The 1153433-nt window shown below is 37.7% G+C and overlaps 1 protein-coding gene and 2 long non-coding RNA genes across 12 annotated transcripts; 1 reads left to right on the top strand and 2 right to left on the bottom strand.

The window, feature by feature from the left end:
- Window positions 1–143518: 143518 nt before the first annotated feature.
- Window positions 143519–143997, bottom strand: LOC139593218 (uncharacterized). Its single transcript, XR_011680218.1, has 3 exons — window positions 143864–143997; window positions 143694–143763; window positions 143519–143573 (listed from the first exon to the last, which is right to left on the bottom strand). It is a non-coding gene; the product is annotated as an uncharacterized lncRNA (long non-coding RNA).
- A 163821-nt stretch (window positions 143998–307818) lies between these two features.
- LOC139593071 (uncharacterized) lies at window positions 307819–326205 on the bottom strand. Of its 3 annotated transcripts, XR_011680195.1 has the most exons (6): window positions 324968–326205; window positions 323544–323786; window positions 321794–321865; window positions 319709–319777; window positions 311966–312024; window positions 307819–311855 (listed from the first exon to the last, which is right to left on the bottom strand). It is a non-coding gene; the product is annotated as an uncharacterized lncRNA (long non-coding RNA). The 3 variants fall into 3 exon arrangements; XR_011680194.1 differs by lacking the exons at window positions 307819–311855; window positions 311966–312024 and adding an exon at window positions 317636–317692; XR_011680196.1 differs by lacking the exons at window positions 307819–311855; window positions 311966–312024 and adding an exon at window positions 317636–317692 and having other exon boundaries at window positions 323743–323786.
- Window positions 326206–407358: 81153 nt separating this feature from the next.
- ROBO1 (roundabout guidance receptor 1) lies at window positions 407359–1095276 on the top strand. Of its 8 annotated transcripts, XM_071433703.1 has the most exons (31): window positions 407359–407783; window positions 499576–499717; window positions 739069–739152; window positions 842666–842992; window positions 981735–981892; window positions 1008160–1008280; window positions 1011488–1011626; window positions 1012892–1013019; window positions 1031517–1031641; window positions 1033508–1033679; window positions 1036132–1036337; window positions 1037696–1037777; window positions 1037932–1038100; window positions 1038199–1038365; window positions 1041414–1041535; window positions 1043710–1043941; window positions 1045180–1045301; window positions 1049249–1049420; window positions 1056468–1056665; window positions 1060040–1060066; window positions 1062735–1062777; window positions 1066393–1066547; window positions 1069965–1070300; window positions 1072787–1072894; window positions 1075540–1075684; window positions 1075979–1076230; window positions 1080004–1080413; window positions 1082788–1082940; window positions 1091241–1091549; window positions 1092771–1092973; window positions 1093575–1095276. In XM_071433703.1, exons 2-31 carry the CDS (start codon window positions 499630–499632, stop codon window positions 1093587–1093589), a joined length of 4968 nt encoding a protein of 1655 aa, XP_071289804.1. In that variant the 5' UTR covers window positions 407359–407783; window positions 499576–499629; the 3' UTR covers window positions 1093590–1095276. The 8 variants fall into 8 exon arrangements, with proteins under 8 accessions (XP_071289804.1, XP_071289810.1, XP_071289806.1 ...); XM_071433702.1 differs by lacking the exons at window positions 407359–407783; window positions 499576–499717 and adding an exon at window positions 601392–602072; XM_071433709.1 differs by lacking the exons at window positions 407359–407783; window positions 499576–499717; window positions 1075979–1076230 and adding an exon at window positions 601388–602072.
- The last annotated feature ends 58157 nt before the right edge of the window (window positions 1095277–1153433 follow it).

Below are 1153433 nucleotides of genomic sequence, written 5' to 3'. Positions count from 1 at the left end.
TTTCTTCCAGATCTTTCTATGCTGAATGAAGACAGTCTGCGCCTTGTCTAATATGAGCTAATAACCTCACTGAGACCTTTTTCAGGCCAAGGCCACACAAAACATGTTAGGGTTGCAAATATAACCTATTTAAACTTAACTTCAGTAATTTTAATGGAAATTATATTTTGGAAGCCTCAGTACAAATAACTGAGCAGGAGCTTGGGAGTGGTCGATAGTGTTAAGTAAGAAGATGGTAATACCTGGTAATCATCAAGGACAATGACTTCAGCTGTGAATTCCTTGTTCTGCCATGGAAATCACATAACTTCTTTAGCTGGATGGTCCTGTACCCCCTCAGGATGAGTGTCTCAATGGCCTATTGTCCTTTGTACTTGTAGTTTCTAGAGTGCCTGACTTTTCTTCAAAATTCTACATCTGCTTACATTGAAATGAGCACCCACATTTGAAGAATATTGGATAGGAGGTGCAGAAAAATCGTATCAAACTGCCATTCTACTACCACTAAACAGAACACTTAAAAAAGAAGAAATTCAGTGGCATTTGCTTAATTTGCCAGCTGAAACACAAACACTGGTAAAGCACTGCCACATATATATTTACCCTCCTACAGTATCAGGAGAGTCTTAAACTGTGATTTAACAAGTTGGGTCACTGTTCCACCACTGACTTTTTCCTTTGCCTTAACAATCTACTTCTCCAATAAACATTGTCAGGAATTTTAATTAAAACAAATAACATGGGCCATTGGCTAACAGATCTTGAATTTTTAGTCGATGACCAAACCTTAAGTTTGTAGGGACTTAGGAGACAGTGAAAATATCTCATTACAAGAGGAAATCTCCCAGAAATAGAGTTGGAGTTCAACACATGCATGGTGAATATAATAGCTATAAAACTAGAAGGGAGTTTTACTTTAACAGATATATTTTAAGCCCCAAATAAACCAACTAAAATGTTATTTCTCTTATTAAATACTACACCAAAAAGACCAAAGGAAACAATTTCTTAGGGTGGAAGTAGTATCAGACAACATATCTATATAAAGCTTCACTCAGTGAAAAGAATACATAAATTTCTGACAGAAAAGAAATTATTATTTAAAGAGAAAACCAAGAAACTGCATCCTTGCAAACAAATATTTTTCCTCAAAGATCTATGTCTCTTACACTTGTTCTGTACAGATGTGTCTGTCCATAAGGTTCATCCTTTATTGTAAATCCAATAAGTGGCCTAAAGCCACAATACTGAACTTGTTTTTTTTGGAGCAGGATAACAGGTTGACAGTTAAACAATGACTTAAATAATACTTTAAAACCAATTGTTAAAGTAAAAAAAACATCTGCTTGTTTTCCTTTTTTTGAAGGGAGGAAAAGAATTAAAGGATCATTGCTCATTATAAGTATGTTCAGGAGAAATAATCTCATCTAACTTTGCAGTTATTGTTGTGGGAGCCATAAATTCTTCTCTTTTCACTCTTTTAAGGGCTGATGCATTACCCATGAAAGTCAGTGGAAGGTTATCAGGACTTACAGGAATAATTTACCACAGCTAAACATCTGCTTTGTCTTCAGAGATATGTAAGCAATCAGTCACATTTGAGTTTCATAATATGTTACATACTACTAAGTGTACATTAATAAGAATTATGTGAGTATGTTTTTCTTATTTTTAAAATAATATATTATGTTAAATATTGATATAATAATTTAACATGTAATGTATTGGATTGTACAAAGAAAAGATCATTTGTGTCATTTTTAAATTATGGAATGGAAAAGACTCTGTGAAGTATTATTTTATGATGAAAACAAGAGAAGTGTAATATATTCTATGAAGGTTTCTATGAAAATACCACAGTTACTACTATAAAGTTTTAAATATTTTTTCAGTATTTTCTGATTAAAATTTTCTTCACACCTCTTAAGTAAGAGTTTGTTGATAAGTGAATAAAAAAAATCTGCATTTTGAATCCAGAGCAATGCAGTGATTTCATTACTTCACAGCACCTAAAACACTTTAAGAATGAGACATTTGCAGTTTCATATTTGCAGTGTAAGTTACTGAGAAGAAAAAACAGGGAAGACCATTTTTAAATCTAATCACATTTAAAGACTGAATCTCTTTGATACTAATTTTTTAGAGGTAAAGGTGGCAGCATAAATGCAATCAGACTTTAGCCTGCTATTGCAACTTTTTATCAAAAATTACATATGATGGTGCTTCAGGAAATGTTTGTTCTGAGGCCAACAAAATGGTCCAGATTTCCCTCTCTAATATTCCAGTCCATCTGGTAGAAAAGTATTTCCTCTCATTAAACTTAATGGTATTTTCAGAATAAGTTATTTGATAACAGAGAAAGCCTTTCATAACTCTTTTTCTGGTGGCCTCTTCTACCAAAATGGCACCCAAACAATAAGGCTGGATGCTCAGTAGTTTCTTAATATTAAATTGCTGAAATATACCATACTATTTGTGTCATGGTTAGGCTCAAAAAATAATGTATGGTTTCGTTTTTTCTTTTAATAAATCTAGATTGGGTTGTACACAAGTGCAGTTACAAGACCTGAGCTACATACAGCTCTTTCTGTAAAGAAGAAACAAGAGTGAATCATTGCATTTTTCATCATCTCTGTACAGAAGCACTCTATTTGTTTTCATTTTCCCAGTCAGTCAAAATGGGAGGAAATAACTGAACCGAACAAGTTAGTAGATGATCCAGGAATCTGTTATTTTAGTTGGATACACGTTCGTGCTACATAAATTGGATCTAAAAATAAAAAGCCCAGTAACAACAATAACAACAACAAAATCCTTGTTAAACTAAAATTCTTTGTATCTTTAGGGAAGAAAGAGGCAACAATTGATGTGAGGAACATCAGTCTCTCAAGATCTCTCAAGATGCTGATTTTCCCAGTAGACAGCGACCAGAAGTGGTATTATACAAATAAATTAGATGAAAGGTAAGTTTGTGGATAAAAAGAATTTTCTGTTTTAATATAACTTGAAAATTTTAAGCCAAATTTCTCATAGATTCAGTATACACAAAGCACTGGTTCTTCCCTTTCTCACCTGATTTACAGTTAAAGAAATCAATGAAAAGAGCCTATTTTCCTATAGGCTTTACAGTTTTTTCCAAGCCACATGTAGAAAGATATTTTCCCAGTGGAAAACTGAACTCCTTCCTTAGACACAACAAAAATTCTATTTTGGCCTGTTGGGATTTTATCCCCAAGCCCTTCAGTTACATTCTCCTACACAAGCATTTTTTGTAGAGAAATGTAAAATTTTTCCTCACACTTTTTCAGCAGATGTTAATACCTGCAGTCTGGGAATACTGTTTGTTCTTCTATGCCACCTTTGAACTGACTGGTTCAAAATCCTTTTAAACTTTAAATTGCAGAAAAAGTTTTGAAAGCAGAGAAAAGTGGCACATAACTTCACTTTGAGCCAGTGTTATACAGGAGTTATTCAATTAAGGGGTTGAAATAGAAAACCATATTCAGTTTGAAACTTGGTCGTGTATTTGGATAAACTGCAAGTATGAAGTTTAGAGACACAAGGAGTCTCTGGGCTGAGAACCACATAAAGAAATAAGAGGTTTATTTGCCTCAATTTTGGGATCTCTGGTGTAATTAAAAGTAACTGGCTATTGGAAGATAGACAATTAGAATCCTCTGAAAGAAATCAGGTCCCATTATGGGTCTTCATACAGTATATGGAAATCTAGGGTGTACAGATTGAATAATTACATGTGAGGCTTTGTGTCAGTGTCCTTGCTCTGATGAAAATCCAGATGGCATCAGTAGATGAGTTGGTAGACTTCAGACCCCTTGAAAAGAAATACAGGCATGAGGAAGCTATACAGGGACTTCAAAAACCAAATATTTGAAAATGGAAATCCGTGAACAATTCAATAATTTCACAAATGATATAATCTTAAATACTCTTATAGCTCCTTCAAAAGATGTTGCACTCATAATGCCCCTCAAATCAGTCTAGAAAAAAGCTCAGTGCTAGAACAGGGATATTTATGGTTTCAATGTTCTCTATTATTATGAGGTTTTCCCTTTCAGTACATTCCAGTTTATTTGGTTTGAACGTGTCCTAGAGTGATTCCTCTAGTGACAGGTGGAACAGTCTAGTATTTCAGCTGATAGGTGCTCTCTGGACACAAGCTTGAAGTTACAAAAGTGGCATAATGCATGAGTTAGAAAAGCATTCTTATTACCTATGATTTCCATATATATTATCTAAACAGAACAAACAAATGCATCCCTTCATTCTCAATAAACATCTCTGGTTTAGAGAAGGGTGATCCATTTTGCAGGTCTGTATTTAGGAAATGCATTTGTAAACACATGGCTGGTTATTGAAATTTGCATGAGTAACAAGTTTCAAATGGGATGTTTGTGAGTATGGTTTAGGTGATTTTGTCTGTCTTTCTTTTCAGACGTATTGCCTAAGTATTTGAACTTTAGCTTTGAAAATTGCAAGAAAAAAAAATGGTTTAAAAATCACAGCAATAATACAGACAGTTTTCAAACCATGGAACAAAGGAAATGCTTGCAGATGAAAATTACTTAAACGTGTGAGGAGAGAAACTCTAGTTTATGGAAGTACAATTGAATGGTGTTTACCCAACCCACTCAAACAGAACAAAAAAGAAGCTGCAGCAGACAAAGGCTGTCATTATAATTCACTTAAAGATTGTGTGAAGTGTCATCAGTTTGCTAGTATAGAAATCCTACATTTTTGGTTTGTATTTTAGCCTTGGGGCAGCTTTCCCCCAGCTATGCTAAGCACTGATGCAGGCTCTCCCCTCTTCCATACAAAGACAAGATGTTAGAGGAGACAGAAATGTCTTTTATGGTTAATTCATATACTCCCTGTTTTGTGAAAATTTTCCTTACAAAGGAATATTGTGTGAATATTTCTATAATTTTCGAGGCTAACAATAACATAAATTTAAGCCAAAGAAAGTGTGTGATTTGACTTTAACCAAGCACAGCTAAATTCAGTAAATACCAATTATCTACTTGAATATACCATTTTGATACTGACTTTACACTCTTGTGACAGTCTTGCATAGCAGTATAACAGCTCTGTGCACATGTATAATTTGTGAATATAAAATAAATAAAATTTAGAATAGGATTCCTATGTGTGAATATGCATTTATTTTATTAATGGCTATGTTGTGATATATAGTAGATAGCTGTTTTCTATTTTTACAAAAAGTGCACTTTCAGTTTCTAAATCTTAAATTAAACTGCTGTGGACTAATAAAAAAAGAAATAAAGTCTACTGAAATAAATTACCTCTGAAGTAGATTTAAACCTTGCAAGAATTATCAGCCTCTTGCATCTAGTGGGGAAGGCACTATTAAATTCATATCTCAGCGATTACAAAACCATATTTCTGTATCTATGGTACATGAGATTTCAGCACTCTCAGATGTCTGTAAAACCAAGGAATCTGTAGTGATAACTAAGAGAATTAGTAAACAGATTAAGAGCTAGATTTTTTACCAGAGGGGCTGAAGTGTTCGCAGTGACTCACACCATATATTCCCCCAAGTTCTCCTGTAAGTGAATGCTCCTCATCAGAACTAAGGATGGCTGAAGCTCTTCTTCAGGATATATAACAGATATACTCAGCATATTCCGGGTGTAGTAATGTCTGAAAGTCCATAGAAAGGGACAAGGGAAGGGAGGAAATGAGGAAAATTGAGTAGGCTGATATCTCAAAGTAGGCTGAGCAAACCTTGAAGTGGAAACCAAGACAAAAAAATGACAAAAAAAAAAAAAAATTTTGCTTACCTGTTAACAATTAAAAGGTTTATTTAGAAAATAGAAATTCTACAAGGAAAATAGAACCAAGAGATTTTCTTTTGTGGACAATCTACCAAAGATAAGAATGGCCTTTTACAAGAGAATTACTAAATTACTGCAGGTCCAGGAAATGAACACATAGGCTCCTAGTGAGACGTATGCAGAAAATTCAACATCATGAAAAGAAAATATCAAATTAAGAGACTCTTGGAAGTAGAGCAGCTTGTAATAAATTCAGACTGAATATCATATCCTCAACATAAACATAATCAAGCCTAGTGTGCATGTCCACCTCTTCCTTTATTGCTGATGCTTTGAGCTCAGACAGCAGTTTCTCAGCCCAGTCAATAGTTAAACAGCAAGAATAGTGGAGAAACATTAGATGCTCCTTAATCTAACATTTATGGTATATACTAGACACTTATCTCCACTTCAGAGTCACAGATTTGGGGGGTGGGCTGTTCATTGGACAAGGGATTGGTTGGAGGGACACAGCCAGAGTTGTGGTCAGTGGCTCTCTGCCCACGTAGAGGCTGGTGATGCTCCTCAGGGCTCTGGCTTGGCATCTTATAGCAGCTTTCCTGTACATCAAGGGGGGTTATAAAGAAGGAGAGTGACTTTTTACATGGGCATGTAGTGTTAGGACAAGGGAGAATGGTTTTAAACTAAAAGAGGAGATAGTTAGATTAGATATTAGGAAGAAATTCTTTCCTGTGTGGGTGGTGATGACCTTTCCAACCCAAGCCATTTTATGATTATTTCAGTATGCATGGGTTTTGTTTGCCTGTAATTTCTCAGAATAACAGCGACCTGAGCTACAAATGCAATTTTCAACAACACCACAAAAAAATAGTAGTGTGTCCTAATTTAATGGATTTTATTTTCCCCATTTTTCCTGAAATTTGCTATGGTGAAATGAAGTAGCAAAAATGGGACTTAGAAACAGAGCCTTGCTGCCATAACCAAGTTTTTAACAGGTGAAAGAATTATACAGCAGTCATCTGCTTTGCACTTGTGATTATTATTGCTGAGAAAGAAACCCAGAGCTCTCCTTTTGATCCTAGCCTCTGTTATCTGTTATGTGTTCCTTTCATATAAAGACAATAAAAGAAAAATTCAAATCTCTTTTGAAATCCACACAGTGGAAAGGCAGCAGCATTCCTATTTTTAGTCACAGTTAACAAGGAGAATACAAAATCCTCCTGTAAATTGGGCATGGCAAATAGCATTTGGGAGTGCATTTCCTATCTTCCCTTTATTATCTTTGCTGGAAGTGCAAAGTGTTGCACATAGAGAGTCACCACAATTAATTCCACAGAGTCACATGATATAAATATAAAAGCCTTCATAAATATTATAGGAAGAGTTATCTAATTATGTCTGCTATTTAATGATGTCTAGCAGTATGACCAATATGTATAAATCATTTATAATAATGTAAATATATAAACCAAAGATTTTTACCTTTGTGAAGGTGAATGTGAAACTTTATTAATTCACTTTCCTGCCTCCTTTTTTTACATCACAGTTTTTATGAGTGAGGAACTTTGGTTGGCAAAGGGGCAATTAGTCATTGGTAAAGGTTGCCCCCTGAGGTCCAGTGCATGGCATTCACTCCAACATCTGGGTCAGGAATACTATGAGGCTGGGCCCATTCCAGAAAGTCTAATCATGACCTGAAGTGTTTATGTATTCATTAAACTCCAATGGCTTCTCCCTGTTCACTAATCATTCAGGTAATGTCTGCAGTAGAAACATGAACAGCTGTGTTCTCAGGCATTGCCATCAAGGTGTAAACACTGCTTTTCTCACAAGTGGAAAGGTCTAGAAGGTCAAGTCCTAATACAGCTGGACTTTGGAGTTCCTCTCAGAGTCAAAAGAGGTGAACTTTATGAGGACTTCAGTTAGTCTTCTTATAAACCTATCTCAATTTGCTGTGGGAGCAGAAAAATTTTTAAAAATAGGCTAATCTCTCTTGTTGGCTTTTTCCAGGCTGAGCAGTTAAAGCAGGTAATTCAGGCTGCTTAAAAATTAATTTACATATAATTACCTTGAGCAACTCTGTTCTCAGTGGTACAAGGTTGTTATCTGGCATATGTGAAATGAAATTCAAATCCCTGATCTGTCTAACTTATCATATACCAAAAGACTGTGCTCTAAATTTAAACAGTTTCAACAGAATCATTGCATAATTGAGTTTGTAGGTGGCCACTGGGGGTCATTTTGTCAATCCCCCTCCGCAGAACACGGCCAATTTCAAACTGAAACTTCACACAGAAGTTAGAGAGAGAGGTCCAAGCCTTGTCCAGTTGAGTTGTGAAAATCTCCAAGGGTGGAGAACACACAGAGTCTCTAGCCAACCTGTTCTACTGCTCTGCTGGAGGCCATAAGGAAAATTGTCTTTTTACATTGTGTCAGTGCTGAGTTGGGCCTGCTGCCTCTTTGCTGTGCACCCTTGGGAAGAGTCTGGCTCCATCACCTCTCATTGGGTGGTGAGAGGCTGTTGAGACACTCTGTTGGCTTTTCCTTCCTCACGCTAAGCAAAGTCACTATTTCCAGCGTGTGCCCCAGACCCTGTGGCTGTGGCTGTTGTCTGGGCCCTCCCCAGTTCATTCAGCTTGAAGATGAACATGTTCATGCTGAAAATGCCCCTGCTCATTTTATCAGGGTTGAACTTGATGACCTTTAGAGGTCCCTTCCCGCACAAAGTATCCTACAATTCTACAATCTTTCTGTCCCACTGGCCAGGCTGTTCATCCATAACCAGCATCAACCCTTTCCAGAAGCAGCAGTAATTATTGATGGAGCACTTTATAGCGAATTTGAAAACAAAACAAAGCAAAGCCAAACCCAACCAACATAACAACAAAAAAAAAAACAAGGAAAACCCCAGCCCAGGCTCCTTTGTTTATGATCTGAAAGAAAAAGAGTGTTTGAGAAAAGATCCAAGGCTGTTCATTTCTATGGAATTTTTAAGTAGGCCACCCTTGTCTGGTCCCCCAGAACAGTGCTATCCAGCTCCACACTATTTGAGATTCAAAAGGAGTTTTACAAAGGATATCATTTGTCTGGGCTTTTTCAAACTCCAGAAATCAATTGAACTGAATCTTTGGTGTATTCTGTGCACAGTAGTTCAGAAAAGCATATGCTGCAGAAAGCTTAGTATGCAAGTGGGTTATGAATAAATTTCAAGCAAACAGTCTTGTTTATTTAGGTTTTTAATCATAGGATTATTCATGAGAAATCCTGTCTGTGCTCACCATTTCCCTCATCTACTAAGAATAGAACCATGCCATTTAGGTTTATTAGAAAACATGTAACCTAAAGAAATGCCCTTCAGCTCCTAATTTGAGAGTAAATTGAGAGTAAAGACTACTGTGAACTGAAAGCATGAAATATTGACCCATCCCTGAAAAAATGGAAGATACGACTAAGAGAATATAAGATAAGTAATAATAGTGATCATGTTGTCAAATTAAAATTTTAAAGCACTTACTTTCCTATATTGGCTCTATTACCAGTTATCTGCAGTCAGGGCCAAAGAAAGCATGTCTGCTTCTTTCTTTTCCTTGCCTTGTGACTCCATGGGTTATGCTACACCTGTGGGTAAATTATCTGTATTGCCTATTAGAGAGGAAAATGGGCAAAATCAAACAAACTGTGAAACGTGTCATGTAACACACGTACATTCTGAAGTCTAATCACCACACCATATTTCAGGCTGACAGCTTATGTAGAAATTTTGTTGCTTGTGTATGATGGCAATAAATCCTGTGAATTGAAATAGATTTGAATTAATGTTTTCCAATTGTTTTCACCACAAGTTGGAGGATCACACTGATGCAAACCCATCCAGCTGTAACATGGATAAATATCTATATTACATTGCATGTGTGTGTGTTTATTAGTAGTGAAGGTAGAAGAAAAATGAGAGCAGAGGGCATTGGTCAACACCTAAATTACATTTTAAGAAATCTGCTCTATTTTCTTTTATCCTATTCTTTTCATTTTTTCTGGCAAAATTCTTAATGTTTCCTTTCAAGCAGACAGAGAATAAGACAGATGCTCAGAATATGTGGATGAAGGAACTGGTCTCATAAGAAACAAGAGACCAGGAACACCTCTTGAATTTTCTCTTCCATTCCTACACTTGTGAGTCTGTTTTTCAACACAGCTGTATGTCAAAACTGGAACCTCCAGTCTGTCTACTCCTCAGCTTGGAGGCATTTAGCAGCTTGTTGTTTATAACTATCCAGCTATCAGGAGCTTTTTAGCCAATATGATCTTTAATGCTTGGCATTGGTTTGGGCTTGCCCTTAGAGCTCTATGGAAGAAAAGGTGGAGTCATGAAAGAAAGATATTTCATACATCATTTGTAATCCAGCTACTTGCCATGCCTTCCTTCCCTTTCCCTTTCCCTTTCCTTTTTTTCTTTCCTTTTCCCTTTTCCCTTTTTCTTTTCCTTTTTTGCCTGTGGATCTCTGTATATGTCTTTGTTTGTTTGTTTGTTTGTTTGTTTCTTCCTTTAAAAAACAGTCATTAAATGCTGATATATATATGTAATGAGGAAAAATCACACAGGTCACCAAAAGCACTTTTACAGGTACTTATCTTTGTACTGAGAGACCTCCCCAAGATTAAATGAAACAAAATACATTTTGACAGAGAGACGAGTACCAACATATTTGTCTTCTGGAATGGTCCCTGGGCTTTTTTTTGTATATCAGACCCATCCTGAAAAATGTTCATTATATTTTATGGGCTTAGACTTCTTCAAACTTATTGTGATACAATAGCACAAAACTGAGTAAGAAGATTGGTGGTTAGTTAGAGTTTTGTGAGTTACTGGATAGAATTTGTCAGAAGAGGTCTAAGCTTATGGATGGTCTAAGGATATGTTTAAAGAAAAGAAACATTCATGCTGAGCACAGTTAAAACACAGTCAAATTAGATAGCAGTAGTGTGTTCTATTAGACCAAAAAGTAACAATGGGAAAAAAGCAAACACATAAACCAAAATACATATTTTGAGAGAAATTCAGTTAAGAATGGAAAGACTTGAATGTATTTAGCTCAAGTGTCTCAATTTTTTTACATAAGTGTCAGTTAAAAAAGAAAATCTGTGTTTCATGTCTCAGTGTTTTTCATGTAAGGTGGAGACATGGTCTAGTATACATTTAACCTGAACTCACTAACACCTTGTTTCTAACTCTTTAACCTCTTGCTGTCAATGAATACCTGTTGGAATTCACTGTACCATAGCATAGATTAAAAATTTCCATATATCAAAACCATACATTAATATCAGAGGCTGATACCCTTAATTTTCTGTAATTTTATTTCACTAAAATGTAGGATTTTATGCAGCAAGGAAGGAGAGCTCTGCTTAGCCTGCACTGTGCACCTTGGGATGGGTCCAGATGAAGATTTCTGTGAATTTCCTGTGCAATGGCTGCCAGCAGGGTCTGTCAAGGCTCTTTTTTTCTGGAAACAGTTCCTTGCACCATTTGTACTCATTAGTTGTACATATGTTGCTTTATTAACAAGATGTTATTCCAGACCAAGAATAAGAGCCTTAAATTAAGCTGACCTGATCTTACAGGAAATTGGAGGGAAAAAATAATTTCCACCATCCTGTAAAAAGGTACTCGGAAGCATGCTTAAAAACACATTGAAAAAATTATATTTTAGTAATGTTTCAAAGGAATACCTTTTTTCTTCCTCATTTCTTGGTTAAAATAGTTTATTAAAATGTTAATATAGTAAAGAGCTAAGTTTTTTATTAAACCTAATGCTATCGTCACTTGGCCAATTCAGGAAGTAAATTAATCTTTTGATAAAAATTCAAACACACAAATTGAGTTAGTGCTAAGATTTATCTGAATTCTGTAAAAAGCCTATGTGAGCTTTACACAACCCACAGAAAATGCAAGGGTCAATTTAAGAAGAAATTCTGTTGCTAGGAGACAAGAACTACAAGCAACCCTAATAATGTTTCCTCATTTTAAATAGTAAACAGGTCAAGAAATAGTAACCATGGATTACCAAGAAATAAATCCAGGTAAGTCAGTGGGAGTAGTTGTGTGAATATATGGAAAATTCAACACAAAAACAAAACATTTGGATCAATCTCTCTTTTATCCTCACAGCAAATGCATATCTAAGAAAATAAAGAGTAGATACATAAGTAAATAAAGAGTAGATAGTAGATCCACAGAAGTGAATTGAATCTATATTTTAGTTTACATTATACCTGGTATCAGCATCTGCAAAAATATTATGGAAATTAAAGGGCTTCTGGTACACTAAGTTGACTACAGTTTCATATAAAATATAACAAAAATTAGGAGAAAAAAAAAGTGATATTAACTATTATGAATGGGGAATTGTAGAACTAAATTTGACTGCAAAATTAGAGATCTATCAAAAAGGTTAATCACCTACACAACATCCAACATTTCACAGGAAAACATAAAGACAACTGAAAGGAGAAAACAATAGGTAAATTTATTTGGCATTGTTAAATGCCTCAGAAAAATATTATTATTTCATGCTTGATGCTGTTTTGTTCCCACTTTCCTTCCTTTAAACCCTTTCAAAACTCTTCCAAGAAGCAATTGATTTTTAATACAATTTCTTTTCAAGCCCTTTTTGTTCCCCTGTCACTAAAACTTGTTTCAGGTTTAGAAGTGTATCTCAGATTAACTTCAGTAATTCATCTGTTCCAACCTCTCTTGTCAATACTCGGTGTTAGGTCTCATTCTGCCATTTTTCTTCTAACACTTGGTTTTGCTGCCTTGGTCTCTAAAAGGCAATTAGAGAAAATTCTCATAAATGAAATGCTGGCAAACTATGGGTCCAAAATCTAAAACTTTTGATTCTGTCTACGGAAAACTTTGAACAGTGAAAAAGAAAAAACAAACACCTTACATTTTTACTGTGGCTCTCTGCTGACAGGCATTTGTGCAAATTTTTTCCCAATAAATTATTAGTATATGGGGCTAAAGGAGTTACACAACAGCATGAATATATGGCATGATCCTATCCCTGTGATACCAGGTGCAAATTTTTTAATGTTTTGGTAACTGGTATTTAATTTATTTTTTTAAAATTATCCAGAGTTGTTCCAGTTGTACAGTGTGTCACACTGCTCCAGCTGTAGAGAAGGGAAGTTTCAGTCCCAGAACTGATTCAGGTTACAAAGTTTGGGATGAAGTTCCTGGATCAACAAAGACAGAAGATTTGAACTTGGCTCTTTCACTTCCCTGAAGAATACTTTATCAATCAGATTTTTAGTATTCAGTAGAGGCTCCTTCTGGGGTTTGCTTTTGGGTTTTTTTGATTTATTTTTTTTCTGTGGGGAAACCCCTAAGAGTATCCAACATATCCTTAAACATTTTGATGAGAAGGGGTAGGGAGAAGGTATTTGGTGCAGTTGAGGGAATTTCTCACTCGAAACACAGTTTGAGAAGGCTCCAAATATTTCCCAGGATCCAGAGCTTAGAGAAGGATGTGATGAGAGAAGCTGAAAGGCAATGGAGAGCCACCCAGTAATGCTTCATCTGGTGCAATCTGGGCACACTGCAAGGTGTGTCCTGTGCTAAATTTAAACACACCCTGGCCTTTAGAGTGGAAGTCCTCTCCCACTCCAACAAACTGAACAAAAAGGATTGCTGATTTTTCTGTTTGTTTAAAACTCCATTGTACTTTTTTAAGGGAGGAGGTGGTAAATGGTTGTCCCACACATGCAAAATATACAACCTTTATAAATTATTCCTCTTTGAATTCTGAGATTCTCTTTCTACCTTCATTGTAAATACACAGATTCATCAAGGACCAGGTAGTATCATTTCCCCTTAGGCAAGCACTACTACAGAGCTTGTGGATACTTCTCACTTCTCTGATCTTGCCACTGATTCCTGCAATGATGGCTTTTATTAATATTTATGTCCTGCCCAGTGAGACAACTTGTTTTTTTAGCAAAGACAGCTGTGGTGAATAATCATCGTTCATCGGTGCAGTAATTCACAACCCTGGTCTCTGAAGTTCAAGACAAAAATTGAAGGCTAAGAGAAGAGGAGGTGATAGCCTGAGGGAGTTTATTGACTTAAAAGATAGAGAGAGCTCCCATTTAAAGGGGAACTTATTCCTGTGAAACTTAATTTTACTAATATGTCTGAGGTCAGACCACAGGTGTTTGGTCGGTTTGCATTTACAGCCTTCTTCTGACAACCTCATGTGAATCCCCAGTGAGAAAAGCACAGGCTATAAATGTAAAACCAGCAAAGCTCCAAAGAAATTGATGAATAACTGACATGAGAGTTTATTTTGATTTGGTCTTGCCTCTTCAAACAAGGATCTTGTTTCCCCTGTTGGCTGCTGCACCTGACATTTTTCCTCCATTGTTAAGAGTGAAAAAGGCTCTCAGTAATATCTGTATCATTTGCTTAAGTAATAAAGTTTAGAAGAAATAGATATATTTTTAATTAGCAGAAGAGTGAATGAAGCAAACAGTATTTACTGATTGAGTCATGTGTGTTATGATTATGGGAGCACACTGTTTACACTGAAAGCAAACAAGCAGAAGGATTTGACTGCAAACTGGCATTTTGAGAAACTGTCTGTTTGAAAATGTTGGTGACACAATCCACTATCTTCTTCCTATGGATAGTGATAGTGTCACAGGAGTTAAACCTCCAGGAAGATGCTCATGAGTATGAAACAAAATAAGACAGTCTGCATGTGAGACTTTCTAAATCCATGGTGTGAACAAATTTAATCCATAGGATTTTTAGAATGCAGTTCCTTCTAATTACTGCAGCTGGAGGGTAGGTCAGGCTTTGTATGAAAATAAATTTAAAGGAGTGTGAGATAAAGTAGATAAATCAAATGGTGCTTTATACACCACCAGAACAATCAATGAAACTGAAACAAAAAACAATTCTAATTGTAAAAAAGATCTATTGTGCAAAATGTTTAATTAGCCTGTCAAATTTATTGCTCTGAAAGGTTATTACAGAATTTAAGGAGGTTCTCATAAAGAGAAAATTTGAATGGATATGGAAAAAATATATGCTAGAAATTATTGAAAGAGGGTAATTTCAACTGCTTAAGAAGATAGTGAGGAAATAAAAAATAGAACTAAATTTTCCCCTGCAGTTGTTGTCCCCTACAGAATTTCTGATAAATTTTTTACTCTAACAAAGGGAAAAGAAATCAACTATAATCTACTCTTATCACTTGCTTAATTTAAATAGACTTTTAAAAAAATCTATTTAGCTAAATCAGTTTCTTCATAGCAGAATTATATACACAGCAAGAAGAGGAAAATTTGTACCTAAATTATCAAATTAAATCTCTTAAAATTACTGTATTTTTATAAACTGGCTAAAAATATTGTCTTTTGCCTTAGAGCAACTGAGTACTTGGAACAAGGCATTAATTTTTTCTTGGTAAGTATATATTTAAGTAAAATCCAAAATGCAATTGAAAAGGTTTATAATCTCTTGAATGTGTCAGATCCTTTTATGGTTTGGCTGTCTCCTTTTTTTCTCAGAAAATCAAAAGAGAGTAACAAGAATTTTATGAGGCTCGCAGCAAATTTGAACTGGTCTGCCTTCTGCAATCCCAAGGCTACAGATGATTAAAATCAAGTTTGAATATGAAGCTGCATTCTAACTTGTGCTCTGGCTTGCTGTGGCAGCATAGCAAAGCATTTCTCTAAGTGGTCTGTCTATTCAAAAGTTAAAACTGTGAGTATGTACAGTGCCATATTTTCTATCATCTATCAGTGGTTTGTTTTGGCCCTTTACACAGAATGATAAAGGGGATGTCTGTGTAGTTCTGGTGAATAAATAGAGGTCATGGATCTTCAGACAACACAGTTCAGGTGACACAGTGGGTAGGGCTGGAAATCCTGCAGCACAGCTTTGGTATACATGGTTTGATGAAAGCATTGGCTTGTACTTGAGCTTTGAGTTTTGAGTAATTCCCAAGTATTCATAGAACGCCTGGAAGAAGTGACTGAATAACCTTTTTGATTTGGGGATGTTTTGTGAAACATTCAGGTTTTCTTTCTTTTGAACTACTCTTAAGTTACTGAAAAAAGTCCTAATTCAAAGACTGAAGTCAATGGAGAAATGGTCATCTACAATGTGATAACTCAGATTTGATTTTAATGATGCTATTCCGCAGGCCAGCTGGTCTAGAAATTAAGACCACTCTATATAGCACAGGTAAGGTTCTTTCTGCTAAAATTCCTGTCTCACTTTGTCCAGTGACTTCTTTTTACAGCTGCAAGGTTTGCAAAAACCCTTATTTAAAAAAAAACCAACATAAAACAACCATCTCTATGCATACACAATGTCAGTAATGGAATGGGAAACCATACAGATTCAATTGTACGAAACCTTTTTCTTTCTGAACTCACACATCATGTTTGTAAAACATATTCACCATTCAGCTTTCAAAGGCTATTCCATAAGCAGAGAAATGTGTACTTTATTAGAGTGCCCTTGACTGTAATCCTAAAGCTAAGCAGGTAAACTAATCTTTTCTTTTTTTTTCTCTTTTACATTTTTTAAATTTGTACTTTATTTGCTGAAACCAATTGAATATTCTATTACTGCAAAGGGAGTTTAATTTTTATAGGCTTAATAAGAAGCAGCAGTTTTTCATTTGTCTTAGAGAATGGGATTTTTTTTTTCTTAAATCTGTTTAGATTGTTGTAGGAAGCAGATTTCCTGCTACTGCAGTATTTTGTCAAAGTAGCCAAAGAAAGTTGACTTTAATCTAAAAGAATATTCTAAATAAATAAATAGTAGCCATGGAACTTTTCTTTCCTAACACTTGGGTGCCAATTGAAGCCACAGAGAAACAGCACTGGCAAAGGCATTCGTAGTTTAAGGTCTTATCTGATATATGGTTCTGGAAAAGACAATGGAGGATTTTTCACAACCATTGAAAGCAAAACCATCCTGAGGTTTCTGGGTTCAGATACAGAGCTCACAGTCCTCCCTTAGTTCAAGAAGGGCACATCTGTGTAGCTGACCAAAACAGATCTGTTTGACACATCAGCTTTGCTTAGGTTAGTTGGGCAAGAAATTAACAAAATTACATGGAATGAATGTACTGTGACTAAACTCTACATGCACTCTGAAATAATCTGCTTTTCCTTCTGAATGTCATCCTCAATAAGTGCTAAACTTTATCAATGCTTAAAATAAGCTATTTTCTGTAAACTCTTCTTGAAAGACTATAACGGGGAATGGAAAAGAATGTTCAATGCTGCCTTTTTAGTAATTTTTTACTTTGACTAATGACTGTCTCTCTGATCTGAGAAGAACAGATGTAACTTGTGTTGCACGTTGCAGGCTTTACTGCTTTATTGTGATAACTTTGAAAACTTAACTAAAAAAGGCCATTTCTGTAGGGCAGAGATACCACAAGGTGAAATCAATCTTGCTGCTGATGAAAGGAATTGCATGCCACACGGTTTACACTTTAAATTATTTAGAGTGTTAAGGCTTCCTTGCCAGCAGACGTAATTGATTTGAGAGTTGGTTCACTAAAGACCAGCAACGTGCTATGTAAAATTTGTCATGTATTCTGTTTTGGCAGCTCACTGTGCTCCCAGCCTAAGGAAATTGCTTAGAATTGCTTTAATTCATAAAAGCAAAGTCACTGTGAGAAGAAAAAGCAAAGCAAAGTCATTGTGAGAAGAAGCACTGCAGAAATAAAATGGTCACTAGTTTTCCATGAGGTGCTTGAAATGAGGATTCAGTCTCTTCAGTAGATTTCATGCTCCCAACTCTCCTTCAAACCACTGGGAAGTTGTCTCACAGAGTAACTCCTGGAGCCAGGCAATCATCAAATGAAGCAGCAAATTTCTCTCTGGCTTGTCCCCTCAATCCTGGTGACTGGAACACTCACCGTGCAATAAGTTATAGCCCATTTAAATTATTCCCTGCCTGTAAAATAATTTACCACATTTTCTCTCTCACACTCCAGTAGGCTAGATGGAAAAAACATTGCAGTGCTTGGGAATTTAATTTTGGGGAATGAATTCTTTAGTTAAAAGAATATACTAAAGCCTAGCTCGTCACTCCAGCCTTTTGCTAATGAAAGGTTGCCCATCCTGTATCTGAACCAAATGAAATGGAAACAGAGGCTGAAGATTACTGTTTTGATTACATCTGGAGTACCAACCTCTATCCATCTGGATAGCCAAAAAGTCCATGAACACATATATTCCATGACTTCTCAGTAACCCAAGTATGAACCATTTGTATGCTTCCCTATGCTTGTGGAACTGCTGGCATGCATTTGGCTCATCAAATCCAGGTGGATATATTTTTACCCAAGAATAAATAATTCCAGTGAAAATAATTGAAATCTAGTATAATATCTTCTGACTGTATGCCTACCAGCTGAACCATGCTGTTTGAAGGCCTCAGGTGTCTATGCAGGAAAAAAAATCCCTTTATCATTTTTATAGAGTGCTTTTTCATTAGGTAATTATCTGTTGTGTGTAGGCTGACTCTATCAGTATTGGCCAACACTATGGAAACTATAAATTATTAGTGAAACAACTGTTCATGGTTAGTCTGCAATAAATGTTGTGCATTTAGGAAAGAAGACAGAACAGTGACTACATCCAGTGCAGCAGGTCAGACCTATGCATGAGTTAATGAAAGATAGAGAAGCATGTCATGTCTGAATGGAGACTTCAAATAAATAATTTACTTACTTGTCTATTCTGTCTCATTAAATCTTGCTCCTTGTCTTTCCCTTGTGACAATTTTATTGCTTCCACAATTTATTGTTTTTATCTGTCAGGCTTCACAACTGGCTTTCATTATTTTGGCTGTTCAGATGAAGCAAATGCATTGTGGTTTTTTTCTGTGACAATCAGCTAAACCATGGGGCTGCTGATGTCACCATCAGGACTTTTAGTTCCTGCTTCTCTAACAAAGGAAAATTAACAGAATTAACAGGAAGATAAAACTGTAGCTTTTATTTTTTTTTTTTTTAATCAATTGAAGGTGGGAAGTAGGAGTTGAAAAATGAATGGGTGAGTGATAAGACTTGTGCTTTGCTCAGTTAGGGCTATTTTGGCATACTGAGCTCTTGGAGCTCTGCTGTTGGCACTGAACCTCAGCAGGAAACTTTTCACAGTTCACAGGACAGTGGAAAGTGACTCCATTTCCCCTTTTCCTTCTCATACACACAGATGTTCACATCCACGTGCACACATACTCCAGTCAGAACCAGAAACTGGAAAATGCTGTCTGAATTAATTAAAACAGTCTTTATATTTCTAAGGCTTTTCATTATGCACTGATGTGCTGAAACCTAATTTAGTCATTAATCTCTGGTTATCAGAACTCAACCAAGGCTTTTTATTTGTGTAGTTTATTAATCAACAAGAAAATATTATATGAATGTTGTGTTAATTTTAAGGAGTATAATTTGGGTACATTTCTTGTCTGCATCCATGACTTCAGAAGAGAACTAACTTTAAGATGACTTTTATTGTATACTACACCAGGATCAAACCCTTTACTTTAAGCTCTAGTATTCTCACTGTTAAAATGAAAAAAATTCATGAGCTTTGGACACCTCTACCTCTTTTTCCCACCCTCCCTACCAGCTTCACCTCCTCCAGTGTTTCTGAAACCCCTGGGATCAGTCCAGTAAGAATCAAGTTTCAGGGTAATCAATATTAAAAAGGCCGCAATGATACAAATTAATTTAACCACCCTTGTTTTCATTCTGTTACGTATCCTTTATCAGTGACACTTCTCTTCCCTGCCAAAGAAAAGAATGACTAAGAGGTAACAATTTTCTAAATTTATGATAGATTATTTTTTTAATCCAGGTCTGTTTCTTATTTTGTGGCTGAAAAAGCAGTTTTATTTGTTTAAATGAGAAGATGATGGCAAGGGTACAGGCAAGAACACCAGGGAATGGGATCTGCTGGCATGACTACTGCCATGAGTCAGTGATTGTTTCAGATCAATTAAATGATCTGAATAAAAAAATACTACTCAAGATTGCAGAAAGAAAAATAAAGAAAAGAAAGAAAAATGTGTTTGGGATATAATTCACTGAGATGCAGAGTGACAATTTTCCTATGGAAGGGAGGGTCCTGATTGTGCCACCATTCATCCCAGCTATGGGCAGGTGACAATTACTTTGTACTGGTTCTTATGCCCATGGGACCTCTCCATCAGCTAATTCAATTAGCCCATTGGAAAATCTACTTATTGGCACAACTAGGTGGATTTCTGCTTGGTCAGTGAGTCAGTGAGGAAAGACTTGAGAGTGTCAGAGCTGGAGCAAGGCAGAAGATGTGTTGGTGCTCCTCAGTAATTCTTCTTGGCTGCTGTGGTGAACAGCCTGGATACAGTGCAGATGGAAAGGGACACTGCATAATCCAACTGCACTGCCTAACTCACCACAATTTTGCTGTTCCTCAAAAAAGGGGTCTTACTCCTTCTATGTAGGGAAAGCTACACTGATCTTTCAGGGACAAAAATCTGTAGTTACATTCTAGGGTCCTGGATAAGTGGGGAGAAGGGAAAAGCATTGCACAGAATTTAGCAGACTGTTTTCTGTTCTGTTCTGGTTTGCCTCTGTCCTGAAGCTGAGTAAGTTCCTGTAGATGCAGAAAAAATAAAACATTTGTATGAGTGCTGAATATTTAATAGAGGAGAGGAATTCTGGGAGCAACCTCTGGTACAAGTTGTTGGGTTTGGTTTTTTTTAAATAGAAAAATAGAGAAGAAGAAAAGAAGAAATAGATGGAAAAAGAAACAGAAGGAAATAGATGTACAGTCAGAGAAAAGGAGATAGAGCCAGGGCTAATTATGAGGCACAACACTAATGTTAATTCAGGGAAAGGTGGATTAGGGATGCAAAAGCCTAAATCCTAAATCACTGTGGAAAAAGATATTGAGACAAAGGACAGAGAAATATTTTATTTTTTTGTTTGTTTTCCTTTCTTCTGCATGCTTTGAACGTGCCTTGATTCTTGGCTTTAGTCATTAACACTATGCCTCCTTTCATGAATTGTTCTGTTATTTCAAGGACTGGAACTCCACAATGTTTCCACAGTGAACATCTTAGCTACATTTCTCCCATTTGATTTTTTTGGGAAATAATAGAATCACTAGGCCATGACCTTTCAAATAAGCCTTACAGCAGGTATCAGTTAATTTGCTTTTTTTTTCTGCTTGCCAGGCAATCATTCCTTTGTAGGTAATTTCAGCAGAGTGACTGACCTAGAAAGCCCTCTGCATCTCTTCATTGTAGAAAGAACAAGACCATGGAAATTATCTGAATGAAAGGTATCACTTAAAATGTGCAGAGAAAAAAAAAAAGATTAAAAAAAAAAGAAAGGGAAGGAGAAAAGTAATAATTATTCTTAAATCAAAGCTGTTCATGAGTCCTGTTGACTGCTTGGCTCAGCTTGAGTCATTGTGTCAGGCCTCTTTATTGGGGAAACAACAGATTGTGTCTCAGCATGTAAAACCAGAGAGGATTTGAGCTTCTATGAAAAGATAAAAAAGAATTACAGGGGGAAGCGGAGAGTTTTTTTTCTAAACAATGGTTCAAAGAAACCTTTACCTTCCAGGATGGATGATGGTGTTTGCAAGTTCCTTGAACTTGACTTCCAATATGTATGAAATCAAAACAAAAGTCCCATTAAATTCTTGAGCCGTGTTTTCCTTCTGTGCTGTGTGAGTGCAGTTGCCAGGTAGGTGGAATGGGAGAAGGACAAATCCTAGGGATCCCCCTTCCCTAATGTTGGCTAGAGGTGCCATGGAGCCCATGCAATCCCAACCTCCAGTGGCCTCAGGGAGCCCTGGGGAGGAAATTTCCTCCTCAGTGGATCACATGCCTCAGTGCTGCAGGTTTTTTCATGGTTGTTAATACAGACTTTTCAATGGTGCCCACTTTTCCCCCAGAAAATACCTGTCAGGCCTGTCATTAGGAGTCTCACTCTACCTCAACTATTCAGTTACCTGCAGTCCATATTTTACTTTTTTCTTTCTTTTAAGGCAGGCCTTTTCTAACAAAGTCTATGGCAAGTGTTAAAATGTTCTGAATGTGTAAAGGTATTCAGCTGCATAGTGGCTAAGCACAGAAAAGAACAAGAGGTGACCTGGACTATTTTTCTCTTATTCTTATATGCTTAGGCCATTGAAAATCATCTTTATCTGAAATCCAATAGCATATGTTTTACTAAATCATACATTTCAGGAAGGTCCTGTGTGGTTATGAAACTATTGAAGGATGAAGGCTCCAGATCTTTCACCTGTTAGTTATTAGCACTGTCATTTATTTTAGCACATAATTTATAAATTATGCTTGTTATGGAGGTTTAAAAGGTCATAAACATCCATCAATTTTGTCTCTGTGTGTATATGTGTGCAGACACTTATACAACAATGGTAGATGAATTTTTTGTTAGAAATTATACAGACTGAAGTCTTTCAGCCTCTCACTAAACAGCCTTTTTTCCCCTGGCCCTGAGTTGTTCTCGTGGTTATTACTCAATAGTCACTATTTATGGGGATCAAAGAGTGGTGTGTAGTGTTACAGCATCTGTCTTACTGATGCCACAGACTGAGGGAAAATTATTCCTCCATCCCTCTCATTACTTGGTTTGTATATCCATCCATCTCTGGCCCTTTGTGCAGCCTTATTCCACTGGGAGCTGGTGTTAGCTACTGCCTCCCCTCCCAGCCCTTAAATCCTTCCCAGAGTAATTGCTTCCCAGGACAGCATCTATCTCTGTTTGAAGCCACATCTTATATACCTGTCATATCCTCTCAATTATTTCCAATTTACCTTTGTTACAGACAGCTTTTACTGGTTATTAATCTTGTTCATCCAGATCACCAAAGGAAGAAAAAGATATCAGATCCACAAAGCTCAACTAGAAATGTGGAGTGGGAATGGAGGTTTCTTTGATTTCTTCATTTAAAAGCTTTTTGCATGATCTGTCAGTCAATTCATAAATCTTTTACATGGCCTTTAATGCTATTTTAATCCATTTGGTACTGCTAAGTGGAGCATCATGTGACATTGAGATTATGCTTTTTTTGCCATGCTGGCTTCCACAGAATTGGACTTCCTCTATATATGTGATACAGTTCACAGGGACCTCACAATCAAGTGAAAGAAAAAGGGGTTAAATAAATAGAAAGGAAGCATTCAGTCAGAAGAAGTGGAAAGACAGAAGATATTATAATTCTTCATGTTAACTTTGACAAAAATTGCAAGGTAAAAAATCATCTCAAGTTCATGTCTGTAATTAATCAGATTATTCAAATATCAACGTTTTCTTTTATAGTAAGATAATCAACCTTCTTTTCTCTTTTGAACAACATTAAAGATATTGTTCAAGTTTTCAGAAATATCTCTTAATATGTCAAAGAGATAGGTACCTTAGATAGTATATTTAAATCTTCATAGCTAAAATCTTTTGGCTGATTGTTAATACAAAACCACACTTTTTTTCCCCTTATACATATTATTTAACATTCTCTGAGGTTTAAAATGAATTGGAAATTATAAAATCATTATCAGTGATAAAGAGTACAGAAAATATATATGATTAAAATTCCTGTCATTCTGGTATCCACATTAACAGGTTTTTATTTCTATCTAGTTATGGTTCCATACAACATATAATTGTGAGAATAACTCTTCCTTAAATCCTCCTCACTCTGCCAGTGGTGTATTTTCTGTGCTTTTGACTTTCCTTGGCTTAGCTAGATACTTCATAAGCAAAAATCAATATAAATAAAATGCTTGGAACTACTGCTCTTTTTTTCCCCTTTTTTTTCTGTTACTTTTTATTTATGAGTTCTGTTGTGAAATGGAGATGGAATTTCAGTCTTGGCTATCATATTTTTATTTGAATTGTAGCTTAATGGATATATAATTTGGTCCTTTTAAAGAACTTCAGTCTCATTTATTTTAGGTTTTCAGTCCTACAGTATCTACTATTCAGGAGTATCTCAAGAGCTCTTTAGAGGGAAAATACATATTTCCGTGGATAAATCCCTATCATAACTTGTTTTCAAATGATTTTGTCTCTGGAGTCATAATTTTGCATTGCTAATCTCCAAATTGCAATCACAAAATTTATCATATCTTTGTCATTATTTAATGGCCAAGAATAAATTCCTTGATATTTTAAATGGAAGCTTAATCAGTGTTCAAAGTAAAAGAGATCTCTCTTTTCCTGGATTAAATTCAGTTCCTTTTTGGCTGTATACTGAATTTACAAGATGTAAAATGTTTTTTTTCTTTTCTTTTTAACTTTGAGACTTGCCTATTGTTTCAATTTAGCAACAATTTCATATGAAATAAAAAATTCTTTAAAGCCTATTAATACTTCTAATCAGTAACCTCGGAAAAAACTCAGAATTCCTAAACACCTGAAGGACCTAAGCAGATTTAAAATTGTCATTGATTAGCAATCCCTGAAAGTCAAGTGCTCTGTCTTTGTGATAACTAAAGTCTATTTAAGCTTTCATTCACTTTATATGTTCTGCTAGCCAGGAAAAAATTATCTTTAAAAAAATTAAGATAAAACTCAGCACAAATTCCAACAAAGCATTTTCATTTCAAATTACAGACTTTATTCTGCAAGAGTTTAAGTTACTGAGAATTCTTTGGTTTGTAAGGGAGTAAAAACTCGATTGTTTTGATACATTTTAAATAAAGAATATAGGTGAATTTCTCCATATGATGGAGAGATTCTGAAAGAATTCAGTGGCAGAACCCCTATGCAAGTCACCACAGGGATCAACTGAATGCATAAATGGGCAGGAACTGGGAGAAAGAAAGAAAGAATCATGTGTTCCTTTCTGAAACAGCCCCATCAGCTGTGTATGAGTTAAGGTTTATGTGCTTTAGCGTTCAGGCTTGATGGCTTTCGTGTTATTTGATTCTGGATCAATTTCAAATGTCAACAGCTCTCATCACTTTTTAATTGATAAATAAAAATAGGAGCTGAGCTGGATAACAGACCAACAATTGACAAAGACAGATACATATAACTCTAAAACAGCAATGAATGAAAGGATTTTTGGAGGTCACCTGGTGCCAGCTCCCACTCAGGGCAGAGCTGGCTTTGAATTTAGAAGAAAGTCTCAAGTCATACACAGTTAAAAGCTGATTTTTTTCTCAGGCTGGAGGTTGTATAACCATCCCGGGTGACCTGCCTAGGAGAAAAACAATTTTAAGGAAAAGAGTCATGAAGGACCAGCTGGTCATAAAATGGACAGGAGGAGCTCCTTATCAGAAAGCAGCTGCTACAATTTTATGATAAGTGGCACAGAATACACTAAAAATGATCACAACACCTGGACCCCATAAGGACAGCATTATGGGGTGTCACAGCTTTTATAGGGGTCATACCCCACTGACACTTTAAAATATGAGCTCAGTACCAGAGAGGATGTGAGGGATGTGAGGGAACAAGTTGTGTCTTCCTCATCTAATATTCTGGAGACCACTGTTTTAATCTGTCCTCCACAGGCAGACTACCCTAGAAAATTTTGTTGATGCAAAATGGTTTGGGTATCCTGGATAAAACCCTCCCTGCTTTTAGTACATGGATCTCCCACATTTTCCAAGCACTTCTGCATTTGGAGTAAAGAAGGCTGCTCTGGGGTAGGGACAGAAAAAGAAATCACAGAAGGTGAGGTTCATCCTGCCTTTCCCCAAAAACACTCAAAAAGAACGGACCAGTTTGTTTTGTTTTTTTTTTTTAATTTTTTATTCATGGGTTGGATGGATAGAAATTCCAATGAGGGAGCTGCTTCATCTGCCTTTTTATTCTGAGCTAAAAAAGGAGCCTTGGTAATTAGATTAAACTGAATGTGTAATTTTTAGATGAACATTCTCATAGAGATTAAGGGTCAGAAACATGATGGTATTTAAACTTTCCGCTCCTTTTTTAGGCAACTGTCTCACATTGATTTTACCAACCGCCAGCTGCCTGAGTAATTTCTGAGATTTGGATCTAATTACAGTGTAAAGATCATAAGTGAAGTCTGTGGCTGACCTTACTAAAGTAAATCTTTCAAGAAACCTTCCATCCTCTCTTGGATAATATCAATAATATTTCCATGTCTGCTTCATTACTGAGATATAATAATGGGAAAATGCATTTATAGCTTGTACTTTATGGAAACATTTATAAATAAGTTTTTAAGATATAAATGATAGATTTTAAAACTTTAGGTAGTGTAAATTGTTTTACTTTCTATTTTATTATTGATGGGGATGTTCCTACTCATCTTTCAGTAATATTAAGAGAAAACTATTATCAAATTACTTAAAATTCATAGGTGGATCTGTTACATTAGTTACTAACTCAGGCAAGCACTTACTCACGTGGTTGCAGTTAACTTTCCACTCTTTTAACCAGGTTTGATCATGTTCTTTTACATCCATTTTACCATACTAAGACACTAATAATAATACTGCATGACACTAATAATAATACTGCATGTACTGCTTCCACATGTCCTGACCAATATTAAAATTATTTCTTCTGAATATTAATTTAAACTCACATTTGTTCTATTCACATGGACAGAATAAAATAATTTGCATCAATTATCAAATCATAACAAGCTTCAAAGTCAGTCTTGCTTAAGGAAGTGCTCTCCCCTACTCTCTTTTCCTGTTGTATTTTAGAAAAGCTGAGGAAAGTCCTGGAATTAACGTGAATATGAAATATGAAATACGAGTTAATATGAATATGTGAATGCAGAAATGTTCGAAATTCATTACTGAATTTACATCTTTACAAGAACAATTAATTTTTCTATAGACTAAATAGCATTTTGATACTTCCTAAAAAAGACATTATTTCTTAAATAGTAATAAAAATGTGATAAAAGGATAGTAATCTTTAAAGTCAGAAGAGAGACACATGGCATCCTATGTCAATGCTAGTAAAAAAGCAAAATTTAATTCATAACCATAACTGTTATTTAATAGTGATAAACTTGGCATTTTTCCCTTTTCAATGTCATGCAAATGAAGCTTTGTAAAAAACAACCATTCAGCTTTGGTGATTTTTCTCTACTCAGATATCCAGGGACATTTTGTGTTTGGAATCTGATTTTTCAGTGCTTCTGTACAAGGAATTTAGTGGCTCAGGACAGAAATACATTTATTGGTTATGCTGTAGTGGCAGATGAAGAGAACACTTTAATTCCTACTAAATGATGCTAATTTTTGAGACTTGAAGAAAACAATGCCAGGAGATGCTCAGTTTCTTCCCATCATGCTGACACAGCTCTCCCCAAATGAGACTGCACAGGACTTTTATCCTTTATTTTATTTTATTCCTTTTATTCCTTCCGAAAGCAGCTTCCTCGCCAGTTGGGCTTCAAACAGGAAGGAAAATCCTGTAGTGACAAAGATCAGAGGAGGCCTCTGAGGAGGGATGAAGGAACTCTTGAAACAGTGAATAACACCTTGAGTGCTGCAGAAAAGCAAAAATGCCCAAGGAACTCCAGGTATAACATTTCCAGGGCCTGAAAGATACCAGCAAGTTCCAGAATTGATTTGCAAATTTGCTGACTCAGATGTTAACTTAATTTTTGAACAGCTCAGGAAGAGCAACTTCAATTTAGATGAGCAGAGAAAAATCAAACCCATTTGTTTACTTCCAATCTGAAAATAAATCTCTCTGATTTCATTCCATGTGAAATTTAAATTCTGCCTTTCACAACCCTAATAAGATTGCCATATGCACATGTTTTATTAATCATAAAAGCCTATTTAATTTATATGGCTTTATTTACTTTCTGAATTAATAGTATGTGGATATCCAGAGTACATAGCTGATATTATCATCTCTATTACTGCTTAATGCTTTCAGTGCAACAGAGCCTCAAAGGCTCCAGAAATGACAGATGTCCCTGGTGCTGAGCTCATAATGCACACAGGGAGGAAGGAAAGCAGAAATCTGTACACCAGGACAAAACTCTTCTGCTTTGTGCTTTGATCTTCCCTGTCCTGAAGTAATAATGGCAAAATCAGATTCTGGGCATGCACAGGAAGAGGCAAATAGGCAAAAGGTATTTCTGATTTCTGATTTGGGAGTGTTCTGTAATTCCTCTACATCCATGGTGATACTGAGCTGTTGCATCTTAAATATCCTCACTAAATTGTTAATAAGAGTTCAGTCATATTGTCCAGTCAGAGCCTTCTCTGTGGAACACAGATTCCAATATTTCTTTTTTTAGCTGAGAATATTTTAGTATCAGGTGGTTTTAAATGAGTTGCATTTAATTTTATCCTATGGCATGATTTCTATAACATATATAACATGTAATATATATTACATAATTATATGTTATGTTATATAATAATATGTTCTATAACATATTTATAGGAAGCACAATTAACCTTTAGAATAGTCTGCTTTCTGACATGATTAGTCAAATGGTTAAATTTACAATACCTCAAAAAAAAAAACAAAACCAAAAAAAAAAAACAACTAAAAAACCAAAAACTTGCTTTGCACAGGAATACAATACAGAAGATAGAGCAATACAATATATAAGTCCAGTAACTGAAAACTAGATTGTCTACCTAGCTAATTACTGCTGAACTTTAATAAAATAGATATTAGACCTGGAAGGGACATCCCACTCTAATAAAGGGCAAATATTGTGAGATTATTTCAAGCTGTTTCTGGTTCAGCTGCCTTAATCAATATGGGAAGACTGAAGTCTTGGAAATCCTACCCATTTAACCCAACAAAGTTTCTATGATTCAATAATTAGGGTTGTTGGGCTTTTTTCTCATTTTAGTCATGGAAAAATAATAATAAAAAAAGTTAAAAACCCAAACTTAGCCTCTTGTCATAAACTTATATACTAAAAAGCTAAAAGGTATCTCATAAACTCATCAAACTTTCAGGATACATTATTTAGAATGGAACAGGTTTTGCCCCCTAGAAAAACCCTAGAAATCTGCTTAGCTTTGATTAACATTTTTAAATACTATTAAGTTCAATTAACTAATTGGATTAAACCTGATTAAATACAGCTCCCTTTGGCTTCGCTGTATTTTGAATCAGCTTCTGAGCAAGTTGCAAGACTAATCTAAATTACAGTAAGTCACTGCATGAAATCCTGTCTCTGCTGAAATCAGTGGTAAAACTCCCATGGACTACATTTAGGTCAGATTATTATTGAAATTGTCTCATCAAAGTAGTGCTCAGCTCAAAGGCTCCTTTGCAGCAGTAACCTAAGTCCTGATATCACCTGGGGGTTCAAGCTGCTCGAATGAGTTTTAATTTTGTCCTTGCTACTCAAACAACAAAGTAAGGACTAAGCAGGGCTGGAGGGGCCTTGTGGAAAGAAAACCATAAGTCTAAAAATTTTTTTGGGTTTTTTTTTTTTCCTTTCCAGATTTTCTGTGTACTGTTTGATTCCTCCAAATGCTTTCTTTGCAGTCCTGAGCTTTACAAAATCCAGGTGGTTTGTTAAAAGTCATAACTGTAAGGTCAACAGACCACCAGCATTTTAACCTTGTTATTTGCCTCTCGTTGTTGTGATATTTGTTTTAACATGTCAGCCTGGATTTTGCACTAACCTTAGCATTTATCAGGAGATAACTGGATTCAAATATATAAATTTGGCTAAGTGCAAGGCAACTTTGCTCAAAGCAGCCCATTTTGTTCTTGTATTGTTCCAGATTTTTGGCTGTCACAGTGTTGATAACACACCAAAGTTTTAGTCATTATTAAAAGCACTTACACAGCATTAAGGTATCTCAGATGAGATTTGTCCGTGTCCAAAGCAGTCAGAAAGTTCCATTTCACTTCTGTGGTTTGTGTTCCATAGCTTTTTTGGGTTTTGGGGGTTTGTTTGCATGTTTGTTTTTTTGGGGGGTTTAATTTCTTTGGCTTTTGGTTTGTTGCTGCCGTTGTTGGTTTTTTTTTGTTGTTGTTGTTGTTGTTGTTGTGGGATTCTTTGCTTTTGAGCATTTCTTTGTTGTGTGGGTTTTTGTGAATTTGCTTCAAAATGGACTAAAATTTACAATCTTTTGATAATAATTAACATGACATTACATTGAAGGTTGGTTTCTGAAAATTCCTCTCAGGAAACAAAAACTGTAGGTATCTGGAATATAAATAAATATTTGCATCTATAGGAGAGCTGGTTCACACACAACTGTCACACAGTTAGGCAGCATGTTTTGAATATACTATGACTTACAATTCTGAATTTCTTTTAAAAATACATTTAGAAACCATGTGGGTTCTTTTTCACTGTTAGCAGGTGTATGTTGGTTGAATAAAGTATTGCAGGTATGAATTGAGCAGTATATTGCCAATCTGACAGTGATCAGCAGTATATGTTGAACAACCTATGCAATGAAATTTCATTCTGCCAGTCAGTTTTGGGAAGTGTTCTGCAAAGGGGAGTGTTGCTTTAATTTCATTTCTAATACTGTTTGTCATCCGTGTGTTTTCTTATGTGATATTTTGCAAACTGAAGTTCTCTCATAATTTATAATGCAGAAGTAAGTTTTTGTATCAGAAATCACTGACTTTGTGTAGTGCTCTTTTCCCCATCCCCTTTTTGGAGCAAGGTAACAAAGGGAAGAGGGCAACAGGGATTTGTGTCTAGCTGATGATGCTACTGGCTGAAATTTCCAGCATTAAGAAATGGACAGCTGGGTGGGCTAGACTGGAGTAATTTACAGAAATTTAATCATCAGGTTAGTATACCCCCAGATTTATTAGTGTTGCTGCTCATGGGACTCTTTAATATGGGAAAAGTACATATTGGCCTAAAAGATGCATTGGGATAAGAGGTATTCAAAAAGCTGATATTTTTAGCTGTTAGCCAGAAAAAATCTACAAATTAAAAAATCCATGTGGAACTATTTAAACTGGAAAAAGCATTTTTTTTAATATCTAAATAAATTAATGTAAGCCATTTTTTTTGAAAATGTTTTTGTTACTGTTGCTTTCTTCTTGTACATCAAACTGGTGTAGATTTTCAGATATTTAAATAGATTTTAATAGCATCAAACCAAAACACTTTAATTTTTCATTTTCTCATCATTTGCTTAATTCACCATAAAACTAACAAGTTATTTTTATTGACCACAAACCACATATTTGACAAACCTATTATTCAACTCCCAAACTGTTCAGTCCTAAATTGAATTCCACTGTCAAGCCCTTCCAGCACTATGAGGATTTACCTTTTCTTCATAAGTTCTAATTTATGCCATGTTGAACAATTACACAACCTTAAACACAAGAAATAATAACCTTTTCCCCTTTGTTTTCCTGATTCTCACATCTTTCTCCAGAAGAGTGATGTATGTCTCCTAAGTCCTCATTGCCAGATGTCTAATTTTCATGTCTGAATCAGTTAGAAATTGGTATTGTTTAAAGTCACTTACAGATGGAACTAATTAGACTAATCAAGGGAATCTGATGTGCTGGGGAAATTATCCTTACCCTCTAAAGCTGATTTGAACTTTAGACAGGCGCTGCTGACTCCTGCACAAAAGAAATGGAATTTTCCATCTTGTTAGTGGGCAAGCAAATCAATTCTGTGATGCTTCCTCATATGAAACATTTTCCAAAGTTGTGTCTGTTCAAGGAAAGAATTCAGATTCCTGATTGACTCTGCAGATATCTATGCCACAGATTTGCACAGGTGCAGGAAGGATGCCTTTGCTGTGTTAAATTCTTCCTTTGGTGATTAAATCTAGGTCTGAGTAGCAAAAGTAGTTTATTCAACATTTTCCCTTTCCAGCCAAATAATTAGTTTGCAAATTTACTGTTTTACAAGGACAATATAATGTAAATTGAATCTTTTTTAGTGACACTTGATTTATTTTCTTATGACAGATTGAGGGGGGAAGCCAGCCAACATGTAGTGCAAATCTGACCTCTCAGTGCCTTCCCTTTCACTACAAACAGAAGATTTGATCTTATCTTCTCAGCCCCAGTTTAATGGCTTCTATTTGTGACTGCATGTTAATCTTAGGTTAAGCTCCTTGGGGAGCTTGATCTTGTGTGGAAAGCTTCTGGAGATGATCTTATTTAAGTGGAACCACAAAAACCTTGTAGTAATTACCAGGAAATGCTTCACAATTGCTGCACCGGGGTCTGCATGGTGTTAACCCTCTGCTGGGAGTGGAAAGTTGTGACTGTGCTTACTGGAGGAAAAAACCCACCTGTGATACAGAGTGGACTTTCAGGGTGAGGGAAGGTTTCCTGAGTATCTCAAGAACCTCCAAAAGAGGCATTTGCCTCTTCCTAAAGATTCTGAAAAGCAATAAAATATTGGAATTCCTTTCCTCAACTCATCTCTGTTGAGCACGTTAATAATTTAGGGAAGAATCTCAGTGGAACTGGTGAATTGAACTCTTGGGAAGTAGAGGTTATTTTTTTTTCTCTTATAGTTATGAAATGTGATTTGTACATGGCAGGTTCTGAAATTGTTGTTTTGCAAAATTAAATAAAATTATTAAAGTACAACCCTCTCTCTGCTTAAGCTGAAAATATTAAGTTCCAGCAGCCTTGATACCCTTCCAAATGTGTCCCCAAAAAAGACAAGACTCTTAAATTTAAAAATCAATAGCTTCAGTGCTTCCCAGACACAAAAATGCAAAAGCTATCCTTTCTGACAAGTGTTTGGATTTTAGACTGATGAATTGCATTTCAGCAAGGATGGGGGAAAAAAAAATCCAATGCTTCTCTTCTCCTACAGAGTAACATAACAATAAAAGGTTTTCATGTCTCACTTATTTTGTCTTCTCTGGCTAGAATGTCAGAATTGCACAGCAGAGCAAGGCAGTTATCTCAGACTATTTGTTTTCCTATTGAAGTGTATATATACAAACCCCAGTGATTTTTGGAAAGCAGTTTCGAATTACAGGGGCTTTTAAGGAACTTATTCTATTTTTTCTGCTTCTTCTTTTTGTTAGCATCTAAAACCACTTAGTATGGCTTATAAATTAGAAGCAGGGGAAATTCTGCTAGAGTATCAAAGTTCCAGTGATGCTGGCCAGCTACAGAGACCATTGCAGGTGTTGTTGTAGGGATTGCCTCTGTGGGTCAGCAGGTGAGTTTTGAGCATTAATCCTCTCCTAATGTGCACATGGCAGCAAGGGTAGCCCTTAAAGGCCATTCAAGATCTGTCTCCAAAAGTGAATTGGGGAGTTAACCACATCTGTCTCAAGGAATTCAAACACCAGCCCCTGAGAACAAAAGGCAGAAATAACAGCCCTAAGTGGGGCTCATTTGCAAGGAGATGGGCAAATGCACTTTTGGCATCATTTATTGGACTCCACTGAAATTCAAACTGCTGCCACACAGCACTGCCAGTCCAGTAGCTGCAGGATGGACCCCACAGGCAGGCTTTCCTAGCCATTGCTGATACCATATGAATAGCAATGGTGATCCAAGTGAAAACTCAATTACTGAACTATGCAATACCTTTCTGTTGCCATGTGCAGTACATCAGAGCACTGCAGAGCAAGCAGGAAGATCTGCGTGCATAAACTTGTCTTGTTTACCTCCACATGTTAATGCTACTTATAAAGATGCTGCAGGAGCCAAAGAAAAAGTTGTATAATCCTGTGTACAGTTTAAAAAGGCACCAAAACCCACAACCGAATAAACCAAACCAACAAAAACCATCCCAACAAGGACTGACCTTGAGCTATAAGATCCCACAGTACATATCCAAACTTAACTTTAACTCAAATATGTATTTGACTGAAACACCATGGCCTTCTCCAACCCACTCAATCCATAAATAAAAATTTATTCAAGACCTCCTGTGGGAAATACAGTTCATAGCCTGAATTTTCTTTATCACACTTACTAACAAGAGTGAAAAAAAGGTAAGAAGTTATTCTTGTTAACAGTTTATGAGAGGCATCTCAAGAAAACATTTATTCCAGTATTACACCCCAGTGTCACCAGTGCAGTGTATGGGCAGCTGCACATGGACAGGAGCTTCCTCTGAGCAAGGCATGGTCCCTGCTGGAAGCTTAATGTGAAGCCACAGCCCCTGCCCAACACTTCTCAGGCCCTTTATTTCTACAGAGAAAGTTATGCTGGCTGAACTTCCCAGAATCTGTAACAGACTCTGAAAATCCTAAAATAAATGACTGCATTTACAGCTTTTTAATATGACTATGATTTTCATGCAGATTTTTTCTATTACCTATGGATTATTTACCTTCATCCAAGACCATGCACAATGAGGTTTTTTTGCTCAAATACATCTTTCACTTTAAGCAAAAAATCAGACAGAAATTTTGTCATGTTATAAAGAGACTCTTTTCTGTGTGGGAGATCATCTGGACTGTCCCCTTTGGAAACGAAGAGAAGAAGGGACAGGAAAGGAATTCTTGACTTGTAGCCAACAGAATTGTATGTAACTAATGAACTGGTATGTATCACTGAATTATAGCTTTATCCCTATGACTTATGATCTTGGGAAGATTTAAGAAATTAAGAAATCTAGTTACCTAAAAATTAAGAAATCAATGGTTTTTTTGGTTTGCAGTAGGAGGGTTTCTTTGTTTTCCTTTTTTTTTCTCTAGACATGAATCATATCAGGGGTTAGGGAGGAGAAGAGGTAAATATTCCTGGTAGATTTTTTTTAAAGAACTTCCTGAAAGTAATTTTATTACTGAAGAACAAGGAAATAATTCTGTAGTACTCCCCTGAAACTCCGTTATGGTGCATGCAAGGTGAGAGTCTGTTTCCCTCAGTTTCAAAAAATTTCAGGCTAATTTGAGACCATCACCATAGTCTGTGCTGAGATATTTAGAGGAGATGGAACTAAAAACCACATAGAGACACTGTGCACAAGTGGTAAAGCTTCATTCAAACAAAATTATAGCTTGAACTACAGTTAAAAAAATGCTGAAGTACAGAAAATATAGTCTTGAGAGAGAGGTATAGCTATAAAGAAACCCTAAACTTTTCCCTGAGTAGAAAATTATAGGAAAGGAAAAGACCTTTGGATATTTACTTCTGAAAATGTCTATTTCAAAGTCTAAGTATATGACTACTGTTACATTTTTTAATACAGTTTGCTACGAAAAAGTCCCCCAGACATTAAATCTCACTTATTAAAATTTTAGCAATTTGTTATGGGCTGAATATCAAAGGAATTAGGCATCATTTGATTTAAATCCATGTTTGGAGATTAATATTTGAGAGTGGGAATTCTTTGTTTAATTTGCAAACAAATGTACAGTTTTAGTTTCAGATTTGAAATGTCATGATCTCATGGCTTTCTAATAAGGTCAGGAATTGATTAAACTTGTATGATCTTTAAGAAATTAGAAAACTGATCACAGTCCAACAACAACAAAAAGCTATTTCCCAGTGGAGAATTCAGGTATTTCATTTCTAAGAACCTTTAATATTAAAACTTCATTGTATAAACATAAGCTATTTTCCATTTCAATTGAACATTTGTCTTGCTAATGACTTAAATGATATCCTAATTACAGTTGAATAATCCACTGAGATATGAGCAGATGACTTCTTTTCTATTCAAAACTCTCTACATTTTGTTCTTATAAAAGACTTCCTTCCCTTATGTTGTCCTGACTGTAAAAGGAAGCAAAAAACCTATGAGAAAATGCTGTTCTCAAAACTTACTTTTTTTCTGATTTGGGGTTTATTCACAGGTGATTTGGAAATTTCAAAAATGCTCCTCAAGTTGATCTCTGCAATACCAAGGTACTGAGCAATTTTTCTGATTCTCCAAAATGCACTTTGAGCCCTTATCTCTTAAATTTTCACAAAATCTAGGGAAGATTCTCATTGCTACAAATATTTGACTTATTATGCAATGATTTGTGGAAAAGGAGATTTAATGAAGAAGGGAACTGTGGTCCTCTAAATCTCTCTAACAGGTTGAAGGGTCTCTGAGAAATCCTCCCTTCCTTCTGCTTCTCCATCCTCTGTCGCTTTGATTCCAATGTATCTGGCAAATCTTGCTATTGGAGCCTGCTCATGTGAAAGTGGAATTAGGATGAAAGTAAGGGGGAAAAAAAGTGCAAAGGAAGTTTTGATAATGCAGAGGAGCTTGCCACATGTCCCTTGGGGGACAGAGTCTCATGAGCCTGGCCTTTGGACCGGCCCCCCATTCCAAAAATCCAAAAGAGAGGAGCCACAACAGCACTTCTGCTTTTCTGTGCTCCTTCTCTTCAGCATCCCACATCTCCCTGTGCTTCAAGGGCTGCTGTTCATAACCTGGCCCTTTAATTGTCACACCACTTGACAGCATTTCTTTGGTGGGAATGTTAATGCAAGCTGTTCCTGCTTTTAGTTTCTGCACTGCCTTCACAGCTGTGTTGTACAACTGTTCAAGTGATGCCATTTCCTGACTGGGATGAGGTTTTGGTATGTAAATCTAAGACATCTCTATAGCACCATAGTGATTGCTCAAGACAAAATTTTCAGAGATATTTTCATTAATAAGAGGGTATGAAGTGAATATTCGTGAAGAAAAGAAGACCAGATAGAAAGTTAAGGGATAACTTGCCTGAAAACACAGGGGAAAAAAATTCTAAACAGTTTCATTTTTCATCATATGCTTTTAGCAAAATCCTTGCAAAGAGAAACAAACAGGGTTGCCTATCACACCACAAATTGTGATAGATATAGATAGATATACTACTTGAGAAATTATCAGACGTTATTTTATTTAAAAGCTGAACTTAAATTTCTGCCTTCCTTCAGTGGGTGAGTGGCCATAAGAAAAAAAAACCCAACACATTACTTAGTTGTAACCTTGCTACCAGAACAGCTACCATGGTTTATGAAGTTTACTGAAGTCAAGGACTTCTCAACAACCAGGCTTTACTGTGAGTCAGGACTAGAGTCCAGTTTCCAGTCTTTCCTCCAGGAAAACCACATGGCTTGCATTAGGAACTACCATTGCACCAACTACAATTTTATTATACAACATAATTAACTTTTTTAGACGACATTTTCATTATGCATTCAACTTATAGAAGTCAATATAACAAGTATGTCTTTTTGCAAGTGTACACGTGCATTAAAAATTCATGCATCCATGGTGCTCAGATCACTTGGCAGCACTGCAATTCCTGTGCAGCCACTGGTTTTGGTTTTGAATTTTGTTTCCCTCTGCCCAAGCACATTCTCAAATTATGCTGATTCCACAGGTCAAATCCTGCTCTTTTCTGCAGAGTTTCTAAATTGGAGCCATCAAAAGCAGTTGTCCTATTGTAGCCCCACTTTTCAGCTGAGAATTAAATAGACCTATTCTTATTCACCTAAGTAACCAGCATGGACTTCCAAAAGACTATTGTAATATTTTGTCATATCCATAATAGAGAAATAATTTCATCTGATATTGTAATCTTCAGAATAGAAAACTGCAGCTCTCTAATAGCACACAGAAACATTTTACAACAGTTTTTGTACGGGAAATGAAAAGCAAAGTCTTATCCAGATAGAACTGCAGGGAAAATATAGATAGGCAGAACAAAATTATCACTTGTGATTGAAGTTGGCAAGGACAGGGAGGATAAGTCTACCCTTGTGAAGAGTGCCATGGGATCTTTAATGATCAGTCACAAAGGGGCCTGAGTGGGCTGTATCACCCAATTACTGTACAGATAGGCTCATTAATGGAAGATTACAGCAATCAAATATGCATCTCTTTAATTTTACTAGCATATCTATTCTCCTACCATGGATTCCTGTGCCCACAAATCAAAAGTTTTACTGGGAGGGGTGTGGGGGGGAAAAGCATTCTTTTTCTTGCCTTTCATAAATTAAATTTTGTGAATGCTAATTCTGTGCTTCTGGCAGCAGTGCAAGAGGAAGGACAATTTTTTTTTTGGAGTTTATCACTCAATAGTGACTGTTTTCCCATAGAGCAAAAAAAAAATCAATCTCTGCTCAAAATGCCCCCGAAGACAGGAGAATGCATTGTGTGCCTTGCTGGTTAATATGTCTATCTGATGAAAAAAAAAAATCAATACATTTTTCTTAAAAAGGGTTACTGCAAGAGGAGAAAGTAGTTTATCTCTTTCTGATTGATGAAACTGCATCAAAGTCAGTTATCCACCATTAAGTTCCATATTTATCCTCGTCACCCTTCAGACTGCTGGAGTTCAGTGTTCAGCCAGTACTTCCATTTTAATATTAAGTCTAAGTTGAGAGCATTTGAAAAACTCAGAGAACTGGAAAATTTTATTAAAATAAATGTTTGAAAGGGAAGCATGGGAGATTTAAATAAATATAAAAAATTAAATAAAAAATGAAAGGGTTCTGAGGGCCAGAAAAGAGGTCAGAACTATGGCAGACTGAGGTTATTCTATTTCTCAGGAGATTATACATTCATGGTTTTTTCTGACAGCCTGCAGTCCCAGGGCTGCTGTTCTTTTGAATCTCAAACTCGCCATTGCTCCAGAGAGATTTGGTGTCCTCCATTCCTTTTTTATTGGAGAAAACTATTTGGAATTTTCAAAAATGAAGGTTAAAAAAATTGCTTATGCTACTACCTAAGAGCCATAGTTTTAGCTTTAGGCTTCCTGCTCAAGTAAGCTATCAGACTTGGTATAAAGTATTTCTTGTGTAAAATATGAATATAGAAGAGTTAACAAATGTTGGTGAGACTCTGGAAGGGGCTGCCTGGAGGTACTGTGGATGCCCCATCCCTGGAAGCGTTCAACAGGTGGGATGGGGCTTTGACCAATGTGATCTAATAAAAGGGGTTTGCAACAAGATGATCTTTAAGGTCCATTCCAAGGAAAAACATTCCATGATTCTTGGAATGTATGATGGATAGTCATATTCCCCCTTCAGGGAAAGAGAAGGGACTTATTTCCTCCAGTTTAATTTGAATTTCAAGTAAGGTAAGGGAATTACTGCCCATCCTTACTGACCACTAGCAATATTTATAGAATCATGGAATCTAAGATGTTGTGCCACCCAGTGCAGCCCCATCTCCTGAAAAGGTCTGGGAGTAGGAAAAGATTGAACTGGGTCCAGGTTCATCTTTTATGTGTTACTATTATCTACAATCAGCCAATTTGCCAAGGAAACACAAGCACAGGGCGTGGTCTCTGAGAATTGAGTTTGTACCATTTCAGGCACTACATCATTCCATTTACAATTTTCCATGGTGAAGTTTCTGCCCAGTCTCTGCCCATGATGTTAGCAAAGCTGTCATGAGTGTCACTAAAGAGTTTCCTTCCTCCCTCCTCTGGTGGACTGCAAGCTTTGTGGTCTGAGTCTCAACAGCAGATATCTTTTACCATGAAAGAGAAACAAAAGAGGAGAGGCTAAGCAGGGAAATATACTGTGTGGAAAAGGGTAATGTACCATTTGCTTGTCAGCTGGGAAATACTGCTGAGCTTTTAAAAGTTGATCCAAGCCAATTAAAGTCAATGAAATCTTCCCTAAACATTTTAACATGCTTTGCATCAGTCCTCTATAAGTTATTAATTTTTGCATAGGCTAAACTTATATACAATCAGACCTAGAAAAAATCCATCTGCCTCCATCTCTATGAAGAAAAATCTGGGACTGAAAAATTCCTTGAAGTGTCAGATTTCTTCCCTCCTTGGTATTTCTTTGAGTGTTCAATAGCATTCCCCTTTACCCAGAAGATTTCTCCCTAATCCTTTTCTTTCTTTTTTGCTTCTGACATCATCTACTGAGAAAATATATAGTCTAAGTAGGAATAATATTATTTTAAAAACCACTCCACACTGGCTAGGGTTGCCAATCCCCAGTTTAGTGTCTCTTGATATCTCAGACCTGCAGATCAACCTTTGAATGAGCAGACTGGAGGCTTTTTGGAGGTAGTGTAAATTGCCCAAATTTAGGTGCAGCAAATTGTTAAAGAAGACCTAAGAAGACCTACTCCTACTTTTTTTTTTTTTTTTTTGTGACTTGCTATGCAGCAAAGGATCAGAAAGCAAACCTTTTTTCCTTAGTCTGTAGCTTTAACTTTTTTTTCTTTTTCCTGCTAGTATCCAGCCTAATCCTTCTACTTCTTCAGTGAGATGCAGAAAATGCAGTAATTCACTGTTTTCCTTCCTTCATGCTGTGTAGCTTTGGTATTGTTGAGTGAAATTACATTGTAGAGTAACGTGGGATAGAACATTATACAGCAAAGTGCTTTTTAAAAATAAGTCTTTTTATGGTAAAAAGTAGTGCTACGTGGCAAATAGCTCATGGTAATGATGATGATAGGAATCATAAACATAAAGGAGGAGGAGAGAAAAACAAGGTAATCAAAAATTAGCTCACAGAGATGAAAGCCTGCCTGGTCTAGTATGAGCCACCCAAATGTAAAATTACAACAGAAATTACCATTGCGAAGACTGTTTTTTAATTAGCAACAGTCACATTAATTGTCATGATGTATCTGTTTATCTCTCAACAAAATAGGTAAAACATAAATTCTATTCATCTTTCTCATCCTAACTGATTTTTTTTGATTGCATGAATAAGCCACCTCCTAATTAATTTTAGTTATGTTAATAAATAGCTATTAGACTGCAGTGAAGCTATTTGTTAGCCACAGCAGATATATTATTTAGAGATTGTAATAACCCTTAGCATTCTCATTATTATCAATCTGAATAGACATAGATCTTCAGAGACAAATGCAGCTTCTACAAAACCTTTAAGCCTGTAAATGCTGGAGTTTACAAGGAACAGCCTGAGATGTTGTAGATCCACAACCAACTTCTCTTCCAAGTCAACTGAAAGTTATTTTTGTGATTAAGAAAGGATAACTTCTCACTGCACTCCAGTAAAACTGTCCAACAGAAGAGGAAGGGAAAATTACTGAAAACTGTTTTCAGAGGGGCTGAAAGTCTTACAGCAAGACCTAGGTTCTTGAAAAATGGGGTTCCAAGAAGGGATGCTGTTCTCTGCTGCTGTTTAATTTGTATTTATCAAATACTGTCCTTCCAAGAATTCACTTCACATCTCCTAGTATTCAACAGAGTAACAGTCTGAGATAGGACTTCTTCACTCCTCCCATTCAAATTATGTTACAAAATGATTAATGAGAGATGCAGAAGCAGATTCTTTTATCAAATGACCATATGATAAATGAAGCAGTGGATTTCAGTCCTTCCTTTACTTATTGGTTCAGTCTGTTCTTCTTTTTCCTGCCCCATCTATTTTGAACATGGTTAAAAAATACCACACTGCTGAGAGAGTCGGGAAGAGGTGATTTGGGAGATGGTGACTCAAGCTCAGGAAAGCCAGCAGACAAAGCTTTTGACAGTGATAATGGTTCCAACACCTCCTCCACAACACAGTCAGAAAATTAGTGTGGGGAATCTAACACTCCACAGCTTAAGGCATAGGATAGGTGTGAGACAGAACACATTTCATCTAAAACTGGGATGAGTGGAGACGTTCAATAGGAGGGAGGAAAGGTCAAGAGATCTGAGATGGAAATCTTGGCTAGGGATGCAATGTGTAGGGGGTAGATGAGAGAGGAGAATGGTAGGGTGTGGTGAGAAGAAGAAGTACTCTTCGTGCAGTAAAATAAATGCATGCAAAAATCAGAGGTTGTCCTGTATTTGGAACCATTCTATTTTTAGGGAGCTGCTGTATTTAATAGAAAATGCAATTTGAGGTATAAATTCTCATTCATCCTTTTGAAATCTTCCTCTCTGTAGATATTGAATTCCTCTCGCAATAACTGCCAGGCTTCTGTTCCTGCACAGGGAATTTGTATGAGAGTTTCATCTGTCAGCTGATATATTTGGGGATAAGATAAGGTCAGAGTAGGAAGAGAAAAGGTGGATTTCATATACTGAATAAGAAATGCAAACAAAGATTTAGGAAACACAAAATTACTTCAGAAGTTATTGCAGGCACATTTGGTAATGTATATACATGCAAAGTAAATACTGCATTATATTAGAGTGAGAAAGTTCAGCATGTCATTTGCAATAGCAAGTATTCCAGAGATGATGAAATGAATAAAATAATTAATGCAAATTCTGAAAGTTTTGGTGAATTTCTCAGAGCTACAGTCTCACCAGTGAAATTCTCTTAGCCTAAAAAGTAGAGGTTTAGAGCAGGAAACAGCATTTCCTCTGCAGATACTGACAGAGCTATTGCATTGCTGACTCTTGCATGTTCCTTTCCCATCTTCCCACTTCCTTGCTTCCTCCCTTCCTCCCCTTATCTATATATTTTGACTATGCTATGATTAGGCTATGAGTTTAATATAATATATGCTCACAGAATCTCCAGTACATCAGGATCCTTCTCTAAATACTCTTTTCTCTACTCTTCATTCCTAATAACTCCATGTGACAAGAACCCTGCAGGTGTTTCACTGGGAAGGTGGCGGGGGGGGAGGGAGGGGAGTGGTGTGTGTGTGTCACAGATCACAGCAGAACTCTTTGCTGCAAATGCTTCTCTGCCAGGATCAAGGATGTACCTGCACAGCCTCATGTGACTATTCAGCAGCTGATGAATGCACACTGGGCCTCCTCCAATCACCTTCTAATTGATCTGGAGCAAATGTGCACAAAGATATCCCACTGCTTAACGAACTGAAGCCCCGCTGGTTAGTACAAGTATCACTGTGCTAACCTTCCTCCTTGGCTGATTTTAATCTTCTGGCTCCATCACACAGTTAATTGTTTCTCATTTATCCATATTAGAGGAAGATCATATGAAATCCATGTAAATTAGGCTGTGAGAGCCTCATTTACCACGTTTACAGAAAACTTGCAGAGAGGTTTTGTCAATAGAACAGGTTCTTAGCCAGTGGCCTGGTTCTGGTAATGATCTGCTTGGTGTGGTGGGTTGCATATGGCATGAGGTCTAACAAGGCCAGGTCCTCACTTGGGTCACCACCAGCCACCTAACAAGGCCAGGTCCTCACCTCCAGCCACCCCAGGCAGGGTTACAGCCTGGGGAGAGTAGCTGGAAGACTTCCCAGCTGGAAAGGACCTGGGGGTGCTGGTCAGCAGTGACTGAACATGAGCCAGCTGTGCCCAGGTGGCCAAGAAATCCAATGGCACCTGGCTTGGATCAGCTGTGGTGTGGCAGCAGGACCAGGGCAGTGATTGTGCCCTGTGCTGGGCACTGATGAGGGCACATTTTGCATCCTGTGTTCAGTTTTGGGCTTCTCACCACGAGAAGACACTGAGGGGCTGGAGCTTGTCCCTAGAAGGGCAGCAGAGCTGGGGAAGGGTCTGGAGCACAAGGCTGAGAGAAGTGGCTGAGGAAACTGGGGATGTTCAACCTGGAGAAAAGGAGGCTCAGAGACCTGAAAGGAGTTTGTAGCCAGGTGGGGTTGGCACCTTATACTGGCTAACAAATGGCAGGACAGGAGGACATGGCCTCAGGTTGCACCAGGGGAAGTTTAGATGTGAAATTAGGGAAAATTTCTGCACTGCAGAGGTGGTAAGGCTTTTGGACATGCAGCACAGGGAATGGTGCAACCACTGGCCCTCAAAGTGTTCAAAAAGACAAAGAGATAAGGTTTGGTGGTGGGCCTGGCAGTGCTGAGATGATGACTGGGCTCAGTTCCAAACACTGTGATCCTGTGTGCCCCATGGTACAGGATCAAGGCAGCTGCTGCTCAGCTGCACTAGGAAAATTTCCCTATGATACTTGAGGATATTGACTGTACATTTACCTACTCCTTCCTCTCCTGAATGTGACCATCTTGAAAAACAATATTTTTCATACACTGAATCTGTTATCCTTGCCTGGAAAACCCTTTTGATTGCAAAAAGGACATTGTTCTCTTTGGTAGATTTTATAGCTGAACTTCATTCCATGTATTGCACATGAACCTCTGCTCCTGTGGGGACCTGTGTAATAGCTGCAATTCAAAAAAAAAAAAGCAAAAAACCAAAAAAAAAAACCAAAACAAACACAGACAGAGCATTTGGAGTTAATGTCTTTAATTTTTAAGCCTGATACCAGGCAATTTTGTTGAAATGTACTAGTGTAAAGTTGTAAACAAGGTCAAAATTCAATTTCCCTCTGTGTTTGGGCTTTGGAGGGTAAGTATCTTGGATTTTATTTAGTTTTGTTGTTTTGGCTGGGGGTTTATTGTTTGATTCATTTGGTTTTGTTTTCTTGAATACATTTGATGCTCTGCTGCCCTTTGCCTTGTAATTTTCCTTCTCTGAGTTGCCTTGTAATTTTCTTACTCTGGGTTTGTGCAGCCTACCGGTGAAGCATTATTCCTAGGGTCTGAAGTAATTTATTTTTTCCCACTTTTACCATAAACATATTAAACATTTATACACGGATAGCGAGGAATTGATCCCTTTGATCTTAGATCTTCTAATTTATTTTTTTTTTTATGCGATGAACTTTGTGTGCTATGAAGCTATTTCATTTTTGCAAAGGAAGTGTAATGAAGTATTACATAAAGGATTAACATTTTACACTTGCTTTACAAAGCATGGTGATAAATAATCAGCAGCTCTTTGCCTTGTAGTGTGTGGAATCATGCAGTGCCTATTTCATAGCTGTCTAAAAGTGCCCACTTGGTTTCTGTTTTTCAGGAATGACTAGTTCTGCATAATTTCTGCATTTAGGAAGTCAAGCTATGACTCCCTCTCAAAGAAGCCCAGTGCCTTGTATTAAATATTAAATAGAAATTTATAGTTTTTTCTTGCTTTTGTGATCGTGATCTCTCTGAACTCTGGCTGGGAACTGTAGGAGGAATTAATTCCTGATGTATGGATACCATGCGACGTCAGCATCACCTCCACAGGGAGAATGTTTGTTTTTGGTGAATGGTTTGGTCCAGAGGACTGTGGCAGTTCTCTCAGTCCCCTAGGGTTCTTCAAAAAGGGTAAATCACTGTATTTCCCAGGAGTTTCCAGCTCACACGTGCTCAGATGTGCCTTGTCACTGTGCCCAGTGTGCTCCAGCCACAGGCAGAGGTTGGAAATGTTTAATGGTGGTTCAAAAAGGAGCAGGGTAGTGGGACAGGAATCCTAGTCTGAATCCTGTATTTGTCCTGAGAGAGTGGTACACACTGGGATTCCTCACCCATGGTGCTCTCATCATCTTGCTCTGTAAGACACCTCTGTAGGAAAGCACAAATTTGGCTACATTGGACAAGAACACCTTTTCTTTTTGGTGAACGACTTGACTTCTCAGGAATGTTTTGTCTTTATTGCTTATGATGCAAATGTATCTTTCTAGGTTAGAAATGTACCACCTTTCCCATCATCCTGGTTTGAAAAAGTAAAGCCACTGTAAAAAAAAAGATTAATTTGATCTTGGTGGATTTTAAGGCTGTCAGAAAAATGTGGAAATCTGAGGTATTGATTGTAGGTGGTCTTGGTCTGGTGGGGGCTGTGAGGGGTGGCCATGGCTCATCTGTAACCCCACCGGAGTAGGGAAAAAGTGTGAGGATGAAGGAACTGCAGATAGGGGTTGCCATGGACTGACCACAGCCTTCAAGTCGAGTCTGTTGCAAACACAAGCTTTTCAATCTTAATTTTTCTCCCCCCTTTGAGGAGGGGGAGTAAGAAAGCAGCTGGGTGGTTTGGCAGCCAGTAAAAGTGAGCTCACCTCAAGGGAGATGTCTTGGGAACACCTTTATGCACCTTACTTGTGTGATAATGCAACTGTTCTTTGCTGTTCTATTACTGTGCTTCAGTGGTATCAAATCATCCAAATGACATGGGAATTATTTGCATGTGGTCTTGGTTGTTTGAGGGGAAAAGGAGGGCTTCAGTGTGAAATCTACTTGGGATAATTACTACATATGTGAAAATGTTAATACATAAGTTCTTCCAGACCAAATGAATCACTGTGTAAACTGTTCCTTTTCATGCTATTTTCACTGAGGAAATGTTGCCTGTCTATAGATGATCTCTCTTTGTTCTTCTTCAGTCAATATATGTTTTGTACTGATGCAGAAAGAAAGGACACAATGTACCTAACAAGACAGGAAAAATCCTGGCATTGTCATTGTATAAATTCATGGTATAGGACAAAAATGTTCTAGTTATAGTAGGAAAGCTCTAAACAGTCATCTTGAAAACAACCCAACAAACCCAACCCAAAATCCAGTGATCTGTTTCACAACATAAGGTTTATAAGCACATTCAGTTATTTGCATGTGCCTACAAAAATCTGTACTGACTTATTATATTTTAAAGCATGTATGCACTAATGAATATAGCAAAAGAGACTGATCTTCAGTGCCTTTGTATCAGTAAGAGGCTGGTCTCACACAGAGTGGATATCAGATTCTATATGACCAGTGGCAGGGTACACAGGAATGAAGGTAATAAGCAAAACAGGGATCTTTTACATGTCCAAAGCCCATTATGAGAAAACTAAAAAAGACTACTACAAAAGTAGATGGCAAGCAACCTAATGCTTTTGATCATTATTCTGATTTTAAATGCAGCATTTGACTAACTCAATGCAGCAAATTTTTATTATTTTTTTTTTATGAAGTGTAAGAGAAAGAGTTAAAAAAATTCTGCAGAATTCAGACCCAGCCAGCATGGATTATTGTGACTATTTTTATGTATGTTTTAAAGTAGATATCCTCATATTTTTGCGAACACTTTAATTCTGTTCTTTTTATGTCAGGTATGAGCTACTTTTTGGGCTGTGTCTCCCTCCAGAGGCATTTTTATGAGAATGTGTAATTTTTTGATTTTATGAAGCTGAAGGAAAAATGGAAAATTATGCCTTGTTTACAGTGTAAGAGGTAATTATTATTCCAGCATAATATTCTGTTCAGCTCACTCTCAGGCTGAAACAGGCAATTCTAGAGATCACAGTTACTGTCATGACACCTTGCTGGGACAGCAAAAATCAGTATCAATGATACTGAATATCAGTAATATTGCAGAAATTTGCAGGTAACAAAACTGAAGTTTAGCTTTACATAATTAAAATCAAAGCCACAGTGAGGAGAAGGATTATCCTTTAATGCAAGTCCCTTCCAGTTAAGTACTGCAGTGATTTTTACTCTTATATACATATTGTATGTATGTCTGTATATGTGTCTATATATAGACATATATTTCCATGTACTGAATACAAACCCAACCTAATACATTTTTATAGTTCCTTATTCTGCTGATGAAGGGTAGGAACCTTAGTTTCTTCCTAATCTGAAGGAAAGGAAAAAAAGGAATAAATGAGGGCAGGGACACCAATATATAGCCTGAAGATGTAGAGCTAACCCTGATCTCATCCCTAGGAATTTTCAAGTACATGTACAAAAATGCTTCCTCCAGCTCCCTGAAGGTCATTCCTTATTTTTACACACCTCATTAAAAGCCATATGGTTGACTACCCCTGCCCTTTATAGAGAATCCCCTTTGCTCAGTTTGCCTGTTCACTGGCAAATCTTCCTATATGTTGAGGAAGATCTTTTCCTCTCATGTCTTAAATAGCTTTCTTCGTGTTTCTGTGACAAAATAATCTAAAATATTGCAACTAATTTCATGGCTTTACTTATTCAGACCAAAGGGGGAAAAGCCCAACAAAACCCAACAAATAAAAACAGCCAACCAAAAAGCCCCAAAACAAACCACACACCAACTTTTTGATTGAAGCACCAATCTTTGTCTCACCCAGTGTGATCCACAGGCCTCCAAATCCCCTTCAAGGATAATTTTCCTGTTTTGTGTCTAGGATAGGGCTTCACAAAAGAAATAGCCTGGAAATTCCTCATCTAATTTAAAGAATACAAATAGGAAATACAAATAGGTACATCTGTCTTATATTTATTTACATGTTCACTTTCTAAAAATGTCCACCTCTGATTATGAAAAAAAAGCTGAAACTTTTGAATGCATCTCTTAGACTCAGCAATTTAGATATGTTAGTTTTCTTCAACAAATGGTCAGAAAATCATATTTTTCAGCTGAAATTATCTGTAACAGCTTAGGGCAACATGCACACACTGCTTGGGCATAGAAGAACTGACCAGCTGCATTATGGCCATGTCTTGTTAAATATTTTCTCTCATGGTTGGTGTCAGTAAACTGAAGCGTCAAAGGAAATTTTTGTTTTTCCAAATATTTCTTTAGCTCCTGGCTTAGTGACCTTCTTTTTGTCTTGTTTTTCCTGCTCCTCACCGTCCTCTCTGCAGCAATAGATCACTGCAGAAAACAGCTCATCACAGCTGTCACTTTGAGAACTTTTTGGAATTGTGAAGTTTTGATGTCTCAACAAATCAGACAGTATTTTCAATTTAGTACATGGCAGATTGCTTTTTACAATGGGCTGGGAGACTTGGTAATGGAATTTGGTGCCTTTCAACTACTTAAATCTATTTCAGTTTGATAGTGACAGAAAATTCATTACCACCTGTATTGTGAATAAGTGCAGATATTTGGGCAAAGGGTTTTTCTTCTTTGTTTTTTTTTCCTGCACCATACTCAGAAGTTCAAAAAGATTTCATTAAATTCAGTTATTTTATGATTACCATTACTTGGCTAACTATAAAGGATGTTAAATCAAATGGTATTTTACCTACCCTTTCAGTTCAGGGAGCATCTAAGTGTCGGGGAACTGGGCAATGCCTGTTTAGAGTTGGACTTAAGAAGCACAAATAGTCATAGAATTATAAAGTGGTCTGGATTTGAAGAGACCTAAAAGATCTTCTCATTCCAGACCCCCTGTCATGGCACAGACATATTTCATTATAGGTTGCTCGGAGCACACCAAACCTGCCCCTGGGGTGGGGCATCCACAGCTTCTCAGAGTAACCTGTTACAGACCTTCATCACCCTCACAGTAAAAAATTTCTTCCTAATTTCTCCTCAAAACCTACACTGTTTCAGTTTAAAACCATCCCCCCTTTCCTCTCATTACATGCTCTCATTAAAAGTCCCTTTCTTACTTTCTTGTAGGCCCCCTGTAGGTACTGAAAGGCCTCTGTAAGGTCTCTCCAGAACCTTCTCTTCTCCAGGATGAGCAGCCCCAGGTCTTTTATCCTATCTTCATAGGAGGGGCACTCCATCCCTCTGAGCATCTTTTTGGACTGACTCCAACAGATCCAAGTCTTTCTTGTGCTGGGAGCCCAGAGCTGATGCAGCCCTGCAGGTGGGGTCTCAGCAGAGGGGGCAGAGGGGCAGAATGCCCTCCCTGCCCTGCTGCCCACGGGGCTCTGGATGAGCCCAGGATAGATTTGACTTGCTGGGCTGCAAGTGCACACTGTCAGCTCATGTGGAGCACCCCTTCCACCAGCAGCCCCAAATTCTCCTTAAGGCCTACCCTCAACCAGTTCTTCAGTGGGCCTGTACTTGTGCTCGGGATTGCCCTGACCCTTGTGCAGGACCTTCAAAATATTCCCCTTCACAGCTAAAAGGGGTGAGGTTACAGTTTAGTTTGGGTTCAGGGAGCAAGTGAGAAATCTGTTACTCCATCTTTGTAAGAGCCACTGTCCATCACTACCCTGAGCACTCTCAGGGTTTCTGCATTAATTCCGAGTCCTCTGTTCCATCCAGTTTCTTGAACAACCATGTAGACAGTTTAGTAGTTTTGCTTCCCTTTATTTCCTTCAGCATATTTGATTCAACTTTGGCATTTTGAGCTTCAAAACTTCCTCAAATTCTGAAGAACTTTTGATCAATTTTTTTCAGTAGTGGAGTGCAGAGTTCTCTTCCTTGAATGTCTCCAAAGAGATTCTGGATTTGTCTTCCAGATTTGTGTCTCAAATATTTTTAAGGTGCTCTGAGAATGCACATGGTGTTCCCCAATTTAGTTGATGGAGATTAAAAGTTAATAACACAAATTAGGTCTGATACAACTTCATTTCCCAGTAAGGTTTCTTTGAGTATGTTAACATGTGTAACTATTGTCTTCCCAAGAGTGGATTTTTAAGTCTAGGAGAGACAAATGAGTTCTGGATTGAGTTACCTGATCAGTTTTTCAAAAGGGCTTTGCTGATTGTGAGATTGTGTTGAGACACAAGCTGAAGATAATTCTGGAGATTTGTATGTAGCTGATCCCATTTCTGTATTATTTACTCCTAATTTTGTATTTACTTATGCAAATATAAGAATGAGCAATAGTAGTATAAACTCTGCTATTAGTGTTCCAGACTACCTCCTGTTGTTTTGTTGGATCCCCTCTTCTTATATTTTTACAAATGGTAATTCTCTTTTTGTAATAAAGGTAGTTAGAAGTATTTATTTACTTAATAAACCCACACATCTTTACAGAAGTCATTGGGATTGCATGAAGTCAAGAATCTGTCTTTATGTACAGTGAATCATCAAAAATGGTTTTGTCATACACATTTTAAAAGACTGCATAAAAACATTTGCATAATGCAGTCATAATAGAGCTGCTGCACTGTGATCCATCATGTCAGCTCTCAAACACTCTCTGCAGGGTTTATGCTCTTTTTACTATGAAAAGAGAAAAATTAATTTACTGCACTGATCTTATCTCCCTACATGGTGCTAAAGTGTACCATGTTCATATTTTTTTCCAAAGCTGTGAAGTGGAAAGTATGTTTATCCTTCTTAAATTTCTAGGAAGAATGAAAACTCTTAAAAAGGCAAATCAATAGATTTACCCTTTTCCAGTGGGAAAATCACTACTACCAGTTGCCATTTAAGTTTGGTGTTTTGCCTGGACTGTACACACTGTCAGACAAAGTTAATAGCAAGATGTCGAGAAATAACTCTCTGCATCCTAAATTCTTTTGCATTTAAAACAAAACCCAAATAAATGACAATAACTTTCATTCTTGATCCAATTTAAATGTGCTTTTTTGCTTTAAAAAAGAAAAAACTCTCTTCTCTGTGAAAAGGAGAAAGGAAATGGTGTTATAGGTAAACTGTGCTGTGCATCTCTCTCCATGGTTTCCCAAGCTGTGAGCAGAATGTGCTGCTGGCTCTTTGTCACAGTGTAAATTCTTACCCTATTTGCTGCCACCCTCCTCTCCCACCACATATCAGAATGTAGAGCATGTTTCACTTGTTGTCCACAGCCAGTATCTGCTGGTATAAGTTGCATCCCATTTTAAATTAAGGGACATTCAATTTCATGCCCATACTTACGGACTCTGAATGAAGCTTCGTAGAAAATTTCACTGCAAAATTAGAAGGAAAAAAACCTTGAGCATTATTTCTTTCCTGCTAGTCCTGGGAAAATGAGAGACTAATTCTTGTGTCTCTCAGCCTTTGGCTTAAGAATGATGGATTTGTCTGTGGCCCTGCTTCCTAGCCTGAGAAATACAACCCTTTTTCTATTACTGTGCACTTAAAGCTGATACACTCTGGGAAGCAACAGTGAGGAAAACAGTTTAACCCTACCTTATCACAGGACTAAAAAATATCATTACTAAACTCTCCTGGGATTTGTAAAAATAGTCTGTGTCCCTTGAAGGAAGAAAGCTTAACGAATGACTCTTTTAATGTTATCTCTAAAACTTGCTGCAAAATTCAGGGAGATGTGGACTTTGGGTAAAGGAGAAGTCAGTGTGTCAGTGATGTCTAGTCTTGAAACAGATATAAAGGAAAAGCTGTTAACCAAGACTAGCAAAATATTTCCATTAGTTACCCCTCATTAGTCCTGTGACAGCCTTCTACTATTGTACATTTGACATTCAAATCTGTAGGGTTTTTTTGCATGATAATAATCTGTTAATTGATCATTTATCTAATCAGTTTTATAAATGTGGTTTATTCATGAGTGTAATTTAAAGATGTGATGAACTATATTATTGAGTTTTAAATATCAGTGAGAGTTACAAGCCTGTCTATCAGAAATCTGAAATGCTTAAAATGTTTAAAGATGCCCTGGACTTTGATTTTTTTTTTTTTTCCAGTTATATTTGTGTGTAACTGAATTATATGTGAGATGTAAGAGAGCTTAAGGGACCTGTTTAATTATTCAACATGACTTGATGCAAACCCCAGCCCTTCAAATCGTGCTCATGCAAAGTGACTCTTTCCACAGAACCACAGAATATCCAGAGTTGGAAGGGACCCACAAGGAACACTCAGTGCAGCTCCTGGCCCTGCACAGAACCTCCTCAAGAGTCATACCATGTGCCCAAGAGTGCTTTCCAAACACAAACTCCAGCAGGATTGGTGCTGTGGCCACTGCCCTGGGGCCTCTTTCCCAGTCCCCAGCCATGCTCTGGGTGAAGAACCTTTCCCTGATATCCAACCTAAACCTGCCCTAACATAATTTCAGGCCATTCCCTCCTCTCACTGGGCATCAGAGAGAAGAGATCAGGGTCTGCTCCTCCTCTTCCTCTCCTGAGGAAGTTGTAACAGCAGTGAGGTCTCCCCTCAGTCTCCTCTGCTCCAGACTGAACAGACCACGAAACCTCATCTGCTCCCCATAAATCTTCACCTCTGCTGGGTCTGAATCTCGTGATCAATGAGGACTAAATGCACTTTTCCTACAGGTATTTCATATCCAAAGTCTCTTGTTTTAATGGCAAGTGTCTTGGTATTACTTTTTTTGTGTGTGTATTTGGTTTTTCTTTCAACTGAAAACATTTCTAATCAACCACAAGAAAGGAGCAATATCAACTAATGGAAGACCAGAAACACGAGATTTAAAATATTGTCTTACAGTACAGGTAGAAGTACTACTAAATGCTGAAGATACAGTACGGATAATATCAAACAAAAATAGACCCAGAGGATTCACAAGTCATAACCATGACGTTTCAATTTCAGTCTTTTAAGAAGACCCTAAGTCTTTTCTCAAAGATCTTCTCATCTTCTCCAGCACACTCTCTCCTTGACTTTACAATCTCATTCCAATGGTGTCCTGCAGCTAAGCTCTCAATCATTTCTCAATTTTCCTTTAAACTTGGTGAACGGACTGGACTCTGCAGGATTCTTTTAGCTCCCTTCAACATATATCTCTTTCTTTTTTTTTTTTTTTCCTTTTTTCATTCAAAGTTTAGACTTGATAAGTGGTTAAATTACTGTTGTGGCCAAATTTTATAAGTGCTCCTTTTGTTCTGAATCATGGTTTTATGCCAAAGGCCTTGAGGAAACTGCAACTACAGTAGAAAGATCTGTTCTGTTCAGATAATTTGATAGGCAAGGTTCCATTATATCATGTTGCAGAACTACACTTGCATTTTAGCTTTCAGTTTTGTATTGATGAGTGTCCTGAATCGAATTCCTGTATTTTAAACCTGGCTGAATGTCAGGCTAATTGCTGTAAAAACTACTGTAAAAGTGGATGTACCACTTTTGAAGTACCCTAAATCTTTGGAATATCTGCTTTTGCAGTTTGCTCGGTACTTTTTATTCTTTGAAAGAAGTGGTCTGGAACTTGAAATATTTAAGGTTTGAAATATAGTGTACACAAACAAGAATTTATCATCTCATGTTAAAAACACTGCATTGAAACTTTGTGATCTTTGCCCATTTCCCAAACAGATTTCCTAGAGAACATGAAGTAAATCTCCACAAGTTTCTGCTCTCTGTAGAGATTTCACTTTTTTTTTTCCCCTGCCATATCTCTGAATCTCATCTCTATGAATTGCACAGAGGAAATGCTGTTCATTACATAAAAAGGGTGAGGAAAAGCCCTGTCAGGAAGGGGTGCTAAACTTGACCAAGATTTCTAGGCATACCTCACAAAAACACTTGGTTCTTCACTTAAAGGACAGGCTAAAAGAGGCACAGGGCAGTGTGTGTATTTGTGTTGGGGTTTTTTTTTTTTTTTTTGTTTGGTGGTTTTTGGTTCAGTTTGGAGTGGTTTTATGTTTTTTTAGGAAGGGGTTTAGTTGAATGACCTCTTGGATGAGGCTGTGTTACTGACTGATGCAGCTCCAGAGAGGACAACAGAGCTGGTGAATTGTCTGGAGCATGAGGGACAGCTGAGGGAGATGGGGGGAGAAAAAGAATCTCAGAGGAAACCTTATGGCTCTCTAAAACTGCCTGGGAGGAGGTTGTAGGCAGCTGAGGAATTGTTCTCTTTGCCAGGCAGTTTGTCCCTTGTACAGATGTCTGAATTTATCCCAGTACTTCCATAGTCCTACTGGCATTTCACATTTTAATAATCACCTGATTACCAGATGAATAAGTACTGGACTGGATTTTCAAGCTGCACAAAAGCCCCACCTGCCAGAGGGATCCAGGGACGGTCTGTAAGCATTCTTATAAAAGGAAGAATTGCTCAGAGTTCTGTATAACCTAATTTTTGCTGATGCAATACAACTACTTTAGATACTGGAATATTCTTCCATATTGTCTTCTGCTGGTAGGGGGAAATTGTGAGGGGGGATTATAAAGGATTATAACAATTAGCCAGGATCAGAGATGAGAGAAGATCCTCCAGAGGTTGTCCCAGCAGCTGTCCCTGGGGACACTTCTCATGTAGGCCTCTGGTTCTGGGACATTTCCACAACCTCCATCACAGGCAGTAGAAACATCAAAACACAGTCCTTCCATCAGTCAGAAGCAGATCCCCTGAAGTATAGCACAGCTATTTTCCAAAGTTTATTCCAACAAAAAACTGCCTTGAATAGCCTGTTTGTAACACTAATTACTTCCTCTGTAAGACTTTGCAGCCAAACTACACGGCAAAACATTTCGTGTTTCATTTGGAAAGTAAATGCCTTGGTTTTGCTTTCAAATGAGGGAATTCTAAAAAAGATGATTCCCCAAATAATTATCTACTGATGCAAATGGAGAAATTGCTACTAAGGTGAACAACATCAGTAGCCACCTAACAGAATAAAATATGCTATTTCCCCTTCTTTTGCATTTTAAAACATTGATGAAGCATCAGATGTCTAACACCTTCAAAAGCATGAAATTCAAGCATTAAAATGCAGTCTGAATGCTATATTGCTTTGTCCCGCTCATCCAACTATGACCAGGCTCCTGCAATTTTTCTTTCTTAAAGTAAATTTGCAAATAGGATTCAGAGAACTCCATTAGCTCCAAAATGCTGTTTAGAGCAGTGCACCAAGCATTGTGTCAAGGGTGAGAATGGGCACTCACAGACTTGAAATGTCATTTTTCTTGTTTTGTTTTTCCTCCCGCTACATGGATCAGTGGTCTCTGTGTGATGGCCCCAGCATGCTCTCTTGCCATGTAGTTAACATCATACCCACCCTGGAAAATCACTGGAGCATGCAGCTGGCCCACAGGAGTCAGGCAGGTGGCCTCTTATTAGTGTATTGCATGGCTCTGCAGTTTTTCTAAAGCTTGCTTGTTGAGGCATCAGTCCTGCAAATATCTCTCATATTTACCCCTTTAACCATTAGTCTATTTGGCCCCTCTGAAAATTAACAGAACCAACTGATGTGGCAGCATGCAGAACATGCCATGCTTGGCATTTATTGCAAATAAGAAATGGAGAAAAGAAAAAGCACTTTGAAAGAAAAAAAAATAAGTAGGATGGGGGAAAAAATAAAACCTCTTAGCCTTTTTCTTTTGCTTTCTGAGATGTGTCATATTTAAATTTTATTTAATCGCAATATAATTGGAAGAAGAGAAAAGCTTTAAAAACAATTGAAATTTTACAGTGTTAGTCAGTTGGCATCTCTGATTATTGTTGAATAAAAGAGAGGTAGATCTGGCAGTTATTATTTTATTTTAAAATTAAAATATGACTTTATAAAGAGGAAAATGCTTATATATATATATATATATATATATGCACAATATCTGTCTAAACACATGCATGGTGCAAAGTTGGGGTTTTGTGTTCTCTGGCTTGGTTTAAGTCATTTTTTTTGGACAGGAGGCTCCAAGTCCCAGTCACTGGTTTTGAAACTAGTTAACATAGGTTAGTTTGCTCTAGAAAGTTTATGGCTAGTTTTACCTGTAGGAAATTGGTCTTAAGAGTTAGAGGAGTTTAAAAATATGTGAGAAATTGAGTTAAAAGCAAACAATATGGACAGTCATGAGTATGGTCCTCAGACTTGTCCTTGGGTTCCTTTTTTTTAAACAGTGTAAATTTACTCTAGGTGTCCAAGAGATTTTAAACTGATTATGACATTAAAATCTTAATTTTTATACAAAACTGGCATATGTCTGTGGTAACACCCTATGGAGGCTGAGCTTTGCAGTATTTATTATTATCTGTACATTATTAAATGAAACAAAAGATTGTTTTAAGAATGAGTATTAATGCATTTGATTATTAAGGGAAAGTACAAAATCTGCTGTTCAGAGTTGACTGAAAATTGGTAAATCATCCCTCAGCTGCTATCCATCCTTGAAAGAAGGTGTACATCTGTATTAGCAGCTGTGCCTCTCTTCTAATTCCAGTTTTGGGTTGAGATTTGGTCAGTCATCATCATCACCCTCAATTTTTATCCTCTTGCCTGATTTCTTTGGAGGTGATCCTGTGGTTCCCTTCCAGAAAAACACATTTCAGCAGGTGCCTGTTTGGTGTGAGTGGCACATGAACTCCACACCATTCAGTGCATCCCAGCAGTCAGACTGGTGCAGCCTGACATGACCAGACACAAATGATAAATGAATCCCACAGGAAGAAGTAATAAGTCTCATAATTTCATGAGATTAATTGTTCAGTTTGATGCTGATTATATTCAGTTACTTTCTGGATATCTCACCTCAAAATGTACCTTCTAAAGCTTGAGTTTGCATGATAACTGGCTGTGTACTAAAGCAATAACACATATCTCCAAACTGAATAATACCTAAATGTTTTGTCTTTGGCTTTAAAATCAGCATTTTTTCTGGTGTTCACTCTTGCTTTTTCTTCCTTTCCTTGTTTTCATTCCCAGGGAACTTTGCCATCAGCTAACTAACCCAAGCAAATCAAAACAAGCCCTGTATAGCTTTTCCTGCAACCACTATAAATGACCTATTTCAATTACTTTTCTTGCCCAATTTTAGAAGAGCTTCAGCACAAATTATGAGAAATCATCTGAAATAATAACAATAAAAATATTTGTATTTTAAAACACTTGGCTTTATGTTATATTTCCTGGGCTTAAAACAGATACTAAAATGAAGTCTACTCAAAAATGTATAAAGTTTGCTACTGTGAATAATACCCTCAAGCAGTGACTTGTAATCCTACCAGGTATTTCTCAAAACAAGGAAGAAAACCATCCTTGTTCTCAACTCCCAGCAATTTGAAAGTTTGAGTTGATTATTTGTTACCAGACTTTATGCTAAGAATACATCAGAAAATAAATATTTGCCAGCAATACACAGGTCATTGTTGTTTTTGAAAATACAATGCAAGTATATTAAACTGTAGTTCAGAGTAGTGATGATAGAATTTGCATTTGCCAAAAGGTAAGAGCACATGCAAGGCAGTAAACATGGCACAGACAAGGGGCAGAAGGTTGAGATGCTATGGATAATATCCTTCCCTTTGCACCTTCTCCATAAGTAAACCAAAGACTGTTTGGATTTTAAATTGTAGCATGGTGAAAAAAAAAATCTATCCTGCATTGAGACAAATAGAAATGTTTTATTGTATTTCCTGTGCAGGCAGAATCTCTGTTCTTGTCAAAAACTGGTAAGTTTTTGCATTGTCCAAGAAGATTTCTCCTGGTGCATAGCAAACTGTCATACTCTGTGATTTCATCCCTCTTAAATCATAAGGCATCAGAGAAACAAATTTAGTTTTTGCTCTGAAAAAAGGCATCAGAGCAAAATACATAATGCATTTTGTGTGGTGTGATCATTCAGCTCTATGAGCTGTATAATTGTCCTTCAGATTTAAGACTTCTCCCTTCAAAAACAAAGCAACCATTAATTTCTTTCCTTATTATTTTTATGAGCCTTCTTTCTCACTATGAAATGTAGGTAAATAGAGTTCAGATATTTGAGTCCTTATCTTCAACTAGAAATAAAACCTGCAAGAATACCTTGCCAATACCAACCAGTTAATTTGATATTAGATCTGTTGATCTGAACGTGGTTGACTATTTCTCTATTGATCAATTCAGGAAAAAAATCAATAATTATCACTGATATTGCTAAAAGTGCTTCAGGGTTCTTATGGTTAAAGACTTAAAACAAACTTTGCTCCAGCCTATGATTTAAGAGAGCAAAACTCAACAGCCAAAGAATTTTGAATTTGAGGGGGAATAAAAAGTGAGTATTACTGACCAGTGTTCCTCTGACACTCAAAAGTGACGTATTTTAAATGTGTGTGAGTACATGACAAGAAATAAATATATTTTTACCTTCCCTTTTGCATCCTTCACTCTCTCCCCCTCAGAAAGGTCTCTGTTTCCCCTGGGGAAGAAAAGAGATTATCAAAAGCAGGCAGTGTTGGGTTGGGTTGATCTGGCTGAATGCCCTGGTGCCCACCAAAGCTGCTCTGTCACTGCTCTCCTCAGCTGCACCAGGGAGAGAAAATGCAAGAAAAGACTTGTGAGTGAGTCAGGGTAAGGGCAGGGAGAGATCACTCAGCAATTATTGCCACCAACGAAACAGACTCAGCTCTGGGACAAGAGTTTAATTACCAACCAAATCAGAGTGGAGTAATTAGACATAAAACCAAATCGTAAAAATCCTTCCCCCCACCCTTCCCTTCTTTACAGGCTCTGCTTCACTCCCCTCCTCTCGCTCCTCCTTCCTCAGAGATGCAGGACATCTCTTTAAGATCTATATCCTTCCCCAAAGTCTGCCTAAAAATTCAAAGACTAATTTTTTTCTCACATGAAATCAAGATAACTGCCATTCCAGACTGTAATGATACTGCTAGTGCATATTTTGGAAAAAAAAAAATGCCTTTGCTTTCCATGCAAAGCTGAAATCTCTGGTTGGCCTTGTCATGCACTCTGTGAGGAGCTGCAGCACAGACTCCTGTCCTTAGCATATAGTCATGCATCTTGTTGAGCTGAAGGGATGTTATGAGCTATGAAAAGGAACAGCAAAAGCAAGTGATGGTGTTTGTGCACCTTTCTTGAGTTTTATGATACATATTTTCTATGACTGATGTTTCACTGATAGATTTCTGATAATGGTTTTCTAACTTGTAAAGAAGAGTTTTGGATTTTCAGTAGACAATAACTTCAGTAGACAGTAACTTTACTTTCTTATGTAAGTTTTCAAAGTGATGTAACGTGGGCATAGAATTTTACAAAACAAAAAATCTTTGGAAGTAATTTTTTTTTTTAGTTTTGTACTGATAAAAGTGGAAAGGCAGCTGGAATAGCAATGGTTTTGTTTCAGAGAGCAAACCCCTAAGAAACATTTGTTAAAGTGAGGATTAGGCTGTGAAGGGTTTCAGCCTCCAAACTAGTTGCCAAGGTTGTTATTTTCATGCTCTTGCAAGTCAGATGTGATGTTGTTTTGGGGATAGGATTTTACAAAGGGAAAACTGCATCAGCCAGAGGCAATACAAAAACGAGATGTTTTAGAAACTAAACTTTGAAGAATTAAGAATTGCTTTATATATATTCAACTTACCTGAAAAATATGTTTTCTGTAACATGCGAGCTTGCTCATGACAGTTTCATAACCCATCTTCAGGTCCTTTTTTTGAGTTCCCTTGGTAGAAATTTGCTAGGTGTGTCAGCAATTGCATCCAGTTTTTGTGAAGCTGGATACACAAAAGTCATGGTAGATGCCTAACTCACCCTGGGTTAAGTAAATTAATTTTAATTTTAAAGTAATCACTTTTCCATTGTTTATTTATCAAAACCATTGTTTGGTGGTTGTAATTGCTGACAGAGCAGTGAAGCTTTCCTTTGAAACTACAAAGATGTTTCCTTGACAGTTTTTCCTGTCTTGCAAAAGAATGAGTTTCAGTAGTTTTTTCTTACTAGAACTGGAAAGAAATATTTGGAAAGTATGGGAGGTATCTTTCAGATTGAGTGGGTTTGCTTGTTTGTGGGTTGTTTTTGTTGTTTTTGTTTTTTTTTTTTAATTGAATAACTGACCAGATTTTAATCACTGTATAAATACATTAGGAAAACTATTCTTAAAAAGAATACTGGCAATTAAATTAGACTAACACAATGCACATGAGACCCAGGATGATGAACTAGGCAACTGTAGCTCTGGGAGAGCTATCTTATAGCTTGACACAGGTAGAGGTAACATCAAACTTAGTCAGGGGCACAGCAGGAGGAAAGACAAATGCCTATAATGCCATCGTCAAGAAAGGATTGCACAACTTCTTTGAAGTTGCTAAGATACATTTAGAAAGATGCCAGTTTTATTAAAGGCTTCCAGGCTGTAATGGAGCAGGACAGCTGGCAGTGAGGTACAAGTTGACTGGATGTACAAGTTGACTTGAGGTACAAGTCCCAGCCCCTCATGGTGTTTGTGTCACTCTCACTTAGTACCTGCAGAGCTTTTAGTTCTTGTTCCTCCTGAGAATCAGAGGAACCAACACCTCCTTTGCAGTGCAAGGCACTTCATACAAAAACTGGTGTCACAATTTCCGTGGTAATTTCTTTGCTCTTTATTTACCACTGGCAAGCTAAACAATGACTAAGAAATAATTTAAAATCAATTTAGGTAGGAATAATATAGTCTCCAGACACACAGAGAGACTGAATATGGTATGTGGTTATTGAACTGCTATGAAAATAAATCCTAGAAAAGAGCATTATGTCTGTTTGAACCAAAATCTTGTTTCAAGTAAAAGATTGTGTCCTGAGTTGGGGGAAACAAACACCACGGTCTTTGGCAAGCTCCAGAATGCAAAGAGGTGCTTTTAAAAATGTACTTGAAGAATAGTGGGCATTATTACAAATGTCAGCAGCAGAGCAAACATTATGTGAATACATCTATATGTTCATTAGGAAGAACACATGAAAACCAGGAACTGAGCCTCCATTACAAGTTGTTTGAAGAAATACTATCATTTTAAGTGATACATTGAGTACTTGCACCTTTCTGATACCCAGATTTCCATTAATTGCACTGTACTGGTCTGAAAGCATCATAATTTGTCAAAACACTGCATGATAGAAAAACAATTGAAGCATCACATAGATCGTTTATCAGCTTAGAAATTGTCTGTGCTTCATCTTTTTATTTTTAACCTGAGAATTCTGTATGTATTGCAATAAGAATAGAAACTACTTTCTGAATGCTCTGACAATCAATTATTTCTCCTTCCTGCTTTTCTAGTAATAAGAAGTCAAAACATATCTAACCATAAATTGCTCCAGAATACAGCATATAAAACATTTTGACAAAGCAAGCTGCAGAAAAGAGATATATATTCTAATAAACAGCTTAGGTGATTTTCAGGATCCAAATGTCTGAGTCTTTTCCAAAATAATGAGGTTTGGATCCTATCACTTTGTTTTCACAGTTTTAGTGTAAAAAAGTTTTACTTTGTTTTTTCATCTATATTCAGGTGTATTTCCTTTTCTATTTTGCAATTTGTTATCTACTTCCTATATTCTTTCCTCCTTCCTCATCTTTAAAGAAAAAAGTACACATACAGGATAAAACATATGATCTGTAACATGGAAGCCAAATAGGATTATCCTTTCTTTTCTTATTCTTTTAGTGCTTTTCTCCCATTCTAATCAATATTAACCTTAGTTCACCTTTACATTCAAATGGATTTTAATGTGGCCAAGCTCACAGACTGGGTTTGATGGCTTCATTTGTGTTTACCTGCCAGTTCCAGACAGACAGAACTCAGTGTCTCATGAAGCAGTAGAGAAAATTAGGTGTTTGAGCATCTTCATTGTAGGAGGTGCTCATCAGTTTCCCAAAGTATCAGAAATGGTGCATATCCAACAGGAAGAAAAGAACCAATTTACCAAAATCTTGAGATCTCCTTTCTTAATTATCTTTTTTAGCCTGGGTTTCAGCCATCTGTTGCATAGAATATACATGAAATTCTAACTTTCATTTTTAGGACCAGCCTTTTTGCCTGGTAGTTTTCCTAACACAATAATTATTCTGCCGCTTTAGGACAGTGCCTTCTTTCATTAAACAATTTAACTTTCATATCTATTCAGCATTCCGATGTCCAAACTGGAAATGTTCCTTCTTTAACTGCACATGCTTTGGAAAAAAAAAATTTGTATACTTATAAATTAGTTTTATTGTAATGGAGCATAAATACTTATTTAAGAACATCTAGCTAATTAGAAAAGCATTTATTGCTCAAAGTTTGGACTCAGTGGTCTTGGAAGTTTTTCCCAACTGAAATGATCCTGCCAGAGCCTGAAAATGAAAAATTGAAAAGGCTGAGTACACTGCATGCAATATTTGTATTAAGTCAAATAGGCATACTCATGTGCACAGTTTATCAATATTTGTGCCCACAGGAGAAGAGAGTTACTCAGCTGGGAATGACTTCTGCATCATGTGTGGTGTGACTTGGAGAGCTTTTCTCTTTTGGCTGTACCCACAGCAAAATCTCCCTTTGAGAATGCACAGGAAAAGATGCTCATGACCTAAGGACTGTAAATCACAAGTGCCAGTGGAAGCTTGCTGTATTCATTAAAATACCAATCACAACATTTGCTCTCTGTCTTTTCCTTCCCCCTGAAATCCAAGTTCTTCTCCAATGGCCTGGTGAGATGAATGCCTGTAAAATACAGTCATTGGTTTAACATCACATGCCATTAAGACTAAGTAAATTTCTTACTAGAGGATACTCCCCCAAAACCCCAAAAAACCAAAAAAACAACCAACCAAAAAAAAAAAAAATCCAAAAACCCCCAAAAAACACAACAAAACAACAACACCAAAAAACCACCAAAAAACCATAAAAAAGCCAACCAACCAAGCCAAACCAAACCAAACCAAACCAAAAACAAAACAAAAACAAAAACAAAAACAAAAACAAAACAAAAACAACCAAATAACAAGAAAAAAAACCAAACCAAACCAAATAAAAAATCACCACAATTGGTATAACTAAGTCATGACTCTGTTTGTATAATTAAAGTTAATTTGACAATATTCTCCCAAATCTCATCCTTGGTCTCTGTCAGTAATATATTTGCTGTTTTGAATAGTGGCTCTGTAGGTTTGGTTGCCTTCTTCTTCATCCTTCTTGCAAATGAACACTGCTTTATTTTAGCAACAGAGTCCAGATTTTAGGATCTCCTGGATTACTCTGATGTGTCTTTTCCAAACTTTCATGTCCTTTGTTCTAGGGCTGATACCACTTCAGTCCTTTCCCTGTGCCTCTTTCTCCTCTGCCTTCCCACATTTCACTTTCTAACTACAAACAGGGATGTTTCTGGATGGAAAATCTGTGTGAGAAGATACTTCTGTTATTTTTTTCCCTAATATCTGTAATGGCCTTTGTTCTGCAAACCTCTTGAAAAAAAAAAAAAAAACCCAACAAAACAGCCAATCACTCAGCAATTAGGTGAAAAGTAAGAAAACACCATTGTAACTTTTTTAAAAGTTCAAATTTTGACTAGTCCAAACTTTATTATGGCAAAATAATAAAGTTTGTCTTCCTTTGTCTGCAGAAGGTGTTGTGTATTTTTGTTTTTTATTAATTTATTATTTACTTCAGCAATTGATTTTGTGTAACTGCTGGGACCTGATTCTCCTCTCTCTATTGAAAGACAGGAATTTTGTGAGGGTTGCTTTTGACTTATGGTGGGGCAACTAAGAAGACAATCAAAATGAAATAGTTCAGCAAAATTTATTATTTGTGGCAAATCAGTCTTTTTTTTTAGTAAGACATCTTCTTCTGGAGTGTCTTTTACATTTGTGTCTTCAGCAGAAAGCTCAAGCTAAAAATTGTCAAATTGCCTAAGTTGCACAGTTTCTAAAGTGCCAAACTCAACAATATCTTACACATTTTTAAAACTTTCAGGAGAAGTTTTGACAAGTGATTAAACTGATGCAGACTTCAGAACACTCAAAACCTGAGACATAAAATAACTAAACCTGAAGGCTTGAAAAGAGTGATAAATTTCAAGGTTTTTTCACTTTCTAGTTTAAAGTAGACGTATCATAAAATACTTAAATCCTAGCAGTTTTTCTCAGTGATGTTTGGAGTGGTATGAATAAAAGTGTACCATTTAAAACTCTTTATCCAGAACATCAAAACAACCCCCAAAGTTTTTCCTTCTGAGGGTGTGCTGCTTAATGTTAACTTCTTTCATGGGAAGTGTATTTCACTCAGTAGGAGGGAGATATGGATAATAAAAAAAAAAAAAGAAAAGCCACATGTCTATGTTTTGGGATTCTTTATCTGCACAAATGTGAAGGAACAGCTTTTTGAGAGCAAAAAGTAAAATCATTAATATTGTACAGGAGAATAAACAAGGGCTGTGGTTGATGGTCACTCAGGATGATGAGAAAACAAGCAGCTAAGTGCTTTAATTTGTTTTGTAAAATATGAACATTTTTATAGCTACAGTAAGTGATAAATAGAAAGAAGAAAAAGTCTTAACTAGCTCAAAGCTTTAAAAATATAAAAGAAAAAATAATTGTAATTATTTGTGTTTTCCTGATTTTCATGTGAAAGATTTAATAGCAGTGCATTTCACAGCAGGATAGCTGGAAGTGGCCTCACTACCCAGAGAACCCTTGTGAGCAGTGAAACCAAAAGATTTCACCACTAGCAGTTTATTAGGATTAAATGTTCAGTCACTTGCTTGCAGGTGATTGTCAGATGAACTGGGGTAGGCTATGACACATGCAGGAAATTTTCATTCACCTAATGACAGCAGCAGTTGTGGCAAACCTTAAAAACATTCATTTAAAAAAAGTATATTTAGGTTTGTACTCATTAAGTTATACTAGAATTTAATTTTCTATAAGAAATGAAATCTTAAGGAAGAGGAGGAATTTTAGCTAGAGGGTTTGTTTAGCTGAGCTCTGAAAAATGAAAGAAAAGCTAATTTCTTCTAAAAGAAACCATCTTAGGTATACCACAAGGAGTACAATTACTTTTATATTCCTTCTGAAAGGAAGGTGATTTTTCAGTTCATACCAGGAGTGAGATATTTTTAAATCACCACTGTTAGCTAAAAGCATTTGACAAGGAAACACAGAGTCTGCTGTGCTACCTCTGAGACAGAGACTCCTCTGAAGTTCAGTTTGAGGCTTGTATAAATTAGTGCAATAGCAAGTATCACACTCTTTAAATCTCAGTGGGTATGGCCTTGGATGTTTCACAATATTTGAGCACGGCTGTGTGCTTCAAAAAAGACAAATTTTGTTTGTCATGCAGTACAGTGTGTGCTTCCCACTTGCATCATCATTCCAGCTGAAGAGTGTCAAAGCAAATTTCTCCAAACTGATTTGTAACCACAGCTTTCATGCTGGGTTTACAAAATTTGATCTGTAAATAAGGTCAGGTGTCTGAACTTGATATCTGGCATGTTTTATATTCTTTCTGCTTCAAAATTCACATACAGACATTCTGATCATTGCATTTCTCTCTTTTTTTTTTTTTCTCTAAGCCCATTCAGTAAATTGTAGAAATATCCTGACAGCTTTTTTATTCCTCTGAAGTCTTCATATTACCAGATAAACTTTTTTTATCTTGTGCTAGCTTAAGTTATCACTAGTTATTGCTTAGTTTCCCATCACTGCAGAAAAAGAAATTCTTTATATTAAATTCATGCCAGAAGAGTAATAGGTGAAAATTCCACACAATTACTTTTAAAAAGTTTTTTTTTTCCACACAATTACTTTAAGAAAGTTTTGAAGTTGATTTAAACTTTCTGGAACCAACAAACTAGATGAAATACTACAGCTCCACATCCATTTTATTATCTTGTAGAAGGAGAATTGAAGTTTGTCATAATATGTGAAGCAGCCAGAAACTGAGAAGATTCAAGAAAGAGGATTCAAGACTTATCAAGATGAGGCATTCTGCTACACAAATAAAGTTTAGCATAATAAAACATGGGTCTGGTTGTACCAAACATCATTCAGATTAAATCAGCTTCTTGAAAAGTGCTCCGTGCCTTTTTGTCAGTGGGTTGGTCTCACCTGCTCAACACTTGCAAATCTAAATCTGCAATTCCAGAAACTTTCAGCCATGATCTAGCAAGATCCAACATTTCCACAGGACCTTACCTTTTAGAGATGTTTGCTGTTTTAAATTCAAAAACTATCATTTCATTTTGATGATGCTGAAGGATTGTAATTATGCATATTTGGAACTTCCACAGAGGGGCTGTACCTGGCTGGATAAATCATTCATACATGCTATTCAATGTTGATTGACTAAACATCCACAAAGTTCCAGTGTCCATGTCCTAAAAATCTTTGGCACTAAAAATGATTCTTGAAATATCATTCTTGAAATAAAATTTAGAATGAATTGAAGGATGCAATGGATTTTTTGCTGATCAGAATTACACTTTGTTCTGTTTTATTTTGCTTTTTTTTACATGAGAATAGCAAGACATACAAAATGACTTTTGATCTCTTAAGGGAGATTTATTAACATGTAGATGATCAGAAGTTGCTGGGCATGGAAGGTTGAAATGAAAAGTTTAAAATATTGTTTCTTTCTTATCTATTGCTCCATTGCTTCTTTGTAATTTTTTTTTTTTTTTTTTTTTTTTGTCAGAACTTCTGTTTGTGTTGTGGGATTTTTTCCCAGGTGAGATTTCACAGCTGAGATGAGCTGATCCAACAGGAATGTGTTACCTTCTGGTCTCACCCTCAGACTGATTCTGGTTATTACCTAATCCCTATGAAAGCTGGTACAGCAGAAAATCCACTTTTTCTTTTTTCTTGTTTTTATTTTTTTTTCCTTTGGCTGGTTTAATTTTTCATCATTTTAATGAGCTAGGGGACAAGAATGCAATCCCGGCTTGCAAAAGAAAAGTGCATAATGGTTCTCTGTTTGTAATGATCCAAAATTGACTGACTTCCTTGCTCATTGAAGATCCAACAGGTTGAAATTCTCTTATGTTGTCCCCTGCCCCCTCAAAACACCTACAAAAAAAACCCCCTTCCCCTAAGCCTCCCAGAACTCTAAAATACTCAATTTCTATTCAGAAGAAACATGGTATCTTGATTTTTGTGTTCTGAAAGAAATGATAAACTGTGTGCTGTGTCCTTCAACTGTAGGACTCCTAATGAGATTTCTAGTTCTGGTCATTCACACACCTCTTTTTCTGTCATCACAGCTTGAGTCATGTATTTAACCATGTATTGGGCAGTGAGAGAAGTGTGAGAGCATTTAGGAGAGTGTAGTTACAGATTTTATGATGCAGTAATAAAGGAGTCAATAATTTGCCCAAACCACCAAGCCCCACATCCAATAACTGCAGCTCTCAAGAACAACAACAGTGCAAAGGAATATATTTCAAAATATATTTTGAAAGAACAATGGTTCAGTCCATGTGTCCAATAATGGTTAAGCAGGGTTCTGAATAGGAAATGTGAACTGCATATATAGCCATGGAAGATGTATTTAAGATAAGGATCATTTTGTGAAAAAGGGTGGAAAAACAATGCAGAGAAAAGTGGACAGAGATTTATTAACAGAAAAAAAAGTCTTACATTTCTGATAGAACATGGAATATGGACTAGAGTACTGGATAGGGCATATATATATATATATATATGTCCTATATATATATATGAGAAAGGAAACAGTACACCAGTGAAGGAGTCATCAATGTGTCCTGCAGGTTTATTTGGTCACACTGTTCATAAATTCACAGAACAGGACACAGAATGCTCCTACCCAGTTTACAGAGGAAGTTCATTGTATTGAACTAGGTTTCCCTGAGCCTTTCTTTTAGATGTGATAATGGACCTTACCCTTCTTATTGACCTGGCAGTAAAAAATGAAATGGTCACTCTCATGCTGTGAGTAAGAACCAGCTTTTCTTAGAAAATAGATCACAGAGGCCTTTTCAAAATGGCACCAGGGAAGCTGCCAGTGAGAACTCCCCCAACACTCCTCCATCATTAAGATGCTTTAAGCTTCTGGAGCAGCAAATATCACACCTGAGAAAACATTTTCAGCCAGCCCAACAAGTGTTACAGCCATTTTCAAATGGCTGCCTGTTCTGATGCTGGCAGGAAATCAGATTGAAGCCTCAGGAATGGCAAATCCTGAAGTAAGCAGCAATTTTGGGGTGATTTAAGACCTCACAAAAATGGTGAACACTAAGAAAAGTAGGCAGCTGTGCTCCAGACTAGAATACATAAAACTTTGTGGCTCTTGGTGTGAATACCTAAGCAGCTTTGGCTATTATGCAGGGGGATCTCAGTGGTAATTTTCTGAGGCACCAAAGGTAATACCAATGTGTTGCACAAAAACAACACCTCCTGTCTCTTGAGGATCCATACCAGGGGCATCTGCTTGGCCATTTGTTAAATGTGCCACAGTGCCTGTGCCTCCAGGCAGTAGATTCACAGCTGCTTTGTTATATTAGGAAATTTAAATTAGTTTGGTTAAGACAGGAGGATGGGTTTGTTTAGTTTGTCCTTTATGTCATGGATTTTGAATTCGAGATCCTCGCCTCTTTGTATGGAGACACAAATTACAGGTGTTTGCACTCTGCAGAAAAAATGGGGATTCTGAGGTAAGGTGGTTAAAGTTAGAAGCTTTGTCTATTCAAGACAAGCTCTGTCTATTCATGTCATTTCAAGACATCAAAGTCTATTGCTTTTTAACCATAAATATATTAAAATATAAATGGAATGAAGTATGAAGGATGACAAGAACACTGAATTTAGTTGAGAAGAAGGGCTCTTGTGCAAACATATCTCAGGATAAATATGAACTCGAAAAAGACTTTAAGTGCTATTTTCAAAAGAAATGTATAAAAAATGTTCAGAATTTTAAAAAGTCTATTTCTGGATTTGTTATTCCTTTCATTTACCTCTAGTTATGCAAAAGGTCCAGTTTGTTCTTCTTTGAGACAAATAAAAAATAATTGTCACAAAAAGAGTTGCACATATTCATGACTCAAGAAGTTACTCCTTTTTAATTTTTTTGCCTGTAGACTGTGAATATATTCTGAAAGCCAGAACCCTCAGTGCCTCTGACATGCTGTTCCTGGTCAATGGTCCTTATTTCTAGTTAAACAAAGCATGGAAGAACTCCACCCAGTAAAAAGTAACACAATCTCTCATTTCAATAATACAGTTTTGCATTTCTTAGGGGGGCAATCTCCTCTGTTAATCTCTTCCATTTTTCAAAAATCTCAATTTAATATGCAACTGGGCTAAAACTTAAATCTGCACTCCTGGACTCAGATCATCCTGTTGATTCTCACTCTTCTGCATAATTCTCTTCAAGGGTGGAATTAGCTGTGCTTTCAGGTCTTTAAGAAACTCAGTGCCACAGACAAGCACTGATGTGCTGCTGTGCACATCACCAGGTGACCATGGTGCTCTCATAACAGCAGCAAAACCTTTGTGCCTATTTCTTAAGTCTTCATAACTTGCTGTTAATGGGGCCTGAATATATATTCCTTGACACATCCATCATCATCATGTCTGAGCACCAGGTACAAATCAGCTTTGTGACCAGAGAAAAGCTGGTGCAGAGGTGGCAGCTGTGGCCTGTAGCCACCTCTGCATTTTGATGTGGATGTGGGAGTTCCCTTAAATTCCTTCTTAAGCTGAAGACTACTGGATAAAGCTCCCATTGCCATGCACACCTTTCCTCCCAAGGAGTTACCCAGCACTAGGGCTGCAGTGAGATTTGACAGCTTTTTGGTTTTGTTTTTTTTTACCCATAGATGTGCAAATATACAGGTGGCACACAGCCACCCTAGATTGCAGCACAGGACAGCAGTGGCTTTTGAGGCAGCTGCAAAGGATGCTAAGGTCATCGAAAATGCTTTCGCTGTCTTATTGGGAATGCAGACTGAGAAAGTTTTGAGCAGGATGCCAACTAATTTCTTAAGGCTACAGAGAAACCTCGGGATAAATTATCAAACTCTTTGTCTGGAACAATTTTTTTTTTTTTTTAATATAAAAGCAGCACTTACTGAAAGGGAAAAGAGAAATCCCCTTATTTTTTACATATGCACCATACCTTCCAAGCGTAATTGAGAAACACTAACAGCAGTTTGGAGACAAATTTGAGCGGGACTAGAAACAAAGTGAACCCGTGATAATCGGCAGAGTGACAGCAGAGGGCACCAGTGGCCTGCACTGGAGGAAAATGGCCTTTTCTTTCCCCTTGTAAATTGCCCAATAAATCCTTGTTTGCTCTTACCAGCGTAATGCAACAAAGCCAAAGCAATGTGTCAATTTTAACAGATTCTTAGGGCTGGTTCTTTGGGGTGTTCCAGATCTGTGCTTGTGACGGAAAGGCAGTTTCCACCATCTGATGCCAGACAGAAACAAGAAAAATGTCCAAGCTGTTGTTTATCAAAATCTATTGCTCACACATTTGCTGAAGGTAATCTATTCATAAAAACATGTTGCTTGGGAATTTTTAGCCTTTCACCTCCCAAGAAAAGTATTTATTCCTCATAGAAAATATTCGGTGCCCGATATATCAGTAATTTAAAAGTTTTAAAGACTCGGTAAATTATGATTTATGTGACAGTTATTTTCATCTAAACTAGTAGAAACAGAAAAGAAAATATTAGGCTGTGGAAATCTATGCATAAGTTCCTGAATTTATACTTTATAAGTTTATATCCATAAACTGAAGATGACATGTTTACAAACAGTAAAATCCACACAGATTATTAATTGCATTTATTTTGTATTAATATGCCTGTTTAAACAGACAGTACCTACCACAGGTATTTCAGCTTGCTGTGGAGACCTCGTGCCCCTGAGACTTTCAGCTTCTGTTGGGTACAAGGGGTGAGTGGGATGGGGGTGTGGAAGCCATGTAAGCACGTGAATATTTTGAATTTCACTATGTAAATATTGTATTGTATGCTTTCTTCATATCAGATGTTACTTTTAGGTGTATGCATATGTATTTTAAATACTTTAAAATTATTGTATTGTGTTTATCTGGATGATGGTGATCTGAATATCTCTAATGGGATGAGAGTAGGAGCAAATTCTTTGCAAATATCTGTGATGCAGGTTAGTATTTAGACATGCTCAGAGAATAATGAAATTGTCAGCTCCTGCCAGACCAGGGATTGAGAGAGGAATCAGTAAACCTTGAATGGCTATTCACTTGGCTTAATACTATGCTTATTATTACATTTTCATATTTGTTTATTGGAGATAGCCATGTGAAGATAATGACTTGATGACCAGTCTTCATTTCCTGGCACTCTCAAGCACCTAGTCTCCAAGGATTTTGAAGCTGGCGTGCTCTAAATTTGTAATAAAATACCCCTTTAATTGGTAAGCACAGAAAATATTACTTTTATAAATATTTGATGAATGGAGATGTTTTATCTATTCATTAGACTCCAGAGTAATATATGTTCATTAGCAGAAGATGAATAACAGCATTTAATATTCTTTGTTTACAACTGAAGGTCACATGGAAGAATATATTAATATATAAGTTGTGACCTTCACGTTTTGTCTGTTTTAACAAGAATGGGCTTGTTTGCCTTTATGGTCAGATCTGTGTTTGATTTTCAGCTTTAATTAGCACAATTAAATTCACTCTCTGTGACAGGCAAAATACACTATGATTGGCAAGACTGGTTTGGTGACTTACAGCTCTTGTTCAAAAAAGAGAAAAAAATGATAATTTTTAAGAAGACAAATATTTTTTCATGTGCCAGAGAATAAAATTATTGAATATTATTGTGTAAAAGAGTTACTATTATCAGAAGTAACCAGAAATATGTATCAGAAATAACATCAAAATTAGTTTTCTTTTCTAATATATACTTTAATAGGAATAAACAGTCATACAAAGATAAGGACACAGTTTAGGTCCATTGCTCTGTGTGTCTCAGGAGTCATGGACACACTCCAAGCTCACAAAGCTGTTAGATAGCACAACTCTCTTTAAAATTGTATGACTGGTAAGTGTATTACACTTACAGCTTTCAGGCATGATTTCACAGAACAGACAGCAGGGAGGAACAGAGAAAGACTAGGCTAAGAAAAAATGGTGCTTAGAGCTCCTCAAAAGCTGAGTTTGTCAGATTGGCTTTTGAAGGGAACTGTGATTTCCAGAAAATCATCATTTTCTTGAAAATAATTACTCTGCGGTTTATCTTGGGAACTGGAGTTCAGTCATAGCGCAGCCTAGAAAAGATCCAGGGAATTACTGGGTTCATTTAAAAAAAGAAAATCCTCTATTTTTCTTACTGATTTTAAAACTAAAAGAAAGTGACAATATGAGCGATTCCTCCAGGATGTACACTTAAATGTCTGATCAACAACAACTGGAGAAAAGTCTTTCCAACAAGATGTTTAACTTTGTGGAAGGTAAAGCTGTGGCCTACCTGCTGCATGTATTATTTTGGTAATAATATAAAGATCTCACCAATGTGATGTTCTGATTTTTTTGTTTTGCCTTTTTTTTTTTTCCTACTTAGGCTGTGTTGTTCATTTCCCTGTTTCCATAAACTATGGTCAAAAGAGAATTCCTGTGTCATAAACGGGTCAGACTACATAATGGATTTAAAGGAAGTCTCTCCCCTCCCAAAAAACCCAGAGTTACTTTAGCATGAGAGGACATGGCCTCAAGTTATACCACAGGGAGGTTTAGATTGGTTATTAGGAAAAAACTCTTCCCTGAAAGGGTGCCCAAGGAAGTGGTGGAGTGCCCATCCCTGGAGGCATTTGAAAGATGTGTGGATGTGCTGCTTAGGGACAGGGTTTAGTGGTGGGCTTGGCAGTGCTGGGTTTGCACTTGGACTCGATGACCCCAAAGGTCTTTTCCAACCTGAGTACCTGAATAATTCTGTGATTATCTGGTTGTCACATATCATTTCTAAGTATAAGCTTCTCCCTCCCCGCTCCCCAGCTCTGGTGTCATACTGTCACCCTTCTTGCTCAAAAGCAGAGCATGAAAAACACATCAAATCTTCATCCTGTTGATAAACTGCTTGATTTTCCCCCCTCATTTTAATGTCATACTCTAAATGCAAACACTGAATGTTGAATTCTTTGCACTACTGTAGCCCATCCTCATGTTACAACAATAAGGTGATGCCCCCAGAGAAAATAACAGCAGTAAAGCCTGGGATCATACTGCCATCAGCATTTCTGCAGTGAAACTTGAACTGTGCCTTACCTTTGTGGACTTGATTTGCATTTCATTAAGTCTACTTTCTTCTGTGAAAAAGCACTTTCTGCTTATTTGCATAAACATATACATTGCATAAATAGCATTGACTATGAAGGAGTCATCCTGATGGAGGCAAGCAAGAATTATGCATATTCAAAGCAAGAAATTAATAGATAAGGTGTAGTATATCTCTTGAAGGGGAAGTTTGCCAAAATATTTGCTGAAAACCTTGAGTTTGTAGATTTGTGCTGCTTAGGAAGATCACTGAAAAATGGCACCCAAGATGCTGAGGGAGAACTGTCATTACATGAGGAAAAATATCCCTTTTTTGGGAATAGTGCAGATCCACTAATTAATCTCTTCTTCCCTATTCTGAAGTATTTCCTCACCTGTGGAGAGGAAGCAATGCTTTGTTCCAGGGCTGTGCTCTGCTCCCCTTGGATTTGATGCCTGTCCCAGAAGCACCAGGGCTTGTTGATGTCTCTGTCCCCACCTCCACAAGGAACAGCAAAAGCACTGAAAGCAAACCACCTCTCTCCTTCCCTTCCAGCATCATGGAGTTGTCTGGTGGGTGCTGTCCAAATATGTTTTCATTTTGATTAAGAAAAGTCATTCTACCAAACTACAAAGCCATAGAAACCTTGCCCTGTGGTGACACAGCCAATATGAGAAGCCTTTACTGGAGATGCTTCAGGGGAGCAGGGCTTGACTGAGGTGAGGATGGCAGATGATGGTGAATTTTCTCTTTCTTTTATAGGGCTCAGCTTTCTTTTTTATTCTCAGGACACGTGCCTTCATTAGCACATGTGTGAAAGCCTGTAATTTCTAGAGCGCTCACAACAAATTAGGGATTAAATTCTTTGCATAGGAAGATCCCCCTGCATTATTAGAAGGTGAGGATGGATTCTCCAGTGGGCAGATATTCAGAATATGTCCTGGAACAGCTGTGTCCTAGGAGCATGTCCACGTGTCCCAGGTGTGGGAAAGTTCAGTAGAGGGAACAAGACCACAGAATCCTGGAATGGTTTGACTTGGGAGGGACCATAAAGAGTATCTCCTTCCAACTTCTCCGCTCTTTTGAAATCTGCATTAAGGTCTATTCAAAATTAATTAATATTGCTTAAATTAGTTAATGGACTTCACTAAATTGCTTCGTGGGATATTTAAGAGAAACCTTAACTAATATAAATTAACAAAAATAAATTCTATTATAAACCAGAGGTCAACATTCATTGCCTTTTTTCATTCTTCTCACCATTCCTCTACTCAGAACTGATTTCTTTACCAAAAATAACACCAGATATGTACTTTTAGACTACAGACAGTAATATATGTTGTGATGATAGAGGAGAAGAGAATGGCTGTTGGATTGACTGATTTGTTAGATAGTAAGTGGATTTTCTAAAAAGGGAGAGGACTTTCCCAGTTGTCTTTGGGGAATGTTGGTAAGTCTAATGAGCAATACATAATAGCTTATTCTTGGACTTGGGAGAGTTTACAAGAAGAATGAAAACAAGTTTCTGGGAGAAATAGAAGAACTAAATCAGCAAAGTTGACAAATTGATACCATTTAGTTCACTTTTATTATCTTTAAAAATTATTCTTCAAGCACAAAGCCTTCTACAGATGCCTCTATTAATGAAAAAAAGTACTCTAGAATAATTATTTATTATTGGAAAAGAAATTTCTTTCATGATTTTGTTTTCAAGAAGGACTAAACATTTTTTTTGTGTGAGAATGTGCTAGTTTTTGCATTAGACACATTTGTCAGATTCAGCCAGACAAAGCCTATGAAAGAATTTAATAAAAAAATCCTTTACAGCAATCAAGACTTAAGAGTCATCCTTTAGAAGATACATACATACCTAGCCTTCAGAGGAAAATGATACCATCCTAAAATGGCTAAGAGTTTCAGCTTGTTATGGACAAAGGAGCCAGAAAATCATGGGTTTGCCCACGTAAAATTTTGTATTTTTGTCACTTTTTAAAACAGATATCTGAAATGCCAATCTTTTACCTTACTGACAGCAACCTTTTAACATTCAGTAAAGAGAGAAGATGTTAGACATTTCTTGAGGATCTCTAAGGAAGGAGGTACTATTACTACTGGCAGCAGTTTTAACTGTATAGTCAAAACACAAAAAGAATGAAAGCTTAAATAAATATCAAGTTGAAAAGTTAATTTTCAAAAAAACAACAAAACAGCAACAACAACAGGAAAAAGCCCTCTGGAGATTAGTTTGCATTTGGAGCAAAACAATTCTGTTGCATGAAGGCATTTAGTTCAAAACATTATTTGTTATTTTAAAAGACTTCTCTAAATGTCCTTCCCTTGTATTCATTTATATTCCCATTTAGATTTGTCTTGTGTTTAGACTCTCAATAGAATCCATTTATGCTCAGTGTATTTAAGACACAAAGTATAAAGTAATGATTAAAAAAAAACCAAACAAAACAATTCTTGACATCCTTAGGCCACAAAAAAAAAATATCAGCTGAGACAGAAAACAAAGGAGGATTAAGAAAGAATAAATAAAAGGAAGATATTTACAGTGGTATACAACAGGAACTTCATCTTACAGACTTTTCATCAGAAGCAGTGCCAGTGTGTGCAAAACCTCCATCACCACTCCAGAGCATTTAGAGGATATTATTATTATTATTTTTTTTTTTTTTTTTTTTTTTTTATTATTTTATCTTCCTCATTTCTAATACATACGACAGTCAAGTCTCCCTAACTATGACACTGACCAGACTTAAATTGCTCACTGAATAAATACTTCATTTTTCACAGTGGTGATTAATACCAGATTTGGGATATTGGCTCAGTCTTGAGACACTGTCACTCCATTGGAAAGAAGATAAAAAGGGACAAGTCCTGTTTACAACTATTGCCAAGTTTTCCCAGCGTTGTGCATTTCCATCATGTAGAGAGGGTACATGAAAGAGCAAATGGTTTCTGCTGAGGAAATTTTGGCTGAGCTTCATGGAGGCACAGGAAAGTGTGTCTTGTTTGGCCCCAGTTTTTCAAAAGTTGATCCTTATACAAAGAAACTGTGCATTTTAGTATAAATTTCTGCCCAGAAAGGCAAGTGATTATTCAGCAATACCAGCAGAGCATCTAGTTTTTGTGCCTAGACCTGGCTGTGTATCTGTTCTGCTGTGGCCACTGTCTGAATGGGGCTGGGACAAGGAAAGGTGATGATGGAGGAGCTGTGTAGTGGCTTTAGTAACACTCAGGTACACCAAGGGATAAATGTGCACCATCACCAAGGGCCAAGAAAGCACAATAAATGACGATTTTTTAGGATGTAAAGGAATAAGTAATGAATTAGGACACAGTACGCTATATCAATCAATGCTGTTCTGCATTTTCACCTTGCTGCGTAGCTCAGATTTCCTCCTTCAGAGCTGCTAAAACAGAAAGGGCAAAAGGGAATGTCAAAGACAGGGAGCAGCAGCTTCAGGAGGGCTGACTACTTTGACTAGGATGGTGTTGTCTGGAAAAAAGAAAATTACATAAAATGTGATTAAAAAGTCCATATAAATCCCACGAAGGCAGATATTTGACATCTTGGTTTATAAAAACATGAGAGGGATGGTGAAGGTGTCTTTTTTTTCTTGCCTAGCATGAGGACAGAGAGTGCTTTTTGTTCATATTCTTAGAAATAACAAATAATATGGAAGAAATTTTCTGTGATAATACCAGAATTACTCCCATGACATAGCTCTGTATATGGCTAGTCAGGAAAATAATATAGAACATAAGCTTCCAGTGTGCAAGGAAAGAAAAAGTAGCCCAAACCTAAGATTGTAAAATACTGCTATTTTAGAACATTTCAGGAGTCACCATTCTTGAAAATGTATAAAATTAAACAAGTTTTGAAGGCTTATCAGTCAATAATGAAAACGAACAACAGACTGAAAAAAAAACTAAACAAAATTTTCATTTCATAAACTTTTTAATTTAAAAGTATATGACAAGATTCATTAACAAATCTCTCTGAGAAAAGAGAAATGCTTAAAACAACTAAAGGGTATAAAATTATCCTTGTGTGAAATTTCAGATTAATTTTAAAAGTGTCTGAGGTCTTCTAAGATGCATAAGAATATTCAATAATTATGAGTAAGGCAATTTATCAAAGTCATTTGCTTTGCTGGAATGCAGGTTTTAATATGCAAATGTGAAGTAAAATCACTACTACAGCTGCATATAAATACTATAGCTTGCTTCCCTCAAGTTAATTTCTATGTTGCCAATGGAGAAATAAGGGTGCTTTTTATTTAATACAGCTCATTTCATTATGGATATTATTCAGCTATACATTCTGAAATGACAGTTTGATTTGGTTACACTTGAATATTTTAAAACTGTTTTGAGCTATAAAGCTCTAGTAGGCACCAGAACAATGTTTTAGCTTGGTGTTAATATTCAATGTTATACTCACAAATTGAATTAGCTGAGGAGCTGCTACTCCTGTAGTGAAAACTCTTGGTATGAAATGTACAGCTCAGTGCAGATTTTATGGTCTCAAACAGAAGTGCTGTGGCTTTGTTTAGCAATTCTTCTGTTTACAATATGTTCTTTAAGATGGCATGTCAAAGGCATTTCTGATGGAGCAGCTTTAGTAGAAGAAACTGCTGTATCTCTTTTGAAAGTATGAAAACCATTAGTATTGGAGAAAATGCACTAAGAGAGCCTGAAATTCAGTGTTGAAATGGAACTTCTCACTTCTGAGGAAACGTTCAGTTTGGATCAGATGAACTTAGATTCAGTCTTCAAAATAGTGAATAATAATTCAAAAAAGCTGCTGATGAATGACTGTTGTATAACACAAATAGGGGCTGAGATTTTATTAATTCTAGAGAGCAGCCTGTTTCTGCTGAAATTCCCCTGCAAGGTTAATTCAGTGTAGCCTGTGCTTCCAGAAACCCTTCACAGTGATGCTGTGCTTGCAGTAACAGGAGTGTGCTGGTTTTAATATTTACAGGAAAGTGAAAAAAAAAAATGAAACAAAATAAAACAAAACAAAACAAAACAACAAACACTGGTACAATTATTCAATGAGGAAAAAACTCCACAAGAACTATGTCAGGCATGTTTATTAAGTGAAAGGCAGAAAATGATAAAATTGGGTTTGTTATTTATTTTTTTAATTTGTTTTTCATGGGGTTTTAGGAGAAAAACAGAGGAAGACAAGAGAAAGGTATTTTGGATAGTAAGTCTATATTTGCTTGGAGACAAGTTGTTAAAATGATATAATAAATCCATTTCCTAGTCACTACTTAAGTAGTTTAGAAATCAAATTTTAAGGGAAGAGCAGTGATAGCTCTGTTTTGAGGCTCTTAATGCATTTCTCACAGCAAATGAGGATGTGAGAGGGGACAGAGTGTGACCCACTTCTGAAGCAAGGTTTTAGGTGAAGGTGTCCCGGTGAATCTGGAGCTCCTAAGAACTGCCCCCTTTCTCCATTATTCCTTTCAGCAGTTTTCTGAGGTTTCCAGGCACTCCTAAAAGACTCAAATCCTTCTTAAGGACTTTGCAGAACTAATCCTCACAATCCCCTGTCAGCCTTAGCAATATTCCTTTTTCACCTTTGCAGGTTCTAGACCCTCCCAGAGTCCCTATGTATGGGAGCCTTAATTCAGAGCATCAGTGTTCTGCTAAATGTATCATCAAATTCTCTTCATTCTCTTTCCATGAGCAGCCAATCCCTGTCCTCTGTGCTTTCTGCAGGGATGGCAATGGAAAGCACCTTTTTCTGCCTTTCTCCTCCAAAAGAGTTCCACAAAGACTATAAAACCAAGTCATTCAAGGTAAGAGGTTTTGTGGGGGCTGATTTTGAGCTGTGAACCCACGGCTTCTGAGTTTTCACTCAGCACCCTCAATCTCAGTCGCTCACAGCTCATTAATTCCTCATTTCTGAGGAAGAAGAGGAGCACAGGGTGTGCACAGGGGACTCTGGTTTCAAACCATTGTCTCTTTCTGGTCCTCTGTGGCCAGACCAGGGCATAAATTTGCTCCTCAAATCCATCTGTTCTCATCCATGGTTATCTCCAAGAAGATAAGCAGTTGTACTACATTTAGGGACAGAAAGATGATGAAGATGATCTTTGAGGACCCGATGATTTTTGAGCAGTCCTGAGAATCCAGAGGGGTCCCACCTGAGTGGAAGCTGGTTAAAGTCATCCCAAAGAAAGAGGACCCCAGAAACTATAGGCCTGTCAGTCTCACTTAAGCTTATCTCCCTAAATCAAGATTTAATCATTTAACAGAACAATAAGAAGAAATAAAATCCTCCTAGCAAGTAATAATAACAAAGAAGCTGTAAAGGATACAGGATAACTTTCAGGAAACTTTAGCTAGCACTAATCGTTACTGCAAAGAGCAATTCTAAATTTTTATTTATTTCTATTTATTTATTTCTGGGCTACTTTTAGCTTGCATGCACCAAGACACTTCTGCTGACACAATAAGGGGGGGATAAAAATGTCATGAGAGAAAATAGCAGCAACTAAAAAGTGTCAGGAAGTGTTTTTCTTGGGTTTCAGTCCTCTTGTGTCACATAAAGGAAATTAGCCTTAATAGACCGCTGCTAGTCAGAAAAAATATCTCTCAGAACTGTGTGCTTTATATAAATTCTGTGCTTCATATAAATTATATAAATATCTCTCAGAACTGTGTACTTTGTATATAAATGATCTGGTTTCCCCCGTGACTGTTCTAATATTTAATTTTAGGCAAATGTTTTTAAAACATTTCTATTTCACTAAACTGATGTAAGTACTGAATCAATTACAGAGTTGCTGACCTCTTCATGTCTTATTTTAGGTATCCTTTATATTAAAAGTTTTTAATCTGTAAACTAGTTTATATAGTTATAAATGCTTCCTATTAATTTTCTTTCCCTTGTTTGTGGAATAGGAAGAATGTATAATTTGTGGAGAACTTAGGCAATTTCAAGACCTCAACATTTCCACAGATATTTATTGATTGAAGACTCTTACTAAGCACTTGTTGAGATAATTGCTTATAAAAACACAATGCCATCATGTGCAGTTCAGTGTCAGTGATGCCTCAGTTCCTTTTGCTTGTTTATTTGGATTTGGATTTTTTGTTTTTGTTTTTTTTCTGTGGGAATTCCTGTCTAAGTTGTAGAAGCTGAAGATATAACCAGATTAACATCTACATAACCTCTACAGTTTTCTGTTATGTATCCATACAAATTAGCAAACAGAACTTAATCCTCCAGTTGTGATGGGAATTAGTGAACAGAGTTATTTCTCTCCATGGTAAATAAATCTCTACTGATAAGTGAGATCTAAAGATGATTAAATGGAGGTGTGACATGGAATATTATTGCAGCTTCTAATTCTCGTGGATATATGTAGCATGGGCAACACTGGGAGAGCAAATGATGTTTTGAGCTGTGCAAACACATTAAAGGATAATCAAAATCAACTGACTCCTATGCTTAATTCCCTTCAGCAAGGAGAACTCAAAATATGTAAAAGAGGCAAGAATATCTGTTTTCTGTATACTTGCACACAAGCTCAGACTGTGTATATATTGTCTACAAGTGACATGAAAAGTTATAAAACTGATTAAAATCATTGGTGTCTTCATCTTTCCGATTTTTTAATGCAATTTAATTTTCTTCATTTTTATATGCTAATTATTTGTTAGAAGTGTAATGAAGCAGAACATCCATTGCATTCTCTTTAAATAATATTATTTATTTTGTTGAATTTTGCATGGGTAACTTTGCTTTTACAGAAAGAAATACGAAAAGTAAGTCATAGCCATTTTATCTTTCTGTAGAAAATGCTGGAAGACCAAAACCCTGGAATATAGACTTTGTGAAACAGGGTACACCAAAATAGAAATATAATTACCATGAACTGAGGTAGAATTCAGAAAATTTTGTATGTCAAAAAAAATAAGTTAATTTTCATTTTCATTTCACTTAATTCCAGAAGTACATGGAACTGCTGTCTAAAATTTTTGGTCTTCCCCTGAGATCCTCTTCCATAACACATTTTCATGCATTGCTGATGGCATCACCATTGAAGAAAGCAGGTGTAGCTGACCATTAATGGAAAAAGGAAGATGAGCAGCAATGTGATATTGAGGAAACTTTATTTTCAGGTTTTCTACCATTGCCATTTTAAAGTTCTTCAGTAAATCCCACAGAGATTCAAATGCAGGATGTTCTGTCCTTTCAACCAGAATAATTTATTCATAGTTGGTATATAAAATACTCCTGCATCCAAAGACCTAAGTGGTCTTTAGACCCTCTAAATGTGTGCTTTAACAGTTCTTTTACTTTAATCTGTTGTAGTCCCTTTCAACAGCTGATCACTTTGTCACAGCTATTCTTTAATACTCATTCCTTGCCTTGAATCTATTTAAAAAAAAAATATAATTGAGCTACAAACAAACAAACAAAAAAAAACCCCCAAAAAAACAACAAAAAAAAAACCACCAAAAAACCCCTACAGCCCTACAGAAAACATACCTTAAAGATGGTTTAGAGTTAATGAAACATTTTTACATAAGATTTGAGTGTCCTTTGACACCCACAATATCCATTAGCAATTGAGCATGAAATAAAGTCCATGGAATAATCTGATTTTTTTTCTAATGTTACCTTTTTTGCTTTTTAGACTGTTATTGTTCATTAATCTATGACAACAAGATCAACAACAGTTTAAATGCCTTTTGGTTTTTGGCAAATATTATTTTTTGACAATTTTTGGTAGTGCAAATAAAATTTAGCCTTTATTTTCTTAGGTCAACAGCATTCAATGATTAATTCAAAATTTAGGATAATCTCAGGGGGTAGGTTGTTATGTTGGTAGAATTGGAAGCAAAACGTAATTGAGAAATTTTTGAAAAACCAAAATTGTGGTGTTTGTTTGCTTCAAGGATTTGAAAGTCCCCAAAGAATGATCTTTCCTTTTTGTTTTGTTCAAATGCCCTGAAAGTTTCCACCCTCTTAGATTGTGGTTGTTTTTTTGGTTTTTTTTCAGTGGGACTTGGTGCCAGCTGAGATCTGCTGGGGGCAAAAAGGTGAGGAGGTCTGGAAGGAACACAGAATATATTCCCTGGTCCAATTTCCCAACAATGCACTACCCCAGGTAAGAGAAAATCTCCAAACCTACAGTCAGTAATGAGAAAATCCAAAGTGCTCATAAAATGGTTTGCTGCAAATTCAAGTTACACTGGCAGGATTCACAAAATAAAGTGATTCAAGGTAGCTGGACAAAACACACAGAACCAGGAAGAAATATTTTATTTCCCTAGTGTACCTTTGAAAGATAAGATAAATTTATAATATTATACTGAATATTTCCCAAACAGACCTTAGGTTTCTGTTTGTTTATTTGTTTTTATGCTTTTGATATGCCTGCTTTTTGCCATTTTTCTTCTCTGCATTGGCTTATGGAGGACTTCAGGGCTCTGCTGTGCTAAAGCTAAGACCAGAAGCAGAAAAAGCCCTGTGCTGCACAGGGGTGAATTATCCCTGCCCCAGAGTGCTCCCAGAGGAAGACTGAGGTGTGCAGTAGGGAGAAAAGTTGCAGGAATTACTTTGGTGTGGTCAGGCAAAGTTGAGATGGTGATAAAACTGAGAAAGTGTAGCAAAATTCTTGCTTTTCAATGCTTTTATGCTGAACTCTCTATGTGAATAATTGGCATGACAATGTCCAATCACACCAACAGCACTTCAAGCTCTTTGTCTGAAAATCAGACTCTGAGATGTGCAGCTGGATGAATTCAGTGCAAGGAACTGTATTTTTTCTTTCCTTATAAGCAGATAGCTCTCTGATAAAAATACTCACAACAAGATGTTTAAAACAGACTGAAAATTGCTTGATGAATGTAATAAAGTTTTCTTGGAATTCTTGTGTATAAACTAATTTGCCTGAGTGTTCATGCAAAACAAGAAGGAAACAGCCACAGAATGACTATTTTATTGATATGAAAACTTGTGAAATTTCTTATTGGAACATCACTTTACAGTTTTTATATTTTGCTTGCCTGCAGGCAGTTTCTCTTTAAAAGTGATTTCTGGTGTATTCAGTATTTAATTTTACTTTTTTCTCTCAAAATCCAGTTTTGATTTTTTTTTTTTGCTTTTTATTTTTAATGTGACAACAGATTCAATGTCTCTTATCATCTAGCCCAGGTTTTAAATTTTTCCAATTAAATATAAAGGTGGAAAATATAATTTTCTTGTTATAGTGCAGTTAATATCTTCCTGCCTGATAAATTATTATCTTGTTTTCCCTAAAACAAAAAATGTCTCTGCTGTCTGCAGTACATATGACCTGTCACCAAAAGCATAACCAGAGCACATGCCCTTTTGTGCCTCCATCAGGGGCAATGCTCCAAGAACCATTTTTTTTTCTTTTTTGTTAGTGAGCACTATGAAAATACTGCTAATTATTGCTGACCCAGTCTGTGACACTGTGAATCCAGTCATACAATTTGAAGCAAAATCTGAGCAACAAGCTAATCCCTTGCTACATCATTATACATCCCTCACCCTCCTCCTCAGGACACTGGGGGAGAGGATTAAAGCCATGACACATTTGGAAGAGATTGAAATGACCTATGAACCTTGTAGTTAATCTCTGATGTCTGAGGATCAATGGAAAAGCTCTCATAATTGGGATTTTTTAGCTAATTTCATTTGTGCTAACACATTATACACAATATTTTCTGCTCTTTGACTCGGAAGAAAAAGGTTGATGAGGAAAAAGAGGCAAGAGAAGACAGTATTATAAAACCAAAGGGTCAAACAATTGTGACTTTGGTTGCCCTGGCAAGCAGTGGGTGTCATCAATAGTAAATGCTGCTAATCATTAATTTTCTTTGTCAGAAGACTATATATTGGATTTTTCATTGGTCTTTCCACAGCCATTGTGTAAACAATACAAAGCACTCTTGGTTTTTTACCCCTGGTTTTAAAAGAGATCTGCTAAATAGATAATTTGTGTCATTAGGGCAAGTCTGGGGATTTTTCTTTCCTTAAGGAATAAAAAGCCACAGCTCTTTTGTAATCTCTGGATCCTTGGAGACTGATGAAGTTATTCCTTATCAATTGAGCAGCTTTTCAAATACTTATAGCAGGGTTTGGATTTTTGAAAAAAGCTACCATTCAATTCTAATCTTCTTCTGTCTTCATGCTGTTGCAGAACGACCCGCCATGGCATTGATTAGGAACTCCTGAATGAAAATATAAAGCTTACTTTGTTTTTCTTTGAAAGGAATTTTGAGCCCCTGTGAGCCCTGGCTGATGTGTGGTAGCACTCTTTCTGATCAGAACTTCTTAATTTCACTTGGGGCACTTAAAAGAAATTCCAAACTTATATTTTACTACACACTTTAACATACACAATTTTACTATTCTCATTTTGACTAATTTTGTCCTATGATGGGGGATTAACCTCTTCCTGCTTCCTCTTTACTTCAGCGATTGCCTGCACATTCTTCAACAATTTTCTACTCGTCTAAAAATCTCAGAACTTTGGTAGGAACAAGAAATCTTAATCAAATGCCTAAACAAGAGTGCTTAGCACAATGCCTAGCAAATTCCTCTCAATATTCTGCTTCTTTTGACATGAAATAAGAATAAAGTATAGCAAAGACTTGATGGAACCTTCTGAAGCTACCAGGGCTACTACCACCATGAGCCTTTATTAAAAAACAAAAAGAAACCCCAACCTATGAATTAAAAGACAAAAGACATTGATTATATTTAAAGTAGAGGTTTTTTTCACCAGAAATATTCTCCCCTGCTGTCTCATTCCTCTGCAGCTGTTTGTGTATTATCCAGCATTACTCTTGGCTCAAAACCAGGGCTTATTGACTTTATGGTAACAAATTAAATGACTGGCCTTCTGTGTTATACAGCTACAAAAAGGAAAATCAATTCTCCCTCACACTTCATAATACACCTTCACACTCCTCGGCAGATTTTAGTGTGGACAAGTCTTTTAGCCCCTTGAAATATGTTCTTGGACAGTTGGGTTTGTTCTTCCCTAAGAATATCTATTTCTTTTTCATAGTGATTGTTTCAGATCCCATTATGGCGTTTCTCTTAGGCAAATATATTAAGAGAACATTAAAGCAGTGTCTCATCTCAAGGCTGTTATTGAACCAAAGGTTCTAATAGTCAAACCTCCCCAGTTACAGCAAAAAAAATACATAAAATAGTTCTTCCATTTAATAAATTATTTTCTAAAAAAATAGTTAGACAAAGTGGCATCCACATTCTCTTGTTTTGGATTTTTTTTTACAGCTTCATCACTCACATTGTTTTTTGATTGATTTGCTGTTTATTGGCAGCTGAAGTATCTTTTCAGGTCTTTTGCATAGGTTTAATCATGTGATGGAAATCATATGCTTGAAACTAATAATCATTGCTCTTTCAAGAACAACTTTAACCTTTTTAGCTTTGAATAAGTTTTGTTATTATTTTAATTTACAATAAAATTAAGTGGGTTTTGCATGAAGACACTCCAGAAATTAATGTGTATAATAAGATATTCTTTGGAAGCACAACAATTTAAACATGTTGCATTCAATATATAATACAAGAATGCATGAAAAAATTCCATTACTCTCCTTTACAAATAAAGGCATCAATACAACTATGATGAATATAAATATGCATGATGTTAGAAAAAATTTACTAAAAGAAAAAGCTGATAATGAAGGTAGATTTTCTTCCTAAACCAGATGAAGTTGCAGTTCCTTGATATTACAAATAACTAATAAATAAACAATTGCATTTTAAATTTTCCACATCAGCTACACAATCTGAAAATAATTACCTATTCTTTTCAGGGCTTGGCTGGAATTGGAATACATATTATATTAATTTGTTTTCTTTCATTTTTATTATATTTTCTATAACTCTGATGTTAAGTAAAATTACTATTCAGTTTCTATGGACAGAATAAAGATTTATTTGTTTTCCTCTTACTTATTGATAAATAACCTTCCTTTCTATGCAGCTAGCTCCTCCATGATGGAATCTGAGCACAGGTGTTTATTACCCCAAACACTGAACACCAGTCCTAACACAGAGCTGACAGAAGGAATTTCCTAAATATGTTTTTTTTTTAATAGTGACATGCCTGAGAAGAGAAGAGAAGAGAAGAGAAGAGAAGAGAAGAGAAGAGAAGAGAAGAGAAGAGAACGTTTATTTGGAATATTTCTTTGGAATATTTCTTTGTTCTGTTGTCACAAATTTTGCTGGTAACTTATTCTGTAGCTTGGGAAAATGAAGAGAAATGTTTTATCATAGGCAGCTTTTACAGCATCTTTTAAACCACCTGGTGATTTGAAGACTCTTCAATCCAAATAAAGTGTGGATTTTGCAACTGTGGGACATGTTTGTACTACCTATTTGTAGGGAATTAATGTCTCCTTTCTATTCAACCTCTGTAGAGAGGTGAAATCTAATTATCTCAGTTGCTTTCAAGTGCTCTGTCTCCCTTAACCCCATAAAGCTCCTCTCTACATCCTTTACAAATAACCTGAATATCTTTTGTCACATTTGTCTATTTCTCAGTAGAAAGCAGCCATTTTATAGCCTCTGTTAGATTTTCTCCAAGCCCTTTACAACATATGAACATACACCCACACAAAATTATAATATTAAATTCTATTGTGTTAAGGTTTTCTTGCTTTCCTATCTGTCTCATCCTTAGCATTAAAGTCCTGGGTAACGCCAATATTTGCAGGTTTATCACAAATGTAAAGAAGAGTTGTGCACAAACCCTTTATGCTTTCTCTGCCTTTTTACTGTCTTTCTTTAGTTTGTTTTTCCCTGTGCCCTTTATTAACATTGGCAATAAAAGGAGGCAGAATCTTGTGATTAGTTTTTGCAATCCAACACAGTTCAAAAGTGGGATTTGTTGCATACCTGTGGTAGCCTGGGACTTCAAACAACCAAACAATTCTAAGTTCTTCTTCACTGCTCTTGAACAAGGTGAGATTTTCTTTAATTAGTCAGAAGTGAGCATGGATGGAAAAATATTGTTTGATTTATATAGACTTAATGGATGAGGTGTGCTCAGTGTGTCACTAAATGGTTTTTTATCTGAGTCCAAGGATTTTTCACCTTTAATGCTTAATCCTTATCAGCTCCAGAGGTGAGCACTGGAGAAATGTGATACAGTGAATGAACCAGGGTGAGATACAGGCAAACTTGCAATTTCTATAATACTGTTGGCTGCTAAAACCTGAAAGGTGAACCCTGAGTTTTCCTCCCTCAGATAGTATCCAGGGAGCATCTCAGCACAAATTCTGCCATAACACATGACCAGCTAATGCTGGAACTGATGGGGAAATTTTGCTTCCTTCAACAGGGAACAATTTCCTCAGATAAAGCTTATTCTGAAGAGCTTAGATGCTATTTGAAATTGTTTCATGAATTGTGTTACGATTTGCATGTCTATTTGCCACTTATTTATAATCTTATATTCAAAAATAAATTCAGACTTTAACTTCTTCCCCATTAAAATAAAAGTGTAGTCTTTTTAATATAATACATAATAATTTTATAAATATAGTGTAACATAAATTGTTTTTATAAACATTTTCACCAATTCCTGTTGTTAGAGCTTCAGATAATTTACTATTTGTGAATATTGTTTATAATAATACCTATCCAGGTGACTGAGGACTAAGCTAGGGATTGCTTGTAGAAAATTCTCCTCTACAGGTCCATGTCAACTTTCCAAAATGCACATATTTATTCATTTTTTTCTTCATCCTCTACATCAAAACTAATCTCTGAAATGACAAGTTTCTAACTTACTATTTGGACCTTCTTATGGAGTTATCTCACCAGCTTTGATGGCATAGTTAGGCAGGGGGTTTTTTTTTGGTTTTTTTTTTTTTTTTTAACATAAATGTAAAATAACTAAAATGCAATATCTTTAAATAATGTTTAAACGCTTGGGTTTGGGTTTTTGACACATCACTTCTTTAATTAATTATATATATATATATATGAAAATATAAATATTTATCTTCCAGTTTATAAACTTTCAGCACTTTAGTCTGAAGGAAGGTTCCATCATCCAATCGTGCAACTGAATTTGTAAACCCCACATAACTGAGCTTTGGATTTAGTAGCCAAATCTGATAAATTCTTCAAAAGCATAAAAAAAGTTCAGTTCAATGAAATAACAGCTTAGGTCTTTGATTAAGATTTGGAAACAGGTTCTCAAAAATCAGAATAAAACCCAAACCAATTTATGCTTTTCGAAGCACATGATTTCTAAGGCATCATTTAAAACTATTTAAAAGTCCCAAATGGTCACTGGAGATTGCAAAGTCCACTGGATTCTTCCTACAGGAAAGGCTTTAATGATCAATACTTCCTTTGTTTAGGGAAAGTGTTAACTTCATGGGTAATTTTGTTACTGCTATTAATATTAGAAGAAATACACACCTGATACTTGTATCTTTTAGTGTTTCAATAAATAGGTGCACACATCTCAACAAAAGAGTGAAAAATTAAAGACATTTTCCTCTTCCCACCAAATGACAGTAGAAAGGTTTTTATTCATATTTCAACATTTTTAAGTGAGGTAATATTGCATTGGGACTCTTATGATTCATTTATTAAGAACATATTTGAGATGAGAACTACGGAAGCCAGAATAAATTATTTTTTCTTTTCTTCTCTTTTTACTTTATTTTACCTAAATCACTTGGTTGTCAACTAAATTCATAAATTAAATGAAAAACCAATAAATAATAAGAGGCAACTCTTAAATAGTCCACCAGTTTCTGTGAAGTACTACCTGAAAATATTCCCTTTGTGAGATCTGGGGGAACCTAACAAAGCCTGGATTGCTTTTAAAAATATACAATTACCTTTTGTGCTTTGTTTTAGTTTTTGTGGGGTTTTGTTTGGGGTTTTTTTGGGGGGGTGGGTTGGTGGTTTATTTGTAACATTAAATCCTTTACAGAAACGGAAAAGCCTCTAAACATTCAATATCAGAAGAAAATTAATTTGTATGGATGTAGAGTTAATTGAATATTCTTACCATGCTTTGCTTTAATAAGTATTTTTCTGGTAATACATCAAGGAATATATAATGTACTTTACAGCTCAGCATGGATTTCCAATTTAATGACTTTCCTCTGGTTACGAGACTGTCTACTTCAAAATGATTTGTTTAGAAATACAGTAATTCCTTGGGTTTAGCTCATTTTTGAATTACTATAGGGGTCCAAAGCACTCTGAGATGCTTCAATTAAATATGTAAGATGGGACTGAATGCCCCTCATGCTGATTCCAGGTTATTCAGAGGCATTTACCATGTAAGTCTTTTTATTCAGGCTGTTTTCAGAACAGAAATGCAATAACCGCTTTTCCTGGAACAGCAATGTTCATATTGAGTTGGATAATCTTCTGCAGAAACTCGTGTGGGGTGAGACAGGAGGAGGAAGGAGTCTGCAGAGCACATTTAACTCCTGACCAAACCCAAAAACCCACATAAAAGTGCTGGAGGCTCAGTTCAATGCCAGTGAAAATCTGAATGGCACCCATTTGAAAAAAAACCACAGCACTCCTTGTTCAATCAGATTCTAAGATATAAAGATTCAATGGATGAAGTATCAAATGGATGTTGTCACCTCTTTAAAATGAGAACAGGCATGGAAAGGAGGGTGTGTGCCCCAGCTCTGTGTTCCTCATCTATATCTGAGCATCCACTGGGTGCCCCCAGGAGATCTTGTCTGTTCTTCTGGGGGTGATGAGATGTTAAATGTGCTGCAGAAGTCCCTGGATGATCTCAAAAGAGATTGGGGTTCCCTAAAGTGTGTGTGTTCAAGGAGAAAGCAATTCCACATCCAGCTATCAAATTTGGAAGTTCAAATATCAGATTGTATCAGTACAACTGAACTTTGCTTTCTGCACCTTTATCTTTTAAAAGAAACTTTTAATGTTGTGCTTCCTGGCAGAGAAAGCAGGAGAACTTCCATTGGAATAGAAAGGACAGCATAAACTGTCCCATTAAGCCCAGTTTTAGTGTTAATTCAGATGTGAAACATGCAGCTAAATCTGACTTGATTACTTAAACACCCACTAATAAAGCAGCATCCTCACCTCGACCTCAACCAGGTAGGAAGCATTTGCAGACCCAAACCAGTTCTGCAGCTGGGAGCCACTCCTGCTACCCTGAGGTGAGGGTCTGAAGAGCACAGTGTGTTTTATGGCATTATCCATCTGCAGGAGAAGGCACTGTTAAACACTTGGAGCTTTCTTGATGAAAGTACTAAGTGTGCACAGGGACCATGATGCATCAACTCTATCCATGAGATTTTAGTCAGGACAGTTGTAATTAATACCCAGTTCTTGATACATTTAAGAGCTCTGCTTTTAGAAGTACATACCTAAGAGAAATTTGAGAATTTGTGGTTCAGGTTTTCTTCAGTTTGTCTTTAATCTTTGTCTTTAATCTTGTTTTTATCATCCTTAAAATAGCTATTACTAGTTTCTCATAGTAGTAGCTACAAATTTTCTGTTGCTAGCTTTTTTGCTCCATATTTAAAAAGTGAGATGATTAAAACAGAGGTTCCCTTCCTGTGGATATCAACAGGAGCAATCCTACATCATCATTACATGTAGATTCCCTTTTCATGTGCTTAAAGCTTTCTCTGGCACTGCTGTCATGCATTTCATAGTCTGATCCAGCCTTCCACATTTGCCAAAACGAGGCAATTAAAATGTTCTTGTGAACCAGTGGCATAAGCCTGCAGAGTCTGGAGCATTTGTGGCCTAGAAACCAGGGAGATGAGTTATTAATGAAATGAATCATTAGATAATAGTCTCCCATGAATTTTAAATGGAGTTTTCTAAAGTTCTCATGGGTAATAGGATGTGAAGTGACTTGTATTGACTTATAAAGAAAAATGCAAGGTGCTTTAGCAGAGAATTAGCTTAATAAGAGAATTAATTTTCTAAATATACCTCTCCAGAGTTAGTTTGCAATAACATTCGAGTCTAATTTCTGTTCTCACAGTTGATGTTGCTCTAGAGAGCTGACAGTCCTACCCTCATGACACTCTTATCATCACATGGCAGCCTGAGCAGTGGTGCTGCAATTCACCAAAGTAAATTTTCCCTCAGCTTTTAAGTGGGGACCAAGCATTGTTCATCTTAGTTCAATTACAGCAATTACTGCAACAAGTGGGCTGACTGCTGAGCCTTCCGATTTTACCTTCACATACGAAAAATCTTACATTCTGAAACACAAATAAAAAGAGTCAGGATCTGGCCCAGAGGATCCATCCTCAGGAGAAAAATAAGCAGGATTTAACTCTTGTATAAAACTCACCTTCTCTTCCCTTGTCTGGCAGGTAGCATTACTGTTTGTTGGTGAAATTTATGTTTCATATGATGTAACAATTTCAGAATGCTACAGATAATAAACTTCAACACCTGAGGCAAGTTTATTAGTAACAAGTCAAAATTTAGTTGATAGTGTTAAAGAACTGTACTACAGAGATGTTTTAGAGGAAGCGAGACTAAATGTGCCCTTTATTCTGAAAACCTAGGTGCTTTTTTGGTAGCATAGACTTCTTTCCATTCCACTGAATTTTGACATCATATTGCACAGAATTTCCCAGGAACATTTTTCCTTCTCCCTTCTAAGAGTGTGCCTGTAGCATAGTACTGCATAATGAACAAAGTTTTCTGAAAGAAAATGTCCACGCTTTGATTTTCTTTTTCTGTTCAATTCAATTTCTTCTCACAGGACTCAATCTTTTGAGGTATTGTTCTCCATGGCTGATAGAGCAGTGCATAATAAATGAATAAGTCTGTAAGGTCTTTATCTGGAAAACTGTGTTGTTCTAACCTGTAGATTCTCCTTTCTGTTTCAGTTTCCTAACTCAGCTTTAGTTTGTGCAGTGTCTTTCATAATGGAGATGAGTGATTGACTTAAAAAGGTTAAGTGAATGATTTGTTGATGGAAAATTTATTTTGAGGATTTATGGAATATCACTGGGTTTTACATTTAAGCTGCATCTTAGGCGAATAAATGTAGTTTGTGATCACAGGTAATTACAGAAGCCAGCAGAACACCAGAAACTGCCTTTTGCCCTCTCAGCTCTGAGAATCAAAATTTCCAACTCAAGGCAATGTACAAAAAAATGGTTTTGCTGATGAATTTGAACGGAACTAGAGCAGAGTCCTGCAGCCAGTTAGCTTAATAAGAAAAAATGTTATTACCTTTTTCCCCAAGGATGCCATTAATTTAACACTGGCAAGCTATCATTAGAGCTGTGTGCAATGACTAATTCTCCCTCAGGAGCTGCTCACACACGAGGCAAGGGGTTTCCCATAAGTGTTCACAAGCCTGTGTGAATCATAGGTTAGACTCTCGCTGCAAGTGCTAGGAAAAAGCTGCATGTGGATTGCTGCTTTTGCTTTCAGCCTTGCCACCTTTAAAACACTTCAGAGTTAAACCTTCGAGACTGAGTTGAAAGAAAGAATCAAGCACCTTTACATCTCCAAAAATGCTTGCTCTTTCTTGTTCCTCTTACTTACTTGTCGACCTTTTAGAAGACCCTTTCCACTTTTCCATTTTATTTTTTTTTCCTAGTCCAAAGACTAAGCTTCTGGTTTTTAGCTTTATTATACTGCTGCTTTTCCACATATTATTAATGAAATACATGCATACATGCAAAACTGATGTTTTAAAGATTCATCACAAAAAAACCCTTCAAGTGCTGCAATTAGTAGACTAATGCCACTGGAGAAATCCAGAAACGTTTCAATATATTTATTTGCAGAGGAAGGTCAAAAGAATCCAACACTAATGGCCATACCCGAAATTTCTTTAAAAAAGACAGAAAGAGAGAAAGAGGGAAAGAGAGAAAGAGAGAAAGAGAGAAAGAAAGAGTGAAAGAAAGAGAGAAAGAGAGAAAGAAAGAGTGAAAGAAAGAAAGAAAAAGAAAGAAAGAAAGAAAGAAAGAAAGAAAGAAAGAAAGAAAGAAAGAAAGAAAGACCCCTAAGTTGCATAATTCAGCTTGCATATCAGCAAATAGTTGGAAGAGAAGAAAGAAGAAATGAGCCTATGGTCTAAAAGGAGACCAATTGCCTGAAAAAATGTATGTTTTACTCTTTGCCCATTGAAAACAATCTGGTTTGTTGAAGTTAAGCTGGTAATTATACAGCCATTTACTGGCAAAGTGGTGAGGGAGAAAAAGATATTTGAAAGAACTATTTAATTTTTGGATAGGAGTTGCTTTTTGGTGCAAGGTTCGGTTTGGGATTTTGTTTGTTTGGGGGAGTTTGTTTGGGGTTTTTTTTGTTAGCATTTTGCTCTGTTGAGATGGTTTTGCAGTGTGGTTCTGTCTTATTCTGCGTGCAGGCAGTGCCAAGGATGTGCCATAATCATCTGGGGGCAAGGTGTCAGATGTTAGCAGGAATGACTTTGCCTTCCCTTGCTACTTTTCTATGTCACTTAGCAGTAAAAACAGCCACTATGCTCTCAGTCTCCAAATTATCTGACATTATTTTTTAGACTCTGATTGACAAAAGTACATCACAGTATTTGAAGACTTTCAGTAGCCTTGCTGCTGTGTTCCCAGCTCATAATTCTGCGTTGTGCTCTAGTCCTATTAATGCCTTTTAGATTTTCAGTGTGTGTGGATGACACTGCTAACCAAATATTAAGAATAGTCTAGATTGCATCCAATTCTTCTTGAAAGAAGAGTAATGCTTTCAGTGAAAAACTGCCAACACCAGAACAATTAGGGAAATAAAGCAAAACAAAGTTAGAGGAAGTGGAGCATTGCCAGTGGTTTCTGTAGAGCCAGAACATACCTCTGATCATCATAAAAAGTTTAGGCAATCTTTAACTCCTGAGCATGCTGGAGATTTCAGCAATAATTCCTGAAAAGGCTAGCAAAACAGAAATTATTATTGATTTACCTGACACTAGTTGATTTTGAATGCAACCTTCCAAAATTACCACTAATTAAAAAAAAAAACCAAAATCCACTCTTAAAAGATTCCCTTGAGTTTAGGTTACACTGAAAACTTGTTTTACAAAGCCTTTTAAAACTTCTAAATTTTGATAGCACTTGACATTTTTATTGTATTTCAGTTCTTCTGTCCATACAGTTGTGTTGCTTCTGTGAACATGTAACTTCAAAAAATTTGCATTTTTAAAGTTATTTTTTGTAATTTAAAAAAAAAAAACCAAACCAATGGTAATTACAGGAACAGGATGGTAGAAGTAATTACATTATTAATACAAAGAGATTTTTTCTCACTCCTACTAAGTTCATAAAATTATAAAGTAACCTCCTACTGTTAAAGAGAGTGAGAAAGAAATCATGTGTATATAAATGAACAATTGTAAGTGCATCTTTAATCTACTGAATTATGTCTTCAAAGGGCAGCTTATCAAACAGTGATCTTTAATGTCTGGAGGAGAAATTAAAAAATAAGTCTTTCTCTCTCATTAATCTCTTCCTTTCTCTCTTCACTCTTATACAAAATCCACTGCCATGTGCTTATAAGAGTAGGTCAGAGACTACTATAAAAATTTTCATACCCAATATGCAATTTACTAATAAAACTTTGTGATTTTTTGGTGGACCCTCTTATTTCTTCCATTTCTTTCAACATAAGCATTCATGAATCTGGGATGCTCCCCTCCACCTTAAGGGTGGGATTTCACAAGCAGAAATATTTTTATCTTTATGTGTGAGTATACATGACAGCAAATATGTCATTGTAAGAGCTGTGATCATAATGAAATAATATTTTTAAAAAAAGAAATCTCATATATAACAACAAAATTCTGTCCCTATCTAAATATACTTAAAGTTCATAAAAACAATTGCAAAACTAAGCCAGGACTATTCAATGATGACTTTGAGTAATTAAAATTGTGCAGATTCTGAGCTTCAGGTTTTCAGCACCAAGGGACGGACAGTCATTTCTATTGACAAATTTATCCTACATCTCATGGCAGTGCTGGGCCATTTAAGGTGGATATGCTACTCCCAAGAAAGTGGCAAAATGGAGTTTAATAAAGTTCCAGAAATTCTGGTTATGAGAGCAGGAGTCTGGTAAAATCTTGTGAAAAGCTTCTGGCAAATCTAATGCAATACATAACATGTTTTATTTCTGCAAGTAGGAACTAGGAGCCAAGACTTGAAAAGCAATAATAGGAAGCATCATAAATCCAATCAAGAAAGGAGATAACGCTATAAAAAGCTGCTGAGAGAGCCAAAGAAGAGTTCTGCTTGAACTTTGTGCTAACATTTGGTCATTAATACAGTGAAATCCCCACCTGTAGAAGCCTCCATCTCATATAAACTCCTTCCCCATAGAGGATGCACAGCAAAATACTTGAGGATTTTCATAATCAGTATAATGAAAAGGAAACAAAGGAAGCTGTAGCCATTGCTTAGAGCTTTAGCTTGTTGCATGTGTAGGAAATGTTGATCCTTCCCTGTTGGAAGTGTACAAAAGCAAGCAGCTGGCACACTGAGGCTGTGCGAGATGTGTGGATTTGCCACCTAGCACCCAGCTCAGTACAGATTTGAAATGAATAGCTCAAATCTGTGTGTGGATTGGCTTCTTGCACAGCCCATAATTGGGACAACAAATCCAGGTTGTGCTCTTGCCAATATAACAGAGATAGATTTTTTTTTTTCCTACTGTCAGATACAAACCAAGAAAAGAAAGCACAGGTATTATTTAAACTGATTTATGTTAAGGGGGACCCTTCCTCACCCCTACCCCTCCAACAAAATTTCTCAAAGGAAACAAGTTCCAATTGCAAGTTGCTTTGAATAATTTCACATTATTCAAGTCTTTTGGATATTGTTATTCCAGTCAGTCCTTCTGTTGCTTGCATATCTTTCTGTAGAGAGACAGATGCTTCTTGCAATTGTGTGATTTTTTTTTTTTCCTGAAAAAAATCCAGGATGAAACAGCAAACCTTTTAATTAAAGCTCTGTTTAGCATAGTGAAAGAGAAATGGCACATGTGAGAGCTGATTACCTGGGGGACTGAGAGCTCAAAAAGCTGCAGAAAATATGCCTGAAAAGAGCGTGGAGATCATTTGCTCTTTCTTCTGGAAGATGCAAAAACCTGAGAAAAATGGGAGTTCCCCATTTGAGTGATTTGGGATTTGAAGCGCCCATGCACGAGCGAATTCTGGAGGTGGTTGATCTGTCCTCTCTCATCTCTCTACATTCTGGGCAGCTGGTGCTGCTGCCCTGCTCAAAAGAGGGAGGGGAGATGCTGGAATTGTGCTGCTTCAACCCCTTCTCCCACCTGCAGGCAGTGAAAAGGGGAAATCTGCCTCCTGCCTGCTCCCAGTGCAATTCCAACAGGTGGTCCCAGCTCCCAGCAGTTCCAAAGGATCTCACTGGTGATTGGGTCCTCACAGACCATGCTACTGGGTATCACCACATCAGGACAATATCCATTTGCTTCCACTTACCTGGAAGCAAAAATGTTTTCATGTTTATTTTCATGAATTGGAAATGCATTTTTATGGTAGGCTGGTTTTGGGATGGTTTCAGCTGGCGTGCACTTGATGAAAGCTGAGTGCAGGATTGTGTGGTAGATCATAAATACAAGAGAAAAGGGCAAAGAATACAGAAGTAATAGATCAGATTTTTAAAATCATCTGCTTTTTCCTCTGACAACATTGCTTTCTTTTGTGTCATGATGCTTCCTACATCATTTATTAGGAGATTTCAACCAGCATGAAGGATTTTGTTATGCTGAGCTATTGTTAATAAAGGATCCCCTAATCTATCTCTGTGTGTATTTAAAATAACTCTATAATTATGTTTGATTAGAGAGATTGCTAAACATCTCTGTTCTGTAGAACTTTGGTCATTTGTCTTGAAAATACAAATTGACTCCCAGGCTACAGTATTGAAATGTAAGCACCTCTGGGGAGCAAACTGAAAGGCTTAAGCTTCTTTGTTTAAAACAATTCTTCAGAAAGCAAAAAAACACTTGCCCAGTCAAGTCACAGATCAGTAATGGCATCTCTTTCTGTATTTTCAGCATCATGTATCTGTTGCCTGTAGTAGTTAATGTGATTCATTATCTTGCTACATTCTGAACCTCACAAACTTTGCATCCTAAGATGATACTGGAATTCTAGAAAAGGGATTTTTTGTTGTTTTTTTTTTTTTCCTGAGGGACGATGATGATGTGGGTAACTGTGCATTAAAAAGTTTATCATAAGCAGACTAACTGCCTGTGAAATATTACTGAGAGCATATTAACCAAATTGGGTTTTTTTCTAGGTAACACCTTGTGAAAACCTCATTTCTAATGTGATCTGGTCCATTCCCCGATAGCCTGCCAATTTCCAGTCACAGGCAATGAAAGCGAACTGCTTGGTTCAGAGACAAACCCTGCAGACCCAAAAAATATTTTGTCTTCATTTAAACCTTAATCCATTTAAATGGAATCTGCACTGCAATAGTAGCATTAAATCACACAAACGGGAACAGTGTTAACAACAGGACATTATCTTTTATTGAGGGCAAGCAGCAGGGTTGCTGCTAATGAGGACATCACCAATTTATCAGCTAAAGGTCAATCTAAAAGGATTCCTGCCCTCTGCCTGTCCCCCGCCCCAATGTTTTTTCACTCTGTGCTCTTCTGTCTGCACCCTTGATCATTTTTATCAATCATACTGTGCTAGGACAGGAGACACCTTAAAGTCTGCATAATGTTTACAAGAAATACTGATTTGCTTAACTGGGAAATCCTGTTTTCCTCCTCCTATTTTAATATCCTGTCATTTTCCTTAAAGTTTCTGGTCATTTTTAAATCTTAACACAAAATAAAACTCTGATGGCATGAATTCCTTAGTGACTGGTAGGTTTTACTGGAATAAAACTTGGAAAAGGATTCACTATCCTTCATTTATTAGGTGGCTATCAAAGACGAGCTTCTTAATTCAATATTGAAAATTACAGCTGCATATCTTCAAAAGGCTTCTTTATTGCAAAAATATGAATTAAGATATAATCATAGCTTACAGTGGTATTTTAAAGACTGGATCAATTATATCACAACCTATCCCATAGTAAAATCAAATTTAGATTTTATCATAAGAATTTAATTACTTTTCCCCTTCCCAAGCTTGTGCCATATATTAGCTATAACATGGGACCCAGAAAGATATTTTCTCTTTGTTTAGTGGAGCAGTCAAACTCACAAGGTTCCTTTCCACAGGAGCTGTCTGGTGTGGTGTGGCTTTGCACCTGCCAAGGGATGAGACCTTGAGAATGAACTGAAAGAAACAGCGTGTTTTTCTGCACCTCACTGGGAAGATGCTACTCTGTTTGAAGCTGTGTATCAGCTACTTAGTTATAATTTCATTATCTCTACACATGAGGCATGTTATTGGTGAAATCTGTGCTTTTCCTAATTTTGTAGAATGTTTTAATCCATTAAAAGCTCAAGTCTTCATCTTAATTCTTGTATTGCTTTTTTTTTTTTTTCCTTGTCATCTCACCATACATGGATTAGTACCTTAGGGACAATTTAAAAATAATTTTGACAAGAATAAGCCCCAGCTAAATCTCCCCTTGTGTAGCTTGAGGCTGTTTCCTCTCATCCTATTGCTGATTACCTGGGAGAAGAGACCAATTCTACCTGGCTACAATCTCCTTTCAGGTAGAGAGCAGCAATGCCCCCCAACCTCCTTTTCCCCAGCCAGTCCTTTTACTGCTCCCTTTTGAAAACACTGCTTAGTCTAAATGGACCTTTTTTAATGAAAAACAGAAGCTAGCATTTACACACAGGAAATCCCAAATGCTGGCAATCCATTACTTAGGACTATTAATTGAAAGTAAGGCCACACTTTCATGCAGAGGTGCACTGTTCTAGTGTTAAAATCCCTGTGATTGTACCCAGGAGTGCCTCAATGCCAGCACACCCACTATGCCAGATTGGGTACAAGATCTGAGTTACCACCTTCAAAGGAAACAAGAAAACAATAGTGATCATCATGATAAACACTAGTCTCAGCATGTGTTGTTAAATTATTAGGTTTTTAAACTAATTTACTTAGTGGATACCACTAAACAGGTTAAAAATGGATGCTATATTGATTTTACTAATCTTGTGAGGAATCAATTTTACCTAGGCTGATATTTCAGGTTTAAAACAATTTAAGAGTGTCTACATGGGAGTTTCGCACCACTTTTAACTAAATCAATCTTGAACCAATTTAATTTGGCTTGGTATAATGTTTTGGACAGGAAACACTGAATAAAATGCTTAAATGTAGAAATAAAGTGGTTCTAATCACAAATTAATGATCAGACTCTGCCTTTGGTTACTTGTCATGCTCCATTAAAATTAGTAGGATTCTGCTACATCTGGGAAAGCAACCTTTAGCCAGAGCTTTGCCTTTTTGAAAAGCACAGCTCTTTTTGAGGTGTTACTTCATCCAGATGGCAGGTGATGGGTCAAGGCTTTAATTTTTTTTCATGCAGATAGATCTTCAATTTAATGCTCCCAGATTTCTGATGAGTGTGAGTAAATTCCCCATCATGGTGAGGAAGGGGTGAAAGAGGGAAATAAAATATAATGATGGGCTACATGTTTAAATTCTGATTTGGTCTGATTTATTGACTCTTCCTTTAATAATTAATTAATAATCTATTTGGTTTCTCAAAAGTACTACAGTGATCCTGAATGTCTTTTTTTGCTATGATCTATCCTGAAGAATGCATCCATGTGCAGACAGGTGTTACACAGCCTCCACTTCACTCTGTGCTGTGCCATCACTAAGCACCCTCCTCCCGAGATGAATTCACTGAAGCTTCTTCTCATCTTCTTTAGAAGAGACCTGAGGTCTGAGCCCATCCTGGCTTAGAACAGAGCCCTTCAAATTCTGTTATTTTCTTCTAGCCACAAAAGAGTAGAGGGGGAACCTTACTTGCTTACTCCTGCCTAAGGGTAGGCTACTTCGCGGTAGTCTGGTGTCTACTCTGAACAGATGCATATGCAGAATCCTACAGTCATAGAACTGGTTGTGTTGGAAAGGACATTAAAGGCCATCTAGCCCCAACATCCCAGCTGTGGGCAGGCTGTCCCATCCAACCCAGCCTTGAACGCTGCCAGGGATGGGGCAGCCACAGCTTCTTCCCCATTCCAGTGCCTCGTCACCCTCAAGGTGAGAGGAATAGCAGGTTTGTCTTTACAAACAAGCTGTGGGTCTGCTGGTAGATAAAACTAGCACTGGGAGATAAAAGAAACGATGGGAAGGATTCCACTGATTGATGAATGGGAAAAGATACTTGCTTTTACAAATAAAATAATAAATGAAATTAGACATTGTAAGATGAAAGAAACAATGGGGAAGAAAACCCCCTAAATGCCATAAGGATTAAAAATTAAAAGGGAGGGTTATACATTAGAGGGAAATCTTCGGTATCAGGTGTATCAGGAAGTCTGTACCTCTCAAGTACCTCAGCCAATGGGTAAAGAGAGAGGGAAATGCAATTGGGAAATTAGGATAAAAAGGGAGGCTGCATCCTCCAAAAATTTGAGAGATCCCAGCGGAATGCCCCATGGCCTCTCCCTTTATTTGAATAAAGTCAAAGGACTCCTCTGTCTCCATTTTGGACCCCTGATGTTTGCGGATTAATTTTCCTGACAATGGTAATAATTTTTTCTTAACATCCAATCTAAATCTGCTCTTTGTCAGTTTGAATCCATTCCCCCTTGCTCTGTCACTCCAGGCCCTTGTAAATAATCTCCCCCCATCTTTCTTGTAGGCTCTCTTCAAGCACTACAAGACCACACACTTGTGTGATGGATGAAGGCAGCTTCCAGGGAGCGAGGTAAAAAGCATCCTTTAGGATTTTTGGCACTAGGAAAATGTTCAGTGTGGTACTCACTACTGAATTTGTCCCAGACATACTCCTGCCAATGAACAGAAGCATAGTTGGATATATACCTTGCTAAAAAGCAGGACTCCAACTTCTTAAATATGCTGGTGGTATTTTAGAAACTGCATGTAGGGGGTTCATAGATTTTTTCTTGTTCTTCCTTTTGTGCAAGGCCAGGAGCATAAGAGCTGCTTGATAAATCTTAACGATAATAAAGATCAATAGACATGACTATATTTATTGCTGTTTGTAAACAAAAAATATTATATGCTATCTCAGCTGCTGTAAAAAGTGTTGATGAGGCCCATTTAATTCATAGATATTGCTGATATTTTAATTCAGCAGTAGCACTGGGATGAGAGAAACATATATCTCTCTGAATTTACATCTGCAGCAAAATGAGAGCTACTGGAAATATGGTTTGAGAGTAAGTTTGCTGCTAGTTTACAATAGCAGAATCCTACTTCACTAGATTAATAATGGGAAATATCTCCATTTAAAAATTCAGTCCTGTAGTTTATGGTTTGTCACAAATGCCAGAAAAATAATATTGCAGATAAAACTCTATGCCACTGTCCCTATAGGCACAATGTTACAGAATACATATGAGTGTATCAAGACTGGTTTTAACTTAACAGTTTTAGAAAATTTACTCTGGCAGGTCTAGTTTGGCATATTTCTCCTCTGAACCATCCAAAAATTGAAAAGGGGAAAACTCCTCAGTACTAGGGTGAGAAGAATGTTCCTTTTTTAGACTCCTTTTCAGCTCCCTCCCAAAAAGGCATTTTCTTTGTTAAGAAATAACTGAAAGTACTTGAAATCACATCATTACATCAGCCATAGTTTTTCCGATATGTTTCCATATCTTGAAACCAAGTGTCATGCATTTTCTCAAACTGAAGAAAAGAAGAACTTAAATCTTATCTTTCAAAAATGAAGGTCCAGTGAGAGGGAGAGAAATTTGCTGAAGTTTTAGCAAGTAGTCCAAACTTTTCAAGTTGCTTTGGTGGCACCCAAATGTTAATGCATATGGGCAAATTGCCACTGTCAAAAACACACATGCTGCTTTCTTAAAATTAATTTAAAGTACATATTTTACGGGCCAGACTGTCAAATTGATTCTCTACTGGCTTTTATCCACATTCTAAAATATACTTTGTTCCAGATCTCCACTCTTGCTGCAGATGGTCAAGCCTCAAAAGAGGCTTGGTTTGGCCAACAAGTGGCTTCACAATTTGTTTCCCCTTGCCTGAAGAGGCATGAAAATCAGCTCTGAAATGAATTCCTATCTACCACCATGTTTCATTTAATTGATTGTTTTTTTTGAGTTTTTTTTGTTACCTCACACCTTGAGCTGATGCATCTGGGATAGGCCATGGGGAAAGTTTCTGTAGCTATTGATGCTGATACAAACTGAGTGTAAAATTACTTCTGCAAGTTTGAGGTGCCATAAGCAAGGCCAGGAAGTTCAGCTGAGAATCAGAGTCCTGGTTTGAGGCAGTGGGACTGGGCTGAGTTACCAGGGGTCTGCTTTCACTTTGCCAGCTATGCTGGCTCTTTCATCAATGATAGAAGGCATTTTAAACCCCTTTTCTTGCAGCCAGACAAGCTAAGTTCACAGAAGATGATTTCCAGTACTTAAAGTCCCTAGTGTAAGATTTTTGCAACCAAGCCTATCTTCCTCAGGGACTTTATGCATGCCACATTCAGCAGCAGCAGTAAGAACAGCTTTTTCAGTTTATTGGATTTGATCTCTCTTTATAGTCCTGTTTGTTGTGCTAAGAGCTACAGCTTACAGTTTGTCAGATTTACACCCTTTTTTCATTATTTAGTCAGGTGCATGTTCTATTCTCATCAAGTATCAGTAGCTGTTTTGAAACATTTGTGGCTCAGCCATAAAAGAAGTCAAAACTGCAATATTCCATGCTGCTGATGGAATGATTTCATGTTCAGTTTTCACACAGTTTCTTTAGTCCTAAGTCTAATTGGGTGGCAGCCGAACTCAGATGCTGGAAAAACATTCCAGTATGGTTTAACATAAATAGATTTTATCTCTTCTCCTTCTCCCCCTAAACAAAAAACTAAAGTGTTGTTTTTTGGGCTTTTTTTTCTACATAGAAAAGAGTAATTTTAGACCTTTTCTAAGGAGGGAAATTCCTGATATCTTTATTTTACTTCCCTCCCTCTGGACTCCAAAGCACAAGAGAGACAATAAGGACAATGGCCTCTTCACACCTGCCCTGGAAGTGAAAGTAGCTTCCACCTTCTGCCGGAGAGGTTTTAAACAGGCCTCTTCTCCCACCCCTGCCTGAGGCTGCTCCCTTAGACACTGACATCCCAGCTACTCTCAGCCAGCCTACATAAATTTCTCCAGCTGACACTGGTTTGTTCTGTAGCATAAGTGTTCACAGGAAAATAAACTAGAATCCCCTGCAACTTGTAATTTTAACTCATTTCTCAAGTGAATATCCTGCTCACTGGAGTAAGTGAAGGAGCAAATTACGTAGCACAAAGCAGTTCTGGCTGGGGACTGTGCTGGGTACAAGTTTCAGCCTCCTGTTGAAAAGCAAAGCCCTTTCATTGGGTATAAAAGCCTTCATCCCCTTAGATTAATGCTATCATTCCACTGTCTTTGGGTGGAAAACACTCATTTCAGGCAAGCTTCATCTCTCTGCAGCTCCACATCCTGCACATAATCCATTAGCAAAACCCAATTAAAAAATATAGCAGACTAGATGAAAGGATTGCTCTCTGCCCTCCTATCCAATACAAGACTGCAAGGTAAAGGGGTTTTCCTGGAAACTGAATATATGAGTTTAATCTACTGAGGGAAAAGAAGGAATATAATTGATATTTTCCATATTTTTCTCCTGAGTTCAATGTGCTAATGCATTGTCTGATCCATTCCAAACACATCAGGGTTGTAGCTCATGTGCAAGTCAGCTGTGTGATACACGTGCAATTTGCTCATAGTTTCCCAGATAGATTAAAGCCACTGCACAAGAGCAAAAGCCTGGGGAACAGATCTGCACTTGCACAGCCATATGATCTTTAAATGTTGAGTATTGGACTGAGATTTCTGAAACGAAATCCATCAGGGGTACAGCCTGTATATAAACCCAGAGGAAAAGACAAAGTCTGGAACTCAGATAAAACTCCCAAAGAGAAAATAAATCACGAAGCAAAAAAAACCCCAAAAAACCAACAATATAACAACAAAAAACCAATCCTCAAAACCCAGGAAAAAAAATCAGATCTGCTGACCTTGTTGCTTAAGGAAATCAGTAGACTGACTTCTTTTGAGTCCAATAGCTACATCCTGACCCTCTGCATTTCCTAAATTACTTGTCTCAGGTCTGTGACTCCAGCTAATGAGTGCGGCATGAAAGGCTGTGGAGATGATGGAAAGGAGAAAAAAAATGAAAAAACCTCTATGTATCATTGAAATGGGGTTGATGTTCCATTTGAGGAAAAGTTTGAAAGTATTTTTTTGGATACAGTTTAGCAATGAAGGGGAAAAACACCTCTTTCTTTAGTGAACTAAAATTCTATGGTACTGTAAGAACTCTTATTCATGCCTAGCAAGACTAAATGAAGGGAATCAGAAAAGAATTGGAGAACCAGAACAGTAGGAATATTTAAAAATAATTTAAATTATTTCCAGCAAGTGCAGCCTTCCATGTTTCAAACATACCACACATTTTAGGGTATTTTATTCTTCCATTAGAGAGCAACTGAATTGATATGTTCTGTTCTGTTCATTTCTGGAACTGTAATTATTTGGAACTAACACATTTCAACTATATGACAACCTCTAAATGAGATCAAAAAATAAACTAAATTTTGAAGGGTTGCCTTGGACACCTACAGAGGCTGGATGATTAAGTGAAACTGGGTGAATAACGGGTAGGGGATAATATACTCAAAGAATTTTCATCTTTTTTTATTTTATGGAAACTTCCCTATCCGACCATGAAGGAGCCACTCTGGCAGTCACACCCACTCCACCTGATCTGGGTGACACTAAAAAGGGACCCTGAACCAAGGAACCTCTGAGCTTTTATTGCCTCACAGTCTGAGTGTGCCAAAGTCTGGGGGTAGTCAGCTTCAGCTGTGCTTCTCAGTGTCCCTGTGTCCCCCTGCCCCTGGACCCTTTCCTATGCAAAGGGTTGGCAGTTCACAGCTTCTTTTCTCAGGCTCCCACCCAGAGCCTGACCTGCTGCTATCCCAGCCACCTGCACAGAATATGTTCTTTACAGTTCTCCCTTTATTTTAACTGAGCACACCTGCTAACATACTAAAAGGGAAAACAGAAACTTTTCAAGGCATTTGACCTCTTCCCTTACATAATTACAAATAACTACTCCAGAATGAAGGATAACAAGATTGTCATGGGGTGGAAATTTTCATCATTATTAATGTAACATCACAAAGGATTCTCAAATCAGTAACTATGAATTGATTGAGTATTCACTACTTATACAGGGTCAAGAATTCAACTTCATCCAACACGGTGGCCTTATCTATGTAAGTTCCTGGTAGGTGCCTCCTAAAGAGCCTCTCTGACCATAAAAACTGATACACTTAATCATATTCACTCTAAAATGAGCAGCGCTGTTTGATTCACTTGACTCTGGAATCACATATCTAGGTATAAATTCCTTTAGCAAGGCTTTTACTACTGCTCTTATGTCAGCCCTCCTTGTCAGAAAGGCTTCAGTCAGTCTGACAGCTGCTCTTCTATCACCACTAAGTGTTTGTACCAGCCATAGATGGCACATCTGTAGAGTTTGTGAGCAGCTACTGAAAATGGAAATAGGTCCACAGCCATCCTCCTAACTCTGAGATCAGTCTGATATTTGGGACCTTCTGGCATGTCAGGCAACAGTTTATGATTCCTTTTTTGGTGGCATAAGCTGTTAAGTGCTCTTTGGCAGAATTGGTTTTCCTCCAGTCATTCATATTCCATGACTATGCTGAGTTGCCTCCCACTTTTCCCATTGCCTCTTTACCTCTGCTGAGCAGTCCTTCTCACACAGAGTCTTAGGGTCTGCCAAAGTTGATCTTTCACTATGGCCAACCCTCAGGACCAGAGCAGCCCTCTAATTTGTCAAGGTCTCTCTGACTTCTTCCCCTCTCCCCAGATGTGCTGCACACACCACATACCCATTCTGCTCCTTGTGCACTCACCTTTGCCAAGAGTGCTTGTGCCTCTGCTACCTGTCCTTGGCTCAGCACAGAATTAAATCAGACCAAACCAGTTCAGACCAGCTCTGACTGGTTCAAACTGATTCCAACCAGCTACAACTGGGTCAAAGTGGTTCCAGCCAGCAGATCACCTTGAGCTGGGTGCCTCTGGAGTATAGTAGATATTTTTGCTGCTGACGAAGGAGAGGAATGATGAGGAGGACTCCATCTCATCAGAAGGCTAATTAATTACTTTATTATACTATATTATTCTACATTATATTACACTATGTTACATTACATCTAAACTGAATCTGCCAAGCACTCAACTGCACTCTCACAGAATCTCGTGACTGTCTCCCAACAGTCCCCACACACACACACACATTTGGCCCTGAAAGGCCAAGGAAACAAAACTCCATCACTTTGGGTAAACAATCTCCATATTGCACTCTACTTTTGCACAAACACAGGCAGAGCAAATGAGATAAGAATTCTGTTTTCCTTTCTCTGAGGTTCAGAGAATGTGAATCTCAGAAATATGCTTGGGAAGTTGTGCCTTGCTTTTCTCTGTGAAGAGAAATATGGCTACACTGGAGGGAGACCCAGGACAAAGAAATTATATCCTTTCAACTTCTGCACCTGCCCCTCACACACTCTTCACATGTCTTGCAAGTGTCCCTTGGCACAGTGGTAATTTTCGGCCACAGGTCTCCTAACACTTTACTGGGCTCTTTCTCTGTGTCCATGCAGGCTGGCCATTAATTGTAATTGGTTAATTATCTTGTCAAGTTGAAGCTTCTGCTGACAACTGTATCCTCCTTATATTCTGCTTTGTGGTTGTGGTGCACTTGCCCGCTGGCACAGCACAGGAAACTAAAGGAGCCCTAGACTTAGGATGAGTGTTACCTAGCAACAACAAAAACATCAGTGTGTTATCAATATTCCTCTCATACTAAAGACAAAACACAGCTACTAGAAAAATTACTGAGAAAATTATTCTATCTAAAAACATATCTAGTTCTAAGTTCTCAGCTTGCAGCCTAAGGTTTCAGCAAACATAGCTATTGTATTCTGTATCACACAGTATTATAACAATGTAACTCGATCAACTTAAAACTGATTTATTCTAAACAACTGATTTCTCTCAGCAATATAATGACACAGTCCTTGGGATCCAAATTCTCTGATAAAATCATGCAGTTCCTTAGTTCTCTCTGCATTAAAATTATGAACCTCCATCTTCTGCTATCCCTCTAGTTTTCCTCTAACATATCAGGATATAACTTTTTAAAGAACTAAAGCACAATAGGAGCACGATAAACCAGGCTGCTCCAAAATGCAGCCTGGTTTATTGCACTTCCTTTTATTCCTGCAAGAAAAGCAGGAGAGGTGAAGGAAGGAAGAGATCAGATGGGGTAAAATAAGAAGAATTGTGCAAAAAATTAACCCTTTTTACTAAAATTCCACTCTCTCCGGGGCACATCTGCTGAATATTATGTCTGGAGGTAAGTATGCTTGGGAGCCTAAAAAGATTCCTGCAAAGAGTACATAGAATGTTTCAGAGACCTCAAGGACCTTTACTTAAATCACTTGTCAGAGACACACATCTGTAGATTTGACTGCTGAATTTTCCCTTAGAATGTGGCATTTATTTATGACACATGCTAGGTGGGTGCTGACTCTTACTCTTATAGTTTAATATTTCCCTCCAATGATGTGTTGCTTCTATAATTAGAGCTCTTCTTCTGATGCCTCCTAGCCTAATTTTCTTTTGTATCTTGTGTTTGTTTTCACAGGGTTTCCATGGAAATCCTGGAGTTGTAATTGATTTCTTTGAAGTTCAGCAGCTCTGCAAGTGGATGTGAAGCATTCTAGTTAGGATAGCTTCCACTACTCTATACAATGCTACCCTCTAGTTCTTTTACAGTACAATAGCACCTTCCTTTAAATCTTTATGTAGGTATAACAGACTAAAAACGTCTAATACACCTGGAACAACTATTTTGTGCATGCATATTCTGGCTGTTAGCTCAGAGGAGAAAAAAAAAAATCACCCTACTTCAGTACACTTACTTTTGGAAAAAACGGGGCTTTCCAAGAGAGTTTGTCATCAAAATTAGAACAAGAGTTGTTGAAAATATTTGTTGCTGTGGGAAGATGACATTTGCTGCTTGTCTTTTGCTGCTGTAAGCTGTGTGGGGTAAAACAGTTAAACCTGTTCAAATTCAGCCCTGGTCATTTGGGTGCTGAGCTCAACTGGCTATGTTGCCTTCAGAGAGCCTTCAGCTCCCAGATCTAAATCAGGAACAGCAACAGGAATTAAAACAAGTCACAGACAAAGCCACCTTTTTATCTGGTTACAAAGTGTTTAACTTGAAAATACAGTACACTGTTAACTCCCATGTGGGAGTGAGTTGTTAAGACAGTGATTGCAGCATATCACATAGTTTCTCCTTTTGTACTTCAGATATTGAAAGCTATGATTGAAATCACCCTATACCCTTTGGCCAAGATTCCCTAAAAAAAAGGTTGTCATTGATTCTTTTACCTGTTTGTCTCCCTGGACATACCAACATGGTGCAGATGCTGTGTGACATGTAAGTGCATAACCCCCTTTGTGAGAAAGTGCTTGTTCCTTTCTTGATAAGAAAACAGAATGAGTGGAGAGAATGTCAGAAAAAATAGCTAGGCTTTCAAATTTCAAGAATAACACTGGGTTTAATATGGGATTTCTACAGTTTCTTACATATACCTTCATTCCACAGCCTGGCACCCTCTTTGTTGTCATACAAAACATTTAAAATGCAGTGGTCATCCTTACCACAAGCATTGAAGACATCTCTTCTTCAAATAATTTCATCACAACAGTAGTGAAACACAGTCTTACTACCTTTCACATGACAGAAGTTACCTGGAATATTAATTACTTGCAGAAATGTAGTAAAGTGGAATGAAACAGAAATCTGTTATTTAATTTTTGAGAACATCTGCATAATGTCAATAATCGAGATTTCAAATTTTTTAAGCTTGGGAAAAGTCTAATTCTGTGATCTGAAATGCCATTGTTTGATAGTTGAGTCAGTTTTAAATAGCAATGCTTACTACTTTTTTCTTCCTTATATACTTCCACGTTAATCACAACATTCCCCAAAATCAGAGCATTTTGTGACACTTTTCATTATAAAAGCACAAAAGAATTTAACTGTGTTCTGGAATGCATTAATAATAATGTCACTAAAATCATTAATAATAGCATACAGGAAATCCTCTAAAGATGCAAAATTTGGTTCAAAAGTTTACTTGAAGCTTATGCAATCTATGTAAATCTCCTGGGACATACAGCATTTATAGGAATCTGTTCAGGTGGATCCTATATCCAGATACCCAGAAAGACAAAAAATCCCATTTGCTCAATGGTATTTCAGTGTTCAGGCTCCAGAGACACTGAGTTTAAGCTACAGAACACTGCAAAACTAGCATGAGTGAAATGAATAAGGGGTGAGCATTAAAAGAAAAAAAAAAGCTTTAAATTCAGGTGAGAGTTGGGTGTGCATTGGTCTTCTCAGTTCTAAGTGAGAATTAATCTAGTACTTAGTAATGAATTTTTAGAATTAATGGACTGTCTCAAATGTCCATTTTGATAATTTATCAAAAAAGACAAAGTCTGTTTTTTTCTTCTCATTTTTTTATTCCTAATGTTCAGAAATCTGGCCATGTTGAAGCTAGATCATGAAAAAAAAATGACTGCTTTGGATTCATCCATCCTTGGTTGTCATTTAGGCATGGGAGGATTGTACTGGGGAGCATCCATCAGTTCACAAAGAGAAAAATCTCAAATTACAAATGGCCAAAAAAAAAGCAGAGAAAGATTTGGAATTTGGGTTTTTTCTTTGTTTTGTTCGTTTGGGTTTTTTGTTGTTGTTGTTGTTTTTTACATAGAACGGACATTTGGTAAGCTGAAAACCTTTTTTTATCTGCTGTCTTTATATACCTCTTGTCTTTTGACAGACAGCAGTGCAGGATATGTGCAGAAGTGCCATTGATGGCAGGGCCACCGGCAGGAGCTGCAACGTGTCCTGGGTTTGACTCTCCAACCTTTCCAGGATGACCGAAGATCGCAAATGTGTAGGTAAAAATCTGAAGAGGTTGGTCTGAGAGGCGTGTTGGTGTGATATCAGATTTATCTGATAAGTCATCATTTTGAATGCATGCTGCCTCATTTTTCACAAAGTCAATACAAAACAGCACCTCCTGAAGCAGGAAAAAGAGAAACTGGACTCCCAAGCAAAACTTGTGTCTTTCAGCTACTGATACCTGACTTGGTGACTTCTTCACCAAGAAGACAGATCTTAATGTTTTTTTATAGGGAGATAATTTTCTCTAGTGTACCAAAGAATTAAGTGATATGTTTGTGACAATTTTTAAAATCTAGCTGCCAACCCAAGGGAGAGTAGAAGAGTGAGGAAGATGATGGAGCATGGTCTCTGGACAGCATGGGCAGCCTAATGGCTCCTCCTCCCTGGAAGTGGAGGCTCTCTCACTTCATTTTATATCTTGCTCTCAATTCCATTTTACGTCTTCCTTGAAATTTTTGGTATCAGCCCTGTCCCATTTTTTTCCCTCTGCATCTGATGTTCCCTTCACCATTACTATAAACTGATCTCTTCATTCTGCATTAGTGAATTAAAATAGTCTAATTTTCAAACAATTTTTTGCAATCTTACGTGATACAAATCAGTTTGGGAAAAACTCTGGCAAGGGATGTGGATGAGCAGTAGCCAGAGCAAGGAGAATAAAATAGGAGGGGAGGACTCAGTAGCAGCAGTGAGCCACCAAATGGCTCCCCATGGCCTTGTGTCCTTTATCATTAGGCCAGGAATAATTTTTAGGAAACTCTTTTTGAAATTATTTGTAAGATTCAGACATCAGTGGCTTTTGTAGCACAAGCAGCTCAAGAACCCCTGCGACCTCCAAAAGGAGGCACATTTCTCCTTCCCATTAACTCTCCTCACCAGTAATCCAGCTCCTCAGTTCAGCTTGTAGGGGGCTCCAGAAGTGGAAATGTGTTGAAAACTGCTCATGTCTGAGCTTGGAAATGTCTAAAGCTGGTCCCACAAAAAGTGATTTTACTGAGAGACTTCATCTTGCTGAAAAGATTATCAAAGTGCAGCCTATTTTGATTTTGATCTGTGAAATATTTTGGAGCACTTTCTATTGAGAAATGCTGAGTCCAGCAGCCGGTAGGGTGACACCTCAGGGAAGCTGTGGGGACAGAAAGGCAAAATGCTGTGTGGCAACAAGGGGAAAAGTGTGAGAAACATCCCTGTGGGCCCCAAGAGAAGGAGGGGGAGGTCAGGAGGAGGTGACCAGGTCCCAGAGCAGGGATTCTCTGGCAGCCCCTCCAGAGACCATGGCTGAGCAGGTATCCCCACACAGCCAGGCTGGAGCAGGGTGTGAAGGGGAAGGAGTGGCAGAGAGGAGCTGCCATGGGCTGGCCACAGCCCCCATTCCCCATCCTCCCAACAGCACTCACAGTGAGACAGGCTGAGGGATCAGCGAATGAAGGAGTGAAGGTGAGGCTGGGAGAAAGCAGTGGGGGAGTTTTAATTTTGTCTTTGTTTCTCACCATCCAAACCTATTTTAACCACCAATAAAGTAAATTATTTTTCCTCAATGTCACAGGGATCCAGGGATCTCCTTTGCCTTCACCTTGACCCACGAGCTTGTCAGTTGTATTTCCCCTTGCCTTGTCCTGTTGAGGACTGGGGTGAGAAAGTGACTGGGTGGGCACCTGGCAGCTGGCCAAGGTCAACCCACCACCACCAGGGAAATAATTTGTAAGTCTAATTATATTAAAGAATAGTGCCTAGCTATAGAAAGAGCTAGAAAGAGCAGGTGTGAGGAAGAGCACCAAGCATCAGCATCACAAGCCCCAAAGCCAGCTTGCAGAGCCAAGAGAAAACAGCAATATGAAACAGTGGGTGTAGCCTAGTTCTGCTCTCACAAACCCTCTGAATTTGGATTGCAAATAGATGTCTTTGGTGTTCAGACACTGAGCTTTCCCCCACAGCCTTAAAAAGGGACAAACATTGTCCTGACTGCCCGTGGCAGAGCCTGAGGATGCTTTTCCTTGTCTGAGTGCCCTGCTTTAGGAAACAACAACCACACATAACAATACTTCCAACATTTGTTGGGCAATTGTTTTTTATGTTCTTCCTCATGAGTGCTTTTCATAGCTCTGCTTTCTCGTACACCTAATGGACTCTTACACTGTCTGTTGACCCCGTAACCCTAACAACTTCTGAAAATCATTAGATTTGAAAGGAAAATACATAAAGTGGAAAATAATGGAGCCTTTTGTTACAGGATTGCTTGTGTTTCTAAAAGATGCTGAATGTCCCTTGGAACTAAAGAGCATTGCATCCTCACCTATAGTGTCACACAGTCTAACACACATAGAAAATTACATCTCACAGCAGCAATTCTTCTGTTAAAATATGATTTGTACAGTCAATAGCATTTCCTTCAGTACCTGTTAAAGACTTTTTAAAAAACTCTAATGGTTCTACATTAAAATTTATTGAGAATTGAGGTAGTATATCTTACTACCTCAATTCTTCTCAACTGAAGTAGTGTTTTCAGAGACAAACAAAAATCCACATATTGACTCACAACTATTCTTTAATAGTATGTGTTTGCAAGGCAGTCCACCTTTTGAAAAAGCTTCTTGAATTGGCTTAAATTTTTATTTGGACCAAAAAAAAAATAAGGCAATAATAAAGTACTAATTGATAGTTCAGAGTCTCAGGACAAAATCTAAGTAGTAGATAATTTGCTATGTAAGCTTGTAAGAACAGAAGACCAAGACTAACATCTATGGAAGGAGTTAAATAACTTTACAGAATGTTAAGCCTCTACCAGCAAAGTAGACAGAAGAACGTCCTGGCTGTGCAAACTGGTCAATGAGTGATGATTTCTGCACTCATGGAGCTCTAGTGAAATCAACAATTCAGGAGCTGGTGTCAGTGGATTAAATTTCAGTCACATCCTGAGGAGTGATTGAGAAATTGTCTGGGACTAGTTATTGTACTAAAATATGTTGATGTTGTGTTCTTTGGCAGGAGAGAAACTAATTAGAGAGTTACAAAGCACCAGGATCATCATCTTTCCCAGTCCCATGGCAGAATTTTAATACTCGTGCCAGTGGCAAAAACCTGATTTCCTGCAGACAGATGGAGCTGGGAGTTGCTGAAACCCTTTAAGACCTCCAAAGAAAGAGCAATACAGCCTCTCTCTGGTCTCCTCTTGCTCTCTTTGCTTTCTGTTGTTTACTTTGCTAATTTGCCCGAAGCTGTTTGCTCTGGTTGGTTTGTATTTGCTTTAGAGGATGTTGCTTAACACAGATTGTATCTTGTGTTTGCTTTTTAAATTCAAACACCGTGCTACCTTCATAGTTAAAAGCTGACTGCAGTATCAAAATCTCAGACAATCCACCCTGAGGAAAAAAAAACAAAACAAACAAACAAACAAAAATCCCTTTGATTATGCTTGAAATGAAATGCAACAATTTGCAGAGTTTAACGTTGACATGTGAGCTCTAATGATACTGAGTGTTTGTCTGTGGTCTCTCTAAGCAGTATTAACATGGAGATAAGGTGATGTATAGCAAAGGGAACATGGAATTTCCACTGCTTCAGGAGCTGAGGGGGCAAATCCTGCTCATCATTCAGGGATGGAGCTGCTCCTTGCTCCTGCTTTTAGGAGCACAAAACAGCTTCCAGAGCTTTTAGGCACACAAAATCATCTTATGTGAACTTGAGGCCCTTTTGACTTCTTTAAATTTCCTAAGAGAGCACAAGAGGCAGGCAGGGAGCCTTCCCTCAGTGCTACACGGATAAAACTCCGGGAAGCAAATCGCTTCATTCGGTTTTGCTGCCACAGACACCTATCATGCATAAAAAGCAGAAAAACTGCGGCATCTCTAAAAGCAGAAATATTCCTCAGAGCGGTATTTTAGATGAAATAATTATCCCGAGGGAGAACAACTCGCGGCGGGGAGGGCCTGAGGGGCCGCCAGGTGGCGCTGTGCGCTCGCGCCGGCGGCGCTGCGGGAGCGGGAGGGAAACCCGGGATGGATCCCGGAAGGGATCCCAGGATGGATCCGGGCGAGGATCCCGGGATGGATTCCGGAGGGGATCCCGGGATGGATCCGGGCGGGAATACTGGGATGAATTCCAGTGGAAAACCCGGGATGGATCCGGCGGGAATACAGGGATGGATCCGAGCAGGAATACAGGGATGGATCCGGGCGGGAATCTTGGGGCTGGTCCACGCGGGAACGGGTAGGAATCTCGGGACAGATCCACGCTCTGGAGCCTTTCTTGGATGCTGTTTGTAACGCCCACCTAGTTAGGAAAGTGTGTGGAATTCCTCCTTTAGTTTCCATTGAAGCTGTCCTGTGCTTCCTTCTCTTCACCCTGGGAGGTAAGCCCTTAACTGGCAGATCACTTACTGCTTTCTCTTATAAATTCAGTATATATAGTCAAATGTATATGCGTATATATATATATTTATGTATATACATGTATATCTATATATACATATGGATACGTATATATGTACATATATATATACACGGTTATATATATATATGTATATATATCCATGGTTATACATGTATACATGTGTGTATGTATATGTATATGTATATGTATGTAGATATATATATATACACACACACATGGTTTATATATCTGTCCTTTGATTCATCTCCTTCTGCAGATGTGCCTGTACAAATCAAAGGAATATTGCTATATGTAATTATAAGCACACTCACACTGACTGTGTTTTTTACCATGAAATAAACGGTGAATGAAAGGTGAAACAGCTTTTGGCTTCCAAAGAACGTGGGTAGACTTCATTATTGCTGTGTCTCAGTTCGGGGTTGGAGTAAAGCTGGCTTAGCACAGAGCAGCTGCCCACAATGAAAGGCCTGCTCAGCTGGCATGGGTTGTGGAAGGTGGCTCACACCACCAAAACTGGTAGACAGAATTGAAGCACAGTGGTTGGGTATAGAGTTTTATTGTGTTGAAACTTTCATCTCCCCTTAACCTTCTCCAGCTAAGCAGTACAAGAATTGTATTTCTTGCATATGGAATAATGTCATTTTGAGAGGGTAGTAGAAGTAATAAGAATAATAAATTACGGTTTGATGGTGGTTTCTTTGTTTGTTTAGTGGTGTTTCTTTATTTGGTTAGTTGTTTGGTTTTCACCTCATCATGTAAACATTATTTATCTGATTTCTTTTGATTTAATATTGCTCTTTTTTATTTTTTAGGAGAGAGTTTTGAAGATTCCTTTATGAACTATTTGTACTGGATATTTTTTTAAAGAGATACAGATTAGTCAGATTTGTTATCTAATTTAATACCTCTCAAATGAATTGGGTGGATGTCACAGCAAGTAATGAAGATGGGAAAAGGGATTGTCCCACAAACCAGCTAAAAATAAAAGGTAATGAGAGATTAATTTAACCTGAGGTATTGTATGCGTGGTTGTGGGGATAGAAAACACAGCTCAGAAACACAGCTTGAAAACTGGTGTTCAAAATGGACTCTGTTCCTACTTAAGACAAAGTTTAATCCCTTAACAAGAACACTTGAAAATATTTCTAAGAAATAGATAATCAGATATAAAAACTAAAAATATGTCATGTTTTCAGTGGCAAACAGAATGGGCATTATTCATCAGTGAAAATAAAATTAAGCTTCCCACAAAGGTTAGATGATGCACAGTGCAGGTTTTGTTATGTTTGCTTTTAAATATTAAGATAAAGTTTACTGTGTGTGAGAAACAGTAAAGTTTCTGAAAATACAAATTTTATTCCCTATCTCCCTCATCCCTTGGCTCCTAAAATCCATGTAATGTGAAAAAAAGAAAGAAAATAGTGCACTTTTTCTCATTCTTTTTTTCTCACTTCTACCTCTGTTACGCGCTCAGTTAGAACTTCTTACAGAAATCCCACCCAGAAAGGAGCTCTGAAAGTAAATAATTTATATACTGGAATTTTGATCATTAAAAGTGATCGTCTATAGTAAATAATTTTTATCAAGGAAATTTTAAACTTCAAATTCTTTAAATTCTATGTCATCACACCCCTCTCAAAAGGCAGAAAAGAGGCTTTGAGTTCAGGGAAGTTTCAATGAGTGAACTACTACTACTACTACTACTCCTCCTCCTCCTTCTACTACTACTACTACTACTACTACTACTACTACTACGTGGAAATCAGTTACTGACTGAAATAATATGCTGAAATCACCTGAGTGGCAGTTGCAAAGTTCTGCAGAATACCTGTGGTATTCTTATCATGTTCTGGTATTGAAAAATGCTGGGAAAAAACAACATTGAGTGCATGAAATATGAATTTGAGGTTATTGAATAGTCAGTCATGTCAGCTTTGTGCTGTGGTTTGATCAGCACAAAGCAAGGATGTTTTGCAGAATATCATGAAGATCTGATAAGGACTGTAATTTTAGATTTACATCCTTATTTTTAAAATGGAACTGGATGCATCCCCTATGTGCTCTTATATATGTGTTTTATAGAACATAGTTTGGTGTTTCAACCCTTTCGGCGTGTATCTTTTAGCCATGATGTATTCTTGTATAAAATAATATTTGGCAAATCAGTTTTGCACAGAACAAAATCTGATTGTATGATGAGCAAGCTGTCCTGAGTTCAATCCTGTAAGTGGTTTCAACAGGCTTGCCTAATTTCAGCTCCATCTCAATTTATCTTTTTCATTTTTCTCAGCAAACTTCTTTCAGCCTTTAGTTTGAAGATGTACCTTTGAATGACAAGGAGAGAAGTCTGTCAAACAGTGGGAAATAATGGTGAATATATATTTTTTAACAAGGGCAGAAGACTATTCTGGAAAAAATGGTGTTCAAAGACTGGTTATATTATACCTTTGTATTACTTTTGGAGAGCTCATACTATTGTATGAAATGTCTTGCTGAAAAAAATTTAGCTATTTTCCATCTTCATTCCTTTATTGGGAAAAAAGATAAAGTGAGAAAGTTACATGTCTCTGTTAAACAGAAGGAAGGGTTATCCCAGAACTTTGCATTTATCATCTGATCATGTGAACACCTTGTTTAGTGCAGGAATAAACAGAGTCACGTTAAATTTGTTGTGAGCTTGAGCCTCTGACAGTGCTCATTTTATCAACAAAGACAAATGAAGGAACAGAAATTGTAGCACAGCCTCTCCTATTTCATCATTGTCAACCTTAAATACAATCATTCACTGCTGATAGATTTTTCTCCTTCCTTCTCCCACTCATACTAAGCTGTCAGAATCCCTCTTGATATGGTCCAGAGTCCCAGTAGCAGTGATTAAAAAAGAAGGAATTAAATTAACTTTTTTAATCTCTCTTAATAAATATCATATTTTCAGACAAGGAGCTCTGAAATATCCTCTTTCTTGTTGCCATTTCATTAGAAAGAGGTGAAAGTAAATAGTAGAGTGGTTTGACATTAAGTTTGTTTGGAAACCAGTGATTAGTGGCATCACACATGCTCTTGAAAGACTGAATACTGAAAAGAGAGGAAACTTAGTTATCAGTGGAGGTTGATTTTCTGCAGAGAGGTCCACAAAAAGTACCCTGTAGGACGATAGACACACTTAGATAGGGCCAAAAATTAATTTTATTGATCATAACTGCATTGACATTGATCTAATGACCTCAAGGAACTACCTAAGGTGCAGAACAGCTCCTTACCATAAAGGGTCATAATCTGACCTGACACTCTAATGGTTAATTTTATTTTTTTAAATTTTTCCCATGAAATCACTATTTGGACTTTTTAAATTATTGTTAATTATTTGCTAAAGGGAAAAGTTGATTGAAAATCTTGTGGATAAAATGTTCACAGCTTGCCAGATCAAAATATGTCAGTTCAAAAGTGCATGATCCAAAACCACCACGCAACTAGGGTTTGGGTTTTGCACTCCAAAAACACCCTATGCAACTAAATACCAATATCTAACACCAAAAAGATATTAAATATTGGTATTTAGTTGCATAGGGTCAGGTCACATTCAAGATGAGACAAATTAAATTAGGCAAGGCAGATTTCAAAAATATTTGTTTATCCTACCCTTGCACAACAGGAGATGAGCACCCATCAGACTACTCATGTCTTGTATGAAATAAGGGAGACAGAATCCAAGGATAATGACGTATTTAAACAAAAACATAACTTAGATAAATGTAAAATTTGAAAAGCACAATAAAATGAGTTTGAAAGATTGCAACCTTTGCAGATGGAAAGGAAGGATGAAATGATCATCCACTGGCAAAGACTGAATAAGATACTATGTTTCACAAATTCTGACTAAACAATACAGAAGCGTGATGGTGTACAATCTAATTAGCCATATTAAAAATATTTAGAATATTTTTTTTTCTTTGAAAGCTGAAGAGCATGGTAGTAAAGGAAGAACCCCCAAATGATATTTTATTCATATTCTATTTAACTAAGTTTAAAAATGACCTGTGGCTCTTTTCGGATTTAATTTTTATAAAGCTTTATGTTTATAAAGCTTAAACTGTTGTTTCATGCCAGACTAGAAATATGACCAAGCACAGGCTGGAGCACAAGAGTCCTGCCAAGCCTTGCTGAACCTGTTTCAAGGACAACAACTGAAGTTACTGAAATTTTCCTGAAAGCATTTGCAGAGGGGAAGCAAATTAGCAGTGACATTCACCTGCCAGCCCGGAAGGCTCATGAGGCTGCACACCTCATAAATCCTCTTAAAGCCCCTTTTTGAGAGTTTAGGTGGGACTTAAGTGATGGTAGGCCAAGAGCAGGGATGTGAATTTTGCTTTAATGACTTGCATGTCAGTAGAGTTAGACTGGTATGAGAAGAGTAAAGAATAGCTCAGAAGATCCTGTGTCACTGCAGCTCTGTTATTTAACTGTGTTATTTTGCTGAGCACCTATATTAAAATAAATTGATTTCCTCTCCACAGGATGTAACAGCTACACAAAAATATCTAAAGGGTACTTATAACATCAGAAGACTCTCTAGATTTTGGATTTCATTATTAACTCAGGGCATAAATTGAGTTTGAGTGTGAATAAAATTTCCATTTTCAATAGCCTTTATGGATTTTCATCATTTAAAAATTAGTGTTCTTACATACTTCTTGCCTGTTATTGCAACCTTTTGTTAAACCTCCAGACCAGCAGCAGCCTCACCTCAGAAAGCTGGATCCTCACCTTCTGAAATGACTTAATAACAGAATTTATTGTGCATTTTACTGATTGACATCAGCCTAGGATTTCCAAGGTGCAATAAAAAGCATATATGCTTTTATTATATACTTTTTTTTTGAGTTTATAGAAGAGAAGATTGAGAGTGGATCTCATCAATGCATATGAATGTTTCAAAGGTGGTTGTCAAGAGGATGGTGCCAGATGCTTTTCAGTCATGCCCAAAAACAGGATGAGGGGCAATGGCATGAAATAAAACACAAGAAGTTCCACCACCACAATGAAGGACTTTTTTACATAAAGGGTGGCAGAGCTCTGGAAGAGGCTGCCCAGGGACATCATGGATTCTCCCTCTCTGCAGACATTTAAACCCACCTGGACACATTCCTCTGTCACCTGCTCTGAGTGACCCTGCCTTGGACCAGATGATCTCCAAAGGTGCCTCTCAACCCTATAAATTCCATGATTCATACAAAGCAATGTTGTTAAAGAAGCAGGAGTAGAAGCAGGAGGTACCTTAGGTCACAGAAACAATGGAATGTAAAAGGTGAATTTACTAGACCCCAAGCCCCAGCCTGATATTCCTTTAATTGTGGCTGAGAATTTTGTCTAATGCTATGCTGGTCATTACTACAATGGGAAAGTATTCTCTTAATGTTTCTGAGGCAAGCCTTGGGGAATAAGGGATGAAAGGCTGAGTGTCAAACTGAATAAGGAATCAAAGATATTGCTTCTTCTGAAAAGAATAATGAAGTGTTTCAAGATGCAAGTTTATCAGGTTTTGTTGAAATGTAAAGGGACAGAACTGTCTTTTCTCATCTGGGATGGGCTGCTTAAAGTCAAGGGTCGTTCTTATTCCCCATTTTTATTAATCCAGGGACTTCTCTAAAAATATATTTAATTCTGTTGAATCATTATCCAGATGGAACGACAGGTAGGGTACATGAAACAGTTTAGCTAATTGAAATATTCTGAAAATAAGGATGGATTATTTTATATGCTAACTCTACCTCACAGTTATCTCTGTGGACTTAGTTAGGCATAGCAAGAAAAGGAGAGACACCGCACATTTTGATCCATGTCATGTGAAAAGGGATATTTCTCCAAACCTTTTGTGTTTGATCAGTCTGTCATCACCCCAGGTAAGCCAAGCTCCTTGTGCCCAGCCAGTCTGTCATCATCCCCTTTTGGGGACCCTTCAGTGAGCAGCCCCCTGAATAGGAGAGCAGTTTGACTGACTTATTCAGAGACACACACAGAACATAAGAGACTCCCCTTCCCTGGGTCCCCATGCTTTTATTTGAGTTTGTTCCCTCTGCCAACTCTGTGAGTCCTTGAAGGACTCACACTGATGGCTCATGGAATGCTCGTTATTAATAACACTGTGGTAGTTTGAGGTTTGAGAATTGCTGGTGACAGTATCTGATTGCAAAAATGTATTCCAAGCAATACACAGCTTTGAATAGCTCTACTCCCTGACAAAAGCTCACTCCAGGTAATCATTCAGTGCTCCTAGAGGACGGTTCTTACCCAGCAGGAAACCCTCTGAGGGAGAAGAAAAATTCAGCTTGATCCCAGAAGTTAGGATGGAGTCTAGTCTGACTTCCACCCATTCCTAACTTACTCTTATACTGTTTCTTTATGATCACATGCAGCTTGAGTGACTCTAGCCACACACAATGCTCAGTGAGGTGTGGTTGTATGGTGAAGGCAGGTAACCTTGGGATGGAGGTGTGCATCAGTGTTGCATCCCAGAAGAGGGATTTTGCCACAGTTGCTGGTCTTCTTTTATCTCCCTTGGTTCACAGCTGCTCTGTGGCTTATCAGCTAAAAGGTAGCATGGAGTTTGCTCCTCTGCACGGATTTCAACAGAGCTCGGCCACGATGTCTCCATTCTGCTCCTCCCCTCTGCTTCGTCCCCCCTCAGCATGTGAGGTGTGGGGGAAGTTGGGCATGCTGGCCACTTTCCATCCAGGGAGTAGCAGCCACATTTCCCACTACAATTTCTCTACTCTTATACCTGTATCTGTAACTTCCCATTTTTGTTTAATTTTACCCCCAGCTGTTTTTTTTCCGCAATCCATTTAAAGTATTTGTTTATGATAAAGACAAAAGCGAATGTGTCTGAGGAGTGAAAACTTTTCTGAATGAGTAGGTTTCAAAAGAATTGTTTGAAACTATTGCCTTTGGATCATAAAAATTCACTAGAGATAACTAACACTGATAATTCCTTTTGCATGTTTGTACAGCAGAAAGAAAGAAGGGATCAGTGTTTGGAGTGATCCATTCACTTATGGGGTCATCCCTGGTTAGGAAGGTTGTTGGGATGCAAATTCACGGAGGGTAACTGGAGGAGGAAAGTAGTTGTCAGAATTACAAGATACTCACCCTTCTGTCTGTTGTCAAAGGGGACAAATGAGTTGCTGAACATGTAATAAAATTTATTAGGAGAGAGAAGAAATGAGAAGTTGGAGGTATTACAGCACTTGAGAATAGCCAGGCTGTTTTCCTTCATCGGGAAAAATACACCCTATCACATCTTTATGTGCATTGCACATCATATACAACATCACTGTAAATATGTCCAAGAGAGCCTGATTTCAAAATGTTACACATCAACTGAAAAAATTGCAGAATAAATTGGTTTTCTTTAAATGACTGTTGTGTTTAACAGAGTTTTCCTCTCCACAAATGTGATTTATAAGATTTTTTTTCATATACATTATATCCTGTTACCTGTAAAATTGATGTGTGTCTTATGATGCTATAAATGGCTAAAGAAAGGGAGTTTTGTAGCACAGATACTGTGAGGAGAAAACATGACAGAGAGATGAAGTGTCAGAAAAATCAGATTTTGATTTAGAGAGATCAGTCTGGCTTTATATTGCAGATGGGGAACTAGAAAGCGTCCTGGGAATGTGAGATGTTTCTGAACTACGAATTTACATCCATATTTTATAACCCATAAATTTATAAGGATTTTGACACGTCAATGTTCAATAAGTAAGATAGATAGATTTTCTTTGGATTGTTGGGTGGGGGGGTAGAAAATTTTATCAAAACCGTAACTTTGCACACTAAAAATGGGAATGATGTTGTATTGTGGCAGGAATAAACAAAATCCACTTGGCTGTGAGCTTTCATAAATATTCTGATCTTATTCCTGCCCATTCATATCACATTGCCATTGATTCTGCTTGGGTGATTTTTTTCTTTCCCCCAAGGTTAGGGGGCTGCAATGTTCATGCCTATTGATCTCCTTGCTGGAGAGAGCATTCCAGAGAAATTTTCTACATGTAGCTCTGCTGGATGCTAAGCATCCCTGCCACCCCTAAACACCTACAAAAGGAGGTGCTAGGACACTGAAACCCAACAACACATTAAACAAAAGCCACCAGAATTTGGGCTAAAACAGCCAGAGAATACCTACAGAGTGTAACTGAGTGTCCTACAAAGGCAGTACTGCTCTACAAGCAGGTGAAAACAAGCAGAAATAGAACAGAAAACTACACTTTGCCTTTTAAGAAAAGGCACCTTAAAGTTTGAATGTTTCCACCCCTGCTTAGCCTTTGAAATGTAGGAGACTGTTGATTTTGAGTAGCATGGTTGTTGGAGTTTTTTGGGGTGGTTGTTTGGTTGTTTGGTTGGGGTTTTTTTGGTTTTTTTTTTTTTTTTTTTGCTTGTTTGTTTTTATTCTTTTTTTTTTATTTGAAGGCAGATTTTTGAAAAATCATGTTTTGTCTTAAACTCATCTCCAAGCATACTTAACTTTTTAAAATCTTTCTTTTGCAGTATATTCTGGGTAAAGACATGAAGCCAGCATTTCCTAAGATATTTCAATAGGGTTCTCTCTGATTTCTTGAAATCAATGACAAATAAGTGAAAAAAAGATTATTTCTCATTTCACTGCTGTCTCTGAGTTTGAGTTGTGCATATCACAGGGTTCAAAGATACAAGAAGAAACCTGGCTCAAATCTCTTTTTCTTATCTCTGAAACACTCTTCCCCTGAAACATATGAGCACAACCACTGTAACTTAGATCAGGAAAATTATCCCACAAAAAAAGATTTTCATCCAAGTCATCTATTATTTTCCCTCATGTCCCATCAACACTTTCATTCTGGACGAGAAGATGAACACATTTTCTTCAGTACTGAGTACAAGAAAATTGTCATCATTTGAATGTGACAGAGGTTTTGTTGTATAAGGCTTCACACAAAAGACAAAGCATAAAGCAAAAAAGAACTATACTCATAGTTGCATGTAAAGAGAGTCCAGTTAATAGCTAATGGCAATATTGCACATTTCTCTATTCTTTTTGTGTCAAGTCCTGCAAATCTAATCAATTACAAATGTTGTAATGTTATAGCTTGTGTGCCACTTGTGCCTTATGGCTTTTAAAGGAGTTTGCCAGTGCAAGAGGATTGAACAGCAAATAGATTTTCTTATCAAATGAAAGTAAGTATATTTTCATATATATTTACTTTGTTATATATTTTCATTGTGTCTTTTTTCCTGAAAGAAACTACTTGAGTACATATTAAAAACAACAGTTAAATGAGAGCAATGGAACGTTACCACATTCTGTTGTTGTCTAAGAAGAAAATAATCTATAAAGCATAATTGACTGCTGCTAAAAACTCTGTTTTCCTATGAACAAATGCTTGAAAAGAAGTTATTTGACTTTTCCCCCACACAGGACTCGGGTGGGCTCACAGTTTTTCTTGCATTCCAAGTACTGGAGTAGTCCTCTAAATGGCATAAATCCTCCTGGGTCCCTGGCTGTCAACAGATCCACAACTGTTGATAGCAGCTGACCTAGACAGTGCATTGTGGAAATCAGGGGAATTCACACCTCCTCACTCACTCTCAGTCACTAATAGCTTATTAATCTAGTCATAATTTTCCCACATTATATGTTTAGTTTTTTTTAAACACCCAGCAGGAACATTAAAAGAGTTTAAAGAAGAAAAAGTGTAATGGAAATATAATGGAATCTAATGGAAAAGGGCACTTTTCTCTCCATTGAGATAGGTATTTGGTTTGTAGGAATATGCCTATCTTCTTGGAGAGGATCTTCAGGGATTATTTTCATTAGGTGGTGCAGAGGTTATCTTCACCTCTCAGTCATAAACAGCAAGGAGAAAAGGAAGGGTGGAGGTGGAAAAGAGGGGAAAGCTGACTTAAGAGACAAGGCATGAGAGAAGGGTCATGAAACAGACCTGAGGGATTAGTCAGGGAAGGAGATTTAATGGTGAAGTGGGAAGAGAGGCATCGCTAAAGGAGGCAGGCACAGAATTGTGAGATGTACTAAAGTGTTATGAAGGGGAATGGAAGTAAGAAGTGGCTCTAGAAGGTATGGATGGAGCAAAATCAGAAGGATTTCTGAATAGATGGTAGTAGCTTAAGGGGAGCTTAAAAGAAAATATTTTTTAAAGAACAGAAAGTAAGAAAATATTGCCTTTATTTGCACATTTATGCAAGGGGAGTTATTTGCAATAACCTTTTTAGGTGCCATTTTCCTTTCCATCTGCTTTCTTCCAGTTCCACTGAGAAACATTTGAATTTCATGTCCTTGACATTCTGGTTTCTGTGTTTACAGAAGAAGGAAAGTAACATTGTTCGGACTGCTATTATTTCTTGAACATTACGACAAAGAAAAGTTAACTTCACTGTGAACCTTTTCAAAGTGACACAGTTTAGCACATTTCTTTCTAATATTTGTTATTCCTAATGATTCCTATTATGTGGGGCTATTTGTGCCTGCTTTATTTATTGTACTAGGAAATATTTCAGCTTTAAAGAGACCGGCACTCTATTCAGCTGACTCTGGCTTTTACCTAATGATCCAATAAGTTGGTGAGTGTTTGATGGGTACATATTGTGTTTCAGGTCTCAGTGGGAAGTTGCCAAGACTTTTATTGAGTGGTAATATTTTCCTCTTGCTGGTTTTGGATTTCTCTGAGGATCAGCAGTTAACACAGCCTTTTCTCTTACAATTAGATTAAAGTGCCAGTGATTTGTTTTTCCTTCATTCAATTTTTTTAATTAGGTCATTCCTTAAAAGGTTATCTTAATATAGTAAATGCACTACCTCTATGAATGAGGCAAGCTGAATGATGCATGGGTTTTTGCTGTTAGGGCTCTGTACAAAAGACTTTTATAAAATTCCCATCCTGGCAGAAATAATGCTAAACTGCAAGTTACAGACTTTTCCTCACAAGTGCTAAGCTTGCTTGTAAGCAGTGCCAAAAAATCACAGATATAGAAAGAAAATCCCTAATCTTTTGAGCTCAGAGGCTGATCTCTAGCATCCTTGCTCCTGTTTTGGCGAGCAGTTTTGTGTTGGCTTATATTAGTTAAGGATCTAGCCTAGGAGGCTGTGCAAGTAACCACTTCAGGTTTAGCTTTCATCATTTTCATTCAATCCATGAACCACAGCCATAAGCAGCAAGAAAATTTTGGTTGTTATATTTTTGTACTCTAGTAATGGATTTTGAATTATTTGGGTAGATGGTTGTGCCTCAGTGGGGTTTGTTGAAAAAAAAGTTAGTGAAAACTCGAAAACCTTTTGGGCTTAGCCTAGGTTGCAATTTGTTATTGGTTTGTTTGTTTGCAGATCCTCTTCAATCTCCAAATTTTCTCTCTCTAACAATTTAAAGAAATAGCTGCAGATTGGCAAAATAAACACTCAGCCTTCAATAAGCAGCCTTTAATAAGGAACATGGATTATGTCCTAGCTCACAGAATCGTAGAAGCAGCAGTTTATATATAGTTTATCTTCTAAAAAATTTAATTACTACAGAACTTTAATTATATTGTTACATGAAGTTATGTTTAAAAGAAAAGCTTCATGAAAGATTAATTTTTAAATGCATTTTATATGAGTGTCTATAGTATAAAAAACTATCTAACAGAGAAACTGCAAAACAGACAATATTTAAAATTTTGTCTTGTAATGTGCCTTTAAAAACTGGGCTAGGAATTCACACACTGTTACCTGGGGTCTTTGTTGGCCCAGTCATCCTGAGTAGACCTGAGCAGCAGATTCATGGAGAGCTAAAGCACAGAGAATGAAAAGCTCAGATACAATAAACTACTAATTGATCAAATAGAAAAAAAGATCAAATTTGTGATGGTAAACCCTTTAGTGCATACTAAAGACTTTCATAATTTTTGACTATAACGGATTTACTTTAGAGACTATCATCAAATTCTGGTGGATGTTGACATTTTTAGTGCAATATTCATAAAGCAATATAAATAGTGGGTGACCCTTCAATCTTTTGGGTTAAGAAAACTGAATCATGTTCCAGATTGGCAACACTGAACTTCTTCCCTATAAAATGTCGCTGGAACATTGGCATGGCATGACAAACTAATCCACTGTTTGTTAGTTTTGGCCATTCCTTTTGGATGTGAATTACAGTTGGACTGAGTTTGTTATCTACATTAAGTTGTTCTTGTTTACCTCCATGATAGCAGTGAGGAGTGGAACAAGAGAGAAGACTCTGGAACGTTTTCCCAGAGGAGCAAGGATCACTGCCAGAATTACTCTGGTTTCTTCTGCATCTGTCCCTGGATTTCAAGGCCACACTGCTCTTGAGGGATGTTTCTTTCTTATATTTCATTCTGGTGTGCTTTGACACATGCAGACATGTGCATGGAAACCTTGACAATAGGTGAAAATTTCAGCCTTCTACCAGGTGGAATTTTAAGGGATATTTTAAAGTTTGTCTCTTGTCCTGGATTTTTTTGGTAGGATTTGATTTGCCTTTTTTATTCAAACCATTCAGTATTTGCAATGCTCTGAATAACTTGTATACAGGCACATAGAAACAATGTGATTGCTTACCCAGCAAAATTTTCATTGGTGAGAAAGAATGGTACAGTGAAGAATAAATACATGAAAAAATTATATTTTTTTATAGGTATGTTAGTACAGGAATGCTTTTTACTGTTTTGTTTAATAATTAATTTACTAGATCAGTCTTAAATGCATTTCTTCCCGAAGTACTTTCAGCTCTGAAGACAAGAACAAGTGCTGTCAGTCTTGACAAAGAGGAAACATGTGAAGTAGAGACCTCACTGGCCCATCGTCCATCCAGTGTGACCAATTAAAGCATTCTATCCATCTATTTAGCATACCAAATTCAATCAAGCTATTTAATTAGTTGATGTTGCTATTAATTGCCTAGCAAGCACTGATAGGGCGTTAAATGCTGTAGAAAGATGGAAAGACAGGATTCCTTCCTTGAGAGTCTAAGAGAGTCACAGAGACTTCCCCATTACATACAGGCAGCTCCAAAAGAAGGTTCACCTGAACAACAGCCTGAGAATTTAATTTGTTTTATTTATGTAGTGGGTGTTGTGCTGACTCAGAATTGATGATTGATCCTGTTGGAACCTGGATATGTAACCATACGAGGGAGGATGAGACAGGCTGTAGAGCTGATATGCAAAAGTGTCTGAAGGAAAAAGGGAATCTCATTTGTTTACTGTATGTTTTTACTGCTGTATATCCCAACAGAGTTTTGTCACAAAAGAATACTGTGTAAACAGAAATTTAAAATAATTATGTCTAAATCATAAAATATCTTTTGAAAAATTCTGTAGCTTGATTTTGTTTCTGGTATAATACATGTCACTGTCTTCTTTTTCTAACGCTGAAAATTCTTCTCTGTGGAGAAAAAGGAGGAGGAGGAGGACCAAATCAAACAATTTAATCTTTTTACTTTGCACAGCGTATTGTACTTTATTCAGAAGGATCCACTTGAAATTCAAAGTAGCACTTCACACTTAATCACACTGCACAGGGTGTGCTAACATTTGTGCTTATGTAAGGAGCAGTTATATAGATGGGAATGAAGTATCTGACGTTTGTAAATATAAATTAATACCCACGTGAGTCACACAAGAATACAGCCAAATAAAAACCTTCTGGCATTTAAGGTTATGTTCTGCCCAAAGGGACACCGAATTTCTACCAATACATCAATGCTTCTGGAGACAGGTCTTGGTTTCATATTCCACAGAACTTCTGCTGACTGGCAACATATGAAAATATGGATCTATTGAACTGTGTGCAGCGAGACTGATGTGTTTAAGACAGTCTTAATAGACACTAGGGAGAGGGAAATTAGTCTGAGAACACAATGATGACAGAGTTGTTGCTTAATTTTACCAATTTAGTCGTCATATTGGACCAAATAGGATCAAACAACTCAAAGGGTCAAAGTCCCTCTTCAAAGGGAAGTCCTAATGGATAATATGAATTCCCTGGATGAAAATTAATTTGGACTTGGTTTGTGAAATGTTTTCCAAGTATATAAAAGCACAGGCTCTGATGCCATTATTTGGCATGCTTTTGAAAAAAATGCCCAACCAAACTCTTTCATTCAAAACAATTGTCCTTATCTTTTTTTGCATAATGTTGGATTCTACAAAAAGGAACATATTAATACATCTCTTTGCCAGTGGAAGATCAATTTAAGCCCAATACATAATAACATTTAATCCAAGCTGGATTAGAGCTCCAAGTGATGAAATAATAGGCAATTCTGTCTCTTCAAATATCTGGAAATTGAGCAAAATGCCTAATAGGACTTCATTAAATTCCTTTCAATGTCCAGTTTTCAGTTACTGTAAAAAATGAATTGCATTTTTCTTGTGCTTAGTAGAAGGTTGGAGGAAAGCATCCCTTTTACACTGTGCCTTATTGAAAGGCAAATATTATCTTGGTCTTCTTACAGAAATCATATCTGTAGTCTTTGGGATTATTGGTAACTCATTGCAGATAAGAGTATTAGGGAGTAGTAGACTCCCTATACTTTTAATAGAAAATATAAATGTTCATTCCTTATCAAAAGTGCAATTCATAACATTTATATTTAATTTCTATGCCAATTAATTATGTTATTCAGAAAGATTTAATAGTAGCCATTATAATTTTCAGTCTGGATTGTAATCGTTCTAAGCATAGAGAAAAAAAGACATTTAGCTGGGTTTTTCATCTGTACATCTCTTTCTCCCTCTGTGTGCATGTTGCAGGTCCTGGGTGGATTCAAGGTGATAAGCCCTTGAGAGAACCATAATGTGATTATCTTGCAGAGAGGTGGTAGAATAAATAAGATTATCCATAACAAGCTTAGCTGCTGATGAGTTCAAGCTGTGCTGATACACAAAGTCCTGACACAATTGTAAGGTAATAACAGAAAAAATACACGTTTGCAAAGGAGAGAGTGATGCTTGAACTGAGAAATCTTCCACCGTTAATTCAAATTCACCTACAGCCTTCCACGTGGAAGCTTCACTGCATTTTCCATGCTGCTTTCATAGACTATTCCAGGGTGAGCTTTAAGTCCCTTTATGCATATAAAAATTAGTATTACTTGAAGTAAAATGATTTCTAAATTTACTTTTGTTTTGTTTGTTTGACTTGAAGAACAGCGCAACATTTCTTTGAGTTTCGAGGTATTTGCAATCTATATTTGCAAAATGAATGATTTTGATAAATGATGTTTATATGGTCATGTAGGTCATAAAAATAGACCAGCCTGTTCTCCTAAAACATGAAGACACCAACTAAATGTCATGCACTCATGTTACATAAGGGGTAGAGGACATGATATTGAATTCATTTGCATTTTTAAGTTAATATCTGTTTCTGATTCTTTCTTGCATCATCTGACTTTGACTCCAACAGTTCAGACACCTATTGCTCTTCTTTTCTCTTAATTATCCCAGCTGCACAGAAATAAATGGAAAAATTATTGATGTGAACACTAATCTAATCTGCAGTACTTAATTTAACCTTTTGGATAAAAAGGAACATATGTAATTGTTCTCTCACACATACCATTATTTAGAAGCAAGAAAGTTTATTATGGTTAGTTTTCTAATAGGAGTGTTGTGAAAAAAAACTCCAGCATATAGAAATTAAAAGGTTTTATAAGTAAAAATTGTATCATTTCAATGTAAAAAAAAAGAAAAAAATAAATCTATGCCAATGTTTTCAAGCAGTGACAACAGACCCAGCTTGCAACACCTTGATTTTCAGAAGCACAGATCATAGGTTTATTAAGAACATTGATTATTTTGTCATTTAAAAGTGCAGGAATTCCAAGGCAGGAGGAACTTTTGGCTTAAGAATATAGTTTAAGATATCCAGTTTAGAGCCTGACAAAATGCTTCAGGTCATGATAAAATCTATATTTTCTAAATGATATCTAGGGTGAGAGATATCTTCTGAGATGACAATGCCTTTGGCTATTCACTGCCTTGTGCCAAGGGAAGAAAGTATTTTAATTAAAAGAAAGAGTGTCTTTAAGGCTCAATTAGGAGGAGAAAACCATCACAGATAGATGTATATTATTATGAAACAGGTAAAATGCATACATTTTCTAACTCTGCAGTGGAAGTGTCTGAAATAAATTCCTGGGAAGAAGATAAAGCATGCAGGTAAAAAAAAAAAAAAAAAGACGCATTAAATAAATTGATCAATTATCCTGTAGAATTTATTTTTAAAAAAAGAGAAAGCATAAAGAAGTCAACATCTATCTGGACAGAGAGAAGAACCTAATGGTACTTCATTACAGGTTTTATCTCTTAGAGTTTCTTTCTATTAAGAAACAGCAGAGGAAATTTCTAAACTTTAGAGGTATTTCATCACAGGTTGTTGGATATTGCAAAGCCATTAGATAGCATCTAGAACTTTGTCGCTGATGATGTATAATTGAAATAGGAATCATTTTGATTTCAGGCATCTGGAAGCCAAAATTCTTAAACAACCTTAACAGGGTGGAACAATCATTTTATTGCAGAAGTAAAAAGAAGAGGTTGCTTTATAAATTAGATTTTTTTTTTCTGTAGTGTATGCTTTTATAAGGAAATTTCTAATCTGAATTTATTAAAAAGCACTAATCCTACACAGGTGAACCTTTTGTACAACTAAGGAGTTAAATTTGCAATGTTATGTTTCTTTTTTAAACTAAAGCTAGATTGCTTGGTTTGGTTTCTTTTGGGTTTGGGTTTTTTCCTCAATAAATAAAATATATGAATTCCTCTAGCAGTCAACAGACACGCAGAACTCTGTTGTTATTGCTTTTTTCTGACATTTGAAATTCTCTCTTCTGTTCACTCTTTTTATAGATGATCATTAATAATTAATAACTTTAATAAAAACTTCTTATAGAAGGGAGGGAAGTGTAGAGGAACATTCCTTTTTTTACTATATTGCTGTGTGAACAGGGAACAGGGATGATTCTCTTTGTTTCTAAAGTGGTAAGTAAGCGCCTTTAAACAGTTCACAGCAGAAACAGAACTTAATATATTTGCACATATCTACATTCTTTTTGGTTGTTTTAAAAAAAAAGGTGTGCTGGAAGCTGTATAAAGCTGTGACATCATTGCAGTTCATTTTAGTGTGAGTGAGGTCAGAGCCAGACTCCTTGCTCACAGAACAGGAAACTTGCTGTGGTAGACCACTGCAGAGGCTGTGGACATGTCTGTTCATTACTGTCTGCAGAGAAATGTGTGGCCATGTAGACAATCAGCATCCATGGTGAGGTTACATAGCTGCCACCTGGTATGCTAATGAGATGGAAGGCAATTAAAAATAATTACCACTGCAAACTCATTAAAATTCCGTAGGTTTCTTCAACTCTGGCCCCTTTATAATTGCTGCAGAACATTTTAGTGTGTCTCAAAAATTACTGTGAAATTCAATGATATTTTAAATCGGGGATTGAGAGGGAGTATGAATCTCAAAGGTTAATTCCAGGGAAGATATTTAATGGCTACAAACCACCATGGTATTGTATTGAGAAAGTTATCATTTCAATCTTGTAGGAGTATCAGGAGTCTCCCCATCAAACCAGATCTGAAGGTCTTTCTGTGTAGTGTTCTGAGGTTTAAATTTGTGTAAATAGATGTACATCTCTTTGGACTGAGAGACTTGAGTAGTAAAATTATCAGCAAGTTTTTAAGTTTTCAAGGCAACATCACAGAGTTACAATGAAAATGTTAAAAAAAGAAGAAAAAGCATAGAAGTTGCCACAAAATGGTTTCTGTAGTTAATCACTAGTGATGACAGAAGAGAACTCTCAGAGCTTTGTGGCATCTGTGGGATGTCTCTGATTCCAGTGGCAATGGGAAAAGGATGTTCCTTCCAAGCAGGAACCTGCTTTAAGCAGCTAAGCAGTACATGAAGAAACAAGGCAGGAATTATTTGAGAACAGTGCACCTCCTCTGGGGGATTGGTTTGAAGACCTCGTGCAAATAATGCACTGGAAAAATCATGAGGCTGCTGCTGATAGGACTCTTTATCAAGGCCATTCACACTGAAACAGAAACACATTATGCAGTTCCACTTCTGGTATTCACTGTCCGTGCCATAGCCTCTGTTAAAATAAAGAGATCTCCAAGCCTAGAGGAATGAAGTTGGGTGTCATGAATCAGATCTCAGAAACATGGGAATGAATTATTTGATTTGATTTTTTTTCTGTATTTTTATTCTAAATAGTCTATCTGGACAGGAAATAAAGAGTACATTATGCTTTGCGCAATATATGTGTACCATAGCCTGCGTATGGTCTGAGACAGAAGTGGAAATTTAGCTTCAAGATACAAATTTATAATGTTTGCAGAGATGAAATTTTGAAAATGAGTCATTTATGAAGATTTTAAAGAAGGAACAAATGATTCCTCCCCACAGTTAATAATGAAATGAGCTTTAATAATTGCAACATTTTGGTGCTGCACGGTAATCTGGAGTTTTGTGGTGACTTCTGGGAGTTCTCTCCCTCCTTGGATACCTCTTTCCAGAGAGCTGTCAAGTGTCTGGTATGATAAGGACCATTTGAGCAAGCAAGGAAAAGAACCAAGATCAGAGAGATTAGAGGGGCTGGAATGGGAGTTTTGCCAACATGGAGGAAGGAGGAGGCCTGGGGTTGGATTTTACTGAAATCTAGCTGCACATTTCTTGCATCCCCTCACACAAGATGTTGAACTTCTGGCCTCTGGTTTTCTAAAGATAAAATGCAAATGAAGTAACTAACCAGCTGGAATGTGACATAAACTGAGAAAGCTGCAGTTCACATAATTCACCCTCTATTCTGGTAGAGTTCACTACTCTAAAGTTTCTGGTGGTATGATCAGTTGTGACTGGGGCGGTATGGCATTCTGTAAGTGTCATTTTTTTACGTAAATTCAATCTAGAATTGACATATTTTCACGTCACATTATTTGAGAAATACTTTACGAAAAAAATGCCATATCTTAAACCAGAAGTGTTATAGACTAATATTCAATAGTAATTTTTTTTTTTCAGATTTTAATTCCTCATTGTCTTTGTCATAATTTTCCTTCATATCTGGTTTTTCTTATGAAAGAAGTAAAGGCAAAACATATACTAGAGGATTGATGATTTTTTGTAAATGCTCTGATCTGATTTTCTGCCTATTTCAGACTCAATTATTAGTGATGGCGCTATTATTTTTGCTTTTCTTCTCCTTATAACTGTGTTAGTTTTGGTATCAGCAGAGACAAGCCACCATACTGCAAAAGTGTGCTGTCATTTGTCATTCCAGAGGACAACAGTTCCATACTGTAACAACTGTGTGTTTTGTCATAGTTTTATAGGCATCAGGTATATGATCATATGCTATGTTGTGGCAGCCAGGAAGGCAGTGCAACACATCAGCAGGAGAACTAAATGGCCTTCAGCAATATGTGCAAATTCAAACAGTGAAATGCTGCTTTCTGTGGGCCTTTTGTATTTATATTCAAAATGTTGCAGCACAATAACAATAGTTGAACACAGTCAGAGGTCTAATGAATTAGATTTTTCCTTGGCTCTGCTGAAAACACATTTAGCAGTTTCAGCAATGGCAAGCCCATCTCATTAAATTAAGAGCCTCAGCCACCAGTGCCAGCAACACTTTATAAGGCTCATGTGCTAAAGTTTTTGGGATATTGCTAGTCTGGCACATGTCCCAAAGAGATGATCATCTGCTTTTTAGAGAACCACTATCAGATGCCATAAATATTTGAGGATCACCAAAGGTAGACAGAAGGTTTGTTCTTTGAGGTGAGAGAGGATGAAAAATGTGAAGAGTTTTCTAGATTTGTCCCCAGAATATTTTAAAACTTTTATCCAAGGGAATTTTTCATTTAATATAGGCCACATTTCTTTGGTTTTGTTCATCTTAAGATATAATCACATTGGCTTAAGCTGTATTTATCTTGCAGCAAAGTACTTTTTTCTGTTACTCTAAAGGAATGAATTAATCTCTTTATTGTCTCCAGTACAAATATATTTGGAAATGCAGACCCAAACCTATTTCAAAAGTATTCCCATGCTTTTCAATCAGATGAACTGTTAAGGCAGGACATCACTGGACTGCAGAGTGCTGGATGAAGGTGCCAAGGGTCTGGCTGGGGCTGCTGGGCAGTGTCTGAGAAGTGGCCAGAGCTGACCTGTGCTGAACATAGAGGAGGATGAGGTGCAGGTGCCAGAGTAAGAGCTCCCCTGTGATTCCTGGAGAAGACCATGGCGGAGTTCTGTCAGGCTGCAAATGCAAGATGTGGCCGGGGTCGTGTATTCCATTGCCATCTGTTAGAGGTGGGGCAGTTATATCCTGTTAACTGGGCCAGCTGCTAAAACCAGGTGGGCCAGTTTTCTTTATCTCTCCTGGAGCCAGCCTCCCTCTGGGAAATATCTTCTGTTCATGGGCCATTGAGTGTCACTGCATGACGGATAAAATTCCATCATCCCACTGGGAGATGCTCCACCCAGGGGGAGGAGCCAACCATTCCTACCTGGAGATAATCTGAGATTTGGAGCAAGAGAGACAGCCTTTTCCCACTGGATTCCCAGAGGAAGAGCAGGCTCATCCACATGACCACTGGACCTTCAGAGGAAAACTCCACCCTTCTACAGGATCCCTGCTCCAACAGAACCACACACGGCCCTGCAGGAGGACTGCAGCCACCATTTAATCAGACTGTTATTAACACCCTGACCAGCAGGGTGTCAGGTCATATTCTGACTCTCTGTCAGTGTTGGTTTGTATTACTGCACTTTTATTTTTATATTTTCTTTTATTTTTCTTTATTTTTTCCTAATAAAGGACTGTTATTCCTACTGCCATATCTTTGCCTTAGAGCCCCTTAATTTAAAAATTATAACAATTCAGAGGGAGGGGGTTTACGTTTTCCATTTCAAGGGAGGCTTCTGCCTTCCTTTGCAGACACCTGTCATTTCAAATCAAAACAAGCTGGCATTTCCCTTCAGCCCATGGAGAACCACAGAGGAGCAGATATCCAGACAGCAGCCCATGGAGGATCCCACACCAGAGCAGGGGGATCTGAAGGAAGTGCAGGTGCAATGGAGGAGGCTGCACCCTGAGGGGGAACCCATGGGGAGGACCGCACACAGGTGCAAGTTTTCTGGCAGGAAAAATGGGAGACCCATGCTGGAACAGTGTGCTCCTTAAGGACTGGGGCCCAAGGAAAAAGATTTAGGCAAATAAGTAGGAATTTCCAAAATACAACCTGCAGCAGGTGAAAACGGCCTTCTGGTTTCCGACAGAAAATTTGAAATGGGCAGGTTTACTTAATTTTTCCCTGCTCTGTGGACTTGTAATTAAATTGTAGCAAGACATTTCCCTCTATTCCCAACCCCCAGCCCTGGTGTTGTATTATGTTCCCAACCAGTCCTCACTCAAGTGACAAATAGCTTATTTACTCACATCAGGAGGTGAGGTATCTCAGCCATCATTTCTCCTTGCTTGAGGGTAATCTTTGTATCCAGGAAAGTACTGCAAACATTCATTTATGGATGTTGCAGTTTGAGGGGACTGTCTGCATCCTGCTGAAGCTGTCACACACTGAATGATAAATAGCTGCAGAAAAAGACAGAAAAATGACTGTTTCTCTACAGCCTGGCAGTTATCTTCTCATTCTTGAATAGGATCATCTTTTTTCATAGAACATTTTGTTCTTTCATAGCAAATATTCAGGGTTTTCTAATGAAATAATGTTGTTTTTATACAGGCTAGGAAACTGAAAGGCAGAGAGATTAGAAGTGTGCTATAGGTACAAGTCCTCAATGGTTGAACTGGTTTTATCCACTCCCTGAGCTGGCTGCAGTTGAAATACCTTTGATCCAAGCATAATTTACAGTGTTTGGTGGTACTCAGCAGTAATTTGCCTACCAGCTTTGCAGAAGGTGAGGGGCATTTCTCATGTTCTTAACCTCTCTGTCTCTCTAACCATATCAGCTTTTGGTTCATAGTATTTAAAACCTCCTTTAATTTCTGGTATAATTACACAATATCCTCTGTATACAATGTACATATAGAAGAGACCAACACCTAAGAGTTGCATGTACCTGCTGTATTAGATGAACATTATCAGTTAATTTGAAAATTTGATCCACACCTAAACATTTGAGTACAGTACAGAAAGGAGATGAAAAACATGAGGAGAAAAACTCTTTAACCAAAGGGGTTTTTGCTGAAGTCTCTTTTATTGTCACAGAGTCACAGAACTACCAAATTGTTTGGGTTGGAAGGGACATTAAATAGCTTCTAGTTCCAAGCCCCTCTGCTGTGGGCAAGGACACCTTTCTCTATCCCAGGCTGCTCAGAGCCCCATCCAGCCTGGCCTTGAACACTTCCAGGGATGGGGTATCCACAGCTTCTCTTGGCAACATATTCCAGTGCCTCTTCACCCTCAAACTAAGAATTTTTTTCCTCATAATTAAACTAAATCTGTTCTTTCAGATTAAAGCCATTATCCCTTTTCATATGCCCACCTGCCCTTGGAGTAAGTCCCTCTCCAGCTCTCCTATAGTCCTGCTTTAGTACTGGAAGATGCCACAAGGTCTCTCCAGAACCTTCTCTCCAGGCTGAACAATCCCAACTCTCTCAGCCTGTCCTCACAGGAGAGGGGCTCCAGCCCTCTGAGCCATCTTTGTGGCCTCCTACAGACAAAATTACTTTGCCTCACACATTGTAGAATTTTTCTATAGAATCATCTATCTGATCTGTCCATTAAGAATGTGTTTACATGATGGCAAGAAAGGTGACAACTGCCCTATTTTTACAGTTCAGGAGGCTACAGCTTCAAGAGCATGTTTAAAATGAGTGACTGTGCAGTGCTGAACACACCTCTGCTCCAAGGAAAATCACTGTCACATTTCCATCAATTTCCAGGAAAGAAAAGTTGGTATTTTATACAATTCCATTCATTACACTTATAAATCTATGATTTTACTTAAGCGTCAAAAGTGATGTCTGTGGTTTTGTTTTTGTTTTTCTCATGTTTGCTTGGCAAGGTAAGAACTATTCTGGCTCCAGTTAGAAACCTAACAATTCCCACCACAAAACACTCTTCTCCAAAACTCTTTTCCTTCCCATCTAATATATTTGTTTTAGTATTTCACACTGAAATGTGATGAATGATGACTTCATAGACTACCTGGGTACTTGTGTTCTGCAATACCAGAATTACAAATTTCTATCCTGATTCTTCCCTGATTTCACACCAGTCATACTGACAAAAGAATTGCTTTCATAAATACAGCATCTGATCTACAGCAACTGTCCACTGTGAATTCTTTTAGCCCATGGCAAATGTAAAATAAATTGAGTTTGCCTAGCCCTCATTCATGCTAACTTAAATTACACTGCATTTGCCACAGGCTAAGAACATTCAATAGATATTTATTGTGGATTTTCCAGCAGGTGGTAACTTCTTACCCTGCAGCAATATGGCTGCTTGAGGTCTCAGGCACAGAAGTTTTAATGTTGCAAGTTCTCACATTAGGCAATAAAATTAATAAACAAATAAAATTTCAGCATTATTTTGTGGAAAGTGGATACAGACACTAAGCTGGCCTGAGATCAAATACAAGACCATTTAATTAATGAATAAAGGTAGACAGCCAAAAGTAGATCTTGATTTAGAAATCTTTTAAAGGATGAAGTTGCCTTATTTAGATTGTCAAAATCAATTTTGAATGACTGTCCAAAACTCCTAATGACATGCTTTCAGAAAGTTTGGTTATATTGTCCTTACAGAGAGTACAAGGTCCATTATTGTTTTCTGACTTCACAAAAGTAGTCTGACACCTTACAGAATATCTTTATGCATTATTCTCCTAGAGTAGTAGCTTCTCTAAAACTCTCAGATATTGCTTGACCTTGATGCATTCGAGAAGACAACAGCCTTAATTTTATGCTTTAAAAATCCAGTAGTATAACTGACAACTCTAACAGCAATTTGCTAATCCTAGAAATACTTTTATTAGGAAAAATTTGCAATCAGGAGATTTTATGTAGACTTGTGAAAATCCACCATACCTTTTATGTGAGATAGGATAGGATAGGATAAGATAAGATAGGATAGGATAGGATAGGATAGGATAGGATAGGATAGGATAGGATAGGATAGGACAGGATAGGATAATGTGGCTGAACAAGAACTCAAGTGATGTTCTAATCTAACTGACCAATTCAGGGATGAAGAAAGCAGATATATTTCCCCTTTGCACATTAATGACATTACTTTAGTTTTATATTTAGAGTTTGCAGTTTAATTAGCTTTAAGCATGATCCAGTATCTGGAGATCTGTACTAAAATTCTTGCTTGTTTAACCACTGTTTCAAAACAGCTTTCAGAAATTTGAAGAATTCTAAAGCAACACAGTCAATCTTCAACAATATTGCCATTGTAAAATGCTACCTTTGGCTGGTTGGGAGAGTAGATAAGGAGAAAAAAAAATAAATAAAATCTCAGAGTCTCATCTAAATGCCTGATAAATTGTGTGGTGAAATTCAAGCCAGTTAATATCTTCTTTGCTGCAAGTGCTCACATTTGTTTATTTTGATTTATGACAGACCAAAGACTTATATTCACCCACAGAGAAGTGGAGGCTTTTACACAGTACTTCCTGGGCTATTCCTGGTTTTAGTCAGCAGCATGTCTGATGATGATATGAGCAGTCTACTTGCACAGGGCTTTTCTTAAGAGTAAAATTATGAGACTTAAAGCCTAATCAGTGTGCCTCAAAGATTTCTTCTTTTAATATATAAAATTAAGTGGTGCTTTTACCATACATAATATTAAGTTCCCGTTTTGATAAATCTTCAAGCAGACAGGATTTTTCTATGTTGTTTCATTATGCTTGAATTTGGTATTTAGCACAGCTTATCTGCAATACACAAGACTCATTTCACAGCTAGTTTTACTGGGGAAAATCTGTTAAATTTCTGAATGTTGGGTTCAAAAGAGAGATCACTGTCTTTAACTCTCACAGAAGTCAGCAGTGACTTGGGGTCAGTTAGCTAATTTGCCCATGAGGCTTGTTATCACAGAGAGGTGAATTTGTTTTCCCATAAAACACAAGACTGAAGCTCTCCTTTTTTACCAATACAAGTGACCTGATTAGGACTGAGGTTATAACTCCCTGTATCTTGAGTGCTATAAAATAGCTCAAGAACCATAAAAATATTCTTAATCTATAAGTACTTGCTTTAATTTCTAATGAATTACACAGTGTTCTATACAACTCTTGGTCACTTTTAAGGAACAATCCCCAGCTGCAAGACTAAAGTCTTCACAATTGAAAACATGCATATAAGACAGTCATGATCAGCCATGGAATGGTTCATAAGCAACACATATAGTCCTTTCAGGCTTTACAATTTTGTGGTATCTAGGATTTTGCTTCAAGAAGAAAATTTCTTCATTTACATGTGGCATAGACCAGCACGTGTCAAATAACAGGAGCTGAGCCTGTGCTCATGCTAAGAAATGTGTGTCCTCTCCTGAAAAATCTTGTGCACTTCTGCCACCAGCCAGCCAGTCAGGGGCTCTCCTTGCAGCTGGATCAGATTCTTATTTCACTGGCCAACCAGCAAAAACCCTTTTTTTTTTACTCCAGCTGACCAGCCAGGGCCTCAAATCCCCACTCAGTCCAGTCCAAGAAACGTAAAACCCTGAGGACGACACACACTTCTTGCTGGATTAACTGCAAATTGCTCAAGTTGTGAAAAAACTCCTTTGCAAACCCAAAATATCACACTGTTAAACATGTAATGTTTGTCTTTTAAACAGAACAGTGACACAAGTGGGAAGCTGAGGAGTTTCAGCCATTAAAACCTACACTGACTCCTGTGTTTGGAGATGTGGTTTGCTTATACCTGCTGCCCTTAAAGCCCCTTAACTGAATGATAGATACCTATCAGCTTTTCTTTACAATTAAAAAGCACCTGGCTAGTACAGCAGACATGCAAAACTCACACATTTAAACATTATGGAAATTGAAGGGATAGTCAGGGAATTTGCAGTATTTACTTAGTTTTCACCTTGGAAGCAGGAAGAAAGCCTAACCTCACAATCAATTTTGGAAACTCCTTTTCTGTGACATCCTGTTTGCAAATTCTAGTAGCAATTCCCAAATTTACCTAAGTTTTCTTGCACAGTTTTCAGGCACTTTTTGCTCATCAGATCTCAGTTTTTCCATCAACCTTAAGTTTAGTTGTCTCCAGAAACATCATTTACTGTAATCAGATCTGGATATTCCTGAACTGTGGTGTCTTAACTTTAGCTGTCTGCCAGAGACTCTCTCACCCTCTCATCAGCAAGATGGGGAGGAAATAGGATGGAAAAACTCAAGGATTAAAGTAAGGACAGGGAGATCACTTACCAATTACCATCCCAGGCAAAACAGGTTCCACTTGGGGAAATTAATTCATTGCCAAATTATAAGAGTGCAATAGTGAGAAATAAAACTAAAAACACCTTCTCCCCAGCCCTCCTTCTCAGTCTCAAATTATGACTTGTGACTCTTGTTCCTCCTTCCCCGAAGAGGCACAGAGTTGTGAGGAATAGGGCTGGAGGTCACCTCATGATACTTTGTCTCTGCCACTCCTTCCTACAGCTCCAGTTTGGGGTCCTTCCCATGGCAGACAGTCCTCCCAGGTACCTGAATAGGAAATATAGCTAAAATGCAATTTCTGAGTAGAAGCCCATCTGTTCTGAGGAGCAAAAGTGGTATGGAGTAGTACTTGGATAGCCTGATGCTACCCTAGAAATAAAAACTGGAAATTCTGAAGTTAATTAATAAATTACCAAATATTCCCTTGGAATGCTGCTGCAGAGGAGGTTCAATTCTATGGAAAAAAATGGCAAAGATGATAAGAAGCTTATGTGACTGAGAAAATTATGGATGTATAGTGGCAGGTAGTAGGGAAGTCCCTCACTACCTTTGTAGATGTATCCTAAAGAAATTGCTAACCATGGCAAAATCTCTGCTTTGAACAGATGACAGGGAAAAGACAGATGGACCTGAAATGATCAGTGGAACACAAAAAATAAAGCCAGATATCAGAATTCATTCTCTGTGTGAGTCAGAGGCAAAGCCAGGGTTTCTAGCTCATATTGGAATATGGGTTGTGCTTAAACCTTACTTCTGCCAAGTGTTGCTATACCACTTATTTAAAATCAGTTTATTTTTTTAGTGGAGGGTAAGCAGACACAGTTTCATCCTTTTTCTTGTTCCTTCATGTTCCTCATTTTAATCATATTATTTTCATCCATTTTTCCTTCTGGAATCACTGACCTAAAAGCAACATCCAGTCACATATGTATGTTTTCATATGTTCCTTAAGTTGTCTCAGCAGTGAACATTAAGTTTTTTACTTCTTCACAGAAGTGAAGCACATTGTCACAGCTCTGCTGGTTAACATAACTTTTTCCAGTCACCTATATTGAAGTGAGAGTGGACTTGGATTTCTGTGTTAATATTATCCAGTCTGCACCTGGGCAGTAGATGGAGAGGGAAGGAGAAGGACTTTCCCTAGTAAAGGCTCACTCCACTAGTTTCTCACATTGCTGTGTCTATTCAGATGGACATGTTAAGATCTTGCTTCCTTTTTTCCTTCCAAACTGTGTTCTGAACTTCGTCCCCACCAAATAAGACAAGCATATCTGTATTTTATATTGCAATTCAGCAGACAAGTTAATTTTCTCATTATTGTTAACCATAATCATGTTGAGGGTTTTTTGCTGACAGAAGAACCGAGGTCAATATTTCATTGTGTTAAGCAGGAATTGTACAAATAAAAATTGCAAATATTATCTCTTGAATAACAGATATGGCAACTGCAAAACCAGGAAAAGCAGCCAAAGTATCTGGAGGAAAAAATATTTTATGATTTCTACAGGGATAAATGATTTATTTCTTCTGATTGAGCATTCCCAGTTTGGTCTCTGTTTAGGCCACATCCAATGTGGCTGATAGAAGAGCATCCACTATTTTGATGGAAAGGAAAAAGCTGAATCTCACCACATCACCTGTCCAAACAGTTGGGGATTTGAGTACCGGGACACATAGAGAAGTGTATTTACTGACCTCAGTGCTGCCTTGGAACACAGATTAAGACTTCAGAACAAACTAAAATATAAATGCTGGCATTCTTTCCTTCAGAAGTCTACCTTAATTAGAGGTTAATTTTGTTCATCTTTTCTCTATGCAAATTTCCACGGGAATCCAGCTTAATTTTTAATTCATGCTATAACAAGAGTTACATAAAAATAGATCTGAGTAGCTGATAATTACAAATTAGTTAATCATCATTCCTAACAATGGATAGAATTAATTGCAATAAGCTACCCGGAGCATCAAGGTATTAGTGGATAGATATGTATGTTGCAATAATATTTAAATAAATGTTGTGCACATATCTTTGATCACATGGAAAGCTATGTGTTTCCAGTCTGAGAAATATTATGGTGGAAGTGTCAGAAGAACAATACCCTTGTTTTCTTTCAAAGATAAGGTAAGATTTGCATTCAATTCACAACACCTCCAATACATGGTAAAAAAAAATAAATATATGAAAAGAAACTGTGGCGTGTTAATATAAGTAGATATATGAATGAGAGAAAAAGTTCTAAAATCTGTAGGTGAATATGTGGAAGTTAAGCACTAACAGTGAACTTGAAAGGCATTTTTAACATGTAGATTGATTATGAATTGTGCATGTATAAATACATCTATAAAGACATGGAAATATATATCAGACACTCAGCTGGTGCTTAATGAAAAAGCCTGAGGCACTCACACAAATGCACACTCTTGCACACCCGCTCACACTCATGCACACCCGTGCACACTCATTCACACTCTTGCACATCCGCTCACACTCACGCACACTCTTGCACACCCGCTCACACTCGTGCACACCTCCTCACACTCTTGCACGCCTGCTCACATTCTTGCACACTCGTGCACACCTGCTCACACTCTTGCATACTCATGCACACCTGCGCACACCCACTCACACTCTTGCACACTCTTGCACACCCGCTCACGCTCTTGCACACCCACTCACACTCTTGCACACCTGCTCACACCCTTGCACACTCTTGCACATCTGCTCACAGTCTTGCACACTCTTGCACACCTGCTCACACTCGTGCACACCCGCTCACACTCATGCACACCCGCTCACAGTCTTGCACACCCGCTCACACTCATGCACACCCGCTCACACTCATGCACACTCGTGCACATCTGCTCACACTCTTGCACACTCTTGCACACCCGCTCACACTCGTGCACACCTCCTCACACTCTTGCACACTCTTGCACTCCTGCTCACACTCACCCACACTGCGCACACCCGTGCACACACTTGCACACCTGCGCACACCTGCTCACACTCATGCACACCTTGCACACCTTCTCACACTCTTGCACACTCGTGCACACCCACGCACACCCGCGCACACTCATGCACACTCTTGCACATCTGCGCACACTCGTGCACGCTCATGCACACCCGCTCACACTCATGCACACCCGCTCACACTCATGCACACCTGTGCACCCCCGTGCACACCTGCTCACAGTCTTGCACACTCTTGCACTCCTGCTCACACTCACGCACACCCGCACACACACTTGCACACCTGCGCACACTTGCTCACACTCATGCACACCTGCTCACACTCACGCCCACTCATACACACCGGCTCACAGTCACGCACACCCACTCACACTCTTGCACACACTTGCACTCCTGCTCACACTCATGCCCACCTTGCACACCTTCTCACACTCTTGCACACTCGTGCACACTCGTGCACACCCGCGCACACTCATTCACACCCACTCACACTCATGCACACTCTTGCACATCTGCGCACACTCGTGCACACTCATACACACCTGCTCACACTCATGCACACTCATACACACCTGCTCACACTCTTGCACTACTGCTCACACTCTTGCACATCTGGGCACACTCGTGCACACTCGTACACACCTGTGCACACTCTTTCCTGCATGTGTGATGGGTTTAAGGAGGTAAAATCCAAACCACACCTGTCCCACAATGCCCTGTATTGGTTACACTGTTTTCCGTCACTCTGCTACCTGTGCTCCTCATGGCTCGTGCATCTGGTCAGTGAGAATCTAATTGAGCTCAATATTATGCAGAAAATTGCACTCATGACAGAAATTAATTTCCATCCTTTATCTAATTATTTTGTGTTTTAGATTTGAAGGGTAAGGGAAATAGCATCTGACAGCAGACGTGCCCAAAAGCTTCACCAAAAAGGAAAAGTTCTGTAATGCCTGAGAAATGTTGAAATGCTGAGTGCCTTTATCACCCCAGAAAAGTGATAAGGTAGCAACATTGTGTCACTTGAAAATGGCTTGTCCTCAGATCCCTCTCAACTTAATTTTTCATTTAGTTGCTCGTACTTGACCAAGCCATGTTTTAATTTAAATAGCTCCTTTAAAAATTATTTAGGTTTTTTTTTTAGAATAGGAATTTCACTCATGATATCAAGAAAATTAAAATGTAGTTCCTGCCAGTTGCATTTCTCTTCTCCCTGTCTCTTTTGGCTTAGTTGTCTAAATCATGCTGCTTTTTTTCTTTTTTTTCCTGTTTTGTGCAAGATTAGAGAGCTTTATAGTTAATTGATTGCTACAGATTCCAGTAGCCTGAGAAAATATATATTTTAAATCTATTTTCATATATATGGTTCTGTACACATAACCATACATATACATACAAGTATGGATACATATGAACATGTAGGTGGACGTGGTGTGGGGTTTTTTGGTTGGTTGGTTTGGAGGTTTTGTTTTGGTCTTCACAGATGATTGAGTTACTTCCTAACCACAATTGAAACCCAAGTGAAAAATAATGAAATGTTATGCTAAATTTCAGTAGGTTCCTCACACAAGTCATGCCTGAAGTGATTGATAAAACTGAAGAGCAGACTCATCTTACTCTGCATACAAAGATTCATCTTACTCTGCATACATAACACAATGAATGCCATACTAATCAGGTTACTATAGCTTTCCTCAAGTTCATATATTTTTTGCTTCAAGACCTTGATATTCTTTGCAATCTCCACACAAAATATACTGGAGGAAAGACAAGCTGTAGGCCAGTGCTCCAGAGCATGCTAAGGGCATTGCTAGCACACTAGTCCTTGTTGTGAATTTATACCCTCATGATGGGCCATATTTATTGAGCCTTTGAGTTTGGTTTTTTTTTTTCCTCTTTCAGTCCATTTTCTTCCTTTATTCTTTTGGTCTTGTGAATGCTGATCCCCTTTGGCAGAGCATATATAGTCTGTACAGTGGAAGAGCTGTAAGGACATTTTTGTCCAATATATCAAACTGGCATGATGGTGAACTTTCTGTTTCTCTACCTGGCCACACAAACAGCCCAATCCATGCTGGCAGTACTGAGTAACACCAGCTGCTTTTGATAATCAAAGATGATTGAAGTCTCCCATTCACTTGATTCCATTCAGCCTTCCCAAAGACTTAAGCAAGCATTAGTCCAGACCCTCCTGGGTGTCAAAGAGGAATGCAGGGATGTGGATGTTCTGGCATTGCTCAGGCAGGGAAAATCCAGAGGCAGGAGCCTGGGCAGGCAGCAGGGACAGAGCTGTCATGATCACATTCCCCTAGACAAGGCTGCAGAACCTGTTCCAGCAGAGTGAGCAGCTGCTGCCACAGCAGCATCCACAAGCAGAACACTGAATCATCCAGATGATGCCAGTGATTACAGATGCATCTCCAGCAACTTGAGAGTCCCAGCCCATTTAAGATCATGTCTTAGCAAACTTCAGGATGTAAAGCACACTCTTAGATTTATCTACCTCAAAACCAGTGATTGCTGCCCTTAAGCATCCATATTTTTCAGACCAAAGTCCTTCCAGAGGCTTCTCTGTATTCCTCTTGCAGGGCTTATTCAGATAGGGCATGTTGATGCATTTCGGTGGTGGAAGGAAACTGACTTTGTTTTGGAGGATATAGTGGCATCAGACACAGATAGAAGAACACTTTGAGAATCATGTGTGATCACTGCAAGGTATCACAGTCAAATATGCAAATTGGAGAGACAAGCCGTATTCTTCCAAAGACTCTGGAACTTAGGTGTGTGTATATATATCTACTTTTATAAAAAAACATATGAGTGAAATATTTGGGCACTGTAACAAGCTCCCCAGAGAAGCAGTAAAAGCACCAAGTCTGAAAGAATTCAAGATGAATTTGGACAGTACTCTCAGGTCCTGTGCAGGGCCAGAAGCTGAATTCAGTGGTCCTTGTGGGTGCCTTCCAACTCAGCATATTCTGTGATCCTGTGACTGCCTGTAATAGCTCAGCTGTCTATCCTGCTTAAAATGCTTCATACCTTAACATAGTTATGATTCTTTTCTCCTTAAAATTTTTAATGACCTCTGAATGATTTTTGACACACCTTTAGTACAAGTAAGTAATTCAAGATACACATTAATCCTTTTGATATACTGCAAAAGGGGAAGTTGATTTTAAATGGATAAAATTATGAATTGAACCAGACTGTTTAATTGAAGGCAGCTTTGAGCTATTATTATTATTGTTGTTGTTGTTGTTGTTGTTGTTGTTGTTGTTGTTGTTGTTGTTGTTGTGAGTCTTTGCTCCTAATGGTGATAGAGCCAGATGTGGGACCAAAATGTGTAAATGATCAAGTAATTCAGGAAACTGAAATCCTGTGTGGAAATGTGACACCTACCATTGTGTATAAAGTTACTCTCAGGTTCCATGGGTGCAAACAAGGAACCCATCTGCAAACAATTTGTATGCCCTTGGGCAGGGACGATTAAGAGATGAGTTGTTTTGGCTGCAGTCTAACCTTTCCTTGCAGAAATCATATGCTTTAAACACAATCTGATAATGTTACCTCTAAAAATCAAAATTGATGAAATAATATTTATGTGGACAGTGGGAAAATAAGCATTCAAACTAATGTATTTTTCATGGCCCTATGTATTCAGTGTAGTTGAAGAGAAAAACTCTTCTGTTACTGCAGAGGCAGCAAGAACAATATTTCATTCAGCTCTTGGTGTACTTGAAATATTTCTAGAATCTCTGCTAATTTCTTAACAGTCTGCTCAGCAGGAATTATTTTTGCTGATGCTGTATGCCATTTTGATGGTTTATGGAGTCACTGAACTTAATCCAAAATTCATTTCCACAATTTTTAATTCTTTTTTTTGCAGAACACAAAGTACTGGTCCCACCAACCTTATCTACACCTTCTGTCCCTTTCCTAATGTAAAATGAGAAGAAATCCCTCACAGATACTTTGATTCTATGTGTCATATTGCTGAACATGAAAATAAAACATAATTAAAAACTATTTGAAACTGAAAAGTCAGCATTTACTAGAGCCAACACAGGCATCTATTGCACTGGCACACCTATAGAAAACATTCATCATAACTTAGAATATCTATTAGAGTGTAATCACTGGAGTATTTGTATCTCTGACCAGGTTTACTTCAGTGGACACCTGTTTGACAGCAGGTGAGGCTGCCTGTGGTAGAGAAGCTGTATACTCATCCAGTGCTTTCAGGATTTGGACTCACATGGTGAACAAAATCATTATCTGCCAATGTTTCTATAGCCATCCATCACTGTCCCAGACTATTTCTGCTTGCCATGCTAAGCTTCAACTCCCCGCAGCTGTGAAGTGAAAATCCTCCTCGGGAAAGACCAGAAATTTCCCATTGAATAGTGCAGAGTCCAGTTTAATTCATTAGGAAAGTACTACAAATGTTATTTCTTCACTATTAGTTGCACATTGAAAAGCTTTTTATCCAGCACACATGTACCTTCTAGCAAATATCTCTCTCATCCTATAATATTGTTGGAATGTTTTAGAGGTCACATGGAGACTGCTTGCATAGAGCTCAATTAATGTAGATCTCAGTGGAAAATTTTGCCAATTACTTTAACACTTACTTAGGTGCATGTTTTATTATTCAATATTCAAAGTTATTTTTTGAGACAATGCTGTATTTAGAAAGAAGTGAGTCATTGGTACTCTAAAGATACCAACAGGGTGTTCATTGGAAAAGAGGATGAAAGAATTTGATTAAGATGTAGCAATTTAATTAGAAAATTACTCCAAGAGCACAAATAGAACTGTTTTAAAATCCCCTTCTCATTCACAGTCCATTGGGATTGATAACATCTTCTAAAAAAAGGCATAGAATGCTCTAGAAAGTGTCTCTAGATCTGCCTGTTTACATATAACCTGTATCAGTGAATGACTGCGGGCTGGTTTTCCATGTCTGAGTACATTTTCTCATTGAATTAGTGAAGACATGTCAGTAGATTTACAAAATATGTCTGTTTTACTGTAGTTCAGTGCTCCTGATCTGAATTCTTCTCTCTGCCACTATGCTGTTGCCAATATAGAATAATATGAGAATATTTCATCTTTGAGCATTCAGATCCAAGTACCCTTAGTTAATAAGTATAAATGAATGCAGCTATTACCTTAGCCCATAATCTTTTGGCAATGCAGATCAGTGCCAGGGCTCTGGATGTGCAGTGCTGTCACATTTCAGGATTCCAGTGCTTTCAGTCTTTGAGAAAATGCATTGCCTACACAGTCCCTATTGGTGTCTTTTGTTCAGTTGCAAGATATTTTTTAGCAATAGGGAGGAGGCTGTAGCTTGAATATTCCCTGTGCAAGACTCTCCATGGAATACTGACTATAGGAGGGGAAATTTACTTTGCTAAACTACATTCGTCTTCTGAACACAGCCTTTCTGCCCTCTGTCCTTCATCAGATCACAACACGTGACCCAAACTGAATGAAGTGATTGCAAAATATCATTTTTTTCTTGCACAAGTGATGAATGCTTACCAAGGCACTACTCTCTGTTTTCAGCAGGGTTGTAAGAGTAACAGGCCCCCTAAGAGCCATGAGCTGAAATGTCTCAATCCCTTTAAGACTGTCTTTCCATTTAAGAGCACCTGAGAGTCCCGGTCAAAGTATATTAGCAACTTGATTAAATTCCTCTCCGTTTCTCTCAGACAATGCCCTTAACGGCTCCTGTTGGTTTACTGTATTAAGGGCTCATCAGAGTTATGGCTCCTGGCTCAGTATTAATCACCCCTGGAGGGCTCTCGTGGGGTTTGCCGGCGACGCCAGCGCGCTTTGCTGACGCGGTTTGTGCACAAGGTCACGGTCACCTTCATCGCGTTGGCACTCACAGCACGGCAGCCCCACCCCAAGATTCTTGAAGTGCCAGGGATGTGAGAGGACTGATTTGGTAAGGTCACTGTTACCTTCATTGCATTGGCACTCACAGCACGGCAGCCCCACCCCAAGATTCTTGAAGTGCCAAGGATGTGAGAGGACTGATTTGGTACACGAGAACTGTCTCATTTTAAGACAGGTACATCTCTTTAAGACACCTTCAAAGATCTGTTACACTGTTAAAATAGTGAAATTATTGGATACATTTTATTTTTTTTTATTTCATTAATATTTAAATTGATCATTATATCCACTGATACGTTGCTAAGGAAAAAAAGTGAATGTGCTTACCTGTTTGATATTCACACCAGTGAGAAATTGGTTATCAGTCAGGTTAGATATGCATAAATTCTATTTACTTACATTTAGGCTGGCTGGACCTTTAGCTGCAGCAATACAAAATGAATGTGAAAGCAGACCCATTAGTTATAATCATAAATTAAACAGGTGCACATAAATAAACATACTTGATATACTATCCCTGATGAGAGAGTGGATGTACTTCTACATTTTATGGAACATATATTTCTTTTTGATAAGCATTATTTTCAATTCCTGATTTGGGCTGTAAATGTATCTATATTATTCAAAATATTCTTCCCATGCAAGTCTTCAGAAAATATGTAAGGTGATCAAGTTTATAGTTGCTGTATTTCTTGGAAAATGGTTTGGTCGTGCACTTTTGGTTTTTCAAAACAAGTGTTTTCCCCCTATCTTTTCCAGAGTTTCCTTTGTTGCTTATCTTTTTGCTGTCATATAATTGTATTTAATGCTTAATCGTTTGATATAAGCCAAAGTGATTTTTTAAATGAGCTGTAGCACTATTGCACATTGTTTTGTGCTTTAGGATGGTAGGTCATTTTTTATTTATTATTTGCTTTCATAATAAAAGATTCAGAAGAGATGTTTATCAGGACAATTAGTGACCCTGGGGTTCTTTTGGCTAGGAAAGCAAGCCAAAACAGGATTATAACAGCCCAGCATGGCTTCAATCAGCTGTGGGCTCAGAGAACATGCTCCTTTGCCAGGAACATCTGGCTTTTGAAAAGCTGGTAAAAAGTTTGGGATTGCTGTAACAAAACTCAGAAATTAATTACAAACCCAGGAGTAACTTCAATAGTTTCTTTTGAAGTGGAAGCAGTTTCATTTTCCTTAGGGATGAAGAGAAGCACTTGCCAGTAAAGCTGGCCTAAACAAATTATTCAATAGATACACACTGCTGCAGCTCAGAAAAAATTGATTCCACACCCTTGTCCATTAGTCTACTTCATAATATTAACACAAAAGGCACAAAAAGCCTGGTAAATACAGGTAAACATAGTTCTACAAACACCAGGAGTTTTGGTTTTAATCTCAATTTACTAAATATGTTGGCATCTTTACAGTACAATCATGAAGCAAAGAAAGAGACTTTTTAAAATATTTCTGTTCTAGAAAGAATTGAATCCTGTTCTGTAAGTGCAATAATTACATAAGAGAAGCAGTCATGAAAGGAAGATCTTTTTTTTTTTTTTTAATTCTCTTGGGAGACTCAGCTGGCAGTTTAAATAGATGTCTAATTTCAAAGTTATGATTAGTTTCATAGAGGGTTTATTCATATGGTTTAGTTCTGTATGTACTGAAGAAATTTGCTGAATCAAGGTCAATATCCTGTGCATATAAGAACATCCATACTGATTTTGTCTGTGGCACGGACATTATTACCTGCACATTATAGGGAAGACATCTTTTGAATTACTCCACAGTGCATTATGTCACCACTGAAATTTAATACATTTGTGGTTTACATTCAAATAACCTACATTTTCAGACCATTTTCAAGTGCAGAACAGGCTTCTTGGTAAAAAAAAAAAAAAACACAAACAGACTTAATAAATCATCTGTGCATACAAATGAGTGATTCTGCAGTGCAAAGATGTGTGGGAAGTAGCAGTAAAAGCACCATCAAGTCCTCAGCACAAGGGAAAACTGTTCTTTCCTCTGTGGCTGTGGAGGTTTGTTCCTGCTGGAAGCTCTATCCTTCTCCCATGCACCATGCAGTTATTTGACAACTGTTAGAAAGCTGGCTGGAGTCAGGTCTTCCATGTGCAGCTGGAATGCTACAATTTTGGTTTTCAGAAGGCTGTTAGGTCACAGTGTGTGACCATGGTCACAAGGGTTTTCAGGATGAAGAAGAGATGAGAATGTTGACTCCATGATCAGAAGGCTTGATTTATTATTTTATGATATATGTTACATTAAGACTATACTAAAAAGAAATAGAAAGGAAAAGGTTTCTTGAGAAGCTAGCTAAGCTAAGAATAGAAAAGAATGAATAACAAAGATCTGTGTCTCAGACAGAGCAAGAGCCAGCTCTGCCATGAGTGGTCAGGAAATCCAAACACCCACAGGAGACCAATCACGGGTCTACCTGTTGCATTCCACAGCAGCAGATAACCATTGTTTACTTTGGTTGCTGAAACTGCAGCTTCTCACAAGGAAAAATCCTAAGAAAGGATTTTTCATGAAAGATGTCTGCAACAACAGTGCCAGACCTGGGCATGGGAGGGAGCACAAACAACACGAGGAAGACCAAAGTATAATTAAACACATCATTGCTTGAAAGTTGAGATTCCAACTCCTGCTTGTGCAGGGGTAGGATCTCAAAGACCTGAGTGAAATATATAATCAATTAGCTTGTGTATCAGCAGTAGCTTGTGTGTTTGGATCTGAATTTTGTTTGTCGTGTTTGTGCTTTATAAGCATGTTCACATATTAGGTGTTAGCTGTTTGCAGAAATCAAGTGCATCTTGCAGTTGGGTGAATGTTTAACTCTGTTAGTTTTTTTCTCTAAATAATAAAAGTATTAAGAAGAATTATTTAGTACCCAGAGGTATTTTCCATGCTGGTTTTTTGCTTGTTTCTTTGCTTACCCTCTTTTCCATGTACAACATTATTATTTGAGGTTTTTATTTCCCCACAGACTCACAGAATGAAAGTCAGTAAGCTCCCTCCTTGCTGGAAATCTGTATATCCTTAATTTGCATTACAGTGAAAAGGGTTTGTGGCATTTCAGTAGGAAAAGACTTTATAAAATATTAACATTTGGAGAGATTTGAAGAATTACAAATCAACCTCTAATTAACTCTCATAAGAAATACTATATTCTGTGATGGGCGCAACTCAAAGTTTCTTAATGACACATTCCAAACATAATTGTTATCATTCACTGTTTTCATCCCATTACCTTTTTTCTGGTTTTCATTTCTCCTCTGATCATCCAAGTTGACTGACCAAAGTCTCAGTTCAGCACAGCACTGGATTATCTCTATACCCAGTTGCACTTCAGCTCAAGCTAATAGCCCCAGGTTTAGGACCCTTCAGAAATATGCAATAATTTCCTAATCCCGATGGAATGAATGGCTCAATGTCCTTAACATAACCCTGATCTGACCAGGTTTAGAGTTTGAAGTACTGACCTGGACCATCAAAAGCCCATGGTACAGTAGAATTTTTGAGAGACTTTGATAATAAAACCAGCAATGCAGAAAAAATAATACAAAAAAGCCCAAAGAAGCAAAACCCCCAGTAAAGTATAAAACATGTGGGGATTTTCCAAGACAGCGAAATAGTGAAATAATGATCTTTTTTTAAGGTAATAGTACCCATTTTAATAATTGAGGGACTGTTTGCTATTTCATCTTAGCAGCACTTACCCGTGTCTCAAACATATATTGGAACCTAAGTTACATAATAAGAAGACATGTAGTATATAATAAGAACAATAATAATAATAGTAATAATAATAATAATGATATAGGATTTATACACAATAGAACAATAGAACAGGTAGTGAGATTTAATAGCAATATAACATGGAATAAACCAATGCTTTCCAGGCTTTCTCCCTTGACACTGGCACTCCCCCTGTTCTAGCTCAGATTTTGAATCTCTGGAGAGGAAAGAATTATTCCTCCTAGCCTATACTCTTGATTGTTGGGGGAAATGACTGATGATAGCACTATAGAGTGGAATCATGTATAAATTGAGTAACTGCAGTACAAGCTGCCACACAGAGTACCAGCCTGTGGTTGTGAACTCTCCTGCTGTATTGCAGCCATTTAATGGTGCAATACACACCATTTGAGTGATGAGAACAGTGTGTTATTTGATGCACATGCACTGACACAGGGCCTTTTTCTACTTAAGGCAATATTAGAGGGATGTTCCTGTGGTTAGTGGCAAAGGGCATCTTGAATGGGAGATATATCCAACTCCAAAAATACCCACTGGAAAAAATATCCTACCTCTGAGCATGCAAGCTCTTGGCAGTTTGGTGATGTTGAGTTAAAGTGTTGAAGGTTTTCCATGGGGACACTGCAGGGATCCCAGGAGCAGAGTAAGGAGAGCAGCCTTTGGTGGCTCTTCTCCAAGAGTCCAGGGACATGAGGATCTACAACTAAAAGTCCCATACTGGGCACTCCCAAGGGGTGCTGAACATCCTTGGTTGCACCCTTGGGTTAGCAGATAATCCACAGCACCCAAACAGCCCCTGTTTAAAGAGAGAAACCCTGTCTGACTCAAATTTCTTGACATTTCTTTAAAAAAATATATAAAATTGCTTCTTCAGGTCCTGTGTTGAAAGTGACAGATGTCACAATGGAAGGACTGCTGATCTGAGATTGCAGTGCAGGCCATTTAAATAGGCTGAATTCTATAGTACTTCTACTCTTCCTTGTGAACCCTTTTTTTCTGTGCTTATTCAGGTATGCACTGAATCCTATGGCTGGACTTAAGAGGTCAAGAAGATTTACAGACAATCCAGAATAAGACTGCAAAATTTCACCACCTATTTACACAACTTTCTGCTAAGTTGTATTTTGTCTCAGAGACTGGGGAGTAGGTTACTATTTTGTTTGTTTTCTGTGATACGACAACATTGCAAAGCTCTGCTTCCAGCAGGTGATTGGCCTCCAATTCCAGGAGGTTTCCAGGGGGATATTTTCTATTTGTGTTTACATTTATTGAACCTGTGCTTTCAAAATCATTTTTTCACTGGAGTATTTCCTGCCACTGGTAGCATTTCTTCCTTTGTAATGACATACTTGGACAACGGAGCCCAAAGGGACATGTACAGCTAAAAAGTAATTTTCAGAGAGAGAATAGAAAGCAAACAGTAACTCGCTAAAGCAAATCTTGATTTATATATTACTTGAACTACTACTGAAATCAAAAGGGGAAAAAGCATGTTTTAGGTCTTCCCTCTTCTTATTAAATTACTTGAAGGTCTGTGTATGTGATCAGCCCAGAGTCTTGCTAGCAAATGAAAAAACCACCTTCTATTGAGTATCTTTCTGAAGATAAATTCTTTCTTTCTTTCCTTCTTGAAATGGAGCATTTTGAAAGAGCTGTACTAAACACACAGAAAACACTGGCATGTGATTATGAATCATTTAGTAAGTTGTGTGTGCTGGCTTGTTTTGCCTTCTAACACCCACCATCAATCAGGTGCAGCTTCACTGCAGTAAAAACGAGCCAGAAAAATGAGGGCATGCAACATGCAAATGTGAGGAGATGAACCCACAGCAGCTGAGTATCTAGTGAGTGAAGAAATCCAAGTATGATTTATATGCAGAACAAACAGAAGAAAGCAAGATGGAATAGTTGTACCAATCAAGGGAACTGCAGACCTCTCTCAGAAACTTTTTCAACCCCATTCATTTCTTCAGAGGTAAAAATATTTGCTGCTCTATAGGGCCGGAGTGACAAACTTTATTATGCATGGGCACACTATTCTTTCTGAACTTGGAGATCAGGTAGTACCACACACACTTAATTTCTGCCAAATTAAACCCCATTCTCCTACAGAGATTTAGTCCACATAGTCTAGACATGGTACTTTTCCTAGTATTTTTTGAGTTGGCAGGGAAAAAAGAAAACTGTTAGACCAGATAACTGACTGTAAGCTTATAACTGATATATTAATCTAGAAGTTTTAGTGGTGTGGCCTATATTGTTCTGAATGGTCTGTTGAACTGTAGCTTGAAAACAAGACTGAGGGAGGAAAAAAAAGCCTGAAAAAAGAAACATGGTTTCATAAAGGAAATGATGGTCATACTTAAACACCAAGATAACAATGGAATTTCTATACTAAGAAACTATGGAAATAAATTTAGCAGTTTTTTAATAAGAAATGAGCTGTCATATTTTTCTGTCATGTGTGTATTTTGAATACACACATGATATGAAAAATGCTTTAGCAGCCTTCTCTTATAGAACCTAGGACAGAGCCTCTGAAAAAATAATTTCTTAATTTAGTTAGAAACAATAGGCACATAAACATTGTCTCCATGGATCTGGGACTACAGTTCAAAAAATAGCTCCACCACAGACAATTTAATCTGTGGAACTGCTGGGTCTTTTTATCTTGACCTTTCCTCACCTTCCAAAGCTATCACTGAAGTCTTCTTTTTGTTTTAAGTAACATAAATGTAAATTGCTGGAGTTTTTTCATAAGCACCATTATACATAGAAGCAGGCCCATTGTGTCCCATGTAACCTCGCTATCTGGGTGTGCCACACCTGAAAAATTCACACATTATCGTGGCTGTGTGCTCCAGTGTAGGCACAAAATTTACCTTTCCTCATGAGCTGAAAGCTGATCAAAACATAAAGCTTTCCAAGACAGGGAAATGGAACTGGGAGCTCTGAGCAGTGGGTGATGTATCCATTTACTCAAGACACAAACACCAGTATTTCACTTGAAAGCATTTTAGCAGGAACAGTCAAAACACAAGTGACCCAAGCCAATATTTATCTTTCCAGGTATCAATGAGCTCTTAAGTCATTTTCCCTGGCTACAGTTTTAAAACACTCCAAGTGGTCCTCAGATTTCTTCTTTGGCTTTAATCTTACTGGGCTCTTTTGTTACCCTGGCTGCAAGTTTGGTTTTCTACTCAGACCTCTGCTCAACACTCCGTGCTCTTAATTGTCCATAAAAGTTAAATAAACTCCATGTCTCTCACTTCCACATTAATTTAGCACATTGCTTTTGGATTTTCTTTCAGTTATTCCAAGCTTGACGTATCCTCATAATTAGCACTACTCTGTCAAGGGATAGTAGCAATAAAATATCCACTTGTCTCTAGATGGATGAAGTCCTCAGGATTCTATTTTCAGAGACAGAAAAGAAGAGATGAAAGTGAAAACAGCAAGGCACAGGCAACCCCTGACCTGAGGAGTGGCACAAACCCCCAGTGCCGCGTGACGCAATGGGGGACCGAGCGGTGACAGCTTCCACCCTGCACACCTGGGAAATGCAGCATGGAGAGACATACCAGAACTGTGCAGGGCAAGCAGCCAGCACAAACACAGCAAATCTGACACGTCCTGGTCGTGGATTGACTCTACAAATAATCCTGTGTGGAGCTCAAGGGGCTCCATCACACGCAGAGCAGCTCCGCGCAAGGCGCGCACGGCGGGGTGGGAGCGCTCTGGCACGACATCTCTGTGCACACACTGGGCACTTAAACTCTGCCATCTGTGCAGGACAGAAGGGCCCTGAGCAGCCTGACAGGCTTTCTGAACATCTGGAAATTTTGGACTAAAGGGCTGAAGTGTTATGTTAATAGCTAAGAACTACAGGACTCTCAGTCTTTGCCCAGATCTGCAAAATTCTGTGCCTCCACACAGGCTCAAAATGCTCTTTTTATAAATGATTCCTGAACTGTGAGTTTGATTGGTTTAGTTTTATTGTTTTTATTGTTTGTTTGTTTCTTTTGTTTTCTTTTTTGTTTTTTGGTTTGGTTTTTTTTGCTTGTAAATGACTAGAATTAGGAGAGGTTTTTGACAGCTTAAAAGCATTTCAAAAGTCACGTCACTTCAAAATCCATGCTTGTTTTATAATTTATGAGGCATTACATCTCTTTATTTCCTGATAGGATTCATGAAGAGACCAAATCCTCTGACTAAATAAATTAATTCTTCAGTTGTAGCTAAAAATATTCTTTTTTTTTTTTCAGGGATAACCTGACCTTAGAAATTCCTTGCAAGATTCCTGAGAAAATAAGGATCTGTATTCCTCAGCAGAAACTTTTCAAGGCTATTTGTTCTTTTTACTTAACATCCTCCGAATCTACAGAATTATGGCAGGTTTTGTTGATATTTTCTTGTGTCCTTAGTCCTTATCTAAATACTTTTAAGAAATTCATCCAGTGATTTCAAATCTTATTTTGTATGATGTTGAGGGAGCACCTATTTAGTAATGATAGGCTCAAGTATCTCAGGTCTGTAATGTGCCCTTTGACAGCACAAAATTTTCTGTCTGCATCTTGGGGAACATGGAAAATTTGTGCAATAGAGAAAGAAGCTCAGGATAGAGGGATGAATGCCTCTAAATACCAGGTAGTAATGGGACAGCCTGACCTTGGATGCAATAGCTTCAGCCCACATTTTTTTGACTTCTATGAATTGTTTATAATAAGAATTCACTTGCGTATAAGGAGTCAACAACTCAACAACACCATTCAAATTGCCCATGAAATCTTGAATAAAAAGTGATCTGCAAATTCTAGGTGTTCAATTTATGAGGCTATTCCAGTTTTTAAAAATGAATTTTTTACATTTGCATTATGAAAGTTGTTTATTTTTTATTTCCAAATATGTTTTCTCGGATGATTCTACAGTCAGGAATATAAAGAATGGAATTGAAAGCACCTTTTTGAGCAGCACTTTCTGGAATTTAATAGATCAGTTACAGATCTTAACTTTCTAAAGGTAGTTCATGTCAGGCCTTTCAGAGACTAGAATAAAATCTTCTTTTCTATTGAAAGTTTCTCTGAATTTTGGGGTTTTTTTAAGGATTATAAATATAGAATTTCATTGAAAGTGTATTTATCTCTGTTATCAATTCCAGCTAGATACTTGAATTAAACAGTGCTAGATGAAGATCTGACAGTTTATTTAAATTACATGTTGCAGATTTTTTCCCTAGTGACTCCAAAACTGATATTTTATTCATATCTTACCTGAGAGTAGGCTCAGAAACTGCAATGCTAAACCTAAAGGACAAGGTCTTTTCCATTGGTTTCAGCAATAGTCCACCCTGCATATGGGAATATATGAGTAAAATCTGTCTGTTATCCACTTATTGGCTAAACAGTAATGAAGGAAATTAGTAAAGAAACAAGATTATTTTTTTTCACTTTTTCATTTACATGGAATTATGTATAAGCTGTCACTCTGAGGAAAGTGGAATAACAGAAATTGGTCCATGTGGAGTAGCTGCTCTTTGAGGTTCGTTTCAAATTCTCAGTCCAAAAAACATCCCTAAATTCAGTTAAAATCTGGCAGAACACACTGATTTGCCAGCAGTGCTGTGCAGTCTCTGCTCACTGGTTTCATATCCAGCGATGAGCCACAAAAGTTGCCTGGATTTTCATGTGGAAAAATTGGCTTGAACTTCTCTCCTGAGATCTTGCTGGCAGCCAAGTGGATGCAGCTTCCCTACCTCCAGCCAGCTGGCCCACCTGGCAGTTATGTGCGAAGATGTTCCCAGGGATTTGCTGGAAATGCTTGTTAGAAATTTACCCTCCAAATGAGGAGGGGACGATGGTCGCGTATGTATTTTTTTTTAATAGCACATATTGGATGGTCTCTGCTGGAGAGGATGTTTCCCAAGGTCAGAAATCCAATTTGCCATGTGTATTCAAAAATATAAGAAACTCTGAGACTTGTCAGTGATAAGGAGGTTTTTATAGCACAGAGTACCTGGAGCCTTTAAAGAAATAAGTGCCATTACCAGAAATAGATGTAAGACCAAAACTTATTACCAATGAGCTGGAGGCAAGAGGGATGAATGTCTAACATTTCTCTGGACTTGAATATGACAATAAATATGTTTGATTATGAAGCAGTGGAATAATACTTAAATTTTTGCCTGAAAAATAGAATTCAGTGAAGTTGATTTTTCTGTGGGGAAAAACAGGCTACTCACAGATTGTAAATTACATAATTATCTCTCAGATAATTGGTCTGTTAACAGAGAAACAAAACAAAAGAAAACAGAAAAATAGGCACTTAAAAGATTTCTCTCTATAAACAGATTCATTTAAACTCAGCTGAGACAGATAAAGAGTCACTGAATCCCTGAAATGTATTTAATCAATTTTCTATCTCTTGCTGGCTGTCATAAAGAGACATGACTTGAAGGTAGTTCCTAAAGGTAGTTCATGTCCGGCCTTTCAGAGACTAGAATAAAATCTTTTTTATCCATATATTTCAACATTCTCAGGCACATAGCTATATCATTAAAAGCATTTGATTAATTTGCTTAAGATAAAATTCTTCTTGATTGTTGTAGAAAAGAAAGATCCTGATATACTAATGAGATTTGCATTTATATGCTAGGCACAATTTTTTTTTACCAGGCTCATTTATTTCTTTGCATCTAACTATTTATTTTACATTCTTTCTCATGCACACAGTACTTTGGATTGCAAAACCATGGAAGGTAAAGGATGTGGCAGTATTGTTCCAGTACTGGCAACATGGCTTGTCTTTTATTTATTTGCCTTGTTTTGTTTATAAAAGTTCATATCAGTAAGAACTTTGTCTCTCAGTACAGGAAGAAGGTTAAGGTTAACATCATTTAACATGACTTAAGGTTAACATCATTTACAATTTTGAAATTTCCCACCACAGAACACATCAGATATTTAAAATGGAAATTAAGCAATGTATACTACAAACTATATCTAAATTCAATGCATACTCATAAATACATTAGAAGAAAAAAGTTATTTGGTTCAAATATTTAAATATTTGTGCAAGATCTGAGATCTGGACCTTTTTTTTCCTTCTAAGTGTGCACAAACTAGTCATATAATAGCCTTGAAATTTTGCCATATCTTGAACAGCTTTTTATCATTTCAAAGTTCTCCCTAAAATGACAAGAAGCAGAGCAGTAAAAAATTATTACCAGTATGATGATACTGATTTTCAGTAGAGAGCCTAAACTCTGTTCAAAAGGATAAAATAATATTACATTTAAACAAACATGCTGTATGATATTTCTTGCACATAATGGCAGACAAGAGGAGGGTTTTTTTTTTTTTTTTTTTTTTTGTTCTGTTTGGACTTTTTAGGGTTTTATTGCAATTACTGGTCTCTATTTCCATTTCTTAAAGTATGGGAACGTGAACAGCACTCTTAGTGCTTATAAATAAAATTTGGGTATGTCTTGAGCCTGATTTTCTCTGTTCCACCTGAACTGGTAGGTCTGTAGACCTAACACATCAAGGAGGTGAAATTACTATTGTAATGAGAAAATGGTATGGTAGCAGAGCACATAGTAATTCTACATTTTCCTCAAAATTCTTTGCTTTTCTAGCAAAACACTTTGCCAAATTTGTAGGTGTCCCAATGTTTTTAATGTAAAAAACATTTCAATGTCTTGTGGACCAGGAGCTAATTTATACCGTATTAGAGAAAGTGTAATTAGGATGTTAAACTTCAATGAAAAAACAAAAGTCAAAAACACATTTAAAAAATTACTAAGAAAATTAAATGGATTAACATGTTTTTGAAAAACATGAGTTAACTTTTCACCATGAAGACTTTCCTGAAGTTTTTACTCACCCATTCTTTGGACTCCTCTCAGACTAATGTGAAGGATTTCTACTAAATGATTTTGATCTTTAAGCTGAAGCAAAGGATATCGTGGACATTTTCCATACAACAAACAGAATCTATGGTATGGCCTAAAATGGGAAACCATAAAGATTAAATGTGTAGTTTAATCTATAAGATTATGTTAGCATTCACAAGTAATGTTTGCATGTGATGGAAAATATGAGATAATTAGAACTATCTGTTTAGCAAACATAGTCCCATGGAGCTAAAATCAATAAGCCAGTGAAATTCCCCTCCCTGTTTGTTGCATAGATGTTTGCCTATATGTGCATGAAAACACATGAAAATATTCTTTCTAAACATTTGTGATTAAAATGTGTATTGTTATTAATTATTTTTAATATTGATTTGGTGGGGTTTTTTTTCCAAGTGCTAGCTTTGTAGGTGTGGAAATGATTCAGAATAGTTCTACTCATAAAAGTCATCAAGTTGATTTGGCTTCAGAGCACTTAGATGGATTTGATAAGCAATTGTGTATGACAGTTCTCCTGAAAAGATTTTCAAAATGGAACAAGAATGCATTGACTTAGAATAAAGCAGCTCATAACCCAATTAAAATAAATAGCATTTTGAAATAATAAAGTACTGGTATTAAAAAAAGGAATGTGGGAAAAGACAGGGACCACAATTCACAATTTTGTCTTGGAAAATGGCGTGTTAAACTCTGCCAGACCTAACCTTCCAGGTATAAATTCAGCTAACTCCACAGGCAGTAATGGAACTGTTCCAGTCTGTCACAGCTAAAGAGCTATCTCTAAATCTTTTTAAGCAAATTTTCCTCTTTAAAACTTGTGCTGTCTAAGCACTTTCAAATACAGCTATCTAAGTGAAGAAATTTCTCAAATACAAAAAGTTTTAATCAGGACAGCTCAAATTAATTGCTCAGATAAATTCAAGACTTTGCTTTATTGCAGATGGTTTTCTGACTCAGAACCATTTGTACATTATGTGAAAAACTCTGTGCACAGTGCTTTGGTGACATTTTGGGTTTTGTTTGCCATCAGCAGCCAGTTCTCCAAAACACTGCAGATACTGTCCTCCCCCTTGTTATACACAGGAGCCCAAAGCATAAATCTTGTGCTTTTCACCTAGAACTGGACTCTGACAAATTAATTCCAGGGCATCTTGCTCCAGCAGCTTGGGGAGAACATCCATCAGTCTGCTCCACTAGAGATTACCATGCTGGTGGCAAAACTGGTGGGAGAGACCTTCTGCCCACAGCTCACCTGCTTCTGTGAGTGGGCTGTGAACCTCCTGTAATTTATTGTATAATAATGCCCTGAAACCCAGTATAAGTAAGTTACAATAAATTATGATGCACACAGTGAGCCACTTGTCATAACTGCAAACTACATAAAGGGGGAAAAATGGGGCTAGGAGGATGAAGGACCCTTTAAATCCAGTGTTTGAAGGGACTTAACACAAAATGGAAGGAGACACTGTTTTGTGAATGACTTGAGAGCATAAACAGCAGAGGAAAGGAGGATTTATGAAAATACATAAAATTTAAAGTCAAAGTCTATGGAGGCTGTGGAATAGCCATAAAAAAAAAGGGAAATTATAAAAGTTACTGCATCTGATGTTTTAAAATTAGATTTTAGAAGAAAATAGGGAAGGAAGAAGAGGGAAAGTGCTGAAAGGAGCAGTCTGATTCCTTCATCCTGGGGCTGGCTGAGCTTCATTTATGCATCTTAACAGCAGTCACCTAGGCTGATCTAAATTACATTGGTAGCAACAGCTCCCCAAAGACAAGAGTTATGCTCCCTGTGTTGCAAGGCTGACAAGAGGAGGAACAAAAGGTTTTGAAATGAATGTTAAGTTCACCTAATTTAATTCAAATAGATTGGCCATTTGAGAAATGTTCTGCTCTCTCAAGGAGACTGGAAGTACTGGAACAAATTTCTGCTTTAATGCTGCTGCCCTCGGTAGAGTTGTATCAAGTTTAAATTTAGGCTGCACCAGAGAGAGGGAAAGGCAGAGTTCTTGTATTTTTCTCTGTGGAGCATCAGTGCTGAGTTTATTCAGGGATTTATCTGGAAAAGGTTATTTCATACATTCCTATTTATGTGAAAATATTTTATAATCTCTCTTTTTTTTTAAATCATTTCCAATCTGTTTTCCTGAAGAATTACCTCAGGATGTTTTATCAGAGTCTGGGAAGGGTTACAGTAATCCAAAGCAAAAAAAATGAACAGTTCTGTTTGCATGCCTGTAACTTCTCAGAGAGCCACCCCTGCTCTGCAGCAGCTTTGTAGCATGTGCAGTGTGGGTGTATCTTTCCATTTGCTATAGGTTCAGAGGAAATAGAGGTGAGTTATCATGTTTCACTGCTAGAACAACTTGTAGAAGAAAGAAAATATAAATGTTGTGGGAAGAAAGAGAATACAATTTGGCATATTTAAATATTCAAAATATGCACTACAGACAGCAGGGCAGGGAGGGGATTCTGCCCCTCTGCCCCCTCTGCTGAGACCCCACCTGCAGGGCTGCATCAGGTCTGGGCTCCCAGCACAGCAAGGACAGGGACCTGCTGGAGCCAGGCCAGAGCAGGCACCAAGGGGATCACAGGGATGGAGCAGCTCTCCTATAGAAAAAGGCTGAGAAAAATAAGTTGTTTATCCTGGAAAAGAGATGGCCTTAGGATGACCTAATTGCAAAGTTCCAGTACCTGAAGGGGGCTCACAAGAGAGATGGAGAGAGACTATGAGAGCCTGGAGTGACAGGACAAGGGGGAATGGCTTCAGACTGAGAGTAGGTTTATATCAGACATTGGGAAAAAATTCCTTACTCTGAAGGTGCCAAGGCACTGGCACAGGTTGCCCAGAGAAGTTGAGGATGCCCCACCCCTGGAAGTGTTCAAGGCCAGATTGGATGGGGCTTGGAACAGCCTGGGATAGTGGGAGGTGTCCCTGCCCATGACGGAGGGGTTGGAACTGGATGGGCCTGGCTTTATGGGCCCTTCCAGTCCAGGCCATTCTATGGTTAGAATGAAAAGTTAAGCCAAATATATCAAATATATTTTGATCTTTACTAGACTGAAAACTATTTTACCAAAACTAGAGTGTCTTTTCTTTTGGAGGACAGCTTCTTCAATACCTGTGGGATCAGTAAGTTCATGAAAGGTTACCAGAAGTTTTTTTTAAAATGGGTGGCTTTAAAATGGCTTTTTATCAGAGATAAAAATTTCTCATGGAGAAATGAGAGGATAAGAGAAAGCTGATAAGATGCTCAAAAAAGAGGGTAAATTGATTAATAAAATACTTTCTGGTGGAATTGCAGAACTGGGGAAAAAATTTAGTTTTAAATCATGTCTTATTTTTTTACAAATTTCATGTGGTGCTTGAATTAAAATGATTGAAAATTCTCCACTTAATCTTGGTTAGCAGTAGCAGCCAAAACAGAGGCAGAATATTTTAATCAGATAAGAGGACTGATGTTATTCTTCTTGCTGGAGGTTTAATGAAATATATTAAGACTGTATTAAATGCAGATAAGTGGAGAATACCTTTCCATATCCCTTGGAACTCAAAACAGTTGCTAAGTAACCAAAGATCATATCCAAAATCTAGTTTCAACAGTGATTTATTTTGAAGTAATACTAATAATTGCATTTGTCCAAAAAGTGTGATTTTCCTCATTCATTAAGTCTAAATTTAGAGAACGTTCTGATATTTTAAGTAGCAAAAATTGACATCAAATATTTCCATATGTCCAGCGGCCTTGTTTATTTAAATCAGTAAAATTTATGGATCAAAGTTCTAATCAACAGTTTCATAAACATATTAGTTTTGTCCAGAAAATATGAATAAAAAATTAGATTATCAATCAAGCATGAGTCACACTTCTTCAAGTCATTATGTATCATTCATACAATCAACACCAACAAAAGGGAAAAGGATGAGGTGTGTAAATAGGTAGAAAAAATATAAGTACAATATATTTTGGATATTTCAAAAGATAATATTTAATTTGACAGGTGTAATAGAAATGGTAGATTATCTCAAGCAGTAATATATAAGAGCTCTTAGGAATTCCAAAAGACTGGAAAATTGTGACTGTAGATTGCTGTATTTTAGAGAAAGAAACCAAGATCATGAGAATTAGATTTTCCTCACTTTCCATTTTCAAGAAAACATTGGAAAAAAAATATTCAGGTAAACAAATCACATAGGTGGTACATAGGATATGAATATTTAGGATATATACATAGGATATGAATATTTACCAATACAGATTTATCAAGAGTAAATGATGTTAAATCAATGTATTTTCTGTCTGGAGGAAAGAAGTGCATGCTCTGTACCCTATATACCTTGCTTTCAGAAAGGCTTTTGTTTCTGCTGCAGATTGTATTCTTTAGCAAGATAAGACAATAAACCCAAGCTAAAATTACAAAAATAGACAGCTGGAAAAGAATACTCAAGGGCTACTTAACATTGTGCATTTTTAAACTGGAATAATACATCAATAACTCCTGAAAATTTTGTTCTGAGTCTTGTACTATTTTTTAAATGAATCAACCAACAGAAGAGAGTAGGAATATTCACTTTAGAGATGCCACCCATTCAGGAAAGCTGGCAGTCCTTTAGGAGATGGGTTCAAATGTAAAATGATTCTGGCAGTCTGCAGAAGTCAATTAAAAAAAAAAAAAACAACAAAACAACAACCAGCAAAACATGGTTCAATTTTAAAAGATTTCTCCTTATATTGGCATATAATGAATTTATTCTTATATTGTGAATGGGCATGACCTCAAAATTCCTGGCTGTGCACAAAAGACTTGTAAGAATGGAAAGCGTTGGAAACTCAGTGGGACAATGTCATGTTGTTTTCAGAAAGATTGGCATCCTACTGCAATCTGAAATGTGAGTTTGTCAGTAAAACATGGAGCATAACCTTTCCACCACACATATCATAAATTATCTGCCCAGCTCTGGGAATACACTGGAATAAAAATTTGGACCTGCCAGTCAGTGAGAATAGAAAATCTGATCAGTGATCAGGAGAACATTTCTTAAAATTAAATACTGGAACTTTGGAGTTTTTGGAGAGAAAAAGGAGACCTGAGGGAGGTCTTTATCTCCTTTATATAAATGTTAGTTAGAGGGAAGAAAAAGTTGTTCTGTAGTTCTCTGTACATGTTATTATTGCATGTATGAATTGGTAATAGCCCCAGTGCTGTTAATCCTATTTCTGAAATTTGTCAGAAAGTGGCACTTTTCCCTACAAAGGTCCTAAAAGATGCCTATGTAGAAAAGCTAGTACTCATCATACAAAATAAAGTACTTATCTGTTCCTAAAGATCTTTCAAATTATTAAATTCAAGTCTTCTTCTCTTTAGCACCTACAGTAATGAGGGAAATGTAAAAAGAAATTTAGAATAATAGATCCATCAAATAGTCATAAGGTGTAATTGAATTAATTTCATTGAACTACACAAATTAAGACAACCTAAGAAAATGTTAATTTAGAATTTTCTGCCGGAGTAACCTTATATTAATCAGTGCAAGTGCATGCTTGTTAATCTATTGCATTCTCAGGGATTCATGCCATCAGAACTTGGACAGCAGTTTAGTAAAGTGCCTGCTCACAACATCTGATCATGTGTAAGACCTCCAAACTGGGCTGTGAGATGAGTAATGAAAATGGCACCGAGCAGAAAAAGTGAAGATGTTAATCCTATGAGGAGAAAATACAAATAAGCAGTAAAAATCTAGAAGAAATGCAGAGCAGATGACTGTGGGTGAGGAAGACTAGAAGAAAATCACAGGGCCACAGAATGGGCCACTAAAGTTCCTCTGTTAAGGAAAGAAGCTTGCTCTGCTGAAACCAGTGGTTCTGTAACTCTTTGGAACCTCAGGAAATTGGAGAGATGTGAATTTGGCCCAATTTCTCCCACCCTGAGGAATTACACTGGTCATGAAAAACCCATTTCCTTTCTAGAAAGCACAATTCCTGCTCATGCAAACAGGCAGCTGCTGTTTGCAGAGCTGGAAGAATGTGGCCTGAGAATCCACTGAACCACAAAATTAGCTTTTGTGGGATTATGTGGGACTCAAGATATCTACCCCTGCAAAAGATAGAAGTACACACACACAGGGACAGACAGACAGAGATGCCATTTCTCAAAACAGGTTAAATTATGCTTATTGATGATACACAAGTGAGAATTTCCAGGATGAGTAATTCCAGCACAGAAAACATCAAACCAGCTGAAATGGATTTTTAGTTATTTAAAATGCTCTGACCCTAATTTGCAATTAAGAAAACCTTCATTCTGAACATTTTTAAAATCTTTTGTCTAGTCTAATTTAAGGACTTCTTGAGGAATGATATTTAAAAAGCATTTATATTGTTTACATCTTCCAAAAAAAAAAAAAAAATGAGAGTACATGCTTAATGTTCTCATAAAATTAAATATTTTACTTTATATTTAGAGTACAATTTAAAAATGAAAAATATATGGTAAGGATAACTAGAAGATAATTGGTATTAGAGACATAAACAAAAACCTTGCCAAAAATATTGGAAACAGACTTTGATTACTTCCTTTACAGGAGCATAGATCAGGATCTACTCCACTCAAGTCATTGAGATTAGATTCAAGTGTGAAATCAGGAAAAATTATATTTGATTATGCCTCAAGTTATTAACTATTCTGTAAAATTAGAGCAAATAGGATGGGAAGAGTCGTTTGCACCTGCCGATAGAAGAATTCTGTTATCTCGAGGCCTTCTTGAAAACCATTGATGGTAATTATAATCTTGCCAAGAGCTTTAGTGCACCTGGAATGGTGCTTTCAGGAAGGAGATGCCTGCAAGATTAAGAATATGAACAAAAGTCAGAGTATTCCTACTGTGAGGGGAACGTGGCTCTCGCACATTTTTCCGGACTCTCTTCCCTGCATTTGCATTCTAATGCATGTATTTCATCAATGTGCAATTGCAAACATACCCTTCAGAAAAATGACCTATTGATGGGTTCCCCAAAAAGCCTCTACTGCCTATAATGTGTAATTTAATTTCAATTTCTATCTGAAATTAATTATAAGCACTGTGAGACATCATAAAAAATTGCATTTTCTGTTTTGCTTATTTTTTTTATTAGTGGTAATAAATTCCTGATTATTATTTTTGAATTATGTTTATGGTTTTGCTGATATGAAACTTCAACTGATAACAGTAGTGAGGCAGCAATAAGGATTGTGAAATATACATGAATGCACTTATTCATGGTTTATGATTAACCATAAAAAACAACAGGATTTTGAACAGCTTATCTTTTTCTAACGTCCTTTATAGTGTCTCCAAGGCTTGGTATTTTATATATTACTTAAAATATATGCTGCTCTTACCATGAATAGAAATTAAAACTACAATTTATTTACAAGACACTTTTATAGCCATATATATGTATACTGCTGGTCATAACCCTGTATGAAGCTGAATGAAAAAGATTTGACTATAAAATATGTTACCCCTGATATCATATGTTTTGCTACTGTACTGCATAGAATGCATAAAAAAACATTCACTTCCAATGCCCATGATATTTCTAATATATAGAGCAATATTTTTTTTGTTTGTATAACTTCTTTCATACTGCATCTTTTTCAAGCTTTATGTTAAGAACTTGGCTTTCAGAATATCAAACATAGTATTTTGCCAGGGTGGGCTTTTTTCATGTTTTTTGTTTGTATGTTTGGTTTGGTCTGGAGTTTTTTTAGTTGTTTTTTTTTTTTTGTTGTTTTTTTTTTTTTTTTTGGTTGTTGTTTTTTTCCTTTGTTTTGTTTTGAGTTTTTTTGGGGGTTTTTTGTTGGGTTTCATTTTTTTGTTGGTTTTTTGGGGGTTTTTTTGTTGGTTGGTTTTTTTTAAATGGCTTTTGTTGCAGCTTCACCTACTCTCAGGGCTTTCTTTTCCACCTTCAGACAGCCCTAGGCTGAAAGAAAAATTTAATGTCAGGCTTTTCTCTCATATTGGGTAGCTTGACTTGGCTTCCAATATCTGATATACTTCAACACTAGAGAAGACCCAAACTCCTAAGCTTTGTAGTTCAGTAACACTTGAAAGAGAGCCCTAAGGCAAATACCAGACTCAAAGAAGTTAAATCTGTTCTGGATAGGTGAAGTAATACCCCATAGCTACCAAGGGAGATTTAATAAATAAAAACATGTCAGCTCCCTGTTCTGCACCAGAATATCCTCTCATGATCTTTGTTAAGAAATTCAGTGTTATTAACAGTTCAAATTGAATCCTTTATTCAAGACTTAACTTCTGTTTGGTATACCAGCTTGGGTACTTTTTGAATTTAAAAAAAAGAGTTATCCAATATAGAGAGAAAATAGTTGCAGCTGAGTGCCTTAAAAGCCCCTCAGATGCTTGAAGAAGAGATATAAATCAGAAAAAGAAGGAAGACCATACCTCTCAAAGTGCTCTGTCCTTTACAAAGCATATTGTTACACTGCTTAGCCTCTTCAGGTCAATGATCCATGAAGTCCAATGTAGTTTCCAATTTTTTGCAGAAATTGCTGAGTTTCTGCTTGTCCATGACAGAACACCACTCCTGGGAGAAAATAAATAAATAAATAACATATTAAATTTATCCACATGGATAATGTTGGAATAGAGTCAGCCATCCAAAAAGAAACTTCATCTGAAATACATCCATTAGGCAATACTACATCTTAGTGTTGGAGCAGTTCTGGTTTTGCACACAGATCTACAGAGAAAACCATCAAAATGTGAAAACAGATTTAATTTTTTCTTGTTCTCCAATTTTTTGCTGCCTATAATTTATTCTTCTCCAGATTCTTTTTTCTTCTTCCTTTGTGTCCTCAGTTTGTCAGCTTTAAAATCCATCTAGTTTTGCTTGTTTGTTCTCTTCTCTAAGAAAAGTTTATCAGTCTTTTCTAAGTGTCATGTTAGTAGATTCTTCCAATAACCACATAATCAAATACATTTTATCATGGTGTACCAAGGACTGAAATTTCTGGAATATGATGAACAGTCACCAAGAATATTCATGTAATTATAATAGCATCATTTACTTGGTTTGCTGAAGATATTTTCACATGTAGAAATATAAATTCTAAATATTCTGCCTGCCCCATTCTTTTCTGCAGATAAATACACACGCTTTCAGCTCGTATCAATAACAACTTCAGCACTGGACATTTCTTTGGGGTTTAATGACCCTTTCCAGGGTTCGGGATCATTGGCTCCCAGGAGGTTGTTAATTCTCAGAAAAAGCTCTGTTCCTCTGCTTTTATTGCTCAAAAATATTGTTTGTGGAAATATAATATAAATACTGAAGAGAAAAGCAACTTACCAGCTGAGCAGAAACAGATATGGCTCAAATTGACTTTATTTTATACTTGATGGCTGGATATTAGCAATCACATCCACTGCTTATCCTTAATTTATTAAAATTTCAGGGTAAAAGACTGCCTTTTACTTTTCCTTTATAAACAACTTAAAGATGAAGTATCTTAAGTGCATCAGTTGTACTCTTGCATCATAAACTGAATAAAACCCATGAAAATTCACATTTTTAACAAATGTAATTTTGAAGTAAGGTATGTTTCTGGCCTTTGTTGCAATATCAAAAGACATTAATCCTTTTGATAAATCAAATTATGACATTGGACTCAAAAATTTGGGTTTTTTCACATATAAAAAGGATTTCCAGGAAAGTAGCATTTTTTTTCCAGTCTCTGATAACAACAAAGAAAAACTGTACTCAGCAACAACAAATATTTCTGACCCAAAGACTCTTAACTTTTTCAGTTTATTACAGAGTTAAGGATTTTGCCGGTATTCTTTCCTCAGTAATATTTTTCATTCTTTAAAAAAAAGTAAATCTGATTCCTCTCAGACAAGTTTCCTAATTAAAAGTAATCTTTAGTGCAAACACAAAAAGATTTTCTTTAGCTACCCTTTCTCTTTGTGCAGAGGAGAATAAATGTGATGATGCACATCGTCTATCTACCTCATATGTCTAGTGACAGAAACATTAATTCCAAGCACAATTCTATTTCAGCCACTTATTTGCACCCTGTTAGTGCATGAAGAGCAATATTTTTGTGGAGTTATGGTGACATCAAGTGGCTGGCTATACGATCCCTGCAAATATATGGATAGATGCTCCAGACATTGGAGAAGAAACCAATACAAGGAACTACCATTAAGTAGTTTTACCTCTCTGAAATATGAGTGAACTTCCAGTCAGTTCCAAGTGATGGATGGAAATCTTAATTTTAGGTGCATCATCCAGGTGTGTATCATTAAATGCCACTGATGAAAATCAAACCTTCATATTTCATCCTTGAAATGGAGTTTAAAGGCAAGAGACTGGTGTTGAGATGAAAAGCGGCGCTCAACACCAAATCATCCAACTGTTCTCTTTTGCCTTGTGTTAAAACATTTCTGGGTGACTCAGTCAGTGGCTGTGCACTTGTTAGGAAAATAGAGCAGCACAGAATGATCTTCTGATAGGATTTTTGTGATTGAGTTAACAAGTTAATATGCTTTAATTTCATCTTCTGGTTTAACGAACAGAGCCTCATAAAGGTAACAAATGAAGTTCATTGTTCTACAGCAGGTTGGTTTCTTTAAAATTCTCTCTTGTCAAAATTTCCATTTTCAACCCTTTCCATGCCGTAGCTGGTTCACGAGTAATGAGCATAAAGACATACATTTTAAGAGTCTTCAGTGACTGCATTCTTCACCAGCTTGTTTTTACAATCACTTTCCTAATGGGATGACTTCTCTATATCCTTTCCTAAATCTCTTCCTTCTGTTTGCTATCCTCAGCCTCTCAAAACTAATGCAATCGCTCACCATCCTTTTCCCACATCACATCAGAACTTGTTCCCTGCTTCAAGGCTTGAGTCCACCTGTTTGGATGGCCTCCAACAAAGATTAGCTGGAGAATAGGCTCAATACGAAATCAATAAAAGATTACTGCTGACCAAAGAGTAACTACAGAATTCCAACTCATCACAACATTGCCAAAATGGTAGCTGAGAAGCATAGAGAAAATAGTTAATGGAATTTGTTTGAATTTAAATATATTGATACAAAAATTCCAATTAAATTCACTATTTAATACAAGCGCAGTTTAATGCACTGGCTGCATAATAATGACCTAAGTTGTAGTAAAAGATGTCATCTCCTTCATTCAGTTTAATGAAAGCCTTTAACTTTGACATCTTACTTGACTAGTTCACATTTTCCCATGTATTTTAATGACTTTAGATTTGTGAGTGAAATAGATTTACCTGAAAGGACTATATGTATATATATATATGTGTGTGTGTGTGTGTGTGTGTGTGAGTGTGAGCACCTAACCTATAGACATCTTTTTTGTTGTTGTTGTTCATCTTCTTGTTCTGTGATCCTCAGAAAGCAAATTATTAACTCTGGTACAGCAAACCTTACTTGCAAGATTAAGAGGAAAATTTAATTTTAGTAAGTAGAGAAAAATTCTGACTTGAAGTGCATATTCTTTAGTGGGGACTCATAAAAATATTATGTATGAGAAGCTATTTGGGAGAAAAATCACATGGATTCATTGCTCTGGAAGATATACAAAATAAAATACATTAATCAGTCTGCTCACAGGACTATTTAAAGGAGAAATCCCATTAAGTGCTTAAATTGATTTACTCTTCCCTCCCTCAAAATAATAAAATAAAATTCCTCAAGTGTCTATTAAATTAGACAATAAATAAGGATAGGTAGGTAAAATCCTTGGGGAAAGGAAGGACCTTAAGGCCATCTGATTCATATTTCATACCTCTCCTATTTCTTCATATTTTTTCATCCTTGTTGAAATTCATACATATACAATGTCATAAGGTAGTGTTGGTTTGGATTCAATTTATTTTACAAAAGGAAAAAAATATAGAGAAAAAATCATGTGGACTGATGCCAAAATAGTCTAGTGAAATAATTTTTATTTTCATTTATATTCACTGCCATGTCTCTCCACTGAAGTTAATGCATTTTCCCTGAAAGGTAATTCATTTCAATTTAAATCAATACAGTATCTTTGAACTAATGCCTTCCAGAGATGCCGTGGTTGAACAAACAGTGGTATGTTTGTGTAAATTGCAAATTTTATTAGTAATTGTACCAAAAAAAAGGGTGCTCAGAAAAATACTTTTGCTTCTAAACAATACAGACTGTGAACACAAATAATCTATATTTTGTTTTGCTGTTCTGTTTTGATATTCAGGGTTATTATAAGTTTTGACATAGAGAAGGGAAGGAAAAAGCTATTTATATAGCTACATACAACTGGGTATAGTTTTTGCCAAAGAAATTAATCAGTTCTTTTGTGAAAGGAATGTCTACTTTTGAAAATGTTTTTTTTTTTAATTCCATACCTTTCAACATAGCAGGGAAGACTCTCCCAGGGTGGTACCAGGAACATAAAAATCCACCTTATTTTAAACTTTGCATTTACTTACTTACTTTAAACTTGCATTTTCTAGCCTGCAGAACATAACCTCCCAAATATCACTTAACTGGTGGGGAGGGCACATATGAGAAGAGAGCATTTTTTGTTTAGCACAAACCAGTAATGTGTGGGGTCAAAAAAGAGGCAGATGAGCCCTGATTTATAAAATATTTGACTGTCATTCTCAAGTTCCTCTTGCAAATAATCTGCAAAACTTTTCTTTCAAGCGGTGTTCTTCAGTCTGAAAATTACCATCCCCTCTGAGGGATCAAAGGGATTATAAAAGGCTGGAAAATGTCACATCTGTTGCCAGTTGTTCTGTTCTTTCAAGGGAGCTGAGGAAAGCAGGGACTGTGTTTGCTGGCTGAAAATGCCTTCATGGGTAACAGCCTTGAACTGCTTGCAGTAATTTGGCCTCTTTATGGCAGGAGGTAGAGAGGGTTGGCTTTTCTGGCTGGTTTGGGTTTGTTTTGCTTCCCAGTTTTGGAGGCCACCAAATTGGGTGGTTGGAACCAGTTTAGTCAAGTTTAACATGGCTTGAGCTGAATGGAACTGGTTCGAACCAGTTTTATCTGGTTTGATCCTGTTAAAATTGGTTGGAAGCAATTGAAACCAGAGTAGTCTGCTTTAAATTTGTTCGAAGCAGGCTGATCTGGGTTAAAGCACTTAGAACTGGTTTGAACTGGTTGGAACCAGTGTAGTCCAGTTTAAGATGTTTATGACAGTTTGGATCTGGTTTGAACTGGTTTTATCTGGTTTAAACTGTTTGGAACCTGTTTGATCTGGTTGGAAACAGATTAGTCCAGTTTGAACTGGTTTGAAGTGCTTTAAACCAGTTTGAATTGGTTTTATCTACTTTGATCCAATTTGAACGGGCAGGAACCAGCTGGAACCAGTTTAATCCAGTTTAAGCCTGTTAGGACTGGTCGGAACCTGACCGAACTGGCTTGATCTAGTTGAAACAGGTCGGATTTGGTTTAGACTGATGGAAACTGGTTTGTTCAGTTGGAGTGAGTTTAGTTCAATTTAAACTGGTTTGATCTGGTTTGAACCAGTTTCAAATGGTTTGAACCAGTTTTAATTGGTTCGATCTGTTTTAAATGCGTTTGAACCTGTTGGAACAGAATGGGACCAGTTTGATCTGGTTAAACCGTTTTGAGCCAGTTTGATCTTTTGGAACCAGTTTGATCCTCCTGCAGAGTAGATGGCAGCAGCATTCCCATTTCATGAGATGGCTCCATGAGGCTAAAAGGACCAGGAAAGACACGTGACCTGCCTAATGGTCTGTAGTATTCTACCACCCTTTTGGTGCTGATTGTCAAACAACATTCTTATGCCAGTCATGTTTGAAATGATGGAATGACCCAGCTTTATTTTCCTCAGATGTTTTGAAAGATCACACAGAATAAACTTTAGGAAGATGGTCAGCTCCTCACATAGGGCAGTCACCTAAATTCCCAGGTATGTGCTTCCTCCACCTTTTTTTTTATCCTGTTATCTCCTTTAACCCACACTACAGACATCATCCTTTCTTGAGAGAAACTGCAGGGATGCCAATGGGAGATACATTAAACATTTTACTGTAATTAATTTTTTTCCCAGTACTCTATTTTTTCCTATTACTCTATATTTCTGTGTCCAGTTCATTGTATGAATGGGTATTGATCTTTAAATATAATACCTCTAAATCTTTCTGTATCCTTTTGTCAGCTTCCTTATTTATTAATTTTACTTTTTTTCTTTTAGAAGCCAGGAGCACTTAACACAGTTCTTCCTTGAGATATCATTAAAATATGCTAACTAAGGTAAATGTGTAAGAAAGAATGCAGACATTTCTAAAGGTTATGATCTATGACAACACTTCTTAGCTTTAAAGTTATTTTAATTGAATTAATTGTAGCATTGAAGAAACTGAAGAACAAAGAGATCTCTGACTCTGAATGTATTAAAGAGAAATATCTGACCTTTTCAATATGTTACATTTTGATTGGCAGTCCTTTCTGTTGGAGCTCTCTTAATAATAACTTCCTAATTATTTTCCCCATGAAAAGTAAGGTAGGTGTGTCAAAAAGCTGAAGTACAGCTGAGATAATTTGAAATATCCAAGAGTGGAAGTGTGCAAGTATACGTGTACACTACCTGCCATAATTCAGAGGATGTCAGCAATGGCAGGTTCATTTTGTTGGCAAAGCTTCTGACAGAAGGAAAAAAAGCTAGACCAATTTAAACTTAATTTTTCATATCAGAATCATAGAGTCATAGAGGGGTTTAGTTTGGAAGGGATCTTAAATAAAGAACATCTCATTCCAACCCCCTGCCATGGGCAGGAGCGCCTTCCACCAGACCAGGCTGTCCAAAGCCCAACCCAACCTGGCCTTGAACAGTTCCAGGGATGAAGCAACCACAACCTCCCTGGGCAAGCTGTTCCAGTCCCTCACTAGTCACAGTAAAGAATTTCCTCCTAATATCCAATATAAACCTACACTCCTTCATCTTAAGGCCACATTCCCCTTTGTCCAGTGCCTACATGCCCTTGGAAAAAGTCCCTCTCCACCTTTCTTCAGGTCTTGGAAAGCTGCTTTAATGCTATTTCACAATTATTTTGTTTTGCAGGATCATAAAGAGTCCTTTATTCATAACGTTTTTCTCTGAAAAAGATTGTCCACTGTTTTATACATGAGAAGAAAAACCATTTGCAATGAACTTCAGGTTATTTATTAACAGATCTCTCTGAGAAGCAGAGATGCTTTTCAATTTTATTTTTTTTTAGTACTTTAACTCAGTAAGATTTAATTAATTTTCTTTAAAAAGCAGCAGGAGTTTCACATGTCATGGTATTTACCTGAGGATAAGAGCTTTTCTTCTACCTCCTTGTTTACCTTTGTTACTGAGTATTATAGCTGTTCCTGTTCCTGTTTTACATTTTGCTGAATTCCCTCTCAGTAGCTCCATGATCCTGTGTTACTGGTTCCATGGTGCCCTGATCTTTTTGGGTTTCCTGGCCCCTCATTGTTACATGATTTATGAATCAAAAGTGAATCAAAAGCAAGGTAAAGGGCCCTACCTCTTCCTGAGAGTTAGTCCTTTATTTAAGTTTACATAAAACCTCAAGAATATCTCTGACAGCATGCTACAGATACTAAGGAAAAAAAATCACTTGGTAAACTGTCTTTTCAGCCCCTGCATTGTTTTCCTTATTTAGCTTTTACTGAAAAACTTTACTGCGGAAAAATTTTCAATTTCAATCTTTCAAAGTCAAAACGAACCAAATTCAGGCACTGTGAGAGCTCCTGATGTTTACTGATTTATTGAAATGACCAAATTTCATTTTACATGCAAATCTTCCCTAAATCCTCAGAGGTTAGGATAGGTGTATTTATACACAGGCAATATCTTTTTGTATAGTGCTGTAATTCTATGCAAAACCAAAGCAAAAATTATTTTCCTTGTACAGATTAAAGCATGCTTGAGGCAAAAATCTGGGTTTGTTTTCAGCTAGTGAAGAACTTGTTTGTAGACTACATAAGAACCACATTTCTGGCCTACTGCTGCATCTCTAACCTCCTTGTAAATTGTTTATAACAAATACTCTGATTTTTAGCTTTGATATCTGATTTGTACTTACCCCATGAAAAGTTAAAAGGTCACTAAGTGTTTTGAACTAGCTTAGCTTAATTTACTGATATTTCATTTCACATTGTCAAAACATTCACAAAAAGCCTCAAAACATGCCTTTGACTGTATAGGAAGAGCAAATACATTGTAAATAATTTCCTAACTTCTTTTTAAATTGCTGCTTTCTGGACTTTGGTTCTCTAAGAAGAAAAACACTTCAAATTCAGCACATCACCAGATCACTTTAACCTCTTTGAAAATGCATTTCAGGAGCCTTGATAGATCTCTTGCTCAGCAATTGGCCTTGGGAAAGTATACACTTCATGGTAAGCCAAGTGCCACGTTCTGTAATCTATCAGAAAAGGAGCAGCAAGTGTAATGGGAGGTTGAAACAGATCATTTAGCATTGTGACATTATTTGTGAATTTGGCTCTATGAGAGAGATTTTTGTCATGCATATGGTTGGTATTGATGTGAGGCTATGAATGTGGCTGGCTGTATCCCCAGTTTCTGAGGAGTTATGAAGTATAACTTCACTTGGGTCTCTCTCTCTGCAACCTTTTAAGAGTGGGACTGATAACACATCCTGCATAAGATGCTCCACTGGAGTGAAGATGAACAGTTCTGATGCCTTCCCAATTGCCTACAAAGCAATTTGGGAGGAACCAAGCTTCACTTTTACTAACCCCAGAGGTCTCCCCCTTTCTTTGATTTTCCAGTCTACATCTTTCTTCAGCTGTCCAGCTAAATTGACAAAGCACAGAGTCCTGTTCCGTGTAGCAAGTGTCTTTGTAGGAATCTCTTTAAAAGCTTTAGCACTTAAGAAAAATCAATAGCGCTTATGATGTCTTGCAGGTCTCCCCTCTCCTGCACGCTAAATTCTCATCAGCCTGTTATTAACTGTTGGAAGAAGACAGTAAACATTGCATTTTAAAAGCACTCGTGTGGCATTTCACTTGAATAACGTTGCCTCTCCTTCCTTAATGAATTTAGTGGGACTGTGTTGTTGGTATATTTAGAAAGAGAAATAAGAGCTGTGCAAAATGCATTGCAGGTATGGAAGCCAAGTATATCTATTATATACAAGTCCTCCATGCTCATTGAAATAAAATGAGCCCATAGAAATACTGATGTTTTAAATACCACTTCAGAGTATAAATGGCCATAAAGATAATCAATTATACCTTTGTCCAAATATACTCAAGGAAAAAAATAAAAAATAATTTAAAAAGCCTTGGAAGATCAACCTGTGATTTATCATAGGAAAGAAAATGTAGATGTAAAAAACAATCCAGTGAAAAACTGAAGCAAAAATGATATGAATGTACTACATTAAGAAAGGTATTTAGTGAAGAAACTAGTGAAGACAAAACATGTAAGTTTCAAACCTCTACTTCCCCAGTGTTATCCTCATGGTTTCTAGACATGTAGAGTTACCGTGTCTTGGAAAGGGATATGGAAGAATTGGATTTGGACTGTTCTCCTCATAACAGGAATTAAAAACAAAGGGTTCTACATCAAGATGGTGAGTAGGTTTACCTGCCATTCACAGTTTGTAGTCTCTGCTTGTTTGTCCTGTATGTCCTTCGCATTTCTATATGTATTACAGGCATTTTTCAAAGACAGAGAAAGGATGATTTTTTTTTTCCCCTTACTGTCGTGTCCCGGTGGTTATAACAACAGTAGAGAGTACAAGAATCCTAGCTGCAATCCCCCAATTTGCTTAATAGCTTCAAATGTTCATCACTGCAGAGACTGACTTAATTGCCACGGTACTGGCCACTTCAGTAGTGCTCATGCACCTGTGAAAGGAGTGGACGGCAGGGGGGAGATTTCCCATGCTGCATGTCAGTTGTTTCCTTAAATAAAATGAATTCAAGATTCTTTTACTCTGGAATGAGAGTGAAAATAAATGTATGATTCTATAGACTAGTGATGATGACATTTCATGGAAAGGGACAGGTTTTGGTCATGCAACATTTCTGCATGCTTTTAATCATCCATGATTAAATGATTAAACAGTACTTGGAGATGAGCCTGTAAGCTAAGCCCACATCTTCCAGACCTAGCCTTGCACATCATCCTGGAAACAATCACTTAATTAATCTTGATCTTCTTGATATATTTACTTTTCAGTTTAGTGAGATGGGAGTTGTCCTTCCCAAAACAGTTTGGTGCTCAGCTCATGTTTTGCCAGGATGGGGGAAGGTTAAAACTCACTGGGCATGAATCCAAGACTCCTGCAAGGGGATTGCTCTGGCTTCACCTGGTACTGGAGAGGCCAGTCTGCCTCTATTGAGTTTTAAATAAAACCTTTTTTATGAGGCCCTATTTCAGTAAAAACACCTGTCAGAGGAACATGCATATCCTCAGAGGAGACAAGGAAGGGAAAAGTCCAGTTTTCTGATCCATACTGGTCTTTCACTCGCAGCCCCAGGCCCTGGATGATGCATACTGCTAAAGCACATTGGGAGTCCTGTCTGCTCAATACCTACAGCACCATTGCACCTTAGCACTTCACCAGTCATGCTGCTGCAAGAGATATTCTGTAGTTTAAATCTGGTAAGGACATGGGAAAAAAAAAAAAAAAAGCCCTTTAAAAGAGATTACAAATATTTACATTGGCATAAGTGAGAAATTTGAAGAAATGGCCCTCTATATGATAGAGAAAAGACATATTGAGCAGGCTTCACAACTGAAGAAGCTGTAAAATGGAATGGCATCTTTCAGTTTATTTATAGCTTAAATCCAGCAATTTTTGCTGTCAGATTAAAATATCACGTGAGTCCTTCTGAATCTGCTTCCTGTGGTGTGAACATATCTTTTCTCTGGCTCATATTACTTTTATTATCAACATCAGCAATCTTTTACCCTTTCTTAAGCAGAAAAAATTAGTAGCATTTCACATTTACTCTGGAAAACCAGAGTTTTTTGGCATTGCCTGTACTGAAGAATGTAATATGAAGCAAGTTCAAGAGAATTCTGGGCTTGTAAGTACAAAGGGTTGTGATCTTTCTGTTTCTGGTCACCTTTGCTGCTCTACAAAAATTTTACTTTGATCTCAGTAGCTTGAGGTTCTGTCTCTTGTTCCATCCTATGTCATCTCATTCTTTCCTATTTAATGTGTAAAGTAAATCACCTCACATCAATTTTCATCTATTCCATATTACCTTCCAAAGTATATGTGCCCACACTGTTCCTTTTCATTGCTCCAAGTCACACAAGCCTCTGATATTTCTGACCATCTCAGTTTCAATTTCAGATCATTTTACAAGAGTGCTTTAAAAGAACCCCAAAACATTGACTTGTTCTTCTTTATAGAAGTCATTTAAATTGTAGGTACTCTAGATAAATCTCTTCTGTGTCAGAATATAAATGTTAACAATTCTGAACGTGTAAAAGAAATATAAGCATACAGCCAGTAGGAGAGAACTGGGGACCAGGAAAGGTTTAATTACTGATATTCAACAGCCACAAAGTCTTTCTTGTGACTTAAAAGAAAATAAAAAAACAATTTTTTATTTAATATATAAAGCAGCACTTTGGGGGGAGAATTATTCACTAAAAAAAATTAAAAAATAAAGTGGATTGCAATATCCTAAAGCATAGTTCACTGTGACCAATTAAGAAAATGAAATCTATCCAACAGATTCAAACCAATTTCTTTAGAAATCAAAATCCCAGTATATGCTTAAAATCCATGCCCAGATGTATTGATTTGGATACTTTCTTTTGATATCAAAAAGACTCTGCTTTTCATCCCAACAAGAAACCTTGTGTACATCAAACAAGAAAAGAATAGATACCTCTCAAGTTCTACATTAAAAATTCACTGTTTAGGAACATAGGTTTTTTTAAGCCTAAAAACTCATTTTTCAAAAGGTGCAAAGAAAGTCTGACATGCCTCAGGTCAGAGTAGATAATTGGAAAAAAATAAATCTTGCTTTCTCTGCTTCATCACATCATATTTATGTTGTGTGACCATGTTTATTTTTTATATTTCTTATATTTTTAGTATTTTAGATACTATGATAAGGTAGTAGATTTCATCAAAATTCATATTTTGTACAAGAATCATAATCACTCTGAGCGTGCCATGAAGAGACCTTTTAATGATATACAGATAAATATCCAGAAAATAAACTATTCATCCCCCTTGAAACAGCTTCTAAAAATTACCTGTAAATCAAAAGATGGGATAGATTATTTTTGCTCAGATTCATGCCCAGTATCCACATGAACACACAATTTAACATGAAGGGTAGTCTTTTTTAAAGGAAACTGAAGTACATAGCTGGGGCATTAAAGCAAAGATCTTTGAGGACAATTGGCCCATGTCCACTGATAAAAATATGTATTGCATTGTTTAATGAGGGTAATAGTGAGAAAATAAGTAGTCAGAAAAACAAGAATAGGGTGTTTTCTTCATAGGTAACATTTCTGCATATGTGTTATTTGCATATCTAGGTAAAGGTCAAAGCCAATTAAAATTTTGGGTAAACTTGCAAACTGATTTAAAAAACGAAAGATTACAATAGGACAGGAGGACTTTAAGGTTGCTAATATGTCACTGGGGAGCATCACAAACGGGATAGTTTGAGAGGGTAAGCCATGCATTGTTTCCCTGGGTGTTATGGTATAATATAAACCTTTTACAAAAGTACCTCTCAGTCAGACTGAAACCAGTTGGCCTCCATCTTTTCCAACACAGGAGAAGTGAATTCTCCAAAGAGCTTCTCAGTAGGTTGTTTTATTTGCAATTGTATATTGTACTTCTGGAACTTCAACTTATCTCCCAGTGCTGGACACTTCATTTCCTTTACAAATGCTCAGGTTAAACAGAAGTCATTAACCTTTGGTCATCCACAAATCTTCTAATCAGATCAAGAGCTGATCAAAAAAAAAAAAAAAACCACCCAAAACCAACCAAAACCAAAACAGGAAAAGCTCCAAAAAACCACTCAGTGGACAGAGAAATGAAGCCCATTGGGAAAACCTTGTTTATCATCATCTGCCACTGTTCTGCCCACTCGGATGGGTAATCATTTTGCACAGTTTCTCCAGCTATCTTTTGCCCTGTGGGAGAGATGACAGTGCTTTTCATCCGGTCTCCAAACTAGGAAGAACCGTGGTCAAATATTCACAACTGCCAACTTCAAAGCAATTTTTCCATGGCAACCATACCTCAAAAGCCTGGAGTTGCAGAACTTGCCAATTAGCAACTCCAAAGGGGGCCATTAGCTCCTTCAAAAACATAGAGGACACTGTTTTTAATCACCATTTGTTTCCAGCCTTACAGCAAGCACTTCATGAACACCAACCATGCAAGTGCAAGGCTGACTACTTAAAAAGAAGTTGATGTTGCATGAAAAGAACACACATCAAGCTACATTTTTTTAATAAATAAAGGACAATTATCCTCAGTAAATCATTGCTTCTAATTTATTGTTGTTTAATTAAAGCAAATGGTATTTTCTCATTATTGCCAGTGGTAAACCATGCATAACAGCCACGGAATTCGCAGTCAGTAGGAGTCCTTAGTTATTACTGCTGCTTGGGAGTGAACAAGTACTACAAAACAAGGAACATCTGCATAAATATGGACCTGTAGAATAGCCTGCCTAGCTGTCTGAGGTTTCTATTCATAAAGAGAGGACATACTGTAGAAAATGAAAATATTACCTAAGGAAAGTACAGAAATAAGAATTTGGCTCATTAGCTTGTAAAATCTTTCTGACTCCACTGAAATCTCTGGGAAGTTGTACCATTATCTGTCGTGAAACCTAGATCTATATTGGTTTAAGATTATCCTATACATAAAAAGGAAAACAGACTTTTTAATTAAAAAAACAAAAACCGCCTATATTTTCACTCTTTTGAAGTAATTATTTCTTTATTCACATAAATGACGTGCCATGTCCTTTAGAGGTCATGAATTTCAGCTAGAAAAGAGAAACATGAACTTCACCCATTCATTTGAAAAGGATGTCAGTTGTGAAGCCTTTACTACCATTAAAACTCTATCACAGCCAACTAATTTATCACTTACCATTCTGGGGTCATAAAACCCCAGTTATCCAGCTCATCATGTGTTGCTGGAGGTGTTCATGTCATTTTGACATCTGGTGCATTTGAGAGGGATAGCTGTGCAAATTCTGAACATGTAACCAACTTAGGGACCTCTCCACACAGCAGAAAGACATTTTCTTTGATGCAAAATTGGGATTATTTTGGAAGAAATGAGGCACAGAGGATGTTACGTGAAACCTGCCTGAATGTCTCTCTCACAAGACACGACGTGGTCAGGGCATCGCAGGTTAGGATGCTCTATGCATGTATAGTGTCTGTGCTGGTACTGCCACATGAGCCTGTAAAAAGCAGCCCAGACTCCTTGACAAGAGCAGGAAAGATGGCAGGGCCAGCTGAGCCACCCTCTGTATAAGACCTGGAGTCCTGACAGGTCAGGACACAAACAAGAGACAAGTAAGATGGTGTTTAATTTATAAAAGATGATTTTCACACACACACATGAAACGTGTTCTCGTCTGTCCAGTAAAAGCCTAATGAACTCATAGCTGGTTTTTCAGAAATGGTGCTAATTGAAGTTTCTAGTACTCCTACTTGAATAATTCCAGTCTCTTAAAAAGAGGTTCAGTGGTTCTGAAATACTGAGGACCAAGCCCAAATAAATAATGCTCCTTTTATTATCACCTCTAAGTAAGCCAGGGATTTCCATTATGAGCTCCTCAAAGATTGTATTCTGTTTGCATGTGCTTGTTTAGAGTCCATATTAAAATGAGCTACATGCTTGTTGATCACTTGGAAATGAAGCTAATGAAATGTTGTGGCACTTCAGTTGGATAGATAATGCAAATTTCCTCGTGCATTCCCAATTAGCATTTAGCCTGGCTTCACAGAGGAAGAGATACTATTGCTAGTCCAGGCCACGGGGTTATTTTAAAGTATATTTTGTAGGGGGAAAACCTCATGGTGTGTCCCTTCTCCAAAGCTGACATCTAGCACTGGAGTCAACAGCTATGAGTAGGGAAATGATGGAATCATAGCAACACTCTGGCTGGACATTGAAATCTAGGGATAAAAAAAAAGGAAAGTTTTCTCTACTGAAGGTATAGAAAGTATTTGACTGCTAAATTATTGCTTTTCACAGTGCCCTGTACTTTGTGTTAGTATGTTAATGGGGCCTTGTCCATATAAAAGCAGGATGAAGACTAACTTGAGAGAAAGGTAGAGATTGCCTCACAAAGGCTTCCTCTTAAATGAAGTTCTTAAGTCATGTGAGCTACTGCCTCAGAGAAAAGATTAAAGAAATGCTTAATAAAAGAGAAGAGATAGATCAATAAGCTCTTTTTTGATAGACCAAGTTGAAAAAGACAGCGTAATGAAATTTTTAAACAGGAAAAAAAAATACTATGTCATCTCTTCTTTGACACATACAAGATGTTTTTAAAAGCAGCAGTATGGAAAAAAATCATCAAATCCTTGCAAAACCAACAATGAGAAATAAGTAAAAGATAGGATATTTCTGTTGGTTTGGGGTTTTTTTTCCTTTCCTTAGCATGATGTGAAAATCCCTAGCAAAGTTATTTTTACAAAGGTATGCTGTTGACCTAACCAGTAATGGTAATGAATGCCTTCACAGCCCAGGTCTGTGTTGCCTTTGTAGGTGTGTTTAATATATGATGTTGCTTGCTTTTCCTCTGCTGTGGGAGTCCTTCTTATCCCAAGGAAGCACTGGGAATATGAGTCCTGAGTTAACTGTGCACCATCTACCTCATAGATCAACAATATATTGGTAGAGAAGAAGAAAATTCTATTTACCAGAACACCATCCTCTGCTGAGGTTTCTTCTCCAGCGGTAAATCTATCTTCCCTCACTAGGATACAGCAAAAACAAAAACAAAAAGAGATACAAGTGTATTTTGAGAGCTGTAATTTTGCCATGTGCCCCCTCCTCTCCCCCAAAAAATAGATCAAACTATTAGCAATGGCATGTCAATACAGACAGGCATGGCTTGATGTGGGCCTTCTTCAGCTGTTCCTAGGAAAACAACTCCTGCCTTGAAATTCTGTCAATTCTTCCACTCTGTGGCTGAACCTTGCTTAATGTGCCCTAACAGATTCAAGGGGCTTTCCCATTTAACATTTAAAGATTTTCTGGAACAGGACTAACAGTCAAGTGTGTGAAGTATCTCAAAGGAATGACCTAGCTCCCATCTGATGCATGTCCTCGTGTTTGCTTTCACAATGTCTGTTCGAGACTTTTGAACACACTGGAAGAGTTTCCCCCAGTGAAACAGGGAGCACAGCCCTGCTTGGTGGGTAGGACATGCTTCTATGACCTGGTCCCAGCTGAACCACTTATCTTTTACTCACATTGCCTTAGTAAAGATAATTACAATCCACAGGAAACCTCTCATGAGGTCTTTCTATCACCACACCCACTGCTCTATCCTGAGAGTATCCATTTGATATCTCTGGTATGGTATTACACAGCAGCACTGCTTAACATCTATCACCACTAGTTCTTTGAAAAAGAAACTGAACAGAAACAAGATTAGCACAGTCTTATTCTGTATTTTTACCAAGACAAATGCATCCCAGGGCTCACATCCTGGCCCTCTAGCCCCATCACATATGTAACAATCCCCTAGCTCTACAGCATTCCAGGTATCCCTTGCCTGATCCTAAAAAATGAGTACATATGTGTCATATTTAGCAGTGCACTGTCTTCTTTTCTTACACCTTATTTCTTTTAACATGTGCTTCATTTATAGCGTAACTTTATAGCAGGTAGAACAAGAGCCAAATACTTCCAAACAATTCACATCACTCCTGAATTCCTTTACTATGAATCAATATCAGATTCAATCCCAGGCCATTCTGAGCCCCCTCACATCCTTTTATTTCTTTTCAGACAGAGTGCCAACAATTCTATTAACCTTCTTGCAAGAACTGTGTGAATTCACTATCACAGTCAGTACCCCTTGCACCAAAAATTTGAATTTCAGTGTCACAATGTCATTAATACTCTGTCAGAAATACCCTTGCTAGAGACATTTTTTACACATCAGAATTTAGACAAAAATGCTTCCTGTAGGTGTATCCTTGATGTGTGGTCTCCCAGAACAGTTTTTTGGTTTGTTTTTTTTTTTTTTTTCCCTTGCTTCTTTTTTCATTTGCCATTGTGCTCATTTACCAAGTCATACTGGAAGGTAATACAGTTAAGTCCCTCCATAGTGCTCTTCTATAAGATCCCCAAAGCTGAGGCTTAGAAGCATTTCCAGGTGATAATTCTGTCACTGGAGCTTCAAGGATGAGTGTTCCACGTTCAGGTTCTTGGAGTGGGGAATGATGGTGTGTCTTCAGGCTGTTATGGGCTCACAGGCTCCACCTAACTCACAATGCACAACAAAGCCACGCTTTTCTTCCCTGGCAGTCTGTTTGGGCCTTAAAAGGAGCTTTCAGTCTGAGGATCATAGTTTTAGGATATCCATTTTTTCTTTTAACGCTTCAAACTCAAACTCTTGCCTATCATCTACAAGGATTTAGTTGGGTTCATTCCTGCTTTCAGAATGCTCTGAAATTTCTCCTCAAAGCTTTCTCTCTGTAGTCCTTCCCCTGCTTTACCTCTAACTTCTAGTCTTCAATAACAATTCCATGCCTTGATTCCTTTCATGAAACAAATGGAGATTTCTAGTTTGTAGCTCATCTGTCACTCAATTCCTTCTTCCTTAAAATCCTGCCTTCACAAAGCCCTTCTTCCACTCTCTGTGCTAGTGTAGTCTCTTCAAATTCACTCAATACTGATGTCTTTTCTTAAAATTGATTTTCTATGGATTTTTTTCCTTTTTTTTTATTTGTAATTACATTTTTGTCTTCTCAATGCCACAGAGTTGTGTTTTGTCAATATTCTTAGTCACTGCACACACACTCATAATCCTGTATGGACTGACAGTTCGCTAACCTCCCTTTTTTGGGCTGTTACTTTTGAAAAAGACAGGTATTTAAATTATTTATTTTATTATTTTCCTCTTTTAGCATAGCTATTTTGCACATGGTTACATCTGTATGGAACTGCAAAGGTCTGTACCAAATGTTTTTTTAAGTGAGTAGTGTTTTTATCTCCCTTATCTATCTTATCTGTACTACACATATCTCACTTCTTCCATGTGATGCAGATAAAAATGTGAAAAATGCATGTGGTGTCAGTAATAATAAACTCAGCTCCACAGGGTAAATTGCATCATACATCCTTCACACCTGGATGATACAATAGTAGAACTTGGCCTCAACTATTCATATCATTGATGTTGAAGAATAAGCTGTATTTTCCTAGTTCTCTATTTTTTTTAAACACAATCTCTATTTCTTATAATATCACTGTCATTTGAACATGTATTTTTCAAAGACCATCAGGTGATTCTAAGCTAAAAGTATTTCTCCTTCACCATTTGTCACACATTATCCCAGCACTTGTAATTTCACACACCTTAATCGCACACCTTAAAGCAAAAATTCCATCTTCACTGTGTCAAAGCTCATTATCAACTGTTTTCTGATGGCCTTATACACTGCTACAGTCAATACTTGCTCTTGAAATCATGTCAATTGAACAAGATCAGAAACTCCTACATTGAAATTATTGTGTGCAGCTGTGAAAAAATATACTTGTTTCCAAGTAAATGTTCTAGCACAGATTTCTAAGGGGTCTGCTGTGACTTTTATTTATTAATGACATTTTTTCTCGTCATTATCTGCTGTTAAGAAATATTTAGATAGAAATATAAGAAGAAATATATAAATACAAGAAATATATAAATACATGATACACTATCTAATTCCTTAGAGTGGATTATAAGTATATCAGTGACAGCAGCACCACAATGAGAGTCACAGAATCACAGAATATTGTGAGTTGGGAGGGATCCACAGGGATCATCAAGTCCAACTCTTAAGAGAATGGCCCACATTGGGATTGAACCCCACAGTCTTGGGCTTTTTAGCATCAGGTGCTGACCATCTGAACTAAAGTGACACTTCAGCTCCCTAAATTAAAACTGGAAGAAATATGAATGGAATTTGGATTACCCTAAACATATCCATATTGCCGTATTGTATAGAAAAGCCAAAGGTAGACAACCACAAGAAAATTTGCACATCAATAAAGTCCTATATTTCTACAGGATTATTGCAGCATTTTGTTGCTGGGGTTTTTTTATAGCCATCAGTATAATATCCCAAGCAGCTAAGCATTTCTGGAGTGGAGTTTCCACTGATTTTCTTTATAAAAATGTCACAAAGGATTTTGCAGTAAATGAAAATTTCATCATATACCCTTCACCATCTGTGATAGCAATAGCAGCACTGCATCATTACTATGGGTTACAAGTATAGACAAAGAGAAATGCAACAAATTTGGAGAAAACACAGGCTAAGCTATATTTTTAGATTTATTTTGAGAATGGTACTAAAACTCCAAATGGCCATGCTGATTGTATCACATTTCTCCTCATGGCTTTTCTCCCTCCCCTGGCGAGGATTTCGTGGGCACAAAGCAGAATTACTTTAGTTGCCTTCACTCCGGTATGACTGGATGAATCCAGAAGGAAGAACTGAGTCTATTTTGTAGAATTTCTCTGGAATTCTACAGAACCATAGAATAATTTAGGTTGCAGGGGTCATCTGACCACCTTCTGATCAAACCTTCCCTGATGGTTACAAGGGTAAGGACATGCACATCTTCCAGGCTGTGGGACTGGAATGGAATCAGAGCAGTGAGATGTTCCAGTATTAAACAGCTGTCCATTGGAGCTGAACCGTGAAAATATTACAGTGATAGAAAAGGCCTGCTGGAAACATGGAAAACAGAAATGCTTTTAACCATATTTTTTTTTGGGGAAAAAAAAATAAAAAGGAACATGGCACTATTCATTCAAACGACACCTGGCACATGCTATTGTTCTGCTGGCTTGATTTGCCACTACAGGCTGAAAAATTCATCAGTCATCTTGCAGAGATATCACATCAGTTTTAACTCTGATTGTGACAGCTTAATTTTAGTTTGCAAAGATGATGATGATGTCCTTTTTTGCCTGATTATTTTTTTCAGACTGATTTAGAATCAGTTTCTTTCACTACTTGGAACAGGGAAACAGGGAAAAGTAAAATGACTGGGTCTTTAATTCTTTTTCTTTCAGGTTTGAATTTATCCTTTGTCTAAGAATGCAAAAGATATAGATAGATATATATATATATATATATATGTATAGCCCCATATTCTTTGACTTTAGCAAAACTCTTGGCTACTCAATGAACCTAAAATCCTTACCTACACTTTTTTTTTTTCTCAATTCTAAGTTTTCCTGACCACTGAAGGTTTGCAGTGGATCTGTTGACTGTGAGTAGGACAGGCTGTGTAGAAAATCTTTCCAATTCATCAGATGCCCAAATCCTAAACATTCATGCATATTAATGTCTAGGGGGCAAATGTGAAGTGAGAAAATGAGGGTATGGGAATACCAGTGACCCAGAATCTTCAAGGATTCTTTTTATGACATGGACACAGGATTTGTCTATATTCACCTGCTTCTTCTGATGTGTGATTGACTTTCCTTAGCCTCAGGGACTGGTTGTAAGCATGAGATAGCAATGGTTTTCCTGGGGGAAAAAAAAAAAGAAAAAAAAAAAAAAAAGAAAGAAAAAAAGCCCAATTTAAAGAAATAGACTAGGTGTAATCTCTTACTGTGTGATTTTGTTTGGTTTTCTGAACCTTAATGTAATAATTTAAACTAATTTCAAAAGGAAGAAACAAACAGCTAAAAGGATAGTCTGGAAGACATAGCATCACAAAGAAAGAGAAAAACATCAACCCCCAGAGACATTATCTATCTATTTGAAAAATTATGAACTATAAATTGCATCATATTTGTAAGGAACCAGCTCAGTTAATTCTCTATTTTTCTTTTCCTACACTATTCTCCCTCTCACTGCTGCGCTGAAGCACCAGCTGTCCCTGATTTTCCCACCTCTATGTTATGCCCTTCTAGTGAAACTGCACTGGGTTGAAGCACATTTTTTCCTTCTCTTGCTATTCCTCCTGGAAATCCCTGCACCTGCAGGCAGGGGTACCCACAGGTACAAGGCAGCTCTTTCCCTGACACGTGCTGAACCTGAAGGATGTGTAAGGGAAATGAAAAGCGTTAATATTCCGCTTATGGCAGAGAGTCCCTGGGAGTGACCTTCAGAAGGTGCAAACATGGAACTCCCTGGTATTACACGGCTCCCCCGGGACCAGCTGAGCAGGGAAATTGCAACAGAGCTCACAAAGCTGTTCTGCTTCAAACTGCAGCCTTGCAGGATCTTAGCTCTGCAGAGACGCTGCCCCCTTCCTGGGTAAGCTGATGGTGGCTGTGCAAACCTCATGGCATGTGGCTGAAAAGTGTCACTCTGCACCAAAGGATTGCTGGGGGACTTGCTGCTTCCTTTCTGCCCCCTGAATAACTCTGGATCATCTGAAAATGCTGAGGATCACTGCCATTCCAGCTCTCCGTGCTGTGAGATCTGCTTTTTGTAGGGCTGGCAGGCAGAACCTTTCATGGACCAAAGCTTGACCTGGGGTCTCCTGCTCTGCTGAGGATCTGGCTGCAAACCTGTAAACTGTGCTGTGCTAATGCAAAAAAAAAGTCTCTGGAAAAGTTCACTCCATGTTATATGACCTGTAAATTGTTACAACAGAGATTTTTATCTGCCTTAAAACCATTAAGTCTTTACCTTGTAAAATACACTTAACATTTCCCAGAGATTCTCTGCACTGGTTAGGTCAGGAATGAATTTGATGTGTAACATTCTACTTGTGTAACATCAGGTGTTTTTTGTTTTTTTTTTATTAAAATTGTTTTTTAGACAGAGACATTTATTCACTTTGTGTACTTAAGAGTATTTTTAGCATGGAGTACAAATGCTTTAATCCATTTGCTTTTGGAATGAAAACTTACTGAACATAATTCATTTATTAATGAAGCTACAATTGTGCAGTAAGTATTCTACTGAATTGAAACAGATGGAACCAACAGATTTAATATAATTGGCAATATAAGAGTTTCTGATTCAAAATGAGCTAACACATAAAGGCAAATCCTTCATTTAAGTTTCCAACATTCCACCTTCTGCCTTATGTAATAAAGTCTTTTGGGGGCCAGTGTGATTTTGGGTCAGAAGTACAACGTCCTCACACAACCATGGCTTTTCCACTTTGGAAACCTGAGCAAGCAGCTTCACACACATTTTTCAGTCCTCTATGGGACAAGTGCAGTGCTCCATGCAATAACAGACAGCTTCAGGAGAGAACAGGACAGACAAAGGGCTAATTATAACTTTGAAGGTTGAAATTTGCTTTGGAAATGTTCAGCCACACAGAATAAACTATCATCTATATCTCTATATAACTATAATAGAGCGTGCAATAGCTCCAAGAGAGAGACAGCATGCAGCACAGTACAAAAGCAGTTTTTCATTTAGATGTATGCACTTAAAAGACCCAGAATAAAAAAAGTGAGAGCCAAAATCTGAGTGGAAGAAAATTCTTCCAGGAAGCCCCAGGGTTCAAAATATGACTGTGGAAGACAGCCAGTGAAACCTCATTTCAAATTTGTGTGGATACAGGAAAGGGGTTGGCCGAGGTCTCACTGAAAAATAGAAGAAAGAGAAAGAAAAAATCACAGGAACAGCATTTTCAAATGCAGATTTGGGAGTTTCAGCACTGCCTACATTTTGAAGAACAAAGGAGTCACAAGGAGATTTACAAAAAAGGCCATGATGTCCTCAGGGAAATCTCAGTGAGGGGAAACCATGGCACCTGGTAGTGAAGCTTATTCTGCATATTAAATGAGGTCATGAAAAAGCAATTTTTTTCACTGATCAAAGCCTCTCTGGAGAACTCATGAAAAAGCATCAAAATGAGAGAGCAGAACTACTGTCCAGACCAAGTATGTTAATAAAAATACTCCACTGTTCCACAGCAGAGGTCAAATGTTCTGTAGGTGAAAACTAAAGAAAAGTCCTAGGACAACAGGTGACCAGTAGCAGAATCCTCTTTGTAGAAATGAATAATGACATTAAAAAGTTTTCAACTAACTTCAGCCTTAAAGAGAGAGGATCACAGCAGTGAAAAAAACCCAAACCTAGTGTTCACTGGCACAGAAATTCAGAACTTATATAGTCTGGTAAAAACAATTTAAAAAATCCAACACCTTAGAATCTTCAAATCAGATGATGAGACAAAATATATGTCCTGTGAATGGTACTTTTTGTGTATTGGCCAACTCTTTAAATTGGATATGAGTATGTAAAGGTATATTTCTTTTTATACATATACATATGGGTATAAGTGCATATATACAAATGTATGATATATATACAAAGAATTTCTTGAAAATAAAGTCAAAAATCCTGCTGAACTGATTACATAAAGACAAATATATGTTGCCTCAAGGAGACCTGTTACTTCTAAGCTTTGAAGTATAGTGGACATAATCAATATTGCAGGACAGTGGAGGCACACCACATGTAAAAGGAAAAATCAAAGTATTTAGCATAACAGTGGGAAACCAGAAGGTAATTATAAGAATGGAAGCATGGTCATAGAGTAAAATTGAAATTTTTATCATTATGGAAGCTTTTAAAGAAATTACTGTGACAAAGTCCTAGTTTGTGTATTTAAAGTTCTCAAACATAATTAAAATTTGATAAATATTCAGTGTATCCTTTACAAAGGTGAGGTAGTGACTGTTTTAGTCAACTGATGGGTTATCATTCAGGAAGTCTGAGATCATCCTGCCTATGCTCTTCTCTGTTTCTGTGCCAATTAAAGTGATTTGCAGCTGTGATGAGGTCAGACACGCCTATGATTCTGAGACTAACAGGGAATTTTTGGCATGCTAATCACAGGCTAGGAAGCTCTCTTTATCACCTTTCACCTTAATATAAATAAATAAATAAATAAATATTAATTTTTAAACTTATCTTCATAAGTCTTTGACTGAATACTGAGATCACATCTCATTAGCTGTAAGTTCACCACTCAGGGCAAAACCCCAAAATAATTGTTGCAGCATTACATACAGAAGATGTAAGAGAGGTATTTTTGCATCCTTCCCTCTTTCTCTGGAATTATGCATAATTTCTTTTTTTATTTGTGAAAAAATTGAAATGGAGAATCCACACTGTGTTTCAGAGCACATTTCAGCAGTGAGCCAGAGGAATTCAGCTTTCTCAGGAATTTAACACAGCCCTTCTCTAGCAGTGCTCTGAACGTGCTATTATAACATGATTTCTATTGCTCTGTCAGATGAGAAAATTGAAAGATCCCTCTGAAACAAAGACCAGAAAGAAGAGAAGATAAAAAGGGAATGAAGCCCTAAGGACTAGTCAGGACAGGATCCTGAGTACACAGTGTGATTTGGAGCAATTTGGCTGCCTCCCTTTAAGAGCATCTTCCTGGCAGAGGTCTCCTCCCAGGTAAGCAGAGTGGCCCTGCAGCTGGAGTCACTCCAGGTAGCACAGGAGATGCAGAGAAAAGCAAATATCCAAATCTCTCCAACATTATCCAAATCTCACTGCTTTCAGGTTATAAAATGATATTCAAGATTTTCAAGATAATCTAGTTATTCAAGATGAACCATTAACACTTATCATGATTAAGAAGATAATGTTAATAATGGTAATGCTCCTTAGATGTGCACCAGTCTTGGCACTATCCTGGGAAAAAAGGATTCCAATAGTACTGAACATTCTTAAATTCTGACTGGCACAGGGGGCAGCTACTCCTCTTACAAACAACCAGATATCTCTGCCTGCATCCCACAGAGACAGCCACGGTGGAGGAGCTCTTTTTTGGAGAGTTTTATACTCTCACACTGAGAGGAGGACACCAGCAGGTTTCAAATAAGCCCAGCAACATGCAGCATGTGAGCTCCTTATTAGAACTCCTACAGAAGAAACAGCCTTTTGGCTCCCCAAAGATGTTTTATTTATGAATTGTTTGCACTCATACAGATTGAGAAATGGAAAAAGTTTAAGTGGTGAAAACTACTTATTGGTGAAAATGGTGAAAACTGCTATTTTTTTTAGGAAAATATTACATCCAAAACACTGCAGAATTATTTTTGCTTACTTCTTGCAATTTTTTAGTAAGGTTTGGGGTTTTTTCAATATCTTGGATCACAGTATGACAGAACATCTAAAAAGCTTCGCTCTCTCCAAATTTCATTTAAACAAACATCTAATTGGAGGAATAGAAGATGAGAAGTTTGAACAAATCATGATCATCTTTGGACAGGGTACCATGACTATTTGAATTATGTTTAGCTTGATGATGCTTTCTTTCTGCTAATTTTGTCTTTGACAAAATAGCAATAATGCTAACAATCTAGTGCCCATTAACAGACACAACCCGTGTGCTCCCAGTACTGAGCAGTACTGGCAAGGATGGATGCTATCTCTCACTACCAAAGAAATCTAAAAGAGAATAAAAAAAGAGGATAGCATGTCCTGGAGATATACAGCATTTTAGCCTAGGAAAGTTAGTCTGTTATTGTATTCCTGAGAAATAAAATACATTTATGTCATGCAAATTGCTGAAGAAAGGATGAGAAATTTGATGTCATATTTACATTTTCTAGTCTGAAGATTAAATTAAGCAAGTTTTTCATTACCTTCAAAATTATTTTATCTACATCCTCACTTGTATTCCCCATAGATAAAAGAAGCAAGACTTTAATTCATGTTTTCTGCTTTCACAAAAAAAGCGATCACGTGGGAAAGCTGAAAGTTGTGTTTTACTACATGTGAAAGACTCTTTGCTAATTCCACCTGATGATAACTGAGTAAGTCATTAGCTATGAAATTTTTGCATCTTGCTGAATGTGCCATGACACCATATCTCGAAGTTCAAGTTTTACACTAAATTACATTGTAAAGGTATTAAGCTCTTGGAGCCAGAGTTTTCTATCTGGCTCATTTTGTTCTTTCTTCAGAGTCTAAGTGTAATTACTTGAATGGTTTAATATAATTGCATCCTAAATGTATAATATTAGGCTTCATTCACACTATTGTAGCTCCTGGCATCCTCTTAATTATTGAATAAAAACAAGCAGAGATATAATTCCATAGTAAATAATAGTAAATACCCAACAGAACAGTTTCCTAATAGTGGAGAAATCACAGATTCTTTCTGAATACAATAGTTCCATTACTCCAAGGGACATCAGTTTAGACCTTTGACACACCGTTTACACATTTTGACCGTATATGATTATCCAGTTATTTCACTGCATACAAAAGATAACAAAAAGCACTTATTATGTTTCCCACCATACAAAGAGAGCATAATTTACAAAAAGCAGATAATTCATAGGTTCAAAGTCCTACCAAAGCTGTGAGAGAATAAGTTAAAAGAGGCAGATTAAATAAACCATGCAGCTGTTGCTGTTGGACCAAGAATTCCTTTTTCTCACACGAATGGCTTTGTCACAGACTCTGGAGACATGTAGCTCTCTCTGGCTCTCTGGGAGATTTTCTACTTCACCTGAGCTATTTAAATCATAAGGATATGTCCCACTCAATAAACAAGAGAATAATTTTTTTTTCTCTAAAAATGTTTTCTAGAAAATGGAAAACAAAAACAAAAGGAAAGATAAAGAACGGGATTTTGCAATGCCTAATAGCCTGACCATTAAAAGACTTTGATGAGAGCAGTGGATTCAAGACTCATCAAATAGGGGAAGATATTGAACCACGCTATTCCAGATCCAAGATGAGCAAATTAAATAGACTTCAGAATTCCCTTCACCTGCATTTTATGCCAAAGTAAAATAATATCAAAACACTTAGTCTCAAAACCGAAAACAATCTTTGAATTTAATCTACAGAAAAAACCTTACAATTTTAAGTTAAATTCAACTGGAAGTCAATATCAACAGATTTTTCCTTTGATACTGTTTGGACATCTCTCCCCATTAGATCCATAGATTTCAGTATAATCCTGTAGTGTCACCCTGTGATGTCCTCCATGAAGAATGAATATAACACAGTAAGAGAAATATTTTTACCTTTACTGTGTGAATTCTAGAATTATATTTAACTCTAAAGAATGTTAACTCAAAATTAAATGTAAAATCTAAATTTTAAAGTAATACTTGTTTTATGTTTGTAAATGTACCATTCTGAAGATAGATTGCCCTGCAATTTGGGGTAAAACAGCCACCCTACACCTGTTCTAGAGTTGAATATTCAATTTCTTTACTGCAGCAGCACATTATTATAGAGGTTTTCCTATCATGGCAAGTTAGTATGTATATAATTATGGGCATGAGCCTGTAGATATGTTTTTGTTAACTCTGTTTACAATTTTTATGTCAGGATAACTCACCTTGACAGTCATGGCTACTGGAAGGAGGGCACTAATAGACATGATCACAGTTCAGTCTACATTGTAAATGTTACTTTTTCACAGATACTAGCTTCTGCTTTGGCAAGGAAAATGTCCTTGGTACAGCCCTACTGATGACACCTGGTGTCTTATTAAACAACTACAGTATGAATTAACCCTTCAAGCCTTAATAATGAGTATATGAATATTGTTATTGTGTCCAGTCACCCTTATATAAAAACATACCTAGTCTGTTTATTCTTCAGCCTTAGCTATTGCATTTATGTGTTTCTTCCATGGTTATCAATAAATGCACAAAGTCTTTGGTTTGTATCAAACCATGACATGAGTCTATAGCAGATGAAAAATCAGCAGGTGTGATATCAAGGCAGGAATCAGACTGAGACCTGACATTCACATCTCCAGGAGCAATAGCACCCTTTCAGACACAAAATGTGTTCTGCAGCTACATTATGTCATGTCACTTCAGCTTTCAGGATATTATCCTATCAAGTTTATCATTCTTCTTGCAAACATGTTATCTGCAAGTCAGCGTGGCCTTTTCAACAGCCTGTCTATGGCAGGAAACAAAATTATTTGCCAGTCCACTGACACAGAGGATGCAAATAAAAGGGAATAAAAGGGCATGCAAATTGTGTCTGTTCCCCTATGAGAAAAGGCCTTTGAAGCAGACAGGCAGTGCAATGAATATTACTAAGGAGTATGAATCAACAGGTTGTTGTAAGGACTGCTTGGCCTCCACAGCTGAGTGACAGTGTCCTCTTAATCAGCAAACATTGACCATGGACTTAACACAACCCAGGCCCTGCAGACAGTGTTTGTTTGGCTGTTTCTTCTCAATAATTGTGATTAACAGTTCTAATGCCTGAACAGAAACTGAAATTTTGCTGGGTCTTGCTTACTTTTAGCTCAGAACTCCCTGCACTGATTCCAATTTTTTTTTCTCTTCTTCTTCTTTTTTCTTTTTAGATACTTTTTAGATAAACAACAAATGTTAAGGCCACTGAAGAAAGAATCTTTAAAAAATCACATCATTAAGACTATTCAGGTATTCATGAAGTACTGAAATATGGATAATGACTTGAGCATGTCAGTAAAATGATCATCTGTCCCAATTAATATTGATATATTGCAGTTGTGAAGGCTTTTAATGATCACATTACTAGGAAATTATTGCTGCTCATATAATTTGTCCTTATAATCATGTATTTATCATAGATACAAAAGACAAGTTCCCCAAGAGGACAATTAAAGCCCATATTCTGCTGATTCTTAATTGGTAGAGAAGACAGTCTTTACACTTATGTGGGAACAACTGGCTTTTTGTCAACACAAGTGTCTCTTTTTAATTACAGCCTATATATGCTACACATACCGTATGTTTTATGGGCATGGGATGTAACAGCACTTCTGAAAAATATCTGCATGGGATAGAATAGATAACCAGTTAGAACCAGCCCAAATAACTTTCTGAAATTGTCCTTAGAGAGGGAAAAGTGATGAACTAAAAATATTAATAGTTTTTTTTCTCCGCCTAATTTGGTGACCAGTTCTGTTTGAGGCTATTCTATCGCAGGTTAGCTCTGCAGAACACAGCTGCAGTGACTGCATCCCAAAATAATGCCACAGGTATTTGAATGGTGTGTTCAATAGATTCCAGAGCACTGAATTTTATAGGCCTAAAGATTAAATGAGGAACCACTGCTAATCACTAAATCTCACTCTGCAAAATTAGTTCCCTTGTCTCATATAATTGCCTGCCTGTCTTCATAAATAGATTGCAACTGAGTGTTGTATCTTCCATCTAGTTGTATCTGTAAACTAATCATACACATGGCCATTTGGTATACTTTTTATTATGATTAAAGATTCTGGAGTCCTGGTGTTATAGTTTGTTGGCCATGTAATTTAGAGAGTTATCCAAGGGATCCATTTCCCCTGCAATTACAAAATGTGTCAGACTTGAGGCCCACTAAACATGAAACTCAGTGTGTGTGTTCCTGCACTTCTAGGGCAGGCCTAGCCATGAATCTCAGAGGGTATTTTATTTATAAGGACTACAGTGTCACACACAGCCATAAAGCAAGAACTCTGAATTGTGAATGCATTGTTGCAGCAGTCCTTTTCTTTTGGCTGACTGGTGTAAGAACATTTACTGGTTAAATTCTGCTCAGATAGGCCCAGTGATATTGATACTTGGTCAAATTATTAAATTAACATGAAGAGAGTGCAGCTCTCAATTAAATTTTCTAACTCTGAAACTCCCCTTGGACTCACACTCACCGTGGCACACTGGGATTCTTTTTACAGAGGAGGCAGCAAATTCTTTCAGTGTGAACCTGCAAAGTGGATTAAGGCTGCTGTTTGCAGAGAGACACACACACACACATGAGGGAGATGCAGAGGGGAACCTGGCAGGGCTCAGCAGGGGATGCTCCTCCTTGGCACGTGGCAGTGGGTCAGCATCACAGCTCTGCAGCTTGGAAAGGACAACAAGGCACAGCCCTGGGGTTATTGGCAGGTGCCTGTAGTCAGCAGCTGCCAGAAATTGGCCCCACACGAACCAGCAGAGGCAAGAAGTCTCCAGTTCTGCTTTATTAGCTATGTATGACAAGCCAAATGATGGGTTTGGTGCCTGCCTCTGCCTAGCCCTGATATTAGTGTCCAGGCAGGGCTGGGTAATGAGACTGCACGGACCGCGCTCCTCGAGGTCTCTCGTGAAATCACCAACCTCCCTTAACTCTCATAAAGATCATTTGGAAGATTGACTGGATCTTTTTTGCCTTGGGTTCTGTGCTTTTATTATACAATGCACAACTTTTTTTTTTTAATTTTATTTTTAATATAGTTCTTTATTATAAAAAATACTTTTTTATTATTATGCTTTTCCTTGGGGATGTGTTTTGTGTTTACCTCTAATTGTGTGTCTAGATTCCCTCAGGGAATTTGAGTGGGCTCTCTAATGCAACACTTGTCCAGCTTTATAAACTAAGATTACAGGTCTGTTCTTTATTGCACTTCTACTTAGAATAAGTTACCTGTATGCAACTTTATACAAGCACATGGAATAATTGTCAACTATCACCTTTTCTCTCCCTCAAAAGTTGCCAGGATTATTTTTTTAATTTTGATTTTTGGGTTTGTTTGGTTTTTTTTTTTCATAAAGATAAAATATATATGTCCTGACAGAAATTACAGCCATTCTTTGCAGGAGAAGCAAAATAGCCAATTGCCCAGTAAACCCCAATGAAATCACTTAAAGCTCAGCAGAAACCTAGCCCAATTATCATTCCAAGACAAGTTATAATTTCAAGGTAAAATGCTTACAGGATGCCTGAAGCTGGAGAATAAATTTTACCTTCCAAATGGCAGTATGAAAATATTCTTACATATTTTTAAGTACATTTTGTTGAATAAAATCAGTAACTGGGCTGATATATTTTCCCCCTTTTTTCTCAAAACTAACCAACCAACCAAACATGAATCAACCAAAACTGAACAACCCCTCACCCCCCTGCAAACCAAGCCAAATCTGTATTGAAAACCTATATCTTTTGACTGAAAATTAAACTTTTAGCCCCCAGAAAATTTTCAATAAAATCAATAAAACAAAGAAATAGATTTATGAAACGGAGGAAAAACAACGTGGCATCACCTTACTCTGCAGAGCACGACAATCAGAATGCTTGTTCCACTGGAAGGATTCTAATTTTGAGGATCTGAAACCAAGAGCATCATTCCCAGACTTATCAAAAGCAGGTTCCTACCCTTTAGTCACAGCACAACCCAGGTCATGTGCTCTCAGCCTTTCCTGCTGGCACGATCATCCCACATAAATACTTAAACTCCCAGCTGAGGATCTCAGCTGCAAGGTTAAGGAGTCATGCTAACCTATTTGCTCATGGGCTCAATTAGCACTTGGGGTATTGTGTATTATGACCCATCTCCAGCAGGAAATGCTGCAGCTGTTTGACTTGTAAATACTCTGAAGTCTGCTTCTTATGACAGTTTTCTGGGGGCAAGAGATCTTGGGTCAAATCTTTGATCTGAATTGGGTTTTGCTTGTCTCCCTTTCCATGGGTTTTTTCAGATATTTTGCTTCTGCAAAATATCTCTCAGGGATGAATATCAGTCTGGGATGAAGCTTTCCTGCTGCTTTTTGTTGGTGCTGGAAAATATGCTAAGCAAGCACTGAGTTAGAGGGGAAGCTTGAGGATAACTTGAATCAAAGGCTGGTGCCCTTTCTGTACAGCAAGAATCTGATCTTCTCTCCTGGAAAGGCAAAATCAGAAGAGTAGCAGAGAAAAAGAAATAAGACCCTTTCCCACCCTACCTGATAGTATCTCATTCTTGTGGGAGCTGTAAATTCAGATGACTTTAGGCAGTTGGTGCTCCAGCTGTAAATTTCACACAAATTTTTTTTAATGTGTCAGGAGATGCAGGGCTCTGACAGTCAACACTCACTCAGAACCTGTCTTCTCTACGTGCCTCACCCCTGAATTCTGCACAAATATTTTTTTCCAAGAGGTGAAAGATGGGCTACATAGCCCAGAGGCAGAGTGTTTACAAATACTTTCTGAATTCACCTCTGATATAAGAAACCTGAATTCATCACAGAGAGAAGTGGAGGCAGTGTAAAGATGGGTGTGAGGACACAATCCTCTCCTTGGTGTCCATAAGATCCCGTGGAAGGGGAGCCACGCGGGGAGAGGCTGTGTCAGCTTCAAGTCACCTCAGAACAGTATTTCAAATATACTGAAGTGAGTTCAGTTTTGGGCAGAACCATCTGGAAGGAACAAAGAGGTATTCACACTGAGGTATTCATTGTCAACAATGCCTGTACTTGGGAGTTGTAACATTAATTGCAATTTTCATGTCCTTCTTCCTTTATGGAGGCCTGGAATAAATTGGGTTTATTAGCTACATTTAATGAAAACTGTGTTTCTTCCTATTTTTAATTCCCTTTTTTTCTTTTTTCTTTTATTCCTCCTGCCCTGCTCCTCTCTTGCCATGTGTTGCATCTGTGTTCTCAGACATCTATGGAAAGAATACAGTCGTCTCTTGTTTTCCCTGTGGCACAGCAATGCAAGGATCTAAATTCTACTGATCTGAGCACTAAAGACATCACTATGCTTCTTGAGTCAGGTGGCTCACTAGCTGGATTTCACATCAGAGACAAATAAATGGAAAGAAAAAACAGTAGTGAGAAATGTTTTCTCATCTGTGTGTCTGGAGACACAGCTTGACATCACTTTAACAACTGCAGAGTTGACTTGAGCTGCAAAATTTGAATTCATAGCCTCAGTTTTCCTATGGTCCAGGGTACACTGCATTAAAAGTTTTTCCCTTAAAAGTATTTTCTTTTGTCTTAGAACCTTCTGTTCCCCTGAAGTGTCTGTAGTTACCAGCTAAAGCAGCTTTTAACTGCATTAGAAAGGCAAATGAGTTAAATGATGTAAGGACTTCTTTTCTTTCTTTAATGAAAGAAATGAGAAAATATCTCCTATAGCTGTCCTGACAGGTTGCATGCCAGTCTCAGCCAGATGTGATTTAAGGCAGACAAGTTATAAACCCTGAAAAATGGGGTTTGTAATGGAAACAACTGACCCTGAACCTCAATGTCATGTGCACAATGCTATAATAGCTGCTACTTGGCACTCACTTTCATCTCTCACTTCAGTCAACAGATAAAAAAAAAAATAAATAAAATGCTGCTCATTTATTAGCTTTTAGGTTAGGCTGCCCATGCATAGGCTTTCAATTTCTCCTCTTCCTCTGGCTGCTGCAAAACCTGCCTCTGAGACTCAGATCAGAAAAGTGTTAAGCTTGACTTTGCTTCTTCCAAAGTCAAGGTGGCTGCACGCAAGACAACAAATTTGCACATCAAGTTCTGTGGGCTTGGAAGACTTCCAAAGGTTTGGTCAACATTAAGCAATTTGTTTCCCAGATCTTATCCAACACTGAAATAAGAAAGCGCTGTGTAAAGAAGTATTTTGGCAATATTACTCAATACCCCAGTGGAGGAAGGACCAGGACGCTTCAGTGGGAAACAGCAAACTCCCAGAAGGATTTTCCTAGCTGGAATAACCTGGGAAAAAAAAACCCCTATGATTATCTGTTTCTCCTGCTTTTCCACCTCTTGAATAATAAGTGGCCACCTAATAAGCACCTAATAAGAGAAAATTCTCTTTCTAGCACCTAATAAGAGAAAACTCTCTTTCTATCACATCAGGATACTGAAACAGATGTGGAAAATATGACAAAACAACTTCTTTCCTTTGATTTGGTGAAACAAGTATTTGGAAGTTTTGAGATTTTATCATCTGGAAACAATTTTAAGGTAGTCTAAGTTATAGCAAAGAAGGCATTAATTGGTTCAGAGGAACAAAGAAATTCAAACAGACAACCAAGTAGGTGAGAAATATTTTTATTTGAAGCTGGCTTTAAGACAGTAATTTTTCTGCCAGAGAAATAACGTCTTTGGGACTGAGTATCAAAAAAAAAAAAAAAAAAAAACAAAACCAAAAAAACTCAAAAAAAAAAGGCCCAAGAAAACAAATCACTAAAACATTTTCACTTTCAATGGGACAAATTAGAGCTGGGCTGGAAATGTTAGCTATGTGCCAAGTTGAGCCATGCCAAGAATGTGTAATGCCAGTACCCTATTAGGATTTTACAGAATTTCTGCTGTTTGAGAAGCCAGCAGCTTTCAGATTTCTGAGGAAGTCACATCAGGTCACACCTATTCCCTGGTGCAGCTTCATCTGGTTCAGATGCCAGCACAGCATCAACAGGATCCTATGGGAGCATTTGATGATGATTTGAGGAAACAAACTGCAAATATTCTGATAAACCACATATTTTGATCTTATATTTTTGTTTAAAAAACGTTACTTGGCACAGGAATCTACAAGTATTGATACTAGAGGTACCAAAGAGAAGCCTGTTTCAGAGCAGACAACAAAAATGAAGACTTAACACTGGCTTTTTAAAATTTAAAATATTAATCAGTAGTTCTGGGCATTCAGAGAATGTCTGGTTTTAATCAGAGAGGCAATGTTAATTTCCAAATAATACCTCAGAGCCGTCCTTCTCATTAGGGAGTTGACCTTTTCCCAACTGATATCAGAAAAATCTCTGTTATCTCCATACATTTATATACAAATACTGAAAATTTATTGGCCTTTGTAATTGTAACGTGTATGTGATTTTCTCATGTCTGAAGTCCATCTCTGACCCAAATGACACTGAATAAAAGAAAAAAAAAAAAGAAAAACCCTATATCTCAGCATCAACAACCTAACTTTAAACATTTATCTCTGGTGCACCTTTGAAAAATTAAATGTTCCTTGCTGTAAAGCTGAGGAATTAATAGCAGTTATGTTTAAATGCTGCTTATGTTGTTTAGCAGGCAGGCTTTTCTAATGTCAAGTTAATGAGAATGCCAATCAAGGAGGAATACTGCATGCTAAGACATGCAAATGAGACATTAGCGTGCTGAAATTGCTGTCATCTTTACATCCTGTGATGCTGTGCCAATCTGGGAGAACTTTCTCAGGAAATGGCCAGATTTCAATGGAAAAGACAAACTTAAGTGGTTACTAACTCACAGTGTTTGTTGCTTCCATGACAGCTGAAGGAAAAAAAAAACCAAACCCAGAACATGCTCAAGCATAACTTCATTTTGTTCTAATCCGCAACAAAAGCACAGTTCATGGCATCTTGAACTGAATGTGGTTGTAACCAAGTAATAATTAAATTGGAAAAAAACTACCCAGTGATGCCTGAAAGCCATGAATTACAGAAATAGCTCTGGTGGAGGCCTGGGCTTGATGGACACTGTGCAAACAGTTTTAACTTGAAAATTCTTTTTCCAGGCACAGAGGCCTACATAGTACTGTCATAAAATAATTAAATGCCAAGGAAAGTTTGCCCTGGTGGACGGAAATTGGGATGCCTCACCTGCATCCTGCTGCACTGAGCCTCTATTTTTTTATGTCAAGATCTGTTCTGGTGAGGTTTTTTAGGGGAATGGAAGAAGGCTCCTGACAGGGAGGAATGGGAGGTGTGTGACTACTCTGAAGACTTTATGGCTTTAGGCTTTATAGAAAAATACCTTTTGCTCCAAAGAGCCTGATGTACATCAGTGGCAAATCTGCCTCTTCCCAAAAGTTCAACACTTGTTGAGAGCCTGGTTTACATCTTCACAGCACCAGTATCCACAATAGATCTGTGAAATGCAGAAAATACAGCTACTTTCTACTTGGCCTGACCTAATACCTTTCTGGGGAGAATATTTTACATAGCAGAAAATTCAAATTTACCCAGTTGGTGTGGGGATTTTGTCTGGGTGTTTGTTATGTTCTGGATTGAAAACTCAAAAGTCTTTTTAATTTGCATTTTCACCTTGAAAATCAGTTTCTGTCTCTGCTCTATTAACAATTGTTTAAGGAGAATGATTTCTTTTATTGCCACCTGAGTTCAGTATTATTCATGCTCTAATAATTATTAAAATGTATCCTGATGGCTGTCTTATTACTTTAGAGTTTCATTATTAGAAAAATTATTATTTTAGTATGGTCTCAAACGTAAGATGCCTAAGGCATATGCCATGTACACATTTTATGCACTTAATTTTTTGGCATGAATTTTAATTTAACAGCATTATACCATTCCTTGCCTTGCCCACACACTGTTCTCCTACACTTCCTTTTTAATACAGTGGTAATTTTAGAAGTAATTTCATTTTCCTACAATATTGATGAAGAAAGAATGCTAAATCCCTCAAGAAATTCCTTTCTTTACCTGTGAAAAATAATTTTTAAGTCAGATTATATATTTTATGATTCTGTTTGCATTTCTGGTCTCATCAATGTAGAAAAGGAGGTTTCTTCTGTGCTTTTAAAAACATTTGCATAAATAACATGAAACATGGAAAGAATCAGAATGGTTGCAGGGCCTCTTCTGTAAAGAGAGGGAGAATGTCCTTGGAATTTTCTTTCTCTTAGCGCAGTAAAAATTTAGTTTATTTATAATAATGATGAATATATTTTGGTAACTTGTAATATTTTCTTCAGTACAACCTGAGTTAATGTAAGTTCTTCCCTCTTCATCATATTGACTTTAGCATAGCAGTTTAGTAGGATACTTTTTGGCTTTTGTGGTTTGTTTTTTAGGGTTGTTTTTTCTTTGATTTTTGGGGTTTTTTTAATATTGAAAGCAAGCAAAGCTTGGCTCAAGCTGCAATCCTTCAAAAACCAATAAGGAATGTGCCAAATAAATGTACAATGGAGAGAGAGGCTGAAAGTCTCAGCCTCCCTCCTCGTGCTGCAGCACTGAGAAATTTTACATTCCAGAAAATTCCAGGTAGCCCTTGGCTTCCCTGCTCTGCCCTGTGCCCTTGCCCAAATGGGGACTCTCCCCTTTGTCCCTAGACCCATCCAGCTCCCAGCCCCAGCCCCTATGGAAGTTCAGCTGAGATGTATTTCCCCAACACTGGGAATTCCACTGATTGCCTGCTCTGAAAGACTAAAAGCCAATTATTCCCACTGGGCCAAAGTGGCTGCAGCCAAGCTTCCTCCTCTCCTTTAAAACAGTGGGAGGCCTTGCTGAATTATAGAAAACCAAAGTTTAGCAAAAGCAAAGTTTAGTTCACTTCTCACCATTGAAGTGAACTGTAGGAGCTGGCACAACTCCAGCACATATTAACAGTAAAATTGCAGACCGGTAGAGGTAAAAATCCCACTTTTTTGTTGGACCTTTTGGCTTCCACAGGAATGTCTCCCATTTGATTTCCTGAATTGCCTTGGACTGTATGGATGATGCCTTGCTGTAGATCATTGCCCTTGTGCCTGTAGAAATACCTGTTAAATGAGCAGTGAGTGAGACAGTGGTTTTGTATTATCATTATGTATCAAATTAATACAGTCAGATATTAAAACTCATTCCTGAGGCCAAACCCTGTTTCAAATCCTGTAAGCATCTCACTGCCAGTGGGCTTCCTCCTGATGCTGAAACTGCTCATTTCCATAAATCAGTGGATTTATTTCCATAAATCACAGAGGGCATCACAGAGTTTATTTGCTGCATATATTCTGGCATAAAATATCTATTTTATGCTATCTCTTTGGATGTTTCTCTAACATAGTTGGGTTTGGTTGTTTTTGGGGTTGTTTTTTTTTGGGGGGATGTTTTTGATGTTGTTTTCTGGTTTTAACTGATGTTTCTGAGATTATTTGAAGAGTTATTCTGCTTATGCTGTTTGTATCAGTAATAAGAAATAGATTTTTAATAGCAAAATTTTCTCTGTGCTGAGCTTTGTTAGAGATGTGTGGAGCTTATGGGACACTGTGGCAGTCTGTCAGAGTTTAAATTTTGGTTCAGCCACATCAAAACCCCAGGGACAGATCCCAGGGAAGGACTTTAGGAGCAGGTACTCATTTTGGCATTGCAAAGCTGTTTGGTAAGGGTGCTCTAGACAGAGATAAGCTTTGAGGAGAGAAATTCAACATTAAGAATGCGAAGAAAACTCAGGAAATTATGTGTAAAATAATATTAATTTCGTGAGGAAGGGACTGCATCTGCAGAGGTAAGTTCAGAGAAAATATATATGGGAAGAAAAAAACTGAGTTGAACGGAATCCCCCAAGCCTGACAGTCTTTAAGAGGCATTTGGACAATGTCTTTAATAACATGCTTTAAGTTTTTGTCAGCTTTGAAGTGTCAGGCAGTTGGACTGGATGATCATCAGATGACACTTGTAGGTCACTTTCAGCTGAAATAATCTTCTTTTATGTTCTGTGCTGTTCTACAGCAGTTGGGAGAAAGGAGAAAATACAGTTCTTCTTTCCATCCTGATGAAAGTATTGTAGGCACAATTTTCTTTCCATTACTTCATTTTAGCCAAGAAAACCTCATCCTCCTTGCCTGGGAGCACCTGGGGGCATGACAGAACCCAGTGTCCCAGGCAAGGCTGTGACAGCTCTTTACCAGTGCCTGCTGAGCTGAGGCCAACTGGGATTTACCAGCAGCAGAGCTCCCCACCATCCTGAGTGCTGAAACAACATCTGTGGCTGAAAGTTCACAGGCTTTCCAAAACAGCTGGAATGGTCTGAAATTGCCATTGGCAAGGATGGGGATTGCCATTTATGTCATACAGCAAGAAGATCACTAAAGCATCAATCCATTCATTTCTGTGCTCTGGGAACCAGAGAATAAACATTGGTCATAAGTTAGCAGCTATTTCCATACACTGATCATTTATGTATATCTATATACAGACTGGATTTTCTTAAAATTTTCTGCAGCCTTTTCTCAATTTTTAGTCAAGAGTTTAATACTGTTCTCATCTCATCCAGAAACTGCTTCTTTGATAATTTGTTATCAAATGTTTTGTTGATTTCAATCTGTCCTTGCCTAATGTTTCAGTTTTCAAAATAGTTTCCAGCTGTTTTCAGTGATCTTTGAACTAATCTTATACAGGATAACAATTTTAAAAGTGAAGAATTTCACTGGTAAAAAAACCTAAAAATGATGTCTTTAAAAGACAGAAAGATTATAACATAGACTTTTTTCCCTTTGATTTCCATCACTGTGGGAAAAGAAAAAAGAAAAGAATATTTTTGAGCCCACAGGAATTTAAATATTAAGGTGATGGTGGCCTGCTATGGGAAAGGAAAGCATGCCTAGGGTGTTGCTCTAAATTCCACAGTCTACAGTGGATACACACAGTTTGTGATGCATTAGTAAAGTAAATATATATTCTTTAAATTATACATGATGCTTCAGCAAAATGAAAGAGAATTTCTATAATAAAAGCTGAGGACTTGAATCTGATTCAAGCAAACACAACCACAGCCGAGGGAAGGATGAGAGGCTTCATTCCACTGACAGTTTTTGGAAGCTTTCTGTCCTTGGAGCACATGGGAAGACAGAAAAGCTTTGCAGCATCCCCAGAACAGATGGGTAGTCTCTGATTAAACTTGAACTGGATGAGTGTTAGTTTTCAGGGATTTCAGGGAGTCCCTTTTTAAGTGTTTCTAGTTGTATCTTTGGGTGGAGTGTTGGCCTTTGTTTCACAGAGGAAATAATTGGCATTTTTTCCATAACGTTTTGGAGTTCTACTTCTACCCACATGAATCCACATGAATCAAATATTTTCTTTGGATTTTCTGGATGTAGAATAAGGAACTATGCATGACTGGGAGAGTACAGGACTATTTCATAATTTCCATTTGTGTTTTTTTTAATGTGCATAAATGCAGTTTTGAGATAGTCCTTTTGAAAAACACAAATTAAGAGTGAGACTTTGGCAACTATGCTTTCCCAAAGCTTCTTTCTCAGTTATCTTCTTCATTCTTTCTCCCAGCTATAATCTGGAGGGGTCTAGCAATAAAAAATGAATATAGAATTTAATGGTAAACAACCCTGTCTTTGGAGCAGTTTTTAGTACAAAGACCTTCCACCCTGTGCAGCAATATAGAGAAGTATCAAGAACTTTCACACAAAATGGTCAGATAGGAAGAGTTTATTCTCTTTATGTCCCTTCATCTAATTTGAGCAGTCTGCACACCTTCTCAATGGCAGCTGTGTCCAAATATCTGTAAAAACAGCAGCAAGCTGAAGAAAGGGCAAATAAAATTCAAAATCGAGAAAACACTAGATTTCCAGCTCAAACCCACATTAAGTCATTTTTTGAGCTTTAAGAGGCAGTTTTTAGTCATTATTCCCTGTTTTTCCCCATGTCTGCACACAAGACAAACCTGTGCTGATGACTGGAGGTTCTGCATGGTTGTCCAGGTCCTTGCTGACAGCAGAAGAATGAGTCCAGTTCCTACCCAGTCAGGGGACTTTACGCTCACAGCTGAAAAATTTCAAATATACTTTTTAATTCCTCAGCCCATAAATAGCAGGTCATGACTGTCCCAGTCCTCCTTTCCTGTCCTTCTCTCACCTTCTATTCACAGACCCTACAGCATTTTCCATTCTCACTTCCAGTTAACAGCTATTTTCTTCCTTTCCGTGAACTCTCTTTTGTTCTTTTTAATAATCACTCTCCATCATCCTGCAGTCACTTTCTTGCTTGCCACAAGGAAAGGACCACTCAGAGGACAGAAAATAAAAATGGGAACCTAAACCAGAGTCTTCCATAACTCCCAATGCCCTTGACTGGGCCAGAAAATTACAGTTTGGAAAAATGAATCTCTGTATGAGACAGTGGAGAATATTTGCTCTTCTACATCACCCTTCAGCACTTTTTGTGGCACTGATAACATGGAAAGGAATACTTGGGCAATATTTCTACAGGCAAGGAAAAATGTGAGTGCTGAAATCCTGCTGCACCACACCTGCTGATCCATCCTGCATTTAATTTTCTTTCTATTTATGCTCTCCCTGCCAGCAGGGAAAGCTAAATAATGTCAATGTCTTCTCAGTCATCCTTATCACAAATGATCATTCTGTGTGGCCTATGTTAATCATTCTCACCCGTCTCCCTCTCTCACTATTAGATTAATAGTTGCCAATTATGCATTCTCTCCCCTGCACAGCTATTGTTTACACATTCCCTAATTCTCTTCATTAGACCAGTGAGTGGGCATAATTATGGTTATAAGTTATCCATCCATTTTCTCAAGGACAATGAGAAATGCAGTGCAGCCAGAGTTTGGTTTCATGATAGCATCTAAGGCTAATAAAAAAAGAAACTTGGGCTTCACACATCCACTGGGAACATTCATCTAGTGTTCATGGTGTGTGTTCAGTATGCAAATCCACTGCAGTTTTAGAAATTGTAGACACACAGAAAGAGAAGAGGTGCCTGCTGCTGCCTTGATCCTCACCACTTGCCTTTTTAATGGGGAAAAAATGTGAATGATAATAACTTGGCTTTTGAGCATGTAATAGCTAAGGCAGATAATGAGTGGTGCTCAATATTTCTCCCAGCATTTTTGAGACAATCTGGAGGCTAAAGGTGATAGAAAGGACATCCAAGGGGCACATTGTTTATTTACTGAGATGAGCAATCTGAAAACTCAATTAGAGTTTAGCTAAAATCCATGTGAATTTTAAGGAGCACTTTAAAAAATGACAGAATGACTTCTGTTTTCATTCTGGTCCTTTAAGTAAATCACTATGACTGCCTGCTCCTAAAATGTGACTTTTAAAGGTGCCTAACTTATTCTGCTTTTTTCTCCTGACTTAAGAAAATAGTAATTTTCTTATTCCTAAAAATATGCAAATGGGGCTTGTCAAAGACAGAGAATAAGCAAAGCTCTTCTTACTATAAGTGAAGCTTTCATAAGGGATCTATTCCAATAAAAAAAAGCCAAAAATTTTGTTCAGTATCTCATTTATTAAAAAGACAGTAGCAACAAACATTTGGTTTATATTTCTAATTAACAGATTTTCTCAAATAAAAATAATGTGGCATATTGAACAATTAGTTAGGAGTGCAAATCTCTCCATAATTAAAATCCAAAATTTATTTACAAATAAGATGGCTTGCCCAGTCCAGGAAAAAAGAGTAAATACTTTGTAATTAATTATGTTTCATCTGAAGCTCTCATTTGACCAGCACATACAATCATATTCCACTTGGTAAATGAAACAACATGTAATAATCATTTTCCAAAACAGGCAGAAAATTAACTTTTCATGGTACTAAATTAGTACTTTTTAAAAGCAATGTTTTATATTTCAGAAGAATACTGATCTATTAACCCTACAAGATATCCAGTTTTTATTCCTTGAAGAGTTTCAAGAGTCTGCTCCCATTTCCTATCCAAATAACAGCAGTGGCCCATATGGTTCCCCAGCGAGCCAACTCCAGCATGGAGCATTTGTGTGCTCTGACTCCTGGGAAGCTCTGCAGAACAGACACTAATCCTGGAGGTTTGGGTTACTGGCAATTTTAGCAGCAACTTGTGCATGAAGCACAAGGATGGTGGTGCAGCGGACAAAACACATGGAAAATGTTGTTAGGAAACCACTCTTCCAGAGAAATTATTTTGACAGAATGTAACTACTCCTCCAGACAGGGTCATAGAGAGAGTGGCCAGCTATGTGCTTGAGGCCTGAAATATGCATACCTGACCAATTATTTCTTGAATTTCTGCTGTTCTGGGCCATCTTAGCCTCTTTCATTGGTAATTCACACACATTTTCTTTTCTCCTGTGCCTCATTGCTCTCCATATACAGACCTACAGTCTGTGTTTCTGTGGCACTTTGTCTCTCCATGTGAAGGTTTCCATGTTTTTTCTTCCCTGACTGCAAATGCTGCATTTGGCATTTCTTAGCAAGTGCAAAACCTTGAATGATTTACTGAAGCTGGACTACTTTGAGGATGAGAAAGAAATTCAAACAAAATGACAAAGGAATTAAATGGTTGGGATACCTCCTGTGCCATCTCTAGTGATTAAAATCTGGTTCATTACTTCTCCTGTGATCTGCTGCCTAGACTTTCATTTAGACAAGGTGCATGAGGGTGGATCCCCACCAAATCTCAGCCTGCAGATCACTTCTATTCATGAAAGCAAAGACAGCTGAAGGACAAAGTAAAATGCAGCAACACAAAACAAGTCATTGATCTGAAGCTGTAGACCACTCATGTTTTTTATTGAAATGAAAGCAGAATACACAAACAAATTCACACTTATAGACTGATCTAATGCCTAACATATTTGACAGGCCTGACATAAGAGTGCTTCATTCTGTGATCAAATAGTTTGGATTGAATCTGAGATACGTGCAAAAAGATGTGCTGGAGACAAAGGATTCAAAAAGCATAGTGGCAAAATACCTCAAAAATTACTTTCTAATTCAAGAAGCAATAAGTACTGACCAATTCAAGATCCTGTCTGGGGTAAAATTGGGAATTAATATATCTGATAATATTCTGATAAATATGCTCTTCCTCTTTTCAGTTTTTTTAGGGTTAGAAGAAACTCAACTTGCAGCTGAATAAGGATGGTATTCAAAAAAGAAATGCTGTCTCGACAATTAATCCAGTCCTTCTGTTATGAAATGACAACCTATGTTGTAATTGTCTCAAAAGTATCTTGTGGCCTTTTAGCATTTACCTCTGAAATTATGTATTCCATCCAAGCAATTCCAGTGGAAATCCATATCAAGATATTACTGCTACAGGCTCCCATTCAAATGTTCTTTGGGGCAGCAAGATCCAGAGGGTTAATTAAGAAAACATTATATAGTCCTCCACTAAGGGGTGGCCTAATGACTCCAGGCCGTAGGGGACAGAACCAGTTACACAAATATGGGACCTGAGAGGATGGTTTAATGGGGGCAGCAATAAAAGTGTGAGCAGAAATATTTTCACTACCCACCGATGGTCAATAGCTTTCTTAACACAACATCTGTGACAGCCTGGATGGCTGTGATCATCAGCAGTCACCCTGCATTCAGAATCTGGTTGAGGAAGAGTCCCAGAAATACTTTTACTCTAAAGCAAATAAGTCACTGTGAACTTCTGTCCATGAAAAATTGCCTCTCTTCTGTAAAAATTGTTGAATCAAACAATTCAGTTCAAATTGTTCCTTACAGAGGGAATGGAGTTAATGAAATTGTGCTGATTTAATAATGTATATGATTTATTAATGCAACCCTGGAGTGGAAGCAGGTTTTAAGAACATTCTTAGCACTTGAACAGTAGATGTTGAACTCTAATAAAACCACCTAAGAACTAATTAAAAAAAAAAAAAGTGAAAAGCATGGGCACTCAAAAATGGAAGACTGATGCAAAATGAACAGACAGTGATTTCACAAAAATCCATCTTGGCAATATGAAAATACTAAGCCAGGGAAGCATTAAAAATATGTTTTCATCTGAAATTATTACAAACTGTGGCTTTTTACTCCCATAAGAACTGAAATTTATCAGGATTATATTTCTTACATTCAAGATGTTAGTGGTGTTCTAGTGCTTCTCCTTACCCACTCCCTGCCCCGTCCACTTATTTGTTTCTTATGTACTACCATTAAAATTAAAACTGTTTTGGGGGCTGATTTATTATTTATATTGGCAATACTTTATCAAATTCCAGGCAGAAATCAGATGTCTGCATTATTTTCAATGTCAAACGAGTGGGATTTCCCTCTCCAGTATGAGCCTATTAAAGTTGTGACCCTTGTGATCCCTCTGCAGCTCAGCTTTTGGGATTAGCTCGTGAAGAATGGAAAGGTTAAAGCAAACCTTTGCCTTTTACCTTTCACATCTGCAAAGTTCAGTGAAAAGCAAACAGAACTTGCCAGAAAAAAAAAGTTCAAATTTTACCAGCAGTCCTGGTGAATTCCCAAGACGTGGTAAAGGATGTAAACCTTTTCTCAGCATTAGAAATAACAATGAAGCACTGATATTGTTTTTAAAATGATGGAGTAAAGGGCTTGACAGGCCTAAAAAGGTCGAGATGACATCTAAATTTACCATGATCTTCCATACTGATAACACTTGCTGACTTCCACAGTGACACCAGCACTGGAGCCTCTTACAGAAGTAACTGGAGTCAAAATATCTGAACCTGAGTCAAAAATATCTGAATCAACAACCTGATCTTACACCTACTGAAATCAGAGGGAATATTGTAGTTTATTTTTGGAAGCTGACTATTACTTCTGGTAAAGTCTAAAAACAGTCAAATAAGGTAGACATTCTTTATACCTATCTCCTAACAAGTGAAGCAAAACATGAAAGGTGAAGTTGGAAAGATCAAAATGATCCAATTTCTTTCAGTTAATTCCAGTACAATATTACACTTCCCACAATAGAAGGTTATCTACTTTATGAGAGAGAATTCCCCAATTTTTTTTTTTTTTAATTTTTTTTTTTGGCTTCCATGATCCTCCTGTAATACATATAGGGAAATCTTAAAGATCCCTAAAGTTTCACTGCAAATATAATGGGAAACTTTTATGTGTGTTTAATACATGGAAAATGAATTAAACTATTTGTTTCTTCTGTATAATCACCATGGCCACTGCAGCCAACCCATGGAGCAAATTACTGAAACATGTGATCAAGTCTGTATCACTGTATTTTATATTTTGCTCCATGAATTTTACTAGTAAGGCAAAATTTAAGAGAAGATTCAAAGTCCCAAACCCCAGACATTAAGTGAAGCTCACAGTCAGAAAGCTTAGTAGACATCCCCTTGAAACCAGTGAAAAACCCTTTTAGAGATCACTGGGTGAGACCACTGACCCATTTCCCAGTGGTCCCAAATAACAGACTCATTTAAGGAATTCCTTAGCCAGAGATGTCCCCAGTTGGCTGGGAGCAGCACAGTTTCATTAGTGCAGTGCTGTACTCCAGATAATTACATCTATTTTCCCTGGCCACTTAATTCTGCCTGCTCAGGCAAAGATTCAAGTAATCCTTTCCTGATGCCTTCCAGCCTTTGGGCTGGCTCATTCACAGGTCACTTCAGTAGCCCTGGCTTGCATGAAAACCTTCTACTTTAATGTTTTTTCCTTGGAGCAGCAGCTCAAACATTCTTTCACTGGCTCATTCACAACAATTCAGCATCAAGGAAACAGCAGCAAAACCCAAATGTACATATTTCCTTAGACATCACTTGCAAACTCTGTAGCTGAAAAGTGGGAGGATTTGCTGTATATGTGTTTTGGCCGTCCATGTTCTATCCCAAATGCTAGGAAAGAAATCTCTTGGATGTTTTATAAAGAAAACTGCAATCCCAGGGCACTACAGTGGTGGGAACAATTCATTCCTGACCCTGGCTGCATTTCTTGTCCTTATAACATTTTGGTGGGTGCAGCTGTTGAAGCTCTTGCTCCAGAGGCACATTCTGCATTCTGTACTCATGATTTGTGCTCGTGGCACAGCTGTTGGCAGCCTGGAAGGATGGTACACCCAGGGTTTGCACACAGATGATCCAGACAATATGTAAGGAAGAGAGACAGACAGAAAATATTGCACCAAGAAGAAATAACAAAAACATTCAGTAGCTGTGAGTTTGCCATAACCCTTCTTTGAGTGGAAGAGAGAACATCTATCATTTTTTTTATATTTCTACAGCTCCTAGAAAAATTTGATGCTGTGCCATTTGGCCTCTAGATGGTACCAGAATATAGAGGTTTAATAATACATAATTTTTTGTCTCTAGAGTCAAAGCATTATTTTAAAAATATCTTCAAGTCTCAAATTCTACAAGTCTGTGCCTCTTTTTATTTCTTCAGTGATTGCTATCCCTCATTAATTCCTATTTTTCTATCAGTGTATTTCTTGCTACAATTAAGTTTGTTGGCTTGCTTTTTACATGTGAACATATTTTGGTTGTATAAAAACAGCTCCTGATAGCCACATTTATATGTAAAGGAACTAACTTATCACAGTCAAAATTAATTGAATGTTAACAGTTTGATATTCTTAAACTAAAGCTGCATTCTTTATTTTATAGACTTTCTCACTGTTAGATACTCTCCAAAGCTCACACAGTAAAAACTAAATAAAGCCCTGAATTAGATGTCATGGGATTCTGGGATAAATATTTGCATGGTATCCTTATTCTTGTTTCATTTTAAGTCTTAAAAGATCCTCAGATTTTTATGTTATCATCTCTGTCACACTGAGGCCATTGTAAAATCCTCAGTATCTAGTCCAGCTCATACCACTTCTGGTTTTGTTTCCTTTGCTTTTATGTGGTTCAGGATGAAGCCTTTGTTTCCACCAGTAGCTTTTGGCAGCACTTTTGGATCAGGCATCTTGCACTTTTCATATATTGATAGAAACTGCCTTAAAGTGCATCTCTGAGGCCAGAATTTGCTTTTAGAGTCCACCAGCCCATGTCAGTGTCTAAAGAATGAGAGTGAGACTGAGTAAAAGTGAAGCAGTCAGTTTGATGTGTTAACTTTGTTTCAGTCAGATAATCATCAAATAAAGACGTTGTTTCAACTGCAGTAGTGACTGAGCATCATACAGGATTTTTGTTTTAACAGGACATCATACATGTTAGGTATTTTAATACAGTTCATTTCCTCAAGTGGGTAGTTTGATATTTTTCCTCAGGGACAAAAAGAAACCTGATCATCCTGGTAAATCTGAGCTGACATACTAAGTTATCTACTTTGAGCAAAGTAGGAAATTCACTGGAACTAAAATGAAGTTAAAGGCAAAAATATTAAATGTCCTGAGATTTAAAGGCCGTATATTTGAACAGAAAAAAAAAATAAAAGGGGTTTTTGTGGTGAAATGTTTTTCTCTGTTATTCAGCTGTGAGCCAGGAGGAATGCTGCTGGTTTTAGTGCAATCATTCCATGTTTATACCCTTGTACATATGAATAGCACCAAGGCTTTTTTGTCAAGCTCTAATGACAGGTATGGGTGTCCATCTCCCTCAGTGTTTTCCTGCCCTGAATGGGGCAGCCTGATCAGACTCTCATGTTGAGCAGGCACATCATGGCTCATGCAAGTCTCCCCTACAGCACCCATTCACTACATGAAAGTCAGCACCTTTTCCTTTTCCTCCCTTTCTCTTTGGGGTGGGACATTCATCTCACTGTCAGTCAGAACTCTTTCAAAATTCCCCATTTCAACATATCTCTGCTTATCCTTTAGAAAATCTGAATTGAAAATTCAAGAAATTTAATTTGAAAAGTAGTTTTCCCTTAAAACTCTAGGATATTATATTAATTAGAAGAGAATTATTTTCTGCACAAAAATACTTAGATTTTGATATCAACTGCCTATTTTGAAGTCCAGTAGTGCTTTAAAATAACAATAATTTGAGATAAAATAGTTCTATGTATGTTATCCTGGAAAAAAAAAAAAACCCAAAAACAAAAGGTGTTCAATATTGCAATGAATCAAAGTGCCCATTTCTTTCCCCAGCTGTCAGATCAGTCCACTCCAGCTCACAGATCAGCTGATTCTTAATTGTGGGATGGTAAAGAGGCTGCTGGATGAAAGCTAAAGATGGCAGATATCCTAGTCATCCTAGAGATGCTCTCTGGTTGTCGTGAAACTAAATCCTGGTGGGAAAAAAAGCCAGGAGAGCCTTTATATGGGATGCCACAGCCCAGTTGGAGCTGTGAGCATGGCAGGAGTTGAGCAAGGCAGGATCTGGGGGGAGCTGGCCCTGCACAAACAAATCCAGGCACATCCAGCTGGCTGGGACACTTGGGGACGTGTGTGGCATTGCCACTGCAGGAGCAGTGACCTGCAGGGTGTGCTGTGAGCCAGCCCCTGGCACTGTGGGCGTGTGCCAGCACTCTGTGCAGCACTCACACCAATTTCCCTGCCCAAACCGAAGGAAATGTGGCCACCCTGCAGTGGAGGGCCTCAGGCAAACTGCAAACATTCAACTGCCTGTGAGGAAAGTTTGTAAAAAAGTCTGAACCTACAATCTCATTGAGTAGAGCTCATTTGTTAATTGTTGATTTTACTGCAGATTTACTGTCTCTCTCTCTCTCTCTGAGGCTCTAGGAACATAAAATCAAATTAGTGAAGGAATTCAGGTGCCTCAAATTGCCAATACATAGATAGGTGTAGAATTTTTTATATCTAAATGCTTGAAAAATTATAGTCATAGCACATTGCTGTTATTACAGCCTGCAACAAGTAGAATGATTTAAGGTATTATTAGCTTTGTTCCACTGTGGAAGCAGTTTCACATTGATATTTTTATTAAATTTACCACCAGAACCAAAAAATGATTTTACTAATAACCTTTTTTTTACCTGTTCCTTTTACCTCTACCTTTTTCCCTGTGCAATTAAGCAGATCCCTTGTCACCTTTTCAGATGAAGCACAAAGAGCAAGCTTGCTTAGGATTGCAACACCTAAAACTGAGAAGTCATTGAAAAAAGCTTTCAAAGAAACAAAGGAAGAGCAGAACACTTCTGTCAGGTAGGCACAAGGAAGCATATCTGACAAATGTGGGGAGCGTACAGCACGTGCTTTATCAGTGTCACTCTTTAGCACACGCTGGTGGCTGCAGAAAGCATCTGTAAGGAGTATTTTGCCATGAAAAGGCAGCAATACACAAGCAAAAGCAGATGTAGACATCACTTTGTCGTTATTGTACTCCCCCCCTTTTTTTTTTTCCTTTGTAATTTAAAGTGCTGTCTTTGGTTTCACATGTAAGATATTGATTGCACAAGGATACTGCACTGCTTTTGTCACTTAATAGTCATCCAAACACAGACACTGCAGGTTCATTTCAGCGTCACATTTATGGACTGAGTAAACTCTACAATCCCTGCCACTACCAAAAAGCCCAGGGCATTTCCCCCCTCCCCTCTCTGCTGGGTAGTGTATTATGGATTTCTGAGAAAGGAACAAACAAGCCAGGCAGGAATATAATTGGGCCAAGGAAATACTGTGAGGGTGCAGAAGAGCGATCGCTCGGCAGATACGTGCGTCAGCCCTGATGATTGATTCCGTGTCTAAAATCAGGAACAGGAGACACCAAAAAAGAAAACCTATGGGTACTGACACACCATAAAGAATAGAGATATGTTTTGGATTGATTGTGGATGGTTATCAAAGGTAAGAGGGAGCTATGGCTTGGAAAGTGACAGAGCAGGGAGAGCGATGGGGAACCTGCATAGGTATAACTAGAGGAAAGACAGAAAAATTATTTTAATGTTTTCCCCTTTTTATGATTGACTATATATATGAAGTGCCATATTTAACATTCAGAGGAACAGTTAATATTCACCTACAACAAATTTTAAAAAATCAGCTCTCAGTCGTACATATGATTATATTACTTCATTCAGAACATCATTTAGGTCTCTGTATAATCAGGTTTCCTAATTAGAAAACTAAGGTGTGAAATTAAACATGGGGGAAAAGGGCTGAAGTTGCACATTTATATTTATAGACAACTCTATTATTGAAAGGTAGATGGGTTTGGCTTTTTATTAGGTTACTTAAGACATGTCAATTTATCTGAAGGTTCACTGGTCTCTTCAGGGGAAAAAAGCTCTGAAAAATAAATAACAGAAAGTTTAAGCACACCTCACTCTTTATTTTTCATCTATATAAGTTCATTTGATTTTCTCACTCTCTTGAAACCATGCTGTATTCTTTTCTTCTCTGATCAAACAGCTTCCAAACATAATGAATAACACCTCTCAGCTGCAAGCAACACTTCAACAGCAGATCAATATGGACACACAATAGAAGATAAAAGATTTCATTTAGAAGTTTCTAAAGGATTAGTCATAAAATACATATATTAAACTCCATGAAAAATACTACGGTGCTGTCAATATATCTGGCATAATTTTCACAGCTGTTTTTTGCCTTTGGACTGCTAGTAAAGGCTTTCATTTATCAATTTGCATTTAATATGGCAGTTCTGATCGCTTGGGTCCCAGTCATAACAAGGCAATTGACACAAACTCTCTGCTAAGGGCCAATACTGTCTTTCCACTCAGAATCCCTGTGAAGAATGCCTGAAGTGCAGCCAGGCCCCAGGAGTCATTTTTTCTGAGAAATCTGTGTGGTTTACCTTAATGCTAGAAACAAACCTCTCCTAACTCCTCATTTATACCCATGCAGTTGTTCACATTAATGTCTTTTTTTTGTATGCTACCTTTTAAGACCCTCAAGTTAAAGGGTGAAACAGAAATGCCTCACCCATATGGAAGATTTTTTTCCACTCTGTTGGACAGTAAATGATGGAAAAAATCACACAATATACACCTTTGTACCTTTGTTGTTTTTCATATACAGTGCTGACAGACATAACTTAGTTGAAGTGTCTCATAGACTTCAGCTGCTTTAAAAATGCACATTCACTCTTGAAATAAATCAAAGGAAATTAAACTACAAAACTGATATTGAAAGGTCTGCCAGCATGTTATAGATGACTGTGTGTACTAGGACAAATTTAAAATACACTGAGGGATGCAGTGATAGCACTCCTGGATGGGAAGACACCCAGATGCCACTTTAAGAGAATTAGTATGTTTCCATCAAATTCTTCTTCTGTTCACATTTTGAAAATTCATGTTTAACAGCTTTATTTATGGTAGGTATTAATTGGTTTATTAATTGGTAGGTAATTATTTATGGTAGGTATTAATTGCTCTTGGACAAATGAAACCCTGTCTCATTAAGAGCTCCTCAGGTTACTCACATTAAGTGAGTGAGAATTGTGTGTATAAGAAAGATTTGAGGAGCTCAGGCTCTTAAGTTAAAATTCTGAAAAATATCTTAGCCAATCCTTCCTGGTACTGATCACAGAGCAGGATTACAGCATCTTCACTTCCCAAATGAAAATCCACTTCAGAGACCTAGTTAGGCTGAACAGTTCACTTGTCACAGTAACCTGTACAACCACAAAAACAAAAAAAAATCATGAACAATGAGTGGCGGGAAAGATGTGGCAATTAATAAAAATACACTTTTATTAGGCAACAAAGACATCAATATTTGTGTCCAAAACAATAGGAAAATTACATTCCCATTAGTAAAAACTCAAAAATTACTAGAAATCATTAACAATTTTACTCTTCTATTACTCTCTTTCTGTGTAGTTAGCATGACAGGAGATGGAAAGGGGAGGAAGAAGGGTACTAATATATTTTTTTGTATTACACAATGGCAAACCTCTGAATTCTGGTTTTGGAGGCCTCATTGAGCAGTGGAGTCTCCCTGACCCCTTAACTCCAAGTGAGAATACCTCTGCTTGGATGCTGATGCAGAATGGCAACCCATCATGTACATGGGAAGTAGTTAGAATAAGTCCTACAATATCATTTTTAATTGTTTTTTGCAAAAGAGCATGGAAGTAGAGAGCACATTTTTTCACAGAACCCCTTTTATTGCTAAAAATTGATCTAAGGCATGGTGGATATTAGTACCAGCCTTTACTAAGCACCAGTTTTAGGACTGTGTTCAAGGTAGTAGCAGGCAAATCTCTGTGGGTCTAAGAATTATGGTGCTGAAATACATGTATTGGGCACAATTTTTTATTGGCACAAAGGGAATCCAATTTCCAGGTTCATTACCCAAAACAACACAGAAATTTGAAACAAGAAAACATTTTAGTGCTTGAACTATAGATCAAACTATAATTCATAGTCCACATTCCCTCATGGATTGCGAGGATAAGAAGGGGAAGGAAAAAAGCAATTTTTCTGCCCACTTGATCGATGTTCTATTTGACCTCTGAAATGCCCTCTTGCCATAACCTTTTAAATACCATCTGCTCTTTTTGTGAAGAGTGTGATGGGAAGGAGTCACTTCCAGACAGCAATTGATTATAAAAGCATTAATCAAGCACATGGATTATCTGTAGCATGACATTGTGTGCTGTAGTTAAGCAATTTCACCTTAAATGTGATTGGAAAGGTTAATCCTGTTTCTCAAGACTAATTTAGACTTTGTATCAAACAATTCAGGACATGGTGAAAACAGCTGCAGCAAACAGGAACTGAGGAATTGTCTGCTCCCATTAGGAAGTCTTGTAAACTTTGGCTCTGAGAGCAGACAAACAGTGGGTCTGTAGGCGTGTCCTTCAATTTTTCCAAATTGAGTGAATGGTGGCAGCTTTCCCTCTCAAGTCACTGGAATTGCTCTCCCTTTTTCTGCAAGTCAAGAGAAATTTCTTTTTTACTGTTTGGTATTCTCAGATAACAGCATCCATTGAGTCAATCTCCACCACTGAAGGATTGCAAAGTCTTTTTCTGCCGTGCATTTCCCCTCAGGATGTTTAACACACACTTCTCCCTGGGCCAGGGTGGGCAGGCAGTGTCCAAAGGTGGTGGCATGCAACAACTGGAAACCAAACCCAGATCCCAGGGCAGCCTTGCTTTGATTGCTCTTTCTCATTAACACTCCCCTCCACGTTTTAGGGTAATGTGAGAGAAGCTTGCTCCTGTAGGTATGGCACTTGCTGATAGAGAATGCTGCAATAAATACATGTCAAGTGTATTGTAAGGTTGAGGTAATTTATTTTTATCTGGGGCTCCAAACAGGCTGATTATGCTATGAAAAATTAGGATATTCTGTTCCTTTCTCCATATCTGTTGTCACCATCTTCAGATAGTGCAATTTGCAATTAATAAAGGGATCTGTCATTGCTATTACAGTTGAAGTAATCACTAGAAAGCTTGGTAATGGTCACTTCAAACAGCTTGGGGGGTGGGGGTTGAATGTCTGTGACAAAGGGCTTCAGCCATGTCACACAGATTCAGGAGAGCTAGATACAGGAAAAAAAACATGGAAGCTCAGACTTCCAGTAAATGCTGAATTCATATTTTGCCTGGTTTATTCCCCTTCTGGAGTGCTTAGCCATTTTCTCATATCCATGGAAATGGATGGAAAACCACCTTGGTTCCCCCAAAGTCATTGGGTTTTCAGCCAGCAGTGGCTTTCAGCCTCCTCTGACCAATGGACAATATTGAAAATAAATGTACTGAGGGGAGTGCCTTGTTTTACTCTTCACATCTGCCTCCTGTTTAATTGTTTAATTTCCTGTTTCTGCAGACAACATCGGGGCACCATGCAGCCTGTAAATTATGAGCATGTATCACAGATGAAAGTCCTCACCTCAGAGACATAAATACCACAGATCAGAAGCAATAAAATCCAAAGAATAAATGCCAACACAGCACCAAGAGTGTCAATAACCTTTCTAAACGGAAGCCCTGTATCCCCATTACATTATCCTGTATATAAACAAAAGCAATATAAAACTTCTTGTTGAGCAAGACTAAATGTTAGAATGCTGCTCCCAAAGAGAAATATGGAACGTGGTGCCATTTACTGTTTCTGTTGATTGATTTTTTTCTAAATTGAAAGCACTCTGCTACAATAAAAACTGGAAGCTTTGTGCTCATACACATAAAGCAGATCAGTTACTAGCACTTAAGGTTTCTCAGATGTGACAAGAAATCACGGTCCCAAAACACCCATTGCTGGAATTTCTCTGTTTCTGGTCTCTTTTGCAACTTAAAAATAATCTATGTGCATGTTCAACCAGTACAAATAAAGCTCAATTTGAAGCTCTCATTGCAGTGTCACAGAAATCCTCCTGTGGCAGACAAACCCCCTGGAAGGGGTAGTGGTGGGACTGACAGATATTTTATCATCTGGGCATGTCCTTGAAGTTGCCCTGTAAGACACAGTGCTCATGTCCTTGTCCTGGCACCATCGTGGAGGCAGAGGCTCTGCTCTTCTGCAGTGTCACGGACATCTTTTATGAAAAATCCTTTCCTTAGGAGTTTTTCTCCTGAGAAGCTGAAGAAGAAAAATGTAAACAAGGATTTGCTGCTGCTGTGGAATGCCACAGGTGCATCTGTGATTGGTCTCATGTGGTTGTTTCTAATTAATGGCCAATCACAGTCAGCTGGCTCAGACTCTCTGTCCGAGCCACAAGCCTTTGTTATTCATTCTTTCTTTTTCTATTCTTAGCTGGCCTTCTGATGAAATCCTTTCTTCTATTATTTTAGTAGAGTTTGAATATAATATATACCATAAAATAATAAATCAAGCCTTCTGAAACATGGACTCAGATCCTCATCTCTTCCCTCAACCTGAGACCCCTGTGAACACGGTCACACTGCAGAGCTTCCTTTAGAGCCCCACATTTTGTGTTTGGATGTAAGAGAATGTGAGAGAAGGCAAGGGCTGCTGGACACCCAAGCTGGAAACAGAAAAATTACCTGTACTCATTTGTTCCTTTCTTTCTTACACATTTCGTGCTCTACATAGTAAAACAAAAAACACTTGAAAGATCCAAAATCAGGGAACATCTCTGAAGATTTGAATTAGGCAGGCAGTTTACTCACTTTGTTGTGGTAAAAATCACTGCATAACATTCAGGGTACGATAGCAGGACAACTGGGCTCTCCCACTGAAGTGGGAAGATCCTGAATTAATAAAGCCAAGAAGGTGGGAAGTGAAGTTCAATGCCTTTGTGTCCTGACTAGGCCTGTCTGCTGCCTGAAATGTGCCCTGAATTCATCTGACTGACCTTTAGGCTTTAAATCAAGGGGCCTAAGACAGGAGTGTCACCTTTACAGGAATGTAAAGGTGTCTAACCTTGCGTGCCCCATGAGGTGTGGTACACTGCTCCAGCACCCATTCATTCCACTAAAAAATCCAGCTCAATGCAACCCCCAATGTTTTTTAATCCATGAGCTGTCTGGTATCAGGTACAGTTTGTCAGCTTGACCTTTCTAATTGCTTATAAAGCAGCCTAATGATGATGATTCATGACCATGGGTGGAATAATTTTTTTTTAAGGATATCAAAATGGAAGCATTTACTGCAGATCCAGATACTGTCTTCCCCATACATTCATGTCTTTAAATATAATTAATCAAGACTTTAAATAGAAGTCATACATTTGTTATCACAATCATTATCTTTTAATTTAAATATTTAAAATAATGAATTAAATTCATATATAAAATACCATATGAACCCCTGCCTGTGATCACTGTCTGCTCACAGGTACTGGCAGAGGACAGCAGACAGTCTAAAAGTACATCTGTCAGCAAGTGCTAACAGGGATCTGGCAACTACATGGGAAAGTGTGTGGGGGGGGAGATTTTCTTCTTTTTACTCCTTTTTTAAACCATTTTCATATGTCTTTCAGAACTGACACAAGGAATATCAGAAAACAATGCTTTATAATATTTTTTCCCCTCTTTGAATACACTGTTCCTACAGAAAATATTTTCTTCAAATCCTCAGCACAAGCTAATTATATTGGAAAGATTTGTAATGGGATCTCAGAAAATAGCAGGGAAAGAGAGCCAGCAGATCTGCAGAAATACCTCTACAAAGGAACATAATCAGAAACTTAAACTAAGGAGCAATGAACAGCTGCATGAGATAACTACAGACTCATTCAAACAGTTTTCTACTGTTCATTTAACATCTATTACTGAAAATTGAAATGTGCAGGTCTCCGTCACCGAAATTGCCATTCTTCACTATTTAGGTTGATGACATGAGGAGCTTAAAAATATTCTCTTATTGGCTCAGCCTAGTCTGTGAAAACTGCATATGAGGGGAACACAGCTAAATATCAGAGAATAGCTAACAAAGAGCTCTAAGCAAATTATTGCCTCATATTTCTAGGGATGGGTAATTTTGATCCTTTAAAGTTTGGCTATTAATCCATGGTAAGGTAAAACAAGAGACTGGGAGAATTATGCCAGATTGTGATGAGATGAGGGGGGGGAAAAAGAGCCAACAAATGTTGGTATCCCTTGCAAACATAACTTTAGATCTTATGCCAAAAAAAATGCATTTAAATAAGTGCCTGTCAAGACACCAATGTTTATTCAGCCATTTGAAATAATGACTCTCAGAAGCTTGCCATAAAATATAAAGCTGCTAATATGAAAAAATATATAAAGTAGAGGAAAATGATCCTGCAATAATGTTGTAGATTTACCTAACATGAGGGAGAATTTACCAAGAGAGAAAAATATTAAACCAAGACCCATAAACCCACTTCTTCCTTCATTGTAATGTGTTAATTTCAGGGTTTCTGCCACTTTAATGGACAGGAATCTGTGGAGAATCTTGTGTCTGTGCCAAGTCTGTCGTGTGGCCAAACCGACACTCAGTGAATAACAGGGGTGACTCTTTGGACTGAATTAATTTGGGTCAATATTTAAAACTATTTTATAACCTTACTGTAAATCTTTTGACTGCTGATACAGTGACAATCTGCAATAATTCTCTTTCCTTGTACCATGAGAACTTGTCTAGCCTCCACACTTGGTTAGGACATTTTTGCATCATTTTTTGGCTACTTGTGGTAAGATCTTGACTGAAACATTGCCTGGAAAAACATATTAGTAATTTAGATTAAAAACAAGCTATTGTCTTGTTGCTCATATAACGTGTAGTTGTCACCCAAAAGCCTAATAAGCTTTTTGCTTTCAATTTAAAATATAAAAATGCAAGTAAATACAGTAGTAAATTGAGATGCCAGTTAGCCTCACCTCTGCTGTCCAACACAATCTCATGCAGGACTCCTCCCCTAGATGTGAAGAAACCTATATATACAGTTATCAAATGTGCACCTGTAATTTCTGGGGTTAATTTGCATTCTAACATAGCAATTTCAGCTGACATGACGTGGCAGGATTGGGATGCCACCGAGCCACACTGCTCAGTGATGCATGTGTCAGCTGGAACACCCACTATTTAGGAGGTGAATGACAGCAGGCTTGGGAGGGCAGGGGGTGTTTCACAGGCAATCACAACAGGCCAAACCTCTCCTCCAGCTTTTCAGCAGGGTTCCCATCATACTGCTACTAATATTTCAGTAGAGAAGCCTTTTCTTTTAATTTGCATCTCAACTAAAAAGCAATACAGAGGGAGTTGTTGGGGCTTTTCTTTTTCTTTTTCCTTTTTCTTTCTTTTTTTTTTCCCTAACCAAAGGAGCTTTGAGATTGATACAGTGTAGGAGAAATGAAATGGAGAGCATGCCAGATAAAAATGCCTGAGGCCAAATCAAACAAATGTCTGCACTTGGCACATAGATATTACAGCAATAGAAATATTATAGATTTTTTCCCAGCTCCAGGGACAGCTTATACATTTGCATTAAGTCTTTGGATATGATACATAACAGCACACAGAGCAGAGAGGTGCAGCTTTTCTGCTTGCAGGAGAGGGTCCTGCTGGTTTTCCTCAAGTCCCTGTGATATTTGCAGCCTCTCCCATGCTGAGGTCCCCAAGCTGGCACCAAGGGGAACAGGGTTTTTCCCTGGGGGATGTTGGGAGCACCCCAGGACCCAGCCCTTCCTCACTCACAGGGATGAGATAAAAAGTCAAACCAAGCAGGACTTGCTCTCCTTCCTCCCCACCTCCTAACCCCAACCACTGAACCTCTGTACAGCAGCTGGGCAGCATAACCACTATCACATTTAAAGGGAAAGGATTGGGTTTGTGGGGAATTTTATTGTGTTGGGGCAGGCTAGCCGTGCTTCAGGAGGAGAATTAAAAATGCAACATGCAGGTTGTGAGTCCCCAGACAGTTTTAGACTGCAAGGTATGTCTTTAATGGTGCACACTTTTAGAGAAAAGCAGCTGCCCAAATATATTTTGTGGATCTGAAGCGGATTAACATTTAAGTAAGGTCTTCCTACTGGCATTTTTAAAAGCATCTAGACTTAAAAAGTTTATGCATACTGAGAGACTGTATCCCTTGAGGACAGAGTAGACCTGAGGGTTTGGAAGTTTTAAGCTTAAAATTTCCCATTCTTGTCTGTAGGCACTTATCAGGCTTAATTGCAATTCTGAGCACATTTTTCTTTCACTTACAAATCTATTTCAGCAAATTGCATTCATAGCACCTTATTAAGATTGGTTTAAAAAGCCCCACACATCACACTGAAAATGAATTTCAAACAAGCCCCCACCCCAAGTGCTTTGCTGAAAAAAAAAAAAAAAGGTGGGGGGGGGGGGGGGAAGATTGAGGTCATCAGCCAGAATAAAAATCAGTTGTTGGTGTAGAAAATGATATGCTCTTGTGGCTTAGTGAAACAAAAAGTAGTATATCTGAATATCTGAAAAAGCCAGCTCTGAGCTTTTCCTAATCTGCCTAATATTCAGACTTTCCTTGCTAACAGTACCTTCTTTTTACAGGGACTAAAATGTTATTTAAACAATTATATGCTATTAAGTAAAAGATGAATTACAGAGAAAATTGCACCATTAGTAAAATTTAAGTTCTTAACTTCATGTAATAAAAGATGGTAACCTTTTTGTAATGGCATTTCAATTTACCATTTATTATAAAAGTCTAATTTAGAAGGTAAAATGAATTCTAGTTCCAGACTTATTACTCTAGCTGTTACATTTCTATGCAAGATGCAATTCATAACACAGCTCCAGAAAAAAATAATGAAGAATATTTTAAAATAATGTAAGATCTTGGCTTGAGCACTGAAGTACATTAGAGATGATATCCTTATTTAAAAAGACAAGGAAATATATTTATACATTAAGAAAAAAAGAAAAAACAGATTAATTCAGATATTTAAAATATATCATCTACCAGCCTTGTTTTACTGGAATCCTGGAATGGTTTGGCTCCCCTGGACTTGTTCCAATGGGTCCATGTTTTATGCTGGGGATCCCAGAGCGGGATGCAGCATTCCAGGATGGGTCTCACAAGAGCAGAGTAGAAGGGTGGGATCACCTTCCTTGACCTGCTGCCCATAGAGCTTTGATAAAGATGTTACACAGCTGAAGGCTCAATACTGAGCCCTGAGAAAGCCTCTAATAAGCCTTTCAAACCAGCCTAATGTTTCAGTTAATTGTTATAGTAACTGCTCACAATTTGGTTCCCTCATTCCTTCTACTAAATGCTGTTTCTAGTAAATTAGGTATTGTAAGTAATCTATTTTTTATCTTAAAGCAGAGGAAATAAACTTTAGATTAAATTTTGGAGTTAAAACTTAACAAGGAATTGTTTTTATTTTAAAATTATTGTTATTGCTAACAGTTTAAAAATTACCTATAGCAAGGAGCACACCAGACCTGTCTTGCACACAGTTCTCCATCCCTGGCTCACATTTCATGCTTCCTGCTGTCATTAAGACAGTGCAAAGAGGGAAAAAAAATCTTTAGACTGACCTAAAATAAGTACTTTTTTAGAGTTCTATCAGAACATGTTATTTCTGAACCCAGTGTGCTACTGGATTTCAGTGGATTTTCAGAAATAGAGATATAATTTGTAAATTGACTCATAACTGTCTTTATTTTCATTGTTGCTATCCTGTCTTGATGGTGCCCTTCCTGAATGATTTATAATTGTCATGTCAACAGCACTGCATTAACAAGAAGACGCCCTTCATTTTAAAAATAGCTGAAACTTCCAAGCAAAAAGCCTGAAAATCTTTGTCAGTCCAAGAGAAGGGACAATGCCTGAAACACCTCATTCCAGCAGTCATTTCTCCATGAGGCTGTCACCATTAGAAAGCTAACATGAGCACACAGAGGTACCTGAGACACCCCAGCCTGTTACAGGAGTGCTGGTACTAGAGCAGGAAATGACCTTTGGTATTTCAAAGCTCTTTGATGGAGGGAGAGCACACACCTACATGCTGTACCATCTTAAAAGGCTGAATTCTAAATGCTGACAGGTATTCCACAGTGAGATCTCACAAAACAAGACATGGCATTTTAAAATCCAGCCAAAGAGCATTTTGGAATGAAAGACAAAAATGTGGTTTCTGTCTGCTGGGGAACCCTCTGTTTCTCACATTCTGCTTTGCTTCAGGGTTCATAGGAGCTCAAATTAAAACAGAAATTAAATGTTGCTTATTTCTTTGAAATATTTTGAGCTGACTGGAGTTGAGCTCTCATCTCTATCCTGCCCATTATTGAAGAGAGGTTAGCATCTGCCTTCTCCTCTTTCCAGTTAGGTATTTACAATGCCTAACGAATATAAACTTACAATACTGTAAATACTGTATTACTGCAAACAGTATTGTGTTACCCCAAATTATTTGGGTTGGTTTTTTTTTTTTGGCTGGTTTGGGGGCTGTGAGTTTTTTGGGTTTGGGGCTTTTGTTGATGGTTTCTTTGTTTATTAAACACCTTGGACCAGTGCCTTGGGAATTACAGTGTCTTCTGGACAGGAGAATTCGGTCCTCTGGTTGGACAGGTTATATGGTTAGAGCAAAAAGCTGTACAGGATCTCCTTTAACCATCTCTGAAATTTAAGGGGAAGGTCTTGAGTTTTGCACAATGAAAAGCAATGATCTCTGCAATCATAGGTTATACAATCAGTGGCTATATTTTATAGAATAATTTTCCTTTCCATGAACAGAATGGAATTCCTGATAATGGTGCAGCTATGACATGGGTTTTTTTTTTACAAGATACATATTCATCAGGTGTCACCCTGATATTACTATAATTTGTTTACAAGGGCAAATGAATGGTCCTAGCACCATTTTTCCTTTCTGGACAATCCTCATGGGTGCTGTATTCATGTGCAAGGTGTGATTAGAAACAACAAAATTAACTTTGTCCTCCGAGTTACAGAACACATGTAACAATGTAAAATAGAATTTGTCTCATCAATTATTTGAGGCTTGGTTTTTTTGGAGTGTTTTTCAATCTTTATAGGTCTGTATTTAATGTGGGTAGGGATACTCTGGAATCTTATATGCAGAGAACCTGATAGACTTGCTCATCAGTCCTTCTCACCCTTATAGTAAACAAAAAAATCTCTCTTACACAGATGTTAGTAGAAGAGTCACACTCTAAAGGAAAACATTATTAATGAAAACCTGACTGAAAGATACTGCTAACTTAAACCCTGGCCTATTTGTCATCTTTCAGTGCGTGATAAACTCTTGTGTTTTCAAGCCTTTACTTCTTTACTCCCTTAAAACTGCTGCAAAATTATTATTAACAAGCATTTGACTGCAAAGAGAGAAAGGATATTCACCCTCAAAAGATATTTTAATAATTTTATGGATTTCATATGCTTAATATTAATAGAGCTGGCAACATTAGGAAGAATAAAAGCATGTTTATCTAGTTAGTTATAAGTGAACAAAAAGATTAAAAATTATTGAAATGTTTTGTAACAGCTGTGTGTCTTTACAAAAGAAAGCAAAACCCGATTCTGGCATAGTGGGACATAATCTGATTTCTAGCCAGTTAAGGAATACAGTTTAGGTAAAGTAATTATAGACTGGCTGGAGTATTTTTAGCCAAGAAACAAACACAGGTGTGTATTTGTGTTCTCAGGACAGGTTACAAAATGATAGGTTTGGAAAAGGTGCCAGTTTCTTCCCTGACTGCTGGTACCACTCTGGATTAGGAGTACAAAGTACTGTGCAGTCACACTCCAGTGACCAGATGCTCTGTTGATACCAGACAACTCAGACCACCTGTTTTCACATCCCTGCACACACTTTAGTCTGTCATTCAAAATAGGCTTGTGCTGCACTTTGGCATTGGAAATCACTATTGCTCTGGCACTGAGCCAGACCAAAGCACAGCCCACACTTATCTGTCAGTGAAATCCAAGCAAAACCATGAAAAGTACCTAAACCTACCCTTCCATTGTTATAAGAATATGTTTGGAGACAGAGAGAAAAAGGAAGAAAATGGTGGAAAATGAGTGAAAAGTTTAAATCTCTGCATAATAAAATTGTGTTAGCATTGTAAATTTTCCAGTTCCTAAACATCTCAGCCACTCTATCTCATAATTGTCCAGATGATCCACAGAACACATGCTCATCACAATGCCATGAACATGCAACAAAACTGGGACAATCCCAAATTGCTGGGAGATAGCAGCAATCTCAGTCTTTCCTAACACAATTCCTAGAGACAAGAAAATCCGTTACCACCACCCCCTTCATCTTTTATACCAGGTACATATGAAGGAAAATCTTTGTAATATTCTAACTTCCTGCAATATGGTCAAAGTTTGGGCTTCTGTCTGAAATTTCAGATAATTGGATGGATGGATGGATGGATGGATGGATGGATGGATGGATGGATGGATGGATGGATGGATAGTAAAGAAGGCAGGGCTCTTGTGTCTAGGACTCCTGCATCTCAGCAGAGAAGTTCTATTTACCTGGCAGCTTAGTTACAGTAGGGACATGGGGCACCTAGAAATCCTGGAGAAATTTAGAAATTCTTTTCTATTTCTAAACTACCCAACTCTATACTGCTTCTAATAAAATTTAAAGTCTTAACACTGTCTTAACACTTCCTTCAGGCAGAACAATGTGGTTAGGTTAAGACACTGGCAAATCCAGACATGGCCTAATTGGTCTGGCTTTAAATTCTCTCACGAAGCTATTATATCTATAAATGTCAGAGCTGTGCAGAATGGTTACACTTGCTGAAAATTCACAAGTTACTATAGGCAGACAATTTTTAGCAGACACATCTACACCCAGAAGAGGATATATCACCTTTTACAAAACCTTATTTCTCCTGGCATCTTCTGCCCTCATGTTTTGTGACAATAAGGTCAATAAGGTCACTGCACAGAGCTGTGTCCTCATGTTCCTGGCAATTTCCCTCCCTGGAGCTGTTGCTGGGGACGTGGTCCAGCAGGACAGCAAGAACTCTGCTTGACTTGCCTGAAATTGAGTGGCCTGGCTCTGGCTGCCAGGGAACACCAGAAGGACCTTCCCAGAAGGATCTCCTGAGACAAGAAAGTCAGTGGAAGTGAATCGTAAAAAGATGACCTCCAGCCAGGTAATAATTGCTCTGACTCCAATGATTTCAGAAGGCTGAACAATTGCCTTATTAAGCTATACCATCTTATACTAATACTATACTATATTAAAGAGATGCTATACTAAAGAGATACTAAAAAAAAAAACAAACCCATGACTGTCTCCAGCAGTCACGGCACAGCTTTGACCTAATTGGCCAATCAATCCAAACAACCATCACTGGTGTCCAATAAACAAATCACTCTCGGTAAAACAATCTCCATAACACATTCCACATGTGCCAAACAACAGGAGCAGCAAGTAGAGATAAGAACTCTTTTCTCTTCTTTGAGTTTTCTCACTGCCTTTCCCTAGGAGAAATCCTTGGGAAACTTGTGCCTGCTGCTGTCTGTGAAGAGAGCTGTGGCCACAGAAGTGTGTGCCTGGACAAGCCCACAGAAGCACTGGGCACTGGGAGGGAAGGGGGTGTCCTGTAAGTGATGGGCCCCTTTCACGTCCTGAATGTTCAGTCCTTGCCTTGTGAAAACCCTTTACATGTTTCCTCTGAGAGATGAACGCCTGAGAATTTCTGACTTTAAAGCCAAGCAACTTCCTTAGCCTCGGAGTACTGAAACCACTGCTTGCCCAAAGTACAGAACCATTTTATTTTTCCTTTTATTTATCTTATTCTATTTTTTTTTAACCCTGTAGATTTCTGTCTATCCAGTAGATCAATAAGTGGAAGAAACACTAGAAGAAAAATGAGAATACATTCATATAGGAAATTGCTGCAATAATTGTTTTCCCCTTGTTTCTTTTAATTTGTGTATTTGGTTTACCAACTCTAAACTATAATGGGGCTGTAATCCCCATTCCCATCTCCCTGTGCTGCTGGGGGGAAGGAGGTAGAGCAGGGAAGGAATGAGAGGGGAGTGAGGGGGAAAGTGGTTTTAAGGTCTTATTTTTATCCTGCTCTGATTTTGCTAGCAATAAATTCAATTAATATCTCTAATGAGAGTCTGGTTTGCCCATGACACTATTTGGTGAATGATCTCTCTCTGTCCTTATCTCAACCCATGAACATTTTGTTATAATTTCTGTCCTCTGTCCAGCTGTGGAGGGGAGTGATGGAGAGGCTTTGGTGGATGCCTGGCATCCAGCCAGGGTCAACCCACTGCAATTTGCATTGAACAGGTTTAACTGCAACATTTAATATGCCCTTTGTGGGGTCTGGGAGCTTTCTGCTTCCTCTCTTCACAGAAAAAAGTGTTACCTTCTCTAAGGCATCACGGGTATTTTCCTCAAAAATAATTAATCATTAAAGAATAGGGGAGGAAAAAAAATTGCATAAATAATGTAATTTTAATCAGCAAAGTAAAAACCTCTACTTACTTTTGGCAACAGTTTGCAAAATACATTATGAAGAATATTTTACACAGCTTACTTAAGACAGCCACTAAGGTTATTGTAGAGCTTCTCATATATCCTCAGTTCTCCAGCAGGAACTGGCAGTTCCCTGAGGGAATGTCACTTGGAACACAAGGCTTCAAAGCTTCCTCTGTGACTTCCTGTGAATCCTCTTACTGTGGCTCATACACAGAGATACTGAACATGCTCCTGAAATACTGAACATCGACTCCTTGGTTGTGGTTTTGGGTTTTTTTGGTTTTGATTTTGTTTTTGGTTTTTTTGGGGTTTTTTTTCCCCAAAGGAATCAATTACCATTTTAATAAATATTTTGCTTTACTCTAGCCAATATTCTAGCACCTTTTTAAAACCACCACCCTATATTAAAATTTAAGATATTTTTAAATGGATAATTTAAGATAAATTTAAATGTTATGTATACTGCTCAGGAGCAAAATAGTAATAAAATTTTGGAATATGTTTTTCTCTCTTGGTTTTGTGAGTGAGAAGAAATCTACCCACTGTATCCCCCTGCTCATCAGTTTATCATCAGGATCTAGTATATCAAATTTTGCTCAGAGATGCTCCATTTAAGATTTGCAAGGAGTTCAGTCTTTTGTTGTGTAGAGCTGCCTAAGTGCGTGTGCTGAAACTGTAATGCATTCACAGCTTTATGTTGGAGAAATCTCTATTAAGTCATTTAAGCATCCAATATTTTTTGTTACTTTATATTTTCTTAGATGGCTCATGGCGCTGTTTTCACATCTAAGCCTCAGCAAGCCTCGAAGGTTTGCTTGCAAATCACTCCCCTACCAGGCCACATGGTAAATCTGAAACAAAAGAAAAAGAAAAAGAAAAAAAGACAGTCAAGCTTAGAGCTTCAAGGGACTGCTTTCATTTCCCTCTTCCCTTTCCACCTGGGGGGATGGACTTAGGGCTTCTTGCAGGAGTGATGCCAAGCAGCAGGTGAGTGCTGCCAGTGCTGCTCTGAATCTGCTTCGTTTTGTATGGAACAATTGCTGTTTGCTGGGGGAAGACAGGCTCTGATCTGGTAGCTCTCAGCAGGTAGAAGTGAGAGATTAAGGGATCCCAGCCCCTGCTCTCATCCATCTGTGTTCAGCTCGCATATTGCTGAAGAGACAGATTCACCTTCTGAATGCAAATTCAGGGTTGTATTCTGAATCCAGCCCCTCCCAGACGTTCACATAATGATCAGCCACCATGACACTCAGCTTTAGGGGGCACAATTCCTTATCTCCATGGTTTTCCTTAATTTCTGTCATTCAAATCTTAATTCCAAACAAAAGGGAGGGGGAAGATACCTGTCCTTTTTCTCATATTTTCCTCATCTTGCCAAAAATTGTGGGGAAAAGACTATTTTTATAATATTTCTATACTGCTAAATATTTTGTTTTCATTGCTCTTGCTAATATAATTTTAATTTGGTGATGGTTTATATAAACTTTTTTATATAGTCTTCTGAAAAGATTTTGCTTTAAGTCACTTTTTATTCTTTTTTTTTTCTTACAAACAAAGCTTTTTTAGGATTTTAGAGGTAAATTTGCATCTTTTCTAAGAAGAACTGAGTGTTCCTGCATCCTGGCCAATGTTATTCACATTAATCAAAGCTGCATTCAATAATGATGGAAATAGAAATGCTAAAATTGGTGCCACAGTCCCAAGGTGAGGCAATCACGACATCAAACAGGGAGCTGAGAGTCAGGCTTTTGAAGACTGCATGTTGCTAATACTTAAACAATTACAGTTGCAATCACAAGTAAATAATGTTATTCAATTTCATCTTAACGCTTGTTTTGCAATTTCTCATGTTGTAATTCCCATGAAGCAGTCACAGACCATAAAACTAATAGGTGGGGAAGAAAATGTTGTGGATTTTCTAATAGCACTGGCTATCAAACTAATTATGAGTCGTTAGACAAGCTCTCTCAAGGCTTGTGCACAACATGCTTAACTGTAATCAGGGGGTAATAAACTTCAGAAGCATTTCTATCAAAGAAGATGGCTTTCAAAATAGAGATGTGGGAGATTCTATTGAATACTTTAAATTAGATATAGATTAGTCACAAATCACTGAGAGGGCTTAACAAGAAATCCAGATCAACACCTTGAGTATGGAAGCTGCTTGTCAATACGCAGCTTGCTAATGTGTGTCATGATCAACATTTCAATATATTCCACCCCACTCATCCAACAATTCTTTGGATGAGCTGAGGCAATATGATGACTCTCTTATGCAGCACTCAAACATCACTAACTACTCCAGCAAACATTATGGTACTAGAATTATTTTTTTAATCACTTCTGTCACTCTGGACCACTACCAGTTAAAATATTTGCTGTAGGAGTGTTTACATTTTCTCCTGTCAGAGAAAAACCAATCACAAATGTTGTCTAATCTAAGGTTTATTTTAATCACCATGAGATTTCCAATTCTCTTGAGAGAAGCTTGGATGAAATTATTCCTGCAGCTAAATATATGTTGTCATTTAGATGGCATTGTCATTTAAAATAAATTTTCCTCTCAGTTTACTTTAGCCAACTTTCCTAGATTTCTATTGTTTTCTAGCTGGGTGATAAAATTATTCAGGTCTTCTAAAGATGGAATAATTACCTCCATTCCCTTAAGCTTGCAGGACAAGGTTAATTTGTGGTAGAGTCTTTCTCTGATGAGTTGAACTTATATGGCATCTTAGATTTTTTTTGTGTTTTTTTTTTTCCTTAATTTGGGGTAGAGAAAAAAATATAGAGAAACATCACATCGTATGAAATCTGAATCTCCAATGCCACATTTTTATGTCTTCAGTAGATTCTGCCTTCAAGAAAAGAAAAAAAAAAGAAGCAAACAATATAGGCTGTGTTTCAGCAAAGCATTTGAATACATATTTCACACAAAAGAGCCAAAAGGAACCATTGAACATTGATGGAGTTAAGGTGAGTTTATTGACAAAGGCTTTGCCTTGTGTCATCCTGGGTACTCCGCCTTCTCCTTCTGTGTAACAGATTTTCCAGGGGGTTTTCCAGCAGCTCTGACTGAACCCAGATTCACAGAAAGAGCAAGAGTGCTCAGTAGCAGGGCTGGACACGAGGAAGGGCACTGCTGCATCAATCACATTTGATTACATAATGTCCCACACAGGTTTCTCAGAGCTGATGTCCACTTTTTCCTTGAACATTCACCTAAACTCTTGTGCACTGCACCCTCTACAGGATAAAGTACACAGCATGTCAGAGGGAAGGAGGGGAGGAAAAGAGGAAATCTCAAATGGATATTAGAGATTATTTTCTGCCGTTGGGAATCTAATTGCCGATCCAGGCGGTTAATTTTCAATGATGTGTTTCTTAAAGAATAAAGTAGGTTCATTCCATTAGAATAGGAAATGTCAGATTGAAATATTGTTGAATGAATGGATTTATGCTTTAAAAGCAAGGAGTGCAAAAGCAGGATTCAGGCTGGCTGGATGCTGAAGCAAAAATGAGAGCTCTTCCTCAGTATGTAATCAGTGTGCTGTCAATACATCACCAATCCAAACTGCAAAATGCTAATTAAACTTTTGCCTTACATAGCATACAAGTGACAAGTGTATTTTTAAAAGCCTCACTGTCTTTTTGCTCTTATTCTGACAGTTTTTAAGTGCTTGATGACTGACAGATTTCTGTAAGCCTAAAGTTGTGTATCAAAGGGGAATAGTAAGTAAAAGTAGAATTTCAAAGTGAATAAAATGTTCTTAACTGCCATTAGTTTAGGGAACAGAGTAACACAACCCGAGACGTGAATTTTTAGACCTTTCTTATGCTAAGTATTTATAATCAATAAAAGCAGCCTTAATTTAGAGATGCACACAATTTAAAAGTACTTCAAAATGTGACATAGACCCATATTAAGTCTACTGAAGGACTACTTTGATTATTAACACTGTCTTACACTTCTTTCCCCCTCTGTCCATTCTATTTTTCACTGTTGTTATTAAAATAAGGTAAATAGGAACCAATTGCCTTTCTTCTACTCACCACCAAGTATTTCACCCTGAGTTTAGCTTCTGGCTAACTTTGTACAAGGAATGAAAATCTCTGTTATAACCTGCCCTTTCCAAGATGACGAGCAAACTATCAGAAACATAACTCAAGAGCTGCATCTTTTTGGCAAAAATACTTTTCTTTGAAGTGGGATGATTAGATGACTATCTCAGCTTGCAGTGTTCATCAAACCTGTTAGCATATTACTTGAACAGGAGCAGTAATTTTCCCTCATTGACAGTGACATTTTGAGGAACAGCTATTTCTGAGCACTTCAGCCACACGAGTAACAGAACTGCTGCAGAAACATAGTTTCTATTCAATGAGAGGGAGCACTTTCCTAAACTAATATTTTTGCAAAGTTTTGCTTTCATTCCTTTATCTTACAGTCTCTGAGGGAAAGCTTAGACTTTGTCTCATGAGTCAATTAGAGCAAAATGCTCGGGGCTATATTCCCTTGCATAAGATCTTCTCCATAAATGAAGTAGGTGTCAAATATTCAACTTTATCTTTACAATTCACATTACCTCCTCAGTGACTGAAATATATAAGTACCAGAGCAACAAAGAGGAAAATAACTTTTATGAAAGGCATCCTTCTGTAGAATAATGGATAAATGGAGTGGGACTTTTTTTTTTTTTTTCCTAAGACAGCTCCAATAATGTTGGATGATTTATAGCAGGGATGAATTTGGTTCACTGTCTTCCATGCACTGATGAATTCATTCAATGAGAGTTCCTCTTAGCAACTGTAGCCAGTCTCATGGCAGTGAATTGAATCTATGATAAACTTACTGTAGAATATAGTTGAAATGAAGCATTATACCTCTCCATACTAGTCTGTTATTATGGAGGTGCTTATCTGAAATCATCATGATGAGGCAGAGAGCTTAAAAAAAAAACCAATCTCATTTTTGGATGAGGAGAAGAAATCAATGAGGTGGTAGTGCTTTTCATTTCTATTTCCATTAAGAGGCATCTGACCTTACTTGCCAAGACTTTAAAGGGAGAGGCTTAAAAAGGAAAATATTCACTATACAATATGGAAACACATTATTGCATGATAGTATCAGTTTTTAATAATTAAAAAATGGCAATGGTGTTTCATTCTGAGAACATACCTACAACTTATTTACCAATCTTTTCTTGTAGAAAAATAAAAAAAAAAATCCCCCAATGACATCTTTTGAAGACTACCATTGATCACTGAAATTTGCATAGAAAAAAAAGCTATAGCAATCACATCCTAATCACATCCTGTCTTTGTCCTTGTATCCCATTCAGCTTTGGGATTTTTTTGGGGTTTTTTTTTTGTTCTGGTTTTAGGATCTTTGTTCTTCATCTTTTGTCAATCTTAATATGTTTCCTTAGGAGCTGGGATTTTCCCTCTCAATGCTATAGTCTGTCACAGTGTCTTGACAAAATGTCACTGTGCTGAACAGCTTTGTAACCAAGGAAGGAATGGGATAGCAGGGAAATAAAGTGTGTCTGGAGTAATTAATATTGGGTTCATAAGAGAGCTCAAATATTTAAATATTTGAGGGCATTAATAATGAACAAACTTAGGTACACATGTGTTTGTGTGTGTAACAACATACAATATGAAAAGAACAAAAACATTTGAAAGGTTACTTGACCTTTCAGAGGAATCATTCAGTGGAGGGGATGAAAAATAAGGGGGTAAAATTCCCACCATTATCATCTACCTTTTCAGTTTACCAAATTAATTATTTAATCTCCATAAAATCCTCATCAAGAGAGGGGAAAAAAACCCAAAACCATCACAACATCCTCTGCAGGAGAGTTCAGAGAAGGATTTGACTCTCTTTACTGAGTATAGAAAGCCTGAGGAAAACTGGACACCTATTTCACTTACCTGGTGAAACAAATTAAGCATTCCCTCTGAAATTACAAAAATTCAAAATAGGCTCATAATATAATGGGCATAATATAGAAGCAAACAGTGAATTATTATTAATGCATGTCAACAATTATGAAAAAAAATCAATTGTCAAAAAGCAAAGTTAGTTACAATCATAGTGGCTCTATCTCCACAATAACAATTAGTTGGCACTTAGCTTCATGCCTAAATCATATAAATATATGTGTGTTTTTGTGTGTATAACTAGGTATGTGAATTTGCTGAGGCAGGAAGATTTGATGAAACTGGAAAACAATATTGTAACTTCCTTCAGTTCCAGGCACTCAGCTTTCATGATCCTGTCCCACAATTTCAGGTGTAAAATTCATGTCTCCTGTGATATTTAGTTTATAAAAATGGGCTGTGGAGGTCCAGGATCCCCTCACACATTCTTTTCAACAAAGCAGGACAGGAACACCCCGAGCAGCTCTCGGATATAAATATTACCCAAAGGGTGCATAGATCATTTGTGTATAATGGAGGATGGCTGAATAATGGAGGATGCTACCCCTCTAAGGAGCAGTATTATTATTCCAGAATTTTCTCATGTGTGAAGCTTTGCCAGGGTCATGTGTGTAAATTCTCCATTTAGCAGCTCAAGTAGGTGAGCATTTGCCTGCTCTCTCATTTTTTTCCATATACACTTAACATTTTGAACCATAAGAAAATTAAAACCTCTTTCATATTGCCTAGCATCTTCCTAAAACATGGCCCAGTTAAAACAAAATTTTTTGTAGAAAAATCATCATTACTCACACATTTTTGACTTTTGCCATATCCATCACAACAAATGGGAAAGGATATCCAGATATTCCCAGATACTCTTTAGCATGGCAGATGTAAGGGAAATTATAAGACAACAATGATTGTTTTTTATCCTTTCCTTTCTCCCCATACTGAAGGCTGGTCACTGATGTTTCACATCAGTGCAACATTTTACTGTTTTATAAGAAAGGGACTTAAACCAATGGTTATCAAATTACACTCACTGCCAAGTAATCTGGAATTGATTTGTCTGGATTGTGGCTCCTACAAGAACCAGATTAGGTCTAAGAAAGTCAAGGCTAAGGTAAAGCAAACTAATCCTGCTGAATCTCAGCAGGCTCTGCTTGAAGAATTTGGTGAATGCTCTATCTCTTGGTACAGTGGAGTCCTTTACAATCCATATCTTGCAAAATCCTTTTCCCATGAGCTCAGATGGTCTGTCCAGACAGACAACTTTTCACAGTTTCATCAAGCCAACACACATTAATTTCCCATCCAGCTTCCCATTTGGCAAACTGCTTTTGGTCATTTTTATGCCAATGTTAGCATTCCACAGCCATTGAATGTTTTGATTATTAAAGAAAGAGGAAAGAAGCCCACCAACAACCCTACCAGCACCACCACTGAATGAAAAGTCCAACACTGTGTCATGAATACATTTTCAATAGCAAATGACATTACAAGGCTAAAATGACAGCATATAGATGAAAATGAGCAGCCCTGATGTGATGCTTACAAAGGCTTCTGTGGGGACTCCCAAAAGCTTTGAACAGCCCATGACAATGAGGCATTATTGGGAACCCTCAAAGGGAAATAAAATAACTCTTCCTCACTCTCTCCCTATAACTAAAAATGCTAAATGGCCACTAAGAAAAAGAGCTGCTTTTGTAAACTCACAAGGGTGGCTTTACCTGTTGTGTAAAAACGGCAGCACAAAATGAGGTTATCTGAACTGTGTGCATTTCACACAGGTTTGCTCAGCAGCAGATCTGCTCTCAGGATGTGAGGTGTCAGGCACCTGTACTGTGGGTTATTTATCAAAGTCTGAACAGAATTTCAGAGATATCACTATCATCATATCTGGATTTAGTGATCAGGTTGTTCTAGTATGATTTAAGAATATCAATTTTAACCATTCACCTTCTTCTATAGGTAAGTAGAAAAAAGAAAAAAACCACAAATTTCATAAGGAAAAAAAAATGACTGAAAGTCTTTAAAACAAATAATTTTCTGTGCTTTCAGCCTTTGAAGCAAAGCAGACTGTAAGCTTATTTTGTAAAAAAATACTCCAAAAACCTTTCCCTGTTATCAGCTACAATAATTTAGAATATTTTCCTTTTTTTTGCTTACATGAAAGTTTGTACTTACAAATAAGAAGGAATATTTACTTCAAACCTAGAAGCCTGAAGATAGTGTATCTGAAACCAGAAGGAATTTTTTGTTGTTGTTGTTATTCTGGTTGGTTTTGGGTTTTTTGTTTGTTTGTTTGTTTGAGTAAAAATAATAGGATAAAGGGAGCAGAAAAATGAGAGAATACAATTTATTTTTATACTACATAAGCAAACTTCCTCACTGGTTCTTGTACCCTTTTAAAACCATGCAAGAGGTGATCCTGTTAATAATGCTAATGAGCACCCCCCAAAAAAAATCACAGCAAATTCTAATTCTAATAGAATAGACTCCTCACTATAGAAAAATCTGGTTTGTGTATCCAAGAAAAATAATACTCATCATTTAGAAAGCTGGCGATATTTCTAAATTTCACTAATCTTGCATTATGAGTATTCATTTCAGTCTGTATTAGAGGAAGGGTTTTAAGGAGCACAGATTTTGTAAAGTGAAGATCAAGGATAACATTGAAAAATATTTTTATTAATATATTAAATTAAGAGAATGGATAAAAAAATCTCATTACCTTTGACATAATTTCATAAAATAATTTAAAGACTTTTCCATCAACACTAAAAAAAAAAAGATAAATCAACAGACAAATGGAATTTAAATGACTCCTCGGTCTCAAATACCAGCCTTTCTACTCTTTCACAAAAGCTTAGATTAAAAGAAAGAAATGGCACTAAGAGTCTATTGATTTGAATTATTTTGGGGCTGGGGAGAAAAAGAGATTCCATCCACGAAATTCCCATTCAGTGAAAAGCCAGTAATCTCTTGTCTTCTTTAATGATGAGCTCCAGCTTCAGCTTTTGGGACCAAAGCATTAATGAAGAAGGAAATGAGGCCATCTCTGAGACAAATAAGGCTCAAATCATTTAGGCCCAAAATGTTAAAGAATTAAATGGCACAAGGAAACAAACCTACAGCCAGAGAAAATTTTGCAACTCTGCCATTATAAACTCTGAAAATGCACTGCTAAGGTGTAGTAGTTGTTCAAAATACATTTTGTTTCCAGATGTGATCTTAGATCCACAAAAGAGGGAGGAGGATTTTGGGTATTCACAGTATTACCAGAAACATAAGGGTCAGAAATCAAAACTCACACTCTAACTCTGGGAGCTCTTTCTACCAAAATAAAAATTAAAAAATAAAAATTGCAGCATCTTCTATCTCTACAAACCAAGCTTGTCAGGACAGCTGCACAATTTGCAAAATAAGAAGGTCTTTCCCAGCAGTTTCAAGCATATGGATAAAAAGGAAAATTAAGACTAACTACATTGACAAAATTTATGTAGTTTGTACACTGAAATGTTTGAGCTCTTCTCCAGTCCCCTTCACGTCCCCATTTTTGCAGAGCTGTATTCTAACCTTATACTGTTATTGATCATATTATAGGCTTTTTTCCCCCTAGACAGTTTTAAAATATACACATCTTGATGGCTGAGATGCTAAATTTGGAAATTGGTGCAGGAGACTCTTAGCCCCTCTCCAATTATATCTTGTGAAACAGACTCTCTGGAGATTTTCAATAAAATGTTCTTTCATTATCACTCAAATTACATCTTCACGTTTATTGACAATAATCCTGAAGAGGGTGAATTCCTGCTGTAAATCAGCTTTCACCATCAGGAGCAAGGATTTCAGGAAAATGGGCATTAAAAATGGACTTTTTTTGGGCATTAAAAATGGAAAGTGTAGGATTCTATTTCTGCAGAATGCTGTTGGGTAAATGACTGTTCTATTGCACACTATCACTGTTATATTATGGGGAAAAAAGAGCCTCATTTACTATGAAACAGCATACATGAGCTGAAATGATAAGCTTGTAGATTTAATGATGGGTTATTAGCTGAGCATCTATTTAGAAATTCATTTAGGGAATAAAGAAAACGAGCAAACAAAAAAAAAAACCCTGATTGTGAGACAGATTCCAGCAGGTATTTCTGGTGTTTGCTGTGATGGATGAGCATTCCTGAATTTGCATTGCTTCAGTGATAATATCCTGTTAAATCTGGGCTCTTGGAGAAGGAGATATGTAGAGACACATCCATTTAAGTGCTTTTGTACAATGATTTTCACCACCTACTTCCAAACTCAGAATACTGTTAAGATGTGGTTGACAAGCTTCTGCAATCTGCATAGCTTCAAACAAACTCAGATTAATTTGAGTTTGTGAAGTTAAAAATTAACAACTCAGCTGAAATTTAGAGGATTTTTAGTTCTCACTTGGCATCTATGTAAAAACATCTAGCATAAGTAAGTGGTAATCTAGAAAATAGTTATTGCAAAAAAAACAAGAAGAAGAAAAAATTACTACAGAAAGCAAAATATTTTAGCTATGTAGGAAAAAAGTTGATTTCATATTTTGAAATCAAATGTGGCTAATTTTTGCATAAGAAATCTGAAAAATCCAAAGATTTTATCTAACTCAAAGTGGAAGCCAAAAAATAGATTTTTTTGGTTTTTTTTTTTAACTCAAACTAAGATTTCTTTGTGCTTTAAATCTTTGATCCTAAACCACCTCATTAGAATCCCACTCACATGGTTCTCAATGTAGTGTCATGATTTTAAACAAGCTAATTCCACATTGCTGCAATAATTCAAGTTGGAGAAGAGCTGGTCTTGAATTCAACATATATTTATTCATTACTCATTGTTATATAAAATAACCCTCCCTGTTATTTATCTTGTCTAAGGAACAGATTTTTATAAAAGTGAGAATTACAAAGACGATACATTCAGGTCTGGTCATGCCTAGTGCCAGGTATTTCCTACTGCAAAACATGGATGCTGTAAAGTTTCTCCCCCTCCTCCCAGGGCAGACCCCACATTATCTTTCAGTTTTATTTTTGTTTGTATTGATCAGACCCCAACAGCAATTCCTGGTGCCCAGCAAAACCACCCAGTCCAAATCCAACCCAACCATCTGCCTCCTTTGCCTCCATCCTTTCTATTTTGTTTCTAATTAGTTGTGGCTGTTTCAAATTCCAATTTAAACAACAGCTCCTAGGGTTGTTTCACTTTTCAAAAAATTGTTTTTATGTGGGAGAAGGTGGCAGGGAGCCCCTTTTAAAGGGTGCAGCTCCACAGCCCTGCTGCTGCCCTTTCATCTGGCCCTTCCACGTGGTGAGGAACTGCTGCTGAAGAAGAAGAGATAAGACAGAAGAAACAGATAATATTAAGCACCACCCAAGGAAATAATAACTGGGAATGTCCAAGAATGTATTTCTTACAAAAATGGCGCAATATAAAACATGACAAGCTTATCATTTGTGAAAATTATGATATATCAACCCCACAATTTATCTTTGAGTCTCCTTGTGATTTCAGCAGATGGTGTACATGAATAAAGAAGGAATTATTGCATAGGAAGCTGTGGTAACCTCCAATATACTGATGCATGGCAACTGGTGGCCAGTTTTGTTCTCAAAGGTCCCTTGGGGAGTTTTCATCTCTACTAAGATGACAAATTTTTTGCTCTAAATTTACCTGGTCATCTCTTTGCTTTCATTCTGACTGACATACCTCCCTCTCAACTGTATATAAAGAATGATGAGGAATCTTCTCTGATTTTACTGTGAATCTCACAGTGATTTTTTTATACTATTAATGAAGATTCACAAGTTCAGAGTTTGCATTCAGCAAAACTCTTTGTATTTTGTTTTTTTTTCCTTTTGTAAAAATGAGCTGGACACATGCTAGAAGACCAGGAGTCAGAAAGAAAATGAAGAAGCAACAAAATCCATTTAATTAATAATTTAAATATTCATCAATAAATTTAATAATTTGAGCTTTCAGGGCAGTCCCACTTGGCTATACTGCTCAAGTCCTGAATTCCAGATTCCTGAGACTGGAAAAAGAAGATTAGAAAGCTGCAGCCTCTTTTTATCCTCAGGCCCAGTAATAAGCAGACAATAGCTAGGAACAGGCTGCCTGTCCTTTATGTTAGTTCACAAAGCACCCATGTATCCTAGGCTTTTTATAATTTCCTGAGGTTTCCCTGCATTCAACTGGCTGAAATATTTTTTTTTTAATATACACAAGTGTATTAAAGATGCCCCTCCCTTTTCTCTTAGCTTGATTTGCTCTAACCATATTTTATGCTATTTTCAGCTTGATTTACAGTGAGTTTCCCTCTCTTTTATTCTTGCCACTCACAGCAGCACACAAATCCCTAAATTTATTAGAGAAAGAGAGGAAAGAGGGGGAGAATTTATGTTAATAGGGAGATAGGTGTTCACTTACTGTTATGAAAATTTGTCTTCTCTTTTCACCACTGTTTGGCCAGGCCCTCAAATCCCAGCCCTCCACTCTGCTAGGAAAGAAACTGCAGAAGATCTGAATCCACCTGGACTGGTCATGACAGTGTTCATCAAAACTAAATCCAGAAAAATCTATGGCCTAAACAGGGGATAGTGCAACATCATTTACACCTCTCTGAACACATGAAGATGAACTAGCAGGAGGAGAAGGAATATGGGGTGAGCTCTCTCATCTCATGAACATATGGACTGAAAAGATGGAAATGTCCTTAGGTAACATCTGGCCACTTTTTCATAGTCCAACAAGGGCTATGAGGTTCCAAAGCCAGGGAGAACATCTGGCCCCAGAAGGCAGAGCACTCATAAAAACTAAAACTTTATGTTCCATAAAATAAGTCAATGAATAGGCTGGAGGAAATCTCACCCTTCAGCAGGAAGATGAGGTGAAAGGCTGTTGGGAGGATTTGGAGACAAAGAATCTAGGAGAGGAATCAATCCTCAGGTTTGAAACAGGAACTGCCAGCTCCTTCACACTGCTGCTTGTCATTTGAAGACTTTGAATATTGAGTACTGAACACTGACCGATTCTATTATTTCATCTCCCCTCCTCAAAATATGTGTGTGACCAAGGCCATCAGGTTTCCAGGAGCAGTTGTTCATCTTTTTTTGGGAAGTTCCTGGTGCATGTATTGAAGCATAACTTGGTCTTTCATTGGCTTTCCTTAAAGGAGAATATTGGAGTATCTCAGCAGGTTATGATGTCCGTGATCAAGAGACCACAAAGTCACAAAGAGGCTTCTTTTGATTGGCCTAAACAATCTGGTTTTGCTGCAATCTGCTCTGCACAGAATAATTCTCATCTGTGCCTGGAGCCAAAAAAGATCAGTCCTTAGCATACTGCCTTTAAGTCTCCATTCTCATTCCAAAGTCATTTCTAGCAAAAAAATCAGCTCACGCTGACTAAAACCCAAGATGCGTGCAAGTAAAAAATTGATAATCAATTTATTTCTCTTTAAAAGACTTCTCTGAGGAAAAGAAAATGAGATGGAGGAGGGTAACATTGGAGCAGCAAGATAATAAGCTTCTGACACCTCTTTTTGTTGACATAATGGGGTAATGTGGTAATTACATTAGTTCAAACACATGATACCTGAGTTGGGCTGGAATAATCTGACCTCTCAGGCTGAGCTACACAAATATTGCTGACCCTTCTTCCCACACATTTCTGTGCCCCTGGACATGTGCTAAAAAATCCTATGAGAAACAGAGTTGTTCTGGGGCACAGTTTCTTAATCAGATGTCATCCACACAGAACCAGGCTGAGGAAGACATGCAATTGATAAAATAACTTGGTTTTCAGCACTTTATCCACTAGAGGTTTTAAGTTGGATGCTAAAAGCACTCTGAGCTGATGAATTTATCATGGCTTCATGGTTAGTTTCTTAATTAACTGGGTATTAAAATCCATTTTCCTAAACCTGGAGAGGCAGGGGAGGAAGCAACAAAAAAACCCCAAAACAGACTGCTCCATGTGCAAGAAGCAAAGAAGGGTCCTTGAGGTAAGAGAAAGTGCATTCACATAATCATAAACATTTATTCAATGTGATTCACAAAGTATAAAAAGAATACATCAAAAATAGGTAAAGCCCTGGACTATGGGTCCAATATTATTTCATTGGACTGTGCTAAATGCACCTCTTGAAACATGCCTTTTTATAATTCTTTAAAGTATTTCAATCTATGTTAGAGAATTTCTTCAATAAAACACCTACATGAACCTACACTGGAAAACACCTAAATACTCAGGGTTATAGTGTATGGTTCCTAGGAACTCTAATTTTAAAAGTCTTAGCATCAATTGAGCTGAATGGAGAGATTATTGCACTACTGGGACTGTGACTAAGCAAAGCACCCTTACCTCGTTTTGAGATTTAAACGTGATTTTATTTCATGCCCAATTTTAAGAACATATTACATGCTTTCATATATATATATATATGGACTTATGCTATTGTTCAGCTCCTTTTTCTATAATCTACTTGTTTTGTAACCTTGTGAATTAGGAGACACAAACATTTATTTAGATTAACTCTGGATAGGCTAGATTGGCTATGTGAGGATAGAAATAACACTCAGATTTGCTAAGCCAATCAGAAAGCAACTGATCAATAATGATATATTGATCAATTTTCCTTCGCTTGCAACAACATCAGGTTGAATGATTACATCAACCATTTAGTATTTCAGAAACAAAGTAGAAGTAAAAGGGAATCATTGCAGAATCAATTTTTTCCTACTTTGAGGCCAGTCTCAGAAAATGCTGCACTTTCCTGAAGCAAATTTCAAGATTAACATTCCAGGCTGTTTCACACAAAGTTAAAGTTTTAACAGCATTAAAGTAAAGCTTCCTAAAGGTCTCCCTTAAAATAAATTTTTCATGCACTCTCCACACAAAGAACAGAATTAAATCCTATCACCTTTCAATCAAAGGATGTAAAGAAGTCATATACAAGACCATTCTATAATTGCGGATGCTGAATACTGCTATTATTTTTCATCCTTTCTCACTTTTTGTTGCAGGTATTTCTAAATTGAGATTACATTTTCCTGCTATTCAGAGACCTAAAAAGATTAGAATTTAAAAGAAAACCCCACAAACTTCTTAATGGATTTTTATTATTCATAGTGTCTCCTAAGCCACACTACCTAAAATCCATTGGTGGGTGTTAGGATTTACTACTTGCTCTTCAGTTTGGATATATATTGGGAAATTAGTGACCAGAATTATCAGACACAACTGTTTGCTTCATTGTTCCCACATTTTTCTACAGCTCTTTCTTTCCTATTTTTGTTCTTTTTCTTTTCTTCTCCTCCTGTGTGTATCAATTGAAAGCATCCACATTTTCCTGTCAAGCTCTCAGGCTGCAAAGAAGGGAGTGACTCTGTGCACTGATAGTTATCAGCACAGTCATTAAGAGGTCAGCAGGCAAGTGAACAATTAATCATGCTTTGTTTAATTCATACCATAATTTTCCAATGATATTCTTCAATTAGAGATGATTCCTAGTCTGTTTTTTTATGCATCTACCTAATGCAACATCACTTTAATGGCACAGTTACTCTGCTATTAAACAAAAAAAACAATAGAAAATTATGTTAAATATGGAGAACAAAGTCATCAGTGATTTCTGGAGAATGATCTTTTATCCTTTCTCCTCTTTCTTTGTTGTGCTTTTATAGAATGAAAAGCTCAGTTCAATTTAGTTAAAAATCAGAGGAGGCTACTAAGTCTGGAGATCAGACTCCAGCCACTAAAATCAGTCATGGAGATGGTAAAAGATCTACAAATAGAGAATAAATAGTAATTAGGAATTTAAGTAGGATTAAGCAGAATACAGTCACAAAATTTCCCTAATTTGCCCAAGAGATGAGGTATGTTATTATTTAGTGATGGCTGATAGTTAAGATGCTTTATATTGTCTAGCAAACTGGATTTTTTTTCTTTTTAAAAAACAATAAAGAGCTGTGGTAAGAATCTCTCCTTGCCTTTCAGAAGTGTTCCCCAGGAAAGAGAAAGCAACGTATTTTACAGACAAAAACATTTTTGCAAAGAAAGCAGGACAAAAATCTAGAAAACCATGCAGGGCATGCAGTGCTCTTGTGCCATAGTGTGTTTTGTGTCTTGATCCCAGTCTGTGATGCTGCAGCCAGCAACACTTTGTGGATTTGCCTTTGACAAAAAAAAAAAAAAAAACCAAAACAAAAAAACCCCACAACATATTAACATATTATCATGCTTATTCTCCAATTTAATGTTCTTCCCTTTTGCCCCTGTTTTAGAGTTTGTTCTGATCTGGCTGGCTCCACTGCAGCCTGCATGAATGCAGCAACCCAGACATGTGCAGAGCACTGCAGAGCTGGAGCCAAACAGGGCATGGCACAGCTCAGTGTAAAATAAAATGTGGAAGTGGACGTCTCTATGCATCAGAGCAATTGCTCTCCACATGTAAGGGCTGCAATTCAGCTATACCTGCTGAATACTAACAGATTTTTTTCTTTCCCCTCATGTACCTCTGTTCTCCTAAACATAACAGTTTGCTCTTTGGGGACATTATACTTGTTTAATTTCCTTGGCAGTATATGCAGAACACAATGTACTATCAAGCAAAAAATACAGATTGTACTTGTGAATCATATACATTCCAATTAAAAATTAATTTTGCTACTTTTCATCTAAAAAACCCCAGCATGAGTCTGTGTTCTGCCAAAAGATTTGTAGAGAGAAGTGTTTTTATTCAATGCTGATTTCCACTGATGCCCCTGAACACACCCTCTTCTCTTCCTTTTTATTTAAATCTCTGCCTTTCCCTATGACAAAAAAGCAACACCTTACTCTTTATAGCTAAGGTTATGTTTTTCTTTCTTTCACCATGTACATTATCACTAACCATTTGCAATGTTTTGTGACCTCCCTCAGGTGGTGGGAAAGGTGAATAAAACATCTCTGTCACTGTTGGGTTTGGTTGTGCAGCAGGCCCCAAATCCTTCCCTCAATCCTGGTGCATATAAAGCTGCAATAAATTAGAGAGTTTTTATTCTCAGCAAGGTGACTTTAATGCCAACACACCCTTGCCCGAGTTGTAATGGAGGAATAATCAAATACATCTTTTGTTCTTCAAGCATCTTCTTCCTACTTAAACATGGAGATTAGCTAACACTGCCTTCTGGTACTTTCTTTCTGAGATGAGCAAACAAAAGTCACTGCTGTTGTCACTTCATCCCATGATAGATCAATACTTCTCCCCCAGCCTGTCAGAGGAGGACAGCAGCAATCTGGACTTTTATTATAGAGCTCTCAGGAGAGAGATGTTAAAAAACCCACGCCAAACCAAAACAGAACTGCATAGAACTGTTTGTTGTGCCAGCTTTGATTTGAAAAAAATATCAATCCACTTCACAATGTAAGACCCTAACAATAAGAAATTAAGAACAATATTTTTATGGAGGTAGGTCACAGATTCTGCTCACAAATGTTTCATGCTTTCAAAAAATTATGGTGTACACATGCAGCATTCCTGTTTCTCCCCTCTTTGTTCAAATTGAAATCAAAATCAGCTCAAAAAATTACCTGAAAACTTCCATGGATTATAACTCTCTATTAAGCTACAGATTATGAGAATTTGAGTGTGTCCTGTGACAGAGCTGCACTTTGTTATTTTCCCCCAAGAATCCAAGTCACTTTTAGATTCCTCCCAGAGTCTGGACAGCCTTCTGCACTCATAAAATACCCAAAAGTACCCAGGGCTTCTTGTGGATTCTGGCTACTGAGGAACAGCAGGAAATTTTCCAGCAGCAGGTTAAAGAAACAAAAGATATCTAGAAAGCATAACCTACCCTCAGATTTAATGTCAGCTAAGAAATGAGTACAGCAGATCCACTGAGGTGTCCCTCCTTTAAAACCCAGTGTTCTCACCCACACTCTCAACCTCCACAACAGGATGGTCTGCCTGTCTTGGAAAAGAATCCTTCTTAAATTACAGCCTGAAAATGAGCAGATTACACTCTCTTGTCTGCATGTCCTACCTATGTATTAAAATAACAAAAAATAAAATAATAAATAAATTATTTTCAAACACACATTTTTCCTTTAATTCCTGATGCACTCCATTAATTTCCATATCTAAGTGTCTGGCTTTGAGTTTTTAGGATTTACCAGTTTCAAGTAGTTATAAGTGTTGAACACTTGTGAAAAATCCCCTACCAAAAATATATAGGTTCTCTTGCATTAAATTAAGTATGGCTTTACAAGCTAGGAAATACTCCTGGAAAAAGAAAATTAAGTAAATTCAATCTTCTCCTAGCTATAATTTATTCTTCATCTCAGGACAATGGGTATGAACCATCATAATTTTTATTAATGATATGTTTAAGATTGTCAGGGTCTATGAATAGTCACAGGTATCAAAAGTTCACAGAGTTTCAGATTTTTTCATTTTGTATCTTACAGCTGCATTTGTTATTGTAAAAACTCATTAAAATTCTCTGCACATCTCATGGACTGCATGTAGACAGTGTGAAAAAGAATAAATAAATCTATGAGAATTGAATAAGACCTCGGAAAGGAAAGCGCTGTTATTCTGTAGTTATAGAAAATTTATAAGTACTTCATATACAAATGTTTTCTATATTACTTTAAAAAGAATCTTCAAAAAGCCATAAAGATTGGTGCTCATATTTGCTGGTAAGTCAATCTTTCTTTCAGACATCAAGAGATGACCTCTTAAGACCCAAAGATTTATCAAGTCAGCAGTTTATTCCCTTAGGCCACCATCTTCAGCCTCTTCCTCTTCCAGTCACGTCTATTGAAGGACTTTGCAAAGCCCCATGAGGAAATGGACTAATCTACTGCTTTCTAAAGGACAGGAATGATGCCTATCCTGGCTGCACTTTATGGGATGAGAAAGCTAATAAAGGCAAGGAGACTACATCTATTCGTGAAAGATTCAGTGTGATGTTTGTGTTATAACAGACAGAGTTGGAGTGCTCCAGCTGTCAATCACAAAAGGAGCATTGTTGCCCAGCTTCAGCAGACACTACTCAGAAATCTGCCAGAAAATCCATTCATCATTTTACTTTATGGGCACAAAACATCTCTGCATTGATCTGAAAAATACAGGAAAAATTGACATAAAAAAAAATACAAGCCAAATGAACTTTCTCCTCTTTTTTCTCTCTTTTATCAGTTGATTTGTTAACAGATATATACACATTAAAATTTAAAGAAGTAAAAAAAAAAAAAATAGAAAAAAATAGAACCTTCCAGTATTTCTTAATAAATTAACTCTTCTTCATTTGCATTGCAGAATTTTCAATAAGCTTGCTTTTTTTTTTTTTTTTTTTGCTGTCTGCTTTGAAAAATTCACATATTCAATACACATTGCATTGTTATTTGCAAATGTTTTCACTGCAACAAGGAAATGGCAACACAGGCACTGCAATACCTTCACCAATGTATATACAAAATAATTCCTTGCCTGCTCAGACAATCTGGTTTGGGAATTACATGAAAGGAAAGAAAGAGACTCTTCCTCTTTTAGTCAGTCACCAATTTCCAATAAGCAAATCCAACCAAACTTTCTACCTATTATATAAGTGTAAAGGCCTGTGTTGCTCTTTTCAGGCAATTGAATAGGTAGGTCTGTTGGTGGTGTCCCCTAAGTTCATGCAGATACCTCTCAAACAAGTTCTGAATTCCTTTATCTTCCCTTCTTCCATTTTTTAAAAAATACAAATAAAAATTAACTTCATTCACCTTTCTTCATATTCTTCCAGTCTGGGATTTTTCTTTTTTAGTCATGGCAGAGAGCATCTAATTTTCAGGTTCAGAAGTGCCCCATTATCTACTCTGCTGGCTGCTACTGTGCTGAAAAAGTGTTACCATGGGAAAGGGTAGAGATCAACCTGCATGGCTCTGATAAGCACTCCTTTCTGTTTATTTTTGAAAATTCTATGTACTCTGCCAGTTTAGGAATCTAAAATGTGAAAATACATAAATCAAACCCATTGGAATTTAAGAAAAGAAAAAGAAAGGGTAATAATAATTACCTCACCCTGTTCAGATTAATAAATAGAGGTTCTTGAAATAAATAATAGTAATGATAGAAAATAACCCACCTAATTGTCTGTTGGCAAGTCTAAGAAGAATATATGACTAAGATAGCTTAAATTGAAGACTTTTGTGATGCGTTTTAGGAAAGTTGGAGAGATATCAGATTCCCCACTGCCAAGGCTGGACATCTTGAGTGCAGCAACAAAATAAAGTGTCAATGATAGGCAAAAACATGAAATGTGGCAGCGAAATCCTTTTCTAAGGGTACAGAAATACTTTAGCAACTGAATTATGTTTCATTAATCATAGGGGGATAAACTAGCAATGGTGCTGTGTGAATATCCACATTTTCTTTCAGTTTTGGGATCTTATGCCCTTTAAAGTCACAGGTGCTTGGTAAACTGTGTGGCAGGAAGCAACCCTTCCTGAAGCTTTCCATGAGTCCAGGGTGTTTTGAAAGTCCCAGAACAACCCAGCAGACACTTCATGGAGTGCACAGCAGGCTTTTGCATCCCCCAGAAGTGCTGAGGAAATCCAAAGGCTTCACAAGCAATGGCAGCACCTTAAACACCACTGAGAGAAGTCACCCTCTCTCTCCAACAGCCTCGCTGTGAAATGCTCAAGTTCCTGTTTCTCTGAAATTACAGAGAGCCCTGGGAAACACATTCACAGCTTTGTCAATTAAAGACAAGCAGCTTAAATTAGAATGGTCAGAATGAAGCCTTAACCAGACTGCTAAAAGCAGCATAGTAGCTTGATGAGAAGAATTAAAAATATCTGAGCAATGTGAAAAGCATTCCTATGGGCTGAGTTCCAATTTCCCTACTGAAGTACTAGACATAGCAGAAGATGCTTATAAAAATACAATATGCATATTAAAACCATAAAAACCATCTGTAAGTGATTTTAATTAATTTGCTGGGTACATGGAGAATCTGGAAATCTGCTAGAAGTGCTTGGGTCAGTTGAGTTAAAAGTCAAGATTCTCTCACAGATACCTGAAATAGAATACTTGATAATAGGAATATAAGGTTTGTTTGCAATGTTGCTTTGCATGCTGAGGAGTTTTTCTAAGAAAATTACTGTATATGAAGTTCATTAAGTCATGAATTCTGGTCTTGTTTGCTGTCTCAAACACCAGAACAAAATGCATATTTTAGTTTAAACATCTGACCAAAACAGCTGTTACCTGTTATGTTTTGGACCTTGAAATCTGCCTCTTTTCCAACAGATTCCCATTATGTGTTTTACAGTCTGCAAGTAACTTAAAAGTACAAAGCAGATGCTACTTAGGACTGCAGTGCATGACTTCCCATTGTCCAAGACAGCAAATCTTTTTTTTAATTCATCACAGAACATAAGGATGCTTCCATAATCCAGCCTTTAGCACAACTAAACCTTCTAATGAGACAGTCATGCCTTACAAATTACTTACAAAAATCCTCTTTTCTGTGTTTTGTTCCATGAGAGCAACAGTCAATAAAAGAGCTGTCTCTGCAATCCTCCCACCAAGCCCATTTCTGCATATCCACTATTGACTGTAATGAAATTGGCTGGATTAACATTTTGAATGCATTTTTGTCTTCATCACCTTTGAAAGACATGTGTTTTACTCTGGTTTGCTGTAATGTGTGTCTCAGTACAAGTTAGAATGAGAAGCTGCCATTATAAATAGTAAAATTAATAAAATTCAGCCTCCATATGCTGATTTTGCAAAGGAAACCAAAAATTTATATTCAGGTAACGAAATCCCAGTGTCTCATTAGGAAACCAAGAAAAATATTTGAAGTCTTGCACTTGTCCAGAAAGTTTAAATAAACATTCTCACAATCACTTTCTGGGCTTTCAAAAGACTGACAACCACTAGCTGAGAGGTAGGAGGAATCAGCCTCCTAAACCATATCTTAGCTGTTTCTCCTCATGTTCTGGGGTATTTATGTTAAAATTACTGTTTTTCAGACTAATTTCTACTCTGTATCTACCTACAATACTACCAACATGAAGTCTCTTTTTTTTTTTTTTTTTTTTTATGGTGACAGAGAAACATTTGAGAACATTAAAAAATAAGTGCAATATCCCATAAATGTACTGGAAACATAGAAAAAAACCTCTGGAAACCAGATCCCAAGTCATGCAGGGGAGGATTTGTTCTCACCAATCACTGTTCTCTGAGAAGTCCTTCCCAGTCCCACCAATGCCTCAGTCTTGCCCCAAATTCACACCAAGGTCTCACTCTCTCCATTGACTTCATCATTACCTGAGAGCAGAAATTCTAAATCCAGCTAAGGAGCTCTGTAGAGGGTTCTGCCATTGACTTCAGGAATTCTGTTCCAGAAGGCTAAAGGAAAATAAGACAAGAAACAGAGCTACAATTCTTGTGCTTCATTTGCATTACACTTCCCCCTAAGCATTTGACTTAAGGATTGAGTCTGGAAGGGAATTTTTTTAGTAAAATATACATATTACCCACTTATGAAAGAAAAGATGACAAAAGATGAATAAAAAAGCCTGACAATCAGCCTGAATGCTAGAAATTGCTTTCAACTGCTTTTCTCTTTGTAAATTGTTCATATAATTTAGAATGAAAATTAGGTCTGACTCTTTTAATGTGAATATGTAGACATTCAAAGGCCTATAAGCCTGATGAATTCTCCGAATTTCAGACTTTAAATGCTTGTTGCCACTTTCTTAACAGATTTCTGCAGTGCTTTTCAGCTTAAACAGGCCAAGATAATATATCTGTCTGTCACCAAGCTAAGGAAAGTTGGTTTAGCACCAGAATTTGAAATTGAAGCCCCTGTACTTCCTTCATCCATCTAAATTGTGTCTGACCAGGCGACTCTTCCTCTTCTATTCTGTCCCAGTATAAAATTAAATAAATAGCTTATCCTGCCAACTTAGGCAGAAGATAAAAACACTGAAAAACTGCAATATAGTGGCAATATGAGGGTGTTCCTGTTTCTGATGCAAGACTGGTAACTGCTGACTTTTTCTAATGCTAAGCTGGACTGAGTAGTTTAAACCACTGGTAGTTTGCACAGTAGAGGTCAGAATGATGACTTTTTAAATTTTTTTCATTTTTGGTTGGCTGGTCTGGTTTTGGGTTTTTTTCTTTTTGCTTTTTTTGCATTTTTGCTTTGGTTTGTTGGTTGCTTGGTTGGTTCTTTTGCTTTTACCCCTGTAAATGCAGCAGGTCTTTCCAAATGTCAACCACTGCATCAATCTGGTTTGCATCCACATCTCCCATACACTTCCATTTTCATCTTGCTAACTCTTCCTTTGCAGTTATTTTCAGGGTTGGGCCTGTCCCTGTGTTTCTTCTGGATTACTGATCCTTTCTACCATGGTCTACCTTTCCAATGAAAATATAAGGTCTGTTGTTATTTTTTTGCAACCTTACAAGCAGAAACTCACTTTTTTCCTACATTTAAGTTCACATTGGAAGCAAGATCCTCTGGTTCATTTCTGGCTGCAGTCTCACAGAAGAGTTTTCAGAAAGGTTCTGGAATTCCACACTTGTTGCAAGTCACCTAAAAAGCTCATAGTTAGCAGTCAGAGGTTTGGGGTTTGTGTAAACTGTTTGCATTCCTTAGAGGTATGCACCAGCCTCCCAAAACTTTTCTGTCTTTCAACTGCAGCTTTTCAGACAAATGGCTCAAAGTATCAGCACCAGGGTAAAGAAAAGCTAATTTATATCCTACTTTATACCATTTCCATTTCTTTTTGTGAGGGTTTTCTTTTGGGAGGGATCCTTCCATCACCTCACTCCATCTCCTCCTAAGTACTGTACATTCCAGAGAGTTTGTCTTCTACTCTGCAGACTTTTTCTCTATGATCTCCACTATTTTCATGTGTAAACCCTCTGCTCCTCTAAAAAGCAAGTTATCATTTATTGGTGGGTGGGTGATTTCTATTAGACTCCACCTAGGAAATGGAGTGGCCTCCCTGTCTCGGTTGAGAGCAAGCATTCAAGATGAACTCCTCAGCTTTGGTTGGAGCACAGCTGCACAGAAGCAGCTCTTGTATGATTGGAAACACCCAAGAGATGGTTTAGGAAGTAATTTCTCCCTATTATTTGCTGTCTTTCAAGTGAGATGAATGTCTGTTCCTAAAAGAGTGGATTGACAACATAAGTGAATACACCTATGGTATTCACAAGGCACACTCAGGGCCCTGGCAAGTGCATTTTGAAAGAGATAAGGAGTTAAATGATATTACTGCAAAACACTGTCTTACACAAAGGACAAAAAAACTTTTTGTTAAATTGCAAATTTCCAGATTCTCCATGTACCCAGAAAATTAATTTGCTGGGTACATGGAGAATCTGGAAATCTGCTAGAAGTGCTTGGGTCAGTTGAGTTAAAAGTCAATATTCTCTCACAGACACCTGAAATAGAATACCTATTTATAGGTATAAAAGGTATTTATAGGTATTATAAATATATATATATATATGTATTATAAAAATACTGCAAATTTTTAGCAGGTTATAAATTATTTAGTGTAAAAACCCCATTGTCTTTTCATATGACTTATATTATTTGTGGCTTCACCTTTACAGGCATTCAGGTCCCCAGTCCCAAGTAAAATCAAGAGATCATTTCAAGCTTTCAAAAAGACATGATTTGAAATGCTATGTAAGTACTTATCACTAATTTTAGATGGTTTAATTTTTAATGAATTTGTGTACATTTTCTGCAGAAATAAAGAAGGACATGATAACTTTTTAAGTGAAATATCTCTTTTCATCCAAAATATTGGATTAATACTGATATTGCCAATTAATCAATCAAATACATAGTACAATAAGAATTTCTGAAATACCTTTGTTCTAAAAGTACAGAGGGTGCTGTCATATTTCCCTGCTACCTGAAATTAGATTGTTCTGCTTTGGGAAGGCAGCTTTTCAACATCTAAATCTACATTATATTTAAGTTGAAATTGTTCTGAGTGCTTTTATAAGGAAAGTATTTCTCTCACATCAGTGTGTGTGAGCTTCAGGTTCCAATATCCTATCATGGGATCTTAGCCCTCTGACTAAAATAGCTTTTCATGGAAGCTTTTCCTTTAAATTGTAAACAGGAAGAAAGTTCCTTGTATATCCAACTTTTCATTTCTATTCAGGTGGCTGATTGACTTTTTCTTCTTAAAACTAACAACTTTTACGATTTGCTAAAACCAGTCAGAAATGCGAGGTCTTTAGGCATTTCTGACCATTTGCATTAGTTAACTGACAAAACATTAAGCTTTTCCTCAGGGTTCCAAAATGCCAATAAAGATGTCCTGTACCAGAAGGAGTACTGCTGAAATGGGATACAGCTGCCATTCTGGTCAGAGACACTTTTCCTTGGGGGCCTTTTCATTGCTTTAACACTAATCTGTGACAAAAAGGCCTTGTCAGATTCTTATTGCATTTAAGAAGCTTTTGGTAAGATTTGTATTGATTTGGAATAAGGCAACTGACAACATTGCAATAAATTTTTACTACTTAGTACTGATCAATATGGATTTTTTCAACCTTTCTCAAGAAAATTGCTTTCTATTGCTTCAGATATGGCCAAGCTGCTCCTAACTTAATTATATCTCATGCAACAGGTCATGCACTTTTTCTAGTTCTAGTTTCTGACATGAAACAATTTTTAACAGTCCAGCAACATTTTTGTTTCTACTACTAAAAGACCTGAAAGCCTGCTGCCCTAACAGGAGTTAACAAAGGTAACTAAGGTAAATTGCCTGTGCTGTATCAAAAAGGGAACACTACTACCACTATGCCTTAAAATACCAAGATTTTCAGAACAAACTGAAGACGTTTTGGTCTGGATAGTGGGTGACCTCATCTGTCCATGTTCCAGATGCCTCACACAACTCTCAAATTTAAGCCATCCTTTGTGAAAATTATCTAAATGGATATTTTTTTTTCTTCATGAATTCTACTTTAAATACAATTATGTTTTTTGGGGAAAAAAGGGAGTGTAAAAATATGCAACCAAATTAGAAACCACTAGCAGAAGCCTTTGTAAGAAGTTCATCCAGCACAGCAAAATAAATATGACTTCTTCTCCTCATGTGCAAAGAAAACAGGAAAAGATAATTATAAACTAACTCAGGGCTTTGATATGCTCAGCAGGAATTGCCAACATTGACTCATGAGGGAAGCTTAGGCAGAAGAATATTTGCAGGAAAGCATAGGAAAACCCATTCAGATTCAGCATTTCAGCAAAACTCAAATTTGTTGATTAATGGAAAAATGCATTTTTATTTGTCCTTCTTCAGCCACCTGTTCTTACGTCTGACTAGACTGATTTTGGAGAGTAAATTGAGTTTCTTGCCTTGTCTCAGCATCAGAGAATATCTGATCTGAGAACTCATTCAGTACTGGAGTTAATAAAAACATGCAGCAAGCACTATTTAGTATGTCTTGTGGCTTATGGGCATATATTTATCAATTCCTATTTAGAAAAAAGCCATGAATATTATTCCTTTAGAAAACAGTATTTTGATTGAACACATTCTTAAAATATTTCCCTTGCATGGGAAATTACTGTCAAACGTACCAATTCTAATTATTAAAATTACAATGGCTGTGGTTGTGTCACTGGGTTTTTTATCCTCATGTTTTCTGAAATATCCAGTTGCATCTATTTTAGCTAATAATTTTAACTCAATTTTTAATTGAAATTGTACCCTCCAGACCTACTTTCTCATCAGACAGATGTGGATGTTTGCTTGGATGTAACCTATGGATGTGACCTATCCACTTGTGAAATTAATGTGTTATTTATATTACTTTTGTTAGGTTTAAATAATCACAGTGGCACTTGGAGCAAGTGTAACTCCAGCTACAACTGAGTAACTTTTAAAATGTCACCTGAGGAGAAGAGCATGGCAGAGTTACCTGTCATGAGGACCTCTTCTCTTGTTAACCCAGTAAAATCTATGAAACTGGTTTGAGAAATCAAATAAAAATTAATGCTTGAGATATAGTTTGTACATGCACTCTATTATAGCTCTATTTCAGAGCAACATAAGTCAAATAATTGAATTCTTAAAAGAGGTTTCATTTCAGTGGTAAATGACATTGAAATTAAAATTGACTTTTGGACAGTTCTTGGTGGAAAAGAGAAGCTGTTCCTGAAAACCAGAAAAGACACCCATGTTATTTTCATTTATCTAGGCAAATAAACTCAATTCCTAGAAAAGTTTTAGGATATTTTTCTTCAACTAAAAATACTTTAATACATCTTGTAGGGTTACATGTAACAGCATGCATGTCACAGGTTACATAGTTTTGATAAAAATCAGTATCTATCCAAAACCAAATTCATGTGTGTAATAAAGCACAAAAAAGATTATACCAAGTGAAATGTGCCTCCTGGACTGAAAGCATAAGTGAGAAAAGAGTGAGGATTGAATTTATTATGCTGCTACTGTGTTAGCCATGAATTAAATATGAAAGTTAGAAATAAAGAGAAACAGAAAGAGAAAAAAAAGAAATGGGAAATAGAAGATGGTGAATGAGAGCAGCTGTTTTAATCTCCCCCAGTCTCTGTATATTACTGAATAAAACAGGAAGATAAGCCAAGTTCATCACTGTGAGATGCTGTCCCTGAAATTCAGCCCTTTTGCTATTAAAGGAAAAACCTGACTGCAGTTGCTGTAATTAGGAAAGATGAGGAAGCTGGAACTGCCTCAGCCAACAGAGATTTTTCCATATTATTCTGATTTTTATAAATAACAACCTGGTAGATTCTGATGGCATTTACCAGCTCTAAAGAAGTGTGGATGAAGGGAAAGCAGAAAGACAATTCCAAAACCATAATCACAAGGATATAAGTTCTCAAGCACAACCATTTCTCCCTGTCAGAACAATCTCTGGTTGAATGTCTATTTATAGTATTTCTCTTCAACAAAAAATGCAGAATAATTTAACTTTAAATAATTTTTAAAACTCAGTGAAAATGAAAACTCAGTGACTCAAAAATAGCTTTTTCTTCAATGTTTTGGTTCACTTACAGACTTCTTGGAATTAAGAAAAGGGGGTCTTTCTCTCAGAATTTTACACCAAGAAAGGTATCTTGAGTTACCTTGTGCTGTAGAGCAATGCTTGTCCTGTTTTAGAAGTACAAGCTAGTATAACATAGGTACAATTTTAAAATATTTTCATATAATTTTTCATGGTGATTTGAAAAGATCAAAAACCACCAAGAAAAGGTTCTTTCAAATTTCATAGGAGGTTTTGGTTTTTTTTTTCAATAGAAGTCTCTCAACAGTGGATATGACCTGTGATTGGGAGGTTAAGCAGGATAAACAACACTTGGAGCACTATAATCAGAACCTGGATTTATCAACTCTTTATAATATCATAAATCTGTGCCAAACAAAATGAGATACCATCCCAAAGATATAAATGTAAGCCTATATTTCTTCATATAAGTTGTTAAATAACTCTCTAAGACTCTAATCATAATGAAAAGAAAATATATTAACAGTCTGCCATTTTACCCACAGGCAAACCATAATGATACCCCCGCTAATTAAACCAAGACTTCATTAAAGTGTTTCTCATTATCATTTGCAATATTTTATGATAATTATCTGCCTTTTATATAACAAATTAAATTAATGTTTTTAATAACACCTTTAACCTTAGCTTAGGTAATTTAGAATGACAATGTAAGGAGTACACTTTAATGCATATTTTAATTGCCCATCCCATTAATTATTTTCTAAATGAAATAATTTGGGTAACTTATTATTTGTTCCTTTTGCATTACAATTAAACACTCGATATGCTTCGTGAGCAATGTTAACACAGGCTTAAATTAGCTCAGCTGCATTAGTGTATCAATAAAATGCCAGCACTGAAGGATCTTTCAGTCACACTTAGTATTTCTCTTTCCTCTTGCAGTGTTCTGATTAAATCAGATAATGCTGGTGCAGTAAAACAAAGGTTCAGCCCCATTTTACCATCACAATATAAATTATCACACATCACCACAGATCAATAATGACATGGAAAACCACAAGACTTGAGCAAAAGATGGTGCCAAGCAATGGACAAGACACAAAGGGCAGAAACTGATGCACAGGAAGTTCCACCTGAACATGAAGGATTTCTTTACTACGGAGGCAACAGTGCATTGGAAAAGATTTCCCAGAGAGAATGTGGAGCCTCCCTCTTTGGAGATATTAAAAATCTGTCTGGATTATCCTGAATAATATGCTCTGGGATGGTCCTGCTTGAGCAGGGAGGCTGGACCAGCTGACCCACGGTGGTGTCTTCCGACCTGACCCACTCTGTGATTCTGAGGCCCTTTACTGTACAAATTTACTGTACAAATACCTCTTGGTATCTCCTTGGATCACCCAAGGCTGAATCATCACATTCCAAACCTCAAAAGCTCCTGTGCCAAACTGAGGTTTGATGAGCTCACAGGTCACAAACTGGCAATAATTGGCTGATAAAGTTCCTTTATTTCACCTATCAAATGTCTATTTGCTAATAGACAAATGAGAAATAACGCATTTTGTATAATCACACTTACAACTTCACTTTTTGAAGGATACTTTGAGAATGTAAAAGAAAGAGAGAGTAAAGGAAATCCTTTTCTTCCTGACAGGTAACAGAGTAGCTGTCACTTTGGCAGAAGCAGAACAAGGCTCACAGACAAGCAGCTGGAAACTAATGCACAGAGATGGGGAGTCACACAGTGCAAGGATACCTTATTTGCATATAATAACAATAATAATTAGAATAATAATTCTACTTATCAAAATTGCATTTCATTCTTTGTTTCATGACCCCAGCTGAGATCCTTAGAACTTCCAATCTGATATACTAATACACACATTTTCCAGTTACAAATTGAAACAATCCTCATTTGAACCTGCTTGGAAAAAAAAACACCCAAACCTGATGATTTTACAAATTCATTTAGGTTGAGTGTCAGGTATTTGACTCACTAATTTTAGAAGTGAGAAAATCAGTACTTTTCCATAGGCATATGATACATGCTAAATTTCAAAGGAGCTGGGTGACTGCGATAACAAAAATTCTCATCAGACCCAGCTATTCCACCTTTGTTTTTTAAATTTACACTAAAAGACTTTCCCTTGCTGGGGAAACCCTTTTATTGAATGGTTGTTCCACTAATACAGAAGCAGTGTAGATGAAGTTTGCTTTGACTTTGCCTCTTTAATATGGGTAGGTGACAAATGGCTTCTGCTTGGCAGCATTCAGAATGTGCCTGCTGCATCAAGTGTCACCAAGCTATTTCCTATTTTCTTAGCAGTTTCAAATCCCAAAATATTTGCTTCAGAATGTTCTCTAAGCTGATTTATGACACACATAATGCATAATTTCACATAAAAAGACATTTCAGAAGAGAAGAAGGTGTGCTTGCAAGTCTCTGTGGATATTGCTCAGGTGATCAAAGGACTGCTTGCAGGAGGTATAATAGTTTCTCAATCCTTTAAAATGCATTTTGCAGCATTTCCAGAGGCTTATACCATGGCCAAACATTTGACTGATGTTGGTATCTAAATGTGTCTAGACATAAGCTGTAAATATCTGGATAGACTTGACCATAACATATGCTGATCTTCAACTCACATAAAACTGTCAGCTTTATGGAAAAAACCCATCCTCTTGTTCATAACAAAGAACAGAGACAGAAATAGGAGAGGTCTTGCAGAGAGCACAGATAATATAAGTGTGATCATTGCACAGAAAAGCAAAATGCTTTCCCTTTCCCCCTTCATGGAATCAGACAGAATGGCACCTTGGTAGAGCATTTCCTGGGTGAGGGATTGCTTCACCACGATCTCGACTGAAATGGGATCCTATTTTAGAACCATTAACTGGGATTGTGGATAACTTTACCATTCAGGGCCTGCCACCTGGAAATGGATGCAGCAGAGGTATATAAATACACCTATGAGCACTGAAGTTGGATTTTTCCCTGCAGTCAGAGGCAATCCCACACTGGACAGATTGGGAAATCACTTGGGCAGGATATTATACAAATTGCTAACACACAAAGGAGGAGATTTACCTCACACATCTTCCAGCACCTTTGTAGGGCACCTCCACCTGAGCTCAGGAACAGGATCCCTTTCAAAGGAAATGGAGAAAAGACTTATTTCAGACATGGCTCTTTTGATCCACTTAAGATATTTACTCTAGTGTCAAACATCACAAGCCTTCTGTGATCCCACCATGTCTGTTCACCTCCCATTTTTACCTTCCTCTCTGTATCATTAAAAATGTCAGACTTAAGACTTTGTCTATTCTATTTCCTTTGGCAAAAAAATGGGATGAATTGCTCCCAAAAATACAAGCAGCAGGCAAAACTATCAGTTTCATTTTCTTCTCTCACTTTTTGTAAATGAAACCTGAAGCAAGGTTTTGGAAAGGGATGTAAAAATTCATTCAATGCAATTTAAATTCTTAATATGTAAAAACAACTCACTTGAAATCTTAATATTTTAAAACCCTGAGAATCTTGGTGTTTCTTGAAAGAGAAAATTGTTAAAATCAGCTTCAGAATTAGGTTTCCTTTAGGTTAGAGGTAGCTTTGGTTAGGTATTGCTATAAATCAGTATGATATTGAGTGTGGTTTATGATGCTAAGCATTGCATTGTATTATACAAAGTTGATATTCAGAAAAAAATGTACAATCTTCTGTTTTAAATTTACATTTTCAGCATCTAAATTAAGAAACCAGAAGAGGATGTGACACATAAGGACCTTTCAGAAGCATGCCATATATTAAGGCCTGATGAGGACATCCACAACTTCATTTCAAGTACAGTATTTTGTCCCAAAGAGACACAAAAGTGAGTATATGTATTTTCATCTCTATATGTGTGTCTGTAGACACAGACATATACAGACGTTGCCATAATTTTCAGCATCATAATATTTTACTAAAATCAGCAATAAATTCCATTTCCTTCATGGAGAGAAAATGAAAATATTGACATTCTTGAAGTATGACTGAAAGCATAAACTCCTGATGCTGCTCTATATGGATGAATACATAAATCTAATTGGTATGTGTACATTAATTGCAAAAGAACTTTTCATCAAAGGTAAATGAACTTTCAAAAAAATACAGAAAAATAAAACCATTATATATATTTGAATATGTATAAATATTAAAAAAAAAAAATAAACCAAAAATAGAATAAAACAAAGCATCTTGCCTGAAAACTGAAAACTAATGTAATATTACATAGACAGGTAAAACTTTTATCCTGAAATCACCTTTTACTGTTTGTGTTCAGATATCAACATTTGTCAAATGATGTGTCATAAATAGTTGTACTTCAAGTTGAATAAAGTACAGATTAGGTACAGATTATGTTCCTTTCACTGTTTTCAGGGTGCCTTTGATGCAAGATGGTTGGATATTAACATCAAAGTAATGTATTCACATGCAAGGTGATCTGCTCATAAGTATAAACTGCCTTTTAAACTGTTCAGTGAAATCATTAAATATTTGCAAAGAGTGTGAATCAATGTGCCTAAATCCTGACTCTTAAACTTCAGGAATTGCCCACCACTCATTGATAAAATCTAGAATTATTAATCTGTTTTTAGGCACAGCCAACTCATTATTATTCACTCCAAGGAGTGGAACGTACCGACCACCTAAAGGAGTAAGCCTTCCCCAACCAAAACTATAAAGAAAGCTGAATTTTGGTTACATTTTATTCAGCTTCCTATCACCTTCCTAACACCTTTTAGAAAATTAGTTGGAACTACTTATGAAAAATTATGAAGGAAAATAAAAAAGAAGCTGAAGTAAAAGGTTTTTAAAGCTGACTGATTATACACCTCCAGGAAAATTACAAGCATCAGGGTGCTAAAAGGGCAGGGACAGTTGGAGACCCTGATCACTTGGATCTGAGAATCCATGTATTATTTTCCACAATTCAAATCTCATATCAATGTTTCCAGCACTCTACCAGCAGGTTTCATTGTGAGCTGGTGCATGACAGTCACTTATGGAATGTGCCAAATTCAAACATATTGTAACACCTTGTAACATTTGCTGATAGGCAGCAACTGGTGCTCTTTCAAGTGCATTGAGCAATTTGTTTTAAAATCCTTTCCATATACTCTGTCAGCTGAATCACAAAAAAACCTTTTTGGATAATCTAAGTGGACTCAGTTAAATCTGAGGCATAATTTAAATCCTGTTTTTATGATAGTGTTTGTAATAAACTGCTGATAAACATGATGATTTAAGGAAACCTCATACATAAAATAACTTTCAAATTTAAATTTTATCTGAAATTCTTGAAAAATTATGGTTTTCTATAAGACTAAGATATTGTCTATGTGCTCCACCAAAAGCTATCACTAGGAGAACTGAGTGGAATACAAGTTCCATCTTGTAGATGACAAACCCAAAACAAAACTAATATAAAGACTGAGATCTCCTATGAAAATATTTACTACTCTGAAAATATATTTTAAACTTTTTGTCTTTCTATTGGTGTCATGATGACACATTTTGTTGATATTCATGAACACTAAAGAAAACCAGAAACCTGGAATAAATGATACTATTTAATGGGCTAGCAAAAGGATTTTAAGACTATGAACAGAATGTTGTGCTCCTTATCATAATTAATGTCAATATTATTTACATTATATAATTATCTAATGTATATTATTTATATTATATAATTACTTTATTTGTTTATTTATTTAGTTGTTTTCTATAAATTGCACATTCATTGAAATACTCCCAAAACTCAACCCAGAGGTTATGAGAAATCTCTACATAAAATTATTTGGTGCACTGATGTACAATTCTTGTTTTGCTGTTTTTTAAAATCTCACATGCACATTAAACTCTACTGCCTTTTCTGGCAATTGATCACCTCTAATCCATTGTGACATCTAATAAAAAAAGACTAATGAAGATATTCAACCTGGTAGATGTGGTGGTATCCACAGTGTGGAAAAAAAGTAAATCCAGTACTAGACTCCAGTGGTGGAAAGAGAAAAATGCTGACACAGAAAATAACCAAAGAAGGAAAAGCTTATCTGTGAATATTATATATTATTAGCAAGTATTATGAGAAGACATATTAGTCATTTTCTGTGTAATAAAATCCTTATCTACTTAGCAAGGGCATTTTATGCTGCCCTGTGAGTCTCTCCTTCTGAAGTGAGTGGCAAAATTCCCCTTTAAGGGTTTGAAGTAGGGTGTTAGAAACATCCTACAAGCTGTAAGTTGTACTGCTTCTTGCATTCTGTTCCACAAAAATCTGCTCCACCTTGGTTCATTTCCCCTTGGATCATTACTTCAAAGAACATGAACCAGGTTTACTTTTCTTGCATATACAAGATTTCCCAGGGAAATGATGAAACTTCATTACAAAAGGCAGCTGGATGGAACACTAACAAAACATCTGCAGGGGTGCAGCAGCATCTGAAGCTGAAGACCTCAAGGATCTATTTGTTTTTCCCCTTTTGTAGGAGTCAAGACATCCACATATTTGCTCATCATTCATGCAGAAATTTAGCAATTAAGATATGTATATAACCTCGCTCACAGATTTAATCTAAATAACATTTTCCTTTAATCCTAAATCTCCTTTCTCGTGGAGATCTCATCAAGAGCTATTTTTATGTAGAACAGATTCATTACTTGTACTCTAGTAACATTTTCTTTTCAAGTTTTTATGTTTGAACCATAAACAAAAAGCACAGAGGAATTCTGTCCCTGTGTCTCAAACACTGGGATGTCATATATTCATAGATTCCTATTTTCCTGCTCCAGGTTTTGCTGCAAAATATGCAAAACTAGTATTGGCTATAAGTGTCCCACCTTCAAATTGCATTGATTTTTGACTCCTCCATTTACAAAAAAAAAAAACAAAGCAAACCAAACCAAAACCCCAAAAAGTCATAAACAGATTTTATGTACAATTAACACCATAAATGAATCCTTCCTAAAAGTTCTGAGAGTAGATAATTGTTCATACTTTTGTAGCATTTTCTCTTATAAACCAGCAAATGTTTTATATATTTACATAATTAATGGGGTTTCTTCAGAGGGTCTGTTCCCCAGTGTCCAGATCTCCCTATAGTCTGAATTGTTTCTCTAGTCTATATTTTTTTATTGTCCAATCTTTTTTTAAGTTTTGAAACACTCTCAATAATTCTATTTGATTATCTGTATATAAATAGGATCCATAAAACTCAGGTTTCTCAGTCTGGTGACCTTTCTAATTACATTTAAAATTCTGTGTGAAAATTACTGGGAGTTTTCATTCTTATATTCTTAATTTCTTTAGAAAAATATATTTCCTGTGGGCGAAAAAAAATATTTTACACCAAATATATAAACAAATCTCCCATATTTAAATGTGAAAGCTCATCATTAATTTAAAATTTGGGTTTAAATGCTGGGGGCTCTTACTTTGACAGAGAAGGCTCACAATGTGATTGATGCATGTGTACAAATATTTGATGGGGGAAGTAAAGAAGAGGCAGTCAGGCTCTTGCCAGTGGTGCCCAGTGACAGGAAAACTGGAAATGAGCATGATCTGCAACCTGAGGAACGTGACTTAAACATCTGAAAATAATTTTCTGCTCTGAGAGTGGTTGAACACCGGTACAGAGAGGTTTTTGGGTGTCCATCTCTAAAGATACTCAAAACCCAAGTGGACACAACCCTGAAAAATCTGCTCGGGCTCACCCCCTGACCAGAACACCTTCAGAGGCACCTGCTAAACTCATTTATTTTGTGATTTTGTAAATATTGCAAAATAAGGGAGGGAGGGAGGGAGGGAGGGAGGGAGGGTGAAAAAAAGGTTTTGCCTCTTGAATTTTACCAAAGAAAATAGGAACAGTCACAGCTAGGGTGGGTGACAACTAAGCTTCTCATGAGCTAATATATGTGCTTGAAAACACTGCATTTTGGTCTCAAAATTGTTTACCCTGCAATAATTTCCACAAAATATTTTAATTTACTTTTAAACTGAGGTTCTGCAGCAGGTGCATGTATTCAATTTAGATATCATGAAAATATATTCCACTTAGTCTTAAAAAAAAAAAAATATTCTCTGTTGCTGTTTTCCAGTGTTCACCACACTGAATCCTTTCTACTGAGACAACCTGGTCAGGCTGAGAGATAAGGAAGGAACATCAGTATATTCCAGTTCTGTTCTGTGCATCATTTGCAGATGTTGATTTATTAAAATGTCCCTGTAAAACATGAGCAGTTGTGTGAGGAGGTTTTATTAGAAGCCACAAATTTCCAAAATTCCTCTCTGTGTCCAACATTATTCTGTATTCGAATCACAATAGGAAAAAATTCAAGCTGAGTAGGAAGAAGCAGATGCAGCATCACCTTTGGTAGTTTTACACTTTAAAATTTCCTTAGGCATGCTGCATTTTTCATGAAGCAAATACTTTCATTAATAACAGTAATCTTCTATTACTGTGTGAAGAGACCCAATTTAAAGCACTTGTTATTTCTGACAGCAAGACTTTTCCAGCAGCAGCTCTACCTGCTGAAAATGACTAGCCATGCCACATAGAAGAAGGAATTGTCATTAGAGGTGTCCTTTGGAAAAATAAAAAAATAAAAAAAAAATCAAGCAAGCCTGCCTTTCATTCTCAATAACTAAGTTAAATATAGCAATTAACTTGCTGTCTGGCAGATCTGCAATCATCATCATCTTTTCCAAATAGGTAAACTCACCACCATGCATTTTAAGCCTCAAGATTAATGTATTCCAAGAATGCACTGAAGAATAAAGGTGCTTTGTGGCTGTCTGATTTTAGGCATCTCTCCCATCATCCTAAAGTGTAATCCCCTGGAGTGATTCCGTGTGAATAATTTAGAAAAGTGCACAATGCCTGACGATTATAGGCATAATGTAATCCAATATTTGTTCAGTGGCATGGCCATGGCAGATAGACTGTAATGATCTTGCTGAGGGCATGGCAGGCAGCTCGTGTGTATATGGACCAATTTTTCACCCCAGGGACTTGTTCTTTCTTCATAAGAACAAGCTCTGCCCTGCAATGGCTGTTAAACTTCTTTCCTAACATGCATTAAAAAAAAAAAACCCAAAAAACAAAAAAGCAACAAAACATAATCTAGCTTAAAAATTATTAACTGTAAAAGAGAAACTGAAAGAGCCCCACTAATAAGAAACCAATACAATGTCTGAATTTCAGTGTCTCTAGCTCAGAAGCTTAAATGTCATTGACTTTTAGAAAGAGGGTTCGAGTGCTCAAGAGTCTTTTGAAAATGATCTGTGACCTCCTGTGCCACATAGGTGACATATTATGTATTTATTATTGCTCATTCTGAATCAAACTTTGCACAATGATGTTGTATTATCATTGTGCCACTAAAAATAACTCAATTCTTATCCTCTCTCTCCTAGATCCCTCTTTCTTGGAACATGATCTTTTTTCCATATAAAAGACATTTCTATCAGAAACATCACTGAGAATTTAATCTCTACAGATGCAGGAAACATTAAATTAAATCTGAGTTGTTTATGGATCTTTGGGAAATTAACATTTTATGGGTACAACAAAATCAAAAAGTAAATTTATGTTTGTAAGGTTACAATCCAGAATGTTTGTGAGGATTGATATTTTTCCAGCTCTATTTAATGTCTACATCTAATTTTTTTCATGTGAATTTTAAGGTATTGTTAAAATAAGTCTTCTACCAAGACTTCCTTTTAAAATAAAGCTTTATGTCAAAACACTTTACAGATGTTGTTTTGTTTTGCTTTTCCTGTTGCTTCACTATGCTCACTCTTCACAGCATTCTCATCATTTTGTTGAGATGGAATTATCAATTTTGCTTATAAATCTAAAGAAAAAAAAAGTAATAAAATTAAAATTTTTATACATTTTAATAAATTAAAATTAAATTAATAAAATTAAATTTTTGCAATCGAGGTTAATTCTGAGGAAGGAGGAAGAAAAGTAAATCTCATTTGAAAAGTGTCTATAGTCCTGGTTTACCATACACACAAAAATTACCTTCATAATGGCAAAAGCATCCTTTTGTTGTGGCCAGGCAGTCTGACTTCATCACATGGAAGAAACTCTAATGAAAGCAAGGGAAATAAAGAAGTGTAAGCCAGATGTCACACCCATGGCCTTCATGTGCTGAAGGAAATTTAGATCTGAATCTTGTTCCTAAGTAGCACTGGCAATTTTAGTCATGGTTGGCCATTGTTCATTTGTGTTGGAGGACTCTGAGGTTTAGGATCATGCACTTTCCAGAGTCAGCTTCTATACTCTAAGGTACAGTGATATTCAAAGAAAATTATTATTGATAAGGTTTTACCAGGCTGGTTGGTGTTTGGTTTGCATAATTGTTTTGGAATTTTGTTTATTCGTGAAGCTCCATTGTGACAATGTGCTTAAATTTAAGTTTTCTGTATTGCAGCATACTTTCTGCATTCATCTTAATAAAACTTTAGAAATGTTAAGAGAGACTAATACTTTTATAGATGTTCCCAAGTTGCCATTTACAGGCTAACAATGAGATATTGATTGTGCTGGTTTATTCCCATGCATAGAGTACATATTCATCACAGTAAAATACTTACACTCTATCAAAGACATAATTTGACTTAAAATACTTCCTTTTAGCATGACTGTAGTGACTTATATTACAGCCTGCAGTGAGGTGTATTTTCTACTGTTCTATTTGCCTGCTCTGAATTAGGAAAAGTCTATTTCTTATGGTATTACTGTTGTAATTTATCAAGCCATTATAATTATTATGGCATATTCTTTGTTTTTCATCCAGTGGAAAAAAGAGTAATATCACACACATTGCAAAGAGAAAGCAAACCCATGTTGTTTAGGGAAATACACCACCAAATTTCAAGTAATTATTTCAAAATAAGTAACTTTTACCTTCATAATTTTGTATTTTACATATGTTGTATGTTATGTAAAATAATGTAGTCATGTATATTCTGTATGTATATTAATATGTAATGTTATACATATTTTGTATATTTTACATTTATTCAATTTCTGTAAAATATGAGTGATTAAAAGAAATGAAAAATATATTATTCTTGAAAAATAAAAATTTATTATTATGAAACAGATCTCTAAGTTTTGCAATTCCACTTCACCTATTTTCAAAAATGTTACATACTTTAAATGCAATATTGAAAGACTATCTGTATGACTTTTTTTTTCCTTTTTGCTTTATTTGTCTAAGCAAACAGATGATAACATATTCCCTTTTCTCCTGCACATCAATTTAGTTTTTCCTTCTCTTCCTTTGATGGCCTTAAGCCATACTCTATTGAAAAAATAATTTTTGAACTGTCATCAGCTCATTTCCCTACTCTTCCCTTAAGATTTTAATCAATACATGCAATTCCTTGTGCAACAATGGCACTTGCAGCTATAAAGGGAATCTCATCCTGGATTACCTATTTTTTTTTCTTTTTTTTGCTTTAGAATCTGACCAGGGAGGAACAATTCCAGCCCAACAATGTTGGCTGCTGAATGCTTTATTAACGTGGTGCACTACCACTCTGCTCAGTAGAGTCAGCAAGTTCACTCCGCCACGCAGCTGAGCCTTGTGCAGCACAAAGAGAGACAGAACCACCCCATTCCCCTGCCTTGGCTCAGCTTCCAAACGCACATCAGCTCCCAGCATCTGCCAGCAGCCCCAAGGGACAGATCCCCAAGGTGAGGGGGGATCCACATCCTCCATCCCCAGCTCCTCTCTAGCAAAGAGGATGAGGGAGGGTTCCAAAGGCTGTCCGTGCACCAGCTGCCGGTCAAACTGGCAATTTTCCCTGGCTTTGACATGCCAAGGAAAATTCTGGTTTTCCCCAGAAGCAAAGCACACTTAGAAGAGGACAGAGCTCCAGAGATTTGCCCCAGCCCATTATTTCTCCGTGGTGCTGAATCCAAAGCTCAGATCCCAGTCTGACCTGCTGACTATGGAGATTAGTGAGTTGCAGATGAATGCCAGAGTGCAGTGCTGGTTGGATTTGTAGGGGCTCCTCTAACATCCTACTGTCTTCAAAAGGAAGCTGTGACCCTGAAAACCAGATACAGTAAAATGTCAGTACCTTAAGAAGGAAGTAGATATGAGGTACAAAAATACCTTGGAATATACTCCCAAGCCTTCTGATGAAGTCCACCCTGGAGCAGCTGTAAATGAACTGGATAAGATTTATAAAGACAGGAGCTGTGTACCCCAGTCCTTTTGGATACAGTTCCTAGGAGGGCTCCACAATAATCACTCCTTTTTCAAAGGTATGACTAATACCAGTTTTGAGCACAGATTTATGAAAATATAGGTTGATCCTTCCCCTGAGGAATGTTTGCCTAAGAAAATGTTTTTAAAGATCATGTGGCAACACCGCAATCATTGTCTTATGCAAAGTACCTTGAGTTCAGAAAGCTAATCACCCCCATTGTTTGGCTTACTTTTTAAAGCCCCTGTTATGTTCTAAATACAAAAACTTAGATTCAAGCCAATTTTCAACTTCTGGGCCTTGAATTACAAAACATCAAACTCTAGCTTCCCTCAGAGGTCAGCTTATAACTCTGATTTTCAAGGAATGTTAAAGAACACAGTGCACTTCAGAAAGATGAAATTAAAACAAACAAAAAAAAAAAGACACAAAAAAAGCAACAAAACAGAACACAGGAAAAAAAAACCCACAACAAACAAGTAACACAACCCTGTGATTGATATCAAGCAGAAACAACTTTTTAATGCTCTGCCATCCAACATAATATTTAAAGAACCAGCAGCATATTTTGAATTTTATTTTTCTGTTGTCTCTTCTCTTTAAAGCTGCTTTATCTGTATGTTACAGTAGCAGACAGAGAGCTCTTAAGAGTGTCATCTCATCACTCTCAGGGAAGCGAAACCCTGGAAAAAATTTCCAAAAGTTTTGTTGTCTCAGATGTAAGAAACACAAATCCATTAGCTATAATGTGATTTGAGTAGCACACAGCAGGATGTGTGGTTAAATCTGTGAATGACTGAAATGCATTTCTGTGTCTGCTTGTGTGTATATATGAACAATCTATCTCACAAACATAAGAAATGGAAGGGGAAAGTTATACATGACAAGAGAAATCCTTTTTTATTTTTTTTCCCAGAAGGCTTTCAGCAATATCTCAAATCTGTTTAGATAAAGTAATTAATTAATGACATTTTAAAACTTCAAAGTAAAATTGAGAATTAAATTGGTTTCAAGAGGAGTGCAGTAATTATCATTACAACCACAAGGAGTGCTAAAATGTGCACTTACTATTCCGTGCACCTACACAACTTCTTTCTTTGTACAACAGATTTTATTAAATCCTTGATTCAACCTTCTGATCTTTAGCATTATAAATCTTGCAACAAGCTACAGAAGAAACTCAGGCAGAATTTAATTAACCAAGATGTTTAAGCAAAAGAAACACAGTAGCATAGCTCAGAATGTGTAGCAGCATCAAACTGAAAGGGTAGAGCTCAGCAAAGACCGATTCTCAGTTTTCATTGATTTTGACAGAAAGCTAGCTGGGGTCTTGTTTATTTTATTCAATGGTAACATAATATAATTTCAATTTTTTTTTTTTTTTTTTAAAGAAGGGCATCTGAAATTAACAAAATACAAAGTTGTAACAAAAGAGAATTAAAGGGTATCAGAGTCTGGTTTATGTCTCTGGGTCTGCTAGGTGGCCCAAGCTCTTCCTCCTGACCAAGGCAGTGCTGTGCCAGTCTGGCACTGGGATGCCTGGGGAGGGCAGGATGTCTGTGCTGCAGGTGACATCCTGGGGCTCCAGTGCTGGCAATTCCCACATGGAATCAAATTACTTATTTTTTCCTTTTTCCTTTTTTTTTTTTTTTCAGAGGGGGGATAAAAAAATGAAAGAAAAAAAAATAGAGATCATGACAATAGAAACAGAGGCAGGTATAAAACCAGAATCTTTGACACACACATACTAGACCCCATGGAGCTCTGTAATAGCAATTTTCTCATTTCTGATTGTTCCCCTTTCCCTTGGTACTCAATCTGAAAGTCCAATTTGCCAGAATAATGTATCTGGCGTGAGAGACAATTTCTACGACTGAAATAACTGTTCCTTAGCAACCAGAAATGCTCTAGGAACAGGTTTCATTTTCCCCCATACCCACTGAGATGCAGAATAATTGTTGAGATAATTATATCACATTTGTGAGGATTTACATATCTTCTATATAGTTATTTACAGTACTAGTCAATAAAATGAAAGAGTTAATTGACCACAGCCAGGACCCATACTTAATTTACAGATATCCCCTAGAAATCTGAATCAATTCCAGTTAGCCAGGTTACAGATTTCCATCCCAATAAACAGATTGCTATTTTTCATTTGTATCACTGTAATAGTGAGAGATATCCCTGACTTCTGCCTCTCCCCTGCGTGCCTGAGGTCACAGTGCTGTTGTACCAGGCACTCCAGAAGGACATCACTCCACCTGGCTGTCCAAACACAGAAACCATACAAAGCACAAGGAAAAGGGAGTGTGATCCTTCTCAGCTTTACAGAGGGGGAAACCAAGCAAATAGAGCTGAAATAGCACAGGTTGGACACAGGTTTAAGAGGTAGTTCCAGTTCTGGAGGATGCTGAAAGCATCCCTTGTATACCCTCAGTCCCTTGCTATAGCCAGGGTCGTGCAGGTGAGGCTGTATCTCCAGGACACTGTAAGGTTGTTTTAGCCAGGCTGGAATCCCCTCCTTTGCTCCTGTGGAAGGAATGATTCCTCCCCCCTCCTTTGCAACCCAGTGGCTGCCTGGCAAGCTGGTTTGGAGGCCTGATCATTTAGGAAATTACAGCCAAAGAGAGCAAATGCACTGTCAGACTGCCCAGGGGATCCAGTGCCCTGCATAACTAATGCTGGCACAGAGGTGAGCCTGGAATGCCTCATGGGAAGGGAAGGGGAAGATAGGCACATCCACCCCTTTACATAACATCACAATTGCATCCTTTAGGCAGGTAACGAAGTAGTAACTTTTTAAGGGAGACCTCACATCTCAAGTTCTCCAATGGCTAATATGGAAAATTTCCTGAGCAAAGTCACAAAATTTCCAAGGTGCATCAACAGCCATTAGCAAGAGCCACAGAGAAGCTGCTATTACCAGATGAGAAAAAAAAATACTTTTCTTATGATTGAAACACTGAAGAGATGTGGTCACCAATTGTTGCAGTGTTGTGGGTCCCAGGACGAGGTGAGAGATGAGAATTGACTCTAAGCTCTCAAAAGGCTGGTTTATTATTATGTAATATTATATTACTAAAGAAAGAGAGAGGATACATCCAGAAGGCTAGAAAAGAATGATAATAAAAACCTGTGACAGATCAGAGTCCCGACACAGCTGGACTGGGATTGGAAATTAAGTTAAAACAATTCACATGCTGGGTAAACAATTCTGCAAATCACATTCCAGAGGAGCAAAACATGGAGAAGCTGAGGCTTCCCATCTTGTCAGGAGAAGAAATCCTGGCTAAGGGATTTTTCATAAAATATCACAGTGACAAAGAGATGTTTTGCATTACTAAGAGCAGTGGAGAGTTGCTAAAATCCAGGAGATGCAGCTAAACAAAGCTGTTTCATTGTCAATAGAGTGGGATGTCCTTAGTCTGACAGGAATTGCTCCTGATGCCAATGTTTGCCTTCTTTTTTTAGCCAGTGCAAATCTCCAGGCTTAAACCAACAGAAAGAAAGCTCACCCTCATTGTGCAGGGTATTTGCTTTTTCAGGTGGATGTGACAGCCTCTCATTCCACTGTCTGTGGAGGAGAAAAACCTCTGATGGTGTCATTCCATCGGTGTTATTTACTTAAAATTAGCTGACTTTCACATGTTGACCATTTTTGCCACCTCCTGCCTTCTGAACACCTCTGTTATGATTGGATCCCAAAACACTGCATTACAGCTTCCCACTAGTCTGTGTGCCAAAATGGCCCTAGGCTCTGGTCTCCCAGGTAGCTGTAATATCCTTTTGTAAACCTTCCATGAATGATTATGGTAAATCTTGCTTGCAGCGATTTCTGCTCCCTCTAGCGTTTTTTCCACCCACCTGTCTGTGCTTTTTTTTTTCCTTTTCTTTTCTTTCTGATTTTCAATTCCCTATTTTACCCTCTACCCTACAGCCTAACAGGCTGTCATAATAAACTTCTTTTTCCCCTGCTGTCTCTTTTCTCTGTGTCAGTAAAACACTGTGATTTTCAAACCTCTCAAGATAAGTAATTTTTGTACTAAAAATACCAATACTAAGCATCTACAAAAATCAAAATTGCATGAGTAAAATCATTTTAGAGACACCTTAGGTGTTGCTATTCATCTAAATTGCACTTACAAAATGTAACTATTGTTCTTCCTTTCTTTGAACTGCTACAACAAAGCCAGTGTCTCAAGTGCTGAATTAAATGTTAATACCAAGCTGTAAAGACATCACATTTTGAGGCTTAAAGTACTTCATAAGGCAATTGTGTTAACTTATAATTACTTATTTTAAATTGACAAAATCTAAATTATTTCTCTTAGCATAAATAGATACAAGCCTAATACATTTTTGCCAGCTGAAAGCTGTCATGCAACTTCAGTTTTAAAAGCAAATATCCAAGAGTATGGAAGACCAGGAATAGTGGACTTGTATGTCTTGAGTAGCTGCTAATGAAGTGCAGGATATTTCTGACCTTGGTCAGGCTTTCATATCAGCAGCCAAATCTCCATGCAACAGGGGAGATGTTCTCACTCCTAAGAGAACTGCTGCTAAAATTGGTCCCAGATCCTGAAATACCTCAAACTTTAATATTCAGCTTCAGTAAAGAAATAAAGGACACTGGCTGCTTACTCAATCATTGGCTGAATATTGTCCTCCTCAAAAATTTTACATAAGTCATGCATGCACTGGAATTATTTTAATTACATGTGAAAGACATAATTTCTAGAATAAAATCCAACAACTCTATAACACCAAGCCTGGTGTTGCTCCAAAATATTTTTCATTGCAAAAGTGACACTAAAAAATTATATGGATTTTTTGGGTGAATAGTGGGTAGATTTTAGCTGGGAGTCCCAGATTAAACTTTGTCTTCTAAAACCACACACAGGAAAAGAAGAATGATTCTCAAACTCAAAGTGAGAATTTAAGTAGTAAACAAATAAGGCACTCAGCTATTAGCTATATATCTTAGAAATCCAAATAAATACTGGCAGTGGATTTTTGACTTTTGAAATCGGGACTTAATCTGATTTACCCTCTGTTTCAAAACCTAGTTCTATAATACATATATGAAACTGTAACATGAGTAGCTGGAATTGTTGCTCCTTAGGCTTCTGAGGCCTATTTTAGTTAGTCAAATTGACTGCTGACTTCTCTCAATTTCCTCTGGTGACATGTACTGCATGCTGTTATTATAAGCAAGGGAACCATCATTGAAAGTCTCATCTAAGCAAAACTCCACTTTAAACCAACCATATTTTTGCTTTCTAAAATAATTTTTTCCCTATGGAACAAGTTCTGCCAACTTGCCAATTCTTCCAAAAATTGAATTGCTGAAGGTTTTCTGTGGTCTTTTAAAATGTGAGTGATTCGGTAAGCAGTTAACTAAATTCACTTCACTGGAAATTTCACCTATGTATAGACTTTAGAACTGGGTTTTGCTTCATTCCATTGGGCAAATGTCCATTTGCCTTTCAAGAAAAAGCAATTTGAATATCTGGATTATCTGATATCTGGATTTACCAGTATAAAACTGCATACTTCCCTTTCTTGGGTTTTCTGTGGAAGCAAGAAGAGAATTATTTTGACTACTGTTCCATCAGGGAATAAGATTTGTAAAACCTATTCTTGAACTTTTTGTCCCTGTGCAGCATGTGGATACATTTACTATTCTATCCACTGGATTAGGAGCACACTGCTGAAATACTATCAGGTAAAACTTTTTCTACCAAGTTTTTACTCCAGAGGCTTGAACATATGAATGGAAAGTAGTCTCCATCTCCTGGTTATTATTAGGAAGGTGGTTTGTTTTGGCTGATTTTTCTTCTTGTCCCTAGAAAGAATAGATTCTGTAAGATTTCTCCTGAGCTGCGCTTTTCTTTTTCCTTTTTTTTTTTAAGTTTTCAACCACAATCCATTTTTGTTCTTTAAGAGTGCTGTATGTGGGTCTTTGGGGTTTTTTGGTTGACCTTTGGGAGTTTTTTCACTCCCAAAATAAGAAGCCATTCTCCTGGCTTCTGAAAGTCTCTTCCTGCCTCTGCACCCCTATATCAACAAAATTGCACTGTGAAAAGATTTATTTGCTTGTTCCAGTGTTTATTGCCAGACCACAGAAAAGCTTTATCACATGAATCTAAGTATTATTAAAATATGAGACGCTAGTAGGTTCAGAGTAGAATGAAATATGCCATTCAGCACTGCTGACTCACAGGCATTGACCAGCCAACATAAAGCTACTGACTTTAAATGAAGCAAGACACAAAATGCTAATTTTCTTCTTCTTTCTAATTCTTAAAGCAGTACAAGATCCAGTCTTATGAACATACAAGTTTAACCTCCCCGTAAAAAAATAAAACAAAACAAAAATAACCTCAGGCTTAAAAATACAAACTTAAATGTCTGCAAAATTAGTGCATGAAAATACTCATGGTTCAGCTGGAAATGATAGGTCATAAAAACAAAAATTTAAACACAAGTGCTTGCTTGCTCTCCCTTCTGCTGTAAGCTTCATGGTTTCTAGAGCTAGGAGAAATTACCTTGGTGAGATGATGTTTTGGATTATTGCTGTATTCAAACACAATATTTTGAGAAATGAAGCATGAAACTGAAATCACAATAATCCTAAAGCTGTAGTAAAATTGTATTTTTATGCAGTTTACTTTTATAGTATTAATAAAAAGATTCTTGATCTATAAGGAAGTTTTTTTACTTCATGACTCTACATAAATTCCCATTTCCTTCTGTTAGTGGTTCATGGTGGTAGTAGATGCTCAAAAGGCTCCATACAGAAACCCAGGTCAGTAAAGCTTAAACTAATATAATCCTCTGTGCATTTTAGCTCCTTGAGCAACTCCAAGAAAAAAAAAAAGCTGCAAAATATCCATAGGTATGAAAAAATGAGCAGAAGAATGTTACAGAAATCTATCATAAGATTACTCCTAGTATCAAGAAAAGCAAGAAAAGGCCTATTTCTTAAAAGATCTATTTCTGAACAGGTACCTCAGCTTCCAGAACAGTAGGAATAGAAATATGAGGTTATGAAAGGGTTAGACCTTGTTACTCCAAAGTAGCTGAAAATTTCCAGTCTCTACAGGTCAAACACTACTTGTGAGTATCAGAGATATGAAAAATACCATGAATACATGTTTCAATTTTTTTTTTTTTTTCCTAGTAAGACATATTGCATTTTTCTACCTGGTAGGTAGAAAGGACATGCCTTGAAGGAGCTGTGCCCAGTGAGAGCCCATGCAGGAGCAGGTTTATCCCGCTGGGTTGTTGCCCATGGAAAGTTCAGTCCACATGGGAGCAGGAGAAAACTGGGGAAGAAGGAGCAGTGGACACATGATATTATGGATGGATCACAGCCCCCGTTATCCATCCCCCTCATCCCCCTGTGCCAGTCATGAGGGGGGAGGAGAAAGAGGAACTGCGGATCAAGGAGTGAAGTTGACCCCGGGAAAAAAAGGAAGTGAAACAAGGTGCCGGTTTAATCTTCCTTTGTTTCACACTGCCTAATTCTCTTTTCACTGACAATAAATTGAAGTAATTTTTTCCCAAGTCTGTTTTGCCCATACAATTGGTGAGTGGCCTCCTTGTCTTTATTTTCACCTGAGCTTTTTCTTCTTATTTTCTTCCCCTGCCTGTTCAGGAAGAAGGAGAGTCCAGCTGGAAGAGCAGCTGGCACCCAGACTTGATCAATCCAACATAGCTCCAGAACTGTTTAGGTACTTGTTTTGTGGGCCAACTTTGATTCCATTTTCTAAAGTGGGCTATTTCTGTAAGCTTACTGTCTTTTCCCAAGTTAAATCACTGCCCTGGCTGTGTGTGAGTCAGAGCTTCAAGCCACTGAAGCTCCTCATTTCCTCACTACATACTGTTACCATCAGCAAAATCTGGGACTTTGTGTGCTTCTTAAAAAGCAAGCAGAAGATTGATGTCTAAATGAGAAGAGCAGTTCAACAGAATTATTGAATCATGAGCTAGATTTAATAAAATGACAATTTCATTTAGTTGTAGTATTGGTTTCAAATGTTTCACTTACAAAGGCAGAAGGAAAGCCATCAATTTGTGTGATGGAGACCTAATTTAGCACATCTTCTATAAAGCTCCAGTTTATAAAGTTAGCTACATAAATCATTAGTGCTAGAAATCTGCTGATATATCACATTGAAAATTGTCAGTACCTTAAAAGGTCTGCATCAAATACCAAATTGGATGGGATATAAATTTTTCTTCCATGCAGTCAAACTTAAGCCTGAAAACATCAACTATATATTCTACATGTGCAAGCTGTTCCCAACAGTGTGCATTAAGGAAATAATTAAGGAAATGTCTCAAAAGACTGGGATGCCAAAGCCAGGGGAGCAGAATTTATGAAATGAAGGCTCAGATAACTCAGCAGAGACAAAAAGTAAAATCTCTGAGAATACTTTCCAAGTTACCAAACTTGGCTACTCAGACTATTCCTAAACATTGGCACTTCATAGCTATATGATTTAATGTCTACATTGATTGGTCTAAGTGCATTCTCTCCTGCCAAAGATAAGCCACTTCTCTTTTACACACAGCTTTGATTTTCCTCTGTTGCCACTCTGCCAACAACTATCCATTTTCTATAAACATTCAGGCACTCACCAGGATGCTATGGCAATTTGTACTTTTCACTCAATAATTTCCAGTGACATAAATATTCAGCTGGGGTTTCTTTCATTCAACACAGTGTTTGTACGTGTTTCTTTCATTATTCTTTCAGCCACTAATTAATAGGGGGGAAAAAAGAAAACCCTCACCTCTTATCTATGATAGAATATTTTTTTAAAACATAAAAGACATAATTTAACTTTAATTTTGCCTAATTCAATTATACTGACTACTGATATGCTGCCCTAGTGCTGGTTGACTCGTTCAAAGAGCTGGGACAGCTGTGTGATTCATGGCTTCCCTTTACAGAAGCTGTGTTGACTCAAGCAATATTCCTCACCCTCACTGGCCTCTTCTCAAAGTCTGAGCCAGTACTGTGGAAGCTCTGACTCCTTCCTAACAAGCCCCTCCATAGAGTCTCACTCTCAGCCTGGCTGGTGGCTGTCAGCCCAGCAGGTTCGGTGTGCTCACTCTGGAAATGGTGCCCCTCACTGATCTTCTGGTGAGGCTGCTGCAATCAGAGTGCCACAGGGAGCAGCTCTCAAAGGTTTGGCTTCCCACCCTCTCCAAGCCCGCTGTTTGATCCAGCAGCATTCACTCCGCACAAGTTCCCTGCCCCTCTAGAACTTACCACACAAGAATTCAAGAATCCATCACTACATTCGAAGCAATAGCAGCAATAATTTTTTATATAAAGTAATAACTTTTAGAGACACCATGGGTGAGTGTGAGTGACATGATGTCTCACTCATGGTCGTATATCGGTGATTTGTTAACAATGTATGGATGTAAGCTTGCGTCGCAGAGGGAGGACCCTGGTTACTCATTCCAGCATTAATTCTCCTATTTGAATGTAGGTTAGCCTGTTAATGGGGAGGGAGCCATAAAACTCTTATATTTTTGTAGTGTAGAGCCTTAACGCACTCTTTGGTGATGGCTGCTCAAGGACCTTCAAGCAGGCTTAGAGCTCCGAGTACAAATCCCACTTGGCATTCAGGAAATACTGATTCTTTCTAAAATTCTTTCTAAAATGTTTTAAACCATGTTGGATGTCACTGGATTTCTCCAGTTTACAAAGACCTGCCTGCTACATGAAAAAAGGTGTTCATGCAAATGAAGACATTTAAATAACAAGAAGAAAATCAGGCTTCCTTTTGAAAAAAATCAAAATATTACAGGAAAATTAGTGGTATAGACCAATTCAAGGAAAGCTTTTGAATTATTACAAAAAAAATGCTTAAAATTGAGATCAGTTTTTTTGTCTGCGGGGTTCTCTGGTGTTCTGTCCTTGTTTTCTTTATAAACTAACTTTTATTACATTAATGTGTTTAGTTAGTAAATGCCTCCTAGGAGTTGTGCTTCTTTTTATTCTGAAGTACTCTGGTTGTCTTTTATTCATAAACATGCATAAGGATATGTGCAATTAGCAGAACTATTAGCATTGAATCTATTTTATGCCTCTGTGAATAATGAGTAGAAAATAACATTGATTTTGTTTCATAAGCATGCTTGCATATAATTATCTCTATATTCCTCTTAGAATGCTCATCAATAAATATTGCATATTCCACAATTATACCATTATACGCTTCTGAGAACTGTAGTCTTTGAATTTATGTCAGAACAGAAGATATTAATTGATTCACACCACACCCTGGAAGCAATTTGGAAGTGATGCTCATCAGATTTCAAATGCACTACAGTTTCCAAATGTCATTAGTGGTAAGGAAGAGCTCATGCATGAAAAATGCTCGCAGAAAACTCCACGTGAGACATGAAGCTATAATTATATGTGCTGCATTCTGCAGCAAGCTCCTGTCTATCCATACAGCACATACTGCACTGATATTTTCCAATTTTTCTTGTAATTTTCCTACTACTTGCACACAGGTTTTGCATCAGCCTTGTTGTAGCTAAATGATGATGCATCAAATCTGTTCTTTGTTTCTAAGCAAACTATTTTCTGATTTCAATTCAAGTTTAGTGCTTTTGCAAGAAGTTAGAGACCTAAATTTTGTACTTTTCTTGATGGCCATTACAAGTCTGCTGTGGTTCCTAAAGGTCAGTTGGAGAATGTGGTATAATAAAGAATAAAATTCCTATGCCTGTTGGGTTTTTTTTTTTTCATCTTTCTGATCAACACTTTGCTCAATTCCAGGTAAGTTAACTCAAGTTTCCATAGCAAAAAGGGCTACAGGTGGGCTGGACTGTCAGAGACTGAAAAGGACCCCCAGACATCCTTTAGTTATCCTTAGCCTCAAGAGAAACGTACAGACTTGTCAGCTGCTACTTTGGTTTAGGCAAGACCTAAACCAGGTATCTATTCCAGGCAGAAATAACTGAAAAAATAGGTTAGAAAATAATTAAGCCTTTGGGGTTTGTTTATTTGTTTGAATGCAATTTGAATGCAATTCTGAAGAGGGGAGGATTCCTTCTTTTACCTGTGCATTAATTCTTAAGCACAGTAACTCATACAAGCCAGGGTTTCACATTTCTGAATGTTCCCCAGACCTAGAGCCTTCATCAGAGGTCATTAACACGTAGGTAACTCCAGGATCAGTGTTTTGGTGGATTAGAGTTTTTTCTGTCTCCTTTATTAGCAGCAGTGTTGTTATTCCTCTTCGCTTCCTGCCATCTTTCTGCAGTTATTCACAGATCCCAAGGTTGTAAGGTGGCATATAACAAGGTGCAATTAAATAATTCTAAATTTGCTGCTTTTTTGTCACTGGAGTGGATTGCCCTTTATTCCTTATATTCCAAATTATGTGCTATGGAGCAGATTTCTGGCTGGACCCAAAACTGTAACAGGATTTGACTTTTTCTTTGAGGGTTTTTCTGCTCGACAACTGCATTCACATTAGAAAAATGAGGCAACTTAAATAAATGAGATAATGACAGTCCTTTCCCTTGCCATAGCCAAAACTCCAACAATGCTGATTAAATTAAGACCATGGTTAAAATAGACCACTCTCATTGTATTAAAAGAGATGGCAGCCAGTCAACACATGTCTGGAGTCAACTGCACAGAATTTAGATTCAGCCTGCTGTGGAGTCCCAACACTGTTATCTCAAGGTTTAAGACATCAAGCATTTCCAATACTAGTATTTCCTGATGACTGCTTGTAGGGAAGAGCAACGTTCTGAAACTGACCTTTTTCAGAAATGTGAAGGACAAAATATCTGCTTAATAAATCCCAAAGGTGGAAACCATCATTTTATGAAGACCATCCAGGATAAGATAAAGGCCTAAGGTTGTAACAAAGGCACCTTAATAGCTGTAGATGTGAATCACACAGTCCACTTGCTATGGCCATAAAGACATAATTGAAAGATGTATCACTACCATCATCCTCCTCCAAATCATAAAATGTTGTGAATTTATAATTGTTTTAAATGAGGCAGTTTAAGTATGTATAAAAAAAAAAGCCTAACAATCATTCAGCTGAAGAGATTTTTGGTTTTGTTGTACACCACGGATGTGATGGTGACTGTGTAGGAATCTGAAGAGCTTGTTGCATTTGAGCTTTGTGAAATAGCCACTAATTCAGCAGCAAGCTTTTAAATCACGTGGTTGTACATTTCTTCAATAAATGAAGAATTTTTAATATTTCTGCTCACTTGTTGTGAATCAGATTTAGCAAAGAGCCTGTTGAAAACTTGTTTTTATACTATTTAATGCTGACATAATAACACATCTGCAGTTTATGATTTATAGGAGTTATCAGGTGCTGGGTCATACTGACCTAAGAAAGGCAAAATTGTGCTTCTTTCCACTGATGAAACGACAGCAGAAATAACCTTCAGTGCTACAGGGTAGCTCAAACTCTATTTGTTGACACTGGAGGAATTAGTCATGAATGAGTAACTCTGCTGCTTCTGATGGGATTTTTATTATATCATTGACCACAGCATAGTGTTATTAGTATCAAATAAAAGAAACATTTAGGTGATAAGAGAGGGCCTGATGCATCCCCAGGAACATTCTGCAACGTCTGCTCTTGTCCTCTGAGCTCCCAAGTCAGTGTCAGGAAGAACAGCTGCCATCAGCATCCATTTCCCTCCTGTCATCTCTTTAAGGCAGTTATTTTATTTTTTCCTTTTAACATCTTTGCAAACATAACAGCAATTCTGCTAGTGAGGATGCTAAAGAGTGAAGTATGATTGATAAATCTCACCTTTTGTGCTGCTACCAGCACATTCCCTTATGTTTTATCAATATATTCAGAGAACAAAACACTACAAGGAGAATTTTGAATAGTAAATTAAATCTAAAGAAGGATCACTGTGGAAAAAAAGACTGTACCTGAAAAATGAGTTCTTAAATATGGGGAGGACAGGCAAGGTAGCGAGAAAGTCAGGAGACAAATAACCTCATTCTGCTTCTGCCTCATCTGATAACTAAATTCCCAGCCAAACTGCAATGCCTGGAAACTTGAGGAAAAGCAGTGACAATTTAGTGTGTAGCAGATCAGATGCAAAAGAGAAGTACAAATCAGACACTATCTAAAAGGAGGAGAGAAAAAAGGCAGGGAGAAAAACCCAACCAGCTGGTGTTTCAAACTCTTAGAGAAATTTCCAGGCCAGTGTTTAAGAGATTTTCTGTTAAACGTTGGTTATTCCCCTCGTATTTTATTTTCTTATAGCACAAGGAGGAAGAGAAGCTGGGGGAAGGAGGGGTAATCAGGATATCTGAACAAGTTATCTGTTGCCTCTTTCACTCCTGTTTCTACTACCTACATGTACATGACTTGTTGACTATATTGCATAAACAGGAAATGCTGTAGAAGTATCTTGCTGCATCCTTGATCTATTCTTTAAATTATTTTAGTTGCTGTTTTTTTCTTTTTTACACTGAATATTTCAGAAGCTAGCATGGGGTCCATCAAAACAAGGGGATTAGGATTTGCTACTGCAGGCACAGGGAACTGAGCTAGCCACTTCAGGTCTCCTCAGCAGGTAGAAATTGCTGTTTAAGGTGAGATTTTTTTAATAGGTCTTACCTTGTATCATATAGGTCTATATCTTCCTTGTTATTCTCTTGGTTGTTTTGGAGCTGCAATAATTTATGCCCTCCATTAAGCATAATCTTCATCCATAGGTTACTCCTACAAGCTTTGGAAGGATTACTCTAGAAATACACAGATTTACAGTGTGAGAAAAATTAGCAAGACTAAGTCATAGTTAAGGAATTGATTCTTTATGGACTGCATTCAGATGAACTTAATAGTGCACACATGTATTTTGCAGCTGTCAATATTAATATTCCCACTAATTAAAAATTAGACAAGTAAAGATGTAAAATTTTTAAAATTTTGGATGGCTTCCTTTCTACCTTCACAGGGTTAAGAAAACATTGTACACTGGAATGACCTTCTGAATTCTAAATAAATACACTTAAGAGACTTTCTAAATATGGGGAGATATTTTTTGACCTGGTGCTGTACCACTTTATAATTACCTCCATTAAGAAAAAAATAATTATATCAGGAAAAAGCACAAAAACTGGGAGCCAGAATTTAACTACTAAATAATGAATGCCAACTCTTAATTTATAGTTAACGAACTAAACTGTCCCAATCCACACATTAATTATTCATATAAATTTTGAAGAAATTAAGGAAACATTGAGCATGCATAAAATGAACAGCTAGATAGTAATATCAAAGCTGATTATTTAATGCATAAATAAATCAATCTAGGAGACTGTGTATGAGGCACAGGCATGTTGGGGTTTTTTACATATATTTTGAACATATAATGTGTTTAGTTACTGCTCAGGGACTAATTTAATTTTAAAAATGGAAAGAGCTTTTCCAAGGTGCCAACAAAGCAACAGAACAATTAATTCTTCCAGCCTCTCAGTTTTACACATAAGGTAAGGGAAGCAGGGAGTATGTTTTGTTGAGGCACATGACTAAGTTTGAAATGTCATTTTCCAGCTTTTCTGTCTGCATAGTGCACCCTAACATTTCCAAAATACTTTCAAAATAGAGGTTTGTAGCTGGATGTTAGTGCAGGCTTGGATCATAAAGGGATTTCTGAAGAAGTGGATTTCAAGGTGAATGACAGTAACAGCGATGCATTTCTGGATGGGGATACAAGAAAGAGCAGAAAACCAGCACAAGATCTGGTTATGTGCAAACAGCATGTGTTGGGAACCAACTGGGTGAAAAATGGCCCCACAGGGATCAATTCCCACAGCAAATCTTCCTGCCAAGGGGGCTGTAAGGGTGGAGAGTGCTGCAATTTCTGCCTCTGCTCTGGAGCTGAGGGTGTGGGGTGTGCAAGGCATGGCAAGGAGACAGGACAAAGACAAAGGCACTGCAGAAGGAGTCACAAGCCATTACCTGTCCTGACAGCTGTCCTGGTGGCCTCTGCGTGCAGCTGTAATCAAGAATCCAGATGGTGTGAATATCCAAAGCAAAAGCTCCACTTTCAACACTCTTGCACTGCTCATGCACAGCTTTGAGTATTGACCTAAAATTTGGAGCAAATGAAAGGATTATGCTGATTTTTCCACCCTTAATAAATGAACCTAAAGCCAAAGAGAAAAACAGCTTTGTTTATCCATCTGTCTCCTTAATGGCTTCTGCATTTAATAGATTGGATTTTCACTTTTGTTTCTGCTAATTATCTAAATCTTTCCAAATTGTTTGTTACCCTCCCCAAAAACATGAGCAACCTTTGCCCTACTGAAGCAAACTAATACACTTTGTAACTGAGAAATCTTATTAACCTGCCAGTTTATATGGAGGATGCAATTTGGAGGTTTTTCTCTAAAACACCATAGAAGTTATGTTACACTTCTCTATTCTGTTTTTACTGCATGTCACTAAGTAATCTGAAATGCAAAATCTAAATTTGGTGACTTTAAAAATAAAAGCATAAATTACAGCAATATGCCACTATCAGCTGGGCTGCCAAATCATCTACACAAAGGATGAATGGCTGATATTAGAAAAGGAAATCACTTTTGATTTCTCTTGGGGGATATGGAAGCCTAAAATCCTGAGCTTGGATTTTTAGGTGCCTTGTAAAGAAAACATTGAACCAGTACAATCAGACAGTAACCACAGTTACATTATTAAAACAGAAAGATCTGAAATGCAAACAGCAATATTAGCAAGATGAAAGGAAGAGTAGTCATTACAAGACAGAAAATGTAAGCAGGGCTGAGGGGACCTGCTGCTCACTGCCCCTGACTGCAGATCCAGCTTTCCTCTCTTCCCCCACACAGGAGATAGATGCAAAACAAACCAAGAACCCAGGGAGGTTTCAGATAGCTTTTGTGTCCTTAAACCCCACTCTGAAGTTTCACTGGATAATTTGTGTATCTCCCTGTCAAAGTGATCGACTCTAGAGCTGGCTGGAGTCTCAGCTTTCCTGGTGCTGTTTATACCTGGATAATATCACAGCTTGTAGGACACCTTCCCTCATCTGTTCTAGCATGGTTATAAACTTAGGCAGGCAGCAATCCCCCTAAATTTTTACTAAAATCACCAAACCCTCAATACTTATTGAGTAGAGAGCTTAGGAAAGACAAAATCTGGTGGAAAAAAAAGAATGGCCTACAGGCTTTGAATGAGGAATGGTCTAAGGCCCTGAAAAAGCATCTGAAAAATAAAAGGCAAGGCTTATAATTTAACTCATTAATTAGGGTAACTTTTTCTTCAATATCTTCCGAAAATCATGTAAGCACCATAAACAGAAGGTAACCCAAAAGGCCATGATGATGAATGCATGCTATCCATCAGAAACATTCCCTAGTAGTAGGTAAAACAGTACCTACTGCATAGAACAATTAATTTATAATTTGGCACGATTTCTTAATTTCTGATTCACACACACACACCCATATATATATAGTAATATAGTTATATATATTTTTAAAAATAATGGTTTAGCTTCTAAAAATCTAGTAAAGCCTCACATAAATGCAAGTTTTGCTTTGCCATTTTTATGGAGACTAGGGTCTCCAGCCATGCTAAAAATATATTGGATGCATGCACCTTCTGTTTAAGAAAAACAATTTAAGTACATCCTAAAGCTGTGCCTTCCATTTGAACTTCAGCTTCCTTTTCCTTCACTTCATTTTAATTACTTTCACTTAGCTTTTAGCCACTCACAAGGCTAATAGATTATAATATGTAGATCTGCATTTTGTAATCCCAGTATTACATTTCTCATATTCCACTATGCTTCTCCTTCCCTGGCTGAGTCTCCAGGACTGGACTGGGCTGGATGCCGCCCCAGTTGGTGCAATTGCCTCTACCAAGAGTTCTCAGCATCACAAAGAAACATTTGGATCCAAACAGAAACCCTGTCAGACAAGCCAAACCTAAATATCATCCCCTTAAAGCTCTCTCTCCTGGCTGAAGTGGAGTTTTTAATTCCATGGGAAGAACTCCATGTATGCTGCAGATCCCCCCCTCCTCTAATCACTCAACCTTCTCTTTTTCTGCTCTTTTCAATCCTGTCTTGTGAGGAGCAGAAGTTGTTTGGCTCTCCCAAGAGGCTCTTCTGCCAAATTTAGGGTTTGCATCAAAAGTGTTTCTGTCCATTGCCCAAAATAATTTAGCAATTGTTATTTCCACCCCACACAGTCACAAATACATTCCAGTTGATCAGCCTTATAATAGTTTTTGAAATATTTCACATTAACTCATTTAAATACTGAGCTGAAAAAGTAGCTCCATTAGTAACTGCTCAGAGGAAAGGTCTTTGCAAAAAAAGGTGGGAGGGAAGAACACATCCCACAAAATATTTATGCCATTAATTCAAAATTCTGAATGTCACATTTCAAAGAATAGTTATGGCTGCAGAGGTTGTGAGTTGTGAGATACTCGTGATAATGACATTATAAAGTTAAATTGTCTTGTATATTTGTGTGTGCTCAGAATGAGAATTCCAGTACATTTATTCAGGCTTTAAAAACCTAAAAACAACTCTATTTTGTGTTGTTAAAAGGATGCCAATCACATAAAAGAGAATTTAGAGAACTTTTCCTTATTATGGCTCAAACCACCATAAATAAAAAGAATTCTGTAACAAATATGAATGTCATTATGTGTGAGCTTTTTCATCTTTATTTGTTCCCAAGCCTAAAGTAAGACAATGATTGATAGATATGTGGAAAAAATATTCCCACTACCAGTCTTGCCCTTTAGCAATCTCTCTGTACTCTTGTGCTATTTCAAATAATCACAGGCTCTGGTGAGATACTAATGAAGATGTTTATGGTTGCCTTAAACCAAATGCAATATTTTAATTTAAATCTGATACTGATCCTCAGTGTATCCTACAATAATTTACAGTCAATGCATCTCTCCAGCCTCACTTAATCCACAGAACCAGTTTTGTTGGACTAGGGAAACTTCTAATGTCTCATGTCATCCTTTTATTTTTTTCTTTGCCCTAAGCAGAGGCCGTGATGAGCTTGGAAAAGCACAAAAGTGGAAGCAGGTATTTTCTTTTTTCCAAGAAATATGGTCTAGCATGAATTATGGCTTTTTAGACACTTCCCGTTTCCCTTTACTCACTTCATCTAGAAACAATGCTATACACAGGGAACCTTAATAATAGCAGCAAGGTTAGTTGTATCAATGAGATAACTTGCCCTCAAAAAGGCAGCATCAGGTTTTGATTACCCTGTAAGATCCATTGTAAGGATTTACTGCAAAACAAAATGTCTGCTGAAGGATTTTTTTTTTAATTACCTGAATTTTTATTAAAAAGCCAAATCTTGTATTTCTCATTCAGCCTCGTGTCAAACTGACAGGTGACATAAGTTAAATTGTTAGCAAAAATAATTTTTTTTTTTTTTCAGATGAGAAAAATTTGAATGTACATTGTTATTAACTTTGAAATTACCTGTCTGGTACTTTTAAAATGCAGCCAAAAAGTAAAAAGGGCTACATGTAAGTGCTGATGACTTAAAGCCTATTTTTTCCCCATCATGGTAAAAGTCTTTCATATATTTTAAGTTTTGCTGCCTGCAGCACAGGCAGCAGTTAATGACCCCTCTGTGTTACAAACCATCCTGGATTATAAAATCTTCAAAGGGAAAAGAAAATAAACTAGACAAATGACAAGAAAAAAAATCAATCAATCAATATTTGCAGGTCAACATTCATTTGCATTTCTTGGAATGGCATCAAGCAATTGGAGAGGCAATCAGAGACTGCAGGTAAGAAATATAGAAAGTTTAAAGGGCAAAAGACCAAAGGATTCAATATGTAACAAAGAAACAAATAAGTAGTAAAACATTCTGAAGTGATATACTTGGTTCTTCAAGCATTATGCTTTTGTAATCTGTTCTACATTTTGTGGGCTTTTTCTCACTTATACATTTATAAGGAAAAGACACACTGAAAAAAATACAAACAGAACAAATAAAAATATCCTGAAGGGCAAAATGCACATAGAGATGGAAAGAGGCCAAGCAGATCTGCAATACTGAATGCTTTATATATTTCACCTTGGCTGAGTTCATGGTTTCCAAGTGAATTGATCCAAAGTTTTCTTCCTTAATAGTATTTGAAGAAAAATGTAAAACACGCACAGTAAATAAAACTGCTGGTCTAAAATGACTGGGACAGTTGCAAACAAAGGATGCTGTGCTGTATCTATTACACTCCTGGTTTAGATTCTCTTACCAAATATAATACCCTATCTATTTACAAGAAGTACAGCTTACATTCTCAAGGACAGCGTGTTGGAAATGTAAAGGGTCTTCTTTCTTTCCTGCTACTCTGCTGCCAGGCAATCAGTTGTAGGAGGAGAAATGGAGAATGAGATTCTCCTTGAGTCATCCCAAGATTCACGCTGGCAAGAAGCAATTTCCTACTCCTGAATTATGAACTGATCACACGGCCTTGAAGCTGCCTGAGTGAGGGGGCAGCTGCCATTAGCAGGTGACAAAATGTCATCTTTGTCTCCGAGGGGCCAGATGTGAATGTTCCTTTGCAGCAGCCAGCCAAGCGATCGGAGCTGAGCGTGTCTGACTCTGCCCAGGCCTGCAGATGTTGACAGACACTGCAGATGTGCTGCTCACTCAAAAATGCATCCCCTGCACCTGGGAGAAGCCTTGGACACCTTCTCCCAGCAAACAAAGTTCCCAGTGTCACTGTCCCAGCACACCAAGGTGCAGGGTGAATGCTAACCTACCAAAAAACTTCAGGTCTAATCCTGGCACTAGGCATGTTTGCACAGGTTTTCAAAATCAAGAGTTATATTTGAAAATGAGATTTTGACAGAGAAAAGCACTCAGTGAGCAATATGAGTTATATTAAAAATAAAGGGCCTAATTCCTCAGTTCATCACTCCAGGATTAAATTAATGAATTTCCATGGAGTTATATCCAGTGAAAAACTCTTCAGATTTGAGCCATCATAAACCTAGAGTAATGGAGTTTTTGCCCATTATATGTGGAGAGTGTGTAGTAGGACATTTTCAGAGGTGAAAGGCAAGGTTTGGGTGGGAGCAGAAGAGGGAAGTAAGCCCTTCTTTCTTGCCTTTCCCACTATCCATTTTTGTACACCACAAAAAACATTGATTTTCCTCTTAACACATACATATATTATGAACCCTGTGCAAAATTAATTTGCTGAACAAGTGTCTGATACTAATACAATTTTTCTTAGTCTTTGGTTTAAGTTACCTTCTTCGATGAATATTTTTTCTCAAAATGAAAGAAAGCAGAAACAGATGGAGAGCATATTAATTTCTACACATTATTATCACTGAAATTTGAAACTCTATGACTCAGCTGTTTTAACAAAGAAAGGTTAATGTAAGGAAGTTGGTGGTTTCTTTTGAGGACAAAAAATCCTGCTGGCTTGTAAATAAGTTGTTGTTATTTGGTTTTGTGACTGAATATAATTTTTTTTTTTAATTACAACAGCTTCACTTACTGTACCAGAACACTTCCCTCTGCATCTACAATGTGGAAAGAAACAGCATGTATTTGTTATCTTCAATGGTTTTATTCTTAGCGCTAAAGTCAATATTTAGGAAATTGAGCCATAACACACAATCCTACCACCAAGTCAGAAACAGCAGGGGACAGAGAGGAAAGTTTGCACCAAAGCCCAGCAGTAACTTCTCTGAGCAGTGGCTTTAATGTCCAGATGATGTACTTGTGAGCAGCTCTGCAGACACATCGCTTTTGCTTTTCATTATAGCCACACACCAAATAAAATTAAACTACTCCTGGAGTTGGTCAGACCAGGAAATGAAAAATGTTTCCATTAGATGCAAGAGGAGGAAGGATTGAGTTAAAAGGTTTCATCCATTTTTGGCAGATGAAAGCATGTCAGTGAAAGTACAACTTTTATGTTGCCCTCATATACAGAGACTTCTAAAGGCTGAACCTGGAGCTGTTATTGCATGTTGCTGACAAGACATATGAATATAATGAGGTTAAGGGTAAAGGAAACCCTCAGAAATGCTAGAAGTGCACTCAGGGAATTTCTCAAAAGGATGTAGCTCTTACTGTAAATCTTCTGCAGCAGTCTTTCTCTTGCCTCTTTTCAATCCCTATGCAGCCAGACAGGAGCAGTTTAGGAGCAGTGAATGCCAGCTTGTGTCACTGCTGCTTCTCCTGGAAGCAGCCCCTAAAGGTGCTGAAAAATGTTTTGGCTCCTAATTCCTCTAGAGTTGGCCAAATAACATTCAATGATGTTTTCTTCCAGATGCACAATGATATGAAAATGCAATCCCACACATGGGTGCTAAGGAGATAAAGGATCTGGAAAGGGAAAGGGAAAGAGTCTCCTGGCCTCAGCACACTTATGTAACAGTGACATTTCTCTAAGAGGCAGGGATGGGTTTTCGTTCATCCTTCAGTAATCAAAATTTGATGCCAACTCAAGGAACTCATGAAGGTTTTATCACTTGGGTCACCAATTCCAAAAGCCTAAAAATATATATTTTGAGGATGGTTTACGTACTAGAGGCATGAAAATTGAGGTACCAGGTTTATCTGACACCATATAGAGAAGCAGAGTGACAGATAGAAGAGACAGACATAGAAACTTATATAAAACACATTTATTAGGGAGGTTTAATAGATTTTAGTATTGTCCAGTTTAAATTATCTAATGGAGTCAAATTACTCCTAGTGATGTTTTAGTCTACACTCAATTTTAGCAGGACTTGTGGAATAAAGTAAAGCAGGCTGAAGAAAACCTAATTAAATAAAAATTTAATACAGGGAAAGCATTCTAACCAGAAAATGGTGACAGAGAAACAAGATACTTATTGTGGTTTAACCAGGAGATTAGTATTGCAAGAAACCTTCTTTCTATCAAGTTGCAAGTGCCCTGAACTTTTCAGGCTTGCACCACTGACAAGATGGAAATCAACACGTTGTAGAACCAAACACCAAGAAAAATGTCTTAAAAGACATTTAAATAAAAGGCTTAGTGACTCGACAAAGAAAATTGTATCATGGTTTCATCTGTGCAGACAGCAAAATACCACCAGCTGAAAGGAGAGTCCAGATTATGCTGTCATTGTGGACACGTGTGGATGTTGCTAAACAAACAAAACATTGGAAGTTTAAAAATGTTAAAAACAATGGGCAATCATCACATTGAGCCTGCTACTTAGTAATGAGGAGTATAAACACTTGTTTCAAATTAGTAGATATAGTTAGATCTTAGTATGAGAATTAAAATAAAAAACGTTTCCCGTGAAACCAGGGATGTGGGAGATGTTGAAAAACCCTAATACTACAGGCAAACAGAATCCCAAGAATTTCTCTTTGCTAAAATTTTAGGCAGCTATTAAAAAAAAAAAAAAAGTCAGAGCATGGAATAATTCTGCCTGTTGAAAAGATAATTCATAATGTTTTCTTATTGAGACGTAAGAGCTTAGAGGAACTGCTGGAATACCGCAAGCAAAAGAAAATAATAAGGGTCAGCAAATAATGGAAAAAACCAAGTTATAATTACTTCAAAGCAGCTAAGGTGCTGACTCTGCCTAGGAATACACAGAACATGTTAGTTTGTATCTTCAAAGGAGAACCTGTGACACTCACAGAGCATTTTGTGGACTGCTTGGAAAGCTGAGCCTCGTCAGGACTTAGGGGTGACAAAACCAATCTGAGATAAATGAAGAGTTCTGTTGACTTTGAGGAGCCTTTATCAGAGGTTATCACAAATCATACAGTACGAGAAATGAGAAGGAGAAGAGCAAACTGAAGCAAGGGTGAATATGTGTGTGGCTGTCATCAGGGAACCCAAGGCTGGAAAGGGCACCAGTGGGTGATCCCTAATGGAAATATCCCTGCTTTGCAAAGCAGCTCTGAAAGTCTTTAACAGACAGGGCCAAAAATAACAGAGTGAATAAACACATAGAACATAAGAAAAATTACAAAATAATAAAAGCATCATAAAATGAGAAAATCAGAGCTTCAGAGCAGCATTTTATGCAGCACAGTGTAGTACAGACAATGCAGTGTTGGCTACAGAGAACAAACAATCAGTCAGGTGGATGCATACAGATAACACACAGAGTGTAAAATATGACAAAGCAGAAAGCTCTCATTACTCTAGAAGACACTAGCAAGGGGATAAATATCAAGCCTGTTTTCATTCCAATAAAAGCACCTGAGCTGTATTTTGACTAAAGCTGAGTGATGCAGCCTTTCTGTCTACAGCTTGGAGTAGCATTATCACTCTCATGTGAATGAGGGACATAAACTTTTCCCATTAGAGGAACATTAAAGGGAAATATTTCATTTGTTGTAGTTTACAGGAATAGGATTTACTTGTAACATACAAATCTGTTTCTGGCCATCCATAAAGAATGAGCATGAATCAAAACTGCATCTGTCTCAATATAAATAAATGTTTATTTTTATGCCAATTTTATACCTCTGTTACATAAAGTTAAGGAAAAAAAGTGAAGCAGAAAGGGGAGTTATGTACTGCAATAAGAATTTTTGGATATTTCTCTGGGGTGAAATGAGAATAATCCAAGAATGAGTTTTGCTATTTGGCCACGTGTCAGCAAAACAATTTGTCACAAGCAAACATTTTAAGTGGGTATGCAACATAATTTTGAAGTAATTTCTGGCATTGCTATATGTGACATGGTTCCATTCAGCCTAAGAATTATATCCTGGACTGGAAGGGACCCAGCTGGATCAACATAATCTTTTGATGTGTTTATATCTGTAACAAATAATAAAGATTGCTATAGGAGATGTGGGTGCAAATTCAAACTTTTGTCATTAGTTTTCCTAAGCAATCCCTGGTAAAGCACTTCAAGGCTCTCTCTTCACTCTGTAATCTGAATCTGTGAAACATTTTCCCTGAAGCATGTAAAAATTTGTTTGAAAAACAAAATAATGTAAAATAAAATATGCAAAAGGCATAACTGTATTAAGAATTCCCCCAAATCTCCTTATTTTATAAACAACCAATCAAAACAAAAACCAAGACAAAAATAAGCAGCAGCATTCCACCAGACCTTATCTTAAATATGTGTTTTATTTTCCCAGGGAAAGGAAACAATAATGGAAAAAAAGCAGAAATAGGCAGGCAGGACATTCAAAGCTTATATGAAAACTCGTCTGGAAAATAAATTTAAAAAAAAGATCAAATGTAAAACAAAATAAGATAAATAAGATATAAAATAAAATAAAATATTGGGTTAAAATATAAAAAATAAATAAGAAATGTTACCAGAAGTACTCATAAAAATATATGGTGCCAATACAAACACAAAGAGGTTACTTACCTTTTCTGCTAACATCCACAGGAGGAAAGTAAATTGAGTTAAATCAGAGGGAAGAATTTAAAACAGTTAGAAACTGCCCTGTTGTTCAATATATAATTTGTAATAATATAATTTATAATTATAATTATATATATAGCTTAAAATTTATTTGTAATAATATGATATATAATTTGTAATAATATATAATAATGCTTTCATTCACTGCACCTCCTTCCATCTTCTTCCATAAAAATAATAAATAAATAAATTCAAACATCAGCACAGAAAGGGTCTGAAGCATTACTATCTCTTTTATGAATAACCATGTCTCATTTACTAGAGAAAAAAAAGATTTACATGACTGAAGGGAGTTCCCCACAGGGAAGAATCATCATTGTCCATTTGAGACTTCTGCCATTAACCCTGAAAACCAGGGATGCTGCTCTCTACACATGATAATGTAGACCTGAACTGGTGAGAATTTGCTGGAAAATGTCTCTGTCCTAAATGCAGCCTTGTGAAAAAGAATCTTCCCTCCCAAACCCAATGGAAACATTACCATGGAGTTTGCTTAGAGTTGAACAGGAGTTTAAATATGGATTTTCTTAATGGCCATGAATGTTCACTCTGGAGTTACATGGCTTTCAGAAGCAGGATGAGTCAGTAGAGTTACTTAATTGTTTTAAAGGCCAAAGCCAGGACTGTCTGGAAGCACAACACTGAAATAAGAGTTATTTGAACAGCAATATTAGTGACACTAAAGGTCAAACTGATGAGCTAACAATTTTTTCCTTTTTTAAGTTAAGCTGCCTAGATGCTTAAAATAATATTTTTGCTTAAAATAAAACCATAACCTAATGGCAAGACATGGAGGAGGCAGGGTGCTTGTTATTTAAATCTGCAGAAAAGTTCAAAAACATAAAACCTGCATGGGTCTGTGTGCCTTGAGTTCTGGGAGAGCTGATCCCTGTGCACCTTTTGATGGAGATGTCCTGTGCAGTGCTGTCTAGCACTGGCTTTTGATGCCTTCAAAATACCGAAGTAGTTCTTGGAATACTTGGAAATTTTAAAATCCTCTGCAGCAGTGAGGGAAAAAAGAAAATTTTTAACCATTGTGAGGAGAAAATACCTTTTCTGTAGTAATTGAAAAGACAATTTGAGATGCTGAGAAGTGGGGGAGAAAAAAACTCCTTTTGTTTCTTTTTGTTTTTCTATCTATTTTCAAGCAACTTATAAAGAAGATGGCAAGGCTTTATTTTTTTTTTTTTTTTAAGATTTTATACCTTGAAATACAATTATTCCATGAGATAACACATGGATCTAACTTAGTGGCTATCTTTTGACTACTAAGCCATGTTGACTTTTTATCCTTTATAGTATAATTATGAGCTGGGTTGAAGCTTATGGCTGTAAATGGATCTCTTCACCATGCATACACATATGCATAGGACAAGTAAATACAGAAAATTACTTGCTGGGCAGAGCACAGCATTTAAAAAATATCTGCAGTACTGTATGTACTAGTAGTGCTGTACTTCAAATTCCTGAACTGCTACTGGTGTCAGACAGGAATCAGAACAATCCTGTTTTCAGTGGCACAGTAAACTACCATCTCAAAATCTGATTGGCACATTCTCCCCAAATTCTTCCCTCTAATTTCATTGTCCTTCCTTCATTTTGTCTTCATCTGACCTGCTCTTGGATCCAAAATACAATCTCCACCCCATTTTTCAGCTGTGATATTCTATTTTATTGTTCTCTACTTCCTTTGGGGCTCTTTCTTTTCTAATTATCACACTAAGTAGATCTGGCTTTCTTGCTCACAGCTTGATCACTTTTTTCATGTGTGATACCATCTGCCTAATAGGCTTTCTTCTCTGGCTTGGGGGGAAAGGGGGGGCTGCCATTGTAGATTCTGCTGTGTATCCCCAGAGATTTCAATCCATGTTTTCTTATCATTAAAAAACAAACCCCCCCCCCCAAAAAAAAAAAACAAAAAACAAAAAAAAAAACCCAAAAAACAAAAAACTCCTCAATCTTCTCATTTTATAGCTGATTTCAGCAACAAGTTTTTTAGCCACATGTAACAGAATATGCTTTTTCTGCAGCATTTTCATACAAAGCTCATGGCTAGTTACAATATTTTCCATTCAAATGTTTACATCCAAGTAAAGACAGCCATCATATGCATGCCCTGAAAGAAGCAAATTCCCTTTATTCTGTCCACTGGCAGTGTAAAATCTCACCTAGCACCAATCAGAAGGGATCAGATTGATTTTACAGATATTAATAATGTAATCCTGATTACCAGAGCAGACCTGATCATTTTAGAATGATTGTTTCTGTTAGACAAATTAGTAATAGAAATGCTCCAAGAAATTAAATACTCAGCTCCCAGTGGGGAGTGTGGGTGCCTGGAGCTGAATTGAGATGAGCTCGAACAATTCCATATCCCTTCTGGAAGAAGGATCCTGCTCTTTGTGTGCAAAAAATGCCCCTGGCATGAGTGCCAGAATATCACCATCTAATTTATTTACTGTGTGATTCATTGATTAATCATTTCTTTGCATTCCATGACACAGAACACTACACAGAAACACCTCCCCCCTGTAGGACTGGGTTTGTGGATCAAGAGAGCTGTGTGTAAGATGGAGAGACAATAATAGCAGAACAAATTTGTTCTGCACATTTTAGTTTCACAAGGGATCCTCTCAGTGTTTGACTTCATTGAATGAAGTTACAATTGATATTTGGAGGCAAAGCACAACATAATTCATTCTGTGAGAGAAAACAGGAAAATAATGAAGCGGCATCCTCATTTGCTGAGGCTCACATTAAAAACTGACACTGGGAAAATATTGCCATACTTTTTTTTCATACTTTATGGGATCCTGACCATCTCAAATTTCATGGCAAAGCCCCTTTTGATTTCTAGAGGACTGAAAATTTATTTGTATTAAAGCCATTATTTGACATGTCAAAACCTTTGCATAAATGGCATCATGTTTATATTAAATCTGCATTAAGAGCATGACTGCCCACCTAGCTTCAAACTGAGTCCTCACTTTTTCCACTTGAGTGTTCTATTTATTGTTACACTCTAAACCCTACTAGAAAAACTACCAGATTTATTTGCAACTTGATGAAATGTCAGTGACTTCACAGAGTTTACCTCATCAAGAAGTTAGGCCTGAATTTTTGGGATGTATCAAAACACACCTTCAAGGCAATAGCCCATAGAATAATGCCAATTTATCACATTAATGGACAAGCAGCAAGGGATTTATGGAAACCTTCCCAGCAGGTCTGATAGATGGGATAAGGCACCCATAATTGTTCAAATATCAGCTGTGTGACATCTGCCTCGCAGGCTCTTGCTTTGATTAGGGTCACATCACAGGTTAAGAGTAATTCCTTACCTTTGACTATGTGTGGAGTCATCATTTCCTCTTTCAAGTGGTGAGTCCATGTTGGAAGAAATCCACTTAACCGCACTTGGCACTGAATTTTAGCTGAAGTTACTTTGTTGTCATTGCTATTTTAACCCAAATCAGGCAGGGTGCACACCTAATGACAGACAGGGTGATCTGCAGAGCCCAGGGCTGGTGCAGGGAGCACACCAGGAGCTGGTGAAGTTGTTCCTTCCCCTGGAGTGGGAATGCAGCTGTGTTCCAGCCACCTGAGTGCACTGCCCTTTCAGCTGAAATATGCTTCAGTGCACTGCACCATTATTCTGCCACCTGCACAATGCCAGTCCAGCTCATTCACAGGGAACCTGGGTGCAGACAAAAATACATTAATTGCACTGGTAAACCTTTTTCACAGATCAATGCTCCTCCTATAAACCAACCTGCAATGGAACAGAAGCCAGTAAATCTCAGTTATTCATTAATTCTGTCATCAGAGGTCCCATGCATAGCTCCATTTTCATTACTGTTGCTTTATTTGGTATCTCTGTGGGTATTGAATAGGCTCTCATGAGTATTCTGCCACATTGTTTGACTTTTCACCCATGTTTCTTAAGAGACTACAATCTGACACAATTCAATACCTATTACCTGTGGGGTAGCCTGAGTACCTGTGAAGGACATTCCTTCCTTTAGCTCTGACTTAAAGGAGTTTGATAATTCTGGAACAGCAGAGGGAGTAGGACACATCTGGTAGGATATAGAGCAGGTGTTCAAAGACTGGACACTCAGATTCAGACAAATTTATGGTTAGGTCTACACCATTCTTGAATTTTTCCATCACCAAACAAAAATATTCCAGTCAGTTAAAAAAACACAACAACAAAAAAAAAAAAAAAAAAAAAAAAAACAAAAAAAAAACAAAAAAACAACCAACCAAACAACAACAACAACAAAAAAAAACCAAAAAACCAAAAATGCCACACCAAACCAAAAAAACACCCCAGCACTTTTCTGTCTCATCAGGAAAAGTAGGCAGGGATAAAATAAAGCTATAATGAAAGCATAAGAGAGAAAAAAAGAACACAAGCAGCTTAAAAATAATAATTTTTAAAAATATAGACAATGGAAAAAAGAAATGCAAGAGCCAGATTATCAGCATCTATAAAGACAGTGTGGCTAAAAAAGCACTGAGGTTTTTAACAAGAAAGTGAGAGCATAGCAGCTGCATTAAGTTCTAAAATCTTGAAGGAAAATCAGCAGAAAAGCTAAAATTAGTATCCTTGGAGCCTAAATTTCAAAATATTTTTCTTGGATCCTATTCTAACCCAGAGAAAGGGGGTCAACTTTATGATGCAGACTTAAAGAGGTGAAGTATTTGATACAGCATTATTAACCCCACATCATCCATTAAAACATTTCTAATTGTCTTGATGATGATGAATGGGAAAGAAAAAATAATCAAAGGCATTAAAACATTATGATATCTCTTTAGAACATAGTCAAAAGTGAAAACATGCTTGATCTTTAACACTTGGATTTGGTAGAAAAAATTAGGTGCTTTCTCTTTTTATTTAATTTTTTGTGATTTTAATCTTAATTCATGTAAATTAATGAACTATCCAGTCTAACAGTCCCAGAATCCAATCTCAAACAGCACTAGCAACAAAAAAGAATTATTGACTGCAGAGTGAAACAGAGCCCACAGCTATGAGGTGCACACTCAAGAAATTTTTGGGCAGAATTATAAGAATATTCATATCTGTGCCAGGAACAGGTTGCAGATTTTAAAATCTGTCTTAGAGCCTGGAACGCATACTCTAACTTCTGTTCTGGCACTACTTGTGAGCAGGGTGATGGTTGGACTCCATGATTTTAGAGGTCTTTTCCAAACCTGATAATTCTCTGATAAGGTCACATTCCCCTTTCCAGGGCAGGTATTGCATTTCAAGGTAGACAGGCTTTAGAAAAGATTGCACCAGTAAGCACAGAAGTGCTGTCATCCAAGAACTTTGCTGAGGAAAGAATTGTTATTATTTAAAGTAAAAAGAATGTATATAAAATGTGTTTATTCTGTCCTTTGACCATATTTAAGCAGATTGTTAAAAAGCAAGAAAAAAATGGCTATAAAAATGCTGTTGAAATTGCATTCAATTTATGGAATAAATGGAAGAGTTACTGCTGTTTGGTTTCTTCAAACATTCCATATATTACAGGTATTTTGATCTGCTAAAGGGACCCACCTGCCAGAACGTCCATCACACACAAATGGGTAGAGATGCAGTGTTACCATAGAAATGGGACAGCACCCCAGAAAAAAGACATCTAATCATGTGTGTGTATCCTGAATGGAGGCACACTAACTATGCATGGGAAAGCAGCATGCTGGGATCACTTCCTGGAATGATGATGGGATTGCCTGGAAAATTGCTGCTCATGGTGTCTGCAGGGTTCACAGTGGCTGACTCCAAGGCAGAGTGCAAACACGAAACAAAAGAAAATCTTCGCTAAGACTCCCTGCAGAGCATGCAATAGATAAGGTGGGGAAAAGCAGTCTATGGAAAAGAAGGAAATAGCAAGAGTGGAAGAAGAAAAAAGGAGACTAATTTAGAAAATGAGAAGCTGAAGAAATTGTGAGCGAAGTAGAAGCAAGAACTGAAGGGAGAGTGGAGGATGAGAAACTTAATGACAGAAAATGGAAGAAATCCCAGACTCAAATGGGAAAGAGAAAAATGAGAAGCAGTGCAGGAAAGTGAACAGGGAGAGGAAAAGCAGAGGTGAGGATAGCAAGGAGAAAATCCCTAGGAGAAAATGATTGCAAATGAAGTAGTGAGAAGGAAAACAGAGGAGGAAATGCCCAAATTTAAGAGGACTTGGAGAACCAGCTGACAATGAAGAAGCCACATATCCCATAATTTGAAGTATAAACCCCAGATATATTTTCTTTTTAAAATATTTATAACAAAGCAATATTAAATCTCACAGTATCATTTTTTTTCCAAGTCCACTAATATTAATAACACAGTAATGGGAGCTTGCAAAATTGAACCACATTTTTTATTTCTGGAAAATGATCATCCATTTTTTATGCAGTATTTGCCCATGACTCATACTTTTATTTCATTTGCTCATGGATGTTTCATCATCAAGAAAAAAAAAAGCATGAGCAAAATTTAGGCCTGAGATTAAAACACTGAACCCATGTTGAGATCAAAAGTACCTGGCCAGATTTTCATATATTTAAAGAACCCTAATAGGAAGTGATAGCAGGAGCAGCATTTTTAACATTTTATTTGCTTATTTAAATGTTCAAAAAAAAGCACATGGGCTACTTGGCATGTTTGTTTCCTTTTTTCCTAAATTCAGGTTTAAACCTTATGTGGCTCTGAGTGAGGATAAACGAACACTGATAATTTTTACATGCATAAACAAATATACTTCCTTAGCTGTTGTTTCTCTAATTAAAGCTTAACATCTTTTTGGTTTTTATCTTAGATAATGGCATCTATTCTTACACTTTGGGAAATGAAGTAAAAATGAGAACATGTTTTAGATTTTCTTTTAGAAGTTTCCTATAGTTTACTGGGGGGAAAGAAAGGGTTGCAATGATTTCACTTTTCAGCTTGCAAGACTCAGCTCTTTTGTCAGACTAGGGATTTTATCAGTTCTTTTCAGAACTTTTGTACCTTTCTAAGGTGTTTCACTACCAAATAAAAGGTCATAAGAGGAGTTTCTCTAAAGAATTCAAACAATCTGAAATTGCTGATAGCATAAATTTATAAACACAGTAGCAAGACCAAAATCAGTAATCAATTTACTTGATTTTACTCAATCCAGCTCATTTACTTAGAAAACTAAAAAAATATGTGAGACTAAATAGCCATAGCTGCCCAAATTTTAAAAAAAGACACACTCTCTTCCATTATTTCTGCAAAAAGAGATTTCTGCTCCCAGCAATGATTTATTCTTGTTTTGACACAACACAGTGTGAAAACTAAGTCCAGAATAGCCAACAATGAAAAGTTCAGGATTAAAGTATAGGTACCTGAAGGCCTGACAAATGATAAATTAGGAAGGGAACCAATCTGTTAACTTTTCCCACTCAGGGACTGGTCTCTGAAGCACTTGCAGTGCTGTCAAAGTTTCATTAAGACACAGAATCCTTTGCAGGGCTCTCCAGGTGCCAGTTTGATGGATGTGCACCAAGAGATCTGTTCCTGGCCACTGCAGAGGGCTGCAGTTCCTACTGCACAGCTGTCAGGGGTTGGTTAACTTGAGCCAATAAACAGCAAAGACCACGTAAATACGGCCCAAGAATGCAAAGTAAACAAAGGCATAAAGCTGTGCAAGAAAAACAACACCTGGAGAAGTCCGTAAGTCTGGAGAACTAAGATGACTGTGGGGAAAAATTAATTTTTCTGTTCTACCTGAATTACAAACATAAACTTCCAAAATCAGAGTTTCTGCAATGACTTTTTGCAATTTTTGCACAGTTTTCAGTAAACTGAATTTGTTTGCAGTCCTGACTTAATACTCAAAAGCATGAATTTACTGTTGTTCCATTTTTGTCTTGTTAAAGTCTCAAAAAAAAAAATGTTGGGCCTAAGGAACAAGTAATTTTCCATGGGTATGAAAATAAATTGCCAGAAGAAAAATCAGCCTAAAAATACACAAATCTTTTTGTGCTGTTAATTATCTTACAAGTAACATAACCTCTGTCAAATTCCCAAAGAGAATATGGTGATAATGAAGGTCTGGCCTTCTGCTTGTATGAGCAAATATGCAATAGCAATACTCCTTTTCTCCCATACCTATCACTTCAATGTTTATAATTGAAAATATATTTGCCCATTTAAAGAATGTGGCTACATAATTAAAGGTTGAATGAGAAGTCTTATAGAAAGACAGTGCATTAGTAATATATTTATCATTGCAATTCCCTGTGAACAAAATTAATTGAAAAGCATAAATTAATTTGTAACCACTGTAATCACCAGCATGCTAATGAAATCACAAATATTCTGGGCAGAATTAACAAATTTGGAAGATATAGTTATGTTAGTTATGCTAGTACTCTTGTTATTCAATTAGCTTGTGTGCAGAGAGAGATTCAGTGACTATCTCAAAAGGCAAAAGGCCTTAGTGTTCTGAAATTTTACTATTAATATGAGAATAGAATTTGCTCTAAATTTACATTTGAACAACAGGTTGTTTTGAAGAATAATAATTCTATTTAAAATAAACACCCAGTAAATATCTTGAAAATCTGCTTACCGAACCTGCTTGTGTTCCATGCAAAGAAAATACATTTGTAAGTGTCACATTAACTATGTTTAATGCACTGATCTATTTACATGAAAGCGATTAAAGTCTACACACTTCAACATAAACATGCATTGCAGCTTTTGGGAAGGCAAACACAGACACTTTTGCTGAAAGATGAAACACTGATTTCCAAAGTATTTACCTGAAATACTCTGATACATGCTCAAACTGCAAAGACAATGGGAAACAGGCTGAAATTGATCTTCTCCTGGTTTAAGAAAGTTCATCATACATTTTCTTCTACAGTCCTGTGGCAGAACTGATATTGCAACCAGCTAAATTCCCAGAACCTATCTATTCCCCTTTTTTGGTCTGAGAATTTGAAAGCTGCTTTTAATTTCCCTCATAAATTCATATATGCTGAGGTTATCCCTGTTTGTCTTTTGACAAGTGTTATCTGTTAGCTGAGAGGATTTTTCCCCAGCTCCATGCTTGTCTCTTCTACATTTAAACACTGTTTTTATTTTGCAAGGCCCTTTCTTTGTCCCTATAAGCAAGGCTGCCACTTCCTCAATCACTCCGTTGCACCGTCACTTAATCTTGCAGAACACAAGCAATAAGAATTGCACATGATGTTGCAAGTGATATCTCTTTTGTCTCCTGCACAAAAGAGCAGAAAGGCTCCCTTTATGCTGGAAATAGCTCACTCAGTACAACTTCCATAACATTAATACTGGCAGGGGAAACAACCTCCCCTCGCTGCCAGGGGCTTCAATCCAGAGACTGAAATTTCTGATGAAGGTCTCTGAATGCTGGGCAAAACAATACCTGTGAGCTCAGAAGGTTTTGGGGACAAACCCCTCAATCCTGTGCTGTTTTCTTCCTCTCTGCTTTTTTTTTTTTTTCTTCCTGTCTTCTAAAACTGGATAAAAAACCATTAATCTCATTCTTTTAGGTACAGGGGTTTTTTTCCTATCACTCTGCTGCTGCTGAAGATTCCCTGAACTTGGAAAATGTCTGTGTGCTACCTCTATGCCTTGTTCATGGCATCTGTCTCATATCATGCTAATTCCTATGATTCCATATGATTTCCTATGTACTGTGCTCCCAGGAAATCCAAATTAAAGTTAGTTCTCCAAAAGTTTGCCTTGTTTTCTTATTTCCTATTTATATCTATACTCTGATGCCACTCCACATCTTCCTACTGTAATAGGAAACCAACAAATCTGATGGGACATTAGAATGCATTTTATTTTCTCCTAACCTGGAGTAATTTTTTGCAACATGTCTTCATCTTGAAAGCTTTCTGTTTTAATATCTGAATTTTTTTTTTTCTTAAAGAAGTTGAAAACACCGAAGAACCGCTGTTCCTTCAAATGTCTCCACTGGATGCAGACACTTCAGAATTCTGAGCTGAACACATTGCTCCATGAAATTCATATGAGATAATATAAAATGTTCTGGGCTAAGGATCCATATCTTCCTCAATTTATATATACAGCCACTACAAATTTTCAGTCAGAAGATTTTTGATTTGTTATTTCTTGACAGCAAAATCAGCTAGGGGAGACTTTTCTGTTTGGCACTGAACTTATTTTATAATGTTTATTTATAGCTTGAGAGTTAAAAAGAGTTATGCCATAACTATTAACTATTACTCATAGGATATGAATCCTATGGATTAATATTTGTCTCACACTAGCTAATTAAAAGTAAAACCTCAGGCTTACAGAACTCCTCAGAATACACTATAATCATTCACTAGAAAATATTTATTGTGAGAAATCATATTTCCTCCCAAGGAATCAGTACGCAACACTTGTACTTGAGGTTCTGTCAGACAAAAAGATGTTTCATGATGCAATGGTGGCAGTGGGAAAATTTCATTAATCAGAGCAAAGCAGATGTTTTATAGCCACTGGCTTCCAAAACTCCTTTCCCCCCAAGTTTGCTGTGCACTGGCTGGAAATTGTGTTGGAACTGATAAATCTCTTCCTGCCCCATTCCTCCAGCCTCACTTGTCCCCTGCTTGCTGGAATAATTTGACATGAGAAAAAGAGCAGGGCAATTCTAGAAGGAAGAAAGCTATTCCTTTCCTGAGCAAAGAGTCTAAAAATCATGAAATCTGATAAAGACTACTTTACATCTGTGAACTCTGTGTGTGTACAAACACAGCCACCACATTTTCTTAGCTGTGGTCTCATTTTAAATGGAAATGTGATGAGTGGTTATAGCTCTGAACATCACAGGGAAAAGGCTGGGATCACTTTTGGCTCAGAGAGAGGTTCAACTGCACAATCTTTTTTTAAACATTTGTGTTTTAATTTCTCAGTTTATGGACATTACAGGGCTAGACCTTATATGTAAACCTTTGGCCATGAATGGTGACCCTGGCCAAGGATTTAAACTCCCTAGGATCCTGTTTCCAGCTGTGAGCTGCAGATGTTACTGAAGAGGTCTGCAGATAAACTGATCCATCATGAATCTGCCTGGAATAAACCTCTAAGCTGCTTAATCCTCAACTTCAGACACCTTTAGGGTCAGGTGTTGCAGCACTCAGCCAGGCAGATGTGTGAGGCTTTCAGTGCCCAGCACTGGGGTGTGGTTGTTGGGGGATATCTTACCTTTAACAGGTTTTGACACACAAAAATGATCTATGCTTCATGAAACAGCCTCTTCCTCATGAAAGAAAGAAAGCTGCAGGGCACAACATGTTCTGCTTCTTTGAGAACTTACAAAGAGTGGTTTTCTGCAGGTGATCATTTTTGTCTGAGTTATGGCCACTGTATGAGCAGCAAAAACATTTTCCCAGCCAAAACCCAGGCTTTTTACTGTATGAATCCATCTCTCTTTTGCCTTCTTTATATTTTATTCTAAATACATATTTAAATGTGCTTTATCCATATCTCTAACATTTCCCAGCATTATGATTTTTAGAGAGCCTCATTAGATAGTAGGAAAAAAAGTGCCATACATCCCCCATCATACTTTAGAGAAGACTTAAATTTCCTTTGCAATTTACCCTGAGAGATGAATGGATAACAGCAGTGGTATGAAAATTATGGCTGCTTATTTTTCCTAATGATTAGTCACCACAAAAATTGCTTATAGGCTGAATCATATCTGGCCTTTTCCCCCTCTATTCCCATTGCAGTGTAAGTGGAAGCATAATGGTTCTGATATGCAAAACATCAGTGTCATTCATCCATGCCTCTCCTACTGTTTATTTTCAAGCTTTTATATATTTACTGTAAAATAATAAGATTAAATATCTTAAAAGCTGCTTTGAAGGACTGTTCTCACAGCAGCCTGAATAAATGATATGAATCACATGCAGCATTTCACAATCCAGTAAGAGATGAAAAACAATAAAGCCGATAAGAAAGCCAGGCATCCTAGGAACATTTTGCTCAATTACAGTGCATCATGGTGGAATTTTGCACAGTAATGTTCCTCAGTTTTAAAGAAGAGACATTTTTATTTAGGCAGTAAGCTTCAGTTAATTTATACCAGCAGGTTTTTCTGCCTTCCTAAACAGGGACAAAAGTTTGAATTTAAGCTGTGCCTCAAGTATGTCAAACATGGCACACTGCAGACTGAGTCTGCTGCAGGGCATTAAAATATCTAAATTGTGATAAAATGGGATCAGTTTTTCTGATTATAAAGAAGAAAAGCAACTCTGAAACAAAAATGAGAAGAAAAAAGAGAGAGGAGAAATCACACTGAGAACTACTTCCTTTCTGAAATGATCACTGGAATCTTGGAAAAGACAAGCACCTCCATCCAAAGGATAGTCCATGATGTGTTTGAGTTTCACAGGCACCCCTTCTTCATTTTCTACAATACTATATATGGAAATCAAAGAGAAAGAAAAGAAAATAATGCAATAAAAATACTGCACAGCAGCAAACATCCTTGAAAAAACATTTAGAAAACCATGGTAAGTTGTTCTTACCATGAATCATTGTCATTACTTCTTTCTCCAAGATAAGAACAATTGTATCTTGGAGGGCCCTTTAAAAAGACAATAGTTGATAACATTAGATTTGAAAGAGGATGGAAACATGATGTTCCCTGCATTTCCCTATAGGTGACCCCTTCACCAAGCATCTATAAACTACAGACAATTTGCCTAAAATATGCTGCAAGTGATAAGGAGTGAATGCAATTGATACATTAGGTTAATTTTAGAACATTATTCTGCAAACCAAGAAAGTCAGAAAATTAGTGACAGAAAACTGAATGTTTTGTTTTCTGTTTTGTTTTGTCATTAGGTTTTGCCTCAGTTTTTATCTGAGACCAAAAACTCCTTTTAATATGTATATATTCAATTACAAATTTAGCCCTGGACAATAGAGTATTTAAAACTCACTGAGAAAATATGTGTGTTTTGGAAATGGAAATAGAAAGCTAAACAGACTTATTCTGTGTTTACATTGTTGCAGCTGATGACAAATGTATACATTGAGGACACAAAAAGATTAAGGGCAAAGGGGAATTTCTTTTGCATATAATACATAAATAAACTTGTAATTACTGAAAAAATATAAGTATAGCCAAACATGCAAATACAAAGAAATTTCTGATGCTAAGGCTTAGAGCTATTCTTTCATGTCTGTAAATTCATCACTCTAATAAAGTTTGCTCACAAACTCTTAAGTGTTTGGGGGTAAATGCACAGGAGTGTTCCTGGTGAAAATAAACTTCCAGATCCTTTTCCATACCTCTGCATGCAGATGATATAGAAATTTGTATGTAAAAGAGACAGATATTGCCATGGCACTCAATGGCCTGTTAAAACCAAGTTTGGTTTAAGAGTTATCTCTACAATACTTTCATAATATTCCTGACCCTACTGTTTGAGGTGTGCAACCTGATTTGTACTGTGGCCAGGGAAGGTGTCAGCCACTCTGCACTGCAAGGTTGGTCCAAGCCTCACTTTTTAAGCGGCTGCTGTAACCCATCAAAACATGTTCCTGATGTTTTATAATATTTATTTCCTGTATTATTACTTGTAAAATTCTGGCACATATCAGAGTAAGGTGGTACATGTTAGCACTGAAAAGTCTAATAATTCTATTAACCTGTTCATAAATATGTTAGTAATTCTAAACAAAATAAACATAAATAAAATAGCATAAACAAAAATAACAATTATAATAATGGTAGTCATGCCCATTTAAAAAACATGGTCTGAAATAGATTTCTTAAAAGTATGTTTTGAGGCTAGAAGGTAAAATCTATCAATTGCACGATATAAAAGCATAATCTAAGAAATTGCAAGCAAATTATTGTTTACAGAAAAAAAAATAATCATGACTTCTTGCAATTACCTAATGAATATAATTTAAAAAAAATGTTCTTAAAACATGAAATAATGAAGCATAAATGTTCAACAGATAAAAGAAGCAACCATTAATAGAATGCTGGTATAGGAACCCCAGGAAGCTACAGTAGGTGTCTGAAGGAGTTGATGATTTTCCAAAGAACAAAGAGAATGTGAGGGGCTGTTAATAAGTCTTTCAAGAGAGCTGGACTTGAGCCACATAGTGCTTGGTCTGCAAATACTATGTTTAAAAATCAATCCTCTGCTTCACAGGAAGCCAATGTACTTTTGTCAAAATTAGAGCAACATGAACATCTGTCCTGGAGCCAGTTAACCATCTCACTGCTTGCACACTCCTGATATTCCCTTTCCTCCCATGAGCAGTGGAGAGAAAAATTGTAAACATCCACAGAAACCCAAGGGTTAATGCATTTGCAGCAGTATGAGAGTATCAACACACTTTACGATTAGTGAGAAAATTCAGGCAGTCAGCAGTGCAAGACAGAACTTGAGGACACAGAGTCTCAAAGCAGAAACCAAAGCCTGAAGTTACAAGCATTGAAAACTGTTGAGGATAAACAAGACAAAAGCAACACAGGATGCCATTTCACAGCTTCAAGATTACCTTTCAAAATAATTCAAATATGCTTTTAGGAAGCACTAACTAAAAGGTGTTGATGATACTATTTAACTGGCAATCTCTGCTTTCAGTTAAATTTTGGTTTTTTTCCAGACACATGTTTTGAGAGAAAATGTTTTGTTATTTTTTTTCTAGTCATAGAAATATTAATATTCTAGGGTTGGAAAAAAGGAAACATACCAGGAGGATTATTTCCTTTCAATATCTTTCTGTACAGAGCCATCATTATCCAAAGAATTAAACACCCTCTGCTACAACCATTGTTGAATGGATGACCCTTCTCCCTTTCTGGAGGTGCTCTCGTGTGGATGCAGGTGGCCCAATCAAGTCCATCTCTGCCTTCTGATTTTTTTTCCCTGGAGACCACCTGCCCAGATACTTGCATTTGACTGTAATTCCCTCCAACAGCACTGCTACTTACTTCCCTGGGGCAGGATTTTGCCTTAGCTATTTACAGAACCATTTTGATGCCACCTAAAAAAATCTCATTATCGTGTCACTTGAGAGAGAGAGAGAGAGATATGCAAGTGAAATATTCCTACAGAAAAGCTGAAACACTAGGGACTGGAATAGACAGGAAAGCTGCTCCCTGCCTGAATCTCACCCTGCTAACAGGTCTCAAAATCCTTCAGCAAGCTGCAGATTAAATACCTCAGCCTCAGTGGAGCAGCCCCATCATGAATATTGTGTAATGCTGGGCATCCAAGCAGAAGAAATGAGATTTTTCAACTTGAAAATGCATCAAATTCTTATGCAGCACCACCTGGCACAAACTAAAGCTTGCAACAGGCACTGCCACATCTGCCAAAGGCATGCTTGGTTAGCATTGCCCAAGCCTTTGTAAACCACAACCACTCACGTGCCTGGAATTTCACCTGTTCACAGGGAACTGTCAGTGCAGTGTTATGTGGCAGGTTTCATCTTGGATTAAAGAAAGGATTGAAAGCTCTTAGGAGAAAATAAACACACTGTAAGAATAAAATCCCTGTATGAGAATAAAAAAAGAAACCCACCAAACTAAACCATAAAGCAAATAAGCAAGCTCAAAACAAAAGAAAAGAATAAGCCCTAAAAAATAATACTTATAGCTACTGGCTTACACAACTGCCCCTTGAAGCTAAGAATAGCCAGATGAAAAAAAAAATCATGGAGGTGCAAGCTCAAGAGTTAACTAATGATCATTTTCAATTTCATTTCCTGTTTGCTGATGTTAGGTAGCTGGGCTCTTTTTCCTTTTCAAGAACATGAAGAGCATAATAAAACTGAATGTGGATTTTGGTAGTTTGCACCACACTTTTTTCTAACTGGAAGGATGGAATTGCAATTAGAGCACTGAAAACCATCAAACCCCATTTCCTCCCATACACAGCTGGCCTTTCTCACATGGAATGCAGTTTCTGCTCTCTTTCCTATACACCAACTCTTTCTGAGTAACAAAGGAAGGCCATGAAACAAGGAAGGTGAAAATATAGATCCCTTGACTGCTTTAACATAATTGTGTTTTCTTATGGTAAGACACAGTATTTTCATTTCTTCCCTGGGTGGTAGCTCATTAATCATTTTAGAGTACTCTTCCCAAGCTAAAATTCACCCTTATAACACACCTTGTGGGAGAGTCTCAGAACTCTAAATCTTGGTGCATTAGGGGTCAATAATAAATGATATTAATTTTTCCTCTACACAAAACTAAAGAGCACTTTAATAAGTAAAGAAGGCAATAAACAAGCCTGAAAGGAAATGTGATTATGACAACTTGTCATAGAATATTAAATAATGTAGCATTGATATAATTAAGTATCAGAGATAGGGATGCAACAAAATAACTTATGCTAATCATTTCATTTGAGAGTTAAGAAATATTGCATATGTAGCTAGACCTATATTTGTGTCCTTATTTACATATTTATAGCATTTTAACAATAGTAGGACAATGGCTATTTCCATTTTGCTTCTTACAGAGCCTCCCTGCAGTGCTAATCAAATCTTGACATCTGACTCTAACACTGAGAGTTTTAAGATAATTAAGCACTTTAACCTAATGAACTTGCATTTTAATCCACTGTATTTGTTTAGAGAAAGCCCAGGAGACTAGTAATGAGATATGGAGTTTTACACACATTTATAGTGAACACTCAGATTAAGCTCAGCTCAGGAGCAAGACAGATCTGAAGCTTCATCTTCAGTTGTAGCACAGCACAAGTGATGGCAGAGTTCATCACGGGAGATTAGATTTGTCTTGCTCTAATGAAATGCAGTAGCTGCTCCAATGCAATGGCTGCATGCAGCTCCCCAAAATAAAAACTCTACTGTGGTTGACTTTGCAGCAGGCCAAATGCTGAATGGAAATGGAATTTTATGGCTGTGGCTGCGCCAGAAAAAGGGTAAAACTTTCCAGTTGAAAGGGGAAAAGGAAGCTTACAACTGCCAGGGCTGTGTCTGTGGCCATCAGTCCCAAAGGCTGTTTCAGCAGCACTGCATTCCTCTGCACAAAACAATCCTGCCAAGAGCCAGAGGCAGGCCTCTGGCAAGCTCAAATCCATGTTACTGGGCAGTTACCAGGTAAGGAGCTCCACAGGGAAATGCATTATTTGCCTATTCACAGCAAGCCTCACCGAGGGAAGGGGCTACAAGCTGGCTATGTTTCCTCAGTTTCTTACATATTTACTTCTCCAAAAGGCAAAACAGTTACAGCAAAGAGTTGCCTTGCCATCCATGCCTAGCTTCTCTTTTTTTTTTTTTTCCTATTTTTCTGCATCCCACAAAAAGAAAAAAATTAAGATTGTATATATTCTTCACAATTGAAGCCAAGACTGATGAACAGGAAGGCAAGAAACTACCTGCTTTCCAAACAATTGCTGCTGTGCATATGATTCAGAGAGATGAGCTAAACCTTAATCTTACACTTTGTGAAAGCATCTCCTAGCCAAAAGCATTTATTTATTCCTGCATGGAATATATTCTGGAGATGTCCTGTTTGGAGCTTTTCTTTATCTGTTTTTAAATAACAAAATGCTTTTCATCATCATGACTCTTAACTCAGCAATGCCTCAGAGACTGAGGCTGATGCCCTTGCAGCTCAGGAGGGACAGCCTGCAATTTCTACAATGCTGAACACCCAACAGCCTGACAGCTGGAACACTTCCCTCTCTGCTTTGAGTTTTTCACTCCTCCCTGCACTCCTTCTTTCAGCTTTGTGGCTGCAGATGTACCCCTGATAACATGGAAACAAAGACACCAAGTTACAATGCAGAGCACAGCTCTCAAGCTTTTAAAAATGACAAACTGTTCCAGTCTCTTTAAGCATCACAGCAGTCCTCATGTTATTTCCCCTGGCTTTCTGGTTTCTTTTTTCAGTGGTTACATTTTCAAAATTTTCACCACACCCAAGAAGAGTGAGAGACTTTGGAATTACTGCATTTGCCAGCTAAACCCATCAGGCAATTTCTTGATTTTCTTTGATAGATTAAAAAAACACTAAAAAATACTGTAGAGGCTGTAAAGAAGAAAATTATTCAAATGTGAGCTGTCAACACAGAATGCCAGGTTTTCCCTCCAGTAGCACAACACAACTCAAAGGTAGATGCAGCGGGAAGTAGAAGAGACCTCACCACCAGGCAACCATGCAATAATCACCCAAAATCACCAAGGCTCTGCTTGCTTTCAAATCCAATACGTCGGTGACACAATCTGATTTTCATTTCCCACAATATGTTTTCCTATGAGAATATTGGAGGAAAATATATCTGCATTAGAAATTACTTCAGTGAAATAAAAATCAAAAGAACCCACTTCATTTTGTATGATAGATCAGAGCAAAACCTGTAATGAATCCTTATCCTTGTACCAGTACCAAGTTAAAGTTCTGAAATGAGATTCATAATATCTTTTGCTCTTTATTTTTCAGTGCTCTTTATTTTGCTAAAAGATTCACTACATCCCTTCCATATTATATTTGTGCTCAATGCTTTATATGAGAAGAGTTTGATTTTTTTATCTGTGTGTCTTCCCCAGCTAAGCCTGGGCACAAGTCTGCTGTTGAGCACTCCTTACTTGGATTTTGAAAATAAAGAGCAGAAAGATCTACAAAATTATTCAAAAATTAACCAAAACAAGGGTAAACCAGAAAATTAATTCTTTTATATATAACTTAAAAAGCCAACATTAACTGTGTTTTTTAAGTTGTTAATGTGATCACTGAGGTTTTGGTAGAAGAATTGTATCCTACTGAGATCACTCCACAGAGTTAAAGCCTTCTGATATGAGCACTTATGTGGATTATCCACTTATATTCCAACTCAAACAGGTTATCTGCTAGAAACATAATCAAAGAGCCCTCCAGCCCGAGTTTCTTTCAGATTTAGCTAAGATTATATCCTCCCACTTTTAAGTCCTGTTTTTTCTCGTGTAATCCTGGCATTCTGGTCTCTCCCTGGCTTGCCACCCACCATTACCATTGCCACTATTTTTCAAGGCTACCCCAAGTCTACAACCTGACGTGCATGTGAAAAACTGATGCCAAGAACCACACACCAACACCTGTAAAGCATGCATTCGTTTTAGAAAGAAATGAAATTGCAATTGCTCAATCATATAATCATCCTGTGTTTGCAATAAAAAAAAAATCAGGGAAAAATATGTTGTTTCTTCCTGAGGTTTGTTAATACAAACATAAGATGATTTCAAGCTAAACGTGAAAAATTACATCCAATTTAACTTATGAAAATAAATCTATTTTCTAGAGGAAGTGGTTGTGTTGCCAACATCTGGTATTTATGTACATACATGTGTGTACACACATGCTTTTTTTTTAGGAGTTTTAAAAATGCAAACAATTGAAATGCATTTCCTTATGTCATCTCTAGTCAAAATATACAAATAAACATTGTTTTTCACAAAATTTTGTAACCCTCTTTTTTGCAACAGACCAACCACTTCACTAATGAATCTGTGCTACTGTACATTGAATTTTACATTAAACAATAAATTTTACATTAAACATTGAATTAAGCCAGGGTACACATTATCAGAATAATTTATTACATACTGTAAAGAAGGTTGCATTTAAAATGCAGATGAAGATATTTAATGAACTTCTTATAGATTAATGATGTGGCAAACAGTTGTTTGTTTCTATTTGATGGTGATCCCATGAAACCATTAGAGGTCCAGCTCCAGCTATTAGTCACAATTCAGTGGCAACAGAGCTCCAGAAAAGCCAAATGCAACACATCCTTGTGACATTCTGCACTAAAGAACTGATGAAATATTAATCACTCAGGCTCCACATGCAAAATGCAACAAAAAAAGAAAGTCAGAATAAGAAAAAATAGCACAGCAGGGGTGCTGTATATTAACATCAACAAGCCACTTTGAAAGGCTAAAGCAAAATGCAGCAACCCCAGCCCCACATGTTTGTAATTTTAAAACTCTTGTCATAGCTAAGTAATAGCATGGCCACAGCAGGATACACCAAAATTAAAGGTAAAAGCTCTCCTAAGGGGTGAAGAGAAGATGTAATAGTGCCAAAACAGTCCCTGGAAAAGGCATTTAGGGCTTTTTTTTATTTTTAAGAGAGAGAGAGCAAAGCAAAAGAACCAGATTCATTACAAAGATTCATTTGGCACAATTATGTTCTCCTTTGTGATTTCTGAAAGCCTTTGACTGTCATCTGCTGTTGCAGAAATTTTCTGTGGTCTAGACATTTGGTCACTCATACAAATATCACCTCTTACCAGAGCAGCTCTGTGAGTGACGCTGGTCTTCCCAGCTCAGGTCTCTTTTGTATGAAATCTTTCAGGAGTCTACAATGCCAAAAAAAAAAAACCAAAAAAAACAGTGGTTGTAAAAATGTTTGTGTACAAGAGAAATTTTGCAAGTCTTCAAGTTTCCTGGTGCTTCAAAAGACATTCTCTTGTAGCAAACAAAAATGCAGGATAAGATAATTTGTACTTTGGATCTCTTCCCACAATGTGCTTCTAATACAAATACTTCAAGATCAGGCTAGCACCAATCTCACTTGGATTTCCCTGATTATGTAATACAGTAATTAAACTACCTTGAATTTTCTAGAGCCTTGAATGTCAGGAAAAACCTTAATTTTTACCAGCCTTGCTGACTCATCAGTACTAAGGATACAGTAAGTAAAGATTGCCCCATTGAGGCCATTATCTTATTTCTTGGGATGACTACAATTTACTCCACAGGCCTGTTTCTCATATTGTCTGAATTACATATTTGGATTAGATGCATTAAATTGTTCTCAAATTGTACTTTTAAGATTTCAGCCATTCAACATCATCAGGCTTTCCAGTAACCAATATTACCCATTGTTAAATGAATCTGTTCTCCTAACAAAAGCTATGGTAGATTTTTCTGTATGTGATCATCAACCAGTGAATTAAATGAGCCAGTGTGGTTTTTTTCCAGCTACAAAGTTGTATATGAGAATATTTTTACATTCCTCCCTCACTTAAACATTGATCCCAGCTGTACAAAACACCATTGAGAATTTCAAAACCACACATTGTTGTACTGTGGTCATCAGTTCTCATCTGTGCATCTTTACATAAAGAACCAATAAGTAGAAAGAATTTTAGTCTAAGATTGTTGCTGGTGCTCATTGCTGCTTGGAAGGTCTTATTGTATAATTCCAGCTACAGTGGTCAAGCTCAAAAGAGCAACACAGATACCTTTTCACACAAAACACAGACTCTTAATTGAACTTATGGATTCTAAAAGTTGTTACCAGGCTGCAGATCAAACCTACCGACTGCTCATGAAATTTAAAACATATATACATTATAATTAATGTCAGGGAGGGAAAAAGCAAACATGGGTGGCACCTCTGTCTTTGTTAAATTCTGAATTAATTTAATCAAAACCTAGAAGGCAAAAATATAACTAGAAAGAAATTACACTTAAATCATAAAGTTGCTATTTTTTTCCCATTGTGTGACTTCATATTGGCTGCTAGAGTGTAATATAGGAAGGGTGAGAGAAAAGGGGAACTAGAGCTGGACAAGTAATATTTGAGCATCTTGGAGTTGCCAGTGAAATTGCACACAACAGTGAAATCCCCCTTCTCCTCTGATGCCAGGCTCAATCTGTTTTGTAATAGCTGATTACGAAGCCTTGCTGTGTCTCTACTAGATTGATTTCTGTGCCAAACACAGAAATGAAATGGGAGCTTTTGAGGGAGGGAAAGGCTATAAATTAGGGATCTACAAAAATTCATTACAATTCCCTTTTTCTCTGAACTGAAACTCTTCTAGAAATGGCACATCAAAGCCTCTATCATCTGACCTCCACCCTGTCAATACTTAAAAATGAACTTGAAGGCTTCTTGTAGCCCAGTATTTGCAATGTTTTGCACATCCTAATGAAAGAACCCAGACTTTTTATTGTATTCCTGACAGGACTTGCAAGGGCTCATCCAGATGTGCCAGGCTGCTGTGGCATTTACCAAAACCCCTCATGCCCTGTCTGGCAGAACCTTTGGGGCCAGAAGGGGAGCCCCAGGGTGGTCATAGCAGCAAAAGTAAAAGGTGGAGATTAACAAATTTTTGCATTAAAAATTTAAACTTTGTTATCAAAGAGGTTTTTCTGCATTAATTAGAAAATTTGGCTGCAGGTTTTAGCATGATTGCAAGGGGACTGAAAGTAACTGCTTGTAGTTTTTTTGATCAATCTGTTACAATTTTAATTACATTTACAATGAATTCTTATCTCTGAATATGAAGGGTTCTCTTTTGCCAAAGCAAGGTTCCCAGTTTAATATCCTTTCCCACCTTTCAGCTTTATGTGGTAGGGCTACTTACCATCCTTTATTACAGTACTGCTCTGCAGTCCCTTTTCCTTCTGCAAATCTCAGTTCTTTCCTGCTTAGAAAACTGAAAAAATAGTTTTCAATCAGCTCATACAAGACAATCATACTGGTAGTGCTTGTGAAAATAGCAGTGGCTGGAGGTAACTTGTAAAAATAATTCTAAAAAGAAGCATTATTACATGCCTTCATGACATATCTTTTTTCAAGTTCTTTCATTTTGATTTTACATTTTTAAAAGGAAAAGGTGGGCTCATACTACAAAGCCCATGTCATAAAGAAAAGCATAAAGATTTAGGAGAAATTTACTGAGAGATTCACTGCAATGACATCTATTTTATACACAAAGAAAAAGATAGCAAATGTGCTAATGCTGAAAACTAAGACCTGCAGAAATGAACTTTCTCAATTTATTTCTAATGCTTAATAAGTTCACCAGTGAAAAAATACAAACAATAAATACTATCACAAATAAAAGTAACCCAGTTTTAGAATTGAACCAGATTTTGACTCATTACTTTCGTGGTAAAAATTAGCAGGCAAAATCATAATCCATTATAAATTGATCACTGCCCAGGTCTAGGTGGCAAATGGGAATTTGTGATGCTTTATTCCTACAGGTTATGCAGACTTCTCCATAGTGAGTCTGAGTCCTCTGAAGTGGAGCCAGTTCAGTGAAATTAAAGATTGGCTGGCTTAATTTGGCAAAGATTCTAGATTTTTTCCTCAAAACGTGTAATAAAATTGCATGAGCAACTTGCAAAGTAAAAACCCCAAGTATATAATCAAATATTACCCATAACCTTTTATTTTTCTTAAAAAGCACTAAAATAATTCATTGTGCTCCTCATATTAAAATCACATCCATACCTAAGAATATCTGCAAAGAAATTATATTTTTTATAAAAAGATCTAGAAAGAAAATAACAAATTCTTGCAGGTGCTTCTTTATGCACTGATTTACATCTACATTTAAGTGCAAGTTCCTTACATACAATACTGCATTTCTACCATCTAGAATTGGACATTTCAGTAGATAAAGTACATTTTATTACGTAAACTGACCAAAGGTTATTAATCTAAGTAGTTTTTTACCAATTTATTAACCATCACGTGTTCATATGATTGGTTTTTAGGTACCAATCTTCTAACAAGAGTGAATAATGAACACACCACCTAAATATCCCTCAATTTAAAGAGGGATATAATGGAACCCTCTCCATTAGGGATACGGGAAATTTCACAATCAGGTTAGATTGATCAGGGTTATGCAGCTGGGCAATGGTGCAATTAAACAATAAGACAGATAAGAGAGATTGTCGGGTCCGGCTGTCTGTCTCTGCCCCGACACGGGTAGAGTGGTTCTTTGGTGGGCGCGATGCAAAGGACGAGTCTGGACTCTTCAGCTTTCGGTCTTCAGGTTGTTTATTATTTCTTATCTACAAAATTTTTCTGTCTGCCCAACAGAGGTCTGATCTGCAGGCAGTCACAGGCACTCTCTGACCACCCACGGGGCGGTCATGTCTTTTTATACTAAAACCTACGTATACAATATTTACCTTTATTTCCCAATGCTTTTCACCCATGTTGGCAAGTGCACCTTCACCATAAACCAATCTCTAAGTGCCAACATCACCACAGGAGATGGAGGACAAGAAGAAAGAAGAAGGACAAGACACGCCCCGATCTCTCCATCTTGTCTCCATAACCCCCCTGTACCAAAAACCTTAAAGTCTATATCTCACCCTCTAAATGTGTCTTTTTTACACCTTGTACTCTAAAGTGATTCTCTTGTCCTCAGACTCTTGTTACTTCTGTGGATGGATCAAAATCAAGCCACCAAACACTCTTGGCAACATTCCAGGGTTTTCGAGACCCCCAAGGGTTCTCCTGGCATCTCTGGACATCGGGAACGATGTGCTGAGATCCCACAAGAGATATTACCATGAGATGACAAATGCCTCAGAGGTGTTGGTAAATTCTGAAGCCTGGAATAAACAACAGAATATATCACTATTGCTACATGTCATAAATTCAGGTTTCTCTTCAAAAAAACAGTAACACAGCACTGAATTTTTTCACTTAAAGTAAATACTTAGTGTTTTCATTAGAAGAGTCCTGAAAATGTAGTAAGTGATATTTTTAATAACACTACCAAAATGAGTAATCAAATAAGAATATGCAAAGTATTTTCTTCATTTTAATGTATAAAAGCTTTCAAATATTTGGTTTTGTCTAATATTTATCTGTTAAAATTTAAATTTTCAAGCCTGGGGTAGGTTGCTGGGCTTAAGAGCAACCAAGACAAGATTTTTAGCCAGGATTTGTCACAGTGGGGAAGCATAAGTAATATTTTTAAAGTCAGCAGGTGCTTGTTTTCACCTGATTTCTGCATAAACCAAGAATGCAATATTTTCTCACTTTCAGTTACCCTCTACAATTGGACATTTCAGTAGATGAAGTACATTTTATTGTGTAAACTGAGCAAAGGGACATTCCATAGCACATGGCATCACACTCAGCATACAAAGATGAATGTCAGAAGTACTGTCTGCCCATGGGAACTGGTGAATGAATTCTTGGTTTTGCTTTGCTTTTGTATAGCCTTTGCTTTCCCTATTAAACTGTTTCTAACAGCCCACGGGGTTTTGCACTTTTATCCTCTTGATTTTTTCCCCCAAACCAATGTGGAGCTTGCGGTTGGGGGGTGCTTTGTTGTTGTCTGGGGTTAAACCACAAGCAGAGGGTGTGATGGCAAAGCCACTTATTGGCCACATCAAGGTTGCATGAGTAGAAAACAGCTTAATTTGTCTCTTGGAATTCCTGTCTATACAACAAAGAAAAGTGCCAGCTTGTTCTTTTCTTCTTTTTTTTTTCCTTAATTTGCATTTTCTCCAAAATCAAAGCAGCTTCTCCTTCTCATGTCACAATACAGAAAGGCTGATCATCTTGAGACAATATACATGTGAGACAGAATGTGTGGTTCACAAAGTGTGGTTTTAATAATTCATTCTTAGGTCGTCAAAGGGGAGACAGGCTTTAGAAGTTCCTTTTGTTGTCACTTTAAAACAGGTAACACTACACAGAAGAACAGCAACCACTGGGTGGCCTCTCCTGAGTACTGAGCCCAGGTCTTTTTCTTGTTTTCTTGTTTATATCAGAAACTTACCTGCAGTCCACCCAGTCGAGAACTGTAATTTCTTCAATTGCTGCCCAGGAGGTGGCGGAGTCCTTATCCCTGGAAGTGTTGGAGAAATGACTCAGTGCAGCACTTGGTGCTGTGGTTTAGCTCACGTGTTGGTGCTCAGCCAAAGGTTGGACTTGGTCATCTTGGAGGTTTTTTCCAGCCATAATGATTCTTGGATTCTAACCAGAGCCTGATGAACAGCAGCATGTCTACAAACAGACAGCAGTGGCTGGTGTCCTCCCAGTGTCAAATCACTGCCACGAACCTCTGGAAGGTTCTGTGCCACCAAATGCCCAGTGAGAGCCAACATCTCTCTCTCCTCCCAGTCAATGCAGCAGGACATCTTGGGACTCCTCAGGACCTCTTGGCCCAACAGCAACTCCATAAAAGAAGTGGCAAAAGGGCAGACACCCTCCCACAGGGATGCTGGGCCAGCTGGTGCTGCTGGCACTGGGGGCTGGAGCCAACCCAGAGAGCTTCTGGTCAGGAGAATTAATGAGAGATTACGGCCCACAGTCTTCCTCACAACTGTTGCTGACGTGCCACAAATGCCATAAAAGCTGCTGCTCTTGGGGCAGCAGAGGAAGAATGTGCTAAAACAAAAGAGACTTTTGATGTTGGTTCCCTGGGTGGACAGACCATTGTTGGCTGTGTTTGGGACAGTTAGCAGAAGGCAAAAGGAGAAAGAAAAAAAAGCAGAAACAGCTGCAGGTTTTATTGTGGGTGCTCAGTCCTGCTGCATGTGGTAAATAAGGAATTTTTAAAGACTAATAAGGAGAAAAGCTGGTGAATAAAATAGAACAGTGAACTGGCACAGCTTCCTCTTCTGATCCATGGCTCTATCTTGATAATAAAAAGAAACTGTAAAATAAAGTAAGCATTTTAGTCTAGAACATGTGAAATCACATTCTAAAACATTTATAGAAAATGTTTAATTTTTAAACATGTAGGTCCAAGGTTACTGAAAAAAAAGACAACATTCAAAATGAGCAGATAAAGTATAAAAATGGCTGTTTCAGTGAATAGCTCTCTAGAAAATAATGTACAGTGGTGACTAAGAAGTAGTTTTCCACACCAGTACTTTAACAGCTCATCAGAGAGCTTTATTATCAGTTATAAAAAAAAATAAAAATTTAATTTTTTTATGTAATGATACATTCGCATAAACTTAACAGTCAAATTATTCCCTATAAAAGTCGTGGCTTTTCTTATGAATATCTTACATTGCTGGGACCACTTAAAAGGCAATCAGAAATAAAAATGCTACAGACACAAGGAAATGAATCTAAGTTGCAATGTGTGTGAGAAGGTAAAACAACAATAAAACAGTAAAAAACTCAGCCTAAAACTGTGACATCAGGTTACTCCAGTATATGCAAAAATGTAGGGAAAAACAGCACACAAAAAACCAGAAAGGCTTCCTTAAGAGGTCATTTGTTCCTGTCCTAATAGTGAATATAGTGGGGATCTTAACCCGCATTTATCGTTCCAAACTATTTCACTAAAGTGAGGTTGAGTAAAATCATGAGGCATTATCAAAAAGCAAACATTAATTTAGGGTAAATAAAACTTTTTTGAAACTCACTAACACTTGAGCCATTAAAAACATATAGGCTGAAATGTATTTAATAGTAAAGAGACTAATTAAGTTGGCTGACCTCTTATAGGAAACAGATTGTTCCCAATATCTGCAAGTACAGTTTATTCCATGGGAGTTTTTTGCCAGCTGTGTGAGGAAAAAAATTCCAACTTGGACCAACTAAAGTTATTTAAGTAATTTACTTTTACTGCTTTTACATATCTGTTCCTGATTTTCTAAGAAATCTATGCACACAGTTGGAAGGGATTTTCTGCCTGTTTAAGGGACTGCAAGCTACCAAAAACACAGCTTAAAGTTTTGCAGTGTATACAGATTGCACCTGAAATTGTCTGTAATTTTAAAATTTCCACATTTTATTATTAAAATTCATAGTGGAGAAAAAGCTGGCCATATACACGTGGCTTATTTGCAAGCCACCGAGACTTGATGAATTTTTATCCTGAACAGGGGGAGAAAAAACAGGCATGAACATTTAGCAGGAAGCAAAATCTCCAACCAAGATACACAATCCAAGATCTGTTGTTCCTCAAAAAATGCAGCCTTGTCCTGTCCAGACTGAGGAACTAAAACAGAGAAGTCTCATTCAGTTGTAACAAAATATTGAACTGAAAAGAAAAAAAGTCTGTTATCAATTTTTATTGTTTGGAAAGTTTTCTTTTTAGACACCTAAAAGATTCCTATTCTAATTTCACTGTTAAAATTCAGATCTGAAGGCTTCTCATCAGTCACACCAAACATAAGCTCCTGAAGATCCTGCAGCTGGGAATAAGTGCTTTGAAAGTCAATGTGTTGCATTCAGGTTTCCAAGGATATTGTGATACAAGACTTCAGATCCAAAGTAGATATAAAACTTCAAAGAGTGAGATTAGATTTATATCCAGCACCTAGGGACTTGCTCTCTAGGTAAAAATCCATTGCTCTTAATCAAATATCCTTATGGTACCGCATAATTTAAATAAAGACATAAATAAGTACATCTATTTTTTGGTAATGAAAAGCACTCTAAAATTAATGGTTCTTTTTCCCATTGAAATGTGGAAATGAACAGAGAAATTAACAATGTAAAGGATGGAATTATGTCAGCAGTGTGGAAGTATTTTCCCCTACTAATACCAATTCACAGGACAACAATTTGCCTCTGTAAATTCAACATCAACATCCACAGGGGCTGCAGCATGTACTGCAAGGCCAGACACCTCTCTTGGTACAATTTTCTATCTTTTATAATGAGAATTGTGTTGACTGGAACCCTTAAATTCTGTGTGGCAGAGCATGGCTCATTCATTATAAGCTGTCATAACACCTAAGAAACTAAAATTTTCTTGATCTAGAATACCTATTATGGCCTTAAAATTGTGGTAGGTTGCAATTTTTTTTGTTTTAATAAATAAATAGTTTTAGTGCAAATAGTTTTAGTGCCTTTTTTACGCAAATTGATTTTGTAAAAATACCTTGACCTCTATCTTCTATAGGGAGCTAAAACAAATTCATCATAGCAATTCTAAATTAGCAATAACAAGATAGATAAAAATAGGCTTTGCAAGTTATGCATCATGGCTTTGAGAAAAATGTTGTGGGTTTTTTGTGGCTCCTCAGTCCCGTGCAGATGCTCACTCCCTTCCCCACAGAGGGATGGAGGAGGGAATTGGATGTGTAGAAGTCAGAAGTCAGTCTCATGGGTTGATACAAAGACTGGTTAATAGGTAAAGCAAAAGCTGCAAGTGAGCAAAGCAAAGAAGTCGTTCAGTGCTTCCCACCAGCAAGGAGGGGTTCAGTGATCCCCAGGAAAATGGGGCTCCATCACAGAACAGTGATGTTTGAAAGGCAAATGCCATTATTGCCAGCATCCCCTCTTCCTCCTTCCTCACCAGCTTTTATTGCTGAGCCTGGTATGGGATATTCCTTGGGCCTCTTGGAGTCTGCTGTCCCAACTCTGTCCCTCCAAACTCTTTGTGCATCCCCCACATCCATTCACTGGTGGGTGGCTTCAAAGGCAGAAAAGGCCTTGACTGTACAAGCTCTGCTCAGCAAAAAATAAAACATCCCTGTGTTATCAATACTGCTTCCAGCACAAATTTAAAAACACAGCCAACTGTGAGGAAAAGTAACTCATACCCAGTCAAAACTGGCATAACTTAAGGGGGAAAAAAAAGATAATCATTCTGGCAAATAACATGTGCCTTCTTAATTGTAATGAAATTTATTTTCCCCTGTAACAAGAACAGCAACAAGAAGAAGTTACAGGAAAAGAGACAAGGAAATTAAATTGAAAAGTTATGTTAAACATAATTAATGTTGTGACATAAACTGACAAAAGCCAGGAAATTGAAACCTAAGGCTGACACTCTAGCTATAATGTTCTCTGTTTTTCCATTACATGACTTAAAACCACAGTTATAGCCTTAACTTTGAATTTCCTGTCTGTTGTCAGTTTGTGTCACAACCTTCATATTCCTTAAACATTGGGTGAATTGAATTGTATATTACTCTTTAATTGAAATGAGAATCAACAGTAAAATTAGAACCTTTTGAAAATAGTTTTGGAAAAAACCTGCGTGAGTTTTAAGTTGTCCATGTCTTGCATTTGAACTTTACCACACGTTTTCTCTAAATGAAATTAGCACTAAATCTTAATTTCCCACTAAACTATGAAAATAAACATTTTCTGTTTTCAAACACAGGTATTTAATTTATAAACTACAAAATAGATCTCTAGGAGAAAGCATTAAAATCTATTTTTGTTGGAGAAATAGTTTTTCTTAATCATAATTGTTATTTATTGTATCTGCAAATCCACCTCGTATTATAATTTTACTTTTTGATGCAGGACAAATCGGTGACAGCAAATGTATCTGTGGAGTTTGACATATGACAGTAAATGCTCTGCTTGGGCATCAGTTTCTTTGTATAAATAAGATCATAATTTTCAGGCAAAAATTATTACTGTTGCGACAATTCAAAGCTGCAGAGGCAGAAGAAATGTTTCTAAACAACATCAGCAGTTTCAAGAACTACAAAAACTCAAGAATGTGTTTATAATGTATTCTATTTCCTTCCTTCAGAGAACTAGAAAAAATAAAACCAAATTAATTCCTAACATATATCTTAACATCCTATTTTGTTCCAAAGGCTTGTGGTTTTCCAATCTCTTTGTAGATACTTGGTTAACACACAGAAATGATAATTTAAAAGATAAAGAACATCACTTTGTTGAGCTACACTACAGACTGCATTTACAACTCTTTGGTACAGGTATATATATTTTCTAATAAAATCTCAAAGATTTTAAGCATACTGAGGCAACCTAATCCTTATTTACTGTCAAAATATTTACTTTCCATTCTAAAAGTAGTATAAAGTAACAAAGTAATGATGTTGTCTGTGTAAGAGAAGGAAATCAGCTGAAGGGATGTTATTAGCTTTAATTCAGCCAGTGAAGAGATAGGAAATAGCATATTAGAAATCTCTTTTGCAAGCCAGTGACATTGCATGTGAGGAAGCAAGATTATTTCATATATGATTAAAGGGACACATTTATTTAGTGAATTCATTGGAATTACACCAAGAATCTTTCTTTGGGAATAATTTTACCTGGTGCTGCAGATCATTCTCTGGTATAAATCCCTCAGGCTACTTTGGCTTGATTTATGACTCCTAGCAATGAGGCTCATTGTTCCAAAAGAGCAAAAATTTTGTTCCTCGGGAAGAACTGCCAAGAAAAGCAAAGGAGCCTTAATTGTAGCATTTGATAAATTCATATTTTCTCTAAATTTATTTAGATAGTCAATCCTCTTTAAACAAACATTTTCTGAATGCCTAAAGCATGTTATACATATTTTAAACAGTGTCCTACTACATACGATACGGTGCTATAAATTAATATATTTCCTGAGGAAAAAGTACCTCTTTGACCTCAAGGCAAATTCATTCACATCAAATCTCTGCACATGCAAAGGACTCCTCCACACAAGGTGTGCTTAATAAGCAGGCAAGTTTAACAAGATGGTCCAGGGTTCACCTACCCCGAGCACACCTAGAGCCAAGGATGAGTCTCTCTGTAAATCTCCTCATTACCTAAATGAACACACATGCCATTTGGCCTGGGCCTGGCTCCTGGATGCTGAATTCCAGGACCATTCTCCTCAGAAGAGGATCAGGAGCAGAGTGAATGCAGAAATAAATTAAGAAAACAATGAGGTAGGTGCACTGTCTCTCAGCTTGTTGGAGCTCACAGAATAAACTCCGTACACGGCCATGGGGGAAGGATGATACTGGCCAGTGCAAACTCAACCTGCCCCTTGGGCTGCCTGGAGCATCAGTGGAAAAAGACAAACATTAGCAGCTCTCCTCATGCACAGAAATCATCAAAACAAGTTAGCTGGCTTACTAAAGGTGGCAGCTCATCTCTTTTGTCTTAAAGGCAGGTCAAGGCGCCAGGCTCAGATGCACACGATACAAATCCCACCTTAGGTAACTGAAAATATACTTTTTTTTCCCCCTCCAAATGTAAGTAATTTAAAATCAAATGTGCAGAATTTGTGACTGTTTATCTCTTCCTGGTTTTATCTTTCTAAGTTGTATTCTTTGATACATATCATAAGAAGACTCCAACTCTTTATCTGTTTTAAGTACTGCCCTTGTGGAAACTGATATGGGTACAGACTAAGCAAATGGCTCATTTAAAACAGCAGCTGCAGTGTATGAGAACAGGCTTTCTCCAGTCTGAAACAGAGTTACCTTTGATTTTGCATTAAGGCCATAACTGATTTATATGTAAAACCTATGCTTTTTCTCCCTACAGGCTGCTGGTTGGTTGGATAACCTGCTCTTTCACCATCTTTGCAAATCTTGCATGTGCAGTAAAGATTTTTGGCAATAGTTTAGAGGCTTCCTCCCCCACAACTTCTTATGAACTCCATCTGGCCAGAATGAAGGAATCTAAGTTGAACAGTACATCAAATCCCCAAGTGATATACTCCTAAATCCATTGTTTCTTGTGATGTTTCAAAGAATTATGTTTGAGTAAGGAAATTGAGAGCTTAGTAATATATTGATAATTAACACAGCAGATGTTGTATAAGTGTAGGTTGAAATAGCATTTCTCTCTGAAAAGAAAATAAGTACATTGAGCAATAATAGAAACATTTTAGTGACACTATTTCAGGTATTTTTAAAATAGTTTAGTCATTTATAAATAGCTGATTTCATGTCTGAAAGAAAAATATCCAACAGTCTTCACAGTCTGCTCTTTGGATTTGGTTTGGTTTTTTTTTCCCCCCTGTCTTATTTCATTTAAGTTCAAAATGAATCCATATTTTCTGTGATTTATTGGGTAACATTGTAAGAAAGGCAAGACAGTAACCTCGGGCAAACCATATGCAGTGAACAGGTTCCAGAGACATTTTATTACTTTCTACCAGTGGTAGGTTAGCACTGGCAGGCTTCCTTCTGAATAGGTTACAACTGCTATCAGATACATCTGTTCAGCATTTTACTGCAAAGGGATGTAATGCCAAAACAATGCTGAACTTGGATTGCCCATTTCCTGAGATTACTGCTCTCAAAAAAGTTCACAGAAAGCCTTTGTCTCTGTAATTTTAACATCTGACAAACAAAACCTGAAACAATATTTTAATTTCATGCATTATTCGTAAACTTCTGCAGAAAATATAACTATAATTAGTATAATCACTATCATCTGCCAGCAGAGAAAAGAGGTTCCAGAAATCATTTATGCTGGTTAATTTGCAGGATTTTTGTGGTTGTTATTTTATTTTAATGAGGAAAACCTACTTAACTATGTTCTAACCTTGCCAGTTAGATCTGTCTTGTCCATTTTGTATCCTTTTCTAATGGAAAAATCACTTAGATTTTATACCATAAAGTTTTGTTATTTTCAATAATGTTTTTACAGGAATTTTATTTTGTAACTGGTAGTCTTAATAGAGACTTTCTACTCTGTTTCCAAAATGCAAGCCTGTTCAGACTTATCATGTACACCCCAGACAGTTCACAGGTAATGAGACAACAACAACAACAAAAATTCACAATACAGAAAATTCATCACATTAAAACTCAATCTCACTACTTTTTTTTTTCCTGAATATTAATGTTGTCCAATATCTATACACAACCACAACAAGAAGAGGCTACTCTGGATGAGATGGAGGTGAAGCCTGTAGTTCATCAGCAAGATAAATGTCAGCTCCGGAACACATTCTCCCACTGCCTTTTGCTTGTTTCCTTTCTGCAGATTCAGTGGTGCAACAGAAAAGTGTAGGGTCCTGTATTTGTGTAAATGTGTATTCAGTAATCCATGCTCAGCCTTGTGCCTGGCCATGGTTGGGGACATGGAGCTGTGGAGCTTTGTATCTACCAGAGTTTGGCTACTGGTAATGCCCTATACTAATAATTTAATGGGAAACCATGAAATCCCTTCCTTCTCTAGTGCCAACTGCACTTCTCAGCTTGGGGCCACCTGCAAACCTGCTGGGAATGCACTGGATATCCCTGTGTCACTGATAAGGACATCAAGGAGCCCTGAGGGACACCACTCCTCACCAGCCTCAGCCTGGACAGACACACTGACCACAGCCCCAGCTGCATCCATCCAGCTCGTGTGCAAAATGCTCAGAAAACGGGATGGAAAACAGCTGAAGAATGATCAGAGCAACAATCTTGCTTTCATATTTCTGCCTTAATCCTGTGACCAAACAGAAGTGAACTGATGACTGAAGTAGATGAAAAATTACTTACAGATAAAGCTGAGTCATTTTTCAAGGCACAATACACTTATTTGTTTCAGCAGTGTTTTCAGTGTTAAATTTACCACTGGAGAACAAGCAACTCCACTCACTTTTATAGAGACGACAGAAGATTTTTATATTCCTGTGTCTATCAGAGATTGAATGTGGCATTTACACTTTTTATCTCTTGTTATTCCTCTGTACCAGGTTTTCCTGGAAGGGTGGGAAATATAAGACATGGCCAAAAATATCAAATTTAGATATTATTAGATATGTTTCTTATTAATGTCACTTTTAATAGTTAGGACTATGAGGTTTGATGAAGACAGTTCTTACTGAACTTTCAGAGATATAAGAAGGACTATAATTATTGTTTTTGTAAGTGCAACGTCTTAGATTTTTACAAAAATTTCCAGCTCACTCTGCTTTAAAGGAAATTTTTGTGATCCAAAGATTCAACAGTTCCATAATAACTCCAATTAAGCATCAACTCTTTTCAAAAATATTCTGCTAGCCCACACGTGTGTGATGATGTGTATCTGCTGGAACAGCTGACAGAGTTTCCATCATGCCTGGAAATGAAGCCTCAAGTTTATAACCCCTCAAACTCTCAAAAGCCAGGGACAAGCTATTTTACTTATATCCTGAAACAGCAAAAGGAATTGAACAATCTTCTTTTCCAATTCCACCTATATAACACAAACAGGAAGCCAGGTCAGTTTTATCTGAAATCTACACTGAATGTATAACTTAGCACTTTCCTCTTCTCACTATATAAAATTTCTCAAGATTACACCCAGAACTAATGCATAGAGAAGACCCACTTTTCAATAGATTTGTCTTTGTTCTTTTCAGAGATAATAGCATTTTTGTGCTAAATAATTTTTAATTTCCATAGGCCTCTAGAGAAGCGAAACAGGAAAATGCTGCATGAGGTACTTACTGTGCTGTTCCAATAATAACAATCAGATTAAGCAAGAGACAGGATCCAGAAAGCTACTAAGACTGTAGTGAAAGAGCCATCCAATTGTTTTTCTTTGTGGAAATAAATATGCCTGAAACCAGTATGTATTATCCTAGTCTTATGAAGTAGCTGAGATGATAATTTAATTTATGTCCATCTCTGTTATATGTTTCAAAGGTGTTTTCCTTGACAAATAGAATTCTTAAAACTGATCTAGTTGTCACAGCATTCTGCAGAACCACTGCAGCTGATCCATGTGAGAAAAGGGGTTAGAACACATTTCTTAGAGCAGATTTCTAATGAATTACCATGTGTTGACTGATAGCTGAGCAAACTCAGAGTTACTTGAATTTCTTTACCACCGTGACTATATTAACCCCTGATTCCACTATCCAATGGAGTCAAAGCTGGAACTATATTTTTTCTACCAGGTATATAAATATCACTCTCTGAATCAAAGTCAATACCTATTTAATAACAGCCCCTGAAAAGCTCAAATTCAGTCTGCTTCTACTGCAGCTGAAGAAACATCCAGGAAGGAGATTGTTTTTTGCTTTCCTGTGAGAAAATGTCCACAAATCTTCAACACTATAATTACTGGTAAAATCACAATTAACACCTTCAGCTTCTTTCTAAATCAGTGAAACTCAAAGTTAATATTGAGGGAAACATATTAAGCAGGCATTAAATCATAAAGAAATGACTTGTGCTTGAGCATATACTCCCAATGTTTTTCTGAAGGCTTGATTTCTGCACATCTTGGCCTCAGATTTTCATTAGGTCAGGGCCTGCAATATTTCAGTCAATTTTGCACTGCTCAACTCAGCTCCTAATTGGTAGCACTCACCTGTATTCCAGTCCAGAGCCACTCTTACTCATAAAGTTGGGATGAAAACCAGACCATGCTCCACTCTGAGCTACACAATTGTTCATAAGCGAAGGGACAGTGATAGTCCTGCAGCCTCCAGATGGGAGCAGCAAAACAAAGAGGGTACCCTGAACCACTCAATGCTGCAAGTAGTGACCAAAGCCTAAAAGAAACTAACCCCAAAATGCTCAAAATGCAACAAGAAGTGGTACTGGAATGGCTGAAATTACATTAGTAACTTGTGTTACTGTACATTGATTCATGCTGAAAAATACATAGGTGTTCTACCCTGGCTGCAAATTCTGGAAATATGCCTTTTTGTTTGTTCTGTGGGAAATTTAGAAGTAGTTTTATCTTTTGCATCACAAGCTGAAATGCTTTCCACAGCAGCAAAAGAATATTTGGCAACAGCACACTCTAAATTTTAGGTTTAAATGCCGGATTTGTTGAAAGTTCAATCTTGTGTGTTGAGGAAGGAAGTAATAAATTCTATATATGACCAGACATGGACCTAGTATCCTATAGGGCAGTCTGATTTATTGTATATATTTTTGATTTCTGTCTTTTCATAAACAGTGATTATCTTAATGTTAAGCAGAACACTTTGTGAGTGAAACAGACCAACTGACAGGAGACTGCTCTAATCTCAGCCACTGGACAAGCTGTGAATAGATGCTCAAATCTCAGTGCAGCTACATTTACTTTCCCCTGCTAAGTATAAACCTGTTTGGTATTCACTGCAGCTGGTGTTACTAGAATGATGCTAATGATAGTTTATCTGCTTCCCACTCTTGCATAGCTCAATTCGTATATTTAAATCAATGATGCCAAAAAGAAAATTGTACAATATATCCCTGGTCAAAAGTTAACCTTCAGTTCTGGCATCACCCACTTGAACATAGAAAAATATTCCACCCTTTGGCAGATGAAACTGCTGTCATAAACTCCCATATAGATGCCTTCATTATTTTCTCAGTCATTGACTTTTATTCCACAACAAAACTGTTTTCTGTTCTTTCAAACAAGAGGTTGGTTTTGTTGCTTTTATTTCCCCTCCTCTTTAATAGCAAAACAACCTTGTTGCCTTATAGAGTATATTACTTACAGAGATTCAATTTTCATTATTCATTTCAACAACTCTGAACAGTCTCATGAACTCCAGGACCACTAAGTATTTGTCGAAAATTGCCATCTGTTTCCTCCAGCTCACTTTTCCTACTCTCAGTCTTCTCTCTCTCTCAAGAAACCAGAAGTTTCTCACCCACCTCAATGCCCTGTCACTGACAGGGATCTTCCCACAACAAAATCCCTCTCCAGCATCTCAACCAACTCTACATCATCGAATGACAAATTAAAAAAAAAAAAAGTATTTGTCATTAAACTGGATTTTCATGTTAAGTTTGGTGAGATACAGAATTCTTCCAGTAATGTAGTAATGTCATTATTACTGGATAAAGACACAGAAGGAATGAATAGAGACCTAATTTTCTAGGATTCTTTGTAGTGCCACTCCAGGTCCAGGACATCACAGAGCTGAACCATTCAAGTGCACAAAAGTGCTTGGTGAGGCCTGGGCTTCATAAGCAGAACCTTACTGGACTTTCAGAGATAGAAGAAGGACTCCATTCCTCCATTTCAAATTGTGCTGCCCTCAGCACAGAACCCAAAATCCTCCACAAAACACCACTGCATGGTCCCCCAGCTTGAATCACGAGGCCAATATCCAAACAAGTAAAACAATGGGGAAAGAGATAGGTTAATGTTCTCAATTCAAATTGTTAGACCAGTGAAATTCTTGTCAATCCTCTTCTTGATGAAATCCAGACCCACCTGTTAGTCCCATACCCCCTTGTACAAGCATCCATGGAGAGAGATGAGCAAATCATTAGCACTGCACCACTGATAGGACCTGGAGCTTAAATACAATCATTTAATTCATGAGAAAAATGCTACAAATCTGTTGTTAAAGCACTAAAGATATTGCTCTACAATATAAGCCCAGCAAGTGTTACATGCCCTGTCATGTGGTTAATATTAATTTTATGCCTGTAAGGTTCCTAAAATTAAAAAATAAACAAACAAAAAAAGTTTGTGCCATTTACAACTGTAATTTTACATAACCCTCCTGCATTCTGTTACAATTTCAATGTTGATTACATCCCCAACACACAAGAAAGCTACAGAGTTACAACACACAATTTATTTACAAAAGACAAGTTTATGGAAATATGTATTTATAGTCTAGCAGTTTAGCAAATTTTTGCTCATTCAACTTGCTGAAATGAATAATATTATGCAATACAGTGAAAAAAGAATTATTAATTCACCACCATGATTGATTACTGAGAAAAAGAAGGCAAAGAAATAAATAATTGCATCCACACCAGTAAATTTTCATGATAATTTTGCAAGGCTGTATTATGCAGTAATATTAACACAATTTGTAGTAAATCAATTTCCTACTCTTCCCATTAAATTAAAGTTACTGAAGTCAAATATTTTCTTGACTTACATGTAATGACATACTGGATGACAAGGATTTAATAATTTTTTATATGTATACACCACCAAGTATCTTCACTATTTTTCCACAGTATGTGTTCCACTGTTGTGAAATAAATTTGATTTGTCTCCAACTGTAAAATTAGTGTTTAAAAAAACAATTAGATGTGGATAATAAGCCATAGAGAAAAAAGGAAATTAAAATCTCTTTCAGTTATGTATCTCTACTCAAGTAAACTTGACCAAGATAGCTTTTCTAATACTAATTCCTGTTTCTCCCTTCATTCCCTCAAATGTCCATCTCTCTTCTCAAATATAGTACAGTGGCACATGTTTGATTTCAAATTATTTAGTTTCATCTAACAATTGAGAAAGACTGATTTCCACTTTAAATTTCATGTTCTCTAAGTTCTGGTATTCATTTTTTTGGAAAAAAAAATCTTTTATTTAAAATATCCAATCTTATATAACCCTAATTAAATAACTGAAGTTAAATATGAGAAAGCTCATGGAAAGCATCAATATAAAGAACAAAATACCAAAAAATACAAATTTTTACAAGGATGTAGAGTATCAAATAGTTTACCATGAAAATGTATCCTTTGAATGACATTTGGAATCTGGGATTCCAGCCAAAAGGAAAAGGCTTTTAGGTTATGTTGTTTCAAGATCAAAAGACCAGAAGTTTTCTATAATTTATCAAGTAAGAGCCAACAGATTTACAGTATAGTTTTTCTTGTCCTTTCAACCTTCAAGAAAATATTAAGCCAAAAGACAACAGGAACAGTCTAGAAAAAATGTATAATGTAATAAATATATTAGAGATATTAAACTACTTCATAATATTTATTTTACTGAATTATCTTGTGGATTATCAGAAAATAGGTAGCTCAAGCACACAGTGGTGCCTTGATAATTTATTATATTTCTATTCAGAGAGACACCTTTAGGAGTGCTAATGCAGCTAAGTATTTGGGGATATTTAATTTTACGTTGTACAACATTTTTTTCATCTTGAAAATGGTGACATGAAAAATAAAATTAAAAGTGCAGATGCATAAAACTCAGGTCCACTTTTGTGGCTTCATTGGCCTGGACTTATGTATCCTTTTAATTTTCATACATTAGTTCATGTGGTTATACATTCGTTCAATGCAAATAAACACAAATGGAATTTAGGACCCCTTATTCTTTCATATGCTTCCAAGATAACACAGAAATCCATGCTAGCATAGGTGAATGAGGATTTCATAATTTTTTGGGGGTCTGTTTTCACATATTTTTTTCTTAGTAGACTGAGGAATGCTCTGTTAAAGGTTTATATTCCTCCACCCAAAATTTATATATATGCATCTATGCTAAGTTTAACCTTCTCTCTTGAAGGTTAGACTTTCTTGACAGTGAAGAAATCATCAGCCAGCAAGATCCAACTTCTTTTTAGACATAATAGCAAAGTCATGAGAAGTCTTGGTCTTAAAAAATGTTAGTGTAATACCTTTTTATTAATAACAAGAGCTTTAAAAACAATAACTAGGCAAGAAAGAAAAAACTACAAGTAACTTTTCCATGTCAGCACATGTGCTACAGTAGTTTTAAATACCTTCTTTTGCTAGTTAACATCATTTTTACTCCCTAACACAGCTACAGATGGATTTGTCAGTCAAGAAATATCCTTTGTACCTGATGACAAGGCTCAAGGCTAAAGCTGAGAATCAGCAATAAGAAGTGACACAAGGGCTGGAGCTTGAGCAAAGGGGAACCTGCTGTGGCCACTTTGCCATTCCTGGTGAGCACAGGTGATGGTGTACACTGCACAGAGCAAGAACACACCATTTCCATACAGGATTGGAGTGTTTCAAATGGACAGCTCAAGAACAAGTGGCGTGATCTGACCCCGACTGTCTTGGGGGATGTGCAAATTTGGCACCCGTGGTGAAGCAGCAAGAAACGCAGATTTTCCTATGTGTTAAGGTTTTAAGCTCTCAGGTTTGAAATGTAAATGATGGTCCACAGGAGTGATCAATGAGATTCTGAGTCTTTCACAGACTACTCTGTTCCTACTTTCTCTCTTTCCTGCCCAAACTCCTTTTGGATCTCAGAAGCAGGATGATGGCAACTTCTGTATTTAGAATGGGAATCAAGCACTAATGAGCCATAATAATACATATTTTGCATATTTTGCTTGGATTTATTTTTTGTGCATGCCTGTATTTTTTTAAAATAAAATGCTGATCTGAAAAACAAGTTCATAGTGAAGATAATTATGATAGGTTTTTGAACATTAATCCCATACAGGTAGGTTAGAAAAAGATTTCTCCCTGCAGTACTGTCTTTACCTTGACAGCAGGCTCTAATTCTTCATGTGCAATTGTCATTTATGTTAATGAAACCCCTACCAGTACTTTTCTGCATTAAATATATGTGTGCTGAAGAAAACACCAGCATACCCGGAATTTTAATTTAGAAATACAAATTAGCCCATTTATGCCAGATGATGCCATCAAACCAGCCTACTAAAAGCACAGAATTACTTACCCTAAGTCCAGGATGTCACAAAACATACCTCAGGTATTAAGCTACATTCATTTAAGTCCTAGTTCAGTAATTTTAAAATGGCATGGCTATTTAATCATACCTTAGGCTGGAAAAACCAAGGTTTGCAAAATTCAACTCTGTGTTAAAAGATGTGATAGAGCTATCAGAACTTTGGCCACTGTTCTTACAATTCTGTTGGAGCAAGAGCAGACTTTGCAAAAAAAAAAATCAATAAGGTTTTGGCTGTACATTTATGGAATGGGCATCTGAGAGTAAAGGGAAATGAGCTGCAGTGCTGGAGAGCAGCTGAGGAGTGCTAAAATACTTGGATTTTGCTCAAAGCCTCTCTGCCTTCTTTTATATGTGCATGGGAGACCCCATGTCATGCTGGAATATAGAAAAAAAATACCTGGTCTTGAAACATATCTCCTGCTACATAATAGGGAAAAAAAATCTATAAATATCTATCTATATATAGAGATAGATTTATGTACCATTTATGTATATTTATAATACATTTATGTACCAGCCAATCAGTTTAGCCAAGGAGGAGAATCTTGAAGGAAAAAAAGTTCACTAAAAAGAATTACATCCTGCCTTCTCATGTTTCATTTAAACTTTGTTATCTCACACTTCTATGCTTTACTCAAAAAAAAAACCAACCCAACCAAACAGATGTACTGAAGCCCTTTTAGACCTTGTTAGGACTTTTTAAATGTCATTCTAAAGGGTAAAAGGCAACAGGGCTATTGACTAGTGAATGCAGTGCTCTGTGTCTTTGTTGCATCATTTTTACTCTTTTAGTTACAGTTCCTCTGGTATCTGTATTTGGTATAAACTCAGAATGAGTGATAGATACACTCACCAGACTTTAAAAAAGCCACAGGCTGAATCAGGCAATCATTCTGTGCTCATTCTTTTCATGTACAAGTGGATGAATCAAACCTAGTAGTAAAAGAGACAGCAAAGGAACTATCTATTCTACCTGCAAATGTAGAAAATACCTACTCATCCTAAAATGAAATAGAAAACAATTGCCATATTAAAGAATAGTAAAGTTCCATAGTGCTAAAAATAACACTCTTCTTCCACAGGTCATTCTTTGGCTTTTCTTTTTACACTTATTTTCTAATAATGGAATGTGCATTTTGAGACTGTAGAAGAATTAAAAAAAAAAAAATAAGACCAGTAAGAATAGTTTGAAATTTCCTTTCCATCTAAAAGGCATGAACACACACACAAACAAGCAAAAACAGATCACCACCTGATGTTTGGTATGAGAAGTCTTTTAAAATAGTGAGAAGCCTAGTAGGTCTTCTAACTTTCTCTTTTATTAAGATAATGTTCTACTTCTTACTCCTATGTTTTGCTCCTTTTTTTCCCTCCAAGGTTCAATTCATCCAAAATACTAACAGCGCCTTTGTGTGTCTGAACTTTTCAAAAAGCATCAGAGTTGGATAATGCCTTCTCTGCCATATCTGTGGTATGTTTATGTCTAGATGTAAAATCCCATCAAATAGGTATTAATACTCAGGTATTGAAAATTCTGACAAATATATAGATGATATAGATGGTATAGATATAGATAGATATAGACAGATATAGATAGATATAGATATAGACAGATATAAAGCACCTGTGCAGTGTTTGAGGTTAGCTGGAGACCTAATTTAATTAGAAATTTCTCCTATTACAGCAAATTTTATAGAGAATAAGCAACAAGGAAGGATCTTTCACCAGGTTAGAACCTGACTTCATTTGCCAGGTACTTACCTTTGTGAACAAAGTGATCCATGACAGGGCTCTGAAACATCTGATCTAGCCAAAGAATACTGGCTGGAGAGCAGGGAAACACGTGCCGTGGATTACAGAGGAAGCTCTTGTAGACTTTAGGTCTGGAAATATAGTTTAACCTTAGAAAGTGAAGGTCTGTACAAAAAATACATGAAAGTTATTTTTACTTGTACAGATTCTGGACTTAACCCTGCTGAGCTGGCAGCTTGAGTTATTACATCCTCCCTACCAAAACAGCTGCTAATTTCTTCACTTTTCCCCTTCCTGATGAACTGGGTAGATTTCTTTCCCAAAAGAAGCCCCAGCACTGTGGAGGATGATATGGGTTGATTCTGACAATTCAGCTAGGCTTTGCTCAGTTAGGTAAATGGAGGTAAGTCCTTAACATCCCACCCTAATTTTTGAACCTACTGGATGACCTGTGATTTCTTGTGCCAGTCAGTATTACACGTCAATGGCTTCAACACCTAGGCAACAGTTGGTTTTTCTTTTTATTTTTTAATTTGATTGGTTTTGTTTTGTACAGCTGCTAAACCCTTACCTAAAATCTTAACCTAAGATGATAAAGAGTGAAAAGGACAAGTTTAAAATATACCTAAATAAGATCAGAGAAGATACTTACTTTGAAACATGAATATATCGACTCATAACCATTTACTGAGATTCTTACGGTATTTTTAATCTCTACAGTCTAATAAAATTAAACCTCACATTTCTGCTGGCACAAGATCCAGCAGTAAAAATAACACTATACATTGAAGTGTCCTTCCTCCTTTTTACAGATTATAAGGGGGGAAGGGAGGGAGCCCTAGTTCTTTAAAGGGAATTACAGAGTTTAAAAACCTAACTCAAACAAACCAGATCTCCAGAGCTGCAACTTCCTCTAGCTGTTTGTCAAAAGCCTGAACAGGTATACAAGGTCAAAATAGTGTAGTAGGACAGGATGTACTTTTTTTGTGTATATAGGATTGGATGTTGAAGTTCAAGGTCAGGACTTTTTCATTACATCTGCAGCACCTCTGGCAAAGAAAACAACGTGGCCTTTTTCACAGTTTATATGACCATGTAGATACACTTCAATAAACTAGTGTTTACAAGCAGGCAGTAAAATACTAGGAAAACAATGTTAATAACTGTCCAGATACCAGACTCTGTATTAAACCCTTAGTTATTACAGCTTGCTGTTGAAACACAGCAGTTTAGCTGTTGAGTATTAAACAGTTCGTGGCATGCTATAAATTTCAGAAGCATTCATATTATATAGTGCTGTGCAAATCATTATCTGAAAGTCAGCTTCATTTGTGCAATGTGTGCTTTAGAGGAAGAAAAACAGTTCAAGCAAGTGTGTCTTCTGATTTTATAAGGATTTTAAGGGATTATTTAACTTTAATGAAAAGCAGCTCCTAATGAAATTTGAGCTATAGCATGAAGCAAGGATCACAAGCAACAGCTGAGCTGGCTAAGCACTTTGTAAAACTCTTTCTCAGGTTTATGATCAATTTAAATTTTTTTTTTAACATTCCATTTGGGAGGGCACAATACTAAACTGCCTTATGAAGTACATGGAGCAATACTATTGCATAAATCAGTTAACTTGGTTCTGTGTTAAGGGATTTGAATTCACTCAGTTCTCAACTACTGAAGACTTCAATTCACAAATACTCCAGCCAACCATGTGGCCCTGTTTCCTTTGGCCCTTGGGAAGGAGCACCATCCTTCAGGACAAAAGAGAGTGGATCACTAAAAATCTAGTTTCTATGGGAAGCACAGGGAGGACTAAGCACTGTGCTGATATGGCTGGATGTCACCTTTAAAAACGGTAAGCTCAAAAAAAAAAAAAAGCCATTCAGGAATTGTTCTGCCTGTTGCAGAGATGGACAGCAAAAGGGTACTTTTCCTCTAGTAAGTATAGAGCATTCCTTCTTTTCCTCTGACAAAATCTGACATCCTTCAAGTTCTGGAGCAGGGAAAAGAAAAGTAATATCAAAACCAAAAATTAAGAAAATTATAAGAATAAATAGAGGAAAAAAGAAAAAGCAGGGAGGTAAAGAGGGAGGAAAAATAAGAAAACCCCAAAATAACACGAGAAAAAAGGAAAAACACAAAACAAAATCCACAAGGATTTTTTCTCCTTGAGGTATCAAGAGATCATGAACTACAGATAGGGGAAATTAAAATGCTGCACCAAGATAAGTCAGAAATAAATTGCCAGCTCCACACAAATATATTTAACCTTTTCTGTGACAAGACAGCAACTAAAACTGCTAACTGAAGTAATCAGACAATAATTAATTTATTCACTTAATTTAAACATATTTAGCAAAACATTTGCCAAGACATAAAGGAAACAGACTAACAAGGCTGGAATTTTAGCAGCCATAGAGATCTGAGGGGACAAAAAGATATCTCTACAACTAAGGGTGGCACCAACAAGAGATAAGCTGTTTTTGGGGACTCCAGCAATTGAAAAGTAATTTCTGGAAGGATCTTCTCCCTTCTCCTCCAGTCTGTGCCCCCAGCCCAGCTGGGGCAGTTGTACCTTGCAAGGCTTACATCATTAAAGGAGCACTGACAAAGGATGTGCTTGCTGATGGACAAAGATCCTGAATATTGCCTCAGGTACCAGATATGGCCAAAAGATGATTCTAGATAAAATATGGGGTGGCACAGTTAAGAAGTAGGCTGGTTTGTTTATTTTGAAAGAGTATCCAGGGGTCTTTACAAGAAAGAGTAGTACAGCACTCAGTAAAGAATTCAGCCTGACTTAGATGTGAAACAGACCACAGAAATATTTTTTTTTATCCTGTACAAAGCTTCTGACATTTTGGGATTAACAGATAATTCTAGCAAACTGTGCTGTAGAAATTAGCATCCTCCTACCCTGCCACAGATTACCAGAATTACAAGAGGGTCAGGGAAACTCTAAACCACAGAATATTTGAGGTAAAAAATTGTTCTCTCCTGCTAACGTTGCTGGGAGGCAGAAAGCTCTTGGGACAGAATTCAAACCTGGAGTTAAAAACCTAAACTGCAATAGCAAGGTTTGACAGTGCTTGTGAGAAGCAGTAGATAAACACATGGGTTCAAGAGGCATTTCTCAATAAGGCAGAAGTATTATAAGTGCTGAACGTAAGTGAATATAAAGCATTAATTTAACAAAGGGCTGGTTCCTGTGAGTGGAGAAGAATGCAGCACCTTCGGATGACTTCCCATCCAGCAGCACTTGAGAGGCAACACAAGGGCTGACCCCTGCTTGAACTCACCCGACCAGGTTGTCAAAGAGGAAAGGCACTGAGAAAATGAGAAGGCAAAGGCTTTGAAACTGGTTTGGAAAGGAAATCCTTCTCTGGACCACAAAAATTGCTAAGAAATTCCTTGAGAAGCTGAGCTCAGATAAAGCTCACTGATCACTCCTACAGTTTATAAAAAAACCCAACAAATTCCTGAATTCCACAGCAGGGTGTGGGCAGATCCAAGTTAAATCACAAATGTAGTTATTTTTGTTGTTCAAACGACCCATAGAGGGTTTTGTGTTCCCAACATTAAACAATAGTTTGAGACACCTGTCTGGTCACCATTTTCTCCACCAGGCATGAACTCCAGAAGCAGCAGGAGAATTTTAAACTGATCCAGGAATGTGACATGGCAAATAACTGTAGGAATTACAAGTGGAATTGCACTGTCTGTCAGGATCAGTGACAACCCCACTGAGGTATGATCAAAATAGAAACAAAGATAAGAGTAGCCCCATAGCCAGAAATACAATGCAATAAATACTGTTTAGATAGTGCTTCTGTTTATGAAGGACCACCTTTAATAATATTACAGGTCCTATTAATATATTAGCCCAGCCGATTTGAGGCTCGCTTAATTATGTTATTCAATTTCATCAAGAAAAAATTAGTGTCAGAACTGCTCATACTACTCAGCAAAATTCTTCTTTAGCACCCCTTACCTACTTTATTCATCTTAGTAAGGCATTTTCTCACACATCTGCTTTAGCCTGAAGATTAGAGCTGGTGATGTTCCTCATGCTGAAATTATCATCATTCTGTGTTCTTTGGGCAATACACAAAGCATCACATATTTCTATTGTGCACTTAGCACATAAGTCTCTGAAAAGCACCTACAAAGTGTAAAATGATTCATGTGTTCTCAAGGAGGTTTATCACTCCAGCAATGGTAGATACCACAATAAGTGGTTAAGGAGTCCAGTTTTATTAAGATTAAACATTCTAGTCTGACTTGCTTCATGCTCTTGACAGGCAACCTAAACCTCAAAGCTTTGTTTAAATTCCATGGTTGCAGGCCTTCCATGGCAGTTTCTGGGATTCCCAAGCAGTGTTGTCCCTATAGATCAATAAGAGATCCTACTCTCACGTCCCTTAGAGTCCCTATTTAGCATTCCTTTATTTTAGATTGGTGTTATATAGGTAAAAGGGATTTGAAAGTAGTCCCTCCCTTGCAACATATTTTACTTCTGACTAAATCATGCTTTCACTTGCCTGTTATAGTAGATCACACTTATTTATGGCACCAAGGAAGATGTGTCTAAACTGAGTATTAGATACCACTAATTCTCATATAATTAACATAGGGCTCCATTCTCAGAGCAATTCCTCTACAGGGTAGAGGAATGTCTCCAAGAGAGACCATTTGCCTTTGTTTTAGAGTATTCCTGAGAGCAACATGCTCAGTCAGCCCAGGAAAACCAGGACAAAGTTAGAGGTCAAAAGTTAAACACCCTCCAAAGGCTTGGTGCTTCAAATGGTGAGGCCAGACAGCAAAAAGGCTCCTCACCAGACTACAGAAAAACAAGAACAGACTGTTGGAAACACTTTTGTCTCTGCTCCTCTCCAAGGTCTTTGTTTCCCTGTAACCAGCAGGGAACCTCAAAAACTTCTTTCCTTGGGAAGGGCCTGGTTGAATGCCAATGAAATTCAGTGAAGATTTTCCCACTGACACTTTTAGGCATTCATTTATCATCATTTATAGCTGGGCTTTTTATACCTATGTTGTTATAGCCCTAAATATTTATAGACCTAAACACATTTGGAAAAACACAGGTGTTTATAAGGACTATGTAGACATACCTCATTAAGAGGCAGCTCTGTGATAGAGCTTTCCTTTGCAGGCAAACTCCTGGTTGCCACAAGGCATTTGGTGGGGATGGATCTCTGGAAGTTGCATCTCCATTCTGCAGGAGGCAAGGCAGCACCAGACAGAATGACCTGCTGGCTGACTAATTCTCCTGAATCTACAAAACCCATTTCACAGGAGAAAAGTACAGCTTTAAGCAAGGAAGAAAAAGCTTTAAACAAGGAAGAAAACTCTTTTAGCTCTTTTTCAGGGACAGTATGCCTTGTTAGAAAATGAAGCAGCATCCATAATAAAGCTATAAAATCTCTACAGTTAACACATAGAGGGTAGGCTGCAGTCATCTCTCAGTCCCATCATTATTTTTCCATCTAGTGAGAGTTTCATGTGAAACACAGCAGCGATTAAAAGACAAGGACACAGATATCCTCCTTTTCTGTTTGAATTTCCCTCTTCCTGGGACAGGACACAAAGTCCTGCACTTGACCTGGAGTCATTTCATGGAGAGTAAGTGAAAGGAAATTAATCCTTTGAGAGTGAAGAGAGCACTGAACTTGTCTTCTCCTATGTAAAAGACAGATCACCGTAAGGCAATTTTTCTTTGTTTTGTGAAGAACCCAGTCATAGAGACAGACATTTATTATGCCTTGAGCAGGTCTGCTGGGTAGGTCCTGTTGACAGCCTTCAGAACAGATAAATTTCCTTTCTGAATAATCCCTACACCCAGATCCCTCACCTGATCAGGCTGAACAAAAAGCCCAATGCCACTGAGCAATCTCCTCAGTGTTAAGTGGAAAGGAAGAGAAAAGGTTTGGTACAGGTTGGCAATGGGGCACACAAAGTCCTGGTGCTCTTTTGTCATTCGGTCTAACAGCTGTTAATTTACAAATAAAATATTTAAATTAATAGCAGTTACTCGTAGATATTGACTCTTAGCATTATGTTGATGGCTATGCAGCTTTTATAAAATAAAATCTAGCCTATGGATGTTGTGAGCTTAGGCTTGGACCTCAGCCATATTACTTAAGTCCCACCTGTATATTTTTCCAGGAAATGAAAAAAAATAAATAGAGACTCAGCCATAAATCAAACCTTGCCTTTGGCAGCGGATATATGGGATAAATTTACAGTTCAAATTCTTAAAATTTAAGAAACTCCTCACCTCCTTTCTCTAAAAGTTTTATCAGTTGTTGACTGCTCTGTAAATAAATCTCTGGATCATATTTTTATGAAATCACTTGGAACTGAAGACACTGCTGATGTAGATGTCCCAGGCTCACCCCATATTAAAAACAATACCAAGGGTTCTGGCAGGTCTTTTGTAGCAACTTCCAGTGGGCATTACAACATAAAAGTGAGCAACCGACTAAACACAGAAGCCACTTGCTGACAGATGATAGGAATAATTTCTCAAGCAAATCTTTGAACAGTGAGTCTTGGAATATAAACTGTCGAGCCTGATTTCATTGACTGACAGTTTTTAGTATTTAAGTAGGTAAAGAGCTGTGAAAATTCTTCACTTCATAAGCATTTTCAAAGTGGTTTCTGACATATAAACTTTTGGCAGCAATTTTCAAGGGGGTCATCTGAAATGACTGATATAGTAGTTAGTGTGATGCAGGCATAGCACATTTAACAGTCACTGAGCTTGGAATATGACACAGTGTGATACTAATTGCAGCACTGCCAGCAAGGCATAAAGGAGTTGCTCAGAGTGCTTGACATATACTTTATGACTTTGGAAAAAGAAAGAGGCTTCCACTGGTAAAATCAGGACATGGTACAATACCTCCACTTCATTTTACACATGAGAAAGTGCCATTTACTAGCATGACCAAGACCATTCAAAAAGAAAAATAAGATAAATCCCAACTTATTTTAGCTTTTTGAGATCCCACGTCACATTTATTCTATTCTCAAATGTCACAAAATTATTACAGCATATTGTAGTTTAGGTTTTCTGACACATTATGAAATATGGAAGCTGGAGCAGTAAGACTTGGATTCTGGGACCCAACTCCCATGCCAAAAACTCAGTGGTGTGAAGAATTGCTTCTGTTGTATGTTGTTTTATTATAGCAATGTACATGATTTATACCAGGAGAGACCTTGGCTCTATGGTTTTAATTCAGTTCCACTGACAGATTTTCACTTGAACTGCTCAATGCACATGAACTTAGGGAGCTGGTTTTGTGAAGAGTTTTGCAGCTACAGAAAGGCTAATTGGATTGCACCATGAAATTCTTTCTGGAAATATTCTTTGTAAAGGGGACCTGGCCAACACCTTCCAGTCAGCATTTCTGTACTTTTTAAACCTTGTATTGCATTTTATGAAAAAGAATTTTAAAAAAGAAATCAAATACTTGCCCAGAGCACTTGTTCAGGTTTGGCTTTTTCCTGTCTCACTACTAAGAAATTCAGTATTTTAGCCTTCGAGTTCTATTCTGATTTTATATTTTCTTCAGCTTTTAGAGAAAGCAATACTTCACATTCTAGATTTATAAATCCTTTTGAGGCCTGATGTTGGTTTAGAGTCAAGCTGGCAGACCTGGAGGAAGCCATGGTGGTAGACAAAGACTTTATATCTCTCAGGGGTTTTTTTAATGTTTTTTCTTAACTATTCATGCTTATGTTTACAGTCAGTTGTTTGGGGCTTAATAAAACTGTGAGCATTCATCTTTTCTGTTTATCACTGATTTTTTTTTAAGCTGCCCTTTCTTTCTTTGATAAAATTATTCTTCAGCTGGCACAGTCATTTAATGTATATAAAACATATAATTATCTTCCAAGCAGAAGCACTAATGCTCAAACCTGTGAAGCAGCAGCTCCAGCCCTTGCTCTTCCTTTCACGTGGACACTTCTATTTGCTCTGCTGGAAGTCTCAGGGGTGGTGCCTGGTGCTGGCTGTTGAGTGTGACCTGCATGTTGGTGGCACATGTACAGCCCTGTAGTGCAGCTCCCAGGGTCAGGCAGGCAGGCTCTTCTCACATTGATAAAGTGGCTGCACAACACAGCAGCATTTGAGTGCTGATATGACCTCAGTTTGCTATTAGGGGATTAAAGCCTTGGCCAGAGATAAGCCAAACAGAGCAGAAAATGCAAGGCTGAACAGGGACTGCATCAAGTGGCAAAGAGCAGTGGGGTAGGCAACAAAATTAATTTAAAATACCTGCTGCAGGTGTTAATTTATAGAGAATCTTTAAGGTATTTTGAAGGATGCTAAATTTTCTGCTTGAAATGCATATTTAGCAGTGTCCTAATCATCCACAATGGCATTTTTTCCTGGAATTACCACAACTCTGATGTGGTAAAGTGTTAGCAGATCATATTCTTACCTATCTTCTTCCAGTCAGTCCTCCTCAGAACAAGTCTCTTGGACATTTGACTTAGCCTGGGGACACTTCTTCATTCCCAGGTTTGGACACGTGGCCCTGCTGCATCCCAGTGCTCTGCCAGGCAGAGAGCCAGTTTGGCACCAGTCCCTCTACATACACACCAGTTACTGCAAAATGAAATAGAGACAGAAGCCAAGAAAACATGCACAGACTGAATGGAAGCCTAGACCCTGGGCCAGAGCTGCTTCAGCCCTTGCAGTCCAGGCACAAATGAGCTTTGAGACAATTTCACCTGTCAGACAAAGCAATAATATTAAAATGTGCTGTACAAAGCACAGAAATCTCCGTTTCATTCTTTAATACATTTAGATACCAAGGTTTTGGCATCAATAAACCTGATTAGACTGGAATACTGCATAATAAACCAATTTTTAATGATGTTTCTGATTAAAAACTGAGCCTATTAGTGCAACAAGGAGCACCCAACCATGTGTCAGAGCACTGTGCAAACAACATGCAAAGAAATGGCCCCTCCCACAAGTGAAATCCCAAAGGAAATGTGGACAGAAGAGTAAAACCTGAGCTTCAGGGAATTATAAGTCAAACATAGTATTTCATACTGTTTTTCCACATACACTTTAATAGTTATTTTCCAGTCTGTGGAAGATGCTAAAAAACCACATTTTCTGTTCATTTTAATGTAGAGAAGGATTTATTTTACACTCCAGGGTGATCCATTAGGTTAAGCTGTATTTTAATGATCTGATTTACTCAGAGTATTTGAAACACCACAAAGACTTGCCATCCATCCTATTAAGCCCAGTATCCAACATTAGTAGCAGAAGCACATGGATAAGCAAATCAAATGAAAGCTGTGAAGAAAGTTGCACAGAAGCTGCATAAATGAGATCTGTGTATCTGCAAGGCTCGTGGGAAGGATAAATTATTTCAAGATTGATTTAATGCAAAGACACAAGCTGAACAAGCTGACTGATTTTTCTCATTTATCAGTTCTCCAGAACTGGTACAATGTTGACTCATTAATTTTCCTGAAGTGATAGACACATGGAGAAAAGTAAAAAAATCAGCTAAGATGAATAAAAACCTGGCCATTAATTCAATGCAGAGGAAGGGTAGATGGATAATGTTACTCTTGCTAGCAGTAACCAAAGTTAACAGCCTAGTCATAATATTTGAACTTAAATAATAAGAATGTTTTAGTCATTTGGGTTTATTTTCCTTTTTCAAAAAGGACATAAATTTTATGGAAACCGAGGGAGAGAAAATTAACAGTAGTAATACTGGAGCTGGAAACAATTAAAAAATTATGCCATGGGATACATTGAACAAATATGTCTATCAGCCAGGTTCTCTTACAGACCTAAGTGAAGTTTGCAGTGCAGAGAGCCTGTAGAATTCCTCAGAAGGCAGACTGGGGAGCTGCCATTGTAGATTCATAATAGAAAGACCACAATGGAGTGACACACAATCAAAGCTTGGGACTTACTCAGAAATTAAGCCTGAGCCTGCATGGATCACTGTATCTGCGCCTTCATCTTCACACAGCTCACCAAAAAGCCTCACAGGTGCTGAAGGACAATTCACTGATAAAACCATTAACATTTTCAGCTATTTTCCAATCCATCTTTTGATTCATAACACAGAGCTGGAAGAAATAAATATTGGCCTCTTATAGATTCTGGGAGAAGCAAAGAACTTAATGGCAACAGCAGAATCTAACACAAGTACAACTGAAAAGGAAAATGTTTCCAGGGCAGATTCTATAAGTCGTAATCAATCATTATTTCAGGTACTCAAATGCTACACAGAAACATCTTCAGCTTTTTTTAATACTCAGTAACAAAAAAAATTGTATTATTAGCATCCACTTCAAATATCCAGGAACTTATCCTTAAAATTCAATACATTCATTCCATATATAATTTTGAATGCTTTTAAAATACTATTGCTTGTTATTTCTGCATGAGATTTTTTGTGTTCTTTCTCTTCTGACCTTAATTTTTTTTGAGATACAGTCTTTCCTGACCTTAATTTATCTCAATCTGAGAAAGCATCAGTAAACAACCACCAAGTAATTTTGTTTGTGAAAATATCTTTTTTATTTCTATATTTATGCTTGTTTCCTTTGATAGTTGTAGCATATTACAGAAATTTACACAACTGTGTTTACCCAACTCAGGGTAAGTTATTGATACAAATTTACAGTGTTGATTTACAGAGATTGTAAATTAGTATTTTAGGAATAGTAGGAATTTTAGGAAAATATCTGAATACATAGGTTTCAAAGTCTCACCTACTCTTTTTCTTGCTACAGCATAATCTCTTGCAATTGTATACCTATGGAACAAAGCAAATTCTATTTTAAAATCACAATATCTACCATTTTTTAAGAAATTGATGGTTTAAAATATTTTCCTTAAAAATAAGTGAGTCATTTTCAGTAGGTGGAGACACCACAATTACTGCAAATAATCCCTGGAAACTGAGATTACCAAATCCAAGCTACCAAAGCGAACCAAAATATCTATTCCAAAACTGGTGGCCAGAACTCCTGGCTGGTCTAGGGTTCCTCCTATATCACCAAAGTTGTGAAATTCTTGGGTGCCTGCCCCACCATCAAGCTTTCCATGGGCAGAAAATAAGCATCTGAAGCCAGCCCCAAAGTGTGTTTTACCCTATTAATTTTGGGCTGATGGGAGACGCAGTCTTTGTAGCAAGAACTCTCTCAAAGGTCCTAATATGAAACTATGACCTGAAAAACACCAGCTTCCAGAATGGATGAAATAATAAAGAAAAAAAAAATCAACATTTCTTTTCCCCCCATGCCCTTAGGAATAACATGCTGGCTTTTCCTTTTCAACAGTACGTGCTTAGCAAACCACTATTTATCTTAATTGACCAGCTAAACCTGATCCAGCCAAACTGTTCAAGACACAGAAAAGAAAAAACTGTATAGAAAGGTCTCTGGTAATGGAGCTTTCTTTCAACTATTTACAATAACCAAATAATTTATTTTAAGTACTGAACATTAAGAGTTGGTTTTCTACCAGGTAACATATCAATAAAGCAAAATTCATTTCATTGGTAGCTTCATTTTTTAAAATAAAACTAAAGGTAATGACAAAAAGTACAGCTTCAGATTCAATTGAATTGATAAACAATGAGAAAAAGATGACATCATTAATTTCTCTTTTTTTTTTTTGCTTTGGTTTGAGGGGAGAGAGGGGGCAGCCAGCTTGTTCCCTATCTGATTCTTTTTCTTGTTTACCTGGCAGCAGATCAGTGTAAGGGCTGATGGGACCAACTCTCTCTGCTACTGCCCAAGCTGCCAAAGAAGGAAGCAATGTCACATCACATCAATAGGTCAGTAACAATTTCTTTATGGAAAACCAGGTTTCCAATCCCACAAAATTACCCCAGGAGAATTCACTGACCAGATGTCACATCAGGAGTTGACACAAATGCTGTGCAACAGTCCTTAATCCAAAGTATTTAATCAATTTCAAAATCAGTATTGATTTATTAGATTTCTCTTTTCATAATATAGAAATATTTCATAAAAGCATTTACACTGCCTGGGTAACTAATTTAATGCTATATCAGGAGATGTGTCTCTGGTGACCTGAAGCGTTGTTTTGTTTGATTGGGCTTTTTTTTGAGTGTTTTATTTCTTTTTGAATGCAGGCAAGTAGATACAGGCACGGACACACAATAATTATGTAGCATTTCATTGTGCTATTGATCTCTGCTCAAAACTCCTATTGATATGCAGGATCAGGTACATCTTTGCCAGATGGGATTTTTCCAGACCAACCCCTCCAAATTCCATATTGCTCTGTGATGGCAATGCTTACCACCTTAATTGAAAAGGTAACAGTCAAATGTCATTGTAAGCTCAGATTTGTTGATCAAATCCTCGACAAGACAGTCCAGGAAAGAAAGATGCAAGATTCCTATGTGACATTACACACACAATACCCTCTCCCAGAGCAGTGTCTACCCACATGACATTGGCCTGACTCACCAAAACAAAGGAATATTTTCTTTTCATGCCTATTTACTTTGTCTGCCTGTCAGCCTGTCAAACAGCAACCATCTGTGACTATAAGGAAAACCAATCCCCTGATCAAAGAACTGAAATACAGTGAGCAGAGGAGTAGTAACATCAAAATGATGGCCATGAAGGTCCCCATAATCTAACATGAACCACCTGTGAATTTTCTGGATTGAAATGAGAGTGGGAATAGCTCAGCAGGTGCCTTTAGGCTGAGAGACCAACACAGCTGACAAAAAAGAATTGCTCCCTGTACATTCACATGACTACAATCTTCTATTTAAACAGGGCTGTGTTTTTCAGCACATAGGTACTGAAATTAGTCTTTTTCTAGGTTGTTGTGATACTGGTGTGTTGTGGTGATTACAGTCCTATCTTATCCTCAACAGTATTTTCTACTAAATCTCACAGAAGCCAGGAAATAGGAGATTTTCACCTTCCCATAGGTTTCTGCTGTGTCCAGAATGCAATTTGTACTGAAACAAAGGACATTGGTTCCCATACCAATGTACCAAATTACCTTTCCTGGTGTATTGATATTTTTCATTAGTAACACCAGGTGAGGGAGTTATTCTGTAAATCTGTTTACATTTTCCTTCTGTAGCCTTCCTCTTTGCCTTTCAAAATTGATATCCTTTCCAAATTCTCTTATGATCCTTTGCTTCCCATCACCCAATAATTGGTAATGAAACACCCAACAACTTATTTCAGTGGATTATGATACATTTAAGTATGACCAGCATACCAGTGATAACAAAGGGAAATGTACATGCCAATGATATTCTTCAGTCCAGCAGAGAGAGGAAGAGGCACTCCAGGGTACAGTTCCCTGCCATCCCATCCCTCTTTACTGCAATGCAGTTGTTTGCATTGTCTGCACAGTAGCAGACACAAAAACTGCAGACTCTGAGCTCCTCCCTTTGCCCTGATCTACCTCTAGGGAACAGCCAGGCCACTGAAAAGCCAAACAAATGATGAGAGTCTCGAGGCCAGGAATCACCTTCTAGGCAGGATGAATGACTTTACTTCTGAGGCTCAGTCTCCAGCACCTCAAGTGAACCAATTCCTCCTTCCCATCACTTCCTAAAGCCCCAGCAAGAAAACAGCTTTTCATCCACCAAAGGGATATACTGCATACTGGGCACCACTGCATTAATGCCACATGTTTATGGGACAGTGATTTCTGTGTCCATCTAATAATTGAAATAAAAAAACCATCTCTTTAATCATCATTCCTCAGCAGAAGATCTGAGGCTTCCTCTTCTTAACTACGTTCATACCACTTTGGCAGTGTTAAAGATATTTGGGATCTGTGCAATGGGGGAGTGCAAATAAAGGAGTTACTCATATTGGAGGAGACCTGGCTACATTAAAAACATGCAGTCCAATAAAGACAGAGAACCATGAATTTGGAAATAGAACATCATACAGCACCACAGAATTGCCTACGAATCTCCCAGACTCAGAGTGAAACAGTCCTGCACATTCAGTTTTGAGGATCTCTGCTTGGACACAAAGTCCCTCTCTGCAGAGTAAAACAAATATTCAGTAACAGTGCCTTGGTAATTGCAAAACACTATTTCAAATCCTATTATTTAGCCTTTTTCTCAGCCATAACCAACTGTTCTCAAGTTCACAGGACTAAGCACAACCTCATTGACACCAGCACAATGAGAGCCATTCACAGCCACTAATGGTGGTCGGTTCAACAAACAGGACTTGGCTGAATGGATACCATTATGCCACTTTATATCTTATTTACTTGCACGTGTAAGCACAACAATAACAGTTTTCTGGTAAAGCACAAGCCAACTAGTGCTTTTTTCCAGACAAAATAAACCAAACAAAGCAAACTTCTGCTCACATTTGTGACCAACACTAAATGTCACCCTGAAAAAGAAAATACATGGAGAATAAACATACACAGGGATTTATGTTTTGGTTTTTTTTGTTTGTTTGGTTTTTTTTCTGAGCCAAATAACCTGGAAAATTCCCTAAACTGCAAATTTAGACTCTCCTCTTATCACCCTACCTGCTTCCTAATTTTCACCTGCATAGAGTCAGAAATGTTTTCCTGGTTTTTTTCCTTTGGAACTGAGAACCTGTGTCGTAGAAATCCCTGGGATAACAATTTTTCAGAGATTGAATTGTCTCCCATATTTTAAAAAGTGTTCATTCTGAAGCCAGGATTAAGGTCTCAGGCAGGACAAGATTCAAAGGATTCAGTGGTTTCATATCACTCTAGGGTGGTTTTGTGCTGCTGATCAGATTTTAGTTGCCATTAAGACTGCAGATTTTTACAGCTGAAACTCACAATTGGAAAAGCAGGAAAGTCAATGGGGAAATGGAACTTCTTACATGTGATTGCTAGGTTTAATAGAAAATGGTCGAAAATTGCTGAAAAATGGTTGAAAAGAAAATTGAAAGTTTAAAAGAAAATTTACTTGGTTACCCCCACATGGAATTATGGAGAGTGCAGTTACAGTGAAAGTATATATATATATTATTAACAACATATCTTTACAAATCTTAAAAATCTTCAGTAAGGTTTGGTTTTTTCTTTTTTCTTAAATTACCATATAAATTCTCAAAGTGAAAAACACATTCATGGATACAAGTGAGATACTCTTTCACCCTTGTCTAAAAGCCATTTCCTTTCATCTTTCTGAACACCCCTTTAACCAGCACGGATCACATCTGCACTCGGCAGTGACACGGAAACAGAGGCTAAAAGCTCTGGAATAAGAAACAGCCTGGGTTAGTGAATGGCATGGGAACTTGCATGGCTGGAGAGTGCTCAAAAAACTCGAGCTCCTCCATGAAAATTGTGAGCTGTGCTATGAACAGCCCAGGTCACTGCTGAGTGCAGATGTGGCTCAGCCCTGGCTCAGCTCCAGGTGCAAACCTCGTACAGCAGGGCCAGCAACACCCCAAAGGCCCTGGAACACTGAGAGGTCAGCTGGGAAGCAAAGCCATTAAGGACTTCTACTGCCCTAGGAGCTCACTGAAGGATTTAGGAACAGGATTGTGCATTTTTTCCTCACACCTGTGTTTTAGTGGAACACGACTGCTAATGGAAAGGCAATTGAAGGCTAAAATAATCAAGGGATCACCCTCATATTCCTGAGAGAATATCAGTTTCTGATTCCTCTCCTTGGAGCAAACAGAGGCAGAGGGAGGGGGTTGCTGGTCCAGGGTTTCTTTCCTGTTTATCACAGCCCTCTGGATAAGTACAGCTATGGCAGAAGAATAGATCAGCACATAAAAACTGCAGCCTGAAAAAGGACCAAGCTGACATTCCTGATGAGCTGCCCTGGATGCTCCTCAGCTGAAAGCTGCAATTACAGCCCTGGAGTCTAAATTCCAGTATGTAACAGCACAATCTTTGTTGATTACTACTAATTAAGTTTCTTTATTTTTTCCCCCCACTTGAAAAGCACATTCAGTATATTTACCTTTTCTGAGTTTCTAGATGGTTGTGAAGCACAGGCTTGTGTCCCACTGCAGCTTCTGCAGCCATACAAATACTCATATGTTCTGATTCTTAAACCTTGTTATTCTTCTGTTGCCACATTCCTTCTATCCAGCACATGCAGGTACAGTATTGCTCATCCTCATCTACTTGTGCAGAGCCTCTGAAAACCATTGAAATAGTAGGGGGGCAAAAAACCCAAAAATTATTAAAAATGTACAAAATTTGCTTTTTAATAAAACATTATTTATGCAGGGGGCAACTACAGTATGCAAGACGCTATTAGCTGTGTAAAAAAAAAATAATCTTAATATTTAATGTGTGTCCTCACCCCATTCTAATTTCCAAATTACAAAGCTGAAGACTTCTGCTGCTGGTAATTAATTCTTTGCCTGTTATTAACTCAAACACTGATGCCCCATTCATTAGGTTACACAGGTGCAACTTCAGTAGCAGTTTGTCTGCATAAATAAATAAATTATATGTTTTGACATTACTGTGTATTCGGCCTTGATATCCACAGCTGAATAAAAGGCAGGAAAGGGCCCTGATCTCTCCCTGTCTGGAGAATACAAACAGATTGAGAAGTGCATCACCTGCACATGTTACTGCAGCAGCCTTCCCTTTGTTGTCAAACTCGACTCAGATTCATTTCAAAATATCCAAGTCCAAACCTAATTTCTGGCAGGACCTACAGGATCAAATATGTCTCCTTGGCATTCATTTGCTGCCAGAAAGCCTCAAAAGGACAATGAATGACAGCCAAACTGATTATCAGTTTCAGTGAGTGAAGGTCAGTAAGTGTAACATCTGCCTGGCTGGTACATATTCATGCGCAGCGCTCTGCTCATCCAGAGGTCACAAAAACTCACAGAATGAACAAGATCCCACTGGAGCCCTCTGCTTCCACAGGCATACAGGCACATCATTTTTTTCTCATTTAGTGTGTTTTTTTTAAAACAGAAATGACTGACTGAAGGAGCTACGTAGGTCAAAATTACGCTGGTTTTCGTTATTCTTTTTCAGGTTTTTTTCTTCCCGTTATTTGAAAATGCAAAGACAAAAAGAAAAGGATGGCAAGCATGGTATAGGAATATTTCTTCTATCTATTATAATGCATTCTGATTCACTGAGACAAAAATAATTACTATAATTTTTCAAGTACCTTTCCTAGGGGGTAAAAAAGAGAGGCTACCTTAATTTTTTGGATTATCATGAGACATAAATTAATGCATCTCTGTCAGATTATGATGAATATACCTGTTCCTTGCTTATAAAAAACTAAGCTTAAAAACGACAGTTGCAAGTAATAAAATTTAATAGTTAACTTGTACAAAAAAAAAAATCTCAAATGCATTTGGAAGTGCACTGGTTCCTCTGCCATGATCTAAGAGAATGCCCTAGTCCCACCATGAGGGACTTAAAAAAATATCATATTCCAAAAGCATATTGGAACTGTACTACTTGTAAAATTTAGGTATGGATTCATTCAACTTGAAAAGATCATTTTGAATTCCGAGAAACCAAACACAAATAAGCTTCAAAATACATTTTACAAAAGTCAGACTTTTGGCTCTGGAAAATTGGAAACGTGATATGGTAGGCATGGAATAATTTATAACAAAAAGAAACACTAACAAAACTCAGTATTTCTTCTGCTGACACCCATTGTGGTTATGTTTTGATTATTTTGGTTTCAAAAATAGTTTTCTTAGTTTGGGACAATATTCCTGAAGTTATAGTCTTAATATATTGTTATCCAGTATTATTATTACTATATATTAATATATTAACATTGCTATAAAATAATATCCTGAAAGGATATTCCTTAATAACAACCTTTTTATTAAAGATACAGATTCAGTACATTCAACATAGCCCAAGAAAATTTGTTTTCATGCTCCAAAAGCCCAGATTCCCAGACATAAATCAGGCAGTGGAGCCCCAGTGTCTGAGTAAGAACTGCTCTGTCCAAAGCACATTTTCCACCACAGCCCTGGGAAGTGGCTGTGCAGTTCCACAACCTCCTCAGCACCAACAAGCAGCCCTTCAACACCATGAGAGACAATCCCTGTCATAACCAGGGAAAATCCCAGAGTTCTTATTAAAGCTGTTTTTTCTAATATCCTCTTTCTTATCACCACATGTTCTCATTACATGTCATGCTTTCCCAGTACACATCAAAATTAGGGAAAATTTCATCAACACAGGACGTGAAATGCTTTAGGCTCCTGATAAAGACTCTGAAAGAGGTAAGACAGCATCATATGTTAATTAAACCTGAGTTTTTAAACAGCTAGAAATTTCTCATACTCAATTTTGACACAGTGAAACAATAGGAGGAGAATGCCCAGGTGCAATTAGAGTATTACAAAAACAGACAGGGAAAGACATCAGCAAAAGAAGACAGGAGTATTTGTGTGAAGACATTCCAGGAGATGGGCTGCAGAAATGAGTTTCATAGGCATGGGAGTCACTTAACTCAAGCTGTGCCTGAGGCAATTAAAATTAAAAACCTTTTCTCAGTCCAATTTTCTATTCTTGCAAGAAGCTGATATATTTTATTTTTGTGTTATATTAGGTAAACACAACAGAACTAAGAGACATCAAGGTGAGACATGGAGATAATGTCACAGCTCCATTTGCTGTAGACAAAGCACAAAAACATAAGAAGTATTCTTTCCATGAAGTCAGTGTGCAAAAGAAAACATGTTTTTTTAATTTGCTTAATGCAATTTCACATATACACCATACAGCTTCTGAGTGCTCTGACTGAGAAAGAAATGAGGAAGTTTATTCTTCAAACAGCTGTAGCTTTCCACCCACAAGGTCCTAAATGCAATATGCAAAATTTCATGAAAATTTTAATTCCAAGAAAAGATATTTTGGTTTCCATTTACAGTAAATTACATGAATGGCCTCTTTCTTGAATCCTTATCCTTCAAATAAATTAATGAGCAGCTTTAATTAATTAGTAAATACCAAATATTTGTTGTTAATGGTCATTTCCTTGTCATTGTCCTGGATTATATCAACAGTTTATTAGAGCAGGAAATAATGAAAGTCGTGATTCATAGCTGTGTTTATTATAGTAAATTCTAATTAGTCTATAGATAGTGTGTTCCACTGTTGTAGCTGCTTACATAAACATATCATGGGAGAAAGATGTATAACATAAATAAATTGAGGAATGCAATTGCAGGAGCCATCACAGCTCCACAGTATTTCAGGAGTGCTCTATTTAGCAAGGATTACCCAGCTGGAAGAAGAACAAAAGAAGAAACTGTGACTATATCAGGGGAAGGGAGAGGTGGAAGGAGAGGAAAATGTTCTCAAGTAGAGTGAGGAGCAGTTGGGTGAAGGAGAGGAAGGAGAAAGAGCTGAAAGGAGCAGGAGAATTTCACCCAACAGAGGCACCTACACCTGGTGATTGCTGATGTCTGTATCCCTACAGCTGATTAACTACTCCTCCATCTGAGGAATTCTTCTTGTTCCTAGGCCAAATATTGTGGGGCTTGGGTGCTGGAAGGGAGTTTTCATAAAAATCCCACATGAGATTTAAGCATGGCACATTTTGTTCTTCATTTCTCAGACAGAAAAAAGTGGCTTGATTCCTCTCTACCCACATCATTGTGAGCAAAAGAACATTCTAGGTTGAGAGCTGACCTGTAGGAGCCCAGAACAGGCTTCAGCTTAATCAGAGGCACAGAGAGCATAGCTAGCATGGCTAGGCAGAGAGGTGGCTGAACATTTTTTACTGAAAATTTATTGCACAGAAAATGGTTTCTCTGCCAATTTTACAGTGAAAAATATGGATTTCTACAAGCCTCTGAAAAGATAATAATTTCATATCAGTGATAATCCATTGGAAAAAAGGCCTTTTATCTCTTTTCATCTAAATCTCCATTTTTCAATATTGCTGAAAAAGTTTAACTTCTGAGTAACATGAGTAAAGGCATGGAAGATGTGTTATTGAGCAATGGTCCATTGAAAAATGAAAAAGTAGATGAGTTCACCACTCTGTTAAATAAGAAAGCCCTCTCCTTCTGCCTGAGAGAAATTGAGGAGTCACAGTCATTTGCCAGCTTTCAAAAAACAGTTCTCTACCATTATTTGAAATCAGATTATTAAGCATTTCTTTCCAGAACCATAACTTCAGGGACCAGACTCTATACACACCAGCTTTAAGCCTTTGGGAAAGAGCTGTTTTACTTCAGCAAACTAAAAATATTTATCTGGTCACACGTTTCTAGAGCTGGAAACTGTATTTCAAAATACTTTTTAAAAAAATTATATATAAACTTATTTTTATGCTCCAGGCATTGCCTTCTATCACTGAAATGCTTTGGGAACATAGCTGTAGGCTGCCAGGGAGAAAATTTTTTTGTCTCTCCCAAGACTTTTGGGTCAGATGCTCCTGACCATGCTTGCCAAGCAGAACTCCAAATCTTGTTTGAGTGCAGTTTTTATGCTTAAACTCAAGACTTTTTCTCACATGCTTAACTTTAAGTATTTCCCAGGAGTTGGGGAGATTACTGGCAGCAGGTTCTTACCTGCTAACTCATGACCAGCATAGGAAGGAGGCCATAGATCAGATAAAGTTATGCTGTGTTTGTTTAGGAAATAGGTTTTTATTTCAGTGAGTAACATCTGCAGTCATATGAGCTCTTGCTCTTAAGCTAATGTGTGGCAAAAAACACACTTGAACTTTCAGCTGAAAAATACATAAGGAAAAATGACTCTAAGCTAAGCATTCTGTTAAATCAAAAAGTATTTAGTTGACTCATTTATATGCAGTACATTAGGTCAAACAATTTATTTTTTTATGGTTAATTACAACTTTTGAAGGAAATTGTAAGGCCTTCATATTGTGTGTCTGCTAATAATTACCAGTAATGTGATTAAATTCATGTTTAATGCTTATCTAAATTAGCTCATTAGCTTTATGGATGTTTGAAAACCTCCAAAGACTGAAAAATATTCAGTTTTCATTATGGTGCTGATACTGATCTCACAGACTGTGGCTACCATATTCATTACTCTCTGTATACATAGTTCTGTATGGAATATCACTTGTTTCAAACCAATTATTATGCAAATCCCAAGACCTTGCTTGACACTCCCTGGTGACAATGAAACCTTGTTTGGCTTAAATAATCATTTGGGAGCCATTTATACTATGAATGAATATTACAGATTTTGTATAGCAAGGAACTATATTTTCTTTCATCAGAGAGTAACAGGAAATAGCAAATATCAATCAGAAGAATAATTTTAGTTTGCCTGCAAATAAATTCTGGTGCTTCAATGCCTTTTTGTGGAGTATGTGTTGATAGATGAAAATAACAGATTGCTATAAGTTAGTCTTGCTTATGCTTCCTATTTCTCTTATACTGAAAAAGTTAACATGAACTGATTTCAATTACATTAACTTACCTTAAGTTCGTTGCATTCCACCCCCCTAAAAAGAGTATAAGAAACAATAAGAGAAATATTTTTGGAATCAATAGTTATAAAAAAACAATTCCTAAAACAATTTACATCTTGTAAAATCATAGAAAGTACACAGTTACAAAGCAATATTATAAAACTGTTTTTATGAGGATGTGCAATTAAATAGATATATAACTAAAATTATTAAGGATATGAAAAATCTATTGGTTTTATTTAGTTTCTTTCTATTTTCATTGGTTTTATTTTGTTTTGTAAGGTAACAATTTGGGTTTTATTCTGACTTTTTGAAGGTGATCTGAATTTTTTCGTAATTGACATGTGGCCAAACTTTAATCTGCACGTGAAACTTAATCTTTAGACTACAAACTCCTTAGAGTTTCTTTAGAGCAGTTTTTTAAAGCATAGATTTAGCATCATGCATTATTTTCTAACAAAATCTTTTTTAAAAAATAAATTTAGTATCATGCATGTTGCAACTCAATTTTTTTAGATTATACTGAGTACTGTCTTGCCAAAAAAAAAGGCAATTTCACGGCATTTATTAAAGCTACAAATTAAGATATAATTAAGTAGATTCCTTCTGGCAAAGCACTGTGACAAATTGATAGAGGAAAGCTTTTTCCTCCAACTTCTCCATAGTCAGGAGAACATTAGCTGTATTAATAGTGCTACATTAAAATATCTAGCTGTGTAAAACTGTCATCATTCAGAACTGCTGACACATGAGTTTGTTATTAGAAAAACTCTAAACTTTTATTTGCTCAATCCCTCCTCCAACCAATTCTACTCATTCAATGAAAAAAAGGAGAAATTAGTTCTGAAACCCTTACTGAAGTAGAAAGAACTGCTAAATCTTTTCCCCTTTATTATCATTGTTTTCCATATTTCAATACTTTTTCTTCAGAATAGATGTCTTAGGTGGCATCTATTTAATACCCTGAATCATTTCAGAACCAAAATACCAACCCAAAAAATCCTGTAGTGTGGTAGAAGAAACTCTGTCTAATAACCATCATAATTCCAGCCACTACAATTAAAGTGTGACCCACATAACCATGGGAAAACAAAACAAAAAAAATTTATCAAAATTACTGGTTGATGAAGGCAATTTGTCTTCAACATCTGCAAATTTCAAGCCCAGAACCACATTCCCCCTATGGAAGTTCTCTTTCCCAAGTGAAGATTAAACCCAAGGCTACCTGTTGTTGCTGTGTAGGTCAGTAGCACTTATACCTCAGGATAGCTCACATTTGGCAACCAGGAGCAGCCTCTTAATCTTCTTTAAAACACTTCCATTTAGAAGCAGTGGTTATTTCAAGAATTACTGAAATTCACTTCACTATCTTCTTGTCCCTCCCTGCAACATGGAATTTTATAAAATCTAAAAACTCTGATCTTGTGATGCTTCCCTGGCAAGGATAATTTCTATCTCTAGTAAAATATTCTCAAGCAGTAGAGCATTCATGGGACCCAAACTTCTCCCCAAGGATGAGAGTCCATCTATTTTATTTCCAGGTTCAATTTTTACTGCAAGTGGCTTGGTTTTTGCTATTTGTACAATGTTATCATTTATAAGTTAGAGATGGTGTAGATATGTTATCCTTCAAATAAATTATTCCAAGCCATTCCATTTGTATGGTTATGCAGCCAGGAAAACACATAAATAAAAATAATGTATTCTGCACAGAATGCAAGGTATATTGCTCTCACTCAAGCCTACATTTGTATTTGGATGGAATCACAGAATATTTAAAGGTCACCTCATCCAACACCCTACAAGGAGCAGGGTCATTTCTTCAGAGACATGTCCAGCCTGACCTTGAATTTTTCCAGGAGCAGGGCATCTACGACCTCCTTGAGCAAAGTGTGCCATTTGCCTCACCCCCATTGCAAAAATTTCATCCTTATACCTAGTCTAAACCAACCCTCTATTAGTCTGAAAACATTACAATTTGTCCTATTACAACAGGCCCTGCTCAAACACCCATTCCCATCTTTCTTGTAAATCCCCTTTTAACATTTAAAGGCCACAATGTTTTGGAGGTTGAAGAATAATTTCAGCTACAACAAGGCACCTAATTTTTCATTTATCTACTAGGTTTGGCTTCCTCTTGGCTGAAGCACATATATCATGGTGTGGGGCAAAATTCCTTGGTCTATGTGAGGAGAGGAATAATATATTTCCTAATATATTTCATAAATTGGGAAATCTACTTGGATGAGCATAGCATACGAAGATACTCAATACAAGTTGTGAAATATCAGGAAAGTACATGGAGTTCAATATTACAGTATAGAAAATTAAAGTCTCTCAACTTATTTTACCAAGCTGACATCAAAAAAATTGTGTATCTGTTTATTTTAAATGCTCTACCCCAACGGACAATGCTAATGAAATATTAGGCTCTAATAAATCTTCAGATTTTTATGAGAAATGTGAATCTTAATTTCTTGTCCTCTCTGAAAACAATATACCTTCTGAAAAATTAGTTTCTGGCTAGATTACAATTTCACTATTCAAAAAGCTCAAGGACTTTTGCCTTTAAAGATAAATATTTCTTCCTGATGGATCTTAATAGCATTTTCTGAAAATTACTCATTGTATACACTGGTAATATAAGTTTGGATTGTCTGACTTATTTCCTTATTTATAAAATGCTATACTTCTAATGCCAAAACAGGATTGTAAGGAGATATGTTCTCAAGGCTGACTCCTCTAGTTAGTTTTCAATTCCATCAGCATTCATGACAGGTCCATTTGTACTGAACTGCCAGAGAACACATCAAAGAGCATTTCCTGCTGTTACCAGCAAGAATATTTATCTTTTCACTCTGCTGAACCCCCACTTACCTTTTGAATGGAATATCCTGCTCTCACCTCTAAAGCTCAGTCACCTCCCATACACCTTCACTGAAAAATGACACCACAGGATCACATTTCAGTAATGAGTGTGCAGTAAATCATAGAAATAATTGTTTTCTAACCCTGGACAGTAGGTACCTATATTTTAATAGCAGGGAAAAGTCTAAGTTCTGGTTAATTATGTCTGAAAGTAACCTTTTTAATTTACAATTTTTTTTTTTCCAAATCTTTCAGAACACCAATATATTAAAGATCAAGAAACTTCCCCCCCCCCCTCCAGGAGATAATTACATGCTCTATGCTAATCAGCAGATTTGGGGAGGTAACATGAGCTTTTTATCCAAATCACAGGCAAGTAAATGCTAAGAAAAGGGATGAATCCTATATGGGAGAATATATAGAACATATAAATACATAAAACCCCCTTAATTTTGGATTGCTATACCAGTGTAATTCATGTATTAATACATACATTTTTCTAAACATCATATGAAAACTAGGAAAAACATTTACACCTTTAAATTAAAAGGGTTTCAGTACAAATAAAAAAATCTTTAAGAGGAAATGTTTGATGTGTTAATTGATGTCACTTCTGCAAATATGATTGTAAGAAAACAAGAGAACTCAGAAATGTCACACTCTCTCTGAATAGCTAGTGGCTATTTGGCTCTGAGCTGGTGTGCATTAACAGGTCCCAAAGAAGTGCAACAATTCATTGGAAATTCAAAAAGCCTGCATAATACTATCACTCCCTAAGAAATACAATCTGTTGTAATAAAATATCATTCATCATTTGAAAGTTTAGGAGTGTTGATTAAGAAGCCCTATGTCTAAAATAGTAAATCATATTGTGATAGTTAATAATGTACAGAAATTGTAAAAGTACATGTATATGTGAGTGAATCATTTAGCCCTTCTTTAGCACTAACAGAAATGAGTGCTTTCATTTATTCATCATCAAAGTAGGGCAGATACCAGCAATTCTGATGTCAGTACAATTCATTCCTGTATTTACATGAACAACATCAGCACAGCAAGCATATCAATAATAGATGTGCCAAGCAAAACAGAACCCAGTCTGGTATGGCAACTTCAGAAGTAGCAATTTCATCTGCTCTGACTCTTAGGACCTCACTCTTTTGTCAGTGTGTACACAGGTTTTCTTTTTGATTTTCAGAATAAGTCGTGGGATCTTCAGCTGGGAAAGAGCACCTGCTAGATTGTGCTGTACACTCAAGATTGCTCACAATATATGCAAGGATAAAAGACTGCAGGCAGGCTCTGTCTAGCTCTAGATCTGAAGTACAGACACAAGTACTCTCTTCTCCATCTGTAGAGCAGAAAGCACCACAATCCCACAGTGCACTTTGTGTGTCATCCTGCCACAGAGAGACAACCTGCTGGGATGAATTGGAAATGCACAGGAAAGCTGCCTCAGCCTCCCAGCCCTGCTGAGCCTGTCCTCCTAATGCCAGCAAATAGGGACCTGCTGCTGGCAATCCTCCACATTTAGCAAAAAGAATAAACAAGAAGGAAAAAAAGATACCCTTTTGGATGCTGACACATCATATGTGCTGACATATGAAACAGAATAGCAGAAACAAGCCATACATTTACACCAGTTGATTCAAACTTGTCAAGCTGCTACTTTCTTCACAAGTAATTGTGGTGGTGTTTGCAGGTCCCCAGGATGAGGGAAGAGATGAGAATCTTGACTCCATGTTTCAGAAGGCTGATTATTTTATGATATACATTATATTAAAAGAAAATTATATACTAAAACTACACTAAAGAAAAGAGAAAGGAGCTATCAGAAGGCTAGAAAAGAATGCATAGTAAAATCTTGTGACTGCCCAGAGTTCCTGACACAGCTGGACTTGTGATTGGTCATCAATTAAAAACAACCACCTGAGACCAATCAAAGATGCACTCACCACATTGCACAGCAGCAGATAATTATTGTTTACATTTAGTTTCTGAGGCCTCTCAGCTTCTCAGGAGAAAAATCCCAGTGAAAGGATTTTTCAGAAAATGTCTGTGACAAGTAATATCACTGTACCTAGCAGAAATACAATATATGGGATAAAAAGAAAACAAGAGTATGCTTACTGGGGATTTTCTTAAATTATCTGCATCTTCAAGACATTTGAGAAATTAATATCCTAATGTAAGGGAGAATAACAGCCTCATTTGGAAAAGCTGAATTTTGCAAAATGTCCCACAGCCCTTTGGGTGATAAAGAGAAAAAAGTCATTGTTGTAAACAAAAAGGGGATTTGGGCGGGAGCTATCAGAAGAAAAATAGGATTGGTAGCTGGTGTGAAAAATGGAAGTTTTTCCTAACTCAGGAAAGACCCATGGAGCTGGTAAATACAGAAAATTTCATAAATACAGAGTGGGGGAGAGTAGTAATTGAGAAAGCATAAGATTAGGTTCTTGTCTGAAGTTTGAAACAATAGTTGCACAAGGCCATAGGGCAGGAAAGAGAAGGAAGTGATAAGAAAAATCTTGAACAAGGACTGAGATGAAGAACCTGAAAGAGATGCATACAAACTGAAAAGCACAAAAAAGGCACCTTCTGATGTGCTCCTTGTGAAGCTGGAGCTGCAGAAGCAGAGATACATAAAAGGGAAGAGGAGTATAAAAGTTATGAACACACCAATTTTCTATGCAATATGTTTTGGCTTTATTACAGGATTTGAGATGTGCAGCCACCAGAACATCCACTTAAAATGCTTCAAAGTGATGCTTACTGTAGCATTTGCCTAAAGCTATCAGCAAATATTTATGAAATGCACCAGCTGAGTAAGCCCAGTAACATTTCGTACACAAAAAGGGTAAGCTGCTCCTCTTATTAGTTCCCCGTTAGGTCTGGTGGCAAACATCCATAAAATGGCTTTAGCATGTTCCAGCCATGCAGGTGACCTATGAAATGTCACTTCTTGGTTTTCATTTGCCTTTTTTAATAGACTCATGAAACTTAACCCTCCCCATAAAATACAGTTGTTTTTTGGATTTTTTTTTCCTTAAAAAAAAGGGAAAAGAAAAATGTTGTGGTTTGACCTCAGCCAGCAGCCCAGCTGTTAGCTCACTGCCTCCATGTTGGGATGGGGGAAAGACTTGGAAGAACAAAAGTGAGAACACCCACAGGCTGAGATAGAGACAGCTTAACCAGTCAAAAACAAGCCAGGCATGCAAGCACAGTAAAACAAGGAGTTCATTCACCACTTGCCATGGGCAGGCAGGTGTTCAGCCATCCATAGGAAAGCAGGGCTCCATCACATAAAACTGACTTGGGAGTACAAACATTGTAGAGTTTCCAGGTTCCCCTGCAGCAGAAAGGAAATGATGAATCTGACTCCATGTTCTTAGAAGGCTAATTTAGTATTTTATGATATGAAATTATATTTCAGAATGCTATACTAAAACTATTCTAAAGAATAGAAAAAGGATACAGAAGAAGGCTAGAAGATAACGCTGAAAAATTCCTGACTCCTTCCAGAGTCCTGACACAGCCTGATCAGGATTGGCCATTAAGTAAAAACAATTCACATGTTGGATGAACACTCTCCAACCACATTCCAATGCAACAAAACACAGGAGAAGCAAATGAGATAATATTGTTTTCCTTTTTTTCTCTGAGGCTTGCCAGCTTCCCAGGAGAAGAAGCCCGGGCAAGGGGATTTTTCCAGAAAATTTGACAGTGACAAAACGTCACTCCCAACATCCTTCCCTTCCTCCTTCTGTCCCCTGTTTTACATACTGAGCATGGTATCATAGGGTGTGGAATATCCCTTTGGAAAACACCACATCCTTTCTACACACAAATCCTTGCTCACAAGAACAGTTCTAAGCATGCAATCCACTTTAAGTGTCACATTCCTGTGGGACAGGCCTCATGCAGGAATTTATTCACGTTCATATTTTCAGGATCAGGCACCAAAAACACAGGTGCTTCTGAATAAATTCTCTCTGTAATACCAGAAGAGTTAAAGGTGGCAAACAGAGCTGCTGCAGGAGCAGTCCAGCAAAGTCTCCCTGTAGTTTGGAGAGGGTGACAGTGTAGATAACAAGAGCACTGTCCCCATCAGTCACTCACTGCCAAGCTGCCTTCATACATGTAACTGGCTAGAGACCAGTTCCCTTACCTTCTGTGCAGGCAGAAGTGTAGAGATCAGAACCTGACTTTTGTGCTAATTTGGTTTTTTTCACCACTATTTGTCCTTCAGGCAAGACTGTGTGTCTTTATCAAGGCATAAAAACTCGGCCCCTTGTTCTCTCTGGTTTATTTTTTTTAAGCGAAGAAAGTTCCACTTGAATCTATTTCCTTCATCTTTCTCCACTATTGTGGTTGCAACCAGACTGTTTAAACCCCAATAATTTGACCAGAACACCTTCTTCAGCAATTATTTAAAATATCAATTGTCTATTTTTTCATTGTTATAGTATAGCTCGGGGATTTTTTGACTCAATAGATTATTCCAACTAGTTAGGATCAGTTATAAGCAGAGCACTTGGTGTTGTGCAGAATCCTTAAAAAACATACAAATCCTATCAGAATCTCTCAGATTTAGTTACAGAGATCTATAATCTGAAGAATGACAAAGTTTAATTTAAGCAAAGCAAAAATCAATAACATAAAGAAGGCACAACTGCAATAACTCATCATAAAGGGTGATCTTCCTCATGGCTATCAACAGATACAGTCAGATGTAATAAATTAGAAAAGTAACAGAGAAGGAAAATTTTTTTCAATAATGTTTAAGTATTATGCTTTGGTTGTTGATTCATTTTTTTTTTTAATTTTAAAACCATGATTTAAAGACGATTTACATTAGATATACATGAAATTAGATCATAAGTAGCCCAAGCCTTTGTTTCTCATAATAACACTGTCAATATCAAACACTTCGATATTATTGACACATGGCATGTCAATATAAAAATAACTTTTTTCCTCTTCTCCTCCACTGACTCTTTCATGTCTTCCTGACATTTTACCTGCTTCTAATCCAGATTTAAATATTCTTCCATTCTCATGGTATGTCAAGGGCCTCCGAGAGGTAGAAACATATGCCCAGAATTCTCTCAGATTTCAACTATAACAGAACACACAAAAAAAAAAAACAAACCACAAAAAGCCCCAGTAGTTCACAGGCAAAAAACAAACCTCAATTGTCTATTTTTGGTCAAGTTAAGCCTACTTTCAGCTTTTTAGCTTTTACTGCAAATGGCATACATCAAACAAAAAATTGCATTTAATGGTCACAGTTATTACTCGCAACACTCTAAGGGGAGCAGAACTGAAAAGCCACTGCCTAAAAATTACTTCTATTCCAGTCTTATAGTTTAAAAAGAAAAACAACTTAGAAGATGTTTACAGAGCAAACGTACATGAGAGGTACTGGACACATCCTGTTCCTTTCTCCCTAACTGTGCAGAAAATAAATCATGCCAGAAATCTCATTTCTAGGCTATTGTTTTTTAAAGTATTTCCCATAGGTTTCCATCCAACCAGCTCCACGGAAAAAGGTTCTGAAATGTTTAAGCTCATCTTTTCACATGCTTAGTATTAATGTTTTTCTGGTATAGGTTTCAAGGAATTGAGATTCAGGCAAATGGTAGTTGAGAATGATTTACATCCTAGGGCACATTAAAAAAACCCAAACTGTTCTCCTATGCTAATCAATCTGTCTGCAAATCTTGTCTATAGCATTAATTTTTTGGAAGCAAAAAGGAAGTGTTTCCTACCTAAAAAAGTATTTTGCACAGAGGGACACTCCAATTCCTTTATCTCCCATAAAATACACTTTCAATACTCAGTAGCACAGTCCTTTAGATCAGCAAAAAATTGTTTGCATATGTAGTTCCCTTTATGTCATCAAAGTCCGGGGCTGCATAATTTAATAATATGACAAGAAATAGGAAATATTTCACCAGAAATATAATCAATAAGACTCACTATATTACCCTACCATGAACACTTGTAAATGAAAGTATTCAAACATGCTCATTTAAAAAAGAAAGGTAAATAGGTTGGAGGAGGAAATTGTCAAGTACAAGACAATATCACAGGTCTGTAGAAATACCTCTGCCCCTGAAAATAAAGGAGATAAAGAAAAGAAAATAATTCAATCTCTTTTAACAATGACTCAGGTTATCTATTCCAGTTCCCTCTGGGTATTCCCAATTTCAAACCAGGATTTCTTTCTATTCAAGAAGTGTTGAGGCATGACAAGTTCCAACCTTTTCCTCTTGTTTCATTTTGTATATAGAAGTCAGGTATAAGAAGTCAGAATGGATTCTTAAAGACTCTGATCAATCTATTTGAAAAGCTACACACTTCATCAAGCTGCTAGTAAAGAAAATAACAGCTTTTTCTAATCTGTGAAATTTTACTTAACATTTTTTCCATCTTCTATGAAAAAAAATTTAAATAGATTATTCATTAAATAGGTCTAAGCAAACAATCATTCCATATTTACTTCTTTAACAATTATCAATAAGATTTCTGAGGCTATATTGAAAGGAGATGTTTCCTTATAAGGGTGTTCTGTAAAAGTCAGTGTATACTGGTCAAAAAGGGTGGTCAGAGTACTTAAAAGCAAGAAACTCTCTAAGTGGCCCAAAATATTTGCTTCCCATGTGTTTACAAGAGTATCTTTTCTTTACTGTGAGCAAAATGTGTGTGCATAAGATGACACACCACCAGTCACTATTGTGTTATGACATAAATACATTATCTTTAAAATAATATCCTCATAAATGTAATTTAAAAGCAGTTATCCAAACATTTCTTTTTTAAAAGGTCTCTCAATAGCAAAGGTTTCATTCTCTATTATAACTCTCAGTGTACTTTATTATCCCAAGACAGAGAGGCCATATAATTAAATTAACTGTGACTTTGCAACTAATTTTCAGATTTTAAAAAACCATATGGTACCTTTCATGGGACATTTAATCTGCTCATTCATTAAAAACTTTGACCCCACAAGTATTTTCCTCAGTTCAATTAAAAATCTATTAGAATATTAGTTCATGCATCAGTGTCATGTAATCATCACTACTCAATACAAGACAAATATGAGTGAGAAACGAATAAACCTTCAATGATTATTGAATTAATTTCCATAATAGTGTGAAATCTTTGAAGTGAACATTTTACACTTTCTTTTATTCAGATTTCAAACATTTATCCTTATTTGCATCTTTCTGAGAAGGCACCTGTTCCATACCCTCACCAGTGAGCACCAAAAATTCACAAGCCTGTAGAAAACACAGGTAAATATTTGGAGCTACACATTATGCTGGACTAGAGAGGAACAGTGGAAGGCTCCAAATCACTACTTTGATTTGGCCCCTCTTTTGCTCTTATCTGCCACTTTCAAACTGTCCAGGGGCTGACCACACCAAGTTTGATACTCCCCCCCTTCTGTGTGCCATCTCCCATGTCACTGCTCCACGGCCACCTCTCAAGAACACATAGCTGGTTTCATAACATCTCTTATAATTTGATTATCTTAGAATTAAGTTCTCTTATCATTATCTCTTATTATAAGAGACTAAGAACCCAAAGTCCAAAAAGAGCTAATCCAAAACCAGGAATTTTTGCCAGTTAGGTTTATATTGTGCCTTACAGTGCCAGACTTCTGCAAACACAGGCCAAAGAAGGATGGGGACAGAAAGGATCTCTGTCTGGAGCCTCCAGACCAGGACAAATAAAGGCTGCACTTGCCAACAAACCTGCCATGGACAGAAAGAGAGCAAGGCTAATGGGAGATGCAGTGTGGGAGAGAAGCAAACCTTGACCTTGACTTTCTTGCCTCCTTCACCATCATACTTTGAGTTATCTCCTCTCTCTTGTTGTGGCACATTGTTATCAATCTTCACTGCTAATTTATGATTAGTTTCTTAATAACCTTGCTTCCTCTCCTATTTCTCCTCACTCATCATTACTACTCCTCACTCATCATCACTACATTACTACTTTTTGATACCTCCTTATTCATGCACAGAGGTGGTTTTTTAGGATCATTACCTCCCTGATTCCCTTCAGAGGAAATCCCATTGCCCTGCTGCATGCAAGTTTCAGATTCAGTATTCCCCTTTGTTGCCACTTTTATTTTCACTTTTATTTTCAGGGGCCCAAACAGTCTAACAGCCTTGCAGCTTCTCTTTTCATATGTACAACATTTCAAAACTCATCTAGAGAACCACGGATAAAATCTTATAGAAGGACAATTTAAAACTTGCATCTTTAATGCGTCTCAGACTTAGTAACCTGCAAGTAAAAAAAACTTTTGTAAAAAATTAATCTATTGTAAAACTATTTCCTAGATTTGCATTTTGACAGTGAATGTTGCTCAAAGTACCACACCATGCTTGATATCTGTACTTCCAATCTAGATAACATTTGGAGAACATAAATTATTATACCACACAGAAAGGGATTTGAACACTCTGAGCACTTAATAAAAAATTGCTTGAAGTGTTTCAGAAATAATTAACAGTGATCAGCCACAGAAATTTCCAGAACTAACACTGCATTGATTTTATGATTATTTCTATGGAGTTAATATGAAATTTAAAACATTTTTTTAGAATACAGCTGTGCTACAGCTAGTTTGCACGAGACAATTCTACCATTTTCTGTTCACCTTACTGTAATAAATTTCAGTGGATTTATCTGAAAAAAAAAAGTGTTTCCACTGATTTAAAAGGTTAAAAGAAACATGTTTCAAAGACAAGGTTCAGTACACTGCAGGCATTTGTTAACTCCCCATAATATCTACTGAAAAGTGTCCCTTTTTAAGAGCTCTATAATACAAGAAAGCACAGTGAGATTTTTTTAATAGAAAATACAGTGAGCTTTTTCATAGAAACTGTTTCCTAATTTTCTGTTATTTTCAACTGTAGTTTTATGAGTGCATAGGAAAGAAAATCTGGCCAAGAAACAAAAAACAAAATCAAGCAAATGCCTTCACATAACTTTATGTGAAGCAAAAGGGATGGCAACAGTGTTCTAGAGATGCTCTTCCTAAGGTTTTTCACTCCTGCTGTATACAAGCATTTATGATAATGAAGCAGACTGCAAAAAAAATGTTAATAAGTTGCATTGATAAAAATATGATCAGGTGAAACATCATTTAATACATGGAAAACTTCCACTCAAATTTTCTTTAGATAGTGCGTTGCAAAAACAAAGAAAAAACAATTTGCCAAAATAATAGGCATAATACATTGCATAATTTTACATTTAATATAAAATATAACAGGCATATGAAGTGCAACTGCACTTTTGTGCATTATGAAGAATTTCTATTTAGTACAGCATTATTATTTAAGCTTTTTTAAATTTAAATACTTGGAACAAACCCCAAAAACATGCAAAGTTACTCAATGTTAGTCTATATTAGCTCTCACTTCCCATCAAAAGTTGTAAAATTGTAGTTCCTACCATTAGCCAAACTCCTGGGTTTTTTAACCATAGGGAAAACAAAATAAATCTGGTTTAAATTGTTTTTTTTAAATGTTTTATACTTCTTGCTCTAACTAATGCTAGTAGCACTGTTCAGCATCCTTAAAGATATCATGAGTTCTTTAAATTGAATACATATTATGCCCCTAAGAACTGTCAAGAGATAGATAATATATTCTAAAAATATCATTAAGATAAACAGAATATTAGTTAGAGAAACAGTTGATAAACACTTCAGTAGAAGCTTCATCACAAAACGTACTTTGAATTGAACATAAAGGAAGTGCAAAACTGGGTGTAAAAAATTGAATTTTTATCTTCCAATCTAATTGAGCAATACTTGTTTGGCCCCAGTATCATATGTTATTATACATTAAAGAAAAAGGTCGTGTGTCCTTATAGCTGCCCTACAAAGGGTCACAGGGTAGATGATTCTGAAACACTAGAAACAACGGGAATATTAAAACACAGAACAAAACTGGAAGGCAGGGAGGACAAAACCACATTCAGTTCTGGCAAGTATCTGCAGCCAGCAGGAGCCACTGCCAGCTGGCCATCAGCTGTGGATGGAAATATGTTCTAGCAACTGTTCTGGGTGGTTTCATCCCAAAACAGTGGCTTCTCTCTCCGAAAAGGTGCTTGTCTTGGAAAGAGCCATATGCACCCATCCACCTAAGTCTAATCATTTAGGGAAACTTACATTTTAGGGAACTGGTTTAAATGAAAAGAGAGTCAGGAAATCACAAATTAAAGGCAGTCAGTGAAAACTGCGTGCTTGCAGCAAACTTACCAGCTCTCACTTGAGAGGTTTCCGTGACAATTCCAAGGTTTCCCACAGGTTTTTACCAGAATAGTATTCAACATGACCAGACAGTTTCTAAACCTAAGCAGAGGAATTATTCCTTTGATGATGTGAACAAGGTCAACTGCACTGTTTTCAATGGGATTTTCAACTAGTAGTGTTTTCAAGAAAATAGAAGCTTACTTATTATTTTCAAGTACAGTACATGCCTGAAAAAATCCACTAGAACAAGAGTTTGTAGCTACCGAGGAATACTCAATCAAAAGAAATATATACATCAATAATTATTTAATAGACAGCATCCTAGAATTGTTCATGGAGTTGACCTTAAAATTGCATATCATTTATTTACTTACATGCTGTATACATCTCTTAAGAGTAGTGTTCAGGAGTAGATTTTCAAAAGCATAGAAGTGCCTATAAACATCTAGTTTTCTAGAGTCCTTTGAAATTGTGCTCTTAAATCCTCTAGCAATTTTGATAGCTGTTGTTCACTGCTGGATTTAGGTACCATGAAAAGCATCTGACTGGTTGATAAAGCATTTTCAAGCCATCAGTAGTTGAAGTCATGCATATTCATTTTAACACATGGTTTTCTAAGATATAGAAAAACCAAAACTGAAGATTTTCAGGGCATTCATAATTATTTCCAATTCTCTACTTTTCTCAGACCTATTAATAAGCAACCTCCCTACTATTGTTCTTTATTTCTTTAAGAAACATTGGAATACACCAGGCTGAAGACATCAAGCTCTACTTTCTTTGTAGTATTTGAAGTCTTTGTGCTGCTATTGCATGTAAGAAAATCGTCCTTAATTTTTGTAAGAGTCTGGACTTGACTTTCAAGGAGACTCAACTGGTTTATCTTCAGGGTAAACAGCTGTTTTTAAAGAGAATTTGTACATTGGGTACTGAGCACTTGAGGAATTCTGGCCAATTTGCAGAAGTGGAACACCTTCAAACCCACATGTCAGATTAAAAGAAAAAGTCTAATACAAGAGAAAAATCTACTCCAGTTAAGGAAATCAGTTCTTCATGATTATGAACTAAGTGTTCCCCAGGTCACCCCTCTGCAATCACAGCCTCTGAAGAAGTTCTATTTCTGTCTCTTGCTCAAATCTCTCCTCTTGTCATGTAGTTTCAGAAGCACCTTTGATATGAGCCACAGGACAATCTTAAACAATTGTTGTTTCTTTTCCGTGGCACCTGTTTAAGACTGCCTCAGCTTATTAAATTGAAAGGGAAAACATGAAAGTGAGGAATATTTCCGGCTTCCTTGTCCAGTTATGGAATCCCTCAAAAAGTGGAGCTAGAGTTGAATAAGTTCTCTCTGCACACAAAGGTGTTTGCTGCCCACTATAAAAATGAGATTGATGAAACACAAGACAAAAAGAAAAAGATTTGCAAATGAATGTTCTACTTAGAACTTGCTTATCATTTGTCCCAGAATCTGATTACCCAAATGCTCTATTTTGCAACCATACCTGTAAAGCACAACAGGGGGAAAAAGAGATTGCTGTATTTTTATTCAATTTTTCAACTCAAGTGTTCTCCAGACATTACACAAAATGGAGGTATAAAGTCTTGGATTTTAGAGCTTTATAGTGTGTGGCTCTTCCTTACTGCAGGAAACCTTTGTCTACTTAGTAACATCCAGTTTTTAGAAAAGGTGGAGAGCAGGATATGATGAAGAGAGATATAAAAGTTTGATCTGCTGAAAAAAAATTAAAAAGATTTTGATATTGTAAGATAGCACTCTCTCCTTATAGTGAGAGACTGAGGCAATTTGAAGGTTGAGCTTGCATCACAGAAGACTCCAAAGCTTTAAAAAGTGATAAATGCTTAGCGACAAAGCCGGCCAAAATGGCTTTCTCCTGAATTTATACTTTTAATAACAGTGTACATGCTTGAGAAATCTACAAGACACACTTCATTGGTAGAAATGCCTCTGCAGGACTAATTCTTTCTGTGTGACCTGTAGTTCTGACACACCTCTGCACTGCAATAATCCCTTTTAATTTCATTTTTCCCCACCACACCCCTCAGCTGCTGACTCAGGAAGGCACCACTACTTCAATTACATGCTGGAGATGTTTTCAAGTATCATCTCTTTCCTTTCACATGGGTGAGAATAAGAAACAAAAGTATTTAAAATGAAAGCAATCATATTTTACTCTAAGTCCAGGACATTGGCCCTGGATGTATTTATGTTTTAAGCCCCAGTTTGGACATATCCTTCCCTCCCATAAGATATGTAACTCTTTTGCTATATGCTTCATTTGTGAGCAGGAAAGAAAATGCCAATTCTGCCAATGTAATCCTATCCAAAGCATGCAAGGTATTTATCTTTTTATATAGCATTCATCCAACTTATCTCCACTTCCCAGCCAGTCCAGGACACTATCAGCAACCTTCACAAGTCTTTTTTCTTAAAACAAAACTGTCTTTTTCCTCTAGTTTGTCTGGGTATTTTTTCTACTTCTCCCTTGGACCATTTCCCAGGCTCATGCATTCTCTCTGCATTGCTCCAGTTAATTACTTATATGTGATGGCCACCTCTGCGAGCCCTATTACTTATTGCCACTTGTGAACTGCTGTAATGTGGGGTGTTTGTCACTTCCACCAAGGTCACAGGCAGCCCTGTTATCATGTGGCTGCCCTCCCTATCTGGCAATATTGATGATGGTGGGGTGTGAAGCATTTTCATCTCGCGCTGACCCCGTACGAGCGAGCGCCGTGCACTCACCTTAGGTTTCTTCTGCTGAGTAAGCCTTTAGTTCTCAGCAGCCACTGCTGCAAATGTGAACTGTAAGTCATTGTGGGGAGCTGGAAGCAGCATAAAAATTCAGTTGCTGCAGCTTTTGTGTCTTGAAAGGTGACATTGGTCATTTTTCCCCTCAAGTTTTTGCTGCTTACTGCTTATCTTTTCCATCCACTAGTCCTTGCAAGTGGGAGTAAAAATAATGTGTCTCACTTTTTAGGGACAAATACAACACTACTTTATTTTTAATTATGAAGGGCATTTCTAACTTCCATATCCTAGACATTAACTTCCTTAAATTTTCAGGATCCTGATGACCAGAGTTCCACTTTGGTTTATCAATAATATTTACAGCCATATTAACAGTTTATAGTAAACAGTTCAGAGGATTTAACTCCAGATGGACTTACATACTTGCACCTGCTTTCAACCTATCCTGCTGCTGTATTTTAGCAATCCCTTATTTACCCTTTGGGGTTTTTTTTCCTACATTCACCTGTATTGCACCCTATCACCCTTCCCAAAACTGGCATACTCCAGCTGTCTATAAACCCTCTTGCTTTTATCAAACAGTGTCTCAAGAAGGATGAGTGCAGAAGACTACATATTTTTATTGATATTTGATATTAGCTAGACAGCAGGCTGAATAAGATGAATAATTTCTCTGAACAAACAATGAGAGGAGTCCACTCTCACTGAAGCTGCAGACACCTTTCAGCTCAAAGGCATTCTAGCCAAGCAAATGCCTTGTCTTGAGTACAACACCTCTGTCAGTGCTGTTACCAGTGCCTGACATGACTGGTGGCAGGGGGCCAGTCACCAGGCTTCCTCAAGCTTCCTCAGTCTTCCCATTTGAAAATGGGAAAAAAAATCCCAAGTTTAATTCCTGCTTTGAAATTTTTCCATACCCACTTCGGGTTAAAAAAAAAAAAAAAAAAAAAACAAAAACCCAAAAAACTTAAAAAAGTCCAAAAACCTACAAACCAAAAACAAAAAAACCAAACCAACCAACTAAATCCCCACCAAACCAAATCACCCCCACAAACAGTTTCCATTCAAAGCCATAGCACACAACTTGTGACCTCAGACAACTTCCCTTTTCTCTAAGGTGTGAGAGCCTTTAGTCAGGAAAATACTTGAATTTATTTCAGGAACCATTAGTGCACTAGTAAAAAATAAGGAATCCACACTCCTAGGAAAAAGATTTCAAGCTATACAGAAAGAAAAATGCACCTCTATTTTTAAACAAGGCTACATGAAAAATGTCAGAAAACAAAGACAAATAAGAAACCAGGTTTCTCCAAATTGCCATCTTTTATACACAGGTCAGTGCCTTTTGATCTGTTCTCCAGAAGGGATAGTGGCACAAGATGTACAACATGAACTCAAATCAAGGCTACATATTTTATCTAAAAAGCAATATTGAGAATTTCACCAGTATAAACAGCCTAAAATGTCATTTAATGTGTCTGTGGTCATTCCAAAAATATTAGACAGCTCTTTAGAAGCTCTACTAGAAATACATTATTAAAAACCACTTTAAAATTTAGCTGGTACAATGCTTCCCCAATCATTGTCTAATTTAATACTCCACTTAGTTTGAATAGAAGCTCAAAAGCAAAGCTACCTATATTAAAAGTATCATTTGCTCATTATTCTGATCACTACAGACAGATATTATTGTATCATTTCATCTGCAGTAGTAAAAAGCATCCATTTAATTAAGAAATAAGGGAGAACAAAAAGACTGGAAAAGATCACATACTAGTGAGCAAAAGTTGGTCCAGGAATGAATACTAGTAATAAACTCATCATTTAGACTTAAAGTGATGGCAGGTAGAGAGGATTTGGGATCAAACTCTGAAGGACACAGACTTGGACAGTGTGTATCTACTCAGATAAAAAGATTAGCCACTGAAATACAAATTAACTTTATGATTAACAAACAGAGGATATTGGCAGACACAGGATATAGGCACATCTGTGCCATAGAGAAAATGGTCTTGGAAACCTTGGTCACTTTATTAAGTCAAACCTCAGTCTTTTAAATAATTTAGAAAATGTATTTAATTGTCTGCTATGTTGTTTCCTGCATATATAATCAAGTAGACAAAACGCAAAGTTTAGACTAGTTCAGGCTGATTTACAGCAGCCTGCCTACCCAAAATTGCAGCTCTGGCAGCACAGTGAGCAGTGTACTGAAGAAATACTATTGCACATAAACTAGAATGTCATGTGTGCAAACATGAGAAGAATTTATAATTCACATCTACAAGGAAGAACACTAACCACAAAATAACCAGGCTATAATTCTAAAAATTAGCTAATTTGTGTTTCCCAATAACTACTTCTAATTAAATGTTACTTTTTTTTGTTACAGACACTAGGCAGAGAGGAGGAGTACAATGATGCAACTCAGTCCAAAAAACAGATAGTACTGTATCTTTCTACAAGGTAGAGGAAAAAATATTGTTTACATATTTGCCTATATGAAAGCAACAACACAAAATCTGATAACTTGCTTAAATTTCAACCCTTAATTAATCCTAGTCTTATTCACAAAATCATTTAGATTTACCATCTCAAACACCTCAAATGATCATAAGTATATGTTGGTAAATCTCCAATACCACATTGCTTTCTCATCATCTGTGATTAAAAAAGGCCCATTCCTGTCCACATTACTTTTATAAGATATCAAACAGTCTATCAATATGGACATATTATGAGTGACAAGGGTAACCACATCACCAAAAATCTATAGATGATGTTTTACCTCATTATTTGAAGATTTGTTAATATGAAAAGTTTTTCCTTTGGCTTAGTTGTCTCAATGTACTCCATTTCCTCAAGTGAGGTAAAAAGGAAGGCATTCCTTCCCCCATAACTCCCAACAGTGAGTTTGAGTGAATTCTAACTCATTCTTGAGGTTATGCTGAATTTGCCCTTGTTGTAATTTGTTTTCCTTTCTGGTCACTTATGTATGCATTCTATCTGTATCTTCAACCAGAGACAAGCTGCTTAGCTAAATAGAATTATTACATAATGAACTTTACGTTTGCTGCTTTACTCAATGAGACACAAGGTTATGAAATTTAGCCCTTGTTATTTTCCCCTTACAAGGTGACGTAAGCAGAACATAATTGACCAGACCTGGAACCAGTATAAATTGAATGAAAACCAATTTACATCAGCTACATCAAGGCTCTTAACATGAAAGAAATTTATCTATACAAAGTTGACACATTAATTTGCCATACTATAGTAGAATGTGTATTATCACATCAAATTAGAATTATTGCTCACTCAAGTCAAAGAAAAATTCTAGAAACAGTGTTTTGCAGCATTAGAGTTCATCCTACTCCTGATAAAGCAGTAACTCCAGTTGGTTAATTGGATGCATACACTGCTTCCCAAAGGCATGCATGAGTCATTGTCTGGAACTTGTCCTTCTCAAGAAAATCATTAACACTTGCAGAGAAAATCATCTCTATCAGTGTTTCCTTCCTCAAATTAAAGATAGCCAGCTTGGCAAATGCTTAGAGCTGCTGTCAAAAGGTTTGACAGGCTAAATAGAGTTACAAACTGAGTGCCAAAACAAAAATGGATTGGAAGATTGCAGCAACCTCTCTAATAAGAGTGGGACCAGACCAGGCATATATCCTAGAGATACATACAAATATTTTTAAGGAGGTAATTAGAGGTAAATCTATAAAAAAAATATAAGTCCTTAAAACAAAAATCTTCCTAACTCTTAATTATGCCAGGAAAAAGGAACATGTCTTCCAGTTTTGAACTCAATCATAAAGCAGAAGTGCCCCTCTCAAGAGGTTCTGTTGCAGGTTGGTGGGAAGGTTTGAAGACAAATAAAACACCACACAAGCAGCAGAGGTTATTGTAAATGGCCTAAGATACATGAAAAACAAGACAATTCTCTCTCCTAGTGGATGCCTGTCCTTAACTGCCTGCTCTGCACATTAGTGCCCTTGTGAGCAAAGGAAGACAAACCTTTGTCAAACTCTTGTGTTCCCACCTGTTTAGCAGCTGGAGTAAATCCATTTCCTTTATTTTGTTCTTTTTTTTACTGCTATTTTTTTATCCACTGCCAATAACAGAATGGGACTTCCTCTTTCTGCTGCAAAAAAATATTAGCAGCAATATCTGTAGCTATCTACAGGAAAATTAGTGTTGATGTCTATCTTGGTTTTCTTCAAGTGGTTGTTGTTCCTCCAGATGTCTTGATGTGTGCTTGCAATTACAGTATAAAACTTGGTAATTTTATGTAGGGAAAAGAATTATCAAAATGAATAATTATAGCCCTTGTGGTCCTTATTCTCCTACTCTATTCCCTGGACTTGAGTTGTTGCTCTGAGGGCATGATCACTGCAAAGAGCCTGACCTTACCATAGAGAAAACAACTCACAACCCTTCATTTTCATCATTAAGATATTCATGTAATTGAAAGGGGAGGGCTCTAATTGCAAGCCCACTCTAAAGACTGGTTTATGCACTTCAGCTAATATGTAATCACACAGAAAACATACTACCAACTTCACCTCCATCTCTGCTGCTGCCTGAGAGGCAGATTCCCACTCAATACTTAGAGAAAAAGAGCCTTTATGAGGAAAAGAAAGTAGACTTTCAGGTAAACAAGCTCTTCAGATTTAAACCAGGGGAAATTTCAAAGCTGCACACAAATTGCAAATGATTACTTAACTGTATACATTAGTCAGTCCATCTGAATGATGTTTTCTGACTAGAGGGCAGAAAATGCTGTTATCTTTCAGAGAGGAAAATCCATACTGTCCATAACCATCAAATAGCAATTAAAACAGCAAACAAAAGAAAGGAGATAGTAATCATGAAATGGAAGGAATACATCAATGAGGCTGACAAACAGCTCTGAGAATTATTCACTACAACAAACTTTTTACAAGTGTTATATTTCTATCCCTCTTGTGCACCAGTGGTCCATACTCAAACTTCATTCTAAAGACATGAAAAAACCCTCAGGAGACTGAGGAACCTTGAGCCTGTTTTAGGATTCTTGTCCCCTCCAGATGATGAGATCCAACAGAAAATAGTCAAGAGTTCTCCCAGACTAATTTCTACCTCCAACAATCTTTCCAACCAGATGAAAAAGAATTCAACACAGGTATTGTGAACAAGAATTGTTACTTGTTGATATGATTATTGTCGAAGTAACAGTTGTTCTAATCAGTCATCATATATTTTTTATCTCTATTCTTAAGAATTGATTTAATTAATATGAGACATGCCTTCAAACATGAGCATATCTTCTGAGGAGGACAGATGTGATATCACTTAGTTACCTAAAAATATTTTTAACTTGACTAGAGCAGTATTCTTGAAAACACCTCTAATGGAGTATTCTTATTTACAAAAATAGAGCATTTGAAAGCTTACAGCCTGTGCTAGAAGAATTGTGAATCTTCCAAGGTATTTCCCAGAAACTCCTACCTTTCAAACAGCCCTTTTTATCATTATACTCCCTGAATACATTATATGCATCAAACATGACCTCACACCAAGAGGGGAAAAAAGCACCAACCTAGACACACATGTGAGATGCAACTCACAGTGGAAAAAAAATCACCCCATACCCGGTCCACACCCTTTCCAAAATGCAGGGTACACCATCCAAAGCACCAAAAATGCTCCTCAGTTTGTATGGCTCAGCAGCCTCACAGTGCCCTTGCAAAGACAATGGATGAAGGACACAGACACCCAGGGCAGAGCATTTATCCTGAGTCAGCTCTGACTCCCTTCTCCTTCCCTCCAGGGAGGCTCCCCAAAAGCCTGGGAAAGATGACCTAATTAACATAAAAAGTAGAAACTGGAATCCATAACACTAGAAGATAGCCTAATTGAGAACTTTATAGAAATACTGCCTTTATGGAACACCCCAATTTCCCTCTGTTAACCAACAGCATCCCACAGATGGTAGGGAGACAGTGAATTTCTCTATCTCCCTAAGACAGAAATATAGGCAAAGACATGGTTAACACCTCCTTATAGATCCCAATTACCTATTTTCCCATGGTCTAAGTAACACAGCTAATTAAGTTAGAATAATTGTTTTCAACTGGTATTTGGTTTTAATTTTGGCTGTTTCTCTCTCAGACAGGAAGATCACATATCCCTACAAGCTGCAGATTTCCTTCCAGACTATGTTGGTTGGCCTAAGATGCTACTTCCAGCCAAAATCTTGTAGAGCATAACAGCTACTGTAGTACTGCTACTGCAACCAAATGCAACATAAATTCCAGAAACCTAATTGACCTGAGGATGTTCAACTTCCAAACACACAGCAGTAAAAGAGGCATCTATGCAGGCAATTTTAAACCAAAAGGGAAAGGAAAGTAAATATAAACTGTGAGTCAGCTCCTATGCTGGTGTGCGAACAGACTTGGAAGAATCAGATGGAAATGGATAAGATGGGAAAAGAGAGGAAAAAAACCAGTTTTTTTTTAAGTAAAAAAGACACATCAGCTAAAAGTAAACTGTTCAGGTAAACAGCCTTATCAGAAGTTAGGGGGAGAAAAAGATAGGAGGAAACAGGAGTGAATTAAAAGATAAAAATAGAGGACACAAAAGCCCATGTAACGAAGATTTATTTCACTACACTCCATTTTGTTGCATCTCTGGTACTAAATTAAAATTAAAGTTATTACCTTAACTAAGAAAAATTATTTATTAAGTTCATCTCTTAGGCCAGAGAAATTGAAAGTCCTGGGGTTTGGCAAAAGGAAATTCTGTCTGGTTCCTGAAATTATGCAGGTCCCCTCAAAAAACCCTCATCAGCAATGCTACATTTGCTAAGACTAATTTCCCTGTTGCTGTCTTTGCCCCTTTTCTAACCATTACACGCTGGTAATCTTGTCAGTACCAGTTCTGCAGTACCACAAGAAAAACTCTCAGGACAGCCAATTTCTAAGCAGGACAGATTCAGCCTAAATGAAGACAGTTATATACTCCCTTCACCCAGACCACTACACCCATTAAGATCTCATTAGTCAGCCAATTGCCTCATCCTACTTATGGTATTAAAGAAATGAGTGGGTCATAAAATCCTCATCACCATGCATTTGGATCAGTCTATCTTTGCAATAGGGTAGTTCACACCCTCAGATGAATAACAGCTCAAACTTGACTGTGCCTTTTGAGGAGAACTCCATTAAATCAAGGTCATTTTGGTTCAAAATTATTAGTTTGGGGTCCATCAAATTGGGCTATATAATATTTCTGGACCTTGGAGGTAACTGTATCCATGGAAACAAAAACATGCAATAGAACGACAAGGGCAAAATGTCTCCAAACCCCAGCACTCTACATTTCTGCATAAATAATCATAGAGCAGGTTCAGGACAAATCCCTCTGTGTTACTGACAACAAGAAGCCTTAAATAACTCACCTAAGCCCCCCCAAAGCTCAAAACTGACAACAAATGTAATGCATCTTTTTCACACCTTCTTTCCTTCCTCCCTCTTTTCTTCCTTATTTCAGGAAAATTCTAAGCTATAAAGCCAAAATTTTGAATCTCAAGCAAAGACTGCCCTATATCTTGCACCTTGAGAGCTGATCTGTTTTTTATAAAGGTATATATACACCTAAAAACTCTCACACTAATAGAGCAATGACATACTGAAAAAGGGATGAGATTTATATATTTCTAAGAGAATCACTGATGAAAATTAATTCTCTGCCTGTATTTTAGGCAGAGCAGAAATTCACGCACTTTACCAGCCTGACCTTCACATTAATCTACTCCAGATGCTTCAGAGGAAGGAAACGGGAGTCCTAACACACACAGTGGATTAGCAGCACAGCAAAAAAGGCAAAGTAGAGGCAGGACAAGAAAAAAAAAAAACACCAGTGAGATGAATCACATTGAGAAAAAAGAATTAAAAACAAAAATGGAGAGGCAGCTTTTAAAAGCAAAGATAAGTACACTGATGTCGTGGTTTAGGGCAAATTTGGAGGAGAATTTCCAAATTAAGGCCCCCTCAGTAAGCAAACCCACACCGCCCCTCCCACCAACGGGTTCGGGAAGGATTCCTCAGAGAGGAGTGGAAAGAACCTGTTTATTTAACAAGCACAGCACCACCCAGCACACAAAATGAACAATACCGGATGGCAACACTCTGAAAAAAGGTGACAAATTCAGAAAGTCTCTCTTGGGGGGTGGTCGCTCTGTTCTCAGTCTCTCCGGCGCTGGGGCAGCTGCTGCAGGCCGCAAGGTGCAGACTCTTGGTGTTTCACAGGTCCCAGTCCGGAGCAGGTTCGAAATGGTCAGAAAAAGGAAAGGAGAAACCGTCCAGGGAGAAATTGGACAGTTTAGCTAAACTAGCTAATGAGCAAAAGCAAGCAGAAGTGAAGCAGAAGCAAGAGCAAGGGAGCAAAGCAAAAAGCAAAAGCAGCAAAAGCAAAAGCTGCAGTCCCTGTGTCCCGCCAGGCTGATAAGAAAACCGAAACAAAACTTTCCCTCTTCAGAGCCGGTCTTAAAGGTACAGAACATAATATCCAACATTAACAGAACACATGAATGGGGATGCAAGCATCATAACGTCACCCTAAGACAACTGAAAACCCTCCCTTTGTCAGAACTAAAAGGTCCCTTCTGGGAGCTTCTTTATACCTTTCTACAAGTACTTCAGAAAGCCAATTTAGCATAAAAATGGACACTGCAACCAAAACAATGAAATGTTGAGATTGCTTTTCATACAAACTAAAACTGCACCATTATTAATGTTCTGAAATCATTGAAAGGCATTCAATTCTTACCTAAAAAAACCTGTGCTGATTAAAATGGAAAGAGAAAGCCATAGCTGCTCTAGAGAAAAATTCTATAGCTACCCTCATAGAAACATTCTAGCCATCAAAAACAAAGCATCGTGGGGATTCTTTTTAGTCAACAAGGATGTTAAATATCAGATCTTACAAGATCCCTTGTAAGACTAAGTTATTCTTTGGTTTGTTGTTTTTCTTTTACATGCAACAAGGTCAATATCACAATAACCCTTCAGGAAAAAAAAAATTTAAAGAACTGCTCTTTAACAGTCTGGAAGTGTCACTAACACGTGATGGCTCAGTAGCAAAGGGCATTAACACCTTCCAAAAGTGCCAGCAGCTGCTTCAGAGCATTCTGATCACCTGCTGTTCTTCAGGCCAAGAGGTTCCAGAACAGAAATAAATCCAGTTATCCCACAGAATGTGGAGAAACATTCACCTTCCAGGAAAATCACACACATCACAAATTTTTCCAGATCTTAGCCTTTAAAAAAAAACCACAGAAAGACAAAAAAGCAAAACCAAAAGAGCAACCCACCCAACAGCATATTTCCTAACTTCAGAAATAAATAGTTTTAATTTTAACTTTAAAGCATGCTCTGTTTTCTACTGGGATAGAGTTCATTTTCTCCCTGGTAGAGAGCTGAGTTTTGGAGTCAGTGTGAGAATAATGCTGATCACACACTGATGGTTTGGTTGGTGCTGAGCAGTGCTTGCCCAAAGTCAAGAACTGCTCAGTGTCTCAGGCTCTGCCTGTGAGGAGGGACACAAAGATTTCAGGATAGCTGGCCTGAACTGGCCAATGGAATATTCCATACCAGGGAACATCATGTCCAGTACACAAACTGGGGAAAACTGGCTGTGAGGGGCTAATCACTGCTCAAGGACAGGCTGGGTACCTGTCACAGTGTGGTGAGCAGGTGTATTGTGCACCACTTGTCTTTATTGCACTTCATCTCTCTCCCCCTCTCCTTTTTATTATTATCATTAGTATTTTCATTGATCTGTTCTTATTATCTCAACCCACAAATGCTCCTTTTTAGGGGTTTCTTGTGTGGTTGATTTTCCCCCGATTCTCTTCCTGATCCCTACAACAGGAGGGAGGGAGGAAGCAAGTGGCTGTTTGGTATTTCATTGCGGGCTGGGGTTAAATCACAACAAGGCCTTAGTTCCCTCTTTTGTGATTTTAAAATTTAATTGAATAGGATTCAAAATTATAAATTTACCAATAGTCAGTTTAAAAGTTCAGAGCAGTACAGATTTAACAAAGCCCAATGGCTTTCAGCAAACAGATTTTTCCTTTAAAAGCGTGTTATAGATCTAAATTGTTTACAAAGCCGCAGAAAATAAGTTGGAGTTTATCCTTATTTTTTTTCTGATCAATAGCAATTCAATTCTCATCCTTCCAAGAATAAAAACGCCAATCTTGTTTCTCTATTTATTACATAAGATAACCAATTTTCTGTTTTAATCTGCAAAGAAATCACATCTGTTTTTTCAGATTTTAGAATCACACAAAGAACAGAGAGAAAAAGTACGTGCAAGAGAGAGCAAGAAGAAAATAAGCCATGAATTTAAACTGTAAACCCACTCAAACACAGCAAGAAAAGCCTGACTGGTTTAAAAATACCATTTACAATTTAAAACCATTAAAAAATTACTTTTTAAAATAATTCCACCAGCCAGATAAAGCTCACTATTTTAAGCATTCCCCTAAAAATTATTTTCACTGCTAGTAAAAATGTGATAAAACAGAAAAAAGGACTGCAGCACTTTTAAGCTATACATTAGACAATACCAGATGATCCTAACTAATATCTTATTCCTAGTGTACCTGTAAATGGGAGAGTTTAAAGAAATATTTAAATTAACATTATAATGAGAATCACATCTCAGAATTTAAACATATTTCTGATAGTGCTGTGATCTAGTAAATAAAGGTCAAGGTCTCAAACACAAGTTTATCTCTGCCTTTGATGAGGAAAAAAAAATGATTGAATCATTCTTCCATCTGGATTCCCAGTGGAATAAAATAATACCATTTCTATAAGTTTTTCTGAAACTTCTGGTAAAAGATAGCTAAAATTTTCTAATTAACACTACACACACAGGAATCACAAGAGATTGCATTAAAAAAAATTGAACCAGTGTAAATTTCCACATTTTCACCTTCTTTACACTTAAAAAATTGCTTCTTCTTTCCAATTCGACATAAGGGGTGACTTTTGTTCCTGAGCTTCTTGAAGCAGGCAGGCCACAGCCAGAAGGCAACTCAGATTTTCAGAAATGCCCTAAACCACTGATGATTCCAAAGCAAGGAGAGGTCATGAAGGCTTTTTCAAAGCCTGAGCTCACCACACCCTTATCCTACAGTCCCTGTAGGCCCCTCAAGAAGGCACCAGCCTCCATATCCCCAGGGCTTGTGGTGCCAGGCTTGCCTCAAGCTCGGAGTGAGGGACAAGAAGGTGCCCAAGGCTCACATCAGAGCCTGCTCATAACCGTGCTGCTCATTTAGAATCATGGAATGGCTTGAGTTGGGAGGGGCCTTCAAGATCAGCTAATTCCAACCCCTTGCCATAAGCAGGGACAGCTTCAACTGGGCCAGGTTGCTCAGAGCCCCATCAAACCTGTCCTGGCCTTGAGCACATCAAGCAATGGGACATCCTCCAAGTGCTCAGAGAAATCTGTTGCAGTGTCTGACTGTGTTAACATAAAATGAAAGAGAACTTTGCCTTCTAAGCCATCACCCAGTTTTTTTCACCTTATCCATGACCTTTTTGCATAATTTTTGCATTTCTCTGCCTTGCAGCGACAAGGAGAAGAGATTTGTACCTCACACCTTTCTTCTTCCTACCCTCACCTTCACCTCTCAACTCCTGGCAGCAGCTGATTAAAAAGGGACAGAGACACCCGACACCACCCACAGCACACTTGTCTGGGAGGGTGCTGGACATTCACACTCCTACATGACAATGATGCTTGGCACTTCTGCTCTATTTTGCATCTTCCTCTCAAGCACTTCACAGTGCCTCAGACATGTGAGAGAACAGTTGCCACAGGGTGGAAGGATGGAGGGACTGCAGGAGCAGCAGAGATTCACATCAACAGCCACATCCTCATAACAGGCAGGTAGGAAGCTTTCTTAAAAGCACAAGCTCCTCCAGGAGACAATTGCCATTAGCCGAATCTCACAGGGTAAAACATGCAAATTCTTAAGATCAAATCTTCTGGTTTTGCAGGTGTTTTATGGACAGTTTTGTCACACTGTGCTACAGCTTATTTTGTTTCAGTCTTATGGGCCACATTAAAATAATTTATACACATTAACTAGAAAAATCTAAAGACATTACTGCGTCTGACACAGAAAAAGATGCTTTTGGTGTCTATTAGCTACTCCATTCGAATTTACAAGTCCTAACTTCTAAAGCAGCTTAAGTACTCATAGAATATTTCAGTGTTTCTCCTTTTCAGCCCAAATACATTTGTATTTATTTTGCCTTATAATAAATGTTAAATTAATGGGAAAATATACAATAACTATTATATTCAAAGTACAAGAAAATAATGGTATTAAGCTACAACAAAATGTCTTGAAATTTTCATGTTAAATTTATTTGATATCAACCTATTTTTACTCAAGTCACTAACATATTTTTCTTGCAAAAAGCAATTTAAATGACCAAAATCCAATTTCCTTTTGTGTATTTGCAGTATTTATATATTAAGACTATTACAGTACAATAACACAGTGAAAACAACTCAAATCAATAGTTGCAATCAGTGTCTAACTGATTTGTCTGTTGTCCAAAGGAGGAAACTATTCACTTCAGTACATTTTGGCTCCTACTAGGCCCACAGGTAACATACATAGAGAACAATATTTCCTGAAATATTTTTAACATGCTTCACCAAGAATAATAGCATTTACAAACTTGCACAAAGATATATCTTGATATCAAGAACTGACATTACCAAGGGGTTCTCAATTCAACCTCTATGCAACATAAAAATTTTGCAAGACCTGATTAAAAATTTCTCTAGGAAAAAAAAAACAAACAAAAAAGACCGCAAGCAAAAACCTTTCAAAACGGCATTTTTCCCATATTTAAATGTCACCTCTAAAAAGAAAAGTTTCTATAACCTCCAAGACAGTGCAATGATTTATTGATAATTTTGAGATCTAAATTTTAAGTAGAATAGGGTTAGAATCATTGAAAACATTTGCATGTAGGTAAAAAGGTTATGCAAAAATTCCCTCTAATAAATTTCTAAAATAATCAAATGGACTTTATTATAATTACCTAGTATGTCCTGCACATTCAAAACTCTGGTCTACAAAAGATTTGTTAAGAATGATTTCTGAAGAGAGATTACAGAGGTAACATGATTCAAAGACTCTCCTGACTGAGATAGAACCAAAAAAATAGGCTTGGCTGAGGAAGAAAATTCACCCACTATCCCTGAATTCAAACACTAAGAAATTGAGTTCTAAGTCTTTTTATAATTTCTCCACAAATATAAGAGACAAACCAAATGCCAAATTATTGACAAAGAGAGGGGCCAACACTGAATTTTAAACCTATATTTTTCAGGAACTAGTAGCCTTTATTAGAATTGGTCAAAAGGTTACCACAAAACTAAAGTAATTTCAGCCCATTTCAGACTTTGAAAACAACATGGTGTTTACTAATGCCTTTTGTTGAAAATTTTCTTTTTTGTTATAAGAAAAAAAATCATAGCCAGGGTGAGAGCAGTCCAAATCTGGACCATATTGTAATTTTCATATATAAGTTAACACTTGATATCAGGTGAAATCCAGGAACAGGCTGCAGATGCCCCATCCCTGGATGCCCAAGGTCAGGTTGGATGGGCCTCTGAGCAACCTGATCCAATTCAACAAGTCCCTGCTCATCACAGGGGCAGTTAGACTGAGTTACCTTTAAGTGTCCCTTCCAACCCAAACAAGTCCATGGTTCTGTGTTCCATTATCCTGACAGTATAATCTTAAAGGTAAAATTTAACTGATCAGAGAGGGGATTTTCAAAATGGAATTGATAACACTTCCCTTTTCTTAACTCTAGAAGCTCTACAATTGCTGAGACCATTTCAATCACTCTTCAACATTGTTGTGGCTAAACAGCATATATTGATATCTCAGGTTATATGAAAGCAAAACACAGATTTTCTTAACCTAGAGATGCCAAAACCAACCAACACCTTCTGCACAGATCTACCTTCATTTTACTTTCTCAAAAGAAATATCCTAGGTGATTAGTTCTCCTCTCTCCAATGAATCCAATGGATGCTCCCAGTAACCGTGTTAAGCACAGAAGCTGCAGAGAGGTAGAAAAATGAGGAATCCCTGTTAAGCCTGTCACACACTTCGCAAAAAAATTTGGAGGCCCAACATGCAATACACTTAAAATAAAGGCAGCAAGAAACACTTGTGATTTGTTCCAGCTGACCAAGCACAAGACCACACTGGCTGATTCACTAGAAGGGCAGTTTCTATCAACTCCCTGAGAATCAAACATCTGCTGCCACAACACCTGGAATTCGTTCTACTTCACAAACAGAAAACTGCTGCAGCACAGCCAACACCGTGGCAGTTTTCAAAAGAACTCATCGTGCAACAAAGACAGAAATTCCACACATCTGACAGAAGCAACTAGTTCTTTCCAAGCATGTGATTAGCAAATAGTGGAAATACACCCACAAAAAATATTGATATACTTATAAAAAATTATAAAAAAGACTTACACCCAACAAATGTTGATAGATGTCATGAAAATGCTGATAGTTGTCATAAAATGCTGCTTTTTGGAGTCGTAATAACAACTCCAAATTGTTGCAAAACATGGTTTCCCTTGATTATGATATCTCAAGAGTTACTCATTTCTTGTGAATAGCTTATTTTAATCTCCCCCCCCTCCAAGTTTTCATAGGCACATTGTGATAAGTGAAAATTATTTCATACTAGTGAAGTGGATGCAGCCTTCCACTGTTCTTATTTTTCTATTATTTCTTTCAAACCCATGTTGTTTTTCTCAACAATTTAACCTCTAAGATTGAAAAAAATACCCTCTCTAATAAATCTGGTAGGGTGTTTAAGTATAATTTAAATATTTGTCTCAAAATAGACAGTATGCTATTCATTCTTTTAAATAAGCTTATGTTGGCAATAAAAATCAAGAAAAAACATAGATGGTGGTGCAATGCCTGAGGGAATATTGAGTTGAGTTGTGAAACAATAAAATTTCTTTCCCTTGTGAGTCTGAGATTAAAGGCTTGTGATTTTGGTAAAACAGCCATGAGTAATACATACAAGTGATGTTTTTTACCGCATGAGATTCTCCTCATGCACATCTCTTATTTCTTCAAGATAATTCAGATAATCAGCAAGGCAAAGACAACAGATCACATTGTTCTTGGTGTTAAACAGATAATCAATACTCCAAGGCAATAAAATTAAATGTTTGAGCTTTATTAAACTTGGGAGACTGCTGGTGAGTAGCTGGAAAATAAAACAACATTAAAAGTCAATTAGCATAACCATTATAGCAAAATATTTGCTTTTTGTTCCACTACAATACTGAATTATAAAATAAAATAAGTGAGCCTGTAAGCTCATTGTTACAGCCATGTGAGTATTATATATCTATTTAACACCAACAAGAATAAAAATTTGTAATGCAAATGCAGACTGAGGCAATCTACATGAAAATCCAATAGAAGTTTGGCCATAACAATGAGCTGAATAAAACAAAGCCTAGCTCATTATGTTGCTTTGTTTCAGTTCTTCTTTCAGGTTCTAGAAATTCATAGGTGATTAGAGGCTCGTGTGTGCCATGCACTCCTGAGCCATCCAAGTTATTAAGGAATGCAATACCCCATTAATGTATATTAATTGGACCTACTTAGTGTTCAGAAATAAACTGTGTGATTAAGCATTTTAATGGATTTAAGCAAAACATTTAACACTACAGGCTTGAGTCTAAAAGCCTGCAGATCTCAGATAACTCCCAGATATATTAAGTTTCTTTTTAGAGTTGCTTACTGAAAAAAGGTTTAAATCACTGAAGTGAGCAAGTCTTACTAGGTTTAAGGTGGAAATTATATTTAAATTGAATCAACTGATGTAAAAATTTATAAAAAAATAAAGGCAGCCAAAAAAAGGCTTCACTGTATATATTTAAAGCACACCAAAACACAAATTAAAGCTTTAATAAGTTTCAGTCTTTGCAAGTTGATTTCTGGTGTCTGTAAACTCAGCAACTGAAGCCTGAGCATGACCAAGATGAACCCGTTCTAGGCAAGATTAGATGGGGAGCCCTTGTACCAAATATGCTTCTGTACCTCATGTGTAAATCCAGCATTTCAAAACTTCTGCCTCTCCAAGGGATACTTTTATTCACATCCAGCTATTGTGCAATGCTACATCAATAATAATACATACAATCCACATCAAAAATACCTATGGAGGCCTCCAAGGAGCTCCCATGCAATGGTGGGTGTAGAGATCAGCTGTGATTCAGCTGATCTGACTGCAGCCCCCTTGCAGCATTTCCAGCATGGAAAACTAACCACAGAATGGATCAGGTTGGAAGGGACCACAATGAATTTTCTGGGCCAACCTCCCTGCTCCAGCAGAGTCAGGATGCTGCTTTCTCATCCCAGATGTTATTGCTGGCACATGGGGCAAGATATTAACCTCACCACTCAAAACTAAAGCCATTTCCCTCCCCCCCCCAGATCCATTAAAATTTCGTTTTAAAGGACTAAATGAAGTTTTAGGTTTCAATTAGCAGAAAGAAAACTTACATTTCAAGAACCTGAGAACTGACATAAAACCAGCAAAATATGTTTTAGCCTTGTTTCACCAAGTAAAGGGAGTATCAGAATTGATAACAGTTATCTCCAGTTATACATCAAAATAGGACAGCTTTTCCTGTAAAATTCATTGTAAAACAGTGAAAACCTGACTTTCCAGAAAGGTTTTTCCTCTTCTGCCAAAATTTCTATTCAAATGGAGATTCCAGGCTCTATTGTAGACTTTTGTTTAACAGTTACTTCAAGGATTTCCCAGCTGCTTTATTCATCAATCATTTCATCACCTCCAGCTACATTGACTCTACCTAATCTGTCTATCTGAAGCTTTTAAAATAGGCAGATATGGTCTTCATTAAAACACATTTACCTCACTGCTGAAAGCACCAGTTAAATTCAAATTAGAAAAGTTTTGAAAAAGAAGTTTTGCTAATTAAAATGTAAGAATTTTTCTATTCCTCTCTTGCAATAGTGAATATGTCAATCATTATGTCTAATTTTTCTTTTCCATTTAAATTATTTTAGTTTAGCTGACAAAATTCTTGCATTCAGGTTTAACTTCAGGCATAAGTGCTATAATATCAAGGGTAGCAGTAATTATAAATATGTCCCTTATTTTAGTTGACCTAACTTCACTGGATTTGTGCAGGTGAAGGAGGAAAGTGAGATAACTTTTCCAAGACCACTCACTGAGAAGATTGTAAAAATAAGATTGTTACATACTTATACAGGCAGAAGCCTCACATTCAGCAAGTCCGTAGGAACTATATTTGCATTACTTACAAAATAAATATAAACTTCATTGATCAAAATATTCCTATTAACATTTTTCTCTGAGGAGGCTCTACTAATTGAAGTCTTCAGTCATGGTTCTCCTGCACACAACACAGTTCCTGAATATAACCTACTCATAAGGCACTGCAGTGCTGTGATTATTCCCCATTTACTAACTTGGAGATTTGTCTCAAAACACAGAAAATTGGTATTTTCCCCCTCATATACAAAATACTCACTGCAGAAGCCATCATTAAGATTAGTCTCTTCATCATATGTTGCATCTGTGGTTTTAAAAAGGAAACTTATTTGTGTCTCAGCTATTACCATGGGTATCACATCATGCTGCATTTCCTTCCTTGGTCTGGACATCATCATTCCTTACCTCCTCAGACTCTGGGATTCAGCTTGTCAGTTCTCCTCACTGCTCAGTTTTCCTGCTGAAGCCCAGAGAGATCATGTTTGGCTCTCAGCAGTCATTATTCATCTCCTCAGCCTGAACTCTCTCTCTGCTGCAGTGTGACCGCTGGGAGCAGCCAGTCCAACAGGCTCCCTGCCCACCACAGATCTCTCTCTCCAGACTGATTTTGGACTACAAAGTTTTTCTTCTCTTTTTTCCCCCCCCCCCCTTTTTTTAACCGCCAGCTATCATCCACTGCTTGGGATGCCCTCCATTCCCTTCCTAAAAATCAAGAGCTGCTTTTAGTCACTTTTAAAACCACACTGAAAATCACCTCACATGCAAGCTGGAGTTTCAGTTCTTGATTTCCCAAGAACTCCCTTCACCTTCCCAAGCTGTCAAGTCTCATCAGCAGTACAAATTGCCAGGAGGAAAAGCAGTTTGGTTTTTTGTTTTTCATCAGGGCTTTTATTTAGTGGTGCCAAGGCTCAGGGAATTCTCTTGCAAAGCTTCACTGAAGGGAGAGCTGTGTATTTGTCTGACTCATGAACAGATGGGCATATCCCAGGAAGGTCTGAATTTCATATGCATTTCACAAAAACAGAGAAGGGGAGATACTTCCACAGCTACAAAACCTGCTTGGTTCTCACTTTCAGACAAGTTTACATAATACATTTTTCCAGAAGCCTTTCAAGGCAATATATCTCCCTGCCTCTGGATCTCTGTACTAATCTACATGGTTATTTTTAAATTTAAAAAGTATAAAAACAGCAGTAAATGAAAGACAACAGAAAACCTGTAACTGATTTTTTTACTCAGATTGAGTTGCATCTCATTTTCATGCTATTTGTCTTCCATTCCCACTAGAGGCAAAAACATGAAGTTCAAACTGAGCAAAAAGAAAGCGAAGAAATTTGTATTCATTTTCTAGAGACTACTATGAAAGGAAGGAAGAAGACATCAGAATAAGTGACTATATAGTGGAAAAATATAGTCACTTAACTTGTGACTATATCTTGTGAATATAGTGACTTATCTTGTGGAAAAAGGCATTTATTTCTTTAAAATGTCACTTGTTATTCATCTTCTGCCCAGGCTCAAAATCATCCAAACAATCCTAATCATGGAGAAAAAAATCAATCATCCGTCTTCTACCAAAAAAATCAACGGTTAACAATAGCTTCAAATTTAGGCAAACTGGTGAAATATATCCTCTGGCCTCAATGACCCAATCTCTTCACATGTCTGGGCAACAGGGAGGCTTAACAAGCAGTATTTAATTAGAAAAATAGGAGATAACAGCAGTAGGAAAATAAGCACCATTATGTAGACATATACATACATATTTTTAAAAGTCATCCTAAATCATATTTGCATGCAGAATTTAGGGGTGTGTTTCTGCTTGGTATATCACTGAAATAAATACCTTGGCTCCGTGTTACTAGCCCCCAAAATTTAGTGAAAACACAAGAACTCTTTCTTCTTTTAGACTTATCCCTAAAATTAGACAAAACTTGGAGAACCCACAGCCCTCATATAAATCTAGACTTCTCCATGTAGACCAGATGAAGTCTGGGTTGTCTCTTCAGAAGCATTGTTATCTAATTAATTATTATCTAATACAGCACCCAATAACACCACCTAATGCTTCAGCAACCATTCAGCACCAAGCACAGCCCAAACATTCATACACTTTAGAGAACATCAATGTCAAAAGAGTAGAGAAACAGATGTGGAAAGGAGAACATAACTTCATCTAATCCAATCAGTTGACATAGATTTAGAGACTGTTTGCTGATTTCTGGTGCTTTTCTGATAACCTTAACTGAGGGAAAAAAAAAAAACAATCAGTATTCTTGACTGCTTTAATAAAAAGCTCATTTGTAGAAAAAATAGCCAAAAATACAATTCCAGGTTTTGAAGAAACAGCATGTGACCCTATAACCGCAGCACAGCAAATGCATTCCAGTGAGAGGGGAAAAAAAAAACCCACAAAAGAAAAAATAAAAGAAAACCAAAAATGCCTTTCAGTGGTGTAGTGGAAGATTTTTTGGGATGAAATTTAAGGTCATGGTATAGGACTGGTTTGGCTGATAACCAGACCATACCAATTTGCTTTAAAAGTGCTTCAGTGAGTCCTTCTGAGAGAAAAGTTCTGTTCCCCTGTCACACAGCACCTCAGATCATCTTCAGAAGAACCCCAAATCACAATGTTTTACAAAAGAAAACATTAATACTTGGCTTTCATAGTTGCCCATTGTCTTACTGCAACCTGAATTTAATATTTCCTAAAAAACCATTACTTTCTCCAAGGTACAATCAGGGATGAAAATTGAGGGACCATTACAAAACAAATTGGAAGGCCTCCTCCAAACCATCACTTGTAATAGAATTAAAAATCTGAAAATGAAACTTAAAACCCTAAACCACTGTAAGAGACAGTATTTTAGACAAAACATATCAAGAGCAAAGGGAAAATTGATTAGAATGACATAAGCTATAACATTCAAGCAGTAGCTTTACAAAAATTCCATATAAATATAGAATTGCTCCCTATCAAACACTTCTTAAATGATTTTGCAGAATAACCACAAATATGTCAAATTAAGAAACTCTTTTCAGGTATTTATGGTTTTTTTTTTTTTTTTAAATTCCTATTTCACCATCTAACAAGCCAAGTTCCCAGGAACCCTTCCAGATATGGTATTGCTCATTTTCATCCCTTAAAACATATTCAAAGTCCAGCTGAACATCTTGGTTTCTTCCCTTGTCCTTTTTGTTTCCAGTTTTTATCCTTGCCTCCCACTGTTTGCACAGTATTTTCATGCCTCAGAAATACTTTAGAAAATTAAATCCATTTGCCAGTTTACTCAAACTCTTGACATAAATTAGATTGAACTAGTTTTGCTAAGTTAACTTGACCTCAACCAGAACAACCCTTTTTGCACAAAACAGCAAATTATTCCCTCCACAAAGCTTACAGATTCAACCAACACTTGTACACAAAAATAACATCAATTTTAAAAGGCCCATAAAAAGCCCATATCATCCACATACTTGCCTGCACATGCTCTCAGCCACAACACTCCTTCCACAAGCACTCTCCAACTCTACCCCTTCCCTCCCATGGGTCTCTCAAGGTTTCCAAAAACAAAAAGGAAACACCTGCAGACATCATCAGTGACTTAATCAGCATTTTCCCATCAGTGAATCATCTCAGGAGGTTGGTTAAGAACAGGAAGACCCTTTACTATATTCTAGCTCTGGATTTATTCTTCCTATAAGTCATATGGTGCAGCTAAAAATAAATTCCAGGTTTAGGAAAAAAAGTGTCAATTGAAGGTAGCTATGACAACCTCCCATCCACCCCTGTCTTCCTATTGACTAGAATAAGTTCCTTCTACATGTTAAAGCTCTAATTAAAAAAAAAAAAAAAAACAAAAACTACTAAAATATTTCTCCTTTCTGATGTGTACAGACCCTGGAAATTTATTTTCCCTTCCAAACATTTTTGTTTCTCTACATAAAGAACGTACAGGCCATGATGGAGCATGACTGAGAAACCAAGAATAAAATGATGCAGAAGCATTACTGCTGTACTAGGGAGATACAAAAGTAGTGCTTCTGAATTTAGGGATTCAGTTAACTTTATTAACTTCTCTAGAGTTGGTGTGTTTGATAAGAAATTAGTGTTTCCCTAAAAAAAAAAATCTCCTTTTTGTTAGTTGAATACTCCATTCCCTCCCCAAAATATTGCCTCAAGAAAACATTATTGCCCAACAGTTAAACACATACATTGGTGAATTGAAAGAACTGCTTTCTAAATTTATGATAGAACAGGAAGATTTTCATTAAAACTTTCTCTACTTCTCAGCAACAAGGATCTGAAACAAGATAGGACTTTGTTTTATACGAAGCAGTAAACTTGCTGAGAATTACTTTGTATTCCAGCCCCTTGATACATCCACACACAAACAAAAAACAACAAAGCACTTCACTAACTTTTTCAGTGTTGTTTTGGGCTCTGACAAAACTCTCCCCTGCCATACACACTTCGAGGCTTTTCAAATAGGATCAAGTGTGGCTGGGGTGAGTCATCCTTTACAAATCATTGATTCACAGGGTGCACAGTGCAAACAGCACAACCTGCTTACCCTCAGTCAGCAAAAAGCAAGTGTAAAAATAACAGAGAGAGAGACTATCTAGAGCTGCCACCCTTTTCACATCTCTTAGTGCTTCAGCAAGAGCCCAGGTTTTGCTGAAGGACCACATTTGTTAGTTAGCAGTGGCAGCAGATTTGTGCACTCCTGTAGAGCATGGAGCGATTAGAATCCAGGTATCCACTGCTCCATGTCCTGCAGCCATACACGCTCCTCAGGGGACACTAATCTCAAAATTCAGATGTCTACAACAGCTAAAATCTCATGTACACCTGAAGCTTAGTGCTATCATAGTGGATATTGTATATGCTTTCCATATTTTATTCCAGTTTATATTGAAACCAGCATTATCAACATCACATAGAAAGGAATTGCACTGTTGGAGTTTTCTGTTTCAGTACTTATTCTGGTATCTTTTAAATCAGGGAAAAACTGTCAAGGTTTCCTCCAGTGCTGGAAGACAATGACCAAGGAAGCACTTATCCACGTTCACGTTTCAAACCAAAATCCAAGCTTTCATGTTGCTGAAGCTGACAATGGATGTGAATAAGACAAACTGCCAGCTGCATCAGTGAGTCTAGTTATTGTATCTTTCTAAATTTACTCTCTTAAAATCAAATGTGATATAATCTAGAACTGATATCTTCTACAGATATAATTTCTTTTAGGCATGCTTTTTAAATTTTTGGTAGAAGCTCTGTCAAAATTACTTTCAGAATGACCCTTTGGATTTCATTATCAGAAGGAAAAAGAAAATAGAAAATTAAAGACACCAGTGTCTGAACCAATTTTCTTCAGTCTTTCTTTTCCTCTTCATCTGGCAATAGCAAGAGTTTCTCCCTGACACTTTCCTCTGATAAACACTACTGAAGTCTTTTTTTCCTCTCCTACAGTTTTTGGAATGCCCTAACTAATTTAGCTTTTTCCTGACACTATCTTTTCCCTGCAGCCCTCACTAAAAGTATAAGGTAGCTTCCCTATTTTTCACATTTACTTCAAGCTCACTTGAACCTTCAGACTTGATGCACCACTACAGCTTGTGGGTTTGTCTTTGTTTTTTATATGTTTATTTGGGTTTTATTGTTTTTAAGTTCTGAAAAAAAACTAAATATGTAACATATAAAATGATCTCCCAGCGGTCAGGTATCCAATTTCACAACACACCTCAATAGGTAATGATACAGAACTACAGGTGAAAACACCCAAACTGTTAATTTCTCCTCCACATTAAAAAAAAAGGAACAGAAAGCATTCACTCTCCCAAAATATAGGAGGCACATGGAGTGGTGATCTTCAACCATTCCTTGATGCTGATAACAGATATCGATGAGACTGAAAGTGTTTTGGGCTTTGGAATAAAAGGATTGTGCATGGGGCTACATATGTGACCCTATAAGAGGAGGAGGTGCTGAATGTCCCTCTTCAATTATATCCTTCATGCACTCCAACAACAAATACCAGCTTGAGTCCATTAAATCAGTCCTTAGTCCTTTCCTACATTCTATTATAATAAACATCAATTATTTTTTGTTATTGTCCACTCTTAGCTATAGACCAACATTTCTGCTCAATACAGTATATATGTATTTCTGCATATATGTAGATTTGTCCATGTAGTGATATGATAGGGGGAATAGTTCTAAGCTGAGAGTTGGCTTTCATTTGCTATTAGGGAAAAATTCTTCCCCACGAAGGTGCTGTGGCACTGGCACCATATTATCCAGAGAAGCTGGGGATGCCCCATCCCTGGAAGTGTTCAAGGTCAGGTTAGATGGGCCTTTGAGCAATCTGGAATAGTAGAAGGTGTCTCTATCCATGGCAGAGGGTTGGAAAGAAATAATTTTTATCACCCCTCCCAACCTAAAACATTCTCTGTTTCTCTGATTCTCTAACTCTCTGACGCTATTCAATTCCTTCTTGAAATCTCATTTCAATAACTCAAAATTTGCTTTCACCTTTTCTCTTTCCTTCCTATGTTTTCATCACTAGAGGTACCTGATGTGGGATAATACAGGGTACTTGAAGAAGATTCAGCCCATTATTCTAGGAGAACTTCAACAATTTGAGTGGGAAATTTGACTTTATTCTTCAGAGACCATTCTACTGCTTTCCTCACAAAATTTCTCTGTAATGAATTTCTGCCTTCATCAGACTATCTTTCTGGTAGTCAGAAGGCATCTCCAGCTATTATGAATAGGAAAGTTAAAAGGAATGATTGCCCATTTCCCAAACTGTTTTAGTCAAAAGTGATGAGATGGCAGTCTCAGACTTTTCTCAAAATAAACTAGCAAATACAGATAACCAAGAATAAAAATTAACTGCATGAGTAGAAGTGAAAGGCTCTTATGCAGATGACACATATTTGGGGCAAAAACAGGACACAAGGGATCTGGTGGGGCCCCTTATGGCTTTAGGGACAACACAAATTCTGCTCTTTCATTAGTACACTCCAACAATACCTATGTATTTTCAACATATACACTGCTCACTTGAAAGGTGTCTCCATATGCCTTATATGTTCTCTGGTTATTTGTAGCCTGGGAAAGGCAAAACAAGTTTGCTAAATATATCTAATCTTTTTACATAGGAAAAAGCATTAAAAAGCTAAAAAAACCCAGACATAACTCTCTACAACTGAATCTAGGAACTAATTGCCGTTACCTTGTACCCAAAAACATCTTCTCAAATATTACTCAAATTCTGACACAATCGGTGTTGCTGTTAATCAATAAATATATATATTTTCCCCCACATTAAAATAATCATTACAAAATGTTATTTAAGCTATATTATATTGTTGTCATCTTATTGCAGGGGTTCCATTCTGTTGCTGCCTTATCACAAAAGTTCCATACCTTCTTGATGTTTCTCGTGGGCATCTCCTCAGAGCACTGACTCTTTCTTCTTCCCAAAGCAGCCACTGACTCCAGTTCCCTTCTCACCCAGCCACCCCACTCTTTTATAGCACTCTTCTTCTCACTGGTTACAGCTGTGGCCTGGTAAAGTCAGGCCTGTTCCCAATCTTTGATAATTGGCCCAGCTGCAACTCCTTAAGGCTGAGATCACTCTCTCACTATCTTTATTTTCTTATATTCTATCCCCCTACATTCTATGAATGCTTCTATGAAAAAAAATCGAGTATTATATTTGAGCAGGACTTTGGGTCAAGGGGACAAATCTGGTCACTGCCACTGACTTTGGAGGAGGTTATCACAGCATGCTCCTTCTGTACAAGCTATTTACCTTTATACCCTGGCTTTTATTTCATACACACATAGGTGTTACCGCTTACCTTCCTGTACAGGGATGCACGCTTTGCTGATTACCAGATATAAAAATGTAATGCTGATATATGACAGGCACCCTTTGTTTTACTGCCTCCCCATGTCCACATAAACTCCAGTCATTTTCCAAGGGCAAGCTGGGGACCAACATGTGTCATCACATATGCTGACCTTGGAAACTGTTCCAGAGCAAAATTCTCCCAAATCACCTTTGGCTGGTACATATGTAAAACAAGAAGATTCTTAGAGATCTAGGAAATACTGAAATGTAGCGGTTGTCTAAATGTGTGTTGGATTTTTACCCACCGTGTGCATTATAATGATTATGTATCATTGATGTTTACTCTTAAACTACAAAGGAATAACTAAGCACATTATGTACAGCCTTGCTTGTGTCATGTAATGCACTATACGTGTATTAGGCATAAATTAATGCAAACAAGGAAACATATAAGCACACAAGTATTATTAATATGTTTCAAAGATCTTTGGTTAGCATAATGTTTTATTTATTTGCTTGTCTTCCATCAAGCTATTAGCTGGAGTGATAATTGATCAAGCAATTGCATTTTAATTGTGGTAATAGAGCAGCTTTGTGATTTATTCCTCTTTGTTTTGTTTCACTACAAAGTAATCATCTTTGCTCAGATGTTTAACCACCCACCCAATTTATCTATTGAAACAGTTTCACAGCCATATTCCATTAATCTCTGTAGACTCTACAATGGCCATAGTAATTTCTCTCCTTCACAGGGCAATTTCTTAATTGTGATAGCATTGGTTATTGCCTCCTTCATCTGCACTTATACTAATCCACCCTTTTTTTCAAATTTGCCAATGACTTCACATTGCTTTGTTAAATACAGTAGCCCAGAGCCTGTTATCTTTTAAACTGATGTTAATCAGAAATCTCCTTAAGATGATGATGGCAAGTGTTAACAGAAGTAATAAACTATGAGAGACATATCTGGAACTCTCAGGTAAACAAAATTTGTTCCAAGTAGAGCTAAAGAGAAAGAAAAGCAAAACAGTGAAACAGTATTTGGCCAAAACTGCAAACTAGTACAACATCTTCCTTTACAACTCCTATTTACTAGTGCAATAGGCAGCTGTTCTCAACGTAGCCTAACTGAAGCTTAAATTTCTTCCATTTAACAAGAAAAAAATATGTATGTGTACCTACAGTGATAATGGAAGATGTGTATTCATAGAAGATTGTTTAGATATTCATAGATAGCTTGTTTATTAATTGTTCTAGTATACCTCCTCTGACAACAGAAATGCTACTTGTTTGTAACATTTATCTAAAAGATGAAACATCCAAAACAAAGCAGCAACAGAATTCAAAGAACAGAGAGTTAGAGGCTTCTTGCAACAAGATGCACATACCTAAAGATGCAAGGTGTGAGGTACATCTGAAGAGCTGATTTTGATCCCATACTTGTCAGCATTTTTCTCATCAGAACCTACTGATGCACAAAATGCTGATTTCCTCCTGCCCTCTCTGTTGCTCCAAGGTCTACAGTGTACTTCTTTCAAAGAGTGATCCTGAGAGTCAGTTTAAACCCTTGTTTTACTTTACAAGATAAAACTCCATGTTTTATCTTGTCTCTTTTATGTGTATACCTGGTCAAATACTGGGGTAGTGGCAAATAACCTTTTGCTCTATGTATGACTTTTCAATAATATTTGTAATATCTATTGTATCCTCATTATGTAAGGACCTTGCCATGTAAACAACATCTTACACACTGGACCTTTTGTCCCCTTGTCTCTGATTTCCATTCTTCTGTGTAGGACAAGTGGCATGTTTAGGCTTTCAACAGCATCATGCTTTGCAATATATTGCAGGTTTTATTCCCAGATAATCTTCATACACTATTTAAAAGACTTCATTGCATACGTAGTTTTAAGCCTATTAATGGTTATTATCTAAATGTATGTTTATTATATAAAGTATACTATCTACAGGCAGTAACAGAAGTTTAGCTACGTGTGATACTCTTTCATATATAAAAGTACTTACGTTGCTTTCATTTCTCATTATGTTGACCTATGTTGTCATTATCTCACATTTGCCCTCCATGTAGCAGTTGATACATAAATGCTGCATCTGTTTTTCGGTCCTTTCACTGCCTGGATTTTCAAATGGGGTATTTTCCTTAGTCCAATGATTCCTTGCATCCAAAAATTGACCACAATTTAAATATCATTAATAATATCATTATTAAATATCATGAATTGTGTCTGTCTCTGTAGTCTGTCATGGAGAAAACTTATGCTGGTAACTGTTTTTTTTATTTTTAGTCTCTTTTAATTGGGAATAAGTTGCTTAATGTTAGAGAATGTTTGTTTACTCTTTTTTTCACTGAGGAGCCGATGTGCCCCTGCAAAGCCATAACTTGAGAAAGAAAAAGCATAGGTAAGTGGAATTCAATGAATAATTGATTACTGAAGTAACTACATAATTATTAGGGAACGTGACAGAGAATTGTGACAGCGCAGGAGAAGGGGGAAAAAAAAAAAAAAGCTGAAGACAAATAAACTCCTGTTTTTTAAAATCAGACACATTTCTCATACCACACCGCACAATAACCCTGCAGGAGCAGCGAGGCAAGGCGAGATGGCATGACATCCTTTCGGAACGTGCCTTTCTCCCGCTCGAACATTGCGGCGCGCATCACAATGGGCGAGGTAACGAATCAATTGAGCGGGACTCGCCCCCGCCGCCGTCCCCCAGCCCGTGCCCGCCCCGGAGCCGCCGCCGCCGCCGCTCCTCGGCTTTGTGGCTGTAGGACCCGGGGGGCGCCGCCGCCGCCAATCGCCGCCGCTGCCGGGCTCTATTTGTATGCGATGCCTCCCGCTCCCAGCCCTGAGAGTAACGCGGGGAACGGGGCCGAAAGAATCCCTTTCCGGAGAAGGATTTGATTTTTTTATTTTTTTATTTTTTCCAAGGGTCCTGATACTGGGAAGAATCCGGTTTCATCCCCCTTTTATTCAAAAGTCTGCTGAACAGCTTGTCGACTTCAGCGCGCTTCCCCTCTCTCTCTCTCTCCCTCTCTCTCTCTCTCTCACCCTCGCTCTCCCTCTCCATATAAATACACGGAGCTCTGTCCTCGCCCTATGCAAGGAAAGTTGGGAAGGACTGCCTGGATGATGGAACCGCTAGTTTTCTGAGAGCCGCCTGATCCCGCAGGGTGAGTGCCCCAACTCCCGAAGGAGAGGCCGGTGCCGGGCTCCGGCCGGCAGCCGCAGGGACGGGATGGCCGCTCCCGCTGCCGGGCAGCGGCACCGAGCGAGGGAGGCAACACTTTCCCGGAGGCGCCGGGAGAGGTCACCGCGGGAGAGGGGATGCCAGAGTCGCGAGTGCGAGCGGTCCAACAAGTTTCTGCGCGGGTACCGCCGGCGTGCGCCTGGTCGGGAAAAAGTTGCCGGGGGCTCTGCGGATTGCATCCCCCGCTCCTCTCGCCGCCCGCGGGCTCGGGTGTGATTAACAAAGAAGTTTGGCCGCTGCGCAGCCGGCATCCCTGGCCGGGCGATCTCGGGGCGCCTCTCCGGCGGTCCCGCCGCGGAGCGGAGCGGGGGATCCGCGCCGCAACTTCTGGCGGGGCGCTCCCGGCAGCCGGGGCGAGGAGCGCCGGCTTTGTTTTCACCGCGCTTGCGGTGACCTTTTCCCTTCTGGTGGGGATGCCGCCGCCGAGGAGCAGCGCTGCGGGGGAAGCGCCCTCCTCTACCCGCGACGGGGAGCGAAATTGCGCGGGAGCGGGGGAATGTGCATCTATATTTGTTCGTGCGTATCTACATAGATGTAGGTGCATAAGCGGTTTTAGACACGGAAAGCGCAGCCCCGGAGGGGGATGTGACAGCGTGCCCGCCAGCCGTGGGCGGGGGGAGCGCCTCTCTCCCTGCGCAGGGGCGGAGGGGATGCGCATCCCGCGGCTGTGCGGCCGCCTCCCCGCACAATGGAGCGGCGCGGCGGGGCGGCGGGAGGCGGAGAAGGACGAGAAGGAGGAGAAGGAGGAGGAGAAGGAGGGAGGTCGTCTCCGGCTCCGCTGCAGCAGCTGCTCCTGCTGCTGCAGTGCCGCAGACCCGCGTCGCGCCCGCCCTGGCGGAGGATGCTCGGCGCGGTGCCCGCCCGGCCAGCGCAGGGTACCGCGCCCTCGCCGCCGCTGCCGCAGGGAACCGAGCCCCGGCCCGGCGCGGGGGGAGGCTCTCGGCCGGCTCCTCTCGGTCCCTGCGCGGTTCTGCCACGGGGGGCATGGAGCAAGAGCCGCTCCTTCGGTAGAGGGGTGGCAGCAGGAGTGTTGCCGCACCTGAGTGCGAAAGTATTAAGGAAAAAAAAAAAAAAAGACATAAGGAGAGAGAAGTGCAAAACACACACGCCAAATTCAGGATGCAATTAACTTTACTTATAACAAGATCAGAATCAATTTTTTTCAATTTTTTTTTGGTTGTTGTTTGTTTCCTTCATGTTCATTGGGATGTATGTTAATTAAAGAGTGATGGCTCAAAAATGAATTTAAATGGAATGAAGATGTTTTTCATTTCAATTTCACATTTTAGTTATAAAAATAATTATTTTTAAGTTGCTGGTTGTGCTGAGTGCATTGAAGATCTTTAGAGGCTTTTTTTTTTTGCTTTTGAGGAAAAAACATTTTGTGTCATGCCTATGTTTCACAGATATGTGAGTAGAAGGGACAGCTCTCTAATAGTAGAGCATTATGTGTAAATACATGTTAAGGTTCAACTGATGGGCAAGAAGTGGCATTTGGGAAGGTTTCTTATTAAGCTGAAGTTCATCCTCTTCACTTAAGGAAAAAGCAGCCTTTGTTGTATGCAGTTTGTACACAAAACAGGTAAAGAATCTCCTGTTGTATTATGGAGTAGTAAGGCTAATCTCTAAACATCACATCTGACTTTTACTACGTGCTGATTTTCTTAATTCATTTTGTATTTGTCTCTATGTGTGTCTTCTACTTACATCTTGCACTGCTGTTCATTCCACTGGCATGAAGAGGCTATAGGAGTGTGGAAAGAGAGACAGCTTTTGGTGATTAGGGGCAAGGAAAGGAGGCAGAAAGCTAGTAAAATTATTCTAATGCTTCTCAGAGTAATTTATTGCTTTTCAGTCTTACAGCAAAACCAGCCAAACTTCTGCAAATTGTATAACAATTTTCTACAATAACAGGTTTCTGCAAGCATCTTTGGTGCCATGGCTGATGCTTGTCTAGAAGCTGCACTGATTTCCATAAGAATCCTCATAAAAACAAAGGATGCCATTGTGGAAACTTGAAACAGCTTAGCTTGGTGATTGTTGATTGACTTTTTAGTCAGTGAAACAAAATTTCAATCTTTTCCTCTTGCTTTCCTTGGTAATATTGAATCCTCAGTATTGAGTATTGACTAGTTGAATATTGGAGAAATGAGGAGGACTCAACCAGTTTTACAATGAGGCTTCTGCAAGATGACAAAGACATCCCAACAGGCTTTTAAAAACAGGGAAGGTTATTTGAGTCCTGATGCTTTTCTTTATTTCTTTTGTTTGGGGCTTTTTTTCTTTTCCCCCACTTTGTGGACTTTTTATATTGTCTGTGGTTTGGACCACAATAAGCAACATAATCCACATGGACCTTATACATAAAAAGTATTTCCTTCAAGTAACTTTTCAAGGCATATATGCACAACCAAACTTCAATCTAAGCAATAGAGGCAAATATGTTACTCATAGGAGGCTCAGATTTTTATTGTTTTTCTAGGAAACCATAGGAAATTTCCATGTATACAGATAAGCAGATGCAATATGCTTTACCCATGTGTAAAGTATTAAGCAGGACTGATACTTGACAAGTCTGTCTTCTCTCTGAGATTCCCTGAAAATGTTTTTGCTGGGGCACGATTTAGCAAACTTGTATGAGTCAACAGGTAAGTGTGTAAACCAAGGAGGAAGAAATAAAAAAGAATGATGTGAGAAAGAAAGTGAAAGAAAATATTTTCTAGATCTTTAATTTGAGAGCAATTCCATGGCCTGTGATGCTTCTGTGGCAGAATAAGCTGTCAAGCCAATGAGTCTTTAGGAAAAAAAACATGACAATTATTGTGATTTTTGTTTGCCCAAATTTTGCACCTGCCCTTTTAAGTGTGTTCTGTGTCCTCAGAACTATGTAGCAATATCATGTTGCTTTGCTTTAGAGCCAGATCTGAACTGTCAGGTAGCAGGTGACAGAAGTTTTGTGTGTAACATGTGAATCCATCTGAGGCTGCAAACCTGTGCTTGTGGAAGAAAGAGATGGAAATTTAGATAGTGGGCTTAAACTTCACTTTTTCAAACTGTGTGTCTTTTCCAGATGCCCTTTTCTGTGTCTTAATATGCAAATTATGTTTTTTTAACATATATAGTGCATGCCCTTGTACTAACGTATTTCTGTACAGCCTTGTTACTTCCTTAACTTTGACTTTGTTAACATACAAGATCAGGAACTTTGCATATTTTCATTTCTTCTGTTGAGGAAAATAATGGAATAATTGCATATCACTAGTCAAGTTTCTGGGTAACATTTTTAGTCAACAGTTTATTTTAAGTTGTATTAATCAAGCCCTGTGAAAATAGTTCAGGCCTCAGTTCCAGGTTCAGGAGGAACATATGGCCTAATATTTCTTAAACCTCTTTCCATGATTCATAACATGACAACTAAAGCAATTTGAGTGGATTTGCACACATATTTGTTTGTATTATAGGCAAAAGAATCTCTTCAAGGAAATTTTAGATAATTTCAGAATTCTACATTCACCAAAATGATTCATCACATAACAGAAATGCAAAAAATTATCACATGTTCTCCCCAGCAATTACATTATAGACTTAAAAAAAAAAAAAGCTGTAGAAAGGACAAGGGAAATAAATAACTGTAAAGCCCTTGAAAGAACTGTAAAACAAGGATCTATACTTGAGCATGTAGGTTAAACAGCACATTAGATTTCACAAGACTCAAGTAATCCTCACCTTGCAGGGAGATACAATGAAATGTTTCTTCCAATCTACAAGAGACTTAATAGATATTCTACGTTTCACCTGTACTGCTCTATCTGTCTAAACTGCTCAGTCCATAAATCTTTCATTCCCTATCCTTCTTCTAATCATCAGCCCCATCAGTTCTCTCTCACCATTGCCAGTTTATGGTCTGTCCAAACTCATCAATCCTTTGCTCCAATTAACTCTGTCCTACAAACTCCTCCATTCATTAATCTGTCCTTGCCCATAGTGAGATCCAAGTGTGGACCATCCTCCTTCCTCCCCTGGCCATCTCTGTGTCCATTCCATAAGGGCATTTTTGTTTGCTTCCAATCCTGTATCATCCATCTTTTCTTACCCATTTGCAGATCTGTTCTCCAGGTCTGCCAAGTCATGTTCTTGTAGAGTAAATTTGTTTTCTCTAGCTTTTTCTTTTGTCAGTAGTGGACACATTGACTGTATTTGTCCTCTTTCCATTCCCAGATCATCTCTTGCTCCTCAGTAAGAGGAGTCAGTTGGTTTGATCCTTTTACCAACAATATGAACGTGGCAGGACAAAATGAGTTGGCAGGCAACAGCAGTGTGCATTGGTGACCTACTGGTGAGGGGAAATACTGCTAGTTTTGGTCTGACTTTGTAATATAACTGGTTTCAGACAAATACCTTGTGGTTATAATGTTTAAAATTAATTTAAGCAGAGTAGGAGCCAGAATCCAGAAAGTCTTGTCTTCAGACAGGTCCTTGAGTTTCTGAGCCTCAGACTTTTCTTATGTGCTCTTTGGGCCCACAGTGTCATCTTTTCTTCCTTGCAGCCTGGGACAATAGAGATGGAAGATGTTCCCTGTTCATCTTCCTGAACCATAACACTGAATAGTTTGTTAGGGACAAGGAAGTGTCAGAGACCTAAAAGAGTCTCGAGACCTGGCAAGAGCAGGAACTGATGTCTTTTACTTCCACATAAAGCAATTCCTTCCCAGTATATCATTCCCTCTCTTTCTCCTCAGTCTTTTAAGTAGCTGCCATGGTTTGTATTGCAGTTCAAACAGCCTGGATCTCCACCTGGCTCAGAGCACAGGGCTTCCTTCAGCCAGGGTATGGCACTGAGCTCAAAAGTCCTTTCATCCTCATTCTGTATCGCTGTGAGGTTGATTCAAGCTCCTACCTGAGAAAGTTCTGCCTCATTCCCATCCCTCTGGAGAAATTTTCAGGCTGAGGAAAGAAACACCTTAAGCAGCAATTAGAATGTGGCTTTTTCTACATCACTTTGGTCAGTTTAGGGGAAATCATTCTGCATAAACTCTGGATTTCCCTCTCAGAGCCTCTGTGTGATAGAAGAAGTGGGGAGGCATAAAAAATAAACTTAAGTGTGCATCTTTGTTATTCCCCATAACAATTAAGTCTGTTCTGCTCCTAAAAGTGGCATAAGAAAGACTCATCTGTTAAAACAGGATTCACTTGCCAACAATGGTGACTTTTCACACTAAGTTTGCTATAATTATGACTCCATATTAAAAAAGAACCATATCTGACTATGTCACCTAATGTATCACTCCTTGATGCTTCTGCTATTTTATGTGTCTGTTTGAACGCAGACACAAGTGTCAATTAAACACTTGGTTTGTTTTATTTAATTTTTTTTTGTGCTTCTGGCTCTTTTCTTTCTGAAAGTAACAGTAGAAAAGTAAGGGAAGAAGTTTTGTCATTGTAAGACCCTGTGAGCAAATATCTTGTTGCTAAATCACATTTTTTATTGTCCTCTAGTACATTCTAAAAAAAACCCCAAGGCTTAAGGAACTTTTTAAAGTCTTCATTAACTTCAACATTCAAAATAAACCAGTGATAGAAAGCACCAAAAGCACCCCTAAAGATGAAAGGTAAAGTGATTCTCCAAACCAATATAGGTGTAAGAACAAATTACCTAACTCTACTGGAGGAGATTCACTGCATATGATGCTGCCCTTGGCAAATATGGAAATCTGAACAAATTGCAACAGTGTTTGTAACTTGCTTTTGTTCCAAGAATGCAAATACTTTAGGATTTTACTAAGAACAGCTGGACAAAAGAGTTGTAAAGTAATTTTTATTCCTTATAAAACTCTCCAATTTACTAAACTTCCAACTGCAATTCCTACCACACCCAACATAAGATGTGAAAGTCAAATGCTTTTCTTGCACTCTCTTTTATCGCCAGTGGTAGTTGTGACTCAGAGAAATTACTCTGCAAGTTTATGTCTCAAATCCACCCTAGCTGTGTAAAGAATTTTATTAGTGATAAATGAATTTAAGGATATGTCTTGACTCTTTGAACCCACGCTTGATTTTTTATAGCTGACAACTGAAACAAAAAATCTTTTCTGTGTTAAAAAATCGAGCAGGAAAATTAAACAAATTGTCTGCAGGCGGACAGGCCTGCAGACAATTCTAGCTGAAATATTTGAATGTAATAAAGCCAACTTCAGTCCCCAGATAAGCCCCTGATGCAGCTAAGTATTTTTGGCTAATAACCCTTCTGAATGTTTTTCAAAAGAAGAAAAAAGCTGTTCTTGAGAACATTGCACCCATAAGGTCTAAGGAAATTCAAAAAGTGTCACTGTTTCCCATATCAGGGTATGGTTATCAAGTTTAACTGCCTATGGCTTAAAAATGAAGCGCTGAAGAAACTGTTTCAAACAACTTTCAGATTGGGTGTGCTGTCCATGGATGAAAGCAAGGCACTCTTTTGAACTATCTCCATTCTGTTATGCAAAGATAGGAACACTTCCTCTGGGTGCAATACGAGAGGAATGAGAGAATGGAAAGTATGGCAGGAGGAATTATGAGGTCCAAATATGCTTCATCTTGCATGGAGATTTGACACTGAGAGTTAAATTTATCTCTGTTTGCTGAAGTGTATTCTGGAGTAACCCAGAGCCTGTGTGTTATTAGTGAACCTCATATCAGGAAACAGCCACAGTAAGGAGAGTACCACCAAATAGATAATATATATCTAAATAATGAAAATTACTAGATGGCAAACAAAACCAAGAAGCAGTTTTCTTCTCTTCTAACAGGAAAAGAGTACATTTTCTGTAATTTTAAAGCCAAGGTGCAATGAAGATTATTATATCATTTATGTTCAACACATTATCCAAACAAGAGTTTTAATTTTCTAGTTTCTCAGCAATGTGCAGGATAAGAGGCATCTCTCTATCTTGAAGCATTATCTCAGCTGCAAAAGATCAAAACCATACTTCAATCAAGTGCACAGAGTTCTGTTCATAGCAGTTCAACTTGAGAAATGCAAAGCTTTCAATCTTGAAATGCACATGTAATGTATAAGATACAAAGTTAGCTCTTGGACATGTTTTGAGATAGTGAGGTTTTTTTCATCTTAAAAGTTCTGATAACAAATATTAAAATGTAGTAAGTGTAAATGGCTGAGAGAAGGATGGGCATTTTCATGTCTTGCCATATTGAAACTCGATTGCAGAAGGGTGCTGTGTTTCTATCACCAGCTTGTGTAATTTAAGTGGTGTTGTTTTTATTGGCATGTAAATTGCAATTGCAAATTTCTTTTTCTTCTTTTGTTCTTGTTTCTCACACTATAGACATGAGCAACCCTCCTCACTGTGACCTTTTTTTCTTTAAATAAGAAATAAGTCTCTCCAAATCTCTGCTAGGAGGAATTTGAAGTAGGTGATCTGAATGATTTCATTATCCTCTCTCAATATCATTCCTTTAATGTCATGTATGATAGAGTCAATGTGCAAATATGCAATATCCCATTCACACTGGCAATGCAGCTCACAACTAAATTTCTGTGAAAACACGTACTCTGAATATCTTTTATTTAAATATTGCAGCCTATTTTTCAGGAAAGGTTAACCTAAGTCTTCTAGAATAAATTTCTACTCTCATTAGGGTAAATCTCTAGTTTATTATCTGAGGTCACAGATATTAATTTATATGTAAGGAAAAAAAATGCCTATGGGCTCAAAGTGTCTTCCTGATTTTTTTGCTGATGGTCACCCTCCTTGCTTATTTTAGGACATTTCTTAATGGGTATGTGTTTGCTTCACTTGATAAATAACTTTAAGTGCGAGTACAATAATTCTTTTGTACCTTTTCCCATTGATTGGTGCCAATAAAACAATTCCACTTTATGCAACCCCCAGCAACAGGCAGCACTTTAAAAGATGAAATCAGGTGAAACTGATCTTGATCTATGCCAAGGCACGCAGAATACTGCAAAGCAAAACACATCCGTTTTACTGTGATACTTTTTGTAAGGCCGCAGAGTTCATAATCTGCTGTTTCTAAAGTGCCCTCTGTGCCCAGCATCACCCAGCTCTGACTAATGAGACACAAGTTCTGCTCTAATCAGCAGAGATCAAAAGAGGCAGTGGCCATAACCTTGCATTGATCCAGAGAGAGCCCAGCCATTGGAGGAAGATGTTATTCAGAATGTTTCTGTCTGACAACAGGAACCAAGTGTGAATCCTACAGCTTTTCTGCTCATCTGCTTATCATCACAGATCGAGACAGTCAGAAGGGAAATCTATATACTTTGGGAATAGAAAAATAATGCAAATTTCTGCTCACTGACCTCTATATGACTCTGCAATGCATTTCTAATCTCAGACGACACACATCTTCTTATCCCGCTGTCAGGAGTAACCTATAATAAGACAACCACTAGATATTTCTTGCAGTTTAGTACAAGACAGTTCTGCCCTTTTCTGCTGAGATGATCATGGGTGATTCTAAAGCTCTTTCTGGTTTTATTCTGACTATAATATAACATGCTGCTTGGGAGAATGGTTCAAACCCTCACACATCTCTGGGAAGGCAGGAAAATTTCAGCTGACCTCAGTTACTCAGATTTCATTGATTCTTGGCTGAGCTACAGTAATGAGAAGCATGAGAGACTAAATATTTAGAAAACACTAGGCAATATAAAATCATGCAGCACATTTCCTGCTGGGGCTGCCAGAAGCATGTTGACCCTACTCTTTGCATCCCCTTAAGTTCAAGGCTTCTGTCTTAATATCCAGGGATTTTAATGTTTTTCGTCCAGGATAAACAGAATTTTTCAAGCTCTGTAGATAATGCCTCTTTCTGGCCTGAAGGAATGTAAAATGCATTGAAACCTCTGCAAGACACAAGATCTTCTAGGGGCGTGTGCTAAAGCACTATGAAACCTATTCCCTGGGGACTCTAGGACTCATTTAAGTGCACCCCTCCCTCTGAATACAGCACTCCTCTAGGTTGGAGTCATGTCTAGATTGATTGCATAACACAGAGGGGGTTTGGTTGGTTGTTTGTTTGAAGACTGTCTCTCAGTCATCAGTGAGAGAGTCAAACCTGATAGCTGCTGGTCAAACCCACCCAAAAGACATAAAACCGCTTAGTATTGTGTATTCTGCATGGATGGCATCACAAAGTGCCCTGAAGGAGAAACTGAGCATCACTCTGAGCGCTGTTTCAGAGTGGGAGGAGCAGGAGAGGGATGTGTGGCAGGTTCCCTCTCTTCCATGAGTGTCCTCCTGTCCTGGCTCAGCCATTCTCTGGCAGGTGGGATGGATAGGTTGGACTACAGCCATGTGTCCTTGCAGCCTTGCTTGTCTGCATAAGATACAGCTGCTCCTTTGTCTCCTTGGGCTGCACTAAAGAGTCACGGGACTTGTCCCAGCCAAAGCCACTAAAAATAGTTTCTGTAGTGAGTGACTTTAATCTTTCCATGACAGTGATTTGCCATGTTGTTGTATGCAGGTGAACAGATAGAAGCTCTGACATGGGGGCTTTGCGTTTTTTGAGCTTTTTTTGGAAGAAAATGGAACTTTTGAAATCTCTAGGGCTGTTCTATCTCAACTATATTTCAGGGGAAAAAGCACCAGAATTACAGGTATTAATATCTTCATACTCAAGAGGTATGAGCAATCTCTAAATTCTTAAATATACCACTTTTCAGATGAAGATAATACCTTGCTACCAAATCCTAGCAACAAGAAGCAATGTGACAGAATACAAGAAAATAAACATCTACACGAAGCCCTTTACAGGAAAGGAGAGAAGCTATAAATTGCTTCTCAGCTCCAGGTAGCTTTATCTCTATGTCAAAGAAAAGCATGTTCTAGAAACTTATATTTATTATTAAAGAAATTATTTATGATTAAAACCACATCCCCTTTTCAAGATAAACAGGGACAAAACAAGAAATCCAAATGTACCTCAAATGAGATTCTTCCTCTTTCTTTTTTCTTTTATTTTTCTTGTTGCAAAACTTATTAAAGGCACTTATTCTATTGTGCCTTTTCCACACTTTCTGACGACAGACCATCCTTCACGTAGGAGTAAATCTGTTATTGTAGGTGGCACTGGAATATTAGTTGGAAATTCAGTTCCTGAGCCTGCTCCTCCCTCTAGTGGAACAGATACTCTTCTCATCAGTAATTCTGGAAAAAAAGAATGGAAATACATAACCTTGACAGCATATTTTTCTTCTTCTCTATGACTGGCTCAGAAAACTGGATGGATAAGACCTGTTCAGGCAGCTAAGAGAACTTAAATGCTGCTCCACCTGGAGCACCTGCTGGTGAGAGCCATTGCTGGAGTGCAGGAGGAAGGTGCCTGTTCTGCCCTGCTTTCCTGTTTTTCCTTGGTGCTTGGGAGTACCAGGGGATGTGACAGGTAATTATGTGTCTGTCACAGAGATGGGACACCCCTCTCCAAGAATCTGCTTCAACTGCAGTAGTTTTTTTAATTGGTTGGTACTAATAATTTAAAGTAGAGTGATTGTAGTTCAGAAGCAAAATGCCCACATCAATGCTTTTCAGTGTGCTTCGAAATTAAAAAAAAACCAAAATCAACCAACCAACAGAAAACCAAACAAAAACAATGAAACAAGCAAAAGAAAAACAAACAAAAATTTGAAAACCAAACAGAAGAAAAACAAACAAAATTTTGAAACAAACAAAAGAAAAGCAAACAAAACCCCAAAACAAAAATACAAGCTGTGTAATTGCTTGTATGATGTTGTGTGATTAAAATAAAATTAAAAGGGGCCGTAAATGCAATATCAAATATTGCACAACCCACCTTTCTATTAATGTTATTTTTGTTCAAGTGTAGCATTTCTGTTTCTTTAACAATAAGCTACTGGTGAAGAATAGAGGGGATTTGCTGTGAGAATGGAGATTACACACCTGATTTGGGTTCACATAGGGAATGTAACATGGATTTAAAGATACAAAACAAATCTGGGTGTTCAGCTGCAGTATTACCTGCCAGCAATTTTCAATGGTTTCCATGAAAATTGTTTGAATAATAGAGAAACCATCTGAATAGGTAGATGTGAGGACCTATTACTTGCCTGGCTCAGCAGTGGCTGGCAAACCCTCCTTTGTGACCCCAAAGCCTCTTCCCACTCTCTTCATGACTCATATCCATCTACTGCTTTCCTTAGACATTTAGGAGACTAAAGATTATCACAGCATTAAAGACTTGAAAATGTTTGTGTATGTTAATTATTCAATGATATGCTGTGTTTAATTAATACCTTATGGTTTTGAAGTGTTTTTTTCAGCTGATTACATTCCCAGTTTTTTCAGCTGATTACATTTCCAGTTACAATTTCTTGTTACCTTACATTGTAGCAACACAGTAAATAAACACCAGCATCAGGGTTTCAACCTGTTACTAAAGATCATAATTCTGTTTTCCCTGAGTCAGTAGGAGCACACTGACTAGAAATAGGTCATAAAGAAACACCAATGCTCTAGATTCTCTAGATCATCAAAAATAGTAAAAATGGGAGCAAAATGTTTGAATTTTCCTGAACTTTGTCCATGACTTAATAGTCTGTTGAGAGTTTTTGAAATACAGAACGTTAAGGAATGAATGCACTGAGGACATAAGGACAATAAATAGGAAAGGTACTGCACGTTACATTGTGAATGTTACCTTAAGTATATTTTTCTTAAAGTGGTGTATGATTTATGGAGGCTGCCTGTGTGAATTGTACCTCCCACCAGTAGCTTCTCCGCACAGAGAAAGAACAGCTTATTGCAGCTGTCAGCTAATGAAATGACTCCTGCAGTTCAAGTAGTTGCAGCTTTGGGATGAAAACTGTGGTTCTGACATTTTTGGCAATGTACACTGATGTCCTGTGGCAGAGGGCTTTTGTTTTGCCATGATGTACAACTACTGCACTGAGGAAACCTCATAAAGGCTGGAGTATCAGAAACCACTTTATCATTAATCTGCTGTTATATTTTTTTGCTGAGCAGCAGAAAGTCTGCCAAATTTTGTGCAGAACATAATCTTTGAGGTCAATGTAGTTTCAGTGTGTGTGATTACTTTCTTAAGATGTAAAGCTTAAAAAAAGAATAAAAATAGTAAGGGGCTGAGATTGCCTTTACAGAGGGTAATCACATGTCCATTTTGGAGCTTTGGCTGTCAGGGCACAGGAGGAAATATCTTCCATGGGATATTAGTACTTTGTTTGTAAGGCCTTTAGGGTCAAGAGATGCATCATCTTAAAGCCACACTGCACCTAGATTTTTTTTTTTTTGAATTAGCAAGTCCAAATATCATGCAAATGAATGGATAAAGCAGCTGGAAATAGTCTGATTCATTACTGTACAGTTTATGGCTGTGCATGTAACTCAAAAAGATGTGACGGCAATTCCAGCACTTATACCTTATTTCTCTGAGTGTAAATGCATCCACAGACCTCTTATTACAGTCTAACTGGAGGGCTGGTGAATAATCTCAGCATGGTTGAGCAGCAAATGTTGGAGGATAATTGGATCTGCAGGCTAAGATAGTATGAGCCTGGAAGGTCTGGTAGGGAAGATTGATAGGCAGTTGTTTTACATCACATTTGAAATCCACTTTTTGTTTGTAATTTTATGTGCAAGATAAGTTGCCTTTAAAAGTTTAAAATTAAAAGTTTTGATTCGAATGAAAGATTGGGGTTAATGTTCCCTAAATAATGTCTCTGTAGTCATAAGCTGGTGAGCAGAGCATGCTGAAGAGTTCATTCAATAAAGCTTATAAGCCTTTAATTAAATTGAGAAGCCATTTATACAATGCTTTAAAAGTGGATCTTTGAACGTAAATTTGAGACACTGAGTTGAGGATAATCAAGCATGATATGTCCTTACAGTGTACTGTACTTGCTTATTGGATACTTTTCCATCTCAAGTGTGTCTTCAGTGAATTATTGTATGTTAAAAGACAAAGAAAAAAGTACAGCTGAAGCACTCTGGATAAACTCTGGCCTTTGTCTTCTCTTTACAAAGCTGCTAGTGGTTTGCTGTATTTTTAGCATTTTTTGCTGGGATTTTTTTAGCAAGCCTAACTTGGACAAGTGCTGCTGCATTAAGCCTTTAAATATTTATTATTATTATTATCATCATTATCATTATCATTATTACTATTATCATTATTATTATTGTCCGTTGTTTATCCATTTTGCCTCCTTTTGATAAGAAATCTGTTCTTTCATTGTTGTTTATTTTAGGACACTTAACAGCTCAGGATAGGATACATTCTGCTGGCTTCTTGGCAAAGTTATTCTATTTAAAACATGTTTGATAAGGCCATAGAATTTAAGATAAAACTTGTCTGAAAGGAGGGGACTCATTCACACTGGTTGTCAGGCTGGGTTTCACAGTGGTGTTGGCCAACATAGTTGGGATCTAGTACCTGAAATTGGGATGATTTTACATTGCCCTCTTCTCACATGCTTCAAACAAGACAAAACATGAGCAATCACAATGACAGCCACCCTGTGTTCAGAGCTAATCTTGGAATCTGCTATCTGACTATGCAGCTCAATTTGCTTGAGAGGCAGAGGTCTCAAAGATACCCAAGTTCCTACAAGCGGCAGAGGAGAAGAGAGTGACCCAAATTAAGGTGCACATGACCCCAGTATTTATCTGTTCTGTGAGTCTCACTGAGTGACTGAGCAGTGTGTACTTCTTGGCTGGATAAAGAGAAGCAAGCTGCTCCAGACAAGTCCCAGATCCTTTCCTGTTTTTTCCCTCTGCATGACTTAGGCATGTGCTGGTGGGAAATTGGGGAATGTGGAGCTGACCTGCTCATATGTACAATTTTCCACCGTGGCTGGAAGGAAGGTGGCTGAATTGTAACCAGCAGTGTTGTAAGAGAGGAGGAGAAGGGGTTCAGGACCTGAATTTTTAGGAAGAGACCCTCCACAGCACAGGCTGCTCATTGCAGGCATCTGCAGGGACAGCCTACGGCATTTTCTCACAATCTTAATGACACAGGAAGGCAGGTGAAGACCAGAGAGAAAATAGGTTGTAGTGGCCATCAGCAGTAGTTCCTGAAAATCTGAGAACATCCCCTAGATTTATTGACAGGAAATAAATCCATAAATTGGCTGTTGTTGTGTCCCTCACAATTGCAGTTATTAAATCTCTCCATTCAAATAGGAGAAATCATATGACATAATTTCAGGTCTGGATTTGACCAGCTATATGGGACTGTATAAAATGCAAATTATTTAGTCTTTACCATAGCAAGAAAGGAGAATTAGTATGTCTTTAGCTTTTATCATACATTGTTAGCATCTTAAATGAGTAGTGTAAATTACATAAAGGTGATTTTTTAACTTCAATAGACCTTTTTAATAACTGTCTCTGAATCCTACACTGTAGCTGCAAGTAAACAGCAAAACCTTCAAGTAGTCTAATACTCTATTTATTTTCCTGCTATAAAACATTTTTGTGTTACCAGTGGTTAAAAAAATTGATAAAGTTTGAGATGGAAGTATCTACTTATAATTATGGTCTGTATATTTCAATTCTAACTTTTTATGACAGGAGATGTCAGTAGTCTTGCTTTCAAGCTTCAAAACAAAAAGCTGCTTCAAACTATAGAAATTGTTAATCGTGAATAAGATTTAGAGAATATGAGAGGGAAAATGAGCTTCAGCCTAACTTTGAATTCCTGAAGCAGCAACCTGGGATTCAGTACTTGGTTTCAGTCTCACACATTACACACTAATTGGCAGACAGGACTTTCTCCTTTCTGGGAATTGAATTAACCTTTGGCTGGAGAACTGTTGAAAAATGTATAATCCATAGCTCCACACTGTTGTGCAGCACCGTGGTGGAAAAGGGCCTGAGTTAGATACGCTTTCTCACTGTTTCACTAATCTCTGCCACATTAGTAGTCCAGAGGTAATTTTAAAGGCCTGCAGTAAACTTAGTTGAGTTCACAGAAAATTTCTTTTCCATTTGGATGTTAATTACTATTTTGCTTTCAGGCTTGTCTAGCAGGAGCACCACGCTTGCTGTCTACACTTGTAGTACTCACCAATATTACAGTCTCTGATAAAAGTAACATCTGCAGGGTTATGGTATCTTCAGTCTAACAAAAAGGTGGAAGTTGTGGGTGGTTTTTTCCTATTATTTTGTTTTGTTGTGTTGTGGGTTTTTTTGGTTTTTTTTATTGTTTGTTTTGTTTTGTTTTGTTTTTCCTCCAAGAAAAAGGAGTAATTAGACTGTACTAGAAAATAATCCTGTAGAACTGATGTTTTAGAACCAAATTAAGCAAGAGTTTGGACAAAAATTCATATATATGGAACTTGCAGCTGGATGGTTCAGTTCACTTACAAGGTAAACATGTCAGTGTTGGAAAAATCTGCCAGCACTGGGCAACCCCTTAATAAGCATCCTGCCCACCAATCAGCATGGGTTGTCTTTTTTTTCTTTTCTTTTTTTTTTTTTCTGTATAGCATCTTTCATGTTTTGCCTGCACCCCTCCAAAACCATGGCAAACAATATTTAATGAATCTGCCTGCCATCATCAAACCTGATCCAAATCTGTACATCCATGGCTTCAGTGAACACAAGGACAACAGTTGCAGATCCATTCTTTGTTTGGAGGTTGAATTGAGTACTGTTATGTGGAGTTAATGCCTTTGAGCATGATCAGAAGGAAAACAATGCTGTTACAGATTTGTAAAGAGGCTAAAGTTTTAGGTTTAGATAATTTATGGACAAATTTTGAGAAAGCTCAGTGCCACCAAAGACATAATGATGGTGTCTGGCACCACATTTACCACAAAATAAATTCCCATTCCTTGTGCAAAACAGTTATGAATAACAGTGTGCTGATTTCCATTGATCTCTCTGGAAACAGATGATCAGTAAGGATGAGCAGTTTTGTGAAAAGAGGATGATAAATGCAACATAGGAAGCAATGGTCCTATTTATTTTGTTTTTTAGGCAGTGTGGTCTTGAGAACTGACTGCTGGAGCTCATAAAAATATTGTATAAAATAAAACAACAGCAAAAAGAAAAAAAAATGAAAAGCCACAGCAACCTACATTAAAATAACCTACACTAAAAATTAAATAATAAGTTATATCAGTCAACACTGGGCATATAGAATAAATATATTAGAGGAAATTGAAAACAAAAAAAAAATCAGAAGCATAGCTCTTTCTGTTCTTCTTATGCAATTACTTTGAATATATTTATCTTTGGGAATGAAGAATTTTAAAAGTTACTGTGCCATAAATGGAAAAATCAAATTGAATTCAAGTTTATAACTATTAAAATATGCAATGGCTTTCAATGTGACAAGATGATTAACACTATTTGTAATAACAAAAACATGTAATTTCTAACTTTTCAGTTGGAAGAAGTCACCCCCATTATATGCAAGTTAACAGCTGCTAATCAGAATACTGGTGTTTGCATGAGGGCTGTGGAAAGACATCATAGTTATTATAATTAGTGCTGAAAGAATAGAAAATAAATAAGTAATCTCATTATCTGTATTGACAGAAATGAAAAATCTAAGACCAAATTATTCCTGTTTTCCAAGTTTAAAATGAATAAGTGTGGCAATCGATTACTTCTTTTGCATTGCCTCTGTTGCACCACCAGCCTTATTGATTGGTTTCAATTAATGTATGCCAACAAGTAAATTAACATAGCACCTGAGGCATAATTCTCTGGTGGTTCGTGTACACCGACTTCTCAGCATTCTTGCTGTTTTAATTCCTACTGAGCATATTGCTGGGAGCTACAATATTTTTCAGTCTGGACACGGACATTACCCATGGCTCTAATGACAGGTCATTTACAGCAAACCCATGTTTCACTGCAGAGATGTCTCTTTAAGTGACATCTTATCAATGGCAATTCAATTAGTCAACCCTAAGACTCTGAGATACATCTCACACTGTGTCACACAACGCTGGCTGTTTTGCATTTTAGATGTTAGCTTTTGTCATTGCCCTGCTTCTTTGGTATACATTAAAAAAAATTCATTTTCAGTGCAATTCTTCATTCAGAACTTCATGGAAAACATATTCTATATTGAATGAAACTGCCTTCATTCCCAACAATGCTGTCAGCTGAAGACACTTGTGGACTTGTACTGTGGACAGGAGCCTTTCAAAGCTGATGCTCACCCTATCACCATATTATCCCACATGTCATTGGCTGCTGTAAAAATCAAATGATTCTGAGCATCTGAAATAGCAGAGCATCCAGTTTTATTAAATAGTCAGCTACTGCAATATAAAAGGGATGATACATAAATGCTACTGTGGAGTACACAGCCTGTACATACAGGCAGAAACACCAGCTAATAAAGTAGCAGAGTAGCAGAGAATTTATGGCCAGGTCCTGGTTTTTCTGGGATACTTACTTAATGAAGACATCCTAATAAGATGTGGTCCTGCTCTGCATCAGCCAGCTGAGGTCCTTAGGGATAAACAGAGCTGCTTTCCATAGGGAGTGGTCATGTGCTGAGGAAGGTGCCTTCTGGAGTGCTTACTGTAGCCCAGTGCAATTGCATTGTTCTTTTTTCAGTGTGCAGTCCTGTGTGTACTGAGCATGTACTGTTCAGGATGCACGAAGCAGATGTATTCCCAAGCTGTGCAGTGCAAAACTCTGAGCAACATAGCACACTTAAAAAGAGAACATTTTTTCAATTATAAGTGCTCTAGATGTTTATTGGAAACTGTTGGGAAATGAGAATACAGCCAGGTTTCAATAAAATCCAAATATTTACTGGTTGTAACTGAGTAAAGGGTCTTCTAAACCAACACGGAAATCTGGAACACCGGGCACTTTATATCCTTAAATTCTGTTTTCTTCCTGTGTTGTACTGTGAGTGTGACTGACTAGATACACACAAGCCCTTCTTACATTAGCCTTATAAATAAGAAGTTATGTTTGTCAGTCTTTTCAGTAGTACTTGAATGTTTTGTGGGTCTACACCTTCTTATTTCTAAATAAGTATTTTCATATGTTCATCTTTCAATTTATTGCTGTAGAATCAGACTTAAAGCTATTTTTCCAATTGTTGCCTAGAAATAAAAACCACTTGTTATTTACCAAGAGAAAATTATTGCCAGTGCAACTCAACTGGTGTACCTGGCAAGATTGTAAGCTAAATGTACACAGATAATTTCCCTGATAAGCTGAGTGATACTACAGAACACCAACTTGTTTAGCATGTGTTACAAGTGTGTGCAACATCAAATTCAGTATTCAAAATTCCATGCTAATGAACAATTTTAACTAGTTTCAAACTACTGGATTGCTATTCTGAGATCAAATTTTAATGGAGGAAATAATTGTGTGATAAGGTTCATTAAAAGATTTAAAAATTTAATTAGACTGAAGTTTAAAAAAAATTCTGGGCAAATTAATCCTGATAGAGCTATGGTGCTCTTTAGTAAAGAAAATTAACTCACAAGGAAAACAGTTAATGATATCCACTAATTTATGCTAGAAATGGTTTTGGTTTGTTTTCGTTTTGCTTTGTTTTTAAGCTGGCAATAGATATAGATATAGATATATATATTTATATGCATATGTGTGTGGGCTGAGATATGCATATGTATTTTCAGGGCACATCTTTGTTAGTGTGCTAGTTTGAATCAAGAGCATGCTTTTGAAGTGCATATTTTTCTTTCTTTCTTATTGAGCTTTGGTTCATGTCATGGGGAGCTTTTGCAGTGCCTCCACTTGATTCCTTTCAGATGAAACTAGGGTTCAGATTTGGAAGATTTAGCACACTCCAGGAGTGTAACTAATGCACTCCAGCTGCAAATGGGCATTCAGTCCAGAGAGCCAGACTAGAGTTAATCTGAAATAAAAAGCCTTGAAAGGTGTACATTATGGACACGTGTTGTCAGCATCAACTGTTTCTCTCTACAGGGTTGCCACTATTCATCTATAAACCATCTGCTAACCTAGAAATGGCCTTTGAATTTTTGTATGCTCTTTATTTTATTTTATTTTAGCTTAGTTTTTGTCTTATTTATGATTCTCTGTGAAGGATTAGACATTGCTCATACACAACCATAGCAGGCATTGCTATAGTGCAGCACAAAATAAATATTTACATGCATTCACTCAGATGGCCAGATACAACAGCTTCATTATTATTATTCAAGCTGCTGTACAATTCTACAGAGCTAGTTGGATGTTGTTGCAGTATGTATGAAATAGCAGCCCTAAAATTCACCCACATGGAACTCAATCCCTTGCTCCACAGATTAAATTCCAATATGAATTATATTTTCTATTATTATGGCGAGAAACATTACAGATTTATAAAGTTACTTATAAATGTGAGTTGCTGTCTGTAGACCTTTCTGAGGTGGGGAAAGGTTTTTAAATTTGCACATGCACAAGTTTTAAATCCCAGCTGTACTTCTTCCATATCTCTCTAAAGAACTTGGTTTTGTCACCACGCTGCTCAACAATGCTTCACTTTTATGCATTTGATTAAAACTGAATCACTGGGGAATATTAACCCACATGACAAAATCATCACGTAATTTGGCAGAAGCATGGAACAGTTGACAGACCTTGCCTAGGGAGAGCCCCAGGACAGAGCTAGCTGAGGGAATAAATTCACCTTTGACCAGAAGCAAAAGCAATGCCTTTTGGATTGAGAATTAAAGTCTTGCTATAAAGCATTCCATCTGCTCCAACACCAAGCCTTCAAATGCCTGCCACAGGAGCATTGAAATTTGAGCTTTTAAGAAATGTTTAATAAATTATACTGTTGCTTATATCCTTAAAATGAAATTATTCAGCCTCTCTCATATTCTGAAAAAACCTGATTGCATACTTCACTTGATCTGTGTACAGGGTAACTTAGCAGTAGGAAAGTTACTTCCCTGCAGTAGGAAAAATTATTTCTCATTACTTTTTCTGATTCTCTAATTAAAGTTGTAGGAGTACATATTCCTCTAGTCTTAGATGTCCAGTTCAGGATAAGGTAATAGTTTAAAATGGAAATTACACAATATTTTCCAAAAATAAGATTTTCTAAAAGACACTACTGTTAGCCAACTTTACTTTCTCAAGGCTAATAAATATATTGAACTTCAGTGACTTATATTTGCCATTTTGTCTCATTTGTAATTGGTATTTTGGGGTAGGGGAATAGTGAAAAGTTATGACTTTGTATGTTGAAATTGGTTTTGTTTATTTTCTGAACCAATGAATAGATATACTTATTTAGGGTTTGATTTCCCCTTGGTTTTCTTTTCCTGTTCCTGTTAATAGGGTAAATGAAAACCAGACTAGAAGGATGAAACGTGGTTAAAAAGGAATATGGGGTAAACCAGCTATGTATTGGCAGGCAGAATCAGCAGCCAGAGGCAGCCTAATGAGAATAAACTACTCTGATACAATAGGAGGAAAGAAATTCTTCCTGCTGTATTTTTTTTTTTAAATTTCCCATTCTCTTGTCCAAATCATGGATCTTTGGATGACATGAAACCAGTTCCCTTTGTTACAATTTTCTAGGAGGCATTCTGCTTACAAACTTCAGTTTGTGACTTTGAATGGTTTCAATGGAGCCCCGAAAACTTCTGGCTCAGGTCTATTAAGACCACTTAGAAAAGAAAAGAAAACTTTGGCATGCCAGAATCATAAAGCTGAATATCTGGAGATTTCTACTGAATGAATTAACCTCAGAATAATCCCCACTTAATCTCTATCTAGTCATGACCTAAGTGGGTGAATCTCAGGAGAAAGGTGGTTTATGGAACCAAGACTCAGAACTAGAGTATGTAGATTAAGGACACGTGTGCTGTATTTAATGTTTAATTTAATCAAGATGTTCAGTGGTGGTAACACAAGATAAAAATACACTAGGTTTTCTCAGAGAAGTTTCTGGAAGTGATAGAGGATGTATGTCATTGTGTGTTCCAATAATGTATCACTAAGTTGGCTGTTCAGAGCTCATTGAGAGAAATAAGTTTTCCTTGAAAAATTGTAAATGAAATCTGATCATGATTTGTGAATATATTTTATATCCATCCATCCATCCATCCATCTGCCTCAGAGGCTTGGTTTGCTAGAACTATAGAACCACTGCAAGATTAAGAAACCCAACCACAAAAGAAACAAACAAAAAAACCCAGTTAAGGCAGAAAAGTTAATTTGGCAATTTTTTTTTTTTTAAGTCTACTTGAGGCCATGTATATTACAGGAACTTTTCCATAGTGGGCTTTACTTTCGAAATGTTCAGCATTCCTGTCTTGCATCAGAAACTTACCAGTATGTTTATTTATCTTTGTGACATTCACAAAGATCACAGAACTGTGCTTCTATAAAGTAATCTAAACAAACAAATTGCTGACTAGCTGTAATAAACATTCACTGCAGTTAATCCAATACATCTTCTCATTGAATTTTTGAAACTAACCAGAAAGCATTTTCATTTTAGACAGTAACTTCTATCAGAAAAGCAGTTCAATATTGGATAGTGCTCACTTTGGAAAAGAAAAAACAAAATCACAAACTACATTGAAAGGTATTTAGAAATGGCTTATTTGTAGTAGAACATGAAGACTCATGTTTGCATTCCTGAAAAAGAGAATTTTCATCTAGATAGGAAAACTTCCTAGTAAGTATGTAACCAGGATGAAGTTGGGGAAAAATTCCTTAAAAAATTCCTTCAACTTTGATTTTGCAGGTTTTTAACTAAAAATAATTTTTTTACCTTACCTATAGGATCTAGCCTTCTTTGTTTTACATCAGAATATTTCCCTTTTTTTTTCTCTCTTTTTCTTATTTTTCATATTCAGCTAAATTGATAATTTGCTTAGTAGAGGAGACCATTTGGGACCATGTAGTATTCAGATTCTTCTGCTAACTTATATGTCTCATACCACATTCTTTCTGTTTAAGATGTTCTTCTCTGAACCACAGTGTCTAGACAAAAAGCTTTCTGAATGGAACAAATATTCCCCAGGTAGGGTGTTTAACATATCAAAGATAGAAGAGACTAAATAATTATTCTTCTAAATCGAACTCTGGTTAAGATTTAAAATATAATGATTAATAAAGTATCAACAGCCCCTGAGTTTTTTGTAATTTCAGTTTTGGGAAAGAGGATGAATGACAGACTTTTCCTAGAGCACTGTGCCATGGGCTGGATAACCCACACCTCTATGACATCCAATAGTGCAGATCCTGTTTCTGGCTGGCATAAACCAGACATAATTCAAGAGGAAATGAATTCTCTCTTAATTTGGGCTCCAAGTGACTGCAAGAACATAAACATTGTCAAAGACAATTTGATAGAAACACACTGACAGTTTCACAAGTGTCTTAAAGAGGGAAGCAGGGGGAAAGAGGTGGCAATAAGGGAATAGAAACTAAATACTTTAATTAACATATTTTTATATGCAGAACTTATATATTTGTATAACACTTATGCAAAAAAATGTTTTGTGAGAAGAATGATTATGATCTTTAGTGGCTATAATACATAGAAAAATAATGAGACATTGTTATTGTAATTTTAAAACTTTTTAAAGATGATTTAAGTGCTTGAAGAGGAGTCATCTATGTAAGAAAGAAAAGAAGTCTTAATTTTGAGTCTAGACAAATATCGATTAGTTTTGACCGAGACAACAAATGATAGGAAATGTTCAAAGTAGACGTAAAATTTGTCTATGAAATTAATTTCTTTTACATTCAGAATGTATTTGACCTGGACAATAAGTAGCAAGACTGTGATACTGCTCTTTAAGCTCATGAATGAACTATGAAGAAAGTAAATGAGATGTTCTATAAATTTAAATTTATAGCTAAATGAGATGTTCCATAAATTTAAAAAAAAAAGCAAAAACAAGAGAGCATCTGATAATGGTCTCTAATTCTGATCTATATGTTTGGTAGATAGAACTAATTTTTCTTTATCATCTTGTGTAGCTGAAAACTGTTGCTGTTTAAATGAAGACAAAATAAGGTCTTAGAATGATAGATTTCGACTCTTTTTCATCCTGGAAATGTACAGTCAGTGTCCAGTTCTTTACAGAGAAAGAAACTCTGTGAGAAAAATTTTTAAGATTAAAAAAAAGGTTTCAATATACAGAAATTGAAGCTATTTTGCATTAGCAATCTGAAGTTTCATCCACCTTGTATAGTGGAGTTTACAATCCCTCACAGGGTTTATGAGCGATGTACTTGTTGATGTCATCTTTTGCTGCTCATGTTAGTTCATGTTTCCTGTCCAAGAAGTAAAATCACATGATTTCTGTGACAGAGCATAAATTGTGCATGTATCATGGGAGTCATCCTCTCTACATAACCTCAAAATATATAAAAAAGAATTCTATGTCCAGAATTCCATCCCGTGTCCCACAGACTTTTTGCTAAATGTAGGGAAAAACTTCATCTCTACAGTATTTGAAATATTGTTAGAATCTATGGTCAGAAAGTACACATGGAATATACTGGATTTCAGCTTCTGTGTATAGATTGGGTTGATCTTGCCTTTATTCAGGTGCTGACGTGTCACATTCCATTTTTAAAGAAAACTTGGAGTGTTTTAAACTTGAAAGGTTCTGCAAAAAGCTTCAGTGTGATTTTTCATTTATCTTTCTCAATACCAAGAAACAAAAAGCCCATACAACTCCCCTACTCCCCACCAAAATCTGATACTAGTATGGATAATAGTATCCCTTAAATCAGTTGTCCCCATCTCTAAATCCTTACTGAAGTCAGTTGAAAGGCTTTGTTGTCTTAGTGGGGCATTTGTGTTTTAGTGACCCCTCTCCCAAGATTAAAGGTTGCCATCATTATGGGGCTCCGATTAAGGAATAAACCTGCTGTGTCTCAGTTCAGCTGGTCAGAAATCCATTACTGAATATTTATATGGAGACATTACTTTATGTCCTTATTGTCATTCCTAAAAAATAAAGTAATGTGGAAAAGAGAGCAGCAGAGATGTCTTTTTTGGCTATGAGACTCTGAAATAGTTTTCTGTGAAGTGCCCTGACATTTTCTCTCCAGTGCAGAATATTTACAGTGCTAATATAAATGTCTGAGGCGCGAATAGTTCCTCCTGGGTGTGTCGAATCTAAACCAGCAGAACTCTTGGAGACAAGCCAAAGATTTGAACAGCCTATAGAAGTATTTTTTGTGAGCCATATAGCATTTGGATCTGGAGAGTATAAATAAAGATACAGTGAAACCAGTCTGAATGGCAATTTACCACATATTCAACCATAGTCATCGGAGCCAGCTAGTGCTGAAATTTATTTCCCTAAGAGTTTATTTATGTCAAGTATAGAGTGTTACTGTAATTTTGGAGCAGGCTCTTTCAAAGACATGAAGCTAGTGTGTGCTTCTCAGATGTTTCCAGCAGGTTGGGCTCTTGGTTTCCCATTCTGATGGGATGGCCCCGCCTTCAGGCATTGATTAATTAGGAATTGAGTGACGAAGGTGAAAAATGTTGGTTTATTTATATTTCTAATTAAGCTTTGCTGCTGGAAGTTTTCAACATATATATTCAAAGTTAATGTGTTGGCTGAATTCTGCACTGAGGGAATGGTGGTTCTTCACAATGGGATCCAACACCTTCACCTTCTTCTTTTGCTATGGTTTTATTGGATAACATAGGAACTGGCATAATTGCTCTCAAAAGTTTGTGAAACAAGCTTTTCAGTTTGTTTTCATAATACATCCCCACTGTAAGGCTGATGTGGACTTAATTTTTGTTCTCTCACTTATTTTAGGGTGGAGTACTCAAAGATTGTACTGTATTAAATACTGCATGTTTGACACACCGTATATTTCATAGAGTTCTAGAGATCTGCTGCTCTTTTAAACAAGTTTAGTTAAATATTTTGCTTTTCTTTCCATCCAAACATTTGAACTGTGGAATGCAGTAAACTCCTACAGCTGCACAGCCACAAATTTCAGTGGAGCATGAGTGTCAGGCTCGGAGAGAAAGCGAGGAAGGTGTGTTTCTTTATCTGCAAAGTGACTGTCCATAATTTCAGTTCTCTTAGTTTTATCTGGCACTCCCTATGACAGAAGGGCCATCCCCAAGTTGCTTTGAGACACTTAATAAAATCCACTGCAACAACAGATGCAGTGTCAATACAAGATGTATGAATTTGTGGATGAAATTATATTTCAAATGAGAGTGTCCTTTCTGCTTTGTTCATGAATTTCCTTTATCCCTTACTGCCAGTGATCTGAACGTTGTAGAGTTGCCATTATGACTATTCCACATGTCTCCATGATAAATGAAGGTTTCTGGCTCATGTTAGCTGAAAAAAAAGCCACTTTGAATTTAAAACAATTCCCTTTTTTAGGCTCATTGCATTGTGGATTTAGGCTTTGACTCAAAAGTAGTTAAGAAGTAAAAAATCTAAAACACGTACTGTGACCATGAGGTCATCAAGGCTACAGGTATGTTGACTCTTGGCCTTAACATGAAAATGGGCAGTTTCATCAACATAGGCCTTCTGCTGTTTATTTTAGTGAGATCACTCCTTAATTTCAGTGAAATAAAATGGTAATTTTATGAGTCAGACTCAGCCTTGCTAGAGTGATTTAGAAATTCATGTCTACTGACCTCTATACTTCAGACATCATGGGTTTGAAGTATGATGCTTCTTTTCCTTGATTTCATAAATAATTTAGATTAGCAAAATCCAGATGGTCTAGAGCTCCAAGTAGCTACAAGCTCAAGAATTTTTTAACCTTTGAAAGGAAGATTCTATACTTTTTCTGTTCTTTCAGCATTTAATTCAGAGCTTAACAGTTCAGGGGTTTTATTGTTTAGTTTCTTTCTTAAGAAGTCTATTTTCTTTAAAACATCTGTTAGAGGCATATTTGGAAGTAATGAGTGTGTGCTTAATGAGTGTCTGATAGAATACACAACATGATTGTGCAGTTTTCAATCCTTCAAGAAGAACTTCTGAAGATTTTCTGAAGAAATGTAATCTTCTGAACATCAATTTCATTACTTTCAAGTATTTTAAGGATATATGTTGTCCTTTGAAAAGCAAAGAACATGTATGAACTATTAGGTGGTATTATTATGAATGGATTTCTGTAAGACACATGGCAAATACTCTAGTTTTGCTCCCAAATTCAGACCCTTATCTTTCCTTTTTTTTCTGAAAAGTTCTCCCTTCTGAAAAAAATGAATATTCTGGTTGATTCCTACAAGATATATAGAAAAAATGTGTCAGATGTCTTATGAGTTACTCCTCCCTATTTAGTTGGGGGATGTTGGAGGATGCATAATAGATAAAGAACTGCTAGATACATTTTTATCAAAATCTATGTCAATACTTATCCACAATCTGTATTGTTTTCCTCAATGTTCTTAGTAAAAAAAAAGTGTGACTTTACCATGGATAAATATTATGCTTTGTTCAATTTTAATTGAGTTTATTTTAGGAGTCAATGCTACTGATTTTGTATTTTGATTGGAATAATAGCATTTGCCTAAACCTGAAACAATTTGACAGCTCATCTGTGTTAAGTTCTCATAAGTTTGCTGGAAGTGCCAGGAGTCTAAAGCAGAATAGATTAGCAGAAGCTGATTGCAACATCTGGGTTTTAAATCAGAGCTGAAAACTGGGGTTTTTGGCCTGGTTTTTAACTATTCAGATTTTTTCACTAGTTCTATCTAAGGTGCAAAACGAGTGTTTCTCTAATATAACTTCAAGGCTCAATATGTGATGATGATTTTAATATTTATTAAAATATTATTTCCATAAATAGCAAGAGTGTTATGGCAGAAAAAATCAGTTATGAATGTAGGTGTGGACATCTCTGGAATGCTGTGAACTCAATTTTCTCTCTGTGGCTTTATTTCTTTTATTTCTTGGGCCTCGTTTTAGGCAGGAGTCAGGATGGAGCAGCACTGCTTGCCACAGTGACTGATGAATGATTGCTTAGCTCTAATGGGACAAATAGAAAAAAGAAATGAAAGGGTAGAGAGACATCCCCTCATGCCTAGTTAGAGCAGTACCCTGTACACTAATGTGATATTTTATGGTTATTTATCCCCCGGCACTATTTAACACCACCAATTTTGAAGATAAATGTAGTAAAAGCATTTTTATCCTGCTGCTATGAAAATGTGCTTTTAATAGATTTAGGTTTTCTCGGGTCATAAGAAAGAAATAGAAAGATTTTGCAGCTTTCTAAAGGACTGTATTATATGTGGAGTTTAAAATGTCATAAAGCAGCTTGAAACACTATAGGGAGTCTGTGCAGTAATTGGAAAAATGTTTCATACTAATGTTTGGATTGCATTAGTGTGAGCTGTTGGCATACATTTTGTGACAATAAACATGTCTTTCCTTAATTGTAATTATAGCTTACAAAAAGATTTAAAGAAAGAAAGTGAGAAAGGTACTTTGGTGAGTATGGATAATGACATTTGAATGCACTTAAAGCACAATGCAGCACTCCCAAAGACCAGCTCTGGCTTGCATGCACTGTAGATAGAGCAGCTTTACATATTTACTTAATATTTGGAAAGTGGGGGAGCTTGTTAGGACTTCTCTGTTCTACCCCTTTTCTTCACAAATGAACAACTGCCAGGGTTGTCTGTCTGTATCTCTGATTAAATTCCTGTTAACATCACATGAGCAGATTCTAATCATTATTCAGTATTATACAGGGACCTGTTACCAAATTTTCACTGGTGCTGTTGTCTACTGGTCACTCCTGCCACAGCAGGTTTAGTCAGCATAGAAAAAGATGGAAGAGCCAGAATCATCCACCTTTGAAAAGTCAATTGAGGGAAGAAAAAAAATAAAAATCTGAGTGTAGATCCATATCAGCATTTCCTGCCTCCACAGCAGCCCATTGTGAATGTTTATCTGGGGTTTTGTGTGCAGATTTGGACCTTTTGGAAATCCCCCAAACATCTTCATATATTTATAGTTTTCCATATAGAACCACTGAAAATTGTAAGGTTAAATTCTGGATCATAAATAATTGGGAAATATAAAATTTATTTTCCTGTCTTCACAACAAGGTAGGTCTGCATGACTGGGAAAGATGATTTAAAGAGAAAAATAACAAGGTGAAAAATATTTACATGTAATAGGGGGCATGTTTTTTTGCTTTGTTTGAGTTTCTAAAGAAATTTTAACATGTAACTTCTGTTTTCACCACTGTCTTTAATGACATTTCAAACTACGTTGAGCAGAATAACTGACCTGTAGCCAAAATCCTTGTGATTGTAGCATCTATTTTGTGTGCCAGCTTCCACAAATAATGTGGATCATGGTAGCAATGTGATTGACTGGGCTTCGACATGAGCTACATACCCAGAGCCCTCGTGAGTTTATCCTTGATCTCTAGTGTGCCAAACAGCCACACCTTTCTACAAGCACTTCTGTTGTTAATGCTTCAAGACAAATCAAGCTGGATGCATAAGTAACACATGTTTACCCTATATTTTGATTGCTATATTTTAAATTTTGCTCTGGGCCTGCAGTTCCCCATCCTACCCATCCCTTTCCCTTTTTCATTTATAGAAAAGATGGTTCACAAATACTGTGTTCAAGGTTTCTGCACAAACAACAGTTTCTCATTGGACATGATCTGCTTGAACACATTCCCTGTAGTGGAACCTCCATTGTACAAAGGTCTGTCAACATGGAATCATTAGGATATGAAAAGTAGTGGTTTCATTCTATGTATATAACTTACATATCTACTGCTTATATATCTGAATGCAGTTATCAGCCATATCAGCTTTCAGGAGTTTAAATTACAGCTGACATTCATGATAATAGAATATAATCTTTTAGATAAGAATCCAGAAATATGAAAATACATTGTTAATCTGAGCTATACCAGAAATGCCATAGCACAAGCAATGATTTAGTGGGCAACATTAAGTGATTACCAAACAGAATGTTGTCATCAAGTACCTTATCAGTGTGAGTAACAGGTAGGTCAATCAAGCACAGAGCACAGGCAGCTCACCACAAATATGGTATATCTCACCATGGATATGGTGCAGAGGTTTACACATAAGCCAAACCAACTCTCTCAAGCAGCTTTAGAAGAGTTTATTTTCTCTGAAGCATTAAAATTGTTAGAATAAGACATGAAACTCTTTTTTGCACTGTTTTCTCACAAGCAATTCTGAGTAAATGGTTTTCATAAATTATTTCTTTTTCAACCTAAAACTATGACTGTAGGAATTTAACCAGTTAATCACATGCTATGATAGATGAGAGGATTGACCACACTCCACTAGGTGAAAAACTAAAAGCTTCTGCATTCCTGGTAACAATTTATGGTGGTTATGTTAAGCGCTTTAAAATGTTCTGGTTTTAATTCATTTTTTATGTTCATGGCATAAATACAGGGGTTTTTTTTAAAGATATGGCCCTCAGTGAAATGTAATCAGTCTGACTGGGTGTTTATGGATCTTTGATTTACCTGTCCTCTGTCAAAGCTCTGGAGGTGGTAATGGAGAAGCATCTTTGCCAATGATGTAAGGTATTTCTCAGGGAAAAGCAGCAAAATTGGAGAAAGGAATTGTGTTCCTCTCCATGAACAGTTTTTCAGCTTCTTCTTTGGTGATCATGACACTGCACTTTCTTTTACTATAGCATGCTAAGATTTTTGTTTAAAGAGGCACATTTTTGTAGTATGAAGTGCTTCTAGTCCCAGCCTCAAGTGGAATACCACACACCATGTAAAATCATTTTGACAGCTGTGTTCTCCAGAAAATACCCTGTGGGGGGCCAGGGAGAGGCAGGGAATGGTGGAATACAACATGAATCCTAATCTGAGGCAGGAAGAGTCCTGCAGAACAGATCAATGAAAGATATGGCTCCAGATGGGAATTATATCTAGCAGAAGGCTGCTGTGGATACCAGGAGCCAATCTCCCTTGTCAGGACATGCTAGGAGACAGGAATTCTGGTAAAAAGCTGAAAAGCGCTGGCATACCTTCTTCTTGTCCCATTTGCTGCACCAGAAAGCTTTTTTGATGTAGCCCCAAGGTGGTACTGGTACCCCTGCACTAACAGGACTCTCTTACTCTCCTTGGTTCACACCTGAAGCTCACCTTTAATAACTTTAGAGAATTCAATTACTAAAAAGTAAAGATGAGAGCAGGTATGGTAAAGTGTGGTGCTGTAAACCCCATCAAAAACCATTACGGCTTGTCTTGTGCTACAGCCCTGCATGTATTTTATTCCTGTCTTGAAGCACGTTTTGACCAAAATAAATGTTTTGGAATAACTATTTAATCCACCTATGTGGGTTTTACACCATAAAAGGTGTCACCAATGCTGCCTTCAGAGCTCTTAAGAGAGTTGTTTATGGTTGGAAGGAATAATTTACTACCCAGTTAATCTTAATTTTTTTCCTCACTGAATGTTAGTACTGCTCAAGATGTGTGTGTTTTACTTTTTGTGTGTAATACTTTATGGGTTATATTAGACTGAATTTTCTGGTAATAAGTTAAAGTCAGGTAATTCCACTTTGTGACTGTTCTCCCTCCAACTTCTCTCATGAAGCTGCTGTCAGAAGCTGAACTGTATTTATGTATCCCTTATAAGCCAAAGCATGTTGGCTCTACAGCAAGTAATCACTGTCTGGCTGACTTTATTGAGCATCCATGTCAATTCATACTACAAAATATGCTTTTCATGTACTACAAAGTCTTTTTAAGGCATCTGAGGCTGGAGTATGGTCTCAGTACAACAGCAGTGCTTGAGATAAACCCCTAAGAGATCATCCTCCTGACATCAGGAAATAAACCGCTTGATGCGCTCTGTCTGAAAGTCTCTTGAATCATTGGAAGTGAGTTCCCAGAAGGGAGGAGAGAATCAAGTAGTAAGATCCTGCTAAAAAATCAAAAATACTGCCCTCTCAATGAAATCCTTTGTAACAGTCACATTTACTTGGAAATTGATCACTTTATTTGCCAACATAATAACCCCAAAACCCCCAACTCCCCACTCCAGTAAAATAAAGGGAAATGTTTTACAACTTCCAAGCCTACTTTGATTATCTAGCTCCAGAAAACATTGCCTTGCTAAATTAATTACCTCCAGGATTCATAGCTTGCATGTTTTTTGTTAATGTTCATTAGAAATGAGACACCATTGGAGTGTACATAATACAAAGAGCAGTTGCTCTCCTTTCATAACCCAGGACATCAGTTTGGTGTCATCTGTTCGTGTACCCTACCTCTGTCACAAGAATGTGACAGAAGTGGGTAAAGTGTAAGTAAGAGTAAGTGGGTAAATGACTTTAAGTAAGTGTAGGTGGGTAAATGACTTTATTATCTGTATTAAAGGATGAATGAAAGTCTTCCACAGAAATATGGAGTAAGAACACTGTGCTGACATTTTCCAGTGCCTCCAGCAAACAGACTGGATGGGGTTTAGCTGCATACATTTTCCTTACCCCTGGTTAGGTGAGGGTGAGCAGACTGCACTTGAATATTTAGACCTTGCCTTTCCTGAAAACTTCATTCATAGTGATTGTATGTTCTGCTTCACTGGCAGCTTGTGGTAGGGCAATTCATTAAGACTAATTGAATTCTGAGGGAAGGGAAAAATAACCTTTGGATGTGAATGTGAATTATTAAACTGTAATGTACACACAGTTTTCAGAGTCTATAACAAAGAACATACTGATTTTTAAAACAACAAAGGTAATTTCACATTTGAAATACTGGAGTTAAAAAGCAGTGTGGAATTAAAAATAGTGCCTTTTGCTTCCTCATTAGCAATCATGATTGTTTAATCGATAGCAGTCAGGAGAAGTGACACAGAAACCTGCATCGCTGCTGAAGCAGACAGGATATTGACATTTAAACAAATGCCTTAAACATACTGTGCTTACACTTCTGGTTTTAATATTAAAAGCTAGTGGGGGAGCTTGTCTTGTCTTATTTTATCATTCATAATAATCTTGCAAGCACAGCAAACTTCATGCTGTTTTTTTTTTTTTGTTGGTTATTTTCCACAAGAAAGAGAATCACAAGCCTATCAAATCATCCTTTTCTTTCAAGAGTTTGATTGAAACCTCTGTAAGATTTGGAACTTTTGAGATATTTCCATTGATCTCAGCTGCTATGAGCATGGATAATAGCCAGAATAAAACAAAACAAGCAACCTCTCAGGATTTCTTCATTCTAATAATTCACGTCTGAAACTTTTCAGCAGCACTATTGGTGAACCATGGGTTTGCACTGATTTTTGGGGTATTAGAAGAGTTAAACTCAGTAGGGCTAATGAGATCTGAGACTTATATAATGCATAGTTATGAAGTATTTTCAGGGCACTGAGCTTACAATGTAATTTGGAAATTACCAATGTTGTATTTTATGATTCCCTGTGATCTGTTGAAATATGGAGGATGCATTTTTGCTCTGAGGTTAGCATGTTAGTTCTTTGTCCTTTCTTATTTCATAAGAATTTTGGTTCTGTGACTAATTTTTATGCTATATTAAGATTCTGGAATTTTCAAATGGCCTTCATGAAGGACATACTGACAAGAAATTATGTTCTAACTATTTAATCTCCCCTAAAGGCATTTGAAGAGGTATCATACATTCATTACAGGGAGCTTTTTGGTGCTCTGGAACCATGTGATTCATTGAACATTTTGTGATTTTTTTGAAATGATGGGGATATTTTGGTCTTTGCTTTTAACATGAATTGCATTAAATCTGACTTTGACTAACTTGACAGAACCTCTTAGAACTGAAAGTGCACTTCTTGCTAATTTATGTGAGTAAGCAGAATGGAAATACATTTGAATCCCTATTTATAAAATTGCCACATTCAACAGACCCCAGATTTTAGTTGAGCACTAAAAAAACAGCTAAACAGGAGGAAAACAAAATTAAATACTTCTGGGATTAGTTTTGTCTATCTCATTTAGCCTTTTAAATGTTTCTATGTTATCACACAGGTTTTAGTTCTGCTGTGAGGGTGAATTCCATCATCCCTTCCTGGGAGATGAGCTGAGGGAGGAGATCTGACTGTTCTGAGTCAGGGTGCCCAGTGAATCTGTTGCAAAGTTTGCAGAGCAATATCAGCCCTCAGGCTCTAATTCACTTATCCTTTTATGAATAGGGCCAACAATAACAAGCTGAAGTCTAGAAAAGAGGAGTCCTTTGTGACAAGGCTCCCTCCTTCGGTGCTTAACACCCAACTAGCTATAAAAGTATCTAACATATTGGTGAGGCTAAATGGTCTTAGCCACAGGATAGTTTACTTAATTTCTTGCCAATTAACACAAGCTTCTAATGAGCAATTTGGGTATTGGGGATGAAAAAAAAAGATAAACAACCAGGCCCTGAAGCAAACCCAAGCAATTAAGTCCCTCCCCTCCCCAGGCCAGCCAAAGCTGGAACCAGACCCCTTCATTCCCCAGCCCTTCCTGTCCTGTTGGGATTCAAGCCCACATTCCCTCCCTGCTTCATCCAAGCTTCATCCAAGCAAGCAAGGAGAAAGAACAGCTTTGGAGCCTTCTGGAAACTTTGCTATCAGGGACTCAAGTCCCCCAGCCAAATCCACAAAGTGGTCAAGCCTATCAAGGCACACAGGGCAAAGCAGTCACCATGCACAGTTAATCACAGAAATCTCTGTGGTTGGCACCTAATAAATATTCATGGACAAGTGCTTCTGCTATCATTATATACTTTAAAATAAAGATCTCTGTGTGAAATTGAAAGCTAATGTTTCATCTAACTTGTTTGCAGTGCAGGAAAAAAAAAAGAGATTTTTACCTATTAAAATGATGGATTAGAGCTCCTTAAAGGATGATTATAATTAGTTGAATAAACATCTAGAAAGTAATGATCTGTAAAGATACTTCTATCCCACTTTCACATACTGAAATAATAATAATGAATGCAATAGAAATCATTGGTGTGCTGGTTTACCAACCAAAATGATGCTTGTACATGACATCCTTACTGATACAAAATGTAATGAACTTCTTATGGTTTGAAGATGTTTCTTCGTAAGTTTGTGATAAATCAGTCCAAACCGTTATGAATTTAAAATTAGTTCTTTTTAAGCTCTTTAAACCCTTTTAAGGTGTTGTCTGTGGTTCAATATGAGCACTATGAATATGTTTTTCTGACTGCCTCAAAGTAATAGAATTTGCTCTTGTGAGAGCCCAGCTGGAGCACTGTGCCCAGCCCAGTTGGGCCCATCATAAGAAGGACACAGACCTGTTGAAGCAAGTCCAGAGGAGGGTCACAAAGATGCTCAGAGGGCTGGAGCGCCTTCCTTGTGAAGACAGGATGAGGGAGCTGGGGCTCTTCAGCCTGGAGAGGAAAAGGTTTGAGCGAGAAATTTCAGTATCTGAAGGGATCCTACGAAAGAGCTGGAGAGTGAATGCCCTTTTTACAAGGGCATGTAGTGATGGAACAAAGGGCAATCGATTCAAACTGAAGGAGAGTACATTTAGATTAAATATCAGAAAGAAATTCCTTACTGTGAGTTTGGTGAGGCACTAGAATGGGTTGCTCAGGCTGATGAGGCTGTGAATGCCTCATCCCTGCAGCCAGGTTGGTGGGGCCTTGAGTAACCTGGTCTCACTAAAGGGCCCCTGCTCATGGCAAGGCATGTTGAGGAGCACCTTGGGTGCTGAGGAACACATTCCATGCAGGAAGCTCAGGGTGCAGCTGCAGATGGAGCTGCAGGTTCACCTCTGGGTGGGAGCCTGAGACAAGAGGCCGTGAGCTGCCACCCTCTGCACAGCAAAGGGCACAGGGAGCTGTGGCACAGCTGGGGAGGAAAAGAGAGAATGGTGTGCTTGTGTGGTGGGATAGAATGTAAGAAAACAGTGCAGAAGGCAGTCTCACACCTGAGGAGTTGCAGCTGCACCAATCACCAAAGACGAGGAACAGGCCTGTCCTTAACAGGCCACAGCTGTGTCCAATAAGATCAGTGCTACATAAGAGTGGGTTAGTTGAGGGAGGAGAGAGTTGGAGTTTGTTGGCTGTGCTGTGAAGAGGAAGAAAAAGCCAGTGCTGCAAGGAGATGCCCATGAGAAATCACCAAGAAGGTATGGGAGCTTTGAAATAAGATGAGAACATGCTTGGACTGTGAGGGGATAAAAGCCTGGGGTCCCTCTGCTCAGGGTCCCTCCTTGGAGACACCAGCTCAGGCTGTTTGTGTGTTACTGCTCTGTGGATCAATGGCTTTATGGAATGAGATGTCAGAGCCTCTGCTATGGAAATTCTGGCATTGAGCTGGTGAGCAAACCTGGTCTGACTGTGAGTGGGTGTGCAGGGAGTCAGGCAGGGACCCACTGGGGCACTGGAGCCACCCCCAGTGAAAGAAAGGGTGACAGTCCCAGCAGTGGCAGTCTGTGACATTGGGAGTGTGATTCACAGAGAATGATTGAGGTTGGTTGAGAATGGTCACACTGGGAAGTTTCCTTAACTGTGGGTTGGAACTAGATCATCTTCAAGGTCCCTTCCAATCCAAGTCATTCTATCATTCTATGAAATTCTGTCATTGCAGTGTAATTGAGAAGAAAGGTTTATCTTTAATGGAAATAATTGAAATTTATAGATAAGTGTGCTGTCCCTGGATTTAAGGATAACAATGAGAGAGAATGATTTAGACACTTTCTGTAGGCCTGTGGGGTTTGGTTTTTGTGGTGTAGCTGCTGGTGCAATAATCAGCAGTGTATCCCTCCATATGGTTAATGGATTAGCTGTATGCCATGATGACTGTGACAGTGTATTAGATATGAATGTAAAAATTATTTACACCTTACTATGAATGAATAGGTGTGTTTGTTTTAAGATCTGATTTTTAGGGAAGTAAGACAAGTTTTATACTGTTATTTCTTCCTCTAGTTCTTACCTTGTGGAGGACTTTTCCTTGGGTGTTTGATAGATGGTTTTTTCAGTGGAGTTATTCAGACATTAGAAATGATACTGTTCAGAATTTACTATCTCTGTGTTTCAAAAGAGTTTATAAGTTCACACATGACATATGATATGTTTTTATGCCTTAGGGAGGAATACATAAAACTGTATTGTATAAGAAATGAAAAAATGGGAAGGGAATGAAGAGCAGACAAATGGGTTTCAAGAAAAAATCTGATTTTGGTGTGAATATAGCTATTCCTTGTGCTGCAAATCAGCAAACTAAAAGGTATGAAAAGATACTTTTCACCAATTGACCTAAATTAGGTTTAATTGCCAGTTTAGCTGAATGACTGAGGTATCTAGTTTTGAACAGTTATAGCTTGTGACTGTCAATTTACCAATGCAAGGTAAATCAAAATGACCTTCACCTGAATGAAATTAGGAATATCAACTAGAGGCTTGTATCATTTAGCACTGTGATTGCAGATAAGCCAATTAAATTTATATAGACTTAGACCATTTCTGGTTTGGATCTGTACAGGACTGGCAGCATATTATAAGGAAAAAAAAACTAATTGTTAATTTGGAGTTTACTTTTAAACCATCCAAGAGCCACTTGATTGAATTAGTGTTCATGTGGTTCAGGAGTGACCACACAAAGGTCAGTGGCAATACAAGCTAAAGGGCTCCCACCTACCTGCCCACTCTGTCTCAAACACAGACATTTTTCAGGCTGCTGTGTTACAGACTATGAGGAGAAAGAAAAAGCACTTCTTGTAGATGTTTCAAAGTGTTTTGTTTTTTTTTTTCTTTTAAATGAGAAATACCTTTTAGAACTTTACAGGTAATGCATATCACTAAGTAATCCCAACTTTGGTCATTCTTAAAACCGGATGTTTTTTATTGTGTACCTATCTCTGCCTCTCTCCTGTAACCCAATTCTTATCTCCTCTGGGCCAAGAGGCCACCCAGCTCTGGGATCAATTAGGGTCTTCCCTGAAACACAGCCCTGTACCTCCAGCATAGCACAGAGAGGTCCTTTGGGAAAGGACTCTGCTCCAAAGGGGGAGTTTTCTAGCCCCTGGTTAACCCACTTCCCCTTCAGCATCTGAGTGGACCCTGCCATTGCATTGTGGCTTCCTTTTGAATTATCTGTTTAAATTTTAAACTGCTTTCTGGAGTGGTCCCCCTGGGTGTTGTAGAGAAAACTTTAATCTCATGTCTGTGCTGAGAGGCATGAAGGAGGTCCCGTGGTAGTTCTTTCTGACAGGGAAATGGATGCTGCCTCACAAAACAAGTTTGAATTTTACTCCCAAAGTCTCCAGGCAGTTCTTTCATAGCTTAGCTCACAGGCATGGACAGCACTTTGAGAAAAACTAACTTAAAACAAGCAAACTGAAAATATGGAAAAACCTTAGTAGACATTCAATGTTGTTGCTAGCAACTTTTCAGAATCTTAATTTTAAATCTGACTAATAATTACAGGCACTATTTTGTATGTCTAGGTTGGAACACATTCACAAAATAATTTAAAGCCTTCTCAGTGAAAATTTACTGGGATGCCCAGGCTATCGTGGCTTTCAATCAATAACCTCTCCTTTAATAATGCAGTATCCTGTTGACAAGAAAAATAGTGGGGATGTCTTTCTGTAAATCAGTCAAAGGGGATAAGCCCAGAGAAGGAGTAGCAACTAAATTCTCTAGATCAATAGCTACTGTTGTGTATCTGTCACCTCCACTGTGTGGCAGGAAGTGTGGTTGAAACTGAAATAGTTATTGATGCATTTTCAAATTTCAAACTCTCAGTTACTTGAAGGTACTTAATGAGAGCTTTTAAAGCACCTGATTACTTGTCCTGGTTCTAATGATCTTTGGAAGTCAAAATCGATCTTGCAATTATTTTTTTTTTCCAGCACTTATTGCATGTGTATACCCACAGACTTATTTTTCCAGAGGAACTGAAGTGACTAGCACAAGGTAGAGCAGACAAGCCATGGGTGCTGTGGTTTCTAGAGCTGCAAGCAGGTGCCATGAGCACCAGTCAACCCTTCCTCTCTTCAGAGGGAAGAGCCCTGGCACTATGGAGCAGCTGAGTGCAGGCAGTGTTGTGCTGACTCAGAAACAGGGCAGAGCACGGGCAGTGAGGGTGAAAGAATCAGAATCTTTTGTTATTGCAGCTCCTCTGGTTTAGCTACCTGGGCTGGATTCCTTCTGAGCTGTATCTGTGATCTGTCCTGCTCTTGCATGTCAGTGTACACCCCTCTAACAGGTTTGGAGTGCTAAAACATTTAAACTATTTGAAAGCCAGAGCAGGGTGGAGAGGTAGGAAATAAAATTGGAACCTGTGGAAAACCAACTGTAGGTCTTGTCTGGAGAGTAAGAACCTGTTTCTCATCTAAAGTAAGCAGATGAAATTCACTGTCTTCCATGGAGTTACATGATTAACAGGAACTGATGTCTCTTTGATGTTTGTTGCCTCTCCCCACTCAAAGCAAATGTTGGCAGAGGAAGATAAGCTAAGAAAGCTGGGAGAACAGTGTTAGAGTATACTGGTTACAGAAAGGTGACCTGCAAATCAATTTGAAGGTACACGCTCAGTGCCCCCGGTAATTGCCAAGCTTTCAGCACATTATTATCCAGCCTCACCTGGATCACTGCCCTCTGCTTGTGGGCTGATGTCACATCAGCTCTGCTGGACCATGAAGCAAGCTAATGGTTAAGTGTCTTCCACTGAACTTCAAAGTTTGGTAGAACATTCACTTTTAAATACGTTAAGTACTACTAAGCAGCTTTTTGGACAGAACTATACTTCACAGGAAATAAAAATGAAATATAATCTGATTTCTTTTCTTTTTTTATTCCCTCATCTTGATGAATCTAATTTTGAGGTCTCTCATTTCTATGGCCTGCTTGACAAGGAGAAGATTAGTAAGAGTCTTAATATAGTTACAGAAGTGACAGTCAGGAAGTTCCCTTCTTTGGGGCATGTGTGGTATTGGGTTGCCTTAGAAAGGGAGTTAAGGCTTTACAGCCTTTCCAAGATCGAATTAAACTATTCAGAATGAGCCAGAGAATCTGCTGGGATAGGTACATATGAAAATACATTTCCAAGGAAGTGGAACTATGTGGAGGAAAGCAATCAGATGAACTCAGGAACATGATTTTGAAATAAGGAGGGAGGTAATAGACTGTTAACTCTGGAGGAGGTGAGAAAACTGAGAGTCACCCCATCAGTCTTTGCATATGCAGACAGATGAAAATAAATTCTCCATGACAACATGGAAGACTCCTCTATATGTCTGGCAAGTCTTTTCAATCATAGGGATGGTGAAACTATCAATAATAGGGATGGTGAAATAGATTAGTTGGGAAAACTCTGAATTATCCATGGTACAAAAGCCTCAAGAATAGCTTGAGAACACATCTGTTGGGAATGCCATGAGGTATATTAGGGAGAAATTACCTAGGAAGAAGTTTCTTAAGGGAAAAATGATTTACTGTGAGGGTGGTGAGGCCCTAGCACAGGTTGTCCAAAGAAGCTGTGGCTGCCCCATCCCTGGGTGTGTTCAAGGCTGTGTTGGATGGGGCTCTGAGCAGCCTGGTCTAGTAGAAGGTGTCCCATGGCAGGGGGTTGGAATGAGGTGTTCTTTCAGGTACCTTCCAACACAAACCATTCTGTGATTCTACAATTCTGTGATTGCTGCAGCCTTCGATCAGAGGGTTACACTGAATCATTTCTTGCTGTCTTATCCTCTGATTTTTTTTTTTTTTTTGTGTGTGTGTGAGAAGGCTAAAGGAAGATCAGAGTGAAGTGAGTGCAAAAAAGATATGGGAAGAAGTGCATCAGAGACAAATGATAGCATTTTATATGAAAATGCCAAATTTTATAAAGGTACCACAAAGAACAAAGAAAGGATAAGTTCACAAATATATGTATTGTGACTGCAAAATATCTGTACCTGACCCTAAAACCAGTCTCTTCAAAGTGTAGTTAAATTTGCTCACATGCAAAAATTATTGACTCTAGATGATGAAGTACATAATATGTTAAATCATAGAAACAAGAGTTCTGAGATGCATCTCAAATGATTTTTTTCTTAAATATAGAGTCTTCATGTTTCTCTTCTGCTGTTGCACAATGAAAATATATTGTTCTATATATCTCTGAAAGAGTACATTTACAATTTTTTTTTTAAAGATGGAGTTCAAATTTTACTTACAATTTTGCTGTAACCTTTCCATTATTAAAAATAGTGGTCTTGTGGTTACTTTAGGTAGCTGTCAGAGAAATGAAACTCAATACTGAAGCATGATCAAGTGTGAGCTTGAACTTCTTCCTCTTTCTCCATTTCAATCTCAAATTCACCCTCCACAAACTGCAATTATGTGCAATACAGGATCCTTTTGATTATAAAGTAGCGTTACTTGGAAGTCTAAAACAAATGATTACTTAAAATTCCAGCTTCCTATCTCAGGGATGGGTTCGTTCAATCATTGCAACTGAAAATAGCTGATAAACCAGAACATTAAATTTAGGTAACCCATGAGCTGCCTATGGATAGGTACCTATATCAAAAAGCAAATGGAGAAATTCTGCTTAAGATTTCTGAGACAGCCTAGTACAAGAATCCATATGGCCTTATTACTAATCCTTATCATATATCTGCTTATGCATTAATAGAAAAAGTGTATTGGAATTTGCTGTGCCTCAAGCAAAGATTACTTCCACCTTCTTTGAAGGTGAATTGTCTGTCTCTCTAATCCATCAGAATAGGATGTGCTCTGCATCTGAATTATGAGCAAATGCACTGGCAAAATTGAATTCTTTCTTTTAAACTTAATGCTGGTAAGAACTATAATTTCATACTGTATTGGGTATTTGCATATATACACAAATAATAGCCACACTTTTAAAAAATACACGCTAGTCCCATAAACATTGCTGAGGTGGTCATAGGCAAGAGGACCAGCACTTTCTGGAGAAGAAATGAATTATTCAGTGTTGAAAAATGTTATTATTAATTTGGGATTTTCAATTTGGTTGAAAAGTTGTATTGAAACCCCTCTGTATGGATACTGAGGTAAAGAAATGTCCATTATGTGTTCTTAAATAGCAGTTTGTTACATTTACATGTGCAGGGTATGATGCTTTTGCACAATTTCTGAGTTCCATACATAAAATATGAAACTATTATGAAGATATAGTGGCCAGCTTTGCAAAGTTGAATTGCCTTATAATTTTGAAATACAACAAAATGACCCAGGGCATGCTATAAAAATCTTAAATTAGGAAAATGTCTATGTGAAAGTGATTTGATAGCAAATGGCAATTATTTTCTTCCTTATTGCTATAGCCAAATTGTTAGGAGATGGATTTTGTTTTCATTCTTAATACAAAGTGTTTAAAGAAAAAATCTCTTGTCAGCTGAAACCTTGTCTGCAGCTTCCCAGCCTAAAGCAAGATTTTTACAGTCAAGTTTTAAATCCCTTGATGTATCTGTGTTTGTAATGGAAATGCTAACATAACCCTAGCTGTTACAGGGCAAACAATATTGCCATAATAAATAATGAACAAAGTGGTTTAATAATTTGAAGCAAATCATGTCATGGGCCTGGCAAGATTTTATTACTAAATTATATGGGCAGGAACCTATCAACGGACATGGTGCATAAATACCATAAATAGATGGACTAAGGATGTGTGTTCATGAAGCTGAGACCACAGTTTTCGTGATCTGGGGGATAGAATGCTGCAGGAGACTGTAAGAAATTTTGTGGAAGCTTTGGGAAAGTCAAAAACCTGAACAAATGATCAATGTGTCAGTTTTTAATCAACAGCTATTATCTCTAGTGCTAATGAGCTGTACGATACCTGTAAATCTGTTGGGCTTCTGCATATGGATGTAATGGTTAATGATCCATTATGTGGCCTGTTGGTAAAAATTCTCCCCTTTTAACTGCAAAATATCAATTTCTATTTTCTTCTTTTTCTTTTCAGTACCCTGCATAACCTGAGTGAATGTTTTTGTCTTTGTAGCTTAAGGAACAATGGGAGTTTCCCTGGCACAGTTAGGTTCTGGTTCAGCTAGGCTAGCATTTTCTTTTTGACAGTCACTCATACTCACTGTGTGCTTCTAAAATGATGCAACACCTCCCAAAGCAGGAAAGGGCTGATTAACTTACTCCTGCCTGAGCTCTGGTACTAAGAGAGACTTTCTGGAGTTACAGCTTGGAGCAAATCAGTTTTCCTTCAAACAGTGAAGTGCTTGACCCTCAGTTAACTCTTTTCCCTGGAATTGAGGGGTGAGAACGATGACTACAGGCATGCCTGGAGTTACTTGTGTTTTGGAGGGTCTTATGGCTTCGAGTTAAAGAACAGGCAGCATATGGGAAACAGCCCCTGCTTGGTGCACTGGTGATGCAGCACATTCTGTCCAGAGGAGAGGATCTAAAGAGCCATGAACCCATTGCAGCAGACCTATCTTAGTCAGTAATGGCCTCTTCTTGGGCACTTTTCCCTGAGGAATTGTTAAATGGGCAGGAAAAAAACCTCTTTATGTGGTAATCCAGTACTAGGGACACTTTATGTAAATAAAACTATGTGCATTGTACTAGAGTTGATGTGCAGAAGAGATGGAAGAAGTGAGGCTGAGATTTTGGAAAGATTGTACTCCTTTTAGGTTCCTCCAGACCAGCAAATACTGAGCAAAATCAGTATTTTAGTAGGAGGAGGTTTAAGCAGTCAAAATCTGTGTTTATTTTGGTGAGGGATTTGGTTCTAAGGGTTTGCGTTGCAGCTGGCATTCAGAAGTGCCCTGCTAGTGCAGAGCAGATCTTTGCAATTTCCTGTCATGATTTTGTTCTACTTATACAGGCACAAGCAAGCATTTGTGCTGTTGTTAGTGCATTCATTTTGTAGCTCTCTGACATCTCTGCAGGTCACAGCAGTGGTGAAAGGATTGTCAGGCTGCTGTGCAGTCAGAACTGAGGATGCCAAGAGAACGATCCACCTCTCTAAAGCTAGGGGTGGGCTTAGGGCTCAGTCTACCTCAAGTCCACTTGTGAAACACCTTTCATCTAGGAGCCTGGCAACCAGAGAGATCATTAAATGTGTCCCTAAATCTATGGGTTTGTCTGCTGCTTCAATAACATCTGTCTCCAAGAGGTGCCCTTCAGGTAACAAGGCTCCATGTTAGTTCAGACACTGACACAGGAAATGCCAGCTGGTGATCATCTCAGTACATGCAGTTTTCTGGCCAAATCAGTTTTTAGAGATTCTAGTTTACTCATTTGTGACAAAAAGTGGCTGAGTTGCCTTTATTACATAATAGGAATAATATTATTATTAATAATATTAATATTATTCCTACTTCTTATTAAAAATTACTACTACTACAATTAGTGTTTAATAATAATCCATCTCCATGCTTTGTACGTTCTTTGAGAGATCACCCTTTGTCTGTTTCCCAGGCAGCCAAATTAGGGCACTCTGATTTGATACCATTTAATATTCCCCTCTTAACTCATCTCCTTATGGAAAAGCATGGCAGATGTTCTTTAAACTCTAGGGAAGGCTCTGTGACCCTCTACCAGGAAATTTGTGCTCACACCCTGTCACTTGGAAGGAAAGGAGCATTTTTGCTGTCCTAAAGAAAGCACACACAAGGTTAAGGGTTCTTGATGTGAGGAAATATAGGGAAATAAGGAGTATAAGGAATTAAGACTTTGACAGAATTTCAGGTCTTGATTTTGGGGGAGGGTGGGTATGTACAATGGAATGCTAAAATTTATGTGTATTCAAATTTGTTACTCAGACTTAGGCAGAGCAAAGGCAGAAAATTATCCTCGATCAAAATTCTGTACTTTGCACAGTATACTAACACTGTGGATTCAACTAAAATTTTCTGTCATTATAGTTTAATGAGCTTTAATGATTTGGAATCCTGTTAAATTTGAGCACAGTTTCTCTCCTGTCTCAGGTTTGGGAAGTTTAAATCTGTTAATCCATGTCTGTCATACATTACAAGGAATGCAAGGAAAGTCCATTTGTGAGATAATTTCAATAACAGGCCTTTGCTTTTACAATTTACTGATAAATTTGCAGACATGCACTGCTTAAGCCACACTGGATGACTGCATTGGGCTTTATAATCCTTCGTTATTAATAGGTTGCTGTTTCTGGTACCCATCATCTGTTTGTATTCCAGTTTGAAAGATTCTTATTTATCTTTTGTGAAGGTTTCATGTGGTTTAGAGTGTGATTTTGTTCTGTACTGGAATATTACCTGAGGTTCTGTGTATTTGTTAGAGGTAACTTGTTCTGTGCTTTTCAGTGATGAATTCAGCAAAAGTGATTTTTACCAGGGTCTTTTGCAGGAACTAGAAATGAGATTGCAATTCCTCCATCCCTAAACCTTCCAAAAGCTCAACTCTCCCAAACTATTTTCAGTACATAAGACTGTATTACACAGTATAAAGTCGCTGCAGTTAATATTTTTCAGAGAGAGAAGGAGAGTGATGAGGTTTTTCTAGGAGAGAAAGGAAATGGAAAACAAATGTGGACAAAAAATTGTCTTTTCTTTTCCCCCAAATGCAAAATTCATTCTTCAAGGCTTCTCTAAGGGAAGATTTGAATAGCAAAAGTACCCCAGTCCAAGCTGGCACCTAAAGATGCTGGGTATATCAAACATTTGATGATTAGGATTCTGGAAAAAAAAACATCTTATGTCTTGTTCTAATGCAGGTCAGATGTTTGCACACCCCTATAAAGTTCAATTTCTTGTAAAGCAGACGCTAGCAATCCTCCTACATGAATTAATGAAAGCTATGTTGAATATTTTATGAAATGTGTTCTGAAGAGATTGTATATATGATTTTTATTTAGTTTTTTTAAAATTTTTTATCTCTGGATAATACAACAACACAGGAACACAAAAATCTGTTGTAGTGGTAGAAATCTACCTGATAGCTGAACTTGACCCTTTGAAATGCTGTAATTTTGACAGAAGAACAAAGACAGGTATTGGAAATGAGTGGTTATTTCCCTGGTCAGACAGTTTAAATAAAACTTAAGGAAGGGAAGGTTGTTTGAGTGATACACCTCGCAGAAACAAGCCATAAGAACTATCTTAATACCAAGGTGTTCAACTCTCCTACTGTAACCATGTGCCTGTGCAACATATTTCCATTTCAAGTGGCAGGGTGAGTTTATGTGCTGCATAAACCCCAGTATTATCTCTTTTGCAAACTTTCAGAACAGCTTATCTGTGCTTATTGGCAGCGTTTGCAAACACCTAGAGGTGACAGATATGGATGGGGGGAAGCAGGGCTGGGTAAGAGGTTGAAGGGGGGAAAAGCTAAGTGCGGAAGAGCTGTTTGAATTTGGAAATGTGGTTGTTTCTGAAAGCCTGGTGTCAAGTGATCCATGTTCCTCCTCCGTGCTCCATCTGCTTGTCTTCCAAGTCTGACACCAGAGAGTTCCAGAAGCTTGGCTGAGTGCACTGTCCAGCACCACAATCCCTAACTCTGACAACCCACACCTGCTCATGGTTTGACCTCTCTGAACCGCTGCCCTCTCACTTCCTCCTGTGCCCAGCTGCTTCCAATAGCTTTAATTTGGATCCACACCTGTGAGCTCTGGCTTGTTTGATATCTGCTGGTCCTCAACTGCTGCCTCTCTTTATTTGGCCTTTGCAGCCCTTCCCTTCTCACCTCTTGCAGTTCACAGGAGCCATTGGGGTTTGTGTTATGCTTTTTTTCCATCTTCCTTTGTCTTTGGAGGGGAGGAAGGCTGGAGTAGCAGGTTGGAAGGTAGGTAGTGAAACAAAGGAGGAGGCAATTGAGAAGGAAATTTGAGGGTCTGTCAGTGAAAAATAACGATAATAGCAAAGCCTTAATGCATTTTATTTAATCACTGAAGGATAAATGCAAATTTCCAGATTTTGTTTATCTTAGTAGCACATTTGTTTTACAAATTATTTAGGAGGTAGCTGAAATGAGTATTACTTAATTGCAACCTGTTTGCCATGGGGAAAGGTGAAAACAGAGTTACAACCAGCCAAGCTTTTCTTATAGTGTACTTTTGTGTTGTGGGTTTTGTTTTTTTTTTTAGGATAAGCAGTGCAGTCTTTCTTTTTACCTTGTCAATCACACATAATTAGTACTTTCTGTGCAGAGAGTTTTCACTGTCATGCAGATTGATTGGGAAAAGGCACATTCTCTAAGACCTCAGTTGTTCTGATGAATTAAATAGTCTTGCTATTCAAGTTAGCAAGAGCAGACTGTGACACATATTACATATGTATACTTTCTGCACTGTTTGGAAGGCTACTTTGCCTTTCATGGGATTTGGATCTGACTCGTAATGCCTGCTATCATAAACACAAGCGATCCCTTAGAATAAAACATTTGGCAGTATTTACCATCAGTAATGCCTCTTTGCAGAATCTATGCTATTTTCTGCCTTCTGCAGGCTATCACTCTAAATTTGTATTTAATTGGCACCTACACCCTGCTGGAACTGGTGTCCCACCTTGTCTGTGGGCTAAGTGCCATGCTGACAGATGGACATCAGTGCTGGTATGCTCCAGCCAGTTTTCACATTGCACATGAGTCTGAGTGGCTATGTTTTCCTTTGCAGATAGTGAATTTGAAAATCTTAACAAGACTTTGAGGTTGAGGGAGAAAGGATGCAGCAGTGCTTTCCAGCTCCATGGTGGGAGACTAGGAAAATGTATTGCAGTAGTACGAAGCAGACATTAGCTATGGTTAGCCAGGGCTGCTGTTCAGAGGGAGGATTATCTTCATCTCCACCCTCAATTAGCTCTCCACAGGGCTCACTCTGACTTTTCAGTGACATTATTTCCATGGCTAAGCCAAGTTTCTTGTGGAATACCTCTGCTGAATACAGAAATCCGATCTGTCCTGTGTCCCGTATAGGAGCTTGTCTATTACTTCTGCTCGATAGAAGCTTTATAAAGACAGCTTTGCAAAAGAGCATCATTCAAATGGCTATTTAACTCCTCAGTGAAGAAGGTAAGATGTTCCAGAAAAGAAAAAGAAAAGAAATCAGTAATTATGCTGTCTTATTATTCTTCAGCATTTAATACACATTTCAATACTTCCTGTTCAGCGTTTCTTTTCCTTTCTTCAGGCAATTAGCTGCCAAGACATAAACATAATAAAAGCTAAACTGTACAAGAGAGGGGTTTTCAGCCTTTTGCTAATGCAAGCACAGACTTTAAATCTCAACCTGAATGCTCTTTACAGATTGACAAGGGGCGCGTTATTCCAAGTCATTCGGTATTATGTGTGAAGAGTGCCCCAGCTGTGTCGCTGCTGAGGTTAAAAGGTGTTAGTGCTTGCTTCTTTTAAATGAGCATAGTAAATGAAAGTGAACAATTAAGTAAGAAATTTGGCTTGCTATCTCTGCATGCTGCGTTTTATTGTGGTGTTGCCAGCTTCTCTGAATGAAAATACAAGAGCAAATTAAACAGCTTTATGAACTCGCAGGAGGAGCAGTTGTTCTAGTGGCTTTCATACAAATGTCTAATTAATTCTTGAAGTAACCCAAATTGTTCTTTTGTGATCTGTGAATGGGAATTTGTGAGGAACCTGTGCAGATGAAACTAAGTGAAAGGAGAGCTGGGATTTAATGATTAGCTGGCAGTTTGCACTTGCTGGGTCCAGAAAATTTTAGTTATCTTTCTCATTAATATTGCATTACGAAGTTAATGAAACATTTGGGTGAATATGTTATAAGTAATAAGGCATTAATGTTATTTTTCGATCAGTCACTTATGCTAATGGACATCTGTCATTTTTTTTTACCAGTGTTGATTTGAATTATTTGGCCAAACGTTAAAACAAAGGTATGATGCACTTAAACCCCAAAATTTAATAAAAAGCCGGCATTTGGCTAGTAGTAATGGACTTGAAATATTTTATTAACAGAAAGACTATGTTACTTTAGGAGAAAGAAAACAAGAGTTATAGAGTTGGCAGTCTCTTTTCCAATGTTTTAGAAAGCCTCAACTTAAATTTTTTGTTTCATGTCAATCCCGCATGAAATAAAAAAAATCCTTAAAAAAATATAAAATATTCATTATCTGTAGCCATAATATCATCAGAGCATGCCTTGAAATTATTGAATTATCAGAAATTATTAAAAAACTACTTACTGTAGTATTCCTATTCACTGCACCACTGCAGTGTATGATTCCCCTGGAGACAACTGAATTAATGTGGTGTCAAGCAACAGCACCTTCATAGGTAATATTAATCCAAACTCTTTTTTTGCAAGCATATTTGATATGGATAGCTGTAAGCACTTATGTCACAGAAGTGCTGTGTTGCATACTTAAAAGTCAAAGCTAACTGGTTTTAGGTAGCAGTTGACCAGGTCTCCATGGATTATATGGTACACTTTCTTTAGCAGGTTTTTTTATGGAGCACAGTGAAGTCAGACAATGGGCAGAATGTAAATAGCAGAAAAAAAGCTTGGCCAGGGTGCATCCAAGCCCCCTGCTGCCACCTATGCTGGCAGCCATAGGTGTGAAATATTTCCTGTGAAATATCTCCAGTAGGGATGCTGAAAGGAGCTGTGCTTGGAGCAGGGAGAGCTTGCTTTCTTCATCCCCTGTTAAATATGTAATGTCATGTGGTTTCCCCCCTCCTGTGTTTTCATTTAAACTTGGGAATTCTGTTTTGAGTAAGAACCCAGCCACTGTTTGCGTTTGAGCCAGGTTGTACTGGTTTAGCATAACTTGCATGTTTGAATTTGTTTACTTAGTAGTACTTTCTCTTTTTTCTTGTAGTTGCAATAGCTTTGTTGAAGATTGAATTAAGATCATAGATTTAAAATAGTCTGGTTTAATTTGCTGTTGTCATAGTGGAGATTCAATTTACCTCCATGTTGTGAATCTTTTTGTTAGCTGAGAAATGTGGAACAGGTTTACATTTCCATAGATCTGCAGAACCTTATCCATCTGGCCCATAAAATGGAAGTGATTTCTTTTCAAAGCAAATCTCCCCACTTTTCTGAGGTTTAAAATAAGCCCCTTAATTCCTTGGTTAGTTTAATTAGCTGTAGCAAAGACCTGCTTTGCATTTTCAAAAAAAACCCCGAAAAACAAACAAACCCACCAAAAACAAACAAACAAAAACCCAAACAAACACAACAAAAAACCAAACACAACAAAACCCACTCTGGAATAATGATAGAAAATAGTATTCATCCATGATGAGCATAAACAAAGAGACTTTGTAGAAAGAGAAAAGGTCTTGAAATCTTTGGGACATAAAGACTTCTTGCTCCCACTGCATGTCTTGCTCTGGAAAAGGTCCTGATCTAGAGGAAACACCTAAATATTGCCAGAATACAGTAAAACCCTGAATGGATAAGCTCATGTTGTCCTGTGTGGTGATCTGTAGTAGGAATTATTCATAGATTGATATGGACAGTGTTGATTGCAGGAGTTCTGGCAGATGGGCAATGTCTTGGTTTGATCAGAAGCTTTTTTCTGCTCTACCAGATTGTCCCTGGTCAGCTGAATTCATACCTCATGTGACACTGGATCCAACATGTTAGCTAAAGGTAACCTGTAACCACAGCTGTAATGGTAACTCTAAAATTGATTGTTCTCAGACCTTAATTTATGGTGAGTGTTTTGACACGGTCATATCAAGATCAGGATTTCCTGTGTGTGTCTATGTAAGATGCATATTTACATCCCAGGGGAGCATTTTATTTAGTGAGAGACTTTCAAACTTAGGTGAAAGGAATAGGAAGGCTTAAACTGGAAGGTTACACAAAGTAAGTTATATTTTAGTACAAGAGCAGACTTCTCTCTTTTATCAAGCAACAGCAAGTGGGCTTTTATGGCCACCTGCCTGTTGATAGTGTTCCTCTGAAAAAAATTTGGAGTAGAAAAAACAAGTCTGTGTTTCCTCTCTCATGTAAACCTGTTGATTAAAAGTGTATATGAATAAGCATATTTTATAGATTGACTCCAAGACCTGAAGATGTTGACGGGGCAGGGACACTTGATGGATCATAATGTTGTCTAATTTAGTACATTTGACTGTATGGAAATTTTTATGAGTTATGGAAGAGAGTGTCAGAAATACAAAGTAGTGGAGAGCACTGCTTGGCTTACTTATCTATGCTTATAAGGCATAAATTGTGGTGTAGGGATGTGCATTCACAACTCGTGGGGCAGTGAATAAGGCTGGCATTGTGTAAAGTTTCAAAAGAGTGATTCACTCTCATATAGATAAATTAATAGATATCTGTATATACAAAATAGACATAATGTCTACTATAGATCTATATTTAAAACAGGTAACAACTCTTTGTCAGATCACCATTCTAGCAACACATTTGAGTTTCTGAGAGGCTGGAGCAGAGCTGTGTGCTTTGAAACAGTCAATATTAGTTCAGTCAACCTTTGCCAAGCACGGCCATATGTGGTACACCTAATTCTGCGTAACCCCTTCAGCTTTCTGTCACAGTTATTGCTAATGCACTATATTATTTTCCTGGACCCGTGACTTGCCTCTGTCTCCCACAGGGCTGGAAGTGACAGCTCGGTAAAGACACTTAATGCCTTCCCGAGCCGCGTGTCAGCTGTAATGCACTGTTTTGCACCTTTGTTCAGTAATGGTGCTGGTGCTCCATAGCAACGTCGGCTTCCCAGCTGTGCAGAGGTCTGCCATGGGGAGGCCAACTGGGAACTATTAGAGCCTGTGGAAGATCGCCAGGAAGGATGCGAGGTGCAGAGCACATGTGAAAAATGTGTTATTTTATGATTGGCTTTCTGCGAATATTATAATGAATATTATATGTGATGTGTTAGCAAGTAATGCTGTATTAATTCTCTTAAGTAGTGTGTTAAATATAGCCTTAGGGTTATAACAAAATGTGAAAACAGAAACTATGCTATGTAGGATACTTTTTTCCTAAAGGAAGGACTACAGGACACCTAAATCTTTCAGAGAAAGAGGATTTATTGCTCCATTATCAGCAGAAATGAACTTCTTCCTGCCTCACTTGGGCAGGATGATGCCATTAGGCTTATGAGGAAGAAGTTGATGATGACCAGACAGAATCCTGTATTTTGAATGGATTTTATGCATCATGTAGGAGATGAATGTATGTATGAATATGCAACAGGTTATTGTTTTTAAGGGTTAAGCCTCTGTTAACATGTGTCCTTTTTCAGGCTTATGTTGCCCAGAAAAAGGTACCCAGACGTCCGTAACTCTTTGTTTCTATTGTCTCATATTGTCCTAATTCAAATTGTCCAAATTATTATTACTCTAATTGTATTACTATTTTTATAACCATTTTATTACTATTAAACTTTTAAAATTTGAAAAACAAGTAATTGGTGTTTTTCACAGCATGCAAAGCACACAGGGTGGGAGAAGCTCTGCTGCTGCCTGTGCCTGAGCCCCCTAATCACCACTAAGCCCTCATGAATATGCTTGAGTGTTGCCAACAGCGTGCCTTTTGACAAAATACTCTTTCCTATTGATTGGAAAGCAAGGGCAAATATTAATTTATAATGTAATCAAAGGGACAGCCATGAGTTGCTACTGTGCATGACAACTGCGAGATTTGAGGGAAAGATTTTTCTCATGTAAATGAGAGTGTGTTAATCTGCATACAAAGGGATTTTTGGAGTGAATTTAGACCAACTGCTTCTGCAAATCATTCAGAGGAGGAGAATCCTACTCCCTTTCACTGCCTTTGAAATCTGCCCAGTGTCCCATAGAAATATGCTACTTCTCCAAAGAACAAAAGATGAAAATCTCAAATTGGGGTTCTACCTGATCACCCTGAAATTTCAAGAAATATTTGGGTTCTAATTAAAGAAACTAACTAATTAATCAAGTCTTAAGGTACCATCAGGCTTGTTGTTCATTACTTGCTCTTTGTGAAGCGGAATAAGACTCATTCACAAATCGATGCTTACCATTCCTGACAATCTTTAAGCTACATCTGAAGTGTAATAACATGCTTCATAGTAGTTCAAGACTTCAAATAGACTTCAGTTTAAGTATTAACACTGAAAATAGCCTTTGAGGGGTTTTTTTTCGCTGAAACTGCGTTAGCCCTGATTACATGAAAAATTTCTTTGAGCATTGCAATGTTGTATTTTATGATTGCAAACTCCACAATTTGTTGGGTTGTGCTGTTCATGTGATTTCCTCCTATGCATGACCCTATCAAGATTTGATTTTTTATTAGCCAGCCCAGATGTCTGAAATCATAAAAGCCAAGACAGTGGAAACCCTGACATAGAAATGCCAACCACTTCAGAGTAGTCTGCAGCTAGCTTGTTGGTGATTATTGGAATCTGCAGATGAAGATTTGAGCATGTCTACTTAAGTTGAAATTTACATTTATGGTTTTAATTTCTTTTATTTTCTGTGGTTTTGGGTTGTTTATTTTTTAAGTCCATTTCTATATGCTAACTTTGTTATTTGATACAGAGATGCTTGGGTTTTTTCTTCTCTTATGCTCATCTTAGTACCCCTTGTGAGCTGCAACCTGAGCAGAAATAGAGACTGAAGGCAAAATTGCTTTTTTGTTTTTAATCTCAGTAATAATTCATCTGTCTGGAAGAATATAACTTGTGATAACAGATACAAAGGATTTTTGTCATGCCCAAGAACTTTTTGTGTGTTTTGGATGAAGTTCTTTCCCATGGGATAGCCGAAAGTAACATAATCAATATCAATGCTTTCCTAATTCCTTGTCTGCTGCTGTGGAGACAGAATGGTGCAGGGACACCTGCTTTTGTGTCCCCATTTGTACATGTGAGGTGGCCTCAGTGGGAAGTGCTTCTGCCCTCCCTTTGCATTGAAAGCAGCAGGAGGGAGATAGGACCTGTGGGTAGTTTTTGTCTGACCCAGTGTCCTTGAAACTCACCTGCTAAGGGAATGCACTCAGGTTTGTGTTAGAAGCAGTTGAACAAAGCATTTGAAAAGACACAAAGGTGGAAGTTTCCTGCTTCTCACATAGCTTTACAAAATGCCCCAGAATGGCATTGTGATACCTGTGGGTCCACTGAGCAGCCTGTGCTGGTGTACCCTGCACCATCCATACTGAATTCAGTAACTGAAGGGCTTTTTGTCTGTAAGGAGCACAAAACTAACCAAATATTGGTTTGATTCCTGAAATCTGAAATATCTGTTTAAACAGCATCTTTATGAAATGTAAGGAATTGCTTCTATAGTATGTGGACAATTTGGCAAATGATGCAGTGGCCAAAATGGACTAAAACATCAATTGAATAAGGAAGAAACCATCTATACAAAACATAATGAGTAAAGATAGGGACTTGACCTCAGATTTAGGAACCTCCTCAGCCAGGAACTGCTGCAAGTTGGGCAGTCACACCAGAGAAACAGTTCTGTGTACCTGACCTGTTCTTGTCCTTTCTTTTCCCCATTGACCCATATGCTCAGTACTGAGCTAGAAAAACTTCTGGTTTGATGCATTCTAACTGATTTATCGTGTGTGTGTATATATATGTATTGATTTTTATTTTTTTGTTTCTTCTTCAGCTGTTCCTTCCTTCCTCTTTGGCAGTTATATAGCTGTTGGTTGACTATGTGGGCCAATGTTATTTCAAGTATTGCCGTTAGTTTGCATAGGCATAAAAATGATCCCCTTGAGCTGATAATTTCAGTATCTAGTGGCTTTCTCCACTGCTGTTTATTACCTAGAGCATTTAAAATTTTCATCTGAGTCAAGGGAGTTTGCTGAGTAGGGGTAGTTGTAGGGCACAAGGTTAAATGCTTTGCTGAATCGATAGTTTATTGTCTATATTCACACCTACAATTCTTCCTAGGTTATGAGGGGAATAACTAACAGCTTTTATTATCTAACCCAATTTCAGAATTCCCAAACAACAGTAAATATGCGAGATAATACTTCCTGTTTGTGTAAAAGCTCCTGAACAAGGGTTTCTCCTCACTTGCTTTTAGATATTCATGTTCTCCATTGACCCTGCATTGTAGTGGAAAAGTTTGCAGGACAAGTTCCTTAGTTCAGTGTTTGGCCTGAAGTGGTTAGTGACCTTCTGCACCAGTAGTTTTGTTTTGCAAGGGCTGACATGAATTTTACTCATCTTGACATGTGCAGATTAAGGTGTTCTTTGCTTCATCACCCATGAGAAGTAGCATCCTGAGAGAAGGATATTGTGTCAGCAATTTTAGGAACATTGGATGTCTGAGTAACTACATAAATTTCACCACCCTTTTGCTGGGTGTTCTAGAATGCCAGTGTGAAGAAGGAACATGAGACAGAGAGAAAACCCTTTTGTTGTGAAATAACTTACTTCAGCCACTTAGCAGGTTTCTTTCTTTGTCTGGATGTGGTTGCTATAAAGAATATATGATAGTCTATTATTTCTTTGTACACAAATGTATGATAAAGAGAACTTTTTACATCAGATCTGAAAAATAAACCACCCTAAAGCAATCCAGAGTATTGATGTTTGAGAGCCATGAGCTTAAACACAGGCAGAATTTAAAAGTAACCCTAGTTTTATACTCATGTACTTGTAGAGTGGTTGTTTTCATTTGAGATGGGAGTTAGAGGAATTTTTTAATACTGCTGTGAAATTTTGTCTTGTTTGCCTAAGATGCCACATAGCAGGATTTTTTGGTGTTTTTTTTCCTTTAAATTGTGGATAGGATTTTGATATGACCTTATCACTCAGCATACGGCAATACAGATGGAGAGTGAAGTCACAGATGAGTGACAATGAGGAACTGACTGGGAATGAGCAAAGCCTTCAATGTGCAGAGAATGGAGCAGAAAACCATCTGCCTTAGCAGTTTTCTGATGGACTCCCTTGCCGGCTGTGTGTCAGATGTCTTCTGGAAGTGTTGAGAAGAACAGCTTTATTTCCTTCCAGTTTTAGATCATACTGAAATGTTAGCCAGGTGCCCACAGTGGGAAGCAATCTGCCATCCCAAATCAGTTATCTTCAGGATAGGCTTGCACTGTTACACTCTAGCAGCTTGACCAAAATGTCAGTGGGGAGCAGTGACTGTCCAGAGAGTTGGTTCCTCCTAAAAATTTGTGTTTAAGGTGAGTCATGTACTTGAAGGTGCCTGTATTTTGTGGTGGGATAGAATGTAAGAAAATAAAGACAGTGCAGAAGGTAGCCTCACACCTGAGTAGTTGCAGCTGAACTAATCACCAAAGATGGGGAACAGGCCTGCCCTTAATAGGCCACAGCTGTGTCCAATAAGAAGAGTGCTATAAAAGAGTGGGTTAGCTGGGTGAGGAGAGAGCTGGGGTTTGTTGGTTGTGCTGTGAAGAAGGAGTCAGTGCTGCAGGGAGATGCCCATGAGAAATCATGGAGAAGGTATGGGAGTTTGACAACAGTTGGTGAGCCCAGTGTGATTCTATGGTGATTTGGGTGGAGAACTGTAGAAGATGGCTGCAGACTTAAGAGAAATAAGACAGTGGAGTCAGGCAGACCAAGAGCTGAGAGCCTCAAAATCCAGATGAGTTAGAGCCAAGCAGACCTGAGCACCTAGAGGTCTGGACAATGTATGAGATGCCACCCCCAGGAAGGAGGACACAAGCTGTAAACTGGAGCTCTGAGAGTCAGAGCTGCACAGACAAAATGTAAGAGAAGCCCTCTAAAGCTGTATAGTGGCCATCTCCACAGTAACCTGATGTGATTGGGGATTGGGCTCTAGGGCAAGGTGCAGCTGGAGATGGAGCCCATCTCCAGCACTGAGAGCAGCAGGGGATGTTGCCTGGTCTGGAGCTGACAGATTTTGACACATGGAGCACAGGTGAGCTGCTGGGGACACAATGGGAAATAACATATCTAGTGAAGAACAGGTTGTGTCATACACATGGAAAAGAGAGCAGGGCAAGAGAGGTTTGCAGTGACCAAATAATACAAAAAAAAAACTGTAAAAGGAGGAAGAGAATGATTAAACCAGCAGTGGGAGCTGGGGACAGAGTAGCTCTATCATTCAGTATGGTATATTTGTTTGCTCATGAAACATGTGCATTGTGTTTGTGAATTGCAGCTATTAATATTTGATTAGGCATAAGTGTAAAAGTTTATATTCCATAAGCATAAGTACACTTGACTGATACTGGATTAATGATGTTGAAGTTTTATAGCTATTGATAAAATTATGTAACTTTTGATTTGTTACTAGCCTAATATATAGCCTTTAACTTATTCTTGTGAGTTGCCTTATCAAGTTGCGCAGTATTGATATTGTCAACATTCTAAAAGTGTAAGTGTAAGGGTTTCTGATGATATGTAATGTAAGTTTGAGTAATGAATAAAGGTCAGGGCACAGACATATTCCTAAGTTAAATAGAAATCATACAAAATATGTTTGTACCAGGTTTACTATCTTTTGCAAAGGGCCCTGCAAAAGATACTAAACACAGCACTAGCTTATGAAAAGCCTTAGGTTGATGTTGTAGTCTGTGAAAAGCAAAACTAAATCAGAACTTAGAAATGTATGTTCTTACTGTGATGTGTTGCCTGAACGTTTGTATACTGTTAGTCCTAAGTGAGATATGTGAATATGTTATCATGTCAATTTACTCAAACATATCTTTCCAGAGATGTTGCAGCTTTGTAATTAAAAGAAAAGGGGGAATTTTGAAGGGATAGAATGTAAGAAAATAGTGCAGAAGGTAGTCTCACACCTGAGGAGTTGCAGCTGTACTAATCACCAAAGATTAGGGGCAGGCCTGAACTTAATAGGCTACAGCTGTGTCCAATAAGAAGATGAGTGCCACAAAAGAGTGGGTTAGCTGGGTGAGGAGAGAGCTGGAGTTTGTTGGTTGTGCTGTGAAGGAGTCAGTGCTGCAGGGAGCTGCCCATGAGAAATCACTGAGAAGGTATGGGAGCTTTGCAATGAGATGACAACAGTATTTATTGGTTATAGACACTCAAAGTTAGTTGAAAGCCCCTCTTGCCTGTGCTCAAAGAAAGGCCAGAGATGGAGTTTCAGGAAATGCTGTCTTACTTGAAAATTGTATGTGAGTGAAGTTATTTTTCCAAGATGTGGGTACTGATAAGCATTTGGGTTGCTTTTCTAGTTGTGTGTTTTTGTTGTTGTTTCTTTTCAAGACAAATTACAGCTGTGAAATGAATTAATGTATTTAGCAAACGAAATCTGCTTCAACAGAAGTACTTGCGCAATAAACATGACATTTTATTGAAATTACATGTGTACTGAGGATATGTACAGATTGAACTTGGGTGAGAAATTTATAATATCTCAGCAATCTGAGGAGTTGAGGCTGGAGCTCACAGATTGGGACTGGCATGTGGAAGGTGAAAGAACTTGTACTTTATTTTCCTACATTCAGAGACCATTTTTTGAGGGCTCTTGAGGGTAAGAGGATAAACTTCATCAGAAAGCAGGGTCAATTTATCTGTAACAGGTGTTGGAAGCCCAAGAGCTGTAGCCAAGTGAGATTGGTTTTATGCCCTCATCTTGGTTTACTAGCCAAGATTCTTGACATGAGAGTGCATTCTCAATGATCAATTAGCTACTTTGTATTATTTGTTAATTTTCTCCCAAATGTTAGATCCAAACTGCTTCCTTTGCAGCTGCCACAATATCCTACTTCTCTCTACCACGTTCTGTGATGTATTCAAAGAATTTTGCAGCTTTGAGTACACTAAAATGTAGATGCACTGCCAAATTAATGGCATGGAGTAATACCCAGTGGCACAAGGCAAGGATTAACTACAGATTCTTTTGCTGCAGTTTGTTAGTTAGAAAGAAGATTTCCATTTCAGGCTGAACATTTTCTTGTAGAATAAATGGATACTGGCTGTACCCCATTGTAGAAGAAGACTCTTTTCTTACTATGATTCTGTTCTTTATCAGCAGTTCACATTTAATTTTTTTACTCCCCTGTTCTTTTCCCTGTGTTTCTCTACTTTTTACACCCCTGTATTCCACACCTGAGATCTTTCTGTACATGATGGTTGCCCCATTATTCACCCCAAATAAAAGGCAGTATCTCCAATGCTCCTGGGAAATAAAAACAAAATATAAATGCAGGTAATTTCCTGTTTCTCTTTTTCTTTTCCAAGGGAATTCAAATTCTATACCAGCCTTACTGAGGGAATAGGAATTCTGCAGGCAAGGGCCAGGCCTCCCTCCCTTCTCCTCCCATCTGTGCTGAGGATGGTCCTCAGCTGAGAAGTGACTTTGTAGTGAACCTCACCCTCTGTACTTTGATGTGTGGGCAGGTCAGCCTCTATCACATGGTACAAGATTGCTGAAGAGGTCTATTACAGGTGGTTTCATTGCAATAAAAATCAATTTATTTTTACTGCTTTAGAGCATCTTCAATTTATCCTTAATTGCTAACTTACTTTCTGTATGCTCCGCTTTAATTTTCAGATTGTTTTATTTATTGAAATAAGACAAAGTAGCTGGAATGGTGCCAAGGAGAATTAGCAAGTTCTGAAAGAGAATTGTAAAGCATGATAAAAGAGGAAAGAAGGAAAGAAAGAGCTGAACTTGATCCTTATTATTTCTAATGTCATCAGGCTGACTCTTGAATACAGCAGCCAATAGATTTAGTTCACATTTGGTTCATACAATACATAGAAGACTGTCAATGGGCTTAAAAAAAAATAAAAGCTTCATGGGAAGTGTCACCTTAAATTCAATAGGTCAGATTCTCAGCCGGTGTACAAGGAAGCTTTGTGGATTTCCACCTGTTTAAAGTCAGGCTTAATATATTCACAAATGGTTTGCTTATATTGCCATTTTATACAGCCATGTAACTTTCTACTTGTTTTTTATTTCTTTCTAAATTCATCCTCATTTGGTGCACATATAAAAAGCTATTAAAGATCAGCAGTGGAACAGTGTAAAAATTCAGCTCTGACATTAGGACTCGAAATGAGTTCTTCACATCAAGTTATTAATAATTTTTGAAAAGCCAAAAAAAGTATATCTTTCAGAGCTGTCATTTTACCTTAACTTCATTCATTCAGGGAAATTTTGCATGGGACCTTTGTCTTGTAGTTCTGTCAAGGCAGCCTCAGGTGTGCCATGTGAGCCATAGGTTTTTTGGAGACTGCTCCCCCCTCCCCATGTTAATTTTAAACAAATTTATGAGTCAAGCTGTTAATACTGTAGATATTTAAATTTTTTTCCCCCATGGGACTTGATAAGAATTGAAAAATTGTGGTTTTTTGACTTTCAAGTGCACTTGAAACACAAAACATAAAAGGCAGGTAATGGGCCACATTTCATTAAAAAAATAAAATTGTAAGGTTTTTTTTCACTTGTAGACTGCAGCGCTGTATCTGTCTCCAAGTGATTACATGTGGAAATGAGAGTGCCCCTTATTGTGCTGAATAAACTAAAGGCTATTGTTTAAATGGTCTCTAATGACCTTCTAAATCTTTCCTTTAGTAGCCTTCTGCTATAAATAATGACTCTGACCTTCCTGGCTTTTCTCAGGGTATGAGGTGCTATCCAATATGCCCAGGACCAGCAGGAGTCTGTCCTTAAAGGAGTCCCACTGAGAGGTTTGATTTGCCCTGTTGCCACCGCTTGGGGCGTGGCGTCCCGGGTTGAGGACAGTTGAGTGGCAGCGCCTCTGCCACACGGGCCAAGCACACGCACACGCCAGTGTGGTGGACAGTAACTGGCCTTTGTTAATGGTTAGACAGGGTCATTTATAACAGGGGGGAACGGTCAGTTAACGGCAAAAGGGGAGGGGTTCCGCCTGAGCTTGAGGCCTCGCGAGAGCTTGAGGCCTCGCGAGAGCTTGAGGCCTCGCGAGAGCTTGAGGCCTCGCGAGAGCTTGAGGCCTCGCGAGAGCTTGAGGCCTCGCGAGAGCTTGAGGCCTCGCGAGAGCTATCTCCCCACATTGCCCTCACACCTCTTTCTCTTCCTTCTGCACTTTAAAGTGGTAAAAAGCTCTCTCCTGGAGCATGGACAGTGTAGGATATTCCCCAGCTGGAATACTGAAAATCCTTTTGCAGCAGAGTATCCTAAATTTTGTGACATTTTAAACTGCTCTATAATATAAGGTGCACTTCCATTAAAAAGAATTGTTTAAAAATAGTTTGGATGCTTTACCACATGTAGGTTGCTATTAAATTTTCAGGAATTAGCTCAGTGAGTTCCATCCAGTAATATAGCACTTGATACTATGCATTTATTTGTTAGGGTACATTTATTAAGTTTCATGGCCTCTGAAGCTAAAAACCTCTTGTATTTCATTGTTTTTGAAATGGAATAATGAAGTATTAATTGAGATTTTATATGGGGAGTCTTAGCTGTTGCTCTTTGGTACATGCAGAAAGAGTCTTCACAAGGGCCCCCTCAGAGAAGCATTCTTTAGAAACTATTTAAATGGCGGCTAAATTGTTGGGATTTTCTTGTTTTGGTTTCTTTGTTTTACTTTATACAGGTGATGTTATTTGCATTCACATCAGCCAGTTCTTTGTGGAAGTCTCTGAGACTTGCATTGAAAAGCCAACAGCAGATCTTCCTTTGTGTAATCTGTCTGTAGCAGGGCAGCTACAGGCATATCCTAGGCAAAGAGGTTGTTCAATAATGTCAGATGAGTCCCTGGAGCCCTGCTGTGTCATATTATTTTCTGCAAATGCTGACAAAAATGAAGTGAAGCATTTATTTATATTCATATACCTATTATTATGATAATAGAATGGCTATTGTAGTATAAATAAGAGAATTTAAATATATGGGGTTTAACTTTAAGGCCCTTTTCTATGATTACCTCACAATTTTTATTTCCCAAAATGGAAATGGGAACTCAGATGGAGCTAAAAAATAATGTGTTAGTTAGTAAGTAAAAAAGGTAACAGTTGGAGAGATGAGAATAGTTAGACCTTAGGTGAGGGGCTCTACTTAACTGCTTCCTGCATCTATATAAGTGAAATAGATCCAGTAATATACAATGGGCTCTGTGCCTTCAAAGGGATACCTTAGACTGCCAATGTGTTGTGAAGCAGAAAGAGAAGGCAAGTTTTCTTCATTCCCCAGAGAAAAGTGAGTATCCATTGTGAACTCTGTTTATTGAAGTGCATTATTGCACTCATAAAATGCTTTTTGGTTATGGTTCAGATGGAGGAGAGAGTAATTTATCCCCCAGCTTGCAGAAACACCAACACACTTAGAATCCCTGTTAAAAATAGATGTTGAAACATTTGGCACCTTCACTTGTAAGAGTGTCCAGAATTAATTTTAATTGACTAGTGGACTAAAAAAGATGCCTGGTTTATATGCTTCAGGTCAGACCCTTTGCTGAATGACACAAGTATTTATTTATTTATATATGTAGTTATATATTGGTTGGGAACTTTATTTTATACTTATTTGCAAAATCTGATTATAAAAAATAACCAGTTATTTCACTTGCTTTTGTAAAAAAAAAAATGACAAAAGTGTGCTTTAGAATTTCTAGCCTACTCTTGTGGTGTTGTTCTACTGGAAATCCTATACAGTCTTGCATACCCATGGAATTAACTCTGCCAAGTCTTTTAAATATGTGTAAGTGCCATGAATATAAGTGCCCTTTTAAATATAAGCTCCTTCCCTTTTTGCTATTCCACTTTCCTTCTAGTCTATTATGCCAAGAAGGATGAATGAAAATGTAGTTGTGATTTGGGGCTACTAAATGCCTGTTAGGCTTTCTTAATGATAGTTTATTTTTGTTCTTCTTGCTCCTCTATGTTTGGCTGTCATCCACTCTTCCTTGCTTTGAGGATTAAGTGGTTGCTGCCTATTCCTCTTTTATATTTCTCCTAGTTTTCTGCATCTCTAGTGAATAAATATATAGTCACTTTGACAGTTTTGTGTCTTTTGATAGTGGGGTTGTGGCTTTGTTTCTCTCCAGTATATCTTTCTGTGATTTTTATAGTTGTACAACATCCATTGCCTCAGGGTATGTTCAGAAAATCCTGCAGGAATTTGTTGAGTCTTTAAGAGGTATCAGCTTGTTAATAATGTTACAGGACTTGGAAAGCACAAATGTGTGATATTTCTAGGACAGGTTGTTCATCTACTGTGGCATTTTGGCAGATATATTGATAGATAGCTTCTTTGAACTCAGTGCTTTTCCATCAGTATGAACTATGCTTTTCTTGTTCAGTCTCAGTGCTGACAAATGTGGTGTAGGCAGTGCTAATGTGTGGATATGTACATCTATAAAAAAGTAGCATTATGCTTTACATCCTTGCCTTCATTTTGGATTTTAGTCTTCAAATTATTTACAGCCTATATCTCACCTACGTGGTGCAATGTACATATTCTTTATTTTCTTTTACCCTCTCCATTTTAAGTTTCCAGCCAGTAATTGTTCTGTCCCTGATCACAGATGTCTGAAAGAGATGCACTAGTTGGAGTGATCCTATTGGTTAATCAGGAAAATGCATCTGACTTGGGAAAGGGAAAAAAAAAAAAGGAAGAACTATTCAGTGGAAAGCAAAAGACTCAGGGGCCTTGTTAATGAGAGAATGAACGGTCATAAGAGAGAGAATATTTCACTCCTAGGTCACCAGTTCAAATGCAGACTAGCTTAATAGTATAAGTTGTTACCATCTGACAGCTGTTCCATAATCCATGAGAAATGGGAAAATTGTCACAGTCCAGTTTCTCTGGCTTCTAGCTATCCAAATGTTGACATCCTTCAGACAATCACAATTTGCACAGGGATATTAATCATTTGTTTTACCCTTGCGGACAATGAAGGGGAGTATTTAAATACCAAATGTAAAGAATGCTTGAACTTTGCCATTCTTTACATGTTGTTCTGTGGAAAAGGTTGAAGGATATTTGAAAGCCACAGTGAGAGTTACTTGGTAATTTATTAAGGATAACAAAGAGACAACATCAACCTTTCTGTAACTAAGCTTTACTGGATGCTTTTAATGAGTAAATATGGAGTAAAAAAATCCACATTACTTTTGTAAAGCAGAAGGAAAATTGAAAAAATTTGAAGGGCAAAGAGCTTCAATGTTTTCTTTTGAAATCATAACCTTGAGGTCATGGTGTCAGTTCCAAGTTGTAACTTCCAAAACTCTTAGTTTACATCATTGTGTGGACAAATAACGTTAAGAATAACATGCCTAGAAAGGTGGAGTATTTATATAAATACTGTCATTTTAGCAACAAGGAACTATTTTTTTTACTTTGCAATGTTTCAAATAGTAAATGAAATGTGTGTCTATATTATAAGGACCATCAGCTGACCATAGAAGAACAATTTCATTGGGATTTATAGGCTTAGATTTTCATAGGCAGAAAATTTCATTACTTATTTTAAGGCAGTAAAATTTCTGGTCTTGATTCTGGAAGGTTAAAAAAAAAAAAAACCTTACCAAAGCACCAGGAATATAAGTCTGGGCTGGAAGTGAAAAAACATTAGAATGAGACATAATCTCTATTATTTCATTTTTTCTCTTTATTTCATTTTCAAAAAAAAAAAGAAATCTGCAAAAATACTCAAGACAAATATTACTGAAAGGGAGAAAGCAAACCAAGGAAGTACTTGCACACATGTCATCAATGTTACAGTTGTGGTCTGTTTTCTGGTGTTTTGTTTGGAAATAGAAGATGAAAATTTCTTTGTGAAGGATTATTTTTTAAAACAAAGTGAAAAATACTATGCTCTTTCTGTGTCATTTTTGTTACCTGTCTTGGAGGATTTGGGGACTTGAGTGTCTGTTCCATTCCTCAAACTGTAGAAATATTAAATGGGTTAAAATTTACTTCAAGCCTTCCCATTTGTTTTAAATTAGTTTATTTTATGAGTTTTCTTGCGCTGCCAAGCATCTGTGCATCCTGGTTACTTCAACAGGCCTTGTGTTTAGTGAGGTTCAGACTGGTACTCTAGGAGGAGTAGATCCATGTAGGTTCATTTTGCTCTTTGGTGTGTCTTGTAAAGGCTCTTCAGATTAACACAAGCCCAACCCAGCTGCTAGGAATAGGGAAATGTAATTTTGAAGAGGTTTTGGCTGTCACAAAACATAAATGATGCATAGATATGATATGTTTGTGAGTGAAAATGACATCTCCTGTCTCAAATGGTAGAGCACATCTTAGCAGCTGCTCTTTACGTGTAATTAGAAGCCAGATGTGGTGGAAACCTGGGCATTTAACAGGAGTTACAAGAGACATTAAAAACTTACTTCATCAAAATAAAAAATGCTGCCAATACATCATCAGGACTTGGAAATTAGTGATCACAAACTAGATTTGAATTAGCCACTCTGCCTTTCGTTAATCACATTTAATTGTTTATATAAATGTCAACAGTTGTAGTCTCTTGGCATTTTCTTGAACTACTGTAATGAAGTGTTTATTTTGAAGTAGCATGTTTTTCTGCATATAATGAGAATCTTAGGCTGGTTTTTTGCTCTTCAAACACCTTTTTATGTGGCTTTAATGCTTTTGCCATTTAGTCAATTTTATTTTTTTGGGGACATATGCTTAGAAGGATCTGCCTGTTAATGTCTTTGGATCAAAAGACGAAAGAATTACTTCCATAAAAATGATTTTAGTATTCAAACTGAATATACTAGCACGAGTGTCACTGGAGGCATGTAACAATTATTTTCTTACAATTTGTGACCCAAGGTTTAGTTGCAAACAGAATCCAAAGTGAAAATAGCTGATGATCAATAAATAAGAGTTTGCTATCCACAGACATTTCTACCTAACGATGAGAGACAAAACAAAGAAAGCTCAACAGTAAGTCTGTTTATTTAAAGTGGCTCACTGATTTTACTGTTGATTAAATTTTCAAGATGTAAGCTCAGTTCCTTATGATGTGATCAGTCTGATATACAGGCAGATGGAATTGCTGATTTGTTGTTTACTGTAATTTGAAAGCTGAACAATTCACTACATACAGTATAATTTACCCTTTTGGTTTGTTGCTATTTTCATCAAAATTGCAAATTTGCTTTGTAGTTCAAACTTGTCAAAGAAAATAGCAAAATTCAACTCTTTATGAGCAAAGTAAACATTATTACCAGTTAGGGGTGGAGGGTGTGTTTCAGATGTGCCTTTTTCCAATGTGTCTTGCAGAAGTGGAAATTTTTTGGCAGAGCCTAATGGTTCACGTACTGAAGATTTAAATTATTTCTTCTCTTTATTAGTTGTAAGCATGACTAATTTCATTTTTTCTATTTGCCTAAAAACATTAGTAAGGGATTTTACTAAGTAAAGCTGGTTTAAAAAAATTAAATACCTTTGCCTAGAACTATTAATTCTTTAGCTTTTTTGAGTTTTTTCTTTTTTTGCTGATGTTAAAAGTGAACTAGAAAGTAAGGACAAGTCTCTTCCTCCTTCTCTTTCTGAAATTCCATATCCAAATGGCATGGCTGTAACCATAAATAAGATGTAGGTTTTGTGGGAAGATATAGAGTTCTTTACATTTAATTAATTAAGCAAGGCTTAAAATATGAAGTTGTATTTCTCCATACTTGTTATATAGACAGTAATAAAATGAGCTCTGAAATATGGGAAAAGGAGAAAATATTACTTCAGGCTTAATGGAAGTCAGTGATTTGTAGGTCACATACAACAATAGGGTTCCTAAGTTTTTTTGAAGATGAATAACAGCTTTAAAAAAACACTGAGTCAATGCTATGAAGCAATGTTCTTTTTGAATAATTTGTTTTATTAAACTCAATATCTGACTGCATTGAATAGCTAAGATTTTGTTGTAGAAAAACTTGATTTACTGTAGTGATAGGCACAGATTTTGATGTGTCTCATTGCAGTTTCCTTGCAGAATTAATGATGGTGGGAAAAGTGAATTGTAGTCTGTCACTAGCAAAATAATATTCCTTTGAAACATTGTTAGATTTTCCTTTTTTTTGGCAAGCCTATGATTTAGTCCTTTTGTAGGGAAATCAGGCATGTTCTTCCAGGTTTTTGTTTGTCCTGTCACATCCCAATCCTGACAGCTCCTCCTCTAGTGCGGCCCCATCCTTCCAAAGTTGATGTTGTCTATCAGGTGCCTGGTCCAGCCTTCCCTACCTGCCTGTTTGACAGTGGTGTTTGCCCAGAGCCCAGATGTGCTAATTCACTGGCTGGGCTGGGTAGGGGGTGTTTGGTGAGGAGAGACCCTGCTGCAATTCCATGGGGTGGAGATGGGCACCCGAAGAGAGACATCCATGAGTGCTTTCACTGAAGGGCACCCAGGAGCAGGTTCTCTGAGACCCCCACCTTTCAAACTTGGGTGCAGTTTATGAGCAGATTCAACACCTGCCATGGTCATGGATTTAGAGTATATGGCATATGAGTGCATAAATCTTGTTCTGAAGGATACCAGGAGGGGGAAAAGCAATCAGGTTTATTTATTTTAGTTTAGGCAGCTATTACCAGGAAAAAAAAGTTGCTATTGTATATAGATTATATTCACCTATTCAGGTACATTTTTACTGCCATTTCCATGCCAGTTTGGTGCTTGGTTTAAACAGAAATGAAAACTATTTTCAGATGTATCTGTGTCCATGAGATTTGAGAGTAATTCTGGCTACAAGTGAACCTTCATATACATCTATGGAAAGCAAGCTGCAAATCTAGGATGGAGGGTTCTTTAGGTGAATGCTGTGTGGTATTTTAGAAATATGGAATCCTTTTTTGTTATTTTGCATGTGAAGGTGTCAGCATGCAGATACAGGAAGGCAAGTTTGAAAAGAATGTTTGCCTAGTACTTTGCAGAAGCGAGCAATGCAGGCAGAGTGGGATGGAATGGAAACTCAGTATTGAGTTATGCTTGCTATATAAAGTTCACCCTGCATTTTTTAAAATTCTCTCTTTAAAAATTGCTTAAGACTGTCTGAGAGTGGTAAATGGTGTTGGACACCATGTGTGGTATTAAGGGAGCTCACCACTGCTTCAGCCTGGTGGTCTAGAACAGGAGCTTACAAACACAACACTATGAAAACAGTCAAAGAGCCTGTGGCTTATAAAGGCATAGATGCTATGAATTCTGTTAATAGAGCAGAAAACCTGACAGCTTTCATGCAAAGAGGAAACCATAGTGGTACTTTTGTTTATCAAGGCTCTCTGGATGGCTGGAGTCCCTCTCATCAGCGCTGTGGAGATACCACATTGCAAAAATACTGTGAAAGCTGTGAATAACAAATGCTGGTCAAATATACCTTTATATCTGTTATGTTGCATTCCAATCAAATGGGCAAAGACAGAGATTGCAGTGTACGGTTAACATTACAGGAAATGGAAAAGAATTTTGTACTTTGAATAGCTGAAGCAAAGAATTGTTAAAGAGCAGAAATTGCAAGCTGAAAACAGGGAATAAATTATAGTTTTTCACCTGCCTCAATCAAAGCATACAATGAATCCTGCATTTCCTGATTGAAGTTCAAGCCATTCTTTTTGAGTAGTTTGAGGCTTAATTTAATGGACGCATTGGGTAGTGTAGATTGGATAGTGCTTCTCTCAATCTCTTTTGCTGCATTCAACTTTTCTTTGGTAATTTATGTATTTACAGATAAAACAAAGATGTGAGTTTATAGCTTGCTATTGATTAAACTCCTTTTCCAGTTGATTTAATTAGGTCCTTTGCTCCTTGAAAACCTGATCTGAAGCTTAGATAGGGATACATTGCTTCAGGCACTCAGGCTGAGGTGATGGAAGGAAGCAATGAGCCCATTGTGAGGGACTCGGCATGAGGAGCAGTGGGGGGAGCTGGCAGCAATCAATCAGCTCTGCTTTCCTTAAGAGAAAACTCTCCAGTGCCCAAGTTATTACTAGGAACAGAGATATGCAAATGACAGCACCACGGAGAACTGCATAAATGCAGACTGCTGAATTTGTATTTGTATGTATTTGTGTCCAGTTCATACAGGTTTAGGATTGTGGTGTGGTTTGGGGCTTGCCTTTTTTTTTTTTTTTTTTTGTGGTGATGTTCTGGTTGCTTTCTTGTTAACATGACTAAAAACAGAAATGAGCAGGCAGGAAGACCTGCCCTTTACGAAAGGATGATAAATGAGCTTTATGTACAGTTATTCTAAGTGGATGTAAAGACATTCCTAGGTATGTGTGACCTATTGCCCATCTAGAAACAGTGCAGTGCTATAAAGAGCATCCACTGGTATTGCAGTAAAGATTATTTCTTGTCAGTAGATATTTTTAGGAACTGGGAAGTGATGAGACCTCAGTTATTGTCTCCTCAGTTCTAGCATTTCATACCCTTTGCTGGGGCTGTCTCTCTTCTCTGTTTAAAACGTCTATTTTTCTCATTACTTCAGGAACGAATATGAGACAGTCTTTATTCTCAGGGGCTCTTTTCCCATGACCTAAGTAGCAACTACTCCACATATGCAAGATATAATCCTAGTTCTAGAATAGTAATTACTGTGTATTTAAACCAAATCAAAATAGGAAGACCAAAATAAGATGACTAAATTTCTTAAAGTAATTTTAGCAAGTTCCTTAAGTCAATAGGTTGTATACTTTCAACTTAACCATAACTTATTTCAGATTCCAACTCTTCCTACTGAAATGTTGCAATTTATACCCTTAGATTATAAATCTACCATGCTCAGGTAACAATTGCACTTGCAGTACCAAAACTTTAGGAAGGCTCAGGTAAAGCATTATGAAATTATGTAAGTGGTTTTACATCAGAATTATATGTATTAATGCTATGGTGTAGAATGTCTGTAGAGGAAGATAATCTTTATTTCAGACATCCTAAAGGGAATGCAGATTATCTTTTGTTTCTCAGACAGTACAACTTGAAAACTAAAAGCTGCCAAGTATCTTCTTTTTGGTCAGGTGACAAGCAGAGAATAAGGATTAATGAGCTGCAACCATGAGGAAAAGGGAGATTGTTTTCCCATGTCTTTGTAGTTGGAACATATGCACTTAAGATGATGTTCAAGCTTCAGTACTTGGCAGCCAGTTCAACCACCTGCTCAAGCCAGGACTAACTTCAAAGTTCTTGACACTTTGTTCTATTTCATGGATATTAAAATAAAGGGCTTGCCTTAATCCTAAGCAAAGTTTTTAGAATTAAGTAGGCAGGTGAGAAAGTTTTGCTTCATTCTTCTGCCCAGCACTAGTGAGGCTCTAATTGTTGTGCCAGAATATGCCATGCCCAAGCAATAAACTAGGGGAGGTCACAGAGGAAGGGGGAGAGAGAATCAGTCCACCTGTCTCAAATTCTTCAAGGAAAACATGGGAGGGGTGTGTCCAAGAGTGCAGCTGAGCCAGGCCTTTGTGAGCAGGGAGGTCCAGATGTCTATAACTATTTTATTTGTCTTATTTCCCTCCTGTGCTAAGCACAGTGATGTAAATGCCAAAACAGCCCAGCACAGGGAAGTGGATGGTGCTGCCTGGAAGAGGAAATGCAACCCCCTGGGTCTGGGCATATCTCTGCAAGCAGAGACAACCCTGGCAGCCCCAAAGTGTGGCACAGTTGGGGTTGCATGCTTGCACTTTTCACCCTGAACTATCTCAGCTCCTAACTACCTGGAAATCATATCCCTACATGCATGAAACTCCGCACAAGTAAATAACAATTATGGAGACTATGAATATACAAAGTGTACTTTGGAAGTTTCCCTGCAAATGCATAATAAGTGGCATTACAAAAACAAAAAATAGGTAAGAATTTCCAGTTATTATGTTTATGATATTTATTTTTTTTCCACTGAAATATGGAAAGTTAACATATAAATAGGGCGGTAAATAAGAGGAGCTTTTACCCATACTAGCATCTACAAAATGCTGTTTTGCTTACTATGTGACTAGTGATAGAATCCTATACCATCTCTCAAGATATTTCAACAACTTGATTTTATATTGTCACCCTTTCCACCAGGCAATCACCCAGTCTCAGTAAGGATTAACCATTTCACTAGCTGAGTATATGAACATGGTAAGGAGAAAAAAATTGATTCCTGATGGAATTTGCAAGTAACTTAATATTGTCAGTGTCAACCATACTTGAAAAACAGGCCTACTTTTTCTAGGGATCTTTAAAAAACTTTTTTCCTAGAGTCAGTTGCTGTAGCCTCTCCCCACCTTGGGACTTGAATTATTCCCAGTGCCATATGGAAAGCTTTCAAAAACCTCTAAAATAAATGTTGCAATTAGGTTTTTGTTTTTATTGTGTTTGTTAAAATTCAACTCCTAGATTCCTTTTCAATTTAGAATGTGTAGAACAAGAATGTCTTTTAGAGGTTGATTCAGTATTGGATATGTTTTTTGGAAAACAAATAGGAGTTGTGAGATGGGCCAGCATATCCATCACATTGCATTACTGTACTGTAATTTGCACTATTGTTTCTGTAGTTTGTGTTACACATCTGTCCAGGTCTGACAAATGGATTCAGTACATTCCTAACTACTGCTCCTATTTTTGTGGTTCAGGTGGCATCCCTCCCTCTCTCTTACTCTGGGCACCTGTGGCCTGGATCATCTTCACTCCATGGTGCCACATGTGTGATGGCACGAGCATCCCTAGACAAAATCCAGTGGTGTTGAGCAGTTGAAGATGTGCTTTGTGCAAATGTGCTAAATATGACAATGCCTGAATATCTGTGCTGTAGGGACCAAACCAGAGATTACATGGAGCTCCACGGGGTGTAACTGCACAGAGCTGTATGCCTGTGAGCCACCCTGAGACAAATGGCATAGGAAATAGGGATTAAAGCAGCTCAGTATCCATAGCCCACAAAAAATATGGGAAGAATGCTGCCCTAGCAAATATTCCTGTAATACCAATGCAGGTATCACCAAAAGTAAAGTGTGACTTTGTTGCTAGAAGGTGCTCCTTAGAGCCAGTGTTCTGTAGTATGACTTTGGCATGTAGTTTTCCACTTGAACAAGATTGGCACTTTGCCAGCCCAAACCCCCAGGCAACAGTGTTTTGGTTTTTTTTTAGATGCAGAGATTCTTTGTGTGTCTCCAGGGGTTGAAGTCAGGTTGTTCCCTCCCTCATCCTCTTTTAAATATGCAAGCAACTAATTGGGGTTTTTTTCTCTACTTGTGAGTTTCTTACATTTTCATAAATTTGTTAGCTCGGTATCTCTTTGCAGGCAAGACAATAAATGCTCTTAATTATATTGTTTTTCCTTATCCAGAGATATAGTCTAAAACATTGCTTTTCCCTGGCTTTAACCTATTCTTTCACTTTGATAACATGTTTTAAATCTAGAGCCATGCTTGCATGTTTCCATTTTAATTTTGAGAGCTAGAAGATGATTAAGTTTAACAAAAATGTACGTCCAAGGCTGTCTTGGTTTGAAAAGACAGGTGTCAGCTAAGGAAGGCAGGAGCCTCCCTTGAAATGGAAAATGTAAATCCCCTCCCTCTGAATTCTTATAATTTTGAAATTAAGGGGCTTTCAGGCAATGACATGGGAATAGCAATAACAGGTCTTTCATAGGAAAAATAAAAATGCAATAGGGGAAAAACAAACAAAAAAACCAACAAACCACTGACAGAGTCAGAATACAACCTGGACACCCTGTTGGTCAGGGTGTTAGTAACAGTCTGATTAAATGGTGGCTGCAGTCCTCCTGCAGTGCCATGTGTGGTTCTGTTGGAGCAGGGATCCTGTAGAAGGGTGGAGTTTTCCTGTAAAGGTCCAGTGGTGGTGTAGATGGGCCTGGTCTTCCTCTGGGAATCCAATGGAAAAGAAAGCTGCTCCTCTGGGAATCCAGTGGGAAAAGGCTGCTATGGCATTCCAAATCTCAGATCATATCCGGGTAGGAATGCTTGGCTCCTCCCCCTGGGCAGACCTTCTCCCAGCGGGATGATGTAATGCAGTGGCACTCACTGGCCCATTAATAGAAGATATCTCCTGGAGGGAGGATTGATTGTGAAAGAGATAAAGAAAACTGCCCAATTAACAGGAGATAACTGCCCCACCTCTGACAGATGGCAATAGAATGCACACCCCCAGCCACATCTTGCAACATAGGACAAAGGCTTATGCAGAAAACCCCATAATTTTACTCCCACAGACTTGCAGCTAAAGTTTAGGACCACTGGAAATAAGCTGGTGGAGTTACTGGCACAATTTGTAGTGCTTTTTGTTGTGATACACACCAGGTAACAAAGTTGTGTCTGGGGCTGAGTATCCAGCAGTGTTTGTAGGAACTATATTCACCAGAATATAAGGGGGGAATGTCAAGGAGGTCTCCAAGCTTCTGGACAGATGTAAGAATGTATGAAGTCTAGTATGAGGAATGGCTTTATGAGGGAGTTGTTAATAGTGATACTCCCATGTGGAAAAGTGTCTTGGGCTCATGGTTACTCTTTTCTGTTATGAGACCAAAGAAAAACACATTTTGGTCATGTTCATTCTTGATCTCTTGGTTACAAATGCTCTTTTATAAGAAACTGGGATGTGCCTCTTAGACTGTGGGTCATTTCTGTTTCTCTACCTGTCTGGGTGTCTTGATTACAACTTTTAGCAGAATCAAGGCCTTGACAGTCATGGCCAAGATATACTCAGCAGAGCACCTGGCAAAGCAGTTCTGGTTGTATATCATTATGACCTTAATCCTCATGTCTCTCCTTAGCTCAAATGCCATTTCAGCTAGCAACAATTAAAGAGTAGGAGAGGAGTACGTGCTGTTATACAAAAGATTATATCAGGTGATTAATGCTTATGCTGGCCATTTTATTCCACCACTGAAATGTGCTGAATTAACACTTCTGCCAGAAATTTCTTAGTGCTTCATCCCTAAATGTATCTAATATGAATTGGTTTTGGCTTCAGTATTAGGCCTTTGTTTGTAAAGGATTTTTAATAATACAGATAAAAAAGGGCAATGCATATTTCATTGCTAACCACAGTTTTGGATTCAGTGGTTTGTTTTTCTTTAACTGAGAGCTGTAGGTAATGCATGGTTTAATAAAATTACTTGAGCATTCCCACCTGAGCACTGATCATGATAGAATAATACAAATGATTGATGTTCTCTTACTTTATGGTAAGCCAAAAAACCTGATCATGGTATCATAAAAAAGGAATAGCATTTTATAGCAGCAGTCAAAGTTGAATGAAAACTAATGAATTAAAGGGAGAAGTTTTAGTACCTCTTTGAAGGAAAAATTCCAAGTATTTTATGGGATGAATTTATATAGGCTTTAGGGGTAGAATTCTTTTTATAAAATAGATATGATAGTTTTTGTTGTCACATTTAGTGCTTCTCAAAAGCATTCTAATAGCAACAGCCATAAAAATGCAGTAGGGTTTACTAAATAAAAAGCTCTGATTTTTTGATTAGAATAATTAAGTATTCCTTTTCTATAGCTGTGAAATGAATGCATAAATAGAAGAGCGTATGTGTTTTCTGTTGTGGATAGGAGAGAACTCTACGTTTCTTCTTAGTAACTTAGTTATGTATAAAGTTTGCCCATGAAAGCTGCTAAATGCCTTCTTCATGTTTTAGTTTGTTGCACAGTGCTCATTTGCATATATATGCCTTAAAAATTAGTCCAGAAGGTAAAGGTTTGTAATTAAGAATATCTGACAGGTTAGAGTTGTGATTTGGTCATGGTCTAAAGCCATGGTCTTAGAGTCATTTAGCTTGGCACAAATGTCAGCAGAAGCAATACTTTCCTTCTTCTTCCACAGTCATGGCTGCCTACTTGGATTATGCCCTTCATGCTCCCTGTAGCATTTGTGAAATTAAACCATAGACTGAGTGGAAACCTTATCCAATATAAAGGAGATGGCTGGCTGGATGCATGCAGGAATTATACCATCACCAGAACTGAGCAAACAGCTTGGGGATGGTCTTTCTTTACAGGGATAGAGACTTGGACACATTGAAAACAAAACCTAGCAATAATGCTAGCTCAGGGCAGAGGGAACAGGACAGGCCACCAAACAGGAGAAACTGCTGTTGGAATTTTGATATCATGGGTGGTTTGTATTTATTTGGATTTGAAGGACAAAATTTTTAACAGAACCTCTAAACCACACTACGCCTAGGGAGCCAATACTCTCACAGTTCCAGAATGGAAGTGGATGGATGCAGGCTGAGGGCCATGGCCCACTGATGTCCAGTCCTATCACCACTGTTCACTTCAGCACAACACAGGACCTGGTGTCCTTCACAGCCCAGAAACATCCCTCTGTGGCATTCAGCACATGGACTCAGATCTGGCTGTTGGAACATCAACAGGTTCTGGTTCACTTTGCTCTTTGAGTCAGCTGTGAACCACTGTTGTTAATCTGCTGCTGCCTCAGGGGACACTGCAGTACTCTCATGCATTTCATCTGGCTACCAACATAAAAATGCTTCTCTCTAATTTAACACATTTTTTTAATTTGCTCTCCAAATTTTAGATTTCTAATAGTAAATTTAACAAAAATTTACTGTCATGGATGAGAGAGGGCAAGAAAACCAGGAAAGAATGAAATACTGTTCATTTATACTTCTGCATGGCTGTCTTCAAAATTTTAGTTTGATAATTTTCTATATAGTCTGTGTGCATGAATTACTAGAAACTATAGGTTCAATATATGTATAGATAAAAGATTTATTGTTCCCAGTGGAGGCTCGGTCTCATGATACATGGATTAGACTGTAGGAATGACATGGATTAGAATGTAAAGTAAGCAGGGTGACAATATGCCATCAAATATATGTTGTTTATGTACATATACATTCCTTATATGAATAGTTAATTGCTTTGTTACTATTTTAGCTTTAAGCATCTTAATGAAGTGGCATTAGTGAACTGCTACTTAAAGTAGAGTTAGATGTGCCATTAAAGAGGAAGTATACAGAAGATCCTTTATGCCAAAGACATGACATGAAATGGAATTTTAGATATTTATGGGATGAGGTGGCAAAGCTGTATTTCAAATAGATGGCAACAGAAGTATAATTTAAAATGCCCAAAGAGAAGATGAGGCAAAAAAGGACAAAATTAAGAAATTATACCAACATAAATGGATGTGTGAAATGTAAGAAGATGGCAGAAAGCTTACAAGAATGGATGAGAGTGTAAAATTGTCCAATTTCCAAGATACTTAGGGACTTATGTGCCATTGTCAGGAGGAGAAGCTTTTGTACATGTTCATGTGTCTAATAACAATCTGCATCTTGAGCTGCATGAATGCTTACAAAAATAGCCCATATTCATTTAGAATCCTAAATGGATTTGAGGATCTTTGGGTTTTAGTCTGTTTTATGCTTTTGGAATTTTTACCCATTGTGATGAAACCTAAATGGAGATAAAACTAAAACCTTCATTTAGAATGGGCTGAAAGGGAATGGTTGATACGATGTAATGGGACTTGAGAATAAATGAATCGAAATGAGAACCAAGAGCTTAAGTGAGCATTTAGCCGTGCAGGCAAAAAGGAAGAAAATGATCTTTAATGTGTAGGAGAAGCTGCAGAAAGATTTATTTATGATCTGGATTAGGAAGGCTAGGCAGAGGTGAAACAAAAATGAGGTCTTTACTACAGGCTTGAGTGATGGGAGATGCTGGTGATACAGTGCTTTGGTGGGAAGACAAAGAGGTCAATTTTGGCCATGTTAAGCTGATGGCATGCCAGCTAGGTGAGGTGGAAGACTAGGTATAGGAAAGGTCAGGAGTGGGGAGGGAAATCTTGGATTTGTCAATACAGCTACTTGTGTATTTTGTTTAGTAAATACTTTTATTGAGCCTGTATCAAAATCACAAAACTCCTCCCAAGAAACCCTCAAAAGCCATTGACTGTGACAAGATGTGTTTAATAAAGGGTGCATTTACTGCAGGTTTCATGAGTGGAAGTAGGATCTGCTACCACAAATTGTTCTTGTACCTCCTATGGCTTACAACATGGAGTGTGATTCATGTTTGAAGGGAGACAGTGATCCACTAAAATAAATTGCCAGAATGTTTGCCTAACAGTTCAGATTGACCTTCATATGTGGAATTTAGTGGTTTAGGCTCACAGTTAGACTGACAGGTTGTACTAAATGGAAGTAAAAACAGACTGTCACTCCTGCACTGGTTTTCTACTTCCTTTCTTCTGATGTTGTGTTCTGAGTCCTCTGCATCACACTGAGCATACAGTTCAGTTTTTTCCATTTCCTTATTCAGAGAAGATGTATGTTTTTCTATATGGTATTTTCTATTTTATGGAAAACTAAAACAGATGCCTTGCCTAGTACACAGTAAATAAACTGCTTAAGGAATGTGATGATGCAGTTGGCTTAATTTATATGTAAATGTGAGCAATGCTATTTTAGATTAGAGCAGCAAATTGCTAAATAGGACTCTCATAAATATTGACTTTTGAAGACTGGAGTCTGAATATTTAGAAATGAAAAGTTTTTTGCAGGGAAATTTGATTTTCTGGGAAACAGGTTGTGATGGTCTGAGGTTTTTTTCTTTGTTACCAAGGAGCGTTGATTTTCAAACAACTGTTCCACAGCTCTGGATTTTCTTATTTTTCACTGTAATCAAACCTGCTGTTATTTCTATTCATGCCCTATATTTTTATTTATCTTAGCTTTCCTTGCTTGCAGTAGTAGAGCATCATCTATTGCTTTGAAGAATGTCAACTTGTCAGTCATTAATTATTTTGTGTTTGGTCATGTTTTATCTGTGAGAGTATCTTTTAAGGTGATATTTCTGGAGGAGAGAAGCAGAGGGAGTTGTTTGTAGGTATTAATGAGGGAAACATTTTTCCCAGTGTACTGATGAAAGTGTTTTCCTTCAAAACATACATTAGGGTGTCCCACTGTGTATCTTTGGACCACTGGCAAGCATAACAATGTACTTTAGCATGCTCTTTCTCCCTGGCTTCAATTTAACTTTCTTATTTCATCGAAGGCAATCTTGACAAGAATTTTAAATGCCAGGAGAGATGGTGTTCATTTTGTGAAAATGAGATTTGGTTTGTCATCTGTTGGCCATTTGAGTACTTTGAATAAGCTGAGTTTTTGTGGAGCTGGGAGACATTTGAGGAACTGAGAGAGTTTTTCATGGCAACATTGCCTCAGCTGGGAGAGAAAAATTGAAGTTGTTATTGAGGGAGAGGAACTGTTTATAAACAAAATATATAAACTGTTGTGTGCAAAGACCAGGATAGTTGTAGATTTCATGCTTAGGAGTGGATTATTCCATGGAAATGATGTCAGTAAAAGCTCAGTCAGCAAAGTTTGGCCAAAAGTTGTGATGCTGCTACCTGTGAAAAAGGCACAAGTAAAAGTATGGATGCAGGGTGACATAAAAGAAATGAGAAGAGTACTAGGGAACAGTTAAATTATTTTTTTAGGTACAAAAATTCTTGAATTGCTTTCTGATTAAAAGGAGCTTTACTTGTATGAATTTATTAATGTGATCATATATTGTTAGAGGTTTCAATTTTAGTGCTTGCTGTGTGAGATACAGCTTTCTTCTATAAGCACATACAAGTGTGCTATTGCATACCAATTTCTCTGGGAAAATATTAACTTCTTTCTAGTGATAAAGTTGAGGAAGGCTTTGTACTCTATAGAATGTGCTTTTTGTGGCATTCAACACGTTTGCTTTTGTCTGTCAATACGTACTGGAGATCTCCAAGGTAGGCTGAAAACAAATGAAATATCCATTTATCAGGAGATGAATGGAAATGAATGGTTGTGATACAGGTTGGTGTAGAAGAGAGCAAGGATTTAAAATAAATTTATTTCCCTTTCACTAACAGGAAAATATCTGGAGAAGGGTAGCTCTGAATGAGTTTAATGCTTGCTAGGGATGGGACTTAGAGGCATGTTATGAACCTCTTCATCAATACCAATTATTTCATCTGGCTGTATGATAACTCATGTGCTCAAAATGTGAGCAGATTTACACTGCAGCCATGTGAACATCTAATCCACTGCCTTCTCACTGGCAGCATTAGCAAAGCACCCATCTACCTGCACTTACCTGAAAGGAGAGGAGGGAATGGGTGAGTGTTGGAAAGCCAAGCCAATATTAAGGAATATTAGAACAAAATTCTTATTTTAAATAGGAGTGAATGAGGTAAAAATATCTTGAGTAATTTTTTACAGTGATTTTCTTTGGCTGAATTAAGTTAATGTTGCCTTTTTTTGAGTCCTAGAAAGTATTGTCTTCCAAAAGTACCAGTAGCACATATATAAATTTCTTTAATATCAAACTAACATTCTTTGATTCAGTTTCCAGTTCAGAGATGAAGAATATGATATTGTTCCTATGTTCCACTGGCATCTCCTTTCTAATAGTACAGGGCTTGTTAGAAAATGAATTTCATTTCAGGTATTTTCAAAGAAACAGCCACTTCAGTGAAAGAAAATATAGAATTTTCTGAAGTCAAAGACAGTGATATTCCTCTTGAATCTTAGCCTTTTTAAAATTACAGTCTCACAACACCTACTCCTCTAGTAGTCCCAGATCACAAAAACCATTTAAATAAAAATGCATAAATGCAGCTGATTATTAAGCCATGAAGAGGCAATTCCTGAGGACTCAGTTATTTTTTCTATCCCTAAGTAGTTATTCATCCTTTAAAGGTTAGTGCTATTATTATGGGTTACTGCTAGGAAATCAGTTGTCCACCTCTGTAAGTTTCCAATTGTCTATTTCTGTCAAGCTTGGGAAAACTTGAGCTTCAACTCATTGAGCCTCTGAAGGGTTAGGAGCTGGTGTAGTTTAGTTGCTTGGTTTATGTTTTCAAATTCCTGCTGATGTGACTGAATTCAGCAATTCAAGATGTTGTTGTATTTTTCTGCCCACATGAGACTGATTATACAGCAGTTCCTCTATCAGCAAAGGTCACACCAGTTATGTCAGGCACATCCATAACTTTTAAAATATGTTTATAGCTGGTGTCCCTTGTACTTAGAGGGAGCGTGATACATGTGTGAGCATCTGATGGTGCATCTGACAGATGCAAAATGCCTCAGGACCCAAGCTAGGAACTACAGAACAGTCAAAATGATAGCCAGTTAATCTTAACTTTTAGTATATTATCTGTATTATGATAAAATGCCTTTTCTTGACTGTTTTCTCTCAGAAAACTGCATTGTACTGATAGGAGAAAATAAGTATGAAACTTTGGTTTATTTTGCTATTTGAATAGCTGAAACTCTGGAATTTAGTATTGAGACATGTATGGTTGTTCATTCTTGTATGTGAAGGTTAGTTCAAGTTTTGCACAGAATTGGTAAGTTTGAGTAGCCTTTTTAAGACATAAGTCCTTCATTCTCTCTTCCATATCTGTTGTGCTTTCCTGGTCAGGATATTTTTAGCTTTATCCTTTAAATTTACTTTTCTACAGTTATACTTAGGAACAAAACTTTAAAAGCACTCTGTTGTTTATTGCATTTCATATTCTGATGGACACTAACAGCTTTTGTCTTTCTAACGGACAGAATAAATGATCTGGGAGCATCTTCACAAGGCAAATTGTCCAGGGTCAGAATGCTCTATCTGTTTCATTATTTTTCTACTGTTAACTCTGTAACCAATGACTTCAGCTCTTAAATGATGAACCAGAACTTATGAGTCAATAGACCCTGAGATGACTAAAAATATGCTGTAGAGGACTTTTTTAAAAGGAAAATAACAAAAGAGGAAGAAGGATGGGGGGGGGGTGGGGAAGGAGGGAGACATTGTTTTTAGGAGCCATCTTCATTTTTCAAATTACTGCTTAGACTATCCTGCTCTTCATCAAATTTAGTGCAGCTTTTAAATATATTTTCTCTGCAATTCCACGGACACACTAAAAATGAGTTTTTAGGTCTTGCCTTAGATTTTCTTTCCTCCTACTTCCAAGGGTAGGAAGCCTGCTCCTGGGAGGAGCTTGCTGGTGATACCTCAACCTTTCATAGGTTGATTACAGCACATACACTAAACAAATCCCTTTCATTCAGCATCCTCGAGGGATTATTAGGGTTTGCAGAATAACATTTTATTGCATGTAGTCTGTGGTCTTGCTGTCTCTTGGCTCTTCTTGTAGGAGTTTGAAGCAAAAGTAGCAAGACCACAATGATCTGAAGGGTTCCTGCATCTCTAAACTTTCCCTTTGAAATAATCCCACATCTCTGTTTTCATTCCCTCACATGTACTTCAGGCCCACCACTGCACTGCTCTGCATCTCTTCCCTGGAGATAGTGTGGAAATTTGCCCATTAGCCAGACAGGAGAGGTAAGGGTTACATCCTCCCTGCATTCCTCCTGTGTCTGGGAGTGGTGACATTTAGGATTTTTACCTTTGACCTAAAGATTTACAGTCCCAGGAGCTGTAGAAATGCAATTACTTTAAATATTTTTGTTTCTCTGGACTCCTGGTTTCAGTGGGAACAAAATCAGTGAGATGGCTTTAAGTATAACATATGGGCATATGTTATATGGCAGAGGCATAACAAAAAGCTACCGATTTTATTCCAGGAACAATAGGAGGCATTAGTACTCCTCACTTGCAGGCAAAAGCTCTTTTGTCTGCTAGATATGAACAGGATGAGGCTTTCAGAGACACAGCCCTGCAATGACAGCTCGGCTGCTGCCTCCCCTGAGCTGCCACTGAATGCCAGAGTCTCTTCCAAGGAAGCAGAGGAAGGAGTTGCTATTAACAACCATAACGACCTTATCAGATCAGTCTCAGTTTCAAAGGGATCCTGCCACTCTTCCAGAAGCTTCATGAAAGCTGGCATCTTCTTCCTTTCCCCCAAGGAGTTAGTATTTCACAGAAGGCTCTTTAAGCAAGGAGCAGACAAGGTTGCAAGTCCTTGCATTGTTTCACCTTTCCTGGCGGCTCCAGAAGGATCAGTGTGCTGTAGGGGAGAGCTGAATATTCTTTGAATCCTGATGTACCTTTCTGTCTCTGAGAAGGCTTGTTGGTGAGGCAGGTTGTGGAAATCCTTTCTAATTACTCTTGTTCTTACTAAGGGCAAAAGCCAAGCTATTTTTCTTTCCTTCAGAGTTGAATCTCAAGTGGAAAATAATTCCAGCAAGCCTTTTGCTGCAGAAGCTGCAGCCCACAGTCCCAAAGTGCTTATTGTTTCATAGGTTTGCAGTAGAAAGCAGTCCCTGTTTTGTCTAGAATTCCTTTTTTTTTTTTTTTATTAATTTCACAAAGTTTTTTCTTTCTTTGAGAGGGTCTCTAATGTCCCTGCTTGTCATGATAGATAGAAACCTAAGAAGTTTGGAAACTAGATGAACAAAAATATGTCACCATATACTGAAAAGAAGTCTGGGTGTTTCTTTTCACTGTGTGGTTTGCACTCAGGTCTCTTTCCTCAAATGTAGTTGTGGGGGAGAATTCATCCAGGACTTTTACTTCCATAATTTAAACAGTTTCAGAACAGTGGTTATACCAAAGCTGTGACCTGAGGTCACATCTTAATTTTCAGGCAGGCAAAAGCCCAGGACCTTTTGCTTCGTGCCCCTCTGCATATGCAGGCCTGATTGCTGGAACTCAAATGCTAACAGAGTGTCAGCTCTTCCCAGACAGCTTTACTTCATGTTTATGTGCAAGGTGAATGATGGCATGTGCAGAAATGCTCCAATTTACTAGCTGAGAATCAGAAAGGAGCAGGTTTGAAAACTCTCACGCTGTTTATTGTGAGATAGCAGAGGAAAGGCAAGACAGCTTAAATCTTTGTTGTAGCATTGTGTAATTGTTTAGATTGTAAAAGGCCCCTGAGAATGAGTCCAACTTAACTCAGCACTGTTGAGGTCACCACTAAGCCACATCTCAAAGTGCCACATCAACATATCTTTGAAGTGGTTCCAGGGATAGTAACTCCACTTTCCTGGGCATCCTGATCCCTCACATTAGCCACTGACTCACATCTCCAGTATGTACATGCAAGACTTTTTTTTTGTCCTCACTCTTAAATTCAGTGAGTGAGATTTACAGAATTGCTTAGGTCCATCCTTGTTTCCTTGCATTTGCAGAATCCCAATTGATTTGCTCCCATCTGGGAGCAGAGTTAGGTGAGAAATAGGTACTTCTGATATCACCACCCCAGATCTGTTGCATTTTGCACAAAGTCTGGGGAATATATAACTTGTTCAACTTCATGTTGTGGAAGCATTATCAGTAATCTCCTTCCCATCTGTGATTCTGAACTCAACACCGTTACTTTGATATTTCATGCTCTTCAATCCTTTGACATTTAGGATATGTAATAGGGGCCAACACTTCTTTAAGCACAAGGAATTCAGCAAGATTACAGGATTGGCTTTTACAATGTAGATTTTCAAAAGATTCACTGAAATCTGAGATGCTGCATGAAATACCTGTGGGGTTTTGTAACTGGTGGAGATAACTTAAAAGTGATGAAACTTGGTATGTTCAGAAAGCATTGCTGTATTACCAGTTTGCTCAAGAAGAATGACAGAGTTTTTAAACATTGATGAAAAATTATAAATTCTTATTTTTTTGGCAGCTAGGACTACCTAACAGGCAGGACTATAATTGTTTAATATCAGAATGCTTTTCTAGTTCTCAACAAAACTGCAATATAAATTTACTGTAAAGCAATTTTCCTCTTGCATAGCAATATCAAGAAAAGACAAGGTTAGTCTGAGTACTGTACAAATGCTTTCTGGAAAAAAATCAGTGGTTTTAAGGACTCTAATTACCAGTGTGGATTTTGGAACGTAATTGTTCCGTAGTATGCAATTCTGTGTTATTTGGAAATCTTTTACCTCTCTGGTTAAATATTGGTTCTATTTATTATTTCAACATTTTATGAATTTTTTTTCCCTCTGGGGACTTTCTATGCATTTTATCAGCTGAATAAATGAAGTAATTCACAAACCAAATGCCTCTTGCTCTTGATGGCTTTAGGGGACCTTGTCATTCCCTGTAGCCTTTTCTCAGACCCAGCTGTGTGGCTCTGAAATCACTTGGCTGGTAATTAGGTATTTATCAGATTGTTTCTGAAAAGGGATGAGACAGCTATCTGACACAATTATCTTTGAAAATTGAATCCTTCTTTTCTGGCGCTGCTGAGGACATTCAAAGATACTGTGAAAGCTTAAAGCTTGATGCCTTTGAGAAACCCTTGCTTTTTACATCAGGTATTACAGAGGAGTCAAAATGCAGTCAAAAGGAAGAGTTTGTTTTTGTTGTTTCTTTTTTAACCTTTCAGCATGGGATTTTCTTTCTATCAAATTTTTTTTTTCAGTGTGACTCTACTTGGAGGCACTTTTGACAGCAACCACTCCTTCAAATGTCCACCACTTAATAATGTTTGAAAGCTATCAGTATTTCTTACAAATCAAGAAACTACTAATTACATCAAGGCAGTAATAATGTTTTTTCCTGTTAAAAAACTGATGAGTGTATAGATGTAGAGAACACAGTTCCCAAACACTCCCTTGAAAGTCCTGGTAGCTGAGATATGAGTCTTTTGTTCAATTTGCCAAAGGACAAAAGGAAGATAGTGCACCAGTAATGCAAAGTATGAGAGTTTTTGCTTTATTTAGGTTAATCCTTGGTTGTGCATAAAATTTTTAAACTTTTTGCCAGGTTTTCAAATTTTGGTGGTGGAAAACAAAGGCCTCATTACATTATTAATGATTTTCTTATACGTTTAGATTATTTTCAAAAGATAGCATTTCTTTCAAGAAGTTCAAACCTCCTTGAAGGAAGCTATGTAAGTTTGAACTGGAGGTACTTAATTCTTGCACCACTTATGTGCAAAAGGAATTCATAAAATGGAAAGGTGGAATTATCTAATAGGAGTAAAGCACCACTTTCTTCCTGACATCCAGTAGGAGACTTCTGAATTGAGAAACTCCCATGTTTGAGAAATGATGAGAAATATTTCATATCATACATAGTTCATATTATACATATCATAAATACTTCTGAGTAGGTATAGACAAGTACGTGATTGACGGTCTTGCAATTTGGGTTCAAAATCATGTTAAAGTTTTATTTTCTGGTTGTTCAATCACAGAAAAGGAAAAATAACAAGGCTAAGAATTTTAAATGTAGCAACCTTAGAGAAAATCTATTCATTTTGTTACCATTTTTAGTCTCATGACTATCTGCAATTTCTTCGCAGATACTTTGCCTCAGTTAGTGATCCAGCTACTAACCAAGATTTGTCAGCTTTTACTTTCCCCTCCTTGCTTTATATTTTGAATATGGTACAACATCCAAATCCAAGTCTGAATTCCATTCATTTTCTCATGGGGTTTTCTGTAGTGCTGTTAGTTACCACAGGATTTGTTTCCCATTTGCTTGCTTGTCCTCATTAATAGACAGTGCCTAATTGTACAAAGACGGAGACCCAGGCTGATCACAGGGGGTAAAATTTTGAGAAATATGAAACTGCATTAAAGACCAAACAGCTGCTTCACAAGTCTTGTGTTTTAGAGTTGCATGGAGCAAGCTGCTGTTGATGGTAGTTCTGCTCCTTTGGCAGAGTTATTTTATTAATATAGAGAAATTGTGTTCTCTCAGCATGAATTATGTGAGGCTGCCTGGTTACTATTGGGAAGAACAACCCAAAGCATCTCCTTCCTCTAGGTTTGAAGTAAATTTTGTCAGATTAAAAATCTCTAAAACCAAATCTCCTTTTCCTCTCACTCAGGCACTTGTGTGTGCACACACACAGGCTACCCTGCATTGTAGAACTCTTCGCTAAGACCTTGATGGCTCTCCCTCTCTCTCTTGAATAGCTTATTGAGAGTGATGGCACACACACACACTCCCCTCTCTTCCCTCAGCTTTTAGCTATATCAGCAGTTTCCACAAAAAAAAAAAAAAAGCTAATTAGCAGAATGAAATCACTTTCTGGATTTGAGGAAAGTTTTGTTCAGTGAATTCACTGGTGACTGTTACCAATTACCTTTTGGCCTCTGATTGCTCCCCTGAGAGTGACTGAAGATAAAATAGAGAACAAAATCTGCAGTACTGAAGGTCTGTGCAAAATAATAGTCTGCAAGTTAGAATTGATTTTTGCATTCCAGGGGAATAATCAAGCTGAACACAACTATCACAGTGATGACAGGCCATAGCTTACAATGCTGCATAGCATGTATAAACATTCGTCTATCTGCTTGTTCTCTTTCCCCGTGGGATCATAAGGTTATTCCCCTAAAAATGTCATCACAAACCTCCTCAACTTTCTATTTATTGACCGTGAATTGAGGGCTTTTCGCAGAATAAGTGATTTTTGTATTCATATTATTTAATTTTTTTTCTATTAAGCCCCAAAGAGCATCCCCATCATGCTATCTTCATTCAGTCTGCCCCTGCTCCAGGACCATTTGATGCTGACAGCTGTTCTTGTCACCCTGCACTACAGCTGCTAAGCATTTTGTGACCAATTTTCAGTGAGAGAGCCTTTTTTATTCAGGGCTGGACACTTTGTAATATTCTATTGCCCAAAACAGAATATTGATTGCTGATTTTTATGTATCATTCCTAAGCCTGGAAGCAGGATTATCAAAGATGAGGTAAGGAGAGGGTAATTTAGCTGCTTGGGAATGTCTTATCATGTTTTGCATCTAAAGATGGAGTAACCACATTTATCCAGGCTGCCTATTCTACTGTGCATTCACCTTGTAATAGAGAAGTTTGTTTCTTATATCTAAGTGGAATTTCTGTGTTTCATCTTATTCTTTTAGCCCTGTCAATGCCCACCACTGCCAAGAGGCAGTGGCTCTTTATTGTTCATTCCATCACAGCAAGGATTTACTCACATGGATCTGATTCCTGGATTTTCTGCTGACTGACAGTCCCAGCCTCTTCCCAAATGACAGATTTTTCCTAACTCTTAAACATTTTTGTGCCACTTTGCTGAATTTGCTCCACTCTGTCTTGTACTGGGGTGTGGCCTCACCTCTGAGAGAGGGAGAAGAAGGAACCCTTCCTCCTACCTGCTGTCAGAGCTTTCCCAGACCTGGTCCAAGATACCTTGGCCTTCTTTTCAGCAAGAACACGTTGCTACTCAACTTTTTGTCCAGAAGGAGCACCGAGTCCTTCTTGGCAGGGCTGCTTTCCAGCCAGCTGCCCTTTAGGGTATACTGGTGCCTTAGGTTGTTCCTCACCCAATGCAGGATTTGGGATTACTCTTGGAATTCAATGAGATTTTTCCAACCTGCAGAGGCCCCTCTGGATAGTGGTACAACCATGCTCCTACTCTTCCCAGTTTTATGTCGTCTTCAAACTTGCTGAGGGTCTACTTAGTCTTACTGTCCAGGTAACTGGTAAAGATATTAAACAGTGTTGGACCCAGTAGCAGCCCTTGGGATGTACTTCAAGGGACTGCAAACTGGGCTTTGTGATGCTGCTAACAATCCTTTAAACCTGACAGTTCAGGCAGTTTTTAGTCCACCTCACTCTCTGCTGATCTAGTTTGTACCTCATCAGCTTCTTTACCAGGATCTTATGGAATAAAGCATCAAAGGACTTTTTGTAGTCAAGATAAACCATACCCACTGGTCTCCCCTCAGCTACCCAGCCAGTCATCACAGGAGGCTTTCAGGTTGGTTAAATGCATTTTTTTCTTTATAAAACCATGCTGACTACTGATGACCTTCTGGTCCTTCCAAACATATGGAGATGGTCTCTAGAATGGGTTCATTCCTCACCTTTTTAGGGTTTGAGATGAGGCTAAGAGGCCTGAATCTCTTCCCTGAATTCTTAATCCTGAAGATAGTAAAATAATCCTTACTTTCTTCCAGTTCTCAGGAATATCTCCTGAGCATCTGTCAGGTCCAAGGAACTGGTGGCAGAAAAACTGGGTTCTGTTGTCATATGTCTGTCTCAGACTTAGCTTAACTACAAGGGGATGAGCATGGATGCAGCTTCTTTTTCATTTTAATTATAGTAGATCAACTTGGTATTGCTTAGGCAGTAAAAATACCATACAGAAATCACAAGTCACAATCTAGGTAACACTGCTTTACATGTAAGTTTGTCACCTGCCAGCTTGGCAATGTAAATTGAGCACGTTCAATACATTGCTATTATTAATAACAATAAATATTTTACTCTTGAGTTTCTCACTGTATTAAAAAAGCAAGCAAACAACAGCTTAAAGTGAGCAAAGTGCAAATCTTGCATCATAACTGTTCAAACCAATTGTTAAAGGTTCTAAAAATGCAAATGTTGAGGACTACTAAAGATGAACTAAGATGAGCTTCATGAATGTCTGTTGAAACTGTCACTTGATAGGGTGACAGTCTACATCCCTAGATGAGTTATACTGATAACTACTCTGGTTTAAATAGATTTCTATTTTTCAGCTGCTTTGGTCTTGGTAGAAATAGACTTACTTTATGGCAAAAAAGGAGGTAACCAGACTTTCCCCCCTAGATCATCAACTCAGTCATTTTTGCTCCTAAATGGACACAGTTGAGTCAATATAGGGCAGAACTTCCTTCTGGATCTTTAAATCAATTTAGTTTAACATAGACAGGATGTTTAAAATAGTAAAGGGAAGTTCTTAATTTCAGTGATCTGTAACTGTACTGATGTTAAGGCACAGGAGGAGTAAGTTCAGAAGTAGTGTCAGTCTAAACAGACATGACCAAATAACTGGGTGTCTGACTAATAGGCATGGGGATTGAAAGTAAGGGAAGGTCCAACACTACCAGCAGGTCTAAAAATGCATGACAAGCTTTAAAAAATTCCACTTCCAAAAATAGCTAGTCTTGCTTCAAAAGAAATATTTTCTATTGTTTTTTTCTCTTTTTGGTGAAATTTTGCTAGTCTATTCCTGAATGGTTGGGTACACAGCAAATCAAAATTATGCCTCATTCTGTAGATAAGCAATCCTCTTTAGCATAATATTTACTGAAGTGCATCTATTGTATATAGGGAAGTTATTTTTACAAGTCAGGTAATTAAGATTCTAACTTTTGTGTCCACTCTTTCTACTCAAGGCTCTGTCAAAATCTAGTCTTAGGAAGATGCTTACCTAAGAGAATCATCAATAGTTATCGCATTTTTGGAAAAAAAACCCAACAAAACTCCTAAAGACATGAAAATAAAACCAGCTTTGGTTTGATCTTGTCTGTGTCTTTGCTTCTACACTGGCTGTAGTGATAAATAGCACTAGACTTTGGAAGTGGAGAAAAAAAATTGATTGGACCTTTTCCCTGCATTTACCACGCTACTCCTTTCCCCTCTGGGCTTGTGCAGTTTAATTTGCCATTGATTCTTTAATGATTATAATGTCATAGAGAAGCCAGTGTTTATCTTCATTGTGCACCCTGGACAAAGCATTGGGTTTGAGTCTTTTCTTGCACATTCTGGTGAAGGTCTGTGGCCGTTTGGTGCAGAGTGAGGTGAGGTCTCAGACCAGCTGAAGTGTCTGTGGTGAGTGCATCCTTCTCCTGTCACTGGCAACATCTAATTAGTGCCAGTCACTGTTCTGCAGCATTAGTTTTGTAGGTCAGACACTGAAAAACTAATTGCAGAGAATTGCATCTGTGTCCCTTTGGCTGCAGTATATTTCTGGGTGTTTCTTCTGTTGTTGTGTAGTGCAAGAATTGTGGCACTGTGGCAGTAGATGATGAAAAGAAAGATCTTGTTTCTCTTTGGCTGGGCTCAGCTTCTCTCTGAAAACCATTCTGATGACAACTCTTTCTACTTTATCTTTCCTGTGATCAGGGCTACTCTTTCAGAAGCTCTGTACCCCAAATAATGAGAATTTGCCTCCTATTCAGGATTGTTTTCAAGGAATACCTACAGGATTTGTTTTTAGACTGTAGATTAAAAAATGTTGTTTTCCTATTAAAATTATTTGGCTTCATGGAACCTGTTTTCACTGAATTTTTTTGTAAGAATAATATTTTTAATGATGCTGAGAATTTCCAGCTTTAGAATGAAATATTTTATTTCAAACATGAGCCTACAAGCAGAATAAGAGGGTGGAAAATCTTTTAACTGAACATTCATGGTCAGAGCTCCCTGTGGAGCGGAGCTCTGTCACATAGAGAGATTAAAAAGAAGTCAGAGACTACCAGTTAAGTACATGCAAGAGAGAGGTATGGAAAGACAGTGTTGGATTCATGCATGGCATGCCTTCACAGAGAAGGTGAGTGCCATCAGGTCTGTTCCTGGCATTCATCTCTTCCCTGCAACTTCACTGTTGGGGTCAGCTGAACTTGGCTAAAGATGCAAAATTTATTTTTGATTAAAATAGAGTTGGATGGTGAGAAAAAAAGACAAAAATTAAAACCCTCCCTCTCCCATCTTTGTTGTTGTTCCTAGGCCCAACTCCATCTCTTCATCCTCAACTCTTCTACCTCTGCTGCCACACCTTTCCCTGAGGAGGTGCAGGGGGATTTGGTCAGTCTGTAAGAGCTTCTCTATGCTTCTCCTTCCTCTTCCTCATACTTTCCCTCTGCTCCAGTGTAGTTAGTTCCCATGGGCTGTAATCACTCAGGATGCACCTGCTCCTGCTGCTTTCTCCAGGGAACATTCACCTGAGGCTCTCTGTGGGCTGCTGTGTGGATACCTGCTCTTGAGCATAGTCCTCTCCATGGGATGTAGGGGAGTCTGTTCAGCCACCTTGAACACCTCTTCTCTCTCCTCCTCCTTCACCTCACATTACAATGAGAAAGTAAATCTTGAACTGAAAGTGTTGTTTTTCTGGTTTTGTTTGATGAAGCAAAATCCAAGGGCTGGCTCCTCATCTTTGTGTTAGAACCAACATTCAGTCTTGAGCTCACACAGAGCACAAGTTAAGGTAAAGAAACAATGGGAATCTGAAACCAAAGCAGTAAATAGCTTTACAGAGTAAACCTATATTACTATACAGAGAAAGAGATGGGTATTCTAAGGGCCTGAGCTTGCAAATTTCAGTCTTGGAGTCCTACCATGAACAGCATTTAGAGCAGCATGTAACACCCTGGCCATTAATTGCAGTTAACTCTGCCATTAAGAGCTGTCAAGCTGTTTGCAACAGAAGAGCAGCCATATGAGTGATAGGGGAAATTAAAAGAATGAGAATGGAAGAAACAGGGAGGTTTTGTGTGCAGTGTGGTTGAAAGATGAGAGAAAAAAAAGTAGTAAGCTATGTTGTAAGACACAGGTAATTGTAATAGGAAATGGATTATTATTATTTCTAGTTACTAAGATAGTAGAGGCACACAAAATTTTGTGCAACACAAAAAGAAAATTTAAAATGCAACATGTGTAGGAGATTGAATCTGTTCATATGAAACTTATTTATGCATTTTTGAACATCCAAAAGTGTCAGGTGGTGCTGAGTGCTCCCAGTAGTCATGCAACTCTTCAATCTGTAGTCATTAAATATGTATTAGGTTTACAGATGAAACTCCTCTGTCCCAACAGCACAAACAAGTGAGTGGTGTCACTGTAGTTTTCTTCACTATTGCAATTATGTCTGCTGGCATTTAAATAATGTAGGATTCATCATTCAAACTGGCCATCTCTGAGTGTACATTAACTACAAGGAGAGCGAAATAAGAAGTGTAGTTGTAAAGTTATCAAGGTCTAACATAATTATTTATTGCTGGATTAGATTTTGATGTGTCAATGTACATCAGATTTACAGTTGCTTGGTGGTCTCTAATTGTTGGTTAGGGTCGGGCAATTTGGCACATCTCATAACTTGACAGACACTTAAAACAGTGTCTGTTTTCACCATCAAGATCTTGTCATGAACCCAGATACTCTGGAATATATGGGATGTTACATTCTTATGCATTTGGGTTTGTATTCAGAGAAAGGCCCTTTAAAAAACCCAAAACACTCAAAGAACCTCCCCCAAAATAAATCACCCAAAATGAAACAATCAGATTTCAGATTGTGTGTTTTTAATTATCTAAAAGACATCTTACTGCTTTTAGAAATCTACTGAATTCATCTGAAAAACACCATATATATTTTAGAGAGTTTTAGAGGAAAGGCATTTGGAACAGGCTGAAAACAAGGCCTGAGGTCCAAGGAGGCCATGTGGTCTCTCCCTTTGGGGACATTCCAGTCCCACTTGGATGCACTCCTGTGTAACCTGCTCCAGGTAACCCTCCCTTGGCAGGGGATTGGACTGGATGAACTTCAGGGGTCCCTTCCAACTCCAACAATTCCATGATTTCTGGACAAGTCTATACTAAGCATTAATGTAGGTGAAGAGTAAACAAATAAGTAGGATGAGCAGAGATAACTTTTGAGCACTGGTAGAGCTGTGAATGCTTTTTAATCTACAGATGTGGTCAGAATGATGGATCTAAAAGTCATATTCTGGTTAAAAAGATTTTCTTATTTTTTTACTTCAAAATATTGTCTTCCTTCATAAGATTGCTTTCCTGTCAATTAGATGAAAGTTTTTTGCCCTTAAGAACATAGAAACTCACCAGAAAATTGTCTTAACTGTTAAAGTTATTACTGGGTAAGATTATCCTTAATCCTCCTTCAGCAAAACATAGTTTCATAAGAAGACTCAAGTGAAGTTTTAACCCTGCTTTCATAGTAAGTTGAATAGCCTTGACAGTGGTTCCAACTTAGGCAAGAGTTTAAGTATTTCCAGCGCTGAAATGGATTAAACATGTACCTAATTATCCTGCTGAAGTGAGCAATTTCTTTAATAACTTAACCAAACAACATATGTGCATTTAAAACACATATGTGCACTATGGGGATCCTAGTGTCTCCCTTTAAAACATCTGGTTTGGGGTTGTCTGCTCTGCAAGGATAGCTAATATTGTGGTTGTGGTTTTTAACTGCCTAACTGTTAAATAATTTAACCTTGTTTTAATAGCTAGAGCTGTATTGAAACCAGCATTCTTCATAGAGTTACTCTGGACAAAAATATTTATTAGTACCTCAATTTATCATTAATTCTTCTGTTCTTATTTCTGTGGTGTATTTCAGGTGACATTTGCTGTTAGTGCTGCTGAGCTGGTGTAATGCAAGGAGGGACACATCATGAAATGGAAACATTATCCTTTTCTGGCTGTAGTAGCTGTATTCAGCCTTTCCAGATGCCATCAGTTACTGGGCCAGCTCATTCCAGGTAGGTACCTTTTATTTAAACATAAATGCTCATGGTTTTTTTGCTGTCCATGTGAATATGTGCATGAATATACCTGAAGTTCTCTCTGGGTGTTAAAATGTGTGTATGAGTGGAATTAGTAAAGTTGTGAGCCTATCTGCATGCGTAACACACAGAATTTGGCAATTTAATTGTATTGTCTGTGCTGCAACGTTTGGGGTTTTTTGAATGCCAAGGGAAATATAGGAAAGGAGTGGCATGAAAATATGACAAGGTTAAGGTGGCTATTAAAGCATTTCTTTGATTAGCACAGTTGGTGGGGGGAAGATATAGACAGCAGAAACAGACTTGAATATCAAAGAGAATTGGAAATCTATAGAGAACCTTCCTGAAGAAAAGCAAAATAGCAGCTGGGGAATGCTGAAATGCAATGTTTCAGTGAGGCCCAGAGATCAGGAATTGTCCTGGTGCTTGCATATGGTAATTCTTACCAGTTCAGAGAGGAGTAGTGTGTATACAAATGGCAAGATACTATACAAATTTATAAAGAAGGTGGTGGTAAAATAGGGAACCTGTATCACTTCAGCAAATAGTGGATTTTTGTTCTAGTTACACAAAGGAAACCAAATGTTAGATGGGTTTTTGTTTAAGAGCAAATCTCTCTAAAAGCAGCTTCCAAGTAATTCTGAGGAATTTTCAATATTTGGAAGAAAAATCTAAACATACTTTGAGTTCTGCTAATGATGTACAACCTTTCAGGAAAACACAGCTATATAAAAAAAAAAGTGGCTTGCTGGTTTTTACTGGTTGGTTTTTCTGCTTTCAATATGAATAATTTAGATGACTTTACTGGCTTAATTTCTAATTTGAATACATTGTAAATACGGAATTTTGTGAATATAGAATTCTCTTCCCCATATCTTTGAGCAACTAGCTCAAATACAGAGTTCTGAAGGAAAAGAGAAAGGAATAAAAGATTTCCTCAAGGATTTGTTTGTTCGCTTGTATTGTATGGTGGTGCACAGAAAATAAGGAAATAAATTATTAGGGGATTTTTCCTGGTTTTGTTGGTTTTCAAATGCAGAAAGACTCCAGAATAAAGGAAGATGTAAGTTAAAATTATCATTTTAAAAGTTTGACCTCGGACTTCAAACATAATCTCAAAGCAATTTACCTGTCACAAAGACATCTACTGCTTGTTTTAAAAGGAATGCCTGCAGATCCAAATGTATTTGCTTGATAGCTACCTCCATCCACTTGCATTGGTTTCAATTTAGTCATAGTTTCATAGTCTTTACTAAAAAGACTGTTTTCATTGTATTACTTTTTCCCATCAAATTAGTTTCAGAATAAAATCACAGGTGGCATTTTGATTTTTGCCCCTGCTTTGTAATTTTCATCACAGACCTCAGACTTGAACCAAGAGATTACTGTACTTGGCCAGACATCAGCATGCTGAGCCTTGCTGGCAGGAGGCCAGGAGTGTGATTATCACAAAAGATCAAATAAAGCAGGATTATTTTTTTTCCTTTAAGCAGTTCATCCCATTCATTTTGCTCTTTTCATGTCTATTCCTTACAAAGGCATGTCTCTTTTAATTTTTTTTTCAATGTACAGGAAGAGAGAGAACTGTGAAAAATCTCAAACTATTTCCTATATTTAATGAAAGAAAATTAAATAATGGTTCTTTAGAATTCTGCTGCAGCCATAAAAAAATTTTAAAAATCAATAGAGCAATAGGTAATAGCTTCTCCTGAGGATTGCTAAAAGCACTAGGCAGCTGAAATGTCTGTTATCATAGTACTACTAAATTGTGATATTTTACTAGAATTAAAATCCTGCTCTAAAAATAACAAATTACATGGAAATATTTTTAGATCATGTTATTAGAAACCTTTAAAAAAATGAGATGTTATGGTTTCAAAACACAAAATTCTGTCTTAGCTAAAAATTGAAAATATTCCAGCCTTACTGATGACGTAGCTTTTCATATGAAATTAAATTTATCAGAAATGTGTTAGAGCTTACCCTCAGATCTGGAATACTCAGCTTCAGTAAAATGTGATGAATTTTAATAGTAGCCTTATAACTTGGAAGCATTTGTTGTAGTTTTTGTTGAATCTTTTCATATATTCTTGTTGAGTCTCACTCCTTTGCATATGGGGTCCACAGGGAAGCACTGTCTCCCCCCTTTATTAAAATCATGGCTGAGCCTTTCATCTCATGTCATTACATCTTACCTCTAATTCACATATAAAATACACTCACAATTCCACTATGGCTGTCTCCTGAGGCATAAAGTATCTCTGCCTTGGCACATCTTTATTTAATCAGGGATTGAACATTATCTGGGAAAGATGTGATTTTTTTTTTTCCTTGCCAGTTGCTCTGCATATTTTAAAGCTGGAAAACTTGATAGCTGATTTTAAAGTGCACTGATCTAAGAAAACATGGCATTAACTAATGCCATATTATATTTAGATGCATATGTTGGGTTCTGTGTTTTCAGTTAAGTCTTTCAAGTGTTTTAAAGTTAACAGTTACTAGATTGTTAAAAGAGCCAAAAAACAAAAAAACAAAACTATACATGACATACAGCAAAAAATGTTAATAATTTGAACTGACTTTTCTTTTTGACATCAATAACTGCAAACTTACAAATTTTTGGACTGCTAATGGAGACAACAGGAGCATTTCTGCTGAATTTGGCTGGGTTTGGAACCTGGTTCTTAAACACAGTGACTGTTGTGGAAAGTCTCTCCATCTGAACTGGAGCAGATGCCACTTGCGTTGTTTGTTGTCAATCCTTGAGATTCACAGAAATACCTGCACTAAGAAAGCCTTGTAAAAACATAACAAATTTTTCAGCAATGCTGAAAACAAACAAAAAATTTTGAATGCTTCTGATAGATTATAATAAGATTTTTGCAACAGCATTCTCTATAGGTCTTACAGAGAGGAAGATAAGGAAAATATCTGTTTTGAGCCCAGATTTTTGAGACATTTTTGACAGGAGCTTCTGTACCTTTATGGTTTACAATTACTGTTCGTTGTTTCTCCAGAAAATAGGTTTTCTATAAGAAATGCAAATATATAGCATAGCATAAGATAGATAAAATGTACATAATGAAATATAAAATGGAGAAATTATTCATGGCTGTAAGGGTAAAAAAACCAAAATAAACAACTCTCTTTGGCGGCCACAGAAGCTTACTGAGGAGAATCAGTTCAGGATTTGACTTTTCCTGGGGCAGAAAGTAATATTTCACATTTCCTTTTCCCTAATACTTCCTGGCTTATTACTGAAACACAACAGGAAATAAATTCATCCTCCTACCTTGCTTGCAACAGGAGACAATTGTTCATAATGAATCTCCCAAAAATTCAGATTGCTTACTGTAGCATCTTAGAGGCAGTGAAAAAGAGGGAATTGTTTGAGATCTGAATACTCTTTCATTAGAGCTTTTGTCAAGCCAATCATAATTCAGTAACATAAGTAACTAAATTCTTTCATGTCTATTTTTTCTTTTTTAATTGCTGTTAACTTTTTAGTACTCAAAATACTCAAACTCATCTGGCTAAAGAAAACAAGATTTGTAGTTTTGACCTGTTACATTTCTGAACTTGTTCTCAGAATATGATACTTAGGATTTATATGTCTGTTTGATACATTTTAACAAGAAATTATACATTCTTCTAATTTCTCGGCAACCTGTGAAGGTGTATTGAATAAAAGTTTTGTAGCACTGGAAGATATTAATTTGCTGCTTCATGAAGAAAATCAGGATCTTGTAACATGCATTCAGGCATTTTTCTGTACATTTTGCCTGAATGGTTTTTCAGTCAAATATTCAAAATAAATCTGTCAATGACTGGACAAGGCATTGAATAGATCAGATTAAGAACTGAGCTAGTTTTGTGGTTACACAGGTCTTTTTTTGAGAATAATGTGTAAAAAAGGGAATGTTCAGCCAAACTCAACCAACCCATGCTGTCTTTTGGCATAGGCTGAGAGTCAAAGAGAATTGAATGCTTAAATTTCATGTAAGCCCCTGATCATGAAGATGTGAAGGAAGAGTGAAGCCTCATTGAGCTAAGAAAATTAAGTGATCTTGGCACTTGTTGAAGAGAGAGGTGGATATGGATTTAAATTCCTTCATTGGGAGGTACTTCAGGATAGTTTTCACCTTTTCTGAGCAAGTGATCCAACATAGTAAGAAACAATGGGAGGGATTCGTGGTTTCTTGTTATAAATTTTTGTAGTATTTGAAAGTAAAGTGATGTTGGTAACTGTTGTGAGATGAGCCAGTAAGCCTTCCAAAGCTTGATTTTTAAGTCACAGGGAAAATAAGCTAAGGACAGAAGAAAAAATGCCAAACAAATACTTTGTACCTGAGAATGTGCAACTTTATCTGAGCTATAAATCACTGAATAATCTTAATTCTGAAGAAGGAAGGCTATGATTAAAAAGAGTCAGTTTTTTAAAAATAAGTCCTTAAATTCCATGCAATTTATATTTGTCCTTGAATCTGAGCCTAAACAAAGATAACATATATTTTTATTTAATATATACATATAGATATGAGTTGAAGCAAGTAGCTCAGATGTAGGAACACCCATGGAATCAGGGAAGTCATTAGGTTGGAAGGCACATGGAAATCATTTGGTCTGCACTGGATTCGCTTTCTTATCTTTTCCTTCCGTGTGCACTCATGAAACAACAACAGGAGGGAGTCATTGCCCCTTGCCCTGCTGGCTGTGCTCTCCCTGAAGCATCCCACTATGTTGGTAGACTTCCCTAGGTCAAGGGCACAGTGCCAGCTCAAATCCAGCTCACCAACCAGGCTCCCAAATTCATCCTGACATGCCCTTAACTTTCTATCACATAACTTCTACTGTAGAGAACATAATCATGGAGGGTCTGTTCTGCTGACAGATTGGAGTGGAAAGAAATACTGTGTTTTGGTGCACATTCTCTGCTAATTTTGTTTTCACAGCTTTATGAAGTGTCACTCTTGGCCATAAATTGCATTTTTGTGATCCTAATTTAATATAGCAGTGGCAAATGCATCTGTAAGTGATGCGTAGCAAGGGGTGATGATTTAATGTATTGCTTCCACTTGTAAGTGCCACCAAGTTTGTAGGTTGTGCAAGTCAAGGTCACATTAAGGGAGAATAGAAAGACACTTCAGGCCTTGCTGGGGTCAAGGAAGATGTAGAAAGATGTGCTTCCATCATGCACATCCATTTAGCCTGAAATGGACAGAATATTGTTGTCAGTTCAGAACTGGAAATGTAAACCAAAACCCAATTCAAGCACCCCTCACAGTTTGGCTCCAAAGGAAGGGTTTTATTTAGGCTGAGTAAATAAAAAGAGAGTTAAGGAATTAAGAAAAACTGAGATCTCTGCTCTGGTAAAGATCATGTTTACTTTCACATCTGCCTCTTGCTTCTCTCTTAGCCCTGCAAAGTACATAGGCCATCCTTAAACCTCCTGCAGAAAGAAAGAACTAGCACCTGAGATCATCTCATTTCACCACTGCTTTTTTTTGTGTGCATGTGCCTTTGTAAATATGCATAATGACATACAATTATCAGTTAATAATAACTCTTAAGACTGATAAGTCATCTTGCCTCATGGAGCATTCAGCTTTCTTTGAAGTGCAGAGCAGTATGTCATCCTTCCTTGTAGAATATTTTTAATATTTCCTAATATTCATGGACTAATGCTAGATCCCATTATGTTGTTATATGATGTATCTGTTATCAAGGAAATATTATGGTGTTTCCGTGGTCTGACATTACCATGCATAATTTCCATTATGGCTATACAAATGAGATTACTTAATAACACAAGAGATAGTAATTTCTTGTTATCAGGAAATGAAAAGTGTGTAGTGTATCTTGAATAATATTTTCAGTTAATATACCTACTAACAATCATGTAATTTCTTTAGTCATCCATCCCTGTTGATAGAAGTAAAAGGAAATAGCTATTTTTTAATTAATTTGGAGTATTGTGACCAAATTTTAAATACTTTCTGACTTGATTATATGCTAGCTAATTTTTACAGTTTTGTCATTTATCTGTCTTTTTCGAAGTATTCAGATTTGTGTGCTCATATTTTGCATTTGTGGACTTTTTTTGCATGACCTTAGGTTTTCCCTGTTGGGTGGTAGGTTTAGTTTTGTCTTGTTTTTTAAGTGTTTTGGCCTTTTTGTGATTTTTTTTTTTCTGACTCCTCTCACTGCTGGAGAGGATGACAAAGGTTTCTAATTCCTATTAGGCGAAATGTTGAGCATGCAAAGAGAACATATATTAAAAAGGAGAAAAAAAATCCCAGCACGTGCCTTGCCTTCCAGAGATTGCCACTGTGTACACTGAGGTCTTAATAAATAAAAAGATTGCCAGCTGTACTTCAATTCACAGCTTCTTTATTAGCCTTTAAAAAGAAATAAATAAAGCATGACGCTTTATTTAATTGTCTGAATAGACGGAGACAAATCAAGAGGCACAGTCAGCTGCAAGACACTTAATGAAGAAATCCCTATTTTTAATCTAGCTGTGGAAGACACAACTCTTGTGCTTTGATGATGTGGCCTTTGTGATGAACCTGGCTGGAAAACCACATGTGCTGCACCATCTTCCTAATTAAGTCATCAAAATGCACTGGAGCAACCGGAGTGACTTGTGTAGACCAGGAGAAGTAATTTTAGTTCCTCTATTGCTTGGTTAATAGAAAGTGGCACTGTTCTAGATTATGACTGATAGAGGTGAGGTGCTACAGCTGCTGTCATTGTGCCTGTAGGTAGGTGCCTTTATGAGCTGTTTCTGTGTGTGTAAAGAGGAGTTGGCTTTGTCTTTCTTGTCTCTTAATTTTCAAGGATGTAATTTCAGAGGTATTTCACCCTTTTTTTTTTCCTTGAGAAGCTGATGCCTGTTATTTTCCTCAAAATATATTGATATTCTACTTGTTTTGGATGCTCTCACAGACCATTCACAAAAACTGATCTCAAAATCAGGATTTGGGAAGGCTGCTTGCTAAAATGGAATTTAGGATGAATGATAAGAAAAAAAATGGGGATACCATCATGGGGATAAAAAAAAGTTGGAGTAAATATAATGAGGATGTAATCAGTGTTTCTGTATGGACTTGGTTGGCCACAGCTGAAGATTTTGTAAATGTGTAGACCAGATTCTGAAGTTTTTATTGGTAAATTTTTTGGTAAATTTTTCTCATTCTCTGTATCATGAATAGTTTGACTTGAAGCTCTTAGCCTCTTGGAGACAAAAATATTGTGAAAAGGGTATAATCAGTTTTTGCATACCTTTATAATGCAGATTCATATGCATAATAAACTTAGGTTGCAAAGCTTTCCCTAATTCACTTAGTTCTGTGACACTCCCAATTTGATAAGGTTCCTATACAAGCATTTGCACACCAGAATCTAAGAAAGATACATTGGCTTGAGTTCTTCTGTAAAGATTGTGTTTCACATGGTTAATGGAGAAACTGGCATAAATGCTCTGTCTGTATTTGGAGATAATATAAATAGAATTTTCCTAACAAGTTGTTCTAGCCATCTTAAAATTAACAAGAATAAATGTTTCTTTACATAATTTTTCAATTAGCCTGAGAATAATTTTCAGCTGGAAAAGTAGAGCACAAAATGGCATAGTCTCTCTTGACTCTAATATTTGTTTAGACGATCAATCTGTTAATGCTTCAAAGCAATTTCATGTCTTTAACGTCAATTATAAAACTAATTTCAGTCATATCAGTAAAAGAATGAAACAATTTACAAGGGTGTTTTCACTTATGACTACTCAAGGGGTTACAGTAGACATATCTGCACTTGCTAATTTATTTTCAGTGCAGTGAAATAGAGTGTCTAGAGATGCTTTATTAGATATTTTAATAAGTGTCGAACATATTTGCAGAATTCCTGCCCTGACAAAGGGTGATTTATATGCACCTGTATCTGCATATGCAGAAAAAATATCCTTTTGTCAGTCTGCCTGCCACCTTATTTTTGCATAAATGAAACAGGAAATTACTCCCTTTTGACTAATCTGAATTTTAAATCAAAGTGATATTGGTGAAAGAAACAAGTCTTATTTTAAGCTTATTTCTCAACTTAACTGTTGAGTTAGATTGACAATAAATTTATTCCAAGTGTTTATACTGTGATGGTATTTTCAGTGCAGTATTGTGCAACTAACTATTGCCGCATCTTCTTTATTCCAATAATTTTTAATGCATTTTATAAATGTTCATGAAAATCCTTTACTTCTCTCTAAAAGGAAAGGTTTCATAATTGCCACATAGTATTTTGACTCAGGAGAAAACTTGTATATAGCCCATATTCAGCAGAGTCAATACTTTATATTTGATAAATTTAGTAGTGTAAGGCTGTAGGTGCTGGGTGTTTCAATGACATTCTATTTTTAATACAAATTAAACATTTTTCCTACATTAATTATTGTATATGAATGGTTAAAATAACATGTCAAATATTCTATGTATTAGAATATTATTATTATGTGTTCTGTGTAATAGCTGCTACTAAACCTGTAAGTCCCCTTTCCTCTGCTGCATGAAAACAAAGCACTGCCTATCCTTTACAAATGTGTTTTGCTCAAGGCATTGTTACAGGCTACCACAAAGATAAAAGAACCCCTAAAATTGCTGGGAAGCACATCTGGTTAACCATTTGCTGTTAAGTTCCCATGTTTAGATATTCCTTTAATTACGTTTTGGGTGTGTTTTTTCTTTGTGCTTGGTTTTGGTTTTTTTTTTGTTGGTTTTTTTTTAATTTTTATTTTTCTCCCCAGTATTACCCCAAAGGTGAAATGTAATTATTTTATTTAGAACTTGGTTTTTAAATCAGATCATAAATGACTGAGCTTTTAAGCCTACTTATTTTGACACACAGGTGATCACCAAGGTCACACTTCTAATATATGAAAACAAAAAGGCAGTTTATGGTAAGCAACAAAAGAATGCTTGTGTGGTTTTTTTACCACCCTTTCTCTCTCTTTGCAAAATGGATCAGCTATGCCCTTCAGAATTACATTCACATGCAGTACCCAAAGTATGATTAAACAATTTCCAGTTCTCTTTATGTCCATCTGGCACTTCAAAATAGAGATGAAAATGTAAATGTTCTGTACATGTGTAATACTGCTCCAGAAAATATGCTTTGTTATAGTCTCTTAGATTCATTAAAGGTCATGGCACTGACCTAGTACAGAGCTGATCACTTGTGCTTTTTGAAGGTACTTACTGTGTGAGTGTGTTGTCTTTGAGTGTATGTTACTAAAAATGTCTGCTACAGGTTAACTTTTGAAATTTGATGCACACTTAGACCTCTTTGCTTGTTTGACCTGTAATTCATAAAGAAGCATCATGTTTTTGAAGGATGTGGTGCCCATGACCACTTCTGTTCATGTGTTTCCATCCTCTCTTTTTGCCACCTCTCTTAAGTACGTCTTTGCTCATGAATGGGAGCTCCCTGGATTTCATCTGCCTGTGAAATCAGGAAATCTGGGCATTGTGCTGATTCAGAATTGGAGTTCAAACAAGTTAGAATTCTAGCCTTCAATTATTAGATTTGTTACAATTTACAGTCTGAAATAGCCGTGATTTGCTTTCCTGCAGATGTCGTGTTTACTTCAGCCACCTTGCACAAGGAAGGTAATATCTGTTTTTAAATTTCAACTCTTTGGTGGCCTGTTTCTGAAATAACACCCATGGAGGCCTTCTGGTTTTGAGGTGAAGCTGTTGCAGTAGTAAAAGCTTCTTAGGCAATAACTTTGTTTTAGGACTTGGAATGAAGAAGGTAATTTGGATTGGCCTCATAAACTAATCATGGCAATCTAACATACTGATCACAACTGCTGTGTAAATTTAATTAAAATTTTTCAAAATATACAGACAATTCTGCATTTGAACTAAAATGCATTAATCTTAGAGCTGGAAGAGGAAAATGATTACTGCCTACCAGGTTTATTTCCCATCCCTTTAAAGCATTTTTTAAAATGAAATTTTTCTGTCCTTGAAAGTCTAAAAAAAAAGACAAGACCTCTTCTACATGGAGAGGTCAAAATGTTAACTTAGGTTCAGCTCTTTTCAGCATTCAGACAGCTTTCCCAAATTGAGCTCCCTGCTGTCATGGCTATATTACTTCTGGGACCTGAGTGAGCTTATTTAAAGCTAGCCTGGCACCTTGACTATACATTACAGTCCCTGTTCTTTCGCTGTCTGCTGTCTTTATTTCATAGTGCTGCTTTTCTTTCAGAGCTCTGGTGTTTTGCCCTATTGTAGACATTTTAGAAGTTATAACAGAGCTTGTAAATAAAATTGGCTTCTGATTCCTGATTTTTTTTTCCCTCCCTCCCCATAAATATTCTATTATTAAGGGATTTTGTCTCCCATGGATTTTGTAAAGGTGTGCAGAGGGGTTTTAAATGGTTGAAGTTATGTGTGCTTTAGCAGGAAATCTGCATCCTTGAGTATTTCAAAGAAACTTGATGCAGTGAGAAAAAGGATGCTCTGAGCTCAGTAGTAGCTTAGGAAGGTATTCAGTCAATGTCAAGTCTGACTTTGAGCTGTAGTTCAATAAATTTAACTTTTCTGTTACTGCAGCAATTCCAATCAATCTGCATTGCAGTCACCTCATAGGAAACAACTAAAATCCCTTGATAAGCACTTGCAGAGCAGTCTTTTGGGCTAATTCAGGAAGACTGAGAAAACTAGAAATAAACCAACTATATTTTTTGTAAAAAAAAAGGATTAAAGAATGTATGATGTATATGGCTACAGTAGCAATATGTTTGAAATTGATAAAAGCAGGTTTTCCCCGCGTTTTTTGAATCTGAAGGAAGATCTAGAATAAAACTGCTCCATTCCAGCCAGTTGTGTAAAATCCTTATTCTGATAGTTGATGAGATAGAGTCATGTAAGTAACTAAGCATAAGCAATATTTTAGTACTACACTAACCAAGTAAAAAATTCCTCTAAATGGCCATGGGACACTGACAGTCACCATTAGAATTTATACATGAATTGAGTTCTGCCAAAATGAGGAATTAGGTGGTCTGAGTCATCTTCAGTTGAAGCCTTTGTCTTGCCTCCTATTATAATGGCTCCATTCAGCCTCAGAGAGGTACGTTCTGTTTTATTTCCTAGCTGTAAAAGACTGGTTTGCTGCATTTTCATTGCAGAATTCTTCATTCCTACCTTTTGTTTATTTCCTTATGTTTGCTTTATCTCATTTATCTACAGAAATATTTATTTTTATTTTTTAGCCTGTTTATGTCACTAAAATATGCAGGAGTAGCATGCTATTTTTATCATGTGCAAATATATTTTAAATTATATTTTTCCCATTCAGTTCTAACCATGCAGTAAAGTTCTCCATCACTTGGGAAGTTTATTTCAGTCTTCATTAGTGATAAAGTAATGGACTCCACCATATTGATAGCTCCACTTATTAGGAGCTATCATTTGACTGGCTTAATCATTTAGACTGCCATTTTCTATGTTTCCAGGTACACCAAGTTCATGTTTATTTAAAGTAGAAGTGGCTCAGAGTTGTTGGGTTTTGTGTGGCTTTTAGTTTGTTGATTTGTTTTCCACAAAAAGGTCAGATAAAAGAACTCTTTAATAAATCTTTAATAAATCCTTGAATCTTTGGAGCAAGAACTTAAAACTGGTCATGGGGCTTGCTTGGTGTCTTCTTGTCATTTCTTAGAAAATTTACTTTAAATGTACTCCAATCGTATATGACCAGGAGTAGTGTTCAACAGCTGATGTTGTATTTGATATATTGGTGGAATTTGAAAAAAAGGCTTTGTGTTTTTAGAGTAGAAAATCTTGTCAATCCTATGATCATTGCTGCTGAAGAATGGGAGTTGGACTCTACTAAAGTTATCAGGAAGATTACCCAATCTTCTGTGTTCTTAAGGTGATGTCAAATTTCCCAGAGGGAGGTACTGGGTGGAAGAGCCAGTCTGTTGAAATCCATGTGGAAAAGTCAGAGGATGGTTGTATGAAAGGATTAGGAAAACAGAATATGCTGTGTTAGTTGAGTACATCTGTACTCAAAGCCTGTTTGCTTCATGTCATTATCCCATTTAGTATGACATGAGTTAGCATTTCATGCTATCAGCTCTGTGTCCATACTACCAAAACTCCTGTTGCAGACATGTTACTGTGAACTTTGATTTTTTGTGTGTGCTTTAGCTTATCTGATAGTAATGGATATCTGTAAAATATAAATTTTGCTGCTCTTTCATTTTATTTAATTCTCCTTCCTTTACTAGTCTTCTAATCTGTTCAGCAATTTTTTTGGCTGTAACAGGAAAGGAGAATTTGAAGGGGTGAGGCATTCACATGAGAATTGGGCTGTGTAGAGAAGGTTGTAGACAGAGTGCAGCAGAAATGAGTCACCACTGCAAGGATTTCAGAGGGTATTTCATAAAGAACTGGGAATATCATGTTGGGAGAATGTAAGAGGAGTGAAGGCTGTACTTTGTAGGATTTATGGTTTATGGAACAGTATGTTTTTCTACAATATCCCACCTATATTAGAGTGTACAGTGCTTCTGAACTGCAGTCAGGGTAATATAAAAAGAATTGTAGATTTTAGCATGTCTGTCTTGTTTCCTGTGCAGCCACAGAGAACTGGAGTCCATCCACGCATCTGCCACAGGTTTCCCAAGTGCTGCTGCACCAAAGACCTCAAACAAATTGCCAACTCACAGACATCAATAGTGCACATCTCATTCCTGGCTTATCTAATTTGACTCCATGAGCACATTTTCCAGCAGGTCTAAGCATTTGTATGTAGTTAGAATTACATAAAATCACATTTTCCACCACAAAATAAGCTTGTTAAGGTTGAATATATTGAAGTATTCTTTACAAATGAGGCCTTCTATGTCTCAGTTTATCTGTGCAGTATTGGTGGAAACTCTTGGCATTAAGGGTAGTATTTCCCTATACCTTCCATTTCTGTATAAGGGAAGAAATAATATTTTACATGGAGAAAATAATCAAGTTCACATACTTTGAGACTATAATATACTGTGCAATGTTAAAATAATGCAATAGAAAATCTTCATGCATTGTTTTATATTTTTGCATATTTATTAATATATTTTACAAATTTTAGGAGGAAAAAACAATAGGGGTTTACCAATAATTAAGCTCCAGTACTGCTGTATGCAGAACTCTGAATGCAACTGCTCAAAAACAGTGGCCTAACAGCACTGTAAGTTTTATCTGTAAACTTAACAGATGCCCAAATATTTGCAAAAAAAAAAAAAATTTTAGGACATCTTAACCAAGAAATCTCGCTGTGTTGTGTAGCACAGTGCAAGGTTGCAATAAATTGTTTGAGCCCCTCAAAAATACAGATTTTCCATGTCTGTGCTGATACTTGGTGATTCTCATCCATCTAAGCAGCATCACAGACATGTCTATGCAATGATGTAGGAACTCGCATCTGAACTGATCCCTGAGGCTCTGCGTAATTTTTACCAAATAAAGTGAGGAAATTCAGAGTAGAGTTGAAGCATTCTAGGTGCACTGTTGGGGGTTGCCCTCTCTAGTTGAGTGTTTTCTCCCTCAGCTAAGCTAAAGACTATGGGTTTACCTTTGGTCAGATAAATCCCATCCTCAGTCTGTTTATTCTCTTCTGACAACCTGGCTGCCTCTAGACTAAACAGTGGATATGCTGTTGTGTATCTTACACCTATTTGTCCTATAATTATCCAAATTGAAGCCTCAAGGCAAAGTGTTATATTGCTGTGCTGTAGTCTGCATGTTCCTGTTTTCTTTCCAGGGAAACCCAAGTGTAGGAAAAAGGTCCTTGTTGCCAGCCTGAAGATGGGGTCAGTCTGGGGATGTACTGTTAGACCCACTTATTTTGATGTAGCATGGAAGTCTTTAGATTTTAAATGTGAGACCTGCTTCATTGTCAAGTTGATAAGAGAGCTAAAGATGCTATATTATAAGAAAAGTACTTTTTCTAACCTATTCTGGCAGCAGCTCCAAATTGTGCAGAAAGCTCATAGCACTAGTGCAGAGAGAGGAAATATTAGGGATTCATTAGCATTCCCCAAGGTAAGCAAGGCTGTGGGAACACATGATATATTTCCATGGCATTTTTTGAGTATGATACTCTAAGAAATGAGGAAATTTGAAAGCCTTTGTGAAGTCTTCAGCACCCTTGCATCCTCTTGGAAGGGATGCTGGGGTGACTCTGCTGAAAAGCTTGAATCATGAGTCACGAGCTTCAGCAGCTGGGTGAGAGCATCTCGCATCTCAGAAGAGGAAAGAGAGTTATGCCTGGAGCTTTAACTCTGGGCATGGTGCCTGAAAGTTAACCAGACTCAGGAGACAAAAGTTCAACTGTGTAAAGCTCAAGGAAATAAATTAGGGAATAGTTATGAGGGCCTGAATTCATTCCCGCTTATGTTAAGTGGGGGCATCGGAATTAGGGCACTCTTGCAGCCAAGGTGGAAGTGGGCTGAATTATTGCTTGACTACCTGTGTCTGACCATGGGCTATAGAAGGAGACAGTAATGATATGGGTGAGTGTCTGATTTTTGGAGGAAATTAATTGAACACTTGGTTTTCTTATATAGATACTCATGAGACTTCTTAGGAAATAATCCAGCCACGCTCTCCAGGCTAAAAGCTTCATTCTCATTTTCTATTGAGCCAGGAAATGTGTAATGCTATGTAAGAAACAGTGCCAGCATTGTGAGGGAGCCCTGACATCACTTGCTCTAATATGGGATTCAGCAATTATTTAGGCTCTCCTCAGATCCCTGAGCTTCTCCAGGTGTCAGGCTCTGAGGAAAATCCTGAATTCCCTTATTCTATTTTTGTCCCAGAATATGTGTGTGTAGTGAAAGAATGTTAGATTAAATTGCAAGCTATTTGTTCTTGGGATTACTTTTTTCCCCTCTTCCAGGAACTAAAAAAAAAAAAATTCTTAAGAATGCAGTTTAAGAGAACCAGGAACCATCAGAGAAGGTAATTTATTACCAGACTTTGTCTTAAATAAAACGGGTTCACAGTTTTATAGAAAATAACAAAATGAAGTATTGCTGCTAGGTATCATAACCAATCTTCAACTTGTGCACTGGAAGAGATATTCTATCCCATGAATGCACTTTACGTTTAGAAAAGAATAAAAAGAAATTAATGTTTTGCATAGAATTTGTTTGCTGACTTTTCTTAAATGTTGAATTTCTCTTTATAATTGCTCTTTAAATTTAAAAAAAACCATCAAAACATAAACCCATGTATGATAATGTAGTTTTCTGGAGGGCCAGAAAAAAATGTTGAGGTTGAAATAAACTATTTTGAAAGTTGCTTGGCCCTTTCTGCTACAAAATATCATGACAATAAAATTGTGAGATCCTTGGCCTGGCACAGGGGGCCAAGAGCAGAACTAAGAACCAAGATTTCCTGTTAGGATTGGCCAAGTTAATAATTTGGTTGGATTTTTTTCTGCATGACAGTTAGAAAAGATAATCAGAATATTTCATTTTCAAATGTAATTTTAAATTTTGTTTTATGCTGCAGTTTTTAAAATCACACTACAAAGGTTTGTAGAAGAGTACAAAACAAGAGAACAAAAATAGGTTTGAGCATGCCTGGTCATATCAGACTTGCTCTAGGGAATGACTTCAAAACAGGCATGGAAAAATGGGTTTTATAATAATTAGAACCAACATAACTAACTTAAAACTGTTTAATTGAACTAATTTAAATTGAGAAGGAATACCTAGGAAATAGTTCATTTTACGTGCTGCTTGTAATTCAAATGTCAATCTATTAGTTTCATAAGCATGAAAGTAAACCTTCACATTCCAACTTTACAAGAACATCCCAATTCCCTAATTTATAGCACATGCAGATAGTATTTGCATAGTGTTACATATAGGTATTTTACTCCCACAACAGTGTTTTATTTCTTGATGTCATGCTTTTTTATTCTCTACTATGCTCCAAACCACACTTGAAAATATTTTGATCTTCTCCAAGTTTCTCATGATTTCTTACATCAATTATCAAAGTCCTATCATATTTATCAACCCCAGACTGGCTCACTGAAGTGAAATGGAATGTAGAGATTTCATGTTTTCCATACTTGTCTTTATAAATATTTGATGTTCTTTGAGGTCTAAAAATATTCAGGAACTTAACCCTGCAATTATTGTTGGACCAACAGAGATCACAATCCTTTACAATCAATTGCAACTCATAAATTGAACTTATCATCTGATTAATGACTCAGCATGTTCATGTTAGTGTTTTACTGCTCCTGTATTTTTACATGCTTTGTGAATTAGAGATGTAGTTGTCATCCAATGTTGCAAGCATAGTGAAAATATCCATATTATTATTGCTGTGCTTTTGATACTGTTTATTACTCAGACTTCTGCATGAAAGATTTTATTTCTCTATTATTAAAAGCCTCTTTAATTTGCACATGCAGAAGTCATTGCCCCAGCATGGTTCAGAGGTAATTTCCATGTTAGGGCTATAATTCAGTGTAGTTGTTTGCTGTAGCAGTGAGCATCCTTACCTAAGGATAAGAAATGCCAAATTGCTTACTGATTTCTGAAAATTATATTGCACAAGTGAACCATCAAATTTTTAACTCTCATTCATATGAATAATGGAGCAGTGATCCCAGTTTTCATACTGTTCATGAAAAGGAGAAGGAAGATTTCCACTACAGACAACCTGCCACTTTTTTTATCACTCAAGTGCTATTTTTCTCTGATGCCTTTTGGGTTTTGAGTATTGTTTTTGGGGTATGGAATACTGGTTTTGCTGAACTGTTATTAATAGCTTTGCAAGACTGGAGTTCTTACAGCTGCATAAAATCCATCAAGTAATATCTAATTTTTATTACGAACTGAGTACATTTTGGGAGAGAAGATTTTGCTCTTCCTGAGTCCAAGTCTTTTACATAGCAGGCATTGAAAGGAAGAGCAGATTCCCTTTACTGTGGAGCCCTACTCTCTGAACTCAGAGGGCAATGAGCAGAGAAAATGCATGCATTTGGGAGATTACTTGTTAAGGGTGATGGAAATTGCTAGATAAATAGCTGAGAGGCTTTTACTAAACACATCAGTGAAATTAAAGAAATGCAGTAACAGAGAGAAGAGAGAATAAAGGGCAGAAGTCCTACAAGTTGTATCCTTACAGCAATATTTGAGGCACATGTTCACTATCTGTTGAAACTTAGAGTGAGCAGCCTGGGAAGTGGAGAACTAACATGAGAAATAGAGCTGTAGCCCAAAGGCAAGAGAAAAGGAGAAAGGAGCCCCAGGAATAATACAGTTACTTTCTAAGAGTAAAGCAAAGTAAAAAGAACATTTGACTAAAGGATTTAGCTCTGTGTGGTGACGTGTCTGGTGACATGAATTAACCTCCCGTGTGCCACTCAGGGAGACTTTTCAGCACTCACAGTGCAATTCAAACGTGTCAGACTGACACTGAGTCTTTCTCAGAAGTCACTATAGTCACTCTATCTTTTTAATACTTTTATATCAAAACACATCACTAGCTCAGGCAACTACTGTGTTTTCAGTGAAGTGTGCAAGAAATGTGCTTCTAAATGGATTCCTCAGAAAATTACTTTATTAGTGAGTTTATCTGAATCTATATTCAGAATAATAAATTGTATACTGTCTCAACTACTGTAGTAATAGAGAATATAGAAGTTTTTTTAAAATATTTTTAAAAGCTGGGAATTAATGTTTACTGCTGAAACTATACAGCTGTAGCATAAGGCCAGCTCAAGAAGAAGCAAGATGATGAGTACTTATTACTATATTTTATCATTGCAAAAGAAGACCTATGAGTTTTGTGCCAGGGTCTGGCATAGAGAAATTTATCCCATAATCAAGGGATTATTACTTAGAACACAAAGATTAAACTGATTGCTTGCAAGAAAGTCAGGTATAACTTCAAAATACTTATTTTTTATATGTTGTGATTTTTCTTTCACATGCAGTGATGCTACCTTTATAATCCTCCTTTTGTTTATACTTTTTTTCCTTTGACAAGCTTTTTGAGTAGACTAAATAGTATTTTAAAAAATTAACATAAGTCAATTCATGTTGACTACACTAAAAATTGCCCTTTTCAACCACATAAAAATCATTTTCAACAGAAAGCACACAGAAAAGTACACATCACTTCTTACTGTAAGTCTCATAATTAATGCAAAATTAGTTGATTAAGGGCACTGTTCAGAGATGCAGATTCACTCCTCTGATACTCTGATCCACTCTTCTCAGGGCTCTGAAAGAATCACAGGGTGATAAATGTCTTGTATTTTCAACACTTGGAGATTGAATTATGTTGGATTTAAAGTAATTTCATGCTGAGTTTATCTTCTCAAAATCAACATTGTGGGAAGTAACTGTTGAAAAGTCATAAACAAGCTTTTTAGAGAAATAATATTCTCCTAGCCTTCACCTAGCTTTATTTTCTAAGGAATAGAGTCAGCAATGAGAAAGACTTTGTGGATTAGAAAATTAGTAAAATAAGAATCCAGCATGAGTTCAGCTCTTTGATTACACAGTAATGAATACTGAAATCCACGATCTGAAATTAAGTGTTTCACTAAATGTGAGATTCTCTTTTCCCCAGCCTAGTTTCCATAAGCTTGCACCAAGACTGACTTCCAAGGTAGCTCAGATTTTACAGCATGGCTTCTCAAAAGATTATGTTTGAGAGGTTTCCTCATTTTTTGTACAAACCACAACTTTTTAAGATGAAATTTCCTGATAGGCTCTGAAATCAGGAGGAAACCTCAGTAAGGAGCTCATTCTGAAAGATCCTGTACTGTGGGATGAAGAGTTTTTGTTTTTTATAGAGCACAGGAGAAAACTAAATCAGTTCAGACTGGGGAGTTGCTAGATTGCAATTGTTTTAATGGAGAAAGTGCCTTCTCCTCTTGTAATTGCAGTGAGGGATAAAGACAGATGGGGAAACAATAAAGAAAGGTCTTTTATCTGAGAGGAAACACAATGTAGTGGAAAGGTATAAAAATAAGCATTCAGAGAAGGTAGCAGTGAAGTGCCAGATTGTAACAAAGTAATCTTGATCACTCAAGCCAAAAGCAGGAAAGACTTGGCTATGAAAAAGCAAGCTGTGAAAAATGTAAGGACAGACCATCAGTTACTTTTATATATCTGTTTCTGAAATTGTCACTAGTACATATTCTACATAGTTTAAAAAAATATATTGGCCAATATATCTGCCAATTCTGAATGTGCTTCATCATGATTCCTGTTAATTAATACTACCCTGACACACATTTTTCACAGTCAAGCAACTGATTCCAGCCTGCAGACTAAGCTATCTAATTACTTTGGTTAAGGTTAGAGGAGATTTGGCTTAGTTTAAAATGTTCCATCATACAGCTTAAAATTCTTATCCTCATATTCTTTCGAGCCACCAGATCAGTGTGAAGTCACCATATGATAGGAAATCTCCTGCTGAAATACATTAATCTATTATTCATGTTATCTTAATATTTGAATTTCTCCCCCACTCTAGAAGATATCAAAACACAGTCAAGTGACAAGACATTCATAGGCAATACTTCTGTTCAAGTTAAATCCTAGGTGCTTTAATACATGTACAACATAAATCAGAACATGGTATCCAGTACCACTGGGTTTTTGAGGAATTTCTGGTCCATCAGGCATCATTAAAGCAGAGAGTGTGTGGTGTGATGTGTTGTGTTTGTGTACACACATACACATGTGCCAGTTCTGCTGGGCACCCAGAAGCTGGGTTGATTTTGGGAAGGAATCAAGATCAGGCTCCAGGTGGGAGCCTGACGACATCACCAGCTTGGACAGTCACAGGAATGTGGAATAGTTTGGGTTGGAACAGCCTTGGGAGGTCACTGTTCAAGACAGGGTCAGCCACAAGGTCAGACAAGCCTTCCTGTCACTTCTGGGGAATGTCCAGACTCACTTTGTACAACTTAGCTGAAAAACCATCTCCAAAGTCTGAGTGTCTTCATGGGGGTAAGCTTTTTCTTGTATCCAGTCAAAACCTCTTTCTTTCCAGTTTTGTGTCTTTAATCTTCATTTTCCTATCCCTGCAAAGCACTTCTCTCCTTTTTAATGGATCCTGAGTTTTTTAGTGCGCCAGCATTGTAATGGAGGTTTGCCAGTAATGTCAGAAAAATCTTCTGTAGCTTTTACAGTAACAAGAAGAAGCAACTGAATGCCTTTACTGATAATTCTTTGTAATATTTTTTAACAGGAGATTCTAACATGGTTTATTAACATATACTAAGTGGTCACACATTCTTTCCAGTGTGGGACTGTCATACAGCAGAAAGATAATGATACTTTGTTAGCAATTAACCTATACGTTTAATGAAAGACTTGCACAATATGTTTTGATGCTGGTCATATTGAGAAGTACTGAACTGTGTCAATTCTTGTTATTTTTTCATTAAAATTAAGAGAATGCAGAATTACTACTCAGCTACTATGACCCACTTTCTAATATTCATGCTGTGAAATTAATTGGGTGAAGTACTACCTCTTTCCATTTACCTACTGTGGACTATCTCATGTACGGGGTAGGAAAATGTTGATGGGATAAACTCTTTCATCTGTTCCTTTTAATTCTAGGCTTAAAAGGAGATTTCATGTGAAAGATTAATTGTACTCACTCCCAAGATTGAGGCTGTTCCTGTGATTAGAAAAGCACATTTCTTTTCTGCCATGTTAGGTGTTTGTATGGCATTTTGCAAATTTAATTGTAGTAACTTTAGAAAAAGTTAATCTTTAAGTAATTATTTGAGATTCCATTTGGCGATGTCTAATACATGTTATGTTGCTTCTGGTCCTACTGCCTGTGAGAGTTCATGAGCAGAGAAGAGATTGGAACTCCATATAAATATCCGTGTTTAATACCTGCGTTATCTGTACACAGTGTATGCAGTGATCCAGACTCCAGCTTTATGCCTGTATATTTAGAGAGCAATGAATTTTGAGTGCCAGCAAAATGTATTTAAAAGATTAGCAAGAAAAGATCTGAAAAGCTGTGATGGTTTTACATATTCTTTGGGGATGCATTCATGTGTACAAAATTACTGGTGTGGATAAATCACCCAGGAAAATTCATAAAATTGCTGGGATGCATAATTTGTGTTTTTCTCTACAAATGTGAGATGTGATATAAGATGTCATACTAGATTATTTTAAATGAGCTGTCAAATGCAAGTTAGCTCAGTGCTTTCTGGTTTTAATGAGTTTTGAACACCAAGCAAAGGAGGCTCTAATGGTGGAATAAGGAAAACATTATAGAAAGTCTTTCACAAATGACATTCAAAGCTTCCTTATATGCATACAAAAATGCCTATGATAACTAAAAATCTCAAGCGCTCAATGTAGTGAAAAAATTAATGGATTCAATGCATTCTGGAAGCATCTATTGCATTTCTCAAAAATACAATCAAAATAGTCTTCTCACTTTCAGATGGAAGTGGAGTTTTCAGTTATTTTGTTTGTTTGTTTTAGGTTTTGTTTGGATTTTTGGAGGGTAGGGTTTTGTTTTTGGAAGGTAGGGGTTGTATTTTTTGGTGTGGTGGATTTTTTTTTATAGTCACTGAACAGGGAAGATATGTGCCATCCTAGCCATGGCTTATTTATGTCAGTGTAGGATATGGCGTGTACTAAGATATGTGGGCAGTAGGGTAGATTGTACAGGTCTAGACCTTTACTGTTCTCAGAGGTAAAAAAGGCAATAACACTGCAGAGAAAATGTACTCTTTCTTCTGATTCTTCTTGCAAGAGAGTTGAGAAGGATGGGCAGGCAATACAAGAGAAGCATGAAGATGGGGCTAGCAGTACAGAACTTTACATCTTTACATGAGGCATTTTTTAAATGGACCACTTTGTAACAGAGCAAACCTTCCTTACTAACCCTGCACTTGCTTGAAGGTAGAAATTATTGCCTGTGAAGCTCCAGTACCTTCATTTTGATGTTAGAATCAACCTCAGCAGGGAAATAGGGAAAAAAGATCCATTTTTATCCTAGTATTTACTGTAAATAGATATAATTTGAAAGTCTCATGGCTATCCAAATAAAAGCGAAAGAGAGAGAAATCTATTTTGTGGTAGATTAATATTGTCAATGTGTTATAATGAAAGGGTCAGTCAAAGTATATATAAGTTTTTACATACTCTTGAAAACTGCTGCAGAATGATTCAAACTGGTTTTAATAGCCAGATATTGAAGCTGGAGTTGCTCACATTCCAAAGGGATGCAGATGAAATATGATTCACAGTGAGTGTTTCTCTTCTAAAGAAATTGGCAAAGCGTTAAAAGAGGAAAAGTGTCACAACACGTGGCTCTTCACTGAGGAGCTACCCCAGTTCTTCAACATGGTGCTGTATTGCAGTTTGCAGCAGTCATTTTAGGGTCATTACTTGTGACGTGGAGATTTCATTTGTATGTATCTGATGGTTATAGAATATTTTGGGGATTTATGTGTGGGGTTTTATTTTTGCTTACCCCGATAATAGCAATCAAAAAAATAAACACAAGAAGGGTTAAGTTTGTTACATATCCCTGACTGAGCAGCACCAGCCCTTGTATCCAGAAATGAACAATTTTAGGTGCTGTTTGTTTTGTTGTAGAAGGCACCTGGATGCTAGTGTTGATTATTATAGAATGATGCTGAAGAGATTTTAGCAAAATAATGAAAATAGAGGTAAGGAAAAGAACTGAAAAATAAAGAATTGAAGTAGAACTGTAGTCTCCAGGCAGAGTCAAGTCAGGCAGGAATGAGAAGACAAAAATAAAAGGTTTCTTTTGAGAGAGGAGGGAGGTCACCAGCAGAGTCACACCTGTCTGGGTTATTCAACATTTTCATTAGTACTGAAAAAGTGGGTGTGTGTGAACAGACAGAATTTACTGATGGCACCATGTTTTTCAAGGTAATAGGAACAAAGGCTGACTATGATGAAGGGAAGAAAGATATTACCATGCAAAGTAACTGCAGTAAAACAGCAGATGAAATTCAATCTAGATAAATATGAAGTGATGCACATGGGAAATAAACTATTCCAACTTTACATATGTAATGATGGATTCCTAGCTGAAATTATCGCATGGAAATGAGCAAATGAGATTTTGGAGTTATGATTGATAGTTCTGTGAAAATGTCAGTTCAGAGCTCAGTAACAGTCAAGAAAAAGGCAAATCAAATGTTAGATGTTATTAGGAAAGGAATCTAGTATAAGGCAAATAACTTTGATATGCAGTTATAAAAATTTCCAGTGTGCTAAAATTTTGGGTGCTGTCTGAAGTTGGTTCTAGTCCTGTCATCTCTGCAGTCTGTAGTGGAGCTGGAAAAAAGAGAAAAACAGTGAGTGTGACTGAATAGAAAGACGGACTGATTTGTCAGCTTAGGACTAGTCAGTCCTTGAGAGAGACAGTTAAAGATGGAAAGGATGGAGGTTTAGAAAATATGGGTGTAACAGAGGAACTTGGAGAGATTGCCCACTAGATTTTCTTCAAGAACTGGAAATGTTCTGTATATTTGCTGAAAGGAGAAAAATTTGTGGGAAAAATAACAGTAAAACCTCCATGAAGAAGTCACCTTGTTACTCTTTTATGTTACACTTAGTCAGCTTGGAGGACTCATTACCACAAAATGCCATGTCAAAAACTGACTGGAAGAATTAAGGCAAGAAAATGTGCTCTTCTATACCAAACAATACTTTCAGCAGTGCAAGTCCATGACCAGGTGATTGTTGAATGTATGCAAAGAACATTAAGGAGAGAGCACTATTCCTTTGCCCAAAGATGTGCTTTGGTAAGTATTGATCACTGTCTGCTGTTGGAGGCAGGAATTAAGACCTTGGTGAGCTGTTCTTATATAAAATGAGATTTTAGGCAAGACCTATATGAAACCACCTCCCTATTTATTTATGTTACAGCTATTTCTTCCCCTGGCTCTACAACTAAATGTAAAGTTCTGGGCTTAGACTTTAAAAAGTGTCAGTTTGATGATAACAATTATTTTTACTTCTCTGATGCCAGGAACTAATATGTATAAAATTGTCAGTCTTTGTATTAAAGTGATATTTAAAACAGCAGTTATGCAGATTGCTGAGCTGGTTACCTGCCTTTGCTGGTTACCTGAATTTTTCCCCTGTTGCTCTGAAAAATTTTATGTGAAAAAAAATAAAACCATTATCAGAAGCTCATATGGTAACCAAGGTACCAAAATAATTTTGTTGCTCTTTTGAGGTACAGCATTCTTGAATATTTCAGACTGTTCAGACTTGCTCATGAAGTTACCAAAGTTTTACCTTTCCAGGGCTCATTCAACAGATTTCTTTGAGCTTTCCCTTCCTTCTGTTCATGCAACCTCTTTCTCTACTAGCCCTATTTTGCATTTATATTAACACATGCACTTCCATTTGATCCAGTTCAACTGAAGTCAATGGATATTTCAGTTTTGATTTCAGCTGAAGCAGAAAAGAGCCACAAGCAACAAACACAACAATACTGCTTTTCAGCTTGGGAATCAGCTATTTCCTTCACCTGCTACATAGGCTGTGATTGCTAATGTGGGACCTGCAGCTCTGTGGTTTGCAGCTTAGTAATTGAAGGCATTTTCTGAGCTAGGACAGGCTAAGACCACAATTATAAAGCCAGTACATTTTTTTCAGCGTGTATTTACTCCCTGCTCAAAATTTAAAAACAAAAAAAAAAAAGGAAAATATGTTAGTTAACTGTTTATTCTCTTCTGTTTTTAGTTGTACTTAATATGTTTTAAGGCAGACTTACTGATTAAAAAAAACAAAACCCCATAATGAAAATGAAAAATCTTGTTCTTCTTTCATGAAACATTTAGTCAACTTGAGGGACTTTTTTTCACAATATATGTGAGAAATGAACTGGAAAAATTAATGGATATGAAAAACGCCTTTCATAGTAAATGCTACTTTTTTGTGCTAAAAGTCCATGACCTGGTAATTGCAGAATATAGAGGAAACATATTAGGGAAGGAGCACTGTATCTTTTTTCAATAATTCACTCTTTAACTGGGAAGCAATATGCTTTTAGTGTTTCTGTGCCTTAGTGTTTTTACAGTGTATTTGATAAGTAAATGCATGTGTAAGAGAGTAGTATCATCTTTATGGGCAAACATTAGTGAGGTTGTAAGTAGATTAACAAAAAAATTGTCCAGGAGGTGACAGAAATATCTTTTGTTTTCAGAAATATGTTTTGTTTTCTTCATACTCTGTGCTAAGAGAAGCAGGAAAATATGAGCAATAACATGAACTGGTGTCTTTATACTCCTGTATAGAGTTTCTGACACCTGAAAGACACATAGTAAGAGTTCTTTTCCCTATCCAAGGCATTCATTCTGGTCATGCAGGGCTAAACGGGTTCTGCTGAGGTCCATAGCATGGCCCAGAAGCAACATGAGCCCATTCACTGCAACTGGCCAGGATGTACCTGCAGAGCCCTTTACACAGTGTTAAACATTGTAATATGATCTCTTGTAGCCATTGCCTTCTTACAATGAAAATAATAATGCACATCTTTTAATATTACTCTTTTATTGAACGATATTTATGTGTTGATTCCTCTCTGTGTGGGCTGAAATCACAGCCAATGGTGGTTCTGCTGGTAGCTCCTGCCCTGCTGAGGTTCTTAAGCCAGGCTTAAGGGCTTGTGGGAAAGGTTCTCATACAGGTTGGAGGAGTACTCTGAATAGGAAATATTCTGTCATGAAACAAATCCATGTTGACTTGATCCTGGCTGAGCAGTCTCAGTGTGTTGAACTGGTCTTCACGGGCTTCCTGGTTAGAGTCTGCTCCAGGCATTTTTGGAAGTGTGATTCCAGACTCCAGAGGAACTTCAAAACTGATTGCATAAACAACTTCATTCTTCCCCTCTTGGAGGATAAGAAAAACAAATTTCAGTCACCTCTACTTAGTATATGTTCCTAAATTTTTTTTACTTGGACCTTTGACTGACTTTTGTATCAGAAAGGCAGAGCTGTACAGTACTTCCTGACAGGTGTGTTGTGAAGATAAATGCATAAAACAAAATACAAAAACAGAGGGAGGTACTTTAGGCACGGTGATTATCCTGGACTATGGATGCTCTACATTACCCTGAAGTGGATTTTTGGGGAAAGCCTTGGTAGCATCTTCTCCAAGGCAAAGGAGGAAAAATAAACAAGTTCTCATTGGCTTTCTATGTCAAAATGAGAATGAGTCTATGAACAAGGCAGATTTCTGTGAAGTTGTAAAGGTACCATTTGCCCTCTGGCTTGCTGAGACAGTTGGAATTTATTAAGTGTTTCCCTAATAGATTTCTGTATGTTGCATTTCTGCTTTTCAAAAATGCAACCTAGAATTCAAGTTTAAAATCTTCCTTTCTCTAAAGAAAAGTAGCAAAAACTTCTTGGAGCAACAAGGTAGGCCAGATAAAACTTGAGGTTTGTATTCAAAAGATATATTTCCCTTCAAATCATTAAATATCAATGCATCCCAGATACATTGCTCACCTCTGTCATAAAATCAATGGGCAAGGAACACAAATCAATTTTAGACTCAGAAAAATAAGTTGTCATGACTTCAAGAATTTGTTTATCATTATCTACAGTGTATTTTGGAAAGAAGCGTTTGTGACCCACAATTTTATGTCTTTTTAAAAAGGGATATCATGTCATTCAGAATGACAAACATCATTCAGAAGCAGGTTCTCCACTGGCTTTTCATGAAAGGCAATTTTAAAACATGAGCACATTTTAGGACTTTGTGTGGCTTGTACTTTAATTATTTTTTCACTTTTTAAAAGTTTTCCTAGGTTTTTCATTACAGAAAAAGACAAAATATTACTTAGTTGCACTTCTATCAGATATTAATATAATCTAATAATCACCTGGCAGCTGTCATCCAAAGTCTTCTTAAGTTACTGGAACCTGTTGAGTGTTTAGACTGTTTGTCATATTAAACATATTTTTAAATAGAAATGAGCCTTGTTTACTTAGCGTAAAATTACTGACACTCCCTACCACTCTTAGCTTATTATTAGCATATTGTAGCTTATTGTTAGCTACATAATAGTTTCGAGAATAATATTCAGGGCTGATAAGAGAATTCTGGCTTGAGAAATCATTTAGTAAGTTGCACATAAATGGGAGAATGGGCTGAGTTTCTGAAAGTCAAAGCTCAGTTTAGGGTTTTACCCACTAAATATCCTGAAAAAGAGTCATGACTGAACATTAACATTGCCCAGAGATTGGTCTCTGGAGTTCTCCACCCCTTGGAGACTGAAACAGTTTGTTAACACAGACAGGGCTTGCACCTCAGTGGACTGTTTAATTCACTGTCATAGACACACAAGAATCACAAGTCCTTGAAAGACTTTATAAACACTCTCATAGTTAGCTGTTTCATAAAATAAGAAATCCGAATTGTAGAAATACCTAAAGTTCATGAAGAAACCAGAAGCACCTTTTAGAGATCAGTGTTGATTTTAGCTGTGGAATCTCTTAGAATAAAGTGTTGAAGTGATGTTACTAAAGTGAAGCTGGAAAGGGACCAGAGGATAGTTGGGGTGTTTCTCTGCCCTTTTGTGGCCAGAATTCCCCTTCTGCATAAGATTTGTTTCTGCAGCTCTACACTCAGGAGAAATAGGTTTTCTTAGAATAGTTGAAACAAGACTAAGAAATCTGATTTTTCCTTTTGAATGGACTGAAACCAGAAAATATCTATATCTAAACTTATTTTATTAAGTCATTATTTAAAATTTTTCAAGAGTGGAACTATCGATTAAGGAGTAATAAAATATTTATTTAGGAACACATTTTAAAACTATGCTGTATAGAAGGAATGTTTTCCCTGTTACTGGGAGCTAGTACTGAACCCTCCCTTGATGGATAGATCATGTTTCCCAGAGGAAGTGTCAGTAAATGTTCATGGGTAAAGCCCTGTGTTGAGTATTCTTTCCTTGGCCTTTATGTAGCCTGCTTGTGCAGCCTAAATCAAGTTCATTTAATACTCCTATGTTATTTTCTGTTATTCTGTAAAGTTAGATAGCAATACTCCTGAATTATAGGTACATGTGAAAATAAACATAGAAATAACCAAAAAAGTCTGATATTAAAGTCATTATCTGTTTCTGCATACCTAGACAAGATCTGAAATGTGTAACATGAATACACTGTATTAAACTCAGCAAAATTCCTAGTGGAAGACCAGTTTATATGAATGCAGTGACCAAATTAACTATTCATTGAAGGTTCCTTATTGTGACATTTTAACTTAATTTTTTTAGGGAAGAGAAATGCATCTGTGAATCAGACAAACTCTGATTGATAACTTGGACATATAGGGCAGTACAGAGAGTACAAGGATCAAAAGTTAGCCACATGCTGCTAACTTCCAAGTCTATTACAAGTATTTATCTTTGGTCTGCAAAGAGTAAAAAGGAATTGATTTCACACTTACCAATTCACTGCTTATTTTTCAGCTCAACAGAAAGCTTTTTAATGAGTGAAAGGAAATCAATTTATAGCAGTTGCCTCTCCAGTCTTTTTAGAGATTATCTAGCCACGGAAGTTAATTCAAGAAAATATAGCTGGACCTCTCAAATTAAGGTGGTTTAACTTCATGAATTAGTCTGACATAATAAATTCATTTCAAAATAACTACATATGATCAATCATAGACTAAATTAAGCATGGTCCAAGTGCAAATTCAAACCCTGAAAGATATGCTATTAAAGGAAACCAACAAACCTGTAGACTTCAGGAGCTGCATCAGGATGCTAGAGAAGAAAAGAAATTACTCATTACTGGGACTTGACCAAGCTCTGAAAGGAATGGTTATAATCATAATTTTTAGAGTAAGGAATTGTACAGTCTGTGGTGGCTTCTCAACACTTCAGGATTAATGTGTCATTTTGTCCAAGTATTGCAATTTTCCTGTGCATTAATTTTTCCTTCTATGTAATAGAAGTAAAACAGCCCCATTCATGTGAACTGCTCACAGACATTTGAAATTTTCTTATTTAAGACTAATCAAACTGAGACTAAATATGCTGGGTTTTTTTCAATAACATTGTTTTTAGAAGTTGAGAACTTCACTTTTAGAAACAGTTATTGGGCATGATTATTTTTTGTTTGAAATAATTAGTAAGATTTTTCAGGACTCTTGGATGTTTGGATGATTTTCATTCTCATTATAGAGTTTCTACCATAACCGTGATCCAAATTACTGTTAGTCATCACACATTGTTTCTTCTCTATTTGGGTGACAAGTCTAAATTCTCTCATTATACAAGTCTCTCTAGATGCACATTTGCATTTTTATGAATACATATTATATGTACCATATGCCTGTATGAGTAAATATATTTATGCAAAGAAGGGATTGTCTTGTTAAACACAGACATGAGTATACATCTACTTTAAACTGTGTCCTGTGTTATTTAAGATGCTGAGGGGCCTCATTGAATAAAATGTTCAGGAATATAGTAAAGGAAAGAAAAAGATGCTGGTTTAATCCAATGATAGGTAATAATATGAATTGATGAAGCAGTGTACAAGCAGACTGTGCAGTACCTGTGTCTGAATTATTGAGCTTGAAATCTGATCAAAGATGGGACTTATAGAAAGCTAATGTTTTAGAAGTGGAAATTCTTCTTTGACAAGGCAAGATGAGACTGAAATAACCTTGACTTAGACATGGAATCAGAATGATTAGAGCCAGTGCAAATTTCAGATCCATTCTCTGACAACAAATAAATGGAGATGTCGAGTCTTGTTTCAATCACCTTCAGTAATGACCTTGAATGCATGCAAATGTGGAATTTACTCAATGGGGACTCTGTGGCAACTCTGTGATTCAACTGTGAAATTAGAGTAGCTTGTACTTAAACTGGAATTTCACACCTGCTGAACTAGCAATCTCTGACTTGCAACAGGAAGGAATGAAACCCTTAAAAAGCCATGCTTCCATGTGTTCATTTGACATAATTTTTTTCTCAATTATAACTAAATAGGCTAAAAATTTTAAAATCCAGCTGAGGGAACTTGGGACAAAGTGATTTGTGGATTTTGTTTGGAAGTTATGCTTGCTCTTAAAGAAAAAAAGTTATTGTTGAAAAAGATATAGCAGTGTTTTTAAATGCTCTAGGAGTAAGAATTTGTTGAAACACCAAAAGTATTCTGGTTCTTAAAAAGGAAAATACTTCAACAGAGTGTGTCTGCATTACATTATAGAATTGTTAGACTTCCTAAAGACTAATAGATACTTAATTTCATGGCAAGTTCACCTATTTATTTCTTGGCTTTTTTTTTAGAAAGAATATTCTTTTGGAGTTGAAAGAAATATGCATTAGTTGAAGAGTGGCACCCTAACCCAGACGCTTTCTAAAATAATTTAACATTGTCATTGTAGACAAACAATGCTTTCACAGCCAGCAATCTCAAATAGAATTGCATGCTACGAAGTGGGGCTTTTGTGGGGCAGGATTGGAGTTCCAGATTATATACATCCCCTGGAATTCTATCACAACAGTTTTTTTTTTCCGTCTTGCCACTGATTAAAAAGAGAGAGCTGTTACATCCAAGTTCCACTGAACACATTTCCTGGGTCCTACCTGTGAAGCTTTTTTGCAAGTTGCTGAAATTAATATGCACATAAATTGTGAATTATCAAAAATTTAGCTGAAAAGTGGAATAATTTTTAATAGATGAATGTTCTTTTTAAAAAGGATTTAATTGTTGACTTCTTCAGCTATGTTTGATGAATTAACCAAAGTAATGTGTGCAGTCCTCTTTCATATGGATAATGAGTAACATTTTGTATATTTTCTTTGGAAACATTTTATAGTTCCAAACCTTTTAATTAACTGTAATGCTTCTATATGTTTTCAGTAATGGCTGTTTAAAACCTATACACAATACTCTGCAAAGCAAAAGAATCTCCAGTACATCCTGAAATTAATCCCTGCAATTGCGTGCAAATGTTGTATTAAGTTTGCATGGTGAGGTTTTGGTGGTGGGTGGGTTCCAGAGGTGGCTTCTGTAAGAAGCTGCCAGACTCTTCTCTTGTGTCTGATGGAGCCAATGACAGGAGACTCCAGGATGGACCTGCCAGTGGCCAAACCCATCAGTGACAGTCTAGTGCCTCTGGAGTAATGTATCTGAGAAGGGGAGGACAGAACTGTGCAATATAAACTGTAGCTGGAGAGGGGACTGAGCATAGGGGAGAGGAACAGCCTCAAGGTCAGTGAAGAAGGAGGGGGAGAAAATGGTCCAGGAGCTGAGACTCCCCTGTGAGGCAGCTGTGCTCCTGAAACCCATGTGGAGGTCCACAGATGAGCAGGAGGATGCCCAAAGGAGGCTCTGATCCCAAGGGATCCCTGCACTGGAGTTGGGTCCTGGGCAGGACCTATGGACCCATAGAGAGAGGATCCCATGCTGGAGCAAATTTGCTGGCAGGACTTGTGACCTCATAGGGAACCCGTGTTGGAGCATGGAGGGGCCCATGCTGGAGTGGAAGGACCCCATGTGCAGGGGGAAACTGAGGTGTCCTACCCTGCAGAGGTAATGTGTAATGAACCCCATTCCCATGCAGCACCAGGGAGAAGGAGGTAGAGATCAGGAATAAATAAAGTTAAGACCAGGAGGAAGAGAGGAATAGAAGGAAGGTGTTTTAAAAATGGCTTTATTTCTTACTACCATAATCTAATTTGATTTGGAATCAATTCAGTTAAGTACCTCAAGTCATGTCTGTTTTGTCCATAATGGTAACTGGTGAGTGATCTCTCCTTGTCCTTACCTTGACCCACAAACCTTTGGTTTTATTTTCTCTCCCCTGTCCAGTGAGGAGGGGAGTGATAGAGCCACTGTGGTGGGCACCCAATGTCCAACCAGGGTCAAACCATCACAAATGTCTGTGCTCTGGTGTTCTTGTGACAATATTTGTGTTTCAGAAGACACTTTTTGTCTAATCTTCTGGTTAGGACTTCTTTCCAAATGTTATGCTTTAGCCCTGTTCCTTTTTAAAAGGATTGAATTTGGAAAGCGTCCAGTCCACCATTAGTACTCCATCATTAGTCCTATCATCATTAGTACTTCAAACGTTCAGCACTTGCTGAAATAAGATCTCAGGTGTTGAAACTGTTCAAAGAGAGAAGAAACTGAAACATTTATTGAGATTTTTCTGTACTTGATACTGGATTTTTATAAGATAAGACAAGCAACACCACACTTGACTCATCAGCACTTCATCAACAACATCAGTTTTCTCCTTAGAGAATCAAATCTTGAGACACTAAGGCACTGGAGGAAGTCAATCTTTGTTTGCTTTTACAAATGCCAAAGGGGAAAAAATAATTCAACTGAAATTTCAAGGTAAAATTATATTGTGTTGTCAAGTACTGTTAAAACCCACAAAAATATATTTTAATGTAATCACAATTTCTCAGATTTTATCCATTTTTATGACCTCAGAAAGCAATTTTAAGAAGATTTGCCTGCTTTTGTTCAGCTAGTCCTTCTTTTGCTCATTCTCTGATAGGGGTACCTCTTATCTAGAAAACATTCTCTGTTTTTTCTTCTTTGTCTTCAACACTCCAGGGCAATATCAAAGTTGATCTTTGGGGATTTTTGTTTGCACTTTGTTCTGTATTGAGTTGACTGTGATTAAGTGTTTGTTTACAGGTTCACTTTATATTATTTACCTGTTCTTACAGTAAATCAATATATAATTAATCGAGTTTATTTTTAAACTACCTTGTTCTGTTTGTTTGTTCTTCTTATTTAAGCCATGTCTGAAAATGTGTCAGGATTTCAGGATCTCTTCACCACTGGTGAAGAGATCATCAAATTTCACATGGAGTTAGGCCTACTCCCAAGGGCAGTATTTGTTCCCTAAGCTGTATTTCCGATGTAAAACATAATTACTAATAAGATTTACTCCCTCATTTTCAGCAGACCTCTCTACTGATATCCAGAGCCAATGATAGTGGTCTTATCACTATCCCAAAAGACTTTGCCTTTTGTTTAGATTTCTTTTATCCTAAAAAGCTGAAGCAAATACTAAGTGCTGGCAGAATGGCTATGCTTAAATTCCATTCAGCCATCATAGATTTTTTTTCAATAGTTAAAAGTGCTTCTAAGAGGCATAAACTATAAGGGAAAAAAAACTTGTAAAATCCATCTCTTTCTGTGATTAGAGATCAGAGACCTCTTAGCTTCCTAGAAAATTTTCCAGATCATGCTGCATGTAACAGGGCTAGAAACATAGTCATTTGTGTTTCCCTAAAATGTTTTAGAGTACACTTTGTTTTAACAAGGATAGCATTTTAATTAATAGTCAAATATGTAACTATTGCCTGGCAAGTATGTTTTGTTTTGGTACAGTTGCACAAAGTCCATTGGCCTCAGTTTAAAAAGTGCCCGAGGCAGATGCTTATCTTTAGACTGATGGGGTCTGTTAACTTTGATAAAACTAAACTTAAGCTCTAAGTGGTTTGCTGGACTGGGGCCATAGACAATAATTGAGCTGGATTTTTGTCTTTAATCTTTCACCCATTTGTTAAAAGTTTTGATGAATTTTGTTGTTTTACACAGAATTATCTTTGTTTAATGCTACTGGTTTCCTAATGTAATTATCATCCAGACTTCATTAATCATGTTTAAAGTACTTTCAGATATTCATGCATAATTTCTGCATGTTAATTTAACTTGGTTATTGGAGTTTATTTAATGTCCTTAAGTACCACAGGATACACATTGTATGTGTGTCCTGGTTAATAGACTGGTCTGGTTCTCAAATGTTAAGCACATTTTTATTTGTACAAGGCTTAACTGTAATGACCAGAGAATCACTTTTGGCAGTGTTTTGCATTGTAACTGCAGTGCACACACTTCCTTCACGAGACAGGTCTACTGAACCTGAAGTTCAGAAAGTTTCCAGATTAAACATAGAGGCGGTTCCCTTTTTACTGGGAACATTAGTTTGCATCAGAATCTATTTCAGTAGTGATATTAGTGAGAAACCAGGGAAAATCAGATCAAATAGAAGCTTGCATTTGAAAGCAGAACACATTAAAGGGTAGAGAATATATTATTTATGCATATGGTTGTTTATATACAAGCAAAAAGATTTGTTATTGAACTCTGCGTTCATTTTTTCCTTGTTTGTTTTGTACTTTCAGTGGGAATGTCAAAGTTTTCAGGCAAGGATGACATCAGAGATATGTGTGCTTATGTAGTATCTATCACAATGATTCTAGTTAAAAACTACAATAACTGCCCCTAAACAAATAATTATAATCACATAAGGAGATGAATACAATTAACCAGTCTTAGGAGACAAGAGCATTCTGACAATTACTGCTGCTTCAAACAGATCATATAGTCACTGATCCTCTCCCAATAAGCTAATAAATTATTAAAGGTTTTAATTATTAATTATTACAAATTATTAATAACACTAAATTTATGGTACATGTAAAATCACTAACAATGGAAAATTTATTAACAAGTTTGTGATAATATACTTTGAATATATCTTGAAATATATTTTCCTTATTTCATACTTCGAGTTGAAGATTTCCAGAGTTTTAGAATATTGAAACAATTCAACTGTCAGATTTCACTGCTGTTGGCTTTGATCATATAATGTATTTCTGGTCATTTCTGTGTAACCTTTTCCTTATAAATTTTCATTGGCCCTTTAACTCCTCTGCCAGTGTACTTGGCCATGGTCCATATCCTTGCTGGTTCAAACTACTACAAATGAATGTGATAATTCTACTTAATGATGAGTGATTAAAAACATCTTTTTAGGAACTGCAAATATGCTTCTAAATTGTCCTTTTGATGCCCTTTAAACATTCATTTGTTAGATTCTGCACGTTTTATGTGCTTCAGTGAGAAAGAGAGAAATGAGGAAAAAAGTGGGCAAATTTCCCCCTCACATGTTTCTTCACACCCAAAAGTATGTGAGGAGGTAAACTCATTGGTCCAGTCCTCCATGGGCAGAGAATCTTAAGGGTATTATGAAATTTAATTATACGAATTGTTCATAGGTTTCTTGTAGCTATGAATGCTCCCTGTTTCATTACTAATCTTCAAAAAAACCCTCCTTATTTAAATTACTTATTTTCTTAAGACAGTGGAATGGGAAAACTGTGCAGCATTATGGTAGGCAAGTACTTCTACTCAGATGAGAGTATATTAATTTAATAATATTTTTGATAATATATTTTCAAACATTTTAATTATAAAGGGTAGGATTTGACCTGTGTTATGTCTTTACATTTGGATATAAAATGCTAAAGTGGAAGAGACACTTTATTGTTGCTTATAGTTCTCTTGAGTTATGACTGTGTCTGGGTGAATGGTTCATCCCATCAAATCTGAACCTAAGTAATAAAAACAAGATCGTTTTTGTTCAGCAAATGCTTGTGCCTTGGTATGTATTAGATTCAAGCTTAACTCTGCTGAACTGTTCACCTCCTCTTCATCATTAATCAATTTAGTGACAGCATAAATGGATGAGCAACTTTTTTATGACACTTGTATCATGCCTTTAATAGCAGAGATGAAATGTTTTAGTGGGATGCTTTCTGGGAAATGTGCTGTTCTGTATCTTCTATCTTCATCGTATTTTATGCATTTAAGGGTATATGGTCAAACCCAAATAATAGGATATTTAACTGTCTGTCCCCATAAGTCAACATTAAAGACATTCCATGTCCAGTTTGCTTATGGAAGAAAGCTGTTGCTGGCTACATAGGCAGAAACTACCAGCAAATTGTATATCGTGTATAAAACCTTAGAACTTCTTTTTGTGTCAGTTCCTACTAGTTTAGGGTAAGGATATAAATGGTTGGTCTGGTTCATAGTTAAAGATCAGCATTGCTTTATTAATTTCTGGGTGTATAGTTGTTATTATATGAACTTAGGTTTGATCCAGCTGGTTAAATATATACATAACTTTGCAGAGCTAAAACATAACACATCTTTTCAAAAAAGCCAAATCTTTTTGCTTGCTTGATGCTAGAAGTGTTTTTTATTTTGTGTGTACAGATGTGTGTACCTGGCTGTGTGAAAGGGACAGAGAAACATGGTGGCAAGCAGAGTGTTAATCTTGGGAAAAAGCCAAAGAACTTTTTCAAAAACCAATAGAGGTGTTGCTCCCAAAAAGAAAAGAGGCAGGAGCATTAGATACCACCATCACCTTTGTTACATTTGTATTGAGATTAATATGGCTTCTGTAACTGTAAGATGAAACCAAGGAAGAGGAAATAGGGAAAAATATGGGGCTTTAAGAGGAAAGGAGTAATTGATCATTATTTTAAATAAAGATTATGTGAATTGGATAATATCTTGAATGGTAAAATAGGATCTCAGTTTCCAACAGAGCATACACGGCACTCAGGGTAGTGGTAGTTGGGAAACACTGCAGCCTGGAAGTGTCTCCAAATAAAACATTAATTATATTTAAAAATAAGGACATCTCTTCAGTATTTTAGAGAGAGGAAAAACCCTTTTCACTTAGATCCTTTTCTTCCAGCCAGGCCAAGTCAAGTAGACTCAAGTAAACGTTGTGTGTCTATTGCAAAACTAAATTATAATATGTAGTATATATAGTTTATATATAAAATTGTACGCCATATAGTGAGATGAGTGTAATAGTTAAAATGAAAAGCTACTGAAACCTCTTAGGTCCTTGTCAAATAGCTCATTCAAATAGTGTTCTGTTCACCACAAAGAAAACACCATAACAATGCAACAGAAGCACTTTGTTTGCATTTGTTCAGGCTCATCTATACAATTAATTTTTGACATAGCTACCCATGAGTGACAATCCCAACTGCACACTCATAAAATCTGTGTGCCAGACCATGTCATCAGCTTCTCTTCTGAAATGCTCATATAAACCAGAAGCTATTCTAAAGGACAGAACTGTGGCAAATTTGAAGGGTGATTAAAAGTACTGGTAGAATGCAATATTCATGGTTTTATGGATACAGGCTGAATTCACTGCTTAGTTTTGAAGACAGCAAATAATTTTATAATGGTGTCTCCCAGTTTGCTCATTCCAAAAGCATCTGAGTGATTTAGAAATACCACTGAACTTATATTCAGATGACTCCAACAAGATGAAAGAGGGGCATTATCCTGATTTGTAAATGAGGAACTGAGATGCTGAGAAGATGAGATCAGAAGTGCCTACTTTGTGTCTTCCACTTGGAGCTAATTTTTGTACCTGCTGAACAATTAAGAGCTCTGATCTCCTTGTGTTCAGCTGCAGCTGTGAGTGCAGGTGCTGAGCAGTGGAGAAGAGTATGTGCACCTTTTTGTGCAGATACACAGTGCCTTTGGCCCATCCATTGCTAAAAGGTGTTGTCAGAGCAGCAAAGATGCTGCAGGGTTCTGAAGGTTGTCAATTATCTCAGTGAAGGTACTGACATAAACTGTAAAATCTGAAATATTAGGAAATCATTTTAATATTGATCAAAATACAATATGCATATATGTAGAGTTAAGAATATTTTAAAATTAATAGCATGTCTATAAAAAAGGAAAAAAAAGATATTTTTTATTCTTATCCTCTGAAGGAAACAGTACCTGGTGCTGACAAAGAGCTAAAACACTGCATACCTGAGTTCAGTTCTGAGAGAACAGGTTGTCTTTTTTCTATTACATATATTGTTTTCATGGTTTGCCTATGAAATGATCACTCCTATGGTGGTATTATTATTATTAAAATTTACTTTAATAGGATTTTGGTTAGAAAAAGGTGTGATATATTACTTTCTCCTCCATTTTTAAGTTCATACAAAAGAAGAAGAAAGGCAAAATGAAACACATTAAGCATGGTGTTGCCAAGGCAACAAGTACTTGAGCCTCCAAGGTAAAGTGTGACTGCAATGCCTATGATGCCATTGCATAGGGACATGTGGTCTCCTACACTTAGGGCTAAAATCAACTCCATTTAAAATTAAATTGAATTAAAAGCTCTACTCTTAATACCTGTGAGTATTAAGACAGTTTAGTCTCCAGCCAGCAGACCATGGAAAGAGGAATTGATTTCAGATATGCTAGCAAATATTATGCTCATCTGTGGACAAATGTTTAAACTAAGTTTTAAGGTATTTTGTGAGAGATAGTGCCTCTTGTGTTTTGTTTTGGCTTGGGATACCTATTTATGGAAAAATATTTATAACAGCTAGGAAAAGGAAATTTTCTCTGAACTGAGAATTCAGGAAATGTGTGTAGACCTTTTGTTCAGTAATAATTAGAAACACAGAATCATTTAGGTTGTAAAAGATCTTTAAGGTCATTGAGTCTAACCACAAGCTATGAAAATATCAGCGTTCCCAGGTGAATGTCATCTTTTTTGATTTCTCTCTACAAGGTTGTTTTCTGCAGTCAATGCTGCTTCATAACTGATTTATAGAATGGTTGTTACAGTCATTGTGGGCTGTGTGAGGGTTCTCTGTCTATTCTGAAGCATGGTTGCATCACAGTTGATATTGGGGTTTGGTTTCTTTTTTCCCCCTCTTCGCTTGGGAACTGTAATAACATTTATTATTAAGATAAATAGAGCTGAAAATATCACTCATGTCCAACATTGCCTACCCAAAGCTTTAAAAAACCATAATATAGGCTGAGAAAAAATTACATTTGTTTTCCTTTCCAACTATTTTAACTCTTTGTATTTGAGCTGAAAAATTCTTTTTCAATCTCTTAAGACAAATTATTAAATAAATTGAGAACTTGACAGAATCATGTGACTCCAGAACCTGAGGATTTGAAGCTCTAATGAAATGCTGGGCAGTTTCAGCTAAACTCCTAGTTTCATAGCAGTGGGCCAGTTTTTGTCTTGCCAAAGACAGATCTTGACTGGAACTTATTCCATCACGAGAGGTTCAGGTGTAAGTGTTTCACTAACAGTGAGTAGTGGAATTATTAGATTCCACTCAGAGCAAAGATTGCAAAGATCTAGACTAAATTTAACCCTGTCCAAATCTCAGGAAAAAGCTAATAAGAAAATGCAAAATACCAGCCACTCTAATTTTTTTATAGAGTTTTATCAAATTAAAGGCATGGATAGTTCTACATGTACAGTGAGTTTTTAAACTCTCTTCACACAGATCAAACCTTAGCACATATTTTAGTCAAAGTTCTGATGTGAAAAAGCAGTTACTTTTTAAAGAATTTCTTCTCTAAATTGACTAAACTAAATCTCTAATTGAGTAAAGAAGGAAAAAGGGCAGGAAGATTTCCAGACTAACATTCGTTTGTGAACCATAATTGATAAGTAACAATCAGAACTGGTTTGGGACTGATTTTTTTCATGAAAAGGTTAGTTCATAATTTGCTTTCATCTAGAATATTACTATCTAAACCCTTCAGTATCTGGGAAAGAATCACAGAGTCACGAGGTTGGAGGAGACCTTCAAGATCATCAAGTCCAATCCATGGTGTAACACCACCTCAACTAACCATGGCACTGGACATCTCTGGACATTATCATGTGACAAGGGGAAAACTTGATTTTCACTTTACCAGATATAATAGTCCTGGCAATTTGCGGTATAAATACATAAACCTCAGCAGTAATACTCTTAAATAGGTCTTTTAGTAAGAATTAAAAACCAGAAAGCATTCCTCACCAAATAAATAAAATAAAACATGCACAGGTGGCAGTAAAGCTTCTTTCCACACTGGAGTAATTGACAATTTGTGGGATTTCTTTTTTTCCTGTGTGAAGCCTTCAAGACAGGCAATTCCTTGGCGTATTGCAGGAGCATGCAGTACAGATGTAGGGGAAAGCTAGGTGTCACTCAGTAAGGGATCCTGTTGGTATGATTGACACATAAAGCAAATCTTTTTGCCATTCTAATGTGTGCTTTCTTGTGGAGGGATATCTCTGAGACCCACCACTGGAGTAAACCCTTTCTGTTGTCATTTGGTGGGATTTTATTTTAATGAAAGCAATCGGTCTTGTGTGCAAATACCAGCCTTTGCTGTTTGATATGCACAGAAATCCAATCAGATGCTTAATTAGATCTTAACACGAGTTCCAAACAGCTGGCTAATTCCCTTGTTTCTGATTAAAGAGATTACAAAAATAAAATTTAACATTGCATTTACATACAGCTCTAAAAGGAAACACTTACCCATAAGTTTTAGTCATTTAGGAAATTCATGTCTGCTCAATGCGAGGGATCAAAGATTTTAGCACAATGAATTGCAGGGTGGCAAGAGATTAAAAAAAAAGATCAGGAAAATGGAATTTGTCAAATGTTCTGCTTGTTGATTATGGCAGGATTTAACTTGAAGGTGTGAGTCCACAGATATATGCAGGAAGTATTTGGTTTCATTCTTCTTTGTGAAAACATGGAAATTAAGTTTGTTCACTAAAGCATCACTTCCCATGAGCTCAGAAGATTATTTTTCAAACAGGCCTGTTCTGAGCACATGCACTAATTTGTTTAAAGTTGATTTATTAACTGTCAGAAAATAAGGTAGAATTTCATTTGTTTTCTGTCTAGTTTAATCTTTGAGTGGTTTCTTTTTTAATAATTTTGAATTCCATTTTTAATCAGAAGTATAGTTATTCTAATGTCAGGGAGAGTGACATTTACCTATGTCTTTAGCAGTAATAATATAAAAACTTCTCTGCCACAGTAACAGATAAACTCCTTTTAGGTGGAATTGTTGTATCAGTGTATGAACCAGTGGTGAAGCCAGTTTAGATAACTGCTATAAGATAGTAGAAAATAGATTCCTAATGTTGTCATTTAGGACTAATTGAGGTTCATTTAAGCACATTAAAAGGGCTATTGTTTTACACAGAGAATTCATATGGAAACCTTTCTGTGATGTTTAAGTAAGAAATGTGTTGATTATGTAGAAATGGAAATCATGGGAGCAATACAAAGTGGTAAGTAGCTAAATGAACTGTGTGCATGACTTGCTGACACATGGGTGTGAAGAAATACCTCCCTTTTCTGGCAATAATACCTGAGAATTTGGAGAGCTTCTGGGACTAGTTACACTTCAAAAAAAAAAAATCAAATAGGACAAATTCAAATCTGCTAAAAAAAAAGTGGAGTATAAAATGAACAAAAATATGTGAGTTTTTCTTATTCAGAGGAGTGGTGAGTGACAGATATTGCACCCACATTTTACAGATGTCTTTGTTTGAACCAAAGGGGTGCAGGCCTCCAAACCATGTCAGCCTGGACTGTTAGTGCAAGGGAAAACCTGGGAAACAGCTCCATGGCAATCCTTAGCAAAAAAGGCTGTGTGAAAAAGAGCAACGCTCCCTTCTTGATCTGCTGAATCTTTTCAAACACATTAATAAATAAGAATATTAAGAAGATCATAATTTACATTTTGTTTAGACTCAACTGAGACTTAGAAGAGATCTCTCACAACACTTAACAAAAATATTGAATAGTTGTGGGATTCAAGCTGTAAGTGTTGTGTTGGATAATTACAAAACTAACTTAGATGCAGAAGATGAAAGTTGAGAACAAATAACCAGATTTTGCTGTCGACCCCCTGCACTCCCAATAAACAAGCACATTAAATGAACAGAGAAACATATTTTAGAGCTTCTCAATTATCCCATGCAATGTACCAGATCAGGCCAAAGGGCCAACTTGGGGTTTTTATGACCAGCACCTTAGAGAAGAACTGTTGTAAAATGGTATTTCCCCTCACATGCACATTAGGGACTCTCAGGTGGATGATTGTGACTAATGGTGTTTAATAGTCCTTAAAGGCTTTTACTTACACTAAGTGATCAGACCACACTGGATAGCATTAGCGTCAAGAGTCCATTTCTCTCTGACCAGCTTTTTTCTTTTATATTCCCACGTGAAGGGTTTGATACTCAATATCATATTTACTTATTTGGCATTGCCTGGTGTGGTTTGGGATTTTGATTTAATACAGTGCTGCAGTAGTATTAGTAATCAAATATAAGTAGACTTCACAATTTAAATGCACAGCTAACATAAATCCCAGTAAAATGGCTGGGTGTTCCCAGCAGGCAGGAGAACATGAGCTCACACCATCCCAAGCCCTTTGTTCTCTTATATTTTCTGCTAGCTATTCACTTCTGTAGTCTGTGTTGGGCTCCTTTGTCTACCTGAACCTCATCAGCTGATGTAGCACAAAAGATGCCCCCCAGACCCTTCTGTGTTGAGGGCAGCTCAGCTTTCATTGCATCAGGAGCGGGCAATCCCTTCCCATCACGAGTGCCACCAATGCAAAGTCCATGTTCATCTCCTCAGAACCATCTTCCATTGCAGGAAATTGCAGTCAGAATTTTTGGTTTTGGTGCTCCCAACATTTTGTGGCAAGGAGGGCTGTAATTTAAGCAATGAAATGAGTTTATGAAAAAGAGTTTGTGTTGGTTATTAGGAAATAAAAGTTGAAAGGCATTAAAAGGAAAATGTGCAGGAAATTATTTCAAAATAAATCAACAGCGTCAAATAAATGGTCAAGTCTCAGAATCAAAACCAAATGAAAAGTTCTAGGCTACCTTATTCCTCCTCATGCAAGCTCTGCTGTCTGTCTCCCATCAATTTTGTTGCTCTTTCCTGTATTATTTCTGTTTGTGCTATACACTGCCTTTGATTTGTATGTACTACCCACGATGTGGACTCACTGTGGTTTCCTTCTGTGGCATAATGATGCTAAGCAGTGGATCCAGATGGAGCCCAAGCCACCTGCTGTATTTTGTCCCATTGCCAGTGAGAACTGAGGGAGGAAAGGCCAAGAGGCATCTTCAGCACAATGTTCTGTGCAAAATCCCTCCCTGGCTGATCCACACAGTGCTGGAAAAGCAGCAAAGTGTCCCTGTGCAATTCTCATGGTACCTTGTTCTGCTTTCTGATTCTTATGTGCATCACTTCATAGCCCAGCCAAGACCATAGAGTTTAATTTCCATTTCACTGTACACAATCTTTGCCCTTGCAGCTCAGATTGCTTTTAGCACCCTAGAAAGAAATAATGGAGAGCAGAAAGGGGAGGCTTTATGGCCTTGTAAACAAGCAAACAAACAAGGTGGTACAGAAGCTGACATAACCTGTCTGCAAGAAATTAGAGAAACTTGCTCCAGGTAATCATAAATTTCTGTGTTTGCCACATTGTCATTTATTTTCTTCTTTATAGTGTAAAGAAATCATGGCTAGTGAATTAACTAGTTTTTCCCTGGACAAAACTAGTTAAATACCTTGTCAGTGATCAATGGGAAGAGAGTTTAAGCTATTTAAAGATTTATGCTACCGAGTGGAGGTTTAGCATAATCAGTGAGAGTCCAGGCTGACTGTGAGCTCTCCATTTGGGCTCTGAGCCATGAAATGCTTCTTGAACTCTGCTGCTGGCCACCAGGCATGTTTTTATTTCAGGGTATATCAGGATAGCACAGACTCTCTACTAGAGTAAGAGTAGGAGGGAGATATACATCTCTCCAGAGACAGCTGCAGGGTGTGCAGGCCATGTAGAGTCTGAAAATGCTGACAAAGTCAACAGGTCTGTTGAACTCTGCTAATCATTTGCATTATATAAAATCTTATGATTTCATAGGGTCCTGCTTTTTCTTTGTGTCATATTAGATATACAGCTGCATGCATGCTACAGGAATCAGTTGATTCCTGGCTGAGCCTCAAATTTGCCCTGACTCATTCTGCTTGATTTATTCTCTTGTGACTGATAAATTTTTTTTCATTTCTTTTACCTCTTTGATTTACTCTTGCCCCTTTTCTCCACACATATGATATCTTGGCTACTTTTTTGATGGAACAGCTTGTACAAGATCAGAAAAAGAACGTTTATAATGCATTTGGAAGGTTCACTCTTGAGCTTTGTTTCATTTTAGAATCTCTTGCAAGATGATGAGTAAGATGTATCATCTTTACAAATTAAGTGCAGCATTTTAGGCTAACTGTAAAAATTCAGCAGAAGCATATTAGCTTAATGGAAGTGCAGTGCTTCAATAAAATTTGTGATAATATCTTGATTTGGTCCATTCCATAATAAAACGCTCAAAGCAGATTATGAAGCTTATTATTGGAGTAGATGCCAGCAATTAGTGGAATTTGAGGTAGCAGTTGGACATTCCAGTAGACCAAGAGTATTAGTTGTTCAAACTCTGAAAACAAGAGCTTTTCTTACCTGTATCTGACTTCTGACTGCTACAATGTATCTTAAGTAGGAATGAAAAATTATTTTTGATCCATAGTTGTGGTGCATTTCTTCAGTCTTCATTTAAATTTCTATTTTACTGGTGCTGATCTGTAGCAAAAGTGTTAACTGTTTCAGGACTCCAAGGTCACCATAGAGAATTTGTCTTCATGGTTTGCTGGTTTCTCTCCTAGAATATTATTTCTAGTGTGAATATTGAATAACCAAAAAAGCAGCACACCAGGACTGATATACACTATGGAAGAAAGATTTCCAAATGTCTTTAAAGCTGCATTTTTTGTCTTTCATTGCTGATTTAGATAATGGAGCACTGTTGGTTTGTTCTGCAGTCTTACTCCATCGGTAGGAATATCTTTTAATATGTTACTGTGTACACAAACTACTGTAGTGAACATTAATTGTTAGTAGAATGCAATAACTAATAATAAGGATGTAATTGTCTATTCTGTGGAAAATTATTTGGGGGAAAAAAAATCCCACTAATCACAGAGAGCCCTTAATGGTTAATTAGCATAGTCTTCAACTACCTTCCTTATGATGAAGCATTTCTCTAAATATTTTTTATTTTAATGCTGGCCTGAAATGTGCCATTTAAAGTATCAGATAAAAATCATTAGATTTTTTTTTTTCTGTGAGGAGATGCATCAGATCAAGTTGGGCCATTACTGATGCTGTAGAGTCATTCTGGCTGCTGTAGCATTTCCATTGTGAGTCCATTTTTGCACAATTCTTAAAAGTCAAAAAAGGACATGTTTTAATAGTTATCCTACTGGAAATAGGACAATAATATTGTGCATGTATAGGGCTGTTATTTTCCCATGTTCTATTAAAACTACATATATAAAAATAAATTAAGTTTATAAGAATAGGACAATTTCTTTGCTGCGCTGTCAAATAAATTAATTGCTTACATGTCTGCTCTACTAGAATTATCCTCTTTTAAAATACTTTCTTTTCAGTTTTGGAGACTTGGTTTCTGTAAATGAAACAGCTTTCCAAATTTTAGTGTTTCAGTGGGCTAGCATTGTAGTGTCTGCATGCTATTAAAAAATTCATTATTTTAAGGGAAAAAATATCATAATTTCCTGAAGTATCTGAAAACTGTTTAATAAAACTCATTTTTCTTTCTAATTGAGCAAATACCTTGCAAATCACCCCAAAACCAAGTCCCAATTAAGAAATTAAAGAAAAGCTCAAAAGCATTTCTATAATATCTTTTGATTTTTAACTTCTTTAATGAGATTATATTATTTTGGATGTGACTTTGCAGAGGCATAATCCCAGAATGGGTCAGGCTGGAAGAGTCCATGGTGGATCAGTTGGTCCCATCTCCCTGCTCAGGCACATGGCACAAGGCTGCATCCAGAGGGTTCCTGGAAATCTCCACACCCTCCCTGGACAACCTGTTCCTGGGCTCAGTCACTGCAGAACAAAGCTCTTCCTCATGTTCAGGGTGCTGAATGGGTGAATAAGAAAAAAGGAAATTATATTTGTCAATAATGCTCAGTGTGAATATATGAGCAGAGGTTGTACCTTCATTTTTTTTCCTGGGGAAATTTTACTGCCTTTAGGGAGCACTGTTGTTGGTTCCTTTGTGATCTTCAATATTTAGGAGATTTGAAATGGGCCCTGAATATAGTAAAAAGTAAAAATGGGCAAACTTTCAAAGCTGTTCCACAGCCATGTAATTCTGATAGCATGGTTCAGAATAATTACATTGACTGAATTTTCATTTTAGAATTGCATGCAGCAGTGTACCACAGATGCTGCATCAAGGCAGTGACACAGCCCATTATTTGATGGGCCTACATATTTACTTAGTTTTTAAGATAGCATAAAATTGAAAGGATGAAAACATATGGCACATAATTATACTTAATTATGGAATTCAGCTTGAAATGCAAACTGCTGCGTTCATAATCTGTTTCCTCTGAAGACCATTGTTTAGGCCCCAGTCAGATAAGGGTTATGTGTGGAAGATAGGGAGGCAAATCTCATGCAGCATATCATCACATCAGAGAGTTGATAAGTAGCCAAGAAGGCTGGAATGCTGCCAGCCAGCCTATATTTCATTTCTGTATCATTTTTACTGCTGGCTGTGATGCATGGTACTATATTTTCATCCTGTTTCCTATACTTAAACGAGTTCATTGGGAAGGGGGGGAGAAATCACAAAATCACAGTATTTCTGCTTTAGAGAGTGTGTATTATTATTATTACTATGAAGCATAAATTTGAAAATGGTTTCATGTAGAAAGGACTCTTCCCTCCTTTTGCCCACAAAAGACTCAGAGCAAGCTCACAAAAAGGCCTGGGGAGAGCTGTGAAGTCTTAAGTCAGAATGAAGTCCTCACTCTGCAGTTTTAGCAATTTTTGCTACAGCCTTCACTGTTTACCCAGCCCAACCTATTCTGCCTTCTAGTGCTGACCTTTCTGTCTGGAGGGTCATGTAAACTCTCTCAGGCGATGTCTGTGCTGATCCTTTGTGTGTGTGTGTGAATTTTAATGACATTTTGCATTAAGGCTGGAATAAATACCAACAGGGTGTTTTGCCAAGGGCTTGGTCAGCAGTCTTCAAAACTGACAGAATTAAATTAGAAAGAGCAAGGGAAATGTCTTGATGTACACGAAAGAGAAATATGAAAGATTCAGAAGAGCTGAGAAGTGTCTGTAGTATCACTTGGAGTACAGGTTCTAGAGAGTACAAATCAGGATTGAAAAAAAACTCCACCATTTTGCACAAAACATCTATTTTTGAAATTTTCTGCCCAGAGAAGATGTAAGGGAGACAAGCATTGTTTGTATCAGCATAAAACCAGTAACATATTTGCAAATGGTGAACATTATGAAGCATTTATCAAACTAACATTTTGATTTGATAATATTTCAAAAATAACTAATCTTTTATATTGAGATTATGACATAAGATAACTGCATTTAACACTCTGGAAAGTACTAAATATCTTAGAAATTAAAGCACTGCATTCACTTTAGCAATGTCCTGAAACATGATATATACCAAGAAGTGGAACAGAGTGGTTTCAGGTAGCAAAAAAGGCTGGGAAAAGTAACACTGCAGGCTTTAGCACACATTACTCTTGACTAATGAATCACTTCCCTGGGTTGGGTTTCCAGTCTAGAAGGTGAGGAAAATAAACACCTCCAAGTCTGCTCTGTTAGCTGATGTTTGTGAAGTAGCTGGTGAATGAGAAGATGTAAATGTTAAGTGCCATTACCACAACAAGTCATCTTCTTGTGAAATTTGAATTGCAAGAGAATCTAAATCTTCAGACTTTTGGTGTTAATGGAGTCTCAGTTAAGAATATGATATCTTACTACTGAAATAATTAGGACATTTTTAGGACTTAAGAGTCAGGAGGATTATGGACTCATTGACCCTATAGACAGAGATGAAGTATTTTCTACTCCTTTGCTTGCTAAAGACAGATGCAAAACTCATTATCACAAAGTATGATGTATGTAGCAAGTTATCACCATTTTCATCTCCTAAACATAATCTAGCCCTAAAACCAATCTGGTAAAATTTGTTCCATAGATTTTTAGGATAATGTTGTCATTTTTTTCTCATGTTTTTATAAATGCACCACACCACTCAGATGTTTATAAAAGTCTACAAAGACATCAGAAAGTTTCAAAAGTTGTAACTGAGCAGCTTGCCTGGTGCAATACAGTAAAATAGCAGTGCCTTTCTGCCGTTTGGTTGGGTTTTTTTGCTTGCTGAATGTGCAGGAAGGATGCAAGAAAGATTGCAAATTATCTCCTTTTATCATGAGAAAAATATCTTCCATGAAGCTTTTCCATCATGTTCAGAATTCTCTCCAGTTTTACTTTCCTTCAGGGGCATTCAGTGTCACAAGTAGTTGATGTAGTCATCAGAGTGAAATGGCTTTTTCTTGTCTTGTGGTCTTCTCTTTAAATATTCCAGAAGTCTGACTTGAATAGTTATTATTTCCAGATTGTTAGAAACATGGTTATACTGCTTCCTAGTGGGGAATGAAAGAATATCTTGTTCTCATTTGATGGAACTTTTTTATCATTATGCTTGTGTAGTTTTTTTTATTTGGCTTTATTTTTTAATTCTTTGGTACAATACCCAGAATATTTAGAACCCTACCCTTTTTCTATTGTGTGTTTTTATACCAGTGAAGATTGACTTCACTGAATTTGTCTTAGCTGACAGCAGTGTGTGTTAGAGAATATAAAAGCAGAATGCCTTGCTGTTTTACAAGGGGTCTTTACTGCAGGCTACAGCCTGCTGTTTACAATCCAAGACAATAAATCACCCAGGCTAGTGGCTGTAATCTCCCCTGGAGATGGGCAAGCAAAATATGCTTTTCCCTTTCCTCTGCTGTGACTTATCTCTGTTGGATAGTACCATGCATTTCTAAGAATATGTTTTCTAGGGAGGTAGAGAAAATGTAAGTAACCCAGAATATGTGGAGAGCCATTAAAAACAGTTGGGCAGAGAGAAATATCTGTTAATGAGAGAGATGACTGCTTTTTGATGCATTTGTTGGGAAAGAAGTGCCTCTGTGCACTGACCTGTCCAGGAGAACAAAGCTGGGAGTACCTCCAGAGTATCAGTGGTGTTTGTGTGATGTTGCAGATGCTGGGCTGAGGCTCAGGAGAGCTGCAGACAGCTCTCTCTGCCTCCTGCCATCAATTTCTTGCAAACTCTGGGGAATGCACCACCCAGTCCAGCACTGGCAAAAGGGCAGTGTTATTTTTCCATCTGTCTCTGCTTTTGACTGCCATTATTTGTATTCAACCAGTGCTTGAATAGTCCCACTAAATTTTAGTCAAATTGTGGAAGCAGTGAGGTGCTACTGAGTGTGTGAGTAGTGGGACTGCAGACTCATGCAGTCTGTTTAAAAATCACATGGAGCTGGACCAGGTTGCAGTTTCCAGATCTGGGAACAGGACTCAATAGCTCATCAGTAAAAAATTCTTCCTTGTGTCCTTGCAAGGAGCATACTTTGTTTCTCTCTTCACGTGATTTTTTTCACCTAGAATCCCATCTCTGCTCAGAATCAAACTGAGAAAAATGTTAGCACAGTCCACATTCTTATATCTGGGTTATTTTTAATTTTTTTTTAAGTAGTTCCAATTCTGTAAAACTGGTTTCCACTTTCAGCTGGTCTTCTTCCAAGACTCCATGGCTCATGAACCTACCCACCATTGTAATCTCTCAATTTAGATGGTAAAAAATAGAATTGATACTACCTCAGAATAGCTATGATCCCTTCTTAGACTTGTAATCAGGACTGAATTTGTGATTTTGTGTCATTCACAATCATATTTTTTTGTCAGACATGCTTATTTATTCTTTCATTTTAGTGAGACAGCTGATAAAATACAGTATTCCTAATAAACAAAAATAGAATCTGTTCTTAGTACATGAAAATTTTCCCTATATGTGCTGCTGTTAATAAGGCTTATGTATATGATTCCCCTGTGCAATAAAATTAAAACATATCCCTTTGTGTTTAGACAGCAATATACACAGAAATGCTGTTGCCTAACATTTAGAATTTCATTACTGAAAATTTATTCAACCCAGGGTGCATCTGATTTCACCCATTTGGTTGCTAGGGTCCAAAATAACCGAGTGCATGAGCATTTGTGGGAATTTGTCCTTCAAAAGGGTTGCAGAAGGAGCCATATTCTGGTGCTCCAGGTGTGCCAGCATTCCATGTGAGCTGCTCTTGTCACATTCCCACCTGAGCAATTCATCCCTGCCTGCAAAGATTTGGCTTTTCCCCCATTCTGTTTTGGTGTTTTGTGGCTGCCTGAAGCCCAGCCCTGCTCATGAGTTTAAGCCATTGTTTATACAGATCACAGAAGAGAAATGACCATTTGGATCCCCCTGTCATACTCTAACATACAAGGATCTCCAGGGTGGTTGATTTCTATTGTGTTGATTTGTAGGGACTGTTTTAGAAGTTTAAGTGGGCCTGAATTTTTTTACAAAACTGAAAGCTGTGAGCAACTTTTGTAACTACCGGTGACAAGGTGTTTCTTTTCAAAATAAAGCAGGAAAGCTCCTCTAAATGACTAGTAGGATAATTTCTTTTTTTAAAGTCAGAAATAGCTATCAGCTTTCAATGGTAAATTGCAGCTGAAGTTATTATTTCCATGTTCAGAAAGGCAATATAAAAAATAACCTGAACTAACTCATACACAAACTGATTCTGCTGTGCTTAATCAGCTTAAATATTATTTTACTGTCCAAGAGGTCTTACTTAGTTTAATAAAACTAAAAGCTGTTTCTGTTTATGTTTGCTATTAGTGAGGATGGCATGCTTTTCCCCATGATTAAAGTGATGCTCTCAGCAGTAATTCTATTTACTCAGGAACTTGCCCTAATCTGAATGAAAATACACAAAAATGCAGGAAAGCCAAGAAAAGCTGGTGATTTTACTGCCTGAGTAACCAGGGACAGTATAATGCACTAGCTTTACTGATGAAGTATTTTCTCTAAAATCAACAAGTGTAAAAAAGTGTTTCTTGAACTAAATTCTATAGTAATCATTGAAATAATTTATGTAGGTTAACATTTCACTGATGAAAAGACACTGAAGCTGAACAAGAAGGTAGAAAAGGCTATCACAAGTCCCATCTCTTTTGATGCCTGAAATCCAAAATTGCCAAGAGCAAATGCATGTGCAATATATGCACAAGGAAAGCCCATCTCCCAAGAACACTCCAGGGAATTTCCCAGCCCAAGGTAGTGTCTTTAATAGCTTTTAATAGGGAGTGAGTGTTGTCCATAAATTTGTCTAAATATTTTTGATATGTAAACAATTAGCATCATCTCTGTTTTGTGTCAGAGAGTGCAATGGCTTCTTTGGCTTTTGAGAAGGAAGTCCTCCAGAGGGTGTAAATCTGTCACCTTCTGCCACCTACTTTTGCTGTTCTGTGGCTCCTCTGCTATATCTAGAGAGGAATTTTCCTATGCTTGAATAAACTCTTCATAGCTATTAGTACTTTTAATCCAGTCAACAGGCTAGCAAGCTGCTATTTCTGCCAGTGAAAGAGGATGTTGTGCTCAGTGGGAAGGTTCTTGAACTTAGAAGATATATATATATAAAATATACATATAAATATTATATATACATATATATACTATTTATATATATGTATATATAAATAGTATGCATATATTTATATATATGTATATATATTATATATACCATATATATATATGGTATATATAATATATAAATTGGGGTCATCAATGTGCTCCCAGAAGTTTGTACTAATGATGCATCAGGGTCATAGTTCATCTGTATAATGAACTCACAGACACACTTAAACAGAAAACCTAGTAGCCCTGTTATTTTTCAAATATATACATATATATGTGTGTGTGTATATACATATTTATATATATTTTTATATATATATGTAAATGTGTCTGTGTCTTTGTATATATATAGGTGTTTTTGTGTCTTTGTGTAAGTATAAACATAAATATATGTACTCTTTTTATTTTAATGCCAACTAAGTAATCATGATATAGTAAAAAACCTGGCAACTGCTTCAAAGAGGCTGGAGTCTGAGGTGAAGAATGAATAGGTTTTTTTCTCATGGGGTGAAAAAGAGCCCAAGGTCTGAAACAGATGGGAGCAATGTGAGCTGCTGTGAAATTACCTTCACTGCAGGGTTTGTGCAGTGATCTTGGATGGGAAAGAAAGGGTTGAAAGAGAGCAGTGAGATGGATTTCTGAGTATATGGGTAAGGATGTTTGTGCATGAGATGAGACACAGGAAGGCAGAAAAATGGTACAAAAATTGAGCCATCCAAAACCTGCTTTATTATGAAGATTTTGTGTCTCCTTCTCCTTGTAGTACTTCTATGCTAGCTTGACTGATTTCAGTTGAAAAACAGAGAATTAATCCCAGAGGAAAAAAAAGTAAGAAATTAATATCTATTACTTATTTTTATTTGACATTTTGAGATTTATTACTAGAGAAGGCAAAACAGCTTTTGTTCTACTTTTAGAGTATATATAGGGGAAACTTGCAGTGTCTCATTAACCTGAGCAATACCAAACTCCAGTCATGAAAGCTTGCATAGCTCAGGTGCGTGAACAAAAATTAAAGGAAATTCCTGTTATCTTACCATGGCATACTTTTTGCTGGAATACTTCTGTGCAGTGCCTAGGCATTTGTGAGGACAAGGCAAACAACTATGAATTGTCTGGGATACAGTCATCTGATTTTTCTCTGATTTTCTCTGATTTTTTCTCATCATATTGGAGATTGCTCCCATTTCTAGGTGTTTGGGCTGCGGAGGGGGATCTGGGGAGGGAGGAATGGTAGGAACCCTGGGAAATGGGGGGTGTTGCTGCTGCAGTGCCATGGGCATTGCTGCCCATGGGACAGGGGAGTTGGCAGGCCTGAAATTCCTGCTTAATTCCAGTTAAATGTATCATTTTAAGAATGAGGCAGAAGTGGAACAAAAGAGCCAGTGAGTGGCATACATAGAGTGAGTTTATCTCCTCCCTCACTCTCCCCCTCTCCTCCTTCTCCCTCCTCTTACCTATCTTCAATCTGTGCTTTACATGCTTGTACAGCGATTCTTAGGAGATGATACAATTTCATCCTCCCAAAGCAGCAATCCTCAGCCTATCATCCAGCATGAAGCCTGAAACAGTATATATGTTACAAGCCTGAAATAATGCAGCCTGAAATAATATGAATTACATATTTGATTACAAATGGCTGCTGCCCAAGCCATTCCCCATGCACATCCCAGCTGTGGCAGTGCCAGAGGCAACTCTGAGTGAGACAGGCAGGCTCTGAGCAGCTGCTCTGCCTTCCCTGGAGCAGCAGCTCTGCAGCTCTCCATGATCATTTGTTGCCTTAGTTTGGGACATTTCTAAGTGTCATTTCTAAGGGTACATTCCCCTCTTTTGAGGGGCTGCAGAGCAGAGCTTTTCCAAAAAATGGAAGTTTGAAGATTCTAAAGTATAACTAGGAGTGGGGAGAAAAATAATGTGGAAGGCTGGCAATAGGGATAATGTGTGTACACATGGCTTGTTTTGTGAAGCTGCCCAACATATGTTGGGCTTTAATGGGTGCGTTGTTGCTTGTCTGCAAAATTTTTGGCTGCCACAGCTGACTCCTGGATACAAAAATCAAAGGCAGAGTTGCAGTGCAGCCTCACTGAAATTTGCTGTCCAATCTGCAACCTATTGCCAGTTCTGTCAGCAAAAGTACCACATGGGATGCTGCTCAAGTTCAGCTGGATGCAAATTCTCAGAGAACCAACACAGGTCTTTTTTCCACTTTACTCACCCAAAATGTGAGGTTGCTCCACTGAAGTGATGCAGTGGGATTTGTCATAGACACAGTAGGGTACAGGAGCCTGTACCCCACTTGTGAACAAAATGGTAGCTTAACAGTTTTCAGTGGCAATAGAACTGAATTGCACTTTCCTTTTATGAATTTGTTTAGGTGCATTTGTTTGTCATATTCTTTTAAGCATGAAGGTGAATTAGTCTATGTGTTAATCTCTTAATTTCATGGAATCATAGAATAGTTTGTGTTGACCTTAAAGATCATTGTGTTTCAAACCCCTAATCCACATTATTCAAAACCCCATCCAACCTGGCCTTGAACACTTCCAGGCATGAAGCATCCACAGCTTCTCTGGGCAACCTGTTCCAGTGCTTTGCCACCCTCACAGGAAAGTTTCCTCCTGATATCCAATCTAAATTTACTCTCAGTTTGAAACCAATCCCCCTTGTCTTGTCACTACACTCCCTTGTAAAAAAATCTCTCTCCATCTTTCTTGTCAGCCCCCTTCAGGTCCTGGAAGGCCATTCAAATTTAATTTCTGTTAAACCCTTAATTAATTTTATGTTGTTTATAAAGAACAATTTCAAACTTTAGAAGAAAGAGTGTAGAACAGATGTTTTTTAATCTACCTCTTCATTTCTTTGTTTTATGTCCTTGTATTGTTTTTGTGTTTACTGTTAGATTTCTTGACAAGCCTGGAAAGGTAAATCCCTTTCTCTGATCTGTACTTCAGCCTACATTCTACCTTGAATTCTTGGTCATTTTCAGCTTAGGCATGCAGCTAAAGATTCTAAGAGGGTTTTGCTTCAGATTTGACCTTGTACCTCTGTGGTGCTGCAGAGGTCCCGGGACAGGGAACGCTCCTGGCCATGCGGAAGTGGGCACAGGAAGAAAGTGCCAAGAGGCTGCCCAAGTGACACCCCTGGCTTTTCTTTGTCAGGGAATGTAAACAGTGTGTGTATAAAAATTATTTATGTGTGAATTAAAAATATTATTTATTATATATGGAGACGATTTTTATGTAACCACAGACAACTTTCATAGGAAAAACCGGGTGAAATGTTTCAACTGGTACCTCTGGAAATGCAAAGGAACTTGAAGGCAAGCCTTTTCAGATGCTCAGCTCCAGCCTTGTTCTGCCATCTAGTGTTTAACATAGCCAGTTTCACTTCAACAAAGTGATTTTGATATATTTTAGGGAAAGAAAACACTTTAAAAGAAGGTGAAAAAAACAGCATTTATTAGTGTGGAAAACTGTAGCACAGATGAGAAAAGGCTCAATACAAATGACATCGTTTGCATTCTATATAGAATTGCTCTTGTAGAGAGTAAATTTACTGGTCATCATTTTGGCTAACATTTTTCACTGGCAGAATTGTAAAGGTTTGTATTAGTACCACAATTTTGGATTCTCCTTTGTTTTGATAAGAGCAATTTATTTTTAAGATTGAATCCGGCTGTTTATTACCACATTTCTTATCTGTTGTTATAAGTAGCCACCAGACACTTTGGATAATTACTACTCAGATTTTATTTTTGGATAATTACTACTCAGTCTACTTATTTTTGACTGTTTAAAATCTGAATAATTTTTTTATTATCTAGGCTCTTAAATCTAGAAAATTATTGGTTCTCTTTCAGACCATACAAGACAAATCACTTCTGCCTAGGGATGGTGTGGAAACTTATTTAACTGGGAGTTATAGTACAAAACTGTGTTGATGGGATCCCTGTTAAACTCAGGAACAAAAAACATATCAATTAAGAACATTTTTTATTGAAATGTGTTTAAAGTGGATTTCATCTTCTGGTTGGTACAAGGATTCTTAAAGACATCCTCAAATTTGGCCCAGTCATTATTTTTCACTACTAATTTCTACTTAATTGGCTGATTGTTTGTCTGTGTTGGTTTTTCTCAGGTTTTTTGGGGGGGTAGGGGGATGAAAGGGGGCTATTTGCTTGTTTACAAACCTGTGTCAAATTTTATTAAATACTGTTATGACTGAGGAAAAAAGAAAGCAAATAAACATTTTCAGGACAGTGGAGTATAACACTTGAAGAGAAAGCCTGTATAATTTGATAGATAGCTGAGGAAAGGGGGAGAATGAGAAGAAGAAAGGTGCCCTCACTTTTGCAGTAATAATACATTTGGGCACAGCTATGAGAAGGAAGGGCATTGGCCTTTTTGGGAACCAGAGTGTGAGTTGTCTGGGAAACTGAACTGTGCTGTGCCTTTCTAGGTCTGGAATGGAGGTAATTTTCAGGATGCAAGTAAATCCCATGCAAGGAATCATGGTTGAGCTTTAGACAACAAGACTGGAAGTGGTTTGGAGTATTTGGGAGTAGTATTATCTCAGTGGTGTTGAGAGGCAGAGAAAATGACGGGAGAAAAATGAGATTTTAAAGAGATAGAGAGGGAAATTCCAGGAGAAAAATAAAAGGAATACAAAGTTATAAATACACAATTTCAACATTTTATGCTTAATAAGGATCAGATTCCATACTCCTTTCCATGCTGTAATTTCAGTGGGCTTACATGGATTTACACTACTTTGCAACTGGCAGAAGACCTCTTCAGCCCTAAGCAGACTCATCTCCTATTCCAAAATCTGAAATTCTGTCATCATATGTTGCAATGTTATCAAAATTTGCTGATAAAATAAGAATGCTTAAAATAATTCCATAAAGTGCCTAAAGACTGTGTGGTTTGATATGGATGATGGATGCTCCAAGGTGTCCCTAGTCTTCCTTGTCCAATTTTAACCCTATCTCTGATCAGTCTCTGGGCACTGTCCTCTAAAAGGAGAAGAAAGCTGAAATGTGATAAAGAAAACATAATTATTACTAGAGATCCGTTGATAGCTCTGGCAAACATATGGATTAGAATATCCTGTTGGCATGTTGAGCAGCAAGTATAGCACAAATCTCCATGAGAAGGATGGATCAGGAAATTTTGCATCATATCTCTTCTGTGGTACCAAGTTTTCGCATTTCCTTCAGATCTGGATCCTTTTTATTCTTTGTGGTAACTTGAAGAATTAGGGACAAAAAAAATTTTAATGTCCTTCCCTTTCAAAAGGTGAAAAAATTTCTCAGAACCTTTAAAATGTCAGTAACTGTACTTGATTGTTCTTTCCTATTTTAAAGAGATGCAAGAAAATTATATTTACCTAATTCTCCTTGTATTTTTTACCATTTGGAATGGTATGTTCATGTTTCACACCCCTTCCTTGTCCAAACATACCTCAAGCATTCCATCTTCCTTCTCTTTTTGTTCATGGAGTGTTTATTCTCAAAAAACTTCAGCTACAGCCCCAACCGCATTATAGCACACAAAAACTCTGAAGAAGTTCACCTCTGAATTGTAATCCACAGGCTTTAACTGGTTTGGGGCTTTTTCCTGCTTTCTGGAAGATATAATCCTGCCTTCTGCTATTTATGTGTTGTATAAGTATGAAGTTAAAAAAAAAAAAATAGAGGCTGCTTTGTTTTGTTTTTTGTCAGATGTGGCTGGTAAAATTTACAGCTCATTTTATGTTTGTAGAACACAGTGTTTGCTCCTATTTGCACCTTCAAATGTGACATTTATTTCTGTTATAAAGCCTTCCATGTTCAACCTTTTCCTTTTTATTTTCTGGTATGAAGCAATTTGTGACCAAAAGGAAAAAAATCTACTACATAAAAATCAGGGACAGAATGGTCATGTTTGGTATGTTTGCAAGTTATCTAAGAAAATTGCATTTTGCTGCTGCAGAAGGCCCTTATCCTATAAGCCAGGTCTTTGTGAATGTATTCTTGCAACCAGTCAATGGATTTTATCATGGTTCAGATGTCAAAAAATATCCCATTCAGTCTGAATTTTGTAACACTCAGCATACAGTCTTGTCTTTATTCCTTTCACAATAACTTGTCAGCATCCAGTCATATTCCTGTTCTACACAGATAAACAGTATTATTTGTTTTTTTAAGTCAAAATCACACTCCTATTTGGAACTGTCAAGCATGAATACATTACTTATGCAGTAGTAAAACCTCTGATGGATAAGTTTGTTCAACTGTGTATTGAAATGGCACAACATAGCTTTAATATTTTTCTAGTTGGCCACAGACAATTTTTACATTTAATCTGGAAATTTGCATCTCAAAAAGAGCTGCTTTGTTTGCCATGCAGTAATCTCAAATCCTTTTTGGCTACCAGTATGCACACCCTATTGCTTTGCCATTTTGAATCAAAATTTTCAATGGATATATCTTGATAAGTGTCCACATTCACAAAAAAAAGGCAAAAAAGAAAAATGATTGCATATTTCCAACTAATGGAAAAATGGAAAAAGACCAAAAAAAAAGCAACATTTCCATTTCCATCTTACAAAAGGCTTAAAGATGTTTTAATGTCTGTTTTAATAATGCTAAAATAAGAGACTTTCATGCTCTTGTCCAGAGCAAGGGAGCATTTTCTCTGTGGGAGAGGGCCAGGGCCCTTCAGTGAGAGTGCACTCCTCACCATTCCTTGGCACAAAGAAAACAGATGTGTTTGAGCAAATCTACAGCCTGTAGTCCGCAGAAAACCTTAAGCAAACATGATGTAACTCTAAATGGGTACAAGATAAAAGAAGGGAGGGAATATTCTGCCTTCAGTTCAGGACAACAGAGTCATTTATCATGAAGCAGCAAACAAAAAAAAAAAAGGAGCTATGCCAACAAGCAAAGCTTGTCTGGCTCAGATTTGTTGCTGCCTCCTCGTCCAACACCTGTCTTCAAGTGGCTGCAGATGAGGAAGCTTGTTGACTTTATTTTGCATATTTTCTCTGTCCTCATTGTCACTTCAGTGCATCAAATTATGCTGATAATCCAGTAGGGAGAGAAGAGCAAAATCTTAAACCAGAGGTATCCATTCTTATTGGGCATGGGAGTGAACGTGGAAGGGATGAGGGGGAGAGCAGATAAACACACCAGCAGAGGGTGTGATGGGAAGGAAAATGAAAAAGGGAAAAAAAGAGAAAGTAAGATTTTTTTTTTTCTTTCTTTCTTTTATATATATTGCTTTTTAAGAAGGTAAAAGACAAGGCACCAGAAAAAACTTTTAAAAATTTTATTTCAGTTTCTAGCATGGTCTAGTCCCTAGCAGATAAGGCTTAAAGAGCCTTATTTTTCCTAGCATATTAGTAAAAAAAAATAAATTCAAAGTGCAAATAACTTTACTGTATTTCAGTCCTTGAAAGGACCTCATCATCATATTTCAAATGTATTCCACAATTTTAGCTTCACAAGCTCTTTGGCTAATTCAAAACACTCAAACATATTTAATTCTAGATTACAGTTAGAAGGCTGTAAATAGTAAATAAACATAGCCCTGACTACTTTGGCTGTCAGTAAAAATATATTTTTAAAATCACTTTGCCAGCATTGTCTTCTATTTTGTATTCTCATACATGGGCAAGAAAATTCAGCCAAAGTTTTATCATTATCACAATATCAGTGGAACATTTGTCTGAAACATTTGCAATGTTAATTAAAAAAAAAACCATTTTGACAAAATACACAGCTTACAAACACCATTTTCATTTAAAGAGGTGTTCTTTCTTTTAAAAGCATGAAATTACCTAAATAATAAAAAACCTTGCAACTTGTTTTTCTAGAAATGTTTTTGCCTTCGTCAGTACGTGCATGAAATCAAAATATGGATATCAAAATATCCTCTTGATAGCAACAAGGATGTTCTCCTGTTGTTGACAGAATTTTCTGAAATACTAGCTCAGCAGATACATGGATCAGTCAGTAAAGATAAAAAATACATTTTGCACTACACTAAGTATCTTAGTTAGTTTGCTGGTATTGCTTTTGATATTATTTGTTCTCTGCACCTCTCCCTCTGTCCACAGATCAGTAACCAGACATGAGATTCTTTTGATGTTCAACCCTAACACTGCTGCTAGACATTACCTATTCTGTGTGAAGGTCAGGTGAATGCTGACTCAGAGAGCCTGCTTGGACAGGCAGGATGTTTCTTTTTCTCCTGCTTGGGAGATCTCTGTGCTGCTCTCACCTGGCTGTTGCTGCCTGGAGAACAGGTTTTCTTATTAGTCAATTAAGGTGTAATGGATTTCTTTAAGTATTTAGGCTGTGGTCTAATCAGATGAAAATAAGAAGGTTCTGTAAAGCTGTCTCTGCTCACAGTGCCTTTATGGGTGTGTCCTTGCATGTGGCCTTGGTTCCAGGGCCCTTGGAGGCTCCAGCTGGGAGCCAGCTCCACACAGTCCCCCAAAAGCTGATTCCCCGTGCCCAGAAGGTGCACAGGCAGCTCTGCTGCCTGGTGTAACCACCTGTTCATGAATTATTTGGAATTTCTGTCTTTGAACTGAAATTAGTTCTTCATTAAAGGTAGTGGTCCTATTTTTAGGAAGAAAGAAAAGAGCTAATTCATCCTTGTCCTGTTTATGCTAACACAATCTGTTAATGGCAGACACAGGAATTGGAAATTTCACAAAAGACAGTTTTGGAGCAGTGCATATTCCTTTGGAATCAGCATTCCATTGGCTTTTAGCAACTGCACGTTGCTCAGTAACTACTGAGGGGAGGCCTCAGTGCCATGTACAGCTTCCTCAGGAGGGGAAGCAGAGGGGGAGGTACTGATCTCTTCTCTGTTAACCAGTGATGGGACCCAAGGAAACAGCAGGAAGCCGTGCCAGGGAAAGCTTATGTGGGATATTAGGAAAAGATTCTTCTCCCAGAGGATGGTTGGGCACTGGGACAGTCTTCCCAGGGTCTTCCCAGGTCACAGCACAAAGCCTCACTGATTTGAAGAAGGGCTTGTTTCAAGGAAGGGTTGGGCAACACTCTCAGACACACACTGGGATTCTTGGATCAGGATTTGTGGCTTGTTGTGTGTCCCTTCCAACTCAGGATATTCCATTCTTCTGTGAACGTGTAACTTAGGATAATTGAGATATTTTGGCTACATCCTGGCAATGGCTGGTGCAGTTTTAGAAACTTGAAGGGTTGTCCCAACTCCTACCAGCTGCTGTGCCACCCCAGCAGGCTGCCTGCCAGCCACATCTAGGCAGGCACAGGCAGCAATCTGGCATCCTCTGAGCACAGATGCAGCATTCCTTTGTTCCAAAGGAAAGGGGAGGTGGAGTGTGAACAGGAGTTACTTTTGTGCTACTCATAAACAAGTAATATACATAAAAATGAATAATAATAATATGTAAAAGTGTGTTAGCATCTAGGTCAGTTGTTCTCATTTGCTTGTTGATGTGGCAGAAGCACTCCTGGAGATCACAAAGAGATTTTTATAAACCATTGCAAGGGAAGAGTACAGAGATCAAAATGAGATCCAGAGAAATACCCAGGCAAACCAAAGGAAAATGTTTGTATCTGGTTTTTATGATGCTGTTTCTAAAATACTATGCTGGAGCAAACAAATTTATTTTAAATGTTTCTTTGAGCTGTGTCTTTCTTCTGAGATGGAAAATTTCCTCGTAAATTAAGCCCACAGAATTCTGGACTAAACCCAGTGGTAGTTTTACCCTGACTTTCTTAGTGCTCATTGAGTGTAGCAGCAAGTAGATTGGTTGGCTGACCCTTCCCGTTTCCCTCTTGTACAGATGGCACTGATGGGAAGCTCCATTCTCTCTCCCAGGCTGCTGATTGTCATCAACCCTGATGGGCTGGAGCCCTGTGGTGGGTGGAGAGAATGGTAATTTGCAGGCAGCTGGAAAGAGGGGCAGTACTTGATTTGCTTCCTTTTTTCATAGTCAATTTTTGTGCTTAGCTGGCTGTTTTTAGATGATTGTGCACATTCCAACATCTCTAGATGGTGACAGCATTTCACATCTGACGGTGTTGTCTTGAGTAACTCACTCCTTCCACAAGTTTGCCAGAAGTAGGTGCCTCATCTAAGTGATTAAAGCAACTCTTAAAGAACAATATTGATTCAGGGCATTTAGGGACTTGGCTCACCCTTTAAAATCCATCAGTCACGAAACCAAGGATAGAAGTCTTGAAATAGAGGCACGAGGCTAGATACATTTATTTTCAAAATGATGATGGAGAATGTAAAACAGGAACTGGGGAGGATGCCAAATCCAATTGGGAAAAATGCTGTGGGGAAAAGAGAAGGATATTAAAAGGCAGGGAGCGAAGCAAAGCAAAAGCCATAAATTTTTCATCATGAGGGATCATTCTAGCAGAGCTGACTCAGGGCTTCTCAACAATGTAGGCAAAAATAAATTTTCCTTTCCTAGCTGCTGTGGAGTAGAGCTTTGACTCAAAGTTCTGGCTGAAGAGCAAAGAGAAAATACTTAGCTTTATGCTGGCCATGCTAATAGCCAGCAATAGGTATAAGGGTGCCCCCTCATCCTGTGGGTGAAAATTGAAAATGAGAGATGCAGTCTCCCAGGAGAGCCTGCTACCACCACTGGCCCTAACTTTTCCCTTTGACTAGCACCTGGACTGGTTTCCAGGCCTGTGGCATAGGCTAGCAACTCAGCAGTCCCAATCTGTTCTTTCCAGGGACAGGGAGGGCTGCCCTGGGCAAGATTTTCCCATCCCTTTTAATGCTGTCTTGATATGAGTGAATAAAGTAACTATATTTAATGCAAATAATTTTGTCAATTTAAACTTTACGTTCCAAGGTATGCATAAATAGCTGTCAGGTAGTGGTGAATTCTGCTGTATTTTGGCCAGGATGTTTTCTGCATGATATTGTTCATGTACAATTAATTAATAATCTGACATGATTCCATCAAACTGTGATCATGGGTCCTGTCACCAACTGTGTTCAGTGGATGTGGAAGAGTTAACAGGACAACAGTGAAGAGCAGAAAATACAGGAACTGCAGATATCTGTGGGAAATGGCAGATAATCTATAAATCCCATGATTAAAGAGATGTAACTTTTTGATACTGGGCTTTAGGTTCATTTTAATCCTTAGCTCTTGCTGGAGGTAAAATTCAGAACCTACTGGTTTTAATGACTTTGTGGAGATTTTGGGCCAAATGCTGATGATATTCCTCATCCTTGTTGTATTCCTGATCAGGTTTGCTGGAAAATCATTGTTCTCATGTTCAGTTTTACTATGCTTTAGTATGTTGCAGTTACTCCTTCTTCATATAGACCTTGTATTAAAATAATTAAAATCACATTCAAAAATATATATAACAAAATGTATCAACTATTGCCTTGCCAGGATGAGCTTTGTGTTAACAGACTAACAAATAAAACAATATCTGCAAGTCTTACATTGATTTTGGCTTAAAGTTTCTATATTTGCACATTCACTATGAAGTGCATCCAGCACAAGACTAAAGTATCACATCAATTTTATACTAGCTGGAAAGCAAAAAAGAATGCAGTAGGGATAATCTTGTGGCTCCTCACCCCTTCCTACCTCCCCTGAAGTGTCAAAGATATTTCATTTGAGTTCTGGATATCAAAAATAAAAATTTATCCATGACAGAAGAATATACGTTTTGAACCTTAATAGTTGGGTTCAAATTTTGGGATCTAATAATATTCTATGTTGGGAAGCTAGATTAAAAAACATCTTGGGGGAATAGTCCTGCTTTTAATTCATTCTTTTTAAAGTGCTATAACTCTTGAAGGTAAAATGTTTGAAAGCATATTGATTTCTGGAGTGGAGGAAAAAAAAAAAAAAAAAAGAAAAGCTATTTTAGAAGCTTTTTGAGACCTCCAGCCTATGGAAGGTCTACTGAACAAGCAGCTTCTTTCAGCCACCTTTGTAAAGGAGTACGGCTGCTAATCTCAATTTATCAGGATATGAAACATTGATCATGACCCATGAGATGTTTTATTCAACTGAAAGTACTGTGAATACACAGAATGACTTTTATTTGTTCCTCCAAGGGACTGTTAGCAGAGTTTTCTGATAGTCCTTGGGCTAAGTAATGTATTTGTTAAACAGTCTTGCAAGCAACAGCTTGTGTTTCTGCTGTGAGGAAGCAAAGGAGAAGCCAGGGATGCTCAGACTTAGGATCCTGTACCTACAATGATGGGAGCCTTGGATATTGCCTACATTTTTCCTTAGGGCATTTCACACCAAACATATTCACCCTTCATTTTCTGAAGCTACAATTCTCTAATTCTCCTCTGCAGTAACCTGAAGACAGGGCAGTTCCACTGTGAAGTGCTAATTGCACTAAATTATGAAAGCTTGGACTGAACAAGCTATCAGGCTGGTCAAGACTCTAACTGCTGACATGGATTTGCCTGTATCTGAGTTGCATAGATCCCAAAAACCGTTTTACAATTTTCACTTTGTTTCCTGTGTATATGCAGCTGTGTACATGCTACATGTGAAGGACTCTACTTTTGACTTTTTTTCATATTTCTTTGGAAGTTTTGTTGTTTTTTTTTTAATAAAACCTTTTTTGCACTGATTATTTTTTTCTCATTATGAATAGATTGTCAGAATCAACAGAAATATCAAGTACCTTGTCAGTGCCTTCATGACTCTGTTAATGGTACTTTTCTAAAATGATTTACCAGATAGGTAAGATGAAGGTGTAATTGGCTAGGTAAGGGGGCAGAAAAAAAGCATGTTTTGTTTTTTGAAATGAGAGCAGTTGCTGGCCATTACTAGAGCCACTGCTGCTGTATTTATGTCTGCTTTTTAGCAGGAATGTAAAAGCACTTACCCTAATATATTATTTTCATTTATCCTCAGTTTGGTGTTATGGTAAGCACCACTAAAGTTCCATGATCCATAACTTTCTGGTGTGGAGATGAGTCCTGCTGCAGGATGCTCCTTCATGGATAAAGCCCCAGGAGCTGGTGGGCAGGGGCTGTGTCAGTGCTGCTGCTCTCTGTGAGCACATGAGCCTAATGCTTTGTGATACCTGTAGGTGGTTTGGGGTTTCAAGTCTCGGCCTTACTGACCTCAAACTGCTAAAACCTCAATTTACCCAGGTCATCTAGCTGTGGTGTTGCTTCACATCTCAATCAAGTCCAAGTGAATTGATGCTGCTGGCAGAGGCATTGGTTGTGCTCTCCCCAGTGCTCTCTGCCAGGCGTCCCTTGCGCCTGCCTTGAGCCAGCACTGATGTGTGTGGAGCTGAATGGTCAGCCAGCTCCAAGAACTGATCAGACCAGCACTGATAAATGAACACTAAAGAACAGGAAACTGCTTTTCAGATCAGCATATTTCATATTGACATAAGCCTTATGGAATAGTTTTGTGTCTATATTAATAATGTTGAGATTATATTTTGTTAAGAGTTTGACAATAGATGAGTCATAATCCATTAAAAATTGCAGAAGGTATTTTCCTTTGACACAATTCTGTGAAGCAAGGGTAATTCAAGTAATTTACATCCAATAAGCATGTATTAATATATGTTAGAAGGCAAACAATATCTATTTCTAAACACAAGCCTACACATCCTAATACTGTAAAAGCACAGAACCAGACATAGGGGATGTTTTAGATAAAATTCTGATGTAAAATTCCAAGAAATACAAGGCTCTTTTTAGAAAACTGGATTTGAAGAAATATGGAATAATCATTTGAGGATGTTAACCAGTGGCTAAGGGTCTTATCAGTCAACATAACTTCAGTTTATAGGATGCTCATTAATCATTGTTTTCCTTGAGCAGGCAGAAGTTAGAGCCAAAAACTTCATGTGGGAGAAAAGAGGGAGTTGCTAGAAAAAAATCTTGAAGACTTCCATTCATCCAAATATGTATTAATGACACTGTGGCCCCAAGTCATTTACAGTTTCCATAAATGATCCCATATATTGAAAGAATTCAAACATCCTGCAAATTTACCTTTTCTTTTTTTTTTTTTTTTTTTTTTTTTGTGAGATAATCCAGGGATACTAACCGTTAAACTTTGAAGCCTTCTGCCTCTTGGATAGATTTCAGCCAAGCAAATCAAGTAAAATGTTTAGTTTGTGCCAACACTAGGCAAAGGGTCATGGGACAGGGTGAGCTGAAATGTGTTAGCTAATCACAACCTCCCTTCAGCCCCTTTTTTCTAAACTAAATAAAATGCCAGTGGGTGAAGAATAAAGCAATCACACCAAATCCATCAGATCCTGCAGACATATCAGTGACACTTAGCTGTCAGCAGTATCAGAGACCGCTGATAACATTAACATGGACACCTGACCTTTGTCCACAGCTGATGGAAATCTTTGATCAAGTTTGTACTAAACTGTCTCATCTCTGAAATCAAACTAAAATGGCAAAAAACCTCCCCAAAACCCCAAACAAACAACAAAGGCAACCACTTAGGAGTATCTGAAGTTTCCCTAAATACAATGCTATGTAAGTGTGTCAAATATAACTTATCTTGTGTTAGCAGACTTTCAAAAGGAATCAAAATATTTGTATTTAGCAGAGTATCCCATGGAAAATCCAGGTGCCGTTCAATGTTTAACAGTTAAAATATCCTGATAGTGTGTTAAACTGCCTTTGAAGTTCTTGATTCATCTCTTTAGCTTCATTAAAATCTGTTTTCTAGTTCTCTAATGTTTGTTTAAATTTTTAATTCAGGCTTAATGATTTTCTTCTTAGTTGATAAGGAATATATTTGTATCTTAAATATGTATTGAAAAAATATTAGTAAATGTGTTGTTCTTTGAAAATATTTTAATTTATCTGCATCTAAAGAATGTGAGTGATTTGATAGTGAGATATGAAGCATCCAAGGCATTCTATTTATGTCATATGTAATACAGGTACAAGCATTCATAGAGAGGATGATAGTGAGGAGAGCCTGGGTTTTTCAATAAGAAACAGCTAAAAAAATCTAAAAAGCATTTTGAATGGCTAGAAAAAACTTTAACTTAGACCAGGATCTAAAATTATACATTACATTTATTTTCTTATTTTCCAAATGAGCAAATGAAACACATGTTATGGCCATGCAATTTGCAGTGGATAAGCCTGATTTAGTAGATTTAATTACCCAGGTTTGCTTGTCAGGTGCAGCCATTTACAGAATATACTCAGTGTTTAACATGATAAACTACTCACATCGTGCATTTAATAAATCATTACATTCCAGGCATTAAAATGTCACTGCAAAATCCTAAAAAATTCCAAGGAAGCTGTGCTTTATCACAGCTTCCACAAGAGGGCAACATGTACCAGGCATTTGACTACAAAGGTATTATTAAAATCCCTTCTTTAGACAACAGACTTGGATGAAGCTCATTGATATTGCATTTAGCATTCCCCAGTATGAATTTGTGCTGTTATCTGAACCTTACACATTGATAGGTGTTCATAGAAAAAAAATCCAATTTTATATGGTGCTGAGCATGGGCGCTGCTATGTGTGCTTATAATTAATTACAATTAAGGCTTAATCTGCATTTTATTTATCACTTGGGCTGTCTTAACATGAGCATTCTCATATTGGGGATGCCTTCATGGGGAAGGGAAGTGCGTGGTGTCAGAAGGTCACACATTAGCAGAGCATATGCTAATTTCATGTTGGAGTCGATTATGACAACGTTGGGAGGGTTCTTGGAGGGAAAAAAACACCCAACAACACCATCTTACACAGCTAAAGGATGGAATCTCTGCAGATTATTTTAAAAATCCACACATTTTAAAGGTGGGAATGAAATTTTTGTTTCATTAGGCATTTTTCACTCTCTGTCAGGAGATTTAATTTCTTATACACACTAGATAGGACTTTTGTCTGCAAGTCATCACAGTAAAATCAATTACATCCTTAATAGAATCAGGGTGGTCCAACCTGATCCAAAACAATTAAATCAGTCCTGCAAGACACTGACATCTGATCAATGGTGTTGGCACAGAACTCAGCATTTCATGGGTTTCTTCAGACTCTCAGGGTTCACATCAGAGGAGTGAGCATTTTTTTTTTCTATTTTAATGAATGAGCAAGTCAAACTTCTCAATTTTTAGCATGAACATTTTTACACAGTCTAACTTTTAGAGAAATTGATGCATTGATATTTCAGTGTCAAAATTGGCAGTATGGTCAGACAGTACAATCATAAAAAATGACCAATGCAGTAGGATGCTCAAACTCTGGAATATAATTTCTTTAAAGTAAGTGAAATGCTTCATTTTTTGCAGAGTTTTCTCTTCAGCCTTGATTCTGTGATGAACATTTTCTGGGAAGGTGGAATGTCTGACCCTTTACATCGGCACTCAAACAGGCTTCTTCCTTTTTCATAGTGGTCTGACTGAAAGGGGCAAAAATTTGCTGAAAGAGTTAATGCTACCTATCCAAAGGCCCTAGGAACAGCAGACAAAGAATTCTGCTTTTTATGTTTTATTTCCCTTCAAGTAATGCTTAATAGAACAAAAATAATAAAATATACATCACTCAATACAGGAACTCACAGCTTTAGGTCAACTGTGTGATAAAAGAGTGCGTGGAGAGTGAATAAACTCAGAGTACAGGAGATGCATGCCCAAGTAAGCCCACAGATATTGAAAATACAGTCACAGCCGTTATTTGTGTATGAATTGTTGAGTTCTGTGCTGTCACAACAGTTTGACTACTGAAACCAAGCCAGATAAAGACTGGCAGGTTTATCTCTCAGCCCTGACTACAATGTAGACATGACTAACTCCAGCATACCCAGTTCTCTCTATTTATCATTGTCACCTAGGAGCCTTGATGTTTTGTTTCTTTTTTTGTTATTTTATTTTTCTATTGAAGTGTTACTTTTCCTTTACTTTCTCCTGAAGTAGTGTGGATCAGACAAATTAGGGTTGTCTCAAGCAGCCAATTCCTGCTTTTGCAGCCTTCTGGTTCACTCAGCAGCTGCCTGGGTTTTGAAACTGCATCTTGGGCAAAATAGAGTGTTCTTCTACCCTTAGGTCTTCCTGTTCTTCTACCCTTAGGTCTTCCAGATGCACCTCAGCTGAATAAAAGGCTCTTCTGTTTGCATGTTCTTTCCCATGTGGATAAATTCTTGTTGCTATTACTCATCCCCATGAAATTTATTTTTTAAAAAAATCAATATACATTGTAATTTTACTAAGAATCAGATTATGGTCACAAGAGTTCAAAATAGTCCTCTGAATCCAGCTCCCTTTCCTCAGTATCATAGCTATTTTTAGACTTTTTTTCTGCAATAATTGTCCTTGGTGCAGTGATGGATTAAGCAAAATGAGCTTCATTTGTGTTTTCTCACTAAGATGTTCTTCCAGATTCAAAAGTTGTATTCTGTTTCTAATGATACCAAGCTTTGTTTCCAAGTTCTTACCACTGATACCTTGATCAGCCCTAAAAAAATTTCTAACAGCAGATTTGAAGCTGGATGACATGGAAGAACCTTATTAAGTTTGTTTTGTTCCTACTTAGGAAGTTTTTGAAGTAAGTACTAGTAAAATTTGAAACACTGATAAATTGTTCCTTTTAGTCCCTGTGAGATGAAGTTTCATCTCATTTTTCTGCCAACAGCTCCTTATATTCCAGGTGCCATCTTGAATAAGCATGGACTGAAATTAAAAACCCTCTCCCTTTGTGTGACCTTGCAAAAGCTACACACCCAGGAAGCTGCTGATCTTCCTGGGTAAAGAATGTCTGCTGAGATCACTGATGGCACTGTTTATTCCTCATTGACATGCTGTCATGATAGGTAGCTCATGGAGAAATATCTCATAAGAAGTGCCTGGATGTATTTCATAAGGTGCTGCAGTATTTATTTCATTCTGGGGAGGGGAGGGAGAGCAGAGCTCTGCTCCTGTGTTCTGCAGTATGCATGCAGCTCTCAGTGCATCACTCTAACCCTTTCAAGGTTATGAATAGCCTGCAATATATATTGCTGCACTAGGAAAAAGATATGATCCTTTTCTTTTTCTTATCTGAGAAACCTTTCCTGATGGGAGGTCAAGGGTGTCCCAAGAGTAATGCAATCTCCTCTGGAAATTTCAAAGAAGGCGATGATTATCTGCAATTGACTGAGGACATCTGTGCTGGCACGCTGACACCCTACCTAATTGATTATCCCAGATTTGCACAGCCACAGTCAAGCCCAGGGCCCCAGCTGAACAGATGCCATGGCTAACACCCCCTCACACTGCACCAAAAAGCTCCACAAGTGGTTTGTTTGCTGCTAGAGCAGACTGTGTATGGCTGCTGAGTGTATTTTATAAACTTTCTCTTTCTGTAGTTGGGGAAATCCTTATACAACTTCAGCCAGCATCCTGGAAACATAACTGATTTATTATTACAATACTTGTAGCAAAACTGTCCTTACCCCTGGCTTTGAGGCAGAAATATTAAGATGTGACTTTGTCCTGTAACTCAGAAGGTGTTGCAGGCTCTGAGAAGATCCCTTGGCTCTTCCCCAAGGGGCTTTCTTTCTTCAGTTCTCTGAAAGAAACAAAGAATTTAGTAAAACCTTATACTGCATGATGAGATCAGTATTTTTCAGTGGCTTGGTCTCTTTGACCTTGATCACTGTAGGAGTAATTTTCCTTTCTTGTCTCTGCAGTTGGCCACGTGCTCTGATTTTATATAAACAGTTTAAGCAAAGCCTCATAGCCTCTGGTCAGTCCAGTCCCCCTCTATTGCTGATAGATGTTTATCACCACTTCTGCCAGAAGTGAAAATGCCTTCCGTCCTTAATCTAATGTATGGGATACTTTTCAACATATTTGCCATAGAAATCTACCCAGCAGATGAAAATTAAGTGTGAGAGTGTATTACAGTACATTTCCTAAAGTTTGCCCTTACTTAAGTGGGAAGTCCATCACAATAAATTTTCCCCTTAATTTCAGTAGCAGGTTGAGATTTTATGGAAAGGAATAGTACTTAATCAGTTGTAAGCTTGAGATTCTTGCAGATAAAGTAGTTATGAACTTTACAGAAAATGTCTGCTACAAGGAAATGAAAAACATGAAGTGAAAAACTGCAACTGTTTCCCCCAAATTATGTAACTCACTTTGAATTTTGGTGATTGAAAAAAGGACTGAACTACTTGGAGCTTGACTTAATACCAGTTTTTCCTGACTGTAACATTTTTCATTATACTTTCTGTGAAAACAATTGGGTGGACATCCACAACCCAGCAGTTCTTGCTTTATACTTCACTGCAGGCTAAACTGAGTTCTACAGATGATCTCTGTTTAATGGAGTCTGGCTTTCTGTCCTGATTATCAGAACTGCAATGTTTTTCAGCTGGTACAAAACCTACTGTCTGGGTGAAATCTCTAATTAAAGTGGGGGTTTATAGGTTTATTCTGTATTTCCTATCAGGTTGTTGCAGTGCAGATGTTTGTTCATTGATCACAGCTACTGCGGGAGCCTTCTGTACTTGTTTCCACCTGTAGACTGACTGTGCCATTATTTCCCAAAATCCATTCCAATCTCTCTGTTTTAGTAATGGGTAAGAATTGAAATGAATAGAAGCAGCTTTGGGGTTTTTTTTAATTCCAAGGATGTAAAATGTACTGTGAGAAGAGCTCTGCTCTCTTTGGAGATAACCTTAGGTTGATCTGCTTTAAAATTAGAAATTAGTGCAAAAAAAAATGTCCATAATAGTAAAAGGAGCCTCTTACAACTAGCTTGAGATTTCACTGTAATGGAAATATCTGTTCCATCTAATTTTTCTGCTTTGGAACAAATTAATTTATAATTTGGCAGACATGATCTTGGGTTTGCTCATTGCTAATATCTCAAGTTAATCCCTCTTGCAACATATATTGCAGAGCACTTCCTGTGCTGAGCAATGCTTGGTTAATGGCTTAGTTCCACCCATTTATTTCGGTTTAGACTTTCTCATCGATTAGGAAATTTTTTATTTTCAGTAATTACGTTTGACATTGGTGTGTGCTGATATAAAAGAGCTCAGAGGAACAAGAATGATAGTTGCCTTCAAAAGATGCCCACCCGGGAGCTTCTGACCTTCCCCAGCTGCATTGCAAGAGAACGGGAAGGAAACTCCCGCTTGTAAAACAGAAAATAAAAAAGTTGGAGCATGACTTTGTGCTAAGCTACTTTGAAAAATGCAGAAAATAATCTCCTGATTCTGCTGTGCAGATTCTCCTCCAAAATCTCATCCTACCAGTTACTTTCATAACTAAAATGTTGAAGTATTTTTTGTGCAGAAAAGAAATATTTTTTCTGTGTTTATAGAATTAACTAGTCACAGCATTTCAGAATACAATAAATTTAATTCAGCGTTGAGTTTTTTAATGTAGACCTCTTCTCCTTTAAAGTTCTACATGTTGACCTTGCTATGGAAACACACAGTTTGTTAGCAGCTAATGTCCCTCATCCAAAAATACCTTGGTGTTATCTCTCTGGTGCTCTCATGATTTTTCTGGAAGAGAAGAATAGATAGAATGAATAGTTTCATTTTCTTCCCTGTTTTAATGGATTGAAATGCTTATAGGATTGGCTGAGGACAGGAAAGTTCCTTGTAAAGATGTGAGATTTTTTCCATTATGCTTCCATACTTGAAGTCCAGGTCACTTCAAGGACAATAAAAATATTTCCCTTCTGACAGGTGTGTCCTAGGTATGTTGTAAAAGTGAGGTGGTGCTTAGATACTTTAGTGAAGGGAGTTTTGAAGGTCAGGAAAGTAGGTAAGTCAGATTCTAAGAATTTTAAAGGAAAATGAAAGGAATCGCCCCAAGAATGCTTTCCATCTGCTTTTACCCAGCAGTGATGGAGACGTAGCTTCCCATGCCTGGGTACACAGTGGAGCCCAGGGTGGAGAGAGTCTGCCAGAGAATTCTCATAAATAGGCATTGTCCCCAAGCACAGAAAGCAAAGCTGTGAGTACACATGCAAAATAGTCTCTGAGAGGATGAAAAATATTGTTTTACTTGGCCAAGGCATGTTGAGGACAGAAAAGAGACAAAAGGGACTAAGCAGGCTGTTTCATCAACAATGCTTTAGCTGCCTAGTGCAGGGGCTAGTAGAGAGTTGTCATTATTCAACCTTCCAAAGGAATTCAGTTCAGTGTAAAAGGGACAGAATGGTGTATATACTATACTATACAAATATAATAAGATCTACCAGTAACAATTTTTAATTGTAATCAATTTAAAAAAAGGGAACAATTGCAACATTCATATCAGCTGATGAAATAATGAATTGTTACCTGGGTTTTCTGCCTGTTCTGGGAAGGGTGGAATAGCTGAGTGTGTCTGGTTTGTCCCTCTCTTTAGTAACTGTTTCCCTTAACTGTCAAAATGTAAAACTTAAGATATCCTGCAAATGTTAGCCTTAAACTACAGCATGGATGAAAGGCACTTTAATTGCAGCCAAAATATGTGAGTTGACCCTTGCACTTTCAGAGAAGCTGCCTTGGCTCACCTACTGGGCAGGGAAGAGGAAGAACCACCAGAAAAGGGAGATGCTTTGTAATGTGGGAGTGTGCTGGTCATTCACATTAAAAAGTTTTTGATCTGATGGCGAAGCTGAAAGCTGTTTGACAAAATCACAAAGTGGTTTAGGTTGGAAGGAACCTTAAATGATTTTCACATTCCAACCCACCTGCCATGGGCAGGGACACCTCCACTATCCAGGTTGTTCTGAGCCCCATCCAGCCTGGCCTTGAGCAGGGATGGTGCATCCACAGCTTCTCTGGGCAACCTCTGCCAGTGCCTCACCACTCTCACAGGGAATAATTTCTTCCTGATACCTAATCTAACCCTCCTCTCATTCATTTTGAAGCCATTCCCCATTGTCCTCGCACTCCAGGCCATTGTAAAGTCTCTCTCCATCTTTCTTGTAGCTCCTCTCACATACTGGAAGAACACAGCTAAACCTTCTCTTTTCCAGGCTGAACATTCCCACCTCTCTCAGCCTTTCCTCATAGGAAAAGTGTTCCAGCCCTGTGGTGGTCTCCTCTGAACTCATTAAACAGGTCCATGTCCTTCCCATGCTGGGGACCCCAGGGCTATCAATTCCTCTGATACCAGTACATATCAGAAATAAATATTTACTTTGAAATCATTAAATACAGTTCTTCCATGTACGAAAATGTGCATTCATATTCGACTGAATTTCCTTTGGATGAAGTACTGGGATCTAACTAAATTGATAGTCTGGATAAAATTAATTACTTTAATAAATTAAAAAAAATAATATTCACAGAATAAAATATTTAAAGCCATTTTTCCAGCTGTATGGGCTAAAGTTTTTTTAAAAATATACTGTTTTAATTAATGATTGCTCACTAATAATGTCTTGAGTTTTCTCAAACCACTGGTCAATGAAAAAGCCACTTCAGCAATATTGAACAAGGATTATCCCAGGGTGTACTGTAAATTGCATTAAGATATCAGAAAGAGTTCACCCAAGCAGCAAAGGTTGCTGCATCCTTGACTGTAATCAGTAGAAAGGAAGCAGAAGCTAAGATTATATTTGAGTTTAGTCAGTCTGTGGCAGGAAAAATCCTGTTAGTCATGCATTGATTTGGAATATTCAAGTGCAGCCTGTGTTGGTTTGGTGGGGAAGTAATCCTGATTTAAACGTTAAGCTTCTGAGGGCTAGCTTAATTTAAAGAAGATAAACCTTGGGATTGTATAAGGTATTTACTACAAAGAACATGCACTGTATTTGAGATACTGCTTAGCAGTTTAAAGAGCCTGAGGAATTGGAAGTTCTGAAGGCCATGGAAATGCTGGAGTTCAGTAACACTTTTTTTACATATTCTGCTTGTATATATGTAAAACTGAAGAATGGCTGTTCCACTAGGCTGGTTATTAGTCAGGCTGGCCTCTCTCCAGTACATCCATCTCTGTCTCACACTGGGCAGTCCAGAACAGGGCCCAGCACTGCTGGTGTGGCCTTGCCAGTGCTTTTTCACCTCTGGGCAAAGGGCAGGATCTCTTTGCTCCATCTGCTGCCAACACTCTTCATGCAGCCCAGGATGCCATTGGCCTTCTTTTCAGCAAATTGCTGGCTTGGTTTAGCTTGTCTCCCAGAACACTCAGGTCCATTTCTGCAAAGCTGAATAAAGTATATTTGTAGAAATTTCAAGCAGATCATGAGCTGGTTTTATATATTAATGGAGGACCATGGGATTCATGGTTAATAAATATGTCAGTATATCATGATGAAGTCTGTGATTGGCCTGAAACCACTGTGTCCTTTGATGAGAAGTGAAAATCTTACTTCTTGATGGGATTCACTTAGGTTTAAGTAGAATCACATAGAAATAATAATAAAAAAATTTAAAATCCTGTAATTTAGGAAAAATCTACTAGTTTTGATTCACAGGAAAAAGAGCATGCCATCTGATATTTTCCTGGTGTCATTACCAGGAGAATGGAATAAAAAGGTATTCCTATTTTTCTATATAGAAGGACAATATTCAGTGGACCATAAAAAACTGCTGAAAAATTAAAAGAATATTTAGGAAGTTAGTAACTTTTGAAGGGCCACAAAAACCACTAAATTCGGTAACCTGAATTTTTTATTTTTTCTGTTAATCTGAAATTTTATTTATGTCAATCAAGAACTTTTCTATTTTTAGTTTGGTAGGATTATTATGTTTCTCTCTTACATAAGAGCAAATGGTTGAGCACAGTGATACTGACCTTTTTATTCCTACTGAATTTGAAATGCACACTCCCTTTTCAAAGAAAAAAAGAGATGAAAATGAGGAATTACTTATCTTTTCAAATAGGGAGGATCATCCCTTAGCTGAGGGAGTGCTTCAAATTCCATATTCCAAATTTTGTTACAGATTAAGGATGGAGACAGCTGAATATTTTTTTTTAAATCTTCTTTTGTGTTATACAAGTTGTCCTTGCAATACAGTAAAAATTACTCAATACATACAAAAATACTACTAGATATTACAGATATAATATCTAGATGCTGAGATGGCATCAGTGTGCTCTTTTTTAATAAAAGAAATGGTGAGAAAGGAGTAAGGAATTTTTATTTCTGCTTATATGGTTTCATATTTCATAATCTTGTCCAGCAGACTTAATGAAATTCAGAATGCTGACTACATAACCTAGAGAAACCCTACTGGGACATTAAAAGGAACAATAGCAAACATAAACATAAAGTCTCCTTCAGATTCCAAGTACAACACACCCATCACTTTCCATTTGCTTCTGTTCTCAAGGAACACAGGGAAAATGCTACACAATAATGTAAGATAGTAATTATTAGCAAGCTATCTAATTCTATCACCCACTAAAAATTCATTTATACACAACAGTTTGCATCATTCTACCTTGTCCAGCTAGGCTGTCAAAAAAAAAAAAAAAGAATTAATGAAAAAGATTTAGTATATTTTAAATCCATTATTTCATTTGATGTGTGGGAATTTCTTGGATAGACTCAATATTTTTTGAAGGTAGGAAACTTGAGCAGAGAAAAAAAAATCTATTTTTGATCCAGGGAACATACACACCATTCTTTGACACTCAAAACACCAGAATGTTTATTATGAGATTAGTGGACATCCCAAACATAAAGGCAGTTTTGCCCCTTACATTTATTGTGGAGATCTTTTAAGACTCATTCCTTAATGCATAAAATAATTAAATAAATATTGAAATAATTATTCAAGCTATTGCCTGAGTATTGTAGCCCAAATTTGAAGACAGTGCCTTGAACATAGCATGGTCATCACAATGAAAATTAGATGTAGTATTTAGAAAAATATTTAAAGACTACAAAGTCACAAAGTTCCCACTAGAAAAGTTTGATAAAACATTGTAAATCTTTCTGTGCTATCAAAAATGAGAGAGAGGAGGTAAAAGTCTCTAATTTTTTTATACTTTTCATTCAGCACTCCCTTTAGTCACCTCACTCCTCACCTTGTTTTCTTTGTTCTTATCCTCTGTTCTGCTGTTATTTATTAGCTTCTTTTTTTTAATGCCCTAAATCACCATCTTTTCTTGCCTTTCCTTTTCTTTTCATGTTACTGCTGGGTCTCTGGTTTGATTTATAGGTTACATGCTGAATTTTGGAGTCACCTTTCTTTTTCAAACTCCCAGATGGAAATTATAGCAGTTGCTTTGTGTAAAACCCTGAAGACCTTTACCTGAGATTTCCTTTCTGCTCCCTGGCCAGAGGGGCAGCTCAAGCAGCTGATGATGCTGCATCAGGGTCATGCTGGAGACATTACAGAGCAGGGGGAAAATCTGTCCTGGTGCCAGGGATCACTCAGGTTTCCAAAGTCTCCATTTGAAATTCTCCCTTAAGTAGCCTAAGACCATTATTGACCATCCCATGAAGCTCTTGATTCGGGATTGCACAGAAGGTGGGAAAATCTGAAACACTGCTGTGTAGATGTCTGTGTAGGAGAGAACATTGCTTCCCCTTTTTCCTCCAAAATTCAAGGGCTGGGAAAAATTTTGTCTGTGCTATTTCCTTCCTGTTGATCCTTTATTTTTAAAGATGTGCTATTTATATTCTATTAAAATGTTGGTGAAAGAACCTAGAATTTGAAATAGAGAATAACTTCATTATTTCAGAAAAAGCTGTAGAAGTAAACATGTATTTGTATGCTGAGGCTCATTAGCTATTGCTAATTTGGCTTGAGGCATTGAATGAAGCTGAGTTGTTGCTCCAGAAATAAGAAATTAAGTCTTAGATATTCATTATATGCATTAAATAGTCCAGAAAACTTCCTCACTGCCATTTTGTGTAAAAAAAAAAAAACAAAAACAAAAAAATCCATCCTTTAAGGATATTTAAGGAAAGGAGAACCAATATTTACAGAAATATATGTTTGAAATGTTTATGTAGAAATGTATGCAAGATAAAAATGGTATTCAGATACAGAGTTTCCAAGCTAAGCCTTAGGTCATTCAAATGTTAACTGCACATTGGTCTTCCAAGAAAGAAATTTAACACAGAGCACACTACATGAGAAGTAGAGTTCTAGTTAATTATGAAGACCTTGCTAAGGTGATGCATTCTTGGTGCACTAACTAAAACCTACTTTCAGATGGCAAGCAGGACAAATGTGTTAGAAAATATTAAGCTATCTCTTTTACTTGCATGTTTCATTAACCAGATTAATTTTTAATCTTTTTGTTTGTGACATGCTAATTGCTAAATGGTTTTTACCATTATTTTCTTATCTTTCTCAAACTGAAGGTAATATAGATCTGCAATCCTTGAGATAACTGAGCTTGAACCATTTCATCTCATCCTCCCCCTAAAAGCAAAGCTCAGGTGGAGCTGGTCCTTACCCTGTAAATGTATTTTCTTGCCAAGAGAGGCAGAAGTGAATCAACATATGAAGGGTGAAGATAATGTGGGGATTTGGGCAGCAGGAGAGATTGGAATTCCAAGTTAACATGATGTTACAGATTCAGCTCTGCCTCACTTTCTTTTCTCTCCAAAAAGTGGAGAAAGAAAACTGGGCTCCCTCAGCAGGGAAATGCATAACACCTAAAAGGCAAAGGCTCATTCTGGAAACTCTCTAATGAGAGGGGAATCAATTGTGATCCATAACAGCTTTTTACAAGTAGCTCTTCCGTGCATGAATAATAATATTGAACTCAATGAACACACTGGTGATTGGTTTCTGCAAGACACCTAAGTGCTGTTTTGCTTTTCTTCTTTGCCATTTCTGGTCAAGATAGTGCATCGTGTTGTTAAAGAGCACCATTAAAATATTCTAGAAACAATAGGTAATAATGGGCCAAGCCTCTGAATATAAAATAAATAATTGCTTATATATTTATAATCTACCACAGCTCTTTTTCATCTGCATAAGTCCTGATGTTATTACATTGCTTTCATGCCTTTCCAGCATAAAAACAGTTAACTCTCCGGACCAGTAAATGTGTTACTTCATATTTCTAAGCTGCTTTGGCAATTCCAGTACTTATTTAAGGAGGACTGATTTTTATCTGTGGCTTGGATTGCTTCCTTAAGAAGAACATTCTCTCTCTCTCTAAACCAAAAATTATATGATTGAATAGTGATGCTTCTGCTGTCCCAGTATTCTCTGGGTCCTAAATCAGAGCATGACACGAGTGTGACTGGCAAAGCCACTTATCCTGCAGTTATGAAAGTACATTTTTCAGGAATGTACACTGGCCTTCAATGTGTATTGTCATACTTCTCTATATTAGCATTGATTTTAAGTTACAGTTATTTCTTTTATTGCAACTTTCACAGGGAAATCATGTAGCAGCTGCTAATATGTTATCTGTCTCTGGGATGCTTGGGCAGCTGTACCTAATATTAGTATTTCACTGACCTTATAAATTTTACCTTTCAGTTTATTTGTGTTTTGGAATGGATTCCACCCCCTGCCCCCCCCCCCCCCCCCCCCCCCCCCCGCCCAATATTTAAGCTCTAAATCTTGTTTGATGTGTTAAAGGACAAATAACCTCTAATGAAACTGATGGGACTGTCCCTTTCAATTACAAAGACATAGGAATCAATGAGACTCATTTCACAGGCTGAATAAGGTTGATATTATTTAACATTACAATGAGGAACAATAATTGATGATAAATTATCACCAAAATCCTATTGGATTATGCATTATTTACTCATAGTAGTGCGAAGGATTAATTGAATTGTGTAGGAAGCTGAAAAACATGATGTTTTCTCAACTCTACCTCAACTCTCAAACCATACAATGAGCATGTTAAGCATGCTTTTGCCTCTACTTCTTTGAGCAAAGAAAAATCAAATAATGCATTTTCTATTTTTCTATACATGCATACAGGAGGACCATCAGCAGTATTAAATTGATCAGTTCTGGAATGCAAAGGAAAGGAAACATGCAACTAAGAGACAAGTAATAAGATAAATTTCAGATCTTGAAAAACAAAATCTACCACTTTGTAAGGCAATGAAAAATTATGTATCTTAATTTTAACTATGCACAAAGATATATTAAATTAGTTCACATTTCTCCTCTTGCGCTAGTGCTCTTTTCTGAACTTAACACTGTCAGATCTTTGGTAAGAATGAATTAAAAAATGTCATAATTCACATTAGTCCTGGAAAAAAAAATAAATTCCACAAATGGTGGATCCCAGCAGTACCTCTCAGCAGTAAATGTGTTAATTTCTTAAGGATCCATTTAATGCTCTCCCATTTCATTCCCAGTCTTAGACCCCTTATGTGCCCTACAGCTCCTCCTGGTACTCCTTGCCTTATTAAGTGATCCCACTTTCCAAAGGAGCAAAGAGAGCTCAGTGCCCAGCCTAGCCTCTGGGAAATGCTCGTTTATAGCTTGGTGATCCAGAAGCAGCTGTGCCAAGAGAAGTCTGCAGTGATGCTCAGGTGAGCATTGCTGGATCTTTAGCCAGAGGCAGAAGATACCACTCCAGTATCCTGCTCAGTTCCTGGGGGAAGATTCCCTGTTTCTGCCCCTGAGCTGGCTGTTCTAGTTCCCTGGATATTTTCTTTGACTGTGCAAACTTCAGAGGCTGTAGAGGATCAGCCTCTTTGCTGACTTCCTGTACCAGGAGGACCTCCCATACTCACCATGCAACCTCTGCAGCTATTTTGTGATATTTTAGTTCTTTTACACCAGGAATGGGATAACACTCCACTGATTAAAATCTCTCCTACAATGCAGCACAGGGGGTGTCCTGTTGAAGCTGAGTCAGGCTGACCAGCATAAAGAAAATGCTCTGACCAGTATAGTCCAATTTAAGTATTCATTTGGACAAATTACTAGATAAAATTTTCTGCTATGAAACTCATCCCAGTGAGAGTACCCAAACTTTAAAAATTAAAACTAGGCAACTTTTCACCTGGGCAAATATTTTCAAAGAGGTCTGTTATGTTGAGAGACATTATTTATTTTCTCTTCCCACTAGGACAAAAAATAGAAAGCTAAATGTGAAACCACATGTTTCCAAGGGATAAAATTGTGCCTTTGACTGACATTATGATGTATTTATAATGTTGGGAAATAGTATTTTAAGGTTTTCTGCCACCCGCTTTAAAGACTGCAGTTCCTTTTTTAATATTCCTTGTGTAGTGGTGACAGTAGAGCAAACTGTCAGTCACAATGAGCTCATGCACATCCTCCTGTCAGGATGAGTGTGGAGCACTGTGGAGATCTAATGGAGCAAGGGAATGGAAATCAGAAGGCAAAGTCATCCCTGTGTGACTTTGAAAAGTCACTTAGCCCTTTTAAGCAGGAGCTGTCACAAGTGGACTTGTTCTCTTTTTTTGTGACCAGGAAAAGATGTGTGCATGTTAATCAACACTTCCACCTCTTCCACTTCTGTTTTGAGCTGAAATTCCTATCAGCTCCTAGCCCATTTTAACAACACTGGAGTTTTAAACCCTTATTTTATTCTTATTTTAGAGAAGCATTTTCAACTCTCTTATATAGAGTAAGCTTTCAGAGGAATGCTTAAAATCTTCATGAGAATGCATTTTGAAGTCATCATGAGGATACCAGAAAACAAACTAGCACACAAAATCTGAAATGTATTTTTCTTTATTCAGGAGGCCTTGTTGTTTAGAGCTATTTTTTTGTGGAATAATTATAATCAGTTACATTTCTTTTGAATGGCAAGCAAATGCATAATAGAAAAAAATGTAGAATTGTTTCATAAGAAGCATAGAAAGAGCTTGGCTTCTGCATACTGTAAAATAATTTTTAAAACTCAGAAATCTCTGAAAAGAAAAATCAAATTCCATTATCTCACTTAAATGAGAATAAGCTTGAGAAAGGTTAATTGCACTGTTCAGATTCCAGGCCATCACACTGACAGAACTTTTTATTCAGTAGAGGGAACAATGATAGGGCATAGCAGTGATGATATAAATTGAATAGTCTCTTTTTATGATGATGTGTGCACTTCCAAAAATAATGCATTGGGATTCCCAAGCTGTGATAATGTAGGAAGTTGTGATGAGGAAAAATGGTGAGAAAGGATTTGAAATGTTCAAGTATATTTCATTGATGTGAAATGCAGAACCAATTGTATTTAATAACCACCTTTCAAAATTATTTCTATTTAGTGAGGTATTTTGGCAGGCATGCTTTCCTTTTCATCTTTGAATTTTTACCTTAATTTTTTTGACAGATTAGATTCATAAAGATTGCAAAAGAAAAGGCAAAGCCCCTAGGTCATTGAATCTACAATTAGCTCTGTAAATTTCCTGGAAGAATAAAAAAGATTGATGTGAAATATTACACAGTACCTGCTTCAAGAAAATTATTATTAAATCTAGGATTAGTACTTCAACACATTTATTTTGCTGAAGGTATAACACTTTAAAGCAAAAAGTATTTTCTGATAATATGCTAGCAGGTACAGTAAGGGGAGAAATCAAATCTATTGACGTGCCTTTAACATCTCAAAATTTAGTACATGTGAGTGACATTTATCCTCTAATGATACAACCAAATGTGATCCAAAAAATGAAAAGTGAATTTTTTAATGGGAAATGTTCTTCATTGTTGAAGAAATCCTCTATGATGTGCTTTAACTTCAGTCATTCTGTGTTTGTAGAGTCAGTTCAATGTTGTGGTGGAAGTCATAGGGAGAACGCCCATCCCAAATTCTGGATTACCAACAGAATTTGGAATCCACAATTACAAGTGCAAACCAAACAGCAGAGAAGGAAACCATACCCATGCTAGAGCTAAATGATAGCTCTGCTCTTTCTGAGTGCCAGCTGCCTCTTCTCCCACATCCTTAGAAGGTACAGAGGTAAGGGTGTAGTCAGGGGGCTGTCACATTCATTTCTAATCTGCACTTCTACCAAATTAATGCAAACCAGAAGAGTCCTTCTAATCATGGTAAAACAGCTTCAGGTATTTACCACACAAAGGCATGTTCACATTTAAGCATACTCTTAAATTATTTGAGGCTTTTCTAGTTAAACCAAACACATTGAATTCTAATAGTTTATTCCATGGTCCTGCCAAAAGCACTAACGTAACACCTCCAGGTAGCAATCCACTGAAAGCAAAAGGTCCCAGAAAGCTGCAGTGGCTTAAGTTTACCTTGATTTCAGTGTGACATCCCATCTAACATGGGATTTATGGCAATGTTATACTCAGATATCAAAGCCATGAGTATTTGTGTGGTTAATTTTATGTAGCAGAAAAGTCATGCAGTTTGTCAAAGACAAACAATTAGTAGAGCTGTATTCAAAAGGAAAACATGATTCAACTCTGTTTGCTGTTGAAGCAGCACCAAAAATCCATGCTGCTTTTGGCAAACCAATTAAATTTACACTGAGTGCCTCTGAAAATCCTAATTCAGATGCTCTACCAGAGTTAAGCAGTTTTGTTCAAACACACTGATGTGTTCAAGTGTGTTTGCAGGAGTGTTGTGTTAGACACTGTAACTCAGCTTTGTGCACGTGGGTTATTTATGTGTGTGATGCTGCATCTTTTTGTCTTTCCAATCTTCCTGCTGTCTGTCGGAGGGAGGGAAGGACTCCAGGTTTTCACTGCCATGTCCTCATAAATTCTTTGTGAAAGTAGCATTATGGCGTAACACAGAGAGCTTTGTCAGCCTCCAAGATCCCTTTTAAGTTGCCATCCTGTGGATATGGGAGATTGGATCTTCTAATAGGAACAGCCAAGGCAGGCTGTAAAACCGACCCTTTCCAATTATTTTCTTCATTAACCACAAACACTTTTCTCTCCACCACAATTTTCACAGCCCAGCTCCATTTCTGTTTTTCTAAAATATTACTTTTCTAAACTCATTTTCTTTTACACTATTCATCAATCTATCCCCTTGCAAGCCCAGTAAGAACCAAGCTCACCCAGAAGAAATGAATAGCATCTGTTGCAAGGTATTACCTGTCACTAGGAGGGAAAAAACACCAAACTGCCAACAATTCCTTATGCCATAATTTTGTTGGCTTACAATACAAGGAAACACCTTTACGTGTTTCCTAGCTATGGGCAGATGTTTGGATGATAAGTTGGGGAATGAAAGTAAGATAACTAGAGAAAAAGACACTGTAGATTTGTGTGTATTAATAAATGACAAGCATAAAGCTATAAATAGATAGAAATTGTGTTCATAACTGTATTCTTCCTAGAGCTCCTCTAGATATTTTTCCCGACCAGAATATTGTTTCAAAAAGTGGAAATGTCATATGTTTGTGCAAACATGCATTGCACAGATTGATGCAAATCTGTAGATTATTTTGGCATTTACATTTTTTTTAGTAATTTTTTACATGCTTAGCCAGGGCACAGAAACAGTACCAAGCAAAACCAGTAAATGCTTGAAGATACAGCTGAAATTTGGACACTAAACACCAAAAACTATTTTGTGAATGCAAGGAATTCATAAAGCAAAAAGAGGAGATGGCATGCAAACGTTGAATGAAGGTGCATCTCTACCAGTCTCTCAAATCATCCCAATAATAGTAACAAAATCCTAGCTGAAGCTCAGGTAAAATCTATTTACTTCTGCTTGTTCTTTTTTTTCATTTACTAGGCATTTCTGGATATGGATTATGAATTCTGACCACAAATTTCAACACCCTTTTCTATTTTTCCTCCACCTCCCTGTGACACATTTTTTTTATCAGTACTGGAACATATTCTAGTGAGCTTGAAGTACCCGACAGCTAGCAGGCAGGTTGAATAAATTGTTGCTTTGTGCCTGGGGGTCTGCATTTCCCTGATTCCTTCTCTTTTTTTTATCCCCAGTCCTCATTTCCCTGTCCTGTCAGCTATTGCAGAATTCCATTTTTAATACATCATGTGCAATGTGCACAAGACTCTGCATGGGCAGGGTCGTCTTTGTAATCAGGTTTTACCCTTCTAGTAGCACACATCACAAGAGCAACAGTAATATTTTAATATTCTTAGCAAGGTATTGTACATGTACAAAATTTGGCGGTCATGTGCTGCCTAATATTGTGTTCTTTTAATCTCTCATTCACTTAAATGTATGTGACTTTAGAAAACCAGGCAATTGTGCCTTGGCTTTGTTCTGGAGTGTCCCTTTGATCACATCATGCTTTAAGGAGTCCATTTGCCAACAAGTAGGAGTTGTCCCTCTGACCTTAAAGAAGAATATTTTCCCTTCTCACTGCTGTAATGGCTTCTTTTTCCTACATACCCAGAAGTATGGGGCTTAAAAACTGTATTCCTTGCAGATTATACTGACAGGCAGTAGCTATCTGTTTCATATGTCACAGTTTTGCTGGCTCAAAACTGTATTTTTTTCTCTCTGAGTGAATATAATATTGAGTTTGGGTTTCTATTTGCTGTGGCATTATAGAGTCACAACTTAAAAACATGTGGAAATGGACATTAAAAAAAATTCAGTTTATTCCTATTTATCATGTCAGAATCTTTCAGAATTTGCCTGGTGTGGCATGTACCTGTAACTGAGTAACTCTGGCAAAATCTTGGGCTCTTAATTACTAAGTACTTAATCCTACTCTACTCTAGGGAGAAGGAAGGTGTCCATGGCACTCAAACATTTTCAAGGTCAAAGACTTTTTGTGCAGCATGGCTAAATGCAGAGACTCAGAAGCTTTTGGTCATAAACTTTTATCTGTATTCATTTGCTCTGGCAGCCCATAGCCTGTGCAAGTGGTTTATGAATGTTTAAGTGGGGGTATCTGGTGCTGATCTCCTCCCAGGCTCGATGTAACCAGCCTGGGGGAAGGAGAACACCTTCAAAGATGTGAAGGGAGTGTCATTCCTGATCCTCCAGTGTGTGTATGACCAAGGGGATGGTAGGATGAGCAGAGGTCAGAACTTGGCTGATGGAAGTGACTCACTGAAGCTGAGGGATAGAAGTGAGCTGTGGAGTTTCCCCCTTGTTGACTTAGAAACGAAAGACATGACAATCATACGGCAGTCATATATCTCATGACAATCAAAGTTCCTCCTCTCACCTTGCTGTCCTCATGCAGCTGCCATGACCTGTGTGCAGCACCCTTTCACACTGAAACACTGGGCACTGGGTGTGACATCTGGGAGCTGATGCATTTTCAGTCCAGGCATCAGCCAGAAGAGATGAATGAAGCTGATGGGAAATAAACAGATAAGCTTCCCTGCAGTAACATATCTTCACTCACAAATACAATTCTTGGGCCTTTTCTTGTCCAAGGCTGACTAATGACTCCAAAAAGTCACTTCTGCTTTCTGTGGACAGATATGAACCAGTGCACTACACCCCTGAGCTATGTGTTGTAATGTAATTTCTGAAGACCACAAAGATTTATTTCAGTGCTACTTACATTTCATAATGAACTCTTAGAAAATACAGTTTTGACATCCCTGACTTCTGTGATGTATCAATTCAAAACCTCATTTGTCTTGCCTGAATTTATTGTAAGTTGTAATTTAAGAGAGATCATCTCTCTTTTATCAATTGTGATTTATCAGTTGAATGTTATCTTTACCAATTTATCTTCTGCATTCTGTAAGTTATGTTGAAAACAGAAACCTCCTTCTGCAAGGTAATTATATTTACAGGTTATTTTCAAGACTTTTATTTCATTATCTGTACATTAAACTGTTGTACAGAGGGCACTTTTTGAGGTCTGAGATTTTTTTTCAGGACTGACAGTATCAATTCATATGAAGTTTCTACTTCTAATCCACTGAGGACTGTCTGTGGCATATGTATGTGGCTTATCCTTCATCTTGTTTCTGGAGAGATATTTTTAATTATTGAGTACAGAACATACATAAATAAAACAAATTAACAAATTTTTTTGTGTATCTGCAAGTTTTGCTGTAAGAATTAGTCCCCTTAAGTCTAAGTATCTTCATGGATAAAGATTAAATTTTAAAATCTTAATGAAGGAGAACCTAAACATCAAAGTCAGTATTTAATATGATTAAAATAAGAATGTGTTTTATTAGTATATTGTTCATTGCAAACCTCACTAAATAAGAATTAGGAGTTGCTTTAAGAACAAGGAGGACTGTAACACAATTTCCTGTATTAAATTAGTTGGAGGAGGAGGATATCAGTAACAAGAACCATGGATGAGGTTTCTGTTGAAATAATTAATTTATAAAAAAATAGCAAATCAGATTGAAATTTAAATGAATAATACTGCATTGAAAATTTTCTCGGTAAACAAAGATATCAGATGCATTGTTGTAAATTACTTCAATATTAAGTTGCCTGCAATTGTAGGTGGAACATGTAAAAGATTTCAGAAGGATGAGCTGGAGAGACTTGCCATATAATCATATTCTGAAGATTGCATCTTCTTTCCTTAGCATGCACACTAATGAGAAAAAAGCATTATAGGACTGTCCAACCTAAAGTAAGAGAAAACTACTTCAGCACTTTTCATAATCCTTTTTATAATTTTGCAGTTGTCTAGGATTCTTATAGAATACAGAAAATGAATTAACTCTAGCAAGTATTATATAACATTAAGTTATACATTTCGTCACGCAACCTTTAACTGCTTGTGACTCTTTTTTTAATCTTTCTAAAATGGGTAGATATTACATTAACTGCTCAAAGTCATTTGAGAAATTTGAGAAATTACATTAACCCCTAAAAGAAAGCTGCAACAATCCAAAACATAAAAAAATTCTTATTTCTGTACATAACTAAAGTTTGCCAAAGCACGTTTATGGTCTTTTTCCTTGGGGAAAAACACACTATATTTTAGGATTTTTTATTAATGCTTCAGCATAAGTTGGGATTTTAATTGCTTGTATATTTTCTAGAATTTATAATTTCTAAGCAAAGCAGTGCTTTTCTTCTTCCCCAGTCATCTTATTTATAGGTCTTTTTGAGATGCTGTCACTTTCTCTTGTCAAACTTTTGACTAAATTCTATACGAGACAATGGAAAACTTCCATTGAGGTCCACGAGGCTAAGTCATCTCTAAGAGTGAAGTATTCTTTAAGGATATTTTTGACACTGTCAGCTACATCATTAGTTCATATGTGTGGAGCTTCTCAGCTTAGCAGCATCTTTATTGTAGAGCCTCTGCTTTCAAAATGTTTGTGTAACAGGTTTTAAGCAAGAGAAGATTAGTTGAAGCCAAAGAGAATTTCATTTGACAGAAATGTATCTTGAACCTGGTTCCATAGTATAAGTTTGAAGTATCTTATTTTGAATAATTATCTTGGAAGTCCAGCTTTTAGTACTATATAACTTTCAATTTTCATATACTTAGAGATAATGAGGGAGAGTGAGAAAAACAAATTGGTATAGTATCCATTTTTAAGATGCTTGGATTGGTTTTGGCATTGCGTGAGGTAGAAACAACTTACAATATTCCATGTGAGCGTTTTGTGATATTTAAGTCCTACTTCCTCGTTCTAAAAAAAAATTCATTAGAGTTTTATTTTGTGCCTGAGAGCCACAAGATATCTTCCAATCCCAGCTGCAGATCTCTGACATCTGGTTTTGGTTTTGTGTTTGTGGGGCTGGGAGCAGCCCCCATGGCTAATGGGAGACTTGTTGCTGTGTTCCTGTTCTCCAGGAGGGGGATGGCCCAAACTGCACTCTGTGGCTGGAGCAAAAATGAACAGTCCAGTGTGACATTATTCAGCATATATGGCATTCTAATAAAATTAGAACTGGAGCCTAAACTACTATTAATTGCTGCTAGCTGCAGCAACATACCTTGCTCAATACCTATTGAGAATTAGAACCTAATTCTAATGAGAATACTGATACGTTCAAGCTTTGCAGTTTTATCATTCCTAACTGGTAATTATTCTATCCCATAGTAAAGTTAATATTGGGAAAACAGGAATAAAAATTGATTCAATGTATTGGATTCACTTTAAAAAAAAATGAACACGCAAACTATGTGCACATTTCTCAGTACAAAATGTACACTGAGGTCATAGTCTGAGTGATGAAAAACTTTATTAGACTTCCACTGAAACTTTTGGACTGACACTTTGTGCAACACACAGTAGAAATATTTTAAAGGATGTAACATATTAAATGCAGTCTTGCTCCTGTCTAGTTTGTGGAGTACACATTTGCACATACCTGTGCATTCTGCTTAATCTGCCAGGATTGCAGAATGCACACACAAGTGCATTCTGCTCTTGCCAGGACAAAGCAGTTATGGTATGGTTTCAGTGAATAATATTGCTTTTAGAAACATCTTGGTAAACAAAGCTACAACCATTATACAGATTCTTGTAAATTATTTCTATTTTATATTTGGTTTAATTATAGGTTGCTATAGCCATGCAGATTGTTTCAGAAATAAATTTTGGTATAAAATGTCTAGCAGAATTTTATTTAAGGGAATTCCTGTAAAAAGAGTACTAAATAATAAATTTTTGCCTGTGGATTTCAGGCAAACTAAGTGCACTAAAATGGGAAGGTTTTGAGCAGATAATTCAGGTATTTCAATTGTAAAGACACAAGAATACTGTTGCTGCTTTAAGGTTTTTAACTTCTGTAGATAAAAAGGATTGCTGAGGTGGGAGTGGTGACCACACTGCAACTGATCACTATATTTTAGGCTTCTTTGCTCTCAAACCTCATATTTTCTTATTTTATTGTTGTTGGACTTTTTTGTTTTGGTTTTTGTTTGCGGTTTGTTTTGTATGTTGTTGATGTTGGGGGTTTTGTTTGTTTGTTGGTTTTTCTTTTGTTTGTGTGCTGTAGGGCTTTTTTTTGTCAAGGACCATTTGGAGTAGTTTATCACCTTCACAGCTTGAGAAAAATTCCTGACAAAAATCTGACCAAAAATTAGTCTTCTTTTTTATGCTGATTTTTTTCCCTTTTGATTTTCATTTTGATTTAGAGCATCACAACTTTCTTCGTTTCTTCATTAATCCTTCTTACCCTTGATTTTCAAGTTCTGCCTAATGATTTTCCTGTCTACGGTTCTCATCTTTGTGCTTGACAGAATAGCATGTTCCCATGATCTTCTTTTATGAGGAGTTGGAGAAATTCTCAAGATTCAAAGAATAAAAGAAAATAAGGATGTTCTGCTGCCAGAACCAGAAGTTTTGCATGGAGTACTATTTCAAGGATATAAACTGGGAGGATGGTTTTGAAGGAACCTTATGCTGGCACTGAAACACAGAATAAAAGATTTGGCTCCTGAAACTATTCAGATGTACTCTAGAAAATCTAAGGCTGTTAACTCTCCCTTTCAAGAAGGCTGAAAAATTCTGAAATTACTGGAAAACGTTGGCTATTTCCAAGTTCATATGTTCCTATTTGACAAGCCATACCGCTTGGCTATGTATAAATTAGACTTGTAATGAGTTGTGGTTTGCCAATGAAAATGAAATATGTGCTACAATTGTAAAATGCTGATGCAGAACTTCTCAAGTTAATACAAGGCCAAATATCTAATTCATCTGTGGTAGAGTTTTCAAGTACAAAAGCACATGCTTCTATCCTAGCACACATTTTATCCAGAGGCCTTCTGCAAATACTAACCAATCAATTCTTCTGTGTTGTAGAACTAAAAAATATTCCTGTACACCAAAGGAGTATTTATAGGTCTGCTGAATCCTTACCTTTGGAATTTGAAGTACCAGAACCAACGCAGTATTTGATAACAAAAGATTTAGAAAATATGCCCCAAGCCATTCATATTTCTGTATTGCAGGCTGAAAAAATGTTGATTTTTGAGTAATAATCTTCATAATGTCTACAGTCACTTCTCATAGCCCTCATTTAAACTGGATGCATACTTTGGACCCAAATATTCTTAGATTTGCTTAATTATTTAAAGCCAATACAAATGAAAATTGGTATTTCTTCCTGTTAAAAAACTGTTGTTTAAAATTAATCTGGCTATATTGGTGCCATTTATAATTATTAGTATTGGCTTTAGCAACAGTTGATACAGTGACATCTACAGTTTAAATTAAACACAACATAGAAATGGTTTTAAATCAGTTTTCAAACCCTATTTTTTTTTTCCAAACTTTCTTTGAGGTTAACTTTTAAAATTCAATATGATGGGTTGGAGTTAGTCACAAAATTAAGTTCTGACATCTCCCAGCAGCTGCAAATTTATCAGATTGTTTCATTGCTCGGTTAAGTATTTTGGTTATAACTCCTGTTATAACTCCAGAAATACTGAGTTCCCTCTTCCTACTTCAGCTGGGTGTTTTGTTTGTTTGGGGTCCTCTCTTGTGCCATTTTCTAACCTGTGACACAGCAAGTTACAGTTCCTAATTTCTGTTCTACATCGCCTTGCATTGCATAATGAGCACAGTGAGCATGGTGCTATATAAAAAGTTCCATAAAATCTCAGAATCATGAATTCAAATAGATCTAATTGAAACCAAATCAAGCAGCATTATGGGTTACAAATATCAGGTTACTCTGGGGATTTCTGTGCGCACACAGCCCAGTTTTGCTGTGTGCTTTAGATCCAGTAAATGGACCTCACAGAGTAAAACTGCCAACATATGTTGTGAGCAGAGAATTATGTCATGTAGTGCTAGGGCTGATAGGCCAAATTACAGATAACTGGGAGTGGACCCACAGGTGGCCTTGCAATTTCTGCCACAGAGTGGAGCAGCTAGTTAGAGGAGAAGCTATCACATTACATAACAGTATGTTAGGTATTTGTTTCTTTTTGTTCTCCATCTATTTCCGTGCTATAAACAATTAGTAAAAAAATTCCTAGTATATATTCTATATATTTACATATAAGGAGGTACTACATTCCAAGAAAAAGACATGAACTGCTCCAAAGAGAGGAAGAGAATAAATCGTTGAACAATCCCTGCAAAAATAGAGTGAAGAGGATTTAAATAAGGAGAATTTGTTAATTCAATTGAGGACAAATCTTTCTGTAAATCCTCCAGTTGTGTAGTCTGATGAATCAATGAACTTCATGTTAAAGGAATAACTTATTTAGACAAACTGAAATAGCATATATGAAATTCTGCCATGCGATTTGCTCTAGCTGTCTAGTGAAGTGTGAGCTGTGCGAGGAAATGTAGAGGAAGGAGAGAAGGAGAAAATGAGGACAAAGACGAGGGAATAAAAACAGTGATGAGCAAAGGGAAGAGCTCTGTGCTGTTCTTACAGGGTTTTCTTTCCTTCTTTCCAGATGTCATAGTGATGTGGGATTGAAGTCTGCCCTGAGGTTTGCCCAAATGCTTTTAATATCTGTGGAGCTTGTTTACATTAGAGTTGACTGTGGCTTCTCTTTGACTGATTTTTTCTTTTAAAACTGAAATTCATGAAGTCCCACTGCATAGCAAAAGCTAATGATAGGTCTTGGAATATGGTGGGGAGGAAAATCCACTTTTAGAGGCCGTGGTTCTCTCCAAAACCAATGGGAATGTTGAAGGTGTCTTGGTACAGCAAGGCTGAGATTAATTTATGCAATGAACATTGAGCGTATATAAAATCTGAAAAAAAAAACCCCAAACTTTTGAGCCAGCCCCCTGGGCTTGTGTTAGGCATTTTGAGCCAAACTGCAGCAATCCACAGTGGACAGAAAGAAAGGAGGAGTAGGAGTCAGCCAGGAATGCTCTCACCTACTTCAAGGGCCCCACAGAAAATCATATTCAGGCAGTTATTTCCCAGTATGAGCCTCCATGCCCTGCCAATGTGTCAGGCTGGAGCACAGCCTTCCCAAGGACTGCCACTCACACTTTGCACTCACTCACCTCCTTCGTGGCACTTTTGGTCTTTATTTTTGCTAATGTCAAGCCTTCACCTTGAAAAGACAGGAGTTCCTACTTTGGGAGGCATGGGCAGGCTGTCACACTGCAGACTTTGCAGTCACACTGCAGACTTTACAGGCTTCATTTTTTACAGACTCCTTATTCACTACTGTAAAAATGCACTACATGCAAGCCCAGTAATTTTCAGAGGGTCATTATTACTCTTTGCAAAAACCTTCCATTTTATATCATATCACAGCCAAATATACTTTGATTGTATGCTAATTTTTATTAGCAGTATAGTTTTTATATTCAAAATTAGTCTTTTATCTGAAAAGCTATCAGCATTTCTGTGACTGCTAATATTTTTCAAATCTGAATAATTTTTTATTTTTAAGTGGTTTTCAGTTGTTTTGTTTTGTTCTTTTTTATGGAGGTTTTTACAGGCTCTTTAAAGTTTTAAACTATTGTCTTAGATGACATATTTGAGAAAGTCATGTTAGCAGCTTTCATCTTTAAAATAGCTCTGAATGCACCTAGAGTAGCTGTCAACAGAGCAGAGATCTGTGAAATGGATCAGACAACTGGTCCCCATGTAAGAAGTGAATGTGTTAACTTAGATAACATGGAAAACATAAAAATTGGGGCAAAGAAAAGAGGAAGAGGAATCGACTAGACTTAATAATTAGAGAAAAAAAAGTATGTGGGAAGCAACACCTGAAGTCACTGAAAATCATTTAAAGCATTACAGCTGTAATCATTTGAATAAGCAGGGATTTATACTGATAATTCTGAAAGGTGATAATCATCACTCCATTCTAATGAGAAAGAAAATCACTCTCATCTGACCTTAACAAAGTTGATGTTCTTTTAATTTTTTTATTATTATTACTTATTTTTTGTGTTATACATATATATCCATCCTATATGTAAAAAATTTTGCTATATAGCTCTGCCTCTCAGAAATTTATCTTTTCTTTATCATAATTAGCTATGTTTAATCCTGTTACTAGAAAGGAGAATTTGGTCATTACAGTCATAGTTTTGGTACAATTTTTTTATTCCCATAACAAACTTCTACCAGTAACTGAATGGTACATTTGCATTTTATGGATATTTCAATTTTTTCAAAGGAAAATGATTCAGCATTAGATGTCTCCAAATTTTGATTTTTTAATCTTTAAAATGATCACTTGGCTGTTTGCAGTTGTTCCTTGTTTATTTCACATGTTCATTTTCAATTATTTTCCATAAAAATGCTTCTCTTTATGATAGATAAAAACAATATCAGCAAACCAAATAATAAGCAAGCCTTACAAAAAAAATCAATATTCGAAAAAATTACTAAGAGCTATAAGGATAGTATTGATTTTATTACTGAGGTTATTAATTTCAAGTAACTCATATACTTAGGGATGTTTATTTTCAAGTGTCTAAGTTATTACGAAATTGTTCTAAACACAAATATATTATGATTGTGATTTTTTAGTTTAGAAAGTGTGGAACTCATTAAAAACACACACTTTTGTTTTTCAGCTGATTTCCATTAATACATCTGTGTACAGTAGGACAACATGAAATATAAAGCAAAATGCTGCCCCAAATCAGTTAAGAATGTAATTTTTAGTTTGAAATACAAACAAAAGTCAGGAACGGTGGCCCGTTTCTACTATTGCTGTATCTCAACCCATAGAAAAATGAAGTAATGTGTTTGTGTTTTATTTCACTTGAATGTAGAGTTTGCACGAGGTTTCAGACAGTAATTTTAGCCCCATGCTCATTATGACATATAATGATGACACTTTTATTTATGTGCACCTATTAAAGATACGACATTTTTAATTCCATCAGCTCAGTGTTTAAATTAGAGTTTGAGGTAAATGTTTTCATTTAGCTTATTGATTCTGTTCCAATTTAGGAGATTACCCCATGGCTCTAATTCACCCAAAGAATCTCACTGGGGAGATTTTCAAAGGCACAAATAGAAGTCAAACCACTAACTTGCATTGACTGCTGAAATTGTATTACTGCCTTCTCTCTGGATACAGAGAAACTCAGTTCCCATTGTTCTCTTAATAGGACAGGGCATCCATCTTTCTCAAGTAGGCTTTGAAAATGTTGATCAAAGCAGAGGAGGCCAGATGCTCACAGTTTGATATAGATCCAGTACAGTCAGTGAATTATTTGCACCATTTGGGACACAAGCCATGTCATTGCTAAAGTTATTATAAGTCACTTGGTCTCCTAATAACGAGATTCAACACTGGAGAATTAAGTTTTCCCTGACAAAATGGAAAACTGAAAAAGTTAAAAAAAACTCCAACTGATTCATTAACACCAATGCAACTGCTTGGTAAAATTGTCCTTCAAATGAATTTTTTTCTTATTAGGCTGTGAGACATTGACCTTGATTCTTGTTCTGAAGATCAGTATGGAAACACTGCAGAGGAAATGTCCTCATATGCCTGGATGAAGTTATTGTAAAGCCTTCACTGCATTGCAATTTGGGTTGGCAGGAGCAGAAAAAGTGTAACCAGACTCTTATACCTGCTTTTAGATATTTTGTCATAGTTCCTCTTCTCTGCCCATCTGCCAAGATAGTTTCCCACATTTCTGGTGCCACCCACCCCAGGAAAAATTAGCTGACTTTGTATTCCAACAACATGCCCTGTTCAGCAAGCATGTGTAGAAAGTAATTTCTTTTCTTAAATGAACAGAGTGAATACCAGGAATATCTCCATCTTCTGGGACAAATTTCATGGAGTTTTAGGTACTTGGCAGGCTGGCTTCAACTTCTAGCTTAATAATCACAGGGACAGTTTGCAAAATACATGTTTATCTCATGTTATCTACTCAAAATCACCTGCTGAGATAATGCCACACTCACCTGGGTTTCTCATCATAAGTTATTCACTCATGTTGGCACAGTTCTCAGCTCAACTACCTTTTCCTTTGCACCTCTTCCAGGCAATACCTCACTTCTGAGCAGGGCTTGGTTAACTGGGGACAGAGAGGAAAGAGCTGAGGAATGATGAGCTGGGAAAAATTATATACTGGAAAGAAAAGGGAGTAGTACACACAGGTGGAGTATGGAGAAGTCAGAGATCAGTGGAAAGGAAAACAAAGCAAAAAGGAAATACATTTTTAAAGCAAAAATAAGAAGAAAAAATGCAACAAGCTATGTATTTGATCTTGAATTATAAAATGTCCAGGTCTTCTCTGAATGTTTTCTTGAAACCCACTAAGATGATATTTTCAATGTGTGAGAAAAAGTAAATATAGAAATGCAAATCAGTCCTGACAGATTAGCCTAACAATCACTTTTTTTGAAAAGCAGAAGGCCGACGACAGTTTAGCAGTTTATTTTGAGAGCTGAGTAGGATGGCATATTTTTACATTAAACAATATTCACTTTAGTTTTCTTGTGTTTATTTTTGTCTGAACATATCCTTATAATTCTCCACCACTCAGTAAACAGTCCTACATTTGCCTGAATTAATAGGATAAATATTGCCAATTTGTTAGAACAGAAAATGATAAATGACTTGAATACATTAAATGTGTTTGGGACATATTTAATCCATAAGCTTGATGTTAAAAACGCCAACATTATCTTATAAAATTTTACTATCAACATGATCTGGGAAGCATTCTTGTGGTAGTCTCATACAGCTTCTCATTTATGCTGACATAAAACACTGGCTGTGTTGAAATATCAGCTCACATAGAGCTGTGAAGAGCTGTTAGTTGTGCAGTCACACATAAAAATGCTAAATAATCATTAGAAGAAGGCACGCTCTGGCTGCTGGTGTGGGATCACAGCAGTAAGAGACAGAGAGCCTTTAAAAGCCTGGAGTGCTGTGGTTGAGGATCCTGAGAGCACTTGAGATGCACTCAGGGGTTTTGCTGATTTAGTGCCAGAGCTAAGAAAGCATATTGACAGATGCGATGCCTTCATGAAAGCCGTGCTTCCTTCAGGAGTGGTGTGTTGGGATCCAGAGTCTGCTGGTACTCTTTGCTTTTAAAGAAAAATTAGTTCTCTATTGTGCAAAAGAAATTTGTGGCTGTAGGAGGAGGTGGTGCAAGAGTGAGCTCAACTTGCTAGTTTGTGATAGCACCAGCATCACTCAGGTACCCTGGGTCAGCTGGGGTTGGAGTGCCCTGCTCTTCTGCTCCTTAGCCTTTTGGCTATTTTACTCTATTTTTTTTCCCAATAATGACTTTAAATGCATAAACTCTCCTGGTATGAAGGACAAGGTGCCACCTCCAGCTCAAACAGCAGCCTTTAAGATTTGTTGTCTCATTAGGCTTTAGCCAGTTACAATGTCTAACATGTCTAGGTTGCTTAGGAAGGTTGGTTCCTTTGCCTGAGTGCAAATTTGGAGGTATCTCATAGGAACTCACTTTGCATTTTACCAGCAAGAACAAAATATCTTCTTTATTACATGCTCCTAGATCAGGGTTTGGTTTTTTTTTTTTTTAAATTTACTTCCTGATGGACTTTAAGCATCTTTTATAAACAAAGAGAAAAGAAATATGTTATAAAATAAGAAAAAAAAAGGGCTTAATTCTTGGTTTTCTTATACCAAGAGAAAACTAAAAATGCTTTTCTCATAGCATTACTAGCTAGGCCTGTAATGGGGAATTTCTTGTACAATTCATAGTAGTTCCTAGCTTAACTTTACAGGCTTTGTCTAATGCCGACTCTTCTGCAGTCACATGGAAAAATAAATTGAGGAAAATTGTAGTCTCTGACATAAATCAAAATCAAAATCGGTGTTGCCTTGAGGGCATGAGGATAGATGGCAAATTGATAAGGTACATGGGTGAGGAAAACATACTTTTTGCCTCAAAAACCAGATCTTCTCTTTTCCAATTTCATCAAGCGGAATGTTATTTCTTGTTAATGGTATATAATTAATGAGTATATATGTAAGGCCTGGTTGATCCAAACCAAGATCAGTTTACTTAAATGTTGCTTTAGCCAAGACTAAATAATATGTATCAGAACTTCTTTCTAATTGTGCAAATCCTGCTCTGTTTTTGTGTTTGTGGTTTTTATTAGCAGAAGCATGTATACATAGGTGCTGTACATTTACTTAAAGACTTGTGTGTATCTTTGCACGCATGAAGAACACATTTGTTTTCCTTTACCACCAAAAATGTAAATTGTACTAGCAAAATGTCTAATGTTATGGTTGAGAATGTAAAGGCTTTAACATGAGGAAATTAAGAAACAAATATATGCCCTCAGAGAAGTGATGACTTTTAAGACTCAGTCATGCTGGACCATGAAGTCTTTAGGAGAGAGGTAATGCTAATTTATACGATTATACAGTGCTGAGGGCACTGTTGGTGTTCTATAAGTAAACAGAAAAAAAAAACCAAGTATGTCAGAATAGTGAATTTGGCAGGTTTTTTTTCAAATGTATGCATTTGAATGATTAAAAAACCCTAGTCAGTCTCAGGATCTTTGTTCAGTTGATGTATTAATTAGATCTGTATTACAATCAAAACAGAAAAAACCCAGCCAAGCTGATTTGGGAACTTGAGTGTTTCCCCAAGACTGCAGGGGTACAATGGTGTGTGGGTCTGTTCCACACACACAGTGCTGAATTATGTGTGTGTGCCCTTCACTTCACAGCACTACAATGTTTTCATGGCAAACACTGCTACATCTGAGTTGATCTCCCTGGAGCTTTTAGAGTTATAAGGCTTGTAAAATAAAACTTGGGTAATGTTTAGCTTTAATGAGTTCTGTGACTGTTGTCCTGTCATGCCCCAAAGTCTCTGTACGGCTGCCTCACACAGGCTCCTTGACAGCCACCAGATCCAGTTTTTCTTTTAAAAAGGGAGACTGTTGCAGAAGGGCATCAAAGGCAGTGTAAGAACTGTATTTGGCAGCTATTTAAGTAGAGCTCATACTGCAGAAATAGAAACCTGCTTTGTTTTGCAAATTTGATAAAGATGCCTTAAAATCGAGGACTGGGAAGGGCGGCTCACTGCCCTCCATGATAAGGGAGGTTGAGCCAGCCCTTGTGTGACTTTGAGGAGGGGATGACTCAAGAACCCATGGCATGGTGCCCAGCCAGGCTCTTCCTTGTCAGTCTGTCCTCCTTTGTGCTAAACCAGCACCTGACTTCTGTGCTAAAAAAGCTTTCCTAGGTCATCAGTTTCCAACACAGTCTGTGGCAGGATCTTCAGAAGCGACAGAGATGTCTCTGTGTAAGGAAGTGACTTTGAGGGCTGGAGAAGGACCTCTGTGTACAAAGGGAACTGACTGTTCAAAGGACAGTTGCTCTTCTAGTGGGAGAGGCTGTAGCTTTCATCCTGTCTTTGTGAATGAATGCAGAGAAAATTTATTTCAACCCTTCCTTGGAAGCTCTTGCCTAAATGCTGTAGCGAGCTCTGTTATCAGGTAAAGTCTGTAGTGAAGAGAGAAAAAACTTCAGGAAAAAAGTTCTGCCTATTATGGATAAAAAGCTCTGTGGAAGCTACTTGATCCAAGGAAAGATCTAGGCAGTAAATTGCAAGTGACTTTTATCTATGGTGCACTAAACCAGAAATTAAAAGTTTGGGACATTATGAAAGCTGAGGAGAAAAGAAATTAAATATGTTTGAAGATTTGAGAAAATGAGGTGTATTAAAGCTAGATAGAACTAATGTAACACAGACCATAAATCCATTATGTAATTTTACCTTCAAATCCTTTTGACTGAACTGTAACATATTAGTCAGGAAGGCATCCAGTCTTAGTGTAATATCTTCAAGTAGTCCACTGCATCTCTGAAAAAATTGTCCACAATGGCTAATTCCCAGAATTAATTATATTGCTTTTGAATAAGCTTTCAAATAGCTGAGGAACTCGCATGAGCAGAAATTATACAGCAGAAACTGAAACTAGTTAAATGAGCTATAAAGTACTGAATCACATAGGAGCAGACCACCTTTTATTTGGCTTCACACCTCTGAATGCTTAATTGGTTTGGTTTTGCTTGCTATTACTCCAGTGGGGAAGGCATTGCTCTGATGGCAGTAATTGCCCACTGCCCTGCTAACCAGCAACACTGTCCATGGGGCGCTATGTTAGACAGAGTGATGTAAAAGCTCCTTTGGTGATTAATTTTCAATGTCTAATTTCATTTCTTTGTGTGAATGTCACTTGTGAGACGTTGCTTTGGGCAACTCTTCACACTCCTCAGGATATGGGGTAGCTTTTTTGAAGGCAACAACTCCTTCTGCTGCGATGGGATAAATGGGTGCAACCTGTGCAAAAGTGTCCATGCAGTGGTTTGTGTCTATAAAAGTGGCTTTCCATTAATCTTGTAAGACAAAAGGCTGTCTGGCCTACAGTTCTGAAACTTTTCATTAATTCTGTGTAGGATTCCCTGTTAGACAAAACAGCTGTGGGGCTTGAGAGCTCAGCCAACATCTGCTAAAATACCAATTTGATGTACAAGTTTACGTCTGCACAGCACAAGGCTCAATGCAGTTTGGATCTGGGACCAGATAAAGGATAACAAGTTTTAACTACAAGGCAGGGAATTCTTCTATGAGGCAGCTTGAATTTTTAGCTCAGATTAATTTGTTTCAGTCTGGAATTTCATGCTTTATTTGGCCTTTTTTTTTTTCTTTGAAAATCTTTATCTTCTGTCCTTCAAACAGTTCACTGTCAACTGTGAGACTGCAAAACCTTTTGGTTTCGGTGCTCAAAACTGCAGCTGTCCTTTGAACAGTCAATATTTCTGCATTCACAGTAAACTACACCATTCTACATTACTGCTCATGTGCTCCTAAAGGGCAGACTTATATTAATTGGGTTTTTCTTTTTCCTTTGCTGTATTTTGGTGCAGTGAACAATGTGGTACATTCAGGTGTCTTACATAACCAGCAACACCATGAGTCATCTTTCGAGAGCGACTCCTGACTAAACTGGCATGAGCTCAGATGGTGAAAAATGTGCAGTTAGAAAGTGCTTTAAAAAAGGACAATATGAACCCCCCAACCATTTCTTTTCACACTATATGTTACCATAGGAGTTATTTTTGCTGTAGGGCAAAGGCCCAACAGCATGTGTAGGAGTGATCTCCATTGTTCTTCAGCACATGGATGTGACTCGTGTCAAATAAAAGGATCACAAAAACCCCAAAGCTTTTCATAAAGAAATCCCACTGAGACAAGGACATGATGACTCTCTCCCTGCCCAGATACAGTGTTTATATATGGAATCCCTCCTGGTCACCTCTCCAGAGGGAATAGCCACAAGGAGCTGCTGGGGTCAGAGCAAAACTGAAGGCTGCTTGTAATATGTAAGAAGCAGGAGATTTGAGAGATCACAAGTTCTTTATATCCTATTCCAAAAATACTTTGCTTTTTGTACTGAACAAAGTTCACTCAAATTGAAATAAGAGCACATCTCTCTTCCTAATTTCTCTAACTGGTCCAAAGAAAAAGAACATACCTTTTAAAGGGATAACTACTTTAATGGCTGTTGAAACTTTCTTGTGATCATCTGTGGTCTGCCAGATCTAGGTGAGAAAATTCTTCAGGCTCTCTTTTGGAAAGTTCCTATCGCTGACATGAGAAGGTTTAGAAATTAGTGTCTCCTAACTGGTTCTTGTGCAGTATTTCAATTGCACTAATAATTTTGAGCTCAAATTTCATAAAGAGCTGTGGTTGCGAACATTATAAATTATAGAATAGATAAATTATAAAATAGATGCATTATTAAGATGGAAGTAAATTACTTTGTCTCTCCTTTCTTGGTAATTGAATTTGCATCTAGAAATTTACTTTACTTTATTTAACAAAAAGGCCCTCAGCTCTTTAGCTTGGTTACATCTATCCACAACAGGCAGCATGCAATGTGTGAGGCAGAAGATCAGCTTGGAGAAAGCTATTTCATTGCTATTCTGTGAAAAAAGGAAGTTTTACTGTCATATAAGTAACAATTTTAAGTATTCCAGAGGCTGATGCTTATGGTGCTAAAGGACTAGAAATTTTTGCTCTTACTTTTACTGGATATAAATGTAGACTTTGTGCAGACTAAAGCCCTCTGTCACAATGAACGAATAGCCCTCTGGTCTTATTATAGTGATTTTCAGCTCTCAGGATGAAGCTTTTCTGGGTCTCCACAACTCATGGGGAATGATTTCATAATTATGGTGAAAGGGGTAGGCAGGGGTAGCTGTGTTCCAGCTCTTCCTTCAGACTGTTTTGCTGACTGTGGGGATGTTCATGATCTGGCTGCCCAGTACTGAGGGATCTGGGGTTAAATTTCTTCCAGCAGTGCTGCTGCAAGCACTGGAATCTGCTTGCCCTGGGTGCTGGCTGCCCTGAGGCTGCTGGACTGCAGGGGAAAGGTTTGTTAGGTAACACAGATTCTATAAACAATTTCTCAGAGCTTCTCTTACCACTGATGCGCTGCTCCATTTATGCAGCATCTGCTGACAGAAGCCTGTGTGGGAGGTGGTATTGTTTGTGTTATTTTCCCTAGGAATAGAAGATACTTGTGCTGAATAAGAGGCAGAGTTTCTGCACAGCTTTTAAAAAAAAAAAAAAGTTTCTTTTTTAAGCATTCATTTTTTCATCTTGGATATGTTATTTTTTGCCTTTGCCCCCCCTCTGTGGGTAAGGGGGGGAAAGCTTGAAAAACTGTGTTTTTCTGCCCATTGATAAACGTAATGAGATTTGAGTGTCAACATTAAAATGTTCCGTGTCATCAGCTCTGTGAAACTGCAGTGAAATATGGAAGCGAGGGAGAAAAAACTCAGTTTTCAGCCTGGCTGTGTCCCCTGCTAGGGTGCTGTGGGGAATGTTGATAAACACTAGGAAGGGCTGAGAGGTGGCAGAGGCAGGTGAGGAGCTGGTGGCTTCTGAGGGACCACAGAAAGCTGCCACTGCATCTCCTCCTGCGTCTGAGTGCCAGAGGCTCCTAGTTAGGGGAAGCCTTTACAACTCTTCTGTTTTTGCTTTCCCTGGATCAAGGAAATAAGCAATGCAATGGAAATTTTTAATAAACATTTCTAGCAGGAATAACATTTTACATCTCCCTCTGCCTCTGCTGAGTAAGTGCTGTTAGCTCCAATTGTTCATTACTGAGGAAAGTCTTCTCCAATTCATCTCTAGCAGTACTCCAGGTAGAGGTGATTTATTTTTTTTTGTTACCTGGCATGGCTGTGCTGTCACTGCTGCTGCTGCTTGGGCTAATAGACATAACTGCTGCCGTGGACGTCGCGCCTAGAATAAAAGCGGGGTCAAGGTGGAGAGGTGAAAAGAATCGTGAGTAACCCGGGCTTTTCCTTCTCTTCTTCTTCTTCTTCTCAGCTCTCTGTTTGAAGAAATGCATTAGGCCTCGTTTCACTGTGTAATTCTTCCTCTCTGTGAAGTTGCTGTCTAATAGCAGCCTTAAGGCCGTGTAATTTAAGTATTTAAATATGCATGTGGAAGGCACGGGCCACACCTTCCGTGAGCTCCACACATCTGCAGTACAGTCCTGTGTCTCACTGCACCCTCTCTGAACTGCCTGTGCTGATTAACTCCTCTCTTTCCAGGGACTTGGGAGCAGTCCAGGCTGCACCTTTTCTCTTTGTAGTCTTAGCATTTTGCGTGCTATTTCAGATGTTAGCTTTGATAAAGGCAGCAAATCTCACAGGTCTGCAGTTTGTGTGAAAGAACCTTGTAACCTCAGTGATTATAACAGCTAATTTTGTGGATATAAATGCATAGCTGCACTTTAAAATCTGCAGATTTAGGTAAGGGAATGTAAGGTAGAATTGCAGCTTGTGAAGGATTTAGGAGTGCTGCACTTGTAAAGAGAAAAGAGCATTTACTATTAGAAAAGGAAAGTAGATGAGTCATCATAATATTTGTGAGACTTCCTACTGCATACACAGCTGCTTGACTGAAATAACCAGATGATTATTTCCATTTAAAGGGCAACTCAGTTCTCGCTGACATTATTCCTTTTTCCTGTCCAGCTATTTATAAACAAGAATGCCCATGATGGGCAGCATAATATTAGCATTATGCCTGTAAATATTTGCTGAGGTTTTGTTTTGTTTTTTTTTTTTTTTTTTTTTTTTTAGAAACACTTAGATTACTAAAAGAGAGAAGGAATATTGAAAATAGAATGAAGGTTTTCTGTTGAATTCAGCTAAATGTGATGTGGTTGCTTGGATAACGTATGTGATGGAAGTCCCTAAAATAACCAGAACTTGGAGGGCTGGCTGTTGATATCCTTGGAATAGGTGAAATTTTGTCAGTCCTCTTATCTGGAAGCTCATCTGCAGCTTGAGCAATATTTTTTCCCTAAAGCATGAACACAATATTAATAAATCTGCTGCTTCTCTCAGTTCCCATATCAGTAGCATTAAGGAAAGAGGTGATGGATTCAGTGGAAGTGAGAACTGCCTTGCCCACTCACAGGTACTTTACATCTAAAGCCCACTCTGCAGGGCATGAATGTGTGCATAAGGGATGCACAAAAATAGCAACCCACAGCTTATAAATATTTGAATACATGAACTTGTTATGACTAAAAGAGCCTTTTATTTTACTCATTGTGGAAACTGAGGCACAACTGAAATATGTTGAACGAAATTTTTTCACAGTATGTTTCTTTCTCAGTAAAAAGGCCTTCTAAAATGAGTATCTGTACATGTGTTATGAAAAAAGCCAGATTCAAGGGTAAAACTTCTGTACATTCAGTTTTAATTTATTGACTTGCAGGGGTTTGAAAATTTCTGATTCTGAGTATTCAGCCTGATTTTTTTTCCTGTGAAGAATTGAAATAGATGGTGATATAGACATTACTGTCTCACAAAAGCATGAGTAGAGTTAATCAACTTGCAATCTTCTTTAGCTGTGATAAGTAAATTATGCAAATATTCAGAAGTTTAGGACCACCACCTGTTTGAAAATTGTTTTGCAGCTACAATAGTTCATTTAATGTCACCTGTATTAGCTATTAGACCTTGTAGATTCAAATTACTTGCTTTTTTCTCTCAGGACAGGGTGCTCTTAAGCCAGCACATTAGCATATTGCTATATTTGGTTAAAGGAAAAATAGACTGTAAATCAGTTGTTATAGCACCTTGATATTGTGTTACTTGATTGCTTAGAGACATCAGTTGTTGAATGCATTAAAAGTTAGGGATCTGAATCAGCTCTCCTTGAAAGTACCAGATGCTTGGAGTAGCCTTTAGTGTTTCTTTTATTTAAATTTTAGCAGCAGTCTTACTAAGAACAAGAAGATTTTACAGGAATGCCATTCCTTGTATACTATTTGGCTCTGTTATCCATGATGTCAAAATTTCTCTAGTAGTGGGGATGCAGATTATCATGCAGAGCTGGATACTCTGAGAAGTAGAGAGCTAATTTCTGAGAGAAAAAATGTTCTTTAATCATAATTGATAGAATACTTCTTGATTGCTATTAATGCTGTACATTTGCTTGTCAGTTGACATCACACTTGAAGATGTTCTCTTGCTGGTTCATTTTTGCACATCATAGTTAATATTCTAATGAAAAAAAAATATTCTGAAAACGCTTGTGATTGTGTGGTGTATGTTTCTATTTAACTGGGTTACACTCAAATTGCAAAATTAAAACCAAAAAGTATGACATTACATGAAAGGGGACGTGGCTGGTTTCTGCATCTTTTAACTGAAATTTTCACTAAAGCATTTAGCAATGCATTAAAAGTAATTTATATTTACAATATAAAGAGATTTCAAAATATTTTTGCTCCAAGTGGTCATTTAGAAGACAGAACAACCTTTTTATAGGTTCTCTGTGATATTTCTCCAAAAAAGACAATGGCATATTAAGGGCCATAAGAAGTTGTCCACAAAAGCTGTCATGATCCAATTTTAGTCATTCTTTTCAAGGTCCAGCAAGGACCACAACAAAACTTCAATTCCTATGGCTGGCATTTGCTTTATCTGAGCTTATACCTCATCAGATGAAGTTTTCTTCTTTACTTTTCCATAGGGGATCTTGGAACTGGGAAATCTGTAGCCTGGTTCTGCTCCATTGCAGCTTGAATGAATGAAGTCAGGAGAATGGAGATAAATGTTATTTTCTGAAAAATAGAACTGCAAGAAAAAATAGTATAGAAGGAAAATAAGGGGACTTATTCCTGCAAGAATCTGTAGTTTCTGTAGGGTGGGGAAGGGGCAACAGTGCATAACTTGGAGACAATGTTAAACTATTTAAATATGTTAAAATAACAGTGGTTAATTGCTTATGCAATGATGTCTTCTTCTGGCACATTATTACTTTTATGCATTCACTTCATGTTCAACAAAGCCAACAATTATTGTTTGAATGTCTATACTTTATGATTTACATGCTTATGATCATTGGAAATTATGCAGAGAAATCTCATGGTTTGATACCAAAATGGCAATGTATTTAGGCTGTCTTACTATCTCTCAGAAAACTGCATTATAGAGCAATATCCTGGTTATTATTAACTGCTATACCCTGCATATAATGTTTACACTGAAGACTTTAAAAACATATTTTCTGACATTTATAACTTTACATATTTTTGTTGTACTGTGTGTAATTTTGTTTTTTGAGAAAAACTTAATCAGAATTGCTTAATCAGTGAATAAATTTCTTTTCATTTTAAAGGGAATAAAATCATAATTTCTGGTCAGGTTTTGGATGTAAAGGTCAGAATTTAAAGTTGTCCCACAGTGAATAGCTGCAGCAGATATGTGTCTTTCCTATTTCTGGTAGAAATATGAACATATGAAGTAACAGAATTATGACATTTTAAGATTTTACAAGGCATCAGAACTATACATTCTGTTGTTCAATTCATTCTGTATTTCAGATAAAATGCTTAGGATCAGCATAACAGGCTTATTTACTGTAGTTGGCAATAGAAATAACAAATACCATGGTCTTTGTTAACCTATTATTATTATTATTATTATTATTATTATTAGGAATGCCACTAATATAAAAGTAGTAAAAAAAATTTCTTACCGACTCTTTGTGTGTGGAAATATATCTATCTATCTATCTATATATATTTCGGGGTATGTATACATACATACTTATGTAGGCACTTGTGGGCACATAAAGAGCTACTTTACTCTGTTAAAAGCTTCAACATTTCTCTGTAGTGGTTCTAAAATCCTGTCAGTAACATGTCAGTCATTTCTCAGTCAGTCCCAGCCCTGTATTTTCTCTAGGTAGAGGGAATATGCTGAAATTTTTAAACTTTTTTTGCTAAATATATCATACTGATGTTCATTCATTGGTTCATAGGTTGTGAATTTCTTATGATATTTGGTACTCATAATTTTTACTTGTCCTCTATGGATAAAGAAACAGAGTCTTAATTTTGTTGGAAAGTCACAGCTAGATTTTGCTTTATAAGTTTCCTCAGACTGATCACAATTCAGAAAAGTTGAATTGTGCATTGGGGTTAAATCTTGCAAGTTGTTCCATGGTTTATATTTGACTATCAAATGAATATATCTTTCAAGTAGTTTTGGTAAGAAGGAAAAGGAATCTGATGTGTGGCTTTACCTGTATGGATCCCTAAAGAAGAAACAAACAAACAAAAAAATTTAACAGTAACATTGCTGCCTCAAATAAAGATATGCTTGAAAAGAAAAGGCTCAAACCAGGACTGAAAGAGATTAGGAGGTCTCAGGTGACACAGCCCAGGGACATCAGTGCCTGTGTGCCCATCTCTCCACATGTCAGTGACCACTAGGATTTCCAGCCAAACAGCTGCTGGAAGTGCATCACCAACAGGAGATTAATTCCTCTGCTCAGATGAGATATCTTGATTTGATTAAAAAAAATTGTCAGGTATATAGTTAAAAATTAGTGTTCTTTTAAAGAAACCAGCAGGTTCCTTATCTTTAAGAAGGGAGTAAAACATTTGTCCTTCTTGAAGAGCTACAGAGTGGTCTTTGATGTTCAGATTTCCTCTTTTATTGCAGTATTTAACCCTGACATGTGCCAAATAATTTAACTGCAAGTTTGCATATTAATTTTATCATCTGGCACTAGAGGCTTCCTTGGAAGCTTTAAATAGAACAGCAAATCAAAACCATTTTGTGATCTTTGGTGGTCAAAATGTAACCAGAAAGGTTTAACACAGCCTTTCCTAACCTTGAGGCTGTTTTCCAAGTACTTCCACCCCCTCCCCTTTCAGGTAGTTGTATTTCTCACAAGAAATCTTACTTCACACAACAGAGGAAAGTGTTTTATCACAGACATTCTAACATCAAGTAACTCAGTATATAAAAAGAGCTATGAACAGAAAAGACAGTTGCCCTTAGATGCTGGAGCCCTTTTTTCTCCTGAAGTAGATGTGGCTGATAAGAAACTCAGAGGGATGGTGAAAAGAGACATTAAGGAAAGAAGGAGAGATATTTTTAACGGGAGGAAAAGAAGAGAGAATCGGAAGCAAACAGAAAGGGGGCAGTTAAATAGCTGAAGGCTGAAGGAAAGTAAAGAAAAGGGAAAAGAAAGATAAGGAGAAGAGAATCTGGAAGAGCATAAAACAAACTGCTTCTGCAATTAACATTTAACTAATTTGCAGTTTCTCATGCAAACTACTTAGTCTGTGGGATTAACTTGAGTGTCCCACTTCCATCATACTGTCTGTAGCATCTGGGAAATAATCTCATATGTCAAGAAATAAATTTATTTAGAACTTTTCTAAGTTTTAAGGTTAAAATGAACTATTTTGTTTTAAAATTGCTTCAGTGAGATTTTACAGTCGAATTTAAAGTGGATGACACTGATTCATAAAAACATAGAGATTTTGGAGTAATTAAAATTTGGAACATTTGGTGCCCTAGAACTTATGACCTTTAATAAATTTGAATGGAATTGAATTGAATTTCAGTGTGCAGGGTAGCATATGATAGATAGGCAGTGAAGCTGCTCTGAGATTATATTTCTGTAACACACTCCACAAATTCAAGAGGTCCCTTAAATGATTTTGAAGTACTTACTGTACTTACTTGAAGAGAAGATAGCATAATTTCTTCTATTTAGTCTATTTTTGTGAAAAAAAATATTTTATTAACATTTAGAAACTTTATCTTTCTTTTCTTTTTTCTGAATAACAGAAAAAAAGGTGTTCTTTTAATTACTCAGTTATGTTGAGAGATAATTGCCCATTTCCCTTTGTGGACGTTCCTGTACCATTTTTAAAGTCAGCCTGTGTATATTCTCCTTTAAATATATTCACTGACAGTTTATTTTAAATCACTCTGTAATTGACTGATAAAACTTTATATGTATTTCCTAACAATTGCAAGAGTAACTTTATCCTGTTTTATTCTTAACACTTTATTTTAGCTATGATCTAAGGACCATGGAAGAGTTAACACAATTCTCTACATGAGCTACTAAAATCCTCAGGACTGCATTCCCATATTTATTTTTATCTTAGATAGCCAGGCTCACCAATAATTCATCTCTCTCTGCCTCCTTGCTTGGAGATATATGGAATCTTGAGGCACAAGCATTCAAAGATGAACATGAGGACCACCCAGTACCTAGATAAGCAGATTATGATGCTCTAATTCTTGGCTTTCCTGCCAAAAGCACCATTATTACCTCCAAACATCTAAATCCATGATTAAGAAGTCTCAAGAAATAGAAAAGTGCACTTCCTTCTCATTCCTCTTAGGGTAAACTAAAAGCCTTGTACATATATTTAGCTCCCCATTTTCAGGCTCTTTTCTAACTCAAGCAGGACTGAAACAGTCACTGCTCACCTCCAGGGCTGAGAGCTGTAGCTGGGACACTTTTTGTGTCCCACTGCTGGTGAAAGGCCAGGACATGAGCTGTGATGGGAGTCACAGGTAGGGATGAAAAGTTTCAGAATCACAGCACTTCATCCATGTCCTTTTTCTCAACAAGAGATGCTTCCCTTTTGATTGTCTTTCCTCTCTTCCTGTGACTCTGGAATCCCACTGTCAATATACTTTCTCTCATCAAGCAAAAGGAAAGGAGACTCTTAACTGCTCCCTAGGAATAACAGCTGGAGCTGGGACTAGAGAAATGCTGTATTGCCTGGCCATGTGCTTGGGAGTATCTTGATCCCTTCACCTCATGCATTATTTTCCCTTCTGCCTTTCCCTTGTGACCTCTTCTTTACCACATCATTTCCTGGTGCCCCAGCTGCCATTTTCTAAAGTTTTTTCAAGCTTTTCCAATCTATTGCATCTCTTCCAGTACCTTGTGTGTTGCCAATCCAAATGCCAGAGAGCCCTGGGGCAGCCAGCATTCCCATGAGAACAAGCAACATGCTGAGCTCAAGATTCTAGTCTGTCCTTGGAATTCTACTTCTTGCCTCTTGAAGGACTGGGGTCCTGACTGTAAGATCAGAGTTATTCTATGGGATTCTCAAAAAAACCTGTTAAATTTCAGCAAGATGGAAACTTCTGGTCGGAGTTGGAAGTATCAGAAAATCTGACTGCCTCTGAAAAAAATCCAAGTTAGAACACAGCAGTGGTTTAGGGCTACTTGTATTGGCTGAGAGAGATGTTTTACCCAAAATAAAAATATTTTCTTATAATTTTAGATTTCTTACAAAAGTCTTGATCCCAGTATCATGAGTTGATCATAAATGGGTCATAAGAGGTTATTTTGTTTATGCAGATCCTGTGGATGATGACACCTGTCTCAAAGCTTCAAGAGTAAGCCAGACATCAGAATACATTGATACCTTCTTGAGACAAAGTCTATTTGTTTCCTTATTTATTTATACATGCATATTCTTCCAGAGAACAAGCATAGATTTAGTTGTAATTATTTTTATTTTATAGGTAATAAATATTTTTCTGGTGTGCCATTAGTGCATCCTTAAAATGAACAGTTCATTCATCACTGTCCTACTTCATGTCTGCCCTCCAGTGAAATTATTGCTTTATAATTACATGATGCTGGACTACTGGTTGTTATAAATGTGTCCCTGCTGAAACAGGTGAAAGAAAAAAAATCCTTATAGCAATATAAGAATACTCATACAAATATTTATTTTTTATGTGAGTGATTAATGACAATACCACAATCATGTCTAGACAACCTGAATGTGTTTTTTTAAGAAACAGAATTCAACCAGGAGTTGCACACAGGAAAAATGGTGAAACAAAGAATTAACATGAAGCTTGCTTCATATAGAGCCTCTCCAGGATAACATGTACTTCATGTTTCCTCAGCAGTCTCTGGATGTTTGTGTTAGACTACAAAATCATCAAATCAGACTCTTCCAAAAGTGGAAGTTGTTGATAATGCTGCATTTCTTTCTTTCACTATTCCAAAACTACAGGAGGGCAAGCTCAAGGCAGCCAACTCTTGTTAGAAATGCTGAAGAAGAGTTTGTGACCTCAAGTTTATTTTCTAAATATTTGTTCAGTGTCCCCACCAGTGATGTGACATGCTTGATTTTTTGCAAACACCCATTTAAACTGGCCTTCTCCACAAATATATAAGGAATGGCTGTTCTTTGTATGACTACTCATATTTGCATTCTTGTGAGTAATAAATGCCAAGTATTTCAACTGTTCTCACTATCTTTAAAAGTTTGCAATCCAAATAGGCACCAAAAAGCTAGAGTGTGTTAGCTCAGGGACTAGATGCATGGTACCTAGAGAAACTTGATACAGGTATGAATGAATGTGGATTTTACAGCACATATGCATTCTCCAGAAATGTGTTGTCTGTATTTATAAGCAGTGTCTGTATTTATAAGCAGTATATTTATTAAAATCATGATTGCTTCTTAGATAATAAAGAGTGCATGAGACCATTTATTTGCCATCAGTAGTTTTACTTGGTACTGTGATACAGCATCATATGTCATTTCTGTGATGCAAACTGACTAAGGAAATAAGGAAAAATGCTTTTTATCCTTTGTAACATGTTTTTTGTCCTACAGAGTCTTTGGTGAGTCAGTCTCTTTTTACTCAAGACTGAGTATGATATAAAATAAAAACAAAACTGCATACTTGGGTGGAGATAGGCAGTGAGCAATCACAACATACTAAAAGTCTATATTTGAGTAATAAGTGTGAAAAGTGCATGAATCACAGAAATTAAATTCTGGGTATGCTGTCTAGTAAATCTTAGTGTGAAACATTTGCCTGTGAAGACTTGAGCTGAAGACTGTACTGTTACATTTATTTGTTACTCTTTTACATGTGTACAGAATCAATCAGTTTGCTTCTCTCAATTATATTGGCTCTCATCAAGGACTGAATTGTCAAACTGGGAAATTGGCCCTGTGGAATGTTTCCTCTGATACATTGCAGTCCAGAAAACGGACTTGGTTTTCTTCCCTCCGTTTTTATTAGCACTTTCTCCTTAACAGGCTTTGCTGAAAGGAGCCCGCTTGTGGAGGTCTCACTCTCTTCCCTTCATCCCTACTCTCCCAGAACAAATCTTGACTCCCTCACAGTGCACAGAGAAGTCCCTTCATGTTTTGGGGCTACTTGGGGTAGGTTTGGCTGGTTCAGGTGAGGAGACACGTGAGGATTCTTTAGGGTCAGTGAGAAGGAAATGTCTCCCATCTGCCAACCCTTCTTTTTCTGTGTGAATTAGAGCTGAGGAGGCTTTGAGAATATACCCAAATCCTTAGTTATGGAACCCCTTCATTCTCAGAGAAATTTCAGCAACACAGAAACACAACACACTACAGAAAAAGCAGGGTGTTTAATGAGAAACAGATGGGGCCTGTGTATTGTTAATGGAGAGAGAGACTACTGTTTTGTGTAAAGAGAAACACATAACATTAGGAATTCAAACAGAGTAGGTTACAGGACATTGTAACAAGATGTTAATTTTATGCTTGGTGTTTAAGATATTAGTTAAAATGAGTTTTTAACTTTGTCCGATATACAGTCTCTGTGTAGGTCTTCCTTAAAAAACAAAACCCCAAAAAACAAAGAATCTAATAAATATATATTCCATTCCTTTTTGCTGTTTCTAGTTCTTTCAGTAAAATTTTACAAATATAATATTTTTCTTTCTTAATACCAGTTGTGCCTTTCCAACAGTATCCAAAGACAATATTTTTTTCACAATCAATTGCTGGTTGCTTTAACATATGTTGGTGTGATTTGTTAATGTTCAGGTACCAATAAAGTTGGGCTTTTTTTTGTTTTCCATTTGTGTGTGTGTTCAGCAACATAAGAATTTAACTACTTGTTTCATTGAAAATAAACTCTCACTGACTTTGCTTTTCTTTTTTCTTCAGATCACTGGGAATATAACAGTTTTACATGCCAACTTCTGATGGGTTTATATCCAGTATTTGATTTAAAAATCACATGGCCATGAATAGCAGTGTTTGTTTTTTTGTTTTTTTTTTTTGGCAGAGCCTGCTTAGTTTCATATAACACTATGACATTAATGTCTTCTTTTTAATGACTGTAAACATTTTAGTTTGCATTTTATATGCAGCACCTTTACGCTTTAATTGGACATCTGATAGTCTGTGTACATAAGCACCTCCCAGATAATGTGGAAATTGTAGACTGAGAAGCAATGATGCTATTGTGCTGGGGGATGCAGACTTGAGCCTGTTTTGTCAGATTGTCTCCCAGGGGTGTCTGCTGTATTTCAGAAAACCGCTTCATATGAACTGTTAGAGAAATATGAAAGTGATGTGGCAGGTGCCAGAGAAAATCTTTGACATGCATTTTATCCCACTCAGATTAGAAAGTTCCCACCTCTTCTTTTTTTAATCTTACATATTAAAATCTCAGACTGTGAGTCAGGTAAGGTTAGATCTGTGAATTCTGATGGATATTCAATATATCATCATATTGTGTAAAGTGTTGTCCATCATTCTGTTGCTGTGGATGTCTTGGTCTATACCATATTTACTTTGGAGACATTTATTCTGTATCTAGAGAACAGAAAATGCAATTGATTTGTTTCCTAACACATTCTTTGAGAAGTTCTCCCTCTTTCCCTCTGCAGCTGCAGCACCTTCTGCTCTGTGAAAATGTGTTCCATCAGAATGAGCCAATTTTCCCTTTCTAACTTAGTGTCACTTAACTATAGGAATCATCAGGGGTCAGCTAATAGTATTTCTTCAAAAGGCAATCTGAGGGGTTAGTTTGTCCTGGAACTCAGCCTCCTTTTGTGATAGTATTTTATCAAAAGCATTTTGTTTCTGAAGTAGCTCCAGCCCAAGAAATATAATATAGCAACCTGACAGGAACTGATGTGTCTAAGGACATTAATTGATCAATTTTCTTCATGGCCCTGCCAGGTGCTATAAATAGCTCTGTGTTTGTTGTTTTTACTACATGGATGAATTCAATGATAGACAAAATGTGTGTAAGATTTGCAAAAGCCACACAGGAAATTAGTAGCCTTACTAGATTCTTGTCATGAGATTCTTGCTCATGAGAACATGGTGTTGCTAAAAAAAAAAAGATAAATTGATATGTCAGTCTAGAGTGCAAAGTCTATATATGGGTATCCCTTGTTCGTGTTCCTGGCTCTCCATGTATTTTATGATGATTACTGACAGTGTTGCCATATGTTATGAGCAGCTAGGGAAATAGGGGCAATCCATAAATATCTGGGCATATGTGGGCTTTTGAGGACATTGCAGCGGAGGTAGAAAGCAAATGTAACTCTGCACAAGCATTTCTTTATTGATAAAACTTCTTCAGCACAGTTTCTGGTGATAGTTCTGCATGAATGTGTTTATATATACAGCAGCATGTTGTCTCCTGCTGTGCAAGAATGATTTCCAGTATCCAGTTCTCACAATGATAGCAACTCATGAGGAACAAATAAGCAAGAAAATAAAAATTTAAGTTATGGCTTCAGGACTTAAGCAGCTTTGCAAAACCTACAGCAGCTTTTTCAGCTGGAGGAGAATGTGTTTTATCTGGGCTACAGAACAATCAAATGATTTAACATTTTGTTTAGAGTCCAAGAGACCAGATGTATAAGTCAATTAAGGTAGTAACTAAATAAGGGTGGTGTTTCTGTAATGGCTGGATTTAGCCTCTCTCTCCATAGCCTCTCAGCAGAGAGTTTCTGCTGCAGGAGCCAGTAAGGGGAGCCTAGGGAAATTAAGCTCATTAGAGTAAAGTTTGCCTTTGGACCACTCAATGTGCAACAACATTTATTTACATCATATCTCTGCTATGGGCCTGGGGTCCTCAATGAAACAGAAAATGTCCTAAGAGCCAAGAACGTATCCAGGAGTACATAAATCCAAAGCAGCCAGGAAAAGGTTTCTCAGACATAGGGAAAACATGCAATAAAGTATGTTTCTTAGGGAACAACTGAATGCTTACAGTCAGATCAATCTCATTGACATGTGACCTAGAAGAATGCAGTTACACAATAGTGTACTGAAACCACCTCAGAAAATCAGAGTCTCTGTGCTCTAATAAAAAAAGTCCTGGTTTGCATTTGAGTGATATTATTCACTAAGCAAGAATAAGGTATTTCCAAACAATAAATCAGGCTTAAGATTACACACAGCAGTCTCCATCACTTATATAGAGAAGCAAATATTTTAAAAAGTAGATTCTGATGGTAAGTAGTCTGCCGAGTAGGACCTGCTCAATGGTTGAGTAATGAATTACCAACAGGAATGAATTCTTTTGTGACAGAGCTGGAAAACAAATTTATAGTACTTGTAAAGCATGCACAGAACTGTATATGTCTCTCACATACACCAGAAGCATTTACTCAGTTCTTGGATAATTGTTACTTTCTCCAGAGAAAAAGTGTAAGCTATAAACTCAGTATGACAAAATGAGGCTCTGGAATAAAAAAGCAGCAGAAAGCAGCTTCTCATTAGCTGGTTAGAGGAGATCTGAATATGTAGCTTTCCAAACATGGTATGGTAACAGTTAGGATTAAGCCTCTCTATTTTAGCAAGAGTTAGACAAATATCAATAAAGCAATAATACATCTGCATGAAATTTTGAGATGCGATATCAGATGTGATATGTGCATCTTTTTCTCAGCAGCTTTCCTAGCAGCTTGATTTTTTAAAAATTGTTTTCAACTGAGATGCAGCAGTGTTAGAGCTGCTCTAAGCAATAGCTTGTTAAAACACCTTTGTTTCTCTTTAGCAAAAAAACACCTCCTTAAACTCTCCAGTTTAGCCAGCATGAGCCCAGCTTTGCCTGATGTGACCCTTAATTCTACCATTTACCTCAAGTGAAATGTTATAGGTAGTCACTTGACAGTTTTGATCTTGAAGACAAGTAGAGCCCAAAAGCCCAAATCTCCCCTATGTATGCGCACACAGCACCATCCTGGAAGTGTGTTCCTGATTATTTGTACAGCTCTTGGAAAACATGTTGTATTCTAACAGGTATGGTATTTTACATCCAAATGTCAGTGCCTTGCAGCAGAGTTACACCTATTTCAGAAGGTTAGCATTTGGAGAAAAACTATAAATTACTGAAGAACACACCAAAACTGCCAAGTACATCGAATGCGATTTCACATTCATACAACTCCTTTTCTGCTCTGTGAATATTCATAGAGACGTGTTCAAGCTCTTTGCTTGTGTGTTACTACCATACTTCAGCACAGCAGTTACAGACTCAGGCTGCAGCCCTGAAGAGGGGGAGTATTCATAAAATAAGTTTTAATTAGATTTCTTTTAAAATGTATTCTTTTCTCTATCTCTTTTGTCAGTGCCAATTCCTGAAAAAAATTCAGCCTACGCTATTCCTGTGCTTTTTAAAAGCTTTTTCCAACTTTTTGCACTTCTTCAATTCTTTCTTATCTTGTGCTCCAGCATCTGAAAGAAGCCTACAATAAATCAAGTGTTTTTACCCATTCAGAAAAATGCAAATACCTAACATTAACAATTCACTTGTGCAGTCAAATTATCCCTGCACCCTCACACGGCACATTCTTAGGATACAATTGCCAAGTTCAGAGAAAGAATCACATTTTCATAGAATAATAGAAATATTTAGGTTGGAAAGGACCCTGAAGATCATTGAATCTAACTGTATTTTGTGTATTTAGTGCACAGTTTCCATATTTTCATACAGTAACAGAACCAGTAGCGTCCAGAGCTAGGTGGCCACAAGTACTTGCTGAAATATATGGCTGTGGGAGATTTTATCTTTATCTTTACCTGCTGCAGTTATTCAGAGCAAACACACTTGTGTGCTTATTTACAGAAAAACAGTTCTTTCATTCAAAAGGAATAAGGCCAGTTTTGCTTAATTAACACCTCTCATTTTCATCTGGAATGGCATAATGGAAAAAAATATCAAGATCTCGGTGCTGAAAGTTCTAAAAAAGTTATTAGTTTTTGGGGAAAAAAGGCACTAAAAGTGAACAGTTGTTCGATTTTGCCAAGCTGCAACTTTGGTTGTTATCAATATCATTCATACATATCTGACAATTATCAAATTAATTTGAGAGTTAGACAGTGCAGAGATGAGATTGTAAGGAGAATTATGAGCTCCTTAAAGAATACTTAACAACTAATTTTGGGATAATATGCCATAGAATTTAATGCACTTTTATTTTAATGTGATACTTTGATTACTGTGAGCAATTTTGTATTTATTTTTGTCCTCAGCCTCAGTAATGTAATTTTATAGTAAAATGCATATACAAAAGTCAAAAAAAGTTTTTAATTCTCAAACAGCAAGTAAAAAAACATTTAATCTAGGACCTTAGCCATTCCAGCTAACATAACTGACATAACTGTCAGCTGCAATTGTAATTCTGGTGAGCTGAAAACAACTTACTGGTACTAAGAAATTTTTCTGAATTTGCCAAAAGTACATGCATAGGTTATAAGAAGGTTGATAAAAATGTAGAAAAACTCAACTCCTGCATTAATTCATTATAATGTTGTTATTCGTGTGTAGTATAAAGTTACAGTGTAAATCTGTCTTTGTACAGAATACTTCTCTAGACAGTTGCATTTTAACATTTGAGAGAAAAACCCTCCCAGGTTCCTGCTGCAGGAAACAGCTCACTGTGTTCTCATCTCATGGAAATGCCAGTAGTATATTTAATAGGATGAGCATCAGAAGGTGTTGATCTTAAACCAGAACTTGCCCTTTTTAAATGTGTTGTATATGCAGCAGGAGTCATATGATCATCAAACCAAAAAAGAGAGGTGATGGGGAAAAGAATGGTTCAGGAATTTTCAGACTTTGGGGTAATCAGCTGTCTATGAGGGTTCTGGGTTCTAAATAAGTGGAGGGTTTGTGCACACTTTATGAACGAGAATGAAAGATTGCTGTTAAATTGGCCAAGTGTTTTGATTCACAGCTATGAATTATCTCCAGTCCACCTATGGAGAAAAATGAGTGTAAGAATACCCCCAGTCTGAAGTAATAAACCCCTACTCATCACACTCAAGACTTGAATCTGATTTCAATAACTATAATATAAATCATCGCAGATCTTTAAATTACTTTTACTGTCAAGAATTTGACAGGAAAATGTGTTGTCAGGTGCCTTTTACAGTAAGGAGAGTGGCTGTCTATCAGAAACATAACCATTTCTGGGCTAAGGCTGCTGCAATAAGAGATGACAAATGGCACAGTAGATGAAGTGTACTCCAAGCTACAGAGTAAAAAGAGGCCCCTGCTTCAGCTGGTAGGAATAAATTTAATGATGAGATTGATTTATGCCAGCTGTGGAGCTGTGTCGTTGTGAGAGAAGAGTGGCAGTAGAGACAACAGCTCATCAGTGGACTGGCCTTGCAGAATTAAAGATTTTAGAGTTATGTGGGAGCTGAAGGTAAGTGTTACAGAACTGTTTGGTAAAACAGAGATAAAATATCTTATTTTTATTATGAAAATGCCATGTGTTGGTTTTTGGCTTGGTGGCTTTCACTGTTAATTTAACTTGAGCTTGGTTTATTCTTGAGCAGGTTTTGGGCATTTTTTAAGTACTGTAACTGTAGTGGTGATGATTAATTTGTGGATATTTGTAATCCAGTCTGGAGAGATTCCTGCTGAACTGTGCTGGGAAACAGATGAAACAATCTGAGAAGCAGGAAATCTTAGTGTGTGGCCCCTTGCAGGGACAGGGAGATGAAAACATTGAAGTGGGAACAGGTTGCCCAGGTAGCTTTCTCTGAGGAAATAATAGCATTGTTTTGGCTTTGAGTTGGTAACTGAAATTATCAGGGGTAGACAAAGCAAAACTAACTTATTCTTTTAGTCATTGTTGGTCTTTAATCCTTTTCTCTGTGTTGTTCAAACTTCTGTGGTTAAAGCTTACCTTGTAGTCTGCTTTTAGTTGGTTACTTTGTTATTTTGAGATTTTTTTTTTTTTTTTTTACTGCTCTTTTACTTTTGTTGCAGGTCTCTAGGTGTGGTGAGGCACATGGCATATATCTAGGTCTGATCTTGTTAATCTAGACAAAAAACTTTTGTTGCTACTGAGTCCAGAATATCAGTGAGTCTTTACAAAGCTTTCACCACTGAGCTTCCCAAAAATGGTATCTAACAGACTTTGAGGCTTCTGGATCTCATTGAGGTGATTAAGATTGCTGAAAAGCAAAACAACCCTTTTGATTACAAGACATTGAGGTGGAATTGATGATTATAACATCTAACACATAAAACTGGGGCCCTGACAGCTAAATAAGTTATACATTTCTGTGGGGAACAGTCAAAGTTGTATCTTGCCTTTCATCTTAGGGTGGGTAAATAATAATTGCATTTTACTTCATTGTCTGTAGTTTCTTCCTAATCATTTTACATGCCATATAAATGCTACGAATAGTTGTGCTAAAAGCTCTTAAAGGATAATTCATGGTGTATTAGGTTGCTCATATTGTGAAGCTGTGGGAACAGCAATCCTTGCTGTACTGGAAAATCCTCCATTATCCTTCCTATAAAAACATTTATAAAAGTTCAAGGGAGTGGTTCCACAAAACTGTTGTTTTTCAGGTTTGCTATTTTCCAGCTGAAAGCAGCACATTTGCAGGTAATTGGTTTGGGTGTGAAATTTGACATAAAGATATCTAAGAATCTCTTTAGCAATTACCTCTTCTAACAGCAATTTGGGAATACCTGATGGTGTATTCTATTTTGTATTCTTTGGTTTGTTTTTCATGTCAAGATCTGCTGTCTCAAAAAGCATTTCTAAATAGTCATCAGAGTTCTGTGGAGCATGAGATTGACCCTCCAGCTTCTGAGGGGCACTTGTTCATGACTTAAGCCTTCATCCTTCACCACTTTCTGCTTGTGATGGTACTGAGTCCACTGCAGTCTAAAGTTTGGAATCCAGGTTGTTGTGCAAGCCATGTGGCAGAGTGAGCACCTGGTTTACTGATTTTTCTTTTAGGTTTTGTTTTGTGCTTGGCTTTTTCCTTGTGCTGTAGTAGTCTTTTTGCATGTAATGATGGCTTTGCAGTTCATGTCTTTAGCTAAGGGTTAGAATTCAAAATTTCAGCTCTTAAATAATATTTATTTGCATCTTGCATAGCAGATCACAGTATACCTACAGGGAACAGTAACCTTTAGGTCTGACATATCTTCAACACTATCAGAAACTTCTCCATGTCTATGTCTAAATCTCTACCATTAATGTACCAACATTCTCTGTTGAGTATTTACGCTTTTGAAAAGTCTTTACTGAACCTAAGTATTTGGTGTTCTTGCTCTCTGGAATTAGCTCACCTGTGGAAGCACAGGATCTTTGACTTAAAATAAATAAACTAAGTTAGACTCGCTACCCCTAACACTAGGAAACGGGGCTAGTTTTGCTTCAAGTACAAGGGGCAATGAGTGCTGTTTGCATATTCTGCATCAGGGTGGTTGCTTTAAGGTCATTTCTGAATGTTACTTTGTCTTTTTATCCCATTAGCAATGTAATTAACTCTCTTGAAGACTTTCATCTGGTTCAGGGAAGGAATCTCCTTCCACTGATAAAAGTCAGTAGCATTTACCTTGTTTTCCATTTGAAAGCCTCCTATTGGAAACAGTCTGTGAAAGACCTCTATGCAAATCACCTGTTTAAAGATCTCTTGGCTCAAGCAAACAAACTCTAGGAAGCTGTAAATCAAACATCAAGGCTCAGATCTCCATTGCAACATGAATATTACTAAATTTTTAAGTTAGTTTTGTGGAACCTGAAACTAAAGAGGCCAGGCATTTCTGCAGCAGATAGCATCACTGAGCTATTCAAAGGGGAAACAGAGCTGTGGAGATAGGGCTGTTGTGAAGGTAGATAATGACAGTGAGGACATACCTGGCTTGAATGAGGGAAATTCTGCAATGGAAGTTGCTAGGTGATTGTGGCTTTTAATCCACTTGGAAAAGTAGGCCAGGCTATTCTGAGATGTTACCTGTTTTATGACTAGGGTGAAAGTCGGTGAAATTGTACCTGAAATCCTTGGAAATGCTTTAAGAGGTGCAATGGGGTCCAACTATAACAATACTGAGCTTAATTGTAATTTTATATGAGCAGGATTCACAGTTAAATTCTATCTATAGCTGCTGCAGAAGATGTTAAGAGAAAAAAAGCAGAGCTTTTTAAGGTTCAATGATCTTTTGATGCTGCAGCCTTCTTTCACAAGACATGATTTTTCTTTCCATACTGAATTCTTTGAGTGTTTAAGACCCTTTCTGATGAGCTGTGATGAAGAGTATGATCTGTGCTTGCCTGGTGCTCGTCTTGCACTGTCTGGTTGGTATGAGCAGTGGAAATGAGGGATTAGGGTAAGAATGTGGGTGTGGAGGGTTGTGCTTCATCTTGCACTCTCAGTCACTCTGGCTAAGATTCATAGCTACAGGATAAGTCTGGAGCTGGTCCTTGCTGGAACTCCTTTGGGCAAGGAGCTGGATGTAAGTTTTTGCATTCTGTGAGCATGTGTTGCATCCTTGCAGCTGGAACACAGGGGTAATTTTCAGGGAAATTGAAATAAAAAGCTCATACAATAATCTTTGAAGAGTTAAGTTTTAGCTGTGATATAAACAAATTATTCCCTTCCTTATGCCTGAATTATAACAATAAGAATGTAATGATGATATCTAGACAGCCTCAACTAGGTTATAGGTCTTCTTCCCCAACACATCTCCATGTTCTGCAGCTCACTCTCTCCTCTGTGATTAAACTTGACTTCAAGTGAAACTACAATGCTGGCAAACACTTGAGAGCTGTGGAAGTTGGGCTCCCTGCTCCTTAGTGTTATTGCAGAAAATCAACCGCTGGAACATGAGCTCACCACACGAAATTTCTCAGTTTTTCTTTTGTCTTTTCCAGACGGCTGAGTAATTGCCCGTGCTCTTAGGTACAGAGCCTTGTGAACGATTGTCTTGTTACTTGCCTGACAGATGCTAAACCTGCTATAAATTAAGTTGTCTACTTGTTTTACCAGGCAAGTGGGGCTGCATTAGTCAATATTTGAGCTAACTGAGAAACAGGGGGAATGATATGGAATGTTCACTGGAACACAGCTCAAGAACTTGGTCCTGCAAGTCTTCAGGGACTTGGTTGGTTTTGGTTGTGTTTTATTTGCCCCTGATGATTTTGAGAGAAAGCAGAGGCAGCTCAAGTGGTAAAATCATCCCAGATTTCTATCACTGCTTAGTAGGTAGGAAGCCAAAGAATCACCATGAAGGAGCTGCCTTTTGGCAGGTTCAAGCACTGAACTTTTTGCTGATTCAAAGCAGGTTACAGTGCAGAGCTGCTGGCTAAGTTTGGGGACACTGGGTCGATGTACTGTTCTCTCTTAGCATGGCCACAGCTGGCAAGTGTTTTCTGGCATGTGTGAACCTGTCTCCTTGGCTTTGATAAGATCACTGAGCAGCCATGGGAGTTCCTAATCAGAACAGAGACTGGACGCAGCTGAATTGATGGTTTCCAACTTGCTCTTTGAAGTCTTCAAGTTACAATACTAAAACCGCTGACTAAATACTGTCGAACATTCTTTTACATTAATATCATGGAGTTGAGGGTTTAATAGATTCTAATCACAAATGTAATGTCCTGTTTGTCTACCAAACAGTTGCATTCTCCAGAAGGCATTGGTTAGACTTCATCAGGAAACTATTTTCATACGTTGGCTGTTTCCTCCACGATGCTGATTTTTACCAAGCGTGTCATTATCCTTTCCACAGCAGAATCTTCTGGAAAGGAGCAAAAGCTTCGGGGTGGGGAAAGGGGAGAGCAAGCTTTTGTCATTTTAAATTTCTCACAGATAGCTCAGGGTAGCAAAACAATGAATGTTTCATTATTACCACAATAGATTAAAGCATCTGCAATAAATAATGCTGATGGCTATTTGTGATGGCATGAAGTATTGTTTTTGTTCTCTTTTATAAAATTACAGCTCATTAACTGTCATAAAGCAAAGATACCATAAATAAAACAACTAGTAGTGTTTCATTTCCCAGAAATGTGAAAGCCTGCTGTTTGAGAACTTTGAAAAGTTTGTTTTCACAGCTGGAACAGTCAAGTACTGGAATATATTGGGGTCTGGCAGTTTTGAGGCAAGAGAAGTTGTGAAACTTCGGACAATACTGTTTGTCATCTTCTCAAAATTAATATAGTTCTTGTCTTCCATCTAATCAATAAATGGTTTTTATTTAGGCCACAGGACATCTGTATTGACCAGCAAGTCTCTGTGTGTGTATAAATATGCAATATATTTAAATACAGAAGTAATTATAGAATTCCAAAAACGTAATCAGAAAATGTAGCCTAACTTTCACTGGGCTACAAACCATGGAGTAGTTGCCCAGATATCCTGACACTGAAACCCCATAACTTGTATTTATAGTGGTGTTTTAGGAAAAGGGCTAGCCTCAAGTGGTAGTTGTTTATAATAATCCAATTGGTCCTTCATCAGAGATCACCTCATCTCACCTGAGATCACAGCAGGTTTATGTGCTCTCAGTTTTCAAGCAGTGAGAATAGACTTGCAGAGGCTCGCTTAGCTCACAGGTGTGCAAGGATATAACTTTCAGATTTGTTTCTAATTTATTTGCCACAGCCAGGCTTCTACAGGAAAAAAAAGTCTGTTTGAAAAGTGGAATGATTAGAAACATGCCTCATTGTCTCAAGGTCTGAATGACAGTTCAAATTTCCAGACCCAGATTTTCTCCTGTTCAGCTTGGGATTTGTGACAGATATAATCATGTGGTAGTCACTAGGAATTTTTTGTCACTGGCCAGGACATGAGCCACGTTCCTGCTGGAGCTGAGGACTGCACACATGCTGTGTCTTGTTGTGGGACACTTCAGCCCACAGCTGTGCTCTGCACAATAGAAAAATCCTCCTCTGGATTTAACATTTCTCCGCATTAGGGCTAAATTTGTATTTTGGCTATGGCAGTTGGTGTTTTGAAACACTCTTTGTTCCTGAGGCAATTTAGGATTAGATTAAAAAAACTTGTCTGGTAGTCTGAGCCAAAGTGCTCAGTTTCCTTCACAGTGCAAACCTCCAGTCCAGGGTCCAGAAGAAATTAGGCGAAAATCAGGGCCTGTGTTGGGTTTTTAATTTTGGGATTTTGAAGGGTAGGGCAAGGTGGGAGAGAGGAAGAGATTTTTTAGTTTTCTTATTTATTCATTTTATGAATGAAAGTATATGCTTCTGCTACCGGAAGCAGTGGCACTGTAGAATTCCCTTCCAAAGGAGAGTTTGGAGGCTGGATACGAGCAGGACTCCAAGCAAGTTCTGAAGACAGTATCTTTAGGACTGAACAGAAGGAGGGAAAGAAACAAAGCCCTGAGAATATTTAATAAAAAAATGACACTGAGTAAATACCTCTAAAGCTGATCACCATGTATGGGATACTGATAATTCAAGGGAAGTATCAGTTCTGTATTGAAGCGCTGAAAGTTTTTTGACACCTGTCTGAAAGAGTGTTCTTGACTTTTTGATCTGATTTACTGGTGAATCCTCATTATAATATTTACTGGTCTTTTCTTGAGACCATGCCAATATAATAGGGTTTTCTAAATTAATTTGGAACTAGATCCATCTTGCTGCTTAAGTGCTCAGATGGGATTGGGAGGCTATAGGTATTGTTTTTTCTTGATGAATAATAAGCCCAAAGTGCCCTAAAAAATGAGGATGCCCATTTGATAGATGCAGGCTGTCTGTACTTGCTTCTGCAAATGACGGTGGTAATCCCCAGAAATTACACTATAGGATGTGCTGCAAGAGTATTGACCACCCTTTCTCTTCCTCTGGGGAACTGCTTTGGTTTTTGGAAGTGTAGGAAAACTCCTCTTTGCTCTTTTGAAAGTGAGGTAAAATTCTAGATTCTGCCATCCAAGGCAGAAGGGAGCACGTGGTATTGGTGACATTAAGTTTGGTAGGGTTTTCTTCTGAATTTTTTTTTTTTTAATATAAATCAGTAGTATAGCCTATCCATTCTATGCCTTTTGTTTAAAGTGCATTTCTGGATGAGAAATTCAATGCAGCTTTCAGACAGAAAATATTATAGCATGCTTTGAAATAGGTGATTTGACTAAATATTTCACCTTTAAATTTTAGGGAGTAAAGGCTGGAATAACAGATAATGGTCTATATTTTCAGCAACAGCTATGTTTCCAAAAAATGCAGTCCATTATATGAAGAGATACGTGCAGGGAATCACAAAGTAGGGTGTAATTTTTGGAGGTTTTGTGTGTAGGGATTTTAATTCTCCTTGTTCCTTTGTAATAGTTGACTTTTTTCAGACTTGGGCACAAACTCCAATTGTGCTGACCACATCCACCAGCTGTAGAGACACACAAAGAGACAGTAAAAGCACAATATATGGAAAAAAATCTGAGTGCTGGAAATATAAGATGCTCCAAGTGAATGTTTATGCATCAGTGCTGTGCAGCCCAGCTTTAGACAGCTTCAGTGGCCAGAGCCATGGAAGGAGCCTAATCCCACTGGAACTGGTCTGAGCAGGGACTCCTCAGCTACTTCTGTATCCCCAGTGATTCAGCCGTTCAGCACCAGCCAAGACATTTCTGCACACAGATCAATAAGATATGGTGCAGTGCAGATGTTCTTTGCTGTGTGAAACTTGGCAAGACTGTGTAAAGTAGATTTTAGTGGTCTGAAATGTCTGAACAAAAAGATCATCTCTTGCTTCATCAGTACCACAGACTTGTTAAGAGTTTCCGATTTTACAGATTATAAATCTGTATCCAATTTCTTCCATGCTTCAGCACTGAGCTGTGATCATTACAATTGCTGATTATCACTGATGCATATTGCATGAAACTATTCACCAATTTTTTAAACCTAAAGAGTTCCTTTGCTTTTCACTCCATAAAGGCTGTGAAATATGGAAAAAAAAGTTCCTCCAAGTAATTTATCCTTAAATAGCTTGTCACTGCAGTGCAGAACACGTGAGTCTAAGGACAATTTTTGTGTGTCTGTGCTGGTGTGATACACAGCAATCCCAGTGGACCATAACTTAATTTACACCCTGGAATGTGCTAGACAACCTTCCCAAATCTGGGAGATTCTGACACCGAGACTTCTACCTGTGCCCTGTCTCAACTCTTCTGGAGGGTGATTTTTTTTTTTTTTTTTAAATCTTCTTCTCTCCTAACAGCTAGAAAGGGAGTAATTTCCAAGGGAACACTTGTTCCTACCAAGCAGTCTAAGTGACATCTGTGAGCGTGACATGCAGACACAGCAGTTCCTGTTTCCTGCAGAATCTGAGTGCTCACATCTAATTGCAGCCGAGGTTGACTGAGGACATTCAAAAGAGAGAGAGTATTTTGCATTGTAAGTCTGTTGGATTTTTCTTTTACTTGTGTGGCATCTCTCAAGAACATTCTGTGTGACACTTGGAAGAACCCCACAGGGAAATCATGCAGGATGCAAAAATGTGTTTTCAAAAATATAAATGCACATGCATAAATAATAAAATTACAATTCAGCATAGCAAGGGTAAGTTGGTTAAAGACATGAAGCTGAGGAGATACAAATGACCATTCCTGAGGCTCTAGTTCACACTTTAATAATCCTGGTCTACCCTTAGATCTGAGGCTAACAGACTAACTGTGCATCTTGGGGTTTCTTGGGTGGGGAGTGTTATGTGCCTAGTGATGAACAAGTATCTGGAGTGATTTGAAAATCAGGTCTTTATGATGTGTACAGGATGGGAATGCTTCAGATTGCTATCTACTCAAAAATGCAGAGTAAGGAACAAAGCTATCTAAAATTCCAGGAGGAAAGAATTTTCTCAGTGGCCTACAGATGGCAGACCAATATAAGAGATGAGTGATATGCTTGAAGCCTGTTTCTCTGAATATTAGGAATATAGTGCAACCTATTTATGCAGGTTTTCACAGAGGAAGAAGTTTTAACTGGGTCACTATAAAATGCATCTGCTTTTGCACTACTTCAGAATACGTTCAATGTCTTTTGCTTTGTACTGCAAACTGTGTTCAAAATTCAGTCCAAAAGCTCTTAGCTAGAATTGTTTTATGTGTTATTAGACTTACCTAAAGATTTTGATAATTGACTCCAAATTCTCAAAAATTAGCATGTAGAGGACTACACTTAGCTTTGCTTGTATGTAGTTCATGTCTTCAAATTACTCCACTTTGTTAAGAATGTTGCAATTGTTTTCGCTCACACCTTGTACATTTTTGCATAAATCTAGAATAGCTTTTTTCCTGTAGAAGACACTAACGGACAAAACTTATGGTTGACTTTTTTTGATCATTTAATATGGAACAAAAATTCCTTCAGAAGGTTTTGGTCTGGAAGAGAGGAAGAAGAATAGACACAGTAAAGCTTTTGTTTCTCTTCTTTTTGAGCACTGAGCTTTAGTGGATGATTTGATACTCTTCTGCATCTTTAGCTCATAAAAGCACTAATTCCAGAAGGGGAAACAAAATAGCAGCAAACCTTTTCCTTCACTTGGAGAAAAAAGAGGGTATTGGGAGGGTAAAAAATAAGAAAATGTGGCTTTTACCAGTCATCTTGCTCAATGAATATCTAACCGAAAAGACATCTTAAATGCTGTAATCTTTCAAGTGTTTTGCATTTGTTATATAAAACATTATTAAAAAGGAGTTGGGAAAAAAAAAAGCTGTTGCAGGTCATACCCTTTCCATATTGTTTGTAAAATGGCTAATGGTTAGAAAATCAAACTTGCTGTACTTCACTCTTTTTGTCTTCTTTTTTTTATGACTGTAGATTGAAATGGGCATATTTAAAATATTGTGAGGTATGGAAGTGATTACAACCTGCCGCTTAAGGCACGACTCAGGAAATTGAAGAACAGGGGCTTAAAAGTAGTCCCCAAACAATGGGCTTAACAGACTTTCTCACAAAATGCTTTGACAACTTTTTTTTAAACCAGAAAATGCTCAGTTTCAACTGAGGGACTGGAAAATATGTTGCTATATTCTTGAACTGTTTTCTATTATGGAAATCAAACAAGCTTTCATGACGGATTACTCTTCAGGCGGGGAGAAAGGAATGCTCGTGGAGGCCGCACGCAGGTCTGTGGGCTGTGCTCTGCCCTGCTGCTGAAGCTAAGCCTGTCTGAACTGTCTTCTAATCCACAAGTGTTATTCTGGCTGTTAAAACACCCAGTGAAGCAAAAACTCCTAAATCTAATTCATTCATGCAATATATATTTAATATATGAAGCGGCAAAAGAATTGTGTATGGTGTTTCTGAGCTGAAGTGATTTTCTGAAACCACAGCAGAGTGGAATCATGGTCTGCCCTGGCATTCTCTGCATTATCTGTCATGTGTATGTTGGAGTGGGAAAAGAATACATTCCCCAGTATATTAACTTCAAATGTGATAGGAAAGTGTCTGGTTGCATATCTGCCACAAAGATGAAATGTGGAAGTGGCTGCAAAGTTTGCTGCTTGACTTTGCCATCTAAGAGCCTTGCTATCTCTGTCAAAAGATAGATGTTTTTTGAGGAAAGCTGTTTTGAAGATCTGCCTGTATTGGAAATCCACACAAAGAATGCTGAGGGGGTGTATGAGAACAATGATGCTGCATCCCTAATATCACGGTGACATGTGCCTGGCTGCTGGCTAGGTTGCTTTTTGTTGGTTTCTTTTCTTTTTTTCTTTTTTTTTTCCCTCCCTTTTAAAAACTGGAAATTATATGCAATTGGAAGAAAAGAGGGGGGGGAGAGATAATCTTGCTTTGAAAATGGTTTCTGTCATGACACTAAGCTTTGCTGTCCTCTGAGGTTTCTCAAACACCAAAGCAGCAAATGAGACTAAGTAATTAAATGCGAAAACTGATGAAATAAGTTCTGCGAGTCTCTGCTGGCTCATGGGAAGGGGCTTCTGAATCAATGCTAAGGTGATGAACTGGCATCATTCAAAGTGAACAGCATACTGAAACACTTTGTTTTAATGAGTCTGCAGTCTGTGACTCCCAGCCTCAGAACTGAAAATTCAGGTGGCTAAAATGGGGCTTGTATTTTCTGAGAGTGTGAGAGGAGACAGAGGTTCTGACCCATTTCCTTTCTTCTTCAGACAGCAGAGGCTCTGCTTTGTGTGCCGTATGCCAGCATAGAGTATCCTCATAGCAACAACTGTATAGGCAGGGTTGCTTTGAAAGGTAATCCTTACAATGTGCTTGCTGTATAATATGACCTAGCAGTTACGAAACAGGAGGTTAGTAAAGATTATAGGAACAGCTGTCTGCTTTGTGCCACTCCCACGCATTCCCCGAGCCAGACTTGGAGGACCTGACAAAGCGAGGCACATTGCAGCCAAGATCTTTTCTTTGTGAGGATCCATGTATACATAAAGAAGTCAAAATAGATTCAGCAGTAGTGAATCATACTTCTTTATAGTTTACTCTGACTAGATTACCATTACTCCAATATCCTTGGTTTGCAAGCAAAAATATGTGCTGCTGCCTTTTTCGAGCTACTCTGGGGAGACATTTCCTCAGGCATCTATCCAGAGAGAAAGAGAAATTGAACCAGCATCAGTTCTGTTATTTCTCTCCAGAAATTCATTTATTTAGAGTGCAGGGAAAGTGTAAAGCAGTTTCTTTTTCTTGTTTCTTTGATTTTATTTCTGTTTTATAAGAGTAAGTAAGAGCTCTGAGCCTGCAGTTTACTACATGCATATGACAGCTGCACCTGCATGGCTTCAGTGAGGCACCATGTGGGCACAGCAATCTGCCCACCCGTACGTTGTAAATCTCAGAATGAGGAATTTCACTTGTTTGTGTAGTGTTCTTGAAGGAGTAAGGTATTGGAAAGTGCCTTTAGGGTGTCAGTAGGTGCCACGTGTGTTTTCCCACACAATCTTACCAAGGCACAGCATTCCTGACCTGCAACCACCCTCCTTGTGCATGTGGTGTGCAAGCTGATGGCCATCCACGAGTGTGCTGTTTGCATTGAGATGAGGTCCAAGCAGGACTTGCTTACTCCAGTTTGTAGCTGGTGTTATGCTGCTAAAAGGCAAATGAATGGAAAGCAATTTCCAAATCTCCTTCTGTTTAAAATGAAATACGTTGATATCTCTTGGTGTTCTCTTAGTTGTGTTTTTGTTATTCTTACTGAAGTTCAGATTTTGCCTGGATGCGTGGTTTGGGGGACAAGTTGTTATTTACAGCAGGATAACAACTAAAGGTACTGAGCCATAAAGGCAAAGAGTCACTGCTGGTGCACCTTGCAAGAGAACCCAAGGAACTGCATCCTCCTCTTCTAACTGGGCTCTGCAGACTCATCTGTGTTTTATACATTTTACCTGAGAGTCACAAGTCTGGCTTGCTTGGGTGCCGCCATCAAAGGAGGCTCTACCCAAACAGCAGCTGTTTCTGCCTTCAGTCAGGCCCCACACATCCATTCTGCCCCACCTCTCTCCTCCCAAGTATTAAAACTGCAGGAAAAAGTTTGCAGCATTCCTTATTTTATACAGTTTACCATCATTCTCCCTTCAGGCTACTATCATTCTCTCTTGGCTGCAAGTCAGCTAGCTCTACCTCAAAGTGATTGCTCTTTTGTTCTTGTTATCATTTATTTATTTTTTATTATAAAGATATTAAAACAATGATGTGCAAGTGTAATGTGGGGCCAAAACAATTGTTGCAAGTTTTTCATGTACCTGTAGTTCACTATGTTTTTGTCTCAGACTTGTCTCAGATTTGTTTCATTATTTCAATTGGGATTGGAAACTGCTCTCTGTTAATAATCAAGGGTATCAAAGAGGGCTGTATCAAGTTTCTGTGTTTTGAGAAGACTGCAAATCATTTTCAGGACATGGGTAATTAAATACATAGTCTTTTGTGTCTCTTTCAACTGAAATTTCAGAAGAGTCTGTTTATCTGAAGATGTGAAGGAGATAAAACTATCAGTAGTCTATATTACATAGATTTTTGGGTTTGCAGAGGAAGACTTCTTGTTATGAAAGAGTTAACGACCGTGCAGAAGCCTGTGTTGGACTTTTTTAGTCAAACAACCCTGAGATAACTCAAAAAAACTGGAATGTCCTTGGTGAGACAGAATGAAAACAGCAAGGGTCCAACAGCAGTGTGGTGTCCGTGCAGAATGTGCCTGGCCTTGGCTCTGCTGGGAGCTGGCTGTGCTCCCCACCCGGTCCAGCAGGAGGATGGACACACTGCCCACTTCCCCCAGCAGTTATCCTGCTGTTTCCTGCATCAGCCAGCTGCAAGCTGTGTTCTGTATTTTGGTCTTCAATAGTCACTTACTGTTATAACCTTTAGGCACTAAATTCTACTGCCTTCTCCTCACAGAGAAATTTAAAGGAGCTCTGACAAGTCTCTGGTACTGTAATTTTGAAGAACAGGATGTGCATGACTATAGTTGAGCAATTCCTTTGATGCTTCCCAATTATCCTGTAATATGCCTGTGATTTAATTTCCATTAAATGTCGCTAGCAGATTAATCTCTCTTAAAATGCTGAACAGGCAAACAAATTACTGCCTTATTATCAAGTAATTTTAGCGTGGGTTGAGCAGAACCTAAAGCAAGTTGATCTTGTTCTAAATCAAGGATACAACCTGATAGGCAGGTTTATATGTAAGGGGCTGAGAACTTAAATATTTGTCTTTTTTTTGCAATTGTGCATTGTTCCTTGTCTGAATAAATAACAATCCTCTGTATCTGATTGGAGAATAGAAGATCACACATTGTGTGAAGGATTACCATAATGTATGCAGTAGGCATTTCTTTTTTAAACAGGCTCTTTTGGAGTCCTGTTTGACTTTTAGTTTTCTCTCCAAAGCTGATTTGGATAAGCTCAATTACACCCAGATTGGATGGCTGCAGATTTTTACCATGTGACTCTGAATGTTCAAGTCCCTCCAGAATATCCTTTTATTATTTTTTTCCATAGGTTATATGCTTTTCCAGAGATTTATATGCAGTGGTGTTTGGGTTTTTTCATTCCTGCTGTTTCTTTAAGTCAAAATGCTGAAGACTTTGTTAGAACAGTGGAATATAGGAGAACATACTAGAAAATTGTTTTGATATGTATTTTTACAAAGTGTGAGAGGGCACTCCAGCAAAACCATTTTGACATCTTGAAGAAGAACTACTTTTATGTAATAACTGCCATAAAGATTTTTCTCATGGGCATCTGTTCAACAAGGTGGAATATGCACTATAATTTTCTTGTTTCTGTTTGTCTCTTGCTGTTTTTTATTGAGAGTTCCCTTATAGCTCTCAATTCAAGTCTCCTTGAACTTTGTATGTTTTAAGTAAAATGAAGAAGTTATGATCTTTGCCTAACTAAAATTCCTTCCTATTTTTGAAACTGTACTCCTATGATTTAAAATGTTGTGCTATAGCCAGATAATATTATAAATTCTATAATATTCAACTTAGTGTTATTCTTTTCAAGGACAATGTGCTTATCAAAGGGATGTTACTGAGTGATAAGCACAGTATCAGATTGTAACACTTCCTTTGTTTAAAATCAGTGCTCTGGGAAAGAGTAGAAACAGTGATATGAAAAACTGCTGAATTCCATACCCCAGAAGGAACCAAGGCCTCTTTTATCATAGGGTCAGATCACATCCAGCAGTGGCAGACTTTGATACTTAAACCACTGGAGTCTTGTTCACAGTCACCTTGCTGCACTTCGGTTAATAACATTTATACCCTAATTTTTGTACCAGATGGAGGTAGTCTATATACACACAGTAGAAAAGAGGGTTGTCTTGTACTGCCATCAGTCCTCACAGAAATAACTCCAACAACAGAGAGTTACTGGGATTTGAGAACCTGCCTTGGAAATCCCCATCAGTCCATGGTGATGGCTGATGTACAAAATAAAAAAAAAAAAGGATTTTAAGAAATGGCTCTGATGATCTTCCATGTGGTACTGGTAATGGAGATTTTTGCATGGCAGGACAGTAAATCATGTCATGTGGAATTACATGTTACATTACTGCCTTTCCATTCAAATATTGTATAATAAGGAAGATTTTTTTTTTAATATCACAGAACAGGTTTAATGTGCCTGAATTCTTGCTCCTAGCAGGGAAAATTATTTGCAGGACTACTGCAGTGCATACAGGACACTGCTGCAATTTTATATTACCGTGCTAACTACAAGCAGAGACCCGACGTGCCGACTCCTCCTCATACATCACCCTTGGCTTTAATCCCTAACTGCAGCCTTGCTTTTGTTTTTGGAGTGGAGTTAGGAGTTTGGTATGTTCTTTGTGCCCCACGTGGTGCCGGTCCTGCAGCTCACACCAGGAGGCTGGGCTGCTCCAGGTCCAGGAGGTCATTCCACTCGAGGAAGTGCTCGTGCTTAATGGCCTCCGAGGGCAGGATTCATCTCTTTCAAAGCAGCTGGGGAGAAGCTCTCCTGGACATGATTAGGGTTGTTTCTCTCCTGATTACAGGAGAGAACCCAGGAGCACCATCCTCACAAGCTTTTGCAAAGAGCTCTGATTCATGTGCACCAAAGGAGAAAAAAACACCTTTTTTTTTTTTTTTTCCAGCCTGAATCTCAAGTGAATTAGGCTTTTCTCCTCATCTACAATGAGCAAAACAGTTTTTACTGTACCTTGCCAGAGTTCTTCAGGGTTTTGGTTTTTTTTTACTGATTGTTTCCTGCACTTATAGTTGAGAGGTGTTTGATATAAGCCTCTGGATTTAATGATATTTACTGAACAACTGCATGCCTAATGCCTGGGTTTCTGCTTTAGAGGAGATCTTGTTTGTGCCCATTATGACAGTTTATTTTCTCTATGGAAAATAAAGGTACTCTTAACAACTGTAGAAAACAATAGGTTCTGCAATGCATTTTATTGATGACTGTGTATTACAACTGAGTCTAGATGAGGGAAGAGTCTAAAATTATTTTTGTGCTTTCTATTAGAAGCACACTCATGGTATTTGAAGTACCTTGGCTAAGCCTAATAATTTTAAATAAAGCAACCTATTCCTGTCAAGTGTACAGTTAGTTGCTCAAATAATCAATTAGTCTTTACAGGTGAAATTTTTAATTTGAAGTTATTTGCAAGCAATATTGTAAGTAAGAGCTTCCTCTGTGAAGCTGTGCACAAAGGGAAATTTTTGTATTAATTGTGTACGTTTTGTTGCAAATTGTTTCTTCATTTATTTGCTTCTATTCATGGACATCTATTAAAGGAACTAGGCAGGAAGTTAAAACAATATTGGACTGTACTTTTAATGCAGGCAAGTTTTCAGGCTTAAAAAGCAGGCTTGTAGCCAAAAAGAGGGAGCTTAAGACAGCTTCTGATATCCTGCTTTAGAGATGATGAGCAATCAGTTCATTAAAATGTCTTGTTTGCAGGGAAGGATCAGGAAAGTTTCTAAGCTGCAGGCTGATACCATGTGACATGGAATATAGCTGCAGAAAGTGGTTTATAATTTGGCTTAAGAAAGTACAGGTAGCAGAGAGCCCAGCTCATGACTTAATCTGAAAGTATGTTTTAGATTAGGCATTATGTGAAAAATTCTTCATTTCATTCAGCCTGTGTCTGCAGCTGGTCAGAAGAGAAATCCTATTAACCTGTGGGGGAATGTTCTTTGTGTTAGAAATGGCTCAGGAGTGGAAAATGGACTTTGGGACTATGACTGAAGCCAAAGTTTAGAAGAGACTCTTGGTACATTCCAAAAACATGAGTTCCCTTTGAGAAACCAAATAGCACATTGTTTGGGGAATCTGGCCATTTTGAGCACCAGGTTTAGCATCTTAGTTGGCTGTAGTGGTTCTCCAGGAGGAAATATCTGTAACTATATCTGCAACTCCCCATCTATGTATCCAAGCAATTGTCTATGGCTTCAGAGGCAATTGTGGCCTCTGAGCTGCCAAGCTGAGGTGTCTTGCACAGCCTAGAGCTGTACACTACTGAGAGTGCTCATATCCCACTGACCTATGCCTGATTTATTTTTTTTTCCCTTTTTTCCCCTTCCTGTGGGTCTTGGTATACATTTGCTTGTGCAGTTTCTGATGTGTAGAAAAGTAGTGAAAATTAGTGATCATAGCAAGCACCCTTACCTTGCCTTTCTTGTGTTTTTTCTGTTCTACCTTTCATGCTCTCCTCTGATTTTATGGAAAGCAGTAATGAAACACCTAGAGACTGAATATTCTTGCTGCCTGCCAAATGTAGAAATTCTCCATCCTTATCTCTGCTGGTCATCATTTTCTGTCTGTGATGAAGGACATTTTAAACTTGAGAAAGTTATAATGTTTAGGAACATTTCTATTGGTTTTATTTTTCTGTATAGGAAATTGGAACATGATAGAATTTGTATAAAATAACTTTTTACATCTGTAGAAATGTTACTCCATGATAAAGGCTGTGCTAAAACCTAGTCAATATGTACCTCACCGTGGATGTGTGCTGAAGCAGACATACAAAAAAATTCTTCTAAAAGTCAAGTATTTTATTACTTGATTCTTATCAGATATAGATTTTGAAGGTGAAAAAGTTTGGGTTTGACTGAAAAAGTCTTCATTATAAAACTTCCCTGCTGATGTTTTTTTTTTTTTTAGGAACCACATATAAATTTTAAAACCTCACAAAATTTGCTCTGATTTTAACAAATAAGCTCCCCAAATGTCAAAGACTTTTAACAGCATTATAAATACTAGAGTAAGTGTACCCAAAATAATTCGTTTGTAAAGAATATGAGTAGTGTTGTAGGAACAAAGAGTTTTTAAGAACTTTTTTTCTCTTTTTTAGTGAGCAAAAGATCCAGAAGGTGCACTGAGGAAAAATTAGTTTTAAATAACTTCACTCTTGGGGCTTAAAGACAGCCCTAAATAATTGTGCACTGTTGTTTAGGTTATACTATCACTGACTTTGGAAATACTTCCCAGTGTGCACATTTGTGGTTTGGTTTTCCCATGATACAAATGTTAGGTTCTCATGAAAACAATCAAATGAAATTATTTAATTCCTGATTTTATTTTTTTTAACATTACTTGATGGTTGAAGACTTATTACAGTTATTACTTACGTATTTAGTTTACATTAAATCAGCCCCCATATGGGGTCAGGACATTAGGAAAAAGAAAATTTTTTAGGTTTGGATGTTAATGCTGTTTGAGTTGGTTTTTTCTATTATTTTGGAAGTACTTCAGCAGATAAAGATGGAATTTCTTGAATTCAATACTGGAAGAAGAATAGTTAATAGAATGCAATTTTCTTTAATTCATTTGTCTATTGGGAAGTAACCTCTGTGAATAAAAATTATGGCTGCCCATAAAGTAATCCCATGTATACAAGCAGCTGTAAGACTTCTGATGTCTGTTTCTGGTTAACACACAGGCCTGCTACATAACTCCTTCCAGGTTTGTTATTGATTGAGGGTTCTTTCTTTCTTGAAGGGAAATTCACTCATATAAGGTATTTCTAATCTTTTAGAACTTAATGGCCAATTGTTGGTCCCAGTGCTAGTAAGCCAGGGTTTAGACTGGAAGAAATGGTACTTGTCTTACAAAGCAGAAGCTTGAAGATGACACCAGGAAATCAGTAATATTAAGAATCATAAATGATAATTAGAGTACTTCATGCCATTATTTATGGATGTTCTAAATATATCATATGGTCTATGTGCTAGAAGTAATTTCTCCATGGTCTTCTCCCCAGGAAAATATGCTGAAACTTTCAGATTCTCAGTTGACCTCAAACTTTGGACAGTTGTCCAGGAATTGAGGAGCTCAGGACAAATTTTGTGACTAACATCTGAATAATCAGCAGTAGGTTAATATTGTGCATTGATAATAACCTTGACTGTAAACACCTTTAAGAAAATCTGCTTTCAATAAATATTTATTTATTTAAAATAAATATTAGTGCTAATGAGCTCTATGAAGTTAGAAACTCAAATGAAGCTGTGTGGTAGTTATAACCTTTGCAAAACCACTCAGGCCAAGCTTAGGATCCAGCTTAACTTGTTCTCTGTTTACACCAAGAAATGGGTGTTGGAGAGGTACAATCCCGACAGCCAGTGTGGTGAACAGCTTTACATTTCAAATGCATGTATTTATTCCTGATGTATGGTGCTATTTGCCTTCTCTGCATGTCAAGGAGGGGGAAGAGTCCCAGCCCTGCCCATTCTGCAATGAAAGACATTTCTGGGAGCTGTTACTCACATGGGGCTCAGCCTGTACCAAAGTAGTGGCCAGAACACGTCTGTGCTGCTCAAGAGCTGCTGCAGGGCTGGAAGGCACAGACCTCCAATGTACCTTCACCTCTGAGAAGGCCAGGTGCTTGTTGCTAATGCCATTTACTTTTTCTTTGAAAATTAAGTCTAAATTTTCATTATTTTTTTTGTGGCGGGGAGCAGAGATGGGCTGGGCCCTGGAAACAATCTGTACCAGCAAAAGCTGAAGGCCTCTGAGAAGAAATACAAAAAAGGTCAAATGGAAAAGAGGAAAAAAAAAAGATTTGCTGTAGTACAAGATCAAGGCATCTTAGATAGCTTTGCTGTTTGTCGTGTTCACTGGTTCACCAAACTTGTTTTAGTTGACTTGTCTGGATACTTGGACCTGATGGGCATCCAGACTTGCTGCCTGCTTCTGGAGCACCTGCACTCCAGTGCTTCTCTCCGGGTGCCAGGCAGACAAGATCAGCTGCCTTCCCCTGCAGGTATCCCAGGCCCTCTGTCTCCCCCTGGGCTTTCCATACAGCCTAGACTCATGTTGCTCCTACCTGACAAAGCTTTGACAGCCATTTTTAATTATGAAAACCTTTCATTTTGTTTTACTTGGGTGAAACATGTTTGGACTTGACGATCCTTAGGTTGGACTCGATCTTTAGGTTGGACTAGATGATCTTGGAGGTCTCTTTCAACCTCATCATTCTGTGATTCTGTGAAATGATTGCTTTGTCCAATATTGGTATTCCACACTGCCCCCTCCAGAAAAAAAATTTACTTTGTCATTGACAATAGAGCTCTGAAAAGTTTCTGGTTTAAAATATCATGATTACAATAAATATACAAGAAGTGGTTATTCATACTGCATAAAATAGAAACCCAAAAGTCTCTGAGCATCTATTATTGATGGCATTGCTGTATGTGAGCGGAATGTATAAGTGAATTTTATTATGCTCTTTCATTTCTTAAAAAAAATTATTTCATCTCTGTCAGACGTTCCCAAATTAATGTACAGTATTTGCAACTGAACTCTCAGCAGTTAATATTAGGACAAATAAGAACAAAAAGATATAGCATTGGTTTTTTTGTTTATTGAAATGAAAGCAATAACTAAACACCAGCTTTCCCACATGAAATAGTTTTAATTTTGAAATATCTTTCTTATGATTATAAAGAAGTCAGGAGTACCCAAAGTAAAACATCTTGTTTTCAGCAGCTCTCTTCTTCTTTGCGATTTTAGTATTCATACAGGCGTGTGTTAAGTTCTTGTTTTCTTTATCTTGAGGGGGCCAATTCAGAGAGAAATGTATTGGCACACTGTGTTCAGAGCAAATTGACCCCTTTGTTGGCAAATGGCAGGGTTGAGACACCTCTGATTTTGTTTTGCTTTTTCTAGCAGAGATCAGTTATGTACCTCAAAGATCAAGGGGACGTACTTAAGTGTGCCCGCCGGAACGCACAAGCTCTGACACGATATTTTCACGTCAATGACGGATCATTCCTAGCTGAGAGGTCAGCAGTGAGCCCTGTGTCAGGCTGAGTGCAGGCCTGCCAGTGCATGTCCCGTGGTGAAGAACACCACCCTTTGTGGTAGGAGCAGGCTGGGAGTTTGTGTGTGCTCAGGTATTATCGCTCAGCTAACAAGCAATAGCTCGTGAAGCCATGGTAGCTCTTTGTTGTGATCACCTGTTTGTACCTAAGTGTAGGAATTGCTCTTCACACACGTACCTAAAATTCTCATCCAGGTTCTTACATGCTTCTCAGCTAGCACAGCACCTTTTATTCCTTCTTTTTCTTGCACCTTTTATTTCTTCTTTTTTTCTTCCCCCAAGCTTTGAAAAATGATGTGGTTCTCTGTTCAAGTGTGCCACATTGACTGTAGTAAAGCTTTGGATGCCCAATGGCAATATAAGCAGAAATAAAAAGGAAAGGTTGGAGTGGTGGCTTTGAAAATCATATTGCAGCTAAATGTGAGGGCATGTAGATAAACTAGTTCACATACTGTATCCTTAACCTCTCCTTATTTCCATGCTATCCTTCCATAAACAGATGACTGATAAATATTATTTTATAATGTGCTGTGGATTTCTGTTTGGTTTCCTTGTGATCCTTGATTCTTTTTCAGGCTGTCACTGAAAAGGTGCTGGTTAGTCAGTAGGTTATGTTCTAACAGGAACATCAAAATCAAATGCCTTGAGGTCTGTAAGGGAGGAAGCTGCTGTCAAACCCAAATTACATTATTTCTGGTTTTTCTATTGTAGTAGTTGTACTCCCCATCCCCTAATTTACTTTTCAGAAATATCTGGGTTTTCCTCATAGAAATGTCTGTGTATGAAGATTAAAGTAAACCCAATAATAATTTAAAAATCTCAAACAGATGAATGTTAATCACCCACTAAAGCATTTTATTGCTTCTAGTATTTCTATTGAAAAAATCTCTGAAAAGGGACTGTAAATTTTGACATGAGAGTAATTTTTGGAAACCCATTGTGTACCTGAAAGCTCAAAGGGTAGCTAATTTTTAGGAAAGAGTAGCTAATTTTTAGGAAGCCATCAAGTTTTCATTGTTTTCTGGTAGAACAGCCAAAATGGCATAAAATTTGACCAAATATTTGCAGCAGTCTGATTGAGAAACTGTAGCTAATTGGACACCTTCGCATTTTGCTGTCTTGATTCCCTGTTTTGAAGGATTATGTTGTGTAGGGTATGTAGTCCAGAAGCATTCAATTTTTTTTTTATGTTCTACAGAGTTAGTGAGTCATGTGGAAGTCGAAGGGCTAAGCAAAAGTGCATGATAATAGAACTTGACCAGCATTTGTCACCTCTCTTAACGTGCCCTATAGTACACTAAATGTGGTGTAGATCAATTTTCTCTAATGTAACACAAACATATAAAAGGAGAAAAGTTGCTACCTTCTTGTATATTCTTTAACTCATATGTGGGTGCTGTTTGCCCAGACGTTTTTATACAGGAGCCCAACAGCAAAATAAAATGGCGCGTCTCGCCATGAGGGGGATTCAACCCAGCAGCCCATTTCTGCAAATGCTATTACATGGAATGTAACATCCAGATGTTGTCTCATGCATTTAGCTCATATGTAAAGCATTCCCTTAGTAATATGATTCCACAAGAAACTAAGAAACCATAAAACAAGAATAAGATAAAACCCAACAAGAGATGGTAAATACTTGTTTGGTTTTAATTGCCATGATAGCCCCTTGCCTTCCTATTTTCGATATAAAATTCTTTGCTTTTGTGGTTCAGGTAAGGATACGTCCTTGATGAGAAATCCCAACTAGTTTGGTAGAATTCTACTTGAGTGATTTCAAATAATGGGGAGTAAATTTGGAAGTCAGTTTAAGTGTCTTGCAGTTGTAAAAATTTGGGGAATGTATTTTTCACTTCAGTTGCATGACATTTGCTTTTGAGCCTACGGATTTTAAACTATTAAATATAAAACATACTTTAGACAGTGCTGCAAGATCTCAGAGGGTAATGCATGATAATTGTAAAATCATTATTTGATCAATGGTCACCTCTGTCTTGTCAATGCTGAAGCCTTTGATTGATCTTTGATTTTGAGGAAATGGTGGCCCACAGTGATAAATATGTAAAAAACTGAGCAGAATGGGGTAGTTGTATGCCTACATTAAGTTCTTATAGATGCAGAACAGTGTTGTATTAAACTATACTCAGTAATATTCAGAATTAGAGATTAACTACAACTGTAACAAAATTGGGTTTGGCTCACAGTTACTGAGTCAAATATGCCCACTTTTCATGTGTACTGTGCTGTATTAGGCTTTTGGGAGGTAGATGGTTTTGAAATACATCTCTTTTTGTTGGTTTGGTTTTTTTTTAAGGCTTCTGAGTTTTTTTGGATTTGCACAGTCAGGAAGGAAGAAAAAAACCCAACAGTTTAATAATGTAGGGTACTGTCTTCTTAAAGGTTCCCAATTCAATAATTACAGTTTTGTAATTATCCCTTCCTCTCATCATCCCCCTCTAAAAGGAGGAAGAGCAACAAATGCATCCCCCCTTTTTGGAGGAATCAATTAAGTTCTGGTGATTTCACAATCTTGCAAGCTTAGGAGCTTGATATTTGACATGATTAACAAAATGCCTGTCTTAACACCTGCCTTGGCATGGAAGCAAACAGTCCCACAATTGTCTGCAGTTCTTCAAGAACAGAAAATGTTTGATTTCTTTTTATAATGTGGTATTACAGATGGTTACCTAGGCCCAATTGTTTTCATTATGTAAGGTGCTGTACAAATAAGGCAATAAATGACAAGAAAACACATAATGAGAAAACAAATCGAGCTTTTATGCGATTTCTGGAAAGATTTACATAGAATTAAGCTACCTTTTCCATGAAGTCAATTGCGCATGAAGTTCTCACAGAAGTCATCCCATCCAGAAGCATGTTCGAAACAGAGTCCCGTTGCCACATAGCACAAAATGCTCATGGACTTGTAGGGTTGGGATCTGTTTGTTCAGCTTGGGAAGGCCTCGTCAAGAATTTACTGTTTTGTCCAGCTAATTTCTACTTCCTGAGCTGAATTAGTTAGTTATAAGTATTAATAGTTAGGCAATTAATTGTTGGCTAAACAATAAAGGAGAGCTTGAGTAATAAGATATTCCAAAAAACGTACGGTTTTAAGAAATGAAGGAAAAAGAAAACCACAAAAAGACAAAAGCTTGTAATATTCCCATGCATATTGATGAAGGTCAGGCTTATTCAAAACAAGTACTTCTAGTCTGATATAGTATTGTCATGCTGATACATGTTATAATTTGGGTAGTGAACAGAAATAAGCCATTATATAAGGATTAAATGCTGCAGAACTACTGAGCATAAAGATATATTACATTGTATTGTCAGTAAATCTTTTACACACATTTCTTTTCCCAAATGTTAAGAAAGAGTAAAGCATAATATATTGTATGGAGGATAAAAGTGTTTCTTTAATGTTAATTTCCTTATGTATTTAATCTCCCATTATATTTGGATTTACATTTTTATTGGTTTGGACGTCATTATTTTTGTATGCTATGGCATTAGTTTTTTAAATTGCAACTTTGTGCTTTCAAGCATAGCCATTTTCATTTGAAAGGGATATACTGAAATTGTGCTGAAGGGACCTGACTGTTGTTATACAATGCTTTTCAAAGCTTTTTCCCAGGATTTAAGGGCCAGCCCTCTCATTTGACCTGGAGGAAAACAAGTGCCTCTCTTATCTAAGCATAGATCTCCAGAGTCGGAAATATTATATGGGAAAAGTAGTATTCTTGTTTTGTTTTCTTTAAAAATCACTGTGATTTACTTTGGACTAAAGTCACTTCAACCTTAGGCTTGCTAGGAAGAGTTTGTTGCACATTTTGAGCGAGCATCTGGCACACATGCAACTGTGCCATATGCAATCCCAGTGTCTTTAGAAGGTGAAAGGCCAGTGTAGTGGCAATTTTGCCCTCTTTGCACCAGATGTTAAAGCTCTGCAATGTCCCTGAGTGACCATTGGATCACAGACAGCTGGGATTGGAGGTTTATGTTTAATTTATTATCACGCTATTAATCTATCTGACTGTCAGAACTCTCTCTTCCTCATCAGTTCCAGAAGTCCTTATATTTTAGGGACAATTTAATTTCCCTTATGATGGATCAGTTTTATTTATTTTTGCTCTATATTTACATAGATGAAGCCTGGCATCCATTTTGGAGGGATAACATTGAGAGCAGTAATAAATAAATCTAACAACTCATTAACATTTAAAACACATCTGAATTTATTTTATGCACCATGTTATGGATTAAAACACATTTTCATGATCACCCTTGTGTTTAAAAAAAAAAATAAACCAACAACAACTAAACAAAAACACAAAGGAAATAACAGAAAACCCACAAAGAAAACAAATTAAAACCCTGATATGCCAGCCCTCTCCTACATTGTAGGTATTTCTTTTTGTTTACAAGTGTATTTAGATGTAGCCAGTATGGTTTTGTGCTCTTGGCTGGAGATGGCTTCTATACTTTTGCATTTGTGTTTTCATGTGGGTGGGGAAGAAAGGGAGAGGGAATGCTGGGGGAATTGAAGAGATGATTACAACAGTAATAAGGGAAAGAGGCTTGCCATTTCCTCATGGTAATTCTTGGAATATTTTAAGCTAAATGTGGAGAGAAATTGAAAGTACTGTTTTAATTTATTTTATAATCAAGATGTTTTCTTGCTTCAGTAGTTCATAGGCAATTTTAATAGCTTAACACTGTGGTTTTGACTTACCTTAAAGGGAATAAAAAGAACAAAAAAATCTGTATATTTGATCCTCACGTTTCTTCCTCCATGTCCCTGCCTACTGCCATGTAAAATATTTGTATCACTGGGGACAAAAAGAACACTTTTAATAATTATTAATTTTCTCCATCAAGTGAAATTTTATCCAAATGAGGCATTGATTACACTTTCAAAAGGGATGGTAGAGTCTGCAGGACTAAATTCTTTGCTGCTGTTCTAGCTTCTGACATCCACCCTCCTTCCTTCCCTGGTCAGTGCCAAACCTGCAGACAATGTATTGTAGGAATAGGTGATGGAGCTGCTCAATGTTCACCCCAGTATTCTCAATAACTCTCACCTGCTCGTCTAGACATAAGAGAGTCATACTTCCAAATTCACTTTCTTTACTTTGGATTTAGCATGCATTTGTCCAGTGTGCTGCCTTCAAAGATAGCTCTGAAAGTTTTTATTGAAAAACCCTGTGTTCTTACCTCTGGCAGACTTGTTTCTTATCAGCTCAGAGGCTTGTTATCAGCAGCACAGAGTCCTGTTGGGGTTAGTAGTGTTCCCTGGGGCGCATTGCTGGGTCCAGTCCTCTTCAATTTATTCCTCAGTGACCTGGATGAAGCGACAGAGAGCCCCCAAACCTGCACCAGCTTTGCTGATGATGCAAAACTGGGAAGAGTGGCTGATCCACCAGAAGGCCATGCTGCCATTGAGGAACACCTGGATAGGCTGGACCATGGGCAGAGAGGAACCTCATGGAATTCAGCAAATGCAGGGTCCTGAACATGGGGAAGAATAACCCCAGGCACCAGTACAGGTTGGGGGATGACCTAGAAAACAGCCCTGTGGAAAAGGACCTGGAGGACACCAAGCTGTCCATAAGCCAGCAGGTTGTCCTTGTGGTCAACAAGTCCAATTATATCATGAGGTGTGTTAGGGAGAGCCAGTCAGGGATGTGATTCTGTCCCTCTACTCAATCCTGGTGACTCCCTGGAGTGCTGTGTCCAGTTCTGGACTCCTCAGTATGCGAAATATGAGGAATTACTGGAGGCAGTCCAGTGGAAAGTGGTTAGGGAATGGGAGCATCTCTTATGAGAAGAGACTGAGGGAGCTGGAGCTGTTTAGCCTGGATACCGTCAATGTGTGCCAGTCTCTGAAAAGTGGGTGTCAAGAGGAAGGGATGAGACAAGGGGTAACTGGCACAAACTGAAACACAGGGAGTGCTCTCTGAATATAAAGAATTTTTTTGCTGGTAGTGTTTTTGTTATGTTTTTGGGGGTTTTTGTTGTCGTCGTTGTTTTGTTCGTGGGTGACCAAGCACTAGGACAGGCTGCCCAGAGGTGTTGTAGATCATCTTGAGAGGTCCCTTCCAACCTCCACCAATCTGTGCTTGTGAACTACTGTTAAAGCATTATGTGCTTGAGCATGGCACTGTCAGCTGAAATTAAGAATGCATGGAAAACAATACTACTGAAGTTTCAACAGAACCAAAAGGAATGTAGATAAATAAACTAGCAATGGAGTGTGAGTTCTGAGTTGAGTATAAACTTGTACTGTGTTTTGTTAGTTAAGAGAAGTTCAAGAAAATAATTCCCAGTGATTTATAATGATCATTTTTATTTAAAGTTAATTAAACAAAACACATGGATCTTTCCATGGAAATATTATTTTCTATGATTAATGGCAAAAAGTACTGCATAAAACTTGGGAAAAATCTTTCTATTTTTATGATACTTCCTGTAGTGATGTCAGAGTATCTTGATACAGTGACTTATTTAACTTTTAGTGTTTACAGCGATGTTTTGCACAATTGGTGATCTTGTTATTCAAAATAGATTTGTGCTAATTTATAGTAATTCCATGCATGGAGTCTGGTAAATATTCTGTTTCTGCAAACATTATGACACTCTTAATAGAGAGCAGGCAGAAATCTGCACAGTTGTACAATGATTCATATTTATTCACTGGGGCAAACATGCAAAGATTACCATGGTATTCTGTGTATTTAATACCTAATAAATATTATGTTTGTGTAACTACTTGTTTAAATAATTTGTAGATATTTTAATGGTGACCTCTTTAATGCAAATAAGATTAAAATTTTCAAGTCACTTAGGTCAGTAGCAAAACTGTAATTACTGTTTAACATGTCTACAACCCTTGTAGTTCATATGCCTTATTTTAATTCTTTTTATACAGATACTACAATAGTAGTTAAGTATTTCTCTTCCTTACCTCCTGCTCAATACTTTCATATTCAAAACAAGATGGACCTCTGGGAGCTATAGTGATGGAAGTTTTGTATTTGAGGCTTTTTGTACTTCCTGCAGCACCTATTGTGATGTAGAGAGGACAAAAAGCCCACCAACAGAAAGAGGAGATTTATGAAGAAAACAGAATTAAGAAAATTCAGCCTTTTAAATAAAGCAGCATGTGGCCTTGATAATGAAGCATTTAGTATTACTTGTGGGTTTTTAAAAACAGTTTTACTCTGATCTAGTATCTTATGCTGACTTACGAATTGATTAGCTCTGGCTTCTGAAAAATGTCTTACTGCAACTTTTATTCATTCTTAAACTGCAATTAGAACAGTAAGTTTTCTGGTACCATGCTTTCACAAGTGAAGTTATTGAGACACTCCTAACTTTTACAGACCTTGGGAATTCATGCTAAATTAGCTATATCTGGATAGATGCAAATTCCTCTTGCTGTGATACAGAATGCATGTAAACCAACCCCATAGCACATAGGACATAGCTCTTCATTTCCTAAGAACAGGAGATGTGCAGAGAGTGAGGTTTGGAAACTACAGCTCTTGTCTGAAAATGTAGCACCGACAGGCCTTCTGTGAGGGGCCTGAACTCTCTCTTTATTTAAATAAAAGTCTGTATTTTTGACAATAGTGGAAGCTCTTGGAAATGCTTCTCCCAGCCAATGGATTTGTAGGCGTATTGTACACAGTGACAGCTTTTGAAGTCTGTATTTATAACGCTGAGGACTTTTCAGCTTTCCACTGCAATTACAGCCAGTACATGAGAATCACTGTGGGAGTTAAGAAGGGGGGATTTGCAGTCAGAGTGGTTGGATATGGAAAAAAATTTAACAGCACAAGATTGTAGCAGGAGTTTTTGTAAACTAAGTTTTTGAAATTTGCTAGTTTTTCGCTAGTGCACATGGCTATGAAAGTTAAATATGGAAATAGAGCTTTTGGTATAGAGTCCTAAAACTAATTCTGAGAAAATGCCTGTTATAACTGTCAATATAACTGTCTCAATAAGAGGAAAAATCATACTGGTCTTTCAATATCACCCCAAAAAAAGTGATACAGAAGAAAAATCAACCACTACAATTTAGAAGGGTATTAAAAAGGATGTGATTTCTCTTGTTTGTATCAATTGTGTGTTGTAAAAACTCAAGGTTAGATTAAATCATTATAGAAAACAAAGGGTTTTATAAATGGTAATATTTAAAATATGCTCAAAACACTGCAGTAGAGAAATAACCCCAGAATTTTAATGCTGTAGTTTTTATTGCTTTTGATGTTAAAAAAAGGCAGAAAAAAACGGGAAAAAAATACCAAAACCACAAGCCAACAGCTCCCCAAACAATAACAAAACACCAAATGCAACACCACTTATTTGTGTACTTTTCTGTCACTTTTAGATGATGTATGTGACCTTTATTGCCATTTGTCTTCAATCTCAGCGTATCTGTGATTTCTTCTTACAAAAACCCTTCCTTTTTTCCAGTATGTGACTTGCTGCTATAGATTTTAAGCCTTTTAAAGCAGTAATTGCCCTATGTGATAAGATATGAAATCATCCATAAAGCAAAGAGTTCTCTTCTACCCCTTTTTCCTTACTTTCCATATTTTGCCTTATTCTGAGGGCCGAGCAAAAGTGTCCTGCATTCCCAGGAGAGTTGGGAAGAGCCAAGCACACCCATGCAGGGTGATGGAAAAGGCTCAGCAGCACCCAGCTGCCAAACAGATGAGCAGTTTTTAACAGAGCTGAGATTCACAATGAGACCTGGGCCCAGAACTAATCAGATCTAATTAAGACAGACACGTTATGGTCCAGTACTGTTGACAAGGTCAGGGTTCCTGTAGCTCTAAATGAGGCATGTTATAATTATGATCTAATTGAAAAGCTGGGACTGATACAGAACCTGTGCACTGCTGGGCCTGAAAGAAAAGTTGCATTTCAGGTCCTGTTGTGTACCTTATTAGATTGTTAATGCTCAATTAGACAGCTGTGCATTTAAAGGAAAAGAAAAAAAAAAAGCATGTGACCATTGCACATGGCTCAGTGAAAACCTATATGAATGTTCAATATCTTGGTGGATTCCATTCATGGAGATTTGCTAAATATATAGAAATAAGCCATTTGTTTGTTTGATGTTAGCTTTACTTGCCACAATTCATCTTGACATACTGTAAGGGCAAAGGGTTCCTAGATTATTTTATCATGAGACAAAAATACTGTGGATGTTTTCCAAAGTGCAGTATGTGCATGCATCAATCTGCAGTATGATATATGAAATGTGGTGGCCATATTTTCTAGCTTTCATCTATCACTATCAAGCAATCAAAGTGCAGTGGAGTGGCTTTTTCATTCTAGAGACTGTGGTACCTTCATCTCTAAGTATGACTTGACATATGGTCTTATAAATTATCATAAATTACCATGGATTGTGTCACACCCAGTTTGCACAGTTCTGATTTCCCTTTTTTTCTGGTGCAGAATTTATGGATCTGAATTCATTAATTTCTCTTTACAATACCATCTCTGCAATGAGATTCTTTGTTATAAAACAGGAGTTCTCACTCTACCTTGAGAAGTCATTCATACACACAGTGTATTGAAACGTTCTGCTGTTGTGGAGGGTTCTGCTTTGAATCCAGTGTGCTCTTGCTTGTAGCATGCACATGTGTACATGAACAAGAGAGGTTCTGAGCCTAAAACTGCACTGCTTAGCATGTGCTAGCAATGAAGATCTAACTAACTTTTTCCCAACCTACAGGGAATCCTAATATTGCAACATACTTTTAATCTAGATTTTTCCATGCATTTTTCAAAAACATTCCTGAAGAGTTCCCTTATTCTGCTCTTTACCCAAATTGAATTTGTAAAGCCTGTGTAAGCTCTGTGAAGCCTTTTCACTGTGCAGAGCAACGTGACCATAACATCTGTGTGGTGCTGGATCAGCCTTGGCTAGAAATGCCCACCATTTCTCCCCATCATGAGCAGGACAGGGAGAGCACAGGAGGACAAAGACAGCAAGGTGTCTTACCCTGGTAAGACACAGGCAAAATAGCCTTGGCTTGGGAAAATAAATCAAATGTATAATGATAATGAAAAAATAGAGGTTGAGAAACAAAGAAAAAGCAAAACCAGCTTCTCTGCATGCTGCCTCTTCTTCCCAGGGTCAGTATCAGTCCTTGGTTCGCAAATTCTCTGCATTCAGAGCAGCCTGCGGAGAGTTGTACAGAGGGTACAGTCAGCACAGAGATTTCCCTGAAACTTCTTCCCTTTCACAGATTTCTCCTCTACACATGTGGGCTTTCTACAGCCTGGAGTGAATCCTCTGCTTGGGCACCAGATGGAACATCTCCTTCTTTGCTGACTTTGGCGTGTGCTGCCTCTGCTGTTTGTCACATTTTTTCCCTCACCCTTGGCTCTGAGCTGTGCTCTGCCTTTTCTTACCCAGGCTTTCCCTGTGGGAAAAGCTGAGCTGTGGGCTCAGCTGTGCCCTGCGCTGGGTTGTCTGGAACCATCCTTGTCTGTCATAGGGGATCCCAGCCCCTCCTCACAGAGGCCACCTGGCAGCCTGTCCTGTGTCAACCCCTGGGTATCTGCACCCACTGCCTGCTTCAAAAAAAGAAGCACAAAATGCTGCAACTTGCTTTTGTAGCAGTAGCCAAAGAAGTGCAGAGCTGTACAAACTTCACGTCATTTAATGGCTGGTTTGTGAAACCATCGCTGCCTGGATGTTTTTTCTCTGATGGGATGGAAAGACAGGTTCCCTTGTGTATACCCTCCTTGTCTCCTGACTTGTGCCTCCCTCAGGCAAGCAGCAGAGTCAACTCAATGGCCAGCTAAGAGGCAGAACAGGAAAAACCTTCACTGCCTTAATGAAAGCACTGGATGATTCTGACTTTTAAGCATTTCAAGCTAGCAGGGTAACTCTTTGATCTGCTGCCAGAAGGCTCTCAATCCCCTATCTTCCTAGGGCTGCACAACAGGCTTGCCCCCTCACTCGGGGGATTAGACAGCCTAAGAGATGGCAAATAATTATGTTGAACCTCTCTCGTGCTGATTTAGCACTAGCTGTAACTGCCTGGGAAATGAAAATTCAAACGAAAATGCACATGTACAAAAAAGTCCCCACCCGTGAATTGCACACAACTGCATTGATCCCATACATCTTTCTGGAGGTTTTGGTTTAGATTTCAAAAGATTGAGTGGCTGAGATTTGAGTGTGTGGCCAGACAAGCAGAGCAGGGCTATTTATAGTACTGGCTGTCGGACAGCAGCAGAGCCATCCCCACCCATCCGTACAGCGGGAGCCGGAGCTGTGTTAGGAATGGCAGCTGTCTGGGGTTAGTCACCAAGCCCTTTGCTCCAATTTGCAGCCTTGCATGGTCTGTGCAAGTCTCTGTCAGCTCCACAGCAGATACAGGAGGCTGACAGAGGCAGCCCCAGCCAAGTTAGCCAGCGGCAGGCAGCTGCGTGTGGCTGGTCCCGTATCCCTGTCCAAGTGGGAGCTCTGTCCACACCCGCAGGACTTGTGCCCACTTCCATCTCCTTAACACTCTGCCAGGTCTTTGTGCCAGTTCTGTGTGTGCTCTGTCCTTCTTCTGCCATTCTTTCACAAAAAAATCACAGTCAAGGGACTCCAAGCTGTGACTTTTTGAAGAAAGCCTAACCAGTTTGTTCAGCAGGTTTGAAAAGGATCCCTAACATTCAGTTATCATCCCTTTGTGCTGATGACTCAAGATGTGCTGTAAATAACGTTGTCTAGAGTAAAAGGCGCAGGCATATTGCTTGGCCAAACAATGTTCAGTAACTTCTGTTCTTAGAAAATAACTCCAAGAATTTGTTCTTTCCCTTTCTTGTCCCGAAATTATAAATATGATACTGTGATCAAATGTGTTTTGGAGTATTAACTATTCCAAGAGTTTGTGGAGAAGGGAACATATGATGATGGGACTCAGTGCTCTATAATAACTGATGGGAAAGAATGGCTTTAATTGAGAACACTTATTTCTGTAAAAAAAATGAGGACATTTCACAGGAAGCTATTTGTAGAGTCAACATTCCTTTTAAAAGCGCAGTGAAAAATGCACAGGCAGATGTTTCCATGTTCTATTTAAACAATCTCTTGGAAATTTGCATAACAGCCTATTTTGTGAAGTATCATAAATAACATCTAATTTTTTAATAATTCATATTTATTCAGATAATATTTCACTTCAGAATTACAGAAATGAAGCTCTAAGCTCCTTTGTACCTCTGCACCTTCCAAACTATTCTAATTTTTTGTGCAGTACAATATCAAAGGTGTGTATTTAATGATTTAAAACTTATTTCCTACAGAACCTGGCATTCTAAAATTATTAGCCTGTCTATGAATTGCTCTAATTTCCTAACCCTTCTATTAAGACAGGAGAGGTTATAAAGAGGTTATATAAAGATAGAAAATGGTAAGAAGATACTCTTTGATTTCACAGCTGAAAAGTTTTCAAGAGATTTTGCCAGTCCCATATGTTTTCTTAAAATTAGTTCTATTTAATTTCGAGCTGCAGCCACTGAAACCTTGATCTCTGTGTAAAGGCATTTGCAGCTTTGTAGGTCTTCCTGTTTCTTCCTTGTTTTGGATACTCTGTGTGAATCAGGTCTTGCTTGGAAAGAAAAACTGTTTGTGTGTGTCAGTGTGTGCGTTTTTTCTTCTTTTTTCTTTTCAATGGAAATTCATGTTGGTAACATATTTCTTTGTGATTGCGCCTGCACAGATTAGGGCTGCTGTGACACTGACCCTTCCTATTGACTCTGTGGTCTGGTCTATTTATCACCTACAATAATTCCTAATTATTTATAATGTATCATATGTCAAGTGCTGATAAACTTCAACATTACAGTCTTTTCCACATGAGTTATCATCAATATTTCATGTGGGATGGCAGGACATAGCACATTCTTTTCTGTTTTCTTTCCAATGGACTTTGTTTTTCCTCAGCAAACTACAGTGGGGGAAAAAATACTTAATATGTGAAGGACTTCAACTTGTCTGGCAGATTTCTGAGTGTTAGTTCTTCGCTGGTATGGGTTTTTTGGGTCTAGGCTTTTGTTTTCTCTTTGTTTTGTGGGGGTTTTGTGTGTGTGTGTGTGTAGTTTTTTTTCTTTTTTTTCTTTTTTTTTTTTTTTTTTAATTAGGGCTCCATTCAAGGATGGACTCTATTCCTATTTTTTTTTCCTGGGCATGTCCTTCATATTGAAGAGCCCCAAGCCAAAGAGAATAACTCTGAAAACAAGACAGTGTGCAAAATACTGAATATTTGCTCTGTGGCAGCAAGATTAATGTCTGTTTGAAAGAGAAAGGCTCTGAGGAACCGCTGAGTACCTCTGCATGCATAAACTACATATCAGGTTAAGGATATACTTTATTTATAGTTTCTCTCACAAGACAGTGCCTGGAATGTTGTTAGATGTACAAGCAGGAAGTTGTTTAGTGGTCTTAATCTGTAGAAAAAGTGTTGGGTTTGGTCAAAACTCAGGACTCTGAGAACCAAAGAGAAGAATGGATGAATCCTACGTGTTCCACCTTGAAGTTTTTTTTCACCAGGGCTTTTGAAAATTATGTTGTTGGTCTTTCAGCCCAGGGTCCTTTTCCCCTCTCACTGTATTTCTGGACTACTTATAGCTGCATCCAAGTAGCTCTATTTATTGGGGATATGGTAGAAACAAAAGATTATTCTGCTGGGAGCAACTGGATTATAATTGCATCATAAATATCAGGAATTACAGCAGCCATAGTAGGATAATGGATCAAGACAAAGCAGGAATATTGATGTGTTAGTTATAGGCATGCATCTTTCCATTTCTTTTTTGCTCCAGGAGCACTTTTAAGATGTGAAAGATACAGGAAAATTATGATTAATCTTAGTTCCTTGGAAGTCTTATCAGCCCTCAAGTGAAAATTAGTATAGATTTATAAAACGGAAATGCTAAAAAACTGAGGATGGCTTTCTTGAAGAAAAAGTGAGATACTGAATGTTGTTTCCATTATTAGATGATAGAGTGGCTTCCCATGAGCTTGGAGAAGATGCATCTCACTGAAACAACAGTTCTCCAAGCAGAGAGGAAAGGAGCTTTGTGGGACATGCAGCTCCATCACAAATAAAACATCCCTTGTATAAGAGGGTCCTGTGCAAAAGCTATTATGCTATTTGTTAAAGCAAAGCAGTGTACTGAAGATTTCAAGGGTCCTATCTAAGCTGAAGAAAATAAATTATTTGAAAAGAAATTGAAAAAAAACTCAAAACCTTCTCAGTACTAACCCCAACCTTAACAACTTAAAATACAGTAAATCTTGTCTCAAGTTTTATTAGTAAATAAATAAGAATTTTAAAAAATCAGTCAAATTCTTAGTAACTTACATTCCTTGTCACAATGGAGAACTATTCAGTTTGAAGGAGAAAATGCTCAATGTTCAACTACATTGAGTAGCAATCTCTGAAAGCAAGCACAATGGAACCTGTCAATTTATAATTAAAAAATGAATGACTAGTCTAATCAGTAATACTTGGATAACTTTTTTTAACATTGCTTCCATCAGTATTTTGATCTTAGAATTTACCCTCAATAGTTAATTAAAAAAAAGGAAACATAAACTATTAACTTTCTTTTCTGGACCATTACAGGAAATACGTCCTCTAGAATGTAAATGGACAAAAAGAGAGGGGAGCACTTGGTGCTGTTGCTGTGTAGTGTTACCACGCTTGTTGTGCAAGGATGAATAGTTAAAATTATTTCTTCAATGTGGTGTGAATATTTGGAGGGGAACGGATTTTTTGTTTGGTGGAATATTTGAGGGTTTGGGGTTTTTTCCATTTTCTACTTCTCTAATTGATTTTTGTAAACATATCTTCAACTGTCAGATTGCAACACAGGAATCTGTAACCAGTTTCTAAAGTGAATGCCTCAGGATGACATTATCTGCTCGGGTCAAGGATGACTTTCTCTGGTTATTTTCATTTTGCTAATCCCTTCCTCTCTTTAGCTGCTTCAGTAGTTCAAGTAAATCTAGAAAAACTACATGCTACTGGTTTGCTGCATCTTGCCCCAGTGCATCTGGCAACAGGATTTGTCTGCCTGAGTACTCATGTAATGGCATGGATGCATTGACCATGAAATAGATGGGGTTGAATATTGCTACTCCTGAGGTTAAAGTCAACTTGTAGACATAAAATTTTAATGTCTCATTGTTCTCTTCTCAAAAATAACTGTTTCCTTTATGTGTCTGCTCTGAGAAACAAGAATAAGAACTGACAGAATTCTGGAGTATAATTGTTACTGTTGCACCTCATCCAAATGTTGATCAAGTGATGGTGTGAATTTCCATGAAATTTGCTTTTTGAGCATTATTCCTGGAGGAAACAAAGCACTAGGATACAGGGAAAAAAATCTGGTCTTCACTCATCAGATTTGTAGCTATTGCGTTTTCAATGAGCAAATGGACTCCAGCTTTCTTGGTGAAGTGCATAAACACTAATTAGAGCCTAACCTCTAATTGCTGTTCTTCTGGGCTAGTTACTGGAGGGAGAATTGTTATGCTACTTACAAAATAAAAAGATAACTGTTAATAGGTAATATATAATAGTTAATAACTGTTAATTTAATAGATAATATATGTACAAAGTATCTGTATTTCATTGTTGCTGACTGAAATGCTTCATCAGTGAGAGGATGCCACGTGTGACATCCAAGAACAAAATGCATTCCCTCAAAATCAGTGCTGACACAAAGGCTCAAAATGAAGCTTCTGGAGGGATTTATCTCGTAATTATGTGATTTTGAGTCCCTGAGGAATTTTTCTATTGATAAGAGTAAGGAAACCTTCTGTGTCTGGGAGCAGCATCATGATGACTGTGAGGTTCTTCAACATTTATATAGTTCTTCAATGGATGCACGCAGAAAAAAGGAATAAGAACTTGTCCTAATAGTCTAAGAAATATTTGTGTAAGAGTTTTCAAAATGCAGAAGGCAAAACCCCCTTTTATATATGTTTTTTAGAGATTGGAAAGCCGATGTCATGAAATGTAATTGCAGGGAAACCATAAAAAGCAGTGTGAGGGTAGAGAAACACAGCTGAATTGAATGTTTGTATGGGCTATATGTGTCTGTTCTGCCTCCCACATTCTTCTCTTACTTTTGCTAGAAGTTTTGGAGAGGAAAGCATGTAAATATTATAATAAGGTTACAAATTGTTATTACATCTTTCAAAATAATACTGTACCTCAATTGTTTCCCCCATGGTTTACATCCCGAAATAACCAAGTAGTAGTGTTACATCTTGCCATTCCTACATTTTTGAGAAAAATTAAGGCACTAAGACTTCAAATGATAGTAAATTCTCTTTCCTTTCTGTTTAGCTTTCTTTCCAGCATGTGTTTTGTCTCCTCGGTCAGTGCAGTTATTGAAAAAAAAATTAAAGCCAAAATTAAAAATCCAAATTTCAGTTGTTATTAATAGCCTCTATTGTTAACTGTTTCCCTCTGTTTATGCTTTGTTTTAGTCCAATTCCCAGTTCCAATAAGTCCTATTTCACATTAATTTACCTCCAAACCCTGAAGACTTGTAAAGTTTTTAATCTCCTTTAGCACATTGATGAGGGACACAATTGGATTGGCAATCATTAATGAAACATCTGTATGAAGTGCTGTATCTTGTTCCCTTGCCCTTGCTTCAGTCCTTTGATATTTGTAGGTTTCCCCACTCCTTTGGCAAAGCCATCTTTTTCTCCCTTCCTTTTCAGAGTTGTTTGCAGTTATGCCATTGCCATAGGTTTTCAAATTGTACTGTGCTAGACCAGATCAAAATTTAAATTCAAGTCACTCTGTGCCTACAAAAAGGTCTCATACAAAGAGCTATAGAATGAGGAGGTAGTCAGTCAGTCTTATATATATATATATATAGTATGGTTTTGGGTTTTTTTGTGGGGGGAGGAGGGCTTTTTTAAGCATTATAGTATTTCAGCACTTTTTATGAAGGCATCATCCTGTTTTTTTGGCTTCAGTGTTCCTATCCATATTAGCATTTAAGCACCGCAGTAAAACTGTCATCTGTCACTTTCAAATTTTAGACATGAAAACTAACAACTTTTCATGGAGGTCCTTAAGTAAACAATCTGCAATTTTCATAACTCTATCATTGTAGGTTTTTTCTGTATATCTAAGGCCTTTTCAAACATGAAGGTGACAAATGAAATGCAATTTTGATAACAGCAAACCTGGGGGATGGGAGAAGTTTTTGCCTGTTGTGGAAAACTCAAAGTAGTAAGGGTCTGTTAGTACTCTCTTTTTTGAAATGGCTGTACCTGTAGCTGCAAACACATTGACTGATCCTCTTTCTTCCCCTGACCCCCCTTTTCCAAGATAGCCTAGCAAAGGACTTTGTCCTGAAGGGAAGTTCCTTAAATTAAGGGTAATTTCTTGTTAAGTAATCCTGTCTGTGCTCTGCTACCTCAGGTAATTCAAACAGCAGGATCTCCAGAGTCAATTAAATGTTTTCTGTGCTCTTAAGGTAAAACTTAAGGACTTTTTGCTGGAGATTTTCTTGCTAGTGCTTCAGAAATAACAAATCCTGAATGATAAAAGGTCACCAGACATAAGACATCACATTGTTACACGTGCATGTCTGAGCAGTATCTCAGCTATGCTACTAAATGATCCAGGCTGGTCTCAGAGACAACTGATTGCTTTGCTTAAACTGCTTTTTGTGATACACTAAATATTTGGAGGGATTAGTCTTCTCATCTACAGGAAAACTATCAAATCCTCGAAGAGTCATTTCCAGCCACCTTGATTTTGGTCTTATGAATACCAGCTTTGATCTGTGGACAATATAATGTTTTGTGGAGTATCCCATGGGAGCCCAGTATGTTAAAAAAACAGATTTCGAATGCTTGACCCGTCAGGCTGAACAATCAGAGCTAGATAAACTGTAATGGCTTCTAGTTTTTGGAGAACATGCACTCCTTGACAATTGGGTCACTTGCCTTTTCTACATAAACTTCATTTCTGCTCACCTCTCTCATGCCGGACAACATCAAAATATTTCTTCTAAAACTAAAACCAGGCCAAGAGCTATTGCAAACTATTTCTCCGAATAATGGCAAAATAGGGACAGATAACCTTTGAATAGCTGTATACTCAAGGCTCCATTTTTCAATGATAACTATTAGGCTGCCTATGTTTCAGTGTAGCAAGGTGGTAAATAGATCAGTGTGTACTGAAATAGATGATTTCTTTTTTCTTTTTCACCGCTGAGAGAACTGGTACTTTATTTACAAGTGGTGTTCATTTTTCATGTCATTGTTCCCACGGGAATTAACATAAATCAGACGAGCTCAAATGTTCTAATTTCAGTGTGGGACCAGCAGCTGTTTCCCAGAAGTTCAGATATGCAGGACTCTGTAAGTCACCAGTCAGACAGGCAAAGTCAGCTATATCCAGTTTCATGCCATGATATATCCATGCTACTTATGCCTGGTGGAGATTATGATAACAAAAGGATTGTGTAGGGCTTCTGAGAAATTATGAGTTTAAGTAAACAGTTATGTAATTGTCCCCCTTGCACTCTGTAAATCACAGTGACATGAAAATGCAATCTGTGAGTGCCCAGGTCTTTGGAGGAACGCAGTAGTGAGCTGATATAAACAGAAGGAGCTGAGGAGCAGCAAGAGTTAAACCCATTTTTCTTTCAGTGTTAAACATGTCTATAGAAGCAGAAAAAGGAGTGCAATGAGTGGTTTTCAGTCTATGCTATCTAAAAAATTAAATTATTAGAGCAGCTGGAAAGAGGTAAACAGCTACTGCTTTATTTTTCTGGTTTGTGACTGGACTGCTTTTATGGCAAAGACCATGGAAAGGCAAAATCTTGCTACAGGGATTTCTTGGGAAAAATGTATAGACTCTGGCCCTTATGGGGGCAGATTTTCTTGGGCAGTCTTTTCTTTGCATTAGCTCTGATTTACTGGCCACCATGTGGAAAGAAAGCAAAGGCAAGGGAAGCAAACTTGATTATTTATTTTACTGATCAAATGTATTAGGTGATTCATTGGATTGTTTATTGTGAGGTTTCTGTGGGTGTGTTCTGTGTTGTGCAAAATTGTGCAGAACAATTAGTTTAAAAAGGCACTTGCTTTTTGGGTTGAGCCTCTCAAGACTTTATGCCCAGACCTGGGGGTGAACTCTTGATTCTTATGAATTCCATAAGATTTTGTCTCTAATCCAGGTTAATTTAGGATTTCTCTCCACCTTTGTATTACACATATGAGAATGGAGTAGGAATATGTGAAAGACAGTGGTAGTCATCTCTGTCTTCCAGTTTCACCACCACTTGATGCAGGTAGAATCAGATCCTAGGTTCACTTGTGGTAAAGAATATTCAGTGTAGTATTGTCAGAAGTCTACAGCACTTACCTGCTAGAGTGAGAGCATCATTTGGTCCCAAATTTTGATCTTTAAAAATACCCTTAATGAACAGAGCTGTCAAAAATTAATTTTGCACAAAGTATTTTTGATAGCCCTCTCTTCAGCAGAGATAATTTTAGTATATTTATACACTGTTTCAAAAAGCACTAGTACAACATGGCTGCTGCTTTCTGGTTTGGGTTGGGTTTTTCTGGTTTTGTTTCTTTTTGGGATTTTGGAGTTTTTTGTTTATTTTTGTTTTGTGTTGTTATTTTTTGTTTTGTTGAAGACTTTAATTTATATCAGTGACTTTTCTACTGCTGGATAAAGAAAGTTATTTTTTAGTGAAAGACAGTGCCAGCTTGAAAGTGGCCATCGAATGGCACCATTCCAAGGGCCAGCATTATGGTCCTGATTTACTCATGTGTGGGTTTGCTGTTGTTGGTTTGGTTTGGGTTTGTTTATTTTTTTTTAAAGAGATATCTTGAATTATGAAGTATCTACAAATGATGAATTTAGAGATCTGAAGACCTGGTCCTTGATGGCATCCAAGTCATCCAAGCTTTTTTTTTTTTTCTTTTTCCCTGTAAGCATATGCATTACTTAAAGGGAGGAAAAATAATTTCCAGACTTATTACTTCAATACTAATTGGAATTTAGTGGAGATTTACTACATTAGGCCTGAAGGTTCCATTTGGTTCTTTTATTAATGTGACTGATCTTTCCTTTACATAAAGAAAGCATTATCCTACCTTATTTTATTCAATATTTTTCAACAGTGTAGCTACAGAGGATCTATATCCTTGAAGTGTATGTTTGTGTAATCATCTCTTTTTTTCTTTAGCTCCTCTCTTATTTCACTTTTTTCCTATTCCAAAAAGAAAATTAAGCAGGATGGGATTTGATTAATGTAGGAATAAGGAGGTTAGGCAGACTGCACTTCTGTTGACTTTTGACTTTGGCCTAATAGAGATATATTGGGGTATTTTAAAATGGCAAGCTGAATCTAAAGATTAATTTACTTGAACTGTTGCTTAAATCTCTTCTGATCACAGAGAACCAGTATAAAACATCTAGTAAACAATTTTGAATTATGCATTCGTGGAAAGTAAGAAATTTACGTAGCTAGTTTCACATACAGAGAAAAAAATATGCTTTAAAGCATGTTCTGGGATAGAGAGGAATAATTGTTATATTGCAAAAAAAATTAGAAGGAGTGTTATGATCAAAATGAGAAAAATGTTTATAGTTCAGAATCAGATTATATTGCCAATCAGGTTAAATAAACAGAACCATAGATTAATGTAAACTAGATTATTTATATCTTTTTCTTTAATACTTTTAAATGGTAGCTAATGATATGTACAGATAAGTGTAGTACCACTATGAAAGCACAAAGATAACTTTGTAATAGCAAAAAGGGGAGTCTCTCTCAGTAAGTAATGAGCTGTGAGCTTCTCCAGCTTTGTCAGGTAAACCAGAGCTGCAGTACTGAAAAAAAAAAAAAAAAGTAATTGAAACATCATCATTTATAGGATGTGGTCAGGTAGTCTGAAACCTGCCCAGACTGTTGAGACTAGTGATTGCAAGATTCACTGTTCTGCCTCAGATTCTGTATCTGTGAGGATTCTGTATCAACAGTAAGGATAGAATGTGTACTCTTATTTCCCATGCATTTGTTTTCATTGTCGAGAATGGGGGCACTGGGAAGAGTCAGTGATGTTTTCTGGGTATCCTTTTATTAATTAAATAAATAAATAGAACTTTTTCCTAATTTGATGGGTATATTTTTTAATTCTGATGTGCAATTGCACATCTTATTCTCAGTGGCCCATAGGAATGGGCTTCCTGCAATCACACAACAGGCTCTTCTCACTGCATTAATCTGATCTATGATATTAAACATGCCAAGCATCAGTGCTGCTTCTCAGGACATACTCATAAAGTAGGGCAGCAATAATTACTTGAATGTTTATGGCATGTTCAACAGATATGTTTCTGCATGGAAGAGAAAAGAGCAGGTTCCAGAAAAACAAAATAAAATACAGGATCTGCTGATGCGCACTAAAAGTGCAAATGTTAAAATTCTTGCAACACCAACTTGGGCAGAAGGTTGAAGGTCAGGCTCAGGGGGCAGCTGTGAACTTCTAAGCAAGCCAGTTCAATAAAGCAAACCACAGTGCTGGGGGGCAGGGGAGATTTATTGCCAGACCAGTGGATTCTGCATCTGTTCTCTTTGGTTTCATATGGATCCAAACCTGGAATTTTGGATTGCTTAGCAGCACGTGACTTTGACTACTGAGACGCAATTCCCATTTGAGCTTGTTCCCTTCTGTCTTATGTAGGTGCAGGATTTATCTCTTTCTAAGGCACAGACACAGCAAACACTGTGGGACTGTGATTTCATCAGGTCAGATAGTGTGTGTTTGTAGCAGAAATGCTGGTTTCTGTGCTGAATTGCTGATAGCATATTGAGGAATGATTCCTGGTACAGCTCTAGCTGACACTGGATTGAGGGAAGGAATAAAATGCCACTGAGCAGCTTCCTGCATATGGCATCCACCTGCCTCAGCAGCTACTCAGGAAGAAAGGGAGACCTGCTTCTCCCTTCCCTGACTAGAAATGGTCTGTAAATAGTATACAACTGAGCACCATTTATGTAATTTTGGCTTCCTGCCATATTTAGAAGATTCCTCCATGCTTGATATAAATGTAGGTACCTTTTAATTAAAAACTTACCCATTATAATAATAACAATTTCTAAACATAATTCTGAATAAAAGGTAGACTATTTTGTGAACTGCTGTTGTAGAATTTTCTGTGTGTTTTGAAAAGTAATTTTCACAGTGCACTACAGATAATCAGAATTCATTAATTCTTATACATACGTCTATTAGCAAAATTAGAAATGGAGTTTAAAAATAACCCACTTATTTCTCTTGTAACCACTTAAAATAAAATGTAAGCTATTTTTCTGCTTGGAATTTTTTTTAAAATGTGCATGTCGATGGCACTGCTCAACTGTAACTTTATGTGATAGAAGCAAAAGTTATTACAGTTAAGCACATCTGATACTTCAAAATATGCTTTGAATTAACTTGCTTTTTTTTTTTTTTTGCTGGGGGTTTTTGCTTCCTTTTCTTTTCAAAGGCACAGTGTTGCTTGAAGATTGCTAAAATTTCTTGGGAATGTGCTCTAAGGATTTTTTTTTTTTTATTTTTTTTAAAGCATTCCCAGAAGATTGTTTTAAAGATATTTCCCTCCAGGGTTAGCAGGTGTGAGGATGAAATATCCATGGCTTTCTGCAATATCAGGTTTAGAATTTCTTAAGGGACTGAGACTGCAACCAAGATGGTAACAGTTTGCTAAACCCTTTAAAGCCTGGAAGTTAACAGGGAAAACGGAGTGTCTGTATGACTTGAAGCCCATTTGGCCTTCAATTTCTCTTTTCTAATTTTAAGCTTTGGAAAAGCTTGACTCGTGGCATGTTGGCAGATATTATGTTTGGGAAGGGCTGCCCAGTCTGAGGTTTTCTCTTCAGACCCTTTTCCACCACTGAGCTCTGTTTCTATGAGGCCAAACAAGGTCTGTCCCTTTTTTCACTGCAGTGCCATCTCACCACTTGGTCACAAGGACAGCACCCTGTGGGGATGTCACAGCCCCCAGGGCTCACCTTCTGCCTTTTGGGGAGTTGCAAGGGTTGCTGCATTGCATCTTTTAGGGCATATCAGCAGTTCTTGTGCAATAGCCTCTTGCTACAAAAGGCAGCTGAAAATAATATTTTTGATTTGTGTGCTCAGTGCAAGTGAAGTAAAAACATGAGAATACTTGTTTGACCTAGTGCTACTCTGTAATTTAAACCTCTTCCATCTTCTAACTCTCTTCACTTATTATCAAAAAATTGGCTTCAACCTCCAAAGGTACACAACAATCTGGATTTGGATATCTAGGAATGACATGGTGTGTTTGTGTACTATAATGAACTCTTGCAGTGACAGGATTGCCCAACTTGAGCACAGTCGTGTTATGGAAAGGTTACTAAGCTAAAGGAAAACTCTGCAAATTATATATCATCTTTTGACTAATATTTAAAGTGGTTATCAGGGGTTTGGGGTTCTTTTCCTTCATATAGAACCAAGATCCTGCTTATACTTTGAGAAAGACTGGTTGCCTTGAACACTTAAAAATACACTATTTTAAATTCTGCCTGGTTTTCAAACCAAACAGAGAGCCAGCTAATGATTGAATTAATCATTCCAGTATACAAACTGCTTCTTTATTCACTTCTGGTATCTCAGAGATGACAGTGTGGCCAGCTGCCACTACATGTGGGGATAGTTTTTGTGATTTGGACACCTGTCAGCATGAAACTGAAAACCACATGGAACACAAAACAGCTGCCATGTGTAATGATTTAATATTAACATACAATAAGGAGCTGGGGCATGTTTCTCATTTTGTACTGCACTACAAATAAATGATGCAGTCAAACCACTTGTGATATACTCCAGCATTTGATATCCACTGCCAAATTCTTAATAAATAAAACTAAGACTACTTTATGGACTCCTGGCTATATTATATTTTAAACCTCTTTTACTGTCTTGCATTCTCCACAAGGTAGAGCTTCTCTAGCCCTGCATTCTCCAAACCCAACTGCCTGTTTTCCAGGACATTCTGCAATGGATGCCCATGTGTGTCAGGTTGGAGCTGTGCCAATAATCCCTTATCCATCAGCATTAAGGGACTCAGAGCTGTTCTGTGTGTGCATCCATAAACCAGAATGTTACTGCACAGCATTTCAGATCCTTGGTTTTAGACAACTCTGCTGCAAATGTCCTTAGAGTAATTAAAACCAGTATTTCTAGTTGGATAGTAAATCTTTACTACATAATATCATGCATTTTTGATGGTCTTAGGGCTGTATCCTAGAAGCCATGCTCAAATGTTTTATCTACAGGTTTATCAATTTTTATGCACAGAATTTTCACATGTTATTCAAAGATGGAAGTTGAAAATAGTGCATGATGCTCAGAAATGCAATGTAACATGGTAATCATCTAAATATAACTTTCAATTAAAATTAAGCTGTAATATCATCTCACAGGATATTTTCCTGGGGGTAGTAGAGCATTTGATGTGCTCTGTTCCCTAAATTTCCTACGCAGAGGGCAGGGCTTTGCAAAATCCTAGGGAAGAAATTGTGCTAGTTGTTCACAGTGATACCACTCTTGCTTCCCTCACTGCTTGTCCAGCAAACTTTTGACCACATCTTTGAGGGTTAAGTCAAGGGTGGAGCATGCCAAGCTAATTCATATCTTGTTCTAAAGCTAGCTTCAACAGTTTGGCTTTGGGAACATTCCAAAATGCATCCATCTGTACAGGTTGCTACAGATGATTTAGTGGTTAGGGAGGGTCATGCTTTATTTTGCTTTCAGTTTAATATGATTTCTGGTTTTATAATTTATAGCAGAGAAATCCAAGAGGTTTGTTTAAAGTCCTTTTATTTTCTGTTGTGCAAATATTGACTAAAATAATTTTAATGATAAATCTAGTATGCAGACTTGACAGTATAAGCTGTGGGTTTCTAATCCCATAAAAAAGGGAAGGCCTAAAACTGGAGTTGAAAGAAAGTTGCTTTCCTTTCTCCCAGTGTCATATAAAGCTGGAAGTACACCACTTCTGACCTCACAGGAATGTAAAGGCTAGTGAACTTGATGGTATCTTTCATGGTGCCATCTTATGAAATTTTGGTAGATAATGTAAATTCTAATAATCCATAAATATTTTTGTTCATTTTCTTTGGAGCAGGAGAGATGGTCCTATAATATACATCCAACTACATGTTTTACTTCTTTGCTTTGTCAAGCACATTTTGTGGAAAAGCTCCTGACTGGTTACGGATTTTTAGTCCTCTTTCTGTTGTTCACTCTCTGGAAACCAAGTATAAGAACTATTCATCAGTGAAAATATTTGTTTTTAATAAGGGGCTTCAATTCAAAATCTGGTGCTGCAAAACTAACTTTTGAAAGCCCTTGGGATGTTTATTTCTCTCCTTTTGGCTGGGTTATGTGTTTTGCTAAAATAATGTGGGCCATTTAAGTGGTTCTCTTGATAAACCATCCAGACTCATTCATAAAGAAAGGTTCTATTTATCTGGTTTTAGGATTTTTGCTTGCATTCCCAGGCATGGCTCCTTAGGGAAGGAAAAGTGTTGACTCCTCAGTGATGTCATTTTTCACATTGAAAGGTTACACATTTTGAAGAGGATAATAAATGTGCCCAAAGTGACAGAGCTGACATGTAGAAATCTGGAAGTGTTTTTGAATAAGCTATTCACAAGGTACAGCTAGGTTTTCATTTGAATCTGTAATACATTAGTTTTAGACTGAGTCAGTTGCAATTCATTTTTATACAGATTATACCTTCCTAAGCCTAATTACTATTCTTTGCCTAATATGTCCCTGAAGAGCAGCTATTTTGCTGCAATTACTGAAAATGAAAAGGAGAATAAAATTCAGTGACAGTAAACTAGGCTCCTCAACTGTACATATTCATTTTAGGGATCTGGTTTTTGTTGTTTTCATTTTTCGATGCTCAATGAAAGACAGGTCCCATATTATTATGAATTTAACAATCAAGCTTTTAAGAGCCATAGGACCAAATTCTTTCCTGTTAATATCTTAGCAACACAATTAATAGATGGATGATGTCGAATTCAAGTAATTTATTTTCTTGTTACAGTGGGCTTAAGATACTTTTCAAATACCAAACATTAAATAAGTGGGTTTTATGTAGATGCAGTCATTGATTGTATCTCCTAAGGTGTCTCTTTTTTTTTTTTTTTTTTAACAGTTTGGAGTGTAATTATTAGGTGAAATTCCTAATGGTACATTCATCAAAGTAATATCTTCAATTAGTGGGAAATATCTGTGTGGAATGTACATCTGGAATTTATATAGTAAATAAGATTGTGGCTATTCTGCATGACTACTGATTTTAACCCAAATATTTATGTTATATTACCCCAGCTCCCAAGGCAAAACCAAAATGGCAAGATTTGAGCTCCTGACCACAGGTAATGGGAAAGCTGACAAAATTTCAGCAAAAATGGTCTTAACCCCAAAGCTGGGTCAGTCAGACCTCAGGAACCAGTAGAACACAGATGGTCCTTTAGGCTTCCAAAGAAAAATAGAATTTTTTTATTATGTGTACATCTGCAATTTCAAGTATCTGTATCAGGGAAGTGGTGCTCCAGCCAGGCTCTAGCCTTGCTCTTTTCCCACCCCAGACTCACAGTAAGCTGAGTTTCTGAATGAGCTACATTTCTTCTCCAGGATGGTGGGGTGGGGAAAAAAAGAAAAGCTAATTCAACACAGCACTGCCAACTGTCCCATTCATTTCCAGTTCTGCAGCTTTTTTCTCCTGACACCAAACTCAAAAACAGCTGGGTCTGCATTTTTATTTCTTGGTGTCTAGTAATGGTTTTGGGTAGTGCCTGTCTATAGTAGCCCTGCAAGGAAACAGGATCTGAGGATGTTTAAGTATTTGCCTAGCAGGATTTTTGATTAGTAGAATTTTTTTGCCTTCCTTGATGTTTTCATTAACTTGGAGTTGTTGTCCTCAAAGGTACTTAAGGGTGGTGTTTAGTACTGCTAGAATTTCCTCTTGTGATTGTTGTAATAGGAAAATTCTCAGATAGGAGAAATCATTTGCTGCAATTTACTGTACAAAAGAGTTTTCAAATAAAGATATTACTTTTTTTTCAGAAATCTTCTCTTCTGGAACATTAGATGCCAAAGTCTAATTTCCTGTGATATTATTAACTAAGCTGCATTAGTCTGGGTGATTTGTGAAATTATAGAAATAGCTGATAAAATATGCCTAGTCAGGCGATTCAGTATTTTTAAAAGTCTGTATTTTTTCTTGTGAGATTTTATTATTAGCCTAGAACCACTGGATAATTTCTTTAAAGCAAAATCAGGAGTTCCATGCCAGGAAGCTTAGAGTGGTAAGCACCCAGGGACGCTGCTCTTTTAGGGATCAGTGGTCTTGAACATTGGAAACCAAAAAGTCAATGTGCTGAGCCCAAGTGAGGGAACACTCACTTTCCTTGTCCAGAGACAAGGATTGTCTTCTGGCCTCTGAAGGAGCAGGACACAAGTCCCACTTTCCCCAGTGTGGCTTTGTAAGGGATATGGAAACAGCCAAGCTCATATCTTGGATAAAAGGGAGAAAGGAAAACCTCCTTACCCAAAACCACTCTTGCCCTCAGGGTTTTCAGCTTGGTGCAAGTTCAGAGGGCACAGAGGAAAAAAATCACAAATGTGCAAAGATCACATTGTGTGTTCATCCCAAAGCTGATCAGAGACATTCAAGGTAATTTTATAGTCTCGCTTTTCAGTAATACCACCCATCAAGAAATGAAATAGAGGCTTTTTTTTTTTTTAGGTTAAGGATTTCTATTTCCTCATTCACGAATGTTAATCTAGGTTTTCCATGTCAATTTTTTTTAATAAATGAATATTGTGTATGCTGAGGGTCCAAAGTTCAAATTGCAGGTGGGGAGGCCCAGCTGATGTCAGAATCAGTGGGGAGGAGTCACTGCAAAGAGTGCTGGATGAGAATTGGTCATTCACTGATGGCTCTTCCTCATGTCTGTCCCCTTGTGTGCTGCTTTACAGGTCCAATCACTTGGGAAAATCATCTTCCTTGGCTGCACTCTGATAATGCTCTCAAAATATTTTTATTATCAAAATATTTTGTGCTTTGTTACTTTCCATCCTATCTCACTTTCAATTTATGCCTGCCTATAATATTGCATTTTTAAGGTGTTCAAGAGCTTGGCTTTCAGTAATTGATGCAATTTAAATGCCAGTTATTAATATATTTTCAAAAACATATGCTCAAGACAATAAAGTTGTGGTGTTAATTGCAGAATTAAAATCATCATGTCTTGGTGTCTAGAAAGAGTAGGACTGGAACTCTTCATTCTGTGGACTGCAGCCTGTAATAGTAGATATTCTATTTTGAAGTATCTTGATTGAATACTTACACTGTAAAAAAAAATCAGTTTGAAATTATCCATATTTATATGAAAGCACTTATAGTTTCTTTAACTTCTGCTGTTTTTTCATAATACTTGAATGTTGTACAAAACCACTCTTTCCATATATTAGAAGTCAATCATAATTTACTAAAGTAGACTGGCTCCAACTATGACAGATGAATTGATGTGATGTAAGCACTTTATAAAGGAGAATAAAAAAAGATGAAAACAATTGTATAGTTAATAGGAATAAAAATCAATATATAATAAAGGAAGACATGCAGTATAAAAAACACAATGTCAGCAGAAATCAAGAAATACTCTGAGAACTTATGGATAGCTTTAGGATGTCGAATCAGCAATTCTGTGACAGATAGGTAGCTCATGTTGTGGTCATACAACTCTTACAAGGTTTTTAAGAGATTTTTGAAAAGGACTGTGTAAATCTGTGGTGTTTTATTAATGCAATGATAGTACACAGTGAGTACCTTCTCAAATCAGCGAATTTGAACCTAATTTTTTATTTAGAAGAAGTGACATTAGGTTGGCAGTGAGCGAGGTTAGTGTTTTCTGTCATCACCGGTGAGGCTTCTGACTTGCACAAGCTGATGAGACTTAGACAGGTGACAGAAACATTTCCAGCTGCATTTTCCATGGAGCTGGGCAGGTAGGAGGTGTTGTGGCTTGAGGTCTGGCATGAGCTCAAAGCAGTTGAATCCAAAGGGATGCAGCTCCTTAGCCCTTAGTTCAGGGCAGCGTGGCCAGCAGGCCCCAGGGGTGCAGACCAAGGCAGGAAACGGCATAATTGCTGCAGCTTTGGTCAAACCCCCTGCTTGAATTTTGACTTTGGGCAAGTTCACTTGATGAACACACTTGGGTTTTTTCAGGCACTGGGACTATGAGTGCTGTGTGGACAGATCATTTCAGGGCACAGACTGCAGCTGGTGTGGTGTTTTTGCAGGAAAGGAGCTCAAGATGAAGCTAAATGTGGGAGTTAGCTTAACTGAAAAGCTTCTCCTTCCCACATATAAATCTGTGTTTTAAGTAACAGACTAAAACCCAGTGAAATGAAGCACAAAGCCAGGATGGAGCACTGTGAAGGCAGTGAATGGTTCCCCATCTTTATCTTCTAAGTTTTTGAAGATTTCTCAGCTGTTTTCAGCTAAGAGTATAGCTAAGATTTGGGTCTTTGTTGGCAATTTTTAGGACTTTCAATCCCAACTGACCTGTAAAAAAGTAACCTTGGTTATTTGCAGCTTTCCTTGCCAAAATAGCCATCACACCAAAATCATGCCAATTTAGAAAAACATATCTAATAAACAATAAATTAGGGAGGAAAATCCTGAAAAACAACTCTAGATCCTGAAAGTAGTAGATGGTTCTATTGTGCAGACAGACAATGTCCTTAGATAAAGAGATCTAGAGTTTCTGGAGATGGAGAAATGCAATATGGTATCCTCAACAAATGAAACCTTCCAAAAGTAGAGGCACTTTTTTTGTTTAAAAAAGAAAATATTCTTTCTACCTGAGAGTGCAATCTATCCAATTCTGTCATGGTAGTCTCCATTTGACTAATATTGAATGTGGTTGTGTTATGATTAATAAAAACCTTTAAAGAAGTAGTCCCTATCTGAAAGTATAGGGAAAAACTAAGAGCCTACTCTGTTCAATTGCAGAAACAAAAGCCCTTTTAAACAAACCAATTTCCGAACCTGGAATGTGGAAAAATATTCATTTTTGCATAATGCATTTTCTTTTATCATTGCATTTCATTTTCTTATTACTTGTTTATTAGCTCCTATTTAACAACTAAACTTTAAACATGCACTTTAAATTACCTGAATGATATTAGTTGTCGCACTTCAGATGAAATACAGTTAAGTTTACATTGAAATCTGAAATGTTCTGATACAAATAGAGTGGGTGCAAGAATTGATAAGCAAGTGAGATTTGAGAACTGACTCCATTTGGAATGCTGTCTGAAATTGATTTCAGAAACACTGCATGCTTCGTTCTCTCTCTCTCCTCTTTGAGACACATGACTTCTACTTGTAGCTTGAGTTATGGCAGGGACACAATATTGGAAAGATTTCTAGATGCTGTCATTCTAATGCCATGTTGAATTTGGATTTGCCATGTTCTGTGTTGGTTTGGAGGAATGGATATATCCATTTCAACCCACATAAAACAATGTTCTTTATAAAGAGATCTCCTCTTCCCCACACTGTTTCTGAAATGCAAGGGGAGGTATCTGAATTTTAAGAAGCTTTCAGCACTGTTTCCACAGGGCTTTTGGGATATGATTAGTCCTGCTAGTTGTGCTTATCAGACCTGTGTGCAGCTGGGAGGAAACCACACGTTTGTGCTGAGGGGGTCAGAGGGAATCCACCAAGACAAAGTCCAGTTCCGCTCCCAACCCTTGTCCAGTCCCTGAAGAGCCAAGGAGGAAGCCACAGCTGTGGGTCAGAGTTTTAATGTGGTTTATGGCCCAAAAAAGCAGCATTTATAGAAGTGAGAGGTATGTAAGCTGTGGAGTATGAAAGCAATCTACAGTGCACAGCAAGTCTGTGACCCTCCCACAGCACAGCTCCACGTGTTCTCTGTGCAGTCCATCACCAAACACTCAGGTAGAATTCTATTTGGCACTCTCACAGTGTCTTTTTCATTATTTTCTCAGCTCACATTTTCTATTGTGAAGCCTCATAATGAACAGCAGTAAGTTGAAACAGAAAATACAGTTTACAGGTGATTTCTCTCTTCTGCCTGGAGCTTGATGATTTGCATTTCTCTTACCTTCTAGAGGATTTGGATTATTTGCTTTATAATAGAAACAAGTTCCATCTTTGCATTTACTGATTAATAGCCATAAAGGCAAAGGAATGCACGTCAGGTGTTTGCATGAAGGTGTGGGGTTTTTATTAATATCAGTACTGAGGAATAAATTAACAGTGAAGCATTTCAGTAGTTGAGATGCCTAACACTTTCAGGAGGAAGCACATCAGAAATGAAGGAGTTAACTTGAGAAAGATAGTGAAGGGAATCATAATTAGAAGTCCATTAAAAATCCCTTCTATATAAAAAAATTCTTACACATAAGTTACATTGTGTACTAATTTTACACGTATGATATAGAACCTTCTTCCACCTTCCTCCTCCTGATGCATCTCCTGTAATTAAGACATGTAGAGTCCTTTTCCTCCAATAGTAACAGCTTTGCAACTGCTAACATTTTTTCTTTATTAAAAGCATTTAAATAGCAATTTCAGCAACCCTTTGATTAGCAAAAATAACATTAATTTTTACTGAATTATTGAAATATAAAAGAAGAATGATATTTAACTAATTGAAAAATAATACACAAGCAATAGAACTTGTAATATCAAGAGTCTGCTCTCTCCTGGAATTCTGAATATCATTAAGAAATGCTGAGAATGGAATTTCCAAAGTGCATTTGAAGTAATGCAATATTTATGATGATAAAGAATGTACCACATAATCCCTTGAGGCTTGTTGGCTGCATAATTAACATAGGTATAAATTAGATTTCAGTAAAATAGGATGACAATTTCATTTTTTTAGTGAAAAGACAAAAAATCCAACCCCAAGTATCAGAAAACTGAGAATCCATAACTGCCTCTTTTCTAGTTAAGGAAAAATGACACACTATGATGTGTCAAGGAGGCAAAAATGGCAGTGGACTAAAGCTGCTCTTGTGTGGCTGATGGCTAAAAGCAGGAGATTGCTGACTGTGTGATAAAAAGCAATTGCTGCAGTCATTGATGAAATGGTTTCAATATTGCACTGATTGATTGTTTGCCCCTGTGAATGCGTGGCATCCCATTAAAAACCTTAATCATCAAAGTCAAAAGTCACTAACTTATATGGAATCTAACTGAAAATGTGGACTTGCCAGCTAAAGTTAATTGTGCAGTAAGATTTGTGTATAGCCTTCCACGTGGGCTTAAAAATTCCTTTTAGGAGTGAAATTAGAGGAACTAAGCCATCAATATGTCAAGTCATTATATATTGCCTTCTCATCTGCATGACCTGCTATCCTGACACCACCATCCCATTAAAACATATTCATTTGCTGGTGCTGGCCAGAAGTGACTCTGACTGAGCAGGCATTAGTTCTTAAAGCCAAAACCAGGATACTTTTGAAATTAAATACAATTATCCACTATTGGCTTCTTGAGCCTTTGGTCTTCTCTCCCAAGATTGCTGACAGCCATCGTCGTTTCCCAAAAGAGAGATCCTGTCAAAGTTGAAATCAATAAGAGTTTTGGCACTGCCTTAAGAACAGCCAGGAGCTCCCTTTCAATGCCTCATGCCTAAGTGGAGGTAGGGAATGAAATCTTGGAAAGAAATGTTTAGCCTAAAAATTCAAGAATGGTTTCAGCTCTAAGGTCCAAGTCAATGAAACAGTTTCTCAGTGAGAAGCTGTTTTGGGACATGTGTCTGTGGATTGTCCATATGAAATAAACTCCTTGCAACATAGCAGGTATTAAATGAGGTGGTACTTGGTGGCTCATTGAGCAAAAACTCTAATTTTCCATAGTGTTTAAATCAACCATGGCTCTCTAAGAAGTTTTAAGTTGTTTTTACCTCATGGATCCTGGGATAGATGTTTTTATAAAATTTAATGCTGCCTGGTAATTGTTGTGTGTGAAATGAATAAAAATGCCAGATTATATTTTCATTTCTAACTATAATAAGGAATTATTGACTCCCCTGTCCTTGGCAGAGTGTAAAGATTTATTAGCATCAGAAATTAATATTGATCAAAACTAGGATTGTGGGTCAATGAATATTAAATGAAGGCATTTTTATCTTCCCAAGGTTAAACTAAGATTTCACTCTGTGAATTCTGTCATCAAGATTTTTGCTTCTGGTTTCAGCTATGCTGAAAATGTAATTGCAGATGCAGGACTCTGGATGTGCTTTCATTTGCAACATTATAGTTCAAGCAGTTTTAAGACAGATGGAAATGATTATCAAAATCATGCAAGCTGGTAAAAAAATGGGGAAGGGAAGGGGGGGACTGAATCCTTACTGTACATAAAAGGTTTGCCTACACTGCTGTGTCATTTCCTAGCCCTGACTGATAGGATAGCAGATGTCCTGGTCGTGATTATCTAATCACCATCCATAAAGACAGATTGGGTTTGTGCATCATGGCTCTACAGATCCTACTGAGTCTGCATCACTTCCAGTCATGGGAGTCTTTTGCTGAGCTGGGAGGTTGCTAAGTTGCCTCCACAGGTCATGGTTTCTCTTCTTTGTTTTTCAGGCTGCCTCTGCTCATCTTTTTTATTCTCTGGTTCTAGACTATTTTCCTACAAATTATAACCAAGGCTGCTATCACTGATTATGGTCCCTGACATAAATTCTTTACTTTTGTTTAGATGAACAACTCATCCTTAGGAAGGCAAATTTGCTAAAATCTGTTTTAAGGTAGTGTGGAAAGAAGTGGTTTGAAATATTTAAACACTTTCACTGGTATATCTTGACATTTTGAAATATTTTAGAGTTAGGGTACTTCAACAAATAATTTCATGACTTACCTCTTGCAACCTTATGCTACAAATTAGAAAGGTCACTGACTCCACACAGCCTTTCTGCAGTCTCTTTTTTTGCATGCCCTGAAGTTAGCAGAGGGAGGAGTCAGCTTTCACTGGCTGGCACTCCTCTCTTATTTATCCTGGTGCTCTGGGAACTGCTGAAGAAAACTGCGGACAGTAAGCAATGTATTCATTCTGCTCCATTGCACCTAAGGTTGTCTGAACTTGAATTTCTGTATTCCTAAAAATTGTTTTGTTTTTTTTTTTAATAGCCAATGGTAGTACCTTGTCCTGTGTGCCAGCTAGCAAATAGGAAAGGTTTCTGTAGCTGAGCCACCCTCCTGTTCATGGACTGGTTTTTGCAGCAATGTAATGACATGCTGGCACATGTATCAGGCTAAGCTGAAGCACATTTTTGCCCCAGTAACATGCTGAATTAAGGGATGCATTTTGCTTAATGTCACTAATTCGATGAGAATTCTCTATTTGAAGGTCATGTCTAAAAATTAAAGTATCAAAACTGAGTGAAAACACATGAGTTTGAGATGACTGATCTGCCTTAATGCTCAAGTTTGTTGTGTCAAGAAAGTCCCTGATTTGTATTCATTTCTTGTTCCCTTTCTTCATTCTGCATTTGTGTAAAAGCTTAAAAAGTCCCTTATTCTGGCTGACTTTCTTATCTTAATTTCTCTTTGATCTTTTTTTTAGCTCATTTTTCCAATTTAACCTTTCTGTAGCTGTACATGTTGTTTCAAGCTGTTATTCTCTCCAAAAATCCCTTCCCTTTCCTCAAGATAATTTCTGTCCTTGAATAAAACTTTCAAAGTAGCTCAACTCCCATATTCAGAAGATATAATTACTTAGAAGCCTTTAACTTGGAGAATCATTGAACTAAATATTAAGCTAATCCCATCAAGTGATTTATATTCCAAACTCACTTTTGTATTCTTTAAAATTTTGTCTTCTTTTAATGTTTCCAGTTGTATCTAGTTCTTTCCTGTCTCCCTTAACTCTTTTTTGCTACACAGTCTTCTGCTATTTTCATGTCTGTTTTCATTTTTCTCTCATATTAATTCCCAGGGCTTTTTGTATCAGTATCTTCTGTTTTATGGGTTTTTTTGGTTTTTTTTTTTCTTTTTAACCCACTGGCATATTCAGCCTTCCCTAACTTTCATCTGGTCTTTTCTTTTAAGTCTGTGCAAGAGCAATGCTGGTACCTTAACAAAGCAAGGGGAGAAAACAACACTGTAGCAGCCAAATCTAGTGTTTTATTCAGCTTCCCCACATGCTGTTCACAAGACACCCTCTTCATATCCATCTTCCAGCTCATTTTCTTGATATGCATGCTCCACAAATGTCTCTTAAGGGAGAATTTGTGAACCTCAGCTAGGTAAGTTGACAGCCTCAGAAGAGAAAAATTTAATACCTTCATTAAGCATGGCTACAAGGCAAAGATATTCTTTTATTTCTAGTGAATTCCCCTAGCACCTTCTTTCCTAAGTTATTCTTTCTACAAAACAGTATGAAATTGAGTCTTTTTTGCATTCATGGCTGCCTTCTACACTATAAATTACAGCCTGAGATTTTTAACCTTTTCTGTTCCTTCTACAGATTCTATTTTTAACAGCCTTTACAGTTGAAAAAGTTATAAAGAATCATGCAATTAATTCTGACATTCCCTAAAATTGCATAAATCTGCAAAATCCATGATATGGATATTTTCTGTGGAAAGAAAATTTTGTATCTGTCTAAACCAAAACATCACAAGGAAGTAGTATAAAGAAAAAAAATCGGTTAAGAGATTATTCACCCAAAATTTACAAGTGTTTTTAACTCCCAAAATAAAAGAGAATGAAGCCTATGTTCATTTTTTTTTTCTGCACAGAACTATACAGTATATTATATTCATATGTTAGTATGAGATTGATTTCAATTTAAAAAGAGGTCACATCTTTTAACATTATACAGATTTATTGGTTCCAAATTGCCATTACCAATAAGAACACATATTTCTTAAATTAGGCCAAGACAGCTGATAGTTTTGTTAGAAAAGTGATAAAATTGACCCGATTAAGTTATGAATTGTGAAATATTCATGGGTGGAAGGTCTGCATGTGAGGAGCCTGCTGGGGAGGCTTTGAAGATAAAGGTTTATGTGTATCTTAGCAAAGATGTGCTCTGGTGGAGAAATGTCTCCAGGTGAAGAAGAAATGTCTCCAGGTGAAGCCAGCTGTGAGCCTCTGATCATTTCTTACAGCAGCTGGTTAGTTGGATAAAGCAGGAATGAAGCTGCTTGGGAATAGCTGTAAATGCAAGTATTTTTAAGTTTGTTTCCTTGTACAGAATTACAGAATAGTCTGAGTTGGGAGGTTTAAAGGTCATTTAAGCCAAAGCCCTCTGTACACATATGCCTTTCTGTAGACCTCCTCATGCTTGGTATTTTAAGTATAATTAATAAATTGCTTAATTTCTTCTACTGTAGCATATCTTGGATGTCAAGGCTGACAAGCTAGAGGTATGTGAGGACTAGACTTAAAATCAGGGACCTGGACAATTCTTGTTTTCTGGTATTAGCAGCAAAAGGTACAAGTCAATATTGGAAGCAGGCATCCTTCTCATGTGGTTTTGAGAGAGTTTGAAGCTGGTAAAGGGAAAACACTGGAGTGGAAAAAGACTTTTTCCAACTCCTTGACTTGCTGCTCTTCAGGACAAAACTGCAAAAGTTGGAACAGCTTATGGATCCTCTTTCCAAGGATGTGGCTACTAAATTGGTCTGCATTAGTCCTGAGTTAGTTATTGAGAAGTTTGTTGCTATCAATTCAGATTTGATTGCTGAATTGATAATATGCATTTCTTTAGGTCAGAGTTTCATTTCTAAAGCAGGTCCATCAGGATTTTGATAAGCCCCTAAATATACACCTTTATAGGTGTATACACAAATTCAAAAGTTGGCCTAGTAATACCTAGTGTAATTTCAGCTGCTAGAAATCCTTTGTCACTATTTTAATTTGCCCTTAGAATTAAAGATGCTTTCATTTTTCATAAAAAGGAAATTATAGAAAGACTGAAAAAAATGCAGGTTTTTTCTAGATATTTGAAATATCATTTCACTCTATATAGGTCAATTTTTTTTTCTATTTATTCATATGTTGCCATAGGATAAAATTATACTATTATCACTGCTATTCCTATCATGTCATAATGTCATAAAATTTCCACTTTTTGTCACAAAATGTCCTCTTTTTTGTTTCTATTTTAGTACATTTTTGAAACAATTGTGGACAGCTGCTACTGAGTAAAACATTCCCTTTTTTATCTCCCAAGTGTCTCTTGCTCTGAAAACAAGTTGGCAGAACTCTATGTTGATATGTATATGCATTTAAAATGTAAACATGCCCAGCATGATCAAAAATTAAGGTAATACATTTTTTGCTGTAAAAAAAGGGTAAAATGCATACAAAATGGTGAAAACCTTCATTTCCTAAAGTAAAACCTTAAATTTAAGATATATTTACCCATGGGAATCTTTTTCCAACAGTGACCTCTTTTCCTAAAAGTCTTGCTTTAGACAAAATTCCCTTCCTTCCCTTCCTTCCCAGGGAACAACTCAGTAGTAGTTCAGCACATAAAAATACCTCAAAATCAAAGATCCCAGATGGAAATTAGTGACCCATCTCCTAAAGGAAAAAAAAACCAAAGACACAGTGGAACTGAATCAATAGGCTACCACAGCACTAATGCCTTATGGCATAACAGATATTGTGGTTATTTTGAACCAAAGACCACTGAACATGCTTTATCTGTGACACAGTTTTCTTTCAAGCCCTACTTTAAATTCAGATGTTGCAATCACAGCAACTTCTCCATGAGCTGCTGAGTTCCTGTACGAGCCCCAGTCCAGGATGTCTGAGTGTGCAGCTGTTCAGTCAGTACAGAGCACTACAATCACAGTCAGTTTTACTCCTCCTGTGTTTAGTTACAGGGGAAAAGTCAGCACATGTTGCCCTCCCTTGCTTCACTGGAGAGTGTATGTGCTTTGAAGCAGCAGTTCTTTTAACATCACAATTTTCTCATTTTTTCTTCTGTGCTGTGCTAGTGGATGTTGGGTATTTACCATTTTTCTACCTTCCAGGCTCTTCAGGCTAATCATAGATTATATCCTAGACTCCTTATGAATAGAATATTTCTCTATTTGCAGAACATTTTTTTTTTTAGAAAATAAAGGAATAAATGTTTCTGGATGTATTCAGTATTCAGCTTTAAATTTTTGAGAAAATTAAGCTGACAGAAGTTTCCTTTGTCCTATTCTGATTCTTTTTTAGAGCCCAGAATGTCATTGGTAATCAGTGATTCATTTAAATGTTATGAGTGGTTTGAGGGAAAAATTGTAGAGATTTTTTGTTGTTTTTTCTTGTTTGGTTGCTTGTTTTTTATTAAGGAAAGGAACTGAGAACAAAATTCAGAAACCATAAACTCCAGGGTATAGAATCACAGTGACACTCTTCAAGGTTATTATGAATGAAAAGCTTTATTCTGCAGCTATATCTGGCATAACAAACTTTGCCTGAATAATGAAAGCATAGATATTTTCAAGGTGGGCCTCAGGAAAAGAATCATCTTGCAGCATCACAGACCATTAGCAATGGTTGTGATTGTCTTAAGAAGCTAACAGGAAAAGGAGAAAGCTTTATGTCCAAGTCTCCTAAGTGAATTCTCAGTTTGGCCAGTGATTTTCTTGGTCTCTTTTATTGGTCTCTTTCAGCTGCTCTTAGCTTCCCACTTTTTTCTCTTGTTTCTTGTGTGAGATAAAATGAGCTGGAAAGCTCAGAGGTTTTACCTGTACTGTTTTTCATTGTGGTGGTGTGTGATGTAGGACTCCTTTTATTCATCTCTCTTAAAGATCAGAGTGGTCTTCATCCTTGGCCTTACTTCTTACTCAAAATCTTTCTGGACAGTTTTTAAGGAAAAAACATTCACCTACATTTTCATCGCCAGTGAAACTACTTCCACTGTACTTAAAACCTTAAACTATGGTTCAAAAACAAACTATTCTGCAGAAGTGCATCTTCTAGTGTGATGAAACACACTCTAGGCACATATTTGTAGTATGGAACTGTTGTTACAGATCACAGAACCAGAGGTTATTGAGGTTGTTATGTGATTATAGCAGTAAGAGAACAACTCATGTGTACCACATTGTTATAGCTCAGTTGGATACTTCAGCTGACTCTGCTGACTCCTGCATGTGGTGTCTCCAGAGACAGCTCAGCAGATTTAAAAGGTGGGGTTTTTTATGGTGCAGACTTCTTTTAACGATGGAAATATAATTCAATTTAATTTCCTTAGAAGGGCAGCATTTGAAGCCTTGGTATCTTAATAAAGGAATTTGCTAAAGACAGTTCAGTTTAAAACCAAAATTTTACAGTCCTCTGCTTCTGGTGGCTTAATTAAATTTCAGATTATTTTTATCTCTTCTAGAATGAAAGGCTGCTGAAAGGGAAAAGGAGTTTGGCTTTGCTGTTGTTTGTTGTTTTGGTTTAGGGTTTTGTATTTATTATTCCAAGGACAGTTATATGCATTATTTGTGTCTGGTTCTAGTAGCAGTTTAAGATCAAAATAACACCATAACTGTATATGATTGGTAAAAAATCTAGGGTTTCATTTTGTAACTCTCGCTGAGGTAAATAGATTCGATCATATAAAGATTTCCAGCAGAATAGCACATTCCCAAATTCAACGTGTACTCTTCAATCTACATCCATAGTGTTAAGAGGAGCTTATTTCTTCAGAGTTCTTCACTTTTCAGTTAAAATTCAGACTTTATGCTCCAGTAGTGTTTTTCCTTGCATCTGGTGTACAAATTGTGCTCTTTTTAATCGATTTTGTGCTTTTACCTTTCACTAGACAAGCATGCCACGAGGCTTATGGAAGATCCAGGGTGGCTTGTGAGCACCATAGTAAAAAGGACTGAAAGCTTTATTCCCTTCCTTATGGAATTCAGTGTTGAAACTGCGGCATTTAAGTACAGTTGTTGAAAACCTTCTGTTGTGAGCAGATCTTGCAAAGAAAACAATACCATAGCGAGTCACTTGTTCTTTTATTGCTTCTCCCTGTGCAACCTGCTTTTAGCTGTTTATTTTATGCTGATTAAACAGACTCCTTTCATTAACTTCACTTCCTTAGATATTGTTTCTTCTGCAAACAAGACAAGCGCCAAAAATAGTCATCTTTTGAGCTTTGTTCAACCTGAACTTTTGCTAAGCTGTTCCCATGTGCTCTGTAAATAATAACTATGATGGGATTCTATTAGTTTAATCATTCTAGCACAGAAGGATTTAACCAAGTCAAAAGCATGTTTAATAATACATGCTAGAGAAGCATAAGCAGCTGGTTAGTCTATGAAAGAAAAGAAAAACATACTACGACATTTTTAAAAAGCATCATTTTTAGACCCTTTTCTTTTCCTACTCCTCCATTGCATTTTCTTCCACCCTTTGCTAAGTGTGAGCCTGGATTCATGTACCAGGAGAGAGTGGCTGTCACACAGAGCTGGAGTTGGGAAGATAAGGAAATACAGGAGGCAGGCGTGGATATCTAAAACACACTTATGTCACTACTGGGTCAGAGCCCACTGCCCCTTTAATCAGTAATAGGTGGTACATTAATAAGTTATGATCTATTAAATCTTGTTTAGTAATACCTTGCCTTGTGTTTTCCCTGTGGCTGTGGAGTACAATTTATGAAGCAAAGTAGTGTTATTCAGTGTCTGAATTCCTTTCAGTCCTGGCAAACACTGAGCACACTGACCTTGATCAAGTTGATTGTTTGAAGACATGCTGCTCCACTGGCTCTCCTTTCCTGCTTGTTACAAGCATTGCCAAGCTAGAAATTAAAGAAAACAATACAGTCTGTTATTGCACTGTTATTTTTCTCATTTAACTACTTAATTTGTATCACTGGCAGGAAAAAGAAAAAGGCAAAACCAACCAAAAAAAACACTACATTCAGAACTCTTTGACTCTGTATATTCTCACTCATGAATACCTGACTTCACATCCTTTATAGTCAATCAAAGCATGGAAAGTTTTATTCCTGACTCTTAAACAGTGTTTGGATAGAAAATTAGTGTGGACTTCTTGCAATGTTTCTGCTGTTCTTATTGTAATTTAATCTCACACTTCATTACTAAATATATCTATTCTAGATGATCCCAGGTGTTCTAATATAGATACTAATTTTTTTAGTCTTCTGGATTGAAGGGTTCTATACTGTGCCATCAAGAGTTTATCTGATTTATTTCAAAGTAAATGGGACTAATTTTAGGTTTTCCAGATCCGTAGAAAAATTCTATATTCCTGATTAAATCAAAGTGAAACTATCCCTTATTATAGTACTTCTCATGTAAGAGAATTTTTGTACATATGTTAGTTGAGCAAACCCAAAATTAGTGTCTGTGTACCAATATACTCTTGAATTCACTGAAATAGATCCAATAGAAACTCAAACATGTCCAAGAAGCATTGAACCATCATTTATTTATTTATTTGTTGTCCTGGCTGCATACTACAGTAGAAAAGAGTTGCTCAAGTGTTTTGTATTTCCAGTAGTTTTGAGCAAAAAAATACTGGGTTCTTAAAAACTTATGCAAGAATCATTTCAAGTAGCAGGTATGTGGGAGAAGCTGGCTGAAATAAATAGGTAAGCTGCAGAGCTTTACTTTGTATTTAGCCATCCAATCAAACACAGGGATATAGTTTAGGAGAAATAAGATAAGAATTTGAAAAATTAGTAAAAAGCTTAGTTGACTTAAATATTCTGTCAAGGTCAGTGACAGATTTACTTTAGCTTTTACAGAAACAACCTCTAGGATAATCTGGAGTTATTTAAAACTAATAATGCATTTTATTATCAAGCCATCTGGGGAAGAAGAAATATTATTATTATTAAGTCATTAATGAAAATAAGTAAAGCAGTTCATAAAAACTCAACTGCATATGTTTTTCTACAGCCCCTTTCTTTTTATATTTTCAATAAAAGCCTTAATGATAGAAGTCCTGGCTGAGGGTAAATTAAATTTTAGAAATACCTCTTATTTTCATATAAAAAAAGTTGGCATATAATTCATAATCATTGAATCACCAGTACTAAGAAGTGAACTACAAGGCTTCTGCCCTCTTATTTCACTTTCTTTCCACTCTCCCTTGACATCCTCATCACAGCTTTTCTCTGCCTGCCTCTGGCTTGTTGGAGAAGCTCAAGGCTGGTGGCTGTGGATCAAAGCTTGTCATTGCTGAAGTGTCATTCACAGTTGTTATCTAGGACTGGCATTATCAAAAGTCATAAAAATCTGTGAGTATGGTGGGCTGCCAGCAACAGTAGGAATGACATGAGGGCAGTCCTGTGAAGAGCAGGATGCTTGGAGAATGGAGCGGGGAGTGGTGCCACTCAGGTGTGGGGGAGAGGCAGAGCTCAGCAGAGGGAGGGAGTTTGTGGGGTCCCTTGCTTGGATTGTTTTGGTCCATCTGTTCACCTAACTATTGACTTGTTGAGGAAGCAGGGTAGATCGTTTCGTTCCTCATCTGCAAGGTGAGAAATGACAGCATTTCTGTGATGAGTGAATGGATCTCAGATATAAAACACAGAAAGAGGCAAGCAATATTATTTTTTCATTCAAGCAATATTATTTTTCCATCGTGTAAGATGGAAAAAAAAAAAATTCTGGACCAAATGTGAGGAAGGTTAACCACAAGCACCAACATTAGGAGGAGCCTTGCTCATTTCACCTCACATTCACTTGAGTATCCCTGTGATACTCAAAAGCTCTTCCTTAGTTCTATACAAAATATCAACATATTCTTGAAAGACTAGGCTTGATAATTTGAATGAAATTCATTAAGAAAATTGTTGATATTCTAGATGAAGGTGAGCATGCCTTGCTGACACTTTGAACGAACCTGGATGGGAGATGTAGTTTGTTCCAAACTTTGGAACTTTAACACAACCTTTGAGAACGCTGAAAAATTGAAAGGAAACTTTTAGTTCTGTGATTTTGTCCTTTACTGTAAATTCTGAAGATCTGTAATTTCCTGAGTCTAAGGCAAAATTCAGTATTTCCATTTGAATTACCATATTTTTCTAGCACCATACAAAAGTATATAAACAGACATACTCTTACTCTAAAAAGCTCTGAACAGACTGTTGAAGGTTTCCCTCCCATTTTACTTGTCTGATTTATAGCTGCAGTTGGCAGCAATGTCTATAGCTAAAGTTTCTTAACACTTTCTGTTACCACGTCTGTTTTCAATTGCTTATAATTTTGCCAGCTTCAGCTGCTTCCCAGTGTTTTAAGACCTTTTGGCTTGGCCAGTGGTTTTGAGCTTTTATGATACTGGTGAGTTACTTCAGAAGTTTTATGGACCTCATCCTGAGCTGATCTAAATTTGTGTAACTTGAACACTGGGTTTAGCTATCCTTTCCTGGATATAATGCTGCAGAAAGAAGCCCAGCTGGTTTTATTTATTTTTTAGAGAGTTGTGATGTGAATGAGAATGAGACAGACAGTAAGGAAAATGGGGAGGAAGTTGGGCTGGAAACTCTACAGTCATGACATGTAGTAACTTCTTTCTATTATTCTGCCTTTTCATGTTGCACAAGCATGTGGATTCCATTTGACTGCAGCCAGCTCTGCCCTTCATCAAGCTCAAATTTCTTGCTATTGCAAAAGCAAGCCTGAGGGGGTTATCCTAAAGGAGGAAAACTTCAATAAGTAACCTAGTGCATTTTTTACTGAATTCCTACACAGAAAAGGTGGTAGGAAAAATTGCCTCATTTATTTAAGTAGTCCTGTGTTTGTGCTCCCCAAAACTGAGCTCTCCTGTTTGCTGTGGGAAAGGCTCCTCTGGGATTACTGGATTCCTGCAGTTTATGTGCCATATCCCCATGTCTGTAGCAAGAGGTTCCCCTTCAGCGTGGGTGCCAGAGAATGGGGGCACTGAGTGATAAATACTACAGGGGGAACAAGTCTGACCCAGCAGAGTGGGTTGTCCACTTCCAGGGGCTGCAGCAAGACTGCACACATGAAGGGGTTCACATGTTCAGTGCATTAATGGTTAATGTGGATTTTTTTCTTAATTTTGTAAACAGAGAATGCCAATTTGATCAGGAGAATTTTGAGTCCTGCTGTGACTTTTTAGCTTAACAAAGTGTAGTTAATCCATTCATCTTTCTTGTGATTTCAGCTTTTGGACTTCCTCCTGTTTTCTTAATGCGTCTTTATCCTTTAGTGATCCTAAAAGAGTAGTCTGTTATTCTGAGTCTGTGCTTGCTCCACTGCAGGCGTAGATGGGTTAAAGAGAGAAAGTCTCTCTGTAGTATACTGTATTTATTTAATTTCCAGTACTTCACTGAAGGTGTCAGTATTTTCAAGGAGACTCCAGCCTTGTTGAAATTGTCAGTCTTATGCAGTCAGTGCTACAGTTAAAATACACATGCAACAAGTTGAAGAGGATACTTATTAAATCATTCATTAAGGTTCAGTTTACTTCTCTGAGCTCTTAATGTAGAGGGCACATGCAGTTATTGATGTGGTAATAAAACCAAATTGTTGCATTTTTTTTTCTTTTCAAAAGGGCTGTGGGTAGGGGCTTGGGCAGGGACTGAACCAGCAGCTTTTTTCTGTCAGAAAAATCTGGTTCAGTTCAACCACATGAGGAACACTATTTTCCATAGGATTAAGTAACTTACTAAGAAAATGTATCCAAAGGAAGAAAAAAGATGTGCTCAAAAACATTACTGGGGGCCTGAGTCCATTATCAAGTGTGGTTCTCATGAAGCCAGCACCTGTCCTGGCCTGACCAAGGACAGACAGCATGGGAGCAGAGAAGTTTTCAGCATTACTGTTGCCTGGCAAACAGGTTTGAAAGTATCTTCCAGGCAGAATTTCTGCCCATGAAACTACTTTGTGAAAGGTATTGATGGCTAGTGAATTTGTTTAGAGCAACAAATCAATACTTTGATATTATCAGTGCATTCAGTTGTTCCCACTCTGCTCCCCAAGAGAGCCAGTACCAGAGTGATCTTTGTAAATGGTGTAACTCTGTGGAGGGAAAATCATCAAATTATCTGGGAGAGTAGCAGAGTTGCCTCTCAGGAGGCTCGGTTTTTATTGATTTATAAAAAATATAATGTCTAGATCTAAGACCTCCTGAATGTGCTTGATTTTACCTGGATTCTTGAATATGAATATACCATGTCTTCAGCTTGGTCTTTCAAAGACTGTTGTAATTTTTTCAAACACATTACTTTTCTTGCTCTTCACTATTAAGGATTATGTTTCTTTTCCTTGTCCTCTGATAGATTCCAGGTGCACTCATTAATTGGATGCACCTTTTAGTAATATCATCACTGTCTCTTGCTATAGTGGATGCAGAACTTCACACTGTTGGGTCCAGACAGGCTGAGCCAGTAGAATGCAAGATTAACCATCACTTGATTTCTAGGTATTGAGGGGTACTTTCAGACTCAGTTTCAAAGTCTTGAATAGTTTAAATGAATTTTCTTCTTCTGCAAGTTAGTTTAAAGAGGATTTCAGAGCACAGTTACCTTCTCTTGGCACATAGTTTTTCTGTCCATGACCCATTTCCTCTGACTCTGGAGGACTCCAACACACCTGGCAGCCCCCTTTTAGGAGAGCCATCTGTAAGACTCATTCTTCTGTCTGAGACTCATGACAAGGGTGGACTCCAGCTGAGCAACCTGATCTAGCTGAAGATGTCCCTGATCACTGCAGGGGGCTGGAACTGGATGCCTTTTAAAGCTCTCTTTCAACCCAAATGACTCTATGAGCCTGTGAGTGCACCCAGCAGAGCTCTCTGGAGAGCCTCACTTTACCAATATATTCCATTTGCTTTTGAAAATTAGGTGAATTAGGATGTAACTGGAAAACAAGGGTGTAGCTGATCAAGATGATGCTTGGTTAACCCCTTGGTAAACTAAAGCAGCTCAGAGGGGAGCAGAAAAATAATGACCAGTCGAGGGAACTAGTGATGAGCCACACCAGCTTGCTGGGAAGTCAGATCAGTACCACAGTCAGTGTGAGAGAGGCACAAGCACATGCCTGGGAGTAAAAGAGGGATAATCAGGAGACAGTGAAGGAGTGGGAGAACTGTCACTTACAGTAGCATTTTAGGTCAGCTGAGCTGTCTTGCCTGCCACGGCCCTGAATTTTACAGCCTTTTTGTGCCAACACAGACATGCAGTGTAGAGAGTGACCCACAGTCTGGCCCACCTTGTTCTCGGGAAAAGTCTCCCAGAAGAAATAGAATTTGAACTAGAAAGCAAAATTACTCTCTTAACAGACCATGAAGTGATGACAGGCTGCTTTTAAAACAAACAAAAGTCCAAACCACCCAAAACTCACACTTGATTTTGTATGTTTTTGGATTTAAACTCTCCCAACACGTGTAGATGTCGTACAAAATATTGCACTTTGAGAATGTTTCAGGTCATCGGTCTGTTTCTTTCAGGATTAAAAATATGCCTTAAAAGACATTATGATCTGTCTGGAAGGCTGGTGAAAATGTATCCTTCTCTTAGCTGTTAATCTCCACATCTGCCCCTCTAGAATGCTTTCATGTGATCTGCCCCTGTTGTTTTTTAAGCTTATGTGACTGATGCTAGATAAAGATTATATAGATCAAATGGGAAAGAAGTATGATTATTTTACATACAATATAAAATCCAAAAAGCATGCTTTCATCTACCCACTCTTTAAAAAAAAAATGAGTGGGGGGGGGGAAGAAAGGTGTCAAACCTTACTCAGAAGATAATTATCTTCTTAAGAGTTATAGAAGAAACATTGAACTCATCAATATGAGAATATCCCCCCAAGTTATAATGTGGAAAAAGTAGAGGGTTGAAACTAAGAACAAAGGCTTGTCAGACTAAAATGGATACAGCTGTGTGTACAATTTTGATGCTGTTCATAAGGAATTACACTAAGACTTCTACAAAACGAATCGTGTGATCACCAAAGCGGGCATTTCTGGAATTTAGAAATACAGCAATAGCAGTGGTGGGGGTAGGGCATTTTCTCAGAAAATTTGAACACCTCATCCTTTTTTTGAGTATGTTATGCTACTGCTACTTGCATTTTCAACACTGACACTCAGTTGGCCAAGGTTTTCTGTGAGCCCCATGTCTGAGACTGCAGCAGCTGTTGGGATGTTGGAAGGTGCGCAGACACTACAAGCAGCCCTGCCCTAAAGCCTCAGAGAAGAGTGGTAGCTATTATTTGATGCAGTCAGAGCTTTTAAAAGAAGAACTTTTTCATCTCCCACTGTTTTTTTTTTCCTGTGTTTTGATAATATTAAGTGATTTCCTGAGCTACTTCTTATGGTAAGAATACTTAGTAATTCAAGACATGCAAAGCAGAGGAGGGATTCTGCTTGAGAAAATCACTTGCAAATTCCTGTTAATTTTGCACACAATTAACATGGTGTTGGCCTTTCTCAGAGCTAGTCAATATGATTGATGGATTTCTTTCAGAGCAGTCGATTTTAGTTTATTGAGGACTTTTAAAAAGTGACTGATAGCTCTGTAAGTCAGAGAAAGAGTAGTTTAAAGGACTGCCAGAAGTAGTACTGAATATAAAATAGCATTCTTTGGAGATTGAAGTTGTACTAAAAAGTTTCATGAAAGCAGTAAATTGTTGCACCTTTATGAGAAAGAATGTATAGCCAGAAAGTTTTTAGTCTTATTTAAAAATGCATTTGGCTAGGTGAGGGTTTTTTTTTGGTTTGTTTGTTTGATATCTGTTAGGATAAAAATAACTTTGGGTTTTTGTATTCCTAATCAGTTAACATGTCATAGTGGTATCCAAAATAAAGTTAAAATGTTACTACTGGAAACAGAGTAGTATTTACCTCTCAGAAAATAAAAGAAATATAATAGGAATATGATAGAAATATGATAGAAATATAATAGAAATATAATTATTGAGAATTTCTTTAAAAGCATTTACTTTTTTTATCAGATAGAAGGTTATTTTTAGAATGAAAGTAATAGGAACCCCTAAAATTCTGTGTCTGTGGGATGTTGATTTCCAGCCCTTGCACAGCTTCCTAAAGGGGCCTTGGTGGTGGGAATTGCACTGGCAGTCATAGGGCAGTCAGGGCAGGAAGGCACCTTTGGAGATTATACCTGCTCCATCCTGCTGCTGAGAGCAGGGCCAGCCAGAGCATGTTGGTCAGGGCCATATCCCATCAGGTTTTGGTTATACCTGGGGATGAAGAGAACTTCTTCAGGATTCCATAGTTACTTACTTAAAATAAACTCTGCTCTTTGCTACTGGTTGTTGTAAATACTGTTGTGAATTTAGCACTCCCCAGGTATTGTAAATTGAGTTCAGGTGAAAAACTTGACCAGTTCTGTCTGGGAGCTACACACAGCTTCACAGGATATGTGTCCCTTTGTACATTTTCAGAATTTTACCTGACATTTTTGTGGGGATGTGATGTCACAAGCGGCTGGGATCTATTTAAAGTCAGAATGAACCACTACTGGAAATAATCCAACTCATCTTTCCACTTTGATCTGCAGACTTGGTTCTTTCCTGTTCCACACTTAGTTCTCACATATTTTCTGCCATACACAAAATCTTGTCCAACTGAAAAGAAGCCCAGTGTCTGGGCATCTGCACTGGGCACAAAGTGACCATAGTTCCACTGAAAATTTAAAAGCATAAAAGACTGAAAAAAATTATTTTTACTTTCTGCCAAATTTTGGGAAAGTGTGGAAGTCAACATCCATTTCTGTGAAGACACAATGAACATCACATAGCAAACAGATATGTTTGTGCTCTTTAGGAAATTTCCTTACCTTAACTAATTAAACTGCAACAATCATTTTCCTTTCTAAAAGCAGTGATAGGGTGATATCAAAAGACATCTAGCATGTATGCAGAAAATTAAAATGTTTTCCTTTCTTTTATTTCCTAAAAAGGAAAAAAAGAGGTTTCTGCTTGGTTCAAAATTTGCCACATGATTCCCTTTGGAGTTTCATGGCTTATGTTTTGTCACTCTTAGGATGGGGACAGTGGTGGACTTTGTGGACATTCTGGAGCAGGAATTTTAGTCACTGAACACAGGACACATAAAACTTATAGGAATAGTCATAAGGTATTTCATATGCCCAGAGGATTTCCAAGTATTAAATATCATCTTTTGTCTTTTTTGCACCTAGTTGAAATAACTGTACAAATCTGATATTAAACCGAATATTATGTTGGCATTTGTAGCTGTTAAAAATAAGTCCGAGCACTGGAAGATGAAACTATTGGATAGCTATGAAATAAAAAAATGTTATTACTTCCTTTTCTACAAATTGGGCAGAATACATGGCTCATTTGTCAGAGTTCCTGCTTGTCCTTCTTTGTGTGGTGTTGCATTGCTAAAGCAGTTGATCAATGACCTGTACAAATCAATGGGCTGCCTTTCCAATATTTGACAGGGGGGTATGGATGGGTTGCATGCCATTAGTGGGTTTCTCTGTGCTGCTAATGAATATTCTTGACCACAAGATACCAAAGATCAGAGAGCAGGAGGCAGCCCAGGGCTGCTTTTCTGTCTTACACTTTCTTTGTGTCTGTCTTGTGACTCCTTTAGGCTTGTAAGCTAAAAGGAGTGGCAGTGCAGGCTGCTAATTTCTGATCTCCTCTGACATCCACAGGTCTTGTGATTAAGTATATGTGAATAAAGAGGGGTGGAGGAGGAAAAAATTGTACATCAGAGAAAAGGGCTTTGTTTTTTGGATATGTTCCTTCTTTTGCTTCTTTCAGATGTACTTGTGTAGAAACCTGCTTTTTTACACAGGAACTTTCCTGCCGCTTGTTGCCTAGTGTTATTTTTGTGTTCCTGGTATAGTTCACTGGGATCTTGATGTCTCTGAGTATCCATGATAATTTAAAAGTGGAGTGGCTGCTCTTCAGATCATCAATCTACTAGTTTCAAAGCATCAGAATGTGTTAAGGGCTTCACGTTATGAAATAATGTGCATTTATAAATCAGTTTGAATTGGGTGAGAGTTTTGGCTTCAGGGAAAAGTCTTGTTGGGGATTCTTTAATTCTTTTTTAGACTAGGTGACACAGTTGGGAACTACAGATTCCTTGGCTCTCAGGCACCAAGGTCAGAAACTGAAAACTTTAAGCTAATCACAGAAGAGAAGAGTTGCTTCAAGCTTAACTTAATTATATTAGGGAATTAAAGAAAAAACTCTTGTTGGTACTTTTAAGAGCAGAGGTGAATTTGAGTGAGTGGAGACTTGATAAGGTCACAGAAAATCTTTAATGCTTTGTAAATGATAAGTACTGAGAAGTGTGAAATGCTTTTAATAGCAAATCTCTTGCTGTCAGGAAGAATAATTCTGAGACCAAAAGAGGTACCAAAGGCTGACTTTCTCAGTCTCTAAAGACATATACACTCCCCTCCATCCCTGCAGCTTATCTCCCTGCCCAGTTTCCACTATATTTTTATTAAAGTCAGTGCTATTTGCACTATCTTCATATATTCCTTAGTAAACTGTTAAGCCATCCTGAAAATTTGTTATGCTTTCACTAGCTCTTAAAAGCAACAGGTTTTAGAACAGATTGATGCTGTTTGATAAAAGATAAATTATTTAAACTATAAGGTTGGTGTTAGAAAAAAATCTTATTGCTAGAGGCTCCTTAGGTATGCTCTGTTTTTTCTACAATTCTAGAAATACATATATTTCTAAAAAGAAAAGAAAAAACTGTTTTATCACCTACCATCTTAATTATACAAAATATGGTTATGAAAAAAAAAACCAAACAAAACCAAAAATTCAGAAAAAAAGTGTTGCTTCCTCTAAATGACTAAATGAAAAAAAAAATACAGATGGGTCTCTGCTTTGTCTTTTAGGAGATGTAGGGAAGTGAATATCAAGCAGAAGTATTTTTTTATTGGCTGAATTTGGTCATGTGAATACATTAGTTAAAGTAGTTGTTTAAATACTGTTTCATTCATTTTATATTTATAGTGAGCTTCATATAGGTGCTATCAACTAGGAATATTATATGTTTATTGATTGGGGATGGTGAGAAAGAACTGCAATAAGACACTATGGTCCAAAAAGAATTAAAAGAAATTTTGGAAATTAAAAAGCAGCTGTTGGTGACTCTAATCACTTTTTAAAATTCATTTGACTGGAAAACTAAAGGCAATTAAGAAGAATCTGACAACGTGTTAGTGTGTGTACTAAAGGGCTGCCTAGAACTTCTGACATAGCTATAGAGATTCCAAGGCAGAATTTAGATTACAAAAAACTTTATCTTCGTAACAGCACAGAACCATTTTCCTAGCTCTTCCAAGCTTTGTGAGTAAACCAGATTTTTAGGATGATTTTGCTTAAGTCATAGTATCCTAGAATGTCTGTGTTGGAAAGGATCTTCAAAGGTTATAAAATTCAGCCTCTCCCTTCAATGAGGAAGGCCATCTTTAGGTAAACCAGGTTGCTCAAACTCCCATCCAAACTGACCTTGAATATTTCCAGGGTTGGGATAATCATCTATTCTGGTGTTTCACCACTCTCCTTGTGAAAAGTTAATTGCTCATATCTATTCTGAACTGCCCCTCTTTTAGGTTAAAACTGTTGCCATCTGACTCATTCTAACACTACAGTCCCTACTGAAAAGTCTGTACCTGTTTTTTGGGGGCAGAAGGACTTTCAGTCACTCGTTTGTGAATGAAAAGCTCCACGTGACTTGACAATGTTCATTTGCAGCCCAAAGGGCTCATCCAGAGCCCCATGGGCAGCAGGGCAGGGAGGGGATTCTGCCCCTCTGCTGAGACCCCACCTGCAGGGCTGCATCAGCTCTGGGCTCCAGCACAGCAAGGACAGGGACCTGCTGGAGCCAGGCCAGAGCAGGCCACCAAATTAATCACAGAGTGGGAGCACCTCTCCCATGAAGACAGACTGAAAAGATAAGGGTTGTTCAGCCTGGAGGAAAGGATCTGGGGAGATTTTATGGCAGCCTTCCAGTAAAAAGGGCTTAGAAGAAGGCTGGGGAAGGACTTTTCACAAGGGCATGAAGTGACAGGACAAGGAAAAGTCTGTAAGATGGAGGGACACTGTAAGGTCTCCTTGTAGCCTTCTGTTCTCTGGGGTGAGGAGCCCAAATGGTCTCAGCCTTTCATCACAGAAGAGGTGCTTCATCCCTCTGATCATTTATGCAGCCCCCTCTGGACCTGCCCCAGCACGTCCGTGTCTGCCTTGTCCTGAGAACTCAAGCTGGACACAGTACTCCAGGTGGAATCTCACCTGGGCAGGACAAAGCCACAAAGTCCTCTAAAATTGTCCAGTAGGCTAACAAAACATCTACCTATTTTGTCAAAATAAAAATCATAGGAGCTCAGGAAAGGAGGTCTTCTGTTTGTAAACTTACTGCATGAAGGAACAAGAAACTGGACAAGAAATTATCATTTTCCATAAATTTTTTTCTTACGTTCTTTGGCCATCATTTTATGAGCTACTATCTAAAAATATCAAACATATGTGCTTGCCTGTGCATACTGTAAGTTAAAGAATAGATTGTCAAATGCATTGTGTGCCACTAACCCAAAGAAAACTTGGGTTATTTCTGCTTCTAAGCAGATAACAGTTAAATAAATTATTAGAAACCTGTGTGTATCTGTAGAAAAAAACAAGAGAAAATTCCTTGAATTTACTTATATAGGGAGAAAAAGGCTTTTTTCTTGCTCTGACTTGCAGGCTGTAGACTGTACAGATGCCAGCCTAGACTATATTTGTAGGAATTCAGAAGTTACAGAAATTTATGGTACAGAATTATTTGAGTATTTCACACCTTGCCTAATCAAGGGTTTTAAGATCTTTTCATTCTCGGTTTATTTTTCTACCTTTATTTTCAAGGAGACAAAAAAGAAGAACCTCCATAAGAACCAGAAGTACTTCTGTGTTATTAGAGTTGCTTCATTTTTGCAGCAATATTAAGTTACATAAATATTTATCTCACATCAACAGAGTTGATGAGAGTGATTGAGGGCAATGTGAAATGCAGTCCTAATTCATCACCAGGCAATTTAATGTGTGATTTCTTTGACTGTCTCCATAAAAACTGGTAGCAGTATATTATCTTACACTTATAAAAAAAAGAACAGTGTGGCTCCAAAAAGGTGGGCAATTAATTAAATGATATGCTTGTTCATCTTGCAGGTCAGGCAGTTAATTTGTGCCAAGATTTGCTTTGAAATCATGCATGCCTCAACTTGGACCTTTTTCCTCCCTAGGGAATTCCTCATGTCTTACTGCGCATCACGCTTCCCGTGGATGCTGGGCTAATGCTGGCTAATCCTGTTAGCTTGTACAGTAGATACAGTGAGGTCAGGAAATTGGGATCTGCATTTGGAAATTGGGATCTGCATTCAGTAGTTCTATGCACCAGCAAACTGAAATCTTAGTTTTACTCTTGAAAAAGAGAGTAAAACATGGTTAATGCCATGTGCTCCGATAATTCATACTCCACGGGGCAGAGGGATGACTGCAGCTAGGATTAAAGGTTTCTAAGGCACTTGTAATGTGCTTTAGGTGTAGAGTGAAACTGTGCTTAAATGAGTTCTGTGCTTTTCAGCTTCTCATGTTCCTGTATGCATAGGATTCTATTTCTTTAATGAAATTTTCCTTTCAGAATTGATGTTTTCATACATCAGAACAGTGTAATTGCTAAGGGTTGGTTTGAATTTTTATTTGCTTGAGAAGGTGGGAAAAGATTCCTTCATTTTAAGAATGCTGAATCTTAAACTTTCAAAAAATGCCCAGACAGTGCAAAAGCAATCCCAAAGTTAATGGTATCTCAGAAAGCTTCAAATGAAATTTTAATATATAAATATTCTGTTGAAAATGTATTAAGTTCCTTATTACTTGCACTCCAGTATATTGCACTGCAAGCACATATATTATTAATGACTGTAAGTGCTTTTTTTCCTGAAGAACTTTGAGATTTTTAAAATATATATTTATATATGTGTTTACTGTGATAATTGCATGGAACGAGGATTTACAGCTTTGTAAATACTTGTCAGTGAAATAAGTAAAGTCAGAGTTTCCCCTGCTGCAACAAAGCCAGTCAGTAAATCTGAAATATTGAGTCCCCAAAACAATGGCAAAGGGACTTGTTAACAACAAAACAACTCTGTATTAGGTGAAGAACATACAGGGAAAAGTACATTCTTGGCTCCATGCAGCTGTTGCAAAGATTTTTCCTCTTTCCTTTCAAAGCAAGAAAAAGAGGTTTTCCAATTTTCTGTTAGCATTCCTTCTGGAAAATGAGATATTTCCTTCTTTACAGGATCAATATCATTCCAGTGTAAAAATGCTGATCATACACAAAAATCCAGCAGGATCAGGAGATCTGCTTTAATGACTAAAAATAATATACTAAAATATATTAGTATAACTTATAGGAGAATAGAAGAATTTCTTCCCTTTAAACCTGCTGTGACAGAAAAAAAAAATTCGGTGATTTTAAAACAAAATTAACCTCATTGAAATGGAATCAACTTTGTTCTTTAATATGGAAGGAGGACACACTGTTAAAGCAGTGGTCTTTATGTAGCATGAAGGCTTAAAAATAATAAATATAGATGCAGAAAAGTGTGTCCCATAAGCATTACAAAGGTTTCATTTTACCATGTCTGTAAAAGTGAAAACTATTTCCTCTCTCTTTGTAATGCTTTTCAACCCCTGCATTCAACAAGGACAGAAAGAGGGTTGGATTTCCAAGGATGTTCTTTAGAAAGTCGTTTATTCCTGCTATCATGTCTCACTAATTATTAGCACAATACCACAAATATCTCCAAGGCTTTGTAAGCCCTTTGGTGCAGGATGTATAACAACCATTTAATAACCATCTCTATACAAAGCTTCACATTATAAAGGCATACAAAATTGGAAGGAATGGAAAAGGGATGAACTTCAGAAGAAGCTAAAATATTCCATTTGAAAATCACTGGTGTTTACTAAAAATGGTATTTGTTGAAGGTCTTTCAGGGTAATATTTAATGGCAAAGTTTGTTTAATCCAAAGGTAGCTTGGTTCTCAAGAAACAAGAACTTTTGTTATTCTTTTATATCTTCAAGAACTAATGTGAAATTTACGGATTCATTTTTTTTCACAACCAAATCAGTTTGTATAAGACTACACAGCCCTAACAGGGATTCCCATTTCATGTAAGGGGAAGCTAATGATGACTAGTGAGTATTTTCTTGAGGTGACTCTCAGAAAGATCCCATACTAAACTTTTCTTTCACTTGATATTCACTGACAGATCGGTCTCCAGGGCCTCTCCAGCACTGACCCACTCTTCACAGCTTCCATAAAGGGAAATGGAGTCAGTCAAAAGTTCATTGTCTTTGTACACTTTCTGGCCTTTAGTAATTCTCCTCTCAATTTTTGTGTTCTACCTGTCTCGTTAGTCTGGAGACTGTTTGCAGGTACTTTGAAACACATTAATATTTCTGAGATCACCTGAGGTAAGTGGTGATTATGAATTCCTCAGGAAAGACTGATGTATCTTTCATGACAAAACAGAACAGTGTCCTTGCCCCAGTAATGCTTGTTCTCTTTACTCGATATTTTCAGTAGAGCTGATTGCTGAAAAGATAGGAAGATGAATTATTCATTAAAAACTGATCTGCTCATTCAGATCTCAAGGTTTTACAGAGTATTCTGCTACAGCATATACTGGGAATACAAACTTCCTTCTCTTGGTTCACTCATTTATTGTTGATTCAGTTAATTCCAGTTGCCTGTCTGCAAGCTGCATCACTTTCTGAACTGTGCTTCCAGCCATTGGGTAAGAATAACTGGAAGTCTGAGCCATGAATAAGATGTTCTTGATAGCTGCAGTGGTGACTGATATTGTAGTGGGAATTTTTGTTTTCTAAAAAAGTGTATCATGTGTGTAATCAAGGAACCTGAGAGGAATTCTGGTCTTTGACTGAAGACATTACTTTAAAATGTATTTAAAGTTGTGTGGAATAAACTGCTGCCTAGAATGAAAATAATTATATGCTTAAAGAGTTAGCTTTACAGGGTTGCTTTCCTAGATTCAGACCTTTATTTAGTCTACATTTTTAAATTCTTGCTTATTTGTCTTGTGAATACATTGCTGTCTTAGTTGTTATGAATAGAGCTCTTTGTTTTCTGTATCTGGAATTTAGTCTAAATAATGACCTCCAATGAAGTACTTCTGGAAGGTCACAAATGCCTCTCAGAGCCAAGCTAAAGTAAACATCCTAAATAATGAAATTTTATTTTTTATGAACCTAATATATCACTGACAAATACTGAAAGCTCTTCAGTAAGGGAATGGTAACTCACCACCTCAGTTTCATTGACCTGCAGGCTGCTTTTTCTTCTGAAGGGTTTGTTTAACTGCAAAAAAGGACGGAAGTCTTGAGTACTCACACAGAGCACATATGGTTAATTTAAAGCCAGCAAGTTTGGGTCAGGAGAAGATGGTTAAAATAGGCTGAGTGTACCAGTGAGCTCCTGATCCAGAGGATGATAGTCCTAAAGCAGTCACAGATGAACCAGACAGCCTGCTTTTTCCTTTAAGGAAAAAAGATAACCCGAAATCCTGGAGAGTGTGTTATCTGATGCCGCCATTAGGGAAGTCGGCAGCTGTTCGTATTTCTCCTCTGCAGCACGTGTCACTGTGGCAAATGGAAAATATTTTCATCCTCTAGGATTACAGAGCTGCTGAAAAGCCATAAACAAAACATAACTAGAACTGTGCACATAAGTGACAGTTAATGTGACCTCTCAGAAGGTAAGGGTAGTGAGGAAAAAAGATACAGGAGACAATTCATACTTTCACATGCAACAATAAACTTCAGAGAGGGTTTCAGGGAAATACAAAAACCTGAGGAAAGCATTTTTTATAAAGAGTTGCATGTATGTACTTACATATTTATATTTATTTAGAAGTAAAGCCCCAGTGAGTAAAGTGGGGATCCATTTGAAGTCATCCATTTCAGAGAAGTCACACGGATGTTAATGTACTTTAACAGTTTCTGTTCCCAGGGTATCTGACAGACTTTCAGGCCTTATTGGTAATGAAGGAGAATGTGTCAATACTCCCACTTTAAGACCTGATTCAGTAGAAAATTGACTTTTTTCAAGGTCAGAGAGGAAGTTTGTGTCTTAATTCTGAATTTCATCAGTTTAAGGCCCAAATTCTGGCAGTTTTACTCTTTTATTTTGAGGACAAGATGGCCTTAGAGTTTTTCCTCTGTTGTTGCTCATCCCATGCAAGTTTTCTTCAATTGCAGTGTGTTTGAACAGATAATACCAGAGGTATTTATTTAAAAAGTGAGGGAGAAGGAGGATTTTAGAAACCTGCTTTAGTCTTGGCATCTGCAGCTGCTCAGTTCCAGTGGGGTGCTGCCTGCCAGCTCTTCCCAAGGCAGGAGTACCAAATTTCCCAGTTGTGCTACCATACATGAAAGTACATGTGATGTTTTTTACAAGTACAGATGATCCACACCCCCAAAGGGCATGATTTTATGTCTTTTACAGCAGTGATAAGGCTGTTCACTGTAAGTAGTCTCAATATAGAAAGATCTTTATAGAAGTTGTTACTTGTTGGCTAAATATGGTCTGCTAATTCTCTGTTTCTTTTTCAAGTATTCAGACCAGTGCCTAGAAATAATTCCAGACATCTAGGCACTGAAACAAGAACAATATTTCAGGGTTTAAAATTTTATTCTGAAGATATAAACTATGTACTATTGAATAATAAAAAAAATAATTAAAGAAGTGGCATTGTTACTACTTTAAAAATAATCTGATGAATGTGATTTGGTAATCAGCTGGGACTAGGTGTACACCTCCTTGTTGAGAGTACACAATAAATATAACAAAAGTGGAAAAAGGATTTTAAATTGTCTTTTCCTGTTTGGGTGACAGGGAGGACACAGCCAACAGAACATTTAAAATCATGGACATCAAACACATATAACATATTTCTACCATTGAACCAATCTATTGCATCAGATCACAAACTCAAAAATGTACTGTTGAAATAATACCTGTGATTTAGTAAGTGTGTTTTGGTACAAAAAGTTGTGAAATTGATTTTTCACCTTCCATCATTTTGAGTTACACCACTTAGAAAGCAGTGTCATATGAGTACAAAATACCTGGACATCCTTCATCCTTCAAAAGAGATCTTTATTCTTTTGTTTGGGATCATCTCCTGGGAATGTACTACAAGTTGAACAGTGATATTACAGTGTTAATTCTAGGCATTAGAGGAGTGTAAATCTGCAGAAACTGGACAAAAAGAGAGATATTTATATCTTGGAGTCTGAGTGGCTCTAAGGGAGGTGAGGGAACAGTTTTGTATTTACAGTTGAGACTCTGTTTATTGGGTTGGCTATCACGTAATGTGGAATTTCACTTTCATTGGCTAGAGACAAAACAGGTCATGATCTTTGTTTATGTGCTGGCACTTAAGTGCCATTGGCACATTGGCATAAAGAGTGAGTGCCAAGACTTGGCACTCTCAGGCCCAGGAATGATTCCAGGTCCTGGGATGCATTTGGGACTGGTTGGAAGTGCTAGATTTCACAATCCCAGAAGAACTCCACAGCAGGTGGGGATTGCCATTGCAGCCATAAGGTGAACTACACCTTATCCTGCTCCTTTCTCCTCCATAATTCCCCTACCTGATGTAGATTTACTCTACATGCTGACTGTAGTGCTTAGCCAGAAAATTCCCACTTAACATTCCCAGACGTTCTCTGATATTTGTTGCATATCCAGAAGGAAGCAAAACTAAATGCAACTTATGCAATTTACCTGTTTCAAGTGTGTTTTGCTCTTCCACTTTGGAGCACAACTCCAGCACTTTATGAGAGGAGCCGTAGGGATGCAGCTCAGCACGGCGACAGCTGAAGTGCAAGTCCAAAGTGGCCTCACACTGTCTGATGGAAACAACTGCTGGGATCTCAGGGCAGTTTGATTATGTCATTCCCCAGGGGGAAAATGCCAAACTTTAGAGTGGTCAATCCGTCTGGAATAGCTAAGGATAAACCGTCCTCTCTGTTGTGGCTGCTGGATGTTCTTATGGCTTCAAAGGCCATGAGATGACCAGGGAGGTTGGATATGGGCTACTATACAGTGTGTGGGTCAAAACATATCAACAAAATCTTTCTTTGTCTTGCATTCTCGTATCTTGCAGTTTGAATGTTTCTATGGCACCATCTAAGGTGGAAGACAACTGAATGATGTGTTATTATTTTGAAGTGTAGCAACATTCGTGATTTTCACAATGAAACGCTGCATGAATGGTCATGAATTTCTCATTTAGAAGTTAAAATTGAGCTAACATCCATTTTACAAATGGAACAAATGGCTTGTAGGAGCAGGTGGCTGTTCACAGGAATTACTCCAGCAGGTCTGAGTTTATAAAGGAAGAATATCTTGTGCTCCATTTTAGTTATGCCTATACAGTTTCACTACAGATGGCAGTAGCAGTTTCCCCAGCAGGGCCTTCTAAAGACTTCACTGATTGACCATAAAACAATTGTTTTATGTCTTTCCCAAGGCACAAAAATCAGAACTGTGCCTAAGGAATTCTGGAGTTCCTTTACAGTCACAGTAACACTGAGGCTGCACAATAACATGTCTAAAATACTGTTTTCCTGTAACTCAAGCTTAATTGGAAAGTATCATCTAACAAGATAGTGTGTGTATATGTATGTAAACACACACACAGAGTCTTTAGGTGTCAAATCTACTAAAACACAATCTTTAAACTTATTTTTGTTGTAATCATGATGACTTATCATGACAATTATTCGTGTAGCTCAGTTTGGAAAGCTATTGTATTCCTCTCCTAGATACAACAAAAAATAGGGGAACAAAATTATTTTCAATTATTATAGTTGGTAAAGAAAGGAGAAATTTTTAAAAAACAGCACTTAGAGTAGTTTCCAATTAAAATGTTTCCTTCTTAATAAATTGTTGAAAAACACATTTTTTCTTGAATTTCTAATACTCAAGCTACTTCTTATACGTAGTTTTATATTGTAAAAAAAGGACAAACTGAATTAGAAAGCAATTTAAAATTCACTCTATAATAAGAAATAAATGCCAGTAAATTTTGGGGGATTTTTTGTTTGTTTAAGTCCTTTTTGATTTGGGTTTTGGTGTTTTTCAGTTTTTTTAGTGTTTGGTAGAACTTTTTCAGGTTGTAGTACATGGTAGAAATTTACTGCTTCTTGTAAGATTTCTCTGATCACCCAGCAAGATGGCTGTTGGTAGAATTTGTGTAAGGGGGATTGTGGCTGTTTCATGGAAATACACACACGTATAATTATTCAGATAATTAATCACATCTCTTCTGTGTCGTATCTGGCACACTTACAAAACCATGACAGATTTGGCCAGATTTTACCTCTCCCTTTGGGAAAATACAACTACTGTATGTCAAATCTTGCCAAATTAATGCATGTAAAATCCCTACTCTTGCTACAGTGGTAATAAGTCACACTCAAATACTTTTTCCTACCATTTTAATTTGGATATTTAGTTAATAAACTGGTTACTTTAAGTTGGACAGTGTCTGCAGTTATTGTTGGAAAAGGGTTAATTTATGCATGATAACACTCTAGACCTGTATTTCTAATTATTAAAAGTACATTTTTAGATACAAATGTAGCATAGTTGTGATTATCTGACTCAAATGTTTAGTGTTTTCTTGTGTGAACATGGAGGACAAGATCATGATTCCAAGTAATGACATTATGTCGCTTAATTTCTTTAGTCTGTGGGAGTTAGAAGTCGCCATCAAGATCTGAACATTAAATTAGTGAAAGAAAAAAAAAAATTAAACTAATTATTTAGTTTAAAATTCAATTTTATCTTACTTATATGACATGCGAGGAAAGAAATTCTTTGTAGTTCTGTGACTTCTTGATTGTTGGTGAACTACAGCCCATCATCCATAATAGCTCCAGCTTTGAAAGACAAATCCCTGTACATGGGGAGGGATCCATTGCCCTGCATCCCTCTGATACTTTCCAGAGCTGAAAACTGTAGCCAACATTAAAGGGATTCTGTGGTAAAATTCTTGTAAATTTGACACCCGTGATAAAAAGCAGCCCTGCAGCACCCACACTTAACCGCTGAATTTCAGGCACCAGTGGCATGATGTCGTTCCATGTCCATGAAATTACCCATGGCATGCATTTCCCTCTCCTTGTGTTCAGGAAAGTGGCTGCTGCCTGTCAGTACCTCAGAAAAAATGCAATTGATGGAAGGTGGATGCAATGGTTAGGAACAAAACATGATATAAAATTACTGTAGCATCCAGAAAACTGATATGTTTATTGCGAAGTGTAAAAGAGAAGTCAATCTAATAACAATTAGAGAAGAGAGATGGGTTTAAACTAAAGCATGTGGGGGACATTTTATTCCAAGTTCTTCTTGGAATCCTTATTCTGAAATAACATGTGTAGGCAGTATGTAATTTCCTTCCTATATCTACCACCTCATTAATACAGGTTGGCAGGAGGAAAAGAAAAATGAAGAAGAATGTGCAAGGCTTGCTACATGTATAGTGAAATGGGCTTTTGCATTCTGTAAAAACAGGGGAGGTTTGGGTGTTTCCTGGGTTATCCCTACTGAGCAGTGAAAACAGTGCTTCCATAAATATGTGGCATTAGATTGTGACAAACATCCAAAACTCACCAAGCGACCTGTGACAGCCTGGACTTTTGTAAACACCAATCCTAGTTTCAAAATGTTAGTGAGGTGCAAACCAAAGGGCTTTATCCTTGTTTTAGGGGCAAAGCACATACAGCATGTGCATGTCCATGAGTTTCATGCACAAACACAGAGTTTGGTTAGTGGGTGTGACAACAGATGGTTGTTGGTGGGGGAGGATTTAATAATCCTGCGCTCACACCTAATATTTCCGCGCTCACAGATGTGCAGCACAGTGACGCCACTTTGGGCCTCGTCCCCACGAGGTGTGTGAAGAACCCCTTCCTGGAGACTGGGACTTGTCAAACCCACACCACAGGGAGCTCATTTGCACAGGCTCCATAACCTGCAGCTGGAGGCCTCAGGGTTTTGGTGCATGTCAGGACATCTGCAGCAGGTTTACTTTTTATCTGAGATGTAGCTGCTTGGTTCACAGCTAGGGTCAGGGATCTCCAGGGCTGCAAGGTTCACAAGGCCAGCAGGGCCATGAAGATTTGACTTTTGTCTTGCCATTGTCGTTGCTGTCAATTTGTTGAGCTCCATCATGGTTATTCTTGTCTCACCTGTACCCCCATGGATGAAACAAATTGATTCTCCTGAATTCAGGGCAGAAACTGAACTTGTTGAGCTCCATCATGGTTATTCTTGTCTCACCTGTACCCCCATGGATGAAACAAATTAATTCTCCTGAATTCAGGGTAGAAACTGAATTCAATGTTTACCTGCTTCTTTGGTACAGACCCCAAATTATATCCAGTATTAGTCAAAACAGGCACTGTCAGAAGTGAGTAAATGATGGCCCATTCCATGCAAAGTAGTGGCTCAAAAAGGTTACAGGAATATTACAGTGCTGTATAGAAAATGGAGTGCACCTCTTATACCTTTCCATTAATTATTTTTATTTCACAGTCACAGCTGACTTACACACTTGATTTGTAAAGTGTATGCCAATGGAATGCAGCTTTTTAGTTTGTAATTAGTCTTCCTTTGCAGCTCGTGTATGGACATATTCATAATATCCCCTATTTGAGCAAAGGTTTTTTGAAATTATCTTGCATCATCCATTTGTAGAAATTATGTTCTATATTTTTAGCACATTAGAGTGACTGTAAGTTCTTCTGAGTTAATTTCAGGTGTTTAGAGAGAAGGAAAAGTGTTACGCTTTCTATTTCTTTTAGGTCTTTTATGACCTAAACTGTTTTTCATCATGGAACCTCCTGCTAAAACAGTTTTCTGAAAAGAAAACAGTGTTTACAAAGTAAACATTTTTTCTGGCTGCAAGATTGTTTGCTGTCCAGGAAGCAAACACATTCTACTTCATTACATGTATTTTGAGTGTTTGAAAGGAAAATAAGTTTATACATTTTAAAAGTACAGCTCACAGACTTTCCGGCTGGAACCCACTTGGGAGTCATAACATATTTCCAGGACCTCCCCTAGTGAGACTCCTCAGATATCAGAGTAGTAGTGACTCATCGACCACAGGAGAGGCAATTGAATTAAAACTTAAATATTTATGTGTCTGACTCACTCAAATTGCAAAACAAATAGAGCCCGATTGCTGGGTGAGATATCTGTGATTCTCAATAAAAGCTGAAGCTGGTATTTCAAGAGCTGCAGTGGCCTGAATTTGGCTGTTGGCCCTAGCTTTCACACAATTTTTATTTTTTTTTAAGCGGTTTCCACAGCTTTGCAATCATAGAAGTAAGGCTATTACAGTTTAGTTATTAAATATGTCTGGAGTGCTTGATATTAGTGACAGAAATGGAGCTCATATGAGATGGCTCAACACATTCTCTTGCACTCCTGGCTATTGCTTTTGGATGGATTGAGGGCACGAGGTAAAGGTGTCTGTAAATGTTACCACAGTTCATGCTCCCATCACTTCCCTTGCAAATGAACCACTGAGATGAAGTGCAACAAAAAACTGCTGGCAAAGGAAAGGATGCTGCAGCTACTGCTGTGTTTTTTCCAAGCCCAGAGATGGACAGGAGCAGCCACCAGGTCAAATATCTTCCTCTGCCCAGCCCAGCACCACAATCCTTGCCAAAAAATTCATCTTGATCCTCTGAATTTGCCTCTGAAGCTGGTCTTGCTAAGCACACAGAGCACAGATGTTGCTCCCCACCCTGAGCAGCCCTTCCCCTGCTCTCAGGTGCCAGGTCTGGGACCCTTTCACTCCTCAGGTCAGACTCTTTGGAGAAGGCTGCAATATGTAACTAATTACCTGACAGCTAAGAAAAGCCTTAGCAGATTCTGCTTATTGAAAACTGAGCATGTGCTTGCTAAACTCATAATTTGAACCTCACCATTTCATTACACATCTCCTGGTCCAAAGTCCTGATTTTTCAGCTTGCCTTTGAGTGAGAAGTTCAGGCATTTTTCCATCATCAGCAAGCTCTGAGGTATTTCATGAGACCACAAATAAAGCTGTTGTTCTGCAAACACAAGTGCAGCAGGTGTTTGCTTTTCTTCAGACAGCTTTCTAAACAACACAAAAGTGTGATGTGAAAATATAACTAAATGTTCTATTCAATGTATTTGAGGAAGGTCTGACGTGCTACTGCCAATAATTACCAGCTCTTTGCTGCCCATAGAAAAGTTATATGTCTTGTTTCAGTCATCTTTTTTTTTTCCTTATGTTCTTATCTAGACTGCTCAGAAATATTTGTTGCTGCTCCTGTTCCCAGGTCTTAAACAAATTTGTACATTTGTCTTGAAAGATCAATAATTCAAAAAATAACTCAAAAATCATAAAATTTAAATTCTACATGAGAGATGAATTTTCAAGCTGGAACTTGTAATAGTGTTTCATTAAGCTCTTCTGATGCTGAATCACTCTGCTGTGCAATGTATTGTTTATTCTTTTTCTTCTGGTTTCAGTAGGGCAGATTCCACATTTTAGATAAAATCAAATTAAGCTGGATTTCTGGCAAATCTTGCAACCTTTGAGCTGCTTCAGCTTCACAAATGCTTTGGATTATTTTGACTGATCAGGCCCATTCCTAATTGTAGTGGTAACTGTTCCTTGGAATGGAACAGTTCTTATCAAAAATTAATATTTCAATATGAGTTAGTGATTACAGGTGTATTTTTTCATACTTTATCAGAAATATTATAGCATGGTGTTACTTTTTTTCTGCACACAAACTTATTTGGTTAACTTTGAAACAGATATTTTTTAGTACATTTGTTACTTTTCTGTCATGAGTTCTGTTGTGTTTGTTGCAGGGGGGAGCTAAGTCTTTGGCAATAGCAAAAGATAGGAAGAGTTTATGCAGTGTTTAAAAAAAAGGAAATAAATAAATATACTGCTGCCATCTCTGAAGGTCATAAAAATATTATGAATTTCAGGGAGCTTGATCAGTTTACATAAGGGTTTACAAACAGTGACTGCCTGTAATATCAGAAGGCTGCACTTGATGACCTAAGAATTTTCTCCATTTTCCTTTGTTAAAATCCAGTTGTAAGAGAGAACACAAACCTGTGATCACTGATATGCTACATTCCATGCACAAAGAACATTGGCTGCTGCTCAGCCACTGAATGCTGAGTTCCTGGAGCCAACAGAATTGCACGAGAGGGACTGAATGACATGGCTGAGCATCAGATCTGCCCAGGCTGAGAAAAGCACCAGCAAGGGTTTCACAGATTTCCACTTGTGATTTGCACATTGTAAACGGTACATAACAGGTTGTTCTGGGAAGACCTGAGCTCTAATCCATGTAAAAAGGTGAAAAAAATGCCAATTTTTCCTCTGGGGCTTCTGACATCAATAACATGAAGGAGCATTCTGTCCAGTTGGGTAAAACTCACAGGCAAATCCACAGTGTGCTTTAGTTAAAGTATCAGAAGCTGCTTGTAATGCTAACTAAAAAAAAAAATAATCACTTAAAGGCAGCCTTCCCTGGGCTGTTATATTGGTGTGGTTTCAGTTCTATTTCTACATCATTTCAGCCTGTTAAGAATAAATAACAAATATTGTGGCAGTCAGTTGTTCGTGGAGCTGCCTCATTACCACTTCTTTAACAGCTCTCTACAGTCTGGTAACTATTTCTCTATTTAAGCTAAGAATACTGAAAAATTTAACTATTTTCATTTAAAAAAATCTACCCACATTTTGTTGTAACCATCCACTCACAGGAAAATAACACCAGGCAGCTGACAATATTTTTTATTTCTATGGTATTTCTATATTATATTTGTATCAGCTTCACATATATCTGATGAAAGCTACATTTGAAACCAAACTAAGCACAAATGATGTTGGGAGGTTTATGCTGTTTTCTTTAATAGCCAAGAAATTAAATTAAAATAGTATATTCTTAGTATGTTTTTCAGAAACATATTTGTGGCTTGAGTGCTTTCAAAGTGCTTTAGTGCAGCTTCTAGAGATCACCTAAAAGCTTTAATTATATTATTTTACAGTCATTTTAATCACATCATTATTATTCTTTAGCTGAACTGAAATCCTCATGCATGTGCTGTGAATTACTACATTCAGAATTAATCTGAAAAGATTTCTGGGTAAGGAAGAATATGTGTAATGCACCATATTTTAAAAGTGGTATAATTCATACAGAGTCACTGAGAAGAAAGGTAAACTTTAAGCCTTGTATTTTCAGGGATTACTTATGACTGTAACAACTTTAATCCTTTTGGCTGATTTGGCAGTTTGAAAAGATATGAACTCACCTTTACTGAATTTAGGCAGACAAATTGAGCCAAATCTTTTGAAATGCCCCATTGATTTATGCTGGTGAAAAACAAAACCCCCTGGCTTCACCTCTGTAGAGTTTTAGCATGATCACCTAGTTTTGGTTTCAATGTAGTGGGATTCTTGTTTTCTGTAAAACTGCTTTAAGAAGTTATAATACAAAGTAGAATAATGTGTTCTACTGTGTTTTGCCACACAAATCCACTATGCATAATCCACTCTTGGCAAAACTTGTGCTTGTAAAGCCTCACTTAGCATGATGTGTCATTCTTTAATTAATCTTATTTTTTTTCAGTTGACTTTCAACACATCTTGCGTGAGGCCTTTTCTAAGATTTCAAATTATACAAGTGATTTCACAGAGAACATTTTTTCTTTCAGAATTATAGCCATGATGAACAAAAAGTTACTTGTTTTGTCAATAGATTGTTATTCTCCTAAGGAAAAGGAGTCTCGAAAATGTGGGTGAATGACAGGAAAAGGAAAAGCAGATAGTCACAGCACAGATACAAGTGGGAGCTCATGTAAAAAAAATAAATTAAAAATCAATTACTGCTGATAACAGGGAGAGAAATAACTTTCTGGGGATCATCACAGACTGATCAGAGGTGATCTTATGAAAAAGTGTGTGAAACAAAGGGCAAAAGAAATATGCCATGGCAAAGAGAGCAGTGTGAATTATCCATCACTTTGTGCATTTCTTTTCTGTCCATGGAGTTTTCTCTCTTAAATACTGAAGGTTTTATTTGAATAAAACAAATTTTCTTCATCCTCTAGTCCACTTTGGGTGCTCAGCATAAGAGAAGGTTGTAAACATATTCACCCTAAAGGTCTGTCTCATCTCACCTCCTAAGAAGTGCAAGAAAAGCTCAAGTGATGGAACATCACAACTGTAACTTTATTGGTTTTTCATCTTTCCACAAAATGAAGTTTTTTGAGTTTCTGTAAGACAGTCTGGCATGTCTACTCAGCAGGGGTATTAAGTAGTTGTCAAATATTACTTGTTTCATGTGAGTTTATATTTATTTATTTATCTTAATATTGTGATTTGTTTCAGATATTTGTGTGGAATTATACAAGTGTTTAACTAACTAAGGATGCCACAGTTGGTAAAAAAGCATTGAACAATATTTTGGAGAAGCAATATTTTTATCTTTGGCTGCTACTTTTTCTTTTGGTTGATACAGAAGTTAGCATTGTTTCAAAGGTGCCAGCGAGCATCTGGGAGGCATAAGAGCCTCTTCATTAACAAAAGCTCTGAATTTTACAATTATTTCAGTGTTTCTTCATCTCCCTAATTCATGTAACATTCTATAGGAAACAGGTTAATGCCTGGGTGCTCAGGTGAAAGGACTGAAGAGTTTTTGAACTCAAAGGAGCTTATTTAGCATCCAAAGACCCGATGGATCACCAGCCTTAGCCCAGGCACAGCAGAGGCTGATCCAGCAATTCCAGGCACTGAACAACTCCCAAAGCCACTCAGCTGCCATGAGACTGCTCACAAGAAAGGTTGTCAATGGCTGCTGTGCACATTTTAAGTTTTGGGGTTTTTTTTCTTTTAAGGTGAATCCAAGGTGAATGTGGGGTTCCAAAGCCCATCTGGAATTTGCTAGGTTCCAAACTGACTGATGTTTGCCACCAGCACCCAGTCTCTGAGCAAGCCCAGTGGAAAATCACTGGCACAGAGCTTTTCATCAGAGGTGTAATCAGCCACATCACTGAGCAGGCCAGGCAACAGGAAAAGGGGCATGCAAAGTGTTTTAGAGGAATGTTGTAGTTAACCTGCACAGGCTGCCTTTGTAGAAGTGCCAGAGTAATCACACACCCCTCCTTAAACCACCCTTCACAGACATCTCACTACAGAGGCAAGGCACAGAAGGTCCCAGCAGAGGAGAAATATACTTTAGATGTATCCACCTCATCCTCATTTCCTTGCAGTATTTAATATTGAGTACAAATCTTTCAAAATTTCCCCCCAGTGAAGCAAGGAGGGTGGCAGGTGAGGGATGGAGGAGCTGTGCTGCCTCTGGCTGTGCTCAAGTCCCCGTGCCTCAGCTCAGCTTGCTCTGCAAAGCAGAGGGCAAAGCTGAACACGATACCTGCACACCCATAAATATCATTGGTATAAATAATGCATCCTGGGGCAGTTAATAGTCCCTCCAGAAACAGGAACCTCTGCTATTGTGATCCTAATCATGGTGTAACTCTCACCTGTGAACGGGCTATTGTGTTTGACATCTGTGAAAATCTGCTTCCTCCTTGGGCACGCTGCCCTCACAGAGTAGTGCACTAAATCTTCTCAGCAGGGAAAATGGCCTTAACTGATAGAGACAACATAGGCTGGAGTCCATAAAGATTTACTGTCCTCAGTGCAACTAAGCATTGAAGTCTTTGTCCTGTGAATTAGCACTCACATGGATGCTGTTCCACTGATTCCTGAAGTTCCAGATGCCATAAAAGTTCAAAAGTAGGAAATGTGTGCATGTAACATGCAGGGAATGAAACAGTTTACAGAAATGAATGTTAAATGTCAGCTGTGCTCTGAATGCTGTGTAATATAAGAATAACACATCTTGAGAATGTACTTATATTCAGTAAAGCACAGCAGAGTAACACCCAATGCCAAAGTGCAGCAACTCCTGCTTGGAGAGGACCCACCAGGGAGTTAGGGCAGTCAGTCAGCCAGTTCCTGATCCATCATAGCCAGAGATATCACTGGTGCTCCTCCAGAGCAATTTTTCTCAAAATTGGAGAAGAAATCCTCCAGTGCCTCATATTTACACTGTGGGCACAAAAATTTTGCTTATTTCTCTGCCTCTAAAGTGCTACAGATTTATTGCATTTTGACTTCACCCATCTGAATTCCTAACCAAGATGTTTGGTATCGTTAGTGAAGATGGTTATTCCCTATTTTTTTGTTTTGTTTTGTTCTTCCTTTAGTAACTCCTACTTTGTTTTGCAACAGCAGATTCCTAAAAGATGGAAAGATTTGAGAATCACTGAATTTGACAAAAAAGTCCTTGCAGGAAATTAGTAAATAGGTTGTATTATGTGGCAGGGAATTACCTCAGCTGGAAGGTGCCACGTTAATGTTTTATTTTGGAGATCAATATTTTATAGACTTGCTTCTCACTGTCAAGATTCATTTAGTTCATGACATATAAACCTATTGTCATAAATGAAGCATTCATCTAAATATTACAGAAAATGAGCTTGTAAAGGGTTTTAAACTGTCTCACAGGGTGCTGTAACATTTCCCCCTACGAGCTGTTCCTATGTATAATACCTAATCTTGCTATCAAAGCAGTCCTCTAACAGAAAGAGTAATCCAAGCATAATTACCTCCTGATTAATCTTCTCATTTGCATGTTTGCCACTCCAGTGCCTGTGGCAATATTGTGCTAAACACTGATGGGTTCTTGGTTTCTCCCCACACTTGGGTTTTGGTGCAGCTGCACATGAAAACAGTGGTGGGAATAGCAGCACAGATGTAGCTGCAGCCAGCCTGGAGAAACCTGAGCAGGGCAGTTTCACCTTTATTATGTGGAGCTGGAATTCCTTAGGGGTTATCTCCTTCCCCACACATATTTAGAATTTTGGTACTAATCTTGCCCTTCTGCATCACATCCCAAATACGTTTAACATGTGGCAGTGATTTCCACTCCAAGTGTGCTGTTTGGGACTCCTATCAGCAACAGTTGCTGAAATGTTCAGTGTCTCTCTCATGTGCAGTGTATTTAGTTTCTTTAGAACTTCTTTTCTCTTTAGGCTTTTCTCTTAAATAAAAAAGTTAACTCGTTCTTCCAACCACAGATGGATTATAGGTTTTCTTGCATCTCGAATAGGGTCAAACAGATTAGGCATATTTTAGCTGTCTGAACAGCCAGCAAAGATAGAAATCTGGGCTTGATAGAACCAGTTTTCAGATTTACTATGGCTGGTCCTGTATTTCATCAGTTTCTAGTCACATTATAAAAAGATGCCAAGAAATAATGTTGTGCTCCATGATTTATCACTTGCTTACACACAGATAGACATTTGTACACTTTTCCACTCTCTCCCTCTCTTCTGTTCCTCCCAAGATTAATTTGGTTTGTAATTTGATGGTTTAGTTCCAGTACTTGTCTCTCAGAAAGAGCCATATTTGTCCAGAAGGCAGTAAAAGCAGGTGTTTAATATTATTGTCCACTGTTGGAGAATAGCAGCCAGCCTTGGTACAGATATCTGCAATTTTTTTATGGTTTAAAAAGAGGTTTTGGTAAGTATAGACACCTTGAAGTCACAGGTTATTACAAATTAGTTTGTCCTTTCCCACTAAACAGAGTGTTTGTGGAAGAGGCATGTCGTTAGACTTCTTTTTTGAGATTTTTCCCTAAATATTCCAACTATTTTGCATTATCATTTTAATGGCTTTGCAAGCACTCCTTAGCTCCCTCAAAGCATTTCTCCTGTGCTATAACCAAGATAAAGCTACTTAGCTTCTCTTTGTAGTACAAAAAGTTGTTTAGGTAAAACTGCAGCTCAGCCCCAGTGGAAAAAGTTCAGTGATAAAAATATAGCAGAGGTTCATTTTTGTGTCTTTGAACTAGTAGAAAATATAACTTGTAGAAGAGGTAGAAAATTTGCATAGAAGCAGCTAGATCTACTGAAAAAGAGTAACTTGAAAGGATTTTCACTGAATAAATACCTGAGGTTCTTTTAAAAATGCACATCATAAAAGCTGTTGCCTTGAAGTTAGTGGAAAACTGTATTATATTAGTCATGTGATGGAGGTTCTGAAATAAACAGTATTTCATAAAAATTTGAGACAAATTAAAAGTGAAAATATGACATTAAGAGGACAATGTTGTGAGCAGTATGAATAAAAGCATTGATAATATCTCTAATTTTTCTAAATTATTTTTTTATTTGGCACCTATTATTTTTTTTCCCTTGAGAGACCCTTAAATCTGTTCCAAAAACATGTCTTTTAAATTCTGATGACTTAAATAATTCAAGTTTTTTTTGCTGTGCTTCCAAATGGTATTAGCAGAATCCTTTGCATTATCTGCAGTGTAGGTGGTAAATAGCTGGCTTTCTTATTTTCTAAAAAACTCTGCCAGCATGGAAAATTAAATTTAGAGAGCAGCTTGATTTACAGCACCAGTGAATTTGCTTCCATAACATATTCCCCAAGGCTCTGGCCCCACTAGCACCAAAAGAGTTTTACTTTGGGGTTCCTGGGAGTGAAACTAACTTGAAACTTGTAATTCATTGAAATATACCAGAAATGGACTTCTAGAATGAAAAAATTTAACTTAAAACCAGAAAATTGCTGCTAATAATAAGCTCTTAGAAAAAAAGTCATCTATCTTCCTGTCTTTTTTTCCATCTGTTTTTATCAACTTTCAAAAACAACCAAAACCAAACCGACAAATTCAAAGCTTTTAATTTTAGGTTTTAAAAACCTATTAGTATATAATAGAGTTGTATTAGGATGAAAAAATCTAATAGTGTTATCTTTGCATTGTTTTTATATTGTCTTCATTATAACAGTCATCTAGCACCAATATTGCCTTTCTGAAATTATCATTTTCACTGATTGCTTTGCAAGGAAGAGCCTTGGTGAATGCCATCCATGGAAGTGAACATTCCTGTGAAGTTAATGCATTTCCCTGGGCAGCAAAAGCAATCTCTGCAGAGTTCTGGAATATGATTCCTGGTGATATTGATTTTGTATACACGTTCATGCCACATTAATAGCACCTGAAGGTAAATGGCTTTTGGAACATACAGCCTAAAGGATGTGCAGACCCTGCTTCCAAATGCATATTTTCATAACATGAGTCTTTGTTAGAGTGTCCAGTTTCACCCTTTTCCTGCAAGTGCCAGCTGTTACTCATCAGGAATTGTACAGTACCAGGAACTTGGGCTATTTACCTGATTCACATGTAGTTCATGGAACAGCCACTGCCTTGTATTGGCTTTCTGTCACTATTTAACTGACAGAATATGAACCAGTAACCTATAGGTGATAGGCAATATATTCCTTAATTCTTGGGGTATTTGGATCCTGCCACTATTCTGTTCATAATTCAAGATTCAGAATAAATGGCATTTCAGCATATTTATAGTCCACCGTTCAATATAAAAATATGTTCTCTTCCAAATTTTACTCTGCTCTTTGAGGGTATTTCCCAAATTTCTCCCTCTAAAGAGCATTACATATATCTTTTAGATCATGTCTACAGTTTTTCATACTAAAGGTTCAAGGTGACTTGAGTGGCTTTTTTTCTATTCTATGTCTGGAAATACTTTAAAAATAAGCAAGAATTTAAAAACCTCTGCGTCTATGCTCTACTGTGTTGACAGGTTAACATCCAAGCATTCAATTCTATAGTATAATTTTTGGAAGGCTTCCAGAACCTCGTTAGCATCAGGTGGTAAAATTGCCATGTTCCTTCTAGGCCAGCACAAGAATGAGAGTTTTTAAGTAAGGCATATTTCAGGTTCTTTGAGCCCTTTGAAGGATCAAGAATTGGCTCTTCAGCACCTCTATTCTGAACACCAAAGCAAAGCTTGAAGATTTTTAGCCCATATGTTTATATGTAAAGAAAACTAAAGAAAATCCTGAGTGATTGTAGAAATTACAGACATTTTATAAACTATAATAATTCTTGAGTAATAATATACCAGCCTCTATCAATCCTTAATGTTTTGTTAAGCTGGTGAAACATTAATATTTAGGACTCCACTGTGTTTGTGGTTGTTTTGGTTATTTCTTTTTTAACTTTGCAGTTTCTAAAAAACATGTGCACACACCTTTTTTTTAGTTCTAGAAGAGCAAAATATAGAACAACCATTTGAATTGTTACTTTACTAATATAGTTTCAACAAGGCACAGTTATTGTATTCATACTAATTTTAAATATTTTGAAGATTTTTTCCTGCAGGTAATAAATGATGGAACTGTAGCTTTTCTGTCCTGTTCCTCTTTCTCAAGAATATAGATAGTATTAAGGGATTTTCAGTAATTTTCCTAGTTTAGACAAAAAACTGAAAACAAACAGGCAAATGCAAAGAAACAGACTATGTGAAACCTTGAAACATTAACTGAGCAATCAGTCACCCAAACCTTAAAATTTAGAATTTGTCTTTCTTGTTCTTATCTGAAGAATAAACACTAGGGAGCACCTACAGCAGGGCATCTTGCACATGGGTATTTTTGTTGAAAGGCTGTAAACACATCAAGTAAGAAGTGTTTTAAGAGCTTGTTTACACACCTGTGAATAAAAACATTTTTTCTTGGCCCAAAAGTACACGAAACAACAAATTTTCTGAGGAAGTACAGGGATTGTTTTACTAAGTAACACATTATCATTATGCAGTTCATTCTAGCCACAAGTACCCAAGGAACGGTCAACCCAACAAAAGATCATGTAAAGCAGGGACACATCTCAGTTGCTGGCATTTTATACCCAAGGCGTTGAACTTCTAGTGGTTTTCAATTCAGTCAACAAGTGTCTTGCTGTTTGAATAATGAAAAAGCACAATTTTGTCTCTAGAAGCCACTCAGTAATTAATTCTATTCCTCATGCCACAGGAAGACTTAAAAATCAGGGCCTGGACATTTCAGTGATTTCCCTGACACAAGCTGCTGGTGCAGTTTCAGGCCACTGAGTTCCCTACTGGACACAGGGCTGGTGAGAAAAAAGGAGAAAATGGAGTCTCTGATAACAGATTGGTAAAAGAATCAGGCATAATCATATTAGGACAGTTGAAAGTGTGTTTTTTTCTGTTACTATTTCATCTGGTAACAGCTGTCTGTGTTTCTGGAATAGCTCCATACAAAAAGAAGAAAATTCTTATAATGATGTAAAAAGAGAAAAGATAATCTTTCTTGTGATGTACATTAGTAATTAATGGTGTGTCCTCCTCTTTAATTATGAGAGTGGTGTAAATCTGTGATTCTTATGCCTTTACTACTTGAATTTCTACCACATCAGCTGAGTACATTGCCAGTTGATGCAAGGAGTGTGATACATTTCTATGTACAAAATTGGTAACAGACCAAACGTCTCACACACATGCATCTTCAGCATAATCACTTTCATATCCCAGTTCTGGAAATTCCTCATGATGAGAGGGTCTCCACAACTTGTCTTTCTTTCTTCTGACACCACACAAAGTAACACAAGCTTAATTTTGGGCATGTGAAGTGAGTGCTTTCTGACTATTCAGAATGCAGAGTCGGGTTTCTGCCAGGCTGATGAGTCTGCAGAGTGGGGAATTTCAGCTGATGGCTATCTCAGAGCTGGTTGAACCACATGAGAGAGGGACAGGCATGGCATACATAGATGGAAGGCTTTTTTGTAGGAAACCATGATCTGGTGGTTTAATATAGTATCTGTTGATTCCACAATAAATCAATGTGGTAGTAATTTCTGTGTCTTAGCCGTTACATGAGATTAGAATTTGTAAGCTTTGTGTGGTTTGCACAAATGAGATGAGTAATACCACATTAAAATTTTTGAATTGGTCTTGATGGATGCAAATACTGAACTAGAATTTGCTGGTACTTTCTTCTCTACTTATATATAAATATGCTCTTTTGTAATTTTAGTGGTTCTTTAATAAAAATGTGCTCCAGCAAGCATCTGTGCTAAAACCCAAGCATCACAAGATCCTTCTTCTCTTCTTTTGTGTCACACATCTCACTTTTAAGCAGCTGCACTTGAAATTGTTTCTGGTCTCCCTTTGCAGAGTTCTGTTTTGGTGGCCCCAGGATCCTTCTGAACTAGATGCATAACAAGGAGATCTCTTATGTTTAAAAAAGGAGATCTCTCTTATTTTGCCTGGTTTTCTGTCATATACTTACCTATGCTTTTAATCCATAATTTTTTTACAAGTATTTACACCATGTCCAGAATAGTTGATCTATTACAGTGAATGAAGTGCAATTCTCATTAATTTGCTTTGTTGGGTTGTTTTTTTTTTTTTTAATGCATTTAGAGCTTCTTTTCTAGAAATGAACCTCAACATGCAGGGGAGGGCTTTTCAGGATAATTTTTTTCAAAGGCATGCCTTCTGTAAAGAGAACTGAAAATGTATAGACATCATCATAGAAGTAAAAGTTAGCTAAAGGCAAACAAAACTGAAGTAACTGATGGGTGAAAAGTCAGTCACATTGTAGGTGGGAGGATTAATCCTCCCTCAGTATCTCAGAGTTCTCATTTTCATTATGCTTCACACATATAGTTTCACACATGTTAAAAAGTCTAGGTGAGTTTAAGGAAGTCCTTCATGTTCTATATTTTTCCTAAATTGGGCTAGGAAAGGAAATCGAGCAAGACATTTTTCTGTACCCTGTAATAAAGTTTTCACAGCTGTGCTGTGATTGCTTGCAGACTAAGCCTTCCCTATGGAAAAGATCCAAATCCCATCTGAGATTAGTGGAAGTCCTTGGGTCCAGGTCAGAGTAATACAATAACATGTAATCTTTATCACAAAATGTAGCTGATATTTCATCCTTCAAGATAAGTTCTCTGCATCAGCATCGAGGCAAACAGGAGGTCAGCATAGCAGCAGGAGAGTCCAGTGGGTCAAACACCTCCCCAGTGCCTTCTCTTTGGCTTTTGCATTTGAATTACAGGACAAAATTTACTTTATTAGTTTGTAGAGGATTGTTTACAACAAATTCTAAAATCAAATCCCTAAACGGTGATTTTTTCCCAATTTTTCAAGAAAAAGTATTTTTATGCTGTCACTCTATTTTTTTTCTCGACTGCCTTTGAAACACCCCTTAAGTTAAAGAAAAAAAAAAGGCCAAACCATCTGATGTACTTTGCCTTCTTTGTTGAAGTTCCACTGAGTCATTCTGAGATAAATGGAATTTTCTTCTTCAATCCAAAGCTTAATTATGGTAATTAGCCTGTGCAATTTGTAAAGTTTGGCACTCAATTCAGCTCCTAATATGCATAAGCCTCTTTCTGTTACAAATTGAGTAGGTTTAATCAGTTTTAAAAAGACAGTGTCTCACTATGTCTGCATGGCACACTCTTAGATTTTCAGATTGGTTGTTATTCCAAACTCTGCTACATCATTAGCAGTTTTGATATTTTTAATATTCATGAAGCTTTCATTTTAGCATTAATCCCCAGCATCTGTGATTATGATGGGTACTTTTGGGAGCTGTCTATTGTGTGTCTACTGAGAATGAAAAGCCCAGCAGTTCCTGGCAGTAAATTAACCCTCACAATGCCAGTTGGTGCTGAACTCCTTTTGAAATGTTGCCTTCTGCTATGTTCCTTTCTATTCAGATTTCACGCTAAGGTCTGATTCCCTCAGCAGACACAAACTCCGTTTCATCCTGACAGCCATCTGTGACACTAAGAATTTTTCCTTTTTTCATTTAAAGGATGTATCTTTCACTGTGTGCCTTTTCCCCCCCAGATTCAATATTGTAATCAGGTGGGAGAAAAATGGAGTCCAGAATGCAGATTTCTATCTTAAGTGAGAAGGCAAAGGCATTAAAGAATTTTATTTTTCATAGATGAGAGGAAAAGAGAAGAATGTTTCCTTGGAATTTTTTCCCTAATATTCATGGTAAAATTTTCTTTTGGAAGGGATTTTTTGCTTGACTTCAAAATATCATTCTACAAAGACCTTTGGCTGTGCAAATGAAGTCTAGTGAATGGAGAGCAGGCTTTGGGTACTGTTTCCCCCTCTGCTGCTCACTTGTGCCATACAGCAAATTAAGCCTCTCTGTTTTGCTTCTTTTCTGTTTTAGAGCTGTAAGCATTTGGGGCCAGAAACCCTCTAGGATTATTTACAGTGCAATATCATGTCACCAATTTTAGGTCTTATCTCTAGCTGACAAGTACTTGTCAAATGAGGACAGGCTCTTCCAGGCATAGTTTTACTTCAGGTTCTTCAGACCACTATGGAGGTGGCATCAAAATTAGGATGGCAGGGATAGATAGAGTAAAATATGTGCATTTCCTTTTCCTGCTATGCAAAGCACAAAGATGTCAGCATCAGCAGGGCATAAAAGTCCAATAGAATAAAATAACACTGTTTAAAGAATGTTTTTATGCACTGCCATGATTGTGGTAAGAGGTCTTCACAGCTTGTGTCATTTTGTGCCAGACATGGGACTCCATTTTATATCCTGAAGAAATTCTGAGCAGTTTGGGGCAGCTTTGGGTTCCTCTGTAGGATCTGTCAAAGTCTCTCTTAACATGAATTGCCTGAAGATTGAAGTCTCTCTTGGCAAGTGTCGCCTGCTCTTAATTGCCTTTGCAGGCTCCCCTCCTGGGCTCTGCTACCTGATCACACAAGTGCAGGGTTGTCAGGATTTGCTTTGTCATCCATTGTCCCAAACCCTCTTTGTCTCAGTCTGCTTAGAGGCTCTGCCTGCCTGCTAGGAATGTAATGAAATTTCTCTCTTAGAAATGTATGCAAGAAGGATTCTTTTGTCTTTTTTCATCAAGCTTTTTCTCCAAGACTGCTTTGCTATTTACTGAAGAACAGAATTCACTGCCTCTAGGTACATAAATTTGGAGAAATAAAGTTGTGGGTAAGTTGTTACCCTGAAAGACAGCTGGCCATGGATTGGCCTTGCTGCTAAAGCCACTGTACTGTCTGCAAAGCACCCACTTCCAGCAACATGGGGAGCACAGAAAAAGCTCCATCAGCAGCAAATGCAACGAGAAAGCTGGGAGTGTGCTGTAAAATTAATCACAAGCCAGACAGGAGCTGCAGAAAAAGAACAAGACTGCAGTGTCCTGATGATGACAAGCATTTCTGATGTCCTTATGGGACAGTCCTGGATGCCTGGAGCACCAATGGGGACCAAGGTTGGGCACACACCAGTGTGTTTAGTGCTGGACTGTGTGGTACTACTTCAAAGCTACTATTGGCATCCTCAAAGCTTAAAAAAATACACTGTGGCAGACTTTTCCATACTTTCTCAATGTTTCTAGGAATATTGAAAGCAGGAGCAAGCACAGGCAGGTGTGCAGTAGATTCTGTATCCATAGTGGTGATCTTGTGTCACAGATCTTTAGATTCCACCTTCTCCCCTCTTGCATCAAGGGAGTGCAGAAGGCTGACCTTCTCTTGGCACTTCTATTATTAGTCCTCCCAGCTGAACAGAGATCTCTGCTAGATGTTAGTTTTGAAAGATTGGCATATTTTCTAAATTGTTGTGCTGTGAATAACATGCTAGGAACAGTCTATAGGTAGATGCTAGTGCAAGAAAGCTCAAAACCTTTTTTTATTTTCTTCACCTTGTTTTGTTGTAAGTGCAGTATCTCTGCTGCTTTTTGAGAAATACTGGGTGTTCTGCTCATGTTTGTGCACATTCCCTGGTGTCTGGGAATAGTAGGAAAGAGTACAGAATTTTCATTTTCTGTCTGGACAACATTTTGAAACTGGTCACTTTAAAGTAAGAATACCCTTCTGCTCTATGACTCCTTAAAAATTAAGTGACACATTTTTCACTCCTTTGGTAGAATACCCTGTTATGAAGTGTATTTTCTCGGTGTAGACCTAGATTCTCAGTAGATTCTCAGCTTCTCAATCTGCAGATCAGGTTCTGCAGTTATCTGATCCTGAGCACAGAAATGACTAACAACATCAAGTAGTAAGGATGGAATTTAACAGAGGTTCAGTTTTTATTAAGAAAGGAACAAGAGCTTTGCAGGCTAATAAATGAGAGAAAGGTGATGGTTGGAATTTGATTTAAGGAAGCAGGACTTTAAAACATAATTCCTTCTGTGTAACTTAATAGCCATTGAGGAAGTACTGGAATCTACAGTATGTGCTCTGTTAATCTAATTAATCTACCCTAAAGGTTAAGTCACACACCCCACAAGTATAAGTGGATTTTGATCAAGTTTTACTGGGCCTATAAAATAGTGAATATATGAGGATGTCCAGATTTACTTGTGTTTGCATTGGAAATAGCTCAGCTTTGTAAAGTCATGTGCTGATGTATGTGCACACGCTGAGGAGCATTTTTATTTAACATTCTCCTTCCAAACATAACACTCTGTGGACTTAAGAATTGATTTTTATGATGCTGAATGTCATTGAAAAAGTACAGCAAAAAAAAAAAAAAAAGAGTGAACCACTGTTCTTTGCCAGTAAAGGTGGGTGTTAAAATGAGTATTGAATGCTAAAGCCCATTATTTTTAAAGATGTAAAAGAGGACCCCATTTAGTCCTGCATTTGGTGCTCCACAGGTTGCTGTCCTTGGCATGCTCTCTGTCATCCTGAGAAGCACTGAAAACAAAGACCAGTCTTCTGTTCTCAATTTTTCTTCAGTTGCAACAAGATTTCTGTGACAATGGCTCTTCATGAGAAAGTTTAATTTTGCCTGGTCTTTCTCCCAGAGTTTCAGATGAGAGTAGCTCATCATATCTTGCAGTAAGCTAAATCCTGGCCTGACCTAAGAGAAAATCATTTAGGATTTAACAGTACCAACTGCAGGTGAACCTGAATCTCTGCAAATCTGTAGAGCAGTTTGGGTGACAGAGACTTTCCCAATCATTTAGTTTATATCTGAATTCTCTGTTCTATCAGACCCCAAATTCTGCTTTTCTCTCCATGGCTTTCAATAGGTTTTGTGTCTTCCAGCAAAAATATATACAGCAGAAATATATGTGTCAATGCAATTCTGTTTGAAGGTTCTCATATGTGTCAATGCAATTCTGTTTGAAGGCTCTCATTCATTTACCAGTACACCTGCTACTCTCACAGTTATCAGGGTAACAACCCCCAAACAAACCCACACATGAAAGAGAACTTCAGCAGGAAGGGCAGACTGCTGCACGTTTTTGGGGATCTCCAGGAGTTTCTGTTGCCTTCTCCTTCCCTCAATGGTTTTTTCTCATCTGCATTTAGCAGTAAAAGCTGCTGGTGAGGCAGTGCTCAGGTTTATCACAGGGGTCAGTTGTGAGTGTGGGCACATTGGCAGATTCTTTCCACTAATTTCTCCTACACGTTTTCATAGATGTGCTCATTCCAAAATGCAAATTAATTGCTTACCATAGGAGGAAAATTATGTAATGAGGCTCTAGAGAACATAAATATTTAACCATGTTTTTAAATACATTCAAATATGTGTGTATGGAGAGGGGAGGGGTTAGTGGAGGCAATATATTCAAATAAACATGTTCAATATTCTATTGTATAACATATCCACCCTGCAAATTCATACTAATTAGTATTTTGAGCTCTCATGGTGTTACTAAACCATTGGCACCAGATGAATAAAATGTTTAGAAAACTTTTTTATGATCTTATTGGTGCATTCACCCATATCAATGACCAAAATTTATCACGCTTTAGCAAATCAACAGATTTCTTTCTTCTGCTAAATGTTTTTGGCAACACAGACGGAGAACACAGCAGTCAGGGCCCTGCTCAAAGGCACAGATAACTGAATGGGTTACTTCCTACATTAAAACCAGCTTGTTGACTTGGCAAAGAGCCCTGGTCAAGTAATACAACCAGTGCTGCTGCCATTTGTTAATTCTGCATAATTAAACACCAATTATACACAGTATTGTTTTCTAGCAGGCTCCTCAGCTGGCTTTTCTTTATTATGATTCTGTGCCAGTTTCCTTCCTTATTACTAAAAAGGTCTTTTATTTGTTATTATAATTAGGAGGTTTAAAAGATATCAAATTTTTCTAAAGAGAGAATAGGAAATGATTATGGAAGTTGGCATATCATTTTACATGAGAGACATTGCATATAATAGGTATTTTGATTTTTTGCATAATCTGAGGAATCTGCACTGCACTATTATAGGAGTCCCCAGAACAAGTCTATTAGTGAACATGTAATAATAAATGAATGTATTTACAAACCATTTCCAAAGTCTGTCTTTTTGGAGGCACCAGAAAATGCAAACATACAACTAATACTAATTTCTCAGCACTTTCCTCCTTGTCTAGCAAGGCTAAGGCCTATTGAAATAAACAAAGTATCTGATTAACTGCTGTTTTAAGGCATAAAACTCAGTATTCTGTTGAAGTGGTAATATTTTATGCATCTTGTCATATGACTAGATGCAAATGAACACAGTATCAAAGGATGTTGATGATTGTCCTGGTGCTTTTAAACTGTGGTGTTGTCAGGGATGCAGGCCTGTTAGGAATGATGATGGAGAAATTCCAAGAAAGGTTTTGCCTGTGTTGCTGGGAATAGTGGAATAAGAGGAGCAGAAAGCTGGAGGCTAGTTTTATACCTTTTTAGAGTTTATCTTTCCCTCAGTACTGAGAAAGGTATCTGTTATGTAGACTTAATATTTATTTCTAACTACTTAAGTTCACAAAATATTTTGGGAAAAGGTTGTTTGGGGTTTTTTCCCCTTTCTTTATGATTATTTATATAATAATATTACCAAAGTGTAAAGAAACAGCTAAAATAGGTATGGGAAGTCTCTAGGGAATCTAAGTGTATATAATACAATCCATAAATTGTCTTGTTTTAAAAAAAAAGTGAGAGGGAAAACCTTCATGCTTGATAATCATTACAATTTAAAAGCTCAGGAAGGATGTTAACTGTGTCTGTGACTCTTAATCCATGGATTATTCAGCTGTCACACACACATACTGAATTTCTATGCAACATCCTCATGAACTTTATTGAGAGATGTTTCTGTGAGTCAGCAGCTGGAGCTCATTTCTCAGCTAAATTCTTTTCGTGTCTCTTATCTCCTTGTGACTCTCCTCTCTTTATCTATTATTTCCTCCCTTTGAGTCCACGTAATTATTGGCCCCCAAATGAAAATGCAGAGTTTTGAGCTTGGTAGTTCTTAGCTCTTCATTTACTGGATCCCAGGCAAACTCAGCTATAGAGAGGAGAAGATGAAGTTGCCTGCTTAACCTGCAGAGCCATGAGGTCAATGGGACTTCCCACTGCACATTATAAAAAGGACAAAAGACTTTGTAAGATGAGGCTTTTGGTTCACGTTACAGTTTTGTCAATGGAGCCATTTTAAGTTGCAATTGTCAATAAAACCTTCTCTGGACTCTCTTTCAGAATAGGTCAGCTGTTTTGAATCATGGTGTGTTGTGTGTGAAGCATATATTTCAAATTCCATAAGCTTGGTAAAACAATACTGTTTTGTCTTACTTGCTTTGAGAATCGTGGTATTTCGGCATGTCCTTTTCTTGTCATAGTGATTATTCTTCCTGTCTTAAGCATATACTTTCATTTTCATTCTGGTTTAAATAGAAGGGGAAAAAGTGTGATTCTAGGATTGTTTCCAAATTAGTATCTAGATACAGTGTTGCTATATCATAATATCTTCATTTTACAGCTGCATCTAACCCAGTAGAATTTAACTTGTGAACCATTTTCACCATAGAAAGCTTCCTTTTGGTCTTTTATCCTGAAAGAAATCTTTTAGAGGACACCCATGCAAATCTTGAAGGAAAGAAACAGAGAGAATTACAATGAAAAAGACATATTTGTTTTGGTTTTTTGTTTTTTTTTTTTTTGTTTCTCAATGGAAATTTTTTTAAACAGCTCTAGGCTCAGGGATGTTATTTATTATTGGTATTACAATAATGACCCAAAAATGACAGGTGTTGAATTGTTTCCCTGACATGTAGTCAAACTTGTCCCAAGTTTTGAAATATTACTTTGTATTAAAAAGAGCTGGGATTACACCCCAATGCAACAAAACCTTCTCAAACACACAGATAATTTCTCTAGAATTTTGTGTCATTGATTTCTACAGCTTTATTTAAAGAACTCTCCCAGTCACAGCACTAAGATTTTGCTTGAAGCAAAGTACACACATAAATCCTGTTTTGGATTAGGATAAGTGGGGAATACATGCATAAAAGTGGGTCACAGCAGTATAATGACTGTAGCTTGACTTATCTCCCCTAAATGCCAATTGTTATTTATATTCCCATGTATTTATTTATAATATATTTATATATGCAGGTTCTGAGTGTATTTTGATATCCCAGTGATTAAGTGCAGAATGATGTGATAAAGGTGCATTTGTGGTGCACCTGGGACCCTGCAGCCCTGCTCCTGAGGCAAATCTGGTGTCACCACTAATAGTCTTCCCAGGATCAGAGGTTGAAGGTCACCTGGCTAACAAACCATGAAGGTTAGAAACAGGAGCATCAAGCCATGAGAAAGGATGGACCCTCAGCTCTGCCTGGGGACAGCATTAGCCTCAAACCATGGACAGTCCCACAGCACTGGGCCTTAAGAGGAAGTTGTTTTTATGCCTGTAACAGCCATTTCATACTTTGGCTGGAGTTTTTCAAGCTAATTTTTTTTTTTTTTTTCTCTGCTCCTGGACTGAAAAATAATGTGATTCTCCTCCTCTCAGATTCGAAAGAAAAAGAGCTGGGAAAATGTCAATACATTATAAATAACATGGGAAAAAAATTTGGAAGACAATTTTACCACACAACAATGACACATGGCCCTCCATATGGCAGTTGTAGATGCCAAGGTTTTTCTTTTGTCTGCACTTCTTTGTCTTTAGAATAACCTAGGTGCACTGCAGCTAGCTCAGCTACATGAAGTAAAAATACTTAGACCACATTATTTATTCTTTCCAAAATAGACTTTTTGCTGTATCTAAAATGTCACTAACTTCTTAAACTACAAAAGAGCAAGCTGTTGTAGCTTCTTCGCCTAGACATGAACCCATAAATCAGCTTGGTGAGTGACAAGAGATGCTTCTATGCAACGGAGGGTAAAAAACCCCTAATTTTGCAGTTCATTTCATAATTAGCAGGACCTGAGTCAACAGTCTTAGAAGCTGCTTATAAGGTTTCTGCAAATGTGGGGTTTGTGTGCATTGAGACACTGGGAAGAATGAAAATCTGTCTCATTTGTATCATTTCAGGATCATGGTTATGTTGTGAAACATCATGTTTAAATGATTCTGGGGTATCCTATAGTACCACAGAAATATCAGAAACCATTTTGACACTAGTTTATAGTAATGACAAGACCTGATCTCTTAGGATTTTTTGTTCATATTTGGTAGGCAAAGTTCTATTTTGTAGCTTAGTTGTCTCGTGCTAAGAAAGTTGAGTTTGTAAGGCTAAATTGTTGCTAACCACTTAAGAGAATTGCAGAAAACATATTTTGAATGATTAACATACTAATATTTCTCTTTTTGCTAAAGAAAATTCCTAAGATGTGAATGGTGTTATGTGAGATAAATCATTATTTTCCAAAATAGTGAATGGCTATACAGGCTGATAAAAACACTGGGTTTCAGGAGTAGTGACAAATTTAAGCTCACAAAACCTATTCCTTTTTTAGAGTACAACAATTGATGCTTCTGAAGATGTAATTACAATGCAAATACAATGTCATCTTTGAAGTATAAGAGTAGTAAGACAAGAATTGTGCTTACACAATTCTTAACCTTCTTAAGTATTGAAAGTTTCAGTGGGTAAGAAATGTCTAAGATAAATCTATGCTTCAGAACTTGACTTTTAGTTTTTTTCCAAACCATTGTATATATTTAATTTATAGTAATAGCAAAGACATGAAGACATATTTCAATTTGCTGTGGATGTGCAAATTGTATTATTTATTAGTCTTTTACTTCCATTTGATAGAAGGGGTACAGACAGGCTCAGGAATAGATCGAGAGAGGTCTCTGGCATCTTAGTACCTGTCTGAATTTGAGCTCTTTTGATCTGATCGTGGTAACTCAGCAAGAAAGTGACAGATTAAGATATCTGATTTCAAAAGTAAGCAGCTGAGATGGTTTCCAGGCTAGTAGTCTTGCTTTCAAAATGTCTGTCACTCCTTAAGATTTCCTCTGCTTTAAGCTGTCTTGATTCTAGGAGCCAGAGCATTTTCTAAAGTAAATTTTTCCTTTGTTTTCTTCCCAAGCAATCAGTCACAAACTGTTTCCTGTAAATTAAAAGAACTTTTGTAAGCCTAATCTTATTTTCTGCAGCACATACGGAACTTTGCTGGGGAATCAATTTTCTTTCACATGCATACTTAAAAATGGCAATAGGGTTCACATTTTGCTTTGCTGGGAAAAGGGCTAGGAGGAAGAGAGAAAAATAGAAGACAGCAATCAAAGCCTGCATTTCATATTTTATTTCATGTAAGTCATATAAACAAAAACAGATTTTAAAAAAATGAATACACCATTTAAATGTGTTTTGAAAAACCAGACATTAAAATTTGTGTCTTATTCAGAATATTACAGTTTAACACGTTAAATACAGTCAGTGGAAGGGAAAAATTTATTACATGCTTACTGATCCTTTCATAAGTATTAGAAATGCTCCTTTTTATGTTAATCAGCTAGTTATTTATTGGCCTGGAAGTGTTCATGAAGCCAGGAGATGGCCCCATTTAGGCTTTAATAATACCTTTGGCTTGCTGGATGCCTTGGGCTAGCTAGGTTAAACTTTTAAACTAGTCAGCCTTGTACAGACAGCAGAGTGAAAGCTCTGAAAGATCATCAGGGTTTTGGGACATTCACCAATGTCCTTTTTCTCCTTGTATTAGCTCCAACACCACAGGCTTCTAAACATGGGGCTGGAAGCCTTGGCTGTGGAAATCTGGAGAGCAACTTTCTTCAGAAAAATTGTCTCTAGCCATAACGGCATCTGAGATGTCCAGCTAAAATGAGATAATATTACCTTCTCCATCTTGCAGACTTCTGAGGAAACTTTTGAGAGCAACCTTTTGAGAGCATTCAGCAGTGGTGTCTGTGAATTAAATGGTTTTAAAGAAGTTTAATTCCTGATCATACAGCGTCCATACACCTCAAGCACTTTGTACTTCTCTATCTTGTTATCTATTCTCTGCACTGGGACAACACTCTGAAAGGGTCATGAAATTAATGACTGAGAGCTGCCTTGGGAAGCTGTAGTAAGATCAGCCATACAGCTTCACTTCTACAATTTCCTAAGTTTCAAGTCTGTGACTTGGTGACCATAAGAGTACACAGGATTACTTTTCACTTGCAGAGGTTTCTGGTTGGGAGTTGTAGAGGGTGTTGGAGAGGGAGCTGCAGAGGGTGTTGCACGTTAGTTGTTGCTGTTCACTAAAATAGCTGGTCACAAACTCTTTGTTGAAAGAGCACAAACTGGTCACAGGATCTTTGTTGAAAGAGTCAGTGTCTTGCTACACTCATTTCGGTGAGACTCAGGCAGCAGTCTGTACTGTTTCCAATTCTTATTCATTATCACTTATTTCTGTTGTCTGTAGATGCCTGCAAAACATAAAGACAGAGGAATCAGACTTACAAGGGCTGGCTTTCATCCCCCTAAAGGGATTCCTGAGAATATTAGCGGGACGAAAGCAAAACTCTGTGTTTTCATCCCTTCAGACTTTCTGCTTTTCTCCCCTTTCCACGCTATAATTTCATCTCCTCCCCTCCCAGCAGCAGCAGCTGGAGCTCAGCCCCAAAGGCCCCTGGAAGCTCTCCCCAGGGGCACCTCCCTGACCCTGCTGGGGCTCCAGGAGCCTCAGCTGCAGCCGTCGGGGGCTCTTCCCAAGCCCAGCCTTTCCCTGGGGCTGGGCGCTGCGGGAGACACCAGCCGCGTTTCACCAAGTGTCCTTGCAACAGGAGCTCTGGCTCTTTTTCTCCTCAGATATCTGTTTTCACTTTTTTCCAGCCATAAAAATACAAAAGAAGTCAATTGTTTTCTTAAAAGGAGCCACAGACTGCACCAAATGTGGGCCCTCTCTGCTCCCTTTCTCTTTTCTCCAAAGAGATTAAAATAAACTTCACCTCCCACCTTGCAGCTCCCCTTGACCTTGAAGCAGCTGAGGGAAGCCTCTGTGAACACAGTTTTTACACAAATGCATCCTAAACTTTGTCTTATTTTCTGCTAACAAAACTTGTAACACTGAACAACCTGAGGCATTGGGAAAAAAAAAAAAAAGCCAGGAATCTTCAGGCTTGATTAGGGAAAATGTTGTTGAGAAAGAGTTTTCTTAAATAAAGAAAATATCAAATGATCCTTACAAAGATTCAACTTTCTAAATACACATTGAATAAAATAATAACTGATTGAATTAGTGTAGGAATGAAGGATTAGTTGAACTGTTAAGTTGAAAAAGAAAAACCAGTTGCACAAGAATAGTTACATTTTGTTAGGAGGACCCAAAGGAAAAAAAAAAATTACACCGCCTCCAGTATTTTTAAAAGACATATTGTGTTAATGCCTAGTATTTTGAGCTGTGTTTTGGTTGTGTTCTAGTTCAGTCTGCTCCATACCTTTTCTTCCAGAAAAAAAAAAAAAAAAAAATTGATCCATTTGAACAAAGTGCAGTGCATCCTTTCTGACCTTGAAGAAGGTAATTTCACTTTCTTTCATTGATCATCCTTCTTCAGAACAGGCAAACATTGGGATGGGAGTTGTCTGCTCTGCTCTTTACTTTTTAGTGGGAGCAAAAAAACAAACACCTGTGACATCAGATGTGCATAGAAATGGAGTATTTTTCCCTCTTCTAATCTTCAGATACTGGCAGGCCAAACAAACCATGGTCTCAGATATTTATTTCATTTTGCACTTTGACTGAGCAAAGGTTCCCAGTACCCTGAGTTTTGTGTGAAAGTGATGCTCAACATGTATGAGATCCTCAGCTGATACAATTCTGTTTGAGTTTCTCTCTGAGTTCCCAGCAGTACAGCACATCCAGGGATCACCTAGTATTCATTAATGTGATATTTCCTGGTGTGATTATATCCATACATCCTGTAATTTAAGAACAGCAAATCCATTGTATAATAATCATTCCTAAACTGCAATTTCAAACATTTATCATTTAAATATTTGTCTCCAAAATTAATATCTCATGGTTGCTTTCACCTTGGTTGGATGATGTATATAAGAATGAACACAGAAGAGAATCAATATAGCTATTAACTGACTTGCCCACAGGATATGAAAAATGAGGGGCCAGTTTAAATTCTACTAAATTTTCCTTGATAGTATATCATCAGAAAAATCTTCATCTACCTATAGCATTTTTCATCAAGGGCATTTTTTTACTACTTGTGAATGGCCTTTATTTTCAATTGTAAGAATCCAAATAGTATAATTAGTTATTCATTCACATTTAAGAAATATGAAATTTCTATTAATGTCAAAAATTCAGATTATTAAATATATATTGATGAAATAAGCTGAATGGGATGAGGAAGGGCTTGGAAGTGTTTTACTTTAGTGTGATTTTTTTACAGAATAGGGATTCTGCTATCAGAATGAGCATCTGTTGGATCTGCTGCTCTATTCTTGTCTGAATTCACTTGCTAATCTTAATTTACACATTAAATAAAGATGGAAGGAATCTCAAAACTATACCTGAACCAGTGGATGTGAAGTGCAGTTGCATTTTGTCTGCATATTAGACAAGATTTTGCTATACACCAACTTGTCTCTTTTGGTTGTCTTGACAAAGATACCTGTGGTGGGAGGTTTCAAGGAAAAGTGGGAAAGGTGTTGTCTAGGGCTTTGATTGGGATGACTGGGGGAGCAGGACCCTGAGACACTCAGCCTGAATCTAGTCAAACATAATTATGGTCAAGTTTCAAGCTGAGGAGAAAAGCTTAAATAGGAGCTTACCTAGGGAGCCTTCTTAGGCATGAGTGCTAATCAGTGTAAAACTAGTTAGCATTTCAGTCAATGTTTGTGGTAGATTTTGTTTATTTATCGCAATTTTTTTACCCAGTTTTCCCTTCATCATTGAACATAAATTTCTTTATATTATATGTGTCACTTTTCTAAGACTAAATGCTTTTTCAAAATCATAGTCATTTTGAAAAATATAAACCATAAGGAAAACATCTTAAATTGAGTTTAATTTTATTATTTCTAATAGCAAATGTTTCTGTTTTTATTGCTCAGTGTTTTGTAGCTAAGGTAAAAGTTCTAAAACATTTAACAGTTTTAGAAACTTTTCCTGAAGGGCATTTGAAATAATCTTCACTTCAGGTGCAAAGTCTTTTTCCCTGAGTTCTTTCATGCTTTGGTTTTCCTCAGTTTGAGCATTTATGTGCACTTTCAGCTTATTTACCTCCAGTGTTAAGCTTTCAAAATTATATCACATCTCCTTGGTCACTCTACAGTTGTGGAACAGCAATAAAATTTAGGTAGAGTTGAATAAACTGTACATCTTGAGTAACAGGAACAGTGGGGTAAACTCAGTAGTTTCTTTTAGTTTAAAGTTTAAATTTTCTCAGTATTTTCTGAGACTTGTTGTCCTTGTGAAATATAAAATAATAGCATTCTTTGTTGTTTTACTTTCTAACTAGTGTTCAATGTCAGATCTGTCTCTAGCTGGGTGTGTTATTTGATCCAATGTGTTACTCTCTTTTTTTCAAATCCAGCACCTTCTGAAATTACAGCGCTTTTCCAGGAATCCTCTGTAGTCTGGCCTCCTAAAAGGAAATATGATTAATTGCCTTCAATTCACTAAAAATGCTTTTCTTTCTCTAAGGTTCTTGTGCGTTTGTATTGTTCTCCTGTCTCCTTTTCCCATAGTTTTCATACCTATATTCCCACCAAAACAAATAAACTTGAAGCCAGTAAAAAATATTAAATTTCTGTTCGTATTGTTCGGTTTTATGGTAGAAGTTTAGTATACTAGTTGGAGTATACACATATATATATACACAATATATATATATTTGATATATATATTATATATATACACATTATATCTATATTTAATATAGATATTAAATATAGATATCATGTGTATATATTATATATATATCAAATATATCATGTGTGTATATATGTATGTGTATATATATATATATCATATATATCATGTGTGTACATATGTAAGTATTATTTTTTTAGATATATCTTGGATACACCTAAAAATCTTTAGTATCACAATATGCTGAAGTTTCAAACTAGCAAACCCTTAGATACAGCATGCAGTTGTTTGAATTCAGTAGTAGTAGTAATGGTGTATCAATGAATTCTGAGCCTCATAACTTGTTTTTGATTGATAGGTTATTGGTACAGGTCTGGATCAATGACTCTGTGGTTATCGGTGCCTAGACCTTCCAAAATTCTGCTATCTAAGATACTTAAACTCTGCTCCACCGATTTAGGTTTAAAGGCCCTTTGTAAAGAACTAGTTTTCCACTAGAGGCCTAACAAAATGCTGAGCTTCCCCACTGACCAGGCAGTAAAAATGTTGCTGAAGGACATTTTTTCATGGTCTAGTGTCACATCCGCAGTTCTCTGAGCCCATCTGCGGCACCCAGCAAGGGCTGGGCACTGCTGGCCCCGCTGTCCCTGGTGTCACAGCTGGGCCAGCCCTGGGCTGAGGTGTCAGCCAGCAGCAGAGAGGAGCCCCAGGGGCACACAGGAGCTGGGCAGGGCTGCTGCTGACAGCCAGCCCAGGGCTCAGCTCCTGTGCTCATTTTGCCCCCCATGGCAGCATGCGGCGCTCAGATCGAAGCCAGGGCATCATCTTCCCTGCTGGAATTTCAGTGTTGGGCAGCAGTCATCCTAGCCTGTAGGGATGAAGCATCTATTTCTGATTTTATCCAGTTTGACATGTTTAAATTTGCTGAGGATCTATCTCTGCTAGAGGCGCTTGAGGGCCCCAACAATATGGAACCAATCACGCTAGAAATACACGAGATGTATAATGTTGCTTCAGAAGTATTTTTTATTTCCTGCCCAAAGCAGCTGCACCAACACATTAAGTGAAGGTAGGACAAACAAACAGGGCTTGATAAAGAAATTTTTCTTTTTTTAAGCTGTCACTCTTGCAGTGTTGTACTTTAGGTCAGCGATATTAAAGCTGTGACCCAGTCAGCAATGATATACTTGGGAAACTTTCCGCACGTAAATCTGACACAATGAATTCTTAGTCATCTGTGCTTCCATTTTCAGTTCATTACTGGTGATAAATGAGTCCCTTATTATGAGAAGCATAATTTCCTGGTCTCTAGCACTATGAAGGTTTGGTTTTGCTTTTTAAGGGGGGCATAGCTGGTACAAAATACAAACCACAAAATACAAACCACAAAATACAAATATTTCCTTCCATTTGCTATTTAGTTGTTTTTCTCTATCTGTCAATGCATAAACTGAAGCTTCTGATTAGGTTGTGTCTTTCTGTCTATTTATCTCAGAGGTCTGGTAGGTTTTTGAACGTAGATGTGCAATTTGGTTAATCTTTACCATCTTGATATTCTTATCCATCAAAATTTTGATGGGGCTGCTTTTCTTATTTGCAGTGGCATTGTTCTCACCTATTTGTGTAGTTTAAAACTTATTCTTCAGTGTTCATACTGATTGCTTTGGAATTCCTGCTTGCTTCCAGTTATAGCTCTAATTCTGGGATTCCTGTGGATCTATTGGAGGTCCCTTTTTGTTTCAAAATTACTGCCTCTAGCTAGTAATTCCTATGCTCAATGTACACAGCATTACAAATTGACAATATTTAGAGAAATCTGTAGATCCTTGTAAACCCAAGTACCCCTTGCTGTGCTGTATGATTTCTTATCTGGTATTAATTTTGCAGAGTTGAATTCTGACAAGATAGAAGAGTTATTGATTTTTCTCCTCCTCAGCTATTTCATTTCATCATTGTTCTATTTTGTCTGGAGTTTAAGTTCATAAACCTGGAGTAATTTTTGACCTTGTGCTTTCTTTTGAGGCTGACATTAATCACACTGAGAAATGAGATTCCCAGCTGGAAGATGCTAAAGAACCATTAGGAACTATTACATTAACTGACCACTATTTTATCTTTCCTGGTTCAGGCTGAGAATTATTAAGTTGATTGGGACATATCTGTATGTTTCATAATGAGCTAGATAGTAATTGCTAATTCTTTATTTGTGGCTCTTTCTCCCACTTCCCTGAAGTATTCACAGCTGTGCTAACAGAACCCTGCATCCAGTCAATGGGAGCATTTTGCTGCTTTAACAAGAAAGGGCTTCAAGCCTAATATCAAATTTTCCAGGCAAATGCTTACATGCTCCATCATTTGTTTTCTTAAGGATATGATTTTGAGCAGTGAGTAGTCAGCTCAGGTAAACAAAGCAAGCAGGAACACCTGTTGTACGGCTTCTCTCCAAGGCACAAACTCAAAAACCTACTTTGGAAAATGCATTTCATTAGGCTGCAAAAAGCAGAAATTCTTCAGAAGAACTTTACAGATAGAATACCTGAATGATCAAATAACAAAAGAAAAAAAAATCCCTGAAGTCCTTACCTCTGTTTGTCATGAATAGAAGAAGACAATTTTTTTAATCTTTGGATTTGTAAAAGTTATTGCTGCAAGTGAGTTTCATTTAATACATTTGGAAGGAGAATAGGAAGGGGAATTCTGGACAGCTTGACTGACTACCGTGTTGTATGGATGTGGGGTTTGATGATGCTTGTAACTTGCTGTAAATTTATCCTTGTAGAGAGGTACTGACTGACAGTGCATGTTTTTCAACTCCATGCCTTTTTACAAGTCACTGTGAATATCTGTTTACCATGTAAGTCACCTTTTCACTTCACTTCAAAATCCTCCCTGTACATTACCTACCAAATACTTTCCTGGTAGGCCACAGTGATTTTAATTGTCAACTACAATAGGGTTAAACCTTCATTTTTTTTTAATCCTTGAATCACCCCATAGGCTATAACATACTTTTGCTTTGTACAAAACATAAGGTAAATAAAATGTGATTTGCTCTAAGTATGGAAGGACAGAAACCTTTACAGCCTGTCCTGTCTGCTGGCTTCTTTGTCATAGCCAAATAACTGGGATGTGGGAGACAAAAAAGAAGGGAAAGCACAGAAGAGCAACAAGCAGACATATATCCTCTAAGAAATCGATATGCTAAAGGCATCAGTAATCACAGTGCGGCTGAAGTCACTGTTGGAAGGTAGAAAATGTGTTGGAAACAGCGAAATTGTTCAAAATGTAGCCCTTTTTAAAGGAGGGGGAGTCAAACCAATTCAGAATGGCTAGGAGTGTCTTCTGAAGGCAAATCAGCTGTGATTCTTGTGATATCAAGGAGGCTTTCTTGCTTAAATATCTGTGTTAATAGGCTGAGTTAATGCACCAGTGTCTTGCCTTGCTGGGCAGTGTATTAGGGCAAGAATGTCAGTTCTTTCTTTAAGCAAGCATTGACATACATTGATTTAACATTATTCTTCGTGCTGAACTCTGCAGATAGACTGGCAAAATGCAAATGACACAGCTGTGTTGCAGATATATCTTTGACAACTCAGAAGATGACTTTGCATATTCAGAAAAGCAAGGGAATGAGAAAGGACTTTCTCAGCTGTTGGATTGTGTAACATCCCCTTCAATATTCATTTTTATGGTAGTTTTAATTTCAAATCATGTCACTGCAAGGCTGCTGGTATGCTGAATTATTTCCTGTGTTTTTCTTGTTTGTCTGTAATTGTCATTAATGAGGGAAATTCATCACCTTCCCAAAGTTCACCACTCAGCTGAAAAATATAAGGGGTAATTAAGCATGGTGGGATTCTTGCTGTGTTCCAGCTCTACAGCAAAGAGCAAGGGAACCCAAATTTCTGCTGCTATTTTGGGGGCAGCTTCTTGTAAAGCAGCTGCATAATTCAGCCTCAAAACATCCTTGCAGAGCTGAAACCATGGAAGAGGAGCTGCAGGAGTTAATGCCTGAAGGACTGGGTGTGGACTCAGAGAGTTTAATTCAATAGTCAGGGGATTACTGCAAGAAGTCCAGTAGAGTTGGAGGATTGCATGGGAAGCTTGCACAACCAGTTCTTCAGCTGTACATGGTATTAGTTGCTATTATTTAAATGTCTTGATAGAAGTTCCCACAGCAGTCAGAACTTTCTCAACAAACATGTAAGTTTACTTGGAAAAAAATGAAATAAGGGCTCTTTTGAGGGAGAGAACATTTCCTGAAGCAAGTTAAAACTCATAGTTTGCAGTGGAGAGAAAATACTGGTATGAATAAAATACTGGTATGAACAAATCTATGTCAAGTAGGTCTTATGCGTATTCCATATTGCACATAGTCAAGATGACTGGTGAGCACTTACAAAAAAGTCATTTATTTTTGCATTTTCTGAAGAAGCATTGCTTGTTACCTTGGTGTGGAAAATTCTGTTGTAAATCTTGTTCTCCCTCCCTGGAAAATGGCTTCTTGTCCTAATTAATCATAGTGCCTTGCACAGGCTACTGATGGGTCTCTTATCTGCCCCTGCAACAAAAGCAGCTGGGGCCACCACCTGTTAACTCAGTTCCAGCACCATTTAATTAGCCTGAGTGGCTGTTACCTTCAGATTTGTATGGCAGGAAAAGAAACGGGAGCAGATGCCAAACAGGAGAGAATGCTACAAGGGACAGCCCAAGAAGGGCAAGGAAAAGCCAGAAAAAGTCAAGGAGCAAAGGCAGGTAGAGAGAGAACAGGCAGGTTTGGCAGCATCAAAGTCTTGCATGCAATTTGCTGTGCTCACTGCCAGATTTTAATTTTTGAGAAACTCAAATGTGCAGTCAGAAATGTTTCTCTGTGGTTGGATTCATGCAGTGACTGCTCCCACCTAAGACTTCTGCGTATGGTTCTGCTACTCAGTAAAATGTATTTGATGGATCTGCATTGAATTTGCTCAACACCTTTGTTTATTACCTAGTGCATAAATAAATAAATAAATTGCAAAGATACAACAAGGTTGTTTCCTGCTTATGCATAATGAAGTCCTCACTCATTTACTTTTTGTTCTCACTTAAAGGCTGTTATTGAATGAGTTGTGAAAACAAAGGGAAGGAAAGGTTTTTAAACAGCATCCTCACTGAGGTTTTGTCAGGATTTCAGTCATGCACTGTTGTTTGAAGATGAGCAAAAAAGAGATACTCAAAACACTAAATAAATGTTTTATTCTTCCTTGTTTTAGAAAAAAATTATTTCTAAGGGGTTTCTTTTACACTATAAAGTGTTCTTTTCTGATCAAAAGAATATTTTGAGTGTAATGAATAACATTTCTGTACCAGTCTGTAAGTGTACATTCTTTTTTTAGACTACTTATTGAATTGCTAGAACATACTTGTACAGATATTAATAAAAAACCATCCTTTTGAATTTATCTACCATTTACTTCAGCCAAATCCTCACATTAAGGACATTATGGGAGAGCAAATTCTTGCCTTTTCCCCTTAGCTTGAGTCTTTCTTAACTTCTGAAATGAGGCAGCTGAGCAGTGTAAATGTTTAATGAAGAACTACTTATTACTTGTGGAGACTCTCAGCTGATGAAAGTGGTCATAACTTGCTAAATTATCCAGCTTAAACAGGTTAGCTGGCTGAATGTGCCAGTCTCTAGAAAGATGCTGCATTAAGTCTTATGAAAAAGAATACTTCCTTTGAGCTATTATGAAATATTGGTGAGGATATTAATCAGATTAACAGGTTTCTGATACAGACCTGTGAGTGTTCACCAAGCTGTGATAGTCTAAAGGTGGCCGAATTATTCCCAGTTCTGCACATAGCCTGAACTTTTTCCTTGTTGGTCCAGATCTGAAGAATAGGTCTACATCCTTGAAAGCTTGTCTGTAGTTTTCTAAATAAATATATTCTATTAGATAGTACTTTCCCTGTACCAAATTTGCTTCTCGTGGATTTAATGATTTGGCTTTTATCAGTAGTTCTCCTTTAGGTACTCGCCTCAGTTATACTCTGAGAGCATAAACTGTTTTGTCATTGTGTACAACCAAGTGAAGAAATAGGAATAAATTAAATATTCTTTAAGACATATTACAGTGTATTTCTACTGTAACTCCAAAGAAGACCTAGAATAAATCAAAACACTGGAAAAAAAACTTCTGCTACTAATTTACTAATTAAGTTCCTCGGCTTAGGCTGTGGTTTGATGCAGTCCCAGTTGCGCTTTTTTTCTCATGTCTCTTCCTGAATTCGTCTAGATCACTAGAAATTAATCAATGGGAATTGATCCAATTTGTAGAACACAATTCTAATATTGATAGTAGTTTATATTCATTTGCTTCATCCTAATCTTTTATTAATGCTCATTTGCAAAATGCTGTTCATGCTGTTTCCTTCCAGTTTTGTACCCCCAAGCTGCTGATGATAATGAAATTTAGAGAAACATAACAAGAAATAATGAAGTTATAAATTTTGGAATTAAATATGCTAAAAGTTACTATTTTTTGTAGTCAGATGTTTTTCAGTAGGTGCCTTTAATTTTAAATAAGCAAAGACCAGTGTAGAAAGTCAGACACATTAAATTCTTACAGAAGTAAGGAGTTGTGTCTGTTTACATCTTTTCAATTTTTCTTTATGTCTACCAGGAGGCTGGGCCAGGGCATCAATACTGAATCATCTGGGGATTTTTAAAGATGCATCATCAATAAAATGTGTCATCCAGATATATCTCCTGGTTCAGAAGAAGCAATAACTGATGGCATCACTTTCTCTTACCAGTGGGGAAAAAAAAATCACTGGTGACTTTTCTATGAAGAGCAGAGCCATGGTTAAAAATATGCTTAATGTAATTTTTAAAGTTAGGATTGTAAAATGCACTTGAATATAAATAGCTATGAAAATAAATGTGTCTGTCTAGTTTGAGGTGTTCTAGGAGCCAAATGAATAAATAGCAATAATAAATATTTACCATTTGGATTTTCTAAAAATTTTGAAGAGCTAAAGATAGGTAAATTAAAGCATGAATGGTGTGACCATCCAATAAAATGGAATAACTTAGAGATTTCAGTAGAAATTTAATTGGAAAGGGCTCCTCACATTCATGTAAATCTGTGCTCTCCAACTGCCATTAGCACCTAAAATTGTTCTGAACCTGGATTATTATGCAAAATCCTCTTTATTCTTGGAAGGGGTCATGTGTGCTTGGGCTGACTAAGCCTGAAAACATTCCACCAAAAAGCTGGAGAACTCAGTACTAGTAAATTTAACGTTCTCCTCTCAAATCCAAGTAGATATTTGTTTGGTTTTTTTATTTTTGTTTTTTAAATATCTTGCCCAACTTAATGAATGGTGACCCTAGAAATTTCTGTGGAAAGAGGGAATGAGATTTTTTCATCATGATGAGGGTGTTCTCCCTCTCAAATGAAGAACATCTCAAGTGCTCCTGTAAAAGCAAAGGGTAGTAGCAATTGCTAAGGGGTCACTTGATCCTTATTTTTTGTTACTCTAGGCTTCACTTTTCAACCTCCTCTTCCCAAATAAACTCATTTGGAACTGTATTAAAAAGGAAAAAAAAAAGGAGGGGAACTAATTTTGTCTTCTTCCTGAAGTTTTGCATACTTATAGATAAAAGTATTTTTTCTGTTGGATTTTTCTTGCAGGAAGGGGTGTGGTGTGTTGGTTTTTTTGACGTTTTTTGGGGCTTCTTTTGTAGTTTTTGTTGTTTTATTTTTATTTTTTTTTGACATAATGAATGAACCAATTATGGCCTAGGCATCTTTTTAAAGTTTAAGTTTTATTTCAGTGAAAATGGGCTCTTTTTTGGGCAGCTAAGAAAAAATAGAAACCTTGGTTTAAATATTTCTTGTCTGATATAGAAATTCAACCAAAATGTCCAACCACATTGGAGAGATTTTTTTTTAAGGGGAATCTCTCTCTTTCACTTCTGTTAAAACCTCTTAAAGACTGATTATGACATTTCTTGGAGGGATCAGGCACCAGATTCAGCCTCTGCTTTGTCTCAGACAGAACTGTAAATTCTTCATATGTCAGGTGAATTGTTCTTGGGTTTATAGTTCATTTGCTTCACATTTTCTGGCATTGTAACAAGTTCAAAAAGTATAATGATGTAAAAATGTTTATTTTGTTTAGGAAAGCCAAGTTGAAAATTGCCTGATCTTACAGCATGGTAGTCATAAGAAATACATCACGTCTTAACATTCAGGATTTTTACTAGCCATTCAAGAGAGTGCCTTCACAGCAGTCCTACAGTGAAATGTGTTATTTAAGTCAACACTACTTACCTCTGTTGAGTTATTACAGAGACTCCCAAGCAAAGCTGGAACTTCTGACGGAGCTGAAATTAAATTCAGCCCAGCACAGAGGGCAACAGCCCAAAATGTAGCACTTATTGTTCAATGAAATGGGTAGAATTAATCATTAGTAAGTGATTTGCAGCCAGAGACCATGATTTAACATTAGTTGAATATAATTTTTAATATCAGGTGGAAAAGTAGCATTTCTCAAAGAATGAGAGAGTGAACAAAGTCTCTATAATTTTAGATTGTAAATAGCAAGTGCATTGTCACTAACAGATACCATGCAAGTATCAGTAGTGCCAAAAAGAGACTAATTCCCTCTCTCATTTACTTTTACTGAGTGAATGGAGCCAAGATTTGCAAGCCTAAATAGCTCCCAGTAGCTGTATCCTGGTTTTTACAGCTGCTGCTCTCCTAGCCTGTTGGCTTTATTGAAGTCACATTTCTCTATTGGAGACTGATCCTGTTACAGCTCCTGAGTGAGCTTTGATAGGAGCTTTGGCATTGGTTGGTTGTGAGGTGCTGTGAGGAGGATAGGCCACTGCTTGGAATTCCATATCTGAGGGGCTATCTTGGGTAAAAAGTCAGATTCGTTTTGCAATTATATTTTGCACATGAGACCAAACATTCCAGTGACACACAGGACACTTCCAGTAGCTTTCAGTGCATCTTCTTCCCCCTCAATCATTTTGAGCAGTGTGTGCTTGAATCTCCTAGAATGCAATCAATCTCTCAGAATGATGAGCAGCAGGTTCATTGGTTAAATTTGGTCTGGGCTCCCTGTACTCAATTATAAAGCTTTGCACCAAAAAAGGTAGGCACAGCCTCTGCCACTTAAATTAATAAGAAGACCCGTCCTTCTGTCCTTTACTTCAGTAATTTAAAACTTTGACCCAATCAACCCCTGAATGCAAATGAGTGAGCAATCTGGAGAAAGAGAGTGTTGATCCAGTCAATCTGCAGCCATTTTCAGAGCAGATTTTAAAGATGTACGTGACATTGGCCATTAGTGAGCCAGCAAAGATGAATGGGCCAATAAACGAACATATTTCACTTCTTTCATCTGCCAAGATGAAACATCATCTTGGTGTTTGGCTGCTTTTTTGTTGTTTGGTCTTTTATTTTCTTAATTTGCACGACAGTATTTTGAAAGGCATGCTATCAATCCTTTAATTGACTTTTCTAAAGAAATATTTTTTTTCCAATAAGTCCCCTTGAGTGGGTTGGTCTTGAGGATTTTGGCTTTCTTAATATTTTTCCTCTCTAACTCATTAAAAAGATTTTGATTTTAAAGATAGTGTCTCTAAGATTGTTTAGAAAACAAATGGAGAAATAAATTTTGGCATTGCATTTTAAAAATGAGAATGACTGAGCTAGTAAAATCCAGCATCCAGAAAAAAAAGTCCACTTTATTTTTCTTTTTTCTAGTTTAGTTTCACATACAGTTGCTTTTGGTGTTTTGTCAAAGTTCAGAGTAATTTTTAGCACTGTGGATTTTGTTCAAAATGAACAGTTATTTTCAATCATTATAGAAGTCCAGAATATGTCTGTGAGAGCAAAACACGTCTTTGCAATAATTAATAAATTATCTGACACCTGTCAACTGAAAAAAAAAGGAAAAAAGCAGCCTATTGTTGTGGCAGTGTTATTTTTGCAAAGACATTTGCTTCTTGAAGTTTTCTTCTGAACAAAACACTAATGCTTCTTTTTAGTTATTATCTGCTGGACAGTGCACTATCAGAAGTAAAATAGGAGTTAAGTTTAATAAACAATTTTACATTGAGATGAAAAAGGGGCAGTGATATTGTCAACAAATTCCTTGGAGTTGTACTGTTTTGTTTTCAGAGCAACTGGGACTTAATTTTTTTGTCGTTGTTGTTTGTTTCTAATTATTTAGTTCATCATTACGAGTTATATTCAGGGTGTTTGCTTCGTGGCGTTTGGATCTGCAATTTATCCCTTAAAACATGTCTTCATTTATGAAGGTCTTAAAACATCTGTTCATTTCTGTGTTTAGCTGACCAGCTGCCTTCCCTTTTTTTTCCTTTTTCCAATGTGACATGAAAACTGAGCGATTCCTTGCGAGGATCTTGTAGCGCAAAGTGCATCTTGGTGATGCTGAGCCTGTCCTTTGGGTGGAGGGCTGAGCCCCCATCCCCTGCCCCATCTCGCAGCCCCTCGGTGCTCGCCCAGCCCCAGCCGCCCCCCTGCCTCCTCCTCCTCCCCACAAAGAGGTGAAGTCCCCTGGGTCTGTAATTGCCAGGAGATGAAGCGATGATGGGGAGTGATCACAGTCAATAGCTTTGATTAACAATAAGGTGGGAAATTAGCGATGCTAGCATTCAGCTCCCCTGCCCTGCCGTCCCCATATGCTCCTCGCAGCCTGCGCTGGCTGCTTAGCAGGGTGGCCACCGTGCCTGGAGAGCTGCAGAGCGACACTGGCACAGGGGACAAGAGGGGACAAGAGGGGACAGCTTTTTGGGGAGCCTGGACCATGCTCTCACGGGCTCATCCACGCAGGAGGGGGAAGGACGAGGTGTGCCGTGCGCTGGCACTGTGGCTCTTGCTGTCATGTGTGGATTTAATTGTGTCTGGACGTGTTGTGATCAAAATGGCAACTCCTGTTACTCCTGTGACCCCATCAGCAGCTCTGGTGTTGTTTCCGACAGACTCCGAGGACGCAGAGAGGGGGAACGACAGCGGGACGCCACTCCCCACCTCTGATCACGGCGACAATTCGCTGGGCTACACAGGTAGAGTGCACCTTTCCAAAATATTCCTGACTGCCTTCTCCTGACACTTCCCACCCCATCTGCCATTGCCACCTGTACGCGTTCCTTTAATCATCTCTGCTAGCTGGCTCTCTTTCTCCATCGCCTTTAGAAGTTCAACGTTGTTAGCGCTGTTGGGAAATATTACTGTGCCTTTTAACTAACCAAGAGTGTCCTTGTGTGTGTGTTAGTACATGTCAACGATTTAAATGTTTAAATTTGCTTTGTTGAGACAATGCACCCATTATTTTCCTTTGAACTGTATATATTAGTGCATGAGGCAATGTATCATCTCAAAGAAAATTTTCCAAAGACCAAGGGGATTTTTCCATATGTTTATTTGGGGAATTTTTTTTTTTTTGGCTTTGTTTCTGTTATAAACAAAAGTAAAATACGTTGCAGCAGGGAAGAAAACCCAAATGAGACTAAATGCGATTGGAGAAGAGTGTGTTTCATTGACTTCTGCTTTGCATAAACTACAGAAATGTGTCTCTAGGCCAAATAAGAAAAGCCACAGAATAAGCAGCACCACACAGCAGTGATCTCTGAGGAACCCAATCCTGTACCTCCTCTGCAGCCTGAAATGTTTCCCAGCTCCAGGAGTCACTGACCACAGCCCAGTCTCAGCTGCAGTCACGGGTTTTCATGAACTACTGGTGGGCCAGTGTGACTCAGATATTCCTAACTAAGACAGTCTTGCAGGGTACAAGCAGAGCATAGGCAGGTATATAGGAGAGAGCAATTTCTTGTCTATTCATAAAACTTCAGGCTCTGTTATATGCCACTTACAGTGATTGCAGCTTTCATCACCTGCCCCTCACAATCATCTCTGCATGTGGTTTAAAACCTTGACACATAATTTTACTTCAGTTTGAAATTTTATTTTTTTTCTAAAAAGGTAAAAAAAAAGTAAAGCAATACAAATTTTGCCTTAGTCGAGAGAGATGCCTTTTTAGGAAAACATCACATGAATCTTGCTGCACATGGATTATTTACACTTTTCTGCATTCTGAATATTCCTACTAATTTTGTTCTAAATTCTTCCCCTTGCATGCTCCACGTTTGTTATGGGCTCATTTCTGATGCATATGGGATGATCATATTGACAAAATACAGCTTTAAAAATGTTTTTTTTTTCCCTTACTGTAAGTTAGACTTTTGCTTCGGGAAACAGGGATGGGAATCATGATCCCTGGTTCTTGTGTTTAAACAGCCCCTAATTTACTTGGAACAGAGAGTCAGATTCATTTAATAATAAACTGGTTTAATTTTACCTGGAGATGAGCTGTCAGTTCCCCTCCAACCTCCTCACCCATCCCAGGTCTGGGGCTGGTGCCCTACAGGCAGATTCCTGCACCTGACAGCCTCACACCTGCCCCATATACACCCCAAAACCCCCTTAGGCACCAGAGCAACAGGGGTGAGAATTTAGAAGAGGATTCCATCATTTTTTTCCACTGGGCTGAAGGCTTTAAGCAGGCACTCCCAGGACAAGTGCAAGAGAGGGTGGTGGCAGGCAGAGGGTGCAAGGGCTGCAGGCACTCCTGCTCCAGTATTTAAGGCAAATAAGGCAGTGTTTAAGACAATACCTGCACTCTGAGCCTGGGGGCTTGGGACAGTGTCCCAAACAGAGCACAGACCCTTCTTCATCTGGCACCCCCAAGGATCCCTGTCCTGTTCCGTGGTGCACACAAGCAGCTAGGCACTGCATCCCAGGAAAGGCTCTGCAGGGCATTGCAGCTGTTTAACCTGCCTCTGAGGGACTCATGGGGTCACTTGAGAGCACTGACAAAGTCAACCCTGCTCCAGTAGCTCCCCAGAGGCTCCACTCCTTAACTCTAGGCCATATTTTAATAGGTGTTTTCCAAGTAGGCACAAAAGTCAGGATCGAGCTAGAGGCAAACACAAGCTGAACAAAAATTAACACCTAGAAGATGGCTGGTCTTGTTTAATTGGATATTTTGTGCCTCTGTTTGAATGAGCATCAAGTGAAGGAAAGACCAAGTTTTTCACATTTAAAGATTTAATGATCCAGTATTTTTTCTCCTCTGTATAATAGTAATCAGTAGCACTGTGTGCATACCTTCATTTATATGGAAAAGCCCTGAGGTATTTATTACAATTAGTCCAACAGGTTTCTCTAGTAATCAGTAAGAGTTTAAAAAATAATATTCATTAGAATGCAACCTTGCCTTTTTTTTTTCCCTTCTTATTGTGGACTCATTCATATGGGCCTAATATGGAATTCATGAATTTTACAGAAGTGTTCTTAGACCATTTTGTTCTCTCTTACCTTTAGAATTCTATTCTTCAAAATGAAAATCATTCCAAAATCTTGTTTGTACTGAAAATTCTGACTCTTTCCTAAATATAACAACCCAAAATGTTTCAGATAAATTTGAAGTTGTTAATACATTTCAAGATTATTGCAAAAGGAAATTATGAACTTCTGTTTGCTTTCTCATGGTTCCCAGTATATTATAGGACTGAACTCTATATGTTTTTTAATCATTATGGTATAGCGACGTCCTCTAGACATTACACTTTTTATAGATCATCAGGGTTTTATAAACAAAACAATAGTTATTAACTGTAGTTATTAACTGTAGTGATAGTTATTAACTGTAGACAACTGAAGAAGCTTTATATGCATCTATATTAAAGGTAATCACTTTCAGAAAGCATTTTTAATGCGCATAGGTAGGGGCTGAATAAACTGCACAATCAGGAAAAGAAGTTCAGACACTGAGGATTGTTCCATATGCATGACAATGGTATTAGACTGAAGGAGTTCACAGGAAGGTTGTTTTTTTTTTCATGCATACTTAATACCAGAGAAATACCAAAGAATGGAAAAAGATCTAAAAGCTGATGTGACCCCATAGGCAGCATAGATTCTAGATGTAGTTGGATTGATTCAGCAAAGAATTCAGGGTTAAAAAAGTTAAGAACTTTTAACTGTAACTCTGTCAGTCCAAAGAAGTGAGGCTGGAAGATTACCTTGTCTGCATCTTCACAAAAGATCAGTTCTACCGTGACAAGGCCAGATTGGAAAATAATTGCATTGTTAAGATGTGTAACAGCAAAAATCTAAATAGCTATTCAAACAATATGCATAAAGAACAGGCCAAATCACAGTGAGGTTCAATAGGATAAAGGAATATGAGTTAGATACTTTGTGTTTTATTTAATTTGTCTTAAGGAAGACAACAAAAGTAGGTTTTGAAATGCTGCAGGAGCACACTTGTTGCTCTTTCTACGGGCTTTAAGAAAAATGATTGCAAGAAATTTCACATCCTCATCAGCTTGGGTCTAAGTTCAGAAAGGAGAACCAGGGGATAGGAGTGAGAGAGTAGAATTAAATTTAATTTGATCACCAAAGGAAAACAGGGGAATGGAAGATGTAAGTAGGAATTCAGTTTTTTTGTCAGATTTAGCTGTGGAGATGTCAGACCAAGCTATTGTTTAGGCAATTATTTTAGAGGGGAAAGAAATCCTGAAGTTACCCATCATCGTTCTTCTTTTTTTTTTTTTATTAATTCCTGGAGAAAATAATGGGGACAAACAGAAGAGGAAAGGAGGCAAGGAAAAAGATCTAGCAGAGTTACCACTGTATATCAGAGGAAGAATATGGAAAATCATCTGAATAAGATACTAGAGGAACTCAGGGGATGGAGAATTTAGGAAAAAAAAGGTCATAGAAGGAAATGCCTTTAAAAACATCAGGGTTTCCAAGAGAAGGGCTTATATTTAGTCACTAAATGGAGCAGATGATGTGTTGAGTGATGTCCCATAGCACTGGAGAAGCTCTGAGAGGCACAGCTCTGCACCAGGGAATAGGGGAGCCTGAACAGCATAGGATAAAACCATCCTGACTAAAGCTACTAAACAGATGTCTCTGTTTAATATTTACTGTTAGAGCAGATTTTCAAGAAAAGACTGAAGTAATTAATATTTCCACATCAGATATCACATGTGGTGTGCCAGCCTGAATGGTAAAGAAATGTTTCCTCTTGGCTCACAGGCTTCTTTTTTCCTCCCCCAAAACAGTGCAAAGGCAGTAGGTGTCAAGTATGAACCTCAGTTATTTTCCACATAATCAATGGCTGCAGAGTCATCTCTGAGATTGCATTGTGCTGTGCTATTGAAGTGTGTGCATGCAGGATATCCCAGGAAGTAGCACATTTCCTGTTAAATCAACTGTGACATAAATATTGGGGATCATTTAACAGATCACAGAGTATCACTTGTGTTCCAGAGACCAGAAGGATGGCTTGTTAAATTAACACTACACAGCCAAACATTTGCAAGCAAGGATCACCACTCCTCATTAAGTAGAGTCATAACTTTTTGAAGGGATATTTCCAAATACTTTTTTATGCCTAGTTTTCTCAGACAACTCCTCCAGTATGCAAAGAAATCCTGTGGTTCCCAACTGAGACCTGAAATTAGTCTTCAGTTTTTTTCCCCCTGATTTTAATCCTGAAAATATTGTGGTGGTATTCTTTTGTATAACAAAAAACTCATTTTTTCTCACATTGCCTTTCTTCTTTAATACTGCATTGCTATGTCATCAGGAGAATTGTTCTTAGTGGATCACTGCTTGTCCCATGTGAAAGAGGACAGGTTGGCCTTGGAGAGCATTTTGAGGGGAAATCTATCTTCATTTCATAGCCATGTCTGAGACATTTCTTGCTCTAGTCCAGTTATTTTGCATGAGTGTGCTATAGGGTGCTTGTTTTGAGAAGTGGTAGTTCAAAAAAAACATGTAAAAAAATATTTCTTTGACATCAAAGGTGGAAATCTCCACTAATACCTTGTGAGAAATGGGAGTATGATTCTCTTTTTTTAGATTAATAAACATAGTAAATGTGCATACAGATTTTGTGGCTGAGAGAAAGAGGGGAGAGGAGAAAAAGCTGTGATATGCAACAGGATGAGAAATAAAAATTTTGGAAATAAATATTTACTATTTGATATTCCTTCTAAATTATCATGTTATGTGTAAGTTGGAAAGAAAGACCGATATTGGAAAAAAAAAAAAAACACACAGCAAAAACAGTTTCACTAATGGTTTGCAAAAAGTGAGGGATGAAGGTGTAGGCTGCAGTGTGGATATTTTTGATTTGGAGGAGGCTGTAATTTCAGATGGGAAGCAGGTAGTTAGTGATGTCTGAACAAAGCAAAAATCTCATTTCCATGCAAGAATTCAAAGTGAGCTATTGGCAAGTCTCATATTGCACTGCTTTCATCAGGGCAACCACCTGTAGAGAAAAACAAACACTTGTTTGCACTGCAGAACCCACAAACATCTGACAGGGATGAATGAACCACTAGATCAGATAGCAGCAAGATTTTTTGTTTGTTTTTTGTAGTTACAGAATTCTTATTGCTAGTGGTAATACACAGTAGATTTCAACTGGGCATTTACATCTCAGGATATGTACAAAGCTTGCAGTTAAAACCCTTTTCCCAGTCTTTCTCCTTTTTTAAAACTTCCTAACTGAACAAGTGTGCTCTTGAGTAACTGAGAGAATGAACACAAAGCCCCATGATACCAATTTTCCAATTTTACAAAGTTACTTCTTAGAGTACATCTGCACTCTAAATCCAGGAACAGATGGGTACTGTTATGCCTATTAAAAAAAAAAAAAAAGGAAAAAAAAAGGTCCCCTGCTCTTGTCTATCAGCAAAGCTTTCTGTTCCCCATGTCAATCTAAACTGCTAGAAAAGTCCTTTCAGTTTTATCCTTCTCTTTGCAGGCAGTCTTCTGACACAGATACTGAGGATTTTCTTTTAATGTGTATTAAAATATAGATGTAAATATAAAAAAAAAATCAACAGGATTGCCTGTCAATGAGAGCAGGCAACACTGATATTAAAGCAATAATAATTTAATCAAAACTCATATTAGCAATATTGGAGCACAAGTACTCCCACTTACATAAATCTTGCACTGCCAATTTTCATGAAAAAAGTGAATAGAAAATCTCCTCCTCCAAATATTGTGTTATACATCAAGGCAGAGTTTTTATTAAAACAGAAAGCATGGCAATATCCCATGTTTCTCCATCCGTGAGAGCCAGAATATTGTGTGAAGAATTTGTCTAATACTGACTTTAGCAGCAGTAAATGCAACTTTATAGTTGAGGTGCTAGGAATTTTCATAAACATCCATATCTCAGGAGGATGAATTTGAGCTTGAGAAGGTGCAGGAAAGAGCTATTAAAATAGTTAGGGAATGGAAAGTTTATTTTGCTGGAGGCCTTAATGAAAGGGAGATGTGACTGCATTTGTTGTCAGCCTTGTGATTTTTAGAGAGCAAATATAAAAAAAAAGCACATTGCTTTTTTAACTTAGAGAAATACAGTTATTGATAAATAGCCTATCTTCAAACAGTACTCAAAATCTGGGCTTTTATAATAGGGGATTCTAAACTTTTATTCATATTAGCCCTTGACAAAAGAGGAAGCAGTTAAAAAATTTAGGATAGAAATTTAGGATGTGACCCAGGAGCAGATTCTAGAGCACTTCTCAGCCAGGAGTTTAAAATCTCCTTTCCATATATTTAGATTTGTGACAGGCTATGAGAGGCTGTGCATGCTCGATTTGATTCCCCAGGATGAGCATTTTAATCTTGAGTTCACATGTTCCTAATTAATTATAAGACAAGTAAAATCAAAATAAAATGCATTCACAGCATATTATAGTTTCTCTTTTCCATTTGGGCTGTCACAGACAAGAACCCCTGGAGTTGATGAGAGGCTTTCTGCTGAGGGCCTCCTAGCAAGAGCAAAGACAGAGCAAATTACCCTCAGACACTGCTGTCAGTTCAGTGAATTAAGTATGCAAAGCAATTTGTGAAGATGTTCTGAAGTGCAAATTTCTGCCACTAGGTCAAAAGAGTATGAATTATCACAGGATGAGCAAGGTAAGAGGACATCATTCCCCATCATCTTCATCAGGGTGTTAGACAAGTTAGTCTTTGATTTTAGCCAGGCAAATTGTTTTATTTAAAGAAGCAGGAAGTTAGTAATGCAGATGATTACATTACATGCATAGCTGTGAAAAGCCCTGAAGAGATGAGAACATTAATTTTATGTGTCTAAAATAATGCACTTTCATGAGTAGTACAGGAAAAGAAAAGCACTGAAAGGTATTTTATGCAGTTTAGATATTACCATTGTTGGTTATTTATCACAATATTTACTATATAGGATCATGGATGTGCAGGCTAATTCAGGTTGGAAGCAATGACCGGAGGTCTCAAGTCCAACTTGCTAAGCAAGCAGGGTCAAGTATGAGACAAGACCAAGTATGAGACCATACTTGTCTCAAGTATGAGACAAGACCAGTCTGGTCAGGGCTTCACCCACTTAGGTCTTGAAAACTTCCAAGGACAGAGCTGGCACAGCCTCTTTGGGCAGCCTGCTCCACTGGCTGTCTGTTCTCATGGGGAAAAAAAAATTTCTCCTGTTCAGTCTGAACCTCTCTTGCTTTGTTTTATGCCTGTTGTCCCTCTCCCTGCCACAGACCCCTGTGAGGAGCGCGTTTCCCTGTGCTCAGTGACCCCTGCAGCAGGCAGGGAGGCTGAACTGTGGCTCTTCAATCCCCCTGTGCCTGCCTTTTGCCCAGGCTGAGCAAGCCCTGGTTCCTCAGCCCCCCAGGCAAGTGCTCCAGCCCTGAGCATCCTGCTTGGCCCTCTGCTGAACTCAGCCCAGTTTGTCAATGGCTTTCCTGGGAGGCCAGCAAAGGCTGAACTTGCTGCTGGCCCAGAGCCTCAGTGCCCACCCAGCAGAGCTGCTTCCCAGACTGTTTGGGTGCAAGGGCTTCTTCCTTCTTTCCTTTCCACAGCAGGATTTCCATCTGTCCTTGTCAAAGGTCATTGTGTTCTTGTTGGGCCCTTCCTCCAGCCTGGCTCCCTGCAGGTGGCAGCCCTGCTGTTGGACATGTGGACTGGTCCCTCTAGCTTGGTTTTGCCTGCCAGCAGGAGGAAAGTGCCTTCCCTTTCCTCCTCCAGGTGGCTGATAAGGACCTTGAGCAGGCCAGGTCCCAGGACAGACATGGAGGTCCCTCTTTTGGCACAGTTCTCTGGGTGGGCTGCAACCCATCAACCAATGACTTCTGAGGTGGTGTGTCCTCAAGTTTTTGCTTGTTTGGTAGTTCACCCATCCAGACCACAACATCCCTGCTTGGATACAAGAATTCTGGGGGAGATGGTGTTGAACCCAATACATGGAAGTCTAAAAACACAAATAGACTGTTGATTCAGGATTTGCCATCAAAACTGATGGGAAACTGATCCCTGATTGCACTGTTTTTAACTGCAGCTCTTGTCCCAGAGTTAATACATCAACATCTATTAGAAGATCCTCAGTTATTTTTGTCAGATCCCTCTGGAAGTGCTGCCAGCCATTTCTTTTCAGTGCTTTTTGCGTGTATGTGATCCTTGTGTGTTGCTTATCCATAAACCTTAACAAGTTGAACCATCACCTCCTAGTGTTAAAACATTTTAGGGAGCTTTCTAGAAGGAACTGTATTGATTTTCAGCGACCCTTTTAGAAGGTGGGAGATGTTTTTCTGTGGTACAATTTACTGGAGAACATATTATTTATAGGGCTTTTGTCTAATACTTCCTATAAGGCAGGCAAAAAGCTACTGTTAAAACTCACTGCTGATGTCTTTATTGCAGAAAATACCAAATTATTTTTCATTCCTAAATATAAGCAGAACCCTGTTGTTTTTTAACTGTGAGTACTTTGAAATAATCTCTTTCAAGCCACTAGCCTTTTTATTAGATTCTCTGCCTCTGCTTAGACTCTTCTTCCCATCAGATGGTCCTTGTGAGGTAATAAGAACCAGTTGCTTCATCCTCTGTCCCTTTTCTTTAATTTTATTTCCTTCATTTCATGGTTTGTTTCTGAATAACTACCAGGAAAAGAAGGAATAGAGTAACCAGCCTGCTCATACATTCATAACTTAACCACTCAAAAAACACTGAAGAACCATTATTCTCTATTTATTTTTGTCTAATCTTTTGCAGAACAAATGTCTCTGTTTTGTTTCTGGAGTAGTGCAAAACCAAATATAAAAAATTTCTTTTTCTGTTAAGAGTAAGTACTGCCCAAGGGAGACCAAATCACTTTTCAGTAGATTTAAAGTTTTGATAGCAAAGTGTAATTTCTGCCATTTCAGCAAGGTAATTTACTTGTGTTCTGGTGTGTAATGAGGCCTTTCATCATTTCATATGTAGATTACTTTATTTTTTGATTAAAAACAAGTGGATAGTATTGCATTTCCATCAATGGCAATTATAAGCTTTGACAGGAAGCTCGAGATAAAGGAAAAAGAAGGTAAAAGGAAATTTTTGATCAAGTGATTACAAAGAGGTTCTTCCAAAACCTCAAAAGGCAAATTTAGCATAAAATCTGGTGGGAAGGAAGATGCCTGTTTCACTTGGGAAAACTACTGTGCAGTGTACAAGTATTGCAGAAAATTTATAGACCATGTTTAATGTACAGTAAGTGCATCACAGGAGGCTGAAAATGGCTTTAGGCTTACTTTTCCTTCACAATTTCAGCTGTTTAATTACAACATCCAGACCATTATCAGATGCATCAAATAGGAAACTTATCTGTGAAATATACTGTAGAAATCTGTGGGAATACTGTGAACACTGTTGTGCAATATGCACTCAAATGATTTTCAGTTCTGGAGCACACAGCATCGCCCATGAGTTGACTGGATTTTTATGCAAAATTTAAATGCATACATATAAGTACTTCTATTTCTTTCCTTATTAAGAATTAATAAAATCATATCTAGAACATGATCAAAAAACAGATAATATGCAACAAGCAATTAAATAAACCCTCTGTAAAAAAAAAGGAAATTTTAAAAGACAGCAGATATAGGCATCACACTCAGCATTTATATACTGAGTATACAAATGTATATTTGTATACTGTATACAAATACTCCATACATATAATTGAAGACTTTGCAAGAACTGAAGATTTGGAGGAAAAAATAAAATTCTCAGCAACCACAATGTTTTGATTTTTCACTTTTTCATGTGAGTGTGGCTGAGCCCTGACAGAGGCTTCTCAGAGAGGCTGTGGAATCTCCATCCTTGGAGATAATCAAAAGCCACCTGGGCAAGGTCCTGGGCACCCAACTATAGGTGGCCCTGCTTGAGAAGAGGGACTGGACAAGATTAACTCTATAGGTCCCTACTAAGTTCAAGCAGTCTGTGATTTTATAATGTAAAAAAAAAAGCTTTCTAGATCTTAACCTACCTGAAGATAACTATTATCTTGGCCAAAAATGTTCTTTGAAAAACTAAAACTTATGTGAGGAACAGCAAGATTGTTTGTCTGCCCATAAAGTCCAGAATGCAGAGGCATTTTCTTTACAGAAAACGATGGAAAACATCACCAAGATTAGGAGCTCTTTTCTCTTTCTTCCAGAAGCACAAGCTACAGTTATACAGCCCTGTTATTGAGAGGGATGTGCTTTTGCCATGCCAGTGTGTTAGAATATGGCTCTTCATGTGCTTTATAAACTAATTAATTGATATATAAATTCAATATGTCAGTTACAGGCTTATCCACCTGTATACACACAAGTGTTTCAGGATAGCTTGTGTCTGTTTCTGTGTTCACACAGAATATTATGTAATCTATCTACATGCTGAATATTGATCCAAACCAAGGCAGCTACAAATATCAAGAGAGTAGGGTCTCAGAGGAGAACAGAATAGTTTATGATTGAATAGAATAGATTATATAATAGAATTATAGAATAGAATTATATCATAGAATAGAATAAATTATTTATTTTTATTTTAAACCCACATGACTGTAAATATAATATCTAGAAAGAATATACTTGTTGAGCTTTCCTCATCTGGGTCTTTAAAAGTTCTCTGAAGAGTGAATGGTTCTAGTTTTCAATTCTGAATAATTAATTCTTTTGTAATACCCATATGGCATCTTTATGAATTTTCTACTTTTTTTTTTTTTTTTTGGTTGGGAAATGCCCTTGTATTAAGGTTAAGGCCTTTTTGTAGCTGCAGATGCTCTTAAAATCTGCTGTCCAGAAGCTGCACTGAGATAAAGAGAGAGCGTCACGACACAGTTATTTTGGCAGCCTGATCAAAGCTGGAAGGCTGTATTTAGGCAGACAAGTGTATCAAAGGGATGCAGTTTGAAAAGGCTGAGTTAGCATTCCCAAAACTGTGTCCCTGTGATATGCTCTGCAGTGCTGCTGGCGGAGCACACAGCTCTAGGAAGAGTTGTGCATCCACCAGGACACAGCTTGAACCGAACATAGTGAGAAATTATAATTCACTACAATCTCTTGCTGCTTTTATTGATTTCCCTCTAGCCATAACACATCTGTTCATGGTAAGGCTGATCCAATGCCCATCCAACTACAGTTGAATTATTTCAGCAAGCAGTGGATTCAGTAAATACTATCCATAGGAAGAGCTAAAAAAATTACTTAAAACTGAGTTAAGAGAATGAGTCCATCTAGAACAACACAGGGCCCTAAGTCCTCCAGCAGCTTCTCAAATGTAATTTCCTTATTTTTTTACCACGATAGTGGAAAGTCCTGTCCTGTGAGGTTCAGAGTATTTCTTAATTAGAGGTTTTTGTTTGCTTATTTATTTATTTTTTTTCCAGTAGGGATAAAGAATGTTCAGGGCTGTATTAGAGCAGTCAAATAGTCAGGACAAGAACTTGGATTATAACCTGTAGTTTATAATAAAGTGAAGTATTCCATAGAACTGTAAAATAACCTGTAGTTTATAATAAAGTGAAGTATTCCATATAAGTGGAATCATATTTATTTTCACCTTACACAGAAGTCAGAGAGTGAAACACTGCAAACACCCACTGGCCACTTGCCTCTTCTGCTGTAATGGAGCAGCAGTGGAGAAGAGCTTGAGTGATTAGCTGGTGTTTTCCTTGCTCCTTACAAATTATTTAGTCAGCATTTCTTTCTGAGTCAGTGAGTTTGGCTTCTTAGTGCCACTACAAGGATAGAAGGAAATTGAGAGTCTGAGGGTGAAACTGTAGAGGACTGGAACAGTTTGGATGTTTTCTGTACTTTTTTTGTATTCCATAGAGGTGAAATTAGAGAAACTATTAAGACTCATGGCATGACAATATGGTATGCAGCTGTGTGATTTCCAGGTTTCTTTTTATGTGTTTTTAGAACACACTGGTCTATAACAAAGAGGAGCTGTGGATGCCCCATCCCTGGAAGTGTTCAAGGCCAGGCTGGATGGGGTTTTTGAGCAACTTGGTCTAGTGGAAGGTGTCCCTGCCCATGGCAAGGGATTGGAATTTTATGATGATGCTCTTTCAGGTGCCTTCAAACCCAAACCCTTCCATGACTGTTTGTTTTTATAAATCAAACTGATACACTAGCCATAACTTGACTTGAATTTCCTGTAACATTCAGTGACATTGCTCAAAACAAAGCCCAGAGGGACTTTTTTTTATTTAGCTAGAGATGACTGTCTTTCCAACTTACATAAAACCTAACAAAATTCAAACACCTTCATAGCATTTGAATATCTTTTTTTACCAACAGAGTTAAATAACAATTGCATTTGAAAAAATGCTGTCAATTACTATTCTCACGTCCTTTCTCTGCACCATTATTAAGAACGTCTAACTCTGCTTTGTCTACATAATTTTTTGTATTTCTAAACGCCAATATTTTTTGAAGCAAGAGAGTAAAATAGGAAATTAATCTCACAAGGTATGTTAAAAGCTCCCAGGGTTGCACCCGATGATTGTTGATTCCATTTGGAGAGACACCAGGGGTGTGAGTTTCCATATGAATGGTTTCTTGTCTTTTCAAGCTCTAAATAGCTTAAGGCTCACTAATTATACTGGTGCTGGGACTACCTTAACAACAGCAAGCATCAGAACATATTTTAGATGGTCAGCACAGAGGAACTAGGTCAGGGACCTCCAGGGATTGCATCAAAAGGTTAGCAAACCTAGCAGCACACCTTGAGCACCAATCACTGAGGCTAATGAGGCCTCATTTAAATAGTTTTTCAGGGAATTAGAAAAGATCACCTTCTTTTGGGAAATGAAATCCTACTCTGATTCATCTAGTAGTAGATCTTCTCTACTTCTTTTTTTTGTTGTTGGTTTTTTTACTAATATATTCCTTTATCCATGCAAGGATATTACATTAATAGGCATATGTAAAATATGCTGCCATTAGTGCAATAAACTCTACTTTCCTGAGACAGAAATGGGAAAAAAAATTCTCTACAGCAGATGCATTTTCTTTAAAATGGAGTCTATTAATCTATCATATTAGCTACTAAATGAAAACAACAACACACCTAATTTTCCTTTCCAAATCAATGAATTCCTTGATTAAGAGCATTCAGAAAATAATCTGAGAGAAGAATAAGTGTGTTAGCTATGATGTTAAGATTGTAACAATTTATGCATTTCATTGTCAAGGTTTTTAAGTGAAAGGATAAAATGCTATTTATGAACATATAAATATATATATAAGAAAAAAACATTAACTTGATTAATTTAATTTTGTAAATAAAATATGAAGATTTTGTTCATCTTCATTTTAAATGCAATAAACAGACCCACTAGATAAATATTCTTTTAAATATTTCCACTGAAGCTGATCCTTCAGTGTTTTAACATTGAAAGGTCTTTTAGCAAAACCTAAGGATGCAAAAAAATTAGGCCAGAATGCCTTCAATGCTCATATAATATGAGAATTATTTCCTAGGTGTGTTCTTTCTAATTAAAATTACCTATGGGCAACACAAGTACCTCCTCTGGCAGAGAAACTAAATAGTTAAATATATAATATTCAAATAAGAAGCCAAGAATAGTGCCACAGAATAAAAGCAGTAAGCAGTAGCTTTGTGTCATTCTGAAACTGTTTTTATTTTCAATGTGTCCTTTAATGTACAGGCAAGATTCATAAGGGATTTGAAACAATTAAATTTCCTTTAAAGAATGATTGCCTAAAGACAGCCTGGGAGTATAATACTAAAATAGTAGAAATGAACTGTACTGCTACACTCTAACTACATTTCACAGCTTTATGTTCCCCAAAGGTGCCTGGTGTGTGTGTTGCATTCAGTCCATCTGTGATTGATAGATACAAGTTCCTCATGGCTACCAAATCAAGCATAATACCTTTTTGTTACACATTGTATGGCTCTCAGTGTGATAGGATGGAAAATTCTAATTCACTAAAGAGATTTTACTGTAATGCCTGATATATATCAAAAATCTCTTTCAAAAAACCCATTCAGGATATTCAGAATTTTATGTGGTGGCTCCATATCATTAATTTTCTTAAATGATCTCCCCAGAGGTTTTCATTGTGTTCAAGTGAGTGGAGTATTGAAGGGTTGGTATTATTAGCTGCCACTTATAAAGTAAGAATACAAGGATTTCTCAATAAAAGTCCTGGGGGTTTCTTTTTTTATCAAGCAGTTGAAAAAAATAGACTGCTGAACACAAGGATGTAATTTTTGTTTTACATCTTTGGGAAATCATTATGATTTCTATGAAACGCCAGTAGATGAAGCATTATTTTGGCAAAAGTTATTATGTGGCATCCAAATCTCATTAAAGACCCCCTTTGGCATGGGTAAATTTAGTTAGATTGGGCCTGTTGATCTTTGCCAAGTGCTGTCTTGAATTATTCCACACTAAAATGCTGCATGTGTGTTACTGAATGCCATGGTCCCGTTTATACTGATTATTCTAACCTCTAGAGTTACAAATGAATTCACAATTGTTTATGGAGATGTGGTTCAGTTCCAAGTGGCCAGAAATTCAGGGGGTATTGCTTTTGATTACCAGTCCTTTACTCAGTACTGCTCAAAGGAAGGGTTAAGGACAAGGATTTATATGGATCCATGCCTGAAAATTCCATGGATCTGACCTCTGCAAGCTCCACACCTCTTCCTCAAAGAAAAAGAAGGTATATATATTTTTTTTTTTTAATAAATATATATATATATGTATATATTTTCTATAGCAAAAGGTATATAATATATATAATATATATTATGTATACCTTTTGCTATAGAATATATTTATAATATCTATATTCTATAGCAAAACTAGCAGAAATAGATCTAGCTGGATTTAAATCAAAGGGATTTTACCAAGATAGGTGTGCAAATAGAACAATAATTAGCTATCTGACTGAAGTGGTGAACATCTCATTCACTGTGCAGCTGCCAGTTCTCTACCCCTTTAGCAGCCTCTGAGGGTAGGGAGGAGGGACTGACCAGCAATCTGTTCAGATGGTAAACTGTAACATTTTTGTCACACAATAAATAAGGATTCTCCTCTTAAAATACAGGCATTGGTTAGGAAAAAAAATAAAAATAAGGTAAATTAGAAAGACCTACATAAATAACCTCTGTGCAAGGCAAATAAGATTTTAGAGTAGTTAATTTTCGCACATCTACTTTTTTGCAAGACAGGTACACATACTATTTGTCCAGAGCACTAATCAAATGAAGCTGTGGACTAAAGCATGTAGAATTTCACAGATGACTGCATTACAGAAATACATTTCCATTAATGAACAGTAAACATAAACAGAAATCAATGATGAAATGAATATTGTTCCTTTGTATGTCTGAATGAATGGATTTATATTAGGTTTGAGCACTGAAAGTGGATGGAGAAATGCCTGGCTATTTATACTAAAAATAATCAATGTGAGTTTCATAGATAATTGTATAAAATGGTAAGAGAAATGCATGAAGTTTCCCAAGTAACCTTTGTTTAGAACTCAGAGAATAGAATATTTCCTGATGTAGCTGCTGTATATCAGACAGAATCAATAGAAGCCAAGAATAAGCTTCTCAAGTGAAGCAAACATCAGAAAACATCTGTCCTTACTGACTTCAACAACCTACTGGCAATCTAATGATGTTGTTAGTTTTATACAGTATCACATATAGCAAGGTTTACAGAAATGAGCTTTACATTCTGTCTCTGGAATATTCCCTCTTGGGTTCTGGTTAAATAAGAATGATCTCCACAAGCAATGAATTACAAGGGTTCATAAGCAGGTTGTGTTTCACAATTTAATTCGATTTCCATTTCTTCTTGACTTTATGATCTGTATAATTCCAACTGAATAGGAAAGAGCCTCTTATATTCCTCCTTCTGAAGGAAAACCTCATTTTAAATGATGGTTGCAATTGTTGCACATTGGAGTAAATAGAATCTAAATGAAAGGAAAATATTTATTGAAGGTACATTACATTTTGTTATATGACAGAGAGTTTGTTTGGAAAGCACAGTTAAGCAATGAAAATGGAATAAGTGCTTGAAATCATGATATACTGTATATCCCAAGACCTCCCTAGTACTGCTCTTCAGCCTTTTCTAATAAATCTCTGTTGAAAAGCAAAGGAAGAGCATCAGGAGCTGTTTCTGTACAGAACATAAACCATAATAAGCAGACATTTTTGGTTCAATAAAATGTTTATGATGGCATGTTAAGTAGCAAAGAAAAAAAGTGAATGTTGAGTTGCTTCAAAGGTAGAATAATACATACAAATAGTACAAATATTTTAGATTCAAGGCCAAAAGCAGTCTTTACTTGTCTGCATTTTTATGTGAACAGAACTTCTGTGATTGCAGTCCTGCTTTTCACATTTGAATGTCAACTGAATTTGACAGAGGAGGGAGATCCTGGTTTTCTCTCCAGAAGGCTGATCCCATTCTGTTTGGATTACTTGAAGAAAGAACAGATCTGTATGTGCAGCCTACCTTCAAGCACAGGCTGACTCTTGGCCAGCCAGCATCTCCAAAATGGAAAAAGGGAGGCACAGGAGGGAGCTGAGTGTTTTGATGTGCAAGGAACACTGTGGGAGCCCTGGTGAGGGTGCATTATACCGTGCACAGTGGAGAAAGCACAAGAGCCAGCACCAAATTGTGGCAACATCAATGCTGGGAGAAGAAGGCAAATTCTTAGGAAACCAAACCTCATTGATCTGGTTGTTCAGGAAGCCATTTGTTCTCATGCCATGAACTGTCGTGTATTATTCATGGTCAATAGCACCGGGCAATTACTGAATAATTTGAAAGAAAGGTGAAGTTATCATCATATTAAGGAAAATAATTTATCCATTCTCAGATCTAGGGACTATTTTTTTTTTTTTCCAGGAGCATTATATTACTCTTTGCTGTGAAGCAGGTAAACAGACAAAACATCAGGAATAATGCTTTCAGTATAACGTTGTTTCTTACTGGAGAGTAAGCACACTTAGCTAAAACATCTCCAGTGTCTAGAAGTGCTTTGCCAGAGTGCAGCAGCAGTTACTTAGAAAGCTCTCTCCCTTTAAAGCACCAGAGAGTCAATTGTCCACATGTGATTTCTGTTCAAGCACAGGGTCTGTCACACAGTTTCCTCCCCTTCTTGACATATTTACAAACCTTGGCAGGCCTACCAATAATTTTTTGGCTTGTACCGCTGGATTCTTCTAGCTGAAGGAAGAAAGGTGGTGATGGGTTTGTCATTGTTACCCTTCTTGCCTCTCGAGGTCTCTGCCAAGTCCAGGAATACCACAAACCTCTCTTTGAACAGGTTTTTGAAATGCACTGACTCAAGAACTGAGTTAATGGCAGTGTGGAAAATCAAGGTGAAGCAGACACTTCAGTTGTTGTAAGCAGGCATCGCTGCCCTGACATATTGCACACAACACACACGCTGTACCCACAACAGGAGCCATCTGTTGGGATGGCTTCGTGCCTGCACTCAGCCCATGAGATCCTTGTCCCTCCAGCATGGATGCCAACAACAATAGACCTGCTCAGGGAGCCAGTGCAACCCTGTGAGTAACCTCTCATCACGTAGGAAACCCCTTCCCTCTGCTGGCGTTGGAGCATTGGTACCACATGCTTCTCTTCACTTGTTAACAGCCTCTAATTAGCAGTAGTCATATTCTGAACCTCATTTGTCAAAATGTATCTTGGCTAAGCATTCAGCACACTCAGAAATAGAACTGTTGGAAATACTGTAAAATTGTCTTTTTAAGAGCATCATATTGCACTTGGCTGAAAGTAAGGTTTTGGGTCTTACTGTGATATAAATTGAACACAATATTCTTTTCCTGAGAGAGCAAATCTTTGAATATGAAGTCCAAAAACTGTGAAAAATAATTAGTAATTAAAAAAAAAAGGTCGGTTTCAAATTTTTTGTGCTGCTTTGTCTGAAAGGGAGCAAGAGCCAATAAAAGAAATAAGCCTGACAGCAGGACCCTAGCCTTCAAAGCTTCAGTTCCAGATAAAAGTCCAATGAAAAAAAAAAAATCTGTTGCACAGTGACGAAGCTTCATCCCTTACACCAAGACAGAAAATCCTATTATTGAGCAACCTTCTTCAAGTGGATGTGGAGAACTGCCAATTAACTACCTCTGCTAAGTGATAGACAACCTCCTTGATTGCCTTGAGAGCATGCCTGTCCTGATGAGCAGCAGCAGTGCTGGATTTCCGTGCTAGATTTGCTCTCAGAGCCCCTTTGAAGGTCCCAGCACCCCCCGTGCAGACGGGATCCTCATTCGGAGCCCCATTTGCATTTCAGCGCCTCGCCTCGCACCTCATACAGCAGGGATGAGGGCTGGATGAGCAAGGTCAAAAAAGAGGCAGACAGTCTGCAACTCAGCTTAAGCAAAAGAGCTTGTTTTACACAAAGTACATGCAGGAAATTTTCTGTCTCTAAGTGCAGAGCTCAGTCACGCTTCCTGTTCTGCAGTGTTCATTTTTTTTTCATTTCTTTTTAAATGGTTATGCTTGCATCCTACTCTCTTCTCTACTATGGTAAATGTTATATTCTGAGGGGCTAAAATATTTAAAATTCTTCCCAAACTCTCACTTCTAGGTATGTATTTCTGGGTTTGAGTTATTTATCAGTATAGGAGTGATGGCTTCTAAACTGTATTTTACAGGATTTTAAAAAATAATTTTAGTCACTAAAATGCTACAGAGAACCAAATTTTGCTTGTCGTTACTTATTGTTACTCATTTAGATAAAAAAAAATCTTGTGTAACTGCCCAATTTATCAAAATCATATAAAAGACCGAACTTGAAGAATGCTTTTGAACAATTTAAGAGATTCTAGGCTGTTTCTATAGCTTCTCCTTGCTTGTGTAACATTAGAAACACTAGTGAAGTGAGATTTTAGCTCAAGGTCAATCAACCTTGTTCCCAAATGCAGCAGCAGGAAGAAATAAGTTATCACTTCCTAAAAAGTGCTGTATGTTTTTCACAGAAAGTGGTATTATTGTCTATCTGATTTTTCTACTTTGCACAAGAGAACAAAGGGAATAGAGCAAAAAGTAACAGATGCTAAAAGTAACAGAGACTGTGAGGAAGACTGTGGTAGGATGAAGATCTTGAACCTGTTCCTCTCCTTTGCTGACATCTGGCATCTCTGCTCCAAGCTGGGATAACCAGCAAGCTTTGGGGACAAAAGATTTTTACAGTTCATCATGAAACAGACAATCATGAGGAGAGCATTTCACCAAAATCACCTTATAGCAATGTGGAGTTCCATTATGTGATGAAATAGCTGTGCAAGCTTAACTCCTGTAGGATAAAGGAACTGAAATTCTGACTTTAACACAAAATGCATTAATTAATGTTATCCCTAGTGAGTGAGGGAAATAGAGCTTATATAGATGTTTAGCAAACACGGGAAGGTATATATCAAAACCTCTTTTTCCATACACATAAATCAATTCTAGCAAAGGGGATAATCATTCCTTGCTGACTTAATTTCCCTTCTGTTCAATATTGTGGATAATATGAATCAAATGGAAGCTTCCTAGTTCATGTCTGGCACAGGGAGGCACTTTGATTCATCTATTTAAATCTGCTGTGTATTCATCACACCCTTTTATAGGAAAATAGATACAGACTTGCAAAGTGGACCTAGAATCCTAGAATATTGGAGAAGCTTTGTGATGTGCAGTGTAGGCATTAGAGCTCAAGTGAAACACTCCAGTCACAAAAAAGGTAAGAGCTGCATAATACACACATTTAGGGCCATTTGAAAAGAAGGAATGAAATTGGATTCCTATTTAACAGTAGACTCTCCCAAGAGCTCTGAACAGTACTCCATTACTCATTTGCAAAAGCAATGAAAACATTAATTGACCTCTTGATTAGTATTTAAATAATAAATACCACAGTGGATTAATGCACTGGCCTTTTACCTCAAAGAGATAGTTTAAAACTGACTTGACAAAAAAATCAATTTAATTACATGATACTAAAATTGCAAGTGCCAATAGGTGAGAGTTTCCATGAACACAAGGCCACACATCACATAATCATGCCAAATTGGAATTTATACAGTGCTTTATTTTATTTTTTTTTTAATGAATGCATGCAGGGTGTGTGTTGAAAGAAAGCAGGCTGCCACCTGCCACAGAAATATCCCACAGAGCAGCTCCCATCCTTGTGAACTAAAATATTTGGTTTAAATGCTAGAAACCTGAAAACTGAGACAGTTCCATTATCACATTCAGCTAATTAAAACAGATACATTATGGAAAGAAATGTCAAATGTTTTCTGTAAAACTTATATTTTGTGGAATCGCTTCACATATATCTCTGGAAAATGAGCTCAGATTTTAAATTTTTGGAACATCTTTACATGCAAACTTGATGTTAGCCAAGTCAATGGAGTCTGGAGGTTCTTGTTTATATTAAATTATTTAATGCAAGGCTTTCCTTATGACTTTGACAGCTGGGAAATATCATAAACTGCTCTTAGTAGGCTTCTACCCTAAGGAGTGGAAATCTCATGAGGTCATTTATTCCTCTGAGTTTTCTTTTATCTTAGTCTGAAAACCCTGAAAACAGCTGGTCAAAACAGATCAGGAGAAGAGTCTCTGTCCCCATTTGGGTGGGTCCCAAAAGAAAAATCCTTAGGGCAGATTCTGACATTTAACATTTCCCATGGGTACATCCAGATGCATGCTATGTTCTAGGGAAACTGGATCTGAAATCGCCCCCCTAGTGTGATGTGATACAATTTTTGGCTTAGAACAGTTAACAAAAAGTAGTTTCCCCACAATCATTCTCTAATTGTGTGAGGTTAATAGTACTGGTTGTCCCAATATGAGTGTGAGTTTGCTGTAGAATGTAGTAGGTAACCCTAAATTTTGGAAATGCAGCAGTTGGGACTTTTTAAACTTTGATTTATCCAAAACTGGATTATCTTTTGACAGGATGTGCTCTTCATTTATGCATATGTATTTTAGACAAGTACAGTTAGGCTCTTATCATGTCAGACTGAAATTTCCTTGCAACGCTAATTTAAACAAGATTGTGTTTTCAGATATTTTTCATAAAAGCTATCCATCTCTGGAAGAAGTCTTTGTCTTCTTTTCCATGAAAACATGGATATTTTAGTAAAAAATGTATTTTGACTGTGTTAAAGATATTTTTTCAATTGCCTTTTTACTATATGTAGTTTTTACTTGATGTGAAAATGAAAGTGCATTAGATCTAAGTGTGCAGGCATGTAACTGTAGTAGGAAAAAAAAAGAGATTACTTCAGTTTGATCAATCTTTGTTAAGTGATTGCTTCTCTTTATCAGCTTTGTGTGATGAATATTCAACTTTTGACTCTTATGAACAGCTCAGTTGAAAAACATAAGATTTTCACATATTGTAACAACGTGGTTCAGGCAACCAGAAATTATTGTGGCAAAGAGATCCCATAGTAATTCTCTTTAAAATAATTTTCCTTTCCTCCATGGCTCTTCATCCTTAGTTGTCTCAAAGATTAGGAACTCTATAGAGAAAGAATCATAACTGCTCATTTTGTAGAACATCTAAGATAGCTTTTTATGGCTGTCATTTTATTAAATCTTCTCTACACTTTGGAAGTCTTGTTAACAATTTTGGTTGGCCGTAGACTCCTGAGAAACGGAGTAATTTTTGTATTCCCTTTCATATTATAAAGGTATGTCATAAATCCATGGAAAAAGGTTGTTTTGTTGCAGTTTTGGTTTGATTTTTTAAAAATTTTATTTTATTATAAAGTAAGCAAGAGAAGGTCTACTTTGAAAAGATGGACCTTGTTAAATTCTGTAACTCACCTTTTTTATGCTCCATCACAAATCCTTCCTGGTGCTCTGTATGTCATAGCACTTTGTTTACTGATATATTCTTCCTTCAATTTGATCCAGAAGGCACAATCTAGCCATGAAAGCTCCACCTGCTTTTTAAGATGCACTTAATGCTACTCATGAAAATTACTTAGATACAATGTGTAAATTAGTGTTGAAATGCTGTATTTTAATTTTATTCAATTGACACTTTTTAACATTAACCATTTAGTCAAGAGGCAGATGCCCTGCAATTTGAGTGGGTGATGGCAATTCAACACTAACAAGTCCAAAAATCATGGGCACATTGTAATTGCAAGTCATGTACATGCAGTGTACTTGAGTGTATGAATAATCTTAATTTACTTATAGGTGTGCTGAAGTTCTGAAGATGTGACTAGTCAGAAAATCTGAAAGCTGAAGGAGTAGTTCACCATAACACTTATTCCGTGTACAATTTCAACCACAGAAACAAAATCAATCCATTCATACACTTTAGTATATTGCTCATTTGGAAAGGGGTTTCTGGGCTTGACTAAAAATGCTCTGTTAAATTATCTGTTGATGTCTGTCGTGGTTGTCTCAAAACCACAATCTTTTAGAAAACTACAAAATTACAACATCAACACCTGCCTAGGTGCTATTTAGGTTAAGCTTCCTAGATCTCATACCAACAAAAACTACCACTTAAATAATCTTATTCATATTTCTGACAAACTTTGAAAGCCCTTTTATGTGCTTTAGAACCTGTGAGAGAGAGCATTTACAATGCAAGTGTTCATTTTTGAGAGAGTCGGTGAAGCAGAGCTCATCACCTGTAGAAATGCAATCTCCTTTGGAAGTGGTAATCAGCACAACACTTTTAAAGCAGTATAATGTGTTTTGGCAGCACATAAATGAATAGCAATTGGAAACAATGCTGCTTTCTTTGATCTCTTGCCAAATGATTCAGTGTTGTGGCTTAAAAGTCATACAGGTGTTCTTTTTTTCTTGCTGTTGTTGTGGGAACAAGAGACCCATCATGTTATTAGTGGTCTTGAGTTTTCACAGCTTTATATGAAATGTTGTGTGTAGTTAAGAGATTAAAACAGGACTATACCATTATTAAAGGAAAATAAAATATTCAGGTCAATTGGCTTACAGGATAAAAACTGACTTACTGGAAAGAAAAAATATGCGTTTCTAGAGCTTGGTTCAGAATTGAAACGGAAGAATTATAAACAGCCTTTGTGGCTCAGCTAATTCCTGTTGGCAATTTATATATTATCAAATCCATGTATATGGGAAAATCTGGTAGGAATGACCAGTCTTTAAAGAGCTAAGAAAAGTAACATTATATTGAATTAATTTTATATTAATAAAAAGCATAGTTTATAAGAGGATAAAATTAATAAAATTCCTAGTATTCCAGCCTTCATAGCACCTCTGTGGCTAGAGTAGCTTCCTTTATTAGCAACACCTAACATTCCAAATTTTCTTTGGATGGTCTGCAGGTAAAATGATAGGGGCTTGTGTGTGCATGGTGGGTTTACTTCATCAGTATTCAATGTCTACATTTTTGACAAATCTGTGAACATTCTTAAGCAGTACAGTAAGAACATAAAAAAACCCAAAACAACAACTAAAAAGAAATAATTATTTTGCTGCTAATCTTTGTCTGGAATTAGACCTTCCACTGAAGTCAAGAGGACTTTTCCATTTGCTTCAATGAGTCTAGGATCTCACTCTTCATTGTAAACAGCACTTGTGTGTTCAAGCTACAGAATGATCCACCCCTTATGCTTGATTATTGTAATTTTATATCAAACAATATAATTATACATCCACAAAATGTCTACCACTATAGCTGACATATAACACACTCTCCACTTTCAGCTTTAGAAAGTAGATGAGTGAAACAAGTCTCCAGCCTGCTAAACTGTTGTTTTGTGTCCATTCCATCTGCCTGTGGTGCAATTTATGTAGTTTGGGATTTTAGATGCAGATCCACATGATGAAAGAAGTTCTATATTTTTGGGTTTTTTTCAGTATTTGTTATCAGAAGTTACTGAAAAAAATGAATGCAGGAGGGCTTCAGTCAGTTCTGTGTTTCTTCCTGGAAGACTAATCAGCCAAGTTTAATTAGCTTGTTCAAGTAAGATCAAGGAGAAATTTGGTCAGAGTGTGTTACCATCCTCACTAAAGGGCTCTTGATGTGGAATGTGGCAGCACAGAGCAGAACAGTGAATGGTGGTTAAAAACAGATATTTGATTGAGAAAGAAGCAACACATTTTAACCTAATGACCAAATAAGCACTGAGTTCCTCATCATTTCATATTTCAAATGCTTAAAATAAATGTGCAGTGTAGTCCATTCTGTGATGCAGGTTGTTTAGATCAGGTTTCAGAAGAAAAAAAAAAAGGCTGTTTTATTTATGTGGGGGTTTATTTACGTGGGCTCTTCTCCCAGGCAAAGAGTGACAGGACAAGTCAACAATGGCCTCAAGCTGCTGAGGTTCAGCTGGACATCAGGAGGAATTTCTTCATGGAAAGGATTGTTAAGCACTGGTGCAGGCTGCCCAGGGAGATGCTGGAGTCACCATCCCTGGAAGTGTGCCAGAAATGACTGGACATGGCACTTAGTGCCATGGCCTAGCTCACAAGGTGGTGATGGCTCAGAGGTTGGACTGGACACTACTGGAGGTCTTTTCCAACAGAAATCACTCTGTGATTCTGTTACATAACTTAGAGGGTTTCACAGTCTTTGGGATTAAATAGCAGCCAGTGTTCCTGTGCTCTTGTTAAGTTTTAGTGACCTAGACCACGCCAGGATGTTCATGGCTGGTGCTTTCCTGCAGGATGCCATGCAGAAGTACTGCAGCAGAGACAGGGGTACTCACTGAGCACCTGCTCCTAAAACTTCTCATCAGTCTCACAGTCTGCTGCTGCTGACAGCTGAACCTACCTGAACTGGTTGGCCTTGCTCACACATCTTCAGCTCACACCTCTGCTCTTCCCTGTCTTTTCCCTGGTTCACCTTGCTGGAGAGTAGGGAGCTGCTGGCTCAGCTGCTCCTGCAAATGCTCCCAAATCAATGAGTGAAGGAGACCTGCAAGTCACTGCTTAGCTCACATCATTCATTTTCACTGGACAGGTTAGGGGGCGACTGGAGAGGAACCTGACTTCCAGCTGGGATGTGTTAGGCACTGACTCATGGATAAATCTTCTCCAGCTGACACAGCTTCAGCTGAAAGAAGATTTGTGTTGTAAGCACCTACTGTAAGCTGGATGAAAATCACTGTGTAAATTAATACTATCTCTCCTAAAGCAAATCAGTGCAACTTTTACTCTTCCTCCTGTATCTTGCAGTGATCTCTTGTATTTTGTGCACCATGAAGTTTGTAAGCTACAGTACCATAGATAATATACACACAGTGCTGCAAATAATGAGACACCTCTGTGAATATATAATAATGCCTATACCCATATTTATGAATAAATATATTCAGGAATCAGCCAAGTGGAGAACATGCATGTTTCATGCTTCTGAAAGCAGAAGTTCCCAAGGGATAGGAAAAAAAATCTATCATCACCACAGTCAGGTAGCACAAAAACTGCACATTTCTTCAGCTTTATTTTGGTTATTTTAATATCAACTTTCCCTATGTACATGGTGGAATGAAACTGATGAATCATCTATCTGACTGTGAATGTAAATAGAAGCAAAATGAATTTGCATTATATATATAATATAATGCATATATATATATATATATATGAAGTGTGTATATGTATAAATATATAAGATTGTCATTTGCATGCTAACTTTTCCAATCTACTTCTGTCACCTTTTAGATGGGTAAATGATTTGGTTCCTCTCCTTGGCTCCTCTCCTCTCTTTTCAAAGCTTGCCTTTTTGTTTCCCAGGAAAGAGAATGTCACATGATAGAAGAAATTGTCTTTAAGATATTTGTTTAGCTTAAACTTACAGGTAGGTTAGTATTTCTGAATTTTAAGCAAATTCTAAGAAATTTCTTATTCTGAACTCATAAAAAAATTGCAACTAAAATGCAAAACAGGTCTCAAAATAGATTTTTTTTAAAAGAAGAGCTTTTAGGAAGCACAAGAAATCAAGATTTAGGATACCAATTGAGCATCACCTGTCCCAGATCTAAGCAGCATAAACATTAGCAAAATCGACTGCTAGCCATGTGTGTGTTATTGCTTGAGTGAGACAAGGAAAGACAGCCAGGCAGAGATCTCAGCTTTTGAAAATAACATCTGTTTACCAGTGAGTGAACCCAATTGATCTCACATAGCTTTGTTTAACAAAACTTTAGCCATCTGCCTCCCAGGATTCATTGTCCCTGGTGCGCTTCAACACAAACTGTGAATTTTCTCTTGCTGACTCAGTGGCTGTGCTCTTCTGAAGAATTCACAATGAAGTGCATCCATCTCCTGCCACACAGCTGTAGCTGCTGGGAGGCACAGAAGGAGTGGGGACACTTCTGAGTGTGTCACCATCAGGGCCCTGGTGCTGTTTGTGGTGTTTGCTGCTAGGACAGGCTGGAGTCGCTGCCTGCCCCAGGAGCAAGTTGGAATCTTGTACCTGTGACATTACAAAGGCAGCCACTGGCTTCCCAAGTAATTTTGAGTGGGACACCATTATCTCCACAGACATGCTGCCATTAATCTCATGACTGACTGTACTTTGAGGCAAAGTTCCTGCCAAAGGAGGAGTTTTACAACTCTTTTTCATTTCTCTCATTGTTATATTATTTACTGCAAAAAGAATGGTGCTTCTACCAAGCATATTGGAAGGAGGGGAAAAATTATTTGGAGATCATAAGAAAGGTGTTGTCCAAAGTTCAGGGTTGTGATTCCTTCATCTTTGCTGGAACTCACAGAAATGTGGGGAACAAAACAGTTTACTAATGATACCAAGAGGTGCTGTGGACTCTCTTGAGGGATAAAAAGCCTTGCAGAGGGGTCCAGATAGATTGGAGCAAGGGGCAATGATTAATGGGATGAAATTTAACAAGCCTAAAGCTGGATTCTTCACCCATGGTGGAGTAACATCAGATGAAAAATAAAAATCGGGAGAGGGGTGGCTGGAAAGCAGCTCTGGAGAAAGAGATCTGGCACTACTGGTCAAAAAAAACACATTCTGGGGTTCATCAAATACAGTCAGGACAGGTGATTATCCCACTGTGTTGCTGTGGCCTCACCTGAGTGCTGTGTGCAGTTCTGAGCCCACAGTTTAAGCAGGATGTGAAAGTCCTGGTATGGGCCCAGAGTATGGCAACAAAGCTGTGAAAGGGCTGGAAGGAATGGCCTGTGAGGAGCTGAGGACTTGGGGTTTGGCAGGTTGAGATAAAAGGAGCCTGAGGAGTGACCTTGTTGCTCTCTGCAGGTTTCTGAGGAGGGAGAGTGGGGAGGGAGGTGCTGATCTCTTCTCCCTGGGATGCAGAGATAACATGAGTGGGAGTGATTTTAAGCTGTAGGAGGTTCAGACTGGACTTTAGGAAGTATTTCATTACCAAGAGATTGGACACTGGAGAGGTGGCCAATGCTCCCAGCCTGTCAGTGTTAAAGAGGCATTTGGGCAGTGCCCTTAACAACAGGGTTCAACTTTTGCTCAGCCTTAACTTGGTCAGGCAGCTGGCCTAGAGGATTGGCAGAGGTTCTTTCCAAATGAAATATTCTGTTTTATTCCTACAGCAAGTCACATAACTGTAGATAGATCTACTGGATTGCTGTGTTACTTTTATTTGTGTGTTAATACATGTATTTCAAATAAAACAGACATTGGCATTAAGACATAAGAATTTAAAAGCCAAAAGCTTGATTCCAGTTCTGGTAGAACAATCAGAGTTGGATGAAATAAAGATTAAATGAGCATGATTACATAAAAATTGCTTATTTTAGGATGGAATGTAAAAATACACAAACAGCTTTAGATAACAGATGTAGAAAAGCAGTTTCTTGAAAATATTAGACCATGTTTCCCAATATGGACTAACTGCCCATATTTTCTTCTGTAGCATTCAATTAACTTCATTGTCTACTATGAAGTAACATTAGTTTTTGATCCCTGTTACTCATTAGTCCCAGAGACCAGCTCCTGGACTAGATAGGCTATGCTCAATAAGAATGAAAGAGGCTTTTACATTTTTATAGCATCACAAATTGTTTCCTGTTTGTGGGCAAAGGACCTTGCTTGAAAAATGCCCATGAAAGAATTCTTCCTTTTTCCAGTTACTTTATCTTAAAAATTATAGCTGTTCTGGGTGCAAGCCAGGCCACATTCAGGCTATTGCCTAAAATAGTCAGAAGTAACAGGCAACAGAGTAATTATAGTGAGGTCTGTCCCACCACTTTTAAGAGTGGAGTTTACTCTTGCATGGATGTTAGAAAAACATGTGAACGCACACAGAGTCCAGGGAAATATTCTGTTCCTAAGGGGCAGCACACCAAAAATATGATTATATATGAATTGTAACAAGGAATGAAAATTGTAAGTTCCAGGACATGGTTATACAACATTCTCTAGTGTCCTACACCATGTCTGTGTTGTGTTGGTTTCCCTTTATCAACTGTAGGATATGTCATTATTAAGCAAAATTTCAAATTTTTATTGCTGTTTATATATTCTAAATGCTAAAAGGATTGAAGTGATTTCCCCTCCTCCAGAGAATTATCTTTTTCTTTTCATAAGGAACATAATCTAAAATACATAAATATAGAGTATTTTACAAGTTTATTTCCTGAAATCTCAAATTACAATACATGCAATAAAAGTTAGGGAGGTCAGACTAAAGAAAAACATCAGTGTGAACCAGTAGCTGTATTTCTTGATTACTGATATTTATTTTTCAATTGCAAGACACATATACACCAAAATTTCAGCACAAAAAGGTAAATATGCAATCCTTGCTGTAGATATTTTAGTTTCATAGTTTAGTTTCATAGAGAAGACAATTTTGAAACAACTGAAATCCATACATTCTAGCATAAATATGAAAACACCTTGAAAAGTACATATAGGTAGATTCTAGTTACTCAAGTATGCAGAAAGAGCAACATACCTAAAACTGCCAATTTAGGGGAAAATAGGATCATGCTGCTGTCATTCTTTCTGGATAGAGGATGTTTTTTTCTGCTATCTACTGATCTCCCTCTAGTGGAATCCTATAACTCTGCATGAGATGAAACTTGAATTTTATTTCCACAGTTTTTCATGCAGCAGATCTGTAACACATGACGCATGTGCTGCAAACATCTGTTTTCAGTAATCAAGACAAATTCTGTCAGTTCCTTTAGGGAAAAGTAGTGTATGAAGTAAACATGGGGACAGGAATTACAAAGCCTTGAAGCAGGCCCATTAGAGAACAGCTAAGAATGTAACTTGTTTGCTTGCTAAACCTGTTCCTTATGGATTGCACTTTTATTTTTTAAAATGAATTGTATTAATCTATGGGCTAGATTGCTGTGGTTATGACAACAGTGCAGAAGGCAAAGGGAAAAACAGAGAAACAGGTGTTTACAGAGAGTTCTTTATCCCTCATCCTTACTGGGCCAGCAGCCTCTCAAGGAGACAGGAAGTACAGGATGGCCTCACCTCCCCTAATCTCCACGCCAGCCTGCACTCGGTGTTTGGAATGCAGAAGGAGTACATTGCACCCCATAAATCAACGTCATGCCAAATATGCTCTTTCCTTTACACCCCTGTTTTGTGCCTTCAGAGGAGGGCAGCTCCCTGCAGCAGGATGGCCCCCAGCTCCTGCTGCAGGGTGCTGGGGCTCAGCTGCCCCAGGTTTTCCTTGGATGCCAGGGAATGGTGTGGTGAGCTGCTCTGGAAGCATCCGCTGCTGATTCACACTTGTAAATAACAAAATTGCTTCTGCACATATCACCTGTGGCAGCCCGAGACCCAGAGAAGCAAATCTGCATTACAGATACTGTAGATAAATAGATAAAAGCTAATAAACAGCTTTATTTATAGATAAATACCTAAAAGTTAATAAATACACATGTGCATTCATTCATTCATGTATGTATACCCTCAAATGTGAAGTGCCAATCATTCTAAAGAAGACAAAATGGTGGCAAGATAACAGAAGGTTATTCTTCTGATATCAACAGCATTAATCATATATTTCACAGTGGAGTCACCATTAAAACATAACTTTGATTAATGGTAGTGTCAGTGTATTTAATCAAGTGCAAGCAACACAGCACTGTCAGTATTTCTCCCCTTGACCTCATCCAGCTGAGGAGGAATGTGAGTGAAATCTGGGCCATTCCACTAGGGCAGACTTAGCATGAAAGGAAACTCCAGGGCCCATCTTTGCCCAAATGGCTTCTCAAAACTCAAGACAGAGGAAAAAGAGGAGCAACTCTTTAAGTTTGAACCCACATCAAACATTGCAGTGATTAATTATAGGCAAGGAAATCATATCACTTGACCCCAAATAAAAGCAGTGTCTTCTTGTTCTAAACTTTGCACTTCCATATACTGAGAAACCATTCTAAAGAGTTGCCAGTTATTACAGACAAAGGTTAGGCTGTGCTTCAGGGTGCAAAACAAGTTACCAGCCAACTTGGCCTTCCCCCTGTACTCAGCATTGGTGAGGCTGCACTTCAAAACCTGTGTTCAGTTTAGGGCTCCTCACTGCAAGGAAAACACTGAGGCACTGGAGCATCCAGAGAAGGGCAATGGAACTAGGGAAGGGTCTGGAGCACAAGTCTGGTGAGGAGCAGCTGAGGAACCTGGGGTATTTAGATAGAGAAGAGGAGGCTCAGGGAAGGATCCGATTACTTTCTACAACTCCCTGACAGGAGAGTGCAGCCAGGTGGAGACTGGGCTCTTCTCCCAGGTACCAAGGGACGGGAGAAGAGGAAATGGCCTCAAGTTGCATCAAGGAAGGCTAAAACTAGCAATAAGAAAACTTTCTTCGCTGAAAGATGGCCAGGTATTAGAGCAAGGTGCCCAGGGAAGTGGTAGAATTTCTATGCCTGGAAGTGTTCAAAAGAAACATCTGGATGTGGCAGCTGAGGTCATGGTTTAGTGGTGAACATGGTGGTTCTGGGCTAACAGCTGGACTCGAGGATCTTAGAGGCCTTTTACAACCTGAATAATTTTATTATTCTGATAGACACCCTCTGGTGCAGTCCTGCGTTGGATCTGTATGGTTGAACTATAGCTCTGCCTTTGGCAGGGGTTTGAACTCTCTTCTCTTTCAGAGTTGCCTTTTTTATCAATGTAATGGAGCCCTACAGTTTTTGTAGGGTGTGTTACTATGGGCTGCATGTAACCCCTCATGAACTGACACTGGCAGTAGAACAAAACCAAACAAAATGGCTTTGCAAGTGAAAAAGGCCAAAGTCCAAGGAGAAAATTTCACAGTGGGGTAGAAAAAAAGGGAAAAGAAGGATCAGAAAGAAATTATGGGAAGAAGGAAAAAATATGGAGGATGGGTCAATTGGAGCACTTGCTGCATGTAAAGGAAATGGAGATGAAAATCATGTACAGATCCATCTGAAAGAAGGGGGAGAGGTCTTTACTTAAAGAGCTGGCAAGCCTTTGCAGTTGCTCCAAATACACCTTTTCTTTCACTGTGCTCTATTCAATCTTGCTGCTTTATTGACTTCTGTGTGCTCCCAGTAGTTTGAGGTGATTTTGGCAATTGCAATCAGAAAGGTTCTAGAGTTGTGGGCGTGATGTTATGTCAGTGAGCAGGAAGGAACTGGAAGGGTTTTACCTGTCTGTGGCAAAGACAACTAAAACATCTCCTAGGGCACTTTGCCAGTGTATTTCAGCTGCACCTTTAAACTGGGCAGCTTGCATAGCTCTCTGTGCCAAAGAAAAATTCTCTTGGTTTCTTTTTAGACAGCTTTTGAATCACAGTGAAGCCCAAAGAAAAGTCTCTAATAAGTGCTATTTTTTTCCACTCACCACTAACACAAAAATGTTGAACAGATTGAAGGCAGGGGGATGGGAAAGGAAGAGGGATGAGTGAGGAGGAGTTCCATTGTGCTGAGACCAATTATAGAGGTCTCAGCCCAAAAAAAGACTCTTTCAGAAAGTCCCAAACAAATGAAAACAGGAGACTGTGATAAATCGTAGTGCAGCTTTAACAGCCATGCATCTCTTGTTCCCCTAAAAGCTATAATAATAGGCAAACTGTAAGGCTTCATATCCCTCCAAGGACTGTAAATTCAATCAGTATTAAAATACTTTGCATCTTCACTGTGTTAGATTATTTTACTAGTAATGGATTAGAGTGGCTTTTAATTACAAAAAAAAAAAAAAAGACATTCAAAATGATACCACTTCTAAAAATATTCTCATCTTTCTGATACCCTAAAATAGTATTGAGAAAACGTACTTAAAGCTAGGTGCTAGAACAAAAACACGGCATCAGCTGGAAACAGGGCTGGTTCTCTTGAAAATGAATTCTTCCACCTCCTTCAGATTTGAAATCTTAACAGCCTCCTACCACATTCTGGTTGTTCCCTTGTATTCTGCTGTATATTCATGCATCTTTACACTTCCTGAGCATTACACCTCTTTTGCCCTCTTGAACATGTTTATTCAATATGGGTTTTATGTGGCTTATCCCCCCTGAGTGTGTTTTCAGAAACCACTACATGGAAAAAACACTGTAGAACCTCCACTTTTTTCAAGCACGAGAGGGAAAATAAACAGCTGATAATCATTAGGAAGTGGGAACTGAAGGCATATATGACATAAGTGTGTAAGCTAGCTTTCATTAAAAAATGTTTAAATGGCTAACTGGGGTGGATAAATCTGTCCTGAAAACTATTTGGTGATACCTATCAGAGATGATCACAACATACAAGATACAATGTGGTGTTTCTTGACTATATCTCAAGGCAGTTTGGAGGACAGATTATGTCACCACTCGGTTTCTGGTTGCCATTATTCATGCTCCTATTGAATTCCATCTATTTCTGTTCTCATCATTGTTCAAAAATACTGGATTGTGCCACCACAGTTGGGAATCAGTAAAGAGGAGCATGCCAGGTCTAAAAAAGGAAAGCTTTTCGCTCTCACAAAAAGGCTTTGTTGATTAGTGCTACACAAGGAGGGAAATGACAAAACTCCATACTTTTCCATTTAAATGTTTGTAAAAGTGATTTTGTTTAAATTTCACTGAGTGTAGCAGGAAATGTTAAAGCTGAAAGAGACCAGACAGAACATACTAATGTCCTTTGGAGTGGCAGTGAAAGAGGGGAAGGGCCTGAGGATTTTATTTTCTTTATTTATACTCTTTCCATAGAAATCTGTAAACTTTTGATGCTTGTAAAAGAAGTATTGATTTGACAGCCCCAAAGACAGAGCTCTTCTTTTCATGTAGAGAGCCAGCACAACATCAGCAGTCACAGAAACAAACCCCTGTTCACTGCTGAGCTGAGGACAAAAGGAACAATTAAGGAGCCAGCCCAGCACCTACACAAGGTGCCTCTTTGCACATACATTTGGCTCACCATTTTAGAGCACCCTCCCTCCAGGATACATCTCAGCTAACTTTTGGTATTTAATTGAGGAAAATTGAGGCAATTGAGGCTACCTATTTACTTATTCTCTGCAGGTAATAGCTAAAGAGAGTTTCTTATAGAGCGCAAGTGAAATTTGAGATGGATTCTTCACTGGCAATAGAATAAAACTACAAATGATTACACTCCTAAATTGGATTCTTCGGTTACATGCCCAAAATTAGGTGGATTAATCTAGATTTTAGCATATCCATACAAGGACTTGGTGTTGAGTAGCAAGTATACTTTTAATTCACATGCTAGCTCACAGTGCATTCATTTCCTCATATAGACAAGATATAAATCACAAATAACAATGCTGTTTATTAGGATGAATTAGTAAGATTCTGCTGCAGATAATTTCTGGAAACTGTATTACTCCACTATCAAATAACTTTCTGTACATAAAAATAATGAGTACAAGGCCTTAGCTTTTCTCTATGGAAGCAGGGCTGTCTAAAAATTGAGTTTGAATTTGACTAGTACTAAGAATGCTATTTACTTATTAGTGGAAATAATAATACTTATTTTGGCAACCAACATTGATCTAATAAAACACAGATGTGTGAATGTAGCTGTAGTTGTGTTCATGCAGGTAACTGCAATTTATAGTCACCTAGGGGCTCCCTGTATCCACAGAGAGTCACAGGCATTGGCTCCATGGAAAGCAAAGCCACAGAAGCTTTTCTGTTTGGACTTCAGCTTCAGAGAGGGAAATGTGGATGTAGCTTTCATATTATTAATTTCCCTTTCTCTGCCTCTTCACTTTTTTGCTTGTTTCATGAGAATCCAGACTCAATCTCTTGTGGCCAACTAACTTCTCTTTTTAGGTCAGAAATTAAACCGCTAATATAAAGATTAATTTTCACTGTTGGAGTCTGGAAAAAAGATTTTTCCTTTAGCCTTTGCTATCCAAAGCAGCCTCTCTGCCACAAGGTAATCAAACACAAGGACATATATCAATCCACCCACTTTATGTCCTGGCAGCTGATGGACATGACCTCGCTCCAGTCACATCCATCCTCCTTTCACCAAATATTTACTTCTGTTCCACTGCCCCAGGACCTGTGACTACAAGTGACAGAAAACCTGCCTGTAGAAATGTCATGCCACTGATGATTTCTACACTTATCACATCTCCTCGTGTTCGTTTTCTCCAGACAAATATAAGCTAACCCAGTGGCATAATAGCACTTCAAAGACACTTAACTGCATTTATACATACTTCTTTGTGACTTTTTATCCTATGAGGAAGCTAAACAATAGGTGTTTCCCCCCTGTTCTTCAGGTTCATCAAACAGCTTTTGCATTGATTAGATAACCTACACTTACCTGCAAAGTTGAATAATAAATTCCATGTTTTTCATTAGTAGTTTATGGCATGTTTGCATGTTTCCTCTTGTCTTCAAAAACCAACACAATCTGGTTTGCTTTGTTCTGTTTTATTTTGTTTGAGGTTGTGACTAATTAAATGCTGGCATCACTAACATAATTGTTATCCCAGCTATGTGTTTTGGAGTCATCCTTGAAACAGTCAGTAACATTCCATAGGAACATGTTTGGTTCAAAATACCATTAGGAAAAAGTAAATGAGAGCAACTGGCTTGTGCTTGACTTGAGACAACAATTTCCAGGAAAAATCTAATCTGTCAGCCTAGCTGCATAAAGACATCTTTGAATATTGACCCTGTAGAACTTGGTTTAGTTCCCTAGAAATTCTTGAGCAAAACAGTTTATCTGAGTTTCTACAACAGGTCTGATTTGCTGGTTTTGTATGACCTTCTGGTTCTCAGTAAATGTTTGCTGCCAATCAAAACTCCATCGCCTGTAAAATCCCATGCATAGTTTATCTTTTTGCTAAATACCTAAATCTGTATCCCATGATTCTAATAGAAACTAGAAGGAAATTTTTACAGCTTTCTATTAATGGCATTTTTTTCTTCTTAAACCACTTTATTTAATTGACCTCACTGACCATCTTGCGCTGTTATGTGAGAAGTGTGCGACGATTTACTAAAATAGGTTGTGATTTTGGCTTGTGACATACAGGTGTAAAGCCAGTGTCTCAGCATGAGTTCTCACCTTGCTGAGAGTCTCAGGAGGCATCAGGATATGTTAAAGCAGGTTTGCTTCACAGCTGAGCTTTCTACATAAAAAGTTAGTGGTGTGTAAATGATTCTAGATAGAGAAAGCCCCAAAGTAATAAAAGTAAAATTAATTTAATGCTTCCAGATTAACTCTCACATGCATTTCTCATGGAGTCAGTCAGATCAGCCTGGTTTTGATTTGGTTATATGAGCAAGTATCTGTGATTTCTCATGAGGCCATAAAGTGTATTCATTCACAAAGACGCAAGCACCAAGCTAGTGGGTTTCGAAACGTGCAGCTGCATTTTGGGCTTGCATATGCAAGAATCCCTTGCTTATGGTCCATTTATTATTTGGTATGAAGTGCTAATATACATACAAAGAACAACTGTACTTCTTTGTCTTATGCTACTGCTGCAAAAAGCTACTTACTGCAGCTTTTGAACGTGTCCTTTGCCCCGGGTAGCTCATTAACACTTCAACCTTAGTTGCACTGTATCTATTTAATTTTTAATGCAAAAATTCAGAGTGAAGTAGAAGGGAAAAGGAAAGTGAAGGAGGATGAAAAGGAAACAAAAGCATATTCAGAGACCAATATGGATATATGCACATGGAGGTTTCACATGGTGTCTGGATACCTGGAGGGAAGGAGGGAGCAGTCAAACACAAATGTTCATGTAGGCTATTGTGGGTGAATTGACAAGTGCAGCCAATAGATTGATGCAGAGAGAACCCTTCACAGAGCCTAAAGTAAAAATGATTTATACTTTTTATGCCCACATTAGGTAACGTGGTATGCAGCTAATAAAGAAAACACTTTTGTTTGGACAGTGGAAAGCCCTCGGGTTGGTATGTTTAGATATAGGACTCCTTCAATTGCCTTGGGTCATTCATTCCTCTAAAAGGTATCTCTGATGTTGTTCTGTGGTTTTAGGGTCTTTGTGCTTGCACTGTGCATCCATTTTAATATATAGCATCATTTTTACAGTATCTTTCTCAGACATAGCACAGTTTCATTTGTAGTAGATAATAAATAGCCACAGGCCCAAAGTACATAAAATGAACCATTACTATTTTCTAAAAATGGAGATACTAGAAAATGTCTGAAGTAAAGCTTATTCATTTATTCTATTCTGACTTTAGGAATTTCAGTGACTTCAGGAGTTTATCCTGGGATGTTTAAATATGTCACTGGTTTTGATTTGCATTTGCTACTCATCCTTCAACAAATCAATAATTTCATTTTTTTTTTCTTTTTTCTATCATTCAGTAAATATGCACTGTGTATCTACACCTTATAGTAAGAAGGGGGGAAAAAACCTCTGAAAGCCCCACAGTTCATTAAAGATGCATCAGGCTTTATTATCATTCAAAAAAGAGGGAAAGAAAAAGAAAAATGGGTGAAGAGGCCATCCTCTGCAGCATGATAGAAGCTAGGCTCCTATAAAACAAGCCAAAGAATTAGTTCCTTCACCAAGGAATGACATGAAACTCTAGCCATGGTAGCTGTAAAAACAGTTAAAGGTCTTCTTTGTGCTCATTAACACCACCGTGCTGGTATTCTGTGTTGGCAGCTTTTGGTTCTGCGGAGGCAGTCCTAAAGAAAGTTGTTACCAGCCTATATTCTACAGTTCACAGGCTCTCAAAAAGGACACATTAAAACAGCCAGAATCCCCAGGGCAAGTGGGGAGATTAAGTAGCCCTCTTCCTCGACAGAAGCCCCCTCAGACAAAGCCTGGCATTGTGCATTCAGCACACTATCTCTTTCCAGGACTGAACTTTGCCATTGTGCCGCCAGATCCCGGCGCACAAAGTGTTCGGGGGACTTTGCGTAACGCTTCACTGGCACCACCATTGACAGGCAGCTGAGTGTGGGAACTGCTCCCAGGCACAGGATGCCCCCAAAACCATTGGCCTATTCTCTTGGTCCCTAAGCCAGTGGCAGTGTTTTAGTCTGTGTGTGCGTTTGGGGCAGGGGGTGTTACTCTGCAGTTTTCTTGGGGTCTCATCTTTCACAAGAATACAAAATCAGGCAGGCAAAGCAAACATGGATTATTTGTTTCCCAAAGGATCAGGCCTTTTCAGAAGCTTTAGCTGTTCCACTGTTCTACAGAATCTACCATTGCAAAGACAACAAGGTGCCTTGGAATACTTGTAGACTTTTGGAGGATGCTAAGAACAAACTTTGGGGTTGGGGGGAAAAACAATCTTGCTGTTTAGTTACAGCAGTCATGAGAAGGATTCTTTACCTACCCTGTTTCTTTTACCCTATCTATTACCCTATCTATTTTCTTTTGTGTTGAAATTTTTCAGATTTATTTCTAATTAATTTGAATAAGGATTAATAAGAGATCTCATCTGGTGCTACAGCTCATTCCTTTGGATATGCTGGCTTTGATTGAAGACTTGACAAGGACCTGGTACAAGAAAAGCAAACTTCCTGGAAAGACCAAATTTGGAAAGAATACTTCAGCTGAATCTTATATTTCATTTTCAGCTTTTTTATATTAAAACCAGATTTAACAGATTTTTTTTGTTTGTTTTTTGCCAGATGCCACAAACGTTAGCATGGATGTTTGGAAAATGAAAGAGGCTCATTCTGAGTAAAAGTGTGTTTAGAAGCAAAGTTTTGGTGAGGGGCATGAGTTTTGCCCTTCCCACAACTGCTTTCCTGCAGCAGCTGAGGGTACAGAAACATGAGCCAAGGTAGTGAAATGCAGAAGGTGCAGAGCATGGTTTGGGAGGAGAGGTGAGCAGTAGGGATTCTGATGGAGGCAGAGGGAGTGGACATCAGCCTGAGGTTCTCTGAGGAAGACAAAAAGGATATGGTGGTAGAAGACCAAGGACTGTGTGGAAGGCTTGGCAGGAAACTGGAACTCAAGGTGTGAGATGACTTTCAGTCCCCACACTTGCCTGGGACATTTAAATCTGTGCACTGGTAGTAGTGGGTCTCAACTGAAGAGAAACTGTGGGTTTGCATGGATTGTGTTTAGACTCTGGTGGATGGAAAAAGACTGTGTGTTGACAGAGGGACATAGATTTTTACTGTGAAAAACGCTGTGATCACTGTCTTGCTTAATGAAATCCATATTTATGACTGACAAAGGCAAGGGGAAAAAGGAAAGTGTGATAGGATTTTATATACTTGATGACTGTGATGACAAATTATGAGATGCCATATTTGTCTTTGATAACAGATTCCTTGAGATGAAACTCCTTGAAACTCTAATTCCTTGAGACTCTATATACCTGGACTTGGGTACATTTTTTAAATTATTTTTTAACATAACCGAAAATTAAAGTACAGTGCAGAACACTGAAATTAGTGTAGATATCAGTAAGTTGAATCAGAAAACCAAAGGGTGATGCTGAAGGGTGAACTATAGAAATATTGAAGCTGAAATAAAGTAACAGTGTAGTTACCTTTCAAAAACTTGTCTTTGCTCTGTCCTAGATTACTTTTTTCCTAATCATTCTTGTATAAGAATATGATGTTTGGCAAGATTTGGAGATATCATAAATAGAGAAGGATATCAGAACAACATTTAGAGAAATTTGTATTGAATTCGTATTGAAATTTGTAAAGACTACCAAAACTGAAGCGAGACTGAGTATGTGAAGAGCAAGGTCATAAACTAGAGGGCCTAGATTATCTACCACAAATTTGAGAATTCAGGATTGTGGAATGATAAAGGAAAACCACCTGAGTGTACATATCAATCACAAGATGACAACTGGTAAACAGTGATGCAGAACCAAAGTTGAGGAAGAAGGTTTGTTCCCAAAAGCATACATCAGAGAAAGAGAAGGTTATGATCAGACATAAAGGTGATGTTGGCACAATGCAAAGAAGGCATAAAATGGCTCAAAATATATTTATAAATGAGGAAAATGCATCTGTGAATCAGAGGAGTAAAATTCTGGCACAGCCTTTCTACAGGGATAGCTGGTGCAAAATCAAATTCTTTGGCAGGAAAGTTAATGTGTAAAATGGGAATTAATGTTTAGTAAAACAACTTTTCCTTTGAAATGGTGATTTATCAAAATCAAAACATACCAGATGAGTGAAAAATAATCTAAAGAGGGTAAAAAGAGAAAATAAAAATGCAGTGATTTAATAGGAGAAAGATTGAGTTATTTAAATTTTCCTTTTTTAAATGCTTCTCATGGAACTGATTGCGTACTTTAGCAGTAAAGAGAAAATTTAAAGAACATCCTCTTCAGCGACCAAATACTTCAAGCTTCATGTCTTCATTTCTTAATTTTGCTGAATAGTAAAAAAGAGAGTGTTGTGAGTTCCCTTTGAAGCCATGAGTGCAATTTCCACACACCTCTGCTAATCCTGCTCCAAGCAACAGGTTTGTGGATGGCCATCCTGCCAGAAGCAGGCAGAGCAGGGGGACTAATATTTGGCCTCAGTCCAGCTTGCCACAGACTCCCAAATGAATAGATGCTGTGGAATTTGGGAAAAAAGTAGTGCATGGCTATTAAGAGGCAGCAATGCACTGGAGAGCAGTAGTTGACTGCCTGCTCTGGGGGAGAGCTGGCTCAAAGCAGCCATTTTAAGGCAGGTGGTGTTACTGTGGACACAAGGAAAGCCCCGAAATGAATGCTTGCTGTGGTATATCCTGAATCAAAGGCTCTGTTATAAGGCTCCCCAGGGATCTAGCCATTATGTCCATGGTCTTAGCAAATTTTGAGTCTGTAACTCCTGTGTAAACTCATAAATACAGGGCAATAATAGAAATCCTGTAAATTATCAATAAGCTGTTCTTCAGAATTATTATTTATAATAATAACCATTATAAATATGTATTACATTAATATAATATAATATATACAATATAATATAGTATAATATATAATACATAGTATAAAATAGTATAATATATATAGTATATATAGTATAATATATATGGTATAATATATAATATATAAATATTATAATATTTATTATATTAGTATAACATAGTGGTACGAAAAATAACCTGGTCCTCTTCTGTAGATAGTCTGTCTTCTTTTGTACATGTTCCTGTGAGGGTATATTTATTTATAGGCTCATAAATAGAAGCTTAAACTGGTATTAATTAGAAAATATGTCACCTCTGATCTTGAAACTAATTGGTTTGTATGGACTTTGTTAAATTTGCATAATTTCCACAGCATGATATCTCTAGTGTTCTTTCATTTTAACGGGAAAATGTCTTTATATCAATAGCAAATGGAGAGTTTTAAAAAATAAGCCTTCCAGTGATTATAGGTTAGGTGTAGCGTTTCATCCTGTAGCAAATGGATATATTTCTGTCACGTATGTTGAGACCTGGAATTCAGTGTGAGGCAGAAAATGTTATTCATAGGCATGGAACCTTGTTAAATAAGCATTACCTTTGCTTTACCCCTTCCGCACAGGGGATGTACAGCAAAATGTACATCCTAGTGAGTCCTTGCTTCCTCATGGCAATTACCAGGGAAAACCTGACTGGAGAGCCTGTTTTATCCCACACTAACTCCCTGGCTGGCTTTCCCCACACCAGATGGGAGGAAATCTCAGCTCCTTCCTTGACAGCTGCCTAAATCTTTCATACGCAGAATCTAAGAAAATAACCAACCAAACCCTAACAAAATAAGCCATTGGTTGCATTTGCACTAGTTCTCAGTAGCCTGCAGCTGGTTCCAAATTAGTTTTTTTAAAGTAATCAGTAATCTCAGACCTCCTGATTCTGGCAAGCAGTAGGACTTAGGAGTCCTGCTTATCAGCAGAACTTTTCATTTAAAGTAGCTTTAGATGACCTAGGACTCTAAAACCTCAGGTTTAGGAAGAAAAAAAAAAATACATAGCCCCAAATTCTCTGCTGCTTTTTATCACTTGAAAGTCTATGGATGTGTTCTGGCACACATAAAAGGGTGTGTATTTTCTATTTAGGACTGGCCACAAAATGGTGGTGGCCAGTCCTAAATACAAATACAAATTACAAATACGTAATTCTGTTCCACATGGATGCTTGAGGGAAGTTATGCAACAGCACACCCATTTGCTCTCCAAGGAAATGGAGTGACACAGGTGACATTGCTTGTCAGCCCACTGAAACTTTGGGGTTAGCTCTGCTCTTAATACCAGCAACTATGAAGTCTATACATGAGAAATAAGAGGCTGAGAGCTGTGGAACAGCTCTCCTGTGTCTTGTTAGCTCAAAATGTGAAATATTGCTCTCATTCACTGAATATAAGCCATATGACCTGTTCTCACACGGTCCTAGTATGAACATGCTCTGGTTTACCTGAAGGAATAAAACATGTATTAACATATAGGTTTATGAGTGGACTGTTAGGCTTGTATGCAAATTGAAATTCCACTTTATATGCATAGATGCTGATGTAAAATTCAATTGGAGTTTACCTTCTTAAATTGTGATCTCTCAGACAATAAATCATACTTTTTTAACCATCTGACACAATTAAACCACCAGGAAAAATTCTTTTTACCTATACAACTTACCCACTTCACCGAGATAGTAAAAAAAAAAACAGATTAGGAAACTAAATCAATTAAATAATTTTAGAAAATAATAATAATGCAGAAAATAAATTAATTAAACAAGAAATACTGCCATTGAAATTTTGGATTATGAATAGAAGGTGTAAAGGATCACTGTACCAAAAAAAGCAAAAATGGCAAAATTCCTCCTTTAGTTTTAATTCCTGTTAGGTGGAGGAAGAAATGCAAATTTGGGCTATAAACAGTGCAAAGAAAGTGCTCACCCACACACCTTTGCCCCAAGGATAAGTATGAGACAGAGCTTGGTTAAAAACCACAGTATGCCATGAATTTGGAATTAAATTACATTGACATTACCTGAAATAAGAACACTTAAAGTGAAAAGGTTGTGCAGGAATACAACCAAGAAGAAATTGGATGGAGACATAAAATCACGGATGCTTTGACTGTGCTGTTGACTAATAGGTGAACAGTATTGCTTCGAATGCAGGGCTCTATGGCAAGTTTAGGACAGGTTTTAGAAATCTTCTGCAATTTGATATAAAGATAGTTCAGTCTGCTAAATCTCATGTAATCGGACCAGCATGGTGAAATTTTTCAAAGCAGCAGCAAATATCAGCATAAAGAAGGTGAGAGTGAAAAGATTGAATACTTATTTTATTCATGCAATGCCTAATGTTTCAGGCTGATGAGAAGTTAGGCTTGGCACAAATTTCTTAGAAAGAGGACAATGAAATCAAAATTTCTTGATTTTTGTTTTACCATGGCAAAAGAGAAATCATGTGACATAATAATTAATAACCCCAAAGAATTATCGCATAAGATAAGGCACAATAGCTGAAAAGTAGCTCTGTGACAGATTTGTCACTGTGCTAGAACATATGCATGATACTGTGATAAACACTGGAAAAGGCACTTGTTAAAACAGCCCTTATCCCTGAGGAATTTACAGCCTGGGAGACAGAGAGAGATAAGATAAAATGCACCTGGTAACCAAGAAGTGATGCTATTTACATTTTTCTTTTCTGTTTGCTTTCTTTTCCCAATGTTTCACCCTCTGTTTTATAATGAGGTGCTGGACTGGTTGATGTGACACTTGTGAGTCTCTACGAAGAATTTGATTGAAGAACACTGGTGGCTGGCACTGGGCTTGGGAAATCATATTTCACAAAATAGGCAGCCAAGAGGAAAGCAGAAAGAGAGTGATGATTGGAGACAATTCTTAAGGCTCAGTCCCTGTCAAACACTGAACATTTTGACTCCTGTCAAAGGAAATAAGGAGGGGAGTATTATTTAGAAAGGGGTAGGAACTCCTGTATGCTCAGAAGATGAGGGGTTTTTTCTATTCAGATATATAATGCATAAGCCAGTCCTGCTCTCAACAGTGCAGCCTTTTGATGAACAGTAACTGTCATAACACTGGAATAAGAACTCAAGTGGTGCTGCTGCTAAAGATTTTCATTTGCCTTGATAGCATCCAGACTAGATATGAGGCCTTGTTTAAGTTCCCAAAAGTCATTAGGTTTCTCAGGTTGATGCTATGCTGCTAGACATACTGAAGCCATTCTAATCCTTTCCACTTTCTCATTAGGGCATGGCTGTCACTTTTTCTCAGCTTCTGCATCTGCCTGTTCCCTGGTTCCCTTCAATGTATTCTAACTGAACTCTTCTCAGTATTAGTTCTCCAATTTCCCCTCCCTCACTTTTCCCCTTTTATCTCCTTCTGGTAGCATAATATCATCTCATGAAATTCATGGTCAAATTTTCCAAATCCTTTTTCCTTCTCCTACTCCCTTCTCTCAGTGACCACTTTGTATGGCCCTACCTTGTGACATCAGCCAAGTCACACTGTATCTTTTCCATTGTGTTCTTTGCTACTTGCAAACACTTTTATTAGTCTCAACTTGATAATCTTTCCATTCTGAAAATAATTTAGTTGGTGATACTTAAAACAGCAGGGTTACAGCTCAGTAGAAGTACCTCACATGAACCTCTGTGTTTTCAGTCTCAAAAATTTGATTTTTTTCACTTGAATAAATTTGAATCCTGGTGTCTTCCTCCAGTTTAAAACTGTGTTTCCCAATGAGAAATTAAAATCATATATTTGGTTCTTTTGCTTCTCCTGCTAACAGCCTACTCCCACAACAAGTTTGAATATATAGCACAGGTCACAATCTTGCAATAAATACTTAAAAACTGTAATATGGGAATATAAAGCGGTTGTCAAATGGGTGAGGCTGTGGTACCCACCTCAAAAATATTTACTGTGTAGTTCAAGTGTACTCTGCACAGTCTAATAACAACATTCTTTTAGGGTTGGTTACTGCAGCACAGTAGGTGGCAATGGTTATGAATCAATTCAATTAAATTCATGTTATCCAGATGCACTCTGGCTGTTACAGTATAATATTTATGATAGTTTTGAAAAGGTGTGATATCTATTACCAGTCTAAAACCTCTTAAACATGCCCTCAAACATGATTAGCAGTAATTTATTTGAATAGAACATGAACAGATAAGCACCTCAATTGACACAGTTATACTCAAAGCAAAAAAAACTTGATTAATATAAAGCACCTGTATGGTTTAAATCATTTTAAAGATGGCATCTGTATTCTTATGAGATTAAATCTATGTAATATCAGTATTTTATCTCTAGCCACTGTGTCTAATAATCTCAAAACTAATAAAAAGAAATATACAAAGGAGTGGATCTGAAAGAAGAAACATGTATGTTTTCACAACATTCAACGCTTTTACTGTTTATCTAAAGACCTTTGTAGGAATCTATCTGTGGCTTTGAAGGCAAGACATAAGGATTAAACACTTGTCTGGGTGTTAAAACTCAAGAGAGATTTGAAAACAGATTAAAGCAAGAATCAACTCCTTACCACCATCATTGTCATCACACTTCATATGTACTGTACAGAACACGGCAAAACACAGGAAACTCTAGTGGTTTCATAGCCAGGAGACACAACTAAATAATTAACTTTCTTTCTTTCTTTCTTTCTTTCTTTCTTTCTTTCTTTCTTTCTTTCTTTCTTTCTTTCTTTCTTTCTTTCTTTCTTTCTTTCTTTCTTTCTTTCTTTCTTTCTTTCTTTCTTTCTTTCTTTCTTTCTTTTCTTTCTTTCTTTCTTTTTCTTTCTTTCTCTTTCTCACTTTCTCTCTCTTTCTTTCTCTCTTTCTTTCTCTCTTTTTTTCCTTCTTTCCTTCTTCCTTTCCTTCTGTCTTCATTTCCTTCTCAATAGACTCAATAGAGGTCCTTTGCTGTGACTTGAGCAATTTCCTCTTGTACTGCAAAATTTCTGGCTAGGAAAAGAAATTGTCTTTTGCATAATAGTAGGAGAATTGTTATGGTGTTATAGGAAACTGCAGGTTAATTAGTCCACCCCTTTCTTTAGCTACTTCAGTTTCTAATTAATTGTGTTAATTAATTAACACAAACAACTGTTGTAGAATATTCAGGGAAAACAATGGTTGTAGAATATTCAGGGAAAATAATCAAGGAAGCTGAGCTGCTTGTTTCAGATGATCCAATCAGATAATCCATGATTCGGCCAAACAGCTCAAGTTCAGCACTCTCAGTTAAAGAGTTTCACTGCTTCTTCAAGAGTTTGTAGCAAAGACTGCTAACTCAAAGTGCTGTGTTAAATAAATCTAAAATAAGATATTGAAGCCACCTTTTGTGAAAACCTTTTCCAAACAAAGGAAAGTTCTGCACTCAAGTATTACATGTAAAGATTGGACTTATCTTGCCTAACTTTAGGTGTGTGAAAAGTCTAAACCAATCTGGCAGAAAGAGGCACTTGCAGAAGATGATTCACCAGCTCTAAAACAAATGCTAAGATCATCCATTAGAGAGCCTCTGGAGTGAGCCTGTTTCTCGTGTTGGCTGCAAATGGGACCAGCACAGAACTTGCTTATAGAAAACTGACCTTTGATTTGAAACACTGCTCCAAACAAGGTACATGGAATCCTTTAATGAAAAAAAAAAGAACAAAAAAAAACCAACCACCAAACCACCCCCCCCCCAAAAAAAAAAAACCAAACAAAAAACAACCCAAACAAAAACCCACCAAAAAATAGGAAAAAAATCAAACCAAAATCAAAAACGTCTACAAATTTCCACTGTGGCTTTAGGGAAAAAAAAAAAAAAACAACTTTTGAAAAGTATATGGGTAAAACAAATTATCCTAGAAATTTTTGATGGAGGTGATGACTGATATTTATGTTCATGTAAAGGAAATCTGGGTTAACCAGAACAGTCCCTGGGGTGCAAGGAGCTGTACTGTGTGTGATGATGCAAATGCATCAATAAACTCTGATGAGGACCCAGAGCTGTACTTCTACCCATCAGATAAGGTTTTAAGTTGGAAGATTATACAGAATACTCTCAATGCAGGTTTTTGTGCTTAATTTATTTTCCTCCACTAGACTCTGCACTGTTGTGGGTTTGATCTCTATATGGGCTATTCATGGAAGAGTTGGACTTGGTGATCCTTGTGGGTCTCTTCCAACCCAGAACACTGAGATCTAATACAGTGTTTACACCTGCCTGTTTCCAAAGCAAGGATTAGTAGAAAGAAGCACCACAACTGGAGGGAATCAGGTCACTGAGAACAGATTTCATTTTCTATAGATTCTGGTAATTCTTGGTAATGATGATTGTATTTGAAGAATTATGGCAAGTACTCTATTATCTTTTCTATTTTAGGAAGCAAAAATTGGTCCTGATTTTGAGAATATAGCCAGTAATAGGGAGTTCACCCTTTTATAGTAGAAGATGTATTGTATATCTAACACCACTGAAATCTTTGGCAATGCTAAAATTAGGAGATATGGTATCGTTTCAGTTCAGACAAACATATTCCTACTGTATTTATTTTATTGGTTTTCCCTTGCCACCAAGTCCCACATAAAACATGGCAATTTTACTGCAAATTAACAATTCAAAATAAATCGTATCTCTCATTCTCATTCTTCCATTCATCTTCTCTCATGGAATAAGATGAAAAAGTTGTGTGGCTTACGCCTCTTGCCTTGATTCAACTTACACATTCATAGCCTGCTGAAAACACTCCCTTGTGTGGTGGTGTGCCTGTAAGCTGGAGAATATATTCATTTTTACAAATAATGTTCATTATCAACACTGCTCAGCAGTGGAAAACTGGGATAATGCCATAGAAATAGAAATCTCTGTTAATTTAATACCTTCCAAGAAAATAATTCTTTGTATCTCAGTCTTAAAAATGCTGGAGCAGAAAGATCATACAATCTGACCATCATCAAATGTTATCTCATGTTACTTTATACTTCAAATAGTTCAACTTGACACCCTGTTTGGTTTACCCTTTGCTGAGATGGAGGTTTTACCCTGAAATGACCCCTTTGGCTTTGTGGTGAATTGTTTTAGTAAACAGATGGATCATTTGACTCCAAGAAAAAACTCTAAAATATTCATTCAGGTCTGCAAATCATTTCTGTGAATGAGAACAGTAAATTCTAAGTGCCTGAGGCTTCAGACCTTTCAGGAGTTGGAATTCTGCATGAAGTTGGCTTGTTAGTATCTTGCCTTTATTTTATGAGATTTATTCTTTATACTCCATGAAGCTCCATACTAGCAAACTGTTAATTACTCATTTCATTGAAATATTTGAGGAGTTGTATTTGTTTCACTTTATTGGCAGCTTTGCTGAGCAATGTGTGATTGTATTTAGTAGAACTCTGTGTTGCATATTTCATTAAAAGATTTGTTTTCCAATCTTACTTCTAATCAACCGAAGACATTACTTCAGTGAAAGATATGAAAATTCCCCTAACTTTCATAATTAGGAGCATCAATATAATCAGCTTGTATTGTAGTCTGTAAACGACAAACTGAAGGGGTGACAAAGGAATAATTCATCCCCATTTTGTAGGTATGGGCTATCATGTTTTGGATCTATGTTCATTTTTGTCAATAGACTACAAAAGAATCACTTGCAAGCTGTGGCGTGGTTATACTTACAGATATAAATAAAACCTTTTAAATCACTTGTAATATATAATTTTTAAAATACTTATGTTCATCTCATAAATAATATATTGTCTAGTATCATTCAACTTGTGACATCTATGATAAAAAAAAAAAGGATCACTTGATTAATTGTGATAAAAGGCATTTAAATTTCACCCATTTAACCCCTCTGCTGGGATCCATAAGACACACTGGTATTTGCTTAAGGCTTCCAGAAAAGCACCTTATCTTAATTTGCAGGGATCAAGAAATGAAAATTCCATTTATTCCCTTGACTCTTCAGTACTGTGTTATTAGAGGCTGTTTGTACTAATAATCTGTTTGTAAGTATCACTTCCAGAACCTGCTGCTTGATTTCAAAATAGAGATCTATTTCATGTCTTACTAAACTTGTTAACAGGTAGGCATAAATGTGCCCCAAAATATATTTATATGTTTTTATTTCTTTTTTTTTTTTTCCCTGTGGGTACAAATACATTGGTCCTGGTTTTCCAGGATATGACAGAAATAAGACTTTGACATTACCCCACAACTCATGACCTCAGGCCACATGGGGTAGAATTGTTGTGTTAATATTGGACAGTGTTTCAGATGGCAAGGATGAGCGGACAGAACATAAGGATTTTGGATCCTATGGGTTTTCTGGCTCCAGTTTATGGCCATGGAATCTCAGTCAGACTTATGGGGTTGTCACCTGCTTAGAAATAGAGGAGTCAAGGACTTCCTGTCCTCCCCTCTGCCCGTTGCTGCTAGTGTGTTTTTTGTTTCTGAGAAACAGGGAATATCGCTGTGCCATGGGAATAGCTGCCATTCCTGGAACAGCAAGGTTCACTCCAAGACAGATTTGTTTTATTGTTATTCAGAGCTAGACCTATGTTTTGTCATGATGAGCATGGGAGCATTTGAGGAGCAAGTTTATTTATATTGTTAAAATTCTGCACCAATCTATGTTTGTGTAGCAAGATTCTAAAAATATGTCCTCCCCTCTCTGTAACAGGGGTTTTTCACAGTGGACTTCAGTCTCTCTGCCATTTAAGTGAAAATTCAGTGCCAAATGAATAGTTTCTCCTGAATCCAGTGGGTAGTAAAAGAATAGGCTTTTCTTTAGCATGTCTTGTTTTAACCACTGCACACAATTCAAACTTATTAAGTAGGAAATGATTACATATAATTGGGACTAGAGTTACCAGTAGTGATAAGAGAAAATTCATAAATGTTACTTTTCTAGACTACATTGGGCAATATCTTCCAGAGTAGCAACAAAGCAGATTTCTCACAGGCTAGCTAGGCATCACATTATTTCATTGATAGGAAATCTGATCACTGATGTAACTGTTTCCTGTAGTTAGTAAGTGAAGTTTCAAACATAAACCCAAACAGATGAAGTAAAAGTCACTGCAATCTTTATGGTGGTAAAGCAGATTTCAAAGAGAGAACTGCATTATGCTGTTTAAAACTTGTCTCTTCTCTTCAGCTTAAATAACATATTTAATCAGAGACATGGCAAATCATTAAAAATGTTGGGGAAGAAAACAGATGGACTCCAGCTTTTCCCACATATCTGGAAAGTGGCAGGCATGCCTCCCACGCCTGCTCTCAGGCAGTGGGTTGTCACCTCAAGCTACTGCCAGCTTAGGACATGGCAGATCCAAGAACCTGAAATCCTCTCAGGATTAGGCTAAATCTACACAATAGTCTTGAGAGCAAATGTTTGCCTTTAATGTGTTTATTACCACATTGAATGTAGTCATCATTTGTGTGCAATGCCATTGTGTCCCACAAAAGCAGAGCATCATTTCAGATGCCAGCTTTTGCCATCAGAAATGATGTGAAACAACACTAAGATTTTGCCTGATCTATAACATACACATTTTTGGCCATTCAAGGCTGTGTTTCTGTGGCACTAAAATTCTCTGGGTTCTGATGGTGAAGCATACAGCCTGCTCAAACATGGAGGAGACAGGCTGATTTTGAACAAAAGCAGCAGCTCTCCAGAGAAATGCTTGTCCAAACTGTAATCAAGAAAATCCTTCATGTCTCCTGTTAATTGCTGATTCTCCCTGCATATGTGATGGGCAGATTTATGGCTTCAAGCAAAAATCTCTTTCAAGGGATTCTTAATAAAGGGTTAAGGGTAGGATTTTCAAAAATACCAAGGGGAGTTCTTTCAGTGGCAGTTGAACATCCCCCTCTGCAAAGCACTTTTGAAAATCTCATTCATGTTTCCATGATGCCAAATTTGGGCCAGGTTTATAATTTTTACTCTGTGTTCAGAGAGAAAAGAAAGACAAAAACAAGAATACCCTAACCTTATTTTTAGCATTATGCTATCTAATTAATGCAATTTTAACCAAGCATACTTCAAAGGATACGGAACTTTAAAAAACATTACTTGTTTAATCTTGCTGCATATAAGATGTTGGTGTGATTGGTATTTATTCACAGAAGGTACTAATTAACTCCTTGGGAATGGGTAGCTTCTCACTAAGCCTTCTGTCAGGCAGTAATAAGTCGAGCAGGGAAAAACTTTAGTTGATTTTTCAGTATTTCCTTTTTTCCACATATTCATGCCATAAAAGTATTGAAGCAGGATCCTTTGGTACAGCTGTACTTAACTGTCTGAGTTGTCATCCCCTTTTTTTTATTTTTAAGACATTTAAAATATCAACCAAAGTTACAATGTAAGTTCTAGTACATATATTCAGTTTCTTACTTGAAGAGTGGCTTCAGCCTATGAATATTGGCCTGTGTTTGACTGGTACAATATAAGCCAAAGGCTTTGAAATTCTGAAATCAAACATTATCACTAGATTTTGTAAGATTTTTTGTAAGATTTTCAGTCTTGACTTCCTAATGCAGTATCAAGTGCTTGAAATTAAATAAATTTCATTTGACGATCTTTAATAGTTTATTCCTTTAGCTATGGAATTTTTCACAGGACTTTGAGAATTTAGCAAATATTCTTTCTTGAGAAACCTTGAGGGTCTTGGCAACTTTGTAAAAAGCTTATGTCAAATTTGGTATTTTTTAAGATCAAGTTGGCCAGTTTTATTTTAAAAATGCCTTATTAGAGTCTGTAATCAGCCTAGGGTACTGGTAGAACTTTATGATGGTTTGAACCCAAGGTCTTCATGCCATTTTTGTACCTTTTCAGGTGAACTACAAAGGAAACTTAGAGTGCTTTTACTAGCTCAGTACCAGCAGAGGGCATTACAGCATAATTCACGTGAAACTGTATATTTTGGAATCCATCCAGATAAGAACAAAGTACATTGGAGGTTAGATAAGTACTTTACTGAAAGACATGTATTTATCATCACATTGAGTTGATTGTGAGGATTTCCCCATTATAATAAGTCAGGGTTTTAAGCCTCGTTTTCTTCAATAAATCAAAATGCAAATCTTGCAGCACAAGTAATATTGCATACCAAAATACGTGTCAAAAAGTAAGTGTGTATATTTTCTTAAAAGTTGGGAGGCAAATATAAAATTTTACAATTAAATATAAAGTTGTTCATAATGAGAACCAACTGAATATGCTTGAATAAAATCTCTCCAACTTCTACTCAGGCGAATAGCTTATTCTACCACTTAAAAAGAGTTCCCTCTTGGTTTGTAGAAACTTTCCATGGCAATATGCAAAATTTCAATATTAAAAACCCTCTGAGTGCCAATGAAATCTCCCCTGGCCTAAGGTTATTACCTCCATGTGAGACTATCTCTTTCGAACACACAAAAACAGACGGTTTCTCAGCCCCATCATTATGAAGCAACACCTCAAAATGTCAGTTGAAATAAAACCTGAAATAATTTAATAAATAAATAATGCAAAATTATTTGGAATAATTTTCTTCATCTTTGTGCGTAGGTGTAAATTTCAAATTATGGTTTTGACACATAATGTTTGTGTCTCACTGCTGCTCTCTTACTCACCTAAGAACTACAGCTACAGGGATCATATGTGGAAGGTGCAGATCCCAGATAGTATCCTCTCCTATTGTGGTCTGTAGGAACTTTGCCTGAGACTTTCTTCAGTCTTAATATTTATTTAGTCTGATACTGCTATCTGAACTGCCATGCTGGTCCTGTGCCCGTACGGCAGTAAGATTTAAAAAGCAATTTTTCTGTTCTTGTTGTGTTCTTTGAAGTGGGTTTTGTGAGCCCATGAAGCTCTGACTGTGCACTCCAGCTAAACAGTAGGCTGTTTGTCCAGCAGTGCAGCTGAGGGTAAAAGCTAAATTGTGTTTACTGAGTAACAACTAGGATGGTGCAGAACTTGTTCATTTATATAAAAGAAATGGGAGAATTTTCAACTTTTTATTTGAAAGCATATTGCTGCATTTTTAAGGTGCTCAGTGTGTAATTTTCTCTGTTAAGAGGTGACAGAAGAGGAAAGTGGAAGTTGTGTACCTGCGTGATCTTTGCCTAAGGTCGTGCTTTGTACTTGGGAAAAAAGCCATTACAGTGCAGCAGGCGTGATCCCCTGCCCTGCCAGCACTTCACAACCTTCCACTACCCCACAATTTTTGAAATGGTCTCGTATGCCAGGAGAGCTTTTTGAGAGGAGCAGCTGCCGGCTCGCAAAGCAATGAGCGAATCTCCGGGAAGAAGAGGAGGAGCGCGCTGACGGCATGTCTGCAGCGCCAGGAGCAGCTCCTGCAGCTCCTGCTGCCACGGAGCCCGGTTATTACAGTAATGAGCCTGAGCTAATAAGGCCTGTTGAGACACAACCTGTGTTAGCTCAGCCTTGGCACCAGCAGAGAATATTTACTCAGCTTCTGCACTGGAGCTGGCTTGTGTCAGGCCGTCTCGGAGAGTGGGAGGAATAGTTGTGTTACTGGATGCTCCCAACTATGGAGACGTTCCCTGACAGATTTGTCCTTTGGGAGGTTTTAAAGAGAACACATGCAAGACCAGTTTTCTTTTTAATGAAATATTTAGCTGGGGCCCAAGGCCTTCCCTCTAGCTTGTTTTCCTTTTTTCCCCCTATTCTGAAGGCAGTCTGACCTTCTGTGCAGAAGGAGATGGATGAGGTATGGAAGCCTGGTACTGCTGATGGAAGGAACTGTTTGAAAATGAAATAGCTTGCTGTATGAATGGATATACAAGGCTCATTGACAGTATTCCCTCCCTCAGCAGTAATCCTTACTTGCCCTGCAGGTTTAGTACTTTGCAGTGTCTCCTACTGAACTCCTCAATGTGCATCACCTGGGCACTTCACAGCAGAATCCACTAGGATCTAGACCAACAGTGTTGACAAGACAAAATACATGAAAAAAGGAAATCCCCAAATACTTCTGTGTCCCAAAGAGTGGAGAAATGCTTCTAAGGGCCAGAAAACATTTAATATCTAGCAGAATAAGATGCTTCTGATCAACAGAACTCTGTCCTCTGTTTTGAGGGTGAGGAATTTAATTAACCTTTTTTTCCTTTTCTTCATTTCCTACCTCAAAAAGTAGAGGTAGTTTTTAGTCAAACAACTGAAATGCCTTTATACATTTTCTTTTTCTAATTAAATTAAGTAATATACACTTTCACAATTCTCTTGAAGAGTGATGCTGAGAGCTTTTAATATGGATAAGGATTTCTGGGGCCTTCATACCTTTTCACCAGGGGTATTTTTTCAAAAAATTTTAGATTGACTGTGTGTATTTTGTATATGCAGAAAAGGCTAAGGATGTGCAGGCCCTCCTACACAGAGGAAGGCAGATCCCCTTGCTCATTAAAACAGACATATTATGGCAGGGCACCAGCAGCAAGGCCAGCAAAGGGTACTGCTAATGCAAGATTTTTGCTGCTGCTTCCAATAGCGTACTGTGTCTGCTGATGGGTAGGATGTACTCCTGACACAAAAAAATAATCATACCACCATGGGGCAAAGACTTGCTCCTCTTCCCATGCTGGTCACACAGCACACAGTGAAGAATTTCAGGGGGTGTAATTCAAATGCATGCTCTAGGCACGAAAATAGGATGTCTTTATCATCTGTAGTTCCATCCTTGCTTTCTTCCCTTCCTCCACTCAAGGGCAGAATGCAATATTAAAACTATAGTAAGCATTTTTTTAATTAAAAGAGGTTAAATATATGGGATCAGATAGGCTTTCATCATGCAATTATAAATTGTATGCTGGTTATTTTAAATTTCAACATGCAATTGCAATGGTACTGGGTGAGCTGGCTGGGTATCTGCTTTGCATTTGACTGAGTTAATTCACTGCAGGTATTCACTTCTTAAGTGGCGTCTGCTTTAAACATGTGCAGTAATTCAATCAAAGAAATAAGAAGGATAGTTTATGTAATCCTTTTCATCTCCAGATTGCTAAGGTTAACCTTAACTATTCATGAATTATAAATGCATACAGCAATCTCAAATTATAACATGCAAACCCCCCTTTTTTTGATGGCCTGCTAAAAACCATGGAATAGCTCCTTCTCTAAAAATATAATTGATGAAATGGACAGGAACTTTCTTCCATTTATTATTTGTAATCTCAAACAAAAGTTTTGTGCAACTCATTTAAAATGGTTGTCTCTGGTAATATTAAACCTTTCCTCTGATCCAGGAACATAGGCAATTTTCTCTTCAAAATTTTGGATGCATCATTCTTACAGCCCTTTTCAGTGCCAACAGATTCTGTGGCATGAATGGGAACCCAAAGGCAGATATTACAGAATAATAATGCTCTGTTGAAGCTCTCACAATTCCCGGAGTAATTAAATAAAGAAAAAAAAAGAAGCCTTTCTCTTTCATTTTGTTAGTTCATTCAATGCCATTTGGGTGATTTGGCTTGTGAGCTCTCCTCCAGGCAGCCGGAACAATCCACTAGGTGACACCCTCATACTCCTCGTATTGAGGCAAGGAGATAGTGAGCACTGAATGGCTCATTTGTTAAACATTTAAAGCAAATACTGAGATTTCAGGGACAGGTCTCTCTTTGTTTGGCAATATCAGAGATAACACCGGTTTTGTAATAAATACTGTGTTGTTTGTATATAAATTACATATTAAGCAGATTAGCATTTTGTCACTAACATGAAGAAAACCACAAAGCAGGAGTTCTAGGCAATATTTCCTAAAATTATAACAATTTTTAAAGCATTTGAGCTAGTCTGCTGAGTAGACTGAATAGCAAATATGCCTTTAGCATTTTCTACTGGGGCAGCAGAAGGAATATAGCTTCAGTGATTTTTTTTTTCCAGTGGGGATGTGCTATAGCATCTTTGAACAGAAATGAAAAGACCCATTCACCCCTAATACAAAGGAATATTAAAGGATAAAATTCAATGGGATTTTGCATGTTTATGCCAGTGGTGATTTTTTTCTTTAAGTTCTTTATGTTGATAGTGATGCTTCATAAATCCTTTGAAGAAAGCATCTTTTATCATGGCATTTTTACACACCTAGCATAATGAGGCTTGAGCTTCCTTAGGGTCTCTGTCTTTGAATTCATCATAGCAAATAAAATATTATATTTTAAAATATTATATTTTATTGCTATTATTCCTTGCTCTGCAATGACTCGAGTGCTATTCTAAATGTTGTATGTAGTGAAAGACACTGGAAGTCTGAATTCACTAGTAGTGTAATTAGGAGTAACATCAAAGAAAATAAGGATTACATCACAAAATTAATGTAAATAAAAGGAAAATCATGGTAAGGTCGAGCAATCAAACACAAGAAAACAATGTCTTTGAACAGCATGTTTAAACAGTAACCAGACAGGTCAAGAAAGAGACAGAAATTTACTTATATGGGCATGGAAATAATAACATTTCTTGTTTGTTCATAATAAGTATCCTAATTAATTATATGGCAACTGTAGGTTTTCAAGCTTTTGCTATTCATGCACTTTTCATACTCAGCTGTCCTTTACAGTGCTCCTTCTTGTAACATTTCAGTGCTTGATTAGACCTAATGTAGAAAAATCCTTTTTTTTTTTCCTAATGAAAATACCACTGAAATAATGTACTGTTCTGCTATCAGGTCTGTTTATTGACTTCAGCTAGGATTCCTGCCATGGTTGAGGCCCATAATATACTTAGAGACAAATACACAAAGAGAGATGTATATATAATTCCCGTATATATAATTCCTCGTATTTTTCCACTTAATTTCAACTTACACTTAGAAAAAAATCTTTATAATAGTTTTTTTTTAAGGCAGTTCACTAAATAATGCAACACATCGCTTCCAGGGTGTCCTAAAGAGCCTGGAAGAAAGACTTTTTGAAACTTGCTTGTATCTATATAATCCCTATGATGTCAATGGGAGCTGAGCTGCAGCCTGCAGAATAAAGGCAGCGATTCAGTAATCCTGGCTGCCAGCCTCGGGACGATAAACTGGGTGAGCCTCTGCAGACACGAGCGCGTGTGACCGCGCAGTGCACGCACAGAGGGATTCCTGGCAGCCAGCCCCGCTGATAACCGGGAGGCTACACCGTAGTTTGGAGATCAGGAAGGGGGAGAGACCTCTGAAGTTCAAAGAGGTTTGTGGAGAGGCACCCTGTTTGCCCCCACAGCGCATCCAAGATGTCGTGTGCGTGTCTCTGCCCTTGGAGAGAAGTGCCTGGGATCTGCAGTGCTTACAGAAGTTCAAGCTCTTCTGAATAATCTCTCAAAGCACATCATCTCTTGTATCAAAGGCAGAACTGATTTTAGTCACTTTGAGGGAAGAGTGCCATCTGCTGAATCACAACTATCAGTTCTGGAGAACCTTTTTTGTTGGAGGTTTCATGCAAGTCCTGTGCCTCACTCAAACTCAGGCAGCGTGTGTAATTTTGTGTTTCGAAGTAGTTCTGTTCTCCCAGAAATTACATGTTTGTGTAAGTCTTAAAATATTACAGAATAAACACAGCAAGTGCATCTGCTTTATAATAGTCATCGATGTACTGCTCCCCACATCTGAAGAGGTTAAAGCCATGTTTCTTTTCCTAGAAACATTTTCTGACAGACACACATATACGTGTGTGCCTCACACGGATGTCTGTATGTCTCAGTATCAAGGACAATAAGGGTGCTTTAATAGCACACATTTTGTAAGAACATCTGCAGAATTAAAGATGATGTCAATTACTTACAAGACATTCTGATGAAATTCTGTAGGCTTACAATTTGAAGAGATTCACTCAGCCGAGCAGCTGTTATATATTATTACAATCTAAATGAATTTTAAGAAAGATAATTAGAGCAGTATACATTCACTCCTAGCAATTTTTCTGAAGTAAGAAAGCACTGACAGCTAAACATTATGTTATGAAGTATCTGAGACAGTACAAATTGAACAAGCCTTTGAAGCTCTACTGTACTTTCACTATAGGTACCTACAGTAGAATGACTCTGTTCTTCTCAAAGGATAAAAAATTCTTTATAGTGATTGAAACAGTCTTAGAGGCTCATTAAAGATGGGGTAACCGTGACACAAAAGCTTTAAACTGTTTTACGTAGGCTCATCTCATGATCACATGGTAAGGTCATTCAAGCTTCAGAGATTTAATCCACGGCTGTATGGAGAATTTCTCTGCATGTGAATTTCAAATTAGCAGCCAGCAAGACTGCAAACAAGCAAACAACAAGATTTTGACATGACATAAAATTTTACTGGCCCTTTTATTTTTTTTTAAATTACCTAAGCAAAAGTGTGAGTGAATCTAGAAACCTACTATTGCACTAATGAACAGGAAACAGATTCATCTTGGGTTGAGAAAACTCTCTGGGAATTAGGAAAATGCTTTATTTACCTTCTGTACACATTCTGTATGTTTCTTGTCAGTTACAAAGTAAATGGGCTAATTTACGTTGCTGGATAATACATATGCCAAAGAAATGCATTAAAATTATGTTTTATAATTAAAAATTAGAGGAAATAGATTATATCCCATATAGACAGAGGAATACCTAAGAATGACACTTTAGAAGTAAATAAATACATGCACACACATAAAATAGATGTGTGAAGGTACATTCATAGAATGAGTGAACCTATTTATTCCCTTTAGAGTGGCCTACTGGTAACTGTTATATTTGCTTTTTAAAGAGATGAAATCACTTAAAATATGTACAAAATTTGGTACAATAAAATGTGAGTCTGCCAAGTATTGATACTACAGAAGGAATAAAAAAAAAAAGTCTTCAAAATGTAATTGGTGGTGATAGTGGTGTGTTTTCTTCCAGAAGAGTATTTAGTCTAGCCTTAAAAAAAAAGGAATCTGACTATACAGTAACTGGGACAGGTTAACTAAATATCGTAAGAAATTCCAGTCATGAGAAATGGATAGAAGAGGGGTTACAAAATACCTGCTAGTTAGGGTCTTACTTATATTTGACCCTATCTGGGAACAGAGGTGAAATAAATGTACTCTTGAGGCCCATTTTCAGCCCTGCATGTGACTCCTGTTTATTTAATCAATTACAAAAGAACAACCCCAAATCTAATTTATTGAAATCTCAAACTTCTCACTAGGATTCAAGGCTTATCTCAGGGCTCTTCACTGTTTCTGCTGTGTGGTTTTAACTGGGGAGGTGCTAATGCATTTTTCTTTCATGAAGTGCAGGATGATGCATGAGGCCACAACAGGAAGAGAAATGGTTGGCTAGGTACAGCTTGAAGAAATCTGCTCATATTCAAAGTTATTCACTGCTACTGATTCCACAGTTATGACTGCTTTCTAAATGTGTTTGAAGTAGGACACCAATCCATTTTTCTCTGTGAAAATTAATTGGTGTAAAACACTAGATTGTTTTTCTAACTTTTGGATGTCCATCAATTCTCATCAGTTTTAGGAGAAAATCTTGCTGGTTTGGTTGCCGCTGGTACAGATACACTGTATACATATAACCAGGAATCCTTTCCCGATGTAAACCAGTTTTGATTTTCAGGATTGAAAATCTGTCTTTATGTATCTCATACTTATAAAAGTGAAACAGACTCAGTGCAATGAACAGGACCTTTTTGTTGTTGGACTTTTGGTCAGTTTGCCCTGAGGGACGCAACATGGGGCAAATTCAGTGACATTCCTTGTGGTTTGACTGATGGTGGTGGCTGCCAGCACCCAAACCTGTTTGGCTGATAACAGTGTGGGGTCTGTATAAATCCTGTGACAGGAAGTACATCAAGAGTCTTTCTATATAGTTTGATTATCCCACTGCAGACTTGCTTGCAATGGGATTAATATATTCAATATGCTGCTTGGAATTGAAATTTCTTCTTCTGCCTCATTCAATCCTCAATGAATCAAATCTAGGAATAGATTGAGCTGGAGCTTTTCTGTGAGGTGGTAGTGTAACTTCTTCCCGGTCCACCTTCCCTTTCTTCCCTGCAGTGTTCCCCTCCTTTCCCCACCACTACACCTCATGGTGTGACATGGCCATGCAGAGTTGCTCTTGTAGTATTTGTCCGTGCACTCAGCCGCAGGAGTGGCGATTTGAGGATGCTTCTCCTAGAGATTTGGAGCACGGCCAGGCCTTGGCGTTGAGAACCACCCGGCGAAGCGCAGTCTCGGGAATGCCGGTGGAGACCCGCGCGGGGGTTTTGTGTCTTTGCTTGTTTTCAGCGGGGGTGGGCGAGGGGAATCTGAACTTCTGCGCCCCCGGGGCTACCCCCATCCCTTCCCTGTGCTTGTGTCCGTGCCGTGCCCGGGGCACGGTGGGCTCCGGGAGCCGCCCCGCGCGTTACCTTCGTGGGGGAAGGGGCGGGAGGCGGCGCCGGCTCTGCGCAGGGCGGGGCGGGCGGGGAGGGAGCGCCGGGCCGGGCAGCGCCGCCCGGGGCGTGCGGGGGCCGTGTAGGTGCGGCTCCTTTAAGGTGTCCCGAGGCGGCACCAGACCTGCAGCAGCAGCAGCAGCAGCGCGGGCAGGAGGCGGAGGCGGCCGGGAGGGGGAAGGGGAAACCCGCGGCGGAGGCGAGCGGCTCGACGTGACAGCAGAAAGTTCAGGCGCGGCCCCGCCTGACTCGTGCACCCCTGCCCCGGCGGCGGGGCAAGGCGAGGAGCCGCTCCTCCTCCCTCTCCTCCTCCCGCAGCCGCCGCACCGAGGGCGGGCGGTTGGGGTGGGTGGCTCGGGGGCGTTGGCCCGGGGAAGTTTTGCTCGCCCTCTTCTCTCTCCCTGCCTTTTCTTTCTTCTTTCCTTCCATCGCCCCTCTTGTGCCCTCCTCCGGCGCTGGGGCGGGGGCCAGCGTGGGATTCCCGCGTGCAGGGGCGGGGGCGGCGGCGATGCTGGGCTGGGCTCGGGGCAGCCGCCGGGGCTCCCCTGCCCGCCGCCCCGCCTGACCGCGGCCGGGCTCCGCCGCGGCCCCCGACGCGCCCGCCTCCTCCCCCCGCCATGGGAGCGGGCGCTGCCGCCGCTCCGCCGCCGCGCTCTGCCCGCCGCTCGCCGGGCGCGCAGTGACTCGGCGGGGACACTTCGCGGAGCTCCCTGCCCGCCCCTCACCCTCACGGAGGGCGGCGGTGGCCGGTCCTGCCCGTCCCGGCCGCGCTCCGTTACCGGCTCGTCCCGGAGTCTGGGGCCAGGGCAGCAACTTGTGTTTGGGAGGCGGCGAACCTCCGCTGCGGGAACTCGAGGATCTTTTGTTGTCTCCTATCGCTTTGGATAGTCCTGGGAAGTGTCAAGGCGCTGCTGAGGAAAGCCCGGGCCAGGAGAGGGGAGGCCGGCCGGAGTTGGCGTGCGGCTGGAGCCCCGCGGACCTGACAGCGCCGTGCCCGGAGGGGGCTCGCTCGCCCCGGAGTCCGGCGGGATTAGGGAACCTCGCTTGCCTTAAGCTTCTGTGGAATTACAACTGGGGGCTCTTCTTTTCTCCCCCCGCTCTTCTGGCATGAGACTGCTTGCAGGCGCCACCCGAGGACAATGATCGCGGAGTTTGCTCACTTTTACCTCTTTGGATTCATATGTGTCACCTCAGGTAACCACCTCACGCAGGGGGGTCACATACGCGGCCGCGGCGGTGGCAGCGCTCCCGCAGCCGCTCTCCTCCTTCCCTCCTTCGCTCCCCCAGTTTGGCCCCTCCGCAGCTCCCGGCCCCCTCCTTTGCTCGGAACGAAGCTCGGCTTCCACCCTGCGGGCGCCCGGCCCGCGTTTGCCCCGGGAGCTGCCCGGGGCCGTGGGGGCTGCCCGGGGCCGTGGGGGCTGCCCGGGGCCGGGAGCGGCGCCCGGGGGGGATGCGCGGCGCCGAGTCCTGCCCTGGTGCCGGGGCTCCCACCGCCGGCGGCTCCCGAGGGTCCATTGCTGTAACCCCGGCTGGTGTTGAGCTCCGGCGGGCTGGGACCCTCCGGGAGGCGGCTGCGGTGCCGCTCGGTGCGGCTGCCCGCGGGTACCGCGCACCCTGGCCCGGGCGGTCCCTGGCGCATCCCCCCCTCCCAGCCCCGGGCCGGGTTAACCCCGCGCAGCCGCCACCGAGGGTGTGGGGGCACCACGGCGGTGAGGGAGGCAAGGGAGGGCTTGTGGGGATGGGTTTTGTGAATAAAGTTTACGCACGTGTGTGTGAAGTGGAGCGGCGGCGTGCTCAGGGGGAGTGGGGGAGATGGCCGAGGAGATAGGGGGGATTAATGCTCATTAGGCACAGTTTGCGCGGGGCTTATGCGTGTTGGGGCATCTTATCGTGCCTGTAGGTTGCAGATCTGAGAGGGCATTGTGGAGGGCGGGTTTGGCTCCGTGCGCCCCGTGAGAGCGGAGCGGGGCTCGGAGCGGGTGCGGCTCTGCCGGGGCGCGCTGCGCTTGGGGGCTTTTCGGGTTTATCTCTGCACAAGGACCTTGTCTCCCTCCGGAGGACGGGGTTGTCTCCCCGCAGTGTTGCTTCTCGTTCTTAGGAACGCCTTTTGTCACACGCTAAGGGAACGCAGTGAATGCTTGTGCCATAGTGAAGGTTGATTTGGGTGCTGACTTCTCTACCTTAATTGATTCCTGTAAGTTTGCAGAGGAACCCTTTGAGTCGTTAAAGTTATGGTAGCATGAGAATGAATGAATGAATGAAGTTTTTGAAAGGCTTAAGTTCACTGCCTGAAGCTCTAAGTCTTAATTATGTCACTAAATGTAGTAAGTTATGTCTGTTTCTAGATTATATCATGAATTTAACTACTGAAGTTTTGCTCTTAGGTATTAGTTTGTTCCTTGCGGCTTTGGATATGGCACACTTTGCATCCCTGAGTAGCTCTTGCTCTGTTCACTTTTGACCATGTCAGTCATGCCATCTTTAATTTGATTTTTCTCTGTATTGCCTCCTTGGCAATACATGGAAATAAACAAATGGAAGATGGAAGAAACAGATGGAATGGGGAAGCGCCTTTACACCCAATTGCTCTTTCTGCATCTTTCATGGCAATCATCTCCACCTATGAAGAAAAGTTGACTTCATGGATAGTGTACTCTGTAACTTGATCATGTATTGGGATGTTTTAAACTCCCAAGTTAAGAAACAGTTTTATTAATTTATCTTTTAATCCTCTCATCTCTTAATTGTATAAATGCTCACTAAAGTTGCATGGAATGTTTTTTTGTAATTTTTTTTTTCCCCCAGGGTGGGGATGCTCTCTAATAATGTTGATTCCAGCTGAGTTGGAGAGGGGAAAAAAAAAAGGAAAAAAGCCATGTTTTTTTATGAAGGCTTTTAATTTTGTCATGTAAGCAAACTCAGTAACAAAGATAAGACACGAGCACCAGATAATAACGCTGTTTCAGCTCCTTCACCAGGAGGAATTTCTTTCCCCCTCAACTAGAGTGTGGTCAAATGCTTAGTCTTGTGTCTGGAACAATGGAGATGCCAGAAACCTTTGGCAGGATGAAGTTTGAGGGCAGATGGCTGCAGTGCAGAAGGAAGGACAGGAGTCATCTACAGCAGTTTCCACACTGAAATCCTTTGAGTTCTGCTGACAGCTGATCTTGCAAGTTGATTGATCCTTTCCTCCCTCTTCCACTGAAGGGTCTCACTTCCCTCACTTACACCCACTACTGAATCAATGGTTTGTGTGGCCACACTCTAAATGGGATGTTAGAAACTTCTGCTGAGAGGTGGGAAATGATTGGGGGATGGGAAAGAGAAAAAAAAATTATAATAGGAAAAGTAAGAGGGTTAATGTTTGTTAAAACAGTAATTGGTAAACCACTTAAAATTTAAAACCCCTAATTTTTACCTTGGTGTTGTCTCTGTGGGATCCTGTGAAGTACCTTCTTTCATGTAAGCCTGTGGTTAATAAATGTTGAATACATTTAAATTTGAATAGTGTTGAAAATTGGAATATAGCTGCTTTCCTCCCTTATTCTCCCAGTGTAATTTCAATGCTTCTTTGCATACAGAATAAGAATTGCTTTAAGGGATAGTTCTCTGGTATCCTTGTTTTCTTGAGTATTCACCTACTTTATGCCCTTTCTCCTTCATTCTGAGGCAGCCTTTGCTTCAGATTCCACGGATTTTTCATCTCTCTGCTCCCCAGGAAGCAGCAGCATCAAATGAGTATGTTTGGAAAAGAAAAGCTTTCATTTATCTGAAGGGCAACATGCAGAACATTTCTGCTGGGAATGAGTGTCAAGGTTCTGCTTTTCCACATGGGTGTTCACTGCTCTAGCAATTCTCAAGGCTAAATATGTTACTGTGTGATTTTTTTTCTGTTTCCCTCCGTTGAAATCTTTATATTTTGACGAGTTATTTCATTGCATTGCTGATTCCCATCTGCTCAGCACCCACCCTTTTCCCCCTTTCCTGCCCATGTTATCCCTTACTAATTACTGCACTTGAAATGGGATTGGTGCCTTTGCTCCAGAGGTTTTTCCATGCTGTGTGGAACAGGCAGCACTGACACAGCAAGGCAGGAGTGTTATTCAGTGATAGTTCTAGCCAGTGGAGGGCAAAATTGTCTCTTGTATTCCTTCATGGGAGAGTTATCTTCTGATGGTTAATAGTTTAAGGGTGCCCATGGAGTGTCCCCAAAGTCCTTTCCAGCTGGCTAAGCTACCTATTGGAGTAAATAAATCAGCCACTTCCTTGATCCATTTTGTTTGTTTGTTTCAGAAGTTTGTACTTAAAAGCTCCCTCATGGAGTGCTAGAGCATTTCTGGAAATGGTTGTACTCCTTTTATGTGTTCTCTGTCTGATAGTAATAAATTAGGAGAGATTTAAAAAAAAAAATACACATTAATTCAAAGGATTATGGAAGTATTAAATGCCTAATCTGTAAAAGCAAATAAATCACCCAAGAAAACTTTAAAAATGTGCATTTTTTTCGCCTATCCCTAATGCATTGTGTGCTGTTCTAAGTAATTTTACTGGAATAATATTTAAGAAAGATTGAGCCAGCAGCTTAAACATGAAGAAGCTGCCCCACTTGTATTGTGTTTGAAGACCTAAAGCTAGCAAAGAAATAACCACATGCTGTAAAATTGATAATTGTGATGAAATACTCTCCAAGTATCCAGGTATTTGATACAAAGCCACTTATGAGTACTGATAGTATCTGTGGAGAGCAGAAGACTTTTTGTTTCTTTTCAAATTGCATAAGTGTGAATTTTGTTATTTTTCAGCTAGAGAGAGACACTTTTTTTTTTTCCTGTTACCTGTCAATTATCTCAGTTTAAACCAGAGGAACACTCAAGCTGATTTTTGCTCACTGCAGTCACTGTTGTTTGTCAGATGTTTTTTTCTGTTGAAGTTACAGAGTAACTTCATTAGCAGGGATCATCTGTAATGTTCAGGGTACTGAATTTTGGGGGAATCATATGTACGGTCCATAAGATCTTATTGGAAAATATGAATTTATGTGAAGAATACTCCTGAGGGTACATGATAAAGGTTTTGATTGCATTTACAAAAATAGATGGGCCATTAAAAATATTATCAGAAACTAGTGACACTTAGGTAGCAGTGTTATCATGTTAATACTAGACATCAAATACCTTTGCCAAGCAATGCTTGAACATAAAATGCTTTGGAAATGATGGTCAAGGACCAATTTAGTTTTCATTAGAAGGTGGAAAGAGAAATAATTTAGAAATTCAAGACAGGAAAATCTATGGTTGTACTTAAAATATCTGGGAACCTGTTCCCTCATTTTCAAATAACATTGGTTTTGGTTGGCACATAATTTTCCTAAGTAACTGGAAGAGTTTTATTTCACAATCCTAAGCAGCTGTAATATTATGTCTCATTATGGGATAGCTTTCCCTAATGAATATAATGATGATTTGCTGGGTCTAGCCAGTCTGGTCACTTGCTGCAGTTGTCAGTGTGGTATTTCTGTTGCTGTTAAATGTGCTTTGTGCATAACGGTCACTTGGCTTGGTGTCCGTCCTGGTGCTTGCCTTCAAAAATTGGCCTTTCATAGGGAAGATTCCCATTGCCAATGTTTAAGTTATTGTTCTGGATTTGTTATAGGTTTTGTGTATTTGGATAGTTTGGAATGAGTCATTTTGTTGTTGGTTTTTGTTAGTGTTTTGAGGTTATTTTGTGACCTTGCTCTTTCCAAGCAAACAAAATGGCACTTAAGAATTTAATTTGCTGAGATCTTGACACATTTTATTTGTGTGCTCTGTTATATAATCTCATTTGGTGGTGATAACCTTCCTTAGCTTTTCACCTGAGTGCCTCTTCATAAAATTGTAAGGTAAATAATGAGGTAACTGAAGTAGCAACCAAGGTGTATTTTAAGTCCAATAAATTGTGTAAATAGAGAACTAAGAGTATTTTTCTGTTAGTGATGAGCAGGTTGACCAAAAGGTGAGAGTAGAGCAACAAAAAAATATTGTTAAGTATCTTGGAAGCTAGAGATGCTTTTAAGGGGAGATAGTTTACTAGTTTATATCTTCTTTAGGAGAAAGATGTGCATTTATTCTATACACATATATTTCAGTCATACAGTGCTGTCTCTTGGCTTACTGTGTCAGCCTTAGCATCAGCACTAAATTGTTGTGAGTAGAAGGACATTTCATGTGAAGAAAAAAAATATTTTATGAGCACAAATATTTTGTAATGCTGACATAGATGCAACCAGCTGTGTTGGACTCTCACAGCTGAGACTTGGTACTAAGGAAAATCTCAACAGAGAAAACTTGTAACACCTGGGAAGCTCATAATGACTTGAGTTTTCAGTCAGGTGTGCAGAGTTATGTTATTCTGTTGTTGGTCTCGAGTTCTCATTTTTAAGGAGCTAAATCTTTTGGTATACTGATTATTAACAAAAGCCGGTACTGTGAGTTACCTTACCCTGAAGGTGATGATACAGATTTATTGAAATAAGAATTTCAATATATGAATTTTATTCTGGATGCCAGAATTTCTTTGTTAGTTCACTGCTCTTTAGGAAAAAAATGCTGGATTTACCCAGATTTATCCACAAAAATGATGAAATATGGCTCTGGAACGTCATGATGGTGGACTTTTCAAACCAGGAATGTGTGTGAATATAGTTGGTGTTAAAACAACAGCACACAGGATGAGATGTTTGTTTATGTGAGATTGTCCATTTCAGGTGTAAATAATAGGGGACATGCCCAACACTTAAATAAAACAATGAATAGGGGCTCAGGGAAAATATATTCTATTTCCTTTCCTATCTTTTGAAAACAAAGTGAGGAAACTTTTTTAATGAGAAAGTGAAGGAGTATATGAACAATCAATGACGTTAAATACTGTCAAATACTGAGAACTATTCTCAGACCTGCAGTTATTTTCCATGCCTCTCTTGTTCTGAAGCTTAGGAAAATTTCTGACTAAGACTCATGTGTGTCTGTGTATGACTGATTAAAACAAAATTGATAAATTGACAGTAATGAGATTTGTGAGTGGCGTCAGGCCCGTCTTTTTAATTAGAGCCTGCTTGCCATCTGAGCAGCTGCAGCCAAGGGGAAGGTGCAGAGTGCTCTGCTCACACCCATGAGCAGCCAAGTCGTTTCACCTTTGCTGAGGACAGAATGCTTTATGGAGTGGTATAACCTTAAGGTGGCCTTACCAAAAGGAGGCAAGCCATGCTCAGAAGGGGAATAGAAAACATTTTGCATTGTATTTTAGTGGTAAATAATGTTAATTGTGTTTTCTGGGAGCAGAAACTTGGAAAATTAGAAAGGAGGATCTACTGTTAATAGGCAGAAAATGTACTTGTGGATTTAAATAACAAATCTGTTTGTTTTACGAGTTTATAAAGCAATTTGGAGTCTTAGTGGAAGCTGCATTTCAAGTCCTCAAGTTTACTCATAGTTTCTTTCAGCACCAGTACCCAAAGACCTACACAGAACTCGAGCGTTTTTCCATCAAAGTTTTGGTGAACAGATGTGCTGTTGGAGGGGTGGAGGTCCTCATGATGCAACTTGGGCATGCACTTCAGATCTCAATGTTCAGTACATGGGTTTTGGTAAAAGCAGTAGCCTAATGTCATCTCCTACCTCATTTTTACACATTTTTCTCTTAAGGGATTTTTTTATATGTGTGTAAACTCCATATGGCTGGTGCATAAAACCATTTTTAAGTAAAGGCAACTTAGGTATTTATCTTCTCATTCAGAAGGCTGACATGTATAGACTGCTTGTATTAGCATATATACTTTCACATAATAGTAAATGTGTAGCTGAAGATTTCTTCCTTAGCATTCAAAGAAATTCCATAAAAAAAATCTGGATTTCATATCTAAATGACAGGAGAGAACTCTAGGGGTTTGCTCACTGGTGGTAGAGGTAAATTCCACAAGGTACTACTCCTATTTAAGTCATTTTTTTCTGTCTTTACTCCTCTAGAGAGGCATAGGGCTTTTTGTACTATGTTAAATGTTTCTATTTATTTACATGTAAGTAAATAACTGGAAATTAAATAATTAGAACATTTAATTTTAGTACGACTTCCTATAAATTTAGCTTAGACCAAAATGGGTAGTTGAATACATTATTATTATTGAAGTGGTAAGAATATTCTTAATAGAAAACAAGCATATTTTCTGGACTGCTGCCATCTTAAAATACATACTCTTTCTTTGAAGAAATGAATAGTCAGATATGCAAAATTATTCAAGCTGCCCTTTTCTGTTGGGAAATATTTGCTCAATATGGTATTGCATTACCTTAAGTCTAATACTAATATTGTGAATGATTAAAATAATATGAACACCCCTGACTGTAGATTAGAGGTCTGTAAATCTGACAAGCCTGTGCTGAGCTCTGGATTTAAAATCTTAAACTTGATATTTTATTTTCTTCATCTTGCATAGTGAGTTAGCAGTGGAATAAGCTCAGTGTTGGAACAGCCCATGTCTTCAGATGTGCAGGGTAGGGCAAGCATCAAGGTTTAACCTGTGCAGGCTGGAGTCATCCATGACAGCCACCTGAGAGAACTGTAAAGTCTGTGTACTCTTCATGTTGTTCAGTTCTGTACTCTTTGTCTTCTGCTGCCTTGGCTGTCTTGTACATAAATCAGAACTGTGATTTCTTTAGAACTGTTAAACTGTTTCATGCTAGCATTGCATTAAAACTTGCTTGGCTGGCATTTTTGTGCCTTCTGAAATTTGCATGTCCTCAGGCAAGGTATTTATTTTAGATTGTTGGTTAGTTATATTGCCTCTTATCTAATTGCTCAAATGCCTTTATGTTGAAGATTAGGCACATATAGCAGTTCATGGTTATAAATTCAAGTGTAGAAGACTTTAGCTTTACTATTTACTTCTACAGTAGCATAACAGACATTAACAGTTTTTATCTTAGAAATTAGGTTTTAATACATGGCCAAGGATTTAGTGTAGGCCTAGAGATGTGCATTGGCTCCGCTTCATTCTGGAAGCAGGTGAAAGGAGAATTAAATGGTGTTTGACGGTAACCAGGAGCAGGAGGACATGCTTGAAAGAGTGGCTGGATTTTTTAAGTAGACACTAGACCTCAGATTTTTGGAATCCAGGGCCTTGTGATATGTTGAAGTTGGGACCCTACAATCTAAATTTGGAGCCACTTAAAATCAGCAGTGCCTGTGGAAAATCTCGATTCTAGTGTTTAAATGAAATTGCCTGAAGTGTTTGACTTTATCTCCAGTTGCAAATGTTTGTGGATCATTGTGGGTTCTTAGCTGGCCTGAAAATTGAGATTGTAGTCAACATCAACTTAAGAGCCAATTAACTGAAATAAGCCGAATATCTTTAAATTTGCATGGGCCTCACTAGCTATGTGAAGGGTGAGAAGCCAGTCAAAAATGTATTTGAGTATGTATTCTTTTAGGAACTTCTCAGCTCACCGCTTTTGTAGTGCACTTTACTAACACTGGTCAAAAGCAGACTTTTCAACCCAGACATCTCCTGTTGGCCAAATAGGCCCAAGCATGTAAGCCCAAGATGAGGATAGCAGCCCCCAAATCCACAGGTGGATCTGTATTTGTGTTGACAGTGTAATAGAAGGCTCTAAAATACCAGTTTTGGATCAAGTGCTCAGCAATGTCACCATGCTTTGTCTTTTATCAAAACCTCTTGGGACCTGGTATGAAACTTGGCACCTGGTGTAGCTTTGTGCTAGGAGATCTCTTGGATGCCAGGCAGGTTCAGAACTCTGGGAATTGAAAATTCTGAATGCTTCTCCCCTCACCTCCCACTCGCAAAACAATTCTGTCAGTGCAGCTTTCTGGGTTTGGAATATGTGGAAGGCCCAAGGTACTGCAGCTGACAGATACTTCATAATCAAAGTGTTCAATAGTAGGAGGCGATAAAGGGAGAAAAAAAATAAAAGTAGTGTGAGGAAACAAGGTAAGTAGGGATAGTAGCAAACTCTTACTTTTTTCTTCTCAGAGCAGGAGTTGGCACAGGAAAGATTGGAGTTTGGGACTATGGTGCTGTAGCAGCAGAATGCTGGAGAGAGGATGTTTGTAATGAACAGGGTGAGCACAAAGGTCTGATGTAACTGTGGAATGAAACTTGTGCTGTGCTAGTTGTAAAAATGATTGGCAGGAGGCCCCGTGCATGGAGTAAAATCCTGTCTTCACCACTGTGGAAAATTATGGTTTCGACTGTGAAAGGAGGTGAAGCTTGGAAGGAATTAGCATATCTCTAGCACCGAGTGGCATCTGGAACTGAATGGCTGGGTTAAATCATTCAGTGGTGATTAATGAGGCTCATTGCTCAGGTTGTACAGCCTTTAAAAATTAAAAGGAGAAATTTAAAAGTAGATGCAAAGCAGAAAGAAGGAACCATTGCTTTATTTTCCTCTTTAAATACAGAAGGCAGAATGAAGTCTTCCCTACCTTTTGATACAAGGAGAGATCTGTTAAGTGCTGTTGTTAAGCTCGGAAACAGAGGTGAATTTCTCAGTAATTGTTTTGAGGAGCATTTTGTGACTTTTCAAATGCATATGTAGCAATGCAGACCTTGAAATGGGAAGGAGTGTGCAGGATGGGATTTTGCTGCTGGTGAGTACTTTGCTTTTTAGAAAACTTGAGAAAATAGTGATTTCTGTTTTCTCTCCCACTCATGAATGTTAATCTGTGTTACCTGTAGGGAAAGCAAATATTGAAACACACAAAGTGAAACAAGCTTAGAGGCGTAGTGTGCACTTTAACTTTCCTTGAGTGTGGCTCTGGCAGCTGCTGAGCTGAATGGTGATGTAGCATGGTGTCATATCAGGAATTAATGTTCAAAATGTTCAAAGGCTGTTCCTCTCTAGGAGGATTACAGTACTGATAGGAACGCACTTCTGTTTACTTTTAAGTTTTTAGTGGAGCAAGCACAGAAACCAGTGAAGTGTGTGTTTGAGTGTTAGATTTTTTCCTTCAGAATTGTGAAAAAAAACCAAGCCCAAATAGTGCCATCATTAATGGAGCTATTGCTTGAAACAATTGACCTTTCCACAGCAAGTTCATATAGGTAGAAAATAAAAGGGAGCTACAGTAAGGTATTAATTATCCCTCTGGAGCTAAAACAGGATTCTACTAGGGAATGGAGTTCTATCCACTAGGGAATGAAGTTCCCTAAAATACACTGGTGAAAAATCTCTGCTCACAACAGCTTTGGATTCTGGACTGCTGGTTTTTTACTTCTTTACTGGCTATCTGGCTTTTATTTGGGGAGAGGATGGTGGTGTATTCAGCAGAAAATAAGGAAGAAATATTTTTTTTTTTTAAGCAAAAGGTTTGCATCTTTCTCATTCATATTCTAATGTGGTTCCCATGGCCATAATGTGGAAAGAGACTTTTTAATCCTCATTCACCCTCCAGTGCTTCATATTAGGTGGGGATTTTTTTGTTTTCCCCCTGCATTTGCTGGGGCAGCCAAGGTAGGGCAGTTGACCTGGTGCTTTAATGTTGTGACCAGGAGGAGTGAATGTTCTTTTCACAGGCAACTTTTGTGGTGGTTTTGTTTGTTTGCTTGGTTTTTGTTTGTTTTGGTTTTTGTTTTGGTTTTTGTTTGTTTTCTGGAGGGTTTTCTTGGGGTTTGTTTGGTTTTTTTCCCAATTCTCTTACTATAATGTTTATTGATAGAGTATGTGTGTTTGTTTGATTTTTGAATAATAACTAGGATTTTTTTTTTGCAGCAAAATGACTGTTAAGGTGTCTATGAAGTCAGTTATTTCAAAAAGATTGGAATAAAGTCCTCATTGTGATTATTGTGTCTTCAGAATTGATAGTTAGGTCTTTGACAGAAATTTACATTTTATTTTACATCAGTTTCCAGAAAGACACTTGAAGTTTGTTTTTCTGTTACCTTGTTACAGGAGGGAAGGCAGCAACCCCTCAGCTAGAAATTCACAGTGACCTACAGTCTAGTGATAATTAGAATTAAACAGAGTTAGTAATTTCACTTGGCCATTTCGTCACGATTCCTGTAGGCATGCAGCTGATCATTTTGAATCTCATAAAATGAAATTTTATTTTGCTCACCTTACTAAGGTCAAGTAAAAAGCCACATCAAGTTAATGAGTCCCTTTCTTTGCAGTGAACTGAACGTGGCATTTGTTTTTGTTCTGGCAGTCATGAAATCACAGGGTGTTGGCGACAGGTCCATTATTGGCTCTGTGCAGGGTTGCTGAGGGCTTTTACTCCACCCAGTGCATTATGTGTGCAGACTTTATCATGCTCGTTAAAACTTGTTCCAAATTGAGGATTCCTTTTTTTTTTTTTTTTCTAAAGCAGTAATAAAAGGAAAATAAAAATAGCTCCCTCTCCTTTATTAGCGTAAATGAAAGAGTAGCAGCAGCTCATTCCTTTTGTGACCTGAGGAAATAAAACAAAATTCGGATGAGTTCTCAGCCCCTTAAAGTCAAAGGAGGTTTAACTGTTGATGTCAGTTTTTATCTTGCTTTGCAGAAGCTCAAGTTATGTGTTGCTCTACATGATGTTGCATAGAAACCTTAACAGTGGAAAAAAGGAGACGATGACAAATTGTTCTTCTCAACTTAAAAAATGAGACACAATAAATGGCCTTAAAAATTCTGTGATTTAGGTTCTCTTTTTTCATTCATTGTAAGATTGAATGAAATTTATTGAATTTATTTATTTATTTATTTAATCTTTGTGTCTGATAGCTTTTCCTAAACATTTCTGGTTTGGAATTTTCCTGTGCTGTACAATATACTCTTTTTTTTTTTTTTTTTTTTTTTGGTTGCATTTAGGGAAGTATAATACATAAATCCAAGAGTTTGTTTTCTGTAGTTGTGATTTTTTAGATAGCAAAAATGCTCAACTGTCAGATTTGAAAGCTAGTACAATCTGATTCCTTCTAGCCAGTATTTGAAAGGAGCCATAATATATTCTTACTTAGATGGCAGTAAGCTCATCATGTTTTAGAACATGTTATTTTCAAACCTCTACTATTTTTTTTCCCCTGTGAAGTTTTAAATTACACAAAAAATAAAACCAGACCTTTCCCTGTGACTTGTCCTTTTTCCTAGAACTACCAGGTGTCTGATCAATAGCATGTGCTGGGAAGCAAGAATTTCATCTGAGCAGACTCGAAATGCTCTTATTTACAGCTTCCATGAGCTAAAAGTTGGATGTTTCTTTTTGTTTTGCTTTTCAACTGGTCACTGCTAGGTAGAGTTTTGTTATTTCACTACTGATTTAAGACACAGATATGTACATAGTTTTCTTCAGGCTTTTAAAGGCTCAAGTTTAAGTGGTAGATCATTATTCTACGCATCAAAAAAGTGAAGGGTGATTAACTCTGTCTGGGTGCATGCAGTGTAATTTTAGAGGCTACAAATGTTGTTACAAATCAGGTTAAGGTTTAAAGGTGAAAGTTTGGCTGAATGACTTTTACAGCTTTAAGTTAATGTATGCAAACAAAGAAACTCTTGTTTTCTACCCATTTGTGTCTAATGAGCAAGTAGCTTGTGGTGCAGAAAAGAAAATGGGATTATTGTGCAGTTTGCCATAAAGTTAAAAGTGCATACTTTTTACTTCAATTTGGAAGTTCCATTAAATAGACTGAATCTAATAACTTTTTTTAGGCTCTTCATCATCTAAATGTAAAGTGAAAGGAAAATGGCTTTAAACTAAGTGATAATGATAAACTACATGATAATGGCTTTAAACTATTATAGCTTAACTTTTAGCATTAATGTATTTTTGTAGATTTCCTCATAATGTCATTAAATAATTAGAAGAACCTGTTGAAGTAACACTTCAAATGCTCATACTATGTTTAAGCTTTACTTCTAGGTAGTTCTAAAGTATTATTGATAACTTGGATTTTCACTCAATTCTCTGACTTAGCTGTATTTCTGAAACTGTAAGTTCAACAGCATGTGGGAAAAGAATGACCATTTTTTAAATGACAGGGAAGTTATATACAAAGGCAGGATTTATTTTTTTTTAAAGGTATCAACCTGATTTATGATGTCAAAAATTGTAAATAATGACACAGGTAGGGTCTGTCTGTGTCTTATGTTCTTGTATCTCCCTCCCTCACCCTTAAAGATTTCTTAAATAGCCGAGCAATTGGGAAGCTCTTTGGAACTTCTGTGATGGTTTTTATGTACATTGGCTAAAAGTTAAATAGTGTGGATTTTTATAGGACTGCATAGTAGCATAAGAAGCTGTTCAGCTGCATCTGTAGTGATCTAATCTGATAGCCATTCTGAGTGCAAAAGCCAGGGTGTATAAATGGAATGAAACAAAAGGGAAGTGATTAGTGGGAATAAAAATAAACATCTTTTAGTCTCGGTAAATGATACCTTTAAAGCACAGCAGCCTTGTCGAATATAATTAAAGTTGTAAGAACTGGGGTAAGGTGAGTGGGCTCTATTCTCTGAGGTCATGGTGGAAATACAGAGGTCAGGGTTTTGCACTTAGTCTTATGTAAACAATGTCATGCCTTGGTAAGTATAAGAATTGATTTAACGAGGTTAAGAAAATTAAAAAAAAAACCCAAACAAAGCAACAAAACCCCTCAAACAATAAAAAAGCCACCAGGAAAAACAAGCAACCTAGGAGAAAACAAGTCTCAAAGGTGTATTCATTTGATACCAAAATTTGAGTGCAGCTTCCATATCTTCTTCTAACCAATTGATGGGAAAAGGTGAAAAGTGTGAAGGATGGGCTTCTATTGGGGATGCCTACTGCTGCTGAGTGATTCAGTGGTGTTTGGCTTTGTGCTGTAACATCTCTAGCTTTCCCTGAGCCTCTTCCTTAAAATCTGCAGGTGGGCAGTTTGTTTTTGCCTCTGTTTCAGATTGAGACTTCTTCATAGAATTTTGTATTTCTAGTTATGTCCGTTGAATACTCTTTTATTTTGCTGGGAAGTTCAAGTGCTTATGTTGCTTGCAGTCAGGACTCATAGGATCCTAGAATCGTATGAGTTGGATGTGACCTCCTGAAGGTACTTGTCCAATTCCCCCTGCAGTGAGCAGGGACATCTCCAACTTAATCAGGTTGCTCAGAGCTCTGACCTGACCTCAAATGTTGCTGTACCTATAATAAATCTTCATTTAGTTTCAGTGGTTGTAGGGTTTGATTCTCTTCATTAGTGGTTTGGATTATGTATTCAGACTTACATTTATGCATGGTAGAGAAGAAATTAAAGGGTGTAGGGGTATCCTGACAGGAATTTTGTTGCTTTCCCCCCTGCCTCATCTCTGACTCCTTGTGTTGAGCCTCCTTTCATTACAGTACATCACCAGTCAGAGCGAACCAGCAGCTCCAGACAGAACATGTCTCTGACTGGTTAAAGAAGGAGGGCTGGCAAAACCCATTAAGACTTAAATTGGAAATGGAGTTCTGGAACTTAGTCTGGCAAGCACAGGCACCACTCCCTCCCAGAAGTTTCCAGGGCAGTTGCTGAGGCTTTCAGAGGCTTTGTGCAGCCATCCCCCAGCTGTGAGCTGGCTGGGACCAGTTTGAAATGTCTGGTTGTATGAGCTGTCACTAAAGAGGGCTGCAGGCTCTTGCAGGAGAGGAAGATGGGTGTTCAATATAGTGATTAAGTATGAGGAAGAACCACCCTGCAGTTCCTGGCTCCAGCTGGCTCTGGGCAGCTCTTCCTTGGTGTGAGATGCTGCTTTAATGTAGGTCAGCTTCAGCTGTTGTAGATGAGTGTAGTTCTAGTGAAGTCAATGAGCCGCTGTTAATTTACTGCACTTGAGTAGATGAGCAACTAGAAAACTCAAAGGGAAGTGCTTATCCAGCAAGAGAACTTCAAAACCAAAGAGGTGTTTTGTATTTGTTTTCTTCTCCCTTTCTTCCGAGGAAGAAGTTAACATTCCTACATCCCAATGGTGTTTAGTGAAAGTAGAATTTTATTCACCGTGAGAGAGCTTGTAAACTGTTGCTGTTTTGGAAATAAAGGGATAATAGGTGTTTCAACTGCTCACTCCAGATCCTCTCTTTGCTAATAAAATGAGTGGGTATCACTTCACAGCACAAAACTGTCAGTCAGCATTCAGCATGACTGACATAATTAGCAGCTTCTAGCTGGAGGAGGTTGAAGATTGCTTTTGGTGGAGACTGCTAACACTTGCCTTTGCCCTGCTCACAGAACAGAGGCATCATGGATCCCAGGGGTTTTAGTGTGTCTAGTGAAAATTACATAAACACTGTGTTTTACCCCAAAAGCTTACTTGGCTGTGCTGTAGCTGGTGTTTACCTGATGCTGTGAAATAGTAAAGAGCAGGATGTAGGCTCACCTTTGATGAGGCTCATGAGGCTCTGTGCATTCACAACTACTTCATCAAAGGCAGGCTTGGGTCAGCCTGGTCCTTATAAATGCAAATGTATGTCACAGGAAATTGCAAGACTGGTAACACTTACAATTTTCTATTGTTCAAAAAATAATAACCTTACAGATCAAATGAAAACTAGGGCTGTCTTGGCAAGCTAAATGAAAAATCTGGTGATTGCAAAAGCTGTGTCAGAGCAACTAAGCCAATAAAGTTTCCTAATCTAATGTCATCAAATAATGCTGTTTGTAAATCTTTGAGAGGGGTCAGATGCTATTAGTGACTAGACTGTGCACTCCTTAAAAATGTACAAATCAAAGCTTAATTCCATATGTACTACATATGTGCCTATTGGAAGAGTGTGCATTAAATGAGGAAAGAAAATGCCAACTGACTCAGTTTTATTGTTGTCTTCAACAATTCAGTTCTAGCCAGGGACTCTAAACTCTTCCAGTGGATGAGATTATTTGCTTACCTGGTTTTAATGTTGTTCTAAGTGTCTGCATGCCTGGGAAATTTTATTTTGTTCAGTTTGAATTGCAGCTCTTCTCTGCTCAATGCTTTGGTTCCTCCTCTAAGCAGATACACTGAAGTTTCTTATATGAGGTGCTTTGCATAGCAATTGCTCTGTGTTTACACTAGGTGCAACTATGCAAAATGTTTACTCTTTAATGTGTATTTCCTATTTTTGTGATCAAATAGCTCCAGGAATATGCCTGCATTTTACTTTTTAAACATTCATAAAGTGCCCTGTCCACAGGCACTTCAAATTAAACGTTTAGCCTGAATTTTTTTGGATAATTCAAAACAGTATCAAGTATCATCACATTGTATGTTGTGGGAGTTTTGTGTTTGTGGGATTTTTTGGTGAATGACTGTCCCAGGTTGCACCCTGGTTGACTGTGTAATACTAGTTGCCATTTGTATCTGGGACTCCTAAGAGAGTCCTCTTCAAATCACCAGACATTTAATTTTCTGGCTGTATGAATTCAGGGTTGTAAAGAAAGCCAAATGCAAAGAGAGGCTCCTCAATATTTCTTTTTTTCCCAGCTCTGTAATGTGCTTTTTATATATAAGGAAGTAGGATTCTATGTGGTTTTGTGTTTAGGGTAAGCCAAGTATGGCCTTAAATTCTCAAGGGCTGCAATCAGGGCTGAGTCAGGTCTCTTATCACATTAGTCTGTAATAAGGGCACATCCTCCAGCACAGGTACCTGTTTTGTTTGGTGTCTTCTTCACAGCATGGGCATTCTCTTGCCTTGTGTACATCAGCTGGACAGCAGCAGCAGTGGTGGTCCCAAGGCTGCCCTGAGCCTGCAGATTAGGAAGTAATTTTCTAGCTCCAGATCAGTGGGGATGTGAAGGCACTTGGATGTCAGCAGATTGTGAAGCAGTTTTTAACACAGCAAGTGTGACAGAAGGGTGATGGAGGGTTAGGGACAGAGAGGACCTCAGCCACGTGTGATCTCCACAGAAAAATCAGAAACAAGCCTTGTATGCAGGACTTCCTCAGCAGTTCCTTCCTTCCTGATCTGAGCTGCCTTAGCATGCATAGTGTTGTGGGAGATGACAACAGAACATTTCTTGGTTTGGCTTGTTGGTTATTTGATTGCTCTGTCATTTAGTGCTTCGCTTAGGTGTTTTTTTTGTTTTGTTTTTGGTGTTTTTTATTTTTTTTTCCTTTTAAGCAGTCTATTCCTCCAGACATCTTGCTTGCCCTGCCCTATTTATTTTAATTACAGCCTGAGTTAACTTTTCTTTGAACACGTAAGGTATGTCTCTGAAATATAAATATGTATTTTGTTTTCAAAGTCAGATATTATATAATTTATCTGGTGTGTTTTGGAATGTGCATAGTTCCCTGGCAACTGTTAAGCAAAATTATGCCTTTATGTATATTGTAGTGTAGGAAATTATTATTTTAGTCTTAAGTTACATACCAAGTTAATTTTTTTTAAAATATGAAGTAATATCCTTGGGGAGAAAGTGGGATCAAAAGGCATTCCTATTTAAGAAGTTGGGTTAAATATTGTCAGTGTTAATACTGCAATTTTGCTAGTATTTGTAGCCAGTGAAATGACTTGTCAGTCTTGAGGGCTAGTACCCAGTTTCAGGCCAGGTGTACTCTTTTCCTCCTAAACTCTTTTCCTCCTACACTTTGTTTTCTGTGTTGTTACACACAAAGTAAGAGAATCAAAGTCCTGTTTGTTTTTGGGGTGAATTAAACCAAAGGAGGCAATGTTCAAGACCAAACTGCATGGGGCTCTGGGCAACCTGGTCTAGTGGAAGGGGATTGGAACAGGATGATCTTGAAGGTCCCTTCCAACCCAGGCCATTCTAGGAGTGTTTCCACAGTTTGGGTGTGAAAGGTGTCAAAAGCTGTGTGCTAGTGTGCCCACACACATGAAAGATTGCATGTAAAGTTTCTTAGTTTTCATAGATTTGGTTCAGTTTTAGAGACTATGTCTGGCTTGTAAGCATGTAGACTTAAAATCCTTGAAACTTAAAAACATTCTGCTCATATATGAAAAGAAATTTGGGGAAAAAGGTGAAGACTGAATTGAAGTTTATTTCTGAATTGGAACCTGATATGGGCATCAGAATTTTCAAATAGATTCTCCTGGAAACTGTGCATTTAAACAGCTGTTTATGACATGTATTCACCTCTTCTTGCTAGTGTGGTATGTGTGGGATATCAACAGAGCTGTAATATAGGGAGTGTGTGTTTTAATTAGCTGGAATCTAGAAAGATTGATGATTCAGGATTTTTCTTCACTTTTGATTTTCATGGATATAAAGATGCTTTTATGGGCTCTTTTGGTTTGACCTGGTGTGAATAGCCACCCGTTTAACCTAAGGTTCAGGTTGGTTTTGTGTTGTTTTTTGTGGTTATGTTGTGGTTCGGTGATTGTTGTTTTGGGGGGTTTTCTTTGTGGCTATGTGTGTGTTTGTTTGTTTTAATGGGCTTAAGAAATCACCAATTAGAATGCCATGAAAGCCAGGGAAGAAGATCACAGCACCCAGCCATCAGAAGCAATAGCAATCTGGGAAGTATTCAGCACTTGAGCTAATTAATTCATCTGTGTTAGCCCTCTGATACATTGGCCACCTTTAATTATATGCATTCATTAAAAAGTAGGTGCTTCTCTAGCTGTATTTGGTTTTTAAAGAAATATTTCTAGCATGAAGGGACTTGATAGAGAGTCTGAAGAACAAGATTTATTAAAATAGCTACACACTGACTTCTGAAATAATTTTACCTTTTTGGGTGTAGCCCTGGAACAAGACTCCATTTAACAGCATGGATGCAAAATTAGAGTGTAGCCAGTATTATCTTGCCATCATAAGGAAGTGGGTTCAGACTCACAGTTGAAGGAATGTTGTGTTAGGGATAAATATCTTATATATCCTTTCACAATGAAGGACTCATTCATTCAGTTTGATTTTCTCTGTATGTGTGTGCTTTTAAATATTTAAAAAGAAAAACAACAAGAAAATCCCACCCCGAAACAAAAAAAACCCCAGAATTCTTTATCTATCCTCACTGCATTTATCTCCTATTAGGGATAATTGAGGAGTGTTGGATATTCACTTAATCTTCCCTGTTGGTGTGTATTACAGGAAACATGACAGTGGATTGTTAAATGTTACAAGTGCTCTTCCTGTGATAAGGTTTGGATACTTTCAGATACAGTTGGAAATATGGATTGGATTTATTTGTCCATTATATAGGAGTGCTGACATGATGTTAGGTTTACAATAGTTAGGATTGCTGCCAACAAGAAAAATCCGAGCTTTTATGTAGTAATATTTGTTACTACCTTATTTTGGAACTGTGTAGGAAGTGTCACATCTGCTTGGAATGTGTTGGTATTAATCATGTAACTTGTAGTATAATATTTGAAATAAAGTCTACAAAATTACACATTTCCTCAACATAATTAAAAAGGAGCATTTTTCAGTTTCAAGAGCATCAAGAAGACAAGAATTCTTTAAGTTATATATAGCAGTATATTTCCTCTCACTGTATTAAGATATCCTCACCAGAGTGATAAAATCTTAACTATTTTGATTATATTTTTTCATCTTACTTTTTCAGTTTTAAGGAGTAAACCTTGTAAGCAAAAATTATATTAGTTTCTAAAGATAAGCTCTTTCCTTCCTTGCCTTCTATGAAATGAAAACAATTTGTCATGGGAATAGACTTCGAAGTTCAGTTAGTAATTTTGATAAATAAAATCATGCACAAATCATTAAGTACTTGTTAGAACAATCAAGTCAGAGGCTCCATATGGCAATTTATTTTGATGCCCTCATGCTTCAGTGTGTGTCAGAATTGAGAGAGAGCTGGTTTGGGGAATTGCTAACGTGACTAATCTAGTATGAGTTTTCAGGTCCAACATATTTCAGGGTAGGTAGCTGATGCTTTACAGTACTTTTGAACAGGTACATAAATATGCAGTTATTGGTCTATTTCCTGATTCACATCCTTCATGTGTTTTAGCTTTCTCTCTATTATATGGATTTTTTTGATTGCTGAGTGCAGATGCTCATGACTCTGTGCTTTCTTCACTTTTCTCCAAATGCTTTTGTAGGAAAGGAAATAAATTTTGCTAGTTTACTTTGGTATATCCTATACATACAAATATATTGTTCAAAGTACTCTTAAATAGCAGAGTTTACTGTGTTACAAGGAATTTTTCTTAAAGATAATAGGCAGTTAAATTTCTTACTTCTTTGTGCTCTAGTGTTCAAGCTATGGAGCTAGATTATTTAGTGAATCCTTTAATCCCAAATGCAAATCCATTGTCCTGAGGTAAAAGTTTCTTTTTCTTCCTTCCAAAATCTTTGTCTTTCTTCAAATTCTTTCTTTGAGATAGGTGTGAGGTTGTATTTGTTCTTCCAGATCACCGAGTGCCATATTTTATGTTCATGATACCCAGCTTTTTTAGTCTGAAATAGATTCATCCTTGCATTGCATAGATAAAAGTCTGTTGTGATTCATTTTTTTTTACCCTAGCACATTCATCCTTCTCATGAATAGCCAATAGTTTTGGCAATTTTCAGCAACTCCTTTTAGACAAGCCTTTAATCCTCTCCTGCTGCCTGTCTCTTTCATTACAAACTCAGGTTTAGGCATGCTGGAGAGGGGGGGAAATGTTTTCTCTGAGAAAATATTCAGCCTTAAAGAAAAAATGAAGAATGTTATTAAAGTAATGACACTTATGTTTATTTAGAAAAAAAAAAGTGTAGCTTGAATATGTATATTTAAACAGCTTGTTACAATTTGGGAAAATTCAGACAGGAGAACGTTGTTTATAAAGTGAATTTTCTGTTCCATTTGAATAGGAAGTGCCATTTAAAAAGATATCTAATGACAAGTGCTTCATTGTCCCTCCCATGCACATTGCTAAGCATTTTCTGTTTGATTCCTTCTACATCTGTTTTAGACACTAATTGGAGGATTGCTATGGTAATGCTGCAGTTTCCTTAGGAAATGCCACTCTTCCCCTTGCATCCACATCCTCTTATTGCTGTACCTGGCTTGATTCTGCCATGTGAACATAAGGCCACACTGCTCCTATTCCTTCCCTTTCCCTAAAGGAAGTACATGTCCAACAGCATAAAACTGAGTAAATTAAAGTTTAGCATAACACTGGTTACAGAGCAGTGTTGCTCTTGCCTTTTGTATAAACAGCAGGAAGTGCCAGGAGCTGCATTTTTTGTGTGTGTGTGTGTCTCTGTCAGGTTGTGGTTCAGCAAAAACCAAATTATTTTTCAGGTGAACATAGTTGGCTTCAAAACATACAAACAAAACCTGGAATTAAGTTTTGTGAGATGGTTGATAAAAGTAGCAGTGTAGTATCTTACAAATTGCTTATAGCAACAGTCCTAAAGTATAGAAGGTGTTTTTTACCTTTCTTGTAAATGCAAACAAATCCTTGTAGATGGCGAGATATACCCATTTTAATTACTTTTAATGGAAGACACTAAAGGTAACGATGGTTCCCCATTATCAGACTGAGCCTGTAATAGCCTCATGTGAGGCTTGCAGTTCAGGACCCAACTTCAAGGAAAGACCAAAGATGGACTTTAATGACAGACAGTGGAGAGTGACAGAAAGGAATTTTTGGAGACTTGTGTCATTGGTATTTTACACATTGTGTTTTCTCCATATGTGTGGGTGGTTTGGTCAGACTTGGATCATACAAGCAGACTGAGGTCTCACTGCCTTCCTTAGCCTGGGTGTGACTCTGTACTCGCCCCCAGGAGCTGTGACCTGTCTTCAGGTGGGTTCTGTGGATTCTTCCAGAGCAGTTTCCCCTTCTAGCACAGAAACAAAAAGAAGAAAGATGTTCTTGAAGATATATTTGCCCTGCTAGTGCAGGCAGAGTTATAACCAATGAATCTTCTGTAATTAAAGCAGCAACTGCATGACTCAGATTTGGTGCTAGGCAGGTGGAATGCTTTGTTGTGGGTAATTAAATTATAATTCTTTGGCTCTTAGTTCTTGATCATTTTCCAAGGAGTTTTCTGACCGTATGCATCACCTGTGATAAGACCAACCTTGTCTTTGTTTGACTTATACATTCCTTTCTACGTGCCTAACAACCAAGATTGTTGGAACTGTGTTCAACATCTGCCTCTGCTTAAAAAACCCCAAAAAACAGGATTCGGCTCCTGCTTCTCTCAGTTCAGTTTCTCATTGGAGGGATAAAGTAGGACAGTGGGATGGACTGTGATTTCATGAATGTTCTGAATATTTCTGAGAATTAAAAATGCGTTTTTGAGTTCCTTGCCACCAAAAGGACTGTTTAACATTACTGCTACAGCTTATTTTAATCAGTGAACCAACAGAGAGGAAGAGAGTAATCCTAAGAATATGTATTTTTAAAGTATATTTAATTTCTTATAGAGTAAAATATACTTCTTGGACTTAGATGAATGCCATTTAATAGCTAATGCATAATACAAAGTTGACTTGGTATTATGTTTCTATTGCATTTAGCAACTTTGTCAAATTTAGCTATTTTTAACCTACCATGTTCTATGAAAATAAATTGTTTTTTTCAATAGTAATAGTCATTCTATTTTTTTAATGTATTTTTAATTTTTTTTCCATTGTTAGACTTCCTCTCAGCAGAAACGAACCAAGTTGATAGGGTTTGTGAAGGATTTTATATTCAAGTGGTTTTACTTAAGAATGTCTTACTTATATCTGTTGGCATTCCACACTTCTGAAATGTCAATTCAGAAAATTGAACCAGGTAGATTTAAAGTTAAAGCACTTAAGAATTGGTTACTTAAAATGTAAGTATGACCATGAGCCAGCTGTGCCCAGGTGGCCAAGAAGGCCAATGGCACCTGGCCTGGATCAGCAGTGGTGTGGCAGCAGGACCAGGGCAGAGACTGTGCCCTGTGCTGAGGTCACACCTCAGTCCTGTGCTCAGTTTTGGGCTCCTCGCTGCAGGAAGGACATGGAGGGGCTGGAGTGTGTCCAGAGAAGGGCAGTGGTGCTGGGGAAGGGTCTGGAGCACCAGGCTGATGAGGTGGAGCTGGGAGTGTTTTCTCCCCTGCAGAAAAGGAGGTGCTGGGGGGGACCTTTTGGCTCTCTACAACTCCCTGAAAGGAGGGTGCAGCCACCTGGGGCGTGGGTCTCTTCTCCCAGGTCAGAAATGATAGGACAAGATGAAATGGCCTCAAACTGGGCCAGGGAAGGTTTAGATTGGCTATTTGGAAAAATGTCTTCACAGCAAGGGTGGAACAGGCTGTCTGGGGAGGTGGTTGAGTCACCATCCCTGGAGGTATTTAAAAGATGTGCACATGTGGCACTTAGGGACGTAGTTTAGTGGGAGACTTGGCAGTACTAGTTGGACTCAATGTTCTTAAAAGTCTTTTTCAACTTAAAAGATTCTGTGATCACGTTAGTAAGAGCTTAACATCCTACAGTACCAGAGGGAGAAGCATTGGCCATCATGATTTCCAGTTTTAGGTGTCAAATTGCTGAGCAAAGAGCCCTGTGTGTTATCGGTTCCTACACAAAAGCAAAGGTGCAGAAGGACTTAGGAAGGTCCTCAGGTTTGGGCTGTTCACCTGGGAAGCTGATCTGTCCCACACTGGGATTTGCTGTGAGTCCACATCCACCACCATGTGTAAAACTGCAGCAGAAGCTGCAAACTGGAATGAATGGTAGTGGGTTTTGTGCCATATGTGGGAAACAGTGTTTGTACTGAAAAGTTGAAGCAACTTCTTAATGTAATTCTTTTTTGTTTATATAGAGATTTTAAGTGGCTTTTTGTGAGCCCCATCACCATACTGCTGCTGCCAAAGGGACTAATAGACAGATCTATTGACACCATCTGTCTGAGGAATCCATGGCCCCCCTTTCCAACTCTAATAGAAAAGCATTCTTCATGGAGGAACTATTTCTGTTCCTTTTTTCCCTTCTGTTCCCCTTCCCCTCCCAAGAATCCTCAATGGTGATTCACCCTGGAATTTCCCTCAACTTCCCTTTCCTTTTGTACATCCAGTGAATTTCTCTGTTGGTTCTCCAGTATTGTATGATATGTTGGCAAGTATAGAAGCTGTAGGGCAATCTGGACAGAAATAAAACATGAATAGCTAATTTTGCAGATCATTATTTTAAATTGTTTTGTTCTTTTGGAAACTATTTGATGTATGTTGATAAAGTTTTTACAACTGGACTGATGATGCATTACCCAGATTTAATAGTGTGTCTTCTGAAATACTTCAGTGGCAGGAAGGCTTATTTATGCCAGTGGTAGTTGGAATATCCATTTCTCCAAAAATTATTCTGATTGAATATAAGGATGTGGAAGAGGAAGAAAGAACACGTAAATTGAGATGATGTGTTCCAGTGGTAACCAACACTGCTCAGTCTGGCCATTTGTGGCTGGCAGAAACAGCTTGATGCTCTTAGCAAATCGTGTTGTTAATGGTGATGATTTAGAGGGACATTGGTATATATTTTTATTAAAATGTATGCTTGTGTGAAGACATGCTGATGTATGGTGGTGCTTTTGTTTGTGACTCACTGAGGCATTTACCAATATCTGTGAAATGAAAGTAATGTAAGGTCAGTCTCCAGAGAAATAATCATCGCTTCTGTTTGCTGGAACTTGTGGTGAGTCCCAGCAAAAATTGTGCTTTGTAAGTGCGGATCTAGCCAAGACAGGAGAATAGGTTGTGAATTTATCTGAGGAGTTTTATTCCATGAGAAAAAATGTGTGTGGGGGGGTTAAGGCAGAAAAAACCCCAAGTTAAATAAAGGTGCACACTATGAGCAGTGGCAGTGAGGTGATGATGCCATTGTGAGTGCTAGAGGTGATGGGAAGGGGAGACAACTTCTCTCAGGTAATGACTTGGGGTTTAGTTGTTCATTATGAGCAATTTTCTTGTGTTTGGCTGTTGTGTGATCCTTTCGTAATGTTTAACTTGGGTTAATATTAGATAAGCTGAGTCTTTAAGTTAGGAAGTCTGTAATACTGATGTTGTAGGTACTTTTTTTATTGAAATGAGCCACCTGACCCATGTAATTTAATGGTAATGAGAAATCTAAGCTCATCTGCTGACAAGTTCTGCAAGACTGTACTTTTTCATTAACAAAAATACAAGGATGACAAGAATTTATTAGTACTGTTCGTAACTCTATTCCACAAGTATATTCTAGCCCTATGAACGTCATTTGCAGTAATTTACTTGAAAATAGCTGTTGTTTGTTTCCATTGAGTTTCTTCAAGGATCACAGGGAAACAACCAAATTATACATTCTTTCCAGGGTTTCTGTACTCATCTTCCTCATGACAATGTTGTAATATCCCTAGATTCTTGTTCTCCTGTCCCAGAGTTGACCTGCTGTTTCTGTAGGAGTTCGTGAGATTTCTTCATCCTGCTAGACTTGGAAAGCAGCTGTACCCAGCTAAATTTATGCCTTTATGGCACTAAAATTCGCTATTGGGCATGATGATGGGAGCAGTATAAAGACATAATAGATGTCTTTGTAGTTCCATCCTATATCTTTTCCCCTTGATTGTTTAAGCAGACATTTTCATGAAAAAAAATGAATTGGTCAGATCTTTCTCTTCAGTTGGTTCTTCACACCTGAGAAGGTCCTATGACAAATATTTTGGGAATGATTTTAAGGAGGACAAGAAAAATAGTGGGTTTTTAAAGTACAAAGATTTGGTATAATGAATAAAAATCTTTTTTGCAGATGTCTTTCAAATCTGTCATCTGAATGCAGCAATTTGTTGACCTTCAAAATAAAATGGAACAAGTATAAAGAACATATTAGCGTTTTTTAAAGGATCCCTGTTGGGAATGTTCTTTTTTAGCTGTGTGAGGAAATCTTTCCTCCTGAGAGCAGTACCTAGTTATAATGCCATCTATCATATTTTGATTGAAAGAGCAACTTAAAACATATTTACTTGGAGGAAATGGGCCAGCCAGCTTTACTGTTACAAGGTTATGTTTTATTTTAGTAATGTTTATCTTTTATGATTTGTAGAAATCTCTTAAGTTGTATGGATTACTACTCAATAGTAGTTTTTGGTGAACATGTATGGACTGTTTGCAGAATTTCTTAAGGCAGTTTGGTTTTACTGTTCAGTGAAGGAGGGATACTAATTGCTTCAAGTTTTGAACAATTTTTACATTTACATGCTGAAATGATAAACTAAAAAAAACCTTCTCTCCCTCACATGAAGTAATTCTTAGGAGTAGATTCCTTTTTCCAGGACTGAAACTTCAGTTCCTCTGGCTTATTGTCCGTAGTAGGTCACTGTCTCATTCATGTTGGAAACAATGCATTATTTGCCACTACAATTTTGTCTACCCCTGCACATTTTTTTCTTTTTACCAGTAGTTATTAATAGCATTATTAGCAGAGTTCTGTGTGAGTGGAGAGCCAGCATGCTGTGGGGTGAGTGACAGGTATTTATAAGGAAGGGAATCTTCCTAATGGGTGTGGGGGGGAAAGGAGATTGTACATTAGCAAAGGAGAGCAGGTAAATTGTTGCAAAGAGATGGGACTACAACGAGCAACGTTGATAAGCATGCAAAGCTTTAGACATTTGCATTCCCAGCAGTGTTCTGTGGAGATGGGCCTCTTAAGCATTACTTGTCTTTTTACTTCCCATCCCCTGCTAATTCAGCCTTGTCATTGTGAGAGCTTTTAACATAAAAGTAATGATTTTTAGTAATTCACTGTGGGCTTTATGACAGCATTAAAAGAAAAATGGTCCTTTTTTTCCTACTGAAGTATACCAAGAAAGGTGTTTTTCAAGGTCAGGGATGATCTCTACTTCTTGGTGCTACATGTTTATATGAGTGTTCCTTTTGCTTTTAAGCATTGAAAGACATTCAACTAGGATGGAAGATGTTTTTGGGATATGTTGCTTTGCTTTAGAATAGTGATTAAGTTTGTCATTTGTTATAAGGTTGGATTTATGGGTGCATACTCATCCTACTTACAGTGTCACCAACAGAAATTTTAAACAGCACAGGTCCCAGTACTGACCCCTGAGGAACATTGCTGTCACTACTTTCAATTTGGACATTAAAACATCACCTGCAACTCTGAGTGTGACCATCCAGACAATTCCTTATCCACCAAGTGGCCCATCTGTCAAATCCATGGCTCTCCAGCTCAGAGACAAGGATGTTGGCAGTGTCAAATGCTTTGCTCAGATTAGGAAGATGACATCTCTTGCCCTTTCCTTGCCCATCACTACTGTAACCCCAATGTAGAAAGTCACCAAATATGTCAGGAATTATTTTCCTTCAGTGAAGCCATGTTGGTTGCCACCAATCACCTTCTTATTCTCCCTGTGCCTTAACATAGTTCCCAGAAGAATCTAGTCCTTGCCAGACACTTGCATAAGACTGACTGGTCTGAGTTTCCCTGGGTCTCTCCTATTTCCCTTTTTAAAAATGAGGATTATGTTTCCCCTTTTCCAGTCAGTGGGAACTTCAGTAGACTGCTATATTCTGAAATATGAGGAATAGTGGCTCAGCCACTTCATCCACCAGTTCCCTCAGGACCTGTGGATGTATCTCATCAGGTCCCATGGACACAAGTACCTTTGGGTTTCTTTGACATTCCCAAATGTGGTCTTCTCCTACAGTGGATGGGACTTCATTCTCCCAATCCCTGCTTTTACCCTCTGCAATTTGGGCAGTGTGGCTGGAAAACTTGCTAGTGAGGACTGGGGCAAAACATCATTGAGCTCCTTAGTCTTTTCCATTTCCTGCGTAACCAGGTGTCCCATATTCCTCCTGAGGGAACTCAACATTTCCCCATGGCTTTCTTTTATTGCTGACATACCTAAAAAGTTTTTTTTTTTTGTTACTGTTGATCTCCTGGGTCAGATTGGCTTTTGCCAGTGCTTTAACTTTCCTAATGAGCTCCCTGCCTGTTGAGACAATTACTCTGTGTTCCTCCCAAGCTACTTTCCCTGCTTCCACCCTCACTGAGCTACCTCTTTGTGTTTGTCCAGGAGCTCCTTGTTAATCCATGGACACCTCCTGGCAATCTTCCCTGACGTCTCTTTGCATTGTTCTTGAGCCTGGGGGAGGCAATCCTTGAGCATCTTCCAGCTCTCTCTCTTCCCACCAAGGCTCTATCCCCTGGCACTCTACCAAGGAGATTCTCGGATAGACCCTCTTTTGTCCTGAAATCCAGGGTAGTGAGTGCACTTTTCCTCCTCCTTGCTGCCCCAAGGATCTCAAACTCCACAATTCCATGGTCACTGCAGCCCAGGCTGCCCTTGAGCTTCACATTCCCCATGTGCCTGCTTATGTTTCTAATGGTCTTGAGGACATTCCATCCACTAACATGTTCTGTAACTTTCTCAGATTTACCAGATTGGGTTTTGAAGACAAGTAACGACTGCTTTCTTCTAGAATTGGTGCTTTAATTGCCTTAAATAAAATTGATCAATACCCTTGGAGGAGAAACTTTCCATCTGCTGGACTTATGTAATTGTTGATATAAACAGTCTTCTCATCACCTTTCTCAGATCCTTCTTAGTAATAAGTATTCTTGTCTGCTTTTGAAGGAAAGGGCTTAAACACCCCAAAGACACCTGAGGTCTGTGTACTGCTCATTCCAGATGGAAGGAAGTGACTAATTTACCATTACTTAAAGTGGCAAGGCATGAAGAAGTGAGAGATTTGATTTTGGCTTAGTTAGGTGGTTTCACACCAAGCGGGCTAATTCTGCATAATTTTCTGCTTAGAATGTTAAGAAAAATATTTTTTAATGAGTCATTTTGTCTTTCCTCTGCACTCTGTAGGTGTTATATGTACTTAATAGAAAATTTCAAATTTTTTTTTAATAAAATATAGATACTTTTAAAAAAAATATTGTCAAGGCCATGCACCTGGTGTTTGCATCAAGTGGTTTCTCTTAGGGGTATTATCATGAGAGGACATGGAGTGGCTTTTCACCACATCACTCTTGAGCTGAAAGAAGAACATGGGGTTGAGTAGCACACAGTCTTTTGTGAGAGCATTGAGCTATCCTTGAAGTCCAATGATAAAATATGGATTTGGGCTGATGTATTTTTGAGACCTTTTGCTTCCCTTCTTCTGAGTATTAAGCACTGATTTCTTCTTCATTTATCTTTTGTTGGATCATTGTTTTCAAAGTTGATGAATGAGTTGCTCCCTTGATGAAAATGTTTCTCAGTGATGATGGTGTGCTGTGTTGGCAGATTGATGCAGTTGATGGAAATAAAGATTTCCAAGTCCTTCCCTGGTGTTTCCTGCCTGATAGTCTTGATAGTGAGTGGTTTACCACAGTCCTTGTAAAGAATCAAATACTGTCTAATCTTTGTATCTTGATTACTTACAATTCACTTCTGTTTGTAAAGTCCTGTAACTATTCCAATGTGGTGTTACTAATGCAGATATACCAGTTTATAAATACTTGCAGCAACCACAAAATTACAGAACAAATTAAGAGTAGAATTCCTGTGTAACATGTAGAGGACTGACAGTTTGCAGTAAAGTCTCTCCCTAAAAGATCCATTCATTTTTAATTGACTTTTTTTTTAGTACTGCTTAGCTTTTGTTTTTAATCAAAACACTAGGGGAGAATTTCCCATTTATTTAAAGTAAGAATTTTTAAAAAGGGCAGATTAATTGTCATTAAAAATTCATTTAAACTGATAGATGTGCCATAATGCCTACTAATTAGTCATATAATGGTATATTAGAAAATAAAAAGATTGATATTAGGGCTTTACCTGTAGAGGAGGAACAACTGATGCCCGTTAATCAATTTAAACCCCTAACCATGTGTTTAATTCTCAGTCTTTGCAGAGGGTACTGGTGAGCAGCTGTGAGCCTCAAGGCCTAGTGGTTCTGTCTAATTAGTCCCACTGAAGGCTTTCAGCCTTTCAGGAAGCCTTAATTTAGGGTTTTGTTTCAAATAGCTCTTTACACAAAGTGGAAAAGCCTGTATACCGATTGCCTTTTAGCATTTGGAAACTATGTTGTAATTATAATCATGATACAAAAAAAAAGGCAGTTTAGCCTTGAAAATCCTATTGCAAAAAAAACCAACAAAAAAAGGATGTTTAAAACCTTGGATTGTGCTTTGGAAGGATAAAACCAAGCAAATCCTCAAGTTTCTTGTACCCACCTGCCCACCAGTGTTGGCCAGTGCTGTAGCAGTGCTGGGTGTAGCTGCTTGAGCAGCGTGAGCATGTGGTGATATTTATGTTACCTGTTGGCAGCAAAGGTCCCAGCCACCTTCCCCCTCTCAGGAGGCACTGACCAAATCCTGCATGGAGTAACTGTGGGAGAAAGGAGTTCTCCCGTTTATTGCAAATTTAGTGAACAGGTAGCTTCTCTTCACAATAGAAGTATTACCTTAATCCTAAGCAGATATACTTGTACATAAGATAAAATTTGTTTCTTTATATGAATATAAGTAGCTTTAATTTATTTTTGTCAGCATTTCTACATCCCTGTAAATTACAATTTAATTTGTTGGAAGGGAAACTCCAATACAAATCATACCTTAGAGTCTTGCAGACAGAGAATAATGGCTTTCCTGAGCTGATGGAGCATACTTAGTTGAATTCTTTTAATGTAATGTTTTTGTAGGTGGCTGCTGCTGTTTTTCCACTTGCTTCTCTGTGTGGGGATATCTTAACTAGTGAAACAAGCCTGATGCAGAGAAGTAATCTCTTCTACCAGAGCTATTGATAAAGTTGAAAAAAAAAGAAAGTATTTCTGGGCACTCAGATTCCTCTGAGGTTTATTCATTTCTGGCAATAACCTATTTTTCTTTGCTGCTTGAACCCTTGCCCCTGTCATAGTGATTGTTGCTTGAAGTAATAATAAAAAAATAATAATTCTTTTCCCTTGTTTTCAAACTACTATTCTCCTTTAAAATTTTGAAGGCTTTGTCAGCATTTGCATTTATATGTGTAAACCACACAAACCTCTGCCTGCTTGCTTCTGTTGATGTTATATTATGCATTAAAATCTTCTCAAATCACACAGCTCCATTCTTCTTCTTTTCACTTACTGTTTTTTTCTTTCTTGCACAGCTCTATGGAGCTCTTGGGGTCTTTGTCTTTTCCCATGCTTGAATATTCTTCTCTACTTTTGACTCAGCCTTGTGGTTGTGTAACACTATTTTTCTCTTCGCTCTCCCCTCTCCGTCCTTTTTCCATTTCTGACCACTGAATATTGATCTGTGTTTCTCAGTACTGATCCTTTCACCAGAACCCCTTATAATAGTTATTCAAAAGCTAGTCATTAAGCTAGCTTTTAAAAATTAGTTATAAAATAATTAAAAACATGAAAAATAGACCCTTGACTTTTTTTTAATGAATTAAATTTTTAACTTTTTCTGTTACTTTTAAAACTCTTCTTCATTTCTTTAAATCTTATCATCAACAACCATAAGCTACTGCTATTTTTCAACTTCATTTTACATTCCATTACGAGCTTCAGTATACATTCAACAGCATTTTTATCTGTAGATTTCTCACACTTAGCATGCTATGTAAGGCATAAACATTGTCTTCATTAATGTTCTGGATATGTCAAAATTTGCTTTTAAGGTTGAAAATTGACTGAGGTGGGCTGCATTCCTCTAGGGATTTGTTTCTAATCCTTTAAAAGGCCATTTCAAATACTTTGTTTTCTTTAAAGTAGAAGTGACTTCAGACAACTATCCCTGAAATTGTGGTTCGGTACTTTGTCTTGAAAATGTCAATAACTTGCTGAAAACTGGTCTTATTTAAATATCTTACTTAAGTGTGCCTATCATATAGAGCATCTCAAAAGGTTTGTTTTACGTGTTTGAGCACACTTCAGGCTTTTAGCCACAGGTTTTCTGAAGAATCCACTACGAATATTCAGGAAATAATCTGATAGTATTTCTTGTTACCATTTCTTTTACTAGAAACAGCTTGATAAGTATGTGGTTTTTTCCTGTCGGTTTGACATAGAGGCCTGGTTTTAGCCACTGAACGAGCTCTTCCCTGTTGTGTATTCAGGTGGTTGTACCATTTTCACACAACCAGAACTAAAATCCAGCTGGAAAGGTATAGGGGTGGCAGGGATGTTGGTTGACGTTTTTGATAATTTCTCATTAGGTTTTCAGCAGTCACGCCGTGGGGTAGGACTTCAGACCTCAGGATGATAATGCTTCTTTATGAGAAGAAAACTTGGTGCATGAATCTTCTGGGCCCATACTTTTGTACATTTAAGGAAGCCCTGGAATGTGGCTTTCTGTGTGTGATGCCATTCACCTGCAGTTGGATTCAACTGAACATTGCAAAATTGCGCTTTTTGCAAAGGTGTAAGTAGGAACAATGGCAAAAGAGTTGGCCACGTGGAAGATTTCAGATTTCTCAGTTTGATTTTTTGGGACCAAAGATGGCTTTGAAGGAGCAAAAACCAAACCCAGTGGACTCCCCTTGTAGTCAGCATCAGCGAGGTCACAACCTTGAGTGCTGTGTTCACTTTTGGGCCCCTCAGAACAAGAAAGAACTTGGTGTGCTGGGATTTATTCTGTGCTCACAGAGAAGGGAGCAGAGCTGGGGAAGGGTCTGGAGCACAAGTCTGGGGAGGAGCAGCTGAGGGAGCTGGGGGTGTTTAGCCTGGAGAAAAGGAGCATGGGGAGACCTTGTGTTTCTCTAGAACTCCCTGGCAGGAGGCTTCAGCCGGGTGCAGGTTGGTCTCTTCTCCCAGGTTACAAGGGACAGGACAAGGGGACAGTCTCAAGCTGCACCCATGTAGGTTCAGGCTGGACATCAGGGGGAATTTCTTCACTGAAATGTCTGTTAAGCATTGGAATGGGCTGCCCAGGGAGGTGACGGAGTCACTGTCTCTGGAGGTGTTTAAGGAAAGAGTGGACGTGGAACTCAGTGCCATGTTCTGCTTGACAAGGTGGAGGTTGTTTGTAAGGTGGACTTGATGATCTCAGAGGTCTTTTCCAACCCAAAAGATTCTGTGATTTTATGGCCTCTTGGGTACAAGAAATTCAAACACAGTCAAAGGGAAAACTTTACATTATGGCATTATTACAATGCCATTATTTTTATGGCATTGATGGATAGAAGTTTACTTTAGGTGAAATTTTGCTGTTTTGACAAATATTTATGTTGGGGAAAAGCAGGAAGGAAAAAATACTTTCAGTCGTCCTGCAGTGAATATCACGTTGATTGCTATGCAGATTAAGTTGGGAGAAGATATTTATTACTTTTCCCTAAAAGCATGTTATCTTTCATGCTTTTTGGGTTCATTTACTTAGCTTTATATTTGAATAAAAGTATGTATTGAAAAAAGGATAAGGATCGACAAGTTTTCAGTAAAAGGTTATTTGATTTGAATTTTTCAACTGTGATAAAATAGTTTCATTTTTACTGATCTGTACACTTTATGTAAGTGTACACTTAGATAAATTCAGGGTTTTTATAAATTTGGTTTTAAACTTTCATCCTTCCATAGGCAACAAAAAGATGCCAGTCTTGTTACCTGAGTAGCAACTTGTAATTCAGAATATCTGGGTTTTTTGTAATTTTCCAAACTTAATGTCATACAAGAAGTCAAATGTATTAAATGGAATGAAAGAAAGCTGTTTCAGTTCAAATTTTTAGCCCATTAAAATAATAATAAGAACAGGGAAACTAATCTGCTCAATAATAATTCTTTTTTTCCCCTTCTTAATAATTTCTAAATTAATTAACCAGTAAATATTTAAATTCAGACTTATTTCTGAGCTGGCATACATCTCCTGTAAACAGCTAACATTTGGATTCTTGAGGGCAGTTTTGATGTTTGCATCTGAAACAGATTTGCAGTCTTAAAAAGTACGGTTTTGGACAGGTGTTTTGAATCATCATATTTCTCTTTAAATCCAGTTTGGGAACAAGAAAAAAAAAAAATGGCAGTATCAGTTGTATGAGATGTACCAAAATGGGCCCAGGCACAGCCTAGGAGTGCTGTTGACTGTGGAGTTACAATCCTTGTGTTGTCTCAGAGTTGAGGAATGTTCCCTCACACAGCTGAGGAAACCCCTGGTCCTGCAGAGGGTTGCTGTTTCTCCAGCTTCCCAATAGCCCTGCAGAAATGAGGATCCTTTTTCCCTTCTCTCAGCATCTCAGACGTCTGAACATGCAGTTGATCAATATCAGATTCAATCTCACATGGAAATCTGGAAGGGGAAATTACTTTAGAAGCATGGTAGGAGGTGACTTTGAAGTCTGGAAGAATGTGGGGGCAACCCATCTGAAATATTACAAAGAGGAAGCATTGTGTTTGTTTTTGCATTTTAAAAAAGAATAACCCCAAATTGATGAATATATTTAGATCTATTTTTGTGAATGAGTATGATCATCCAAAGGGATATTTTTTAGATTTTTAATGATAAGTCTTTGTAGATTAAGCTTTGGAATAAAATAGCCTAGTGTGCTGTAATCATGCCACAAATAGGTGAAATCTTTGACAACATTAGAGACAAACAAACCTGCAGGTGAGATAAAAACTTCCTGCATCAATATGTCTGATATCTGATGATTTATCAACACATATATAAAGAAAATACTTAAAATATGTAACTATACTAGTTTTATTATAGTTTATATGATGTATCTACATAATTTTGATTCCTAGGCATTGTCACTCCACTGGAAGTCAATTTGGTCCCTTCAGCTGAGGGTCCTCCTTTGGTTTTGGTGCACTCCCATTGTTTTTCTCCAAGTTCTGCTTTCCTGTCCCGAGTGGCAAACCAGTGGTTCACAGGCAATGAGACACACTTCAGTCTGGGATGAAACATGATTGAGGACAAGGATCAGAGATGGAGGAGAGCCTGACTGCCTCCTCTTTGTTTCCTAACCCTCCCTCCCTCCCTGCTCAATAGAAAACCAAGCCCTGGAAGTGGCAATTCTGATGTGACTCACAGCAGTCTCAGTCCCCACACTCTCCATTTACTCTGGCTTTTCTTCTCAAGCTGCTGACAGGTGATCAGAGCTGTCAGGCCTGCCTTTGTAGGGAATGCCATCTGCCAGGGAAGGAGGAGGACAGGGCAGCAATGATTGCTCTGAGCTGTCCCAGATCTTCCCACTGTGTCCCCACTCGTGTGTTTAACCAGTGGTCATTTTCAGTATCTTTCCAGCTCTGCTGTCCGCAGAATTATCCATAGTTTTCATCAAATTCTGTTACCATATATATTTATATAATACCTTATATAGTTATATAATATAGGTATAACTATATTATATATATAGTTTCCCTGGTGGTCTTCCAGTTGCTGTTTCCCTAGTTGTCTTCCCGTTGCTTTTTACTTCAGCTCTACTTAACATTTTCATCCTTTCCATAATCCTTTGCCACTTCTTTTCCCTATGCTCTTGGCAGCCATCCCAGGGCCTGTGAGCTCCCACTGTCACTCTCTTTGTGTACCTGCCTGACCCCACTGCTGCACTCAGCCTGCACTTTGGGGTGGTCACTGCCAGCTTGTCACACCCAAATCTCCAGAGAGGAGCTTGCCTTCAGATGCAGCTCAGCCATTCACAGTCTTGTCTTGGTGCACTTCTCCATCCCAGCGTAGAAAATACCTCCCAGCATTACTCCAGCCCTTTCAAACACAAAAAGAAATAATGAAATAGACTTTATTACCATTGTGCTTGTTTTTTGTTTTTGAATATAGTGGAGTTGCTGACTGGGTCCTAGTTGATTTTGCATTATTAATGAAAGTATTTCTGTAATTTCATTAATGTTTCCCTTAAGGGAAAATACTATTCCCAGCTTAACAGTTTGGTGTGGGATGTTGTTGTTTTTATTGAGGGAGTTTTAGTTTCAAAAGTGAGTGCCCTAGATACTGACATCTCAGACTATTACAGTATCCACCAAAGTCAGATGAGATAAATATCTTACCAGGAAGCACAACTGAGGGAAAGAAAAAATAAAACTGACCAGTTTCTTACCCTGGGAACATTAGCTATTGCCTGGGGTTTTATGTAAATGTCAGCCTCTTACATGGTGCAATATAAATATTAGTATTTTAAATTTATATTCTAGCTAATTTAATGAATAACCAGGTCAGGACTTATTTATGCTAACTGCTGCACAAAGCAGTAGCATGTGTTCATGTAGCAAAGATTGAGTGTAAAGCTGAGTCTCTTGAAAATAAGTGGTTTGTTCAAGAGCAATTTGGAAGAGTTGAATTTAATTTTGGTTTAAAGCATGACTCTTACTGTTGCCACTTTGGGCTTCTTTGTTAAAAGTGATTATTTCAGAGAGCAGGTCTTTCTTAGCATCTCCTGGGAAATATGTCTTTAGAAACTAAAATGGAGACTCAGTGTTAATATCTGAGCAATGCAGTATTTGCCAGGTTTTTTTTCCCCCATTCCCACTAGGCAGAGTATTTAAATAATTATAAGATAATGTACAGCTTTCCAGAAGATTTTTTTGCCTAGGACTCATGGCTTTTTTCTGACCTAATTGCATATGTCCAGGAGTACTGCTGAATAAAGAACAGAAGCAAACCATTTACACCCATGATATATAAACTTTTTTAAAAATTATTTTTCTCCTTTATTTATTTAGCTTATTGCTACAATACAGCTAGCTCCTGTTCAGTTGACCAGGTCATGAATATTGTGTAAATTGAATGTCTGTAGCTTCCAGTGTTTGGGTAACATCTCTCAGTGTAAGAGCCAGGCACGAGATCAGTCTGGATTTGAGGCATTTTTAGTACAGCTCCCATTTAATCTCTTATTTCAAAGAGACAGACAGACGTGGCTTAAAACTCCAGGCACTCTGTCATTACCCTAGTTTTTTTTCCCCCATAAGTGTACAGTAAATTACTGGTTTCTGACATCTCCTGATAGTGTGGTAGCTATGACAGAAATGCAATTGTAATTCATGGTGTCTTAACCTTGAAGTGTTTTTTGTTGCTGTCTTTTGAGTGGGAATAATGTTTTTGGATGTCTACGGATTTATTTTAAAAGCCATGGCCCACATTTTGTAATCAGATTTTGTTTTTTAAAGCAAAATATTTTGCTTACACAAAATATATCCCTTAGTAGGAGAAATAATTAAAAGAAAAATATTTTAATAATTTCATCTATCAATGAAATTTCAATAGCGATTAGAGGAGGGAAACAAAAGGATTCCTTGACATGGTGATGTAAACTGAAATAAGAAAAACTTCTTTTTCAGGGAACATCACTGTGGTTTCATGGTGGGAGTGATCAGGTAGTGCTCAGGGCTTTTCTTTTTATTTACATCCTTCTCACCTGTTTTCTGCTGTGGTCTCAGAAAAAGAAACGGAGCATTTCTCTTCATTGGGAAGACATAGGATAGCTGCAGGTTCTGCTGATCCAAAGTGAGAGCCCTGCTTGTCACATTTTATGGTATCTATTGAAAAGAACTGGACCTATTCCCAGATGAGTCTTTGGAACCATTTACCATGTCTTGAAATGCATTTCAATAAACCTGCAGTCCCGGGTGGGCATTAATCAGCTGGTGTGACAGTGCTGTAGCATTCCAGCTATGCCTTTTCCTCCTTAGTGTACAAATACTCCCTCACTTGCAGGGGAACATTTTTGTTCATAAAGGTGGCACTTTTTTAAAGGAGCTATGACTGTGCAAAGTAATGGCAGGATTTAGATGAAAAGTGTAACTTTGTTTTTCTAGAATATATGTTTAATGTTCAGGTGCTAGAAATGAACAGCTTTTGTAAATAAAATTCTGTGTCAGAGGCACACTTCCTCAGTCCAAAGTGATACTGGTGGTATTCTCCAATCAGTGTTTCAGAAATATCAGTTAAATGCAGTTTTTTACTCTTTTGATTTATAGCAAAGTAGAATTAGACAATGAAATTTCTGTTCTGATATAACTATTTTGGGAAAATCCAAATAGGCACAGCATTACTATCTTTATTAATTACTTCATGTCTTTGGTTATGGAGGGACAACTATAAACCAGGAAATGTCAAAATAATTGCTTTTTAATATGCAGTTCTTGTAGCCTACAAAGCTCAGGAAATCAGGTTTTTTATTGAAGCTGCACAAGGGTAGTATACAAAAAGTAGGAATATTAAAAGAATGGAGAAGTTGAAAGAAAGAAAATGAATGGGACAAAATCTCAGTGGATCTTCCTAGTTCTTCTTCCTAGTCCTGTTTTTCCTTGAAAATTATTTGTTGTGTGTGCAACAAAGCAAACTCAATAGGTTAGGTTAGCTGCAGGTATAGGGGCAGAAAAGCCACTTTCAGAAAAATACTTTGATTTATCCTTTAGTTATTTTTGCCCTGTAGCACAATGTGATATTGTTTTGCAGTGTGTGCTTGAAATAGTACTTAGAGTCTGCTTGCCTCTGGAGTGTGTATGGTTTGGGTCTTCCATCTTCAAAAAGGATAAACTAGAATTTGAGACAAAGAAAAGGTGAACAAATCTTATGAGGGGAAAACCAGATGAAATTAATTTTATGACTTCTAAGAGCAGCAACAAAACAGAATCCAAGAGGCTGGTAAAAAAGGAAAAGGTTGCAATTTACATGTCAAAGACATAAAAGTCCAAGAAGTTTGTGGAGAGATCTGAATTGTAGGGCACTTCCAGCACAAGAAGAACAAGGTATTTACTATTTGGGGATATGTTTAACCTGAGGGTTAGAGAAAGATTTTTAACCACTAGAGTGTGAGTCTTATGGAGCATCTTTCCAGCCAACTTACATAAACCCACAAAGATACTCCCCTCCTCTTTCTGAAAATCTTTCTGACAGAGGTTAAGTTACTACTGGAAACACTGGGGAATTGGGGGAGCTCTTATGATCTGATGAAGTATAATTGTTTGCAAGGATCTCCTAACACTGCTTTTTAACTTGTGGTTTAGTTTGTTAGCATTTTACTAATAACTTTGATAGCAATTAGGTTGCAGTCAGTTTGTCAGATCTTACATAGGGTTTCAGTAATGAGAAAAAAGCAGCAAGGTTCATGTGCTCTGAAAATCAACGTTAAATGCAGTATTTGTGGAATGGAAAAGAAACAGGGCCAAGAGTATACTGGCCCTTAGGAATTTGGCTAAGGATACAGTCTGTCACACAGTATTTTATAATACTTATGTTAAATTACTATTTAGATATATAGATTGTGGGAGATGAGGTTTTCCATGACCGTCTGAGCTCAGGTTTAGATGGACTGATGCAGTTTGTTCCAATAGCACAAACTTTTTTGTTTTCCTCCAAAGGAGAGCATGTTTGTACACAAGGGGTACACGGTGTTTGAACCCCTGATACCAGCAGCTTTCATGTTTAAATACACTCCCTGCTGTTTATCAATAAGTTTAGTTTTAATATGCTACCAACAGGATGTTTTAAGGTGGGAATAAAGGCAAGTCTTAGCTTCTACAAGTTTGTAATTTATCTAATGCAAGTTTTCTTTGAACCTTCACATCTGTTTATGTCATTGTTTGAATTCTTGTAAAAATTGTTGTGGCGCAGCACAACAGTTTCCAGAAACTGGAAACATGATTTCATATAATTGTTCTTTTAAGCAGCAGCATGAAATAATTAGTATGGGGTACTTTAATTGGTGGTATCCAATTGACTTTTTATGAAAGACTTGAACTGTAATAAAAGCAGAGAACACAAGTTGGTTGGTTCCTATAACCCAGTGCTGTCATCTTTGGGGAAAAGAAGCAGCAGCTCTGTTGTGTATTTAATGGCAGATCCAGTATGTATTAGGTGCTCAGCTTTTGGAGTTTCTTCTTCTTCTTTTTTTTTTTTTTAATCAAACATCTTCTGCGAAGGATTTTTGACAGGAAAATTATAGGATTGGTGCCCACTCTTAAGATTTATGTTGATAATTGAAGCTGCTTCTTCTCAATAAAACATAAATGCAGCTTAAATAACTAGCTAAAAGAAAAGGAAGATGAAAAAAAAGAAAAAGTGTAGATATGTAGAAAGATTATAACTTGGTTGTCAAGGCCATTATACCCCTCAGGCAGTTGTCACTAAATCTGTGCTTACTGCTCACTATGGGCCAGTCAACTAATCATGCAACTTCTGTCCCTTTCTGAGCTAAGCAGTGCTATGAAATTTGCTAGAGGAATGTTACTTTATAAAATTCTAAGATTAAAAAAAAAAAAATAGACATTTCTGTTATTTATCTTCTCCAATATCATCCAGCAAAGATAAAAAATATATATGAGCATTCCTGGATGATCCTGAAGGATTTTTTTCCCTGGCTAGGGTTTTGAGTCTCAGTTTTCAAGAAAGGTAGAGGTCAGTCTTTATGCTTTCATTCTGTACAGTGCTTGAAGTACATGTACAGCCAGTTAAATGTCAGTCTGGAAAGCTTGCATACAATGTATCTGACAATGGTATTTCATTTATTTGTGGTCTGGGCCAGGCTGACAGAAACAATAGGAGGCTTGTACTGTATTGTGTGCTGGCTAGCTAGAATTGCCTGTGAAAATACAAACACAGTACATACTAGCATATGTCAAAACTTTGGTTTTTAAAAGGCTTCTTAACTGCCTTTTAAACATCTTACATTGAAATTGACGTTTTATTTTTCCAGAGCATCTTAAGAGCAATTGATTTTAGCTCTGTAATCCTTTGTTTCAACGCCTTTCTTTGGGAATTACATAGGAAGTGAGTAAAAATATAAGGTTTTTAATCCCTCTGTAGGCATTTTTACCTTAGGAAGAGGGATTTGAAATTGGCCAACACACTTGTGAGGGCAGAAGTATTCGGTGAGGGGCTTTTCACAAAAGCTGTGTGAAAGTTTGGGATGGGTAGACACAGATGCAGCTTTGCAGTGACTGAGATGTGTTCTCAGGGAGCACAGAAGTCTATTAGAGGCTTTTCTAGCTGCTGCAAAACACCAGTGCTGGTTGACACAATTTTCTTGTGCTCCTTTCACTGGGTTTGGCCTGTGCCAAACCTCTTGGAGGTGCTGCTTAAAATTTTGTGTTTGGTGATGTGCAGGCTTGGGCTGCTTGGGCCAGCAGAAGGGTTTGGAAGCTTCCTGGCTTCTGCTTTTTCTACCCAAACCTTATCAGAAGAGGAGGTTTATTGCTGTTTGAAATGTTTTGTGATCAATTTAATGATTAGTAATGATCATGTAAAACTACCCTGTTTTGCTACATACAGAATGCAAATGTATTTCAATGTAGTCTGGCCATACTGACCGATTTTGGAGTGTGTGATAGTGCTAGCTGATTAGTTGAACATTTAATTATCTTGACGTGAAGAAAATGTGAAATAAAATGAAAATTGCACATTTTAGGATAGTTTTATTTTATATACATATATAAAAATATATATGCCTGTATGACATAATTAGCATGTATTTAAAACAGCAGTCCCTGGAACTCTCCTCTTCTTGTCTCCTTTCCTTGTTTCCACATCAGTTTATGGTCTATTAACCTGCAGTGAATAGATCTTGTGTTTCTTGTGCTTCCCAGCTGTTCAAACGCCATGTTATTAATGTTAATAAAGAATCTTGGCATCTGAGATTTTAATAATCAGGAATTAGTGACCCAAGAGACTAGTTTTTATCCATGGCAAAGTTGTGCTTCAAGAAAGATGAAAATGAGGAAAACAATAATTTGAATTTGAGTCAACATTTTAAAACCTTGAAAGTTTTGATAGGTGTTCCCAATTTGGAATTCTTGGGTACCTGGTAGCTTATCATATTTGTCTGTGGTATATATCTATTCATACTATTGCTGGGATTGTTTGTTTGTTTTTTGGAGTTTTGGGGCTATTTGGTTTTTTTTTTAATTTGTTTTCTGTTTTCTTTTTGTTTGGGTTTTGGTTTTGTTTTTTTTTATGCAAGTTATCAGCTTGAATTTTTAAATAGTCTGAAGTTGAATGCTTTTCTAGAAGAGCATCTTGTTTAAAAGTACCTTGTCTAGGAGGGTATCTTATTTGATTGCAACTTTTTCTTTTATGCTGGATACTCTTGTCTCACAGTTTTTTCTAGATTGGAGACATCTAGAATTTTATAAAGCAAAAATTTTCCCTGATGCACAAGGCATAAGAAGCATCCAAGCCCTCCACGAATTTATACTTCTATGGCACTGCTTAACAAGGAACTTAAGAGATGATAGTACAAGTGAAATAAAGCAACTCTGTGGGCCTTGGAAATGTTAGAGTTACTCTGTAGACATTGCATGAATTAATGGCCCTTGCAGGAAGTTGCATGAGGTTGGCTATGGCTATGGGTTATGGATTAGAAGTACCAGTTCTGCTGGTTGAGGTGGTCTGATCTCTGTGGAGTGTCTGCAGGACTAGTTTTTGTAGTTCTGGATGTGCATATGCATGTATAAATTTATGTGCATGAACAGATCCATGTAAAGATGGATGTGATTTAGGAATCTGGTTGTCCTCTAGTATTAGGTCCCCTGTTGAAAAAACGCTTTTGAACATACTCACTTGGGAGAACCTTGCACATAGTGAAGTGCACTGAGGTTTTCTTTTGTGTACTTTAGGATGTTGATAGCTGCTCTTGTCAAATGGTGTGCTGCAAGGTGATGGTTAAGTAGCTGTTTTGCAAAACACCGTGACTGTCCTGGCAGTGATTTCCTAAGAAAACTTTGTTTTCTTACCTTGCAGGTTCCCGTCTTCGACAGGAGGATTTCCCGCCTCGGATCGTGGAACACCCCTCGGACTTGATTGTTTCCAAAGGAGAACCAGCCACTCTGAACTGCAAGGCAGAGGGAAGGCCCACCCCCACCATCGAGTGGTACAAGGGCGGGGAAAGGGTGGAAACGGACAAGGATGACCCGCGCTCCCACCGGATGCTGCTGCCCAGCGGATCTTTATTTTTCCTGCGCATCGTGCACGGGCGCAAGAGCCGGCCGGACGAAGGGGTCTATGTGTGTGTGGCCAGGAATTACCTCGGGGAAGCCGTGAGTCACAATGCATCGCTGGAGGTGGCAAGTAAGTGCATTTCCCTCCTCCCCCCTTCGGTAACAGCCGCTTGCTTTGATGTTATTTGAAGATAAAAATAAGTGTGAGCTGCCTCTGAGGCAGTGACTTGAAAGCAATGAAGGAGTTACACGGTTAATTATTATTTATGCAGAGATAGCAAAGTAGAAGGGGAGTCAGGAGATGTATCATATCACTGGAGAAATTCAGATGATTTTGTGCGTTCTTGCTACTTTTATGCTTCCGTGAAATTATGATTGCTTTATGTTTGTAAGGGTTTGTATATTAGTTTCAATTTATACATGTTTTTTCCTCTCCAGATAACCATGCAATTTACAGTGTGTAATAGGAGGCAGGATAGCCAGGATTTGATCTAACAGGGTGGTTGTTGTTGTTGCACAAATAAGCACTAGAAAGAGGAATGGCAGATTCAGAAACACAAAATTAATTATTTTTTCTCTAAAAGAACTGGCTCACAAAGTTATCTCTCTGGTTTTAAGTAGTGGCCAACGGAAGGAGCAGTCAAGTATGTTCACATCACTTTGTAATGCTTATCTCTTCCTGTATATCCTTTAAACTCTACTTGTTGTAGAGGAAGAGAGTGTACATTAAAGTGGTTTAAGCATTCATATGGAGGGCCAAGCGTAGGTCAAAAAAAAATCAATTTTGGGGGTACTAAAGTATGAGAGGAAGCCTTGCAATTCAAAGTTAGATATCTATTTTGAAGTGGCTTTTATAGGCTTCCTTTGTAATGTGTAGCAATTCACCTGGTATCCGGTTGAAGAGCAGCACAGAACTGGGTGAGTCACTCTGGAAGCACTGATCTCTGTTGACTGAATGATTCATGTTGTTAAGGAGCTCTGAAGAGGCTCCTATCTCTTAGATAGGTTAAGTGCTACCATTGGTGTATAGTTTTAGAAGAAGGGTTTATAGATTTTCATAAGTCTCACAGCAGACCAAGGAAATAGACTGTAAATTTGTGCATTTGCTTGAGCCCTCTGTCTGGTCTCTCACGTTCAAGACAATCCCAAGGACTTTTCTAACTACATCAGAAAGATCTCAAGCTTCACGTACAACAGCATCGATATACATGATTAAGATCATGTTGTTTCCTTGTTAACCACTTTAGTGATAAAAGTAATCAGTGTCTGGGTAGCTGGAAGTATGCTTATCCAGTAAATGTGTAAACTGTTTGAATCACACTTACAAGATACCAGATATGGCATTTGGGAGTAAGTGTAATTTTGAGTGGGCATTAATGGTTGAGATCTTGATTTTTATCTAATTGCTGTTTCTTTTATAGCACTTCATGTTGGTTCTTAGAAGGGTTTTAATGTTCTGTGCTTGTTTCACGTTATTTTGGTTTGTGGTGTACCTTGAAGTGATGTTGAAGTGCACACAGTGCTTCTGTGTCTTCCACACTTCTCATCAGAACCCAGAAATGTGAGGTGGACTTGAGGGATTGCTGCACTGTGCATGCATCAATTCAACTGGTACATAGCTATTAAATGTGTTTGTCACCCCTGGCTCAAACAGTTTTCATGTGATTATAGTAGAGAGTCTTACCAACAGGGCTGAATGCAAAATATTGATATTGCCACAAATTTTTTGAAGAGTTTCAGCCAGCCCTTGAGACAAAAAAAAAGACTTCTTTTAAGTGTGGAAATGTACACCATTTAACAATAACGTAGCATTAAATTGTTAATCCTCCTCAAAGTGGAAGTCACTAGCCCTTGTATCAAGGGCTTTTATCAAAAAATAACCAGCAACAATGCTGTAAAGAAAAGTCACAGTCTATATTCATAAATAAGATTTGTAGGTATAATGAGATACACTTTCAGTTGCATACCAGGACATTGTAGACAAAGAACTTTAACAGTAAAGGTTATTATTTTAGTGGAAAGGTACTGATGTGACAGTGCAATAGCACCAAATCACTTTAAATAGCACAGAAGAGGTGAGGAACAAGGAAAGAGTTGAGGGCTGGTGGAATAAATTTGCATTAAATTAAAAAGCTCTACATTATAGGTGTAATGCTATCATCATTATAAACTGGAGCTGCATTCACAGCTGCAAATCAGCAAACTGCTCTGTTTAGCTCTCAGTACACCTGTGCTGAGCCCCAGAGCATTTACATTTGTATGCCTCTAGTCATACACAGTTGCTTGTTTAGAAATCCTTATGTTCTAGTTTAATTTTTGTGTGTTTGCAGAGTCAAATTGCCTTTGTTTGGTTTCTACTTTCCACAAGTACAGAAGATGATTAAGAGTACTCATTATATGCTTTGATGCTACAATTTTAGCCAAAAACATTTGTGAAACAGGAGAGAGCATCGTGTTTTGCAGTTTACCTGCAAGATCTTGACTGGAAGAGGCAGCTCATGTCTGCACCAGTTTGTTTTACAATGTGATAGGAAATTTATGGCTTTTCTTCCATCATCTCATATAGTAACACATTGTTAGACAAAGTTCCTTCGCTTTCCAATGGATGTTGTGCACTTTACTTTAGATGCAGGTTAATATGAAAGTCAGTTTTCATGTCTGTTATGCCTTCATGCAATTATTTTTCAACTTTTTAAGCAGTTCCCATGCTCATCTTTTGAGATCAATCCACAAAGGGAATTTGTTGCCTATGTAGTCAGGTGGACATCTTCCTTAAGCACGTTGTTCTCAGATTCCACAGTTGCAAAGAAGGAAATGTCGGGGGATTTCAAAGCTACAGATTTCAGAAGATTGCACTGTATTAAAAGCTGTTTTATCTTTTTTTAAATACCTGTGTATTTTAAGAACTTTCAGAGCAGCTTTAGATTTGATTACCACAGGGGAGTAGTGACTTAAATCAGAATTGAAGATGGTTTTCTATCTGCTTTATCCTCTGCTTTGTCACTTTCTAGTTATCAGCCTCTCCTTGGTGACTTTACTGACATTTGCATGTCATTTAATCCAGAGGATGCTGCCTTTTCTTCCACTGATATATATCTAAGCAATGATAGTGTTAGTCCTAAATTAATACCATTGAACATGACCTAAATAACATTTATTATCAGCAAATTGAATTAAATAAGCCTCTTATTCAATCTGTGGCTCCTGTGACCCCTTCCAGAATGTTTGAAGGTGTCATGTGTCTACTCACATCATTAAGGATTTGTTGTGTCTTCTCCATAATCCTATTTTATTTTGTATAAAATATTTGTGCAGCTTATTTGCTTAAGTTTCTCTGGTTATTTCTTTGAAACCAAGCCCCATCCCCTAAAAATCCTTAAAACAAGATGATCCTCTGACTGGTCAAGAGAGGTATCCTAAATCTACCAAACCTGTGCTTTAGCCAGCAACTTGATATTTCAAGAATTAAAATCTTTCAGACACTTTGGAGACGAGTAAAACTACTCTCTGTTGCACAGCTCTGTGCAAAGAAGCTTTGTAATTTAGTATTACTTGACATTTTCTTTGTAATTTACATCTGTGATAAATGGGAAGGAGATAAATTTGCATAAAATCTGAATCACAAGTCAGTCAAATAAGTGATCTAACTCCTGTTTAACTGGGGGATTTTTTTTTTTTTAAGTTGACTGGCTTCATCTGTATTTGAAATTCCATTTCCACAACATTTTGAAATGGAGACTGGCTGTATGTGTTCAGAGTCAATTTGCAGAAGCATGCAGTTTCTGCAGTGTAGCCCAGAAGGGCTGAGTGATGGGATAATCAGGCTGGAGGCATCCTCCAGACTGAGGCTGCTCCAAGTCTGTTTCCATCCCTCTCCCTGACTTCCTGAACTCTGCCTTTTGATCACTGGAGACCTACTTAAATTAGCTCCATGTTTTGTTTTGGAGGAATGTAACTGGTTTTGGATTACTGCCTACCAGTGACACGTTCTCCGGTGGTGAAAGGTCCTAAGGAACGGGGACAGGGCATGTCCTTGTCAGAATGAAGCTGGGTAATTCTCTCTATAAATGTCAGCTTTTACAGGTGGCAGAAGAAAGTGGAGTCATACTTCATCCTCAGAGTAAAGGCTGAAGACTGTTTTGGCTATCATATAAACAGTTGGAAAACAAAGTCGTTTTTCAGAGTAGGGGAATAGAAGCAGTTTTGAAAAAGTGCATTAGCAGACTGGAAAGCGGCTGCAAGCTGCTTCACAAGCATAAGTCTCTCAGGATTGTCTGGTGAATGAAACCACCTGATTAAGACCAAATTCAGTTACTGGTGTGTGATAGTTTGTTTCAAATTTTAATTTTTTTAAAATGTTGTTCCATTTTGAGGAAAATTGTATCCCTGGATCTTGTGGATGTCTGTTAAGTAACAATTTTGTAGAAGCCTACTCAGGTCAAGAGTGGCAACAATAGCTGCAAGGGTATATTCATCTTCCTTTCTCCACTCTAAAGATTTTTCAGGCTGTTAAGAAAAAAAACAAATGCAAATGAAGTTGTTTATGTTTGCTAGTCAGGGACTCTGCAAATCTGTTTTTCAAACCATATTTCTCTGAGATAAACTTACTTCTCTTTTGCCACAAGTTCTTTCCCCTCGCACCTTGCCTTGTCAGAGAGAGTTTTTAGAGAAGGGGTACATTTATGACCAAGGTATTTGGCACGATTCTTTCATGTGTAGCTTTGTCATCACCATAACATAATTTCCAGGGCATGCAAGATGATGGCTCTAGTTCTAAAAATGCTTTGTTACAGTTTTAAGATTATAGAATCTGAAGATCGGTGATGACTTCCCTGTAGTTCATTTTGTTGTTATGTAGAATATGAGCTGCTTAATTAGCTGCATTAATGCACTTTGCATTAATTTTAGGCAATATACAGCCTTCCTGAGTTATTGTAGTGTTACCTGCAAATTATGCAATATTGTCAAAATTCAAACAATAAGTTTGTATAAATGGACCTTATGTGTAATCATTGGGACGTTAAGAGAGTGAGACAAATACCTCCCTTCTGCAGTTGCATGAGAACAAATAAAACATTTTGGATACATATCAGAACTTCCATCATTTGAGGCACCCATGTGCATGGCAAGCATGTGCTGTTTATGTTGTTTACAGTTTTATTTGGCAAAGTCTCACAAAAGTCAGGGCTTTGTTTCAAGTGTGTGGTTGGTTTTAAGGTATCACAAAAGGTCTGTCTTCTTTGAGTCTTTTGCTTGCACTCATGAAATAAATGACAAAACAATAGAATTACTGGCTGTGCATGCTCTAGATGGGGTTACAAGGTTAATATATGCATTAAGGAATAAACTTATGTACAGATTTAAGAAAAAGAAAACCCTAGAGATTTTTCAAAAAACAACAACCAAAAAATACTCTAGGGAAAACTAAAGCAGTGAGGTTTGACTGGAAAAGCTATGGCTTAAATAAATATGCTTCTACCTGTAAGTTTGATATGACAGAACTTCATTCTGTTATGTCTAAGTCTATTATTAAAGGAAATTTCCCTGTTTATTATCTAAAATGCAAGTTGTATGTATATTGATATTTGTAAGTTAGTTCTTAAAAGTCTTAAAGATCATGAGATTTGTATTTTAGGGTTTTGGTTGTTCTGTGGGTATGTTTGGAAGCCTCTCTCATAGTACACCTGAAGTGCTAAGATTCACTAGGTTTTGGAAGCAGACTGAGAGGACATTGATTGCAGATGTGTGTCAACATATTTGAGCATTATAGCTAATTCTGTATCAAAACAGTTCACAGGTGAGTGTTACTGTCAATGGAGAACAATAATACTTAAAAACCGAAAAATTTTCATAGATGCTATTACATGAGACTTTCAACCACTGTGAAAACAGAGCACATAAATTAAAGATTCCTATTCAATCCCTATTTACTCCTGCCAAGATCAGGGCAAAATAATGCACACTTTGCCTGAAAATTGTTCTTACATGTCTGTATTTTCCCAGAAACTATGCAGAACAGAGGAAGTTAGGAGTACAGTTCTTGATGGGTTCTGATACTGTGAATAAACAGATTATTCTTAAGCTGATGAGTAATTTAGGATGTTACAGCAGCCATGCTGGGATGGATGATTAAGCAAAATTAGACGTTTTATAGTCTTGCCAGAAATTGCTGTGCAGCTCAGTGAGTTCATAAATCAAACAATGTGGTGCCAGTCTTTTCCTGGAATGGCAGCTCTGATGGGTAAAAGATTATCTGAAACCGTGAACCAAAACTGGGGAATCTGGCTCTTCAAATGAGGTGAAAGCTTTCCTTTGCACATTTTGTCATCAAGTGGTTAGTTTCAAAGAAAAAAATGGAATTGAAATTATTCAGGTTGAAGGGTCCTACTATATCAAGCATGAGTCTGAGACAAGTATTTAAGTGTTTTTCCTGAATCCAGCTAACATAATGAATTGATACCAAAGCTCTCCTTAGTTTTGGTATCCAGAAGCCTGTGGAAAACAATTTGGACTCTTAACATCAAGTGTAAATGCAAATAAAGGCAGATATCCTAATTGCATGAAGAAGGAGAAGGACATTTTGATACTGCAGTTTGTTTTCAGTGTCTGATGCTTGTTTTTCCTCCCTTCCCATGGCATTAAGTGATGTGCTGTTCAATAGTTCTCCACCCTGTGTGTGTGCCTCTGGGCTGGGAAGGATTGGGCAGAGTTCAGAGGGAACTCCTTAATGCAAGTTATCAAATTAACTGGGACCATTGGCTGTCTCCTCTTTATTCCTGGTTGTGAGCTTCCTCTGGTCCAAGGGAGTCTTTATATGGTGTTTTCATGTAAAAGGTGCCTAGTACATTTTCTCCCAATTTCTGCTTTAGACTCTTGATCTTTCTTCCCCCACCTCCTCCCCTCCTCCTCCTCCTCCCCCAAGACATCTTGGTGGAACTAGATGAAGTGAAGATCATTTCTGTTTTTATAAGTGTTTCCATTTCCTAGCTGATGGGACAGGACATACGCCTGTAGGCAGAAGTATAAAGTCAGACAAGTAAAATGCTGACTAGTACATTGGTTGTTCTGATGCTTTTTTCCCCAGTATGACACTTTAAAAAAAGTTTTTCTGAAGTTCTTAAAGACTTGATCTGATTTACTATTTGGAAATAAATTTGCGTTGTGCCAATACATTTTGTATATGAATTCAGACTATTTGGCAAATACTCCATATTAATGACATATTAATTTATCATTCCCCAGAAAACAAAAGTATCAGCCAAGCTTAAATTTTTGAAGAAATTAATTTTTATTTTTCCTTTTTTCTGTCATAAGGTTAAAACCTGTCTTTGAGATCATACTGCTGACAAAGACAGATTTGCATCTTTGTGTCTGTGAGCTGTTTTGATGAGAACTGTCTGACTTGACTCGCATCCTGTATGTAAATTGATTTCAGCTGATCGCTTTGAATTTGAAAGAAATTTAATTTGAAAACTGCCCCGTTCCAGTCCCTGAGGTGGTAGATGCTTCTCTACGTCATCTGTTCAGCAGTGCTAAGTCAGCATATGTCTGTTCCTCTCCTATTTAAACTGTGTTCTCCAGAGAAACAGAAATTCCCTTTAGACCAGGCACACATCTGCTGACTCTCTCCTACTAGCAAAGCAACTGAAAAGATATCTTTCCTGTGATTAAAAGAAATATGTCTGGAGGCGCTTAGTTTTTGTTCAATTAATCAAAGATTAAACACATGTGGACTCTCTAAACTGGGCTTCTTTGTGCTTCCATGCTATCAAAATTGACTGGGGAGAGGAGCTGGGTGGTAGAGCTGGCTAGACTGAAATTTAATTTTTTTACCTATATACATGCTATATAATTCAGTTCCAAAAGGTCACAATAAGGCGGAGGGAAAAAACACACACAAAAATCTTGTTTGTTAGTTTTGAATTAATTTATAAGTTGAAAATATTTGAGCTTAAGGAAAAAAAAGGGGGAAGTGTCAATATTTTTCGTAACACATGCTTTTAAAAGAAAGATTAAAAAAAAGTCCTAGGGTTATGTGATTGGGCTACTTTATACATAGTTGCCATTTTGGTAACCATGTCCAGATGCAAAGGCATTTTTGGTCGCTTTTGTTCCTCAATTCCTGTTAGTAAATGCTTTCCTGGCAGAAACTGTTAGTGTTAAAAGTCTGGTTTTCAGCTCAATGACTTATCCTTACTTAACAATAACACTTCTGATAGATTGTTTTATAAAAAACCTGCAGGCTTTTCTCTGATTTTAAAACAAATGAATGATTTTTTTCACCTGAAAGTATATGGAATGCAAAAAAATCCTGCAAGAGTAAGATGGCAATAATTAAGCAGATTCCTTGAATACCATGCTGTTCTTAAATTTTTCATCAGACACTTGCAAGTCTCTCTTGTAGACATCTTTATCTGAAGAGAATTTGTATGGCTCCAGTTTTATTAGTGGAATTAGTTCTTTGCTGTAGTGTGTGATGTGGTTTTAAAACAGAAAAGGCTCCTGATAAAGTGACTTTACTGAGGTTTTTTTTTTGTAAAGTGGTGTCTTCTAGACTGGTCTTTGTAATACCTATGATTTTGGTTTCTTAATAGACTGTTTTTCTCAAAATATATGAAAACTTAGCTATATTTCACTTTCTGAATAACATAAAATCCAGTGTAAAGGTCTGTCCTTTCATAAGTAGGCATCAAGCAGCATTTGGTGGCAAGATACTTCATATGATATCAAAGTTTCTTCATAAAATAAAATGTATTAGACTTGTAGTAATAATTATTGAAGAAGTGACCACTGAAATATTCAAAACTTCCATCATAGAATTAGCTAGTAAAATACAATAAAAATCTCAGTATGTGAGATTTTCACTCTGAATGGGATGAACCAATCTTTTGATATTAATGAAAGGTGTAATGTTAAGCATTGCAAATAATTTCATTTCAACATGGTAACTGAAGTAATTAGGTTTTTACACCCAAAAATAGTCACAATATTTTCCCAAAGTAGAAAATAACATCATAAAGGTTAGCTCACTTTAGTAAATTAATGTTTATACAGAAGAAAGAGAATCAAGGGATACTTCTATTCCAGCACTTTTGCATTGTTTTCCTTTTGCAAGAATAGTCCTCTTTCCTCCATTTATAAGTAGGTGTTTCAAAAGAAGTTCTTGAAGGCATTTTATAATATTTAAATATGCCCATATTTGGGAATGAAGGTGATCTTACTGTTGCTGTTTTCTAGACAGAAAAACTGAGGCAGGAAGAAATTAAATCTTCATCTCAGACAGTCACAAAAAATCTGTCAGCTCTGGAGAGATTGGGAGCTCTCTTGCAGTTCTGTTTGTTCCTCACAAGACTGCTCTTCATTGCTCTGTTTTAAGGACTAATTGAAATGTTTCATGGCAATTTTTAGCACTAACTACAAATAACTTTGGAAACCCTTTGAAATGTTCCAAAAATTACCCCTTTTGGGTGGTGCTGGGATAAAAAAATGAGTTCTCTAACTTGTAATTTTCCATTTTCCTGGATTTATTCCTCTAGAGCCTGTATTGCTGATTCCCTATGGCAATGGGCCTCCTTATTTTTTTGTTTTCTCCCTGCCAGCTGCTCATGGCTCAGATGAATATATCAAGATGATTGAGTCTTTAACCCTCTGCTGCCCAGACAGCAAAGGCCAAAAACTGAAATATGTAGGTGCTGTAGAAGATGCTGGAAACAGGGACACTTGCTTTTCTTCTTCCATTTTGCTGGGATTAGGACTGCTGGGATTAGGACTGCTGGGATTAGGACTGCTGGGATTATTTCCTGCTGGGCTTAGGACTGCTCCTGCAGAAGCACATGAGAGTCATTGATTTTAATTTCACTGATGCTCAGGGAAGGTGTCTGAAGTCAAGGCCCTTTGTTACATGGACTCAGTGAGGCACTCAGTGCCATGGTTTAGCTGATAAGGTAATGCTAGATCAGAGGTTGGACCTAATGATCTCAGAGGTCCTTTCCAGCCTAGTTTATTTTATGGTTCTGTGATAGAGGATGTGAAGATTTGTGTGCAGGCCAGGAACTTGCAGAGTATCTGCTCTGGCAGTGTGACTTTCCATTGGAGAAACTGTAGTCTCCATGCAGCACTGGTGCTGCCCTGTTTGCTGTAGGGATTTTTGGGGCACCAGTTTACTCATGATCTTTCCTGATTATGTAGTAGGTCTGGCAAAACTATCTCTGGAAAGCTCATCACAAAAGGTGTGTGAGCTCAAGAGCCTGGTGTGGTTGTGGTCCCTCCTCTGGCTTAGCCCAGTTTGGGGCAGATGCTCTGCTTGCTCCAGCTCTGCCCCACACAAGCTGCTTTCTGGACAGGCATCTTGGGAATGTGGGGAAGTGCTGGAAGTGTTACACTTCCATTCCAGCCCCTCAGCCATTACCCACGTCCTTTTGTTCCTCCCTTTTGTCCTCCACCCTACTTCTCCTCACCCCCTTTCTCTCTTTCCCGCTCTCCTGTGGGCTAAGCAAATTGTTTAGCACAGTACATGATGTGCAGTCTTTGCTCTAGGCCATCGTGGGATCCAAGAAAAACCATCTTGCAGAGCTGGATTCAGCCTTCAGGCTGTCAATTAGTTATCCCTGTTGTAGAGGGAGAATTGCAACTCATGCATATTTCTGCTCTATGTCATGGAATAGATGCAGAGCTTCAAAGTTAGGAGGGTAGAAAATGGGAGCAGTAATTAGCAGTTACAGTCCCTGGTTTTGCTCCTTCAGTGTGCTGTCATCATTTAAATATTTTGTTACTGGAAAGAAGAAAGTAAGCTTAATTTTTTCCTGACTTCAATTATGACAAAAAAGAAACCTGATTTAAACCAGTCTTCCTAGGGGATTAGATGAGCGTGAGTAGAGCTTGTCCATAGAAGAGCAGTGTAAACTAATGGTAAAAAATTGACTTACTTTTCTTCAAATTATCTGACTACTTTGTGGAAAGAGTCAAGCAGTGACCCTTTCCCCTAAACACACATACACAGACCCACTGGATTGGTAGATAGAGGTGGAAAGAATAGGCTTGCATACTTCAAAATGCATTTACCCAATAATCATCAGTCACAATTTGCAGGATTTGCACATAAGACAAGTAAGATAAACAAGATAAAAAACCTAGATAAAACCAGTAGTGGTAAAGCGAAGTCCACTCTCCATAATTGAACTGAATGGCCTGGCAAGTATATGCTTGCATTGAAATGCCACATCATATGTCTGAACATGAAAGGTATATGTTCAGAAGTTTTGCATTAGGGGACTGTAGTCTGTTAAGGGAGTGATGCTTAACAGGATCTGGAATCATATTAGATAGTCTAAGAGGATTTTTAATTGAGCTGTGAAATACAAGTACAGAGATAAGGTACAGGTGACTCATCAGTGAGACGATTACTGAATCCACTTGTGCTCAAAAAAGGACATTGGAAAGTTGGAACAGGCTCAGAAAAGTTGCACAGATTATTCCAGATTTCAAAAGTTTGGGATACATGAGAGTTCTGCTCAACCTAGTGTAGTTTTATTAATGCAAATGTTTAGAGTTAACCTGAGGCTACAAGTCAACTCATACAGTATAGAAATGCCAAGGAGGACTGTAATTCCATTACTGTAGATGCAGGGATTCTGTCTCCATTAAACTATATATATATATATGTGTACTACCCTTACCACAGCTACAGCTTGAAAAAGGTATAAACAATTCTGTGCCTATGAAGTAAATCAGTAGGTAAAACCCAGCTTATTTTGCTGTACTTAAGCTTTCATACTGCTCTGGGAAGTTAAATCAGCACCAGGGTTTATTTCAGTACTGTTATTTATTTTTCAATTAAGATTACAGTAAGGGAAGCCACAGGATGAGAAAGTAAGTGTGCAGTTTGCTGTTCAGACTATTCAGGCTTCCTCTGAAACATTAGTGTCTTGAAGAAATACTGTCATTCTTTACTGAATTCAAGCAAAGCAGAAGAGGCAGAAGAGAACTTGAGAAGTGTTGTTGGAAAAGCAGTAGCTTTCAATAAGCTTTTCTTTCATTGGGAATGTTATTTCCTTTGGTCATATCATACTGAAATGAGGAAATGTGTATTTTAAAAGTTTTGGGGTTTGTGTTTCTTTAGTTTTTTTAAATGTTTCCTTGAGGTATTTGTATATTGAAATGAACTGAAACACAAGACTGCATGAAACTCTTTGTGGTATCTTTAGAGTTAAAGAGGAGAGCAGAAAGTTTGAATTGGTCTGTGGTCTGCATCCAAAGGCATTAACTATTCACCAGAGTTTAGTTACTGTCTCTGTCTGTAATTCATCTTGATGGCATCTTGTGAAAGCTATAGACCACCAAAAGAGCAGGAAACAGTTGAAAGGAGCTGGTTATGCAGTAGTCTTGCTCAGCAGATTTTGTTTAAAATTGTCTTGATGTGTGCACAGCACAAGGTAGGTAAAGTTTTTTTATTTTTTTTTAATTCCTCAGCCTGTGGGCACTCAGCTTCATCATATCAAGCTGGGATCTTGTAAGAAAATGAAGAGTCTTGCCCAGTGGCTGAAGGTGCCAGTCCCTAAAGGCTTCATGCCTTCTCACATTAATCCTCTCTTCACCTTTTTCTGGGGGCCCTTAAAACTGTAGCTGTTTTCTGACAATGCTCTTTGTTATAGCTGCAGGTTTAGTCCTAAATTGGCCACCTTATGTCTTCTCTTCTGGATCTCAGGGTTTTGGTGTTCTTTGGAGTGTAGGGTTGGGGCAGCTGCAGGTGCTTAACTTGGGAACAAAGGCTCCTGAAGCTGCCCAGAGGGCTTAGGGAAGGAAGGAAAGGCCACTAACAGGGCAGGCCTGGAAATAGGATTATTACCTAAAAGAAACCAAAGAAACTCTTTTTAATGGATCTGTCCAAGCTAGGTGAAATTCTGTGCATGTGTTTTTTCCAAGGATTTATATTTTTTAAAACTGTGTTGACAGCCCCTTTGGAATTCAGTAACTTCTGCCCCTCTAAAAGTCAACAGGTTATTGTTCCTGAGGATGTGTGGTGCTGGCTCTAAGTTCAGCACTGGCTGAGACCTAAAGCACAGGAGGGTATGTTTAAGAGTAATGATCTCTTGAGTCTTGACTTTTAATTATATGGGCTTCTGTCTGTCTATGTAAATGATTTGGAGAGATAATAATTACTTCCCTTGGAGGGTATTAGTTTGGCTAAGATGATTTGTTGAGATATATGGCTTAGTCTGCCTAATGCCTGTTGATTATTTGCATCTAATTGCTCCCACTGTAGATGTATTGGAGATTCTTCTGGTTGATGAGTTGAAACTGAATCTGAAATATATGTGTGTAGTGGGAATGAAAAATCACAGGTAGGCTCTCCTATAAGCCTAGAAGACTATCACACTTTGGAACACATGGCATTGCTTTTTTTAATTACAAGGGAAACAACTGCATGGAACTTTAAGATATGTCAGTGTTCATATAGATCCAATTGCTTGAAGTAATATAATTTAAAATTTTTATATAACGTTCTTTTGGCCTTCTAAATTAAAGGTATACTAGTATTATGATTTAAATTGCTTAATTAAGCATATTTGTGTGTATTATATAAGTTTTGTGCGTATCTTACTTTAAATAAAAATTCTGCAGAAATTCATTCAGGCATCTTGTTGAAAACTCTGTTAATTTAATACACAGAGAAATTCTACCTTAAAAAATAAAATACAAAATACATTTTCAATTACTGCATGCAATAAAGGTCTTTTATGGGCCTGTGCAGTTTTTTTTTTTGTATCTTAGATTTACTGTATCATCTATAAAAGAAGTAATATGGCCACTATAAAAAGTTATGGCGGGCTTTGCAGCTTTATTTTTAAGGCTTTGATTGGGAAATGGTACAGATTTCACCTTCTTGAGGAACTTCAAGATGTGTGTGGAAAAAAGAGAGCCTCTACAACAAGACTTGGGAAGGAATAGTGCTACACTAGGGCTCATTAGAGGGAGAGAAGCACTCTTTATGGAAGAGGATTTCATTCAAAATATGTTGGAAAGTGCTGTCTGAAAGCCCTCTCCCTTTTTATGGATTGAAATAAAGTTAATGCTGGCAGATGCTGTGCTTTGTTGCAGTGGGGAGAAGCAGTTTTATGGTGATGGGAAGGTAATTGTTTCTTTGTGACAGCCATGGAATATAAGGTAGGATGGTTTCTTTTGATAATGTAGTAAAATTTTTTCTAAATATTGTTTAGCATGCAATTTCAGTGCTGGTTGTTAGGATGGTCAAGTTACACAAATGCTTTTGGAGCATGCTTTGCCATTTTGTTTAGAAAAATAATAGTCCTGATAATTTGGAGCTAATTCATAATAAAAGGTTCCTGGGTAGAGAATTACTGTTTCTCTTGCAGCTTTGTTCAGGGGAAAGGATTAGTGGTGGTGTGAAATAAGACCTGTTAGCCAATAAAAGTCTCTGTGGGACGTGCTGTGTATGTCCTGGGGAAAGCTGGCTTTATGGTGTGACTGTGGGCACCTAAACTTGTTCATTAGTGCAGCAGAGGCCAAATCCCTGCAGCTCTGCATCCAGTGCTTGTAATGCACAGGAAGATTTTGGAGGGACTGTAATGTGAATTCTCCTTCAGCTCCCATTTCAGCATAGATGTTATGATAAATTTAAGGGGGCAGGGAATCTTGCTGTTCAAAATACCTGGATTCTAGTTCAAGGTGGTTAGCAAATGGCTGTACATGAGTACAAAACTGATTTGTGTTTAGTCATTAGGTGATACAAACATGCTCTTCTGTGACTAAGTGGAGAGAAAGTTAATTTTAAATCCAATAATTTCTCATTTATTTAATCGTTTTCTGGTAAGCAGGATACAGAAATGGCCTGGGGTTTTTTCCTCTTTAGTTAAAAATGGGAAACTCTAATGTGAACAGATTTTAATTTATTTTAATGATGGGGAGAATATTTGGCTTTTATTCATGGAATCCTGTGCTTAGCTTTTACCTCAGCCTTGGGCATACTTCCAGTAAAGGAGCTGTTAATCTCTATTATTACCACTATTTTTCATTTGTCTTTTGAAGACCTAGTTATCTTGAGAAACTTGTCTGTCCTTAAGGTTCACTTTTATTTGCTATTTTTCTTTCTTTACAGATTTTTGTTCCCCCAGCTGGGGTTTATCTCTCCATGAAGTGATCTACATTAAATTAGTCTGTATAAATAGACTGGCACAAAGTCTACAAAGTGTATCTTGGTTTGATATGGAATATTTGCAAAAGAAAAATAAATTACTTGAGGAGGAAGGCTGTGTCTACAGCCGAGTTCAATCAAACTTCTGCACATTCATAGCCTATGTCATTAGGATAATGCTAATTACAGAGGCAGTGTTGTATCTCTGGGCTGTTTGTTACTCCAGGTGGGCTGTAGCCATCTCTGTTGGGTGGTGTGTTGACAGTTTCATGAAGCAGCAGATAACACCTGCTGGAAGGGACCATGTTACTCACCTTGCTTACTTGACTTTGGCAAGCTCAGTGTAATTTTTGATCACATCAGTCAGCATTTAACAAGCTAAATAATGGAGATATTTTCTATTTCAGATAGTACAAAAATCCTAGATACTTTGCAGTCAGTGTTTTCAGAGTGGTCAGCACTGGTCTGTTCTTTGGTTTGTGTACCATTAGTACAAATTTCAGTTTAGTTTGTTTTATATTTGAAACAAGCAGGGGCTCTCAGTGAGGTGTTTGCTGTGCACTGTCTCTTTCTACAGACCTCAAGAGAAGATGATTGATTTGAATTGGTGTGATTGGTGGCCTTGCATGTTTACAGCCTTTGAACATGGTTGAATAATCTGTTTTCTAGTGCGCATGAAGGTCTTTTGCAGCAAGGTTCATTTATTAAGAATAGTAATTAAAAATAAACCTAGAAGTACTTCTAATAATGTGTTCAAAGATGTATCTTTAGTGGCCTCAGAATCACCATGCTTGGAAGGTTTCTCTGGAGAATGCATCATCCAGGTCCCCCTCCTCAAAATCTGTCAGCTTTTAATCATATGGAAAGAATTCAAAATAATGTCAGTCCCAAGCTATGCCTGAGTTTATAAGGGAAAGTAATAGATTTCAGCTTGTCATAAATCTGATGCAGTAAAGAGACTCTCTTAGCTGTTCCTCATAACTTCACCACTTGTTTTCTTAGGGGGGAAATCAAGAGATGCACCCATAAAGTCAAGATTGATCCAGCAAGTCTTTTTAGAGTTGTACTCTTTCAGACTTCTCTGAGTGGATTTTTGGTTTTGTGTGTGAGAAAATGAAAGTTCTGGTAAATGCAGTGTAAGATTGCCTTATGTTTTCTGGTAATTAAATGAGATTCTTTAAAAATATATTAATTTTTGGTTAAAAATGTAGAATGATTATTTCAAAGACATGAAGTAGACAAAAGTCTAAACCACATGCGAATACAAATTTTTGTTCAGCCCATGTTACACCAAGCAACAGGAGAAAATACTTAATTTCCTGTATGAATTTTGCAAAAATACGAGTTTCAGATGTCACAAATTACAAGAAAAAGGTCACCACCCCTATTCTGGTTATAATGTCTTTGGTTGGCTTACTTATATTTACTTCATTGTGTTCATATTATAATATGTGACAGTTTATTCTCTTCTTATCTGTAAGAAAATTCTTCAGTATGAAAATATAAATTGAATAATTTTATCCTAATGCATTTTTTGGTTTTTTTTATTTTTCCTCCTAGAAGAGAATTAATTAATTTGTCAAACACTCACCACCACCCCCTCTGCCCTCCTTCAGTTTATAGGTATAAATACTGAGCAAGTCAAGAAGGCATTAAGAAAATTTGCTTGGTTTTCACCCTTTTCTGTACTGACCATAGAATGAAATCCAGCATTCCTGGTATCAAATAGAGCTTACAGCCTAGTCTAGGAGTGAACATGTTGAAAGAGAGGGTAGGGAGAGTTGAACAAGCTGCAGGGAGTGGAGGGTTGTACTTTTAAGGGGCTGCTGTAGACACTTTTCCAGGCAGAGGTGGCAAGTTCCAGCCTTTGGATATTGAGCTTGGGCTTTGTCCTATGATTTCTTCCCACCAGTTTGCAGCTTGTTGTGCTTCCCACCTGAGCTGGCAGTCTGAAGTGAGTCCCAGACATGGTCCAGAGCTGTTTTACTGCTTGGGTCTCCAGGATTTTTCAGTTCAGATGCAGACTAAACCACCCTTCTGTGCCAGTCCCGTGGAGCTGTGCCACAACTCGCTCTGTGTGTGGCAAGATCAGCAATTCCTTGTACAGTTTGTGTGCATGGATATTGTCATGAATGGCAGGAAGATAGAGGAGATGTTAATGGCAGTGATTTTGTCTAAAATAAATAATCTGACTATAGTTTGGAAAGGTTTATTTTATTATCAGTTTTATGTGAGAGTGCTCAGCCTGGATGTCTGTGTACTTTGTTAAGCCTGCAAAGAAAATTTACCAGTGAAGGGATTGGCTGTAGCTACTCTGGTTTGCTCTATCTCAATCACAACACATAAACTCAAACCTGGTGTAATCTATCTAATAGCTGCAAGATATAACAGGTAATTAAATATTTGAGAGTTTATATAGGCTCAAAAAGAACAGCAGCAGAAGCAGACTATTCCTTTTCAAATGCTTACTCTTTCTTTGTAAGTCTTCTCAAAGAATAAAAAAAACAAAAGGGGATTTCTTACATGTAGACATGCACAGCCAGCACAGGCTATTTTGAGTGCACAAGCAATTCCAGTACTGTGGAGTTCACTTCTCTGGATTGCAGCTGCTGAAGTATTGGCTGCATTATCCCCATCCTGCAGTTGCTCTTGTTACTGTGTGGCTCAGAAAGGGGGGACTGGAGGATAACCTCATCCCTTTCCTCTGTATGTGCAGCCCCACAGAGGTGGGGAGGTGGCTGATGTGACATGAACTGCTTTTCTTGTAAAATTAGGTCAGATGTGCTCTTATGGTTACTGCTTAGCCAAGTTCAGAGGTTTTGGTCGCAGCTCTTTGCCTCCGTCCTTCCCTACCATTATTACATCCCTGCTTGGAGGCAGCCTGACTGCATGTGTGCCACCATCAAGGCAACCTGTTTTGAGAAAATCTGAGTTGGATTGTGCTATGTAAACTGTGAAGAATTGTTTTGACCCAACATAGTTAGGAAAGCCTATGTGCTAGCTGATACTTAGCCTGTATTTAGGCTAACGTTTTTATAAGTATTTTTCAGGGAGGAGAGCTCCTGGTAAAGGAGGGTGAATAAGCAGATGAAAGTGGGAATCTCATCTTACTGTCAAGAGTTGCATAGAATCCTAGGATATCCTGAGCTGGAAGGGACCCACAAGGATCCATGAAGTCCAGCTCCTGGCCCTGCACAGGACACCCCAACAATCACACCATGGACTCCATTGAATTTATACTTATGTTCTAGTCAGTTTTAGAAAGAAAAATACCCCGTATGCCTGAGACAACCAGAACACATCTATATTCTGTCACTTCCCTTAGATTAACTCTTTCCATATAAAATTTAATCTTTCTTGGTTTTCAGTTCCAGGCTAGTAAACCTTTTACTGTTATGCTTTCTCCAAGTCAGAAGAACCATTTAATATCCAGAATTTCTCCATGACTGGAACTAGGTCATTGCCCCCTCAGTGTTCCTTCTGAGGAGAGTGGATGAAGTTGTGACTTCTGGCAGGGTGACTTTTGTGACTTGATTGGTTTTTGAGGGTTTATTGTTGCAGTACTTCTTCACATTTTGCACTTCTTCAGCATTCTTTCATAAATAAGTATGCTAGATGTGCATGCAGTATTCTTCCTTAATTACCAGTGTAATACAGGGATTGGGTTCCAGGCATTTCTCACAGAAAAATACTGATAAAAAGCGGGGAGGATTGTGGCATATTGCTGCCAAACTATAAGTATGTATTTGGTAAAGACAGGAAAAAAATAATATTCCTTCAGATTCTGTCATCTTTTTGGTGATTTCTCTCTGTACAGTATTTATGCCTATAGGTGCATTTTCTTGTTTGACATTAGCCTATTGATGAACTGAACTTTTAGAATTTCACCTGCTGGTGTTCCTTATTTTCACCTGTTATATTAACCTTAAGTAATAACATTTTATAGGGACAAATGTTTCTTGGCTGGATTACACAACTGTGTTTGGGTACTTGAAACAAAAATCTAAGCAAGCTGAAGCAATCAAATTTTCACTGCGTGAAAGATTTATTCTTTAAAGTTCCTAAACTAAAGAGAATTTGTCAATTCATAAAACCATGTGGAAAGTGTTTGTTTAGACCAACTGTAGAAAAATGTACTTGGTGTTTTAGCTATCTGAATAAATCTCTGTTTACAATATTTACTTTTTAGTATTATGTTGTTGCATCCCACTGCAGGGGTTTAGGTCAAATTAATAGGACTATTCTATAGGGAGTAAACACTTATGCATGAAACCTATGAAACAATATAAATTTTTTCATGGTCAACTGAGTTTTTCTGGAGATAGGATATAAATGAATGATGAGTCTGAAGTTCAGCTAAGAATGATCTTTTGGTAGATTTACAAGTTTTATTTTAAAATGGAAGGGTTGTATACCTCCCTTATGAGACAGAGGAACAAATTTAACAAGGTAAATTCATTTATATTTAAAGACACGCATCTTCTGAGCATTTGAATCTTCATTAAAGGCAACATAGTTGCTCTGTTGATCAGCACAGGAAAAGCCTTGCCTTGCTTCAGCTGAGAGTAAAATAAATTTTTACTAGCTTCAGTGAAGTGGGAGCTAATTAAATGAGTAGATATCTTTAGACAATTTGCCAATAAATTGTGCATCTCTTGCATCATGCTTAAAAATTAAAAGTTTCCTTGGTTTAATTTTATGAAAGTTATGTGTTTTCTAGTCTGTGAATTTCAAATGAGAAATCATATGTCAGTTTTGAAAATAATTTTGTTCTGTAGGCTTTTGGATTTTTGGCTGGGAATTTTTTTTTGTGTCTGTGTGTGTGTTTGCTCAGCAACGCAATACCAAGTAAAGTGCTGACATGGAAGGAGTTAAAATATTTATTACGAATTAACATAACGTGTGCTGAAATTTTAGTTTGAAAAATTGAGAGCTTTGAAATGCTGAAAAGAGTAGTGGTGAACTTTTGATGTGTTTTGGTCTTTTAGCAAAAAACACGGAGATGGATATGGTGTTATAACTTTCTTTTCAACTATCAAAAATTTCACGCCTGATGGAACAGAGTGAGTTGAAGGAGTGAGTGACCAGAGGAAATCTATGATCCTTTGCTTTCAGTGTGAATCTTTCATGTCTTTGAGTCTTTAATTTTTTTTTAAAACCAAAAGGAGCATAAGTGAATGCTTGATTCTGGGTCAAAACCACAGTGCATTGTCTCAGAGCCCTGCAATAACTAGCAGCCTAGACCATGATGCAAGAGCTTTATACAAAATAATTATTTCAACATTTTTCACAAAAAATCTATTCAAACAAACATCTGAACAGCTGCTAGGGTGAAGTATTCACAGGGATTGAGCAAGACTAGAGAGCTCTGCAAATCTCTGAAGCTTCAGGGGCACTCACAATCCAAGGTCCTTCATCCCACTGCTTGTTGATGTATTCCTGCCTCCTAGCCAGGCACCCTTGTTATTCCCTCCAAGTGATGCAGCTTTTAGCCACTGACATCTGGCTGACGGACAGCAGCCAGCTGTATTCCATGCCAGCAACTCTGAACTGCTTTTTTTCTTGGGATTTTTTTTATTTTATTTGTTTGTTTGGTGGGTTTTTTGGTGTGGTTTTTGTTTGTTTGGGGTTTTTTTGGTGTGGCTTCAACACGCAGAATGGCTGAAGGAGAATAAAAAGAGGAGCCAGAATATTCTACTAAAGTTTGCTGCTCCTATGGGACTTGAGGATTTGGGTTGAGTCTGGTTTCTTTTTGGCAGAGCTGTGGTTGTGAATGTGGCTGCATTACACTGTAGATGATTGTTTTTGTTTTTTTCTTATTTCTTTATAAAATCAGATTTTGTCATAAAGGTATTATTCAGAGGCACATTTCAAACATAAAAACACCCAGTTAACTTGAAAGAATCAAGTGCCCCAACCAACAGACAGTTGTTGAGGAGATCCTCTAGTTATTAGCTTTTTTAAAAAAAGGAAGTGCTGTTTATGTGTTTCTCTCAAAAATGCCATTGTAAAACTTAGTGAAACAGATATATTTTTTTACCTAATTGTGTAGATTGTGGGAAGATTGTTTCTTTTTGGTCTTTTTTTTTTTCTTGTTTTGAAATCTACAGCAGTATTTATGATTTTGTGCCACCACTATTTGATGTATTGCTTAAAAGGTGAGCAGGGCATCTCACAGTAAATAAAACAAAGCTCTTTAGCCAGGATGTGGCTTAAAAAATTCTTCTATAAAAATATTTTTAAAATAGTAGTATTTTTTAAGACTCTTTTCCTCTCTCTGTGTGTCTGTGTGTGTGCACAAACATGTGCATATGTGTTTGCTTTCTGCTGTTTGCCTGAAGTGGTGACGCTGACGCAGCACACTGTACATTAAGGCTTCGGGGAGCTAAAGGTGTGGAGTTCAGCCTCTAGCTAAACATCACCACTGAGCTAATCTACAATTTAGCCTGATCCATCACGGATATTTACAAGGAGGGAGAGTGCAGTTCAAAATTAAACAGCATATGGGTCCAGTTATCCCTGCTAAAATGGCCAGCGTGCCTGGTATTGTGTGTGGAAGATAACGGGGACAGGTGGCAATCTGTCTTCTCTGAGCACAGACAGCTGGTATTTTCCTTGGGCGTCAGTGCTGCCTTTCTGTGTGCTCTCACCTACCAGCTGATATCCTGCTTGTTACAACAATACCAAGTGTGTATTAACCCTTTGATCTACTTCTGTTTGATTTCCAAAGGGGAGGGAGTGTCAGACTACCTGTGGATAAGCTCGGTGATTTGATATTTCTAGTAATAGAGCTGTGTTCATCTTGGCTCTCTGACCTCTTTGCATGCCTTGCTGTGATATTTATCAGCAGATGGCAGATAAAAATCTTCAGTTTATATAGGTTTTTTGTTGTAAATGTCTGATTACGTTCCATACTGAAGGAAGGGGTGAGAATCAACCCTCTTTCATTTAGTTCAGGAGAATCTGAAAGGTCATATGGAAAAGAGAGAAAATTGTTTTGCAACTTCACTTGTATTTACTTCCAGCCATATTGCTTAACATTCAGCAATGAGTAACTTCTACTTTCTGAACACACTAATTTGGTTCCCAGCATGAGTATGATGCCTTTTTTGTTTTTCTTCTTTCTAAGAAGAGCTTTATTAGTCACAGCTGTTATTTCTCTTAAATATTTAGCAACTGTCTAGGCTCTGGAGTAACCAGGTATTGATGCTCCATGAAAAGCAGCAGGCGCAGCTTCCATGGAACTCTGACTCTGCTTCTGGGCCCTGGCCAGTGGGAGCCACATTTGCCTGTCTCTGCATGTGGCTGTGTTCAGTTAATTGATAAAATGAGCCAGCCTCTGATTATTTCATCACACCCAGTGTTGTGGTTGGAGCCCCAGACGAGGGTGACTCTGAGCTGCCATAAGGGACACGGCGTGGATGGGAAAGGAGCAGCAGGAAGGAAGCTCTAGGAATTACCATCACAGATGTGGCCTTTAAAGCCATGTCTGTGAGATCAGCTGACAGCAGTCCTGGTGGAAGGAAGGGAAAAAGGAACACCTGCTAAAGGATGGATGAGACAGGGTGATGTGAGGGGAAGGCAGTGACTGCGGAGTCTGAGGGAGGCTGGTGCTCAGACACTTTATTTTTTATCCCTAGCTAAAAATAAATTCATGTGTTATCTGCAAGGACCACTAGTGGTGGTGCTTGGTTTTTTAAAAAACATGCTTATGGTTGGACATTGTTTTTAAAAATTGTTTTTGACTTCTAATAAAAATGAATGTAATGAATTTAGAGGAAAAAACCCACCCAGATTTGAAGCAACATCCGAAAGGCTCTGTCCAGAAAAGGAGCATGAGCTTTGTGCAGTTGTACTCTAGTAGAATGCTGTTGAGGCTTGAATTTCCAAAGAAGATGAGACAGACCAAACCAGAAATTCTGCAGAAATTGCAGTGTATTAACATTAGAGCTGGAAACCTTCATATCAGTCAAGAACGTGGCCTCTACTTTGAAGTCTTCCAGAGCTGCCCCATGTAAAGTTGAAAAAGGTGTTCTGATGGTTTTGCTAGAGTGAAATTATTACCTAGAGAGTCTATGACAGAAGAGATGAAATTATATTGCTTTGGAAAGTTAAAATTTGGCAGCATTTTGTCCAGTTAATTGTCATTTGGTAAAACTTTTTTTTTTTTTGTGTAAACTAAGGGTAGAAGAAACATCAGATGAAATAACTGTTACAACTAACCTTTAATGTAAAAGACCACTGTGGATATGATTTTCTCCTAAACAATTTAAGTTAGAAAACGTCAACATTATTTTCAAGTTTAGATATGGATTTCTGATTTTTCAAGTCAACCTTTTAAAGACAGTCCCAAAACCAGATTTTTATTTATATATATATATATATATATATATATATATATATATATATATATATATATATATATCTTTATTACAAATCATCTTGGAATAAAAAGAAAAAAATATAAAGCTTATTTGATTTTATAACTAGAAATACTGGGGTTTGTGGATGACTTTTTAATTTCAATTCATGTCACCAAAGAGTGATTTTTGATTTTCAAAATTAGAGTTTTGCTCGATGCTCAAATTAGAGTTCCAGCATAGACTGTTGTCTAGGGTGGCTTTATAGTATTGCTTTTGGTTGTTTGAAACATTAGATTTTTTGCATGTACATGCCTAGGCATCACATGGCCAGCCAGAGAGGTAAGAACAGAACTTTGAGGAACTTCTGTTCTAATGGATTTCACTTGTCTTTAATTGGTTCCAGCTTGTTAATCATATATGTCCTTGGAAAATGCCTTTTTTTTTATCTCTGTCTGATTACTGCTCACAGATCCACATTTAACAGGTATTCCCTACACAGAAAAATATCTGTACTCTTCTGTCCATGTGTTTCTCACCCATACAGTGATGATCAGCTGCGGTGATGAAAATTCTTCTATTTCATTTCTAAAAGTTACATGAGAAACATCTCATTTTATGTCTAGACTCCCAGGATAAACTCTGATTGATTTTAATGTCCAGTATTTCATGAGCCACTGCACTTAGATAATGTTCAGTGCTGCTTGAAAGCTGTGTTTTGGCCTTAAAAGGGAGAGTATAATGAAAGCAGTGGTTCATAGATTTAGTCTTTTATGCTTTGTTAGGTGCAAAAAGTCAAGCTTGGAATTTATCTAATGAAGCACAGCAAGCTAGTAAAAATAATAATAGTCATAAAAAGTACAATTTTAAGACCTTCAGATCAATCAGCTCTGGTGTGAGGAGTTAAAATACATTAAAAATAGAAAATTTCTGAAATTGCCTTCATGTATTGCTTTTTTTTTTTACCTCTGATTTGAAATGAGTCTGGTTTTGTTGCTGCCTTGTTTTCATTTCTCATTTAAACTAGCAGCCTTCCAAAGAAGCCTGAGCTTTGTGCTGCTATAGCTTTCTTTCATTATGTAAAATTCACTGCACCTCAGAACTCAAGTGGCAGGAAAAGTTATAATTGGAAGAACATACTGAAATCTTCAGTCTGACATTCTGGACAGCTTCACTGAAAGAGAGCAAAGTGAATGTGAATATTATTTTGAAGTGGTCATGAGTGAACTGATTTTTTTAAATCTTAGTTATTAGTTTATTTAAAATGAATAAACAAAAAAACCCCCATCTCTGACGCCTTCTTGTAAAAGTCCAGATGATTAGGGAGATGGTCCCTGAGGATGTCATGGCATATGACAAGAGCTTTGACCACTGAGTTACTGAATGTAAATAAAGGACACTTTCAAGTGTTGCTGTATTTGAAAAGAATTGCTGCCTTTATCTTGAAAAAGATGCATCTTTAGCATCTAAAAGTAGACAGTTATGGTTTGTGAATACAGTGACAAAACACATCTTGAAAATGATGAACTTTCATGTTCTCCCTTCATAGCTTCTTCTGCTGTGAAAGTTTTAGTGAACATGTAGAGTCATGAAAGGGCTTTGGTGTTTAAAGGAAACTACACCATGGATTTCTGTACTGAGTACAGGAGTGCATTTATCAAATTCACACTTCGGTGTGACTCTAGTTCTGAGCTGCCTTTTCCTCTTCTGCAGTAAAATGGGAACTAAGGCATCTGGGAGTAAAGTTCAGTGTGGAATTAATTCAGGCTCTTGTGTGTAAATCAGGTCTTTAATTGAATGAGTGAAATGACTGTATGGTAATACTTATCTTCTGAGTGATTTAGCTGTTATTCTGTCTGGGCATGTAAGAGATGAATGTTCGAAAATAAATAGAATTTGTGATTTCCCTGCAGTAAACAAAACTATCGACTATTCCAAATAAGTTTTATACATGGACTGATCATTTACAATACCTGGCAAATCATTAAGGCTTTTGTGAGGTGTCTGCATCAAAGAAATGAAGCCACAGTCAGTGACAAGCCTTATGCTCCTCCTATCCATAATGAGTTCCTTAATGTATTCCATTTTAATTGTTATCTTGGAGTCAATCGTGATCTCACACTACAGCTACTGACAGGAACCATCAGTTATGTGTGTGGTGTTTGGCAAAATTGCAAATTCACAATACATCTCTCTTCAATGGCAGCAATGTTTAGCAGCTCATTAGCTTTTGGGCTATACCTTCTGGTGAGTAGATACTGGGAGAGACAGCCTGGTTGATTTGCAGGCATCTATTAGCCAAGATGAGCACTGCAGTATAGCTGAAAGGAAACACAATAGAAGAAAATAGCATTTGGAGTAGACTTCCATTAGCTGGAAGATAATTAAAATGGGATTAAAGTAGAAAAAAGGGGATTTTTTTTTTCTTAGTAATCTTGCTTAGAAAAAATGCTGTACTGTCAAGTTTAATGGTTTTGATTCTGACTTTAAAAATGGTCCATTTCTTCAATTTATATTTGAGCAAAACTAAACCAACAGCTAGAAACTGTGCCGCATGCTTCTGTCTGAATAGTGGAGTACTTCAAGGGAGAGATAATATCAGAAACAGGTCCCATGTGTAATATACTGGAAGTACTGTGTAATATGTTGCCCCTGGTTACAGTTTTGGAGGTTTTGTTCAGTTCTGATGACTTAATATTACTTTGAAGAAAGTGGATAGGAATACAGTTATATAGCACTGCAAAGCCACTGTGGATACTTTCCAGTATTGAAGAGCTGAATGAGTGAGAATAGGCTTCAATAATTCAGACAAATGGTAGGGTCAGTAGGAGTTATTACTGAGAGACAGCTGGGAAGTGGAGATCAGGCATGTAACCACTAAAAATGTGGGAGAGCTGTTCTGTTTCAGAAGAGGTAAGGTCTGGAGGCTCAGGAGGATCTTTATCCTTGTCTGAATGTACCTGATGGAGAGGAATGAATAAGAGGAAGCCAAACTCTTCTCAGTAGTGCCCAGTGACAGGAGGAGAGACAATGGGCACAAACAAAACCACACAAAATTCCATCTGACCAGAAGAACTCACTGGAAGGGGGAAACAGGACAGGTGATGAAGTCTCTGTGATGATACTGCAAACCTGGCTGGATGTGGCTGACCTGAGCTCCCTGTGCTAGCTGACCATGCTTGAGCAGCAAGGTTGGACTGGAAGATTTGAGAGATCCCTTCCACCCTCAGTGTCTGTCACTATTGTGGAGCTGTTTACAGAACATAATGAGGTGTAGAAACAAAGCAAACCTAGAAAACTTAATTTGAGAAAGAAAAAAGCAGGTGTCCTCTCTGGTATTTTTGGTGGCATACCCACCTATTTGGTTAAGAGTTCCAAAATATGAGGGCTCTGTTACGGGATCTTTGAATAGTTCTGTGTCAAGTACAAACATTTTACCTAAGTTCTCTCCTGATGTTCTTTTTGCAAAAATACTCTTTCTGATTTCTGTAGTACACCTCTTTATTCTTGTTCATTATTTTCCCCTCTGCAGGTTAAATGTATTTTGTTACTGTCACTGCAGTAAGTAGTTCTTCCAAGATTCTCTTGTGCTTGTGAGCAACTCAAGTTCCTTCTTAACATTTTTTAGAAGAATACCACTTACTTTCAGGATTCTGAGCCTAATGTCAACTGTGCCTGACTAGATTTTGTTTAACCAATTGTTAGCTTGTTGCAATTTGCTATATGTATTATAAAGGGGCAGTTGGCTATTCACAGATTTAGTGGAGAAAACTAAGGGAGCATTCTCCCTCCTAACATCTGTAGTTTTTACATAAGTCCTTTGGCTGGATATTCATGGAGCACTTCCAGTAGAGAGTAATAAGTCTTCAAAAGCTGCATTTATTTATAGGCAAGCTAAATCTTCTTTTGTTCTATTCAAATATTCTTTTTTCTATTCCATTTATCCATTTTAGGTAAAAAGTTGCACTCTAGCCATTGTGCCTGATTTATTGCTTCAAGGCCTGTATGAAATGAATTCAAGTAAATATTTCCTAATTTTTGGTGCCTAGGTGTAAAGTTGTGCATTAAGTCCTGTAATAATTTGGATTAATTTTCAACCTGTCATCAGTGAAACACCAAATATTTAAGTAGTAATTTGGCAAAATGTTGAAGCTTATTCTTCTGTGACTCGGAAATCAAGACGTTTTAAGTACGTGAAACTTCCTAATAAGTAGGTATCCAAGTTTTCTGCTGAGCACGATCAAATTGCTAAATGAGATCATGAAAACCAGCACTGAACTATTTTGCTGAGAAATTCCTCCTGTACAATTATGGGTTTTTTTGGATTTCATTTTTAATTACACAGAAAAACAATTCTTGTTCTTTGCTGGCATTGTTCTGCCTCCATTATGGATAAACAGAATATAAGATACCTAAGATTTCATTCAGAGTCTCATCACTTCATATTTATTTAAAAGCAATTTTCAGTGATTTTATCCATTTGGTGTCCTTGGTGATAGTCATCAGCAAGTCTGGCACACTTTTAAAAATTGGTCGTACCTGTTGGTGATGTCATCAATGACAATGTGTGAAATGCAATAAAGTCTTGAAACTGCTGATTTACAAATGTTATTTGGAAATTTTCTTAATGACTGCCACAGCGTGTCAAACCTTTTTTTTTCCTTTTTTCCCAAAGGGCTACCTCGAGCTAGCAAATTAAATATTTTCATTGTCGTTTTTAGTTGACATAACACTGATATTAGGCAAGAACTGAACTAAAAAGTAAACCACAATAAAACCTAGTATCAGTTTAGAGATTTCAGACATTATTAAAGTCACTGTGTGCCTTCTTATTTTTTGCAGCATTTCACTCTCTTTTAAATAGATTCTTGAAATTTGTGTTTATAAATGTAGAAATATCTTCCCATCTTTTGTCTCCTGAATATTTGTAGCTTTTTTTTTTTCCCATAGAGGAGTGAAATAGTACAGGTGACGTTGTGAAAAATCAGTTTTATATTATAAGAACTTTGGGACACTGTGAAAAAACATTAGTAGATGTACCTCCCTTTAAAATAGGTGTTTGTTTCAGTAGAAACATAATGATAATTATGTAGATATTTTAGGAAAACAGTACAGAAAAATCTCAATAAAAATATTTTGCTTCAGACTGGGTGGAGGTTTAAGGTTATCCAATGAGTACTGCAGCCAACAGGGGATAAGGAAAAGGAAACCAATTATTTGTACTAGTTTTATAAATCTCCCTTTATTGCCTAACCTTTTCAAACAAGAAATGGATTTATCCTCTGTGGAGACAGTAGTATAAATAATGTCATTCTCTGGCTAGAAATGGCTCTGAAATCCTTTGATCTGATATAGGGTTGCTTAATACTAAGTACATCCTGTTCTAGTATATGCACTCTCACTAGATTAAAAAAAAAATAAAATCCAGCTCTAAAAATTTGTGTCAATAAGTATGTAATATTTAGACCAATTTAATATTTATAGCATGGTACAGTTAGTAGGTGTGTTTAATTTTTAATGATTTTTTTTTAATGTTTTGAAGGTTTTCTGGAAACTTGCTTTACTTTTTCTTCCTGAGCTTGGTAAATCTTTAAGTGAAAGATGAATTAATGGGATAAGTGTTTAGTCTATAAAGGTTGGCCTAGTGACTAGAAAAAAAGTAAACATTTTCTGTGCTCTGTTTTTTAAATGTTCATAAGCAAATCAAATAGCATATTCATTTTCCCTTGGACATGGCCATTAACAACTGAATTTCTTTCTTTATTTCTTATTAAACCAGTATGGGGAGAGGATGATGCGGACAAGGGAAAACCTGACATAATGAGAGAAAGAAAACAAGCATGAAAATGGCCATCACAGAGGGGAAATTGGGCTATCACAAAAGTTATTACAGGAGACACTTGATGTGGTCTAATTTACCAGAGGAACGGGTGCAGAAATGATGGCTCGTGTGTCTCCTACGTGTAAGAAGGCAGGAGCCAATAACATTTACCAGGTTTAAAGAATTTCTGTGCAAGATTGGTTTCCTCCACTTCAACAAGATTTTTTTTTTGTGCTGAATTTTAATTAATTTCTAGATGCTGTTCCATCATTTCAAAAATGGCTTTTCAAATTTGAGTCCTTTAACGAAAGATTTTGTCTTCGCTACGATGTTAAAATTTCTTCTTTCTCAAGGTATTGTGTTTAGCACAGGGCAGGGCTTCCCTTTGGTTCTGATAATGAATGCCACGGCAAGGCTGTGCTGTAATGAAGTGGCGCTGGTTGATCAGCTCTCCATGACGTGCAGAAATGACTGTCACTTCTCATGGCCGTCAAGTGCTGACACAGCTCTGCCTACGAGCTCCTGTCAGAGGGAGCTTCTGAGATTCCATGCTGACTTGATGCCTCTGGCTCCTGGGCATCCTGCTGCAATGTCTACACTGCAGTATCTACAATATCGGGTTTTCATGGCAGCAGTTAACCTAAAAGATACATTTATGACATTACCTTAAATAGCGATTTATATGGGGAGGAATTTCCACTCCAATGCTATAACAATAATTGGAGGGGAGAACATTGCAGAAGGAAGAAAGAAGTCTAAGACAATAAAGCAAATATTTATGAAGGTCCCTATTTTTATTTTTTTCTGTCTTATTTTTGGTTTTATTACATCAAAAATACAAACATTTTCCCTGAAATTTCAGGTAATAGATTCCTACTGTTGCCTTAATTTAATAATAGGAAATAATTTTTCCTAGACTTTTGTAGTTTAAAAATATCCTTTTCAATTGTGAAAACTGAATGATCAGGAAATAGTTTTATCTTTATTATATTAGGCGAATGGAGTTATCCTTTGGTCAGTCATTCCTAAGTTTTTGGTTTGGTTGGCCTTGCAAGTTGCATTTTCAAACTCAGGAACCATCTTTATAAAGTTGGTGATTTTTTTGTTTTGTTTTGGGTTTTATTTGGTTTGGGGTTTTTTTAATTTAGTTTTTATTTGATTTTTTGCATGTGTTTTCAGTTATTGATTTATTTTGTTTTAAAAGCCAGCTGATAAGAGGAGGAAATATAGTCTGGCTTCTGAGATTTAAAAAAAAAGACATGATTATATGTGAAGTCAGGAGACATCATGAGAAATATATACCAGTACCATGGACGTTTGAGGAGAATTCAATAAAGTAGAGCAGTGTTCAGGAGATGCAGGGGCCTACTGTTAATGACACTTTGCATAATTATTTTGTGTGTATTTAGGAATGATACTTTGTCAAAGGCTTGTTAGCACAGTTGCTTTGAATATAAAGTGATTTTTTTTGTAGCCCTTTAACAGCAAATTAAAGAAACTAGGTTGTCACATATCAGTGTTTTTCTGTTCAAATACATATGAATCACACTCAAAACCAAAAACTCTTTTTCCTCTTTTTTTTTTTTTTTTTTTTTTTTTTTTTTGTAGAAGCTACACCCTAGCTGGACTTGTTTCACATTTAGGATTTGGACTCATGGGGAGTTTATAAGTGTTTTACAGTCACGCATATGCACTTGCTAAGCTTTGTTTACTTTTCAAAGTAGGTTTTGAAGCTGACTTAGCTGAATAAGTTTAGTATCCCAGCTGAATATTTGTGCTGGTTTCAAACTGCCTGTGTCAGCTTGGCTTATTTCTGTGTATTTACAGACACGTGTTAAAATATACAAGTCAGTGGTAGAGCCATTAAAATGTGTCAACATGTGAAGCTGAACTGATTTATTAAAACAGTCCAACTCTGTATGTGGACCAGACTGCTGTTTCTTTAAGGATATTCTTTGGACAATTCCCCCCTGTACCACCTGTCTGCCTCCCCACCCTGCAAATCTTTGCTGCTAGTACTAGAACTGAGAATGCAATCATGAATTCAAATATGTACTTTTCAATGTGTTTTTCTCTTAATGTTCAGGTAGGAAAATGAAAAAAAGTCATCCATTTATTAACCAGCAAATAAATTAGTTGGGTTTCTTTTCTACATACTTGAGCTCATTCTGTGTGTTTTGGAGAACTGGCTACCTTATCAAAACAACCTTTCTTTTACTAAAATTAAATATCTATCTGTTTTATGAAGGCTTATGTGGTAATACTGATATGATTTCAAGAGCCACAGCGGTGCATAACTGGACTTCTGGCGTTCTTGTGGTTAACATTGAAATTGCCTTGTCTTCTGGTTTCTGCATCTTCCTGGAGCTCTGATCACATTTCTAGCAATGAAAATCTAGAAATAATGGCCTTACACTTTTCACATTCCCACAGGCCTCTCTGCTTGCTTCCAACATGGACTGTTTTTCTTGTGAGCAGGAATTCTTTATGCTGGCAGGATATGAGGCAAGGCCGGTAGCTGCTCTTGTTCTGTTTTTGAAAGATTATTTTTTATTACTTAATTTATTTCTGTGTTTCTTACAGATAGAAATGTTATGGTAGTCTTGATTTATGGGCAGGGTTAGCAGTCTTCCTGTAACTCTTGCTCCTCAGAGTAGTATCAGTAAAATCATCTGAATTGTTTTGTGACCAAAGCATGTGCCTGTGGGGAGAGCTTTTGTAATGCTTCTCCTGTGACAGCCCAGGTAATAAAGACTGAGTTGCAGCTTTTATGAATTACTGACATTGACTCAAGAACTAATAATGGTTCTGAAGCTGGGAGGCCACAATCACAGTTCTTTAAAAAAACCACAGTTCTTTAAAGTTTTGGAATAGTAAAGAGACTCCCAGTAGGGGTGATGGCCAATAAGGAACCATCCAGATTTCTCAAGGACCAGCAGTCCCACTGATAATTTTAAGTTTTTAATTAAACTGTTGTTAAAGAGACCATGAGCTGGGAACTGCCTCACTGCCCTGTTTCTCACTGGGGTCCATGCAGTGGTCTAAAACTGAACCAGACCACTCCTGTTCAAGTATCTCTGCAACATTGATGTGCATTTAGCTGTAGGACTTCTTCTTCTAGAAAATCAGTAAACAGTGTGGGCATGCAAAGCTTCAGCCTAAAGTTTCCTGTCCTGCACCCTGAATTCCAGCAGGGAGCTATAGAACCAGCTATGGACTAACTTAACCAGATTAAGTGAGGGAAACTTCTTTGTATTTGAAGAACTTAGATTGAATCATCCTGATTTCCTATGGCTGGAGCTTTGATTTCCAAGTGTATTACAAGAGATTTAGTAAATTTTATCCTCTGTTTTCATACTTTATCCTGTAATCTGGTTTTGAAAAGGACACTTGTTTTTAAATTGCTCCATAGTTAGCTAAACAATGGATTCTTGGCTCTTTATAATCCTTTTCCTTCTTGTCTTTTTTTTCAGCCTCAGACTGCTGTCACTGGAGTAACTAATACACATTCTTCATGGCTGATTTCAAAGTCTGTGTACTTTATACATGATAGGCCTGAGACTTGCTCTGCTTTTCTTCCCTTTTCCTTTGTGTTTCCATCATTCAAAAACTAGATTGTTTAAATAAACACCATAGTGAGTAACTCCATCCAGATTTGCATCAACTGCAAATTGACCCAAATAATCCTCTCTGCCTTTTGTCTCATTATGATTCCAATTTGTACATTCAGTTGTAGTAGAGACTCTTACACTCGTGTCCTTTCCAGTCTCTCTCTGAACCAAGTAAATACTATGGTAGCTAATGAATCCTCATCTAGAATACTTCATAATTTTACTAATGGCTGCCTGAAGCCTGTAATTCTCCTGGAATCACCAATCTTCTTTGCTTCATGCAAGTTTTTCTTGTGAATATGTTGAACATTTTCCAGGCTCATTCCAGTTTTCCCTCTATAGTTCATAGTTAAAGTGAATATGTTTTTTTAACCTCAGTGCAGAATATATTCCACCCACATGCCTGATTTTGTTCATACATTTCTTCAGACTTGATACTTCTCTGCTTCTGCTCTTCAATGCTTTTACTTTCTGTGATTCCATATAATTTGCAAATATGATTACAGTGGTCCTTTCTTCCAGGGTTTTGTAAGACCTAAATTTGCTGTTCCCCAGGGAGATAATTTCTTCTAGTTTCTGTAACTCATGTTTATTATTATTTTTTTAATTGCTATACCTTGTTTTATTCTTCCCCTGACAAGTAGGTTAAGGTATTTAAAAGAATATATATATATATGTTGGTGTATATATTAAGATTTACTGATAAATTGTGATGTAACTTTCGTAGCCAAATCCTTGAGGTACTTTTTCACTTTCTCATATTTAATTTGGGTAATTTTAGAAAAATGCCATAAAATTTAAATTGCTTTGGTCTTAAATTCTGAGCTATGTCCCTTCTTTGGGGAACATTTTAAACCTTCAGGTCAGTTGAAGTACAATATTACACTAACCAGCCATTGCACTGAAATTTAGTGCTTAGGTTAATGGTGTGGTTGTAGGACTCTCAGTCAACAGAGTTGCAGTGCAATTAGAAAAATCAGTGTATTATGCTTTATGTACACTTCTGTGTACTTACAGTGTGCTTTCAAGTAAAACTCAGAAAGCATAGAGGAGATTTCAGGGTTTCTTTCTTTTTTTTTTTTTTTTGTAAAATATCTTTAAAGAGAATTTTGAATGAAAATTCATTAATTAATTCTTTAGGCTCTGAAATGTATTGCTGTTGCTTTAAGAAAAGTTTTCCATTTTTTTTTTAAGTCCTATTTATTTAAAAAAATATAATAAAGTATTCCCCTAAAGCTTTGTGAAAACAAATGTATTGTGAGGACTAAATACAAAAACTCAGAGTACTTTAATTGGATGAAAACATTGGCTCAAATGATGTGGAATTTGGGAAGAAGAATACTTCTTAAAATTTTTAAATTTATTTTAAGGACACTCAGTAGACATTGAGGCATATCCAGTTAGTGTAATATTAGTAGATTCAATGCTGTACAGCCAAATGCTACATCTGGTTTTGCAGTGTTTTTCCAACAACCAGCAAAGGCACTGAAGATTTTCTGTGTGTTGTATTCAAAGCAGAATTATCAGAGGGGTTGTATCTTTAGAAGCAAAGTACAAGCCAGTGTGAAGACTCACTCCTTGAATAGAGATCCCACACCTGAATTTCCTAGAAATAGCAAAGTGTAATTGTCCACAGGCTGTAGTTATATTTCTTTTGAGTTTTCAGACAGATCACAAAAACATTTACATTTGCATACATTGCACAGATGGCACTTTGCAGCATGCCTATTTTGGGCTGGTGTCAGAGCTTTTTTGGCACACTTTTAAACTTCTGACCTTTGGCTGCTGTCATGGTCTTTGTATTTTGAGTTGCAGCGATTTCCTTCTTCTTCCTGAAACAGCTTCTCATTGTTTCTTCTTTGAGCAATGGATGTGTGTTAAGAATTTGGCCATGTCATTTATGTTCTGTTTGTCTGCATGATAATAATTTGTATCTTATGCCAAGAGCACCCTAAATGTGGGGTGTGCTGTAGTAGTGGTTTTGCTTTAAAAATATCTGAGAATGTAAGTAAATGTAAGTACTAACTGCCTTGTAATAATAGAAATATATATTTGTTATTTCTAGCATTCATGAGGAAAAATAAGAAATTAGAATTTTGGAGTCTTAGAGGTCAGAGTGCTTTATGTCCCTCTTCTTGAGTAATCTTTAAGAGTACCGGTTTTGATGAGAAGATACTACATTGTCATATATGCTCTGGGATATAAGTGTATGACCAGAGAAAGGGTTTCAGAGACAACTGAGATCATTTTGGTCAAAGTTTTAAATAGAAATGCCCTCATCAATGAAAGATGCTTTTGAAACTTCTCTTTCAGGGTTAAATGAAAAGAGCTTATAGACTACATCTAGAGCCATAGAAATACAGAAAACTGGTGGTTTTTTTTTTCCTCTGTGTAAGTACCCACTGCTCTAAAACATCCACAGCCTTCAGAGGGAGGTGTGGATATCTTAATTTATAGCCTCGGCTGCAGGCACTTCTAAATGACACTTAGGACGCTGTGTGTACATAATGGCAGCATTCATGGCTGCCTGAGCTTTAATTTTCCGGATTCTCAGCAATTATACAATTCTGCTAATCCAGATGCTCTGTGGGGCGGTGGCCCGCGCCGCCCTTGCGCGGTTGTCACACAGAGGTGCCACGTCCCCCTGCTCCTGTCTCCCTTTGGCAGCTTCCAAAGGGCCAGCTTGTTTCGTGTTGGGCCTGGTAGTAAATCACCAGTGAATAGCCAGCTCTGTATTTCTGTGCTTAAAGCAGCCCTGAACATTGATTAGTGCAGCTCTGTGCTGGCACAACAATGCTCAAGGCACGGAGGCGCAGGAAGAGCTCTTCCAGTGCAAGAGACAGCTTTGTCCTGCTGCTCCCACCCTTCCCTTTGAGCCATTCCCCTTCTGGGCTGGCCTGGAGCTGGGCTAATTGATTAGCAGAGCTTCAGGCAGGCTGTTCAGCCTCAGGCTGCAGGGCTGAGGAGAGTCTTTGGAAGTGTGGCTCTCTGCTCTGGAGAGGTGGCACATATTCCGGCCATGGTCCTCACAGCCACCAGGCCACCTGCAGCCAGGACTCCCAAGCAGCATTTCAGGATGTCCTCCTCATCTGAGGACATCTCATAGGCCTAAATGTATGAACAGCTTCAGCTGGCAGGTGGCTAAATGACTAAGACTAAATTTAGAGCAAGTTGGTTAGTTTTGCTTAGATTTTTTTTTTTTTTTAATTTTAAATATTGCCAACTTTTGTTTTAGGTTTGGAAAAGCACGTAGAGATAAGGAATGGGGTATGTGAATTTGATTGTTGTCGTGCCCAGTGACAAGTTCCTGTTCATAACTTAGGGTTATTTGTGTATATCTTTTGCTTTGAAAGCAGCCCCTGTGACCAACCTTGGAGAGCTGGGCCTTTCCTGCCCTTTGCAGGCACCTCAGTTCATTAGCCTCAATTAATCTTCCCAGCAATCCTGCACAATTCAGCCAATTAGTGGAGCAAAGCCAACACAGAACAGAAGAGTATTGTTACTCTTTTTAAAACTCGCCCATGCTTTCCACTACCTTATTTGTAATTGTCTTCATATAGAATTTAAGCTTATGTAAAAGTAGCTGTAGTATGACAGCTCCTTCCTGAACATAAAATGATTGCTACAAAGTGGGGACTACCTAGTAAAATCAGAGTCAGGATAGGGAGTTGCAAGCATGTAGTATAAAAACTTTTTACCTTACCAGCAAGCAGCTTGAATCCTTCCTTTTGCTTGACCACTGTCAAAAAATTGTTTCAAAACAAAAGAATAAATGAGGGGAAAGTATTTTTAAAAATCCCTCATATGCTCAGAAATGGTGGCAGTGTAATGTGATTCTTCTAAAATCAGTAATGGGCATGGTGGTTTGTATTTAGGGTGTACTTACAATGTACTTGAAGAAGTATTTGTGCACTACTTAAATCATGTTAATTTTTGCATTTCCATCATGTTTATAAAGAAACATTACTGCTAGAGTTAAGTGTGGCGGTAAATATGGTGCATTTTCTTTCTGTTTAGTCACTCATGAATCATATATTATTGTCTTGAGTAAACATGATTTTTTTTAAATCTCTACCTTCAGAAGAATCAATATGAAGGTGTTTCATTAGAACCCAAAGCTTCACTGGATTCCAGAGTTCTCATTGTTTCAGGGATGTACTTTCACTATTTGATTTCTTCTTCTTTGAAGTTCTTCTTGTGTTAATTCTGAGTTTAGAGAAATGCATCAGCTTCCTCTGTGTGTTCATCTTGTCCCCAAACCCAGAGTTCTTTAAGGAACTCTTCTTTGAATAATGAGTAAAAGAGGGTAAATTATTTGTATTTCTTTGTAAAATTTTATCAGAGATATGCATGTTTTTGCCACAAGCAAGGCATGGTAAAAATAGTGGGGTTTAATAGAATTTGTAACTCTAAATTCTGATTCCTTTTGCTATCTCTACTCTTCAGTATTTATCTGCTTTATTGGTAAAATTTCTTTCCTTTTGGAAACGTACATGTTTTGTAGGACTGTCTTAGTTCCTGCTTGTAGGTAACATTTTGGGGTTTTTGCGTGTGATATCCTGACTGTCTTTAAATCTTCCTCAAAGTAGAGAAAAAAGTTAAGGTCAGACATACCAATATTTGATTGATGTGCCCATTATAAAATTCATCTTTTGTATTTATCTAGCAGAATGTTAATGTTCTAATTATGTTTTAATGCGAATTTGACATGATGGAATGCTGTAATTATGAAGTTTTGAAATAAGCTGGTGGGTCTGTCTGAACTTGTATCTAGTTTCAAAGTCCAAGTCCTGCTTTGTGCTTTGAAGTGCACAGGTTGATGCAAGAGATGTCAATGGGCTGAATATATTTTGCTTTGGGAGGATGGGAGTCCATCTTAAGTCTCCTGGCTTTTGGTGTTTAGTCCTCTGTGTAATTTGGAATCAATGTTCCAAAGAGTGTGGGTCCTCTGTCAGAGGGCCCCTCTGTTTTGAGGGGTAAACAACCAGAGAAAGGTTCACTTAACAAAATGGTCTTTTTTTGAGTGTGATAAGCTCATGGCACTTCCTAAAGAAGTACTCTGAATAAAAACATATGTCAGTGTTGGAAGAGACAATAGCAGTTTCTGAAAAAGAGCCATTGTAATGTTTCTTTTCTAAAGGGAAGAAGAAAGGGGATGACTTGGAATATCCCAATCTTCCTCCTGTTGAAAGCATCTGAACTCCTGTTAGTCCACTCTCCCATGTGTCCTCGTGCACCCAGCTAATGCTGTCTCCTTGGTTTATGAGAGCTGTATTGGATGTGAGACTCAGCTTTCTCTGGTGGAACTCTGCTAGCATAAACCAGAGGATACAGAACAAGACTCAGTTTGTATTGATGTTGACAGACACTCATTGCAATGGTAGTTAAAGGGTTGGGGTAAGGGCCCAGCATCAGCTGTTTGTGGCTTTTTGGGGCTTCTACTTCAAACGAGGTCTGGGCAAGATGTTTGGCCTGAATGACTTTAGCTCCTCTTCAGGATCTTGTCTTCTGTCTTGGCTTCATCTGAAGGGAATCCAGTTCACACCCTGCAGGACTTCCATGCACTACAAACTAAAATACAGTAGAGAGGGGGATGTTTGGGAGTAATTTCTAAAGGAGTCTGTCTAAATTGAAAAACTAATGTATTAGTTTTGCACACATTTTGAGGCATAGCAGGGGTAATAAATGCTTTATTATATAGCTGAGAGGTCCTTTTACTGTAAAAGGTGACCTAGCCAAGGAAATCCATTCTTTGCAAAAATGAATTAAAACAAAGGAGCTTGAATTGCGTCTAGTCCTAGATTATTGTTTGTTTGTTTAATGCACCCTCTTTCGTAATAAATCCCTTATCTAATATGATATAAGGAGCAAAATATATTAACAGGGACACTTGTAGGAAGATTTTCCTATCTATGTCTCTTTCATAATTTTCCTCTGCTTTCACTGTGATCTTGTAATAAGAAAAATAGATGGGGCCTTGATAAAATCCACTTCTCCAAGGCTGCAGTGATTTTTTCCCTCTGTGGACTGTAATGATGCTTTAAGGGAGTTTCCACTTTACATGGATATTCTGCTAAGGGGTTTGTGTTGGAGCACAAACTTGGCTTGCCATTCTGTGAATAAAATGGCCAGTTGCACTCTGGTCAAAAATGAACTGCTGATAAAGGAATCCCAAGGCCATGTCTGAAACTGGATTTTCTGGAAATTAGTACATTATTGTACCTCCCTGAGCTTCACATAATTAGTTCCCTACGTTTTCATGTGTTCATCAATTTACATTCATTGAAGGATTTAGAAAATTGGATAAGGTACAAAGTTAAAGCTTAAACTGATACTTAACAGTAAAAGCATTAAAAAAAAAAAATCATGTAGACACAGTGGCAGTTACTGGCTGATGCCAAAAAAAGGATAATTTTGCTCCATTGCTGATTTCTGCACCCGGCCATAAGCTTCATGCCTCTCCTAATTAACTTCATGCTGGTGAGCAGATTGAGAATGGCTCTAGTCAGCGCTAAAAATGCCTGGAAACATGCTGGTTTACAGCCTTATGCAAAGTTGCTGAATTTTTTTTTAAATCACTGCCAAAAGCCACAAGACATAGATGCATATGTTTCATGCTAATCACAAAATAATAAGGTAATTGATATTCAACAATTTAAAACAACAAACAGAGCGCATACTCTGAATCTGGCTGACTGGTTTTAATTAATGCTATTGCCCACAGTTTGAGTGGAACCACAAAGGAAGTGGTGGGAACTTGGATTTTAAAGAGAAGTCTCTTGCAAAATGTTGATAAATCTTTCAAATAACTCTTTATGTGTCCAGGAAGGCAGCTGATGGACGGTCCTTCTTTCTTTTCTGCTTGCACTAGATTTGAAAAGGAAAAACAAGGGTTTTAAAATGAAGGTTAAACCCTGAGAAAGTGTGGGAAGGATTTTCTTTCTTTCCTTTAAGTGTCTTCTGAGGAACTCGCTTCAAGATTTGTCCAGAGTGTATGAAAATTAATTACACCTGTTCCAAGGGTGTGTCTGTGAAGCACATTGCTTTTGAGACCCCTACTCATCTACATCACAAAGAAGCTGAGGATGGAAACAGTTGTGCTGTTGATGGAAAAGCAGTAAGAAAATGAATAGGATGTACTAAAAGGAAACAGGGGGAAAAGGTCCTGGCATGAAAGAATAGCGACAATTATTATTCCAAATTAGCTCTAGAGCTGAGGGGATTTTACAGAGGTGTTGTAGTTGTACTAATTCTATCAACTCTAGTAGTCAAAATTCTAGGCTACTGTGAGATGAAGAGTTTTTGGTAGCCCTGACCCCTTGTCTGGCAGTTACTGGCTGTTAAACCAGCCAGTAAGAAGTGTTTATATTTGAATGACGTATCTTCAATAAAAAAACCACATTCCTATCAATTCTTCAATTGAGAGAAATGAGGGGTTTTTTATGGAAGATGTCATCAATTTTTCTTAAACTTTCTTTTCCTTTCCTTTGTTTCCTCTCTCTCTCTCTCTTCTGGAAGACCACCAGGGATATTTTAGATGATTCTGCTGTGTGAAGCATTCATTAGACTATTGTGCCTCATAGCTGAACTAATTGCATTTGGGTTTTTGTTTTGTTTGGTTTATGTGTGTTTTTATGTAAATTTGCATTTATAGAAAGGGGAGAACAGCCTTAGAACTATGATGAAGACATTCTTTTCTTCATTATCTGCTCATCCTCTGCTGTACTAGAGAATGCCTCATAAACCCTAAAATTTTGATATATGAAATGACTGTTGCAAAGCAATGTGATGAATGATTTATTAACTGGCTACTTCCTGGTAAATTGATGAGATTCTTTTTCACTGGAATAACACTCATAGTAACATTTTTCAAAAAGCTCTGTTCAAGGAGGAGCTTGTGCAATTTCTCTCTTGGAAATGCTTTGGAAAAGAAGATTTTTTTCATTTGGCCAGATTAAGCAGTTTAAGGAGCAAAAGCCTTAAGGGTTCAATATGGACATAGAAAGCAAAAGCACATTTTCTAAGCTTTTCTTGTGTTTTGACAACCAGCATGTGAAAATCAAGAAAAATTCCATGGCTCCTTTATAGTTATCATTTCTAATTAGAATGTAATTTTTAAAGATTGCATGTTTTCTGAGATGGCTGTCAGAAAATTATTTCTGTGTCTATTCTATTACTCCCATTAAATGGAGAATGATTTATCATTTTGCTTAATTGAGGCATTGTTCTGGAGAAACTCTGACAAAAAATTGCCAGCTTAGTGAGTTGGAAAATCTCAGCCTGGTTTTTTTTTTTTCCTTCTGGCATGATGAGATGGTGCAATATACTGGTGCAAACTATTTCCTAAAGGAAATAAATAACTGAAGAATAGGTCTGTCAATGGCTACTAAATATGTAAATCCAGATGCAAACACTTTCAAACCACAGTTTCTGTCTGCCAGAAGTCTATCTCTGTGTATTAGGAAAACAATAATTCTATTAAATTCAAGCATCTGCAACTCACCACTGACAGGGATGCAGACTGGGGGAATTTGAGCCTAGTCCTGCATGGAAAGAAATATTTTATGTTCTAATATTTTGTTGTTAGAGGTACTCTTCTGTAGAGGTTAATGGAGAAACAAAAAAGGAAATGTGGCATTTTTAGATATTCAAGAGAGTTCAAAAAGGGGCATGAAGAGCCTGGAGTCAAAGTGCAATGGCTTTAGAGGTCCTTTGAGGTTTCTGACCCTCCGTTGCCTTGGGCTCTGTTTCATTCCTGAGCGCTCCTGCTGGGGCCTCTGCTGTGCCAGCTTTCCCAAGGGTGCAGGATCTCAGGAGCTTCCAAACTGCACTCTCAGCTACTGAACTAAATACAGTGGCATTTTCTAAAGGAAGTTCAGAGCTAGTATTTCAGAAACATGATTGAAAAGAGATGGGGTACAGTATTAAAACTGAGGAGGTACTGACTTCTGGAGGTGATCCACAAGGAGAAGTGATGAAATTCTCCCGTGTTTCTGTTACCATTCATGAATTTAATTTCCTGTGGCTTGATAACTTAAGCCTAACTCCTCTTCCTTATACTAATTTGCCTTTGGGAGAAGGGAAAATGAGGCAGCATCATCTTGTTGCTTTGTCCTCCATTCACTCTCGCTGCTTCTGCCACAAGGCTTGAGTACCAACACTTGACATTCCCATTAAACCCTGCTGATGCCCTCTGTGACAAAATCATGACTGTGGGACTCTAAGTGTTGGTGGAGGAAGCAGAATCTGTCAGGTTTGTTCCAGCTGTAAATAGTTCATTTATCTAGCTTAAAAACTTTTTTTACTGCTGTATTTCTGAGAAAATAATTATACAAAGTTGTAAATATCAGGAAACTCAGGCTGGCAAAGATTGTAATGAGCAGTTCCTTGAGGATGAGTGTAAGGCTGAGTGTGTTAGTTGAAAAGCATGCTTGGCAGAATCAGGAAAAAAAAGAAAAAATAACTAGGTTCCAGCTTACCTGTAGAATATTTCTTTCTGTGGAACCTTAAAGAATTTAAAAGTAATGGCTTCCAACAGGTTAGTGAATAATCTGCTGGTTTGAGTTAGTGGATATTTCAAGGACAGTTAAGATGGGGTTTTCTTAATGTAAAAAAAACTACTCACTGAATTGTTTTTTATTATTTATGAATAAACATGAGTATTTTGTATCTTTACCACTGAAGATTATTATTTAAAAGATGGAAAATATTTTCCCTTCAGTTATCTTTCTTTCCACATGTCAGCAGCTCTTCAGAGTCTGTGTCACTCACAGAGTGCTCTTCAGACATTTTTACTCCATGAGAATGATTTTTATAAATGGCCATGGAAGAGCCACAAATGAGGTTCAAGGCTGAACCCAAAAAACATAAGTACTATTCAGGAAGCTGAAAACTTCCTGAAACCCAAAGTACTGCACAAGTTCTATGTTGCACTGGTAGATATTGTTCAAGCACGTATTTTGTGTAGCTTGGGTGTAGAAAATCCATGTGTACATAAATAAAATAAAAGTCGAGTATAGAAATTTCCATATTTCTTTCCTTCTCTGCGACACCAGGAGCAGACAAACTTTTTTATTATTGCCTAGCCTACAATTTAGCATTTGAGTGCTCCCACTGGCAGTAATGCCATTATCAGCATATGTAGAATAAATGTTAAATGTTGGTGAAGTTCCTTCTCACATGCAATACCTGCAGTTTTAAATATCAGATTTCAGCTGTCTTAATACATGAGTTATTTCTAAGCATTTACAAATTTGTAGAGTTTATTGTAAGTTCTTCATATTTTTTTCAATTCTGGCTGTCCGACTAAAATTGTGTTTTAGTTTTTTTGCCAATTCTGGCTGTCCAACTAATTTTTTTTTAATTAATTAAATTTTATTAGATTAACAATATTCAACTTAATGCTGTGCTGGCTTTTTTATGTACCTGTTAGAATTTTTCTGTGGTGTAGATATGTAAGGTATTTCAGCATGTGCAATCTGGTAGGCAAAAAAGAGGGGAAAGCAGGATGTAAAGTGCAATTTGTAGCAGTTTTTTGGCTGGTAAAAGGGGGAAAAAGAATGAGTTTAGTAACAGCATGGGTCTGGCATTCAGAACAGACAGAAAAACTTCACTTTCCCAATGTAGAGCAAGACATTTCCTCTAGGTAAGGTATTGAAAATGGAAGCCGAGTTGATCTGCCTTTGTTAATTTAGGTTTGATTTTATGATCATAAAAATCTAAACCAAAATCAACCATGCAAAAGTTGAATTTGTGAGAATGGCAAGCATCTTGAAAAGAATTTCTGCTGAAAATATTGTTGTCTTCTTTCTAGTTTAGAGCTTTGGGAAAGAGGTTCCATAGCTTGCCCTTTGTTTGATTTTATTACCCTGACTGGCTACCTCTGTGTCCTTGACTTAAATGTATATATGCACTGTTAGTAACAGTTTTCTCTGTGTAAACATTTGAAGAGCAAACAGCAGTATCTTGTAAAGGGTAAGTGCATTTTCTGAGGTGAATACCCTGTAGGTAACGTGGACTTGAAAGAGCATTCCAGCCAAGCTCTGGCTTTTCCAAGGCTGTCTCCAGCACTCACTTACCCTTAGCCTTGCTCAGAACTGCGCCATCAGTATTTTGTTGAAACTGTTGGAGAAGCAAATAAACCTTGTGTTTGCTGGGATTAATTTAGTGCAGCCTGAGGCAGGAAGGCAGCTCTGGAAGCATTCACAAGCTGAGTAAGCAGCACCCTCACATCTGCCGGCAGCGTGAGCTCGGTGCGGAATCCGGTGTCTGGGGAGGCATCAGCCCGTCCGGAATGGGAGCGGGAATATCAGCCACCAGCAAGAGGGAGCTCTGGATGTGGGCACCTGGAGTCAGCTGTGCTCACATGCTGCAGTGTGGATAGGGCATTTGCTGGCTTCTGTTTCTCCTGTGCTTGTGGAACTCAGCTGGAAAACCAAAGGTCATTGTGCTGGGAGAAGCCGGTCCGTTCTGGCTTGGCCGATTACTGAATTAAAGATTAAAGAATTGGGTTTTTTTTTGTCTGAGTGAATTTAATGAAACACTAATCAAAGCAAATCTTTCCAGGAAAGTTAGCAGAACCCTGATATTTCAGGGCTACTTTAAAATCAAGCTTAAGTAATTAAATGAGTTATGTTTGGGGATTTGCTTTTCTTCTGGATGGCCAGCTGGATCTTGGAAAATCACTTTAAGACAGTGGTTGTAGTCAGTCTTTGCTTTTCCACAGCAGTGCTAGACTAAACAAGTGAGAACATTGAAAATCAAAATTAGGGTCAGTGACATAATCATGTTAAATACCTCAGCACTTACTGACTTGAGTAATTTCCTTCTCCAGCTCAATTATTGCACAACACTGATCATTTTTACTATTAGGCTGTGCTTTTAAAAGGTATCTGTGCTTTATTTGAGCAGTGGTAAAGACCTGATCCTATCTTGGCAATGCTACTGCAAGGTCCTGGAGACCTGGTGTTCCCTCCCTGCTTGGTTATACTGCACAATGTTGCTGCATCACTTTGATTTTTCATAGGCATTCTCCTAGGTCTGAGATCAGCCCAGCAGTGGGCATGGCATCTAACATTTTCACAGTCTGGAAAAATACACTGCTTCTCAAAGATATCCTGATTTAGCTTCAGATTGGAAAATGTTTTCAGAATACAAATTTTAGTTGGTGATACATGAGATACACATGTGCATTCAGTAAAGGAGCAGACTAGTTGCATAATTATGATTCATGACCAGCCTCACATTTTGATTTTTCTTTACTCAAAGTGAACTATCAGCAGCCACTACAGAAATGGTAAAAAGAATAAACAAGAAAATAAAAGTATGAAATATATTAAACAAATAGAATCCATCTGTTTCTGAGCACTTTGTGAGCCAAGGGGGAGAAGAAAGTTTTGAATTGATATTTCTGAGGGAGTTCATTGCTTAGGTCTACAAATTTCTGTCAAATTGTTGAATATGATATAGGCTGTTGAAACTTGTCAGAATTCATGTTCAAAATAAAAGGATCTGATTTTCCTTTAAGGGCTTTGGTTGCATGTTGTTACTAGCATTCATAAATTGTCCTGTGATTAAAAAAAATGACATGGGAAACAAACAGTTTTAAACGGATGGGGAAGCATGTTAGGGACTATTGTAATAGAACATTGGTGTGTACATTTATCACTTCTATTTCTAAAATTGTGTGGTTCCAAATGGATCTTTGGTTTTGTGTGTAGTCAGACTTTTTATATATTCAGTACAGCATTTACTTATGTTTATACCTCATTTATTCTGTTTAAGAACTACTTATGTGCTTTTATCATTTAGTTTTCTATTGTTGCTGCCAAATCCTGAAAAATTGGTCCCAGTGGTATGCTGCAGCCATTAAATACCAGTTGGTTGCAGAATATCATTTGAACTTATTAAAATGTGATTCATCTAGTGCCAAGTTTATTCACAGGCCTTGTGCTGGGCCAGGCATTATACATCAAGGGAAAAAAATGCGAACTCCCGTGGGCAGAGCTGCACAACTTAATTCTGGGAGGGTACTTAACTCCTGTCTACACTGGAGCCAGAAGGGTGCTGCTCTCCCTTTCCTCTTCTCCTACATTTTTGCCTCGGTGGCCGAGTGAGCGGGCACTGAGCATGTGAGCAAGGAGAACTTCTGTGGTCCTAATCCCCTAATTAGACTATCTTGCACAGATGGTATTTAGATTTCTTTTTCTGCGTGAAGAAAGCATGTGGTAACAATATTCATGAATTTTTTATAAGATCAAACATGCTGTGTAGGTTTTGCTTGCATATTTCTTAATCTTGTGCTTGGGCCAGACCACTGGATGGAAACAAATGTGAAATTGAACCTAAGTACACAGTGGAGTTCTTACCAAATCATTTTGCAGCATGCAATAAATCAGTAAGTGCATAGCACCACTGTAGTGGTATTTGTGACAATGCAACAAGTTCTTTCATTATTTCAGTCATTGACCCCAAGGAGGAAAATTCAGTCAAGTTTGCCCTGTGGCACTCATGCCAATACCCCTTTATACAAGAGTATATATCTAAAGAAACTATGTTTTACTTTTGTTTTGAATAATAAATGCTGATAAAGACATAATGAGTTTTCACCTTTAAAATATATTGGAGGTTAATTTCCTTTAGACTGGTTTAAGCATTTTGGACAAAGGGAATATTTAATATAAGTGTCAGGGGGAGATGCGTTATTGTAAAGCACTTGCAGTGGGAAGTCATAGAGTTGTTGGCAGAGAATTTTTTTGGTAAACTTATCACATAAATGGCCTCAATATTTCTTATACATAATATAAGAAAAATTACATACTTGCCTTAAAAATTACTCCACTTGTGGCAGTGTTTTCAACTTTCTTTTGCATCACCCACAGAACCAAGAGATAACGAAGAACTGAGCCATTATAAAAGCAGAGACTTGCTGTGTTTATATCTTCTATCAGACTTGCCAATTATAGTGACAGTTCCTTGTTCTGCCTGGCATTTATAGGGTGCAATTGGAATGAAATTGCAGCCTTTAAATTGTCCAAGATGGACTTCCAGTAAATGAAATCGGATTTTTCCACATTGTTTTGATAAAATACTGATTTACCATGTTTTGTTACTGTTTCTGAACGTACTTGAAGTGTCAGAGAGATTCTCATAAAACTTCAAAGGAACAAATAAAAGGGAAAAAAAAAGACATTCAAGGAACATTCAGAGGGCAGAAGCAGAAGATAAGGGAGAGGTAAAGTAAATCCAAGAAATCCAGTTATAACAAAATATCCCGAATCCAATGCTAGCAGAATTTGAGAAAATTATTTGAGTTCTGGTATTTTTTTAACAGTAGAGGGTGGAGTTTCAGGATGAACAGAGAAGTAATGATGCATGGGGAGAAAAAGAGCAACATTAACAGATTTCCTACTCCAGGTAAGAAAAATGAGTATTATTATACTTAACAATGAGGCAGAGAGAACAGTCATACTGTAGGGATCAGGGGAAAAGGAATGTGGACACCAGTCTATATTTTCTTTTCTTTCAACTGTAAAATTTAGATAATAAAAAAATAGTAAAAAGTTGAAGGCTATAAAGGCTTCAACTAGTTGAAGGCTATTACACATTCATGAGAATGTGTAATACAATTATCTAAACTTTTTAAACTCTCTGTAGACCTGCAATTAGAATATGTTAAAAAAATAAGTAAACTGCTCTTTAAATGATCAGATTAACAAACAGAGTGTTTGTGGTTACCATTAAAACCTTTACAATCATAAGAATATATTTTAGAATCATAGAATCTTTTAGGTTGAAAAGACCCTTCAAGAGTTCAGTCATTAATCCAGCTCTGCCAAGCCCACCACTAAACCATGTCCCTAAGTGTCACATCTACTTGTCTTCTAGCTACCTCCAGAAATGGCGTGATTTTTGCCTAGCTGAACGGTAAGCCTGGGAGAAAGTGCAAGGAGGAGCCATTGTCTGTTCTGAAAGTGTGGCAGGGGTGGAAACCCCACTGTTTCCCAAATGCAATGCATTTTATTGTTTCATTTTTTTCATTCCCTAACATCTCATCTGAATTATTCTTGCTCTAATGTTTTGCTCTTTGTGCAGTCCACTAGGGGCACTGAGAATTGTCATCATTCTGTTGGCAGCAACCTTTGCATATTTGAAAACTGCTGTCATGGCCCTACATCACTTTTCTCCCAGCTACTGAGACATTTTGAAAGATTAATACCATTTTGCATAAATCTGATTTCACAAGTTTTGTGCAGTGATCACAATAGCAAAAGCAGGAACACAATTTTCTCATAGCTAAGTAAACTTTTGAAAGCACAACTCTGGTAATTGTGATCATCTGGGAAGATGTGAGTAACAATGGATTTTTGGTGAGGCAAAAGAGGGATCTAGCACTCTCTTGCATAGTATTGCCATTCAATATCCCTTCAGAATATTCTGCTTGTGTAATATACCAGTGGGATCTGCTTTGTTAAAGAGATCTCAGTATAGTAGGTTGGTGAGTGGAACTGCAAGGATTTTTCTAGCTCGCTTTTAAGAGATAGACAAATGTTTGGAAACTGTGGAAGTGAAAAAGTAGCCAAACTTGTGGCACAGGAACAAGCATGGCTCTATGCCACAACTGTAGAATCATTCACTGAGGGGTAAAACACTTGCTTTATGTAATGAGCACATTGAGTGGAGGTGATTTGAGCCATTTTAATGTAGTCACACTGGGTGAGAGAAGGGTCACGTGCTGCTGATTCAGAAGATTGTTGACAAGGGCTTCACTGTTTAGATGTCTGATTTTGAATCTAAGTAAAGAACTGTCAGGGCTGGATATAAGCAATAAAGGAACCTTGGAATGATGAACTTTTCAGGCAATTGTTCAGCGATCCCAGTGTTATTGAAATGTTTGTACAGTAGCCTGGGAAAAGAAGGGGACCTGGGGCAGGCTTGCTGCTGCAGACAGAGCTTCAGTCGATGGACAAAGGAATAGGGACAAGCCAGAAATCAGATCTAACAGTTCAGCTAGCCCATCTATTTCTATTCTGGCAGAAGAGAGACAGCAAAATCTGATACCTCCAGAGGGAGATAATAGTGCAAACGAGACAATAAATCCTTCTGAAAGTCACAGTTACCTCAGTTCTCTTGAAAGGTGAATAAAATAAATCAGACATGTAAGAATAACACTCTTTGTCGAGTGGTTTATCTTTTGTAAAGGAAGGAGAACATTTAGATGGAAGGAAATGAGAAGAGGGAAGATATTTTTAATTAAGTCTGATGGTTTAATGCAAGGGTTTTATGAGTAATTTAATGTTTAAAGAATTTTTGAGGAAAGTTGAAGTGAGAAGGGGACTATGGCTAAATATTTTAGCTCAGTGTCCTTTCTGCCCCAGGACTGAAGGATATTACAGCAAAATTGAAAGTCTGAAGTAAAATTAGATGGCTAATTTACAAAAATCATCTACAGAAAAAGGAAAATTTATTGGATGTTGCTGTGTAAATTAGTAAGAGGAGAAAAGTGTTTCCAGCCATATGCAGCAGCAAGGAAAGCTACAAAGAAAGTGGTTTTGAAAAGCAGAGTTTGAAAAGTGTACAGCATCAGCAGTAGTTCTTGGTAGAAAAGCTTTAAAGTGTACTTTAAATGTGAGAAGGAATAGTTATCCTGCACATTACTTCTCAAATTCTCTCAGACATTGAATATATTTGATTTGCCACAGCAGAAGTTGGGAGATAGTTCTACAAGTGGAAAGGCCAAGTTAGAAACCTCTAAGTAGGCTGGAATTTTATGGAAAGGACATCTTGCAGTTGTATCTTGAAAAGAGATGATGTGACATAGAAATCTTCCTCTGCTCTACAGCAGTGATAGCATGAAAAATGTGAGTTTTATGTTCTCAAGAGTGAGGCAAACCCCAGAAGACCAGTCTGTCTTTAAATTACTGTTTGGTTTATAGTAATGAACTATTATTATGAATTTGAGTTTTTGTAAGCTGCTGACCAGGATCTTCCTTACAGAAGGAGAATCCAAGGTGACTGCTTTAGTGGTGGGGCTTAAGATTGTTTTCATCAGCATTTCTGTTACTTAGTGACAGGAAAGTTTCTCTGCTGAACATGTTAACTTAATAGATTTTCTTTATTCATTGTAATGACTTCTTGGCATCCTACTACAAAGATACTTTTACTTTGTTGTTAGTGTCTGGTGAAAACTGCTGCATTTGGGTTTAAGGGAAAGAGGTTAACCCAGAGTTGAGGATGTTCCAGTTGCCATAACCCTTGTCTTTGGGGTTTTGTTTCAATACTGAGTATGGTAGTATGGTAGTACTATCAATAGTACAGAAGCAGGAGAGAAAGTGGGTGTGTAAGGTCATATGCTTTCAGTTTTGGAACTTGTAAGGGATTTTTAAAAAACCAAAAAACAAAACAGGTGAATATTTGATCATACTTTATTGACTCTCCCTCTTACTGACAGTATATTTTAAGGAAAAGACATGATAGTCTGTAATTAAATGCAGTTTTCCCCCTAAATGTTGCTTCAAATATTTTCAGCTTTGGTTTTACAGAACATGAATCTACAGATTAGGACTTCATCCAGCAGATAGGGTGAAAACAGATTAAATTCAGCATTGGCTGGAGCTTGTAGCCCTGTGCTAGAACAATGAACAGAAATTTGTGCATTTAAGGGGAATAACAGAATTTTCAAATACAGTCAGTGATCTTATGAAACAAAAGTGACTGAAAATTAGGTCTGTGAGGGTATCAGAAGATGACAGATCATCTGTTGAAAATCAGCTTAAAATGTTATTGTTAAGGAGATAAGGACGTGTTTGTGCCATTGTAGAAAGACTGGGTGAGATCTCATCTGAAATCCTGTGTACAATGTCTATCTCACATGTTTCAGAGACACGAATTGTGAATGGAAGTAATATTAAGGAGAGCTACAAGAATGGCTGGAAGAAAAAGGAATTGGGGTTGTAAGAAGATACTGTAAAAGCAGCTTTGCTTGGCCTAGTGAAATTGAGAGCTAAAAAATCTATATTATATGACTGATGTAGAAGAGGAAGGTATTTCCTTACAGTTTAAAAACCCCAGATTTTACCTAAAAACAAATGAATGGAAAATGATCCTAAATAAAACCTGACTGGAACTTCAGAAAGGAAGTTTAATTATAAGAGATGTAAGCATTTTAAAGCAGATTTTTGCCTAGAGTATTGAGAGGAAAAGTGTTGCTTTCTAAGACAGATCTCAATAATTATATTAGAAAAGCATACTTTGCTTTGAAACTGAGGTCTAGCCTCATTAATTCAGAACATCTGTACTAATTGGCAGTTGTTACAAAGTACGTGACTGTAAGGATACATCCTTGAATAAAATTTAACAAGGGACATATCTCAAAACAACAGACTTGTTAAAACTCACTTTATTTACGTTGCATTTAGTTACAACATCTACAAGGTAGAGCAAAGCCTTGTATCCTTCCAGATACTTAGTGATTTTCATGGGTAAGTGAGCACCATGGATTGGAAAGACTAATGACTGTCCCATCTATGTTTCTTTCTCCCTGTGTGGTCTGAACATGGATAATTACAGGTAATGGAAGACACCAGTGATGTACCAAGCATCCCTTTTATCTTCTGGCTGAATGTAAAAGCTATGGTTAAAAGTTACAACTAAAATTCCATTTTAAGCCTGATATTTTCTTCTTATTTTTCTTCTGCTGCCTTTAACAAGTTTGCTATCTTTTTTTTTTTCCTTTGTCTTTTAATAGCAGACTTTAAAATTTTGGAGTAGTGTTCTGTGAGACCCCACATGCACAAGTCATTTTATAATTTTTTTTGTTATTGGAGGCATTTCACCTTGAAAGAAGATGGCACTGTCTTTGGCACAGATAATTAAAATTACAGATATTCCTTACACACCTGTTTTGTTGAGTAGCTCTCAGATGTTTATGATGCATATTTTCAAGAAAATAAATCCAACCATTTTTTTAAGATAATAGGTAAAACATTTGTTTCTGCTCTTCATGTATTTATCTTCTCTGCATGTCTAGTCAAACTTTGGTGTCCATCCTTTAAAAAAAAACCCAGAGATTTCAGGGGCCCAGCATTTCTTTTGTTTCATGCTAATGGAAGTCTGGATAATTGTTTGAGTAACCTGGTCACCTCAGTCAGAAAGTTTAGCCACCTCTGTCAAATAAAGTGGAAGATAAATTCTTCCTGCATTGATGGAGCTTGTATTAAGATTGCCTTATGTACAGAGCCATCCTGCAGATTCCAGGTGCTTTTCATTTTCTGTGTTTCTAAAAAGAAAATTATCCATTAATCAAAGTATTTATTTATTCTGTCTTACCCAACTGTAAGTTTACGGTGGATGGTTATAGCTAACTCTATTGCAGATGCACATGACTCTTAGTTCATAGATTAACAAAATTATTAATGTGAGTTAATAGGTTCTCTGGCAAGAGAAGGTTTACTAAAATGGATACAACCCAACAAACATATTTCTGGATGTTAAAACCTCAAAGAAAAACGTCATATGCAGATAAAATTTGAACTAACTTTTCCTATTTATCTCTGAACATTATAATTAGTTTAGTATGGTTGCTGGTTTCTTTTTAGTCACCATTTTTTTAAAGTTTAGCTGAAAACTCTCTTTTGAGAGTTTTAGTTGTTGAATCCTGATTGCTTTCCTACATGCAGCGTTTTCTACTCTAGAGGAAGTAATTCTGAATTTTCTGTGGCTTTCAGTTCATGCACAAGAACTGAAATGGAAAGAGTGTGCAAGTATTCCTATCCTATTTCATCCAAAGCAGGGGGAAGCACACTGCTAAATTCACAATTGCACTCAGCTGTTCACATCAGCAAATGTAGTTCAGTTGTGATGATTTCCTTTTTCTAGGCAGAGCAGGTAACAATTTTTTGGGATAAAGAGATAAAAATAGGAAATTTTAGACAGGGATAATTTTGGTGCTTGTGTTTTGTTTTATATAGCAGTTTTTGATGAAAAACCCATATGCATCAGTTTTTTGGTGGTTTTGTTTATTTCTTTTTACTTTTTGGGGGTTTTTTTAAGAACTCAAAAATTCAGCTAAAGTTTTGTGTTAAATATAGGAAAGCTATTACTCTCTCTGCATGTCAGGATAGTCTAGTATGACAGAGTGGCAATGATAAATAGCTTCACTTAGTGCTGAGACTGTCCCTTTGTATTTACAATTTTCACCTCACAAGTGCCATTCACTCATATTTTATATTTACTGTGGGCCTTTTCTTGATTAATTATATGTCAAAATTGAAACTTCAGAAGCAGAAATAAGTGGTAGGGAATGCACCTGAGCAGAAAACTTTCTTCAGAAATCTGTCCTTTTATCACTAATCCTGTTCCATTGAGTATTTTTCAAGGTGTAACAGGATTTTTTAAATGCAGTTATTTAACTAAAATTAAACTATTAAATCCATTTTCTTATCTCTGATTCTGTGACTCCTTTGGCTGGGCCTAGAGACGCAGTGCTTTTTGGGGATTATCTGAGTTTCTGCTGCTTGTAGTCCTAATGCTTTATCTCTTGAGGTTTTACACTATCTTGTATGAAACCAGCTAGCCAGTGTCAATAACTGGTCATTTCTGAAGAGGAACAACTTACACTGTTGATTATTTAATGATTGTTCACAGTGATTGATGGTGTGTCTGGCTGAAACCCAGCCACTAGAATAGCTTTGACCTGTAGAGATGAAAATCTAAGTAAGACAAACCTTGCTGGGAGATACAGAGAAGAATTAAGCTGAACTTCAGAAAGTTTTCAAAAACCTGCTTTTTTCTCTACTAAAAACAGTAGTCTATGCCTAGGAATTAACCTTGCTGAATGCCGTGAAAAAAAAAAATTGTTTTAATAAAGCATTAAATGGACAAAGTTAGATCGTTTGATGAGCCAAAGTCTTGTGAGCTAGTTTCTTGAGAGCAACATTGAAAAAAAAAAAAACATGCAGAGGTGGAGAGGACAGCTCATGGATGATCCCAGCAAGAATTGAACAGTTCCTGAAACTGTATAAAGGAACAAAATAAAACATCATCTCAGAGCTGAAGCCTTTGGTTGTAGTGCAGCGACGTGTCTATTACAGCTGGAAGAGCAGCTTACTTGGGTTTTGTCTTGCACGTGTGAAGAAAGCAAAGCCAGAGCTGAAGGTAGTGCTGTAAGCTGACTTTGTCAGCTGCCTTACAAAGCAGAACAGAGTTTAAGGACAGAAAAAGAGAAATGCTGTATTTTGATCGTGTTAACTGGAGCATTTGGAAACTCTTCTGCAACGAGGAAACCTAATTAGAGAGGAAACTTAACTGCAGGATACTTCCCATCTGATTGATAAATAATGTTTAGGCTTGCACATAAACAAATCTGTTTTTCAGTTGGCAGTTTGCTGTAATTGCACAGCTTAATAGAGGGGAGGCATTCTCAGAATAGTCCCATTGTCTGCCAGCGCAGCATGGACCCGGCTGAGATGACAGGGAAAATCTCAGTTCCGCGCACTGCAGCAAGGCTCAGTCAGATGTCTCCATTCCTTGGCTCCTGGAGCCAAGTGTTTGCAGACTGGGCTTCTAGCAAAGGACTCGTATCTGATGGGGTGGCTAGGAGGGTGGTTTGGGGGCTGCCTGGTGCAATATCTGACTTTCTGACTGGTATCTTTTCAGAGGGAGAGAGAATTGCTTTGTTGAACAGCTCATTGCCAGGAGGATTATGTCGTGAGAGTTTAGAAAAGAAGAGAAATCTTCATGAGATCCAGGCCTTTTGTTATGGATACTAATATGGATGCTAAAATCAGTGGGATATGTTTGTCAGCAGCAATTATATCTGGGAATGTTGAATGCATCCCTAAGCATTGAGGTGTATGCTTGTTGATACATAAAACATGGAATACATACAGGCACGTGTGGTTAATTTCTTTGTAGCTCAATCAGTCACTATAGAAGGGGAAAAACAAAGCCAAAACTTTCCTTCTTTTTTCCATCAAGGTGAAAAGGCTGCAAACACTGAAATTTTTGCTTTGTTCCCTCCCTCAGTCTTTCATTACTCCCTCCCTACTTTCCTTCCTACCCTCCCACTTTCTGTTCTTCTCTCCTTAAAGGATGGGAGTAATTTATGTGTTCAGCCTAAAGAAGATAGTTTTAAGACAGAAAACACATAAAGAAGTTTTCATATATGTGTGTATGTATAAATATATATATATATTTATACATGAAAAGAATCTTATTTTCACTACTGCATTTCACACCTTTTGTCCTAAGTGGATTCTAAAAGTTTTCCTATGTTCTTTTCAGAATATATGATTCTTTATTAAGAGAAGGAAGAACTTGCACAGTCAGATAATTAAAATTACAGATAGAACTTAACATCATACTAATTACTTACATAATGTAATGCATGCAGGTTGTATTTGCAATTTTGTTCTTGTATCTTTCAAGTTGTAACTAATTTTAGGCTGTTCACAATTTCAATATGCATGGTACTTTCATACATAATAAGGTTCCATTGTTCTGTTAGACCTATTTGTGTTTTGAAATACTCCTAAATTTAAATGGTACAGCCTGTGTTGCTTTCTTTTTTTTAAAACTAAATTTCTTTTTTTACATGCTGCTTTTATGAACTTCTCAGAGTTTTGAGTCTGAGTACAACACAGTACATGGGTAGATGTGTTCTCTCAGAAAAGGACTTGCCTTTTCAAATCTACTCTGTAGATTTGGAGATGGTTTGTCCCATGTGTGTTGGTTTTGGCCTGCAAGTTTAACATGAATTTTAGAAAGGTAACTTCACTGACATCAAGGATTGTCCCCAGCATCACAAGGGCAGTCCTTTGTGGACAGTAAAGTTGTGCACTTATCACTTAGGAGAAAAAGCCCAATAAATTATGAAACTGCTCTTAGTGTATACAAGGTAAAGAATCTAGAGCTTGCAGGTCAGATTCTGGTTTTATTTTATTGCTCCACTACTTAGGTTGGTTGATTGGATTGTATTTATCCCTGTAATTGAAGCATTTTTGAAGGAGCAATCATTTCACAAATGCTTTACACAAAAGTGAACTTTAATGTGGAATGTTGGAGTATTAAAGACACCTAGGGGCTTCCTGCTATACATGGATAGATGTCATGTGTGACTTCAAAAATGCCTTAGTGGGCATTTAGATGAGTGGATAATTACCTAAGTTAGCCAAAAATACTTCTTAAAGTGTGTTGCCAGCTAATCAGCATTCAAGCCTTTGGAAATATTCAGGTTTTTGTCCCTCTCTCTTCCTAAGGCTCTCAGCCAGCACATGACTGGCACTTATCTTGGACCAACTAGATAGGCTGTTTCTCATTAATGAAGTGTAAAAACTTGCCTGGAAAGGAATTGGGTGAAACTTGGAAGATGCTAAGACAGGAAATAATCCAATGAGAACCAGAGGATGTCTCCCTTTCCCGGCTAATGCTTTGCATTCCAGTAGTGGATTCCAGCTTGTAAGAACAATGTGTATGACTTGGTCCATCTCTCTGTCTCCCATCCTCCTCTCAACTTCATGATGTTTTTCTTTTCTTTTTTTTTTTTTTTTTTTTCCCTAAACCCCCTACAAAAACACTGTCAAGCCCCCAAATCCAATATTTATGTAAAATAATGCAGGGAAGATGCAGCTGAATGTGCTCATTTCCCAGCATGTTCAGTATTTTCTGTCTGCTCACTGAGCGTGAGATGGAATTTTCGACTAGCAATTTGAGACAGACTTTCATCTTGCAGAAACCATTTTCTGGCAATTCTGAGGGTGTGCAGTGTTTGGTAGGGCAGGCTGGGGACATTGTATCTTGATGTGATGGCTTGTCACTCCGTTGGTTAGCGAGGCACCTTCTTTGAGCCTGGAAAATAAAGGATAAGCCTGATAAAGACCTTCTCTGTGTGTGTATGTATGTGCACCTGTGCATATACTTTCAAACTGAGAATAACCACTCTTCACATTTGCTAAATTTATGGCCTTTAAGCTTTTTCTTCTTTCTGGGTTTGTTGGCCTCATCCAAGAGGGAAATATCTTTGGCTTCGACAAGAATAAAGGAGTTACCTCAAGATTTTACTATGTTTTAGTGCTTAGGTTTGTTATAAAAATATACAGCTTACCACAAGGTGTTCCTATTTATGTTAAGGCTCTGTGTCTGAAGAACCTCAGGGTTGTGTTTTGAATTTTGATAATGATATTATAATAATAAAGTTGATGATATGGTGTAAACCCTACAGGTCCTGATGTACGCTAGTTGCAATTCCAACACGTGTGGAATTGCAACTGCAATTTCTCTTCTCCCTGACTTGTCATCACCTGCTGCAGTGAAGAGGAAAATCTCAGCAGTATCGATTCACATCTGAAGGGTTTCACTTATACTGAATGCCACATGAAGGCATTTCATGTTTATTTTACAGTGGGAGTAGAAAATGATAGTATGATTTTTTAAATTGTAGCATGATTTGTTTTTCAAGAAGGTTTGGACAAGATGATCCATCCAACACATTCCAACATGGTGTTCATTTCAGTGCTTCTATGAAAATTGAAAAACCATAAAGAAGACAAAGCACATGATAGTTTGGATCATTTTTCCAGACTCTACTGTTCTGAAGTTTGTATGGTTTTGATTTCGTAGTAAATGACTAAAGAATAATTCTACAGTGTTTGCTGACAAATGGAAATTACTAAGAGAATTGAAATAGCTAAGAGAACATTGAACCTATCCAAATCTCTGTCATTGAAAGGCCTGTCTTGAAAGGTATCTCTAAAATGTTGAATCAGATGTTTCACATTTTATTTAATAGAGTTAAATAATTTGGTTTTATTAAAGATAAATCTTGTTTAGTGCCTCAGATTACTTTTTTTTTCCTAATGGGTTTCTGTGGTATGTAAATTATTTAAAGCCTATTCCAAAAGGGCTTCTGCATGGAGACTATTACAGCTAGTGTTGGTCCAATTCTGTCTTTCTTAGTTATTTCAGAGAGATACGCAAATTAGCATGAACTATCAATGAATTTATACCAATGAACCTCCTACTACAGATAAAGATCCAAGTCTGTTACCTAAAGGTTAACAAGGTCCATCTGAATCTGATCCAAGTATATATAAATGTACTTCTGGAAGAAACTGGTATTAGCACACAAGCACTGAAAATGTGTATTTTTTTTAATTTCCACGTCATGAAGGATAATCAAAAACAGCACAAAAGAAATGTGGTTACTGTCTAGTTATGGTAATAGACATTTCATGCCTTTGAGCAAAAAGTCACTGCTTCACATAACAGTGCCAGCAAACTTTGTGCTGCATCTTATTTCAATATCAGTCTTCATGCTAAAGTAGAAAAAAGGTTATCAAAAGTCCTTGCTGAGTAGAGGTGTTATAAATGATAAGTACTCTTTTTCTGCCAGCTTTTAAATAAAATGGAAATAAAACCAATTTGGATATGGGATGAAATTTAATACATGGAAAGTCATGATTTGTGCTCTGGAATTCTGTCATACTGCCTTCTAGGACTTTTTATAAGATGTTTGGCCAAGGTCACAGGTTCAACCACTTTGTGATGTTTGTACTTAGCAGAGTGTCTTTTACATTCTAGCAATACTTCAGAAAGCATCTCTTGGTTAGACAAAAAAGCCAAATATTTCAAGTCTATTGCTTTATTCTAAGCTTTGCTTCTTTCATCTAGAGGAAAAGCCATTTTTTCCTCAGGATTTGGAAAGGACATACTTTCAAGTCCAAACGAATATTTTCTGAATTAAAATATTTGGAGAGGCTTCAGTTTAGTCTCCTGCCAGCTGCAAGAGAGCCCTGCAGGCTCATCTCGAATTAGCCAGAAAAACACAGCTTCCTTTTAGCCAGAAGTTTACAGATTTGGCCTTAGTGGAGGGTGGTACCCATAGGAGAGCAGTCAGAGTACCTGGACTTAGTAGCTATTATACAGTTCCTGAGACAAATCTACTCCATCAGCCTTCCTTTAGGTCAGGATGAGAATCATTGCATTTGCAGCATTATTAGTGAAATAAATTACTTCACTTCGTCTCAGCAGTGAGCAGCAATGTTCAGAAGTATTTCACGCTTGTTTTTATCAAAGCTTTACAGGAGGGACACTTTCATATGCATAAATAGATGCTGTACATATCTGCCCCCTGATTTCAATGAAAGTTCCCCTCATGCCTTAGAAAATTTTCCCATACAAGCGGCCATGCTTAGTTGGGAAATCTATCTTTAATTAAACGTTAGCAATGAAAAGTAAGTTTTGGTTTTGGACATAGACAATGTGAAGTGTTGAGTGAGCTGTGGAAATCCCCGTCATTTTTACTTCTCACATTGTTAGTTTTATTACAATAACTGTAAATATTATTTAATTACTTTGAAGGTGGGACTGTTGCTCACATATAGATCACAAAGAACTTTCTTATTTGTGCTTCCTGCTATTTTCTCACTCTGTGTAAATTCCAGAAATGCAGGAGATACTACCATCATAGAAAGTAGAAAGTGCTACTGCATCTAGAGCAAGTTGGGACAGCGTTAATGGTTTGAAAATAGCTACAAATCTGTGTTTCAAAAAGGAGATTCTTCAGCTAGAGATCAAAACTTGAGTTCCCCTCCTGGCTTCTAAGAAATGCATATTCTGTGCATTAGGAAGAAAGGATTTGACTACTGCTGCCTGTTCCTTTTCTTGGGACTATATTTCTACATTTAGGTGGAAGGAGGTTCAGGGGAGCCTTCGAGCTTTTCAATATAAGTCACAGTGTGAAGTATGAGAGAAAAATCAAGTGTTGAAGGATTTTTGTCTCCTGTAGTAGCTTTGCTTTTGGACAGATGTTGTGAGTGAGTGTGGGCAGTTAAGTTTCAGCAGGATGAGACAATAAGGATAAGTCAGGCTGTGAATTTTTTATAATCCTCCCAGTGTGTGTGGGGAAGGGAAACAAAGCCCAAAGTTCAAGATAATTTTTTTTTTCCATTTTAAGCTGCATTATTGAAATTTGGATGGACAAAACTAATTCAGTAAGAGGTTGTTGAAAAGGTAATATAGTTTCCATATTAAAATGAGAGACCAATAATGCATCTTTTAGAGAGGATTGATTATTTATTGATAACTCAGTTTAGTGACTGTTCAAATTAGCACTTGCTTGTTCTTCTGTTGTTGCATTTCATAAGATCCTGTATTTTGTTTTCCCTCTGGCAAACTGCTAAAGTACAAGCCATTTTTGGCTTGAGAAACCAATGAAACAATCATCAAATCTGAGTTCATGAGAAGGTAAGCTACTTACTGGCACACATTGCAAATTATGTTTGCCTCCTCAATCCTGATTTTGAGTGCTGTGGATTTATTTAATAGTCACGTTTGGAAGGATTTTACTTAGCGTAGTATTTTTTGCATTCAAGTAGTAGATTAACTGGAAAATGAGTCATTAAACATTATTAGCATTTAATTTCTGCTAGGTAGAGACAAGCTTGAAATAACATGGTAGTTCCCATGACAGTAAAAGTGAACCTAAGGAAAGATGATCTGCTGGGTTGTGTTTAGCATGGTGAATGGCAATCTTACTCTTCAGTACACATTTGAGTCACTGTCCAATGAACTTTTGTCCTGATCTTTTCTGTATTCTTCCTTATGAAGCCCTTTTTATACCATGAGTCATAGGACAAAGGAAACCAGCAGAACCGAATAAGTATTAACAAAACTTGTCATGATTAGGACCTGTTAAATTGATTACTTCAGCTTTGGCAATTGAAGACAACAACTGAAGAAAATAATCTCATTTACAGTCATTAGTTTTTTGTGCTGGATAATCTTTTATCATTAATTTCCACTCCACTTTTTTTTTTTATTGTACTTCTATATTTTTTTTGTATTTTGATAGAGTTGGTAAATTTACAATCAGATTTCTTCAATTTTGAAAAATGATATCACATTTGGAGCTGTCTTAAGAATAGTGCATTTTCTTGCTTATATGATAAATCCACAGATGCAGAATTTCAGTGGAAAAAAGTTTAGTGTTTTCACTTCATACTTCCCATCAGTATAAACTTCTGAATGTAATATATCAAACGTACCTTTCAGGTATAAAGAAAAATTGCTTATAAAATAACTATGTAATTCTGCAGACCAAAAATTTCCATATGTTTTTCATAGTGATTTATTATTTAAGTATTATTGCCATGTCTGGTCTCATTCCTTCCATTCACTTGATATTGCTGAATGATAAGAACTTAGGAAACGAAATTATTATAATTGTGTGCAGAGAATAGATTGCATATAATCCACAGGAGCTGATACTTTCTGACTCTAACACTATTTGGCTGAATATTATGAAATATTCATTGCTGGAGAATTCAAGAGTCAGCATCTGATTAGGAGGACTCCAGCCTGAAAATATATTAAAAGCCGTTGAGTGTTTGATTTGTTAGCACTTAACAGGTCAAAGACATTCAGGGGTCACTGCACTTCCACAGATAAAGACATCAGAGTAACCAGGGGGCTTGCATAAATTATTATTTCTACAGTAGCCCTGCTGGAGGATTAATAGGTTGGCTTTATGGGGTTTGTTTAACAGCGTTTAGGGCAGTCAGATGACTGAACTTCTTCCACTGATCATTTAGGGGGTTGTTTGGTGGTGGGTTTGTTTCTTTTTTTGGTACAAGTGTCCTCCCAAGTTACAGTGAATGAAAGGGATGTTTTGTTCTGTAAATCCTATTATGAACCTTGCCCTTTCTGCTTTCTCCATTTGGAAACATTTTATGACATTTAATGAGCTTCAGCACTGGATGGAAGGAGATTTAGACTTCTCATAGACTTGCTACTGGGTTTGCAACAGCAATGCACACAAAAATGAATGTGAGTGATAAAGAAGTAGAGACTTAGCCACACATCTTGACCAGATTTCCTCACAGCCTATGGGGTTGATATGGCTTTAGTGTTTCCTGTCTGGAAGTAGTGGCAAAAATTTAAGTGTTTGTTTTATCCTAGTTGCACTCAATCACTCAGTTACATATGCAAAACTATGACCCAGGAGTTAAACCCTGCATATATTCAGTATTAGAAAAAGCAAGATGTGCATGTTTCTTTCTTTTATTTGTGGACTTTTTTGTTTTATGTCTTTCTGTCTGTCTTTCCCAAAAGCAAATACCCTCTAATCAGAGCAGCAGAAATGGCCTGATGTTATTTGTATGAAATGCCCAATTTAAGAGGGAGACAAGCTATTAATAGGCTGGAACTGTTTACTGATATTTATGGGCTCTCAGATGCCATTTGTTACAGCAGAGCAATCACAGCTGAAAGATACGTGCAGGATGTACAGGGTGTAGCATGATGTTATGCCAGTTCAGCTTCTGCACGTCTGGCAGAAAAAGTGCGGTGGTCTGTTGCCAAAATGTTAACAAGGGCCTATGTGTGTACCATTTCCACTGAAATATTTTCTGAATCATCAGTGATCCATGTGGCAGGCGCTGATTTCAGAATGCTTTGTTCATGCAAAATCCACTAAATCACAGTCTGAATTCCAAAGTCATACACTCCATCATGCCTCACTGCTCTTTCATCATCTCAGCAGATGTAAATATTGCAGCAATTCTTTTTAACCAGTTCCTGGATGAAGGAGGAGTCCTCCAGGTAGTCATGGAGTAAGTCTTCAAATATCTGTGCACATCTATGATGGTGTGTGATTTGACTTCTGATATTTTGTGTGAAATTGCTGATCTGTAAATTAATTGAACCTTTCTGTTGTGGAACAAGTGGTGTTTACACACTTTGAACCTTAGAGCTTCTTAGATCTTGCCTGGAGAGAGAGTCCCACTTGCTTGCTGGTGGACCAGGGTGCTTTTTTAGCAATTCTATTCTACTTTTGTGCAACATAAAGGCACCTTCAGGTTCAGGTATTTTCGTCATTACAAAATATTCTTGTGCAACATTATGATATTAAGAAATATGTTTTTGCAGAAAGTAATTACCAGTAATTAAGGACACAGCCTAATACTCTGTAGGCATGTAGTGCTTTGCACACACAATTATTACATATTATGGCAAAGTCCACCCTGATGTGTCCTGCAGTGGAGATGTTGCGGACGACTGGCTGGAGGATCAGAGGGTTTTGACCACTTTTTCAGTGTTTTATTTCTTTTCAACCCCAAAAGAATGGTATCCCAGTGGGTGATACTCATTAGTCCTTGGTGAAATTCCACAAATGAGTTGTAGGACTGAGGCAGCCTTCTAGGAAACATTATCAGAGTGTTAAGCAAAATATTCACACTCCCATTCCTCTTGGGATGTTGTGTCTCCCATCTCTCCTGCTCTTCCTCCTATATGAAGAAAAGTATGTTGTCAACTGTCACTTGTTTCCTGGAGTATTTTTTGCCCAGTTAATTTTTGCAAGTGTGCTCCCCATATTCTGCTGCTATGCAGTGACAGCGTTATTAACTCAGAGATGATGAACTGCAGGGCGGCTCTTTGGCACTTGTTGCTCGTTCTGAGCTCTCATGCATTTTCTAGTTGTCTCCTTTGATGCTTCACGAGTCCTATCCTTTCTGAACTGACAGATACAGCGAATAAATTGTTACATTTTAATTAGAGATAAGAGCAGTGCTCAAGTCCTTTTGGACAATAGCCATGACACACTTTAATGAAAGTGCTACAACTTTCACTTAGCTGTCTCCTCAAATCAGTACAAGCACTAGCTCTTCGACACATGAAAAATGTAAGCCTTACAGCTCAATTGCTATTACTCCAAGCTACAAAGTCTAAAAAATGAAAATTTATTACTCTCATGTAAGAGAGTGCTCAAATGTCTGAGTTATTTTCGACTATTTTGGTTTGATTTGGATTGGTTTTGAAATTTTGCAGATTAATCACGAGTGTGCTTTTTAGGAGGGAAGAGACATTACTTTTAATTCACCCGTGATTGTCTCACAGCCAAAGAAATAATTAGTATTCAGTCTTTTATCAAGAGCAGATAGCACTTCTGCACTCCTCTGCTCTTGCTCTGTCCCCTGTCTCCTGGGAGGATACAGGTGATGTTGTGGTCTCATGGTATCTTTCCAAGTCTGTTACCTCATCTCTAAATAGATGTACTGCCATTTCCTCTGCCTCTTGTTAGTGGCCATCCCATTTCCATGGTAAGGTTAACTTTCCCTCTTAGCTCCTTTTGTTCCAGTGAACTCCTCTCCATTTTGCCAAGTCTTCCTCTCCATTTTTGCCCTTTTAATCTTTGCCCCACAGTCTACGAGTACTTTATTTAAAAAAATAAAAAAAACAATAAAAACACCGCTCATGATGTGTTCACCATAAGGACTTGGATTGCTCCTTGTTTTGAATATAATTTTTAAATTAAATATAATTTGAATTACGTGGGGTTTTTTTGTTTTAATGCTTTACAAAGTCATCTTAAATATATAAAAGCCCTTAAGTATTGTAGGCTAATGCTACACATAGCTTTTAATGAAATTAAAATTTCTGTGTTGGTTTATTTCAGAAATATGAAGCAAAGAGTATAATAGCTTTGCTAAACAATGCAGTTTCTATCTTCATATCTTGTTGAGTTGTACAGGTAATTATGAGAGATGGTCAGACTTGTTTTATGAGTCATGCAATGTTTTCTTTCAGTGTTTGTTTTAAGTGGTTATTCCAGTATGGTTGTGTTCACCTGTCTGCACCACAGTGCTTCTTCACAGGGCTGAATTTCAGCTGAGGTATAAAATAGTTCAGAAGAAAGAGCATGTCCAAATTCACTCTTGTTTCTGCTCTTTCTTTTTTTTTACTAGCAAAACAGTGCTGAAAATTTCAAAGGAGTTTGTTTGCATTTTAACTATTATATTTGTAAATACCTATGATGGTTCTACATGAATGCTGATTTTTTGTTAATTTAAAAAAAATGTTCATTTTGATAACATGATATCACTGATGTCTTATGAATGTTGTAATAGACTGTACATAAATCCTAATTTAAATTAGTTTATAGTATATAAAAGACATGATATATATAACTTTATATCAGTTGGTGCACAATGAATTACTGTGTTTGCCTTGATAAGGGCATGCTGTCACTTAACAGGTGGCACCATGAGATCAGGAGTCCTTGGCTATCACTAGAGAGTACCTGAATGGAAAAATCCTGCCTTTAAATACCAAATGAACTTTGTTTCTCAGGAGCTGGCTGTGCAATGATTTCTTCCCAGGAAGGAAGAGATGGCTGCCGTAGCCCTCTGGGCCAGTTGCTGCTGGCACTGCTCTGTCCTCTGACCAGCAACTCACCTTTTCAGGCTGAGAAATGGCAGCACATACCTGATTCTTTAATTGGTTTTCTTGTTTATACTTACAAGATGTCTTCCATCCTTTAAGTTTTAGAGCCTGCATTAAGCCATTGGTCATCACTCCTGTACCTAGCCAAAAGCTGACATGGTCTCTGTATCGTATGAAACCATATTTTTGCCATGTGAAACCACAAAGAGGGGTAATAGACCTCTTAGATGTTGTAAACCAAGAAAATAGTACAAATATTTCACTCATTTTACTTCAGTTTTCTTTAAAAAATGGATACAACTCCCTTATAATTTAATTATATTTTTAAATATATGCTACAGCCTTTAAGTACAGATCATGACTTTTTTCTAAGGGAATTAAAAAGCAGCAGTGGAACAAGTTTCTCATGCATAAATCTTTACAGGACTGAAGTCTAAAAATATATACAAATGATGGCAGTGATAAATGCTTTTGAAATTGCAGACAGGTTATGAAACAACTGCAGGTCTGCATGATTAAAATTCATTGCTGATTGAAATTAATGATAGTTTTATTATCTCTAGTGAAAGCATGTGGTTTATTTATTTAGACGATGATAAACTTTTGGATGTAAATGAGTAAATAGAAAATTCCATTTCCAGACATTCATTGAATAGCTGCAGTCATTGTCAGAGAATTGTTGAAAGGAGGTCAAATAAAATTATTTATAAGACTTTAAATATTTGTATTTTGCAGGGCTGAAGTCAGGGCCCTGAGCCATAGTGTTGCTATTCATTTTGGTGACTTTTGGATCACTTGTAGATTTATTCTTCTTTCAGAATTTATTTCCCTTGAAAACATAGATAGGTTGTTCTGTTGTTAGTGTGCTAAAAATATTTACTGTATCATCCACAGTCTTAATGATATTTAAAAATCTTCACACAATAAAAACAAATGTAAAAGTTTAAAAAAAAGGGGGACATTCAGGGTGGTTATCAGTGTCATTTAATTGGAAATGACTGAATCGCACAAATATATTTTGAGAGAAAAAGACCATTTTGATAAATGATATTTTCAACCTTCCATAAAACATACTAAACCGCTTACCTTAAATATAAGTGGGGCATAGTTCTAAATAAGAACCTTGAAATGGCTTCAAGGGTGGCTGCAAATTGGTAGAAAGCATTAAAAGGTTGGACTGCCTACCAGAAGTGTCGTCTTTGCCAGCTTCTTGCACCAGATTAAAATCCATTACTGATTTGCAGAAAGGTCATTTGAACCATAGCAATAGGTATGGATCATGTTTTATATAATGCAGAACATTTGTGAGTTAGTTGTAATATTTATAAGAAATTCTTAGTTATGAAAGAAATAGATCTGTTTAATATTATAGGTTTTTGGGAAGAACTAACTTGGGGAAAAAGATTAGTTACAGATGTTAACCAACAAGGTTCTCATGCATTTAGGTCCTAATATGGCTTTCATTTACAAATGACTTTTTAAAATGTGTGGTATTTTAGATGGGTTCTATGCTGCCTGGAAGTGAGGCTGGGGCACTTGGAATATCTCAGTATTTTAGAATTTTCAGAGAAGGGAAAGTGTAAATTAAGATTACTTAATGAGGAAGTTGTTCTGACTATAATTCTACCTTTCTCCTAGCATTTGATTGACACTTTTTATTCTTCTCTCTTTCATGCACCTTTTTGGAGTGTGGTTGTAAGGTTTGTGACAGATTGGCTTATTCCATTCAGTTGCTTTTGGAACCTGTTTGGAGTTAGCAGATTTTGTATGAACACAAGCAAAAATCTGATAAAGTCGATACATTTGCACCTTTGGCATTGGCTTTAATTTTTCATTAGTTTGTTAAACTTCACTCCATATCAGTTCATTGCAGAGACTGTTGTTTTAATGAGTTATCCTAGAAAAGAAACCCTGGGATCATCCACTTGGAGAACTGTCTGCTTGGTCTGACTAAAAAGTGTCATTTAATGGGGAGAGCTTCAAAACGTGGGAGACGGAAGTCTGGAGGCCGTCACCTCATGCAGAGCCCAGTGTCCTTGCGATACCAATTGTTAGGCTTGGCATTTGGCATTGATCAGATCCTTCTTCACTCCATCACGGATTTGGGTTTAGCCAGTATTTCTCTTTTGACACTGAGGATGAGATGAGAAGGAGAATTCAAATTCTTTCCCATGGCAAAGCCTCCTGAGAACAGAAGAAGGAAGACAAAAGTTCTGTCTCTGCTATTCATCTCCATCTCCCAGTGCATGACTTCTTCCCCCCAGTCTCAAGTTTTTGGTCTTGGTTGCCCAGAATAACACCAGATTAGAGGTCATATTTCTCCACAAATAATGGGATTTCCTGACTTTCTTCATGTTTGGATTTATTTTCAGGCATTTGACTCAGCAGTGGTGTGGCATTGGTTTAATTAGGGACAGTTTTGCTGCTGCCCACAAGATGCTGTAAAAGCAATAACAAAGCTTAAAGATGTGCTTTAACTTCATAGAAAAAATGCTGGCAAACTATGTGCTGGTGGTAATGTGCAGCTTTAATTATTATCATGCTTCTATTTATCAAAAAGGAAAGTAATACAAATATTTTTAAACAATTACATAAATTGTACTGATGATATCTGAGAGCTGAATCAAAATTTCACCAGAGGTTTTTTTTCTTAACTCGTATAAATATTTCTGAAAAAGCTCTGTCAAGTTGCCCATGGTTTTATCAGCTGTCTACTTTTTTATTATTGTGGGGACTCATAATTGCTGAGCATCAAATTTTGAGCATCATGTCTCCAGTTGCTTGGGAAAAGCAAGGTAAATGCTGCTGTGCTGTCTGAAAAGTTTGGTGCTAAGGATTATCTCTGTTATGTGGGCAGGGTCCAAAAGCATGGGATTTTTTTCAATAATGACCCTTATTCTAGAATTGTAATGGCTTTAAAAGCCAATTTTCATTTTGGTATACTAGAATGCTTGCTCAGTAAGACTATTAGATGTAGGAGAGATGAATTTAAGTCTCCTATGAATTCCCAAAGGTTTATTGAAAGTAAGTCTAACAGAGTTGAGCAAGTGCTCCAACTGCAAAGGCCTTATTTAAGGGAACTAGCTGTATGTTTTCATTAGGAAAATCTAAAACCATTAAAAAAAGCTCTGTGTTCTAGGTTACAAACTCTCAAGTACATCTGTGTTTTTGTCCTTAGCATAAATGGTATGAGCTTAGTCTTTTTGCTAGTAGTGCCTCATGTCATATGTAATTCTGACCTAAATTCCAGTAACTGTCTAATTAATAGGATCATTTTCCTAAAATTACCTGATACTAATTGCTGAATTCTGTCTGATAATTGAGTAAATTAGATGGCATAATTTTATACTAGTTCTTTCCATTATTTCATCCAAGTTTCACAGCAGTTTTACCAAATTTTCTGAAGTTACAATTTTTTTTCTAGCATGTTTGACACTTCAGCAAATCAATCATTTCACTGTCATATACAATAACCTTATTGTTCTCAGTTATTTTAAGACTAGGAAAAAAAACTTCTCTATTTTGGAAAATTAAAACTGTTTTTAAAAATGAGTGATCTCATAATAATATATTACACTAATATAAGTAGATCTAAGTAAGGATTGAGAAAATAAAAGAGTATTTCTTACTATTTTATTTTATTTACCAATTCTTACATTGAAGTTGTGGGGATTTGCTTTTGGTTCTAAATTCTAAGTACCCTTGCTGTAGCTGAGGTAGTGAACTGTTGGATGTATCCCAAATGTGAGTTCTGAAGGAGGCAATGTAATTGTCTTGAAGCATTCCTTACTGAAAATATCACATTTATCATTCAGTAGCCAAATGGAATTACCTGCTGCTGCTACCCTTGATTTACAAGGAATATAAAACCCATGTAGCAGTTATTTTTGGTAAGGCAGAATGGTAATTTTTTCAAAACTGTTCAGCTGCTGTACATTTAATGAATAGTATTTTAATATCAGATATTCAAATGAATTATTAATGTTATGACATGTTAATATTCTGGCCCTCTGAATTCAAATACTTTTTTCTGATATTTATTCCTCAGGTGAGAGTTGAAGCTGTGCATGGATGTACAGCACAATGTATGAGAGAAAAAGGGTTCTTGGGGTTCTTTTCTTTTTTTATTTTCATGGATATCTGTCACCATAATATTGTTCTGTGATGAGATCACTGGCAGGCCAGGAGTGCAAGTGATGACAACTGATCGTGGCCCTGAAAGATTCAGGTAGGGCAGCAGTCTTAGGGACACTTAAGAGCTGTTGGGTGTGACCTGCTCTTTGCACGATGGTCATTTGCCAGGTTTTGATATCTGGAGTCCAGTCTGACCCCAGGGGATTTATGACATGAGCAGTGTGAACTGCACATGGATCCTATGGGAAATCAAAATTCCTCATCCTTCCCCAGGCTTTTCCCTGTTGGAGACAGATACTCTCTGCTCTGTGGCACCTGCCCAGCTCTTCTGTGACACTTTCTTGTTTCTGGTGCTCCACGACCTCTGCTTAGTTATTGACGTGGTATATTAGAGATAAGAATTTAAATAAAAAATATTTTACTTCTCTACAGAGTGCTGGATGGGATCAATCCCCTTCTGTGGGTGCTTTGCCTTTTGCAGTAAAATACCAGCAGTGTTGCCATATTGATACAGGAAGATTCTGAAGTAAGAGAGTCCAAAATATGGGGGTCCAGTGGTGACCTTAGAAAGAAATCTACTTTTGAAGGTTAGAAAGAAATTCTAGGCCCACAATAGCCAATTGTTGACTTAATTACATCCAGAATACTACTGTAAACAAATTAATACTTACTTCCTACGTTCACTTTACTCAGGAAGGTTGTGGATTTTTTTTCCTGACTAACTCTTAAAATTGGAGGTTGTGTATGAAAGCTCTGAAATCCATTTTCCAAATATAGGCTGATTAAAACCAGCAGTACAAAAATGAATCACTTCCCACAATGCTGAAACAAAAGTTTCAAGAATTTGCACCTGCATTTGAAAGCATATAATAATTATCGCTAACTTCTTTGTAAACTTAATTTCTTGAGCGTCTGCAATAAAATGTACAAAATCATTTTGTAGACACAAAGATTCTGCTTAAAAAAAAAAGAGTATGTGATTTAGTAACAGAAAAAGGGGAAAAAAGGCTAATTTCTGTTTATTTTAAAGCTTGCTTTGAGGGGAAAAAAGCATGATCAGATTCATTTCAGACAGGACAGATTACAGGATATTCAAACAAAACAGCTTAAGATTTATGTGTATGGTACATAATTAAACATATCAGGTTTGTTTGTGTTAGAGCAGTACTTTATGCCATACCTGTTGCTTGGTGGTTCTGAAATGAGGTTTACTGTGGAGAGGGACTTTTCATTTGTTTACTGTGCTAATTAATCATCGTGAAGAAAGAGTGATGGCTTTGTACAATTGCATTATCCATACTGTGACGTGAAGCAACACTGATCACATTACAGTTAACAAGCAAACTGTCAGTAAATAGTTTTGGAGTCTTGGCTGGCTAAATGTGTGCTTTGCTGCATACTGACCTGCAGCTCTTAGTTCCTATTGATTTCCAGCTGCCTGTGTGGTTTCGCCAACTCAATAGAACCATGACTGCTTTGATACAAATGGTCATTGGCTTTCAGCTTTTTTGCTATTGGGAAAGCAAATTTCTGAATAAAGTCTTGAAGGATACCTGTTCTCATAGCCACTGAGTAGTTTATGAAAAAAGAAAAGAAAAAAAAAGCTTAAAATTAAAGAAGGGTTATTTAAGATACAATAAAATGTTAATTTGGCCAATGGCAGATGAATCTTCAGCTTTCTAAGTACTGTATGATACATGAGATGACTGAAGAAAGACAATACAGTTTGATCTGATGCAATGTCATCACATCATCCTTCAATACAGCTGTTGAATTTCAGTCCTCAAGATGTTCTAGAATTTTGGCTAGATAGTATTCTTCCAGAATATCTTCCCTATGAAAATAATTTTTAATCTCCTTTAAAAGAATATTTTTTGTTTAAAAAATGATGCCTCATTTGAAATACATTCTCCTTCATAAAGTTGTCTGCAATACAGTGTGAAATAATTCTAGCAGTATTATGTTTTTGAAGACAGTGTTTGTTTCATTAAAGGTGCTTTGTTCCTGACTGTTGTGGCTTAAGCCAGCAGGCACCCAGCCACTTGTTCATTCCCCTCAGAGGGATGGGGGAGAGATTTGGAAGGGTAAAAGTGAGAAAACTGATGGGTTGAGATAAAGGAGCTCAAGAAGTAAAGCAGAAAGTGCGTGGGCAAGTGCAGCAAAACAGGGAATTGATTCTCCACTTCCCGTGGTTGGGCAGGTGTTCAGCCATCCCCAGGAGAGCAGGGCTCCATCACACATCACAAGGGCTTGGGAAGGCAAACAGCATCGCCCCCAATGTCCCTGTGTTCCTCCTTTTCCCTGGCTTTCTGTGCTGAGCACGATGCCATATGGTCTGGGATATCCCTGGGGTCAGGTGGGATCTCCTGTCCCCTCCCAGGACCTTGTGCACCGCCAGCCCACTCAGGGGTGGGGCAGAGGAGGAGCAGAAAGTGCCTTGGCGCTGTGTAAATACAGCTCAGCTGCAATGTCCCTGTGTTATCAGCTCTCTTTTGGCCACAAATCCAAAACACAGCCCTGAACTGGCTGCAGTGAGGAAAATGAACTCTGTCCCAACCAAAACCACAGCACTACAGAAAGTGAATTCCCAAAGGCGTTCTGTTCATATTTGAACTCCTAAATTGAATTAGTATCATCATCATTATCATTATTACTTTAAGTTCAGTGGTTTACATTGCCCTCACTTGGGAACTGTAACCTTTTTGTAAACCAAGAAACCTGAAAATTTGAATTTGAGTTCTGGCTTCCTACTTTCCTCTGTGTTTTAACAAAGTTGTTTTCCGTTCCAGAATCTGGGTAAATTGAATTGAAATAGACCTGGATACTTTAACAACAACCATAACCACAATGCCATTTTGTTTTAAAACAGGTGGTTGTTTGTAGGTAAATTCTGAAATTGGCAGTGTATTTGAAGTTATACATAGGATATAGGATGCTTCTTTTTTCCAAAATTTGTGTATTTTCTGTATTTCCTCTCCCTCATCTTCCAGCTTTCTCATGAAGTTCTCAGAGGGGATTGTGCAAATATCACAGAATCACTGTTGATCTTTAAGATGCCTGTCCTTTCCATTTAGGTTATTGCTGCAGGTTTTCTTTGAAAATGTACTTCATACCACATTTTCCTATTGTATTTGTCTTGGTCCACATCTAATGGCATCAATTCCCTCACCCCCACCAGTATTCTATAAAAAAATTGTATTATTATTTCACACATACATGTTGGTGCTCTATTTCAAATAAATTCATTTGTGGGGTTAACATAAACAGATGACTGTCATTAAAAAAAATAAATTAGTGCTGACTCACACTAATTGGAGTTTCATGCAGAGGTGGTAATTCTGTATGTAGAAGAACCTAGCTTCCCTAAAATCAGCCCACTTCAATTTCCAGAGCTGAAAGCTTAGGGTTTGATTAATTTTTTTGGCCTTTTTTTTTCATTCTCTTTCAGGACTGGTTTTATTAATGCATTCTTCAAACCGAGACATAAAACTTTATCGCTTTCTCGATCGCTCTAATAAGTGTTGAGATCTGAGGGGACCAGCTGGAGCAGCTGTGTTCCCCCTTGGATCTGGAAGCTAAAAAACTTTCATCTCTATTGCTGTCTCAGCTGCTGGTCTCGGGCTGTGGCCTTCCCATAACTCAAAGCAATTTCAAAGCAGTGTAAGTAACCTCATTGGAATGCTTTTGGAAAACCACAGGAAGATTGGTTTTGTGGGGTTTTTTTTCATATTATTATTTTTTCAGTAGTGTTGTCCATTTGAAACAAACGCTGCCATTTTAAGGTAATCTGTGTACAATATCTGTTGTGAACTGGTAGACTCATCCTACAGCCAGGTTAGGAATTTTTGTGCTCTTATTGAAATGAGGAAGAAAGGGCAGTGATTCCAGCAGGGCAGATGGCATATAAAGACTGAGCTTAAGAGGTTTGTTTAAATCTTTTTGATAGTTGCATATAAGGTATGACCTTTGAGTCGGGTTGCCTGCAGAATTGTACTTCAGACACAGTTTTGCTATAAAGAGAAGAAAAAAACCTTCCTTAAAGACATACAAACATTTTGAAGTTGCATTGACAGGATGGGCAGAAAAGCTTTAAACAAAAGTAAAGCAGTGGGAGGAGAGCTTTTGAGACCTCATGGTAAGACCATGTGCTTTACTGACTTCTTCATTTTTCTGACCTCAGAGGGAACCTCAGACTTTTTAACCTTTCTTGGCTGACTCCAGTGAAGTGTAAAATAGTAGAAGTACCAGACTTTCCAGGAAGGGACAAATTCCTGCTGCTGACCCTTATCAAAGCAGAGAGAAGCATCTGTCTTTTCTTCTGAATCCTAAATCTGTGATTGCCAAGCTGATGAAATACAGGAGAAAGCCTCTCCCTCCCCTGCAGTGTAGTGACAAAGTGGCTTAAACTCTTGCTAATAGGAATCTGTCAATGGGATAGTAGCTGAGTGGTACCTAATCAGGATGCTGCAACAGGAGCAAAAAATTGTTGAAACTTACCAAACTTTAGAGATCAAAAGAAATGATCAGACAAGGTGCTTCCTTTCTGAATACATTTGCAAAGTAAACACTGGAAACCCCAGAAACAGCATTTGTACTGATAGAGGAACCAGTGATGACTCCCTGAAGGTTAAATAATTAAGTGTTTTAGGATTATTTTTATCTAATTATTTGCAGCATTTTATCTCAAGATAAGATGTGTCTGTTTGAAAAGATCTGTGTGAACTAGCTCAATCTTTTCAGTGTAGACAACGAACATGTTTCTGTCTCACAAAGGACAGTTAGAGCCACTCTAGATTCACTGAGCCCTTCTATTTTCAAAATAAATTGTCTTCTAGCCTAGCCCTGAACTTTTCCCCTGCTTGGCTCAGAGCACTGCTTTGTGCTGGGATGATCAGGGAGTCAGGAAACATTAGCTGGGCACCAGGAGGTTTGTGGGGTACAGACCCCACATCCTCCATGCAGGTTCAGCCAGGATTGCTCCAGTCACTGCTTCTCCTCCTCCTGTCATTGCAGCTGCATCCCGCTGCTGGTGGCTTGTTTCAGATGCATAAAATGTCTCTGAGCACACAGCAAAAGCATGCTTGAGTGACAGACTGTCACTGCCGACTTTCACTTTCTGGCTATTGACCCAATTAGTAGTCTCATGGTGAATTTCAAATTAAGTGGTATTTTACAGCACCAGCACCGCGCTAGTAATCGCTCTCTTAGGCCAGCAGGGAAAGGCATCATGCTCTTAATTTCTGGTGTCAGGGGAACTTTTGGAGTTTATGGATGATGATTTCTGTCTCTCTCCCATTTATGACTGGTAACAGAATGATTTATCTCTGATCATATCATATTTCCATTCAGCAAAGGACCAATAAAAGAAAAGTATATTTTGGGAACGTAGAAAAATGTATGGGTTGAAGCACAGGGTTTCATTACTATTCTTTGAACCTTCTAAATGATTTGACCTTTATCCATAAAGCGATCGCTGTGGTCAACAAAGGCTAGTATTGATTTACAGCACAGCTAACCTGTCAATTCTAAGCTCAGCCTTTGACCTTTTGTTTTGTTGCTGGAAAAATTATGGCACATGCTTCAGTCCTACTATTTAATACTTTTTTTTTTCGATATGCAAAAGGCCAAAACACTCATTCTGAATAAATCAGCTGCTTTAATAATCTAAGTGTCAGGAGAAAGCAAATTGTCCATAATTAAGTTCAGAAAACCTGACTGCCAGAAGTGTTTCTCAGAAGTGAACAATGAGTTTTTTCAGGAGACAGTAAATGTACATGTTTCACAATGGGTATCTGCCTTCTGTTACCACGTGCATTTTTCTTTCTTCTTACTTGTCTTTCATCTCACATCTGTACCAAGTGAGGGAAAAAAATAAAAGGTAGAAAAGATTCTGATTGTTGCATTTTTTTGTGTTTTAAGCTTCCCCCTTTTTAATCTTGCTCACAAACAGAACACCACTGAGAGGATCTGTTTCCTTCCCATTTCTTCTTCACAGATAAAGTAATGTTTGCCCTCTTCTCTAGAGCAAGGTAGACCACTTCACAGCAGCTTTAACCTCCAGCACATGAAAGATGCTATTTTTTTTTTTTTGCCAGGATGTCAGCCCAGGGAGATAGTGTTTACATTGTGCAGTAATATGGCTTATATAAGTTAAATATGCTGACTGACCATTTAATTGTGCAGGTGGCTTGCTTTGCTTTGTCTCTATTTGGTTTGTTTAAAATTGTTTGTAAAAGGCTGTTAATGGAACTAATGGGAATGAATTATAATCCTTGCCCTGCTCTCTCCCCTCTCCTCCCCCCGACAAAAGAAAAAAAGAAGGAGCAGTTTTGTACATTGAATACCAGTTGATTATATCTAGAAAGTAGGTTACAGCATTATAATTGGGGTTGTATGGAAATGTAGCATTGTGCACGCAATAATCATCAGCATCTCAAAGCTTAATATCTTTTAGTTTATGATTTCATTCTAACATTCCACATTTAGGAGTGAAAAATACTTTCATTATAATGTGGACAAAATTTGCATCATTGCTGTACATCATGTAGAGCAAAAATTTAACTTTCATGTTTTAAAGGGAAGAATGTAATTGGATTTTAGAGAAGACAAAAACTTTAACTGGCAGAGTTCTGACCTAGATCGTAGTTTCTCCTTCTGAAACAATGGATAACAGAACTATATTCCTGCCAGACACTACCCAGAGTGTGCAACTGAAGTAAAATGATTGGCTGTGAGGAAAAACTAACCAAGTTTGTTTTGTTCCACTGGTTTTTTTTTACATAGCTTACATGAAGAAACCAGTGTTCTCTTGTTTCCTTTGAGCGATATAGAAAATCTTGTTATAAAGCACAGGTGACTCTCCTACTACATTCAGGAATACTCTATTTATTGCAAATGACTCTGTTATTAATTCAGTGTTCTGAAACCTGGGCACCTCTTTACCCCCACCCCAGATTGCCCAAGCATAGGTTGATAAATGGATGAATCCTTGCAACTTCATTTTTACCTAGGACTCAGTCTAGGACTGTAAGATAGGGGATTAGATATGCTTGCAGGAACACACAGATATATCAAAGAGTTTGTCAATACCAACCTTCTTTTAATGATCATTCATTTTGAATTCCAAATTCAAATTGATGCTTGGATCTTGTTTCCATGACTACAATTGCAGGTCTCTGAGATTGGTAAATTTGATGCCTACTTGTGACAGCAATTCATGTACTGGAAATATGTAGATAGGTGTAAATTAATATCAGTTTGGAGCCTCCTTTATGCAAAGACTGGAACAGACTATCATGACAACCCAGTGTATAAGTAGCAGGCACAGTGCTAGAGGACAGTGTGAGGCTATGTAGCTCTGTGCTGTATTAATATACTGAAGGAGTCTTATCTAGCTTGGCTGATTTGGTTAGGCAGGCAAACTCCCTCATCCCGCTCACCCCAGGGAAAACAGATGCCAATGCAGAGGAAGAGCTTTAATAATAGCAGTAGATTTGCCATCTGTCACCTTGCTGGACAAATAATCAAGGATTAAAGATTTAACGCCTGAGAGGGATTTTTTTTTTTTTTTTTTTAAATTTCTGTTCTGGATTTTGTATGTAAATCCCTATGAACACTATAGTGGAGTTTATTGTACTTACATTTTCCTATGGACACCAACATTCAACAGTGTTCTGAAATCTCACCTTTAGTAAGCAGCTTTGGAACACGTGTGGTTAACAAGGAGTGCATCACGGTAGAGATCTTGTTTGATTCTTTTGCAACTAGATTTGGCCCCTTTTCATTATTTCCTTGGAAGGCAACGAAGAAGGAAATTGAGTGCTCATTACTTTGGGTTGCTGCAGACCACGAGATCTGAAAGCACTGAAATCAAGGAGTGTGTTACTCATAGGAGTTAAGTGCAAAGGTACACCTACAAATAAAAACCAAACACCTCTTCCTGCTCTAGTATTGTATGACCTCCTTGATAAATTTTAGAAGTTTCAACTCGCTGGAAGGTTAGACAATAAAATTTGAATGCGGGTATAAAAGATAGTTCTTGATTTTGGGAGGGGCACTTGCTGTGCTATCATTTATTAGCACTGCAAGGATCAGCTGCTTTAGTTTAGTCATTTCAATTGCTAAACAGAGAAGGAAAATGGGATTAAACTACACACAGTGTGTGCTGCACATGAGACCATGCAGAGTACAGGTAATGTCAGAGAGTAGTAGATGGGTAAAGAGAAAACAGCCAGGGAGAATACAAGCTAATCATGAAAGAAGTAAATGGCACATGACGGTGTCAGCCCATCAGCAGCCCAGCCCAGCAATTTTTGAGTTCTGTGTAATAAAAGCACTTTGTGACTTTGAGCATATTGTGGAAAGCATTACTTTTACAGGGGTGCTATTTAGAAATCACAGAGTTAAGTTGTCTGTGGGGAAAAATAGAGTAGAGGAACTGTTGATTAAGCAGAGGACAGATGGAGGAGTAAGATGTTAAGGGGCCTCAAAAGCTATCATAGAGAATAACACTTGAGCTGTTGTCATAATAAAACTGCAAAACTGACACAGGCACCCTTCAATTTGGGTGACTCAATTCAAGAGGGGATAAAGAGGTCTAGATTATCTGACTCCAATTGTGAAACAGGTTGTAGGACTGGTTTCAGTCTCAAAGACTGATGAGGTTGAAATTGTCATTTTTTATCTTCAATCTCAGCTAAGGAGTACATTGTTTTTCTGTGCCAGAGCCCTGATGATATCCCATTGACATATGATGATAATGATATGCCATCTGACAACGTTTAACTAAATTAGTGTGAAAACCTCAGGATCAATTTTCCTATCATCTTCCATGTCTTTATAACATGAAAATCTCCAAGTCATCTCTATGACTCGCTCACTTATTTTGGAGACATTGAGCATGGAGAAAATGTCACAGAAGTGTAAGGAAGTTGTATGTGTATAGAGCAGGAATGGTGTCCTTCTAACTGCAAGAAAACACACTGGTTAGCAATTATTACAGTTTTGACATCATGCTTTTCCTGAGAGAGGCAGGCCTAGGAAATCCTTGCATTTGCCTCAGGGGCCCTGGGGAGAGCAGAGTTTCTTGTGTAGCCTCCAGCCTTCTCATAAGCCTGACCCTTCAGTCAATGACTGTTCTCACCCAGCCAGGAGCTTAGACTGTTCCCTGATACACACATGATAGAATGCATCTTATTTTCTTTGTTTATTCATTTTCCACTTTGGCTCTGGAATATCAGAATATCTTCAGAGAGAGGCATTGAGTGCTAGATGTGATGGGACCAAACCCACACTTTCTTCAAATCTAGATGATACCCTGTAGTCTAATACGTGAGCTGAAAATGATTGTCAGTAAGGGTTTGCAAATAAGGTGGGAAGGAACTGCAGAAAGGGTTTTGCTTTTCCAAACAGTGTGAAGTACAAACTATGCCCAATAGAGTCCTGATCATGTTATCTGTTCAGTTCTCTGACATTTCAGTTCTTCAGCAGCTCAGTCTCTCCCATTCTTTGTTCGTGCAACAAAACTTTCCAATAAAGATAAGTGTTTTGGTGTAGTTGAAGCTATTGGATTTGCTATTATGCTATTGAAGTGAAAATTAACAGCACACATGCCATGTTCACTTCTCCCTCTCTACTGTGAAATTTATTCCCCCAGAAGTTGATACCCTCACAGAAGACATCATCCCTCTTGCTCTTATGGCAAACAGACCCTCCCTTTGCTTTCTCTTCATTATTTGCTAATAGATTTACATCTTCTTAAAACTGATGGTAGATGAAATGGACCAATATTTTCAGTTGTGCAGTTTCATCATGAGATGAATATATTATAATTACAGTCTGAATTTGACTTTGATAAAGAGAGTACAAAAACTAGATATTGTACCTGTTGTTGCCCTCTCTTGATTTTATCAAATAGCTTTGAGAATATTTAGTTCACAGGTGTGTAGCTGATTGTAAATTTGTCAGTATATTTCTATTTCCATTAGAAAAAGCCAGGATTCTATTTGTTAATGATATATATATATATATATATTGGTGTATGTCTTTAAAAACTGGGATTACAGGCCTCAGCTGAGATGTTTGTTGAGAGGACAAGTGGAGTCCTCTAGAGCTAGTAGCCTCATTTTGCCTAGATTTTTCTTTTTAATTTTTTTTTTTTTAATTACTGGGCTTTAAATTTACTGTGTGCAGAAGAATTAAGGAGTGGGATTTTCAAAAGACTCAGCAGTGGCCTCATCTGTACTCAGTGAAGTTAGTGATAAAATACTCAAAGCTGGATTTTATAGGATTAAGCCGATTTACACCATCTGTGAATCTGGCCCCCATTAACTTCAGTGGTAGCAGGTTTAACCAACATTGAGAGCTTTTGAAAACCCCATCCTAATTTGGTAGCAAATACTCTTGACTGTATAAACAGTAGATGTCAAAGAGGAGTTAAAAACAAGGCATCAATCTAGGTTCCCCCTGTCCTTTGTAATTATGCCTTCTTTTCTATCTGAGTTCTGAGAGATCATGTACCTGATGATGTGTAGATTTTTTTAAAATTGTCTTGATATTCTTTAATATTACTAAATAATGTGGTCTTACCATATCCAGTCACTAACATTCTCAAATCAAGCAGGTTTAGAAGCAGGTTTTGTGTGTGTAGTCAAGTACATAAAGGATAGATCTTTGGGGGTTGTGGTGTATGTTGGTACAGCAAAATTTCTTTCTGACAAAACAAGTCTAATGTTTGGATGTTTTATTTTTATTACAGCAGTAATAGGTAGGATCACTGAACCACATAAAGCAATCTTGCTGTCTTTGTCTATACATATATTTTTATGTATCTGTTAGACATAGCTCAGGTATTTTTAGCTATTGCCTGTGTCTGTTTGTCTCTATCACTCTACTTCAGCTGAATAAGAGAATATATGTTACAGTAGGACTGAAAAGAAAAAAAATTGTGTGAAAGCAATTTTGCCTTTTGGAGTCATCCTAATTGGTTTATCTGAGAACTAGGATAAAAAAGCTAAATGTTTAATTTCTTTGTACTGCTGTAGAAACATTTGCTAAATTGATAAATAGTAAAGTACTGTAGTTGCTGCCTATTTCAGCCTTTGTACTCAAATCAAATCTTTTGTGTTTGGGGTGGTGAAAAGTACATTTTTTTGGGTCACTTCTTATTTTTGTTTATTCTCTATTACAGCAGAGAAGGGTTTCCCACATGTTTAGACCTCTGTCACTACTAAATCTTTCTATTTGAGACAGACCAGAAGCAAAAAGGGCATTTCAGTTTGATAATGCCATTTCATAATGTCATATTCCCATACCCAGGTTTAGAATTTATCTTGAGATACTTATTATTGAGCAGTTAAAGGTGTTGCCAGCAGGATCATGAAAAGTGCCATGGTCACTGCCCTGCTCTTTGGATCCAGGTTGTTTGCTCCATAAAAAAGAAAGTGTCTTGCTACACATAGCCTTCAGAAGGCACACGGCATAAACAAAGCCTCCATCAGCACTTCAATTCTCAAAGTGGTAATTGAGGTTTTAGCAACAAGACTCTGCTTGACTGTAACCAGAGTCAAATAACTAAAACTGGTTTCAGCTCTTTGAACACTTACTCATTAAGGGACTTGCTAAATGAGCCCTGTGTTTGCTCAAATGAGTAGCATAGATCTTTTTGCACCTTGAGCAAATTCACTTCTTTTGGCTACTTACTGTAGCTCTGCACTAATCCTGATTTTTTTTTTCTGCAAAGGCTTATCAGGCATGGTAAAATTGAAAGTTCTTGAAACAGGCTTTTTTTGGATGCTATATCACTAAGATATGAAGTCATTTTACTGCTTTAATCTAACTTCTTTGTATTTTTTCATAATAGAAATTTCCAAGTCATGACTGTGGTAGAGATAGTGCATGTTTAAAAGTAATTTAAAAGTTAACTAAAATGTAGCCCAAGATCCTGATACGATTTTTACCGTGTAGATAGAAAAGAGAAAAAGGCAATCACTGATACTCCAGACATATTTTTAAACTGATAGTTTTTCATGGGCTGTAAAACAGTGGTTTAGTTCAACAATTGAATGAAACAGTATCTGTGATCTTAAGAGGATATTAGTATTACAAGTATTGAACTTGACTGAATTAGTTTTTTCCTATTCTTATTTTCTACTATTAATATAAATTGCTTAATTGTGGTTAAAATGAAGTCTAGGTTAAGAAAAAAAGAAACCCTTGAATAGCATCTGGATTATGGGACACGGTACAGCAATGGTTGTATTGAATGGCCTTAGAATAATCTGTATTCTCATGGAGAGGATAGAATTATCCTTGTAGGCACAGTGCTGCAGCCATGAGACTTGCTTTCAAGACATAAAGTGGGATCTCTCATGTTTTATGCTGTGAATTTGACAGGCTCATTTGAGTCAGGGATAGTTTATGGTATCTCCTCCGTAGTCTTTTGGAAGGACAGAGCCTGACATGCTAAAAAACCAAGGAATACTTCTACTCAAATCTTTTGTTTAATTATTTCTTAATTCTTTTCTGAAAAAATGTAGCCATATCTATGAGTCTTGTTGCTTTACATTTTGAATATTAGGAAGAGTTTAGTCCACAGGCTTTTGGTGTTAGGCTTTGGAAGGGATCTGAAATTGAACTTCGTAGCAGAAAATGCCCTTTTGAGGTCCAGTAACTGATGCTGAGCATGTCAAACTAGTAAGACAGAACATTCTTCTTTGGAAAACAACCCCAACAAACATGGCAATTGGCAATCCTAATTTATTGCTTTTAATTAAGAGAAAGGAAAACTGGGCTAGGTAGATGTGAACTGTTTTTATGTATAATTGCATTGAAAGGGACTTGTGGCTTCAATTGCATTGAAAGAGACTCAGTACAGCACAATAACATAAAGTAATTACTCCATTTAACCCAAAACATTCTTACTATTCTGTTGGCTTGATTTTTTTGAAATGTCCATGATAACTTATGTTTATTTAATTTTGCCTTGTATTTGCTGCAGACTTTTTTACTCTGAATGGAGCTGTGCTTCTTACAGCAACCGAGAAAGGGGTTGGGAAGAGGTGTTCTGTGCCTCTCCTGGTTGCTGTAGGGAAGCATCATGGAAAACTTTCCAATATTAGAGTTGCACACTAGAGTGCTCTGTCCTGGTATCCAGAGTTCTGCTCTTCAAATCTCAAATCTACAGCCAGTCACAGGCAAAAATACTGTTTAAAGAGGAAAAAACAAATTCTGATGCTTGTTTACTGATTCTTTCCCCCCGTGTGGATAGGTGGACCTGTGACCCCACTTAAATACTGTGTGTTGTGATGCTCAGGTGAGCCATGGGCTGTTGTGATGGACGTATGCACATGCTGATTTCTGAGCCAACCACTGCCTGAAAGCTCTAATTGCTCTCTTCTCGCTGGAAACACTGATTTAGAATTTTCTGGCTCTCGCTGCTCATTTTCACAGAACTTGTAGGAGCATAATTGTCTTGGATACCATGACTTGATGTTAAATTTGGTTTGAAAATGACTGTATTCCACAAAGTTATTAGGAGGAGACAGGTAAGCAGACAGATAGGCAATCTATCCATATAAACCTTGCTGCTTTAGGAACGCTTTCTGTTGGAAAGCATCACTCACAGAACACCAAGTCTTTGAAATCTCATTATGTCCTGCAGCTATAATAGGTAGGAACTGTGTAGGAACTTGTTCTTACAGACAGCATCGTGTAGGGTGGGAATATCCCCTGGAGCAATGGCAATATTTTAAGTCTTCATTATGGAAAGTTCTCCCTTGTATATGTTTTTGGAGTGCCTTTACCATTTAAGTGTTTTGGAGTTTTGCATTAAGCAAAATCCCAGAGTGTGTTTCTCATAGCCCCATTCTGAAAGGATGATGTAGCAATATCATACTTGACTTAGTTATTCTTATAATTCCTTTTTATCATATATTAGAAATAAATAGGAAAATGCCCAGTGAAAACACGGTTGGATGCAAAGGGGCCTCATAGGAACAGTCCTATACTTGGAAAAAATTCCCTTCTTCAGGTAACTTTGACTCTAACCATTGACATCATATTGTTCATTTGGGCATGTTTGTCTAGACCTGTGTTTTTCCATCATCGTATTACTGATATTTTAGGACTTTTTATTCACTCTCACTCTCACACCCATACCTGCACATGCAAATCTGAAATGGAAAGATTTATTATCAGCCATAATGACTTCTAATATGAAGAAAGTCTTTGGAATTCTCGTCCCTGTCAGGTCTGCTGCATTACGTGTCTCTCTGCACAAAACTTGTTAAACCTTTCAATATAGTGATTTTTCAAACTGTTGTGAAACATCTGAAATTAGCATTTAACATCTGTTAACTTGCTGATGTATCTTCAGGTTCATCCAGAATAAATTAAAAAATGAGTAAAAATAAAAAAGAAATCAGTCTTCTGTCTCCAGATACTGTCGTGACAGACAAAACTGAGTTTACTTGGAGTCATTGCAAAGCATTATGGGATGCAGTTCATGGAAGTTGAGACTGACTCTATCAGTGACTTGTTTGTGAAAAATATATGGCTATAGATATTTTTTTTTTTGGTTTGTGATTCAAAGTAAATATGAAAACCTTTTAAATAAAATATCACAGAAGCCACATTTTCTGCATTACACAATTCCAAGGTTTAATTCATTCTATGACAGCATTTTTGGATCATTCTTCTAATCCATATCTCCAAAAATACTTAGCCTCAAGGGGTCATTCTGACAGAAAGTTTGAACTTGAAAAATCAAAATTAAGCAAATCAAAAGCAGAGGTTTTGACACCTGAGGATGTCATCCATAATAAGTCTGGCTGTACAATAATTTTGGTCTTCACATTTAGCAGGCTAGTTGGATGAGGCGTGCTTTGTAATAAGATGCAGGAGGTGTAAGATAACTTGTCTCCTACCCTTCCCATCAGGTCTGCTCCCAAATCCCACAACAGATAACTCTGTCCAAGTAAAACTTGCCAGCAGTGTTTAACAAACTGAAATGTCCCTGATATATTACCAAGTTGCAGGAATGGAATTTTTGCATAAACAAGGGCTTATCATGTCTCCCTTTCAGTCTTACCCATTCTTTAGAACACCCTTAGTTCTTGTCCTCAAAAGACACATCTCGACTGTTAAGTTATCCTTTTCCGCTCTCTTTTTAACTCTATATTAAACTGAAATATTTTCTGAAGTATGTTGCCAAAGCTCAATTTCCAGCTAGAACCCTGCCAGACTAATTGACTGAAGTGTTTAAGGTGTTTGAGGAGACAGAGTTTTTGAAATCATGAGAAAGTTGGATGAAACATGAATATATTTACTAAATTCTTAAGTTGTGAGAACAGCATTGAGGTGAGAGATAAAAAAGACTATTGCTTTTACAAAGCTGATGGCGTTTTCCTGGTTTTGTTGATTTACTTTCTGCTGTTCTTTTATGAAATATTACTCTTCAAATGTGTTTTTTTGGTTAGTAGGTTCCTAAATACATAGGAGTATATCTAAATAATAATATCATAACTGGTAAACATTGCCATCTGCTCAAGTGAGAATTTGGGGAGAATTTGTGATTAGTGGGCCTGGGTTCATGAACATCTATGTAGGAAAATATCTCCAAAAACAGAGATTGGTAAACTTCTCCCATTTTCTTCTTCACTTCCTCCATTGTCTACTTCTGTCATTGTTCTGTCTGTGATTTGAGTTCTGCAGGGCTGTCCCACAGCTCTTCTGCTTGTCATGCTCTCTGAAAAGGACACCTGCTGGTGTCCAAGCCCATTTGAGGCAGCAGGGCAGGAAAGAGAAGTTTTGTTCCTAAATCTCCCAAAACACAAATAACTTCTTGTTATGCTCAGAGACATTCAGGTTTTTAGACCAGAAAAGTTGCGGGAGTGAGATGGAATTTTCAGGGAGTGGGGTTTGCTCAGCAGAACTTGACATATAAGTAACTTGTCATATGAGTGGAAACTAGCTAAGCACATCTCATTGTCTCCTGTTGTTTTCTTTTTTTTCTTTCCAAAAAGTAGTCAAACCAAATACCTTTTTCATTTTAATTAATTGGTTATTTCTATTGCACCTGAATTCCTAATAAATACTTAAGCTTACACAGCAGGGATATCCTTAATGCAATTTTAAGATATATCTATCACTGCGCTGTTCCAAAATGTTTAATTTGATTGCCTGGGTAAATGGAAATACTGGAGATTAATACAGCATTAAAAATACAGTGAAATATGCATTTCTCAGTCGGTTAAATACAGGCAACTTGGAATTCTTAAGCTGGTACAATTAATCAGTTAGACATACTGCCTCTGTAATACTCAGCTCGTGAAATTTCCCAGTAGGATTTTTATGTAAAAAAATTATTGCTTTATAATTTAACACTAAGTGCTCCCTGTAGAAAAATTAGAGTGCTGTCTTGTAATGTAAACAATATAGATTACTGCTGTATAGGGTTGGTTCAGTCTTCTTTGTTTTTCTGCCATATTCATAAAACTGATTGTGAAGTACGTGACACTGAATCACTTCTTTTTAAGTTAATGGGCACAATTTTCCAAAGAGGAATAATATTTTATCAGGGAACTTTTACTTCTGTTTACTAGAACCTGTCCACACAAAGTCATTGCTGAATATCTAATGAAATGCTTCTCTTTGAGTTCTTCAGAAAGGGAAAATCCTAGAAATGCTTTCCAAACTACCAAATTAAAGAATGTAGATTTTAGTGAGATGTAGTTCCATTACCCAATTGTAGATAAAAAAAGGGTAAAGTAGCCTTTCAGAAAGAAATAAAACATCATACAACCTGCTTAACTGTTTTGTATTTAGCTACAGCAACAAAAACCATAACTCAAACTTTTGACATTCTCCTTATTACTGATTTTATTGTATTCTTTTCCATTTCCATTAATCTGTTTCTATGCCCACTCTAGTAAATAGTCTACCTAGACACACTGTAAATATAGAATTGCAAAGCGGATGAATGACCTCATTTTTAATCCTCATTACAGTATAATTTCTTCTATTGGAGATGATTTTTGACCTTGATTTTTTATTTTGTAACCACATATTTAAAACCTTCTGGCCTGGGAAATATTTAAAGTACACTTTGCTTTATTAATTTATCATAGTGACAAGAAAAAAGATGTGTGTACCTTGAACTGTTTGGGTCAGTATAGAACTATGTTCCTGGAAATGAAATACTGTAATTAGAATTCCTTGGAGGCAATGTTTTCTTTTTAACTTGATGTTACAAGAGAAGGACTTCAAAGACTTTGTGACTTCAGCTGATAGTGGAGCAACTCCCTAAGGCAATCTCAGTTAGACAGCTCAGGGATGGCCATTCAGTAGTAGATAAGGGAGTCTGTGAAGTTAATGAGTAATTCTGCCATTTTAAAATGCATTGCATTTTTATTTATTGGTGAAAATTACAGTTTTGACATCTTATTTAAAAGTTGAGTAGGAATAGGGAAATGGTTCTGGTAACATAAGAATGATCACAGGTGATAATATCATAGCACTGGCAAGTAAGCATTTTAAAATAAAATGCTTTTCCTTCCAAAGCCTCACAGAGGAGAGAGAAACTTGTAAGATCATCCCATCACCAGTGCAGTTACTCCCCAAAGGAGAGTAATTAAATTGATGTTTAAATTACTTAAACATCAGTGCATCTTTCACATCAGTGGAGCAGAGCTCCTCTGCCCTGCCCTCAGGAGTGAGATGCTGTGCACAGCCCGTGCCTCCTGGCAGGCTGGGTCCCGTGGGTCTGTGTGCTTGCAAGGGGCTGCTGGGGACAGTTTGGCAGGGCCAGCCAGGGCTGGGGACAGGGTTGGCACAGGAGTTGCTGATAAGCTGGTGACTGCAGCCAGGATTTCACTGCTGGCATGTCCACACAGCCTGGGCCAGGGCTGAGGACTTGCACACATGGTCAGCCCTAAACCTTCTTCATTCTCTTCATGATCCTTGTGTCTGGACAGCAGATGCCCTTTCTCTGTTCCCCACCAGTGGATATTTCAGAGATTGATAAAGTAATAATCAGAGGTCAGAGATGGAAAGCAGCAGGGAAAAATAAACAAACAAATACTGGATGGATAGGATGAAAAGGAGGGCTCAGACAGAGATGAGCTTCAGGGGCTGGTGAGCAGCATGGGAAGTTAACCTGGGAGAGCAGGTTATCCTGAGCTGTTTGTTTCTGAGTGCTGCTGATGACATGGGCATGAGATTGGCATTGCTTACCCTGACTGCACATCCTTCTGACAGCTGAATAGGGATGAGCTGCCTGCAGCTGCCAGCCTGGTGCCAGCCCAGTCAGGGGACAGGAGTGGAGGGGAAGGCAGGGTGCTGTAACCTGTGGGCAGAGCTGAGTCAGCCCAGCCAGGATCCCCTCCAGCCCTGTGGCCTCTGGGGGCTCCCTGAGCCACAGTCAGCCTTTAATAATGGATGGGAGTTCTGAGCTTCAGCCTAAAGTTCAAAGCTCAGCATGTCTGTGGCTGTAAATAAGGCTACAGGACTTGTGCAGGCCAAGCAAACCCTCTCCTTTCTGCCCTTGACACCCAGAGAGTTTTCATGGTAGTTCCAGCTCTTGTTGTCTTAGTGAAAAAAAAGGTTGGGGGTGTGTGTGTCTTTCTGCATAATGGTTCCTCTTAAGTCTTAGAATACCTTTTTATTTTTGCCTTCAAATTCTCATCAGTTTGTTGAGATGCTTTTGAGCTATTTTGTGGAATGTTCTCTCCATAACACACTGAGCACTCTATAGAAAGAGATTATAATCTTGCATATTATATATCTTGCATATTATATATCTTGCATGCATTTATTAGAAATCCAGTTTAATTCTGTTTTCTATTAATGGAAAAGAAAATGCATACCTACCAAATAAGTCTTGAAGGTAATCCCATGGTCTTTAAATTAGCAATATTGTTCTAAGTTGTTCCACAGGATGATAGAATAGTTAGCTGAGATGATGTCTGAATGACACAATCACAAATCAGATAAGTAACATATATTCTTATTTTTAAAATGCTGTAAATTAGTTTTTCTTGTGAACTGACATGTTTCCTAAAGCATAGATAGTACTACTACTACTACTACTACAGCCAGAATAGTGTTGTCATTAAAGAAAGGTAAAATGCCCTGTTCATTTAGGAGAGACTGCAGTTTGTGTGCCTGTTTCCTTTCTCTCCTTCTGACCCCTGAGAACATGCATTGACTCCAAAATTCACAGAAATCAAATTAAGTGCTACTTAGAGTGCCTTTCATCTCAGTGGAAATGTAGACCAGAAATGGACCTCCTGAATAACACAGGCTTTAGAATGTCACTCAGTAATTTCAACATCCAACCTGCAATTTGTGGTTGAGCTAGGGCATATCTTAACGACAGACATCCAGTCTTAATTAAAAGATTTAAAATGAGGGAGAATCTACTACATTCCTTGGCTGTGGAGTGTTCTCTGTATTCTGGACTGAAATGCCAACTACAACTTTCAGCAATTGGACTTCATCTTTCTGTTCACCAGGCTGTACTTTTTTTTCTAACTAGAAATATTCCTATTTTCTGGTACTCAACTAGGAAATAGTGGTTTAGGTTTGACATCTTGCAAACATAATGATGATGATATTGAAAAAATTCAGTAAGTGCAGTATTTAACTGCATCACTGTATTTCTTTAAATTGTTAATATCTTGTGGTGCTAATTCAGTGTGCTTGCTGCCATTTTCCATACATCATAAATATATGAAAAAAAATCCAAATACATATATTCACAAGAAAACAATAAACATAAACATACAGATTAAGATTGATTTCAGAGTTTTAAATGAAAAGGTTCATCTAAGAACAAAAAATATTTTATTTTACCAGCTTTGTTGTGTGCTATTTCTTAATCTTATTTCTCCCTGAACTTTCATATTGTTTTACAAATCTGTTGTGACAATATTTCCTACTTCGTTTCGGGTAAGGGGCAGGTGATAAAAATGTAGGAAATGCAGCTTAGTTCAATAGAAGGAATTAGATTTAATATATAAAACCTTTGACATATAGCATGACAGGAGTCCTCCAAGATGCAGTCCCCATGCAAAATTCCGTTAGCCAATCACTTCAGTACCTGAAAATTATAGTTTATCAAATATTATGTTCCTTCCACCTGTCTTAGAAGTCATGATCAGATTTTTAAACTAGTCTGCCTTTTATTTTAACATCTGATGAAAGACTGCAAGAATTTTCATGTCTGTGGCAGTTATTTTAGAAAGGAAAAAACATCCATTCTTTTAATTAAGATAAACTCGCAATAAAATCTCGTTAACGGCATTGCTTTGAGAAATGCATCCACAGCTGTCTTGGCAACAAGAGATGGAGATGGAGAAATATATCTCCTGACACAAATTTCTAAAAGTAATCTTTTATTATCTTTAAAGAAATCAGTGTGGTTTAAGTTTGCTTCCTATGTTCATAGGAAAAGTGTCGTATTTTTACAGCATACAATTAAAAGCCCCTAGAAAATATTTAAAAATCTCCATTGTCATTGCTGTGGCTGTAGCATAATCTCTAAGGATTGCCATTTTAATGCTAATTCCAGAAGCAAATGGAGCCAGCTGACATGTGCAGTATCAAGAGAAGAAGGTCAGTGCAGCAGCTCGAGACTCAGGAAACAGCAGGAGACTGCATTACCACTCATTACATATATTACAGCAGGCCTTGGGGATTTCTGTATGGCCAGGACATTGTTAGGCTCAATCCTGTACAAATGCAGCAAGAGCAGTCCATGGCTTGCCTGATGTCAGAACAGGAGCAAGGAAAATGTTTACAGAAATTGTCCTTTTCTGGCTTTTTTTTTTTTTCTTAATTCGTGCATGTTGAACCAAACCAGACTGGCATATATTCAGTTTTTTGCTGTCCCCTGTGCTGCTGTCTGTGACTCAGCTATTTTAATTTGATGAGTGTCATTAGAGGAAGCAAGGGACACTCAGTGGTTTATGAATTCCCCCTGATGGTACACATATCTCCATGTACTCCTCTAAGTGTACGGGCAGCAAAGAGCTTCTCAAACTCTTTGGGATCCATCTGGCTGCATTCTCAGGCAAATGAAATTACTTAAAGTGGAAATTATTTTATATTGCATTGATTTTTTTTTTTCCTCCCCCACCTTCACCCCCCAGTTGTCATTAGCCACAATTGTTGTTTTCACCTGGGGATTCATCATAAGTCAGATCTGTCTGCTGTGCACACAGGGTCTGGCTTTCATAATGTTTAAGACTGGAAAGGATCAATAAACCATTTAGTCTCATTGGGACCTTGCATGTCACGTCTGTTAAATTTCACCCAGTGAAATTTCACCTATCTCTGCATGCTAAGACTGGCAACTTTATATAAGTAAAATTATTTTTTTACAGCAGCTGCAGACAGCAGAGAGTAGAGCATTAGCAGTTTCTGAGGTCTGTGCCAGGTGATTAGTTAGCTAGGATGATCTCAGCAGGTGTGCCATCATGCATGCTGAAAGGAGAGATGATTTGTTTCCTCCCTTCCTTCCTGTCAGTCAGACCTGAGGTATGCATCCCATCTGATTATACATGGGGGGATCACCCTGACTCCCCATGGACAACCTATGCACACAGGCAGCTATCTAGGAACAGTAATTCTTCAGTACTTGGTCACCAATATGAAGAATTATAAAGGAATTAAGGCTTTTCATCTAATTCCTTCTTTCCACCTTGCAGAAATTAAAAGAAATAATACAATGTGAAAAATTTTATTGATTAGACCAGAATATGTATGATTGCTTTACATAGGCTTGCTGGGAATCACATGGGATTTCCCTAAAGTCCTAAGTTGAGCCTGGAAAAACAGATTCTCTTTTAAGACTTTAATGTGAGGACTGAGTCTCTGTCTTGAGCTCAGGGAGCCAAAACTGGGTTGCCTTCTACCACCATGTAAATGAGTAGCCAGTTCTTCACTTGCATTTGCAATTCCTCTTTGTACATGACCAGTGATTGCTGTATTGCAGCACCTTTTTTTTCCCCCCTTTTCTTTTTTTGGTCACAGTTTGACATCAGAAACACATGTTACGGCACTGTCTCCAGGCACTGCTGCACGGCGTGTTTGTCTTGATGTGGTTCTGGAAGCAGTGCAGCTATTTATTGGCTTAGAAGCTGGTCAAAGCCTGTGCTGCTGCTGAAGGGAACGGGCTGTTCTTGCCTCTGCCACAGCCAGACATTCCCTGTTCTCTGGCTGCCTTGGCTCTTGCCCTCTCATGGTGGATCAAGTCCGTTTGTCTGACCAAATCTGCCATGGGAAAATGAAACCGCCCTTGTCTCCATCGGAACGGCCGGGCTGACCCAAGCGCCCACGAGGAGCGCTGCAGCTGCATCCCAGCCAGAAATGGAGAAATTTGTAACCCTGTTTTATGGTGGTGGTGTAATGTTAGATTAGTCTCACTTGCTGGTGACCAGATTGTCTCTCCCAGCAGTTCTGTGCCGAGGTTAGTCTGGCTCTGGCATGGAGCCACGCTGCTGTGGCTGGGCTTCTTCCCTGCCCAAGAGGAGTTTATTTGGGGGCTTGCAGCCTGTATTGTTTTAGTAGTGCTCTGTGAAGACCTTCCAAGCTTTAGTTTTTATTCTCTTATTACAAGAGTTATATTTTAATCTCAAAGGCGTTATTTTTTATTTGTCAGTATAAAATACATTTTGGTGAGTTGCAGTTGTTTAACCTAGAAGGTTATACTGTAGCAGAAGCCAAGTTACTTTAAGTCTTTAATTATTTATGTACTTACTAAGCTCTCTGTCATTTGCATGCTTCCAATAGAGATTTTATGTTTAGATCATTGTTTCCAACAAAAAAAAACCAACAAAATAAACCCCTCAACAATGAACCCAACAAATCAAACCTACAACTAACCAGCTGGAAACAGCAATGTACTAAGAACAGGTCGCCAGGGTCCTTAACACACTCCTTTTTATTCTTTGTGAGCCAAAAAGTCATAAAAAAAGAAAACATATAATGCGAGTATTTAATAAAATCAAGTTCAGCTATTAAGGTGGAAATGAAAATCTAAGATATCAACACAACAGAGACCACTAACACCATCAGAAAAATATAACAGATTGGTTGCTAGTCCTGCTGGTTGACATTATTGGTATTTGTAGGCCCTAAGTACTTATTCTTAGAACAATGAATATACTTTACTTGTTTATAGTTTCCAAGGTTTAAGTATTTGGGGATTTACTGCTGAACACTGTTTTCTTGACTTTTCTTTTTCCTGCTTTTCTTTTTCTTTCAGTAGTGTATGTCTTCCAATATTTTAAATTACTTTTAGTTATACAGGTAGACTGAAAAGTTAGAAATTAATCTTGGAAATTTAAAATTCTTTATTCAATAGCATGTCTAGAATAAGTTACAAAGAATCACTATATTTTGTCTCAGTAGCTCCATCTTTTTCCTAAGGACCATGATTTATTTCTTAAAAAATCAACGTTTCTATTACATGTATTGCATTTCACTTTTTCTAATTATCAATGTATATGAAAATTAAAATTCAGGATCTACAAATATGAATATATTATTGAAAAAAAAAAACCCTTACTTTCACTCTTGCTGTAAACAGAGCCATGATGACAAGTATACTAGCAAATGCTTCTTATCATAGATAATTAAATATTGAGTGCAGTTTCACTCCAAGCCACAGAAGAGCATAAGCTTGATTTGGAGCTGTGCAGCATCAAGCAGGGTTAAAGTTGTCTCATCATTTTGGTCATAAAATCTGTAAGAAACAGATCTACAGATAAAACCACTATAATTGAAAAATTCTGTTGCTTCCATTCAGGTGATGCAGTTACTAGAAAATTAAATTTAGCAGCAGCAAATTCTTTAATATATTCCGTCTGACTGACTTTATCAGTGTAAATAGAAAATATGTTCCAGTTTTGTCTATTTCCTGAAAAATAATCATATTGGCTTAAAGCCAAGTCAGAACACTCAGAGTAGGTCTTTGACATGGGTCAAGTTTTGTAGAGTGGATCTGGCATTCCTGGTACCAGAAACACGAGTAAGGGATGGTGGGAGGGAGTTTTGGGTTGCTAGCAGCAAACTCTTAAGTAAAAACAAGGAAATAGAACGGGGTCATTTGTGTGGGCACAGCCTAACACTTGAAAAAAGGAATCAATGATCAGTGTGTCTAGTAAAAGTGGGTTTGCACAGCTGAGTGAGGCATTTGGAGGCTTACTATGGTATAAATCTTAGCCTGAGCAAACAGAGGGAGCTGCACTGATCTCAGTTAAGCTGTGCATAGGTGAAATAGGTGAGGTTGTAGCTTTCTGGATCAAGGTAAAGAGGAAACTCTGCCTCTGTCCATACCTGTTAGACAATGTACAGTTTTGAGATTCTCACTCAAACACAGATCTCAATGCACAAGGTGTACTGTACATTCATAGGATGCCAGGGAGCTGGAGAGGCAAAACAGGTTCTGTTAAACAAGTCTGCCTTGAAACTTGTGGCTGAATATGCTGAAAACTCTGGGTCCAGTTTTAGTTGGGTTTGTTTGATCAACAGAACATGGACCTTTACCCTCTGAAAAAATCTGTTCAATCTTATTCCAAATAGAGTGCTTAACATCACTTTTACATGTAGTTTCACTCCAGATTAGGATAGTACAAAACTTGCAGTAAAAGGAATTAAAATAGCGCGTTGGCTACTCTCCAGACTTGATTCTCTGTGAATGTTTAGCAACTCTTCTGTGGTCTCCAAAGCAGAAGAGCTGTAGGCTCCTCTGATGTTTGATTGTCCTGATTTCCCTTTTCATTAACAATTTGTGTGACTGTGGACAGGTAGGATCACACGTGCTTCAGATCTCTCTGCCTGTAGAAAACATACAAAACTGTTTTCTTAGCCAAAGTATTATTTTTAAACCTCCAAGCATGTGACAAGGATGATCAGAGCAATGGACTCGACCTATCACACACAGTGAGTTTTGCAACCCCTGGATGCAAATTGTGAAAATCCTTCTTGGCTCTAACTACAGTACTCAGACATCAGTTCTTTGGGAAGCTCCAAGAGCTGAATAGCACTCCTAGCATTGTATTTCTCTTCTTTTCTGTTCCCATTTGTTCACTGTAAGATGAATATTTCCCTCCCATTTGTTCACCTGGAGATTAATTCAATTGCACAGTCTTATTAAGATTTACCAGGAACTTTGGCACTTTTATTTCTAACTGGGGATTGGAAATGTGAGAATCTGCTTAAACATTGTGCTAAAAGGTGCTTTGTCTTTTCAAATATCTCTTCACTGTTTTAATAGGAAATAGGGAATTATGGTATATTCTATTACAGCCTTCTTATATGAATCTGTACAAATGCTATACCTTTTAATAGCTGTCTTCAAGGTTATTGATTTTTTTTCTTTCTCATCCTTAGGATCAGATCTAAGTGCAACAACCTGGTTACAATATGTCACTCATTTTTTGCCTTAATTCTTTGACTCATGAGAGTCGTGTTTCTAATATAGCACTGACCTCAGGAGTTCTTTTCAGTCCAAGATAGCTTCCATATTTATTTTTTCTTCCTTCATTTTAAATATATGAAAAGGTCTTTGGCATTGGAGAATGTGGGAAAGTGGAACCATTCATTTTTGCCGTTCCAAAACTGCAACTATATAAACAGATTCAGTGGGCCAATAATGATCAATCCATGAAAAGGAGCTATGGTTATGCATTAGGATATTATACCTGATTTTATAATTCAGTGGTAAAGCAACCAGTTGCCATCATGTGGCAAGAATTTTAAACCACTGAAAATCAAGTGTGTTTGCAGACCAGTGACTGAGAGGTGTAATTTGTGTACCCCCTTAAGAAATGGGTATGTAGCTCTCCATGGTGAGTTATCCTGTTTTCAGCTTTGTTCTTGTTTTGCCTGATGATCCCTTGGGACAAGATGAGTATGGTGAATGTTTCTGTTGCTTAATGTAATGCAGTTTTAAATAATATTGCTTATATCCCATGAAGTAATAGTCTGATATGAACAGATTTCCAGGCTACCTGGTAAGATAAAACCCAGAAGAGTTTAGCTGATTTCCAACCAGCATGTAGTCATTGAAGACACAGAGTGGTGTTTTTGTTTGCTAGTGGCTCTGTGAGGTGCTGCACATTTTGAATACTGAAGAGCCACATTTATCATGATTTTCCTAATGTTCTGCTGGTGCTGACACTGTTGAAGCAAATCTGTTCCTGCCACCTGCGTCCTTAGAAAGGCATGGTATTGCAGAAGGAAGGATGTCTGAGCTGAATCCCCAGTTTTAAAGAAACAAGTATTTTCACAGGTAAACCTTGCTTTTTCCTGTATAATTTCTGTGGTTGCTGTTACTGTAAATTATCCTTAGCTTTGAAAGTCTGATTTATAGCGATTAATCAAAGTGTAATACTTGAGGCCAGTTTACATGCAGAGAATCATACACAAATATACATAGCATTTCTAAATGCCTGTGTATCTTTCAACATAACCTCTGTGTTTATAAACACATTTGAATCAGCTCTGCTGTTCATTATGTAACCAATTTTGAGCTTAATGTATCTGCATTAATACCAAACATCTGGTTCTTCTGGAGCAGAATCCCAGAATGTACACAATCCAATGCAACAGGCAGTGTCCCTGTTGTATGTTGAGTTATTAAGAGGTCTGCTACTTACGCTGTTTTCAGTTTGTAGTGTAGGCTTTTTTATGTCTCTTACTGGTTGCCGCTATGTTCTATTCATATGTGAAGTTTCTGGAGGCATTCTTTGGAGTATTTAATTCCTTGGGATCAAGAGACATGGCTGATCAAGGGTGCTCGTCCTTCTCAGTCAAGGATGCTCTTAGATGAGTTAGACAGACAGTGTAAGCTGCCTGTTGAGCCTAAATCAAAACCAGCCCCAGGCTGGGGCTTGCCTTTCTGCAGTATGTGAAAGGCAGCTATTTCTTCTCATCAAATGATTTTCCGTTCTTTACTTTCAGAGGGGTTTGCCTGTGTACTGTGGCTCCTGTGGTCACACTGAGGTTACAGTTTGCAGTTTACTGCCCACAGGACGAGCCATTCAAAAGCCACAGCTCATGAAATGAGGAAATCCATGTACTTGTTTTTGTCCTCAGTGCATGAGGAAATGGTGTCCCCTTATTTGTACAGTCTGTCACATCTTCTATTAGTGAGCTCATTAGGATAGAAAGTATCAGGATCATGTCAGTTTTGTGATCATAATTTGAACAGAGCTTCTTTGGACCACATAAGCTTGTGGTCACGGACAATTTGAACCAACTAACCAATGGGTCTTTTATTTGGAAAGGGAAGAGACAAACATACTCTACTCCCTCTAATTAGTCAAACATCACTATTTTTTGCTTTTCCAAGTAATACGGGTTAGCTTTGCATTGTAGTTGCTAAAATTGTAATGGACCATATTCAGGTACAAAATCACCTGAATCTTTTAGAAGTGCTTGACTACTTGATTATTACAACTGCTAAAAGATGTTCTTTAATAAAAACCTATTACTTGGGGGTTTTTTTGTTTTTTTTTCTTCTGTGTCTGTGTTTTTCAGACATCTTGTCAAGGCTTGCTATTTGCTATGAGAGTAGACCCTTAATGTGGAATCACAGACATAACATCTGACCTGGAAAAAAAGTAGCTCTAACAAAGGGTTGAATCTTCGGTATTGAAGACATTGAAGTGAAAAGTAGCCTGATTAAAGACAGCAGTATTGAGTTTTTGCCATTAGACTAGAAAGGCTGAATTGTTACTAAAAGCCATGAAGAGAGGGACTCTGGAATTTGTGGTGAAAGGAAATTGAAAAGAAACAGAACATTTGGATTCATGTTTCATGAAATAATGTGTGTGACAGAATAGGAAGGCAGTCTGAGGGAAAATTGACATAATTTTTTCCTACAACTAGGAGAGGCCAGATAAATATGTCAATGTTAACAAGTGAACTATTGTATACTTAGAAAAAAAGATTCAGAACAATTTGTAAATATTAATTTCCATTGGCCTTAGAAAAATGTTTTATAATGTACAAAAATGCACTTTTTCTTTATAGCATCTTTATGAGTCCGTACTAATAACAAATCTTTCTTTAGTTTTCTTTAGTTGTATAGGACCAATTCTTCATTCAGCTTCACTTATCTTAATTATGAAGCTATAAAATTAAATATTTCCCACTGTATTTTGTTACAAGCACATGAGAAACATAGAATTATGGTATGCTATGGTGTTAGGTTTTTCAGATAGGAAAGAGAATTATGGAAAGAAAAAAGATGTTATTAGAATTGAGAGTGTTAACTAAAATACAGGAAATAAAACCAGTGAGAGAGAATTGTAATTTTTTTTATTTGATAACAAAAGAACAAAGTGAATTCTTTAATCTTGATATACATGTAGTAATGAAGACCATCAGTTTCAAAAGTAAGAAGGGAAAAATCAATCTTGGATTAATTGAAATATGCACTAGAAGTAAATAAAATAGTTAAAATATAAAATCATTGTGAATAAGTGGATATAAGAAAGCTTATATTGAAAAGAAAAAGATAAGTTAATTCTCTTTTAGAAGAAAGCAAAAAATTAGAAAGTGGTCACCCCACAGATGTCCTGAAACTTATTTACAGAAGGTAGCCAGATCCCACAACCAAGTGTTCACGGTAGCAGAATCAGAATTTTGAATTCTTTATTTCAGTAGAACAAACACAATTTTGTCATCATTTCACCCACTCTGTTATTGCCCCATGGTAACATCAATGCTTTGTAATTATTTTGGTGATAATTATCTGAACTGCTTCTGTTCCTTTGTTCAATAAATTGTTTTCAATCATTTAAGAGAGAAATCAAGCACTTTCTTAGTATACTTCAGTTCATGGCTTTTATTAAGAGCGGGTTTCACAGAATTTCTCAGGCCTGATGCTGACTTTAGGAACATTCACATCAGAAGATCTCACATGGTGATGTTACACACACTTTAGATGTCTAGAAATTAGATTTGTATAAAAGGAAGAGTTGAAAATGTATTTATTTGTACTCTTATTTGCATAGAGGTTCTTTAAGCCAAACCTTCCACACAGGTGAAGGTCGAGTTGTTTTTGGCTGTCCTTAAGACCATAGGACATTATTATCTCTTTTCAGGTACTTATTCTCCTCTCAGGTTAAGGAAAAGGCCTGTATTCAGATAAAAATAAGAAGCATTGAGTTGAGGAATTGTCTTAAAATAAAATGTTTAGCTATTGGAGCAAGATTTCTTGTTTGCATGGCAGTCAGCAGAGATTCCCATGGACGGAAGATAGCCTGGTTCTCTTCCCCAGATTTAGACCCTGCAAAGCTTGCTGCTGTAAAAGCATTTTGTCTGGCTTCTGCTGCTGTTTGCCCTGAGAAATCCTGTAGAGAAGCACTGTAAATATTAAACCACCTGCCTCACAGGTGATGTGGGGCAGTTGTAGAACCTAACCTGTATTATGTGATTTTGGATGTTTGACCCTGGTGACTGTAAAGCACAACAATAGGGCACTTGCCCACCCACCTATTTTATTTTCACATCCAAATTCCTCTCCTATGTGACACTTTTCCCACTAGGAGAATAGCCATTTAAATGTTGCTGCAGAGGCAGACAAAGAGGAGAAACAGAGGCACAGAAAATGGAAGTAACAGCAGGGATGGATTGCAGAAGTTATCACTTATTACACAAATCCCAGGGGTCAAGTGATAAGCAACCTCTCTCTGAGCACACGATGGAGGCAACGCTGCTGTTCTTCGTGGAGGAATTTGTAGATACCAAAAAACCTTTCCAGTACATCCTTGTCATCACGTACAGAGGCAACATGCCTTTTCTCAAACAAGGGAGCAGAAAGGCTTATATACTTTTTTAATGAACTTTGGGAGCCCTTTATAGAACATTAACAAATGTCTGATGGCTGCTGTGTTCGTATAAACAAGATTTCTTTTTTCTTGTTCTTGTGCTTTAGTCCATAAACTGTTGATATTTCCAACCTCTAGCCAAATTAATGCTCAAGAGGATATATGTTTCTGCAGTCTCCAAAGAACTGGATATCACCAGTTACATCCAGGAATTTCCTTTTTAAAGTATGTTAAATTTACTGGGAATGTTTCTTGAACAGCTTTAAAAGACGGCCGTGTTGGGCTGCTTTGTTTTTTTTCATGCCAGAATCTATTAATTTGATTACCTGTGATTTAAAACCAACTGAAAATACATAGTTAACAGCCTAAGTGTTGGCAATTCAGACTTTTTTCTGTCAGATTGAAGATACAGTCATGGGTAGGATTCACAGTTTTAAGTCATTGAATGATAGTAGAATTATACATAGATTGTGAATGACCCTTAAAGAAATTGAAATGGTAAAGGGAAAAGCATCTGAAAACCTTGGGAATTTTGTCTGTTCCTTTCTTTTCTTGCTTTTTATTCTAAGCCTTAAGAGAATCGAGTGCAAACTTACTTAAGAATAGCAAAAACCATTTCTCAGATTGTCTTTAGATATATCACTATTGCTATTGATTCAGCTTGCTAGAATTGTACAATTCATCAGATCAATTCTGGGATATCTTTCCACATAAAATACTCTCTGAGTTCAGTTTCAAACTGAAAGATTTTGCTTTTTTATTACTGAGATGACTACCAAGAATTTTGATGACAGAAAAAAGCATTGTTGGACTACGAGTTCTGTTCAGGTGTTCTCATGTGAAAAGCTCTCTCGTGCTGAGCCAAGGACGTGCACAGTGGTGTAGTAAGAATATGAAGGAAAGGAAAGCCTCATTGCTTTTCAGGGAATTTCATATCCTCCAGTTCACTAAGATATTACTGGCAAATGCTCTTTCATTAAATGCAAGATATCTAAATTACATTAAGTCGACTATAGGTTAAAATGAACCTTTTTATACGTTTTCAGGGGGTTGCATATTAAGCTGACATTTTTAGAGTTTTCATTTCTGTTTGGTTTTCTTTTCTTTAGGCTTTGGTTTTTTTGTTTTTTTTTTTATTCCTTGGTTATAAACTGAATGTTGTTTTGAAAGTCTAAATTCTTAACATATTTAGTAATGTATCAGAAAAACAGATATAAAGGACCTGAGAAAAGTATAATCCAGCCCAAAGTATGTAGCAGTTAAAGAATGCATTCACAGAGAACAAAAGCATGAACAAATGCATGCTTATAAAAATTTTTCTTTCACTCCATACTTTAACCATCACATCCATACTTTTATTGAAAATACAAGTGAAGATTTGTTCTGGAGGGAGTTCATTCAGATGCCATTTTGTAGTGGCTGCTTGCAAGCATAAAGTGTATTAGGATTTTAACTTGGGTGATAGTTGCTTATTCTGTGTCCATCATGGACGCTAACAATTCAGACCTTCTGTGAATCATGACAAAATCAAATATTTATATTTATATTTTGACAGGAAATTTTAAACAAATAGGAAGTATCTTCTGCAAATTTAGTTGTCAGCACTTTGTGAAATTTCAACAAGTTTGTTTACTGTTGTTTTTATTGTTTCTATTTTATTATTTTTATTCCATTCTGGTATGCTTAGTCTATTTGTTTATCAGACCTAATAAATCTTAACTTTCACTCATAATAATATATTTACCTTTTTGTTTCTATGATAATATCTTAATTATCTCTCACATCACCTTTCTTCTTTCTTGGAGTTTGAAATGTTTCTTCTCGTATCCTCTGCTAACCTTTGCATTGGCCCCAACACTTAGCTTTGGATTTGGAGTCTACATTCCTTTGCTCTCCTCTCCCAGAAGTGTGGTTCCTATGCAGAATTAAACACATTACAGGTAGCTGGAAAAGTAGAGGAATAATAGTAGGTTATTCAGATGCTCCTCATCTATGGAAGTTCTTAGGTTTATTTATTTAAGAAAAAAGTAGCATTTATTCTGAGGGCAGTAAAGCTGTACTGTGTAATACAATTTCTGTAAGTGAGGGTTTACTCAGTGCCTAATGCCCTGACTCTATCCAAGACAAAGGAATCATATTAGGAAAACACTATATTATATTATATAGTTATATTTTTTAGACATTCAAAGTCGATTTCTTTTGCTCTTCTAAGTGTCAGAAGAGACAGCTTCATTGTTGTGCAGTAGCTTTCTGTGTTTCTGTATTTTACCACCTTATTTTAAAAGGATACTATATATTAAATCTATGATTTCAGGAATGAAAGGGAAACAGAATCAGGCACATAAGAGAACTGAAGGAGAAGGGAGGTATTGGACATTGCTGTGAGTACAGCTGATTCTTTCTGGGAAGAGATTTTGCAAGGGAAGCCTTGACTGCGCAAAGTAAAACCAGTGTTGATTAGGCAGAAGTGGATGGTAGTTGACTGGGAGTGGACAGACTGAAATAAAATTGTCCCAAGCCAGTTTATAGCCTCAGCTACATCTGTTGCTGCTTTTTTACTGGAAATTTTCACATGAAAACCTGGTTTGCAAGCTGGAGTTTGGAATAACTTTTCTTTACATTGGACTCTGACTTTCCTGCGAAAAGCAATTAAAACCATATGTATCACTTTTTTGGATGCAGAGTTCCCTTTGTCCTGCACAGACCTGGGAGCATTCCGGTAACATAAGAGCTGAATTACGAAAGTAGTTACAAAACAAAGTAACTTTTCCAGTGCATTTTACAGAATAATTTTTTCACCAGATACATTTGCTTACGTAGAATTTTTCCTTGCTTTTTTTAAAATTTTTTTCCTAATTTCTTTAAGCATTTTTGAAATCTTGGTATCAAGCTTTTTCCTTTGGCATTCCTGGGAGCATTTATTGCCCTTAATTAGTTCTAATGTTTTTTAAATGCCAATCCCAAATGACACTTTTTGGTTATTTAACGCCAACTGAGAGATCAGGCAAATGCAGACTGATTTGTGTGGCTACGAAAACCACACGAGTGGAAGCCAATCCTATTGATCACTTCAGCCAATTATTCTTGTACAACACGCGGTTATCTCATTTTATTCACTAATATGCAGTAAAGCAAGCTGGCAGCTAAGAGTTGTTACACGATGAAAGCCTCTTTGCTTGCCACTCTGATATCACTGCTGTGAAGGACAAGTCTTGTAACATATTTTAACAATCTTTTCAAGAATCCAACTCAAAGTTACTGAGACAAGAAAAAAAAAAAGCTGGCACAATTAGGGTTGGCATGAGAAGTAGCAGTTCCCAGCCAAATAAAATGTTTTAGATTAACTTTTGGATTCAGCAATATATTTTGAAAGGAAAACTGTTGACAAGGCTGCAAGTATTTTGAAGGGCTGAGCTGTTACGGGCTTGATCAGGAATGGAAGTTCTGTTTGTTGCCGAGATTTCTGTTGGCTTTGAAACTCATACGTCTCAATACCTCCAAAACTAAAACCAGCCTATATAGTACTGGCTGTAGCCAGATGAAGTGTCAGGGACTTACTTAGCAATATATGGGTTTCATTTCATTCCAGTGGAGATGTAAAGCAAGGCCTTTGCTAAACAGAATCGCAGAAGAGTTCAGTCAGGATGCAGATGCAAATGCCTTTGGTTGCAGACTCCACTGGAAGTGAAACACTGCCCGCAGTCATGGGGATTAATTCCTTTGTCATTTGTGCTCCCTCTCCTCTCCTGCTGCAGGATTTGTTATTTTATAAATCATTCTGTGCTGCTAAGATCTCCTTTTCAGCTCATTTGAGATGCAGTGTTAGGAAGGACTACCCTCCTCCAAAAGGTCAAGCTTGTTGTTTATTGTCATTGAAAAGGTTTTTCTGTTTTCTCCTCCTTTAACTTCTAATACCATCCTTCTTTTCTGTGCCACCAACCAGCTTTATTTCTCTCTGAAATGAGCAGCAAGAGTACTATTAAAATTTATGTGGCTTAGCCTCTTTTCTGTGAAAATGGCCAGCAAAGCTAATATTTCGAGGGCCTCTCTGCATTCTCCATCTCGTGGTTTAAAATAGTGTGTTTTAGTAATGCTTGCAAAAGCATGTGTAGGAGAAGGAGTGGAATCACAAGATCAGAACTTAAAAATAGCATCTCTGGAAAAGCTGATATTGAGAGTTGCTTGAAATTGTTTTGGCCATATTTTTTATTCAGAGCTGCAAATACATCTGGGGGGAAGAAAAAACAAAGCTTAAAATTCTCTTTTTGACATATTTTCTTGGTGCTTTTGTGAATGTGGAATATATTAGATCTACATTATCCATCATTTCTCCATTATGAAATCTCAGTTAATTAAGTCTTATCTGCGGCCTTTGAATAGAATGCAGCTTTCTTTTTTTTCAGTAGCAGGCCAGGTTATTCCTTATCACTCTTAGACCTTGCAGATGTTTCCCTTGTAGCCATGTATAAAAAGGCTGATATGGCATGAGTCTCCATGTGACAAATAACCTTCAAGTGCCAGAATCCTATGTTGGATTCCACTTCAGCTCCTAATCTCATACACATCTTCTTGTGATAGGACAATTCAGGGCAACAGAAAAGATTGACTAATTAAAAGAAAATGTTTTATTCAGGAAAAGTTATTTTAATAAGGAAGACATGAAAGCAGGATTGATGGCATATGAACTTTGCATTGTAATGCACAAGAAAGGAAAAATCTGTGTAAGGAACTGTAAAGGAAGACTTGTTTCCATCTTCATGGTGGTACTGGTATCTTCAATATTTGAAAGCATAAAACAGCACATTGAACTGATAACATGTGCCAGTGACACTTGTGCTCCACATTAAGATAAATGGCCTCCTTGCATTCTTGAAGTTTGGTGCATGATGGTGCTTGTTATCTCAGGGCTTCAGCAGTGGCTTTGTGACTATTGCTGAATTCCAAAGTGAATGGATCATTGGTGGCACAGGAAAACGATAGGATGCGTGGGTTTTGTTCTTGAACATATTAAATGGAACATTTTAAATGGAAGAGCTGCCTTTAAGAGGTCTTTCTTTAAGAGGTTGTTCTGTAACAGCAGCAAGCAAAAGTATTTTATATAAATATTTCTGGATTTATAGGTCAGGTATTTCATCTGTGCAACAATAAATTTTCTGCCTCCTATAAGGTTATTTTTCCTCTAGTTTTTGCATCCTACTAACAGCATTAGTTTAACAGAAGAATTTCTGGATTCCCTAAATTCTTTAAAGTTGAACAAATGCAAATCAAAAAATGGGACAAGGTTCGAACTATTGGGCCCATTAGGATACAAAGTTAGATACATTCCATGGCCACATTGGCTCTTGGGGTTAAAAAAATAGAGGGAGTATTTATGTGCAGGTGAGTTGTTTTTTCAGTAGATGAAATCTATTGTAACCTCCCATCTTTCAAGTATGGTGTGCCAAATTTTCTTATCAAACTGCTAACATCTTCTCTGCTGTTGGCTTTGCCATCTAAGTAGGCACCTACATCTAAAAAATTGCTGGAAAGGTAAAGAACATCTATCTGTGTTGGAACACTACTTGTGAGAGAAGGAGCAAGCCTTGGAGGAATCCTGTGCTCCAGACAGAAAGGCAGCAGAGCTGCTGCTGACCTCTACAACTCATTTTAAAGCTTGGCCTTGTGTGGGACGGTAAGCAGAGTATTGCTCGTTAAAGTAAGAGGAAGATGAAGGCAGCTGCTGTGCTGAGACTTGTGCTGCACCACAGATTGACTCATTGCTGGAAAGGAACTGTGGGAAAATCGGTGCCAGAATCAGCCCAGCAGCCACGCATGAGGCAGGACTTGTGAGAATGCTTAGGAGTGTAAAAGTTTGGGAACTTGATCCAAGAAGCAGAGCAAAGAAATTGAGAGGACTGCAGAAGGTGGGCTAGCCCAGAGGCATCTGAGCTGTCCCTGCAAAAAGGCTTCAGGACTAAAACTGTTGGGAAGGCTTCCAGGAGGGAAGAACTTTTGCTAGAACCAAAGAGGGCTTTTCAATTACTTTTTTAAAACTTTTTTTTGCCATTTTTAATTTCTTTCCTTCTAGTGAACTAAGCAGCCAAGCACTGGCAAGCTGTTCTGGAATGTACCAATCCTGAGGCAGATGAAACTAAAAAAAAAGAAAAAAAAAATCTGTATCTGGATATATATATATATCTATATCTAGATAGATAGATAGATAGACAGATATAAAATCAATTGTATTTGCTTTACCGTAAGGATTCACTTAAGGAAGCAGAACTTTTCCTATATTTAAGGTTTTGGTTTACTTTTGCTTTTATAAACTAGGAAAATTGTGTAGTCATTACTTCTTCTTTGGATAGGGGCTGGAGTGACATTTTGATGGCAAAGAAAACATTTGTGTGAGTTTTACTGCAGGGAAATCCACACTATGCCAATTTTTAATACTTTCTATATGCATGAGTATACCAAATGAAACCAACCAAAACAATTTGGGGCAGTTTTTTTCCTCTTCTTTCAAATGAACTTTAGGAAGTATTGCCAAACTCTCAGTGGGGTGAATAACTATCTTGCAAGGTCAAAGTGGTGCTGCTGGCATTGTGACCTGGCTTTGTGTTGTCCAGTACATGCAGTTGTGTGTCAGTTTCTGAGTTTCAGTGGAGGTGGCATTTCATTGCTCTCACAGCAGCCACAAGCTAAAAATCCACACCCTGGTTCCAAGAATCTAGAAAACATCTGCGAGGAAAAGAAAAATCACCAGATAATATTAACATGGTTCATGGTGTGATGGGGATATCTTTCTAGGAAATAATGTTAATGTTAATAATGTTTGATAACTGTCAGATTATGCTAGTCTTTCTCTTCTCTTACAATATTGTAGACACAAAGTATATTCTTCTAGCAAAGTAAAAAAATAGGCATATGCTAAAATTAGAATTAGAATTGAATTAGAATTTGAATTGAAAAAAAGACAAGAGGATGTCATTAGAACACCATTCTAATCCAGAACACTAAAGAAGATTGGGTGCTGGTAATCTTTCTCAACAGGGACCACTGATAACATCTCTCAAGCACACACACTGGCAGACCAACTTCTCAGATCAACCTCCTTCCATGATTACTGGCTTCTGAGAATATTCCCAATATATCAGATAAACACTGGCAGCAGACAAGCCTCCAGAATTAAGCTGGGTGTCTCAGCAAATTTGGTGGCCTCATTAATTATGAGTTGTGTTTTGCTGAAAATGCAATTAAAATGTTTGTAGGTCATCCTAGATGGAGTTAATTCTGATGTTTACATTTTGTATCTTCATTTTCTGACTTGAACTTGCCTTTCCCTCTCCTCCTTAAGTAAAGGGAAGAGCAAGTGCTCACCTTGGAGGTGGCATGCATTTTACCAGGAAAAGCTCTTAGTGCATTGTTATCTCTACTGAAGTACTTTAAATCTCAGATGTTGTTAAGAAATGTTTACTATTCAAATTCTTAATAATAGTCCAGTTGACCCCCCAGCATTTGTGAAGGATCAAATGTGACAGAATGGGAAAAAGGAGTAAAACTGAGAATGGTGTTTCAAGCAGGGATACATGCAGATACTTACAGAATTGCACTCAGTTTAAGAGGCCTTCTCTCAACAACTGGTTTATTTATTCAAATCCAGAAAAATACTCTCAGTTCTACCAAATAGAAATTGGACCAGTAAAAGTACATGGCCCTTTTTTTCTTTTTAGAAGAGCAAAGCAGTGTTTGGAAACTTCAGAGTGAGCTGAATGTATTTCAGTTTAGATAACTGATCCCAGTTAACTGTGGCTGGTAATCACCAAGGTTGTACTGAAATTAGGCTATTGGTTTTCTGATATTGAGAAGTTGTGGTACCGTAGAGTATCTGTGCTTCACTGTAAATCCTGATAATGGTCTTTATTTTCAAGTTGTAGGCTGAGGAGATGTGATTGACAATGCACTCAATAGTGGGTGCATTTCTCTCTTCATCTCTTTTAACTTTTACCCAGATATACATTGCAGAGGTAATTTGAGTTTTATTTGACTCTCACTTCATACAAAAAGGAGATTTGGGAAAGCAGCCCATAACTGAGGTAGCTGTTAAAATTCTTACTGTTTATTTTTAAAAAATTTGTTATTATTTCTAGATCCCATTGGGAGAAGGGGGTAGGTATTTTATTCATCAAGAGATCAGCCACAGAGCTAAAAGTAACAGCCCAAACCCTCTCATCTCCTGTGAAACTGGTCAGTACACTGCAAAACTGAGCCATTAGTAGTAAAGTATTACAAAATGTGGTTGCAATTTTTTGTCCTTTACTGCATTTTTCATAGATTAAGATAACCCTTTTTACTCCTGGAAGTGGTATAAATCCAGCAAGTGGTACTGTTGTTAGGTGAAGTACTCCAGCTATGGAAGTTCAGTGCAGGAGGCTTTCCTTGAGGAACACTTGAAAAGGAAATGTAGCTCCTGTGATGTAGTGGGACCCAATATTGTCAAACCATGTATAAGCTAATATTTGGCACAGATTCTTGAGTATGAAAAGTCTTGAGGGGGTTGGTTAATTAGAGCCTTGCTTTGGTTTCTTCTTGAGCTTTCTGAAGCAGATGAGAGAACTGAGGAGTATAAAATGTGGGTGTGCTGTGGACTTCTCTGGATTAAATGTCTCTTGCATCGTGAAAGAGGAGACAATAGGGCTGGATTCTGTTGCCCCTCAGGATCCCTCAGAGTTCTCTCTGGATGACACATGCCCCAGTATAATTTCCAGATGGCTTTTGAAGTTAGATGTAGCAAAGTATTTGCTAAATGGCTCTCAGAAGAGAGCCCAAACTGAGCTCCATTGTCAGAAGCAGTGAAAAGCTCATATCCCTAGTTAAAACCATAGGGCTGTTTTGTAGGGATACTTGGTTCCAAATGTCTCAGGGGTTTTGATTCATTTTGTTACAAAGATTTTCTTACGTGTTTTGTCACTGATAGATTTTGGAGTAGCTCAGAGATATTCATTGCATGAAATATATATGAAAATATTATTTATACAAGTGCAGTCAGAACGAGGAGTATGAACACACCCTGGTAAATTATACTAATATACTCCAAGAAAGAAATCCTGACTGAGATCTGAAAGTCAAAGCTTCTGTCGACTTCAGTTGGGTAGAATTAGACCCAGAGAAAATAAGAAACACGCCTTACATGAACTGATGTCAAGATGTATGTCCTCTGCCCCACAGAAAGAGGATATTTAAAATATTTATGTAAATATTTCAAAGGCTTGCCAGTTGAGCGTTGTTAAAGGAACCTGCATGCGTGTTGACCTTATGTTTGTTTGTTTCATGGAAAACCCATGCAGCTGCTTTTCATAACTGTGTTCACATCTGCTGTTGCTAAATCGTTGTGAGCCTGGTTTCCGAAGGAAATGAGTTTTATGTGATTACACTGTGTGTGCACACGTGCGTCCGCATGAATGTGAGTGCTTCCCACAACAACAGGGTTTTTAACTCACTGGCCAAATTCAACCAAATCTGAAGGCAGGGTCTAGTTTCTGAGACAATCCATTCCTACAAATTTCCTGAAATTCAGGCACCTAGGAAAGACAGCTGGAGAATGAGAGACTTTGGAGGAAGTAGCATGTATGAGTTCAGCCCTTGTGAGGCACCAGGGAACAGAGGTGTTGGAAATGACCTAACTAATGGAAAGCTACCTTGTTAGGTGCTGGAGTAACTGGTATTGTGAGAGACAAATCTGCAAGGAATCTGTCTTCATTAATTTCACTGCTCACAAAATTGCATTTTCTGATGAATTCTCATTTTATTAAAAAAAAAAAAAAGGCACACAAAACATTTTTTTAGTAGTAATAACCCCAGTCTCTGTTTTAGGAGAGGAAATTTTAGATTTAAGAGAGGAAGAAAGCATGAAAGGTTAGTGCTAGTTTTTATTGGCAAAAGCTTTGGATGGTATTGGGTGTGAAAGCCGTAAATTACTTCTGCAGTTGGTCCTAAGGAAAGGAGAATAAAACCATTAAGTTACATCTTTTATGTTACATGAATTTGCAATGTATAACAAAACTTGCATGGAAAAAAAAATCTGGCTTCAGAAAACTCCCTTGAATTATTTCTTAGTTGCATTGGTGGTGTTTCTCATCTTTCCCCTCCTATGGAACAGATCCACTTGTGTGATACTAGAAAATAAAGGAAAATTTTAAGCAATAGATTGTAGAAATCTTTAAAAGTTGCCTAATCTACCTGTGTTTGATGTATAAAAAGAGATATATATTAGACTGGGTGCATGTCTATGTGTGTGTGTGTGTGTACATGGGTATAGTGAGAGAGTGAATAGCAGAGTAGGAGAAGAATCTTTCTTATGGGAAAGGGAAGTTGTAGCTCACTAAACACTTAAAAAACCTTTATTTCCAGCCCTGACAGGCTGTGACATATTATACTTTGAACCTGTTACTATTCTGGGACTGAATCTTGCTTGTCCTGCACCTCAGGGAAGTGTAATTTAGGAGGGTGTGCATGGGATAGAGAGGTACGTGGGAAATCCACGGAGAAGAAGAAAGGAAACATTCCCTGGTGAAGGCAGAAAGTTCTGTGGAGTTTTTTTTTACATTATTTTTAAAAAGTTATTGGAGTTGTTCAAATGTTCAAAAGGCAGGAGTGTTAGACATGGCCTAAGGGAAAATGCATTAATGGGAACACAAGTATGGAACGTGTGAGTGGTCAACAGGACATGATGAATTAAACTTAATGTACAGTTACAGACTTAATTAGAAGATTTTTAGATTTATTACAGGAATTTGCAGTGTAATTGCCTTCAAAGTAATAAAAAATAAAAGCAGAGGTGATGCCTTATTAAGGCTAACCTTTTCTAGGATATTACTGGTTTTACCAAGCAAAAAACCTAATTTTTTTGTGATCAAATTTCAAGAAGTGACCCCACCCTAAAAAGAGTGTGCTTTTCTCTAAATAATACATATAATGGTGAGAGAAAGAGAGACAGTTTCTATGTGTGCACACAGAAGTTTCTCAGGGGGGTATTTCACACATGTACTGTAATGTAGAAATATCCCTTTTTTTTTTTTTTTTCGTAGAAAAAGCCAAAGGAAAAGTCACTTTAAAACATGCCATAGGCTTAGCTGGAATGCTTCATGATGGAAGCTCAAAATAACTGCAGAGTATCATTTGAATGAAATTCAAGTAATGGGAAAGAAGGAATATTACCAGCTCTGCATCTCTCATTTATCTGAACATCACCAAATGGACACTTCATTTGATATCTTGACATCTCTTTGTTTTTATATATTTGGCTGGTATATATCAAGGAAGACACAATCCAGTTTCTTTGAACTCTGCTGCTGAACATCTGTAAAAGTTTATTTTGGCACATGGTAGTAATTTTGAGCTGTGTGTATGGCAAAGATGTGTATATGTCTCTGCACAGAAGTTAAACTGGTGAATCTGCCACATTTGACTAAAGCATTTCATTTATCCAACATGTTTTTGAATTATATATCAAGTTAAAAATGTAATATTTCAAAGGTTTCTTTGTGTTTAAGTGGACCTTTGAACAGAGTTCTCAACAAAGACCCTACATTAGCTCTAGGAATTTGGATGAAGAAATATATATGCATATTTTTAATTTACATATGCATGTATTTCCTTCACCTCAGATACTGAGAATCAATTTACTTTTATAAGTGTGATCTGCAACCAGACCATTTCTGGTATAAGTGAAAATGTTTGGATTGCTACCACAGAACGGAGGACTGTGTAAATCCCAATTTTCCTCTGCCATTAAACTTTGTGCCTTTTTTTTTTTAGTATAGCCTAATCATAAGATCATATGGTAGATGCTTTTAACGAAAATACACAGATACTTTCCTAAACTCTATTTCCTATTCTGTCATTGGAATAAAAGCTTTTCCTCATGACAGATGTGTGCTTTGGCACCCAGTCCCTGCTTCAGGGGACTTCACATAGAATCCACAGACTCTGAGAAGATTCCAGGGACTCTTTGTATGGCATTCTGTAAATTCAGGACCTTACTCCCCTCATATTTATTTTTATCTATTTATTTTAAAACATAGACAATAATAAATTTGTATTTCTGCAGTACTTGAGGTTACCATCCTGTAGTCACTGCTTGGAGTCTGCCTCTTTCTTTTGCTCACCTGAGAAGACACTGGAGATAACTTGAGAGTGGAGAAGGAGGCTGGTGAGAGCAGCTGAGGAGAGAGGACATGGAGGGGCCCATGGGCAAGGTCAAACAGGGAGCACTGGCAGAGAGCAGGGATGGAACTCAGAGCTTTCATTCAGTGTTTGCCATAAATCAAAGTCATAGAATGACTTGGGTTGGAAGGGACTTTAAACATAAGAATTTGGCTTAGGCTGAATCTTCAGTTCTGAATTTTATGCCATAAAGATCTTTTGACTTGCTGATGAAATCATTAGTAGATCAATTTACTCTCTTGTTTAAAACACTCTTTGAAGCACTAAAATGCTTGAGGCCTGCAGAAAGGTCCTTGTATCTCAATGGCAGATCCATGAATGAATGATTGCAGAATGTACTGTGTTGTGTTCCTGGGCTGTTTACAGAAATATTTTGCTGTAATCTGATGTTCATATTCATATTTCACATTAGGAGATCTGCAACAACTTTGCTGAAAACTTAGATCACTGAAAACTGTGCCTTTTCAGTTCCATAGCAGAATCATCAGATAATGCTGTGCTTAAACTGAGTGTAAAATGCAACCCTTTTATACTTCACCCCTGTGAAGTGCAGCTCCTTGATGTGAGCATTCTGAGAGTCCAGCATTTGCATTGGGAAATACTTCATATCTGCTAGTGGGAATAATTAAAATGGATTCCTGTGGTGTGAATAGATGCCCTAGCTTTTATTGTGCCCCATTTTCCGTGTGTAATTGAGCAGCTTTGTAGTAAGAGAACAAAGGTTAGATGTATGCAAGTTTATCTGGATGCTAGGTTTCAATTAGAGGAAAACCCAATTCCTTCTACTTTCTCCAGGTTCTCTGAAGCTTGTATGCCAAAGACAAGCTAATTACCTCCTCCAACACTTCACCAGTGTTGAGGGGCTTTTTATTTTTACCCAAAATATTTTGGTTTTGGATCCTAATCTGGGAAACATAGAGGTAACAAAAAGCATAGTTAAAAAAAAAAAACAGGACCACCTCACAATGTATTTTTGAAAAAATCATGGCAGGTGATACTTGCTTATTTTTATGAGTATTCAAGCAAATACATGGCTCAGCTGAAAATCTTCAGGGAGCAAAGGAGCTGTGTCATTTGCACAGAGAGGCTTAGCAGATGCACTTTTACTTTAAGGGAGATGCTGTTTTTATTATTGTTATTATCATCAAATTATTGGGCTGCCAATGTTTTTGATGTCCTTAAAATAGTCTTTGAGGAGTTCCAGCTTCCTGTGTGCTGATATGGTCAGTAGAATAATGTGGTCGCATCGGTGCTGTATGCCAAATCATCTGCCTCTAATATCTGTCATTGCCAAATAGAGGGTTTGAGGGGTTATGGGTTTTTTGCTGTGGTTTTGTTGGGGTTTTTTTGGGTTTTTTTACATTTTTTTTTGTTTGTTTTTTAGCCAAATGTCACTGGAGCTTTTAACTTACACAGTTGAAAGCTGAAATATAAGACTGAACTGTTAAATATTGTTTTATTTCTTTTTTTTGTTTTAATTTTTTATTTTGTTTTTTAGCCAAATGTCACTGGAGCTTTCAACTTACACAACTGAAATATAAGGCTGAACCTTCAAAAATTGTTTTGGAAGAGTTTGTCTTGTTTTCATTCTGATTTCACACCTAAAAAGTTTTACAGAAGGCCTGATTTATGTTGCTCTAGCAGCACTTCTCTGTAACACATTACATGAATTGTTTCTACTTTAAAGGCAGCTAAACTATGGAGAAAATTACGGGGTGAGAGTGGCTGTAAAATTTACCAAAACCAAATTAAAGCAGTGCAAATATAAGCACACATGAAACTGTAAATTGAATTACAACTTCAGTGTTGTCCCTCTGCCTTGCTGTTCTTTGTGAGCTTCATGAACTTTAACTGAGTGAAAGAAGCAAAACTTTCAAATATATGGTACTTTATGTTTGGTTGAGACTATTTTTCCTATTTTCATGAGAGTGACAGTGCTGGTGACATAAAATCCTTACAGCATTGCTTTTTGGTAGAAGAAATTAGATATGATAACACCTTGAACCTTTTGGTGATACTTAGTTTGTTTTTATTGGGAATACTCATGGAGACAATTTTTATTTAGGCTTTCTAGACATAGGTTTTGAGAGAAATTGCTGCGTCTGTTCTGTTTGGAGATGGAGGCAGAGAGATGTGACCTGAGTGGTTCAGGGTGTCAGGAGAAGCTGAGTCAAACCAGCTGGACCCTCAGGCCCCCAGTCCAGCACCCCTTGGAGCAGAGCCCCTTGTGCCACCCCAGAGCTGCTGCACTGGAAACCAGTTTGATGTGGAGCACTCCAGGCCCTGAGGGATTTGCACACTAATCCTTTGTGTGACAACACAGCCTTGCAAACATGGGGGTGATGAGTGTGTTGTAAGTGTTTGGATAGATAAAAAACCAAAACGAGCTGTTAAAATGGCTTCATTTTTTAACTTGTAAAAAAAAATTCTCAGCAGGGCAAGATATTACCAGTGCTAAGAACAGCTCTGAAAGGATGTCAAGATAGTGCTGCTATCAACATGAGCGTTTGTGGTGATCCTTCAGAAAAAAAATAAGCTGAGAAACAATTTTTCTTCCTTCTGTCCCAGGGGACTTACTGACTAGTGATGACTTGTCTGGCTCAGCTATGTGTATTCTAATTCACTTTCTTAGCCAAGATCAGTCAACACTCATTAGCAGTAAACTTCAGCACTTAGTTCAGATTCAGTAAATAGCTTTATTAGTTTAGGTGAAATACTCTTAAGTCTTCAGCCTTACCCAGATGACACAGTGATCTGGGTGGAACAAGGAGAGAAACTATTCATAAATCCTTCAGTAATTTTAGTGTCACTGAAATGGAGTTGAGTTTTATGAATTACTGCTTTGGCCCTCTTTCTGTGGAGGTTCTGCTGTTACAAACCCAAGAGTCACTCATTTTATCTAGGTGTAAGCTTAACTTCAGAAAATTATTTGATCACTCAATTATAGCTGCAAAACCAAATGTAGAGCAGAGTTGGAGTTTTCAAAAATCCAATATTTTAAATAAGAATATGTACTAGAATAAGTAAAATTACCTAATTCATACAATATAGGAATCATCTGTTAGTGGTGGTAAAGCACTTTAGCATGAAAGTTTATTGGTTTTGTTGGAAACACATTGCACTCACTACACATAAGAATGCATTTGTCCTTGGGCTACAAGTTTGTTTAAAGAAACAGTTTTTAACCACTTCAAAATCATAACAGACTAACCTGTTCCACCAAAGAAAACAAAACCAACAGTTGTAAAACAACAATTGTCTTTTTTGTGGAGGTGACTTTATACAATGCTTTTAAATTTGGTATGATCTATGAGTGTACCCAAATATAAAATCATAGATAATTATTCAATGCTGTAAACAGGGAACTACATTTCATCTTCAATTTTGAACTTGCTTTACTGGCATATGTTTGGTGATTGGCATTACTTTAGCAGTGCTTCTTTTCTTCTCCATATCTTTCTTTAAATAAAAATCCTACATTTTAATGTCTGGCAACCAGTTTGCAGCAGTGTTACAGAATCACAACCACAACCACAGGAGCAGCCATGATTTACCTGAAAAATTCTCTCAGGTAAATTCCATAGGAGATGGCCTGTGAATGAGGCTTTTAAAATTACTTTTATAAATTCAGCAGCAAACCACCAGGGGAAAAAAAAAATCCCACAATATGCTTGCAAGCAGGTTTGCTTAGAATCAGATGCTTGTGTTGGTCCTTGAGTAGTTGTTACAACCCCAAGGCCTCATCTGAAATCAGAAGGACACACAGCCACTGTCAGGGTCCTGAGACGTGCCAGGACTTTCAGATTTTTTAGGACTGCTGACAAACAAGAAGTGAGAATGTGCATGTTTGTTTGTATATGTATATATAGATATGTGATTTTTAAGCATGTGGAACTGCTGCTGCATGTGGAATCTTTTGGGGATTTTGTCTATGAAAAAGGGATGGGAGGCAATAAAATGATTCCTTCAGCTCTTAGTTGGAATTGAATAGTTGGTGCAGGTTCTGAGACAATTTAAAATCTCTGTCTTGTTACTGAAAACTATTAATATTTAGGCAACATGAAGACACAGAAACCTATGAAAGAGTATATTCACATTTCTGTGAATATTTTGAACTGCCTTCCTATTCCTTCCTGTCATCTCTTTTAGTTGTTACTGAACTTTAACAATCTGACTTAAATTCCAGTTAACACTATTATTTAAAACTCTAAATTCCAACAGTAATTAGAGTATACCTAATGTCAACAGGGCTTCAAGGAGCTTGTTAAAGAATGTAAATTTAATTTGAGCACACATAAAATGGTTGCCTACGCCCAGGTATGGCAGCAGCCTCATTATTAAATAAAAGTCAGTGATGTGAAATCCTCATATATTTTGCCCCAGGAACCTGACAGACATTTTCTCTGCAGGATTTGATAGTATGAGAGCAAATGTAAAGATGAAGTTCCAATTATGGTACTTCTTATTTAAATCTGCATCTTTTATTAACCTCATGCTCCCATTGGAAAAGGTGAATGGAAATTATCAGATCCATATCAGAATAAATGCTTTTCATGTTATAAACAGACCATATAAAAAAATCTCAGTTGTACAATTTCAGTATGATTTAAGTCTATTTGATGGCTGGTTTGTAGGCTTTTATGTCAGAAGTTAATGTGGGCATGAAAATACAGTGGAAGTGTCTTGTTAATATTTTGTCAGGTTAACATATTGATAATGTGGTCAAGGAAGATGTGTCTGTCTGTGGCAAACACACTAGGAACAGAAAGCTAGGAATAAGTTAAATTCCTTAACATATGTGAGTAGAATTGTGGCAGTCTGAAGAGGATGGAAGGATTTTCATTAACATAAACCCATTTTAGTTTCTGAAGGGCTCACTGATCTAAATCCTCTCAGTATTTATCTACGTTTCAGTATTTACATTGAGATCTAGGTCATGCTCTACATCTAATTGAGGTTTTCATACAGCCCTCATGTTTCCAATGCTTTGTGACCTTTGGCTGTGTGGCAAGCCATGTGGTTTTTTTCAGCCAGGAACCTGGGACTAGAGAAAGTGAAGGTTTGCACAGTACAGTCAATCAGCGTGGTTCTGTTCCCAAATTTGTAAATGCTGATGTATGGTTTTGTCCCTTCAGGTGCTGGGTTATGTGGTGTCACAGATTTCACACCTGGACAATAATCCCTTTCTAACACTGCTGGTTTTTTGCAATCTTTTAGACAAAACTGTGTAACATCAGTAAATTAACCTGAGTCCTAGTATTCTCATTTTTGTACAGATAATTACATATTTCTTGATTAAACTTCACTTTTCTTGGAAGAAAATTTTAGTCCATCTTTGTGTCATGGAGCATCGTAAATTCTGTAGTGTGCACATCCAGCTGTTTCTGTGAACGTGGCATCAAAAATGTGATAGTTTTATTGTAAGCTACAAGTACTACTTAGTAAATTAAATGCTGACATGTTTGGTAAGGGAAAGAATTTTGACAGTATCACTGTAAAACAAGATGATTTTCAACACCAAATACTTAAAGCAGCTTGAAGCCTAAATCTGCTGCAAACTAAATTACTCTGGTAGGATGCCTGACTTTTTGTGGAGAACACAACTCACAAATAAGCATAGGATGGAGCTGCCAATTTTATTGCTTACATAAACCAAATGCTTAGTGTTTGAGACATTGTTCAGAAAGACAGCTTTAAAAGTTTCTCCATGAATCACAAGGAGAAATAAACTTAATTGCTGACCTCTTGGGTGTGAGAGGTAACTTGTGTGTGCCACCAAATATATATTGTGGATGTCAGTGCTAATAATCTTTCCTTCTCAGTGTTATATTGGAGGCAGTTTAAGTATTATTATTATGAAAGTCCTGAAATTTAAATATATATTTGTTGAAGTTACTCAGTGATTCAAGCCAAGGCAAGGCAAAGAGAAATCTGTTGTTCAGTGCTTTTCTTAACTAGACACAAATGGCTAAAATCCTGCACCCCAAACTGGGGTTTGGATTGGCAAAGAGGGAAAGATAATCCAAATTACTTTCTTTCATTATGAGGCAGTGAATAAGTTGCTTTCTACATTGTTCTTCTCTCTCCTTTTCTCTTGGAGGAAATACTTGAAAAGAGGATGATAGGTCCTGTAATCACCAACTAAGTCTGTGGGTGTTAGGCTTTTACATAGAAATGAAATGGGTTTTCTGACTCTTTGTCACTTGCTTTTTGAGAGTTGCTCAGCATTTCAGGAACCTGCCCTGTGTGGTGGATCCTTGACAGACTGGTTTAGTGACAAATGTAGCCCAAAAGATGCTGTATTTTTGTCTCAGTTTACCATAAAGCTGAGCTGCAAAACAAGGGGTGAGTCCAGCCTGTAATTTTGGCTGTGTGCTCTGTAGAGGAAACAAATGGGAACTGATCCCCCTCCTGACAGGTAACACTAGGAAGTGCTCAAAATGAGTGTATTTACACTTTCCATCTGTAACTCTCAGTAATTATTTGTTTGTTACTGTTAAAACATCAAAACAGATGTTTTCAATTACTTTATTCTAACTGAGGATAAATAAAATACATTCTTGAGGTTAGGAAGAACAGCTCCATCCCTGTTCCTGGTTAGAAATTATACAGGATACGCATACATAACAGTGCATACAATATTGCAAAATAATGTTACTTACATGAAAGAATTATGTGGAGTTCTGCATTCAGACAGGTGCTCTTCTCAGCTCTACACCACCATTGCCTGGTTCCAGGTCTCCTTTTTTTGAGACCTTTGTTGGGTGTCCCTGTATTGTAGAGCAATCTCCATCACTCTGTATTGCCATAATTGAAGACTGGTGCTGATATAAGCCAGTGCAAAGTAATCACAATTAGCCATTGCTAGGCCTTGTTTGTCTGCTTGCTTTGTATTTGAGAACAAGCAGAGCAGTTCTGGAAATGACCTAAATGTTAAAAATCCTCAACTCTAACAGCAGTGTTGTTTAATTATGGGTGTTGGGTACAATTTAAAATAGTTAATGGTAAGGCAAAAAAAACCCACAAAGCCCACAATTTGGTACAATCTCACTGAACAAGCATCTAATGGAGAGCAGCTCCCAAAGGCATACACAGCAGGAAGTACCTGTGGGGAGAGAAGAGCAGGACAGGAGGAAGGCAAGGGCTTGTGAGGTCTGGGAAACAGATTTCATGAGCTGTCCCTTGTGTGAGCATGGCTCTGCAGCAGTGAATAGAGGGGACATCCCTCACAGTGGCCTCCCTTCATCCCCCTAAAGTGCAATTGCTGCTTTCAGCCATGGGGATCAGTAAATGCAGCAGTAACAATGGGTGCAGGCAGATTTTTTTTTTTTTTTATTCTGTCAGTGCTAAGATTGCTTGTCTTTTGTCCATGCTCACAAGTGAAAACGGTTGGCTCCAGTGTAACTACCCTGCTTTGAAATCCCCTTCAAGAACTTTAACTTAAGGAGTAACCTAGCGTGCGTTCTTACAGGTTGCAAACATTGAACATTTGTTTTTCACATGTTGATGCTTTCTTAATACTTTCTCTTCCTTAAAACCTAATCTTTTCCTGTACCATTTGTTTATGTGTGTGCAAATGTGTATAAACCAGTGGACTTTAAACAGAACTCATTATGAAACAGGAATTCCTTGTTTTCTTTCATTTTGTTTGGTCAACTGAAAAAGAACATCTGTACCATCATCCTCACTGCAATTTTCCACCCTGGCAATTACCCACGTGAGGAAAGATCATGTGCTGTTTTAGAGAGCAGGATATAATTGTGCAAGGGTTCTGTTGATCTGGGTAATTTAGTGGAAAAACTCTGATTAGACTAATCTTGCCAAAAGGTAGTAAGGGACACATTAGATGGCTTACCTGTAATTTAGATTTCTTTTAAGCTAGGTACAAATTGATGTTTTTGTGTACATGAAAAGACATCAGAAAAAAGATGTATTATTCATAGGTACTGCTTCCTAATGGCAGCTAAAACTTTTTAAATGCATAATGCACTTGCACTAAGGAAAATATGCCCAATATTTCTTAAATGTCAAATATATTTGAATATTTTAAAATTAGTTGAATTTGTGCTTCATTTAGCAATATATTTTTAAAATGCATTCAGCATTGTGAGTTGTTTTGAAAATGCATTATCCAGTTAGCAACTAAATAAAATATTTATCTGACATGCTGACATAAAGATGCAAAATCATTATAGTATAATTCTTTTTATGGAGGTCTTAAAGTGAGGTCAAATTTCCATTCATTTCTAGCCACTGTACAAGGTTACTAGAAGGTCACCTCTGCTAAATAAATAGAGCAATAGTTACAGTAGAAAACAATGGAAGCTGCTGAGTTGAATCTTTAAGTGCTCATTCCTTGTGCATCTGCAAAGAATTACAGCAATTGTTGAACTGTATTATTTTGCACATTGCAAGCTGGAGTAAAGAATCTAATCCAAGTATTATTACAATCATTGTGAGGATTATTGCTTAGTAGGGCCTGATCCATCCTGTGAGGTGCTCTGCCTTTTGTTTTCCAAGAGCTTTGTGAAAAATATGTCTGAATCATCAGTAGCGTATCTTGTTTGTGAATCTGGAGATGCTTCTGCTGTAAAAAGCTCAGAATCCACTCTCACAAGTCCTGCAGTTTGCTGTGATGGATGTGCCATTCAGCTGTTATCAGCTGATTGTGGGAATGGACCCATCCAGACTTTGGTGAGACTCTTAAGTGCAGGGATATGAAGCCTCTGAAGAGGGTTGGAAACTTAGCCAGGTGCAGAAATCAAGCACAGCTTCAATCAGGAGCAACAACTGCACAGCCTAAGAAATACAAAAGAAGAACACTGCACACAGGCCTCTTCTGCCTCTTTGCTGGTGCATTCCTGCAGGGGATTAAAACAAATCAGATCTTTGGGGGCTGTTCATTTGTCCCTTGGAATTTGCTCTTCCCCACAAATCCTCTTTTCAGGTAAGTCAAGCAAAAATGCTTCTCCCGAAAGGCGAAGGTAGGGACCAGGAAAGGCTTGAAGGGGACACCATTGTTTGTTTGCCCACCCTCAAGTTGCCTTGTCCATCTGTCTTTCCTTCCATCAGCCTGCCTCTGTGCTGAATGCTGGCTCTGCTCAGAAATTATCTTAACCAGTAGCGTTACTTTGAATGAGAAGTTTTCTTATTTTTGGACCATGTAAGTCTTTCCCCAGTACATTATACAGTCAATCACGTTGTACTACAGAACCTCTAACTACCTTAAGATTTTAGTATTTTCCTGTTCCTTCTGTGGCCTCTATTGCAATAAAGGACTATGAGTGACAAGGCAGTCAAGAGTAGTGCACCAACCCTACATATTTAAATTCATATTTGAGAATTCTGCTGACATTACCCAGTTCATAATTTAGTTTAGGAAGCATGTCTGTTGTTGACCATGGCATTGTGTTGGGTGTTTTTATTTTTATTTTCTTTCTTCTCCAGTGCCACTGTCTGTGGTTATTAAAATGCTTAGGGACCTGATTATTCCAGGGGCTCCTCAGCCAGAGCTTCAATAGTTCACTGATTAATCAGTCTGAAAATGAGGCTTCTTGTGTGCATTCTGTTGAGCACTGACCTCCTATAAAAGACACAAGGATGTCTTCCCCAGCCAGTCTTGCAGAACTGCCCAATAAGTAGATTTTGCTGAATTAGTGAACTGTTCAAAATCCAGTATGATTTCTATAATCTAACAATGCATTGAGGTCTTGCTGAGTCATTTTATTTCTGCTATTGTAGGGAACAGCAGTAAACCTTTTGTTTTCCCACTTTCAAGGAAAGCTTTTATTTTATATTTTCTGATTGTGGCACCACTGTTTCCATTGCACTCTTTCTAATGACATTTAGGTCTTTTCCCTGACTGCCATAATTTAATTTATTGCTAGTATGTATACATGCATGAATAGTTCAGATTTCATTTCCTAGATAGTAATTTGCACTTCTGGCATTTAATTTCATTTGCTGTTGGGCTGTATGTTTTATAGTTTCTGACTGGCTTTTCCCTCAACAAAACGCTGCCAGCATGAAATAATTGGTATGGGAAAAGACTGCACACATGGATTATGTATAAAGGGACTTAATTGATTAGCTGTGCAAAAGATCCAAGCTTTGCTTGGTGTACATTTGCCCCAGTTTAATCAATGGTACCGAATTTTTAAGGATAGCTCAGACCATCACAAAAACGCCTTCTCTTTTCTCATGGGGGTGGATGCTCAGTTTTCCTGGGTACAAACCCACTAGACTGCACTTTGTAATTCTTGAAATATGGCACAAAATCTCAAAGTTTTCAGAATTTTGCCTTTGGATGGTGTTTGGTAGGTTTTTTTTATACTGAAGGTGTTTTTTTCTATCCTTCTCTTCCTTATTACAAGATAGTAAAACGCCAAATTAAATTAGAACTGCTATAGGGTTGCATTAACAGTATTGCTTTAGTTTTTCAATATACTCTTTTTTTATTTGTATTTGATCGTATAATAATCAAAATTCATTTTGTATTCTATGAAAAATTTAGATGACAACCTAATATAATATAGTGGTAGTTTTTCAGTAAGAGAGTAGAGGAAATTAAAAAGTGTCTTGTGTGACTCATAAAAATTATCAGGTCACTTCTAAAATAATTACTTCATAAAATTACCCTAAGGAGAAGTTCTGCTGAACGTTTCTGCAGAAGCTTTTTAAATCAAAGAAATATTTTTTTCAGTTTAGATTTGTCAAATGATTCACACAGTACTATATTTTTTCCGACTTTGTGCTTTGGCCCAACACTTGAGAAGAGAATTATGAATGTAAATGAATACAAATCAATAGGAACACTGTTTTATTATTTCTCTGGGAATTTCTGTACAATTTGAGAGCAACTTGCTACAAGTTGAGCAGATGATTAAAGTTAACCTTGATCTTTAGCCAGCCAGATTGGCTTACGTTCTATCAGCAAGGGAATTAAATTTACTCGGACACATTTTAATTGGCATTTATGCAACATGTACTCACAGATGCTGAATTCATTGAGAAATACTGAGTGCCATCTGTTTAACTCTATTTCCTCTCTATTAAAGTATAATAAAATAAGGCCAGGTCCTTCTGGCTTCTGGATATATTTATCTTTCAGAATACAATATTTTAATTACCACGTCAATAATGTGTTATTCTGTGCTAGATATTAATTTCTATGTATAATTAAAAGTAACCTTATTTTCTGTGCTCTTTTTCATAGCTGTTTCCTCTGAAACTTTTATATCTGACATCAAATATCTTTAAAAATAGTGGGTGGTTGTTTTAGTGATTGCTGAGTGTAGGTGCTACTAATAGATTCACATGGAAAAATTATTGAAGTAACCAAGTAATATCAAGTTCATTTCTGATGAACTTGGCTGCCTTTAAAAACACGACTGATTGTTATTGACTGATCATGTTGCCTAAAGTAAACATGTATAAATTCTGGATGCATTTTATTGAGTGATAAACAATGCATTCACATGTCAGTGCTCCACGTGTATTTGGGAATGTAAGAAACAAAAGGTGTTTTGATAGAGTGTGAGGACAGTGTGGGAATACATAAATATATATATGTGTGTGTGTGTAGAAAGTACTCATGTACTATTTTCCAACCTCATGGTAAAAGTAACAACAAAAATAAATACGTTATGATGTTTTTTAATAAATGGACAAAGCTGTTTTCAATCCCTGGTACCTCATGTGGGGCTGGATGCTCTTGTTGCATTCTAGGCTGTGGTGAATTTGGGCTCAACTGCTTCATTCTGACTCAGATGGTCCCTGGTGCAAAATCACAGGTAACACAAAGCAGTGCTCAATGTAGGTCGTGTAATTGCACCCCTCCCGTCTTCAGTAAGGAAGTAATAAAAAAGGCAGCTCCCATTCTGTAAAAAATGTGATTGTTAGTGTTACTTAAGGTTTTTCTGGTTTGTTTTTTTTTCTGTTGTGTTTTGTTTTTGGTGAGCTTTTGGCTTGGTTTGGGTTTTACCTGAACACTGTTCATGCACTTTTACCAAATTCAAGACCTTTTCCCTGCTTCTGGCATTTAGAGGGAGAACCGACTGATCTGTCCCTGATCGAAAAAAACTTTTAAGCATATCTAAACTTATGATTGCTCCAGAAACACTGCAACATGCTTAAGCACTTTTCTAACTTAGGTTTCAATATTTCTGTCTTATTTTTGCATTAATGGAACTCAAGGGATATGTGAATTTTCATGATGAGGCATAGAAGGTTACTATTCTTCAAATTTAAAAATTACAGTTGTCCCTAAATTAGTTACCTTTCCTTTGCATTCTTTCAGTAGAAGCTGTTTAATGCAGTAAAGAGTTTTCCAAACTGTTTAGGTCAAACTCTACTTTTGCACATGCCACTCTTTTTAAGCACTGTGGTTTCCTGAATCAGAAATGTTTTTGGGTTGTTTTTTTTTTAATGATGAAATGTTCATATTAGTTCTCTGTTGGATTTTCATGTTTTCTACTTTACCTTAAATCAGCTTTTGAATTCATTTAGACCTGTGTTACAGGAAAATGTAAAACTCACTGAGGGTAAGGAGATTAGGACATGGAGTACAGGAAGTTAATAAGATGAAAGAGCTATGGGAACATCTAACCCTGAAATCACATACCTTCTCTCTTTCTCTTTTGTTTTTTTCACTATATCTTCTCTCCACCTAAGGCTTTCTTTGCAGAATAAGCTGGCTGATATTTGAATGTAATTTTTCAGATAATTATACAGATAATTTGTGAAATCTTCCTGTTGTACTTGTGCAAGATACTTGCCTTTCACAGTGTTTGTGGTGCTGTCTTTATGTAAAACCTGTTACAACAGTGCCTTAGCTTTCATCGTTTCTCTATGGTGGGTTATATTGAAATAATAGTAATTCCCTTGCATACTATGCAATTAGCCTTGCTAGATGATATTGGATCCACAGATTCAGTTTCAAAGGAAAGGTTAAGACACCATAAGTATCTTTTTTCCTTTGAAGTGTGCTGTGGAGACTGCTTCTGGGGATGAAAGGGTGCTGACTTCTAGGCCAGTGGGGGCTTAAAGGAAGAATGCTCCTCTCAAATATGGGCAAATGAGATTGTTTCCATCTCTCTGCAAACAGTGCCCTATAAAACAATGATGCTTCAAAGAGATGAAGAGTTAATCAGATAGATGTTGATGGATACAGGAGGTTTATTGTCCAATCAGAGGGTAGGAAAAGAAAAAAAAAACAACAAACCCTTCTGGAAAAACAATCATATAAAATATACATGTATGTAATAGGATTTTCTTGATATTTATTTCTTGTTACCATCAGTGCAAAGCTAAGACTATTCCCACTTGAGAAGTATCTTTTTAATTATCCATCTGTTTTTCCCTTACCTTTCATTATTCTGTCTGAATTGGTGGTTCTGTGTGCTTCAAATGGTATGTAGATTAATTTCAGTTCTGGAAGTCTTAAATTATTTATACTGTTTGGGAATAATGTGCATTCCCATTGTTTACAGCTCTGGTGTTTCTGATTATGTAGCATCAGTCTTGTTTTGCTGAGAGTGTCCTCTGTTGATTAACTCTCTAGATAGTTTGATAATGGCCCATATCCAAATGATGTATGTACAAATCCCAATTGTTTCCATGAACCTTGGCAGAGTTTAGTGAGGTTTTTGTTACTGGATCTTTTTAAATGAATATGTATAGAGCTACCCCTTTCCTCTGGAAATTGTTTTCCTCTCAGAGATCAGATAGTTTTGTCTGTGATAGTTTTACATGTTAGAATAGCAAAGGCTACCCAGGCATGATGTGTACAGATACAGTGATAAGAAAATACTGACACAATAATGGGAATAAATCCTAGTGGCACTTCTTACTTCTGATAGCCAGTGTAACTTTTATAAACTCTTTATAACTCCCTTTATTTCCCCTGCTTACTGTTCCACTCTTAAGGGTTCCCATTTTTGACCAGGTCCATCAATTCATTGGATTTGTGGTTATATAATACTATTTCTGTGGCTTTAGTAAGGACACAACAGATATTCTTCTTCCCCCAAAAAAACTTCAAAATACACAAATGGGTTTTAACAGATAGCAGTAGTGCACAAATATTGTGAATTTGGTACTGCATAATACTCTACATATTTCAGTTTTGAGACAAGTATCTCATTGCTGTAAAGCCAACAAGAAATATAGAAAAGACCGAGTATTTATATGCACCTTACAGTTTGTAAAAACACTAGAAATGTCTACTATTTAAAAGCATTTTCTGCCTGAACTAACTGTATTGTCTCAGTCTGAAAGCTCAGGAAAGCTTTTGAGTAATGACTTGTTGTGGTAATCTACTGAAAGGTGCCAATGAAATGCATTCAAGCACACAACAGCAGCAGAGCACTTTTCCCAGCAAAGACAGCATCTCTTTTTGCTTTAGATTCTCATATATAAATGAACACAGTGACTTTGAAGGTTCTTATTTGCTGGTGTGTGTTTTCTTGTTTCCTGACAAGGTAAGGCTTACGTTGCCTGTTCAGTCCTCTTGCTCCTGGTGGTTTTGTAATCACTACCCAAAGTCTAAGCAATAAATACACTGTAATGTAAACTCAAAGCTTACCTGACATTTCTGAGATTGTTGCAGTGGATATTATTAAGGAATTTTATGATATCAAGTATTGTTAGTTCCGCTCTATATTCTCTCTGTGTGCAGAAAGGAGTTTCAAGGTAGTGCAACCCAAAAGAGGTGTATTTATAAAAAGAAACATTTGTCCTGAAAAGAAATGTCGACACTGTGCATGGTTCAGGAAGACTCCAGTTGGGTCTGTTGGAACCTGGTGTTCATCTTCGGGACTAGTTTCATCCATCACCCACTGGAGTTTTAATTTACTGGAAAATCCTGTAACAACAAAAATATGTTGTCACATTGTAGATCAGAAAAACAAGTGTAAGGATTTTAGCAATCCAGATAATTTTGGGGGGTTGCTTGCCTGCCCCCAGTCAAATCAGTTGTTTCTTGGTGAACTATTACAATATACCATCAGTTTTATCTTGCAAGTTCAGTGGCTTCCAAGTATCCTGTTTTCCAAAATTAATAGCAATTAATTTCCTTTTTTAAAACCATCCTGAAGAGGTATGACATTCATATTTTTGGCATCTACTGATAATCCAGACCAAGTCTCATCATGTTGTCAAGCTTACTTTTTGTGCCTAAACACAGAAAAGAACCAAGCCATTAAACTGACTTGAAAATTGATTCAGTTCATGGAGAAATGAAAGGATCCTGGTCTTGCACAATACCACATTTGCTTTTTCTCTCTATAACAACTCTGAATGAAAATCTAGGAAATTAAACTGGAGGGGCTACTCAGCACGGGTGGGAATTGAATTAGCAGAGTTGGTAGGTCATTGTGGAGGGTACCCTACACTCCACAGTTCAGGTTTGGAAGGGAAAGGGAAATTTAGTGTAGGAACTTCTGCTAAGGGTAGCCATGCTCATATGGAATAAAGAAAAAGTGTGGTCTTTTGAGTTTTGTCCAGATTTAAGTTTCATCATTTGTAGGTAGAAACACCAAAAGCAAGGGAAAAGAAGCAAATTACTAGAATGTCACGTTACTGCTGTACTTTCCTGGGAAGTTTTTGAGGAGTTGCATTGTACTGCAGTTTCTCCCAGGCTGTGAAAGAAAGGGAAATGCAATATTTCCCCCATAAGTACTCGCCACCTTGATACTTTTTGCCTTTCATAGCTGTTTCCATTGTGTTGGTTTGCTTTGCTTTGCTTTGGATGCAGTTATAAGATCCTATTTCATACAGTCCAAGCTCACTTGCAGTGATTCACTTTCCTTTTGCTCTGGTGGCAGTGCTGATGTGTTGTCCTGCATGCCACAGTCAGCCCCATGTGCCTCAGAGCATCCCAAAGTTGGACACTGGTGGATGCCAGCACCTCTTTTGTAGCTGTTATTAAAGATGCTATCTTTAGCTGCAACACTGCAGTTATGCAACTTAATGTTCCTTGTGTATTAAAGTATTAATGAAAACACAGGGTAGAAAACAATGAATGGGACACGATATAAAAGGAAGCATTTAATCCAAATTAAAATCTTCAGTAATGAAATGTGCCTGGCTGTATGCGCGTTGGTGCTCACGCTGAGCATCGCCCTCTGTTTCCTTTTGTTGATTCTGATTCAGACTTCTGGCTGCTGCCTTACCACATGGGGGGATCCACAGCTCCATGCACTCCTTCCTGCCAGCAGTACAGCAGACTCTGCTAACAGGCAATGTTTCTCTGATTTTTCCTCAGTAGCATTTACTGCACATTAAATACTAACATATTGATCGACTGGCGCTTTGCCTTCGAATATCTCATAGGGGCTGAAGCCAGCATGAGAGTCCAAATGCAGAAGTACTTTTCTGTATGATTTTACTGTCTTTTGCCATTTACTGTAGCATATAAATCTCCAAGAGCTGCAATTCGGAGTTCCAGCTTGGTGAATTTGGTGTGTCTGTTTGCTTTCAAAACCATTTTTCATTGTTTTAGCTATTAACTTTGCTACTTTTTGTAAGGCTCTTCATAGAATTTTATTATATTTGAAGTCTTCAGATGGTTTCCTAAATTATAAGATGTTACTGTAAATCATAAAGACATCTGCATTGAGATTTTTCAAATTCAGAACAATAAAATAATTGAGTGTGTGATATTTTGCCGTGCCTTTGTGTGTGGGAAAGCAGAATGATTAATTTCTTAGAATACGCCTGAAATAGAACAAATGTTTGCCTGTACCATTTGGGATCTAACTGAAAGCAGTTAATTGAATTAGATGAGGACTATATTTCTCTGTGACCTCTGTGTAAGGCTGTCTGCCATTTTCCCCTGAGGTGATTCCCTGCATTGTTTTCTAAAACCAGCAGAAGTAATTTGGAAAGTATATGATATTTGGCATAAATGCAATTTTGAAATGGTTTATCCATTTCTACCATGGCAATCTCTTTTCAATTTACGTCTCGAATGTTTTAGGATGTGAAAAACAAGACAGGATTACCACAAGGATGATGCAGTCACACATTGAAGAATGCAGGGTATAATTGATGAAACATCTACTATCTAACTGAGGTATATCCTGCTGTATAGCAATCTGGAGAGCTGAACAAAGACAGTGGAGCTCTGTGGTTTTAGATTCTGCCAAGACAATAAAATTGCATACAATAAGAGAACAATAGAACAGAATAAAAGTGTGTGTAATAGTTCAGCAACATTTCTCAGCTGTGGCCTTGCTGTAGTGTGTGGTGCCAGCAAATGCTGTTCTTAGCTCTGCTGTTATTTAGAATGAGCCACTCAGCCATATGAAGTGCCTGCATCTTGCCCCCTCTGACTGATGTTTCAGGCTTGACCTCATGTGTAATGGGGGAATATAATTTTCCAGAATATTAAAGAAGCAACTTAGCTGTTTGAGTGTGATAATGATACTGTATATTCTCTGATATTAAAATGTCATTTTTTTCAACCACTTTAAGAGCATAATGGGGATTTTTTTTCATGGAAATAGGGTCCTTTCATAAAATGTTGATGGTAGTGGTACAGTTATAACACCCTAGAATTTGCATGCTAAGCAGAAGGACGGGGCTAAAATTATTGTGTGGAGGCAGCACCTTTAGCAGAATACTAACACAGGGCATATGCAGATTTAGAACTACTGCAGAAAAATTCTTATCAGGGGCATGGAAATCTTTATTTCTTTGCACATTTCTCCTCTTACAAATTTTTGACTCCTTCAGAGCGAAAGGATGATTATAAGAAAACATACAAGTATGGTCAGCTTTTAAGTCTTTCATGTACTACAGGAAAAGCGATGCCAGCTTCATTGGCAAGGCTGGAGCATTTGCTTCTCCTCTTTTAACAGAAGAGGCTACAACAAATGAGGTTCCTTCAGATTTGGCCTACTGAGGGAGCTTCCATCTTAGGAACTATGGGAAGAAGTTTTTCACAACACAAGCCAGCATAGCTTGCTGTTTGAGAGAAATACCTTTTAAATCAATTGCAATCTAGCTTCATTTGCCATTCTTGCTTTAACCTTTCATTGAAAAGCAGCTAAATGGTTGCTTCTGTCCTTGCTACCTGAATTCCTTTATCCTGAATTAGATGATAGAGACATTTCTGTGTTGGTTGTTGTATTCTTCCTTGAAAAAGAACTCTCTTCTGCTTGTGAAATAAGTTTGGTGAGTAGTTAAGGAAAGCACTGGAGCTCTGGTGAAGTGTCTTCTCACGTTTTCTTTTTCCCTATTTGGTCCTTATATATTTTTATTGATTTCAGTTATCTCTTTATGAGGTAATTTGCATGGCCAAGACATGCAGGCTCTTAATCTGGTTCTTTTTCTCCATTATAATCTGATCTGAAGGAAGGCCAGAGCAGCCAGCAGCTCCTTGCAAACTAAACATCAGAATCTTTGTTTGGAGTGTAGAGAGAAAAATCTTTCTATACAGAATGTGGACAGATCCCTGGATATAAAGGTGCACACCCTTTTTTTGCCATATGAAAACTAGTTTGTGATGAAGGACACTTCTTGGCTGAGCTGTGTCTAAAACCCCTTGGTTTGTGTCTGTAAATTTGGAAATATGCTGTGTTAGTCACGCTGAAAATACTGTCTGTAATCCAGCACAATTCAAAAAACCCCAAAACAAAATGTAGAATCTACTACTACTAGTGCTGCTGCTACTACTACCAGAAAATACCTGAAAATATTTGATATTTATGATAAGTGAAAGGAAATAATCTCTGCAGTCTGTAGAAATTAATTTATTCTTCCAGGAGGTAAATTCTTAGTTACAGTTAGTAGATGCCTTGTCCTGGAGCATAATATGTGGAAGATACTGAGAGGGATTGCTCTTCCTACACAGTCAGTCAAATTAATAATTAGATTCCCTTCTCCTTATCTATTTTCAATTTTCAATCAACCTAAGGGATACTCTCAGAGCTGCGTGCCTGAGGCATCACAGATCCTTCAGGATTTAATTAGGTTTCCCAGTGCTGCAGCATGCTCTCTGAGGCCTGTCAGTTACCCTTTCTCACAGGAGTTAAAATTACTCTTTATATGACTTATCAGATTTGGTCATTTAATTGATTCTCAATTCATCATCTAATCCATTTACAATTTCCTTTCCACACATGGAGATACTGTTATAGGCTGACAGCTATGCTGCCCAGTAAGATTCCAGGCAGTACTTAAACCCCAAATCTTAAATGAGTGAAATAAGTTCAGACATTCTGAGTGGTTTCTATAATTTTTGTAATGGTTTTCAGTAACTTTCAGCCACTGGTTTTTAAAGAAATCTTTTTTATTTTCTTGGATACTGCTTCTTAAGCATGTCTTTCTTTCTATTAACAATTGGGAGTTTCTTAATGACAGTAATGAATGACAATAAATATATTTATTTTAAAGCATTTCTATGCAGTCATAAGTTTATTGCCAAATGCCTAAATATTTAATTGCTTTTGCAGTGTAACATATTGCTTGATTCAAGCATATGACATGTATTTGCCATCAGCACCTTTTAAATATGTGATCCAGTTGGTGCAGCAGTCCTTGATTTCCTCCTACTGCAATGGATTAGAAGCAGGGTGGTCTTTTATTTGCTGACATGTCTTGCAGAGTGTCTTAGGGAATTACACTTTTCCAGAGATGGTAATTATTAACCTTCAATAGATACAAAGATCCTAATTGGATGATGCTGTATTGAATCATCAAATGGTTTAGTCTGGAAAAGACCTTTAAGCTCATTGAATCCAGCTGTTAACTCTGCACTGACAAGTTCACCACTAAACCATGTCCCAAGTGCCACATGTGCACATCTTTTAGATCCCTCCATGCATGGTGACTCCACCTCTGCCCTCAGCAGCATCTTCCAATGTCTGAACACCATTTCAGTGAAGAATCTTTTTCCTAACACCCAACCTGAACCTCCCCTGGTGCAACTTGAGGCCGTTTCCTCTTGTCCTGTCCTGCCTTGTTATCTGGGACCAGAACCCACCTCTCACCTGGCTGAAACCTCCTGTCAGTGAGCTGTAGAGAGTGACCAGGTCTCCCCTGATTTTCTCCAGGCTAAACAGCCCCAGCTCCCTCAGCTGCTCCTCCTCAGACTTGTGCTCCAGGCCCTTCCCCAGCTCTGTTGCCCTTCTCTGGACACACTTCTGCACCTCAGTCTCCTTGGAGTGAGGAGCCCAAGACTGGACATGGGATTCAAGGTGTAGCCTCATTATTGCCATGTGCAGGGGGACAGTCACTCCCTTGGTCCTGCTGGTCACTCTTTTCCTGATTCAGGCCAGGTGCCATTGGCCTTCTTGGCCACCTGGGCACAACCTGGCTCATGTTCAGCTGCTGTCAGCCAGCACCCCCAGATCCTTTTTGGGTGGGCAGAGAAAAAAAAAATCAATCAAAGCCATGACTTTTTTGAGAGAATGCATTTTAAAACAACCTAAAGGCTACAGTAATGGAGACAGTACATTTTGTTAATGTTTTAGAAGTGTGGTCTGATTTCACTGCTGCTGTTTTCTACATCTGTCACTTATATTTAGCTCTGTTGTCTTGGTTCTGTTTGTCAGTGCTAAAACAAAGCCATGTTTCTTTGCTGCTTTGACTGTCGGTGCTCTCTGCTGGTGTCATCAGCCAGGTGGTGCTAATAATGTTGTACTAAATTACACAAGATGGTAACATGAACTTAATGCTGCTTTCTGACACCTTTAATCTGTTAATGTTCTTACAGCAGAATGTGGTAAAATCACAGTAAAAAAAATCAGTAAAATTTCTAGCAGATCTGCGTGTTTGATGAGAGGCAATTTCCAATTGCTGGAAATTCTGCCTTACTCTTCTGGGTAGTAGGAATGCAAGTTTTCTGAACCTAAGCACTCTGTATATACCATTCATTCTTTAATTAATTCTTTGAGTAATTCTTTTTCATTCATTCAAGTTAAATGCTATTCTTCAGCACTCTTAACTCTTCCAAATTTCTATATGCCTCTTACAATGTCTACCAGAATCTAAAAAGTGGTGTCATTTCAAAATTAAAAATAAATCATTGACAAAATGAGAACAAGCATAATAATAGAAGACAGTTCTTAAATTGTTTCAGTGTCTAAAAGAAAGGTCTTGCATTCATTTTCCTTCATTCATTATTTTCTTCTATTCATTAACCCTTCAGTTTCTTCCATAGTGACATCATGGAGGAAGTATTTATGAACCAGATGTTTAAATTAGTTTATCTCATTGGTAATAAAGTAGAAAAAACACACTTGTTTTACTGAGGGGCTTTAATGGTTGTTTTCTTTCACTAAAGATCTTGAAATAGAAATATGTATGATGTTGTGATCTCAATTACATAGACTCAGGTAAGAGTCTGCACTAACTCATACAAATACATGTGACTGCTAAGCAAAAATCCATTTGATTTTAAAGTTCTTTGTTTCTTCAGACTTTGGGGTGGTAAAGTTTGCTAATGGGCAGAGTTTAAAGCAGAGCAGGACAGCACTGGATGAGTAGATGATGTTGAATGTGTGATCATAGCTGTATAATCAAGGATTAAAAGTCGATCCGTGCTGTGCTGGTGCCTTATTGCTTTAGAATCAGCCTCTTGCAGAGAGCAGCCTCCTCTGCCTGGCAGCTGTTTGTTGTGAATTCTCACACTGTACAGCCAGAGGGGCTGTGCTCAGAGCATTGGCCACGTGTCCAGTGCTGATTTGGGTTTTGAGGCTCAGAGAAGGCTGAGAGACTATCAGAGATGTTGGTACTGAACTAATTGGCATCTGCCTGCCTGCAGTAGGCTTTTGTCTGGCTGAGCAGGGGTAGCAAGAGGTCAGAGTGCTGCAAGGTAGGAAACATAAGAGAACTGGAAATGATGGAAGTGAGGAGCCCTGGGCACGCTGGCTGTGACTTTCAGCCTCTTGGAGCCTTGTGGAAGTGTAGACATCTTTTGAAGCATTCCATGCGGCGCTGCTGGACCCGGTCACTGCACGGAATTATTGCCTGCATTGCATGAGTGGTCTTGTTAGATGATCACAACAGTAATTTCTGACTATTTATAGCTCTACTCCTTCTGTTCCCTTTTAATGACTATTTATTTTAGTTAACACCAATGTTGACCTGGTTTTAACACCTTCAGAAAGGAAAAGAAAGCATTTTTTCAGGGAATAAGTTTTTAACATTTTATGGCTGCATGGAGACTTTTAGGGAGGTCTCTTCAGAAATATTACTTCTCATTTGTAAATGATCAAGCTTTTTGGTCAAACCAGGTAACAGTTTAATGAGGTCTAAAACATAATATGGTAACACATGGGTTGACTTAAATTTGATAATGCATACCTTTGTTTGCTTCTTTTTTGCTTAATTAGGTGCTCTAACACTTTCCTGTTAGTGGCATGCATGTATTAAAATTATATCCTGACATCTGTATAAATTTCATGCCAGCAAAGTCCTTAAACAAGGTACCATAATTCTGGCTGATGCTTAAGCTAGTTGTAATTAAAATTAAGCACCTGGTTTGAAGCACTGTTCCAACTGACAACCATCTTATGTTTGAATGCCAAAAATGTCTGGTGTGTCTCAGTAAATTTGAATTACAAGTTCAGTAGGTAGTGGGGAAAAGGGATCGTTGCTGATCCTAAATTACAGGAAGAGTTCTGTTTTTGAATAACAACTCAATCCTGACTAAGCAATAATTAGTTTCTCTTTGATTACAGCTTCATGGGATTAGAAGAGTTATATAACCTCCTGAATCCTATTTTTGTTTTCCTTATCTTACGGGCTTTCAAAGCAAGCTCTCATTTTTGTTGCTTTGTTCATCATACTTTATTAGTCAAATGAAGTATTAGGTGGAAACTTAGTTTGTAAATACTGCTCTTTTGTTGGGGAGGAAAAGGGAAACACAGAAATACTTTTTATCTAATTAAAGGAAGGAAAATAGTAGAATTGGTGGATATTAAAAAAAAGTTAAAATCTATTACAACTTTTAACAAAATTAGCCAAAAGGCAGGGCAGTGGGCCACTAAGGTTTGTATTTAGCTTGTTTGATGTCAGGAGGGTTTTGTTTGCTGTTGGAAACTTGCTCATTAGCTGAGATCTAGTTGTTCAAAGAAATGTGATGATAATTTCTTCTGTTTATTTCACTTTCTTTTTCCACCGTTTTTGAGGCACATTCAAAGAAAGACCCAAATTATGTTCATGCTGAAAGAGTGGAGCTTGTTGGGATGTCTTCTGTTAAATAATTGTGCCATGCTTTGGCTCACCAGTCTCTCTGTAAGAAGCAGACTTGTAAAATGGTGTGTTTTGTGGAGGATGGTGCAAGAGAGTTAATGGGAAGGAAGTCTGAGTGATGCTTTTGTATAAGAATTAAAATGGATTAAAACTGCCTTGGTCTGATTCAGAAACTTGCAGCACAAGCATCAGCATTTCCCTCTTCCTCTGTTCACTGGGTGACCGTGGCTGTAAGATCTTGGTTGATTAGGATTCCCAGTTATATTCTGGTGCATTTCTTTGAACTGATCTGGCATGAAGTGTCTGGACTGGAACAGACCTGTAATCCAAATTTTCAGGAAATTTTCTGATTTCCAGATCTCAAATGGTACCACCAGTTAAGGCATGACATCCCCAATGGTAATTAGTATGTTCCTTACAAATTCATTCTTTTCAAGTATTGACTAGAACTTTCTGGTTGGTTTATTTTATCTTGTGTTTTAGATGTCCCTTTCAAATCACAGTTGCTAGAAAATCTTAACCAAGGTCTGGCAGAAATGGGGAGGAGAATGTTATATCTATGAAGATGCTTTAAAAAAAAGAAAAAAAATCAAATGTCTTCTTTATATATCTTTTTTATTCCAGCTGCATATATGTAGAAAGAGGTGAAATTTCACCGTTAGGTGACAAAAAGCATTTGCTGTCATGGATTGCAAAGTATACTTCTAATATAAATTAAAAAGGAAATGTTTTCTCAATTTACAGTAAGCCTTGACTATGAAGAACAGGAAAGAAAAAGTTAGGGTTTTTTTTCAGTAAGGGATGAAAATTTTAGATTTATAACTTCATGCAGGATTGCCAGGGCCTGAGGCAAACAAAACAGAGCATGTATCTGCTTTACAGCTGCAAAAATAATTACGATGACTATCTGTGGAGTAATCTCTAATGGATTATATTTTGTTAGCATTTCATTATGTGATGTTAGAGCCAAAATAATTCATAGTAAATGAGGAAAAAAATACTTGTTTTGAAGTATCTGTGGCCTGGACCTTTGATGTCCTCCTAGGCATTCTATTTAGAACTGGTTAATTTGTGAAATGTCTTGGTTTGCAGGCAAGGTACTATGCTTGTCAAGCTATTATAAGACTAAGGAGTGTAGAAATTACAGAGGTAATTTGGTTTTATTATGTAAGTACTGGACTTCTTTGTTGTTTCAAAGGTGCTAAAGCCATCTGAGGTGCTATCTGATAGTCCTTTCTCTTAGGTTTATGAGGTCTTTCGGACTTGAAAAGCACTTATGCTTTATTAAGATCACTTGATTTAATTTTTTAAACTTCAGGCTGCTTCTTTTTATATGTCTCTTAAATTTATCCAAGTGATACAATCTTCAGCCGTAATAAGAAGCTTCTTACTCATGGTCAAAGCACCTCTTTTTTGTGTTGCAATAGAACTGTGGCATAGCAAATAAACTCTTCTGCACTTTCATGTGCTGTTGGCACTGGGAGGTGGATCTGTGGGAGAGAGGGGTTAGTAACTTAGGGCAACTTCTGTGTCTTCTTCTTTAATGTTCTTTAATTTGAAGAAGTGGGAAGAAAACCAAAAAAAGTCATAATACGATCAGTGGCTCCAAGCCAGATTAAGTCTCTAAAGTATTGAGTAGAAAAAATTCTTGGACTTCAATAGAGGCAGTGTCCAGCTCTCCATTTGCACTACATGATTTATAGTGGTCCATGTGTCTGGATGGCTTGAGGGTTTCTTGGGAACACAAGAAATTGTCTTTGGCTGTTAACACCAAATTCAGTGTAAGCGGAACAAGGATATGTAATGTTTTCAGCGTACATGAGTAATGTTTTAACACTTCCATAACCAAAGATGAATTTGAAGTGCAATTTTGGTGCATCAATATATAAGGGGATACAGTAAGGAAGATGTAAGAGAATGTGGGTTGAAGTTAATAAAGTTTTGTTGAAAGCAGAAGGGAGTTTAAAGGATTGGTCTTTTGACTTACCTTGCTGAATAGCAGAAAATGACATCATTCCCCTTTTTAAAAACATGGTGTTATAGCTGAAAATATTTTCCATTTTTCCCAAGTTTGTAGAAGGAAAATATCCATGAGTCTTGGCTTTTAGGAAGATACATAACTTTAATCTCAGGTGCAGCATGTTTTCTCAGGTTTTTGTACAGTAAGAAATAGGTACGTTTTGTTGTGTTGGTTTTGGGGTTGTTTTTTTTTAATAAACTCTGTACACTAGGTCTGTTGAAGAGACCTAATCTGTCCAAGAGAACATGGTCATTCAAAAGCATCTTATTGTTGTAGACTTGATGACCTCCAGGGGCTCCTTCTAATCTAAATTATTCTATAGTATCTTCTTTAAGTACTATAATTCTGTTGTATTAGTTTGTATTGTTAATGTGATTGAGCCATTTTATCCTTGACTATACTCTTTCAGAGCATCAGTACGTCCTCTTTCCAGGCATCCAGAAATTTCAGTAATTGAACTGAAATATTAGAAATGTGAGTGCTTCAGTGTGGAAGGGGATTAGTAAATTCAGATGTTTGGTGAGATCTGTACTATATCTAAGTCTTTTTGACACACAGATATTCTTTGTTATTTCTGGAATTTATGTCATTTAGTTAGAAAAGTGGCAAAATATTCTTTATTTATTGTTTTTGATTCGTGCCTACACTTCTGTATCCGTGTGGAACTTTCCCAGTTGTACATTACATTATAATAAAAGTAGGTATGAGGAAGGTGTACATATCTCTGTCCCAAAGCAGGTGACCCATTTGCCCTCAGACCACTTTGGAAGGACTCATCAGCATGAAGGACCTTACAGAGAGGGATGGCTTTGTGGTAGTACTGTACATGCCAGTTTGTAAGAACAACCACATTCCTTAACAGCTGACAATAAATCCCACTTCCCCTTGAAGCAGCATTAACAACCAAACCCCATTCACTAGTGAATGTCCACGTATCTGGGGCCCATGGCTTGGAGGATTTTTTTTTTTTTTTTTTTTTTTTTTTTTTTTTTTTTTTTTTTTTTTTGCTGCAGCTTCTTGGCATTATTTACTGTTGACACAAGATTGTTGCAGGTAGCAAGAGTGACATACAGCTCTGTAAAAATCCTGAGAGTCCTTTGGGTGCAGTGTGCTTTTCCATTACCATACCCTTTGTTCTGTGTGGATGGAGGAACAGCAGTGGAGGGGACTAGAACATTGTATCTGTTATCATTTGAGTTATTTATTTTTAGATTAAACCTAATGCCACTTAGTTGGCAAGGCTTAGAAATGCCATTATTCTGTTAAACCATGTCTCTGTGTAGTGGTCTGTTGAGCACAAGATGATGTCTGTACTTTCCCAGAAAGAAAAATAATCACACAGCTATTGATAAAATCCATGGTGGATGACTGGAGGAAACTAGAGTTTGCTAGGCCTGGGCCTGGGCAAATGATGAGAAAGAATAAATTCTAGTAATGAAGCTACAATAAAAATGCTTCTTTGTGTGCAAAGGTGGTAATTGACAAAAGGTGCAAAATCGACTTCTAAATGAAGGGTGTGGTCCTGGTTTAGGCTAAGTGACAACTACCAGAGAACAGGAAAGGTTTTTAATATTTTTTCTTTAAAAACACACAAGCCAAATTGCAAAGATGAGTTTGGCTAAGGCTGGGCAAATGTTTAGTGATTTGTAATGTCATCGAAGAACTGGGAAGTTTATTTAGTTCATTGATTTCTTGCCCTAAATTCAGGGATGGGTACAATTTGTATGGCCAGTGGCCAACCTTTGACCATAAACCTCTGAGTTACTGGCAGGCTGACCTCGTGTCTCAGGGAAAAAGGGACAGAAAGCAACCTCTGCAGTGCTTTCCCCCAAGTCACATTCTACCTGGGCAGAAGATACTCTGCCATCTTCAGCTGAGACAGGAATCATGGAATGCTTTGTGTTGGAAAGGACCTTAAAGATCATCTCATTCCAACCCCCTGCCATGGGCAGGGACACCTTCCACAGACCAGGTTGCTCAGAGTCCCATCCAGCCTGGCCTTGAACACTTCCAGGGATGGGGCAGCCACAGCCTCTCCAGTCCATGCCAGGGCCTTGCCACCCTCACAGTAAAGAATTTCTTCCTAATACCTAATCTAAACCTGCCCTCTTTCAGTCCAAAGCCATTACCTCTAGTTCTCTCACAACATGCTCTTGTTAAACATCCCCCTCCAGCTCTGTGGATTAACTGATCTGTTTGTTAAAGTAAAATGCAGTGACAACGGGCACCATTAAAGTCCAATACAAAACACTTTGCTGCACTATTAGTATATTATTGAGTAATTTTTTGCTTCATTGCTTTTATTCTTTCAGTTCTACGGGATGACTTCCGACAAAACCCCTCAGACGTCATGGTAGCTGTGGGGGAACCTGCAGTGATGGAGTGCCAGCCCCCTAGAGGTCACCCAGAGCCAACTATATCATGGAAGAAAGATGGGACCCCTCTGGATGACAAAGATGAGAGAATTACAGTAAGTATAAAAAAGTTTTTACCCAAACAACACAAGAATCAACTGATACAAATTAATTTCTTGTCTCTTGAGCCTGTGGGCATCTCTGGCTGTGCTGTCCTTTCCAGGATGTGTCCTGTCTTTGCCCCACAGGCAAGGGCTAGTTTGCATTTAGCTTGGAATGTAACCTCTCATCTCCTAGTACTTCATTGCAGGGTATGCATTTGTTTGTTAAAGAGGCCTATGCAAAACCTATATTCTTCTCTTCCTTAGAAGAATTGGAAGCTTGTGGAAATGAAATTCATTGTGCTCATCACTGTCCTATAATTTTCATACCTTTTATCCACCTACACATTTTTGCAACCTGTAATATCTGCCTTTGGTTGGAAAGCAAAACTACAAGTAGTCTCAGTGAGATCTTTTTTAATTCTGCTGAAAATAGCACATGCAGGAAAGTTGTGTGTTGTGTTAGAAAGGATTAAAAGGCTTTGGGGATATAGACACATTTCTTTAGGGAGATAATGGCTTATCCCACCATCTTACATAAATCTGTTCTTTCATTAGAGGTGTTGTCATACTCATTTGTATCTGTAACTTGCTGAATACAGTGCATGACTATTCCAGAGTATGGATAAAGCAGCTCCTCAAATCATGAAACTATCCTTTTGAAACAGTAAGCTGGTGAGCCTAAAGGCCTTGCAGAAATGGCTGTGAAAAATGGGGTTCAAAAATCATTTATTTGCTGCCAAAGTGGTGATAGGAGAAACATCTTTCCAGAGAAACTGTGTCATCTGGAAGCACCTACTGTCCTGTTGGTACTGGAAAGATTTCTAATGTAAAGCAGGATTAGAGGCTCATACCTTTTACATGCCTCGATCACATACCAAAATGAGGGAAATGTTTAATGGAAGTACTCTCAGACCCCAGCAACCTAAGTATAAAATTACCATTTTGGTTTGAGATTGAAATTGCCTGTTATCCCATTTATTTTTTACAAACAGCACAAAGCCCAGGCATTCTGCAGTTGTGCTGTATGCATACATTTAAATTTTTAAGTACCCTTCCCAACCTATACTGATTGCTGGCTATTAACTCTATTCCTCCAATCATACTTGCTAAGAACTTGCAATTTCCTTTTCAAATCTCCTTCCAACCGTGACAAGTCAATTGACCTGAGATAAAGAGAAGATTCCAGTGCTACCTAAGTTGTTGTTTTTTTCCTTCAGGAAGAGCTTTCTAAAGTTGCATTTTTTATTGCTGTAGTTTATTCTTGCAGAGGATTTTCAGGTGTTGCCTATTAAGTACATTTCTTTTATTATAGATGAAAACTGTTCCAGCTGCCAGAACAAAGACATACCCAAAACAAGGGTAGCTATCACCGACTGGCAGTGTTAAAGCTTTTCTTAGGATGAAATAAAGCCCCTCAGTTTGGTTTTATTTTCTGGTGTTTGTATCAAATGCTCACCCACACAGTATTCTTTCACCATGTCATCTGGCAGAGTTATTGTTCATTATCAGTGTTGCCTCCCAGAAACAAACAAATGAAAGCGAGTTTTGATGTAGGTGTAGATTCACACTTGTTTCAGGTACCCAAATGAGGGTTTGTCTCCAGAGGTGTAAATTAACAGAGCTGCCACAGCCCAGCTTAGCTGTGTCATATGTGCCTGGCATTGTCCTCAGCAGCACTATTGATATCAGGGGGGCTCCCTGACACAGGCCAGAGAGCCTGAAGCAGCATTGTAATGCAGATTTGCATCCTCTTACAGCTGTAGCAGGATCTTGCCAAATGGATAAATATGCATTCAGATGTACCTCTTTACAGCTTTGCAGTAACCATCTGTATGATCTTGCTCATGGCTGGGAGGGGAGTGGGGATTGGGACCTGGAATGGACAACTTATTAAAGGGCAGATGGGAATGAAATGCTAATTGTGAAACCTGACTTAGAATAATTCCATTTCTGTTCATTTATCTCCTTAAAGGCATTTCTATTTCAGTTTGGCAACAGGAATGAGAAAAAACCTAGAAGAGTACAAAAGCTGAAATAAGGATGAAATTACAGGGTTTAAGTGACAGGTTTCTTTTTTTTTTTTTTTTTTTTCATGTGGTGGCAAAATTTTGATTGGCTCAGTGGCAGTAAATTTCCATAATACAAGTGTGACTTTGCTCTTTTTAAGCCATGAAATTAGCAGATCAGGAAATGTCAACCTATATGTCTTGGTGTTCAATGCATATGTAATACCAGTGGGCATTTAATTAATGAAGAAGCTTCAGTGGCTCCACTTCTAAAGCATTTCCAGTTGTTTTCATTCTTATAGGTTTGTTGATCTTTGACTCATTGCAATCTTAAGAGTTCTGTAAGTGTCAAAGGCTGCATGAAGCACATTGTATTAATGCTTTCCTTTCTGGCAAGAGATTTAAAATAAACATTAAGACTGTACTTTTTTTCTGAATGAGGCATGATGCTTGACATCTTCTTTTTTTGATTCATATCTATACTTTCTTCAGGAAGATGGTATCTCGATGAAGCAACCTTATTTTTAATATATGGAAGCATTTTTTCTCCTCTGCAATGACACTGTCGTGTATGAGTCAGAAAAACTGGACTTTTCAGAATGAGTTCTAAGAGTGCCAGAACAACAGAGCTGGAAGCTCTGTTCCTGACTGAGAGGTTGAAGCAAAAGATGTAGATAAATAAGATCTAAGTTAAGGCATGACTTCCTCAGGAATGCAATAAAAAGAAAATATTTTTTTGTCCTGGGTAGAGTTAAGGAAATCAATGTGTTTATGTAGGTGAGATAATAAAAATCAGTCTTTTCATATTTTTGGTCCATTTGTAGGGCAAGTAAATGTGCTATGAAGAGAAAAAACTGTATATGTCTTTTAGTTATAAACTTAGGAATGGAGCAAATAGGAAATGAATGTTAAGGGTGAGGGCAGAGCTATCTGTGAAGGGGTTTATAGAAGCAAGCAATTTATTTGAGCACAGCTCTCCCAGTAGTGCCCAGTTTTAGACACTTGGTGTAGGCTCTTCAGTGCACAAATGTCTGCTGGGTGCACATGATGAAGAATCATCACCAACATATTTTTTCTCTCTACTCTTGAGTGTGTTGTCCATATTTTCTCAGTGCATTGGGGCTCAACATGGTATTCCTCATGTGTGTTCTGTACACCATGGCATGAAAGCAAATGCTTGACGTGACTAATCCCTCTCCAGATACTACAAATGAAGCTGGAACAGTCTTGCCTGAGAAGCAGACACTTGCCTTTAGCTTAATGTATTGAATTAGAAAACAGTTATCATGAGGACAGAGAAGAACTAGTATGATTCCATGCTCACCTAGTTAATTTTTCTCACCTAGTTAATTCCTGATGTGGAATCAGGAATTCCTCCTGTAATAAGGGGTGCCTCAGCTCAGTCCAGTGAATAGCTCTAATTTCTCACTGCAAACAGTGTAAAGCTCAAATATATTTTTCCAGTTTCTTACATGATCCAGCTGCACTAGGAGAGGCTGTGGGACACTCCTCTTGGAGCTGAGACTTGGTGGAGAAGGAAGGTGCAAGGTGTTGTCCATGAGAGAGGGAGAAGGGAGCGCAGCAGGGTGTGGAAGTTCCTGGTTCTGTTTCCAGCCGTTTTTGCTGTTTACACATTTGGCAGTGGTGAAGTTCATAGACCCACCCATTGCTTGGAGCAAGGATCTAGGCCAGGGCTCCAGGCTTCCAGGTATCCTCCCCAGGAACAGCCCTGCTCCCAGCCCCATCAGTCTAGCCATCTTTTTTGCATGGCAGCACAGCATCATTACAAGGTGGCCACGTGTGTCACCTTGGTGCCAAAAGCTGTGAGTTTGCATTCCCTCAGGCTGAGGAGGAAGTGCAATCAGTGGAGTTTCTGCTGACTGCTGTAATCACTGGGTTTGGCCTTTCCAAATGTATTTTGTCTGGATGAAGTTGGCAGAGTGTCAGTGGCTGTGAGTGCCATTAGCAATGACTTGCTCAGGCACTCGCAGTAATCACAGTCAGTGTTGGTTGCTTGTCAGCCTGTGAATTCAGTGTGCCTCCATTCACTTCTCACCCATCTTTCTGCTGTATCCCAGAAATGTCCCACTACTTTTCAAATGGTGTTCTCACTGCCTTCCTAACACACATCCCCCCAAATTTCCACCTTATTCCCCATCCATTTCCTCCATCTCACAATGGTGGTGCTTGCATCCAGCCAGCCTGTCTGGCTCTGTCACCTGATTAGTGATATCTGCTTGTGTGGAGGTAACAATTTGGAAGCTCAGATAAGCAAACCCTCCTGCAGCATGCTGTGAAGTCAAGGCATTCTTCCCTGGGCCTTGCTGTTGCTGGAAATGGCTGGTGAGCTGTGATTTGTGATGGCTGTGGCTGTGTCTGCCTGTGTCAGGTTTGCTTAGAGCCTCCCTCGAGGAGCTGTGCTGCTGCTCTGTCTGCTTTGTGAATCCCAAATGTAGCTGTCTCTCTGTAAGATGCTGACATCAGTAATCTAGCCAAGATGGTGGGGCCTTTGAGCATATCTTTAGGCAAAAACTGGCAATAATTACAAACTCTCGGGAGCGCAGAGTGTTCAAAGAGGATTTTGTGGCTCTTCCAGGGCAACCTCCATGTGCTTTTGGACCTATCAATTTGTCTTATGTTTTAGCAGCAATGCCTGCATAATTGACTAACCTCAGTGAAATCAGGATGCAGTCAGAATGCCTGTAATTATCAGTGCTTTCCCAGTGGGAGAAGTTGTACATATCTTGCATAAGCTCCAGACCAAGCTGATGCTTGAGCCAGGTTTGGAGGTCAGGATTTCACAGCTGAGTCTGTTCCTGCCCCATGACCACTAGTAGCCCCTGCTTCAGAAAGCCTCCTAATTGTTCACATCAAGTCATGGTATAGGTGGTAGAAGAAAAAAGCTATGCATACTGAACATGAAATTTTAATAGGTAAAATCTTTTACATATACATGAAAAAGGATGCTGGTACCTAAGAAAGAAATCCTTTGTAATTGAACACAAAAAGCAAAGCCTTTGCATTGAAACTTCCATGCAGCACTGTGATTGCAATTTCCCCCTCTTTCGTATTAACTCTTATCTCTCATTTATCCTGAATCATCCTCATTTGATTTTTAAAAGAAAAAGCTTGAAAAGCCATTTATCTTTCCTTGTTCAAGTTTCTTAGCTTTAAAGATCAAAGTTAGAAGATGAATAATGCATACAGGTTTTCATTCCTTTTTTGTGTGGCTGTCTTGTGACATCAACAGTTTTGAATGACTTACACTCTTATTTTAGATGAGTTGCAACTTAAATTTTCAATTCCCATCTCCTTTCCTGGCCCTTAAATAGTACATCACAAATGTGCAGCATCTACTGGATCTTACACAATGCTATTTTTACATGAGTGTGTGATGAAAATGTTTTTCAAAATGTGAAAACAAAGCCTTCTGATCTTCTGTTGTGACAGGAAAACCTCCTTAATGGTACCATCCACAGGAAGATGCTCTATGTGCTTTCCCCATTTTTTTTGTCAATGAATTACCAAAGAGAGCTGCTTTCATTGCTTCTTGGTGGGACCAGTCACAGCCTCATCGTGCTTTAGCAAGTTTAAAACTACATAGGTGGATCCCAACATGACCTTGGTCATAAGAAACAAGGAAGTGGAAGAAATTGCTATACCTGTCAGTTAAAAAGGAGAAGAGAAAGTGTTGTTAGTATTGGAGGGAACAGTGGAAAGAGCAGAAATTAATTCCCTCTTTAGGAAGGGGTCTGTCCTCCTAAAGTTAAATTTCAGGGAAAAAATTGCAATGCAGACATGAATCAAGAGAAATTTAAAAAAAAATGATTGAATTTGTTGGGGCATTTTGTGTGGAGTAACAGTCTTAACCCATTACTACAGCAATGCTCCTGACAGAAACCATACTGGTGCCCCTCCAAATTAATTCAAGATGTTTATCCTTATTTCTTTCCTCTCCATTTCTCTTTTTTTTTTTTTTTTTTTTTCTGGCCTCCTCTCTTTTTCATTGATTTATTGATCATTAATCTCTTAACACCTTCGTTTCCCCAAATTAGGTATTTTAGATACACAGCAAAAGAATGCACGCTCCTATAGGAGCTGTAATTCTAATGGCAATACTGTGTCTGCTGTGCAGAGCTGCATGAGAGATCATGGCCTGGGTGCACAGCACACCAAGCAGTGGGGGTGAGGGGAAGGCAGGGAGCAAGGACTTACAGTTCAGGGTTTTATTTCATTTTAATTGTTTTTCTTTTTTGGGGCAGATAAAAGGGCGAGAAGCAATTTCCTATAGGCCCCAAGAGGGTTAGAAAGAGAAGTGTATTTTTTGTTCTGATTCCCAATATGTGCTGCCTCCCAGCAATTTCCTTTCTTCCAAGTCCTTTTTCTTACTCCCTGGGAGCTTTGGCTTCCCACTCTACCACTCATTTTACTTCATCTCCTGATCCCTACAATGGTGGCTTCCTCAAGGATCAAGAGTAGTTTTTGTTAATGATTTATATTTCTTCTGCTCTTAATATTATTTCCACAGGTGACACAGCTGGAGCTGCTGTGAATTAACTTGGCACCCCAAGAGGGAAAAAAATGTAAAAAATTGTGAAAAACAATTTGTAACCACACAGCTGTCGCAGAGGATAGTGAGAATTCCACTAAATCCTTCTGTTTCTTCTCCTTGTTTTTTCCAAAATGTGACACTCTTGTTCTGTGTTCACACTTAAAGCTCTGTTTCAGGGTCCCTGCTGCTCCTGCTGAAACCCTTTTGCTCTCCAGATTCCACAAATCTTTGAAGATGTTTCTTCTGGACCATCTCTCCCTTCTTTTCCTTGCCAAGTGCTTGTGCTGTCTCCTGCCTTATCATGAGGACACCTTTCCCATTTTTGCCCTCACTTCTCTTGCATGCCTGCCTCTTCCCCTGCCATGTCTGAACCACTCGTGTTTCCACATCTGCACAACCACTCTCTGTTAAGACAAAGGTTTCTCAGGGTATCTTCTGCTACTCTTTTCAGTGGTCCACTAGTCTTTGATTATCATTTGTCACATTGTTTTGTGTGTTGCTTGTCAGGGTTTTGGCTGAGCTGTAAAAGCGTTACCTTTTGCAGAGGACCACGCTCACCTTGGAAGGTTGTAGAAAATCTGATTAATAGCCTGGGCTAAAATGAAGTGGAGAAATATCACACCAACTTTCATTTCTGTATCTATTTTCCTCTTTCACTTCTTCCATCCTACTTGGAGTCTGACCATCCTCACTTCATTTTTCAGACTCAGCCCTATGAAACAAAACTTCTCATCTCTAACACATCCACGAGCAGTCTGCAGCCCTGACCACAGCTGCCAAGAGCGAGAGCTCAAATTCTGCACCTTGGTGTGGATTGGAAACCCTGACCTGTTTACAAGGCTCTCCCCTGGCAGCCTGCATTTGGGGTTTGCCATTGGGAGGAGCGTGGCTGTGCAGCTGTTGTCGTGCACGTGTGGGCTGTGGGCTGGCTGTGGCAGCCATCTGGCAGTGGTTAAGGCGGCGCCAAGCCCAGGCTAACGAGCCCGGCTGCAGGACGGCACCGCGCGGCCCTGACACGGCCACGCAGCCCCCATGGCACTGCGGGCAGAAGGAGCTTGGCGTCTCCATCCACGTGCCAAACCAAGGCAAACGGCCTGAAAATGCCCATGCGGATGTTCCTTTCTTCTCTGCAGCTCTTGCAGAATCACTAGGTTGGAAGAGACCTTGAAGATCATTGAACCCATGCCCCAACACCTCAACTAAACCATGGCACTGAGTGCTGCATCTGCTCTAATTTGGAACACATCCAGGGATGGTGACTCCACCACCTCTGTAGACAGACAATTCCTCATCACTTTTCAATTCCTTCATCACTCTTTCTGTAAAAAACTTTTCCCTAACATCCAATCTGAATTTCCCTTGGCGCAGCTTAAGACTGTCCTCTGGTTCTGTCAGTGCTGCCTGGAGAAAGAGACCAAGCCCACCTGACTGCAACCACCTTTCAGGGAGTTGTAGAGAGTAATTAAGTCACCCCTGAGTCTCCTTTTCTCCAGGCTGAACAACCCCAGCTCGCTCAATTATTCCTTGTATGGCTTGTGCTCCAGCTCCTTCACCAGCCTGGTCCTCAAGACAAAAATAGCTGGAGCAAAGGACATCACTGATGCAAAAGAAGATTTTTCAAAGTTGTTAATGGCTCATTATAAACCCTGAATCTTCTGTGCTGCATAGGGTAAACCATGCATAGCTTGACACTTGATGTGATATGTCTTCCCAGCAGACATCTCCAAAGTGTTATGATGGTCTCTGGAATTAGGGAAAAGGGAAAGGAATGTCATGATGTAGGGCAGAAGGTGGCTCAATGTCAGGCATCTGGGAGCTGAGGAGAACACCAGGGTCTGTTGGCTTGTGCTGGCTATCACAGCAACTAGATTTTGCATTTGGGACCAAACTGACCTCCCATGTTCCCAAGGGCATGCTTGGTAGTAGAGTCATCCACTGTGTAAGGTTATCAGATTTACGGATGGTGTTCACACTAACCAAAAGTACTGGAATTAAAACTCATCATAATTCAGTGTTGGATTAAAAGGCTCCCTATGGTCATTCATCTGCTGGCATTTTAAACCAAGTTATTGCTGATCATATTTGACCCTAGAGCTGTAAGACTATCCGTTCCTTTTGGTTTTTTCACTACTTTGAAAAATTTTCTTTTGCATCAGTGATGTCCTTTGCTCCAGCTATTTTTGTCTTCTTAACACTTAAAAAGTTCAGCATTAGACATGCATAACTATGGTTTCTCAGTATTGTTTCACCCAGCAGTAGTGAGAAGTACTTCTTTAATGTGAAATAAGGGTGTATTTTTCTACGGTCAGCTTTATTTTAGACCGATTTCTACTTTCCATTGTGAAAGTGAAGCAAAAAAGAATGGGGCTCTTTTGCAGATACTCTGTGGACTTAGAGGAATTTGAAAACTTCTCATTGAGTGAAAATTCTCTACGGATTTCTTTTGTCCCTAGTCATGAACTGATGACCTAGATAGTAAAACAAAATAAATGCCTGCAGCAAATAGAGTATGTGTTAGATCTCTGAGTTTTGGGACGTTTACAGGCCTAGATATTAGACTATCTGGATTTTCTTGTTAAAATGGCTTATTGAGAGTTTTGAACCTCTGGGAGCATGTGAAATTATAGAAATGGTGTCTGGGAAGCTTCTCCCTAAAAAATAATAAAAAGCCAGGTGGTTGTTATCTCAGACTAGGTTACTTGAGCTATCCAGGGTGTGTAGGACTTTATGATTTGGATAGTTAGGAGCAAAGGTGATTTATTATGCTGAGAAAGTAAATTCTTTGTTTTGTTTGGCTGACAGTCTCGTTGTTGGGGGTTTTTTGGATGAATAAGAGAGTTGAAAAAAGGATGTGGGAGGGAAATTATTTCTTCATTCATTTTATTCTGCTAATGAAAAAGAAACATTTTTGTTTGGTTAGTTTTTCTAAGCAATCAGGAAAGGAGCCTTTGCTTATATTACAGACAATAAAGATGAAGACTGGGCTTAGAAAGCTAATTCTTCCCTTCCCCTCCCTTCATCAGCTGCAGGGAAGTCTTAAATGTAGACTGTGGGCATCCTCCTCTAAATCAAAAACCCATTTCTGGAAATGCTGTTTTCCCCAGCCCTTTTGTGAGTGCTGTGCCTTCCCTCATTCCTCCTTAGGAGCAAAAACAATGATGGCAAAGTAATATTGAAAAAAATTAGGCTTTTATGAGTCTGACACACTGAACATTAGGATTCACAGTGAGAAGTGGGCAACCTGTGTACAGGCAGAAAAAGTGCTCGGAGTAGATTCCATTGGAAATGGGACTTGGGATCCCTACAGATCAAATGTGCAAAACAAATTTTCTGCCTTCCAAGGTTCTTTAATGCAGCCTCCTGGACCTGTCAGCCTTTTGCCTTTTTTTTTTTTTTTTTTTTTTTTTACTATATTTAGGTTTATTTTATGCTCTTATACAGGGATATTTCCATTTGTAAAGCATGTTTTAATAAACAGATACCCTGCAGAAATCCCTGCATTATTTGTGGCAAGTCTGAACACTGAAGTGAAGGAACCCAGCTCCTCACTGTGTTTTCTCTTTTCCAAACACTGAAGCCCTCTCCATTTTGGGGGATGGGAGAGAGAGAAAAAAAAGGTACATTTTTGTTCTTGAAAGTCTCCAGTGGACCTTATAAATTTGATTGTACTTGGCATTTTTGATATTCCTACTTGCTTGCACACCACAGCAGCCACATGTTGTCACTTAAAATCTAAATATCGGATAACTGCTAACTGAGACTTTATTGTGTATCATGCTTATTTTAGGAATTACTTCTGTAAAGTAAAAATGACACTAACTCTAAAAGCATGTGTAATAAAACCTCAACAATCTGTGTGCTGAGTTTGCACATATTATGTTCTCATAATCAAAAGAAAAATGTAGAATAAAAATAGTAGAGAAGAACAGTGCCTGTTTTTGGAGCCTTTAACAGCTGTAAGTGATTAGAGCTTCTTGTTTGGTTTGCTTTGATTTTTTGGTCTACTTTTGAAAGTTCTGTCAACTTCACTTTTGCTTATTTCACTTTGTTTGGATAGTTTTGCCTTACTGAGTTTCCTGTGATGCTTCTGGTTATATGAAAAGTCTAGTCCAAATCACAGCACTTCAAAAATAATAATTTCTCAGTTCTTGGGTTTCCTCAACCCAACAGAGTACTTCTCTCTCTCCAGGTAATAATATACTCACAATTACTTACTGCCAAGTTCAGATATTCACCACGTGCAGTAGTGAGGGATTCACACACACATTGCAGGGTGTTATTCCAGACTCCTGTGTAGTATTATGCAGGGCCAAGTCTGCCTGGAAGAGGTTGTCCTCTTTAAAAAGGAAAATAAAAAAACCAACAAACTTGCTTCCTTTCTTAATCTAGTTGTAGGATAATTCTTGCTCATACTCAGGCTGCTCTAAGCAATTAATTGATTTTTTTTTTTCCTTCTTAAAATCATTATCTAACAAGAATCTCTTTGGCACATGGTCACATGAAGATTGTTCCTTTGTTTAACGTGGAAGTGTGGGTGGTTAGTTACACTTGGATCTATTTATACTCATCTTGTTTTTTCTAAGTCAGCAGCTTTGCTTTTGCCTCTGTCTGCTGCTGTTGTCAGTTGTCTGCTTGCCTCTGCTTGGCCTCCTGGTTCTGGCTGCACAGGGGAGAATAAATTACACTGAGAGAAGAGGGGTAAATGTGAGTAAATTTTAGAGTAAATAGACCCCAAAAAACTGGCATGGAAAATAATGCTGTTACAAAAGTAAAGCATGAGAAAGTGAAAAGCTTTCCTGGTTCTACTGCCGCATGGAATATACTGAATTTTGAAATTAGCCATAGAGATATCTGTGCTTGAATAATTTGTCCTCCCTCACAAAATATGAAATTTGGTTTCCTGAACAAAAGGATGACGAATCAAGATCTCTTAACTGCACGTCTGTGGGGGTTTTGCATCATTGTTTTCCAAAGTGTCTATGCCATTCAGAATGTCAGGTTTTTGAAAGTAAAAGATGTTGGCAAGATGGCTCAGAGTAAACTCCAGCACACTTCACATTTCAAGCTCTGCACCTCTTGCTCTCCCCATTCATATGAAATCATTTGTCTCTTAGGACTTCTTTGAGCTGTGGTGTTCAGTTTGAGCATTTCTCTTGGAGTAAGACCTAATGAAAACCAAGAAGGAAAAATAAAAAATAAAAAATTACTCATTCACGGTAAAGTGTTACCAGAGAAGCTGCAGGTACCTGACTGAAGTAATTTCATGGTACATTACAGGTATTCCAGAAATGAGTGTTTGTGCTCTCTGGCAGACCTGCACACCAAACAGAATCACAGAAGATCTGTTTTGCCATGAGACTCTGCAGTCATTGCAGCATGATTTCTAGAAGTGTGCTGCAAAACATTTTCCTACAGAGAAAATTACTGTGCAGTAAATGAAAGATGGCCTTGAGGTAGAGAGTCTGCAAGCTAAGCAGAGCAGATTGCTGCTGCAATCTTCCTGTGTGATTTTGGGCAAGCCTTGAAGTTGTTCAGTTCTTCTTATTCAGCATTTCACGAGTTGTGGACCTGAATTCATTCATACATGTAAAGCAGCCTGACACTTGCAACAAAGCTGTGTTGTGCCACCTTGCAAAGTATGAAATGTTATTGCATCCTAAATCATAAATAGGCTCTTTTTTTGTAGACAAAACAGTAGAATCATATCCTCTCTTTCATATTCAGGCCATGCTCCACTCCAGGTGTTTGTGATTCTATAATACTTGCAGGATCTCGCCCAGCTACAATAACTTAGAGATTTTCTGTGATTACAAAGAAAACATCTCTATCATTTAACTATATGCTGAAGCATTACAGTGGTTTTGAGATTATTGTCCCTTGTATTCAAGGATCTTGGGGGTTTGTAATAATTTAGGAATGTCTGCAGAGCAGGTACTTTGCATGATTATAACTCCTGGGAAATCTGCATGGTTAGCATGCTTCACTAAAATAGGCTTTGCACACATCCTGAACTCTCAGGGTGGAATTCTGGCATTACTGAAATCAGTGTAAGTTTTACCATTGTATTTCCTGAGACTAATACTTTCCAGGGAAGTATACAGTATAATTTTTATAGCAAGAGAAGAGGCCTCTTTTTGATGTGCTAAACGAGTTGACATTCTTCACTTTTTTGTTGCTAATGTTGTTACTGCTTCACTTCTTTTTATTGGCTTGTTTGTCATTAAGGTACTTAAGGTATTTCAGCTTTTTGGACATATTGCATATTGATTCTCAATTTTTGTTCTAATGAGACTTTCTGCTAAGAAGATTCCCATGTTTTGCCTGTATCCTTTGCATTGTCACTTTTAAATATTAGAAATTACATGACTGGTGGTGGCAACTGTTACTCTGCTTTTGTCACTGATAATCCAAGGCTTTGGAGCTGTGAGAGGTCATCTGTTCTATCTTTTATTCTTGAAGGTAATAAAGGTAGGTAGATGTAATGGGTTTTTCAGTGGGAGGAGAAACCTTAACTTTAGCAATCTGAACCTTTTAAGTAGGACATGGGAAATAAATTCTAAAATACACAAAATTAAGAGTAGCTGGAGCAACCAGAAAAAATTAAGTTGCAAGCCTGCTCTGATAATTATTTCCAATTTAAAAAGAGACGTGATCTTTAAAAATGTTATCTTTTACTATCTCGTGTGGTAGCAAACTGTGTTCCCCCTACTTTAACCATCTCAACAAAGACCATTTTTTCTACTTCTATGAATAGCAAGTTCAAGAAAAAGGCAGTTCTTCACCTTTGTAGCATGTACATTTCTCAGACTGCAGTGTCAGTTTTACTGTGCTGCCCTGAAAATGAGTCTCAAATTCACCTGGAAGGATCCCCCCCAGGGATGCCAGCTGAACCTTCGACCCCTCTCTTCTGACTGTCACCAAGGTTAACACATCATTACAGCTTCTGATGGTAGGGATACCTGTGCTTTTGGAGCCTTTATCAACCTACACTGTTACACACAACTTACACTGAAGTCTCAGCTCCTCATTTCTTTTTCACAGGAATATGTCTTGTTGTTTTTTGAGAGTGAATCGTGTTTCTTCCTAATTTTGTGTTAAAATAGACATGAAATTTTAAAACTTCCAGATTTATCTCTGCTTTTATTAAAACAGCAACCTATTTTAATAATTAGGACTACAAACAAAAAATAAAAATATAAAGAATCATTTTCTATTTAAATTTGAAAATAGACACGTTCATACCTGCTGCCCAGTGCAAAAAAGTGTGTGGTGACAGACAAAATGTCAGCATTAAGTATTGGTTCTGTGGGCTAAGTTCTAGTTACTGACAGGTTAAGGACTCTTTATTTATGTGGAATTCTCTTAGCAAGGTATCATGTTGGATAATAAGCTGATTATAATTAAAATGGGATTTGTTTTCTTAATCCAGTAAATGGTATCTACAAATACTTGTCTGTGGCACTGATAACCAGCCAAGAGAACTCTCTTATAAGAGAGGCCCCTGTTGACACAGATTATTCAAGCTGCATCACAATATTGTTTTAATATATTGTACATTAAGTACAATATATTAACATCAATATATTAACAACATCAGTTGGACTCACTGATCTTGAAGATCTTCTCCAACTTTAACAATTCTATGATTCTAAATGTACTCTTAGCAGAGTTCATTTTTTTCCCCAAGATTGTCCTCTGATAAAACACATTTGATTGGCCACACCTGCTTCTGGATGCTGTTAATGGCCATCAGTTTTGTGTTCATGAAATAATGAAACCAAGAGATGGAAAAATCGATTAATTCTCTCTCTGAACATTGTTTCGAAGGACTTCAGCAAATTCTCATTGGAGAATTGATACTACCGGTGTTGACAAGTTTTATAAGGTAAAGATGATGTATTTATTCAGGTGCTGTGGAGAATGTGAAGGGATTTTTTGTTTCTGCTTGTGGAGGACATTACTTTTAACCCTGAGCAGCCCATAGTAAACTAGTTTTTACCTTTGTATTCTTTGCTTCTTACCTGCTACAAAATGCAGTCTTTAAAATAAGTCTACACACATTACACCTAGGTACCAATTTGCAGCATTCAAATATCATACAAGGTTCTCTCTGTCCACTTTACATTCAGCTGAGAGAGTTGAGATGATACTGGGACAGGGTTGTATCCTTTTTTGTGCTCTCCATTAATGCTTTGAACAGATTCTTTTAGGTAGCAAGCCTTAAATCACTCATTTCAGTTAGGTGTATGTAATTTTCCTTCTCTTAGACTTGTCTGAAAACTTTTAATAATAGTAACAATTGTGCTAACTCCAGTTAGGTGTGACCCAATGGTTTTTCCCTTTGGGAGTGTTTGAAGAGTAGTTCCATGAAAGAGGGTTCTGAAAAGACAGAGTATTGTTCATTTAACTTCATGACTAAGTTCATTTAACTACAGAAAAAGAAACACTGGAAGCCATTCTGATATGTGTGCCTACCTGACTAATTTGGCATATAAAATTCCTTTCCAATGGAATCCTGTATGTATACATTCTTTCTTCCAAGTCCACATTTAATGAACCTATATTCTTTTGGTCCCCACAGAACTGTGCATCTCATTAAACCCCTCTTCCTGCTTTGGTTTTTGTCTCCTCTCATGTCTCAGGGACAGAGTTGCTGGTTGGGCTACAAGTGTGTCAAGCCCAGTCCTCTGCCTCAAGGTGAATTTCTCCTAAGCATTTGTTGAAAAGTTCATAAACTAATCATAAAATAAAGGATCATAAAGTAATACCTTTGTGGTAACATTCCAGGCAATCCTGCTATGAAATTAGTTTGCAAAATGAGCCAAGATCCAAATCTAATGCATTATTAAAGGCAACTCTAAATACAGCAAATATTTTAATATTTTATTATTTTAATATTCCATGCACAGAATAGCCTGCATATCAGATTGTTCTTGGCATGCATGTTTGCAAGTGCCAGTAATAATATCTGTAATACAGCATTTGTGCTTTAGGCCTGCCAGATCTTGAACAAAATTTTAAATCTAGTAGGTTTATCCAGAATTCCTGTTTTCAGAAACTTAAGAATATTTAAGCATTCTTCCGAAATATAGCAAAAATATTCATGTTATATTCTAACAAACGTTTCTTGCCAAACTTTAGGTCTGGAAAAACGTGCAATATTTTATTGCAATCCACTTGTCTCATCAAATGACAAAACTGTTTATGATTTTATGGCACTTTGGTCAGATTGCAATAACACATGGAACTGTTGGAAAGGAGAAGACAATCATCAGAACATGTTTTTTCACTCTTTATCAAACATCTTCTGAAATGATTGCCTCTCTGGTCATGATTGACTTCCACTTTCAGAAGAAATTTGCTTTCTTTTGTCTTCCAAAGTCAATAATATGGCTGTCTTAGAAAAAGTCTGGTTGAAACACATGATGGATAGTCACTAATATTCAGGTGCAAAATACAAAGCACACTCAATGATTTGTTAGATTCATTGAATATTTCTTTTTATATTTATTCTACTTGAGAATTCTTAGATTCTTCCTCCTTAATTCTGAATGCTTATTCAGCGTTTGAAAACCATAATGTGAGTCTTCCATAAAGAATCATTTTGCAAGAGTGGCAAATATAAATTATTTAGCTTTTCTGGATATAAATAAGTGCAAACAGTGGATGTGTGTCCTCTGAGCTAAACAAGGATGATCTTTATTCTCCACAAACTCTTCTGTAAGCTCATACCTTGGTGCAGACATCAGGGTACATACTGTAATTTGTTTATGTATCCTGCTAATGTTTGTGTTAGAAAAGTAGACAAGAAGACTAGGGAAGCTTATTGATAAGGTCTCTTGTTTGCATGGATGTGATCAATACAGTCCTTTAAATATTGCCTTCCTTGTTCACATGGGTCAGCTTTCCCTGGCACTCTTTAGTGTGTGTTTTTTTGCATAATTGTCTTTACAACACAAAGAAATGTCACTCTAAAATATTTTCCCCTCTAAATATTTTTGCATATTTAGGGCACTGATTGGAGTCAGAGAGTGCCTCTGGAATGGTGGGTTCAGGCCTTCTGTGGAGGGCACCTTCCACTTGTAAATTGTCCCCATGGGCCGTGGTGGCACTGGGTGCATTGCATGCCAGGGGCTACTGGCAGCTCCTTTTGGTGATCAGCACTCAGGATGAGGTCTGGAAAGTGGAATTGCAAATTCAACTCATTGTACATGTCAATATGTCCATCTGACAGGCAGAAATGCTGACTACCACACACCTTCTCCAGCAGTAATGGACTCCTAAATTTTGCCATCTACTTTTGAAATATTGAGCCAGAACATGAGATAGATGTGTGTTAAACGCAAAATTATAACTGTTTGTTTGTTTGTCATGCTAAGTAGCTGGTAAAGAAACAGTAATGTCTTTAAAAGTGAAGTGTTTACTTCAAACTCAGTGTTTGTATTTGTATGTATTGGAAACACAATGTGGGCTTTTTCTGTGGTTTTGGGGAAGAGAGTATGCTCTGGGAGGGCATATGCAGTTTTTAGCTTCTTGTCACTGTCATGAAAAGGTAATTTGTACCAAGTGAACTGAAATCTGATCAAGTAACACTTCTAGTTTTCTGTAAAGATTACTTTTTATTCACTATGTTCTTTTCACACTGCTCATACAGAAGCTGTCAAAGCTTCTCATTTATGACAGGATAGTGCTAATTCTAAAGGAGATGTGCACACAGACACAAGATGAAACAGGAAAATAAAGTGCAGAGTAATTTCAATTTCTCTGCCATTTTTACAAGCCTGTTCCAATAACACAAACATCAGCAAACAAGAGACTAATTTCCATACAGAACCTGGCCAGCTAGTTTGCTTTGTAAATACAAATGTGAAAAGCTGAGCAGCTACTAATTTCAGTGTCCAGAACAGTTTCTCCCTCCCTTGCAGCCACATTTCCCTCTCAGCCTTTTCCATTGGTGCAGTTTACAATAACCTTTTAACTCCAACAAGAATTGTGCCAGAAGTTTAAACCCACTGTGGCATCTGGGAAGAATAGCAAGGAGCTGCTGTGCAGGAAGCAATTATCCCAGCAGGGCTCCAGAGCCTGCCTGAATAGCTGGGGCAGCCCCCAGCACTGCTTTTTGGGCTTCACTCTCTTCCTTCTCTCTGGCTTTCCACTTCCATTTATGCACTGAGCAATAAGGGTTTGCTGCTCCAGAGGCACAGGGCTGGGTGGGGAGAGCCCAAGCAGAGGGCAGTGTGTTCTCAGTGTCCACGAGCAGCAGCACTCAGGGCTATCACAGCTAAAGGATGCATATGTGAGCATCAGGGAGCGCTGCTCTCAGCTCATGTAGAGCATGGGAGCAGTGTAGGCTTTGTTCTGCTTGGTTGCAACCTGGGCTGGCTTATTCCATGAGTGAAAGAAGCTCCAAGTAGCCTCTGGCTTGGCTGTGTGTTGCTGAAGATCAGCATTGTGTTGTTAAGTCTGTGGCAATAAAGAACGTTTGTGGACGGACCAAGATGTGCAGGTCATACCCTGCCTGTGGAGTTTCTCTGGAGGATCTAAAGTTGAGCACAAAAATAATGATTCTGGGCTGCTCTGTGAGCTGGGGAAATTGGGGGATTTGCTCTTTGCCTCTCTGTGCATACATTCTGCTCCTTGTTCTTTGTGAGTTTTATTTTAGCATCTTCCAAGGAGAAGGCTTTCTGTAGCTGCAATGTCAAGCCCAGTGGTTTTTCAGCAGTCTTTCAGAAATAATGAAAGTTACACTCAAGATTTGCTTGTGGTTGCCTATGACTGCAGGTTTTTGCCTCAGTCCTGTAACACAAGACTTGTGTGCAAACCACAAAAAATACAAGGAAATCTGTGATTTATGATTTGCATGTGCTGCAGTCACGAGAGCTGTAGTGAACAGTGATGGAAGAGTGAAATGTGGCAGATTAATGTATGACTTTTGTGTTTAACTGTTCATGGAAAATCAGCATTGCAGTGCATATACTCCTCTTTTTGCCAAATGATGGGAAAAGTTTAATGTTTTCACAACTTTCAATGTCCAGCATTTACTACAAAAGAGTTCTACTGAACTTAGGCTCACTCAGGGATAAATGCAATAGGAATTTAACATGGGTTTATATCCTTCTTTTGGAGCGTGGTCTCATTTCCATGGCATGTCATCTTGGTCAAAAGACAGAGAATCAGTAGGTTTTTAGGTACATTAGAAAACATTTTTTTTTCCAAGGTTACTTTTGCAAAATACTTGTTTATTTGTAGTGTTCAGTTGGCAGGGCCAAAACTTCTTTGGGAGTTAATTTTATTATTAAGTTTTTACAGAAAATGTTTTGAATGAGAAGTCCAATCTGTCTCAAAATTTAAAACTGTCAAAATACAAATTTGGAAATGTATGAAAGAATCCGCTGCATTTTAGTTACCTGTGACTAATTTTATTTGCTTAGTTTGGTTCTCAGTGCGTGTTCTCTGCCATAAAGAGCTCAGGTTCAGTCCCAGAGGAGCTAAGCAAATCCTTCTTCCCCTGGGAAGCTGCTGTGCCAGCTCCAGGGAGGAAAGCTTTCACAGGCAATTTAGTGCAGGAAGTGCAGCGGTCACGGGAAGGATCCGGGAGCCTGAGATTTGCGTCCCTCCAGTGAGGAGCCAGCAGTGGGCAGCCAGGCTCGGAGGGGATGTGCCTTCTCTTCCAGACATGTGGGAGTCTCAGCCAAAACTGCTGCATCTCAGAAGGTCACGGAGTGACTGAAGCCACAGATGAAAATGATGACCTGCTGCACAGACCAGCCAGGAGAAAAATGTGAATAATTCATTTCTATTCCCTCCTCTCGGACGGTGAGGATTTTGTTGCTGCTTCACAATTGTACTTGTAAGTCTAGGAGATCCTTGGTTTTGCATGCTGAAGGCCTTTCATTTTCTTGTGGGAGCTCATGGTAGGAGAAGACCTACAAACTTCCACTTCAAATCTCTTGATAACTTGAGTCCTGTCAGAACAGTTCCCTTTAGAAGACCCTACACAAGAACCTTGAAAAACCCTGTATTTTAGCACAATGGCTGTGAGAAATCTGCACTCTGAGAAATGTCTTTCATCAGATTACAAGTCTTGGTGAAGTTTTACCTACCCATGCTTCTAAAGTTTGAAATTGAGCATTAGGACTCTGCTGTTGAAGACTTGTGCTCTGCACAGCTGCTCTTTTCTTAGGGGAACGTAGGAAATTTTCTATAGATGAAATACACCCCACAATATATAGTTGTCTTAAATCCATGTTGTCATCCTGCCAACATTAGCTCCAGACTTAGGAAAGCATGACAAAATTGTCAATACCTGCAGTGGCAGTCAGGAACTGAAATTGCTTTGGAATCAGCAGCAGAGTCTGGGCCCCTTTGGAAATACGTGGCTGTACTCTCCTCCCTCCACCCCTGGTGCTGTCTGCAGGGTGTAGGTGTGATCTGCCACATGCAGAGTCAGGTCTGGTGAGGTAGGTGGGCCTTTGCCTTCATCCTTGGTGACTCTAGCACAGCCCCTCAGAGTCACCTTGGTCTTTCCTTCATAGTGGGAAACAGGCTGCTAAATTCCTCTGCAGATTTGGGTTATGTAGTTTCTTTTATGGTTGCCAGGTAGGATTTTTTTTATATATTCTCAAATTTGTGGTTTCTTAGTGTTATTTTTCTTTATTACATTTGTGATTCTTTAGGTAAGGTAATTAAAAACTGAGAGATTTTGTGTGGAAAATTAACCCTGGCTGGTCTGAGATTTTATCCTTGGAGGTGTGTAAATAACACAGTAGTGGTGATGCTTAAAAGAAAATTCATGTGTAACTGATACTTCAAATCCTCTGGCTTGCTTAAGGGAAGACAAATGAAGACATACCAGACATTGAGTTCAGTTCAAGTTCACTTTTACTTCTGATTTCAATCACTGATTGTAGTGAAAGCTACATGTGCACCAGTGCATCCCGGGGAGATTTATGCATGGGGTTAAATCTGCAGTTTTACAGAAATTTCATAGTTGTCATTGTAAACTCATCATTCCCATGCAGGGCCTTCTTTGGACATTGCAGAAAGATTCATAGTTCTAGATATAATTTTAGTGACCCGTAAAATGTGCCTAAGTGTTGTCCATTAGTTGAATTTAGTGTGTTTTCTGGACTTAATAAGTAACAATATGAAAAACAGTTTATGAAGCATTTGCTTCTTCTTTTTTTATATCTTTTGGTGATCTTTGTCGAACAGATTCAAGACCATGATAATAGTAGTAACATGCTTTTGTTGTAAGATTTTCATCTTGGTTTATAATAAGATAGGAAGTATTGCATAGAAAATGTTTTGTACTGTAGCTGTGAAAGCATTTCAGAGAAGTATTTCACTGGTTCAAATATTGCAATATAAACAAAGCTGTCTGTTCAGAAATTAGTTCTGACTAATGTGAGCCAGTACGGATTATTGTGAAGTAAATCTTCCTCTGAATTAAATCTTCCTTTGTGATTAACAAAAGCCAAATGTTTATAGAAAGTTAATTTGGACTTGTTGCAGTTTCAAACTTCTGAAAATCACATATGCTGAGGCATGGATTTTTCTTTTCTTGATCTTGATTTATGGAATTCTGCGTGTATCTTGGCTGTTTCTACAGTCTCATTGGGTGAAGCATCAAACACACGAAGTAATTGTGATATTTGGTGTCTTGTGATAATGCCAATGGCTGAATAACTGTCAGCTGCCTCTGAATTCACCAAGCAATTCAGGATGCAGATAACCCTTAAGCCTTTGTAAATATCCACCTTCTTGTAGTTACAGCCATTAATAATGAGGCCAGAAAAGTGGGAAAAGGAGTCTTATGAAAGGACTTGAATCCAATTCTGCCTCTGATGTATGAGATTGGCAGGGGTGCCAGAAGCAGCAGCTTGAATCTATTGTCATTTTACCTACCTTAAATACCTTCTTTTTACATAAAGCCACCTTCCTATGCATTTTGCACCTTTCTTTAGGCTGCCTTCAGGCCTGTCTGTATTGCAAAGCTGTTTTGTTGGTCTGTAGGGTAGCGGGGAACAATTGACTTGCACTTTGTCATGACAGATTTACAGCACAGGAAGGCCACTTGAAAGAATGTTTCAGACTACTTTCAAATAGAAATTTTTGTGTGTTTGATCTGGAGGAGGCAGCATGTACCTTCCTGGGGTCCCAGAGAATGGAACGGAAAGCAGGACAGACTCGTCCGTCTGAACATTGAAGTTAAACAAGAACAAACTTTAGTCATTGTTGAGGACCAGCTCCAAACACATTTTGATGTCTAGTGTCTGATATTTAAGGATGCTATAATAGGTAGGGAAGAATATATGGGATTCACAAGGCTTGGAACAGGATACAAATTTTTAAATAAAAATTAAGATAGATAGCCATTTGTAGTCCTTTTTGTTCAACTTTGTTCAAACTGCAAAGCTGCCTTTTATTGCTGACATTCCATGCCCGACAGCCTCTCGTGCAGTGGGGAGTTGTGATATGGATATTTTAGGATGCTAGACCAGACAGAAGGAAATGAACAAATTCTGTTTCTTAACTAAGAAATAAAAGCTCCATTTTACTTGGATTGCTGGCACTATTAATTACAATTGCCTGGACTCACCTTGTACTTTGACTGTTGTATTGTTATTCATAATTAGATAGGACACTTTTAAAGCAAAGGCACTGTCTGGCAGTTTAATATTACATGCCCACTACTTTCAATTTAGAAAATGAAAGAAAATGGGTTGTTGTGTACACTGTAATGTAGAAGACTGAAATATATTGAATTTGTGATATCACATGTGCAGAAACACTGACTATACAAAAAGAAGTCAGTGTTTCACTCTGCAGTCTAAATTTGCTTTTCCTGTTAATTTGTTTGCTTTTGAATTATTTTGCAACAGAGCAGATTTTATTTATTAAATAGAAATAAACTAGAAACTGAAAGTTAAAAGAAAATGTTACTCATTTATATTTGGACTCCCCAAGCATTTCTCTTATGGCTTCATTCTGTCTCATATTTCATACCACATTTCTGTGAAAAGTAAGTGAATCACCCACATACATAAAAATATTTCATAACACAGACAGATGGGTATGGATTTATACATGCAGAAATTTACACACATATACACAACGCACATAGGTATATAAAATATGGTCTCAGAATTAGAATATATGTGTGTACAGCTATACCGAATTCTTGGTGGTATGTTGTAGAACCCTTGGGTAAGTTTTTATGGATTTGATTTATTGGCTGACTGAGCTGATTCATTATTTGTATATGATTTTTTGCTGCTGGGTGGTCATAATTTACAGTTCTGGACATAGTTAACTCTGTGGGTGCCTAGAGTTTTCTGTATGAACATCTCCAACTATTGTTTAAAGAAATAAATGAAGTGGACTTGCTTGAATGAGCAATTTACTGATGAGGAGCAAAATACGGTCAGGCAGGCAGGTAATAGAAAATAGCTTTCAAAAAGTCTTTGTAACTCACCATGCCATCATATATTTTCTTAGCATATATACAGTAATTCATACATCTTACAGGTAGCTGAAGATCATCTGTGAAATGCTGATCACAGGCTTTTTCTCTTATTAGAATTTAGTGCTATTCTTGTATTATCCTACTTGTAAATCCCTGATAGATTTGCTGGTAGGCACAGAACAAAATACTGAAGAGGCATGAAAAGTCAAAAAGTGCCTTGGCTTCATTTTGGTATAAATAAAACATGACACTTACTTCCAGAATCAGACTTTTAGCTTTGGCAGTTAGCAAAGCTGTTCTTTTCCCACGACACAACCATATCTACTAGAGTAGTGGAATAGAACTGTTTTCTGTATTTGTTTACTAGGAAAAAGGGACTTCTCTTGGTATTCAGCATGGTCACAACTCTTCAGGCAGTTTGGGATATAATGGTACAGTCGCTGCCTGTGACTTTTGCAAATTATATCATTTGCTGCTATAAAGTCCAGCTGGTGTACTTTGGGACAAGGGCAAAAATATGAGAAGAGCCAGAGCACTCAAATTAAAATGCCTTCATTAGCTTTTAAGCATACACAGATTATGAATAGTTGTAATTTGCAAGATTTCATGTACTGTCTCCAAAGGTGATTTGACTGTTTACAGCTCTAAATACTGGATATGAACTTAGTAAGACAAATTCAGTAGTGATTCTTTATGTGTTCCTACCAAATTTTGGCATGCATATCTTCCATTGTGTACTTCTTTACTTAAAGTCTGTGGTCCATAGGTACTTCTGGGATTGCCTGTTGAGAAGAAATACTGTACATAGCCAACATAAATTGTTCATAGCTGCAGTTTCTTTTGCAATGTCATATTAAACTGAAGAGATTGTCCAGTCTTATTGAGATGGTGGGTACCTAATTTTTTAAAATGCAATGAAGAATTTTGGTAGTTGCCCACCAGGGGAAGTTCACTTCCTTCTAGCCATCTGTGACTGCTCCAGTTACAGACACGTGTGATTCCACATTCAGTGGTGGGACATTTTATTGTAGCTGTGTAATTTATCACAATTCCACGTGGAATAACCGTCATTGTAGCTAAAGTTCTGAACCCTTCTCATGTTTTAAGGAAATCAACCAACCTAACAAAAGAAACCCCTTTGCACACTTGCATTCAGAATTCCATGTTGTGAGCACAGCCTCCTTCAGCATGCATGTCACATCATGCCTCAACGTCCATGAGGGAATGTTTCCTCTGTGTCTCCTTCTTTATTTAAATCTCAACTTGCAAGAAAAGCAGCTTTCAATGACTTTTTAGTTTTTCATATGTTTCTGCTTTAATGCTTCTCTCCATCTACACTTTGAAGAGAATCTTGTAGCGATTCCTACAAGAAATTCCTAGGATTGTTCTTGCTTAAGGTTACAGTTTGTGCAAGATATGCAGTTGTGTCAAATTGTGGTGGATTTGAATGGGATTTTCTCAAGTGATAAAATAACAGAGGAGCACAAATGCTACTGAATGTCACTAGGATTTAGACTTTGAAGACATACACAAAAATCACTGATTTCAGTTTACATGTGTTTGAAATCATCAGATGAGTTGGCAAATTCTTGTGACGTATAAATACTTTTCTTTGTGTTATCCAGTGTGGTCAGTATTTATATATATAAGTTGTATATTTCTGCATATGTATCTGAATATACAAATACCCCAAAATGCAAGTGAAAGTCATTCAAATATTGTTTTTTTTTTTTTTTTTAGTCCTTTGCATACATTATTTGGAAAATCATTGCTTTCTGTGATTTAGGGACATGTAAAAGAGAAATAAGTACAGACAGACTTCTTGTTATAGTTTACATCCTCTTCCCCTGCTCACCAGTTCAGGCAGTCAGCAATCCAAAACTGCTTATCGATTCTTGAAAAATGTGTGTTTGCAGGTCACCTTTATTTTTTCATTCCTCATGCCTCAAATCTCCACTGAAATTTCAGCATTACCAGCTTTCTGAATGATAAAGGACTTTTCTGTTGTGCTCTCAAGCAATGAGTGCCAAAGGCAACAGAATGAAATTTGTATGCAACACTGTCTACGCTCCACGTGCGTGTCCATTTATCTCAATAACTGACTGTCATCCTTGTGCCTGTACATCCTACAATGACAATCAGAGCCCAACACTGCTCGAGATGTCAAATTTCCAGGGATAGATTTCTAGCTGCAGGCAACTGGAGCTAAATACCTCATATTGAGAACACTCTCCTCCTTGTCACTGACCACATTAGAGCCTTTCATGTAGCTTCATATGTGGCTTTTATTTATTGTCTACTTCCACCCGTGGCTTGAACTGCAATGGTTTTCCAAAGTGATAGGGCTTGTAAGCATATGTGCTCTTCAGAATGTATCTTTTGTAATTAAGGAACTTTCTTTGTATATCAAAGTAAGCATGGTACACATGCAGCTGCCTACACAAATTTTGCTGCATTTTGGTGAACTTTGCAACTTGTTCAACCATTTGGTCGATAGAATGGGGGAATAAATCCTTTTAAAGAAAGATCAGGTATTTTCATATGCATTTAATGTACATTTTTATATAATATAATAAGATTTGGAATCACAAAGGTAAGTGTGTTTTCTGATTTGGGGGTTATTGGAATTCTGTTATCTCCCAAAAGCTGAATTCAAAGAATATAATTGCTTCCACTCATCTGCTTGTCAGCGTTTAAACTTACTTTATTTAAGGTGAAGAATTAAAGAATAAAGAATTTTCTTCACTTCCTTAAGAAATGAAAACCGAAACAAACACAAAATTCATGAATAATAATGAGGACGACCAGCAGCAGGATAGCATGCACATATTTCTTGTCAAGAAAAAGTAATTGCAGCACTTGATGTGAAAATGAGATTTATGTCTCGTGCTAATTTCTACTCTCCACCTGATTGTATCAGTACATGGGAAGGAATTGTAGTCCTTCTGGCTAACAAGCATTAAACAGGCTGGTGTGCAGCCAGCAATACATTACACAGAATGAAGAAAAAACTAACAAGTCTCCAAATCTCAGAGATTTTAAAATACTGATGTAAAACTAAAACACAAGCTTTTTGCATAAGAGAGAGAAATTAGACTAATAGTAATTTTTTTCCACTTTTTTTTTTATGTGATATGGAAAACCAGAGATGGCTTGTTCTGTTTTATTATCTGTAACAAAATATTTTCTAAGCTATTGTTATTAAATTGATAATTCATACTGAAGTATTTCTATTATCCTTGATTTGTCCTAGATCAGAGGAGGAAAGCTCATGATCACATACACAAGAAAGAATGATGCTGGGAAATACGTTTGTGTTGGAACAAATATGGTTGGAGAACGTGAAAGTGAAGTTGCAGAGCTCACTGTTTTAGGTAAGAATTCCTTTTAGACTCCATTGATGAAAATGTCCATCTTTTGTTTTTCCTAGTAAGCCTTTCTCTGACCATTATTCTGATCCATTTCCCTTTCAGTGCTGAAAATGTTTTTCTCATGGTTGTGATCTAGTAAATAGAAGGAAGGTAATGGCTCTGCAGCCCACCTTGGACAATTTATTCCTATTAGAAGATGCTTTTGTATTTAATTCTCAAACTGAAGATAATTCCAGTGTCCATGACTGGATGAGTATTGTGAAATAACAGCAAAACAAAAGTAACCAAGTTTAAGAAGCAGAGGCTTGTTTTTCCTTCTTATTGGAGAGAATCAGAATTACTCTAAATTTCTGTTTAGAATAATTTTCCTTTCATTTATAGGAACGTGTGCTGAGTGGTGTAAAATTAAAACAGATCTGCTTGTTCAAGTGATCCTAGTGATAGTCTGAACATCAAAAAATATGTTTTCATTTAAGATAGCTGAGCTTAGCTGAAAATTGCATGTTTTGTTGCAACATCAGGAGGGAAGCTGTAAGTCCAAGTGCAGTCTCAGTATTCCTTCAGCACAGGAGAATTTAGATGCTTCTTCTTCAAAATATGTTCAATTTTACTTTAAAGTAGAGGATGCTTGAGATAGCTTGATTGATTCTGAAAAAAAAATCAAAAATAGGGGTGTTGTATCTTTGCAGGATGAGACCATCCAAGCCCTGGTTCACAGCACACTGGTTTCCATCACCATGCTGCTGCAGTACTAGTAACTTGTTGGTGGTTTTATTTTTGTTAAATTTGTGTTTAAGAGCTGTCTTGTCTGTCTTGGGCACTTTTATCTGTCTTCCCTACATGGTTGAGCTAGGACTCAGGCAACTTGAAGACCTGTTCAGAGTTTCACGTGAAGCAGGGGTTTCTGAAATAAAACAAGGTATTTTGCCATCTTAAAATTGTTCAAACTGAATGTCCAGGAAAAAAATGGTGTGTAACTCTTTAGAAGCTGAGGAACTTGTACTAGTTTATTTTGGTTTTGTAGAAACACTTTTGAAGCACTAGTGGAGGAAGTTTATTGTCAAATAGACTTTCAGAACTTCCAAGAAAAATCTAAACTTGAGAGTAAATTGTAATTACATGAGTCAAGTCCTGGCACCAGGCTCCTATTTAACTGTACCATGTAATCGCTCATCACTAGTCTGCTGCCAGCCAGGGAATCATGGGCTGGACTGTTTGATAACTTAGGGTGAAAAATTACTTCTCTTGCTAAAAAACTGTGAGAGGGGTGCATTGCAGGCAGAGCTCTGTCTGGCTTTTTCTTCATCTCTTGTTCCTTTCAGACATATTTCAGATTTTCAGCCTGGGGAAACTAGCAAGGTTTTGTTTTCAAATGAGTCAGTAAAGGTTTGAATTTCTTACCAGCCTGTGTCTAGAAATCTTTAAAACACCCTATTCTTTCAACTCAGACTTGGATATGCGTGAAAAAGCACAAGTAACATGCTGACTTCATATATTAAATTTTTCTACATTAATCTTCTATTTATGAGGTTTGGTTATTTAGAAGTTGAACTTTTGCTTCTAGGTCTCTGCTTTAGATCAGAGGGAGGATGGTGTGCCAGAAACTGTAATACTAGAAAGTTTCAAAGTGATCCTTGCTAAGCTTTCCTTGTATGTACCAAATAATCATGTGACAAAGAGAGATTCTTAAATCAGTGTTGATTTCCCTTATCCGTTTCTGCATTTGAGTAGGAGTGTTATAAATGGGCAGACAAAAACTCCTGGAAGTCCATTACTCTTCCTTCAGGAAACTGATCTGGAGAACAATGTGCCTCTTGTGGGCAGCACTCTTGGTCTTACCAGATCAGTCTTTTTTCTCTTGCCATAGTTCAGTTAAATATTCTTCCCCAAATTATTCCTACTCTGAGATTTAATCTGGATGTTCTTTTCTTACATTCAGGTTTGTTTTTTTCGGAATCTACTCGAACGGGGCCAGTGTAGGGGGTTGTCTATATCTGTGTCTTTTTAATTCACAACCAGATTTATGTCTGTAGATCTCTGTTTTGTTTCTCACTTCTTGTATATGAACTCAGGCTAGAACTGACAGCTTAAAGATCGACTTGCTATTTCATTTAACATTTTTTCCTACCATTGCCAGAAAAGTTAATTTTTCTACAACACAAGTGTCCAGCTGGTCTGGACATCCTCTAGAACAAAAGGAAGATTTTTTTTTTTTAATAAGGTTTTGTTCCGGTCACATTTCCTTTTTGGACCATTAAGTTTTTGTAATATTGAATCTCTGTGTCTGCAAATCCAGAGTAATATTTAGAACTGCTTTTCTCAGACACAAATGTGAGACACGAAGAGCATGGGATTTTCTCTTTATCCTTCTGTCTGGTTGTTTTGTACTCCTGTGAGAAATTTGTGGTGTATTTTTGGGTATTCACACTTCCTGATGGTGCCAATGGCCTCAGACTGTTGCAGTTCCAGGGGGATGATATTTATATCTTTAGTACATACAAGTCAAAACATGCAACTGCCTTCTCAACTCCCTCAGAGCTTTCACAGGTTTATAGACAAAAAGTTCATCTGCCTTAGGCAAAGGAACCTGCCAAACACTCTGCTGTTAAACCTTCCCAGTTCTTTTATGGACATGCTGTTGTCATCTGGTGCTGCTCTTCTAGATGGGTCATTCCTGGAATATTCCAGAAATTATTAAAACCACTTTTATCCTTGGGAGTGTGCAAACCTCACTGCAGTGCAGCCTGGTGTGGAATTATGAAAGTATGAATGGCCCAGCAACCTACAGCTTTGAATCCTGTTACAGGTGGAAAAGTGTATCAATACCTTTACTGAAATTCACAGGGTTTACCAAAACAACACAGCCTGTACTGAGGTCACCTTTTTGTTCCAGAAAGTCTGAGCATAAGTGTGCAGCAATTAATCTGACTCTGGTGAGCCAGGACTTGGGTCATCTATGTCCTGCAATTTAAGTCAGGGATAGGCAGCAGTTTTGATGAACAAAAACTACAGAGAGGACATTCTGGGGTTTTTTTGGCTTGTTTTACTTCATGTGTACTGGTGAAAGAAAAAGTTGCCTTTCAAATGCAGCATTGGAAATTATTGCATGAAGTGCTTGCTGCTGCTGACACCTGCGAGCAGCCTCACAGAGATCCTGTGCAATCTGGACACAGAACTGCTGGATTAACCCTTGATTTCCTGTCCCTTTAGAGAGACCATCTTTTGTGAAGAGACCCAGCAATTTGGCAGTGACTGTGGATGACAGCGCAGAGTTCAAGTGTGAGGCAAGAGGTGACCCAGTCCCTACAGTGAGATGGAGGAAAGATGATGGAGAGCTGCCAAAAGCAAGGTACAGTACTTGCAGTCACCCTTTTTATAACATCTAGTTTGGTGTGTGATGGGGCCATTCAGTGATTGACAGCTAGTATTTCTTTGTCTTGAATACAAAAGGCCTGGCTTGATCCAATAAAACATTTCTCATTAGCTCTAGTTGAATTTACAAGTTATGTTGAAACTTAGGAACGGTCTGTTTGCAAGTTTTTGTTGTGACAACACCTGACAAATATAAAACATATAATATAAATATAATATAAAAATAATATAAAATATAATATAAAACAACCAAATGCAGCTAGTAGTATCAGAGAAAGATTAATTCTTCAGCTGAAGAGTCTTTTGTGATTACTAAAAGTTTTGGAGAATGTATAACAAATAGCAAAAGAGATTAGAACATCAAAAGGTACATATTGGAATTGCAATTGATGTAAAATGTAGTCTGGCAATGTAGAAAGCTGCCTTGGTTATACATGTTTTTGTTGCTAGGTTTCCAATTAACTTCTTTTTTTTTATTGCTGTTATTCAGGCCAAAAAGTAACACACACTATTAAAAATAAACACATCCTGTGATGGATTGATATAGAGATAGATTAAATACTTATTTATTTACTTTGAAATTCTAATTATCAGTTTAAAAAACTTTCAGAGAATGGACTGAAAGAAGAAACACTTTAACAGGGTTGGATTTATAAGTTGGCCACTTTTTAAATACAGCTTCTTGGTAATGTAGTCTATAGCTTTAATAAAAACTATCATTTTTAGGAGAAAAATCTACTTACCATAAATAGAAACACATTGACTGCATTATATATAAAAGAGAGAAAGGTGATGAAAGGAAAGAAATTGGTAAAAGGCCACATTGTCCTCCAGGAAAAAAAGAAAAAACAAGAATGAATGGTGATTTATCTTTAATTTCAAGCAATTCTAATCTTTTTTGGAACAATATTTTCTTTTCAACCATATTAAAAAGCCTGTCATTCAGATGGAGAATAATAAATATTGCTATAATTACTTGTTAAAATAATTCTAACAACGAAAGTGTACTGCATTAGGGCTTTGCAATTGTGTGCAAATAATATCAGAATAAGGTTTTCAAATACTTGGGTATATTTTGATTTTAAAACTTTATTTTGCATTTATAAATATCTAAATTTTTTTTCTCCTTGTGGGAAATACAAAAATAAGAATATTTTTAGAGCAAATCCCCCATGTTTTTACCCATTACATAAATTGTGCAAAGTTCTGTTATTCATTGTTAACTACTATGTATATTTAAAGATATGAAATCCGTGATGATCATACCTTGAAAATCAGGAAAGTTATGGCAGGAGACATGGGATCATACACTTGTGTTGCAGAAAATATGGTTGGAAAAGCTGAGGCATCAGCAACTTTAACAGTTCAAGGTAAGAATGTTTCTTTGCAAAGAATGAAGTTGAATAAAGTTGTACTAGAATAAGTTGGTTTTTCTTTGTACAACAACTCTAGAGATAAAAAAAAGTGAAAATACAAATTTGTCTTGGGTTGTATTCTGAGGAAATGGAAACACCACATGTAAGATTTTTAAGCAGTCTTTACAATGCTGGGATGGAGAACTGAGTATGTTTTAAATTTCATTTCTTCAAGTTCAGAATCAAGTCACTTACAATCATTATATCTGAAACACAGAAAGAAGAAAGACAGTGTTACTGAGCTGCATTGTTTTAACTCCAAAAGAAAGAGTTGTAAGTTCAAGTATCTGCCAAGTTTTTCCAATTAAATACAGTAGAGAAGCAGTGGATGATAAATCTGTTTTTGTATCTTTTAGTACACTAACCCAGACCACTGGAATTCCTGTTGCTTTTTCCTTATGAAAGCGTATCGTAGCACTACTGTTTCTTTGTAAGATAAAAATTCAGTGGAACTCAGTGAACTAATATGTATAAAAATCCTTCACTGCCTTTATATACACAATCCAGATGTTCACTGTTCAGATAATCCCTCTCTTCCTTTCCTGGCCAGCAGACAGGCAATGATGTCATCCTGATGCTTTTTTCTGGGCGCTGATGGCCCTTCTGTCCTTTTCTCTGTTCAGTGGGAATTAGTCATTATGGAGTTCTGGGGAAGTATAGGCTTAAAAGTATTTTATTTGGTAACAGGCCTCTATTTTGACACATTTACTGTAACAGGAAAGGTCTTGCCCTGAACCTGCTCTCCTTTTTCCACCAGAAACATTTGGTGTCCCTCTGTTAGGAAAGTATTGAATTCTTTCATTGAAAATCTCATAAAACCAAGAATTTTGAGATGTTCTGTTTTGTTCGTCACCGTGATGTTTATACATCAAAACTCATACCTTATGTTTGTAAAATAACCAGCTCTCATGCTCAGTGTTGGAGAATAAAGGATAAACTTGTGAGCAGTAAGCACAGTTTATCCAAAGGAAAAAAGGCTGAATTATTTCTTAAATAATGATTTGTTCTGAAGATCACCCCTTAAATCAACTGTTACTCCTGTAAAATGTTGCTATTAAGAAAATTTGCTTTGATGACTGGTTGAGCAGTTACATTTCTGAAATTAAACTCTTGGTAGCCCTAAACTTTCATATTCCTATTCAAAATAATAAACAAAAACATACTTGAAATCCCATTTAGATTAATGATGCTAATAGATATAAAATGATTTAAGTATGTAGATGTTAGAAATTGAATGAGATCTTTTTGATAATAAACTGGTATTTTTAAAGAACAAGATCATAGCCTAAGTCCTGATTCATCAAGATCCTAATTTTTAAGTGTTTGTATTACACAGTAGATATTTACACTGTGGCAGCTTTGCTCTGAGGATATTGTTATGGGATAATTTGTTTCCCAGTGTGAATGGATTACCTCCTGAGCCATTTGTCTGCACTAATGTCTTCATAGGAGGGATTGATGTGAGAAACTGTAATGTGCAGGGACAATTTGTAGTTGGTAATGAAATAAATTACGATCAAAATCCATTTATTAGCGTATCCAAGAGACCAGTTTTTATGGGAGGGAAAAAAATACTCCTCTAGCAAATGGATTTTCCATTCAGATTTTTTCACATTTTTCCTCCTTTTTCTGCCTTCTCCTCTTTTTCCCTCCTCTCCTCTTCCCTTGTTAAAACGTGTTTGGTTTTTTTTTTTTCCTAAAGGGCCAGCTTTTTGACTATGCTATATCTAGAAAAGTAGACTGATCTTGTTTCAGTACTAAAATAAGATTGACTGTTTGTGGACGCACAGTTCTTTGAATTTTTTGGTTGATTCATTGCTTTTTTATGATTTTATGGGGTTTTTTTCTGCATGATTCAAGGAATGCAACTGGCAACTCTTTTCTGCACTTTTGGTTATCATGACATGATCTGTTGACTGTAGAGTTTAGTAAATGTGTCTTCTGCAGTGCCAAATTGAGTTATTTTTGTTGCCTGTTTGTAAACAGAGGGCTGCACTGCCAATCACAGCTTCAGACATTACAGCTGCCACTGTGCAGGCATGTTAAATTCAGCAAAGGGCAAGGAGGGGGCTTGGCGTGGGTTTGAGTGGGTTCAGGTTATTTGTGGAGCTTTGGTTTGGGTTTTTTCCTCTTTAGTATCTCAGCAACAGGCTGTGGTATTCCTGTGCCAGACTCTGTGCCAGAGGAGGAACGTGAGAGCTGTCAGTGGTGACCCAAGACGTGTGTCCATGTCAGGAAAGGGACAATCCCCATCTGTCAAGTGTGACAGTGTTCACAGGGGTCTTAGGATGAGGGAAGAGATGAGGATCTGACTCCATGTTTCAGAAGGCTTGATTTATTATTTTATTATATATATTATTTTAAAACTATACTAAAAGAATAGAAGGAAGGATTTCATCAGAAGGCTAGCTAAGAATAGAAAAAGAAGGAATCATAAAAAAATCTTGTGTCCCAGACAGAGTCCAAGCCAGCTGACTATGATTGGCCATTAATTAGAAACAACCACATGAGACCAATCACAGATCCACCTGTTGCCTTCCACAGCAGCAGATAACCATTGTTTACATTGTGTTCCTGAGGCCTCTCAGCTTCTCAGGAGAAAAAATCCTAAGGAAAGGATTTTTCAGAAAATATCATGGCTACAGTCAAGTGTCTGCACAGAGGGGCTGCGGCAGGGAGTGAAATGTGGCAGGGCTGCAAGCAGTGCTCTTCAGGGCCTCGGGGCTGGCAGCACTAAGAAAAGGATTTATCTTTTTCTCTACTCATCATTTCCACTCACACCATGGCTGAGCCCAGTGCCTGTCTCCTGTGCAGGGTTATCTGGGCACTGAAAGGTGGAGCGTGCGGCACCAGGGCCATTGAGATATGCAGCTGTCGGGGAAGTGTGGATGGGAGGTGGTCAGCAGCTATCCTGGGTCTCACAGGGAGCTGCCCTGGATCCCACAGGACCCTTTCCTGCTGCTCACCTCTGCCTGGTGCCTGATGCATGCCCTGCTGGGCTCCCTGTTTTGGGAATGCTCGGGAATGCTGCATAGCCCCAGCCACAGCACTGCCTCTGAGCTGGGAGCCAGCCCAGGCCGTGCCCCTGCACTAGGAACTGTCAGCTCAGATAGTTCAACTCTCCCACTCTCTCTGTGTAATAAACTGTTAGCTGTAGAAAATACAAGAGAGGGGAGGGAACATCAGTTCCATTTTTATGTTCTTCCTGCTCGTGGCACTGGCGTCACAGATGCTGGTTACTGGAATCACTACTTTCCTCTGTACAGGCTCCTAACTTTGGGCACCAGAATCATTTTCTACATACAGATGTTCTTACTGTGACTTCAGCCATATTCATAAACCAAATTTGGAGTTCTGTACTCACATAGTGAAGTTTGAACTCTTCCTTTAGTGTTTTACTCCTGCAGCTTAGAAGCATTTCCATCCCTAAAACTGTCAAGTTATCTTATTGTCTCCTTGGAAAATTAAATAGTTAAGGAAATGTAATCCTGATGTTGTTTCCATATACCTAAAATTGGAGAGTTCTCTAGCCTCTGTTTTCATTTTGCAGCAATGTGTACTGCATCTGTAAGGCATCTAGAGACATTGCTAAATACATGTGGAAGCATTTCATTCAGGAGATGATTAATTATTAAATAAATACCTCAGTCAATACATAATGCCAGGAAGCAGCCCAGAGTACAATACATTATATTTTGCCAACACATTATATTTCACCAAGTAGCTGATATACTTCAGAAAAGGAAAAAATTGCCCAAAAAATGGCATCACTGGAACCAGTGGACTTCTCTCTTGCTCTAGCACTAAGCAAGCTGGATATATTTGTTGTATTTATATTATATTGTATTTGATATATATGCAAGATGCATTTCATGTTTTGTGTAGGTTTCTATTACATGACTTGCTTAGTTTTATGTCTCAAAGCAGGACTGTAGGAAATACAATATTATATATTTCATTACTACATATATCATTGAAAACAATGTTCCTAAGACACACAAAATTACCAAAAATGCATACTTCAGTACTAAGAGAAAATTAGTTTTGCCATTAATGCAAATAGAAGCAGGGCATCTTCAAGAATCTGCAAATCCCTCATTTAACCATGATAATGCTCTCAAGCAAATCTAAGAACAAAAGGTTTTACATCTTCTCACCTACTTCCATTTGCTTTGCTCCCATTCGTGGTACTTAATTTGGCTTTTTTGACATGTAATTTTGTAATAAGTTTATAATTTCTGGTGAAATGAGCTGTTCTCTCTGAAACACAGCAGTGTAAGGTAGGGCTCCAGTGGCAGCCCTGCTCTGCAGCTGGCCAGGAACCATCATCACAGCAGTGGCAGTGTGGGTGAGACTCAGCAGGAGTCAGCTCAGGTGGCTCAGTTGGCTTCAGGACTTCAGGAGAATAACAACACTGGCTGGAGGTGACTGTGGTCAGTCAGCAGAAGATTGGAATCTTTTCCTTGAACGGGAATCTTTTGAATTCTTCTTAGCTTTCCCTGCTCAAGCAGTGGCTCTGGAGGAGTGTGCAATACTTAGTACAGAGCCCTGCCTAACCTGCACCTAAACCTGCTGCAGCAGTGACTGAACTGTAAGATGTAAATTTTGCAATTCAAAGGCACTAAGCACATTCAGCTTTATCTGTTTGGCAGGAAAAAAGAAGAATTCCTATGGAAATTGTAGCGGCCAGTTCATATTTTACAGTGGCAATCTCTGATTACCAAGCCTTTTTAGATTATGATGTCTTTAATTTTAGGGTTAACAGAGCTTGTCTGCAAGGTAGATAGAGAGTGGAACTTTTGATAAGTGACTCTTGGCTGTGATTTTGCTGTAAGAGTCAACTGACAAGGAATTTTTATCTGAAAAGGTGGCACATGCTTCAGGCCTGGAATTTCCTCCTCCTTCCACCTCCTCTTTGTGCAAGGTAGCTTCAAGGCACACAGTGAAAGACATTTATTTGATAAGGCTTCTGGAAAGGGCTGCAAATACCACCCGGAATATAAAGGAATAGGATTTGCTCTTTCATCTGTCTGATACCACATAAATGTTTCCACTGTGTCAGGCTGCTGGTACACATTACAAGTTGGCTGTAAATGCAAATGCATTAAGCATTAAAACAACAAAGACAAAATTCAGAATTTTATGGGATTACAGAAATGCTGTTGAGCAATTGCTGTACAGCAATTATTATGCATTGTAGTGAACCCTTCACAGGCTTGGGGCTGAATTTAACCACTGGAATTTTAAAACTAGGATTGTATTTAGGTCTGAACTTGTCTTCATGTTCTCTGTTTAAATCAGTATTTCTTCCTTTGAAAGAACTGTTTTGATACAATATTCTGCCTTCAGTCCCTTGAAAAAGGAAGGAAGAATAATTGGAATGATTGTCCAATGAACTTCAGGATTTTTTTAATTAGTAAACTTTTGGCAGGATGAGTGAAGGAGACCATCTCCTGTGATTTCAATAGCTTAAAGAGCCCATTTCCCCCTTAATGACTGCAGTAAACTCTGATAGCACGTCAGATTTCTATCAATGATCTGAGGAGTTTGGCTGCCACCAATTTCTGGTGAAAGAATAGAAATCTTAAAAGTTAATCAGCAGGAAATGAGAAAAATGTCTGAAGAGGAGATTAGAGCCCTGAAGGTTCTTGTCTTAACTGATGCAACTGATGAACACTAAGATTCCTGAAGCATTTCTAAAATATGGATAAAAGAAGCAATCTGTAAGCATTTTAATGAATAACTGCTTCCATGGTTTTTAAGTGCTAAATGGATGTTGGCTTGGTTTGGTTTGGTTTGATTTTTTACATAGAATCTCACAACAGTGGCAGCAATATTTTACAGGAGAATAACACATAAAAACTTTTGAGATTCCTTCCTCCAGTTGGGTGCTTTGAAACAAGGATTTGAGACAGATGTTTTTAAGCATGTAAACAGGCATCCAAATAATTTGGAGAAATGTTACTACAGAAATAAGTTGAAGCTAGAGGCTTTTTACTGCTGAAAGGGGTTTATTTACTGTATAGTTCTCAAAAATTGGGCATTTCAATCACTCAGTGTGAGAATTGAAGAAGTAGGTTTGTGTAGTGTACTTCAGCACTCAATTTAAAAAAAAAAAAGTAAAGAAAACCTGAAGGCTTTTTTCTAGAGCCTGAAATTTCCTAAATCCCATGGCTGTGGAAAAAGCAATTGTTTTTGTATCAGGTTTCACTGCTGCAGACTACTGTGACTGCTGTTCTAAAGATAACATTTCAATAATTCTTTCTTTAGAATAGACAAAGTAGAATTTTACTACAAGTTGTATAATTTTAAGATTTTTGGGTTAATGAATAAAATCGAGTGCAGGGAATAATAATTTTAATTGGTTGTTCAGCAAGCACTACTTTTGCTATACATTCATTCTGAAATAAACATCAGCTTTATTAAATTATGTTAAACATCTGTTAAAAGGTAATACACACTTTATTTTTTGCCTAGTTCATAGCCCGTGAGTAATACAGTGATGCAGTACAGTCACTTACTTTTGTTAGTTTACTGGCATCAGTAATTTCTGAATTGGTCTCAAGGAATTTAAAAATGCTGAATAACAGTGCATAATTTTGATATTAATATTTCAAACATAATTTTGGTAGGCTGTTTTGAGTACCATTTGTTACTACGAGTTGTGTTTTGTTTGAATACTAAAATGCTTTGTTGCTAGGTGCTGCATAACACTCAAGAACTAGTAATAAGGATTTTTTCTGTCTTTATGTGTGGACTTGATTGCCTTGTAGGCTCAGTATCAGAATCTTCCAGTAAAAGAAAAAAAAAATTCTTCGTTCAGGTTGAATTGTTATGTATAAATTATCATTTTCTGCAGGAGGTGTTTGCATGCTTCTCTTGTCCTATGACCACACACTAATTCCCAAAGTTTGGGATTTCTTTTTTTACCCTTCTAAGTATGAAATAGGATGGCAGGACAGAGAAGCAAAAACAAAGTCCTCATCTGGATGGATGAGGTTGCTTGTTTTGTTCTCATAAATGCTCCCTGCTCTCTAAACACAGGACTGGCAGGGATTCTTTTCTCTTTTTGTCTCTCTCTGGCCTATGAGAGCCCACTTAGGACTTGCACCTCCTCATATTAGAGAGCTGCTCTCTCTTTTGACACAGTTAAGGTCACACATTGGGGTCTCAGTACAGAGCAGGGGGTCACCTGAGAGTTCTGGTTTTTTTCCAGCTGTCCACCAGCAAGGTCTGATGGCCCTTTCAGACTACCTGCAACTTTTGATAGCATTGTCATCTTTTGACAGAACTGTATGAAAACCAGGCTAAATATCCCTGATTTTTTTAGTTTTATTTTATTTTTGCAGATCATCATTATTTCCTAAAGCATCTTGTTCCCATTTCTGCCTCAGTGACAGTAAAAATTCTTGTTACATGGTGGATAGCCTGGCTTGCATTGAATTCTTACAGATTGTAATTTTTGCTGCCTATAATTAAATTTTGTTAATATGGCACAGTTAGCTTCCTGTTAACATTATTGAAACATAAGTTGGGATGTCAGTGTAGACTTGGTTGTATCTATGTGGGGGGTATGGCATCCCCAGGAGAAGAAATCCAGGTTTCTTTTGAAATAATACATTTCACTTGAGAGTATTCCTCACTGAGTACTGCATGCCCAAACCAACATTTTTTAATGATCAGAAGTTAGTGCACTGCAGAGATTTATTGTCCTTCCATTTTTAGTGTGTGTTGGTATCCGTTGATCATGGGCCTTGGCCACTTTTCACAAATAGCTTTAACTTGTTATAAGAAGGTTGCTATGGATTTCAAGTTCTCCTTTCCAAGAAGTACTCTGTGCTATCATAAACAGCTGGGGAAAAAAATCCCACTCAGTTTCCTTTTCAGTTCTACTATCTTCAACTGTAAGTCAAAAAATGCAGTAGGAAGCTCCTAAGAATTCTTCAAATAGTATCTATCTATCATAATCTTTTTGTACTTCTGCACAGTTTATTTAAAATTCATCCTTTTTCACTCTTTTAAAAGGCTCTAGTGTAAATATTTGTAGCCACGACTACTTAGATTGCAGCAGTGCCTAAAATTACCTCAGTTCATTTAAAACATGGGGGAAGACAACTTCTCTTCTCTGAAAAGAGAAGCCTGGGAAACAGGACTTCACAGTGTACCACATTACTCTAGTTTTTAAATAGATGGAATTAGACTCGTCATAAGAGTGCTCTCTAAATTATGTTTGGTTTATAGTGTGGATTAGGAGGATCCAGAGCAAGGAAGGGGGAAGGTAGAGTGGGAGAGGAGCTTCTGGAAACTTCTTAAATCCCCCTCTCTCCCTCTCTGTCTTCTGCCCTCCAAATTTCAGATTTCTCTTTGTCACCTCAAGGCAGCGACTACGGGATTTATACACATTTTAAACTGTGTACTACATCTATTAACCTGAGTAGTGCTACCTTTAAAGCTGCATTGTAAAGCCTTTTTCCACATTTTTGTTTTTTTATCATAGAAATCTTCATTGAATCCTGCAGAAGGACAGATTCTGGTCTATCTAAATTTTTTCCTAGTATCAGTTGCAAAGCAAAAGGTCTCATATGAGTACATTTCACCCACAGATTTTTGTAGTGGGTTCCTCACACATACAGATAATCATGCACAATTGTGTAGCCATTTTCATCTTGATTTTTTTGAAGGGAAAATTCATTACCTTCTTAAAATGAGACTTCATGTAATTACACAACTGAACTGATACACAGCTGAAACAGAGCCAGATTTTGCTGTTTTGAATCAGAGTTGAGGAAAGAAACACCTCTCAGCTTAAACTAAATCTCAGAATAGCCAGAAATCCATAAGGAGTTAATGCCATTTGATTGCTCTTGAAATGAGCATAGCACCCAAGCAGGAGGTTTGGCTAATGCACAGATCTTTTGGTGGTGTTTATCAGCAGAGGGTGGAGTTTAAACCACCAAGGAGAGGAAGAAGCTCTGAGACATTTTAATGCCAATAGGGGAAACAACAAGCTCTCAAAACAAATGGCTTGTTGCTGCCACTGCAAAGCTGAGAGAAGGCACATTCCTGCTTGCTGCAGAAAGGAGAATCATTGATTTTGAATTCATGGTGCTTGAAGCTCATCTCTAGAATTGATTCTGGAGTTGGTGATGTTGAGCTGCCAGTCTGCATGTGTTATGACATCTGTGTTTAGGGGTGTTCCAAAGCCTTACCCTGGCCTGTCTCTCTCCCTGGTATGTGCAGCAGCTCCAGAAGCACTGACATTTCCAAGGCTGTGTCTGTCCTGTCAGCGCCAAGGAGTGACACGTGCCTTTTTTCCTGCTCAGACCACTTTCCCCTGGAGCACATCAGCTCTCCTGAGTGCACAGAGGCGCCAGAACTTTTCCTTTCTTTATGTTTCCAGCCCAGAGGCACAGGCTAAATCCAGCCTGCCAGGCATGTGCCGTGTGCTGGGAATGAGAGCATATATCCTGCCCTGCACAGTCAAAGGCAGTGTCAGGATGATGTGACCACCAATTTTCCAGACTGCAGCTCTCTTGAGGCTTCTGGAGGAAGTGCACAGTGACAATGCAGGTGGCAGCCCCTCAGTACCCTGAGAGTGGCACTTTTTGGGCAGGCCATAAACTCCAGCCAGCCTGTTTCTCTGTTACTGCCCAGCACATGTTGTGGTTTAACCCCAGCTGACAGCTAATGCCACACAGCCCCTCAATGCCTCTCCACCAAGTGGGTTGAGGAGAAGAATCTGAAAAAAAAAAAATCAAGCAAACAAAAATCCAGAAATCTGTGGGTGGAGACAAGAACAATTTAATAATTGAAACAGAGTAAAATATGCTAATAATACTAATGATAACAAAACCAGTAATAGTAATGAAGAGAGAGAGAAAAAAATAAAATCCAAGAGAAACAAGTGATGCACAGTACAATTGCTCACCACCTGCTGAAGGACAACCAACTTTCCCCTGGAGAGTGATCAGCAGCTCCCAACCAGTTACCACCAGTTTAAATACTGGGCAATATATTTTATAGCATACAACATCCCTTTAGCCAGTTCAGGTCAGCTGTCCCAGCCACACTCCCTTCCAGCTTCTTGTATCCTTCCTCACTTGGCAGAGCCTGAGAAGTCCTTGACATGGGATAAGCACTGCTCAGCAACAACCAAAACATCAGTGTGTTATCAACATTATTCTCATACTGAATCCAAAACTCAGCACTACACCAGCTACTAAGAAGAGAAATTAACTTTATCCCAGCTGGAACCAGGGCAACCGGACTGGTTTTCAGTGTTCAGGCAGAAGAGGGAATGTGAATCAATTGTAAACAAAAATAAATAAATACGAATTTTAAAAAACTACAAAACTCTTTGAAAGTATGTTGAGGAAAGCAGCACCTAATTGATACTGAGATTTTCTCCATGTTCGCTTTTCTGTCTGTAACACTGAAGCATTCTTATGGGTTTCACTAATTCTAAAGGTGGTCTTAATATCAGAACTATTTTTCCAACTATTAAGTCACTTGTTTTTGTCGTAATTTCATTCTTCACATTACAATTATAGAAAATAATTAATATCTTTTTTTTTTTGTTTTGTTTCCAATCAAATTTTTATCTTCTCAGGTTTGGTAAATTTGAAATTAATGTAGTCACTTGTTCCTTTAAACTTAAGAAGTGCTTATCTGACAAATCAGCAGCAATCTAAAACAGAATTTTTCCACTCATCATAAATACAATACACCACCATCACTCCCTTGCTGGGGGTTTGGAGTTACAAGTCATCACTTTTGATTTGAGACATCAAAAATCTCATGTAAACATTTTACCTCAGCACTGTGGCTGCGGCGTGCTTGGCGCCAGACCGTGAGACTTTGCTCAGACATTTGTGCTGCTCTGTGTCAAACTTGGTGCTCTGGGACCACGCACTGTGAAAGCATTCACAGTGAGCAAGGGTGGCCCAGGCTGGTCCCACGTGAATGGGAACTTCAGCAGAAAATCTGGGAAAAATTGTGAATTGTGTGGATATGTATTTATACCTCTAGCAGTGACAGCTGAAAATAGAGAGTCCAGGGAGGATGAAAAGTGATATATCCCAGTTCTTTTGTACTGTAGCTGGTGTTGCTTTCCTGTATTTTTCACAGGCTGAAGCCAGGAGGCAGCTGAATGGCAGCTTTTATATCTTTTCAGGACAAGAGATTCAGGCTTTTGTTTATTTCTCTGGAGAAAGTGATACTTCCCACAAATGACTGTAGAGAGATGTGCATATCAAGGATATTGAGAGTTTCAGATTGCTTTGATAAGAACAAATAGCCTACAAATCACCAGATAGGAAGTGGAACATGGCACATTGTCTTAAGCTATCTCCCTCAATAATAGTTTTTTGCAAAACACCAACATAAATATCTGGTAGTCATGTTGCAGGGGGGTATTCAATGGTCCTCATTCAGATATTTGAACATAAAAAGTGTTTCATTAGATTTCAGAATTTAGCAGGATTAGAAATTAAACACATTTTTGAAGAGAAGATGTTGGCAGCTTTTTGCAGAGTTTTTGTTTGGAATTATTCAGTATTCTTTGTTAGTTTGTTTTTTAAGGTGTGAAAAGTCAGAGTTTGACCAGTTTGCTAAACATAATCAGACTCTAATATTTCCTCTCCATGTGACTGTAGTACCCAAATTTTCTGTACCCCCACATTTCAGATGTGTGGGTACAGAAAATTCAGATAGAGGTCATAAACTGTGGGTTTCCTGTTTATTTCACGTGAAGATGACAAACAGCTGAATTTCAGCTTGGTGACAGATAACACAGCAATCTCTGTGCTGTCTCTGTTGTTAGCTCTGCAGTTTCTCCCCTCTCACTGTCTAGTCTGGACCCAGCCAATCCCAATGGAAATTCCAGCTTCCCACTCCACTGTCTACTCCAGCACATCTGCTCATACTCCTGTCCCATCTCCTACCGCTTCATTCCTACAGGCACATGCCATCTCTGATATATTTCACTTGAACTGGGATTAATGTATCACAAAATTACTTGAAAGGAATCCGAATTTCATCGTGACTGCCATTTTCTAGATTAGTCATAATGGCCAATTATTTATACAGAAGGTAAAGTTTGGATATGAGCTTGATTGTTGTGAGTAATTATTGGCCTGAAAATTTGGATTGTTTAATTTCTCTGGTGTAGAGTTATACTTTCTTGCTTCTTTTATAATAACCTCTGTTGGTGTCCAGCAGTCCTTGAAGACATGAAGATTTTTTTTTTAAATAATCAAAAGGGAAATACATTGAGCTTCAATCAAAAGTGTTCAACTTGTGGCAGTTAAATAACAGGATATCTTCCAAGCACCTGGAAGATATTTATAAATAGTATGTTGAGAACAATAATTAATGAGTATTAAACACGCTGAACAAAATACTCTTTAGTAGTTAAGTACCACCTTGGATCCCAAGATCTCAAAAGCATCTTATTATTATACATTAATTAAAATGTCTATAATTCTACTTCTTTTGAGATAGATAATTGCTACCAAGCTATCAAGAGTGGTGTACTTGAAGCTTTTAACTTCCCTAATGGCAGACTAAAAAACGCTGTAATGTTTTATTTTAAATATGAGGAACCCAGTGGGTTCTAGAGAAACACTAGATCAACATTTACCTTCTCCTCTGTGAGGAAAGCTACAAAATGAGGCACAAAATGTGCCTTTTTGAGGCGTAGGCATTGCACACAGCATGTTGAGGTCTCATATGAGACTCGAGGCTGAGACAGACCCAGGCTCATCCCAGCAGTGCGTGGATGGAGCACAAGATGGGATGGATTTAAGTTGAAACAAGGCAGATTGAGGCTGGATGGGAAAAGGCATTTCTCCACTGGCTGGGCAGCCAAGCAGCAGAGTGGGCTGCCAGAGTCTGTGCATTGTTATTCCTTGCAATTTTTCAGGCCCTGACTGGATCAAGCCCTGACTGACCCTGTAGCTGACCCTCTTGAGCAGGAGGTTGGAATGGAGACCTCTGAGGTTCTTTCCAACCTGATTATCATGTGAACCTACAAAGCTACATCTGTCAAATGTAATAGTTGCTCCATTAACATCTGGCAACTGTACTAGGGCTGTAGTTTAAGTCCTAAAACTGCAAATTCCTACTCCTGTGAGTGGATTTAATGATACCAATAGTCCCAGTGAGCTTGATAGGATTGCTGGAAAGAATAAGGCATTAAAAGATCACGTCACTAGACTGGAAACCACTTTTCTTTTGGTTTTTGTTCAGCAACTGGACACGTCTTCCATGAAAAGCCTTGCATGTCAAGGAAATTATATGAAAGGCAAAAAATATTATTCCTTTGGTAGTTGCGGTTTTACATGCTAACTTCCTGCCTTTACAAACAGGTTATTCCACCTAATTGCCATGTGAAAAGCCATGATTAACACAGGGAAAATTAATTTACTTTATAATTGAAAGTGGTGTCAAATAAAATGTGCTATAATAGAGGAAAAACTATTTGCTTTTCAGTTTTAGTAACCTTAGATATCAATAGGCTGCAAATCAAACTAAGAATGTGGTCTTTGTTGTAGATGTTGCTATTATTGTTATTCCTTTAAACCACATGATATCCTTCTGACAGAATTGTTCAAATTTTTTCTATGAAACTTCACCCTTTGCCCTTTCCACAGATTTGCAACCAATGTGATGCCCTGTTTCTACAGGGATTTATTTTCATGTATCAGTGTCCCCTCTGTTTTCACAGGTGGACCAAAAAATATATTTGTTTGACAGGGTTATTTTTGACCTACAGTAAGAAAAAGAAAAAGGGGAAATTCAGCACTTAAAAGTTAATTTAATTTGTGGAAATATAATTGAGCACCCTGTTAGGCATTTTACAGTAGAGGACTTGAGCAGCTCTGCATTGCTACTGAGAAGGCTGAACTTTCCTCTTCTTGGCACTACTCAACAAATGAAAAAAAAAAATTTAGAGTTGCTTTCTCTGTGCAAGAATTTCATTCCATTAAGTCTCTTATCAGGCTGTTTCATGTACAATGAGTGGTGTTTTGTGGAGAATCATTTCTAATTCCAGAGCACGTCAGATTGCAAGTTTAGTAAAGAGCTTTTCAGTTGAAAAGCAACAGTTACTGGGAAATACAGACTTACACATGAACAAGAGTAGCTGGGAGCTGAATCCTGGGGAAGAGCAGATTTCTCTCGGGAATTCGTGTGTAGCATTTCTTGGTCATTAGGAACTGTAGATTTACAGATAATCTGAGCAGAGTAATGCACACTGATTTTCTTTTTGAGAAATACCACTTAAAGAAGGCGAGTGCATATCCAGAATAATTCTTTAAAACTCAAATCTTTGTAAAATGGTATTTGAAACTTCCTCTCTTTGAGATTATTTCCTTAAAAAAAAAAAAGTCTCTTAGGAAACTCAAATCTGGTTGATCTGGGTTTGGCATATGCAGTTGCAGGTTCTTGTTTTCAACATGTTCCACATTCCGATATTCTATCTGATTCTCTTTCTGCCTTTTTTTGTAATACACCTGGAGTCCTCTGTATTTATTAGAACAGGTAGCCAGGATTCCTCATGCCTAATGAATGTTGGCAAAGTGGATATTTCTGGTTTCCTGCATGTGTTTATCAGAGGATGGTGAATTGAGGGTGCTTAGCTACTCGATATGAAGGTGTGCCCATGCTGAACAAGAGCTGGTTTACTCTCAGCATAAAGTGATGAGACCAAAGTGTAGCGTGCATTTAAAAAATTATATATTTTTGGACCTTTACTGTAATTATCGCCAATTAATCTTTTTCTTATTAACTTTTTTCTTTTTTGGTCGGTATCTGTGTATATTTTCAAAATGCATTACTTCTGTTTTTTTTTTTTTTTATTTTCAATCTGTTCCTTCCGTCACTGATATGAGGTTGGAATAATTTCTAACATGCCTATCTTTTATAAGCAAAGTTATCTTGCCAGGATCTGAGCCATTTCAAAGTTTATGAAAATTTTGAACTGTGGTTGAAGGATAATTTAATATTTGATAATGTACCACTGATAATTTCCAAAACATCCAATGTTTTTTAATAAATGTTTTGTTTTGAATATTTTAATGAAATTCCAGTTTGGGGGACAAAGAACACGGTTAGGAATCTTTTCAAACTTGTTTTAATTGTGGCATACTTTGCATTTACAGTTTATTAGTGAGCCTTATGTCCTTGACTCAGCAATCCTATACTAAAGAGATTTGTGTGTGGCCTAAATGCCTTAGCATTTTATTCATTTTTTAAAAAACTTTTTTTTTTTTAACAGATATTAGTTTCAGAAAAAATATATTCCATTTGTAAATGTTTGGATGCTTTAGAAAGGCTGTAAATATTACTGTTCCATTTCAGCAATGTTGCAGATTGATATTTACTGGAGATTTTAAGTTAATTTAGCCACAGAAAAAACTTGATGTAAATGAATAATAATAATGTGGGGGAAAAAAAAATTACTCAAGGTACGCATCAGTTCCTCAGAAAGGCTTGGAGTAGAACCTAGACTGCCTGGCCAGTATTTCAGTCTGTTACCCATTTTCCTCTACCACCTGCTTTTCAGTATGTGATAGAGACTGCTGTTAAAAAATCAAAATACAAAAATGTCGTTCAACATTATAAACCTATTTTTCATATATCAGAATATGTGTTTGCTTTCTAAGGTCCTTACCAAGGATCCATTTTCTAATTTTTTTTTTCAATTTTGCTTTATTCTTTGCTTTGTTTCATGTCTGTTTCAATTTTATTTATTCCATGTTTTCTTTTTGTTTTGTTTTTGTTTTTAGTTGTGTCTGGTAAGTTGAAATTTTATTGGCCATCTTCTAGTCATCGTGTCACTGTGACGGGAACTTCTCCTCCCCTTCCCATCCATCCCCTTCCATGTCCTCCAACCACTCAGCTCCCATCTTTCACTTGTTATTGGCAAGACACATCGAACAGAATAAATTCTGCATGAAGTATGGGTAACTTAATGGCAAAGAGAAAGGTAATGGGTTGCAAATTTTCTGTCTGTTTTTTATACGATGTGGCGACTCAAATCCTAATGTCTCCTTTCTTCAGTGACTGCATGGCTTGAACTTCAAAGTGTGCTGAAAAAATTGTGTTTGGTTAAAAGGTTTCTAGGATAGAAGTTGTGATTTTCTTACAGGGATTTATTATTTTGGCATCTTTTACAGTCTCATCATTACATACCACATGTATGTGACCCAAGGTGTGAAATAAAACTAAATGATGCTAAAAAAGAAGCAGTGAAAAAGCTTTCAGTACAGTTAACACAGAATGGAATTTAATAATAGTTTTACTTAACCCTGTTTAATTCTTCTGACACTGAAGCTAATAAGATTTTTATTATTTACCTAAATTGCAATAGATTTAGAATAATACATATATGGGCAATATGCATATATTTTTAGAGTAGTATCCATACAAACTATGTATTTAGAATAATACTTAGACAAATATGTACCTGTTTATATTTCATAAATTCTACCATGGCTGCCTATAAGACTAAATTCCCCTTCCTTTTTGTGTTAAGTAGTCCCTGAATGGTCATCTTGAGGTACTATAATCACAACCACCCAGCTATTTCTCCAGTGATCAGGACCATTTTATTTTCTTTATAGTTGTATGTGTCCTTGAGTCCAACAAAACCTGAAACCTCATAAATCCTCTGCACTAGCTCAGGGTTTAGAAGCCCTCAGTTCCACATTGCGTGGCATTGTGTCGGAGGCTAGGACAGAACCTGCCAAGCCCTACATTTAACCGTATGCTAAATTTATTCTCGTTACTAGAACCTAGCAGCATAACAAAGGTGCCTCACCCTCATCTCCATTTCCCCCTCTCCATGCCTCACAACCCCCAGCCAGTTCTCCCTCCTTCCCAAATTAAACCTGCTGTCATGTCAAAGTCTTCCCGCATCTTCTTCCGAGGAGGTACTGGTTGGATGTTTCAGAGCTAAATGTTTTGAAGTCAGTTAATTACAGAGGGTCAATCTTAGCCTTGCTTTGCATAGTTTCTTATCTAAGGAAATGCTAGGAAAGGTAGCATTTGCATCCAAATATAGACAAGAGTGCTATGCTTCAAAAATTCCTCTCAAAGCAGGAGGGCCGTAGGAAGAATATATTCTGATATGAGCTCACCAGGGAGTAGACACAAGGAAGGGGGAACAGGTAACTGCAAGAATTGGTCCACAGGAACACTGAAAGCATTTTTTTTAAAGAAGGAGATAAGTGTTATTGAATTTATTCTAGATAAAGCCAGTACCACTTGATGTTTGCCAAACACATCTTTGAATTAGATATTTTGCACTGTTTTACAAGGAAAATCTTGTGAAAACATCAATGTTTGCAAGGGAAAAAAAGGAAATGAATATCAAAATCATTTGATTTCTTAAAGTCAGATACAAAACATCCCCTTTAGTCTCAATCCAAAGAAAGGGAAGAGCATAATTAGTTTTAGGCAGATGATCAGAAAAAACGGAAATTAATAAATAAATGGGCTTTAATTTAATGCACATTTTTCACGAAGCAAGAGTTAACAGCCTATAGAACATGCTAGATTTTTTTCTGTGCTAGCATCACCAATGCTGATTTTTTTTTTTTTTTATGTGACTGACATGATTTTTTGACATTCTCCTTACTACTGGATGAAGGGGTTGTTGAAGTCAGTATAAATCAAACAATGCTGGCAGTATTTATAATGTTAGACTGAGCAGATGTTTCAAATTTGCCTTCATTTGCATATATATTTTGTTTGAACATGCTCTTGCATATGTAAATGAGGAAGACATTTAGCTCTGCTGTTCCTTTAAAATCATTCCTTCTCAGTGTGTTTGAACTGGAGATTTTAAGTGGTTATAATTTGAATAGTATTTCTTGGGCTTTTGACTTCAAGTTTTTTTTTGAGATCATGACTACATCAATAGTCTCTTATATAAGCACTTAAGGGCTTTTTCTCTCCTCAGCTTTCCTAAATCAGAGATGATGAGTTTTGTGTGTGTAAGACTGAATTCATAGTTGCTCAGCAGGGTGTCTTGTAGCCCTTAACAAAGTGTGACCTCTGGGCCAGTTGTCCCTCAAAGATTTCTCCACTCTGGCTCGCAGCCCTATTCCTCCTCTAAAAACCAAATTGTAGCAGATTTGTTTGTGTTGGTGACTGTTGCTCTGCAACAGTCTCATCAAGCTGGTGGAACTCATTTCCTTGTACACTGGGTAAGCACTAAAAGCATGTGTTGCACAGTCAGAGTTTTAATTGGGAGGTCCAGACAGAAAAGATGATCTGAGTGATGCTGAAGCTGTGGCTTTTAGAGACCAATGTGTCTTTGTGCTGCTTCTCCTTATTAAAGAAACCCGACTGTTCTGGCTTATACCATTAAAACTCAGGAGGCAAATTGCTCTTTCAAATCAGCTGATGGCAGTGTGATTGATTTGTTGTTGGTGTTTTCCTTTCAGAGCCCCCCCAGTTTGTTGTAAAGCCTCGAGACCAGGTGGCTGCACTGGGGAGGACAGTGACTTTCCAGTGTGAAGCAACGGGGAACCCTCAGCCAGCCATCTTCTGGAGGAGAGAAGGGAGCCAGGTGAAACAGCCTTTCTGTCCTCCTTCCTGGCAGTTTCTTCAAGAAATTGTTTCATGTGACAGAAGAGTATTTTAATTATTGTTTTAAAGATGTGTAAACCAAGTCTAGAGTTTGGAGGTGCTGGATACTTATTCTTTGCTTCTGAGGCATGTGCATGTTAGGTGATGTCAGTCTTACTAGATAAGATCTATGTTTTGCTGTCTCCTGTTTCCTCCATGAATGTAAAAATAAATCTGTGAATCAGCTAGAAACATTCCATGTTTCACTACTCTGATAATCTATTTCACCTAACAGGGAGAACTTTTAAGAAACTGAGAGATGACTTATGCTGAAATTTGGTTGAAGCCCCAAACAATCCCAGATTTTCAGAAAGTTTGGCTCTGGCTTTATTGGTGCAGCTGTTAATTTGTCATATGTTTTTGAGTTTCTGGCAAACTAAACTATTGGCTGCATTGATCTGCACCACTGCATGGGCAGGACTCTGGTTCTGGGCTGAGGAGAACTACTTTCCAACTCCATCAGTTGACTGACAGGTCATACCTGAATAGGTCACTTTTTCTCCCAAGTTCCTTATTTGAATGGGAGAGAAAATTATTTTCATCTTCTTTGTAAAGGACCTTGAAAGCTAGTGGGTGAAACACAATATAGCACAGCAAGAGAATTGCAGTTTTCTTTCAGTCATCTTTTGAAGGAGGTATGTGGCACAAAGTATTCTTTATTGGAAGGAAAGAAGGAATATGGGATTCTGGTTTTCCTGTGAATGAAGGAATGAATGGTGCAAGAGTATATGACAGGGTTCTTTGTGCTTCAAAACAATAGGGCAGAGAAATTGAGAACTCTTGGAGATGGGCTTCTTTACTCCATTTGCAACATTTTTGTCTGAATACCTACGTACAACTAGACTGCCGACCAAATTTAGATCATAATCTTCAGTGGTATATATATAGCAGTATATTATGCTTGTATTTTATTTATCTACTTTTTTATTTTTTTGTATTTATTTAGCCACATGCTGTCTAATACATCTTTTTTTTCCCACTCGTTTTTGACTCAGCTGAGTGGTGACCACTTGTGATGATTGAGAGAAATGAAAGAGGAGGTTGAGGATAGGGTTTTTTAGTACTGGATATTGTGTCCCATTCCTTCGGACAATTTTTGGACATGCAAAATATAGTTAGCTAAGAAAAAGAACTAAATATATCCTCCTAAACTATTGTTATTCACAAGTTGTTCAGCCAGAGGTAGAAAATCAACCCCCAACTGATTTTTGGTAAACACTGTGTACTTCATACCCAAACTATCTAAATAGGTATAGTATTTAATTCAGTATTATACAACTTTTCATAAAACACAAACACTCTATTCAGAGAGACCTACAGAGCATCTCTTTTTTTAAAAACTGCTCCATTTGTAAGAAGGCAAATGTTAAAATACAGATAAGTAAACCACCATCTGCATTTAAATGAAAGCAAACGAATGCCCTGGAGCAAGTTCTAAAAAAGAACATTGAAGCAAATTACTGAGGTTCACCACAGTTGCTTGCACCATTGTGGTATCTGTACATTTCACATCTTCACTAGACTCTGTTACTCTTGGTGCAAAGCCCAGTATCGATCTTAGACAGTGTTAGAGCAATCTCAAAAGTCTTACACAATTCTATGTGCACATCTGCCCCTATTTTACCATTAAAAAATCCTACAGAAGCTATGCACATTGTGGTGTAGACAAGCTTAAGACATGAAGAGCAGAATGTTTTCTGTATAATATGAAAAGATTAATTTGTTTAGCTGTATTAAAGTTATGCATCTTGATATTTGAATTTTTATAACCTATTTTTCCCCACTTTCTTTCCTGTATATCTTTTAGAATCTGCTTTTCTCATACCAGCCCCCTCAGTCATCCAGCAGATTTTCAGTTTCCCAGACAGGAGACCTCACCATCACCAATGTGCAGAGATCTGATGTGGGGTACTACATCTGCCAGACTTTAAATGTTGCAGGAAGTATCATAACAAAAGCCTACTTGGAAGTTACAGATGGTAATCATAGATTCATTTTATCGTTTCCAAGTTTTTTTATTTTTGTTTGAAGACAGCAGTGCGGTGATGTGACACTACTTTGAAATCTGTTTTGCATAAATGTGGATTGCATGTTTCTTTGAACATAAAAATCCTGGTTTGGCCATCTCTGTCAGGGGCTTACAATTCTGGATGATGTGTAACTCTATATTTCCATTTTGTTCTTGGTAAGTATATAGTGTATGGATTTTTGTCAGATCTGTTAATTTTTACCTGACTCTTTTTTAACCTCTCCCGCTTGATTTAATTTACTTTCAGATTGCTTGCTGCTTGGTTCTTTGTCCCTTTTATTGTGTAGCCATTTACTTAGCCGTTCATTTACCTGGTTTTTCCCCCTGTTTCTTAAGACTGTGTTTTAGCTAGGAAGAAAAAAATTGTCAACCTGTATGGAGATCAGCAGAATAACAGAAATTATACATCCCTTTTTAGGAGTAGTTAGGAAGAAATACAAGATGAGAAAGCTACAGGGAGCATGACTACAAGCAGTAATGTGAGGCCAGTTTGCCAATTATCAGAAATACATCTTATTTTTAACAGCAGAGATACATGGGGAAAATACTAATTTTAGCATTTACAGAGGAAGAGGATAAGAGAGAGGATTTGAGCAGAGGGAAGCTGTTGTCTGAGAAGCTTCTATAAAATAGCCCTTTGCCCTGTAGAGAACATAGAAATAATAAAGTACTAGAAACATGCAGTGAACCTGTAGTATAAAATTGTTTATTTATCTCCCCCTCCCCCTGGATTGACATATTGACATAGGAGGAATAGGGCTACATCCCTTCTGGCTCCTCACAAACTGTGAGCCACATTTCCTAATCCTCTTATTTCCATTTTTTTTTCACTGGGGAGAGTGCCATTGCAGGGTGAGAAGTATATTTACAACAGTTTTCTGCTAATGACCTATGCCATCTGAACTTGGAAATAATAGTTTTAAATGCATTTTCTTTACTATATGCTCTGGATTGATCTGATGAGTAGATGTTTTTTTATAATGTCTTGAGACAGTTTTTGGTACTTCTGTAAAAGTGAAGGCGGAATATGCTGAATATTTGTAAAGGTATTAGAATAACTTTATGAATGGTTTTCCCAAAGGTAGGAGGAGTTGCCATCAACTTCAGTGGCCTTAAATGAGCCATGAATTTCAGTGTCATTAGATTTCTCCTATAAAGCGCAGATCAGTCAACTCCTTACCTTTGCCAACTGCAAAGTTCTTTACAAACTTGTCAAAGTCAAATGCAAATTATAAGTAGGCTTATTATGTCTGTCTATGCAGAGAAGGATTTTAATGGCCTTAAAGTTTGTAGCAACAGGTTGGGACAAGAACTAAAGGATAAATAATGCAGTTGAAAACAGAGTGTTATTTGAACATGCAAATGAAATTATGGGAGTTGGAATTTAGCCAAAAAACCAATGCTAACATCCTGTCTGTTGTTATGAAAAGTAATTTAGAAATATCTAATGTTCACAAATTATCAGAACTTCAGGTTTATATTTGAGCTACCAAACCAGTTTTTAAGTTACGTGAGCCCCATGCCACTGCTGAACAGATTTATGACATTTAAAATTATGGCTAAAGTGGATCCCCAAAACACAAAAATATAACTTTTACCTCTTTTCTGCATAATGGAATTCTACCAATTATTTTTTTTTCAGTGAATACTGAGACTGGTTTATATTTTTCTGTGCAGTATAATTAAATAACCCATCAATAGCGCTTAATTTCCATTGTGTGAAAGATGCATTAAAATTGACATAGACAGTGGGATTTTCTTTGTGGCTCTGAAGTCCTCATAAAAGTCAGAAACTACTGGGAAAAAATTTCACAGAAGAAGGAACTTTCTTTAGGAACTTTCCAAAATGGTTCTATCCATTTGTGTTAGCTTTACCCTACTGCTCGGCATCTCACGATTACAACACAGCACCAAGATGAGTTGGTGGCACATACAAAATGGTTATTTAAGCAGTGAGTATTTGTGAGGTTACCCCCTGATTGCCTACCTCCTTTTCCTCTGTCTTTAAATGCTGGAAGTATTTATACTGTATTACACAGGCCTGGCAGTGGTGAAAGATTGAGAAGGTGAAATCTCTGCCTTGCCAAAGACTCTGGGAAGTCCTTTCTTTTTCCATTATCACTTCATAAAGACATTGGACTTGGAGAATGCCTGGAGGATAGCAGTGTGTAATATGCAGTCCTTTCTCTGTTCTGAAAATATTGCGTTATGTATCATTTTAAACATCCCTAGCTCTGCATCATTATAATGCGCCCTGCCCTGAATAATGCATGCCTCCAACTTTAATTACTTGTTTAATTATTTTTAGTTTGTTTCAAAGCCTCAAGCAACTGCTGTTGCTTAGATGATTAGAAAATTGCTTCCAGTTGCAGAGATGTCATTCCTGTTGTTCCTCCTGGCAGTGATTGCGGACCGGCCGCCCCCTGTCATTCGGCAGGGTCCTGTGAACCAGACTGTAGCTGTGGATGGCACTCTGGTACTCAACTGTGTGGCCACAGGCACTTTAATGCCCACTATCCTCTGGAAAAAGGATGGCATCCTCATTTCCACCCAAGACTCTCGCATCAAGCAGCTGGAGACAGGAGCACTGCAGATCAGATATGCCAAGGTAGCCTGAACTGGCAAATGGGTTTTCTTGCTTTGTTTCATTTTGTGCTTTCACCTCCAGGCATTTTTGATGTAGTAAACCCTATGTTTAGAATTAATGAAAGGTTACATAAATGAACTAAAATATTTGATACTTCATATTTTCAGATAGTACGTTCTTTATGCTTAACACTTGCCTAGGGCACATTATTTTCATAATGAAAAATGCTCTAAAAAGGTATTAATTAAGGGAATTATTTGGCACTTGAAACATAAAGGGGAATATATATTGGTAAGACAAATCATTACATTATTTGGGCTTTAGCATTAATAGATTAAAATTATCTAGTTAATTAAAATTTTTGTAAAGAAAACCTTTGTTTAGCATATTCAGTAATAGAGCCACGTACACAGCTTTTTCATCAGAGCTTTTAGTGTTTAAACATGCTCACTTATCAGTGTAACATAGCTTAAAATGGTTAACCTGACAAATGCCTGACTTCCTCAGGGACTTAGAGTACCTGGCCAGTATTGCTTTTGGTCATGCATTTCACACTTAAAAATATTCTAAAATGGGAAGTTGTAGCATACTAGATATTCTCTGCTATCTTTTCTGTGGTTTGAAATGAAGTAATTATTTTGTTTTAGATTAGGCTGAATACATCACTTTACCATATTCCCTAGAGTTGCCCTGCTGCCAGTTACAAGTTAGACTGACTTAGAGCTTGAATCTCTGATTTTTGATCACTTCCATTCAGTTCATCTGCTGAGGCTGGGACCTGAGGAGGATAACATTTCTTTTTTGGGAGAAAAAAAAGAAACACTTTTGAAATGTGATTAAGTCACATATGGACAAATAATCCAACACAGAGAACTGGATGAGGATAGCATATGGAGATTCTTTTTTGGGTCTGCTGTAGAGTGAAATTTATACTAACACAGGGAGCCTCATATGTACCCTGTGCAATATTTAAGCTTTGCTTTAAGGGTGACGTGTTCTCCAGTGCTCCAGTCCTGATAAATCCCCAGGCATTATGTATGTAGAAGGTTGACAGTTGTATGGGGTCTTGTCATCTGAGTTCCTTCTCAATTTAGTTGTTAGGACCTCTGCAGAGTAAGGAAAAAATGCTACAGGAAATGGCCTTCAGTTTGCTCATTACAGAATAGTTAACGTTAAATTAGAATCTGCTCAGAAATAAACACCCATTTTTGCTTTGGTAAAATCATAACTTCTAATGGAAGGAGAGTTTCTGCTGCAAAGTTTTTGCAGGCTAATACCTTTATCCATATTCATGGGGGAAAGTGGAGAGCTGTAATTGCTTTTTAGCCCACTGAGTGCCTGATTGTTTCAAATATTTATTCTTCTCCTCTCCCATTCAGCTGGGCGACACCGGCCGCTACACCTGCATTGCCTCAACCCCGAGTGGTGAAGCCACGTGGAGCGCCTTCATAGAGGTCCAAGGTAACTCCATCAGGAGAAAATACATGAAGGAAAAGCAGAAATTGAAATGTAGAAGTTATCTGACTCTGTCATTAACTGCCAGTGCAGATGTGAGCAGCATTTAGCTTACAGCTGCTTCCTGTCCATGCTCAGCGTTTCTCTTTCCTTTTGTCAGAGTTTGGAGTCCCAGTGCAGCCACCAAGACCCACTGACCCAAACTTGATTCCTAGTGCTCCATCAAAGCCTGAGGTTACAGATGTCAGCAGAAATACAGTAACATTGTCATGGCAACCTAATTTGAATTCAGGTGCAACACCAACCTCTTACATAATTGAGGCCTTCAGGTATGAGAGTCTCGTGTGATCTTGCTGTCTCTATGTTTACGTGTAATGTGTTGCTAAAGAACCACGTGCTAACCTGCTGTTGTGTGTTTTATCCTTAGCCATGCATCAGGGAGCAGCTGGCAAACTGTAGCAGAAAATGTGAAAACTGAGAGTTTTGCAGTTAAAGGGCTAAAACCTAATGCAATTTATCTCTTCCTTGTGAGAGCAGCTAATGCATACGGGCTGAGCGACCCGAGCCAAATATCTGATCCAGTGAAAACTCAAGGTAAGTTTTTGATACTGAACATTTTGGGTGTCCACTGCAGCTGTCACAGGTTGCCTAAGCAATACCAGATGCAGGAATTTTGGTAATTTTCAACTGTCTACCTATCTTGGCCATAATACATACTACAGTAAAATACAGTGCTTAAACTTGCATTTCTCTAAAACACAGACTCTGACAGCATGTTGCATTGCCTAAGGGAACCCTGGTGTCTCTCATCCAAAGGTAGTTACAGCTTGCAGAATAGCTCTTGCTAGCAACCAAAGTAATCCCTGTGTTTTTGAGTTCCCATACAAATCCTCAAATTCCATGGAAATGTTATTACTATGTCCAGTGAATCAAATAAGGCTTAAGACTGAGACAGGGAGAGAAACAGCATGTAATCTAAGTTGATTTCTGCTGCAATAGGAAAGAGAAAAGTTGAAAATTTGAAGGAATTTGGCATCACGAACCAGTAAAGAGGTTTTGGCAGTATGTTACAAGTGTTTCCATAGTACAACTGTTGGAAGTAAAATAGGGCAGAAAGCAGTGCTTACAGATAGCCAAGTGGAAGAAAAGTCTGGGTAGAAGTGAATGAAGGAGTCACTCACTGACTCCAGCTGTGACTGAAGTCCAGCTATGGACTGAGTCCAGCTATGTAAAATTAAAACTATCTTTGTCTTCACTGTAGCCAGTAAAGGACACTTAGGATGATGTACAAGGAAACAATGCATTGAAGCTCTGAAGCCTGCATTTTTCCAGTAGAAAAGCTTAGATTCTTAAGAAGGGGAAAAATAGACACACTCTTTTTCAAAGAAAAAGTGACAGAGATTGTATTTTTTTTGTTTGTTTATTTTTCTGATCTTCCTGCTTACTGGAGAAATTGACCCACTGGCTTATTAAGAGTGTCTGTGTTGTATGTTTGTTTCTTTGTTTGTGTAAGTAAGTACATCTTAGTTTTTGAAAGGAAGTTCTCTAAAGAAAACAAAGGGTTTTTCTTTGGTGACTTCTCATGTTTTCTGTAGTTGGTCTGAAAGCAAGTCTTTCTCATGTCCCCTGGGGAGTGACCAGTTTCACATTGCTGCCTTTTGGTATTATGCCTTTCTCCTGGTGGCTGACAATTTCAGTGGATATGTATGGACAGCAGAGTCACAGCCCCATGGAATATCAGGATTGCACAGGTTCCCAAGTCTGTTACCAGGAAGAGATGTAATAACCTTTTAGTGATTCCTGATTTCTGGGAATAGGGCTGCACGTGCCTCTTTTTCATGTAGTGTAGTTTCATTTCTGGAGATGAGAAGTATTGTGTCTGTCCCAAACTAACTGATTACTGAACTGATTCTGAGGAGCAGCAAATGTTCTGTTCACTCAGCTGAATGGTTTATAATGGCATGGAGAAGCTTCACTGTTCTCTGGGTACCTAGTAGAGCTGAAAACCCAAGAGCTGCACAATAACTCGGTGAAAATAACAACTAAGACATAAAATGTGCTCCAATTTTAAGAAATATGTCAAATGTGTTGAGTGTCAAGTCCTTTAGACCAGTTCTGCTCTTCTTCCAATATAATTTCATTTTTGTTTAAGTTGTGGTCTAGCTAAGAAAGTTCAGGAATTTCCAGTTGGCTTTTGTCATGAGGGTGGTATAGTCTGGTCCTAGCTGCTTGTTCATTCCACAAACCAAGATGAAGGTAGTTTTCTGCCTTCAGTGCCTTCATCCCTTCAGCACTGCCTTCCTAGTACCTTCATCTTCACACTTCACAGGCATTAACAACCTCATTCCTGGGTGTTTTCACTGACAGTCCCTTCTTGGAAGCTTGGAGCCGAAACAAGAGAGCGCACACATCATTTTATAGCCCAGAAGTGCAAATGGCTGTGAATAGTTTGATCCATATTGTGGATGACTCATCTCTTCTGACTAGCAAAGCTAGAACTAATTATTCCACTGGCTTTCCTGTTACATTCTGAGCACGGTGATATTTAGGCAATGCTCCCAAACAGAAGCTTTTATCTTTAATGCTTTCAAACTTTGGGAGGAGGGAAATACTGTGATAATGGACTGTTTGCAGAACATACTACATGGGGATATAGCAGCGACTCAGTGGAGGATTTTTTGGTTTTGTTCTTTTGTTATTACCAATGTTGCTTGCTAAAAATCCAGATTTGTCACTCACTGACTACACATTAACTTCAGTAGTAATCACTGCAAGTACTTTTCATGAATTTCCAGTCATAGAATTTTAGCCATAGTCAGCATGGTATTTGTTTAAAATGAGGAGATCAAGGAGTGAGATGTGAACCTAGAACAGAAGCTGTTATTCTGCTTTCCATAGTAAATGTTTTAGATACCCTCTTAGTGATTACCCTGTAAATTTTACACGTTTTACAGTCATTCCATTTCAGTTAAATGTGCTTTCCAAGGGCTCAATATGCAAAAAATATGTGTTTTCGTCATACTATTGCATGTTTAGAGAGGAATTTGTCCCTTCATGCATATGAATAATCCTTCCAGCTATAAGATAGACCAAATATCAGACAATCCAGACAGCTCTCAACTGGGCTCTGCCTCCTGTTTACAGAAGCCTCTTGCCATTAGAGAAGCTGCAGCCATATGACTAATTTATCTTTTCTCTGGTTGTTAACATTATTTTGTAGTGACACCAAGTAAGTTTGTCATGAATTTATCTAAAGATACAGCTTCTGCTTTTGCTGTTCTTTATAGGTTTCCTGGTCTCTTGGAATTGGCAGTGGGCAATAGAATGTTTTCCCAGCAGGAAAGAATAAAGAGTTGCTGCTGTAGGCATTTAACAAAGCTCTCCTTGAGTGTGGTGTGTCTTTTTGTGCAGATTACCCTCACTGTCAAAGAAAGTGCAGTGTCTTGAGTTGGTACTACCTAAATGCTGGTGATTTGCTCAAGAAAATGCTTCATGTAGTTTTTTCTGACATGATTAGGAAGTAGTTAGGTTCAGCTTCGTTAGTGATAGCATCATATACTTTCTGACACACTCATTTGTATTTGCATGTATTATTTCAACAATCACGTGTACTTGTGAGAATGGAATCTTAAATTATTGCAGATGTTCCACCAACAAGTCAAGGTGTGGATCACAAGCAGGTCCAGAGAGAGCTGGGTGACGTGGTGCTACACCTGCACAACCCTACCATCCTTTCTTCCTCCTCAATCGAAGTTCATTGGACTGTGAGTACAAACCTGTACCCTGCTGGTGGTTACACGTGCTGCTGAGATGTCCTGCTTCCACTGCAGTGGGGTCACACTTTAAGGAGCTGAGTAGTTTGTATGCTTGCAAATGTTTTTCCCTGGGAAAAGTGCTAGTTGTGCTCGGCTTTTTCATTAAATTTTACCCATTTTCTCCATCTTTGTCTGCATAGAGAATGCTGTTTACAATAGGGTAAGGGTTTCAGAGTCCTCCTCTGGAAGCTATAGCACCTCCTCAGTCATATCATTTGAAGCCTTTCCACTGCTCTCAGCAGGACATATATCAGTCCCTTAATGAGATAACATGGGCAATTCTCTCTGTCAGTCACCTGTAGAGAGAAATACTGCATAATTCTGTTCAAGAGTGTTACCTCCCTGCTACAGACACACTGACAGACACACCCAAATCGGATTTCCTTCATCTGAACCTCTCCTTTCCTGTGGTGCCCTGAGTACACCTGGTGCAGGGAGAAGAGGTCAAAAAGGCAAAGAGGTCAAAAAGGCCAGAGCAACATTGGTGTTGCTCTGGCAGCAGGAAAGCAGAAGGTTGGCCACGTGGAGGTCATAGCAGAGGAACTGAGAGAGTCAGGAATGTAACTCAATGATCAGTTTGAAAATGGAATGCAGAATTAGGAAAAAGTTGGGGATATAATTATACCATGTACAAAAATAAAACCATAAGGAGTGAGCCTTGAGGTCTTTGTGGGACTTGCATCTGAACATTCCAATATATTGGCAGGGGTAGTGTGGGACAGCACGGGCTGGCCATGCCATAGCAGAATATTTTGAACAGGAACAAAAGGCATTTTGACTTTGTACAAGAGCTGTAGCCCAAAGGAGTCCTGACCTACACCCAGGGCTCCTCAATGCTGCAATAATGTCTGTTGTGCTGCACAGTAATTACACTCTCACCTGCAGTATGGCCACCTGCAGCAGGCAATCTCCTGTTCTAAACTAATGCATCTTTGAGGTTCCTAGCAAATTTTGTTTGACCTTTACTTACAGAACAACCTTTTCCAGACAGGCAGCTTTTGTCGGTCTTTTGGGTGGCCTGTGGCTTCTCTGCAATTTCAAAAATAAGCATTACCTCAGTTTCAGCTAACACATGCATTCTTTATGTGATTATTAAAAATGAAATGTGTTGCTCTTTGGATTAAAATTGCAAGCACACAGTTTTATTATATATCATTGTATGAGATTTTTGAAAACAGGAAAATCTGATGCACTTTAAAAATTTTATTGTGCTTGTTATTAGACTTCCTTATTCATCAGAAATTGAAACCAGCAGTTAAAAAGATAGTGAGTGGTCCACAAAAGATCAGTTGTGTAAGGTAGCTTTCTGTTTCAGCTATAGCCAAACATATAGCCACACCTGCCCTTGATTACACTCAGATCTCTTTCTCCATACATTTAGTATAAAATTGCCTTAGTTTGAAAAGCACTCAGGACCACTGAGCCTCAGCTTGATTTGCTTTTCCAAGTCTCATCCATGTTACCATACTGAGTTTTATGTTCCCTCTTGCATCCTGGGCCTTTCCTTCTAGCAGAGGGCCTCCCACTGGTGGGTGGACATGGGGGAACTCTTTGGAGAGCTCTGCCCTCTGACACAGCCACAGCCACAGTGCCAGCTGGCCACCCACTCAGTTTGCTTTCCCCACAAAGGAGCAGGCAGGAAGTGGTGCTCATTTCACGGGTTTTGGGAAGTTTCCATACCTCAGGAGAGTTGACAGGCCCTCTCTTTGATCTCCATATTCATCACCCTCAGCTGTGGCACTGTAGATCTACCTTTCTCTATGTGTCCAGCCCAGCTCTCCAGATTCAATTGGGCAGCAGTCAGGCCTGTGCCAAGCTCTTTTGCTCCATGGATGCAGAGACGACTGTTCATTTCATGGAGCTGGGCCATATTATACAATTTCATTATCCCCCTTTAATGCCTGCCTAAATCCAGGGAAACCAGCACAGTTCTACCAGCATCAAAGAGATTAATGCACTTGTGAGTCAGGCCTGTAATTTGCTGTAATGCAAGGAGCCTTTATCTGCTTTGGCAGTGATGTTTGCTTTGAGTAGCATGAGGGATAGTCCAGGGGCCGTGCATGGGCATCACCCCTGGTGCCTGTCTGTTTATGGATATGTTCTGTGTTCTGCTCTCTTGCCAGGTGGACCAGCAATCTCAGTATATTCAAGGATATAAAATTCTGTACCGGCCCACACCAGCATCTTATGGAGAATCAGAGTGGTTGATCTTTGAAGTGAGGACTCCCACCAAAAACAGCGTTATCATTCCGGAGCTGAAGAAAGGCGTAAACTACGAAATCAAGGCCCGCCCTTTCTTTAATGAGTTTCAGGGAGCAGATAGTGAAGTGAAATTTGCAAAGACCCTGGAAGAAGGCAAGTAGGAGCTAGACTGTCTTCATCTTTCCTTTTTGAAGTAGCAGCCTGGCCAGCTTTCCTCTGATATGTTCATTATTTGATCTTGTTTGAAGTGCATGCTGTTTGAGAGCAGCAATCTGTGGCAGAGGAGACTGATCATTATGTGAATTGTTTGGTGACACAGAAGTAAATATTCTGAGCCAGGCATGAGAGACAGAGAGAGAGGGATGTGCAAAAATCCCCTCCAACACACAATGAGAAATGTGCTTTTTTATCTTCCCTGCAGTGTACGCACTCCTCCCTGCTGAGTTCATGGGCTGGTCACAAGTGACTTCTGTCAGATTGAAGCACTTGCTAATCACTATCTTGAGTAGATAGCAGACACCACAGAAATCATCAAAGCAGTGTAGCTGGGGGAATGAAAACCATGGTTTTTAGAAGGCTTTTATATGTGGATCAATCAGTGAGACAAAATGCAAAGATGAATGAGGGCAACAGATAGAGTGGACTAAATTATGTATTTCCATCTCATACATGAGCTAAAAAGACAAGGTTCATAAAGCTCTTCCTTTTGTTGCTGCACAGGCATGATAAGTATGCAAGGTGGCCAGTGCCTCTGAATAGGGATTTTGGTGCTTCTGCTAGGATGTGCAACCTTTCCCTTTCTATCTTCCTCCTCCATTAGAAAAGGGGTGTAGCTCCAGTTTATTTCTGCATGTGGTGTGCATAGCTGCATTCATACTAAGCATCAGGTAAGCATCCACTTTTTAGAAGGATTATTTCAAATTCAAAACATAAATTATTATTATAAATATGTTAATACTAACACAATATGTCCAGATTTTAGTAAGTTTTGTATTACTCATTATTTTTTTACACTCTAGAGGAACTGAGATTTAGACTGGGGACTATATAGGATTTATTTTTCAAAACTGTTGATCCTGGGTGAGCTGATTTGAGACCAGTGGGGAACTCAGTGCCCAGAACTGTGACGTGCAGGTAATGGATATCTGAGAGTACAATTTGGAATGTTACTTTTCCTGGCCTGTGCAGCAAAACTACAGCAGAACTCAGAGCCTGGTTGTTGGGTCACACATTTTCCTTCTGTATCACTTCATCTTGTGGGCAGAGACTGCCCTCAGTGAAGAGTGGGGCAGAAAAGATTGTATTTGTAGAGCCTAGAATTCATCTTCCACTTGAGCTCATTTGTGGGTGTGACAGACATAACTATTCAATTCTTCTTTCCCAACAAACAGCTCCCAGCGCCCCACCTCAGAGTGTTTCAGTGACTAAGAACGATGGGAACGGGACAGCAATCGTGGTCACCTGGCAGCCACCCCCCGAGGACAACCAGAACGGGATGGTTCAGGAATACAAGGTACTGCTGGCATGGCTTGGTCCCCTGGCAGAGGGAGCATGGCCAGGCAGTGAGGGAAGGGCTGTTCGTGGGTGCTTGGCTCCATCTTCTGGTTACTGCGAGAAAACGGGAGAGAAAGTCACTGCTTTGACTCAAACTCCATCTTTTTAGTGATTCTGCCTAGGTGGTGTCAGGCAATTAAAACAGCCTCCATAAATCAAAGCAAAGGGTCAACACTCTTAATTAAAACAGCTCCTGCCTTGCCTCCATTATGACTTGGGAAGAGCACACACCAGGAGAGAGGGAATCATACCTGTTTGAGAGCCACTTTGTGACTCCAAGACACTGGCCAAGGTAGTAAATATAAACAGGCTTAATGAGTTGAAAAGCTCAGGGATAATAATTAACAGTGTTAAGATCTGAGTAAATTATGCGTAACTGGGTAGTTAAAACAAATGGAAAACTTTCAAGGAAAGAATGTGCTTCTATGATAATAAATCTATTACTGCATAGAAATTTTTTCTTTTCTTCCAAACACAGTTCTCATTATGTTGTTTAATTTTTAACAAATTGAAAGTACATTAAAAATATTTATTGTTTGTCATTCACTTATGAACACAGACTGTATTTGCGTTTCAAATTTTTTGGTGGTAATTTACATAGCAAAGTAAATGAAGTTTATTTTTCCTAAGCAAGCTAGAGATGTTTTAAATGTAGGTCTCAAGTAAGCTTTGTAACCATGGAAGGGCAGGAGCTTTGGTTTTAGCCCCCTGCAAATGCACATTATTGAGAAAATCTTTTCAATGAGAATGTCTTGGCTATTTTTTAGGTTTAAACACAGTGCTATAAACCTATATTCCTAGCCATCAACACTCATTCTGATTTTCTTTTCTTCTCAGTAAAAATAGGAAAGGGAAGAGATTTATAAGCTTCATGGTCAATTTAGAATAATAAAACCCTTTTCAGAACCTGGTCAACTGGTAAAATAAAATCTATTTATGACCTAGTTTCAGATATATAATACAATGTAATTGGAAAAAATACTTGGTGATGTTATTTTATTGAAAGCTAGACCTTGAGAATTATTTACAAGAAACTGCATCAGAGGCATGTTAAGGTTGCAATGATACAATGATAAAAGTCAGTAAATTCACATTTCTGAGTGGATATAGTCCATACCCCACCTCCCAAATCCCAGGATTTTGAGGGGACAGGTTACCAAGTGCTGGAGCAAGCACACTGTAGTGCTTATTTAGCAGTAGATGGCACAGTGGCATGTCTAGCATCTGTATGTGTTGCACTGATGCCATGGTTTTCCTTTGTGCTTTTCACCATGGACAGAAAAACAACATAAAAAAATATCTATGAAAAATATAATGTGAAAAAAATATAATATAAAAAAAAATCTATGTGAAAATATATATGCCATTCCTACTGAAGGTGCTATATGTAATTGCTGGTTTTGTCAAAAAAACTACTGAAATGCAGAACTGATGATTTTAGATTAAGAACTATTAACAAGAAAAAATTCAAATAGAAGACTTGTGAAATTTTCTCTTTTCTCTTCCCCTTTTGTTTTTCTATCTTCTCTTTTCTCTGAAAATTAAAAAAAAAAAAAGGTATGCATATGTGGGGCAGTTCATTATTTTCTCAGCAGTTCAGATCAAAGGCAAGAGTGTACCTACTTTAATTAAAGGATAAAATAAATAGGAAGAAGGATACTATCTTAATTGAAGAATTGTCAGTAGCATACACAAAACCCCAGAAATTCAAGTTCACAGCATAAGTAATTTTCTCCTTCCCTAACACAAAGTTAGAAATTCTCTTGTTCTACTAATTCTCTCTTCCCTTACGTGTCTCTTATGATGTGAATTCATTCTTCTTTTATAACATTTTAAAGGTTTATTTTCACTTGCCTATTTATGTATACAGTCAAATGTAGGGTGGCAAGTACTGAACAACTTGATGTTTGACCTGACATTCTTGTTTCATGCACTTCTCCATGTACTCGAGTGCCTAAAAACAAAAGCTTTTTTTTCTGAATTAGTAGTTCATGATTACAAGTACATAATGAAATAAATGTTTCATCGTTTGCACATGCACCATTTTACAAGGTAGCAGTAATAATTTCTGTGAAATTGACTTTAGTCCAAATGTAGATTTGAGTCTTTTGTTCCTCACTTAATTGAGTTCTTATTTATATAAGAGCATTTCTGTGCCCATCCTTTAGGATTCAAGACCAGTATGAGTAATAGTTTTACCCCTAGCACTGATTGAAACAGTCTCTATGTAGTGTCAGAACACAAAAAGGAGATTCTCTTCATGTGCTCTGACCTGCTCTGCAGCAGCACTTACACATATCCTGTGCTGGGATTCAATTTCAAAGGAACCTAAAATGCATTTCACATCCTCACAGTGTCCCACTAGCCTTGTTGCAGTCCGTGGCATCCAGAGGAGGAAAAAGGGTTTTTATAATGTCCTGAAGGTGAGATAAAATTTCCAGTGTCCGGGCAGCAAGGGCAGTGCAGGAGGGGCTGTAGCAATTGTTCTACATGTGAAAGTCTATCCCCCTCACCTGGCAGTCTCCACAGCAGCAGAATTGCATGAGGGATTTAAAGCAGCTATCTGGGCACTAAATCTTTTAGGAGCTCCATATGTTGAAAGCAAAATCTTCCCTCCCGTGTACAATCGGCCCAGGTTCCGATGTGCTGCTGTTCTCAGCCAGGTTTGCTTCTTTACAGATAAAGTATTGAATTTAACTAATTTAACTTTCTGAATAAATGTTCTTTGTAGAGCAATACATTTGTGGAAAAGGCACAAAAAGGAAATAGGCACCGCTTTTTTTAGCAGATGTAGATTAGCTGCTACTTCACCTTGAATAGCAGTTGGGAGTTCAGCCATCCTCCTAAAAGCATTTGCCACATCAGTGGTTCAGGCCTAAAGATATAAAGATATCTCATCATTTTGTTTCTCCTTGCCATTTCATGTCACTGATGTAATATATGAAGCTGTGATTTGAAATCACTAGGCCTGTATCTTGGATGAAATCTGATATCATGCTGTTGTCTCAATTAGAAGACAGCATATCACTCAATATTTGCCCCTAGCTGCCATCTAAAAAAAAGAAAAACCAAAACCATTTGGATTCCAGCATGACATCAGTTCTCTTAAGATGTCATTTGATGAAAGACTTGCTTGTGCACTTGAGTGACACATAATTCCTGAATAAGAGAATTGCAAATTCATTTTACTGAACGCTCTTACTTTGTTGTTTATGTGAACAGTTCTTGGCTGTGGGGCTTCCCATGCTTGTAGTTTCATTAGCACTTGTTGAACTCTAAATGAATTGTGATAAACTCATCAAGTAATGGTATGGTAAAAGCAGCAACCCCTCGACGAAGGGAGGAAATGACGCATTTGATTCTATTATATTAGAAGGTTAATTAATTACTTTATTATATTATATTATTCTATACTATATGACACTACATCTAAGCTGAAATGGCACAAGCACTCAACTGAAAAAATTTTGTGACTGATTGCTGACCAGCAGTCTGGAGACACGCTTGGTCCTAATACACCAAGGAAACAAAACCCCATCACTTTGGGTAAACAATCTCCATATTGCACTCTACTTTGGTGCAACACAGGAGCAAAAATTGACATAAGAATTGTTTTTCCTTTCTCTGAGGTTCCTCACTGCGATTCTCAGAAAATATCTTTGGGAAGTTGTGCCTTGCTTTTCTCTGAGAAGAGAAATGCAGCCACATAATGGTGGTAGTTGGAGCAGCTCATTGGAACAAGGAGTGCCTTTTCAGTATTCATGGAGGGCCTAGGGCAGCAATCCACAACTGCAGATGTTAGAACAGTGACAAAGTGTAAATTTCCTCATCCAGAAGGAAAGAATGCATCAGCTTCCCTCCTTCTTCCCCTTCAGAGCTGAATTCTGAGCCTTTGCTTGCCTGCAGGTTTGGTGCCTTGGCAACGAGAGCCGATACCACATCAACAAGACCGTGGACGGCACCACCTTCTCCGTGGTCATCCCCTCCCTCGTGCCCGGCATCCGATACAGCGTGGAGGTGGCTGCCAGCACTGGGGCAGGACCTGGGGTGAAAAGTGATCCCCAGTTTATCCAGCTAGGTAAGCTTCCTGGTAATCCTGCCCCTTGCTGTGGGTGATTTCTGTTTGTTTGCTTTCGTCTTTTATGGCACCAGAAATACTTTGGAGACAAGTGAAATAGATAGTGTTACTTGATCTCAGGAATAGCAGGGTTTGGCATTTCTGGTTTTCAAACTTGCCTTAGAACTGCATTCTAAAGGTGGGATTAAAACAACACAGGGGTGTTTTTAAATCTCCCAGCTCAGCAGTGCTTTTTAGTTGTGGACTTTTCAAAGTGAATTTTCACCCTTAGAAACTTGTAGGGGAGTATGAATCTTTAGGTGTTGATCCACTTTAGGATGTAATTTGTCTTGACCAGACATTATCATTATTGAAGCAAAAAAAAAAGCATCCTAAAATTAGGCACAATAAATATCAACTATGTGTGAAAGCTAGTAAATAACCTGAGTACAGGAAAAAAAGATGTCCACAAATAATTTACTAAAATTTGACCTTCTAATCTGATTTACACCAAACATTGCTGTCATAAATGAGCAATGACCAGGGACATTGCTCCTGGATGTTTCTGGGAAAAATGCATCTTTGCTATTGGTTAGCTGAGGATTATTTAAAATAGCTTTAAGTATAGTCATATGCTGCTTTTTATAGTATGCCTGGAGCAAAATACCTTATCATTACAGTGTGTAATTATGAAAGCAAGCTCAGCATGTTGCTTTGGACTTTATGTCCTGTCTGTCTCTGTATCATTAGTAGATCTACCTTCTTATTTCACTTGTTGTATTTAAAAATCTATAATTAAGAGCATGTGAAAACAAGACAGAGCAACTAATATGGAAAATTACTTGTACATTTCCTTAGGTATTAAAAGAAGGGCCATCTTTAGCTTACTTAAATTAGACAGGTATATGATTCCCAATTACATTGATGGAGATTTTACAATAAAATTGCACACAGCTTGTATGATATTCCATTAATATGGAATTATTACAGGAAAACCATGTAGTTATTTCTACAGCCAGCTACCATTCACAGCTTTCTACAGCCAGTCAAAATCAAGCTTATTCTATGTGGCTTAGGTTTTGAAAATTCTGCATTAGTGAGGTGTATGAGGATAACCTCAAATCTTCAAAACCAAGAACTCCATAACCACTTCTTTTTTTTTTCCTTTTGTCTGAAGATAAGCAAATTCTAAATGAAGGTGAATTTAATAATGAAACTTAATCACTTTGAGGTTTGTGAAGTTGAAAAAGAAGCAAATCAGACTGTCAGGGTAAGGTTTTTGCCCACTTCTGGGTTCCTGTCCTTTATTGTTACTATGTTAGAAAACAAGCAGAGATCCCATGCCTTGAAAGGTGTTCAGTGTGCAAGTCTGGCAGAATGCACATATTTCCTCATGGTTGGACTTTGTTTCACTGCTTGTCTCTAATTAAGTGGCATGGCCAAATCCAGATGTATTTTAGTAAATCCCATAATTTACATGGCAAATCCCATAAATTGTTCCATGGCAAAGATGTGGAGGCAGGAGTCTTGTGGAGATCCATGCCACAAGAAACAGAACGATGAAATATCTCGATGGTGCCACAACCCTTTCAGCAACTGCAGGAGGCTGCTGAAAATCAGTGCTTAAATTTAAGTGTTAGCACTCTTTGGTAGCAGCACAGATCAACCTAAATCATCCAGGTAGAAGAATGGCTGCAGATTATTCAACTCTGCCCTGTGATGCAAGTTCTCCTCCAGCCCCCTCAAGGAATTGGATTCCTAGTTCTTAGAAGTGCTCCCAGCGTGGGGGTGGAGCAGAGTTTTTTGGGTAGCTTTCTGAAGAAAGAAAATTAATTTGTTGATGTCATCAGTTGGCACTTTTCACCAGCAATAAATTACATTATTATAGAGAGAGGGAAGGGAGGCCAGGGAGGGGGAGGAAAGACAACTAAGATGCTCTTTATAGAGGGTTTGAAACAGTCCTGACATGCTGTATGTATGTGCTCTAAGAACTGTGTGACAGCTTCAAGTTACTATATTTCTGCCCTGCTCCCAACTATTCCTTTCCTGATACCTGAATTAGTGCAATTCTTCATTTAAAAAATATATATAAATAGGAATTCCATGTGTGAAGACAGAATACACTGTGTGATTCTGAGGTTCACTTTCTAAATAAGACCTTCTCATTAAAATCCAACGTCCGTCTCCTTATAATGTGTTTTTTGTACAAAAACGTGCGACTGGGCTGTGGCTGGGTCTCCTCTTTGAGCCTATGTGGGATGCTCCCAGGCTGGTGACTCTGGGACATGCCTGGGCAGAGCCTCAGCAGGGTGTGTGACAGGAGGAAGTGTCACCTTTCCAGGGCAGCCCTCCAGAAGGAGAGGGGAGGACAGGAGGAGTTGGATTCCCCGGGAGCTGAGGCGTGCAGTGCAGTCCCATGCATCAGCTGAGCTGTGATAAATGACCTTGTGCACACACTTAACCTGTTACAAAGACAGGTACAAATTGTAATCTCCAAGCTCTTTCATTTTCCACGTCCCTGCTGACATGAAGCAGCTCACTGAGCTGTGGTACCCCAGACTTCCCGTGCCACCAGGGACAAGCCAACGAAATAACTTGCTTGTTATACATAAAATCGTGAGATCCGATGAAAAATTATGGGTCTCCTTAAAACACCCTGCATGAAGCTTCTGAATTTGCATCTTGGCTTTTGAATGAGCTTTTAGTGCTTTCTGTGGAATTCCGAGGACTTAAAAAAATACTTGTTTATTTTTTTAAAAAGAAAAGATATTTTACATAAAGAATGACTGCAAAAGTTTTGGTGTTAAGGAAAGAAAATTCATGAGACCTGGCCACAGCTCACTATATTATGCCTATAACAATGTGCCATGGAGAAACAAAATCACAGAATTTCAATAGAACCTTTTATTTCCTTGTCACAACATGTGACTTAAAGACATTGTTCACAAAAATGCTCTGTACAGAAAGATGAGAATTAGCAATTTTTTGCTGATCTGTAGCATAGCTTTCGTACAGTGATGGGATACTGCCTGTGGTGGCTTGGCAGCATTGCCTATGCTTGTTGACAGGTAAGTAGTAACATTGGAACATGTTGTGATGTATTTGTTTCTGGTACCAGCTCTGAGAAGCCTCACAACTGCAGTTAATGTTACTCTTAAACACATAATTCGTGTGAATATATAGTGTGCAGTTATTTATTAAGAGTTGTCTGCACAATTACTGTAAATATTGAGTGTATTATTTAACCAGAGGATGTCTCAAGTGTACAAAACACAAGAAAGTCTCATTGAATCTTTATTATTCTAACTGCTACATTTAGGAGATGTGATTTGTGAACTAGCTAGCATGCCTTCAGGTTATTATTCTGTCAGCCCTAAAGGTACTTGGAGTATGATAGTTGTGAGGGGTTTTTTGTTGATATTTTTGTTTGTGGTCTGCAAACAACTTAACAAAGTAATCTTTATTTATACCCTTCACAGCAAACCCTTTCAAATCAGGTTGGTGCTGTCACCTCAGGCTGTATGTTATAAGACTGAATTGTACAATTGATATTTTATCAGTTTGGGAAACATTAATCTAGAAAGGAGACAAAATAGCATGTTCTTACCTTGGTAATGTTTCACCAAATAATTTTCATATTGCATCATGAACATGGATTTGAGATAACAGTCAAACAATATGTTACAGGTTTCAGGTGTTCTGCGAGTTTTTAATTGCCAGAATTAACAATGTCAACACCAGTTACATATTCCTACTCAGTGTTTGTACATTTTGTATACTGAATCAGACATACATATGGAAAAGTACCATTCCATAGGTAATACTTGCACAAGGCAAAGTTAAGTTACTTGCACAACTTTGAGCCTGGAATTTCCTGTCTTTTTTGAATCTTTGGCATTCCAGTCCTAAATGGATATTAATATTTTATTTATCATTTAGCAACTTCAATGTTAGTTTTCACATTATTATTTATGTGAATATTTAACACTAGAGGATTAGAGGTTCCAGTTCTCCTCCATGTAAATTCTAATTAGTTTCCATTGAAGTTGGAAACTTGGAGCTTCAAGACATTCAAATCAAGTAGCTTGTGAGCAATAGCCACAGCAACCTTGTCTGTGATTAAAAAGCAAGCTCTTATCTTGGGCTAGAAGAAGGGATGAGTCACTGTGATAATATGCTGGTTTCAGGGAGCTGTGGGATCAGCCTGCTCCAACAACTCTGAGGCATTTCCAAGTCCATTAAATGCTGGGGCTGCTGCTCTGGCAGGGGGATGCACTTTGCCATAGAATGTTTATGTTCCCTTATTGTTTTGGCTCAACTCCCTGAAGAGTGCAAGCAGGAACAGGAATGTTCATTATGAACCATTTATATATCAGTCAAAGTTCCAGAAATTTCCTTGGATTAAGAAAAACTAGGTTGTTTTTTTTTTAGTTCAAGAGTTTTTTCCAAGACTGATCATTCAGGATCTCACTGGGCTATTAGGGAGAGGGAAGATGCCCTTCTCAAAGAAAGGCTTCCAAGATAATGTTCCTGTAAGTGTTTAGTTGTGAAGAGATCACTAAATTTCATTCTCTTTATATTAACTAATTTTGAATTACAAGAGGAGTGGGATATAGTCAAATGTGACCTCTTGAAAGCCCTTCCATCTCCTCTTATGCTGTTTGTTTGACTGTATGTGAACATAGATGCATTTTTCTCTTTCCCATATGCATAGGTATATACCAGCTTATGTAATGACTCTAACAGTCCACCCATATTCAATGTGCCTGAGGCCTAATTTCTTAAAAGAAAGTTCATTATTATGCTGTTCTTATGCTTGCAAGTAAAATAATGGCATGAAATTAATGTCAATTTAAAATTAAAATAATAAACAGTCAAAGATTCCTCAGGATTTTATAATATTCAGGCACATGTTGACTGAGCAATGCAGACTGTGTATAAAAGTGCTGTGTTTCTCTATGACTGAATTGTTGACATGTTTAGAAAACATTCTTATTTGGTTTTTGAGCTCGTGATTATTTTTTCTCCTGCAGTTATTATTTTAAAATATCTATTTTAAGAATGAGACAAAAAATATTTATCACTCTTATTTATTCAGGACCAGAGGCTCTCCATAAATGTTTTATTCTATTCCATTAAGTTGTATAAGGGACTGTAGCTGTTTAAAACCACAGAAATTACTCATTTTGAAAAGGAGACTGACGATGCAAGTTTTCATATCTTAATATGGCCTCAGCTGCAGAGAGACAAAAGATGAGATGACAGCTTTAATTCATTGGTCACAGTGTACTTTATACATTTAAGCCCATCTGGCCACTTGTGTGGAACTTCACTTGCCTGTCTCCATAAAATCTGAAGCAACCCATCTTAACCTTGCACAAATAGGCGTGAAATCCATAAACCCAGCAGACACAAAGAGTGTATTAGTAAGAAAAGAATGAGTCTGCCTGGTGAACTTTTAGGCTAGGCAGTGCACTTAGGATCATAGAAGATAAAGTGAGCTGAAAAATGAAATACAGTTTCCAATAAGGTAGCAGTCATGGGTGGGGGTGATTTCTGAGAAAAATAGGTATTGGACTTCAAGGTCGCAGAAACTGGAATCTGGAATCCTTCACTGGGAGAATCTGTTACTAATTCAACCTTTTCCATTCAAAAAGGTGTCCTTTTCCAGAGGAAATAATTTGATGTGATTCCATCTCTTGTTTGTATTGCAGTTTCTTATGTTTTATGTAGGCTTGTTTTGGCATAATGCAAGTTGTCATCATTAAAAAATTCCATTCACTGCTTAGTTCATAGGGAAAAGATACTGGTTTTAAGCAAATAGATTTTATATAGTTCATATTAATAGAATTAATAACAGCACCTTTCTCCTCAAAGCACTAATCTCTCATTCTGAATTTGATGTCCCTACCAATAGTATAAAGCACCTATCTCTTGAATTTATACAGGAGTAAAAGTGGGTATTTCAAAGACCAAGCTGTGCAATGTGTAAAGCAATATCCGCTCTGAGTAAAGGCTTTGAATTCTTGCCCATGCCCTGTGCAGTAATAGAATTTCCAGTGAGCGCTCACTGTGGTGGTAAAGCATCAAGAAGGCAGAATTTTGGCTTTGAGTTGCTTCACTTCAGTCAGAAAGCTTGGTCACTAACTGGGTCTTCTTACTGCTGTTCCCAGAAGGTTCCTGCAAAAGTTCAGTACAGAAGGAGCAGAAAAGACCAATTCTGAAAGGTGCTGTCTGTATGAAAAAAATAATTAATAGTCTGTGGAAAAATGCATGTTCTTTATTTTGATATGGGGTATTTAAGGCTAAATGGTTTTGAAAAGCACTACTTGTTCATTACTAATGAAACTCCTTGGCTGTTTTTAGCAATTCATAAATAATTTTTTAGTTATCCTTTAGCTTTTTCATCCGTATTTAAGGGGGCAGGATTGGTTATTTTGTAGTTTTACTTTTCTACATCATTTAAATATTCAATCTTTTTTTAATTGGGGTCAAAGTGAGAGACTGCAAGCAGTACATTAGGCTGTGTAATACAAGATTTAGGTAATCTGTCAAGAACTGCCAGATGAAAATATCTTCCTCAATACCAACCTCATGTGAATGTAGTTTAAATTTGTAAGTGATTGTCAGTTCTGAGTGGATGTTTGGGGAGCTGACTTGTACCCGTTCACATTTGCTACTCATGTTTCATACTAGAGCTTTTTCTCACTTGGTGTGTTTTTTGCTGATTTTCTGAATAATTTTCTGAAGCTGATGTTGCTTTTTTAAAATGAAAGAAAAATAAAAAATAGCAGTCCACAGGTTTGTAATTTAGGAGCTTTTCTATTTGCATACATAGCCTGATCTTAGCAGCGTTTGTAAGCAAACAAAAGTCAGTGATACTGGAGGTACCTGTCTTGTACAGAAAACATACAACTTCTATCTAGACCTGTAAAAGTGAGATTTGGAAGAGCAGTCTTAAGGATTTTACCTTGAGAAACTGGACTGCAATGATGTCAGCTCTTTTCATGCTGCCTCTTACGGCTGTTCATTCAAATTAATTGGCTGTTACGGGTGTCTCTGTTTCAGATTCTCATGGAAACCCTGTGTCTTCAGAAGATCAAGTCAGTTTAGCCCAGCAGATTTCTGATGTAGTAAAGCAGCCTGCCTTTATTGCTGGAATTGGTGCAGCCTGTTGGATTATCCTCATGGTGTTCAGCATCTGGTTGTATCGCCACAGGAAGAAGAGGAATGGACTCACGAGTACCTACGCTGGTATCAGAAAAGGTGCCCTATTACCTATTTCAGTCTGAAATAGGATAGCAAACAGGCTGCTGAATGCCTGTTTGCTGCCTATGTATTTTGTCATCAGCCTCTTGTTCTTCTCAGGCTCAAATAAGGAATTATCAGCACTTTCATGAAGTATGGGTCAGGAGCCAGTGCAGAGAAAGCAATATTTACATAACGTGCTAAGTCTGGCTTTAGAGCATAAGTCTTGAGCTGAATACCAGGAGTAGCTTTCTATAAAGACACTCCTACAAATGAGAAGGTTAAAGAATGGTTTCCAATGTGCCCTTGCTTTCTGACCCTGTATCATCTGAAGAGGAGCCATCTGCAGTGGATGGCAGCTCTTTGTCCCCCCATCCAGTGCTTTGCCTGCTGCTGGGAGTGCTAACAGTGGTGTCCATTGCAGTAACACTTTGGGCGTGGGTACTTGAATTTCTCCTGTTCTGGGGGAAGTGTGGCTCTTTGTAAAAGCACAATGGTCAGTCTGCTTTCCAAGACTCTTTTCATAAATGCTGTTGTGAGACCCTTGGCTGGGACTGAGTTCTGGGGCCATCCCATCCTGCATCTGTGTTTAGTTAGAATGGCAGCAGTGGGGCTAACTTAAAGCACTTCTCATTTCCATGTTATTTCATGTTATTGATACTTCTTATATATCACATTGTCAGTGGTAAAGCAGTGCTTTTCAGTATACTCTCTGACAAACAAAACTAAAATCTCTACCTGGAAGATCTTCTGGAATAAAAACTTGACACCTCCAGATCAAATAATTTCCAGGTTAAGCCTGGACATTAAAGCTGAATTCAATGAGCTACAGTTCATTACATCTCAAAGGAGTACCTCATAGGTAATTATAGAGTGATAACCATAAATTTTGGAATGAATCAGAAAATGGGAGATCCTGCTTTTGAAGAACTAGAGGGATTATATTTGACATTTAGCAATCAGAAGACAGGCCAAGGTTTAAAATGTGAACTCATCTTTGTGTATGAAAGGTGTAATGAGATTACATTCTTTAGTCCCCAAGAATGAATGTGTTATGGGCAGGAGAGGCAAATCAAACACAAATGGTTTCAAACAGCAGCAATATGTTGCTGTGTAAAAGGAGCAGTGCTAAAAATAGCAAATGAGTGAGTGGAAACATGGAAATATATCTGGAGTGTTGCAGAGCTGAGATGCCCTGGGTGCTATTGAAGTGCCAGTGCTCACTGTGGGCTCCAGGCACAGTGGCTGTGGTGGAGTTGCAGCCAAGGGAATTGGGAAGGAGTTGCACCCTTGACTGTGTTCTGCTGGGATTTGGGGCAGGACAGCCCCCCACGTAGTGCTGCACTGGCCTGTGCTGTTTTGTTTTACTAATAGCATGCTGCCACACTGCCTTTCTACAGCTCTATCACACTAACATCACTGTGCTTTCACCAGTACCTATGATTAGGCAAAAGGCATACAATTTGTCCTTAAAAATGCTTACTTCAGTGACATCAGCTATTGTTCAAAACAGCTGTGTTTTTCAATATCTGTAAAAATATCTTTTGTGTAATCTGGGGGGAGTTTAAATGAAAGTGTACAGAAAAGTAGGGTATGTATCTCTGGTATCAAGTATTCTTCAAAGACAAAACCTATCTTTAGTGAAATATGAATTGCAAAGTAGTTTGCCACTCTGCAGTTCATCAAGTCATCACTGCAAGCCCAAACTTTCTTCAGTCTTGCATTTATTTATTTTTATATTTAGCTTCAGGCCTGTCATCTGTTAAAATACTTCACTACTCCCACACATACATGCTGTACTAGCAGTCTTACACACTCAGAAGAGTTTATTAATAGAAGCTCTAAGAATTAAGTCATTCTTTCATGTGGTAGCAATCAGATTTCTTTCAGTTGAACCTCCTCAGTTCCTTAAGAAACAAAACTAGGTTTAGTACTAAGCTCACAGAAGAGTAATTAGACAGTAGCTTAAGATTATTTTTCATGTCCCTGTGATTGCAAATTATTTTGAGGTTCTGATTCTCTTTGGAATCAAGCTCAGGTTTAAATGCCAGTTCTATTTAATGAAAGCTTGTTACTATGGTTCTATATTTTGAATGTAGCTAAATTAAACTTAACTATGTGAAAAAGCCTAGCTCAAAGAAAATACTATGGTATTCCCAAGAAAATAAAGCTTTGCTACAAATGGAGCCTAAAATGTCCAAATACTCCATTTTTCTTGTCTTTTTCTTAGTATCATATCCCTGGAAATAAATTGACTTGGTAAAAAGGGGGTAATAAGGAGTGCTTAAATTACAAGACACACTGCACTCCCCACAAACTTCAGAGTTCCTAAATAAATAAGATTAAGAAGATGTTCTCTTAGCCAGAACCTTTTATTTCTGTTCTGGCTTTGCTGATCGCCTTCTGTCTCCAGGCTGTTTTTAGTGAATATTTGATTGTTTCTGTTACCTTTCACTGTGATTAGATCAGAAAGGGCAGTGTTAGCCTTGTTCTGCCATCAGTGAGAGGAAAACGATACTGTCTTGTCAACAGGAGGGGGAGCATGTGCTAATAGGAAGAGCAGATGCTGCTGCTCTGTATTTGGATTAGAGACCCTATTGATCCAAAGAGGATTTATAGTAGCTGTGAGAGAGAAGATTGTCAAGCAGTGTCATTGTTCTGTTGTTAACCTTTCCCTCTTAAAGCCAAGGGTTGGAAGGTAGAAAGGTGTTACATCTAGGGAGGTTTTTTTTTCCTTTGGTGGTTATTTAAAAAAGAAAGATAATTACTCTGTATAACAGTCTCATCTCTGAAAACAAAAATTAATTGCTGCAGTAGATTTCAGTGTCTTCATTGCAGTGAGAGTTGGTGCCATTCTTGATTCAGAGGCAGTAAAACAGCAGTTCTCTTTGTTCCTTTTTATGATTATTATTTCCTTACTGAATACTTAAGCGTGCCTATTAGTTCAGTGTAATGAGCATTTACTTAGTGAACTGCAGATAAGATTCAATAGGACCTTGATAAGGCTTTGTTAAGGAATTTGTCATTCTGCGTTCTAGAATGATTAACAGTGTGGGGGTTTTGTTTGTGCTAGGATTTTCAGAAAAAAAAAAAAAAACTTAAAATACCAAACTGAGAAGGATTTGAAAGGCTAAACCACAGGAGCACAATAGAATACCAAGCTTTTTGCTTTTTTTGCCTTTTTTTTTTTTTCAGAATAGTACCTGTAGAGACAATCTTCTTTCTGAATTGCAATTTCAGTTTTATTTTTTTTATCAATGTGATTGAACTAGTGGGTTAGTTATATTTATTTGTTTTATGTTCAGCTGTCTGCTAGATTTATACTAATGTGGTATGTTTCCCTTTCTCTCTTCAGCTTAATAACCAGTTTGTATTTTGTTTTGATTTTTCAGTCCCGTCTTTTACCTTCACACCAACAGGTATATATTTGCACTTTTCCCCCCTTCTTTGTTACTTAAGCATGTGTTTGTGGTACTATTTCTCTTTCTCTGACATAACCAACCAGCCCAGCTGTTCTGAAGGGGTTTTTTAAGCAATGTCATTAATGACAGGTATCATTATTTGTTCTCTGAGTAGTGTGCATTTGCTTTGTGGCTGACAATATTTTCTATTTGTGTGCGCCATTTCAAAGCACACCATTCCATGCCAGCATGCCATTTTGTAGCATGATCCTGTCAGTTTGTACAACCTGGGCTCTTTTCCTGCATATTCCAAGGGAGTAGTGTAGCCTCCCACATCTAGAGATGCAAAAGGTGCTTCTGGTGGGGGATGAATGACTTAGCACAGCCCAGATGCTGACTTGAAAGAGATTCAGTGAGATTATAGCTGGTGAAATATTTGTTCCTTTTCTTTCCTCTGAATCTGCACTAATCCAGTGCCCTCAGAGTTTTCTGCTTTGGAAGATACAGAAAATCAAAGTGTTCCAGCAGTTAGATTTCTTTGCTTGATGCCTTAAATTGTATTTTGCTATGAAATTTTAAGATCATGATCCCGTTCAGCTTAAAAAGAAGTGAATTTCAAATTCAGAGTGAGTTTAAAATCACTTTTTATTTTGTTTTGTTTAGAAATGTGCAAAATACAACATAGTCTGAACCATAGCCCACCAAAGCCCATGAGAGCCTTTCCATCCTGTAGAGTTCACCTTCAGTGGGTCCTACAGTCTGGCAGCTGAGCAGCTCATCCTCTGCAGTAGATAAAACCCAACACATTCTGTACCCATCAGTGCTCTGCTTTTCTTTGAGCTGCAGTGAACAGCCAGGTTGTTTCCTCCTCCTCTGTTCGAAATCCTCCCTTTTCACAAGAGACCTGTGAGATTTGCAGGATGTGTGTATCCAGGCAGGGTAAAACCCACCCAGCCCAGCTCTGGGAAGTTTCCCAGGGAATGCTAGCTCCTACTCTGTGCTGATGTGGGCTCTGTGCAGCAGCTGAGTTGCATCTTTCAGGCTGGACCACAGAGGAAGCCAGCCCCAAGTGCCTGCACTCATCCCCCAGACCGGGCTGAGCTGGGTCAGCCTTGCCCACGTGCTGTTCATCAAACTGGAGGGTGCCTGCTCTCACAAGCCAGCCTCTCATGTTCAGTGCAGTTGTTTCCTGTTCAGCATGAGCCAGAGTGGCCCTCAATGTTTCTGTAGGCCTTTGAGTGCCTTCAGAGCCTGGAGAATAATTCAAGCTCTTTATTATTTTGCTGTTACTTTAATTGGCTAAACAGAGGGCTTCTGTTGTAATCTCCGTCGTAGCACGCCACTGAAATTCTGCAGAGGTTGGAAGCTGACATCTACTCTCTCCAATGGATTCTTAACATTAAAAGAAAATATCAGGGTTTCTTAAGATGTGTCAGAGCTGGGAAATAAATAGCCTTGAGATTTTTAGAAAAGAAATTGGAGAAAACATAAAGCATGTAAAACACTTAAAAGAAAAAAATCCTTGTTTTTCAATCCAGAATCTCAGTCATGCTTTGACTTTAAATTGAACCTGGCTTCCCTCTTTAGCATTACCTACAGTAAAAGACTTACCTGTAGGAATGCATCCTACATTTTAATCCTGTTATTGTAATCACTGCCAGCATTTATCTCTCTCTTGCAGACTCCCAGTTTGGAGTTCTTCTAAAGAGCAGAATTTGGCTGCTTGTTTTCAGCACACTCCTAGCTGGAAAGTGTAGAATCCATCAGCACATGCAAGGAGGCAGTCTCCTTAACCCTTTGCCAAATCCAATGTAAACCTGCAAAATTTATAGCACTGTTTCTTCTTGGATGTTTGCATCCTAAAAACTAATTTCTCAAACATCTTACTTCCTGTGAAGGATATGCAATCCACACCAACAAACAAATGCATGTGGACATCCACTTTGTTCATGGAGAATACTTTTGAAGTGCTAGAAAAACAGTTCCTTCTAATTTAGAAAGTGTTCTTTCTGCCAGACTGTTTTTTAACCAAGATTTATATATTTGAATTTTTTATATTATTCAGTATAATTTATAAATCCAGTTGTAAAATGTTACAAACTGTGCAGCTTCTGTGGACTCCTAGAGTGTGCTTGTTCCCTGAGCGTATTGCAGTAGCATTCAGAAAGAGCATTTGTTTTTGCAGTAGCTTCAGCTGCAATGAGCCATTATTTACATTGGAAGTAAGGTCTGTTATAGAATCATGATACCTCTTTAATCTTGCCAAAATAATAAGGTAGAGCAAAGCTTTAACATCCAGCCATTCATGAAATAAATATATGACCTAAATTCTTCCACAGAGCAACTCCACTGAAGTCAGCAGAGTTATGTTAAGAATAAGTTCAACCTGATGTATGGCTTCCTGCTTTCTTAAGCAGTACATGTGTGTGTGTGTGTGTGTTCAGAACAGCACTGAAATATAAAACCCTGTTGGGGCTAGGACTAGCAGTTATCAAGCACCACAAGTATTATGTCTAAACTTGGATTTGAAGCAGTAGCTTGCAGAACGAGACTCAGAATTAATGTATAAAAAATGAACAATTATTGTCTTAGCTAAAATGAAACAAAGGCGAAGTAAATACTGTTGTTGAAGGAGTCTTGTATGATTTTTAAATGTTTTTCCTTTTTTTACCTTTGACCATTTCAGTAACATATCAGAGAGGAGGAGAAGCCGTAAGCAGTGGAGGCAGGTAATTATGTGCTTTGTTCTTATAGGTATAAATCGTGTGCAAATAAATTTAAGGATTCCAGGAATTCAATTGTCCTTGTAAGTGATGGCAGAATAATTACTTGCATAGATAAGTTTTAGTTCATTATGGTAATGTATACATTTTGGCCTTATATTTTCTGTCTAGGAGAAGGGTATATGGTTTGAATTTTTAGGTTGACTTCCGAAACATGATTTGAAATATTTTTAGCTTTGTTAACCTGTAAAAACTGCATCTCAAAAACTGAGCAGCAGAGGGAGTGCTTTAACTTCAAAATAAAGACCTGGCTTACCACCTGATTAAGGGAGTAAAAGCAATTAAGTCGTGGCCTTTATGAAGATCGAGGAATATAGCTGCTTCACAAATACTACAGACAAAGAAAACATTTATTGGTGAAAACTGTTGAAGACATAAATGGCTTATAAGGTGACATTTTAGGAAAAAGATGTTTCTGTGAATGCAAAACAGTTAAAGCATTGCTTAAAATAGATGGGGCACTGAAGGAGAGGGAAGCAGGTTGTAAATTTGCAACCACCACTGTGAGAACCAGGTCCATTCCAGACTGAGGATTTAACTAAGGCATGTTCACTGGCTTTACGTTATTACTTAATGAATGGCCATGGAGAAAACAGTAATTTACATTTCCTCTGTAGGGGTAAAGTTTTCTTCAGGAAGAAAAATAATGGTTTTAGCAAAAAGGCAGGTCAGAGCAGTGGTGCTTTAGCAGCACACCATTTTTTTTCTAGGTCACATTCAAAGATTTGCCATGATGCTTGAAGTCATGCTAAAATCTCAGAGACCTGGGCACCAAAGTCCTGTAACAATTCCTGTTCACAAGTGGCATTTTGCGATTCCTAATTTGCAAGACCATGCAAAAATTTGGTAATTGTGAAGTTTAGGCATAGAATAAAGCATTCCCAGTCTACCTGAGTGCTGTGCAGAGGTGAGGCTATTCAGCTCCTGCTGCAGCTGGACCTGGCATCTTATGAGGAATTGCAGATATCTCTGCCCAGCACTGTGTGCTGCTGTGCACTCATGGCCACAGGAGGATGGAGAGAAGCCTCTAGAACAGTTACCATGTGATTTTTGAATGGAAAAATCTGTAAATCACTGGGTTGCTGTCCTTACTCCAGGAGAGTGAGAAAATAGGAGAGAAGAGGGATGAACCTTCTCTTTCCCTGAGAGTTGTTCAAAAAGATGCTCAGCTAACATCCTTTGTGTTCTTTGTGCCACTGTGCTTTCTCACTCTTCCCTTAGCACAGGCTAGATGAAGCACTCTCACATAGAGAACAGAAATGAACCCACCGGTGTCTACATAGTGCACAGTAATTTGGGTACTTCCAGAGCATCAACTTCAATTTTACTGTCCTAGTGTTCAGCAGCAGGGCCAGAATCTAACAATGTAATTGATTCAAGGTGCAAACATCTGTGCTGGCTTTGTTTATTTGCATATATAGCAGTGACAGCTTGTGTGATGTAACTTATTTTGTAGAATATGAAACATAATTCTGCAATGTAAAAAAAGAAAAAAAAAAAGAAAACCTAAAAAAAACAAATAAAAACCCCATGTTATTTTTGCATATGAAACCATCTTCTGATATCCTAACCTAAGGTTTTCACTCCCTTACTTTATATTTGCAGTGTTTTGGAAAGGTTCAGCATTTTTGCCAAGTGCAGTTATGTGAGCATGTTAAAGCATTTTTCAGATTTCAAAATGTCACAGTGATATATTTCAACATAATCCCCACTTGTGTGATGCAGAAAAAATACCCATTTCTGTGGCAATCCCTTTTCTAGACAGGATTTGAGTAATGGTAATTGTGCTGGGTTGACTCCAGCCAGCACCCACACAGCCACTTGGCTCTGTCCACCCCTGCCTCAGATCCTGTCCAGTAATTCAGGGAGTCAAGAAATTTGCTGCCAGGGTTAAAGATCTTTGGAAATTATGACCTCAAACCATCACCAGGTTATGGATCTGTAATGCAAGCATCTCTTGCCTAAATGTCTCCAATTAGTAGAATTCTCGTATGCTTGTATACATCACACCACATTTCTTACATGACAGCAGGTGTGAATGCAAAGTAAATTTTAGAAACAAAGGATCTTTAGTTCTCTGTGCAACAAACCAGTACACAGATCTTTAAAGTGCTGAAACATTCTGGGATGCTTTGTCTCCTCTAAATGCCTTGAGGTGTAGGTTCATTGTAGAAGCAGAGTGTAGGGAAAAAAGCAGGGAATTTCAAATCAGCTGGCCTGCTCACAGGCCTACACAGCTGTATATTTATTTCAGATTTTTTTTTTAAATGCTTCTTTACTGAATGCATATTGGCTGGTTTGTAAGCCTGACAGCAAGTCAAGCCTCATCACCTCCTATGTTAAATTGTCAGATGACATATGCAGTACAGAAATATATACACATATATGTATAGATCTTTTAAATGTCATTCTGAGTCTATGACTTAAGCCTGCAGCACTGACAGACTCTATCCCCCACAAATAACTACATGCAGCTTGTATTTTCAACTTGCAGTTTAAGAGGATTAGCATATTTTATTTTTGAAGATCATCACATCTAATATTATGGAAAATAGTTTCTGCACTATTTCAAATGGAAAGTTGCCTGTTAAATCCCAAGAGAAGGGGGCTGTTTTCATATATGTGGATGTGACAGTAGCTAAAATTATCTATCTTTTAAAAGCACCTTAGTTATCAAAGGCAATTTTAAATTGTGTGGGGCTGTAACATGGCCCACTGCATTGTTAGCATGAAAACTCAGGAGCCACCAGGGATTCTACAGAACATTCAGAGAGACTTTCACACTCACTACAAAAATTCAGCAACTTGGAAGACTAGGAATGCTGATGACAGGAATACACTTTATTCCAAATGCAGCCAGCATGCAGCATTCATATCTGGATATTTTTCAGGTGGTCAGTATTCCCAAGTACCTCAAACTCTTTTAGGAGCTGAGTGGCTTTCTCATGAACAAGTTGTGTCACCTCCTCAGCATGTTTAGTGAGATCCAAAAGCTCCCAAGCCACTGAGGTTTCTGTTATCTGCCTTTCCCTTTGATGCACCACAGTAGTACTATCTGATGGGGAGGAGAACTTGTTCCATAAATAACCAAGAACTTGGGAATATTCACATTTAAATTTGGTTCTTACTTATGCATATCCATCCTGCTTCCATGTGTGAATTTTTTGTTTATTTGACTTGCCAATTTCCTCTTTTTTTACCTTGCTTTCTTTAGGAAAGGGTGAAGGGGCAGAAAAATAGAAGTGCAACGCCTTAAGAGAAAAAAAAATTAAAATATGAAAGTCAAAGTGACAAGTAGATGTAGCACACCAACATATAGTGTAGTCGAGCAAAATGAACTGATGCTGATCTTGACTGCTCATTCCTGAGTGATTTAGCAAGGAACAGGTTAGACAGGGGACTTGAAAATGCTAAATAATTGAATCAAGCTGAGTTTTTCAGTACTCAAGCCTTTTGGTACGTGGTATTATTTTGTAACATCTCACTGTTTGGGAAGAGTGTCACTGCAATGTGAAAATCCTTTTGTTTAATTTTTGAAATGACCAAGCTTTGTTTTTAAAGGCCTGGACTCCTAAACATCAGTGAACCAGCCACTCAGCCATGGTTAGCAGATACTTGGCCTAACACAGGGAACAATCACAATGACTGCTCCATCAACTGCTGCACCTCTGGCAATGGCAACAGTGATAGCAACCTCACAACGTACAGTCGACCAGGTTAGATCTGTTTCTACCTTGCTAAGGAACCTTCTTTACAGAGTACGCGCTTCTAATGCCTGAGAGAGTGTCCAGCTTTGTTTGGGTTTCATTTCCAGTGCTTTTTAAGCTTAATATAGTGTCTGCTCTATGTCATGATTGTGCTTTTGGTCCCTTTTTGGATCCTTTCTTGGTGCTATTTGGATAGTTGTAGCAGGCTTAAGGAGCCCCTTCAAAGTTCAATACTGCCAAAACTCAGACTGAACCAATACATTTTGGCTTCTGAATAGAGCAGATAAGGTCATTTTTGGGTTGTTCTGTACATCCTTGTTGCTTGGATGGAGAGGGACAAAGACCAAAACTATGCCAATGTGATTTTCATTCTGGTTTGGATGTGATGAGAAGCAAGAAATAAAACATTGCTACAGTGCTTGCAACAAAGTCAGTCTGTTTTGGCACATTCAGAACTTCACTTTGAGTGCCATTCTGAACAAAATTGGATAGCTGGTGTTCTGTTTAGGGTGTGTGAATAAAGAAGTTAACTTCACACACTTAAAGCATTAAAACATTAAAAACATTACATTAAAGCATTAAAACATTACAAAGTGTTGGATTAAGTGGTAGTTCCTGGGAGCTTGAGCAGGACTCAGAGAGCTCTGGAATAAAACCTCATGAGTTCTGTGGAAGACATTTGAGGAAATACATCTCAGAGTGCTAACTGTTGCACATTTCGTTTTAAACAGACCTTAGGTTCATTTTGGTTTAACCTTGTGTTACTGGTGAGAAATTAAGTCTTTTCCACTACAAGTATCTCTACTGGTTTTTGCTGGTTTTTGCTAGTAGCATGTCTCAGCAATCCAGAGGGGAAGTGTGTGGAGTCGCATAAGTGCCAAGCAGCATTACCTCCTGTAATTAATGTGAAACCAGCTCAAATGGCTGGTAATTCATGAGTGGCAGTAATGGCAATTCATCTCCTGCAGTAATGCTGTCTGACAGTGACCAGTGCCAGCTGCTTCAGAGCAAGGTGTGAGATTTTGGCATTAGAGGCTTGTCTCTCACTCTGGCTGTGGATATCACGTCCGGCAGTACCTGTATAAAAAGGTTTGTGATTCAGGGATGGTTCGCTATTGCAAGGACAGACATAGCAATTCTGGTAAATAACAAATTCAGAAAAGGAAGAAAAGGCACATTTTTATGGTTGCAACCTATTATAACATCTTGTATTGAACTGCAGTGGGTTCTCCCTCATTTTAACTTTCATATTAAGCTTGGTTCTGTTGCAAAGTGTTTCCCTCCTTTCAAATAGAACTTCAGAGCTTGTGGGTCAGACAATGTGCTCAGAGTGATCTCTTCTTTCCTGGAAATTCTGCCAAATGTTCTTAATTCTGTCATCGTGGGCTGGTTTATGCTCTGAAGCAGCAGCGATGGATATCCCCTCAGTAGCTGTGAATATGCAAAGTAGCTGCATTTTTAATTGCTTTTAAGTATAGCGCTGTCTTCCAAGTCTACAGAACGGGAACCGATCGTTCCAAGAGTAGATGCCATAAAAAATCTAACTAGATAAATCTTCTGTTGTATAGGTAAACCAGTTTTAAGTACTTGTTATGAGGAATTCTAATGTGTCTATGTTAAAAATGTACCTACTGCATATACTGTATTGATTATATTGCCTCACACACAAATCAGATGTAGCTGCAAATGAAAGGAAGTAAAAACATATGTTCAAAATGACTCTGCAAGGATATGTAACAAAGCCTGAGGTATGTGGAGTGAAGAATATACTGTATATAATATTGCCCAGTATAATACAATAGACTTTGAAAGGAAGAAAGACTAGTGTGCAGTAGGTGAGAGAAATGAAACATTTAAACTCTAGAAATCAAGAAGTTGAAGTCTGTGAAGCAATAAATAACAGAGGCATTAAAAACACCTCACATAAGAAGGAAAAATATATCAAACAGTAAAGCCTTCAAAAAAACCCACAGGCTGGGGGGCATGAAATGTGCAGTGATAAGTTTTATGTGGCATGTTCTGATACTGTTCCTTAGTCACAGGAAATGTGGATCGGTGGTTTTCTTACACAAGCATTATTTTATTCCCCTTTCTCGGGTAATATATCTCTAAAAATGTGTATGTGTTAGGGAATGTTTTTGAGATTGAAAATCCTCTATGTTTGCTAGTTGTTTCAGTCAGAGTAATGGTAAAATCTTGAATTCTGTATGTAGTTTGACTTGCCATCCTCTCCAGTAAATTCATTGTGGATACAGGTAAATGGACTTTGCATTTTGAATCAAATTCATTAGCATAAATATCACTTCTTTTAAAAGAGGAAAACTATATTCCTGGTGAGTGTTATGTAATTACTGATGCATTAATCAACTGGAAAATGAGAATTTTTGCTTAAGGATCATTGAATGCTGGTTCCACTAAGCCTTCTAACTGCTGACCCACAGACTACTTTACTTCATTCAGTATTCTCCCAGTGGACTGGATGTGGAGAGGAAAAAAAATCTGTGGGCTTCGTGTCACGCAGTGGGAAAAGAACGTGGCAAGGCAGGGACACTGTTTCATGCAGTGGCCAGAGCATCAGCACATGCCAATTTACTGTCTGCAATAAGTGGTGGTCTCAGGATGCAGTAAATGTCAGAAGAATGAATTCATGCTGTTTATATGAAATATCATTAGCATACAGAACAATGTATTACTGTGCTATAACGTATTTTGGAATACCCAAAGCAACTGAAAATCAGCAAAAATTCCAGATTGCTTTTCTGCCTTTTTTGTTTCAAATTAAAATATAAGATTGTACAAGCAAACAATGATCAAATAAAGACTTGCTACTGGGTACGGAGTTACCTTTTACATTGTACTTGTTTTTCTTTAATTCTCTTAAACTATTGTTTTTCTTTAATTCTCTTACATGTAATCATTTCTAAGTGTGTTTCATGAAAACCTGTTGTATGTCTATTTCTTACAACAAATACAAGAGTGTCTAGATACTGTTGAGGTGACATGAGTTGAAGGTCTTAGTTACTCCTGCTGTTAAGTTTTGGTTGAATTTCCCTTGCAATGCAAGTGATTTTAATCACAATTACTAATTGAATATATATACTGCTATGAGAATAAGGTCTAAAACCATGAATGTTTATATGGCCCCGATGGAAAAGCCCAGCAAGGTAAGTCATTGTAGATACAATTCAGCAGGTCTGAATTTACAGTGAATCAGAACAGTGAACCCTGCTTTCAGAGCAGTAGTGTATAAGGTAAATCTTATTCTGTAAATTACATAGTTAATGGCAGTATCTCTGCCTCAGTGTGCCTGCTGCATGGGTTCAAGCCATGTAGTTGTGCAGTGAGGAAATGTTAGAGGGGGTTTCGTGGAAAGTCTGGTGTGGGCGAACAGAATGACCTTTTCTCTTTTCTCTCCTCTGTGGTTAGCCGATTGTATAGCAAATTACAACAATCAGCTGGACAACAAGCAGACAAACCTGATGTTGCCTGAGCCAACTGTGTATGGGGACGTGGACCTCAGCAACAAAATCAATGAGATGAAAACCTTCAATAGTCCCAATCTAAAGGATGGAAGATTTGTCAGCCAGCCTGGGCAGCCCACTCCTTATGCCACCACTCAGCTCATCCAGTCCAGTATCAGCAATAATGTTAACAGTGGCAGCGGGGACACCAATGAGAAACACTGGAAACCCTCTGTTCAGCAAAAGCAAGAGGCTCCACCCATACAGTACAACATTATGGAGCAAAACAAATTAAACAAAGGTGAAGAGCTTTTAGCTTGTTTCTCCTCTTTAGGCGTCAGAGGAGTTTTGACCTTCTGGTTCTGGGAGTCTAAAGCTTTCAGGTTCAGCAATTACAGGCTTCTGCAGTGCTTTTAGGCTTCTGCCTCTTTAGATGCAGAAATACACCATTTGCAGTGTCAGAAAGTTAATTAGCACCACGATAACCTTTCTGATATTGAATTTATTGTGAAAAATAACAAGCTGTGTCTTTAGAAAAGAGTTAAATAAAATACATTTCCTGTGGATATGAGATTAATTTAAATTTAATAGTAGTTAAGGGATTGGTTAGGACAGAGGCCAGATATTTTATTCATAAGCCAGATGCATGGTAGTCACATTATACTCTACCTTAAATTTTAAATAGGTCAACCTACTCTTCCCAGTTGTGGATGGAGACTCATTAAATCTACATGCTCATGTAAACGAATGAAATTTTGCATATCAAACTCTGTAAAATTGTATTGTGTTGTACACTGGGGGCACAAATGGAGTGATCCAATTCATTTTAGACTTGTTCCTAGCAAGCCTTCAGTTCTCATATTGAGAGGCAATGCTACCGCACACAGTTTTGGAAACTAAATTCCTGTGTTACCCTGACTGAAGTCTGTGGATCCAGAAGCTAAAAATAAATTGATTTCAGTGCTAACGGGAAATATCAGAATGTGCTTTTGAGGCCTTGAAGGCATGTCTCTTTAATATACTGTGTGGGAGCTGGAAGAAATAGGTATGTGATTTCTTCTTTCTACTCCTCCAGGCTACCATGCAACCTCTCTTAATAACCTGATTTGCAAAACAGTATCCCTAGGAGTTGGACCCATTCTAACTTGGAACTTTTTGCAAGGTTGTAACTCAAGTGATTGCATAGTGATAAGTGATCCAGTAAAAAAGAGACATTTCATTACAGGAATGTTGATTTCTCTACTGGACCCATCTACTCACAGAGGAGTTCAAAGGGCAATATAAAATGTCACACCTTCCCTTGGCGTAAACATGCCAAAAGAAAATTCAAGGGTTTTGGCTCCTTACTAGAGGGTGAAAGCTGTATTTTTTGTAATTGTTCTCTTTCATGAACTGTGTATTACGTGCCTCTTTGGGAATTAAAACATGTTTGGTTTTTATGTGCTGGAAGATACTGCATCTTTCAAATTGTGTATATTACAGCTGCATATTCTCTAGCATACTGCAGTGTGGAAAGGCCCCCTTAAAGCATTGTCTGCTGGCAGTCATATATACATATTTCAGAGTGCTGATTTACTGTTTATCCTCTGTGTAAACATATGCGGTATGTAGGGCTTCAGCGTGGTCTGTGGAATGCAACTAGGCTGAGAAACTATTACAGAATACACTCTGGTGTGAAATTTATCATTTTGCTCTTTTTCCTATGCTTACATTACCACAAACATTTCTGCAGCAGATGGGAACTGAATTCTTAGTTTTGTTTATTTTTGTTTTGATTTGCTATTTTATGAGTTGATATTCTGATCTTGGTTTCCTCATTTCCCGAGTCAAAGCCATCTTGCTGCTGATTATACCTATAGCTTTTGTGATGGGAAGTAACTGTTTTGATGAGTTACATGCTGTGCTTCATTGTCACTACTTTATGTCCAGTGGTTCTGTTTATGACACAGTTTTATTTGCTGTATGAAGAGTAACCTGCCTCCTTTCTGTTCTCTGTAAACTGTAATTGCTTTTTAGCACAAGGGTATTGTTCTTCCAGATGAATATTTTACTTCTGATGAAGTTTTACAGATCTGGTTGCCAGATCTAGATTTAAAAGAAATAAGTGTATACCAAGTGCTTTGGAACTGGAGAGCAAAGTTATGGTAACAGCCATTAGCAAAAATGTCCCTGCCTGTAGAACCTGCATGATCCAGTGTAAATAAAAATATTCTTGGGGCCAGCAGACCTGAAACAAAGACTCCTTCTGTTGTAAGCCAAATTCAGTTGGAGCTGCATTGTTGCTTCAGCAGATCATTCAGCCCTTGTCACACAGAGCTGACTCTTATGTGGGTGTGTCACCTCTGAAATACCAAAAGTAGTTACTGCAGTCCATTGGTTGTTCTGCATGCATAAATTAGGCAGAGACCATCAGTCAAGGTGACAGTATTTGTGTGCAAGATGCTCACGCAGGTGATAGATAGATAGATAGATAGATAGATAGATAGATAGATAAATAGATTCATTGAGACTTGATGGTTGCAGAGGCTTTGTGGAAACCTTGTGCACAGAATTCCATTTTACTCCATTTTAGCTGTGCAGTTACTAAATTCCCATGATTTCCTCTAAGCCTACAATAAGAGGCAAGATAAAAGTAAAACATGATTGCAGGATGATTTTTTTCCTTCACAAAATGAATTTGTTTCTAGTTCACCACTTAAAGGAGATCTTACTTTGTGTTATAAAGCAAGTATATAAAAGTAGATGTGTTCCTGAAGGGCAGCATTAACCATACCATTGAACTTGCAGATTACCGAGTAAATGACAACATTGCTCCAACTATTCCCTACAACCAGTCTTATGACCAGAATACAGGTGGATCCTACAACAGCTCAGACAGAGGCAGCAGTACATCTGGTGAGTACCTGCAGTGTTTCCCAAGAAGCCTTAGGCTCTGTGGTGTCTGGATGCTGTAACTGTGGATAGCAATATTTACTGGGCTTAGAGGAGCGATGGGGAGGAATCCACAGACAGTCGATGTTGAACAGCACAAAAACTGTCCCAAAAGGTGCCTGTATTTCTGTTACATCCTCAGGATTGCTTAGTGTCATCCAAATGTCAGTTAAGTAACTGATTTTCTGAAATTGTGAAAGTCATGAACTCAAATGGTGGTTGGATTTCCTAATGCTGATGGTGTACTGGGTAATGTTGTGTTTTCCAGATGGGCAAGTTATAGCAATTTCTTTCCAACTGTCACCCAAAAAAAAAAAAAAAAAAGGATTTTCATTTTCATTTATGTGTTACCTTCCTTGTACTTTAGTCCTCATCTCTGGGGTCTACTTAGCCAATTCATGAACCAACTCAAGATACACAGTAGTTGAGTGATACCCAACAGAACTCTGCTTTAAGTTTTTCATTTTGTAAATTAAACCCCTGTATTTCATTGAGTAAAAAAGCATTCAGGCGTACATAAAATTTTTATTGTTTTCAGTCACTATATGTCAAAATTATTTATGTACATCGTTTAGATATAGATGGTAGATCTCATTGGCATCTCCTGTACAAACAATCTAAAAATCCTTTGTAAAAATCTTGAAACAAAACAGCTTTTTGTGCACTCTGTACTGTGGCACCACAGAATATGTTTTAATTCAAAAGTTATGTTTTATCATTGTAGTATAACCTTTTCACTTCCAGGCTTGCTTTCTGGTAGAGGTCTATGGGCTAAACCAGAGACAAAACATAGGCTTGGTTTGGGGCTTTACTGTAAGTGTGGTAGTTAGGCTGTGTTTATTTACATCAAACCAGATTCAGGGTGAGTTATAGCCGCAGTCACAAGTGCCTTGAACTTTACATCTACTAATCAAGATGCAGACTTTTCCCATTCTGTTCTGCTGTTTTCTTTGATAGTACAGTTGCCTTAATCCCAACCTGTGCTTTGTCCTGACTGATTCTGACTAAGGCACAGCAGAGACATAAATATGTTGATGTTGATGAGCCCTGCTGTGCCTCTGGATGATCTGAATTCTCAGTGGCTGGGAGGAGATAAGTACAGCTCCCAATTCTCCCAGCTGCTCAGCTGTGTTGTTCTGGGAGACAGCCTTTTGCCCATTCCCAGGTCTAAAAGATCAGGATGTGGTGCTGAGCCTGTTCTCAATGTTAAGACCTGAAATTCAGCATGAAACATCTCAGGGGTATGAACCATGCAAATTAAAAATGAGAGGGTGTTGTTCTCCATGCTGATACCTATTAGGGTTATTCATAACTCTTAACAATTTATAGTTGTATGCCAAGGAATCCGGCAGGAATGAAGCAAGGTGACCAAAGTAATAAATTAATTGTGTTGAACCATGTCTATATCATGGTGCTTAGGATACAGAATGCAGGTTGCCTTGGGATAGTTAGTGTCTTCCTTGACATACTAAGATAGCACAAAAACAATTTAACATAGCTGAAACGTGTATCTGGCAGCTCATGTGGGATGATAATTACCAGAACTACTGTCAGTAAGAGTGGAAAATCTGAGACAGCAGAAGTGAAAAAAAAAAAAAACCTTCCTAAATCTCTCTGCAGTATATTTAATCATGTATATAATGCTTTACTGTGATAATATAAAATCATGCCTCAGTTTAAGAGAGAAATGTGAATGATTCTAAAACATACTCAAAATCACAGTGACTTTATCTACATAAAAGGGGTTTATCTATAAGAAAGATGTAACAATAGCAAAGAAGGATTAAAATGTATAGATACCAAGGAACAATGGTTGAGCCAGTTCTCATCTTCGCCATGTCCAAACTTAAAATTTGCTACCACCTAAATAATTGGTCTTATTCACAGTTGTTTGAACTGTTAAAGCTGCATTGCTTTATTATGAGCTGTAATTTTCCAGTAATAGTAGTTGAAAACATTTGTGAAATACTTCATCGATCTTTTTTTTTTTCTGTTATTTTAGTTCTTCCAGCAATTATTTTCAACTGCACCTGCCATTTAGACTAAAAGTAGTAATTTCATTGTGCCTAAAATGTTTCAGTGGACAAGTACAAATTACCTATATTCAGTGACTTAATGCAACAGTAGAACTTTAATAGATCATATCTGTATCATATTGTATTTTAGGTTCTAGCAATTAAATAGGATAAAGGCACTTCAGAAAATATGTCTACAGCTCATTTGTTTTAGATGATAATCTTTAATGTAATTAACAGAAGTAGGAAGCTCACTCTTAATGACATTGCTTGTGAAATTCACTTATGGTTTTATCTCATTTTGACTGTTTATTTAAAAAATTAAAGTTTTGTATCCCATGTGTCTTTTTCATGCTATGTAAAGTTCCTGCTTAAATTCAAGCACTTAAAATGTAGATCAGTTCTACAAAGAGGCTACAAGCACAAACCAGTGTAAAAAGGAGGAATGCCAATTTGCTCAAAACTGAGCAAAACAATAAATTCTCAAAGAATGCAAGAACATCTGGGAAGGGACCGAAGTTGTTTTTGTTTTCATAACTAGTGGTGAGGAGAGACTTCAAAGCATTACAAATATGTGCTGCTTTTTATTCCCAGGGAGTCAAGGGCACAAGAAGGGTGCTCGGACCCCAAAGGCTCCCAAGCAAGCTGGCATGAACTGGGCAGATCTTCTCCCACCCCCTCCAGCACACCCACCTCCCCACAGCAACAGCGAAGATTACAGTCTTTCAGTGGATGAAGGGTAAGACTGTGCACCTCCCACTTGAACCACTAGTTAATTGAAGTGTGATTTGCCCTACAAGCTGGCAGTGACACCTTCCTCCAGCACTTCTCTGGTGCTGCTCGTGGAGCTGTAGCGTGGCAGTTTGGAGAGCACCACTGACAGTGGTGTGCATCCACTCAGCACATCCTTACCGAGCTGTTCTCGAGGGCACAGAGAGCAGTGCTTTGTTTCTGAGCTGTTAATACATGTATCAGATATGCTAATTACACAGTACAAATTTAAGTCCTTATTTTCTTAAAAAATTAATTTTAGCTATGACCAAGAAATTCCTTGTCCTGTGCCACCTGCAAGGATGTATCTGCAGCAGGATGAGCTAGAGGAAGAGGAAGAAGATGAGCGAGGTCCTACTCCACCTGTCCGAGGAGCAGCTTCCTCTCCAGCCGCTGTCTCCTATAGCCATCAGTCAACTGCCACCCTCACCCCCTCTCCCCAGGAAGAACTCCAGCCCATGTTACAGGACTGTCAGGAGGATCTGGGACACACACAACACCAACCTGACCGGAGGTGTGTGAATGCAAATGTAGCGAGAGAGATGTGACAAGAGTCATCCGAGCCCCACTGAAAATTCCTGGTGAATTTAGTGAGGCCAACAATTTCCCCGTTATTCTGTTGCTATTTAACTGCTAATCCAGGATGCTAGAACTATATTAACCTAAGAAATAAGTAATTAAGTTGCTTTGTTATTCTACCATGGGAAGAAATGCAGTATATCACTTGAGGGTACGTACGATACTGACATAAGTTAAATTCACAGTCATCAGGTTATTAAAGTGGTATCGTTAGCACAGCTTACCATATAATTACAGTTCCATTGTTTCCAATAGATTTACTGCATTATTACCATAAAATAGCATGCATTATTTCACAGTAACTGTGCAATTAACTTGTCACCAATATGTATGAATATATATAAATATATAATTTATATAACCTATAGATTTTCCTCCTCTCCTAAATCCTAATACAGGAAATTACTGCTTGCAAAATTTTCTTAACATTTCCATCTAACCTTATTTAAAGGAATGACCAACATTAATAAAGACAGATATTTGCTGCTGGGAAATTTTGTTTCTTCTCTGAGTTGCTTTTACAACTGTTTTGCATATAAACTCTCACAGCTTCTCTCCCATAAAACAGTGAATTCTGAATGAGCCCTTTTATGTATGATGCTTACATCTCTTGGCTTTTGTTTAGAAGGCACAGCTTTTCCATCCCAAGTGATGGGCTTTTATTATCTTTTTCCTCCAGTGGTTTGCACATATTGTTTATTGCCACAAATATATAAACTTACCGGCAGCATTCTATGTGGAATTTCTATTTTTAGCAAAATGTAAGCCTCTTAAAATGAAATTTATATGATTTTTTTAATTAGACTGTAGAGCTTTCATTTTTCAACATAAGTTACTGAATATTTATAGATGTATTTTCCAGAATGTTTTTTAAAAGTTAGGTCATCTTTATGGTTCCCATTTTGTATGTAGGCAGTATAAATGGGCCTATATCTGCTTTTACTTTAGCTCCCCCTACTTGACCTGCCTTGGTTTGTTTCCTTTACTCTTTATGGTAACACTTGTACTGTGTATCTTTTCCTCCTTTCCTCTTCTTTCCTTTCCTCTTCCTTATCTTCCTGAGTCTTTAAAATCACTTTTTTCATTATTGGATGGAAAATTTCCTGTAATTTCCATTGGTCCTGGTACACCAGTCCACAGAAATGTTCATTTTAATCACTTAAATTTTCTGGGTTATTTGAGAGGTGAAGCTAAAGTGGACACAAATGAAAAGGGGAAAAGCTAAGTGACCAATAGTCATGAGCGATGTTCCAGAATCTCTGTGATTTTCTGGAGATTGGGAGATGTGTCCTGACATACAGAATGGAGTAGGCACAGAAGCAGATGTACACAAACATGCATAACCAGCCAGCAGCTGTCTAGAAAGTAGAAATTTTGCTCAACACAAAGAATCCTGGCTGGTCACCATCAATGCCATCAAAACTTAGTGGCAGAGGGAGCTGGAAGGATGCTCCAATTTAAGCTTCCAGGCCATACCACTTACTCTTTTTGTGGACTGAAAAAATAAAATTTGTATTTATTTTGTCCTTCCTACAATGGCTAAATCTAGCTTTGCTGAAAATCTTAGAATTTGTTAGGGACTAATTTTGTCTTTTCCATCTTTTTTTTCCAAACGTTGTTTCTTTTCTTTTTGCTGCGTCCATCTCATCAGTTTTAAAGTAGTCATATAATTCTGTTTATTTGATTTTTGAGGCTTGGCTGGTTACCTGTTCCATCTGCTGGTGTTGATACAACCCAGGGCTGCTGTTGAGGAATTGGGTGTCCTGTGCTCAGCAGCTATAAGCCGTTCTGGATGGGTGGGGTCCTGTTTGAATGTGGTGTGGCAATACTTTCAAACTAGGAACACATTCCAAGTGGTGCCCTTCTACATTGATTTTGGGTGTTTTGGAAACGGTGTATAGTGAAATGTTAAATGGTGTGTAGTGAAAATAATGCCTGAAATACTGTTTGTCATAATTTTATTAGCTTTAGTCATAGTTCTGCTGGGTGTTACTTTGTTTGCTGGTCAGAACCAGGCATCTAGAATAGGATTCTGGTGGTGAGGGTGTACTGTAATATTTCTCTGTCTGGTGAGCTTGCTGGAAGTATAGCAAACTGAAATACAAACCTGTGGTCTGGAAGAGTCAAAAAGCAAAGAAAAAAACTAAAGATTTAGTGGGATAGCAGGTGGTATCATGTTGAACCCAGAGCTGAGATAGGAGACAATGTCACTGTGTAAGCAAGAACCTGCATCAGATAAAGGGGAAAGAAGAATTGTTAATTCTGTATGCCCATGAACCAGCTGCTCTCAATTAGCCTATCCCTAAAGGTTGGCAGCTCAAGAACTCTAACATATTTTGTAACCAATTGCCTGTCTTCTTATACCAAAACCTAGAGAATAGACAAATATATCACAACGACATTTGTCACAAGAGCTTTAAATTCAGGCTGTAAGACTTTATTGGGCAAGGTCTCTAGTCAAAGCAGGTACAGATTACAGCAACAGCTTCTGAGATTTGGGGGTGCTGTTATAAAATTATTATTGGATATTTATCCCTATTTTTCATTCTGCTCAGTACTTAATGCAGCAAGTGAGAAATAGTAATGATGTAGTCCAGGGAGGATCCAGTTGTCTCTTCCCATAGAGTCATAGGTCTTTCCATGCTAACATTTCTTTCCAAAATTAACATACATTCCCATTTATTAAAATAAAAAATTAAAAAAAAAAAAAATTGCATGTTGTCCATACAAAAGAGTTGATTTAACCATGAGAGTCACCATTTCTCAATGAGATAAGAGGGCAAAGTTGACAAAGGAAAATTACTTTAAAATTTTTTTCAAAGCAGACTGCAGTAGAAATTCCTGGTGAGCACAGCCAGCAGAGAATGGGAGAGCCATCACTGCAGAAAGTGTGTTTTCCTGCAGACAAATGGCACTTAAAGAGCATGTCTGTGGCCCTATGAAGAACTGTTAACAGTGTTGCTACCTGGAACTTCTGAGTGAAGTATTAACTAATCTTGAACATTGATCTGATATCTTATACTTTGCCTCCTTAAGCCGAAGATACCATTACTGACAAATTAAGATCAAAATTAGTTAACCCATACATCTGTATTCATGTTGGTACCCGTAAGGCCTAGAACTAACAGTATGGTAGAAAATACTTTTATTTCATCACCTAGATCAATTTAAAAATAATGAAGTTGCAGTCTCTCTTTTCATATCTTTCTGAATCACCAGGGTAGGTGGAGGGAAGATAATGTTAATGGAGCAATCTATTTGGATAGATGCATCTGTTGGCATTAGTAGTTTCAAGCTATATGTTTACAGTTATTTCTTTTGCTTATATTCTCAAGGGTGCACAAATAATTTTGTTGATAGCCACATGATCTGTAACCAATTTTTTGGTTACCATTTTCTTTGCTTAGCTCTACATGTGTTATTTAAGGAAAATGAACAGCTTTATCATTAAAGTCAGTGATAAAGGAACCATGTTAAAAAAATCAGGTTTCTTTGTGATAGTTTTCAAGCTACGTAGCTGTCAGTTCTGACTTACAGCAAACGTATAAACTGAAAAAACAAACCTGAGCATTTCACATATAAATTAGGTGGATTTAAAAAGGCCCGCCAAGCTTGCTGGGAAATAAAAAAACTATTTTCATCAATCTTCTGTTTCCTCTGACTTCATTACGCGGTTTCAATTCTTCTCACCCTTGTGTTTTTATGCAGACGTCAACCTGTGAGTCCTCCACCCCCTCCAAGGCCCATCTCCCCACCACACACCTACGGATACATCTCAGGGCCCTTGGTCTCTGACATGGATACCGACGCCCCGGAAGAGGAGGAGGACGAGGCGGATATCGAGGTTGCCAAGATGCAGAACAGGAGGCTCCTTTTGCGTGGCCTGGAGCAGACCCCTGCCTCCAGCGTTGGGGATCTGGAGAGCTCCGTGACAGGCTCCATGATCAATGGCTGGGGCTCGGCCTCTGAGGAGGACAACATCTCCAGCGGGCGCTCCAGTGTCAGCTCCTCCGACGGATCCTTCTTCACCGACGCCGACTTTGCACAGGCCGTGGCAGCAGCCGCCGAGTACGCCGGGCTCAAAGTGGCCAGGAGGCAAATGCACGAGGCAGCAGGAGGTGAGTGCTCCTCTGCTCCACGGCAGTGTCGGGGTCTCTGCTTGTCAGAGTGACCCCGAGAAAAGTTAGAAAGTCTCTCTTCCCAGCCTGGCGCTCGAAGAAGGAGTCAGAGCTCTTCATTTCTCGGTCTCAAGGTTGTTGTATCTTATCTATGAAATTCTTTCTCCTGTCCTGCCAAGGTTCACTCAGCAAGACAGTCAGAGGCACTCTCTCTGCCCTCAGCGTGGTTTTATGTCTTTATACTAAAAACTACATGTACAATGTTTGCAATTACTTTCCAATACCTATCACCTATGTTAGACAGTGAGCTTCTACTCTAAGCCAATCTAAAAGTACCAACATCACAGCAGAAAATGGAGGCTAAGAAGAAGAAGAAGAAAGGCAGGACACGCCCAGATTCCTCCAACTTGCCTTCTGAACCCCCATTCTAAAAACCCCAAAAATTTACTTTTTCACCTCATGATAAATCCACTATCATTCTGTTTAATTTGTTGTGGCGTGCAGATCTTCATCTAAGGTTGGTAATTTTCTCCATGGGTGATAATCAAAACCACAGGCATTTTGGGCTCTGAGCCAGGGTCTCTGAGACCCCTAGCTGGGGTCTTGGCTGCTCAGGACAGCCAGAGGGATGTCCTGGGTCCTGTCATGGGAGAACCAAAAAAGTGGCCACTGTGAAATGAACCTGTCCACAGGCGCCTTCTGAACTCCTGTTCTTGGGATGTTTAGAAGTCAGGGAGAGGCAGGACAGGAGTTTTGGTGAAACAGTTCAAATAAGTTGCTGCTCTACAGTGTTTCTCCTAAGTAGCTCCTAGTTCTTTGGTCTCACTGATCACAGACAAACACCAGCCCTGCTGATGGATTTGTACCCAGAACTGAATGGGGGTGGCGGGGGGGAAAGGATTATAGAAGTCTATCTTTTCCCAGTATAAGGCTCCCAGTGTTTTCAGCTACTCTGAAGAGTGTTTCAGCCACAAGAGAAGAAGATTTAATCCCTCTCTCTTGAAATGTCCAAACAAATAGTAAACCTTTAGATTAATATTTTCCCTGGATTTTGATTTGATTTTTTTTTTGAGGAATTCTGTTCAGGCTTTTACTGTTTTATTATTGGGATGAGCTGGCTTTGTGTTGGTTTCGTATTTTGATAGCTGTTATGAATTGCATTTTAAATTATAGATTATGCATATGCAGCAGGGCCTTATGCACATGGTTGCGTTTTCACTTTTCCTTTCTCCTGAAACACCACTGAACATACAAAACATGATATTTGAAATATTGCATTTTTTACTACATACTGGATACTAGTAGCACTGGATATATACAGGTATACTGGATATATACAGTAACCTTACTAGGCAAAATGGATATTGTTGTACTTCATCTAAAAAATAAGAATACAGCAGGCTGGCATGAAGGTTTCAGGCAGTTCCATGAATGTTTTGACAATCAATCCTATTAAACTGCCAGACCTGCAGAAGAGATACTCTGTCACAACTGTGTCCACCCTGACTCCACAGATTTTCAACCTTCCTCCCACTTCAGATATCCTCTCCCAGTTAACAGCCCTTTGTTTCATTTCAACACAGCTGTTCATCATGAAGAGTGAGAGGGGAGGTAATTTAGTAATTCTGGATGAAATCCTGACCGATTGAAGTAGGTGGCAAAAGTCCCATTCGTACCCACAGGGCCAGGATTTTATCCCTTTTGTACAAATAAATTCCTATAAATATGTGTAGAGACTTATATGTTTAGAAAAGGTCTTTTTACATACGTTTGCTAATATTTTTGCAACAGTTAAGTTCATGTTATGCAATGATTTATATATATTGGTATTGTGTGTGCCTGACTGCATGTCCTTAAAATGTGACACTTCTTGTCTGCAAATAATCCGTGATAAAATGCCAGCCATCCAGCCTCAGTGCATTCCTGAAAATTCACTCAAAGTGGCAGAGGGGACTTCTGTACCCAAGACCTGCTGGTCACTTGCTCTGCTTATGGCAGGGATGACCTCATGTGGCCCAAGCTAGGGGAGGAGGAACCTGAAAGGGAAATGTCCTGCTCTTTCCAGAAACTGGCTGGGTGGGAATCCTGCTTGTGCTTGCCTGCTGATGGATTTCGTGCTCCTGGGGCAGGAGCTACCAGCTACCAAGCAGCTGGATAATTTCTGTGCAACCAAGCCAGCCTGCCTAATGATAGGATAGCAAATGCCCCGATTTAGTTGCAGCTCATTCTAAAACTGGATGAGCTTTACTATTGTTCCAACAGTGTATTTTTAGGTTTTGTACAGCAAGAGCATTCTGATGTGAACAGAAAAAGTATGAAAGGTCTTTATTTTAGGTAAGAAGAATAATTGCTATTGTTCTATATCCATTTGCAGGCCGTAGACATTTTCATGCATCGCACTGTCCCAGACCCACCAGCCCTGTATCTACCGACAGCAACATGAGTGCTGTTGTAATACAGAAGGTCCGACCTGCCAAAAAGCAAAAACACCAGCCAGGACATCTGCGCAGAGAAGTCTACACAGATGGTGAGTCCACTGAAACGGGTGAAAGCCTCAGTGAACCTTTCTAAATGTGCATTCAGTGCGTGCGCGTGAAATTTTTTCCGCAGAGATAACGCTGCGTTTCAGAATTCAGTGATTTGTGTTTCCTGTTGCTAAACAAGCTGAACAGTTTAATCATTTTAAATGCCAGAGTTCCTTAATACTGTACATTGATGCTGCCACTCCAGAGCCTTGCACCTGTTTTCTATAGTGTCCTAATCGGCTAATTACCGTCATTAGTTAAGAGCCCAGATAGCTTAAATAGTACAGTCATTGAGAATAATGCTTGGTTAGGATTAAAATCTTTGTTCATGTGACTGACTATTAAAACCTTCAGAATGTGTCCTTTCCTGGAAAAAAGCAATTCACCGTTCGAATGGTGGGCAGCACAAATGCAGTGAATTGTAATCCTGGCCACAGCGTTGTTGCAAGCGGTTACTTTGTGAGTGAAAGCAAAATCTAATCATCTTCTCTCATGCCTTCACACACAATATCAACTCTTGCTGAAAAGGTAGTGCTTGTATTCTCTTGGGGGTGTAGGATGATAATGCAAACATTGTGATGTTGTCTAGAGAGAGCCTTTAATGAAAATGCCTCAGGTGGTGCAGCTTTTATTAAAGCACTGCCTTCCAGTTGTATGAAACAATCCGTGGGCTTTGTTGGAAATTCATGTAAGATAAATTCCCCAAGACTTAACCCATCTTGTCAAGTTTGCGGAATTTGCTAACAGGAGGGAGATGTGGGGGAAGGGGAGGGGAGGGAAGGGAAAAAGAGAGGAGGGCAGAGCTCCCCACCTCCTGCTTCTCTCCAACAACAATCTGATTAGGACTTTCATTACCAGCCTGAATTTTTTCAAAGAGGGGCATCATTTGCCATTATCATATGAAAGGCTAATATTATAGATCCTTATCCAGGGTTACAAGAAGGGAGTTTTGAACCACTTCTCCCTGTGATTCCTGCCACTTGACGAAAAAATTTAATACAAAGCTCAAAGCACGATGAGCAGAAGTAATTTAGCAATGAGTGGTTGTCCGTGCTATTATCTGTACTTTATTGGGAGTATTTTCTCTCAGTAGCATCTATCTGATATTAGGCTGCGTTAAATGCTGGCATGACACAGTGCACCTGGGCCTCTTGGCTTGTGCCCAGGCCCCTTCTGTCAGCCAAACTGAGCTGTTGGAATATTATCTGATTTCAAGAGGTTATTACAGTGCTTTTGTGCATGTTTGCTTCTGTGAAAGGACAACACAAGGTGTAAATCCCAAAACTGTACCAGAAACGTTACGTTTATGAGACTCTTGTAATGGCGTTTCACTGGATATTTTATTGACATTTTATCTGCTTTTATTCTCTAGAAGAGAATGCTCTTAACTGAATAATTGGCAAAGCATCAAGCCTCAATACAAACGCAATAGCTAGGACATCAGAAATAAATAAATAAAGGTGTTTTATGTGGCCATTTGCTTCTAACATGAGGATAAATAAGAGGTGGGCCTGTATTTGATGACAGGTTTTTTGTGAAAGTAGTTATACAGAGTTAAATCATAGAGCCATTGTCATTAAATTTTACAATATAGATTTGACAACCATGATCAATATTTGTTTTGTCTTATGTAGCACCTGCTTATTTCAGCATATTTTGTAATTAGGTAAGAATTTCCACTAACCTTTTTATAGTGCAATACAGTGTGGTCATTCAGGGAATAGCAAATTATGGCTTTAATTCTGGCAGAGCTAATAAAATCCAGTTCAAAGGTCGAAGGACTTGTTTGGTTTTGATATTTTTTTTAATTGTTATTTTTTCCCCTCAGTCTATTTGCATAAGTATATTTGGAACCTTACTGTAGATTCTAACCATTCACTTTAATAGCCTCATCTAGTATATTGTGACCCTTTAGAATTAGCTATAAAGTAACATATAGTAATTGTTTTCCTTAGGTGGAAAAAAGTGGTATGGATGAATGAATGAAACATTTAAGCACAATTGACCTCTCTGAGATATACTTAGGTTTTTATACTGGCTTGATGACTATTATTTATCTTTTTTTATAAAGGAGTGCCTGATACAGAGTTGCTTTTTTTCCTCATAACAAGTAAACATATATGTGTTTGTAGTAGTGGGGGAATAAAAAGCAGAAATATTCGATAAATACTAAAAAGAGAAAAATATATTCCTTCGTTACTTTCTCAGCCTCTGAAATGGAATTTTAAAGAATTGCATATAAAGAATTTTCTACTGTTCCCAAATTACCTGAATAAGTACTTGCTAGTACTTCTATGAAATACAAGTGTAATGAAGAATTTAAATGATTAGTTGACAGGAAAAATATATAAGTAAATTAAAGACATTCATGAATAGTAGAAAATGCCAGGAGGATTATCAGCAGCAATATATATAAAAATTCAAAATTTTTATATATATTTCTTTCAAAATTATCTTTTTTTACTTTCATCGTACAGACAAATCTGTGAAAGAGACTGATCTTTCTGAAGGTGTGTTTGTTACTAATGTAGCAATAAAAGGCCTACTACTACCTATTTTTAAATGAGTTCTCTCTAATCTACTCTGCACAGTCCAAGTAGTAACAATTTTGTGTTTTCTATGAGCATTAGTTCAAGTCAGTTGCCACTTTATGTGGGATGGGATTTCAGCTCACTCGTTTTGTTCCTTGACCATCATCCAGGCAGTGAAAGGTTCTTCATATTTGTTGCTAAAAATCTTTGCACAGTAGGTGGTAAGGATTAAAATGTATGAATTTTTAATTGCTCTTCATCTAGCCTTTTAGGAGGGTTTACTAAGAATGCATTACAAGAACCAACTAGCAGATGTACCCTCCTTCTCAACCTTGACTGACCTACTTACATATTTAATTTAGAAAACCAAACTTTAAAAGGATATGTTTGTCTTTTCTAAAAATATATATGGGAGACTCTCCTCTCAACTGTCTTGAATTGATTTATCAGTTGTTACAAACCCTAGAATTGTAACCATTTAGATAAAAAGGATAAAAGTACTTTGCCATTGTTCTGATTCAGTAGGTCTTTCAGTAGAAATTATGCCTTTCACAGTTCACATGAGATTTTAAATCCTGATTCTTCTTTAAATCTCTGAGTGAGGAAAAATTACTAAACAGTTTTGCAACTAACTGGCTGAGACTGTAACTGAGTTATTTAGCTGTGTTACCAATGACATGATGTCAGGGCAGCTGAATTTCTCACAAAAGGCAGTTGAACACCTGCCAAATATTCCTTGAATTTTCACTTGGAAATGTTAAGCCTTTATGCATGCCAACACCATTTGTACTTTTTGTCTCCCTCTGCTTGTGCAGTACAAAACAATCTACTCTGTATGAAGCAAATTTTAGCAAGGTACAAAAAAAGTAGGAATTCATTTCTTACTCTGCTAAAAATCAGCTTGTTATTGAATTATAATAATTTTCAGATGCTTGTCCTCTTCTCAGCCCTTACTTCTGAGTCCATTATATTTTTAAATACAGAATTTTTTACTTGAGGGAGGTTTTGTGGAGTGAAAACTGTTTTGATAATTATGCGAATGTACATAAAAGAAAAAAAAGGCAACAGCTTTTATACATCATACTGGGCTTTGCTGTATTAATTTGTCCACTCAGTTATTGTGTACAGTGTGAGCCATGTTTCTTGAGAGACAAAGCATGAAAACAACTTCACTACATGAATAATAGCTCACATTATGATGTGTCTGGAAATCTTAAATGCTGGCTAAGGCTTTTTCAAGTCAGGAACAATCTTGAGTTTTGCCTACCAGCATGAACATAAAATAGACTGAAAATTCACTTCATATCTTACAGAATGGTAGAATGGTCTAGGTGGGAAGGAACCTCAAAGGTTACCTGGTTCTAACCCCCTGCCATGGCCAGGGACACCTTAGAACAGGTTTCTCAGAGCCCCATCCAGCCTTGCCTTGAACACTTCCAGGGGTTGTCTTCAGTATTGCATCAAATCTGTAACTGCTATTTTCTTTAAGGTATGACTGAAAAAATCTACAGCTTGATAGAGTTTAAAAGAGAGAGTTGCCTAATGAAGCCTAATTGCTTCATTGGTCACTACTTACAATTCATCTTGTTGTGCTTATTTGTGGTTTCTCCACTTTAGTGTTAAACTAATTTAGCAGATTATTTTTCCTCAACTCTGTTTAGCTTATGCCATGGTTCCTATGTGTGTTCTCATTTAGAAAATTATCCTCTGCCCTTTCAAAAGACACCTATGGAAGGTTTCTCCTGTAGGCTGAGCTATGAAATGGCATCCATTAATTGTTTGAGTTACATGGGAAGCAGGATAACAGTAATACATAGACATGAATGAAACATGTGAGCACAGCTGACCTTTAACAAATACTTCTGAGTTCTTTCCATTGGTTTGATGTTGCTTTGTGATTTATTTTTATTCCTTACAATGGAAGCTTCCATTTTGCTTTTAATAAGAAGTGTGCCAGTTTGTACTCGAGGAGGCAGATTGAATCTGGATTTTCTCTGTGATCTGAGCTGTTAAAATAAATACCACAGGGGTGTAATAGTGTTGACCTCTGAAAGGGATTTTTTTTCCCTCTGTTAAGGATTCTCAGTCAGAAGCACTATGTTATAATGAAGATTTTTATAGTTTCCCTGCAGGTTGCAAAAATGTTCTTGAAAGCAAATATCACTTTTCTTTAGTTATTATTGTACCTACCATAGAGCTGCTGCCAGTTTATGAAATATTTTATATCAGTGCATCTTTCTTTTCCATAGTAAAGATTCAACACCACTTTGTTCCTTGTCCTGTGTGGCTGTAGAGGATTCTTGAATAAAGTAGTTTGTTCCAAGCTGTATTTAACAGGCTACAGGAATGTTCCTTCCATTCATATTTGTTCAGCCATGGCACATCTGCTGGACACTGGCTCCAAGGGAGGCTGAAAAAGCTGATGTTGGATATCTACACTCCCTTTACATCAGCAGGTTCAAGAGAAGGGCTGTTCAGTGCTTTATTGAAGAAAAAGTGAGTGGAGCATGTGACACAAGACATTGCATTGTCCTGGTTTCAGCTGGGGTAGAGTCAATTTCTTCTCAGCAGCTGTTACAGGGCTTTGTTTTGGATCAGAATAAGAATGGTGTTGATGTTTTTTTTTTTTACTAAGGTGTGTTTATCTTAAGTCAAAGACTTTTTTTTTTCTTGTTTTATGCTCTGCCAAGTGAGGAGGTGCACAGAAGAACCTGGGAGGGAGCGTAGCTGGGACAGGTGACCCAAACTGACCCAAGGGATGTTCCACACCATGGAATGTTGTGTCCAGTATATAAACTGGGGATTTACCGAGAGGGGTTCAGGGAGGGGGATCTGGCATTGATGGGTCAGTGACCAGGGGGTGGTGAGCAATTGCATTCTGCATCACTTTTTTTTCCCCCCCTCATTGTTATCATTATTGTTGTTGTTTACCATTATTGTATTATTTTCCTTTTCAATTATTAAACTGCTCCTAGCTCAACATACAACTTTTACTTTGATTGTCCTTCCCATTCCACTGGGGTGAGAGAGGTGAAAGGTTGAGCAAGTGGCTGAGAGGAATTTCCTCTCCAGCTGGGCTTAAAACCATGACAGTCCTTTTTGGTGCCCAGCACGCACCCCAGAGGGTTGAGATAAGGACAAATCTGACCAGAGGGATTTAAAAGAAAAGCACTGGTTCCAAAAGTCTACACTTCTGAGTTTAAGTATCTTCATCCACTTCTGAGTCAGTGTGTCCTCTTCTGAGGGAAGACAATACTGTGAGAAGAAAGTATTCCTCAGGAAGGAAAGAATTGTTGGAATCTCCACAGGCTAATTCGGAGTTTGTTTTATTTTTTAATCCAAGTTCTGTAATTGCTAACAGTGTTCTGTGAGGGGTGGGGTCCATCTTCAGCCTTGCTTTGTAAGAATAGTTCTTGTGCTCAATAAGCTTTAGTCTGGATTGACATTGGATGGACTTGTGCACTGAGCTTTCAAGGAACACATTACACACAACTCTGAGGTCTTAGGCCAACTTCACATGAATTTTCACATGATTGCTGATTGGTAAGAGGTTATATACTTCTTCAGAACAGCACTTTCTGCAGCAGGTATTGACTCTTAAGATCATATGGATGTGAATCTTTGTGATCCAGGAATTCAAATTTGCATCTACAGGGCTAGGCAGCCCAGTGAAAGTAGTTTGGTTTTCCTTTTGGTGGCAGGATCTCACCTGCCACCAAAGAGCAACTTTAGACATTTTCAGAAGAAGTAGTCTGAGTGCAACTCTGATGGCTGGAATTAGACTTTCACTGCTGAGGCTGTGTACTGAACAGAGGTTACCTCTCTAAACCATGTTTAACAGTTACAGATAACAAAGGAATGCAGCATAAATGATTCTGTGCTTTCTTGCCAAGTATGTTGTAAGGCTTGGTGCTGTGACCACTTTCCTGTGAGCCTGTTTCAGTGCCCAGCCACTCTCTGGGTGAAGAACCTTTTCCTGTTATCCAATCTAAACCTCCCCTTCATTTTCATTCAGCCACTTAGTTTATCCAAGCTTACATTATTCCTTTTTAGGGTTTGCAAATGATAGTCCTTTTTCCTAAAAGATACCTGCAAATATTGAATGCTGGGTAGGTACTCAAAATTAAGTCTCAATAGTCAGTTGTTTACCTTTAGTTGCTCTCCATAACTGCTTATATTCAACAAACAAACTACCCTGATGGGATTTTTTGTTTGTTTGCTTTGTTTGTTTGTTGTGGGTTTTTATCCACCAAGACAGTAGAGTTATTGCAGCAGGATATAATTTTCCTGAAGTATGTCCAACCTTATGAACCATACATTCTGACATCTTTCTTCCTCATCATTCCAGTCCAGCCACTTGATAAAATTTCCAGTCTTGTTTAAGACAGGTAAAGGATAATTCCAAGATATGTCATCAGGTGTGTGTGTTGGATGGTTCCCAGTAAGCTTACACAGAGCACTGAATTCTGCATTGCTTCATCTTTCCACAGGGCTGGATCAAGTCACTCATGCTTTGTGTCACTGGAAAACCTCTCAAAAATGTCAGGCATTTGCCAGATCTGAACTTACATGTGTATATTAGATATGTACTTTTTCTTACTCAGGAATAGTACCTTTATTTTTGACCCAATTTAGGTAAATTTAAGTTGAAACATTCTATTGAATAGACTCAGAATTAGCTGTGTATATATAGTGGTGTTTGTAAAACACAGCTGCTCCCTGATTTTTGTGGAAGTAGAAAGCACACTATTACAAAATGCTTACATTTAAATTTTTAATAGTGATGGGTTTTTTTCTAGCAGTTCCACTTGAGAATATTAACCTCATCTCACGTTTTTTTAACCTGTTGTTCTCTTAAATCCATGTGAATTGAAAGCCTATAGCTTTATTGTGAACTGCTTTTGTATTGCCACTCCCTTATATGACTCCTATATTTTTTCTTCACGTTAATATTCTACAGAGCACTGTTGTACCCTGATGAACATTTTACATTTTCTAGTTTTATGTCCTAATGCAAGAATAGAAAAATATAATGAAGTAAATAATGTGTATTCTTAATAAATAGCATTTTTAAAATGTTCAGAATTTTAGAACCCCTTAAGCTGTGCTAATTTAAAAAATCCAGAAGTCTTTGTGTGCCTTTTTTATTTTGTTTTTTTCTGAGAGCTTATTATTTCACTGACTGCGCTTTTTCTTCTTTTTTTTAGTATGTCATGACATAGCCACAGACATCAAGGATATGTGTGTTATTTTAACCTACTATTTTAAAGGAAGAGTGTAATAATGCATATAGTTTATCTTTATATGTGTCAGCAATGCATCTGATACACATTCTTACATCCCACCTTGTGTGCTTTAATGCTCACTACACTGAAGACTTTGAGTAATTGCAGCACGAGCTGCTGTATTATTGAATGGACTTAGCAAACAATTACAAATGTCAGGAAGGAGATGCTATTATCCTTAATTCTTTGTTGCTATCCATAACTGATGTCCAAGTGCCTAAAGTTTATTGCAGTTTTTGGTCATGTTTTTTAAGAAAATATTGTGACTTGAAAAGGCAGGGAGAGGTCGTCCTTTGTGTTTTTAAAGCTCAAGCTTTTGGAAAAATACCCATCAGCAGTTTCAACAGTAACATAACACTTTTTGGGGTGGAGAGAGGAGGGCAGAAAGCAAACAAGAGCATCTGTTTCTTCAGTTCAAAGTCAAATATTATTCCTTCATTTCACTAGTGCTCGATGTCATCATAATTACTCTTTTTCACCCCCCAGACCTGCCCCCTCCTCCGGTGCCCCCTCCAGCCATCAAGTCCCCGACGGCGCAGTCCAAGGCGCAGCTGGAGGTGCGGCCGGTGCTGCTGCCCAAGCTGGCCTCCGCGGACGGCAGGACGGACAGATCGGCGGACAGGAAGGGAGCCAGCTACAAGGGCAGGGACGGGGCGGAGGGCAGGCAGCACCCCGACCTGCGGACGGGCTCGGCGGAGCGCCGGGAGCCCCTGGAGCCGCCGGGAGACGGCAAACCGCGAGCCAGCAAAGCACCAAAACGGGACGGCGCACCAGCAAAAAGTCATCTTCTCCAAGGTGGTTCTGCCAGCCCACCTGGGGCGGGCTGCAGTGCTGGGTGCTGGTCACTGGGAACGCTGCAGGCTGGTGGTGGGGAATTAGAGCTGCTGAGTTGCCCCTGTTTATCACAACTGTGGTGTTAATATGGGTCACGCTGAAGGAGCTTGTTAGGGCAAGACGAGCTTACTACAAGCTTACAAAGCATTCCTTTTTCATTTTGCTGCCCTTAGACCCATCATGTGTTAAAGCTAATGCTGAGAAAACCAAAAAGAGTTGTAAGGATCAGTATCTCTGCTCCTATCATACACTTTAGTCTACTTATATTTAATGTATTGAATTATAGTCTGTTTTATAAAGAGACTGAGTGAGGCCAGACAGTAGATCTGTAACTCAGAAACTTAACTCCAACCAAAGGATCAACACTTGGCCCATTTTGCCAATTTGTAGAGGACAAAAGGGCCAGAATGATACCTGGTCCTGTTTCAAGAGGAAGTAAGGAAGGCCTAGTAGTTGTGGGTTAATTATAAATACCAGCCCATACAGCGTTATATGAGCCATACCTGATCCAAGAGATCTCTTATATGTGAAAAGTGGTAAGTTTACTAATTAGTGGAACATGCCAAGAGTTCACCAAGAGCACAGATTGATACAAATGCCTGGTCCTTTCTACCTACAGTTATTTAGGGATAACATCAAGGCTGTTTGGGTATTAAGTTGGTTAAGTGGGGGTGTAAATAAAAGTTTGATTACAGTGGATTGCTGTAGAGAAAAGTTATTAGAATGCTACTATAGAGGATGGTGGTGAAATATTAAAGCATGGCCACTGATTGTGTCTCAAATTCAGCCTGAGAAATGCAGGGTCCAGTATTTAGATGAAGTGAGTTCCCTGTATCATACTTGTATTCTCATTTCCTCCTTCTCTGTCATATTGAATATATACAGGTTTTGGTTTTTTTCATTTTCCTGTAGAACATGGACCAGGGATCCTAAATTGAAATGAAATGGACACTAAGCATGAATTAGTTTTTCTGTAGTGAACGTTACCATGTAAAGACTATAAATTTCCTTGAGAAAGCTTCTATAGTGCTGCTATGGAAGCAGCATATTTCATCTTCTTGTCAGGCACCACTTTAAACCTCCTGAGAATCATAAAAAGTAAATCAACTGCATGCAGAAATTTTAGGTTCACAGTGTCTCCGGGCTAGTAAACATAACAATGTTATGCATTTCATTATACAGAGGACATCCTGCCATATTCTAGACCAACGTTTCCAACATCAAATAATCCTAGAGATCCCAGCTCCTCCAGCTCCATGTCGTCAAGAGGGTCAGGAGGCAGACAGAGGGCAGATCAAGCAAATCTAGCCCGAAGGAATGTTGCAGAAATGCAAGTACTGGGAGCCTATGAACAAGGAGAAGAGGAAGAAGAAGAAGAGATGGAGGTAACTGCATTTGTAATACTGAAGATCGCTACAATAAAGCTGGTTTGGTTTTTTTTAGACAGATGCCAGGAAAAACAGTTTTGAACAGAAATATTTCTGTTCAGGAAAATGAGTGCATTTATCTATCCATTAATGTTATGCCCAATCCAGGTAAACAAACTGGGAATGTGTCAAAACATAAAAAACAAATCACATATAGTATAATGTAATTGTCACCACAGTAAAATTTATGGAACAGGACTTGCAGAAATACAATAGTTTGAAGAGCACTTTACTCAGATTCTTTCAAAACTGAAAATAAAGAATTAGAGCATCTGAGAACACTGTGGCATTGCCTTTCTCATCTTTTGACAGTTTATCATTCTGTATTTCATTAGATACTAAGATAAAAATGTTTTTCTTTACTTTTTCCACCTAATGCTATTGATTCAATTTTATATACTGATTGTAGAAAGGGTGGCCAACACACAGTTGCACTGCTATGCATAATTTAAAGTCGTAATTATCGTTTAAAGATAGAAATTCTCTAAGTATGTAAAACAAATTTTAAATGATAACAGTTAACGTGTGGTAATTAATATCCTCTTTTTTTTAAATACAGGAAACAGAAAGCTGAAGACAACGACATGTACTGTAACAGGCTTTTAAAATCTAATCAGAAAAAAAATAAATCACTTAAGATGCCTCAAGTCTGATGATGTTTGACGCCAGAAATAATGTTCAGTGCAATCAGAGTGTACAATTTTTCCTTTTTCCTCATGCCATCAGAATGCTTGTTTTTATTTTACTTTTTCTTTGTAAACCCTCCTCACTAGGAACGGCCCTCGCCTATTCCGTAATGCCGAGCGCGTCACCTTCGCTGCCCCAGGAGGCAGGGAAGCTGCTCTTCGAGGTGCTTGGGCCAGCTGCTGCTCCAGGATTAGACCAGAAGGGAATTGCAGGGCCTGGGATTGCCAGGTTTCTCCCCAGCCAGGCGGCGCTCAGCACTGCCAGCTCTGCAGGGAGCCAGGCGGGGACACCGCGAGGGACGCGCGCGGCCGTGACCAGAGAGCTCCCCGGGGTGAACGGTGCACAGCATCCTCTGGTTCTCGGGGTTGCTCTGTGGTCTGCAGCCACTGCAAATGCTATCTTGCAGTTTTAACACAGACTGTGTGTCTTGTGGCCTGCCAGTCTCTTGCTAACCTTTTGCAGATGATACAGTTTGACAAATGAAAGTAAAATTAATTTGGGACGAGATGGCTCTTATTGTAAATATGTACTCATTTTAAACCCCTGTGGTACTTTGATTTGTCTTTCCATTTTCATCATTAAATACATTCTTATTAAAAATGTCCTTTGGGATAGGCAGGAGGTAAGCCAATGTGATTGCTATTTGCCTAATCATAGCATGAGCAAGTTTATATAAAACTTTTTTCCAATTTTCAGCTTCAACACTGCTTATGAAAAAAAAACCAATGGACATTTTTAATAACAATTAGGTAATACCATCAACTGCTACTGGCCCAAATCTCAGACCTCTACTTGTGTCAATTCACCTTAAAGAAGAAGTGCCACTTAAAGAAGTTTTGTTTGATCTTGGCAATGATTTTTTTGTAATGCACTGCTTATCTTTTTTTTTTTTTTTGGTTTTAAAAGCACAATCACTAAACTTTGTTTGTAAACCATTGTAACTATTAACCTTTTTTTTTTGTCTTATTGAAAATGTTAAGCATTTGTTTGGGATATTTTTCATCTTTTTGTTAATGCTCTATGTTTGTATTTGGAATATTTGAATGATGACAGATGGTAAAGTAACAAATGTTAATGTGGGCCATAATCAAAACACTTCTCACTTTTCCTGGACTTACAGAAAATTACCAATTTTTCTGTGGCCTCTTTCAACATTGGATTATCATTAAAGCTGAAATAGAGGCATTAGTTGCATTGAATTTGCCAAATGATGTCCTCTGTCTGTAGATTTTCTGATCTTTTTTGTAATTATAAAATTTCTTTGTCATTGGTGCTAATGGAAAAATGTGTGTTTGTTTATTGACAGCTATCAGGACTAGCCCCAATGGAAAAAAAAAAGAAAAAAAAAAGTGTTTTGGTGTTTACCGAGGACTGAAATTTTTCATTTAGCTAATTTTTAAAGAAAGGTTCCATAGAAAGGGTGTGCAGTACTAAAGGAAAATCCATGTGATTAATGTTTTCATTATGTTCATGTAAGAAACCTCATATTTTAGCCATAATTTTGCATACTGAGGATCCAATAATCAGAAAAGTAATTTTTGTCACATTATTTATTAAAAATGTTCTCAAATACATTATCTTTCCTGCGTAGTTTCTTGTGTTCCCTGAAGCATAATTTTAGGGGCAGCTCTAGTCCTATTTCTAATCCTATTGGCAAGAGCCAGGATCTGTTCCACTGAAATCATACAGCTACAGTAGCATAAGCAAATTGGGAGAGCTGAATGCAGCCTAGGATTTTACATAATTACAGTTGATTGCCTTAAAGATCGGATTTCTGGGCGCTTCATGGACTGTGACAATGAAAACTTCTCTCAGCCTGCCAATTTCCAGAGGGAGCTGATGAAGAAAATCTGTACCAACAAAAGCATTCACCTCGGGGGTGAGGCACGTTGGCTACCAAGGAGGTAAGATCCAAGTAAGAGAAGAGAATGAGTGTTTAGGATGTTTGTTGGGACCTGCACAAATTCAAGTTTCCTTTTCATGCCTGCTGTCCTGTGCTGTGGCCATTCTGTGGTTGGCAGAGCCCTGCTGTGGGTCATGGTGCAGTAAGTGATGGCCCCTTTTCCACTCTTGTATTTTCATAAACCTGTAATCATACTGATCACCCTTTCCTTATCCTCTGCCCTTCCTCCCAGTTAAAAATTGCTGATTTTGGCTGACTCGTTTCTCTGCTGTCTAGCCACGGAACACTGCTAGAACCTTAACAGGTACAACTCTCAGGTACAGGTTTTTTTCATAACTGCAGCTTTGAAGTGAATACAAAAATCAGGAATAAGTTAAATGTGTAGCCTTTCTGTGTTGATTTTTTTGGGATATCTTCAGTCCTCGTGCTTCAGACCAGCGTGTGTTAGAGCCAGCATTATCCAGAAAGAAGCCCACAGACAGGCCGGGATGTGCCACAGGCAATATCCATCTGGCTGCACTTTTCCTTTGGAGGAGGCAGGAGAGGTTTTACAGGCACAGCTGAAAGGCTTTCCTGGCACCAGAAACAGCCTTTTGGTTTGGGGTGAAGCCATTCCCTCAGCAGGCTGTGGGGAACAAGGTGGAGCCCAAAGAAGTATCCCTGAGCGTGTCAGCCCCTTGGCACAAAAGCTTACCCTGCTGCCAGAGGTGTTGTGTAGCATCTCAAAACTGGGATCTAGCTGCAGCTGTGGTGTGCAGACCTCTGTAAGGTGTTTCTGCCCAGAAACACCAGTGCTGCATGCCCAAAATAACAGGTACTCACTTCATTCTCTGCTGGCACGGTGACAAACTGGGAACCATGCACTGGATCCCAGTGATATCCACGTCCATCTGTGGGGCTTCACTGGAAGTCAGGCTCCAGATGAAGTTCTGACCTCAGCCAGCAGTAAGTGGGAAATGCTGCCCTGTGAGGCTTTTTAAGAAGTTGTTATAAATCTGTTGATGGTTGATGGTGTTCCCTAAGAGGTTTTTTGGATTGTTTTGTGTTTGCATTCACTTGTGTCTGGCAGTGTCTTGAAGAGCGTGTCACGGAGCTGTCAAGGGTTCTTGCACCCACACTTGGTTCTTGGTGCACTCTGGTCTTACCAAAACCAATGTCACTAAGAGAAAATATGTACAAGGTTGATCTTGAAATTATGACTCCTGTTAGTCAACGTAGAGACACACCTGCTTTAGTCTTTGCCATTGAGGTACAGTCAAATGAGGTCATTTGCACAAAGCTGCATTTCCTAAAGAATTATGAAGTGATTGGAAAGTTAGTTCAACGAAAGTAGTGTTCAGGGGCTTTGATTGTGCTGTGTACCTGAAAAATCAAGTACTCTGCTGGAAGAGCCATAGCTTTTTTTGTTCTGAATTAACATTATGTAAGTAGACATTTTATTTTTCTCTTGTAATATTTCCTGCTAAATAGTAGGAAAATTTGTAATAGTTCCTGCTAAATTTGATTTCACTTGAAGTAAAGTAATACTTGCTAATATACTATGAAAGAGCTTTAAAATAATATTTATAAAATTTTATAAAATGTCTTGCATATATTTTAGCCTTTTTTACCCAGTGAGTTTATTTTCCAATGAGTAATTATTCTGGTTTGTAAATGACAAAGTGCTTTTACTTTAGGGTAATCAAAATATGCCCTAGATCTGTATTTGGAAAAATTGTACAGGAATAGGTTAGCTGAAACTGATCATGAAACCTAAGCAATTAGTTTTGCTTCAATTCTAGTAAATAGAAAATATCTACCACCTCACTTGTATACCAGAACCAGCTATGTATTTGTTAAAATAACAACCTGGTTAATTTATAGCTTTAGTTAGCATGTAAATTTTATACAGTGTTTTGCTTCTAACATCCTCTACTTTATTTTTCTTTACTCTATTATCTTCCTTCAGTAAACTGAAGGGAGAAAGAGCTTCCATGGGAAAACTGGAGGATCTGCCCAACATAGCATCTGTTGTGCAATATGCTTCTTTGAAAGCTAACATCCCACCTCTGTATTCACAGCTCCTAAAAGATTTTCTGTCAGCAACAGAACCTTCTATTAAAAATTTAAAATGCTGCATCCCCTAAGTGAAGTTTACAAATTAATTAAAGGATCTACTTACAGGTGGAGAAAATTATTTTATACCTTGTTTTTGCTGATGTTACAGATGAAAATTCTTTGCAAACTAAAAGCTTACTGCTTGTGTATATTGTAATATGTTTAGTGTGTACAAAGGAAGATTCTGGTATTTGAAAATGCAGATTTTCATGTGCATGGAATTTTGTATTTGCTGAGATAAAGGCTGGGAAATGAGAGTGTTCCAAACAGATGAAAGGCGTAGTTGTTTATGGGTGTTTGAGGTTTGCCTTAAGGTTGCACATGAGTAACTCCCAATGTTGCCATGGACATCATCCTCACTGAACATATCCCTCAACAGTGTCATTTTGTATTGGACTGAGTGAAAATTTGAGAATTTAGGCCACACAATGAATCTTTAAAATTGGCACCAACTGTGCATCTCAATGTGAACTGTTTACCCAGATTTTATTTTCTTCTAGGGGTTTTTCCCTTGTCCATGATGACTTTCCTGTTGCCTAGAAATACGTTCTTCATAAAAGCCAATGTTGTCTGTGGCAGTGAAATATCTGAAGATTAGGATTATTATTTTTTAAACTGCTCCTTTCTTTTTAGCAAGCCACTGAATGTTGGATCACAGAAACATTGAAACATTTTGAGATGACACCATGGAAATGAGGATATTTATACATTTGCTGTCCATATTGAGGATGCAATTCCATCCTGTTCAGAAGAGAAAGAGGAATTGATGAAACTGCAATCCAGTCTCTATGAAAGCTACAAGGCAGGGAGGCAGGCTGGAGAAGATGGATCAAGGGATTTAAAGAGGAAAAAAAGTAGAGGCACCAAGGAACCCAAGTCTCATTGACACTAATGGCAAAAATAGTCTTGAATTAAACTGTTCTGGAAGTGAATTACCTGCTTATGGAATGGCAGAGAACAACCATCACAGTGCAATGAACACTGGAAGAAGAGTGAAATCCTGGAAAAAAATAAGCTGGATGCTTATTTTGTTTGGAGTCCTTGCTAAATATACACAAAATGGCTTCATTTTAAGCTACTAGAAGAAAAAAATGAGTTTTTAATTCACCATGGTTTTCACCTTGTGGCATGAGATGATGAGGATGGGACCTGCTCATTTCTTTTCTCTGTATCTGCCATAAAGTGGAGCCAATTGCTTTTCAGATTTTTCTTGGAGCATGACAATCAAAGCCATGAGGATAAAAGTGGTGCTTATTGATTTTTTTTTTCCAAGCCCAAGATATTTTTAGCAAAAGCAGCATCAGGAAATGTAGAATAAAACTACTTAGTATCGACTTCTATTCTGTGGCTTCCCACCAGTCTTAAAGCACTGATGAGGTTCAAAGTCAGCAGCAAGGGATAATAGTAAAGGAGCCCTTATGGGCTTTGATCCATAGAAGGACAAAAGCAAAATAAATAAAAAAAATTAAAAGAAAAGCCCTCCACCCCTTCTTTCAGCAAATGGTAACTAATAGGATATTTCTGATCTCTATCTTCTAATTTCTGTTTGGATAGCATGAAAATAATGGCCAGAAACCTTTATTTCTGCTATGTTAATTGTCACAGTATCAAAGATTTCATTATATTCCTGAAAATGATGTTTGTACAAGAAATTGCATTCTGCTGAGCTGAGTACAGAGCAATGCAGTTCCTCATACCTAGAAAAAGCCTGAAAAAAGTGAAGCTGACAACAAAGTTGTCAGCAGCATGCCAAGTCTTTACCCCATTGATCACTCACCTTACTAGTATGAATTAAAATAGAAATAAAATGTTAGTTCCCATAGCCTTTGTTAATTGTACTACCAAGGTGGCAGCATTTGATGGCTTAGGCAGCTTAACATTTACAAGCCATCATAATCCCAAAGTCTGTATTTCTTGGATACTAATACCTGAAATAGTGTCACAGTGCAAGGTGCCAATGGACTCCAATCTTACAGGAAACAAAATCCATTGAGGCACATGGAAACAAATTATGAGTGCCAAATGGCTACACAGATAGATTTATCTGTCTGTTCCTGGAGCTAATTTCATGCTTATGTGATTCATTTAGGAGGGACACATTCCTAAAGCATGCTTCTGCTACTGTAGGTTGAATTCTTTGGCAGGACGTTCCAAGAACCATCATCAGCTTTATGTGCACAAGGTGTAAAGGAAAAGACTGTACATTTGTTCATCAACCTAAATTTTTCTGCCCTCCCATGCTTGCATTTTGACATTCTTCACTTGCACTTTACCTTGTTTCCTACAAAACCCAAGTCTCTGGCTGTGACTGTCTGGCTTACTAAAACCCTTTCTGTTTGTTGAGCAACTCTGATATTTTGGTGAGTATTTTACAAATGCTTCTCTTCAGGGGAAATTTTTAATTTTTCCATTAAAACTCTACTTTCCTACTAGTAGGAAACCAAAACACATCTCCACTGGGAACCTAATACCTGAGAGCTCACTTTGGCTGGCTGAAATGAAGGCAGGCAGTTAATCCAGAGCACACACTAAAGACACCCAATCCTGCCTATGTAGCTCTTCTGAGAATTTACCAAAATCACAAAGGCTAGCAGAGAGCTGATGTTCAGTTTCTGAATGACTGCAGTATTTTCCTCTTCTCCACATGAGCAAATGCCACAAATAGAGATGCTCTGGGAATGCAGCACCTGGTACAGTTCTTTCTTCCATTCACATTCACATTCGTAATTCTCTGGCTGTCACAGGTCTATGCCCACTGTGCTCCAAGGAGGAGGTTAGGTGGGGCAGCAACATGAAGCTCAATTTAAGGTGACAGGGCCTGAAGAAACTTTTTTCTGGAAGATTAGTCTTGGACCATGAAAAAAATCAGGTTGTCAAACCCAAAAACATTTGATCTTCCTGCCGTGAGGTGATTGAGTGTGCAAGAGCTTGGAAAGGAGCTGGTCAGAAATGTTACATGTACTAAATCTAGAATTTAAACAAGGGAGGTGAAGAAGGGGATTAAAACTGGGCTTACATGTGTTTTGTGGTTTGTTTTGGTGGATTTTTTTCCCTGGAAGAAGAACAAGTAAAGACTATTCTGTTCCTACTTCATTGTATAGGAAAGCTCAGGAGTAGCATAAGAACCAAGTAACTGGTGGGATTTTTGGCTACCACAGTAACCATCATAAAATCCTCAAATGAGACATTACAGCCACATTCATTTTTTACAGAGCTAACAGATAAAAAGGCTGTGCTGACAAGATACCAGCGAGCACCTCTGAGCCCCATTTTAAAATGTAGCTAGGAAAAGAACTTTGGAGGAATATTCTCACTGAAATAACAAATGAGTTTAACTGTATTTCCTGCATTAGGAGGGTGCTACAGACACTTAACTTCTGCAGCAGATATGGCTCAGAACAGCCTGAATCCCTGTGGCAATTAGAATTATGATACAGTGGGATTAATTTAATGTCTGTCAAGCACTCTGAATATGAATGTTTCTGTATAAGCCATAATAGTAGGAGCACTTCTGTCAGTTTTGCTTTGCAGTCAGTCAGGCTGTTTTCTCAATAACTTTTGGAGAGCTTTTATTGAGTCAGTTAACCAGTCTACTGAAGTGCAATAGATCTGCACTAGAAAGAAAAAAAAATAAAAATTATGTGGATTCTCGTTTTTGTTCCATGCTCACTGCTTGTAGGCTTGCTTTCTTGGATGCATGCACACTGTCACTATGTTTTGACATCATGCCCACACTGGGGAAATGCAGATTCCAAGTGCCAGGAAAACACATATGTACTAATTTCTGTTGCTTTATACTTCTTGTTGACAGCAGACTATGGAAGATGTTAGTCCAGCTATCAATGGTAAAATTTTGCTGCTGTCAGTGATACACTGACAAGGTTCTTGACAAAACCTATGATTCAATTAATAAATTTTTAAAATAAATCAATCTCTATATTACCATCAATTTATAGAAAAATATAAAAACTGAGATGAAAAATATAAATGGATCTTTCCTTTAAGTGTATGCTGGTTGCAATACTTCAGCAATCAGAAGAAAACAGTTCTACATGGATTTCTGATTATTGTCATCAAACCAATTTTGTGTTGCTGAAAGATAGCATGTTGATTTTTTTTTTTCCCAGAAATACTGAAACTAATGTTGAAAACTATTTTTATTTGGAATTAGAATTAGTTAGGGATCTCATTCAAAACATCCAGAGAAGCCTTGTGTGACAGATCTGTGAAGAACATACAAGAAATACTCTCAATATGTCTTCAAGCATAATGGGCATCAAAGTATCCTCATCACTTTCTCTTTTCTAGAAACTTAGAAACTTAAATTTTCTACAAACTTTGGATCATCATTCTTGCAGTTCAGTAAGATATGGCAGGATGTTTTCCTACTCTTTTCATCTGCAAGTGGCAGAAATCAAAATTTTAAACAATTCTTTATTATGAGATAATTTTCATTACAGCTACAGCATTACAGATCCTGGCCTCTCAAAGCAGTAGAATGCTGCTTACAGCCTGTCTGCATTTGTCTGGCCAGTTTAGGTGGTTGGATGCTCTGGAGAAGGGCTCTGTGTCATGAGTCCATCTGGGAGCTGTGCTGCAGGAGCATTGCTGCCCTGATGCAAATACTACAATATAATTAGTATTAAAATGTAAGGCCTAATGATATTCTGAGACTGTCAGTGGAGCCCCTTGAGGATCAATTTTGGGACAGTCTTATTTAATATTTTCATTAAAGTACTTAGCTCAAAAGCAGGAGTCTGATAATGAAATGTGCTGATCACAGGAGTTGGGAGCAGTTGTCGTTGTGGAGGAGCAGTGGGTCACCTTGAGTATCAAAAAAGCATGATATTAACCAGTTCACTATGCAAAGTCATGCTCTTAGGGATTAATACAGATGTCCATTATATGCTGGAAATTCATCAGTTGTAAACAACAGTGAGGAAGAAATAAGCCTGGCTTGTATTTGTTGATCACTGAAAATTCTAGAAGCTCCCAGTAAGATGATGCCAATAAAAACAAAGCAAAATAAATGCAAACCTGAGATAGCCAGTAAAATATATTTTCAGTCGAAAGAGAGAAATGCAGATGTCATTGTCTCAGCACGTATGAAAACACAAATGGGCTGCTTTGCCCAAATCTAGTTGTTTGTGGAGCTGATGCTGCTGGGGAATTATAGAAAATTACAAGTATCTGCACTCTATAATCAGATCTGTTCCTTGTAAACAGAGGGATTGTAGCAGTGTGACTTTCACCCATAGCATGGTGCAACATTTTAGTAGGAGCTGTTATAAACAAATGAAAACACCAGGTCTTTGACATGTTTGTGTGTGAAAAATCCAGGATAACTTCACTTTGGTTTCAGTGCAATTTGTCTAAAATTTCAGTGGAAACTCACTCTTCAGTAGCAATCTGTTGATGGCTGGACTCGTCAGGAAAGTTGTGAAAGCACAGGATACAACTTTTCCCTGACATCTGAAACTGGCTGAAGTGATTATCACAGTCACTCTCACATTCACTTAAGTCAGGCTTTTCCATCTAAACTTCAATCTGAAGATAGAGAAAACCGAACAGTTATCTAAGAGGTTTTAGAGAAATGGCAGAGTACCAATATCTCAAGATAACCTATGGTGGTCAACCTGGTTTCACTATTCAAACAATTAAATGGATAGAAAACAATGAACTTTATCCCTTTTGTGACTGACCTTTTGGAGATGGATCCAAAGTGGAATGTTTCACCATAACTTGTAAACTAGAGGTATTTTAATCTGTTTGCAAAGATGACAGCTGGGACCATCTGAACGTCTGAGATAGCTCAGACAACAAATGTAAGTGAAAATGAGGATATGAGAAGGGAGAAAAGTGAGTCCTCCAAAAGTAAAGCTGAAAAAACACCACTCAGAAGCATAGTCCAGAAGACAAAAGAGGACAACTCAGAGATTATGGAAGCCCCCAGGAATCTGGGAGAATGAAAACCATGTAAGTAAGTTCCATACACAAACTGGGGAGCAGAAAGCAAGTTCCCTCACGGGTTAGTTCAATGCAGTTCATCGAGGCACCTGGGCTCCACCTGCAATTTTGCACTCTGGTGGGTTTTTTTAGGCATGCTGGGGTTTTTTTTGCATGTTCTTATGTATTGCTTTGATTCCTTTCTGTGAGACTGCTGGATTGATTCAGTGTCTGAGAGCACATCTTTGTCACCCGAGGTTTTTAGTGTGAAAAGAAACAATTGTCAAATATACTTAAATTATTTCAAGGCCTAGGATTTAGCCCCTGAGCACATTTTAATGCATTCAGATATTTTCAGCTCCTTCACACAATGGTTGTGCAATTTTTACTATCTCAATGTAATTAATCTCCTCCCCAAGTATTTCAGTGTAGCAGTGTCACTATCTGCTGAATGTCACATAGAAAGAAGAAGATTTAAAATACTTTATAATATTTTTATTGATATTGGAGTATTGTACAGTGTCATGATACTTAAATGCCTGTGCAATTGTAATCACAGTAATTTATAAAGCAGTTTATAAACTAGTCTGAACTGAATATCCATTTTGTGACCAAAAAATTCTATTTTGCATTTAAGTGTTTTTGAAAATTATATTAACTACCAAAATATCTATATGTATTTTCTTTACTGTCACAATCTCTCACTGGCTTTGGCCAGTGATGTTATGCACCAGAGCACAAAAGCTTTCATGTGGCAGGATTTTTCAGACAGAGTCTACCTATGAACACATCCAGGTATCCCCCTGGCAGACACTGCTTCTCTTTCTGCACCTCCTGAAATTGGCTTTCGTATCCAGCTTGTAGCATTGAAAGGGAATTACGCCCCAAGGGCTCTGGAGCAGATCTTTGGAAAAAGTACTTCTCCTGGCAAGTCTTGGAGTAATTGCCTCTCAGCAGCCTGAGCACAGTGTCTGGTTTGGCAGTCTGACCTTAAACTCTAACCTCTAGTTTTTTATTATCATTATTGTCATATCTGCTCCTCTGTCATTAAGAGACTTTCCAGTTTCACTTTATTCATCTGAGAGCTTTAAACCCTCTGGCCCATAATTTCCTTTTCTTTTTTTGGCATTTCTTTTTCTCAGTCCTTTCGTGAAACTTGCCTGCTGAGTGACATGCCCTCTGTAAAACATAAACCATAATTACTCGAGGATTGCTCATACTTGGCATAAATTCTGTACTTGCAAGTATGTGGCTTATAGCAACACATGTCACATTTAATTAAATTGCAAAGCTACATCTTATGTTGTCCTTCAGGAGAAAGAAATAAGCAAGGGAGAAGGCAAACTTGTCTGAAAGAATTTTTTCATTCCAGCTGCTGTGTTGAGGCAACAACCTCACACAAACTGGGCATTTCTATCTGTGGATGACACGTACATTTCTCTTTTTTAATTGCCAGGTTTAAATCCATGTTTTACAGGTAGGACAGCCATACCTGCCTCTTATTTTTTTTTTTCCTTGCAATCTATACCCCATGGGTCAGAGTCTTCTGACATGAAATCTCCACAGCAGTCTGCACCTGAACTGGGACCAGGTTCTGGCTCCCTGCAAGGGAGAGAAAACGTCCCCTTCCCGATGTGACCAATTTCATTCTAAGATACATATCTAAAGTAAGTCAGATAACTCATGCTCTGGCTCTGTGTTTTCCTCTGGACTGATGGTCTATGCCAGGGGCCCAGGAGGACCAGATCAGGTTTTAGTATCTGCATTCCTGATGACTGAACTTGGATGTGGTTCATTCCATTCTTCTCATCCTCACTTAAAAAAGTTCCAGTGTTAAGATACAAACTTTATTTTTTACCATTATGCCTCAAAACACTCCTCTTTGAGCATCTCGAGTAGTTCCTTCAAAAGAGCTTTGATTTTACTTTCTTTTTTGAAGCTGCTTATTTTGCCTTCATTCTTCTTGGGAAAATAAGTATTGCAATTCTAAAGAAAATAAGAATTCCAATTCTAAAGAAATGCAGCAGAAGCATTAGTTTACTGAAAGGTGAAAGTTTTATGGAGCTGTGCTGCTTCTTCTTCTTCTAAGGCAATTTTCTTTTGGAAAATGCTGCAATGAGTTATTTTGAATTTCTCATTTGTATCTATTCTGGTTTGTCACTACATGTTAACATAGCAAAAATGAAACATTATGGGTTTGAAAGATTTCAACATTCTCTGGGTTATTAGAGGGGTTTTTTTTAAATCCTGTCAGTGGAAAATTTGTGAACTAACCCTTGGTTCTTACAGGGAGCTAAAACCAAATCAAAAATAATTCTGCTTCCTGTCTAGCTGTAGATTTCTTGAGACACTGAAGGTTAAAAATGCTGGCTTAGGAAAGTCTACAATTTCAGCCAAACCCTTCTGGCTTTATAGAGATGCAAATATGGGTGAAATCCTGATCTTGCTTGGCGGCCTCTAAGCAGAGTTTTCATTGAGAATCTAGATCTGCATAGCTCCCAGACTCTAATGATGTGCAGGCTGCTTGGATCCATAGCTCTGTCTTTTAGGCTCACCTTCAAATTGAACTGAGTCATAATCTGTAATAAGGCATCAAGGACAACGGGGAGACAGACGTTTCTAACAGCAAATCTGTAGAAATTCAGTAGGTTTATTCCTGAAGAAAAACACTATAGCATGTAATTCTTTAGTCTCTTTAGCAAGAGATTTCAAGATAATTTTTATTTCCTTGTGGAAATACTTCAGTATGACTGTTAAAAGTGACTATGAGCTTGGCAATTATAAGCCACACATTTGTCAATTATGCATAGCACTCAGCGACATAGACCATAACTTTTTAAACGTTTTTTAAGTGCTCAGAATATGTTTTCACTTAGAGCTGGAAAATGAGATCCCAATGTTACTAAATTTGAATCTTGTTCATAAATAGTTTTCTCCCAGTTCTTAGTATCACATCAAACTGATTATGTAAGGGTAGTTCATGAAGAGGTCATCAAAGGTACAGAAAAATTAGAGCAGACTCTTTATGTCCAGAACACTGCCTGGTATTTTAAGCTCAGATTTCTCCCAAATCTTCACTGTTACCAAACTGTTCATAATATTTTACTCTTCTGTTCTAAAAAGGCAGTGGCTGAAGTTCTGGATACCCTATAAATACCTATAAATCTGGCACACAAACCTATAAAATGCCATCCACAGGAGTCCTTGCTATTTTTAAGCAATCCCAACCTTCATTACAAATCAGACTTTTCAAGTGTTTTCTTTTTGGAGCTGTTTTCCTGTTTGAGCCCCTGCAATTCACATCTCACTAATTCTTTATCATACCTGACAGTTGAACAATTAGTGGCTGCTTTCTTTTTTTTTGGTACAGTTTTAAGATAGCTCACTTAAAGAAGCATTCAACACAGAATATGGAAAGAACAATTTCATTGTTCAGCAGAACACGTTTTCATTGCAGCTTCATCTGGCTATGGTAGTTGACCTTTACTTGAATGTAAAAATTAATGCTTTGTCAGAACTGAAACATAGATGATTTCCCACCAAATTACCAGTAGAGGTCTTTGATAAAGAGTCACAGCACTTGAACACAAAATGACTTTGGACATCATGATAATAAGAAAGCAAAATATTTGTTAATATATTTCAGTAGCACATAGGCATTTCATCTGTTTGCTGTGGTGCATGGATTTTCTAACAAGTAGAAATTCAGTGATATTTACAGACCTGCTGACATTCATTAGTCACTTTTACAGATTTTTCTTTATTTATTTTTAATGCATTTCCTGTCTGCTAAATGCATTGACATAATATCTGTAGCTGAAAGCTGCATAACCAATAAAGCAGTCAACATGAAGAAAAATCTTGAGAGAGATATGTGTATATATGACAGCACTTAATAGGTTCTCTTTGCTACCTGGATATTTATTACACCTTTATTTCACAAATATTTGGCTTTTCTGGTTTTAAGAATTGGATTTTTTTCTGCCTTTGATTATTTTTCTAGGTTGGTTATTTTCTTATTGATATTGTCTCTGCTGATCACTGTGGTTATTTAATGTATTGTTTACATATCTTCTAAGAGGTACAGAGATTATCTTTTAGAGCATGCAGTGAGTGTTGCTTTGGTGTTTTCTGCTCCAGGTAGAATGCTCACATTTTCTGTTTCTCACTTTACCCCATGATTTTTATATCATAACTCGGTTCAATAACTGGGTGACAGTCCCTAGTTGTGTGCATCTTATCTTAATAATTTCCTATGTTCAGGCCATAAAAACTAATTGAAAAAAAAACTCGTTTACCAGTGGAATAATTCTAACTGAACAGATCTCAATTTGGATTCCAAGTAGTGCACAGAAGTACTCTTCTCCCCTCATGCCTTCATAATAGTAGCTCACATTGCAATCACAGCAAGGATTTGCAGTGAGAATTTCTCTTTGACAGGAACAAGCCACAGGACTGGCATTAGGAGAGCAAGAAACACTCTGTAGTCCCCAATTCCAGTCACAGCATGGCAAACACTCAGCCTGTGCAAACCAGTAATATTGATATCAGTATTAAAATAATCCTTTTCAGTCAGATACATAGCTAAATGACAAGTAATCACTTGCTGCTAAGCTTACTCAGAATCACTCAGATTTGTACCTAGTGATGAATAAATATTATGTATTAATGTCAAGTTATGCAAGCAGAACAAGCTTGTAGCTTCTCTACCCCTCTTTGATCTCAGATTTTTTTTGGTCTTGTCTAGGTCTGTCTCTGTCTACAAATCTCTTGGGGTCAGAGACTCTGCTGCTCAGATATTGTCTGTCTGCTTTGGTGTGGGATCACCCTGAGGCTCGAGTTACTGGAGCTAATAGCATTATCACACAGTTCAGGAAAAATGTTTCCCTCCCAAACCATTTTAAAGTATTAGACCTGTTATCCCATGTACTTTCTGACTTGGATGAGTCACCTAGCAGAGATACCAAAGCAGTCTTAGAAGACAATCCTCTACTTAGTTTCAGCAGAACTTGAGCTCCTGAGGATTATCACTGATTACTGGTGGTGATGATTACTGTTACATTCTGACATTTTGGTATTTTTTACTCTTTTTTCTTTTTGCTTTTTTTTGTGGGTTTTTTTTTCCCCTAATTTAGTGGTTGAGGAAACAAAGTTATTTCATCCCATCACATTCTTCAAGTGAATGCTTGAAGAATGCCTATGTTGCTTTTACTTTCTAGCTTTATGGTGCTTCTGTATTAAGGAGATTTCTATATTAGGGAGATTTCTATAGCCTATACACAGTTCTGAAGCTAAAATAGAGTCTAATAACATTAATAAAGCTTTTTTCAAAAGAAATAGATTTGGGCATTTTAAAATACAGAATAATTTCTAGCTGTTCTGTGAAGGCTTGATACCCTCCATAATACATAGAAAATAGTGGAGAAGTAAAATTGAAGTAAAAAACATCTTTATAAGTTTGGGGAATTTGAGCCAAATTCTTCATCTTTGGTTCATCTTCACTGTTACCAAAGTGTTCATAATATTTTACTCTTCTGTTCTAAAAAGGCAGTGGCTGGAATTTTATAAACCTATAAATACCTATAAATCTGGCACATAAACCTATGAACGTTTGAATAGGACGTTCCAGGTGGGAATGTTGGTGGAGAGTTAGCTGCATAAAGTAAGGAAAATCAGAACAATACGTACTGGATTTTTGGTGAAAGTTCTGTTTAATGCTCTGTTGCATAATTACAAAGTGCCCATGAGCTCCTGTGTCACTGACAGCCTGGAAGCCTCACAAACCATGAGCAACCAGCACCATCCATGCTACTGAGAGACTGGGGCTGAGAACAGCCACAGCCTGGAACATCAGTGCTCAGGTAACTCTGTAAATGTTTCCAGCTTTCCCTTTCCAGCAATAGGGTGCAGGCGTACAAGATCTGTGTATTGGTGCCCCAAGCCTGGTTTTACTGGAGGGATTTGGCTTCTGTTCTGAGGGGCACAGGGTAGGCAGGAACGAAGGCAGCAGAGCATGCAACCCATTGCTTAATTGTCATATCAGAAATAGGGGGTAGATGCATGGGGGGGATTTAGCTGTGTGGGGTCCCATTAATGTCAGCATCATGTGGCTGAATCCCCTCTATATTATTTGAAATATTTACCCTACAGTGAGTAATTGAGTCTGATGATATGGTTGTATCAACTTCTGCTTGCTCATTCTTGCTGTCTGGTGGTGCAGTTCTGTGCTGCTTTGTGCCACAGTATTATTTTATGTGACTGAAATAACTATATTATTAGCAGAATAATAGCACTATCACAATTTTCTTTATGGATCCTGCCTTTCAAGTTTCATAGCCCAGCTGTAAAAATTTGCACCAGGCACAGGTTTGGTGTATTGTATGAATTAATGATCAAGTAATAGTTTTATTTGTTCTGCAGAAAAGTTTAACTGAAAGTATTCTATAGGTGGATAAACATTTTTCTAGTGGGTGGTGCTGAAGACATAGGAGGTTTGTATATCTTGTTACTTTTTACAACTTATCTGCAACTTAGGCACAGATGTGAGATAAGCCACTACAAGTGAATTTCCAGAACACTGCATGAACTGCAGGAATCTCCACTGCATTTTGTATCTCAGTTCCTTTAACTCCTCCTAGGGAAAGAGCTGATAGAGATTTAGAAAAATATTTCTGTGTCCTTGAACATCTTAGCAGCAACATCAAAGAACCTTTTTGCACTCACGATGGCGATTTCTTCTCTGCTGGAAGAGGGAGATGTGAATATATTCCACACCAAGCTTAAAAAAGGAAGAGAAGGGAAGAAAAAAAGAATCAGGATGTGAAAGAGAAAGGGAGAAGGGAAGACAGAGGGGAAAGAGGAAAAGTGTGAGCAAAAGAGCAAGAGCAAGGGAAAGGAAGAAACTTCTCTATCCCTAAGGTTTAAGGACATCACTGCAATGTACTGAAGGAGGCAAGGTCTAACCCAGTTAGCAGAGACCCTGTCACTTCTGGATTCTTCATTTAAGGGGCAATTACAGAAAATGTCCCAGTGGGTTGGTCTGCCTCGTGCACCTGCATGGCCTCACTGCCCTCCAGCCCTGCTCCCTCAGGTCGTCTGAAGGGAAGACTGAAGCAAGCCCAGAACTGCAGCAGCAAATAGCAGGGGCAATTCTCCCTGTTTCTTATTCTCTTGAGCTAAGAGGGAAGCTATGCTTGCTACTTCCACAGAGTGGGAAAAAAGGGGTTTCTGCTCTTTTTCTTGAGGGGAAGAGTTTTCTTTTGCTTCTTATGTGCAGACTAATGCAGGGTGTAACTAATCACTGCAGTCTGACATGAGCTGGTGGATGTTTAGCACAGGAACAGGAAAATAGGTATGGAGATCTGTTTAAGACTTTGTTTACATTAAAGATCCAATCCTTTTCCCTGGCAATTGCATTTTAAAGTGTATCTTATGGAACAAATGAGGACTGGACTGACTGAAAACCATGAAACAAGGCATGCAGAAGGGCCCAGATTTTTTTACTTTAAAACATCTGTCTGTATGTCTTTAAAAGCAGGCCAATTTTCCCTGTGTTTCTAAAAGCCACACATTACTAAGTCTATTAAGGCACTGTAAGTGTATGTATGAGCATGTTATTGTCACGGCTTTTAATTTGTTTACTCTTATTTATCAGAACTTTTCACTATCTTAATGTCATTTCTAGCAGCACATTTCCACTAACTGCCTTGTAGCTGAATTTTTCAGCTTCCATGCTGAGCTGAATCAGTTCTGCTTTCAGGCAAAGCTTTTCCATGCTGATTGACAGGAATGGATGGCAATCGAAGTTCCAGTTGAGAGCTGTAGGAGCCATTAAAATGGTCATGCTGATTGCTATTTTGAATTACTAATAATGCAAAGATTTGTGTTTCACTGCTGCACTGATGGGCGGGCTTTAGGGAGCTATCACAATACTGGAATCCCTTAGTGGTACTGCCCTGCATCTAGAGCTGAAAGATGTTTCCTTCCTCTGAGGGGCAGACAAGATAAGGGAGTTGCAAATGTTTATGTGACTCATTATCCAGAGGAGAAATTAATGTTTTGTAAAGCTAAAAATTTCCCTGTAAGAACTGGAAGCTTAGTGCAAATTTGTGTACCATGGAAAATTTAAGGAGATTTGCCTCTTTGGGTTTTCAAGACTGATGAGCTTAACACTTTGAATCCCAAATAGAAAGCTGGGAAATAACTGAATCCCAAGTAGAAAGCTTTTTTCCCCATGTTTGCAGTGAGTAATGAGGATTCAGTGCCATGAGAGCACAAACCTTGACAAACTAGACTAATATGGCATATGAGATATGCACTGTGATTCTGAAGTACTAAAGATATTGGAAGAGATCTCTGTCTCTTTCCAAGTACTTTGGATCTACATTTTAATACTCTAAATCTTATATTTGGCTGTGCAGTACTTAGAAGTGAGATCATGATGAAGAAGAGTCTGTCACATTCAGATATACCTAAATAAAAAAAAAAAAAAAAAAAAAAAAAAAAAAAAAAAAAAAAAAAGGAGAGAAAGCTCATATACCCTTAAAGGTCACTATCTTTAGAAGTTCCCAACCATGAGCATCTCTAGTTTTGGCTTAGATCAAGAAACAACTTTGTTGGTAGAGGTGGTACTTGAATAAAAGTTGCAGTCAATAATACATTATTGACCTGCAGGAAAACTGACCTTCTTTCTTTATAGAGAAAAGAAAGAAAGAAAGAAAGAAAGAAAGAAAGAAAGAAAGAAAGAAAGAAAGAAAGAAAGAAAGAAAGAAAGAAAGAAAGAAAGAAAGAAAGAGAGAGTTGAGCTGACAAATACAAAATCTAACCTTCCTGTGACCACAGACAATCTAAAAATTACAGTCAGATGTTATTGCCCCCATCAGAGAGAGAGCAGAGATACTGTTGGCCTAATGACCCATAACCATACACTTATTTCACAGCTATGTAGTTTCCAGCACTCTGTTTGGCTGGAGAGATCTCATCTGAATAATGACTGCACACTCATTTCTGCCAAACCACAGTACTTCTGCATCTCTCCTCACTCCAGTTTTTCCCCATGAGCCTGCTCCCACTGCTGCTGGCTGCTTGCTGATGTGCCCACCCCACCATCGCTCATCCATCATTGTTCCTGTCCTCTTCTTTTGCAGATATTTAATTATGGAAGAGTAGTAGGATCCTGGAGCTCTGTAATGGAACAGGAGGGCACTTAACCTGCCCTCACCAAAAAAAAAAAAAAAACAAAAAAAAAACCAAAAAAAACAACAAAAAAAAAAAAACCAAAAAACACCAAACCAGCCCAGAAGGGTGAAGGGATGTATTGAGTAAAAAGGCACCAGGAGGAAATTGTCAGAGCAGAAATTAGGTTAAATTAAAAATCCTGAAACAGAGGTTTGTCACCAGGATACGGCTGGGGAATTTTGCTGGTGGTAGAAAGTCAGAGCCACATAAATATTCAATAAGCAATCTAGAGATGAAAGAAAGAATAATGTTTTCAGTAGCCACTTATAAGTTTGGCTCTTAGCAAGTTTTCAGCCCAAAATGCAGCACTCCCCAGTAGGCAGAGTAGGATGCTGAGCAATTGCTCAGATGCAGTTTGGGGAATATAAAAAGCCAGGAGTGCAGGAGTTGCCATCCCTTTTACCTACCCCGGAGCTTTTTGTATTGTCTTTGTGTCACAAAAACATGTTGTTCTTCTCCTAAAGAAACAGATTTCCTTTTTAACACAAAGCTTGCAAAGATGTCCCTGTTATGAAAGGGAGAAGTTATTTTATGTTCTGTCAGGGAAAGCCTTTGCTGAGCTCTGACACTGTGACAGCTATCTGTCTTGGAGCTGGTATTTTACCTTTATTTCTTCCATTAATCGAGCAACAGCTGCCCACACACTTGTTTCACCTTTGGGTTGCACTTGTTTATGAGCAATTTATTTCCCTGACTTTTTGTCCTCCCTCTGCTTTCTCTCCCCTTTGCACTCCAGTTGGCTCCTGGGCCAGAGAAAATATCTCTGTCAAAAGAGTAAATTGGTAGGTTCAGCTACTACTGTGAGTTCCTCTTAAGGAGATGATGTAGGATTCCTTGCTCCATGAACTGAAATGAACCTAAAGCAGAGGAATATGTTGCCAGAAGAAAAATAAAGAAGCACACATAAATGAGCAGAGTAACAATGAAAGATGAAATAATAGCTGTAAGGCTGGGAACCTAATCAGCCTCGAGAGAATGTTGGATTTTTAGTCATCACTACATTGCTAGCAACAACTTTCAATGGAGGTTGCTAAGAGAAAGGTTTTTGGGATGCTGTGTGAGTATGTTGTAGCTGGCATAAGGAAGACCTGCTAGAAGACATTTTGAAAGGAAAGTGGAATTGTTCTTTTCCCTCTGCCATCCTCACTGTTTTATATATTTCACTTTTTCCATTTTATTTTCCATTATACAATGCTCTTCCTCCTTACTTTCCTTGCCAATCCTGATTACAGTCCGGTGTTTTGTTTTTATAATGAGCCCAGTAAATCCTTTTCACATATAAAATCATACTCAATACAAATTATTCTGAATTAGAGAAGCAGCTACTGATCTTTTACAAATCATTTAGATCCCAGACCTGCCAGGTGCCAACTACCCTTTTCTCTTAGTTGTCTTGGAAGAGATGGCGTTGTTTAACAGCCCACAGAATAAATAATAGCTGAGATTATAGCCCAAAGAGCATGCAAGGAGCTGTTTTCAGTCCAGAGCTAACTGTTTTCTAGTCTGAACCCACACTGCCAACACAATAGGCTGTGCAAGCATGTATCTGTATATGTGCACGTAAAAAGAAACAGAAAAACTGCAGCACAACAACAAGTGAGCCTCCAGACTGGAGCGGGATCCCTGTACTGCTGTTGAGCAGCAATATCCTCCTGCCTGTGGAAAGAATGATTTGTGTCTTGGCCTCTGTCCCAGCAGATCAGCACATCCATGGTAAATCCATGGTGCACACTCTGGGGCATTTGCAGGATCGTGGGCTCTCCCGCTGCGCCAGCCTGGCCAGCGTTGCATGACAAATCAGGGAACTCCAGCTGTGAAAATTATGGACTTAGTCAAACTGTCAATCCAGCCCTGAAAGACACCTGCTGGCAGAAGTAACCTTGACAAATATTTGTTCTAAATGTGGTAATGTTTGCAGTCTGCAATAGATGGATTCCCGTGGCAAGGTGCTCAGGAAGCCTCTCCTGCTGACACAGTTACACTGCTCCTTTTAGTGTTTGGAAACACCCACACTCAGCAGACACTGTGTGATGTGATGCTCACATTTCTTGACAATTCTTGATTTTTGAGTTCCAAGACCCTTCAGTGAGGGGTAGAATGAACACTGTTATTATGCTGAACTGAATGTACCATTTTCATAATTGAAGCTCCACAAGAGTCCATGTTCTGTTTGAAATCCAACTTCAATTAACATAACATAGTTAATTTCCATGCTCTGTGAAATTCTTGGTACTATTTTTCCTTTCTTACAGCTAAATTAATTTTAAATATATTCCAGATTTACCAGGACTTCATTTTTAATAAATACATTAATTTTTAAGAATGTGGAAGTGCAATTGTTTGCATATGCTTTTCTACTAATAGGAATATAGATGAAGAAACATCTTTTAAACAAAGAAAAGGAAATGGAATAGCTACAGCATAACAATGTAGAACCAAAAGGAATTCTGTTTTGGAGGTTCTGATGCCTGGAGTCTCCTTTTAAGATATCAGTGAGAAACACCAGGTTCAATATTTTACATTCAGTTCACTTAGCTAGCCAATTTTTTAAACCAAAAGTTACTTATCTTTTTTCAAGAAAATTTAACAAAGCTTTTAATATTTTTAATTTGATGGATTTTGTCTAAGACTAAACTAAAAAAGGATAATTTAATCTTCCGCTTTATGCTTTCTTGATTTCTCTTTTTAAATCCATTTCTTTTTTATCCATAGCAGTAGAAATAAGAAAGTGAAAGACAAAGCAATCAAATTTATATGTTTCAATATTATAATGGAAATTTTATACCTATTGAAAGCATTTTCAGAACAGTCTTGATTTTTTTTTATGGTTACTTATGTTCTTGGCTCATCCTCCTTCTAGGGTTACTTTCCATATCGATTGCAGTTTTGTGATTTCAGACATGGCTTACAGTGCTTACTGCATGCTCAGATTTTTTTCTTTCTGTTTCTATTTTTTTCCCGAATTTTAAAAGATGTTAATATATTATCATGATTCTACCAAATATGTGGAAGTTTTTCACAGCACCCTAAAGAAATTAATTTTTTTCTGAATATAAGAATGGTCAGTGAAACTGATATCATTATTGTCAGATCATTACACCTTGTAAGGAAGAATATTACACAGGGCTCTCTAGCCACACTGCTCTACTTTCTTGAGGTAATGCAGGGCTGAGTAGAGACAGTAAAGAGAGAATTCAGCTTTGAACAACATAACTTTGGAATCAAACTTCAGCCTTCACTCATAAATTATTTCAGAGCAAAGAAAAAGAGGGCATCCAATTGCATTATCATATGAAATGATTGCATTAATTTATTATTACTGTATATCATGAAGTAACCCATTGGATAAACTGCTGGTGGATGGATAATACAGACCAATTGACTTCAGAAGTTTCAAGGGCTGTGATCTGGATGACAAGAAAAAGTATACAGCTTGTCACAGATGAGGAGTATGTGGGAATGGATGAAGGCTAATACCCTAGCACTGTTTGGAAGCAATATGAAAATTATGTAGTCCATGGAGAGCTCATAGCAGCTCTAACTTCTAAGGAATTCTTAAGTTTTATGCTATGGCTTCACATATAAAACCATGTCAAAATATTATGGCTGTGAACAACCTTTTTAACACCCTGGAAGCGCTGTTTGTGTAGGAGCCACTCTTACATTTTGTCAGGCCCTTCATAGGTGGAATGGGACAGCTGGGACCATACCTAGTCCATGTGTAATTTGTAATTATTACCTCAAATCTTTAGTCCATCTGGCAGGCTTTATTTTTTATGGAGTAGATGGGTTTAATTATGAATGCATATGTACAAAATGGCCAAACAAAGGCCTACAAAATCTTTGTTGACTACACTTTCACTGAAGGTAATTGTTTGGATAGGTTTTTTCCTAGATATTAAAAATTATTATGGAAATATCCCTGAGTCTTGCAGTATTTTAATTTGATAATGTGTTGTATAACCTTTTCATTCTCAAAACAGAAGTTTCTGTAATAAAGTAAAATCAGATACTAGTCTAATAGAAATGAAACTGCTACCCACAGTATTTGTCATTGCAGAAAGCATTCTTTGTTAGCAATAGAGCTGTGAGGGAAAAGAGAAGAAAACGAAGAGCTGAACACAGAAATTGAACATCTTAACATCCTCTTAGTTATTATTCTGCATTCAGCATGTTTATTTTAACATTGCTGTTGCCCAGCATTAATTAGTGCATGTTTGTAAAGCAAATTTGTAATGGAAAATGAGGAGGACAGTCCCCAAATTGTGACAAAGGCTTTGGTGTTGTGAGGATTCACCCAATAGTAACAGGAGTCTGGCAGTGCTGTGGGAGCTGGTGCAGGTTTGACATCTGATTCTTGCTTGGTGTGAGGAGTGTTTCTGCAGTTCTGCAGTAATGACAGCTGCAGAGGCAAATGTTGAAAGTAAGCTCGAGTCACTGGGATCTTTAATTCCTCTCTCACAGCCATGCAAATAATTTTCTTCCCTTGATTATTTTAACTCATTGATCTCTGACAAGGAAATAGCAGAGAGCATCCCCTTGGGCTAAGCCTCTGGTTGTGTAACAGGGGGTGTAAGTGGTGTAAATGCACACACCATTTGAACACACACATAAGTCCAGCTTTGGGGTTTATGTCATACTTGACTCTGGGACCAGTGTCAAGCTCTCTCATAAAGCCAGGCTTTATCATCTCCTCCTGTAATTTTTGCAATAATGGGCCAGTGCTGGTGGCAGCCGGCAGCGAGCAGTAGTCCTGAATAACACAGATGGTGGTACATCTGACAGTGTGTTATTTTGCAATAAAAAAATGGTTGTCATTTTTATGCTTGCTATTATGAAGCCACCTGTACTCAGTCTGCTCTTGGGCAATAGGAAGTCATGGGAAATATGAGTACGTTGTGCTGAGTCTAGAAAATGCCTGTGTACAAGTACAGAGCTGTGCACATAGGCACATGTGAATCAGTGTGTGCAGACAGGCAGGTTCAGAGGCACATGATGAAAAAGCATAGAGGTTTTTTCCCATGGAAAACACAATATTTTCAATTTTGCAATTTGTGGAAGCATTTGATCACATTTATTGGTTATTAGGAGAGTTTCGTTTTTAAAACATTGTAGTGTTGGGGATGGGATCCTTATTTAATAATTATGGTTAAAAAATAAAAGGAATTGTTCAGTATCCCACAGAATAAGAGAGATGCAAAGCAGCTTGCAGCCACCAGCATGTTTGAATCTGCTTTCCAGGCTAAGTACTTCTGGTAGACACAACTAATATTAGAAACAAAACTACTATGCTTGGTATAATCTCTTGTCACTGATAGTGGTCTCCCACCCTCACCCAGGTCTGTCCTCTATGAGAGGTTCATGAGAACAGCAGGTTGCTTTCTGAGAGATTTTCTATCAAGGAAGATTTTGACCCTGTGCACTTAGATAATTTTGCATCAGGTTTGTCTGTTAAAAAGGACTGGAGTCCGATGATGTGTGTGATGTAATAGTAATAGTCATGATTCCAAAGAAATGGTTCTTTTTTGGTCATAAAATAAGATAAGTAGGTACTATTCCCTAAATTAAGGTGAAAACATAAAAATTATGAACAATCCCTAAAGAAAAAGCAAAACAAGAGTCCAGTCATTTGCCTCAGTTGCTTTTATAGATGGACAGCATTTAAAAAGCAAATGCAAGTTAGGCCTGTGAATCCCTCTTCAAGAAAAAAATTATTTCATATCATGGGATTTTTAACCTTCAAACCCAAAGTTTTTCTGGAGGACAACCTAAAATGTTTGCTTTTTACACAGGATCTGCAGGATAAGATCTCACCCATTGTGCCCTTGCTAAGAAGGCCATCTTTGTTCTCAGACCAGAAAGATTTTCCAGACTTCTTCATACAGAAAACCTCCACATGTGAGAGGTTTACATCTGCATCCTCAGTGGGAGGTTCTCTGCTGTCTTTTAAAGGTATGGCTGTGTATCTGCTGTTGCTACTTCTTGAATATTCCTCAGTCTCTCTTGCACAGGGACATCCCTGCAGGAGATGTACCTCCCTTCTCCTTCCTGCCAGCACTCCTGGAGGAGAAGGGAATTCTTGGAGCTGCACAGATGCCCCATGCACACGCAGGTGAGGATTCACCCAGGGGCCAGGGTACACAACCCCTGTCTGCCTTTTGGCCAAACACATTCTACCCTCCCATGGAGGTACCAGCAGCAAATAAAGCTGATGCTTCTGCTGCTACAGCTGGGACACAGGAGAGTGATGACCCTAGTTTTGATCTAGTTTAGGTTTGGAGACACTGGTTCATCCTTTTTATACCAGTAAAGTTTTCCAATCCTAAGCAGGCTAACAAGATTGTAGAGCTTATTTTTTCAGACCTTCATCTGTTTTGCTGAAAAGAAAATCTCTGACCAAAATGATATAAAAATCCCTGGAAATCAAGTTAAGATCAGAAACATTTTAGTTTACAATAATTTCTGAAGATTATGAGGCTCTCACTGTGCCATGGTTTCATTTTTAACCATTTGGCTGCCTGAGTAGAAAATTACAGCTACAGGCTTCTCTTAATTCACGTTTCTGAAAATTCAATAGCAAGAAATCGATAGAGAGAAACAAGTACATGAATTAAGATTCAGCATACAAGCCTTTACTTGTTTATTGAACTAAGGGAGGTGATAGCCACCTGAGGGATTAATAGTTCTGCAGAACAACATAACTGCTTCTTTCACCTTGCATTTCACAGGAATGGCATGTTCTCCTCTTCACCCCAGGCCCTAGAAGGCCCCAGAAGGAAATTCCCTTTAGGAATTTGAGAAGGAAATTTAGAAATCTACCCTTGGTATTTCAGTAAGTTGCAAAACTGTCTGAACTGCAGTTGCAATGGTGCAGCCACAAAGCAACATGAAGGATAAGCTTTCCACCTTAGAAATAATCATGAATGATGAAGATCTCTGTGTTCAGGAGATTGCAGTCAAGTTACTAAAATGTCAGGCAGGATAATCAGAAGGCTTAGCCTAATCACTGTGGGTTTTATAAAACTATTTTTACCAGCTAAGGCCATTGGCACGATTGTGTGAAATCTTAGTTTGAAAGTCTTGTTAAAAGAATCAAAAGTGATGGACACTGACAAGAATTTGCAGTATTTTTTTTTAATAGTGATTCTGTATCTCAAAGAAGAGGTTTGAGTAGATATCAGTAAATCATGCCAAAGCTCCCATAAGACCTGTTCAGACAATGTCAAAATTGTCTTTTAGTCTTTCAAATGTGAAACTTTGATTTGGTTCTGAACTTCTTGTCTGGGGCGTGGTTTGATGTATTTGAAATCTCTCTTAGTATATGTGGTGTCCTGGTTTAGGGCAAATTTGGTAGAGAACTTCCAAATTAGGGCCCCTCCAGTAAGCAAACCCACACAGCCCCTCTCCCCAACCGGTTCGGGAAGGATTCCTTGGAGAGCAGTGGAAAGAACCTGTTTATTTAACAGGCACAGCACCCCCCAGCACACAAAATGAACAATACGGGATGGCACCACTCTGAAATAGATGACAAATTCAGAAAGTCTCTCTTGGGGGTGGTCACTCTGTTGTCAGTCCCTCCGGCGCTGGGGCAGCTGCTGCAGCCCACAGGGTGCAAACTCTCGGTGCTCCCAGGTCCCAGTCCGGAGCAGGTTCAAGTTGGAAAAAAAGGAAAGGAGAAACAGTCCAGGAAGACATTTGGAATGTTTAGCTAAGCTAGCTAATGAGCAGAAGCAAAAGCAAGCAGAAGCAAGGCAGAAGCAAGAGCAAGAGAGAGAGCAAAGCAAAAGCGAAAAAGCAAAAGCAGCACTAAGTACTGCTCGTCTGTGTGTTCTGCCAGGCTGATAAGAAAACCCAAACAAAACTTGCACTCTTCAGAGCCGGTCTTAAAGGCACAGAACATAATATCCAGCATAAACAGAACACATGAATGGGGATACAAGCGTCATAACGTCACCCTAGGACATGTGGGCATGACCAGATCTCAATGGAAAGCTGTTGCTGGTCTGATGTAGAGTCTAGATAACTAGGGAGAATTAGAGTTCTCTACTAAGTTTATTTAATGAGTAAAAAGAAATTTTCACGCAGTATTAAAATACTTGTCACAACTGCATTTAGTATTTCCTTTTCCTTGGACACAGAATCACAGAACAGAGTTATTTTAAAATATGAGTTTAAATTCTCATTTCCCTGAAGCAAAGATTATTTCCTTTTACTGAAATTATTTGACTTACATTTATACTGATACACATTGGGACTACGGTGGGATATAGCTTTGTGTGTACTAACCCTACTGTTTTCAAAACTCTAAGTTTAGTTTACCTGGAAAGGAACATATATCTAACCTTTGAACTGGCCTCAAATGGTTTGAGTGCCAGTATGTTAACTGTAGTAAACCAGAGAGCAGAATGGGCTAGCTTTCCTCTGCTTTGCCTGGTCTGTGCAATTAATTCCACATTTTATCTCTAACCATAACCATTTTATCTCTTAACCATTTTATCTCATACTGGTTGGCTTAAAGGTAACTTGGAGATTCCTGAAAAAGTTCCTATTGCATCTCCATTTGTTATATATTATTTCTCTTTTTAATATAAACCCACTGAAAGTTGTCTATTCAAAACAGTGTTTCAGTGATCATTGTGTCTTCAGATATGGACTTGTGTCTCTTTTCTCACACCAAATAGATTCAAACCTGTTGGGCTAACCCAGACAAAACTGAAAAAAATTCATCATTTCAAAAGTTGTTAATTCTTCATAGCTGTCTGGAAATATAAGTCTGAGATGTGTGGAAAAGAGAAACTCTGTAATATCCTTGATTGAAAAAAAAAATACTAGAGCATGAGCTCACACCACACCAGACACCAGAGAATCCACACAGGAGCTGCTCATTTAAGCAGTTCCACTCCCAGAGAAAAGCTTGCATTGGAGTTTACATCATCTTAGATGTGAAAGTCGATAAAACTTAATCCAAGGAAACCAAGCCTCATTAGTTCTACTTTTTTTTTTTTTTCTTTCCAGAACAGCAATCTTAGGTCATATTTTCTGACTACATTATTCTGTGAAAAGAGTGGTTAATAATGTATGAGATGGTAAAATAATAATTGAAGTAACACTAGTACCAAAATTACAATAAATTAAAAATGGTATGATTATTTTTTTTTCTACACATGTTTTGGGATAGGTTTGATATAACCCTGTGTCGCAAGGCCATATCTAGCTTATGTTTAAATTTAAAGCTTTAATCCTGTCTGTGTTTAGCTTTAAAACATCACTGGCTAAATCTCCAAATCTTCTTATCTTCAAAATTATGTCAGCAGCTATGACAAAATGACATCTGTTCAGGAGCTGTGACAAGAACAGGCGTTACTTGACACTCGGTTCAGTCCTGTGGCAGAGCAATGTCTGCCTCCCACATACAAATGCAGCAGGTCCTCTGCTGAAGGGATGTGGTTCAGGCAGCAACCCTACTGAGTAATGCTTAATAATCACTATCTGCTGCTTCTTGTCCACTGAAAAATGTCAGTGTTTTGTAGGTTCACTTTGGTCTGAGGAACGTGAGGCCTTTTTTCAGAAACAGGGTGGGGGCAACACTTTTTTTTTTTCCATTTCCAGAACTTGGAGGTTGGAGAACTGCATGGAAATGCACCTGCTATCTCTCCTTGCCATTCATTGTGTGCATTTAGTGTGTCAGAAACGCTCTGCTGCTGCAGTTAATGCTGAGCAGAGATTGATTGCAGGCTGTTGTTCCACAAGGCGTGGTTGAGGCAAATTAATAGCTCCTTGCTGCTGAAAGCGGCTGGGGGCCTCATTCCCACCTTTCCTATTCCCTCTGGTAACCCTGGGCCTGGGTTCCTCTCCTTAACTTGTCTGGGGAATTAACTCCATGGTTTCCTCAGAACCCCCCAGCACATATCTTCCTTAAGGGGGTAAGGGGTGGGCAGCAATCCCCACAAAAACCTGGATGGATCCCTGGGGAAGGGGAGCAGTGAGAGCAGGATGGGCCTTTCCCCTCATGGGAGCAATGTGCTTTAGATAAGCTAAGCTGTCCCTGGAGCTGCAGCCCCAGCTGCTGGTGGCACATCCGGCCCTTAGTCCCTCTGAACGAGGGGGTGGGATGCCTTTGTGTGGAGGCATAGAATGTAAGAGAATAGTGCAGAAGGTAGTCTCACCCCTGAGGAGTTGCAGCTGTACTAATCCCCAAAGATTAGGAACAGGCCTGCCCTTAACAGGCCACAGCTGTGGCCAGTAAAAAGACAAGTGCTACAAAAGTATGGGTTAGCTGGGTGAGGAGAGAAATAGAGTTTGTTGGTTAGGCTGTGAGGGGAGAGATAGAGTTTGTTGGTTAGGCTGTGAGGGGAGACGGAGTTTTGTTGCTTGGGCCGTGAGGGGAGACGGAGTTTTGTTGCTTGGGCCGTGAGGGGAGACGGAGTTTTGTTGCTTGGGCCGTGAGGGGAGACGGAGTTTTGTTGCTTGGGCCGTGAGGGGAGACGGAGTTTTGTTGCTTGGGCCGTGAGGGGAGACGGAGTTTTGTTGCTTGGGCCGTGAGGGGAGACGGAGTTTTGTTGCTTGGGCCGTGAGGGGAGACGGAGTTTTGTTGCTTGGGCCGTGAGGAGAGATGGAGTTTGTTGGCCATGCTGTGAAGAAGCAGTCAGTGCTGTGAGGAGCTGCACATGAGAAATCACCAAGAAGGTAGGGAGCTTTTCAATTCAATGACAACACCTTTGTTTTGTGCGGAGTCTGCCTGCTGCCTCTGATGTAATCCAACACTCCAAACAGCAGAATAGCTCCAGTCCAGCTCCAGTGGTTCAGCTGCAGCCATGGCTTTCTGTAGGTGCAGCTTCCCTGCTTTCTGCAGGCAAACACAATGACAGCAACTGGTAACAGCCAAAAGGAGGCTGGGCTCTCACAGGAGTGTTCCCTTCCATAAACCAGGAATGTTCTCACAGCCCCTGAAGTGCCACATGTTGCTCCACAGGCATTTCTGTTCCATGGGTTCCTGCAGTGTTATTTTTCTGCTCTCTCCAAGCCCTGAGGGCAAGCAGTGGCTGTTGTGCCAAACAGAATGGCAGGAGCATCACTGCTGGGCTTCCCTGCTATGTCCCACTGCAGAAAGGGATATTTGCTTTTTGCAAGAGCATCTAAGAGACTGGAACAGCAATCCATGGGCCACCTGGTGCTAATTCCCAGGTGTCACTGCTGTCCATGACCTTAGAACTACTCACTGTCTTTTTTTGGGAATTAATGAAAGCTTCCTGGCCTCCAAATCACAGTGAGAGTTTTGTCTTGTACACTCAGAAGTCTCTAGTACTTCTCACATAAGTGCAGACATTCTTATTTTATGGTTTCTGTCCAACCAGATGTTATCAGGTTGCAACCTATATTTTGCCAGTCCCAAATAGTAATCCAGCACTGCTAAATATGGAGAAAAGTCTGGCTTTAGAGTGGTTTTCCAAGTTTTGTATTTAGATTTTTCAGTAGCTTGTGTCAGAACATGTAATTTGCTGAAAATTGCATAGTCATACCCACTATTTCAGGGATAGTGGGTAGCAAAAATAACTGTTGAATTGAAGTATTGTCTAGTAAGACTAACCAAAAAAAGTAAGTCTAAGTAGTCTTGGACAAGGACACACTCTCACAATGGATACAAAAATGTCAACTGCTATTCATTTTTCTTTAAAAAAAAGAGCTCTACTCATGACTTATTTTTTGTTGTAAAATGTCTTTTGTATATTTGAAATGAACATAGAACCTTCTAGTCTTCTTTTCATTGTTTTTGTTTGTTTCAGTCCCAAATGGAGTTCAGAATTTCTTGTCAACATCTTTTATTCCAAGTCAGGTGATTTTTAGGATCACCTGACTTATCCTCTTGAAGAGATTTCATTTCTTATTCCATGGTCTCATCCTTTGTGCTCCCTAGGTCATTCCTGACACTCAAGGTGCCAGGAAAAAGATCTGTTTCAGTGATATTCTTTTAGTTATTTATCAATATATATAATAAGCACATTTTTATATCTGTATTTTATACTTTATTTTATAATCCGCTCACATTTTAGTGATAATGGAGGGTACTGAGTCTCTTGATTCTTGTCTTTATTTTTTGTTTCTTGAGGCTTCAAGAAAAAGGAGGACTTTGGCATTTAGTTTTCACATCCCTTAAATAATTTGTTTTGATGATTTCTGTGCCCTTCTGATAATTTCTCTAGTGGCTTTATTGCACCTTGCAATTTCTAGTGGACCAAGGACTTTAATGTTCTTAGCCCACAAAAGCATGTTTTGTCCTTTGAGATTATTCTGAGTTTTATCTTTTCTTATTCCTTTTCAGGAATGTCATGCATAATCTGCTTTAATGGTCATGAACTCTGCCCTTGATACATTTAACAAATTCCTGCTGTGTTGAAAAAAATTATGCAGCTCTTTCTTTTCACCAAGGGATATTGCCTTGGCATGTTCCTTTAGCAGCAGCATGTTCAATCTTTTACAGACTCCAGCTTTGCACAGCATATGAGATTCTTTTCATCAGATGCCTCATCTTGTAGCATTTTAGATGAATTATTTCATTTCTGAGTTCTTTCTATCAGCTGTTCCAGGTTGATTCACTCAAAAAGACTTCTTGCTTTGTCAAGTTGGGCCTTTTCTTTGGATGAAATTGTAGTTCCAGATTCAGTATGGTTTCTTACTTCTTTCTTTTTTTTCCCAGTTCTGAAATGGTTTTTCATATTTTTTTCAAGTGCTTTTAATCGGAGAAACAACATGGTGGGGAAAAATAAATCAAAACACTTCCTTTGCTTTATACTGAGTAAGTCTCTATTTTGTTTTGGGTTTTTTTAATATGTGATTTTCATGCTTTTGCCTGCATTAACTAGAAAACTTTTAAGGACATTCAAGTATGTCAGGAAAGTCATAGCGGCTACCAGAAATAATATCAGTCACTCCTCAGATAAAAGACAGTGCAACTTGAACAAAATCCTGCTAGCAGCAAGGCTGTACAGACTTTTATGAGCTGAGGAGCTTTTCAGAAAGGTAAAGAATGAGACACTGTGGGGATAAGACATAGGAAATGGTTAGAAAATATATTTTAGTAGCCAGTTGCTCAGGAGTCTATGGAGCGGACATTGTCAATCATTACACAGTTGAGAGCAGCTGGTAAAAGCCTTTTCCAGGAAAATGTCACCACTGGGAGTGAGTCTTTGCTGTCCTGCAAAAAAGTGTGAGTCACCCAATCTTTCAAAGTATTATGGCATGATTTTGCAAACTTTATCATTACCCTGCACTGTAAAGGGAAAAAAGTACATTGAAATTACTTCTGTATGTAACTACAAGGTTTAATATTATGCTTTACAGATGCCTGAGTGTTTTCTTTGTACATAACATACACTCTTGCTACCAGTGACTTCCAAAATAAATGTCAGTATTTTCCAAATATTGTGATAACCTAGGTATTAATATGCAACAAATCAAAATGAACCAGGCACTTTTAATACCTAAGTCTTAGTGTCCTGTAATTGCAGCAATGTTTCTTACTCATTTGGTATCTTCTAGGATGTACAACACATAGTTTGTCTTTTCCTTCTGGATGTGAACTGCAGCACATTGATTCATGCAAAACAGAATCTCAGGAGCAAAAGCTCTGCCTAAATTAAGGGTATAAAGGGAGGATTTCACACAAATAGTTGTTTTTATTGAGGGCATTCTGTTTCCTTGAATAGCCTATTAATTCTGAAGGCCATTTGGGTTAGGATTCTTAATCTGAATTATGTTGTTATTCATGGCCTCATTTTGTGTCTTTTCATCATCTTCTTTGTCTGATAGCTATTTTAAAGAGGGTTTTTAAGAACAGGATGGATGGCAACAAAAGAATGTGTTTACTTTATCCATCATTGTGGCCTGATTCCACTATACTTACCCCCACTGAGGCATGCATTAGATTTCAAGTGTCCCATTCTTCCCAGTGAAACTAATTGCAGAGCAAAATAGGCCAAACATGAATGAGGATTCAAAGAATCCAGTTTGTAGTAATTATTGAAGGAAATAAATACATTTTGTTTTGGTGACTTCTCCTCTAGTGCATAATGGCTGGATGTGAGTCCTGTGTGGACTCAGTGAGCTCTTAAATAAGAAGGGCTGTAGGCCAGAAAAGATGTGATATGGCAAAAAAAACAGAGAGGATGAGAACTTATGGTACTGGAGTTGAAATTCCTTCATGTGATAAATACAGCCTAATGTATTTTCTCTGTTCAGTACCAGGAAACATTTTTAAAATGAAAATATTTTAAATAGTATTTATTTTGCTTTTCATGGCGATGTATATATGGAAAAACTGGGTAAATTGGAAGTTTCCCCTCTAGAAATTATTGAGGAGCTTAGTTTTCTGCCCTGTAAGGTTTTAGACTAACACTGATAGTGCAGTTATCAGAGGAGGTGAACTTTCTAGCACACATTTCAGGTCCAAAATAGAAACGGGGAACTTCAAATATAAGCTGAGTTTAACTAGCTGATTCTCAGTTAGACCAGGAGATAAAAAACAATCAGGTCCGTTGGAAGTAGAGGGGTGGGTATGTCACTGCTGGGGAGGAATGATAAGGCAGAGGAACAGAAAAGGATTGTTCATACCCTCCAGAACTTAAAGACATTTGTACACGTGCAAGAAAGCATGAGGATGGGAAAAAAATTAACTAATAACGGTATGAGCTATGAAATTTTCAGTAGATTTACAAAATCTTTAGCTTCCAAGTTCATGTCTGGAAATGTTTTACGCATTCCTCTTGAGATCATGGCTGGGAGTTCACTGAGAGAGTGGTTGCTCTGTGGAAAATACTCTCATTTGAGTCACTTGGGCTCTGTGTGCTTTAATAATCTCCCAGGAGTTCATTTTAGAGTGTTACTGTCTTGGTGAAGACTTCTGGTGCACAGGGAAATGCAAGTTGTCAGACCTTGGGTTCCTGATGTCTCTGTTTGGGGGATATTTATTATGATTATTTTAAAGGTGTGTCAGCAAGTTTGCCAAAATTTATGGTCTGGAATTATTCAGCACATGTCAGACTGTGACATCCTCCTCCCTATACATAAACATCCCCAGACCCATGAAGAGCTTGCAGTCTAAATGGCTGAGGCAGGCAAATACTGCTCTAGTGTAACTCAGTTTCCTTCTTCCCTCCTGAGTAAAACACAGCCTGTGCAGTGCAAAACCAGGCACAGAAAGACAAGCTGGCTCTGAGCAAGGCATCAGGTTGGTGTGGAATGCTCTCTGTGCTGTGCAGATGAAAACCAGCCTCTCTGTAATGCAGTAACTACTCAAGGGTGGCACTGCACGGCGTGGCCCTGCTGCATCCAGAGCCATGGCCAGACTGCCTCCCTGTGCCAGGGTGTCCCTGAGCAGCCTCCCTGTGCCTGATTTACCGTGTTGCACCCACTCTGCCCCTCCTGCAAGGGAGCTCTTTGTCTGGACAGGACTGATGGCTGCTTCCCTTTCAATTAAATGCCTGAGCTAGGAGCTCTTCTGAAGGGAAGTAATCAGCACAGGAGAAAGTCTCAGCCACATCTGATGGAAAATGGATTGTCTCCATCTGGTTTGGACTCTCCCTTGGTATTTAGTGCCTGGCTTCTATTATCTGTGTCTGATTTAGAGGGTAAACACCCCAGGGCAGTGTTTGCACAGTACCACATGCCATGACAGCACTCAATAAATTATGGTAGAAGGTGGTCACACAGGGCTGTTCCCAGCTTCCCATTCCTGAATCCCACTACAGACTGGGGATCCGTAGATCCCCAGACCTCAAGCAGTGCAGGAGAGAACAGTGATTTCTGAGTGGCACTGTTGTACACTTGAACAAGAATTCTCCTAGAATGAGTGTTTTTCCGCTAAGGCACATTAAAACATACTCCTTTATAATTTAATGAGGGTTTGTTTTGCTGGTTATTCATGCCTTAATAATTCAAATCTTTTCCCAGCATAAGACACCTAGGATTGTTGTAGGCAGTCAGACAAAAAAAAAGGAAAATGGACCTTAAGCAATTCCTTCATCAGACCCAAATGACTTCAAACCCAAATTACTTCAATTCCCCTCAAACCCAAATTACTCTTCAAAATTACTTTTTTTCTCCCTCTTGATGTCTTTTTTCTCCCTCCACTTACCACCCCCCTTTCCTTTCATTACGCCCCCTTTTCTGTGCTGATTCCCCCACAAACCCAAGCTTATCAGACAGTTTTTCTTGTTCTTGAGTGACACAGAAGTTTAGCCATAGATATCCATAATCACCTCCTTCAATATTTTTAAAATGCTTAGGCATGACCATAACACAAAAGAAACCCTTAATTGGCTAGGTTATGCTCTTAATTTTAGTTTATTCAAGCTCTCCTGCAGAAGCCTGATTTTTACACTCTCTGCATTTTTATTGCTCTTCCTCAGGCATAAATAAAATACAAAATACTGTTGGTTTGAAAAGCACTGTTTACATTTAAAGGACAGAATGCACAGGGTCAATGAAGACTCTGTCCCATACAGTTATTTTAACCTTTTTTTTCCTACTGGCCCCTTAGGTTTTATGGCATCCTGTGTTGTTTTCTTCCATTTCCCTAACAAGCATAAAATAAATACAGCAAGAAAAGCTGATTTTTCTCACCACCCTTCCCCCTTCTAAATTGCAAACAACAAAACCAATCTATCAGTGTGGCTTTGTTAAATGCTTGCAAATTATTAGGCATGATGTCTAATAGGTATGCTTCCTCTCTTAAATGTATAGATTCCTTTAAACCACAAGTTAAACTCTCAGAATTACTGAAATACTCATTCTCTGGCTTTCAGAGAAACTAAGATTGAATGCCTTTCTCCTTACTCTGCAGTTCCCATCAATGTTAACAGGCAGATTTCCTTCTGCTTCCGTTGGAGTCGACTTGATACACATGTGGGACCCTTTGATAACCTCTTAAAAAGACACCCTTCAGCTTTACATGCACTTTAGAGCTTTAATGAGCTCACAGTGCTTCTTTGTGTCTCTGTGGCCAAAATGTTATCTAATACTTCTTGTAAATAATACAAGATAGCTTTTTACTCTGTAAGTGACCTCTGTGGCATGTGCTAACCATCTATTTGAATATATTTGCCCACGGGGTGTTTTGCTGGAGTCAGGGGAAACCATTAGGAAAGCAAAGCAGAAGCACTATTCCCTTGCTTTTCCATAACCTTAAAACAACTGTTTCTATTCAACTACTAGGCCAGACAAAACCTGGGAGAAGGAAAGGTGAAAGAAGGAGGAGCCAGTACCCTTATCTTTGCTTTCCAGTTCATCGATGCAAAGCCATGTTAGGAGCAAGTAATTTCTCCTGGGGAGCCTCTGAGCAATTCCTATTGCAATGGAGATTTTTTTTATGTCTGCTTCAAAGGCCACTGCAAACACAAAATACTGAATTGTAATGTCTCTGCATGTGTATTTGGTCCTACTTCTATTTATAGATACAGCATTTAAACCTTTGAGCCCTTAGCTCACATCATATTCTCACAGGTTTTTGGGTAAATTTTCCATAAAAAGCATTAAATCAGAGCTTTGAATTCCTTTTGCTTGCTATGTTTTAGATGCACAGGAAGTGTTAAACAACTGTTGAAATACAGCCTTATGTGCAGAGCTTTGTGATCTAAAGGTATTCAAAGAAGTGGGAGCAAGGCTTTAAAGTCCCAGTGTGCACACGCACATCACATGCTTCAGAAAGGCTTTCCCAGTGAACATGAGGAGTTCTGCCATCTGTGGATCACTTGAGCAGGATGGCTTTAGCAGCAGGTCATGGGGTGGGCTCATCTGCTCACCCTCTGCCTTTGGCCCCCACCCCTGTGCCCCCCCAGGAGCACTTGGGGTGGGCTCATCTGCTCACCCTCGGCTTTGGCCCTCAGTCTGCTGCTCTGCATGGCAGCACAAAACACAAAAAAAAGGGATAAAAAGCCTCCCTCCCCTCCCTGAAGGCCTGCAAGCATGTCCCTGTGGTGAGATCAGGTAGGAGAGGGCATTCATCCTCCCTCTACACGCTGACCCTCCTTTGGCCGATGGCAGTGCTGGTCAGGCTGCAGAATCTGCTGAGTGACTATGGATGCTCTGCTCTGTGCCGTGGCACTGGGGGCTGTTTCCTGTCTGCCAGCACTGGAATTGCTTTGTTAGTTAAATAAACCAGGAGGGTGATGGGCATGACTCAGATCTGGGTTCTGATGGAGCAGAATAGACAGGGGGATACCTGCCATGCACCCCTTTCCATGAATCTCATGGGAGCAGCTCCGAACACACGCACGTGCCTTTGGATTCTCAGAGTTGTCAGGCTTTGTTGGATGCCAGCAGGAAGTGTGAAAATCTCAAGTAACTGATCATCTGCATGTGTAACATCAGAAAGCAGAGGAGCGAGTTTCCCTCCAGTCCTCCAAATATAGATTCTGTTCTGTTCCTTCTCGCTACAGCTGGCCAGATAATTTGCATCTTTTTTCCCCACTTTCTGTGCTTCTGGGGGTGTCCTTGAAAGACTTGAACCAGCTGAATGCTGAGGTTATGAACTCACAGCTTCACTCAGGTCTTGCTTTCTCTCTCTAACCTGTACAAAGCTACCGTGACTATTATTGCAGTCAGAACAAAAGAAGTTATTTAAAATGTGCTCGCCATTTCTGACACCTACAGCAATCCCAGTAAGAACTATGTTTTAATAGTCATCACATTTTGATGTTTTGAGGGAGGTTTTGATAGATATTGGCATACTTAGGCACTGCATTATGATGAATATTAATTTTGGTTGCATTGCACTTCCCCATCAATGACAAGAAGAGATTAACTAAAACAATATTTTATTTCCTACTTTAATGGTGAGTACATAGCATTAATTATATTATTAATCCAACTAGAAACTCTTGTACAAAGCTATTTCAAGCCATTAGTTGCCCTGTTGTAATTGATGGATTACTGCATTACCATTTAATTTAGTATTGTTTTCAAGGCATTACATTCAGTTTCATTTAAGTTAATTGTGTGGCCAAATAAGGAAAGAACTTGCCTTGTGAGCATGAGTGAGGCAAGCATGGATTTTTCCTGATTTCAGAGGTATAATGGGATGTGATCCATAGCGCAATTCTGTACAAGGCCCTCCAGTTAGCATTACCTTGCAATTTATAGAAACAAGAAATGAGGGAATGGACCAGAAGATTGCATGGCATTTGGATTCAACGTTGTGATAGTCTTCTCTGCAAATGGAAATTAACATCAATTATTCAAATCTAGTTATGCTTTCAACCCTCTTAATTGCAAAGTATTTTCCATTCAGTGATCAAGACCAATTCCCTAAACATAATAGCAATTATAACTGTTGCTGTTCAGAGGAATCCAGAGGAATCCTCTAAATAGCATCCAGAGGAAAATATACTCTCTTTGGCCCAATTTTCAGCTCTGATATGACCTCCTTATGCTGCTTTTTTACACAGAGGGGTAGTTAAGGTGGAGCAACTGGGGTATTTTTGAATATTATAGAACATATCCCAGGGCTGTCAAGAAGCATGGACTATAATCTTTACTGACCCAACATAAAAATAGGGAAAACATAGTGGGTGGGATTCTCCTGCCAGAATACAACCCCAACAAAATACAACAAAACTAGACATAAGTATGTAGACCATTTTAGATAGAAGCTCTTAGATACCTGAGACACCTTTACAAGGGCTGGGGCAGATGCAAGGCACCAGGAGGGAAGGCTAGAGACACTACTCAAGGGGATCTAAGATAGCACAGTGAGTGCTTGAGTTACCCTGATTTTGCCTGGCACCTGGGACAGCTCTTCTGGGCTATGAAAGGCTAAATGGAAATTATATTACTCTTGGAGCTGAAAATTGCTTCATGCAATGACTTGTGTAAGGGCATAAGGAAACTTCTTTCTGCTCAGTGCAATAGTGCAATTCCCATTTTTTTATTAGAATAAAGTTTTTGTTTTGTTTTGTTTGTTTGTTTGTTTGTGGTTTTTTTGGTGGCAGAAATGATGATTCTGTTGCACTGTTTACACATTTAGACCATAGCTGTTAGTGCAAGTAAACAACAATGCTCAGTGTGTGTCTCAAGCCACAGTCAGATCTTTACTGAGTGGACAGTAAACAACAAGGCTGAATAGAAACCCCCAGCCCTCTGGTTAACCAGAGAAAGAACTTGGTCCAAATGTGCCATGCCACCTTCCTAGGTGCCTTCCCAGATTATTTTTCTGCAGCATGAGAGTAGAAAGACCAGGCAGCAGCTGGTGATATGTTTGGCATAGAGAAAGTGTCTTGGCTGATACTCAGGGACAATTCCAGGTCTCTTATTCCTTTGTTTTTAGTAGACAGTTACATGAGACATCAAAAATCAATGACATGTCTGCTGGAAGGGAGGAAAACAATAATTCTTTTAAACCAAAAGTAGCAATGTTCTCTGTATTATATTCAGAATTCTTTAGGATTCAAATCTAGGTTTCATTCTCCTTGCTTACAACTATTTCCTACAAGTATCTAATCTAGAGCTCTCATTCTCTAGGTTTTACCACTTGTGTTTTTGAGAAACAGATTATTTTCTTACTGCCTTTTCCATTTCCTGATGTGATTTTTTTGATTCTTCTGACAACAAAAACAAACAAATTCATTCACTCATGACTACTTAGATTTCAGCCAATACTTGTTGGCCTGCATTTGGGCAGTGGCTCCTGCTTCAGCTCTTCTGGCAGAGAAATTTGGTTTATATATTTGTACCAAACAGCAAAACAAATTCTTTTTCAACCACCTTCAACTAAATTTTAAGTTCCGAGTAGAACAACACAGCAGGATAATAGTCAATGCCAGGGATGGGCTTCAATCAGAAAAGGTGGAATCCTTACTTTGAAATTCCTTTGTGGTGTGCCTTGGATAGGAGATTTTACCCTTCTCTATCTTCTAAAGCAAACTCTTCTTAAATGTATCAGAGGTTGGAACAAGGATCTGTCTTGCCTCCAAAAACAATCTGTGGAAGCTGGCAGAGCTGCCATGGTTGGTGTCATTTTTTTCCTTGTGTTCAAAGATGGTCCTTCACTTCCAGCAGATTAGCACGAGGTCTGTGAAACCTCTCCTGCAATGTAAGCTTCATATGGGGGGATCAGGGAGGATTTCACTTGTGCCCAGAGGATTTATGTTTAATTTCTTTCAGAGGCATGATTTTCAAGCTTTGAACGAACTGGAAATGCCACTTGCCAGAAGGAAGCCTGAATACCATGATAACATTAGTACAGAATCCACTCCTTTCACAAAAGACTGCTGTCCATGTGTGCTGAAAGCTTTGGTTTGTATTAATGTACAGGTGCATATGATGGGCTATTCTGTTTATTATAATTTGAACCTAGATGTAATGATAGAGATGATGAGATTATAGTTTATCTCTTCTTATAATATATCTCTTCTTGCCCCAGGGTGTATATGTATTTCTGGTGGAGCATATTACTGGTATCTGGACACTGTTCCATGAGAATTGAGATGCAACAACTGCACTAATCAGACTTCTGTCCCAAAACCCTTTCAGTACAGCATGATCTGCTCATTTTAATAGGTGCTTCTTTTACTTGTCATTACTTTAGAATGAATGTCTCATTCAAGGAAAAAAAAAAAGATAAGGGAAAAAAGCTGAAACACAAAGAAATTACTCTAGTGGCAGCAACACTCAGAAACATTTGCCATGGGCATTGATTGGAGTAGTTGTCATATATTTATGTCATGATATAATGGTACACTGTAGGCTATTCTTATATGCATTCTCATTCCGAGCTCATTTGTCACTTGTCTCTGTAAATTCAACATCTTCCTCATCTGGGGGAGTTTATATATCTGCTTGCAGTTGACTGTAAACAAATTGCAAGTGCTGCTTGGCAGCTGACAGATAGATCCAGCTGGTTAGGTAAGGCTGCTGCAGTCTCAGTGCAAGATGAAAAATTTACACATTTGAGAAATTTCAGGTTGCTGCTGTCTAGTGTAAAATTTTGGATATGACAGCAGATGTCACATTTGAGAAGGGGAAGAATGAGATTCCGTGGGGGACTGAAGTAGCTTGTTTCATTCTTATGAAGAAGAAGTGTAGACACTTGCTGCTGTAATTGGTTGCTTTATGCTCACCGTGTGAAGTGAGCCCATATGAGGGGACTGTGCTGCTCCTCTTTACTAAAGCACAGGCTGATTTCTGCTTTCCTGGGTGTCACAGCCCCTGAGCCTTTACAAGCCAAGGCTTCCATCAGGAGTAGCTGGATCAGGCTGCTCAGACCCCTCCCAGCTTCAGCAAAGACATCCTTCATAGAGCTCACTGCAGCCCCGAGGCCTCAGCCTATCTCTGCCCTGGATGATGGAAAACTTTAATAACACATACAAAATTAATTTGGACCTTCTCCTAACAGAAGTCTTTGAAGTCAGTGGGAAGCACTGAGGGGTTTTGGCATGGCAGTCTTTATTTCTGTGTATTCAGCTAGTACACTGGCTGACTTCAGTGGGTGTGAGTCACGGTTGTTTCCGTGAGCACCTCTGTTAACATGCAAAAGCCATATGTATTTGTTTCTCCTCGTTGAGCAGCCTCTCACCTCTCAGTTGTGGTGAAAGGTGCCATACAAAAAGAATAAATTGGTAGTGTAGCTCTTTGTGCCTTGCTAAGATAAGACACCAGCCATATGGCTCGGTGCTGGGCATGGAGAAAGCAGCTGAGAGCCGTGAGGTTCGCTGAGTTTGTTTGGTTGATTTGTTTTTATTAGGCAATTCTCTTAATTATTTCTTTCTTCTTTTTTTCTTGTGGCCACTTAGAGATGAGACCTTGTGGTTCTATATGTAATTGTGTTAGCCTTTATTCAGGAGAAACCATATGGTGGCCTATAAGAGCACAGGAAAGGCTCCTGGGGCTGTCAGGGGCAGACACAGCCTGCCTTGTGCTGTCTAATGACATTCACAGGTTTGCTGAATTCCCTTTCCAGTAAGAATCCTTGTGCTGCCTATTGCTTCTATTAGAAATTTGCTTTAAAACTTCATTCTTCTGGAATTCTCCTCATTTTCAGAGCATGCTTATTCCTGACAGCGCTTCCCTCCTCTTTGTTCATGTGCCAAAGACTACCCTGTCTTTTAGCGTAAATAGCTTTTCTTTTGAATGTTTATCCTTCTCTGCCCCTATACACCACACATTTGCAATATATGCATATCTTCTTACATGAACAGTAATTGTGCTCTCTTAACAAAACACAGGAAGATCTTTAACTCTTTCTGTAAACCTAGAAATCCTTCTTTCTGTTCCAGCATGAGGCTGTCTTCCTTGAATGTACATGACTGGAACTATGCAAAGTATCACTACAATATCCTACATAAATTGCTGTCAAAACCTTATACAATAGGCTTAACATTGTATCTCCCTATGGAAATATTTTGTTTGCATTGTTATGCAATCCTGTCAGCCTTTTTAAAATAAGAAATGCACCGATGGTTCATGGTCATTCAACTTATACATTTAATCAATTAATCTAGTTTATGTAACTAATATACTTGTATTTTCTCCTCAGTCATTTAGAAACACTGATTGTGCACAGTAAGTTATAAAACAATGCAGATGAACAATAGAAAAATATGTAATCCAGCACACAGCATATAGAGTTGGAGACTCTAGCACCTGGCCCCAGCAATTTTTTTCCCCCAAAGACAAAACATGCAAAAAATGTCTCTTCCAGCTGCTTTTTGAAAATGTGAATTGTAATTCAGGTTTAACAGGTTTACTATTTTGAATACTATTGCATAGTTGACAGGAACCAACTAATTCTTACTTCATTAGTTGGGAAAAGAGTTAATAACTGCATTGTATATAATTTTGAAATATTGTGTAGGTCAAAACAAAGGGCATTTTCATCAGTGATCACTCTGTGTCAGCATTTCAGTGTAAATATTCAGAAATACTTGTGCTACAGATAAAAAGATATTAGAGATTTACTCATAAATGATGGTATTGTTGCAGAATCCATCTATTCTTGCTAATATCATCTGTTCAATTCAATAATGTGTGTAATTGTCATTTTTGTAAGAATTACTTGCATCTTGAATTTATTTTCCATCTTAATCTTTACCAAATATTATTCATAAACTCGAAGGAATACAGCTCTTTGGTGCAATAGTTACACCAATCTCTGTATTAATTTTGCTCCCTTTGCTTATATCAAATCTGTTAAAATAGAGTTTCATTACGATTTTGAATTACCATACATATGCTTTGAACAGATCCTTTATAACCTTCTCCATTTGCATATCATTCAGCAGTGCATTCTTAGCATGAAAAAAACCCACATAGACAAAAAAATTCCTGTAATATCCTCGATCCCTTGTTTCATTCTCTTCTTGTAAGTTAGAAACCTCTGCAAATCAGCATTGTTTAACGTGCTGACCATTTCTCTTGGTGAGAAAGTGCATATCTATGTGCATACACCCAGATAAAGAAGGGCAGCTACCCAAAGGTACAGACTGGCTCTGGATAAATTATTTATTATGAGGTACGGATGATCTTATAATTCATGAGTGACAGAGCAAAACAGAATGACGAGCTGGTATGAAAGCTCATCAATAACTTGAAGTAATAAATAATGTATTTGTCTTCTGCCAATTGAATATATTTTTTATGCTCTATTAGTAGTTTTCCATATGTTTAATAATTATTTTGGAATGAGATAGGGAATTGCATCACCCAGATTCAAAGAGGTATTTCTATAAAATCTCATTTTATTCTGTGGCACACTTTTGTTTTTTTGTTTAAATTATACAGACGCATACTAGGGATATGCAACTAGTCTCAATGAATAATTTATTTGAATTTAACCTCCTTTCTACTGCTGGAATATTCAAACAATAGGCCACAACTTATTCGGATTCATATGTTATTAAAATTTTATTTGACAGATGTCTTTTTGAGTTTTTATTTTATGTCTTGACAGTCACTACTTGAAAATGCAGCTATGTATTATATGAAATAAATGGGATGCTTTTTATCTGATCCTTGATTAGCTGCAATTGGCCTCATGAATCCCACGGTACTTTGTGCCCTGCCTGCATGAGAATACAAGCAATTCTTATGTGAGCATTTTATGTACAGGCATAAAAGTCTGTTTCTGCCAATTAAGTGTATAACTTTGAAGCTGCTTCCAAAGAATATATTGGTCAACTGTGAAAAGCTGCTGCAGATACAGGTTGAAATAACTTTCTCTACAATTTCAAAGATGTTTTCCTTTCAGGTTTTTTAACTTAGTTCACCATGGAGGCTTCATGTTTTGCATAATTTTCCCTACTCTGTATGTTGTGATCTGCCTTTTCCTCATGTTCACAGATGATGATGATCTTCCAGTACCTGCTGCTTCCACTGTGGAGTGAAGGTGAAACTAAAGGTCACAGGTGAACCACAAAAAACAATTAGTTGCTGCAGTACTTCATCTGTTCTTGTTCTTTGTGTGCTTTCCATAAAGACAGATAATTAAATTAGCATATACAAGTTATATATGGATCCCTATTGGACAGAAAGGTACTGATGCCTTCCACCTAATTCCAGACACTTAATTGAGAATTTGACATGAGCCTCCAGAGGTAAGCCTCACTCTCAAAATGTTTATTTCATGATAACCACCAGCTTTGGTTTGCTTTTCAATCGGTGCAGAGAGAGATAAGAATCACACAGGAGCAATTTGGATCACAAATACTTTGGGTTACTCTCTAGATCTCCTTGTTTTATCTCATTGCTTATTGCAGGCAAAGACCAGGAAGCCAAATCCAGGGTTTCTCTTACTGAAATGTAGAGGACTCAGTAAATCAGGAATTTCTAGACAATGCTCTTTTTTTGTCCCAAAGCAGCACAGCTCAAGGGGAAATTTCTACATTGCTATCTGAATTTAGGTTAAGTGAATAAATGCAGCAAAGTAACCTACATCACAGATTATTTGGGTTTTTTTTAATGCAGAGTATGTGAGTTTGGGTAGTAACAATAAGGACCCAATTCTGCCTGGAGAAGCAAAATTATTGTTGCCTCACTGGGTCAGCTTTGCTACTTACCTCATTCCTGCTTATGAGAGTTTGAATTGCACTTGCAGGTAAGATAAATTCCTGATCTGAAGTCCAGGCCAAATTTCTGATTTGTTTTTAACTCAAAACCTCCTAAAATGACCCCATGCTGACTCCCTGATGCAGGGTGTATCCTCTTGGTACTTGACAGTTCCCAGGCTCTCTTGATATGTCCCTGCTGCACGGGGGCATTTGTTCACAATTAATACAAAGTAATACAAACGATCTCATAAAATTAATTTGGAGGTATGCCCCCTTTGCACAGACTCCCACAAATAGTTTGGGATGACAATGACATATTTTTGGGATTGTTGGTAACAAGCAGCCTAGCAATGTCATTTTATTTTGTGACAGAAATAATTTGTGGAATCTCAGGGGCAGACTCCCAGCTATCATAATTTGCCATCTCTCCCTTGGATTGCCACTGTTTTATTGCAGCTCAAGAATCTGGCCCATGACTTCTGTTCCACTCTGACTTTTGTGATCCCTGTGTGCCCCATATATCCCTATTTTATTAAACCATACTGAGAGGGAGGGGTAGCTTTCCTTTGTGCCACTCCAGAAATACAAAACAACTTAATTGGCCAGAGCAGGCAGGTTTACAGCTGCTTTATGTTGACAAAAAGGCACAAAGGAACCAGACAGTACGACTGAAACGAGGTCTGTAGCTCATAGTGGCAAGATGCATAAAACAGTGTATGAATTGTAAATACATTTCGATTTGACAATAAGTCTTCTCATGGCCCTTTCTTAGAGCTAGATGCTCACATCACTGGAATTAAAAAAATAATAATTTCTCTGGGGAAAAGTTCTGTTTTGAATTGACACAGAGCTCTGCTCTCTTCAGTGTGATGCAGACTGATCCCTCTCCATCCCTGAAGGAGTTGGGAAGTCAGAGAGTCTGTGGTAAAACCCTGGTCAGTGTATTTTTGAGTTGTGTAATTCGATGGTCAGCTCCTGCAGTTTGAGGCAGCTGAAAGATGCTGCTCTGAAGAGTTTAAACAACTTATAAACACTAAGAGCTCCTACCAGAAGCCCTGCTGTCTTTAAGGACCTTTTTCTTGGAGGAAGCCCTTTTAATTAGGCTTTGCTCCAGTTCTCAGACATTACGTTTCAGAATACTGAAAATTAGTGTTCTGACAAATAGAAATGTGTGTATCACTTCAATATTTTATTTATTCACAGAACTGCTGAAACCCAAACAATTAATAATAACAACAACAACAATAATAATAATAGGAGTAGTAATAATAATATTAATATGCCGCAAACAAACTAGTAGCATTATGGGAAGAACTTTCTGAGCACTCATAATTTATTTTTCATGACACTATTTATTGATATTCCCTCCACCCACTCCCGCCCCTAACCCTCAAAGGAAAAAGGGGTGAAGGAGGGAGAATGAGTAGGAGTTCATAAGCAAATGAACCTCTGTATCTTCAAAAGACTACAGTTGCTGAGGCTACAAATGACATTAGAGCACAAACAACAAGGAGGATGCATATGTCATCAGCAGCAGTGGGGTTAATACAAATATGTTCTTCTGTATCTAGCTTATTTTATAGATATCTGTGCTTTTTCAAAATTTCTGTAATGAGCATGTTGTCCCTGTCAGGGGTTGGTTTCCTCAGTGAAACCTTCACAGGCACTTTCATCCCCAAAGTCTCAAACTTCTTGTCAAAACCTATAATTACCTCCCAGAGTCAAACCTGCCATTAATCATCTCAGAAAGACCTTTGCTAAGCCTTAGCACTAAGAGTGCAGAAAATGAGGAGGGACCTCCTGCATCTGTGCCACTTCTCTGGACTCTGTTGTCCTGTTCTGGCAAAACTGAGAATTAGCTAAAATAAGCTTTGCTAAAATAACAAGGCTTTCCAACAATAATACTGTAAAATGTGAAGGTAATCCTGATGTCTTTCTTCCCTTTCTACTCCTTCCTTTCTTTCATCAAAGGAAGACAAGTGCTTTGCTTTAATACAGCTATAACAATTAGAGGGAGCAAAATGTGGGAAATGTTTTAATGTTTTTCTCAGTGTCTACATTTTGCAGAAAAGACTGAGTCAAAAGGCTAAAAAGACAAATTTTTTTCCTGCTGGATTATTAAAAAAAAATCAAGGTAAAAGCTGTTATAAATGTCAGGTAGCCTGAATAGTAACATAAAAATAAATGCAGTAATTTTAATGAATATAAAAGAACACCCCCTTCTCTGTGTCCTTAACCCCAGTATATGCACTGAATTAAAATCACAATGAAAATGAGAGTTTCAAAGACAGTAACATTTTGGTTTTGTAAGTATTCATCTACTCAATGTGGATAATTTGCTAGCATAGTTTAAAGAACAATGTGGACCACTAATGTCATTTTCAGGGCATCTGCAGACTGAGGGCTCCATGGTCATGTCTACACCAGGATCATGATGTGAACAAAGGCCAGTGACAAAAAACAAAAAGGAGTCTTGATGACTCTCCCTTGCCATCTAGCTTTTTTTTTTTTAGCACCTAGTAAATATAGTTGATTTAACTAGATTAGATTAAAGGCAAAGTTCAGTATTTTTATTTTTTTCAGTATATGGGGGATTTTAGGCTATTTTATGGTGGTTTTTTTTCTCTTTTTAGGACAAAGTGAACTAAGCTCCAGGGAGGATGTTTATATTTGAGGCATTTATCAGGTTCTTTTTTCTTCTAGTGTATTAGAAACTACTACCAGCATTCTGGTTGGTAAAAACAAAATGAAAATGTGTGATGGAGGAACAGTGGTAGAGTATAGATGATCAACCTCCAGAATAGGCAAAAAAAGGTTACTTGTCCCAAGAAGGAGATCCCCATGCTGAAATTCTCCAAGGGTATTTCTAAGCTGTTCTTATCCCATTAAACACATGGGAATGTCAAAGCTTTAAAATGCAAGGTGGTGCCGTCATTTTGGAACATTAGGATCTGAATAAAAATGATCTGATATTTCCCTGAAATTCTGAAGCTTTATTCTGAATCTATCCCTATTGCTGGTTTCTGAGACACTGCTTAGAAAAATTATGTCAAAAACTTCATTGTCCAAGTGGCTGAAGAGTTCGTAGCCTTTTGCAGGTAACTCAGAGGAAAGGGATGCATGCAGTAAAGGAAGAAAAGGGTGGGGTTATGTCATGAGCCAAGATGGACACTGTGGAAGTTCTGCCAGAAGAGAGTTAAGTGATTAGTGTTTGGACAGCCAGTTCAGAAAGAAACATAAACCTAATTGGAAAATGATTATTCAGCAAAGGCCAAATGCTAGTGAAGATGATGAGAAGGTTGATTAGTGAGTTGAAAGAAATGAGAAGGATGAACCTGCAGCCTGTTTAGTTTCCTGAAATGAACAGCACATGGGAAATATGCAACTGGAAATAGTTTAGAAATTCCTATTTGCTGATGGTAGGTGAAGCAAAAGAAGAAACGAGCACTAATTGAGGGAAGAATCATGAGTAAGGTCAGGAGCCCAGGGTAATTTCAAGCATTTTTATCAACCTCTGAATTTTATCTCACTTTGTGTTGAATCCTATAAAAACCCCTGTGATTTTATGCAGACTTTTTATCCTACAAATACAGGTAACTTCCTTCCAATTCCAGCTGTCCTTGCACTCTTCCACTGCCTGAGACAGCTCTCAGTTACTGCCTTACTTCAGTGATTGGGATATTTTTCTCTCTCCACACCCTGACTGCCTCTCTGGTGCATTGCACCCTGAGATATGCACCCCCATTTTTCAATGACTCTGTGATCTCAAATCTAATTAAACTGTCTTCTGATCTCTGTTTCTCTGTCTGTCTGATCTATCAACACCCATTTTCCACTTGAAAGGGTAAACAGATATCCATCTCTACCAACAGCAAGGAAGAATCATAAGTCTGTAACTACAAACCCTGTAATTCAACTAAGGAAGTCAGGGAGACTTTAGCATGGCCATCAAATTAAATTCTAAAGCTGTTATTCAAATTCTTTTCTGTTGTGTGTATGTGTCTTGCCAATATTTTTCTGTGCTCTTATATTATGCTTTTATGGTTTTAATACTTTTTATATATATACATTTTTAAAGTAAGATACATTTAAAAAATATTTTACAAAGAAATATAATATGAAGAATACACAACCTGCCAAAGGGTTAAGCAAATTAAAGCAGTAGGTAAGTGAACTGGTTAGGCACAACATTGATTTGTGAAAATAAATATTATGGCTGACATAGAAATCTGTATAGGAATTAAAGCCATGAAATGGTAAGTTGATTCTAGGATGCTACAGAGGGAGTTTACATCTCTAGGGCAGTTAAAATAAAATAACACAGGATCAGCAAATGTTTTTATACATTGGAGATTTCTATAACAAGGCAGGATATTTGATACTGGCAGAGTTTTAATTACTCAGATGTTGACTTGGATGCCACTCAATTAAAAAAAAATGAAGAGGAGGAATTTTAAGAGACATTTCAGGATTGCTTTTTTCCACAGTTTATTGAAGCATTCAGATGGTTAGAGGTTATTTTGGACCAAGTCCTAGGATATATACCAAGTATGATTAATAGGATTGAAGCAAGGAAACACCCAGACATTACAGAATCATTAGTTCAAATTATTCTTGGGAGCTGGTGGAAGCCAAGTGAACATTCTGGACCAGAAGAAAGTTGACTTTGAGAAAACATGAAATGCCCCAACAGTTTTTGGTTATTATATTGTTGGTCAAGATTGTATTTTGAAGAGGGAGTCCAGTGGAGACTCTAGGAAGTCTTTTAGAAACAGTTGGTGATGCAATTAAAATCCATCCTGGATCAGTCTAGGGGGGAAAAAGGCAACAGATGCAAGTTTGTTTAAGTGGCAATGTAAAAATAATTATAAGCAGAAGGCTTCTTTAAAAATATGTGCAAAAAGTAGTGAGAGGTGGATTGGGAAATGTCTAAAAATAAGCATAAGTAAGTCAAGAACGTAATTAGCAGTATTGAACATTGAATTGTAAGGGTTAACCAGCAACAAATTCTGCTGCTGTATTTACAGTAAATGGAAAAGAAAGTGGGAAAGTGATCCACTTAAAACAGAGACTGGAGAACTGAAAATTAAAAAAAAAAAAAAAAACAGGTTTTGATAAGAGACAGGAGATGGCAAGCTGCTCAGAGTCAGGATTACATTTCCTAATTAAAGCAATTATGAACACTTAACGTTGCAATGAATGAATTATTCTCCCTTTCTTATGAATCTTTCTACACTGTCAGACAGCTTTCACAGCCACAGTGGTGCCAGCCACTGGACAGGCTCCCACCTAAATGGAGTAGTCTGCAGGAAGGGGATCTTGGATTCCTGTAGGAACATGTCAAATATTTTGGGGTATCTGAGGAGGTGAGAACCTGGTCACACTCACTATGAGAGAGCTAATGTGCATGCTGGTGTCAGTCATAGCCAAACCTGTATTCCTGGGCTGCAAGCAGGGTTCCGTACATCCGTCCGTCCATCCATCCTTCCATCCTTCTGTTCTTCCACCCTCCTTTCTGTGCTCCTACCACCAGCTGACTGTACAGTCCGAGAAAAAAAATCAGACCCTAGTTTGTAAAACACATGTATAACTTAAAATTGTAATTTTATTTTCCTAGTAATTTCTGCAGCAGTATTAAAAAGGCAACTCATCTTCTTGAACTTGAGAAAAAGTTTGTGTTCTCAAATGGTTCAGGATTTTATCCTCATATGTAAACCTGATCATAAAGGAGAATTTCTACTATCTTGAGAAAAGAGAATTACTAGAATGCAAATAATTCACGGTTGTGAGAGTTCAGGAAAATGAAGACAGAAACTGATGAAGTCTTTTGGAAATTACTTTCCAAGTTTCTTGATGAGAGCACAGCACTAGAAACCTGCAAACATAATGTCATTAGTCTGAGATAGGTCTGTGACATCAATTATGGAAAAATATTAGCAAAAATGTGTAGGGTCAGTGATGGAGCATGCTGTGGTAGTTAATTTCTTTAGAGACAAGTAGCATAAATTTATGAGACTTTGATATGGCTTAATTCAATTGTCATTTCCCCCTCTCTTTTTTACTATGTAGTCTTGTCTGCATTCAGTATAGAAAGAATTGGCATAATTTTATTTTTTAATAGATACCATTTTCACCTTGACAGTGATTAATTTCACGCAGGAATTATCTTGGTGTAGAAAGCAAAGATATTTTTACTGTTTTCCTTTGAAGACTGAGCGTGTTCTCATTTGATGAGGTGAAGCTTCCAGATGCATGAGGCCTCCCCCTGCAGCCCATGAGGGCTAACAGTGGAGACTGCAATTCCTGCAGCAGGAACCCCTTGTTGTAGCCAGGTTGGGAAAAAGGGGAAGAGCTCATTGCAATATATAACATTTGGCCCAAAAGGACCAGGTGTGGAGATTGTAATGGATCAGGCTTTGAATTTTTATAACTCAAATCATGAGCTGAACATTGCAGGGGTTGCTTTGGTAGGAACCAGCTGAACCAATGGAGAACAAGCCCAAAGCAGTGCAAGTGCAACAGTGACCCACCTGAGCTGGTTTTGGTGCCCAGTAACTCCACCTAACACACACCTCTCCTGTGGTGGTCCTGAGTCACCACCAGAACAAAGAGACCCCAAAGTCATGGGCTAAATATACCCTATGGATATTTTATGGACACTTTGCAGGTGTGGTCCATAGGAAAAGGGAATGGCATGTATGATATGAAAGGATAGGAAGTGGGGAGGTGATTAATGGGACTGTATTGAAAAGTGTGAGACCTGAGTGTGATGTAAGTGGTATGGAATAAGGGGGTGGATAATGTGCTGGTTTGGGCTGGGGTAGAGTTGTTTTTCCCAAGCAGCTTGAACCCCATCCAGTAACATCTCTGGATGCTGTCAGTAGGGACTAACTCTTCTTCCATGTGGCTGATGAACACTGGCCAGTTTCCAATGCTGGGTATTCCAGCACAGTTTACTACTGGTAGCAAATCCATAAACGAGGTAGATTTTGAGGAATGGTTATCAAAAGATGTCACATTACTGGTCCAAACAGGTGAAAACATAATCTCATTTATTGAGTTAGAACACCAAAAATACTGGTTTTTTAATTATCAACATTTTTGTCTTCAGAAAACAAAAAAGGGTGAATATGGCCTTGATATCCCCTTTTGCCCTCAGTTTCTGAAGCTGCCCCAAGCAGGCTAAAGTGCTCACTTGTGTGTGAGAGGAAATGGATGACAAATAATAACAGCTATAGGAAACTGAAGACAAAAGAGGGAAAAAAAGGAGTTTTATTGTCTAACAGTCCTTGAATTTCTGACTGCATGTAATGGCACTAGGAAAGATAAGCGAGCTATAGCAGCATCTCCATTGGGATACTGGAATTGAAATGCTATTGTTTGGAATCCAAGCTCCTGGCCAGGCTTCAGTTTGCTCACCATATTTGGTTTCAGTGACTTTTTCTAGCAAATAGTGGTGCCCTGCTGAAGGTACAGAGCATGACATCAAGTATAATTCAAAGTGATGGGAAGAAGATGTTCTTTATGGTATATAATAAATAACAGGACTATGCCTGGTTGTATTGTGGGTAGTTATATTTATGATCCAGTAGATGTCCCTGACATGTGTGTTTGTGGGGTGTTGTTTTGGAGGAAGTAATTTTTTACCTAAATGGAAATTACTCTTACTGGAAAAGACTGAAGGAAAAATATAAATGAAATTTCCTTTTTTATTCTTCATTAGATAAAGCATCTTATAAATGAGCACTGCTTAGCTTGAAAGGAGATTCTTAAGGTTTTAAGATCCTGAGGAAAGTTGTTAAACACATTGTTTAACATGAAATGTGTGAGTTGCATTTTGAATTCTGTAGGTTTACCTGAGTTGTATATTTATTTAAGTGCATGTTTGGACTGGGACCAAAGGTCTGTGGGGAAGGATTTGAAACTTTCTTTTGTTGCTTTTACTGCAATGAAAATAGTAAGTAGTAATAATTATTGTGCTGTTTCATGGTCATTATCAAAATAAAACTTTATGTAGCTTGTTGACTTCTTTGGTTAGAAAGCATCTTTTTAGTACTTTAGATTATATAGATTTGCCTTGTTCTTTCAAGGTTCTGAAGCAATATTAATAAACCATTTCCTTGCATTTTTTCCCCTTTGGTCTTAATGAGCATCTTGGAAGTAGCAATTAACAGGACAACTAAAAGGGCAGAGATCAAGCAGTAAAAATTAGCAATGATATGTATAAACAAAGGGATTTAAAAATAACTGTTAACCTGAAAAGTCAAGATCTGATAGAATTGGGTTTTTTCCCATCCCTGTAAAAGGCATTACCTCACATAACACATCCCATGTTTACAGTGCTGTATGTCAGCATGAAATGTCCAACTGAAGTTTGTTATCCAAGGCTTGAAATTAAAAAAAAAGGCAACAACAAAAAAATCTATTTAAAAAAAGGCTCTCTGATTTTTGTCTCAGTTTTCTAACACAGAAAGTGTTCACCTAGCAAGACACATTAGCAGTGTTTCATATGTCCAGGACTGATTTATGCATTAAGCAGCCTGGTTATGCAGTACCTGCTCCATAAAACTGATCCAACACAGACAGACTAAACTTCAAGAAGTTCACTCCAGGACCCCCTAATCACATCTAGGGCTCATATTCATGCAGTCTGCATCAGTTCTGAACTGCACTCACAGTGGGATTTCTGCATTTCAGAGCCAGTTCACAGATGTACTAGGATCTAGTGTGAGCTACCATCTTTCAAAGAAATTGATTAAAAAATTATTAGCCAAAGGGGCTAATGATTTATCATTGAATAGCAATATCTGCAAGTTAACTCACAGGTAAACCCATTACAGCCATATCCCACAATTACTCACCAACAATTCAGTGCTTATTTTGTTTCCCTAGGGAAAGGCTTGGTGTAAAATGCAGCAGTATATTTGACAATAACGAATTATTTTCAATTAATAAAACAATTGGCAATTAAAACCAACATGCTAACAATTTTGTATAGCTGATCCTTCATAAGCAAGTGTGGTGCAAGAAGGCATTCCATCTTATGCGCTCCCATGGGTGAGAGAGGCAATTATAACAGCAGATATTTTTTTGGAAAGGGGAAAATTTATTTGATTGGATGAAAATTTGGAGTGTGTACTTATCTAAATAAAACACAAAGCAAGGCACTCCAACTAGCTTGAATATGGAAGGGAAGTGGATTTTTGTCAGGATTGTGTACCTGGAAAAAATATGGAGGTGAGAACCATGGGATAAAATTGTGAGCTGCTGACAGCCTTAAAAATTGCCCTAATTGAGAATGAGACTGTGAGGCACATCTAACTGTTGATAGGACCTTGAAAGGACTGACACTCAATCTTCTAATTCCATATTACGGAGAGAACCTGCAGTGTTTGTGACCTTGCAAAATCAGTTTGAGCCTAGCTGACTTTTAAAGCCTTAAATCAAGATCCTGCCAGAATGAGATGATTCTTGTAAGAATGATAACCCACAGATACAGCAAAATGAAACCTAGTTGGGTCTCAAAATGACTTGGACAAACTCTTGCAATGGAAATGTCAATCACATGGCCTCCTGCCAAGGTTAAATCTCAACTTCCCTGTGATTCAACAGTCTGGACACTTTGGCAATTGTTTCCAACAGAAATACTATAGAAAAGTGAGAAATTTCTCTTAACAGCTGGTGCGAGGTGACTTGAAATAGCTTTTAAGTTTTACTTGGGATGTGTTAGAGAAAGGGGAGAAAGTGGTTGTTTTGGACAGCAACTGATCTCCAGACATATGGGCCCCAAATGCTCCTCTGTTTGCTTGTATGTTTGAAATGTAGAACCAAGTCAGAGGGCTGCATCTCCCAGCTAGAGCTAGGGATGTACAAACACTTTAAAGCGAATCTGTTCATTCAGAATTCCAGGTAAATTCTCTTTTTCAAATTCTCATCATAAATTCCAAATATCACCTTTTTCTCACTGACATTTTCTTCCATAATTCCTCATTGCTCATAAATTAGACATGCCAATTTTCAAAATGTGAAAACACGAGAACTTCTGCTGAAGTACAAGGAGAGTATATTAAGAGATTGCCATTGCTGCTCACCCCAAGTCACTGAACCACAGAATGGGTCAGGTTGGAAGGGACCACAGTGGGTCAAATCTTCCTGCTCAAGCAGATGTTCTAGTGACATCTATCACTTCTAAGTGTCAGGCAATGATATGTTTCCTTCCTTGTGTTCCTGGCCATAGCTGGAATGCTATAACTAGAAGAACCTCTCTCTTAAATTAAATGAAATTACAGCACAGAAAAAGTTTTTGGCTGGACTCCAAACTTAATTTTATTGAAACATGGAGTTGTCTTTCATTACATATAAAAGCAGAGAGGAGCATAAGACTCATTTCCAATCCCTGGCACCTAGTTTCAAATCACTTATTTTTCTTTATGAAATGTGAAGGGTAGGTAACAGAAGTAAGAAATATGTTTACTGGGAACTTTTAAATTCCTATTTCAGAGGTGGATTTGGTACTAGATATGTTTCAACGCTTAGTGGGAATAAATTTCCCATGGTGAGAAAAATTGTCAACACAGGTGGTCCAGGTTTATGTTCTCTTCCCTAGCAGATCTTCACAGAACTAGTTACATTTACCTTAATATCCTGTAATTCCTAAGTGCAGAGAGGTTCATCAGTTCCTAACAAGGGTTTTTGCTTTCACCAGCTGGGTTCCTCTCACCACTACAGATCCAGGTTCCCCACCATGCCCCACTCTTTTGTCTCTTCCCTGCCACTTCTACCCCTTCTGTACCATACACCCTTTAATCTTTACAACACTCACACAAATGGAGTGGTTAAATTATTTGAGCCTTTCTTGGGTAAAGACTGGCCAGTGTGAGCCTTTATTGTCCGCTTCCACACCTCAGCCATGCATGTCATAGAGGCAACACCTTCCTAAAATTGTGCTTCTCCCCCATTTCCTTCCTCCCCTGTAATTTCTTGCTGCTGCCCTGTAGAGTTTATTTCCCAGGGAATGCTTTTAAACCTTTCACTGTTTCCCTTACACTTCTTTCTCAATCTGTTCTAAGCAGATCAAATCTGATAGATAGCTGATGTTACAGAAAGAACTCTGCTGGAGTTTTCTGAGAGCCAGAATGTAGTACAGATCTGTACAAAAATAGAAAATTCTGTAAGGCAGTTCCGCTGGGTTCAAAATCATTTTGTCTGTAAAGACTTTCTGAATATCTGTACAAAGAATTCTGGTGGGCCATTTGATCTGGGATAAGAAGTAACAGAGACTGTATGGAGCACTGATTTTTTTTCCTTTAGGAATGCTTGATTGAGATCTTTTCTCAAAACATTGTGGTTTGTTTCTCTGGGTACCTATACAAAGTTGTGTTTCATGTTTCCCTGTAATCACAGCAAAAGGTGACTTTTAAATTTGCTTTCCAGTATTTGAAATATGTGCTGTGTGTTCTGGAATAAAGAACAAGTACAAAAATTATTCATATGCCTCAAAATTGAGCCTTCCTTTTTTGAGAAGAATGCTTCCACCACTCTTATGGAATCTGAAAGCAGAATGATATCTGCTTTCTCAGGTTAATTCCTTGTTTGACAAGATTCATGGAACCCCTCGTTCTGGTTGGGATATGTTTGAAAAAGCCACCAAATGTGTAAAAAGTAAAAGGGAAAAAATAAAAATAAATAAAAAATTAAAAGAACCCCAATATTCAAGAATACATTACAGATAGGTAAAAGCACACAAAGCCTTCTTTGGGTGAATCCTAGAAAAAAGATGGTGTATCCATCCTAGACAAAACAACAACAACAACAACAACAACAACAACAACCACCAAAAAAAAAACCCAAAAAAAAGCTAGGAAAAAACCCTACTTTGTTTTATGAAAACAAACCACCCAATTTCCTTCTCCTCCTTGGATATCTACATGCTTTTATCTGTGCTAGTAAACTGGTTGTGATCAGGAGGGCTCCTGGGCATGGATGCCACGTATATAAACACACACACACACACACACACACATATATATATATATGTACGTATGTATGTATGCCCCCTCTGGTTCCAAAGAGCAAAGAATGCTGACACAGTACTTCACCTACCACTAAAACACCAGGACTCTTCTCTTTACAGGAGAGAGCATTTTCTTCATTAAAATGAGAATTTAGTAATTTTTCTGTATCTAAAGATAAATAAACTGACCATAATATGGGGATGCATTAACATCTTGCCAAGGTTGGAAAAGGTTGGAAAGCATCTCAGCCAGGTTTTGTGATGGAAAAAAAGACAGGTTTCAAAGCAGCATTTTAAGTGTTTGCTTCCTTATCTGTTGTCAGACATTCTGTGCAATAAGAGTGCTAAATTATGCTGGTTGTGTTATTCCTGCTTTAGGTGCTGGTGCCAAGTTAGATCAGGATGGTCAACTTGCAATTTTTGAGTTTCTAGTTGTTTTTAATAAGGAGTTCATATGGCTGAAAGATTGTGTGTCTCTGATTGGGTCATAAATTGTGTCTTTTTTTTAAGGAGAACAAGTACATAAAAAACTTTTCCTCTTTCCCTTGCACAGCATTGAGACAGGGACATGGTGGCTGTTATTGTGCATTGTCCCTGCCTCATCCTTCAGGGAATAAAATATTGAGAACAGGATAGGAGATGCAAAGAGCAGGCATGGTCTCCAAAGCGTTGCTTAACTTAACTCAAAATGGAGGTGCTCTACATTTTCTTGTGTGTTGGGTTTTCTGGTTGAAAAAATACACTTTTAAAACTATGGAATTAAAATATTTCTATTAAATTTTGACTGGCAATTTTTTGTGGCCTTTCTGAATTTTCTCGAATCTGCTTAGGGAAAATGTGATTGCAACAGCTATTGAAATATATCATTTTTCAAACACTAGTTATTTCAGTAAATTAAAACTATTGATCATATGTCAGTTTCAAAAAAGAGGAACAAAAAAAGTGAACATGACTTTAATTTCAAATGCTTTGAAATAAAAATTTTTTTTTTTTTTTTTCTTAAGCACCAGTTCTAAATACTGAAAGCAATGAAACACTTACCAACACCCCTGGGAATACTCCCTGTAGCTGAATCAATCTTATTCTCAAGTGCTTTCCTGAGATTCAGTGTAAATTATCTTTTTTAAAAATATCATTCCATACCTCCCACATGTCTTTAATGTGCTTTTGAAGTGTTTGTCATGAAGCTTTAGATGAAACCATTACTAGGGTCTCTTTCTCAATGATAGAAAACATCTTCCATTTAAATCCAATCTTCCATTAGACTGTGCCTAATGTTGGATCTGTTTGCTTTGCATTAGAATTTAAAAGAAAAAGTGAGGATCGAGTGAGTGGAAACAATGAGTGGAATTCTGTACAAAAAAACCTATTCCTCATTTTTTGTTCTAGAAAATTTGGACAGAAATATTTTGTAGGCTCCTGGGTCAGTGTTCTCAGTTCTAACTCTTACTCCAGCTGGGGCTAAACTACTGTGAAAGTACTGTGAAAGTAAAGTACTGTGAACATCTACCAATTACACTAAACTGTTTTAGTAAAACCCAGGTAAATCTCTGGTTTTATGGAGTCTTAAATCTAAGAAATGTTTAAAGCTTGAAGTACTTTACATCCAGGATGGAACTAATCCAATATCACGTCTCATAATGACAAAGAATTCTTTATCTTGGAGTGTTGACAACACCTTAAAAAGCCAGTCTCATGGAGGTAGAAATTTAGGAAGCTAAGTTACTGTCTGTGCCCGTGAAAATGGGCTCCCAGATGAAATTATAACCAAAAAAAAGGGATTTTTTAGAGCAGAAACATGGGGAACAGATGAGAATTATGATTGTTTTCTCACTGAGAATAAACATTTCTGGAATGATAAAGTTTACAGTCTACTCCTGAAGGAAACAAATTCTAGAAAAGGTTCAAATACAAATAATAAAAAGGTTAAATAAAATTGATTGTTCTGAGAGATTCTACATGGTCCGTTTAGTTTAGCAAGTAGACAGTTAATCTCATCTCCATTTTTAAGTGAGATTTGTTAAAGAAAAAGATCCCATGACTGAAAGCTGTAAAAAGAACCAACTGGACATTCAATTTTACTGTGGGTGTAATTTTTTTCACCTGGAATACCACATTTTTTTTAAGATTTCCTGATAATTTACATCCTAAGTTTAAGGTACAGAATACTGTTCTCACTCACTACTCAGGTGAAAGTAGAAAATGATACAGTTCTCTGTATTGAGTCACAGATTAATACGATCCCAGATCTTTAATTAAAGAGCTTTAAAGATGTAATACTACACAGAGTTTTTGTGTTTGCCATATTTTAAAATAACAGCAAAGTAGAAAATACAATGGAAAACAGAAAGTCAGTGTTCTTCCCTATCCAGCTTTTTTCTATATGACATTTGTCACAGCACAGGAACTTTTTACCTTTCAACTTTCCATAGGAATGGGTTGTGGAATTTTTAAAACTATCTCTCTGTCTCTATCCATCCCCCTCTTTCTCTTTATTCTCTT

The sequence above is a fragment of the Agelaius tricolor genome, unplaced genomic scaffold (assembly GCF_023055355.1).
Source record: "Agelaius tricolor isolate 1412-34295 unplaced genomic scaffold, bAgeTri1.0.p SCAF_9, whole genome shotgun sequence".
In the NCBI taxonomy this organism is placed as follows: Eukaryota; Metazoa; Chordata; class Aves; order Passeriformes; family Icteridae; genus Agelaius; species Agelaius tricolor.
The sequence above is the reverse complement of the archived record's forward strand: the minus strand, read 5'-3'. Positions and strand labels throughout refer to the sequence as shown.

What these genes read in the sequence shown, in the direction of transcription:
- ROBO1 (XM_071433702.1), top strand. Translation starts at nt 601,964, where the DNA reads ATGGCTGTGCTGTCACTGCTGCTGCTGCTTGGGCTAATAGACATAACT. An exon ending in GTGGAGAGGTGAAAAGAATC is followed by an intron (nt 602,073 to 739,068) that starts GTGAGTAACCCG and finishes TGTTTCCGACAG; the next exon opens with ACTCCGAGGACGCAGAGAGG. An exon ending in CAACACCAACCTGACCGGAG is followed by an intron (nt 1,076,231 to 1,080,003) that starts GTGTGTGAATGC and finishes GTTTTTATGCAG; the next exon opens with ACGTCAACCTGTGAGTCCTC.